Source organism: Haliotis rufescens, unplaced genomic scaffold (assembly GCF_023055435.1).
Source record: "Haliotis rufescens isolate VD_foot unplaced genomic scaffold, xgHalRufe1.0.p SCAF_20, whole genome shotgun sequence".
NCBI lineage: Eukaryota > Metazoa > Mollusca > Gastropoda > Lepetellida > Haliotidae > Haliotis > Haliotis rufescens.
Window position 1 is genome coordinate 602,979 of NW_025963891.1, and position 1,153,433 is coordinate 1,756,411.

The 1,153,433-nt window shown below is 39.9% G+C and overlaps 10 protein-coding genes and 3 long non-coding RNA genes across 64 annotated transcripts in view; 6 read left to right on the plus strand and 7 right to left on the minus strand.

Moving 5' to 3' along the window:
* The first annotated feature begins 11,721 nt into the window (after positions 1-11,721).
* LOC124151047 (cAMP-dependent protein kinase regulatory subunit) lies at positions 11,722-202,981 on the plus strand. Of its 4 annotated transcripts, none has more exons than XM_046523338.2 (11): positions 11,722-11,917; positions 158,083-158,247; positions 163,057-163,148; positions 176,812-176,873; positions 178,424-178,470; positions 189,066-189,164; positions 192,967-193,026; positions 195,171-195,231; positions 195,623-195,744; positions 197,585-197,666; positions 199,178-202,981. In XM_046523338.2, exons 1-11 carry the CDS (start codon positions 11,753-11,755, stop codon positions 199,348-199,350), a joined length of 1,128 nt encoding a protein of 375 aa, XP_046379294.1. In that variant the 5' UTR covers positions 11,722-11,752; the 3' UTR covers positions 199,351-202,981. The 4 variants fall into 4 exon arrangements, with proteins under 4 accessions (XP_046379294.1, XP_048256686.1, XP_046379293.2 ...); XM_048400729.1 differs by lacking the exon at positions 11,722-11,917 and adding an exon at positions 21,560-21,628; XM_046523337.2 differs by lacking the exon at positions 11,722-11,917 and adding an exon at positions 58,746-59,714.
* Positions 202,982-203,032: 51 nt separating this feature from the next.
* LOC124151049 (short-chain dehydrogenase/reductase family 42E member 1-like) lies at positions 203,033-517,928 on the minus strand. Of its 2 annotated transcripts, XM_048400730.1 has the most exons (11): positions 517,823-517,928; positions 517,002-517,185; positions 499,610-499,705; positions 356,905-356,962; positions 279,283-279,398; positions 275,216-275,374; positions 225,802-225,939; positions 224,804-224,869; positions 210,071-210,134; positions 209,783-209,856; positions 203,033-204,465 (listed from the first exon to the last, which is right to left on the minus strand). In XM_048400730.1, exons 2-11 carry the CDS (start codon positions 517,173-517,175, stop codon positions 204,232-204,234), a joined length of 1,179 nt encoding a protein of 392 aa, XP_048256687.1. In that variant the 5' UTR covers positions 517,176-517,185; positions 517,823-517,928; the 3' UTR covers positions 203,033-204,231. The 2 variants fall into 2 exon arrangements, with proteins under 2 accessions (XP_048256687.1, XP_046379296.1); XM_046523340.2 differs by lacking the exons at positions 499,610-499,705; positions 517,002-517,185; positions 517,823-517,928 and adding an exon at positions 440,217-440,322.
* Positions 377,595-797,674, plus strand: LOC124151044 (netrin receptor UNC5C-like). Of its 6 annotated transcripts, XM_046523327.2 has the most exons (23): positions 377,595-377,722; positions 422,202-423,177; positions 481,654-481,735; positions 514,978-515,085; positions 679,161-679,498; positions 727,821-728,195; positions 737,068-737,171; positions 746,732-746,909; positions 748,751-748,918; positions 755,620-755,781; positions 760,575-760,631; positions 762,017-762,049; positions 766,607-766,759; positions 767,114-767,167; positions 769,453-769,875; positions 773,201-773,302; positions 773,642-773,808; positions 776,362-776,598; positions 779,675-779,821; positions 783,775-783,945; positions 787,625-787,755; positions 790,427-790,528; positions 794,113-797,674. In XM_046523327.2, exons 5-23 carry the CDS (start codon positions 679,390-679,392, stop codon positions 794,282-794,284), a joined length of 3,045 nt encoding a protein of 1,014 aa, XP_046379283.1. In that variant the 5' UTR covers positions 377,595-377,722; positions 422,202-423,177; positions 481,654-481,735; positions 514,978-515,085; positions 679,161-679,389; the 3' UTR covers positions 794,285-797,674. The 6 variants fall into 6 exon arrangements, with proteins under 6 accessions (XP_046379283.1, XP_046379285.1, XP_046379288.1 ...); XM_046523329.2 differs by lacking the exon at positions 760,575-760,631 and having other exon boundaries at positions 377,596-377,722; XM_046523332.2 differs by lacking the exon at positions 755,620-755,781 and having other exon boundaries at positions 377,596-377,722.
* LOC125382662 lies at positions 402,591-403,823 on the minus strand. Its single transcript, XR_007222505.1, has 3 exons — positions 403,722-403,823; positions 403,225-403,538; positions 402,591-402,924 (listed from the first exon to the last, which is right to left on the minus strand). It is a non-coding gene; the product is annotated as an uncharacterized LOC125382662 (long non-coding RNA).
* On the plus strand, positions 517,913-609,090 carry LOC124151045 (sperm-tail PG-rich repeat-containing protein 2-like). The gene is made up of 12 exons (XM_046523335.2): positions 517,913-518,214; positions 518,572-518,696; positions 519,406-519,527; positions 520,053-520,199; positions 521,737-521,901; positions 529,515-529,745; positions 534,977-535,090; positions 535,229-535,388; positions 537,087-537,340; positions 573,784-573,967; positions 589,854-589,969; positions 607,901-609,090. The coding sequence occupies exons 2-12, from the start codon at positions 518,585-518,587 to the stop codon at positions 608,030-608,032; spliced, it is 1,737 nt and encodes a 578-aa protein (XP_046379291.1). The 5' UTR covers positions 517,913-518,214; positions 518,572-518,584; the 3' UTR covers positions 608,033-609,090.
* A 12,290-nt stretch (positions 797,675-809,964) lies between the features above and the next one.
* Positions 809,965-950,814, minus strand: LOC124151040 (calcium/calmodulin-dependent protein kinase type II delta chain-like). 38 transcript variants are annotated; one of them, XM_046523297.2, is made up of 22 exons: positions 950,651-950,814; positions 950,261-950,355; positions 934,468-934,527; positions 892,318-892,372; positions 882,942-883,007; positions 879,797-879,869; positions 875,429-875,455; positions 875,242-875,344; positions 873,888-873,971; positions 873,309-873,403; positions 859,562-859,684; positions 857,277-857,360; positions 849,561-849,603; positions 846,304-846,312; positions 837,852-837,902; positions 830,239-830,319; positions 828,202-828,219; positions 826,328-826,363; positions 822,152-822,227; positions 818,411-818,505; positions 817,573-817,696; positions 809,965-814,544 (listed from the first exon to the last, which is right to left on the minus strand). In XM_046523297.2, the coding sequence occupies exons 1-22, from the start codon at positions 950,797-950,799 to the stop codon at positions 814,424-814,426; spliced, it is 1,668 nt and encodes a 555-aa protein (XP_046379253.2). In that variant the 5' UTR covers positions 950,800-950,814; the 3' UTR covers positions 809,965-814,423. The 38 variants fall into 38 exon arrangements, with proteins under 38 accessions (XP_046379253.2, XP_046379246.2, XP_046379250.2 ...); XM_046523290.2 differs by having other exon boundaries at positions 828,202-828,264; XM_046523294.2 differs by having other exon boundaries at positions 830,227-830,319.
* Positions 950,815-987,175: 36,361 nt separating this feature from the next.
* On the plus strand, positions 987,176-988,045 carry LOC125382688 (extensin-1-like). The gene has a single exon (XM_048400971.1). It carries the CDS (start codon positions 987,176-987,178, stop codon positions 988,043-988,045), a length of 870 nt encoding a protein of 289 aa, XP_048256928.1.
* A 2,572-nt stretch (positions 988,046-990,617) lies between these two features.
* On the minus strand, positions 990,618-1,002,426 carry LOC124151029. Its single transcript, XR_006863319.2, has 3 exons — positions 1,002,355-1,002,426; positions 991,670-991,761; positions 990,618-990,994 (listed from the first exon to the last, which is right to left on the minus strand). It is a non-coding gene; the product is annotated as an uncharacterized LOC124151029 (long non-coding RNA).
* A 15,365-nt stretch (positions 1,002,427-1,017,791) lies between these two features.
* LOC125382646 lies at positions 1,017,792-1,021,241 on the minus strand. The gene is made up of 3 exons (XR_007222500.1): positions 1,021,114-1,021,241; positions 1,019,143-1,019,253; positions 1,017,792-1,018,874 (listed from the first exon to the last, which is right to left on the minus strand). It is a non-coding gene; the product is annotated as an uncharacterized LOC125382646 (long non-coding RNA).
* A 66,866-nt stretch (positions 1,021,242-1,088,107) lies between these two features.
* LOC124151039 (LYR motif containing protein 1-like) lies at positions 1,088,108-1,096,808 on the minus strand. Of its 6 annotated transcripts, none has more exons than XM_046523284.2 (5): positions 1,096,730-1,096,808; positions 1,094,948-1,095,187; positions 1,093,807-1,093,867; positions 1,092,823-1,092,854; positions 1,088,108-1,089,650 (listed from the first exon to the last, which is right to left on the minus strand). In XM_046523284.2, the coding sequence occupies exons 2-5, from the start codon at positions 1,095,098-1,095,100 to the stop codon at positions 1,089,534-1,089,536; spliced, it is 363 nt and encodes a 120-aa protein (XP_046379240.2). In that variant the 5' UTR covers positions 1,095,101-1,095,187; positions 1,096,730-1,096,808; the 3' UTR covers positions 1,088,108-1,089,533. The 6 variants fall into 6 exon arrangements, with proteins under 6 accessions (XP_046379240.2, XP_046379241.2, XP_048256688.1 ...); XM_046523285.2 differs by having other exon boundaries at positions 1,096,577-1,096,801; XM_048400731.1 differs by having other exon boundaries at positions 1,096,673-1,096,798.
* Positions 1,096,809-1,097,039: 231 nt separating this feature from the next.
* On the plus strand, positions 1,097,040-1,109,369 carry LOC124151038 (TGF-beta-activated kinase 1 and MAP3K7-binding protein 1-like). The gene is made up of 7 exons (XM_046523280.2): positions 1,097,040-1,097,171; positions 1,099,214-1,099,350; positions 1,100,729-1,100,882; positions 1,101,815-1,101,901; positions 1,102,591-1,102,729; positions 1,103,603-1,103,828; positions 1,105,589-1,109,369. Exons 1-7 carry the CDS (start codon positions 1,097,112-1,097,114, stop codon positions 1,106,430-1,106,432), a joined length of 1,647 nt encoding a protein of 548 aa, XP_046379236.2. The 5' UTR covers positions 1,097,040-1,097,111; the 3' UTR covers positions 1,106,433-1,109,369.
* A 19,156-nt stretch (positions 1,109,370-1,128,525) lies between these two features.
* On the plus strand, positions 1,128,526-1,140,036 carry LOC124151037 (DCN1-like protein 3). Its single transcript, XM_046523279.2, has 2 exons — positions 1,128,526-1,128,703; positions 1,133,907-1,140,036. The coding sequence occupies exon 2, from the start codon at positions 1,133,948-1,133,950 to the stop codon at positions 1,134,845-1,134,847; it is 900 nt and encodes a 299-aa protein (XP_046379235.1). The 5' UTR covers positions 1,128,526-1,128,703; positions 1,133,907-1,133,947; the 3' UTR covers positions 1,134,848-1,140,036.
* Positions 1,140,037-1,140,814: 778 nt separating this feature from the next.
* LOC124151036 (bone morphogenetic protein 10-like) overlaps positions 1,140,815-1,153,433 on the minus strand; it is a 28,603-nt gene continuing 15,984 nt past the window's right edge. The window contains exons 2-3 of the mRNA XM_046523278.2: positions 1,151,363-1,152,054; positions 1,140,815-1,144,192 (exon numbers count right to left, since the gene is read on the minus strand). Coding sequence (XP_046379234.2) covers positions 1,143,959-1,144,192; positions 1,151,363-1,152,054 — 926 coding nt within the window. The 3' untranslated portion in view covers positions 1,140,815-1,143,958. The remainder of the gene's footprint in view (positions 1,144,193-1,151,362; positions 1,152,055-1,153,433) is intronic.

Sequence of the window (1,153,433 nt, forward strand, 5' to 3'; positions counted from 1 at the left end):
GCATGTCATCGTATCCCAATTGCGTGGATCAATACTCATGATGTCAGTCACTGCATTGTCTCGTCCAGACTCGATTATTTTACATACCGCGGTTATATAGCTGGAACATTGCCGAGTTCGGCGTTAAACAACAAACAAACAAAACATCTTCCCGAGGTAAGGGAACTCAGTTAACGCCCTTGCCTCGGGAAGATTTGAGTTACTGTACAGAAGGCCAATACTATCTAATACATGTCTAACATATGTATCCTATTGTGTATGATGCCCAGTGTTGTAGAGTAACATGCAGCCGTAACTCGGAGAATCAGGGAATTAATAAACACACTAAAGACCCCACAGCAACTATTTGTCTAGATCCATCATGGTCTAAGCGCATGCACTTGAGCAGTTAAAAATTGGAAAGAGCGTTGTACAAATTCATAAAATTTATTTTATTTCATGAAAATGTGTATTGTCTCCATGTGCCTGGAATGTGCAGTACAGGTGTATATAGAAATAAGTTGTTTTCTTTGTTGACATCACTTGCAGATAAATAATACTCACTCACTCAATAGTCAACGCAGACCACGAAGCGACAATCATTAGAAGTGGCGCTACAAACTCAACAATCGATACTCACTCCAACCAATATTTTTTCTTGCTAACATTCTATAAGACCTAAAAATCAATAACTTCATAAGTCAATCTCCTTTGACGAAACTTTCTGAAACCTTTCTGTTTTTCGTTCAAAGACCTTTTCTATGGCAGTAATCATAAATACATTGTTTATTCAACCTCCCCAGTAGAGCATTTCTATTATAAGCCAATTTTCAAAGAGTTTTCTTCAATCACATACGAAATTATATACACAATATTTATAATTGAAAAAAGCTATGTATGGCTTAGTGACGTTTCAGTTAAAACTAATTAAAAACAAAACACCACAAATGTACACACAACGCAACCCACTCAGATCAATTTTACTTTACCAAAACATGTTTACAGACTTTCTGTACATATTCAAATTATTCCACAAGCTAGCACCGCCACTAAAGCTTCACTGTTATAACCCTGCCCCTCATCTGCTTCCACTGGTGCATTATGGGGCTTCTTTACTGACGTCTGCCTTTGGCGCAGACGACTATGCAGAAGGCGGTGAATGTGATTTACAATGTTTGTAGAAGTTATAGTTTGTTTCATACTTGGGTAGTGTTAAAACCAGATGAGCAAAACGCCCAAGTGTCAGATATACAAATTCGACACTCTGACACTCTTACAACGTTTTAAATGACAAACGGGCCGGTGTGGGTAGCCTAGTGGTTTAAAGCGTTTGCTCGCCACGCCGAAGACCCGGGTTCGATTCCCGAAAAGGGTACAATGTGTGAAGTCCATTTCTGGTGTCCCCAGCCGTGATATTGCTGGAATATTGCTAGAACCATACGCACTCACTCACTATAAAAGATAAACGGGTACCCCGCACCTGTAGCATATATCTTAGGGTGGTGTAATGCCAACCATTTATGAGTTTCTAAGTATTCGCCACAACTCTGTCTCAACTAAACAAACATTGCTCTATCTCAATGAAAGGAGACAAGTGATGCCATGTAGATGAACATATAGTCTATGAAATCTTATATTACTCATTTCTCTAAAATTAAATAATGAATTTCCCCTTATTCTGATTGTGGAAAAGACGTGGCTAGATTTGCTTTTATATATATCTGGTTTTGTTTTCATAAAGTACACATTTATGGACTTGGTGCCGTTGGTTTGAAGCACACTAAAAGGGATGTTGTTTGCATTAAGCAATTTCGTTATGTGTGATTATTAATTTCTTATGTTGTTTAACGTCACAATCAGCAAGATTTCAGCAATGTGACGACGTCCTGTAAATAACCGGTTCTTGCAAAGACAAACCAGTGATTGATACTACGAGCATCGTTCCACACGGTCGGGGTACATGTAAGAGAATTGGGTTTAACAGAATTCCAGTTATATTGCGGCGTGTCAGCTTAATGTGGGAGGAAAACCAGGTCTCAGACGTTTACCACCAACGAGCCCGGGTATGCTGCTGACAAACCTAGAAACATAATCGGGGCGAATCGGGATTCGAACTCAAAATCATAGGTTTCTGGCGTGCCCAAGAGACGCAACTCTGCACAGCGAATCGCGGCGCCTTAGACGACTGGGCCACCCGTGCTCTCGGTCGGGGTAGGATGACATGCCATCAACCAAGCATAGGTTGCTGGGGACCTTTGTTCTGACCCGGAATCCCCACAAAGCATGGCAATTTTCACTCCCGATCTAGACGTTATCAATTGTGTGGCGAAATGGAGTTTAACGTCGTGTTATTATGATATGTATAGCGACGTGCATGTACGTGGGTGGGTGGCTTCTAGTTCATGTCTGGACGTATGCCAGTTTTATAGTGCTAGCTCAATGGGATTCCATGCCGAAGCTCAACATGGCTACATTTTCAACTCTGAGACATTACACGGACTCCGAGCCGACTGACTTGTCCTCTTGAAGCCGCGCGACGTCAGGGTAACAACAAGTGCCATCTTTGGTATGGCGCGACCAGGGGATCGAACCACCGGTCTCCCCTTTGCGGACAGACGCTTTATCCACAAGACCACGGAGACGGTTAGGCGTTGTTATGATTATAGTACATCACAACTGCTAGTGTAATCTTCATCACAACATTTGAGTTCACATACAAAGACTAGTTACAACGATTTGAATGATTTTGTATAGTACTGTCAATTTGCGAGATCCCACTTTCCCTTTCAATCCAACACATTCTAGAGCGTAGAATAGGTCTTCAGCAACCAATGCTTGCCGTAAAGGGTGACTATGCTTGTCGCAAAAGGCGACTAACGGGTTCGTGTGGTCAGGCTCGCTGACTTGGTTGATGCATGTCATCGATCCCAAATGCGTGGATTGATGTTCATGATATCAATCACTGGATTGTCTGGTCCAGACTCGATTATTTTACATACCGCTGTTATATAGCTGGAACATTGCTGAGTTCGGCGTTAAACACCAAACCAAACAAACAAAATAATATTGTTATGTCCCAAACGTATATGTGAATATACATACTGACTGAAACTCTCATTTGGCAATAGGTTTTATCCTTCTTGGAATATTTGTAAATCCATATTTATGACTGAAACATGCCCAAACATCCGTGGTGGCGCATGGTCCTGTGCATAGCGCACAGGTCACGCATCAGGTGAAGTTTAGCAACGTCGCTCACCTTTTTCACCAGCGTGACACCTGAGAGTTTCTAGGGCTTCGGTCCTGCCCCACACTGAAGCACATGTCGCAGATGTGGTGTCTCCTTAGGCAAGTGACATTTTTCGAAATGTGCTTTTGTTCACCCAGCAGTAAATGGGTACCCGGTAGGATGATATGGTAATGTTTCTGTTAACCTTTTAGCGCCTCACAGGCAGCTTGGGTTGTATACTACCCAGGGAGCTGAGAATGAAAATCGAGTGCACACTGATACATTAACCGGGTGAATAATAGTGTAAGCGCTATGAGCATCCACTTGGTGAATGGAATTCGGTGCATTATAAATGCGAATATAAATGTGTGCAAAAGTGCACAAACAATTCTTTCATGAAGAGCCTCCATATTAATCAATCCATGCCCTCCCATCATAATTGGTAAATATCAGAGATTGAGAGAAGAGCGAGGGTGGTGGGTCCTAATGTCTGCCATGATTCTTCGTTTGAGGGTGTCAATACCCTGAATTTCTTCTTCTGCTTCTTCTTCTTCTTCTTTAAAGATTAAAATTTAAAAAATGCAACAAGGAGGGTTTGGGTGATCCTGGCACAATAAGGCTAGTTTGGCTCATCATCAGCTCAGGGCCCTTGCCCCCTCTACACGCAGGCCAGACAGCGAATGGAACTTCTCCTAGGAAGCGCTGCCTAGTCGAACCCACCCAGAACTTTTCGGAGAATGTGAAGACTCCCCAACACTGCAGCCTTCTGCATTACCCAGATTGTCAGAAGGGTTGTATTCTTGGTAGCAACCACGGGTACTCTCCCAATGAATGTCAGTCAAAAGATTGGGAGGTACCAAACGTAAGGCACCGAGAACAATGGGGAGTCGGACAACTTGGTACTTGGGATGCAAGCGTGTCATTTCGAACGCGAGGTCTGCATATTTGCCATGTTTTTTCCTGAATCTTGTTAATCACATTGGTGTCAGGGGGATAGATAGAACATTCAATAATATAAATGATTAAATTGGATTTATCCAAAAGGACAAGATTAGGTTTGTTTGCCTGGATACGTCTGAGGCTGTATACGGGCCTATTCCAAAGAATTTTGTATTTATCATTTTCCATCACGCCCTCTACATATTCCGGGTCGTATCATTGGATGGACCTATGTGTCAAAACCACAGGCATAGCGAAGACGGTTTTAAAATGATCGAGCTACACCATCACATCGCTTAGGATACTATGTTTGTGCCAAGCCCGACACCACTGACAATGTGTTGGACAGTCTCATTAAATTCATTGCATAATCTACATTTCATATTCACACGATGATGCAAAATCACACATAGCCTTCTTTCACTTTTCAGACCAACCGAGCTCATCCAAGCGAAGGACTCTGCAGGGTTGTTGATCCTCTCAACACCGATTTGATATGGCACTTCGCTTGGTTGACACTCATGTCTGTACCGTCCAGCAGTACAGAACCATCAACATAATCAACACTGCCATTGGGATTATGTCCCGCATCCTTGCCTCGTTTAAGAAAACTGTGGAATGCCTTATTTTCATCATGAGTCTTGACATGCTTCACAAGAGGATCATCAGACAAATATATGTGTGCAAAAGTGCACAAAACAATTCTATCATGAAGAGCCTCCATATTAATCAATCAATGCCCTCCCATCATAATTGGTAAATATAAACGATTGAGGGAAGAGCGAGGGTGGTGGGATCTATTGTCTGACATGATTCTTCATTTGAGGGTGTCAATACCCTGAATTTCTGTGGGTATTTTGTGGGTAATACACAGACACGCGTACATACAAGGTATAGACAAAAGTCCATTCCAGATTCGCACGAACCGGCAGAAGACGATATCCCTCTATCTCATTGAGTAATCATGGGCTTAGCAACTGCACATGGCCACCAGGGCAAATTCATATACTAGGTACAGCTTTGAAAAAATCAATAACCTCCAGGAACATAAAAAGAGCTAATTTGTATTCTTGTGTTAAACCTCCAAATTATATTCGTTAGGGAAAAAGATGCGTAGATGTACGTTTACAACCGATGTCAACATCATAACAATAAAGTTTCATGTTTTTCGCTTTTTAGGGGTCAATGTTTTGCAGAAATCCGGCCATGGGTATTTACTGACACAAAACGCAATGAAGAAAGCTGTTGACAGATGTTCTCTCATAACAACTAAAGTGTCCCTGGCCCCAGCAAACATGGTCCGAGCTTGACCTATATTTTCCTATGACACTGATAGATAAGACAGATAAAATCATGAATAAACTGGATATTTTGTTTTAACGTTTCAGTGTCTGAGCGAATCAAAATTATAACGAACTGTCTGTGCGGAGATTGGTCCCTTATAGCTGTCAGGAATCGATTACTAACCCTGGTCTGTCAAGCGCAATATTCGTTTTCGTGGCTTGTTTTGAGTATTCCATATAGCTGTGTCACTTTCAACTTTCCCTTTATGTCAAGCAATAATCCAGCTTCAGCCTTTGATGTGTACATTTCACAACTTTTGAGGTAAACTGATCGAGCATGCTTTTTCAACGAAATTTTCAAAGAGTGTCCTACGACATACTCAAAAGTTATTTCATCATGGTTACAACATTCAAGGCCTCAGTAAAGCTTTCAAAACATTTTATGGTAGACATGTGGAGGACATTTCCAAATTGAACGCAGTGGGAAATTATGTCCGATGCAATTCCCTGTTTTGCCTTGTACCATATTTTCCCGGCTTTATTTCAGGCGAACAATTGACTTGCCTTTGTATGTGTTTGTGACTGGTGCTGTCTGTGGGGCAGGGTACACTCACCCTTTCGCGAACACCTGGTATCATTACTATTTCATAGTGATTCCTAAACACATGCTTATGATATAGTTGAAATCTTACAATGCACTTGCTGGAGATGGAGATTTATCATGATTATGGAAATGTGTTTTGTCTCTTTTATTTGAGTGATTGAGTATGGTTTTACGCCGCTTTTAGTAATATTCCAGCAATATCAGGGCGAGGGAAACCAGAAATGGGCTTCACACATTGCACCCATGTCGGGAATCGAACCCGGATCTTCGGCGTGACGAGCAAACGCTTTAACCACTAGGCTACCCGACCGCTATATATAACTGGTCTACTCTTCAAAGAGCTCACTTACTCCCTCACCCAACACTCGCTCACTCACTCACTCACTCAGTGTGCATGTTCCATTTCAAGCACCACCGTCTCATGTTAAGAGATATTATACCTGTCTTTTGTCTATTCTATCCAGGCTGTCATATCTACAACACAGATCATATCTTGTGCATGTAGACACTGACTGGCATTAACAACCCATGCATTAGTACTCTCACGTTAATCGGCCACGTCTCACAATCTCATGACAATCAGATCTTTCGATCCGATACGATACCTCTCTGGGGACAACATATCTGATTATAATGAGATTAACTCAAACATTATATGAACACCATATCCCTATAACTTTCGTTCATTACTCTGAATAAAAGATGGGATGTTTCCAAAATTGTAAGAAGTATTGTATTTACTAATAGTTGTATGATAACATTGAACTCATTAGGAACACATTACAACCGGTAGAGTAGTATGATAATATATGTTATAACCGCCAACGATCTTGAAGGACGATAGGGGTAAGATGGGAATTTTCAAAGTTTTTGGATCAGTAGTGCTTAATCCTAACATCCATTCAAACAGCCATTCACTCGACAAGCATACTGCGTATGAGTCTCCAAATGGCGATTTGAGGGGGTCTGTCCCACTCCTCTTGCGGAGCCTGGCCAAGTTCGGCCAATATGGTTGGCGCCTATGACGTTGACGCACACGCCTCCTTACATCACGTCGTTGTTGGCCATGACATTCTAAGGTTGTTGTGCTGCTGGAGGCGAGTATTGACGATTCGTGGAAGGTGACCGGGGCGTTGTGGTCCTGAAAGACAAAACGTCAACCCACACGCCTTGCAAAGGGACAACAAAGGGTGTCAGTATGTGGTCCAGTTTCCACCATTGACGTCTGTTGGCAATATGACGATTTCAAAGGTGTGGCACAACACGTAGACGTCAAGCATGAAGATTAGGTGCATGTAAACGATTTCTAACCCGTAACTCGTACTCCAGCAGCCTGATGATTTTTTGCAGCAATATGATTTGCCGTTTGAGCTCGATATCGATAAGCTGGTTTAGGGTTAGACGGTCTTGTACTCTTGTCGTTGACCAGGGACGCTCTGGGCGGGGTCGATCGCCAACATTTTGGGTATGTTGGTACCTGTTCCATAGTCTGTGAAACAGGGAACGTATGGGCAACTGACCTCTGCAAGTTTTCGGCATACCGATAGCCAGTAAACGCCCCGCACGTTGCAGACGCAGCATCGCTAGTTCACACACAAACAATGAATGAAATCAAATAAATCACAACTAAATGATACGCAGAATCAGTAAGATTGGCAGAAACTATGGCCAACAAGATTATCGACCTTCTCTAAAAGTGTCATAATCAGACTGTAGTAATACAAAAGAATCGGGTGGTCCTTAACTTCTTTTGAGTAGTATACATTCAAAGTCCCTTGGAATTTTAGTTATCGAAAGTTTCACTCATGCACACACCCTCTTGAACACATAATGCTTTAGCTTCTGGCTGTCACTATAGCCTCCAGGTGTCTGTTTGATATACGTCACTATAGCCTCCAGGTGTCTGTTTGATATACGTCACTATAGCCTCCAGGTGTCTGTTTGATATACGTCACTATGGCTGTCCTGGTATCTGTTTGATATACGTCACTAAACTGTCCTGGTATCTGTTTGATATACGTCACTAAACTGTCCATGTATCTGTTTGATATACGTCACTAAACTGTCCTGGTATCTGTTTCACATACGTCACCAAAGCTCTTCTTGTATCTGTTTGATATACGTCACGATAGCTGTCCTGGTATCTGTTTGATATATGTCACTATAGCTCTCCATATATCTGTTTGATATACGTCACTAAACTGTCCTGTTATCTGTTTGATATACGTCACTAAACTGTCCTGGTATTTGTTTGATAAACGTCACTTCAGCTGTCCTGTTATCTTTTTGATATACGTCACGATAGCTGTCCTGGTATCTGTTTGATATACGTCACGATAGCTGTCCTGGTATCTGTTTGATATACGTCACTTCAGCTGTCCTGTTATCTTTTTGATATACGTCACGGTAGCTGTCCTGGTATCTGTTTGATATACGTCACGATAGCTGTCCTGGTATTTGTTTAATATATGTCACTATAGCTGTCCATATATCTGTTTGATATACGTCACTAAACTGTCGTGGTATCTGTTTGATATACGTCACTAAACTGTCCTGGTATCTGTTTGATATACGTCACTAAACTGTCCTGGTATTTGTTTGATATACGTCACTAAACTGTCCTGGTATCTGTTTGGTATACGTAACTAAACTGTCCTGTTTGATATCAGTCACTTAACTGTTGTCCTGGGATTGTTCTGTAAATAATCGAGTCTGCACACTTCGAGACATGCATCAAATAAGTCAGCAAGCCTCACCACCCGATATCTTTAGTCGCCTCTTTTGACAAGCATAGGTTGCTGAAGACCATTACTAACCCGGATGTTCATGATTGATATATGAGGACACAAAAATTTAGAAAAGGTAAGGGTAAAACTCTAATGGCATTATTATAAATCTACAGTCTTCACAGTTGGATTTGTCAAACGAAAGGCAATCAATCATTAAATCTCATTAGACAGTTCACATAAGATTGACAGAAGAGAAATGTTTGAACCGTTATTTGTTGCCTTTTTAGAAATAACCTCACCCCTTTTTTAAAAATCGAGGGTATGCATGTATCTGATGACGTCATCCTGAAACCATATGTTTCAATTGGGTCCGTTTCTATGGGCATTTGAAGATGACAACCCAGAAGCACGTTTATAAAGGGAAACACAAAAATATGAAAAGAAGTTATTGATTTGTTGGAGACAGTTTGATCATATGCGATGTAGTGGGATTGTTTCAGCGATTCACTGGGACGTTAGGACGAAAATATCTTGAAATACGTTCAGTTATCGATTTCCACATTTTCAGAACGTGCCAGTGTACGCAATTCTCAATTATGTTCCCCCCGATGACGTCATTTGAATGTTGGTTTTGCTTAGGCGTCCTAAATTTCAATTCACAAGATAAAGTGAATATTTTAGGAAAACTGACGAAGCGACATTTTGTTTGCATTTGTCATGATTCCTTTGGTGGGTTTATCGCCACTTTGCACATTAGTTCAATTTTACGACGACGTGTCGGAGATAGGAACTCTTGGGTTGACAAGTCGTTAACATTTGACACAGGCACGACGCTTACAAAATCTGGCATTGGAAGCCATGGGGCCGAGAGGATCCTGGTATTAAATGGATGCAGCTCTGTGCAGCGAATTGCAGCACATGTGACCACCCGGCTCACTGTGTGAAGACACAGTACTTAGCTTCGTTCCACCAAGCGACCTGAGAACTACGCCTATTGCATGTAAGAATAGGAGTTCTGATGGTTTTGTTGAATGGTGCACAAAGCCCACCTCCACAAAGCGACAAGAAGCATGGACTGTCCCGGTCGTGCACGTTTTGAATTAAACCACAGAACTAACCCACCGCACCCCGAAGTGTTATAATGTCTACATGAGTGAGTGAGTGAGTATGGTTTTGCGCCGCTTTTAGCAATATTCCAGCAATATCACGGCGGGGGAACGGCGGAAAAGGGCTTCACACGTTGTACCCATGTCGGGAATCGAACCGGGTCTTCGGCGTGACGAGCAAACGCTTTAACCACTAGGCTACCCGACCGCCCCTTATGTCTACATGACAACTAGTGTCTTCATATTGAATATCTATGAAATACCATGCACAAATGTAAACGTATTGCCAGATTTATATAGGTAAACTTACAAATTGTGTTGCCATTTATTAAAGAACGGGAGGTCCAGTGATGTAAGTCCTTCCATACCCAGATGGGCTAGTTGTAGGTACGAATCCATTATCATAGTCCTTGGTCTGTCACATCCACAACTGTGTTTGCGCATTTCACCAAAGTGGAAAAAGTCTACGACTTTGCATAGAATGTCCTCACACAATGAGCTTCGTGACACATTATTGTTCAAAGAGGTTAAAGGAAGCTATAAATGTAAAGCTGTGACATTCGTGTCACGTTGCAGGCGACATTGGCGTGATTTATTTCGGATTAACTGAGCTAAAAAATGATTACATTTTGTGAACTTGAATTTGCAACGTTTCGAGGTGGCTTAGAAAAAGAACAATGTGTATTGTATTAATCTATTCACATATTTTAATGTCTTTTCAATTGCTTGATCATATACTGAACATAAGCAATTAACAGAAATTCCATATATATGTGTGTAAGAGTATTGAAGCACAAGAACCGGCTTCACAAAGTGTAAACAAATAGGCCAAGGATACTCGCTATGTTGATCAGCAAACATCTTCCGGAGGCAAGGGCGTTTACTGACTATAAAAGTCAGTTAAGGCCCTTGCCTCGGGAGGATGACCAGAAAACACCCTTGCCGTGGGACCACTAAAGATGAGGCGGGGAAGTGTGTTTGTGTATGGCCAATTCTTGCTGACCTTCCATTCGTTTGTTATATATGTTGTACGTTTAACATACGTTATTTTGTATATGTATTATGTTTAACATATCTTATGGTGTATATGTATTATGTTCAACATATCTTATGTGGCATAATATCATGTTTAACATCTCTTATGTTGTATATAATATATTCATTCAAAACAGCTGTGTATACAATTCTTCTCATGTGCCTGGACGTTTCATGAAGTTATTGTGATTTGAAACAATGAAACATAATATGATAGGTGCAGCGTGTGTGTTGCACTTTCATAGTCATACTCTGATAAGAAATATTTTTTAACAAATGTTTTTAGTATAATTGAAAAGACATGCGGCATATCGGTGTTCCAAAGATTTGATGTCCGTTGCTTGGGCTGTACCTCGGCTCATGACAAAATGTTAGCTCTCATTCACACCATTACGACCTGTAAATATGCGTCAGATAATTTGACAGTGACATTTAACCAAATTTGGCACTTGTACATAAACGTACAAAATTTGAAATAAACTATACCGTCTACATGCAACCTCAGAGGTGTGCTAATGAAGTTACGATTTGAGGATTGACGTCACAGCCATGGGGGCTGGTGGATCGAATGACATGTGATGTTACATCAAGATATTGGCGAGCTCGTGAATTTAATGCAACTTTACTATAGAATCAGCATCTATTTTCACAATAAAGGAAACAAAGGTCTGTCGTAGATTCCCCTATCTAAGCAACTTCTTAGACTTGTTGAATGCTCCGGATATTAGCCAAAAGGTGCCCGTCTATAACGCGTGATCCTATTGGTTTAGAGAAAAAGGAAGTCGACTGGGAGAGCCAATACATTTCAAGCTACTTTACTGTACTTGTTGCTTCATATCAACATCAACATGGCGGCGAACACGGACGAGGAGCAGAGTTTAAAAGAATGCGAGAACTACGTGCAGAAACACAGCATACAACAGCTGCTGAAAGACTGCATCGTACAGCTATGTGTCAACAAACCAGATAACCCCATTGTCTTTCTAAAGGAACATTTCGACCGCCTAGAAAAGGTGAGATACAAATTTAGTATAGTCGGCGTGTAAATCTCTGCACACGATAAGTTTAGTGTTTGCTCTCAGTAACCCTAAGTTATGTTTTACTTTCAGCGGTTTTAGCTGTTGTATCATCATTATTTTGCTCCTGTGCAAGGAGGACATACCTGTGAGGATAAAACATGACCATGTCATGCATATATTTAATTATGTTAAGCATTCACCAGATAATAGTCCCCGGTATCATCTCTGCCCCCTGAGGAATGGCCCTGACAATATAGACCTAAATGATGCTGAAGATGTATGTGATTATGGTGGGAGGACACCGTCCAACAGTGCAATCTTTCAGTGTTTAGTGGTCAACATTTTACCTTAGTTCCATGTGATAAACAACATAGCAGAACACAATATTTTGATTAAGATTTTTGACAGTGCTGGAAATTGAAATACAATTGAATTTCTAATCATGTAACAATGTAACAGAAATTCAGTATTTCAAGTGACGACATATTTGAGAATAGTGCCATCTTGTAATGATTTTAAATATATTGCTTGCTTGATGCATTCTGTTACCGTTAATAGTGTCCCTAGGTGCATCTATCCGTTATCCTCTGTCCTACGTCATATGTTTATGTTATTGTAGCAGGGCATGGAGTCATCCCACAGATGTCATCCTTACCTTGTCAGCTTGCTGACAGGGGTTAACCTCATTGTCAGAAGATCCCTGGTTCAAATCCCATCACGGGACTCGGACATTTTATGGCCGCTATATTGGCACCCAACGTGGGGCTGACCACGTTCATATTAAATTTGAGCAAAATAAGCCTCAGTACCCTAGTATATGGCCTGGGACGTGCCTCCTGTTGACGGAGAGTATGTAGCAGGACGAGGAGTCATCCCACAGATGACATCCTTACCTTGTCAACTTGCCATGCTTGCTGACGGGGTTAACCTCTTTGGTCATGAGGGCAAGGCGTCCGACCTGATCAGAAGGTCCGTGGTTCGAATCCCATCTCGGGACTCAAAAATTTTATGGCAGCTACATTATGACTATGACCTGATGACAGCCTGGTTTAGTGGATACAGTGTCTGCCTGGATAGAGTGTATAGATCCCTGGCTATGTCATAACAAAAGATGTTAAAATATGGTACTTGTTCTTACACTGCCTTGTACTCGGCACTAAACATGCTAAAGGGACAGTACTTTGACCATTGTGTGTTTTTAAATCATGCATGAAATAATTTCCGAATGTGATGTTACGTACCTGATTCAATTCTCAAACCAAAACAATAGGTGCTCTGCATAGTGCCAACAACACAAGCACTGTGCAGAGTAAACTGGCTTCAGACATGTTTCTTATTTGAGACTGATTCAAGAGAAAGACTGTGTGTTTTTGTTACAGATGAGTTACAAAATACTACTTGCTATCATGATTAGATTAAGAGCCTTAATTACATTATAAAATGCCTCAGTCGTATGAAGCAAACCACTCGCCTGCACAGAGTTCCTTGTGGACCATACCTCAAACCCCTGGAAAGCTAAATTTCTGATTAGCATCAAATAATCAAATATTTTCTACTTTTGTGCCTTTATGAGTATATCATGTACATATCTATATCTCTACCTCAACTTGTGATTTCTCACTTACCTTCCCAACTTTTGTTTATTGCTATTGAACGCAAAAGTTGAAATTTGAATGGATTTGATACCAAGAGCGATTATGGGTAATAGCCTAATAGAGTATAACATTTTGGTATGGTTCGTGCAGGGTCAATTGTGACAAATGTTTATTAGATCTGGTGTCCTTGCTGTATGGTCACAAGTACTGTATCGACCGTAGTTAGCACCCATATTCAATGGCCCATCAGTAGAAGTCTTCAATATCAGTGCTGAATGCTATACTATGTATATAATTTGACCGACCGTATTTGACGTAATAAGCACCACGCCCTTATAAGCACCCACGGCGATATTTGCCAATGTATTGGCTTGTGAACAATCCCAATTATCACCCCTTCCTATTGATCAATGTACTTATTTATTCGTGTATAATATGCACTTGTGTGTTATATGCACCCTTAATGATGGGCAAATTAAATTCTGGAAAATATATCTGTCGTGTATACGCACCGACTTTTCTTTTGTATAATTTCTGACTGTCAGCATAAACCACGAAATCTTCCAACTCTGTTTTTTTTCTCAGCAAAATTATATTCTAATAAGAGCCCCCTATTTCCAATTTCTAAATTTGTATGAAATTTCATTAATTTATCAAATAGTTTGAGATCAAAGTTGGAGATGATTTTCTTTGTGAGGATCAGAACTTATCAATCTACCCTTGTGTATCAGCATTAGGTGTATTGTTTTAAACAGTGAAATATACTCTGTACATGGTGCAATGACACATTATGCTGATATAGACTCTGTTAATTGGTCTACAGAAATTGACACATATTGGACGACCCTTCATCTTCAATTCTGCCTCGAGTTTAAGAAGCTTGTGTTTGTGATTCTAACTGTTTCTTTCTGGTTTTATATAATTCTAACAATAGTAACATGGCTGCCTTGGAAGCCATCTTGATGCTCGTATTACTTTGGAGATTTTGTGTGCATCATTGTATGCAGTTAGTTTGTGCATAGTGATTATGTAATTATGTTATAGTTTAAGAAGAACTTGAGTGAACTGCAAAGCATTCTGGGTTACGTATTTAACTACCTGAAATATACCGTAACTACAGATTGCAAGGAGACCTCGGTCCTTCACCCATGTGTAATGACAAATATATGACCTTTCATTTCTGTACTGCATCCGTCATGTATAGCAGCAAAGGAAATTTGTTCCTATGTATTCAAAGTGAGGTCAGGGGTTACCCAACACATAAATATTCAAATCAGTATGACCGTTAGCATCTGTTTATGGTGGATCAATATGACCCATCCAGGAATATGTATCTTTATTAATATTAGTATTATCATTACAGGTAGATTTACAATGATGTCCAGAAAATGTCATTAGGACTATAGTTGTAGCAATCTCACTGCCATTAATTTACTAAAGAGCTTTCTGGAATTATTGTGCATTGAGCATCTCTTTGTGATTAGTCAGCCAAGCCGCATTAGCCCCTTTGATAGGATTATAGTTGTTACATTGCCTGACTGATTCCTGACCTGTTTTGTAATTTGTACATGTTGTAATGAATTTTCCTCTACCAAGTTTCAAGTTGTGTATTCAACCTGTTAATATGCAATATTTGTTTAATATGTAACTCTGTTTATTTATCTCAGGACAAATGCTCAAAACAGACGTGTATTTTTAATATAAAAAAAATGTTTCAAATGTGTTTTTGTAGTTATCTCCCTTGACTATGCAGAACCTATCATCAGACATTTGGGTTTGGGTTAGGGTAAGAATAATCTCCCTTGATTAAATATAAAGTCTTTCAGATCATGCTAACAGACCCTTTGGTTGGTGGTAAAAGTAGTTAACAGACTATAGTTTCTCGCTGTCAGGTCCTTGCTATTTGTGAGTTCTGGGAGCTCTCAGTTCTGACTTTTTTGGCACCAGACATGAAAATAGGGTTTCAAAATTGACCACTCCACAAGCTACTAGAATAAGAGTTAAACATTGCCACTAGTCTGTTGGTCTGTGACAAGTGAAAATGAAGAGGGACTAGTTGTTTTCTCCCGTAATCCAGTTATTTTTCATAAACTATTACTCCAAAAAGAGCTGTGGACTAGTTAGATAAGATTTCCAAGTGTCTATTCTCGTAAAATGTAAAGTCTAACATAAATAGATAGGGCTAACTTTGTTTGAAGTCAGCATTCCCGGTTACCAGGTTTTTACCAGTAAAATTGGACTGGTAATTCATGTGACTGCCAGTCCCTGTGGGCCGGCAAATTAAGTACCTTATAAATCTTTGTTGTTGAACAAAACATATACCGTATTCGATGTAATAAGCGCCCAGGGACGCTCTCAAAATTAGAAATAGGGGGCTCTTATTAGAATATTATTTTGGTAAAAAAAACAGTTAAAGGATAAATTTCGTGGTTTATGCTGACAGCCTGAAATGTTGATATACGACGGATATATTTTTCAAGAATTTAATTGCCCATAATTAAGGGTGCATATAACACACGAGTGCGTATTATACGCGAATAAATAAGTTTTGTGTACATTGATCAATCGGAAGGGGTGCTAATTGGGATTGTTCACAAGCAAATATCGCCATGGGCGCTTATTACTAATATTAGAGCTGGGCGCTTATTACGTCGAATACGGTAAGTACATTTTTCGAACAAAGTCAGCTGGTCTGTTACCATCAGGGTTTCCCCTTGTATATTTCTAAGTTAAATATCCATTTGTAGTGATTTCGTCATGAAATATTAAGAAAAAAAGAGAAAATTGTGACTGCAGTTTGTGTGAATGACGTATAGATCTAACTAAGTTACTTCAGATATGACATCTTTGCACTGAACATGATTTTGAAAGAAGTAAGGCCAAATAAGTTTCATACGTTTATTTCATCTGTTGGAAGTTGGGACTGGCAAATATTAGGGGGGACTGGTAATTTTTAGAGTTGCCAGTCCACGAGGACTGGCAGTTTCAAAAGCCAGCGGGAACACTGGTAGTGCAGGGTCAGTGAAATATTATATCATGATTATGTGTGCGGTACCACGGACATAAATCAAATTGGCTTTAAGGACACAAACAAACAGTTTTTGGAGAGAATTGCAGAAGCAATATTTTGCATCTGGTAAAACCTTAAGGCTAGATCATGTAAAATATTATTATATTTATTACAGTTTAATAAATCTCCTCCAAGGTTAGCTCATCTGGTAGGTGAACATATGTTTCCTGAGCCTAAGCACCTGGTGATGTGTGTATGTCGTGAGTGTGTAAGGTGAGCTCTGCCATCCAATCCAGCAAGACATTGCTGTAAATGATACATAATTTAATTATGTACTCTGTCATGTGTCTAATAGGTGGTAAACAATCGGAACAAATATCCATAAATGTGTTACAAGTTCATATGTCCTATTGATCTTCCAGTGTTAGCAATTAACCTAACAAATTGTATGTATGTCTGTATGAATTGATTGTGAAAAAGCACTGCACATCTATCCATGTGTTGTATAGATTGGTTGTATTTTTTCTACAGCTATCTGGTGGAGTTGATTGTGCTAATTTACTGTGTAAATGTGCTGTGTTATGAGAAATTTGCCCCTAGGTCTTGTGCTGATGTAATGCTTCTGCAGACAAGAAGTTGTCAGCTGTAATTTGCTGTTGGATAAGGTGTAGGCTTTCAGACTAAAAACCTGATCTTTCGCAGTGATATTTCCTGAAATGCCATAGTTACGCTGCAATAATTGGCATCCCATTTTTTAAGAAAATGTGTGAAAAGCAGATTTGGTACTTATTTCTGACATTGAAGTGATGACTATCAATCTCCTTCCTTGTCCACCATGTTTCCGTACTGCTTGTCCACATTGTTTGTGATGATTTTGTACAAGGGCTGAAGAAGTAGACCCAAGACCAAAGATTTTGATCACTGAGGTTGACATCAAGGTCTAATTAGTGGAACTCTGATCATTGTGTCTGTAAGGAACGGTGAATTGGTGTGATCTGCTGATCACTTCACTCATGATTTTGCTGTAATTGATGCAAAGGAAATGAATGGAAATGTGAATTAAATTAATCAAATAAATGACGAACCTAAATCTAAATATACAATACACACATTTTATTACCAGATGTATAACAACAGGATTAGTTTGTGTAATTCAGTAAGGGTTTTTTGATATGCTGCTTGCAGTGACGTGAAGATGTGTGCTTGTAAGGAGAATAATGACATTTATGGGAGGTACCGATTACCCTGGTGTTTAAGCCAACCAGTGATATTGTGAAGGGCGTTATTGCGAGGATTGTTCTAAGTGTTTGTCAACTTTAACCTTCTTTGATATGGTTTGATCTGTTTTTAAATGAAATTCCATGTTTTGCTAACCAAGACTATGAAATAGTTCTTGACTAAGTTGAGGTGGTGAAAGCTTCAATAGATATTCAATTAAGACTGGGGAATGTTTGCAGTGTATATATATATATATATATCGCTATATAAGTGCAATAATCTTCAACATTGATGTAAATATTATTTGTGGTCATAGTTTAATCGTAGGAAAGCCTGGTTTTGCATGAGCTGTGTCTCAAAACCAAATGTTGTAAGTTGTAACAGAGTTGTCCTGGCATCTTTGGCCTTTTCATTATGCATGCTGTGAACACCATTGACCAATATCCCATCTTCCACTCATTGATATGTTAATGAAAACGGGTGACTATTGACAATTTGATACCTTGTCTCCCTGACATACTGATTTATTGGCTCAGCATGATGTCAAGGCTACCTGTCTGCCAAGACTTAATAGGTCGTGAGGTTTTGTTGGAGCTGGTAGACAGACATTTAGTCATACATGATATCATATTTTATGATAATAATCTTTTGATATGTAATAGAAAGGAGTTCAGAGAATGTCTTCATTTCCAGAGACTTGTCAAGATATTGTAAGTTTGTATGGGAGACGAAGGTGACTTTGATGATACACAGTGATTTCAGTCTGATGTGAAGGTATTGACATGTTTTGTATGGATACTGCTGTCACATGCTTGTCATGTCACGACTGACCCTGTTTGCACTTCAAGTTACGAGCCTATGAAAGAGCTGAATGTCACACAAATGTGTCACAGAATGTAATTCTTTGTAGCTTGTGAATTGTTATGATACATTTGTCACTCGTGGGGTCAACAGGACTTTATGAGGTTTATATGCGTGTTCACCCTGAAGCTTCATACTTGAAGCCTTTTAAACTAATGACAGCCCCTACACCCACATGTAGCTCATTGTCTCCATGCAAAATAGTGCATCCTATACACTTACAAATGATGTCCAATACATACTGTCCACTGTGCTGCCCATTGGACAAATAGAGTATGGAGCTGGATAGTTAATCTGTCATGGCATGACAGATTAACTATAGTAAATATGGTAATGTGAAAGAACCAGGTGTTCTTTAACTTGTTTTGAGTAGCATATGGAAGATTTGTCTCATAATAATATATTTCTTTTCTGGGAAGATATTCAACAGGTTTAATTTTCTTCACTTAGTCTTCACTTTAAGTTTTGAATCCAACAAGGATATCCCTTCTATAAGCATAAGGTATCACACATAACCCAGAGAGGGATCACAAATATACTACGCTGATGTTTATCCCTGGGCTCGACCAACATAATCATCTCACCATGCTAATCATGCATTTTAGGTATGTTGATTGTCAGTCTGTTGAAACTATCAGGGTGTCGTTGTTAGGGGTGTCACGATCAATCAAATATCGATATATTGCTATGGGTAAGCACTTAAAGTCAGTATATCGATTGTTAAATTAGTTTCTGATCAATAGTATTTTCAGTTAGTAATATCGATGGTTTCGATTGTATTTACCATATCATGCGATTGAGTCACCGAAACACGCTCGCAAACGCAGCCAAGGGAGGATTAGAGTTAACTGCCCTTGATGCTTAGCAACTGGTCTTTCATCAAGTACAATGGCGGAGGGTGACAGTCAAGTGGAGTTTGTGACAAACTTGGGTGGAAAATCTAGTGTTTGGCTTTTGGTTATCACATTCAAAGGAAACTTCAGTTTCAAGGTTTAATTCAACTCTAAAATCCATCTAAAACTATCGATATTTATCGCAATAGTTGCTTGCAATATCAATAGTTATCGCAATAGTTTCTTTCAATATCAATAGTTATCCCAATAGTGATTTCCAGACCAATAGTCACCCCTAGTCGTTGTACAGAGCGATCTTAGTACTAAGGTGATTGTAACTCCCATACCTTAACATAGGCTTACGACTGTCGTAACGCTGAGGTTGTTTTGTACATCGCATCTTGGTGTTTAGTGTGGTAGCAGTTGATGTTGTAACTTGTTGTGGATATATTGCTGTCGGGCCATGCTGGTGTGTCAATAGTTAAATCACTTGTTCCTCACATAGTGGTGAGTTGCAACTTACTCACGTAACTTACTTGACATTTATTAGTTTGGGATAAACAATTGGTACTTTATGGCTAGATTTCTAGCTATAGGAGTATAGCTCTCTTATAAAGACAAATTTAAATTGATAATATGAGGGATAAATTCATAAATTTTGTCTGTGTTGTCTTAGACCATACTCCTTGTAGAGTGAGTTGTGCCCCTTAGTGTAGCCAGAATCTGAGAGAGTGAGTGAGTAAACTTGGGTTTGAATCCCCAGTTCACCCTGATTATCATCATTATGCCACAGTGATAACTGCCTAGGACCTGCCTCACTTCAGGCTTTCCTCCCACATTAACCTCACATGCAGTAAAATAACTGAAATAGTGTTCAAAGCAGCATTTAAACCAACTATCTGACGCTCCTATCTGCAATAATCATGCCATGAAAGTTGGGAACGAAAATGCGATGGTAGGGAACGCTAAATCGCCGAGCCTTTCTCATTCAGGTAATTTAATTTAGAGAGTAACATTAGTGTAACATTAGTGTAACTGTGTGTATGCTCTTGAATGGGGAAGGGCTTTACCTTCATGCAAGAGATAATGAGTGCATCTGTGATTGGCAGTGGATTGTTTAGTCATAGGCGTTGGGGAACATTAGGAACAGGTGCCCCTTCAGCCCTGCCCCAACAGTTTGGTAGTTGTCTCACAGTCCCTGAACCATTATATTTTCCCTTTTGACCAGCCCTTGTAATGCTATGGCCCCAAATGAAGCAAGTCTAGATTTTCCACAGTTCATTGGGGCTCCCTCATAATGTATGCGTAGTAGTTTGTATCCATCAAAATTGAATATTTTCCGAAACTATGCATTAGTCATCTGGATGTTTACATTGGTTCAAGGGGTCACCACTCGTTCTTTTTTCTTCTTTCTCAATTCCCCCCTCTCCCTATAAACAACCCCAGTCATTTGTTGAATGGCATGTGCCCTTGCAGTAAAGCGCAGACTGTCACTTTTTCGTAACTGAAGAGGCAAAGGCTTTCCTTTTTAAATGGTAATAAATAGTTTCACTGATCCTTCTTTCTGCTGGAAGTATGGGCCTCAAGCAGATACCTAAGGGGGGAGAGAGTGAGTGTAGCCATACCCGGAGTCAACGTGCCCTGGTGTCATTAGCAATCAGATCGCTGACATCCACAAATGGTTCAGTTACGTCAGAGATTCACGGACAGTTTCTGTCTGGCAATAGAACTGACTCTAATACCCAGACCCTGATTGATAATTCTTCATGCTTGAAGGGTAAACCAGGAAAGCATGCTCGACATCGGAGTGGAAGCCAGGAACTGTCCGAAATGGTTGGAGTATTTATTCATCTTCTTTCGGGCAAGTGTGGTTCTCACTGGTGAGCCTGGCCAGTATCTGTCTAGGATGCTGATCAATAAAACAGATAGCCCTGGCTCAATAAGAAATAGCGTCTCGGGAGACCCACGTCCGGCATATTCAAGTATATTTTGGGCTGGACTACTGCAAAGGTGGCAGTGTTTGATGTCACATTATGTCGCCCAATCAAACTTTCATTAAGGATTTTTGAACAAATACATGCACATAATTAGCCTGGAAGCTGGCAGTTGTTTGGATGCTGTCCCGCCTGTCCCCATGCCTGATGAAAAGACACAGCGAGGCTCGGGTTCAGAGACTAGTGAACAGAGGGTAGGAGGTGACTCTCATCTATTTTTGTCAGAATTGATTGGTTTCCGATAGTTGTGCTCGCTGATGATTGCCTCTCCTCCTCCTCTTGGTTGAGGGGGGCACTCAGTATGAGAGTGTCTTCGCCTGATGGCGTGGAAGTCGAATTATAGCTACCGATCATTCTCGGACATTGAGGGTGTGAGAATTTGAATATTGATAGAGTTTGATATTTAGATATCCATTGGCAATTACAGTTCTGTAATTTGGACAGCATTGGTAGCTGATAGGTCGGGGATGGAATGGTTGTTAATTACTTACTATATATGGTATTGCATTGTCATTTGGCTCTGTATGTTGTCGGGGTTTTAATTGTTTATGTTGAATGTATTGACACTTCTTGTTGAAACATTTGCAAATGGTATTTATGACCTTTGAGATGCTGATGGCAAAGTGCCAATGTTGTCTAGGTCTAGTGTCAGGAACAAAAGTGATTAGTACTGGAATCCATGAAATACATCCTCGATTGTTGTGATGTCTGTACGTCATCAGCTGGTCATAGAGATGGCTTCTTTCACTTCTTTCTGAGAAACATAGGATAATCCGATCTGTCACTTCCTGCCTCGTGTAGGTCAAACCAAAGATTATGTGGATATGCCATGTGAAATTTTACCTTCAAATGACACAGTTCACATTCAGAATGGTGAAATGGTTTCATATTATTATAGGGGCGGTCGGGTAGCCTTGTGGTTAAAGCATTCAGTCGTCACGCCTAAGACCCAGGTTCGATTCCCGGCATGGGTACAATGTGTAAAGCCCATTTCTGGTGTCCCCCGCCATGATATTGCTGGAATATTGCTAAAAGTGGCATAAAACCAATCTCACTCACTCACTCACTAATATTATTATTATTATTATTATTATTATTATTATTATTATTATTATTATATAGACAATATTCGCAGCTTGGTAGATAATGTTATATTATTAAATATGATTAGCAAATAATTGGATAATGGAGGTGCTACTCCAATGTCCCACGTGTGATCCAAAATTGCTAGTTCCCATTTCTAGTTGATCTGAAATTGACATTTGATATACATGTGTGTGTAGTTTATTTTAGGCCTAACATATATGGTATGTTCCATTTAACTTGACCTCGAAAGAAATGGTTCCGGCAACATTAGGAGAGGCTGTCGGTTTCATCTCAGTTTCACCATCCTACACCTTTGGACATAGGAGAGAATAGAGAAAGAGGATAAAGCAGGCCGAAACTGCTCACCGACTGCAGGCCAGAGTTTAGGCCAGATTGGTGTGTCAGTTACCCATTGGCAGGTCACAGACAAAATAGCCATTGCTTCAGTCATGGAAGCAAGGGCAAGGGTCCAACAGCACTTCAAAGTAGGGTCGGACTGCATAAAAGGAACATGACCCTCTGACCCCTGGTCACCTTGACATTGACCTTTGCAGTTGAAAGACCTTGCACATTTACCATGCTCTGGCTGTGCTGCCCTCTGATACGGCTTGACTAATGAAGAAGTGACTGTCATTTGATTGTGTTATTTTGGGGGGAACATTTAAAATTCCAGTTTTCTAATGCGTTCTTGAGAACCACAGGGCACAGGGCTTAAAAGTTTATCTGAATGTAATGTCATTTCACCAGCATCACTATTTGCACTGAAGATTGTCATATTAAAAAGGCAGGTCAGTGACTACTTTTTCTGATTTCATTCATTTTAGTCGTAAACTGCAATCTTTTAAGAAATGAAGAAACATTCATATGTATGCCATCTTTCCATTTGTGAATCTGTATATGATTTGAAGTAATTCTTTTGAAGTATTTTGATTAACCTTAATACATGGATGCAATCTGGAAGTCCAAACATTAGAAGTATCTCCTGGGACCATTGCAGTGGAATCCAGGATAACGTGTTGAACGTGTACTCGCTGACCCCTACAATGACCGCCTCTATTGGCTACTGTTACCTTGTGGCCCGGTGCTGGTTTGGAAGAATCTGACCTTGTGGAACTGACCTATGTGTAATTATATGGCCTATGCAGCGCACCTTCCTGTGGGGATCCTTGGACAGCAGGTCCCCAGTGCCTCATGCTTGTCACACTGGCCAACTAATGAGCATCAGGTGGTTCCATATACCATGGGTAAACTTTAATGATGTCAAAATGTCCACAGTTTTCCTTACCATGCCTGTTGTTTGGTCTTGAAGTCAGAAACAGCACATGAACATATGAGAGAGAACATACATGTATAAGTTGTGGCATCTTCCCGAGGAATATAACTTCATAATGCCAGCCTAGTTTGGCAAGGGTGGAAACTGGACTTTTACAGTCAGTAAATGCCCTTGCCTCAGGAAGATGATGTTGTTTAGACTATTTGTAATCTATGAAGTATTTTATTACACAATAAATTTCTCTCCTAATCTATTTTCTGATGCTGATTTCATTGTGAAATTGAGCGGGATGGACTTGGTTTTGTTAATTTCCTGAAATACCTAATAATCGTGGTACAGGACTGGTCATTGTGTTATTAAAAGGTTTTATGATTTGGTTGTCGGGGGCTGATCCAAAAAGCATTTGTAGCACTGCAACTATCATATCTCTATAGTTTAACATAACGTTATGACTATTATAAAGCAGGCTTTCAGATCGGTTCATTTTTTAGGATTTTGACTGATCATGCTGATTGTTATTTGAAATAACTCGAAGGTATTTCAATTTTAGTAAAGGCATAGAAGAATGTCCTACCAAAATATGAAAATGTCCTGTAGACAATTGTCTCTAGCAAAATCAGTGTAACGCAATGAATAGTTTGTAGATAGGACCTCTGGGAAATATTGCACCAGTGATTCATAATTCAGGATTGGTTTGGCCAAATTGTTAGTGTCATTTTCAAAAAATTATAGATTATTAGTAGAACTTACTCCACACAAAATCCTGCATGAGTTTTACAAGTGACTAAAATTGCTTGATCCCAGAGGAGCGGGATGTCACTTCCTGTGCATCCGCCCCTTCCTGCTTGGACGTGTTGAAAGTACTCTTCTCTAATGAAAGCAGAACACATGAAGGGGTTCCTCATGTGCACTCCTCATCCGGAGGGATGATGGTTATTGTCATGCTGGTCATGCTATGTAATAACAATAACTCTATAGGGGTTGATTAGTCAAGGGGCACCTGCTTTGCTTGCCAACATTGTATGCTGTTATCAACTAAGAATTCTGGGTATTCCTATTGTCCCGGATGACCATGAGTACCACGAGAGCGGATGTTTCCATTGCCTTCCATTGCACATGACCTAGGATGTGCTATGTCTAAATTTATTTTCAAATCTTGTATAGTTGTTGAATAAATTAATTTCAATATACAAAGGTGACCTGTGCACCTCATGAGACTTTTGATATCATGGAAGCATAAACATATCCCTATCAAACTTGGAGAAGTGTATGTCAAGTATGTTTATCAATGTAAGCTTACCATGTTTACTGATTCTGAAAACCTATTTGAATATCAAAGTAAACACAATTTATGGATAACAACTTCTTGATTGACAAAGGTATAAGGATCTATACCATCGTTATACCGAAATGTCGCCTTTACAGAAAATAAAGTTGTGTCTACTTTGTCATCCGTCAACTTCTAAGTTGTGCCTCTCAAACAATTTACTAGGAATGTGTATTTAAGGATGCAACCTCTGTGGTGGTGCTGGGTTAGATTAGCATGCTCGTCTCACAAGGGGATTTACTGGTTCTTGTGGTCAGGCTCGGTGTCTGTCAGAGTTCCCCTGATGTCCGGACCGCTGCTTATTAAACCAATCACTCGTTTGTCTGGTTCTGACTTGATTATTAACAGACTGCTATCATATTGCTGGAATATTGATGAGTGCAGCGTTAAACAACAGAGAAATTAGGAAAGTTCATCACAGGGCTAGTAAATGATTCTAGCCACTCAATGACAACACCCAGAGTAGTTTCGCATTATTTGTGGATTTTTGTGTAAATATGTGAATTTTTATTCGCTTTGCTACAAAGAGAAGAATGTATTGTTATTTGCTTGCCAGAAATGGGATAAGGACTGATTGCTAAATGTGTTGCGTTAATTTCTGCTGCTTTACCGAACTCTGTCATCTGACACTAGGAAGCAGTTGTGTGGAGGTTGTCACCTGATACTAACGCTGGGAAGTAGTTGTGTGGAGTTTCCATGGTGTAGTACAAGTCCATGTGAGCCTGCTACAACACAGTAGATAGTGTTTCATCCCCGCCAGCAGTTTCTGGTAGTTGTTATCAATCCGCCTCTTCCACACATTTTTCTCTCCTCTGCCGATCATCAGTAGCTATATTTGGCACAGACTTTCGTTATGTGTTCAGAATGCATGTATACTTTAAACACATTTTTCTACCGTTTGTCTGGAATATGTTTTGCCGGAGTGTTATACCTTGAAAGATTTACATGTATGGGTTTGGTGGAACTGATATGGTTAAACATGCTTATGTGTGGTTCACCTCTTTCACATTCAGCTTAATATAAAAAACGACGACACTTATATTAGAAGTTTTCTTTATAATAACTTCATGTTATTAATAATAACTGTGTAATTTAGTTACAATTGAGAATAAGTTTACATGTCTGCCTCTCATGTTTGTAGATATTTATAAACACATTTTGTTTTTCTTTGTTTAGTTATTTATCATGTTTACTATTGTTATATTTGTAAGAACCAGGTTTGAGGTAGGATTGGCATTTTCCCAATCTTTGTAGATCTTACTAAGGCATGAATATCCTTCTGTCAACAATCTCAATGTTGAAACAACTGCTTCTAAATGCCACTTAAACCTAATATTTTCAACTGTTGACATCAAGACTTGCTGGACACATGATAGACTAGAAGTTAACCTGTCGCCCAAGGCCCTCTGTAAGCTAAGTCTCAGAACCCAGGCGTTGGGGTAGCCTAGTAGTTAAAGCATTCGCTCGTCACGCCTAAGGCCCGAGTTTGATCCCCCACATGGGTACAATGTGTGATGTCCCTTTCTGGTGTCCCCTGCCGTGAAGTTGCTGGAATATTGCTAAAAGCGGTGTAAAACCATACTCAATCAATCAATAAACCAGGGAAAAGTTAAGAATCTTTCTGAGGATATATATTTGTCTCATGAATTGGCTCAAAACGATTAGAAATAGTGTTTCTTTTAAAAGTGTAACTTTCCGTGAACTACACAATGTGTTCTGATGTGCTGCTCAGTAGGGTTGTTGACTCGTGAACCAAAGTATCGAGTGCTGTCGATATTACCACATAATGCAGTTATTTTAATTGCTTTTGCAGGCAATATCAAAATCCTCAACGTGTTCGGCACAATAAACAACATAAGTGCAGATGGAATATTTGTTGTGTATGTTTAGAGAGGCAGTATGAAGACCTCTTTCCCTCCTTGTGTTGGTCTTTATATTGATCCCGGTGTTTGTAATAGGAAGCCCAAGGTCATGTAGTGATATCTTACATGGAGAGTGAGCCTCGTTCATCAGTGTACATTAGTGTTGGCTGTTTTAGTGTGTTTACATTACCGCTCAGCAGCTGAGTCTCAGGTGGCTCAAATCTACCTGTATTTCTGCCTTTACTTCAAGCTGGGCCTCATACTTAAAGATTCTGTCTGCAGGGCACAAAGCACCTCAGAGGACTGATCCCTGTTTCTTCTGGAGAACAAAGGTTATGCGTTCAGGGTTTTGTGGCTGCTTCAGTTTTTACTGAGATTTAAAGCAATATAGTCATGGAATTTTGCAGGATGATCCTATCAGTATGGGTAGGATGATTACACAAGGCTTGTGCAAATATTTGAATTTAAGCAAGTCTGTGACCAAGGTGATCTTCATTGGAGATGTACAGAAGAACATTATAAACACATGGTTGGAACTTCATCTGAAAGTGTAAGAAAAAAAGGATAGTTGTTAGCCATTTGAACATGTCTGGTTATTTCATAACTTTAATATTGACCTTTCAAATTAACCCAAAAAGGCGTTCAGCCTCCCTCCTCACTCCCTTCTCATTGACCCTTACCCTACCTTCTTCTCATTGACCCTTACCCTACCTTCTCCTTCTCATTGACCCTTACCCTACCTTCTTCTCATTGACCCTAACCCTACCTTCTCCTTCTCATTGACCCTTACCCTACCTTCTCCTTCTCATTGACCCTTACCCTACCTTCTTCTCATTGACCCTTACCCTTCCTTCTCCTTCTCATTGACCCTTACCCTACCTTCTCCTTCTCAATGACCCTTACCCTACCTTCTCCTTCTCATTGACCCTTACCCTACCTTCTCCTTCTCATTGACCCTTACCCTACCTTCTTCTCATTGACCCTTACCCTACCTTCTCCTTCTCATTGACCCTTACGCTACCTTCTCCTTCTCATTGACCCTTACCCTACCTTCTTCTCATTGACCCTTACCCTACCTTCTCCTTCTCAATGACCCTTACCCTACCTTCTTCTCATTGACCCTTACCCTACCTTCTCCTTCTCATTGACCCTTACCCTACCTTCTTCTCATTGACCCTAACCCTACCTTCTCCTTCTCATTGACCCTTACCCTACCTTCTCCTTCTCAATGACCCTTACCCTACCTTCTTCTTCTCATTGACCCTTACCCTACCTTCTCCTTCTCATTGACCCTTACCCTACCTTCTTCTCATTGACCCTTACCCTACCTTCTCCTTCTCATTGACCCTTACCCTACCTTCTCCTTCTCAATGACCCTTACCCTACCTTCTCCTTCTCATTGACCCTTACCCTACCTTCTTCTCATTGACCCTTACCCTACCTTCTTCTCATTGACCCTTACCCTATCTTCTTCTCATTGACCCTTACCCTACCTTCTCCTTCTCATTGACCCTTACCCTACCTTCTTCTCATTGACCCTTACCTTACCTTCTCCTTCTCATTGATCCTTACCCTACCTTCTCCTTCTCATTGACCCTTACCCTACCTTCTTCTCATTGACCCTAACCCTACCTTCTCCTTCTCATTGACCCTTACCCTACCTTCTCCTTCTCATTGACCCTTATCCTACCCCTTCCTTCTCATTAGCCCTTATTCTAACTCCTACTCCTCATTGGCCCTTACCCTACCTCTTTCTCATTGGCCCTTATTCTACCTCCTTCTTCTCATTGGCCCTTATTCTACCTCCTTATTGATCCTTATTCTACCTCCTCATTGGAGGGTCATGGGTGGCCCAGTTGTCTAAGGCGCCGCGATTCGCTGTGCAGGGTTGCATTCCTTTGGCACGTCAGAAACCTATGATTGTGGGTTCAAATCCCAGTTTGCCCTAATTATGTTTCTAGGTTTGTCAGCACATGCCTATGCTCGTGGGTTTCACCGAAGTGGTAAATGTCTGAGACCTGCATCACTTCGGGCTTTCCTCCCACATTAAGCGCACACCTCATTGGCCCTTATTCTACCTCCTCCTCCTCCACCTCATTGGCCCTTATTATACCTCCTCCTCATTGGCCCTTATTCTACCTCCTCCTCCTCCTCCTCCTCATTGGCCCTTATTCTACCTCCTCCTCATTGGCCCTTATTTTACTCCTCCTCACAGGCCCTTATTCTACCTCTCCTCATCCTCATTGGCCCTTATTCTACCTCCTCCTCCTCATTGGCCCTTATTCTACCTCCTCCTCCTCCTCCTCCTCACTGGCCCTTAATCTACTCCTCCTCCTCATTGGCCCTTATTCTACTCCTCCTCCTCATTGGCCCTTATTCTACTCCTCCTCCTCATTGGCCCTTATTCTACCTCCTCCTCATTGGCCCTTATTCTCCTCCTCCTCATTGGCCCTTATTCAACTCCTCCTCCTCATTGGCCCTTATTCTACTCCTCCTCCTCATTGGCTCATATCCAACTCCTCCTTCTCATTGGCTCGTATCCTAACTCCTCCTTCTCATTGGCTCTTATCCTAACTCCTCCTCATTGGCTCGTATCCTAACTCCTCCTTCTCATTGGCTCGTATCCTAACTCCTCCTCAGCAGTTTTCCTGTTGTCATTATTGGGATGAGAGCTGATTAGTGTTCACTGCTAGTGTATTTGAATATGGTTCAATGGCTACAGTAGGAAAGTGTTACAGACTGTGGAATAAAGGTGATGATATGGAATGGTTTTGGTTCAAAATGTCAGCCCCTCTGTAAATACATTTATCTAATAATATTCAGAAGAGGAAACTTTACCCTGGAAAGTATAGTGTGTAATGGTTAGCAGGGCTGAGCCATTCATTAAGCGAATCCTTGGGTAATCAAGTACTTACCATAATAAATCAGTAAATGGTTAACACCCTACCAGCTCTGTATAATCATTGCTGAGATAGGCAGTCTTAATTGTTCTGACATACACTGAATGTGCTGAGTCAGCCTTAACAGTGTAGGTTCTTGGGAAGGTTCAAATATCAAATTAACGCATCTACCATGACAGATTAACTATAGCATGTATAGTAAAAGGAAAGATTTGAGTGTTCCTTAACTTCATTTGACAAGAATAGAAGCACGATTTCAGACATCAAAGAAGTAAGAGTTTGTGGAAAAAGTAATGTATTGGTTCCTTCTGCTTGGTAGTATTTAATAGTTGTTTAACTATTTTTTTCAAGTCAAAAAGAAACTTTGAGTTTTGTAACCACTGTGGTAGTTTATCTTTTGAAGTATGCCATAATTATTTTAACATGTTTAAAGAATCTGGTGTGGATCAGTTTAAGAAAAACACAAAGATAGGTATCAAAATATACGTAACCCCAGCAAGTGATGGTTTCAGAGACGATTCTCGTGTAATCTAACCAAATTTTCTTTTTTAGACATTTGGAATTAGCTCCCTGCAGGGAATTGTTTGTACACATGATATGTTGTGCCTCTTGATCTTGTCTACCGAGGCTAAGTTGCCAGAGAAAATATCTTTAATGATAATACGGTTCTGACATCAAATGTAACCTGTCTGAATGTTAATTCTGCTGCGGAACTGTGAAGAACTTGGTGGAAGGATGTGAAAGATGGCTCACGTTGGTTATCCCATTCCTAATTAGATATCTTCTGATGGAGCCGGTTTCCTGAAATGATATCAAACCTTTCAAGGCAGGGATCAATACCTCAGAAGAACCAAGCGATCTTGACAGTGAAAAAAACACCAGTGGTGCAATGGCTTCCCTCTCACTTAAAACAGTGGCAATTACAATCAGCTGATTTATATTATACAAGTTCGCAAGGCATGGATATGTATGGGCTGGCCAATTGGCGAGATCACTCTCCTCTAATGAAGGACTACTCTTGCCAATTCCAAGTTTGTGAAATCAGATCGCATGGCTGTATTTCTATGGATTGAAACAGCCTGGTCAATAAGCCGTTTCTGCATGGTCACATTTCCCAGTTCGTGTTGGACAAACACATAGTTTGAGGGTGAACTCTTGTATTTTGGCTCTCACTGTATCAAGACAGGGTGGCTATTAGGTGGTATCCAGTTTGGTCTGTACATGCTGAATGGCGTAACAACAGTGAGAATTAGCCAATTATCAACTGCTGTACCGTCAGTGAAGGTTCCGTACCAGATCAATTTGTAACGTGTTTTACTGGCTGATCACTCTGGTGAGTATCTGCAATAGTGGTCCTACATTGGAGGCTACTGTCGTCGTTTCACTCCATGTTAGAGTCTCCTTTCACTGGTACCTTCAGCATTATGTTCATAACTTGGTGTCTTGTGGAGATGATGCATTGGATAAAGTATAATGATGTCAAATCACTGGTGTGGGTGACACAGCTTAGTCTTGTGTATAGATGTATTGCACCATGTTTCATGAATGTTTACCCTTACTGACTCTGTCCACAAGTGTCTAAATGTCATTCGAGGACTTTAGCTGAGGATATTTCATGTGGTCAAAATGAAGCCAAAGCATTCTTTTGAATCTGAAAGAGAAGAATTAAGCATCTCTTGTTATTTAATGACCTTCATCTGTTTTCTTACTGCTGGTAGGGTTCATAATTTCTTTTTAAATCGTTTACAGACCTTTTATGTTCGAAATCTAACTTGAAAGCAGAATGATGAAAACGATGATGATTAGTTTGGATACCCGCCACTTTGTACAGTATTTCTGTTTAGAGACACTATTCAAAACTCACTCACTCTCTCATTCCACTTTGGAGTTAGATTTCGAGAAAGTAAACCTGAATTTTCTTGTGTATCCCTATGATGGCAGTCAGTGATCCTTTTGTCGATGTGACCATGCTGATGTCAAGGGAGAGGGAACGAGAGGAGGATAATAATTATTAGTATTTATGGATGACGAAAATGATTGATGGAATATATGTGTTGGTAGTTCACAATAATGTTTGTTTAGACCATGACACTACAACTAGATTCTGTGATAACCTAGAATAGTCTAACATCACCAGATCAGGGTGTTTGTGCAGATGGTCTATTAACACACTGTCGGGGGAAAACTGTGTTGATGTAGGAAGAGTTTACAACCTTCATCATTGGAGATCGAGATAGTCGGTCCACGAGAATCAAGAGAGCCTTCCCTGTCATGTCTGACCACATGGTACTTTAGGATGCTGCGAAATAAACACAACAGAGCTTGATGTGTTCATTGCTTACATGATCACCCTGAAGAATGGGTTTAATTCCCCCCGTGGGTACAACCAAAATGTGAAGCCCATGCTTGGAGAAATACAACTAAAGGTGTGCAGACCCACTGGTCATGCTGATGTGGACTAATATTACATAATTGTTCCAGTCCGTGACTTCAGCCACTAGTCCGAAGCATGAGTCTCGTAACGTTCTGTTTGTTCTTGTAAGCACAGCTAATAATAGTCTAAAAAGTAACGCAAAAATCTACTGAAAATGATGCTAAAAGCCTTGATCTCTGTGGTGCTTTTATTAGTGACCAGCTAAGGAGGTAATAATCAATATATCCCGGATGTGTGAAAAACAATTATGTGGGGTTGTCCACATTGCAAAAACTCCCATGTTTCTCATCCTTTCTCCATTATGAAAATATAACCACGTTAACCATGTTAATCATTACACCAATTATTTTAATTTGATAAAGATGCCATGTGTTGACTGCATTATTATTTAAAAGAAGTCGGTAATGCAATAACAAGAGAATGGCCACTTCTGATTGGTCTGTGTTTTATTGAATTGAAGAGCTGTCAATCTGATTGGTCACTGCATGTTCCAATGTGATAAGTCCCTCCCTTTCAAAATGCTTCAGTTAGACATCCACAAGGTATGTTCCTCAGGTTAGGTCTGCACTGTTAGGCCCTCTGATTTAGCATCTCCTTGTCACAGATACATGTGGAGATGCATTCAAAACTCCCCTTCAAAGTTAACAGATCTTGGATCGCATCACGGATGGTACAAAGTTGATATTTTTATCCCAGTATGGCTGTACATTGATCTGTGCAAATAGAACATGTAGAATGGCAAATAGGTGTGACGTTTCATTTCAATTTGGATTATTTGTGTGTGAATACTCTATTTGTCTATTTCTACCTCACAATTTTGCAATGATGTTATCAAATTCATTGATGGCATATTGATCATGTTGATCAAGAGAAATTGACAATAGTAGTGGGAATATGATAATGTAAACTGAAATTACAGCTCCATGTTTTTCTAGTGAGTCAACAATTCAGGATAGGAAACATTTCAATTATTTGGTTCAGTTGCATTAAGAGGCAAATAAATGACTAATGTAGGAAAAATATGTCAGTTGGAAAGTTCAGGTATCTGCACAGCTGATGTTTAAATAAGAACAACTTCAGTCACATGCCCACGTGGTCATTGTGCTCTTGGTGATTTTACTGATAGCGTGTATTTAATGTTGGCATGGTGGCAGTGATGGACAAACACTTCTGACTGTTCTCAGTCCGTGAGGTGTCTTGGATCTATGTAGCTGAACTGTATTGTGAATATTTATCACCTATAATTAACACAGTGGTTGGTTTTCCTATGTGTCAGAGCCGACATATAGTGACTCACATCAGCAGCAGCAGCAGCAGCAGCAGTTGATGATTATGACAGTCCTTCCCTGGGCAGAATGGTGAGTCCGATCAATAGTTTAGTTGTGTAGTTATGTCATGGAGACAAGTTGTATATGGGACCTCGGCTGGCATACTTGTGCCAGTGCTACAGATACATTGCAGTGGGTGCAGACAGCCATTCGGAGCTTTTTGTTGATGCTTCGGAAAAGGTGGTGGATCGATATGGATACCGTTTTGGTTCAATTGTCATTTGTCATTGATTGTCATTATTGTATTACTTAAAAGTGACATGGGTAAAATGTGTGAAGCACATTGATATTGATGATGTGATATTGATGGTGCAATACTGATGGAATATTGCCCAAAGTGGCGTAACACTGTACCCACTTAAAAGTGACACTACAGTTACACAATAATCATTTCCATTCCATCATGCTTCTGTCTTGAGTTATGAAAGGTGCTAAACACGAGAATTTAACAGGCTCCAACTGTAAATATAACCATGGACGTTTTGTCCACATATTGATGTCTTGTGGGGGACTGCTCAGTGCTTCAAAATGACAGCCATGATATGGATGGAATAATGCTAAAAGTGGTGTAAAACTCAACTCACTCACTCACTCACAGTGCTCTACACTAACACTGGTCTGCTGATCTGAGTCTTGTATATTTTCTTAAGGACCAGTAAAATTAAATAAATGGTGGTATGGTCTAGACAACAAAGTACCGTATTCGACGTAATAAGCGCCACGGGCGCTCTCAAAATTAGAAATAGGGGGCTCTTATTAGAATGTTATTTTGGTGAAAAATACAGAGTTGAAAGATAACTTTCGTGAATTATGCTGACAGTCTGAAATGTTTATGTACGACAGATATATTTTTCCAGAATTAAATGCCCATAATTAAGGGTGCATATAACACACGATTGCGTATTATACGCGAATAAATAAGTCATGTGTACATTGATCAATCGGAAGGGGTGCTAATTGGGATTGTTCATTAGCCAATATCTTAGCAAATGTCACCGTGGGCGCTTATTAGAGCGGGGCGCTTATTGCGTCGAATACGGTAATTTAAGTTTGTATGGCTGTGAAATCAGTAATAGATCGAGTCTACATGGGCTAAACTCTAAGCACCATTGTGTCTAGTAGAGATCTAACAAGATCAGTAGATTTGCTTTGGTGCTGGTCCTTTGGACCACTAACAAAGTTTGGTCAGTGTTAAGCACTGACTCACACAGCAGAGGTGTGTGTGTGGGGGGTCCAATCGAATGTGAAAAAGGTCCAAATGACCCTTGTTACTTTAGTGCTATGGCTGATGGGTATTGTCAGTACCTTATTCTATACCTAAATGCACCCCTAGCACCTTCCTGTGTACACGGGGCGGTCGGGTAGCCTAGTGGTTTAAGCGTTTGCTCGTCACGCCGAAGACCTGGGTTTGATTCCCGACATGGGTACAAAGTGTGAAGCCCATTTCTGGTGTTCCCCGCCGTGATATTGTTGGAATATTGCTAAAAGTGGCGTAAAACCGTACTCACTCACTCACTCCTGTGTACACGAATACACCCTAGCTTGGCAAAAGTGTCAGGAGGAGTCTATTTTCTCAATTAATTTAGCTGCTGCGTAAACTTTGTTGTGTGTGCTGCATGTTCAGTCACTCTGTAGTGCAGTATGTACTTTGTATTTTGGTTTGGGTATTTTTTGTATACTTTTCTGTAGTACTTGTGCCAACAACGATCCTAACAGCCACACCAGTAAAAAAACATGGTCATTTCACAGATGATGGTTTCATGGTATCTCAAACCATTTTCATCAAGTGTCAGTGTTAGGAATTAAGGGGGTGGGGAGGGGGAGGGGGGTCCTTGGGTCCTTTAGGCTTGCTGCTGTTTATTTGAATGGAGGGACCACATTAATTTCAAATATTCAACATTAGGGTTAGGAAGGGCACCTCGACTTTCATGCTAAGCGTGAAGCTCTGCAGGACACTGCTCGACATACAACTAATTGTACATTGTGGTTAGGTTCTCAGTGCTGAAGCAGATGTGTAAATCACTCTGACACAAGATATGGTGAGATGTGTTTGTTTAGAGAAGACCATGTAACAGGATGTCTTCCACAATGAGAAAAGGTTGATTCATCTGATGCTTGTCCACAGAGCTCATGCACTAGGTCGGCCTTTTTTCATGAATGAGATGATTATGCCATTTGTTTGTGTGACCTTGTTCAGACAAGTCAGGCCAAGCAGCTCTGTATCAACTGGAATTCTCTTCTGTCACTAATGCATTTTTTAATTCTATTATACGTAATTGAAAGATGGTGGTTTAGAATTCGAGTTGACTAATGATATGTCGAATAGACTTGATAGGCGTCACAATCAGGAGCATGTAGAGTCTAGGACTGGGACGATACACCAACTGTGCGATCCGATACATATCCCGATACCTTGTTCACGATCCGATACATATTACGATACTTTTATGTGCTCTTACCAGTGGTGTAAGCCATCTTTTTCATAGACAGGATAGTCGAATACCTGGCACACTGACGATTTACAGTTGGCAGTGTCAAGTATGGGGCAATGTGTGAAAATATTTACTTTTTCACTGATACTTTTTCACTACTAATTAGTGTTTGGTGTAACAGGCATTAAAGTAAACATTTAAGGTATGAATCAATATTTTTTACTTAGTGTGCAACTGTGATCAATGCTTGTAGCGTGAAGTAAAATATCGCGATACCGCTAAATATTCGACTCTAGTGGCAACAAATAACGAATTCAATTCGTGAATGGATAGAGTTAGATTCACCGAATACGCGAGTGAATTGTAACAGCCCTACTGCTGACCCCAAACCAAAAATGTGACTCAATGTCGGTGCGACTCCCCCCACCCCGTCCCCCCCCCACCCCGTCCCCAGTGGAATGATGTATATCCTTACCTTAATCCAATCAATAAAATAATTGAACCAACAACTGTTCACTGATTGGTATGAGGAGAAGGTGTCAACAAGCTTGACACGAGTGGGGAGAACTCTTGATGCCAGCAGTGATAACTCAACGGATGCCTATTGTGTAATTCCTATTCTTTTAATGACATTGGCATATACTTATTACAACTGCTGCTCAATAAACTGTGTTAGTGTTTATATTCAAGTTGGTATTTCCACTATCCAAAGTGTGCAGTGAGGCTGTCTTATTGTTGCTAGTCATTTGGAGACATAATTGCAAAGTTAATTACTGTGAGCAAAAACCACTCACATTCTTTGCATTTAATTCACGCTCACGTTAATTTCACGATTTACAGTACTAGTATTTGATTACAAATGGCACAGTTCTTTATCAGAGGTGAGTTAGCACATCACAGAAATACTAAGATGAGATTTTTTTTACAGCCAAACCAGGGCCCAGTTCCTACAAAATTATCTTAGTATATGACTGTCGTATGGCCGTGTGGGTTGTGGTCATCTTAGCACTAAGATGGCTTTGTGAACTGAACACTTGGCATCACTTCTTTCTGATTCTCATCCTTGTGCAGGAACGTAAGACATGTTTACAATACATTTATCAAATCAACTCACTGACACAGGATTTCCTCAGTTGTGTTCCCGTGGTCACAATTTGACTTGCACATGAGGATTCTTCCTGGTGTTTGGCAATAACAATGCATTAGTCTTTCAGCCATGACCCTAACCATCCCATTTGAGAGTTTAATGTATGGACTTGCACTTGTACAGTGGTGTTTGTTGACCTGTCCAAACTTTATGAACCTCCAGTGACATTACACTTTTGTTTCTACAGTACTTTTTGTATGTAAAATAACCTCTCAGTTGGGAGTTTGTTCAGAATATACCTCTATCCAGGGATAGTCTAAATAAAGACCTCCTCCCATTGAACACAGTCCAAATAACGCACATTCTAATGCTAACTTTAGGAAATACTTCCGGGGGATCAGAAGGTTTTTTTCATAGGGGTTGAACTGCCAACCCTTATGTTTGTTGCCTAGTGAGTGAACAACAAGGCTACAATGGCACTGATAAACCATGACGCTTTTATCATGTTTATGAATTTCAGTACACGTTTATCAGCAAGAAATATGTTATGTCTGTTTCCTGAAGTTCATGGTTAGTGTGGTGGAAACATAATTGTTGATGAATGTTGTTTTAGATTTTCTTACAGTTTATAAGGTTTGGTTAAAAATTGTTATTGGGATTTGGAATGAAACCCGGGACTTTGTCTGTCGGGTTTGTCCCTCTCCCTCATGTTGACATTTTCAACCAGCCCCTCGGGAGCGGGTTGTATCCTTTATCCTTCCTCCAGTGTGAAGACCTACGGGTGTCCCTCATGTAAACGCTGAAATACTGCTGAGGTCCTCATTTCAAGCACTTGCCTTTCCCAGGGCACAGGTCACCAAATCCCCTCAGTGACCAGGATACTGTGATTCTGTGTTCAAATCCCAGGATATCCCTGATCCTGATTCCCTGGTTTGGGAACACTGAAGGTTTTCACTAGAGTGGTAAGCTTTCGTTCAATGTGTAGCTGACGAGCAGTACTCCATAGGTATTTCCCAGAGAACCACTCTATCATGTCACACACCTAGGCTGTGCCAGTTGTAATGTGTTCCATAGTTATGAACCTTCTTTGTGGTCCTGTGGATAGAGTGCACGCGACTGACTAAAGGTTGGTGGTTCGATTCCCTGGCCGTGTGTTATAGAAAAAAACCCATTAAAAGATGGTACTTGTTGTTACCCTGCCTGGCATTCGGCATCAAGGCCAAAAACAAGGACTGGTTGGTTTAGAGTCAGTATGATGTTTCTTCTGAGTGGGGTATCCATGTTAAACTGTGGTAGGGGGTGCAGCATTAAGACACGGACGTGATTCCAGGCTAGTACAGGCAGACACACACACATGCATGCATGTTGCTATATAATTGCAATAATATTGAACGCAACGTTAAACCCTACTTCACCTCGCCTCCAGGGCTATGAATGTCCCTTTAATACACGGCAACATGGTTGAGCTGAATGCTGCTGCTCCAACTTACCGCTAATGGAAAACACAGGTAGTGAGCTTGACTTAGTGAGAACAAATTTGTTTTGCTGTGTTACAAATTGAATTAGCTCATTATTGGTGTAGCAACATGGAGGATGATTGGGACATCTGGACTGTATGAATGCTGGCCATTCACAATTTCACAGTCAGATGGAAGGTGGATCAATGGAAGCTTCGTGGAACATTAAAACAGCAGACGAATTGCTGAATATAGAAGCTGATGATTCAGGTTATGCTGAAGTATCATAAATCATTGTCGACTGACTGAACAATATTTTGATAAGATGTGTTTGTAATTGTAAGTCATGTAACATTCATGCCTGTCTCAATTAGACCTAAATGTGACTTGACCAGTATTCAAATTAAAGGAGAGGTGAGGGGTGTGGGGTTTTCTGCTATGGTATTTGAATACTTTATCAGCATGTAATATGCAGCAGTCTGCATGTCCGTCCTTCCGCCGTCCGTGTCTGAACTGTAGGTATCCAGAGGCAATGAACCAAAAGTTGGGTATAGGGAGCCTAACTACATTTCCGAGTAGCACCAGATGTGTGTGCCTGTGGGGGAGACGGTTGACTCTTGTTAAGGGTTGTTGCAAAGGTGAGGTGAAATCGGGGTTAAACGTTGCGCTCAAGATTATTGCACTTATAGAGCGACGCATGCGTGCGTGTGTGTGTGCGTGTTCGGACTGATGCCGATTTATAGTGCTAGCTCACTGAGATACCATGCTGCAGTTTAACATGAATACCCCACTCAGACACAGTATACTAACTCCAAGTGGACCAGTCCTTGTTTTAGCCCCTTAATGCCAAGCGCCAGACAGAGTAACAACAAGTACCATCTTTTAATGTCTTTTGGTATGACGCGGCCGAGGATAGAACCCGGACCTTCCGCTCTCGACCATGGAGGCGGTCTGGTTGTGGCAAAGACCTCTTTCAAGCTTAGTTTCGTACACTGCTTTCAATTTGGCGAGTTAAATATCTTAAATGTATTGGTTTAAAATAATAAGATTTCTTTTGGAAATTTATATAATCAGAACTGTAGCATTGCTTTGAGCTGTTTATGTTAAACTTAAATCTAAATTATGTGTACACTCTTAGCTTTCCCAAAGTGATAGCTTATAATGAATTATGATTGTGGATCCAGTATTACAAGTGCCCTCTTAGTGAAGTCAACAAGACCCTAACATGTTTAGTGTGTGGCAAGTCAGGGGCTAATTGATTGATGTGAACTAAAGTGTCTGTACAAATGAAGCTGTTACTGTTTGACAGACTCTTTCACCTGCAAATCTCAGGTCTCCATCTGCATCCTGTAGTCCTCCAGAGACGTATGACATTTGTCAAGGAGTGACATGTGTTTAGCTTACCATGCTGGTTGATGCATTTTATCTTATTACATAATGATCAATTCAGACTGGATTGAATTAAGGATGCATGTCTTGGAAGAATTTGTTTGTATTCCCATGTTGTATAACGTCATCTACTTGAACTTGAAACAAAGTGGATTCATCATGTCTGGCGCTTAGGGCTGCCATGACAGGTGTTCGGAGATTCACAGATATCTGTGGCTCAGAATACTGAGCTGCCAATTAGGTACATATCTCATATTACGTGGTAACTGAGGATTTAAGTGCTGTTTTTTATTACTGCCTTAATGTATTGAGATTCAAGAGTAATCCCCAAAAATACTTATTTGAATTTCTTTTCATTTGTCTGTGAGATTTGATGGTTTAGAAAAATAAACGTTATAACTACAGCATTACTGATAAACATGAGGTTGATTGACTTTATGCAAGTTGGCAATGCAGCTTTACCTAATCATGTAAATGAAAACATTTTGAGGAATGTACATACATTTATACACAAAAAGGTTTTACTGGACAATGTACTGTAAATGTACATAAACTCTATTTCTCTTCTTTCCTTTCTGTCTTTTCTTATATTAATTGTAAATAAGCCTGCATGTAAATCTAAGGATCTAACTTTTGCCCTGTCATTTTCATGAGAATAAAATGTGTTTAACCTAAAAAGAACTATCAGCTTTAGCCATGTTGAGTATTCATGGTATTGAAGTTTATATGAGTAAGTGTAGTTAATGATTATGTTTTAAAAGTATTGTTCCATCCCTAAACATCCCTTGAAACGTGTCATGCTCTGCTTTAATATATAATTAGTCACTAGGTATGACAATATTATTGTGGTATCATGTTCTGTATTTACATTTAGATATTCCTCTTGAATCATGGGATTTTGTTTGGAGACTAGCTATTTTTTTCAGCTACAGATTATAATTTTTGTTAATGCAGCTGGTATTAGTCTAAATCTGTAGAAAAAACACCTTGCAACAATGTTATTTTGTGGCAGACAATTTTTTTCCCAACAGTCAGAAACAAATTTTGTTTTTCAGGAATATTCTGGGCAATATTTTAAAAAAATGCAAGGTTTACAGGCTAATGTTTACCTGAAAACAGGTTATGGTTGAAACCACTTGGCAGGCTATTATATCAGGGAAAAGGTCGAGGTTGAAGCCCTTGGCTGGCTATGGTATCAGGGAACAGGTCGAGGTTGAAGCCCTTGGCAGGCTATGGTATCAGGGAACAGGTAGAGGTTGAAGCCACTTTACAGGCTATGGTATCAGGGAACAGGTCGAGGTTGAAGCCACTTTACAGGCTATGGTATCAGGGAACAGGTCGAGGTTGAAGCCCTTGGCAGGCTATGGTATCATGGAACAGGTCAAGGTTGAAGCTCTTGGCAGGCTATGGTATCAGGGAACAGGTTGAGGTTGAAGCCACTTGGCAGGCTATGGTTTCAGGGAACAGGTCGAGGTTGAAGCCACTTGGCAGGCTATGGTATCAGGGAACAGGTCGAGGTTGAAGCCACTTTACAGGCTATGGTATCAGGGAACAGGTCGAGGTTGAAGCCCTTGGCAGGCTATGGTATCAGGGAACAGGTCAAGGTTGAAGCTCTTGGCAGGCTATGGTATCAGGGAACAGGTCGAGGTTGAAGCCACTTGGCAGGCTATGGTTTCAGGGAACAGGTCGAGGTTGAAGCCACTTGGCAGGCTATGGTATCAGGGAACAGGTCGAGGTTGAAGCCACTTTACAGGCTATGGTATCAGGGAACAGGTCGAGGTTGAAGCCACTTTACAGGCTATGGTATCAGGGAACAGGTCAAGGTTGAAGCCACTTTACAGGCTATGGTATCAGGGAACAGGTAGAGGTTGAAGCTCTTGGCAGGCTATGGTATCAGGGAACAGGTAGAGGTTGAAGCTCTTGGCAGGCTATGGTATCAGGGAACAGGTCGAGGTTGAAGCTCTTGGCAGGCTATGGTATCAGGGAACAGGTCGAGGTTGAAGCTCTTGGCAGGCTATGGTATCAGGGAACAGGTCGAGGTTGAAGCTCTTGGCAGGCTATGGTATCAGGGAACAGGTCGAGGTTGAAGCTCTTGGCAGGCTATGGTATCAGGGAACAGGTCGAGGTTGAAGCCACTTGGCAGGCTATGGTATCAGGGAACAGGTCGAGGTTGAAGCTCTTGGCAGGCTATGGTATCAGGGAACAGGTCGAGGTTGAAGCTCTTGGCAGGCTATGGTATCAGGGAACAGGTCGAGGTTGAAGCTCTTGGCAGGCTATGGTATCAGGGAACAGGTCGAGGTTGAAGCCACTTGGCAGGCTATGGTATCAGGGAACAGGTCGAGGTTGAAGCTCTTGGCAGGCTATGGTATCAGGGAACAGGTCGAGGTTGAAGCTCTTGGCAGGCTATGGTATCAGGGAACAGGTCGAGGTTGAAGCCACTTGGCAGGCTATGGTTTCAGGGAACAGGTCGAGGTTGAAGCCACTTGGCAGGCTATGGTATCAGGGAACAGGTCGAGGTTGAAGCTCTTGGCAGGCTATGGTATCAGGGAACAGGTCGAGGTTGAAGCCACTTTACAGGCTATGGTATCAGGGAACAGGTCGAGGTTGAAGCCCTTGGCAGGCTATGGTATCAGGGAACAGGTCGAGGTTGAAGCCACTTGGCAGGCTATGGTTTCAGGGAACAGGTCGAGGTTGAAGCCCTCGTCAGGGCCCTTTGTCCTGGAGGAGTCAGATTTGTCAGGAAACATTTCATAGTTGAAGCCCTTGTTGGCCCGGAGTTGTGGAGTGGTCTTGGAGCTGTGGCAGTGATGCTGTGATATACTACCAGGTCAGGGAGACCTGTAACAGTCATTCATGTTTAAAAAAGTGACATTTGACCTTTTGTTGGAAGGTGTTGTTTCCAAGGCTGTGAAGTGTTGAATTTTAATTTGTTTGTTCTTGGTTTATGCAGGTTTTATGGTTGTGTTGACATGTTTTGAGATACTTGAAATGTTGGCTTTCTTTGAAATTGTTTTTGGTTGAATTTGATGTTTTTGAAAGGTCTATGCTTACTATCAACATGATCAAGTTAATATGTATATTTTACAAAGTTTTTTTCTAACATTTATGTAATAAAGTTCAGTGAATTTGAAAAATTAAGTTTCTATTTCAAACCAATTTCCCTATCGCACTGTACCAACTAAATTGAGTGGATCAATGCTGACGATGTCCATCATTAGATTGTCTGGACCAGATTTGATTATTCACAGACCGCCTTCATATAGCTGAAATATTTGCTGAGTGTGGCGTTAAACAACAAACAAACAATATAAAACTATCACTCATATAGTTCTGAAGTCTTGAACTGCAAAAAGGAAAATCATGTATGATTATTGTAATTTTTGTCATGACCATCCTTTCAAAGAATAAATCTATGAATAAAAATCAATGTCAATAGAGAAACTCACCAGGTGAAGGGGTTTTCTGTTAAAACAAAACTGAAGCTCTGCTAATGTCTGAGAACATCAGGCTAGATATTTTGTAGCCTTGATAGCAGGATTTTATGGCCCTTCAATCAACTGGAGAGAAAAACTACAGCACTCATTCTCCATCATGTGACAAACTCATGCTTGTCCACCTGCTTCAGTAAAACATAGTAGGGGCACATTGCAGAGCGGGATGCTGGAAGCATATTTTGTCCTGTTGTTAATGTTTCAAAACTTGGTTCCTGCTTTAATAGCAAAAAATATGGTTTGTTTGTTTGTTTGTTGTTTACCACCATACTCAGCAATATTCCAGCTATATGATGGCGGCCTGTAAATCATTGAGTCTGGACCAAACAATCCAGTGATTAATATCATGAATATCGATCCACGCAATTGGGATACAATGACCTGCATCAACCAAGTCAGCGAGTCTGACCACCAGATACTGTTAGTCGCCTGTTACGACAAGCATCGTTGTTTCTTATGACAAGCATGGGTTGCTGAAGACCTATTCTACCCTGGATCTTCACAAATAAAAAAAATAGTAGATATACATTTACTATTGATAATTACACTCAAAATCAATCAAACACAATATATCTACAAAAAAATATTTAGATATATTGTGTTTGATTGATTTTGAGTGTATTTATCAATACCTAATTGAAAATTCTTTTGTCTAAAAACTTTTGTGTTTGGTTTTCATCACTGGCTGTGTTCCTGGTAAAGCAGGGAGGAACATGCTTGGTTGATGTCATGGTTGGTTGATGTCATGCTTGGTTGATGTCATGCTTCGTTGATGTCATGGTTGGTTGAAGAAAGAAACACAACAGACTGAAACAACATAGAATTCAAACTAATACTTTGATCTATGATTTGTTTAATTCTGTTCAGCAGTCAGGAAAGTGTTTTGTGAATGTGGGAATTGAATTATAAGCTGTGATGTGGTCATTGGCTGGTGTAGAGTTGTCTCCCTTCAGTTAATCCAGCGATTCAAGCTTATTTCTTGGTGCAGTAAAATCACCTCATCTGGCCCTGACGTTGTGTTTGGTTTGTGTTGATGTGTTGAAATAAATCATTTGATTATTTCTCCAGTAGACATTATGAATGTTATAACTTATTGCCTTCTATTTGCTTTTCTCGTCACGCCGAAGACCCGGGTTGTGTGAAGCCCATTTCTGGTGGCCCCCAGCCGTGATATTGCTGGAATATTGCTAAAAGCGGTGTAAACCAATACTCTCCCACCCACTCACTCATTGTGCACTACTATGTAATGAGACAGTTCATTGAAGTGCAATCAAATTTGTTAAACTGCATCAAGACGATATTTTTATTGTTGAAATTGGTTCTGTAAATTGCAACACTGGGCATGGAAATTGGATTTGCAATTCCAGTAGAGGCACCTATCATTCTACAGCATGTAATGATGTGCCAAAGTATCTCTCAGAGTTTTGCTCTGGGTGTTATGTTCTGCGAGTGTGATAAATGTGTCAGTTGTGAGGGACAGCCCTTCTAATAAGGACTACTTCGGGTTTTCCTCCCACATTTAGCTGACACGACATGATGTGACTGGAATACTGTTCAAAGCTGTGTTTGAAACCCAACTCACTCGCTCACTCCAACAATGACCATGGATAGTTAATGGACCATCTGCAACAGCCGTGCTTCCAGATCTTTTGTTGGAGTTTTCCACTTAACATGCTTAAGTCTTGTTGAAAAAGGTGCATAAAAACAACAACTCTGACGTCAATATTTGAAGAAAAAAAGCATGACATTTTAAGTTTTCCATTTGTTAAAACAAATATTTTCTTTTCCAAGTGGTCCTTGTTTCAATCTCTGTTTAAAACAGTTATAAAAGCAACAAATGATTTTAACAGTACAAATATGATGTAGTTTTAAAGAAAGTAATTTATTTTTGTCACAATTTGGTCTAAAGGAATTTTCTTAAATGACAGCAGAAAAACAATGTTTCCCCTTAAGTGTCATATAAACTCACATTGTTGCCATGGAAATGAATGGCTTTGCCTTTACAAATATTTTTCCCCTGATGTTTTGAATTATTGACATTTTTCAAGTCTCTTGGATGCATATGTTTAAAAGTGTTTTTTAACAGAAAACCAGCTATAAAATGTTTACCAATACTCAGAATATCAACATTTTCTGAAAAAATAGGGAATAAATCAAACAAGTTTTATTGCATGTATTGCGCCTCTCAAGACAGACACTTATCCCAGTGTGTCTGAAGTTAATGCTTTTTACATGAGCCAATCAATAACTGAATTGAACGGTCCACGTGAAATTATCCTTCCAAACCAGCCGGTATGATTTGGCTTTCCTGTTTTCTGTGGAATACATCAGACATGAGGCTATAATTTTCGTTTTCTCATTCAAGGATTTTCCACTGAAACAAAAATAATGTGCATCTAAACCTGAAACATGTCTTTCCTCTCAGACGATCAATTTGTTTAAAAATGTAAGAAAACATTGCCTGTCAGTTGAATGATTTTCAGGAAGTCAACATGAACATGTTTCCAAATGTATAGTTACTGTCAGTGTAGGCGTGTCACATGCGGTTCTATGCTGGGGATTATCATGGTTATCGAGGCCTGACTGACAGCAGTGTTATTATTACACATAGGGGAATAGTATATTTATTGTTATAGAACTGGCATGCTGCTCAACTGGCAATCCATTATTTGTTCTTGGGTTTGAACAAGATGGATAAGCCCTATGAAGTTGTATATATTTTATTATCCCCCGCCACGAAGTGGAAGGGGGATATAGGAATGGGTGCTGTCCGTCCATCACGTTTTGTTTCCAGAGCAGAACTCAAAACTTGGCACATAGACAGGTCTAGTGGTGAACTGGTGCCCTTTGATGCTTTGAGTTTTTTAAGAATATATTTTTTGAGTTTCTATGGCAATGATGTTGACTTAGACTGAAAATGGCAGTAGTGCTCCTTTCCGGAGCTGATCTTGAAAACCGCACAATATTTCTTCACCAATCTTGGCACATAGATAGGTCTAGTGGTAAACTGGTGCCTTTTGATAGTTTTGGATTTTTGAAAAATGACATGTCATATTGGTATAAAGAGTATTTTATGCTTGTTTTATATTGTCCTACAGAGTAAGTGACAATGCAGATTTGGTTTGGGAAATATAGAAGTATATACGCTTGTTTCACTGTGGTATATTCTGACTGGAATAGACCTAGACACCAATAAGAGTAAGGTTCATATCATGGATTTTCTAATTTTCTAGTTTTTGTCCTTTGTCTCCATGGAGATGCTGTATGATTTACGATGCAGCTGTTTATAGAAATGAGTTGTCTTTCTACTCAGTTTCAGTGGCCAAGATTTCACTTAATGTCAATTAATCCCCAATTGGCGGTATTACAGAGACACTCGATCATTGTTCTCAGACATAATGGACACAATTTGAAATCTGATTGATAGCAAGTTATTCCTAACCTGTTCAAATCATCATTCCTTTCTAAATATGGACACATGCTGCACAGCACAGAGATTAGGCGTTATCTTATTTGATTTTCTGGAGTATCCAAAGGGCTTGATTCCTTGCCTAGTGCCGCCAATGTTTAAGATCCTAAAGGCTTGATTGCTTGCCTGGTGACACCAATGTTTAAGATCCCAAAAGCTTGATTTCTTGCCTGGTGACACCACTGTTTAAGATCCCAAAAGCTTGATTTCTTGCCTGGTGACACCAATGTTTGAGGTCCCAAAAGCTTGATTTCTTGCTTGGTGACACCACTGTTTAAGATCCCAAAGGCTTGATTTCTTGCCTGGTGACACCAATGTTTGAGATCCCAAAAGCTTGATTTCTTGCCTGGTGACACCAATGTTTGAGGTCCCAAAAGCTTGATTTCTTGCTTGGTGACACCACTGTTTAAGATCCCAAAAGCTTGATTTCTTGCCTGGTGACACCAATGGTTTAAGATCCCAAAAGCTTGATTTCTTGCCTGGTGACACCAATGTTTAAGATCCCAAAAGCTTGATTGCTTGCCTGGTGACACCACTGTTTAAGGTCCCAAAAGCTTGATTGCTTGCCTGGTGACACCAATGTTTGAGATCCCAAAAGCTTGATTTCTTGCCTGGTGACACCAATGTTTAAGATCCCAAAAGCTTGATTTCTTGCTTGGTGACACCACTGTTTAAGATCCCAAAAGCTTGATTTCTTGCCTGGTGACACCAATGTTTGAGATCCCAAAAGCTTGATTTCTTGCCTGGTGACACCACTGTTTAAGATCCCAAAAGCTTGATTGCTTGCCTGGTGACACAACTGTTTAAGGTCCCAAAAGCTTGATTGCTTGCCTGGTGACACCACTGTTTAAGGTCCCAAAAGCTTGATTGCTTGCCTGGTGACACCAATGTTTGAGATCCCAAAAGCTTGATTTCTTGCCTGGTGACACCAATGTTTAAGATCCCAAAAGCTTGATTTCTTGCTTGGTGACACCACTGTTTAAGATCCCAAAAGCTTGATTTCTTGCCTGGTGACACCAATGTTTGAGATCCCAAAAGCTTGATTTCTTGCCTGGTGACACCAATGTTTAAGATCCCAAAAGCTTGATTTCTTGCCTGGTGACACCAATGTTTGAGGTCCCAAAAGCTTGATTGCTTGCCTGGTGACACCAATGTTTGAGGTCCCAAAAGCTTGATTTCTTGCTTGGTGACACCAATGTTTGAGGTCCCAAAGGCTTGATTACATGCCTGTTGCTACCAATTCATAGGAAATGATTTGATTTAGGGCAGGGCTAACTTCTGATAGATGCATAAATGGCTTGTAGATTGGATTACAGAGCCAGTTTGCCATTGTGTGTGTGGAGATATTGCAGAGAAGTAAGCATGTATGGCTTCCTTAGTTATACTTGATAGAATAATATAGTGGGAAGCCCGGGAGTTGCAGTGTGACTTTGTCTAGACTTGAGACATCACTAGGGATTCTTGTTATTTTGGCAGGAGCAGTTATTGTTGAGGATAAATATTGGAAACTGGGAGCTGACAGGAATAGTAAGGTATTTTGTCTGTGTCAGCTTAACACAGGATGTAGAATATATATTAACATGTCTACGCTTCATGATTTTCTACTTCCCTCTTGTCACTTAGCATGTTTCATGTATAATAAATGAATAAAATCTCATTTATGTTATCTTCTCCAGAAACATAAAAAAAGTTATTGATGTAGTGCATCTCAATTTCACCTTGTCAGTGACTTTAAGTGCAGTTCTCATTCATACTTCTACATGAATGACTGGGCGGCCTCATGGAGCCCGATGCAGGTGAGTAATGCACACACTTACAGCCACCTGCATAAACTAAACCTTGCTTCCCTCAGCAGGATGAATCGGAAGCCTCCCGCTATATATCAGATGGTGTACTCCATTCTGTCATTTGGATAGGTATGAGGTCGCCAGCAGTTACCTGTCTTGGAATTAATTTCAAACACTTTTAGACACGAAGCTGTTTCTTCACACTGTTCCTCCTCATGAAACTTGTCTTACAGTGGAATGTGGCTGGTTTTAAACACACCTGGCTCTCTGGTCCTCTGGTTACGGATGCTGCTGAGTTCAGTCAAGGAGATGAGGGCACAGAAAATGGCATGATCCATGGGCTGTGTTCGTACAGCATGAGATGCATGAGACTAGCTATATATAACTGGTATACCGGTATATTGCAATACAGCCGTCAACAGTACACGTAATGCAATAGGACCCTTTAGTATTGATATTCTCCAATACAATCACAGAAGAAGTAATTTATAATTATGTAAATTATCTACTATCTTGTGGCATGGACAGGGTAACCCTGTCTAAGCCATGTAAACAGCACAAGCTTCACACTGTTTACACTAACTTTCCATATTGATGACACAACTAGTAAGTCTTGTTTATTCATACTTCCCGTTTTGCAAATATATATCATTTGGGCCCCAATACGTATTCCAATATGTATCCCAATAGAGCGCTCTACAATCAAGTTGTTGGTGCCCATCATTGATGGCTTAATCTAAGAAAGTGTCTCAGTTGACATTTTATTATGGCTGCTGTTATACTGGTGATAATTAGTTGCATAAGTGTGTTAAGTTTCAGGTAAATCAGCGTCTTCACAGCATCTTGAGTAAGCTGTGAGACAGATTAACACCCACTCCAGGACTTGCTTCCTAGATCAAGACCAGATTCATGTTTAACCAGCTGTGGTTTGGTTTGGTTTGGTTTGTTGTTTTACGCCGCACTCAGCATATTCCAGCTATATGACGGCGGTCTGTAAATAATCGAGTCTGGACCAGACAATCCAGTGATTTACATCATGAACATCGATCCACGCAATTGGAATCGATGACATGCCTCAACCAAGTCAGCGAGCCTGACAACCGGATCCCGTTAGTCGCCTTTTACGACAAGCATAGTCGCCTTTTCTGGCAAGCATGGGTTGCTGAAGACCTATTCTACCCCGGAATCTTCACGGGTCTTAACCAGCTGTGTCCAGGTATAACATATGCACAAGCAAGCATGTCAGCTCCTCTTTGGAGCCTACGTAAGATGTAAACATATGATGTAAACACGACCCTATGACATTGTTCAACTGTATAGCCCAGGCTACTCCCGATGTCACCTCTAGTAGGCCATTTCATTCTCTGCTGATTGATTGGATGGATCGGGACTCAGAGCACTTATGTGTTTCAGAAATAACTATAGTCTTGTTCACTGTTGTAATATAATATTTATCAGCAGAAGTTTATGATGGTTTATTTCTCCAAGCTGTAGTTTCTATTACCCTCCATCATGTCATCGTATCCCATCATGCCTATACCATCAGTAATTGGAATAACCAACGTATGTGGAGACCTAAATTAAACCCTTCCCAAGTCAGGCATTTAGATTGCATATTTCATCAGCAGTGATATTATCAATGAAACGTATCTAGTATCTTGATACCAAGAGATGGAATTTCAAATCACACAATGAATATTAACTTGTAGCAGTTGTTAGGGAATTGTTTTTATGAATATGTGTAACATGTGGATCAAGAGGGCTGTGTGAAGGGCAGCTTCCCTGACTTCAGTTTTAAACAATGTGACATTTCTGATGGTTAGGATGTATGAAATTTTGCAGCTAATTTACCCAAAATAAATGAACTTAAAGACAAGATGTACAGGCTCCAGCACCTTCTCATGATTATGGACCTGTGAAGACCAGGGGTAGAACAGATCTTCAGCAATCCACCTGTGAAGATCCGGGGTAGAATAGGTCTTCAACTACCCATGCTTGCTGTAAAAAGCAACTATGCTTGGCGACCAACGGGATTGGGTGGTCAGGCTCGCTGACTTGGTTGATGCAAGTCATTGTATCCCAATTGCGTGGATTGATGCTCATGATGTCAATCACTAGATTGTCTGGTCCAGACTTGATTATTTACAGACCGCCATCATGTAGCTGGAATATTGTTAAACAACAAGCAGCAAAAAAAATAATCACATATTTATAGGAGTGAGTGAGTGAGATGGGTGTAAGTCGCTTTTAACAGTATTCCAGTTATATCGCACCATGTCAGCTTAATGTGGGAGGAAAGCCCGAAGTGATGCAGGTCTCAGACGTTTATCACTTTGGTGAAACCCACAAGGACGGGTATGGTGCTGACAAACCTAGAAACATAATCGGGTCGAACCGGGATTCGGACCCACAATCATAGGTTTCTGGCGTGCCCAAGGGGCACAACTCTGCACAGTGAATCGCGGCGCCTTAGACAACTGGGCCACCCTCATGATTATACTCATGTTCAGTAGAGACATATATAATTGTGTTGATGTATCTACTCAAGATAAGGATCTTATTCATTATAAAACCCCTCTATCATTTTAGAATGTGTTTGAATATAAGTCTTCCACTTCATGTAATTACATGATACATATCAGGGAGTTACCATTATTCGGAGATATGATGTCTGCCACGTCATGTATTTGATGATACTTACAGCAATCAGGGACGTTCCATTATTCTAAGAGGGGAGAAATTCATATCCCATTGTGCCTACACTACTTTCTATAGACACAATGGGACCTAACCGTGTGCAGGAGTGCACATCCTATGTTTGATGCATACAGCACATTTATACATATGGTACACAATGTGTAAATATAGAAATGAAATGCTATGACTGAATCCTTCAGTGAATAAAGTGGACCCTTCCTATCCCATGAAGCTTGTGTAATCATGGCAACCATGTAAAGAGCAACCACATATCTGTCTTGTATTTGAAAATATTCACTCGCTCATAAAGTGTGTTCAAAGTAATGGGGGTTGCTTGGGATTTTCTGTTATTTTCTGTAATTTTAGTCCAGGGACCCCCATAAATCCTGAATGTTTAGCTGTTCTTATTTTGAACCACCCTGCTGCAGCAGCATAAGTGTTTATAGCATGCCTGAGACAGTTCTTTCTGAAAATAACCGTATGGAAAAACGCCCACCAAGACCTATCTGACAATTGGCTTGGACTTAATCATCGTTGAATAGTAAATAATTTTGTTTATGTGAAACTTCCCAGAACAATTTTTTTTATTTATATGTGCAACTCAAAAAGGTTAAAGAACCCCCAATTGTTTCAGGTGATAATATTTAATCTGTCATGGCTGGTTAGTATTGCAACACACAGCCTTCCAATTGTGGGAGTTCTTTAATTTGTTTTGAGGAGTATATATTGTTTTCAAGGACAGCGCTTGTGGCAGGTTGATGTGTAATGTGATCAGATGTGATACAGTCCCTGTGTGCGAAATACGCATAATGTCACAAAGCGCATGTTTATCTCCAATAGGAAGTAAGTAATGATACAGTCTCATTAGAACACTGCAAAGCAGTTACAAGCCTAAGACTCTGTGCTCACAACTTTCAAATTGAGAGAGGAAAATACTCGAACACTCCATCAGCAGAAAGAATATGTAACTTATGTAATATCAATGAAATAGAAGATGAGGAACACTTCCTGTGCAATGCTCTCTCTACAAAGATCTGAGACTGGAATTAAATTCATCATCCGCCTTCGCTTTGCACCCAATATCACTGACAATACTACTGCATCTTCCAGCGCCTTCTGCAAAAGTTATCTCCTATTTCATTTACAAAATGTTCATGCAAAGAAAATGTGCCTCTCCTCTCTAGACAATAATCATAGCAATATTTGTATATCGATGTTTATAATTTTTCATTATAACTAGTCATGTTCATGTTTTGTACCCTGCCCCCTGTGGGTGTTTATGTACAATAAATCTTCTTCTTCTTCATTAAAGTACAGATTCTGGTACTTTTTGGGTTGAATCACTTCCAGGATTCAAACCCACACTGCCAGAGTGAGGCACCTAATCACCAGCACACAAAATCACTGAGGCTTCTACAAAAATGAAAGTCTGACAACTGGTAGTCTAGATCAAGTACTTCATGTGCGTACCCCTCTGACAAGTGTAAATTGGCACGGCTCCCATGGCCGAAAGCTATGAATACATAATTTCATTTAGAAAGCGGTCAAATGTAACGAATGTTATATTTGGGATAACATTTAACATTTATTACATTTGACTGCTTTCTAAATGGCATTGTGTATTCCTTCTTCTTAATGCCGGAAGCCAGCTGTAAATGGTCGCTGTGGTCAGCAGACAGTGACCACATTTGCATTACCTCATAAGCATTGTCTGGTATCCATGGAATACTGGTTTTATACCATGGCAAGGCCTGGGTTATTCACCATATGTGTCAGGCTCCATAATCTCGTTTAGACTGTTAAGTAAATTACTTAGGTACATGTTAGTGAAGTGAAGCATGTGTCTTAAACAAATCAGATCTGTAACTAAATAGATAATGACAGACTTGTTAGAACCAGTTACGTGCCCTTGGTCAGTCACCTGTGAATGTACTCAATCATTCTTACAAATACTGATTTTTTTAAGCTTGTTATGATTTGTTTGTTTTTGTTTAACCCTGCACTCAGTATTCCAGCTTTATGACAGTCTGTAAATAATCAAGTCTGGACCAGACAATCCAGTGATTGATATCATGAGAATCGATCCACACAATTGGGATACAATGACATGCATAAACCAAGTCAGCGAGCCTGACCATCAGATCCCGTTAGGCGCCTGTTACAACAAGCATGTGCTGCTGAAGACCTGTTCTAACCCGGATCTTCACGGGTTGGCTTGTTATGAAGTTACAACATGACTTGCATGTCAGATTGACAGACTGGCACAACTGTCTGCTGAGTGAGTGATAGAAAGAGTGAGTGAATGATAGAAGAAAAAGCGTGAGTGCATATTGTTTTATACCATATTCATTATTCAGTAATTCCTGCTTTATCATGGTAACCAGTGGTAGAAACTAATAGTTTTAGTCTACTAGTCCTTATAATGATAACATATAGCAAATCCCTTAAAAATGGCAAATTTATACTAGTCCTTATGATACCTTAACTATTGGGCAGTTTGGCAAGGACTTCAGGACTAGTGCCAATTTCCCTCACTGGTAACCTTCAAATAGTTGAGTTGGCATGCTAGTGGTTTATTGCAATGGCCCACTCCACTGGGGTTTGATGACACACAATCAGCCAGGTCTCGCACAATAACCACCCTGTCCTCATTCAGATGGAATAGATAGCTCTTACGATAAGCATGGGGGTACTGGGACGTATTCTACTCCTTTGGGGTAGTGGGGATGTATTCTACCCCTTGGGGGTACTGGGGACGTATTCTACCCCTTGGGGGTTACTGGGGACGTATTCTACCCATTGGGGGTACTGGGGACATATCCTACCCCTGGGGGGTACTGGGGATGTATTCTACCCCCTGGGGGTTACTGGGGACGTATTCTACCCCAGAATGCCCATGGGGGATGGAAATCATGAAAATGTGTGAAGCATAGGATGCAGAGAAACTCGAAATCCAGTTGGAGCTCTCAGCAAATAACAGGCAAGGCCTTACCGGTTGTATCAACAAGCTTACATTGTGAGTCAGTATACTTGAACACACATGAAATATCAATATGCTAAACATTTGAATCAACGTATATCCCACACACCTGAAAGTATAATACTATGCTTTTGTTGATTCTCTGTACATACAGCTTCTATAGGATCAGGATTCAGTTAATGCGTCACATTTTACAGCTAGGATTATGTCTTTAGAATTCCTTTCATAAAATATTAGATGATTGACAAGTGACCAACCATGTTCTGTTGATCCCAGCAAAACGTTAAGTTTTGATTCTTTTGCTTAAGGACAAAAATAATCGTGATGGTGATAAGTCATTATTAGAAGTGATGCCTGTAGGTAGTTTAGATAAAGGATGTGGTTTAGTAGCACGCTTAATATGTTCATTATGCTAAAATGTCAACCCTTGTTGCCAGCGATAACGGTTATTAATCACACTGTATAGGGCGTAGAACTTGGGGGAACAGTTTTGCATTCAAATCCGTGTGCTGTTTGCGACCTGAGAGCCCTGCACACAATGAATATTCCCTTTCCTCTCAAGGGGAATAGCATGTTTGCATGTGTTAGGGAGATAGTATTATTCTTGGGAAGTTTATTGTTAATAGGTTTGCTTTGTTTCCATTGGTTAAAACTCCTTTCTATGAAGCGAACTCCATCATGGGTGTGTTATGAGGGAACTGCAGACTCCCACATGCTGGAGCTAGCCTGAAATGTTGAGACGAAGCAGTGTTCGAAATTAAGGGGGGGTCCTTAGATTTCGGGGGTCCTAAGACTCCAATACTGTAGGAGCAAACCTTAAGGGCTTCGTTTCACTTAGTTATCTTTTGGCAGCCGTTTTCGCCGTTTCCGATCTTACGACAGTTTCAGTTATAGGATTATAGTCGCTTTTATTTTAATGGTTCTGCTTCCTTAGTGTTGGGGGTCGGTCAGGTAGCCTGGTGGTTGAACTGTTCAGTCGTCATGCCGAAGACCCGAGTTCGATTCCCCACATGGATACATTGTGTGACGCCCCTTTCTGGTGTCCCCCGCTGTGATGTTGCTGGAATATTGCTAAAAGCAGCGTACAACCACTCACTCCTTAGTGTTGGACTTTTGGGAACAACTAAATCTAACTTTAACATTAGGGTTATGACATGGACCTCTTGACTTTCTTCCTCAATTTGGCTGCTGCAAAAGTGGCAGTTTGTATGAAATTAACATGTTTCCTGGTATTTACTGCTGAATATGGTGAAATTGGCCTCATATTTACATAAATATACGCAATCTTAAGCTTTCGACCTCCCAGCCTTCATCCGGTACACTCTTTTAGTGTGGCTTACATTGCTAGATTATGTAATATTTGTTCAACCACTGCTGTAACGGAATTAAGCTATGATAATGTGAGTAATGACATCATTCTAAATTGAAGATGAACTTCATGTTATAAACCAAACAATTGTCCTCTTTATGCAAGTCAGTGGGAAATGTATATCCCAAAGACAGTTAATCATCATTATTTTTGTTTAGAAACTCTGTCAATTATCCAGAAAGGATACGATGATAAATTTTGCAAAATTTCTAATGTATGTGTTCTCAACACAAAAAAGTATCAATTAGGGAACTCAGATAAATATGATGTAAATGTATTTTGTACAATGGGTCAAATGGCCTTTATACAAATAAATCTGTCTTTCTGTCTGTCCGTCCGTCCGTCTGTCCATCATTCTAAACCAAAAGAGTGTTCCCGTTGAAGGCCGGGAGGCCAAAAGGTTGAGATTACTTATATTTATGTATTTATTTCAGTTCCCCTATGGGAATGACCACAAAGGACGATTTGCATATTTACAGCTTGTATAGACCTTCTTCATCAGTATCAGACGTAGTCTGATTGGGTTGGTTCAAATTACAATTATCGTATGGTCTGTAACAGTGGTCTGGGAATAGACACCAAACCTTCTGCTAGTCTTCAACAGAATACTTTATGTAAACCTCCGGTCATCCTTTCAACAGTAACAGTATGCATATCGTGTTACAGTTATGTGTATCAACAAAACACAGATTTGGTTTCCAATTGTGTGGAGAAGCATAGGACATATGATTTGGCATTGAGATTATTATGTCTGGCTTCATGCACAGATTCACCCCAGAGGTCAATCATGGTCTTTCAGTTTGTATTGTTTCATGAGTCTCGTGGTAGATATGTTAGGATGCAGAGGTATACTGGTATAAGATGTTTTCAGGGTATTTACAGGAAGTGAATATGCTTAACAAACATTTAAAACCAAACATAACAAAATACAAACAGAAGTGTTTTCCAGATGTGTCTAACATCAGTACAACACAGCATTAGGTTTTAGTATTTTTTGTTGTATTTTTATGAAATTAGGGCCCAACTCACCCATAAAATATGAAACAAAATAGCTCTGACTTGGAAGGTGAAAAAAGATACTTCCATAACCTTTTATGAAAGGATAGTCCTGCACCATGACTGTGGAACATATTTTTTTTATGAAAAACAAAACAACTAGATATGTATACAACAGCAAGTCTAGCCAGCGCCAGGTTAAATCAGCATCTGGGAAAATTATTGATTTAAATTTAGAGTGGAGAAGGTTACACTAAATGTTCGTCTAATAAGAGGACTGTGAGTCTTCTTTTGCCTTTATTTGCCATTATTTTGGTTGACTGTAGTGTGCATCAATCTATATGTCAGAAACATGAGCCTGGGCCTTAGACCTGGATTTGTTACATGCCGCCATCTGGGAATAGACAACTGGATGCTGCACTGTGTATGTGGTGCTTTCTCTGTGACAAAGTGGACCATTAGGATGTGTCAGTTATACCATTATTGCATTTAACTTTTATTGTCGAGATAATTGCAAGACGTCAATAGCTCATTTCTCCTGGGTTTTACCATCAATGTCATTTTGAACAGCTCAGCATTTTGAGTGAGTGATTGAGTATGGGTTTACACCACTTTTAGCAATATTCCAGCAATATCACAGTGGGGGACACCAGAAATGGGCTTCACAGATTGTACCCATGTGGGGAATCGAACCGTGGTCTTCGGGGTGACAAGTGAAAGCTTTAACCATTGGGCTACCTGACCGCCCCTCAGCAATTTGAGCTAATAGCTAGTTCATATGGACTATCTGTTGGTCCCCCCCCTGTCCACACTGTTAGGTAATATATATAAATATATATATAATGTGTATTCTAATGTGTAGAATGTGTTGGAGCTGAAGTTGCTTAAGAAGAAAATATGAAAAACATAACAAAAAAACTTCAAAACAGTGTTGTTCAAGCAGGAGCTTCAAGCATGAAAGTTTAAAACAAGTCGCTGTTAGGAAAATGTAATTATAAGGCTTCGATCGTCTAGCTGAGCAAACTCATCAACTTGTTTCTCTCTCAAGAAATCCACAAAGCTTCATGATTGTGTGTCATGTACTTAGGTATGATTGTCAGCAATGAGGTACCCATTGTCAAGGGGGACTGTTGTTTGTGACCTTTTAAGAATGTTATTTAATTTTGTAAATGCAATTATATAAATTGCTTGGTTTTGTTGTCTGGTAGCTGTTAATAAATAGATGCTTAAAGCTGGAATAGTGAAGTAGACAAAAAACCTTCTTTATTATTCTGTTATAGCGCATTTCGGTTTCGGATCCTTATGCCGTTGTCAAGAAAGGGCCTATACTGAAATGTTGCCATTTGTCTTTTGTCAACTTCTAAGAAAAGCCTATCAAACAATTTCTAAAAATAAACTCAGTTTATTTTTTTTATGTTAATTCAGTCACTATGTTTTGATAGGTGAGAAAAGTATTGTGATTATGATTAACTGAATTGAACTAAAAGGACTTTTGTTTGTGCAAAATCCCAGAACTATATTCATTTCAGAGGCTTTTGTAGTTGAGATCCAGTGAATGAATAAATCTACAAAGCTGTTTTTTCAGATGGAATTTATTACACAGGAAACTGGACTAAATAGCTCCAGTATTCTTACAGGTCTTCAATTCAAGTTTGCTGAGGCATTAAATCCCCTGCTTCTTACTGCCCGCTAGTACTCCTCACAGCCCCTATAATAACAATATAATGCTTCTTAGCAAAACAGCTTGAATACCCCAGGCTAATGCGTACGTTTTATAATTGCATATTTCAGATTTGATTGGCTGTCATAATTAGCAGAATCGTACAAGATCTGATGAATCATATTCCCTCCCCACCCCTAGTTATGTTCAACAGCTTGTAGCGATGCTGTCATCACGCCATGCGACCTCTGTACAGTGGAGTCGCTGATGCATGAGACAGTGTTGTCAACTCGTGATCCAATATACTGCGAAAGTTTCTGTCTCACTCTCTCATCGCGCTCGCTGTGGCTTGGTTGTTGTGGTGGAGGATCGGAAAGTGAGGCCTGATCGACACTGATTCAATGCCCTCTCTGTGAGCACACCTACCTCAACAAGCTGAAGCAGTCGAATTTAATTGCATGTAATTCCTGTTAACATCCAAATCTGCAACTTGACGGGTAGCTATTGATTTCCGTGGACTCCAGCGTGTTACTGCGGCACAGAGTAGTGGTCCTTACTTGGATAACCACTGTCATATTTGTGAGAGTCGGAGAGACCGCCCGCTTCATTAATTATTCAGGCCATTACCTTATCGCGGACTCCAGTATTCCTCTGGTCTGATCTGGCACTGTCCCCTGCGAGGTCCAGTTCGGCATTACTCTCTCTTGTCATAGCCCTTATGGACAATTGGATTTCATAGCAGATGTCGACATGTGGATAACATTCATCTGAGATATAGTTTGGGATGTACTGTTCTGTAGCTAGTTAGTGCATGTGTTTGTGTGTTTTTGTGCATTCCTAGGAGGGATTATTTATCCTATCTTCCAAATTGTGCAATGGGGAACAAATTACGCAAGCTGAAGAATGAGTTGGTGGGAGGGGATGAGCCGGAAGCAGACGGCAACAACTTCAGGCCGAGTTCGGAGACCTCTGGTGCTTCACCTGCTGCCTCGGGGACCACTGGGACAGCGGAGAATAAAAGTGAAGCTCCTGAAAATGCTATCTCTGAAACTAAATCTTCAACAGTTGTTGAGCCTGTTGACACATCCTCAGAAAAACCTTCACCAACTCCCGCACCAACTCCCGCACCAACTGCAACACCAACTACGACATCAACAACAACTCCTGCCCCAACTCCCGCACCAACTCAAACTGTTAATGAAACTGTCGAGAGTCCAGGACATGTGCAGGCTAAAGTGTCAGCCCAGGATCCAAAGGTATCAATTTTCTCTTAACACTTTTCTACTTTCTGACAAATGTATTAGGTTGGGGAGCAATATTATTGAGAGCTATGTCAGTTGAGATTGCCAGCGCCAGCTTTGAAGGGCTTAACCACTTTATGGAAGGATCAGCCTTCAACTGATAGGGTCCCTACTGGATGTTCATGGGTTGGGGTGGGGGAGTGGGGGGTGGAGAGAACCAACAGGCAGCAGACTCATGCTCACATCTGCACTGCTCTGCTCACCTGAGAGGGGGAATTGTGAACATTCTCACTCCTTGCTTCCAAACAATCCGCTCGCTCGGCCCACAGGCTTACCAAAGACCCTTTTGTCAAAACCATGCCATCCGCAGACTTAGTAAATATTGTGGTATTAGCTTGGGGGCGGCTTCCCTTTTGATTTAGGACAGAGAAGTATGCCTGCAGTTGGAGGAGTATCTAAGTGACAGATGTGGAGAATATGTGGCCTCTGACACCGTTATACTAGCATGAGCAGGGAGTCATACCCACTGACTTCAAGCGTATGGTAGGTACTGCATGAATACAACTGCCTCCGCAAGCAGTAAACAGCGGCTCATGCTTTACATAATGTTGAATACTATTTCCCTGTGACTGTTTTGATATTTGATATCAGCGTGTCAGATTTGTCCAGCATTGTGTGCAGCTCACTGCATGTAATTTGTGGCGAGGTCGGGTCAATATGCATGCTATTAATTGATCTGAGGGCTTGCGGCAGGTGAATCCAGGCTTCAGTTTAATGTTGTTCTCCGACACAGATGATACATCATAACATCCAAACTGACATGTTTTTACCGGCTGACCTTGGTAGGGGTTCACCATGTCAAGGTGAAGTAGTTACCTTGGTCATGCTTGATGTCACCCCTGAGTGATGCCTTTTTGGGTGCCGGCAGGTTAGCAATGTTCTGTCACAGTTGTTATGGATGAGTTGTGAAACTGTTAGATGTTGGGATTGGGTAGCTTTTGCTGAGGTATCATGCTTGTCAAAATCCGTGATCTGTGAGATAGCTAGGCTATCTTTTGCCATGGTTGAATGATTAAAGTAAAACTGTTTGTGGCAGGATTTGATTTTTTTCAGATGGTTCAATCGAACCTTTCATGAAAACCACTTTGTGTTTGTTATCCATTTTAATTAAAAGTTAAAATGAGTGCATTTTTTGTAATATATCACCATTGGGAAATTAAAAAAAAAGTGAAAAGGAATGACAAAATCTATTGCATATAAACATGATAAAGACAATCGTGGTGTTGATGTTATCATTGCTCCTGCTTAAAATCAACTTGTTTTCAATGCTTTTAAGTCCAATGCCGAGATTATCACATTTTAGTCAGGACATCAACATGGTCGTCGACACTTTTGGAATTTATTCAATGCCTCCATGAATTATAGATTGTTGTTCATCACACTAGATAGACGCATCACACTAAGTAAACAGTGGAGTCGGGAAAGTCTTTGATGTGACACGGAACCCATGATTGTTGTGTTCCACACACACTTCCAAACCCCATCACTATATTGCTGTTTGTTATCTTAGCCGTAGACTCACCAGGTATGGTGTTTGACGATAATGGTGAGAGGATTTAGCCTGTTAACTAATGATGTAGTAAATGGGACTGTACTCTCATGTAGCAATGTTTCAACAACTTGGCACCTACTCGCGGTGTGTGAAATTATCTTTGGAGCTGTAATGGATATAGGTATGACAAAATTAATTAACTTATGTATGTGATGATAAGCTAATTCAGACCTGAGAGGTGAGCTGTCATGATGAACCGTTTGAAGAATGGTCTGCACTTAGATATTTTTGACCATGAAGCACCATTTTAGTTAGCAATAACAATGAGTTAACATACAGAGGTGGACTGTTGGCTAAACTAATTTATGATCATATTATCTGAGAGAGTAACCGTTGTGTATACTTTATACTAGCAGAAAAAAACTAATCGTCATACAAATTCCCCAGCTGAAAATCCAAACAATACTTTTGATGATGTGGACTATACGGCAGAAAGATCTATGGCACCTGTGTATGCAGAAATCAGCTGTCTAAATAGTTGTGGTTCCTCTGAGGCATGTTTGGGAAAACTGAAGAAAAGGAAGTCTCACACCTGATTCATCTTTCAAGATTTTGTATAATATTTATGGGAATTGCAAATAACCTGAAAATTTGTTAATAGATGTGTACAGAATGCCAACAGTACTATGTTGCATGTGAAAATTTGAATCAGTTAAATTTAATTTTTGGAAAAATGTAATTTCTATGAAAGCTAATGAGGCTAATGAGGCCAGTCTTCAGCACAATTAGCTGTTGAAGTATTTCAAGAAGCAAGAGTAGGTTCTGAGATGAGCATGCTAATTGTTTCTGAAATGCCAGTTTGTTGTTCATCTTGTTTCCATGTTCATCATTCACCAGTTTCATTCAACAACAAAATAAATTGTATAATTTATTTTTCAATGAATATTTTACTGAGGAGCGAAATATAAAAAAAATGGTGGAAATGTAGTGTCCAACATTCAGCCCCCTGTTTTCCTTTGCCTCCGTATGAATACATGTATATTTGCTGCTGTTGCAGTGTTCTGTGTGTTAGCTAAACGTAGACGTTATGTTTCGTATAATTACATTTCCATGGAGGAACCTAAACACCATTGATGTCCAGACGGACAACAGGGCCTGTGCACCCGATGGACAAACACAACATGTAAATGTTTGATTTGGCGCTTGTATAAAAAGTTTGGATTTCTTAGGTGTAGTGGCAGATCTGTCTTGAAACCAAACCATAGTAATGTAAAAGGCAAAGATACAAATACACACAATATTTGTCTTTGACTGGAAGGTGGATGCAACGTCTGCGGTTGTACATATGCTGTGTAATTGTCAGATCTGTGTCAGGTGGGTTTAAGGGCCTCACTGTGTAAACAGTCAGTACACAAGTCTGGGGACACTGGTTGTAATGATTCCTTTATCAAACATGGCCTGAGATCATTTTATGTTTTTTTTTCTACTCAAAACCAAGCAATTGAATTATCGTAAGCATTGTATTGATCAAGCAGACAGATGGTGGTTGTTGTGGAAATGTATTTTCCTGTGAGGAAAACAGATTGTAATAGTGCACTTGTTGTGAATGTTATCATCTTCTGTGGTTGTGTTTCAGCCGCATTTATTTAAAGATTATTGTAGTCATTGACTCCCTGCCCAAATACTTTTGTCCCATGAAGATCCGGGTTAGAATTAGTTGTCAGCAACCCATGCTTGTTGTCAGAATCAACTGTCGTGATAGTTAGGCTCCCTCCTGGTCGATGCATGTCATCGTTTCCCAATACCATGGATTGATGCGAATGATTTCAATCACTCGTTTGTCTGGTCCAGACTAAATTATTACACACCGCCGTCATATAGCGGCATCAAACAGTCAACCAAATCCTTTTTGTGAAAGTTGACCATATTTTGGATGATTATGAAATAAAAAATATAACAAGGTGTGGTAGACTGTCGCCTAGTTCTCCATAAGGGCAAGGTCAATGGTTTTCTTGTCAGATAATGACAATTTATGAAGAACATTTAGTGTGACTAACCTTTGCTAATAGGAACTCAATTACTCCAGAATGCTGATGTGTATATCTGCTGACATATGTTCATCAGTGAATTAGGTTGATTAAAGCATTTGACAAAAAACAAGAAATGTCTCACAAGTAATATTATGTATACTGAACAAAATAAGTTCGGGATCATGAATGTTTTTTGATATCCCTCAAAATATTCATGGTCCCTAACTCTTTTGTTCAGTATGTATCGAGATATGTTTTGCGAATCAATGCTATTCCAACTTCATTACAGCAGTACACACAGTAAATAATCAAATCTTGGACAGACAAGACTGTGGTTGATAGCGTGAACAACAATCTAGGTATCTTTCAGACTAGTAGAACGTTCTTGTTTCCATCAGTTTGCCAGTGTTTTATCATGATTGCTGGGGGTAGATGGGGCCAGGTCGTCCACAGTGACACAGTTCACTCCATAGACTTGTTTTCCATGGACATGCTGGACACTACGATCGTGGGTTGAAATCTGTGGTAGCCCTGATTATGTTTCTTGGTTTCTTGGTTTTATGTATCATCACCATACCTGCTGTCATGGGTTACACCAAAGCCGTAAATGTCTAATAGTTGCGTCATTTTGGGCTTTACTCTTACATTAGGCTGACACAGCAAGATATGACTGTTCAAAGTGATCTTCAACCAAACTCACTCAATCATTATTTGTGTGGGGCCGGTGGGGTAGCCTTGTGGTTAAAGCGTTTGCTCATCATGCCAAAGGTCCGAGTTCGATTCCCCATATGGGTACAATTTCAATCTCATTAAAATCAGATCTTAGTTCTCGTTATTGCTAAACAAAGATCTGAGGACATCCCATTACGGGTCACGTCAAAACGACCTTTCACGAATTTTAACCGACCAATGAAAAGACTGACAAGAAATCGACATTGGCCAATCAGAAGGCAGCTTGCTCGAGCTTTACGACACTAGTTTCAAACTGGCGACTACGCTTCGAAGCATATTTTGACGTATTCTCGATTAAAATTTTTGAAACAGATAAGAAGAACATTCAGGAATGGCTTATAGATCATGTAGATGGCAAATATATATGGATATAATCATAAAACCTGTAACTGTCGTTCGGAATACCCTGTGTTAAATATATTGTGGTTGCATGATTAGAAAGCACATTCCGACTGTCACTTTCATGATCTGGTAAGCGATGCTCTGATTGGTTGGATGAAAGGTCGTTCTGACGTGACCCCTAATGGGATGTCCTCAGATCTTTGTTTCGCGATAGCGAGAACTAAGATATGATTTTAATGAGATTAGGTACAATTTATGAAGCCCATTGCTGGTGTCCTCCGTCGTGTTATTGCTGGAATATTGCTGATAGTGGCGTAAAACCATATTTGTGTCTGCCTGTTGCATGTTACCAACATGTGAGTGTTGCTCCTGCTATCAACCACCTCATCTGTGTTACAGAACAACAGTATTCAACAATCAGTCACTTACTGACAGTCACTGATTTTTCTAGTGTCAAATGAATTTAGAAGAGTTTCAGAACCATCAACTTTTGAAAGGACAGTTTGGTTGACAAAAAGTAATGTTTAATCGATATATTTTGCTGTTAAAATTACATTGGGTTACAATTACCATCAGTGTAAGAATGTCAGCACTTCCTGCTTGAATCAATCAACAAACATTTAGAACAAACACGGGGAAGTCCTTTCTGCTGAGAACCCAGGGAATCTAACAATGGAACTTCAGAACAATAGATAACAAAATAAATTACTATGGTCTTTTGTTACACTGGACAACAAGGAATATTGATCAGCACCTGATTCCATGCAACGAAATGAGCCATCTGTTTATTGTGTGGTATAACATTGCTAAAGCTAATGGTAAACTCCTTGTATGTGTTAGTATAATCCTTTCTTGAACTCAGTAAATCAGAGATTATAGGATTATGTTTGCTCAGGATCAGGGAGAATTCTTGATCACGATGTAAGTAGAATTGACTTAAAATGTTCCATCTGGGTCCGAATTGGGTTCATGTGAAAGGCTCTTGTGTTATAGTGTGGCTGGGCTATATAATGGTCTTGTAGATATTTGATTTTGAAACAGACTTTAAATAGCCATTTTACCATAATATTATTTGGAAGGTTTATTTTGGAACTGACATTGATGAATGAACCCCACTTTTGGCACAAATATTTCAATAACTCTATAAATGTTTGTAGCGAAATGAGACGGAAGTATCTTCAGTGTTTTAGTTCATGAGCCTGGTGAGCTACAGAGCTATGTGGCTGTATTGTTGTTATTTTTCTAGTATTGTAAAAGGGCTGACATTAAAATGCATCAATTATTTCGTCTTCATCCAAATAGTCAGCTAATTGTAGTAAATGTTAATCACACCCTAAATTGGTGGTATCAAGTAGCAGAAATGCACCTAATATTCCGTCGGCATCAAGAGGTTCTCTTGTAATGATTAGATAACATGAAATGTTAAATTAATCAATAGCTTGATTTTAAAAAGCTGGCTTTTGCACGTTTCCAACACAGAGAAGAAAACAATACCTGTTTGCGAAATTGATAGGAAAACATTGCTACTTTACAAAAGAGTTAATTTGTCTCCCTGGAGATTAATGTACCTTGTAATGTACTGCTAGAATCAAGAATCAAGAATCAAGAATTTTTATTGTACGGAACACCCTCTTGGGGCAGGGTACAAACTAACTACATATGGAATCAATATAACTATCAACATGAGAGGTATATATACATAATGTACATTATATATATAAATATTACATATTATTTCATTCATAGTGTATAAACATTTATATATATATATATCATGAGGTGGCTGGCAGCGTGTACTTTAATGATGCTGATACTGTACAGATAAGACATAATAATAGTCATAAGGTCATATCTTGATGTTGTCTATAAGAGAGGTTCTTTTAATAAACATGTCGGAGATAGTTTGTGAAACATATTTTGCACTTTCAGGACAGGGGTTCAGGATATTTGCTAGGATTTTATTATCATTTTTGCAGGTTTGGAGGTCTAGTGTTCGAAGAAGTATCTGCCTTTCGTTCTGATAATTTGGACAGTACAAAAGGAAGTGTTTCTCATCTTCTATCTTATTTAGGTTACATAATTTACATATTCTCTGGTCGACAGGCGTGTTAGTGTATCGGCCTCTTTCAATCTCCAGATTATGGCAACTGAGTCTTAATTTGGTTAAAGCTAATCTATGATCTTTACATTTTACAGCTGAAACATACTTCTTAAGTTCAAATTTATCTTTAATAAGTCCTAGATGCCTAAGTTTGTGGGAGTTATCAGTGTTTACTTGGTCACTTTCAATGAGAAATATATTTCTAAATTTTGTTTGAAGAGCTTCATAGAATTTTGAGCAAGGGGCATTTTCACTGTTGGATTTGGGAAGTAGGTGTGCCATCATATATTTGATCGAGGATGTCCAGGATATTTTTTGTGAGGCCAAGAGAATATCCTCCTGGTATGCATCGAATAAGAGCCTGTCACCTTCCAAGCCTCTCAGGCGCTGGTAATATCTAAACATGGACATATATATTTGTAAAGTAAGAGGGTACATTCCTAATTCACTGAGGCATCCAATATTACTCGACTTTTTTGGTACTCCTAGAATCTGTTTTGCTATTTTGATAGTGATCTCATTACATAGTTGTTTTGACCAGTTATGATACATTTCATGTGAGGGTCTTAGAAGGCTGCAGCCCCATACCTCGGCTCCATATGACGCAATGGGTACAATTAAGACATTATACAAGCGAATGAGAATGTCTGCTGGGAGATGAGAAGTTGATTTCAGTGAACTTTTGATCTTATACCATGCTCGCATGGCCTTTCCTCTCAGTGTATTGACAGCGGCCTTAAAAGATCCAGTCCTCATTAGTACTACTCCAAGATAGGAGTAGGAGTCCACTACCTCAACGATTTGATGGCCCAATTTAAATTGAAGTTTATGTTCTTTTGACAGAGAGTAGGCGCCTTTGATAGTAAGCTTGAGATGGTATCATTCCTGTGTCTTTCTAGTTACACTTCCCAGGTGACATTTCGACTAAATTTACAGATGAGAAACACAATGAAATCTGATGCTGTGAAGGACTCCCTCCTGAGAATATTGTTGAAGAATTGTTGAATGCAACATCAGTGTCTGGTTCTGTTTGACTTAAAGTCACAGTGACATCTCAGAAAAGAATTCCATATCAGTTTACATTGCAATGTCTTAGAATACATTCCATATCTGCCAGCCGTTAATTATTGAACTTTTGTTGCCATCACTACATTCCTGTGGTGACTATGGTTTCTGGAGAGGTGTCACATGTCAGATAGCTATCTGTCAATGAGTGCTATTTTTCATTGCTAATCATTTGATGACCTGTTCGCATTGATGGTCTGTTTGTCGTAATGCTGAGTATTTATCTGAATGTTAGATCATTATTATGGGTTGGCCATCATTATCTGTCATCTGTAGTTAATTATTGAACACAGCCTGCTTAATTGCTGTTTCATGATTTTTAATGCATAAAATCCCATTATGAAAACTGAATCAAGTTTTTTTTGTCTCTTTGAAGTTTAAATGTTACACATGGTATTATCTGAGTTGACTTAGTTGTTCTTTGATTCAAATAGTGTGGTATTCTTTTGGTCAACTGACAAAAGTGTGCACTTTGTTATCCTGTAGAAGTCAACTGACAAATGTATGCACTTTGTTATCCTGTAGAAGTCAACTGACAAAAGTATGCACTATGTTATCCTGTAGAAGTCAACTGACAAATTTATGCACTTTGTTATCCTGTAGAAGTCAACTGACAAAAGTATGCACTATGTTATCCTGTAGAAGTCAACTGACAAAAGTATGCACTATGTTATCCTGTAGAAGTCAACTGACAAAAGTATGCACTATGTTATCCTGTAGAAGTCAACTGACAAAAGTATGCACTATGTTATCCTGTAGAAGTCGCTGTAGTCCTGCATCATGACTTTGGAATATATGTATTTTATGAAAGCTCTACCAATCTAGCTTATGTTTGTTTGTTTGTTAGTTGTTTAACGCCACACTCCACAGTATTCCAGCTATATGATGGTGGTTTGTAAATAAACAAGATTACAACCTAAGCTGCGTGTTGGGCGCTAGAAGGTTAACAATCACATTGCCATCACATCCTACCGGGTACCCAATCACTGCTGGGGGAACAGAGGCACATTTCGAATAAAATCACTTGCTCAAGGATACACCACATGTGTTACATGTGCTGCAGTGTGGGGCAGGACCGAAGCCCTAGAAACTCTCCGAAGCCAAGATGCCAAAACCCAGTCACCCTTCCAAGGACTCACCGTTCATGGCTACTGACGCTGCTTTGTGGCCATTGCGCTGTGTTCGAACCATGTGCCACCACAATGAACATTAGTGGGACTTACAGGATTTTATGAGCTAAATGTTTCTGTACAGGACCATACAGCTCTTAAATAGAATACTCCCCACTAATGACACACTCCTAATTGCTCCAATCAAAGAGTACTAGAGGACATCAGGGTGGCCTTACAACTGTAGCATTTGCACAAAGAAGACCAGGTGATGACAACCCCAAAAACTCAAATTTGAAAAGAATGATGACAACACAATTTCTTAATCTGGTACAAAAAAAGCAAAGGTCCAGTTGCCATGCCACCAAGTTAAGAGTTACCCGCCCTTGACACAAATATAGTCACGATGGACTTCTCATAAAGTTTAGACAATAATGAAGATGAAAACGAGGAACTAAAACTATTTACTTTCCCCTTTTGATGTCAGAAGTTAGGAAACATTTTGACAGAAAACAACAAATTTGATGGTTCCAAGTACCGGGATTGGAAAACATATTGTCAGTTGGTAGCTCATAGTGATATTGTTTGTAAATCTTAAAAAAGCAAATCCAGGAGAAAAACATGGTGACCTTGTACTGTCATGTATTTGATCAGATGTCAGTACAACTGTACAAAAGAGCCACTACCAGTGGTCTGTGTAGCTGGTATAGAGTGTATAAACATGACTCATGAGTGTGTGTATACATCGTACAATAAGATATGTTGAAATGGCAAATAGTTTCCAAGGTATTCATGTGATATTTTCACTGTCACGCACATGAGATACATAGTTCAAAGCACAGCATTGGGGAGACTACAACATATTGTCAATGAACTCTTTTATTACACAATCCATTTCTTTCCTCCACAGAATTGTTTTCCTGATGCTGACTTCATGGACTTGAATTTTCATAAGCTAGTTGACCCGTGAAGATCCGTGGTAGAATAGGTCTCTAGCAACCCATGCTTGCCGTAATAGGCGACTCTGCTTGTTGTAAGAGGCGACTAACGGGATTGGCTGGTCAGGCTCGCTGACTTGGTTGAATCATGTCATCGTATCCCAATTGTATGGATCGATGCTCACGATGTCAATCATTGGATTGTCTGGTCCAGACTTGAATATTTACAGACCGCCGCCATATAGCTGGAATATTATTGAGTGCAGTGTTATACAACAAACAAACATGATTATGAATTAATTATTATGTGACATGCCATTGTGACATTATACAGTGCCTGACAGCTGACATTTATACGATTTCCACAACAGCACCTGGCCAATCAGATAGCTCTATTTTGAGGAGTGATTTAAGATAATGATCTGTACAGACCTGTTTCATCGTTTACAATCTTTATTTGCATGTCACAATACAAGTCTCTAATGCATGGACCTTGGTCGACTATGCCTGTGTCATCCTCTATGTGAACATGAATATGTTTGAAATCGACAGGGTTAGGGTAGAGATGGACACTGGGGTTAGAGGTCCCTGAAGATTGAAGCAAATATGTCTTATCATAGCTCCGATGTACGTATTGACATAAGTCTCAAACAATGCTATTTCCGTGCAGAGATCATGCATTACGGAAGGTTAGCCAAGATTATGAATTAAAAAAATCTTTGCCTGACAATTTGTCTGTGTATTGACAGAGCGCCTGTGTGAGGGCCATGAGCCCTGGTTCCATCACACTACATTGCTCCCTCTGTAGGTGAGAGTAAGTTCAGGTGGAGTGCTGTGTATATTTGTTCTGGGGAAGATCTCCACGTGGTGAAAGCAGCACCGGTCACTGAACACCCATGCCAGGTTTGCTAGCATTGAGAGGCAACTGTCGTATAAACCAGCACAGCTAACATCTGTTGCTGAAGCCCATCTGGCCATTGCAAAATACTGGCATATCTGTGTCCTATTTTCATAGAAAATTGATACAATTTGACAAAGCATTGAGACGTGTTAGGCAAGGAACTATTTTCTAGCCTGCTGCTTGATGTCTGTGTCCTGCAAGGTCTGTATGATTGGCTTAACCTGAAAGTTCTACAAAATTCTTGTTCTCTTAATGTATAGTTGTGGGTGGAGTGTTGGAATGTTTGGAGTTAATTTGTCTAAAGTGTCATTGGCACGGAGTAGATGGGATTGAAGTGCACTCTCACCAGGTTTTTATCTAGTGAATTATCCCACATTTCTCTTTGTCTTTTAAACTTTAGTCATACTATCTGGCTACCAGTCATACCAGGTTTTGTCCAGAAAGGCAGTTCTATGTGTTTTGTTGGGGTCTTTAAAATTGTCATGTAGATATTGATAAACCATTGTTTCTATGACAACCATATACACACATGCAGTGTTTACTTCCATGCTATGAAGGTAATGATGGCTGTAGACATTTGTACAGAACAGAAACTCTTGATGCAGTTAAAGGTCACTGTGTCAGTGTTCGAGGCGGATGCAGGGTTTTAACTTTGCATGGGTAAAAGCATCCTGAGAGAGTTAGAGACCAGTCTGTGATTTTAGCCACAAGTCCATTGCCCGAATCTTCTAAAATTTCTTTCAGTCTAGTAAGCTCTGCTAATAGAAGTCCCTCCATTAAAACTAATAGCTACTGAAAATGGTCTGGCTGTGTCATGTTTTCCACAAGGTGAAGTAAAACCACAAGTCTGTGTTTTCACCCGAAATCTTTTGCCCATTCAATAACACATATCAAGAGTTAATATGGAATGTTTCATGTGGGCTCAGATCCTTTGAAAGGGAGAGAGTTTACTCTACTATGTTTTGTTTCCAAGTGTATTTCGTTGTTTGTTTTTCTCTTGACAAATGGAGTTACTTGAGCCTTCTGTTGCTCTGAAAAACCTTGCAGTGTAATGGAGACAAACAACTCAGGACACGATATTAACACGCTGCAAACTTTGTGAGTGTCATTCTTTTGTACTGAAATCAAATAAGGATATCCATCAAACAATAAAATGGCCGTGTATTTGGAAGTATTGCTATATAGATTTTGATTGAGAGATAATTTAGTGAATATTGCTAAAAATCCAATTATTTTGATTTTTATATTATAAGAGAAATGGGACCACTGAGTGTGATACATTAGTATCCTACTTGGCTTGTTTGGGGCTCATGGTAGAGTTCCGTGGTCAGAAGTGTAGTTGGATAGCCCATTGGTTAAAGTGTTTGCTCATCACATCGATGAACCAGGTTCGAATTCCCAGATAGGTGTGAAGCCCATTTCTGGTGTCACAGGCCATGACATAAGAGGGATATTGCGGTGTTAACCCGACTCACTCACTCATTCACTCAGTGTCGCAGGTTTTGTTTGAGAAGTAACCAAGTGAGTGAGTGAATGTTATTTAATGCCACTCTCAGTAATAATTTCGTTATATCAGGGTAGCCTGTAATTATTGAAGTCTGGACCAGGCAAACCAACGAGTGAAACTAGGCGCAATGATCCACACCACTTGGGGCACGTCTACATCCAATCAGGTGCAGAGCCCGATCGTTCTTATCGACTCTTCTCTGGGATTGTCACTTGAATCTACCCTCTGTGATTTTGTGTAACTCTGGGATTGTCACTTGAATCTACCCTCTGTGATATTGTGTAACTCTGAGATTGTCACTTGAATCTACCCTCTGTGATATTGTGTAACTCTGAGATTGTCACTTGAATCTACCCTCTGTGATTTTGTGTAACTCTGGGATTGTCACTTGAATCTACCCTCTGTGATATTGTGTAACTCTGAGATTGTCACTTGAGTCTACCCTCTGTGATATTGTGTAACTCTGAGATTGTCACTTGAATCTACCCTCTGTGATATTGTGTAAGCTGTGTTGTGTCATGGTGTGGATGTACACAGTGCACTGTCGACAAAGCATGAGCTTCTTCATCAAGCACTGCTTCGCAAATGTGTCAACATCAGTTTGGTTTTAAGAAGTTTGAGTGGTGTGCTGAAAATGGCTATTGAACCTAATGCCAGCATGTTCAATAAACATTGGAGATCAATCAAGATTTTGAGTTTGAAAGTATTGAAAAGTTCAAAATTCAACACTTACGAGTCCAAAATAAAAGTATATAGTGATCTATAGATATACATGTGCATCACAGCGGCTAAAATGGGCTATTGATTTGTCAAATGGGACAAGTTATGGATTTATCGCAACCCCAACCTCCATTATGAGATTGTCAGGCTAATTGTTACTGCTTGAATACAGGATTTAAATCATAGCTGTCATGATTGTCTCATAACTTTATGCCGCGATGACACTGGCGTCCTGACACCTGTCTGGATTGATTTAATGACTTTCTCAGAAGAATTCAATGTGCTAGTATACTCCAGAAGAAAAAGGATTTGAGAAATTCCGCTGGAGTCTTAACTGTTTTAGGTTCTTATAAGGTTGAGTGGATTGATTTCCACGACTCTGAAGTGAAATCTGCTCTTGATGTGAATATTTCAAAACTGAACATGCCAGCAATACAGTTCGTAGTAGATCTTCATGTCCATTCAAGTACAAGATGTTTTCATGAGAAACAGCATTGCCATGGCAACCCTGCATAAGCTGCATGGGGAACTTCATTAAACCAGTCTTTTTCTGTTATTGGATCTCAATATGTTATCATTGTCATTTTCTGTCTCGTATGTGAGTATTGGTTGAGATATTAATTAAAAAATTGTGGCATGACCTTGCTGAATGTATTGTAGACTTCACATTGCAACATCCCCATCAAGTGTTTAAAACTAAGCATGTCACCAAACTTCCACTGATAGTTACTATTGAGTTGGGTTCTTGTATTCCAACACGAAGGCAGCTCACTTCCAGGACCTCAGGACCACCATGATAACTCTGCAATCCCCCAGGTGATCATCTTCCTGTGGCAAGGGAGTTAACTGGCTGTAAAAGTCCACTCCGAACTAGACTGGAATCTTTGGGCTCGATTGTAGCGCCGCCAGTGGTTAAAACGAGATACGTCCCTTCTATGTGCCTTCTTTTGACCAATCAGATTCCACCTCTCATATCACTTGCATTTGGTTCAACCAAAATGGCAGCACCCAGTCAAGACGATATGACCGATAATCAAGATCCATATAGTAATAAACAGGGCTTGTTTCGTGAAGTGCATCAAATCACGTGAGCACCTTGATTCAAAACATGGAAAGATTTGGAAAATATCTGTTGACGCTAAGTTGACGGTACATATGTTTGGCAAATCCTGCAATCAACCGAAAACTACATGGCAGTTTATGAACCGGATGTCAAACTCGTTAGTCCAGCCAAAATATAACTCCATAATTCCAGCCAAGTTGTGGCAAGGGTGGAAACTGGATTTTTGTAGACAGTTTACTCCCTTGCCTCAGGAAGATGGCTGGTGATGAGATCAGAGATTTATCTATCCCTACTAATAGGCTGATATTTGGCCCCCAATCTACAGCAAATGTCACTCATACTTCCCGATTCATGTTATGGTTAAAACTGTGTGATTGACTTGGTTGACTTGTATTTCACTGATAAAAGGCCCAATAGATAAGGAGAATTTTTTATGCATTGCACAACATGGCATGCGATGTTAATTATTTTAAATGAATATTTAAAAATAGCAAGTTTGAAGCTTTATTTCGCTCAGTTTACCTCCCTAGATAAATCCTTGAAGATAGAGCCATATGTCGCGTTTGATGGTCCCTGGAGTGTTTGCTCATCTGGACCCACTTGCACAAAGCAGTCTTAGCGCTAAGATGATCTTAACTCCCATACTTTAACATAGACTTACAATAGTCTTAGTGCTAAGATCATTTTGTGCAAGTGGGTCCTGGACTTCAATAGGTCTGGGGTCATTTCTTTATTAGGTCACAGACTCTTGTTTTCCCCAACTGTAATGGGACTGTGTTATTGCAAGAAACTTTGTAAGCATATACTTACTGGCTAAAGGAAATAAGCTCATGAAAAAAACAAGAGGTTTGCACAATCCCAGGAACATATGTCTGGCACAATGATTGCCTATGTCTAGCCGACTAGTTTTAGCACCATTACTGATAAATGACAGGGTGTTGGAATGGATTCCGGAATATATGGCTAAACTATTATTTCCTCGAGGAACTTGGTCCCCGAAGAAAGCTGCAAAATTGCTGTTATGGAGTTAATGGAGAAACTGGAATGCAGATAGCCCTGAAACCGACTACTTTGATCTATATCTCTGAAAAGAGCAATGCTAAAAACGGGTGACCATTCAGGCTGAGAAGTTGTTAACCTGTGGTGATTCCAGGTTGGCATAGATCCCCAGTACCTCATGATCTACTGACCGCTTTCGTAGCCTAGTTGATAAAGGGCATGCAAACACGTACAGCATAGATCCCCAGTACCTCATGATCTACTGACTGCAGTCGTAGCCTAGTTGATAAAGCACAGGCATGCGAACACGTACAGCATAGATCCCCAGTACCTCATGATCAACTGACCGCAGTCGTAGCCTAGTTGATAAAGCACAGGCATGCGGACACGTACAGCATAGATCCCCAGTACCTCATGATCTACTGACTGCAGTCGTAGCCTAGTTGATAAAGCACAGGCATGCAGTCACATACAGCATAGATCCCCAGTACCTCATGATCTACTGACCGCTTTCATAGCCTAGTGGATAAAGCACAGGCATGCAAACATGTACAGCATAGATCCCCAGTACCTCATGATCAACTGACCGCAGTCGTAGCCTAGTTGATAAAGCACAGGCATGCGGACACGTACAGCATAGATCCCCAGTACCTCATGATCTACTGACTGCAGTCGTAGCCTAGTTGATAAAGCACAGGCATGCAGTCACATACAGCATAGATCCCCAGTACCTCATGATCTACTGACCGCTTTCATAGCCTAGTGGATAAAGCACAGGCATGCAAACATGTACAGCATAGATCCCCAGTACCTCATGATCAACTGACCGCAGTCGTAGCCTAGTTGATAAAGCACAGGCATGCGAACACATACAGCATAGATCCCCAGTACCTCATGATCTACTGACCGCAGTCGTAGCCTAGTTGATAAAGCACAGGCATGCGAACACGTACAGCATAGATCCCCAGTACCTCTTGATCTACTGACCGCTTTCGTAGCCTAGTGGATAAAGCACAGGCATGCAAACACGTACAGCATAGATCCCCAGTACCTCATGATCTACTGACCGCAGTCGTAGCCTAGTTGATAAAGCACAGGCATGCAAACACGTACAGCATAGATCCCCAGTACCTCATGATCTACTGACCGCAGTCGTAGCCTAGTTGATAAAGCACAGGCATGCAAACACGTACAGCATAGATCCCCAGTACCTCATGATCTACTGACCGCAGTCGTAGCCTAGTTGATAAAGCACAGGCATGCAAACACGTACAGCATAGATCCCCAGTACCTCATGATCTACTGACCGCAGTCGTAGCCTAGTTGATAAAGCACAGGCATGCAAACATGTACAGCATAGATCCCCAGTACCTCATGATCTACTGACCGCAGTCGTAGCCTAGTTGATAAAGCACAGGCATGCAAACACGTACAGCATAGACCCCTATGGCCTAGTGGATACAGTGCACTCACGCTGCATGCCGCACCACCCCACCCCACCCCACTCAGACACTTTGTACTGTTCTGTCCAAGCCATGTTAATTTCATTTTCAACAGAAATTCATTGATTTAGGAATAGTAGATTTTACAGTATGCTAATCCTTCAATAATTATAGGTTCGTTAAAGTGCATCAGTCATGGCGGCCAGCATGAGAATCAATATAGCCACGTGTATTGTTGGCTGTACACCAGATTAGAGGAAGTAGCGTATCTCCTGTAATCTTGTACCGCAACTTGTATCTCACGCTGAATCAGAGACGGGATGTGAGAACTTAATCTCGCTACAGAATTCTCACTCTCAAATCACACGATAACTAAATCCATCAACTTCCCATGACAATCTACCTGACTTCCTTTACTTTTAAAGGGTAAAATTGTTGCTTGAGGAATATTTTTAGTTTTTCTTTGTTTTGCTTTAATTGAAATAGTTTACAGAACATACTCACTTTTGTTTACTGCTTGCCAAATGACACACTGCTTTGTTTTCAAGCTTTTTGTCTTTGATTGCTGTTTAATATGTCCTTGTCATGTTTCACACACTCCAGTGTGTTTCACATGACATTGTAAATGGTGCACGGGTGGCCCAGTCGTCTAAGGCGCCGCGATTCGCTGTGCAGAGTTGCGTCCCTTGGGCACGCCAGAAATCTATGATTGTGGGTTCGAATCCCGGTTCGCCCTGATTATGTTTCTAGGTTTGTCAGCACCATACCCGTACTCGTGGGTTTCACCAAAGTGGTAAATGTCTTAGACCTGCATCACTTCGGGCTTTCCTCCCACATTAAGCTGACACACCGTGATATAACTGGAATAATGTTAAAATCGGCGTTAAACCCAACTCACTCACACTCACTCACATGACATTGTAAACAACAATCTAGTGAAAACAAAATACATTGTGCACATTCTTCATCCGACATTGGCTATTGATTCAGACACAAATTATTTTCGGCATGTTGACCGTGTCGCCATCGTGGGTCTGGAATTGTAATTAAGTTTGTCCAATCTGTGCTGAGGTATATACGCATGCAATAAATTAAGCATGCCACATTCTGATAGTTTCAGCCAGGTTGAGGCATTGCACAAGACTGACTGTCACCATTCTGTGAAACCACCTCTTCACTATTCATTATCTATATTCTCAAAATTCTTTCAATGACAGTTTCAGTAGGGCTTCTAAAGTTAAATATCTCTATGATGGGTAATTTGACTCAAATTTATTTTTTGTACCAATTTTAATGGTCTTTGAATGTATCAATATTCAGCCTATTATCATTTAATCATGATCATTTCGTTCCTCAAAAGAAACGATGAGAAAGAAAAGAGAATTCAGCTTAGTTGATTAACCATGGCTCCGAAAATGTTCAGTAAGAAACCCTCATAAAACCTGCCTTGCTCCAAGGTACTTGCCTTTTATGCTTTTCAATAATGAGGGCATCTTGTCAGTCTGGCTCAGCAATTACGTCCTCTTTCGGTAAAAGAATATTTAATTGAGAGATGATGGGGGAAAAAAATATCAACTTGGTATTAAAAAACATTCAATTTCTATTTTTTTCTCTGAGAATGTTCTAAATTATCTTTTTATTTTTTTGACAATTTGTCTTTTCTGATGGCTGCTTAAAAATGACATTCCATGACACCGTTACGTGTGCATCCATTTGCTTTCTCCAGTCACTGTGTTTAGATTGTAGTGGTATCAGCAGGATATTAGGGAATATATCTCATAATTCAATTTGTAACAAAACGTTTGGGTTTGTTGTCAATGTATTTTCTCCTGGTTTGCAAGTACTCCTGATGGGATCCCATACAAATATTTATCGACAAGAAGGCTGGTTTATTTGGCCTAACAAACAAGTGTCTCTAAACAAATGCTACAAGGCAGATTCACTGGACTTTGTGATATCAGCAGTGCAGGTGTTTATTTGTAGATACATTTCATATGACTTAAAAAGGACAGATCCACTGGGGAAGGTGGAAGGCCCTGACCACTTGAATGTTGAAATGTGTTGAGAGCATGCGAAGCAGCTATGGTGAGTTTGCGTTTAAGCTTTGACTGAGACACAACGAAATGTGACACTGTATTGTGCCTGAATGCAATATTCCAGAGCTATTTCAAACAAAGTGACATTTATGTCAGGATAACGACATAGTAATGAAACTTTACAAGTCCTAATAGTCGTTACATATTGGAAATCATTGGTTTCAAGAGCTAATTCTTGTGTTTAGATTTACTGGTTGGCATTGATTGCGTCCTGTAGGCTAGGATTGTGTGCAAGAAGTTCTAGAAGGAGGGGGTCATGGTGGGAGGAGTCTCGGATTGGAACACTGGGGAGATGGTTGTCAAGAAACTGCTTAGGAAATGTTTAATACCTGTGTAACCTTGGGATCCTAGTCTGGAGACCGGAGTTCGGAAACCTGCCTTCCAGACAATGATTGATCTGAACGACTGTACAAAGGCACATTTCTCTACCCCCATGATTCGTTCACTGTTTATTCCATGCTCTCTGTTGTCCCAATCCTTTTTCTGATCATTGCAGTCTTCTCTCCTGTCCATCCCACCTTAATTGGGGGCAAAGCTGGACCAGTCTTACAAGGTTCCACAATTCACTGTGCAGGGTCACATATCTTTCTTGTGCCAGCATCCGATGTCATGGGTTCGAACCTCAGATTTACTCTGTGATTCTGCAGAATACCCATACTCATGGGTCCTGACTGTGATTCTGCAGAATACCCGTACTCATGGGTCCTGACTGTGATTCTGCAGAATACCCATACTCATGGGTCCTGACTGTGATTCTGCAGAATACCCGTACTCATGGATCCTGACTGTGATTCTGCAGAATACCCATACTTATGGGTCCTGACTGAGATTCTGCAGAATGCCCGTACTAAAAAGTCCTGACTGTGATTCTGCAGAATACCCATACACATGGGTCCTGACTGTGATTCTGCAGAATACCTGTACTCATGGGTCCTGACTGTGATTCTGCAGAATACCCATACTCATGGGTCCTGACTGTGATTCTGCAGAATACCCATACTCATGGGTCCTGACTGTGATTCTGCAGAATACCCATACTCATGGGTCCTGACTGTGATTCTGCAGAATACCCATACTCATGGTTCCTGACTGTGATTCTGCAGAATACCCGTACTCATGGGCGTCACCAAAGTAGTCCATAGCCTGCATCACTTGGGGACTTCCTCCCACATGGTGCAGACATGCTGTGATATAACTGAAATCCTGTCCAATGCTGTGTAAAGCCTAACCCACTCCACCCCTTCTTTAATGGGCCAAATTCCATTGATCATCCTGAAACATTACATAGTCATACAATGGTCACAGTGAATAGTTGTGTTCACAAAGGTATGGTCTGTGAAAGGATGGCAAGCAATAGACACATTGGTTATTTCTTATTCCAGGCAATACGAGAGATAGAGGTATGAGTGGTAGATAAATGTTTTCTTTGTGACTTGGTTGTAGACAAATTTCCATGTTGATATGCTTAAGTGCTCAAGTCTATCTCCATAGATGAATTTCTGTTATCAAGTATTTTCATATCACCATATTGTTTGTAAACTGTCACATTTTTGTTATTTTTCATATAGGTATTTGCTGTTCCTTGAGTAACTTTCATGTGATTGATCATACCCTAAAGAAACACTGGTCTCCGAAACTAAGATATTTCATACCCTGAGAGAAAAGCAATTACATGGTGAAGAATTTGACTGGCGGATGTATTGATTGAGCTCCGCATGATCGCAGAATAACAAGATGTTGTTTACATGATGAAAATGAAAAGAGATCCATTAAGTAAATCAACTTCATGGGTTTCATAACATGAAGATGTTTTATTGCTGATTTTGAAACAAGAAGGTAACACAAGGTTTGCAAGAGGCAAGTGCAAACCAAATGTTATTATTCAGTTTAGGTGCTTGAATGGACATGTAATTCGCTACTTTTCTTTTGACAAGACAAGATAGGTAATAAGGTATGTATGTCTTGGAGGTAGCGGTATGATTTAAAATAAATACCAAATTGTTACCCTATATTTAGATATATGACAGAAAATGAAGAATTGTGTGGAAAATGAAGACTTGAATGCTGATGTTATGGTATTGTAGTGCAATGAAATGTCAAAAGGCAATTACAAAATTGCACAATACATCATGCCTACAATGATCTGGTAGTAATTTAGCTGTGATCGAAATTGATAAAAACCTTAATGCAAATCGTAGATCAATCTTTGAGAAGGCAGAGTAATGGAATTAGTGAAGGCAACCGGAGAATTCATCACAGCAGAGAAGTTTGTCAACTTTATGGATGCTCCTTGGAAGGTATGCGGGAATATGAGTATATATCCTTCTAGGGAATAATATTTCATCGCATTTGCTCCTGACTCTTGTGGGTGGTTTCCTCAAGTATTAACGTTTAGTATTAATGATGACCACAGATAGGACTCAAATTCAGCCCTACTGGAAAAGTAATGGACTGGAGAAGTAGGGTTTCATCGTGCACCGAGATCCAGGAGACTACAGGATGCTATGTCATCTGGTAGCATCATCGCGTGGCCATTATGTATGAACACAAAGCTGTATGTGTGTACTGCAGATGTGAATTCACTTTGGATCAGTTGTGTTGATGGTAAGCCTGTATCTATAGTGTGGTAAGCTGGTGGTAAGCCTGTCTCTTTGGAGACTAATGTAAGCCTATGACTGTGTGAATGGTAGGCCTATATTTGTAGGAATGGTAAGTAAGCCTGTATCTATAGTGATGGTAAGCTGGTAGTAAGGAGACTAATGTAAGCCTATGACTGTGTGAATGGTAAGCCTATATTTGTAGGAATGGAAAGCCTGTATCTATAGTGGTAGTAAGCTGGTGGTAAGCCTATCTCTTTGGAGACTAATCTAATCCTATGACTGTGTGAATGGTAAGCCTGTATTTGTAGGGATGGTTAGCCTGTATCTATAGTGATGCAGTCTTAGAAATTCGCACTAGCCCTAGATTCCTTGCCAAACTGCACAATAGTTAAGGTATCATAAGGACTAGTAGAATTTTTCACTTTTTAATGGTTTTGCTATATGTTATCATTATTAGGACTAGTGGACAAAAACTGTTTGTTTCTATCACTGTGATGGTAAGCTGGTGGTAAGCCTTATCTCTTTGGAAACTAATGTAAGCCTATGACTGTATGAATGCTAAGCCTATATTTGTGTGAATAGTAAGCCTATATTTGTAGGAATGGTAAGCCTATATTTGTAGGAATGGTAAGTCTGTATCTATAGTGATGGTAAGCTGATGGTAAGCCTAGCTCTTTGGAGACTAAAAAAGTAAGCCTATGACTGTGTGAATGGTAGGCCTAGGCTATATTTGTAGGAATGGTAAGCCTGTATCTGAGGGAATGGGGTGCATGTGTCTATGAGAATCTAAGGTAATGGTAGGTCAATGTTTGTGGGAATGGTAAGCCTGAATCTGTGGGAATGGTGAGCATGTGTCTATGAGAATCTAAGGTAATGCTAGGTCAATGTTTGTGGGAATGGTAAGCCTGAATCTGTGGGAATGGTGAGCATGTGTCTATGAGAATCTAAGGTAATGCTAGGTCAATGTTTGTGGGAATGGTAAGCCTGAATCTGTGGGAAATGTAAGCTTATATGTGAGGAATTGTAAGTCAATCTTTGAGGGATGCAGGGAAATCTGAGTACAGTTCAACTGTATCATATGTTTGAGGAAGGAAGAGTTCAATTAATATTGAATCTTGCTGTCCTTAGAAATTTGATGCTTTGATTGTAAATTAGATTCTAAGATCTGAAGTCTGAAAATAGTAGCTTTCATCCTTGTGGTTCCTGTTGGCAGTCAGTTGTAACATGACAAGGGTGTCAGTTCAAGTATTTGTTTTTCGTGTACTGACATCTGTGCTTGTTTATCTAATTAAACATTGTTTACATGTTTCAACATAGTTAGATGGATCATTTAGAGGATATCTGTTGGAGAAGCTGATGACATTAAAAAAGGTGGAGCCTCAGAATAGCTGAACTTCACCGCAAGAAATAACACGGTTGAATTAGAACAGATGAGATATTGAGAGATGTTTTGAAATGACAACTTTCAGTTTAAGGTGATCACAAAACTCAACACATAACAGCATTCAAGACCATTACATCGCTTAACACCATCATGGCATTCAACACCATGTTCACAGCCTGGACACCTGAGTCTTTTATAGGGACATCTTGTTCTTATTTTCTATATCATCTAGAAATTATGATCTAAACAATTATTATTGCCTTAGAGACTTGTGCAAGTCTCGTAAAAGGCAAAAGGGTGAAAATTTTATGAATGGATCACTGAAAATCATTGATGACACCAGGTGTTGGTGTAAAGGTATGTGTAGACTGTGGATGCACATCATGATAGTAAGATATCAAGTTTGATTAAAAGAGATTCGATTGCAAGTTGTAAGTTCCTCATTACTTTGATTATTCCTTACATTGGTTATTTCTGGGTCAGAACAATGCTGCAATAGGCATGCAACCATCAAAGGAAGTGGAGAGCACTTTGGGAACATGTGGGCGGAGGAATAGGACTAAGTTGTGATGGAGTGATGGAGAGGTTGCTGTGAGCAGGTGCTTGTTGTTTCATAGCATGGTTCACGTATGAGCGGACATTTATTGAAGGAGATGCTGGGAAGTTAAGGGATTGGATTTGTCTATGAGAACTAGAAGGCAATGTGTCTAGACAATTTATCTGTCCTTCCCCAGAGATGGGATTTAACTTGCTTACCAGTTTCATTACACATTGTACCAGAGCTGAAGCTTCTGTTGTCAGGCTGCCTGTAGTACTTACTCTCCGCAGTTTGGGTCCTGATTAGATCCAATTTGCCTGGATGGAACACAAACCTTTCTTTGTGTTTTTCTAATGCCCTTTCTTACTTGACTAAGGTTCCTGATGGAGATCAGGGAAATGAAAGATTTGTTTTAATCCTCGGGAGTATAGTTGACCATTTGTCTTCATCTGTTCTCTTCTATGTTGAAATTATTTTAGTTTCATCACTTTATCTATGTACATTTGTAGACATACTCCTATTTACCCCAGGTCCATTATCAAAATTAGCTTGTCTAACACACTGTTTAGTTTTGCCATCTCTCATCAAGAAGCCAGCAAAGATGCTTCCAAGGAAATCAACCCAGAGATAATTTCTTAATTGTGTCCAGATGTGGAATGTATTCTTTGAGCTGGTTCAGGTACATAACGTAGGTTGGTGCATGGTTCTAGAAGAAAGTGAAGTTGTGGATGCGGCAGTTAGTCTTGGAATCTTGCATGCATCTGAGACTGTGATTAGCTTCATATGACAATCTGTACGATCTGAACCGACTCAAAATAACATGTGAGATGTTGAGTAGGGAAATTTGATCTGAATTAATTACTTTTTTTATGTTCAGGCCACACACTTTCTGGTTTGGGAGAATAATTGTTCATAGATGTACAGTAGTAGAAACCCTATATCCTGATTGAACATGGTTTGTCTGAATTCAAATCTGTTTGGGTATGTTTAATGGAACTGATTTTCTTATCTTTATGGCCATCATAGATGTAGGGGAGGGTGTCAGACATGCTGAAATGTATCTCTAACCTCAAGAATCGTGTGGTTTGGTCATGGGAGAGTCAATAAAACTACCATTTGAATATTTCCTCGTTTCTCATATCCATCCTACTTGTAGAACTAATGTGTACAATTCCCCTCAGCAGCATGGTGGGTTTGACCTCCAGAGTGGTGGCACGATTGCATCTAATCGGTCATAAGTTACCATTTGACTGCCGCTGTGGACATGTGCACCACTGTCCAATTATGTCCATCTCATGACAGAATTCATCTTTCTGTCTTGCGATTCCATGATTAAATCAGGAGGATGTTGCTGCCAGTTCAACCTTGCAATTAGTGTCCAGTTCCTGCTAATAATTTGTTCAGGTTATGAACTCACGTGTGCTGTCATTGGCATGTTCTTGCAGCCAACCAATCAAATGTATTGATTCCTGACACTGACCAATCAGAAATATTGATTTTGGTATTGATCATTATTCCAGAACAGGCTGATTTGGGTGTGAGATGTTATTCATGGAATGGACTTACCATCTTCGTGGTGGTCCAAGACAGAGTAATTCTTATGTATTCCCCTCCAAGTGGTGTCACATCGTTTAGACATCAGTCTACAAATGGGGATCCCCAGGAAATTATCTCCTTACATTGAGGTTTTACAGAGCCAAAAGAGCTTAGGTCTAATTTTGTTTGTCTGAAGTGGGGCTATAGTTGTTAAGACCCAGCATTACAACACAGATAGGGAAGTCCAGTGTTCAGGGTGGCGATGAGCCCTCTTTGAACGGCTTCCTGACATTCCTCTGGTCAGTATCTTCATTGGTCGACTCCATTGAGTGCTAGTCTCCATTATTGATTAAAGGGTGTGTAGTTTATGCTGGAAGTTGTGGATTAAGCCGTGACTTGATGAAGCAAGGTCAGTTCGGACAGCTGTTGTCAGTTGGATGATGGTTTCCCAGTGTTACCAAATATCTGTTGCAAAGAGCTGATGAATTTTGTCTACTTCTTCTGATGACAAATTTACACAGCAGTCACTGAACTCAGTTTTGTACCAATAGCACTTTATGGATCAAATTTCCTGAAAAGATCTGATTTCAGTCTGTTGATGTATTTGAGGCATCATGAGATAAACACATTAAATGAAAAAAACCCCATCTCTATGACATTTATGAAAGGGCAGTATTTTCATTTCGACAAACCTTTTGACAAGACCTACATTACCAAGATTATTATGTCTCTTTGACTCTGTGATATATATGAAAGACCATTCAATATATATTGCACTCAATAAATGATTATGGTGACAGACAAAAGCCAAGACATATATGAGATGGCTTACCGAGATAAATAGTAAATGGTTTATATTGATTGTTGTAAGGTAACACTATTTCTAATGGAATTGTGTGTTGATATGAGATGAATATATATGAGTGACTAGCAAGAACGTGAAGTAGTTTGTTTAAGAGCACAGTACAGTAATCCCGCCATGGCATGTTAAGGTACAATACAGACACCTGTACCTCACTGGATACTTACAGGCTATAATTCACCTGACTGTAGCAGATGCAGCAACAGGCTTTTAAACTTTAACTTTTGTCAAATTTTATTATATTCTATTCATATTGTTCTAAATTGAATTATCACCGATATCACCAATTTTCATTACAATGGATAAATATGATTTGAAAATAATTAATAACAGATTTCGTGGTCAAAATGGTTTGAATGTGAGACGATTCGATCACTAGGGAAGAGAATTTATGGAAAGGAGTAAGTATGTACCCCGAAATGTTGTGTTCACATCCATAAATTCTCTTCCTTGCACTGTATCACTTCTAAATGCCTTTCAAAGACTTTAATCAGTCATTGATGAAATTGTTTATTTGGAACCGTAGGCAAACTGGTGAGGCTTGGCTAGTGCTTGACCATGGGCTTGTGCACCTATGACACACAACATTAACTTGAAGAAAGAGATGCACAGAATGAGAACATGTCTTAATGGGAGGCTGTCCTGTGGTAGTATGGTAGCAAACCTTATATTTACTAAGTCAGAATGAACTTGACAGGGTATGAAAAACCCCTGGACACCTAGCAACCTTGTTTGTGTCACTTGGTGACGGTATCCTCCATTTTGTTATCTGTGTGCTTGTCAGTCTGATCAGCCTTCATTGTCCACTGGTTTGTAAGTCTTGTCAGTGCCTGATAATATCTACTCCATGGCTGTTTCCTGGGCTTTGAGCTTCCACACCTACCTGTACGATTTGCTGGGCATGTTGAGGGGTGATGACGGACAAGTCCGCCAAATGTCTTTCTGAGGCAGACACAGATAGATGGGCCTTATTGAATTGGCTGAATACACCATAATGAGGTTGAGAGTTTCCACACTCAATGTATAGGCATATGATGTAAAGGATATTAGACAGGTACTGTAAATAACCCTGGAATATAGCAAGATTTAGGCAGTGGAGTCGTGACACAATAGTTGATTCACTGCAGCAGCAGCAGCAGTCGCTCCATCAATGCCTTTCTGAGATCCAACAGCATCATGAGTGAAGGTCAACAGGTATTTCTGACACTTCTTTCTGTATTTCATTGCATTAATGTCCTTCAGAAATGTATTTTCAGATCTAATGGTTTTCCCATTGCCAAGGCCATTCTCCAAGGTCATTCATTTGTGTCCGAATGGAAATCACAAAGTTAAATATGAACATTTTAACCAATAAGTTTACAATTAAATGAGGAGAATGTTCATCAGCTTCTGGTATCAGATTTAATGGCGCCAGCTTGAAGACAGTCATCTTATGTGGGGCTGAAACATAAATAGGACTCAATGGGTGCAGTAGATTGTGCATCAAGGTTCAAGCACCTGAAGAAGCCCTTCGATGACAGTGTGCCTTGGAGGGCTTTCTGTTCTGATGGACCAGCTCTATTAATATTCGTGTTTTTGCTTGAGATCCATTGGCATAGATCTGTGTCGTATCGCGGTCGGTTGTGCCCACACATATTAAACGTAAGTTCTCATCCGTTCTCTATAGAAATGCCCCTTCCATGTTCGGTGACAAGAGATTGAACAAATTGTTGTCAAAGAGAGGTAGGGATAACCTGCAATGGAGCCATTATTGGCCCTGCAAGCACACCTCAAAGGATGAGATTGTTTCATCAGATAAGCCCAAAGTTCGATGGTGCTCCTGACAGGTCAATTCCAAACGTATGGATTCTGTCTGATAGTTAAAGATCCACTTTTAACTTGATTAGGGAACGAAAAAAATTCAAAGCTCTCAATCCACTGAGAATGTTCATGCAGCTCTAGGCGATGTTCATGGACTTCTTGAGAATGTATGCATGAGTCCTCAACATTAACTCTTTCCTAACCATGGGTAATAATGTGGCATGATTAAAACAACACGTAGCATACATGTAATAAAATTACATTAATTGGCACTTTAATTTGTACCATACAAGACCTTGTAGTGGTAGAGTCTTTCCTTTGATGTCATAAGATTGTGTGTTATGTAGTTCCATGATGGCGTAACTTGACTCTGAAAGAGTTAATATCTCACTGCCTGTAGCTAGGCAAGTTTGCATGGGTTTTTTCTATAATAGGAAACAAATGATGAGGTTCTGCCACTCAAGCATGCTCCTTGACTGTCTCAAGGCCTTTGTTCTCCACACAGATGCAAGGATTTATTCAGACTGAAGCATGTTTGGGAATAGTTTCGATTGCTTGTTGTGTATGCTCTTGTGCTGTGAAAGAACAGTATGGAGAAATTGTCACATTGTGGAAAAAACTGCAAACATAGACTAGATGAGTCATCACTGCCTCGGGCTGTATGTAGGTTCAATCTTCAGTTCAACAATAGTGTCACTTGTCCAGATGTTACATACATGCCGTGCCTGCTTTTACTGAACAGTGGTATGTTTGGTGAGGAGTGTTTCGCTCCACCAACATCAACCCTCTCGGGGTTCCTTGCTAGTCGCTCCACCACTCAGTCTCAGACAATATCTCTTTCCCCTCAAGACCAGATAACAATGTTAATAACTGTAAATGTAATCCGTAAAAACGTAAGATCTAATATCTGTAAAAAAAAATCAGAAATGATATTGATGTGCAAATGTTCACTTCACAGTGATTTGACAATATTTTTCTTTTCATGATGCCTAATGTTGAAGATTTGACGCATTGTTAAGAATTACCCCCGGGGGAGATTCTCCCTGTGAACTTGAAACCTTTGGGCCAGACTGTCTTTAAGGGGAAACACTTAGTCTGTGCTTTTTTCCCCCAGACCCTGGAGGGTCATCTCTGTTATTGATGATGGCTCATCTGCACTAATATTAATACAAGGAGCTGAAGTTTGAGATGAGCGAAAACTGTTGGTGGATGTCTAATTGCATTTCTTGATAAATGCCAGTGCTACAGGAATGGTTTGTAGAAAATTGCAGATCCATTTTGAGGGGGAAGATCGAGTGCAATCAATACTTCCTGTCTTCGGTAAAGATTTTTTCGTACACGTAAAATGAAGAAATGATTGGCTCAGCCATTAGAGTATAAAAATTGACAGAAAAGGGCCAAATTGTTGTCTGTACGTTTTATATTCCATATGCTGCCAAGCAGTTGTCCTCAGTTTGAAATGGATAGTTGGGATAATTCATCAGATTATAGATTTGATTATTTTCACATATATTTTTTTGTGAGCCTTGACAGTTTCTGACAAATTTTTCTCCATGATATGAATTGTTTTGCGTAAATTTATGAGATGAGCTGAAATATTTCCTGAGTTAGTAATCAAAGACTGCTTTGTCCTAAAGTCCTTGTGTAACCAGTGGTATTAATGTGGACATGCTGATATGAATGAATTAAATTAACATGATTAACTTCCTTTGGAGATTCATAATTTCTTCAGTGTTACAAGATGAAGATTCCAAACAAAATGGTGTACCGTATGTGGGGTAGCCTAGTGGTTAAAGCATTTGTTTGTCATGCTAAGGACGTGGGTTTGATTTCAAACATTGGTGTAGTGTGTGAAGACCATTTTTTGTGAGGCAGAACAAGTGGTAGTGGCAAATCCCTTGAAAATATTACATATGAGAGAACAACAGATCCTGAATGGGTCAGAACTATGGCAGAATGAAGATGGCATGGTTACAATGTGTAACTTGGCTGATTGTGTATAATGTACCTGTACATAATGTGTTATGGCTCATGCTGTCAACCACTGGTTTACTCATTGTCTTTTATTGCCAGAGTCGAAGACGATCAAAGTTGCATCATTTATCAATAGGCAATCCCAGCTAATGTTCTTGAATGGATTTAGAAGGTTATGGCTATGAGGAATATCAAACATATCAAACGGTTTTAACTTTCACGAGGGTTTATATTCTAGTTGACACATGAGATGGTTGATCCATCTTCGTTCTGGAGGATTATTCCAGTAGTGATTCTACCATCACTGTTTGGCTTAAAAATGGTAAAAGATTGACAGAAAAACACTATCATTGTTCATAAAGTCATTGTATCGATAACATTGTGTGTGTCATGAATACAAGTCAGAAATCAAAAGAAAATGAAGTAGCTGTCCACTTGTAATTGGCGTCGGAACAGGGGAAGCCGTGAAAGGAGTTTCACAGACAAGAAGTTGTATTTCTCTCTCCTGTATCACAACAGTGGGAGGAGGTGGTATTGATTCGGGAGACTGGTGGTCTGGGTTTGCTGGGGAAGAATGTATTTGAGGCTGGTGGTAACAGGATCTCCTTGAAACACCCATGGAAAAAACAGCCTGTCATTTCAAACAAACCTGAGGGAAAATCAACTTTTGCAAAACAAAAAAAAGTAACCCCAGGTTCTTGCCTTAAGTTGCAGGTCTTGATGCCTAGAAAATCAATCACAAGCTTGTTACAAAGTGATCAGATAAGTGCACTTAGTTGTTAGGGAAGCCTTTTCAGTGGTTCCAAACATTCCTAGGTTTGAGAGGGATTAGTGCTTCCTGCCAGAAGTACTCTGTCTTACTTTCAATAAGTTGGTTGTTTTTTCATGACATTTAGAATGTTGAAATTATTATCTGATTGTTCATGTAGACTTCAGTCTTGATTCCCCAGTGTATAATACCTCCATCCTAGATGGCAAATGGGTTTTGGGTATTTAGCGTAATAGAATGGAGATTTTGAACACTTGATATGGAGATGATATCAATAGTGCGTGATGCTTTGAGTTCAACAGCATTGACTATTTCAGTATCCCTATCTATAGTTTAGTAATCTACAAATTATTAAGTCAGCTGAAGTTGACGTCTGCTCAATGTGGACTTTCCACGCCTGCTGTGTTTCTGGGCCCCCTACCAGGCGCCTACTCTTGTCAATAATTAGATATTCGTACACTGATTGTCATGGAGACAAAGAATTATATTGATGTGCTATTGCTTCCCGAATGTTTCTCTTTTGTGACATCGGTAAACTCTGTATGAAACAAATTATATGATAGTAATGACATAAATCCATATAAAGCATTCATTGTGGCTTCTTATGATGTCGTAATGGCGGATATATATTGCAGTAATATAACACTCATTCACTTTGTCTTCACAGAATTAGCAATAACAGTATTTTTATGTGATGCTGACTGCTTGAATACAGTACAAGATATGGGTGTGACTTAAGGGGTTATTTCAAACATTATGAGACGAGAATGTGTAGCTGTCATCCCAACTGTGGCTCCAAATTGCACGATATTGGATCGTGTCCAGCACTCAGCATGTAGTGTGTAGGAATAATTCCCCTTGCAAGCCTTATTTGGTAGGAGACAAATTCGGAAAACATTTATGCTCTGTCCGAAAACCAAGATTAGTATTGATTATGCAATTTTCTGCATGACGTATACTGTTATCATCCACACACATCAAAGTACATCAAAGCAATGACAGTTCTGCAAGGATATTGCATCATTTGTCAAAGATAGTTGACTTTGTGTTTCTCTGGATGTGGTCCTTGTGATGGTTTTAGTTTTCAAGAAGGACATCATTAAGAGATTAACGAAAGTAATTTCTTCTGAAACAGATATAAAAATAAGATTTTGTTTGTTTGATTTTCCACCATCTCCTTACTATGTATCTTTGGCATTTCATAAATGTACCATTGGCCGTGGAGAACCTTTGAAAATGTTTTCGGTAACAAGTATGGTTGTTTTGAATCATATGTCCCTCAAGCGAAACCCTTCCCCACAGGATCAAGTAGAATTCTTAATGAATCACTGTCGAGGAAATGCTTTGAAAAAGTAAAACATGCTTGGTGGTGCTTTGAGTTTGTATTGAACGTGCAAGGACTTGCATGTTTTACACCCACAGCCTAAAAAATGTATGAGGTAAGCTGTGTTTGACATGCAAATGCACCAACAGAAAGTACTGATTATGTAGAACTGCTTCATTAATAATAAGAGTACTGACAGCTTTCCTCAATTTGTTCTTGAGAATTGCCATGGAACTTACAAACACATGGTTTTGTATGTTAAGTTACAATGTCTTGTCAGGGTAGGTCCTTTCCGGATTGTCCTTATTTACATATGTCAAAGGGGCGGTCGGGTAGCCTAGTGGTTAAAGCGTTCGCTCGTCACGCCGAAGACCCGGGTTCGATTCCCGACATGGGTACAATGTGTGAAGCCCATTTCTGGTGTCCCCCGCCGTGATATTGCTGGAATATTGCTAAAAGCGGCGTAAAACCATACTCACTCACTCACTCACATATGTCAAAGTGAGTGAGTGAGTGAGTTGCATTCAACACAGCATTGAACATTATTCCAGTTTTATGACACTGATCAGCTTGATGTTGGAGGAAAGCCCCAAGTGATGCAGGTCTCAGACGTTTTCCAATAAGGTGAAACCCACGTGCACGAATGTGGTGCTGAATATCTTAAAACGTAATCAGGGCAAAGGGGGTTTCGAACCCTCAATCAATCAGTGTTTAAATTAGTCTGAAAGTTGTTTAGTCCACATGAAAACAGTTTTAAAAGTGACCTGTAAATTTGAGGAGGAATTATATCATGTCTAAATATTTCTTATTTATGTATGTTACAACGCTGTCTTAATGTGATGTGATGTGATGTGTATTGATGTGGTGACGAGGTACACTTCAGTGCCTGATCTGTGGACAATCAATATATATTCCATTATGATCTTGCATGTCTGTCAAGTCTGTGATATACAGTGCAAGACTTCTGAGACTTGCCGACAAGGTTGTAAGCTTGTTCGTCCCAGAGGAGTTGGTGATTCATCCTTTTGGAAGAACTTGATGGAAACATTGTTGCTGGAATAGTTTTTAGAGGGAAAAAACAAGGGCAGATGTCACTCTATCAACTTTTCCTTAAAGGCAAATTGTTGACTAGTTGTAAATTTCTGTTTTTTCCTGGTTTGTGGTGACAGAACTTCAGCATGTTTATGATGTGCAGTGTTCACAAAGAAAGCACGAAGGAGAAATGGGTTCCAAGTGTTTGAAGATGTTTGTGAAAAGAGAATTGAATAGACATGTTTTAAAAAACTTTGAGAAATTGATCAGGGCCCACTTGCACAAAGCGATGTTAGCACTAAGATGATCGTAACTCCCATACTTTAACATAGGCTTACAATAGTTGTGGCGCTAAGATCGCTTTGTGCAAGTGGGCCCAGGATACACTCACCTTTTCGCTAATACCTGTTCTCATCACTATTAGATAGTTATTCATAAACATGTCTGATGCAATTCCCTATTTTGACTTGTACCATATGTTCCTGCGTTTTTTCTTGGGTGCACATGACTTGCCTTTGCATGTGTTTGTGATGTGATGTGCCCATCATTTCATGAACACCTGGTATCATCACTATTTGATAGTGATTCATGAACACATGCTCATGATATAGTCGGAATGGTACAATGGAATCTGCTTATAGTAGTGTTCTTTGGTGATCAGTTCTTATACCTTTCACTGCTGTTTTGCCTTTTGCACCCAATGAAGTCTGTTTCAGCTGCTAATCGGATATTCTCTGGCATTGATGTTTTATATTAATGACAGTGGAAATGGTTTTTGGTTCCGTTATTTACCACCTCAGTTAGGGTTTTAGTTTTATCTTAATCACAATAATCACAAGACAACAGTAACATGAATGTAGATTCAAATCTTGAAAGACTGATATGGAATCTCTTACCCAGGCTGTTTGCTCCCAGCAGTGTGTCTGACAGAGCCTATCTCTGCTAGTTACTGAATACCTTAATCAAATAGCTTCAATCAGTTCCCTGGAGACACATGTCCCGAATGATAGGCACATCTTAGATGATCAGCCCAGCACACTGTCCTTCCCTATTAACATGGAGGTCATGACAAACCAGTTACTTGTGCAGCTAATGGTCCACTGGTCTCCTGGGCATATGTGCCCACCTTAGTGTAGCAGGAGACAATGTGTTCATTGAATCTTACATTAACAATTCCCTTGTCAGACCAAAATGATTGGTGATCAGTTTGAAGGATTTAACTTCACTTCTATTTATGTGCGAGTGAGAACACTGTTAGGTGTCTGCTAGTTCAAATGTAGTCCTGCACCATGACTGTGGAATATATATATTTAAGGTACTTTATTTTACTAAAAGCCTAGGCAAGTCTAGATCAAACTAACCAAGTCTAGTTTGCTTGATTCCACATATGAAAACAGCTGAAGAGGAAAGATTCTTTCAAAGAAAGAAAAAATATCTTAAAGATATGTTTTCACTGACATAGTGTTAGTCGAGTGCAAATGATAACCTTAGGAAACATCAAGAATATACGGAAGTTTGTATTACATCTTGTGATATTTTTCAAATATATTATTAAGCAAGGTAACTGGGCACAGTGGTGCCTACTGGTGCAGTGCAGAGTTACATCCCTTAGCCATGCCAGGATTTGCTGGGCATGGGTTGAATCCTAGATATGGCGTGATTCTGAATCTTTGTCAGTGCTTGGTGTTGGTATTTCATTGAGGTTGCAAACGACCTAGGTCATTCAAGCCTTCCTTCATATACTGGGATGCTGCTCATATAATGATCAAAGCATTTCAACTAAAATAATTCACTCAGTCAGCATTACTGAATCTGCTTTGGACACATGTTGATTTACTGATTAACCTTATGTTTGTTTGTTTGTTTGTTGTCATGCATCTACCAAGTCAGTGAGCCTGACCACCCAATCCAATTAGTCGCCTCTTGCGACAAGGATTGTTGCCTTCTAGGCAAGCATGGGATGCTGAAGACTTATTCTACCCCGGATCTTCATGGGTCTATTAGACAACAGGTTGTATGAGACAAGGGGATCATTTTATTGGTCACATGGCCTTCAGTTTGTTAAGGGCTAAGTTACTGCAGTATGTAGACTGTCTTACAGACCCTGATAGAAATGTATCAAATAAAGCCCATGCAAGTCTATAATGTTTGCCAAGTCTAGATTACTGCAGTATCAGGAATGAAGAGAGTCTCTGGGCTAGATGTTAGTCTATGCAATTTGTAGTGATTGATGAGAGGTTGTTTTTCCAATTTTGTGATTCCAAATCCGTAATGTCATTTCAATAACTGAGCTCTAATTGAACAAAGATCAGGAATATGGCACCAACCCAGAAAAACAACTGCCAAAGGTGGCTGTGCAATTTAATAAAGTTTTTCTTTGCTTTATACATGACAAAATGAAGGCTTATATTTCTATGTTCAAGGTTTCAAAATGCCTGTTGAGAGAACATCTGGAGATACATGCATTTGTAATTACCTGAAGTGTGGTGTAAGCATGTGACGTTAAATAAGTGTTTGTCTTAGCGTAGCTGCCAGCACTTGACACAGGACCTGTAATGGATTAGGCATGTTGCTTGCCAACATCTTAACCGTTTCAACAAATGCTCATCATTTAGAATCAATGTTATATGCAGAATAACGCACAAGTATTGACAACATTGATTAAACATTAATATGGTGGGGACAAAGTGTCGTAGTATTGAGGTATCCCGCTATGCCTGCAAGATGGCATATCCGTATGATAACGGATTGCTTAGTTAAGGAGGTTTTAATGCAAATTGGTTTGTTGTCTTGATGGTGAGTTTACTATCTTCTAATCCTTTAGTTTGAAAATGAGAGTAGTTGGATTTGAGTAGCCATTATGAATAAGTATTGAGGTTGAAGATGCATAGAATTTGCATCTTGTGCTGAGCTGGAAATTGTTCTCATGTGCCCCAATAGTGATATAAAAATATTTGTTATGTTTTAAGGATGTAATTCAATTATTTATAATCTTTATACTTATTATTAGGACAATGAACACTTTGACTGAACAAAATTTCTTATAGTAGAAGCTTTTTTCGTCAGTTCATGGGAGACTTATGTTGGTGAAAGTAAGCCAGTTCCTTCACCTGTACAATGTTCCTCTCGTTATCTTCCCTGATGGTGGCAACAGTGATGTCCATCCATGCTAGATGCAGCAGTGGGAGCCATCAATGGTTAATGAGCCCATCATCAGTGGCTCCTTCACACCATTCCTCCCTGTGTCAGTGTGTGTTGTATCCCCGTGGACTCCACCAGATAGTCAGTCCAGCCAGTAACAGGGCTAATGTAGCCTCCTCCTTCCAGCTTCGGGAACAGGATATTTCTCTGTTTGTGAGAGGAATTATGGTGTTGCTTCTTCAGCCTTACACTGAATTATTTGTACTCACCAGCAGCTGGTGGGATGCTTAACACAATTTACTCCCAGACACATGGAGAAAAGAAACCAGAAATATTTTTGTAGCTTGTAGCACTTCAGGTAAATATGGCAGAAATGTACTGATGTTATTGTTTCCCAATCAAACCGCTGTACTGGTTTGTGTGTCCTTGGCAGTGAGGAACATTGTCCAGATTGCAGACATGTTCCTTGCTTGTAGATGCTAATGTCTACTGTAGGGTGAGGGGTGGTGGGGTAGCTTCAAAATGTATTATAAATTTCAGAGAGACCCAACAAAGCGCCATGGCATTTGACCCAAGCTCAACTATATTCTGATTAGTCTGTTAGAGGTATCAAATCGCCACAACATAACTCTAATTATACATAGACTAGGCAATAATTAGCCTTGTGACACACACTATTTAACTATTCAATAACATGGATAACAATATTAACCAGAGATTTCAGAGAGACCCAACAAAGCGCCATGGCATTTGACCCAAGCTCAACTATATTCTGATTGGTCTGTTAGAGGTATCAAATCGCCACAACGTAACTCTAATTATACATAGACTAGGCAATAATTAGCCTTGTGACACACACTATTTAACTATTCAATAACATGGATAACAATATTAACCTTTCTGTCCCTTAAATGGTCCCTAAATAAATGTTAATAATAGCACACTATGCTCTAGTCTTTCAAAATGGTGTAGAGTCATGTAATGGCTAGTGGAACTAATGTTTGTATTATTGGATTGGTTTCACAACAAGAACTAGCTTGATCCTCATATACGTAGTGTCTGTTTGAGCCATAGGGTTGTGTTGAACTTGACATCGATCAGTTTGCAGGTGGAGCACCTTTCACTGTTAATAGGAAGGGTGTTATACACAACCTTGTCACACTCCAAACATATATAACATTCATGTCGTTGTTGACAGACTCATGCACCTTTGCTTTGCTATGATATATGGATTAGGTGGTTTAGGTTATGGAAAGTTCTCTAGTATGTTCAGTACACTGGCCTTTTGCAATTTATGTATTAGAATATTGATTTTTAGGTGACTGCAGTGTACTGGGTTGAGTCTGCAATGATATGTATGGTTTCACAGTTGACTCTGGGGATCTGGAACTGTGGGGTATAACAGTAACCAGGAGTATAACAGTAACCAGGGGTATCTGGAACTATGGAATATAACAGTAACCAGGGGTATCTGGAACTATGGAGTATAACAGTAACCAGGGGTATCTGGAACTATGGAATATAACAGTAACCAGGGGTATCTGGAACTATGGAGTATAACAGTAACCAGGGGTATCTGGAACTATGGAATATAACAGTAACCAGGGGTATCTGGAACTATGGAGTATAACAGTAACCAGGGGTATCTGGAACTATGGAATATAACAGTAACCAGGGGTGTCTGGAACTATGGAATATAACAGTAACCAGGGGTGTCTGGAACTATGGAATATAACAGTAACCAGGAGTGTCTGGAACTATCGAATATAACAGTAACCATGAGTGTCTGGAACTATGGAATATAACAGTTTACTCAGGGGTATCTGGAACTATAGCATGCAACATTTTACCAGGTTATCAATGAAGAGTTTACATGGAACTTCTTGGAATATATTAGATCTGAGTTCGAGGTTGATGCAGGAAGTAGCTTTAACAGTATTACATGAGCCCTTCCCGCAGGAGGAGGTGGTCTATGGCAGTAGGACCTGGTTGTGTGTGAAGCACACCACCTTCTTGGTCAAACTACATCTGTAGACCCCATGCTGTTGTCACAGAAAGTGGAGTTGTGGGGTAGCCTAGTGGCTAAAGCATTCACTCGTTGCGCCGAAGACACAGGTTTGATCCCCCACATGGGTTCGATGTGTGAAGCCCATTGCTGGTGTCCCCCGCCGTGATATTGCTGGAATATAAGCGACTTAAAACCATACTCATTCACAGAAAGTACAAATAGACACTCTGTTTTGTCCAAACAGTGTATTACTTTAACAAATATGCCACTGTTGTTGTGCTAGATACTGGCATGTCTACAACACCGTGTGTGACTATTTCCAGGGTTTAATTCCAAGTGGATTCTGTGTTCACTTGTAGTTGTCTGCTCCAGACCCTCACATCCATTATCCATGAGGCGGAACATTGCTGACTGAAACGCAGAACTTCTCACTGTCTGCCATAAGGGTCAGTCATTGAGTGACATGTGTAGGGCTTGTATATATTTAGCTTCGTTACTTTGTTATTGAACTTGTGTTATACGTCCCCAGTTGTGTGCATGTTTCAATACATTTGCTTCTGTTTCGGTCAGCCTCCACTCCGAACTTGATGTTGAAGGTGGATCTATACCAGATGTTGATTGCCTGGAATCAATCCCTCGTCCATTGCCAACTACGAGAGATGCATTGAACTGTGTTGTCTGATAGCTCGGAATGATCTCAAATTGATTTGAGTCTCCTTCTAGAATTGATGTGTTCGGCCATTGATGTGATGGATTTGAGTGGAAAGATAATTTTGAGGTCAATTGGAGCATACTATCCCACCTTATTGTTGTATGTTTACTTTCAAAATTAACTTTGACTTATTGTGGCTGCATGGACGATGTGGCTGATATCGATTGTTTGATGTTCACCATTACTGTAATGGCAGATAGCCATTATCACTGGTCTTGTGGGTTATTTTATGCAGGTTTATGTAATTTTGTATTTGCTTTTCATTCATATTGAGTGTATAGCAGGATAGGAACCCAGTGCTCTAAGCTAGTCGATAAAAACTTTGAAAGTCCAAGTGAGTCATGTCTTGTGCTGATACAGAACTTTAATGTCCAAGCAGTGTTCATTCAAGCTGATAAAGATTAAAACGAGAAAGTGGGTCATTTTTAATAGTGGAGCCACTAATGACTGGATACTCTTTGCTCTCACACAGCATGACATGTCAGGGTGCTTGTTTAGAAATAGTTACAATTTATGTTGTCAAAGAATTTGAAAAAACGCTATTGCGAATTGTAAATTTGTTTATAAATGACAAGAGCCAGTCAAACAGCAAGTTCCATGTGGCAGATAGTGCAACAAAGCTCCTTACAGCTCCACATCATTCCCTGTGTATGATGTGAGAGTGTAATAAAGGTATCACACTGTGATGGAGCCTGCTTTGTAATATTGCACACTGCTCACTTCACAAAGCAGACACAATTTATGGATAATGTCACTTCTTTAATTACTGTGTAGGCGACTTTTCGGTATAGTTCGTCATACCGTTGTCAAGCAAGGCTGGACACTTCAGTATAAACGCTGGCAAAAGAAGCATGTCGGCAATATTTATGTCATAAGACAATGCACGTTGGGATTTTATGATATTCTTTCGTATTAGAAACCATGCAACCATGCTGCATGTGGGTGATAACTCTTATTATTTAATATGACATTGTTGTCATTGTTGTCATCGTGGCAATGCCATGATGCCAAGCTCTAGATTGAACACGTCAAAGTGTCATGTCATGGACAGTCGGCCCTGTATATGATCATTTACCCTGAAACAGCCAGTGTTTTAATTTCCTAAGATATCAAAACTGTAAGCTTAGTTTTTTTAAGCAATTTAAATTGTTTTTGTCCCAGAGAGTGAAGATAAGTTGTGCTGTGGCACTATTATGTTGCATTTAGCTGTCCATTGATGGAGCATGGGATACTTCACAGAAGGCATGGTGACAGCTTTGACTTTGTTTGTTGTTTCATGCCACACTCAGCAATATTCCAACTATATGACAGCGGTCTGTAAATCATCGAGTCAGGACCAGATAATCCAGTGATTGACATCATGAGCATCGATCCACCCAATTCGGATACGATGGCATGCATCAACCAAGTCAGCAAGCCTGACCACTGACCATTAGTCGCCTCTGGCAACAAGTTTAGTCGCCATTTACTCCAAGCTAGACAGCTTTGACTAATGATTGGACCAACATGTGGAGCCTGCCAGGTGGAAAACAACAACAGTTCTTGTCTTTCTAGGGCTTCATCACATCTCCATTTCATGACTGTGGACAAAGTTTGGTGAAGGTTGATCTCAGCATCAGAATGAATAATCCATAACTCTGATGTGAAAATGGCTTGCGATCTTGTGATAATTATGGAAGTGGGAACCGTGATATCCGCTGTGGATGACTTCTTGTAATGGCTCTCTCGGAAGAAGGTACTTTGTGAAGAAAGATGAAACAGGTGAGAATGCTTGGTAGCATTTCTGGATATTCTCCACGCTGATGAGCAAGAGGACCAAAATAACGTCCTTTTTCATTATTCAGTGAGATATGATTCTTCTGGGTCTGTGATTCCAAGTTTGTGAATTGGGGAGATAAGAACCCTTGCTTGACGAAAGAAGCGATGGGATCGGGTGGTCAGATTTGCCATCTGTGACTTGCTGACTTGGTTGATGCATGTCATCGCATCCCAGCTGCGTAGATGGATACTCATGATGTCAGTCACTGGATTTTCGGTCCAGACTAAATTATTTACACACTGCTGTCATATAGCTTGAATCTTGCGGAGTGTGGCGTTATACATCAAACTCGCCCACCAAGATGTTTCAATAGTGATAGGGATATATAGGTCCTTGTTGTTGTTTGAAGTACCAGCAGAGCAATCACCACGGAACAAATAACCCTTTTTGATTAAGCCAAAATCACTGGTTGCATAGTGTGAATTATTCATGGCCATCTTCGACCTGAATACTTTTAATGGCTGTTGATAATGCTTATTCATCCTATAGTGGACGTGCACAGGGCCAGAGTCCTGTGAGGAGAATCTGATTTTGACTCTTGATATTTTTGATGAGCATGAAGTGGTCATTACCTGTAGTGTGACAAGCTTCTAAGACTTACAAGGATAATTTTGATTGACTTTGCACGCCTGATCATCGATTGACCTTCTCGACTTGGCATTGCCAGTGCAATAGTTAGTTCCTTGATCAATGAAGTGGATTACTAGGGCAAAGTTGTGGCATCTTTGGGGTTCAAATGTTTTGTTTGTCCAGATAGATCTCATGGAATCTTTCAGAAGTGATGTGGATTTTATTGCCTGATGTGCAGCTGCGCCTTGTCCTTGTTCTCGGAGGAACTCTGATTCAGATGTTGCAGTCACACACTGTATTGCAATTGGGGAGATCTCGGAGGGTGTTCTTGCAGCAATGTAACGGACAAGGTGCTTGCTCAGAAGATATAGACCAGGTCTATGATACATTTGTATCAACATGATGCTTATGACAGGAATAAAATTGTGGGAATAATGTTGAAACAAAATTGCTAAACAATAACTGATCATCTTCCTATCATCTTCAGACAACGCCAGTACATATTCCCACTGGATAATGGCCTTATTCCAACACAGCCACATTGATCAGTGCTAGTTTGTACACCTAATGTGCAGGTATTCGTTGGACCCGTAAAGATCCGGGCTAGGTCTTCAGCAACCCATGCTTGCTGTAAAAGGCCACTTTGCTTGTCGTAAGAGGCGACTAAAGGGATCGGGTGGTCAGACCGTCTGACTTAGTTGATGCATGTCACTGTATCCCAATTACGTGGATTGATGCTCATGATGTCAATCACTGGTTTGTCTAGTCCAGACTCGATTATTTACAGACCGCTGTCTTATAGCTGGAATTTTGCTGAGTGCGGCATTAAACAACAAACAAACAAAAGGTATACGTGGATGTTGCACTGAATTGTTTCATCCTTGTAAGTTACTACAGCATAGATGATGCTACTGTTAATATACTCTCTGTGGGGACTCCGGGTTGGAATAGGTCCCAAGCAGTCTCTGCTGGTCATAACCAAATTCATCTGGTTGTCAGGCTTGTTTATTTTAGATGGGGTAAGTTATCATTGTTATCCCCAGTGTGGATCATTGTTCATAATATCACTCACTGGATTGTCTGGTCCAGATTTGATTATTTACTGGTTGCTGTCATATGGCTGTGAGATGTTAACTCTTTCAACACCGTAGGCCGGTTATCCGGCCAAGAAGCATCGAGTCCCCAGACACCGCAGGCCGGTTATCCGGCCAAGCCGTAGTCACGTCAAAATAGTACTATATTTTTATGGACCTACCTGTAATATCATTCATTTATTAAATCTATCACATTTCACAATGTCTTAAATACATATTCCATTTCAATTTAACATTTTTTATCGTTAAATTAAAAAATTATTCACTATTTCCCGCGATTTTATTGAAAATAAAATTCTCGGACACACATTTCGACAACGGGTCCACATCGAACACGTCAAAGAGGAAAATAAAGACGTTTTAAACAAATCTTTAAATATATTATACAAAGTAATATATAAAATCAACAAAAATATATCTAAAAGTAATCAAACTTACATCTAAGTTATTATTTTCATCTTTTCGTGCGATCGCGTGTAATGTAAGTCAAATGACATCTTGGCTTTCGTCGGCTTGAATTCTCGGCTCGGACACGATGTTTAATGCACAAATATATGCATGAAAAATCTTTGTCACAGCTCGTAACCTAGCACGATACATTCACGAAGTTCCATATTTTTAATATATATCGTGATTTCCTGCTCAAAACGTTCAGAATAACGCGATTTAACAAAATTCTTTCACAAACTTCTGTAATTTATCGAACACGAGCTTGGTATCACAGCTGTAATTTGATTGGCTGCCTTAGGTCACGTGCTCAAAATTGACCAATCACGAAACTTGTAGCAGATTTCAGCAAGAAAGCGTCATTAGAAACCAATTTTAATCCAATGAAATCGCTTGTTATAACTACGGAAAAAACCCAGTCGATGTTACGAGCGTGTAGATGAAGGAATAAGCTTTCCAGCGATGTGTCATATGCCATTCTTCGACGAACGTGTTATTCATACGAAACCTCGAAAACGGGGGTATTTTTTCATTTTACTGAGCGGACAGTCGCTGATATCGGGAAATTGGTGATGACAGAGACTATTTATAATTCTTTTTAAAATGATTTTCCAATAACGTAAACAATGAAAATAAAATAGAAATAGGTACGTGGATATTATGAAATCATATATTTGCAGAAAATCGTCAAGTTTTCGCTTCCTTGGTCCTTAATCTGGATGTTAACAACGTGTTAGCGTACAATTTTTATTTACAACGAATTTAATTAAGTTGTAAATGCATTATTTTAAATAATGTGAAAAACATAACTTTCATATTTATAAACCATAGGATCAGACCTTTCAAATGGTGTATAACATGTAGTAGCAAATATATTTTACAAGCAGGTATTTTCTTTGATAAATGTTGGCTTCATCTATCACACAAGAGCCTCTGGGAACTCGGTGTCCCAGCAGTAAACACTTCTGGTTGACTGGTGTTGAAAGAGTTAAATAACAAACAACTGATAATGTAGCCTTTGTCTGCTATACTGTTTAAGGAGCTAGTTCTGGAGAGTGAGGGTGTGGTCAGGTAGCCTAGTGGTTAAAGCGTTCACTTGTCATGCCGAAGACACGGGTTCGATTCCCAACATGGGTACAATGTGTGAGGCCCATTTCTGGTGTCCCCCGACGTGATATTGCTGGAATATTACTAAAAGCGGTGTAAAACCATACTCACTCACTCTGGAGATTAATCACTTCCATCCACTTCCTATTTGATTGTGCTTTTATGAGCTGCCATTATCCTCTGTCGGTGGCAGCACTTGATCATGTCATACGATACAGATGATTAATAAATGTTTGAATGTAATCAGTAATGTGGAACCTACAGTATACAACCATAACTGGATGATGAATATGATATCCAAGTGGTCAGTATCTATTTCATTTGCCGTTCCTATTAATTACATTAGCATATCATTCGGACAAATATGTCTTTCCTTTCAAGGGTACAGTGATATATGGGTTCGTTAGTTCTATTTTTGTATTGTGTGTTAGCCCATCGTCATTGACATCATCATCATGACATTTAATAAACACGATAGATTTATTAATAATTCATAATGTACATTGTGTCGAGAGTATTCTTGGTATTGATTTTTAATTTATCAGTCATTTTGAATAAGGTTAGTCTGATGGAATATTCATGGTAAATATTGGCTGTAGTTGGCATAAGACATTAGGTGTACGGCGATGTATATTGCTTGATTGCAAAAGTACCACTTGGAAAACAGATGTTGCAGTTTAAACAGGGAAACACAAGCTCATATTTCTACCTGGTGTTGTCAGTCAATTTCATTTTATTGTTTAAAAAATATTTTATCAAATTATTAAATTTAAAAGGTTGCATCAGTGACCAAAATTATGTCCAATCAATTCCTATTTTGGCTTGTACCATATGTTTTTTTCAGGTGAACAGTTGACTTGCCTTTGCATGTGTTTGTGATTTGTGTCAGTGTGGGGCAGGATACACTCACATTTTCTTTAACATGTACAAATAACTCTGCTTCTTGTGGACATTGCCACTTCAATGTCACTTTGGATTAAAAAATGTCTATTCACAGGATCGATACCAGCTCTAGCTTTGTACATGATAAACCTTTTCTGATAGTAGATTTCTATTTCAATGAAGATGACTGTGATTATATTTCCATAGCATGACACTGTCATGAAAAATCATTGGTGTGATATTGTAATTGATTTTCCAGTCAGACAAATGCATGTCATATTATGCTTTCTAGTAGTTTCATTGATGGAAATTGGATATAGAAATACCACTGATATACCGTATTCGACGTAATAAGCGCCCACGGTGATATTTGATAATATATATAAGTGAACAATCCCAATTAGCACCCCTTCCGATTGATCAATAAACACAAGACTTACATATTCGTGTATCATACGCACGCGTGTGTTATATGCACCCTTAATTATGGGCAATAAAATTCTGGAAAAATATATCTGTCGTATATAAACAGTTCAGACCGTCAGCATAAACCACGAAATTTATCTTTCAACTCTGTTTTTTCCACCAAAATAATATACTAATAACAGCCCCCTGTTTCTAATTTTGAGAGCGCCCTGGGCGCTTATTACGTCGAATACGGTACCAACAATTTCAACATGTCCTTGTGGTATGGGTGACAGGTGGTCCAGGGCACCATGACTCTCAGTGCCGAGTTGCTGGCCAGACATATTCTAGGATCCCCTGATTGTTAGTTTAGATCCCAGAATCACAATGATTATGATTCTAAGTTTGTCCCCATCGCCATCCTCATGGGTTTCACCAAAAACATCCAAACCTGCATCACTTTAGCTTTCACATTAAGCTGACACGCTATAGATAACTGAAGAACAGCAGTGCCAGGCCCCGCTCACTGTCTCATCAAGTTCTGTGTATGTTTCATTTCCTGAAAGTGACGAGTAGGACATTGTATCTCTGACAGCGCTGTGTGAAGCCTATAGCGTCATCCCCAGCAGGAGATGGTGTGTATACCCACTGGGTAAAGAGGCTTTAACCAGTAATCTTCTTATGTCTATCACCAATTCTATTACTGATTCCTAAGTGGTAGGCTTGGAACGCTTTCCTGAATAGAGATTGTCATTTATGTCCACAATTAGATTTGCAGCCCAGTTTTAGATAAATTTCATTTGGGGAATTTTGACCTCCTGTCGTGTTTGATATATTTGAGCGCTTTTTCCTTGAATTGTTCAATGCTGCTTTCATACTCATATGTTCACGGCAGGCATGTAAGAATATCTGGCAAGAATAAATTATTTTTTCCCCTTCAGTTTTAGAATAAAAGTCAATGTTGAATTTTGTTGTTTATTTGACAAATAAATTCTTTCAAGAAATTGAAAGTCAAATTGTCTTCTGGTTTATGCCAATGTATGTTGTACTTGATGTCGCAAACTGAAATGAGAAATTACCAATGAATATTACTGTCCATTGTCTGCAACTGCTTTTGGCTTCTTGAGCAAATTTTGAAGCTGAATATTGTGATTTATTCTGTCACATTTAGCCCTTTTTGTTTTAAGAAAAAAATGAAATGGCTCACCTTGTTTATGCCTTGTAGACATCACTTAAACAAAATGTTTTAATTTGGAACAAAATGTTTTGAATGTAATGCATTTTCCTCTAGTTGGTTTATGTATACCTAAAAAAAGGTTTACCTAAAAAAATTCAAACATTCCCCAAACATGTTACTAATCTCCATATTCATGTGTGTAAAGTTGTGTCTGCTACACATGCATTGTGTATGTAAACATGTGGATGCAAGGACTGTATGTAACTGAACACGCTCAGAGGCCATCAATCCTCTATGGCAGCGGAAGTGTCCACACCAAATTATAGCCACAGCTATAAATTACTTCAAAGGACTTGTCCCCCATGGATGTGGAAGCTTTAGTGTTGAAGAAGAGTGTTGGTGTTCTGTGTTAATCAGCAAGAAATTGTCATGGAATCCAGTACAGGCGGAAGCATTCTCAACATGATGCCATGGTGTTCTTTGATTGTGACATAGACATTGAGGAGACACGAGGTGAATTGCATTGAGTGGCAGTTCATCTTGATGTGAAGGTCAAGCGTGCATGTGTGTTTGTCCGTTCGCATGTGCGTGATGTCCACCTTGACCTGTGCAAAATTGTTTCTTGTTCAGTGATTAAACGTTTGTGGTGTGGCAGTGGTAATTAATCCTCATGTTGATAGCATGTGTTTGTGAATGTTGTGTTATGCCTACTCAGCAATAAAATCAGTTGTATCAGAGTTACCTGAGTCTGCACGCTTAGGCAAATCAGTGATTGATAGCATGAGCAACCATCCTAGCCGCGATTATTGCACTTATATTGAGACGTGTGTGCCTGTAGTAGTAGTCCGGACTAATGCCAATTTGATAGTGCTAGCCACTGAGGTACCATGCAGCAGTTTAACATGGATACCCTACTCAGACACAGTGTACTGACTCCGAGCCGACCAGTTTAACATGGATACCCCACTCAGACACAGCATACTGACCCTGAGCCGACCAGTTTAACATGGATACCCCACTCAGACACAGCATACTGACTGTGACCCGACCAGTTAACATGGATACCCCTCTCAGACACAGCATACTGACCCTGAGCCGACCAGTTTAACATGGATACCCCTCTCAGACACAGCATACTGACCCTGAGCCGACCAGTTTAACATGGATACCCCACTCAGACACAGCATACTGACTGTGACCCGACCAGTTTAACATGGATACCCCACTCAGACACAGCATACTGACCCTGAGCCGACCAGTTTAACATGGATACCCCTCTCAGACACAGCATACTGACCCTGAGCCGACCAGTTTAACATGGATACCCCACTCAGACACAGCATACTGACTGTGACCCGACCAGTTTAACATGGATACCGCACTCAGACACATCATACAGACTCCCAGCCGACCAGTTTAACATGGATACCCCACTCAGACACATCATACTGACTCCCAGCTGACCAGTTTAACATGGATACCCCACTCAGACACAGCATACTGACTATGACCCGTTTAATCTTTGTTTTATCTGCCAGGCAGGGTGGGGCATCATTATGAACCGAGTCTGTATGGGCCTGGCATGTTATGTCTCCTGCAGACATTCAGATTCATGGTGCTGCAGTTGTATCAGAGTTACCTGAGTCTGCACGCTTAGGCAAATCAGTGATTGATAGCTTGAACAACTATCCTAGCTGCGATTAATGCACTTATATTGAGACGTGAGTGCATGTAGTAGTCCACCAATTTTATAGTGCTAGCCACTGAGGTACCATGCTGCAGTTTAACATGGATACCCCACTCAGACACAGTAGACTGACTCTGATCAGACCAGTTTAACATGGATACCCCTCTCAGACACAGCATACTGACTGTGACCCGACCAGTTTAACATGGATACCCCACTCAGACACAGTATACTGACTCCGAGCCGACCGGTTTAACATGGATACCCCACTCAGACACAGCATACTGACTCCCAGCTGACCAGTTTAACATGGATACCCAAATCAGACACAGCATACTGACTGTGACCCGACCAGTTTAACATGGATACCTCACTCAGACACAGCATACTGACTGTGACCCGACCAGTTTAACATGGATACCCCACTCAGACACAGTATACTGACTCCGAGCCGACCAGTTTAACATGGATACCCCACTCAGACACAGCATACTGACTCCCAGCTGACCAGTTTAACATGGATACCCCACTCAGACACAGCATACTGACTATGACCCGTCTAGTCTTTGTTTTATCTGCCAGGCAGGGTGGGGCATCATTATGAACCCAGTCTGTATGGGCCTGGCATGTTATGTCTCCTGCAGACATTCAGATTCATGGTGCTGCAGTACACACAGGGCAAGATGGTTGATCCACATCGTCTGTAGTGGACAGACAACGATCTGAAACATTCCACAAACTGTGTTTGTTCTAGCAACTTTGAGACTCCTACAAATTAGGTTCCTGAACACAAACTCCTAGGCTGTCTTAGGCATGAACATGGAGGGAAGTAGGGAAGGTATTGAAGTATTATCTGTCGGACCATTGTAAGTTAGCTGATGTATAATTGAGATAATGATTTTGTCATTAGACTTGGAGATTGGATAAGAATTGATTCTGTAAACTAGATGAAGGGCCTGACAGACCGAGAAGCCCTGGGAATATGATCTGCAAAGGAAACTCTAACAGTGGAACTGTAATGTGGCGAATATCAGCTCCTTCCCACTTGTTGGCGAAGTTCCTTAGGTGCGTTCATTTCAGCTCATCATTAAGTAGCAATATACTGTTTACCCCAGACTGAAATTTGAACTTAAACTTAAATCATGATCAATTCTTCCTTTTGCCGTGGTGAAGTGGAGACTTATTTCAGAAGTAGTCATGGAAACCATGCCAATCCAGATTCGAATCAACACCAGTAGTGCAATATTTCTGTGCCTCTGAACGAGCACTTCCATTGGCTGACATTCATGATACACATCTTGCACCAGAGATTAATTTCCGGTTTAATTTTCAGAACAATAATCACGAACCATTAAGAGTAATCTTTTTCTTATGTCAGAGTGATGCTCCAGTTTCAAACACCGACCGCATCAACTGTTTCATTTTTACCCAATTTGGACTACTGTTACGTGGTGTTCTAATTATTGCTGGTACATCCAAAGACAGAATGGCCATGATGAAGTTTATTGCATGACAAGCAGGTGCTTGTTGTCTGTCACTGCAGAAATGACAGGGTTGGTCCCATGTGTGATTGACAGTAATGATACAGTTATCAGTTTTGGGCATTTTGTTAATGGACCAACTTCAGACAGCCAGGTTGATTGGTCAGGTATGTGGGTCATTGGGTGCTTTAGGTTGGTTGGGTGGTTGGTTGAATATTTTGCATAACATTTTTACCTGCAAATATGATGACATGTCATGAAGCAATATTCACTGTAGAGAAATAATGTTATAAGTTTGTATGTGATAAACGTTATATTCTAGAAATGGTCGATATCATAGATCTAAATATTTTTTAATGTATGCTTTGATGTGAAAACGTGTTGCTACTCACATGTAAAATACAGGCATATATGAAAAATTATATGTACCGGGTACACAAATATTTGTACATGGGCCGATGGCTATACATAAGAAATGAATGTATAAAAGTTTTTCTTGTCATCTGGAATTAAATTCCAGAACTACCATGGCTTGCCTCACGTTGAAGGTTACCACCAATAAAGTTGGCTTCATTCAGGAAACGTGCCTGTTAGTATTCATTGAAAGGTCTGCGTCTAGCCAGTGTGGGATCAGTGGCAGGTGGCAGCAGTAGAACAAGTTCACATCATCAGGTAGCCTTGCTTCAAGGCTGTACTGAAAGAAAAGTCCATGGAAGTGTAGTAATTCTATCCTCCTAATAGGCAAGTCTAGATATGTCTTTAGGACTCCAGTCTCGTATAGGGACAACTTGTTCCTATTATTTGCATTATGTAGAAATGATGATTTTAACTAATAATTATTGGCTTAGAGACTTGTGCAAGTCTAATCATCCGTCAACACTGGGAACTGGAGGGTCACAAGGGAAGCAGGAGACCTGGGTCAAAAAAGGAGTTGAGTCTTGTAGCTGGCTATTATTAATTGTCAGTGCTGTAGATTGGATGGTCAACATTTCCTTCATAGCACTGTACATGCTGTTGTTAATATTGTCTTTACTGTTTGTACCTGGTCTTGTTGCAAGGCTTGCCTTACTGTCTAAGGTGCTGTGTTCGCTGAGCAGAGTTGCATCCCTTGGGCAGACCAGGAACCTAAGATCGTGGGTTCGAATCCCAGTTTGCTCCAATTATGTTTCTAGGTTCGTCAGCACCATACCCATGCTTGTGTGTTTCAAACGTCTGTGACCTGCATCATTTTGGGCTTTCCTCCCACATTTGTATGGTAGTATTATTTGCAGTTGTTAGTTTCTATTAAACAAGATTTAAGTTTATTATTATTCATTAAGTCTCTTAAGATGTACCATGGATGGGAAAAATGACACAGAATAGACGGTCTGTTATAGATCTAAGTCTCTACCTATATTATTCTTGCATCATGAAAACAATACTCAATTAACCTGATGCTGCAAGCTGACACGTAATATAATAATATGTAATATAACTGGTATACTGTTCAAAGCGGCTTTAAACTCAACTCACTCATTCATTCACTTGTACCAGGGCTCTGTTCGCAAAGCTATCGTGCCACTAAGTTATCGTAACTCCCTTACTTTAACATAGGCTTGTGACTGTCGTTGCGCTATGATCGCCTTTTGAGCAAGGCCCTTGGAACATTATCTTATCATAGTGGGGACAAGAGTGTGCATGAACCTTATGATCAGTGGTCAGGTGGCTGAGTGAGTGATGGAGAGGTTCAAGGCTAGGCTCTGCAGTGCTTGGTCTGACTGACCGGCTGCTGCTGCTGCTGTTGATAGCCTTCATTCCCAGGGGACCACTTCAAAGTCTGAGGTCTTCATATGGGAGGCTCTGGCAATAAAGTATCTGATGTGACCTCCTAAATATGTGTATTAATATCCCAGCTTGCTTGGTGGATTTGCCCTGGTTTGATTGCCTGGTGGCAGATTCATGAAGGAACTGTGATTGCTTCAACAGATGGTCTTACTTAGTGGGAAACAGGAAGCAGGTCTCGTGGCATAAAAACCCTTGCATAGTAAGAAGAACAAACTCCTATTGCATTTACTGTAATGAAATACTGTCGGAAATGCTAGAAAAATCGTTTTTGCCCGTTAAAACAAGAATGTTTCACTGACTGTTGCACATAAAATGGCAAGTAACTACCACTCTACCAACCTGTGGTTTGACATATGTCAGCCACAAGGAGACTCCTATCGACAAGTTTACAGGAGAAACATTCGAACAAAAACAGCAAGTCACTGATTCACTGAGGAAGTCTGAAATGGACTATAGAAATGTGTACATGCAACTCCGTTATAATAATAAAGTCTTCATAAAACATCTAATCCGGAAAAAAAAAAAACCCAAGTCAACTGGAGAAAACTCTTGATGTGCATTTTCGAAAATAACAAAATGCTGCTGCATTTGTTTTGTCAACACTGCTCCCATGCTCCCATGCTGCAGGACCTTAAATGGTATTAGACAGCTTTGCTACAGGGTGATTAGGCGTACAGTGTACAAGCTATATGAGCAGGAGTACCCCTGACTTGTAGTAAAATTCAGGAAGAAAGTAAAGACACATTTAATGTTTCCTGGACCACATTAATTATTGTTCTCCATGAAATGTGATTTCGATACACTGCACATGAAGAAGACCAAGCAGTTTTCAGGGAAAAATATTCCATCCTGTCCATGAGGTCACATTATCTCAGCACCATTCATGACAATCACAGTCAGGGCTTCCAGATTATTTACCTGGATGAAACCTGGGTGAAGAGGACCACACGTGGCTACCGTCAGATGGACGAAATCACCCAAGCAACCATCAGGTGAAGGAGTCATTGTTTTGCCTGCCCCAACTGGTCATCTGAGGCTTCTTGATGGATGTGAGCTAGTTTTTGAGGCGAAAAAGAAAACTGGTGATTATCATAAAGAAATAATGGTGTGTCCATAGGCCGAGTGGAACATCAGCTACTGCCCAGTCTAAACAACCCCAGTGTCATTGTCATGGATAACTCAGTTATCCTATCGCCCGGGACCCAGATACTGTCACACCAACCACGAGTAGTCTGAAGGCAGGAATATCTGACATCTTGCAATGTCGACTTCAGGCCATCTGAAACGAAAGTTCATCTCGTGGAGAAAATAGGCCTGAATAAGAAACCAGTCAAGTACAAGACAGATGTCCTGGCGGCACAACACGGTCACGTTGCCGTATGTACGCCAGTCAGACATTGCGAGCTCAACCCTGTGGAGCTTATCTGGGCTGACTGTAAAGGGTTTCTGGTAAAACAACAAAACATTCCAACTCCCACATGTCAAAGGGTTGATCAACACAGCCTTTGCTAGAATCACGCCAGAGGTATGGTGTTAAAAGGCTGAAGATCATGTTCTGGAAGTAGAACGTCAGCATCGTCACCGTGATGGCATAGATGTCAGCCTTATTGCCCCAGTTAACATACTTTTGCATGATAGTACAGATTCAGATACATCATCAGCTGAGTCAGGTGCTGGCTAAAGAAATCATCTGTACAACAACAAATACATTTTGATTAAAAAAAACAAGCTTCCAGTACTCATCCCATTCTATAGCTTTTAACTATTCCATCACTTTTCCAAGCAAATATTGGGTAGTACGCATCTTACTTGCTATCATACTGTCAACGCATATCTCAAGAAAATACAGCCATTTCATACAGGCATGACAGTATATGAATATTTTGTAAGTTTATCATCATTTTACCTGTAAATGTACCTTTTTACCAAATTTGGTAGATTTGCCTTGTTTTGACACATTGCTATGTTCATAGCCCTATGATTCGTATTTATTAAATGAAGCCAGAAAGCACTTTTCTAGCATTTCTGACATTACGTTTGTGACATTTCATTGAATTTCTGGGGCAGTCGGGTAGCCTAGTGGTTAAAGCGTTCGCTCGTCACGCCGAAGAGACAGGTTCGATTCCCGACATGATATTGCAAAAAGCGGCTTAAAATCATACTCTCTCACTCATTGATTTTCTTGTACCAATTTATTAAATAGATGACCTATTTTCTCAGCTGGAGAAATGATTCATAACTGTGACCAAATTTCAATCCTGTGGGAGCATATCGTAAGTTCTTTGGGGCGAACTGTTCACTGGGAATCTCATCCGCACTTTGAGGTTTTTACATCAAACCATGATTCAATATTCAGTGGGCTTTACCATTCGGCTTCTGAAACCGAAGGCTGCTCTTTATCAAATATTAGGTTCATGCTGTGCTATGTGAGTTAATGATAAGATACACACATCTCTCTTTAGAAATATCAGGAAGATTGACATGTTATGAATATACTTGTCAGATCGCTAATTGGATCAGTGAACATTGTGCCTCTGAATGGTCCTGCTGCTCAGATGATAGAAAGTCAACTACAAGGAGCATCCCTTTTGACAAGTCTCTGCCCATTCAGCAGATGGTTGCCGTGATACTCTTTTTATAACATCCATAAATTGAGAAACAGGTTAAGGTCTTCGTAGATAAATGTTGGTTTGCCTTATTTTTGGAATGGATGTTAGAGAAGGGAACACACGAAGAGGCTGTATAATTGGCAATGTTTTGTATGGAGTGAGTGAGTCAGTTTAGTTTTATGCAGCTTTTAGCAATATTCCAGCAATATCTCGACGGGGACACCAGAAATGGGCTTCACATTTTGTATGGAACAGTTTACATTGTGTATGTTTTGTTTTACGAATTGTAGTGGCTGATGGATCGATCATGCTCGCTCACTCTCTCACTCACTCTCTCACTCACTCACTCACTCACTCACTCACTCACTCACTCACTCACTCACTCACTCTGGTTAGGAAAGGACAAGGCTATGGAGGCTGAGGGAAGAACAATAAATCCTTGAATAGACACCCTGTGTCTTACACTCGGCATCTTTTTAAGACAGGCATTTCTTTTTTTTATATTTCAGTAAACACTTTTAATTTCCATAAAAATGGGATGTGTAATTGCATTTGCTTGCATTTTGTATGACAGCTTTCATTTCAGTATCCCTTTATTGAATGCCTAAAGATGTTTCACAATCCATTTGCTTGTCTCAAGTTTTATTTAAGGCAGACATTTATTCACTTTGCAAGTCTGTCTGACCCAAAGTGTATTTAAGGCAGGCGTCTCTATTCAAGGATTTACGGTACTTATCTGCTAAACGTAGAGCTCGATGGTGACTTTTGTGTGCACTCCAGTTATTCCTGGGTAGTGTTGGTCAGTTGTCATGGGGCTGAAATTTCCAAGGCAGAAAGTTGCATCCCTTTGGTGTGTCAGGATCCTCTGTGTTTTCGAGTTGCAGATTCATACTGATTCGTCAGCTTGTCAATTTCACAGAATGGTAAACATCCATGACCTGCATCAGTTTGGGCTTTAAGCCACATTTAGCTGACATGCTTAAAACCCATCTCAAACTCACTCACTCACTCACTCACTCACTCACTCACTCACTCACTCACTCACTCACTCACTCACTCACTCACTCTAGCCTTAAAGTGCCTCACTTTATGTTCTTGCAGTATTGCTTAAGATGGGGGTAAAATCACTGCTCATTCACTTCATCGGCTGTAATATAAGCCAGTATTTTTTAACTACTTTCAAGTTTGAAGTGTGCAAAAACAGGTTCAGATATGTTACATAAATCTTCCGTTAAACCTTCTTTAAACATGTGAACAATAATAATAGATCCTATTTAAACAGATTCTGTATATTCTGGTCCCCAAATCTTTTGAACACATGTTTCTGCTTGTTCCTGTTTTGCTTCCGCTGTGTAGTGTTTTATCTGGCCCCTTCCTGCAACGTAACACATCTCCCGAACATGAAGCTGGTTCTGGCGGCGCAGTAGGTAGCAGGTTGTAACACCTGGTTGTTAGAAACAATGACTGCACTCTCCTCCTCACTGCATGTCACTCCAATGTGCAGCGCTGCGCCATATTTCACGCCTTCAGCACTTATCCCCCTTAGGTGGATGCTATTTCCTCTTTAATGACAGACATAAATCTTGCTGTGAGACAGTCAATTGCTTGTGGTTAACTGTAGCTTTGAGAATCTGCTGCTGAAAGTATATCTCTGCATTATGGATTTGTCAGGCCTTCTGTCTGGAGGTCTTCACGTATGAAACACAATATGCTTGAAATTTAATTTAGTATGCAAGCGCACATCAGAACTTACCATCAATTATTCGTTCACAAGCTTTGACTGCTTTTATTCCTCAAGCTCAGTGGTAAGGTCAACATGCCATGTCAGGAAATTGGCCATATTGAAAACTGTTGCAGTTCTTGTCCTCAGTACGTGCGATGATTTCGGGATTTCTTCAATGTTTCGTTTCCCACGACTGATCCACACTTGCAGTGATTAGTGATAGCAGTGATTAGTGATAGCAGTGGTCAGTGACAGCAGTGGTCAGTGACAGCAGTGGTTAGTGACAGCAGTGGTCAGTGTCAGTCACAGCAGTGGTCAGTGACAGCAGTGGTCAGTGACAGCAGTGGTCAGTGTCAGTGACAGCAGTGGTCAGTGACAGCAGTGGTCAGTGACAGCAGTGGTCAGTGACAGCAGTGGTTAGTGACAGCAGTGGCCAGTGCCAGTGACAGTGGTCAGGGTCAGTGACAGCAGTGGTCAGTGACAGCAGTGGTTAGTGACAGCAGCGGTTAGTGACAGCAGTGGTCAGTGACAACAGTGGTTAGTGACAGCAGTGGTTAGTGACAGCAGTGGTCAGTGACAGCAGTGGCCAGTGCCAGTGACAGTGGTCAGTGTCAGTGACAGCAGTGGTTAGTGACAGCAGTGGTTAGTGACAGCAGTGGCCAGTGACAGTGGTCAGTGTCAGTGACAGCAGTAATTAGTGACAGCAGTGGTCAGTGGCCAGTGACAGTGGTCAGTGTCAGTGACAGCAGTGGTTAGTGACAGCAGTGGTTAGTGACAGCAGTGGTCAGTGACAGCAGTGGTCAGTGACAGCAGTGGTCAGTGTCAGTGACAGCAGTGGTCAGTGACAGCAGTGGTTAGTGACAGCAGTGGTCAGTGACAGCAGTGGTCAGTGTCAGTGACAGCAGTGGTCAGTGACAGCAGTGGTCAGTAACAGCAGTGGTCAGTAACAGCAGTGGTTAGTGACAGCAGTGGTTAGTGACAGCAGTGGCCAGTGACAGTGGTCAGGGTCAGTGACAGCAGTGGTCAGTGACAGCAGTGGTTAGTGACAGCAGTGGTTAGTGACAGCAGTGGTCAGTGACAGCAGTGGTTAGTGACAGCAGTCTTCATCAAGGCAACACATTTTGAACCTGAGTAGCTGACCACTCGTTTGTCCCGTTATTAGTGATAATTCTACAGTTGAATAGCATGACAGGTCAGGTTGGTTTTCTCGGTTAACATCAATAATTTGAATGTAAAGATACAAGACTTGGTCCTTGTTTCAATCAAATGTAACACATGCCATGGCTGTTGAAGGTGAGGAACCTGATACACTGTGACACAAGTCCTTCACACAAGATGGTACATTTAATCATATCTATCACTGTCAGGGCGTGTCTTCACATGTATTAGCCCATGGATTTACTAACTGGTTCCAGATGTGACAGCCGGACAGCCGTAGGACAAGTAGAATAACTAATACAGCTTATGGTTGCATCTAGACAGCTCAATCTGATAACATGCAAGACTGCCTCATGGGTAGACTAACACTTAGCCAATGAAAACATGTCTTTAAAATAATAAAAATATTTTTTCGAATGAATCTTTCCTCTTCTGCGGATTTCATATGTATCAAGCAAACTAGACTTGGTTAGTTTGATCTAGACTTGCCTAGGCTTATAGCAACAACAAAAATACCCCAAAAATATAAATTCCACATTCATGGTGGAGGACTACCTGATGGGGTTTTGTGGCCCCAGCACCTTGTGGTAGTTGCAAGACTGGATGAAGACGATGATTTGGTTCCAAGTGTGTGTGACCTGTCTATGTGTCCTACCCTGACAGTAGTTTATGTTAATGTTATTGCACTGCAACAACCAGGACTGCATGGTGGACCAGACTGCCAAATACCTGGCACACTGACAATTTATAGTCAACACTGTCAAGTATGGTGCAAAGGATGAACATATTTACATTTTCACTTCTAGTTAGTATGTGGTGTTACAGTTATTAAAACAACCAATTTAGTTATGAATTGATATTTATTACCTCGTGGGCAACTTGTATCCAGAACTAAAAAATCATCATCCCCTGATGCATCAGTCACGGTATTGTCTCCTGTGACCGGAATACCATAAAACGCTTTTCAAACGATACATATTGCAGTATTTTTACTGTGCCAGTGTATTTGGTTAAGAAAATTATAACCAGTTGGTTATTATTTGTATTGTTTTACCTCAAAACCTACACAGAAATGCATTCACAAATGATATTTCCCTTCAGAATTGATTGACTAAACAGCGGCAATGCAGAAGTGATTTCTCTCATGTTATCTTCCTTATGTCCATGACTACAAAATGGCTGTGAATGACCATGCTGTCATTGACGTCGTTGATAAAACAGGAGAAAATATTGGAGGTCTGGTGACCTGATGATTTACAGACTGCCATGTAATGGCTTCAATGTTGCTGACTGCGGCAATACAACATTCCCTCACTCATAGAAACTTCTACTGTTCCTGATGGTTGTAACCAAAAGGTTCACATATCCAGAAACACAATTTGTTCCCTAATAAAGGTTGCGAGGTCTTGGTGTTGTTTCAGTGACTATATGCAAATCAGGACTGGAACATGATTCAGCTGCATCAGCCTGCTAGAACCACCCAAAATAAATCTTGTTAGAATCAAGTACCTGCAGATCAATGGGGACTGAGTCCTCCCTGAGAGGAATCATGCTGCATAGGTAGCGCTCCCCGAGTCCGATTCCCCGATCAATGTGTGTAGATGCTTGGTTTGTGCATGCCACATTTATTGTGCTCTTCACCGACACTTCAGGATGGTTGCCTGGTGAGGATCAGGCGGTGTCTGGTTTTCCTGATATGCCGTCTTTTTAACCATATATTCCTTAATAAATCAGAAAGAGCAATTTCCCTCAGATTTAGAGAGGCGATGTGGTACAGGTCCTGCGTCTTATGAATAAAGCAATTTTCCAAGGATATCGGAAAGTTTCTCAGACCTTTCAATCTTTGCTGCTTTGGGGCAATAGCTTAAAACTGATGGCAACAGTCATCCCTGCATTGATTTGTGGTGTATCTAGGTTCATGTACAATCATCTTTGATAAACACTTGTACCCTTCTAATGGAAAAATAGGAAGAAAATACTGCTCCAAGAAATTGAAGAACACCCGATTTTCTCAGATGGCTTCAGTTAATTTTCATGGTCAAAGTATTCACTTGTTACGCCGATGACCTGGGTTCGTCTAATACCCCACATGGGTATAATGTGTGAAGCCCAATTCTGGTGTCTCTCTCTCACTCTCTCTCTCTTTCTCCTATGATATTGCAAGAATATTGCTAAAAGCGGCGTTAAACCATACTCACTCACTCTTTTGGTTAGTATATAAAACGAGAAATCATCAATATCATAGCTATGAACAATGGTTTGTGTACCTTGGTTGTTTGTGTGATATGGACAACCAGCCCAAATCTCTCTTGAGATTGATTGTGTTGGTACGTCAACAAGATATATATCAGATACTATTTGAGAAAAACTGGAACATCCATATTGCTTAAGGGAGTTAACAGTTGGGCCCTGAAGATATCCATGCATGTCATGTGAAGATCAATAACAAACCTTACATGTTGACCAAAGATTCTATGTTATTAGATTGGCATGATACCTAAGACTGGGATCTTCATCTGAACAACAGTGATTTTATTTTAAAAAAGCAGTCAAAGCAAACCCAATGATTTTGTTAAGCATTTGACATTCTTGAAGTTTGTCATTATATTAAACTACCTCTAGAGCTTGGTAAAAAATCCCCTCACTGAAGGACATTGCATATATACTCAGTAAAGTTAAAGACCATTCAATTCTGTTGCATAACTATAGTCATACAAGGCATGACAGATTAGCTATCATAATTTGAAAGAAAACTTTTTTTTAGTGGTATAGATTTTTCCTTTGGACGGATGTTGCAGTCATTAAGCTACAAAGTTATGGAAACAAAGTTTGACATCAGCAAATGTTTATCAATTTATGGATTGCATGCTGCGCGGAATGAACCGAAGACGACTTTCTTGTTTGCATCTTGTACTGATTGTCCCTGGAAACCCAGGGAAAAATTGTTACAAGTTTTATGGATAATCTTTATATCATCGATCTGATTAAACTCTGAAACACTCAACAGTACCCAATGAATGTCAAATGTTATCCTGGAATTGAACGGCTGTAGCTGGTTCTCAGGGGACTAGGGGCCTGAGGGTAGCTTAGTACAGGAAGTGTTGGCTTACAACGCAGAAGACCTTGCTTCAAATCACCATCTGGGTACAATGTGTGAAGTCCAAAGGGTTCGAATCATCACTAGTGTGAAGTCCATAGGGTTGAATCACCACCTGGGTAAAGTCCATATGGGTTCAATCACCACCTGGGTGAAGTCCATAGGGTGGAATAACCACATAGGTGAAGTCCATAGGGTGGAATAACCACATGGGTGAAGTCCATAGATTTAAATAACCACATGTGTGAAGTCCATAGATTTGAATCACCACCTGGGTGAAATCCATAGGGTGGAATAACCACATGGGTGAAGTCCATAGATTTAAATAACCACATTGGTGAAGTCCATAGATTTGAATAACCACATAGGTGAAGTCCATAGGGTGGAATAACCTCATGGGTGAAGTCCATAGGGTGGAATAACCACATAGGTGAAGTCCATAGGGTGGAATAACCACATAGGTGAAGTCCATAGGGTGGAATAACCTCATGGGTGAAGTCCATAGGGTGGAATAACCACATGGGTGAAGTCCATAGGGTGGAATAACCTCATGGGTGAAGTCCATAGGGTGGAATAACCACATAGGTGAAGTCCATAGGGTGGAATAACCACATAGGTGAAGTCCATAGGGTGGAATAACCTCATGGGTGAAGTCCATAGGGTGGAATAACCACATGGGTGAAGTCCATAGGGTGGAATAACCACATGGGTGAAGTCCATAGGGTAGAAATCACCACATGGGTGAAGTCCATATAGGGTTGAATCACCACCTGGGTGAAGTCCATATAGGGTTGAATCAGGGGAATTAGGGTGGCCAAGTGTTTGCTTGTCACACCAAAGTTCTGAGTTTTGTGTCACACATGGTAAACATCACTCACTCCCATAAACAGATATCGACTGATGAATGCTGAGGCGGTACAAGTAGTTTCAGTGAGGTCCAATAAGTTTATCATGCTTCAGGGCTTGCCATTTTGTGCTTGGAACTATCAGTAATATTCAGCCAGTATGTTGATGAGCTTTGTGTAAAGAGTTCCAATAAAAGAGCAATTTAATGTTGTTTCCAGTTAACAGAGCAAGATATGGCCAGACACATCATTAGCCTTTTGCGTCATACTCTTCATTCATGTTGCGCCATCATTGTAGAATACTCCCAGTGAACTTCCATCACTGACATTACACTATTTACCTAATGGATTCCCCCATTATAGCTAATTGATTTATCGCTTCTGTCACTTGTCTCATGGCTCTATTTCCAACGAGAAGTTTCTGCATTTCAGTCCAATCCATACAGCAATAATCAACACTGAGCCCAATCTATACAAGTATTATAAACCAACCCTGTGCAAATGGTGCAATCGGTTCCGATTCCCATTCACCTGCTCTGAAAAATAGGCACCTGCATCAGATCCGTTCGTCATTATGAGAACCGAGGTTGAATTGGCACATTTTGAATAATTAATGGTGAGTTTTCATTACCTTAATTCAATTGCATTCAGGCTGAGGTATTGTGTTCTTTCTTTCCTTTTCAAGAATGTTAGGACATTTGGAGTGGCTATGGTAAAGGTCTTGGTCAATACGGTGGGTCATTCTGATACCTCACAGTTGCCAGTCCTATCCAGGTTGTCTGGCTGTTCAGGACTGTCCTACCAGACTGGACTGGGGACACCCAGGGTGCATGTAGTTCTTCCTTCCAGGTCACAATGAACTGAGGTTAGGTCACGATGTATAGAAGTAGGAAGGTGAGTAGTGGATGTTGTTGTGGGGATAGGAGTCGGTGAATTGGTGAGTCAGTGATTCAAGTGAGGTTTCAGAGGGTAATAAAACAAAAGCTTTTAAGTCTGTCTGTGACACAGGCAGGGTTAAATGGGACAAATGTGCGTCCAGTACGCACAGATTTTGAGATTGGATGCAGAAGGTCCCGAGGGTCGCAGAATGATATTCATTGTACCAACTGTGCATCAAGTGCAGGTAGTGTCTGTCATGTCATCCATCAACATGACCACTGTCCACATAACCATTGATTCATTCCAGGCTCAAAGGTAATTATCAAAACGATACTGGACCCTCATATTGCCTGCAAGGACTCTTAATGTTAAATAATGGGATCCCCTGGACCCCCACTGTGAGTCAAGGTAAAACCCTGCACAGGTGTTTGACATGGTTCATGCTAAGCATGAACATGATGAAAAGGACATATCCGAACAGTTATGATGACACAAACATCAAGGTCACAACATTTTTCTTGTGTCATCTGTCAGAAGAGATTGTAGATTTATTTATGTTAGTTGTTAGTGGTAGGAAATGAATCAAACTCTAGTAAAACGTTTGGTGCTGGACTTGCCCGAGTTTACTGGAAGTTTGATTGGAACTAACTTCCCCAGGTTCTTGTAAACAAACATGGAAAGTTTGATCATTCGAGAATTTTTGGGATGAGACCTTTTCTAGAAAGCTGGCTGTATCGATATAAGAGAAACACAGGGGTGATTTGAGGCCTTTTGCATCCTGACTTGTCTCACTACTTGCCAAATGCGGATGGGATTCTTGCGAGCTTCTAACACTATTCCATATTCATGAGACCCGTGAAGATTCCGGGGTAGAATATGTCTTCAGCAACCCATGCTTGCCGTAAAGGCGATTAATGGGATCGGGTGGTCAGGCTCGCTGATTTGGTTGATGCATGTCATCAATCCCAATTGCGTGGATCGATGCTCATGATATTGATCACTGGATTGTCTGGTCAAGACTCGATTATTTACAGACCGCCGTCATATAGCTGGAATATTGCTGAGTGCGGCGTTAAACAACAAACCAACCAACCAACCAACCATATTCATGAAGCACAACAGGACAGTTTGAAGACATTTTGACAGTGACAAAACTCTGGACAATCATGAGTGCATGTACACAAGTCTAGGGCCTGCTACTTCTTTTACTTAGTGCTGCCAGCTCTTATTTGTCCCACTGTATTGCCTTTTTGATTGTCAACCTGTGTGTTTGAATCTTCATGGCTTTTATGTGGTCATGTACTGATTTCACAATTTATTTATGCATGTGTCAATTTTTGGGTTAACCTTTGCATTTCAGTTTGGAAATCACCTCATAATACTTGTTGGTTTTTATTTTAATAGTATTCATTCATTATTATCACCTGATCCCCATTTTCCTCACTGGTTAATTGGAGATTCCCAGCATCCCTATGGGATGAACAGTGTGGAGTTGAAGCAGCAGGTGATCACTCACTCAATCATAAGTGACTTGTGAAGATCCGTGGTAGAGTAGGTCTTCAGCAACCCATGCTTGCCGTAAAAGGTGACTATGCTTGTTGTAAGAGGCAACTAATGGAATTGAGTGGTCAGGTTTGCTGACTTGGTTGATGCATGTCATCGTATTCCAATTGTGTGTATCAATGCTCATGATGTCAATCACTGGATTGTCTGGTCCAGACTCGATTATTTACAGACCGCTGTCATATAGCTGGAAAGTTGCTGAGTGCGGCATTATACCAACAAACAATCATAAGCAGGTCAGGGCTGAAGGAACCTTGAAGTGTTGTCCTGCTAAAATGTTGCTAAAAGCAGGAACAACGCTTTATTATTGCTGAAACACCTTTCCCACAAGTTTATATAGTCCGTTCATTTTTGGTAGAGCTTTCCTTAGCTGTTTCATGGAGCTGTCTGACCAGGGTTAGAATAGGTCTTGAGCAACCCATTCTTGCCGTAAAAGGCGACGTTGCTTGACGTAAGAGGCGACTAACGGGATCAGGTGGTCAGGCTCGCTGACTTGGCTGATGCATGTCACCAATTGTGTAGATTGATGCTCATAATGTCTGGTCCAAAACTGTTCATTTACAGACTGACATTATATAACTGGAAAATTGCTGAGTGCCACGTAAAACAACAAACAAACGTAAACACATAACTACCACCTGAAAACTAAATTATTAACCTGAGGAGCTTTGCTTTAGCTTTTCCTCGTGGGAATAAGTGGGAAGTCTGTGTTGACCTGTAGCTATGTTCTTAAGGTCTGATCTACTATTTTTCTACAAGAGGTAAGGTATAACGGCAGAGTTGGATTTGGCCAGAGCACTGCAAGGGTGAATGAAGTCTTCAGTTGTTAATAAGTTGGCTTTGGCCACAGCACTGCAAGGGTGAATGAAGTCTTCAGTGGTTAATAAGCTGGCTTTGGCCACAGCACTGCAAGGGTGAAGGAGGTCTTCAGTGGTTAATAAGCTGGCTTTGGCCACAGCGCTGCAAGGGTGAATGAGGTCTTCAGTGGTTAATAAGCTGGCTTTGGCCACAGCACTGCAAGGGTGAATGAAGTCTTCAGTGGTTAATAAGCTGGCTTTATTTGTATTGATATTTGAACAACAGCTGTCAGATCATAAATCTGTTGCCTCTGAATGAAACTCACTTTGTGAGTCATTGAAGTGAAAGTTCAGCAGTGAAATAATCACATCATGCATGCAGTACATATAGATGGAAGTATTGTTTGTATTTCAAACCATAGTTTGTCATGGATTTGTTTCTGAGGATATTAAGTGATATTGTAAATACTTGAAGTCTGTATGATATTAATAAACAAGCTGTGTATAGTGTAGGATAGTGTTGTGAACCTTTAAGTATTGGTGAACCTGTGTGTGGGGATGTAGGGTTGTAGGGTTAACCTAGGAGTAAGAAACATCATGCCCAACTTTCAGAGCTGATTCCCCACTCAATGATTGGTATCCTGGTGATATTGTATCTCATTCACTCACTCACTCACTCACTCACTCACTCACTCACTCACTCACTCACTCACTCACTCACTCACTCACTCAAACCTGCCCAACCACCCATCCAACCACTCGCCCACTGATTCACTCACTCACTCTCACTCAAACCTGCCCAACCACTCACCCACCCACCCACTCACTCACTCACTCACTCACTCCAACCAACCCAACCACTCGCCCACTCTCTCACTCATTCACTCTCACTCACTCACTCACTCACTCACTCACTCACTCACTCACTCAAACTCGCCCAACTACTCACTCACTCACTCACTCACTCAAACCCACCCAACTACTCACTCACTCACTCAAACCCACCCAACTACTCACTCACTCACTCACTCACTCACTCACTCACTCTCACTCAAACCCACCCAACTACTCACTCACTCACTCAAACCCACCCAACTACTCACTCACTCACTCAAACCCACCGATCTACTCACTCACTCACTCACTCGCCCACTCACTCACTCAGTTCAATATCTATTCTTTTGTGCTCATGATATATTCCCACCACCCACTCACTTTACTAACCCATTAAGTTATGTAATTGTTTTTTGTCTGTGAAAGACTATAAATGACGCTATATGCATCCTGCAGCTCACCCGAGTTTTCCATTTGAACACCACAAAACATGGTACTGAAGTGAACTCTTGCCCTTGTTGGTTTCCAAGTGTCCTCTTTGATTTGTAACTTACTGTAGCAACAGGAAGCTTATTGAATAAAATAAGGTAATTGATTTTGTTGTTGAAAGTTGCAACATTGAAAACTGTGAAAAGCTGTACAGATGAACCCTTTAAGACTTAATCATTTTTTATTGATCATTAAGTTTTCTCATTTTCTCATATTGAATTCCTTTGAAGGATGTCATTTGTAACTGAGGTTTTCATCACTTTCCTCTGGGCCCATGCTTTTCTCTGGTTAACTGTCTGTAGCTAAGGGGCCTGCATTATTCAAGCAACAGGTTTTTGGAACGTGTTTCACAGATGGAGAAGGCTGGTTGAACCTTGGATTATTTTATCTGAGATTCACAGTTTCTTCACATTTGTCATGCCGGTCATGACAGAGCATACAAAGCATTTAAAAAAAGTTATGCCTTAATCCTTGGTTTTTTTTCTTACCGTATATGACCGCAGATAAGCCGACGCCGTAGATAAGCCGAGGTATTAACTTGACCATTGAAATACGAAAGAAAATGATATGACCCGCAGATAAGCCGAACCAGGAAGTGAAAGGCAAAAAACACGGCGAAGTCGGACTGCAAGACATGTGCCGGTACTCGCAGATATTCAATAATATAAGATGAAAAACGTTGTAATTATATTGAAAAAAGTCATTATTATTTCTAATAAAGATTTAACAAACCAGTCATCCACTTTCATAATGTGGGAAGCTGTTTCTCTTGTCTTTTTTTAATCTCATAATGATCGTTATATGTTGCCATCAACAACGAAGCGCCATTTTGTGAATCGGTGTATATAGAATTATGAACCCGTGAGAAATATATCAGCTAGAGCGAAGACTCGCAGTTTGAATGCAGCATCGTAAGCATGGCGTTTTCGTATCTCATTCATGAGATATGTCAGTCAGTAAAAATATACCAACTTTTATACCACTATTGTATGTTAATCTAATTGAATTAATAAACTATGAACACATTGAATGACCATCACTTACTCACAGGCTTCTCCAGTTTATTAAACTAATCTCTCGAAAACAAAGGAATTAAGCCCCTACTCCCAACACGATCGCTAAGCACCTGTTATTATCAGTGCTCATTTCCTTGTGTACCGTGTTGCTTTTTAAACAACAGGAAGCAATCACAGTGGTCACCGTTTGTGATGTCACAGGAAACAGCTGATCACGTTTTTGCAAATGGCGAACGGAAAAACTCGCCGTTACAGTTGTTTATTTGCCTCTTTCAATAAAGGTAGATATTTGTTCACTATCAATTTATGAACTTTGCAAAACGTACATAATAGCTATTGGCGATTTCTGTGGATTATATATTATAGCTGTGGATTACATATATTGTTACATTAAAAATTGTGGAGTTTATGAAGAACGATAACTTTGAACATTCAATTGAAAACTTATTATCGGAAGTAGTAACATGCATAACAGTTGTAACCTATCGGACCATCATTCAGGCAATGTTTCTGACAGATCATGATTTGAAAAATACAATCCTGAAAGTGTATCCCGCGGATAGGCCGACCCCTTTCTTCAGAATCTTTTTTCTGGTCCTCAAAATTTGGTTTATCTGCGGACATATACGGTAATTGGCAGTTTTACCTCTTTAGGTTTGAATCTGTAGGAATAACAGTTATTTTTGAACATTTAGTGGGCATTTAAATGTAGTATGTAGTGCAAGACCTGAGCATAAAAACATGTCGTGTATAGGTGTGTGTTGTCAGACATGCAACTACAAGTGGACTGCAGAATAACGTGATAGGTTAATTGATGGCTGTTGTGGCTGCGTTCCCATGGGCACACCGAGCAGGGACAACGGCTGCTCCATCCCGCCTGCAACTCCTCCATCACAAACACTCCACTCCCCACCAGCTCATTTGGCATATTTTTTCTCGGAGAGAGAGAGAGAGAGAGAGAGAGAGAGAGAGAGAGAGAGAGAGAGAGAGAGAGAGAGAGAGAGTACACACCAGCTAGGGTGGCCTTGAATGAAAACAATGTGAAGTAATTTACCCCATACTTAACTCATTTGGAAAGTTAACATAGTATTCAGTGAGTAAAGGTTAATTGTTTGAAGACCTAGAAGTGGATTATAACAATGTTGATTTAATTTTGTAAATTAAAGGTTAAAATGACATAGTTATGGTTTATGATTTTGAAAGCATTTATCATATTTTATTATGAAAGTGGTTGGTTTGTTTGTTTGTTGTTTAACGCTGCACTCAGCAATATTTCAGCTATATGACGGTGGTCTGTAAATAATCAAGTCTGAACCAGACAATCCAGTGATTGACATCATGAGCATCGATCCACGCAATTGGGATACAATGACATGCATCAACCAAGTCAGCAAGCCTGACCCCCAATCCCGTTAGTCGCCTCTTACAAGAAGCGTAGTCGCCTTTTATGGCAAGCATGGGTTGCTGAAGACCTTTTCTACCCGGGATCTTCATTGGTGGGTTTGTCCTATAATAGATATAGGTCTAGTTAATGTTATTTGGAGCAGATGTCTGTTGTTATCACTCCTGTGGAGAGTCCTGGTTAGAAATGGCCCCCAAATGATCTGCAAATCATGTGAGTTGCAGGTGTTACCATAGGGCAGGACATGTGTACCCTTTTGTGAACACCTGGTGTTGTCAGTGTTCATTTAATATGATTTTCACCCCTTTTTTACCTTTTGCTCCCAATGGAATCTGATTAGTGGCGTTTGACATTTTATACTTAAGTAACTGGATTTGAACAGACTAGCTGGAATATTGTATCATGAAAATTAGATGAGTAATTCTGCCATTACTCCTGGGCTGTGTGGAGTATACATTGGCAGCCTTCGTTCCAGTCATCGATCCACATTGAAAGAAGGTCTTATGCTTGAGTAGGCTTTATGGGGTTAACTGCAATACACTTCTGACATTGGCCCTTTAAAGCAGATCAGGATCTTTTGGCTGTTGAAACTGCTGCCTCAAAGACACCAGAACGTCATGTGATAGATGACGGCGATCAATACAAGCATAGACAAGGATCATATTTTAGCTATCTACTTCTCTTGCTTTGATCTCTGCGGTATATGATCAGATCTCTATATCTTAATTTGCTTCAGGGGATCTGTAGATGAAGTTACACTTTTCTTGTGGTGACATTTACGTGTTTCGTATTCTTATGTATATATTGACATGTATGTTAAGTTGTGGAGATTGAACACCTGCTAGGCTCAGTGCCATCACCATCGCCATCATTATCACCAACACTGACACTATTTTTCCCCGGTCAATGGATCAGTGTGCACTCGATTTTCATTCTCAACTCCCTGGGGAGTATACAACCCTTAAGGCACTAGAAGGCTAACAGCGACATTACCATCCCATTCTACCAGGTACCCATTCACTGCTGGGAGAACAAAGGCATATTTCAAACAAAGTCACTTGCCAAAGGAGACACCACCTATGGTACATGTGCTTCAGTGTGGGGCAAGACCGAGGCCCTAGAAACTCTCAGGAGTCACTCTGCTGCACACGATCACCCATCCAACTACTCTCAGACACCCATGATGCTCAACTTCACCTGATTTGTGACCTGTACTCTGTGCACAGGACCAAGTGCCACTACAAAGCAGCATAAAGCTACGGAATATGACCTTGTATTTGTTGGGAAGAGCTATAGAATATACGCTTGTATCTTTCCGTAAGAGCTTTAGAATATTCCCTTGTAGTTGTTGCTAGAGCTTTAGAATATCACCATGTATTTCTCCGATACAATACAAGAATAGAACTGTAAATGTATGGTAAAAGTTCATATGTTAAAATTCTGAGAAAACCCAGCTGGTTTTGAGTCGTTGAAGTAACAATGGTTTAAGGATCTATACCGAAATGTTGCCATGACAGTGAAATAACGAAGTGGTTATCCATGTGTCATGTTTACTTTGTAATGGATCTGTGAATCCTTTTTAATATAACCTTATATTTTTTTAGAGAAATGTCTAGAATACAATATTCTATGCTTGTGAAAATGTTTGAAATATGAGACTAAAATTCTGGATGATATAAAAGTGTAAGTGTAAATGTTGCTGTCAGTTAATTTTGTTAGTCCATGTTGACATTTCGTCTGACTTTCTGTCCACAAAAATTAAACCCCCATGTTTTGGAAAACCAGAAATGTCCGATTACCTAACAGGAAGAAATTGTGTTATTTAGGTGATTCTCTCAAGTTGCTGAAGGCAATGGCAACTGCTGGAGGTGTAGATTTAATCAGGATTGCCAGGAAAGTATTGATTTCTTCATGGTATTGTTCTAATCAGATTACTGGAGGATTCACAATGCCGGTCCCAGTGCCGGTCACAGTGCCGGTCCCAAAGTAAGAACATTCAAATCTTCATGTCTACATGTAGTAACGAGGGAATTGGTTAAGACCTTAACCTGCTTTTGTATCGAGTGAGTGAGTGAGTGAGTCTGAAAGACAGTTCACACTTTATGATAGCAGTGCTGCATAAATGACTAAACAAGTATAAGGGTCATCATGAACGAGTACAATTACAAAAAATCCTAAATAAATGTCAAAAGCATTAAAACAGTTACTTCCATCAGTATAAACTGTTTTTTTCATGACTTGGCACATGCAGTAATGTTACACACTGTAATTATTTCCTTTCATGGGCCTATTGATGTAACCAGGCTTGGAAGTGTTTCTTTATCAGATGACATGATGCTTGATGTTTCTACATTCATATCATATGGATACGAAACATAGTGTCAGGCATTTAACGTCACCACATCTTGCTGTGCAGTTTCATGTACCTGACCAAGTTTGTCAAATTTTTCATAAACTCATGTCAGTCGTAGATTCAAGGCAAAGTAGTTAAGGATGTCCCAGTCATTTAAGGCACTGCAATTCACTGTGCAAAGTTGCATCCTTTTGGCATACCAGACACCAATGGTAGTGAATTTGAAACCCATGTGTAGCATGTTCCTTGGTTTGTCTGCACCATGCCTGTGCTTGTGCGTTTCAGCTTAGTGGTAAACATCTAAGACCAATGGTAGTGAATTTGAAACCCTTTATATGCCATGTTCCTTGGTTTGTCTGCGCCATGCCCATGCTCGTGGGTTTCAGCTTAGTGGTAAACGTCTAAGACCTGCCTCACTTCAGGCTTTCCTCCCCCATGAAGCTGACATGACGTGATGGAAGTAAGGTACTGTTAAAGGTACTTATACACTGGACACATTCAAAACTAAAAGGGACATAACTCTTTCCATATTCATTATAAATCTCAGTCAAAAACAGTCGACTGTTTGATTCCAGCTATGTCATGAGCAAATGTTTATGAATTACTATCAAATAGGATGGTACTACTACTACTACTACTACTACTACTACTACTACTACTACTACTCTGACCACCACCACCACCCGCACCACCATCATCACCATCACCATCATCATCATCATCATCATCCCCATCATCTTCATCATCATCATCATCATCAATCTATTTCAGAAATGTTCTTTACTTTTCATGGCATTATTGAACATCAGTAGTGTGAATGTCAGAGAAAACATGGCAAGTGCTTATGCAAGCATTTTTTGCTGGCTCCTAATTAAGTTCTTCATTCCATTTTGCGGAGAGTGCTGCTTACGTATCAATTTCCTGTTCCTCACTTATTCCATGCCCTGATTGCCCATGACATTAATTCCCTTGCTTTCCTATGCACCATTCCATTTCACTTCAGGCCACGTTCATATACACGCATCAATATTTCACGGTGGCGTGTATGTGTGGATTTGAGGTCTTCTCGCTCATGAAGTTTTAAGATTTTTTACAGTGTGGTTGATTGAATTGTAAACTTGGATGACCCTGAAATCTCCTCTTCCTTAATGAACAGGATTTATTAATTCCCATTCTGGAACAGAAATCAATCTTTCAGCTGATAATGGAATTTTTAGCTGTAAATGAGGATGTGTTGTTTGTGCTCGGCTGGTCTCTTTCAGGATCTGTGCTCGCTGTAAAACATCATTAAACCAAATTGAAAACTAGTTGGTAAGGGTATTAAAGCATATTAAGACATTAGAATTTTGTGAAGGCATCACTTCTCTGTTTCTGAATTATGATTCAGGAATTTATGTGGCATTGAGGTTTGGTTCACACAGGACTATAACAAGGCCTTGAATTCAGAATTTTGTGCTTGAAAAGGCCTTGAAAGCTTGGAAAACCATTACCATTTGATAATATTCCTTGAAACCTCCTTGAAAATAGCATTGCTTTAAGTTGATGACTTTCATAGTGTATTTGGATGTACAAATGAAGCCATTCGGACAATGAAACAAAGTAAGAATGTCCTAATTTCAAAGAACACTTCCGTTGTAAGAAGCCTCAATGTGTTGTGTGATGATTGCCTTGAAAAGGCATCACCGAGGCCGTGCATTTGGTTAGCTATAATTTTATTAGAACAGTGAATGGTTATATTCCAGCAAGTACTGTATTTCAACATATGCTGAGACCAGGCAATACTAATCGATAAAACTATGAATTTCTAAAGCAGGTTAGTTTTTCTTGAGTCAACAAGTACATCAATACAGTGGGTTATGATGTTTTTGCCCTCCTGCATATCCCTGTGATTGGCTTGGCCTCTCAGTTCTTTGACAGAAATAGTCCCTGTATTTAGCTTTAATTTGTTTTGAGACAGATAGCATCTCTGTGTGTAAAGTTTGTGAGGAAGACTTTGAAGTGTCTGTCATGGATCTGTGAATGATCTGCGTTTGAGACGTAATTCAGACAATGCAAATATGTTTCAAGTCATAGGCCCAGCCATTATTTCCGTCCATGAGAAAGAGGACGATGTACGAGGAAGCTGATGTGCCGTAATGATCGAATCACCCCACTTCATCATCTGTTGCGGAAACATGCGTTCAAAGAAGCAATCAGAGTCCTTTCGAAACCAATGAGTTCATTTCAGTAAAAATATTTTCAATAATTGATTGTAAAAAGTAATATCAGATGAAAGCTGGTAATATTTTTAAAACAATTTTGATGTGGTCGAGTATTACTGCTTGAAGGCTTAACAATAATACCTTCTCCAAGCGTGTTTTGTGTTATGTCATGGCAGCCAGGGATTGGACGTGGTGTAGTGGGTGTGCAGGAATGCATGAGCTGAAGAGGCCGGAGGAGGGGTGCCGCGTGTACACTCACTAGATACTTACAAATGTACATCTGTTGACACGTTACATGAACAAGTTTATCATGACACGTTCCTAAGCTAACAAAGACCTTTTTGGGTGAAATGGCTTTTTTTGACAAATAGATTCCTCTTGTGGTCAACCACAGAATCTCAGATTACTAATTTACTCTCAAAGTGCAAAGAGGGTCGTGACATGATGACGAATTACAATGCATAAAACATTGACATAATGATGTGTAGGTTGTGACTTGTGTAGGTTTTTACAAGTTCATGACTGGCAAGGACTTTATGATGAGTATTGTTTTAGATGATCCTTCACAAACTCATACTGCTGGATAAGTCATTGACAATAATATTGACTGTATAATATAGTTTTTCTTCTTCTCAACGTTAGAGCAAGAATTGTTCAAAATTGTACATCCCTCAAAAGACTCCAAGAATTCTTACCACTGGTCATGTTATATTCAGTGTTCAATATTTAATTCAGTTGGATTGTACAGCGTGTCTGGGAATCTCTTGGGTTAAGGGAGATTGATCTTCCGACATTGACAGCAAGCCACAACTCAAAAGAAATAAAGAAAAGCGTATTCCCATGAGATGTAGTTTGTATAGGTTCCAGGGTTTCATTTAAAATGATAATGCACATTTCAGGAGTTGCATTTATAAATATTCTAAAATGTGCCTGATTTGTTCTGTCTCCTTGTGGTATTGACATCAGGGACAGATGTGTATGTTTCACAATTTAATTTGTGTGAAACTTGATATAAAAAATGTTGTTGCCTATGGAACAATGCATACATATTACAAGTAATCATGTAATTATGTTGCTTCCAATTCAGCTCTTCATGAACTTGCACTGACATATTTGTCAAGCTTTTATAACAGTGTCAATAATATTATCATAATGAGTAGCTGAGTCGGCTTGGAGACATCTTGTCATCACAGCATTTGTATCTAAGTGGGAGGAAGAATGAACAATGGCGGTCAAATTACAGAACATGGAAAACACAAGCCACTGGGCAACTTTGTCCTTTTAAAATAATGGTTTCTTTGGGATTTGTTATTATTCCCAGTGCTGTACTGACACTAGCCATCAGCAGGAAGTAGGGGCTGTAATGATCACGAGGGGCCTTTTTGTAGGTCGACTCCACACTTCCATTACCTGGGGCATCCCATACGGCTTTTCCTGTTTCGTAATGACACAAATTGTTTTGTTTTATTTATTGTACAATTTTTGTAAACTAAGTAAAATAAATAGTCCCTCTGCCTAAATGTGTATAATTTTGTCCACATGAGTCAGTGATGCTTCTACTTGTCCTTGTAGTAATGAAGTCAGGAATTTGAGATCCCACTTTACACCCCTTTTGGCCCAGCGGTGTAGGTTGATGCATGTGCTGTTCAGGGTTTTGTTTGTCAAAACTGTTCCAGGGTCCACTGGTCATGTGTTCAAATCCCAGTTTTGCTCTCTGGAGTGTCTCAGAAGCGTTATCACTCATGACTTTCTGGGCAATGGGGTAGCCTAGTGGTTAAAGCATCCTTCTGCATTCTGAAGGCCTAGGTTTAGTTCTCCATGAGTACAATGTGTGCAACCTGTTTATGGTGTCTTCACCATGATAGTGCTGGATTAGTGCTGAAATCAGCATGAAATCTCTTTTGGCTCTCCTACAAAATTAAACTAACAATGTTAGTGGCATGAGACTCACTCTTTCAAAATACACAAGATCTGATTCTGTGAGCATTGAGAATCCATCAGTCTTTACCCGGGTCCCTCGAGTAATGCTGAGTGGGAGGACCTTAGAGTTGATGTCCCTTCACCTCCAGGCTCGTTGCCTTCCAGATATGACGTCCTCATTATGGCAGAAAGTCCTATGGCCTCTAGCACTCAGGGACACATCAAACATCAAGAAATAAAAAGTGTGACAGTTTTTTCCAGAAGACAATGGCCTTGTGTTGATATGGGCACTGTAGCGCCCACCCCCATCTATTAATTGTGCAATGTGTGGCCGGGGCACCTGCTACAGCTGTCATCAGCAGCACACCAGTGCCAGTAGGCTGGTGTAACCTTTCAGACACAGATGTATGCTTAATCCAAGGACGAAACCATACAGGAGTTACAACGATACAAATAGCATTAAGATGGAGATTGCTGTTAGACAAAATATTTGGATAGATTCAAGTTAATGTTTTATTCTCTAATACTATAAAGCCAACTCCATCATACAAAACTACCTCCCAAATCCTGAAAATCTATGCACTCTCTCAAGTCATAGGGGAAAGATATATTGGATTGAACTAAATCCCCCCTGAGACCTTTCCTCTGGGGGTGTAAAGTACTTCCTGCCATTGTCATGCTTGTCCAAGTGGTAGGGGCAGTTGTCATGGTAATTAGGTAAGGAACTGATTTAGAGTACTGATTGCCAATTAGACCATGGTTGCTATGTGTGTTATAGAAGAGTATGAGCCCTGGTTGGATGCTTCAGTGTTCCAGTTTACTTGATGGGTCAAGATTCTGGAGGACCCTGAGTTTAGGTCAAGCGCTTGCTGGGGACATGGGTGACCTTGCTGTCTAAGGTGCTGCAATTCGCTGTGCAGATCTGCATTCCTTGGGCATGCCAGAAACATACATTTGTGGGTTCAAATCACGGTTTGCCCTGATTATACCTGACCTGCATCAATTCAGGATTTCCTCCTGCCTTAAGCTGACATGCCATGATATAACTGGAATACAAGTGGCTCACTCACTCACTCACTCACTCACTCACTCACTCACTCACTCACTTTTACTCACTCACTCACCCACCCACCCACTCTATGTACTCTGTATTGTCACAATCTGAGCTCAGTTACCCGATCGCCTCTTCACTAATTAACTCAATGTTTAAATTGGAAATCAATGTTTATGATACAGATTCAGTTAATCCATAGAAAATGAACGAGCCAGGATTTCTGTAAACACACCCGAGTAGTTCTTCCTGACAGGAAAATCTAGATGGTCATGACATCCTGTGCAGTTTATTGTGCTCTGTAAATAAGCTAGTGAATGGCCGTCATTTCCAGGAGTTTGTGAATTATTCTGATTAAATATAAAAGATAAAAGACATCCTGTGACATTCATGACTTAGTGCATGCATGCAGAGGAGATGTATATGATAGTGTGTGGAATGAGAGGTGGAGATGACTGGTGCCACTCGCTGTGTTGGTCAGGGGTAGATGGGAGAAGCCTGGACCAATTCCATGTCTCGGAGTGCCAACAAGTTGGTTCGGATGTGAGTCGGGAAGTGATGGCATGTCAGGTAAGGTCATCCCCAGCACCAGGAAGCAGTTTGTGTCCATCTCATTAAGGAGGGAAGACACCTTCTGTGGAATTCCTCGGTTTGAAATCTACTTTGGTTTGTTCTGTGAACCGTTTAAGTCTGGCTGCCAACCCAACAAAGAATACATTGAAACAGCTCACTCTGGTTTACAAGGCATTGTATGGTTTGGCTCCTGCATACTTACAGGAACTGACAGTACCATACAAGCCAGCATAGTCTCTCCGATCATGTTCCAAAACATTTCATATCACCCATTGCTATGGAACAATCTGCCACAAGAAATGTGAGAAGCAGAAAGTCTGACAAACTTTAAAACTCACTCAAGACCTGTCTCTTCAAGAGAGACTTTGACAAGATCAATCGTGCTCAAAGCACATTTGGCCATTAATAGATGTTACAGATTGTGGGCAGTACAGGGTGAGAAGGTCACTGTACTCTGTGCTTGTCACCCCTGTTACAGATTGTGGGCAGTACAGGGAGAGAAGGTCACTGTACTCTGTGCTTGTCACCCCTGTTACAGATTGTGGGCAGTACAGGGAGAGTAGGTCACTGTACTCTACGCTTGTCACCCCTGTTACAGATTGTGGGCAGTACAGGGAGAGTAGGTCACTGTACTCTACGCTTGTCACCCCTGTTACAGATTGTGGGCAGTACAGGGAGAGTAGGTCACTGTACTCTACGCTTGTCACCCCTGTTACAGATTGTGGGCAGTACAGGGAGAGTAGGTCACTGTACTCTACGCTTGTCACCCCTGTTACAGATTGTGGGCAGTACAGGGGGAGAAGGTCACTGTACTCTACGCTTGTCACCCCTGTTACAGATTGTGGGCAGTACAGGGAGAGAAGGTCACTGTACTCTGTGCTTGTCACCCCTGTTACAGATTGTGGGCAGTACAGGGAGAGTAGGTCACTGTACTCTGTGCTTGTCACCCCTGTTACAGATTGTGGGCAGTACAGGGAGAGAAGGTCACTGTACTCTACGCTTGTCACCCCTGTTACAGATTGTGGGCAGTACAGGGAGAGAAGGTCACTGTACTCTACGCTTGTCACCCCTTTTACAGATTGTGGGCAGTACAGGGAGAGTAGGTCACTGTACTCTACGCTTGTCACCCCTTTTACAGATTGTGGGCAGTACAGGGAGAGTAGGTCACTGTACTCTACGCTTGTCACCCCTGTTACAGATTGTGGGCAGTACAGGGAGAGAAGGTCACTGTACTCTACGCTTGTCACCCCTGTTACAGATTGTGGGCAGTACAGGGAGAGTAGGTCGCTGCACTCTGTGCTTGTCACCCCTTTTACAGATTGTGGGCAGTACAGGGAGAGTAGGTCGCTGCACTCTGTGCTTGTCACCCCTGTTACAGATTGTGGGCAGTACAGGGGGAGAAGGTCACTGTACTCTGTGCTTGTCACCCCTGTTACAGATTGTGGGCAGTACAGGGAGAGAAGGTCACTGTACTCTACGCTTGTCACCCCTGTTACAGATTGTGGGCAGTACAGGGAGAGTAGGTCACTGTACTCTACGCTTGTCACCCCTGTTACAGATTGTGGGCAGTACAGGGAGAGTAGGTCACTGTACTCTACGCTTGTCACCCCTGTTACAGATTGTGGGCAGTACAGGGAGAGTAGGTCACTGTACTCTACGCTTGTCACCCCTGTTACAGATTGTGGGCAGTACAGGGGGAGAAGGTCACTGTACTCTACGCTTGTCACCCCTGTTACAGATTGTGGGCAGTACAGGGAGAGAAGGTCACTGTACTCTGTGCTTGTCACCCCTGTTACAGATTGTGGGCAGTACAGGGAGAGTAGGTCACTGTACTCTGTGCTTGTCACCCCTGTTACAGATTGTGGGCAGTACAGGGAGAGAAGGTCACTGTACTCTACGCTTGTCACCCCTGTTACAGATTGTGGGCAGTACAGGGAGAGAAGGTCACTGTACTCTACGCTTGTCACCCCTTTTACAGATTGTGGGCAGTACAGGGAGAGTAGGTCACTGTACTCTACGCTTGTCACCCCTTTTACAGATTGTGGGCAGTACAGGGAGAGTAGGTCACTGTACTCTACGCTTGTCACCCCTGTTACAGATTGTGGGCAGTACAGGGAGAGAAGGTCACTGTACTCTACGCTTGTCACCCCTGTTACAGATTGTGGGCAGTACAGGGAGAGTAGGTCGCTGCACTCTGTGCTTGTCACCCCTTTTACAGATTGTGGGCAGTACAGGGAGAGTAGGTCGCTGCACTCTGTGCTTGTCACCCCTGTTACAGATTGTGGGCAGTACAGGGGGAGAAGGTCACTGTACTCTGTGCTTGTCACCCCTGTTACAGATTGTGGGCAGTACAGGGAGAGAAGGTCACTGTACTCTACGCTTGTCACCCCTGTTACAGATTGTGGGCAGTACAGGGAGAGTAGGTCGCTGCACTCTGTGCTTGTCACCCCTGTTACAGATTGTTGGCAGTACAGGGAGAGTAGGTCGCTGCACTCTGTGCTTGTCACCCCTGTTACAGATTGTGGGCAGTACAGGGAGAGTAGGTCGCTGCACTCTGTGCTTGTCACCCCTGTTACAGATTGTGGGCAGTACAGGGAGAGTAGGTCGCTGCACTCTGTGCTTGTCACCCCTGTTACAGATTGTGGGCAGTACAGGGGGAGAAGGTCACTGTACTCTGTGCTTGTCACCCCTGTTACAGATTGTGGGCAGTACAGGGAGAGTAGGTCACTGTACTCTACGCTTGTCACCCCTGTTACAGATTGTGGGCAGTACAGGGAGAGTAGGTCACTGTACTCTGTGCTTGTCACCCCTGTTACAGATTGTGGGCAGTACAGGGAGAGTAGGTCACTGTACTCTGTGCTTGTCACCCCTGTTACAGATTGTGGGCAGTACAGGGAGAGTAGGTCACTGTACTCTGTGCTTGTCACCCCTTTTACAGATTGTGGGCAGTACAGGGAGAGAAGGTCACTGTACTCTGTGCTTGTCACCCCTGTTACAGATTGTGGGCAGTACAGGGGGAGAAGGTCACTGTACTCTGTGCTTGTCACCCCTGTTACAGATTGTGGGCAGTACAGGGAGAGTAGGTCACTGTACTCTGTGCTTATCACCCCTGTTACAGATTGTGGGCAGTACAGGGGGAGAAGGTCACTGTACTCTGTGCTTGTCACCCCTGTTACAGATTGTGGGCAGTACAGGGAGAGTAGGTCACTGTACTCTGTGCTTGTCACCCCTGTTACAGATTGTGGGCAGTACAGGGAGAGAAGGTCACTGTACTCTACGCTTGTCACCCCTGTTACAGATTGTGGGCAGTACAGGGAGAGAAGGTCACTGTACTCTGTGCTTGTCACCCCTGTTACAGATTGTGGGCAGTACAGGGAGAGAAGGTCACTGTACTCTGTGCTTGTCACCCCTGTTACAGATTGTGGGCAGTACAGGGAGAGTAGGTCACTGTACTCTGTGCTTGTCACCCCTGTTACAGATTGTGGGCAGTACAGGGGGAGAAGGTCACTGTACTCTACGCTTGTCACCCCTGTTACAGATTGTGGGCAGTACAGGGGGAGAAGGTCACTGTACTCTGTGCTTCTCACCCCTGTTACAGATTGTGGGCAGTACAGGGGGAGAAGGTCACTGTACTCTGTGCTTGTCACCCCTGTTACAGATTGTGGGCAGTACAGGGAGAGTAGGTCACTGTACTCTGTGCTTGTCACCCCTGTTACAGATTGTGGGCAGTACAGGGAGAGTAGGTCACTGTACTCTACGCTTGTCACCCCTGTTACAGATTGTGGGCAGTACAGGGAGAGAAGGTCACTGTACTCTGTGCTTGTCACCCCTGTTACAGATTGTGGGCAGTACAGGGAGAGTAGGTCACTGTACTCTACGCTTGTCACCCCTGTTACAGATTGTGGGCAGTACAGGGAGAGAACAGAGTACAGTGACATTCTCTCCCTGTACTCTGTGCTTGTCAAAGAAGCAACTCAAAATGCCCCAAGGATATGAAGGCCACAATGGTTGCTGTTATAATACAGTTGATATTTGGCACTTCGATCACCTTGGAAACTCTAGGCTGTACGCTGACTTGAAAATTGTGGTATCGCATTATTGAGATTGATGGTGAATACCATCTTTCACATCAGCGGTCTGCTTGATGAAGCTGAAATATTGATGGCTGCAGTGTGAAACTTAATTCACTCACTCACATGTTGTTTTGGGATGAAGAAATGAACAGATTGATATCTTTGATATATGAGTTCCTTGGCAAAAAGGAATCATCTAAGAAAATTTCATTTGAAGTGAAACTAGGAAGATTTTTAAATTAAAATATGTTTTGCTGGTGGCTGTATGAAGTGAGTAATTTATTCTGTTTCAACTTCACATTTGAGACTTTGGACTCTGTATGTATTGCTAACAGTCTCTGTCTTTAAGTCTTTAGTTGGTATGCATGGAGTTCATCTTACCATGGTTTGAGGCCAACCTTGTTGAGGCCATGTTTTTGTTTTGTCTTCCGAAGCTGATTTTTAGATCAACCTGATGCGAACACTCCAAATGTAAATGTTCCCCATCTAAATATATTCAATATAAAACCCTAACTCTGTTGACAGGAGTGTTAGGATTTCCAATTAAAATGCAGTGTTGCTCAACATCAATCAGGAGTACAAACGTGTCATTTTTCTTTGTTGAATTCATCCTTAATTCTATTTCAGTTGCCTCTGAAGTCGGCAAAATGACTTACTGCGGCCCGTTTGCATCTAACAAGCATTTGTTTTGATGTTATTCGCACACTATTCAACCTTGAAAGGAACTGGTATATTGTCATCATGTATTGGGTTCTGTCACAACTGATTGGTTGTAATCTTGTACACAGCTCTCTGATTGGCTGGCATCACTTTCAGACCAACTGATCGAGCCCTTTGGAAATGTTACCCTATGCCCAGCAGGAATATTAACCTTTAACATTATTTATCATGTGTTAAAAAACTTTCTGTGACCAGAAGTCGTTAGCAGTTAGAATGTATGTCGGGATCAAAAGGATTGAAGTGATTAATGGTCGTGGCTTACAGCCCAATTAACCTCGATGGCGCAACCTTACAAAGGGATTGCTCCCAGCTGACATAGGGCGAAGTGATTGTTCAGACAATAGCTCTGGAGAAGCATGTTTCAGCTCATTGGCAGTCGGTGTTGTGGGATTGAAGGACAGGTGTGACAGAACATGCAATTTGATGTATTTTCTACAGTCCATATTGATCTCTCATGAAAGCATCTCGGAGTGGACCTTTCATTTTTCTGTTTGTGTGCCATTGCTTAAGTATGATGTATGGGAATATAATGACAAATAATTCTTGTCTGAGAGGTCACAGTTCCATGATACCTCTTGTTTGTCATTGAATGAGACAAGTGGTAATTGGGTGGCAAGAACCTGTACGTGACCTTGCTGGATTGTGTGTGATCACACTAAGGATGGGATTCCTCTCTGCTTGGGGCAGTGGGGTAGCCTAGTGTTTAAAGCGTTAGCTTGACACGCCCAAGACCCGGGTTCGATTTCCCCCAGACGTGATCTTGCTGGAATATTGCTAAAAGCTGTGTAAAACACTCACTCACTCACTCACTCACTCACTCACTCACTCACTCACTCACTCACTCACTCACTCACTCACTGCTTATGCAAACAACCCCTTGTTTGTTTTGTTTGGACTCATTCGGACTCATTGCTTTCTTGGGACCACAAACTTCCCACTCTCTCTAGTCCAGGATAGGCTTGGTCGGTCAGGGCTGGAATTCAGCCACATTGAGTTCTTCCTGATGGCTCTGATACAGTCAGATTAAAGTTAGAACTTGCTTCAGCAGTCGTTATCCCAACTTCTGGTAGGCTGAGTGGTGTGCTCAGCAGAGGATGTATGCAATGAGATGAAGATGATGAGATGGTTTTACATTTGTAAAGGAGAGTGGGCAGAAGGGCAGAAGAAAGGGAAAACGTCTTCCAATCTTTTCTAATCATGTTGCATGAAGGCTGCACCATGTGAAACTCCTGTTTCGATGCATGCTGGGCTCATTTGTCCAGTGATGGAGCTGTATCTTACTCCTGTCAAGTCAACACACATCTTGTTGCTATTTTCGGTCAAGCCACATGCAAAAAAATGGGAAAAAACTTTCTTACACTTATGTAACATTTCTTTGGATGATTGGAACACGCGGAGATTGGAATTCTTGCGTTTCTGGGTATTGATTCATGTGATGAGTCTTGGGAACAAATGTAACATTATTTACAGTTAAATGCACTGCTTTTCATTTCTACGTCATATGATATTTTGGCCAGGAAGTTGAAATAGGTCTGTAATGGGTTCCATTTTAAGGTGACGTCACTTCTTCCACTGAAACTAATAACCTTTAAAAACGAACTAAAGGTGTTATATATAGATTTGACATTCTGTACGAATTACCTTGTCAACCAAGTGGTTATTAACTGGCCATTATCAATACTGCGCCTTCACTACTCAGTGACTGTTTTGCATGATAAGCAGCCCCCCGAGGTGAATGCTGTTACTTTCTAGCATGCGTTCAGTCATCCCCCCACTGCGATGGAAGCTTGCCGGGCTTGGAGAATCTGGGGGATCTTGGGACTAGTTTCCTACTTATGTCCTGATCACATTTCAGGAGAAAAACACATTAGAGTTTGGAGATGCTGATGAAATTGGACGTGATTAGATTGTGTTGAACGGACTTGAACGTTTGGATTTCTGCATTAAACCTTTGGAATGGACGTGGCGGGATCCCGATGGGCTGCTGGGAGTTTTTAGATGGTTCTCTGTGACGGGGCTTTGTTTCGTAACAATTAGAAAGACATTACTGGAGTCAAGAGGGACGTATATTTTTCTAAATGTCGTCAATGTTTAAGTAACAGTTTTTTCTTCTTCAAAATCAATACTTAACCTTGTTTGTTGAATATGGTGCTGTTGATATATATGTTTACAGACCATTTGAAGGAGAAGTTTGAAATGTTTAAGGGATATTGACGTTGTGGACGAAAAGAAGTGTCAGTGTCTGCAGAATATTTATTTGATTTGTCCTTCTCACTCTCTGCACTCTCTCTATGACTAAATTGTTGACTTGAAAATGAAAGCTGAAAACTGTTTCTTCTCTGAATCTAGAAGGGAGTACCTATTAAATAAATCATGTCCAGCCCAGTGGTGAAAGGTGCTGCAGTGTTACATGCCTTGACAGAATCGGCTGGTATAGGGGTCAAATTCCCAAGCAGTAAACAGTGCCCACACTTGGATGACATGATTGGTTAGGACTCACTCACTCACTCACTCACTCACTCACTCACTCACTCACTCACTCACTCACTCGAACCTGTGAGATTCACTCACTCACTCACTCACTCCTCATGTGAACTTGTGATACTGTGTATAATAGCATGGTTCAGTTGTCACAGCATCTTTTTCTAAACATACATTCTAACACAGATAATTGATAACACAAAGAAACACATATTAGGTCAATATCTCCTTTGACTCATACTTGATCACCGAAATTATTCCTTATGGGGAATAACTATTGCTGTATGGCCATTTTGGCAGAAATATATGGCCCTGAAGATGACTTTATTTCCTTTCGTCTGACAACTGAGACCAACCATTCCTATCCAGTATGTCACAAGTATTTTTGCCTAGATCCATAAGATCATGCAGAATAACAAGCATGGCCCATTCATCACACGAGAAGGCCAACATCCTTGGCTTTGTATGCTGTTGTAATAACTCTGCTAAAAATACTTGACTCTGCTTTTTACACTGGGCCTTTCCATTTCCCCAGCCAATGCTAAATGTCTGTGTACATACGAGCCAGGTAGATGGAAGACTTGGTCGGACAATAATACCATATCGCAATCAATAGTTTATGCTTTATGAAGTTCTATGCAGTTATATCGGCCACAGCAACCAGCCAGCCCACAGTCTCTCCACACAGGAAGTAAGAGTATTGTTGCCACTAGCACAAGTAATATAGGCCTGAGATAGTCGCTGTGCAACATAGGATTTAAATGTGGAGTGGAGTTGTTAGCTCACCTGATCTCCCTACCTGGGGAAAAAAATGATTTACTCGTCATTATGTTTGAGTTCCTTCACTCATTGAGGAATAGATTTTCCAAATTGTGTTCTTCCTTTTGGGTGTGCTCAGCCCTGTGGTTAATGTGTTTGCCTTTCATGAGTGAGGGTTTGATGCTCAACTCATATACTATGTTAAACAGACTCACTCATGCTCGCTCATGCTCGCTCACTCACTCATCCACGCTCACTCACTCACTCACTCACTTACTCATTCACTTGGATGGAATAAACTGCTGATAAATCATAGACTTCATGCCTATCGGGAACAAAGGTATCACTATCAACAAAATGTTTTGGTATTTTTGTAAACTAGTGTTGAGAATCACTGAAATAATCGTGACTTATTTTTTTAGTAAAGGTCAAGGACTGATGATTGACCCATGATACATCAGTACTTGTGGATCATCTAGCATGACATAGCATGATAGCATGACATAACTTGGCATAGAATGATATAGCATCACCTGGCATGACAGCATCACCTAGCAAGATATAGAATGCCATAGCATGATATAGCACCACCAAGCATCACATAACATCACTTAGCATGACATGGCAATACATAACAAGACATAACATCACCTGGCATCACCTAGCATCCCATAGAATCTCAGACTCGATTATTTACAGATAGTCATCATATAGCTTGATTATTGCTGATTGCGGCTTTAAACAACAAACAAACCATAGCATCCCCGGGCATCCCCTGGCAACCCCTGGCATCCTATCACATCACCTGGCATCCTATAACATCACCTGGCATCACCTAGCATCCTATAACATCACCTGGCATCCCCTGGCATCCTATAACATCACCTAGCATCCCCTGGCATCCTATAACATCACCTGGCATCCCCTGGCATTCTATAACATCACCTGGCATCCTATAACATCACCTGGCATCCTATAACATTACCTGGCATCCCCTAGCATCCTTTAACATCACCTGGCATTCTATAACATCACCTGGCGTCACCTAGCATCCTATAACATCACCTAGCATTCTATAACATCACCTGGCATCACCTAGCATCCTATAACATCACCTAGCATCCTATAACATCACCTGGCATCACCTGGCATCCCTTAGCATCCTATAACATCCTATAACATCACCTAGCATCCTATAACATCACCTAGCACCACCTAGCATCCTATAACATCAACAATACAAAGTGCCTTTGTTCCCGTTTTTGAAATAACAGTTATGATCTCAATGCATCCTGATCAGTGCTTAGATACTGATGCCTTAGGGCACCAGTTAGATCTATTAACTGGAGGAACTAGTTCAGACAAGACCAGGGCTGTTGCTGATATGGGACTGATGTGGCTCTGTATGATGGTCAGACATGCATTTATAGTTCTTCCCCTTTTGTGTTCTGACGACTTAGTGACTTAGAAGACGGGTGATCAGCATGCACATCACAACATTTCTCGCTCAGTGTCAGTTACCTGTAATCTCAGTGTCATGTGACATTTATAGAGGTTTGAGTGTCCAGTTGAGCTGGCTACTGTCGGTGTTAGCTGCTGTAACAATTGTCAAGTTACAGTTTCACTTGTTATAGCGTCCAGCGTAGCTGGCTACTGTCGGTGTTAGCTGCTGTGACAATTGTCATGTTACAGTTTCACTTGTTATAGCGTCCAGTTGAGCTGGCTACTGTTGGTGTTAGCTGCTGTGACAATTGTAATGTTACAGTTTCACTTGTTATAGCGTCCAGTTGAGCTGGCTACTGTAGGTGTTAGCTGCTGTGACAATTGTCATGTTACAGTTTCACTTGTTATAGCCTCCAGTTGAGCTGGCTACTGTCGGTGTTAGCTGCTGTGACAATTGTCATGTTACAGTTTCACTTGTTATAGCGTCCAGTTGAGCTGGCTACTGTCGGTGTTAGTTGCTGTGACAATTGTCATGTTACAGTTTCACTTGTTATAGCGTCCAGTTGAGCTGGCTACTGTCGGTGTTAGCTGCTGTGACAATTGTCATGTTACAGTTTCACTTGTTATAGCGTCCAGTTGAGCTGGCCACTGTCGGTGTTAGCTGCTGTGACAATTGTCATGTTACAGTTTCACTTGTTATAGCGTCCAGTTGAGCTGGCTACTGTCGGTGTTAGCTGCTGTGACAATTGTCATGTTACAGTTTCACTTGTTATAGCGTCCAGTTGAGCTGGCTACTGTCGGTGTTAGCTGCTGTGACAATTGTCATGTTACAGTTTCACTTGTTATAGCGTCCAGTTGAGCTGGCCACTGTCGGTGTTAGCTGCTGTGACAATTGTCATGTTACAGTTTCACTTGTTATAGCGTCCAGTTGAGCTGGCTACTGTCGGTGTTAGCTGCTGTGACAATTGTCATGTTACAGTTTCACTTGTTATAGCGTCCAGTTGAGCTGGCTACTGTCGGTGTTAGTTGCTGTGACAGTTGTCATGTTACAGTTTCACTTGTTATAGCGTCCAGTTGAGCTGGCTACTGTAGGTGTTAGCTGCTGTGACAATTGTCATGTTACAGTTTCACTTGTTATAGCCTCCAGTTGAGCTGGCGACTGTCGGTGTTAGCTGCTGTGACAATTGTCATGTTACAGTTTCACTTGTTATAGCGTCCAGTTGAGCTGGCTACTGTCGGTGTTAGTTGCTGTGACAGTTGTCATGTTACAGTTTCACTTGTTATAGCGTCCAGTTGAGCTGGCTACTGTCGGTGTTAGCTGCTGTGACAATTGTCATGTTACAGTTTCACTTGTTATAGCCTCCAGTTGAGCTGGCGACTGTCGGTGTTAGCTGCTGTGACAATTGTCATGTTACAGTTTCACTTGTTATAGCGTCCAGTTGAGCTGGCTACTGTCGGTGTTAGTTGCTGTGACAGTTGTCATGTTACAGTTTCACTTGTTATAGCGTCCAGTTGAGCTGGCTACTGTCGGTGTTAGCTGCTGTGACAGTTGTCATGTTACAGTTTCACTTGTTATAGCCTCCAGTTGAGCTGGCTACTGTCGGTGTTAGTTGCTGTGACAGTTGTCATGTTACAGTTTCACTTGAGCTAGCTACTGTCATGTTATAGTGTCCAGGTGAGCTAGCTACTACTGGTGTCCAGCCCAGTGATAATTACATCTGACATGAAGCCTACCCCAGGGGTCGTCTTTCAGCTTGAATTATTCCGAGATGGAATTCCACTGTAATCTGCTCAAGCTGAGAATTTGCACAAGACAGGCACAATGAATCTACTTCAACAAACAAATAATCAATATATATGCTTTAACGAGCTTAATTGATTTGTAGTAGACTTGTTTTAATGACAATGATAAGTTAAGCTGGCTTTTGCAATTATATCTTTTTGAGTTTGGTTTGGAGATTGATTTTCAAACAACATTGCATATTGATAAATCAGACATAATGGAATATAAATATGAGTTCACTCATGGTTTGGAATTATTGGATACTGCTTTCATAACAAACATCTACATATAACACTACAAAGATCTGAGACAGGAACTAAATTCATTACCCGCCTTAGCTATGCACCTAATACAGTATCAATAAAAATACTATTAATTCTCCCAGAGCCTTTTGCAAAAATTATCTCCAATTTCATAAACAAAATGTTCAGGCAAAGAAAATCTGCATCTCCTCTCTAGCAATATAATCATAGCAATATTTGTATTCTATTGTGTATATCAATGTTTAATTAGTCATGTTCATGTTTTGTACCCTGCCCCCTGTGGGTGTTTATGTACAATAAATATTCTGCTTCTTGTTCTTCTACATAACGGGATATAGTACAATGGCTGAAATGTATAGGGTTGTAGTTTATGTGTGCACAGCCTGGTCTTAAAGCTGCAATAAAATCATGACATTTGGCTAGGTTCCCCAGCTCTAATTCCGAGTACACCCCAACCCCAGTTCTGCACCAAATGTCACTTAGTTGAAAATATCTGTTGACACATTCAGCACAAGTAATGATGTTACAAAGTATTACAAAGTATTGCAAAACATGGCCATGTTTCATCACTGGTCAATTTAGATTTTTAAAGTCGTCAAAATCTTATACAATATCCAATCGTAGCTGCTAACTTCTTCACTTCACAATCCATCTCTGGCAACACATCAAATTCTAATTTTGTATGTGGAGCCTACTTTTGTACCCGTTTTGGAGGTTGCGTTAAGACTAGCAGAGTTGCCTCCCTTGGAGACTATTTGGCCGTATTCAGACCGATGACTGATGTTGTGACATTTCATGTCTGTTTCCAGTATAAACATTCACAAGTCAGTGTCAGGTGGACCATACTGAGGCAGGTCTAATCCACAGATGTCTGTATTTGAATTAAGCCTCTATGTCAACATGAGACATTTGGTAACAAGGTCTGGTGATGGTAAACGGTTAAAAGTCCACCCTTGGGTGAGTGAGTGAGTTTGATTTTACACCGCTTTGAGCAATATTCCAGCAATATCTCGGCGAGGGTCACCTGAAATAGGCTTCACACATTGTACCCATGTTGGAAATCGAACCTGGGTCTTTGGCATGACAAGCGAACACTTTAACCACTAGGCTACCCAACTGCCCCCCACACTTTGACTCGTATAACAACGAAATATTGGACAACAGGACAGTGAACACTGAACGTAATTAGTAAGTCTATGACATGGTTAAGAAAATGGAAGTGAAGTGTGTTTGTTTGAACCTATTACATAGAGTTTTTATGTCTAATCAGTAACCATTGACACAGTTGTGCTGATGAGAGAGTAATTATTTTTTATGATTCTGTGGTCACCTATGGTGGCACTTTCTCCAGGAGTAGATGGCTAGCGTCATTGCCTATTCATAGCTCAACACTCTTCACAGCACTTGTATTGATTCCCGCACTGGATGGGAGAGCGAAACAACGCCTGCTGATGTGCGCTGAGCAATTGATCATGGCTCGTCTCATGTATGACTTGGCTATACTGTGTCAGTGTTAATAGAACCCCACAATGAATTTCACCTGTCATTGAAGTTCAAGCACCTGTTACAAGTGCAGTATGTTTGATGCTTTCTTGTCAATTCGCCTCACAGAAAACTTTCTTCGACCAGCGAAAACTTCATAGGTTAATGTCGTTCTTATCCACGCCTAATTAGGCATTATGGGAAGTATTCTCATAAATAGAGTCTTTGGTAAGGTTAACAAATGAGTTTGATGTGCAATTTTGATCACATTTACTCAAGAATAAAATATGAGCATAATACTGACTCTGTTGCTGTACCTAGAGGGCATGCATCACACAGAGGGAAGGGGTTGTGATGGGTGGTATGCTGCTGACAGTTGAGTCATGGTGGTTGGCTGCATGGCAGGCCATCAATGCTGGCTGGATATGTAGACTGGTACCATTACCAGCGGGTGTGTACTGTTACTGTACAATTGCTGAGCCGTCCTAATTCTTCTCTACAGCTATGGGTGGGGTAGCAGTTAGGGAGGGGAGGGTTGGGATGTTTGTAAGAACCTGAGTATAGTTTCGGTCACTGTGTCAATAGATACAATTTTATCTTTCAAAAAAGCATTCCAACAATATTTCTTTTCTTCCAAAGAACCCCTTTCTCTTCTGCTGTGTTGTGGAATCAAGGAAAACAAGGCTTGGTTTAGTTTGATCTACACTTGCCTAGGCTTTATATGTGTGTGTGTGCGTGCATTCGTTCGTTCGTGCATTTGTGCCTGCGTGCGTGCGTGAGTGTTAGTGTGTTAATTTCCACAGTCATGGCGCAGAACTAGGGGTACTAGGGGTAATACTACAAGTACTGTGGTCTTCACTTGAATACCAGATGCGGACAAAGAACTTAAAGAACATTCCAACCTTACTCAGCTGTTTGTTACATCGATAGGAAATTCTTAGCATGTAATCTGCACAATGTGAGCATCAGAATTGATTCTGATTGATGGACATCCGTACAGCAGATTACAGATGTAGCTCCTGATGTTTTACAAATGGAGAAATGATCCACAGTGGTATCCTGGTCATCCATTGAAATGAGTGTAGAGACATGAAGCTCCCTGACTGATCTGGGCCAGAAGAGTCCTTGTTGAGTCTGTCAAGGTGCTTCTCTCCACCAGAGTCTGTCCGTGTTTGCAGCCCTCGCAGGGCTGATAGGGAGAAATGTCAATGACATGTCAAGAAACTGATCAAGATGTCACTGTGCTGTGACTCCTGATTTATGAGATGTAAATGTACATTTCACCAACTACAGAATATGCTTGCTACTGTTATATGGGATACATGAAGCTGGGATGGTGGTGGTCTGGACGTTCTCGCCATGGACATGGTATGTTCTTGTAGTGGCTTACTGTCCTTTAATGTCTGATCTGGGATATATTTTGTGGGGTTTTTGGGGATAAATTTGTACCTGATTTGTCTGGTATGAGTTAAGCATCTGCTATCTATCAGAATGTTTTGATGATTGTGAAATCATGAATATGACATTTTCACCTGGCAAAAATACTCCCACAGCCCTACCTCAGCACTTAACAAAATTGTCAATTGTTCCCAGTGATGGAATGGTCTGATTTTGCAAGGTTTTTGTTCTGACATAATGACACTGGTGAAACATATTCTATGCTTTACCTGGTTCTTTGACAATAGAGATTATATTTTATGTTATACAACTTTGCTGATTCAGCGGGATATGTAATACAACTATGCTGATTCAGCGGGATATGTAATACAACCATGCTGATTCAGCAGGATATGTAATACAACCATGCTGATTCAGCAGGATATGTAATACAACTCTGCTGATTCAGCGGGATATGTAATACAACTATGCTGATTCAGCGGGATATGTAATACAACCATGCTGATTCAGCGGGATATGTAATACAACTATGCTGATTCAGCAGGATATGTAATACAACTCTGCTGATTCAGCGGGATATGTAATACTACCATGCTGATTCAGCGGGATATGTAATACAACTATGCTGATTCAGCAGGATATTTGATACAACCATGCTGATTCAGCAGGATATGTAATACAACTCTGCTGATTCAGCGGGATATGTAATACTACCATGCTGATTCAGCGGGATATGTAATACAACCATACTGATTCAGCGGGATATGTAATACAACTATGCTGATTCAGCGGGATATGTTATACAACTATGCTGATTCAGCAGGATATGTAATACAACCATACTGATTCAGCAGGATATGTAATACAACTATGCTGATTCAGCAGGATATGTAATACAACTATGCTGATTCAGCAGGATATGTAATACAACTATGCTGATTCAGCAGGATATGTAATACAACCATACTGATTCAGCAGGATATGTAATACAACTATGCTGATTCAGCAGGATATGTAATACAACCATACTGATTCAGCGGGATATGTAGTACAACTCTGCTGATTCAGCAGGATATGTAATACAACCATGCTGATTCAGCAGGATATGTAATACAACTATGCTGATTCAGCAGGATATGTAATACAACCATGCTGATTCAGCAGGATATGTAATACAACTATGCTGATTCAGCAGGATATGTAATACAACTATGCTGATTCAGCGGGATATGTAATACAACCATACTGATTCAGCGGGATATGTAATACAACTATGCTGATTCAGCGGGATATGTAATACAACTATGCTGATTCAGCGGGATATGTAATACAACCATACTGATTCAGCGGGATATGTAATACAACCATACTTATTCAGCAGGATATGTAATACAACTATGCTGATTCAGCGGGATATGTAATACAACTATGCTGATTCAGCGGAATATGTAATACAACTCTGCTGATTCAGCGGGATATTTAATACAACCATGCTGATTCAGCGGGATATTTAATACAACCATGCTGATTCAGCGGGATATGTAATACAACCATGCTGATTCAGCGGGATATGTAATACAACTATGCTGATTCAGCAGGATATGTAATACAACCATACTGATTCAGCGGGATATGTAATACAACTATGCTGATTCAGCGGAATATGTAATACAACTCTGCTGATTCAGCGGGATATGTAATACAACCATGCTGATTCAGCGGGATATGTAATACAACTATGCTGATTCAGCAGGATATGTAATACAACCATGCTGATTCAGCGGGATATGTAATACAACTATGCTGATTCAGCGGGATATGTAATACAACCATGCTGATTCAGCGGGATATGTAATACAACTATGCTGATTCAGCGGGATATGTAATACAACTATGCTGATTCAGCAGGATATGTAATACAACTATGCTGATTCAGCGGGATATGTAATACAACTCTGCTGATTCAGCAGGATATGTAATACAACTATGCTGATTCAGCAGGATATGTAATACAACTATGCTTATTTAGCAGGATATTTCTTACAACTATGCTGATGCAGCAGGATATGTAATACAACTATGCTGATTCAGCAGGATATGTAATACAACTATGCTGATTCAGCAGGATATGTAATACAACTATGCTTATTCAGCAGGATATGTAATACAACTATGCTTATTTAGCAGGATATTTCTTACAACTATGCTGATTCAGCAGGATATGTAATACAACTATGCTGATTCAGCAGGATATGTAATACAACTATGCTAATTTAGCAGGATATTTCTTACAACTATGCTGATTCAGCAGGATATGTAGTATAACCATGCTAATTCAGCAGGATATTACGCATTCTCCCCTATCAGTAATGACACACTGAATACCTCATGACCATCATAAGTCTGTGCAAGTCTGTGATACCAGGCTTAGAACTAAACTCAAAAGCTTTACTAGCCCGTGTAAACATAAAATGCCCATGTAGTATTACAACAATGGGGAAATTGAGAAATTTGTACTAGCCCACAAGAATTTTACTAGCCTCGGGCTAGCAGGCTAGTGTTAAGTTCTAACCCTGGATACAAAAAATGGTCACCATTTCAAGTACTGTAAGAACATCTGGTGCTGTACTGTGATGGCTGGAGTATGTTCCTGTGCTCAGACAGCAGCAAGTTCCATGGATGTCCTCACAGGACATCAGTTACTAACAATATGCTTTTGACATTCTCAAGCAATCATTTCTGTTAAGGAGGAGATACGAAAATGTGTTACAGTGTCATGATAATGTGTTGAATCGGTAATGATGGTTTGTGTGTACTGACATTTTTGTTAACAGGTTTTCACTATCTGATCTTATGAGCTGTCTTCTTTTACCTAAGTAGGCTTATCTTGGTAATTGCTGTTAATGTTATGGGTGTCATATTTCAAGAACTATAATTGCAGAAAACATAAAATGTCAAATGTGTTGAAATTTAATAACATGTAATATTATATGGCATCTAATTCTCCCAATCTGTCTGTGCCCTTAATAATACTACCAGACTGACATTAAAACAGTGTTGTTAAGTCATCTGGACTAACTGATAATTGAACGACTGGAATCGGATATTTGGTTAAAGGGAAAATACTAATGTCACTTGTACACTATTTCACTGCCAAGAGTGCCTTCTATCATCTTTACTTAGGCCGTCTCCGTGGTCTAGTGGTAGAGCGTCTGCCCGGAGAGCGGAAGGCCCGGGGTTCAATCCCCGACCGCGTCATACCAAAAGACGTTAAAAGATGGTACTTGTTGTTACCCTGTCTGGCGCTCGGCATTAAGGGGCTAAAACAAGGACTGGTCGGCTCGGAGTCAGTATACTGTGTCTGAGTGGGGTATACATGTTAAACTGCGGCATGGTATCTCAGTGAGCTAGCACTATAAATCGGCATCAGTCCAGGCTAGTACAAGCAGCCACACACACACACACGTGCATGCACGTCGCTATATAAGTGCAATAATCTTGGACGCAAAGTTAAACCCCATTTCACCTCACCTCACCTCATCTTTACTTAACATTTCACCTTAAAATGTGATGGATGTTTTGGCTCCCTTTATTTTTGTTTGATTGTTTGAAAAAAACTACATTGCACAACACAAGGAAACAATGAAGTTGAGAGTCTATTTGTGGGATTACCTGAACAATTCAGGAGTAGCCATGGGAAGGGAGAAGTGGAGGTCGGTAATGTAAGCTCTATGGTAAAAATACAAACACCAACACAACACCCTATTACCGCCTGGCATGTTTTGTAGATCACTATGGGTGCTACAAGGTTAAAAAGATGCTACAACTTGAGTAGTAGCAGTGTGTATATTGGTGTATAGACTTGCAAAAGAAACTCAGTATATTTAAGAATATTGATTTTGTGATATTTGAAAACAAACGGTATGGTATTTACAGCTTAGGACAGTATGTAGAACTGGTACATATATTAAATAGCTGGAGGGTCATTGGAGATTGTGTTATACATAGTAACAAAAGTATTGTGTATGAGCTTTTTGTTTAGTGGTGACTGTGAGCGAGTCTATGTTTTAAACTTGTGAGTGGGAGAAAGGCCTTCATTGAAGCAGCAGCAGCCGCAGCCATGTCCCGATGTGTGTAAAGGGAGTACTCTCTCCAGTTCACAATGAAGGTACACTTAGATGTAACTGGGATAGGACACCCACTGATGGATGCTCCTGACGTCTATGGTGTTGCCTTGGCTTGTCAGAGCTGTTTTGGACCTGTGAAGATCCGGGGTAGAATAGGTCTTCAGCAACCCATGCTTGCCGTAAAAGGCGACTATGCTTGTTGTAAAAGGTGACTAACCATTGGATTGTCTGGTCCAGACACGATTATTTACAGACCGCCGTCATATAGCTGGGATATTGCTGAGTGTGAAACAACAGACAAACAGCGCTGTTTTGATACCAGTTTTAAGTTTAGTGATTTTATTTCAACAGGATTGTTCTTCGTCAGAATGAATCCTTAATGAAACAGTTTTGATCTTATTTGTGATGAGATTTTAGACCTGTGGTAGTTTGAATCTGATGATGAATTCTACACCTGAAGCTGCTAATAGAATAGAAACATTCTGATATTCTCTGTTTACAACTATCTACAAGCACATATGGTATGTATTGGCAAAAATGATCTGTTAATATTTTTTGGCATGAATTTGCTGATTTCATGGTTTGATTGTGTGAAACGTTTATTATTTGCATGTTTAGAAATCTATTAGGGTAAGTTTGATATGAAGTGGTAATATTGCAGTTGATGAATCAGTAATAGTTCCAGCTGTTGTGGCACGGCCATTACCTTCATCACAGTCACATGTCCAGCTGGCTACAGGCATATATTGTAATGAATGCACTGTGTTGTTGATGGGGATATGTGTAGCAGGATGTATGCAGCTCAAAGAAGTTAAAGAACATGGTGTGCCATACGATTAACTACAGTACTATGAAACAAGCGTGTGTTCTTTTACTTGTTTTGAGTGGTTTATATTTCAGTGTAGCATGATCATGCATTGAAAGAACAAGAAGGAACACAATCAACATATCAAGGAGTGCAAACTTCCTGAAGATCAGCAGGATGCAGGATAATCATCTCTGTACTAAAAACGACACAACATCTTGAGAACATGATCAACTTGTAGTCTGACTGGCAGTCTGTTTCATGTTTTCTACTCTTGATTCATGAACCCAGAGGCACTTGAATGAACCTTTGACAAAGCAAGACCAGTGATAACATGGTCAATATTGTCGCTTCAGTCTTTCAGTTCTAATATTTTAAATTCAAATATAAAGATATGTGAAACACATATTTGTCGTGTAATATACACAGATTACCAGCTGTAACTGAAGGGTTCCTGTATTCCTGAAACTTCAGCCAAGAGTGTTGGCGGTGTTGTGGTACCTTGTTTCTCTAATATGATGGGGTAGACTTGCACAAGTCTCTAAGGCAATAATTATTAGTTTAAATCATAATTTCTAGATTATATAAATAATAAGAACAAGTTGTCCCTATAAGAGACTTGCGTCCTTAGACTTGCCCTTATACTGTCCACTTATCTAGACTTGCCTATTATTACTATACACCAATGGACTCACCTTTCAGTAGAGCGTTGAAGCAAGGCTATGATGGGGTTTTGTCAGGACATGGAAACATTGAGGTGACGAACCTGTCTCCTGACTTCTGAAAGTTTAGTATTGAATGTTGCTTGTTTCTGAGACTATTCAAGATGGAGGTAGGCTAACGTAGTAGGATATGATATGAATGTAAAAAGTCTAGTATTGAATGTTGCTTGTTTCTGAGACTATTCAAGATGGAGGTAGGCTAACGCAGTAGGATATGATATGAATGTAAAAAGTCTAATATTGAATGTTGCTTGTTTCTGAGACTATTCAGGATGGAGGTAGGCTAACGTAGTAGGATATGATATGAATGTAAAAAGTCTAGTATTGAATGTTGCTTGTTTCTGAGACTATTCAAGATGGCGGTAGGCTAACGTAGTAGGATATGATATGAATGTAAAAAGTCTAGTATTGAATGTTGCTTGTTTCTGAGACTATTCAAGATGGAGGTAGGCTAACGCAGTAGGATATGATATGAATGTAAAAAGTCTAGTGTTGAATGTTGCTTGTTTCTGAGACATTTCAAGATGGAGGTAGGTTAACGTAGTAGGATATTATAATATGAATGTAGAAAGTCTGATGTTCTCAATGTTCAGTGGTTAGGTCTCCCCCAGTGCTTCTCTGAGAAACGTATCATGAATGTTGAAAGAGATAGGGGTTTAAGGTTAGTACATATTGTAACTTTGAAATATTAAATCTTTCACAGTAAATCCAGGTTCTACGTGCCACTCAAAGATCATATTTTGCATATTTGATCAGTTTGTGTTGGATTGATTAATGTAAAGTTAACATCATGGCTACTGAGTGGTGAAAAAGGGCTGTAGTGGTGTAAGAGTTACTTCCCTTGTATGTTGTGAGTGTGGTTTGTTTTTTTCAAGAGAAAGTAGGTGAGAGAATAATTTGTATTTGATCACATGGCATTACGTTAGCAATAGGTTATAGGTAAGCAAAATCCACATTTTATTTCCATTTCATTAGAAAATGATTTGTTAGGCAATAGTGAGGAATAAGGAAGAGAATTTAAGTATGGCAACTTCTTAATTATGAGGAATACAACATTTCGGAGTAGGTACTCTTTCATCAATAGTAAAGAGTGATGTAAAAATTATTAAATTATTAAATGAAAATGATGACAATTAATTTTAAAATGGCCATAATTTGTTGTCCAAGTTGGCAGGATCAGTCAAATACAGCAAATGGGGGGGGGGGGGGGGGGGGGGGTGTAGGGGTGGAGTAGGCAGCACCTCAGACAATCTCCTCCATGGAAGCTGTTTCGCTTCTTGTACAAAAAGTGTTACACTCCCTATGCTGATGGCTGGCCATTACACAGTTGTCATGGGCAACAAAGGACAGTTCTTTGATTAGAAGTAAAGAATAACACAGAAAATTATTACACATGAGTAATAAACATTCACTGAAGATTTGCGGCACTGTCTGGATGGAGATCAACAACTCACAATAGGATGGAGATTAGTCAGGTCGTGGTTCAAGGGGCATAGCCAGGGGCAGTCAGCACACACAATACAGTTTTGTTTGCAACACAGACAATACTGCAGGGTCTTAGCTTATTTTGAAGAGTTGTATGAAAGTCTGATAAAACTTACATTATATCAATAATATCACATTGAATTTGATTAAGTAAATAGGCTTTACTGACCACAATGATGGGAGCCATGATGTCTGACGTGGACAATTAGTGCAAGGGCCGCCAGTGTTACTTCATGTCTTCTCCCATCAGATCACATCCCCAGGAGCTATACAATGCCCTGGATCAAGTGTGACCTGTAACGGAGGTGTTCCTATCAGCGAGGCTGACATATCAGCTGTTGATCACCGGTCTGATTAAGGGCTCCTGTCACAGGTAATGCAACCAGCATGTCAGACATCCACCCACCCACACATTAATCAAGGTGTAATCAGTGACCGCTGCCCCAACTGACAGGTACACACACAGGGAGCCGACTCACATGGTAAGATGGGTGGAGATCAGTTGAGGGAGTGTGTACCTGAAGCTGCATCGCCTGCAGGTCTGGTCAGTGTGGAGGTGTACTGTGTTGATAAACATGCTCTCCATTCAGGGGTTGTCGAGATGGGTCAGTTATATAAGGGAATGTGATTGTTTCTGTGGAGGTGTTTGTCACTCCTGGACAGAATGTCCTCTGTGTCTGTTGTGAGGAGGAGGATCTGTGAGAAATGGATGTGATGACCGCAAGTATTTGTATTAAACAGTGTTGGATTTCTTGTGTATTGAGGTCTTGTTGGCTGAGTTGGCTGGGCAGTATTTGGTATGGATCTGTAGTTGGCCTAGACCATTTATTTAGCATTAATCGTTACTGGAAATCTCAATGCAACAAAAACATTACTGGGTGTTTTCGCAAGTTCCATGCTCCTGCTCCAGTGCTTCTATCAACTCTGGGTTTTGTTGCTTGTCACTAACTGCCTTGACATCACATGATGTTAAACTTGTGTTATTGAATGATGGAAAGTTTTTATTTTGTTCTTCTTCTACCTGTCATGTGTCCACTACTACCTTGTTCCTGGAGAATCACCTGGAGAACAGTACATGAACTTTGAATCCTGACATTCATCTCAGCTGGGTCCTTGTTGAGAATGTCATCAGTCTCAGAAGATCGAGACTGATGCTGGCACATTGGGTTGTTGCATGAGACCTTGTGTCCATCTTGCTGAATGTTTGGATATGTAATGAATACAGTCACTCGGTTATGTGCATTTGAGGAGTTGGGCCAGTGGTCTACACGCCTGTATCTTGCTGTGCAGAGTTTTCTTTCCTTCCTGCCAGGATCTGATGGTTCTTGGTTTGAATCCCAGATTTGCCCCAACTGTTACCCTTGGTTTCTTTAGTGTTTGAAGCCCATCTCTATAGTGCAGCATTATTGATTAAAGCGTTGCAAATCAATAATCACTCACTCACTCACTCTTTAGTTATTAACTGTACCCTTCCTTGTTTGCGGGTATCGGTTTAACTCCAACATTTTGAATATATATGTCTGTTCTAAACATATGTCTAAATGGTGCCTCTCGTGTTTCAGGAACAGGTGAAAGAGAAGCAGAAGTCGGCCACGCCCCCTAGTGATGAGAAGGAAGATGACATGTCTAGCACACCCCCACATCCCGCCATGACGAAGCGGGCGAGACGTGGCGCCGTCAGTGCCGAGGTCTACAAAGAAGAAGATGCTGCTCAGTATGTCAAAAAGGTGGGACTTCGATCGTTGAACTTCCAGGGATGCATCTAAAACGTTTATTGGCAGGACTGGTGATAACATACGTGGACACTCCCTAACAGGCCTAAAGTTCTACAGACCCTTGTGATGCCCAGTGATCACAATTAAGCATGGTGTGTCCTTGTCATAACCCTTATGTTAAGCATGAAAGATTCGGGGTTCCGTAGATTCAAAATTAAAGGGCTTAATACGACTTCATCTTAACTTCTCCACAACTGATTGATGAATTGAGCTGATTCCTTGTGGATGTTGTTTCAGGGACTCAATGTTGTTTAAAGCATTAAAGTTTTGTCCCTGCAATAGGAGGAAACAGTTAAAACTAATATGATATAAAATTGACACAAGTAACAAATTTTGTGTAATTAGTCCTCTAGTCCTTGTAATAAAAACACATAGCAAAACCCTCAAAAGTGACAAATTTCTACTTGTCCTTATGATACCTTAACTATTGGGCACTTTGGCAAGAACTACCGGACTAGTGCCAATTTATATCGCTGTATTGCCTACATCTTTACCCTGTACATTCCCACCATCAACACTATCTGACAAGAGACATATAATGTACATATAAAAACACAATATATAATAAAATTCCCATAAGCTAAGAAGATAACATCCTGTCACATGACGTCTCGTGACAGGATACAACTGATCTATTTTCAACTTTAGTATGTGACTACAGTGACAGAGTGTTTTACATACAATCAACATGCACGCACATGAGTAACATATATTACTCAAAAGATGTTAAGGACCACCCAATTGTTTCATAATACCATAGTTAATTTGTCATGCCCTGGCAATCAGCATTAAGGGGATGGAACAAGGACTGGACTGGTCGGGTCACAGTCAGTGTACTGTGTCTGAGGTACCCATGTTAAACTGCAGCATGGTGCCTCAGTGGGCTAACACAATAAAGCCGGCACTAGTCCGGACAAGACAAGCAAACACATGTGCACACACTCATGCACACATGTACACATGCATGTCACTCTATAAGTGCAGACCGCCTCCGTGGTCTAGTGGTAGAGCTTCCGCCCGGAGAGCGTAGGTCCGGGATTCGATCCCCGGCCACGTCATACCAAAAGACGTTAAAAGATGGTCCTTGTTGTTACCCTGTCTGGGGCTTGGCATTAAGGGGCTAAAACAAGGACTGGTCGGCTCAGAGTCAGTATACTGTGTCTGAGTGGGGTATTCATGTTAAACTGCGGCATGGTATCTCAGTGAGCTAGCACTATAAATCGGCATCAGTCCAGACTAGGACAAGCAGCCACACACACACATACACATGCATGCATGTCGCTATATAAGTGTAATAATCTTAAACCCCATTTCACCTCACCTCTATAAGTGCAATAATCTTGAACGTGACATTAAACCCCTTTTCACCTCACCTGCAGAAGTAAAATGTGATGTTGCTGAATACAATTAGACCCAGTTCGCTCCCCACAATACACATTTTTCTTACAGATTAGTGTACCTCACTCAGGCCTGATAAGCGGGGATCAATAATCACCCCAATCAGTACAGCATCAACATTGTAACTGCGGAATTCACATAAATCCTTTTTCATCCTAGCTTTACCAGTAATCAAGGCAGCATACCTGAGGTATGGCATCAGATTGTCACGTTACACTTACACTTGCTGTCACGGGATTGCGTGAGAAGATTACATGAGACGTTTCTCATTATACCAATGACAGTAGCCTGACAAAACAGCTAAGTGATGACAAAGTGTAATTTGTACCAGTGAAGAATCAAGTCTTTGTTTAGCTAGTCACAAGAACATTTTTTAGTTGTGTATTGTATTTTTTTGTGCCAAATTCAGAAAAAAAACCTTTTTTAATGTTTACAGCAACCACAAAACCAAAGTAACATTGTATTAAATTAAGTTTGATGGATTGTAAAATTAAAAACATTGATGTAAATACTCAATGAGCAAAGGTGGCTTGAAACATACCATGTTGTGGCCACTCAAAGACATTTTACTGGCGTTTCTTCGACTTACAGATAGAGAAAGAAATCCATAGCAAGGGAGATAATTCATGAAAGAAGACAAGTAACATGACTGTTACATTGGTAGAGTGCCCATACAATTAGTTACTGCCAATGTCATCAGATTTCATGCAGTAATAGTTTTTTGAAATAAAATGCTGTCTTTGTCTTTTAAATTGGAACTTATGTACAAGAATCCTTAATAGCTCTGTCAGTCTGTGCCAAAATGTGTGAGTGTACGAGCCCGATCAAGGCTCTGTACACCATTTTCAGTGCATTGATATTAACATACAGTACAGCACTATGTAGTGAACCTGCTTCAAACTGGGATTGAGGAGGATGGATTTTTGTACAAATTAACCTTTTAATGTTCAGGCCTCAAAGTTTAAATTTTTACCGAGTAGCCATATGGCTACAAGTATTTTTTTCCAGGTAGCCAGTGGTAAAATCAAGAAGTCAAGCCAATAGTGTAGGTGGCCAAAAGCATTTGAAATTATCTTTTATCAAATAACTATTACATGTACAAGTCATAGCACTAGTCTTGGAATTGTATATTAGTGGAAACAGTACTTGAGTTTCGTTATTTGTGACTCGAACAATGATGCAGTTTATGTTACTAGATTATATAGGTATATCCTTGCTTATCCAATAAACTATCAACTAAAATAAAATACTAATTGCATTAATATTTATGTATTTTGGTTCATTGTTGACTTTAGGATGAATTATTTGCGAGTACAGTTAGTAACATATGTGTAGCAATAGAAGTTAGTCTCCATAAGATATTTTTCAAGGTAGTCATTTGGCTACCTTTGAATTTAAGACAGTAGACAAATTGAAATTTAGGTCGCATTGGCGACCATTTTAGTCGTAACTTTGAGGCCAGATGTGTAATAAGAAAACCAGATTATTTATTATTAGCTGAGCTTACTTGATCTAACAATTTTACTTCAGACTAGTGGCTAAGGCTGCAGACTGTAAAGATGCTCAATCTGTTCTATTCAGTCCTAACTGGAGATCCCCTCAAGTGTAAAAATACTGGTATCTCTCTACTGTTTGCCAGGAACACAAGTAATCAGACTCAATACACACCTTGTGGGAATTCCAGAGATGAAAATGCCAGGGGAACCCCATGTTTGTCTTAAGCATTAACTGATGATTGGATGGTTGCAGTGTGGCTTCATATCCCAACAGTGTAGATCGTTACTCATGCTATCAAAAGGGGCGGTTGGGTAGCCTAGTGGTTAAAGCGTTCGCTCGTCATGCTGAAGACCTGGGTTCGTTTCTCGACATGGGTACAAAGTGTAAAGCCCATTTCTGGTGTCCCCTGCCGTGATATTGCTCGATTATTGCTAAAAGCGGCGTAAAACCATACCCACTCACTCACACTGATTTGCCTGGCTTAGATCACTCTCACTCACTCACTCACTCACTCACTCACTCACTCACCCCACTCACTCACTCACTCACTCACTCACCTAAACCCACCCATTTCTGGTGTCCCCCGCTGTGATATTGCTAGAATATTGCATAAAGCGGTGTATAAAACCATACTCACTCACTCATGCTATTAAACACTGGTTTGCGTGGCTTAGATCACTCACTCACTCACTCACTCACCACCTGCCCAAACCCACCCTCACTCACTCTCTCACCTTAACCTACCCTCACTCACTCACTTACCTGAAGACTCACTCACTCACTCACTCATCTGCCCAAACCCACCAACCCTAACTCACTCACTCACTCACTCACTCAAACACACCCATCCGTGTAAGTAACTCATGTAAGAAGACATATTGCAATAGCCAAGGCCTGATGATAAGATGTTGTAGCTGTAGTAGGTGAGGTTCTGATGATAGGCTATAATAGATGATTGATAGATTTCCCAATAATATGATTCATTGTAAGTGTCCATGATCAACCTCATGTATTTTTGAGAAAACTACAGCTTGATATCAAATTTGTTCAATGTTCAATCACTCCTTTGTAGACAACAGAAATCATTTAAGCACTTGTCCCATGTCCAGTTGCTTTAACCCGGACATTGGGTCATCTGTGTATGACTGATTGGTTGTAAAGAATATTGAACAAGTTGGATGTTATTTTTATATAGGTGTTGACAAGATGATCATAGGTAGTGCTTCATTACGAACCAAACCACCACCTCTCCCAGCTTACCAGTTCCAGTTTGTTCCTGTGTCCTTCCTTTCCGGTGTTCTCTGTCACCAGCCATTTCCTTACCACATTGATTTTTGTTAGTCCAATATCAACTGTCAACCATCATAGAGAAAATCTCTACCTCGCTTTCATTCTCTGCCCAACGACACTGCGTCTTGTCCAAGACGCTGCCTCTATATATTCATGAGATCTGGGGGTATATAAGGCATTTATACCCCACTTGGTCACTAACAAGCTGTAACTCTCTGATAGCGCCTACAGATCCTTTGGCATTTTCCCTTGTCACCAAGACATAATTTGTGCCAAGTTCCAATACTGCAATGGCGAGAGAGGTCTGTTGCTCTGATATTAACATTTATGTTTGTTAAAATTGGTGAAAAATATTTTCAAAGTTGTCTGAATTATTTTTATATGAAATGTTATTTGTGTACATTTGAATGTTTGACTATCGTTCCAGTTTCAAGTTGAACTGTTGTCAGTCTAAAGTTGTATCAGGCAATATTGAGGCTATATATAGTGGTGCCGGTAGAAGACAATACCTTTATTTCTGAAAGCTTTGTGTTAGTCTTTTCATTCAAGTGTTTATAATTATTCTGTTATTTTCAGGTTGTACCAAAAGACTACAAAACAATGGCGGCTCTGTCTAAAGCCATCTCAAAAAACGTCCTGTTCTGTCATCTGGATGATAATGAACGAAGGTAAGCCAATCTTTTTTTAAGTTGTAAACATTTAAGGAATTTAAGAGATTTAAGGGATGGTTATGATCCCTGTGCCTTGTACTGATCTTCCATTGCCTTGTAATACTTCAAGGCAATGAGTATATCGACTATGTGAATGAATTCTCATCAAGGGTCTTTCATTAAATGATGTTGTATTAATCAGTGATATTTTTTTTGGTGAATATCATCCACAAGGCAAAAAAAACTAGAGTATAAAATAGCAAACTTGATTTCATGTTTCATGGAAATTTCACAAATATTTGCATAGGAAATCTCCCCCGTGAATTTATGTGTTAGAATGGGTCTTCAGCAACTCATGTTTGTTGTTCATAGGAGGTGACTAGTGAGTGGGGCAGGTGGTCAGGCTCGCTGACTTGATTGATGCGTGTCATCAGATTGCTATTGTGTGGATCAATGTTCATGATATTATTCACTGGATTGTCTGGTCAGGATTCCATTATTTACACACAGCTGTTATATAGCTGGAATTTGAGTGCGGCAACAACAAACAAACAAACAAACAAACAAACATGAAGTCTATGCATTGTGTGATCAAACAATACTAGAAGAATAGCCTATTTAAATGTAAGTAAAAACAGTCAACTACTGTCGCTAGTGGCCCAAAGCACATGGTTATGATGAGTTATTCCAGTCCAGTAAGCATAGCTGATAATAGTTCATAATAAATATTTAGATAAGAATCTGCTGAAAATGGTAATGATTTATAGGACAGGTTTGGGGTAATAGACTGCAAAGCTTTTGGCACAGGTTTAAACAAGTATTTTAAGAATTTATGGAAATAAAATAGAACATTGTTATACCAAACATGCATATCACATACTAAAGATTATGGCCCTGACTCAGCAGCGTTACTATCATATCATTCATACAACTAACAGTTTCTGTACAACAAAGTAACTGCTACAGCCAGCTGAAAGAAAACAATAGGAGAACCAAATATCTTGTCAAGATCAATCAGTGACAGCTGTGAAACAGTCACTATCCTATTGTCACTATAGTAAACTTAGTGTATGACAAACATGTGCTCACCATTGAATTCACCGCTTGAATTCATGACCCATTAACTCTTTTAACACCAGTCAACCAAAAGCGTTTATTGCTGTGACACCGAGTTCCCAGAGACTCTTATGTGATAGATGAAGCCAACATTTATAAGAAAATATCTGCTTGTAAAACATCTTTGCTACTACATGTTATACACCATTTGAAAGGTCTAATCCTATTGTTTATAAATATGAAAGTTATGTTTATCACATCATTTAAGTAATGCATTTGCAACTTAATTAAGTTTGGTGTAAATAAAAACTGTAACCTAACATATTCATAATGTCCAGATTGAGGACCATGAAGCGAAAATTTGACGGTTTTTGGCAATTATAAGATTTCATTAAATCCACTTACTCATTTTCTTTTTTCTTTTCATTGTTTTCGTAATTGGAAATATATTTTAAAAAGAATTATAAATAGTATTTGTCATTGTCCATTTCCTGATAACAGCGGCTGTCCGCTCAGTAACATGAAGAAATTCTTCCGTTTTGCTTCGTGTGAATAACACGTTCGTCGAAGACTGCCATATGACACATCCCTAGAAAGCTTGTTTTTTTCATCTACATGGTCGTAACATCGCCTTGAGAGTCTTTTTGTAGCTGTAACATGCAATTTTATTGGTTTCTAATGGGGCTTTCTTGCCGAAATCTGCTACACGTTCGTGATTGGTCAAATTTGAGCACGTGACCTAAGGCAGCCAATCAAATGACAACTATGGTACCGACCTTGTGTATGATGAATTTCAGATTCTGACGAAAGATTTTTGTTAAATCGTGTTATTCTGAACATTTTAAGCAGGAAATCGCGATCTATATTAAAAATATGGAACATCGTGGATGTATTGTGCTAGGTAATGAGCTGTGACAAAGATTTTTCATGCATATATTTTGACATTAAACATTGTGTCCAAGCCGAGAAATCGAGGTGTTGAAAGCCGAGATGTCATTTGACTTACATTACACACGATCGCAGGAAAAGATGGAAATAATAACTTAGAAGAAAGTTTGACAACTTTTACATTTAATTTTGTTGATTTTATGTATTACTTTGTATAATATATTAAAGATTTTCTTGAAACGTCTATATTTTGATCTTTGACATGTTCAATGTGGACCCTTTGTCGAAGTGTGTGTCCGAGAATTTTATTTTCAATGACAGTGCGGGAAATAGTAAATAATATTTAAATCTATCGATACAAAATGATGAATTGAAATGGAATATGTATTTCAGACATTGTGAATTATGATAGATTAAATAAATGAATGATATGACAGGTAGGTTAATAAAATCATATTCTATTTTGACGTGACTATGGCTTAGCCGGTGTACCGGCCTAAGGTGTTGAAAGAGTTAATACCTTCTTTCTAGTGTTTGAAGAAGAGTTCACTGTTTCCATCAAAGGTCAATTTCGACCAATGAAATTTATGCCTGGTTTACATAAAGCTAATTCCAAGAAATCTATAATAGAAATGTATGTAAACCGTCTTTATTCGTGACTAGACTTTCAAAAAATGGTGTTTTGAACATTCTATTTTTATGTTGGTACCAAATATTGTCATTGTTGCAATTGTTTGTGTATGTAATAGATTATATCCATAGATTTGTCCTTGTTTCCTGTTGAAATTATTCGCTTCATTATGTTCGTTCTGTGTTTGTACTGAGTTAGCCCTGTTGCTTGTCTCCTTGTGGTGTCACGGCAGACTGGTTTTTCCAGTACTTATAGTGCTTGTACTTCGAGATGACACTGGGTATCTGGTGGCCACAATGGCTGCTGAATATAAATATCATTTGGTTTATGCCCTTCAGGGATGACCTGATGGATTGGTTATCATAGCAACCACAGCACTGTGCATTGTTGCTCACACTATCAACCATTGGTTTGCTTGGTCTCGTCACAGTTACAGGGCATTAAGTAGTATTGCTGCTTTGCTACTGGTAGACTAGTACATGCTTACCCTTTTTGGGAACACCTGGTGTCATCACTGATTTTCAGTGATCCATTAATGTAATTTTCAACACTATTTTGCTTTTTACACCCAGTGGAATTAGTTTCGGCAGGTAATCAAGACTGATTCTTCTCAGGAGTTGGCATTTCATGTTTTACAGTTTATCCAATCATTAATTTCGAAAATATATAAAAGAATAAAACTAAAACTAGAATCCTTGCCACTTCTGAGATGTATTAAGTTCTCCCACACTATGCTGATGCTTTGTGGTAAAACTGAAATATTGTTCAAACCAGCATTAAACTCGCTCACTCACTCACTCACTCACTCACTCACTCACTCTCACTCACTCACTCACTCACTCACTCACTCACTCTCACTCACTCACTCACTCACTCACTCACTCACTCACTCACTCACTCACTCACTCTCACTCTCACTCACTCACTCACTCACTCACTCACTCACGTTGCAAGTGCAGCAGTTCAAGGCCGTCTTGGCTTATTGGATGAAATTGTCCGCCATTATCAGTCCATGTCACACCGTGATGACAATGGCAGTAATTGGGGTCCATCTACACATGGTGTTTAACCATGGAATGACCTTTTCCCAATGATATGTAAAGTAACACCCAACAGCGGGCCTTTGTTGGAGCCCTGACAGGGGCTTACTACAACACAACAACAGAGCTAGCCCTACTTTCACCATAAAGTGCTTGTCTAGACAGGAAAACCTATACCATATAGTTATATGTTCCAATATTCTTTCAAAGTGTCATTGAAATACCACTCGAGGTTCATATATTGAAATATGAAATCTAAACAAGGCTTGATAGTTTGGATTGGATCTCAGTCACAAGAAATGTTTCTTTTGAAAGGAGGCATGGGAAGACAAATGGTCTAAATTGGCCATTTACTGACTGTGGAAAGCAAATACGTTTCTTTCACCAGTTACATTGATGTAATGGTCTGGTATTTGTCATCCATTTTGCTATACAACTACTGTTAAACCCAAATGATTGAACCATGATTTTTCAAATTATTGCTGAAAATAATCTGATCTTAATTCATGAAAATTCCATGATGCTATGGAATACACATATGATGCTGCACATGCTCTAGTCACTTATGCTCTTGTCACTTATGCTTTAGTCACTTACGCTCTTGTCACTTATGCTCTAGTAACTTATTCTCTTGTCACTTATGCTTCAGTCACTTATGCTCTAGTCACTTATGCTCTAGTAACTTACGCTCTAGTCACTTATGCTCTAGTAACTTACGCTCTAATCACTTATGCTCTAGTAACTTACGCTCTAGTCACTTATTCTCTTGTCACTTATGCTTTTGTCCCTTATACTTCATTCACTTATGCTCTAGTCACTAGTGCTTCAGTCACTTATGCTCTAGTCACTTGTGCTTCAGTCACTTATGCTCTAGTCACTTGTGCTTCAGTCACTTATGCTCTAGTCACTTGTGCTTCAGTCACTTGTGCTTCAGTCACTTGTGCTCTAGTCACTTGTGCTTCAGTCACTTATGCTCTAGTCACTTATGCTTCAGTCACTTATGCTCTAGTCACTTATGCATTAATCACTTATGCATTAGTCACTTATGCATTAGTCAATTGCGCTCTAGTCACTTGTACTCTAGTCACTTATTCTCTTGTCACTTATGCTTCAGTCACTTATGCTCTAGTCACTTATGCATTAGTCACTTGCACTCTAGTCACTTGTACTCTAGTCACTTATGCTGTAGTCACTTACACTAGTGGTAAACGTCTTGAGACCTGTATCACTTTGAGATTTCTTCCCTCATAAGCTGGTCGTGACATAACCAGAATACTGTCCTAAGTGGTGTTAAACCCAACTCACTCACAAGTCACTTACTGTCTCACTGTCTCAAACCATGGTTTGCTGCACCAGAGATCATCCTTGGTTTAGTTTCACCTCATACCGTTAACTAGTGACTGCTTTAGCTTTGTCAAAAAAGCACAAGGGATATATACCGAAACTTTCTTTATTTGCTAGCCTAAGCTGACTGATTGCTCCTTCTGTCGTTGTTTTTATCACGTTCATCAGAAACTGTAAAAACTTGGACATGGTAGTTTCTCCATGTTTTATGATATTGACAATTTGTGTGATGATTAGTCAGCTGTGAACCTTTCCAAATAAGTGCATTTGATGTTAGAGGAAAATGAGAAATGCGACCTGGCATGATAAAATCAGAATTACAAACTTGATGTGCCGCACTTGAGCCGAAATGCAAATCACATGGCTTGTTTAGTGGAATCAGGGCCGATTTGCTGGATAACGGGATACCAAAGCACAAATGATAATATTTTATGATGGAGGTAGCCTTGTTTGGAGATTAGATCATACTTTCATTGCTGGAAACTTGGTAAAGGAGGTTGTTAAGGAGAGTTGGCAAACAGTATTTAGGAACAGATTCTCCAGAAATGAAGAGACATGTTATGGTGGATATGAGAGAAGAGAGGAATTTTTTACAAATGTTATTAGATCGAGTTTCTCAAGGCCCGACTTACTCTATTAGGACTGGGTATGCGGTAAAACCAAAGAATTCCGTCTTTCCATCCTTCCCATGACACTTTTTTGAGTGACCTATAAATTACTAGATAGATTCTTTTCAAACTTGGTACATGCTTTTTATACCTATAGGAGAGGTGCAGTGCAAAGTTTGATTTTAATATTTGAATTTTCTAAAGAAATACAGCTATTTTTCATGTTTTGACTTAGAATATTTTTACTTAACCATATGTGTGACCTATAACTTGAAAACTACAGATTCATTTCAAATTTAGAGAACAATTTCCATACTAATAGAAGAGGTGCATAGCCAAGTTTGATTTTGATAAGTGTTTTTTCTGAAAACATATGTTGTTTTTTATGTTTTGAACATAGAATAGGTTCTTTACTTCAACATTTGTGCGATATATAACTTGAAAGCTACTTCATGGATTCTTTACCAAATGGGGGCACAGTTTCTGTACCAATAGGAGAGTTGCTGTGCAAAGTTTGATTTCGAAAAGAGGATTTTCTGCGAAATATTTTTAGTATTATATCGGAAGTGTCAGTTAGTAGAAATGAAACAGTACATAGCTACATAGCTACAATAGCTTGCATCATTTTATGATTAATTCAATATTGGATTCAATTATTCCCTGGACAATGATTCATTATGATTTGAGTTTGATTTGATTTTTTTCAACACATCTCTCACAAGCCTGTCATGTGATTTGTGATTGATGCTTGTTCCTATGGCAACAGGAATTGCATTGACAAAGAAGGCATATTCATGCTCAGGTAACTTTCTGTAAAATGTTGGGAAACTGTAGCAGTGTTATGGGCATTCCAGTCTGCTGTCTGAATCACTAAACAATCACAGGGAAAATGTCTAATCATTCAAAACTGTTTCGCTTTATCAAACCAGCGGTTGTAACGGTTGGATGGAACAGGCATCAAAACCTATTTACACACGTTATTTCTTGTTCTATAAAATTGGTTTTCCAAATTGGGGAGAAGAAAAACCTTTTTGATGGGGATAATTGTTTTTCAAGGTCTTCAAGGTCAGTTTGTGTGGTTAAATGTTTTGATAGATGACAGTTTGTGAACGATACATTCAGATTCACTCTCTGATAGTTTTGACAGAAGACATTCTGTCCTTACCCTAAAAGTTGACATTTTCAGAAAGAGTGAGGTCATCGGATATTTTCGGTGAGGGTAAAAGATTAAGTGTAGTAACTGTCCTATAGTTTGCGTATTCGTATTTAAGAGATTTTCAATGCTGAATAGATAGTTGAAAGAACAGCATTTTCGCTGCATACCTGTGAGAAAAACAGTTTGGTCTTGCATCTTTATAATGTAACCTCATCAGAACAATGACGTTAGAGAAGGTTATTCTGGCATTTCAGAATTGCAGGTTATGTGTCTCTTTTGAATGAATACTAAAGTGTCGCTCTATGCATCATTCATGTGCTTGTGACAGACAATGTGTCATACCTTGCAGCTGGTTCAAGTTCTTCACTGAATATAGCTCTCAAAAGCCTCTCAAACCCATTTTGAAGGGACAGTAGTTGTGTGTAGGACAACATATCCAAGCCAACTTGAACAATATATGTCAAGTGTGATGAATATGTGGACTGTGTACCTAGAATGGTGGGCTGGGCTTCTTTGTATTTTATGTGCATTTATCATCCAAACCTGGCTCCCACAGGAGATATGCTTGGGTGAGATCAAGCGATATCTACATTGTAGATATCGCTGCAATGAATCACAATGTTTTGCAGACCATTGTGATGTCATTGGTTACCATGACGTCACACTCAAATGACATCACTAATCCAGGCTCTGCTACTGAAGCTGTTAGCAGTACTTTTTACACTTAATACACTGCTAATTACTGTCTACAAACTGAAAAAGTTAGGAGAATGATTTTGGATGATAAATAAAATCTCACACTTGTGTCTTTGATATCAAATATATCAACACTCGATAAAAGTGGAAAAACTCCACAGCAAGCCTCAGAGTTTTTCCACTTTTATCAACTCGTGTTGATATATTTGATATCAAAGACATGAGGGTGAGATTCTCTATGTGTTTATACTGTTACTTCTTGGCTTCTGGGGTCATGTGGACCCCGTGGTCTATAATGCATTAGGGACCAATACGTTTCGATTTCTTAGGGAATAGAGAAACTAGGATGTCAAGAAATAGATTCCAAAAATGATGCAAGTTTAATTAAGACTCGGGGTTTATACCTTAATTGTCTTAGCAAATAAAGCAGCGATACTTGAAGTTGATAAGTCTACAAGTTACCTTTGCCTTCCTTAGTGAGATGACTTCATTGTGAATCAGAGGTAGAAGTTGTTAACAGTTCGTTGCTCAGTGAAATGGCAGCATTAGAAATTGGCACTAGTCCTGTAGTCTTTGCCAAACTGCCCAATAAGGACTAGTAGAAATTTGCCATTTTTAAGGGTTTTGCTATGTGTTATCATTATAAGGCTTAGTAGACTAACACTGTTAGTTTCTACTTCTGATATTATTATGTTTTGTAAGTGTACCATTTTTGGGGGGAAACACTTGCTTATTGGTAACTCAGTTATAGAGTGGCTGCTTGATATTGATAATACGTGAGTAAACTCATACTAGAATCTGATGTTTCATCATCTTTTCAGCTGGTTCATTGTTACCCGACTGATGTTTCATCATTCATGTTTCATATTAACTTAATTCAACTGAAAGAAATAGTCTTAAAGGTCAAACGGATCTATTTCTTTCAATTCCCCCTTAAAGCAATAAAGTGTTCCATTGTTATTGAGATTGGAGTCCGGAGGGGCAGGCCTTATAGTCCACTGGTCAAGAAGCTATTAATCAACTATTTTCAATCTTCATCAACATCCTTCAGGATGTTGATGTTTGTCACCATCTTGGAGGGACAGGTCTGTAAGAACCAATATCAAGATTGAATGGACAGATCCATGTATTATGGACTCAAGGTAGATTAACCCTTTGATGCCCACAGAGTACAGATTGTTTACTGGCATGGGACCATTTCAGAGTTGAAGCATCTGACTAAAACTTGGATGGTTAACATGTGTGTTCCCTTGGGTCTTGGAGGGTTTAGGACAAAATGATATCATTGAGATGATCTGTTTGGTTGGCTTGGCTGATGATGGCTTGAATAATGGTTTTGATGATGACTACACATTCCAGTCTGCTTCTTGTCATCCTACGGGCAAGTTTTTAATATCATGGCCAATCCTGAAGTAATTTTGTTTTAGTGTGTAACACATGAGAGCCTTTAGTTGACATGACATTGTCTAGACCCCTTTTTACCTTGTGTGCAGCCCAGGGATTAATCTGAGGCCACAAGGCCACTCCTGTACAAGACTGAGAAGCCAATAAGGAACCATGCCAGTTTGATGGAGGTTTTATAATTTTGTCTTCTGATATGAAGTTATTAGAAAAATGTAATAAAATCACAAAATGTATTTTGAACTGTGATAGGCATTTAGTTAAACATTTACATCAAACAATCTTTTGTGAATGTCGATGGGACATTGTAGTGGGGAAGGGGCCCTGTTTATGTGTGTGACAAAGGAACGCTTTAGTCACAAACGATTCCTACACACAGCACAGCAGTGACTGTTTACTTCTGGGGATTGTTAAAGTCAAACTGATTGCATGCAAGCATGTGATGTATTGGTGATCAAAGCCCTGAATGGATTTCTTTGTTCCATGCTCTGTATTCTGGTTCTGCAGTGTTTGCAAGTGTTCTCATTGATGCAACACTGTGACACAAAGATGGAGTATAATGTGATTATAGCATACAGTCTGATTACATGCCTATGTGTATTGTTGGCTGTTATACTGTATTATCCAATACCTTTTATCCATAATGTATTCTTTCTCAGACAAATGGGGACCTTTAATATGTGGAACTATCAGACATAGAGACACATACAAGGAACATTTTTGTAATCTTAGTTTAGTTTAATTTCTTTCTAACAACCACGTTTCTGTCCCCCAGACACATAAATGGGATATAATGGTTGTATCCAGATACTTAAAACTGCGTTTAGAGATCATGGATACTTTGTGTCATTGAAAATGATGCAAGAGAAGTAAGCTACTGTATAACGGTCCATCGATTTGAGTAACTGCTTGCTGTATGGCTTCTCGTCACATCATGCAATTATTGACCCTTCAGTGGTTGATCTCTTAGGAGGTTCATCAAGCTTGTCGTAAATGCTGTCCTTTAAGTTTCTCCTCTGTAACTGTTGTCCTCATGTTTTCTTTACCTTCACTGGTTGTCTTCGAGTTGTCCTTCATTAACTCTTTAAATCTCTACTGTTAATTGTCTGTCATGATTGTTCTCCATGATTCTATAGTGTTCTATATGTCGTCCTCCATGCTTGTTCTATACGGTTGTCCTCCATGCTTGTTCTATATGTCGTCCTCCATGCTTGTTCTATATGGTTGTCCTCCATGCTTGTTCTATATAGTTGTCCTCCATGCTTGTTCTATATGTCGTCCTCCATGCTTGTTCTATATGGATGTCCTCCATGCTTGTTCTATATGGTTGTCCTCCATGCTTGTTCTATATGTCGTCCTCCATGCTTGTTCTATATGGTTGTCCTCCATGCTTGTTCTATATGGTTGTCCTCCATGCTTGTTCTATATGTCGTCCTCCATGCTTGTTCTATATGGTTGTCCTCCATGCTTGTTCTATATGGCTGTCCTCCATGCTTGTTCTGTATGGTTGTCCTCCATGCTTGTTCTATATGTCGTCCTCCATGCTTGTTCTATATGGCTGTCCTCCATGCTTGTTCTATATGGTTGTCCTCCATGCTTGTTCTATATGGTTGTCCTCCATGCTTGTTCTATATGGCTGTCCTCCATGCTTGTTCTATATGGCTGTCCTCCATGCTTGTTCTATATGGCTGTCCTCCATGCTTGTTTTATATGGTTATCCTCCATGCTTGTTCTATATGGTTGTCCTCCATGCTTGTTCTATATGGTTGTCCTCCATGCTTGTTCTATATGGCTGTCCTCCATGCTTGTTCTATATGGTTGTCCTCCATGCTTGTTCTATATGTCGTCCTCCATGCTTGTTCTATATGGCTGTCCTCCATGCTTGTTCTATATGGTTGTCCTCCATGCTTGTTCTATATGGTTGTCCTCCATGCTTGTTCTGTATTGTTGTCCTCTATGCTTGTTCTATATGTCGTACGCCATTCTTGTTCTATATGGCTGTCCTCCATACTTGGTCTGATGGTTGTCCTCCATGCTTGTTCTATATGTCGTCCTCCATGCTTGTTCTATATGGCTGTCCTCCATGCTTGTTCTATATGGTTGTCCTCCATGCTTGTTCTATATGGTTGTCCTCCATGCTTGTTCTATATGGCTGTCCTCCATGCTTGTTCTATATGGCTGTCCTCCATGCTTGTTCTATATGGCTGTCCTCCATGCTTGTTTTATATGGTTATCCTCCATGCTTGTTCTATATGGTTATCCTCCATGCTTGTTCTATATGGTTGTCCTCCATGCTTGTTCTATATGGCTGTCCTCCATGCTTGTTCTATATGGTTGTCCTCCATGCTTGTTCTATATGGTTGTCCTCCATGCTTGTTCTATATGGTTGTCCTCCATGCTTGTTCTATATGGCTGTCTTCCATGCTTGTTCTATATGGTTGTCCTCCATGCTTGTTCTATATGGCTGTCCTCCATGCTTGTTTTATATGGTCATTCTCCATGCTTGTTGTATATCGTGGTCCTCCATGCTTGGTCTATATGGTCGTCCTCCATGCATGTTCTGTATGGTTTTCCTCCAAGATGTCCTTGTGACATCCTCCATGTTGCCCTTTATGAATGTTAGTCTTGATCATGGTGCAGGATCTGGCTGCTGTGAAGCCTCAAGTGACCCCAATAATGAAGGCCATAGTTATAATGACTGGAAAGTTCTCTATTCTGCTCATGCCAGGGGCATCCGGAACCTTTTTGCTCCTAACCCAGCCTGAGTAGTGTCATTACCACACATCCTCAAAATGGTTGTCTTTATTCATCTGAGACCTATACGAAACATTCTTTCAGACTATGGAATGCCGCCCTGGGTGTTTCCTTGTCAATTATTGGTGTAGAATTTGCCATGGCAGGATTTGTACAGCAAATGGCTCTTTTCTATGCATGGTGATCTTCATAACATGTGCTCTTTGAAATCATTAGATCCAGATGGTCTGCATTAACACTCACCAAAATAGCAGTTATTTTGTTCTATTGGTTTGCTGCTCCAATTTGAGAACTGCATGAAATCTTGGCTGGTTATTTTGGAGACAGGGTTGTTAGGATAGATAATCCATGAGAGATACTCCATTTGTTCAGCAGTCATCGTAAACTTTGGCGAACATTTATCTATGATGTTTGTCTCCAGGCTATGTTTGAGATAAGATCATAGAAGAGAGAGACTAATTATATTTTGCCCTGATGCAGAGACAGTATCATATACCATCCAAACTAAATACTGTTTTTAACATTGAAGATAACCAAGGGCTTATAATTTTGGTTTCCTTAAAAAACTGTTATCTCAGCTCAGAGGTTTATGGATGTCACAGTGTTCTTTTTGACTGAGCTTCAAGCTTGACTCGAAAAAATATGTGTACTCACATCAACAACTATATTTTTATAAAGATTAATGTTTCTTTTCCCAAATTGTGTTACAATTATCCTTATTAATACCGGAACAGTCTGAAGGCAGCTATTACTGTCTGTCCTATATCTGGATTTCCCTGGCACACTGACCAGCACACTAAACCGCCATGTTGTTGGCCAGGGGAAAATAGCAGGCTTTCCTGCATGTCTGATGTAATTACGTCTACTGTCCATCTAGCCCGGTAGTTCAACTGAAGCACATTTGGGGCACCAACCATGTTTCACACACAAAATGTCAGAGCATTCCGGACATTTTATATGACAAACACTGTTTTGTACTAGTTTTCAGATTTATAGAAACTCTACATAAATAAATATAATGCAATGGTAACCAATGTTAACATTTAATATCCAGTTTTTGCTGAACACAAATTTTACCTTTTTATTTGAATTAGAACTTCACTACAGTTAACCAAGTCGCTATCTAAGTGCAATAATATGGAACGCGACGTTAAACCTCACCTTTTCAACTAAGGACTTTACAAGAATTACAAGATAGTTATTGTGAAGATTGAAAGAAAGATTCAGTCCTTATATGGTGGTCAAGAAGAGCTCGACTGAGAGTGTCCATTATGTCAGTAGTGTGATGTCTTGGTCGGATATTGTAGGTTTGGCACTGCCCTCAAAATAGAAATTAATACCGTATATCGCCGTCTGTTTTGTGACCCCACATATAAGGCAACACTCCTGTACAAGCCTTCAAAATCGATGCTAATTTATATACCCCATCTATAAAGCAAATCGGAATGAAGCACGTCACCAGTGCATACACAATCCCTACATTTGCTCAACAGAACTGGGGCGGTCGGGTAGCCTTGTGGTTAAAGCATTCACTCGTCACGCCGAAGACCCGGGTTCGAATCCCGACATGGGTACAATGTGTGAAGCCCATTTCTGGTGTCCCCCGCCATGATATTGCTGGAATATTGCTAAAAGCGGCGTAAAACCAAACTCACTCACTCAACAGAACTCTCATGTCCTGTCATGCCTAACAGGCCTTATATACTGCTAAAAAGAAGTTAACGAACACAGATCTTTCATATTACTACTTGTAATCTATCATGCCATGGCATATTAGCTATAGTGTGAAAGAATTGGGTGTTCTTTTACTTGTTTTGAGTAGTACATCTAATTTAACTTAAAACATAAATATATTTATATATAATGATAATACTTTCTCCAATTTGTTATATATATTATAAATTCATTAAAGTGTTTAAGTTAGAACATGTGCTGTGTGAGTGTTATCAGCATCCAGTTCTATAGGACAATGTTCGGTCAAGGAAGAGCCATGTTGACAAGAAAGAAGGAACAGCAATCAGAATTGGAGGTGTCGTTGACAATATGATGTCTGATGTTATCCAGTCAAGTTGATAATATTCAAAGGCAATCATGTTTTTCTTTTCAGTGATATTTTTGACGCCATGTTTCCAGTCCATCGGCATGCAGGAGAGGTGATTATCCAGCAAGGTGGGTACTGTCCTCTCATTACCAGGACTGGCACTGTCTTAGTAGCTGGGAGACGTGTGCAGAGGTGTGACCTATTGGCATTGTAGAAACCTGTGGTCATTGGTCACGTCCTGATTATGCAGACCTGTTACTCCTACGATTACTCCGTAGTTCCTACAGATTTCAAAAAACAAAAAAAACAGAGTAGGAATCCAAGTAAAGAAATTATGGAATTTGAGAATACCATATCAAGTTCTTAGCTGATGAAGGAATATTACTTCTAATTTGGAACGAAATACAGTAGATACCTATCTATGCACAAATAAATACAAAACTTTATCTAAATAAAAAATGTAATTGGTATAAATCATTCATTTGGTTGTTTTACCATGGGCACCGCCCTCTTTGAACCAGGTGTGCATGATGGTAGTTTGACCTATTGTATTAGGGGTTGTAAATATCGAGCAGATGCTTGGAATGGACAAATGAAATGCTTATGACCTAGGTCAGTTGATGTCAGCTAAGAGTCTACACAGAGATACATGAGTTCTGGCAGGGTGGTACTCCCTCAGAGAGGGGTCAGTCACTGGTTCACTGCAATGTGTCAGGTAGACCTGCCCACATGATGGTAAAAATGGCTACTGACAAATAGCTGAAACTATGGACAGATTTTTAGTGAACTACTGGTATGGCAAGTCAGGGGAAAATGGTCTGAATGTTTTTCTTGGTTTGTCAGCACCATACCCATGCATGCTCCTGATATCCTCCAAGTGAGAATCCCTACAGTCTGCATCACTTCATCTCCCACTTCATAACACCATGATGTAACTGTTTAAAGCAGCATTAAACCAAACTGACTCATTTTTTTGCTTGCCGTAAAAGGCGACTATGCTTGTTGTAAAAGGCGACTAACGTGATCGGGTGGTCAGGCTCGCTGACTTGGTTGATGCATGTCATCGATCCCAATTGCGTGGATCGATGTTCATGATGTAAATCACTGGATTGTCGGGTCCAGACTCGATTATTTACAGACCGCCGTCATATAGCTGGAATATTGCTGAGTGCGGCGTAAAACAACAAACCAAACCAAAAAATTCATTGATAGGAAGGAAATTCATGATACCATTTTTAAGATGCCTGTAGATTGGCACATATGTACACAGACACATGATTTCTCCAAAAAAAGGTGTTTGAAATATGCATACTTTTATAAAAAAAAATGTGTATTCCTATATTTTGATGTCTACAAAAGTAGTGTAGGCTCATCCTATTTTTTAAAAAAGTTGCAAATTGAAAACCACGCTTTTGAACATTAAAGAAAAAGGCCTATCCTCTACAATTTGAGAAAAGTCTTTGCCTTGTTTTGCCAAAGGAAACTAAGCTAGAGTACTGAATCTCAAGAGTAATGTGAAGAAACAATCTGATGTATAATCTCTCCATGAGGGAGGAGCTTTACTTGTCTTACAATTGTCTTTCAAGATTTCTTGTGATCCTCTGGCCTGTAGACTACTTTAAATAATACCACTGAGCTTTTTCCAAGTGTATGAAATATGTGTCTTCTCTCTCACCAGGTGACGAAGGCGACAACTTCTATGTGCTTGATCAAGGGGAGGTGGATGTAAGTATGTCTGTCTGTGGTACATTTAATCCCCAAGTACAGGGATTGCCAGGGATGTGTGTTAATGTTGGCTCAAGGATTGTCACTTAATGCACAAAAGTTTTCAAATGCCAAAAGATCTAAGAGTATGATAAAATGGTGTGTGGTTGAAAATTTGAAATCAATTTTGAACTTTTGTTCAGTGATTTGTGAGATGATGGAAAAGCTTCATGGGGGAAGAAGGAAGATTGAGTAATAATTTCCTCCCACTATCCACAGTTGCTCAGTGATCCAGAGAGATGCCTTGATGATAACTAGTAAAATACAGACGGATTGAAAATTACAACCATATCAAATATGTGGGCAAACAATAGTAAAAGCTCTCATGATTAATTGTTACCATATCTTGTCTATTTTATTCTCAAAAGTGTTCTTCAAAACATCATGAAACTTTCGTTTACTGTATTGGACATTACCTTCCACTTCAACAGGAACAGGTAATTTTGTGTCAGCAGCAAATGGATTTCCTTCCAATCCTGCGTTGTCATTGGCTAATAATACCCACTCGAAATCTTTTGTCAGAGTTATGTTTACATTAGTTTGGCAAAAACTATGTCTGGTACTCATCAATTCTGATCATGACCAGTACTGTCCTCATATGCTTGTAAACATATCTGGAGTGCTGGTTGCTGGTGATGTTCCAAGCCTGAATACCCAGGTATGTGTTAATAGCAAACTGAAATGCTTGTCTTCTACTGTGCAGTGTATGTTTTCATCAAGACTCTGTCTCAGGGACAAGTTAGTATTGACTTAGCAGAGATGGGTCTTGTCTTGTGGTCATGGTTGGTTTAGTGGTTTGGAGCGCAACTTGCTTTTTAGAGTTGTGTTCGTTTGTCAATGCTATGACCAAGCTGCTCGACTTGGGTTTGAATCCCGAATTCCCCTGTTCCTTTTGGTCTGTCCACACCTGTGACCATGGGCTTGATCAAAGCTGTGAACATCCACAACCTGCGTCCCTTTTGGAATTCTATACTCATTGATCTGACATATTGTGAAATAACTGACGAGCGGTGAAGATCTGGGGTAGATTAATTAGGCCTTAAGCAACCCATTCTTGCCGTAAAAGGCGACTATGCTTGTCGCAAGAGGCTGCTAACGGGATTGGGGGTCAGGCTTGCTGACTTGGTTGATGCATGTCATCGTAGTCCAATTGCGTGGATCGTTGCTCATGATGTCAGTCACTGGATTGTCTTGTCCAGACTCGATTATTTACTGACCGCAATCATATAGCCAGAATATTGATGAGTGCAGCGTTAAATAAAAAAAATAAAAAAAATAACTGACATATACTGTTTGAAGAGGTGTTCATTCACCCACTGATTCTTAACAAAATTATATCTGCGTTGACATTGGAAAGGTGTTATTTTCATCAGTTATATATTTTCAGAAATGTTTCAGAGAAGATTAAGATGAATTTTATTTTGTGAGATATCAAAGAAATGTTTTGGTATGATCAAAAAGTGTTCAGGACTTCTTCCGTTCTAGAAACTCAAGTTACTTTACCATGAGCTTAGGACAATTGTAAGGTGTAGCAGTGAGCTGCTGTGAACTGCTGGAGCTGTGCTGGCGAGCTGACTGAGATAGGATTATCCACATTGACATACAAAGACCTGAGTCTGGGCTGATAAACTGGTAGGATTAAACATCTCGGGGGGGGGTGGGGGGGGGGAGGGTTGTCTCCAATCTGACTGTGTGGAGGCATTGGAAACGATGTAGCTGGAGTTCTTTAAAAACCATGCCATTATTAGCATTATGTGTTTCAAATAAAGAATATGGAACAAGTTGCTGCAGAGTGCACATCAGACTGTATCCTGCCAATATTTATAGGCACCCCTGTGTTAGTTTGGGTCACTTGCAGGCCCATATGGATATATGGATATTACCAAAACAGTTTTACCACCTACCGGGTAATTTTAAAGGTAATCAACATGTGGTCATCAGTTTGCTCGGGCAGTCAGCGCTGGGATCAGTTTGTGGAGAGGTCCTCTTGAACAGAACTGACCTAATTTTCCATCACTGCATTAGAAGGAGACTTGATCAACACTATTGGTTAAGAGCTCTACACCAACACTCTCCTTGTCAGGCCCCCTTGACTTGCTCTCAGAGGACATGGTGACTTGGAGACATGAAAATGTCAGAGTAAAGATTATGTCTCCCTGCCCAGAGTGAGTCTCCTGGATGAATACATTCCTGGAAGGTTCCTATTCATTCACAAAATGGATTGAAAAAAAATTGTTATCTTACTGTATGATTTCAGTTCATATAAATTAGATTCTCTCTTGCTCTCACTCTCTCCTGAAATGGACTGAGAGCGATGCAAGACACCATTACCGCTCCACTAGCCCATCTTGTCAAGGTGATTGCTGCACAAATAGCATCCTCTGTAATTACCTACCTTTTTTGCAACCATCAGTTTCATCAATTTGTTCTGCAAGAGCTTTGCAAAATGAAGTCGTAAATGTGTTTGTCAGGAGGTAAGTGAGTTATGGCCCTGACTCCCCTTTAAACAATCACCTGTTTACTTGGACCTTTTCATACCATTTGCTTCCAAGATGGTGAAGTTCAAAATTTGTAATTGAAAACAAGAATCTCTGATAGTTTGTTAGGATTTTTTACCCTTAAGAAAATTTGTTTGTTTTTGTTAAAACTAACTTTGTAATGAGTTTTGAATCTGAAATGTTCATTGTTTGACAACTGAGAATAAGAGGAAATTGCAGAAGATTGATTTAAACGAAAGATGGTAGTAGGGCTATGTTTGATGTTCAGTCATGGCTTCCTTCCAATCGGGAAGTGCATAGTTATCAGGTCAGGAAAAATCAGAGAAGTTTAGAAAATAGGCAGATATATCGCGGAAGAATCCTGCTTGAATTCTGACCATAGTGTGAGTTAGTATTCCTCACTTCTCTTGTGAAGTGCTAATCTAAATTAACTCTGCATAACTTGATTGTTAATCAAAGTTAACAAAGAAGTAACTTGTGAGTGATGTCATGTTTAATATTGCGACAAAAGAAGAATAACATGAATGTCTTTAAACCTTTGCTTAATTTTGGACTTCCCAAAAGAAAGTTTTTGGATGAAACTCTACCCAAAGGTTAACTAATGACCGGCACTGATGGTTTAGACAATGCTGGCTGGCCTAGCTCACTTCCTGCTGTGTGGTGGTGGTAGTGTAAATATAGCTTGTCTGTGCAGGAGAAGAACCAGTCTAGATTATCCACCAAAACAGATTCCATTTGGTGGAAGGGGCAAAATAGCGGTGAAAATTATATGAAACTGTTGACCATGCTCTGATGGATCCTTTACCAAGAGAAACCCATGGGGAGGTGGGAAGTATTGACTGAGAGAAAGATGGAATACAAGTGATTATACTTTTGTATTATTAATATCCATAAGTCACAGCTTGCCAAGCCATGTAATATATGTTGATTGTATTACTCATTGCAAGTTATCCAAAGGAAAGCTGTTATTTCCTTCCAGCCACAGGATATTACTGACAGAGTTATAGGACACATGCAGCCATCCATCACACCCTGTGGAATAAATGTTGATGGGTGGACTTTATGAAGTCCACATGGCTTACTGTATGTTGCTACTAGGAAATTGTTTGTGGCTGCAGGGAAATATGTGAATATATAATGACATGACACCAGAATGCCTATCAAAGACATGCAATGATCTTTTAAAACATTTTTCTCTCTCTCAGTTTTATATGTCCATCAATTGCCACCCGTGTCTTATTCAGGAGAAAATTGACATGCCTTTGCATGTGTTTATGGTTGTGCCACCAGTGTGGAAAAATTCACTCACCTTTTCATGAAAACCTGGTATTATCACTATTTGATAGTGATTCAATAAAACATGCTTATGATATTGTCAGATTTGTACAATGGCCTCTGCTTTTATCAGGGATTTTTTATTATGGGAACGGTTTTGACACTTTTATTTAAAGAAATAAAGATGGAAAGCAAGAGGTTTGTGTTAAATGAAATGCAAGAAAGGCTGTGAACGTTTGCAGGGGTCGAATCTTCAGCAGATCCACAAATTTTAGTAACCACAAATTTGTTAAAATCTGATGGCTCCATTACAAAAAAGATTCAGCTGAAAAGGAAAATCTCCATTCTCATCCCTGTATTTATTACAGCGACTACTCCCATGAAGGCATAAGAAGAGCTTGACCATGGAGTGTACAGTTTATTTATTACAGCGACTACTCCCATGAAGGCATAAGAAGAGCTTGACCATGGACTGTACAGTTTATTTATTACAGCGACTACTCCCATGAAGGCATAAGTAGAGCTTGACCATGGACTGTACAGTTTATTTATTACAGCGACTACTTCCATGAAGGCATAAGAAGAGCTTGACCATGGAGTGTACAGTTTATTTATTACAGCGACTACTTCCATGAAGGCATAAGAAGAGCTTGACCATGGACTGTACAGTTTATTTATTACAGCGACTACTTCCATGAAGGCATAAGAAGAGCTCGACCATGGACTGTACAGTTTATTTATTACAGCGAAAACTTCCATGAAGGCATATGGGAGCTTGACCATGGACTGTACAGTTTATTTATTACAGCGACTACTTCCATGAAGGCATAAGAAGAGCTTGACCATGGACTGTACAGTTTATTTATTACAGCGACTACTTCCATGAAGGCATAAGAAGAGCTCGACCATGGACTGTACAGTTTATTTATTACAGCGACTACTTCCATGAAGGCATAAGAAGAGCTTGACAATGGACTGTACAGTTTATTTATTACAGCGAAAACTTCCATGAAGGCATAAGAAGAGCTCGACCATGGACTGTACAGTTTATTTATTACAGCGAAAACTTCCATGAAGGCATATGGGAGCTTGACCATGGACTGTACAGTTTATTTATTACAGCGACTACTTCCATGAAGGCATAAGAAGAGCTTGACCATGGACTGTACAGTTTATTTATTACAGCGACTACTTCCATGAAGGCATATGGGAGCTTGACCATGGACTGTACAGTTTATTTATTACAGCGACTACTTCCATGAAGGCATAAGAAGAGCTCGACCATGGACTGTACAGTTTATTTATTACAGCGACAACTTCCATGAAGGCATTTGGAGGGCTTGACCATGGACTGTACAGTTTATTTATTACAGCGACTACTTCCATGAAGGCATAAGAAGAGCTCGACCATGGACTGTACAGTTTATTTATTACAGCGACTACTTCCATGAAGGCATAAGAAGAGCTCGACCATGGACTGTACAGTTTATTTATTACAGCGACAACTTCCATGAAGGCATAAGAAGAGCTTGACCATGTACTGTACAGTTTATGTTTTATATGACTAAATAAATGATCAATTTTCATTATTTTCTTTGGTAGAATTTCTAATTAAAGGACACTTTACTATCTGTCATGCTGTGGAACCTTTCAGCTGGTTCCTGCTAATTGGCTGATGAAATGATGGAGCTGGCAAAGCCTTCCCTATTATTGACATGGCTATAAAGTCCCAGAAGTGTCAGTAGATGTGAGATTGTGACATCTTTCACATAATGGTCTATGCCCATCAAAGGCGTGGAAGTCTTCGCACACTGCGTGGTGGCACGGGCTGCCACAAGTCATACCCTTCTGAGACTTCGCTGCAACAAGCCTCTGTGCAAGAGAAACAAAACGTGTGATTGGCTCTTAAATGCGATTACTAATTTGCAGCAGCTGAACAGTGATAGAAATCATGGCAATGAATTCATGGCCGCTTTATTTAACTGCCTTCAGGGAAGATTACAGTAATGAAATAGTGATAACTTTGAAGAGGCAATTTCCAGGGATGTTTGCAGCCGTTTTTCCCAGCAAATGCTTCAAATGGAAGCTTAGCGCTTCACTTCTTCAGGGGCTTTATCTGTAATATTTTGGTTGAGGAAAAAACATTTGAGGAGCTTATCATTGCATCGGACTCAGTTAGTTCCCTCTTCCTGGCTGTTTTAGGCCAGAATAAGACTTGTGAATTTTGTAACAGATCCCAGGAGGTTTTATTTCTGTGGGAAATGTTTTTCTCTCTCTTCAGTCATGTGGTATTTTCATCCGAAATTAAGCTGTGACTTTACGAGATGCTGAGTTGACTGTTGCTGTTGATTTCAATGCCAGCAGGTGATTGACACTTTGGTAGTCCCTTGTAATAGGAGACAATGGACATAGTGTCAATCCATTTGATTTGAGGACTAAAGGTGAATAAGAAAAGTGTGGAACATGCAGTTAATCTTTGATCACAGAGTTTTTAAGAAATAGCTGACCCGCAAAGGATTTTGAAGATTTCCAGCACCAACAAGTTTTTTCACATTTGAAATATGTCACAGAACCACTTGATAGTTCTTGATTTTTAAAAATATTAGATTATTGTAGAGATGGTTAAAAAAGTAGATAGGCTGCCAGTGGTTGTACATAGATACTCATGAGGATATCTCATTGGTTGAATTTTGTTTTAATTCCAAAAAGTAAAACTGATTGATTTACGATTTGTCATTTATGAGCTTTGTCAGTGTTGATATAAATTTTCATATCCACCTTTTGAATATGAATATATATTGATGAGGTCTAGTGAACAAGGTGAGCGTCATGACTTTTCGGTATATGGACTGTTTCCTTTACAGCTTTGTTATTGCATTACATGGTAGGAAGAATATAGCGTAGTTAATCTGTCATGCCACATGGAACTGTTATGAGATCAGGGACTACTGGCGAGTACAGTCTCTGCATGAAACCCACCAGCGTATGACACACAACGTGTGCAGTCATCGACTGTGTACACTCACCAGCATTTGAAATGCTGCTAGCTTCCTCCAGGGGTCACTCTGCTCCAAACTTTTCTGAAACTTTCTACTCCTCTTCAGCATGGTGATAAATAACTAGTTCATTTCAAGACTCACTACATTTCTTTTGACATATATATTTATTCTAAACTGACAATAGACAAATGAATGTAACATGTATGGACTCGAAACAGGTTTTTTTCAAAGGACATGAAGAGTTGAATCCTCCATCTTGAGTTCACTTTGCACATTTCATTACGCCATGCCATTTGTTGGTAAGTACCACTGACAGCTAGTCATGTCTTCACATTTCATGGCGGACTCACTATTGAGGTGATTGCACTTCCTCAAGGTATGGAGGTTCTTCCAGAAACCATTAATGGTTCTTACCTTGGATGTCCTTCCTTCGGAGCGGATGCAAGAGGGTGACACTGAAAACTTGAATTAGCCTCCTTTCAGAAGGCTACATCTGGGATGCTGTCAAATCTGCAGAGGCTTGAGTTAGGGAAACACGATGTTGAGGTTGGCTGTTTCTGTCAGTGAGCTGCCTGCCAGATTGGCTGTTACAGACTGGAAGAAGTCCATGCAGCTTGATGGAAGCTGTTGTTGCAGGGTGCCATTGTGTGGCTTGTAATCAGAACGTGTACACACCTGTTGAAGACCACTTTAGAAAAAGCAGATGAGGAGAGTAGCTGTGAGTGGTTGTAAGGAATGAAGGACTCGATTTGAAGGACACTTGAGAAAATAGTCAATTTGACAGATCGTCCTGTCGAGAAGGTTTTAAGTGATCCAAAATTGTGTTCTTATTAAGATGCACTTTCAGAAGTTTTTGGTAACTGTTATAATTTTTGTCAGTGTTATTAAGTGAATTGGTGATGTTGGTCTGTAGAATCCTGCTAAATTGTGTGTTAAATTTGGTATCACCTGACATTATTCTTCTCAGTGCTCCAGATATAACCTGCCATCAAGATCCTTACTATTTCCCACTGAGTCCAATATCTCTTACCCTTTTAGAATGCTTTGCGCAAATTCAATGTGGCTTTAAAGCAAGTCGGGTAGAAATTAGTGGTCAAAGGTCATAGTAAGTCGGATAAAAATTTGTGTGACCTACATCAATGTCTGCTGATTCCCAAAACATGAAGGCTCACACTGAGGATAGTCAGCACATTGATACTACTCAACATTTGCTAAGGACCACACCTTTGACTGAAGACGACTATTCTGGTCCTCAGCAAATGTTGACTACTATATGTGGACAGACTCAAAGTAGCCCCATGAGTGTGAATCAAGTGTAACCTTTATGTACTGCCATACAGACTCTTACCAACCACTCAGGACAATTGACAGTGTGGAGAAGGAAGTCATCCTGCCCTGGGCCCTACAGCCATCAGGCAGTGAGAGCTTAACATGCATCTGATGGTCATAGAGCCGTGTCTTCAGGCAACAGCAATTGCAGGTTGAAGAGAAGGGCAGATTTTAGGAAGCATTTCTTTTGAAAGTCATTGACTTTCGAATCATTGGGGTTTGACGGTGCTGCAAGATAGGAGATTTTAAGATTACGTTTCTGCTGGGGGGAGTTAGGTGATGAACTGACCTTGTGACATTAGTGTTTCACAATTTTGCAAACGCTCTTTCTTGGTTGCTACAATAAAACTAAGTGATACACCCGGAATCATTTTCTTACACACTCTTTCACACTTGATTGTAGGGTAAAACATGTTCGAGGGTTTTAAATCTCATAGAATGCAAAGAGGAAGTGGTTTGATTTTTCTTATTATGAACTGAAACAACATTTATCAACAACTTTAAATTTCATGAACCTCAGGAAACAGGTATAAAATATCTCTTGCATATGTATATGTACTTGAAATTGAAATTCTTAGAAGCGTTTTGGTTTTTCTTGGCTACATATACAATGGTTGCAAGTTCAGTCTACTGAAATGTAAGGAAGGCATTTTGGGTTATAGTTTACATCATTCCTCACATTTCCTTATGTAGATTGTGGTCAAATACAAAAAAAAAGTCTCGTGAGGCACACTCACATGTTACAGTATCAGGGGAACTTGTATGTATGAAATCCCTGGGATATTGCAACATCCCCGTATGAGATTTAACCCGACTAGAGGACAGTACCAGATTATCACAGGAGGATTGTTGCGTTTCATTCCTAGAAAGCAGGTAGTTACAACGTGTGAAGCCCATTTCCATTGTCCCCTGCCATGATATTGCTGGGATATTGCTAAAAGCAGCTAAAATCCAACTGTCTCTCGTCCCTAGAAAGACTAGTCAGTCAATTTCCTTTGATACATGAACATTCATTCAGCTTCTAAAGTAAAAATGTTTGAATACTATTTAGTCTATCAGCCAGACTAATTCACCTATTCTCCATCAAAAAGGTCATTTGGAGCAATGAGCGTTTCTCATGAAGTACCTAACTGGAACTAACCACTCTTCCTTTGACCCTGATAGATAAAGATGTCCGACCCCGTCTAGCTGTACTTTCTTCATCAGCTTCTCTTCAGCATCTGCTCCGGCACGAGATACCAATTTTTTGCCCTAATTGCTTCATTTTCATCAAGGTTTAGTTTTGATTACCCTTGGGAACTACATAAATGCTCTGAATGGGTGAAATATGTGTCATTGACCAGCACTTGTACCATAGGGGTAGGGAAGAAGTGGCTGTGTTCTGTCCAGATTTGGGGTTCATTGCATAGCAATGGCAATGATTGTGTCTGGTGTGAAATTGTAAAGTCTGTCATTGGAGCTCCTTGACATAAAATTACCGGAACCTTCTTTGGGAAACCATAGATGTTCTTCAGTTATAACTGTAAGTTGTCCTGTAAGTTGATTTAAGAAGTTAAATCTTGTTGCCTGACAGTGTCTTTGTATTGCTGTCAGGGCTGTTCCATGTCCTAACCTGTAACCACTTCCTTCTGTTCAGTCAACTGTTTTGTGTCTCACAGATCTTATTATCATTTCCTGCCATCTTCATAGAGCGCCAGGGGCGGTCGGGTAGCCTAGTGGTTAAAGCGTTCGCTCGTCACGCCGAAGACCCGGGTTCTATTCCCGACATGAGTACAATGTGTGAAGTCCATTTCTGGTGACCCCTGCCGTGATATTGCTGGAATATTGCTAAAAGCGGCGTAAAACCATACTGACTCACTCACTCACAGAGCTTCAGTACAAGTCAACTTTATCCTCTGTGTATCAGTACTCCGGATTACACACAGAAACCATTCAAGATATCTTTGTGCCATTATGCATGCATTCCTATTTGTTATTTATTTACAGAGCAGAACTCACACGTATATATACGAGACGTCTCATAATCTTGATGAAGTTGCAGCACTCTGATATCTTTTGGCTGTTATGTGTGCAGTACAGGAGAGGTGCCCTTATGAAACCTAGTTGCAAACTTACGTATGGTATTGGTTTGAATCTCTGTTTGTCGAGGTGTGGTGAGGTAGCTTAGTGGTTAAAGTATTGCTTGTCACATCGAAGGCCCGACACGGGTACAATATGTGAAGCCCATTGTGGGTGTCCCCTGCCGTGATATTTCAGGAATATTGCTAGAAGCAGCAAAAATCAATACACTCACTCACTAATCAGCAATTTTCATTTCTGATCCTAAAGTAGTGGTCTGGAAGACAATGATTAGACTGGGAAGGATTCAATACGTTCAGTGGATGAGTTGAATCAGTCTGTGGAATCCAATATAATCTGTGTTTGCTGCTGTCTTACAGTGTGTTTTTTGTTTCAGATCTATGTGAATAGCGAGCATGTAACAACAATAGGTGAGGGTGGGAGTTTCGGTGAACTGGCCCTCATCTATGGAACCCCCAGAGCAGCTACAGTCAAGGTGAGTCTCAGCAGGAGAACACTGTGGAGGATAGGTCCACAGCAAACTATGCTTGTTGTAACAGGTGGGTGAATCGATTGGATGGTCATGCTTGGTGACTTGGTTGATTGCAGTTCATAATTCCCTGATAACAGGGAACATTGCTTGTAATACCTTCACGGTTTGTCTGGTCCCGACTCAATTATTTTCAGGTTTCTATGCACCCGTTATGATCTGGGTCAGAATTGGTCTTCAGCAACCCATGCTTGCTGGAAAAGGCGACTATGCTTGTGGTAATGGGTATTCATGATGAAGGTCTGTGGGAATGAGAATGTATGTTGGCAAGGTGGAGTCACAGTTTCATTAAGGATGTGATCAGAAAGACATTAATACAACTAGAGAACTTACAGTCTGAGATTCTATTTACCTTGACTGGATTTCTAGTACAAAGTGACAGTAGTTATTCTAGAGTGTTGTCCTAGTGACACACATCTTGTATCTATTGTCAGTCCAGTCACCTCATACCCTTACCACAGACGATTGGGTAAGATGTAACCTCAACCTAGTATCTGTAATTTGTAGGGTAACTGGTGTCAGTGGTATGAGTAAATGTACTGATACTGTTAGGGTCTTGCCCGCAGGATGCCAACAGTACTGATTGGCACATCTCAGAAGAACTGCCTAGTCCTATAAATTGACTAAGTAAGTGGATACGTTTGGTCTTTGAGAGACTTATACTTTGTAGAATGGGGGATTTTGAATTCAAGATGTTAATTCAGAGTTCTCTCATGTCCTGAAGCCCATTGTAGTGATACTGATGCAATGACATCGATTCTGTGGTTGTATGAGCTAGGAGAAGACAATAATCAATATCAGGTAAATTATTGTGAAGTCCCGACGTTTATTGTTGTCGACTGCCGATGTAAATCTTTCTCTTTGAACATTGATGGAATATAATCTTCATTGAAACAAGCAAGTTGATAGTATTTGTGGGATTTTATCAGCTTCAGTTTGAATTATTACTGAAAATCTGATTGCAAGAAAATAACATATTCTTACTGATCTATTTTCTATTATTTAACATAGTTGCAGGGGCGGTCGGGTAGCCTAGTGGTTGAAGCGTTCGCTTGTCACGCCGAAGACCCGGGTTCGATTCCCGACATGGGTACAATGTGTGTAGCCCATTTCTGGTGTCCCCCGCCATGATATTGCTGGAATATAGCTAAAAGCGGTGTAAAACCGTACTCACTCACTAACATAGTTGCAGGTTTCCCATACTAATCTACCCTTAATGTGGTTGAGGTTTCCATACAGTTCTCATAACCTTTGGTCCAATACACAGGAAGTACTGTGCTCAGCTCAGTGGCAGTCACCTGGGCTGCAACTAATGAGGACTACAAACTCTACGAAATACTTTTTTAAGCCATGTGAAATGGAATAACAAGTTTTAAGACTTAGGATTAGCCATTCAACAATATCAGATATGTTATTGTTAAGCAGTGAGAACCAACATTACTTCATGTACAATGGAAGAGTCCAAAATCAATTATCTGCTACACCTTGTAACTGTGAAATCAATGCTTTTCTTTTGAGGAGGTATATATAATGCTGTCGAAAATAACTTGAAACCCAACAAACATAATAGAAATTACAAATTAGGTCCATTGTGTTTTGAAGAGAAACCTTTGTAGAGGCTATCATTATACTTTGTGAAGACGCCATCATGCAGCCAGAAAATAGCTTATCTGTGAAGTAACCCGGTTGTGTTCAGCCCAAAATACACTGAAGGCATATAGTAGTTAGGTTTCCCGGCTTTGTACAGACCGAGATTCTCTGACAGTAAGAAGCCTTGTCTTGGTCTTCTGGCGTCATTGTCCTTCCAGAAGGATACCAATAATGTCTTCAGTTATGATCAGAGCAGAGTCAAGAGGCTGACAACAAATTGCTGGCTTGTTGAAGACATAGGGTAGCGTTAGCTGGGGGCAATACAGAACTGTCATTCCAACCGGGCTCACTAAATACTTCAGGTTCGTGTTTACCTGTTTTAGGCTTGGATGGTCTTATTGACCTTCTCAAGCTCATGCTCATTTCCTTTTTCGCCTTTTGTAAGATATTGTTTGTCAGTGGAATTGAATCATGTCCACAATCAGTAATTGCTGGAAAGTTGTCATCAGTGCACTATTGAGTAAAATTAATTAAATCCAAGAACTAAGGGGCCACAGTTTTCTTAAAAGGTGTCAGACTTATATGTGTCTTTTGCATTGCTCGTAAAGTCTTAGCTAATGAATCTATTGGAATGCCATACAATGAACCTGCATACATTAATTAGGAGAAAATATTAAGAAAAAGTAATTACCAATGCTCTGTTCTAATACTGTCTGAGACCAATTACCTAATCATGATCAGTTTTTTATACTGTTACACAAACATTCCATACCCAATTTTCTCGAAAGTATTGATGCATATGCTCTCATTATGTTTCATCTGGACATTGATACATAGGCAGATAGGATAAGGGCGTATGAGCAAACGGCCAGTGTGGACAAACATGCCCAAGCACTTCCAGATTGCTACATGATTAGAAGCACCTTGTCCTTAAGCAAATGTCACATAAATTGTGGCATGGTGTGCAAGTCTGTTGCTGAAGACAGGGTGCTAATGATGGGGGTAATGGGACAGTGCGCTGTGTCAACTTGCCACGAGCCAGCCAGAACGATGTTGTCAACTTACTTGGGTTCTTGAAGTACTGCGTAGTTAATCGCCTAGTCGAAGAGCGTTTCCATAAACACTTTGCAATTGCCGTCTTAAGTGTGGTCGCTGCTATGGGCTAGAAGGTGTTGGACTCTTCTGTCCTTTAATTTTCCTTGCCTTGTAAACTAAGAGACAAAACCTGTTTTTTTGTCAGTTCTGTAAGATGTTAAAATGCCCCTAAGGTCAAAAGTAATTGGTTTTGAAAAAGGTAATAATGGATGGTGATGTGCTTGCGTGAATGGAAATGAATAGTTTGTTGCTCTTGGCAAGATTGCAGTGCAGGTATTTAGGTAAATTAATGTGGGGTTTTGTGGTCATATGATGTTAGTTGTTTTTTTAAAGCATTGTCAAAATAGTTTCAAATGATTATATATTTGTCCTTGAGTTTGTTTGGTTACTTTGAAAAATGTTTTTCACATCATTAAATATTTGTCCTTGGATTTCTATATGAATGTCTTTAAAACAATCTGTACTTAAAATAATGATGATAGAAGATATAGCTGTGTATCTAAACAGTGCTACAATATTTTTAGAGTAGATGAGATGTGTGCGTTGGATCATCTTATGGCTTCTGCCTGGATCCATTCATTACAAAACATTGAAGAAGATTATATAAATGGCAAGCCTGTTTCATGGAGATGTTGAATCTGCCCACCGCTTGGTTGTGAGGAAACATCCTATAACATTGTTACAGCTACTCTCCTTATTTCCCCCTTGGGTACACTTCTTATATTGACTGGCTGTTGACTAGATTGTTAGAGCCTTGACTGCTTTGTAGACCAAACACATAGATCTTTAGTATTGCTGACTGTCATAAAGCACCATTCACTGTAGGTTGTAGCTGAGCCTGGAGAAGTCTTTCACAAACTGCAATCTTCCACCATATTGTTTGTGTTTACCTAGCTTCACATATTTTTGTTCAAGGGTTAAATGTAACCAAGAGTCAGTGTCAGTTACCATTTATGTTTTCTTGAACATTTATGCTGGAATTATTGACATCAGGCGCCATGAAATGTGTATATAGATTTGTTTTGAAAGTGAAGTAAACGTTTCTCATCACCTTCTGTTCCAGGCCAAGAGTGATGTGAAACTATGGGGAATAGACCGAGACAGCTACAGGAGAATTCTCATGGTGAGTACTCCATCACTGTTACAACCATTGTACTCCGTCACTCTTACAACCATTGTATTCCGTCACTGTTACAATCATTGTACTCCGTCACTGTTACAACCATTGTACTCATCTCAATCCTTGTACTCCATCACTGTACAATCCTTGTATTCCATCACTGTAACAACCATTGTACTCCGTCACTGTTACAACCATTGTACTCCATCTCAGTCCTTGTACTCCATCACTGTACAATCCTTGTATTCCATCACTGTAACAACCATTGTACTCCGTCACTGTTACAACCATTGTACTCCATCTCAATCCTTGTAGTCCATCACTGTAACAATCATTGTACTCTGTCACTGTTACAACCATTGTACTCCATCTCAATCCTTGTACTCCATCACTGTACAATCCTTGTATTCCATCACTGTAACAACCATTGTACTCCGTCACTGTTACAACCATTGTACTCCATCTCAATCCTTGTAGTCCATCACTGTAACAATCATTGTACTCCGTCACTGTTACAACCATTGTACTCCATCTCAATCCTTGTATTCCATCACTGTAACAATCATTGTACTCCGTCACTGTTACAACCATTGTACTCCATCTCAATCCTTGTACTCCATCACTGTACAATCCTTGTATTCCATCACTGTAACAACCATTGTACTCCGTCACTGTTACAACCATTGTACTCCATCTCAATCCTTGTAGTCCATCACTGTACAATCCTTGTATTCCATCACTGTAACAACCATTGTACTCCGTCACTGTTACAACCATTGTACTCTGTCACTGTTACAACCATTGTACTCCATCTCAATCCTTGTACTCCGTCACTGTTACAATCCGTGTATTCCATCACTGTAACCATCATTGTACTCTGTAACTTTTACAATCATTGTACTCCATCTCAATCATTATACTCTGTCACTGTTATAATCATTGTTCTCTGTCACTGTTACAATCATTGTACTCTGTCACGGTTACAATCATTGTACTCCATCTCAATCATTGTACTCTGTCACTTTTAAATCATTGTACTGCATCTCAATCATTGTACTCAATCACTGTTACAATCCTTGTACTCTGTCACTGTTACAATCATTGTACACCATCTCAATCATTGTATTCCATCACTGTTAGAATCATTGTACTCCATCACTGTTACCATTTTACTCCATTATTGTTACTATCATTGTACTCCATCTCAATCATTGTACTCTGTCACTTTTAAAATCATTGTACTGTATCTCAATCATTGTACTCAATCACTGTTACAATCCTTGTACTCCGTCACTGTTACAATCATTGTACTCCCTCACTGTTACAATCATTGTACTCCATCTCAATCATTGTACTCTGTCACTGTTACAATCATTGTACTCTGTCACTATTACAATCATTGTACACCATCTCAATCATTGTTTTCCATCACTGTTAGAATCATTGTACTCCATCACTGTTACCATTTTACTCCATTACTGTTACTATCATTGTTCTCCATCTCAATCATTGTACTCCATCACTGTTGATATATACTCCACAATGATCGTACTCTACACAATACATGCACACAGTGAATACATTGTCAGACTAAAACATTTGTCATACCTCCATGTCAGAATGATGAGATCTGATTGGTCCACGTTATCTTGATAAAATATTGTGTAACCCGCCTTGGAGGGTAATCAATTTCTCAGCAGGGGAATAAATCTCTTATACCCCACCATGAGCAAGTCAGGCTGCATGTCGATTTCTGAGTGACAGAATAGATCCCTTATGCCCTGCTTCAAAGCAGAAAGTCGCACGTTTTTTCCCTGTTTCAATGGAAGTCACGTGACATAGCAAACTAACCTCAGCTCAATCAAACAGCCATTTTCTATCAATTTTGAATTTGTTTGAATTCTTTTACAATGTCATATTAAAACATGTCGGTAAGATATATTAGTTGTAGCAGGATCACAAGGGGTGTATGGGGTAATATGCGTCCCTCGTTAGGTTTCACACTGCTCGCCACCGCCTTGCCTTGTGGTATAAAACCTAACATGGGACGCATAATACCCCATGTACCCCTTGTGAACCTACTACAACATATATTGTATGCCATCGCTTATATGAATCAGATTTTAATATGAATATATATCTTTCAGGGAAGCACAATCAGGAAAAGGAAAATGTATGAAGAATTTCTTGGGAAAGTATCAATTCTTGGTAAGAATGAAATTTCTGCTGTTTCAGGGAGTTAAAATTAATGTCACATCAGCATTATTTCAGCCATATAGCGACTGCTGCTTTCAAATAAATTCAAGTAAATCTTTATAAGAATATCTGCTAATAAACCAGTGGTACGACGGTTGACTGGTAATCAAGATTGGAATAAAGACATGACACGTAAATAAATCTTCTGCTCCTTGTGTGTGTGATGTTGCACTCGGCATTATTCCAGCTACCTGAGCTCACTTTAGTCACTATCTGCTCCAATGATAATTTTAGAAGTCTGTAACAGTCTGTAAAAAGGCATCAGGGGACTATTTTCGGGGTGAAGGAGATAGTTGGGAGCCTGCTTGACATTATCGGACACTTTGTCTGTTGTGTCTGACAGAGAACCTGGACAAGTGGGAACGTCTCACAGTCGCAGATGCCCTGGAGCCAGTCATGTTCGAGGACGGAGAAGAAATCGTCCGGCAAGGTGAACCAGGAGAAGATTTCTTCATCATTTTGGAGGTAAAAGCTTTTGTCCGACTGTTGTCTTCTTTATGGGCGTAGGAGTTCAGGTGAGCTTTAAATGAGGACTGCAATGCACCCTTTACAAAGTTATCTCTTATATTTTATCCAAACTTCCTATCTAGCTTGACTAGAACTTAAGTACATTATCAATGCTCTAGTAACTATGTCCTCATGAGCTGAATTTGTGCAGAACACAATTTGAACACTACATGGGTTTCCCAGTCAGGGAAACCATACCGTGGTAAAGGTCGGTGATTAAAAAGAAAAAGCACTGTTATTTTGGGCTGTTCAAAACAAGGATGTGTGTTTTGATGGGGAGGTGATGTGAATGAGGCAGTGCGGGGGTTGCTGCCTAACTTCTGGCACCTTGTGACCTGGGCTGGTTCATCGTCTTTCTTAATACAGCATTATCCCATGCTTTAGAAGGATGACAAACAACCTGTCATCAAATTACTCAGAACAACCTTGAACACTGCCAAAGTTTTTAAAAAATGGCATTAAGTGCACTTGTGTAATTTCATCCGAGTAGGAGTTTGGTGAACATGTAAAATGTCTCTGCAGTTATTTGGTTTGCTTGTTTAACACTACGGCATTAGGACAGAGACTGTGATCATGAAACACTCAACGGTAGTGATGGCATTTTTCAGCCAGTGTAATAGAGTAGCGAGGCTGCCTCTGGTGTGGGTATAAATGGCGTAACTTCCTGGCGCTATCCATGGCACTGGTGTGATCGATCAGTCTGATTGACTGGATATTGAGCGGCGTTGATTACACAAATGTCACAGCAAGGAATGGTCTTGAGCAGCATGTTTTGACCTTTAGTTAATATACAGACTTGTCACATCTTTCTTGGGGATATGCTGGGATTTAGATAGACTTTTCTTGGAAAATAAACATTGTACACATCCTTTTTTTCGTTTTTTTATTTTTTTATTTCCTTCAGAACTAAAAAGGTGTTTCTGTGGATTTTTTGTAACTATGTTCCACATTAAATCTCCAAATGTAATCTTGTTTCGTTTTTGTCAATGCGAACCAAATATCAAACCTAGCTACATCTTTACTCACACTGTTTTTTTAAGGTTCACATAATTATCTTCACACTCAACTAATGTTTATCTGACGTTCTGATAGTCACGTAAGTCTTTGCAGGGCATGAATACAGGTCAAATATAAAAATTACCCGAGTGACAATGAAATCTTTGATTGGCATTAAGAAGTTGGAAGAACATGGAGACATGACACGTTTATGGGTAACAACTTGTTCAATAACCTGGTGAAAGGGCAGGAAGTGGCCTTGAAACGTAGTTACAACCAAAAATCAAGTTGTTTTCTAGAAAAGTGTATGTCCTCCAAGTGAGAGAGTTTTCATTTTGAACTATGGAAACACGTGGACTATGACAAACTGTTACATAGTCTGACGTTTTTTTCCCTTAATCATAGTCGAATGGCATTGAGGTCAAAGCATCTGCTCATCCAGATAGACAGTGCAGCACTTAGTTGCCAGGGTGACAATAGAACCTTCTAAATGATGCCGTTTCATGCCCTCTATCCAAAAACTAGAAGCCGGTTCTCTATTAAGATGCAGGGTCTGTAATGCTGTCTATGTTGGTATGTAATGTTGCAAATATACCGTTTGTATGACTTGCGGTAAGGTCGCGAGTGAGTTGTCACTGTGCAAGCATGAAAAGACGCTGGGCTTCTAATACACACCAGCCTCTGATAGATGCAGAGTCAATGGCTTGCCTGAAATTAAAAGATGCCCAGGCATTTAATAGAAGAAATAGATGTAGACGTCTGTTTTGCTTGTAAAACATGTTATCTCCGTTGACTGCTGTAGGGTCAGGCTGCTGTCTTACAAAGAAGATCGGACAACGAAGAGCCAGTAGAAGTGGGCAGACTTGGGACATCCGACTACTTTGGTAAGCGAGGCCACAAGCTGCACCCACAGATAGCCTTCAGCACAGCAGGGCTAGCAATTAGCTTATTCCAGAGAAGCAATATGATGCAACTGTTTCAATGAGCATGTTCATTATATGCTAGACAAAATACAAGCAGGGGCACGGGTGGCCTAGTCGTCTAAGGCGCCGCGATTCGCTGTGCAGGGTTGCGTCCCTTGGGCACGCCAGAAACCTATGATTGTGGGTTCGAATCCCAGTTCGCCCCGATTATGTTTCTAGGTTTGTCAGCACCATACCCGTGCTCGTGGGTTTCACCAAAGTGGTAAACATCTGAGACCTGCATCACTTCGGGCTTTCCTCCCACATTAAGCTGACACGCCGCGATATAACTGGAATACTGTTAAAAGCAGCGTTAAACCCAACTCACTCACTCACTCACTCACTCACTCACAAGATACAAGCGTGCTTACAACAGTTATTTAATAGAGCTAGCATGTGTAGACTTTCTTTTGCATGAATACAGATATGTCATTAGCATAAATTTGCCACCGTGACGGCAAAACCGATGTGACTTCATGTGTGCTAGTTTACACACCTGGTCCCATCACAGACATATATGATTGGGGGGATTAGAAGTCAGGCATCTATTAACACATTAAGCCCACCTCACTATTTAGTCCTTGCTAACAGGTTTGCTCAGAACGACCCTAGTCCCTGATAACGATCCAGATACAAATCGGAAAGGTAATGATCACTCACAGAATGATAAAAATAGGGCCAGGATCACCAAGCATCATAATCTTCCTTAATAAGGCGTAAGGAAAATAATTGTCTCAAAGCTGTCCCTATTGCAAGGAGAATTGTGTGTTACTGTGTGTAACATTAATTTTCATTTCTGGAGCCATGTTTGGTTGCACTATATGAAAATATACATATCAGTCTTACGACTAGAAGCTGTTTTTGATAAATATTTTAAATTTATTTAAAGAAAATATTTTCCAATTATTTAACGAAAACAAATCACAGTATCTCATGTTGTTTGGTAGTCCTGCCTCGTGCTTGGTGCAAGAGGCAACTGGGGATGTACAATGATTACTTATCTTTCCTTAACTTTGATTCCTTACACTCTTTGAGGGCGGCCATGATATACAGCCAGTCTTTACCAGAAACATTTGTTGCTACAGGCCCAAAACTTGTGTCAAGGCAACATTTTCAGAAGATTTTAGTGTCAGAAATATTCAACATGTAGTATGTTGTATATATTCTGTATCTGTTATGTTGTATACATATTCTGCATCTGTTGATGTTGGAAAGAAGTTAAGTATCCTGACTGCATTGGTGCATGGTTCAGATGGGCAGATACTATTTGTATCTCAGCTAGTTATGGATAGTTAACAGCAATGAGGACTTCTGTTGAAAATGTAATTTTTTTATAGTGTGATGACAGCCAAACGATTTATGGCATTGATGTCATAGAGGTAGTATTCTTTGTATTTAACAATGCTAACTTTTGTTTGATGTTCCTGTTTTAGGTGAGATTGCCCTGTTACTGGACCGACCCAGAGCAGCAACTGTTGTGTCTCGAGGACCTCTCAAATGTGTCAAAATGGATCGTGGACGCTTTGAGCGTGTCCTTGGACCCTGTGCCGACATCCTGAAAAGAAATATCTCTCAGTACAACAGCTTCGTATCTCTGTCAGTCTGAGGTCAGAGGTCACAGATGCATGCTGGGATCTGTGTGTCGCTTCTGCGTCCCCATCAGGCCGTTTTGCCGCCGTCTTAAAACAGCGGAACCATTTACTAACATTGATGACTCGTCGCGTGTACTTAAACTCTCCTAAAGACAGATTGTTCCATAAGATGATGTTCATAAAGAACAGTGTATTTATGTTTTGGCCAAAGTGTTACGTTCTAAATATGAGGACTCCAAACTGGAGTTTTACACCAATGATATTAATTCCAAAGAACACCACAATAGCTACTGATGTATTTCAGGAAACCTTGCTCTTTAATTTTTCCCCCGTCTGTTATATATCTGTAATATTTGTTGAGTGGTCAAAACCAAATATTTGTATCCTGTCTTCTTCCCTATTCCATTTTACGGAACACCTGGCCAATGAAAAGTCTTGTTTGTATGACGGTAAACGTTTGAAATAGTTGTAAGTATACTGTCAGTGCAGCTGGTTTGGAATGATTTGTCACAATACATAATGTTTAGGATTGCAAGCTGTCAGACAATGATTTGTGGAGCACAGCCACCTCAGGGTTAGTGTCTGGGTTTGAATCTCAGCAAAGATTTGCATGCATGCTATCTGCACTTAATCAAATATAGAAAATAATAAATATTACATCTTTTAATGAACAGAATGTAATTTGAGAGGATTTCTTTCTATAGGAAGATAACTATCCTTGGCCAGGTGTAAAATATGACATCAGTTGTGGATTAGCAGCAGAGCAAGCAAACACAATCAGTAATAATTCTCATTTATATGGGCAGCAAAGTTGCTTTGTAATTTTAGTTTTTGTAATAAACTGTTAATTTCATTTGATATTTTTGTAATTAGACACTATGACCACTGCTCGTCTTGTGTTTGTGATGTGTAACGCCAGCATGAACAAACATGTCCACCAGATGTAGATACGAAATATTTCCCAGCTTCCTTCAAGACAAACGTGTGATGTGTACAAACAGTCGTAAACAGTTTTCATGACGATAAGAAATTCAAAAGGGTTTTACCAGTTTCACAGCTTCTAATGGTTCATGAAATCTTTGAAATACTTTGTGAGTACAGAGTTATATGAAGGGAGAAATAACATAGAACTTAAAAGCGTGGCAGCTGAATCAGGTGCCTCTCTTGGATGACTGCTGTGTACCGGGATATTAGCCTACACTCACTGTAGGGGACTGGATACTACCAGTCAGGGTGATGGATGGAACATGAGGCTGCCCTGCCTGTTGTCATATTTCGACTATAATAAGGCCATTCAACTATAATAAGGCCATATATTTTCTTGCCATCGTTTACCGATCCACCGACCATACAAATAGAAAATTCAGAAAAAAACGTTATCAGTAAACGACAAGGTTTTTTTAATCCTGTTTATGGTAAAGATTGCTTTGACAACAAAAATGCTGCTGTCAGATTTTAGATTTAATATATTTATGAGAACCCAGACCAGGCCACAATGTGTTTTTTTTTATCAAAAAAAAAGAAAAGATTTGGCCTTAATATAGTTAATGTGTAATAGAAACAGAGTGATAGAACAATGGTCAGGTTCAGGGAGCCATGTGGTTCTTGCAACTGTTCCTTAGAACACAGACAGATTCTCGGCCTTAGAACGCAGCCAGATTCTCGGCCTTAGAACGCAGCCAGATTGTCGGGTCACATGAACAGCACATGGTTGTGTAGATCTTAAATTCTCACTCAAGGCCCAAGAGAGCACTGTCCAGAGATGGTAATTATGTCTAATACAGTACACTGGCTTTACAGAAATTACTACCTGAAATATTCCTAGTGTTGTAGCGAATGCAGTATTTGAGCCAGTATTTTATTACGAAATATGGTATTGAAATGTCGCTCCACAAATATGGTAATATTCTTAAATCAGGCCGAATCGGAAGCACTTGTAACAGGTCTAACTTGCTGCCTTGTTTATTTATTTTGTTATTTATTTCATGTAGACGAGATATTAAACCACTTGTTTTCAAACTAGTCATAGTTTGGTGTATAGAATAAAACGCTGTTCTAGGTGGATGATGATAGTCATTGGTTGTCATGGTAACCTTGTTATATAAAATGGATCATGTTACTTTTTGAGTTCATCTGTGAATATCATATCTCAGCTGCAATATTATTAATTTAAAATAATTACAGTTACTGTATACATGTCAGGGAAAAGATCAGCTCCATGACCTTGATTGATGTTGATTGATGTGCATCCAGCTGCTTTAAACATACATCCGCTGACAAGTGTACATAGTTATGCCACCATGTACAGATTGCCTAACTGCCACACACTTTTATTCAGCTATAAATATTCCCATATTTGGGAAATGTGTTTGTTATCGAATTTTGTAAAAACCTTGACTTTCTGTTAATTACAAGTCATATTTTGTTATTGCTGTTTCTAAACAAAGAACTTATTTTGACAATTGCAATACATGTACATGTACCAATTCCTAGCTTTCATAATGCTTGCTGTATAGGAAACTATCACAGGTCGCTAGTGTGAGATTTCATCATGAAGTATAACAAGTGTATTCAAGCTGAAGATAGTACAGCTTGGTAGTTCTCATGGTCAATCCAGATACTTGTATTCATGGTATATTTTGCTTGACTAGCTGGACCTCTCATTATCTTTCATGTCAGAACTTTTGTCTTTAGTATGGTTATCTTGAACAGATCTCACATTATTTCAACATAAATGGGCCAAATCTACTGAGAAGGGGGTAGTTTAACCATGTGTATCTTCTGTCTTGGAGATAGCTACGATATGGAGTTTTACAATGTTCGATTTTGTTAGGAATTCACACGTACCTTATTACATCTTTTTTTTCAAAATGAAAATGATTATGTAATGCACAGAAACTGATAATCAAGTACAAATGTTGACAATAGTCTCAGGTAGGATAATAGGGTTTCTCCCAAAGGAAGTCAAATTTAGTCAAGAGAGCACCCAAATATTTTGTTTTAGCTGTGATGACAGTGTATATATCCTTCTCAAATGAAGTTAAAGAGCACCCTATTTTTAGTAAAATAAGTTAGTCTGTCATGGCTGGTGGGTATTGCAACACACAGCCTTCCAATTGGTTGTCCTTTAACTTGTTTTGAGTAAGAATGGGTCCCTAGGGCTACATAGGTATTTGGATATTTTAAAATGTTATGATACGCAACAAAATTGTTCGGAATTCATACTTGAGTATATCTCCACCTTGGGCCCCGCCACCTTCAGCCCCACCCTCTTCGGCCCCACCCCTCTTCCCCCACCCCCACCTGCTGACTGTCTCTACAGCCGTGTGCATGTATGTATGTGTTAACACTGTGGCTCTACTGGGACAGGCCAGACAGTATTTGTTATCTAACAGAGTGGATATATTTATGTGCTTTGCTGGCAACTAACCATTGTATGATGACTTTAGATAGTTGAGACCTGTTGTAGTTGTAGCCAATCACAGGGCTGGTTAGATCTGTTCTTAACCAATCAGATTGGCCAATATGTACAACTTTTGGTTCATATTAAACAGGTGTATTTTACAAATGTCACAACTGTTGTTCTGCATAGTTCAGACAAAGCTATAACAACGTACCAGAATAAATGATAATTTATGCCCTGTTTGTCAGAGTTTGTTTTCTTCTTTTGTTGATATTTAATAAGAAACAAAAATGTTATTGTAAAATGTATTATTCCACAATGATAGACATTGATCACGTTGCGATATGCTGCCATTAAGGATAGATTGTCTTCGTTGGATTCACAACAAATGATGGACATTGCATTTATGTACAAAATGCACCAAAATGGGCATTTTTATGATCACTCAACACATAAGTTAGTTGGTTGTTTAACGCCGCACTCAACAATATTCCAGCTACTCCAGTCTGTCTCAACCATATACTCTGATTGACATCATTAGGTGGTCAGGCTCGGTGGCTATCTGTCATTGTGCCCGTATGGAATGGGACATTGCTCATACCGTCAACCACTTGTTAGTCTTGTCGGACTTACATGCTGCCTTCACACAGCGAGAATATTGCTGACAGCGGCGTCAAATAAACAAACAAACACAATGTCATCAATAATTATCATAATCATTTCACTACATATTGTCATACTTATAGCCACTTATATTGACTTGATTATGTCTGCAATTAGAAGTAACTTTGAAAAAACAATGTTTGGATTATTACTTCATCGTATCACAGCATTTCAGCAGATCCTTGTATGAAGGGAAGCAACTCAGTACACAGCAACACTACTAGAGATTCTGTGTGTGTGTGTGTGTGTGTGTGTGTGTGTTTTCAAAGTAAAAACTTTGTCTTACAGTGTCTTTAGAGAGAGCTACATTTCTGATACCAACCAGGTAACAAGACAACCGAGCTTTCTTTTCAATATTCTATCTTGATAAAACACAAGCTTGAGTAACATTTTAAACCAATCCAGAGACCACACTGACTCATTCATCATAGCTTAAGGCTTACTGTATTCAAGTATCCGGAAACTTCAAAGCAAGTCAACAATACTTGGCAAGTTTAGATATCCTGCTGGCTCCTTTGTACCGTATATTAAAAGACATTTCAATGAAACCCCTCAAAAACATTCATTTCAGAGATGAAAAGTCAGTCTCTTTGAGATCATTTACAATAGACTTGTCCACTTTTGTAACTGTTATTATATGTATATTTAAATTGGAAATGAGAACAATATTACATTTATTTTGGTGAAGTGTTTGTGCACGTGAAACTGTTTTATGCCACTCTGTTCATATGATGTGGAAGATGTATGACCGAGACACGTATCCAATACACAACACATTTAAGACTTTGTATACATGGCTTATTATACTAACTAGTATTGACATGTTTTGCTAACTAAAAACAATTGGTAAAAAAGACATAATTAGACATGCGATGAGTAGACCAATGAAGATATTCTCGATGCTGTATCGCAGCCCCGACGTCCGAGGTTTGTGGTAGACACGCCCCATCTTCTGGTAGTGGCGCACCACCCCCGTCAGGTCGTTCTGCAGAGTGGGGGAGTACCCCAGCTGGCTGTGGGCCTTGGAGATACTGAATGTGTGGGTCACACCTGTCTTGTACACCTGGGGAGAGGAAAGAGTACAGTGATGCACAGGCACAGCCAAGGCGATGTTCACAGTGACTGAGTGAGTCGTGTCTGACGCTGCCAGTGGAGGGTGCAAGTACTGTATGTGAGGAGTATTGACGTTAAGTGAGAATTCCTTTTGCTAGCAGCACCCTTTTTTGGAGAGCTGGGATTTGAATCACTTCAATCAAACTTTCCAAGATTGTCATTTAGATATCTTTTCACAAGATCATCCATCAACTACTCCAGCACCCATCTACCACTCCAGCACCCATCTACCACTCAACCACCCATCTACCACTCCACCACCCGTCTACCACTCCACCACCCGTCTACCACTCCACCACCCATCTACCCACTCCACAACCCATCTACCCACTCCACAACCAATCTACCCACTCCACCACCCGTCTACCACTCCACCACCCATCTACCACTCCACCACCCATCTACTCACTCCACCACCCATCTACCACTCCACCATCCATCTACCACTCCACCACCCATCTACCCACTCCACCATCCATCTACCACTCCACCACCCATCTACCACTCCACCACCCATCTACCCACTCCACCATCCATCTACCACTCCACCACCCATCTACCACTCCACCACCCATCTACCCACTCCACCCCCCCATCTACCACTCCACCACCCATCTACCACTCCACCATCCATCTACCCACTCCACCCCCCATCTACCCACTCCACCACCCATCTACCACTCCACCACCTATCTACCACTCCACCACCCATCTACCGCTCCACCACCCATCTACCACCCGTCTACCACTCCACCGCCCATCTACCACTCCACCGCCCGTCTACCACTCCACCACCCATCTACCACTCCACCGCCCATCTACCACTCCACCACCCATCTACCACTCCACCACCCGTCTACAACTCCACCGCCCATCTACCACTCCACCACCCGTCTACCACTCCACCGCCCATCTACCACTCCACCGCCCGTCTACCACTCCACCACCCATCTACCACTCCGCCGCCCATCTACCACTCCACCACCCATCTACCACTCCACCACCCGTCTACCACTCCACCGCCCATCTACCACTCCACCACCCGTCTACCACTCCACCGCCCATCTACCACTCCACCACCCATCTACCACTCCGCCGCCCATCTACCACTCCACCACCCATCTACCACTCCACCACCCGTCTACCACTCCACCGCCCATCTACCACTCCACCACCCGTCTACCACTCCACCGCCCATCTACCACTCCACCGCCCGTCTACCACTCCACCACCCGTCTACCACTCCACCGCCCATCTACCACTCCACCACCCGTCTACCACTCCACCACCCATCTACCACTCCACCGCCCATCTACCCACTCCACCACCCATCTACCACTCCACCGCCCATCTACCACTCCACCCCCCGTCTACCACTCCACCACCCATCTACCCACTCCACCATCCATCTACTCACTCCAACCCCCATCTACCACTCCACCACCCGTCTACCACTCCACCGCCCATCTACCACTCCACCGCCCGTCTACCACTCCACCGCCCGTCTACCACTCCACCGCCCATCTACCACTCCACCACCCGTCTACCACTCCACCACCCATCTACCACTCCACCGCCCATCTACCCACTCCACCACCCATCTACCACTCCACCGCCCATCTACCACTCCACCCCCCGTCTACCACTCCACCACCCATCTACCCACTCCACCATCCATCTACTCACTCCACCCCCCATCTACCACTCCACCACCCATCTACCCACTCCACCATCCATCTACTCACTCCAACCCCCATCTACCACTCCACCATCCATCTACCACTCCACCATCCATCTACTCACTCCACCATCCATCTACTCACTCCACCATCCATCTACTCACTCCACCATCCATCTACCACTCCACCATCCATCTACCGCTCCACCCCCCATCTACCACTCCACCGCCCATCTACCACTCCACCATCCATCTACCACTCCACCCCCCATCTACCACTCCACCGCCCATCTACCACTCCACCACCCATCTACCACTCCACCCCCCATCTACCACTCCACCACCCATCTACCACTCCACCCCCCATCTACTCACTCCACCACCCGTCTACCACTCCACCGCCCATCTACCACTCCACCACCCATCTACCACTCCAACCCCCATCTACCACTCCACCACCCATCTACCACTCCACCATCCATCTACCACTCCACCCCCCATCTACCCACTCCACCACCCATCTACCACTCCACCATCCATCTACTCACTCCACCACCCATCTACCACTCCAGCACCCATCTACCCACTCCACCACCCATCTACCACTCCAACCCCCATCTACCCACTCCACCACCCATCTACCCACTCCACCACCCATCTACCCACTCCACCGCCCATCTACCACTCCACCACCCGTCTAGCACTCCACCACCCATCTACCCACTCCACCGCCCATCTACCACTCCACCATCCATCTACTCACTCCACCATCCATCTACTCACTCCACCACCCATCTACCACTCCACCACCCATCTACCCACTCCACCATCCATCTACCAACCGACCACTCCACCACCCATCTACCACTCCACCACCCATCTACCACTCCACCACCCGTCTACCACTCCACCACCCATCTACCACTCCACCACCCATCTACCACTCCACCACCCATCTACCACTCCACCACCCATCTACCCACTCCACCATCCATCTACCAATCTACCACCCATCTACCACTCCAACCCCCATCTACCACTCCACCACCCGTCTAGCACTCCACCACCCATCTACCCACTCCACCACCCATCTACCCACTCCACCACCCATCTACCACTCCAACCCCCATCTACTCACTCCACCACCCATCTACCACTCCACCACCCATCTACCCACTCCACCACCCATCTACTCACTCCACCGCCCATCTACCACTCCACCACCCGTCTACCACTCCACCATCCATCTACCCACTCCACCACCCATCTACCACTCCACCATCCATCTACCCACTCCACCACCCATCTACCACTCCACCACCCATCTACCCACTCCACCGCCCATCTACCACTCCACCGCCCGTCTACCACTCCACCACCCATCTACCACTCCGCCGCCCATCTACCACTCCACCACCCATCTACCACTCCACCACCCATCTACCACTCCGCCGCCCATCTACCACTCCACCACCCATCTACCACTCCACCACCCGTCTACCACTCCACCGCCCATCTACCACTCCACCACCCGTCTACCACTCCACCGCCCATCTACCACTCCACCGCCCGTCTACCACTCCACCACCCGTCTACCACTCCACCGCCCATCTACCACTCCACCACCCGTCTACCACTCCACCACCCATCTACCACTCCACCGCCCATCTACCACTCCACCCCCCGTCTACCACTCCACCACCCATCTACCCACTCCACCATCCATCTACTCACTCCAACCCCCATCTACCACTCCACCACCCGTCTACCACTCCACCGCCCATCTACCACTCCACCGCCCGTCTACCACTCCACCACCCGTCTACCACTCCACCGCCCATCTACCACTCCACCACCCGTCTACCACTCCACCACCCATCTACCACTCCACCGCCCATCTACCCACTCCACCACCCATCTACCACTCCACCGCCCATCTACCACTCCACCCCCCGTCTACCACTCCACCACCCATCTACCCACTCCACCATCCATCTACTCACTCCACCCCCCATCTACCACTCCACCACCCATCTACCCACTCCACCATCCATCTACTCACTCCAACCCCCATCTACCACTCCACCATCCATCTACCACTCCACCATCCATCTACTCACTCCACCATCCATCTACTCACTCCACCATCCATCTACTCACTCCACCATCCATCTACCACTCCACCATCCATCTACCGCTCCACCCCCCATCTACCACTCCACCGCCCATCTACCACTCCACCATCCATCTACCACTCCACCCCCCATCTACCACTCCACCGCCCATCTACCACTCCACCACCCATCTACCACTCCACCCCCCATCTACCACTCCACCACCCATCTACCACTCCACCCCCCATCTACTCACTCCACCACCCGTCTACCACTCCACCGCCCATCTACCACTCCACCACCCATCTACCACTCCAACCCCCATCTACCACTCCACCACCCATCTACCACTCCACCATCCATCTACCACTCCACCCCCCATCTACCCACTCCACCACCCATCTACCACTCCACCATCCATCTACTCACTCCACCACCCATCTACCACTCCAGCACCCATCTACCCACTCCACCACCCATCTACCACTCCAACCCCCATCTACCCACTCCACCACCCATCTACCCACTCCACCACCCATCTACCCACTCCACCGCCCATCTACCACTCCACCACCCGTCTAGCACTCCACCACCCATCTACCCACTCCACCGCCCATCTACCACTCCACCATCCATCTACTCACTCCACCATCCATCTACTCACTCCACCACCCATCTACCACTCCACCACCCATCTACCCACTCCACCATCCATCTACCAACCTACCACTCCACCACCCATCTACCACTCCACCACCCATCTACCACTCCACCACCCGTCTACCACTCCACCACCCATCTACCACTCCACCACCCATCTACCACTCCACCACCCATCTACCACTCCACCACCCATCTACCACTCCACCACCCGTCTACCACTCCACCACCCATCTACCACTCCACCACCCATCTACCACTCCACCACCCATCTACCACTCCACCACCCATCTACCCACTCCACCATCCATCTACCAATCTACCACTCCACCACCCATCTACCACTCCAACCCCCATCTACCACTCCACCACCCGTCTAGCACTCCACCACCCATCTACCCACTCCACCACCCATCTACCCACTCCACCACCCATCTACCACTCCAACCCCCATCTACTCACTCCACCACCCATCTACCACTCCACCACCCATCTACCCACTCCACCACCCATCTACTCACTCCACCGCCCATCTACCACTCCACCACCCGTCTACCACTCCACCATCCATCTACCACTCCACCATCCATCTACCCACTCCACCACCCATCTACCACTCCACTACCCATCTACCCACTCCACCATCCATCTACCACTCCACCACCCATCTACCACTCCACCACCCATCTACCACTCCACTACCCATCTACCACGCCACCACCTATCTACCACTCCACCACCCTTCCAACCACTCCACCACCCGTCCAACCACTCCACCACCCTTCTACCACTCCACCACCCATCTACCCACTCACCTCTGTCCTTGTCAGCAAGGGCTGGAAGTTGTAGATGCGGCCGATGACAGAATGGACAATTTCTGTTATGAAAGCTGCAACACAGAAAATGGATCTTTGGAAGTGATCCTGTCTTCAAGCCAAGTTAGTTCTGTACAGCACACACTACACACGTGACACAGCATGCACTTTAACAAACATTATGTCATTGTCTAAACATACTGATAATGTGCTTTCATGACATAAGAAAAAGAGTATATATATTTCATCACTATGGAAACATTGTGAGCTTGTTGTCTGCCTACGTACCGAAGTAAAACACCGGGAGGAGTGGAAGGTTTACTGTTGGGTACCGGTAGCCCAGACCTTCGATCTGCAAGGAAAGTATCAGTCTGAATGTCTGAACAGCAAGCACAATTGTCCCCCCTTGTGTCACTCAGGGACAAGTCATCCGTTTGTGGCCATTTTATCAACTTGGTTTTTTAGCATTGCCCAAAAAGATACCATGGTCAACTTTTTAGCCGTTTACAAACACTTGTTATTGAAAGGTGAATCAATGGTACCTTTGGCATAGTCTTAGATACAATGTATCAACCATAAAACACAGAATGTTGATAAAGGAAAGATTCTTTGACCACAATACAATCTGATTGGTTGGTTGTATTTTCACACATAACATTGATCAACAGGTCTTCGAGCAGGCGATGTAAGGAGGCAAGTGTTGATGACTGTAGCACTCCATGTCAGCTACATCTTCATCAAACACTGCACATGTGAGTACTCAGGCGATGACAGGAGGGTCCGAATGGGGGTGTGTCGGTCACTTGGCACTTTTTGAGTCATGTTATTATAGTCTGTAAACCCCATCAAGACCCTCAGAATTGAAAGAGTGAGGAAGTTTGGGGGTTTGGAAACACCAGCTCTGACCAGATACAAATGGCTGCCATGTAAGTAGAAGTATGACATTCCTCAAAGACTAAACATTTGTATTTTTTGACCAAATAACGCTCTATGTTGTTCTTTGTTCAATAATGGTTTGTATATCAAAACAAGAATGATGATTGTTGGTCCTTCAATAAAATGGTACCATCAAATCTTGGCCACTGATGAAATTGAGATATTTCCACATGTATGATGGAATATGGGCATGCTGCTGTTGACTAAATACAAGTAATAAAACCTCATGTACAATTTGTCTGCAACAATTATAGAGCAGCATTAGTCAGATTTCCACACCTAAAGTATGACATCACACACCAAGGATAAGGTTGAGTCTACCAAGGACATGGTCTAGTCTTTCCAGGACATGGTCAAGTCTACCTAGGACAAGGTCGAGTCACCCAGGGAAAGGTCGAATCTACCCAGGACATCGTCAAGTCTACCTGGGGCAAGGTCTTCCCAGCACAAGGTCGTGTCTACCCAGGACAAGGTCGAGTCTACCCGGGAAAAACCAGCCCCATCACCCAACCTCATCAGATCAGACTTCTTACATAACAACCAACATAGGCGTGACATTCACCTCCAACAAGGTACTTAGAAACATCTTACACGCCAACGGTAAAGGTCCCATCCAGTCCACCCTAAACCCAAGGACGTGTGTGTACGAGATGTCAACTGCAGACACAAATACATTGGAGAGACTTCACGCCTCATAGCCACCAGAATAAAAGAACACAATATCCCTTTTGAAAAATCTGACATGAAATTTGTCCTTTCGGAACAAAAATCCTGACCACCATGTTTCCTGAAAATGTTTTGTTGAATCAAGTTGATGTGGTCTGATCTGGGCAGATTTATTATTCAAAACCTAAAGGAGGAGCCGCCATGACCCTGGACATGCAGTTTACTTGTCATAAGGCCATCCTACGGGAGTACTTGTTTCAGCAGCTGACTGTTGAGGTATGACACAAACAGCACAACCTCGAGTGTATCTGGGATATGCATGTCTGTGTGTCAGACCCACTCCATTGATGGAGCTTGACAAGTGTTTGAAGAGAGTAGAAATACACAGTAGTGAGAATTTCAATGATTTTCCAAACTACTACAGTAAAGGAGACAGATTACTATTTTCTAAAAACAGAACTAGCTTAGCCTGTTGTGTCAGGGGATTTTAGGGGAGATTTTATTCACATCACTGATCATGCCTTGTAGGACGTGTTGGCAAGTGTGCAGATGTTGCTTTAGGTTATGGGGACATTTGAACACTAAAACAAAGACACAATGATAGCAATAATCTAGCGACCAGTGGTTGATAGCATGAGACAATGACATACAATCTGCCACGTCACAGAGCCTGACCACCCAATTCCCACCTATTCAGCACTTGACATGCACGAAGTACAGCAACCTGTCTGACAAGGAATCCACAGAAGGATAGATGAAGTTTTGCAAAACATGAAATATGAGAGATATGAACTGTCATGCCAGGTCAAAAGACAACAAAATCTACCATATTTCAACAAACATTCTACATTCAAAATATTATCAATCAGAACAAAGTCATGAATAACCTAGGTAATAACAGGCCTGGACATCTTCCATACAGACTGGATCTGGACCTGTGAGCTGAATGTCACACCACGGTGAAGCATCAGGTGCAGTAACAATGTGCAGTCTTTCACGCAGCATCACTGGTCAAACAGTATTAGTCTTGTCAAATTCACCAGTCACACATCATGTGTAGATTATACGAATGCTTCACTCAGATAACAAGAGGCCCATAGGGCTTGTATCACACACCTGGATATTTACGCAATCATGACAAAATATACATTTGCATTGTGCATGTATATAATACTGCAAATATTTCATAATTTTGACTCTGTCAGCATTTAAAAGGGGTGGATGGCATGGATGTTATGATCCAGGATCTAAGTTTCCAGATGTGGGGGTTTCAGCCCCTCCATTTCACCAATTTGAATCCCCACCATTGGAGAATGCTTCCAACTAAATATGGTTGATATCTATCTCCAAGTTCCAGAGAAGAAGTCGTTTACAGCAATAATGCCAAATTACCCCTATTTCGACCCGCCCCTCAGCCCCTTGGGGGATGATCAGCCCTTCCATTTGTACAATTTTGAATTCTCACCACCGGAGAATGCCTCTAACCATATATGGTTGATATCTATCTTAGTTCAAGAGAAGAAGTCGTTTAAAGCAATAACTCCAAATTACCCCTATTTGGCCCCACCCCTCAGCCTCTTGGGGGGTCAGCCCCACCATTTGTAAAATTTTGAATCCTCACCACCGGAGAATGCTTCCAAACCAATATGGTTGATATCTATGGAAGAATTCGTTAAAAGCATTACTGCAGTATCAGGAATGAATCACTGGGCTCCCTTTTATTATATTTTAATTAAGACAACTGAACAACTGTTTTTTCTGTACGATATGTTCATTTCAGAGACTAGATGTTAGTGTACCAAATTACGACTATTTGGCCCCGGCTCTCAGTCCCCTGGGGGGTCAGCCCCAATATTTGTACAATTTGAATCCCCACCACCTAGGGATGCTTCCAGTCAAATTTTGTTAGTTTCCAATTAGTGGTTCAGAAGAAGAAGTCGTTGAAAAAATGGCTGTGACATAAGCTCACCTTGGTCCGGGTGACCAGAGAGTGACCAGGCCGGTGAGTGACCAGACTAGTGAGTGACCAGACCAGTAAGTGACCAGACCAGTGAGTGACCAGACCAGTAAGTGACCAGACCAGTGAGTGACCAGACCAGTAAGTGACCAGACCGGTGAGTGACCAACCAGACCGGTGAGTGACCAGACCTGTGAGTGACCAACCAGACCGGTGAGTGACCAGACCAGTGAGTGACAAGACCGGTGAGTGAGTGAGTATGGTTTTACACCGCTTTTAGCAATATTCCAGCAATATCACGGCGGGGGACACCAGAAATGGGCTTCAAACATTGTACCCATGTCGGGAATCGAACCCGGGTCTTCGGCATGACGAGCTAACGCTTTAACCACTAGGCTACCCGACCGCCCCGACAAGACCGGTGAGTGACCAGACCGGTAAGTGACCAACGAGACCGGTGAGTGACCAGACAAGTGAGTGACCTGACCAGTGAGTGACCAGACCAGTGAGTGACCTGACCAGTGAGTGACCAGACCGGTGAGTGACCAGACCAGTGAGTGACCTGACCGGTGAGTGACCAGACCGGTGAGTGACCAGACCAGTGAGTGACCTGACCGGTGAGTGACCAGACCGGTGAGTGACCAGACAAGTGAGTGACCAGACCGGTGAGTGACCAGACCGGTGAGTGACCAGACCGGTGAGTGACCAGACCGGTGAGTGACCTGACCGGTGAGTGACCAGACCAGTGAGTGACCAGACCAGTGAGTGACCTGACCAGTGAGTGACCAACGAGACCGGTGAGTGACCAGACCAGTGAGTGACCTGACCAGTGAGTGACCAGACCAGTGAGTGACCTGACCAGTGAGTGACCAGACCAGTGAGTGACCAGACCAGTGAGTGACCAGGCCGGTGAGTGACCAGACCGGTGAGTGACCAGACCGGTGAGTGACCAGACCGGTGAGTGACCAGACCAGTGAGTGACCTGACCAGTGAGTGACCAGACCAGTGAGTGACCTGACCAGTGAGTGACCAGACCAGTGAGTGACCAACGAGACCGGTGAGTGACCAGACCAGTGAGTGACCTGACCAGTGAGTGACCAGACCAGTGAGTGACCTGACCAGTGAGTGACCAGACCGGTGAGTGACCAGACCAGTGAGTGACCTGACCAGTGAGTGACCAGACCGGTGAGTGACCAGACCAGTGAGTGACCTGACCGGTGAGTGACCAGACCGGTGAGTGACCAGACAAGTGAGTGACCAGACCGGTGAGTGACCAGACCGGTGAGTGACCAGACCGGTGAGTGACCAGACCGGTGAGTGACCTGACCGGTGAGTGACCAGACCAGTGAGTGACCAGACCAGTGAGTGACCTGACCGGTGAGTGACCAGGCCGGTGAGTGACCAGACCGGTGAGTGACCAGACCGGTGAGTGACCAGACCGGTGAGTGACCAGACCAGTGAGTGACCTGACCGGTGAGTGACCAGACCGGTGAGTGACCAGACCGGTGAGTGACCAGACCAGTGAGTGACCTGACCGGTGAGTGACCAGGCCGATGAGTGACCAGACCGGTGAGTGACCAGACCGGTGAGTGACCTGACCGGTGAGTGACCAGGCCGGTGAGTGACCTGACCGGTGAGTGACCAGACCGGTGAGTGACCAGACCGGTGAGTGACCAGCCAGACCAGTGAGTGACCAGACCAGTAAGTGACCAACGAGACCGGTGAGTGACCTGACAAGTGAGTGACCAAACCGGTGAGTGACCAGACCGGTGAGTGACCAGACCTGGGAGTGACCAGACCGGTGAGTGACCTGACCAGTGAGAGACCAGACCAGCGAGTGACCTGACCAGCAAGTGACCAGACCAGCGAGTGACCAGACCAGTGAGAGACCAGACCGGTGAGTGACCAGACCTGTGAGAGACCAGACCAGTGAGTGACCAGACCAGCGAGTGACCAGACTGGTGAGAGACCAGACCTGTGAGAGACCAGACCAGTGAGAGACCTGACCTGTGAGAGACCAGACCAGACCAGTGAGTGACCAGACCGGGGAGTGACCAGACTGGTGAGAGACCTGGCCAGTGAGGTGAGGTGAGGTGAAATTGGGTTTAACGTCGCGTCCAAGATTATTGCACTTATATAGCGACGTGCATGCACGTGTATGTGTGTGTGTGGCTGCTTGTACTAGTCCGGACTGATGCCGATTTATAGTGCTAGCTCACTGAGATACCATGCCGCAGTTTAACATGAATACCTCACTCAGACACAGTATACTGACTCCGAGCCGACCAGTCCTTGTTTTAGCCCCTTAATGCCGAGCGCCAGACAGGGTAACAACAAGTACAATCTTTTAACGTCTTTTTGTATGACGCGGCCCGGGATCGAACCCCTGACCTTCCGCTCTCCGGGCGGACGCTCTACCACAAGACCACGGAGGCGGTCTGGCCAGTGAGAGACCAGACCAGTGAGTGACCAGACCGGTGAGTGACCTGACCAGTGAGAGACCAGACCAGCGAGTGACCTGACCAGCAAGTGACCAGACCAGCGAGTGACCAGACCAGTGAGAGACCAGACCAGCGAGTGACCTGACCAGCAAGTGACCAGACCAGCGAGTGACCAGACCAGCGAGTGACCAGACTGGTGAGAGACCAGACCTGTGAGAGACCAGACCAGTGAGAGACCTGACCTGTGAGAGACCAGACCAATGAGTGACCAGACCGGGGAGTGACCAGACTGGTGAGAGACCTGGCCAGTGAGAGACCAGACCGGTGAGTGACCAGACCGGGGACTGACCAGACCGGTGAGAGACCAGACCTGTGAGAGACCAGACCAGTGAGAGACCCGACCTGTGAGAGACCAGACCAGCGAGTGACCAGACTTGTGAGTGACCAGACCAGTGAGAGACCAGGCCTGTGAGAGACCAGACCAGTGAGTGACTAGACCAGCGAGTGACCAGACTGGTAAGAGACCAGACCTGTGAGAGACCAGACCAGTGAGAGACCTGACCTGTGAGAGACCAGACCAGTGAGTGACCAGACCGGGGAGTGACCAGACTGGTGAGAGACCAGACCTGTGAGAGACCAGACCAGTGAGAGACCTGACCTGTGAGAGACCAGACCAGCGAGTGACCAGACTGGTGAGAGACCTGACCTGTGAGAGACCAGACCAGTGAGTGACCAGACTGGTGAGAGACCAGACCTTTGAGAGACCAGACCAGTGAGTGACCAGACCAGCGAGTGACCAGACTGGTGAGAGACCAGAACTGTGAGAGACCAGACCAGTGAGAGACCTGACCTGTGAGAGACCAGACCAGTGAGTGACCAGACCGGGGAGTGACCAGACTGGTGAGAGACCAGACCTGTGAGAGACCAGACCAGTGAGAGACCTGACCTGTGAGAGACCAGACCAGTGAGTGACCAGACCGGGGAGTGACCAGACCGGTGAGTGACCTGACCAGTGAGAGACCAGACCAGCGAGTGACCTGACCAGCAAGTGACCAGACCAGCGAGTGACCAGACCAGTGAGAGACCAGACCGGTGAGTGACCAGACCTGTGAGAGACCAGACCAGCGAGTGACCAGACCAGTGAGTGACCAGACTGGTGAGAGACCAGACCTGTGAGAGACCAGACCAGTGAGAGACCTGACCTGTGAGAGACCAGACCAGACCAGTGAGTGACCAGACCGGGGAGTGACCAGACTGGTGAGAGACCTGGCCAGTGAGAGACCAGACCAGTGAGTGACCAGACCGGGGAGTGACCAGACCGGTGAGTGACCTGACCAGCAAGTGACCAGACCATTGAGAGACCAGACCTGTGAGAGACAAGACCAGTGAGTGACCAAACCAGCGAGTGACCTGACCAGCAAGTGACCAGACCATTGAGAGACCAGACCTGTGAGAGACAAGACCGGGGAGTGACCAGACCAGCGAGTGACCTGACCAGTGAATGGTCACTGTGCTATTATAATTTTCTGTAATCACTCAACTGTCGGCAAGGACATACAGTGTGGCTTCTGTAAGTATGATGTTGATGTATGCTATTTAGAACACTTAGATCCATGTCAGACCAATATGTATCTTCTCATTCGGACTAGCCTCCCTGTTTCAATCACGTCCCCTGACGGACCACTTTCTGGCATGATCATCCCATCCTTTCTCTGCCAGTTTCCTTGATAACAGCAAACAGTCATAGAAAGAAAAATGATGAAAACAAGAGTTCTCTCCCTTACACCATACACGTCTTTAACTACATTCAAGCTGTGCATATCAATCTATGATATTTAGTGTTATGAGGAATTCAACATCATCCACAGATCCCCAGAACCTCTGTACTGTGACATACTTCCTACAATATCCAGACATTTACAAAACTAGTGAAACCCTTACTTCCTCTATGGTGCTGACAAACCAAGAATCATAATTAGGGGATATCTGTGATATGGATCCACGGTCATAAGACTCCGGCGCCCTAAGAGATGCAACTATGCACATTGGCATCTTTGATCTTAGGCCCATCTGTGACCTACACAAGGTTTTGGAAAGGTATAATTTTGACCTTAATTCTTAATTTATCCTCAGATGTCTCAACATCCTATGCAGGGGCACATTCCAGTAAAGCTCAAACAACTTTACTTAACTCAAAAGGAGTACCAACAAGCCTCTACGTAGTCCAAGTTTCAAAGACCTATATTGAACACTAACTCTATACACTAGGACCAATTCCATAGTCTAGTGGATAGACCATCTGCCCAGAGAATGTAAGGTCGGGGTTCGATCCCAAACTGCATTATACCAAAAGACATTCAAAGATGGTACTTGTTACCCTGCTGACACTCAGGGGATAAAACAAGGCCTGGTTGGCTCGGATTCAGTATACTCTGTCTGTGTGGGGGATTTACTGGCACTATATAAGTGGCATCAGTCCACACACACCTCAATGCATGGCCACCATCTGTTGTACACCCCAGTAAGTAATCTTTGTCGTAAATTAATGGATAGGCATTACTTAGAAGTTGATGGATGACAAGGTAGACACAATTTTATGGATAACAACTTCTTTAATACTGTGAAAAGCGATGTTTTGGTATAGATCCTTATACTGTTGTCAAGCAAGACCGAATGAGGGACTTAGTACAGAATATATATAGTAGGTAGAGGATTAACAACAACAACAATTGCATACATGAGTATCTTTGTTGTAGCTGGTACGAAGGACTGTTACATGACACAAGTTGTCCGGTCACTGTAATCTATTTCCCACGAGATGGAGTAATCACCTAAAGTAAACTATGAACATTGATCTTGTAGTAAGCCATGGTGTGAGAACCTCCCAGTGTGTGTGTGTTTCCAATGACAAGACGTGACCTATCCCAGCAACCCACGGGCGGACATTTGTTTTGCTCTAATTTTCCCATTTAAAAAATATACGTCAATACCTGTTATAGGAATTCTTGAAATCAGGAACAGAAAATAAAATTGATTTTTTTTCCCCTTCAGAACGCAGCTATTGAGACTCGGAGTATATAACCATAGTAAATCCGTGAATAACAATGTTGTATGATTATGTCATCTCCTGCGTTATTGAATGTGACAAGTATTAAACTAATACAAGCCTGGCAACTGGCTTTCATTACATCACATACACTGATCCTGAAATTGAGGGTGGCAGCTCAAAATCAGAATATGATCAGCGGCCAGGTTTCTGGGACAGGACAAAGATGCATCTCATCTGAGACACAGTGCATTGTGTGAGTGAATACAGGTGAGAATGGTGTTATGCCGCTTTTAGCAAAAGTCAAACAATGTCATGGGGAAGCCAAGGAAGGATCTCCCAGGGTGGACCCATGTTAGGAATCGAACCCTGGTCCACTGAGCCATGCTGTAACCTCAAGGATGATTTGCAGTGGGGTAGCTTAGTGGTGTAAGTGTTCACTCATCATGCCGAAAGCTCGGGTTCGTTTCCCTACATGAGTCAACGTGAGAAGCCCATTTCTAGTGTCCCCCTGCTTGATATTTCTGGAATATTGCTAAAGCTGTATAAAACCATACTCACTCACTGTATAGCTGACCTTAACCTTGGAGATACCAAAAATCGACTTCCCATGTTGAACCAATGTTTGGAATCGAAACCATGCCTCTTGGTCTGGACAACCAACACAAAGAGGTAGACTTATTTGTTTTGATTGGACAACATTGACCATGAACATATACATTCATACATACAGAGTCTCTGTATCGAGAGCAAAAGGTTGGGGGCCTGACCCCCTTGACATGTCATACCAAAAGACATTAAAAGATGGTACTTGTTGTTACCCTGCCTGGCACACGGCATTAGGGGGATGAAACAAGGACTGGTCGGCTCGGAGTTGTGTGTTGGGTATCCATGTTTCACTGCAGAAACATATCTCAGTGAGCTAGGAAAATACAGCAAAGATGACTAAGATGATAGTAACCATAATACTTCAATATAGACTCTTTACACTCTTAGTGCTAAGATGGTTGTAACTCCAGTACTTAAACATAGACTCGTGACATTCTTAGCTCTTCATGGAATGGGGCTCTTGGCAGTACAATAAACACTATATTTTTTCAGTAATGACACAAATCAGCCTTCGAAATTAGTTTTTTTAAAGACTGGTCCACATATATTACCATACCTCCAGGACAGAATGATGAGATCTGATTGGTCCACGTGATTTTGATAAAATCGGTGTATCCTGCCTGGGAGGGAAATAAGTTTCTCAGAAGGTGAATAAATCTCTTATACCCCGCCATGAACAAGACAGGCTGCACATGGAATTCCGAGTCAATGAACATTACCTGAAATAGCACAAGCTAACCTCAGCTCATTCGAACAGCTGTTTCTATCAGTTTTGAATTTTTTTGCAATGGCAGTTTAACATAAGATTGTTGTAGCAGTATCACTTAGGGTAAATATTGTTTCATGTGTCCCCCATTAGATTCATACCACTTGGTTCCGTGGCATAAACCTAACGTGGGATGAGTACCCCTCACGATAATCCTACAACTTATACTTCACTGGTCCTCAGCAGGTGTAGCTCGTCCTTTACTATGTTTACATTTTCTATCAGTTTTATTCAATTCCAATTTGTAGCAAAATTGAAGCTTTGAGAGCTGGTTCAGAATTATAGCCCCAAATGCTAGTCAATGACTACCATCATTGTGTTTTTCCTTGTCCTCAGAACAATTTAGAAGTCTCGGGCAAATGGAATAGCCTGAATTTCGCGGGCTGCACATAATTCTCTTTTGTAAAATGCAAGAAACAAGTTCAGCTGGTACAGCCATGAACTGTGGAGCAAAGTTGATGTCTCAGTGGCAACATCAGCAGTGTGAGTGATGGATTGGAGGGCCGATGGTTCAAGCAGTAGTGTTGTCACAATTATCCAGTGTAGGCACCACTATGCACATAATCACCATTAGTTCACCAGCCTCCAGTCCCAGATGTCATGTGTTGATAGTGTCCTACTGGAACACTTAATGTGAGGACAAAACTGTCACGTGTTGATAGTGTCCTACTGGAACACTTAATGTGAGGACAAAACTGTCACGTGTTGATAGTGTCCTACTGGAACACTTAATGTGAGGACAAAACTGTCATGTGTTGATAGTGTCCTACTGGAACACTTAATGTGGGGACAAAACTGTCACGTGTTGATAGTGTCCTACTGGAACACTTAATGTGGGGACAAAACTGTCACGTGTTGATAGTGTCCTACTGGAACACTTAATGTGAGGACAAAACTGTCACGTGTTGAGAGTGTCCTACTGGAACACTTAATGTGAGGACAAAACTGTCATGTGTTGATAGTGTCCTACTGGAACACTTAATGTGGGGACAAAACTGTCATGTGTTGATAGTGTCCTACTGGAACACTTGATGTGGGAAAAAACTGTCACGTGTTGATAGTGTCCTACTGGAACACTTCATGTGGGGACAAAACTGTCACGTGTTGATAGTGTCCTACTGGAACACTTAATGTGGGGACAAAACTGTCACGTGTTGATAGTGTCCTACTGGAACACTTAATGTGAGGACAAAACTGTCATGTGTTGAGAGTGTCCTACTGGAACACTTAATGTGAGGACAAAACTGTCACGTGTTGATAGTGTCCTACTGGAACACTTAATGTGAGGACAAAACTGTCACGTGTTGATAGTGTCCTACTGGAACACTTAATTTGAGGACAAAACTGTCATGTGTTGATAGTGTCCTACTGGAACACTTAATGTGAGGACAAAACTGTCACGTGTTGATAGTGTCCTTCTGGAACACTTAATGTGAGGACAAAACTGTCACGTGTTGATAGTGTCCTACTGGAACACTTAATGTGAGGACAAAACTGTCATGTGTTGATAGTGTCCTACTGGAACACTTAATGTGAGGACAAAACTGTCACGTGTTGATAGTGTCCTACTGGAACACTTAATGTGAGGACAAAACTGTCACGTGTTGATAGTGTCCTACTGGAACACTTAATGTGAGGACAAAACTGTCATGTGTTGATAGTGTCCTACTGGAACACTTAATGTGAGGACAAAACTGTCATGTGTTGATAGTGTCCTACTGGAACACTTAATGTGGGGACAAAACTGTCATGTGTTGATAGTGTCCTACTGGAACACTTAATGTGGGGACAAAACTGTCACGTGTTGATAGTGTCCTACTGGAACACTTAATGTGGGGACAAAACTGTCATGTGTTGATAGTGTCCTACTGGAACACTTAATGTGAGGACAAAACTGTCACGTGTTGATAGTGTCCTACTGGAACACTTAATGTGAGGACAAAACTGTCACGTGTTGATAGTGTCCTACTGGAACACTTAATTTGAGGACAAAACTGTCATGTGTTGATAGTGTCCTACTGGAACACTTAATGTGAGGACAAAACTGTCACGTGTTGATAGTGTCCTACTGGAACACTTAATGTGAGGACAAAACTGTCACGTGTTGATAGTGTCCTACTGGAACACTTAATGTGAGGACAAAACTGTCATGTGTTGATAGTGTCCTACTGGAACACTTAATGTGAGGACAAAACTGTCACGTGTTGATAGTGTCCTACTGGAACACTTATTGTGAGGACAAAACTGTCACGTGTTGATAGTGTCCTACTGGAACACTTAATGTGAGGACAAAACTGTCATGTGTTGATAGTGTCCTACTGGAACACTTAATGTGAGGACAAAACTGTCACGTGTTGATAGTGTCCTACTGGAACACTTAATGTGGGGACAAAACTGTCATGTGTTGATAGTGTCCTACTGGAACACTTAATGTGGGGACAAAACTGTCACGTGTTGATAGTGTCCTACTGGAACACTTAATGTGGGGACAAAACTGTCATGTGTTGATAGTGTCCTACTGGAACACTTAATGTGAGGACAAAACTGTCACGTGTTGATAGTGTCCTACTGGAACACTTAATGTGGGGACAAAACTGTCACGTGTTGATAGTGTCCTACTGGAACACTTAATGTGAGGACAAAACTGTCATGTGTTGATAGTGTCCTACTGGAACACTTAATGTGGGGACAAAACTGTCACGTGTTGATAGTGTCCTACTGGAACACTTGATGTGGGAAAAAACTGTCACGTGTTGATAGTGTCCTACTGGAACACTTAATGTGAGGACAAAACTGTCATGTGTTGATAGTGTCCTACTGGAACACTTGATGTGGGAAAAAACTGTCACGTGTTGATAGTGTCCTACTGGAACACTTCATGTGGGGACAAAACTGTCACGTGTTGATAGTGTCCTACTGGAACACTTAATGTGGGGACAAAACTGTCACGTGTTGATAGTGTCCTACTGGAACACTTAATGTGGGGACAAAACTGTCACGTGTTGATAGTGTCCTACTGGAACACTTAATGTGAGGACAAAACTGTCACGTGTTGATAGTGTCCTACTGGAACACTTAATGTGAGGACAAAACTGTCACGTGTTGATAGTGTCCTACTGGAACACTTAATGTGGGGACAAAACTGTCACGTGTTGATAGTGTCCTACTGGAACACTTAATGTGGGGACAAAACTGTCACCATTGCCATGGGCATTCTAACTATCATGGAAAATGTCTTTGAGTTTTGTCTGTGAAACAAACAACAAAAGTTTTATTTTCACGTTAAAATACTTGTTTTAAACTTAAATATCTCATTTTTCAGCTTCACATTTTATGAATCTGCACTTCTTTAATGGTACTACGGCTAGTGAGGCTGGGAAGTTACGACGCCATGGTCAATAGAGCCAAGGGACACACAAACAACAGAGCCAGTGTATACTAACCCCTCCATGAGCGAATGAGCATGAACGTGTCTGTTGTTTAACGCCACACTCAGCAATATTCCAGCTGTATGACGGGGGTCTGTCAATAATCAAGTCTGGACCAGACAATTCAGTGATTGACATCATGAGCATTGATCCACGCAATTGAGATACAATGACTTGCATCAACCAGGTCAGTGAGCCTGATCTCCAGATCCATATATTCGCCTCTTACGACAAGCGTGGTTACCTGTATCCTTACCCTGTTCCTTCTTGGCTTCAACACGTGGACCAGACAATCCAGTGATTGATATTTATGAGCACCGTTTCACAGAATGGAGTATAATGACACACATCAGCCTAGTCAAACCTTGGAGGTAAACTCAACGTGGTTCCTGGCACAACCAAGGGATGCAACTCTGCATGGTGAATTGCGGTGACACCATAGGCCACTTTGACTAAACTCCCTCATACATCCAAGCAGTCTCTCATTGTAGCTTACATCCAGACAAGACGATGGACAGGATGACAAAAGAGACTGTCATCACTTGTCATGTTCAAATTCAAACATGGGGAAGTCTGTATTCACCAACTGCACAATCCACTGTGCCAACCATATGTACTTCTTTTGCGTCCCCACCGTGAAGATCAGGGGTAGAATAGGTCTTCAGCAACCCATGTTTGCTGTAAAAGGATACTATGCTCGTCATGAATAATAGGTGAATAAAAACTGTATCGGTTGGTCAGGCTCACTGACTTGGTAAATGCATGTCACTGTATCCCAACTGCGTAGATCAATGCTCATGATGATCACTGGATTGTCTGGTCCAGACTCGATAATTTACAGACGGCCATCACATTGCTGAGTGTGGCTTTAAAGAACAAAGAACAAAACCAACAAACTTTGGTGTCCCAGCATTTGCAGTCATCCCAGCCAATTCTACAAAGAATCTGATGTATTATTGCTTATCAACGCATTGTTGCCATGGAGACGAAGCCTTGAGGCAGAAGTTGACAGCATCAAATTACAACAACATGATACGCTATAATATCACATCACACAAACATTCAGCAAGAAAAACCTGCATTGATACTAATTTGTGAGTTTGGTGAAATTTCATTCAAATCAATAACCACTGACAGCTGACTCGTTAATTTCAGATAATTAGTTCACTTACCAGGGGTCTGAAGAACTCAAAGTTGTTGATTGGTTTGTCATCACAGATGAAATAAGCTTGGCCGGCCTGAAATTGACAATGACAGGCAATGTTGACAGTCGGACAGCGCTGTCAGTGACAGGGGCCTCCATAGAGCACAGAGGCACTCAACATTACTACTGGGACGAAAAACTATTTACACTTTTTGGGCTCATTTTCCATTTGAAAAAATAATTTTGGTGTATTCTACAATACACTGGAACCTTTGAGACTGGACAGCTCCGTTATGCAGAGATATTATCAAAAAACAGTTTGTGGTAATCTTGGTATATATAGAGAAAATAACCCATGTATCGCTATGTAAGTTGTCGAGAAGTTTTATACTTTTAGTGACGAACGTTGATGTATATATGATATAAAAAGATACAAGGGCGAGATTATATTTATCATCCAAATCATCCTTCCTGGTTCCAACTTAAATTGTCCTTTAAACAGCAATAACCAGGGACATGAGTGTAAAAAGTCCAGGTAACCAGCGTCAATGGCAGAGGGTTGACGTCTGCATATAGTTTGGAACATCCGTCAGACCAGCTTACAAGATGTTGAATGATTTTGCCAAGATCAACAACAGAATGATTCCCATTTGAAGAGCTAATCCTAACTGCAAATGTTTGCTTTAGATATGATGAAAAAAGTACATGGTCAACATGGCTGGACATCTTTATCAACATTATGACAAAACCGGGATTTCCTTATGGTAATCGTCATGCTGAAGACCCAGGTTCGATTCCCAACATGGGTACAAGTGTGAAGCCCATTTCTGGTGTCCCCCGCCGTGATATTCCTGGAATATTGCTAAAAGCAGCGTAAAAATATACTCACTCGCTCACTTCTTATGGTTGTTGTTGAACAATTGGACTGTCTGCATACATGCTTGATATACATTGTCAACATTAATTCCTAAGTTTGATTTGGTGCAACTTCTACAGTTGAGCACATCTGGTGCTGGACCTACTCACAGCGATGTGGCCCCTGTCCCGGGACAGCCCGCGGCCGGCCAGAGTGTGGGCCTGGACCAGGTTGTCGACATGCAGGAAGTCCACCAGGGAGTCCTTGGCACCATACGTGACGGCCACCAGACCCTGCTCCAGGTACGACTGAAACAAAGCAAGATGAACCCTATATATTATTAGTTATAGTCTCTTTAGTTGCCGTATACGGCGTCATGTTAGATTAGCAGAATAATATTGGGCAAGGCATCAGTAACAGAATTTCCATGTGAAATATGCGAGGTCGGTGTTGGAAAATCCAAAATGGCTGTTACCAGATAGGGATATTGACACAACAAGAGGGTTATCTGGGATACTGAGTCCTCATCACACGACTAGAGGATTGGCTGGGATATTGAGTCTTCATCACATGACAAGAGAGTTATCTGGGATATTGAGTCCTCACCACACGACTAGAGGATTGTCTGGGATATTGAGTCCTCACCACACGACTAGAGGATTGTCTGGGATATTGAGTCCTCATCACATGACTAGAGGATTGTCTGGGATATTGAGTCTTCATCACATGACTAGAGGATTGTCTGGGATATTGAGTCCTCATCACACGACTAGAGGGTTATCTGGGATATTGAGTCCTCACCACACAAATAGAGGGTTATCTGGGATATTGAGTCCTCACCACACAAATAGAGGACTATCTTGAGTCCTCACCACACGACTTGAGGGCTATCTGGTGTCCTAATCATCACCCAGTGCCCCTGATATGACTTTGCTAACCACTGACTCAGTCCAATGCCCCCTTTAGTTGATTAGGCCACATAGACAGTCCCCATGTTAACCATCCAGAACAGGGAAAGAGACAAATTCATTTTCCAAATTCCAGTGGGACAGCAACAGAAGGAGATCGGAATATATTCTCAGAGTCAGACTAAGTGTGCTAAAGGATACAAGTGTCTGGGGGGCGTGTTTAGGACAAACGCCAACACACTGACTGTAGTTCCAGCCAAGACGTATGTGTAGCCAAGATGTATGTGTAGCATCCTCTGTTTCAGATACTGTGCTCAAGTACAAGTAGGCTGACATTGATTTTTACATTTGGTACCATTTAAACAACAATATAAAGAATACTAGGAAAGTATTTACCTATTTCAAGAAGTTAATGCCAGAAGAATAATCAGTCTCAATTATCTGCCAAAACAGATTACACAGGCAGCACCCACCACTCACAAAATATGCATAAAAAAGTAAATATTTGTTGATAAGAAATGCAAAAACACAAAGTGTAGCTACAATATGGCGTAAGCTGTGGAACACTGATCAGGTCTTCCATATTCATATCTTCATCAGCACACAGCTGCTAGACAAACACAGGATTGTCTGTGATTCAGAAGGACAAAGGAATAGATGGACAGAAGAATGGTCGGATGAACAGAAGGATGAACAGAGGGACAGAAGAATGGACAGATGAACAGAGGGACAGAAGGATGGTCCGATGAACAGAGGGACAAGATGGTCAGATGAACAGAGGTACAGAAGGATGGTCAGATGAACAGAGGTACAGAAGGATGGTCAGATGAACAGAGGTACAGAAGGATGGTCAGATGAACAGATACAGAAGGATGAACAGATGGACAAAGGGATGCTCAGACGAACAGAGGGACAGAAGGATGGTCAGATGAACAGAAGGATGAACAGATGGACAAAGGGATGCTCAGACGAACAGAGGTACAGAAGGATGGTCAGATGAACAGAAGGATGGTCAGGTGAACAGATGAACAGAGGACAGAAGGATGAACAGAAGGACAGAAGGATGAAGAGATGTCAGATGAACAGAAGGATGGTCAGATAAACAGAGGGACAGAAGGATGGTCAAATGAACAGAGGGACAGAAGGATGGTCAGATGAACAGAGGGACAGAAGGATTGACAGATGAACAGAGGGTCAGGAATGTCAGATGAACAGAGGTACAGAAGGATGAACAGATGAGCAGAGGGACAGAAGGATGAACAGAGGGACAGAAGGATGGTCAGATGAACAGGGGTACAGAAGGATGGTCAATTAAATGAACAGAGGGACAGAAGGATTGACAGATGAACAGAGGGAGAGAAGGATGAAGAGATGAACAGAGGGACAGAAGGATGAACAAAGGGACAGAAGGATGGTCAAATGACCAGAGGACAGAAGGATGGTCAGATGGACAGAAGGATGGTCAAATGAACAGAGGTACAGAAGGATGGTCAAATGAACAGAGGGACAGAAGGATGGTCAGATGGACAGAAGGATGGTCAAATGAACAGAGGGACAGAAGGATGAACAGAGGGACAAAAGGATGAATAGAGGAACAGGGGGACAGAAGGATTGACAGATTAACAGAGGGACAGAAGGATGAACAGAGGGACCGAAGGATGGTCAGATGAACAAAGCATACTTTAAGCTCACCACACTAGTCAGTTGAGCCTGAAAGGCCTGTTGAACATTGTGTATAAAAATGACTTTGGTCTAACAAGGCCCACGGGGGTTTGTACATATAACATGAGAAGTCCGTGCCACATGAAGTCGCGTGCGGCTCCAGCAGCAGATGTTTGCGTGTGATGTTGACACAACGTATTCATGACATGGAGTCAGACAAGCACACTGTGTGTTTGCTTTGATGATATCCCCAGGGGAATGGTCATCAGTTTCTCCTTTTCTAGTCATGCACGTTTTGGCTATTTGTGAAAAAATGAGAGATTTGGTCACACTTCCTATTTTACAGTTTATTAGCTTGAGTAGGGCAGTGCGGATATAAACATACATTTGTATTAATAAATATTTTTATTTTTTCAGTTAGCTTTAAATCAGCATGTGAGTTAGCTGCCTGCCTGTGGCTAGCAAAATTTTGGTCGGGCTAAAGGTTCTGAAATGTCCCAAGCCTGGCTGGCTACTGAAATACTTTCAACAGGGAATTTCTTTACGCACACCTCAGTTGATTAAAATTATAATAGAATATGACCTTCAAAACTAAAAAAACTAAAAATGAATATGCGTAAAGAACCCATGTAACGAGAATAAAGTTACCTTCTTTCATCTTGTTTGAGTGACAGTTGTAATTTGTAGTTAAACCACACAAGCAGTGTTACTTGACAAACTCTGACTACCCATGTCAAACATTGCGTGGATGAAAAATAAACTGGTACATTTTTAAACAAGTGAAATTAGAAACTGGCCAGCAACTTTTAAGGCGACCTAGCCAGCCTGGCCAACATATTGTGAGACTGTTTCACACACTGCTTGTGTGGGGCAGGTGGTTCTGTACATAAAGTAAATGCTAATTCTGTTTACAAGTGAAGGATTTTTAAATCTCGATAGTAACACGTAGGGGACCATAATAAATAAATGATTAGATTTTCATCAAAGTTTTAATCAAATGTGAGACCAACATTAATTTTGATATTGTTACTCTTGAAACAAACTGTCCAAGGCAGTTGTACATTATTGTCATATGATCGCGGGTGTCGACAGATTCCCACCATGACAACCCTCTTGAGACTCAACACAGACACATTTGGTAATGGCAGGCACTGGTCAGCAACAGGTGCTTGCTGGTCAGTTTGACCCACTGTGAATGTAGTAACTACCAGATGGTGATGTCATGCCTGACCATGCTGGAAGCATTTCACAAATAATGAAACAAGGGAACACATGGTGATTTGTTTGATAGGTATTAGTTAGAAGTTGACAGATGATAAAGTAGACAAAATTTCTGGATAACGTACGTGACGTTTCAGTATAGATCCTTATACCTTTGTCAACCTTGCTTGACAATGGTTTAAGGATCTATATCAAAACGTTGCCTTTACAGTAATTAAAGAGGATGCTATCAATAAATTGTGTCTACTTTGTCATCCGTCAACTTTTTAGTAATGCCTATCAAACAATACACAAATAATGTTCATGACTGAGAATTACATGTCATTGTCAGCGACCTTGAGGATCTACTTTGGAACACATGATGATCTTCATCTGTAGGTTCTTGGGAACAATACAATGAGGCGGGGTCTTTGGTAGTGTTTGTTTGTTTGTTTGTTTGTTTGTTAATGCTGCACTCAGCAATATCCCAGCGACATGTATATGATGGTGGTCTGGAAATAACAAATTCTGCAGAAGACAATCAACTGATTGACATAATGAGCATCGATCTACACAATGGGGATATGACGACATGCATCAACCAAGCCACCAGCCTGACCCCGTTAGTCGTGTCTTACGACAAGCATGTGTTCCTGGGAGGTGGCTGCAGTGCAATATAATTATTACGGTAATTTGTTATATCCTGACTTCTGTGGCAGAGGCATTACTATGCATTTTATCGCTATTTTCAAACATAAACAGTAAACCTCTTTCGCATTTTGTTGTATCTTCATTTTTCTAATCCATCATCCGACATGGGTACATTGTGTGAAGCCCATTTCTGGCGCCCCCCACTGTGATATTGCTGGAATATTGCTAAAAGCGGCGTCAAACTAAACTCACTCACCCACTCACTCTAATCCATCATAAATTGAGCGAGCAGGCCAAAAAAATCCATTATCTGATGAAGAAGCAAGAAGTAGTCCTGGAACATTGTGTATTGACTAACACTTATAACAAATGTTATATTTGGGATAACACTTTCTGAGAAAAGTACAGATTCTCAAACTTTTTTGGGTTGAGTCGCCTCCGGGATTCGAACCCTCACTGCCAGTAAGGCACCTATTCACTAGCACACAAAGTCAGCAGTCTAACCCACGCAGCCACCGAGGCTTCCACAAGAATATCTCGCCACTAGAACAGAACTGTAAAAACAGCACTGTTAATCACAGACTTCATTCCTTGTCTTGTCTGACTGATGATATACATTTTCCCCAAACACTCACCGAACCTTGTCTTGATTAAAATACAGATCACAGAACTGTCAAATTTATTAGCGTCTTGTACACACAATGAGGTAAATGAGAAGAAACTACTGCTGCCACATTTCTTCTCAAATTAACCAGGGTGTTTGATGGAACCAGAGACAAAGAAAACAGTACCCAATGCCGTCAACAGGGCAACCAAACTCGAGGCCTTCTGCAGGAAATTTCGTAAAACGTCAAACAAGTTTCGTGCCAATGTAGCCTTGATCTGGTGGTAGCTTCGATTATCTACACAGGATTCCATTAATAAGATTGCAAGTTTGCCCATCCAGGAGCAGCAAAAGCATTAATTACCCGTAAAACAACATTGACTCTTTGATAGGCGAAGGAAGGAAAGTGAATGATGTGATCTTGGATCATACAACTGTCTATTACGAAGCTAATTCACGTCTATAGTCTTGCAAACAGAATTACTCCTGTTCCGATCAAACATTAATATCTGACAAGCAAGCAACTCCTTCGCTTAGTTGGCTTGTCTGATGACCAATATTTGAAATCGGAGCTACAGGTTTCAAACTTGATGATGGAAATCGTCATACACTAAACTAATGATAACTCCTTGTTCGAAGTTGAAATTGGATTAAGTTTCCTTAAAAAATCAAGTCCGTTTTGTTAAATTTTACAAGATTAAGCTACATGTAATTTGTCAAACTGACTCAGAATCTAAATAAGAAGAACGTTACAAAAATATTGATATGGTGCACCTCGTCCTTGAACATTCAGATGTGCCTTCAAGAATCTGATGTGTATAGACGTGACTAACAGAAAATATTTCCTAACATAATAAACACTGATCAAGCTTGAAGATGTGCAAATTGTAAAGACAGAGTATGCATACAAAGTTTTACAATCCTTAGAATTAAGCAACAAAGAGGGATTGTATATCACATGAAGCAAGGTGAAATTCCTCAGAAACAGAATCAATAGGAATATTTGGTGATGGATTATTTGAGAAGCTATTCCATTTCTTCGAACCATGAGGAAAGAGATGGATTGCAGCCTTTGCTTGATCATGAGCGGAGCGTATTGTTGGCAGGTTCACTGGAGATGACATTGGTACCGATGTTCTGGTACTCCCCCTGGCACCAGATTGACCATTCACTGTATGAGTGAGTGGAAGGAGTTTGAGGCTATAGTCAGTGGTAGAATAAGGCACCAGTAGACCATTACTCATAAATGTATCTAGATATATGATTCAGCAGTCATCGTCTTGTCAAACTCATACAAGTTTGTTGGCCAGTTATTTGTTCGTTTGTTTGTTTGTTATTTAACACCGCATTCAGCAATATTCCAGTTATATGACAGTGTTTTTTATATCATCTCGTCTAGACTAGATAATCCAGTGACTGACATCATGAGCATTGATCCATGGGATCAATGATATGCATCAACCAAGTCAGCAAGCCTGACCACCCTATCCCGTCAGTCGCCGTTTACAACAAGCATAGTCACCTTTTATGGCAAGCATGGATTGCTAAAGACATATTCTAACCCGGGTCTTCACAGATTGGTTGGCCAGGTGTACATTTATCATGTGACATCACCTGCTTGTCATGTGACAAATGCCCCTGTTTATATTTAGAGTTACCATACTAAGTGTTTGCCGGTTATCATGATGTCGATCCAATTGTCAAACATTCTTTGTGAATCTTTCTAACTTAGGAACTCAGAATGAGAAATTGTAGTGGTAATTATACAAAATCATTAGCATTCTACTATGCTGCTTAAACAGTTTTTTTGTACTGATTAATGTCCATAAGAAGCTGATAACAGAAGTTTTTGAAATAGCTAGGTCAGACTCAAATGTGTTTAAATTTTAAAAAAGAAAACTGTCTCAGGCCCCTGCAAGCCACACTCCCTGTATCCACCTGTGACATTTACTGATATGATATGTATGTCTGTTAACCTAAAGGTTACCATGACTCTCACTGCTGCAATCTAAATCCTGAGTTACAATAACAATGTTATCACGTAACGCTGCACTGTTTCTTGTTTTTTTCTACACTTTTTCAAACAACAATCACAATTTCACATCATCTGGCCAGATACTTCTGTAAAAACTTCGCTTTCAATTACCCGTCTTCCTTTCACATTTCAAGTAAATCAGAACTCTTCTTTGAAAAAATAAAAAAAACGCTCGTATCAATCAGATTCCTTCCACGATTGCAGAAAAACTGTATCTCCGAAATGATTCCATTCCCTGATTTCTTCTGAGACCAGAGCAGGCCAACTGGACATGGCCTAAATTGGTTTTAAAAGTTTGCCTTTGAACTGTGATGGCTTTGAGATAGAGGCCGGGCATGTTGCTTGTGTTATTTTATCAAACCGAATACGGCAACAAATGCGGTTCTTGGTCGTCGTGGGATCCTCCCTGCAGAATAGAATCGACTTCATCATGTCTAAATCTGACCTGGCCTGCCGTTGCCTTGTTGGTAGGGCCAAAGCAAAGGCGACTACTTTGGTCTATTACTGGGTAGAATCAAAGCAACCATTGATTTCGAATCAGAGCCCTACGACTTTGATAATCACAACACACTCTCCGACAAATATAATTACGTTTTCTAAACAGCCCAGGACATGCAAGAAGGCACAGGGACTAAATCCAAGCAGAAGAAAGGAGGCGAATACTAGCTAAGACAAACATTATTACTGGACAAATTGATGGGACCTCCCGTCTCCAATACAGAAATTATAACCTCCCAGTTCGGATTATCGTCAAATTGATCATAAGTCAGTTAAACCATACAGGCTTTGGACAATGCTGGGCAGAGGTTTCTTCAAACACCATTATGACTACTGCATGGAAAGTACTAAGATGTCAATGACGCTGTGTTTGCCAAGAGGTGCGGTTGTGATTAAAAACAAACGTAAGGCTGGTTTGGCCAATCCTGGCTGAAAAACTCAAGATGAAATCTTCAAAAGAGATTTGAGCAATATGTTACACATAGAAGTACTCTTGTGACTGACTTCTTCGTGGGACAAATACGCTGCCTGAATTCCAAATCTGTTCCAATTTGTTTGACTTCCAACATGGACATGTAAAGACTGTTTATATAACGTGTTACCGAAAATCAATTTCTTTTTTCCTTGAGCTCAACAAGTTGGTTCAGCCGTGTGGCAACCTGTCAGAATTAACTTTGACAATTTGCACCAGTTTCTCAAAGGAATGTTAAATGATTTTAACAGAATGTTTTTTACATTTTCACAAAAGATCATTCAACAATTTCCACTGGAAACACAACATTTTTCTTGAAATGTTTGCTGTCAAAATATTATAAATTCAGACCTTGTGTCATTCATGAAGGATTTAGACATTCTAACATATAACATATCATATAAAATGATCTAAAATAATCTTAATCATCTAAAAGCATCTGCTAGGATCCAAAAACGTCCATAATTATCAACCACCATTAAAGCACATCTGAGCTCAAGCGTTTGAAAGCATCTATCACATCTGTCAGCATCTCCCAGCATTCAAGACTACCTTACTTGCTATATTACAAAATATATTATGCTACATAAACCACAGGACCAGATGGTTTAAACTTGTCATGTCAATCCCTGGATAGTTGTCTATCGCTTTAAATAGTTTAAGATAATTTACTACCATTCATAATGAGTGAGTGAGTGAGTTGGGTTTAACGCCGCTTTTAACAGTATTCCAGTTATATCACGGCGTGTCAGCTTAATGTGGGAGGAAAGCCCAAAGTGATGCAGGTCTCAGACGTTTACAACTTCGGTGAAACCTACGAGTACGGGTATTGTGCTGACAAACCTAGAAACATAATCGAGGCGAACCGGGATTCGAACCAACAATCATAGGTTTCTGGCGTGCCCAAGGGACGCAACTCTGCACAGCAAATCGCAGTGCCTTAGACGACTGGGCCACCCGTGCCCCCACCATTCATAATGAACTTAGAGCGACAATAAGTATCTTTAAGTAGCCTTAAGTATCTTAAAGACAATATGCAACCATTCATTAGCCTCTATGAACATCCATCAGCAACCATGAGCATCTTTAAGGAGCCTTAAGTAACTTAAAGACAATATGCAACCATTCATTAGCCTCTATGCACATCCATCACCAACAATGAGCATCTTTAAGGAGCCTTAAGTAACTTAAAGACAATATGCAACCATTCATTAGCCTCTATGCACATCCATCAGCAACAATGAGCATCTTTAAGGAGCCTTAAGTAACTTAAAGACAATATGCAACCATTCATTAGCCTCTATGCACATCCATCACCAACAATGAACACCTTTAAGGAGCCTTAAGTATCTTAAAGACAATATGCAACCATTCATTAGCCTCTATGCACATCCATCACCAACAATGAGCATCTTTAAGGAGCCTTAAGTAACTTAAAGACAATACGCAACCACTCATTAGCCTCTATGAACATCCATCAGCAACAATGAGCATCTTTAAGGAGCCTTAAGTAACTTAAAGACAATATGCAACCATTCATTAGCCTCTATGCACATCCATCACCAACAATGAACACCTTTAAGGAGCCTTAAGTATCTTAAAGACAATATGCAACCATTCATTAGCCTCTATGCACATCCATCACCAACAATGAGCATCTTTAAGGAGCCTTAAGTAACTTAAAGACAATATGCAACCACTCATTAGCCTCTATGAACATCCATCACCAACAATGAACACCTTTAAGGAGCCTTAAGTATCTTAAAGACAATATGCAACCACTCATTAGCCTCTATGAACATCCATCACCAACAATGAACACCTTTAAGGAGCCTTAAGTATCTTAAAGACAATACGCAACCACTCATTAGCCTCTATGAACATCCATCACCAACAATGAACACCTTTAAGGAGCCTTAAGTATCTTAAAGACAATACGCAACCACTCATTAGCCTCTATGAACATCCATCACCAACAATGAACACTTTTAAGGAGCCTTAAGTAACTTAAAGACAATACGCAACCACTCATTAGCCTCTATGAACATCCATCACCAACAATGAACACCTTTAAGGAGCCTTAAGTATCTTAAAGACAATACGCAACCACTCATTAGCCTCTATGAACATCCATCACCAACAATGAACACCTTTAAGGAGCCTTAAGTATCTTAAAGACAATACGCAACCACTCATTAGCCTCTATGAACATCCATCACCAACAATGAACACCTTTAAGGAGCCTTAAGTATCTTAAAGACAATAAGCAACCACTCATTAGCCTCTATGAACATCTATCACCAACAATGAACACCTTTAAGGAGCCTTAAGTATCTTAAAGACAATACGCAACCACTCATTAGCCTCTATGAACATCCATCACCAACAATGAACACCTTTAAGGAGCCTTAAGTAACTTAAAGACAATACGCAACCACTCATTAGCCTCTATGAACATCCATCACCAACAATGAACACCTTTAAGGAGCCTTAAGTATCTTAAAGACAATACGCAACCACTCATTAGCCTCTATGAACATCCATCACCAACAATGAACACCTTTAAGGAGCCTTAAGTATCTTAAAGACAATACGCAACCACTCATTAGCCTCTATGAACATCCATCACCAACAATGAACACCTTTAAGGAGCCTTAAGTATCTTAAAGACAATAAGCAACCACTCATTAGCCTCTATGAACATCTATCACCAACAATGAACACCTTTAAGGAGCCTTAAGTATCTTAAAGACAATACGCAACCACTCATTAGCCTCTATGAACATCCATCACCAACAATGAACACCTTTAAGGAGCCTTAAGTAACTTAAAGACAATACGCAACCACTCATTAGCCTCTATGAACATCCATCACCAACAATGAACACCTTTAAGGAGCCTTAAGTATCTTAAAGACAATACGCAACCATTCATTAGCCTCTATGAACATCCATCACCAACAATGAACACCTTTAAGGAGCCTTAAGTATCTTAAAGACAATACGCAACCACTCATTAGCCTCTATGAACATCCACCACCAACAATGAACACCTTTAAGGAGCCTTAAGTATCTTAAAGACAATACGCAACCACTCATTAGCCTCTATGAACATCCATCACCAACAATGAACACCTTTAAGGAGCCTTAAGTATCTTAAAGACAATACGCAACCACTCATTAGCCTCTATGAACATCCATCACCAACAATGAACACTTTTAAGGAGCCTTAAGTATCTTAAAGACAATACGCAACCACTCATTAGCCTCTATGAACATCCATCACCAACAATGAACACCTTTAAGGAGCCTTAAGTAACTTAAAGACAATACGCAACCACTCATTAGCCTCTATGAACATCCATCACCAACAATGAACACCTTTAAGGAGCCTTAAGTAACTTTAAGACAATATGCAACCACTCATTAGCCTCTATGAACATCCATCAGCAACAATGAGCATCTTTAAGTAGCCTTAAGTAACTTAAAGACAATATGCAACCATTCATTAGCCTCTTTGAACATCCATCACCAACAATGAACACCTTTAAGGAGCCTTAAGTAACTTAAAGACAATACGCAACCACTCATTAGCCTCTATGAACATCCATCACCAACAATGAACACTTTTAAGGAGCCTTAAGTAACTTAAAGACAATATGCAACCATTCATTAGCCTCTATGCACATCCATCACCAACAATGAGCATCTTTAAGTAGCCTTAAGTAACCTAAAGACAATATGCAACCATTCATTAGCCTCTATGCACATCCATCAGCAAAAATGAGCATCTTTAAGTAGCCTTAAGTAACTTAAAGACAATATGCAACCATTTATTAGCCTCTATGAACACCATCACCGACAATGAACACCTTTAAGGAGCCTTAAGTAACCTAAAGACAATCCGAACCATTTATTAGCCTCTATGAACATCCATCAGCAACACTGAACACCTTTAAGCATGAGCATCCATAAGCACCTGCATAAGCTGCTATGAGCACCAATAAGCACCTGCATAAGCATATATGAGCACCAATAAGCACCTGCATAAGCTGCTATGAGCATCAATAAGCACCTGCATAAGCTGCTATGAGCACCAATAAGCACCTGCATAAGCATATATGAGCATCAATAAGCACCTGCATAAGCTGCTATGAGCACCAATAAGCACCTGCATAAGCATATATGAGCATCAATAAGCACCTGCATAAGCTGCTATGAGCACCAATAAGCATCTTTCAGCACCTGCATAAGCAGGTCTTCATATAACAATCTAAGAAATTTTATGATCTATGAGCATCAACGTGCCCCTGTATAAACATCAACACAAGTCTCCTCCTAATGAATAAATGCCATGCTATGACACCCATCCAGCACGTGAGGACAGTGCCTCAACTCCCCGCCCCTCCATATCGGCTGCTCAACTACCAGTAACTGAGATAGGTTTCCTACAGTGCAATTTTAGGAATTCATCTGGAGTTGGAGATGAAGTAATGTTTTTTACTTCCTACTCCGCATCTCCCCGGTTCCCGTGATGGGCAGGATCTAGCCTTGACTGCCAGTCATCAAATATTGATGATCAACTTTCCCAGCTCACACATCTCTAGAAAAGGACATGATTCCAATATTCAAATTCTTTTATGTTTTTATAACAAAGAAATTGATTCTCTTAGATCAAGGATACAATTTCGAATTTGGAATATAGGCTACAACTAGGGTCTGCATGATCTTGTTAACTGTTTCTATGCGTATGATCTTGACAGACAGCTACTTGTTTCATTCAAGTATATAATATAAAACGTCAATTCCAGAGTATGATCAGTCTCAATTATCTGCCCAAACAGATTCCATTGGGTGTAAAAGGCAAAATAGGGTGAAACTTATATGAATGGATCACTGACAATGAGTGATGACACCAGGTGTTTGCAAACAGGGCAAGTATGTCCCGCCCTACCGGTAGCACCCGCCACTTACACAAATAGCATAAAAAGTAAGCATGTGTTGCCTAACACCACACAGCAACACTCCTGCCATAAATGACATCCTGCAAACAATCAGGTCTTGACCAAACAATCCAGTGACTGATTTTGTTGAAACTAAAAAATATAGGTTTATTTTGAATTACCTCTGCTGCGTACAAGTGCAAAGATTCTGCTGCTCCTAAAAAAAGACAAACACTTAACAAACATGTTTAATGCAACACAGTATGGGGGGAAGGGGGACAGGTTTAATGACTCCGTCCAAACATTTCTTTTGTAGTTGGCTCAGCATAATTGATGCATGCTATTCAGCTTATGATGAAACTCGGGACGTCAGTCCTCCAGCAGAAACATCGACCCAGTTCAAGTCAACATAAAACCTTAATGCCAGAGAATAAAGGGTCTCGTTTATCTGGCGAAACAGATTCCATTGGCTGTAAAAGGCAAGCTAGTAGTCAAATTATACGAATGGATCACTAAACTTGTCTGTCTCTATCACGTATTGTTCTTATATGCTTCTCCCAGATACTCCTCCCATATAACATCCCTGTCGTATCTTCTTGTTACAAGGTCAACGTGAACCGGTATATAATTCGTTATAAACATAGTTTACTGTACAACTTTTGTTTACATTGTAACATATGAATGCTTCTCACAAGAAGTTTATTTTGCATTTGAACATTTGACTTTGAATGAAATGTAAAATTAAGTGACAAATGTTTTCTTTATATTCCCACAGATCGAACACGCAACCTTCGTTTCTGTAGCCCAGTCAGTGTACCACTAGGTTACAGAGGCGCTGATAAATGACATTGCTTTTAAGAATGTCTTTTTCAAGTACCGAACGCCAGCAACAGATATTTTATGCCCGTTTCCTAAGCTTCATTGAAAGTATGTTTGAAACATAAACATGTTGATGAATGTTGTTTTACGTTTCTTTTTTCGGTTTATGAGTTAGATGAAAGATTCCCCTCGGGTTTTTATGACATTTAAAACCCTTATCCTAAGGATAAAACCTTGGGGGTGATGCCCCTCGGTTTTAAATATCCTAAAAACCCTCGTACAAGCTTTATCCTACACACAAAGTCTATCTCACCATCTGATTGGCCTTCGCAATCATGTGAAAAGACAACATACCGACATCCACTGCAGACATCAGGAAACTAACCATTTTGGACTTTGAGTTACACATCGAGTTCACTGGTAGTCACAACATAGATCTAATGCTGTTACACACAAATATTTCACCAAAAAAATGTCTCTGTGACTTGTGAACTGGTACTGGTAGATGTGTTACATGAGTCAATATCAGAGAGTTACTTGTGAACTCGTACTGGTAGATGCGTTACATGAGTCAATATCAGAGAGTTACTTGTGAACTCGTACTGGTAGATGTGTTACATGAGTCAATATCAGAGCATTACTTGTGAACTCGTACCGGTAGATGCGTTACATGAGTCAATATCAGAGTGTTACTTGTGAACTCGTACTGATAGATGTGTTACATGAGTCAATATCAGAGCATTACTTGTGAACTCGTATTGGTAGATGTGTTACATGAGTCAATATCAGAGAGTTACTTGTGAACTCATACTGGTAGATGTGTTACATGAGTCAATATCAGAGCATTACTTGTGAACTCGTACTGGTAGATGTGTTACATGAGTCAATATCAGAGAGTTACTTGTGAACTCGTACTGGTAGAGGCGTTACATGAGTCAATATCAGAGCATTACTTGTGAACTCGTACTGGTAGATGTGTTACATGAGTCAATATCAGAGCATTACTTGTGAACTCGTACTGATAGATGTGTTACATGAGTCAATATCAGAGCATTACTTGTGAACTCGTACTGGTAGATGTGTTACATGAGTCAATATCAGAGCATTACTTGTGAACTCGTACTGATAGATGTGTTACATGAGTCAATATCAGAGCATTATTGTGAACTCGTACTGGTAGATGCGTTACATGAGTCAATATCAGAGAGTTACTTGTGAACTCGTACTGGTAGATGTGTTACATGAGTCAATATCAGAGCATTACTTGTGAACTCGTACCGGTAGATGCGTTACATGAGTCAATATCAGAGTGTTACTTGTGAACTCGTACTGATAGATGTGTTACATGAGTCAATATCAGAGCATTACTTGTGAACTCGCACTGGTAGATGTGTTACATGAGTCAATATCAGAGCATTACTTGTGAACTCGTATTGGTAGATGTGTTACATGAGTCAATATCGGAGCGGTAATGTGAACTCATACTGGTAGAGGCGTTACATGAGTCAATATCAGAGTGTTACTTGTGAACTCGTACTGGTAGATGTGTTACATGAGTCAATATCGGAGAGTTACTTGTGAACTCATACTGGTACAGGCATTACATGAGTCAATATCAGAGTGTTACTTGTGAACTCGTACTGGTAGATGTGTTACATGAGTCAATATCAGAGAGTTACTTGTGAACTCGTACTGGTACAGGCATTACATGAGTCAATATCAGAGTGTTACTTGTGAACTCGTACTGGTAGATGTGTTACATGAGTCAATATCAGAGTGTTACTTGTGAACTCGTACTGGTAGATGTGTTACATGAGTCAATATCAGAGAGTTACTTGTGAACTCGTACTGGTAGATGCATTACATGAGTCAATATCAGAGCACTACTTGTGAACTCGTACTGGTAGATGTGTTACATGAGTCAATATCAGAGCATTACTTGTGAACTCGTACTGGTAGATGTGTTACATGAGTCAATATCAGACAGTTACTTGTGAACTCGTACTGGTAGAGGTGTTACATGAGTCAATATCAGGGAGTTACTTGTGAACTCATACTGGTAGAGGCGTTACATGAGTCAATATCAGAGAGTTACTTGTGAACTCGTACTGGTAGATGCGTTACATGAGTCAATATCAGAGAGTTACTTGTGAACTCGCACTGGTAGATGCATTACATGAGTCAATATCAGAGCACTACTTGTGAACTCGTACTGGTAGATGTGTTACATGAGTCAATATCAGAGCATTACTTGTGAACTCGTACTGGTAACTGCGTTACATGAGTCAATATCAGAGTGTTACTTGTGAACTTGTACTGGTAGATGTGTTACATGAGTCAATATCGGAGCGTTACTTGTGAACTCATACTGGTAGATGTGTTACATGAGTCAATATCATTGTACACAAGTCCATTCAATGTTGTCACATGTAACAAAATATTCCTCAAGTGATATTACCTCACATGTCAAATGATTCTCACTTCATACTCTTGATTCATGCGACGCCGACTCTCAAAAAACAATGTTTGCACTATGTCAACCTGCAATATTTCTTTGACGTGTGGTACATGGTATATAAATGGTGCTATAATATGAAGCAATACTGTTTCAGTGTATATAAATGGTGCTATAATATGAAGCAATACTGTTTCAGTGTATATAAATGGTGCTATTATATGAAGCAATACTGTTTCAGTGTATATAAATGGTGCTATAATATGAAGCAATACTGTTTCAGTGTATATAAATGGTGCTATTATAGGAAGCAATACTGTTTCAGTGTATATAAATGGTGCTATAATATGAAGCAATACTGTTTCAGTGTATATAAATGGTGCTATTATAGGAAGCAATACTGTTTCAGTGTATGCAGTTGTACAGGTGACCAAGACAGGAACATTTACAATGAAAGAATATTTACTATATCCACTTATTGGACTTCCATAAAAGTATCTACACCCTTGATGTGTTGAATTGAAATTCATGTATTGGCCATGTTGAATTAAAGCGATGGCATACTGAATGAGACCCATTTTATATTGTCGTATATAACACAGTTCACATATAAGGCAATCAGTCCATCATCATTTGTGTTGATGTGAATATACTTCAGTCCATCATCAAATGTGTCATGCAAACACACTTCAGTCCATCATCAAATGTGTCATGCAAACACACTTCAGTCCATCATCAAATGTGTCATGCAAACACACTTCAGTCCATCATCAAATGTGTCATGCAAACACACTTCAGTCCATCATCAAATGTGTCATGCAAACACACTTCAGTCCATCATCAAATGTGTCATGCAAACACACTTCAGTCCATCATCAAATGTGTCATGCAAACACACTTCAGTCCATCATCAAATGTGTCATGCAAACACACTTCAGTCCATCATCAAATGTGTCATGCAAACACACTTCAGTCCATCATCAAATGTGTCATGCAAACACACTTCAGTCCATCATCAAATGTGTCATGCAAACACACTTCAGTCCATCATCAAATGTGTCATGCAAACACACTTCAGTCCATCATCAAATGTGTCATGCAAACACACTTCAGTCCATCATCAAATGTGTCATGCAAATATACTTCAGTCCATCATCAAATATGTCATGCAAACACACTTCAGTCCATCATCAAATGTGTCATGCGAACACACTTCAGTCCATCATCAAATGTGTTATGCGAACACACTTCAGTCCATCATCAAATGTGTCATGCAAACACACTTCAGTTCATCATCAAATGTGTCATGCAAACACACTTCAGTCCATCATGAAATGTGTCATGTGAACACACTTCAGTTCATCATCAAATGTGTCATGCAACCACACTTCAGTCCATCATCAAATGTGTCATGCAAATACACTTCAGTCCATAATCAAATGTGTCATGTGAACACACTTCAGTCCATCATCAAATGTGTCATGCAAACACACTTCAGTCCATTATCAAATGTGTCATGTGAACACACTTCAGTCCACCATCAAATGTGTCATGCAAACACACTTCAGTCCATCATCAAATGTGTCATGCAAACACACTTCAGTCCATCATCAAATGTGTCATGTGAACACACTTCAGTTCGTCATCAAATGTGTCATGCAAACACACTTCAGTCCATCATCAAATGTGTCATGTGAACACACTTCAGTCCATCATCAAATGTGTCATGCAAACACACTTCAGTCCATCATCAAATGTGTCATGCAAACACACTTTAGTCCATCATCAAATGTGTCATGTGAACACACTTCAGTCCATCATCAAATGTGTCATGTGAACACACTTCAGTCCATCATCAAATGTGTCATACAAACACACTTCAGTCCATCATCAAATGTGTCATGCAAACACACTTCAGTCCACCATCAAATGTGTCATGCGAACACACTTCAGTCCATCATCAAATGTGTCATGCAAACACACTTCAGTCCATCATCAAATGTGTCATGTGAACACACTTCAGTTCGTCATCAAATGTGTCATGCAACCACACTTCAGTCCATCATCAAATGTGTCATGTGAACACACTTCAGTCCACCATCAAATGTGTCATGTGAACACACTTCAGTCCATCATCAAATGTGTCATGTGAACACACTTCAGTCCACCATCAAATGTGTCATGTGAACACACTTCAGTCCATCATCAAATGTGTCATGTGAACACACTTCAGTCCATCATCAAATGTGTCATGTGAACACACTTCAGTCCATCCTCAAATGTGTCTTGATAACACTTCAGTCCATCATCAAATGTGTCATGTGAACACACTTCAGTCCATCCTCAAATGTGTCATGTGAACACACTTCAGTCCATCATCAAATGTGTCTTGCGAACACACTTCAGTCCATCATCAAATGTGTCATGTGAACACACTTCAGTCCATCATCAAATGTGTCATGTGAACACACTTCATTCCATCCTCAAATGTGTCATGCGAACACACTTCAGTCCATCATCAAATGTGTTCACCTGAACTCTCCTGCATTTCAACAATCAGACATGACATCAGTTTTGATTCCAACTGTATTCAAGAGACTGTCTTCAATAACAAAGGGGACATTACCCGGCTTAGTAACCAAAACAAATATAGATTTTTAGAGGTGACATAATTCTCCCAATTACAAAAAAACATGAATTCTACCACTGTACTGGAAACGACATGTATAAAAAGCCTCTCACCAGCTTTCACTGATATTACCAGTGATCACATCAGAGATGAGTAAGAAAGATTAGCCCTAGCGCGTCTCCCCTCAGAACTTGTTACACTCCCCTGTGATCACCCCCTATATTCACATGGCAGCCATGGTTTGAGTATAAACCATTTACGATGAGCCATTACAACAGCAAATGGCAGGAATTCATCAAATTTGGAGAAGTTGGTCCGCCGGTATTGAATAATACAATTTGTAGCAGGTGACATAATAAACTCCAAGAAAGACTTAATAAAATGTGATCTTATCAAATGGAATACAGACTATCCTTGGCGCTAAAGACCCGTTAATCTGAGCCATATTTGATTGTTTGGTCTCAGAGGTCGGCGGAGGCCTGGGAAAGAAAAACAATCGAGTGATTCATTTCTCTGTGGAAATCAACACTACTGCTACTTTTTCCATGTTCGTGAATAATTCATTTTGTAAATTTAATTATAAACATGGGGCAATTTTGACGAAAATCATCCTTTTGTATTAAAATACTTTGTATCATGCAGGATCTGGAACATTTCAATTTTTTTTTTCATTTCAAATTGTTATATTTGAGTTTGGGTATCAATTATTTGGCAAAGCAACAATAAAACTGATACACTAGAATGTACCCAGAGCTGGCTCTTTAGAACTTTTGGGTTATATGGATGCAAAATAACTTTGGATCAAAATAATAACAATTATAATGTATTGGTATATATATATACTGACTGAAGAATGTCTTGAGTGACTTAGTGTTTGTTTGTTTGTTTGTTGTTAAATGCTGCGCACAGCAATATTTTAGCCATATGACAGCGATCTGTAATTATTTGAGTCTGGACCAGACAATCCAGTGATTGATATCATGAGCATACATTTACGCAATTGGGATTTGATGACATGCATCAACCAAGTCTGACCACCCGATCCCATTAGTCACCTCTTGCGACTAGCATAGTCGCCTCTTACGATAAGCATGGGTTGCTGAAGACCTATTCTCTACCCGGATCTTCACAAAGTGACAAGCATGGGTTGCTGAAGACCTATTCTCTACCCGGATCTTCACAAAGTGACAAGCATGGGTTGCTGAAGACCTATTCTCTACCCAGATCTACACAGGTCAGGTGTGAAGTGACACTTTTGTAGTTCCATCAAGTTCTATCTATACTCAGCGGCCATGTTGACGACATAGTCCCAGTATGAAGATCCAGGTTGCATTTAGTCTTCAGCAACCCATGTTTGTCTCCCCTGTATGAAGATCCAGGTTGCATTTGGTCTTCAGCAACCCATGCTGGTCTCCCCTGTATGAAGATCCAGGTTGCATTTGGTCTTCAGCAACCCATGCTTGTCTCCCCTGTGAAGATCTGAGTTAGAATTGGTCTTCAGCAACCCATGCTTGTCTCCCTGTATGAAGATCCAGGTTGCATTTAGTCTTCAGCAACCCATGCTTGTCTCCCCTGTGAATATCCCTGTTAGAATTGGTGTTCGGCAACCCATGCTTGTCTCCCCTGTGAATATCCGTGTTAGAATTGGTCCTTTGCAACCCATGCTTGTCTCCCCTGTGAAGATCTGGGTTAGAATTGGTGTTCGGCAACCCATGCTGGTCTCCCCTGTGAAGATCTGGGTTAGAATTGGTGTTCGGCAACCCATGCTTGACTCCCCTGTGAATATCCGTGTTAGAATTGGTCCTTCGCAACCCATGCTTGTCTCCCCTGTGAAGATCTGGGTTAGAATTGGTGTTCGGCAACCCATGCTGGTCTCCCCTGTGAAGATCTGGGTTAGAATTGATGTTCGGCAACCCATGCTTGTCGTAAGAGGCAACTAGCGGGATCGGGTGGTCGGACTCGCTGACTATTACCCCAATTGAATGGAATGATGCTCACGGTGATCACTGGAGTGTAGGGTCCAGACTTGATTAATTACAAACTGCCATCATATTGCTGGAATATTACTGTGTCTGATGTTAAACAACAAACAAAACTTCTTTGTGATCTTGGACCAGCATAGGATACAGAGACCAATCTGCCAGTGAGGAAAAGACAATAGTAATGTTTCACATACCAAGATTTACTGTTATTTGAAGCATGACTGTTAATAAGTTAAATGACAAACACGATGCGCTATTTTAAAGAATATTTATTTCAAAGAATACCATAAAATGTAAAGATCCAAACCACTACAAAATTAACATGTCCTAAAAAGAGCTACATTTGATCATTTGATCATCTGTATCGGATCATATAACAAAATTGATCAATCTACAAATGGACATAAAAATCTGTTTCAAACTTAACTTCTGAAATTGATTGAAGTGCAAGAAACACACGAATCATGAAGATGTGGAACTTATTGGCACCAGGTTCCTGGAAGGCGTCTTGGAGCAGTAATGTAACTTGATCGCAAACACAAAAACATGAATGCTAACATGTTTTAGAGAATCAGAATTCATGACATATTTGATTTATAACAGGATTAAATCTAATCATAAATAGACTCCGCAAACGATGCTGTCGTCGCTAAACAAATGACAAGAACTCCATTAAGAAATGTACACAGTAATTACTGATATGAACGAGTGTTCTCCTGTATGAGGAGTGGCGAGCGCGGGTATGTTTTGTGAAATGAAGCGAGATCCATTACAAAATGTACACAGTAATTATAAAGTGGTCACTTTCAGCTGTTGCACATAGCGTAAAGAGACGAGCAATGGTTCCTGCTTTATCAAATTCCACCAGACAAGAGAATAAGTGATATTGAACAAAATGAACGAGACGAACAAAATGGACTGTCTATAAAATTGTCATGTAGCTATGAGCACACATCCGATTCCTTCATGGCCAGAAAGTGATGCCTCATATTTGCAGACACTTTGTCATGACACGAGTGATTAATCTAATAATTCATGAAATCCTGATGCCGTATTGTGAGATGCTCGCGCCATGTTTCGTATTGCCATGTAATGTACGATAGCGGGAAGTGATCTTATATCTAAAGGGGGGACAAGGTTAGCCCAATGCTCCCCAAATCTACTCCCAACCCTCTCAAATCAATAACCCACAAGATAAACTTTTCCATGTTTTTGCAGCAAGTTAGTGGTCGGGTTCTCTGAAATCAATAACAATCGTCCCAAGCCTCCGTCATCGTGACTTATACTCAAGGGGGTACCCCTGGTCATCCATTTCTTGCCTTGCTCAACCTCATCGGCCATTTCCGCTATAAAGCGCTCTCGGAATGACCGACACCTTGCGAGCCCATCTTAAGTGATTAAATTTATTGGATTTGTTGAGAATGGCATGGATTGATAGTGGCCGCTACCTAGAGAATCCGTTCAATGGCGAGTTATGCTAACGGGGGTGACAAGAGGATCGTCTTTTCGCATTCTCGCCCATCAATTGCGACAATTTGAAAATTGATGATTACTTGTGATACAAGTGGAGGCGGCCAACAGGTGAGTGTGCTGTAGTGGTATGTGTCACGGTGATGTAGCACGTGCTGCTTTAAAGCACATCGTTTTGTTGGGGATGATTCAGCGTTTATACCAACATGAACAGAATATGTATGTGAACAGGAACATGTTTCAATTATTTCATTTGTTTATTAGAATCATTAAGAATTATTGGTCCATACCATCTTAATAAAACATTTATGTAAACACAGCAAGACTGTTTTATCCATGTATAAATAATTAAATATACCACAGTCATGAACCTGAATTGATTGATTCCTAAGGCCATGATATCTTTCTGAATGAAAATAACGCCTACAAAATCTAACAAGTATTTTCCATTAATAGGGCTGATTAAGTACCCCTGCCACAAATTGGACAGAATAATTTGTGAAGATGGATAGTGTTTCATCTACACTTCTGCGCTCTACAAGTCATTTTCATGAAAAGAAAAGTAACTAACCTCTACCTAGTAACCACACTGAAATGAATCACATGGGACTGGCATGTCTGGCCTTATTCTCATTTTGATAATCATTCCAAATAGAGCGGTAAAGTATTTCGGTTTTCTGTTGAGAGACGACACAAGAGGAAAATAATCCTCCTCAGGTATAAATAACAAGCTCCGTTTAATTCCATAGGCTTTGGACTTGAAGAATAAATTCATTTTCAGAGTGAATATCACATATATATGTGGCCCCATTTGTATAATTTGAATAGTGACACATTGAAAGATATATTGAGAAATATTATTGTCATGCCATACAGATGAAAAAGGGATAAGAAAATCTAAAATTTTAAGATGCTGTGTGACCTTGACAATAAGATGGGTGTTTACAGATACTCCTAATTGACAACCTTATGTGGATATAGTCTATGAAGTATATCTTGAGATATTCACTAATAAAAGCAAAAAGATTTTAGTGACCTTGAAATATAAGGTCGTGGTCTCCTTTTACATTCCTTGTCTGTGGAGTTCCAAAATAAACCTCAAATTTGAACAACATTTTTTTAATAGCTCACTAATGAACAGAAAACTGGCCCAATGCTTCCCTTGACCTTGAAAATGAGGTCAATGTCACCATTATTAACAAGGGTCTGCAATCACACCTAGGTAGCACTGGCACCACATTTGAACCAAATCCACACACAACTTCTGGAGACAGCTAGTTTATAACTGTGGTACACACTTAATCCCATAAAAAGTAACACATTTTCAGAGCAAGAACAAAATCAAAATGAAAATAGTTTGTGTTTATGGACTTCACTTCATCAAACATGTTGGTTACATTTGTTTAAGGGTTCATTAAACCATCATACATATTCATGGAAAAAAAAGTCCATTGCTCATCAAAATATAAATAACAGCACACAAAAAGCATGACAGCCAAGAATGACATCTGGAGTCCAGGACTGTGACATGGAGAAGCAGAGGCGGATACAGCTTTTTTGAAAAGGGGGGGTGCACAGCTAAGATCTATTTATTGTCTTTGGTGGTAATTTATACAGAAATAAAGATATTTTTCGAAATAAAAAGGGGGGTGCGCACCCCCGCACCCCCACTCTGTATCCGCCCATGAGAAGTGTCATGAATAGAGTATCTTCAGCCGGAACTTCGGGATATCTAGTTTCAATTTCTCTCATTTGTATTTCCTCAATGTTACAAATTTATGTGCAGAAATTCAGCAAGCAGATTCTATAGTCTCGTATATTCCTGTCATGTCAAGAAACTGTCCAGAAATTTGAGACAAGAAAATAATAACAGGTTTCGGTTTGGTATATTGCATATGTTGTGTGTAAACAGTATTTAAGAAGTGAAAATGCACAATTTAGTGAAGTGCTTAAAGTGTCTTTGGGCAGTGAGGTGGCAGAGTGGTAAAGAATGAAGCTCATGTTACAATAGGAAGTCTATTCACTACATGCATCAATTTGTATCCCATCCATGGTGCCCCCAGCAAGCTTACGGCCTTGGTGAAACCCATGTGCACAATTCTGGTGCCTACAAACCTAGAAACATTATAGGGGTGAACCGGGATTCAAACCCACAATGCAAGGTTTTGGGCATGCCCAAGGGATACAACTCAGTACAGCCAATTGTGGCGCCTTTGGCCACCCATGTCCCGTCTCATTCAAGAGATGGCACTGTTAATCTATTTAAATTATTATTTAAGTGCAGAAGATTCCTTTTGAGATATTTTTATAGATAAAAACATCCTCTTCCAGTTATAGAGAATATTAGCCATGTGTGTTTCTGCATCTTCTCTGAACAAATTCCTAAAAAATATTATTTATGATATGGAAACACACAAGGTTAATAATCCCTTTATCATAAAATGTCATTCTTATAATATTGGATGTTATTTCATTCAATGAAGAAGCTTTAGAAATTGTGTATGAAAACAATGTTTGAGTGAACCTCCCACTTTATCATATAGTGCTTAATGCAGTCATGTTTGCCTTACCCATTTCATGTCTGAAGGCTTGAGTTAATGTACATTCATCAGGGAGTAGAGTGTACTTTTATTACACAATGGTCTGTTAACAGGTATTTAGTATCGTGAGGATTATCAATGGAATGAATACATAAAGATAATATGAAAGATTATGATACTATCATTATCCCTCATAGAAGGTACACCAAACTCTGACCTACAAAACGAGTGTGAACTAACACCAGGGCAGACAGGCAATGATGCACAACCTGTCTGTGGTGGTCCGCTCTAGCAACAGCTCCCACAGCGAACCCTTTCACTCAGCGTAGCCAGAAGCCCAGTAAGCTGTCTCGCCACCTAAACCCCCCCCACAAATTGGAGGCAATTGTCCGCACACAGACATGTACATACACTGTCTACATTTGCAAATCAGCTGTAGTTGGCACCACAAAGGTTTCAACGCCATTTCTATAAAGCTGTCAGCGGGCGTTTAACGGCTTCATCAATTTCTGACCATTAGTTCAGGACGGTGTGAGAGGGGTCAAATTGCAGTGATCAAGTTCGGTCACTTCTGGTCAAGGAAATAGATCTTTAATTGCCCCTGATATCCACACCCATAGAACTCTCCAAGTCGGGGATGAATGGCACTCCTGGTTGTCATAGTGAGGCCCCATAGACTTCATGGAACTCTGTCTCATCCAAAATGTCATTTTCCTCACTCAGAACGTTTTGTGAAGGAGGACTGGCCCTAGCTCTTTCATTGTGTTTGGAAGTAATTATGGGGAGTTGTTTAGGTGTTGATACATTTAGCTATCAAAAGTGTCACTGTCAGGAAATCCATTTATATCTTTTAATTTGCTTCTACTCAAAGACTTGTATCCCCAAGTTGTATAAGGCTGTTCAGCCATTATTATCATCACTACAGCAATAACTATCATCTCATGAGGACACCACTTTATTAGTTTTATTTCATGCAATCATCATGATCCTCATCATTATTAACAACTACAGATAGGATGGATGGATGGATGGGAGGATGGATGAATGGCAGGATGGATGGGAGGATGGATGAATGGCTGGATGGATGGATGGATGGATGGCAGGATGGATGGGAGGATGGATGAATGGCTGGATGGATGGATGGCAGGATGGATGACAGGATGGATAGATGACAGGATGGATGGATGGATGAATGGCGGGATGGATGGATGGATGGATGGATGGATGGATGAACTGAACAAAAGAATTAGGGATCATGAATATTTTTTTTGAATATTCCTTGCAGTGATGAGCACACGATTAAATAAAAATATCCCCTAAAATATAAGTGATCCTTAGCCTTTTTTTGTTCACTATAATTTAGATTTAACAAAATAGTTACATATCATAGTGAAAGGGGCATGAATAAATGCAGCCACTTGTTAACATAATCAGAATCTAGTGACAGTTTTGCCACATAATCAAACACAAGGTCTTTCATGCGACAGAAGAGAAAAAAACATGATTATCATCATTGATAACACCTACTTACTGTCTCAGCACAACAACCTACTACATAACCAACCATTAACCAAAAATAATCATCATCATCATCATCATCATCCTCACTGATGCCAACGGCCACCACTGCAACTTAAAGCATCATCAAAACCACCAAAATCAACCAACCATTATTCAAATATTTTGACCAAGCAAAAAATACCCAAACATGAACCCAAAGGGCTGTATTGATCAATGTGCCACTCTGCACACAAACTCATTACGCGAGGGAAGATGTAGTAATTAAAACCAGTGATTAGACTGCTTGCACTGCCTGGTGTTTGATGTCAGATCCCTCCTACAGTTCAGGCTACAATTAGAACTGATGATTAATTCCCAGTGACCTCAGATAACACTGGACAGCTACACACACCTCCTACTACAAGTGCTTGTTTACACACAGGCTGGGGCAGAGGGCAGAGGGAAGGGGGAAGGGGGAAGGGAAGTAAAGTCAGGGAAAGTTGGGGAAGACAGGAAAGAAGTAATGGGAAGTTAGAAAATACATAATGAGAAGACAGAGTCAGGGGAGACAAGGTCAAGGAAAGACAGTTGGGGAAGACAAAGTCAGGGGAGACAAGGTCAAGGAAAGACAGTTGGGGAAGACAAAGTCAGGGGAGACAAGGTCAAGGAAGGGCAGTTGGGGAAGACAAAGTCAGGGGAGACAAGGTCAAGGAAAGACAGTCGGGGAAGACAAAGTCAGGGGAGACAAGGTCAAGGAAAGACAGTTGGGGAAGACAAAGTCAGGGGAGACAGGGTCAAGGAAAGACAGTCGGGGAAGACAGAGTCAGGGGAGACAAGGTCAAGGAAAGACAGTTGGGGAAGACAAGGTCAGGGGAGACAGGGTCAAGGAAAGACAGTCGGGGAAGACAAAGTCAGGGGAGACAAGGTCAAGGAAAGACAGTTGGGGAAGACAAAGTCAGGGGAGACAAGGTCAAGGAAAGACAGTCCGGGAAGACAAAGTCAGGGGAGACAAGGTCAAGGAAAGACAGTCGGGGAAGACAAAGTCAGGGGAGACAAGGTCAAGGAAAGACAGTTGGGGAAGACAGAGTCAGGGGAGACAAGGTCAAGGAAAGACAGTTGGGGAAGAAAAAGCCAGGGGAGACAAGGTCAAGGAAAGACAGTCGGAGAAGACAGAGTCAGAGGAAGACAAGGTCAAGGAAAGACAGTCGGGGAAGACAGAGTCAGAGGAAGACAAAGTCGGGGGAAGACAAAGTTGGGGGAAGACAAAGGGGGGGAAGTTAGAGAAGTCAAGACAAAGAAGACGAAGTTGGAGGCAGAGAGCAATGCTGGAAGAAAGCATTTGCAAGAAAGTATATATTTTTGTTGCTGTAATAATTGCATTTGGCTTATAATTCACATGTATTATTGATTAATTCACACAAAAGTGTCCGATCCAAAACTGTGTCAGTGTCGTAAGCCCGTTTATTCTACTTCTTACTATTGTAGTTTCATCAGTTATCCTAAGATATCTAGTTATCTCCTGTAAGATATCTATCTATCTCCTGTGCACAACGCACACGTCACAAATCAGGTTAAGTTAAGCAACATCGGTCACGGAGAGTCCTTGGATGGGTGGCTGCACTTCGGCAGTTAATGGCCATTGAACTCACTGAAGCATGTGTAACAATGTAGTGAGTTACTGGGCAAGCAACTTTGTTCGGAATGCACCTCTCCTTCACTCAGCAGTGAATGGGTAACTGGTAGGATGAAATCGAAACATGGTTTTTAACCTAGCACCTAACAGGCAGCATGGGTTGTATACTCCCCATGGAGCTGAGAATGACGGTTCAGTGCACACTGATCCAGTGACCAGGGAAATAATAGTGCTTTGAGCATGCCCCTGTGTGGTGTGAAAATTTGCACAATACATATGGCCTATTATTATTATTATTATTATAAAACTAAACACTTCATTAATCTTGAATCCGACTTGTCATCATTTGACAATAAATCAATGGCCACACACCGCACCCCAGGAAAATTTCATCATAACACTGACACTAAAAGGTAAAGAATTAATTCCTTTGGCATTGTACCATGCGAGACACAAAGGGAGCACTTGTTGGGATAACGGCCAGGTTGAAGGGCTGTTTAGTTATAATTACTAACACACTTTTCACACATTTCATTCCAGAAACTTAAACCAGTGATCACTAATGACAAATCAGAACAGCCATTCGAGTCCCAACTGTTACATCTTGTCATTTCCTTAGTCAGTTATTTCCCCGTCAAGACAAATAAGTGAACGAGAGTTGTTTGTTGTTTGCTTAATTGTACAAACATAGCACAAATAACTTCATGTTCACAGAATCAGAGAAACATTTGTAGAGGCTGGTACTACTGGCAGACTAGGCAGTCAGGTGGCGGAGTGAGTGAGTGAGTGGGTGAGTGATTGAGTAGGTGAGTGAGTGATTGAGTGAGTGAGTGAGTGAGTGGTGGAGTGAGTGAGTGAGTGAGTGAGTGAGTGAGTGGTGGAGTGAGTGAGTGAGTGAGTGAGTGAGTGAGTGAGTGGTTCAGTGAGTGGTTCAGTGAGTGAGTGAGTGAGTCTTGACATATACAGACAAAATCCATTTTACCAACACACTTAATTTCAAACATTTCAACAACCTACAATGTCCCAATACAATAAAATTGCAATAACTTTCTGCATGCAACACAATGCACTTATTTCTATGACTGATTGCACAATTGTTATGTTATTATTAACACTTCTGTTTTAGAAAGCTGAAAAACCCTTGATCAGTTGGTTAAATATTGACATGTTATTGTCTCCACAGACCCGAACAAACATACAAGTCAAACTGTAGGCAACAATTCCAAATACCAGGCAATCTAGTAAGTTAACAAGAACATACTCTTGTCATCTCCAATGTAGGAAATGAATTGCTAATAACGGGATGACACCATGACAATACGCCCATATCATGATTAAATATGCCGTCCCAATAGCAGCAAAATTCAATAATTAACACTGCAAATAGGGACCAAAATAATTCATTCATTGTTAACATAAAAAGGATCAATAATCAATTAGTTTAATGTTTGTAAATTTACATAACAGGCTCTAAGTTGATTCAGAACTCGTGGATGTCACTATGACCAAAAAGTGCAGAAAAATATACAAAAATGCACACAAATGTACAAAAACGCACACTAATGTACAAATAATACAAGATTATTTATTAAAACAAAATATTTATTAAAACAAAATATTATCACTGCCCTAATGTTTTACTATCAGTCTTCATTTATTTGAGTACATGCAGGTACTGATGCTGTTCACGTAACGTGGTTCTCGTGGAGGAAATGTAATTGTAGTCAGGATGTTACTGCACAGTGACTCACTTAAGTTCACTTGCCAGCATGTCTCTAATCTGTGCCACGATCGCGTCAAGCTTTCTGCAACAGTTTAGTGGGGCATTATACTCGGCCTCCCATCAAAGTTGATATTCACTTAATGAGAAATATAGAGGCTCATTCTGACACTCTTAACGATGTTCTGCATGATACTTGAATAATGAATCTGTCACAGATTGCATCCATGTATTATTGTTATCATCATGCTGATGTAGATTACAGATTTGAGCATCGTAACTGGATGCATACTAGCTACGAGATGTGAGTCATAGCTGGCTTCTCTTCTTTACTTTTTGTTGATTGTATTGCCTAAGGATCTGTGGGTGCGCGGGTGGCCCAGTCGTCTTAGGTGCTGCAATTCACTAAAGCAGAGTTGTGTCCCTTGGGGATACCAGAATCCTATCAATTTGGATTTGAATCCTGGTTCATTCCCATTAGGTTTTTGTTTTGTAAGCTCGTGGGTTTAACCAAAGTGGTAAACGTCTGAGAGCTGCATCACTTTCCCTAAACATCAAGCTGACACGTCGTGATATAACTGGAATACTTCCACATCAAGCTGACACGTCGTGATATAACTGGAATACTTCCACATCAAGCTGACACACCATGATATAACTGGAATACTTCCACATCAAGCTGACACGCCGTGACATAACTGGAATACTTCCACATCAAGCTGACACGTCCTGATATAACTGGAATATTTCCACATCCAGCTGACACGCCTTGATATAACTGGAATACTTCAACATCAAGCTGACACACCTTGATATAACTGGAATACTTCCACATCAAGCTGACACACCGTGATATAACTGGAATACTTCCACATCAAGCTGACACGCCATGATGAAACTGGAATACTTCAACATCAAGCTGACACGTCGTGATATAACTGAAATACTTCCACATCAAGCTGACACGCCGTGATATAACTGAAATACTTCCACATCATGCTGACACTGTTCAAAGTGGTGTTTAACCAGAATAACACACTCTAAGGATCTTGGCAAAGAAGCTCAATGTGACTGCAGAGTATATCCCTGCTGTGATACTGACTAAGGGGTCGCTGTAACTGGGTCTGTGCTACCTATTTATCTCAACAATAACTTCTGTGCCACAAGGAAATCAAAGATACTAGTTTCCTCACAAATGTACCTGGAATACAAATAGACAAAACTTACCTTGATACCATTTCCATAGAAAAAACATTCCGGCACTGTAGCTCACCTAGATATATGGTGAACAGTTTAAGATGTCAAGAAAGACAGCCACTTTACAAAAGTTGCTGTTAGAACTGATACTCAAATATTTTCTGCATAATTATTCAGGATTGAAAATACCAAAATCTCAAAAGTTTTAAACATTTTGAACAAAAATTGCAGAATAATAGCCATAAATAGAAAATTGAAAATAGAATCATTGCAGTCAGGTTTGAACCTCATGAGCAAATTCAGGTGTCATCATTACTTTCAGTTAATTAGTGATTCTAAAAAATTCCATCTTCTGATTAATGCTTGGACAAAACACTTTGATTTAGATTACAAACATGACAAAGTGACATATTTAAATTGATTATTTAATTACATGTGTTGTTACTGTTCCATGGCAATATAGTTATTTGACCATCCTGTCAGCTGCTTCATCTGCTTCGTAGCATCATATGGTACGACTCCATACTTGTGACCATCTGGAGAAACAGTGTTTTCACGACTCTTGCGTAAAGGTTGTTTCATCAAGGTTACAACATTCAAGGCCTCAGTAAAGATTTCAAAAAGTGAAATGGTAGACATGCGGAGGAAATTTCCAAATTTGACACATCAGTAACTAAAATGATGTCCAATTTGATTTGTACCATATGGTTTTTAAGGTGAACAATTGACTTGCCTTTGCATGTGTTTGTGACAGGGTGCCCAAGTGGGGCATTATATGCTCACCTTTTCGTAAACACCTGGTTTCATTACTATTTGATAGCGATTCATGAACACATGTTCATGATATAGTTGGAAACATACAATCGACTCCTTTATAGTAACTTTTCAACAGGTGTCTGTTGTATCTTAGCCATTTACTGAAATGGGAAATATAGATATTTCTGAATGTACAGCTTGGAATATATGAAAGTTAATTAGGGGTTATTTTTAAGTTATTCCCTGTATATAGTTCATGAAGTTGCACAACACTACCAGTAAGCATGAATCTTTAAATCAAACAAAATACAGCCTACATTTCAGCTTAATAAATACTTTTCAGCAGATGGGTCATATGAAACTTAACTTTAAACCTGACTGTGTTTCATGTGACCCTCCAAGAAGGTATCATGTCAGCTATGAGAAAAGATGCTGTCAAATGCTTCAATGGAAGGACAATTTTCACAGTAATTCCTCCAAATAAATGTCAATATAGTCAGAACAGTTTCATCTTTGGTAAAATAACAACTTCCCTCATCAATACCTGTCACTCTATTAGCAAATCAATATGACCAATCAGAATCCAAGATACATCCCTTTTGGATACATCCACTCGAATACATATGATCAAATATGGTTTCCACAAGACTCCTATTTCCTTATGTGCCAAAAATTGCCTTAGATAGAGATTTTGGCATTGACGTTATTCCCATAACAGGCCTCATCTGGCGTGATGTAGAAAACGGTAGCCAGATCATGGCGCTGTAGCCGAACACAATCTGCTGCAGATTTTGCTGATTAGTTCAATTTACTTTTGACTTGTTCTTGCTGCTTTTTGTCTCATTCTCAAAGATCCTTTGATTGGATGGCTAACTTACGGTCACATATCTACGTGAAAACGTGATCCTAGCTCGCGATTTGACGGCTGCTTGTCAGCCTACGAGAACGAAATGCCAACTGGCTGAAAATCATTGTTCTCTTAATAGGCTTGGGCTATTGACTTTTCTTAAGGAGCCACCAGATGACAAGTTCTGTAGATATCACACAATTTCGTTCTCCGACGCTCTAATCAAGGAACTAAACAAATTCTAATTTGGTGAGTTATGTACATCAAAGACTAGTGAAATCAGACGATGGAACGGGGTCATATTAACGATGCTCTGTGGACAGGATTTGTGAAAGCTGAAATGAATCCGGGCAATGGTGCAAGAGATATTGACCATAAATTCAGACTTTACAGCTTGCAGGCTTGTTTGTATGGCATAAGAATAATCAACTTGCCTCTGAAACAGTATTACCAAGGTTCATAGTCAAGTAATTGAAATTCAAAACAGGATGACTGATCACGTTTGTGGTTCTGTATGCTCCGATATAATATTTGCGGCTATTGTATAAATGAGAATATAGCCAACATATCTGTGTGACCTCTACACAATATATATCAACTGTCGCTGTATAAGCTTTAACTTCAATAGACACAACTTGCTGTCATAAAATACTTCTGGTGAAAACATGACAAATGGCTGTGAAAAGGGAGACAGTGTGAATCAAATGAGATGTGAGGTGAAATGGGGTTTAGCGTCGCGTCCAAGATTATTGCACTTATATAGCGACGTGCATGCACGTGCGTGTGTTTGTGTGGCTGCTTGTACTATAGTGCTAGCTCACTGAGATACCATGCCTCAGTTTAACATGAATATCCCACTCAGACACAGTATACTGACTCCGAGCCGACCAGTCCTTGTTTTAGCCCCTTAATGCCGAGCGCCAGACAGGGTAACAACAAGTACCATCTTTTAACGAATCAAATTAGAACAAACCTCAGAAATGATTGGTAAATCAAGAAGGTCAAACATTCCTGTTGACAAAAATGTGGATTTGTTTTCTCAAATGGAGTTAGGGCCTGATTAAAAATTCAAGTTATCATGCATGTATGCGCAGAGTTAGTTAATGTGTTCTTCATCTTGCCAGCCACATCAATTACCATCTGAATCAATCAGTTTTTACATATATTCCATAAATTATATCACAGAAAAATGAAGTCTTGGGACTGTCTTATTAGGAATAATAAGAATCAATGGAAATTAATGAATTTATATACATGTAGTGTTAATTGTAGCAAACAAGTGAAAATGAATTACAAAGTGAACAAAAAATCATTTACAAAATGAAGACAAAATTAGAAAAAAAAAATAAAAGAGATTTCATACAATTCAATAGGATTTTTCTTCAGATATACTCCTACCTTGGTAAACATGATAGGAACTTGGTAATTTTCTAAAAAGTCTGAAACTAAACAATATTCTGCACCATATGGTGAAAAGAAAATTCAATAAAGCTTTGAAAAACATTGTAACATTTCTACAGATGAAAATCGTTATTAGTTCTACATTTTTTGTGATACTAGAATAAACACCACGAAAAAAAATAATAATGTGATTTCCAACAAATTGGCATCCAACCAGAAATAGATATATGTCATCCCTGTCCCACCATATTTTTGCTCAGCCGTGAGTCAGGAGACGCTCAAGAAACTACAACAATTTACCTCAAGACTTCCTGCTTTATTATCAAATTAGACGATATGAAAATCTTTTTGAGAAAGAATGTAATACCACCAAAATTTCATTACCCGTCTTCAATGAGAAAGCAGGCTTGTGAGTACTTGTTGGAATATTGACTAGAACTGGCAGGGACGTTTACAGAATTCAGGATACAATCCTAACTGAATTAGGGCACATTTCTGCACGGTGGATTCTGCTAGCAGACAGACAAGATCCGTTGACAATCACTGGCTCCGATAAGTAGTTTCCGACATCATGTATTCACCTCTGGGATCGGTATTCACATCTTCATTTATTCACACACAAGTTGCTGTTGTCCAATTTGGTTAAAACATGAAGCTGAGCTAGATCTTTGAAGGATCATCCACGAGTTAACGTCCTGCGGACCTCCTTCGTGTGACATGATAGTGGAGTCAGGTCTGACAACAGCATGATTTGTATATGTCCCTGATCATTATGGAACACTACAATACATGACATATTCATTACTTGTTGAAGACTAAAACATGACAGTGTATATATACCATCATACATAGAAAAGAGAGTGACTAGCTCTGGAATTCCTACAGTAATATTCATTTTGTCAAACATGTCGGAATTCAAACTCAGGACTTTTGGCTCCATGTGCTCTGACAACTTTGGTATCCCTTTACCTTACAATGTGAACACATAATAAGCATGAAATACTCCTATCCCCCACCACTATGACATGTCCAATTGTTTGCAAGGCAAGAAATATTGTACGTTTTTCAAGATCTGCTCCGGAAACAAGCACTATCGCTATTTTCAGTCAGTCAAAATCGTTGCTATGAAAAATCGAAAAAATACATTTTTTAAAAACCAAACTATTAAAAGGCACCAGTTCACCACTAGACCTATCTATGTGTCAAATTTGGTGGAGAAATATGTACGGTTTTCAAGATCTGCTCCAGAAACTAGCACTACTGCCATGTTCAGCCTAATTTAAGTCAACGTCATTCTTATTGTATCTCTCATGGTTTTTTAATTCTGCTCTGGAAACGAAACTGTACAGACAGATGGATGGAAGGATGGACGAACAGCACCCATTCCAATATCCCCCTTCCCATTTGTGGTGGGGGATAATAATACTGATTATCTAGCATATCATATAATCTGTGTTAATATGAAATACACCTTGGACTCGCAGTTATAGCTTCGCCAAGTAATTGTTACTGGGATGTTTGATGCAATCAGGAAAACAAAGTGTTATTTGATTGGCTGACTATTTTTAGTGCTGTGTCATTTGAATTGGATGAAATGCTGGGCATTTATCATAATTGAAAACTGGATGATCGAGGATGGATAACTGATCTAAAGATGCAAAATATTTATCTAAGGATTCAGAAGTTCAGTGAATATAAGACCTCAACACCAGAGAATAACCAGTCAAACAGATTCCATTGGGCATAAAATGGATTAACGAGGTCGTTCAAAGAACAATAATTGTTTCTACTTTCTGTGTTAACAGAAGGATGGACAGACAGACAATGGACAAAACCCTCGATTAAGTTAACTTGACAATTTCAAGGTGTCACATGAAAGCTCTGAACTACTTGAAGCACAATATATTGAATAACACTTAATATGAGAACAAATGGATGAACAACGAACCAAAAGACATTTCAATATGGCTGCCATGGCAGTCGAAATGGTCCTTCTATTGGATGCTAATGCAGGGATAATATACATTAAGGTCAGCATCATAAGCCTAGTTAATGAGGGGACATATTGACAAAACACTACCACTAGATCTATGACAATAAATGAATAATACTGAAAGGTAGAAGCAGCATAAAAAATTGACATACATACTACATGTTACCTCACCTACCACACACTGCCTTACGAAATGTCAAAACGCAACATTCAGAAATAACTAAGTAATGACATTTAACACTTCTGAGGAATCCGACTTCTGTGAGCACTTTAAGAGACACCATGTCGTGAAAGGAAGAACATTCTAGGACGGTGTAAATTGCCAATGAATTATCATTATCATTTTCTTTTCAAACATTAATGTACAGCTACACTTTGGAGTTTGAGATTACCTTAAGAATGTGTACAATGTTTTAGTATTACATCAATAGAACAATGCATGTGTAAATGTGATTGCAATCCTATTAAGGCATCTTTCATTTTGTTTTTTTTGTTTGTTTAATACTGCACTCAATATTCTAGCGTATGTTACTGCAGTCTGTAAAAAATCGAGTATGGACCAGACAAGCCAGTGATTGACATCGTAAGCATTGATCCACACAATTGAGATACAATGACATGCAAATAAGCAAGCCTGACCACCGATCCATTTAGTCTCCTCTTATGACAAGCATAGGTTGCTAGGGACCTAAATTCTTCCATGGAATCCATTAAGGCCTGTCCCCAACTAAAACCTTTCTCCTTCTTCAGTCCTTCTGACTCCCAATAAGTACTTATGCACAGAAAGCCAAGCATGCTGCTATAATGTATAACCACCTGACTCTTGGCGCCCATAAGCTTTGCCAGGGATTAGTTCAAAACAACAATACAGTCTATGACTCAATTCCAGCTGAGCTAGAAAATGGTAAAATGGCATCATCTCATAATTCTTCAGCTTACACAAGACTGCTGTCATTTATTGGCCTTTTTCTCTGGTAACCACGGCAACGTACATCACAAGTTAAAATTGTATTCTTAAACTCATTTCTCAAGTTGGCTTTTTGTGCCTTTATTAAACTGCCAGGTATTTATCCCGTCTTGTCTCTGCTGTTCAAGATGCCTCAAGTTCTGAGATCACTGATTTTGCCATCAATCCCGAAACGGGTCAGGTTTTTGTTCCGAATGTCTATAAATGAAATCCATCAGGGACCTTTGTGGGATATGTCACTTCTGAGACCCACCAAAGCATCAATATACCAGATAGATTTATACTGGAACCATGAAACGTGGCTTTACTGGTGCTTGTCACTAAGTATTCTTAATTGGTACGACTGCATCTTCACAGTGAGTTACAGTGCACAGGCACTTAACCATTAACGGGTCAACTAGAGTATCTCAGAAAAGACTAAATTAACCCTACGAAGGTCAGACATACATTATTGTGCACTTGAAGCAAGTTCCATCAACTTTTCTCGGTGGACTTATTGAACTCTGGGACATTCAATTGCCCTCCATCTGTCTTTGTTGGCATGTTCTTGGTTGACCTTGCAGGGGCCAAATTAATTTCAGTACAGCTCTCCCACAAGCATGTTATATGGTTCCCTGCAAATCTCTTTAAATGTCCAACAGGTGTCACTGAGGACTCTTCTGAATAAATCCTAAATTTTTTGCTTCCCAATTTAATCTGGCGCCACTGGTGCAACTGTTTTGGTGAAGGTTCCTAACATTGCTGTTCATTGTGTGTACTTGTGTATCTTGTTTTCACCCTTTAGGGAGTAAGAGTAGAAGTTGCATCCCACCTCGCCTCGATTATGTTTGTCGGTTTGTAAACGTCTGAGACCTGCATCACTACAGTCTTTCCTCCGACATCAAGCTGACACACCGTGATATAACTGGAATACCGTTTCAAACATAAAAAGGTGAACAGGGATTCAGACCCAAGTTCACAGTTTTCTCATATTCCAAAGGCAAGGGCGTTAACTGAGCATAAAAATCCAGTTTCCACCCTTGCTGAACTAGGCTTAAAATTCCAGGCTCAATCATAGCACCACCAGTGCCTATCATGAGTTTTGTCCCGCCTATTGACCAATCAGATTCCATCTTTCTGATCACTTGCATTTGCCTCAAGCAAAATGGTGGCACCCAGGCAAGGTGATCTGATCGATAATCAATATCTAAAACGTAATAAAACAGGTCTCACCTCGCGAAGTGCATCAAATCACTTGAAAACATGAAAAGATTTGCAAAATAACTGTCTATGGCCAGTTGCCGGTACACATGCTTTGCACATCCTGCACATTGAATTCCATGTGTTTGCGAACTGGATGTCCGGTTCATTACGCGATTTTGATTGGACAAGGCATAGACTTGTTAGTCAAACCAAAATGTAACTCTGGAATTCCAGCCTAGTTTGGGACGACACATGCATGACACCTTTATGGCATACTGTTGATTAGCTTGCGTATGGTTGCCCTTGGTATCGCCCACCATTCCACTGAAGACCGACCCCAAGCGGGGGCCATGTGCTGGGTCTCCAGGGTACACTCTCTGCCCCAAAACATTCCAAACTGTTTGGGTCACAGCCCTCTGCAGGACACCTTGCAGGACACCTTGCAGGACACCTTGCAGGACACCTTGCTTCCTGCTGCATAGAGCCATTGTGTTATGGTAGATATGGAAATTCGCCTACTTGTTATTGTATGGAATTCTCTATTGATAACAGAAGCAGATTTTAATCTTTTGTGTTGTGCAACTGATGTAATGAGACAATCTTGCCTAGGTACCATTGTTTAGCCCTGCCACGCCCAGGTTTCATTGCAACACCAAACATTTGATGGTTCTTATCCCCAAGTTGGGAAATTTTTACAGTTTTTAACTTGCCGAATATCTGGCAACTTGGGATATTGATGTCCCCCCAACACCTCCACTATTGGACCCACCGATTTGCCATTTTGTCCGTTCATTGAGATACTGTCTTGGAGGCATTTTTAAGCATGTACTCAGCTCAGCTGCATTAGTGATTGTGAGTTTCCCATATAGGTGCACACACACGTGCATCACGTACTATTCATGCACAATGTAACAAATGACATTGCAATTAGAAGTTCAGATGCAACGCCGTGGTATTGTAAATGTACACCTCAATGATCGCTACATGCAAGGTGATGTACAAGAAACACCTGCACACCTGTGACGATGTAGTGACCTCGGGGGCCACAGCTGCTAGGTGTTCCACAGGTGTTCCACAGGTGTTCCACGGGCATTACAACACATACATACGTGTCCCCCTTCAGTCTGTAACTGTACATCTTACCACTTGATTCATTAGCCTGTCTCGTGACTGTCCAAGTGCTTGCAGAGGTAGAGGGTTCAAGAGGACATATGTGGCTATGTGCCAATACATGGCACGGAACCACTATTTCAGCAATATTACAGCACTATTACAGCGGTATTTCAGCACTATTACAGCACTATTACAGCACTATTCTTGTCAAAACCAGGGAGCATGTTGCTTGGTTATAACAAGAAGCAGAGAGTTTGAGTGTGGTTATCAATACATGATTTCTACAGGGATTGAAAAAGCTAATGTAATGTTTAAAATCTGTGTTGAATTTATCTTTTGTGATGGAAGAACAGATTTAAGAAAATCGTTTTTAAATTTAAGTTTTCAGAACTGATTAATGTGATGGACAAATCATGAGAACCTGTTGATTCTGGAATCAATGGGCCCTAAGGGATTTCTCCAACTTATACCATGGTATGGTTTATATATATTTCTGTATAATTCTGCATAAAGACTGATAGTTGCGTCAGTTTCACTTGTTAAAATGAATGGTCAGTGGTCAGTGAATGCCTGGGTCAAATCAACTGTAACAACAATAGCATGTCGTCGTCATCATGGTTCAATGGATGGTCCTAGGTGGCCCATATTCATTACTGTAGAAGGTGTCTTGCATGTCTTCTTAGGCGACACTTTTTTTATTTCTTGGTTTATGGATTTCAAACTCATTTCAAAAGTCAGGCAGTCCAATTAAAAAAAATAAAGCCTCTCACACTTTTTTTACTTGAATTTTATCCTAAAAAGTTAGGTAGGTATGAAAAGAAATATCCTGGAGTAACAAAAGTAAAATAACTCAATTTTTCAAGAACATTTTATTATATCCCTGGGACTTAGCTTGTGCACAAATGGCATATATAACAATATTCATGGGTGGAAATGCATGAAAGACGCTGCTATTTTGGCAACATGGGCAACCTTTAACTCTTTCAACACCAGCCAACCAGAAGATTACTGCTGTGACACCAAGTTCCCAGAGACTCTTGTGTGATAGATGAACCCAACATTTATCAATGAAATTATCTGCTTGTAAAACATCTTTGCGACTACATGTTTGGCCATACACTATTTGAAAGGTCTAATTAATCCTATTGTTTATAAATATGAAAGTTATGTGTATTACATTATTTAAATAATTCATAAACTTAATAAAGTTCAATTTAAATAAAAATAATGTAAGCTAAAACATTCATAACGTCCAGATTAAGGACCAATGAAGTAAAAATTTAACGTTTTCGGCAAATGTAAGATTTCATAAAATCCACTTAGATCTACCTATTTCTTTTTTATTTTCCTGTGCTTATGTAGTCGGAACATCATTTTAAAAAGAATTACAAATAATGTCCGCTCACTAACATGAGGAAATACCTCCATTTCAAAGCTTCTTATGAATAACACATACATCGAAGGCTGCCATGTCAGTAGATACATTAAAAAAACTTATATCGTTTCACCGACATAATCTGCTACAAGGTTCGTGATTGGTCAAATTTAAGCACGTGACCTAAGGCAGCCAATCAAATTACAGCAAAAGTAATTTTCAGACTGTTGCAAAAGGTTTGTGTTAAATCATGTTATTCTGAATGTTTTAAGCATGAAATCGCGATCTACATAAAAAATATGGAACTTTATGGATGCATAGTGCTAGGTTATGAGCTGTGACAAAGATTTCTTATGCATATATTTTGGCATTAAAGACATCGTGACCGAGAAATCAAGGCGACGAAAGCCGAGATGTCATTTGACTTACGATTACACGCGATCGCACGAAAAGATGGAAATAATAACTTAGATGTCAGATGGCAACTTTTAGATATATTTTTGTTGATTTTATTACTTTGTATAATATATTCAAAGATTTGCTTGAAACGTCTTTATTTTGCTGTTTGACATGTTCGATGACGACCCGTTGTCAAAGTGTGTCCGAGAATTTTATTTTCAATAACATTGCGGGAAATAGTGTCAAGTGAATACAATTTTAATCTATAGATAAAAAATGATAAAATCAAATGGAATACGTATTTCAGACATTGTAAAATGTGATAGATTTAATAAATGAATGATATGACAAGTAGGTTAATAAAATTATAAACTATTTTGACGTGACTTGAAAGGTCTACCCTGCTGTGTGACTCGTGGCTTCTTGACCGGCCAACAATGTTGAAAGAGTTAAACTGGTCACCACTGCTCTTTGCGTTGACAAGCTAAGGTATTAGAGAAGGACCCCAGCGAAAAATATCAGAGTGACTTCCCTTTGCTTTACGCTCTTTGAGACAAAGAAATCTTTTTTTGTTTGAACTTTTTAACGAAAAGATCGGCGGTAATAAAAAAAAGGATAATTTTCATTTTTTTTTTTTTTTTAACATTTGGACTTTGAAAGAGCGGCGCATGCGTAAACCAAGAAATAAAAAAAAGTGTCGCCTTACTGAAATATCATATCTTGTGATATTTGGAAACATGGAGACACAAAGGTCTGGTTGATGTCGAACATGTCAGATATTTTTCGCAAGAAAATACAAAAATATTTGAACTATTAGGTTATGAGTGTTGTCAACATGTTTCAGCTATTTATAGATAATTTCAAACCACAAATCAACATGAGAATATCTGTTCATAATTGTCAATTGTCTACTTTAATTATAACTGAATTGAACAAGGGGAGGGAGTGAATGTTGTTTAACGCCACAGTTAGCAATATTCCACCAATATATTATACAGCTTATCTTTGGACTTTTGTACTACATATATATATTATATTATTTTATTATATATTACATGTACACCCAGTGAACATTTACCTCATTTTTGTATATATATATATATATATATATACGGATATGCCACAAATATGTACATAATCAAATCTGGTCACTGCAAACCAGTGACTGATGGCATGAGCAGCCAGCCTCGCCACTGGGGGATGACACCCAATCAGCCAAGTCATAGAGCCAGGCTACCCAATCCTCTTGTTCTGTCTAGCAAGCAAACAATATCAGTCCTCCTTATCTACATCTGAGCAACCACGTGCTGACTTGACAGCTACCCTATTTCAAGCAATACAAAAATACAAAAAACATATTTTCACCACAGGCTAATCTGGAACAAAACGGAAACAACCTCTGGTTACTGAAAGATGGCTCCATTTATGCTGACAGCTTCTGAAATAATTAAATATGAAATACACCACTTCCCGTCAATGTGGAAAATATGGTGTGAACCGTTCATAAATAGAAGCTGATATATGTCCTTGTCAACGCATAAGGACACTCCTAAAACTCCATGACGATAATAGCATTTTAGCACAAGCGAACTAATGGATTTCACTCTTCAGACTGACGGGATAATTATAAAATTGGACAATTCCTCATCCTAAACAAGATACACACACCATCAGAAGCAGCAATCTCTTCTGTACCTTCTCCGAGGATGACAAGAAGATGATGTGGAGTGAGTGGGTTAGATATACGTCTCTGGTTTTCATGCTACTCCAAGAATACAATATATTTCAGACTGACATTGGACTGACTTCAATGAATGTTGCATGTGGCGAGTGTTCTCGATGAGTTTGATGTCACGATCCTAAGAGGCTGAGATGGACAGAAGAGGACTTTGATGGAAAGAAGGACAGTGTAATTTAAGAGACAGTTCTGCATGAAAGTAAGATTATACATATCTTACTTAGAGAATTGATTGTGATTCCCACTGACAAAGAAGCTCAATCAGTAAGCCATGCAATCATCTTTATTCAGCCACACACACACATCGCCCACAACCGAGATCACGGGAAGGATCCTATTTTGTATATCATCCCTTCCAAACCTCGAGGGAAAATTCTAATTTTGACTTGTGAATACAAGACTCATTTCTTAACCTGATAGTCATAATGAAGTACATTGGAAAAGTTTATTAAAAAGTTTGGACAAAGTGTGAAATATGAATGCCTGACATTGGATTGGCTAGGATGACCTTGGGACTTCTATATCTTTCTGTCTAGACAAGTTAAATCCAATATTTATTGATAAGCAGAATAGAGAACAGTTGAGATGAGTTGAGATGAGTTGAGGTGAGTTGTGGTATGCTTGGTCTGAACACCAGCATGGACGTAATGTGCTAATTCTACAGAAGTTATACCCCTGAGACTTTGGGTTAAAATTGGACGTAACAAACTCATGAAATCAATGAAAGGATTAATTACTTTGCCCTAAACCAACAGACTCCTCACCATCCACAGAATATTAATGTTATCACCTCTTAGGTCTAAATATATGGAATTTGGAACAGATAACATTTGGATTCTGTGAGTTCCAGAAGCATATCATTTTCACCATAATTTCACTTAAAAAGCATTAAATTCTCTCTCATGCAGTTTCTTGTAAGGTTTGACAATTTGTTTCAATCAAGCTGAAAGTGGAAAAATCGACCGTTTCATAAAACAAAACATGAAACTGACATCACTCAGATACCATTTTCCATGAAAATAATTAAACATTGTAGGATGGTGGTCAGTTGAAGGACCTAAGCTAACTCTGGAGTTTGAGTGAGTGAGTGAGTGAGTTGGGTTTAATGCCGCTTTTTACAGTATTCCAGTTATATCAAGGCGTGTCAGCTTAATGTGGGAGGAAAGCCCGAAGTGATGCAGGTCTCAGACGTTTACCACTTCAGTGAAACCCAGGAGCACGGGTATGGTGCTGACAAACCTAGAAACATAATCAGGGCGAACGGGCATTCGAACCCACAATCTTAGGTTTCTGGCGTGGCCAAGGGACACAACTCTGCACAGCGAATCGCGGCGCCTTAGACGACAGGGCCACTAGTGCCCCTGTGGAGTTTGAGTACTGGGTATACTTCTTTCCAAATTAGAAATGTCAGTCATTAGTAAGATGCAATCTATAAGCATGATTAGTTCTAATGATTCAAACACACCTTCCAGCAAGGGAGTCACCATGTATCATATAATGGGTAGGTTTCTTGGCAGGATAAAGCCAACGGATAAAAACGATATCCTTTGGGGTCATATGCCGATAGAGATGCAAATATCAAAGGTCAAGTAGTGACTACTTTCAGTGTTTATAAACAAACATGGCGTTGCCCTTGTCATTCAGCAATTGAGTCAGAATTAACCATCGGGAATCTGGATAAACTACAGAGATAATTGCTATCATTATGAAAAGAACAGTCTTATATACTTAAGATCAGTGTCTAACTGTGAAGTAGCTGTGGCATTTTTTACGTTTTGGCAACTTTGGAGATATAAATTTCGAAACAATTTTTCAAGGGCACTAGGCCTAGCCAAGCGGGATCAGTAGGCATATCTGTGCTTGTAGACCTCTGCGGCTTGAAACCTTTCCCATAAATTAAAATGGTTGGATTTGGCCGAAATATGTTTGAATTGTTACCTTGTTTCATTTTGTCGCTGTGTGTACATCTGATTGCACTTCTTAACGTTATGACAGGACAGGTCAACTGTCAACAACGTCTGAACCTTGCCGTGACGTCTCATAGACAAGGGTTAGAGTAGCTTCCCTTGACAAAGGCAGTTACTCTAGCGGACAGATCGATGGATTGCCGCGAAATGCAAGTAAAAACAATTTTTGTGTTACGTATGTTACTTCGCCAGTGCATAAGAAACAGATTTCAGTTGGAACTATATTGGCTACTGTCACTGTCCGACTGACACATCACTTACCCTGTGACGTAATAAATATTAATGCTTTTGAGAGAGGGAAAAGCGATTTTCAAGCACAGAATTAAAGTGAGTGAGTGAGTGAGTATGGTTTTACGCCGCTTTTAGCAATATTCCAGCAATATCACGGCGGGAGACACTAGAAATGGGCTTCAAACATTGTACCCATGTCGGGAATCGAACCCGGGTCTTCGGCGTGACCACTAGGCTACCCGACCACCCTACAGAATTAAAGAATGACATTATATGATAAAGAGGTTATGAATAAACAAAGCCAAGGCTTGCCAAATACAAAGTTATTCCGAATGCAGGATATTTACCATCCCCAAACACACTCGCGTGATAACCTCTATGTAACTACATCTGCAGAAGAACCACTGACAAGTATCAGAAAGTTGGTGTTAAAGTTTGTGTAGGTGTTAATGGCGGCATGTAGTCTCAAGTTTGCTCATTATCAAGTTTGTCTCATGTTTATGATCTGCAATCTCTTGTAGAAGCCATGGTTTAAACATAAAAAACAAAACAAGAATACATTCAGAAAAAAAATGGTCTCAGAAAGCACAAATTCCTGACAGCTAAAGGATTGTTTGAATGCCGATGACAATAGACAGCTACATGTTTCTAAATGTTCGACTTAAAATAGACATCTTGTTGGAGCAACTGTCAGGTAATACCCATTAGAGACTTGTAATCTATATGTTCCAGTTTAACTTGGTGATAAAAGTGTGAAAAAAACAACCTATCAGTTGACAAATATGGCTGCTGTTTCTAACATTGAAACCACCACAAAGACTACTGCATGTGATCAAGTTCAGCTCATGTATGCCCGACCACTACAAACTTGAACTGCCTTTGATGCACATGGGATGTTACAAATCTCATCTATTGTTGGAGAAATGAAACATCACATATGTGTGTGTTTTTTCGGTTTTTTTTTTGTGTTTATGTGTTTAAAGAAATATTCCAGCTATATGATGGCCGCCTGTAAATAATTGATCCAGTGATAGATATTATGAAGAATGCCAGAGTACAATGACATGCATCAACGAAGTAGACCGAGGCTGACCACACAATCCATTAAGTCACCTCCTCGACCAGCTAAGGTTGCTGGGGACCGAATCTAACCCAGAATCCCATGGGATGCTTGTATGTAGAGATACGTCTGATGTACCAGTCTGAGGGAGCCCATAATCCAATCAATCATATGTCAGACCTAATCTGTTGAGTCATCAGTATCAGATTAAGATAATCCAGGTCTAGAATCTCTAAGGGCGGTGTATTTGGTGAGCTTGAGTTGAGCAACACTCAGCAAGCAGGTATTTTCAACATCTGATACACAAGATGCAGAGGTTCCATTGTATCATGGAACACGCTATTACTCAGGCACCGGTAGACCACTTGATCATGCGATCAGGCTCAGTGTCTCATGGTCAATAATCTGTTAGGTCAGTGTTACGTTCGTGCGGCATTCTTCACTCTCTGCACTTTTGCTGACATGCATGTGCTTCTGAGACAATGAAGGGGCAAGGCTTGTCCTGCTGGAGATACACATGGTATCCAGTTTGTCCAGCGTGATAAACATGGGGTCCTGCTGGAGACACACATGGTATCCAGTTTGTCCAGCGTGATAAACATGGGGTCCTGCTGGAGACACACATGGTATCCAGTTTGTCCAGCGTGATAAACATGGGGTCCTGCTGGAGACACACATGGTATCCAGTTTGTCCAGCGTGATAAACATGGGGTCCTGCTGGAGACACACATGGTATCCAGTTTGTCCAGCGTGATAAACATGGGGTCCTGCTGGAGACACACATGGTATCCAGTTTGTCCAGCGTGATAAACATGGGGTCCTGCTGGAGACACACATGGTATCCAGTTTGTCCAGCGTGATAAACATGGGGTCCTGCTGGAGACACACATGGTATCCAGTTTGTCCAGCGTGATAAACATGGGGTCCCAGGTTTATTTGTACTGACACTGAAAGGATACCAGGTTTCATTCACTGATAAACAAAATGTACCAGGGTTGTTGTGTTTGGTAAACAAAGAGTTCCAGGCTCGTGTGTTTGGTAAACAAAGAGTTCCAGGCTTGTGTGTTTGGTAAACAAAGAGTTCCAGGCTTGTGTGTTTGGTAAACAAAGAGTTCCAGGGTTGTGTGTTTGGTAAACAGAGCTCCAGGGTTGTTGTGTTTGGTAAACAGAGTTCCAGGGTTGTGTGTTTGGTAAACAGAGCTCCAGGGTTGTGTGTTTGGTAAACAGAGCTCCAGGCTTGTGTGTTTGGTAAACAGAGCTCCAGGGTTGTTGTGTTTGGTAAACAGAGTTCCAGGCTTGTGTGTTTGGTAAACAAAGAGATCCAGGGTTGTGTTTGGTAAACAAAGAGATCCAGAGTTGTGTTTGGTAAACAAAGAGATCCAGGGTTGTGTTTGGTAAACAAAGAGATCCAGGGTTGTGTTTGGTAAACAAAGAGCTCCAGGGTTGTGTTTGGTAAACAAAGAGCTCCAGGGTTGTGTTTGGCAAACAAAGAGCTCCACGGTTGTGTTTGGTAAACAAAGAGCTCCACGGTTATTGTGTTTGGTTAAAAAAGAGATCCAGGGTTCTTCTGCTCTGCACATTAATCAATCAAATTCATCATGTGACAATTTATTATTAACTTGCAGGAAGACAATGTGGTCTTTTGAGTGGTGTTCTGAAGAAATATCGGCATATATTCAATTAGAATGCGCCCCATGACTGGTGTAGTAACAATATGATCTCTGTGATAGTTAATGCATGTAAGTAATTCATTAGAAAAATGTCAAAAATTGTGATTTGGGGAGGCAAGTGTAATAATGTCATTTTAGGCTCAAAAGCGGTATTATCAAGCCAAAAGTGTACTGGTGGCATCTCTGTAAAGGGCACCAGGTTTGACTTAATACCCACAGGGTACCAGGTTTGACTGACACCCGCAGGGCACCAGGTTTGACTGACACCCACAGGGCACCAGGTTTGACTTAATACCCACAGGGTACCAGGTTTGACTGACGCCCGCAGGGCACCAGGTTTGACTGACACCCACAGGGCACCAGGTTTGACTTAATACCCACAGGGTACCAGGTTTGACTGACGCCCGCAGGGCACCAGGTTTGACTGACACCCACAGGGTACCAGGTTTGTCTTAATACCCACAGGGTACCAGGTTTGACTAACGCCCGCAGGGCACCAGGTTTGACTGACACCCACAGGGCACCAGGTTTGACTTAATACCCACAGGGTACCAGGTTTGACTGACGCCCACAGGGCACCAGGTTTGACTTAATACCCACAGGGTACCAGGTTTGACTGATGCCCACAGAGCACCAGGTTTGACTTAATACCCACAGGGTACCAGGTTTGACTGACACCCACAGGGTACCAGGTTTGACTGACAACCGCAGGGCACCAGGTTTGACTGACACCCACAGGGCACCAGGTTTGACTGACGCCCACAGGGCACCAGGTTTGACTGACACCCACAAGGCACCAGGTTTGACTTAATACCCACAGGGTACCAGGTTTGACTGAAGCCCACAGGGCACCAGGTTTGACTGACACCCACAGGGCACCAGGTTTGACTGACGCCCGCAGGGCACCAGGTTTGACTGATACACATATAAACATCCAGTTTGGTTCCCAGTTGACAAACAACAACTTGGTAATCAGCCAATCAGTTATCTTACCTCAATAACATACAAACATTACTATATCAGTGTCACTTACATACTAAACCTGATCCGTCAATTTGATATTCATGGAAATTGATGTATTAGAATATGATGAAGTTGAAGGGGATAGTTATTTCACAGCCTAATTCTGAAATTAAGTTTTATAGCACATCAAAACAAGGTCCCACTATAGTATTCACATCTCTCAAACCCCACCTCAATCATCCAATGGTAACAAAATAATATAACCTTGAGGTGTTGTGCTCAACTGGTACCTCTTGATCTGTCACATACTGGTTGTGTTAACAGGACACACACTATAAGACTCATCACACTGATCCAGCTACAGTACATGCATGGCTGCTGACATGCACTCAGTTTCCTGTAGCTCACACACGTCATGGCCTTCAACTTGTTCATGTTATCTTGTTTTCAACTCAGAGAAAGTTAATTAACATATCACAATGAAAACTAACATGATCAATGTTTCACTGGATCTTTAAAAGTTCAGAATATTGTGACTGTGAGATTGTTCGATTTAATGGAGTAGTAAATTATATATTGTCAATGCAAGAGAATGACTAGTCTAGATTATCCACCGTAACAGATTCCATTTGGCATAAAGAGCAAAGTTCAAGGTGGAAACTGGGTACAAAATACTTAAAAAGAGAGCAACAGTAGGGTATGTAATCATAATACACTCTTGCTGCCATATTACACACTGATACAGGACACATTGCCATGCACGTTTTCAATTCACATTTGTTTCAGGTCTGGCAACCATAATGAATTTTCAATTTTGATCCTTTGAAAAAACCTAAATGTCCTGACTGTCGGAAAGGACTACACCAAGTTTCACATCAGTTCATTAAGCAGTGATGAAGAAATTGTAAATGTGTCTTTCCTTTCTATGGATACTGATGTCTATAGACGTCTCTTTGGGCAAGTTGAGTTTAAAAAGATGAATAAGAAAAAATGTGTTCCACTGACCACAATCCTGGGGATATGTCTCTGCTCCCCGGGTCCGTATACACCAGCCAGTCTAAGAGCACATGTATGCAACACACTGCCATCTGCTGTCTGGGAACCATTGGCGCCAAGAACCTTCTTCTCGGAATGCATCTTCGTCAGTGAATAATATTCTGTGAACTAGGATGCAGAAAAGAAGCAAAGTGTGAATAACATATTGAATATGTATGTTCAATTTCACATTAAATCCCCAAGACACTTTGTGATATTTTTTGGCATGACATACAAGGGAATTATCTTGCAATATGGATAACAACTTCTTTAATACTGTAAAGGCCATGTTTCGGTATTAAAGATGTTGTTATCCATAAATTGTGTCTACTTTGTCATCTGTCAACTTCTAAGTAATGCCTATCAAACAATTCTAATAAATTCTTAAAAATATATATAAGTGAACAATAATAACTACACGACTGTTTATTATACTTATGAAACTGAACACAAAAAAACTGTAGACAACTGTACAAAATTGGTGACAGAATTCAGCGCAATAATTCAACACAAGTCCTGCCCATTTTTTTATCATTATTAGTGGGTGTGGCCTATGTATTTTTCTGGTTTAAGGAAACATAAATGCAAAAAGCAAAAGGCTCGGTTAGCCAATCAAATGCCATGGAATCATTTGCAATTCATTTATAAGTTCTAGACATTGATAATTCATATAGCCACTCCCTCAACACCTGATGCACAACATGCTAACAAACACAACATCCTACAACTCCAATGTCTAAGCATCTACTTCCTTTGTTCTATCCCCTTGATCTTTCAGTGACTGAATTGAGGTGAGATGGGGTGAAATGGGGTTTAATGTCGCCTCAAATATTATTGCAATGTGTCTGTCTGTCTGTCTGCATGTACTAGTCCGGACTAATTCCGATTTTATAGTGTTAGCACACTGTGATACCATGCCACAGTTTTAACATGAATACCCCACTCAGACACAGTATACTGACTCCGAGCCGACCAATCCTTGTTTTAGCCCCTTAATGCCAAGCACCAGGGAGGGAAAAAACAACTACCATCTCTTAACATCTTTTGGTATGACGCACCCAGGGATCAAACCCCAGACCTTCCTCTTTCCGGGCGGATGCTCTACCATTAGACCACTGGTTCTGACTGAAGTGCAGTGACCTCCAAACAATTCTTGCAATACAGTGAAGGTCATTCAGAAATCAGTAATTACAACAAATTACATGATATCATTACAGAATCCAAATCCCTCTGGAGTCTGGGTTGTGAAGATTCTCTCCCAGATGGATTTGGATTAGTATCACATTATCTGGCATCTCAGGAGATCGTCCGTATTCAATCGAGCTGCAAGTATAATGTCTTGCAAGGGGGTACGATTATCTAGAAATTCCCTGTACAAAGATCTCATCTTGAATTAAAATGTCTATTGCCAGCCTGCCCAGACGGCCTGCTGACTGAAGTCAGAGAAATTAGTTGTGACAATATTGTCTCCGCACCTAATATCACTTCAATTACAATATTTATGATATAGGTATGGTAACGAAATGATGGCGACATAGTCTAGCTTTTGATGCTTGTCTGACTGACGAACATTATGAAGGATGTCAAAATATCTCATAAATATCTGTGAGATATCAAAGGTATTAGGAGCAGATGGCATCTATTTTCAAATTAGGCCTTGTTGACGAGACATCAAAGGAGCAAAAAATACATTTATTCATAGCTATTAGGTCTCTTCAGCGGTCACTCTTTAACATTATGTTTGGATTAAGTCTGTCAATATGTAAACTAATTCTATATTTTAGACACCTATATTCATTAGCCTGTGTTAAAAATTAATGATGAAAGAAATGAAATATATGGTTGTCTAGAGATTCATTCTGTGACTTCTACAAGGCAAAGCGATTGGGGGGATGTGTGGCAGAGTCGTCTAAGGTGCTGCAATTTGCTGTGCAGAGTTGCATCCCTTGATCATGTAAGAAACCTATGATTGTGCGTTTGAATCCCAGTTGAATTATGTTTCTAGGTTTGTCAGCACCATACCCATGCTTGTGGGTATAGAATCTTCTGAGACCTGCAACACTCTGGGGTTTTCTCCCACATTAAGCTCACACACCATGACATAACTGGAATACTTTTCAATGTGGTGTTAAACCAAACTCATTCACTCACTCACTCACTCACTCACTCAAAAGTGATATGTTGGATGAGTTTTTTGGTGATTACAAAGTGAAACAGAGTTTATCAAACATTTGCAAGGCCGGTTTAGTCACTATCTGAAGCATGGCAGTCGTAAAGCCTTGTATCATGTGTCCACCACAGGCCTGAATGACTGCATAACACCTCCTGCCCATGGAACCAGGAAGCGTCGGAGGACACCTTGTGGAATGATGGCCCATCCTCCTGAAGAACTTGGTGTAATTGTTGAAGATTCTGTGGTCCTGCTAAATATTGACATCAACGCCTTCCAGCTCATCTCACAGGTAGTCAATTGGATTGACGATCAAAGCCTCCAGCTCATCCCACAGGAGGTCAATTGGATTGACGATCAATGCCTCCAGCTCATCTCACAGGAGGTCAATTGGATTGACGATCAAAGCCTTCCAGCTCATCCCACAGGAGGTCAATTGGATATACGATCAAAGCCTTCCAGCTCATCCAACAGGTGGTCAATTGGATTGACGATCAAAGCCTTCCAGCTCATCCCACAGGAGGTCAATTGGATTGACGGTCAATGCCTTCCAGCTCATCCCACAGGTGGTCAATTGGATTGACGAGTGGGGGGAGTATTATTATGTTGTAAGAGGGCGCTTGGTGCTTGGAAGCATTGATCGTCAATCCAATTGACTACCTGTGAGATAAGCTGGAAGGCGTTGATCGATATGAACAAGATCTGTTCTTCACCAATGCTCCTCGCATCAAGACACTTTCTGAACCGAATCTCATTGTACATGTTTGTGTAACGCTCATTCTGTCGCTGATACAAACAGGTCAGACCATCTCTGAATGAAAGGGAACTCATCATTAAACCAAACACTGCACCAACATGGCCATCTTCCTGAGGCATGGGAGTTGACTGACTATAAAAGTCCAGTTTCCACCCTTGCCAAACTAGTAATAGCCACTGGTGGCACGATGGAGCCCAGAAATTCCAGCCTAGTTCAGCAAGGGTGGAAATTGGAATTTTACAGTCAGTTAACTCTCTTGCCTTGGGAAGACGCAACATTGCAGAAACTACTGATGATGTCATCGACACAATTGCAGGTGCTCATTACGTTCCACTTAAATGTAAGCCCTTCCCTACTGGATTCTGGCAACTTGTAAACAGGACGTAAACTAGAAATTTGTGTTGAAGTTTATTTAAGCATTGGCTTTGTATTCTGGTTCATTGAGGTGTGATAAAAAAAAAAATGGCGCGCAAACTGTATCATGAGTATGGTGCTGACAAACCTAGAAACATAAGCCCGGCGAATCAGGGATTATGATGATAGGTTTCAGGCATGCCTAAGGGTCACAACTCTGCACAGTGAATTCTGGTGCCTTAGACAACTGAACCAGCCATTCTCCCATCACGGCTTAAAACATTCCTTTAGACCTAAAAAGTCATTTATCACCCAGCCTTGGCCAAGAAGGATAGATCAAGACATCAATACATCTCAACACATCATGAATGTGATGCAATGCAAATACAGCCAGGCACCAGTCTATACAACCATACTGCAGTACATGATACATTCGTAAGGCTGTCGGCAGGGTATGAGATAACTTAGTTCACTAGTAAATAAGTGACATCATGAATGTGATGCAATGCAAATACAGCCAGGCACCAGTCTATGCAACTACACTGCAGTACATGATACATTTGTAAGGCTGTCGGCAGGGTATGAGATAATTCGGTTCACTCACAAATTAGTGACATCATGAATGATGGAGCAAGTAAAGGGAGAGGGTTGTTTGGGGGGATATCTACCTTTACTAATTACAAGAAAAATGTCATCTGAATGGAATTTTAGATGCAAATTGTGAATACGTCCACAGATCTAGTGATTGTTTCTTACCTTGTCCTCTGTGAGATAGGGCAGACTCTCATCTCCGTCGCGGATCTCCTGCCCCCCGAAGACAACATTGTAGGTGCTGGTGTACACCAGTCTCGTCACATTGCAGTCACGGCAGGCTGAAAGTACAGTTGGCATTTAAAGGGAGAATCAGTGAAAATGACTTAGCCCTAATTTCAATACTACTGCTGAAATATAATCAACTGTACCTACATAGGGAATCAAACTCTGGTGTTTGGAGGACATAACTGAACCACTTGACTACCCAACTGATGCCATGAGTCCATTTTAAAACAATGGTATCAGTATAAAAAAATACTAACAAATTTGATTAACGTGCGCATCACTCTAAGAGATGTCAGCAAATAAGTTCCGACCTCAGATTCGGTCTTGTTGGGATTAGTAAAACTAGTATGTTGGTTAGGGATAAGACAACCTTTCCATGTAAGACAATGCCACCTGGTGTCCCTTCAACAAACTAAAATCGCTACCTTGGAAGAGATGTAATAAATACTGACACAGTCCATTACACATTGAAGTCCCGTTAATCCAACATGGTTGGTAAAATGAAAATGCATATGATTATGTGGGATTAACAAAATTAAGTAGTATCAACGTTCGTGACTACACGATACATAATGATATAAACACGTAATAAAAAAATGAAAAATGAAATATTCATATTGTTATGTTACATTTTTAGCGGAATATGTTTTCTAATCATGCAACCTCTGAGGTTAACACAAAACAACTGTTGACTGATTAAAAATTACTTTTGAAAGCACAGTCTGGAATGGAAGTTACCAGTTTGAAACTATAGTGCAGGGAAGCTCAAGAAAGCTGCTTTCTTAGCGGCTTATGTTGACTTCCTGTTAGTCATTTCATTGGTTTGCAAAAGGTGGATCTGACGTGACCTGTAATGGGATGTCATCAGTGTTGCGAGAACTTGTATCTGATTTTTATGAGATTGAGGTAATCTAAGCATGTGATATTATTAAAACATTAATTCTTTATTGTTAAGCAAGTTTATCTCTGCAGCCGTGGTAATATGCAGCTACTAGTTGACTTGTCTCGCAACAAAACACAGGTCTGTGTACTCGCGGGCAGTTGACCACGGAGTACACTGATCACTGTGTCAGATAAACGAGACTGATTAATGATTGAGCTCGGTAATTTGCTGTAAATTAGGTCGGAGTGTCGGAGTCGAGTGCAAGACTATCAGATAAAGGGGTCTAAATAGCACTTTAAACAAACCCTTTCACCCACTACCCCAGAACACATCTTACACAATATGACACGGGGCACCCCTTTAAACAAACCCATTCAATCACTACCCCAGAACACATCTTACATAATATGAAACAGGGTGCCCCTTTAATGAAACCCATTCAATCACTACCCCAGAACACATCTTACATAATATGAAACAGGGTGCCCCTTTAATGAAACCCATTCAATCACTACCCCAGAACACATCTTACATAATATGAAACAGGGTGCCCCTTTAATGAAACCCATTCAACCACTACCCCAGAACACATCTTACATAATATGAAACAGGGCGCCCCTTTAATGAAGCCAATTCAATCACAACCCCTGAACACATCTTACATAATATGACACAAGGCACCCCTTTAATGAAGCCAATTCAATCACAACACCAGAACACATCTTACATAATATGTCACGTGGGGCCCCTTTAGTGAATCCAATTCAATCACTACCCCAGAACTTATTTTACACAAAGTGGCAGAGCCCTTTTAATGAAACCCAAACCATCTTTATCTTGAACACATTTTTAAAGCTACATGCACTGTGATGAAACACTACAGCTACATCACAATGGCTGAGTCCCTTTAATGCCAAACCTTCTTTGTACGTTGCAACACCATGTACAAGAAAGTGTTTTACAACAATGCTCGGTCAGTGAAACACAGCTAACGGAAATTGGACAAGTCTCTAAAGACCGGCTCTCCTCATCAGGGTATGAAGAGCATGGGCTAATCAGGTACTAGATTTCTCCGCAGGAAAAAACTCAAATCAATGTCTGTAATACAGTGATCATCAAAGTAGACAACAAGTTGGATCACAGGGAGACCCTGGCTGGAAATGACCTTTCTTGTCGTAATTATCAAGCTTGGAGAATTGGCTAGCTTTACAGGATGCTGAGCTTTTCTTGGGATGAGAACTGAGAAACTTGGCTGCTGGGATGAAAAGAGATTTAAAGGGGCGTTCTCTCAATTTCGACCTCTTTTCAGTTGTAGTAATTTGCACAATTCAACTGAGGGCTGCTTGGTTGAAATTTCCTACAGTTTTGTCAGTTTTAACCACTTTTAAGTTCAGTAAACTACGGTTATAACACACTCAAAGGGGCCACTAATTTGTGAAAATCAGGGGTAGAATAGGTCATCAGCAACCCATGCTTGCCGTAAATGGCAGCTGTGCTTGTCATAAGGGCCAACTAACAGGATCGGGTAGTCAGGCTCGGTGACTTGTTTGATGCACGTCATCACATCCCAATTGCATGAAATGGTGCTCATGATGTCAATCACTGGATTGTCTGGTCCAGACTTGATTATTTACAGCTGGAATATTGCTGAGAGCGGTGTTAAACAACAAACAAACTAAAACTGATTTATACACAGGATATCTACAGCAAATGGAAGGGATCAAAACACAGTCTGTTATATCTGTCAGTTAGTTATAAGCATGTTCCTTATAAACATAGTTTACTGTATCTGATATGTACTACTCCAAAGACTGTCCCTATGACTACAGTTCATCTGTCATGGCCATGGTGTTCTTAAACTTATTTTGAGTAGTATATCTACATTTGCACTCTAATGAAATTTAAAGAGGTTTCCTCACAAATTTGGCCTCTATCGTGAATAATTGTAGTTGCAGAATAGCTTGTACTTAAAAATATTAACACAAATAAATCAATACCGTCATTACAGATGAAAGGGTTCTATTGTCATTGAGTTTACAAAGTTTTATCATACAACAATTTTATCACAAGAGAATAAACAGCCAAATTGAGATACCTTTTTACACAAAAATTACACCTAATTTTGTATAATAAACAACTTTGTCATTTTTGAAATCAGAGTACTTTAACCATTAATTTTACATTAAAACCAGTCTTAATGCCACTCATTATCTCAACAAACATCACAAAACTATTTTACGATTTCATTAAGTCATCATTATCACTTAATACACAATAAAAATCGGCAACATCGTGGTACAATGTATTTATATTCCCTAACAACTATTTCCATCAGAAGCAATGCCTAGTGTGAAGGGCTACAATTATTAGTCCATCTTGCCCTGGGGGACCGTGGACCCCAGATGGCGATCTATCGGCCACAAGTCCCCTACAGACAGACACAATAGCTCAGAAACTATAAACATACGACTAAGGAAGACATTCTTCCATTGGAAGCCACTGAGGCCATTCCTAGTCCATTTATAATTCAACATCTTCTCGTCCAGTCCTCGTGAACAAATGATGATTTATTTGAACATCACATTTCCTGGTAATTTTCTCGGGTTTTCATCGAGTCAATTGGTCCCAACATGCAATCAGGTATGGTCCGAAATTGTAAACATATCGGCCTTGGGTATTAATATACCTCTGATGTACATGCCATACAATAAAGTGGGTGATGCTGAAGTGGATGCACAGCTGATATAGTTAACCTTCATGTACATTTCTGAAAGGGGTTGCCTGGTGATCGGAGGAGCATTCATTAGATTGTCATCCCAAAGACTCAAGTTCTTTACATTGAGTGCAACCCATTCTTCATATTCACTTCCTGACAGGTGCACCGGTGGGGCAGGATACGCTATCTTTTCACAAACACCTGGTATCATCACTGTTTAAAAGTGATTCATAATTATAAACACATGCTTATGATACAGTCAGAACAATGCAAGGGACTTTTAATAGGGATTTCTTATGATTAGGGAATATTTTTTAATTTTTTTATTATTAGTATAATTATTATTATTGGTGTTATTGTTGTTGTTGTTGTTGTTAATATGATGTTAAGCTTTAGAATGAGACTAGACTCAGTACAATAGACAGTGCTAACAAGTTTGATTTAGGTCAGACGAGACACACTCAACTAATAAGATGTATCCCTAACTTGTAGTCAACTTTTATGTTAATTACACAGAGACCTCTTGGTTGCACACAACTCCTAGACTTTCTCTGGTAAAGGGCCCTTGACTGTTGAGCAGAGTCTCCCTTTAAGGCCTGTACAGATCGTGCTGACTGCACTGTAGATGTTTATATTGATCATCATCCTTGCCAACACAACAGATGTTTTTATGACAACACCAATACTGTGAGCTCACTGACTACGCTGACATAACACAGCTCCCACTGTCCACACATCCTGGTGGTCCGTGTGTTGTCATCTCCAGGGTAACACCTGCATCATCAACCGGGAATCACATCCAAGTCTCCATGAGGTTTGTCATGGGTCGCCCAGTTTCAGCCTCGGCCTCCATTTTGTAGTAGCCTCCGGGAGTGATACTGACACACTGTATCTGTTGACTGATTCACAGACATCATGACATTTGAACAAGCAGATGTACTTGAATCACACCAGTCCCCTGTAAGTAGGTGCAACATGCTGTGCAGAGTTATGTCCCTTTGCTGCTGCCAGGATTCCTTTGCCTTGTCATGGTTTGAATCCCTGAGTTGCCCCCGAGTTGCCCCTGTACTGACCCTTATGCCAGCAGTGTCACAATGTTTTTCTTCCAACATAAGGCTGATCCACTAGCCATGATGCTGATCCACTAGCCATGGTGCTGATCCACTATGCATGATGCTGATCCACAATCCTTGATGCTGATCGACTAGCCATGGTGCTGATCCACTATCAATGATGTTGATCCACTAGCCATGATGCTGATCCACTATCCATGATGCTGATCCACTATCAATGATGCTGATCCACTATCAATGATGCTGATCCACTAGCCATGTTGTTTATCCACTAGCCATGATACTGATCCACTATCCATGATGTAGATCCACAATCCTTGATGTAGATCTACTAGCCATGGTGCTGATCCACTATCAATGATGCTGATCCACTAGCCATGATGCTAATCCATTATCCATGATGCTGATCCACAATCCTTGATGTAGATCTACTGGCCATGGTGCTGACCCACTATCAATGATGCTGATCCACTAGCCATGCTGTTTATCCACTAGCCATGATGCTGATCCACTATCCATGATGCTGATCCACAATCCTTGATGTAGATCTACTAGCCATGGTGCTGATCCACTAGCCATGGTGCTAATCCATTATCCATGATGCTGATCTACTATCCTTGATGCTGATCCACTAGCTATGGTGCTGATCCACTATCTTTGATGTAGATCCACTATCCTTGATGCTGATCCACTGTCTATGGTGCTGATCCACTAGCCATGATGTTGGTATTCTACTGTTCAAAGCAGCATCAAATTTGTAACTAAATCAAATTCTCCAGGATATTCTGCTGCCACTCATGAGCTAAATGTTATCAATCACATGACCAATTTGTCCTAATGGGTACCAGTTCTACAGCTAGTTAGACTAACTAACCGACCACAACCTGACCTTCCAGACATGCCAGTCACACTCAGTAAGATAAGTGTGGAGTTAACAAAGGCAAACACAGTATCAATTAATTATTATGATAGTACAAAAATATTTTATTGTTCTTATCAAATTATTCCCCTAATCATACAAAATACACTAACATCACATGCACAGAGTAAATTAAAATACATATTTTACTATTATTCATATGGTTAATACAAAAAGGCATTTAAAAGTGAGAATGGTTTTACACCACTTTCATCAATATTCCAGCTATATCACGTCAGGGGACACCAAAAATAGGTTCCACACATTGTACCCACATCGGGAATCGAACCTGGGCCTTCGGCGTGACGAGCGAACGCTTTAACCACTAGGCTACCCGACCGCCCTGGCATTTAAAAGACAGACACAACTGTAATCCATACTTCCCATCCACTCCAGCCCTGGAACACAACCTCCTCCATACACCACCGTACCCCCAGCATCAAAGAGAAAGTAATGGGGAACACCAGAAAACAAAGCAGAGGCGGAAGAATATAATCGTAAAGTTAAATGTGTATACGGAGGTAATAACGAAAGCAGTAAACTGTCTATGTGTCTTTCTTTCTTCCACGGAGTAGACTGTTCTTTCTGTGTCTTGTCCATTTAGCCTAATCATCCCGAGGAGTTTTGACAAAAGTCATTTTTGCAGAAAATTGAACTGTCTGGGAGAGCAGTTTCCCCTGAAAATAGTACATCTCCGTCTCAGAGAAAGTCATATATCTTCCCAGATTGAAACATTTTCCCTCTGAACTCAATCTTTATTCAATAATTCACCCACTGTTTAGTCATGGATCACGTTTACCTAGTCACTGACCCTAGATTAGAATGGAAATTACTTTGTTAAACTTTCATTTCTCGTGAAACGAGAAGATTTCTTTGAAACAGAAACGTTTTACAATCAAAGTGTAGAATTTAGGTGATCAGGCAGTCATATCAAAGGTACTATAACACAGCATAATCCAATCAGATCTGCTCTCAAGCACTGAAGCAGAACCTCAGAAGTATCATTGCCTTTAAATAGTCTGTTTAATGATGAATATTAATGGTTATTGTGATGGACACAGATCATTAATTGCCATGGACGTAGATGTTGTGTCATTATCAGTTGTATATTTCACAAGAGGGATTACAGATTCTTGGCTCACTGCTTCTGATCTCTCGACTGTTGCACTTACTCCCTATAAAGGAGGAAACAGACACCTAATGGTAGATCATGTAACAGTGCATAGTCATACACTGGTACAGAGGAGTCAGGGGCTGGGGACTGATGGGGATGGGGACGCTGATACGGATGCAGTGTCTGTCACAAACCTGCCACTATCTTAGTCATCCAACTTCTTTTTGATATTGCCACAGAGACCACGGTGCTGTTGTACAAAGCGATCTTAACGCTAAGGTGATCGAAACACTCATACCTTAACATAGACTAACGACAGTCGTAGCTAAGGTTGTTTTGTACAATGGTACCCAGTTTTGTTTCACCATAGTCTGTCATACAGACCCTGAAACAAATATATCCAATAAAGCCCATGCAAGTCTATATTAGTTAGCAAGCCTAGATTACTGCAGTATCTAAAAATAAAGAGAGTCTCTGGTCTCCTTTTTATTATATTTTTATAAAAATAATTTAACTGATTTTTCTGTAAGGTATGCTCATTTTGGAGGCGCTAAATGTTAGTCTTCACCGGTCAGTCGGGAATTGGCATGCTCTTGATGTAAGTGTGGGAATTACTTACCACATGGCAGACTCCTGAGTGTGAGTGTGTGTTAATCAACTATTTCTTTTAATTTAAAATAATTTGCTTTCATTCAACAGTTACTTTATCTGTCATGACTCCAACCAGATGATGATTAAATTTACCTTATTTGACATGAAAATTGGTCAGAGAATATTTATGTGTTGATAAAACTTTCCCACAGTGATTATTTCTCCAAGTCCTTGCCTGACCTAGCTAGTACATTGCAACATTTTCTAGGGGCTACGAAGACCCTGACAACTAGGGGCTATTTATTACTGTGTCCCCACTGAGAAAGAAATAATTTGGTTTCTCTCATTGCACCTGTGGGCACTGGTGGTGATTGTCTGTTATTCAGAGTCAGGATTAAACCAGCACCCTTAACACAAAGACAAGAACATGGACAGAAATTAAACATTCCCTTTTCTTTCAAAATATTTCAATATGATTCGTACTTATTTTTGTGTTTATTGTTTATTTGTTGTTAAAAATTGCACTCAGCAATATGATGTAAATAATCAAGTCTGGACTAGACAATCCAGTGATTGAAGTAATGAAGAATGCCCAACGCCATAAACAAATATGTCAACAATAATACCTTCACAAATGCTTATATAATCATAAACTCAACAATACAAAAAAAAAATCAGCGACATCGTTCAGCTTAGTTGTGCAACACAAGCAATTTCAATAAGAACCATACAATATTATTTTCTCCAAACATAACATAAGACAAACAACCAACATTCCAATAAGTCTATCAGCCACTACAGAATACTTCAAGCGAAGCTCCAGTAAATGTGAAAATGCTGTAGGTTCTATCAGGCCCATGAAGATCCAGGGTAGAATAGGTTGTCAGCTACCCATGCTTACATGAAAAAGGCAACTATGCTTGTTGTAAGAGGCAACTAATGGGATCAGGTGAACAGGCTTGCTGACTTGGTTGATGCATGTCATCGTATCCCAATTGTGTGGATCGATGCTCATGATGGCAATCACTGGATTGTCTGGTCAAGATTCTATTATTTACAGACCGCCGTCGTACAGCTGGAATATTGCTGAGTGCAACATTAAACAAACAAACAAACAAAAGGTTCTACCAGCTAAGTGAGTGAGTGAATATGGTTTTACCCCTCTTTTAGAAATATTCCAGCAATATCATGGCGGGGGACACCAGAAATGGGCTTCACACATTGTACCCATGTCGGGAATCGAACCCAACTAGGTCTTCGGCGTGACGAGCGAATGCTTTAACCACCAGGCTACCCAACTGCCCCTCTACCAGCTAAGGATTTCTTGGGGTCTATGTAAGAGTTATATATCCTGAGTCAAGGCAGCTAATGCTATCCACTCGTTTTCCTTTTTAGGCAATGATCATGTCACATCCTGGTAGTGTCAAGAGTTGTCTCCCTTTGGTGACACAACTATGGTGGAGGTACAGATGTTGGGCGTCACAGACAACATACTACATACAATTGTTGATGGGCTTCCTTCATCATCAGTTGATGGGGAACTGAAATGGTTAATAGGTTTCTTGATCTCCACCAGGACAAAAGTTCTTACCCACAATACCATAAGCCAGCCATTGTTGATTGTGTCAGTTGAAATGGAAGAAAACTATCTCTGAAATTGATCATTCATAGCTATATCTTCTTAAACTGTCTGCTATTTCTGGTTTCATGAATGAGAATGTCCACTGCATAAATATTTTTTTTTGGATGAATAGGCAGTGAAAACATGATTACACTACTGCTCACAGCTACTTACCTCTTTACCATGGTACAGTACTACCGCCACAGGCTGGCAGAATTACCTCAAAATGTCTGTGGGATTACCGCTTAGTATTCGTTTTGTATTGCAAAACACTCATGGCAACTCTGTAGGAAACGTGCATGTGTGCGTTCGTTTGTCAAAAGTTGACCCGTATTAATTTAATACCATACAATGGCCCACCTTCTGAATTCAGGGGTCCATTCCACAAGGTTATTTATCATAGAACTAAGGTTATCCATATACATAGAAGTACAAGTGTTATTGTGTTTCGATTGTCTTGTGGATCGGGGCCCTGCACCACAAAGTTTACTATCACCTATGGAATCTTTTCGCACGATCCACCGGTGAAACAATTGCGTGTGACGTCAGCCTAGCAACGAGGGGTTGCTGGGGTCATCGAGTGTGCATAAGCTTCTCTCATTGATCCATCATCTCTACATGCAATGTCGTTGAATAAGCCCAGGGATAGTGAGAGTTTTCAAAATTTATTAATGAAACTTGTTCATAAGCATGTGCCTTGGTATTATACTATGTGTAATACAGCTGTATGTTTATTAAATGAGTAATCTCTTCATTGGCAAGTCATAAATATATTTATTACCTACAGTCTGTAGTACATAGTCTTTATATATATTTATTCCCTACAGTGTATAGTATGTAGTATGTATATATATTTATTCCCTTCAGTCTGTAGTATGTAGTCTGTATATATATTTATTCCCTACAGTCTGTAGGATGCAGTATGTATACTTATATATTCCCTACAGTCTGTAGTATGTAGTATGTATATATATTTATTCCCTACAGTCTGTTAGATGTAGTATGTATACTTATTTATTCCCTACAGTCTGTAGTATGTAGTCTGTATATATACTTATTCCCTACAGTCTGTAGTATGTATGTAGAATACATACAGTGACAAAACTGTGGCATCTAAGAAGACTGGGCAACCCTCATCCCTGTGTAACCACAATATTTAAAAAACTACAAAGTATATTTTTACAGCATGTATTGTTGTACAGGAAATATGTTCCAACCAAAATGCAATGCAAACCCTGATTTCCTGGCATGACCTTGAATAGCAATGTATGACAAACAAGGTTGTGAGTTTCATCCGACTAAATACCACAGTGCTCAAATGCTAATATTCCTGATTCTATACCCGCTTCAACGAACAAACTGAGCATCAGATTGTGTCATTTAGCAGATTACTAGATTAAATGTTGCGTATTTGACTTTCATCATGATAACAGGCCCATATTTGATCTCTGAAGGTCGCTCTCTGATTGTGGAGCAGGTATCACATTCTCATGTTGACTTTGATCGACAGGGTGATTGAGGGTGATGAAATGTGACGTGTGTGGATTTATATACACTAGAAACTGTTCTACAAAGGACCATGAATAGTCGGAGCCAATCAGAGAGAGCGACAGCTTCATCCCCTTGATGTATCGGCCAGATAAACAATAGCTCATGTGATCTGTGTGCACCAGTGTTTGTAGTTTGTCGCAATTTTCAAGAGTGTTGCTTTGTAGTTTTATTCATTTATGAATTCTGGTTATTTCAGGACGTGAGGCAGTAGTAATCATGAGAATTGAATGGCCTCCACCATCTTGAAAGAAATGAGAAATGTACTGCTATATAACCTGAAATGTCCTGCTATACAACCTGACATGTCCTGCCTATATAACCTGAAATGTCCTTCCTATATAACCTGAAATGTCCTGCTATATAACCTGAAATGCCCTGCTTTATAACCTGAAATGTCCTGCCTATGCAACCTGAAATGTCCTGCTATATAACCTGAAATGTCCTGCCTAACACAACCAGAAATGTCCTGCCTAACACAACCTGAAATGTCCTGTCTATATAACCTGAAATGTCCTGCTATATAACCTGAAATGTCCTTCCTATAGAACCTGAAATGACCTGCTATATAACCTGAAATGTCCTTCCTATATAACCTGAAATGTCCTGCTATATAACCTGAAATGTCCTGCTTTATAACCTGAAATGTCCTGCCTATGCAACCTGAAATGTCCTGCTATATAACCTGAAATGTCCTGCTATATAACCTGAAATGTCCTGCCTAACACAACCTGAAATGTCCTGTCTATATAACCTGAAATGTCCTGCTATATAACCTGACCTATATAAACTGAAATGTCCTGCCTATATAACCTGAAATGTCCTGCTATATAACCTGAAATGTCCTGCCTATACTATCTGTGGTGCTGTGCATGAAGACAAAATTGACACACCCACACAATCTTAGTGTCACAGCCACACAATCTTAGTGTCACACCCACACAATCTATGTGGCTTCTGAACATTATTGATGACTTCAGCATAAATCTTTCTTTAAATAATTCATAAATACTATGAAAGGATTAACTAAATCAAAATTCTTTTACATTAACAGAGATAATTCTTAAACTTGGCTCATACATTTTGTGACCTTAAAACAGTGGGTGCAGCATCTTTATAGAGTGACCTCCCTTGACTACCAGTTATGATTCAGATGACGAATTTCTATGGAAGAATATCTAGTTGTGATATTTCATCATCTCCAACAAAAGGCTATGTCGGAGTTTCCTGAACTCATTTGTAGTCTTATTGTAATCAGTATTGATTTTCACACCATCACAAAGTCAATTGCATCAAAGTATGAAACTGACAACCACAACCCAGCTTTAACCCACTGGTGAAAATGGACCACATCAAAAGCTGAAATACATATCACTAATTGTAGATTCCCATATCAATGACGTCTCGCCAATCACCACTTTGGAAATAGATTCAGTGAACTTTAAATCAATCAGACTCCAAGACGTTGGTACGTTGGTACCAACTTCATCCTGAAATATATTCAATCACAACGTCAGATCAAACGACACACATAAGTCTGTGCTACAGATACCGTGGACATTGACGACAGATAAAATAGAGGTGTCAATTTCAGCTGACTAATACTTGCAACAGACTACTCGACTTCCATCTTTAGACGAGAGGTCAACAAAGGCCGAAATTTATGTCGCATACAAAAGACAGTCAGATGGTTACTGTAATAGACATGTCAGAGTCTTTATGGTAATCAAGTCTTGTGCTGTTGTGTTGGATCATCTGTCTGGTAGTTCTACCATCACAAGAGTTTTGTATTACCAGTGATTAGAAACACGAGGGTAACAGGTTCTCCTCCTGGAATAGCCTCCGCAGCTCAGGGTGGCATCAGAACCAACTTGATCATCAAAACAATCAATCACCTTATACATCATGATTAAAAAAATAAATATTTGAAACACATTCCTACATGAAGTGAGTGAGTGAGTATGGTTTTTATTCCAGCAATATCACAGGGGGGACACCAGAAATGGGCTTCACACATAATACCCATGTGGGGAATCAAACCCTGGTCTTCGGCATGACGAGTGAACACTTTAACCACTAGGCTACCCCACCACCCCTCATATGTGAAGACATTGTGCACTAAGACAACAATAAATTAATTGTAGATTTTCATCCAGGTGTTTTAAAAATTCAAGTTGGGGTATTGTATTTTAAATATTTATAGTTTTTTAAACAAACTGTTCAAGGCATAAAGCGTACACTATATAAAGGCTAGAGCACGAGGTCCTGGTGTCCAATCGTTGAAAAATTTAAGAGTCTCAAGTGTGTAGAGCACCTCAGACTCTAACTAACCATTTCAACTATTCGACATCAGGGTCTGAGTGCTCTAACCTATTTAGGGGCGGTCGGGTAGCCTAGTGGTTAAAGCGTTCGCTCGTCACACTGAAGACCTGGGTTCGATTCCCGACATGGGTACAATGTGTGAAGCCCATTTCTGGTGTCCCCCGCCGTGATATTGCTGGAATATTGCTAAAAGCGGCGTAAAACCATACTCACTCACTCACTCACTCTAACCTATTTAAACCATGACCAATATTTAAAGAACCTTGTACCTAAAATGTTTAAACAACATTGTTTTGATAACTATATTAACAATATTTATTGACTACTTCTGTAAATGTTGGTCAATGTGTCAGAACCTATTTATTATCTAATGTCATGTTAACAATATATATTATCTTTGCAACTGTAATATATATGTAACCATGTGCAACCTGTACAAAAATGTAACAAAAAAACAACATACAAAAAAAATTAAAAGATTTTTAAGAACTCAAAGCTTAATTGTGCGAACACAGTGTGAGTTGCCTCTGCATGGTACACGTCAAGTGTGTTTCCTTCGTCTACAGCACATGCATCTCGCTGTTTGCTGACTTGGCTTATGAAATGCATGTCTCGGGGCATGTGTACAATTCAGATTGGACCAACTCGAGCACATTTACCAATCACATTAATATTATTTGACCATGTTGATGGGCCTGTTATTAGCAAACATAGCTGTGATCACGAAAAGAGCAACTACTGAATAATAACAAATATCCCAGAACATGAACAGATTACCTACAAGCCCTGAGGTTAGTACAGGTAAATATGTCGTTGTTAATTCCACATGATTTCTTCCATGTTGCAATAGCAAGAACGAGATTCCTTAGTCTTCATGGATTCAAATCCCGCCGGCCACACGTTTTTCATGGAATTGTTCAAGGTAAATTAAAGGGGAAAAAAGAAGTTCCGTCATTGCCAAGTGGTGTTTAACTAACAACCCAGTTAATGCACAGTCAAAGACAAAGGAGCCATATTGGAAAGTTGAAGTCATCATTGTTGTGGATATGTTTGTCACTCTTGATCTTTACGCAAGAATCAAGTTTCATGAACATGAAATATCTTGGTATGACCAGACATACTTCATACAAGGTGTGGGCGGTTGGGTAGCCTCATGGTTAAAGCATTTGCTCATCACGCGGAAGACCTGGGTTTGATTCCCGACAATGGGTACAAATGTGTGAAGCCCATTTCTGGTGTTCCCTGCCGTGATATTGCTGGAATATTGCTAAAAGTGGCGTAAAACCAAACTCACTCACTCATACAAAGTGTTTGGCAAACTTGTAACTGGTTCATTTCTACACAGATCAATACAAGCTTCAGCTCAATAACATGAACATTAAGCTTACTCCTTGTCTGTTTACCCTCATGACGCTGTGCGGTGAGAACAATACTGCAGATATCTTTATACTACTCACATCTGTCAAGAAATGTTCACTATTACCAAGTTTGCTAAACAAGGATGTTTAAAAACATATATTTTTGGAATTAAACACAAAGTTCAAGAAAATTTAATATTAAAATGCTGATGCTGTTCTCTGTCATATTCTTAAACCTGTAAAATGTTTTTGACTTCGTAAATTACAACTGCTCAGAGAGTATTCAAACACATCCCACTCCGCTGAAGATATGGAGTGGCCTAGAGTGTGTTTGCAAGCACTGTGCATAAACCATTCCAGCACTAACTAAACACTCCATACACAGCACCTTCTGCATTCCAAGCCATGTAAACCGTTTATCATACATGACTATCACTACAAATTGTGGCACTGACAACTGAATTCAGTAATCTTGATTTAAAGTTTGGATTGAAAGTGATCATCCAACACAGAAATAAATCAAAACCAGTTACAAGATAAAGTAGTATTTTAAGAGACACCTTTTTTGTCATGCCTGTCAACATTCATTAGGTATTATGACAGATTTATGAGATGGAGTGACACCGCTAGTTTCATTAAAGTGCGTAACCTCTTCAAAAGTAGAGTATTTCTGTTGACCGTAAAGCTGCTTATTATTCCAAAAGTGTTATTATATTAGCCATTGCTGCAACCTGATGAATATTGATAAAGTCAGTTTAACATTTATTGAAAACAGCCCTCATTAGCTCTTGACACATGAATGTATTTAACACCAATACTGGTGGAAGTGTATAATTGTTCATTCTGGTGTATATACCATCTCCGTGAGAGCAACTAGGCCAATGCTATCAGGAACTGTCAATTATTAATTAATGGTAAATAATAAGATCACTGGTGTATTGGTTGACAAATAATGTAGTTAAACAGTCATAGATGGCATGGATTGGTATTTGCTGCCATTAATTAGAAGGATTAACAGAACATATATCTGGGGAAATGCAACTTTGATGAATGAATTAGGAAGAACATAGATTAAATATTGGCACTTACAAAATGTAGATCAGTGTTTGTTCATGTGTGATAGGGACATTAATAAGATATGTTGTTGGTTGAGGAAGTGGTTGATTCAGTATTAATACTTTAACAGGAACTCTAATGTCAAATGTGTACTTTGATGAATGAGTGAGTGAGTGAGATGGATTGTGTTTACAGTGTTCGGTTTGATGTGAGATGAAAGCTCAAGTGCTGGTAATACCCCCACGTGTGGGTATAGGGCTGAAGAACCAACACTTGTTTGGGCAATGCAAGGGTTTTGGGGGTGAGCTGGTCAGTGAGTGAGTAGGTGGAATCAGAGTGAGTGAGTGAGTGAGGAGGTGGAATCAGTGAGTGAGTAAGTGAGTAGGTGGAATCAGAGTGAGTGAGTGAGTGTGTGGTGAGTGAGAGAGTCAGAACAACAGTGAGTGAGTGAGGTAGAACAAGTAAGTGAGTGTGTGAGGCAGATCATGTCTGTGTGTGAGTGAGTCAGTCAGAACAATTGAGTGAGTGAGTGAGTGAGTGAGTGAGTAAGAGTCAGAACAACTGAGTGAGTGAGTGAGTGAGAGTCAGAACAACTGAGTGAGTGAATGTGTGAGGCAGATCAAGTATGTGTGCGAGTGAGTCAGTCAGAACAATTGAGTGAGTGAGTGAGGTAGAACAAGTGAGTGAGTGAATGAGCTAGTTAGTTACATTTTGTAAATATCAAACTACACTCTCCCGTTAGATGAATATATTTTTAATATAGTGCCTCAACTTAGAGAACATTTCAACTCATTCAATTCCATATTAACATCAAAGAAAACGTGCCACTGCTGATTGAGATAAAATCGGTGCTGTGCATCCAAATCATACAAGCATCCCAAACATAGAAGTCATTTCCAAATGGATTCACTTCAATTTAAAAGATGAAAGCATTTTCAACAGAAAGGATATGTGGTTTTATAGTTTCTCATTTAATAATGTAAACATTTTCCAAACTCTCCAGAAAATCATTAAGAATATTACATCCCTTGAAATACAACACCCACCATTTTTATTTCTTTTAAGAAAACAATCATTCTCAGATTATTATGTTGTGCAGGCAATAAAATTGACAACATTAGTAAGTCGACCTTAAAATCTGAAATCAACCACACGATGTTAATAGCTGCCATATCACAATGGGATATACACAAATGAATTCACAATCTCAAAACCCCCATTTTACATGTTGTTGCATGCAGTGCACTATGACAATTCCCCATTCATTCGGAGTTTACTGCAGCTGAATAATACATCACAGCTGAGCCCTGCTGACATGTGCGATAAATTGCATCATGAATTATTAGTTAGCTTAGGTGATGCTAGTATCATGTTTCTTATGCTCATGTCTGAATAGATTGAGCTGACAAGTCGGAAGGGGATGCTAATTGATTAAATCAGCATGGTGGTTTAAGTAATTAGGTTCTATCAGCTGATGATGGCGGAGGTAATTACACCTGAATATGCAGGACAGTCCAACTCCATGTAAACAATGAGTGCTTCGATCTGCAGCAGTGGGAATAGCTGCTTGTTTTGTATTGCTGTAACCATGCTTGACAGTTTAAACATTCTTGTAAAAAGTTACTTGTTGAAGAAACGTTGTTAACCAACTGCGCTATTATTCCAATCTGGTGATGCTGAAACTACAAATTGATGAAACTGGGAAATGTGAGGGGAGATGAAATCTGAAAACTGTTACGTGTGGAACTACATTAAGCCTGGAATAGTAAATTAGGGAAGTTCATTGTGGCTATGTGCCCTTTATCTGAGAGTAGTCAAGGGTTTTGAGAGTATAGGCTATGGTTTTGAGAGTATAGGCTATGGTTTTGAGAGTATAGGCTAGGGTTTTGAGAGAATGGGCTAGGGTACTGAGAGTAGCCAAGGGTATTGAGAGTATAGGCTATGGTTTTGAGAGTATAGGCTAGGGTACTGAGAGTAGCCAAGGTTATTGAGAGTATAGGCTAGGGTTTTGAGAGTATAGGCTAGGGTTTTGAGAGTATAGGCTATGGTTTTGAGGGTAAAGGCTAGGGTACTGAGAGTAGCCAAGGGTATTGAGAGTATAGGCTATGGTTTTGAGAGTATAGGCTAGGGTTTTAAGAGTAGCCAAGGGTATTGAGAGTATAGGCTAGGGTTTTGAGAGTATAGGCTAGGGTTTTGAGAGTATAGGCTAAGGTTTTGAGAGTATAGGCTAGGGTACTGAGAGTAGCCAAGGGTATTGAGAGTATAGGCTATGGTACAGGGAGTAAGGAAAGGTATTGAAAATAGCCAGTGGCATTAACAAGGTCACCATTGTTGGTGCATCTTCTCTAAACTGTCACTACTGTATCAGTGCAGGACAGGGGCACATCACATCTACAGTGTCACCCCTGGCTTTGTGTCAGGGGGCACATCACATCTACAGTGTCACCACTGGCTTTGTGTCAGGGGGCACATCACATCTACAGTGTCACCACTGGCTTTGTGTCAGGGGGGACATCACATCTACAGTATCACTACTGGCTTTGTGTCAGGGGGCACATCACATCAACAGTGTCACCACTGGCTTTGTATCAGGGGGCACATCACATCTACAGTGTCACTACTGGCTTTGTATCAGGGGGGACATCACATCTACAGTATCACCCCTGGCTTTGTGTCAGGGGGCACATCACATCTACAGTATCACCCCTGGCTTTGTGTCAGGGGGCACATCACATCAACAGTGTCACCCCTGGCTTTGTGTCAGGGGGCACATCACATCTACAGTATCACTACTGGCTTTGTATCAGGGGGCACATCACATCTACAGTGTCACTACTGGCTTTGTATCAGGGGGGCCATCACATCTACAGTATCACCCCTGGCTTTGTGTCAGGGGGCACATCACATCTACAGTATCACCCCTGGCTTTGTGTCAGGGGGCACATCACATCTACAGTGTCACTACTGGCTTTGTGTCAGGGGGCACATCACATCTACAGTGTCACCACTGGCTTTGTATCAGGGGGCACATCACATCTACAGTGTCACTACTGGCTTTGTATCAGGGGGCACATCACATCTACAGTGTCACTACTGGCTTTGTGTCAGGGGGCACATCACATCTAAGTATCACCCCTGGCTTTGTGTCAGGGGGCACATCACATCTACAGTGTCACCACTGGCTTTGTGTCAGGGGGCACATCACATCTACAGTGTCACTACTGGCTTTGTGTCAGGGGGCACATCACATCTACAGTATCACCCCTGGCTTTGTGTCAGGGGGCACATCACATCTACAGTGTCACTACTGGCTTTGTGTCAGGGGGCACATCACATCAACAGTGTCACCACTGGCTTTGTGTCAGGGGGCACATCACACCTACAGTATCACTACTGGCTTTGTATCAGGGGGCACATCACATCTACAGTGTCACTACTGGCTTTGTATCAGGGGGGACATCACATCTACAGTATCACCCCTGGCTTTGTGTCAGGGGGCACATCACATCTACAGTATCACCCCTGGCTTTGTGTCAGGGGGCACATCACATCAACAGTGTCACCCCTGGCTTTGTGTCAGGGGGCACATCACATCTACAGTATCACTACTGGCTTTGTATCAGGGGGCACATCACATCTACAGTGTCACCACTGGCTTTGTGTCAGGGGGCACATCACATCTACAGTGTCACTACTGGCTTTGTGTCAGGGGGCACATCACATCTACAGTATCACCACTGGCTTTGTGTCAGGGGGCACATCACATCTACAGTGTCACCACTGGCTTTGTGTCAGGGGGCACATCACATCTACAGTGTCACTACTGGCTTTGTGTCAGGGGGCACATCACATCTACAGTATCACCCCTGGCTTTGTGTCAGGGGGCACATCACATCTACAGTGTCACTACTGGCTTTGTGTCAGGGGGCACATCACATCTACAGTGTCACCACTGGCTTTGTGTCAGGGGGGACATCACATCTACAGTATCACTACTGGCTTTGTGTCAGGGGGCACATCACATCTACAGTGTCACCACTGGCTTTGTATCAGGGGGCACATCACATCTACAGTGTCACCACTGGCTTTGTGTCAGGGGGCACATCACATCTACAGTGTCACTACTGGCTTTGTGTCAGGGGGCACATCACATCTACAGTGTCACTACTGGCTTTGTGTCAGGGGGCACATCACATCTACAGTGTCACCACTGGCTTTGTATCAGGGGGCACATCACATCTACAGTGTCACTACTGGCTTTGTGTCAGGGGGCACATCACATCTACAGTGTCACCACTGGCTTTGTGTCAGGGGGCACATCACATCTACAGTGTCATTACTGGCTTTGTGTCAGGGGGCACATCGCATCTACAGTGTCACCACTGGCTTTGTGTCAGGGGGCACATCACATCTACAGTGTCACCCCTGGCTTTGTGTCAGGGGGCACATCACATCTACAGTGTCACCACTGGCTTTGGTCAGGGGGCACATCACATCTACAGTGTCACCACTGGCTTTGTGTCAGGGGGCACATCACATCTACAGTGTCACCACTGGCTTTGTGTCAGGGGGCACATCACATCTACAGTGTCACTACTGGCTTTGTGTCAGGAGGGACATCACATCTACAGTATCACCCCTGGCTTTGTGTCAGTGCAGGACAGGGGCACAACACATCTACAGTGTCACCACTGGCTTTGTGTCAGGGGGCTCATCACATCTACAGTGTCACTACTGGCTTTGTGTCAGGGGGCACATCACATCTACAGTGTCACTACTGGCTTTGTGTCAGGGGGCACATCACATCTACAGTGTCACTACTGGCTTTGTGTCAGGGGGCACATCACATCTACAGTATCACTACTGGCTTTGTATCAGGGGGCACATCACATCTACAGTGTCACCACTGGCTTTGTGTCAGGGGGCACATCACATCTACAGTGTCACTACTGGCTTTGTGTCAGGGGGCACATCACATCTACAGTGTCACCACTGGCTTTGTGTCAGGGGGCACATCACATCTACAGTATCACCACTGGCTTTGTGTCAGGGGGCACATCACATCTACAGTGTCACCCCTGGCTTTGTGTCAGGGGGCACATCACATCTACAGTGTCACTACTGGCTTTGTGTCAGGGGGCACATCACATCTACAGTGTCGTCCCTGGCTTTGTATCAGGGGGCACATCACATCTACAGTGTCACCCCTGGCTTTGTATAAGGGAGCACATCACATCTACAGGTAACAGGGCAAGCAGCAATCACGTTCACATCAGTTGTGCATCCAGGGTACAATCACTGCTCAACCCTTTACCTGCAAGAGTGGTGCGATGTGTTCCACACTCCACAAACATAGTAGTAGCGGTTCATGATCTCACGTGCTACGGATTATTCTCTGTGTTTAGTTAAGAATTCTTCAAACTTGGAATCACTGAAATCTATTGACGGAATATGACAGCTCCCAACTCGACTGATCAATGACTTGTTGAGCTCATAACACAACGCCGAAAGACAATTTTCCTTACACCATACGACTTCATCATCAGGGTTAAACAAATGATGATTCTGGCATCACGAGAAGTATTATTTGGAGTCGGAAGATTAAACCATAAAATTTTGTTTAATCAAGGATACCAAAAGACGAAAGAAAATTTATTGCCAAGCATATCAGAACTATGCCAACATCAAACGTACTTCTGCAATATAGTGTTTTCAATTTTGCAATCACCTAGCATCCAAATGACATGCTTTCTTGACAGGGATGTCCATTTCTATGTTGTTCTTAGATCTATTTCTGTACATTTCAATTAAAGATCAAAGACAACTCCTCATTGTTAGTTTCTACCACACACAAGGGATAATAACTCATTATAAAGGCTAATGTATTTTATAAATGTTATCGACAACGCCCATAAAAACGGTCACACATTAAAGAATGTTCAAAGTTTGTGAAACGGAAAGTGGTCCATTTCTTCATGGTCACATGACAATTCTTGTTTGAAAGAGAGATTGGGAAAAAGATTCAGAAGTGCAATTAAAATCAGAAGAAACGTGTTTCTACCATTGCTGATTTGTTTTTAGGTAAACCTCGTTACTTGAGACAAAATTCATGTAGAATTACAAATAATTACTGCTTGATGAAGAAAATTTGGTCTTATGTTTGAAGTTCAATATGAAAGATATTGGAGCGTTTCCTGACTTTTTCCCCCCAAAGGTTTCAGTCTTCTTATAAGAATTCAACTTATTAACATCCTTTCAATATATGCAAATGAAATATTTGAAATATTTCAAATTTCAAAATCCCTACTGGCCCAAAAAAGAAAAGAGAGAAAAATAAGAACATAATGGGCAAGTGTTTTTTGTCCAAGTTTTCAAAACAACTGACAATCCACTCACAATTATTCCTTAAAAAATCTCCAATAGATGAAATATTCATGTAGCCTTAAGTCACACTTGAGGCCTTCACAAAAGACTATAAAATAATACTCATGCAATATATTTTTTCAATTTTATGGAAAGAAAAGTAATATCAATATAGAAAAGAAAGGAAACATACTTAGACAATACACAAACTCAACTTGAAATAATAACATTAATCATGCACTACTTCTTGCAGCAAATAATATTTCCTTTTCTATTGAATAAGCAAATACAAATATTATGGCAGAAATACCTACATGAATGAAGGTTATCAACATTACTGAGTATAACTCAGCACTGAGACTAAAACTGGGGGAAAGTTTCATCTTTCCTGATCTTGTGAGTGTATAAATGTATATATTCACCATCCATTATCATCAACAGGCAGAAATAGGCAACAAGCCTAAACCTGCTCAAAATTCAACACGTCCTACAGCACCTTAACACGATGCCTGGATTTGTCTGAATTATTAATTTGTGGCAAACCAGCATGAGTGATGAACCGAACTCGATCGTATTACATTTATTGATCTCATTACGCACAACGAGAGGAGATAAAAAATCAAGAATCGGGTATGAAGATACACTAGTCTGCATCCCCTTGTCTCCAGCTCCTTACAGCTCCTCAGCTCAACGACAGGGCCTATTTGTTAGTTGAAGTGGAAGAGACGTGAAAATGACAAAGAAATGAGGAAAAATGATTTCAGCAAATATCATAGGTCAATTAACTATTTTTATGGTGACCAGATCATAGGTGTGTGAGATGGGTGTTGGGGGAGTTCACTCCGTATAAGTAGATAGGCTGGATATTGTGAAGGGACAAGCCAATGCCACGGATATAGTAAGAGGCAACTGTAATAATGCTTATATGGATTTTATATAAACCATGTTAGAATTGTGAGAAGGTTGGTGAATGGATGAGTGTTTGGTTGATGAGTGAGTGAGTGGACAAGTTGGTGGATGAATGAGTGAATGAAGATAATGTAGCGAGTGGGTTGACAAGTTGGTGGATGAGTGAGTGAGGATTAGTGAGTGGATGGACAAGTTGGTAGATGAGTGAGTGAGTGTGAGGACAAGTTGGTAGATGAGTGAGTAAGTGTGTGGACAAGTTGGTAGATGAGTGAGTGAGTGTAAGGATAAGTTGGTAGATGAGTGGGAAAGTGTGTGGACACGTTGGTAGATGAGTGGGTAAGTGTGTAGACAAGTTGGTGGATGAGTGAGTGAGTGAGTGTGTGGACAAGTTGGTAGATGAGTGGGTAAGTGTGTGGACAAGTTGGTGGATGAGTGAGTGAGTGAGTGTGAGGACACGTTGGTAGATGAGTGGGTGAGTGAGTGTGTAGACAAGTTAGTAGATGAGTGAGTGAGTGTGTGGACAAGTTGGTGGATGAGTGAGTGAGTGAGTGGACAAGTTAGTAGATGAGTGAGTGAGTGTGTGGACAAGTTGGTGGAAGAGTGAGTGGGTGAGTGGACAAGTTGGTGGATGAGTGAGTGAGTGAGTGGACAAGTTGGTGTATGAGTGATGTACAGTAACATGAAACACCCTACATAGTTCAGTAGGCAGTGCTCTGGAGCACCTTGTCTGACACATTAACTGCCTTGGGCAAAACCTCACCGTTCATAATTATATCCCCGAAGTCACAACAATTTAGTTGAACTGTGGCCTGATTTCTTTGAGTGTACTTGGACTGCTTGGGAATGATATGCTGATAAACTATCTTCCCAAGATAATCAAAAGACAGGAAGATTATCTTATTTCATGAAAATTGTGTGAGTGATGCGTGCTTCTGGTTGACACCTGGTGTCATCACTGATTTTCCCTGATCCATTCATATAATTTTCACCACTATTTTGCCTTTTAAGCACCATGTAATCTATCATCGAGACTGATTATTCTCTGGCATTGACGTTTTGAATTTATGAAATACTTCTAACACTGAGCTTATGGTATATTGATGGAACTGGAGGAAGAGAAAAGTTGAGGTGATGCATGTCTGCCAGACATCACTCCAGAAGGACAGTTTGTACACGAGGGGAACTACAAGTTCAGACCCATTTACTTGTAGATTGGGTCGCCTGCATTCATCTCCTTTAATGGGTCGTCCTAGTATTCCCATGAATTTCTCAACCCGGGTGTGGCTTAAAACATACTTTTATCACCTACAGCCAATATACAGATGTGAATCAGCTTTTGTGGCTTGTCCCTCATTGGGAATGTCATTGTCTGTCTGATTGACTGTCTGATTGACTGTCTGATTACAAATGTATCTCTGTCATTGAAAACATTTTATTGGGCATCCGAATCGCGACCACTTGCATCTTCCTGAGGCAAGGGCATTAACTGACTATAAAAGTCCAGTCCCACCCTTGCCAAAATTTCCAGGCTTGATCGTAGTGCCACAAGTGGCTATTACAAATTAGGTCCCTTCTGTGTCCCTCCTACTGACCAATCAGATTCCATCACTCACATCACTTGCATTTGCTTCAAACAAAATGGCGGCACCCTATCAAGAAGATCTGATCGATAATGAAGATTTATATTGTAATAAAACGGGACTTACCCTGCAAAGTGCATCAAATCACTTGAGCATCTTGATTAAAAACATGAAAAGATTTGCAAAATAGCTGTCGACGCGCTGTTGGCGGTACATATGTTTATGCAAATCCTGCAGTTGACCGATATTGGCATGTTGAAGTCCATGCTGTTTACGAACCAGATGTTTAGTGTGTTACATGATTTTGATTGGACTACGTATAGACTCGGAATTCCGGCCTAGTTCAGCAAGGGTGGAAACTGGACTTTTATAGTCAGTTAACTCCCTTGCATCGGGAAGATGGACCACTTGTGTCAACACCTTGTGTCACTAAGTGAGCTTTATGCTGCTCTTAGCAACCCTGGTCTTTAGTGTGAACACCTGAACCACTAGGTTACTCCACCGTAATAACGCTGCACTCAACAATATTCCAGCTATATGATGGTGGTCTGTAAATAATCAAGTCTGACAATCAAGTGATTGACATCATGAGCATCGATCTATACAATTGGGATACAGTAACATGCATCAACAAAGAACAAAAGTCTGACCACCTGATCCTATAGTCACCTCTTATGACAAGCATGGTTTGCTGAAAAACAATTCTCACCCAAAGACTAAGTAGCTTTGAATGACAAGCATGCTTGCTGGTGACAATTTCAATGAAGTGATAGCTGTGTGAAAGTATGTGGTGCCATAATTACCATTTTTGTTGGACATTCCATGAAACTGATCATCTTCTGCATTTATGGTTGAGAAACCACTAGCAAATTCTGCTAGACATTAAACAAATAATATTTTCCGAACTCATATCCATTTCAGTGTCAAGGGGAAATAACTCTGCAAGGAAAGCCTGTTTCTAGCCAAGATCATCCTTAATCCAATCAGGACTCCAACTCCCCTGTTATCCAACCCTTACAGGTTTGTGTGTGAATGCCTACATCAAATAATAATTTATAGCATCGAGAAGCAAAATAAGCAAAACCAGAATATAAATGTATTAAAGAAAATATCAAAATTACGAGAAGAAAGAAACATTTTCAAATATTGACACTTTAAGAAACCAACGCCAACACTAAATGATGAAACCAAAATACATCCATGTTGCAATTATGAGAAAAATAATAAAATTCCTAGACATAGGTCAACAAAAATTAGTTTTAATGACATAGAGAGATATAAAATCAATATTTAATTTCCAGACCTAGAGTATTGTTTATTGTCACATTAAGTGAATTATTTGAACCTTCCCAAATAAATCAGTTCCAGGTTAACCAAGCACTGATCAGTGAATTGTCACAGTAGTAGAACACACAATAAATCTATTTCACCAAGCATACCCCAAACTCCATTTACAGGAAGACCATTATTCAGTCTGATTTTCATTTAAACGATTTATTGACAGGAAAATACCAGCATCACGAAGGCCAGTCATAAACAATGAAGGGACCTACTTTCAGTATTTCCCATTACAGTTTGTCTGAAATGCAATTATGTCCATGTCATCAAATTGCCATAAATAGACAAATAAAGTGGTATATAGATATAGCAGTCGCGTTTATTACAGACTATAAAATAAGACAGTGTTGCGACACCTGAGGGTGAGGTAAATTATTAATCGTGACGGAACGTGTAGCAGAGTTGTGATGATGTGGAGTGTTGAAGTGATCGGATCATTAACCATTCCATCAGCAACAAGTCTGACTGGTCTCGGATGTAATCAACTCAAGTAGACTTGCTCCAGTCTTTCACCTGGTTCCTTCTGCTCCATGTGTGCCTGCTCCTGAAGAAACATGTGTCCTTCTTGTCCATTATTTTTTTCCAATATTTGTTTTTTGTTTTTTGTTTATTGCCGCACTCAGCAATATTACAGCTATATAATGGGGGTCTTTTAATAATCGAGTATGGACCAGACAATCAAGTGATTGACATAATGAGCATCGATCTCTTCTTATTAAGATAAGATGACATGTATCAACAAAGTCAGCAAGCCTGACCCCCCGATCCCGTTAGTCGCCTCTTACGACAAGCATCATGTGAGATCTAGAGACGAATGTACCAATGGTTATATACTGGAGGTATATAATGGTGACATTTCAATAAGAATGTGAGATCGTGACTACCAGCTGGTTACTGACAGGGTTGCCATGTCTCTGGCTGGGTCGTGTGTCCTGTGTCACATGACTGGCAACAGTTAGAATCGTGGGAGATGTCAAAGACTGGAATATGACTTATTCCTCTTTGGCCAACTGGAAATGACCATTTTCAAAGTTACGGAAAACATGTCTTTCACACCCATGCAAGTTTTGGACTTCTGGCACGACCAAGCGAACTTGCCCATATTCAAACATATATAATAAAAAATATTTCATGACAACCTCTAATTCCTTTTTAACACATTTTTGCCTTGTATACACATCCATGTTATGTATTTAAGCCCCAAACATGCATTCAAACTATCTGATAACTTTAATAATTTTTAAAGCTTTGCCCAATAATGCAGATCGTGTGGGCCAAGAAGGGCCCTCCCCCATCATACCTTGTCCACAGTAATCTGAACATCTCCTCTTGGAAAATTACTGTCCAGGTTATAGTGAGTGAGTGAGTTTAGTTTTATGCTGTTTTCAGCAATATTCCAGCAATATCACGGCGGGGGAAACCAGAAATGGGCTTCTCACATTGTACCCATATCGGGAATTCAAACCTGGGTCTTCGGTGTGACAAGTGAACATTTTAACTACAAGGCTGCCGGGCACTCCCCATGTTATAGGGTCTCCAATGTATGTGCATCCTTAAGAGAACCCATATCATCCCCGTACATTAAATGGATAATAAGTCCAAATTACTGGGGTGTTCTTTCACAAAAGGATATAACATCTTGTGCTTTGTTGAGAAATGTTGGAAAATATGCACGGTATCATGGCAACAACCAGACAATCTGATTGGTCCAATACAAACAAGGTGAAGGAGAACTCTGATGCTGGACTGAAGGGGGCAATCCCTCCTTTAACAAGGCTCAGTATGCATTACTCATTGACTGCATGGCGTCTGACGTGTGAAACAGTTTTGTGTGAAACAGTTTTATGGTATATACGTAGTACTTTCCAGATGGGCTAGTTTGTTCAAACTGAAACTGGAACCCAAAGGTTCCGCTTGGCCTACATACACTAAACCAGTACAAGTTTACACCTTACTCTACTTTATAGATGTATGATGGTCTGTATTAATTTTTTCTGAAATACATTTGAAATATAGATAATCATACTTTGCATATGTGAGTGAGTGAGTGAGTATGGTTTTACGCGGCTTTTAGCAATATTCCAGCAATACATGTATCACGGCAGGGGACACCAGAAATTGGCTTCACAGATTGTACCCATGTCGGTAATCGAACCCGGGTCTTTGGCGTGACAAGCGAACGCTTCAACCACTAGGCTACCCGACCGCCCCTACTTTGCATATGTAAAAAGGGGGGTTATGTATATTCTATTGTGATTCAATTTCTTTATTTCCTTACTGATGGAGGCCACAGGCCTATAGTACATTTATGAGTGGTACATTCAGAGTAGTAGAGTCTATAACATAATATTTATTCTGTGTCTCATTGCATGGTAAATGTACATAGATACATTTTGTAAAAGTACGTACTCAGAGTTGTTTAACAGAGATGTGAATTTAAAGAAATTGGGATTGACATGGTAATATTCAGGTATATACTATTGCATTGGTTTATTTATAAACACTGGACTCTGCTTTCAGCAGAGAGGTCTTATGATAATGTTTTTGTTGCCTGTATTACTGTGCTAAATTCTCACTTTACTAAGATGCAAATAGGGAAGTGCTCACCGTTTTAACAGTTTTGCATACACGTATAACAGTGCTTAACATTTTGAAATATTCAAATAAATATGGACAAGATGTTTATCGACAAGAAACATTATAATTTATTACATGTTAGCAAATGGACAAAAATGTGCATTTATGTATTTCCCTCAACTTCTGTGCAGCCACATTCCTTTAACAATGTTATGACATTACACAATGATGTTACAGGGCAGTGCAGTCTCATTCACTTCCGCCATAAGCTGTACACTTGTGTCATCTTTAACTTGGAGGTAAGGAGAAATGGGGTTTAACGTCGCATTCCAAGATTATTGCACTTATATAGCGACGTGCACTTGAACTAGTCCGGACTGATGCCGATTTATAGTGCTAGCTCACTGAGATACCATGCCACAGTTTAACACGAATACCCCACTCAGACACAGTATACTGACTCCGAGCCGACCAGTCCCTGTTTTGGCCCCTTAATGCCGAGCGCCAGACAGGGTAACAACAAGTACCATTTTTAACGTCTTTTGGTATGACGCGGTCAGGGATCGAACCCCGGACCTTCCGCTCTCCGGGCGGACGCTCTACCACTAGACCACGGTCTCTTTAACTTGGAACTGTTTATGATTTTCAGCAGCAATTGATCAACTAAAACATGTCGTTACTGGACTCCTAATTCCCAACAGGTCAAGTTGTGCAGTGAACACATCGTCAAACCAACAGACATCCTAAAACAATATTTCAGTTTCTGGGCACAAAACCTACAGGGAAACAGGTTGTCGATGTTTCCATTTGGATGAAATTCCCAAGTATTAATTCATACTGTGCTGAAAAACCATGGATGGTGATGAGGTGAATCAGGGACTTGAACCTGAGATCCTGACTGCTTAAAGGGGGATCACTCTGTAACTGACAGTAACTAGAAGCACTGTTTCAGACCATTGGACAATGTGTCTCCAATGATAGAAGGCACTTGGGTCCCATTTTCCCTGGGTCATACGGTGAGGTGATATTGGGTTTAATGTCACGTACAAGATTATTGCACTTCTGATGTGCATACATGTGTGTGTGTCAGCTTGTACTAGTCTGGACGGTTTTATTGTGTCAAGCGCCAGGCAACCAAATAACAAGTATAATTTGAATCTTTTGGTAGGACGTGGCCAGGGATGGAACCGCGACCTTCCATTCTCAAGGCAGATGCTCTATCCACTACACCAAAGAGGCATTCTGGGTCAAACTGTGAAGGAAGTGTTGGACTTTTCAACATATGCCAGGCCGCTAAAGATACCTGGTCTCCCAGCATATCAAGCCACACTGATTCATGGGAAAATTAGACCTGTGAAGGTCCAGGCTAGAATAGGTCTTCAGCAACCCATACTTGTCGTAAGAGGCGACTTACAGGATCAGGTGGTCAGGCTCGCTGACTTTGTTGATGCATGTCATCATACCCCAGTTGCATAGATCGATGCTCATGATATCAATCACTGGATTCTCTGGTCCAGACTCGATTATTTTCAGAATGCTGCCATACAGCTGAATATAGCTGAGTGCAGCGTTAAAGAACAAACAAACATGTTATAATTAATGTGTTGTATGCTAATTAATGTGTTGTTGTATGCTAATTAATGTGTCGTTGTATGCTAATTAATGTAGGTAATCCCGAATGTTTACTTTCTAACATTACCGTATTTTCTTGAGTATAGTGCGCACCCATGTATAATGCGCACCCCCCTCTAGCGGGTTCAATATTTTGGAAAAAAAGAAATTTGAATATTATGCGCAGAAATTTTTTACACCGTACCCTTTTTAGTGAAGTCCGGCAAACGAACGGGTGCTGAGAAACTTCGTCAGTACAAATTCGAAATTTGAGATAAAAAATCACCAGACATGTTTATTTACCGTTTAAATAGTATTTATTGTTCTGCTAGGCATTGTTTTAAATTTAGGGATTAAGATTACCTTGCGTATTTTCTCGTAAACTAAGCTGGAAACAGCAATCAGCTGTACACACGTTTTCTTGGAATCGACCGGTGATTCGGTCAAGACACACCCAATGATATAACTTTATAAGATTTTTTAATGCAAGGATCGGCAACAATTGTATCTGAAACTATTTTATTTATCAGGAATAATATATTCCATTATTTTCTTAATTATATGCAACCTTTACTAAACATATTTAAAATAATAATAACCCTAAGCGAAGCAGCTGATCGCTATTCCCGGGTATTATTTTTTACGTGGAACATGTCTGACCAGTCAACGTCAAGGCTCACGCGCACGTGATCACGTGATCGCGAGAATTTCATGTTGACATAGAATCGTCAAACAAAAACAAATATGACTTTTAACGAGTCAAATTATGTCATTTATGATATATGTATCCATTCTCTGTCAACTAAAGTTTGTTTCAAGGCGTCAATAGCGGTATTCTGACCATGGTTGCTGTTAATAACGGTGAGTTGTGCGATCTTCCGATCGCTTCACACACGATTTCGCCGAAATTAATAAAAACAATATTATAAGGAATTTTGAATAAAATCAATGAAATAAGTTACAAACATAAGTCCAGATATACAAAGAACACTTTTTATAGCCAGACAGTGTAATTACATGATTATTTTGCGTACTTCAGTATGGATTTGTTGACATGGTATTTCCGGTGTTACGCGCTCACGGTAGTGTCTTTCCATGGGGGGAAAAAAACATCAAACTCATAATTTGTGTATAATGCGCACCCCCTTCTACACAGCTGTGTTTTTTCGAAAAAAAGTGCGCACTATACTCAAGAAAATACGGTAGTTATGACAAGGAGTCCATGATATTCCTCTTTAGTTTTAAGCACTGGTAATACGTCTGTACCAGGGCATGGTGACATTGATATCGGCTAAGTTAAATCTGAGAGTTGAGCTTCCAAAGTGGAGACCCATCCTTGTATTATCCACAATCAGAACCAATAGGGCCCCTCAAATTTCATTCCAGTTGCACAAAATAGTGGTTCCAGAAGCTATTCATCTGGCGCTGCAGACGATGGGAAGCTCCTCCGAACTGACATCCATGTACAATCTGATGCCACATGTGCTCCTCTTATGCATTTACTTAAGAGCAAAGCACATCAGTTAGGTGCAATTAAGTCGAAATCTCCATGGCATTTAATCTACACTTGTTCAACCTCTTCTACAAAATGTAGCCATGAGACAAATTACTGTTCTCTTAAATAATTCTCACCTTTCCAATGTTGAAAGAAAGAATACATTTAAGACATAAATTTAACATGATAAATACGGCTTGAATAAGAAAAATGAACTAAGCACCAAAGTTACAAACTACGTCCCTGTTGTCTTAGGCAAGTATTGATTTTTCGGACGAAGTAGTTAAATCTAGATACAGTCTCTCCGCACTCAACGGTTGTTGTCGACACAGTGTTTCCCCAGCTTAAACTGGCTTAATCTCTCCACGTCTCCTGGCTAATCTATTTCATTACATTCTTGTTATAACACTAACTTGCGGAATGGATGGACACCTGCATCAACATTTCACAACGATCAGGGATATTTTTGAAAATGGTAATGAGAATAGGTTATGAAATATGTATTCTAATATCCTCAGCTGAAGCAAACAGGATAAGGGAGTGTTGTAACAGGGCTGATTGGCATTCATACACAGGTAAATTCAGGTGAAACTGGCAGGATTTCATCCTTGTCACATCCAGTCATTTATCTGTTGATGGCATTAGTCACTCCCGGTCAATTCCATATACGGAACAGAACCAGTTCTGGAAATAATGTATTGTCATGGAGACCATTTGGATGTGCTCTGAAATCTTACATTTGCTGCAGCAGGTAAAACTTGACCTTCAAATATCATATTTCTTGATTCATTGTGAGAGGAAGTGAAACAGTCTTGGCACTTAATGGTGATATAGCAATGATAGAAATACACAATGAGTAGGCTAGATGTGTTCCCTGTATCTAGTGCATGCTGGGATTGATGTGGTTAGTCACATGACACACCTGATCGCCATTTGCTATTGCTGTGTTTTAAGCTTTTTAAATAGCTCCAAACTGCATTGGGAAGAATCAAATAATCTGTCAGGATTGTACAGCTCAGAAATATTTGAACATGACTTTATATTTTTGGCATGAGCAGACTAAAACTGAACAAAAATAAGGACCTTATAAATTTTATAATGTGTCCTAATAGTGAAGTCGACCGTATTGGTTCAAATAATGCAACAACATTACTGGGACAGTGAGTGAGTGAGTGAGTGAGTGAGTGAGTGAGTGAGTGAGTGAGTGAGTGAGTGAGTGATGCTGAATGTTATTAAGTTGAATCACATTATGGTAGTGAAGACAAAATCATGATACATTTACTACTTCGGTGAAACCTGAAATTCAATGTATGTAGGCGCGCAGGAAATTCCTGGACATATTGGACTACTGGGCTCAGATCCACAAAATGTTTGCAGCACTATGACGCTCCTAAGACCACATTAAACTACAGAGTTGATATACTTTGCTTGTGGATATGGGACCTGGTCTGTTGTGATTGGTTGTGCAATGACAACAATTAATGATATCTGTATGCCATGCAAGATGGTGAAAACAATCGTTCATGGGTAATATGTCATATTCAAATTTAAAACAAAAAATTATGATTGTACATGCACGCACAATTTCTTTTTTGATCACCTAAGATGCCACTGACTACAAAGCATTAGCAGTACAGGCAATTCCTCCACCCACAGGAATCGGCACTGAGGACCTGTCCTACACATTGTTGAACAAACACAGGCTATCGAGGATCTATTCTCCACCAGAATCCAAACAGAGGGACAAGCATAGGGTACTCATAGAATCCAATCAAGGATATAAGAATGGGTACTGGTGATTTATTCTTCCCTGAAATCTTCTCAAGGGTATACGCATGGGCACTGGTGACCTATTCTGCCCTGGAACCCCTCAAGGGTTTACGCAGGGATACTGGTGACCTGTTCTGCCCTGGACCCCCTCAAGGGTATATGCAGTGTGCTGATGACCTATTCTGCCCTGGACCCCCTCAAGGGTATATGAGTGTGCTGATGACCTATTCTGCCCTGAAACCCCTAAAGGGTATACGCAGTGTGCTGATGACCTATTCTGCCCTGGACCCCCTCAAGGGTATACGCAGTGTGCTGATGACCTATTCTGCCCTGGAACCCCTCACAGGTATATGCAGTGTGCTGATGGCCTATTCTGCCCTGGAACCCCTCAAGGGGGCACGGATGGCCCAGTCGTCTAAGGCACTGCGATTCGTTGTGCAGAGAAACCTATGATTGTGCCCCAATTATGTTTCTAGGTTTGTCAGCACCATACCCGTGCTCGTGGGCTTCACCGAAGTGGTAAACGTCTGAGACCTGCATCACTTCGGGCTTTCCTCCCACATTAAGCTGACAAGCCGCGATATAATTGTAATACTGTTAAAAGCAGCGTTAAACCAAACTCACTCACTCGCCCCTCAAGGGTATACGCAGTGTGCTGATGACCTATTCTGCCCTGGAACCCCTCACGGGTATATGCAGTGTGCTGATGGCCTATTCTGCCCTGGAACCCCTCAAGGGGGCACGGATGGCCCAGTCGTCTAAGGCACTGCGATTCGTTGTGCAGAGAAACCTATGATTGTGCCCCAATTATGTTTCTAGGTTTGTCAGCACCATACCCGTGCTCGTGGGCTTCACCGAAGTGGTAAACGTCTGAGACCTGCATCACTTCGGGCTTTCCTCCCACATTAAGCTGACAAGCCGCGATATAATTGTAATACTGTTAAAAGCAGCGTTAAACCAAACTCACTCACTCGCCCCTCAAGGGTATACGCAGTGTGCTGATGGCCTATTCTGCCCTGGAACCCCTCAAGGGGGCACGGGTGGCCCAGTCGTCTAAGGCACTGCGATTCGTTGTGCAGAGTTGCGTCCTTTGGGCACGCCGGAAACCTATGATTGTGCCCCAATTATGTTTCTAGGTCTGTCAGCACCATACCCGTGCTCGTGGGCTACACTGAAGTAGTAAACGTCTGAGACCTGCATCACTTCGGGCTTTCCTCCCACATTAAGCTGATTAAGCATATAACTGTAATACTGTTAAAAGCAGCGTTAAACCCAACTCACTCACTCGCCCCTCATGGGTATATATGCAGGGTGCTGATGACCTATTCTGCCCTGGAACCCCTCAAGGGTATTAACATGGGCATTGGTGACTTGTTCTGCCCTGGAATCCCTCAAGGGTATTAACATGGGCATTGGTGACCTGTTCTGCCCTGGAATCCCTCAAGGGTATTACCATGGGCATTGGTATCCTAGTCTGCCCTGGAATCCCTCAAGGGTCTTAATATGGGCATTGGTGACCTGTTCTGCCCTGGAACCCCTCAAGGGTATAACCATGGGCATTGGTGACCTGTTCTGCCCTGGAACCCCTCAAGGGTATAACCATGGGCATTGGTGACCTGTTCTGCCCTGGAACCCCTCAAGGGTCTTAACATGGGCATTGGTGACCTGTTATGCCCTGGAACCCCTCAAGGGTATTACCATGGGCATTGGTGACCTGTTCTGCCCTGGAATCCCTCAAGGGTCTTAACATGGGCATTGGTGACCTGTTCTGCCCTGGAACCCCTCAAGGGTCTTAACATGGGCATTGGTGACCTGTTCTGCCCTGGAATCCCTCAAGGGTCTTAACATGGGCATTGGTGACCTGTTCTGCCCTGGAACCCCTCAAGGGTATCAACATGGGCATTGGTGACCTGTTATGCCCTGGAACCCCTCAAGGGTCTTAACATGGGCATTGGTGACCTGTTCTGCCCTGGAATCCCTCAAGGGTATCAACATGGGCATTGGTGACCTGTTCTGCCCTGGAACCCCTCAAGGGTATTAACATGGGCATTGGTGACTTGTTCTGCCCTGGAATCCCTCAAGGGTCTTAATATGGGCATTGGTGACCTGTTCTGCCCTGGAATCCCTCAAGGGTATAACCATGGGCATTGGTGACCTGTTCTGCCCTGGAACCCCTCAAGGGTATTACCATGGGCATTGGTGACCTGTTCTGCCCTGGAACCCCTCAAGGGTATAACCATGGGCATTGGTGACCTGTTCTGCCCTGGAATCCCTCAAGGGTCTTAACATGGGCATTGGTGACTTGTTATGCCCTGGAACCCCTCAAGGGTATTACCATGGGCATTGGTGACCTGTTCTGCCCTGGAATCCCTCAAGGGTATAACCATGGGCATTGGTGACCTGTTCTGCCCTGGAACCCCTCAAGGGTATAACCATGGGCATTGGTGACCTGTTCTGCCCTGGAATCCCTCAAGGGTCTTAACATGGGCATTGGTGACCTGTTATGCCCTGGAACCCCTCAAGGGTATTACCATGGGCATTGGTGACCTGTTCTGCCCTGGAATCCCTCAAGGGTCTTAACATGGGCATTGGTGACCTGTTCTGCCCTGGAACCCCTCAAGGGTCTTAACATGGGCATTGGTGACCTGTTCTGCCCTGGAATCCCTCAAGGGTCTTAACATGGGCATTGGTGACCTGTTCTGCCCTGGAACCCCTCAAGGGTATCAACATGGGCATTGGTGACCTGTTCTGCCCTGGAACCCCTCAAGGGTCTTAACATGGGCATTGGTGACCTGTTCTGCCCTGGAATCCCTCAAGGGTATCAACATGGGCATTGGTGACCTGTTCTGCCCTGGAACCCCTCAAGGGTCTTAACATGGGCATTGGTGACCTGTTCTGCCCTGGAATCCCTCAAGGGTCTTAATATGGGCATTGGTGACCTGTTCTGCCCTGGAATCCCTCAAGGGTATAACCATGGGCATTGGTGACCTGTTCTGCCCTGGAACCCCTCAAGGGTATTACCATGGGCATTGGTGACCTGTTCTGCCCTGGAACCCCTCAAGGGTATTACCATGGGCATTGGTGACCTGTTCTGCCCTGGAATCCCTCAAGGGTCTTAACATGGGCATTGGTGACCTGTTCTGCCCTGGAACCCCTCAAGGGTCTTAACATGGGCATTGGTGACCTGTTCTGCCCTGGAATCCCTCAAGGGTCTTAACATGGGCATTGGTGACCTGTTCTGCCCTGGAACCCCTCAAGGGTATCAACATGGGCATTGGTGACCTGTTATGCCCTGGAACCCCTCAAGGGTCTTAACATGGGCATTGGTGACTTGTTCTGCCCTGGAATCCCTCAAGGGTCTTAATATGGGCATTGGTGACCTGTTCTGCCCTGGAACCCCTCAAGGGTATTACCATGGGCATTGGTGACTTGTTCTGCCCTGGAACCCCTCAAGGGTATAACCATGGGCATTGGTGACCTGTTCTGCCCTGGAACCCCTCAAGGGTATCAACATGGGCATTGGTGACCTGTTCTGCCCTGGAATCCCTCAAGGGTCTTAACATGGGCATTGGTGACTTGTTCTGCCCTGGAACCCCTCAAGGGTATTAACATGGGCATTGGTGACCTGTTCTGCCCTGGAATCCCTCAAGGGTCTTAACATGGGCATTGGTGACCTGTTCTGCCCTGGAACCCCTCAAGGGTATAACCATGGGCATTGGTGACCTGTTCTGCCCTGGAATCCCTCAAGGGTCTTAACATGGGCATTGGTGACCTGTTATGCCCTGGAACCCCTCAAGGGTATTAACATGGGCATTGGTGACCTGTTCTGCCCTGGAACCCCTCAAGGGTATTAACATGGGCATTGGTGACCTGTTCTGCCCTGGAATCCCTCAAGGGTCTTAACATGGGCATTGGTGACCTGTTCTGCCCTGGAACCCCTCAAGGGTATAACCATGGGCATTGGTGACCTGTTCTGCCCTGGAATCCCTCAAGGGTCTTAACATGGGCATTGGTGACCTGTTATGCCCTGGAACCCCTCAAGGGTATTAACATGGGCATTGGTGACCTGTTCTGCCCTCGAATCCCTCAAGGGTATAAGGATAGGTACTGGTGACCTATTCTGCCCTGGGTATAAAAATAGGTACTGCCCTCAAGGGTTTAAGGATTGGTACTGCCTCTACACCATTGTGAATCCACATCATGTATCCTCTAGGACAGAACATTCTGGTCATGTATGTTCAAATGGCAGGTGATTTATAAAAACTAATTTGTTTTCCAGTGGGAACACCCATTTCAACACTTAAAGAAACTAAAACTGACAAATAATCACTTAGATAGTTTTCTCATGATGTAGGTATGTCCCAGCATGCCGAGTTAATTGTTGATGTGAAGTAGTGACTAATACTTCTCTAATGTCCTGTGCACAGCAACAGTTTTAGACAGTCTTCATTCCTCCTGGGTTCTGAAGGTGACGTCAAAGCTTCCCACATCAACATGCATTTCAGTTATATACACACTGAGAAATGTAATGAAATCTTTGCCACCTAATGTCACCAAGCCATATGATCCAACATGAAAGGAATACTATCACCAAGGAATCAAAATGGATTTTCATCACTTATAAAACAATTCCAGAGTTAAAAATTGTAATCCTTTGTTGCTGGCTGTTAAATTACCAGATAAACCTTTTTGAGTGCTTGCATATCATATATGAATATCAAAGGTAGAGCTAGGTTACATGCAGATCTAACTGGCTAAATATAATTTGGAACCGAAAACGCAGGAGGTGATGCCATCGTCAAATCAGCTGCTTCAATCCGAGGTGGTTATTGTAATTTGAAACCTCTGATTGACCAATCAGAATCAAGTATTTCCAAATTCATGGTAGAATCTACAATAACACGCTAAATCTTAAACCTGACAGGTTTATCTCCATACTACCAAGTTAGAATCTACATGTTAAATATCACAAACATTTTGTAACTGGGAACACAAGTCACGGGCTTGGTGACAGAACCTGAAACACAATCCATCTATAAACACTTACATCGACAGTCAACCTGATGGGAACAATCAGCAGCCTGAATAATACATCACTTGTCTGTCTGACAGTTGTGGGGAAAATGTTTTAGTTTCAGTGCTACTTCGCTTCATGGGGATTCCAGGTTGGAATTGGTCCTAAGCAACCTATGTCGGTTGTAAGAGATAACTTATTGGGCGGTCAGAATCAGGGAATTGGTTTATTGTATGTGATCATATCCTGACAGTGTGGATCAGTGCTCACAATATTAATCACTGGATTCTCTGGTCTAGACCATTATTACAGGAACTTTGTGGCATTAAAGAACAAACAAACTCACAGCCATTTCCATATCTGGAAGTGATTTATGAATGTGTTGTGTAGCAGCTGTAACGGAACACTGAGAGTTACGTTTCCTTGGTTATATTTGTTTGTTTGTTGTTTAAAGCTGCACTCAGCAATATTCAAGCTATATGATGGAAGTCTAAAAGTAATCCAGTGGTTGACATCATAATAATAATAATTGATTTGTAAAGCGCCTAACATCATGAGGGACACGAGGACATGCTTCAACCAAGTCCTACCACCCAATCCTATTAGTTGCCTCTTACTACAAATATGGGTTGTTGAAGTCCATGGGTATAGCTATTCGTAAGCAAATCATATTACTTTGTGCACTTACCAATGTGCAGGACAACCATACCCAGTCATGTAAAGTACATATTCTCTGTAGCTCCTTTGTGTCAGAGACAACTTTAAACACTATTTATTATTTGGGATCTTTACCAACTACCTTGTCCATTAAATGAAGCATGGAATAGAGACGAGTGATTCAAGACATGCAAAGTGAAAAGTAATTATAGAAAAAACAAAAAGAGATCCCAGTAAACAGTAAACACTGAAACACTGAAATGGCAGAGGGTGGAAATGATATCCTTATACAGTGAGTCTGGAACCAGCAACCTACAAATGATTGATCTCAGAAAACCACTCAGCTGCAGAAAGTCCATGTGTATAGACACTGCCATCTTGTTTTCTTTCACAATCAGCAAATATAACTCAGCAAAACTTTAGTGAATAGACAGATGTAGAATGGAAGATGACTGCCACATGGTTTGCATTCAGCATAAAAACTATACTCACCACCAAAAGAAAGGCAACCACTAGAACCAAAATTAGGCAACCACTAGAAACAAAATTACAAACTAACAATCAGTCAAGTGTTACCATAGAATGTTTTTTATAATTATCACAATATCTCGCACGTGACTTCCAAACTTCACACATTAATCCTGCATAAGACAAATGGTGCATTTCAAGTCATGGGTCAGTGACGTCACATGTGATGTGTTCACGAGTGTTGATTCACACAACATACCAGTATGTTCATTTGTGTGTTGAATCAATCTAATATCTCTTGAAGACGTGTAATTCTTCATATATTAACCAACATGTATGCTATTCGCGTTTCTTTTGTTGGTGAGTATAGAAACTGCTACAGCTTTATGGCCATGTGAGTTGTTGCAGCAACCTTCCCAAAAACTATTTTTTACTAAAGCACTGAAAAGTTTGTCTGCAGAGAATAATAAAATAAGTGCTTAAATTCTGACAAACATTCATGTGTTTTTATATTACCTTCAATTTGGGGTATGTTAACACAGATTTGAAACCTCATATTATCCTGTCAGCACCATACCAGTGCTCGTGGGTTTCACCGAAGTGGTAAACGTCTGAGACCTGAACACTTCGGGCTTTCCTCCCACATTAAGCTGACACTCATATTATCCAGTCAGAGTGGAAGATTCTCCTGAGTAACAGTTGAAGTGTGCAAACACGACAAACCCAAACGCTGTCCTAATGATGCAAGAACATTATAAGCCTGAAGTCTTTGATAGGCATTTAGAAGTTGGAAGAACATGAATACATGACACTTTTTATGGGTAGCAACTTTTTATGGATAGCATCTCAGTGACAAAGAATAAAAGACATTGCTTTCTATAAAAACTGTAACATCCTCATTATAAGGCTGGTTGACACCCTCTGTAACCTTATAACAAGGTAATACATCAGCAGGAACTGAACACGTAGGCCCTCCAAAGCCATTTTTAACAATTGTCTAAACATCTAACATATACTGTACATATTTGTCACATTAGAGGTTTAACTCATGGAGCTTCTAAAAAAGTTATTAAACAATGATGGAAGGTGTACTGTCTGTCAAGCCTGTACGCTCCACAAGGTGTGATCCTCTTATCTCATGCCTTCTTAGAGAGGGCAGCCATTGGCAATTTATCACGGAACCTGTCTGTAGCGATGCACTGTCTAATGAAGGATGAGGAGGTGTTAGCTACATCATCTGACTTCTTTCCAAAACATTATTTTTTAACCCCTGAAGTACAATTCACTGGCTTTCTACTTCATTTGTTGAGATCACTCTTTCTTTTAAGGGGCTGTTGGACTTTGTTATAAGACTATCACACATCCCGCCCAAGTCACCTGGAGAGTTATGTTTCTACAAATGGCAAAGGTTCCCCCAAAGTCTTGTGTGGCTCATATGACAGAATGGCTGCTAAAAGAGATTATAAGAAGGAAATATGGGTGTGGGTGTTTTTACCATGGCTAGAATTGTTGCTGATACTATAAACCACTGGTTTGCCTAATACAGGCCTCCGTGATATCTGTTGAATATTGCAGGCTGTGGTGTTAAAGGTAGTCACTCTCACATAAGGGTTGACTTCAGCGGTCTGGTTGGTTGGTGTGGCCATGCTCACTAATTTTGACATAAGATTCAACAAAAGGAGACTGGCTGCTTGCTAGGTGTGGCCACACTCACCAATGTTCACATAAGAGTTGACTAAAGGGGACTGACTGCTTGCTAGGTGTGGCCACGCTCACCAATGTTGACATAAGATTCAACAAAAGGGGACTGACTGCTTGCTAGGTGTGGCCACGCTCACCAATGTTGACATAAGATTCAACAAAAGGGGACTGACTGCTTGCTAGGTGTGGCCACGCTCACCAATGTTGACATAAGATTCAACAAAAGGGGACTGGCTGCTTGCTAGGTGTGGCCACACTCACCAATGTTCACATAAGATTCAACAAAAGGGGACTGACTGCTTGCTAGGTGTGGCCACGCTCACCAATGTTGACATAAGATTCAACAAAAGGGGACTGGCTGCTTGCTAGGTGTGGCCACGCTCACCAATGTTGACATAAGATTCAACAAAAGGGGACTGACTGCTTGCTAGGTGTGGCCACGCTCACCAATGTTGACATAAGATTCAACAAAAGGGGACTGACTGCTTGCTAGGTGTGGCCACGCTCACCAATGTTGACATAAGATTCAACAAAAGGGGACTGACTGCTTGCTAGGTGTGGCCACGCTCACCAATGTTGACATAAGATTCAACAAAAGGGGACTGGCTGCTTGCTAGGTGTGGCCACACTCACCAATGTTGACATAAGATTCAACAAAAGGGGACTGACTGCTTGCTAGGTGTGGCCATGCTCACCAATGTTGACATAAGATTCAACAAAAGGGGACTGACTGCTTGCTAGGTGTGGCCACACTCACCAATGTTCACATAAGATTCAACAAAAGGGGACTGGCTGCTTGCTAGGTGTGGCCACGCTCACCAATGTTGACATAAGATTCAACAAAAGGGGACTGACTGCTTGCTAGGTGTGGCCACACTCACCAATGTTGACATAAGATTCAACAAAAGGGGACTGGCTGCTTGCTAGGCATGGCCACGCTCACTATGTGACCTGAAATGGTGGTCTTGCTGAATTGTGCCATAATACCATGGTATGGATCTTCGCACATGCTATAGTGAGTAAGTGAGTTGGTTTTAACGCCACTATTAACAGTATTCCAGCTGTATCAAGGTATGTCAGCCTTTTACGGGAGGAAAGCCGAATTGAGGATTCGAACACACAAGCATAGGTTTCTAGGGTGTGCAAGGGATGCAACTCTGCATAGCAAATCGCGGCGCCCAAGACGACTGGGCCACCTGTGCCCTCTGTACATGCTTTAAACCACCAGGGTATCTGGTCTAGATTACTTACAGGATGACTTATCATATCTGTCATTTTGCTGACTGTTAAGCAATTGACTTGCCTTTGCATGTGTTTGTGATGGGTGCCATAGGTGGGGAAGGATATACTCACCTTTTTGCAAACACCATGTATCATCACTATTTGATAGTGAATCATAAACACATGCCCAGGACAAAGCAGGAATCGTACAATGGATTTTTTATGATTATGGAAATGGATTTTGACACTTTTTATTTGTGCAAGGACAGTATTCTCTCACTCGTACAAAAGGTGAGTGAAATGGAAACAGTTGTTACAGATTACCACCGGGGAAGACTAATTAAATCTGTCCACTAACTTAGCTCCTTTCTGTTTCTGACTTACTAGGGTCTATCATTTCTGCTACAGAATCCCCAAGGAACCTGTTAACATTAACACTCACTCACTCGCACCTAGAATCCCCACATGGAGGTGTAAATTTCCCTGATGATGGTTAAAAAATGCACATTTATTTTTAGCTTCTTTCAAGATTCACTCAAAATCAGCAGATGAAAGAAAACTGTTCCAACTATTCAATTACTATAAGTGAGTGATAACACAGTGTTTCACTGCAGTGAGCAATATTTCAGTCAGTGAAGAGTTGGTTCATAGATGTCTGCTGTGTGTCTGCTATGTGAACATTGTAGTCTACACTGCCAGAGTAGGAGTGAGTTGGGTTTCTTGCCATTGGGAAAAGTATTACGGTTACGACACACTAATACTCCCTTGACACTGTCAGGGTGTGATGACACACTAATACTCCCTTGACACTGTCAGGGTGTGATGACACACTAATACTCCCTCGACACTGTCAGGGTGTGATGACACACTAATACTCCCTCGACACTGCCAGGGTGTGATGACACACTAATACTCCCTCGACACTGTCAGGGTGTGGTGACACACTAATGCTCCCTCGACACTGTCAGGGAGTGATGACACATTAAAGCTCCCTTGACACTGTCAGGGTGTGGTGACACACTAATACTCCCTCAACACTGTCAGGGTGTGATGACACATTAACGCTCCCTTGACACTGTCAGGGTGTGATGACACACTAATGCTCCCTCGACACTGTCAGGGTGTGATGACACATTAACGCTCCCTTGACACTGTCAGGGTGTGGTGACACACTAATACTCCCTTGACACTGTCAGGGTGTGATGACACACTAATACACCCTTGACACTGTCAGGGTGTGATGTCACACTAATACACCCTTGACACTGTCAGGGTGTGGTGACACACTAATACTCCCTTGACACTGTCAGGGTGTGATGACACACTAATACACCCTTGACACTGTCAGGGTGTGATGACACACGAATACACCCTCGACACTGTCAGGGTGTGGTGACAAACTAATGCTCCCTCAACAGAGTCAGGGTGTGATGACAAACTAATGCTCCCTCGACACTGTCAGGGTGTGATGACACACTAATACTCCATCGACACTGTCAGGGTGTGGTGACACACTAATACTCCATCGACACTGTCAGGGTGTGGTGACACACTAATACTCCATCGACACTGTCAGGGTGTGGTGACAAACTAATGCTCCCTCGACACTGTCAGGGTGTGCTGACAAACTAATGCTCCCTCAACACTGTCAGGGTGTGGTGACAAACTAATGCTCCCTCGACACTGTCAGGGTGTGCTGACAAACTAATGCTCCCTCAACACTGTCTCTCACCAACCATGCACATTGATCATAATGATGGATCATGATTCGGTAATAATTTGGGATTCAAACCAACTAGCAGCACCATAGCCTACTTGGCCACCCAAGTCCTAAAATCCTAAAAAACGTGAATAAACCTAGGAATGTATGTCAGATAAATTAAACATGAGAGCAAATTCTAAACCATCTTAACCATATTTTATAATAATCTTCATCAAACACATTGTGATAAAAAAAACACACAATATTAACCCACATAGCTCTTAACTCACAAAATCCACATACATCACACTTTGGTAAATTGCCCTGTCTACCTTAAAGTCTTGCTTACACATATAATTTAAGTTGCTTAAGATGAGAAGTTCCCATCAAGAACATCTGAAGGTATAATTATGGTCCTTCAAGAAGCTATGTGAAATAACTCAATAACCTAAACTCCACTCCACGTCCTCCATTACAGAATCCCCACTATACAGAACTGGTGTAATGTACAGAGGACTGAGATCTACATCGCTCCTCGTCGCCACTCTGCGTGTAGCAACTCCTGCAACTCCATCAGCGCCGCACGTCTAGCAGAACCCTGATTGACAACTTGTGCTAATTGTGTGTCCATCAATAAATGCGCATCGCTGGACATTGCTTGGACAAATGTGAATGAATGACCATTCCTGATCAGCTAAACTTGGGTGAGTAGATTCCATTTGTTGTGGCAGCTTGTCAATAATTGAGATATTATTTTGTGATTAATTGCACGAAAATGAATTTGCCATTGAAATGGAATTGAGACGGCTTCTTAGGGCTTTAATCTTTGACTGGAGCAGGCATGTATATCTTATATGATCCCAGTCACATACTGTTTGTTCATTTAGTTAATAGACACTTATAAACCATGCAGAATATAAGGTTAGAAATCCTAATTACGGAGCTGCTTACAGACCCTTTCACTGTGAAGGGGAGACTTAAAGGTAGGCTTGTGAGAGAAGTGTCTTTGAGAGCCATTGCCAGATTTCTGTAAATCTTTTAAAGAATTATTCAATCATTGCCAGATTTTTGTAAATCTTTAAAAGAATTAATCAGCTTGACTCCAAAGTTCAAGGCAAAAAATGAAATATATCGTATCAAAATCCTATTTGCTGAGAGTGACCTTTAACAGGTGGACCAATATTCTGGTTGAAGTGTACAGTATCCTTGTGTGCTTGTGGGCTCAGTGTTAGATAAAAATAATTTAACATTGTTTCCATGACATTTCGTTGGCTTTGTATTGATATTGAGCCAGACTTTGTCCAAACTGAACAGGAAGCTATAATGGAGGTTTTTATGGAAAGCAGGCATGGATATTGACAAATGTTTCATATGGCCAGACATTACGTACATGGTGTTTAGAAGATCATATCTTGATACCTTGTTGTACACATCACAGTGCACAAACAATGATGGAATTCACACTGTAATACATGTTGAGAATGGTTGCATCAAGTGGTTGGTTGGTTGGTTGCATCAAGTGGTTGGTTGGTTGGTTGCATCAAGTGGTTGGTTGGTTGGTTGCATCAAGTGGTTGGTTGGTTGGTTGGGCTAATGGGTGGGTGAGTGGGTGAGTGAGTGAGTGAGTGAGTGAGTGAGTGAGTGAGTGAGTGAGTGAGTGAGTGAGTGAGTGAGTGAGTGAGTGAGTGAGTGAGTGAGTGGAAATAAATATTGTTTAACAACTCAGTCGGCAATATTCAAGCTATATTTAGATAATGAAGTACACACCAGGCAAACTAGCGACAGAAACCAATCTGTGACACCAAACCATGACATGACATCAGCCAAGTCACAGAGCCTGACACAGATTCCCATATTAGTCAAGGCTCACAACAATCATGTGATACTGGGGACATGTTCTACTGGAAATCCCCACGAGGCACACATCAAGAGTGAGATGGATGCAGGTCATATGAGACAGGTATTAAGAATCCTATATCACATATCACATTGCCAATACAGACTCAAACAGAACATACACATTAATAACAACTATATTTCAGAACCAAGAACAAGCCATCTCACAACTGTGATCTTAGAATATATATTTTCCCTGTAGAATCATGAGATATCTTAGAGTGCATGTTTCTGAATAAAGCTGAAATGTTCAATTATCTTGAAAAAAATGCTGCAGGATAATCTGTGAAATTGTCATCTTAAGAAGAATATTCCTTGATTATCTGGGAAATAATCCACCATCTTTGAGTGCATAATCCTGGATAAGATAGGAAATAGTCCACCATCACTATGTGTAAGTTCTTGACTATGTTAGGAAATAGTCCACCATCGCTATGTGTAAGTTCTTGACTATGATAGGAAATAGTCCACCATCGCTATGTGTAAGTTCTTGACTATGTTAGGAAATAGTCCACCATCGCTATGTGTAAGTTCTTGACTATGTTAGGAAATAGTCCACCATCGCTATGTGTAAGTTCTTGACTATGTTAGGAAATAGTCCACCATCGCTATGTGTGAGTTCTTGACTATGTTAGGAAATAGTCCTCCATCGCTATGTGTAAGTTCTTGACTATGTTAGGAAATAGTCCACCATCGCTATGTGTAAGTTCTTGACTATGTTAGGAAATAGTCCACCATCGCTATGTGTAAGTTCTTGACTATGTTAGGAAATAGTCCACCATCGCTATGTGTAAGTTCTTGACTATGTTAGGAAATAGTCCACCATCGCTATGTGTGAGTTCTTGACTATGTTAGGAAATAGTCCTCCATCGCTATGTGTAAGTTCTTGACTATGTTAGGAAATAGTCCACCATCGCTATGTGTTAGTTCTTGACTATGTTAGGAGATAGTCAACCATCGCTATGTGTAAGTTCTTGACTATGTTAGGAAATAGTCCACCATCGCTATGTGTTAGTTCTTGACTATGTTAGGAAATAGTCCACCATCGCTATGTGTTAGTTCTTGACTATGTTAGGAAATAGTCCATCATCGCTATGTGTAAGTTCTTGACTATGTTAGGAGATAGTCCACCATCGCTATGTGTAAGTTCTTGACTATGTTAGGAAATAGTCCACCATCGCTATGTGTAAGTTCTTGACTATGTTAGGAAATAGTCCACCATCGCTATGTGTTAGTTCTTGACTATGTTAGGAAATAGTCCACCATCGCTATGTGTAAGTTCTTGACTATGTTAGGAAATAGTCCACCATCGCTATGTGTAAGTTCTTGACTATGTTAGGAAATAGTCCACCATCGCTATGTGTAAGTTCTTGACTATGTTAGGAAATAGTCCTCCATCGCTATGTGTAAGTTCTTGACTATGTTAGGAAATAGTCCACCATCGCTATGTGTGAGTTCTTGACTATGTTAGGAAATAGTCCACCATCGCTATGTGTGAGTTCTTGACTATGTTAGGAAATAGTCCACCATCGCTATGTGTGAGTTCTTGACTATGTTAGGAAATAGTCCACCATCTCCATCTTATTGGACATACTCCTTATTAAGAGTAGCATCACCTTGAGTGGACATACCTGGATAAAGATATTCCAGATTTACGCAAAGTGTGTATAAACATTTATACGTTTATACTCCCAAAACATATTGATGTCAATTTTAATAAATAAACGTCAACAATAACTTCACAGACTGCATATTAAAACATTAACACAAAAATAACTTGTCAACAATACAGAATTAGCAACATCGTTCAGCACAATAATGCAAAACAAGCCCCACCCATTCAATTATCAGCCAATCAGGTAACAACATCAGTCAGTTGGTAGACGTGGCCTAATTTGTTTTTGGTTTATGGATACCTAAACGCAAATATAATTGCTCGGTTAGCCAATCAAATGCCAGGGAATCACTTGCAGTTTATTTATTATGGCATGAGAGAAACCTGATACTCATGACAAGCTCTGTACAGGAAAGGGTAACTAGGGGCAGATAGTGGCACATTTTCAAGAGCTACTATCTGTGGTGCTTTATATTTAAAATCCAATAAAGCAGCCAATCCCAAACTTTCATATGAAGGAAGGGAGGTCCACACAGTGATGAAGAGATCTCCATCTTGCAACAGCTGAAATGCTGAGGAAACAAATGGTGCACCTTCCTGATGATTTTCATAGCTATAATATTGTTCATTATACACAACACAAAAGAAGTCATGGAACAGCCAATTCTTTCTTATTGCTATAGCTAATCGGTCATGACGTGATCGATCAACTACAGCAATATGAAAGAATTGGGTGTTCTTCACCATGACAGAGTAACTATGGTGATATGAAAGAACTGGGCATTCTTTCACTTCTTTTGTGTAGTATACCTAGAACTTGTATCTGTGGTAGAAACGTATGATTCCATTGTCAGTTGATGTCCCGAGATTATGTCTCCTACACATGACTTCACAGCTGTGTTAACACCATGTCCATGTGATGCCCTTCCAGGTTCCTCTTGTTTCCCAGTTTATTCTATTAGAACTTTGGTCACTTTTTAAAGGACAGACCACTTCATATTTTTTTATTTTTTTAAAGTTATCTGTTGCAGTTATAATGTTTTTGCAGCAGGTTTTACCACAAAAAAGTGAGAAAAAAGAGGCTTGTCCACCAGACAAACTGAATGTCCCTAAAAAAAACTGTTGAGAAAAAAGATAGAGTTCAGCTCCACCTTTTTGATGTCTTGAAGAAGCAACCAAAAGAGATATCTAACCAAAAGAGGCACTAATAAAAATGATAAAATTCCTAGCAGCTTCCCTCCTCTTGTTTCACTTAGAGTTTGGTTGGTGACACCAATACATTTAACTTCTTCATTTCTTCATGATGTTTAGTTCACTTGCCATTCCAGGACAAACAACAGATAAGAAATGTATGCATTGATTTGAAACACCATGTCAGACTTAGGCAGCCATGTCAGATTTGAGCACCCATGTCAGACCCTGAATATCATTTTGTTGGTTGTTTTATTCTGCAGTCAATAATATCTATATCATGGCAGCCTGCCAATACTCAAGTCCAAGAGATAAGTCTGTTTTTAAACTGGGATCATAAACACATACAGGAGGACAATTGTTTTAAATTCTTTTCTCTTTCAAAATATTTTCACATTCTTTGTTATTATATATATAAAAAAAATAAAATGATTCACTTACATTTTCGTGATAATTGTTTGACTGTTGCTAAAGCTACAGCCATGTTCCAGCTATATGACACCAGCTGGTAAGTGGTCCAGTCAAACCAGTCATTAATATTATGAGCACATTCCTTGCCACTGGGACCGCCTCCGTGGTCTATTGGTAGAGCGTCCGCCCGGAGAGCGGAAGGTCCGGGGTTCGATCCCGGCCCCGTCATACCAAAAGACGTTAAAAGGGTACTTGTTGTTGCCCTGTCTGGCGCTCGGCATTAAGGGGCTAAAACAAGGACTGGTCGGCTCAGAGTCAGTATGCTATATCTGAGTGGGGTATTCATGTTAAACTGCAGCATGGTATCTCAGTGGGCTAGCACTATAAATCGGCATCAGTCCGGACTAGTACAAGCAGTCACACACACACACGTGCATGCACTGTCGCTATATAAGTGCAATAATCTTGGACGCGACGTTAAACCCCATTTCACCTCACCTCACCTCCTTGCCACTGACACACAATCAACCACATTTGACCACCCAACACCTCTTAAGATGCAATTGAGTGCTGAGGGGACCTTAATCATTCCAGGTCCCAATGACATCGGGAACCATTTGTATATGTTTCTTAAATTTCATTGAATAGTGATAATGTTCCAATGTTGGGACAGTATTTGTACTTACCGGAAGAACTAGTTCTTGGTATCAACAGAATATTGTGTAATGTATACATCACTTTCAGATTTTGCTTACCACTGAAATGATTGACCATCATCATTGAAACTACAAATAATCAGAAACTTGTTGAAACCAATGCTAAAGAATGAAGAGCCAACACCTCTTCCATCCCAATAACCCAAAATAGATAAAATGACGTATTTCATTATTGACATCCATTTTGAAGATTTCTAGAACACTTATTACACATAACATCTTTTCAACTACAGTAATCCTCAAATCCAGTTCATTTCTCTTTCAGCCATTTCCAATGAATCTCAAGAGCATTTTTCATAAAACAAATTTGATACAAAAAAATACCTAGTAATTACTCTTTTTATTAGACGATTGATTTTTAACGCAAATTGAAAAAGAATTCCACTTCAAATCATAAACATATAAAATTACACCAATTAATTATTTTTCAATATTTCCATAATTCTAATTTGTAATTACTTGCTGAATGTTTGCAATTAAGGGGATAAAAGTTTCTGTAAAATAGATATAATTTGATTTACTCCACAATCAAAAAGATCTTGAGACATGACATTTGCTCAACAAAACCTCAGACCTAACCTTGCGTGGTCAAGAAGAATTATCTTGCATGCAATTGACTCAATAATCACATTACTTACCCGACGGAATAAAAGTCAGCTTTAACCTATTGACAAACTGGCTTATTTTGTATTGACCAATGTAATCCTTGTAATAACCAAACATGAAAAATGTTCTTTACTCTGAATAGAAATCATTACCACTGAAAGGCTGGGATGACACCAATTCTACTGGTTTGACAACTAGTATTGAATTTATTTGACTGACTGATTGCGTTGCTGGAAATGTGTTTGTACTGTTTTATCCATCATGGATTATAACATACTTAGGAACTTGTTCAAAATAATTGCTAAATTCTTTACAAAGGTCTAAGGAAGTCGCAGACATTGTAGTAGAAGTTGCCATTACTAGAATTATTGTGATTAGTCTTTGGGTACATATTACTTTGTATTCACCGTTCATTGTGGAACCCAGACCAAAAAGTTAATACCAGGGAAATTATTGCAATTCTTCCTTAATAAACAATAACGAAATGTGCCATAGCAATCACTATGACTGAAGAATCTCCTTGTTGGCTTTCAGATTATTTCTGTAAAACTGCCACGATCAAGCAGCAGAAGATGGCTCCTTGAGATGAGCCCAGGTGGCCTTATACATTTATATATCATATTCAAACAAAAGAGGCATATAAGAACATTGTATGGGTAGAAACTGCATTGACAGCATTTGAATAGCACTTCTGTAAAATGCCGGAACGTTTTTAAAATAATATCTGATCTTAAGATGGTAGAAGGCAGTGAAAGAAATGAGCTTTTACCGCATGAATGAGGTTTCTTAGAGGTTCATTGAGTCACTGGTAGACTGACTGAGTGTGGTGTTACGTTGTTTTTAGCAATATTTCCGCAGTATCACGGCAGGGGACACCAGAAATGGGCTTCACACATTGTACCCATGTACCCAGCTGGGTCTTCGGCATGACGAGCAAACGCTTTAACCACTAGGCTACCCCACCGCCCCTGTGACTGGGAGAAGTTTGAATGCTTTATGAACACTATAAGAACTATGCTGTTTCACATGACTGTGCTGTAGTTCTGTATGAATACAACCTTTGTCAGATTGCAAACGTTCTTTTACATTCAACTGATACCTGCTGACAAGTCAAACTATAGAACACAAATACTTCAAAATGTCCACAACAGACCTTCTGAATCAAACCAATAACCTTGTGTGCATCCATTTTCAATATGAGCATAACAATAAAAGCGACAAAATTCTTTCTGTAATAGGAAATCTCTGCTGAAAAAGGGAGTCCATTGTACAATTCCTATTATATCATTAGCAGGTGTTTATGAATTACATCAAATACCAAGTGTTTGATAAGAGGTGAACATATCCTGCCCCCAGTGGCACCATAACAAATACATGCAAAGGCAAGTGAATTGTTCACAGGGGAAAAAAGCCGAACCTAACCCAAACTTGTGCAGTTGTTTATCACTATCTTTGCAGAACATGAGGGTAACTTGATTGGATGGTTATATTACGCATCATGCCATTCAACTTGGGCTCAAAATGAGGCTTTGGTGGTGAATCGGTCCAAGGTTGATATCATAACAGCATGGCAATATTATACACTAGACAATGGAGGATGAGGAATAAGTGTTCTGTTTGTTTGCACTCAGCAAAAATCCAACTGTATTGGAATACTAATATCCCCCGCCAATATGACATGTCCGGTTGTGTGCAAGGCACAAGCCCTCTGGAAATGAGCACTACCACCATTTTCAGCGACAGTCAAAGTCGTTGCCATGTAAACTCAAAATCTTATTTTTCAAAAATCCCAAACTATCACAAGGCACCAGTTTTCTACTAGACCTATCTATGTACCAAGTTTGGTTTGTTTTCTTTGTTTTCACTCCACTGTCTTGAAATGGTGTAAATCATCACACACTCTCCAAGAATGAGACTGAAATCATGGACGAAGCACATTTGGTTTTCTGGAAAATATATTCCTGGCAAAAAATGTACAACAACAGCAGATAGGGGGTCTGGGAATGAGAAAGTAAGATGTAAACACAGGACCAATTCCTTCCCAGGAGAGCTGGTCGAGAACCTAGGAAAATAATCACAGCAAATCTGCTGAAATTGTAACACTTGTTGAGTCAGTCGTGATTAATTCACACTGGATTACAAGCAAGGCAAACATCAGTGGTTGTCTGTTGAATCACAGGAATGACATTTCATCTTAGCGTGTGTTTATCTCCCATTGTTGCAACAGATGAACTACAGAAACAATTGTCTTTTGACCTTTCGGTGCAAGAATTTACTCTTGTGTAGAAGAACCTTTCACTCCAACTCTTGGGTTTATCGCAATCATCAGGAATTAAGAGCAGTGCCCCTCCTTAGTCAGGCTGTGGGGAAGAACGAGTTTTCATCCTCAGTTAAAGCTAACAGTTTGAACAATTGATGAATGCTCTGTGACTTGACAAATCAGTGAGTGTGTGACCTTGACTTTGTCCATTGTACAACTGCACAACTAATATGATCATTTGAAGTCTCATACAGAAATATTGGAGATAAAATCTATTCTATTTCCTTCTCCTGAGGTCACCTTGGTAAATCTCCGGAATGTTAATGTGAATGCAGTAAGTCCACGTTTGAAAGTAAGAGTCATCAAGTTCAAATTAATAATGATAAAAGACAGCTTTGATATTCTCAAAATGTCATGTAATAAAGACTGATGAATTGTTTCCATCATGTCCCTGGTCAGCCATAACATGAAGCATGTGATTGTTAAAAGACACTTTTCAATATTCAGGGATTGTCACTGGGAAAAATTATCTACAAACTACACTAAAATATGCATTTGTATTACCGGTACATACGATATTTCTGTATTATATATATGTTCATATTACACCCAATATCACTGTATTTGCTACAAATAACTCTGAATAACATACATTATCTCTGTATTACAATAGTTCTTTCTTGTGTACAATAACTCCATATTACATACAATATTTTGTGTTACATGTTTTCTCCTTATTACATGTATAACATACATTATCTCTGTATTACAATAGTTCTTTCTTGTGTACAATAACTCCATATAACATACAATATTTTGTGTTACATGTTTTCTCCTTATTACATGTATTACATACATTATCTCTGTATTACAATAGTTCTTTCTTGTGTACAATAACTCCATATTACATACAATATTTTGTGTTACATGTTTTCTCCTTATTACATGTATTACATACATTATTTCTGTATTACAAATAATATCACTGTGTCACATACATTATCTCTCCATTACATGTGTGATCTCTGAAAAACATGTTATCTTTGAATTACATACAATCTTTCTGTCTTACATATGTTATTTCTGTATTACACATGTTGTCTCCGTATACAGCAGGAAAAGTGAGATGGTACCCTGGGGCCAAGTGGTAACGCGCCGGACTGTGTCCTAGGGTTACCCTGTAGCGCGCCGGGTACTTGTGAATTTTGGGGGGCCAAAACAGTTTCTCCAGGGGAGAATGTTTTGAGGCCCATATCTGCATACAGTCCCGAAGTAAAAGGTAGTTACAAGAAAATGTGAAATGATTAATCAATAAGATGAATGGTGCTGGCTGCTGCCATGAGTGCCCAAATTAAGTAGTTGAAAGTTGGATGGAGGAGGATGGCAAGTAGTAGATGCATAGAGGGAAAATGAGAGTTGTAAGGTTTGATTGCTGTCGATGTCTGGTACATGAGCCATGTGTAGCAAAAGTGTAAAGTTGTAAGGGAGGTGGGTGGGTTTTCAAGTGTTAGAAGCGTACGTATAGACAAGATGGCGATGTGAAACAACAATGGAATGTGAAGACGAGGCTGGGCGGAAATGCAGTGCATTATGGGACAATGTTCCAGTGTAAGCATTTATTAATAGAGACAGGAATCCAAGAAATATTAGGCCATAGTGAATTGTAATGTACGTGATGCATGTGGCATGAAGGTAAATAAAAAAAAGAAACTCTAGCTGCAATGTATAAACAAACAAGTTTAGTACCCGACGGAATGAGGTAAAGACCCGACGGAATGAGGTAAAGAAGGGACGTAACTCTATGTGACACATGTGGTTGAAAGTAAGAAAGATAATATGGCAAATACGAAAGTATAGATGCAGTAGGAATGTTATTGTTGCATAAACTACTAAATACTATATTGACATTATGTAGCAAGATCACTCGGGGTACATGGGCGTCCCGCGTTAAGTTTTATTCGGCTCGTGGTATAAAACCTAACGAGGGATTTATAAAACCCCATGTGACCCTCGTGATCCTGTTACAACGAATTTATCTTACTGACATTTTTTAATATGACATTGTGAGAGATTTCAAACAAATTCAAAATTAATAGAAAACAGCTGTTCGATTGAGCTGAGGTTAGCTTGCGCTATGTCACGTGACTTCCATTGACTCAGAAAAAGCGTGTGGCTTTTGCTTGGAAGCGGGATATAAGGGATTTATTCTGCCTCTCAGAAATCCACATGCAGCCTGACTTGCTCATGGTGGGGTATAAGAGATTTATTCCCCCATTGAGAATTTTTTTACCCTCCAAGGTGGGATCACACGGACCAATCAGATCTCATTATTCTGACATGGTGGTATGATAATGTTATCTCTGTACTACATATGTTATCTCTGTATTACATGTTATCTCTGTATTACATACATTCTTTCTGTATCACCAACATTATTTCTCCATAACACTAACTATCTCTCCATCATATATATTAACACAGTACTACATTCACCCTCTTCATTCTATATATTATCTCTCAATACAGGTAATATATCAATTATCTCTCAATTACATACCTCATCTCTCCATCCCAGACATTATCTCTGCACTTACAATGTTACATCAGTATTACAAACAAATCCCTTCAACAAACAAATCCCTTCAACAATCAAATCTCTTCCATTCTATTATAGTTTCTAGACGAAAGTCCCATCCCTTTTATTCCTGACAACCAAAGTGGCATATATTTACCAAAAAAACCTAACATTTCCTAATCCTTAAAACATAATTCATCATAACTCTGGATATCGTCATGGTTTTTACTTCTGTCTCTTGGACACAGAAAAATAACTATTCCACAAGTTTCCTTCAGTAGGTTCCATTAATACACGGAGATACTCTCATGCAATCCCCTAGCTGTCGACTTCTACCTTCACTTCACAGGCCCGAGATCTGGGAGCGTTGTGTATTCACAAGCCTAGCTCAATACTTAGTGGACTGCAAATTTCATTTGCCACGCTCTCTTGTGTTTTCACAATTGATCAGATCTTCCCTTTACTGGCCATTCCTCATTTTTCTCAAAGTCTTATTCAAAATTTTTACTTTTCAATTCAATCTATTCCAACAAGATCGCTTCATTTGATAGTCAGTTTTTGTAATCTCCCTTTCGGAATCCTGTATGAGGATTAAACATGTCAAGAATGACGATTTACTCCCAGGACTATCTTGACTTCACTCTTCAAGTGACAAGTCAGGGAGGGGGACCTGTCTGCAGGGGCAATCCTCACAGGAACTTGTTCATTGGAACACAAAGTCAGGAAACCTGTTTATTGGAACACCAGTCAGCAAAACCTGTTTATTGGAGCACCAGTCAGGGAAACCTGTTTATTGGAACACCAGTCAGCAAAACCTGTTTATTGGAATACAAGTCAGGGAAACCTGTTTATTGGAACACCAGTCAGGCAACCTGTTTATTGGAACACCAGTCAGGGAAACCTGTTTATTGAACTCCAGCCAGGAAACCTGTTTATTGGAATACCAGTCAGGGAAACCTGTTTATTGAACACCAACCAGGAAACCTGTTTATTGGAACACCAGTCAGGGAAACCTGTTTATTGGAATACCAGTCAGGGAAACCTGTTTATTGAACACCAGCCAGGAAACCTGTTTATTTGAATACGAAGCCAGGGGAACCTGTTTATTTAAATACCAGTCAGGGAACCTGTTTATTGGAATACCAGTCAGGGAACCTGTTTACTGGAATGCTAGTCAGGGAACCTGTTTATTGGAATGCCAGTCAGGGAACCTGTTCATTGGAACAGTAGTCAGGGAAACCTGTTTATTGGAACACCAGTTAGGGAAACCTGTTTATTGGACCACCAGTTAGGGAAACCTGTTTATTGGAACACCAGTCAGGGAAACCTGTTTATTGGAATACCAGTCAGGGAACCTGTTCATTGGAACAGTAGTCAGGGAAACCTGTTTATTGGAACACCAGTCAGGGAAACCTGTTTATTGGAACACCAGTTAGGGAAACCTGTTTTTTGAACACCAATCAGGGAAACCTGTTTATTGGAACACCAATCAGGGAAACCTGTTTATTGGAACACCAGTCAGGGAAACCTGTTTATTGGAATACCAGTCAGGGAAACCTGTTTATTTGAACACCAGTTAGGGGAGCCTTATTATTGCAGAAATATTAAAAGTCCTCGTCCCTCATGTGGTTGAGGTGAAAAGTATACAATGCTTTAGTTGACACTGACCTGCCAAATCTGCAGATTGTTGTAACTATTTACCATGAAGAGTTGTGAAACTTCATGAGCTCCATACAAGTTTCCATGATCAAATATCTTTCGATGTCCTACTCAGCAAACATTGCAACGTCCACAGTTCTCCTTCAGCGTTGCTTCTGAAGTTGGGCACTGTTCTGTCCCTTGAAGGCAAAGGGGGCCTGAATGGGACAGATTTTCCATAACGAGAGGTCTAAGTTGGACTCTGAGTAAAGGGGTTCTTTGTTAGGGTCCATTTAGAGGGTCCAGGTAGGATCTCAGCTGGGCACTGAGCATAGAAGTGAAGGTCTCAAGAGTTGGGTACAAGAACGTCCGACTGGGAATTATTTTACCGAAGCTGTGGCAAAAAATATTCAGGTACATGTAAAAAATGATCTTATCATGCGTACACTGAAGTTGTCTGAAGATTTATCTCTTTATTCAAACATATAAAGGTCAGAAGGAATGGGTGCATAGTCAGAAAGAAATGTGAATATCAGAGACTTGTAGTGTTACCATGGAGTTCTATTGTTATCGTCATTAAACAATATAGCACGTGACTACCCACAGGTTTGGGGCGTCCTGTGGTGAGCCAGGTCCTACTCAGGGTGCACCAGACCCGAGTTGCCCAAATTACCAGCCCAGGTGCACTCAAACACTGTACTCATTTGGGGAAGACAATCACTACTGAACTATAAAATCATGCAGCTTCCATGATAAGACCAGTCCCAATTACAAATGTTCAAGTAGTACCGTCATTTGGAAACAGCTAACGTAATCACCTAGACACTGCAATGAATCAACAATATGTTTTACAAGGAGTCCAATTCTGCAGAAACCATTATGTAGATCCACAGGGAAATGTACACTCAGGGATGTCAGCTCACATCCTCCTCCATCTCAACTACCTGTAACTTATGGCCGCACTCATCAGGTCCCATCTCACCCCTAGCTCTACAGAAGGCCCAGTTACAGCACTCAAGCCAACATTGTTCCTAATTGCCACACCACTGAACGCCCTTCAGGCACCATATACTCCGCATCTACACAAACTTATCTTTTCCCAGCTATTGACTGTCAGAGGCAGTACAGTTCAATTTCCTGCCTCCTGCTCTGTGTGGTTACTGATTTACCTCCAAATGTTCAAGTGTCGAGATCTGCAGAACGTTCCAGGTCTCGGGCAAAAGGTTCATCAATCAATCATTTGTCTCCAGTCAAAGACGACCTGGGATCTTGAAATATTCCACAGGTGATGTTTACTTTGAGCTAACCAATGTTTTTTTCGCCCTTTCTATTTGTACATTGTCAGAACACTTAGCACCAGTCTTCTCCCTATCCCAGTCCAATCTGTACTACCGAGATACATGTATCCGCATCCTGTTGAGGTGGATGTGACCCATTATTCACCAGCTTATTAATTGTGTTTGTTTGTTTGTTGTTTAACGCCACACTCAGCAATATTCCAGCTATATGACGGCGGTCTGTAAAATAATCGAGTCTGGACCCGACAATCCAGTGATTGACATCATGAGCATCCATCCACGCAATTGGGATCGATGACATGTATCAACCAAGTCAGCGAGCCTGACCACCCGATCCCGTTAGTCGCCTTTTACAACAAGCATAGTCACCTTTTACGGCAAGTGTGGGTTGCTGAAGACCTATTCTACCCCCGAATCTTCACGTGAGTGAGTTTTGGTTTAGTGCTGTTTTACACAGCATGTCAGTTACTTATTTATCAGTTTGGTCAAAACTGTGAGTGAGTGAGTGAGTGAGTGAGTGAGTGAGTGAGTGAGTGAGTGAGTGAGTGAGTGAGTGAGTGAGTGAGTGAGTGAGTGAGTGAAATAGGATTAATGCCAATTTGAAGTACTCCAGTTGTATCACAGCGTGACAGCGAGATGTGGGAGGAAAGCCTGAAGTGCTGCATGTCTCAGGTTTACCACAAGGGTGAAACCCATGGGTATGGTGCTGACAAACCTAGAAATATAATTAGGGTGAACAGGGAAGTGAACCAATGAACATAGGTTTCTGGTATGCTCAAGGGTGCAACTCTGCATGGCGAATTGCAGCCTTTTAGATGACTGGGCCACCTGTGCCACCTGAAAACTAAGAGCTGTGGTTATGTGCTGAGGTATTGCTGAAGTATTGTAAATGGGTCAGACCAAGACTCGAACCCACTATCAGCGGAGCTTGACACGTCTAAAGCATGCAACCCAGCACAGCAAACAGCAGTGTCTTGAGACCACTGGGCCACCAAGGCACCCTTAAAATGTTCTTCAAATATTGCCCAGCACATCTCAAATGGTTCTGTTGGAGTGGACGGTATTTTTAAGTCAAATCTAAGGAAACCTGCCTTCTTCTTTGTGGAAAACATATTGAGTGTATTTATTTCAAAGTTCAGAAAACTTTTCTTACTTCATTATGTATGTAACCACCTTTCTTATCTGTTTCGTTGAAAAATCAAGAAGGGTAATTCTCTAATGTTGACAGTTTACATTTATACATCCTTTAAAGCCAAAATAAAAAACAACAACATTTTATTCTCTGGTCTCACATGATCATCAGTCTGAACATTGCGTCCTATCATTAAACAGATATCTTAACATACTAAGAAAATATATTTCGAACATATAAAACAGTTCCAGTTCAATGTTTATCATCCGAAACTGGCTCCCACAGAAGATATAGCTTGGGTGAGATCAAGCGATATATTCATTGTAGATATCACTGCAAAGAAATTGCATCACAATGCTTTGCAGACCATTGGGACACCATTGGTTACCATTACGTCACTATCAAATGACATCGCTAATGGCTCTGCTGCTGAAGCTGTTTGCAGTACTTTTTACACGTAAGACACTGCTTATTACTGTCTACAAACTGAAAAAGTTGGTAGAATGATGTTGGATGATAAATAAAATCTCACCCTTGTGTCTTTTGATAAAAGTAGAAAAACTCCTTGGCAAGCCTTGGAATTTTTCCACTTTTATCAACTCGTGTTGATATATTTGATATCAAAAGATACTCTGGTGAGATTCTCAATGTTTCTCCCACAGTTCATGCCTCCTATTCATTCACACAGTCACACCCAGAATACCTAATCCGAATCTACATCACAGTCACACCCAGAATACCTAATCCGAATCTACATCACAGTCACACCCAGAATACCTAATCTGAATCTACATCACAGCCACACCCAGAATACCTAATCCGAATCTACATCACAGGCACACCCAGAATACCTAATCTGAATCTACATCACAGTCACACCAAGAATACCTAATCCGAATCTACATCACAGTCACACCCAGAATACCTAATCCAAATCTACATCACAGTCACACCCAGAATACCTAATCCGAATCTACATCACAGTCACACCCAGAATACCTAATCTGAATCTACATCACAGCCACACCCAGAATACCTAATCCGAATCTAAATCACAGTCACACCCAGAATACCTAATCCGAATCTACATCACAGCCACACCCAGAATACCTAATCCGAATCTACATCGCAGCCACACCCAGAATATCTAATCCGTATCTACATCACAGTCACACCCATAATACCTAATCCGAATCTACATCACAGTCACAGCCAGAATACCCAATCCGAATCTACATCTCAGTCACATTTGACTAACGACAAGACCACTTGCTCTCTTTTAACCTTGAAATTGCCATAAAAGAATAAAAAAAAAGATGTTTACAATTTCAAAGTTCTTTTCTTATCGAATTCTGCTAATTATCAAACTAGTTTCAAATACAGGAATTCTAAATAATTTCCCACAATAACAATATTCCCATGCCAGCACTCAGCATGGCAACGGAACAACATTCACGCATGCAACATCTTCCTCTGCACCAGCTTCACCAACACACAATAATAATGCTTGATTGGGTGCAATGAGAATTTTACTATGGTGATACGATGCTTAGACCTTTATCGTTGCTTGACCTGCATGAAATCAAGTGGAAATGTTGCAACGAATAAAAGGCATCCAATCATAATATTACGTTTTGACACATTGCCATGCATCACTACATGCCCTAATGTGCACTAGTCATGTAAATGTCACAGTATCAACCGAATCGTACCCTTTGTTGCGATGGTGATTATCCCTAAGGGGATTTCAAACTTTATTAAAGTGAAATATCTAATTTCCTGACAATTCAGACGTTTTATTCCCATGCTCATAATATCTGTCTTTTGAAAATTTTATTGCTACTGATAGCTTTCCTTTGAGGGAATTCCCTGGAGACTCCAATCCCCCATTATAAAGGTTGTGTTTTTAGAAATAGAAAAATGTAAAAAAATCCCCATTATTCAATCAGTTCAGTTCAATTATACATTTTTCATCATTTTAAATGTATCTTTGAAAATTTGAAGTCCTGGTGAATTCAAGTTCTTTACTCTGCATTAGATTGTTTAGGTTTCTAATCAGTTTCTCAGTGCTCTCCTCTCTGGCGTCCTGGAGACACACCTACCAATTTAAACTTAACCAATTTGTTAAAAAAGCTACAAAACACTTTCCATAATCATAAGCAGAGTCCACTAAATGATTCTGACTACATGTGAGCTTGTGTTTATGAATCATATAAAAAAGTAATGATATCAGGTGTTTGCTAAAAGGTGAGCATATCCTGCATCCAAAGAGGCACCCATCACAAACACATGCAAATGAAAGTAATTTTCCTGAAAAACTGCAAAGCCAAAGAAGAGAGTGTACATTCAATTTCTTACATCAAGGTTACTATATGGGTGCATGAATGTTGTGTTATGCCAAACAGCAATATTCCAGCTATATCATAGAAGCCAGTTAATAAAACAGTGGTTGACAGCATGAGCATGACCCATGCTGATTAGCAAGATGAAGCAGGACCAGCCAGGTCACACCAGATCTTCATTGGTCAGCTAATGCTAAGCATGTACATGGTCTAAAGGATAGAGCGTCTGCCCAGAGAGTGGAAAGTCGCTGGCCACTTCATACCAAAAGATGTTAGATTTGTATGATTGTTGTTCAAAACCCATAAACAACAAATTATATTGATGTGGACTAACAATCAAATCTGAATTTCCCGTGAAGGAGAAAAGTACAGACTACTTAAAATCAAGCATGTATGGTAGTCAACCACATGGAGAAAGCTGTTTGATTGTTTGAGCTGCTATGTTTTATCACGAATGAGCCTCTTACTAAATGTTTGAAGTCCTTCTTTTCCCATGTGTTATGTCAAATATATTACCCTAAAAAACAACAGAGATCTTTAACTACCATATGGCCCACGTCACACTCAGAAGAATGAACATTCTACAAATACTACTTATTTCAAATTGGTTTGATCATATGGTGTCACTACTCACAGCAGTGAATAAAACCTGCAATTCCTCTCATGCTAAGCTTTGGCCTGAACAATAAAGCTGGTACATATTTACAAACCACCTGCACTTCAGAAATAAACCAATACATTCCTTCCATGTCTTCAGAACATGTGTACAGAGTCTGTACAAAACTCTTTAAACACTCTCCATAGTTTTGCTTCTGCTTTGATTATTTATAAAGTATCAAATGAGTTGTGATCATAGTCGACATACTGTGACGGTATATTGAACCAATTATATACAACATCCTTCCAAATCTTAAAAGCAGTTCTTTCAGTTTCTTTCAAATATCTCCATGTGTTTACCTGATTTCTTACTTAATGTGAATGTAGCAGACGACACCTGGCAGCCATCTTGAAAAAAGGCTTCCAAATAAACAAAGACAATCTGTTTTGTGCAGAACACAGCAATGTAAAGCATTGGTGGCAACATTCTAGCACTAGGTGGCGCTCTTGTTCACCAGGTGTGGAATCTATGATTGTGAACGTCTAAACATGTGCTCTTCACTCCTAAACACATACAGCTAACAACAATTTTACCATATGTCAGAGTAAGATACTCAAAAACTCAAAACATAATTTTCTTTATGAAAATTACGTAACACCAGTATATTAACATATAAACAACAAACAAAACTGATGAACATGCAGTGCATCCTTCGTTCTTCTAAAATCATAACTGTTTGGTAGCATCAGAGAAGATACATCTTTGAAGAGAGGGCTTGAGCATATCGACAGTTGATTGATTCAAGTCATTCCAACACAACTATGTCAGCAAACTCAAATTTTATGATGTGCATTATTTAGCAGCAAAAGGCCCTGCAGGGACTGCAGGTTAAAATAGGTCCCCAACAACCTCTGCTGATTGTAAGAGGTGGACAAATATATCGGGTTGTCAGGCTCTGTAACTTGGTTGACTGGGTGTCATCGTGCCCTGTCATAGAGCTGGAATATTGTTGAGACTGGTGTTAAACAAACAAACAAACAAACAAACACATCTGTCATTGTAAAATATTATATTATCAACTTGCAAAAAGTAAAAGATGTCATGTTATTTCACTTTGATCAAAGCATATGCAGAGCATATTTATTAAAGCAGTATGTTTTCTGTACATATATATAAAGCCTTAGATCATTTAAACATCAGTTGAAATGTTAAACTACCAGTTTATCATGGTCCTACTCAATATTGATTTCACACTCTTTGATGGGCATCATTGGTTGTGTCCCAGAAACCATGTCCTGGGTCATCTGCATATGCATGTGGCCACCAGGTGGCTGCACTGAAGTACTGAGGAATTCTGGGTAACATATGGCAGCCATTTGTTTCTTGCCACCTGAAAGTTCCACAACCAATCAGGGTGCCCAAATATGTCATAGAGGAGTGGTTCTTTATTTGTGAATTAAGCCAAAACAATCTCTCCCACCTACATCAATATTTAGCCTAGATCAGAGGGACATGAATGTATGTGCAAATAATTTCCACAACACGTCACATATACATCATAAATCATCCAAAAACATGGAATGTTAGAAAAACATGGCAACACATTTGCAGAGATGAAACAAAAAAAATGAAAATTTAAGATATATTTCTTTCCAAACTGATTGCAGAACTAAAATTAGAATTAAACTGATAGTTTAAAGGGCTGTGATAAATAAAGGCAAAGACTTAGGATGACTATAACACACCGTTTCAATGTGTGGGTCAGTGAGTTGGGTTTAATTCCACTTTGAACAATATTCAGTCTGTCATGGTGTGTCATGGGTTGTCATGGGGGTGCCATGGTGTGTCATGGTGTGTCATCGGGTGCCATGGGGTGTCATAGTGTGCCAAGGTGTGTCATGTGTGTCATGGAATGTCATTAAGCGTAATCTGCAGAGTTTGAACCCCAGATCAGTCTGTACAGAGAATTGAGCCACATGACTCACCAAGGTTAATAACTTTTGTTTCCGGATGATTGGCTAGTTCCCACCTATTGTTACTTTGTTTCAATTGTTTAGCAATGTGATGACCGATGTCATATCAGTGCATACTCCCAGATAACTGAACATGACATCCTCCATTATTACTGGTGTTACAGAAGATGTTTTAGGATACAGTATCAACAACAGGTTCATTTTGAGCTGCACAATGTTTCATTTGCAATCAGGGGGCATGGGTGGCCCAGTCGTCTAAGGCGCCACGATTTGCTGTGCAGAGTTGCGTCCCTTGGGCACGCCAGAAACCTATGATTGTGGGTTCAAATCCCGGTTCACCCCGATTATGTTTCTAGGTTTGTCAGCACCATACCCGTGCTCGTGGGTTTCACTGAAGTGGTAAAGGTCTGAGACCCGCATCACTTCGGGCTTTCCTCCCACATTAAGCTGACACGCTGTGATATAACTGGAATAATGTTAAAAGCGGCGCTAAACCCAACTCACTCACTCACTCACTCACTCACTCATTTGCAATCAGGAAACACACCCTTACTTATGCAAAGCCTATGACCAAAGATAGGTAAACCCACTTGCAACTCAGAACTATGTATTACATGTCCCTTGTGAATCAATTGTGAAAATCCCATTGGCTAAGGCTAAGGCCAGATAATGCTCAATTACTTGTAGCTTTGTATTCTCTATGCCAGTAAAGTCTTGCTGCGTTGTGTATTAAGAAAATATTTCATCAACATCATTCATCATTTTGTCACAACTCAAATTTCCTTTGAGTCATTTTGAGACTGTATGGGTTGAAAAGCTTGCCAAACGAAACTTCAAGTCCACTTGAGACCTAATCAGAGGCCAGCAAGAGGACTCAGAGTTGCAGCTGATGTAATGATACCTCACTGGAGAGATGCTAAAACAGGCATGAGAAGATGGCTAACATACAAGTTCCACACAAACACACACCCTTTGACTAGAGAATCTGACATCCTATTCACAAACACAACGTCCCAATATTCTTTACGTCTACTTTTTCAAGAATTATAAAACCAGTTATTTGACCAATGTACCAGATCTAAGAATATTGATCATTCAAAAATATGTGACAGGGGATCTTTAACAAGGTGATGGGAATTTGGAACTCTTACAGAAAATAATTGTGTTCTTTGATGAATGACAGCTTACTGTGATGAAATTATTCTGTTAAGCTCCTCCGACAATCAAATAAAATCAGGAAAAAAATCTAGCAAAATGAAGGATTTTCCATAACACCTTCCCATGTTGCCCTGGCTTTAGACCTAAGGCAATAAGTATATTGTATGAACCTAAATCCTCGCTAAGACGTACTTATTATCAGAACGCAGTGCAATTAATTCAATTACCACGACAGGAGTAGCCAACAATTCTCAGAGGGAATTGGAATTGAGACAAGTGTTAGTGCAATGGCTGCATATGTTACACCTAAAGGATTCCACAATTGGTATCCGGACATCAATATTTCCAATTTCCCAATCCCTGCTATACATATGATTGCACTGTTCCTAACAGACCTAAGCCTTTGTACAGGGTTGGCACCATCATCTTGGAGATTTTCTGATGCAAGGAGAAACAATCAGGGTGATTATTGCAGAAAATTAGTTCACGATGAGGTCAACTTTTGTTAATTCCACCATGGCCAAATGTATATTGGGTTTAATAAATACAGGTATTCTAATATGGAAGTTTATTTTTCTTCCACTGTTCTTTGATAATTTTGAGATCAGAGAATATATGGATTGAACATAACATAACTTTTGTAAATAATGTATGATTTCCTGTGAATTCATTTTTTCAAGATTATATTGTGTACTAAAATAGTATAACTGTATTGATTATTTTCCCACAAGCCAAACTTTTCTTACATCACAATCTGCACAATATCACTAATAGTTTCTTTTTCCAAACATTCAAGTGCATATATACTTTTCAAGGTTTTAATTGCCAATAAAGAGGAAGTGAAGTTGAAAATATCTGTTGTGTTGTATGTGTTGCATTTACACGTTATTTTAAATATAATATGTCAATACAAGGGAATAATCAGTCTCTATTATCTGATTATCTGGAGAACAGATTCCATTGAACATAAACAACAAATAGTGGTGCAAATTATATGAATCAAATCACTGAAAATCAATGATGACACCAGGTGTTCGTGAAAAGGGTAAGCATGTCCTGCCCTACAGGTAGAACCCGCCACTCACACAATTTGCATAAATCTGCATAAAAAATTGTCAAATTCTAATCCACACATATTAAAACAAAATTTGGGAAGTACACAAGTTAAAGTGCAAAAAAAAGAAGTGACATCTAATATTTTATTTATATCTAATTTAGGAACTAAACATGTTATGATTATATTATAGGACCATTAAAGTGTCAAGTAAAGTCACAAAAGCCACAAAAGGGTCAAGGATGACAAATATCTATATTCATCCATGTCTCAAGTTTGTTGAAAAATTGATTGCTTCATTGTCAGAATGCATGGTTGATTAATCCTGTTCTAAACAAACACAAGTGCTCCCTTGAAACTTCTCATGCTGGTGATTTGAATGAAACTTTAATCAGCAGAACACCCACCAGAGCATGGAGGTATTTTTGTCCTCCATAGAGAATTATAGGTTTTACCAAGGTCCTCATATATCAGAAATTAATTTACAATGAATTTGCCCTGCATCGTAAAAGCTTTGCATTGTACTAGTAATTCTCAACTGACTCGTCCACGCTCCCTGCAAGTGACCAGTTCTCATGCCTCTTGCATGAGGCTGTGTTTGTTGTCCAGGAGTGTATTGTCCTGGTAATCATGGTACAGGGTGATATGTGCTTGAGATGTCAGTTTTCATGGTGTTCTCTGAATCACATTGCTGGACATTAATTATGGACAGCCTCAAGCCTGACTTACCATGCAGATTTCTACACCAAGCCATATCCAGATCACAGATACCTTGTTAATTTCACATCATCTGATTTACACATGGTTCGAGCCAGCTCAATGCAGGGCATTGTATGTTCACTGATGTGTTTCTAAAAGAAAAATACACTAACACATTTAAATCGGTATTTTCTCAGGTTAATTCAGAAGGCTCCGCCTGTAAATTGCAATGATTGGCTCAGACTGCCATAATAATAGCTGAGAGGCAAAATCTTGTGTCATAATTTGATCAAATGTAGCACAAGTTGTGATGCAATTTTTACACATCCATGAGTAAAAGGTGTTCTCAAAACACGGAAATTAGTTAATAAGACCATTAAATAGCACCACGAGCCCACACTGTAGCTCACCTGTATCTGTCCATACTTTATTATAGTGTTTTATTCCAAGCGATTGATTTTGAAGAACATCCGAACACCTAGACATGTGGAGGACATACCAAGTTTGACACATCAGTGACAAAAATGACGTCCGATGTAATGCCCTATTTTGAAATGTACCATATGTTCTAGGTTTTTTTCCGAACAAATGACTTACCTTTGCATGTGTTTGTCTTAAGAATATGGAAAGGCTGTTGTCGCTTTTATTTAGTATCTTATTCCAAGTAATTGATTTTAATCAATTTCACCCCCTGATTCTGTTAATCGCCTCTTACGACAAGCATCAAGGTAGGCTTCCTTGCATTTTTTGACAAAGCTGAACACAACCGCCAGTCCCAGGTTCAGTTTGTTTGTTTTTTAGTTTGTTTGTTTAACACTGCACTCAGCAATATTTCAGCTATATGATAGCGGTCTGTAAATAATCAAGTCTGGACCAGACAATCCAGTGATTGGCATTATGAGCATTGAGTCACGCAAATGGGATACAATGATATGCATCAACCAAGTCAGCAAGCCTGACCACACGATCCCGTAAATCGCCTCTTACGACAAGCATAGTTGCCTTTACCGGCAAGCATGGGTTGCTGAAGACCTATTCTACCCTGGGTCCCGATGGGTCCCCACGGGTCCCCAGACTCAGTCGGCAGCTGGGGAAGCTAGGAGTTTAGGGAGGTACATCAGTTTATTGTATGACATAAAGGTATGAATGGATATCCACATGTGTATTTTACATCAAAACAAAACAGTATTTCAAAACTTTTTATATATTCATCAATACAATTTATAGTGTAGCTTGACGTTTTCGTTTTTCATTTATATTTCAACGTGTCACCTACGTATTTCCATTGGTTCAATAATTTGATCGATCATTATGTGACCTTGACCATGACCTCGTGGTTCCAGATATGGTTCTCCCCATTTTGAGACCAAGGTGTAGACCCGTTTCAATGAGACTCCGTGTCCACAACACATAAGGTAACAGTAGAAGTTAATGATGTTGTATTGATCATCATATGATCTATGATGAGGTGCGACTGTAACAAAGTGCGGGATAGTGTGTCAGATGTGCATTGACTGTGAACATAGATGTTCTTAATTGCACCCACAGGGCTCTCCACAACTTATTACATTATTTATTTCATGAGAACTTAACGATAGGTCAACAATGGCTACTGATTTAAATATGAGTAAGTAGAGATATAGATATTTTTCTTTAATGACACATTTTACTAAGGTTGAAAAATATGTTATTGAAAGAAACTTGTTAAAAAATGCAACAGGGTGAAGAATGTTTTTTTAAAGGTATGATTTGTTTCGAGGAGCAACACATTACATCCGTTTTAGACCTAAATAGTAACTATGTGTTGAATTATCCCTAAACTCGTCACCTCACTCTCACCTTGACCTTATTCATTTAACAAACCACAGACAGACACACAGACACACAGACACACAGATACAGACACACACACAGATACAGACACACACACAATCTGAATCCTTCTCAAACACAACTTCAGTAACAGGTATTTATGCAATATGGTTGACTTTCATCAGTGAATTGCCTGCCAGCATACAGGGCTCTTCAATTTTATTCAACAACAGCCTACATTCATGATAACCTTCAGATAAGAAAAAGCCATGTTAGATTTGTACATTTGCCTTCAAGTGTACCCTACACTCATGTAATCCAGGTAATCGCCAGCTCTAATCCATCAAACACACGTTCTAAACCACCTGGCCAGAACCTAATCCACATCCACCTGCATGAAGCTCAACCAGATTCCTTCAAACACACAAAACCTTACAAGACTCCCTGACTTGCTGTGGCCTCACCTTGCAGCAGAATACTTTTACAGCGCCTCTGCAACCCACACTAACATATGAGCATCAAATAATAAATATGAATGGCTTCAAATTCCATTCCAATCTAATCATTTTCCTGCCTTCAGGTGGTTCTGTCAGCTTTGGTAGTCTTGGTGGTTTGTCTAATGTGGGGACCTGTGCTTGTTCAATGAAGCCTGGGCATTGTTGCTGCGACATTTATCTGGCTGTAGGAACGCTTTGATCATGAGCTCACTACTCTAATGTGCGACTGAAGTGGAGGGATAAGCACTCCAAAATGCCTATTGAGAATATGGCAGGATTTCCTTTAAGTAAAAAATGGTATGGGGAGTTATCTGCCCCTTGTGGCAGCTAAACGTGAAGTGAAGAGAATTAATCAACTAAGAGTGTGTGTCGTTTCTATCTTATTTTAACAACCTTCCTTTGATTCTTTCATTGAAGACTAGTGTCCTGGATACATAGTCCAGAGTGCCGTTGTACAAAACAACCTCAGCACTACGACAGTCGTAAGTCTACGTAAGGTATGGGAGTTACGATCACATTAGCGCTAAGATTGCTTTGTACAACGGCACCCAGGACCCCGTTTCACAAAGCAATGTAGTGCTAAGGTGATCGTAATGCCCATATCGTAACATCGGCTTACGATCATCGTAGAACTACGATCACGTTGTGGAACAGGCTCCGGGTTAGTGATTGTAGAATACGACTAAAATGAAAATTAGATGGCTACAATGATTAGTATGGATACATAATGTACTTGTACCATGACCTGACCAGGAATACCAAATTCCACCTTGACCTAGATGATGTTGTGTGCTACTGACAATGGATCAATGCTGATGCTTCTGAAGGAGCAGTAAGGGATGTCACATCAAACTTCATGATGTCAATTTCTTAAGGTTTTTACAAGATGGTGACTGACCAATTAGGGAGATTAATTAACGAGTAATGATGAAGTCTCCTTGGGAACATCGATCTTAATTGGTAACTCAATAAATATAGGGTACAATAATGAGACCTACACAGCTTTATCATTACTTGTTAAAGAATGTAGCTATCTCATTGTAAACGTACCATGACAAAATCCATACAAGACGGCTCGTTACATCCTGTACACCCTGCAAGTGACACACACAACTGATTATCTTCTACATAAATAACAATCACAAAACCCTTTCCACAATCATAGAAAAATCTTGTGTGCTCAGTCTTCACTACAAAAAAATATCTACAAAAAATTGTGATCTCTAAATTTTTTGTTTAGTATATTTTCACATTTGCCTTCTTGTATCACGAAGTCATGTGTTTAACACACAGGTAGAAGTAAAAAACAACACTCTTTTACAATTACAATGTCTTTGGTTTGAGTAACACATCTTATTTTTAAACCCCTTTCCACTGTAGGCCTTATCTCTGCTTGTGACCTGTATTCTTCGCTGGGAGAAACTAACAGCTTCTAAAGAAAGTCAGCCAATGCTATATGTCAGTGTCTTTGGACACAAAATATGGGCTGTCCACGGTGATGGCACATAGCCATTATGTTATACATCTTGTTCCATTACATAGTCAGGTTCAAATGGCAAATCCTCATCAAAAAGACAAAGTTCCATAAAGAATGGACTGTGGTAAAAATGTTATCAATTTGCCTGCAACTATAAGCTGGTGCAAAATGTGCAGTCTTTACCTAGCCCAGCACTTCGTCCAGCTTCTAAACTCTTAAGCCTATTGATTTGCAGATCTATTTGTTCCCATTTACAAAACAACTTTAACTAGAAGATTAAGAAGGTGAGTTCCCACTCCCTGTGGATTTGAACCAGGAAAGTCAAGCTGGTGATTGATGGCTTTGTACAAAATGTTACCTTTTTAGGTAACCTCCCTTGAGGGGCAATTAGTAAACTGAAAACTTGCTTTGTGCTGTTTTAGACCTATATACCTGCTTGGGCTAGTTTAATCCTCTCATCTCATTTGATCCGATTTAGCTTAATTCTGCTTTCTAGGCTTTCATATGACATGACCACTGTTCCTGTTTTGTCCTTGTGAATGAGTTGGAGTCTTGTCGCATTCCGAGTAATGGGTGACTGAGAGCCTGAGAATGAAGGTATGAGCTCAGCCAGGTCACTGAGCCTGACCACCCGATCCCCTGACCAGTCCAGACATTATTGCCGAGTGAATTATTGCCGATTGAGCCTTAAACAACAAACAAACTAAATATTTCTTCGTAACCTTCACCTTCCGAAACATGGATAGTGCACATTGTGATTCAGCCATAGTGGCCATCTGATCCCCTTAATGACAAATCTACAACAGCCAAACTGAGGGTCACCAAATAGAAAAAATGAAATGATGGTGACTCCCTATAATGCAACGATGTCAGAGTTATTGGGTTATTTTTGTAATCAAATAGCAACAATTATCATTCTTTCTAATAATGTATTTGTTTGTTGTTTAACGCCGCACTCAGCAATATTCCAGCTATATGACGGCGGTCTGTAAATAATCGAGTCTGGACCAGACAATACAGTGATTGACATCATGAGCATCAATTCACGCAATTGGGATCGATGACATGCATTAACCAATGGGGCAAGCCTGACCACCCGATCCTGTAAATCGCCTCTTACGACAAGCGTAGTCGCCTTTTACAGCAAGCATGGGTTGCTGAAGACATATTCCTCCCCGGATCTTCACGGTTCTCTTTCTAATAAAGGCCTGATGAAGACTGTCACTTTGGTAAATGGTAACATTCCCTCACACCAAATCTTTACTTATGGAAACCCAAATGAATTGCATCATCATATAAAAAATTCTTTTCCTAAAATCATTGTAATGCCAAGCCCAGTTCTCTGAAGGAATGTTAAACTTGCACTGTCTACTCATGTCGACACATATGATAAATATCAAAAGTCAAGAATGTTTTTGACTCTCACAGCATGAATCAAGTCAGTGTGCAATTCACCATCTATTTCCAGACTTTCTGATTCATATATGGAATGAAAATGGCTGATGGTCATTAGGCAGCACAAAGTTTTCCTCCAGTTATTGAGCTCCATGATGCAATGCTTTTAGGCGAGACGGCGCTAATTAACCCTTTTCATGCTAGTGTTATCTGGCACAGACTGAAGCTCCTTATGAACATGTTACAGGGTCAAGGACACGATACCACTACCATGAATTATCAAGAATGGTGGCATTTTATTTCTTGATTCTTCGAGATGAAATGATCAATCAGACAATATTTGTGATGCAGACAATTTATGACCAGGAAATGGGCCAGGTTAGGAGTTAATGACACAGCAAAAGCATGGATAAATGTTGAATATATCCGCAAGCTTCATTGGAAGATTAATGAAGTGGAAATTTACATGAGCTCTAAAATACTATACCAGAACAGGCAGACCTTTTGTGAACTCATTCTAACAAAGCATTTTATAGAAAGTCATTTGAATCATTGTCTGAAAACAATAATGGACATGCAAACATTGGTTGAATATCGTATAACTTTCTATATCCAACTACAGATATGAGTCTCTTTAGCTAATTTGTATCTTTATACATACTACTCAAGAACAGTTAAGAACAACCTGATTCTTTCATCTTTCATATTACTATATGTCATCGTATCCCAATTGGGTGGATCGATGCTCATGTCAATCATTGGATTGTCTGGTCCAGACTCAATTATTAAACAGACCACAGTCATATAGCTGGAATATTGCTGAGTATGGCGTTAAACAAAAAAATAAATAAATCATATTACTATAGTTAATCTGTCATGCCATGACACAGTTACGATAGTAATATGAAAGAATCAGGTGGTCCTTAACCTGTTTGAGTAGTATATCACAAAAAGATCATATTTTTAATTATTTGAAATTGAGATATGGTAAAAAATGTAAAAAATCTAAATTTATATTTTGTGCGTCAAATAGTCTAGAGATGAATAAAAATGACACTTCGAGCAGATTGGGACAGTGGTCGTCTGAAAGGACGATGTGAGTATATGTACAGTAACATTATTGTTTGGGTCATCTACATAAACCATCAACTGCATAAACACTGGCTTCATGACATACGTATATATAGTCCTCAAATTCAGTTTATTGGCATACGAGATCATAGATTATCTGATGCTGTAAATAACAACTTGTTACTCCACACACAAAAATGCATGGATAATATTTAACAATAGTGGATACAAAAGGTGAATGAATGATAGCCAAATATGATTTTTTCAAAACAAAATTGTCATGTTTGCAATGATAAACCCTAGACCAGCATCACCCATAGGGGTACTTACTTGCATCATATATCCATGCAAGTTTTGAATGCAGATGCTGAAAAAATTAAGTTTTTCTACAGATCACACCATGACATAAACTCAGTAACCACATCTAGAAACTAGATATCACAGGCAGACTTTCAGAGAGAAGATGTTCATTCTTATCTCTCAGGAAAAACATGAAGAAACATTTCATGCTTGTTCCTTTCTCCACTATTCTTTGTTTTTATAGTTTTAAAATAAAACTCATAGCCTTGTATAAGCACCTAACAGTATAGACAGCCTCTGTGGTCTTGTGGTAGAGCATCCACCCAGAGAGCGGAAGGTTCGAGGTTCAATCCCTGGCTGCGTCCCACCAAAAGACGTTAAAAGATGGTACTTGTTGTTACCCCGCCTGGTGCTTGGCATTAAGGGACTAAAACAAAGACTGGTTGGCTCGGAGTCAGTATACTGTGTCTGAGTGGGGTGTCCATGTTAAACTGGTCGGCTCGGAGTCAGTATACTGTGTCAGAGTGGGGTGTTCATGTTAAACTACAGCATGGTATCTCCATTGGCTAGCACTATAATATCAGCATCAGTCACGACTAGTACAAGCAGCCACACACACACACACACACTCAATTGCATGCACGTCGCTATATAAATGCAATAATCTTGGACGTGACCTAACACCCCATTTCACCTCACCTCACCTCACCTCACCTCACCTCACCTAACTTAGTATACATGGACCAAAAATGGATACCATTGTCCACACAGATGGACCACACATACACACAGCTGTAATAATTAGATCCAAAACAAATATTCTATTCTCAGTGTTACACTGCCACATATACTATCTGGGGTTAAAGTCACCTCAGCTGATTCCATGAATATTCCATTTCCTGTCTTTTAATGACATAGTACCATAGGCATAACAACAGTGCTGGATCTTCTTTCAGTCCAGTGACAAAATGTTCTTGAAATACAGCAGACCCCATAAAAGAAATCTGGTCATTATCCTCTTTTATCAAAAGATTTGGACACAAAATGCAACCTCAACAAAACATCATAGCCTCTTAGTCCATTAAAACTTTCGCAAATTGGCATAATAGCTCCTTCGTTTGTAGCTACATAAAATGCCAATGCCTTAAACAACATCAAAGCGTCGTAGAACGCAGACTGAAACGGATGAACAAACGTGTGTGATCGCTTCCCATAATTCCCTCCCATTTATGAATACATCCAGACATATTAATCATATTTGTGCACATCTTTCAAGTGGAGGGATGGTCCTGTCACAAACAGTATGTCTTTGTCTGGTGGGCAATGAGAGACGATGGCCCATGACTTGCTAGCAGCTTTTGTGTTCGCTTGTTGGCCATTTCACACTCTTTGTAATCCGCCTTAGTGAGATCAGATTTTCTGAACAATTTTATGGTACACTGAAAATGTAGAAATAATTGTCCATCCATCAGCCGGACTAACCAGAATGTAAAGATGGCTGATTGTGTGGAGGTATTTCAGGCAGTGGAGATGACATCAGTGGAAAATCGCAACAGAACAATATTTTGTTGCTTAGGCGGATCCAGACTGGGGATCCAGACTGGGGATCCAGAGGGTCCAGACCTACCCCCACTTTTGGAAACCAAATGTAGAATGTTATAGGCAGTAAAATTGACTGAGAGAGGATTTTGATATTTAGGACCCCTTCCCTTAAAAATGCTGGACCTGCCTTTGCGTTGGATGGGAACTCAAGATATTCAAGTGGGAATAGGTTGTTGGCTGAACCAAAAATCTTTTAGGACATTTTTAAGTAATGAAGTTTGAGTGCACATATTTAAAAAAACGCATCCTTAAAAATATTCATGATCCCTAACTTTTTTTGTTCAGTATATAAATTTCCCCACTATTGAATCAGGAGTGATCATTGTAAAGATTATTCTCCAGCCTTGATGTTTTGGAAATAAAAATGTCCTTGACCTGAAAATTTCACTCATCAACTAACAGATACAGCCTCAGCATATGTTGATAATCAAATATGCATTGGTGTGCCAATATGAAGCCATAAGCTTTATTATTCACACCGACAAGAACCTTCCTTATATTTCCCATTCTATAACCAAAGTTAAGCTACTACTCAAAACATCCAACTCCAACACAACACTACTCAAATTGAAAACACACAAACCAAAATAGCCAATCAGTCATATGAAATTAGAAAACATTTTCCTAAACTGAAATATCCACTATGAAACTTTACACATCCAAAATAGAAACGAACACGACCCAATACGTCTCACATGCCTGCCGCCAACCAACCCTGCCAGACGTCTCCCGCGACAACAGATCTTTTTTAAGGCTCCGGGATTACATGGAAGCTCTTGAAGACTCCTGACTGTCAGGTAGGCTTGGTCCCCCCTCAGAGTGGGCCCAGTAATGAAGATGAAATGCGTTACCCTCGAGACCAACATTACATAAGATCAGGGGGATTCCGTCACTGCTTTTAATGATGTCTCGATCAGGTCTGTTCACGGGGACAAGCACAAGAGCCAAACGAACTCGGATACGGAGCTTCTCTTACCACGCCACTCTTCAGCTTGACATACACTTGAATATATCTTAGACGCCTGTCACAATTATTGACCATTTTGTGAAGCAACTTTTAATAATTTTTAGATTGATTTTGATTTTTTTTAACTGAAGTGGAGGGAGTTTCGTAGTGCTGTCATCTTTCCATTAAAGATGTGGTGCAATGGGCAGTTGGTACGGCAGGTGCTTGTTAGGCTGGTTTGATTCCCAATATGGATATTGATTAGAAATTCATGAGATTCCCAAAGGATGTACGTAAAATTGTTAAAAACACATTTCAAACTAAACACTCTTTTTATGAGAAAATCTATACATACGTCTCCATGCCCCTAAGACTCCTGAAGTATCTTAACTCTTGTAGCATAAGAGAACTATCTGCAGACTACACACAATCATTTATACTGGAAAAAAACCTTATTGACTCAAGCATACACAAATAGTTTTTTTTATGCTCAAATCATAAACTGAGCTATGCCATGTTTCCATTAAATCAAATAACATGAGATTTCTTTAGTGGATTTCCATAAAAAAACACTGACGTATTTATGTGAGTATTTATGTCTACTCAGATAACCATACAATCTATCATTGTGAGAAATCAGTCAAGTCCTTTATCGATATTGCAGTTGAAACTATGAAAACAGGACTCTATCTTGCCACGCTTCACAAGACTGCTATCTAAGAAACCCATTACGTGAAGATATGTGTGTCTGATAACATACAACGAGTTGAATGACAATTATGGTGACCCACCAATGTCATATTCTATCAACATAAACTTGACACAAAATAAAAACAACACTTTATCATGTATGAATTGTATAAAAAAAATACAGATTTATTTTGTGGAATATTAAAAAAACCACAATCATATCTCTAAAAGTTCAAGAAAACACATAAATACACCAAGCGATGTAGCCCATGATCACCGATTCACCCTACAGATCCAGTGAACTATATTTTGCTGACTAAAGTGGATCTTGATTAAATCAACTGCTACGATTCTTGACCTTAAATCGCGTTAATTGGGCACGCATCTTGCAGACATCTTCAGCAGAGTGTGGGCTTCTAAAAGACCCCGCTCAATCGGACAGACACAAGAGAAGGAATTCCACGACAAAACCCTCTGCGAGCATGGAGACTCTGTATGCAGTGCTTGTACTACTTTCACACGGAATGGTAATGCAATTTCCTTCCTCTCTGCTGACCTTTCATTGGTACTCAACTCCACCGATATTCTGGGAATCCTCTCTTCCCTATTTCGTTTTGTCCATTTACAACATATTTCAATTATCTACATGCAATCTACATTTTTTTTACATCTTTAAAAAGTTTAAAATAAATTCATAGAAAATCAATGTCGATTAAAACAGTGTCATAGATTATATGACATTAATATGAAGACACTTCTTGTGCAATTGAAGGTATAAGAATATGTGGGAATACGAGTACCAGTATCTATCATAAAATACCATTTGGTCTGAAAGGATGTCCTTTAAGCATTAAAAAAATTAATAAAATACAGAATGTTAAACCGAAAAAGAATGTCTTATCTCAGAGAGCATCTAATCCCCTGGAAATGATGAAGTACCGATGAAGTACACCATGAGGAAGTTGTCCCTGGACTCCACAGAATAACATGCAGAACATACCTTTCACAACATTCTCAGTTCCTCCGATGTTAACTTCTTGGATGAGCTTCCTGTTCAACTGAAACAGGAAAATAAATTACTTTTTATCTGAACAAATAAATAAATGCATTGAACATTTTGAACACGAAAGTTTACTTCCATTTCAAATCCCTTAGATGTGTTAACACAGCAGTAAGCAGCAGTAAGCAGCAGACCCAACTACATTACAGCAGCCTGTTAAATCTGGAAAGGCAAACCAGTGATTGAAAGCATGAGCAAGTCATGAGCCTGATAACCCCTTCTCATTTAGCCACCGCTTGCAACCAGCGATGGAGTAGTTGGAGCCTTTCTTCACAATCAGACTACAAGAGCCGTGTGTCACTGTGTTGTACAATCAGACTACAAGGGCTGTTTGTCACTGTGTTGTACAATCAGACTACAAGGGTTGTGTGTCACTGTGTTGTACAATCAGACTACAAGAGCCGTGTGTCACTGTGTTGTACAATCAGACTACAAGAGCCGTGTGTCACTGTGTTGTACAATCAGACTACAAGGGCTGTTTGTCACTGTGTTGTACAATCAGACTACAAGGGTTGTGTGTCACTGTGTTGTACAATCAGACTACAAGAGCCGTGTGTCACTGTGTTGTACAATCAGACTACAAGGGCAGTGTGTCACTGTGTTGTACAATCAGACTACAAGGGCTGTGTGTCACTGTGTTCTACAATCAGACTACAAGGGCTGTGTGTCACTGTGTTGTACAATCAGACTACAAGGGCTGTGTGTCACTGTGTTGTACAATCAGACTACAAGGGCCGTGTGTCAATGTGTTGTACAATCAGAGTACAAGGGCTGTGTGTCACTGTGTTGTACAATCAGACTACAAGAGCCGTGTGTCACTGTGTTGTACAATCAGACTACAAGGGCTGTGTATCACTGTGTTGTACAATCAGACTACAAGGGCTGTGTGTCACTGTGTTGTTCAATCAGACTACAATGGCTGTGTGTCACTGTGTTGTACAATCAGACTACAAGGGCCGTGTGTCACTGTGTTGTACAATCAGACTACATGAGCTGTGTGTCACTGTGTTGTACAATCAGACTACAAGGGTTGTGTGTCACTATGTTGTACAATCAGACTACAAGGTCCGTGTGTCACTGTGTTGTACAATCAGACTACATGAGCTGTGTGTCACTGTGTTGTACAATCAGACTACAAAGGCTGTGTGTCACTATGTTGTACAATCAGACTACAAGGGATGTGTGTCACTGTGTTGTACAATCAGACTACAAGGGCTGTGTGTCACCATGTTGTACAATCAGACTACAAGGGCCGTGTGTCACTGTGTTGTACAATCAGACTACAAGGGCTGTGTGTCACTCTGTTGTACAATCAGAATACAAGGGCTGTGTGTCACTGTGTTGTACAATCAGACTACAAGGGCTGTGTGTCACTGTGTTGTACAATCAGACTACAAGGGCTGTGTGTCACTATGTTGTACAATCAGACTACAAGGGTTGTGTGTCACTGTGTTGTACAATCAGAGTACAAGGGCTGTGTGTTACTGTGTTGTACAATCAGACTACAAGGGTTGTGTGTCACTGTGTTGTACAATCAGAGTACAAGGGCTGTGTGTTACTGTGTTGTACAATCAGACTACAAGGGTTGTGTGTCACTGTGTTGTACAATCAGACTACAAGGGTTGTGTGTCACTGTGTTGTACAATCAGACTACATGAGCTGTGTGTCACTGTGTTGTACAATCAGACTACAAGGGCTGTGTGTCACTGTGTTGTACAATCAGACTACAAGGGCTGTGTGTCACTGTGTTGTACAATCAGACTACAAGGGCTGTGTGTCACTGTGTTGTACAATCAGACTACAAGGGTTGTGTGTCACTGTGTTGTACAATCAGAGTACAAGGGCTGTGTGTTACTGTGTTGTACAATCAGACTACAAGGGCTGTGTGTCACTGTGTTGTTCAATCAGACTACAAGGGCTGTGTGTCACTGTGTTGTACAATCAGACTACAAGGGCTGTGTGTCACCATGTTGTACAATCAGACTACAAGGGCTGTGTGTCACTGTGTTGTACAATCAGACTACAAGGGCTGTGTGTCACCATGTTGTACAATCAGACTACAAGGGCTGTGTGTCACTGTGTTGTACAATTAGACTACAAGGGCTGTGTGTCACTGTGTTGTACAATCAGACTACAAGGGCCGTGTGTCACTGTGTTGTACAATCAGACTACCATCTGTTTCAACGTTCATCAATGTGTGGCCAGTTGTCATGATGGCTATCTGTTCATGAATTCAGCAGATCCTAGCAGCTCACAACCTCTCATACAAGGAAACGGCAAAGATAAGAGTGAAATGGGGCTTTATGAATGTTGCGTCCCAGATTATTGCATTTTTATAGTGATGTGCATGCATACGTGTGTTTGTGGCTGCTTGTATTATGCAAGACTGATGCCAATTCTATAGTGCTAGCCTACTGATATGAAATGACGCAGTTTAACATAAATTTCTAACCATTCTGACACAATATACTGACTCTGAGCCCTCCTTGAACAGTCCTTGTTTTAACTCCATAATGCCGAGCGCCAGGCAGGGTAACAACAAGTATCATCTTTTAATGTCTTTTGGTCGCAACTTGGGATCAAACCCGGATCTTCCACTCTCCGAGCGAACACTGTACCACAACACCACAGAGGTGGCTGAGTGACTTTAGAAGTTACATATATTTAGAAGTCATAGAATATATTTTCCATAAATTTATTCCATACATTTTCATGCATACAAGAGCAACCACCATATTACACTTATTTACAAACACAAAGCCAGTTATTTTTATATTAAGTTCAGCTTAAAGAGTTAACAACACTTCTCCCTAGCACTGACCTAAATATACCCTCTCATCCTCAATAAAAAACATTTTGGCAACAGTGTTCAACAGCAGACAATTGTGAGGGGAAGTTCTCTAGTTAGTCTGGCAGCCACATTTGCATGCCATTAGTGATGGCCTGTATCTGAATTGCCGTCCCTCCAATAAATGTTTTGTGTGATTTAGAGGCTATCAGACATTGTTATCTGACTATTGTGGGCAGGGATAGATAACAAATCACCCTGTAGGGTCAGAAATAGAAGCATCTGTTCCCCAGTCCTTCCCCAACCCTGTTGCCAGCAGAAGTCAACAGTTGACACTACAGGACACGGCCCTGTTCCACAAAACCATCTTAGCACTAAGGTGATCACAACTCTCATACTTTAACATAGGCTAACGACCAGCGTAGCACTAAGATCACTGTGAAACGAGGCCCAGGACATTATTCAAACTGTTTCTAGCAAAGTCTTACTTACCCTGATGAATGACATTGCTAACTAGATTTGGCTTTTTGGTACATCTTTGGAACTAATTTGTACTCTCATCATTTTTTGGGGGGATGGGGGGGTGTAACTTGGAACTGGGCTAAAAATCTATTGACATATGATTTTCAAGATCAAGAATATTTCTTTTCAATTGATGACTGTGTTCTGTGATGCCTCTGTCCAGCAGAAGTTTCAGCAGCAGCAAGGTTAACTGTGGCTGGGTGAGTGGTTGTAAGCTACAGAATGTGACTAGAGAGTTGTGAGCAATGATATGGTCATTGATTAGTTAGTTTACTATACTAACATTCCAGTCCAGGGCCCATTTCCACAAAGCTTAGACTTAGTCTCCAGTGTTGGACCTGAGTTAACTCAAGCTGGTACCCTGACAACATGGTCCATGGTCTGGTTACTGAAAGTTGGCACACTGACAACATGGTCCATGGTCGGGTTACTGAAAGTTGGCACACTGACAACATGGTCCATGGTCTGGTTACTGAGAGTTGGCTCACTGACAACATGGTCTATGGTCTGGTTATTGAAAGTTGGCACACTGACAACATGGTCTATGGTCTGGTTACTGAAAGTTGGCACACGGACAACATGGTCTATGGTCTGGTTACTGAAAGTTGGCACACTGACAACATGGTCTATGGTCTGGTTACTGAAAGTTGGCACACTGACAACATGGTCCATGGTCTGGTTACTGAGAGTTGGCACACTGACAACATGGCCTATGGTCTGGTTACTGAAAGTTGGCACACTGACAACATGGTCAATGGTCTGGCTACTTTAGGTTGGCACACTGACAACATGGTCCATGGCCTGGCTACTAAAAGTTGCCACACTGACAACATAGCCAATGAACTATCTGGTGTTAATGCTACAATTATACTGCAGTTAAGGTGTCCTGGGTTTTTTTCAATTATTTTTGTTTGTTTTCGTAACAGAGGTCAGATTAATAGTAAAGATTTATCCAGTTTTAAACTTCTTCCTGATATTGGCATTTTTTCTGCAGTTTTCCAAAGTATCTCAATTCTCTCCGAGAAGTTGAACTGTCTAACCCTACGAAAATGTTAAATGTTCAATGAACACTTAAGACTTTTATCTTCTTACGTATTAATCAATATTTGTCCAATATGAATTGAAATGAGATGAGAGCTCATGTTATAATCTTGTCATTTAACAAATCTCTCCCTAATACAGTTGCCATACATAAATTATACCTGGACAACCACTGTACGGTTATTAAGAAGCCTCAATGACCATAAGTCGTTAATTACAAATATCTACTTTAATATTAATCCCATTTGTACTCCAGAGCCTGTTGAGAGCTGCCAATCATTAAGGGGAGATCACTCATGGTGAACGTCCTCCAATTTCCCAAGAGCTTTGTCTTGACCGTTGCATGCAATATCGTTATTAAATAGACAAGGGGTGGAATAAATAGACAAGAGTGGAATATTATCACCTGCATTATATCAGTGACGACAGCCAAAAAAGGCTGATTTATGTAAAGGATAAAATGATACGTTGTGTATTGATCAGGGGAATATTGGAGCCACGCTGAATCTCCAATTGAGATCTCGGCAGCTGGGCATAATCTGTAAGATATATCTTAATATTACCTCTTTTTTCATCATTGTACATTTGCCTTATTAAGTAATGAAAAGGTTGAGACAAAAGTTTGCACGTCTGCACAACGTGGGCAGACGTATAGATTCAGATAACAACAATGGTCAAAGAGAGTCTGCTTTGTAAATGTCTCAATAGATTTTGTTTAGATGGTGCACATTCTCTTCAACATTTCCATCAGAACAGGAGTGTGCAATTATTGTTGATGGGTCTATTACACTGGAAGTTTGCTTGAGTTAGGCTGCCGTCATAACAGCAGATCTGAGATAGCAGTACATGCATTCAACCCTCTCGCTCCTACTTATGTTATTGCTTGGACATCATATACGAGTGAGTGAGTTGGGTTTACTGCTGCTTTGAGCTAGAAATAGTAGAGACCAGTAAGACCGTCTCATCTTTTCCATATTTAGATCTATGCATAAAGATTCAGAATGACAAAACACTCTCCACAAGAGTGTATGACAAGAGGGATGACCTCAACTTTCCAATAGTCAATTTCCTTTTATGTTGAACAATATTCCACCAGCTCCAGCCTTTAGCATTTACATTTCACAACTTTAGAGATACAATCAAGCATGCTCTTTCCATGAAGATTTCAAAGAATGTCGCACAACTCTTGCAAAAAAGTGTTTTATCAGGGTTATAATCAAGGCCTTAGAAAAGCTTTCAAACAGTTTCATGGAAGACATATGGAGGATATTTCCAAATCTGACTCATTAATGCCTAAAATGATGTCAAATGTAAATTCCCTATTTTAAATTGTTACCATATGTTTAGGTGTTTTTTCAAATGAACAGTTGACTTGCCTTTGCATGCATTTGTTACAGGTGCCACCAATGGGGCCTGATATGCTCTCCTTCTCGTGACCACCTGGTATCGTCACTTACTGAGAGTGATTCATAAACACATGCTCATGATATAGGCGAAAAGGATTTCTTATGATTATGGAAAGAGTTTTGTGGCTTTTGTTAAGAGATTTCCCTCAATGTCAGCTTAATGTGGGAGGAAAGCTTCCAGTGCCATAGATCGTAGAAATATCCAAAACACTGGAGACAATAACGGGCATGGGCATGGTGCTAATAACACAAGCATCCCAAACAAGGTAAATCTGGGATTTGACACACAAGTGTTTACATGCCGTCTATAGAGCTTACATGCCATCTACAGTGTTTACATGCCATCTATTGTGCTTACATGCCATCTACAGTGTTTACATGCCATCTATAGGGTTTACATGCCATTTACAGTGTTTACATGCCATCTACAGTGTTTATATGCCATCTACAATGCTTACATGCCATCTATAGTGTTAACATGCCATCTATAGTGTTTACACGCAATCTATAGTGTTTACATGCCATCTATAGTGTTTACATTCCATCTATAGTGTTTACATGCCATCTATAGTGTTTACATGCCATTTACAGTGTTTACATGCCATCTAAGGTGTTTATATGCCATCTACAGTGCTTACATGCCATCCATAGTGTTTATATGCCATCTAGTGTTTACACGCCATCTATAGTGTTTACATGCCATCTATAGTGTTTACATTCCATCTATAGTGTTTACATGCCATCTATAGTGTTTATATGCCATCTATAGTGTTTATATGCCATCTATTGTGCTTACATGCCATCCATAGTGTTTACATGCCATCTAGTGTTTACATGCCATCTATAGTGTTTACATGCCATCTATAGTGTTAACATGCCATCTATAGTGTTTACATGCTATAGTGTTTACATGCCATCTATAGTGTTTACATGCCATCTATAGTGTTTACATGCCATCTATAGTGTTTGCATGCCATCTATAGTGTTTACATGCCATCTATAGTGTTTACATGCTGTAGTGTTTACATGCCATCTATAGTGTTTACGTGCCATCTATAGTGCTTACATGCCATCTATAGTGTTTACATGCCATCTACAGTGTTTACGTGTCATCTACAGTGTTTACGTGCCATCTATAGTGTCAACAGTGTATGATTTAACATCAATCTTTGATTTGTCTAAAAGCTGTATCATCAAGTGTGCCACCAGCATCTAGGTCAACATCCATTTTTCAGCAACACAATTTTGGAATATTTCTCTAATGCACTTCATTGGCTTACAAATCAATTTCCACAGCTTATGTTTAGCTTGATATTGATGTGTGTAGATTACAAAGAGGTCTGCACTAATCGTAATAATTTCAAACCCATCTTTGAAACCTCCATCAACGTCGATACCTCCTGACTTACAAGTAGAAGCCATCAGAGGACATAGAAATTCATCTAACGTCGTCCCTCTGATAAGACCAAAATCAAAGAATACTCATCAGGAATGCAAAATCGACAAACAGTAATAAACTCTGAAAATAACGACAAATCTCACGGGGGAAATAACCCTACGAGTCCTGCATCCTCAGCTGCTTATCAAAACGGCAATGACAGATTTTGGACGAAAACAACATAAAAAAAAGTTTTCTGTCAAGAACTTTTTCCTTCCAATTGAAAATTCAATTAGCCGGCATGTTTTGCTGGCAATGTAATTGCTGTTAATTTGTTAGTTCGTTTAAACTCAACTAGAAATGCAGAGAGACTGACCCAAGCATTAATTGATTACTATCATTAATGCGGGGAAGATCAGAGGGCGTTATTCCAGAAATCCGCTAGTTTACTCTGCGTCAGTGGGAAGTCTTCACCCATCAGGCTAAGTGGCTGCACAGGTGGAGACGGAAATTAAATACGCTGTTTTGGGCATTGGCAGGATTATGTCAAAGCAGAGATCATTTCAATTCCGTTTGCATCTTTAATTTTAATTGATAGCTTCATTTCCTAATTGTCATTACTCTCAACTTGTCACTGTGATTCTCCTTGCAATCAAATTAACCTCATTATAACACAGAAGAAGGGAGACGTGTAATAAATCTTTGATATGAAATATGGACCCGTAACGAACCGTAGTATATGAAGCTGACATCAATCAATAGCAAGTCAAAGACAACAGAGCCAATACAAAGTACTGCAGGAAATAGGGAGGAACAAGCGTTAATTTCACACTGCGTGATATTGACGAGATGCTCATTCTGGCCCTCCAAACTGGGATGAGCTCGGATCACACATAATTTGGCTTAATCCAAGTTAAACACAGTGGCTGATTTCTGCCCATCTGTGCAGGACACCTACTAATGAATAGTCAATTTTGTCTCGTTAATATCACATCTTTTTTCACACCACATTGATGCAGTCACTCAATCACTAGGACTTTTTGAGGAAGGAAAAAGTCGAGTTTCTCGCATGTTGGAATGGATATTTACAGCAATTCAGTCGGAACTGATGGATTATAGCCCTCTCACCTGAAGTGGCTGAGTAGAAGACGGAGCAGTGCTCTGTCTGTTTTCACAATCGGATACCAGGAATAGGAGGTAAGCTAAGGGATTCCCCTGTCCATGTCTAAGGCCAGGTTCTACAGAGATGGCTGCATGTTTGCTTATATGGCATGACGATGAAACAATGGCATCATGTTATACAATGTTCCAAGGTTACATTAAAGAACAGAGGAATAACAGAGGAATAACGTTCAGAAATAAGATTCAGTATTAGCTTGGGAATAAGATAGAAGGAAGATGTGATTGTTTTGTTTCCATTATGAAACTAATGTTAAACATTTGTTTCATCGTTTTTATCATGGCAGTAAGCAATATTCCAGCTGTATTAAAAAGGTTTGTAAAATTATCAAGTCTATGCTAGACAAATCAGTGTTATATATGGTTCAAACATGAAGATATATTATTTCAAAATATAGAATGATATGGGGGTAATATATATATAAAAGAATTCAATACTTTTCCAATTTAAAACATAATACTAGGTGTGACAATTAATATAAAAGGACTATACTATGCATTCAACAAACATTTCTTCAACATAATTTAATATAAATAACACAAATGTTTGTTTTGTTTGTTTGTTAAATGAATGGCAAAATGGTTAATGACTTTAATGAAATAAAATCATTCTAGTTTTAACATCTACAGCAAGTTAATAAAACTGATGACCCTCTGAACTAAATACATTTTAAGGAAGAGAATTTATGGATGTCAACTTTTTTATTATAAGGAACACAACGTTTAGGGGTATATGCTTACTCCAAAATGTTGTGTTCCTCATAATAAAGAAGTTGAGATCCACAAATTCTCTTCCTTATGTGTATCACTTCTAAATGCCTTTGAAAGGCGCTTTACAAATCAATTATTATTATTATTATTATTATTATTAAATACATTTTATTTAACTGCATCAGCACAAAACAAACCTCATTTATCCACAATCAACACACCCTACTAAGATGTTAACAAGATGCTCATAAATATCCCCCCACCTGGCTGCACCAGATGTTTCCCAACAGTAGCGTTATAATGAAGGGCAGTCTCTGCCACCAAAGATCAATTCTCTATCTTAAGCCCAGGATGCATGAGGAAACTCGGACATGTTTTGTTCTGTTTTTACCTTTTTCATCTCTGTTGATGACCATTTTTTCCTCGTTAGCCCATCATGGGCTGCCTTCCAGACTAACCTCTTCTCTCGGCCCTCGGTATTGTTATTTGTGTAGGTTGTCAGAACCTATTATGTTCTGAACCACTGGTTTGGAAAATATGGACTTTTTCCTCCTCTTTTCATCAGAATTATATTCTTTAATGCAATTCAAGACAATTCACATCTCATGAATTCATGGAAATAGAATCAGCAAGTCATATTCCTCTGAATTTCAATTCCTTGTGTAATGGCAACATTCCAGAACCACATCTGTGTATGTTCTTGGGAGCCAAATTTTCAATGCTTAATCCAATAATCAAACTTGTTCTAAAATCTTCTTTTCCTTGAATCCCAAGGTCAATCTCTGTTGACCTCAATCCTCTCTGAATGCTCATCCCATCCTCACCGTGGATGTGTTTCTCTCTCAGGCGTGATGTCATGGACAGAATATCATACAGAATATCGCTCACGGTTACCAGCATGACATAGACATGTCACATGACATGCTGACCTCTTGTATCAATACGTATCATGATAACATAGACACAGTATGATGCATTTCCCAATACTTAGTTTGGAGGCACAGGTGGCCCATTCATGTCAGGCACCGAAAATCAATGTACAGAGTTGTGTCTCTTGGGGAAGCCAGACATCTATGACTGTGGGTTCAAATCCTGATTCGGCCAGAATATAGTTCTGGGTTTATGAGCACCGAACCCCTGCTCACTGGTTTCAACAAAGTGGTAAAAATCTGAGACCTGCATCACTTCGGTCTTTCCTCACACATGAAGCTGACATGCCGTGATATAACTGGAAAAGCGGTGTTAAAACTCACTTATTCACTACACTAAGTTTGCTCTTTGTTTGCATGAAATTCTCCATGCCCATTGTTGTTTAATAAACAACTGTTTCTGTGTAACTCGTATGACTAGTAAATTCAGGCTTGTCCTAACACTATTATACAATCCCATTGAGCATTTAGGGAAATATATGGCAGTGTATAAAACTTGATAGTGAGATATACAGCAGAACATACAACTTGATAGGTGAGTGAGTGAGTGAGTTTGGTTTTACGCCGCTTTTAGCAATATTCCAGCAATATCACGGCGGGGGACACCAGAAATGGGCTTCACACATTGTACCCATGTCGGGAATCGAACCCGGGTCTTCGGCGTGATGAGCGAACGCTTTAACCACTAGGTTACCCGACCGCCCCTCAACTTGATAGGGAGATATATAGCAGTGCATACAACTTGACAGGGAGATATATAGCAGTGCATACAACTTGATAGGGAGATATACAGCAGTGCATACAACTTGATAGGGAGATATATCACTTGGCATACAACTTGACAGGGAGATATATAACAGTGCATACAACTTGATAGGGAGATATATAGCAGTGCATACAACTTGATAGGGAGATATATCACTTGGCATACAACTTGAAAGGGAGATATATAACAGGATAAAACTTGATAGGGAGATATACAGCAGTGCATACAGCTTGATAGGGAGATATATAACAGTGCATACAACTTGATGGGGAATTATATTATAGTGCATACAACTTGATAGGGAGATATACAGCAGTGCATACAACTTGATAGAGAGATACATAGCAGTGCATACAACTTGATAGGGAGATATACAGCAGTGCATACAACTTGAAAGGGAGATATATAACAGAGCATAAAACTTGATAGGGAGATATATCACTTGGCATACAACTTGACAGGGAGATATATAACAGTGCATACAACTTGATAGGGAGATATATAGCAGTGCATACAACTTGATAGGGAGATATATCACTTGGCATACAACTTGAAAGGGAGATATATAACAGCATAAAACTTGATAGGGAGATATACAGCAGTGCATACAGCTTGATAGGGAGATATATAACAGTGCATACAACTTGATGGGGAGATATATTATAGTGCATACAACTTGATAGGGAGATATACAGCAGTTCATACAACTTGAAAGGGAGATATATAACAGAGCATACAACTTGATAGGGAGATATATCACTTGGCATACAACTTGACAGGGAGATATATAACAGCATAAAACTTGATAGTGAGATGTATAAGAGTGCATACAACTTGACAGGGAGATATATAGCAGTGCATACAACTTGATAGGGAGATATATAGCAGTGCATACAACTTGATAGGGAGATATACAGCAGTGCATACAACTTGACAGGGAGATATATAACAGTGCATACAACTTGATAGGGAGATATATAGCAGTGCATACAACTTGATAGGGAGATATATCACTTGGCATACAACTTGAAAGGGAGATATATAACAGCATAAAACTTGATAGGGAGATATACAGCAGTGCATACAGCTTGATAGGGAGATATATAACAGTGCATACAACTTGATGGGGAGATATATTATAGTGCATACAACTTGATAGGGAGATATACAGCAGTGCATACAACTTGATAGGGAGATATACAGCAGTGCATACAACTTGAAAGGGAGATATATAACAGAGCATAAAACTTGATAGGGAGATATACAGCAGTGCAAATAGCTTGATAGGGAGATATATAACAGTGCATACAACTTGATGGGGAGATATATTATAGTGCATACAACTTGATAGGGAGATATACAGCAGAACATACAACTTGATAGGGAGATATATAACTGGGCATACAACTTGAAAGGGAGATATATAACAGAGCATAAAACTTGATAGGGAGATATACAGCAGTGCAAATAGCTTGATAGGGAGATATATAACAGTGCATACAACTTGATGGGGAGATATATTATAGTGCATACAACTTGATAGGGAGAAATACAGCAGTGCATACAACTTGATAGGGAGATATATATCAATCCATACATCTTGATAGGGAGAAATACAGCAATCCATATGCGTGTGTGTATGTATTTATCTACATAGATACTACTACTTTCATAAAACTATCAATACTGAGACAAGAAACATATAATGGGAGCTACAACAACTGCATTTTCACTGATTTCTTATTATACAAACAGGTGAAGACGAAACTAAACTGCAAACTTGGGTGAAAGAAACAAGACTAAATATTTGAATGCACAATCCATCAAGTATCTGATCATGCAAAAAACATAACCTTGCAAATAAGACAAAAATTTACCCCCAAAGAATCAATACACAAGCTTTTCTTTTTTTCTTGAAGATGGATTCCAGAACAGGTGTTTTCAATAATCAATTTAACTCCTACAAACATTCAAATAAACAAACCACAAAAACAGAACAGGTAACCTAGAAACCTAGAAAGACAGGGAAAAAAATTCACGACAGGTGCAAGTTTGGGCAGCAAATGAGTAGATTCTTGCATACCACTATCGTAAATTGCAAGGATGTGTTGATTTCTGGCAGCAGTACCAGCAGCAGTAGCATCAGAGTCTAATCTTGGATTGTAGTGATTGTCACGGGAAGAAGATTTCATCAGCAGGTGCTTGCGTTCAAGCAGCTTTCTGTATTGATGAGTCTGTTGCTGTGACCCCACCTGGTGACTCTTATTATTCCTCTCTCATCATGTCCGAAATTTCTATTTTACACCAATCTCCGGAATTTCATCTACATGGACATATGAGCCCAGATTGTACCATGTTTCAATTTATACGCGACGCAAAACTTAATTTTCTGAGTAGCAAGAGTGAAATGAATGTATCAGTACATATTGAGTTTGATGGACATAATTCATTTATTTTGCAATAACAGTAAATCCACTAGTCTGACTTTGGAGGAATTAAGGCCCACAGAATGACAACTAAGTCAGTTTTATTCCCCAAAGTAGTGAGTGGGTTGGGTTTAACCCTGTTTTGATCAGTATGTCAGGTGTATCATGTGTCAACTTACTGTGAGAATATAGCCTGAGTGAGGCAGGTCTTACACAGGGCTCTACCTTTTGACTGATTTGGTCATTTGTGACTTAAAATTCACTCTGAAACGCAATATTTGTAGCAGTTGGTGGTGGTGGCGGTGGTGGTGGTGGCGGCGGTAGTGGAAGTAGTAGTAGTAGAAGTAGTGGCAGTAGTAGTAGTTGGAGAAATAGCAGTAGTAGTAGTAGTAGTGGTGGTGGTTGAAGTTGTAGTAGTGGTAATTGAGTAGTAGTAGTAGTAGTGGTAGTAGAAATAGCAGTAGTAGTGGTGGTTGAAGTAGTAGTAGTAGTAGTAGTAGTAGTAGTAGTAGCAGCAGTAGAAATAGTGGTGGTAGTAGTAGCAATAGCTGCAGCAGCAGTAATAGCAGCAGCAGCAGTAGTAAGTATTGTCATTTTACTAAAGTGATGTCAGTTGAACCAAACTTATTTAAAAGTTGAGAAAAAAAACACATTTGAAATGATGACCACAAAATGGCTCTGAAGATCTGGGTCATACAAGGGTACCAGATTCCACCTCAACTACCATTACCCATCATCTCACAACCAGACCTGACCTGCATCTTCACAGACCGAAAGCCTTGATCAATCGCTTTGAAGCGTCAATCCCTCATTTTAGGTCTCATGAAAATTAATATCTCATGAATAAAAAACAAAGTTACTAAAAAGGCTCACCAAACTACCATTTGCAGTCATTTGCATGCAACTTCCATTGTACTAACACAGCATTTGTGACATTTGCTATTCATCTCTCCCTCTCTCCTGTCTCCAGAAAACACAATGCCAGTAGAGTTGCTTGCCTCTGTAATTAGCGGCTCCATCCCGGCACCATATACAAGCAGGTTACTCTGTCCTTGTCTCATTAGGCTTGTCTCCCAGGGATTTCATCTCGGGGCTAAAACTCGGATTTCTGATGAGTATTTTCAGCCAGAGAAACACATTTGTTTCTCATTAGATGTGCCAACATGTTTTTTCAAATGCTAGAAATGAAATTTAAAGCTAGGCTTGTCTGACATCCCAAAGGTAAATGTCAGAGTGGAGTGGTAGGTTCGGAGATGTATGAATGGCTACTTTAGCCGAGACAGGTGCTGATACAAACTCATCTACAGCTACACAATGGAAACTTCAAGGGCTCAGGTCTATTCTTGGAAAAGAGATAATAATATTTCTCATGGTGCTCACCACGCAACTATAAGATGAAGATTTAGATGAACCATTAGGTTATCATGTCTTCTTTAAGAAACAGATAAATTTACTTAAGTTGTGTGTCATTATGTCTATATGTCAGTGCATGTATAAATAGTCATGTTGATGTTGGTTTTGTTGATAGTGATGAGGATGGTGTAGCAACGGTGATGGTCATGATCATAATAATATTAAAGAAACAGCAACTGTAAAATATTTTAAGCAAATTTTTTTTCCATTTGAGAGGAGCTGCAGATTGAAATGACCGTAAAGGAATATATTTCATTTTCCTTTGTTTGACTGGTTCGTGGACTTAAGAGATCATGCCATGGCTTGAATGTGTGATTCCTTCTGATTGTCAGTGCAGTGCCTTTCACACACAAGTAGGAACATGTTGATCTCCGTGATCACTTGCACACATACAGGATGCATTGTTAAAGACATGTTGCATGATGGTAATTGCAGAATCTTTACCAACAGTGTGATCTATCATGGCACTTCATGCACTTGTCTTGACATGAAAATTAATCTTAAAACTGGAACACTTACACCTACATTGATTACGCACACTGGTGACCCATTCTAGTGACCCCAACCAGTGACCAACACTGATTACCCACACTGGTGACCTACACCAATGACCCACACCAGTGACCTATACCAGTGACCTACATTGATTACCCACACTGGTGACCTACACCAGTGACCTATACCAGTGACCTACACTGATTATCCACACTGGTGACCCATTCTAGTGACCCCAACCAATGACCTACACTAATAACCTACACTCATGACCCCTACTGGTGACCTACACTAGTGACCTATACTGGCTACCTACACCAGTCACCTATACTGATGACCTAAACCAATGACCTACACTCATGATCCCTTCTGGTGACCTACACTAATGACCTACACGAGTGACCCCTACTGGTGACCTACACTCATGACCCATACTGGTGACCTAGACCAGTGACCTATACTGGTGACCTACACTGGTGACCTATACTAGTGACCTACACTGGTGACCTATACTAGTGACCTACACTCATGACCCCTACTGGTGACCTACACAAGTGACCTATACTGGTGACCTTCACTAGTGACCCCTGCTGGTGACCTATACTGGTGACCTACACTCATGACCCCTACTGGTGACCTACACTCATGACCCCTACTGGTGACCTTCACTTATGACCCCCACTGATGACCTACACTCATGACCCCTACTGCTGACCTGTACTAGTGACCTACACCAGTGACCTATACTAGTGACCTACATGAGCATGTTGAGCCTGATCAAACTTGAGTTAATCAGCCGAGCTTATATAGACCTTGACTGCCAGGTGATGACCAGGGGTCCGTTCCACAGAGCGATCTTGGTGCTATGATTGTCGCAAGTCAATGTTAAAGTATGCAAGTTACGATCATCTTAGCGGTAATATTGCTTTGTGGAACGGGGCCCGGTCCGCTAGCATCAAGACAGGGCCATGTTTCTGTGCACTAACACACAATGTTCTCCAATAACACAAAACAACAAAGGTTGTTATCAAATCCAAGACACTATGCCACACTCTTAATCCCTGCTGCTTGAAATGCCTAACATGTCACATATCTCACATGCCTCACTCTGGTCACATGCCTCACTCTGGTCACATATCTCACTCTGGTCACATGCCTCATATGTCACATATCTCACTCTGGTCACATGCCTCACATGTCACATATCTCACTCTGGTCACATGCCTCATATGTCACATATCTCACTCTGGTCACATGCCTCACTCTGGTCACATATCTCACTCTGGTCACATGCCTCATATGTCACATATCTCACTCTGGTCACATGCCTCACTCTGGTCACATGCCTCACTCTGGTCACATGCCTCACTCTGGTCACATATCTCACTCTGGTCACATGCCTCACTCTGGTCACATATCTCACTCTGGTCACATATCTCACTCTGGTCACATGCCTCACTCTGGTCACATGCCTCACTCTGGTCACATATCTCACTCTGGTCACATATCTCACTCTGGTCACATGCCTCACTCTGGTCACATATCTCACTCTGGTCACATGCCTCACTCTGGTCACATATCTCACTCGGTCACATATCTCACTCTGGTCACATGCCACACTCTGGTCACATGCCTCATATGTCACATATCTCACTCTGGTCACATATCTCACATCGGTCACATATCTCACATGTCACATGCCTCACTCTGGTCACGTATCTCATAGTTGTGATTGTACACCAATAGGCTGATTATGGTCTGCTAATGGAATATAGCTGATATCAAACCTAGACCTCCGACAAAAGGAGAGCACTGTACCCTGTTAGCTTGTACAGTCTCATAAAACAATATTGGGTTCTCAAGCTGCACCAATGCAAGAACAGTAGAAAATGAAGGAATGACACGTTTTTGGTTTTCCACCGACTCATTAACTGTGGGGTAGTGGGATAGGAAATGTTTGTCTGCAGGAACACTGGATTATATCTTTCAAGCAAACAAAACATCACAATTAATTAGTTAAATGCTTATGTACCCATTTTTCGTTTAATTTTTTTCTCACCTCCCATCAAATGTTGGCGTGAAGGATAAGTAAAAATACAGTTTAAAACTTTTTAAATCCTTAATGTCATTTCACTATCCCATTAGTCTTTCTGAAAAAACTTACAAGAAAAGGATCATTCATTCATCATGTCAGTTTCTTCATCAGTGCCACTTGCACCTCATAGGTAAATTATTCTAAGGAAAAACAACTTCAAATTCTGATTTATTTCCTCTGGTGAACAAAAAGACATTTTGAAGACAAGAAGCAAGAACTTCATCTTCCCTACCAGAAAGCTACTAATGGCCATCCGAACACATCTCAGTAATGGCTTCACCATGACAATCCATCTATTATTTGCAGCAAAAAGTGCATCAGAAATCACCACCTATTACAATGAGCGACATTAACTGGAAATTACGAGTCCACCGCCTTCACTCAACTCGATGGCAGATACATGCAAACACTAATTTTCTCCCACATGCAAAGTCAGGCCACTTCTATACAATATAGCGTGCAGGTCCCATATGTGAAAACAGGCTCCACAATTATAGTAAATTGACTTCCTAAGAGACTTATAATAACTAGTACCCATTATGCTTGTACATATCTTGACTAGAAGTTGAGCATGCCATTGCCAAGTAGATAGGAGTCGTATAGTCTCGAACCAGGGGCACATGCAGACCTGCTGACTTGCTGAAATATCACTTGCCCCAATTTTCATTCTTTGCAAAACTGTATCTCTATCCGATCAATTAGGTAATAGACTATGAATTGGTTTGAAAGCTCTGCTTCAGAATTACTTTTTTCCGAATCAATAAAATTGTCTCCATTTGTGAAAAGTATCTCTGAACGTTAGTCCCTCAACTGGGCTAAATAGATTGTGAGTTAGGTACCAAGTGTCATTGGACGATATACGGTTACGGATACTGAATCTGTTGATTCCGCGATTACGAATTTAATGCTGATTCAGATTGCGTAATCAGAATCGTGATTTGTGGGCGAATGGATCTGATCTTGTCTGATCTACTACTTTCCCCTCTGCATCACGGCCATTTAATATGTGAAGGATCTTATAGATTTTATTTTGCCTGCACATAAATTTTTTTCAACACAATCACCATCCCTTTGGGTCATATTTCTCATAAATCTTAATCCTACAATGTAACGTTATCATTTCTATCGGCCTGGAACACTCACAAGCTCGTTCCCCATTTGTCGGAGGCCTGGGTCAGTGCAGACAGTGTAGCAACCATTAACAGTCTCGGGAACATTCAAGATAATTCCAGATATTCTCATTTTCTCTAACACATACATCTCAAATGCATTCTTTCTTATGCAAATGGTGTGGGTGGCGTTGCTGCCGGTGGGACAAGACATGCTTACCCTTTTACCAGGTGGCATCAATGATTTTCAGCGATCTATTCATGCAATTATTACCGCTATTTTGCCTTTTCTGCCAAATTGAATATGTATTGTCCAATAATGGAGACTGGTTATTCTCCAGCGTTGATGTTTTATGGTTATAAATCATTATAAGCCCATGTCCATGTGCCGTTGTGGGTGTCTGTCGAAAGTGGGCAGCTGAAGTGAGGTTTAACAATGCTTATGACAATATACCAGAATGGTGTCAGACATCCAAAACTGCCATAACAAATTTGACCCATGGTAGAATCAAACTCGGGTGAGGGTTTGAAGGTGAACACTTAACCAGCAGACTACCTCACCATCCAGTGTGGACGTGACATTGTGACCATACAGAGCATATGTTCTGCAGCTACAAACCAACATTACAATCGAGTGAGGAAAAGTGGGTTGGCGTTTCCTTCTTCCTTCTCTCAATATCTTTTGCATCTGTGTCTGTGGAGGCACTCTGCTTGTCAAATATGATTAAAAAAGTCGAGACAATCTGAATTTATCAAATGAAATCTACTACAATGAAACCATTACTAAGCCCATCTTAGACTAACATATAGTCTCTGAAATGAACATATCGTACAGAAAAAAACAGTTGTTCAGTTATCTTAATAAAAATCTAATAAAAAGGGAGCCCAGTGATTCTCTTCATTTTCAGTACTGCAGTAATCTAGACTTGCCAAACATTATAGACTTGCATGGGCTGTAGTTGATATAAATGTATCAGGGTCTGTAAGACAGACTAAGCGCATCTGTTCTTCATGTATATTGTACTGTACCAAATCCCATCACCTCTTGACCTGTGAAGATCCGGGGTAGGCCCATGCTTGCTGTTAAAGGCGACTATGCTAGTCGTAAAAGGCGACTAACAGGATCGGTTGGTCAGGCTCACTGACTTGGTTGATGCATGTCATCGATCCCAATTGCGTGGATCGATGCTCATGATATCAATCACTGGATTGTCTGGTCCCTACTCAATTATTTACAGACTGCCGTCATATAGCTGGAAATATTGCTGAGTGTGGCGTTAAACAACAAACCAACCAACCAACCATCACCTCTCAATGATTTCCTGAACACATGGTGTCATCAATGACTTTCAGTGATCCATCTATAAATTTTCACAGCTATTTTATCTTTTACGCCCAATGGAATCTCTTTCATCATATACTCAAGTTCGGTTATTGTCTGGCGTTGACGTTTTATATTTAGGCATGATCTACAAAACACATTGATGGAGAAAGGAACAAATCCACAGACCAAAATCTTAACCTGCTAATTGTTTTTAATCAAATGTCATGTATTGTCACTTCAAAGAATAATTTCTATCAAAACAATCGCATATATATATACAATCTGGGCCTGACTTTGCTTTCACAAAAAATAATGTCAATATAAACTATGGATTCGTATGAAAACGATGAGGTCTCTGGATATATGGAACTATCAAATATCCTCTTCATCTTTCTCTCAAACACTCTTCTGAACAAAGATGACTTTTCCAATGTGCTCTCAGAATTCCAAAATATCAGACGGACTGAAACCTTTAAGTATTCTTCAACAAGACCGTTTGAAGCTGAAGCACTTTCAAGTTGCTGCAAACTCTCACTCTCTTTTCAAAAGAACAACAAAGAGTTCTTCATGAGTTTCTGGTGTATGACTTCTGAGCGTTCCCTGCTGCACAGAGCTTGACCAAGTCTTTTAACAGTTTGTATCAAGCTTGAAAATAAACCATGCAGTGTTTTCCCGTCCTCTTACCGCACCAAAACCCAGAGAACCCAAGTAGGGACTTCATGGCAAGCTTTATTCCCAACAAGTGCAGCTTTTTCTGATTTAGTGTAGATGAATTTCATTTGCGATTGATTTCCGAGCTGTTAGCTGCTTTCTCGTGAGCCGCAAGCCCATTCCCCCATATACAGCCTACCCGCAGATTTTTTCTAATCAACAGCAGCGGTTGTTGCATTACAAAAGGTAGGATATACTAGCGAGCACTGTCGGACACTGGCAATGCCATCGTGCTAGGAGCTGATTCGGAGGCTGCAGTCAGTGGCGTCACTTTACTGATCAATTCATCGAGTACGAGCTTGGATGGTTCACAAAGCTTGTAAAGCACTATGCTATGATACTGGGCTTGGAGGTAACATCTGATTCGCTATATCACCTGCTTGGACTAGCTATTGACGAATGTGTTGAGTGATTAACTCTTGATTAGAAGAGACAGGTGATCGTGGAATGTCACACCTTGTTCAGGTAAGAATGGAGATTATTTGGATTATGTTCACTAGTAGTAGCCTTGATGAAGGAAAAATTAAGAGAGGTCACTGTGAGAAAATATTGATGCATTGACTGAAATTTGTCTCTTTTTTTAATCCATAATTTCAAAGATGAAACTGCATCAGATTTAAGATTACAAAATCTCAATGTGGTTGATCTTGTGAATTTTGAAACTTGGTTTAAACAATGTTTGGTTGCATATCGAGGTAGCTAGATGTCAGGGTTAATTTTGTTAATTTTCATTCATCCCAATTTGTTTCTAATAAACCCGATGAATTATTTGTAATAAGTAAACATAATTAGTAAACATTATTCCAAGATGTTGGTTTACATGAGTTTTAGTGAGTGAGATTGGTTTAACGCCGCTTTTAACATTATTCCAGTTATATCACGGCGTGTCAGCTTAATGTGGGAGGAAAGCCCGAAGTGATGCAGGTCTTAGACGTTTACCACTTCGGTGAAACCCACGAGCACGGGTATGGTGCTGACAAACCTAGAAACATAATCGGGGCGAACCGGGATTCGAACCCACAATCATAGGTTTCTGGCGTGTCCAGGGGACGCAACTCTGCACAGCGAATCGCGGCGCCTTAGACGACTGAGCCACCCGTGCCCCCCACATGAGTTTTAACTCACATCCAAAATATCCACAAACAAAATATAGTCAAGTTTCAAAAGTAAACACAATAAAATCAACCAGTTTTAACACATGAGTCATTAGCATCCCTACCTTTTCAGGATGGTTTCATCATGTTCATAATCAGAAAAGAGATCTGACCCATAATCTAAAACCTATTTTCTCAAATTTTGATAATTTTCTTTTCACTTTGTCAGGTTTCAGTATAATCATCTTTCCATTTTGTAATAATGCATTCATTCACACCTGATTATCTTCACAAAACCTTGGAGGCAATATGGATGCCTGTTGTTTTAGTCTTTAATTATTTTGCAGAATTATCCTCTCGACATCACCAAAGAATCTTTTTACTCAAATCAACACTTGTGATGTTTGTTCAAGGAATATTGGGAATACAATCAGTTGTCAAGAAAATACTATGTGTGAGAACACCTAGTATTTTCTTGACAACTGATTGTCTGTTAGTGCACTGCAAACAGCTGCTGTTTGACAAGGCATTAACATGTTGCTGATTTTACCATTTTATTAAGCCATAAAGTTTCTCTACTGCAATGCATCATTTACGATACCACCGTCGCTGGGATCCACTTTATTGTTGAGGAGACTTTAAATAAATCTGTTGTCTGTCTGTTTTTGATGCGATTGTCCTCTGGGTCACATGACACCTTATCGTGATTATTAGCCAATCAGAACATAGGCAGAACTTTGCTGTTGTCACATGTTGCTGGTGGCTGACAGTAAAAATCGGCACTCTCCCACCTACACCTTATATGTTATTATATTTAATGCCTTGTGTCAGTTATATCTCTTATGTCTACGGGAGTCTGAGTGCAGGGGAGCTGCCAGGCTGTGTAAGGAGTTCCTCTCACATCAAGCCCATAATTATTTGCGAAGCTATGTGTTTTGTATTGTTCTGTAGTTTGACTTACAACAAATACTGTAAATCATGAAATTAATGCGAAAATTGTGAGTGGCCCTTGCTTGCACATGGGCGGAAACAATGACATTTTTATCTGGACATATTGAAGAATATCATCAGGTGAGGTTCACTGCACATGGGCGGAGACAATGATGCATGTTTATCTGGACATATTGCAGAATATCATCAGGTCAGGTCACTGCACATGGGCAGAAACTATGACATACATAACAACGCTCAAAATGTTCAGTGTAACTGAGGATGGCGCTAACTCATGTCACAAACCTTGCAACCTGAACAATCTTTGTCCAAGACCTAACTTCTTTCATTTGAATATGCCTTATCAGGAGTTTTCTGCTTCTAATTTCATAGATCACATGTCAAGCAGTTGAAGATAAGGTTGTGATCATACTATTCAATCCAACTGCTATCACCCAATACTATATCATTGAATTCTAAGTCAATAGCATTGGTGTTTTTATTTGCGGATAAGTTTTTAAAGTTTAAAGTTTATTAGGGATACTCGCATGAATTCATAATGCATTTTAAACCAGGGGTCGACACTTGCATTATTTTGGTGGTAAAGTTGGGTTTTGGCTGGTTGGGACTAGACTCCATAGTAAGTCTGTAATAGCATGGGGCACTGCCGTCACCTGCAGCACACCAGAGGTCAACAGGTGACACTGACCCTGCAGCTGGAGTATGATGGTACACTAGTGCAGCCAGGCAGTGGAACTACATGATTCTCACACGGGATCCTAATAGGCGACACAAGTTGGTGATTGGTACTTCAAATGGTCGCTAGGTAACACTTTTGTTTTTTAAAGTTTTAATATCAAGAAATGTGTTTCATGTGTTTCATATGTCATGTGGTCATGTGTTTCACATGTTTCACGTGTCAGACACATTTCCTAAGTTGCGCTGTATACAGAATGTGGAGCCATCTGGAAACGTGGACAATTAAGGCGGCTGTGTCCTTTTAAATGAATAAACCGCAAGTGATTCTTTGGCATTAGATTGGCCAACCAAGCAATACCTTTTTCATTTAAGTTTCCATACACCAAAAAAAAAGATCAGGCCACGGCACTAATGGATTACTGTTTCTTAACTGGTTGCATTATTGCGCTGAAAGATGTTGCTGATTTTGTAGCTTTGTCTACATTTTTGTGTGTATCAATTATTGAAAAAGAAAGTCTACGAAGTTATCATTGCTGACATATCTATTTATAAGAATGGACTTCAATATGTCTTAGTGTTTATAACGTAATAACCGGTGTACAAGTTTTGCTGAAATCCACTAAGCTACACAGACACACAGTATTCACACTAGATTTTTACATTTATACCTCCATAAATGCAACAAAATATTAAAGACAACTTTTAAAAGAACATGGGTTCCATCATCAGCAGCAATATTTCCACCGTATCCCTGTGATCCATACAAGGCCCACAACAGAGGCAGCGTGACAATAAATAGTTTGTATATTTGTCTGCTTAGATCTCATTATTTCAAAACATAACTTATTTTCTTGCAAATGAAGTGTCCAAATCAGTACAATAAATAAACCACAAAACGTAAGAATTTCCCCCTCCAACTTTACAACCCATTGTCACACATAAACACATTCCCCAACACAATCACGATTAATGAATTATTGATTGGGCAGCTATCAATGTAGATAAAGAAGCTTGCAACTGTATGAGGACAATCTAGATGAACAATCCACCATGACAAAGGAAATCATAACAAGCCTTGCTTGCGATTCTGATAAACTCGCAGCTTTGATGTTCACGGCAAATAAACTCTTTCATCAAGGAATTACCACAGGGCAACAATTTAATCTATGAATGCAATTAACAATATTTCACTTAGGCAGGCAGAAACATTCTCCCTACCAATCATATCTAAGGGGCAGTAATATGACTCTGTTCTTCGTATATTCATTTCAGTATTTTTGGTTTCGGGTCCCAAAAAGAATTTCTGGATGATTGTTTTAGTATGATCCAGCAAGTAGATCCTGATAGGCCCAAGTTGATCAGATGTCAGTCAAACAGTCTGTACCAGCATCCACATCCATCTCTTCATCAGGATGCTAGGGGCGACATTAGTCCTTTAGAGGTCAATTCTGTTTTTTAAGATGCTTAAGCTTAAGGCTTAACTAATTATTTTTTGTTTGTCGTATCATTTCTTTGAATTAAATTTTTATGTTCTGAGGGTGCTCGGGAAGCTGAGTTTCCATAGGTGTTACAATTCACTGCACACAGAGTTGCATCTCTTGAGTATGCCAGGATGCAGTGATTGTGGGTTTAAAATTAAATAGGTCTTTAATATGATGTTGGGTTTGTCAGCACCATACCTGTGTACGTGGGTATAATCTGACATGAAGTATTGTTTAGAGTAGAGTTAATCCCAACTCACTCATTCACACTCTAATGTAGGTCACCCTTTCTCAGGAACTCAATGCTAAGTCAATAGTTTACAGGGGCAGTGGGGTAGCCTAGCGGTTTAAGCATTTGCTCATCATGCCGAAGCCCTGGGTTTCAATTCCCCACATGGGTACGATGTGTAAAGCCCATTTCACCCGCTGTGATATTGCTGGAATATTGCTAAAAGCGGCGTAAAACCGTACTCATCCACTTACTCACTCCAACAGTTTACTGTGACTGCTTATTGTTTAGTGGTGTCTGCTATCTTGAAACAAACAGCTGCAGATGTACATCTTTGTACACCACTCCTTGGTCGAGAGCAGGTCAGCAGGACAACCAAGTGGTCTACATTTAGTCTGGTACAATATGTGGAGAAGTGAACCTCACCTGGTGCATCGTGGGCTGATGCACAAACCATTGAGCCCCTTCTGTTAGAATAACACAAAATCAATTCTTACCCCAGTAAACACACAGCTCCATTCTGAAACTAATTACACATGTTTTGAAATGTGATTATCAACTCAAATTCAATGATTCCCACATAAAGTTAACAGGAAGTAAAACAATCTCGTAAACAGATATCAGCTGTCATTTAGAAAACAACATTCATTTGAAATAAGATTATTTTTCATCAGAACTTTACACAGCGACAGCAACAATTACATTATTTTTCCAATTTGGTTTTACTTTTTATACTATTATAACCGCCTATGGGCATAAATCCTAAAAAAATACCCCCTTCACAATCTTTTTCATAAAAAATGTCGCTGAGCAATAAAGAACTGTGACATGTTCTACAAGCTTCAGTGACCAATGATGCACTGCATACGGCTTCCTTCATGACCAGAAACTGACAGATGAAAGGTTGTCTTTGAGGTATCATGCTCCGTTGTTGACTAAGGCATTGCAGAAACCAAGGCTTTGTTCAATCTCAAAGACATCTGCCAATATCAAGCCAACTCAATTTGTCCAAATCAAACTTGGACAAACTTATCATACACAATCAGTGCTTCTGGCAGGGGGATTTAATCCTGATGTTCTGCGATATGTATTGATAGACCCGGACAGAAATTGACGAGGGTCAAGCCGGCCATCATCCAAACTGAGACAGATGCAATTGCTACGGAGGATGTAATCCATGTTCAAACTCACACATGGGGATATTAGTCACAACAAAACAAACATTTTTTCCTGGCTGATGATCACGATGTGTGAAGAGAGTGTCTTTGCATCATATGTCCCGCTGTAGTTGTCTTTGACATTCCGACACTGTATGTCTAGGGGGGAAATGCTGATAAAATCGTCTTCTCAATGATCTCAAATTGATTTCACAGATTGTGTTTATCTTGTGAATCACTGGAAGCTCTTGTTATTATACCTGCTCAGACTCAAGATGTTCGTAAAAGACTCGTGATTACGCAGTCACATTTTGGAATTTACTCGATCGTTTTGGTCATTTTGTCGAATCTGCCTCTATTGAACTGTGTGTTCTACATGCTTGTATTTTAATTTCCACATTTTCAAGAATTGAGATCAAGAGCCTTGGGATTTGTACAGACAAGCAGTGATATTGAAGGATGCAACAAGGGGTTCATAGCCATGAGTGAAAGAATTTTGAAACTATCCAAGGATTTTATGGGAAGTGATCCCATCGTAATTTCAATGGCTTGTCAGTTCCAGCTCATCACACAGATAACAATCGTTTGATCAGGTCTGTTATTATTCTTTCTCGAAAAGGATACCATTCATCCTGACATTCTGCGGCAGACAGAAGCACAACATATTTCAAGCCAATATCCTCCTAAAGCAAGACGAAAGCATTGTTCCATTTGAAGGCTTGAAAGTGAGCTAGTTGAGCCTGGATGACCAAGGCTGAACATGCATGCACACATGCAACCTTGCACACACACTTGCAACCTTGCACACACACATGCAACCTTGCACACACACCAACATGCATATATGCATGTCATGTGACACAACATAACTTCAAACAAATGTAGTGATTCGTGTTCTGTGTCTACAAATGTTACCGTATTTGACGTAATAAGCGCCCAGGGCGCTCTCAAAATTAGAAATGGGGGGGCTCTTATTAGAATATTATTTTGGTGAAAAAGACAGAATTGAAAGATAAATTTCGTGGTTTATGCTGACAGCCTAAAATATTTATATACGACAGATACATTTTTCCAGAATTTAAATGCCCATAATTAAGGGTGCATATAACACAGGAGTACGTATTATACGCGAATAAATAAGTTTTGTGTACATTGATAAATCGGAAGGGGTGCTAATTGGTATTGTTCACTAGCCAATATATTGGCAAATATTGCCGTGGGCGCTTATTACGTCGAATATGGTAATCAAAATAAAATAAACTTTCTAGGAATTGTGGTTAACTGAACAATTTGCACAACTACCATGTCAAAAGTAAATAACAATGCAGTATAAAAATGCCTTAGGTGGTTTTTCTACCAGCAGTAAATTTATTTTTACACAGATTTCATTGTCGTGCGATGTTATACTTTATGTTTGTTTGTTCTTGCTGAACGCTGTGCTCAGCAATATTCCAGCTGTATGATGGTGATCTATAATTGAATATGGACCAGACAATCCAATGACTGACATTATGAGCATTGACAATTGTGATATGATGACATGCAATCCATTAAATCACCGAGTCTGACCACCTGATTCATTTTTAGCTGCCTCTTACAGGCAAGGGAAACCCAGGCTCCGTAATGTAAATTCTTTCCCGGACGCCCCACAGGTTGTAAAACTTTATAATTAAATTTAGACCAACTGTTTATGATTATGATTTTGAGTTATTTCTGCAAGTCAGTGAAACACATCATGACTAGACCTGTGAAGATCCGGGTTAGGATAGGTCTTCAGCAACCCATGCTTGCCGTAAGAAGCGACTAACTGGATTGGGTGGTCAGACTCGCTGACTTGGTTGATGCATGTCATGGTATCCCAATTGCGTGGATCGATGCTCATGATGTCAAACACCAGATTGTCTGGTCAGACTTGATTATTTACAGACCGCCGTCATATAGCTGGAATATTGATGAGTAGGGCGTTGTAAAAAAAAAGAAAAAAAAAAAAGATCTTGACTAGCTCAAAGTCCATGGGTGTATAAGAATTCTATTCTCATAATAGGCAAGTCTTGATAAGTGGATGCCAGTCTCTTATAGGGACAATTTGTTCTTATTATTTATATAATCTAGAAATTATGATTTAAACTAAAAGGTTTTGCTTTAGAGACTTGTGAAAGTCTACATCATGACCTCCCTATAAACATCCAGGCTGCACAAAAAACAAAAATAGTCTTTGTAATACCACCTCAGTTAACTTATGTTTTAACTAGGACACCCCCAGACTGGACGACAAACATACCAGTTGAACTATGGTAACATTTAGCTTTAAGTTCTGGCACATCCACAACAATGAGCTCCACAATTGGCAAACAATCCTTGTCTAATGTGTGCACCTTTCAACTGACCACTGTCCAGTCTTCTGCCCCCTTCAGACACGGATAAAATCAGTCTTGGTCAACTTAATCAGCTGCAATAGATTGGCAATCAGTTCAGTTTGGCTGTGGTCAGTTTAAACAAGTAGGCGATGATAGAAGATCAACACACATGAGATTGGGGATACCTCAAAGACACACAAGCGGCCATGTTCATTCCGACCTGCCTCCATACCCTTGTGTGTATTTCAAGGTCACGCTAAGGACAAACACAATTAGAAATGTCAATCATGAAGTTCCCATTTGGAATTATTTGTCAAAGTGAAGAGTGTTTGATTAGAATAAAATTGTTGGGAGACGGAAAAACGCCGAGCATGCATAAATAACAAAATGCAATTAATCAAGATTGTTCAACACTCAGAAAAGGCCTTGAGAATTTGAATGTAATTCTTAATTAATAACAAAATTTAATTAACTCCACTTCAGTAGGCTGATTCTTGCGATTCTCTAAGAACATAACAGTAGGCTGTGGATAACACAGACAACAAATCCCTTTGATAATGAAGACATGTGCTATTTCCATGAATACTATTGTTAATAACCATCCATCAGAGAGAATTATTACCTCATCATAGCCATATTTTCACTATGTCCTACTTTTTGGGACTGACGTTGACATAACAAGTAAAGCCAGAAAACTAATCACATTTCAAAATTGCCAAGAAAATGCATCTTGAAAATGTGATTTACAAAAAACACACAAAATTCCTAAGTGTGTTCAAAATCTTGTGAATCAGATTAACAGTATGAAGTCGAATGCTTTATCATTTGCATAAGAGGAAAATTAGTCTATCCAGAGACTTGATCATGGTTAATTTACAACCTACTTCCCTGATGACTTAATCAGCATCTGTTCTATTTTCCGCGGTAATGAACCGTAATGAAACATGTCAGATCTCTGCTGATGGTAACTAATGCGCTTTTATAACATCTATATTATTTCCATGGCAGTATCATAAAAACATCATAAGTCTACGATAACAAAGTTCACTTGCACATTATTAGCTCATAAAACCACATATTTTCATTAAAACATCGCACTTAGCCACCATGTATCTTTCTGGTAATGTCCAACCACCTATTAATCATGATAACGGGAGTATTGAAAATATAATCATGCCTTTATTTCCCCTCGTGACTTCCCATTCCAGCACATGAAAACATTCGATACCTTGACCTGTAGCAAACACTAGCCCAAGCTGCTATCTTTTCTACATCAAGGGAAACCCAGCCTCTGTAACAAGGCCTGAATGTCACAAAACCCTACTACCAGCTTGGTAGACAAATTTCAAGATCCACTTACAATGCTGGCAACGTGTAAGTGGTTTTTATGGTGCTTTGATCACAGTGGTTGACAAATGTGCAGCACTATCACAATGCATATGTGAATTGAAGATGGAACTGAGGCTCAAAATGCCAGCATATTTGTATTCCTTGAGGGCTGGTTTGAGGAAAGGACAAAAATAAAATCTAAGAGCTTAACAATATGGATCCCATTAGGTTTACATTCCATTGGTGAAATTATGGAGGCTTTAAAGTCACTGATGTTTTTTCACTTTCCAATCCCAGAATTTTTGATAGATCATTTTCAAGTAACGGCTAAGTGGAAATCAGTGGTTTCTCGGTTTCTCATGTGTATGTTTGGCATAGTTCTTCCAAATAACTCTGTTAAGTGAAAATGTAGCATCTTTCTATAAACTGCAAAAAAGTGTATATGTTGTATTATAAAAAGTTACTAATAAGCATTATGCTGCACTAAGTGCATATGTTGTATCTTCCTATAAACTACTGACAATTACTTATGTTGTATCTTCCTATGAACTACTGACAAGAACTTATGTTGTATCTTCCTATAAACTACTGACAAGTACTTATGTTGTATCTTCCTATGAACTACTGACAAGAACTTATGTTGTATCTTCCTATAAACTACTGAAAAGTGCTTATGTTGTATCTTCCTATAAACTACTGAAAAGTGCTTATGTTGTATCTTCCTATGAACAACTGACAAGTGCTTATGTTGTATCTTCCTATAAACTACTGACAAGTGCTTATGTTGTATCTTCCTATAAACTACTGACAAGTGCTTATGTTGTATCTTCCTATAAACTACTGACAAGTGCTTATGTTGTATCTTCCTATGAACTACTGACAAGTGCTTATGTTGTATCTTCCTATGAACTACTGACAAGTGCTTTTGTTGTATCTTCCTATAAACTACTGAAAAGTGCTTATGTTGTATCTTCCTATAAACTACTGAAAAGTGCTCATGTTGTATCTTCCTATGAACTACTGACAAGTGCTTATGTTGTATCTTCCTATAAACTACTGAAAAGTGCTCATGTTGTACCTTCCTATAAACTACTGACAAGTGCTTATGTGGTATCTTCCTATAAACTACTGACAAGTGCTTATGTTGTATCTTCCTATAAACTACTGACAAGTGCTTATGTTGTATCTTCCTATGAACTACTGACAAGTGCTTATGTTTGTTGTATCTTCCTATGAACTACTGACAAGTGCTTATAATGTATCTTCCTACAAACTACTGACAAGTGCTTATGTTGTATCTTTCTATAAACTACTGATAAGTGTTTATGTTGTATCTTACAAGATATTGATGCTTATGTTGTACTGTCCTAGGTATTACTGAGAAGTACAAATATGGCGTACCTTTAATCAACAAAGGACAAATTGTACCTTCCAACAACTAGTTACTATCACAGTAGCTTCCTGTGAAGTATTGATAAGTATATATGTTGAATATTTCATTTTGAAAAATATCTGTTTTAACATAAACCATTGAAATCACATGTTTAGCTAAAATATTAAATAACTGCTAAACTGCACCATTCAACAATACAACCATGTCAGATGAAACAAATGATGAAACAAATGAGGACAAAACCTATACATTTATATGAAGTTGCACTACATCACTTAACACTATAAAGACACAATTTACTGAATTCATGATATAACATCTCTTAACATCAAAAGAGGTAGAAATAAACATGATTTCCTACGAGATAGCTGTGATTAGTCTGGGCACCAAGACAACCCGCAATCCTAATCAAGTAAAAATAACTTTTTCCCTTCCCGTTTCACCTTATTCCCATCATGCCCCAGCGTGTCCATAATAAACTCTGTCACATGACCTGGCAATCTCATCAAGAACAATAAAAGTCTACGTAAGTCTACAAGGAAGTCCTCATTGATTGTCTTCACCTGATCACATCTTATACAATACTATTCTCTTCTTCCTTATCGCCATGGAAACATCCTCAAAGTATCGCAGCAGGAATAAACTGCCTCTGGAGTCTGGTGTGACAACCTCGAAACAAATTACCATCTCTTGTACATCTCACCTATGTAATAATGAAGCTAATCCTGCTTCAAAGCAAGGCCCAGTGTATGTAATATGGCAGGATGCTTCTTGCTTCTCAATGACTTAGAGGGCTTTCAGCGCTGCAATACATCATTGTGTGTCTGCATTTCCAGCTCTTGATCTACTATTACCAAGCATGACATCTCAAGTTCTGGGGCTGATGTTTCTCAGTATCAAGGCCACGCAATTGTCAGCTGTCTTGAACAATAGGAGCGTTCACAGCTATGGTATATAGGATCTTATCATACCTCCATGTCAGAATGATGAGATCGTTGGAGGGAAATAAATTTCTTAGTGGGGGAATAAATCTCTTATACCCCGCCACAAGTAAATCAGGCTGCATGTGGATTTCCGAGTGACAGATTAAATCCCTTATACCCCACTTCAAGGCAAAAAGCTGCACGCTTTTTCTGGCTCAATGGAAGTCACATGACATAGCACAAGTTTACCTCAGCTCAATCGAACATCTGTTTTCAATCAATTTGGAATTTATTTGAATTCTTATACAATATCATATGAAAACATGACGGTAAGATATATTCGTTGTAGCAGGATCACGAGGGGTACATGGGGTTTTATGCATCCCTCATTTGGTTTTGTACCACGCGCGGAACGCATAAAACCCCATGTACCCTCGTGATCCTGCTACAAATTATAGTAGCATCTTTGTCTTGTTTTCCTTTGACACCTGTTAAGATTACCAAGCAACCCATGATTCTCGTAAGAGGCAGCTAAAGAAATTGAGTAATCAGGCTCACAGACTTGGTTGATGCATGTCACTGTATCCAAATTGTATAGATTGCTGCTCATAATATCAACCACTGGATTGTCTGGTCCAGACGCAATTATTTACTGGCTGCTCAGTCATGCAACTAGAATAGAGCTGCATTAAATAAAAATGACAAAACTCCCTCCATAATCATAAGAAACCTCTGCTAAAAGCACAAACAACTGTATAATTCAGACTATACCATGAGAATGTGTTTATGAATCACTATCAAATACTGATAATACCAGATGTTCGCAAAAATTTGTGAAATGTAGACACCAAAGGCTGGAGCTGTAATATCGCTTGACAAAATAGGGAAAGTTGACTATTGGAAGGTTGAAGACATCTCTCTTATCATACAAGTCTGTTCGAGCGTTTCCTGTCACTCAGAATCTTTATGCATTGATCTAAATGTGTAACAGAGGAGGCGGTTTCACTGGCCTCTTTATTTCTAGTCCAGTTGTTCAACAAACATTGTTAAAGAATAAGAAAAACGAAATTGAAAATGTTGGTAGGAGTTTTCAAAAAGCCATAAAAGGCAATATTGACAATTAGGAGTAAACGAAACAAAATCATTAAAAAAGATTGCAAACAAAAGTGTCAAAGAAATTCTTCAAAAAGTCAGATCATCAAATTTGAGAGTAAACCATAGTCTAAAATACTTTGATACAATTACACAACCACACATTCCAACACTTAACACAAATGGTTTTCTTCAGCCATGCAGACACGTCCTCTAAACGTGCTGAGAACATACATGGTGAGCCCAGTCACGATAATTCCACCATATTGATCCTTCATGTGTGTTTTTGTCTGCAAATTAGTTCCGCAGAAAATGCAAGGGTTCATTTTGACAAAAGATGATACCTCTCATATATCTAATTAATTTTCTTACAATGGATTTATCCTTTTTTTCCTTAATAGGCAATTATTATCATCATGATGTGAGTTACGCGTCTACAGCATAATGACATGTTTCAAACACCATCAAATGTAAGATAAATGCTACCTTTGCAAAATCAATATTCTAATCCATATTCTACTTGGTTTTGATATGAGGTCCACAGCCAAACCATTAAGATCCATCTGAGTGACAGGTACTCTTCTAACGGAGAGATAATGTTACACAATTTAATTTTCTTCCATTTAGTTTAGATGTTTTCCACTTAGGTTGATAAACTGTGAATGCAACTATAGTCAACTCATTTACTGATGTAATTTCACAGGTAGTATATACTTTACCTCGGAGTCTGTTTCGCCAAGCGATCTTAGCGTTATGAAGCCTGTGTGTTCTGTGCTTTTTGAACTGGGCCCAGAGTTCCATAGATCGAATCAAACCGAACCCAACAAAGTGGATTTTTAGGAGCACTCACTCACTCACTCACTTATATTTAGGATCCCATACCTTTGTAAATGATTGTGCAATTCCCTATTTTGATTTGAACCACATGTTCCCATGTTTTGAAACAACTGACTTACCTTTGCAAGTGTGGGGAAGGATACGCCCACTTTTTCACGAACACCTGGTGTCATCACTATTTGATAGCGATTCATAAATGCATGCTCAGTATATAGTCAGAATCATACAATGGAGATTTTGTATAATTATGGCAAGGTTTATGTTGCTTACATTCACATATTGAGAGGGCTGACCTGTGTACCCCTGTGGGTACTCCAGGTCAGAACAGCTCCACCATAGAGTAGACTGAACACAGTATAGTCAGGCCTGTGACACTTTACCTTGATGGCGTCAACTGTTACTCACTCATGCTTTCAGACACCGACTTGTGAGTGAGTGAGGGAGTGAGTGAGTGAGTGAGTATGGTTTTACGCTGCTTTTAGCAATATTCTAGCAACATCAAGGTGGGGGACACCAGAAATGGACTTCACACATTGTACCCATGTCAGGAATCAAACCCAGGCCTTCGGCACGATGAGTGAAAGCTTTAACCACTGGGCTACCCGATCACCCCGCTTGGAGAAGACTTGTTTATTTACAAGCTGATGACATATTGCTGTCTGTGCCATACTGTATTCATAGTATGAGGAATGTTGATATACTTCTCCACTGTTGCCACAATGAGTACCTATAGTTCATCCTGCCTTTTCCAACCACTCCCTGATACTGACAACTGCCTTCTTTTACCAACTTCTCAAGGATACACCTGCCAAGTTAACCTTACGACTTGCTATACTACAAAAACTGAATCCTTGACAGAGGACTGTTCCCTCGTGGGTCCAAAAAGATGTGGGTCAAATGTACATGACATTGACCTTGACTCACACAGGTGCAATCAGAAGGGCAAGACATGTTCATCCATTCCAGCAACACTCCATTTTGTTTTTGACAGAGATACAATAGAAGATTAACCCTAAGCAACATTTAACCTACTTTTAATCTCATCTCAGAAAGATGATGGCAAAAAATACACAAACAATTACAACTCCCATCCAGCATCACATTAAACCAAGCAACTACAAGATACATCATTGACCAGGGTGATTTCTGCTCAGCGACCATCCACAAAATTACATTAACTCTAGTCAATTCTAATTCTATCCTCATTACAGTTGTTGAGAATTGTAATTTTCTTCCTTAATTAGATTAGGCTTATAGTGAACCCTCTGTGGTGTGATTCTCAAGATGAAGAATGACCAAGACATCTCCATCCTTCTACAAATTCTGTGTATATTTCCCAGCATTCCCTGCAGACCACCATGTTCTGGAGAAGCAGGGAAGACATGTATATCAGGTGGCTTAGCTTCCAATAAAATCACGATCTGATCTTTGTTACATGAGTTCCAGGCAGAATACGAAGCTTCCAAGGCTTAAGAATGGTATGGAGTTTCACTGTACACTTGCATCTCACAGAGTGGCTTGCATATCATGTTCACCTATACGTCACCCAGATCAATCTTCTCCGCGAGTCCAACACTCACCGACTTCACCAAGGTGACATGTCTTTAAGTCTATATCAACAAATGCATTTGTTTACAGCCTTTGTGTGACAGCAACATTATTTTGTAATCATTTTTAGTGAACCGAGAACTTAACCTGTTGCTTATCAGTCTGAAGACAGGGATTGGAATCCTACAATGGTTACAAGAATGAAATACTCATATCCCCTGCTAATATGACATGTCCGGTTGTGAGCAAGGCAAGAAATATTGTACCGATTCCCAGATCTGGTCCTGAAACGAGCACTATCACCATTTTCAGTCAAAGTCAAAATTGTTGGTATGGAAACTCGAAAAAATAAATTTAAAAAAAATCCCAATCTATCAAAAGGCACCAGTTTACCACTGGACCTATCTATGTGCTAAGTTTGGTTGAGATATCCCTCATGGTTTTGAGTTCTGCGGATGGACAGACAGACAACACCCATTCCTATATCCCCCTTCCACTTCATGGTGGTGGATAATAATGTCTGCCCCCAGTGTTCCCTTGGTACAGTGTTCCTTTGTAGAGTAAAACTAGCTCACTCGCTCACTCACTCACTCACTCACTCACTCACTCACTCACTCACTCACCCACTCTCATTCACTCACTCATGGAACAGATAAAAGTATGCATCTGTCAAAAAATATATCGCAAGTGATTCTGTTTAGGTTTCTGTAAACCAAAAAACACTAAGGCCGCACCCACTCACAGACTGTTTTCTGATTGGCTGATAATAGAATGGGCAGAGTTGTGTTGCATCATTGCGCTGAATAATGTCACTGATTTCCTATCATTGTTTACAGAACTTTTGTGTTAATGATTAAATATGCAGTCAGTGAAGTTATTATTTTTTACATATATATTTATAAAAATTGACTTCAATATATTTCAGAGTTTCTGCTATGAGGATCTATGCAATATGACCACTGGTTGTTACATTTGTTCCTCCATAAACACAACAAATGTTATAGTCAGTTCCTAATTACACAGCATAAATCATATTCCCAATAGTTCTTCACATATCATTTGGCCGCAATGTGAAGCCACAAATTCAAAGACAGCTTCAGCTTGAAGCTCATGACTTACTTCAGACAAGCATCATCTATTCAGTACGACACAGGTAGTACAATATACTGGATATCAATTGGAAAGCATCATGTAATTAGATACCTTAACCTGGATGCTAGAGACTTCAATTACTTCTTCCTGAAGCTGACATGAAGATGTCACGTGACTGCCAGTGAACAATTACCGCCGCGAGGATAATTATGACGGCAAAAAGAGGTGGCCAGGAATGAAAGCAAAATCAATTTTCATGATCATCAAACACAGCTTTGATATTTACTCACTGATCGAGTTTGACAAATAACTCTTCCAAGAGTAAGGTGAAATCTAGCTTGCTTACACATATAAACTAACATTATGAGTATTTGTGCAAATATTATATGTCAACGTCAGAGAATAGTCAGTTTTTAAATATCTGCCAAAACAGATTCCATTGGGCATAAAAGTCAAAATAGGGGTGAACATTATATGAATGGATCACTGAAAATCAGTTATGACACCAGGTGTTCAAGAAAAAGGTAAACGTGTCCTTCCCTATTGCACCTGCCACTCACACTCTTTGCATAAAAAAGTAAGTGTAGTGTAGGTATTGTTAGCTAAAGCAATCTTACCACCATCTGAGCAAGAACACAGAATGAATAAAACTAATTTTACAATGGGGACCTACATCTAGTCTTGAGAAGATCAGAGCACGCTTTCTAGCCACAAGTCCACACCACCCACAATGATGGAGAATAGTCGTAGTGAAGCCTTGTAAATGTGGATCAGTCTGTTACAAGGAAACTGTCCAGAGTGCCACTTTCCTGATGAGCAAATTATGGCTATGTAATAATGATCCTATTGATAGATAATGATACACTTCTCATAAGAAGTTAAAGGGAGCCTGATATTTTCTAGTGACTTTCGTTAATCTGTCATGCCCAGATAACAGGGCTTTCATATTTACTTTTACATTACTGAACAAAATAATTGTTTTGCAATTTGCTTGCCAGGGGCACTTGGTTTGGAATCCGAGCTAAATCCCTTCAGCCTTTGTAGATATAAGCAATACAATCAAGCACTCCACCACTCAGGTATTAGAATTTGTAATACCGATACTTGGGACATCAGGAAGGGTTGAGAGAGGTTGAGAGAGGTTGAGAGGTTGAGAGGTTGAGAGAGAGAGAGAGAGGTTGAGAGAAAGAGAGAGAGAGAGAGAGAGAGAGAGAGAGAGAGAGAGAGAGAGAGAGAGAGAGAGTGTGGTTTTGCCGAGGAGGATATGTCCAAACAGGAAGGGCAACCTGGGGGACTTTTGGGTTGTTTTATAGGGTTTTTTTCTTTTAGGGTTTCAGCATGGGGATAGCATGATTTTGTAGTTTATTAGATGCTGCCTAGTAGGCCTGTTTTAATTCGGAAAATGCCTTATGCCTTCACGGTTGGAAGGTCGTTTAGTGGGTTGCCAGAGACATATTGGTTCTTACAGTTTATTGTGGATTTTAGGGTTGTTCTGTGTTGTTGGTGGTGTGTGCAGTGTAATAGTGCGTGTTCAGGTGCTTCTATTAGGTTACAGTGAGGGCATTTACCTGTTTGGTGTTTTCTGATTTTATGTAGGTGAGAGTTTAGTTGTACAAACGCAAGGCCAAAGACGGGCATTTGTAGGAGGTATCAGTGACATCGAGTCACTTCTAACACTGAGAACCAGCCATGTTAGATACAAGGAATGCAATCATCCCCTCTACAGCAACTACCATATAGCCTATCACCTCCCCACTTTTCTCCCACGTCACCTTCACCAGAACCAAGTGTATTGCAGTCACCAAGACATGCTAAAGAATAAACTTAAGCAGATCAGTCAACACTCTTGTGGTGGTGTCCGCTGAACCAAGAACCATGATTCCAAATTAGAAAGTGTGAAAATACCAAACACAAGGTCCTTAAGTCAAAGATCAATATATGAGTACAAGAGAAATCTCTTTAGCAAAGTCCTCTTTCTTTATAACGCCATTCTGGAAACAGAGCAACCATCTTGCCTTTGGCAGGCTCCGCAGAAATTAACTCAAAAACCTATCCTTGTAAAAAAACGTGTGCAAGAATTGTCGCCGTTAGCTGCGTATCAAATACAAATTTGATCACAGCAAAGAAAGGGTAACAATTCCAGATCTGTCTGCCGCGTAAACAGGTTTGCGCCAAGTGCAAAAAAAATAGTCCCACTTTTTACACCAATGAGGCTCTGGTTTGGAACATACAGAGAGAAAAACACATGGAATGGAATTGTAGTCATTTCAGGAACAGGTTCATCTAAAATTCATAGAGTATTATTGATCTATGAATTATTAGTTTTCATGCTAATCCTGGCTGGATATAAAATCAAGAGTTTTGTTTGCGGAAAGACATATCTTTTAGACAATGGCTCGAGATTGTCAAGTAGCTATTGAATGGGCTTGTCAAACTTGTTCATATGTTGCAATCTCAAAACACTTTAAAGGAAAATTACCTCAACAGAGACCATTCAGTTTTAGGTTGCTTGAAAGCCTTGTGACTCAGTCACTGTGTGAGCAGCAATGGAACCAAAGTGTCACAATTTTGTAAATACAGTCTGGACCACAAATGAGCACTACTATATCCCCAGTGTATAATCTGAAAACAAATTACAGGAATATATTCAAAGGACAACCATCTCAAAATCACAACCTTGGCCAAAATAGTCAATGTTTACTTCAGACAGACAAAGGTCTTTAATGGAAGCATGCAATGAACTCTCAAAACAGACATCCTTAACCACATTTTAAAAGCATCTAGCTTTGATCAAACGAGACCCAAGCTCTGTCCACTGTTAAACCATCTCAGAAACACAATGTATCAGGACAATTTGGGTTAAGTGAAAATAAACTTCCGTCACTGTAATTAGCACTGGACATCGTCCACTGTGTGTTGAATTTCCAAACCAAGTCCAATTTGATCCATTACAGAACCCAGCAGCTTCAAACACAACTTAACGAGAAGCTCTCATTGAAGCAGTATGGAGCAACAGACACCCACAGACACAGTGTACATACACGGCCACAATTTGTCTTGCGTGATGTGGTAAAATTACGAGAACAAAGACAAAATGTAGATAAAATTGATGCTAGAATTGTGTTGATGTTGGACATGGTATAGACATGAAAGAGACCAAAGAGGGTGTAGATACTTTGATGACAATAGAGTTGATATGACAGTGAAGTTTATAGAGATTATCCTGTGGAGGATGCATGTTGAAACTGCACAGGGATGGAAGATTAAAGCACAGCCATTACTGTAGTGTCCAGCTCACGGCCCTTCACTACGATATCGTGGATCGTTAGCAGCGAGAGAGTGGCTGAATGAAACCAGCGAGGGGACACGAGTGAGCTGATCACGTGTCCCGATTCACAGATGTATCGTGAAGTTACACCTGACGATACACTACATGGACCATTATGGATGCGTATTATATCTGTATCAATTTTTAAAAAGTATAACGTACAAAGTTCTGCATTAACCTGGCCAGTTAACATTGTATGGATTGGTATTATAATAAGAATTAAAACGTAAAATGTACAACAATTTGTATTAAACTGGCCTATTAACAACTTGTGTTGGCGTCACTTACAACCCTTACTTACAACCCTCTTATTGAAAACCAAATGTAGTATGAGGTAGGCAGTAAAACTGACTGAGCGAGGATTTTGATGTTTTGGATCCCTGCCTTCTGAAAATGCTAGATCCGCCCTTGCAAGTAATAGCAACATCAATTCATATGCAGATCCAGAGGGAAGTCCAGGAGGTCCAGACCCCTCTTAATGAAAACCAAATGTAGTATGATGTAGGCAGTAAAACTGACTGAGAGAGGATTCTGATGTTTTGGATCCCTGCCTTCTGCAAATGCTGGATCCGCCCTTGCAAGTAATAGCAACATCAAATGTTTGATAGGCATTACTTAGAAGTTGACGGATTACATATTTATGGAAAACAACTTCCGTACCGTTGTCAAGCAAATCTGAAAGGCGACAATTTTGTATAGAACCTTTACCGACAGATGATCAACCATGCTTGACAACTGTATAAGGATCTATACCAAAACATCACCTTTACAGTAAATAAAGAAGTTGTTATCCATAAATTGTGTCTGCTTTGTAATTGCAAAATAGTGAGTGAGGTTTTTCTCTGCTTTTAGCAAATTCCAGCAATATCACGGAGGGTGACACCAGAAATGGGCTTTACACATAGTATTCATGTCTGGTCAGCAAGGTCACAAAAAGCAAGTTTAGGCCAAAACACTGTAAATTAACTAGCGTGATATTTATTTATCATTTCATGATGTAGGTGTATCATGACTCCCTTAACAGATAACTTCTGAGACAGAAAAGGAAACTAAATTCTGTTCTTGTGTTGAATGTTTCAAAAATGTATGAAACAGTCAACCTGTATTGCCATACATACTATATCTGTTTCCCCGTGTGATATCATCTCCAGCACCTTATCATCATGTCTCAAAGAAGAGGAGCAGCTCTCTTCACAACTACAAAGTTATCTCCCCTTTTTGCCAAGAAGAGCAGTATACATCATTTCATACTAAAAAACCTGGAATAATACGTATTCAAAATTTCTTGAACACCAATTATCATAATCATTTCTGCATAAAGACTAACTTGACACACGTCTTATATAATTTGAAGTTTATCTAAATGACATGTGTGCCTCGTATCAAGGATGAAAACAGAGAACATAACTGTCAAAGCATTCTTGGCTTTCATTAATAACGGTTGTAGATTTCCATGCCAACAGTCAGAGCCATTGTAAACTACAGGAGTTAAAATTGAATATTCAAAAGAAAAAATGACACTGTCATCAAGCCATTTTAAAAAGATACCTGCCTCTCATCCTTTCAAAGATTTGGTGTTTTGTATAAATCTTAAAAGTTTTTGGTAAAATGTTGTGAAAATCATTGTAATCGATGTTGAGTTTAAGCAGATGTCCAAAAGTGTGGAAAACATCTCAATTTTCAATAGCGAAAGTATAATTCAGCGAATTTCCTCCCCAAAATTCCCTGTTTGGCATCATGACATGTGTTTTGTGATCCATCAAAGTCAGCGAAGACGATAGTGGACGTATTTGTTTTTCAGCAACCAAATTGGATGAAAATGACTGTAGTATCTTCTCGGTAATTGTCAACTGTTGCATGCTGGGACATGATTTGATTGAAGGAAAAACGTCACAGGAAAAAAACAGAATAAAATAGATTCTCTGGCAACGAACTAGCTAACTCAATGAACATTATGAATATGAGAGTAAAATGACATTGCAGCAAGTGACAACGGAAGGAATCTGATTTCCCTCCTTCGATCAATCATGCCGCGTAAAATAATCAGAATGAAAGACGAACGATGATCGCAAAGTGGCTTACGAGGAAATTGGGTAATGCTGGACAAAGCCAGGTTTATATTTGTGTGTCAGCTCCATAGAAGAAGAAAATGACCATTATGACCCATTAAAAATAATTAATAGCTCAATTACTCAAAGAGAATACACAGTAATTTGTTCCTTGTCACCGCATCATCAACGATCATCTTGCTGTATTGGATTGCATGCTTGTGAATTGAGTACCCCGTAATTGACGACAGTGTCTGTCAAACTACCCACCTGTTGTCCCTGTCATCAATCAGTATAGGAAATTACTCTCTGTTATTAAGAAACAGATCATTCTCCGATGTTTCATTTCATGATTAGAACCATATTTGTTTCTTCTAAATTTCTCATCATCTTATCTCATCATGATTCTGATAACAGCATGATTGATTTGTAAGTTGTTTTATGAATGACAAGCTGTCAATTAGGAAATGAAATGTATATTTATAATAATTCATTTGCAAACACCTATTAGCTCTTACACTAAATTACTCATTGGCAATAGATAGAAGAGACTTAATGGATATAGGAATCAACTTTTAAAACAGACAACATCCTTAACAACATTTTAAAAGCTTCTTTCATCCAAACACACCAAACTCTGCTCACTGTAAGGCCTTCTCAGAAAAAAATATCTCAAGAAAATTTTGGTAAAGTGAAAATAAACTATCCTCTGTAATAAGCACTGGACATGGTCCACTGTGTGTTAAATTCCCCAAACAGGACCATTTTGCACCATTTTTCCGATCAGAACCCAGTGGCTTCAAACAACATAAGAAGGAGGTGTTTATAAAGCGGTATGGAGCAACACACACATGGTACAGACATCGTCACACATTGTTGGCATGCTATTCATTCACTCTTACTTCCAAAATATATTTTTAAGTTGCATACAAAATTAATGGTGGTGGAGTAGCCTAATGGTAGCCTAATGGTAGCCTAATGGCATAAAGTATTGGTTCGTCTACCAAGAGCAGGTTTGACTCCCACATATCTACAATGTGAGCAAGAAATTCTGGGGCATCTCCTGTTGTGATATTGCTGATATAATCCTAAAACCAAATGCTCTGACTCATAAATATATTGACTCTATTTTAAGGCCTTTTGGGTGGGTTTTTCAAGGCCATCAGGTGGCCTTTTCACTGACTTAGCTCCGTAATACATTTCTTTCTTCGTGTGGCTTGTGTTGTATAAATGATTGTGACTTATCGGAGTATTTTCCATCAACAAGTCACCAGTTCCAGCCTTTTAAAGCAACTAAGCCTACCGGTATTTTCAGGGCTTTTTAAACTATGAGGCTCTTTCAAGCCTGTGTGCTCCATACTTTCTATCTACATTAAGTGGTACATGGTAAGTTAGCCCAATGGAAGGTGTGTTTGGTCATCAATCAAACAGTCCAAGTTTCACTTCATGATAATTGACTCTCTGAATGTCCCTTCACATGAAGTATTGGTAGTGGCATAGGAACAAGTGAGTTTGATGGAGGTTTGGTTTAACGCAGCTTTTAACAGTATTCCAGTTACATCATAAAAGTGTCTGCTTGATGCGGGAGGAAAGCCCAATGGTGTTGATAAACCAAGAAACATAACCAGGTGAATCTGTAATTTGAACCAATCACCATAGGTTTCTTGCAAGCCTAAGGGACACAACTCTGACAGTGAACTATGGTGCCTTAGACGACCCCCAGGGGAGTAAGAACGAGCGTAATTGGGTTGAATATAGGACAATATTTGACCAGAATACAGTTTCTTTATTATCACACAGTGAAGGCGAAGGATGTTGTTCAGATAGCCAATCACTATGTCTGTAAACTGCGAATTGTGTCAAACATATTTCTTCTACCGACACTACCTTTTCAGCAAACTCACATTTCCAGGTGATAACTGAGACGTGCTTGTCAATAATAGTGGTGTCAGAGGCTGCATAAAACCTTCTTCCAGCTGCTTAAACAATTCTTAAAAAATAGACTCAAGTTAACAGAAAATGCAATTTGTAGACGAAGTTGAAAAAAAAGGACAACGTACCATTAACCATTTTAAGGAATGATGCCTTTCATACATGTTTTCAAAGTTCAAATTTATTCTAACACATTGTTACTGCACATCTAGTACTGGGTGAAAACCTTTTAAGCCAAATTTGAACTATATTCAACTTTATAAAGCCGGTAGAATCAACTTTATTAGTAAAGCCAAGAAGAGTTGATTGAGTTTTGCCACCAACAACTGTGGAGGAGGACCCAGAGGGCAGTAGTTTTGAATGGTTCTGTTTCAGGTGGTTCTTCAGTGTCGAGGTGGTACCACCCTTAAAAGAAAGTTGAATGGAGCAAATTGTGCATTTAATTTTTGTTTTATCATCTGACAGTTCGAAGAACTGCCACACAGTTGAACGATAGTTGTCAGCCATGCTGCTAAGCAAGGGAGATAATTTAACTGAACAAGGGAGATAACTCTCCAATTACTCAAGTATTAACTTTGTACTTCAGTAGTTACCATACATGACTCATACTGAAGTATTTGGGTAACTGTTTCAGCCCTCTACACTTCAGTTACACGACCAAAGAGAACAGGGCATTTTCTAATTTGATATATGACTCAAAACATTTTTTTTTTCTTACACAACCACATTAGTAAGTTACAACACTATTTCCTGACAGCATTTCTCTATCTCCTTTAAAATAGATAATGAAACACTTTTCAACACTGAAACCAAATGATGATACATACTTGTATGCATCAAGACTTCAAAAGATACAACCAGTTGTTTTTAGACATGATCTCCAACCAACTAAGATAAAAAAAAAAAATTACAAACAAATTTAAGAATCCAACAATCCAATATTCCGACCAAAATCCACAATTTCATGTTAACCAGGATAATGTGGACAGACCCGTAAATCCCAATGTTCTGCCTGCAGACTACTCAGTGACGCTGATCCCTGAGCAGATAGGACGCCCCTATACAATCTTATTTTATTTTTTTCGACTAATACACGCAAAATTGAGTTTGGAGTTGCAGAAAATTCAATTTGTTTTAACACAAACGTTAGATCAATACGATAAGAACACTGTTGTCGTTACTTTGATTGTGCAGTTCAGTCATGCTTGTCTTATCATTAATAATTTGATATTCCAAATGTTGAAACAAATCATGTTAAATCAGGAATGAATATTATGACCCTACATACACTTTATAAACATGAAAAAGTGACTGAAATTGGGTTTAATGTAACACTAAATATTCGTAACTCATGCAACCCTTCCCAATCTTCCCTCCTTGAAAAAGCTCTTCCTATCCACATTTTCTTTCCTTCTACCTCCTTCATTTTACTATTTTCCCTAACATCCCGTCTTTTTCAACCTCAGCTGTCTTTACCACAATCTTCCTTCCTCCCTGGCCTCTACCATCTTTCCTGCCTTTACCTCTCCCTGTCTTCCTCCATCTTTCTTCCTTCCTTGTCTTCTTCCATCTTTCCTGCCTTTACCTCTCCCTGTCTTTACTCCATCTTTCCTGCCTTCCCTGTCTTCAACAATCTTTCCTGCCTTTACCTCTCCCTGTCTTTACTCCATCTTTCCTGCCTTCCCTGTCTTTACTCCATCTTTCCTTCCTTCCCTGTCTTTTAACATCTTTCCTGCCTTCCCCCTTTCCTGCCTTTCCTTCCTTTACCTCTCCCTGTCTTTACTCCATCTTTCTTCCTTCCCTGTCTTTACTCCATCTTTCCTTCCTTCCCTGTCTTTTAACATCTTTCCTGCCTTCCCCCTTTCCTGCCTTTCCTTCCTTTACCTCTCCCTGTCTTTACTCCATCTTTCTTCCTTCCCTGTCTTTACTCCATCTTTCCTTCCTTTACCTCTCCCTGTCTTTACTCCATCTTTCTTCCTTCCCTGTCTTTACTCCATCTTTCTTCCTTCCCTGTCTTTACTCCATCTTTCCTTCCTTCCCTGTCTTTACTCCATCTTTCTTCCTTCCCTGTCTTTACTCCATCTTTCCTTCCTTCCCTGTCTTTACTCCATCTTTCCTTCCTTTACCTCTCCCTGTCTTTACTCCATCTTTCCTTCCTTTACCTCTCCCTGTCTTTACTCCATCTTTCCTTCCTTTACCTCTCCCTGTCTTTACTCCATCTTTCCTGCCTTTAACTCTCCCTGTCTTTACTCCATCTTTCCTTCCTTCCCTGTCTTTACTCCATCTTTCCTGCCTTCCCTGTCTTTACTCCATCTTTCCTTCCTTCCCTGTCTTTTAACATCTTTCCTGCCTTCCCCCTTTCCTGCCTTTCCTTCCTTTACCTCTCCCTGTCTTTACTCCATCTTTCTTCCTTCCCTGTCTTTACTCCATCTTTCCTTCCTTCCCTGTCTTTTAACATCTTTCCTGCCTTCCCCCTTTCCTGCCTTTCCTTCCTTTACCTCTCCCTGTCTTTACTCCATCTTTCTTCCTTCCCTGTCTTTACTCCATCTTTCCTTCCTTTACCTCTCCCTGTCTTTACTCCATCTTTCTTCCTTCCCTGTCTTTACTCCATCTTTCTTCCTTCCCTGTCTTTACTCCATCTTTCCTTCCTTCCCTGTCTTTACTCCATCTTTCTTCCTTCCCTGTCTTTACTCCATCTTTCCTTCCTTCCCTGTCTTTACTCCATCTTTCCTTCCTTTACCTCTCCCTGTCTTTACTCCATCTTTCCTTCCTTTACCTCTCCCTGTCTTTACTCCATCTTTCCTTCCTTTACCTCTCCCTGTCTTTACTCCATCTTTCCTGCCTTTAACTCTCCCTGTCTTTACTCCATCTTTCCTTCCTTCCCTGTCTTTACTCCATCTTTCCTGCCTTCCCTGTCTTTACTCCATCTTTCCTTCCTTCCCTGTCTTTTAACATCTTTCCTGCCTTCCCCCTTTCCTGCCTTTCCTTCCTTTACCTCTCCCTGTCTTTACTCCATCTTTCTTCCTTCCCTGTCTTTACTCCATCTTTCCTTCCTTCCCTGTCTTTTAACATCTTTCCTGCCTTCCCCCTTTCCTGCCTTTCCTTCCTTTACCTCTCCCTGTCTTTACTCCATCTTTCTTCCTTCCCTGTCTTTACTCCATCTTTCCTTCCTTTACCTCTCCCTGTCTTTACTCCATCTTTCCTTCCTTCCCTGTCTTTACTCCATCTTTCTTCCTTCCCTGTCTTTACTCCATCTTTCCTTCCTTCCCTGTCTTTACTCCATCTTTCCTTCCTTTACCTCTCCCTGTCTTTACTCCATCTTTCCTTCCTTTACCTCTCCCTGTCTTTACTCCATCTTTCCTTCCTTTACCTCTCCCTGTCTTTACTCCATCTTTCCTTCCTTTACCTCTCCCTGTCTTTACTCCATCTTTCCTGCCTTTAACTCTCCCTGTCTTTACTCCATCTTTCCTTCCTTCCCTGTCTTTACTCCATCTTTCCTGCCTTCCCTGTCTTTACTCCATCTTTCCTTCCTTCCCTGTCTTTTAACATCTTTCCTGCCTTCCCCCTTTCCTGCCTTTCCTTCCTTTACCTCTCCCTGTCTTTACTCCATCTTTCTTCCTTCCCTGTCTTTACTCCATCTTTCCTTCCTTCCCTGTCTTTACTCCATCTTTCCTGCCTTCCCTGTCTTTACTCCATCTTTCCTTCCTTCCCTGTCTTTTAACATCTTTCCTGCCTTCCCCCTTTCCTGCCTTTCCTTCCTTTACTCTCCCTGTCTTTACTCCATCTTTCTTCCTTCCCTGTCTTTACTCCATCTTTCCTGCCTTCCCTGTCTTTACTCCATCTTTCCTTCCTTCCTTGTCTTCTAACATCTTTCCTGCCTTCCCCCTTTCCTGCCTTTACCTAACTTTACCTCTATCTTTCTTCCTTCCCTCCTGTCCTTCCCTCAGCTTTCAATCTTTCCCTCATCCCTTCCTTCCCCTAACATTACTTCCCCACTTTTTCTGCATTCATTTCTTTGCTCTTTCCTTCCCAATTGTTACTGACTCCATGGGCTAATGCTGGCTTAATCTCATATCTTCACACAGATCCTTACAGACCTTGGCAAAACAACATCTCCAGGTTTCCACATGACAAAGTCATTCAACAACTAAAACAAAGCAATTCCTACCATGTTTCTCCACATCTTCACATTTACTTGAAATATTTCCTGCATGAACGTAATCATGTTTAAAATCTATATCAATAATTCATGGCCATTGGGGCCTCATTTCTAACATAATGATGTTTTCTTCAAATTCCATGCCGACAAATTACAGGCAGTAAATAATCTTATTTTCTTCAAATATGAAAGCACAAGAACAACGAAGTACAAAAAGCAAAACTGATTAAACTAAGGCACCTGCACGGCAAGATTGCACATGTCTGACATATGTGTTGAGAGACTCAACATGACACACCATTATGCAGAAGTAACAAACAACTTCAAACACAAGCCCCCGGAGCCTATTTAAGTTGAAAGTCATTACATCTTCCAAACTCTAATGATGTAAGAAGCACAATATGAGGAATTAATCTCTTTAACAGAATTTTTTTTTTTTTTAAATTTGTTAAAAAATTTGTCTAAACTTCAGCTTTTTGATTGACAATCTGAAAATAAGATTTATTTGATTGTTAATTCATATTGACTCCTGCATTACTCTCTTAATGTAAAGTTAACTCAGAAAAATGATTATAAAGTTTTAGCTGCAATAGATTTGGCTGAAATTATATTGTGTATAATTGCTGGCTGGTGGACTTAATTTGAGTTATCTCCCCTACATCAGAAAGAGAGAGCTGCCCTCCCCAGCCAAGTGGCACTGTAGCTGATGTTGGACATATTGAAGCTACGTGTTAGTTGTCACCATGCACCACGCAACCAAACAATGACATAATGGACAGATGAACCTGTATCCAGAATTGAAGCAGGTACATTCACACAATTTGAATGTTAAGAAGTACTATGCTAAATAGTTTAGACATTTTTACAGTTATGAATAAAACGGAGACTACGTGTGTTCAGGGTCATCTTTGACAGCCAGACTTATATAAGACTCAAAAACTTATATAAGACTCAAAAGAGGTTAAAGAACACTTGATTCTTTCATATTACTACAGTTAATCTGTCATGGTGTGACACATTAACTATAGTAATATGGAAGGATCGGGTGTGAATCTGTCATGGCGTGACACATTAACTATAGTAATATGGAAGAATCGGGTGTGAATCTGTCATGGCGTGACACATTAACTATAGTAATATGGAAGGATCGGGTGTGAATCTGTCATGGCGTGATACATTAACTATAGTAATATGGAAGGATTGGGTGTGAATCTGTCATGGCGTGATACATTAACTATAGTAATATGGAAGAATCGGGTGTGAATCTGTCATGGCGTGGCACATTAACTATAGTAATATGGAAGGATCGGGTGTGAATCTGTCATGGCGTGACACATTAACTATAGTAGCATGGAAGAATAGGGTGTGAATCTGTCATGGCATGACACATTAACTACAGTAATATGGAAGAATTGGGTGTGAATCTGTCATGGCGTGACACATTAACTTTAGTAATATGGAAGGATCGGGTGTGAATCTGTCATGGCATGACACATTAACTACAGTAATATGGAAGTATTGGGTGTGAATCTGTCATGGCGTGACACATTAACTATAGTAATATGGAAGGATCGGGTGTGAATCTGTCATGGCGTGACACATTAACTATAGTAATATGGAAGAATAGGGTGTGAATCTGTCTTGGCATGACACATTAACTATAGTAATATGGAAGGATTGGGTGTGAATCTGTCATGGCATGACACATTAACTATAGTAATATGGAAGAATAGGGTGTGAACCTGTCTTGGCATGACACATTAACTACAGTAATTTGGAAGGATCGGGTGTGAATCTGTCATGGCGTGACACATTAACTACAGTAATATGGAAGTATTGGGTGTGAATCTGTCATGGCGTGACACATTAACTGTAGTAATATGGAAGTATTGGGTGTGAATCTGTCATGGCGTGGCACATTAACTATAGTAATATGGAAGGATCGGGTGTGAATCTGTCATGGCGTGACACATTAACTACAGTAATATGGAAGTATTGGGTGTGAATCTGTCATGGCGTGGCACATTAACTATAGTAATATGGAAGGATCGGGTGTGAATCTGTCATGGCGTGACACATTAACTATAGTAATATGGAAGAATAGGGTGTGAATCTGTCTTGGCATGACACATTAACTATAGTAATATGGAAGGATTGGGTGTGAATCTGTCATGGCATGACACATTAACTATAGTAATATGGAAGAATAGGCTGTGAATCTGTCTTGGCATGACACATTAACTACAGTAATTTGGAAGGATCGGGTGTGAATCTGTCATGGCGTGACACATTAACTACAGTAATATCGAAGTATTGGGTGTGAATCTGTCATGGCGTGACACATTAACTGTAGTAATATGGAAGGATTAGGTGTGAATCTGTCATGGCGTGACACATTAACTGTAGTAATATGGAAGGATCAGGTGTGAATCTGTCATGGCGTGATACATTAACTATAGTAATATGGAAGGATCGGGTGTGAATCTGTCATGGCGTGACACATTAACTACAGTAATATGGAAGTATTGGGTGTGAATCTGTCATGGCGTGGCACATTAACTATAGTAATATGGAAGGATCGGGTGTGAATCTGTCATGGCGTGACACATTAACTACAGTAATATGGAAGTGAGTGAGTGAGTGAGTATGGTTTTACGCCGCTTTTAGCAATATTCCAGCAATATCACGGCGGGGGACACCAGAAATGGGCTTCACACATTGTACCCATGTCGGGATTCGAACCCGGGTCTTCGGCGTGACGAGCGAACGCTTTAACCACTAGGCTACCCGACTGCCCCTTAATAATATGGAAGTATTGGGTGTGAATCTGTCATGGCTTGGCACATTAACTATAGTAATATGGAAGGATCGGGTGTGAATCTGTCTTGGCATGACGCATTAACTATAGTAATATGGAAGAATTGGGTGTGAATCTGTCATAGTATGACATGTTTACTGCAGTGATTGATCAGCCATCGATTGATGAAGCAAAACTGCTTCCACTTTAATGATATCTGACAATGAATGGAGTTAAGATAATTAGTTAATTTTCTTCATCTACTCTAGCAGCACATTCTCACCCCTTCTCAGCTCTAGCAGCACATTCTCACCCCCTTCTCAGCTCCAGCAGGACATTCTCACCCCTTCTCAGCTCTCGTAGCACATTCTCACCCCTTCTCAGCTCTAGCAGCACATTCTCACCCCTTCTCAGCTCCAGCAGGACATTCTCACCCCTTCTCAACTCTAGCAGCACATTCTCACCCCCTTCTCAGCTCTAGCAGCACATTCCCACCCCTTCTCAGCTCTAGCAGCACATTCTCACCCCTTCTCAACTCTTGTAGCACATTCTCACCCCTTCTCAACTCTCGTAGCACATTCTCACCCCTTTTCAACTCCAGCAGGACATTCTCACCCCTTCTCAACTCTCGTAGCACATTCTCACCCCTTCTCAACTCCAGCAGGACATTCTCACCCCTTCTCAGCTCTCGTTGCACATTCTCACCCCTTCTCAACTCCAGCAGGACATTCTCACCCTTTCTCAACTCCAGCAGGACATTCTCACCCCTTCTCAACTCCAGCAGGACATTCTCACCCCTTCTCAGCTCTAGCAGCACATTCTCACCCCTTCTCAACTCTCGTAGCACATTCTCACCCCATCCTCAACTCCAGCAGCACATTCTCACCCCTTCTCAGCTCTAGCAGCACATTCTCACCCCTTCTCAACTCCAGCAGGACATTCTCACCCCTTCTCAACTCTCGTAGCACATTCTCACCCCTTCTCAACTCCAGCAGGACATTCTCAACCCTTCTCAACTCTAGCAGCGCTTTTTCACCCCCTTCTCAGCTCTAGCAGCACATTCTCACCCCTTCTCAACTCTAGCAGCACATTCTCACCCCTTCTCAGCTCTAGTAGCACATTCTCACCCTTTCTCAACTCCAGCAGGACATTCTCACCCCTTCTCAACTCTCGTAGCACATTCTCACCCCTTCTCAGCTCTAGCAGCACATTCTCACCCCTTCTCAACTCTCGTAGCACATTCTCACCCCTTCTCAGCTCTAGCAGCACATTCTCACCCCTTTTCAGCTCTAGCAGCACATTCTCACCCCCTTCTCAGCTCTAGCAGCACATTCTCACCAACTTCTTGGCTCTGGGTTTCTTTATATTCAAAGGAATCATTTATTATGAACGTTGTACATAACCTTACTTCAGGGACCATATGTCAGTCTACAGGGACCCAAACTAAGGTGATGTCAAGTGAGATCCTTCCAGAACAAATAGTTGGTTGAAAGATTTTGATAAATTGGCGAACTGGACAAATGGGTTTGCTGAATCTTTGTGTTCTGATAGTTGTAAATAATGTAAAAAGTGAAATAGATAGGTTCCCATTGTCTTTTCTTGCACTGTCCAGTTTGAGATTTCTTGCCCTAATCTTAAAAGCATATGTGATGAAAACATTTGCCAATAGTTGGTTGATTAATACTGCACTCAACAACATTCCGGCTTTACGATAACTGAGTCTGGACCAGACAAACCAGTGATTGATATTATGAGCAACGGCCCACTGTAGGGGTGTGACAACAAAGTAACCGGCCCTGACCACTTGATCCATTAAGTCGCTTCAGCTGACAAGCATGGGTTGTTAGGGTCCAATGCTAACAGTCGCCAAGGGGACCAAATACATGAGTGATATTTATTGATAAGGACGGCCTTACCAGTTTCTTTGAAAAACATACTCTTTTATAGTTGAAGCAAGGAATACAAAAGCAGCATGAAATTGAAGTTGAAACCAGTAAGTACTTACAAGACAATATACCAATACTACACTCATGCTGATGAAAAAAGAAAGAAAAAATACCTTCCTCATTGACTTAAACAGATGCATGATGTCCTCCATACAACATTAACACATGATGCCCTCCATATTACCATAGACACACGATGTCCTCTATTTTATATTAACACACGATGTCCTCTATTTTATATTAACACACGATGTCCTCTATTTTATATTAACACACGATGTCCTCTATTTTATATTAACACACGATGCCCTCCATGTTACATTAACACACGATGTCCTTAATGTTACATTAACACATGATGCCCTCCATATTACCATAGACACACGATGTCCTCTATTTTATATTAACACACGATGTCCTTCATGTTACATTAACACACAATGTCCATGTTTCTCAGAGACCACTGATAATGGGATATTAATGGATTCTTGAGTGAAATAAATATGTCCCCTTCAATTTCCCCTCCTCACAGTAACCCCATGGGGCTATTTTCACACAAATTAGGGGCTGGAAGTCAACCATGACGCAATTTAATTCCCCTAGACAAGTCCTCGGAGTCCCTCTGTCGGAAAGCATTGAATTAAACTATCAAAATTATAGATATTCAGCAATAACACCATCTCATAAAACATTTTATGATAACATGTACAATTAACGACATTTTTACAGCTGAAACAAATTGCAATGGAAATTACTGGTATCTGGAAACAATGCATCTCTGAAACACGTCCTCATTAGAAAATGGCATAACTCGGGATAAGATTTCACTTTTTCAGTTCTGTTATTTTCCTCGCAGTATGAGGTTTTAACACAAATATGATAATACTTGTATGTCTGAATTCTGTGAATGCCACGGGAAACTATAGATGCAGACAGAAAAACAATGTGAATCCATTAACCTACCGATACACTTACACAAATATTCCCCTATTTACATAGATATACTATACACTGTGATTATTTTTTTTTAGCAATTATGTCCTATTGTTTGTACTTTACCTCTCAGCATTACAAAACAGACGTCTGGATCAGCAAATTGCTGCCGTGTACTGTATCACTATTGATGAAAGGGCTGGTCCATACGTAATGGAAATCCTGATATTTTTACCCCAAAAAACAAGCAGATAAATACAATGAAATACATATCAGGGTCTTTGATCCAGCAAACCAAACAAAGAATCGAGCTCTGAGGAAGTCTTCTTAGAACAAGATCTAAATACGCTGACCTCGTCAATAATCAACACACAGATCATGGTTCTATGATATACCTACAAATGTCAATGCCGCCTTTCAACCTGACAAAATATTCCACAATCAAGAAAGGTAGAAACAAGCTACACAAACCCGTCTATTTTACCAAGCTAACATGCAAAGTTAGGGGAAACCATCTTGAATAAGACTTCACGTCAGACTCCCACAACTTTAAGGTGCGCAGCAGCCATGAGCCAGTGCCCAGCTTGCCAATGTTGCATGGATTAGGGAGCATTAGGCAACCTCAAGTTTCTTTGATCATCGCGCGCGCGGAGAATACACTCTCTATCGTAAATAAACACTGCAGAAGGCACAGGTATCTAGATTCTGATGAATGGATCAAGGAGAAGGAGGTATATCACATTTGCGAAGTCTGAGGAGGATGGAAATAAATAAACAGTCATCAGCTGCGGACATGATGTATTGACAACATGGGGGGCTTTGCATTTTCTTTTTCACTTTTTATATTTTTGGGCCGGTGGTTTGGGAAAAATAATAGGAAAGAGCTTGAAAGGGAGGATTATAGGCTGTAGAACACATTCATCGAGGGAACTTATATATTGATGATGGATAGAAGTCCCCATTTAAGTTACTTCTGAAAACAAATACGACTACAAACAAACATGTATCTGATCGCTTGAGAGGGGGGTCTTTCAATTACATTTAACTTTACAAATTTTAATAAAAGAAAATAATGTAAAAAGACATCAAGTCAGTGACTTTTGTCAAATGCCACTTTTAACAGTATTCAAGTTGCATCATACATAATAATTAAGATTCTACTATGACTTTAGTAAATACTTGATTCTGATTGGTCAATTAAAGTCAAACAGAGGTATATAATCACATGATACAGGTCTCTGACTTTCGGTTGTGCAGTGATACATATTATATGGTAATGCACTATTTATTTGGCCATGGACACCAAACTACTGATATGACAATGGATTTCAGCTATTTTGCTGTCGAAAATTTCACATCTCTTTTCGAAGATGGACTTAGTGATGATGAGCTCGCCTAATGTGGTTTTAAATAAAATTTAGCACTAATATAAATCTGTTATACTACCTCTAATTTCAAAACACAGTAGGTTTATCTCCTAATTAATTTTACCAGTCTGGACGGACCTGTACAGAGGCTTATAAGACACATGACACTGAATGATCCAGGTTTGAATCTGGCTGCTGCTTCAATGTTGCCCTTTGACAGAGTTATTCCCTGCCCCAGTACAGCTGCTGTAGAATGGGTACCCGGAGGGAAGAACTGGAGATGTGTCTGGTAACAGACATCTGTGATTGTATACTCTCAGAGAAATTTGCAAATGTTTGTAAAGTCTTGTGTACCTACAGGATACATAAAGACAATGCTATTAGGCAGAACTTGCAATTATCATGATCAGTGTTAAACCTCACGCCACAGAAGTGAAGACAAGCTTTTCATTATACTTTGAAAATGTAAATACTTAAATTACCATTGTAAATAAGAAAGAAAAAACATGTTCCATGTATTTATTGTTCATTACAAGAACAAAACACTACATTTTACCGGAAATGTTTCACATAAAGTTTGTTTCTTTTATATTCAAAATAACACTCATGTTCCAAGGCTAACATCCATTTCATTCAATTTTCAATTATTTTTACTGTACTCCATAGAACAGAGACATCCAAAATGAGAACAACAACAATAAATGTTCCCATTGCATTACTCAATTATCATTAGTTGGACCCAACTTGCCCAACAATCGACAAAATCACACCCACTGCACCCAGAGATAGATATACAAAAAAATATGATTCTCGTTCATACTAAAAACTATTTTGTAATCATCCTAATTGAATCTGATCTAAAAAAAATATCTTTATTGGAACAAGTTGACCACTGCCGACTGCCCACATACGAGGTTAAGCATGCTCGATAAACATCCAGCGCAACAACGCTGCCTCTACATCATGAATTTCAGTCTTTTTACCTTAAAGATTAATGAGCTTGTCTGTGAATTGTATTTACTTGCACAACAAACCCTGGCTTCACTTACTTAGCTGTGTAAACGTATATAAAGAAACATTTTAACGATCACCATCGCAGATACTTCGACAATGATAGATTAATTCCAGGCCTGAGACCCATAAGAACTCAAGAAAAAAGTAATCTGATAGTAGCATCTTCTAGGCGTATGACTTTCCGAAATATAATTTTCCATTACGCTGGCAGCTTACGTGATGAGCTTTAAAGATGAGGTGTGTATTAGCTGCCGAGGTATATCAGTGGAGAGATCTATGTATCGCAGGGATCTGATGGCAGTTGGTGATTGGAGGAGCTAAGGTGGATAATGGTGGCCATCAGTGCTGATAGATAAGGCTGACCCCTGGTCAGAGGGTCCTGTCTTGCAGCTGAGATAATATACAACAGACAGACAAACTCTGTGTGGGGTGGAGCAGGGGATTGTCTGAACTGTGGCGGGCGGGATTGGTGAATCTGAACAGTGACTGGGATTGTCTGAAAAGTGACTGGTATTGTCTAAATAGTGGCTTAGATTGTAAGAATTGTGGCAAGGATTGTCTGAATAGGGACCTGGATTGTCTGAATAGTGACTGGGGTGGTCTGTAATGGTGGCAGGGATTGTCTGAATAGTGACTGGGATTGTTTGAATAGTGACTGGGATTGTATGAATAGTGACTGGGATTGTCTGAACAGTGGCAGGTATTGTCTGAATAGTGACTGGGATTGTCTGAATAGTGACTGGAATTGTCTGAATAGTGACTGGGATTGTCTGTAATAGTGACTGGGATTGTCTGAATAGTGACTGGGATTGTCTGTGATAGTGACTGGGATTGTCTGAATAGCGACTAGGATTGTCTGAATAGGGACTGGGATTGTCTGAATAGTGACCAGGATTGTCTGAATAGGGACTGGGATTGTCTGAATAGCGACAAGGATTGTCTGAATAAGGACTGGGATTGTCTGAATAGTAACTAGGATTGTCTGAATAGTGGCAGGGATTGTCTGAACAGTACCCGGGATTGTCTGAATAGGGACTGGGATTGTCTGAATAGCGACTAGGATTGTCTGAATAGTAACTAGGATAGTCTGAATAGGGACAGGGATTGTCTGAATAGCGACTAGTATTGTCTGAATAGGGACTTGGATTGTCTGAATAGTGGATGAGATAGTCGTCATAGGGCCTTCAATTATCTGAAACTTAATTGGGATTGTTTAAATAGTTGCTGAGATTGTCAAGTATGAACAGTGTGTGGGATTGTCAGATTTGAGTCTGAAACATGGCTGGGAATATGGGTGAGACCAGTTGTTGCGATTGTTTGGTCTGAAGAGTGGCTCGGGTTATTCAGTCTGACATATTGAGGCAGTAACTGGGGATGCCAATGGAGGAGGCCTGAGCAAGGAGAGAGTGATGTGGTTGTTGATGTCACTTCTAACTCTGTGTCAGCCACACCACAGCATCTCATGTCTCACTACAGGGCCTGAACTGCAGACCAAGCCATCGAGTGATGAATGTTATGAGCAACGATCCATGCTGTCAGGGTACAATAACATGCATCAATCAAGTCTATTTAGTCACCTCTTTAAATACAACCCGCATAGATTGTTTGGGACCAATTCTAATCCGGTAGCCCACAGTTTGTTTGTTTGTGTTTTTTGTTGTTTTTGTTGTTGTTGTTGTTGTTGATGTTTAACGTTGAACTCATAAATATTCCAGCTATATGAAGGTGGTCTAAAACATAATCGAGTCTGGACCAGATAATCCAGTGATTGACATCATGAGTATTAATCCACACAATTGGGATCCCGTTAGTCGCCTCTTACGACAAGCATAGTTGCCCTTTATGGCAAGCATGGGTTGCTGAAGACCTATTCTACCCTGGATAGTCACAGGTTCGGAAGCCCACGGGGTGAACTATATGCATATATAAAATCAGTCATATCAGATCTTCCTACATTTCATTATCACAATCTTTCAATCCAAACAGTTGCAATATGCATGACACAAATACCTTCCACACACACCTGGAACATTAGCTAAACAATAATGGCAACTCTATATTCATATTATTGTAAGATCAGTCCGTGACAGAGCTGGTGTTGAGACAAGCTGTAGTGCAAAGTCTAGCTCCAGGCCCAGGGGATAATGCTTGTTTCTCTACCACTATCCCACATCCATCTACAGTCTTTACAATAACACTGACACACGGGCGACAGCCGGAATACATCACACTGTCCATTTCATTTTGTCACAACACATCTACCTGTTTATTTCAATAGCAAGACACTTTCAGATTTCAAGACAGTAACTGAAGTCAATTTGCTACCTCCCCTGTGAAGATCTGGAATAGAATTGGTCTTGTGCAACTCTGCTTGTCATAAGAGGCGGCTAACGTAATTGGGTGGTCATACTCGTTGATTTGGTTGCTGCATGTTAACGTATCCCAATTTCGATAGATACTCATGATGTCAATCATTGGACTATCTGACATATTGTTGGAATATTGCTGAGTGAAGCGCTAAACAACAAACAAACAATTCGCCACCTGAAAGCATCCCCCTGACAGATACAGAAACAGGCCTCAGAGCATCCTGCTCCACCGCATTCCATGCTTTTGACCTAAATGTAGTTTCCCCTTAAACATTGTATCCTTAAACGAAGCTCCATTATTGAAAATAAAATAAAATCTTGAACTACTTAAAATTAAATTGAATTAATGTTAAAGCATCAAAAATGCCATTTTCAATAATTATCCATCAAAACCACCCCATATTCAAATTTAATTTAAAAACATGCGTAATTGTCAAATTTAGAAATTTCAAAATTATCTCAGCTGGTATTCATAACCAAAATGAAAAAGTTAAACGTCTAACCCTTTTAACTCCACTTAGGGATGATTGCAAATTTGGCAAATCAAAGGGTTTAGTGCTAAGAGTTCTTTATCATCAATAACTCTCGCCACATCCAGCCTCCCAGCTGTTGGGCAAACCTTCCGAATCAATTGTAGAGGTCCCGATGCCGCTCTCGGGACCCCGAGGTCCCGGAGGTCTTTGATACCTTACGCTAAGCCAACACTAAGGACCACACAAATCATGCTCAGCCTTGTATCCCTCCAATCAGAAGAAATACCAATTGGGTATCCTGCCTGTGCCATCGGAAGTATTGCCAACCAAATGCAGTGGCATGTAGACCACAGGCCCTACGAAACTTTATAGGAGTATGCAAATACCCATGGGGATTCCCTTGGGAAGTGGGGCTGACCTTTGGGATTCTGGGAATTGGATTTTTGGGGGCACCAATGGGAAAAGGGGAGAGTGGATTGGATGTTGTGAGATGGTATTGGTAACTTAATGGAATTCGTTGAGGAGGTGCAGGTGAAATGGGAAATGGAAACAGACCGAGAAATGTTTTGTTGGGAACATGCAATGACGAAAGTCCTCATGTGTTGACTGCATACAGGTGACTTCAATGGCGGCATCCGGAGGTGGGTTCGGTACTGTTTATTTATTTGTTGTATTCAGGTTAAGAATGGTTTTATCTATGTCTGGCAGCCATCGCACAGGTCTCAGGACACACAGAACATTGCTTCTTCTCTTGTGTTCTATGGTGTTACATAATTCCTTCAACTCTGGGTTTCAGGCTAAAAGGGCAAAGGGTATTCCATAGTTTTGTCCAAAATGTAAAAGTATTGTTTTCTTAGATTTTTGTTCAGACAAAAGTACTAAAATAGGACACAGGGTGGGAATGTTACCCAGACGTTTGCTAAAAATATAAATAAATGCATAAGTGTTTCATTGTCCAAGTTCAGGACAAGAGCTTCCTTGGGATTTCATACAACTTTCAATTACATATCAGTCATATCAGGCCAATCAGTATTTCATGTGGCAGGAGAGCCAGGTCGTAGATTCATCACTGTGTTGAATCCAATGAACACCAGCATGGTGCTGACAGAACAAGGATATTATTGGATAGAATCTGGGATATTACCGATGGACAATCAAGGGACATAACTCTTCCCAGTGAGTCACAGCATCTTGGGCCACTGGGCCACTGGGCTACTGGGCCACTGGGCCACTGGGTCATGGCTATCCTCATCATCAGCCAGTTTGTGATGTCTTGTTCCATTTAATGTCAAATCTCAGATATGTCGCAGTAGCAGGTAGAGTTATCAGCCTAACACAGACAAACCGTCACTGCCCTGTCATGTGGCGCACACAGGAACAGTCAGGCAATAACTGCATGTAATGCTTCCTTCTGAGTCAGTCACCCATCCCTGCCCCGGCCATACATCCATGATGGTCACAAAGCATCATTTTCATCACATTTGGAACTTTGGGGAACCTTTAATCCATCTAGGAACCTTCATGGGGTTGATGTTTAAAACAAATTTGAAAATAGCTGAATCACTTTACAAGATATCCACTGTGGAAGTTCAGGTATACCTGGTGTACATTCAAACCTGGTGCCTGCTGTCAGGACTGAATTACTTCATGTGACCTGGCTTCTCCCCTTCAGACAAGGACATCACACAATGGAAGTTTCAAACCATTCTGTCTCATGGCCCAGTGGAGAGTGAAGGGCTTGGGTTTGATCCCTGGCTGCATCATACCAAAAGATGTTTACTTGATGTTACCCTGCCTGGTGCTTGGCATTAAGGGGCTAAAACAAGGACGGTCTCAGTATACTGTGTCTGAGTGGGGTCTCCATGTTAAACTGTGGAATGGTATCTCAGTGGGCTAGCACTATAACTCCAGCATTAGTCCGGACTCTACCACAGCCACACACGTGCATGCACGTCATTATATAAGAGCAATAATCTTGAGCATTAAACCCCATTTCACCTCACCTTTCAGTCTTCTAGAAGTATACAAACCAAGTAGACATATCAATAAACTCCCCACCGTCACAGTACTGGTTATGTAAGGTTACCGACCGACTCCCTGTGCCCTGCTGTTCCCCAAGAAGCCCACCTTTGTTTACAGAGGCATGCAACTTTGCCAGTGACTCATGCCAATCATAATCATTATCTGCAATCTCTACAGAAAAAACAAACAGCAAAACAAACAAACCTGGAAAAAACATAGGAAGAAAACATGGCCTGGGCAATTATAGTGACTGTTGACATCATATATCTATACATTAGAGGGGAGGCGGTGAGATCTGTCATTATGTCTATTACGAAGAGCGATGGCTCAAAAGACCTGGAAATGAAGCCGTCTTGATGTAAACAAAATGACATAGCCATATAAACAGAAATATACAAAATAGGAAAAAAACATTTGCAATTTCAAACATTTAAAAAATCACAGACTTTTTTATGCTTTTCAAATAACCTTAGATAGACAGGGTATTAAATTATTGTAAAAACTCTAATCCAATAGGGAGCTCCTGACTGAAAGGCCTTCTCAACTACTGAAAGTGATTTTTCATTAAAATGATCACACTCAGAAAGGTTGACAGATCAATTTGATTAACAGCTGCGCTGACTGACAAGGGATTTGAACAAAAAAAATCTTTTGAGAATAATGTGTTATTTGGTCTAAAAGTTCTCACTAACTTCCAGCAGGTCAGACTTGAATGGTGCTGTTTTGACAGAAGACAATTTTTGTACCTGATGATCATTAACCCATTGTAATAAAATCTATCAACTGAATCCAACTGATGAAATTAAAAGTGCAAATTGGGAGAAATTTTGCTGTTTAAAAGAAAATATTGAAACCTTTATTTTTTCAGAAAATTTAATGTGTATCTAGAAGAACTTTGGATGGCATTCTTTTGTTCTTTCAAATTCAGTTACAAAGGAAAATAATGTAAAATATCATCACATCCTTCAGGGTGAGTGAGTTGGGTTTAACACTTCGAACATAATTCCTGTTGTGTCATGCTAGCTTATTGTGAGAGGACGTCCAGTGTGACGCAGGTCGTATATATATGCATGGAACCTCCAAACACAGCCATGCTGCTGACAGGCCAACGATCATACCAAGTCCTGGATTCAAACTCACTGCTCCTTGCCCAGCTAAGGGCTGCAACATTGCGTGTTCATCTAATACCACGGATATTGCTTGCCACAAACTTCAGACAGGATGCATGATTTCAAAGCCTACTATTTCACAACCACCCTTTGACCTTTGATTTGTTTCTTGTGCTCAGTTCTAGTAGCCGATCAATGGACAAGCTGACCTTCAGAATTGGAAACGTGATTCTTGTGTGTGTACAATTCCTGTTAAAAGATGTCATCCTAATGCCTTTACGGAATTCTGCTTTTGTGGGGAAGAATCTAATTTTATTTTCGTTCTGATTACTGACCAATGATTTTGAGAACAACTTTGTGTAAACCATGCATGCAACTTACAAAAAAAACTAAAAAAACTTGCAATCCCAAATGTGTATTGTGAACAACATTTTTGCTATGATACCGGTTAGAATTGTCTTCAGCAGCCCATGCTTGATGTAAGAGGCGACTATTATGACAGCTAGGACCGGGTGGTCAGGCTCGCTGACTTGGTTGATGCATATCATTGCTTTCCAATTGCATAGATCGATGCTCATGATATCAATCACTGGATTGTCTGGTCTACACTCGATTACTTGCAGACCGCTGCATATAGCTGCAATATTGCTGAGTGCAGCGTTAAACAACAAACAAACTGACAATATTCATGACTGAGTGCACTGTGTATCTAAAGGGACCACAGTGATGGCCAAACCCAGAGAGACAGTTGCCTCAGTGGGATTAGGGTAACAGAGTCAGAAGGCAGAATTCACACAGAAGATGTCATAACCCCAGCTGGTGTGAATTCCTGCTGATAATATGCCCAACAAAGTCATACAACCATACAAGAAACCAGCTCCGAACCTGAGATTGTTACAGCCAGAGAAGTTGTCATCTTGGTTGAATAACACAGTCTGACAGCGTGTTGTGTCTGGGGTAAAGTGATTCATTTCGGGACCACTTGGGAGGGGGAAGGTGTGACATGGTGGAGCTAACTGCAGGGCTGATGTGTGGATTGTGAAGGAACAAACCTTTGGTGGGATGGGGTGAATGGGAGGGAGGGGGATGGCTTTGCACCTGAGGGAATAGTTTCTAGTGACATGTACATGAAGGGATACGGAGGGTTTGGGTCCGAAAAGGGAAACGGAGGTGAGTGAGTGAGTGAGTGAGTGAGTGAGCAACATCTTTCAGAAAGGGAAACGGAGGTGAGTGAGTGAGTGAGTGAGTGAGTGGGCAACATCTTTCAGAAAGGAAAACGGAGGTGAGTGAGTGAGTGAGTGAGTGAGTGGGCAACACCTTTCAGAAAGGGAAACGGAGGTGAGTGAGTGGGTGGGTGGGTAAGTGATTGAGTGAGTGATTGAGTGAGTGAGTGGGCCACATCTTTAAGAAAGGAAAACGGAGGTGAGTGAGTGAGTGAGTGGGCCACATCTTTCAGAAAGGAAAACGGAGGTGAGCGAGTGAGTGAGTGAGTGAGTGAGTGAGTGAGTGAACGAGTGTTTGTTGTTTAACGCCGCCCTCGTCAATATTCCAGTCATATGACAGTGGTTTGAAAGTGAGTGAGTGAGTGAGTTAGTGAGTGAGTGAGTGAGTGGGCCACATCTTTGAGAAAGGAAAAGGGAGATGAGTGAGTGAGTGTTTGTTGTTTAACGCCGCCCTCGTCAATATTCCAATCATATGACAGTGGTTTAAAAATGAGTGAGTGAGTGAGTGAGTGAGTGAGTGAGTGAGTGAGTGAGTAACAACAAATGGTATAAGGAACACAGTGATGGTTGCAAGGAGCGGGGATCAGGAGAGGTTGTGAGGGGTAATGGAGGCTGCAAGGTAGACAAGACTGGCTACATATGTACATCCACTACAGAGAAGGGAGAGAGTAGTGGAGGGTGTGTATGGTCACTCAGACAGGGAGAAGAGCTGCACATGAGAGCTGATAGAGCCGGTATGAATTACATTTGGTAAGAGTGATCCATGGCAATCTGGCCCTGGTGTAATCCAAACACCATGCATGTGTTTGGGATCATCTCTCCTGCGCCGGTCTAGGTAGACTGCATTTCTGGTTTATAAGTCCGCGGAGACACCGAGGCTGATAAGCTACTCCCAGCCCTCACAGCAGTGCGCTCACAAGCACTATCAGGACAGTTGGAGAAACGATGCACCGACTTTTTGTCTGACTGATATACTAATGTAAGATATATACATGATATACACCACAGGTGATATGCTAGGAACAATATGTTTCCAAAATTACCCCAAAAGAAGCCTGTTCATAAATATTTCTATTTGACATGTTGATTGCATCTTGAGTGTAGGAGTTACACAGGTAAAAAGAATAAATTTGACTTCTATAGAGTCCATGGGAGTTAAGTATGATGCAAGAGATGACTATCAAGCCTCCATCTGATCACATCATCAAATGATGAGATCCTACGTGAATGTGACAATAATATTTAAAAAACGATATTATTGTAAGACTTATCATCCATTTGTTGTTTGGATAGAAGAACTAACAATTAGTATGTAGTAGAGTAATTAATCTGCTTCATGATAACCTTTTTCAAAAACTAACTATAATTGTTTCACTTATACTACTCAAAAGAAGTTAAGGACCACACAATTCTTTCATATTACTATAGTTAATCTGTCATGGCATGACCACCCACTATAGTAAAATGAAGGAGTCGGGTGATCCTGAACTTTTTTTTAGTAGTATTAATTGTAATGCAGTTTTTCATTTGTTTACAAACATGTTGACAATAATGTATGTAGAACGTAGACTTAACAAACGTCTGGTAAAACTCATTGGAACATGGTATTCCCAACAGAAACATTTGCAAGGCTGCAGCAAAAGAAAACTGAGAAAATTGATAATTTGAGAATGCTAACTGCAAATCTAGGTCCCAAATGCCATATTTGAAAGAGATTTATCTAAGGAAACTCCTAACCTGTAAAAACAAAAACTGTTTTTTGTCTCATGAGGTATCACTTTCCTTTCCACATAATATAATTATAGGGATGCACCTTAAGCATTTATACAGCTTCGGTTTATTACTTAAAACTAGAATTTAACTTAACAGGATTTTTTTCCAAAGAATTTTAGATGTGCAATATTTTGCTGTTTAATGAATCTATTATTATGTTAGAACACGTCCTTCTTTACAGCTGGTTAATGTCTGACACAATTACCATGACCATCTTCTCTGTTGACAGCAAAGCTGACATAAACCTACTCCTGTTAACATGAAACTAACCTCGGTTCTTTCTCTTCCAGGACTCTCCTCAACACAGTAATCAAAACGTGGACCCATCTCAAGGGAACAACAAATAATATTTACGCAGCAACTTCAACAGCCGATAACACTTGAACGACATACTCCTTTAATGTGCTATATGTTGTAAAAGTGTTTCCTTTCCATGTCAGGACTCACTGGACATAGCGGAAGAGGTTGACTAGTCCACGGAGCTATTACACTCACAGGGAAAGTAAAAACGTCTGACAACGTCTAACCAAAAAACTACAACATACATAGTTCGAGCTCTCACTTGGGATAGACTTGTGGAGGTGTTGTCAATCCGAGGCAACTTCTGGCCAACTAGCAAATCCGATAACATTACATCGATCAAGAATCATACCAGCTTGTGAAGAAAACAATTTGCAGCTTCTTTCTAAAATATCAACTTTGCAAATCAAATTTGACAAACTGTCAGTTGTCATTTTGATATATAGTTATAAAAAGTGGCATCAGTAAATTAAACACTCCCCTGCTTCATCAGCAGCTGATGGTTGAGGATATTCTGTAACAAGAGATTACTGGCACTCAAAGTGAAAAAAATACAGTGATAGTGAATATCAAGAAATTTGTTTTAGTTCGACATAGGAGAACTTCCCTGTGCTTTCCGACCACAGAAATGTGGAATACATTTGGCACCTTGGCGTAGTGCATGGCTTCCATGCAGCCGGCTGTCAGCGCTGGTGTGGTAGCTTCCCAACCTAGCTGGAGTTTACCATCTGGATCTATTTGCGAGTGTGTGTGTCTACCGTTTGCTATACCCTCGCTTGCACTGCACGTGGGCTTACAATTCTCTCTCTCGCCTCTCTAGGTGAGAAGTCACAAAAGCTCATCAGAAGGAATGTAATTACTTGATAATAGAGAAGTGTTGGCCAATACTAATTGGTCAGTACATTTACTGTGGGATCCTATTTTGTGCAGTACTATTGGAGTTTTCCCTGGAGCAGACAAGCACAGGTAAGCTGATTATTCTCTTCTTCCTTACATCAAGAGCTGTGATGCCTTGGAGAAAATCTTTCTGTTTCAACGCACTGACAGTTACACAAAAACATCAAAAGTTGCTTGTTCTTTTTTTACACAATTCTCCAATACAATATTTGATTTTTTTTCACATAGATGATTCAATTTCTTTAAAGATTGATACCCTTGATTACATCAAAGGATTGATGTGGATTTTTTTACATTTTTAATTTTAAGAAGACTGCATGAGGGACTTGTGGAATGGTTACACTTTACCTGTATATCTACAGGAAGTTATCAATCAGGTCATTGAACCATTAAACCATTAAAGTTGGGCAAACTTCATCCAGAGTGATAGGTACTTACCAAGGCCATAGTAAATTTTTTTTTTTGGGGGGGGGGGGGACAAATATTTGTACAAGTATCACTTGTCCACAACTTGATTCAAATAAAACTTTTTTCTATAGAAAATCCAGGGGGGCACTGCCAACTGCCTCCCCTGCCCCCCTGCCTGGCTACGGCACTGCTTACAGTCTCTTTCTGCTTAAGAAACATTTCATTACTCCTCTATGTTAATGGTAGTTTACTGCCCCCTTTCAAAAGGTGTATGTGTATGTTTTGTGACAATGTAAATACATAACAACACAGAGTTACACACTATGCCATCAGTGCTGCCATGTACTCCTGGAAGACCTTTGTCTTGGAACTTTAACCCATGGCAATTGTATTATTATGTTGACTTTCATAACAGTTTTTTAAAAGACTTTAATGTTGAACTGGACAAGCCGAGTTTGGCCTTTTTAAATCTTGAGGTTTTCAAAGAGTTAAGGACAATATAAAATGCAGAGCATCTAAATAGCAGCACAATATCAAGAAGAGCATCACATGGCATCAATAGTTGCACTATATGACAATGTCAAGAAGAGCATCACATGGTATCAATAGTTGCACTATATGACAATGTCAAGAAGAGCATCACATGGCATCAATAGTTGCACTATATGACAATGTCAAGAAGAGCATCACATGGTATCAATAGTTGCACTATATGACAATGTCAAGAAGAGCATCACATGGCATCAATAGTTGCACTATATGACAATGTCAAGAAGAGCATCACATGATATCAATAGTTGCACTATATGACAATGTCAAGAAGAGCATCACATGGTATCAATAGTTGCACCATATGACAATGTCAAGAAGAGCATCAAATGATATCAATAGTGAGCATCACATTGTATCAATAGTTGCACTACATGACAATGTCAAGAAGAGCATCAGATGGTATCAATAGTTGCACTATATGACAATGTCAAGTTTTGTTTGTGTGTTGTTTAACACTGCACTCAGCCATATTCCAGCTATATGACGGCAGTCTGTAAATAATCAAGTCTGGACCAGACAATCCAGAGATTAATATCATGAGCATTGATCCAGGCAATTGGGATATTAATATCAATATGTCTCAGAGTGTCAATATATATGTCACAAGGCTACACATATTTTCACACAGTATCAAATACATGTATACATACTATGACAAAGTCGGGAATGTTGAAAAGTATGAGTTTCATGGAATTGTTTTTTACATGGAACCATGACAGTCAGTTACACATAGATAATAGATATATCATAGCAAGGTTAGGAAAGGTGTCACAATGTATACAACATAATGAAAACAACAGGAATTTGGAATGATATACAAAAGAATAATTTCAGTTCCACCTAAAAACGATACAACAGAATACTGTTCCATACTGATGGTGAACACAACAAGGCCTTTAAACGTCTTTGCCTCCGATGGCTCGATGCCAGGTGTGCTGCTGGACAAGCCAACACACTCTATCTACATTGGCCCAATTGCTCTCCTGGTGAGAAGAACAAGTTTTATAGTGTTTACATGTTGTGCTCGGATGCTCTTTTACTGGCAAGAAAATACCCTGCTTGTTACAGATGGTGCTGACCATGCGCCGATGTTGTTGTAAAGACTTTTATTGTGTACATCCGTGATGCTGAGAATGTTCATATTACTGCAGCGTATGCAGTGCCCGATGCTAGCAACGCAGTGTAATGGCTCTTGAGGTCCTGATGCTCAACATGGTGGCACACACAATGTGTAAGATCTGTACTAAGTAGCGGAGGTGCTAGAAGACTTACAGAAGGTACCTCAAGAAGGCACGTTTTGGCAAGTGAATGTCAACATGAAAACAAGCATACATGATTAAAATATTACTTGAATTTCAAATTTCACATTTGAAATTAATTTTGTTGAGTGAGTCATTGAATAAGTGACATCTACACTACTTTCAGCAATATTCCAGTAACTTCAAGGCAGGGGGACACAAAAACTGGGCTTTAAACATTGTACCCATATGGGAACTGAACCTGGGCCTTTGGCATGAGCAAACACTTTAACCACAAGGCCACCCAATGGTTGTGGAGGTTCTACCAAGTCATGAATAGGCATGGAGCAAGATAGACATCTGTAACTATTAATGACTTAGTCAACTAATTGTTATTGGTTGATTGTGTGCTGCCTTTCAGTCCTGTAACTGAAGATGAAGTCTGATCTGAACACGCTACGTGTAGAATGTTATTAACATGCTACGTATAGAATGTTATTAACACGCTAAGTATAGAATGTTATTAACACGCTACGTAGAGAATGTTATTAACACGCTACATATAGAATGTTATTAACAGGCATCAAGCCACACTGAACACAATGATACCGGGTGAAAAACATTTCATCAGAACGCCATGACAAACAAATGATACAAAATCACCATTGGACTAAAAATGCTGAGCAGGCGATTTAATAGAGTAGATGTAAGATGTAACCAAAGCCATCTGCGAATTAATAGACTTATCATTTTCATCTGACAGACTGAAATGTGAGACAGGGAACATATGACAATTTACGGGTCTTGATTAATCTATGCACCCTATTACTATTCACCTATTCCTATATCATACTCATCCTAATGTGCTTTAGGTTTACCACAGTCACAGTAATGTATATTAGAGTTATCGGGAACAGCCTGCACGTGATGCTGCGTAAGAATAGATCGCATGAACGGGTGTAATTAACAATCAGCCGTTGGCATGAGATGACATCAATGCTATTGACGTCGTCTATCATAACCTCTGCTGGAATGTAGCTAGGCGTATAATTCTTATTAATTATGTGGGTTAACGAGCTACCCAATATTTGCTGTTGAGAACAAGGGGAAAATAATACAACCCTGCTTGTGTCATTTCATGATTGAACAATTCACATACTGCAACAATTTCATGAATGGTTTCCCTCTTTGCAATTACATCAGTTGGTGGCGTAACAAAACCATGTGTTGGAGATCAAAATCATGTTCTCTATTCTTCTACTCCGATTCCTAGGGAAAACATATAAACTAGATAAGGCACATGGCATGGCTTTGGTGAAGGCCAGTGGCAAGAAACGTTCCGTTTTCAATTCATGCATAGCCATCACACTGGTGTAGGAGTTGAGAAAATATGGAAAAATGGAAGAAAAGTCAAGCTTTCACAGATGTAAAGTTGAGCTCATTTTTCATTTGGCAGAATGATGTCACATGTCGGAAAGCTGTAGGAAATGGAGAAATTTCTGTCAGCTGGAAAGGAACTGTCATGGTTTAATGTTACACACTGGACATTTTAAAGTTTGAATTTTTAAATTTAAATTGCTTGAAGGCAATGTCAGACATAGGAATGAATGCCATGTGAATGTCTTGGCACTTTGTGATTGTTCAAGATGCAGGTTAGGAAACATTCCTAGGAGAATTCCTGGGTGCGGTGTAACAAACACGAACTTTTTTATGAAAATTGTGTGAGCGGTCGGTGCTACAGGCACAGGACATGCTTTCATGAGCACCTGGTGTCATCACTGATTTTCAGTGATCCATTCATAAAATTGGCATCACTATTTTGCCTTTTACGCCCAATGGAATCTGTTTTGAGAGATAATTGACACTGATTATTTTCTGGCATTTGACAGGACAATAAGACCTATATCAATATATGAATACTCACTTAATTAAGGATGTACAGACATGACAAAAGAAACAAATACCGAAACACAAATAAATAAATTGCACAATTTAACTAATTGGCCTAAGAGGAAAAAAGGTCCATCCTTCATTACTATCAAGAAACTTGAAATTAACAATATGAAAATATACCAATTTCAAAACTGATACTTGAAACCAGCTTTCCTCCTTTCAAAAGTCTGTGTTGGAGTCCATTTCCTGCGTCATCAATAACAAGCATTTAGACTGTGATATAACAAGCGTGTGATTGATGAGGGTCATTGGGCCAGGTCAGAGGTATCCTGATGGGATTCCAATGGACTCCAACGGATTTCAAAAGGAAGGGTCAGTCATTAATAACGTCTGAGAACTCTTTGCTTTCCCGTTTCTTAACGGTGTTAGCATCTGTTCAAAGGAGGTACATTTACCAGTATATTTTAAGTTTGGTTTTAGAATTGATGAAAGTATTATTTCGGAATGAATTCAGCTTAGCTAGAAATATAGACGTAAAGAAGAGAATTTCATGACAATCATTTTCTATTTCCTGCAAAGGTTTGAACAGTTATTTCACTATATACCATCACGTGAAACAGAGCTGTGATTTCATTATTGAAGAGCACTGATCCCAAGGTTGTAGAATCAATCCCTCTTGATAGGTATCATCCATTCACCATCCTTCAGCATCAGTTCAGATACATGCCATTACCACTACTTGTGAAAAGAAACTGTAAGACTTAATTGCTGTCAAACTATGATTCATCATTACTTGAAATCTTGAAATGTAACTGTAACATTGAGACTATGAATCACTGCTGAATCTTAGAACGGAACCCTGAATTGATGGTCCGTACCATAGCCTTGTTGCACAAGTGAGGTGGCCATGGTGGCCTATTCACACCATATCGTCTGAGGTGCTGCAATTCTCTGTGCAACCAATGTTGGTGGGGTCAGATCCCTGATCTGCCCCGCTTATGTTTCTAGGTTTATCAGCACCAACCCATACTCGTGGGTGTCACCAAAGAGGTAAGCATCTAAGACCTGCATCACTTTGGGCTTTCCTACATCACTCACTCACAAGTGATGTAAGCGGCTATCATAACTTCCATACTTTAACGTAGACCAAAAAATGACAGCTGTAGCTCTTCCATCATTTAGCAAACTGGGGCCACGTTTCCAAACATTACTCTATCACTTCAACCATCAGAGCTTCCATGCCTGTACATGGATTACCAGAGCTGGGTCTTCCAGTCAACTTGTTCATGGACTGATCACAACAATGGTGTCAGGTCAGTGTACTCGCTTGTCTAGCCTGTCTCACAGTCCCTGAACCATATTATTTTCCTTTCCACAGAGCCCTTGGTACTCTAATGGTAAAGCGCTAAACGAAGCAAGTCTAGATTTTCCACAGGTGCTAAATTTCCTTTCTCAATGGGGCTCCTTTTCAATATAAATTGCTGTTTGTTTCCTTTCCAAATTATATATTTTCAGAAACTAATCGTTGGTCTATCCCTTGTAATACAGGTCACAACAGTAGTGACTGGAATAAAGTCCTAACATATCACTCTCTCATCCCTGTACAAGACTAGTGGCCCCCTAGATAAAGTTGTGTATAATGTAGGGTTTTGACAAGTCAAATAGACTATCCGCCCCCCTATTACCCAACTCTACCTTGGTATCCTCTGTAGGTCTCAAGAGATGGGTGCAAGATGTCCGATTTGGAATTGTTTGACATAACCCCTGGCAAAATGTATTTAGGTACACTATAAAACAATCTTGTCATGCATACACTGAAGTTGACTGAAGCTTTATTTTTATTTAAAAATATATTAGTCAGAAGGAATGTGGTGAATAGTCAGAAAGAAATGCGAATATTCATGCCCTGTTGTGTATTCATTCATTCAAAAAATATGTCATGTGACTACCATGGGTCTGGGTCGTCGTGTGGGTACCCGGGTCCTACTCAGTACCCACCCAACCTGAGTACCCATCCTAGCCCTAGTATAAGATTTAATAAAAGTAATTCAATAAATGAATAAACAAGTAAAAAGGAAAACTCAAGTCTCTAAATTTCAGGCTGTCATGAAGATCCTGTTAAAATTGTTCTTCAGGAACACATGCTTGTCGCAAGAGGCGACAAACAGGATTGGCCAGATTTGCTGACTTGGTTGATGTATGTTATTGTATCCCAAATACATAGATCAATGCTCATGATGTCAATCTCTGGATTGTCTGCTCCAGACTCTGTTATTTACAGATCACCGTCATATAGCTGGAATATTGCTGAGTGTGGCATTAAACAACAAACTTAATTTCAGGAGTTTCCTTTATTTGAAAAGGGGATGCGAAAAGGTTGCTAGGCTTGACAAGGAGATGAGGATGGAATGGGGGTGATTGTTTGTTGAAGTATAAACTGTAGGGTACGTAAGACAGACTATATCCTGTACACATGAAATAGTTACAATTCACCCTGAATGAGCCACCTTGTGTAAACCTGATCCTGAAAATGACCAGAGATTCATAACGAGTAAATAGGTTTAAGATGCTTCTAATAAATCTGTTAACATCATGCAAGTCGTGTTTACTTCTGAGGTAACCGTGGCTGAGCAGTCGAGAAATCAAAGACAAACATTGTGATATGTAAATAAGCTCAAGCACAGATGTAAACAATCTTAATTACTTCATCACAGGGATGAATTACCCGGTGATTAATCCCTTGCCCTAAAATAAGCAATCTATAACAAGACAGCATGCAGCCCAGAGCCTGGAGAGACGCGATGGTCCAGTCTGTAGGCACAGCAGGCTCCTCACAGCTCAGTGCTGGCACTGCTGCAGTAGACTAACAGTGCCCACAGTGTATATTAGAGAAGTTTTATCCAGGTCCCATCGACTACCAGTACTCATTGTGGTGTAATAGAGAAGTTTTGTCCAGGTCCCATCGACTACCAGTACTCATTGTGGTGTAAAAGAGAAGTTTTGTCCAGGTCCTGTCGACTACCGGGACTCGTAGTGGTGTAATAGAGAAGTTTTGTCCAGGTCCTGTTGACTTCCAGGACTTGTAGTGGTGTAATAGAGAAGTTTTATCCAGGTCCCATCAACTACCAGTACTCATTGTGGTGTAATAGAGAAGTTTTGTCCAGGTCCCATCGACTACCAGTACTCATTGTGGTGTAAAAGAGAAGTTTTGTCCAGGTCCTGTCGACTACCAGGACTCGTAGTGGTGTAATAGAGAAGTTTTGTCCAGGTCCTGTTGACTTCCAGGACTCGTAGTGGTGTAATAGAGAAGTTTTATCCAGGTCCCATCAACTACCAGTACTCATTGTGGTGTAATAGAGAAGTTTTGTCCAGGTCCTGTCGACTACCAGGACTCGTAGTGGTGTAATAGAGAAGTTTTGTCCAGGTCCTGTTGACTTCCAGGACTCGTAGTGGTGTAATAGAGAAGTTTTATCCAGGTCCCATCAACTACCAGTACTCATTGTGGTGTAATAGAGAAGTTTTGTCCAGGTCCTGTCGACTACCAGACTAACAGTGCCCACAGTGTATATTAGAGATTTTGGTTTTTGTCAGCTTCTTACCTACTTCAACAGGGTATGACGATCCTTCACCACATCCCACCTACTACCACTGGGTGTGCAGATAGTTCACCACATCCCACCTACTACCACAGGGTGTGCAGATCCTATGCTACACCTGCTACAGATGCTACTGACAGGGTCGGGTGGTTCAAGTATGCCAAGGTGCATCGGTATCTGACATATTCACTGCTATGCTGCCTACTCCACAGATCTGTACAGCACATACAGGCAGTAACCCAAGACACGTATCTCTGCCTATACCATAGCCCATGTTATGACGAAGTGCACAACTGTAATGATCACACTTGTGAATTAATAACTATTTATTTGATAGAGCAATCAAGCTCTGAATAATGTCTCTTTTATACAGTTTAATTCAGGGCAAGAGAAAGAGGCTGCTACACAACATGGAGAAGAGCAATGGGGTTTACTGCCACATTCAGTATTGTTTGACTCATATAGCGACGTGCACACATGTGTGAGCCTGCTTGTACAAGTCCAAACACAGGTTTATTATTTTTAAACTGACTCCGAGCTGACAACTACCATCTTATAATGTCTTTAGGTATGACACGGCCATGAGATCAAACCACCAACCATCCGCTCTTCAGGCAAACACTCTGTCCACTTCACCTCAGAGGCAGTTAACTACACAACATCTGACTTGCCTCTTCTGAAATATGAGAAACTGTGAGTAGAATGCTCAGTCAGTCCGACAGGTTAAGAAAAGAGCAGACGCCACTCTTAAAAACTGACCTGACTGTAGATAGAGGCCACAAAACTCATTTCCATAATCAAATGAAATCTATACCAACTGGAAAAACCTTTGTACGATTCCATCCATTTCATAAGCATCTGTTTATGAACCACTATCAAAGAAACCTCTGTTCATTAACCTACAATACTATTCCTGACACCTCAGCCTGGGATAGTTTTTATGACTTCAGTGAGTGCAGCAGAAGTTTGTACAGGTACTTCTGTACGAAGTGGACTGATGTTGTGGTCACACGCCATCTGTGGATGAGTCAGTCTGTTATTGAGTTCTGGTATAGTAATCTTTTCCTGAAACCACCAATATCTTGTGTACTGACACACATCATGAATATTGTAATCTGCCCGTCTAGAACAGGACATTACATTTCTAACAGTAGTAACCTCTACCGTGCCCTGCTAGCTTATGTGTTCTGAAGACCATATGGCCACGAGATCAGATCCATCTGACCATTCATTCAGCTAACACAAACCAAAGAACCATAAGTCCATAGCAGACATATATTCCTATGGGAATGTGAGCACATTTGGCCAATAAACCCCTCAGCCAGGTCAAGGAGCAGCCATTATTCTCCAATAACTTCATCGTGTCTACAGAGTGCCTGACTCTGCCATTGAGGTTTGGGCTTGGCCATTTACTCAAGGAGGTGATGTTGTGGCAGGTTTACAGCTCCTTACTGCCCCTTACAGCACAAGAGGTGTGAGGAGTTTACTGGCCAGTTCAAGGAGCAGGTACAGCACGAGCAGTGTTGTACGAGTTGTGTTTGGCATGGGTGGTGATTGCTTCAGGTACTTACGGGAGGAATTCAACCACAAGAACCAACCACAATTGTTTTTGAGAGTCTTCTCAAGACTACATACAAACCATCAACTGAGCCAAATATTACAAAAAGTTATACACACTATTATCAGTGATAGAACCAGAATCTGTCCTTTACTTTGAGAAGACTCAAACAGTTCAGATGATAATAGCCTTCAGTGTCCAAACATTATGTTTAAGATATAAGTGACATAGGTTATTGGATCACATGAAGCATCGCTGATCTAGTCCGTTAAGTATAATGAAAGATTCAATTTGTACTTTTCTAAACCCTCACAAGTCAATCTGGTCCCTCAGTTTCTTCATTCTCATCAGTAATAGTCATTAAACACTGACTGTATGAACAGTAGCTGAGTGGGTGAGGTCTAGGTTGCTGACTTCTTTGCTGGCGATTAGGTGCCTTACTATGAGAGTGTGTGTTCAAATTTCCACAAAAAAAGTACTAGAATTTGTACGTTCCTAAAAGAGTGTAATCCCAAAAATAACATATGTTACATTGACCACTTTCTAGAAGGCATTGTCTATTCATAGTAATAACATTGTGGTAGAGGATGTAGCTGGTGAAGTGGCCTTGTCCAAGGTTGGCGACACAGATGACATTGGTAAGAGGCTGAGGTGGATGGTTATGTTGGGCGAAGATGGTGACAGGAGACATTGGTAAGAGGCTGGGGTGGATGGTTATGTTGGGCGAAGATGGTGACAGGAGACATTGGTAAGAGGCTGGAGTGGATGGTTATGTTGGGCGAAGATGGTGACAGGAGACATTGGTAAGAGGCTGGGGTGGATGGTTATGTTGGGCGAAGATGGTGACAGGAGACATTGGTAAGAGGCTGGGGTGGATGGTTATGTTGGGCGAAGATGGTGACAGGAGACATTGGTAAGAGGCTGAGGTGGATGGTTACGGTGGGCCAAGATAGCGACAGGAGACATTGGTAAGAGGCTGAGGTGGATGGTTACGATGGACCAAGACAGCGACAGGAGACATTGGTAAGAGGCTGAGGTGGATGGTTACGGTGGACCAAGACAGCGACAGGAGACATTGGTAAGAGGCTGAGGTGGATGGTTACGGTGGGCCAAGATAGCGACAGGAGACATTGGTAAGAGGCTGAGGTGGATGGTTACGGTGGACCAAGACAGCGACAGGAGACATTGGTAAGAGGCTGAGGTGGATGGTTACGGTGGGCCAAGACAGCAACAGGAGACATTGGTAAGAGGCTGAGGTGGATGGTTACGGTGGGCCATGATGGAAACCGGAGACATTGGCAAGAGGCTGGGTTGGATGGTTACGGTGGGCCAAGATGGCGACAGGAGATATTGGTATATTGGTATACTCTAAAGTAGATATCCCATGAACGAAAGACACATGTAAGCAGGATCGAGTGTGATCTTCATAGAACATGGATGGATGATGAATCTATCTTGACAGCTTGGGTGTACTTGGGAACACAGTAGCATGTGAACAGACAGGCATATGTGGGGCAGGATTAGGATGTGTGAGGTGTCTGATGCAATGGTGAGGATGGATGTTGGACCTTTCTGTGGCTTGAGACACCTGTACCTGTGAAAATGTGCTGTGTTGTAAGAAACCTCTCACCAGGGGATTAAAGTACATGCATAACATAAGAAAGAAACCTTTTTGGTGTGGGTGAGTGGCTGTATCTTGATGATATGTGGGACACCTGTCCATGAAGGTACCTTCTGGCAGACGGAACTCTCATCCCAGACGCGTCATGGCTGCCGTCCAGGAGCAATACTTGCCACGCCAAAAAGGAGTGGGTTTGTTTGGATGTGCAGGGAACTCTGACACTAGAAAATTATACCTGTGTATCTGTCCTGAAACGGCTGTTTCCACAGAATTAATCTCAGTGGGATACAGTGACAGGAATGGAATGAGGTTTGAGATATGCAACAAAGATACTGGTGGGAACAGCTAATGTTTCAAGCACTGAAAGACGCTGCCCTATGATGACATGAATGTAACTAGAAGACAACACAACGTGGAAGATTTGCATGATATAAATTCTGTATGAAAAATGACATGCATTGATGTCAACGCAGAGAATAACCATTCCCGTTATACACTGAAACAGATTTCACTTGACTTAAAAGTCGAAGTAGGGGTGACAATTATATGAATGAATGACTGAAAATCAGTGATGACACCAGCAGCATCTGCCACACACACAAGTTGCATAAAAAATCAAGTGTTTGTTGCCTGACATCGCACAGCAGTAACAAACCACACAATCCAGTGATCGATGAACCAGTTATGGTGGGGGTACATAGGACTCCTCAAAACTGAACATTTAGACATTTTGGACATATTTCAGTGATATACTAGTATCAAAAGATACACAATGGATCTTATCAATTGCTCTACAAGGTAGGAATGTATAACTTGGTCTTGTCAGCCATTATAAACAGCTATAAAAGTAAAGAGTTCTCTGTTCTCAGTGATCAAAAACTAAATATGCAAATCTCTCAAATCACTGCCAAAAGGTTTTTTACTATCCTTTAACTTAATAACCACAGCCATCATCTTGATCCTATCTCCAACCATCTGTATCAACCCAGTCACGCAAATCAAAATAACAAAAGACTTTCAACTGCCACCCTTCTGATAGCTGCTACTAATTGTGCATGAAACTGAGGAACAGAATGACCTAGATATCAACACAGCAAACAGTTTGCAATGAAGAAAGGGCTACGAGCGAGGAAAAACAACAACAACATAGCATTCACACCTTGGTCGTCAACAAAAGACAATTGCCATTACTGCCCAAAATAGAGCAGACGCACATTCTTGTCTGTCAGTCAATTCATGAAAGTGGCCAGGTATGTCTTTCCTTGGCATCTGTGGCACACAAGGTAAAGACAAATAATATTGGAAGTAAAACACTGGATTTTTAACATAATTACATCACAACACAGCCAGATACAATGTCTTGCAGGCAAACATACATACAAACAGTTATGAATAGTTTCAGGAGAGTAGTACGTCAGTGCAAAAACTCTCTCCATTACTCTCTGAAATTACCGGATAGCATAACAAGAAACAAGGATCACATTTCACATGTTTAACAAGCAAATATCCTCTCTCTTTTTTCTTGCGGGTCTGTCTGTGCATTAGTTTCTATGGGAAGCACACCTGGTTGATGGGCGACGGAAATACGACATAAGACCTGTTTCGTTTGTCAATATTTCGAGATATGTACCAAGGAAAAAGCGAAAATGGCTGATATATCTCTTCGTTAACTTGTCCATTTTTCGATTGCGATCAGATAAGCTTTTCCTAACACCTTTTCAAGACTCAGAGGAAACATCAGACGATGCCACTTACCTTCCTGCTATTGAAAATTTGTCTAATTACCCATTGAAAACAAAAGCGCTTGAGAATGGCATTTGTGGAGTCAAACTCACTCCTTTCACCTGAGCGTATAAGCAGCAGATGCGATTTTTCAAAATTGACAAAACCTTATCTCTTCTCGAACATGGAAAGGGGTTTCTAAAACAATCGTTTCCAGATGGTTTGTGGCAATAAAGGGGAAGCAGAGAGCCTGCACAGATAGGCATTTAGCCGAAGGGGAAGTCGTAGCGGAGAGAAAGAGCTGCATCTGACATGTGAAGAGTTTATATAACATTTTAAGACACATTAGCAGCAGCAGTGGTACCATGCATGTAAGGCAGCTAAACATCCTATCCGCCCTGGTGTCAAATACGGTAGATTAGATCCAGGAGGGGACTATTGGGTAACAGCAGTGCGATAACAACACCTCATGAGCTCTTAACTTCACAGGAAATACAAGCTCTACAGTCTATTCTTATCGGATGTTCAGTTTTTACAATCATATTTTATGCATTTATGCTGGTGATTACAGGATATAAATGTTGGGCTTGGTTGGATATGTAGTTTTGGAAAACAAAGATTTGGGGAATAGGACGTATCTTCTTACAGGATGTTTTTGGACAATATTTCCCCATCCACTAGTTTTGATTAATTCTTGTTATAAAATATGGACTAGATCATTTACTCACATTAATACTTCATGCAGTAAATGCAAGACAACTTGACAGTGTATTCCTGTGCTTGGATGCTCGCTGTGGCTTGTTCGGATGAGCTGACAGTCGGGTGAGCTTAGGATCGAGCAACAAAGCCGACTGGTATACCAAATTTTACCTAAAACTGACTTATAATAAATTACTTCAATATTCTATGAACAATGGCAGATGTATATGACTGAGCTCACATCTTTCAACAATTCTACCTATGTGAGACTTGCTATAGTGAACTGTGCCCCAAAGTGGAAAAGACAGTCACTTAGTTAGCATGGCCATGTGAAGTTTCTCATTGAAGCAAACAGAACACATTAAACTCTATGATGTGTGAATGGGGTTCATTTCAGTTGTAAGTCATATATATATATATTTTCTGGAGGGACTAAAATAGTTATTTGCAAAAAATAAACAGATTAAATACAGCTATACTTAAATAACTTGCGGTCCAAAAAAATACCGAAAATATACAGAAGTTGTATTACGTTCAAGATAGGAAATTACATAATCTTAAACAATATTTAGTTAATGGAGTTCACAAGCTTTCACTGTACTTTAATTGTATCCCCACTTTTTTAGGCAATGATTTATAAAGTAGGATATTGGAAATTTGACTGCAGTTGGTTGTTTGACTATGTATGAAAGGGGGCACTCTGCAGAGTTGCTTCCCTTAGACATGCCAGAATCCTATGTTTTGAGTTTGAATACCAGATTCACCCAGTCATCAATCCTGATGTGTAAACACCATGCCATGAGCTGACTGTCAACTCCAACTCTCACTAACTGTAGATGGACAGGAGACATGAGAATCAACTCGTTGATGATGCCCGGAGGAACTATCCCCCCCTACCGACTTCATGGTTCTCTCCTGTCAACTCTACATCACTTCATGAAGCAGGTACAGATGTAAATAGGCACAAAAACAAACATGTTTGCACATCTTTGGATGAAGACCGGCCCCAGAACACTGCAGGATTACCTATCTGCTATTTACAGAACTTTGTTAGAAGTCTTATCTCCGTCTTTATAGCTATCGGCCAAACTTGCCACCTGATCTTATCAAATTTTATTATAATTATCACTTCTCTGGTGATGCTTTGAAATCAGGAAACCTGTTTATCACAGGAACTACAAATGCAGGTGAAAACGCCTTTACTTTCTTTCAAGCAGACGGACGCTTGCGATGCAGATTTTTGCGCCTAATTTTGCAGTGTGTATCTGGGCTGGTGATAAGAGCCATCATCACTACACATGTCGGGGGGCCACTCAGAGAAACTCCAATTTCACAGCTTTCATCTCTTGGCTAGAGAAATACTGTTTATCCTTGGAAATCCTTCCCCTACCCTTTCATTTCATCATGTAGAGGTGTAATACTAACTGTAAATGGAATATATATCACACTGTTTTCATCATGTAGAGGTGAAATACTAACTGTAAATGGAATATATATCACACTGTTTTCATCATGTAGTAATACTGACTGCTATATATTTGAGTGAGTGAGTGAGTGACTGTGTGCATGAGTGACTGTGTGAGTGACTGTGTGAGTGCGTGAGTGAGTGAGTGACGCTTAAGCAAAATTGCATATATATACCATACTTGGAAAACCAAAAATTGCTATTCAAACTGTACACACAGAGTGAGTGAGTGAGTGAGTGAGTGAGTGAGTGAGTGACGCTTAAGCAAAATTGCATATATATACCATACTTGGGAAACCAAAAATTGCTCCCCAATGTGTACTTATGTTCAAGCTGTACACAAAGACACAAACAATGTCTAAGCTTTGGAAGCTGTACCACTTATTAGAACCAAGCTGGGTTTACTTCATGGTGATTGATTGAGGAATGCAAAAAATACACTGGGCTTCCAAACCCCTTGTCTCTGTGATAAGGAATCTACTGGCTTCTCTTCCTATCCAGGAAGACCTATGATAACCAGATGGACAGTGGTGTATTATTTCAAGACCACTGTGTTTGGATGATGAGAATACCTTGATGACTGAATGTATATATGTTTATATTGTGTGTGTGTATATATATATATATCACAAACAAAAGATTGTACATGACTGTAACATGTCTGAACGATCTTTAGTCCGGACTACTACAAGCAGATGCACACACAGAAATGTCAAAATATTTCTATCATATCTCAACATCATTCATCATCATCATCATCATCATCGTTGTCGTCATAATCGTCGTCGCTGTCATTGTCATCATCATCAAGCAAAATGATACCTTACAAATGTCTCCAAAACAGTTTAGTTTCAAGCACATCATCATCATCATCATCATCATCATCATCATGTGCAGTGATCCCCCGCAATTATCTCAAACTTTCCACAATATTATTACAATTCCCTGCCTTTCAATTAAAATGCTAAATGAAAATATTTGATCTTTCAAATCAGTCACAGTCAGTTACAGCAGAAATGATGCTTTTGCTAAATTAGGCATGAAACTTGTGTTTTGAAGTCATGTGGCCCAAAGCTAGCTCTTTGCCATGCTGTTCTGCTGTTAAAAATTGATTTACTTAAACACCCACTAAGGACAGTCACAGCTGAAATCTTAAACAGGAAGTAACCTTTGAAGTTGCCATTACCACCTGACTATGCAAGAAGCACTGGTGGAGATGGTGAGGCATGCTGGGAGATTTATGTTTGTGTGGAAAGATGGATCCAACATGGCCGTCATTATCCTTCAGCCCAAGAAGTTGGGTTCTCATCTCTGCGAAGTCAGGACAATGCCATTAGGGAAGATCTAAAATTCCACTTACCATGTTATGACAAAGGTTATTTTTCGCTTAACCATGTTAACAGGTTATTTAATGCCTGTGAGGTAATTGCTTCCTGATATAGCCCTTCAAACCAACAAATCAGATGACTCAAGATCCAACCCTAAAATGTGAACAGTCCAAATATAAAACTTGTTTACCAAGTCCAAAGCTTGTTTACCAAGTCCAAAACTTGTTTACCAAGTCAAAAGCTTGTTTACCAAGTCAAAAGCTTGTTTACCAAGTCAAACATATGTCACAGCCCTTTAAGTATTTTTGAATACCTTAGGAGCCAAACTTGAGTTTTTAGGAGCCAACATATATCTTAAACAGATATTGTCACCAGTTAAGTTCACTTTTAGGTAGTTATAAAACTAATCACAAAATTCATATACAAATTCCAAAGAACTGTCACCAACATCTTCAGAGATGAACTAAACACAACCCTACATTTCATAGCACTGCTTTTAAAAAATTCAAGGATACTTAAAGATAGATTTGACCTTCAACACGTCACCTGAGAAGAATGTTGCAGTACGACATGTTCTGTCTAAATGCTCCCTTGTTGAATCAACAGAGAAGGAGAAAAATCCATACACAATCTCAGACCACTTCTTGTTTTGTCTCAGAGTAGGAACATTAACTAGAGCAAGTTATATGTCTCCTAAAAACTGGGAGTGTTTAGTTAGAGAATTGATGGAGAAACCACCTTGCCTTAATGACTTGGACACCGTGGGACCTCTTCATGAATTTACCTTGAGTTAACGCCAGCCACAATAATCTATTGTTTTTCTTCTTCACCTTGCAGGAGAGTTTCAGGTAGCTTATCATAGGACAAAACCTCACGTTAGAGTGTGTGTACAAGCTTGGTGCCAATCTGAAAACGTTCACGTGGTTTTATATTCTCTGTGTTTCTAATCAGTATGGTAACAGTTACTTATCATTTGTGGAGATCTTTCTCTGTGCTTGTTCTTCATATCTGGTCTATAATATCTGTACCTCTTCTTTGGAGGTAAGAAAATCTTCCACAGAATCTTCACCCGGGGATACTGGTCCTGCCTCTTCAATGTTAAGGATCATTGCTGACCAAAACGAAGAAATCTTCACGAATAACATTTGTGTGTGTTGCCTGCTCATGGCTGTTCAAAAGGAACATTATATGTCTTGGCAGTAACACAAACATGCAAACTGCCTCATTCTTCCATGTTTTTCTGTGACTGGCTGCCACAACAATGTTAACCAACACTGCCATGTACATTTATGGTGCAACAACTGCCATGGCCATTTGGTAATGAAGAATCTGTACTCCATATACCAGTTCCGTGTTCACTAGGACAGACAGAGTATGGTAATAGTGCCCATTTCCTAAATTCTTTGAGTTTTTGAGATTCTTAACAACCTCCAGGACACAGTGACTATAACACATCCATAGAGTACATTCCAAACTGTCAAGCTGACATTAAGACTTTATATATCACTTGCTTATTGACTGGAAAAGACTCCATTGCAGACATCGGTCCAATACTTTGAACATTCAAAAAAAAATTCTCAAGACTTTTTCAGAACATCTCAAGGCTTTTAGATAATTTTTGTGTGTGGAATAGTTGGTATTTTTATACACTTTAGAAAATTTGATTTTTATATTGTTCTGAAAAGTAAACATCACATATGACAGCTAGAATGTCCTTGTTACAAATCAAGGCATTTGTAAATAATGCTACAGCTTCCTGGCTGAAGACTCAATGAAAGTCGTTTGAATCCTCTGCTGATACATGTTCATACATTAACACCTTACTAAAATTCCAGGATATAAGAGATCCCCATTTCCCCATGGTTGTCTCACCATGTGGATTCTAGGATATAATAGGTCCCCAGTACCCTCGGCTTGTCTCCCCATGGTATCCCCTCTGGTACCCAGTACCCTCAGCTTGTCCCCCCACGGTCTCCCCACTGGTCCCCCCATGGTATCCCCTCTGGTACCCAGTACCCTCAGCTTGTCCCCCCACGGTCTCCCCACTGGTCCCCCCATGGTATCCCCTCTGGTACCCAGTACCCTCAGCTTGTCTCCCCGTGGTCTCCCCTCTGGTACCCAGTACCCTCAGCTTGTCCCCCCATGGTATCCCCTCTGGTACCCAGTACCCTCAGCTTGTCCCCCCATGGTGTCCCCTCTGGTCCCCCCATGGTATCCCCTCTGGTACCCAGTACCCTCAGCTTGTCCCCCCACTGGTCCCCCCATGGTATCCCCTCTGGTACCCAGTACCCTCAGCTTGTCCCCCCATGGTATCCCCTCTGGTACCCAGTACCCTCAGCTTGTCCCCCCATGGTATCCCCTCTGGTACCCAGTACCCTCAGCTTTTCCCCCCATGGTATCCCCTCTGGTACCCAGTACCCTCAGCTTGTCTCCCCATGGTATCCCCTCTGGTACCCAGTACCCTCAGCTTGTCTCCCCATGGTATCCCCTCTGGTACCCAGTACCCTCAGCTTGTCCCCCCATGGTATCCCCTCTGGTACCCAGTACCCTATACCAGTCTCACCATGAGCAATCTTATACCTGATAGCTCTGATTCTTCTGAAGATATATGTTCATGCAATACTCAACGGTTGTACGTCCATGGGGACAGAGGGACATATAGGCTCCCAGTACCACAGGTCATCTCTCCATGGGGGTTCCAGAAAATAAAAAGGTCCCCAGTTCCCTTGATTGTCACCCTGTAGATATTCCAAGGATTAACATGTACCCAGTACCCTTGATGTCTCAATGGGGATTCCAGGGAATATGTGTCTCAAATAATCCATGCTTCTCTCAAGGTGAGGATTTCAAGACATAATAGGTGGTCACCAGCACCACCCTTTTCATAACTGCAATCTGAAACTAGGATCGTGTGACTCCAATGTATGATCTCACGAAGCATGTGTCACTGTACCCAGATAGTGTGATTTATTTGCTTTGCCCAAACATGATTATTTACAAGCAGCTGTGACCGAGCTGGAATGTAGCTGACTGCAGCGTAAAACATCATTCACTCACTCACACAATGGCTTGTAAACCGAATGCCCCTACATTCCTACATTAACTATAATGCTACATAATATCATTTCCATCTGGCAGACACATCTCCCACCTTACTAACCCTACAATTAGACTACCCGCAACTCTAATACCATCAAAGAAAAACCCAAAGCACATTTCACTGCCAAAAGCAGTAAACAACAAAATAAAAACTTTAATTCTGAAAGAAATAAGGCCAACCACACGCCAGAGAAACTTTCCAAATCATCAGACATTTCCAAAGTTAAGTGTTTTACAGCCCAGCTACCTACCTGGATGATTGATAGACAATTTATTACCCGAGTCTGGCGGGAAATCAGGTGAGGACCTGCTAAATCTATTGTCTCCGATATACAGATATACTTCAAGTATTCAATGAGAATCTTTTTACATCATTAAAGGTCATTTCCACTGCTGTACGGGCAATTCTACCTGTATCAAATGGAAGTATTTTCCTAAAAACATGTTCACAAAAGCAAATTCCCACGTGTTGCCAGCACACCAGCCGTGCTTACCTGGAACATTTCTTGCCCAGCAGTATGTTTAGACAATCAATTCCGGCACATCTCTCTGTCGTGGATCAAAACATAGCCGGGCATTAAATGATACTGAGATTAACTTCTTATCGTTTTACCAGCTTGTTCAACATTATGAGAGAAAATCCTACCCACAAAAACTACTTCAGGATGACAATGGTTCTTGAAGGTAAAAACTATTGATACAAATGTGATTGCCTCGTCTATGAAACTTGGTATATAGCGTTGTTTGTGTTGGCAGTTGCACCCATCTTATTATAGCATTTGCACTCATTCTTGCGAGTTTGTTGTTGTCAGAGGTTGGAGTTGCTCCCCAAATTGTTACGTTAATGGTTTTTGTTATTTCTCTAACTATTTCCATCACATCATAACATCTGTTAATCTTCCATTGTGACAACGAAGGTTTGCCCCACCCCCATAAGTAACAGTAGGTGTTTCGAAATACATTAGAGGGTGTTTGCCAGAATTGGATTTCATTCTAAAAACAATGCAGGAGCTATTCATAATTTCTTTCAGTCATGTGTGGTCTGGATGACGAATCTGATCCATCATTTCAGGATTTTGTACAACTTTAAACAACAGGTACTTCTTCTCCATTCAATCATGCCCTATCACACTTTACACCCCGTGGAAGGAGTGAGAGAGTACATCAAGAGTGTTTTATAAGATTACCAGGAATTTCCATCAGGCTACCTCACAATTAAGGATACTTTAACTCTGTCTTCATCCGCACCTGAGACTGATTGTGTAATCATGGAGTCAAGACACAGCCGAAATTTTAGAATATTTTCTTTAACAATGTGTTTCTTTCAAACAAACAGGAAAAAGTTAATTTCTTACAAAATTAGTCTTTTTAAATGTATGGCTCGGATACATATCCATTTTGGCAGAATCGTTAGCTGGGCCTTGAAAATGTGTTCAACCAGATCTACAAAAATACCTTTAACTGCCCCAACTGATTCTCATGGCAACAAACAATCTGAGCTAAACGGAGAGATTTAGGCTATAAAATCAAAATATTCCAGTCTTTGGCAAAGATTTATTATGATCAAAATATTCTGCTCTGTGACAAACAACGTGAAGTGACCTTGAGGTCACCTTGGCCACGGCTGATGTCAACTACCTGTCACGATCCGGTGTAGCTTATTCTCTAATCAATGATGTTATAAGCGGAATGTCAAAACATTTGTCCCCATCATGTGTCACAGCTAAGCCTTCACAAGGAGGCTAAGGTCTGGCTTTGAAAGTCTGGAGTCTGTGAAGCCAAAGCATGCCACAGGTATTACCAACCGTCCATCAACAAATTCACTGGATAAAAACATATGGGATCCCGACAGATGGCAGGATAGGGGGACTCTAGGTGCACCTCAGGAGAAGTATCAGTGTATCTAATTTCCCATCTGCATTAGTCCACCCATATGGAATACATTTCACTTTTTTCAAAACTGACGAGAATGAAATGAATGCGGGGGAACGGGTTTCAGATGAAGTGCATGTCATGTCAATTTTGAAATAATACTGCACTGTGATGAAATGAAAAACAAACATTGATTTTTTAATACTATAGGCTTACTCAGAGTATCATTTACACAGTGAAAGTCTTCCTTGATGTTTATTTGTTGAAATTGGGTTCATCATGGAATGTTATTTCAAAAACATCGTGGGTGGATGCGTCATACTGAAACGATGATACGGACGCCGATAAAAAATAACTTATTGCTCACCATAGATTTTGAATGAAAATAACTGCCCTTTAATAGGTATGAATATCATAAGTAATCAGAGTATATGTTGACATCGACAGGCGGTGTTATTGTGCAAGCAGCACTGTGAAGGTCATATAGATGTTGATATGACACATGATTAAGTTAAAGCTCTGTATTGCAGAATGAAACAAACTCATTGCACAAGGGTGGAAGCCCATACAACTCTGGAACAAGTACACAGACAAAATCTCACTGTCATTTTTTCATGCTCTCATATTTAATGTTAAGGTTCAGAGAGAACAAGAAGAAAACATGTTTGGGCGATTCTGGCACCAGGAACATCTTCATAGGCATTATTCAACTCCTAAAAATAATATAAAGTAAAAAATGTGAAATTGAGTATTTTGAATGTTTAAAGTTAATTCTAAAGTTTCAAAGAAAACTTCATAAATCCTGGTTAGAATAAGTCATGTTAGAGAAAGCAGAACCGATCAAATACGAAAAGCATGTGAATTGTGCACCATTCAAAAGGAGGGACGAAGCTGGTAAAAAACTTATAAGCTTATATGTTTCTACTTGATAGGAAACTTCAAAGGGACTTGCGATTACTCTTCTTTGATATTAATGTTTCGTATATCCAACAGGATATACATAGAATACACAGAAGGGAAAAAATAGTCTCTGATGAAAAGAGTGGACTGATGTTTCACATATATCAAACAACATTTAGTCCATGTAAGATAAACATGTCGTAAACAGTGAACTCCCATTATCAGGAAAACAGCTAACACTAAGTTAGCACTTGTCTCAAGTATCATGAAGACTGTTTCATGAAGCGATTGTAGTGTCCTAAGTTGCTTACTTTAACCTTACACTTACGATGGTGATGATGATTGTAGTGTCCTAAGTTGCTTACTTTAACCTTACACTTACGATGGTGATGGTGATTGTAGTGTCCTAAGTTGCTTACTTTAACCTTACACTTACGATGGTGATGGTGATTGTTGTGTCCTAAGTTGTTTACTTTAACCTTACACTTACAATGATGAAGGTGTTTGTAATGTCCTAAGTTGCTTACTTTAACCTTACACTTACGATGGCCAATGTGATTGTAGTGTCCTAAGTTGTTTACTTTAACCTTACACTTACAATGATGAAGGTGTTTGTAATGTCCTAAGTTGCTTACTTTAACCTTACACTTACGATGGCCAATGTGATTGTAGTGTCCTAAGTTGCTTACTTTAACCTTACACTTACCATGGTGATTGTAGTGTCCTAAGTTGTTTACTTTAACCTTACACTTACAATGGTGATGGTGATTGTAGTGTCCTAAGTTGTTTACTTTAACCTTACACTTACAATGGTGATGGTGATTGTAGTGTCCTAAGTTGCTTACTTTAACCTCACACTTACAATGGTGATGGTGAGTGTAGTGTCCTAAGTTGCTTACTTTAACCTTACACTTACGATGGTGATTGTTGTGTCCTAAGTTGCTTACTTTTAACCTTACACTTACGATGGTGATTGTAGTGTCCTAAGTTGTTTACTTTAACCTTACACTTACGATGGTGATTGTAGTGTCCTAAGTTGCTTACTTTAACCTTACACTTACGATGGTGATTGTTGTGTCCTAAGTTGCTTACTTTTAACCTTACACTTACGATGGTGATGGTGATTGTTGTGTCCTAAGTTGCTTACTTTAACCTTACACTTACGATGGCCAATGTGATTGTAGTGTCCTAAGTTGCTTACTTTAACCTTACACTTACGATGGTGATTGTTGTGTCCTAAGTTGCTTACTTTTAACCTTACACTTACAATGGTGATGGTGATTGTAGTGTCCTAAGTTGCTTACTTTAACCTTACACTTACGATGGCCAATGTGATTGTAGTGTCCTAAGTTGCTTACTTTAACCTTACACTTACGATGGTGATTGTTGTGTCCTAAGTTGCTTACTTTTAACCTTACACTTACGATGGTGATGGTGATTGTAGTGTCCTAAGTTGCTTACTTTAACCTTACACTTACGATGGTGATGGTGATTGTAATGTCCTAAGTTGCTTACTTTAACCTTACACTTACGATGGCCAATGTGATTGTGGTGTCCTAAGTTGCTTACTTTAACCTTACACTTACGATGGTGATTGTTGTGTCCTAAGTTGCTTACTTTTAACCTTACACTTACGATGGTGATGGTGATTGTAGTGTCCTAAGTTGCTTACTTTAACCTTACACTTACGATGGTGATGGTGATTGTAATGTCCTAAGTTGCTTACTTTAACCTTACACTTACAATGGTGATGGTGTTTGTAATGTCCTAAGTTGTTTACTTTAACCTTACACTTACGATGGCCAATGTGATTGTAGTGTCCTAAGTTGCTTACTTTAACCTTACACTTACAATGGTGATGGTGATTGTAATGTCCTAAGTTGCTTACTTTAACCTTACACTTACGATGGTGATGGTGATTGTTGTGTCCTAAGTTGCTTACTTTAACCTTACACTTACGATGGTGATGGTGATTGTAGTGTCCTAAGTTGCTTACTTTAACCTTACACTTACAATGGTGATGGTGATTGTAGTGTCCTAAGTTGCTTACTTTAACCTTACACTTACGATGGCGATAGTGATTGTAATGTCCTAAGTTGCTTACTTTAACCTTACACCTATGATGGTGATTGTTGTGGGAAACAGGGCCCAGTAGATTAGCATGTCCCTCATTTCAAGCCTTACCACCTGAGGTGCACAATCATGCCCTTCCTTCGACTTCATCCTTCCCGTTGTCTTTGGAGAAAATGGAGTTTCTGAATTAAGTACACTCAGTAGCTATTGTGGTTGTCCAATCCCCAACAGAGTTCTCATCTTGTACAACCCAATGGGTCACCATGACCAGAGAATCAGCGCCCTAGGGGGAAAATTGTACCTCAAATAATACTTGTTTCCTTTTTTTCAGAAAAAATATTGCTTATTTCTTTTCTTATCTAATTCCATATAAGAAAAATGCAATGTTTTACAAACTATGCACTGCATTGAAAAATACTCTTAACCCTTAGTCTAGTCAATAGTCACCAAATTGGAAATTGATAAAACTCATACACTTTTTCATGAACTTCATTTCAACAGTAAGGTACAAATTCTCCAATTCTTCTAACCACAATACTTAAAATTTCTTGTCATGTACCCTTGAAACGTTTCAACAGTCGTGAGCTGACGACAAATTCCATCATCACTCATCTATATTAAGCCCTTCTCTCCATCACCAACAACTAGTGTTTCATCTGGAAATGGTGTTTAAATTGCTGGTTTAGCCTGGAACCATCCATCCCCCTGAAGTCTGGCAGCCAGTGCACAGCGTCCAGGAACACCGGGAATCTCACCGTGATCCTCGTACAGGTGCAGGATCCCGCCGGGAAAATTAATCATATCACATGTTGGTTGGGCAATCGTACACAATTCATGAGTACTCTTCAAAGTGAGGGATACACATGTAATACCTCAGGGATTCTGTATCTTTATCTGCGTGTAATTCACTCATGCAGAGACACAGATTTGATGGGTCTTTCTAAAATATTTGTGCTGGTTCAGTTTAATGGGAACCAAATTTATCATCCAAAACTGCCTTCCACAAGAGATATCACTTGAGTAAGATCAAGCGATATGTCCTCTGCAATATCACTACAATGAAATTGAAACACAATACTTTGCAGACCATTGTTATGGCATCGGTTACCATGACATCGCAATCAAATGACATCACTAATGTCTCTGCCTCTGAAGCTGCAGTACTGCTAACATCGAGGACACTGATTATTACTGTTTACGAACTGAAACAGTGGGAAGAATGATTTTGGATCATAAATAGAATCTCACCCATGTGTATTTTGATATCATATATATCAACACTTGTCGATAAAAGTTAAATATTCCTTGCAAAGCCTCAAGTTTTAAACTTTTATTGACTTGTGAAACTAAAGTGAGATTCTTTACCTATTTACGTCTTACAAGAGAAAGAGTAATGTATCAGATCCTTCAAAACAATTGTATGTTGCCAGTTTCTAAAATATTGACAACATCCTGAGGTTAAAATATTGAATGCTTCATTCTTATGATACTTGAGAATACAACACCAAACACTTCAGATAAACAATATTAAAATGCAGCAATCACAATTATGAAAAAAATTGAGAGAGAGAGAGAGAGAGAGAGAGAGAGAGAGAGAGAGAGAGAGAGAGAGAAGAGAGAGAGAGAGAGAGAGAGAGAGAGAGAGAGAGAGAGAGAGAGAGTTAGAGGGGATGGGGATGGGGTGATTCAGGTACAGTAAATATTTGAGGAAACATATGCTTAGAAATATACTAACATAAAGATATAATATATTTGGCTTGGGGTAACATCTTTGCTCCGATCAAACAAACACTGCAATCATATAAGCAAGGATTATTTCCTTCAATACACTAACATATTCATATGATGTTTTGCCAGGACCAACATCTTGACTGCAATGAAACAAATTCCATGTTCGCATATGCAAGTATTATTTTCAAACATATCCCCTCACACACGAATACAAATAAACCAAATGAAAGCTCTGCTGTTTTGTATATCCGGTAAGTGAAGCATACAGTCACAATGGTGTAAACATTTCACATGACATGGTAATATGACCTTCACCCTGGGACTATCACTCACGCAATCTCCAGATACAAAGGTACTAAAAAAAACATTATGAACTTAATACAGAGGAAGTTTAGCAATTTGCCACCTCTCAAGAGAATTTCTTTTCACAAAAAGTGCCTTCCAGAGACAGGGCCATAACAGTATCAATAGCCAAGACAATAAAATGGCCAGATGTAAAAACAGAGATTTGGAAAGCTACAGGACCTTGAGGATATGGTGCACTTGAGGATAAAGCTGCCAGAGAGAGGAGCATGTCCAGGTCGGGCCAGACCACCCATGCTTGTCATACCCAACCTCGACACATGCTCAAGTTTGTCAGATGCTTCAGACACATCCAACCATCACAATATGTTTTCCAGAAGGTGCTTATCCAGGTAGACTTGCTACATGATGTCAGTTAACTCTGGGAGGCATATACAAGTAGGGGACTCATCCGGGTAGCCTTTCCACATGATGTCAGTTACCTGATTGGGATCCACTCACAACACCACACACAGGCATCAACTAACCACTGCATCCACTCCCAACACCACACACAGACATCCATTCCCAACACCACACACAGGCATCCACTCCCAACACCACACACAGACATCCACTCCCAACACCACACACAGACATCCACTCCCAACACCACACACAGACATCCACTCCCAACACCACACACAGACATCCACTCCCAACACCACACACTGGCATCCACTCCCAACACCACACACAGGCATCCACTCCCAACACCACACACAGGCATCCACTCCCAACACCACACACAGACATCCACTCCCAACACCACACACAGACATCCACTCCCAACACCACACACAGGCATCCACTCCCAACACCACACACAGACATCCACTCCCAACACCACACACAGACATCCACTCCCAACACCACACACAGACATCCATTCCCAACACCACACACAGGCATCCACTCCCAACACCACACACAGACATCCACTCCCAACACCACACACAGACATCCACTCCCAACACCACACACAGACATCCACTCCCAACACCACACACAGACATCCACTCCCAACACCACACACTGGCATCCACTCCCAACACCACACACAGGCATCCACTCCCAACACCACACACAGGCATCCACTCCCAACACCACACACAGACATCCACTCCCAACACCACACACAGACATCCACTCCCAACACCACACACAGGCATCCACTCCCAACACCACACACAGACATCCACTCCCAACACCACACACAGGCATCCACTCCCAACACCACACACAGACATCCACTCCCAACACCACACACAGACATCCACTCCCAACACCACACACAGACATCCACTCCCAACACCACACACAGGCATCCGCTCCCAACACCACACACAGGCATCCACTCCCAACACCACACACAGGCATCCACTCCCAACACCACACACAGGCATCCACTCCCAACACAGACATCCACTAACCACTGCATCCAGGGAGGAGCAATTGGAAAAATACAGTGTGCATGAGCTAATCTGAACCAGATGTTCAATGTGACCAGGGTGTTCTGGACCATCTTGTTATTTTAGCAAGGCTTCCACCTTTGGCCTTATCTTTCTCAACTCCCTGCATGTGCTCTGTCCAGAAATACCACAAAGAAAACCACTGTAAAAAACAGGAACTGAAACTGGACACCTTTGCTGAGAAAACATTCTCATCATCACGGTTACCAATGGGTAGAAATAAAATAAACTCACATTTGAGCAGTTTTATTATTTATTTATCCAAATGAACACACAGAACCCAAACACAAACTTGAAACAAAAACATACCCAAACAAGAGTACAGCCATCATATCTGGAACTGTGACCTTTCAGGTTAACAAAACAAAAGAATCTCAGATGACAAAGTTATAGTAAACCCTGTGAAACTGATTTCTCGATAACGCTTGTCATTGTAATGATTTGAAACATTCACTGATACCATACTACTACTTTCAATTGTAGCATCAATGGTACTGATCTTCAATGACATCTTCAAAAGATGGAAATAATTGACATCTTGAAAAGACAATGTAAAAAAACTCCATTAACACCTGACCAACTTGAGTAATTCTGCTAAAATCTGAAACTCTTCCTGTTTCTGAGAAACACCATATCTGCATTTGTGATGACACTGGTATTCCATCTTGAACCGAGAATAACGTATTATGACACCGAAAATGTAATTAGCATCTACACAGAACTTCTGGCTGCGACAGCTTTTCCGTCTAATAACCGCAGCTGACAGAGAGCCACAACTCACAGCCCCTCTAATTACAAAGGTGTAATGGGCATGCCAGAAGAAGCCTGTCCAATAATATTCCATGACAGAAATCTACATATCAAGGCTTCCAACATCGCCTACAATATTTCTTGGCTGGGGTATTATGTACAGCGGACATTTAATCTATACAGAGCTTTATATTTAGACCAGTGTGTACATTTTCCGAGCATCCTTGACTCTTTGAACCTCATCCGAGTTAATATATCGTACACAACTCCTGAAACAAAAGTACACAGTCAGAATGGGTTTGGCTTTAGTCCATGTAAATGAAGGCAACTTTAGACCATATACCTACAGTCAACTTTAGTCCATATACCTACAGTCAACTTTAATCCATATACCTGTAGACAACTTTAGTCCATATACCTACAGTCAACTTTAGTCCATATACCTACGGTCAACTTTAGTCCATATACCTGTAGAAAACTTTAGTCCATATACCTAGTCAACTTTAGTCCATATACCTGTAGACAACTTTAGTCCACATGGTCCATATACCTACAGTCAACTTTAGTCCATATACCTAGTCAACTTTAGTCCATATACCTACAGTCAACTTTAGTCCATATACCTACAGTCAACTTTAGTCCATATACCTACAGTAAACTTTACCATATACCTGAAGACAACTTTAGTCCATATACCTACAGTCAACTTTAGTCCATATACCTACAGTCAACTTTAGTCCATATACCTGTAGTCAACTTTAGTCCATATACCTACAGTCAACTTTAGTCCATATACCTGTTGACAACTTTAGTCCATATACCTGTAGTCAACTTTAGTCCATATACCTGCAGACAACTCTAGTCCATATATCTGTAGTCAACTTTAGTCCATATACCTGCAGACAACTCTAGTCCATATATCTGCACAGTCAATTTTAGTCCATATATATCTGCAGACAACTTTAGTTCAGTTACGTGCAGACAACTCTAGTCCAGATCAACTTATGTTCAGCTTCATGAATAAGCAAAACTTAGAAGTTAAAGAAATAATGAAGAAAACAAGCTGAGTTGAAAATTTGTTAAGTTTTGGGCATATTTTTATTAGTTTTACTTCAAGTTTGATTATGTTAGAAAATTACCTTCAAAGCAACAATAGTGCTACTTTTCCTTTTGCCTATTGACTTTACATGAACATGGAATAATGACCAAGAAATATGCAAAACATGAACTTTAATCTGTCTGGACTTTTGTGTACTCAAAGAAGAATCCGTTCCGAAAGATTTCACGTGTATAAATTCTCATATCACAGGGTTGTTATTTCATGCCAGCTGGTTATAAATAATTTTAGATTTGTCTCAAGTGTCTAATCAAACTGGTTGCAATATTATCCTCAAGCTGTGATAATCTCAGATTAAAATATACATTGAAATTGGCTACAAAAAAACTGACGGCTCTGTATTTGTATCTGACTTCTTATCGTATACAGAATAACACTTGTGTCAGCCACACATACATCATGCCAGGCAATATGACACAACAATTCCATGCTGGCAATTGTGCACAAGATGCATGTTCTGCCAGTGCAGCATGCAGCAGAGTGATGCGGATGCAGTTCATCTGTCACTGACAGCGGTATCCATCTCCCACAAAAAGAAATTAACGTTGATGAAGTCAGCTGGGTGAAACATACGTGACACGTCTTGTAATATATCACACGAGGAGATATACTGGTCATGTGCTGAAGCCATGGGATGTAATACGATGCTGGTACAGCTTAATCACTCACATGCAACTGACAAGAACCCTGAGTCATGACAGCCAGATTCTCCAATACATTTCAGTTGTGTAATAATTAAAGTGATCAAACAATCTAAAAATGTTTTTTTTATTGCTGAATGAAAATGACTTTTTAGTTGCATTGAAAACAACTGACATTGACAAATTAGAATTTTTTACAATTCCTGTTTGCATCAAATAGTAATTTAAAGGTTACATTTTTCAATCAGACAAATTTATCTTGGAATTAATGCTAACTGAGAACACTCTTTACACAGAAAATATACCATTACACAAACTAATTAAAATCACCAAAACATATTTAAGATTTAGTTCAGTTTATGCATACATTTTTTTAAAAAAGTAAAGTGAGTTTACAATCATGCACAGTTAAATTCATCTAGAGATGTACCATTAAATACTATACCTGTAGTAGAAGATCAGATACAATATATAATGTTGCTTGTTTTTTCAAAGAAATATCTGTATTTCATATCAACCCAATTTTCAGTACTTCCAAACAATTTCCAATCATGACAGGAAACCCGTAAGGTTTCAACACCTAATCCCAACCTTTTTTTAAACAACTTTCCCAATTGGGTTGGTCTAGGTACAAAGCCATGACAATAAAACGACCTCAAGCAGGTGATAAGACCCATGTCTGTTCAGCCAGTTAGCAGCGAGCTAAATGATGGCAGGCAGCGTCCCATGCTTCAACATCGGCGCTGGTGAAGTTGCAGCCACCACCGCCACCACCACCACCGCCACCATCACCACCACACGTGTTGCTCTTGACTTTATTAAAATTATTACTTTAAATCATAATTTCTAGGTTTATAAATAATAAGAACAAGTTGTCCCTATGTATAAGAGACTGGATTACTTTCTAGACTTGTCTTTCATAAAGATAGAATTACCATACACATGGACTTAATTACCATTCAGTATGGCCTTGGAGCAAGGCTAGTGTTGCTCAATCAGGCAGAGTATCAGTATCAGATCCACATGGCAGCCCTTAGGCTCATCTTGTCTGATTGTTCACTACATCATCATAAATGTCATCACAACTAACCTCATCCTCCGCTGTCTTCACTGAACAGGAGGATGTGGTATGAGATGGATTTTTTCACATTCCATTTGGTCCGTACATGCCTACAACTCAATCTGTTAGTTTCCATTTGTTTCAGAATTTTTGCATCATTTTGACAATGCATATCGTCATATTGGCAGGAAACATACATAATATCATGTTATCATTGTTTGTATATTTGGGAAATATAAAACCTAATAGTTTTTTAATAGCCCATTTGGTAGTGATTTACAGACAACTTACTTCATCCAGTTCCACACATGACAGAAATATTCAGCATTTGAACAATGCATGCAGTTAGTCATGTAACAGGAAATGGGTAGATTATGAAGTAATATGTTATTATTGTTCATACATTGGAATTTAAAACTCCTTGAACAATAGTGCTTGTCATATTGTGAAATTTTTCAAATCAAGTTGCCCACACAAATGGAAAAGACAATGAAAGTTTTTCATTTTGAACAATTTCATATGCTCATATAGTTTTCCTGTTACATCAAAAAAAAGAATACCTGCAAATATTTTGTTAAGGAATATCTTAATGAGAAACAGGTTGTAGTACTATTAGAGTTAATCAAATATATATGTGAATGCTTTGTCGGCAAGGAAAGTCAACTTGCATCAAGTGATCCTATTTCTATCCAAACACACCCCACCACGAATTGTCACACACAATAGGTATTGTCACCTTGACACGAGAAATTCCACACACCAACAACAATATCATTCACATCATTAGTAACTGTGGTTTTCAACTGAGATCAAAATGGCCGACCCCATCTATACCATGATGCACTGGGAGCTGAACCTGCCATGTGACCCCTCTTTGGGACCATGTGTCTGTGATTAAGGCAAGTTTCATGATATTTAGACTGCTGCTTCTAATAGGATAACACAAGGAAGTGTGTACTGCCCCTTTAATCAATAAGACTGATTTGGATATTTTTATAACTGCATATTTAGGAACTGTTTTTGGCGCCACTGGCAATTTTCTTTGTCTGTTTGGAGGACGAAGTCAAGAAGAGGCCATAAGGTTCTGAGAATGTCATCAAGTCATTTTTCAAACATATCCAATTACCCATTATGTCCTAGAGGAAATGTATTACAAGTGTAGACTGAGATTACACCATACCATCTGCCAAATTAGTGCTTATTGATACCTGTTATCATCAAGCAACAGTTAAACACCTCCACCTCCACCAAATCAACTCTTAATCAAATGAAAGCAACAGAAACCTTACCATAATTATAAGAGATCTCTGCTAAAAGCAAATTCCAATTTAAAATTATGACTATATCATTAGCATGTGTTTATGAACCACTATCAAACAGTGATGATACCAGGTGTTTAAATACTAGTAGTATAGAGGTTACACACAACCAAATGTTTTCCCATAGACTTCTATAGTAACGTTATATTTTTTTTTTAAATAACTAAGCATTCAACAGCTATTACCTGTACGTGTGTGCACAGTTTGGCCTTAGAGCAGCAATAAAAAAATAAAAAATGACTAGCTTAGCCAGCTCCTTTTCCGAGTACCGGAAGCTAAACACACCACCCCCAGTTTCGCACCAAATGTCACCTACTTGAAAATAGCTGTGGTCACATTCAGCATAAGTCATCATGTTGAAAAAGACAATACTAAATATAGAAAAACATGGTCAGTTTTAATAACTGGATGGATGTACATTTGAAAGACATAAAAATCTTACAGAATATCCTCCAATCACAGCCTGCAGATATCTCTTGATCTGCACTGAAGGCTCCCTACAAAAACCGCACTGTCCAAACTGGTTCTGATTTGGTGTAGTAGAACCTGTAGAACATCACTGCCAGAGAATCATCTGAATTATCTGTCGAAACAGTTTCCAAAGGGCATAAAAGGCAAAATTGTGTTAAAAATCATGAATCAATCACTAAAAATCAGTGATGACACCAGGTGTTTGCGAAAAGGGTACAATTGATAGAACCCATTCCACGTGTGTGATTTTAAAACTTGTAAAACTCATACAGATGGAAAGGGTCCTGTCACCTGTATTCCCATGTCCATCATGCTCTATTCTTGTACAAGGTCCCAAGTGGGCGTTTTGTACAATAAAAATTCTTGATTCTTCTTGATTCTTGTCCCGCTCCACCAGTAGCACCCACCCTTTTTGGACTAAAAGTAACATTTGGTAATAATCTGCCATGTTTTACAGCTATGGTTAAATTCAGATGAAATTGAAATGTTCAATTTGTGTTGACTTCTTCCTTTTGCAGAATGTCTGAACATTTCAATGCATCCAGCTAGTACACATACAGAGTCTGAATCAAGTGTGAGACTCCCCTGTTTTCCAGCCCGACACCACCCCAGTGTTGTGCAGCCATGCTGTGGCATACTGCCCTGACCTGCAGCCGATGGCAATTTGAGGATGTTGTTGTCCATCAAACCCAGAACATGAGATCTTTGACATTTTCGGACGGATCTATTGATAGTACCATGGCTGTTACTCTACCATTACATTCCTTATGCCAAGCTTAGACTGTGGTTTAAAAGAAATCAGTAATGAATTTTTACCTCTTTTACTTAAGAAGAACTTTTTCATCCCTGAGGTAAAACATCATCTCCGGCAAAAATAATTACCAAAATAAAATGTTTATTTGAAAATGATTAGAATTAAAACTGAGTCAAGATTTTGTTCAACGTAGTGGTGTTAAATGGTGCATGGTAACAGCAGTTCTTAATATGGCAGTTATAGGTCAATCACATAAGTTACTCAACTGGGTACAAAAGTCTGCGATAAACTTTGCAGAAACATTTTGTGGAAAAATCAATCTTGCAAGGGATAATATGTTGCGCTCCATTTATTGATGACATTTAAAAATGATGAACCAAATTTGCCGTATTAAGCACCCTCCTCCAGTAAGCACATTATGTGCAACTTCTAGTTCAATCTGTAAATAGTCTTTATAAGTGACCTGTACTATGACTGAAAACTTACATGCCAGTCCATATTTGCTTGTGTATATTACAGATTTTTGTTAAAAAACACAGCAGGAGAAGGGGTATATAATTGCTAGCAACTTTTAGTTTCATTGACATCTGAAATAAGTTGTTCACAACCGCTATCTGAAAACAAATTTAACTTGTGTACATGTTTCATAAACACCCCCCTTTCTCATTGTTTTAGGTGCCAGTGGCCCTAATTATAGGGCATATGGTATGTGCCTTATTCATCAATATGAAAAAAGTGAATGAATGTAGTTTTATGTCACACAACAAACCAATAGTTGGTCGTTTTACAAAGATCCATGCAGTTTAGTAGCATGACTGACAATCAAGCAGGTAATAGATACGTGTTGCTTTGTTTTGGTGGTAATCAAATAAATCTGTTTGAGCTAATCTTTGGGTATGCAGGTAGAGGTAACACATTCTGTCACACGATAGCGATATTGGAAGTGACAACAGCTGAACCTATCTTCAGTCAATATAGGAGGGGGACAATTACACTATTACAAGCAATAAGATTCAGACAAGATACAACTTTATCATGTTACTAGTTCAGTGATAGCATTTAGATCTACTGCATCAACTAACTTAATTTTCCTTCCAAAACAACCCAGAATGTGACTGGCTAAACTAAACACAATGACCTTCATCAGGAACCTACACAAATAACTCATTAAATTCTAAACAATTCCATTAAACTAACCTTCACCTTAGTGACTCCATAAGAATAACCTTCACCTTAGTGTATCCATAAGAACAACCTTCACCTCAGTGATTCCATAAGAATAGCCTTCACCTTGGGGATTCCATAACAATAACCTTCACCTTAGTGTCTCCATATGAATAACCTTCACCTTTGTGACTCCATAAGAATAACCTTCACCTTGGGGATTCCATAACAATAACTTTCACCTTAATGTCTCCATAAGAATAACCTTCACCTAAGTGAATAATGCATAACCAATGTAAACAGGATAACTAAAAGGATACATTTTGCCATTTGGCCCCTGGTACTATGAAATACATGAGACATTTACTACAATGAAATATCTCTGAGATACCAATACGGCAATAGCAAAAGCAACAGTATCTACAAAACAGTGTCTTCTTCACCCAATCCCATATCTTAAATACTCCATGCTACTTTCATGACAGTTGCACTGTCTTCCCAGTGATTCTCAGAATACTTCTTGCCCTATCAATAACATCACTTGGTAAGTCAGGGAGCAGGCAAACAGTCTGGGCAACACCTGTGCTCCACCACATGTGGACAAGAACAAGTTCCCTGTACTTAACTTCAGTTTATTTCTCTGTCCAGCAACATGACAATCCATCACCTGTCAGGGTGACCATGGCAACAAGCCAAACACTGACCAATACTGGGACATTTTGGGTCCCAATCCTGCTGAGCTATGCTGAAATGCATGTACGGTTATTCTTCCACAGTAATTACTAGCCTTCTTCACACCAGCACTTCATCACCAAGAATTTCCTATCAGCAAAGGTGTAATGCATCTACACTTGTGAATAAAAGGTGAATTCATTCTTGCTTAATTTGCTAGGAGAGTCTGCAGTTCCTCAGGAACATTTCCCATATATGCACTCTTGTGTTTATAAGCCTGATATGTGGTAGTAACAACAACCTGACTAAATGACAACCTCCGGAGGTCCACGCCACGCAATGATAAAACAGTGTAGACAAAGACTGCACACCAAGCACTCCTTGCTGACCTCGATTGACAATCTAGACCAAGACTGAGACAATATAGACCATGACTGAGACAATCTAGACCAAGACTGAGACAATCTAGACCATGACTGAGACAATCTAGACCATGACTGAGACAATATAGACCATGACTGAGACAATCTAGACCAAGACTGAGACAATCTAGACCAAGACTGAGACAATCTAGACCATGACTGAGACAATCTAGACCATGACGGAGACAATATAGACCATGACTGAGACAATCTAGACCATGACTGAGACAATCTAGACCATGACTGAGACAATATAAACCATGACTGCGACAATCTAGACCAATAATGAGACAATCTAGACCAAGACTGAGACAATCTAGACCATGACTGAGACAATCTAGACCATGACTGAGACAATATAAACCATGACTGCGACAATCTAGACCAATAATGAGACAATCTAGACCAATAATGAGACAATCTAGACCAAGACTGAGACAATCTAGACCATGACTGAGACAATATAGACAATGACTGAGACCATGACTGAGACAATATAGACCATGACTGAGACAATATAGACCATGACTGAGACAATATAGACCATGACTGAGACAATCTAGACCATGACTGAGACAATCTAGACCATGACTGAGACAATCTAGACCATGACTGAGACCATGACTGAGACAATCTAGACCATGACTGAGACAATCTAGACCATGACTGAGACAATCTAGACCATGACTGAGACAATCTAGACTATGACTGAGAAAATATGGACCATGACTGAGACAATCTAGACCATGACTGAGACCATGACTGAGACAATCTAGACCATGACTGAGACAATATAGACCATGACTGAGACAATCTAGACCATGACTGAGACCATGACTGAGACAATCTAGACCATGACTGAGACAATCTAGACCATGACTGAGACCATGACTGAGACAATCTAGACCATGACTGAGACAATCTAGACCATGACTGAGACAATCTAGACCATGACTGAGACAATCTAGACTATGACTGAGAATATATGGACCATGACTGAGACAATCTAGACCATGACTGAGACCATGACTGAGACAATCTAGACCATGACTGAGACAATCTAGATCATGACTGAGACAATCTAGACCATGACTGAGACAATATAGACCATGACTGAGCCAATCTAGACTATGACTGAGACAATATAGACCAACACTTGGAGACACTCAAGACTATACCAGAGCATGAAGACCAGAACTGACACAGTCTAAGCCATTACCTATTTCTGACTTGACAAATCCATGAGAAACCCTTACTACACTTCTCCTTTGGTAACCCAGCTTAACGTACATGATTATGCAGTGGGAATGTTAATCGCTAGGTGTAGTTGTTCCCTTGGCGTGTGTTTCAGGTTGTAGCCATTATGAGGCAGTCTCTGCACATCAATTTCATATATAATTGACATCAGCTGTCCACATATTTTCAAATTTACACAGCAGTAAAAATGCATAGAAAACAACAAGAAAAACTGCAACATGGAAAGACGATATCATGGGCTATATGCTTCAAAACTGTGAAATTAGTTATCATAAGTTTTTACACATGTATCATGTAAAAGACAAATATTTTGAAAATGCCACTCTCTTGAGTTATTTCAACAAACGGAGGACGGAGGATGTGCCTCCAGATGGTGGAAACAGTTTTCTCCAAAAGAGATAATACACATGACTTTCGACCAACAAACATGTTTTATCATGATTATCATTAAGATCAAACAGTACTGTCAGCTCTTCAAATGTTTTCGTCCACTAGCTTGCTGGGGAAAAACTCTAATGTACACCACATCGTCTTTTCATCCTGATCCTCATTTTCCATCATAGGATCTGACATTTGCACACTAGGGAGCGATGTGTTTGTCTTTTTATACCTACATGAGAATCCAAAGTGAAAGTAATCGGTCATGATATTTTTTACTGTGAAGAAAAAGGATATAAATACCTTGGTAATCACTTACTCCGCAAGCTGTCACAACCGATCAGTTTATACCCGGTGATGTTTGATATGAGATGGCCTGTAGGAATATGTGTGCCATAAAGTACCTAGAAACTGGTCCATCAAGTCGGACACACTGTGATGCCATTTGCTGTGCAGAGTTGCATCCCTTAGTTTGAGCAGGTGCCACTGGTCAGGCAGTTTACAATCACCTTTTCACGAACACCAGGTATCATCACTATTTGATAGTGACTGATAAACACATGCTTATGATATAGTCAGAATTGTACAATCAACTGGTTTTAGAAGAGACTTGTAGTGATTATGGAATGAATATTGTCGCTTTTATTAATTATTGTGTCAGGACCCACTGGTCAAGGGTTGGAACGAGACATATGAAACTGACACACTAACCACCCCATATTTTAGTAACGATGTTAGGTAGTGAGGAATATCTACATATTGATATGTTAATCAGGAGGATTTCATGTATTGTCTGGATTAACCAGGTTTCACTATAACTGAAATACTGCCAAAAAACTTACTTTCCACTGTCAAGATTTTTCCACAACAACACGTTCAGTTATACTAGATAAATGGGTAGATTTATTCAAAGTGTCTTGAGGCAGAATGGGTTCAACAATGGTCCATAAGGTATTACAGTGTCTAACCAAGTTCTACCATGTCCCACCCAGTTCTACAAGGCCCCATCAAGTTCTACAATGTCCTATCCAGTTCTACACTGTCCACCCAGTTCTACCATGTCCCACCCAGTTCTACAATGTCCCACCCAGTTCTACAATGTCCCACCCAGTTCTACAAGGCCCCATTAAGTTCTACAATGTCCTATCCAGTTCTACCATGTCCCACCCAGTTCTACAATGTCCCACCCAGTTCTACAATGTCCTATCCAGTTCTACACTGTCCACCCAGTTCTACCATGTCTCATCCAGTTCTACCATGTCCCACCCAGTCTACAATGTCCCACCCAGTTCTACAAGGTCCCATCCAGTTCTACACTTCCACCCAGTTCTACCATGTCTCATCCAGTTCTACCATGTCCCACCCAGTCTACAATGTCCCACCCAGTTCTACAAGGTCCCATCCAGTTCTACACTGTCCACCCAGTTCTACCATGTCTCATCCAGTTCTACCATGTCCCACCCAGTCTACAATGTCCCACACAGTTCTACCATGTCCTATCCAGTTCTACACTATCCATCCAGTTCTACCATGTCCCACCCTGTTCTACAAGGTCCCACCTAGTTCTACAATGTCCTATCCAGCTCTACAATGTCCCACACAGTTCGACAATGTCCTATCCAGTTCTACCATATCCTATCCAGTTCTACAATGTCCTATCCACTTCTACCATGTCCCACCCAGTTCTACAAGGCCCCATCAAGTTCTACACTGTTCACCCAGTTCTACCATGTCCTACCCAGTTCTACAAGGCCCCATCAAGTTCTACAATGTTCTATCCAGTTCTACAAGGCCCCATCAAGTTCTACAATGTCCCACCCAGTTCTACCATGTCCCACCCAGTTCTACAAGGCCCCATCAAGTTCTACAATGTTCTATCCAGTTCTACAAGGCCCCATCAAGTTCTACAATGTCCCACCCAGTTCTACCATGTCCCATCCAGTTCTACAAGGCCCCATCAAGTTCTACAATGTTCTATCCAGTTCTACAAGGCCCCATCAAGTTCTACAAGGCCCCATCAAGTTCTACAATGTTCACCCAGTTCTACCATGTCCCACCCAGTTCTACAAGGCCCCATCAAGTTCTACAATGTTCTATCCAGTTCACCCAGTTCTACAAGGTCCCACCAAGGTAGTTGGTGTAGTGCCCAGTTTTACAGTTTTGAGCCCAGCTGTTGGCCATCCTGCCTCCACACAGCAGCGTGTAACATGCTAACTGACCATGCAGTGGTAATGAGGCCCATCCAGGTATGTCTGGATGAGGAGGCCAGGCAGCCAGCATACCGCCCTGCTTCATTCCCATTGATAACATCACTCATGACAAACACTCACAACCACAGAACATGTTAGCACGCTCAGATTACTGGCTGGAAATGACCCTTGAAAAGACTAGGGCAGCTTCACAGAACAAACCTGCATTATCACTGACAATTTGACTTTGAAGCCCAAGAAGCACACAGGTAGTGAAATTCGAACATTCTGATGGAGATGGGATATCTCATCCAAGGTTAAGCTGCTGTTGAAGCAGGTGAAGGAAATTATTGTACTTGAATATTAATTGAACATTTCTCATTTGTTGATCGAAATTTGATTAAAGATGAATTAAAGCTTGCTTACATTTGCCTTTGTCTTTGATACAAAGTTAACCAAGAGATGGGTATTCTGAAACATTTTAGTGTCTAAACAAGTTGTCTTCATACAAGGGGTGTGGGTGGCCTAGTTATCTAAGGTGCCACACGATACTGAACATAATTGCCTCCCTTGGGGATAAAAAAAAATATGATTGTGGGATCGAATCCCAGTATGCTCAGATTAAGTTTCTAGGTGTGTCAGCACAATACACGCTCATGGGTTTCACAAAAGAGGAAAATGTCTCAGACCTCCATCACATCTTCCAGGCCTTTCTCACAGTAAGCTGAGACACTAACTGTCAGTTGTCAGTCAGTGGTCAGTTGGTGAAGTGTCCCACCACAGAACAACCACACATGGTCATGTGATATCTAGACCTTAATAATAGCAATGGTTGTATTACATTGTGTATATCAATGTTTGGAACTTTACATATAACTAGTCATGTTCATGCCTTGTACCCAGGCCCCTTTGGGTGAACAATAAATATTTTTCTTCATCTTCAGCATGTCATGCCGAGTGAGTGAGTGAGTGAGTGAGTGAGTGAGTGAGTGAGTGAGTGAGTGAGTGAGTGAGTGAGTGAGTGAGTGAGTGAGTGAGTGAGTTGGGTTTAACGCCACTTTTAACAGTATTCCAGTTAAATCACGGCGTGTCAGTTTGATGTGGGAAGAAAGCCCAAAGTGATGCAGATCTCACACGTTTTACCACTTAGGTGAAAACCACGAGAATGTGTATGGTGCTGACAAACCTAGAAACATAGTTCGGGACGAACTGGGATTTGAACCCACAATCATAGGTTTCTGGTGTGTACAAGGGGCACAACTCTGCACAGCAAAGTCTGGCGCCTTAGACGACTGGGCCACCGTGACCCGTGTCACACCGAGTCCCTCACTAGATACACTAGGAGAGCCAGCATATACAATGTGATTGTTATCTTTATGTTTGACTTCTCTTCTCTGACACCTCATTCAGACTCATTTCATGGTAGATAACCGTCAGGAAGTGATTCTTATAAGTGGGGCCGAGAATCTAGCTAAGTGTCATTCTTAAGACTTAATTACCCAGTTTGGATGTTGAGTGATACAAGATACATATCTGTTCCTCTCATCAGAATATCTTAGAGAGATATTAAAACATAAACACTATTAACTTTTAATGACCATTTTACACACCGCTAATAAAGTACACTACTAAACGTACATACTTTAGTTAAACAGTTCATCCTGAAACCATTTAAATGTCATTGTATTCTCATTAAAGTGTGAAATGACTTTTAAATGGACATTCTAAAGCCAGCCTCCTTACTTGAAGGACGTAAACATTCCCCATAAAGTTTGTGTTAATTTCCTTATTATTCAGTCTATACAGAAACAAAACCTCATCATGGTTAAACAAGCAATAATGTTTCCGTTATTAAGTTTTCTGAAAATTTAATATCATCCCAAGAGAGAGAGAGCTTTATTTCAGTAAAGGGGCCACCGTCCCATTATACAATAGATGATATCAGAGTTAGACAATTTCAGCGCCAATGAGAAAGTTATTACACTTTTTAAAAGCAAGAAATATAAATTTAGCTTAAGCAACAATTATGCATGGGGTTTTAGATGTACAGATTGTTACAAATTTAAAAAAAAAAAAATATCATCCCAAGAGTAAAATGTTAAAATAGACCTGTATCAACAATTAAGTAAAAACACATTGCACATAAGTTTTACATTAAACGAAAATCTATTTTCAAAAGAATTACATTTGGCCATCAAGCTTTTATCTGAAATCAGAAACCATTAACATTTTTCAAATTGATACTGATGCATGTTCCAAAGTATTTTTTATAAAAAACGACGATGGACAATTTGTGCTTTTTGACTCCATCTTGAAAATGTTTAGGCTGCACACATGCTAATTCTGTCCGAAATGCCCCCTTACATAACCAAAGCAAGCAGCACAGCAATGTGGGGAGTGGGTGCAAGCTGCTGGCGGAGTTTCGCTACACCTGTCCTGTGAAAATGTTGTCACTTTTCAGTGTAACAAGATGCCTTGATATATTGAGATAGCACAACAACACAGACGTATCATTGTGCAGCTTTCTGACATGGGAAAACAGAAGCTAGGATGAGGAGACCCATAAGAATAGGTCAGAAGTCACCATGACACATATAGTGTTTCACAGTTGACAACTGGAGGAGAAGGAAATGACGACTGTCCTAACATGGTTATCTCCCTTGCTCAGTACATAAATCTGAATTAATGTTTTGCCCAATTCTGAAATGCTTACTGTGAAAATTTATAAATAGACTGCATTATAAAACAAATTTCTATGGGTTTTGATACATGGTGTGGGTTAGGTAGTGGATAAGTCCTGCACCATGACCGTGGAATATATTTATTTTATGAAAAAAAATCAATCTAGAAATGCATACAAAAGCAAGTCTAGCCAGCTCTTGCTAGCTCTATTTCACAGCATAGGGAATTTTTATTGTATTTTTAGAGTCCTGAAGGATATTGTGTAATATAAGATTTCAGAGACTAAATGTTAGTCTAGTAGTGGATGTGATATGTAGATTGCAGGATAAGAAGGGGAGGAAAGAGGGATAGAGAAGAGCTTCAAATGGACTCAAAGAGTTTTCTAAAACCCTATTTTACTATTTCCAGAACATCCCAAGTTTTGGAAGTAAGTTGGAAGATATGGTGTTTTGGTCACAAACAGGAAAGTATCATTTGGCCTTCATGCTTTTGTCATTCAGTCTTAAGTGGGTCTGATATAGCTGGTTGTAATTATAGGAACAGACAAAATATGATCCCCAAATCACCCACTTGATCACGGATAACAAATGTCACAAGACAGTCATCATGTCTGCTTCTATTTCTGTCCTGGCATTGCACAGTGTATCAAGGTTATATGCCATCAGTGTGCCACGTAGCGGAATCTCTTGTGCTGACGACATCGCTTTGTGCTTCAGTGTGAGTGAGTGAGTGAGTGAGTAAAAGAGAAAATGAGTGTGTAAGGGTGGGTAATGAGTGAATAAATGAGTAAATGAGTGAGTGGGTTTGTAAGTGAGAGAGAGATTAAATGAGAATGAGAATCAAGAATCAAGAATTTTATTGTACAGAACACCCTCGGGTACAGACTATCTACATATGGACATGTATATAAATATAGACATGAAAGGTAGCTATACATGATGTACATTAACGTAGTAATGAGTGACAGATTAAATGAGTGAGTGAATGATAGAGTGAGTGAGTGAGTGAGTGGGTTTGTAAGTGAGAGAGAGTTTAAATGAGTGAGTAAATGAGTGATGGAGAGTGAGTGAGTGAGTGAGTGAGTGAGTGAGTGAGCGAGTGGCGCTATCCACAACTATTCCATAGTAGCTCAACCAGAAAACTTTGAATTTCAGTTCTCAAATAAAGAAAACACTCCTTAAAAACAAGCAATAAAAATATCAACTTTAAAGTATGCCGCATTCTTGAGTGGGAATATATTTTTCTGTGGACACACATTTCTCATGGGAAATATGGAAAATTTATGTCTAAACTTCTTAAAAAGTATGAATAAAAAAATGTCACCACCTGATAAGGATTCTGAATACTATTCAAATTGTTCATTGCCATCATGACAGACATGTATGCTGACAGCACAGAACACAGGCATGTTTATTTATTACTTGTAGATTTCAGCATCACATTTGGATCCCAGCCTTCAACACTTTCCACATTAATCAAGACTATTTAGTTTATGATAGTTTTTATGTTTACATTAGAGAGAGTCATTGCCAAAAAAGGTTTTTCCATTTCCTGTTAGGAACAAATGTTCTTGCAATTAATGGACAGTGTTATTTTAGAGAGGTCAAGGTCACATATAAACATGACAACTTTAGATAAATCCTGATTTATTAACAACAAAATGTATGTACACCAGTCATCAACTTCTCCTTAAAAACTGTGACACATCTTCATACCTCTCAGCTGCTTGTGTGTAAAGTGGGGCAACACCATTGACGAAATTCACACAGAACTGTCCTACAAACCTATCATGGATATTGACCATTGTTTTGGATGTTACTTGTTTTTTCATAATAACCTCTTGAGGTTTCATCCCAAGCATGAGGGTTTTCTTTTTACTTGTTAGACCGAGTATGAAGTTTTACTTATTCCTGGTAATATCTCATGAGTACATGCCAAAGACCCGATTCCCAACATGGGTACAATGTGTGAAGCCCATTTCTGGTGTCCCCCGCCGTGATATTGCTAGAATATTGCTAAAAGTGGCATAAAACCACACTCACTTACTCACTCGGGTTGGATTCCTGACATGGGTACAATGTGTGAAGTCCATTTTTGGTGTCCCCTGCTGTGATATTGCTGGAATATTGCTAAAAGTAGCAAAAATCACTCACTCACTCACTCACTCACTCACTCACTCAGTCACTGCTTGCCATTAGAGGTGACTATGCTTGTCGTAATAGGCAATTAACAGGATCAGGTAGTCAGGCTTGCTAATTTGGTTGATGCATGTCATCATATCCCAATCGCGTAGATCGATGCTCATGATGTCAATCTCTGGATTGTCTAGTCCAGACTCGATTATTTACAAACTGCCGTCATATAGCTGGAATATTGCTGAATATGGTGTTAAACAACAAACAAACAAAACAAGTCTGAAATGTGTGGTGGACAATATGGGAGAGATGTTGTCAGTACTTCAGCCATATCACAGCAGACTGTACTCACACGTGTGAGTGTGTGCATGTGTTCATGAGACCAAACCTGGGTTTGAAGTCAGTGAAGTCACACATTCTATCAGACAATGACCTCAATCAACAAAACTATGTTTGCTATGACTTTTGTAAGTCAGTGTAAAGATACATGCTGTGCTAGACTAGAGGGCAAGAAGGTCTTGGCAGAGGGCCCATCTCCTACGGCCCATTTCCGTGGCCCATTCCATCATGTGATGTTCATGGTACGACTGTTGTAACTCCCATACTTTCACACAGATTTATGATACTCATTGCACTTAAAGTCACATCACTTAGTGGAACTGCCCGCATTTGCCCATTCAAGAAGCACCTTCATTCAACTGTTTTGGGAACCAAGTTTTTACATCCCTGCGAGACTGGGAACTAACTCTCCCTGGCATCCCTGCGAGACTGGGAACTAACTCTCCCTGGCATCCCTGCGAGACTGGGAACTAACTCTCCCTGGCATCCCTGCGAGACTGGGAACTAACTCTCCCTGGCATCCCTGCGAGACTGGGAACTAACTCTCCCTGGCATCCCTGCGAGACTGGGAACTAACTCTCCCTGGCATCCCTGCGAGACTGGGAACTAACTCTCCCTGGCATCCCTGCGAGACTGGGAACTAACTCTCCCTGGCATCCCTGCGAGACTGGGAACTAACTCTCCCTGGCATCCCTGCGAGACTGGGAACTAACTCTCCCTGGCATCCCTGCGAGACTGGGAACTAACTCTCCCTGGCATCCCTGCGAGACTGGGAACTAACTCTCCCTGGCATCCCTGCGAGACTGGGAACTAACTCTCCCTGGCATCCCTGCGAGACTGGGAACTAACTCTCCCTGGCATCCCTGCGAGACTGGGAACTAACTCTCCCTGGCATCCCTGCGAGACTGGGAACTAACTCTCCCTGGCATCCCTACGAGACTGGGAACTAACTCTCCCTGGCATCCCTACGAGACTGGGAACTAACTCTCCCTGGCATCCCTACGAGACTGGGAACTAACTCTCCCTGGCATCCCTGCGAGACTGGGAACTAACTCTCCCTGGCATCCCTGCGAGACTGGGAACTAACTCTCCCTGGCATCCCTGCGAGACTGGGAACTAACTCTCCCTGGCATCCCTGCGAGACTGGGAACTAACTCTCCCTGGCATCCCTGCGAGACTGGGAACTAACTCTCCCTGGCATCCCTGCGAGACTGGGAACTAACTCTCCCTGGCATCCCTGCGAGACTGGGAACTAACTCTCCCTGGCATCCCTGCGAGACTGGGAACTAACTCTCCCTGGCATCCCTGCGAGACTGGGAACTAACTCTCCCTGGCATCCCTACGAGACTGGGAACTAACTCTCCCTGGCATCCCTGCGAGACTGGGAACTAACTCTCCCTGGCATCCCTGCGAGACTGGGAACTAACTCTCCCTGGCATCCCTGCGAGACTGGGAACTAACTCTCCCTGGCATCCCTGCGAGACTGGGAACTAACTCTCCCTGGCATCCCTACGAGACTGGGAACTAACTCTCCCTGGCATCCCTGCGAGACTGGGAACTAACTCTCCCTGGCATCCCTGCGAGACTGGGAACTAACTCTCCCTGGCATCCCTGCGAGACTGGGAACTAACTCTCCCTGGCATCCCTGCGAGACTGGGAACTAACTCTCCCTGGCATCCCTGCGAGACTGGGAACTAACTCTCCCTGGCATCCCTACGAGACTGGGAACTAATTCTCCCTGGCATCCCTGCGAGACTGGGAACTAATTCTCCCTGGCATCCCTGCCTGGCTTATAATATTGAAATATCCTTGAGGATAACCTAAATCTAAAGCAAACTACTTCCCATTATATAATAGGTACAAAAACAGACATGAATTGTTCCCTCTCACATACTCGAAGGCCATTTTAACCATCCGATTCCCATTTTGGTTGATTGTTGCAACAGTCATGAAGCAGTGGAGCTCTCCTGCCTCAGAATCCAAAGGTCCATGACAAATGTGGAGAATCATATTCCCACATGCAAAATGTGAAAAGATACAAGAAACAAAGTACAAGATTTTTATTGTGCAAATGTTCCATTTAATGACAATCTTCTATAAACTATATAAACAGATGCATAATAAGTCAGGATAACAATACAAGCAAAAAATATGTCATGACTTTGGATTATCTATAATAGGTACTTCAGATTTATTTGAAGTCACATGATAGCAGATTATTTCTGTTACCTGGTTCATTATTTGAAAAAAGTAGACTAAACATTTCTGTGATGTTAAGGATATCAAAATAACTACTTTTAAGGAAAGAGATTAAACAGGGAGTGCTGAGAGTCTGAATATTTATTACAAGACATCGGATAGTGTTCTTCATCTTCAAGGACTGAGCAGTGATCACAGAGACGTCCTTCCAAGGGTGTGGGTGGTCATGTTCTTCTACCCAATACAATTTTGAATCTGTCACATGACTTTAACATGAGACAAGTCAATGTTCAAATAATAAAACAAACACTGTGAACTGGAACTGACATGTCACAGGCATGCTAGAACTGATTAATTACCAAAATGTTCCTGTTCAAGTAAATCTTTTCAAATTATCTGAAGTAAAATCTCTTTAACACATTAGGGTAAAGCTAGCAATAACATCCATGTGTCTCTTACAAACAAGCACTGAACAATTCAGCCTATAAAAGGAGCCAAATTAACATTCTGCTGGTTCTTCCTTTCCTTGACGATCCACCTTTGTGATGAAGTTCATGGAGTTTATGGATCCTAACTGCTGCTCGACATATACACATCTCCCCCAATCTACAACACTGATGCAGAAATGACTGCCAGCAAAACACCTGGGTGACCGACCACACAGATGACCCACAATCCTGTATAAACATGGCGCCCGGGCAGGGGTGCAGTAGTTAACATGATGCAACCAACTAGCGATTGTGCAAAACCCATCACGTCTAACATGTAACACCTCACTAAAGACTGTGAGACAGCATGGATTTTTGTGGATTTTGTATACATTTTTTCATCTTCTTTTTACCATGAAAAGCAGTTGTTAATGCTGCTCCCTACTCCCAGAACTATGCATGTTCTCGTGGACTTCATTCTTGACTTTAGACAGCTGTTTGGGAGGGCTTTTCAATTTTGCTAATTATATCTGAAAGCATGGATTTGTCTCGTTCATGAGCTAAACGTGATGTAAAATGGTTCTGTATTAGCCCATCTTGACAGGACCTCTTGCCAAGGTATTCTGTAAAGAGGTGAAGGAAGCAATGGATTTCAACTTCAACATGAACAGAACACATGTTTGGTAAATCAGGTTCTGTTCCGGAAGCTCGCATGTCTGCATCTGATGGTATAAACAAGCTTTGTGTCCACTCATCAAAGTATATACTACCTATGAACTTAACACAAAAATAGACAAACAAAAGTGACAGACTTCAAGGGAAAATGATCTGAGTTGAGATTTCTGAGTTCTCCCCAAGGTTCTGCTCATTTTTCCTATATTCTCTTGATCTAGAAGGAAACTAAACGCCTTTAATCTTGTGGACCTTTTTTTAGTGGAAATTACCCTGGGACTTTCATTTAGCGCCATCGAATGTCAAATCAAAGAGGTCCCAATCTGAACACAGAATTAAAACATTCACCGTCTGATTTATCTTAACCCTTTATCAGTGTACAATCAATAAATATCTCATGAGATTTGGACCAAAGTAGAAAAGATAGTCATTTGATGAAAATATCAAAGCAACAGATGAGATAGGGACAAATAATTTGAGATTTATCAGAATGGTTATTTATTGAATAGTGACAAAAAATTGGTATTGAAAAACAAGAATAGGAATTCATAATCTCGCAAAAAACTAGTTCTGTTTTTTAAATTAAACACTAAGTACTGACATCAGAACAACAGCACGGATGAATATATTTTGGGTAAAAAGCAAAATCACTACAAGAAAAAAACCCAGTATTTGTTTACATGTTTAGAACCCTAAGTACCCCATCCAAAACAAAAACAAACAAACATCTACCTTCCAAACAAAAATTCCAATTTTTCATCCTTTCCAATTCCCAACGTACGTACAACAAACAAATTGCCAAAAGCATCAATGGCACAACTGTCTTGTCCATTATAACTTTGATCTCCTCCAACACCTGACAAAACTTACGATGATTGCTGGCAAATCCATCAGCACATTTTATATTAGTCCCAGCTTCCGTACCAATATCAATGTTATCCCAATTACCGTGAAACCAACAAAACTTAATTTACCATAGGTGGTACCTGTACATATTTTCTATGGCATACATCTCTTCTCCACATCCCCCAGCAGGAGTTCAAGTCGAGAATCGCATCACAAGGTGTTTCATTTGTAAACACACAATCTCTCTGAACAAATATGTGGCCACAATGTTTGAGGGTGGGCGAGAGGGATGGAAAAGATGGATACCTTGAAATGATCGTTCATATACCCATATGTCTACAAGTTTGTTTGAAATGAAGTTGGACTGGTTGCAGAAAGACAGCATAATGGCAAAGACATCCATGGGGGTATAATTGGTGTTTTCTCAGCTTGAGATAGTGGGTAATTAAGGCGTAAGCCATGGCCTGACATCCGACTGATACAGCACCTGCGAGCTCATCACACTTGGCCACAGCAGCGTGAACGTCTGAGGAAGTATTACGCTGTTACAGTCAGAGCTTAGTAGGTCATTAGGCTGTAGTGACCAAGTGAACACACCAGGTACCTCTGTGTGTATACATCTTGTGAGTAGGAGTTCACACTGGTGCTTTCTCTTATAGGTGTCAATGCATGAGATGATCTGTGATGTGTTCTCAACTATTCTGCTTGATGTCAACCAGTACCATTTCAACATTGTATTATCTCAGGGTGATAGAGAGGGTTCTAAAAAAGTCAGTATGAGCAAGTGTGTGTGTTGGGGAGTTATGCAGTGTTAGAAATTAGGGGGTCCTGGCATCCTTGAGGTCTTCTGTGGTATTTGAATCTTAGTCCTCCTGAATCTTTACATTCACCCAAGGTCTCCTTGAATTCCATGCCTAATTTCAAACACTGATTATGTTTGTGTTTAACTGAAATTAGAAAATCTAGATCTGCAACATGTCTCCAGTCCATGGATGTTTAGTAATGCTATCCTCCTAATAGGCAAATCTAGATATGTGGACAGTACAGGACTACAGTCTCTTACAGGGACAACTTGTTCTTATTATTTACATGATCTAGAAATTATGATTTAAACTAATAATTATTGCCTCAGAGACTTGTGCAAGTCTACATGTGTGATAATGTCCTGTGATGTGTGATTTAGTTATGTGGAATGTGTGATAGCTCTCTTACATATGTCATATTGTTATTAGTCCTATGGTATGTGAAACAGTTCCAGGATGTGTGATATAGGTCTGTGAGCGATGTGATTCAGGTCTGAGATGTTTGATATAGGTCTCTGAGATACATGTTCAGTTCCAAGATGTGTGACATAGGTCTGTCAGCAATGTGATTCAGGTCACAATTGTGTGATACAGGTCTGAAATGTGTGATATTGGTCTGTGAGCAATGTGATTCAGGTCAGAGATGTGTGACATAATTCTGTGAGATATGTAATAGAGTCTTGAGACATATAGCCATATATAAGTCATATAGTTCTGTCAGACATGGAATATAGTTCTCTGAGCCATAAAACAATACTTTTCCATTTCCTGATTAAGTGACAGCACCATAGAAACCTAATTCTTTCAACTTTTCTTTTGGTTGATATTCCTTGTAACAGATAAGTATTAATGTTTAAGCAGCGGACATATTTTCTAAATAATTCAAGACAACCCACTTTTTAAACATTAAGCTCATCTACAACTGGAGTAAACTGATAAACAGACTATTTTTTTATGTGTGAAGATTACCTTCTTTACAGCCTCCTACTGAGTCTGCCATGTACCTGATCCACGTACATCATCAACATAATCAAACACCATCAAACATCATCAAACGGACACTGACAGAAGGTGCCCAAGAGCATCCCAGCAACGACCCTGGTTCTCTCGTCACGGTACTATCATGTACTACAGGACCGATCATGACTCATGACCCAACAACTGTCAAATTCATATGTAATCACAGCCCACTAAATGTTCATAATTACCTCCCCTTCCACCATCTGCCACAACACTCGCAGATGTTCTGGAGTTCTGCTGTCCTGATGTGCCAATGCCAGAACATATGTTGAAGGCCAGGTACATCCCAAGTTCAATGAGGTTTAATCTGAGGTTCCACTCAAACAGTCATCGCAATGAAAATAAAAGCAAACTTGAACAACCATTGGCTTTAAATGAGAGGTTCCAATCTCTCCCCAACATCATCTCCTGCCTGAGCAGATGGCCGAGAAGGAGAAACAAGTGGTTTCGAAACCCCAACTGATGTATCGCACATCTTCGGCTGTCAATCAGTTTGAAAAATATTCAAACCATATTCCAGCTATATGATGACGGTCTTAACGGATCAAATCTGGGCCAGACTATCCAGTGACTGATATTATGAGCAAAGACTCATGATGTCAGGTCAGACTCAACAACATTTACAGATAAATTATATAGCAGAATCCTGAACCCATTTGGGATTCAAACCCATGTCCCCTGAAGTCAAGCCGAGACACTAACATCTGAGCTACCTGACTGCCCCCTCAAGACCTACTTCCTCCATCACAGAGCAACACAGACATGACCTCCAACTTAGCTCTTCATGCATGGAATTCATTCCACTGAAATAAAGTTTAATTTCTCAGGAAACGTCAGAAAAGCCCAGACTTAGACATGAACAGGATAGTTCCATTTACTGAGCTGGTTGATTAAGGCCTGAACTGGTGCTCCAAGTCTGGCACAGTCAATTGAGATCGAAGTGTCTGGTTATTCTCAGTGGAGGATGTCTGTATACTTGAACTAATTTACTCGACTAAATAGATTATTGCAAATTACTTTGGGTTCATTAAGAAAATCAGCAGACAAACAGGGATAAATCTTGCATTGACCATTGTCTGTCCAATGTTATTTCTCCATCTTATGTTAAAAGCAGTAAACATCAATGTGAGTGAAATAACAAAAGCGAAAAGAATCAAACCTTTTTTGGAAATATTCATCAAATTCTACAACTTAAATTACCTGGTTAATTCATCAACAAAAATCTAAATTATATCTCGTAAATAAAAAGAATGTCCTGGGTAATTCCAGTATTCAACTTCAATACATTTACTGAAGTACTGGAGTATTAGTCACAACCAAACTAACTTCACAAGCTTCAACAAAACATAATACTGAAGTGAAGGCTGGTCAAAACAACCACGTCCTAACAACCAAACCCTCATGAAACATGCACATGACCTGGAGACACTGTCCAGAGTTGTGTGCCTTTGTCATGCCTGGATCCTATGCTTGTGGGTTCAAATCACAGACTTATCCTGTTAATGACTCTGTCTGTCACACCATACCCATGCTCACGCACTAACTCACTCACCTCACCTCACCTCACCTCACCTCACCTCACCTCACCTCACCTCACTATTTTACACTGAAGGCATATGTGTGCATCAACACATCAACACATGTTAATGTTGGCACATTAAAGAGAGTGATATGTTATCATAGGATACGAGATATATATCATGTTCAGGGAACATAGATTTTCAAATGTATCAGTATCTTAACCACTGAACTTTTATCAGCCAAATGTTTGAAATTGAAAAAAAAGTTTAGTAAAAACCACTCAGACTGACAGACAACATAGGATTACATCTTGGCATTATTTTTGAAATTCATAGTCTATCAGGGGAGATTACTCCAACAGGTGTAGAAATCATCACCTTGCAAGGTTAATCCTCAAGAGAGAAATCCAAACCCAAAATCTGGTCATTTGTAGATATCAACGCTCTTTACACTTGCCATGGGCGATATTGGTTTCCCAAATCAATTCCCATAGTTAACAAATTCATGGTAATATGCTACAGTGAAAATATATCTCCCACTTGGTTTGTCACAAGGTTGCCATAAGTGGATATACACTGCCTTACATTTGTATTAACTTACTTAACAACTAGAACAGTGTAAAGTAGTTACCAATACTCTATCTGATTAACGAATATCAGACACATTCCCTCATCAACTCCTGGGACTAGTCCAGATATATTACCCATGTATAGCCATCCCAATACTCAGCCGCGTCAACCCAGGGTAACCATTTTGTGTACATCAATGGTGAGCTTCAACATTAAGGCTGTATGTTTCCTCACACTTGTTATAGACTAAAAATTGTTGAAAGACCCATGTTGGAACTCCACTGTGTATCTGGATTTGTTTTCATCTGTTTATTTAAGTTATTTGGGTTTTCCCATCTTATGCTTTACCAGACTTAGAATTTATTTTTTTAAGACTATTCTTGTGGGCTGGTGAAAACTTTATTTAAGGTAAAAAAGATTTACAATGTTAACATTTTCAGTCAGTTTTATTCTGTTCCAATTTGTAGCAAAATTGAAACATTAAGAACTGGTTCAGAATTACAGCCTCAAAAGCTACAAGTCAATGAGGACTACAATCATTGGATTTTAACAGGTCCTCAGAACAATTTAATAGCACATTCATGGGAGTTTCGTAAGCTGCTCTACCTGTTCATCATGAGCATCAAGTGGATTGCATGGTCAGATTCTGGGACATGTAATGTAACCATGTGACAAAAACAACGCAACCAAACTCTAAAATTATGACAAAGTTACACATAGTTGCCATGGTAACAGTTACTGCATCCTGTGTTCGTGATATCAACAGTTTTGGTCACCTGCGCCACCCAATCGCCATGGTAACAAATATGGCACCCTGAGTGCACTGGGGCCCTGGTGGAGCACAATAATGTAACATGTGGGCGTAGGCTCCTTAGTCAACACACAAAGAAGCCGTGTTCCTATTTGGATAACATTATCTATCTAGCATACAGAGGTACTAGCTAAACTAGAGGGCAAGGGAGCAGCCTGTCAGGAAATCCCTTGACACACGTGGAAAATGTCTTCAAGGAAAAGATCAAGATTAAGGAAAGTGATAGAGGCGCCCATGTTTGTGGAGCTTCAGCATCAATGTTGCTGCCATGTTTTCAAAGAAACCAAAGATTCTCCTTCACATCATTGCATGTAAAGAGATGCTTTCCACAAACAAATATCGCCAACAATCATGGCGGAAATGCCGCGTATCCCAGCATGCTCCTGCCACAAGTCATGGTCTGCATAAGAAAGATCCTATCAAATCAAAAATCTCAGGACTGTTATCCCGACTTGATCTAAGTTGTATCTTCTGCAGCTATTGGGTGGCATCATCCCCCCTATACAGGGGAACTCCTACTGTTACAGCGCCACCAAGTGGCGTGTTTCACCATCACACGTTGCACAAAGCGATCTTAGCACAGTGACTATCGTAACTCATACTTTAACATAGACTTACGATTACTTTGAGAAACAAGGCCCAGGGCATTGCAGCAGTTAAGCACCCAACAACACCACCTGACAGGACTATCGTAACTCATACTTTAACATAGACTTACGATTGCTTTGTGAAACAAGGCCCAGGGCATTACAGCAGTTAAGCACCCAACAACACCATCTGACAGGATTTATACGACAGACACTTTTTCTTCAGCAATCTTTATTTTGAACTTCCAAGGATGTCCAAATAAACAGCCTCCACAAGAATATGAATGAATGGTTGGATAAGGGCATCAATCCTAGCAGAGTACAGCAAGTACACAGGCCAGTCAGAGGGAGCCAAGTGGTTGGGATTTAGCACTGTAGAAGTAGTCATTCGTCGGAAATTCATGGGGTACTGATACGGCTTAAAAAGACAGATGTGTTTTTGATTACATTGATCTCGAAAAAAGGGTCAGTTGGCTACCAATATATTCTGAATATCTGGGTTACAAAACAGGTAATTTGCAAATATTTTACGAGAATGTCAAGTCAGATCAAAATAATTTACCCCAGGGAGAATAGATTCCCAGTTCAACGAGTCCTGCACTACGACTGCGGATTATCTCCATGAACAAACAGTCTTGATGACAAAAATAGGCGTGGGTAACATTTTTACTGGTCCTTATAGTGATAACATAAGTACGGACACCCCTAAAAAGCCTAAATTTCAGCATCCCCTGGATACATTTAACATTAAACAAACAAAGGCTTGTGTGAAGTTACATCCTTGTCTAGTGAGCAACATCCCACAGAATATCAGCATCAGACGTTTTTCTTATTGTGTAATAAAAGATTTCATAGATGATACGATTGTGTAGAGCCCGATGAGTGTGAATACCGGTGCACAATATTCTAATTGGTGTCTGTGTGTATTCAGAGCAATCATTAGCTGCTAGATATACATATATTGAAGAAAAGTTAAGGGGCTCTCACACTTTGCCAAGTTGCGTCCTGAGTATGAACCTGAGCTGACTCAAGGGTACTCGTATGAAGCTCGTAGCGAGGTCGTACTTAACTCAGGGTAACTCAGGATACCTCGTACTGATCTAAAAGAGTTTTGGAACTGCTCAAAACACTCGGGTCACCAGCCAACTCCTAACAAACTCGTAACAAACTCGTAACACACCTGTACTACTCGTAGTACCCTCATGGCGACCTTGTGGTGCTCGTACAGAACTCGTATGAAGATCGTCTGCAAAATTGATTGCCGAGTTGACCGAGTCTAATATGAGCTATACAAGCCTCCAAGTTAAATCATGTGACAAATTCCCGCCGACCAAAGTCGTTCCAAAGTCGTACAGCTCGTATCGAGATCGTTGTGCTCGTATGCAACTCTTAAAAGACTCCTATTAGACTCCTATTGGACTCCTATTGGACTCCTATTGGACTCCTATGGGGCTCGTAACACACTCGTAACATACTCATATGATACTCGTTTATATGTAGTCTCTTCCCGAGTTAGGCTCGCGAGTGCTCGGCAACCACCTCGGCAAAGTGTGAGAGCTGCTTTAGGGATCATGAATATTTGTGGAGATATTTTTAGGAACTTGTCTGCTCAGTCTTCACAATAATAAATGTCCCCAAAATATTCATGATCCCCAAATGTTTTGTTCAGTATGTATGCACAATATAAGTTGAGGGTACACACAAAAGATGTGCCTTGAATGACTTCAGTGAAACTTGCCAGGACTCCTAGATCGCCCAAGCCTAGTCTCCCTTTAAGCCGAGACAACTCTAGGGCTAATCCTCAACCTATCCAGCCATGACAATAACTACACACAGTCCATACACAACCTAGAGTTACATGCCACCAACCAATCAATAAGTATCCCCAGACAGACAGACAGACAGACAGACAGACACAGACAGACAGACAGACAGACACGTACACAGACACAGACAGACAGACAGACAGACATATGTTCAACCACGATTTCAAAGTGTGTCCTTCAGATATGGGAGTTTTGAACGCTTCAGAAATGCCATATAGACACAGGTGTGCATGAATTATCACAGTGCGCACTCCAGACACATGTTGTCCGTCACATGCAGTCTACCAAGAACAGAAGTTACCAACTTGTGTCACTAATACACCGTTGCACTGAAAGACACAGAACACATTGTACCCTGTAAAGAACATCACCAAGGTCATGTTTCTCAAATCAGAAGGATGAACACAACTAAACATGGCCATGCCAGTAGGTTTCTGGGACACTGTTACCATGAACATTTGCTTTTCATAGTTGATGAACCTTTTTTCTTTTGTTTGACAGTTTCTAATGACTTTTGCAGCTACTGATCACTATTTCAGATGGACCTTTTTTTAATGAGGAAACTATGTCACACATCTGGGTATTTGTCTTGCATGTGTCCCCTTAAAAACTCAAGTTTGGTTCTAAAAGACATTTAAACTTATCATTTCTGCCAAGACAAAAAATTTATTGCAGGGATGACGGACACATTCACAACAACTGTGACTGGGAGACATTTGGTATTCTGCTTGAAAAAACCCTCTGATAGTGATTACACATAAACAAGTTATAAAACATTACAGGAAAATTGTTTACCTTCATGTACACCAGGCTTTAACATATTTTTTTCAAATTAAGAAATTCATTAATTTGTCATTGGTTAAATTTGTTTTCACAAAAAAATGAGACTTCAAACAAATTCATTCAGCAGGAAAGTTAACAATAAAAGCTGCACTGTAAGCTGTTGTGAGGTAAGTGGTATATAAATCAGCAATGAGTATGCACTTTTGACATGGTGTCCTTCCAGATGTAAACCTGTTTTTAAATTCTCCTCTTTCAAAACATTTGTTTATGAGGTAGACAACCTATTACATAATCTAGATATATTCAAATTTAGAAGCATTGAGTTAAATTATTTCCAAAATATCTTTTTAAATATCTTTTTTTCGTAATTACAAAAAGCGGACACTGAACCAGCTAAATAAAAGTTTCTTACACTCAAGCTGTCATCTTTTATATATCAATTTCAATAAAACTATATCCCTGACCTTTTTCATCTAAAAAAATATCCTCTGATAAATGAAATAAACCAAACGTAATTTTTTCCCACTGTCTTCCTAATGCTTATTTATCTGTTTAGGGAATACATAACCCAGACATTTCGGAGATCCACATAAAAGTTTATGGAAAAAAAGCAATTCAAGGCCATAAAATTCGAGTTACTCTATGCAAGAAGGAAAACATGTGCATTTTTCCTCGAATAAAAAAGAAATTTGCAAAAAAATGTACTCAAACCCTGATAATAAAATACTCATAATACCCATTTCTGTAAAGTATATTAAAACTGACACAACAGAATGTAAATTCCATAAAGCAAATATAAAGTGAAATCAAACAATAACGTGTGGACCGGGAAAGCTATTTAAACCATAAAGATGTTCCCGTGCCTTTCAGTCTCTTTATAGGAGTAAGGCGAAGACTCCGTCTTGGCTCTTGTGACCAAAGTTTTTGCCTCCGAGCATCTGCTGCCCTCTTCAAGCCATTTTCACCATATTTTTCTCATTCACCATAAAAATCTTTCACTACAAAAACTAGTCCGAGCTTATCAAGAGAGACAAAAAATGGCAATTCACTGACAGCCGGCACAGCGCTCATTCCAAAAGGGAGTTATTTCTTACAAACCAGCTCGGTGTACGCAATACATTGAAATTTGCATCAAAACAGGGGCACTGTAGAGAAAAAAACATAGCAAAGGAAAAAATGGTTTCATGCAGGCATGCTGTAACGCTGGTGTTCTTTGGCTCTGTCGTTACAACATTGTGGGTAGGATGAAAGGAAACGCGATATCAACGACCCTTCCTGTACGTCAATTTCATTGCTGACAAATGACGCTTTTAGAATAAGATGCATGCATGTAGGCATTTCATTTGACAAAAAACAGTCTTCTGTTTTGGAGCCCACATATTGTTAAGACTCATAACAGAAATCAAGCATCATTTGTTTTTCGAAAGAGATATTTTTAATTTCCAGCTAAGTGCGTTAACAAGGTGTAACCAGTAAAAATAATCTTCACTTCATTTTTTCTCCAAATTCATTTTGACATTTGTCAGTGCAGTGATAATGATGCATGTCTTTGTTTTTGCAGAGTTGGACCACACTTTCACAGGATTACACTCCACGGATTTAGCTGAGAAAGGCTTATTTGGATATTGCATCACTGAAGACAGGTAGGACATCTTTTCAATTCAACCTGGGCTGAGGAGGCCCAAGTTAAACACTAAAGTAATAGGCAAATTAGTGGTGAAACTTATATGAATGGATCACTGAAAATACACGTATGAGTGATGACACCAGGTGTTTGAGGTAAGGGTGAGCGTGTCCGGCTCTATCGGAAACACCGCCATTTTCATAAGAAAGCAAGTGTTTGTTGGCTAACGCTGCACCCACAAATACGCCTGCCATATCACAGCGCCTGTAAACAATTGAGTCAATCAATCATATGTAAAGTGAACACTTTAAATGTCACAAGTTACGTAAATCCAATGAAAAGGTTGACATAATATACTGGAGACAAGCGCTAAAATCAAGTCAAACTGAGAAATGAGGCTAAATTCTTCTACAAGAGAGACCTCTTAAAGACTTACGTTCACGATGTTCAGTGAGATGGTTCCTACAACTGGAAACATTTGTCATTCATTTCCTACAAAAACACAAACCATGTCCTACAAAAACTTTGTGCACCCAATATATCACATAAAACTACAACCGTAAATGCATTTTTGTGTAATTACGCCAAACATGCTTGTCACGAGCAAAGTAACATCAGAGGTGACGGAAATGAACCCAAACCAATAATAAAAGGTACGCAGTTTAGTTCAATCACCATTCACACATTCCTTAGAAAAAGGTAGAAGCTGGTTCAGGTGAACCCAACCCAAACCAATAAAACACGATCACGCATCTTTGCCAACTGGGGGTAAACACATTCCAAATAGACAATCCCTATTGTTACTGAGAAACTAAGCCAAAACAATACACGAAACACAAGCATTTTTGCTCAATTAGACACAGTACTATGAAAATGGCTTCTCTTGCACATATATCAACAACAATGCAAGCATGCACTCTGCCTCAACATGCGTATGACATAACAAAATAAACCTCCAAACACTGCATATTTTCTTGTACGCACCATATAAATGACAAGAACATTTTCTGTGTGGTCCAAATTCCAGTTGCTATTAGCTTCCTGTCTCAAATTTGTGCCTCAGCTTCATTTTCTCATCATGGCTGTCATGCGACATTGTTATGTAATCTTTTACCCAAATGTATTTTAATTTATTTCTCAATAATGTGAAATTTTTATTACATATGAACAAGCAAAGGCATGTGAAAAACATATGTCTTATGTTTATAAACCCCAAATGTCACCATTTAATTGAATTATATTCATAAAAACGGGGGTGAATTTGAGCGTTTTCTCGTTATGTGAGAAACTCCCATTTATCGGATCATTGACAGCGTTAAGCCTGATTGGTCCAACTGCTCTCATGCATGCACAAGACAAATTCAGGCACACATGTGGGGACTTTACACAAATATCCTTCTCCAAAAAGAGAGTTCAGTTTTATAAAGGAAAAACAGGAAAATGTCTTCTTTTCAAAGTGAAGATATCAGAATCATAGCTCCAGATTATCTTTATGTAACTAGTTCCGGGGCCACGTGGAGGATATTATGGTTTTCTTCAATCATGTATAAGCGCATGACAGATCTGACAGGAAAATTTTGCTTCAAGAAATCATTTTTATTTCTGTCTTTAAAATTAAGACCTCTTCCCTTGCATTGTAACTTACAGGATATGGTATATTACCATAAAATTCAACGTAATAATGTTGTTGAATCAATACTTAACTTCATTGTCACATATTGAATCATTCAAAAGGGCTTTATTCCATGCTACAACCATGTGGGAAATTGAACCTGGACCTTTATGTGACAAGTTAACACCTTACCCACAGACTACCTCAAAGCTAGTCCATCGTTCTATGTAAAACACTGATGAATGTCATGTAGCGATTCCTACTAACGTTTCTGTTTTGTTTGGGCGTCAGTGAGTTTGGTTGTATAATGCTGCTTTGAACAGTATTTCACAGCATGCCAGTTTGATGTGGGTGGAAAGCTCAAAGAGATGCAGGTCTTAGATGTTTACCAAGCCACGAGCACGGGTATGGTGCTGACAAACGTCAAAACATAATCAGGGAGAATCAGGATTCGAACCCATGATCATCGGTTTCTGACATGCCTATAGGACACCATAGACAAGGGGACACTTCGAGCCACCCTTTCCTGTGACACATTTGAACAGGTAATATTAAATAACGTCTGAAGACTGAATCACTACTTAAAATCCCACACAAAAACTAACAAACGCTTAATGTACATCAGGGCGTCCACTTGAATATAGACAAACAATGGACATCAGAACATCAGACAGTGAGGTACAAATAGTCCTCATCCACAAGATCTTGTAAGAAAAGTATGCACCCAAATTAATGAAATTCCTGACTCCAAAGTAAATCCCTATATACTGTATGAGACAGCAAAGTTCCATAAAATGACAGATTAGGGCCATCACACTCTATCATTGTGCCTGGTATGAACATTATCAGCACACCTCCCCCCAAATAGGCCATGACAGAAGGCTAAATATGCACATTCTGATGAATAATTGATACTAGAAGCATGCAGAACCTGTGCAACATGAAACACTTCCCAAGCAGACGGCACACACCTCGCTGCATATATCACTACACAAACATGCCTACATGTACATTCAATCCAGATCCAGTGAACGATAATTTGATTGAAAGTCACTTTGGTAATCAGAATGCCACCTCAACAGTGATAAAAGATGCTATGGAAGTTTATTTTTGAAAGGGGATGCTAAAAATACTGTATTAATCTACCTGTGACTGCCATTATGGCAATGTCACATCTGTGTGTAATCACAAGATCAGAATACTGGCGAAACTTACCTCCTACACAGGAAACTTGGATCACCAGAAGTGACGTGTGGTGAAAAAAGCAAACACTGCCAAGGACGTTACTTTCCACCATGTCTTCGAGCATAGGAAGTGTCAGTGTGGAATTATGTTACAAAGATAGACATGCAGTTACACATGACATAAATGAATTACCTCAGAATTTGAGATATCTTATTTTGTTTTTGTATTTACAAATTAAAGTGAGAAAACCCTTTCCATTTTCAAAAGAAATCTCTGCTAAAAGCATAATCCGGCGTACGATTCAGATCAAATCATGAGCACGTGTTTACAAATCACTATCAAACAGTGATGTAACCAGGTGATACGAAGACATGCTAAAGGGGGACTGAACTTAGACAGTCCTTGCAAGTTTGATTCAAGTCATTTATAACGTGATTATTTTAACATAATTAATTTGATGCTTTTTTTCATTGCAAAGAATCATTAAATACCACAGCTCTGTTCAATTAATTCCTTAAACATAATATGTTCAATCAGGTCTTTGATAAGAAATTTTAGAGTTGAAATATTTTATCCTGACTTGTAACATCTTTGATAAACCCATTTCACAAACAGAAGGTAGTTTACACTTTCAACTTACAAACTATCAACTCCATATGATGTTGGAAGCAAATACTGAGGGGTCATCTTGCATTTGCTGGTCTGATTTCTTTATTCTAACAAATGGCTATTCCTCATGCTTTTTATTGATCGACCAATCAGGGAAGTCAAGTATGCTTCAACCAATGTTTAGTTCCTGTTGTAACAGCAGCATAACCAACCAGCAATAAGAGCGTCTGCTCACCACAAAAAAAAAACTATCATCATCCCTTTAACTAGGGATATCCAAACCAGGTGGTCAAAATATTGCCAAAGAGATACCTCACTGTGTTTAATCCCCTATAGAAATCCTGTCCAGTTCAACAAACAGCTGACAGCCATGGAGCAGTGTTCTTTCACTTCCTGTGATATATTCGGAAGAAAACTAAGCCAATTCCACACCAGCCAAATAAATACAGGCAATGAAGAAATGCCTACAAGCATAGTGTCAATCACTCTTGTTAATGAGCTAATTTGAACATTCAGCCCAAAATACCTCCTTGACATCTGTGTTACCTTGCGAAAAACCATCAGACTGGCAGTCACAGGGGGTTACCTCCCTTGACCAGCCTCTGCAGAAATATCCTTGTGAATTTGGTCCCTTTAACCATACTGATGTAGCATTTAAATTGTCAGTTTCTCAGTTTGTACTGCATGTGCACGCTGTTTGACGATAGTGATAATCTTAAGTATGTCTTTACTGACAAAAAATGAGTCAAAAACAGTAAAATTTTACAGTTGATTATTTGGTTTTATTTGTTTCATTTTTATATCAAAACCCATGAAATATTATCTGTGTCATGGGTTGATTTGTACAGACAAATTGTACATGTCGAATTGAAGGCTTTGAAGAACTCTCTGGCTAATTTAAAGCCATTTTGGCTCCTTGCCAAATCAAAAATCACTTGAGTTAACTAAAGCCACAAAAATAGTATCATCACTCACAAACACAAGATCGACATCAACATTTCAGATAACAAATTGAAAAATTCATTCACTGATACCAATTTCTTTGACTTAGATAAAGCTAATTGAGCAATGTCATCTCTTGCCGATATGTTTCTTTGAAAGAGTCCGAAGGAAATGACGTCACTTGCTGATAGTAGATTGTATAAAATACATACAGATGATAATGGTGCAAGCCTTTTACGATTTCTGAAAGAAGTTGAAGAGGAAATGTCATTAGCTTGTGGTACCAATTTCTCACAGCCATACTTGAAGATAATCAATGAACAATACCAAAGTCTAGAGACCATTTGCTAACAATCACAGCACCATTATACGGTGCCACATTTTAATGACAATGTTGACAGAACCCGATCAACTTTCAAAATCTGGTGATAAAAAGCTGCAGGTAATTGTGCACCAGTGCAGCATGTTAGCACTGGCAATTATGTGATGGCTCCAACACACAGCAGACTCAAACAGAACAGTGATTCTGACAATTACAAGATGGCTGACAGCAGCAGACGGCATCAGTGTCAGACGTACATCAGATTGGTTTGCACCGTAGAGGTGACATGGGTAGAAGGGAAGGTTTAAATGTTTCTGACAAGTACAAGACTAATGGAACATGCAGACTACACCATATGGTGTTGTCTTGTGTTCAAAATGACACTTGAATGCGCAGACTACACAATATGGTGTTACCTTGTGTTCAAAATTACACTGGAATGTGCAGACTACACAATATGGTGTTACCCTGTGTTCAAAATGACACTGGAACAAGCAGACGACACAATATGGTGTTACCTTGTGTTCAAAATTACACTGGAATGTGCAGACTACACAATATGGTGTTACCCTGTGTTCAAAATGACACTGGAATGTACAGACTACACAATATGGTGTTACCCTGTGTTCAAAATGACACGAAATGCGCAGACTACACAATATAGTGTTACCCTGTGTTCAAAATGACACTGGAACAAGGAGACGACACAATATGGTGTTGCCCTGTGTTCAAAATGACACTGGAACAAGGAGACGACACAATATGGTGTTGCCCTGTGTTCAAAATGACACTGGGACAAGCAGATGACACAATAAGGTGTTACCCTGTGCTGGAGATGACACTGGTGATTGAGGCTTGCATTCAAGGATTTATCTAGGAATTTCAACTATGTGCTGGTAGGAAGGATACATAAGTGAATAAAGTCTTTAATTTTGTAAAAACACATTTGTTCAATGCAACAACCTTAATCCTTTCTCTTTTGTTGGTTTTGGTATGGACTAATTTATGGGTAAGAATAGCTAGGTCACCAGTATATGATTGTGTGTCATTGTGTCATTGTGTCCTGCTGAGGATGGATGTCTTGCTCAGGCTTTCAGTTCCTGGTTTGCCTGCTCCAGAATCTATCATTGACATGCCATTCTACAATGAATTTGGAAAGTACTCGATTTTGATTGGTCAGTCAAAGGTATCAAATCAAAATAAACCCCCTCTGATTGAAACAGCCGATTTGACTGCATCACCACAGAAGCTAATATTTTTTTAGAATAGCACTTCTTTTACATTCAGTGTCGGTTGGCATATTTAAATATTTATATTTACAATTATAGATTACAAAATGCAAAGTTGCAGTTACTACAATATTCAAATGATGTGTAGCAATACATTTCATGTAGAAAACACTAAAGAATTAAGAGCAGTATGACATCATAATAGTGACGTGCAGTGCAGAATGAAACTTTTGCAAGGCTTGCTCAGTTTTCTTTAGGGGTGACCACCATACCATATTTGAGTACCATATTTTGTTTACAGGCTGTTGTAGGTGATATGTAAATTCTGAAAGACAACCCACTCGGAACACTGGACTCAACCCATGCCGCTTCACTCAATATATTTGCTGACACCAAAGAGTTCTTGTTTTATTTTGTCATGGTAGAATGGAGATAAATGTACTGCGTTTTCAATGTAGAGATAGGTTACCTGCAGATTTAACTGTGCTACATTTAACATTTGAAACCTCACGCTGCCCTTTCAGTTCCATCATCACTTTAGCGTGGTTAAATGTGCAGGTAACTAAGCTCTAGATTGAAAATACAGTATGTTTATCTCCTAATTATATAGCTGGAATATTGAATACGATGACGTGATACATGCAGTATCCATTATGTAAACATATCATTTGCATATTGCAAGGCATTTCTATGGAAAATCTGCACATGTCAAAATATAAATGCTTCTTCAAAAGAAGCATAAAAAAGGGGGAAAAAAGCACAAAAATTATCCTGTCCAAGTCACAAAAACAAACAAAGTTCAGATGTCTGCTTGGTTTGTTCAGAAGGTAAATGACTCTTCTCTGTTCCTGGGAAACTCTACTCAACATAAAATGTTCCATGAACCTTGTTTGCGGGAGCATGTTGGGTAGTAAAAATGAGACAAAGTGGGAAATCATTAGCCACGTTTTTCTTGGGGTACAAGACCAGAACCAAATGGCATGTACCTACAACCATTAGGCCACACGGCCTTGCACTCAGTTGTCGAAAATACAATTTGAAAAGGAAACATAAAACACCCTCTGAACGGAACACCCATACCACCCATTTCTGTCAGTTAAGTGAGGTAGGGTATGTCTGATCTACCTTGAAGTTTTTTACAACTTCACATCATGTTAACACAGCATAGTGTGCAATACATCAACCAAGACAGCCTTGTTTCTTACTAGCCGGCCAGCATGCTTGAAGGCTATACAGGTATTTTGGTTGAAATGGTGTGGCAGAGACGTCTGCTTCCATTCTACTTGAGCAGACGTCACATTCACAGAACAATGTCAAAATGGAAGGCGTCAGTAATGGATGCTGAGCAGGAGATGGGCCTGACATTAAGGTTGAGATGGAAAACATGACATATGGACATTCTGAAAAATACTTCAATCTTTTTCTTTCCATATGCTTCATTTCTTACAACCATATTCCTTTGAAATGATAATAATGATCTATGATAGTGAAACACCAAGAGCAATTATCAGCAACATAATAATGCTTTATTAGTTAGTTTCTTGGACCACGGTCATATGGATGGATAATTCTAAAAGGTGTTAAACACTACTCACTATTATCTTGAAACATCATCAAATTTGGATATGGAACTCTCCAAGTGCTATTTTATGAAGGTATTTCTAACAATAATCTACAAAAATCTTCTTCATTCATGAGAATGAAAGCAGTAGAATCCTACAAATTGAGTTTATACAATTACTATTTGGTTTGAAATATCACATTATACATATTGTTGTTATTCTACTGGTTATAAGTCATGCAATAAATTACAACTGATTCTGTGGCATTTGATTGGCTAATCCATTAAAGTACTATATTTTTCGTTTAAGTTTCCATAAAAAATTCCTTAAAACTCTTTCTTCTTAGCATGCTTAGAATGTCACCCTATTATACTACCTTAAAATAAGTATTCTTTTAGCAGTGTCCTGTTTACAAAAGCAGATTCTTGAATCAGATATAGAAACATTGCATGTCTGTATCTACCAAACTGCTGTCTCCGACCAGAAAAACCACATTGCACCACTTATCGTTATCCGTCTGCTTCCACTGTTCTGAGCAGACGGCATAATGGCAGACGACAATATGAAGTCAGAGGAGGGTTTGAAGAAGACACAAAAGAGCTATCTTACACATCTAATGCACATCTGAGAAGATTCACTCTCCCATAGAGGACTAACAATAGATGAACGAGGAGGGAGCTGTCTGGACCAAAATGGCCACTATTCCAGAAACACAATAGTCTTCAATGTAAGGAGGCCAAAAGTGAACATTTATCAAAACTTCTGCTCTATTTATGAGTGACACCACATTTTGCTTATCATTGAACAAAAATAGTTAAAACCATTACTTGGTGAAAAGTATAGGATCTGAGATGTCAGACTCAATATAAACTGCAGATAAGTGTTTTATTTTTGAATCAAGTTTCTTGTAGAAGACATTTGGTTAGCATTCATATTTTCTCCATCAGGAAGTGAATCAGGCTCTGTTGTGGACTTCCACCCTGATTGATGATCCTTAAGTAACTTAGTAACCATAGTAACAATCTTACTGACGACAATTAACCTACACCACTCATTTTGTGTCTTTTAATTTCTAAACACACAAAATTGAAACTTATGCAGATTAAAAACTAAAAGTTAAGATAACGAAATATTGTAGATTTATTTTAAATATTTCTGACAAGTCTAAAACTATGTTATAAAGTTCATTCAGCTAGTGATGATCCAGACATTATATGTTATAAAGTTGTTAATCATTAGATTCATGTACAAAAGAACATTTTTTGGTAGTAGTCTAAAACTATGATATAAAGTTCATTCAGCTAGTTATGATCCAGATATTATCTGGAGCAGAAAACCAGGCTCTGGTCCTATCGGTATGAAGCGTAATGTCAGTCTATGTCTCAACTTTGCAGTTCTAGTGCCCTATGTTAAACTGACATGTTGTCTCTGTGATGTTTGGGTGATTGTTAATCATTAGATTCATGTACAAAAGAACATGGTAGTCTAAAACTATGTTATAAAGTTGTTAATCATTATATTCATGTACCTCAGTTATGTTTGAACAGAGGACTTTTCAGGCAGCTTCATGCATATTCATTGACCACTATAGCTGGGACAGGGACTCAGGGACTCAGGTACTCTGGTCGGTAGGGTTCTGAGTAGGACCCAGGTACCCACAGGACTACCTGGACTTGTGGTTATTGTGATATATTGTCTAATGACAGGGGTCGGGTACCTGGGTTGTAAGCTTGGACTCACCCTAGCCCTACAAACCCCCCTTCGAGGCCTGGTTTGGTCCATGAATATGCATAAATTTTGCTAAAAAGTCATGTAGTTTGAACTACTTGAATTAAATTTGCTGCGACTGCCAATTTGCCAATCCAAGTCCCCCTGTACACTACAACCTCCCCATGTTACACACCGATCTCCTTCCCTCATCCACTTACAGCAATGGCCACAATACTGATCATGCTGATGTGTATCCGACGTGTCAGAAGATGAGATTCTCTTGCTTTCTTGTTTTTTCAACTCCATGTTAATAAATCTCTGTGAAAACTGAGCACTCAGCATGGCCAGTTGATGTGTCTGTACTGCAGCAGCATGACACCGGAATTCATCACAACCTCCATCCCCGCAACAATTTTACTTATTTTCCTCCAATTCTTTTTTCAGTTTCATTTTTTTTCAAGAAACTTATAGGACAAATGTCACCCGTATCCGAAATGAAGCCATCTGGTGTTCCGTGTGCTATGCCAGCAAACACATACAAATTGTCCTACCAAGATAAACACAGGCCTCTCTATCGATTCCATGCACGGCAACATTGGCATCAAGTCACACATCTTTAGATGCTGAAAGCTTTCAAAACACAAATTGTGCCCGGGTGAGAATGCAATCTTATGCTGAGAGTTATTGCTCCTGACATTTGAGTCATAGACATTTGAAGAGATGCATTCAAATGCTGCCACATTCGACTCACGGTGATACCTTCTACAAAAAGGTTAAGTGAAATGGTAAAAGATGCTTTGGAAGGTATTTGGCACTATGGAGAAGACACTGAAAGAATGCACGCCATGTGTGGGGGAGCAATGTTACATGTAACATTGGGATTTGTCTCAACTACACGGCCATTGTATAAACTTAGCTCAACACTGCACCTGTGGTGAAGGGAACTATCTTGGGAAGCAGGCTGGTTGACAAACAGGCCTAAATGAGGACTGATAAAGTCGTACCAATTATCTCTTGTGTACCTAGTAATATTCATAAAAATCTCATGTTGAAGTCAGGTGGCTAATCGGGTCTAAATTATGGCTTGACACAGAGCCCATGATAGCCCCATATGGTTCAATGACAAACATGTACAAAATATTTATCTTTTACAACTTCCATCTCCTGGAATGTTTTTGAGAAAATTGGAATTATTTTGTCATAATTATAAAACGTCAGGAGAAAAAGACCTATTGTGTAATGGATGCCAAAATCACTGTCATTTCTGAGAGCTTGAAAATAATCACATGTTTGAAAGAACGACCAACATAAATAGAAATAATCCGTTATCAGTGACTATCCCTCGTACTCTGAATGTCAGATGTTTTTTTCTACCCAGAAACCAGAAAGTAAGCATCATTAGTATGAGAACCTTCACATTAATATATGTTTCCATCCATTTACATAAATTAGTCCAATAAACACGATTATGAGTTGTATCTTAATTGCCGAATAACATGGTTAAACAACACGTTGTTTAATGCTTGACAACTTTATGTTGTTTAATGTTGTGTTACGGAAGCACACAATGGCTGTTTTAGAGCCTATTGTTGATACATTCTGTTTGAAAAATCAGACAAGGAAAATGATTTGATCACAAAAACAATAAGCAGTATTTTTTAAAGTTCAAACGTTAAACATGTTTAACCTGGTAGTTATGGCATATAATTAAAATTTAAAAGGTCGTTGAAAAAGAATGGTTCCTTTTTGGCATGCCTTTCTGGCAATGACATTGCTTTGTACAAAAATGGGAGTTCACCACAAAGAAACCACGAAAAAACCCACACTGAGCAAATTTATGTCCTTAAAAACAAAGTGTAATTGAACACAGTCCAAAAACAGCATTTGTTTGAAATATTGCTTATGCCTTCGAGGTAACGGTTTTAGCAAATGTCCCCATAATGACATTTCAACAAATTCAGTCTTTAAAATGCTCTAAGACAGTAACAACCAACTCAACTCCATTGACAGGGACTCTGAATGTTTTTCAGCATGTTCTGATAAAACAGATTTTTTCTCCATTTTGCACATTATGGTCTAAGAAATTTGAAAAACCATCTGCCCCACATTTTCTGCCAGCTAGATAAAACACACAGAGACCACATCCCCAAACATGGAAATTCTTTTTTCAAATTTTAAAAAGATACAAAGACTATATTCTCAAAAATAATATTTCTTCAGCGATCAAGGATAACAGAGACATATGGCAGTTGCTCTTTAGAAAAGAAACTGTTAAAAAACAATAAACTTTTTATCATTTCGGTGACAAATGTTTGACAATTCGTTCATCACTTGGGACACCAGGGAATTTAACGAGACTTAATCTAACAGAGCCCACCCCAGAAACCAAACATCACAAAAAGTGTCTTTTGTCACCTCAGATGTCCATCTACTTTAGTGATACACAGGGTGACAATTTTTCTGGAAAATTAATTCAAAGAAGCAGTCCTTCACACGTGCAAAAACATATCTGTTTTTTAAGCCATGGTGGCTTATGAGACGGTGTTGAAAATAAGCGACCCCCTGCCCAAGGTGAATAATGCTTATCGTCTTTGAGCACTTAATGACAAAGTCAATTTTTACCAATAATATTTTAATGGAATGTTTACACCATATTAATGTCATCTCTTTCATCCCGATCTCTGGGAGGTCTCCTAGTGCTCTGAAAACTGAAGCCTCAGCATGTGAGGATTTCGTCATTGTTATGGATTTTTAAGGAACAAACATTATGACATGGAGGTAAATACCCTCTTTCGAGAAAACAGGAATTCATCTGTCCTCATCAGACGATTAACGATTTTAGTTTCTCCATCTGTCACAAGAGGGAGTTCAACACTTCACCCCAACTAACACAGCCTAGAGTCGTCTTCAGCTCAAAAATGAATTTCAGATCCCTCACAGGATTGTGCAGGTTGGCACAGTATGCATATTGACCTCTTTTGCATGAGCGCAATTATTATCAAATAGGCAGCTGTGATGATATCCCACGTAACCGAATGCCAGCAAATTAGCAATGATTTATGATAAGGAATGACCTTGAACAGCGATGTTGACGAAACACCTGATGATAGGGTAACACGGAGACGAGAGTTTAATTTAGATGGATATCAAATGAATAGCCCATAATCACTGTTTATGATTTTGTGAATATTTCTGTCATAAGAAGTCCTGTGAAGTTTTGGTAATTGCGATAATGAGTTGATAATGGTCAGATGACTACAACCATTTCTTTCCCTGATTATTTCACAGCTTATAAGACGCCTTGGTCAAAGTTGACCACCGCAGGCAGCATGCAACACAGGACACTTTGATGTTCATGACTACAATTTGTTTTTTCAGAATATGGAAATGGTTTATATTCCCAGTTGCTTTGATGGTTGATTTTCATGACTTAGAAGCCTTGTGTGATATCTGCTTGTTTGAAAGACGTGTCACTTGTGATTGATACTGCGAAAAATAATTCCGAAAATATGAGAACGTTCACAGGAACTAACTTTCATCTTGTGGAATATCTAACACTTTTCACAGCAACCCCTATCAGGGAGGGAGCATAAAATGCCAACTGTTCAAGACAACATTATAAATGATTACAAAAAATGACATCTCATCAATCTTACCACCAGTACATCTAACAAGCAAACTCAAAATCAAATATAATTACAATCAATTTTTCAGTACCTCTTTTTATGTAGAGTCTAAATGGAGGGGCAAAAGACTGTTCAAAGTGAAAACATTTGACAAGGAAATCAACAATGATGACACTGGGCTCTAAGGAATTTACTTGTGTGTACAATGTCATTCCTAGTTGTAACTCCCCGACATGAACTTAAATGTCTTCGGCAGCTTTTAAATTATTTTACCACTTGGTTCACAGATCAATCATTTCAAAATGCTCATACAATCCAAAATGTTACAGATATTGAATAAATGTTTAATATGTCTCAGGGGTTTGTTCTTTCCTTCTGAGAACAAATTCAAGTACTGGTACTTAAGAATGAATTCAAATTGAATAGATATGGAAAGGGAAGTAACTCTTGTCATTCAAAGAACCGTTCAGCACTGTTCCAAAGCGGTAGCTTTCTTTCATTTCCTTTTTTCAATTCATTCTACCAACATCTCTTTGCAGAGATAATAAACTACCCCCCAAAATTTAAGGATGCTTTGATATTACTTCAGTTAATCTGTCATGCCATGACATGACATGACAGATTCACAATAATATGAAACTAAGTGGTTCCTAACTTGTTTTGAGTAGTATATGAATTTTGACAATTATTTTTAAAAAGTTATTTCCATGATTTCAGCCACCCTGGGTTTTAAAAAAATCTATTAACTAAGTTTTAAATAGGCCAACATTCACACTTTCAGCCATGACTTAATTGAAAACAGAATTCAAAGACATCAGGAGCTGTGTGGTTGTGCTGTCTTCATTTACACCGCAGTAGCGTGCAGTGTTAAATTAAAACTTTCTGCCATGATTTTCTTAACACAGCCTAAATCCTCAAAGTTTCAATTAGGGAAAACAATCAGCTTGATTATTTAAGGCTTTTCATCTCCTGTCCAGCTGCCATGAGGTGTGCAGTGGGAAAATTGCTGAAAACGCATGAAATAGCATCAATCTAGCCTACTCACTCATTTTAATAGACGTCTCAAACTGCCAAGTCTGTCACGTTTCATTAACACAAAATGATTCAATATCATAAAACATGGATCAATAAGTCATTAAAAACTCTATTTAAAACACAAAATCAAAGTGAATTAATGTCGGTCACTGTATCCACATACACGTAATCAAAATTCAATCATCGCCCAAAACATTCATTATTTTTTCCTATTTTGCTGCAACTATTTCACACTGGCTGTGAACATGGCGAAGGCAGTTAATTTAAAACAATTCTAAACTTCTCTTTCCAGCAGTTCCCAACAGGCTGTTCATCAGAGAAAGTGTAATAGAATTAACTACGTGGGCAATCATTTGGACAGAGAATTATCTCCCTTGGGTCATTAACGTGCCTGTATGGAATAGCTTTTATTGATGCTTAAACAGATGACAGGTGATTGTAAGACAGAAAACCTCCTATAATTTAATTTTGCTGGGCGCCATTATACCTTTGTTTCAGCTGTTAACAGCGGAAAGATAATGAAGGGCCGTGTTCAGCCATAATTGTTTTTACTGTCTGTGGAAGATTGGAGAACTGGTAACAATTTTCATTTGAATTCAGCTGCAAATTCTTTAACAAATGTTTATGACTTTGAAAGAGTTTGTATGTACAAGGACTTGTTTAAAACAATTCTTTAAGGCTTTTGTAGTGTCAAGGAATGAGGAAGTACTATGAAACCAAGCTCTCTTCAAAGGAAACAATATGTCTTTAGCTGTTAAAGACTTGAAGTCTTATAAACAAACATTTCAAAGGTTTCAGCTTGAAAAATTAACATAAGATCTTAGAGGGCTGGGACGTGTAACTCGGGTACTCGGGTCGGTTGGGTAATGAGTAGGACCCGGGTACACACAGGAATATCCGGACCCGTGGTTAGTGACATATTATATTGCTTAATGACAAAAAATATCTAAAACTCTTTGGTTAGACTATAAGTCACTATAATGTTTGCATGTCTTTCTAACTGTGCACCCATTTCTTCTGAATTGTATATGTTTGAATAAAGATAAAATTTTGAGTCAACTTCAGTGTATGCATGACCAGATCAATTTATAGGTGTATCTAAGCACATTTTGCCAGGGCTACGGTCACACTTCCCTAAATGGACAGTTTTTATTTATCTCATGAGACCTACAGCGGGTACCCAGGTAGGGTTGGGTAAAATGGGGGTGGGTACCTGGGTAGTAAATTTGGACTCATCCCAGCCCTGCGATCTCATATATATACACAGCCAGCCTTGTTTTATGCTGCTTATAGCAACAAGCCAGTCATATGCTGGCAACATGGCTGGCATTGACAAGGGACACCAAAAATAGGCATTAGACATAATACCCATGTTTAGTCAAACCAGGTCTCTGGTAAGTTGAGCCAATGCTTTAACCACGTGGCTATGTACCAACCTCCTGGATACAAGAAGCCCAATGCATAGGACGATTTCTATAAACAGACACCTTCAAAGATGTATAACAATATCATCATATAAGAAGAGAGTTCATATATAAACGTCTAATGTCTTCAGATCTAATGTTTTGTCAACCCTCTCTTGTCCTCTTCCTGGATGGTGACTTGTATGGGGTGAAGAGATGTGTGAGTCTGTGAGGAGATGTATTACATTGTGAGAGAAGTCGACGTTAAGAGATGCGTGAGTCTGTGAGGAGATGTATTACATTGTGAGAGAAGTCGACGTTAGTACTTCTCAGGAATATGATTGCAAGTGATGCCAAGAACATGTTTCTCACATTGGACCCTCATGGGCTACAGAACATCTTGAACCTGGTCTTAAGCATGATGAGCAAGCACACTCACCACAGAGCTACTCCACCCTACAGTACAATGTGGGTGTTCATCACTGTGGGATTTCTTTCATTTGCATGACCCCCAACCACAAGGTGACCATTCCCAAACACACCAGCAAGTGTCACTCATATTTGTGAGGGAGTCAGGTGTTTTTTATAATGACTGCTGAAGAGAACATTTGTTACTGATCGTGAACAGCTCGCTCTGATTTGCCCTGGGCCTGTGGAGGAAACACCTCTCCCATACCATGGGAAATATTCCCTCACACCCAGGGTCAGCAGACAGCCATGATGGCTTCCAGTGGATAATGCTCTGCTGGTGTTACTTCTTGTTACTGATATATTTTTGTAAAAAACAGTTGAGCATGTTTGATGCTAACTGAATCTATATGCAGTGACTTACTGTATCAGGTTCTGTGAGGTGAGAATGTGGCAATATTGTTGACGGAGGTGCATAATATATTGGGGAAGGGTTATCAAGTGTTGTGTGTAGGATTATCATGTGATGTGTGTAGGATTATCATGAGCTGAAAGTAGAAATATCACGTGCTGTGTGTAGGTTTATCATGTGATGTGTGTACTATTATCATGTGATGTATGTAGGATTAACATGTGACGTGTATAGGATTATGTGATGAGTGACGGATTATGTGCTGAGGGTAGGACTATCATGTGATGTGTGCAGGATTATCACTTGATGTGTGCAGGATTATCATGTGATGTGTGAAGGATTATCATGTGATGTGTGCAGGATTATCACTTGCTGTGTGTAGGATTATGTCCTGAGTGTAGGATTATCATGTGCTGTGTGCAGGATTATCATGTGATGTGTATAGGATTATCATGTGATGTGTATAGGATTATGTGATGAGTGACGGATTATGTGCTGAGGGTAGGACTATCATGTGATGTGTGCAGGATTATCATTTGATGTGTGCAGGATTATCACATGCTGTGTATAGGATTATCATGTGATGTGTGTAGGATTATCACATGCTGTGTATAGGATTATCACATGCTGTGTGCCGGATTATCATGTGCTGTGTATAGGATTATCACATGCTGTGTATAGGATTATCATGTGATGTGTGTAGGATTATCACATGCTGTGTATAGGATTATCACATGCTGTGTATAGGATTATCATGTGCTGTGTATAGGATTATCATGTGATGTGTGCAGGATTATCATGTGCTGTGTGTAGGATTATCACATGCTGTGTATAGGATTATCTTGTGATGTGTGTAGGATTATCACGTGCTGTGTATAGGATTATCATGTGACGTGTATAGGATTATGTGATGAGTGACGGATTATGTGCTGAGGGTAGGACTATCATGTGATGTGTGCAGGATTATCATTTGATGTGTGCAGCATTATCAAGTGATGTGTGCAGGATTATCATGTGCTGTGTATAGGATTATCACATGCTGTGTATAGGATTATCATGTGATGTGTGTAGGATTATCACATGCTGTGTATAGGATTATCACATGCTGTGTATAGGATTATCATGTGCTGTGTATAGGATTATCATGTGATGTGTGCAGGATTATCATGTGCTGTGTGTAGGATTATCACATGCTGTGTATAGGATTATCTTGTGATGTGTGTAGGATTATCACGTGCTGTGTATAGGATTCTCACATACTGTGTATAGGATTATCACATGCTGTGTATAGGATTATCACATACTGTGTATACTGACTAACTGAGTATAGTTTTACGCCGCTTTTAGCAATATTCCAGCAATATCACGGCGGGGGACACCAGAAATGGGCTTCACACATTGTACCCATGTTGGGAATCCAACCCGGGTCTTCGGCGTGACGAGCGAACGCTTTAACCACTAGGCTACCCGACCGCCCCCATACTGTGTATAGGATTATCACATGCTGTGTATAGGATTGTCACGTGATGTGTATAGGATTATCACATGCTGTGTATAGGATTATCACAAGATGTGTGTAGGATTATCCCATGCTGTGTATAGGATTATCATGTGCTGTGTATAGGATTATCACGTGATGTGTTTTGATTATCATGTGCTGTGTATAGGACTATCATGTGCTGTGTATAGGATTATTATGTGATGTAGACAGTATTATCAAATGTTATTGGCAAAATTATCATGTGCTGCAAAAAAGGATGACCATGTGTTAAGCTTCCAAAAGGTACTGTGCAACCTTTACAAATGTTGTGACAGCTAATTTGAAAATAACAACCTACCTGTTCCCTGCCTGACATGCCATACGACGCCATGTGGTACACAACATTGGCACCTTCTACAGCTGCATGTACCGCAGCCGCATCACGGATGTCTCCCTGCAATGTTAAAAGTAGTGTCAGTAGTTTGTGATGCTGCCAAAGAGAGGCAAGTTTAACTAGTGCACTTGTGCAGTTGTCATGGTCATATTTCATAAACGGGGCCAAAAACTGACACCTGAGTCCCAACTATAATCCACAGATCAGGGATATACCGATGCAATACTGCGACACGGCCTTGTGCACCAGTGTGATGACATACACCTTTAATATATAGGCCCAGTTCCTGCAATATTACTGAGGCCTATTGATGGCCTTCACAGACCAATGATATACCCCTGACAGAGGCCCAATTGTACCTCACAGACCAATGATATTCACCTGACAGAGGCCCAATTGTACCTCACAGACCAATGATATACACCTGACAGAGGCCCAATTGTACCTCACAGACCAATGATATACACCTGACAGAGGCCCTATTGTACCTCACAGACCAATGATATACCCCTGACAGAGGCCCTATTGTACCTCACAGACCAATGATATTCACCTGACAGAGGCCCAATTGTACCTCACAGACCAATGATATCCATCTGACAGAGGCCCAATTGTACCTCACAGACCAATGATATACACCTGACAGAGGCCCAATTGTACCTCACAGACCAATGATATACATCTGACAGAGGCCCAATTGTACCTCACAGACCAATGATATACACCTGACAGAGGCACAATTGTACCTCACAGACCAATGATATACATCTGACAGAGGCCCAATTGTACCTCACAGACCAATGATATACACCTGACAGAGGCCCAATTGTACCTCACAGACCAATGATATACACCTGACAGAGGCCCAATTGTACCTCACAGACCAATGATATACACCTGACAGAGGCCCAATTGTACCTCACAGACCAATGATATACACCTGACAGAGGCCCAATTGTACCTCACAGACCAATGATATACACCTGACAGAGGCCCAATTGTACCTCACAGACCAATGATATACACCTGACAGAGGCCCAATTGTACCTCATAGGCCAATGATATACACCTGACAGAGGCCCTATTGTACCTCAAAGACCAATGATATACACCTGACAGAGGCCCTATTGTACCTCACAGACCAATGATATACACTTGTTAGAGGCCCAATCGTTCTTCACAAATCAATGATATACATGTCCCAATCAAGGCCCAGTCTTCACAGACCAATGATATACATGTCCCAATCAAGGCCCACTCTTCACAGACCAATGATATACATGTCCCAATCAAGGCCCAGTCTTCACAGACCAATGATATACACCTGTTACACCGTTGACTGAGGCCCAAGACCTTCAAGATAACCAATTCAAGCTTTCCTTGTACCAAGATTCCATAGAGTTCATTCACGCAGTAGATTTTATCACTGATCATATTAGGTTTTCTCACCAAACAAACAGACCATACTATCAAAATTAACATGACACCAATGGATTGACAATCCCTCAAGCGGACCAAATACAGCTCCATTTTTTCCCTGCACCAGAGCAGCACCCACTCTCCAGTTGCTCCTCGTCAGAGCTCATCCCAGGCAATGGTTGTCAGCAACAGAGGTGGACTTACATTATTCAAACACTCTCCGATAACAGCAATGGGGGGCGTCGGTGTAGGTATACCATGGTGAACGTGCTGAGTCCATCCAGCTGGTCTACACCACACTGCGATGCACACCTCACACTACTGACACTGGCTCTACGGATTATACTGGCAACAACACAGGTTAGATTGGAGGTCTCATTCGCTGATCCGGGTTACCTCTCATCGTGGTCATGTCTGGAAATATTGGATCGTTGGGTTTTTAGTGTCAGTGTGATTTGAAGCCACTTTAGATTTTTGTTTGTTTGTTTGTTGTTTAACGCTGCACTCAGCAATATTCCAGCTATATAACTGCAGGCTGTAAATAATTGTGTTTGGACCAGACAATCCAGTGATTGTTGTCAGGAGCATTGATCCATGCAATTGGGACATGATGACATGCATCAACCAAGTCAGCGAGCCTGACCACCCGATCCCTTTAGTCACCTCTTACGACAAGCATAGTCATCTTTTACAGCAAGCATGGGTAACCTAAGACCTATTCTAACCCAGATCTTCACACGTAGAAGAAATTTTAGAAATATTTCAGCAACATGAAAGTTCCCTAACAATAGCAGTGTGTAGTTATTTATGAGTGGCTTGAGTTTAGCACTGTTTTGGGCTGTTATATCTTGGTGTGTCATCTTGAGGAAAAAGCCAAAGTGATGCAGGCCCTAGGTATTTGCTACAAGAAGTATATGTGTTCACAAAAATAATCAGGTGAATATGGGATTTGAACCCACATCTAAGGGACGCAATTTTGAAATAGGAATTGCAGCACCTTAAGTGACTGTACCTTAATTGAAACAAAATGATCTATCGTGTTATCAAAGTAATTGTTCCTGTGGGTGAACCGTAACAGGAAGAGCAAGTGACATCACATCCAATATCAAGACGCCAGGGCCAACCTATGTGTCTGGGTGCAACTAGGCCATCGGCCTGTTTGAATTTGAAGTGATTAATCATAGTAATGATAAAAACGTTTACAGCAATGAATACTTTACCTCAACCTACTGAACAACTAAGAGCCCTACTGCCCTGAGCCTTGTGCCTGAGCCTTCCACCATTAAGAGGCTCGTACGTTTCATATTAGAGTGCATGCACCAAAGCTGCCACCATTACCTGGCTATCTGGTGCACACTGTTATTGTCATTCTAGTACTCAACACATCTTTCAGCACAATAAATTTTAATCAAGTGCAGTTTCCATGTTTGATAGTTCCAGCCTGCAAACCGTACCAGGAACTTGCAGCACGGTGCGAACACATCCCTCATCTGCTGTTTGATTGGCTAATAGAGTGAGTGCACAACACACTGACAAGATACATTTTGGCGATAAAGCAAACGTGTCAAAATAATCGCCATTTACTGCACCAAAGACCCGTATGCTGATTTCAGAGTGTCTGTGTAAACTGCCAATATTTTGTCAGGCTCATATATTACTGTAAGCATGTACACTATCAAAGGAAGGAATGACATCAAATGATACTGATGACATCACTCATTTCTGTACCAAAACGTTTTTAAAAAACAGCCTCCCAAAGAAGGAACAGCCCTTGTCGTGTGACGTAACAAAATGACTAATTCAGCAGCAATGCATAGGTTAAAATATCCATAAACATGATAAATGTCCCTAAAATCTTAATTCAAATACACACCCACACCCACCCCAACCCACCACAACCCTACCTAACCCAACCCAACCCCCCCCCCCCCCCCCCCCCACACACACACACACACACAACCCATTGCACACATCGTTTTGTTGACAGTCGTACCATACAGTTTTATTTTAGGATTAATCTTTAACCTTGGTTAACACTAATTCACAACAGCAACAAAAGTAATGACTTATAATTGTCCATTTACAAAGCTTCTTAATACAGTAATATTACCATGTGTATACTATCATATGCATGTGACCATGAAGATCCAGGGTAGAATAGGTCTTCAGCAACCCATGCTTTCTGTAAAAGGCGACTTTGCTTGTCATAAGAGACGACTAACAGGATCGGGTGGTCAGGCTCGCTGACTTGGTTGATACATGTCATCGTGTCCCAATTGCATGGATCGATGCTCATTATGTCAAACACTGGATTGTCTGTTCCAGACTCAATTATTTACAGACTGTTGTCATATAGCTGTAATATTGCTGAGTGCAGTGCCAAACAACAAACAAACAAACAAAACAAACCATGTATATGCTATCATATCGTTGTAGTTAGGGGAGGATTCAAATGGACAACTTCTGGTCACATTGACTTGTTGACATGAACACAGAATACCAGAAACATGAAGTGGTCATTACAATACCATGAACTGAAATAGGATGCTGTGGGAACATGAGGATGTAACTTCAAAGTCGGGCATCATGCTGATAGGAGTGGCCAAGTGGACAGTGATTTTAAGGGGGTTTCAATCATTAGCCCAAGAATGGCTATGTCGTCTTATACAGTCTTCATTATTCTTAATCACCGTTTCACAATGCTTTAAGTGGAAAGGAAAAGAACAACATCTATAATTTTTCTACTCTAACAAATTGAACATGAATATATGATAATAGTTAATAACAAATATTATCAGGCAATGAATTCACATTTGATATTTCGTTCATAACAATGTGAAAAGTGTGCATAATTGTGAAAAGTGTAAGAAAAGAGATTGTGATGATAAAATCCTCATTCACCAATTATTGCAAAATATGAATCCTTAAACTGTCCACAGTCAAACCTGGCTAACTCAAACAACCTTAATGTTTTAAGAGTGGATTAAAATTTCAAGTCACATCGGTAATATTTCAGCGGTAATGTAACTTCTTCAATCTTTCTGGGCGCCATGAGAACTCTGGGTTAGAACAGATCCCAGCAACCTGTGCTAGTTGTAAGAGGTGACCAAATGGAACGGGCGGTCAGACTTGGTGACTTGGTTGATTGCATGTCAATGTATCTCGATGGCATGGATGGTTGCTCATAATATCTGTCACTGGATCGTCTCGTCCAGATTTGATTATTTACAGCCCACTATAGCTGGAATATTACTGAATGACTGAATGTGGCTATAAACAACAAACAAACAATGTTTATAGTCTCTGCAGAATCCTTACAGTCTAAAAAAGCCACTCAAACTACAGATCCTTTGTTATATATACTACTCAAAAGAAGTTAAAGGACACTCAATTTTGTCATATGATTTCAGCTAACTATAGTAATTTGAAAAAATGGTCTGTTTTCTAACTTCTTTCAAGTAGTATATTCCATAGTGCCCCTTATATGGAGACGATGACTTTCATAGTCGATCATTCTTAGACATTCTTAACCATTTTACCAGATTACTATTCTTACAAACAGGATAAAGGTATGCCATACACAAGGGTGTTACATTCGAAACAAGCTCAATTAAACAATTATACTTTCCAAAGATCTAGAATTGTTTTAAGCTCTTGAAAGTAGCCGTAATTGAGTCTTTCAACAATCAAAAACACAAAAATACCTGCTGTGTTTACATAACTAACGAGATAAATATCCAGGTAACAGAATCCAGAGACTGACATAAAACACTCCACCAGAATCATGATAATGAAAAAACCGAAACTCATTATAAACATAGATTTTAATTTTTTATTGTTTAAACAGGCCTAACTCCACTTAAGAAGGAATTTGTGGAATTCATTCTCTCAAAACCTCTGAAGCTGTTTATTTTCTCAAGAAAGCCTTTATCACTGGTAAAAAGCCACACCGTATTTTTATACCACCCACACGGCTCAATTAATCTATAAATTGTGGTAATCACATGATATGGTTTAACGGCATGTTGTCCCTGCTTGTGTTTCACGACATTAGAAATGCTGAGGTTTCTTAGCAATGGATTTCCCCCTAATTTATGTCTAAAAACAGAGCTCGCAGCCTTAACACATGTAAGGAGTCTATTTCAAATAGACATATCATTGTCAAAGGAAGACAAGTAAATCACACATCCATGAAACTTATAATCGGAAACGAGAGAGGGACATCTGCTGAAGCTTTTGACTATTTTGGGCCTTTTCTTGTGTCTGGGACGAATCACCTTCTCCCTCATATCGTTAAACATTAAAACTCATTTCTGACAAATTTCATAAAAATAAATCACTGACTGAACTGAAGGCTGGTATGTATTTATTAACAGCCTTTGAAATTCATGCTTGTCCACAAGTCAGAGACTACTTAATTGTGCTGAGGACCAATAACAATTCCAGTGGTTGTAGTCCTCATTGACTATTGTCCCCGCCACTTGAAATAGCGTCACGAAATATAGCAGTGATTACTTACTGAAGATATCTGCATGTGTGCTAATACTAATAAAGTGAAAACAAACCATTCCTGCCAATAAGGAATATTATTTACAGTAATGATAAAAGATGCAAAGTGCGCTTTTCAAGAGTTTTGATCACGTGGTTACAATTATAAACATTCATTAAAACCTTAATTTATACACATCTTAACTAAAACAGTCCATGAAGAAACAGACCTGTGTCATGTATCAAGTATGCATGATAAATGGCAAATATCAGATCAAGAAAACATTGTAAACATAAATAAACGGTGTACCAGTTCGTATATTTTTACTGAGTTGACTGGCACATGTCCTTCCCATGAATTACTGTCATAAACTTCCCAACACCAAGTTCTTTTCCCAAAGCTAATAATATAAACTGTGGTACAAGCGTTCACACACCCCGCATGAAAATACCTCGTATTTCTGCCACATGTGTCTGAGCCACGATTATGTACTTCCATATTAACCAGCCAGGGTTCAAGTGATGGTATGGATAACCAGTAATCACTACAACATGACAGTAATATAAATTCCACAAATTAATAAAATATACACATGACCGACCCCCACAGTTGGCAGTCTTTAATGTAATCAAATCACTGGTTTTCCTGATTTCCTCTTTTAACACCACCCAGTAGACATGGTTAGGACTCACAAGAATTTCGTCAATTCACCACCAAGACACTCTCCTACGGAATCAGACCACCTGCAATACTGACATCTTGCACAAACCTGGCAGTCCTCCCACTGAATAGTGAGACAGCATGGGTGTCGTGCTGGATGTGAGTGAATGTTGTTTTACACTGCAGTCAGCACCAAGCCAAATATATTGAGTTACCCTGTTTAGTCTGGGCCAAACCTGTGGATGATAGCTTGATGCCATTGGGGTATGGTGACACACAAGACTTTTTTGCTAAATTTGTGTATATTCTAGGACCAAACCACCCTTTTGCACCAAATGATGGTGCGGTCCATGAAAATGCATGAATTTCACTGAAACGTCCTGCGGGTGACACACAACAAACCAGATCAAACATGGCCACCGTGTGAAGCATACTGGGGACCTTGTTTCTTTGAAGTATAAAAATTTCAAGAATAGTTGACAATTTGAAATTAACAATTTATATATAATTCTCTACCTTGATTATCAACACTAAAAAATTATCCTTTATAATGGCCTTTTGAAATCAATCCATCACTGGAATATCTCAACATTTGAGAGTTATCTTCCCTTGTTCTAGGACCCACTCTGTTCTGAATAATGGGTTAAAATGATCCATGCCAGTTGGAAGCTAATCTGTTGTGTGCATGAATTACTATAGATGTCATAGTCATCAATTACCTTCCCAGTTCCCTATGATCATATTTCTTGCACCTTGGATTATTCACTTCATTACCTACAACCCATGATGATTCCATAAGCATGTTAACAAGATAATACACACCTAACTTCCACAAAAACAACACCAATTCTTTTCATAAATGCCTCAGCAGAAACCACCATCACTCTCACTCTCATGCAGTTTAACTTTTTCCGTAACGTTTCCTTAAGATATTATCATTGCCGACTACCAACAAGGAATCCTTCCAATACACAAATGTTGATTCACACCATCTGAACACACACTTGGTTTTACCGTCTCCCTCTGCTAACTTCATCATGGAAACTAGCAACTACGTAAAACAAGCATCACCAGGTAGGCAATCTCTACATCAGACTGAAATATCATTTGTAATATTTCCACTGAAGCACTTGAGCAGATTACGAGACCTGTAATCCCTTATTGATAGGCCTTGTGGATTCCCAGCACCATACAGGTAAAGTTAAGCATGACGAGAGCAGCGTCCCAGTACATAAATCCTCTCACAACACATGTGCAATGCAGTTTCATGTCAGAGAGCGCACTCACAGTATAAGTACACCGTGATATATCTTTGGCAGAGAGGCCGAGATTAGTCACCTCTGACTGTGAAAATCTGGAATAGAGGTAAAAACTTTTATCTCCTTGTTTCCCAAATTCAGATGAAACCTTAAATGCCAATTACATATCTATAATTATCAATGTAGGCTAAACATGGGGCATGTAGGGCTTGAGTGATGAATGTGTGTATACTATCAGGACTGAAATCTTGGGATATGATGACGTCTTTAACTTGGATGCGAGGGCCACCAAGTATAGGAGGAGGAGGTGGAGGCTAAATCAACAGGGTGCGTCTAACCATGGTGACAGTGTGCAGGTTAGCCTTGCTCCAAGGAAAAGTCCATGGATGTGTAGCAATTCTTTCCTACTAATAGACAAGTCTAGATATGTGGACAGATCTAAGGACTCCAGTCTCTTATAGGGACAACTTGTTATTATTTACATAATCTAAAAGTTATGATTTAAACTAATAATTATTGCCTTAGAGACTTGTGCAAGTCTATGAGCAGGTCATTCCCTGTGGTTTATTCCTGGACAAGAAATATTGCAGACATTACTGCTTCAGGAATAGATATCTCATCCCTTTCAGCTTCTTGTCTGGAACAGCTGCAAATGAGACTAACGGTGCCATACCAGAAAATTAATCTGAAAAAGAACGGTTTATTCACAATGACATTATTGGAAACTATTCAAATCAAATTTTTGTCAGAACTTGGCAACAAAAAGATCATTATACATGAAAGTTGTGTCATAGCCTTATGACATGCATATGTATAACATAAGTTGAATGTTGAAGTAGTGTGAGTTTATATTCATGCACTATCAACTCCAAGTGAAGCAGGTTTATGATATATGACTATTTAATATTCTTCCTGTCACACAAATAAAAATAGGTTCACATAATTTTCTACATCACAGTTCATCACAAGTCCATCATTTTCCATTTCCTCTGGCACGAATGCTTCCAAGTGCTTGACCTGTACTCAAACAGTGTCCTTCCAACAGATCGTCTTTGTATGCCATAATATATACAACGTGCAACAAATGCTAAAGGTTCTTCAGCTCTGTTGATAAAGGCAGGGACTAGATTTGTTGCTCCAAGGAGCATATTGCTGTCAAAACGCAGCAACGAATCGGCATCACACATGTTAACAATATTTTACATCTTTAGGGAAAAATTGGATGGCATTTTAGTGTTCTAAAGGAAACGATTCCAAGAAACAGGAAAATAATCCTACATATGATGACAGTCATATGTGAGCAAGTTTATAGCCAGTTTGTTTACAGATCAGCTGCATTGCCATGTTTAACTGTATACACGATCTTGTGGATCCTCATCCAGGACATATAAACACAACTTAACTATCATCTTATCATGCTCACCCACATCCATTCCTCATACACCATCAGGAGATGGGTGAGTGGGTGGGGCTCCATGCTGCTCTCGGTGTGGCAGGGTGTGGAGTCATCCCACAGATGACATCCTTATCTTGGCAGTGTAGCAGGGTGTGGAGACATCCCACAGATGACACCCTTACCTTGTCAGTTTGCAGGGCGTAGCGTCATCCCACAGACGACATCCTTACCCTGTCAGTGTAGCAGGGTGTGGAGTCATCCCACAGATGACATCCTTGCCTTGTCAGTGTTGCAGGGTGTGGAGTCATCCCACAGATGACATCCTTACCTTGTCAGTGCAACAAGGGCGTGGAGTCATCCCACAGATGACATCCTTACCCTGTCAGTGTAGCAGGGCATGGAGTCATCCTACAGACGACATCCTTACCCTGTCAGTGTAGCAGGGCGTGGAGTCATCCTACAGATGACATCCTTACCTTGTCAGTGTAGCAGGGCATGGAGTCATCCTACAGATGACATCCTTACCTTGTCAGTCTAGCTGGGCAAGGAATCTTTTCACAGATGACATCCTTACTCTGTCCGTGTAGCAAGACTTGACGTCATCCTACAGATGACATCCATACTATATCAGTGTAGCAGGATGTGGCGTTATCCCACAGATGAGATCCTTATCCTGTCAGTGTAGCAAGACGTGGCGTCATCCCACAGATGACATGCTTACCTTTGCAGTGTAGCAGGGTGTAGAGTCATCACACAGAATGACATGCTTACCTTGTCAGTGTAGCAGGATGTGGCGTCATCCCACAGATGACATGCTTACCTTGTCAGTGTAGCAGGATGTGGCATCATCCCACAGATGACATGCTTACCTTGTCAGTGTAGCAGGGTGTGGCGTCATCCCACAGATGAGATCCTTATCCTGTCAGTGTAGCAGGATGTGGCGTCATCCCACAGATGACATGCTTACCTTGTCAGTGTAGCAGGGTGTAGAGTCATCACACAGAATGACATGCTTACCTTGTCAGTGTAGCAGGATGTGGCGTCATCCCACAGATGACATGCTTACCTTGTCAGTGTAGCAGGGTGTAGAGTCATCACACAGAATGACATGCTTACCTTGTCAGTGTAGCAGGATGTGGCATCATCCCACAGATGACATGCTTACCTTGTCAGTGTAGCAGGGTGTAGAGTCATCACACAGAATGACATGCTTACCTTGTCAGTGTAGCAGGGTGTAGAGTCATCCCACAGATGACATGCTTACCTTGTCAGTGTAGCAGGGTGTAGAGTCATCACACAGAATGACATGCTTACCTTGTCAGTGTAGCAGGATGTGGCGTCATCCCACAGATGACATGCTTACCTTGTCAGTGTAGCAGGGTGTAGAGTCATCACACAGAATGACATGCTTACCTTGTCAGTGTAGCAGGATGTGGCATCATCCCACAGATGACATGCTTACCTTGTCAGTGTAGCAGGGTGTAGAGTCATCACACAGAATGACATGCTTACCTTGTCAGTGTAGCAGGATGTGGCGTCATCCCACAGATGACATGCTTACCTTGTCAGTGTAGCAGGATGTGGCGTCATCCCACAGATGACATGCTTACCTTGTCAGTGTAGCAGGATGTGGCGTCATCCCACAGATGACATGCTTACCTTGTCAGTGTAGCAGGATGTGGCGTCATCCCACAGATGACATGCTTACCTTGTCAGTGTAGCAGGATGTGGCGTCATCCCACAGATGACATGCTTACCTTGTCAGTGTAGCAGGATGTGGCATCATCCCACAGATGACATGCTTACCTTGTCAGTGTAGCAGGGTGTAGAGTCATCACACAGAATGACATGCTTACCTTGTCAGTGTAGCAGGGTGTAGAGTCATCACACAGAATGACATGCTTACCTTGTCAGTGTAGCAGGGTGTAGAGTCATCACACAGAATGACATGCTTACCTTGTCAGTGTAGCAGGGTGTAGAGTCATCACACAGAATGACATGCTTACCTTGTCAGTGTAGCAGGATGTGGCATCATCCCACAGATGACATGCTTACCTTGTCAGTGTAGCAGGGTGTAGAGTCATCACACAGAATGACATGCTTACCTTGTCAGTGTAGCAGGATGTGGCGTCATCCCACAGATGACATGCTTACCTTGTCAGTGTAGCAGGATGTGGCGTCATCCCACAGATGACATGCTTACCTTGTCAGTGTAGCAGGATGTGGCGTCATCCCACAGATGACATGCTTACCTTGTCAGTGTAGCAGGGTGTAGAGTCATCACACAGAATGACATGCTTACCTTGTCAGTGTAGCAGGGTGTAGAGTCATCACACAGAATGACATGCTTACCTTGTCAGTGTAGCAGGATGTGGCGTCATCCCACAGATGACATGCTTACCTTGTCAGTGTAGCAGGATGTGGCGTCATCCCACAGATGACATGCTTACCTTGTCAGTGTAGCAGGATGTGGCGTCATCCCACAGATGACATGCTTACCTTGTCAGTGTAGCAGGATGTGGCGTCATCCCACAGATTACATCCTTACCTTGTCAATTTTGCAAGGAGTGGGGGCAATCTATCCTGAGTTACCCACATTAAGAGACAGGTTGTTCATAACAAAGAAATATGATGTGTCTGATAAAGTCTTCCTACTGACATGGACCAATCAATGACCAATGACTTGCACAAGTCTCTAAGGTAATATTAAATAATTATTAGTTTAAATAATAATTTCTAGATTATGTAAATAATAAGAACAAGTTGTGGAGTCTTTACACATATCTAGACTTGCCTATTAGGATAGAATTACTACACATCCATGGACTTTTCTTTCAGTTCAGCCTGGAAGCAAGGCTAGGCTAATGGTGGCAGTGTTACCTACTCATGATAAAGTATTATATAGCACAACTTACTGTCAATATTACTGATTACAGAATGACATTCACAAATGACTGTATTTAAAATCTGTGACAATGAAATCAAATTTCAAATAGTTATCATCTATAGGCCTACACACAAAACTAACTCAACAAAATTATCTCAGCTTGACAAATTGGCAGCATTTCTTCAATGGCTACCATTTGGGTGATCAGCATCTGTATTTATTTGTCCAAAAGATATACCCTAACACTGTCTTCATTCTAGAAAAAGTCCCTCTCCAAATGGCTATCAGCTGACGGGCTGACATTTCAGCACCATCTTATCAAGCTGCCCCCCTGCTGCAGGAAGGTTGTTTTAGATACGGAGGACATGTTTTAAGTTGACAGGAAACCTGTCTGTAAACATTGGTAAATATTTTGATGGAGCAGGTGTTATTTGTAAACAGGTGTGGCCGGGAACAACATGGTCCCCACTCCACAGAGTGTAAAACATTTCTGTTGATTTCAACACACATTCAACATTCATGACCACGATGGAAATTGGAAATTGACAAAATCAGTTAAGTTGTAAACAGATATAGGAGCTACAGTACCTACCAGGGCCCCGTTCCACAAAGCGATCTTAGTGCTACGTTGATCGTAAGCCTATGCTGAAGTATGGCAGTTACGACCAACTTAGCACTAAGATCGCTTTGTGGAACGGGTTCCAAGACAACAGGGTGGCAGTCCTATGTGTTGGTGATACAGTGGGGAAAGTCCCTTCACCTTCCTCTTCTGCAATTTATTGTGGATGTTTTTGTGAAATCATCATCACCATGGGTTGATGTTTTGAAAATGAATACAGAGATCAACTAGAACACAATTCAGTTTAATTCCTTGTTCATAACAGTTTTGTTCATAATATTATAACTATCCATATATATCCCACTTTACAACATTATCCATCTCTTTATATATCCATCCATTTACATATCCACTCCCTACATAGCCTCCCCTTTACATATCCACTCCCTACATAGCCTCCCCTTTACATATCCCCTCCCTACATAGCCACCCCTTTACATATCCCCTCCCTACATAGCCACCCCTTTACATATCCCCTCCCTACATAGCCACCCCTTTACATATCCACTCCTGACATAGCCACCCCTTTACATATCCCTCCCTACATAGCCTCCCCTTTATATATCCCCTCCCTACATAGCCACCCCTTTACATATCCACTTCCTACATAGCCACCCCTTTATATATCCACTCCCTACATAGCCTCCCCTTTACATATCCCCTCCCTACATAGCCACCCCTTTACATATCCACTCCTGACATAGCCACCCCTTTACATATCCCCTCCCTACATAGCCTCCCCTTTATATATCCCCTCCCTACATAGCCACCCCTTTACATATCCACTTCCTACATAGCCACCCCTTTATATATCCACTCCCTACATAGCCTCCCCTTTATATATCCCCTCCCTACATAGCCACCCCTTTACATATCCACTCCCTACATAGCCACCCCTTTACATATCCACTCCCTACATAACCACCCCTTTACATATCCCCTCCCTACATAACCACCCCTTTACATATCCCGTCCCTACATAACCACCCCTTTATATATCCACTCCCTACATAGCCACCCCTTTACATATCCACTCCCTACATAACCACCCCTTTACATATCCCCTCCCTACATAACCACCCCTTTACATATCCACTCCCTACATAGCCACCCCTTTACATATCCACTCCCTACATAGCCACCCCTTTATATATCCCCTCCCTACATAGCCACCCCTTTACATATCCACTTCCTACATAGCCACCCCTTTACATATCCCCTCCCTACATAGCCACCCCTTTACATATCCACTCCCTACATAGCCACCCCTTTACATATCCCCTCCCTACATAGCCACCCCTTTACATATCCACTCCTTACATAGCCTCCCCTTAACGTATCCCCTCCCTACATAACCTCCCCTTTACATATCCACTCTCTACATAGCCTCCCCTTTACATATCACCTCCCTACATAGCCTCCCCTTCACATATCCCCTCCCTACATAGCCACCCCTTTACATATCCATTTCCTATATAGCCTCCCCTTTACATATCCCCTCCCTACATAGCCTCCCCTTCACATATCCTCCCCTTCACATATCCCCTCCCTACATAGCCTCCCCTTTACATATCCCCTCCCTACATAGCCTCCCCTTTACATATCCCCTCCCTACATAGCCTCCCCTTTACATATCCCATGTCCCCTCCCTCCTTCTGCATTAAACAACCCCAACATACCCCACCCCTAAGAAGTTAAACTCAAAAGAAATACTTCAAAGCAATCTCGTTGATACATGAAAACCAGGAGACCAGGAGATGTGGAAGATAATTTGAATATATGTCCTGTATTCCTCCACAGCTTCAACTGTGCACACACTCTTCCCTTGTGCAGCGCCATGATAAACACACCCTCCTGACCCAATGTCACCGAAGGCAAAGAAAAGACATAAGAGTATCTTAATTCCAATCCAAGGGGCTTTAAGTATTAGTAAATAACCACCATGTTTATACATTTGTTTCTCAAAACAATTTGAGGATATTTATGTGGCTATCACATTAAAGCTTGTTATCACTCACTACTGATGAGGTAACTGACAAAATGTAAACATATCCAAATGGCACCACTTTTCCCCAGTCTATTTCTACACAAAGTCAGACACACATCTTCTTGGTTTATTTATTTACTTTCAAATCAGAACCTTTGCTGAGGGCGTGTGACAATGTGAGATATGTGGAACAAGACCTAGTTACGTGTAGTTTACAGGTGTTTTCAGCATTGTATAACTGGCAGATCTCTGTCTCTCTTGAAAAAATGCAGTTGTTTAGCAATGTTTCACAATATTTAGAGAATGGTTATTCTCATATTTTCCAAGGTCATGATACTCCAAAGTACAGTTGCTAGGAGAATAGTACAAAATTCTCAGAATTCAGGGACAGCATCCTCAGCAAGACCAATATATTATATAATAATTATATAAATATGTAATTTCAATGTTTTGTTTTCTTTGGATTTTTGCCATTATGTAACCTAATAAACGTTTTAAAAGTATCACCTCATCATGCCTATTACAACCAGAATCATGAGAGTCCTTCACACTACAAATTACAAGTCAGCATGATGTATGACAAACATATATCTTATATCTAATCTCTTCACTGCAGATTTAAAGATGGAATCAACTGAAGAATGGTTGTCTACTGGACCGTAGTCATAAGGTAACCATGGTTACTACAACAAACAATCATGGACGACAGGGGTGAAGAGTCAAGGTAGGGTTTGCATGTGTGTTTTTCTCGGGAAAAGGATCGAACTGCAACACTAGACAAAGAAAAGGAATTTTTATCTTAACAAATTTGCTTTCTTTAACTGACCTTGTGCTGACAAGGGGAAGGAAAACAGCCATTTTTACAAGCTTCTAAAGAGGATGACAGAGACGGTCAGTATGTAAATGTATTTATACATTTCAACTACATTAAAGAATTAACTTTGATACAAAATTGCATTTATGAAAGATTTACACCAAGTGTGCACACAGCTTTTTTATGTTTTTAACTCCCAAAACACAAAACATATTGCAGTCAATTCTTATGAATAAATACATCAACAATAGTATCTTCACAAACTACTTACTTAATCATTAACCAAAAACAAACTGTAGACGACAATACAAAATCAGTGACATCATTCAATGCAATGATGCAACACAAGCCCCGCCCATTCTATTATCAGCCAATCAGGAGACAGAAGTATGTTCATGGTCGAGGCTTTATTTTGGTTTATCAGTTTATTGAACACACAAAAATCCTTTATTAGCTAAACAAATATCATGCATTCACTTGAAATATATTTATTTTTTATGAAATCCCATTTTACACTTTGATCACATATACTCATATGAGATCTGTGGAGACTTTAAATGCTGAAAACAACTTCATACAGATAAGAAACATCACGATAACTTAACTACCATGACAATGGATGCCACAATTTTCTTCGCCTCCAAACACATATGTCTAACCTATCATCATCTTTATGTATATTGACAAGATCTGACCTTTAAACCTGACACAAGGTAAAGGCTAGCTCCCAAACACCAATGTTGGAGATGTTTATTTCTGTAGATGTTCCAAGCATAACACGTGTTCTTGACATGTCAAGGGATAAGTCATTTGAACAAACTTAAGCATATCCCAGTTATAGATGCAACATGCCTCAGTGCATGGGAGGCATAGCATCATGTTTTCGCAGTACTTTTTCTTCCTCCAAACCAGCATCTCCATAATGGCACTTACTGACATAAACAAAATATCAGCACAGTGTACATATGTTTTACATGATCTCCCAAACTACATCAACAAATACACTAACAGAAAAACAACTATTTGCAAACTATTTTTTGTACCTTAACACTCTACATTCGCTAAAGACGCAAACACAAGTGCAATGGTTTATGTAACACAGTTATGACGGAATATGAGACGATCAGTTTGGAAACAGAGCTTGGAGTCTGTTTAAATGGAATCATGAACATGCAAATAAATGGAATTCAGAAACATGAGGATACATTTGTATATTGTGTTGAATAATCTATATCATGCCCCTGAAGCTGCTGACACTGCAGCGTTAGAAATTGGCACTAGTCATTTAGTCCATGCAAAACTGTCCACTAGTTAAGGTATCATAAGGACTTGCAGAAATTGCCCCTTTTAAGGGTTTTGCTACGTGTCATCATTATAAGGACTAGTGGGCTAAACCTGTTAGTTTCTATCGCTGCATTGATGACAACACAAAAATTATGATACATACTGATTGCAGAAAATATCATGAGCCTGGAAAGCCAGATTTATACATAATACAATGAAATACTCACACATACTTTACATATATGTGAGGATAATGGAACAGTGATAAGAAGATAACTTGTCTTTCATGTTTCAGATCTAGACCATTTTTTTTATTGAATCATGATATTTAAGAAAATGGAAAAAGTTAGAAAACTTCTAAGTTCTCAAAATAGGTGTGCTAGTTTTTTAGCAAATGCAAAAATACATATGTCATTGTAGTACTACAGAACTCTGCAGAAGAGGGCGCTGTCGTGCAAAGTACTAGTACTACTACAGAAATGTACCAATACAATTAATATCATCTATGAAATATTCAAGTTGACAGATTAATAATTGTTTACCTTAATAAACTCCATTCCAGGCAATAAATCCCATACAGGTTCCTGAATGTCAAACAATTTAACTTTATGTCCTTCTTCTATCAAATTCTTCCCAAGACAAAAGCCAGGGTAGCCTCCCCCTCCAGTAATGAAGTGAATCTCATCTGCCTTGCTTGCTGAACTGCGAGTTCTCATTGTTGACAATCTGAAATAGATTTGATTTGCTTTTATTTCTTGCAGTTCCAAATTAATGAAGAAATATGCTCTCATAAAAGGAACAAGAAGTAACCTATATTAATAGTATGGTCATAACATGTGATATGACAGTGACACAAATCTCGATAAATATATATGTGATTATATGAGCATGCAGTATAACAACTAATTCAAATCTGATATTAGGACTTGCAGACAACACTTTCCCTGTCGTGTCAGTTTCAAATATCAAAGCTTCTAAACAATTGATACATGCTTTTTATTATGACTAAACACATAATGACAATCACACAATTCACTAATTATATAGGCCTTCTTATGTGTTGTTTGTAATGGCATCAGTCCGTGGTGCCTATTCTACGGATTAGAATGCACCGTGTACTGGCACCATTTGATTCTACACATTCAACATATGCCAAATTTGGTCACCCTGCATCTACTGTGTACTTGTCTAATTCCCACTGTAAGCTGATCTTGAAAACCGATCAGTGTTGTCGTTGATTTTCAATAATGTATGTTTACATCTTTGAAGACAGAAGAAAGACGCATATCAGCGACAAAAACGGTGGAGACTTCATGCAAATGCGAGTCTAAGCATATTTACGGATGTTTAAACATGTGCTTACCACTGTCATGGACTAAATACCACAAGAACGTTGTATATCGCAATATTAAGTGGATGTATTGCCGTCGAACAGCTGATCACGCCTTCCCGCCAAAACAGGAACTTAGAAGAATTCTGGTTGTCGCAAAAGTAATGCGAACGTTATACTTACAATTAGATTATTAGTTCTATACAGCCCAGCTATACCCGGTTTGTATTTAGTGAATATGTGACCATTATCATAGCAAACACGTTTTGGTTCGATAAAACGACTACGGAACGACTGCCTCAAATCGATCGGTTTCTCCTTCCGCCATATTGCTCCATGGCAACATACAACTGTAATGATCATGGATGTTTGAAGATTGTTGTTTTGGTCCTTGAATCGCGCAATACCAGAGGATATCTGAACTGGTGAGTATGATTTCCCGCCCACAGGACTTCCCAATATGCTAGTCAAAAAGAAAGTAATTGAATGCGATCTTTGATTTTGATGAAATGTGTTAATGATTCATATATGTACGGTGGATATTGTTCCCACTCAAGCATCTAAAGGTGTCTTACTTTGTCACTAGCTATAATGTACCTATAAGGAGTAAGAGTTGTTTTTTTCTGTCATATTTTTGTAAGTGAGACGTATTCAGCTTTTAAAATGGATTTTCTTTCACGATTATGACCTTTCCCATGTAAATAAATGTTATTTATCTATTGCATAATAGATGAGCTTGACAATTCTTTGTGATTTTCAACTACTATTTATGCATGCTCCAGATAAGCTGTGGCCATGTATGACAGAGCACCTCGTGATTTAGTTCAGACCTTTGGGAGTACCCCTCATAATGTTGGCCCCGGATCTTATGATGCATCTGCAGCTAACAAGGCCAGATTAAAAGCAGGTATGTATGCAATATTAGGTTGTTTGAATATTATTTTAACAATTAACTTTCTACTTATTCATTCATTTTGTTTCTTATATATTTATGCATTTATCTCAGATTGAAGTTGAACCACATCTTAAAGTATAGCACTTTTCTATCTGTTGTTACAAAAGCTGGAGTGGAGCTCTAATATATATATTTTCACCAGTATTTATTTTTCATGATATTGAAATGATATAATTATTTTGCCAAAGGTATTATTCATTTTAAACGTCAGTTCTTTCTATGTTTATAATTTATGCTGTATTCAGCTTTTTGGAAAAGTACAGGTGCACTTAACATTCTAGATGAATGCAAGTAATTTGCCTCCCATTTGCGTTTTGTAATTGTGATATTTATGTTGAAATGATTTAGTTATGTTTTATATACGCTTAAATGTTGTATTGAGTATGCTTAAAAAAAGTGGAGTGCTGTCCCCTGCATCCCCCTCTGTATCTATGTATTTTTTGCTTCAGTCATTTATCAACTTTATTATTAATAATATAAACTCATTTCAAAATAATCTTCTAATATTTCAATGCTATTTATATGCAATATTTGACTTTCCCTTATACTTCTGCTTAATTATTTTTTGAAAGGAGCAGCAGTTGCATGAATACCTGTCCACAATAACTTTAATCTTTTTTGGAGTTTTATATATCTGACAAGTGTGTATGTAATGTTCCAGATGGATATGCTCCTTTTTTGTCTATGACGAGTCGAGAGACATTCCTCAATGTCACTGACCAGGTTGTGGCTGCTCCTGGGCCAGGCCATTATGATCCTGCCAAGCCACAGGATACTGTTAAAGTGAGTTGTCTCCCTTTGGCTACAATTTATCAGTCTGCAAGAATGACAAATGTCATCTTAGTAACTGTCTATGCTTATCATAGTATTTTAATTATATTCATAGTTACTAAATTTCTTCATTTGAAGCTTTTTTTATCTTACTTGTTTGACAGCATCATCATTTCAAAAACACTCACAAGGCCAGATCAATATATTTTCTTCCTTCATGGATTTTCTCAGTCAATATGACATGAAGCAGGAGATGAAATGAAGGTTAAGTGTTTACAAATCTTGAAATATGTTTGAACAGAGTTGCAAACGAAAGGATGTTATGAAAAGTAACATTTTCAATCAAACATACTTTTTGATTTTGTTTTCTTATTTGCTTTTGTTTGTTCTTGAATAAACTGGTCTTGTAAAAATGTGTAAAATAAATAAAGAAATTGTACATTATTTCAAGGGATTTTCTTTTTCAGACCTGATTTTTACGGCAGTTAGCAATATCAATAAAGGTTTGGCAGCACTTATGATATATGTGTTTTTCAGGGTGGACGCACTTTAGCGAACAGATCCAAGCGGTTTAACCAAGCAGAAAAAGATACTCCAGGTCCTGGAGCCTATCAGGTTGACATGGGAATTGAGTTCCGACAATCCAAGTCTGCCCCGGAACTCCGATCTCAAGCAAAGGGAGCTGTGAGTTGCGTTTCATGATTTCTTAAATCATCAAGGCATTTCTTTATTCCTTTAGTAATGGCCCAACCAATTTCAGGAACAGGTTATTTGTCAAATCATATGATCTTTCCTCTCGCCTGTGATACTGTTAAGAAACTGATTTTGAGGGTTTGTTGTTTAACACCGCACCCACCAATGTTTTAGCTATATGACGGCAGTCTGTAAATAATCGAGTCTGGACCAGACAATCCAGTGATTGACATCATGAGCATCAATCCATGCTCATGATTGGCATCATGAGCATCGATCCATGCAATTGGGATACGATAGCATGCATTAACCAAGTCAGCAAGCCTGACCACCAAATCCCATCATTCGCCCTTTACGACAAGAATAGTCACCTTTTACGGCAAGCATGGGTTGCTCAAGACCTATTCTAACCCGGATCTTCACGGGTGTATTGAGGGCTATGCCAATGAGGTATGATGGAGATTTTTTGAAACAATCTCTGTTGGAGTAAAAATTCTGTCTCATATACAGTCACAGTTTCCAACAAATAGTCAACGTTTCGTCAGTTTGGAAATATGTTTTCTTATCACACCTGTTGGTGAGAAAGCCATTTGATATACTGGTATAAAACATATATGTGATATCGGATTCAAGGTCCCTGATTGGCTAAGTCATGGTGATGACTAGGTTAGATAAGGACAGGCCCCTTTCCTTATTGTAGTTTATTGATAAGTTACTCATGCAAAGATATAGCAGAAACCTTTCTTTGGAGGGACACACTAGGTATCAGTCGTAAGCAGGAAGCCAGATTACATCGCTCATGGCTGTTGTGTAATAATACTCCACAGTGACCATGGGAATGAAAATATGCATCGATTCGATGCTAAGATGGTGCGATTCTAGGATTATTAGAAACAGATTACTGCCCTCATGCCTGCTAAATGCCATTTATCTCACAACTCATTTCCAAACCTATCTAGCACACACAGTTATGCATTGTCCCACTGAACCAACTTCTCCATGTCAAAGATATCCTTCGGACATGTTACAATGATTTACTTGAGTTCTGGGGACATAGGTGGCCCAATCGTCTTAGGCCCCAGAATGCGTTGTGCAGAATTGTCTCCCTTGGACATGCCTGAAACCTGTGATTGTGGGTTCAAATCTTGGATCGCCCCGTTTATGTTTCTAGTTTTATCATCACCATATCCATGCTCGTGGTTTTCACCAAAGTTGAAAACGTCTGAGATCTGCATTAATTTGGGCTTTCCTCCCACATCAAGCTGAGGTGCTATGATATACTTGGAATACTGTTGAGAGTGGCGTAATACGCATCTCACTAACTCAAGCATGTGAGTTTGAGAATAATTATTTGTCTTCTCTGGTATGAACCAAACAGTAACTGGTGCTGTTTAATAAAGTGATCTTAGCGCCACAACTAAGTCTGTGCTAAGGTATAGAAGATGCAACAGCCGTAGCACAAAGTCTTTGTCAAATAAGCCTCAGATTAACAAAGTTCAACTCCATAAGAATTTGTGTCTCTTTTCAGTTGATGACAAACAGAATCAAGTTCCACCGTAAACCTGAGGCACCATCCATTCCCTACCCTGGACAGGCATATGGTTATGAGGAGTTTGAAGATGGGACACTGAAGAAACAGGACCCTCCCAGTAGAGACCGCTCCCTTGGACCTGCATTCTATAATCCAGCTCAAGTAGGTGGAGCAAGTCATACTCTTTCATTCTTTAATGAGCTCGGTCCTCTTATTTCCCTGCTTTGTACTAGCTGAGAACCATTCAAATTAATCTTAGAGTAATGTCAATAGTAACTCCTTAATAGCACTGGGAAACTGTTAGATTCCTGTGTCTTGGGATAATTGCCTTTAAACAGCCATTGCCTCTGATCCAATCCCTCAAATTTCCCTCTAAGATGTTTGAAAATAAATTTAATTAATATCATGCAATTTGACATCATTTAAGAAAGTGTGTATATGAACAGCACTGTTTGTTTTACCAGATTACTGTGCATGAACGGAATGTTCACAACATTGTATACGTATCATTATCTTTTAGCTTCATTTACGAAATAGGATATTCAAGATTTCAGTCAATTATTATGAAATTTTGAAAGTAGCTTACAGAGGACTTTTCTAAATTTATTTTAAAAGTCTTTCCTCTTACCTTGTGTTTTCACTTTCCTCCAGAAATTATATGTGTAACCATATTTTAAGACTCTTGCCATTCATAAATTTGAAGTCCTGCAAACAAAGACAATTATAAAGCTCCATAACCAAAGATGCTGTACAATTTTGTAAGGGGTCAATTTGGAATTGTAATTTTTAGAATTGAAGTAATTTGTTCAAATTTGCTTCACATTGTCAGATAGTTAATGGCAGGCACTTCTACTAATTACTCAAATCTTGTTTTATGTCAAATTATTCCCGACCATTGTTAGAATTAAAATCTCCCATGCAGGCAATATATCTAGCTTCATGATGGATGCTAACTCCTCCTATGTCGGACATAATCATTTGTTACTTGAACATTTTACTGCCTTAACAAACCAACTAAAAATGCAAATTCTTGACTAAATTCTGTGCATCTGCTTGCTACAATTGAAATGTGCTTTTCAGACAATGGCAGTTTTCAATAAAAATAATTAGTTTGTGGTAATTAAGATATTTGTAGCATGGCAGTGTCACAGCCCTAATCTGCCAAGAAGAAAGGTTGCTCCTTGTAGTTATCAGTTTCAAGTTAAGCACCCACAGTAGCAGTATAAATCAAAATATCTGTAAGATTTCACAAAGACTGTGACATATTGTACAGATTGAGCAACTGATGGAGAGCATGGAAACATTTGGTCCGAGAATTGTAACGAGCCCGAGATTTCTAATTATTAGCTCCTCTTCGATTGGTTTTAATCCAGTATTGTCCGTGTGTACGGTACATAAGGCTTATAGTCTCAAGCCTGCCCATTATCTTAGCCTTGTGAATACTGCCCCTCCCTGAGGCACGGCCTCGCATAGCCATTTAGGTATCCTATCATTAAACACTGTTAGACTTCTGGCCAAGCCGGGCTGAGTTTTTTAGAGCATTGATAGCTTTACAGCAATACCATCACATTGTTCATGGCTGCCTGACCATACATAAAGCAAAGCTGGAGGTGGCGTGGATCTTGGGGACCAGGGCTGCAGCTTGCTGCCCCTCGGGTGTACCGTCTCTACATGATGGCAGGAAATTAATTATGTATAAGGTTATGAAAACTTTGTAGTGATTTGATGAAGCTAAATATGGGGAAAAATTATTCAAGCTTCTAATATTATCTTATTAGCTGAAATCTGTTTAGACGTTAAAAGATTGAGATGGACAAAGATGGTGATGGCCATTTCAAAAGGGCATTTCACTTCTGAAATTCAATACATTTATTTCGACAGTGGGTGTATTGTATTTCACGTGACTTTAACACAATGACAAGTTGTAGGACATTAGTATTCAGGGGCATGCGAGGTGGTGTAGTAACTGTGACCTTTATGGGATATGGTGTGACCTTTTAACAGATATCGAATAGTTTTATTGAGGAGGGCTAATCTGTTTGGATAGCATTTTAGAGTTGAACGGACTATTATCAAAGCTGCTGTCTAATGTCTTGTAGTATTAGGATCACATTAGTACATATTTTGCTTCATGGTTTATTCAGGGGATGGTGTCATAAATGATTGAAAGTACCCTAAAAGCCAATTTGAATGTAATTGACTGGGGTTTTACCGAAGAACATAAATCTTCAGTGCTAGTTGGTAATGTCATCAACATTAAGTTTCTCGGAAGGGAGTCCCAATTTGTCATGTAACTGCATGACGCATGTCCTTTATATTCAACATGGCTGGGTGGGTTTCTCATTCAGCATTCAGAACCTTTGGCGGTAATAAATTATCTTATTTTCATGTATTCTGAGATGGCTTGATGTTCCAAAACAAATGTTCACCAAACGTTTTGTGAAGCTGACCTGAATGGCATTAAAAACATATTGCCAATACAAATATATGTTTCTAATGTTCTTAGTACAAGCAGGTCTACTGTTAATGTGTGCTGCCACAAGTTTCAGTTGGTATTGCTTCATACTCTCCTTCAATTGTTTGGATGGGATGTTGTTTATGGAGGATATGTTTTATGAGATACATGTATTGTAGATATAGTAAATAAGAAGTCAGTGGAAAAAATGGACAAGTACGTGGTCCTCGTGGATAAGGTGAGTAGGGGCAGACAGAGATGGAAAAAAACATGTAGTGTTGTCTGTAAAATATTCATTGCAAAAATCTGTTTCTGTTCTCAGAACCCTGTGAACTGTCTCAAAGAACAAGATTTTTGTATTTATACCAAAGGAGCTATTTTTTATGTATGTTGAAGAAACTAGTTATTTTGGTGCCAAAGGTGCTGGATTTCTTCATATGTCAGGAAGAAAGTAAACTTCTGTATAAATAAGCCAAAGAAAAACATGTTTATTAACATGATTAATGTCCCATGGGAATGGTTTACAATAAATGTCCCGGAACTAAGTTTACATTGTGCTTTGTGTGTGTCTCCAAGGAACGAGGTATCTGTATGTGTCTCCAAGAATTTAGGTATCTGTGTGTGTCTTCAAGGAACTAGGTATCCATGTGTGTCTCCAAGGAACTAGGTATCTGTATGTGTCTCCAAGGAACTAGGTATCTGTATGTGTCTCCAAGGAACTAGGTATCCATGTGTGTCTCCAAGGAACTAGGTATCTGTATGTGTCTCCAAGGAACTAGGTATCTGTATGTGTCTCCAAGGAACTAGGTATCTGTATGTGTCTCCAAGGAACTAGGTATCTGTATGTGTCTCCAAGGAACTAGGTATATGTATGTTTCTCCAAGGAACTAGGTATCTGTATGTGTCTCCAAGGAACTAGGTATCTGTGTGTGTCTCCAAGGAACTAGGAATCTGTATGTGTCTCCAAGGAACTAGATATCTGTATGTGTCTCCAAGGAACTAGGTATCTGTGTGTGTCTCCAAGGAACTAGTTATCTGTATGTGTCTCGAAGGAACTAGGTATATGTGTGTGCCCAAGGAACTAGGTATCTGTATGTGTCTCCAAGGAACTAGGTATCTGTATGTGTCTCCAAGGAACTAGGTATCTGTATGTGTCTCCAAGGAATGAAGTATCTGTGTGTGCCCAAGGAACTAGGTATCTGTATATGTCTCCAAGGAACTAGGTATCTGTATGTGTCTCCAAGGAACTAGGTATCTGTGTGTGTCTCCAAGGAATTAGGTATCTGTATGTGTCTTAAAGGAACTAGGTATCTGTGTGTGTCTCCAAGGAACTAGGTATCTGTATGTGTCTCCAAGGAACTAGGTATCTGTATGTGTCTCCAAGGAACTAGGAATCTGTGTGTGTCTCCAAGGAACTAGGTATCTGTATGTGTCTCCAAGGAACTAGGTATCTGTATGTGTCTCCAAGGAACTAGGTATCTGTGTGTGTCTCCAAGGAACTAGGTATCTGTATGTGTCTCCAAGGAACTAGGTATATGTATGTGTCTCCAAGGAACTAGGTATCTGTATGTGTCTCCAAGGAACTAGGTATTTGTATGTGTCTCCAAGGAACTAGGTATCTGTGTGTATCTCCAAGGAACTAGGTATCTGTATGTGTCTCCAAGGAACTAGGTATTTGTATGTGTCTCCAAGGAACTAGGTATCTGTGTGTGTTTCTAAGGAGCTAGGTATCTGTATGTGTCTCCGAGGAACTAGGTATCTGTGTGTGTCTCCAAGGAACTAGGTATTTGTGTGTGTCTCCAAGGAACTAGGTATCTGTATGTGTCTCCAAGGAACTAGGTATCTGTATGTGTCTCCAAGGAACTAGGTATCTGTGTGTGTCTCCAAGGAACTAGGTATATGTGTGTGTCTCCAAGGAACTAGGTATCTGTATGTGTCTCCAAGGAACTAGGTATATGTATGTGTCTCCAAGGAACTAGGTATCTGTATGTGTCTCCAAGGAACTAGGTATCTGTGTGTGTCTCCAAGGAACTAGGTATCTGTATGTGTCTCCAAGGAACTAGGTATCTGTGTGTGTCTCCAAGGAACTAGGTATCTGTGTGTGTCTCCAAGGAACTAGGTATCTGTATGTGTCTCCAAGGAACTAGGTATCTGTGTGTGTCTCCAAGGAACTAGGTATCTGTGTGTGTCTCCAGGGAACTAGGTAACAACAAACACACACACAATCATGGGTAGACATCAGGTGAATATATCTGGTCCAATGTTTATTTGGGTCTAGAAATTAATCTAACAAAACAACATTACTATACTAGGGCTGGGACGAGTCCGAAATTACTACCCAGGTTACCCACCCCTCTATTACCCTACCCTACCCGGGTACCCACTGTAGGTATTAAGAGATAGGTAAAAAATGTCCCGATTGGACATTTTTTACCATAGCACTGGCAAAACATATTTAGATACATGTATTAAATAATCTGGTCATGCATACACTGAAGTTGACTCAAGTTATATCTTTATTCAAAGATATGAAAAGTCAGAAGGAATGGGTGCATAGTCAGAAAGAAATGCAAACATTTGTGACTTGTAGTGTAACCATAGAGTTCTAGATAATATTTGTCAATAAACAATATATCACATGACTAACCACGGGTCCGGGTAGTCCTGTGGGTACCCGGGTCCTACTCAGTACTCACCCGACCTGGGTACACGAGTTACCTGTCCCAGCCCTAAACTATACTTAAAAAGAAATAATCACTAGCCATTTAAACATTTGAAATCTGTTCTTGTAGCAGTGCAGAAGCCAGGATTAGAGAACAGAATTTATACCCTGGTATTTAGCTAGGTTACAGATATAATGTTTTATTCATAATCAGAAATGTCAGTGTTGTCACATTTGGCAGGAGAATATATTCAACAAGGAAATATTGCATGTTCTTTTCTACAGTCTGAGCAACATTTCCGCCAATGTCAATTACTTGTCAACACACCATCCACTGAGTTCAAGTATAAAAAAAAGAGTTATATGAAGAGTTGTCAGTCATTTCATCAGAGCATGTTTAGCAAAATGAATATGAAAACATATTGTACACACTCACAAAAATATAAACTTTAAACTTTATGAATGTTTGACCAATGTTGACTAAAAATGTGTTAATGTTAATTGCTAGTCGACTGCAGAGAGTAAGCAGAGAGCATATTGTACACACTCACAAAAATATTAACCTCAGCTTTATGAATATTTCACCAATATGGACTAAACATGTGTTAATGTTAATTGCCAGTTGATTGCAGAGAGCAAGCAGAGAGCATGGTCTGAGGAGTGATAAAGAACATTGGGAAGTTCAGTTGATACACTGCCATATATTTTTTATTCCGCCTGTCAGTTGTTAGTGGGAAATTGTCTAATTATCACGTGAAGACGAGCTAGCCATCACACCTCTGTCAGCAAGAGACAATGTAGAGATGCAAGCTTTTATGAATACATTTGCATACTAATGAGAAAAGTCACGAAAAGTGGGAATGGATTTTGATGGGACAAAGGATTTAACCCTCTTGACAGACTAAGCAAATGACAGCCATTAGCGACAACCTCTTCCTCTGAGGATACATCTAACGCTTGTCGTTCATAATGCATATTTTATAATTATCTTTCCCACAGATTGGCCCTTTTGTTTTTTGGCTGCCACAGCTCAAAACATGCAATGATGAGGTCACTGGCGTGACGAGGGGCTTTAATTTTAAGATATCTGTGATTTAAAAACTTAAAGTATTTAAATTTTATCACTAGCACAGACACAAGCAGTCAGGTTTGGTAAAAGATTATTTACATGACAAATATTGAATAATAGTTATAATTTATTGTGACATATTTGCATGGTTAAGAAGGAGCCTGCATAACACTTTTTAACAGATAAAATTATGGAAATATTAATTGTTATTGAATTGTTATCTTGTGTAACTTTTAAGTTCAAGTAATACAGGTGAGGGTACATCTTATGAATTATTTTTTTATAATTTGTTGTGCCCAAATTGATATGATCTGCCTGAGAGGAATTTTTTTCTGCCCGAATTCATGAAAATGCCAAATTTTAAGGCTGTTTGCCTCAAGCCATAATTTTTCCTTTAATTAATAAATAATACTCCTTTCGGGGAATGATGAAGATGGCCTGTCTTAAATAGGATTACCAGATGCTTGTTCTATCATGTGGTTGATCCATTTTTGAAATGAGGGTTCTGTCAATTTTGTGATGAGTAGTAAATGGCATATGTGTGAATATAACTAGAAATGTGATGACGAACAATGCAGCTTGTTTCATCAGGAAGTTACAGTGAGCCAGAAGTGATTCAAAGTGCAAGCATAAAATATTCATATCTGTAGTGCCACCTCTGTGATCAATCAGTGCTGGACAGTAGCGATCTGTATTTCCAACAGACCAGACAGCTGTAGGAAATGTCCTTCAAAGAAACTGCATCTTTTGAATATTTGGAACAGTTGGTAGTTTTTATCCAGGTTTACCATTTTAGGTCATCTGCCCCCCCCCCCCCCCCCCCAAAGTAACCTATTATCTTAAAAAACAGCCAAAATCAAAATGGGTGGTCAGTCTAGGTCAGTTAGTTAGTTGATTTTGTTTCATGGTGGCATGGTGCTCACTCACTCACTCACTCACTCACTCACTCACTCACTCACTCACTCACTCACTCACTCACTCACTCACTCACTCACTCACTCACTCACTCACTCACTCACTCACTCACTCACTCACTCACTCACTCACTCACTCACTCACTCACTCACTCACTCACTCACTCACTCACTCACTCACTCACTCACTCACTCACTCACTCACTCACTCACTCACTCACTCACTCACTCACTCACTCACTCACTCACTCACTCACTCACTCACTCACTCACTCACTCACTCACTCACTCACTCACTCACTCACTCACTCACTCACTCACTCACTCACTCACTCACTCACTCACTCACTCACTCACTCACTCACTCACTCACTCACTCACTCACTCACTCACTCACTCACTCACTCACTCACTCACTCACTCACTCACTCACTCACTCACTCACTCACTCACTCACTCACTCACTCACTCACTCACTCACTCACTCACTCACTCACTCACTCACTCACTCACTCACTCACTCACTCACTCACTCACTCACTCACTCACTCACTCACTCACTCACTCACTCACTCACTCACTCACTCACTCACTGCCCACATCAATACAGTTGTCCAGTCTATTTGTCTAATCTTCTAATGAACAAAATAGTTTTATCAATTTTATTTTTTTCAGGGTGATACAAAACCAACTTCGCAGTACAGAGGAGTACATTTCGGTAAGCTGACATCCAAACGTGTGGAATTTGGCGGCAAGGGTGGGCCAGGCCCAGGAGAATATGAACCATATAAGGAGGTCCAGAACAAAGCTGAAAATGCCAACATTGCAGACGAGGAGAGAAGCGTACGATACGAAGCAAGACTTCCTCGATATCATGAGGCAGTGGTCAAGGATGAGGAGAAAAAGGTAAATATTATTGTGATTGTTTACCATTATGAGTTGTCAACCGATCTTGAGGGGTACATTTTGTGATGTACCCTGTGTGTAAGTCAATGTACCCCAATCGTTACATAGGCTCACACACATGGTATATCATTCCATGTGCCTCAAGGTTTGATTGGTGGACAATGAATATATCTTACCGACATTCATTCGTACAGGTCCGGAATACATGTCCACAGTTTCACAAAACTCGCATCACCGCTGTAAATGAACCAAGTTACCTCCCTTGATCAGTCATCCATTGTTTATGACATCAATATCATTTATGGTTTAAGATTACATAATACTTTGCAAACACACATTTTGATAATTTTTTCAAGAAAAAAACAAACTTTGGGTAAAAATTTGCTCAAGACTTGGAATTAGGTATTATACATATATATACTTTACAAACAGAACTTGAAAGTTCAAAATATTCATTTCTCTTCCGTAGTTATTCCTTTGATTTTACATTGACCGTTATATTTTCAATATTAACATTACAGATTTACATGTTTGTGTTGTTGTTTCTTTCTCAGTCAGTTTTGAAACTATGTGAGCTCTGAATTTAATTTACAGTACACCGTTTGCAGGTCATAAGATAATTTTGGGTAATAGCCTTAACAATTATCTGCATACATTTATCTAACTTGGGTGCACCTGCCCCAAGCATTAACATGAATTACTAGGTTTCCGATCACATCTGGTATATTGGGATGATTTCTTGGCTGACATTGCCAATTTAGTATAGTCATGTGTAATCAGACTGTCACAAATACATCAAACAAAAACTAAATCAAACATTAAATAGTTAAAATTTAGAATGAAATTTCAGGGTGTTTTGATGTTGATCAAAACATAGAAAATTGAATATGTATTACTTAAGTCAACGACACAGATAAACACAAAATGGGACTTTCACCTACACTTATTACATAAGCACTTCTCAGAAGCATTTTGAAAATAACCAAAGGCTGGATCACCAACCTCCTCAGTACAAAGGCATTTTAATCTGTGCTGTAAAATTTATAGGGTCAAAAGCCTGAACCCTCATAAACAAGCAGCAACTTGAAATAGCTATCTGCACTTAGCTGAAAAAGGTTAATCCACCCACTCCTTGAGAGAACTGTTTATGTGCAGGAGGGCAGATCCCCTCTGTTAAACATGTTCTTCTGTGGCTGTGTCTCCTTATTCTATCATCTTGTCCCCCGGGTTCGTCGGGGAATCTTTAAAACTCATTCATCTACCTTCAGATTCAAGATGTAAACCCTATCGCCCTGAACTTTTGTTTTGATTCTACACTTGTGTAAATATTTTAGAATTATTGTGTATATTTCTGCAAGAATACTTACATGAAAGAAATTGTGAAGTCAATTTAAGTTGTTTATTTCGATATTTGTGTGTATATTAACCTACATGTATCTCCATATCATCATCGAAATCACTATCTTTCCTGACATCGGACCAAAAATATGTATATTTCTTTTAAATATATTCCAATTTAGCCCAGGGATGTCTGTTTCTGTTATAATAAACTTACAGACCTGAACCTAAATAGTCTAATTCTACTTCACAAGATGCATCCAGGGATAACGTGAAATCAGCAGAGTCTTATAAGTATCTTCAAGGAGTTTATTTTTTCTGAAATAAATCCACATATATGATGAGGCCATTTATGGCCATCGCCCATTCAGTGATAATAAACATCCCCAGCATCACACATGGAAGTAATTGTGTATATTTATGTTCATTCAAACGAAAACACTTAAAGACAAAATTAAGTTATGGGCAGAGAGGCTATGTGTGCGAAACCACAAGGTTGACGTGATACAGGGGTTTTGAAGTAATTTCAAGAAGCTCTTGGTTATTCTAATGAATTGGATTTCTTCAAAAGGTTAAACTTCACTGTTAATATATATGAACAGTATTTATGATTAACATAAAATTAAGATGGAACAAAACTTATTTTTTTTAAAGTTCTTGGATTATTTCTTCCTCCCTAAGTTCTTTGAAAGTATAATAATAACTGAAAATGCTCTTTTTCATAATATGCGTATTTGGCACATATTTTGTTTTATTCTAACTGGTCTAGTAGATATAGCTTCTGCCCCTAGAGCGGAAGGTCAGTGGTACAATTTCCTGGTCACGTCATTCCAAGAGATGTTAAAAGATGGTACTTGTTGTTACCCTGCCTGGCATTCAGCATAAAGGGATAAAACAAGAATTTGTCGACTTGGAATCAGTATACTGTGTCTGAGTGGGGTATCCATGTTCAACTGCGGCAAGGTATCTCAGTGGGCTAGCATCAGTCTGGACGATTACAAGAAACAATACACAAACAATGCACATAGTTCTAAAAGCAATCATCTTGACAGCGACATTAACCTCATTTCACCTCATTTGTTTTATTCCCTTTCATATTTTTGGCTTTTAAGTCCCAATTCAGGCATTGTAAACAAGATAATCCACAAAACGAGAAATTACATTCATCTGACCTCATATTAATCATGTTAATGTGTATTTTAATGGTAAAAACACCAGAGCTTCTTTCCTTGTCCTTCCAGCTTACTTCTTTTCAAGCACAATGGTATATTTTTCTATTTTTCTCTGTAAGGCTAGACTGGGTTTAGGTTTCAGCTTCCAAAATTTCACAAATTCTTTTCTTGCTGACATTAGTTATGGGTCTGTGTAAATGTGGACTTATTTAGATCTGATGCAAACATTCCGACTATGTCCAACTTCATGGGTTCTATTAATGGACTGATGACCATACCAGTAATCTTGTGAAAACACCATTCCCATTGGACAGTTAATGACAAATCAATTTCCTTTTTAATGCTTGCATTTATAACCTAGGTGAAATGTACGTCTAATTACACATTTTATGCGAAGTACTTTCAGCATGAGATTTACGACTGAGATAACTCGATTTATTCCAAATTTATCTTAAATATTCCACTTGGTGTCAGTAGAGGCAGTTTGATGTGAGAAGATGAAATTTATGTCTACACGCCAATGGTGGAACTGCTGCTGTAAAGACTCTGTGGAAGCTACCGTCTCTGGCATAAGAAACTAGACCTAGGCACTTGTGTCTGGAGGAGTAACTTCCATAATTAGATCATAATTTTCAGATTAGTTGTCAGGAATGTATGAGTCACAATTTACACGATTAAGTCTCTCTTTCATTGTGCTTCTTACACTCTTTGAAGACCACGAAGTGACGTGAAGCCAGTCAAAAGACTCCGACATAATTTGTGGCAACCAAATCCCTGACATGTTGGTATCCAAATGTGTGATCCCTTGCTCTAGCCGTGCACTCTCGTTCCAAGAGGAATATTTCTCAGCCTTGTCAAATCTTGGTGCCAACTGTTCCTAGTTTAAAGATTCCCTGATAATTTGTTCACTTTGATGGCAAGAAATATTTCCAATTATAAATAACGTTTAGTTAGAGTCTGTCAACTGGTCATACTGATACAAACGAGGAAAAAATGGTTAAAACCTGGAAGATGATTCAGTCCATTAGAGTGGAAAGTTTAGATAGCACCGAAACCTTAATCAAACTTGACTAACAAGCTCAGTGCATACTGACAATTATGACAGGACTGGGATGAATTCTGACCTGGCATTACCATGTCTTTTATCATAGTTTACCAAATTGATTTTGCAGATGTTATAATACTGCTAATGGAATGTTGAAACTGTCTTGCCAGGGTTGTATACTTTTAACGTAGATTTAAGTCAGAATTTGTAAAAGCCCAGAGCAAATCTTATTTCAAACAAATGTTTTGATGTGTTTATTATAGAATCCATTACCCTGTGATATACATAAGGTTAAAAGCATAGTTGTATGACCTGCCATGGAAGCCGGGGTGAGATTTTAGGGAAATAAACAGCTGATAAAAATGCAATGACGCTTTGCCATTTTGGCAGTATGTTATATATTTTGACACTCTGTTATCAACAAACGTTCCTTCCAGGGGACATGCTCTATTTCTTATCAAATTTCACCATAATATTTACATTTAAATCTATATTTTCAAACAGGGCCACTGTGTGTGTGCTTGTGTACTCATGTTACCATGGTTACATTTAATGATGGGGGCTCCTCATTATCCTCTTCTGGGGAAAATGTCACCTATTATAAACTTAAATAATAAATCTGTTTGAAAAACATTAAGAATTTGTAATACATGTGCAAGCACAATCAACACACTTGTCCATGAAATCAACATCCAGCTGTTCAGAAACATGACAGCAATCTGGGCATTGCCTATGTGTAGATTGTGTGTAGATGTAGGGTCGTGTCATTGAGTTTGTAAGACTTTACCATTTATTTTTTCTGGCTATTTAAGAACAGGGGGTTATTGTTATCCAGTTGTTTTTTCTTCTATTGGTGAAATATGGTTTCAATTATCGCCCATAAGCAAGGGACCAGTCTAGAGTGTAGAGGTTTTTTTCTCACAGTTTCTCCACATCAACTTTCTATACCCCCTGGCTCTACTTTATCATGGCGGAGTCCCATGACCATAAATAAACACATGAAGGAGAGGCGGCAGTCACAAAAATCATACAGTTTTCCTCTCAGATAATTCGTCATAGTGCACATTCAGAAGTGATATTACTTTGATTTAGGGTGAAGCACTGTGAGAGCTATCATTTTATAGTTTAAGCTCCAGCAATAAATCTCCAATTATGACACGCATATAGCATGCGGTAGAAAATTGCATGCTAATTATTCAAGTAGCTTGGCAGATAAGTGGTAAATGATATATGAGAAGTGTTTTGTTTTTTATTTTAAATCACAGTTTGTGATCAAATTGGAAATGTTGCTTTGAATACGGAACAAATTTAATCACATCTGCATGTGAACATTTTGACAATATTTGTGTTGAATGGCTTGTGTTTGAAACAGAGAGCACACGCTGCTATGCAGAATGATAATATCCCTTTGAACAGTTTACAATCTAATTTGACGTGCTAAAAGCTGCGTTTCCTTCTCATACTGTTAGCATATAAATTTTAATTCATGAATAAGGGTGTTGCTATTGATAGCAATAAATGCCCATACAGAACGTTCAATGCTTTGATGACACTTTAGATCCCTGCTGTTATTTAATTATTTTTTTATTTTTTTTATATTTGTCGTTATTGTTTGCTTTCATCTTAAAAGTATACAAATGGGTTTTTTTAAAACAAAGACTTTGTTTTTCTTCCAGGCAATACCCGGGCCAGGGAAATATGAGATAAAAGGCCAGTTTGAAATGCCACACCCAAAGATTAATACAGATGGAATTGAAGTCGAGCACCCACCATTCATGTCCCAATCAAAAGTGAGTGCAAATTACAATCAGTGTGTGTGAGTACAATCATGGCAGGTATTTTGTGATAACTTGAAAAGATAAGACACTTCTACCAGGCTTCATGTGGGTGCACAAGTGTCATGAAAAATATTCATTTGTTCATTGTAGAGATTTCAACCACTGAAGACAATCACCCCTGCCCCCGGGGTGTATAATGACCCGAGATCGGCACTGGATTCCCTAAAGCGTGTGACGGGGCTGAAGAGAAGCCCGTTTGGTCAGACGTCTGTCCGTTTCAACATTGAAGGGCCAGTCAAGAAGACACCAGGTAAAATCCCTCTCTTCAGATAATCTCCATGTTGGGCAAGAGTTGTCTCCCTTTGTTTGTAAGTCTTGCCAAGGACTGTAGTGGTGTAAGGAGGAAAGTGTTCAGTTCTGGATCGGAGAATTACAATGGAATTGAGTGGGAGATCATAACATGATTGTTATTTATTGACTACAAATAATTTGAAAAACAATATTACATTAGAAATGTAAACATGGTAAAAATATATAATAAATATATATTTTGTGTTGAATCATATCATATTCCTTTTATTGAGTGAATAATTTTGATGTTGAAATATATTTATGTTGATTGATATAAATTTAAGTATGAATTAAATGCAATATAGAGTTGGTACAGAATTTTCATTGCCATGCCAAGTGGCACATTTTTCAAATTTGCAATATGTGACAGATTAAGAATATGCAGTGAATAGTCCTGGAAATTTCCAGGATTCAAATCCAATGTAACCAACACATTTCAATCAATCAGACTGCAGCACTGACTCCCATTCGTTTTACAGTTGTGTTGAGTAGTTGGATGGTAAATACATCCTATAATTCTCTTCATCAAGATGAAGAAGAAGGTTATAAGAGTCATCAGTATCACCATGATAACACAACCAATGACGTGTTTGACCATGTAACCAAGGCATTCATGATGTGGAATAATAAGTGGATAATTTACGTAGAACAGTTTCATAAGTTATCATTGTTGGGAAATTGGTTAACAAATGTGTATGTGAAGTTAATGCATGCATGTATGATATCCGAGCTGCACGAGCAGTTGTTCTGTGCTAAGAAACAAGAACTGGGGTAATAAATCAGGCATTGTAGGCGAAATGTGGAGCAGAGCTACATTTAGATTCTGCCACGGTACAAGCACTTCCCTGTGTTGACATCAACTGTTCACTTGGTATAAATCATTCATTCTTAATGTATCACCTCATTCTTTATTTCAAGGGGATAGAAAACATTTACTGGATAATGTGCACACGATTTGCTAGTGCAAGTCAGTAAATGCCTCAACCCTGATTCAGAATTATTTTTGCACATTTGTAGGTGCTGGCATGGAAAAGGATGTTAGTTGTTTATATTATTTTGGCCAATTTTGTTTTTGATTTTTTTACCTTATAACTTCAAATCTTATTTGATAAACAGTTTTATTTTATTACTATTTATTATCCAGACTAATATATGTTATTCCCATAGTCGGGGGCACAGGGCTCAGTTGTCTAAGGCGCTGCTATTTGCTGTGCAGAGTTACATCCCTTGGTAAACCTATGATGCCAGAAACCTATGATTGCAGGTTTGAATCCTGATTCGCCCTGATTATGTTTCTAGGATTGTCAGCACCATACCCATGCTTGTGGGTTTCACCGAAGTGGTAAACGTCTGAGACCTGCATCACTTCGGGCTTTCCTCCCACATTAAGCTGACACGCCGTGATATAACTGGAATACTGTTAAAAGCGGCGTTAAACCCAACTCACCCTCTATTCCCACGGTCAGGGTTAACAGATAACAGGATTAACGAAACATGGGTACAGAGTGATCTCCCTTTATGTGTAAAAACATGACACTCTGAAAGTGCCCAGAAGCTGAGGTTTCCAGACTGAGATTCAGATTTCATTGTAATTAAAAACAGCAACTTTTTACCTGAAACTCAAACTCAATCTAAAGTGATCAAGTTGTAATTGTAGGTCCCGGAGCGTACAACATCGGTGGTATGGGTGCAGAGAGCATGAGGAAGGCCTACTTGGAGAGTACGCGCAGAGGGGTGTTCGGGACAACATCCACCAGGATCCAAGCCATTGCAAAGAAGGACGAGGTAGAGAAACCTGGCCCTGCCCACTACCAAGTGAAAGAAAAACCATTCAAGAGTCGCTACCAACAACTATCATCAAACTTCGCCTCTGTTACCTCACGGCTAACTGAACCTCAAGCAACAGTCAAGGTGAGAATATTTTTTTACAATTTATTTTCTCATGGTATTTTTTCTCTCTTAAAATTAGTTGTCAGCTGACTTGATCTACTGCTTAATCTCAAGGAAATGCGGCATTCAAAGAAGAAGACTTGAGTATTTTGTTGCTGGGTACAGATGGCCATGCAATGCATGGGAAGTGAATGCATGTGCAAATCATGCATTCTGACTCGATGTCCCAGAGATGATGAAATTTATTTTTCCCTGCCAGACAATAGATCTGACAGAAATTCAACTATTGCCAGACCCGCTGTTCTTCTTTCTGTCCGACGGGAATTTTCTCATATGTCTAAACTTAACCCTGCCATGAAAACGGTTTGACGCGAGACTCATTTTTTGACAAAATTCTGGAAAATAGTCCCAGTCAGTGAGTTGTTGGGTATCAGACAATAGACCTGACAAGAAGCTGAGATTCATCAGAGCTTCTGATGTTCCCCTGTGCCGGAGTCAGACAGTTTTCCTCATCTTTTGGTGCCCCGCGTCTTCTCAATGAACTGTCTGTTTATGAGGTATGCCCTTGCAGGTTTTTCTCAAGCTGGTTAACCAATTATGGAGTCAGATTTTAAACACTGAACTTAAACAATATGAATCCCCATATTTGAAACAGGGGCATCCCAGTGGATCAAAGTGTATATAGTGTAACTTTCAGACCATGGTTTCCCCTCATCACTGTACAGATGTATTTATGGTAAACAGTTTTATTTTTATAAACTTCACGTTTGGAGCTTCACAGCAAGGAAGCTTCAAAGTTGTATTTTTTCAGTTTGGAAGTTGAAAGTTTTTACAAGTAGGGGTATCACCTTTCTCCTGAAAGTGCAAGGAATGGCCTTTCACATGCCTGGATGCATGTTAGCATTCTGTTTGTCAAGATCTTTGATAATCTGACTTTTAAAAGGTTAATGCTAAACATTTGGTCATAGGTAGAAAAATTCAGACATCATTTTCTCAGATAAATATGTTGACGCCATGAAATGTGTTTTGAAACAAAGCAGGAGCAGAAGATGTTTGATTGCTGTGGAAATTGTGGAAATGGTGGAAATGTATGACATATGTGTCCCCAGTATTGTGACGGAGGAATAGGAGGGAGAGGAGGGGGGTGGATGAGGTCTTTGAAGAGGTAATCCTGGGATGGTGTTTCGTGACTCAACTGGGAGAAGTTAGGCTCACATTGCCAGCTTTTTTTTTCAGAAGCTATTATGAAATATGAGGAAACAGAGTCTGTGGACATTGTCATAGGGATAGCAGGCAGGTTGTCGTGTTCTGGAATCAGGATGCAAACGGTTCATGATGCTTTAGGGATTGAAGTTTCCTGGTGAAATGATCAAAAAAAAGGTTGTCAATTTAGGGAAGTTGCAGTTTTTATTTTGTGTTTAATATTCAAAACTTTGAAGAATATTTTGAATTATGTTTGTGGTGTCCCTGAATTCACCCATTATTTCTCAATGGTCAGTTCAGTGTAAGGAACTGGCACTAGTCCTATAGCCTTAACCATAGTGGTTATAATATCCAAAGTAGAAATTACAAATATTTTCAATTACAAGATTTCCTGACTATTTCATCATTACTTCGTTTCTACCACCATTTAGCTGTCTAAACCTATTCTTTCACAGTCAGTGTGAGAAACTGGGGTTTCTCTGGACAATTTGTTTACTTTAGCAAACTACCGGGCAAAAAAAAGCATACACTTGCAAATTGGATTTGAAAAAATAAATTACAAATCAAAATGCTTAAAAGCTAAAAAAACTTGCCAAAACACTGCAAAATTTATGTCCAAAACACATTGATGATATTTTATAAAACTATGATAAAGTTCAGTCACAGTTGTGGGGCCCTATGGTATGAATATTTATTGCAATACATTCCATTAGAGAGCAGATGCAATGAAAAACACAGCTAATGAAAACCTAAAGACACTGTGCCCTGTCATTAGCCTCTATACACACCTTTGATAAGATAAGATATAGAGGATATCATATGAGCGTTCATGTCATACTATGTTTACAACACGAGTGTCTAAATTCCGGCATTTCTCAAGCAATATAATGTTCTATTTATTACCTAAGAAGATGTCTACATACAGAGACAAATTTTAGTGTTTACCTATAAGGACAGCACAACCACAATTTGTTGAATGATGGCATCAATCTTCTGCTATTACATAGTTTTTAGTGTGACGCCATTCCTACCTCACGTCTAAGGCACCGCGATTTGCTGTGCAGAGTTGCATCCCTTGGCCACGCCAGAAACCTATGATCGTGGGTTCTAATCCCGGTTCGCCCCGATTATGTTTCTAGGTTTGTCAGCACCATACCCGTGCTCGTGGGTTTCACCGAAACCACATTAAGCTGACACGCCGTGATATAACTGGAATACTGTTAAAAAGCGGCGTTAAACCCAACTCACTCACTCACTCACTCACTCACTCACTCACTCCTACCTCACGTCACAATAAGATTCAATGACGTCAACCATGCCATCTGGATGACGGAAACAATACACTGATGACTCGTGACGTCATACGACCCAAGGGCACATATGAGTTTACATGTATTGTATGTGAAGTCTTCATGTTGACTGTTATATGATTCAGCAGTTAACACTGCTTTGTGGTTCAGACGGGATAGGTGGATGACTGATTGGTGTGTGTGGAAACACATGTGTTTTGCCATAAAAAGCAGGTTTTTCTTTAATTCATCCAGAGCAAGAACAAACTTCAGTCTTGAGCCTTTTAAGCTTTTCCACATTTCACATGTGGAGGGAGGCGTAGTTTGTGTGTGATTAGTGTTGTCAATGATTGATATAGGGCTGAGGGAAGATTGTCAACATCCACAAGCCCACAGCAAGCTGACAGAGACCCCACCCTAAAACATGCCGGTCCAGTCACTTGGAATCATGTCTTCACAGAGCAGACATACTCTTCAATTTGGGAATCAATCTGTATCTCAGGGGAAACCGGCCTCCTGCTTAGACTTGATGGAACTTTGGCCAAAGTTAAAAGAGGAGGAAAAATTATGCGAGTTGAACAAGCCAGCTTCAATAAGCGTTTCAAGCCACTGCCTGAAATCTGTAAACAAAAAGACAAAGCTATTTTCTGTTGGATGTCACCAAGAATTTTGTTTGACACTCCAAAGTGCAGATATGGCAGCTTACCAACCACCAGTCAGATGTTACAACCAGTGATTGTCCCCAGCCTAGAAATCTTATCTCTTGTCAAGCTCCTCACAGCTGGAGGTTTCTGGTGTAATTAGAAGCTTCCCTGCAAACAGACCACCTTTTATTTTAGCCAAGAGAGCAGGTAATTTATTGATGAAGAAGAGGGGTATCCAGCTGGCTTGTTTCAGGGTTGGGGGCTAATTTCTGGGTAGCTTTACTCTCACTCGACAATCTGACAAGCCTCTTCAGGATACTCATCTTGTTTGGTTGGTGGATACACAGATCAAGATTACCACTAAACTGTTGTTATGTGGAGGTTCCCTCGATAGGCTTGTTTTTCTTACAGATAATTTGGTTTGCTTTGAAACTTTACCTGTTTTCATTGAGAGACCTAGTTTTTCAACGATTTGTCTGCCCGAAATACGTACTTTATGCGGTTTTGATGGGATCGTTGGCCATATTGAATTAATGTAATGCACTGGTTGAAGCTAAGTTGACTTTAATTGTTACAGTACTTAAAAGTGGATATACAGAGAGAAACAGATTCCTGTGTTGTGGAGAAACGTGGAATGAATGAGACAGCTTGCCAGTTGTGTTTGTTCATTTGTTGTTGTAAAACGTAAAGGTTTGGATTTTCAAGTGTGGGATGTCTTCCGTTTAAAAAGTGAATTTACAAATTTAAGAAAATAACTGAAACATGTCGTTGAGGAAAATTGACATGCACTTGAGGAGTGCTGTCTGGTCTCTCCCGACTGAGAAATCCTAATTAGAAGGCATGTGCCCAGCATAATGCTGTGATTGCACGAGCTCTTTGTTTGTGAAAAAATGGACTTGAAGAAATACGCTATTTTCCCAAAGCTATTCAACCACATTCTACAAATATTTGTGAGTTAACTGTTTCAATTACTGTAAAAGTCTTTTTTGTTTCTTATTTTGTACTTTTTGAAATTTTTATTGTCACTTTCAGATTTTTCAGTTTTGAAAATAGATTTGAAGTGAGTTCAAAATAATTATATTGTGAAAAAATGTTTTTTGAAAAAAAAGGAGCAAAAACATCGTTAAGATTCTTAAGACTCGTTTGAAGTCACAAGAAAACAGATTATGATTTATTCAAGAGGATATCCTTTATGTCAAGAGTGGGTCTTAAATAGTTTTTTCTGTTTAGTAATTGTCTTAAAACAGTTCCAGCAAATTTGATTAAGGGTCCACCTCTCCTTCTTTCCGTCATGAATATTTTAGTCACTCGATTTTTCCCCAGCAAAATCAGGGTGGGAAAATTGACTAGTGGTTGAAATAACGAGCTAATTGGCTAATTAATGTTTAGCTAATCAAGTCAAGATGGCAGGCAGTTGACAAACACTTGACTTGCAGTCGGACTTACACTTGTGACAGCGAGGTGGCGTTACTTCTGTAACAGGACTTCATGTTGTCTTGTGCAAGCCAGCTGCTGCTACAATACTTTGGTATTAATGACACTTCAAGCTCAAAGTGTAACCAGATTAAATCCCAATATATTTGATCTTTTGTGAGAGGTGTTATTCGGAATGGCTAGCACCTTGGCCGAATGTGCTGTCAGTTTCATGCTGGACAGCCCATCTGGTGGTCAGATTTCTGGACACAAGTTGAGCTGTGAGGTCACACATTGACCTTTCAGGTCACGAAATTGGGGGATGAATTTCTGCAATTGGGGATGTAACCAGTGAAGGTTAATTACATCAACAAAATCACTACATCAAACCTGAATATCAATCAGTTAGTCACAGGACTGTCATGTTCAAAGACAGGAGTATTTAATGTTATCGTTAGAGTATTAAGGCAGGCAGTCGAAAATAGCATAAACTGAAGATACAGCAGGCGAAAAGCTGTTTATTGAATGATTGATGAAAAAATCAATGCGCGTTCATAGTATTGTATGAGTCAGCAATTGTAGTGTGTTTAGAGTCCCCTAACAGGCTTTGGGTGAGACTGATTTGATCAAATCCAAGTTGGTTTTGCTTCGGGAGACATCCAAACCATTTTTGCAAGTTCCAAATATTTTTCCAAAAGGCAAATTCAAAATTTGGAAAGTCAGTTTTATGGTTGCTTTAATTGATCATAATAGCAGAAAGTGTATGATTCAGTGTTGAATTTGTATCTTTTTGTATCAATGATATTAGTTTCTTTATGCTGTTTTGATCTGAGAGAGCAGTTTATTTTTCGATATTTTAACTATATTAAAAAAGCGTCACATTCATTTTTATATCCCATCCCTCTTTCATGAAAATATGAAACTACTATCTCTTTGATTGTGTTTGCTAAACTCAGTTTTCTACAATGAAGGAGCTGAGATGCTGTGTTTTAGTAGCGCTGCTTTGTAATCTGATACTGCTGTCCAGGCTTTCTTTATCTAATAAGGTTGTTGTGCTCTGCTGGGGATTTCTCTGGGTTCGGCCATCCAGAAGAATTGAAATTTATTTTTCACAAGTTTTTAATGTATTACTTAATTTTCTGGTTGACCTGAAAGAGGCATTTTCTGTGGCAAATTAGTGAAGTGTATCCAATGAGTGTGTTAGTTAATTAGGTAATTATTTGGCTTTGAATTAGTCAACATGTTCCTCTAAATGATAATGAATTAACAGTGGTCATTGGTTGTGCTACCGCAAGACTCTTTTGTCAAGGTGTCGTGTTGAGAATCGATCAAGCAGCAAGTGTATGTCCCATCTGTATGCATCAACTGAAGGTGCTCAGTTCATTTGATTAATAAGGAGATGTTATCAGGTAAACATGATCACTGCAGAACAGAAAATGATACAGATTCAAAACACGTGGCTGCATAAATTTGATGGTATTGTTCTCCCCAAACCCCTGCTGACAAACCACTGACAGGCCCCGCCCTTTTCCACTCCATACCCCCTGGGGCAGCTCACGAGCGAAGCAGAAAGATTATGGCCATAAATCATGTCTTACCATCTGCTTAAAATTATTCCATCTGAGGTTTCCACACTAATCCCATTCCTGGAAATAGTCGTCCGTGTAGTAGTATAACTTACATCAAATTATGGGTATTAGTTTAATTGTGACAGGAAGAGGGATGGGGAAGTTGTTACTGCATGAAGGTACTCATTAGAACCCAGTTAGATCATATCTGTTCTTTTGTTGCATAGTCATATAGGTGGTGGATGGTAGCCGTACCAGGTCGACAGCAGGCCTGTGACAAGGATCTCCATATGCTACTTGATTGCAACTGATAATCTTTTAATGAGGATTTTCTACTTTTTATGTTCATTGACCCTTTTTTCCGATTTCATTGCTATTGTTTGGAAGGAAAGAAAACTGATCATATTTGCTATAAAACTGCTATTACTCTTTAATTAGAAAAGTCGGTACCATCAGTTTGTAATCATAGTAAGAGGACTATGAAGGCAGAATGATTTTGTGAGGCCTATCATCAGTACCCATGAATTTCATATACAAACTTTTAGTAATAATAGTTGTCATGTTGTATGTTTTGTTGTAATATTGTTTTGATTAAGAGTCATATGTAATCTTTTTGGGAAACATAAAAATGTTGGTCCCAATATGCAAATATTTTTGTATAGGTACAAAGACAAAATGTATTAGCGGGATAACAGTTTGCGCCACGGTGTGGGAACTATAGTTGTCTTGAATACAGTATGACTGCTTACCATGCCAGCCCAGCTTCTAAGCGTGCCTACGACATATCGCTCACTTTAGCCTCCATGTTGAAGGGACAATTGTTTTGATGTTTTAGTTAATCCTCTGATGGGAGGTATCCCCATGAGTTTGTCTGCAGGTTTTGTCAAGAAATTTTTCATCCATTTCTGCCGAATGAAATGCATTCTGAACGAGAGTGAAATCATCGAAACTGGTCCAAAATGGATAACAATTGTACATCAGGGAACGATAACGCCAAGTTTTGTTGGCGCGACCCAAGTCAAATGGTTTTCGTCATCGCTTTCTGTCACATTGAAATTAAGTTTTAAAACGCAGTTCACACCAGGGGCCTGCTGCCATCATTTGGCTCCAGCCACGTAAGGTTGTGCGGAATCTTTAAGTCATGAATAATGATATGATTTCAATGAAGTTTAAGCTATTATTTCAATACTGCAGTCTCCAGGCTGGGAGAAAAGTCAGCAGGGATCTGTCTATAAATATACAAGACTGACTTGGATTGTCTCAAGGAAAGTTGTCTCGTGTCTGGGGACACTGTGAAGCGTTGCCTGGATGGATGGGGGTTTGGGGTGGGGTTGGGGGGTGCTGAATATGTTGTGATGGGTGGGGTTACAAGCAAGGGACTGATTGACAGTTTAGGGGATGATTAGATCGCATGCGGAAGGGGTTAGTTGGTTACTGGGGGTGATTGGATGTGGTTTGATGTGATTGGAAAGAGTGTTTGAGGTTTCGGAGTTTGGGATTAGGGGTGTGAAGGAGATAGGAAGGGTGGGATGAGGTAGGAAGGGTGGGATGAGGTAGGATGTTTAAAGGGGAAGCACAATGAGGGTGGGAAGGAGATGGAAGGGATGGATGCAAGGAGGAGAACTTTTGAGATCAGTGAGGCATTCAGCTGGGGTGAGGTTGATGGGTGGGATCCATTCAGCTGGGGTGAGGGTAAAGAGGGTGCATTCAGCTGGGGTGAGGGTGAAGAGGGTGGGGACATCCAGATGGGGTGAGGGTGAAGAGGGTGGGGACATTCAGCTGGGGTGAGGGTGAAGAGGGTGGGGACATCCAGATGGGGTGAGGGTGAAGAGGGTGTGGACATCCGGCTGGAATGAGGGTGAAGAGGTGGGGAGGTGCATTCAGCTGGGGTGAGGGTAAAGAGGGTGCATTCAGCTGGGGTGAGGGTGAAGAGGGTGGGGACATCCAGATGGGGTGAGGGTGAAGAGGGTGTGGACATCCGGCTGGAATGAGGGTGAAGAGGTGGGGAGGTGCATTCAGCTGGGGTGAGGGTGAAGAGGGTGTGGACATCCAGCTGGAATGAGGGTGAAGAGGTGGGATGCATTCAGCTGGGGTGAGGGGTGGGGTGCATTCAGCTAGGGTGAGGGTTGAGGTGTGGGGTGAGGGTAGAGGGGTGGGGTGCATTCAGCTGGGGTGAGGGTGAAGAGGGTGAGGTGCATTCAGCTGGGGTGAAGGTTGAGGGGTGGGATGCATTCAGCTGATATATTTGGTGTGATATGAGGGACTCGTACACCGAGTGGTGTTTAGGGTAGGGACATCCAGCTGGGGTGAGTGTGAAGAGGGTGAGGTGTATTCAGCTGGGGTGAGGGTGAAGAGGGTGGGGTGCATTCAGCTGGGGTGAAGGTGAAGAGGGTGGGGTGCATTCAGCTGGGGTGAAGGTGAAGAGGGTGGGGTGCATTCAGCTGGGGTGAGGGTTGAGGGGTGGGGTGCATTCAGCTGAGGGTAGGGTTGAGGAATGGGGTGCATTCAGCATGGGTGAGGGTTGAGGGGTGGGGTGAGGGTAGAGGGGTGGGGTGCATTCAGCTGGGGTGAGGGTTGAGGGGTGGGGTGCATTCAGCTGATATATTGGGTGTGATATGAGGGACTCCAACACCAAGTGGTGTTTAGCTGAGGTTTCCCTTATTAGGTCTGCGCCTAATTGAACTGAAAACTCAAAGACACTGAATCTAAATTTTGTCCACTTTCGATCAAAATACTGAAACAGGACATCACAATACCCTAGACTTACTTCATTCTCAGAACTCTACACTTGTATAGCCCTTGTAAAATATATTTGTCATGACCTTTGACAATGAGCTAAGGCATTCCCCCATGTTTCCATCCCTGTATTGTCAAGTTTATGCATTCTAACACAATGTGCAGTGTTGATAGCAAGTCTGTCTTTACTCAGGTGGGGTCATTGAGACTTCACCGGGCTCCCTGCTTGGAGTATAATACACAGGAGATCTGTGTCAATATGGAAGGAAATCGAACAATTGAAAGTACAGGTAACTCTTATCTGCGTCCATGTACAATAACTAAATTTATCTCTGGCGATATTAACAGCAGAATATGATATAAAGATTTCTACGGGTTCATTAAATTGGGTTAAGAGATATCAGCATTGATCAAGGTCAACCCTTTAGATGTAAAAAAAAATAACGCAAGATCCTATTTACTTTATTAGTCACTTAGAGGTTGTTTCAGTGACAGGTAAAATGTTTGTAAATGTATGAAACTGATTTCTCTGATGTCCAGTCCCTGACACTGATATGAACGACGGTGTGGATTTCAAGTACAAGTATACTTTCCCTGTCACCCTTTGTGTTTTGCATAATGTAGGTTTTGTCTGGCATTGTCTTGTTTGGCTATCTGATTTCGTGGAGATCTCCAGGCCAGGGTTATGGTGTTGACTCGATGTTAAGTGGGAAGCAGGTATGGAATGGAAAGTAAATTTGCATCTCTGATGTTGGCCCATTGGATTAGGTTTTGTTTGAAGACGTTTTCCCGATGAAATATACCACCTGTAGTCTCCCACTCATGTTTGGATAATTAACGCACATTTCAGAAGTTGAGACGGTCCTTGTCAGCTAAACACTCGAAGCTGACGGAGGCTGTATTGTATGCCATCGATTGAGTAACACATTTTCCGTGGATACCACTTCAGTCTCTTCCTAAAGCTAATCTGTTATCCGATAGCGGATTTTGATTGCCATAAAGGAAATCAGAAATCATTGTGCATGATTTGAATGTTCTACAGGTATATCACAAAGATGTGGAATAACGCTTTGCCATCAGTAAACTGAAAAGACGTATCAAATATCATGAAGATATAATGTCTTTGGTGAAGGACTGTAGATAAGCTGATGAGTGTAATGGATAAAGATTGAATTAGACATAGATGTAGTTGCAGGTATTATTTTCATTTGAATTTTTGTAATGTGTTCAATATCCTGTGACTGTTTTAATAGTTTAAATTACAGTTTTTGATACCGACCCTTAAAACTTCATGTTTTTAAATTGCCAGACCAATATAAGATTTCTTGACTGAATACATTTTCTGAAACAAATACATGATTTTTGGAATGATTAAAACTTGTTGCATAAATATTTGTATTTTAGAATAATTCTAAAAAGGATTTCAAATCTGTGCTTTAGAAGCAATATGCTGGAGTTAGTCCCCTTTGAAGTAATTTTTATTGATATCCCTATCAACATAAAATGCAGGTTCAACGTCCACGTTTTCTCTCTCTCACACACACGTTGACTCTTCGTTAAGTTCATCCATTTGATACCTGTTTTGATAACAAGAGAGTCTGTGAAGTGTCAGCTTAATTAGAGCAGTTAATCCATTACAAACTACACAAAGGTTAATACGTTGTGCATACATTCTGTATAAGTACCCTTCATTGACCCTCTCACAGCCTGACAATGTCAATCTGACAGCTACCTACATCATAGATAGATGAGCCTTTTAGCCATGTACATTTCAAGTGTTAATTTCATCGATGAAAAGGTGATTCATTGTACATAATTGGGCCTCGATAGAAGCCCCAGCCTGCGAATGGTCCCTCTGAGACTAGCTGTTCGTGTCACCTGGACAGTTGGGATAAGTGGTAATGATATACCAATACATCCCTGTAATTTACAATGATTTCCCCGTCCTCTGAGGCTGCCCTACAATGGAATTACCGCTGCTATCGAATGCTATGTATGCTTGTATATTTCAGTATTGGCAGTGATGTAGTGCAGCCTGTCATGGTGACTAGATAATCCATAAAGGGAATGCTGAAATGTACATCTGCAGTCATCAGGGTTTATGGGTGTCAGCAGGGTGGTTACAGAGATATGTTTTGATCATATTACGAGCTATAGGGGGTCGATGGATCAACGTTTTATCCAATATACGTCTTTCTGATACTAGATGTAATCGTCATTGTTTTGAACGATCATCATGGCCATGTGGGTATTTTGTTATGGTTTTTTTAGTTTCAGCAGTGGTTTGTAGTATGTGAGGTTTTCTGTAATTGCATTTAAATCTAGGGATTTTACAATGGTTTTCACTCGATAACTCGCGATTGTCTGGTTTGTTTACAGATCACTGTTGCATGGCAGGAGTATTGCTGTGCTGCGTCAGGCATCAAACAAAAAATTGCTTCTTTGTTGTGGGTTCTTGTGGTTGAGCAGGACATGCTTACCCTTTTTGTGAACACCTTATGTCATCACTGATTTTCAGTGGTCCCTTCATATAATTTTCATGGTTATTTTGCATTCTACACTCAATGGAATCGGCAAGGTTATTCTCTGGCATTGCCGTTATATTGTCACTGCTTACTTTCAAATTGTGTTTAGCAGGAAGGAGCATGGGTAAACCCTCTTGCTGCTTGTTGTCATGATGTGAAACTTACCCATGACAACGTCTGGGTGCAGTGTCAGTGCGTCCTGCTGCCCGTTCTACTCTTGTGTATCTCGTTTCTGCATCCAAGTCTACCTAAGTCAATGTTAACTTGTCCCAGGAACAGTTTTAGATTGTTGTTTTCTATAGTGGTAATATTTATACATTATTTAACATTTTCATTATATAGTCTGTGTGGGAACTACTACAGTCAGTTCTACCACAAATAAGAATTGAACAGAGATATAGAATCCACCACAGATCAGGGATCTGTGTCTAACATATCAAACCTAGGAGAGAAGGAAAAACTTGAAAACTGCAAAAACGAGCTAGAGTTTCAAGAGGAATCAATTAAAAGTGACATTTGTTCAGAAATGTTGTTGAAAGGCATGGTTTTTTTTTCATTTTTATATTGCTTTGGATTTAAAAGTAAGAATGTTAAATAACAAAGGAGTGTTCTGTTCTTGGAGATGAATCTGAATATGTACAGATACGAAGTGATGTAAAACAGGGTTATCCAGTGCTGCTCTTTTCTATTGAAATGTATTGGCATTCTTTTTATTGGACTTTGATGACAGAAACAAGATCATATTTTTTCAGTGTCTGCAACATCTAAACTTCAAACTTAAATGAATTAAGTATCTGCATGATTTTATTTGATTTGTCATTGGTAGTCGTTTTGTTGTATCATCATGGCAGATAGGCAATTCCCCAATGGAAACTATTGATCAGAATGTCGAAAGAAGGACTAATTTCTCCCAAACCCAAGTTGGAAACCTATCACTTCCAATATTGGCATTGCCATGCAATCTGTCTTTCTTTCCTGTTTTTTTTCCCTCCTGGTATGTTTTAACACTACACAGGTGTGTCCCTTGGAGACAATAGATGTAACAAAGATTCCTGTTAAAATCCATGGTCCCATTTAGATAGCGATGAACGATGTGTGAAATCCATGGTCCTGGTTTTGGCAGTGATGCTGTATGGAGTAAGGTTGAAGCTGGGCCTGGCCAACGTGAGCCCTTCTAGAGCAGTCATTATGTGAGACAAGCTCATCCATCAACACGTACACAGATGATGTTTGTAATCAATGAATGCTCCACTGACTGCACATGTTGTTTGTCATGGCTGTAATATGGTCGTGTAAATGTGATAATTGTTGGATGTGGGGTGATGTAAGTTATAAATGATGGACTAGCTTAGAAAATGTCTAGGTTCTGTGTGTTTAGGTAGGTAACTTTAAGTTTTTAATGAAATTACAAAATATGAAAACAATATATAACATGGATTTTCCTATTGAATAAACAAATTAACCATTTGATGAGAAAAATGAGTGAATGGTCTAAGAAGTATACAGGATAGTATGAAGTGAATGGATGGATGAATGAACCAGTCAATAAGAAAAATGAGTGAATGATCTCAGAATACAGGCTAGTAAGAAAAGATGGATTAAATATATGAACAAATGAACATTTTGATAAGGAAACTGGGTGAATGATCTTAGAAGTATACAGGATAGTAAGAAGTGAGTGAATGAATGAATGAATGAATGAATGAATGAATGAATGAATGAATGAATGAATGTACCATTTGATATGAAAACGAAGCAAATGATACAAGTAGGTAAGTTAGAAGTGAATGAATAAGTGGATGGGTGGATGAGTAAGTGAGTGAATGAATAAATGAATGAACCATTCAATAAGAAACATGAGTGAATGATATAAGAAGTATGAATGAATGAATGAATGAATGAATGAATGAATGAATGAACCATTCAATAAGAAACATGAGTGAATGATATAAGAAGTATACATGATATGAATGAATGAATGAATGAATGAATGAATGAATGAACCATTCAATAAGAAACATGAGTGAATGATATAAGAAGTATACAGGATATGAATGAATGAATGAATGAATGAATGAATGAATGAATGAACCATTCAATAAGAAACATGAGTGAATAATATAAGAAGTATACAGGATATGAATGAATGAATGAATGAATGAATGAATGAATGAATGAATGAATGAATGAACAAACAAAAAATTCCTTTCTTTTATTTGTATGACAATTATCATTAAACTGCAATGACCACCAAATCTGGGGTTTGTAATGTGGGAAACAGATGCCACTATTTGCCCATCTTCTGCTGTTTATTTTGAGGCATATGCATAAAACTGCAAGTGTTCTGGTGTAAGACTACCATTACAGAAGAGACATGGGGTTTTATCTCCTATCATTGCCATGGGCACAATGGCAGATCAATGGAGAAATTCACCAAATGTTTGTATAATGGTTTTCCAATTAGGAGGGAGTCTTTGTTCATGTGATCTCATACATGATTGAAAAAGGATAATGATGATAGCCAATTATCTAAATGGTTTGCTATCTACACAGTTTACACCAGCAAATGGGATGGTCACTTTCAACAATAACCTCTCACCGCCAATCAAACAAGGTGCATATTGCAACAGGAACTAATAGTACACTTTGATTTGAGGACGAGATTTTTTTAGGAATCCTGATCAAACATTTGTGGTAATGTTACATGACAGAGGAGATGTTTGAAGGCCAGCTTTGAGTCAGAGTTTGCAGTTGTGTGGCCGTAGCTTAATTCTGTTGGGTGTAGATTGACGTAGTTTGCTTACTGTTGTCATATGACAGGTAATCGGATTTGCAATCTACAACAAGATGGATGCTTGCAGCCCAACATGGTAACAGTTCCGCTGTTTGCTCCAAGGCATATAGCTGCACATCAAAGTGCGGCTTTCATCAGCAGCGTAGGTTTCATGTGACAGCTTCTGAAATCGGTTCTTGTTGATTTCAAAGTCACACATTTATCTACAAGTGTGTGCAAGTTCCACCCTTGTTAGTTTTCACTTCACAGGAAATTGGCCTCTAGTCCAAAGATTTGTTACATCTTCTCTAACCACAGCAACTGTGTCACTTTTTGCTACTTTTCTTTGAAATTAAACCCAAAATTCTTTTCATTTACAACCACTGGATAACATAGTTGTTTTCTCGTCTGATGAAACCTGACAATCAATTACGGTCGTTCTAGAAAAAAATTGTTTGTCGATGTGTTTTTAAAAAAAATGAAAATAGTAACACCACGCAGGTGTTCGTATTTCACCCGTCTCTTCAAAATAACATCTTCATTTGTTGCTATTGCTGTGAATAAAGATATCAATCCATCAATGATTGAACAGGATTTCACATTCAAGATGAAGTCATATATGTGGACTACAGCACAAGTTCACAAGTTCCCTCCACTCTCTTCTCTTCAACTGATTTTGTCATCTCTTTGTGCAAGATGAAGAACGTATGTACAAAGGAGCTACCCTTGTGAAACCAGCTTGAGAGTAGGGTCCTTGTTTGACAAGGATGTTTTCATTTCTTTTAACATCAAGTACTGACAGAGAAAATAGGACTTGTCAATTACCTGAAATCCAGACCTCTTGACCTGCCTAAGCTGAAAAAAAAAGTATCATGAATTGAGGATAGAGAGTGTTTAAGTTTCGAAATAAGGATAGGCAAAAGTGGGTGTTTTTTTGTATTCATGAGATGAGTCAATGTTTACCCACATCTGTGCAGCCTTAAACTGTTTAGCTTTGAGAAGCTTATTGTGAATAAAAGACATTATAGTGTCATGATATGCATGGTTTTTGTCACTACAAAGTTGCCATCGATTGTGTACGTTACCTGGATACAAAACATTATATTTTTTCAGTGAAATCCACTTTAAATAACATGAAATATTTTTATTGTGTAGTTATTAATAGTATTAGATCCAATTGCAATAAATGATCAATTTCGGGTAATAACTGTGTTAGGTTTACTTTGCCATCTTGGCACGGCTGTTATGAAATCATCAGTTTTCTTCAAACATTGGTTTATGAAGTTTTCTTCCATTTAGCATGGAACAATGCAAGTCATACATCACTTAATCCCACTCAACATGGCATATTACCATTTATTTCATCATAAATATTGCATTTATGATGTTTATCAGTCGGAAATGGGATTGAATTCTCGCTGTTCTGTTTCAAAAGCTCGTTCTGATTATGAGGCTTTTTACACCTGCAATTAACAAAAGGTATCACTATAATAACAGCGCAAGCATCGTAACTTGATTATTCATGCTTTTACTTGTTTAGCCGTTCCCTGCGTCTGTGGGCAGAGAGATTACTGAAAGCTGTTGCCATGCTAGAATTAGGACTTTACGATTTGGATTATTTGAGAATGCTTCCATTTGCGTTTTGTAATATAGGCATTGTAGAATTTATTATTGTAATTTCAAAGACAGATTTGTGGTTGCATGATATTATTTGAATAGTTCAGATGGAAACTGGTTGTTAATGCAATTCAGAAGTTCATTACATTCTTTACAGCAAAATTATTGTGTGATTTTATGTCATGTTGTTAGGCTTTTAGTTCTACCGCTGTTTGATATCACCTCGCCAGTCTAATATAGCATCAGTCATTCTGGCTTCGTTCCACTGTGGGGGCACGAGTGGCCCAGTCGTCTAAGGCGCCGCGATTCGCTGTGCAGAGTTGCGTCCCTTGGGCACGCCAGAAACCTATGATTGTGGGTTCGAATCCCGGTTCGCCCCATTTATGTTTCTAGGTTTGTCAGCACCATACTCGTGCTCGTGGGTTTCACCGAAGTGATAAACGACTGAAACCTGCATCACTCCGGGCTTTCCTCCCACATTAAGCTGACACGCCGCGATATGACTGGAATACTGTTAAAAGTGGTGTTAAACCCAACTCACTCACTCACGCACTCCTTCCACTGTTTTATACCACAATTTTCAATGTATTTGTATTTAGTTTGCAAATGAAATGATGTAGGCTTCAGCAATTAAATGTAGCATAGAGAGTCACAGGTGCAGAGGTTACAGAAGATTGTACCTCGGTATTCAAACACTTGTAAAGTCCAGGTTAAGATTGGTCTTCAGCAACCCATGCATTTCATAAGAGGCGTCTCACGGGATCAGGTGCTCAGGCTCACTGACTTGGTTGATGCATGTCATTTTATCCCAACTATGGAGATCAATGCTCATGATGTCAATCACTGAATTGTCTGGTCCAGACTCGATTATTTACAGAGTGCCTTTATGTAGCTGGGATATTGCTGAGTGCGTCATTGAACAGCAACCAAACAAACTATTTTCAAACAGTTTGACACAGTCTAACAATGTCACTGACCTTAAAGTTGTTTGATGTTCAATCCTTACAAGTGCGCTAGTTTTCAAAACTTGTAAATCTTCCTTGTCATACCTTGTCCTTGAACATGGGAGGTTGGGCTACACCTGAATAAGAAAAACTGGTCTTGTTCTAGTACACAAGATTAACCTGTACAGAACACAGGGAATAAGGATTGAGTGGGTGGGTGAGGGTGGGTGAGTTGGGTTGAACGCCGCTTTTAACATTATTCCAGTTAAATCATGGCCTGTCAGCTTAATGTGGGAGGAAAGCCTGAAGTGATGCAGGTCTCGACGTTTACCACTTTGGTGAAACCCACGAGCACGAGTATGGTGCTGACAAACCTAGAAATATAATTGGGGCGAACCGGGATTCGAACCCACAATAAAAATATCATAGGTTTCTGGCGGCCCAAGGGATGCAACTCTGCACAGCGAATCGCGGCGCCTTAGACAAGTGGGCCACCCGTGCCCCATAAGGATTGAGTGAAAAGCAAGCAATTTGTTGTTATCAAGAAAGGTTGTCAACACCCGTTATGTCATCATAAGTGATGTGCTGCATTTTTGTTTTGTCAACAAATAATTTAACTGTGTCGTAGATATTTTTGTTAAATCATTTTTGTAAATGTAATATTCTGGAGATTCAAATACAGTTAGACAGTTATCCGGTGGGACAAACATTAAATTTTCACTTGAAACATTTTCATGTTTTCTTTTGTGTGATTTAAGATAAGATAGGACGTAAGATCCTTTGATATACATTGATCTCATGTTTTTCACCATTCTTTTTTTATCAAAGCAAAAAACAAATCAGTTTCTTACAAGATATTTCCACATGCAAAGTCATTTAATCAGAGGTGCAACGACCTATTGTTACCATGGCAACATGGGACATCAGCATATGCATGGCCTCATTGTCAAGAAGATGAGAGTCTGTTTGTTGATTTTTACCTAATAAAAATCTATCTGTTGCTATAAAGACAAACTTCTGCTTTGAAGATTGGTTTGATGAATTTGCCTTAAACATGAAACTATTCTGATATTTAAAAATAAGAATTAAATTGTCCTGAAACTGAAAATAATTCAAAGAATACTCCTTCCAAATCTTTGATATTTTAGTCCATTCAGAATCCAGAAAAATGACTTTTGTGTCTCTTGTCAAAAGGCTTGAGATACAAGCAGAGACTGTCTGGAGAGCTATAGCAGTAAAACATGTTGTTTCCTGTCAGTCCACAAAAACAAGAGAAAAACACATCTCTTTGATCTGAATTTGATTAAGAAAGTTCCCACAAAATACAATTGCACACTTTTTATCAAGTGAGTTTAATTCAATAATATACATTTCAGTCTGTCCTTGCAGTTAAAAGTCTTCTTATCAAATAATTGAAGCTAACAATCTCTCCGTCAAACTTGGTATTTTGCCAAAATTATCTCCTGAGAACAAAATGTAAATAATGAGCTGTTTTAGTGTCAAGAGGCTTAGTTTTGCAGCTCATTTTCAGTAAGTCCAAGATCAAAGGACAGTTCTACTTGCAGCACAACTAATTCCAGGTTGACTTCAATAACAAGTTCTCCATCAATCTCGGGCTCCACAATCATGCTTCTTTCTCTGTACAAAGATGTTTAATTTAATATCACTCTTTCAAAGAATACAAAAAATAATCCTGCTATTTTTGTTTTTTGAGAATGAATTATTTACAAGAAACTTGCAGTGATGAGTAAGGTATGTATAATGGTACACAGTGGTGAAAGGGGAGGTCTCTGGGTTTGGTTGTTCATCATTATTCTGCTTGTGGTTAATGGCTCTCTTATGTAATGGTATGATTTAAGAATATATTCTTAACTTAAAATATCTTAAACATCTTTCATGTTGTCTTTGAGGTCATTACTCATGATGCAGTCTTGAAATGATCTGTTGAAATAAGGGTTATTTGTTTTTTGGTTCTACTTTCACAACATCACCTGGGAGGTATATTTTGTCTCGTTCTTGTTCTAACAGAATTGGAATGGTTTGATCATTTTCTCTTGAGGGCGATTACTTTTTGTATTCTGGAAAAATGGGATTGTGCACTTAAATGAAATAATGAGTCCCAGATCACCAACATTTACCTACTGATGCCAAATGTATGTTATTGTGCAAGTACAAGTAGGGTATCTATACACTGGATGGCCTTAATGCACCTTGGGCCAGGTTCTTTACATTATGGCACACATCATAATACGACTTTTAACCTGTTCTCTGTGCTGTTTTGTTGTATTTTTGTCTTTTTGTAATCCATCTAGAACATTGTGGGTGGGACTAATATAAAATTTAAAAAATTTATCTTCGTGTATATGTTGATCTGTGCCAATAGCCAAACTTTTCATAGTGTCATTACACTTTCCAAAGTCATAGTTTTGTGCAGCCTTTGACTCTGAGGAAAGATTTTCAAATAGATTGTGATTATAGTCTTGAAAGAAATGTGTGTATTAATGGAAGAAGTGTCTCCAAAAGAAAAAAGAAGCATTGTACATTTGTAAACTTCAAACATCCTGCTCAAAAGAAGTGAAAGAACACCCAATTTTTTCATGGCATAACGGATTAACTTTAGCAATATGAAAGAATCGGTTGTTCCTTAACTTCTTTGGAGTAGTATACATTTTTGAGAGAGGCAATCTTCATCATCTAGTCTATCAGTTTCCTGCAGTTAGAAATCAGAGGTCACATAGTTGTATATTCCATGAATAAAACAGTGCTGTAGTAAGGTTAAACACCTTGTTTATAATGAAATTACTTTGGTCAAGAGCACTTGGATCAAACTTACCAAGGTCCAGTTGCCACCAAATAGCAACGAGATCATCCACTTGGCTTGAGATAGTATTGAAGGTGTAATTACATTTTCTGGTTGGAGAGTAATAGCCATGAACCAAAGCAATGGCTTACTAGCCTCATGGTCATGAATTTTGATTGGATCAGTAAGTTGTATTACCCCGATTGATTTGGTCAATAACAAGCAATTTGTTTGGTCATGGCCTTTGTGCGTATTTGTGTGGTGAGGAGAATAAAGTGGTATCTATTCTCGAAAAGATTAGTTCTACCAGATGTTCCTATTCTTTTCAAAGGAAACAAATCGTTCAGATTTTATTCACGTGTTGACAATTCACATTTTTCTGTTCTGGCCCAAGAGATTACAAGTTGAGTGCGTTTGTATTGTGGAAGACTACGCCAATAATCTGCATTTACTGCATTCAGAGAAGTGAGGAAACTGTGTTTATGATCCCATAGACTTGTCCAGAAGCTTCAAGTTAGTGTCTATTTTATGGTTTTTTAAAGATTTAAGATGAACAATTTGTGTTTTCTATCAAGAACTGTTTTTATGGCAGCCCTAAGGTTGTCTTTCTGTAGTAGCAAAGTTTCGATGGAGAAGGCAAACTCTTCCAGATCCTCTGAGATAGTCTAATTCTGTTCCCTGTTGGAATGGTGATCTCAAATCAATATCAATCAACTGTGACATAGACGATGTCTATTGCACCCGCCATTTTCTTGTGACCATCATTTAATTACAACTTTATCTACGTTTATATCATGGAATACGCCATTTATAACCAATCTTATTTCGTGCTGGGATATATGGCTGTGTTCCATCTCTCAATGCCATTGATTTTCTTTTCGTAGGTTGTTAAGCTGTAATTGGAATAAGCTAATTCACGGGTTTAAAGGCAAGGTTTCTACTACTGATGGCAGTCAGAGCAATAACAAGTTTTACCCAAAATATTGAGATGTTAAAGTGCCAGTTCAAAGTGTTTTGCAGATGATTGTTGATTATAAAACTGCCAATCACTGTCATAGAATTACAAGTTTTATTCTGGTGATATTATGGCAATATTGTTGATTGCGGTTATCTAATTGGTTTAATTTCCAAGTGTTACTTTCTAGATTTATCTTCTTTGGAATGATGGCGATTGTGGAAAGATAATCAAACTTTGGGAGGGAAATTAGATAGGTCTTGTACATCTTAGAGATGGTGAGCTTACATGAAAGTATTTCATTGCAACTGTTAATCCGTTGTCACCATGGTTTGGAAATAGTTATCAGCACCAAGCTGACTGCCACCCAAAAGAATCACCAGACTTCAGGACCCTGGTTCACAACCAGATCTTAGTGCTACGACTATCATTAGCCTATGTTAAAGTATTGCGGTTAGGCTCATCTTAGAGCTAAGATGGCTTTGTGGAATGGGCCCTGGACCTTATTCGGGAGGGAAGGACACTTTGATTATTTCTGACAGTTGAAGGTTGTGAATGTGGGTGCATACATATGAGGATGTGGGTGTGGAGGGATGACTGTGGATTGACTTTGCCTTGGGAAATGTAGACCATACCTTGACCACATGTATGACTATTTTACAACCTGTGGGAAACACATTTCCTTCTTCTGAACTGGTCCTTCAGGAAAACTTAGCTGTACTTCATGTGGACAGTTCCCAGGACATTATACTAGCCAGATAGAACAGAAGAAGAAGCAGAATATTTATTGTACTTAAACACCCACAGGGGGCAGGGTACAAAACATGAACATGACTAATTAAACATTGACATACACAATAGAATACAAATATTGCTATGATTATATTGCTAGAGAGGAGATGCAGATTTTCTTTGACTGAACATTTTGTGAATGAAATTGGAGATAATTTTTGCAAAAGGCTCTGGTGGATTTAAAAGTATTGTGCTTGACTGGGGTTTCTGGTTTGTGGTTAATGGCACAGATTGATACTGTTGTCTGGGACACTTGGAATCAGTTGAACTGAATGAAAATGTCTTTATTTTCATTTTTCCTGCTGCTGATGTAATGAATAGATAGAAATTTGGGGTTATATCTGGAAAAGCCATCTTCAGTTGCTGATATATGATACAAAATATGTATAAATGTCTCCATCAATGGATTTAATAGAGTGGATATTTTGATGAGTTCATGTATCAAGTACCATCCACTGAAACCAGGCAAGATGATGATCAGTAGACCAGGTGCATCAGTTCGCAAGGAAGGTTCAGCCTGGGAAATATTTAGACTGTTTTAATTATTTATTTGTGGGATAAGTACAGTAAGGGTTTGGCCATTGATTGAGTGATTTGAGATAATTTAACTGACTGGTATCATCATAAGTTTAACATATAACAGGGAATTACCTATAAATTCAGGATGTTTCATGCAAAACTAGAAATCCTTTTTTTGCTATTGAAAATAAGTTGTGACAGTGAAACAATGTGACCATCCATTGTTTGAAATCGTAGCATATGCAGCACCAAATTACCTTCTCCAGATGACTAATTATTATCTCAAGCAAGAAAATATTTCCACATGGCAGGAATGACTTTGTCTGGCAATGGGTTTAGAAATAGATGTTTACACCTCATCGGCATTATGGAAGAATACCAGGAACAGTTATCAGATTCTTGGATGCAACAAGATTCCATAGGTTTGGTTTGAAAAAACAATAGCGTAATGTTGCTGATTCCCAGCTCGCTTGTCCTGGTTTGTGGGGAATAAACCATCCCTTTGGCTCTCCCTCTGCTCATTGCATTTATCTGCTTTCTTAGAAATGTCAGGATGCACAGGGAGTATTAAGAAAATAATTAAACTCTAATTTCAAATATCAGACAGCTATCTGATGGTCTCTCTGGGCATTAGACTCGGTTTAACTGGTAACGTAGTCCAACAGTCTTAGGGGTGTTTTTTAGCGGTTCTTGGTTGTGGAACGAGAGAGTTATTTGCCCTTTGTTGGGATTTTGGCAGTTGACGCAGTGCATGTTGTCAATTACTGTGCACTGATTTGAGTAACAGATGTATTTGATGTGGATGATGTTGACAATTCATTGATAATTAAATGAAACACTGTCAAAACTAATTTTCATTCTATAATGGAATTCTTTTGATAATAGTTGGAACTGTGCTATGCTACTATACAGGCGGAAAAGTCAAATAATTTTACCGTTTTTATCTTCTGCGCCCAAATCAGGCAATTTTTGTCAGATTTATTTTAAATAATGGACACAAACTTAGATTTAAATATGCATATTTCTATAATAAGGACAGTGTTTATGTCCCATTATCTCTCTTAATGCTTCAACGATTCATCAAAATATCATAAAAGTCATATTTAAAACACAATGGCTGTAGCCATGGGCCATCCTAGCCAAATAAAAGCCCACATAAATTTCAAGGTGAAATTTGGTGAACGAGATTCAAATGAAAATTGATGACCAGTATAGTGTCCATTTCCGACTAATTAGCTGGAGAAAAATGTGAACATTCAAGCAAGAGTGATCCTCATTCACAGCACTGGCCAGGGAGGGGATATTAACCAACTGGCAGCCCAGGAAGGTGTTCCACAAGATGCTATCTACCTAAAGTAGACTGTTTAATGTCAGGACCCTCTCCTGTCCCCTGAACACTAAAATAAGGGCCATCTGGTCGGCTCTGCTGTAGTGTGTGTCTCTTCCTTCTAGTTTGCTGTGAAATATGGCCATAGCTTGATCCTTAATAATGCTATAGAGATTGGCCAAGATAGCCAGGCCTGGCTAAGGTTCTTTAGGGTCACAGGTTCCTTCCCTAGGGAGTTTTACTACAAAACAATTGTTTTTATGATACTTAATTTGGGAGCTTGAACTGAATCTTGAGTATTGGATTGTTACAGATAAGACCAGTTCCTGATCACGTAAACAAGAATTGTGTTGGTAGTTGTTGTAATTTATGCATTAGATATAATATTATTAATTAATAATTATTTTTGGATTACTGGTGATTTATATTTCTATATTTCATTAAATAAAATTTAAGAGATATACGTTTTGATATACTGTAATACATGCAAGTCATTTCCGACATTATCGTTTTTTACAAGTTCCGTGGTGTTTTGATTTGGTGTCGTTTACATAGAAATATCTGTATGAAAGTGTTGCCATAAATGTATCTCCTCTGTGATTGTTGGAGATAGTGTGACTTCTGAACCAATAAATATCTGGAGTACAATCAGAGCACATCATCTGTTTGTGGGAAAAACAGGCCACCTTACACATAAATATGTACAAAATAAGAAAATTGACCGACCCATTTTCTGTAGAGGTCTCACCACATATCTTGCTTTATCCGAATGTTTATTTTAGTCGTCTTTGATAGTAACCAAGATTGTCCCTTTGGGCTGTTCTGTTCTTCACAAATGGGTTGTTGTTGAGCAAATTCCTTACTTAATCTTTCGGACTTCATGAGAATGACTTTCAAAGACAGTAATTTAAGATTGTTTCATGGAGTTTCTTTTGTTACAGAATGCCTTCCAATTATTGGAATAGGCGGACCAGATGTCCTCGACTTAGTTCAATGTTTGTGGGTTAATGCATGATGGTCGGCTTGTCTTTGAAATACACTTATGAAATGTCCTCTTGGATTATGCAAGGAAAATGTTTATGACTCCTGGCAAAAGTATAAAGAATGAAAAGATTTGTCCAACAAGGAGAATACATGTGGGGTCAAGGTTGTAGCTATGTTCCGCAAAGAGTTTCAGAAATGTCAGACTTTAAAGTTGAAACTGTAATTCTTGGCAGATTGGAAAAACCTTCATGTAGACTTGATACTCACAAAAAACAATCGACAACTCACTCATAGTTCAAATGATTTTATTGGGAATTAATGTTTTTTAAATGTTCTATTGTTGCTGATTCTTCCTAGAAATAGCTTCCATTGGCATTGTTCTTGAAGTCCCTGAGGTTGGAACATAGGATTTTGCATGTGGAGAACATTGCCGACCACAGCATCAAACAACAGTGTAACCTTTTCCATGACTTGAAGAAATGACAAGGCTATTTTTCATATGTTAACTGCATACTTGGTGCATAAGATAGATCTGTAGTGGTTTGAAGCTATGCATATTCAGTGTCTCTGGTCTGTCTGTGTCTCAACTCATCCATTCTTCCACAACAAAAGGTCTATTCAATGCTTCATCACAGAATACATATAAAGCTAGTGTTAAAGTTTTTTTAGAACTATTTTTCAAATTTGTATTTTTCAATTAAGTGTAAACGCCCCAATGGTAAGGTTCATTTCTGAAGAGTAACCAAAAAACTAAACCTTCTTGAGCATGTTTAGTATGCACAGTCATTAACTTTGAGGCAATATGATGCATTTTACAATTTACATATATCTAAAATTTGAAATTTGGCATTTTTATGTCTTTAATTTTAACTGGACTAAATTGATGGTGAGATTTGTTTTGGAAGAACTTATTCTTTTTAACAAATTCTTTACAAAACTTTGCATACATATCAACTTGTCAGTAAGATGGTTCCTTTTGCTGATTGGGTAATTTTGAAATTTGAATTTTTGTCATTCCCATAGAAACAAGTAAATAATTGAAATTTGAGGGTGTTTCTTAAACATAATTCAAAACTGTTTTATATTTCAGAAAATATCATCTGATCATTTGTTAATTATTTGATTTAAAACAGACATACTTGTAATAAACTCACAGAACATGAATCATCACCAAGATTTGGGAATAGGCAAGGATAAAATTGAGTAAAGTGCAGGTGGTATCTGTGTGATAAAAAAATAACAACAGAAAGCATATGACTAAAAAATGAATGTGTGAACAAAGTCAATTTGAAAGTAACAAAGCAATTTGAATATCATTCACATTCTCCAGTTTGTAATGTCACAAAGTGAAATGTGATCATGTAAAACAAAATGGATCTGTTGACATGTTTGCATTAAATTCACCAAATTTGAAAAAAGAGTAATTTGTATAGAAAGAGTTAAATAATTAGATGAAATTCAATCTGCTTAAGAGGAAAAAAATAGCTCAGCATTCATTTCTGAAATTGACACAGCTTGCCTGACCATGCTATAGAGTGTCAAGAACTTGTGTCAGGTTGACTATCAACCACACCATGTCAGCTTCACCAATTTAAGATCTTCTAACGTTCATTCATCAGCATTAGACTAGCAAGTCAGTGAGGCGTTATCACTTCAATATTAACTAGAGCAATCTGTCCAGACTGAGGGGTCAACTCACACAATCCTCTTGGTCATTCCCGTTTTTAATCCTCAAGAGATGTCCCCCGACAGGTCAGCCATGCTCATCTTTATCTGTCCTCCCCAGCCCCTTTGGCTGTTCCCCTTCAGCCCCCCTTGGCCTGGCCCCTCCAACCCCAGGGAACATGATTACACCAACAAGGGGGAGTAACTCCATCCGTTTGACAAAGATTGATGGTCCAATCAAAGATGGCAAAGGGTCCAGTCAGACCTTCAGGGCCTCTGGGCACAGGATGCAGGGACTTTCCCATTTGATGATGTACCAAATTTGCTTTGTCTAATTTAATTGTTTAGAAGCAGCCTTTAAAGGTTAGATGGAAGCTAGGTTTTGTAGCGATTCGAGGGTACAAAGGGTAATGCTGTAATGAGTTATTATTGTCACAGTTTAGTTCTTTGGTGTGAGTTCTTCATATTATTGTTGTTTTTTACTCGGGGTTAATTCCCTCATTCATTTTTGTTCTTCCTCTTGTCAAATTGTTTTGTAATTTAGACCAAATCTGAAGTTGATAGGGACAAGGACAGTAACAAGTGACACTAAAGATGGAGTGGTTTGTCGAGGTTTGAGGTTAGGATGCCTTAGCTTGAAAATATTACTATTCCACTTATATCTGATCAGAACAGCTTTTTCCTTGATGGGGACATGTGTTCAGAGAAATTGAGACTTAGCTGGAAAAAGTGAGCCTTTTAGTAGATTACAAGATCGCAAGATCACAGCAAGATCTGTGTTTTACACATTTAGCAGCATTTCAAGATATGTAGAGAACTTTTTATGGATTATTTTTCCTCTTTATTTTGTTCTTTTTTTTTTGTCTGTTCTTCAAGCAACTGATATCATCTAATGCTCTATGATATAACAACAGTTTGTTATAAATATCACTTTATCCTGGTTTGATTGACACAAATCAGGCTTGCAAAGAGAGTTCCTTATATACTGTTTCTACTCCTATGTTATCTAGTGTGGCCATAAATACAGATTTGTGTCAAATCTGATAGCCACATCTGCAACACAGAGAAGTTTTTCTGACATTATTCCTGCCTTTCGCACTCGTATCACTCAGCAATCTGCAACAATCGTGTGATAAGCAGAAGCAATAACTGCTACAAGATGCTTTATCCTTCCTGGGGATTTTTTCTTCTTGTAGTTCAAGTTCATGCCAGGCCATTGCTATTAATTATGATTTCTTTTATTAATTTTTGGCGGTAGATATGAGAGTTTATGGGTACGTTGTGTGGTCGTTTCTATCTAAGATGTCCATGAGGAGCATCTTGTACTCAATGTCTGCGATTTGGGCTCGTGTGGCATTGTGAAGGAAAACAGGGTTTTTGCTGCCTCCCCACTTTTCGTGTCACCACTTGTGGTACATGTGTGTATATCTTTCATCTGTGCAGTTTCATCTGCACGCTTTAAAGAAAAATTGTTTTTCGACAGAAGAAAATTGGTTAAGCTAACAAAATATGTTTTTATCTACTGTATTCATAAACGTAATAAACATGTCATTTTCTGTCATCCACACATAAAACTAATTCTGTTTCCTATTTTAAACTCTTCATTTAAATTTTCTTTATTTTGGGGATGCGTTGGGTGAACGTTCTTTAAAATACAGTGAGTGAAAAACTTTACAGGGTAAATCAGCATTAGAAATTGGCACTAGTCCTGTAGTCCCTGCCAAACTGATAGCGGGAGTTTGGGGGGGATTGGAATACAGTTAGCTGTTCCCCACTTTGAGGATTTCAGAGACCCTTGTACCTCTAAGTGAATAGTTAAGGTATTATAAGGACTAGGAGAAATTGTCCATTTTAAAGGGTTTTGCTATATGTTATCATTTTAAGGACCAGTGGACTAAAAATGTTAGTATCTACCACTGGTAAATTAAGATGTGTCAGAAACGATCATATTGTTTAAAAAGGTAAGTTAGAAATAAGCTTCAAATTTATACATGTATGCTTATGAAAAAATGTGATCAATGATAAGTGGGAAACAATGTTTCATTTCCATTGTCTTCTTTGATGTTTCTTTCTTTTATTAAACAGTTTTAAGCAGTCCATGATAACTCATCAGCTTAAAAAGGAACTAGATTCAATTGCTGTTCAAAACCTAAACTGATGTTTCTATGTGACACTAAGTCTCCTTATATCTGACAAACCCAATGACCTTTATACAATATTAGGTAATGTCCTACTGAGGTTGCCATTATACCAATCCTCAGTCAGGAAATCAAGGAGATCGTCTTCATTTAAAGTGGTGATAAACAATCAGGAGTTAGTGTCTGGCACTCCAGCCTAGAAACTCAACTCTTGAGAAATAAATCCTGCTAGGTACCATAGGAAACAATTTGAATTCTATCTGAAGATCTTGTTGACCAGTTCACGTATTCTGGCCATGTATCTCCATTAAACATGGCACAGAAGTGGAAGGCTTCCTGTTTCCAGAGGCGGGGATGAGATAGGGAAGTGGTCTTGCTGTCAAGAAGCGGGATCACCTCTCTCACAAATCCCTGGTCTTTGAACCCTGACTGCGTTATTGATTGCTATATACACTTATCTGAAGCACCCCCTTAACATGGGCTGCTTGAAATAGAGTGAACTACACACCTCATCTTTCATCTGAACATCATCAGGGATATCATAAGCCTCCGTCCTGAAGATTGACCATCAGAGCAAGGAAGCAAAGTTGTGAATTTGAACAACTGCCCAGTAAGAGAATGGCCTATTGTTGAAAGGTTATGGGAGGATAAAAGAGAATGGAAGGTTTAAACTCTTGGGTTAGGAGAATGTGCTGGGATACAGAGTACCTGATATCACGTTATAGGATTACAGATTTCATCAAGATAGGTGCTCAACTGACAGAAGTTGGTCAGATGGTTTAAAGAGGTTTTTGTCCTTATCACATCCTTGACCACCTTTTCAATAAGAAAACATGCTTCAAAAAGGCAGGTTTCACCTTATTCTCTTTCATTGACCACATGTGTTCTCAAGGCTGTCTGCCACCCACACACTCACCCCGAGAGACAATGGTTCTGAACTCAGCTAACAAGATGTGGGGAGTTAAGATTTTCAGTATATCAGTCTGTGCTGTTAACCTATTATTGAAAGCTACAGTCCACATAATCTACCATCATGCTGGAAGATACTTTGTAATATTTAAACCAATTCTAAAGATTTGAGGGGGCATGGGTGGCCCAGTCGTCTAAGGCGCCGAGATTCGCTGTGCAGAGTTGCGTCCCTTGGACATGCCAGAAACCTGTGATTGCGGCCTCAAATCCCGGTTCGCCCTGAGTATGTTTCTAGGTTTGTCAGCACCATACCCGTGCTCGTGGGTTTCACCGAAGTGGTAAACGTCTGAGACCTGCATCACTTCAGGCTTTCCTCCCACATTAAGCTGACAAGCCGTGATATAACTGGCTCACTCACTCACTCACTCACTCACTCACTCACTCACTCACTCACTCACTCACTCACTCACTCACTCACTCACTCACTCACTCACTCACTCTAAAGATTTGAAGTGTGTATCCACTGATGCTTGTGTTGGTAATTGGTTATAACGTTAGGATTTATCATTAATTTGGAAAAGAAAATGATGATTTATGATCAGTCATGATTACAAATTGAAAAATCATTCGTTTAGATCTTCATTCTCAGTATCCTCCTTGTAAATATAAAGACAAATAAAATAGCAAAGCAATGACAGTGACATTAGACCATACTCTTCAACACAATCACATCTACTTGGAAACATTGCAAGAGAGCAGGCCTTGAGACCTTGTTATCAGACTTTTGTGTTTTTAAACATTTAATGATCCCACAAATTCAATGTAATTGGAAAAAAATTGGATCCCACATCATTTTCTTGATTGGAAACCTCTGATATACTGAAACCAACCAATCGTCGGTGAAACTGATTAACTCTAAGTAGTGGTCTTTAACACAGCATATTGTTACAAAGCAAAGTCACTATTGGAAACAGTAACAATATATGTGTATCATGTGACGCCTTAAGTAGCAACTATTTTCCTGAAGGCTGTTGTCATATCAGATGTCAATACTCTCTACAATCTGCATTCCAAGACCAATATTTGCCATAGGCATACATTTTTGCGAGCATAATCCCGTCTATCTGCTATATATCTTGCTACAAATGATGGGATAAGACCAAGGCTCATAAACAGTATATAATAAGAAAAATGTTGTCATGACTAGATTTATGACCCTAATGACCACTCCCTGAGGCTTTACACACAGCAATGACTTGTTCAGTGGACTCCCAACCCCTTAGTGTATATTTATGGTAGACTCTGTGATGGTATGCTGTAGTATGCATGGCTCTTTGACTGGTGGAAAATCCAATTTATGGATTGATAAACGAACAATTACAGGACTTTACCTTGACTTACAAAAGTGGGGATCCAGAGGATCCCAGTTATTAATTTTTAAGGTCCTTGCAAGCAATATGATGGTTCTGTAAAGTAATGAAGTGGTGTTGTGTACTGTACATTTTGATAATTACTTTAGAGCTAGGAATGAGTCTATGAGTGAGTGAGTGAGTGAGTTGTGTTTAACGCCGCTTTTAACAGTATTCCAGTCATATCACGGCGTGTCTGCTTAATGTGGGAGGAAAGCCCCAAGTGATGCAGGTCTCAGACGTTTACCACTTCGGTGAAACCCACGAGCACGGGTATGGTGCTGACAAACCTAGAAACATAATCAGGGCGAACCGGGATTAGAACCCACAATCATAGGTTTCTGGCGTGCCCAAGGGACGCAACTCTGCACAGCGAATCGCGGCGCCTTATACGACTGGGCCACCCGTGCTCCCCGAATGAGTCTATGATGATGTGGAAAATGGTCATGATGGATGAATGACATGACACGCACCCATAACTGCTCTTAGTGCACTGTAGGTACAATTAATATTATTGTGCATCTCTTGGGATGCAATGTATTTTTTTCTGTGTCGAATCTCTACATTTGTGCGTACAGGACGCACATTGGTGCATCGCGTAAAACCCTGAATTAAATGAATAATTTGTAAGTTGCTTGATTCTTGATGTTTATTTATTCGCAAGATGGCTGATTCACAAGTTGCTTGATTCTTGAGTCACTTGTCTTGAGCTGTTTGATTGTTGCTTGATTGTGTTGCTTTATTTGAGATGCTTGACTCTTGCTTGACTTGTGTTTTTGGTATCACATATCACATATATGTTATGTGTACTGCATATGAATTATATTGGGATTTATTTATGGTTTTTAATTTATACTAAAGCAATGATGATGGACATTGGACAAGTGATGGCATCAAGATATCAGGTCATTATTTTCAGCAGTTGTTGCAGAGAAAAGTATCTTTCTTCCTTCTTCTGGTTTTATGACCATTGTGGATTGTTTAATTTCTTTGTGACACAGCCCGGGGTGGCAGAACGTCATGAGAGATGTAGTGTAGTGTTGGGAATGAATAAAGGAATTATCAGGTCTATTTGTCATGTGGGAAGTATTAACCAAGTCTAAGTTAATTAGTATTTGAGAAACCTTTGTTCAACACTGTGTGTTCAACCTTCAACCTTAAGTCATTTCTTTTTCACTCAAACACTCAAGTCATTGTGTCTTATTATCTTGAAACAGTTCAGTTTCTGTCACAAAGGACAAAGCATTGTTGCTATCAACATTCAACGATTTGTGTTATTTCATTTTTTTTCCAAACATAATGTTCTTGTGTGTGTTTCTTCATGTATAGGATTATGTTTGTTTGTTGTTTAATGCCGCCCTCAGCAATATTCCAGCTATTGGACGGCAGTCTGTAAATTATCAAGTCTGGACCAGATAATCCAGTGATTGACATCATGAGCATCGATCTACGCAATTGAGATACGATGACATGCATCAACGAAGTCAGTGGTTGTCACCATTTAATGTCTTGCAAAAAAAGATATTGGTAACATATTGTTTTTGTGAACACTTGTCTAAACTTGGAATATTTATAAGTCTGAAAACATGTATCATGATACAGTGAACTTAATGTGATCAAGTGGACTTTTGACACTTATCTAGTAGTGTCTTTCTGCTCACACGTTCTTAATTAATTTGATAATTGGTAAAATAGTTTATGATTTCATGGTTTCCACACATGATCTAGATTTGTGAAAAAGAAGGATGAAAGTTGATTGAGTAGAAAATTGTTTGACATCAGCTCTTCTTGTCAAGCATTAAATGCCACTGGAGTACAATAAATTGTCAAGAAGATTGTCCACATTGGCAGAGGTCACAAGTCTAATGGTCCCCATCTCTTTTACAAAGGTCAGGGAATCTGTCCTCGATGGAGATGAGCTTAATCCTTTGCACTTGTCATTAAATCTGTTTTATCCAAATGAAGGATAAATTTATTTGCAATTAGCATTAAATTAATCAATGTTTATGTTAAGTTTCATTGTTTCATAAATTCCCATCCATTGTAATTGGTCAACTGATCTGTTTCGGGATAAGATTGTACTTCCTGTAACAATGGACTTCAGCTCGGAGATAATTGATGTCATAGTGATAATCAATGTCTGTGTTTTGGGTAGAACTTCAGCTCCTGGACGGTACTGTTTTCAATTCACATGTAAATTGTTAAATTAAGGGTTGTCATGATAATGCCCAAATTATGTTACAGAATTTAACCACAACTAAAACTTTTGCTGTTAATGTTGATTTAGATGTTTCATTTCGAATTTAAACGTTCATAGCAGATAATAAAATAAGATTTATAATTTTGTGGTTAATTGTCAAATTGCATGTTAATGAGAAGAAACTGAATAATAATTTCAGATTTGCACAGAAATGTCCTTCCTTTACCAGCCATGTGACATTATCTTTAAGAATCTTAAATTGTTGAGATCATAATTTCGTCCTTCAGATTGAACCCCCCTCCCACCACCCCCACAACCCCCACCACCCCCACCACCCCCCACCCCCCACATGCAAGCATCAGTGGGTTTCAACTGACAAGATACAAATGGTAATTAGCACCTTTTTTGTGTAGAAAGAAGTAGTCGGAAAGAACTAAGCCGACCCTTTCTTTGAAATGTTTTAGCAAACATCTGGATGAAATCTAAATCTAAATTATTCATGGCTACAAATTTAATACTCATCTCCCTAACAAAGAAAGCTGTTACAATCTGTAAAAATAAAAGCTCTGATGTCAGAGGAACAGGATTATCATATTGATGACTTCCTGTGGTGGGAGGGGTTAATCCTTCCTTCCTTCCTTCATCCTCGGCAGCATCACCTCCCACCCCTACTCAGCCTCCTCCTCCGTCCGTCATCCCTCATTCCATCATGGGACTCTTTCTTTGTTTTCAATGTTTCATGACATTGGTTCCATCAGAATGGTTTGGGGATTAATTCTTTTGATTTCAAATTGCAATGGTATCACATATCTACTTCTGCATTAATCATAGGTAATTAATGTTCTCATCAGAAAAATGAAGGAAGGCTTTGGCTTGATTGTAAAATGCAAGTCAATCTCAAACAAGATGCCAGACCTTGTTCCCTCAAAATTCAGAACTTCTTGGTTATTGTATCAAAGTATCATGCAGCATTCTGTGGATTTGCATTCCTCTTCTAGAACATTCATGCATGTTTTCATAATTCTTTGATTTATGCTCATTTGGTCGTAATACATGTCAAAGAACTACAACTGGATCTCCAATCAAGGTTATCCACATCCTCAGAGGAACATGTTGTCTCCTTCCTGAAAACATATTTCACTTCTTAGTTGTAGTGAAGCATGTCAGGACACAATTTCATTACTTCTCCCACAATATCCCATTCAGGTCTGTCAAATTAGGCAAAATAATACGAGGAGAATTTGATTTTAAAAAGAATCTAATCCTCCAATTAAATCTGTGACCAGAACTATAATTGACAGTGAAACAAAACAGTGTTAGCCTAGAGCGTTAATTGTCCATGTACATGTACAGATGGTTTTCAAATTCAAATCTTTACATTTCCGTTGAACTTGATCCACAGACAGTGTGGTTAGATGTGTGGTAATAGACGGCGCTTGTCAGGGTGTTGAAACAACATGGCTGCTGCATACACAGCTTTCCAATAAATCATACCTACTTAGAGTCCCTGTCATGTAAACAGGGGGACCTGATGTCGAGCCTCTGATGCAGTAAATTACATGTAAAATATGGCTACAGGATTCTGTGAGGGTGGTATATCATCTCATAATGGTAGATTTCGTGACAAGGAATTAATGTTGTTGGAGCATGCTTCGTCTGCCCTCTTCATCCTTGGGTGCTGTATTTACCTTGTTATCAGCTCAAGGTACATCGATGTACTTTGCAGTGACGTGTCCACAGCAGCTGCATGGCTCTCACTGTTGGGAATTATGGCTTCTGTTTTAAGAATTTACATTTTGTTCAAAATACAAGATAATATTATTTCAAAACAATTCCAAACATATTTTAGCCATGATTGGGACCAAGGTTTGAAAAAGCTCCCTGCACTCTCTTGCTTATTGCTGAGTCAACTGGTCTGAGTGTCAGGCTCGGTGACTTGTTGTGCTGTACCTGACAGCTGGTTTGTTGCTCATTATATCATCCACTGGTTTGTGTGTCCACACTCGATTATCTACAGGCTGCCATGACTAACATATAACTGCTGACTGCAGTGTTCTCTCATTCACTTACTCTTCAAACACATAACGTTTTAAAAAATCCTCACTGACCATGAACTGAATGATAACTGTTTGAACTCAAATACTTTGGAGAGGGCAAATATAGGTGGAACTGACGGCGTAAAAATAATAAGAATTTTTCATCATGGAAAACAGATTTTAAATTCTTCAATGTCACATATGTTTTGTTGGTTTTAACTGTGTAATCAGAATAATGGATTAAAGAAACTTTACAACCAACACAAGTCTTGAAGAACATTCTTTGCTGCATATTCCGGCTTGTTTTTAATAGCAGGATATTTTCTAATATTCTGGATCTCCCATCTTCCTGGTTTCTCATCCACTGAATGCAAGTAATGCTTAGGGATGATTAAGTTAGAAGTAGTAAAAATGCCCTACACATGTCAAGAGAAATTCCGAGCTAAACTTCGTCCCAATTTTGAGGCTTGCAGTCACCAATGTTCCTTGACTATCTGCAACACGAGCAAGCAGACATTGGGGACATTCATCCCTGTCTTTCTCCCATGTAGAGCCATCCCGTTAGCTTAATTAGAGATGACAAGGGAGTGACTAATGAGATATGACATTTTTATGTAACAAAGGAGTTTTGGTGACCGCCAGTAAGTCTTGACATTGTTTTCTGTCAGTGTTTTCTTACAGTATGCTGTTAAGTTAAACTACTGCAGGATTATCTGCCTTGTTTCACGATGTCCTGTATTGAAGATCAGCTATTGTTTTTTAACACTGCCCATTGTAATAGTGCGCTTGTAATTTTGAGTCAGCCATTTAAATCGGTTATATATCTTTATCTATATTTTTATGAGTGTAATTTCTTAAATTATCATCAATAAAGGCTGGAAGATCAAGTATCAGAAGACATTCATTCAGATTTTTCATTCAGGTCTAATTATCCTAAAACATAGTAAATACATAGCATAAGGTCATTTGGAACAATTGTGTGTAATTTCTAAGAATATTCTTGATCAGGATTATATACCATGACAAAGGTTACAAACTGCTGCAGGAGGGATGTAAATGGCAAAGGTAGTGGTGTGGTTCAGGTAGAAGTACTGAATGACTAATACAATCACATCATGTTATAAGTCTTGTATCAAATAACGCAGAATTAATTAGAGATGGCTAGACACGGCAGATGAAAAGGTGACCATAGGTTTACCTTCGAGAACATGATCAATGCTTGGAATAAACCATCTATAAAATCGCCATGCTCCCAGTAGGACAGATCTAAATATCAGAGAAAGCGTTAAAATGATTTATTGATCGTGGGAAGAAGTTTATTTAAGGCTTATTTGTCTACAGCCATAAAACTGTACTGATTGAAGGCCAGATTGAAATAGCTAGTTCGGTTATTGATAGATTTACTTTGTGGAAACGTTATTCAGACTTTTATGAGGAATTATTTGCGGTTTATTCCACCTTGCCATATCTGTGTTCCACTTGCTGAGGCTAAGAGGATGTTGTGTTAATATAGTCACTGCACAGACAAACAGGAGCAGGTATACCTGTTCGAACAGATGCCTTTCAGAGTCTTGTTACATCCAGCTCCAAGTTCATGAGTTCATAGATATTTGAAAGATGCAGATAATTTGTTTCAAATAACCAGAAAATATAATAATTTGTAGAAGGATGTATATTTAGTCAACTATGTTTGTAAAATCGATGCAATCTTTATCATCACATGGTTGCATTAACTTCTACTCCCACAGGAACATACCACTTGTCACAGTGATTATGCACGTTTGTACATTTGAAGGAACTGTTCAGAAGTATGTATTTTTAGGATTATTTTTTTTCTAATGATTACATCTCCAAGTGATGTTTAACCCAGAAAAGCAACATTGATCTTACTTCATTATAGTTTTTCATCAATCAGACATTTTTAAACTTTGATGTTTCCTAATGCCAATCTTGGAATGCAACCACATCAATTGATCTTTTTTTGTCTGAATTGACTGAAGTTTGGCTTTTGATTTCAGGACTTGCCACCTCCTGGATCTTACGATGTGGTCAAATCTTACGAACGCTCACAGATGAAGTACGAGAAGTCTCTGCCTCGGTCTGAAGCAGCGAAACGTAAACATGGCTCCTTCCTGTCTGCCGCGTCTCGGTTTGCCCCCCCACGTGACGTCGTGTACAACAAGACTGACCCTGATGTTCCAGGTAGGGCATTCCAAACACTATCAATATCCAATCACTGTCCTGCTATTGCTAGCATTGAAATCCATGCATTTGTTGACCATCAATCTCGGCTTGAAGGGGATGGTTTTTTAATGATCTGGCTACCTTGTTAACATCAGATAGCAATTACTTATACCCCACACTGTTCACAACATCAATCACTGGTTTGACGGATCCAAACTTGATTATTAACAGGCTGATGTTATATGGCTGGAATATTGCTGACTGCGGAATTAATCAAAATTCACACACACATACACTTTATGAATATGATTATGTATTTGAATAAGTGAGTGATTTGTGAAAACATAAACAAGCAGACCCCATTAATCTGTTTTCCAGTGTGTATAGGCTTGGAATCAAACCCAAACAACATTCTGACATCCTCTGGGATTTCCTTTTCCATATATAATTCAAACTATTCCCCTGGGAAGATCCGAGTCTTCAGCAACCCATGCTTGTCATAGGAGGCAACAAACAGGATTGGGTGGTCAGGCTCACTGACTTGGTTGATGCATGTCATTGTATCCCAATTTGTGTAGCTCGATGCTCATAATGTCAATCCCTGGATTGTCTGGTCCAGAATTGATTTCTTACAGACTGCCTCCTTAGAGCTGGAATATTGCTGAGTGTGGCATTAAACAACAAACAAACAAACTTGTTATCAATGTTACTTCCATGCGGACCTAAGTAATGCAGTAAAGGTTGGACAACAGTTCCGCCTAGCACCTTTGTGTGGCATTGACTGGGTGTGAGTCAACAACGATATATACAGACTCTTCTCCCAGTCACGCTTCCTTTGATGCTTCTCATAGATAGGACAGCTTTAAAATATCTGTCATGTCCATACAGAAAATTATATTGTGGCCTTTCTTTCTTTAAAATATCACTTCTGTTGTGGTTATATTTACACAGAGTTGTTTCACACTGGTAGCACTTTCCATTTCCATAAACGTCCCTGCCTTGGATTCAACAGATTCATATCAAACATTTGCCTTCTGATAGCCTTGTAACCGAAATAAAATGCTTGAATTGTCATTTTGTCTAAAAAGTAAAGCTGTTTGTTTGGAATGGCAAGGGCCACTCACTGACTGATTATCAAACAAGTTTGATTCTTTCATCAGTTTTTCTAAAGAAGCAAATTCAAAATGGCCACTGAATGATGTCTGGTTGATAAGGCATGGCTGGCGTATAAGTGATTTCGGCGTTTGGATGTATACGAACAAAGAACAGTTTACTGGTTAAACATTTCACCTCAGATAAAGGAATAAAAGATTGTTAGCCGTATTTACACAGGAGGTTCTGCCACTGTAGCCATGGAAAATTGTTTGGCCACCATTGATAAACTGTTCTTTTCAATAGATCTTTCTGGGGTTTCTTTGTTGGCCACTTCCCATGTCAGATCAGATTTATACATGTTTAGGTTTTCTGATAGTTTAAAAAAATGTTTTTTAAAAGGAAGCTCTGTCAAATTCAAACATTAAAACATTTTTTTTGTAGACTGGAAAATAGTATAATGGTTACATCTATATACATATGATGCAGATCTCTCCTTCTTATCCTCATGCATCCCTTATGGTAAACGTCCAAGACCTGCATCACTTGGGGCTTTCCTCCCACATCAAGCTGACATGCCATGATATAATTGGGAAACTGTTCAAAGCAGTATGAAACCCAACCCACTCACTCACTTATCAGCCTCATCCATGTTGGCTGAAGGCAGTTGTGTTTGCTTCATTCAATCTTTTATCAAAATAATTATTATAATACCATTATGGTGGGGAATAAACCATGACCATCAAATTCAACATTTAACTGTATCTCTTCAATCGACTTTAATCTGTTTAATCCTGAACTTGTTCATCCAGAAACATCTTAGTCTGAATAATCTAAGTTGGAAATAATTAACAATTTGTTTTTCCATTTAGGAAAACAAAATCATATTCTTAGCTCTTAGCATATTTACCTATAAAAACAATCAAGGTCTACTCATACAAAGACTGGGACATCTTCAGCATAGCAGGTTATAGTTTTCTTCTTTCACTGTGTCTGCTATGCATACTTTCCCAAAACAAATGGACTTGATGTTGATAGAAAACACTTTTATAATTAACATTATACTGCTGCTGTGTTCTTTGCAATGTCACTGTCACCTGACATTATGTATATTTCTATTAAGAACTTTTAAAAAACACATCAAGATTAATTATCCTCAATTTCTGGAGCTGACAAATCCCAGAGCTGCATTCTTGTAGTTTTGACGTATCAAAGTTGCTATCTTTGAAGATGTTAAGGTGACTGCTGTACACTGGCAATCTTAATTAAGGTCATCTATGGAAATGCTCCATTAAACGCCTGAGTGCTGATTATTTCAAGATATACTCTTTATTGATAAACATGTGCAAACTGCATAACAGTTTGACTGGAAGGCATCCAAGCTTTTAACAAGACAATTAATGGCCATATGGTGCCTGATAAAAACTCTCTTGGTTGATATTAAATAAACTCCTTTGAATATATTCCCCTGATATGTATTTGATCGAGATTGAACAGAGATAGGGTACAGGTTTTAGATTTTGAGATGTCAATGTGCTTTGTCGAGGTCTGATTTCCTGTGCAGTCTGGATTCAGTTAACACATGATGTGGTTATCGTTTTATGATAGGGTGAAAAAGTGAGTTTTGAATTGGTGGTGTATGGTGTAATTCTGCTCTGTAAAAGTGATTTAGATCATATGCTGAGTCAGGCATGGAAATACCAGCCTACACCAGCCTACACCAGCCTACACCAGCCTACTCCAGCAGTCTACCATCATGATACATCCATGATAGACTACAACACTGATGAGGAACACTTTGAGCCTATTTTAAATCGTAGACAACATTATCATTTGAATGACATCAAACCATTCTTCTAAACTATCAAATACATTTATAAGAAATTTCCATAATTCCTATCCTAATTCTGTAATATTCATAAATCTTGTCAAATTACCAAACATTTATTTACAAACTGACATAAACATTGAATGTAATTACAAGTTACAACATCTCCAATTTGACACAAATCCTACCCCAGTGTCAAAGGGCAGTCTCCAGTATGTTTAGGTTTATCAAATATTCATATGGTCTTGATTTACATTGTCAATTATCTTGCTTATCCCCCTGGTCTGACTGGCCATTAGATGCCCTGTCCAGTGCTATCTACTTGAGGAACACTCAGTACCAATTACAGATCCCACATTAGCCACCATTTGTTGATAAACCAAGCCATTACACAGGTTTGTGTTTGAAGTCGCTGTGTATTTAGCTGTGGCGGGGGGCAGGAATCAACAGCGCTGTGGTCAAGTAGCTCTGAGTCAGCCTGCTTGGGACTTTAATCGCAGAAGACCTACAGGTTATGTTGACTTTTGTACCAAGGCACTTCTACTGGGCAAGACTCTCACATCAACTGATGAATGTTTACAAGAAATTTGTGAGTGAGTGAGTGAGTGAGTGAGTTGGGTTATACCATGGATTGTCAGCTTTTTGTGGGAGGAAAGCCAACACGCATGGGTATGGTGCTGACAACCCTCTTCTCCCCTCAATCTCTCTTCCCCTCCCCCCTCTTTCCCTCCTCCTTCGCGATTGATAACTGTACATATACATCCTGGGATGGGTAGCTGTTATAGTGTTATAGTGAGCAATATTCAGTTGGGTGGATTTCATGAAGGTAGATACCAAACGTTTATCAACTCAACTGTGCTAGTTAACCACTAATGGCATTAATCGGGATGTAAGTATGCTGTTGTACTGATTGGATGACACAGGGGATTCTGGGTGAGGGTAGGTCCCCAGCAACCTGTGCTGGTCATACAACATGGTCAAGCTTGGTGACTGCTCGTGCGTCATCCTACCCAAGTTGCGTGGGTCCAAAACTTGATTATTTACAGGCTGCCATCATATAACTGGAAAATACCGGAGTGCTTCGCTAAAAAACACACAAACTGATTAGACTCCAATCAGTCCACATTATCAGATCTGCTCTGTCCTATATCAAAAGTCTCGAGTTCATATATAGAAAAAATGGTTTTGAATGTTTTCATTTTGATCCTTATAGTTTTTACAAAAATATTTCCTACCTAAGATACTGATACAAATTATAAATTTCTTTAGAAAAGAGATTGCTTGCATGTTTTTGTTCTTCATTTAATTTGATATTTGAATTATTCAGTGGTGTCCAACACTAAAGAATGCATAGCAATCATGTGGGGAAAAGCTTAGAATCCGTCTTTGTTCTGCAGTGTTCTTTCTGTCATTACCACCAGCAATAGATAGGCTAGGTCGCAGGTCGTCCCATCCCAACCGATAAAAGCAAATTACATTTGTCTTGTTTCTGTCTTTCAGTACTGCTATCTTATTCTTAGTGCCATGCCCTGTACTTAAGGCCGCTGCTGCCTCATGCCTTGCAATTGAGTGATATAACAAATAAACTGATTTGTGTGACACGTTGGGGATTCTGGCTGGAGACAAGGAGAAGCCATTTAACACTTAGACAGATTAATCTTGTACTTAATTTGTTCTTTCAATCTGAAGGGAGACAGCCTATCGAGGATCACAGTTTGGTACACTTGTAAGATTTTCTGTCAAAAAAGGTTTGCTGTTGAGATGAGAAGATGAATGCTTGACAGAGCTGATTCCACAAGTGGTTGATGTTGCCTAGCATCAATAGCTGCTGCAGATAAGGTCCGGACATTATTTAGACGGCCAAAACTCCTTGACTCTGCCTTTCACTGTTCCTGCTATTACCCACATAAAAGCAAGAAAATTTACCGAGCTCCATTGCTCACAGTATTGATTGTAGCTTTTCTATTTTCCAATAATTCACAAAGTTTATGATTGTGGGGCTATTGAGACATTGGGATCCTACATTAGGTTGTGAATTGCGATATACTGTTGCTATGTTGCTTCTAGCCAGCTATTCAACTGGTCTCGGAATCAAAGTTCTGTGACAACTCAAGAGAATAAATTGTTGCCGTTAGACAGCCAAGCTGGGTGTAATCATAAACAATTGTCTTCAGAATTGGATGGCCCGTGATTAAGGAGGGCGTTGGACACTGGATGGGTGAAATTGCTCGCTCACATCAGCTATTGCACCGATCAGGGCTTGCTTCAATCTTTCAAACAGACGACAAGGCAGTGAGGGAATGCAGGATGACTCACAGCCCCAAGCCCATCAACAAATGAGTTACGACACCATTCCGATTACTACATAGTGGCCTGCACTTCATAAGTGCGATTCAGCATTCAAGTCCATAAAATCTGCAAAAGAACATTTGGAGTTGAAAACCTGACTAGTCAAGATCGCACATTTCCTGCCCATGTTGCTGAATATTTAACATCATGCTTGCTCAAAACCTGGTCTTTATCCCTAATCAATTAATCCCACGGCCTGCGATCTGAAATGGCCTTTTTTGCCAATGACACTGGGCATGAAGAGTTTGCAAGTCTGCCATTAAAATACATGATTCGACATCACTTGACCCATGCCAGTTCAAGCCAGACTCATCAAATTTGAAATGATAAAAAAACATTCCCAGCTTTGATGAGCATATCCTAATCCGAGTCAAAGGTTAGACTACAGTTCAGTAATACTGCATCCAAGTATGAGAGATTCTTCAAACAGGTCTTGACCCATGGTCTGATGGTGTTTGCATTTAGCCATGATTTACACATCCCTCTGACCAAACAGTAGGTAATTTCTGCAATTGTTGATGTAATCCCTCAGTGATTGTGGATATAGGCCTGACTCCGGCTCCATGGCCCTTCTCTCCCTCATCTGACCAACTTCATCTCGTATTTATTGCTATCCATCCATAAATCACTTTCATTGCCCACTTGAGCACGTTTCAAGGCATAAAAATGTAATTCTGTTCTTTCCACTGGCTGGGAATAACTGGTCACTCATTTCTTTTAAAATGGCCTTGGGGTCATCTTGAGTTAAACCAATGTATTAGGGACTAGTGTTTTATGGCCTAATCTGTTTGAGGATAAATTTGTGGCCTTAAACTTTTTCTGTGGGCTCTATGCTGTTCTCTCAACTGAGGACGAGTTTACTCAGGGATGATTCAAAGGTTCCTTTGGATTTGGTTAATGATTTTTAGATTACTCCCAATTTCAGACTTCTTGTCCACAGCTGTTGAGAAAATGTGGCCATTTTTCAATGTTTTTATCTTATTGAAATGAAGTGCACTCTTTTTCTACATTTCGCATTTATTGTCCTATTTACATCAGATTTCAGTAAAATAGAGCCTTTTATGGCTTTACTGTGAAATAACATGTGTATTTACTAGGTTGAAAGTATCCTGGGTGTGACTCAATGGAAAAAAGGTTTTAATCAAATTCATTAAGTATTGCTACGATGATTTATGACTAAATCAAAGTCCAATAGATATCATTATGTGTATTGATCTATTGATCAGCACAGTCTAGTGGCCTTCCCCGGAAGATACAGTTGTTCAGTCAGCCTAATCACACCAATTAGTTAATCCATAACATATACCTGCAAATCCATGTTAATCCATCATTGTCTTGAAGTCAGGCCCATCTGCTTCAGACCTGTCAAGTCAAGGGAGATAATTCTACCACCCAGGGTCCACCAGGAACTGAATGAGGTTAAATGTTACTGTCATTGTCTTATCAGTCTATCAGAACATTTCCTCTCATTGTTTGGGCCTATACTTATTCCGGTGAATCTGAAAATGACACATCAGTGTATCTGTACAGTCTGCTGCCGTCCAGTCTCTTATTGGTCATGGCAGGTGTAATCTTGAGACAGCAGAAAGGTTTCTTTCTTCTGCCTTCATCTAACAATCTTCCTATGGCTTTGGAGCCCCGACCTTCACTCTGAATTCCTTCCTGGCTATCTTTATGCCTCAAAAAACAAATTCAATGAAAGACGGTCAGCTTTTCTTGCCAAAGTCTATTTGACTGCAATTACGAATACGAAGCATTACAGTTCTTTTCTGCCATCCAGTATGGCAACCACCATCTAAAAGGTCTATGATCTTGGTAATCCCTTATTTGCTTCATCAACATTACTGGTGTAATTGTGCACTGGTCAGTTTGCCTGTCTGTGTGCGTTAGACAGAAGACACTGACATGTAGCTGCTGGCTTGTAAGGGATACTAAATCAGAACTGTTGTCCGTCTGCTTGTGACTGTACCCAGAAGCAGCAGACTACCTACATTAGTGGCCTGCTGCGGAGTCTGCTTGCTCACAGGATGTAGATGTTTGTAGTGTAGCGCTCATTACTGTCATTGGTGAGATACCAGCTAACAGATTAGTGACATGTTTGGCGGTGAGGTGTTTGCAAACACTACTTATAACCAATCAGTGTCACTGTTATGTTATCGGGACTTTTGTTTCAGTACAATTAACTTTAGTGCAGTGAGTTACATGAAAATAGTTGAAATTTTTCTGGGATTGAAACATGTTGCTGCAGCATGGAGTAAGATTTATCCAATTGCAAGCAATTAATACCAATGAAGCACTAGATACATTTTCTGGGGAAAGTTATGAAGCTGATTAGGTGCCCCTTTGCATTTCCTGTGTTTCTTCTTGGATTTATTGTAAATGGCACAAAGAGGTGGTATAATTAGATGTTCTGGTCCATGGCAGCATTGTTGAAATTCATCTCCACAGTAAAATAAAGAAGTTGTCATCTATAAACTGTGTCTACTATATCTCCACAGTAGTGTTATACTTTCATACTTGATGGAGGGCGGTCGGGTAGCCTGGTGGTTAAGACCCGGGTTCGATTCCCGACATGGGTACAATGTGTGAAGCCCATTTCTGGTGTCCCCCGCCGTGATATTGCTAAAGTATTGCTAAAAGCGGCGTAAAACCATACTCACTCACTCACTCATACAAGATGGTGCCAAGTGGCAGAATAAAGGTTCAGCTCTTGAATTCATTGTAAGGCTAAATAACAGAATACTAACTGCAAAGCCAACTTCCAATAATAAATTCCTTTATTCATTCCCATCCATAAAACAACAACATTTTTTACAATTTTTTCAAGGTTTATTCCAAAGAAAAATGTGGAACTGTCATTTGACTATTGGCTCGCAAGTTTAAACCTTTGCTCCAGATGGGGGCCATTCATCAAGGTGGTCCTCTGAAACTTGGTTTATTCTCCTAAGAAATTATAAGCAAGAGAGTAATTTCATTAGCTGTTGTATACCAATCCGGCCGCTGCCACCAAAATGTGGAAGTCATGTCCAGATGTCGACAGTACATCAGCAGAGTGTGTTTGTTCAAACCCATGTGTTGTACAGTTATAGGCTGTTTGGGAGAGCACTCACCATAGGCCCAGCTGTACTCCATTGTAGTCTTTATAAGCCCTGTAAACACCTAAACACACAATCGAGACACTCCAGCCTCTCCAAGTCCAATAGTCAGCTATATACCACCATTGATGTTGTTGAAGACATAATGGCTGCGTGGATGAGGTTTGGAAAAGTGTAAATGTGGATTAGAGGTGTAATTAGGTTGCTGGGTGCTTTCAACCGTTGCTGATGCTCTGGAGCTAGGCTTTGTACATGGTTTGTCAACTAACATTATTAGTTGCCTTAATGAATTTGCCGCATATGGAAAAAATCTGTGTTTGTAAACAGTATAAGGTTATTAGGAGAAAATGTTGATGTTCAGTTAGCCTCAAATTGAGAGAGGAAGATACTTTAACACTCCATCAGCAGAAAGAATATGTACCTTCTGTAATATTAATGAAATAGAAGATGAGGAACACTTCCTGTGCAATGCCCTCGCTACAAAGATCTGAGACTGGAACTAAATTCATCACCCACCTTAGCTTTGCACCCAATATCACTTAAAATACTACTGCATCTTCCAGTGTCTTTTGCAAAAATTATCTCCTATTTCATTTACAAAATGTTCAGGCAAAGAAAATCTGCATCTCCTCTCTAGACCTTAATCATAGCAATATTTGTATTCTATTGTGCATATCGATGTTTCTCCTTCTTCAATGGCTTCGTGTTTATGCCACTTTTAGAAATGTTTGCGCCATATGACAGGGTTCACCAAGACATTTATGGAATAATATATGGATATTACATGACATCTATGTTAGGACGACCAATTGTGTTTCTCATTCTACAAATTTTTATGGTCACTTTGCCAAGCAGGAAGGATACTTAATAAAAATGAAATGTCACTGTTGATTTGAGTTTTAATTCCTCAAAAGAACTGGTGAAATAAAAATGTATTAAAACTACAAACAAAATTTTGTTGACACACATATTTTCAGTCAAATAGCATTTTTTTATTTATTTTTTTTCACTTAAAGCATAAATCATGTTAGATTCTAAGAACACAACACATATTCATCGGCTATGTATGATGAGAGGAAGTCACTGTACATTTTACGGTGGTGGAAACTTTGATGATGTATTGACAGAACAACTGGCTTGTGAACTGCACTGAAGGATTTATTTTTTCCAATCCTTTCTTTTTGGCAGAGGTGTCCAATAAAGATTTTTGATGTATTGTTTTAAAAGAAATATTTTTTCTCAAAGAAGGAACAGGAAGGTTTAACATTGTCTACTTTTTTTTCTTCCAAAATGAATGCAAAATATTAACACATTCAGTGCAACTTCAAGATCCTATTTTTTGTAAATGTTAAAGAAACGAGCCAATCACCAGCAAAACATCCACTACTTTGAACATTTGTGAAATAATTATCACAATGATTGCTATATAAAGTCAGAAGAAATCACCTTGATGCTGCTATCTTACTTTCATGTTTGCTTTTCACCTTTCAAATCAATCTTCAGTTTTTTGACTTTTTGCACCAACACAAAGCATTGTGCATGGATCATTTCCTCATTATAATTCTCGGTGTGTTGTCTTCGGGGATTGATCTCCTGTGACAAATGAAGCAATTGTCCCCCGCATATTTGAGTGAGGACTGTAGAGCTTCTTGCAGACATCTGTTGCAGAGGCATAATGTTTTCTTCATCCAGCTCATCAGCCAAACAACCCTTCTAATAAATTCTCAACACTGATCGATATCTTCAAGTGATCTGATGTTTCCTTGACTTTACTTGCTATAAAACCTCTGACTTGTTGGAATATTTGATCAGCCTGGAAAAGGGATAGTCGTCAGGTATTATCAAGACTGTTTATCTCTGCACACTGCAGTGTTCCAGCCATATTATGCCAACCTTCTTAATCCAAGATGGACCAGACAAACAAGTGATTGATGTTATGAGCATCATCTGACAAAGTTAGTGTGTGATGATATGCAATCAACCAAGTCACCAATCCTTAACTTTTTCAATGACATTTTGGAGAGGGGAGGAGGTATTTTTTTAAAGATATTTTTTTAACTTAATAAGTAACTATTGAAGTTGAGATCAACCACTTGGTTAGTTGACAGATACAAGATAGATTCAAGATAGATACAAAATTTAATGTGACCCGGGTCCCTCGGCATGATGAGCGAACGCCACCCGACTGACCCTTTATTTTGAAGTTCTATACATGATAGCAGATTATTTGATGTTTACTCATTGGTAATTTATAGTAAAAGGAGATTAAATACTAGACTTTATATAACTTAGTTAATGAATGTTTGTGAAAAAATTCCTGGCTGTTAGAAGATGAAAAAAGAAAATATTAATACATTGCAATTTGCATATTATTTTGGGGGTTAATCCTTCAGAAAGTATTCTGAATAGATGTACATGTGTAAAATGTGAGCCCGTCTGGCAGTATATAGTATTGTATATAAATTGTATATTGTATTGTATGCACAATGTTGTGGTGCTAAAAGCAGAAGTTTCCATTCATTGGAATAATAATAAAGTGCTTTTCAGATTTATTTTGTCACACTTTTAAACATTTAAGGTTGACAAAATCAGTTAACTGATTTTCAAAAATAGCCTTGCCCATCTTTATGAATTTACATAAATCTACCATTATGTTAGTCGTCGACATGTCTCGATGACAAATGGATCAACTGACTACCACTGCCATGCCTTACAGGCATCAAATAGTTCCCTAACAAGGTTTGTAGTGTGAGTATGATGACTTGACAAGGAATGGTATAATCAAGACACCTGTCTTTCCCTGCATTCCACACTGTCAGTCATACTGTTATAGGGCCAGCCTGGCACTGATCATGGCTGCTGCCCCCATCAGAGTCCTCATCCAGGTGGACTGTGGAGGAAGATTGGCCATGACATTGTAATATCTCCTGTCCAGATAATTGCCTGTCCAGACTGTTTCTAATTGTCTGGGTATTGGTCACTAGTGACCAGTTGTGTGTACCTATTGCTGTGGTCAGCAGCTGGCCGGGTCATATAGCTCGTATACACTGTTCCAGCAACAGATTGACTGAATAAATCTTGCTTAGCACCAACAGATACAGACAGATCCTAACTGTTGTCCAGTTAGCTACTGCTAATGTCAGCCGCAATGGTCATGCATACCATTCCTGTTTGCACCAATCAAATCGTTATCCATAAATAACAGGCTGATTATCTCCCCCTGACTGCCCACTCTTCAGCTTAACAGTAAAGAAGGTAGTTTTGACATGATTATGTTGTTCTTGAAAGAGCCTCTTGACATGTTCTGTGGCCATGGGTAAAAGGGTTGTTTGGACATGGAATGAGTGGTCAAGTTTTATTGTGTTGGTCTTGGAACAGTGGTCAGAGTTATGTCTTGGTCAGTTTGCACTGTCCATGACTGTTCAGTGAAGCTAGGAAGTCATTGGGGTTAAGATGATGTCCGGAATGACATGCCATTTGGTGAAATTGATGAATGTTGATTTCACTCAGTGAGAGAGTAAAGTAATGATGTTTGCTTTCCATCATACTTAGTTATGTCGCTTATTTCAGTTTGACATGAAGTTGCCTCTCTGAAAAGTGTAAATGCTCACTTGGATTAAATTTGATTCGAGTAAGATTTTAACAGTGGAATGATTTCAAAGAAAGGCAGTTCTGAGTTGATCAAAGACTTGCAACACAGGAATGTTTGTTTGACATTGATTTTTTAAATCAATATGAGGAATAAGGTTATTGATGTTGGATAAAATACAAACTGATGATCTTTGTTATCTTTGATGTGGAGGATTTCAAACACAGCTCTTGCATGATTTGTGTATTCAAAATTCATGTCTGAACAAATGACAGATTTGTAAAAGTATTGAAAGAAATTATCATTGTGATTGAATGCTGGATTATGCTCCTTTTATATATTTGAAACAGCAAATTGTTATTGAATAGTTCCTACCTCATCAGAGCCTCTAGTCATGGTGGTGCAATGTCAGTGTGTGGAGCCTTTAGCCTTTGTCTCATCTTTTCTGAAAGTTAGTTCTTTGGCTAAGGCTTAAAATATCACCTGCCAATTAAATTTGGTCAACCTTTGTTGCTAACCTCAGTCTCTTCACAGAATGATTTTGTGCAAGAACAAATACTTCATTTTCATAATATATATCAATATAATCCATAATATTTGAAAGAAGCATTCTCAAATTGACATTTTATCGAAACATTTTCCTGATCACTGCCAGTCCACAGAACATATATCACTAAAAGTAACATCTGGCTTCCGGGGTAATCCGAAATGTCAATCTGGATTGAAAGCAAAAAACGTATGAGCATAATTGTTTGAATTATTGGCGTGTGAGATAGTTAATTTGGATGACAGATGATATATACAACACTGATAAAGCTGAACACTCTGTCTCTTTAATCCCATTGTCAATTCTTCCAAGTTCCTAACATACATACTTCTCATTAAATATTGACATCTTGTCATTCCCCACGGCAGTCTGCTGTCAACATTAGGGCACAAGAACATGGTGTGAACCTGGATGTATATCTGTTTGGTTGGTAGTTCATCTCCCAGGTCTACAGTTGACATGCTTTCAGCTGAAAGGTCAGCCTGACCCAGGAATATATGGCCTCTGGCATGAAGCTTTGTTTAACTCTTTCACAGGAGATAGATTTTTACTGATTTAATGCAGAAATTTCTTAGTAATGATTTTTCTTCTATCTCAGTCATAATCATGTATTATGCTGAGTATTATAAGATTTAAGTTTTGATAAATTCAAAAATTATGGTAATGAACTGATAAGACTTTGTGAAATGAGCAAATATGTTTTTGTGGTGTATTTGACAAACACACAGGGTTAATCTGTAGCGGTGACATCCTGTGCTTTTACTTGAGATGACAACATACATGGTATTTACATTTCAGATTTGCAGCTTCATATGTAAAAGATATGTGACCCTCTCATTGAAATTCCTGCATAAAGACTATGAATGTTAAATTTAAACAAACTTGCGCGTCTCTCATCACAATTGCATACATGGTGAAGCTTTTCAGTAAACAACCTGCATTCTCTCACTCCAATTTGAAACTCTAAATGTGACAGTTTTTCAGCTGTTGAGAGAGCACCTCCTACAGTAGGGCAGTGGCTTTCAGGGGTAGAGTTTGTGTAATCTGTAATGTCATATTGAATGAAGAGACGGCATCTATCAATGTCCGTACTGGAATATGGAAGAGAGCTCATGACAAGGGTATCATTATCTAATTCCAAAAACATGTTTGACCACAGTGATATCAATGACACATTACAATATCACTTATCATATGTATCAGTCAGGCCTTTATGTTTGTCGTGTCATATGTGACATGCTTTTAGTGATTTTAGATGACACTGTTGACTTTGTCATTGATACGAAGACATGCTTGCTTGAAAGGTGACCTTTAAACTTAGAATATTCCATCTTTAAAAAATCCATATCTTGAATGTTTTGTATGGACCATCTTAATTATTTGACGGAGACAAAATCATATGTCACCTATGTGACTTAAAGTTTATGACTTTAAACTTTTTGAAAATTTTACCAAATGCTTCCATTTGCAATTTGTGATTCAGAAGCTGTCTGATTTCTGTTAACCTTGCTCAAAGGCTGTACTAAAAGAGTGCATGAGAGAGTTAAGATTTATAGTCACATCAGCAGTATTACAGCCATATCGTGACTCCCAACAATTTACTGTACTAAGTCCACGGATGTGAAGTAATTCTTTTCTCCTAATAGGCAAGTCTAGATATGTGGACAAGGACTCCAGTCTCTTATAGGGACAACTTGTTGTTATTATTTACATGCTCTGGAACTAGAACTAGAAATTATTATTTAAACTAAAAATTATTGCCAAAGAGACTTGTGGGTGTCTAGATTTCTGTCAATGGTTTGGGTTTAGTCCTATGAAACATGTTGTTGAAATTACTCTCACTTCCTCCATATTTGTTCCCATATATATAGAGGCCGTAGGAAATTCTTTACAGTTTAACAAAACATTATATTATTGCACATCAATAACAAAGTTTTTCCAAACAGTTTGACAGGGCAATTCATCTCCTTCCTCTGTTTCTGTATTAAAGTGCAATAAACTGATTCATTCATTCAATTCAAATGATAAAAACACTTTATAATGGTACCTCTGAGAGATGTAAACCGCATTACATCCAAATGTATTTTTTAAATTAATACAATCAGGTATTTTTATGATTTATCACTTATCAGTATAATCAATAATTTCAGCTTATGATGAGTTAGAGTACAAAAATGACAATGGCAGAGGTAGCAGGATTATTTCAACCTTTGTGACAGTTACACATAGGCCGCCATGTCAGACCCACATAACCTTGACTGAAGCTTGACAGAGGGCAATAAAAGTGTACTGGACCAGTTATATGTGTAAGCTTTAGTAGGAGCAAATAGAACGCCAAACAGCTGGGTCTTGTAGGAGATCACTAAATCTCCACAAAAGCCATGCCAGCTAATTACATTCAGCATATAAACTCAAAGTCCAGGTATATTCCATTTTGATTTAGATCCATTGTCTGTTGACTTGAGTCAGAATGCATCGGAGACTGTTTCAGCTCGCTGCTTGATGGTACAATAGATAGATAGATACCGACTCTGGAGGTGTATATTACCTGCAAGGCAGTTGTTATTCTATTAATGGTCTCAATAAGACCTAGGATTCCCATAAATTGACACAGGAAGAAAGGTTTACTTGTGTTTTATGAGTAATGGTATGAACCCTGCTTTTTCGTATTTGCTACTAGAGAAAGAGGCTGCTTGGAAATATATTCCTCTAGATAAATAGTTTTATCAATATTTCCTTTTTAAAGGCACTGTGATATGTGGTATTATTTCATGGTGTTCTGTAATGAACTAAGAGATGTTTGTATTGAATGTAGACAGTGTCTACTGTTTCACTTCAATGTCAATAGAAGGGAAATTGGAGGGAAACTGTACACACAGAAAGTGGTATAAGCTCAGTTATACAAGAATCTTTTCGGGAGGTGTTCTAAGTGTAGAGAATATCCATGACATGTTGATATGTTGACCATCATTGTAGACAGTGCAGATTGTGTGGAACTTATTTTTATAAACCCCAAGAATTACAGACATAGATCTTGATACTAAAGACTTGGGCCCCGTTCCATAAAGTGATCGTAGCGTTAAGACGATCGTAACTCCCATACTTTAACATAGACTTACGACTGTCGTAGCGCTACAATAGCTTTGTGGAACGGGGCCCTGGGCCCTATTCCAAAAGGAATTTTGGCGTTAAGATGATCGTAACTTTAACATAGGCTTACAATAGTCGTAGTGCTTAGACCTCTTTGTGGAGCGGGATCCTGTATGTGGATTGGCAATCAGGCTCAAGAACTTTGGCAAGGTCTTGGTGGCTGTAGGAAGTGAGTTGAAAAACATTGGACAGTTGAGATTGTAGTGTGTTAATGAAACTGTCTTCGGTGATTGTAAATCAGTCTTGTGTTCCAGGTCCAGGAGCATATGATCAGAAGATTCAGAAAAGCCACAAAGGAGGTCTCATAGTGACCAGGGACAAGAGGTTCAAGGACATAAAGTCAGAAGCACCAGGACCAGGAGCTTATGAGGTGAGGACATCCTGGGACTACCCCTACATGGGGTTCCGGGTTAGAATAGGCCCCCAGCAACCGATGCTGGTCGTAAGAGACAACCAAATGTCTTGTTGGTCAGATTTGTTGACTTTTTTAATAGTGTGGCCTTGTATCCTGACAGCATAGTCCGCTGCTCACAATATCGATCACTGCTCACAATATCGATCACTGGATTGTCTGGTCCAGACTTGATTTACACTGCAGCTTTAAGCAACAAACAAAACAAAATCCTAGGTCATCCCAAATTGCTCAAGAACATCCTCTTGTTCATCTGTATGCATGCCACCTGACAGATAACAGAAGAGCATCATTGTGCTGTAGCTAGGTGTCTGGATAAACTGCATCAAATTTGATTGAACTTTTGGTCCTATGGCAAGAGGGCACAGGTAGGACAAGATGAATTAAGTCTGTCCATAAGCTCACCATATACTAATATTTTTAAATAATGCAGTTAGGAGATTTTCTTTAAAAGTGCTGCTGTCATCTTTCTGAATTTTGTTGTTTTGTCATTTTTGTTATGTAGCCATTTTCTGTTGGTATAAAGTCTTGAATCGGTTGTGTATTTGTGGAACCATAAGATACCTATCTCACTTTGCTCACCCACCATTGTTGCAAGCTATATACCCAATAATTGCTTATACACAATTTGTTAATGCTGGTTTATTAACAAGTTGACCAATATCGGGATAGATGACCAAAAAAGTGGAAGCTACAAAAACGTGTCAGTTTTATTGACAGTTGGTGTTGTTGAAGTGAATGTTCAGTTATATACTTGAGTGAGCTACAGTGCATTGCACTGTTTTTCCCATTGGGAAATATGTCTTCTTTTTATGTTCTTACTTGGAAGGCCCATGAAGATCCGGGGTAGAATAGGTCTTCAGCAATCCATGCTTGCCGTAAAAGGCGACTATGCTTGTCGTAGGAGGCGACTAACAGGATCGGGTTGTCAGGCTCACTGACTTGCATGCATGTAATCATATCCCAATTGCGAGGATCAATGCACTTGATGTCAATCACTAGATTGTCTGGTTCAGACTCTGATTATTTACAGACCTCCATCATATAGCAAGAATATTGTGAGTCCAGCAATAAACAAAAAACAAACAAAACAAATCTTACTTGGGAGGTTTGTTACATTCAAACTGGCATTTGAAATGATAATAGTATAAACAAATCTCTGTAGCGGATTTTAGAATATATGGATTTTTTTTCCTTTCATTGAATAGAGTTTTTCTGAAGAAGCAGAAAAATGCATCAGGAATTAAATCAATGACGTTGAATCTTGCCTATTTTTTAAAGTTTGATCATGTTCATTTTCTTGTTCCCTTGGCTAAACTTTGAACTGTCAGTCATTGTGTTTAAAAAAATAAACTTTATAGCTTTCATCAGTTCATGTGAAAATATTTTCAAAATATCAATCACCAATATAACAAAGTAAGAAATACAATATTCTGTCCATAAACAAGTGGAAACACTCAGTGGTATGAATGTAAGATTGGTGGTGTGCCCAACAGAACTGTAGGAATGGAATTGGACAATGTGACAGGGTAGAGGCCTGTCTGATTGATGAAATAGTTTTTATGAGTCAGCATAGATGCATCTTGCTCTTCTTGCATGGCTCTGTCACTAGCTTCAAAGACGTTCATTTTACGACAAACTTCTAAACATGTCTTTTAGGGAACTTTTGTACATTTTCTCCCTAGAGAAAGACACTTTCCAAAGACTGCAAGCCTTTTCTTTTTCTCAGGACGCCAAAGTTGTAATTTGAGGACAATCTCATGTCATGTTTTTCCTGCTTCAAACGATTTTGAAGATCTTTCAATATCCAGCAGTGACAAACGCTTCTTTTCCTTTGCCTACTCAATTCATGAACCCATCATGACTGCTCCAGCGACACATCCATCTTAAAACTGGGTTCCCAAGTTCGAGCAGACATAAATTTCTGACTCTTCCAGTCTATGCATAAAATATTTTAACCAAAAAAATGTACTTCCAATAAAAACGTTTTCATCTTTGTTGAAACCAGTCATGGAAATAAATGTTCAACAACTCAACAACACTCTTCATTGACTTGTGAAAGTTTCTTTGGAGTTTTCATAAATATTTGCTGAATCGTTAAAACTCCTCTCCCATAACTCTATCATCCAAATAAGGCAATCAAAACAAACAAACGGCATGCTTCATAAACGGAACCTCTAGAATTTGAGATGTGAAAAGTAGACAGAAAAGATGAAGCTCATGATAGCGCGTCTGACTAATAAAGTGTCTGCCCCTCCTGATAGCATCAAGGACGTGCAACTTCCCACCAGATACAAACCAGTTTGTTTCCTCCCTCTCTGTTTAGTTCGAGTTTAGGACTTGTTATCATTTGTAATATACGTTTTTATAAAAATCTTGCCTTTTAATATAAAATAGTGGACATGCGTCTAGTTTATTGCACGAATTTCGGTTCAAAATTAATGGTTCAAGAATTATTGTATGAAATAACTTGTTGGGATATTTTCGTTCTATTTTTCATCACTGATAATTTTGTATGCGCACTCTCATCAATCATATTTTTCAAAATATATTTAAGAACTGAAACTTGAATAATGATTTAGTTTGTGTTTATTGTTGCCATCAGTGGATGTCGGGATAAGAAAGGCTGTGGTCTGTGGAAGGATTCCGGCATAATTGAAAACCAGGATTGGAATGGTTGTAATTTTGAATATTGGTTAATGAAGAAAAAACTTAACTTGAGGTTTGAATCTGGTCCAAAAAGTAACTTGATGACACTGTTTTCTAAAGTCTCTTTTACATGAATTATAAAAAGGAACAAAAGGCATATAATACAAAATAGCATTAAAAACATCTGGCCCAAAAATAAATGCAAATTTTAAAGGTTTACAAAGTTTGTATCGAACTGACATGCACTGATTAAATCTTGAAAAAGATTTTTTGTTCCCTTTTTGTCATTTTAGAAATCATTTATCATCCTTGATCCTGCAATTCACTTGTGCTGGGTGGGTAAGGATTTCGAGGCAAAGATGCCCAGCTCCGTCTAAATGTTTAACAAGCCTAAGACAAAGAAAACTAATGCGATTAAACATGTTGAAAAAATCGTAAGATGAGGAACAGACTTGACAGAATATTAAAGAAATCACTAGGGAGGGAACGACATTTTCCCGTTTTAATGCATTCATAATGAACAAGCAGAGTTTCAATTTCAGTCCGAGTGTCCAAGCGTGGCTCCAAGGTGACACGGAGGCTGTCAAAGACTAATTCATGTAGAATAATACAATTGACCCTTCAGTCCCGTGGCTTGCGTTTTTAAGGCACTGGTTCCCCAATTGATATCATTTTACTATTATCCATTGAATTTCGCCTGATTTATCCATTTTTATATTAGCCAATATCTTCTTAAGGCTAGGTCAGGTTTCTTCTAATGGGAAACACAAACGTAACCATAGGTCTCGTATGCTTGGTAAATGGGTGAAGATGGGAATAAAATTTGATGAATGTTTGAAGTTTGTTTGTTAAAAGAACAATCATGTTATTGCAGTTTGCTTTTTGCCTGTCGACATCTGTTTATCTTTTTTCTTACTGCTGAAGTCACCATGGAAAATATCCCATTTCCTGTTTAATTTCACACTGCTTGCCAAAGACATTCGTAGGAATGATAGTTGAGAATTCATGTGATCGTGTTACCATCACAGTTGCTCAGAATCTGTTATTTTGTGTAAATACGCACTACAGACTTGGATGATCCATTCCCTTTGTACAAAGTAACACACTTGTATCACCTTACAATAAAAATCAGAGAAAATTTGATTATGTTGCTCTGTGACAGCTGACAGAAAATTATTTTCAGAAATTGTTCAATTTCGTTCGACCACAGCAACCTTAATGTATAATTAGGGGTGATTTTTTTTTCTGTCTGAAGATCTTAAAAGAGTAGGTTGGGACCAATGAATTCCGTGCAATTTACGTATCCGATTCCCTTGTCATGCTCAACCAACAAAACCAGAAACCAAAATCTGCATCATTTAACAAAGCAAAGAAGAATTTCCATTATTCCACCATGAAGGCAGTTGGTGGTAATTATATGGGAGAGTGTTTTCTACTTTGATGTGCGAAGTATTAATCATATGGCTATATTATTATCTACAAGACAAATGGCATAGCTCGGACAGGGGATATCAGGTTTCCGGGACTGTCATCCATACACAATAGTCATACAGAAGGATTAATTATTATTGAGGATTTTCTGGAACTGGAGACGGTAAAGAGCGGTGGAGAAATGGCTGTATGATTTGAAACCAATAAGTTGATGCATTTTCTATTGTATGACAGTTACATGTTATGTTAGTTGTTTATTGGTACACTTTTAGCATAAATAGAACATTTTTTGTGCATTTGTACTAAAAATATTTGAACAACTTGTGTACACACGGAAAATAGCCTGCACAAGATGCTACAAGGGAATATGACCCTCACTGTTGGTAGTCACCCTCTCCTTGACCATTTCTCTGTACTGATGGAACTGCTTCTATACATATATTAGTAAATATATTTGATAAAATATGATTGATGAGATGATGCATATAAAATTATCAGTGATGAAAAATGGAACCGAAATGTCTTGACAACAATTATTTCAGAAAATAATTCTTGACCATTAATTTTGACCTGAATTGTCTCATGAATTTGTTACTCCAGATGAATATCAGTGGGAACTGTACAATCTAGATTAACAGTAGTCCATTGTATACAAAACTAGACATTAAAATGCTACTTCCTGTAAACTATGTTAGAGCTGCACTTAAACGTAATAATAAGCCTTATCGTTGACTTTCTGATAATGCACTGATTGTACCTGACCTTCAACATAAATCTCCACGTGTATGTTTTTACATCACCATTATTACAGACAAATGTCGACTTCCCAAAAACTATTCATGAAAAAGGCCATTAAAAACGACCTAGAAAGAAAGATAATCTTTCTCTGTCTCCACACTGTCAACTTAAAAAATAATATTTGTCTGTGTTGAAAATATAGACAATGATGAAGCTCCCCAACTGAAATATAATGTTTTTTATGCCGCCCCACTATGTCTCTTATCATAGGAGTCTTAAGGCAAATAGTATTCATCAATCAATACTTATCAATATTGGATCATGTAGTGTTTCTCTATAATCTCTCATTAGTATCTCTTACACTTGACACGGAGTCACCAAGTCTGTGTTGTCTTTACCCACAGTTACTTTCCATCAAATTGATATTATTTATCACCAAAATAATGTTCAAACCTGCCATCTATTTCCTCTTAATTATTAGGAAACTGTTTGATAAATACAACTGAGATTGTTTAGGAATGGTAGGTTTTATATGCAGGAAATGGGAGAGGCTCAGTAAATGATGAGTTAATGTAATTAAAACGTAAAATTCAATTTGATCAGGAGGTTTTTCAACATGACTCTTCAAGATACGTGTTATTGAATTGGATTGCCTTCATTTAATTTAAAATGATCCGTCATATAATCAATCATACAGTTAATGCAGAAGTATTCATTTCACTTGAAATTAACACCCATGTCACTGTCAACTCAACTGTCATTTTAGGTGCTGTGGTCAATTTCGTCCATGATAAATGGACTTCTGCCCTGTTAGAACAAGTGAAAGATGGACAATTATAAAGAGCCCTGTTTCATATTTTATGAAGACCCTATTGTAACTCAATTACCTCTGTGATAGAGGTGTGAGTCAAATCTCACCTCCGACAGAGGAGGCAAAGCAGGGGATGGAGAGAGGAGGAAAGGAAGAATGAATGAAGGACAGTATAATGATTAGATGGCTGACCCTGGCTTATTATATTGGTACTGTCACAAGACCAGGCCGCTAACAGGGCTATCAATTCCTTACTACCAGACCAAGTTAGGAGTAATTATACACAGTTTATAATGTGCCTCTTACAGCTATGATTCATCCTTTAGGATGAAGAAAATTAGTCACCTATCAGCTCAGAAGTGATAGCAACATTTTTTAAAAAGATTCTTAAAATATTAACTCTTTTGAAAAATAATTCCATGTATTAATAATGCTTTTGTCTTTTTTAATCATTTGAGGCTTAAAACAAATATTTAGATTTTTTCAAAAGGATCTGAGCCATGAAATGAAAGTTTGGTCCCTTGAGAGGAAGTGTGAATGTTTTGTTGAAGGTAATCTGGTGGTTGTGTACTGAGTGACCTGTGTGTAGGTTTGATTTGAACTCTGTCCCCTCCTGGTGCTAGGATGTGGTATGGTCTTGTCTGTGTTTCCCCTATCATTGAATCAGCTTGATATTTATATCCCCAGTGCACAAATACCAGCAGCAGTAGTATCTGGTCCCCTAGGGATTCCTGTAGAGTCCTGTTCTCTTGTCACACTGACTACAGGGACACTTCAAAATAATGGTATCTCAACGGATCGGAAGGATATGCATTGGGTGTATCATCAGGTGAATAAGTTGGTGTAATCTTAGGGGCCTGAGTACTTATATATCTGCTCAGGAGTTCAGGCAGTGTGTGGTGGATGATGAAGCAGAATCTTTCTCACACCCTTGGCATTTAGGTCCTTGGTCATGTTACAAATGTATCCTTCTACAGTTGGGTAGGCTGAGAGTGCAGTGTCTAGTCTGGGCACCCTGACTTCCGCTGGGTAGACTCACAACAGCTGGGTAGACCACAACAGCTGGGTAGACTCACAACAGCCGGGTAGACTCACAACAGCGTGATAGACTCACAACAGCTGGGTAGACTGTCTACAGCTGGATAGACTCACAACAGCTGGGTAGACTCACAACAGCTGGGTAGACTCACAACAGCTGGGTAGACTCACAACAGCTGGGTAGACTTACAACAGCTGGGTAGACTCATAACAGCTGGGTAGATTGTCTACAGCTGGAAAGACTTACAACAGCTGGGTAGACTGTCTACAGCTGGAAAGACTCACAACAGCTTGGTAGACTTACAACAGCTTGGTAGACTGTCTACGGCTGGGTAGACTCATAACAGCTGGAAAGACTGTCTAGAGCTAGGTAGACTCACAACAGCTGGGTAGACTGTCTACAGCTGGGTAGACTCACAACAGCTGGGTAGACTGTCTACAGCTGGGTAGACTCACAACAGCTGGGTAGACTGTCTACAGCTGGGTAGACTGTCTACAGCTGGAAAGACTCACAACAGCTGGGTAGACTGTCTACAGCTGGAAAGACTGACAACAGCTGGATCGACTCACAACAGCTGGGTAGACTGACTACAGCTGGGTAGACTGACAACAGCTGGGTAGACTGTCTACAGCTGGGTAGATTTACAACAGCTGGGTAGACTCACAACAGCTGGGTAGACTGTCTACAGCTGGGTAGACTCACAACAGCTGGGTAGACTGTCTACAGCTGGAAAGACTCACAACAGCTGCGTAGACTCACAACAGATGGGTATACTGACTACAGCTGGGTAGACTGACTACAGCTTGGTAGACTGAGAATGTATTGTCTTGTCTTATGCCCTATGAACCAAGCACCAACTCCAGTATAACACAACTAACAATCCAAACAACACAACAACACAACATGAACAAACTCACAATCCACCCAGACATTACAGCAACTCCTGCTGTTATAACTGCTGTCCTATTGTCAAATTCCCCTACTGCACAAGGTCCTGCATTCATCCCACTTGCCACGTCACCCCAGACAAACCAATACCAACTCGCTCATCCCACCCTCTCCCATCCTCATCACCAGTGTGTTATTTCCGTATCTTCCCCAACATCATCACAAAGCATGTCCATTTATATCCCAATTCACAGATTCCTGACAATCACAAGCCCTGTATGCCTGGTTCACACTGCCCTCAGTTTACCTCGCCAAGATGCCACCAGAAGGTATCCTCCATCAGAACATATCATCTATCTCGTATCTCCATGTTTGTTGTTTTGTCCCCGACCTCACAGGAGACTTCAGACACTGTCCTTTAGCCTAACCCAACCATAGAGCTCATTCTCTTGGGAAAATCACAGATAATCATCAATTATAAATATATGTCTGCTTACACATGAAACCACTAGAAGAGCTAATATACATTTAGCTGTACAAATACCGCTAAAATGTCCATCAGACAAAACAAGATTAGTGCATGGATTACAATTTCGGTAATCAAACTCCACACCATTTAAGCTTTGTGCTAACTATATTCCAACAAACCTTGTTTGTGAGGAGGTATTTAACTGAGCTTGAATATAGGAAAATATCACAGATTAGAATTTCATGCTTAGACATAAACAGAGTGCTGTGAAGGTATAGATCCTGTGCACAAGTAATCCCTATGCTAATGGGTTGAGTATGTACTGTATCTCAAGGCACATTAGATGGCCCCTCGGTGTCTGCCACACTCATAAGGTTGGGTGTTTTTTGTGTGTTTGTCTGGCCTCTTTGTCAACATATTACAGAAGATGAATTTGATCAGTATTTATTATAAATCAGTATTTTGGGTTTAATATTAAAGATTTATTATTAAAGAATTTATATATGTAAAAAAATTGTCCCGGATCTTGATTTTGACAGGTGGGGCAGGATATGCTCATCTTTCACGAATGTCAGTATCATCACTATATGATAGTGATTTATGTTTCATTGGAATCATATAATGTACGTCATGTACTAGCTTGTATTATATTCTTTTGTATATTCGTGAATTCCGTCATCGTTATTTTATCATGATTCTTAAACACCTACTCATGAGATTGTCAGAATCTGGACTCTGCTTTTAGCAGAAGTTTGGTATGATTATGGAAAGGGTTTTGTTGCTTTTATTTAAGTCAGTCAGTCATCTTTAGCGCTTAACACAGCCAGGCTTACTTGCCCCAAAGTATGGTTATTGTTTGTGGTCATTATGTTGGAGCAGCAGTCTTTGAAATATTCATATAAAATTGTTATTTTTTGTAACTACATGGTATTACTTAACTTTCACCAATCAGGCACATCGTTATGTTCAGCGACCTACTTATCTTTAGGTTTTGTTATAAATCAATGACATTCCTAAATGAACTAAGTTTGCATGTCATACGTCATTAGTAAGGTTCCATCAAGTCATCAGAAACAGACTGATAAATGAGATACATAAAAATGAAATATTAATCACATAGATTGAGACGATGTTAATGAAACAAGGTCAGATCAGCTGATCTGTGATATTCTAACAAGATATTCACATTGTTCTGTCATTTTCACGATATTTCCAATGCAACTTCACCTGAATTCATCACTGTTTGTTTTGGACCCATGGAAAATAACCCAATTTTGTCAAGTGTCATCAGGGGACTACTTGCCGTACAACTTATAACAGACTGATAGATTGGTGACGGTTGAGCACCACTTGGAGACATTAGGGTATGTTTACTTGTATCTAGGACTGGACAGTTGGTCATAAGGGTATTGTCATCATTACCCTTGCTATATGGTTACACACAAACAATAATGCCTCCGCCTGAAGGACAGCGTAATGAAAACTATGAAGAGCAGTTTGCAGGAGACATTGTGTCTGCTTTAAGATGGAACTTTTGGCAGATGATGATATCCATACAACTTGTGACAAGGTTAATTGATAAAATTTGTTTGATGTGATGAATATTTGTTCTGAAGCAAATTTGATTTTTAACTTCGTTTGTTATATGTGACTCAGGAAAATGGAAATATGGTAATGTAGAAATATATAATAATTGTGTTTGTAGAATGGAAACTGTTTAATGTCAAATAGTGCAGATGTTAAGACCCTCTTTTTGCAGTAATTAACGATGGAATTATTCATGTACTCATATCAGGTTATACTGTAACATGTGAAACATTTAAACTGGCCATATTCTGGATTTTTAAATCATTTTTATCTCTTTATTTTTTTAATTCAGGGATTCCATGTTAGTTTTATCTTTTTATCGACAGGACATGAAATGCGTCAACATCAAGATAAAAAAGTCGGGGGGAAACCTGATATACATTCCATCCAGCAGCATAACAGCTGACAAAAAACAGTCATTTATAAAGGGGAAAAAACAGGCAATAAAACACAATTTCTTGACAATTGGAGGTGGAACTCTGCCAGAGCTAAACCCTCCCTTTTGCACTATCAGGCGATGTTTTCCTGTGATAGAATGTGAAATATATCTTATTTCCTAAAGATTGACAGAGATCACAGCTCGCCCTGTCCCTGTTGATTCAACCAAGTGTGATGTCATCCTCAAATTTACTGCTTTTGTTTTAACTCCTGTGCTGTCAGCCGTAAAACACAAAGCATCAGCCGACTGTAATTCTTTGATAGGATGCAGGACCCTATAGCATAATAGTATTATTACTAGTTACGAGATTCTGATAAATTCAACACGCTGCGACAAGAACAATTAACATGGACAGTTTGGCGCAAACGGACTTTACTTTGTAAAATTCAGGACAATTATTTTTTCATCTGTGATCCTTCAGTGAGATTTGACAGACAACTGCTTCTCGCATGCAATGAGCATTGTTCCGCGTGAGGCAAGGGAGGTAACTCTGGGTGAAATGAAACTGATCTTAATGATTAACACTCCATTACAAGATTTTATCTGTGCGCCAAGGCTATCCGTCCTTTCCATCTCGTCTTGTCCTGTGTCCATTAAATAATTACAGCTTTAATGATATGCAGGAAACCGGTTATTTCCAGGGGCTCATTTAGTCTTGTAACACAATCCTAGTTTCACTCTAAATCTGACTTTTGAAAATGAAAAATTAATAACATCCATACAAAAAGCGTAATTTCAGATGTCATAGAAGTTGCAATTTCAATAATTTATGACTTTTCTTGAATTATAAATTCAAAGATTTTCGTGAATCTCTTCAAACGTATAATTTCCCCGCTGGCCTTGTGGTCATGCAATCATATGTCACTGGCGACCAGTCAAACGCTGTGTAACATCCTCAACTCCATGTCACCCAGTGGAATCCAAATGCATTTTTTTCCCCGATGACTTATGACAGTTTTGGAATTTGAGCAATTTGGAGCATGTTGGATATCAAGAGATATGTCATCGTACTAACTCAGTGCCGGAAATTTGTGCATTTAACATTTAACACTATTATCATGTCTATATCATATCCTGTTTAGAAAAGCTTCATAATAATATACTGAAAATGCAATTACAATGTATCAAAATGCAAAAAGTCACTGCTCAATGTACAAGCTTTAAGTTAAACACTCCCTCTGATATCAAACTTTGATCTTAATTCACAATACCTGTGATGTCATGGCATTCTTTTATTCTTTTTTTTAGCTCACCTGACTGATTGATTTTGGGCATTTTCATTTTTTCTCGATTCATCATGGAAACAATTTGGACTTAGTCTCAAAAGGGGGAGGTGGATTTCATTTCCTGAGCACAACTTGAAAACTGTGAAAAACTGTTCATCCAGACCTGGTATTAACCAAGGGCTGAAGTGGCGCCTTCTGCTACTTAGGCATTTTTCAAAATTTCAGTTTTCCCTGTTTCCATGGAAAACAAAGTTTGACAACAAAGTATGGTGTGTTTGTCAAGACCATATCTCTAAATCCAATAGGTACTATATCTTGAAACTGTGCACACACAAAGGCCAGGTTGTCAACTGGTGCCTTTTGCTATTTAGGGATTTGTAAAATTTATATTTTTTCATGGCACCCTCTCTTTGACTCTGTTTCTGTTGGTGTGTACCTGACATGGTAATACAAAGTTCTGAATCCCAGTAACATGGTATAGTTTTGATAGCTCAATAACTTCTCTTGTTTACGGACAGCTAGATTAGATAGAAATACTGGACTTAAAGTAAAAGTCAGATGATTTGTTCTTTCGCATTTGTTGGGGCTGTGTTGATTTGTCATCTTCTGATGACTTTTCTTTCATATTTGTTAATACATTTGGCCTGAGTATTTATGCTGAAAATGTTTGAATAGCAATGCTGACAACAACTTTTGTAAAGTGTTGACCACATATCCAGGTGAGCTACAGTGACACTATTTTAATTTTTGTCAGGATAATTTCTCAAAAAGCAGCAAATAATGTGTGGAGCCTGTAATAAGTCGTATCGTGTGCTGATATCAATGCTTATTGTATATTACAACTATTTGAAATCGGCTCTTAAAAAGCAATAAAGCCAGACCCATTGTCATTACCTCTCGTTCAGTGGCTTGACGATGTTGGGATGAAATAATCAAGACAAAAACTCTCCAGTCAGCCACAGTTATCTGTCCTACCATCAACCTTTAAGCTGACTGCTAATTCTTATTTATATTTCTTGCAAGATGGAATGCCTGGAATGGCGACGTAGAAAGTTGTGCACTTGAAAACACTAGACTTTGTCTGTTTCTTGAATAACATGGCTGAAGTTATCCTGCAGCTTTGACAGTGACATGTTTTGACCTAGTGATGAGAGACATTCCCACTATAAGGACCCCCATGCTGTCCATTAATGTGCCCAATAAAAATGGAAGGTAGGACTGACATTAAAATGGTTGGAGGCAAGTCATATTTCAGTGTAACATCATAGAAACGGATATCCCATTTCAACAATGATTGAGTTTGCCCTGCCAACAAGTCATAGCAGGACGCACATGATAGTTATAGTTTACATCATGTCAACGATAATGTCTCATGGGTTATTTTGAATGGGACAAAGACACTCTGGAAATATATGTAAATTGTCTTGGCGTTGATATGTATTGGGCTGTGGCAAGGAAATGCTTTATTACCTTAGTTTTTCAATATTATATGATAAGTATTTATTTTTTACTTATCCTACTCAATGTCAATATTATTTTTCAAATGTGAATGTAGGTATATATATTTATATTTAAATTTCATATAATAACATGTGCATTAATACATGATAATTACCCGAAGACTGATCTCTGTTCATTGTAGTCTATGTGTCCCAAAATTTCTTTTATGATTGAAATGTGCTGATCAAATATGCTCAAGATTTTGGAATCAAAGAGGGATTTGATATTAACAGGGTGTTTACAGCATGGAACTAGCTTTAGTAAAATATTGTTCAAATTGTTTTGAAATTTCGTCTTTTTTTTTAGCTGAACAACAAGTTTTGCTAAGCAACATTCATGGCTGTGACGATTTGAATGTCTAGTTTCTTGTAATTTGGCAAATAGAAACAATCCTTCTTGCTGTGATTGTCTTAGAGAAAATTGAAAAGTACAAAAAAAAGAAAAGCTATTAGCAATTTGTGTGAAATTACAGTGAAATTATGCTTTTTCCATCTATCCAAGTTTCGCTATTTTCTCCCATTACATTTTAGTGTTCAATTTTGTTGGACTATAACTTGAAGGAAATCAATAATTTTGACAGCTAATAATTTGTATTTGGTTAGAATGAAGCACACTAAATTCCAGGTTTGGCTACAAAATGGTCATAAATTCAACAAATTCAGGTTTGTGGTTCTCCTAAGGCATATAGAAGGGTTTAATGAAAGTTTCACAATGTTAGATAATGTGCCACTGAAATAGCCATTCCACAAATCCATTTGAGGTTATTTGTCTAACTTATGTAACTGTTATCATCTGAAGGCTCTCAGTACATTCCAGCCCTTTTGGGAGTTATTGCATGGCAATTTGAGTTCGAGAATTTCTCAAAGATCTTTTCATTGTACAAGATCCCCATAATCACTGACATGATAATATTACACCCATTCCCCATCATGGAGAACATGGTGCAGAGTCTTATTGCTTTTTTTTTATTTCATAATTTCATTTCATCCATCTTTTTCTTTGATTTGTGCTGAAACATTTGGAAAAAATAGTTTTCATTCACAAAACATGGTGTATAAAGCATGAAATAAAAACAAATTCAATCTACAAAAAAGTTTGCTTCTGAGGACAGGGGGTACATTTTATGCCGGCTATATAACTTTGTGGCTTTAAGACATATTAAAGTTGTTTCACATTTTGAAGAAAAATGCTTAATGCCATTTTGGGGCAAAAAAAGCCTGTTTGGCAATTTCTTCTCATAAGATTTTATTTGGTTTGATCCCTGTTCCAATCACCTCATTGCTATTATCGTCCATCAGACAAGAATTTTTCCATTTCAATCTCAAACCCTCAACATCCTTCAAGATTCGATTTCCTACTCAAATCTACAAATCAAAGAAGAAACAAGGAGAATTTATTCATTGACTGTGATGTATATCTTTAATTCATGTCCCCAAAATGAAATAACAGAGTAAGAAATAACCACTCACACTGACCAACAAGTTTGTAATGTGCCGGATTCTGACTTTCTCGACTGGCACTGATGGAATTCTGGGATTTTATCCGATATCCGGCAAATTTATGAGATCGCTTTCTGTGTGATGGTCCAGTGATGTCCCAGCGATAAGAGAATCGTGGGATTAAAGCTTATGCCAGTGTGATCATTTTATTCCAGAACGGAGATATGGGAAATTTGGCTTTTATGGAGAACTCGTAATAAAGTCGAGTCTAACCCTCTCAGCATCAGATTGAGTTCTGATGAGAGATTGATCGTAACTTGGAAAACTTGTCCGCATAATTAGTCATGTGATTTGTCCTTTTCCAATCTCTACGTTTCATTTCAGTTTCACGAAATGCATTTTTCGTGGAAAAAGTATAAAATAAATCATGATCTATTTGGAATTATGTCAGTAAGGATTTATGGGTTATCATGGAAGTGAAATTTGGAATCCAAGATTTCAACAGTTCCTGTTTTTTGTTGTATTTAGTGTTTTGTTGGAACCCCTGAGCTGAGATTCTCGTGTTGGAGTTAATCAGGTAGATTTTCTAAATATTGAATGAGATTCAATGACTCTCCTGCTCTTTGAGAAATAACTGCATGCATCGTTGTTTCCAGGATTTCAGGTCTGGGGTAGAATTTAAAATCCATGGATCACAAATGATAGCTGAGACTTATAATTTGCATTTTATTAATTTATCAGTCAAAATACACAGAGCATTTCATAGTCCTATCTCTGTCACTTCAAACATGAAATAGAAATGAAAGGTCAAATGGAAATCCTTCAAATCAAATTCAGATTAAAATAATATTCACCTTCATTATATAGAAAAATGATAATATAAATTTTCTTAACATGAAGTTTGAAGCTACAATTAATCATCATTTCTAATCTCTACATTATCCAGCATGCCATTCATATCAATGGCTTGGACAATAGTTACTGTGGAATCTCAGATTAATCATACTTGTTTTTTAAACCAACTGTAGAATTATGTCTGATATCAAAGATTTAACCTTAGGAGGGAGGTTTCTTTGCTAACACCAACAGACAAACGGTCTTCATTTGCCTTTCATATCAGAATCAAACCTACTCTATTCTCAGTCATGACTATCAATATTTTGAGGGCAAATGAGATAAATCGGACCAAAGGGAGTGTGTTTTTACTAAATATTTGTGTGGTATCTCTGTAATCAGTGCTGGCGACATCAGTCATAGGCAACTCTCAGGCAGTTCTCTCATGATAGTGGTAGTTGCTGTAATGGTAGAGGTAGTTGTTGTAATGGTAGTGGTAGTTGCTGTAATGGTAGAGGTAGTTGTTGTAATGGTAGAGGTAGTTGCTGTAGTGGTAGAGGTAGTTGCTGTAGTGGTAGAGGTAGTCGCTGTAATGGTAGAGGTAGTTGCTTTAATGGTAGAGGTAGTTGCTGTAATGGTAGAGGTAGTTGCTTTAATGGTAGAGGTAGTTGCTGTAATGGTAGAGGTAATTGTTGTAATGGTAGAGGCAGTTGCTGTAATGGTAGTGGTAGTTGCTGTAATGGTAGTGGTAGTTGCTGTAATGGTAGTGGTTGTAATGGTAGAAGTAGTCGCTGTAATGGTAGAGGTAGCTGCTTTAATGGTAGAGGTAGTTGCTGTGATGGTAATTGCTGTTACGGTAGAGGTAGCCTCTTTAACATCAAAGTGAGGTCAACATTCTCATTGTGTTTGTGATACAAGTATTTCATACTGAAATCAATCAGTTGTGAGCAGCCAATCTACAAGGTTGCAAACTCCTTTGAAACAATAGTGATCTTTGAATGACCAGTGTTATCATTGAGATCTGACTGAATCGTACCAAAAACAGTCCTCAATGTAATTTGAGTATAACATCATGGTGAAATATGATTCAAGTAATGTTTGAACTAGCCCTGGTGTTAGTCATCCTGTGCAATGATTACTCGCTGTGGGACTTACATTTGTCACAGGATTCAATCTCTGCAACACAAATACTCCACTCTCTAGCAAATAATATATATCACTTGAATAATGCATTATGTTCAACTCGACACCACGCCTTCCTTTGATGATGGAATATTGAAACTGATGAAACAAATGCTCATGATGAACTCTGCTTTAAAGGTGACACTTAGCCCGGTCATGTTCCTTTGACCCAAGGAATGTCCAGGTAATGTCAAAGACAACAAACTCTATCAATCTCCCGCTATAATGTTATAGTACCAGACTGGCATTTCTCATTCTTTCTCACTTCCCAAGCATGTCTCCCTCGGACACATGGAGGTCTGGAGTTGTTGTTAGAAGACATGTTTCTTCTGTTTGATACTGTTTGCCATCCCAGACACAACTATCTAGATGTTATCTACCTCCCAGAACCTCAGTTGGACAGATTTATTGTCCCATTGTCATTTAATGCAGGCACTCAGACTGAGTTTTCCACTTGTAGTGATCTCTGGACTTTGTACTTACTAAATAGTTTGTTTCACTGATACCGTGGTCCTGATTTGGATAATTTTCAGATACCTGAAACACTGGTGATTGTGTCTTTGTGTGTTCAGAGATGTTTGTTTACATGCATAAATCTATATAAGATAATGATGAAGATAACAACGTGACATTAATGGATTGGATCCTGTGTTAAGAGATAATGGATTTTGGGTCTTGCCGTGTGTTTTGTTGATAGAAATATTGGATGTCAGGTTGATTTTTATGAAACTTTATTTCTATATAAACAATTTATAAAGTAGGTGTGTGTTTGAGTTTATCGTTTACACTGCAGTTAGCAGTGTTCTAGCTATTTCATGGCAGCCTGTAAATGGTTGAATCTGGACCAGACAAATCAGTGGTTGATATGACCTGTGACACATACCGTATATGACCGCGGATAAGCCGAGTTTTGAGGACCAGAAAAAAGATTCTGTAGAAAGGGGTCGGCTTATCCGCGGTCATATATGGTACTGATACATAAAACCATGAAGCCATTCGATATAGATAAAGAAATTAGATGTTTATATCATTTTGGGCCCTCTTTTGCCTTATACGCCCAATAGAATCTGTTTCGGCAGATAATCAAGACTGACTGTTTGGTGACTTTGACATTTTATAATGTGTAGGATTGTGCAGATAATTTTGACATTGAATGTAGGGACTGAGATTGTAGGGGCTACACACTGTTCTGTTAGCTTCCAGTGTTTTGAGTGATGTCTCAAGATATGCATTATTAAATAGACAGGCAATGAGTATGGTTATTGTGTCACAAAAAACAACTGAAATCACAACATACATTATTTAACAAATTGTATGAAGTTCTTATATATATTCAGATCCCACGTGAATTCCTTCATCACTATTTTTAATGATTCATAAACAAACGCCCATGATATAGCCGGAATCTAGACTCTACTACTACTACTTTTAGCAGAGATTTCTGCTGATTATGGAATGGGTTCTGACACTTTTATCTACAGTTGTACAGTGTGTCATGAGGAAAACACTATCAGTCCAAGCAACATATTAGAACTCAGTGTCAAATGAGAAAAGTGAATATATATGCATACCGTTGTCAGCCAACGTCCTGAAGCATGTCCCATATATGCTTCTGATCCTCGTCTGGTGAGTTAATGGTAATTTGTTTGTGTTTCAGTACTCACCGCTGATTCAAGACACAGTTCTGAGGGGAACATTTAATGCCACTCTCAACAACCCAGTCGTGCCCCAAGTGGAGCCGGTGCATCAAGGCAGTGCCGCCAAACATGCCTTCCTCCTCGGAGTTTAACTTTTCAGTGCAGCGTTGATTGGATCATTTAGGAGAAAGCTATTGTTAAGTTCACCGTTCCTCATCATAAGTTTAAATGAACTTTCTGTATCCTATTTATGAATAGGTAAATTGTAAATACAGGGCATTCAGGCTGTACGTATTTGACTAGTAGGTAATCAACGAAACAGTTATTGAACATGCTTAAGTGAGTTTAGGTAATGTACTTGAATTTAGAATAAGTTTTGTTCTAACATTGAAAAGTTTAGCAACAATGGCGTCAGTTTTCATTTTTGCATAATTCATTTTTGTACGCTTTTGGAGTCATCCATTAGAATTATTGCAAATTTTGTTATGCTGTCCAGTAACTTTATTTCGAAGCAGTTGTTAGGGAATCGTTTTTTTGATTTCATTGTTTGTACTATACCAACATTTGGAAATGCTCTTCCTATCATTCTAGTAATTAAAGTTATGCAAGTTCTAGTTTATGATGGAAAACGGACATTTTCATAATATTATCATTTCAGAAGTCTTTTGATCTTAAAGAGTGGTTTATAGTGTGATTTGAACATTTGAAATGATTTGATATTTTCAACATACATTTATACTGCTGAATGTCTGTATAAATTGTGTCATACGTCCAAACACCATCATCAAGGATTATTGTGTTAAGGTTCAGACTTTTAATGCACCAAACCAGTTGTTAACAAGACCAGTTGTTAAGAAACCTGTCTGTTAGGTGTTACATGTTTTATACACTTCCATTCTATACTTAAAGTATTATCATGTTATCGTTTTATTCAGTAATTTTATGAATTGTACTTCACCATCAGCATTCACCTGTCAGTATTGTCCATAAATGTCCATAAATGTCCATATGTGTCCATACGTGTCTATATTAGTATGGAGGTTTATAAAGAAATGTGCAGTTTTAATCAATAAAGCAACTCACATTGTCTGTGCTGTGATAATAAAACACCTCTTTATGATAATAAAGTTAGGAAAGTTATTGGCTATTTTGACCATACCATTATGTCTATATAGTGTACACATTGTTATCAGTAAATTAATTTATCATATCGGTGTCTTGGTTATGTTTTTAAATTACTTTTTGTCTCCCATTTGTCACTTATATATATATACATTAATCAAGTTAATTACCCCACATTTTAAGTTCAAAGGAAACTTGGTTAAATTCATTGCATGACACATTGTGGCAGAAAGTCATGGCCCTTGGTATTTTCTCTGCTAATGCCTTCTGTCTGTGAACTGGAAAACAGCCAAACACCTATCTATGTTAATTTGGGATGGTTTGCATGTTTGATCTTAATCATCAGTTCTATATGTGACATATGAGCAACTGACATGCAAAATTGTATTTCAGGAATGTGTAGTTACAATATGACACAGAGATTCTTTCCTGAAAGTGTGTCATGCAGATTTTATAAAATGTGCCACAAATTCGTAATTTTTGTAAAATCTATTTGATAGACACACAAATACATGTAGCCGCTTTTTCACCTGTTCTTGATAAATGGATCGTGAGATGAAACGGTATCATTAGTTAGAGAGAGAATCTAGCAATATTGATGTGACATCATTAATAACAGACTGTGACTTCACCATCTCTGAAATCTCATTATGTCACCTCATCAATGTCTGTATTACATCAACAATGGTGTGTGCGAAATCATTATTACACAATTATATATCCATTGTCTATTCAATGATGGTGGCATATAATTTTATCTTTTGTATGACAGATTCATTTTCCCCAAAATATTTCTTTGCCATTTTCAGTTTTCTTTGTATATACATGTATCTGCCGCATGGTTATCTACACAGTATGAATGTATTTCAGATTAAATATTCTGTCCTATATATTTTCATTGATATGAATATGTATACCCATAAGTCTTTAATCCTTTTCATTCCCCAATAACTCGACTCGTCCCTAGGATACCGTGGTCTGGTGGTGGAGCGTCTGGCCAGAGAGCGGATGGTCCGGGGTTCGATCCCCAGCCGTGTCCACAGGGCCACGGATAGCCATACTATACTGACTGTACTGATTACATTAAAAAAGATGTAATGTAATCAGTACAGTCAGTATAGTATGGCTATCCGTGGCCCTGTGGCCGTGTCATACCAAAAGATGTTAAAAGATGGTACTTGTTCTTACCCTATCTGGCGCTCGGCATTAAGGGGCTTAAACAAGGACTGGTCGGCTCGAAGTCAGTATACGGTTTCCGAGTGGGGTATTCGTGTTTAACTGCGGCATGGTATCTTATTGGGCTAGCACTATAAATCGGCATCAGTCCGGACTAGTACAAGCAGCCACACACCCTTGGAATCTGTTTTGGTGGATCATTGAGACTGGGTATTCTCTTGTGTTGACGTTTTATATCCACCAAAGTCATAAACGCCTACGACCAGCGTCACTTTGGGTTTTTCTCCCACATCGAGCTGACGCAGTGATATTACTGAAAATATTGTTCAATACTGTCTCACCACTGAGGCCTTTACCCAAACCAACATTATGGCTGGAACAAAATGTTTGAAACATAAAATATTACATCTATTTTGTCAGACAACGCAAGCTGAATCAATGGAAGTTAGCATGGAAATATTTCATAGAGGGAGTAATAAACCACATGTTGTAGTGATGTTGATGCAGTTGTAACTTGAACGTAATATTATGCTTATTTTTGAAGATGTTCAGTTTTGGGCGATTATGTTTTTCCCATGGGATGCAATGAAATATTGCCACGTTTTGTTTCTGTCGGTGTCATCAGCATTTCCGATTTGGGTTGTGAACTCCACATCCAGTTGTCCATAAAAGTAGGATTGGAATTGGCTTTTTAGCTGGAATGGATTTGGAATGAATAGAATGACACCCAAACACTGAGTTTGTTTTAAATAATAGATACACAGAGTGACTCAGGTTCCGTGTCAGTGATTATCGTTTTATCCCCTTGTCCTTTTGGGTCTCAAATTCTTCATTCTAACACTTCAAATTGCAACTTTCCTGACTAAATAATGTGACTCACTGAGCTAAATAATGTGAAGCAATATGCATGTCACGCATTTTGCAATAAATGGCCATTAAAAACTACCTTATGGCTTTTTATTTAGAAAAACAAAGAAATGTAGATTGCAAATGAAATTTACATTTGAGGCAAATGTAAGTTATGACTGAAAATGTTCTTATTTCAACTAGATTTATGCATAAGTTCAATGTTTTCATAAATGTGGCTTTAATATCATTCACATAAATGATTTTTTTATCTACACAAAAACATTAATGCATTTTTACTGTCACTATTGAGACAGATATCGTATTGGGTTTTTCACATTGTGAATTTTGCATGACTCAATTTGTATTATGCAGATATTTGTTTTTCTTTTAAGCTGGCTGTACAATTCAGGGTTCATGTTCCCTCCTTGATATTCAATATGTTCCGTTTGTCACAATGTTGCATATCAGGCTGGATTCCCAGCTCTTAATTCATATTTGCTTCCTATCGAACATCAGGGATACACAAACGGTTACAGCTGCCATTAATGAGATGGCAATTATGCCATGAAGCTAATCCGGTTACGTAGCTTATTGAACAAATTTGTCTTGACTAATTTGTGGGAAACTTTTCATCTGCTTTTCCAAAGAAACCTGTTTAGCCTCTGTATTGAGCTTATCAGTGTGGGGTGATGTAAGCCAGGCGGTTGTCCTTGCTGATGAGCCTCCTGTTATGCAGCCCAGGCCGACCCAGGCCGACCTCTGAACTCATGGTCACAAAAAGATGTCATGCTTTGATACGACCTCTAGACGTACTGGACATTTTGTATGTATGTGTGGAAGACATTTAACAATTACTCATCAAGGTTGGAGCTGAGTTATGAATGAATGAATGCCAAGAGTCAGATTCGGGTTGTGTGCACTGAGGGACACGCTGACATTGTATACTTCTAATGGAGTCCAGATGGAGTTTAGACAATAAGCCTGCTTGATTGATATGTTACATTATATGAAAGCTTTCCGACTTCTTGATGTTTCCATGTTTCTAGTATGTTCAATAGCATTCACCATATTGGAAAGGTTTGACTGGCATTTTCTATTACCATTATTGAACAGACATGGTGGGTACGGCTTGATGAAGCAAGGGATCTGGTTTCATACAGGACTCTTTACATTGATATTCGTATCATTATGGCATTTTGCAGGAATTTTGGCATTTAGGAGCATGATGTTAGGTATAGAACTAGCATCTCTGTATGTTGCTGACAGGAAGATGTTCTTGTATTAGGGACTTATAATCTATTATAGCAGAGACCATATATTATATGGTCTCTGATTATAGTTAGAGGGGGGCACTTAAGGGGAGCGTTATGAAAAAATGACAGCGAAAGAGGGGGGAATGGCCAAAGTGGGTGATAAAAATTACAGTCTTAGTTTTTTTAATAAAAAAATATAAATATAACTATCATTATTTAGGGACTGATCAATTTATTATGCTTATTGGGGTGGGGTGGGGTGGGGTGGGGAGGGGTGGGGGCAGCTATTAGAGGCGGCATGAACATACAAGAATCAAGAATATTTTATTGTACAAAAACGCCTACCGGTACTTGGGACCTGGTACAAAAATAGAGTATTTATATGGTACAGAGATGAGAACATGATATATATACACGACATAGATGCATAAAAACATGATGGAATTGGAAATACAGGTGATAGAACCCTATCCATATATATGATTTTTACAAGTTTTTAAAGTTGTAGGCAACGTTCATCAGGGTATTAAACAGAGATTTTATTTATCATCCAACATCATTCTTCCAACTCTTTCAGTTTGTCCCCTGACCCTCTGTAATAAATTTCCTGTCCCTTGGATGCTTTCAGAACAGAATGTACAACAAATGTATACACGAAACGATTTACTTAACTAGGCTAAATAAATTTGCCTTCATCTGTCATTAAAGAGAATGGTTCAATATATATGAAACAGTAAACTCAATAAAATACATAACACACTTGGTAATTTTGACATTGGAAAGAAAAGTTTTCTTTCACTTAAGGTTGTAAAGAAATCAATGTTGCTATACTTCAGCGTGTGCAACTTGCCGAGAATGTTGGCTTCTGATCGTAGTGGGATGGGTTGCACTGGCTGCTCTCGTCGTCATGTCAAGTATCTCATCACATGTCCCTGGCATCTTGATTGCTGCTGGGATGCTACTCGACTGTGATGATGATAGTGACTACACACACCATGAAGCCAGGAGGGTAGAGTGCGAGGCGACTAATGGGATCGGGTGGTCATGTTCGCTGACTTGGTTGATGCATGTCATCGTGTCCCAATTGCGCAGAACAATGCTCATGATGTCAATCACTGGATTGCCTGGTCCAGACTTGATTATTTACAGACTTCGTCATACAGCTGGAATATTGCTGAGTGTGGCGTTAAACAACAAACAAACATAGTGCCAGGTTGATTCCTATCATGATACGTTATTCTGAGGCTTAATTATGATAACCTCTGTTGTAATATGGAGGAAATAATTCACAGGAAACCCGACATTCATCACTCCTATGATAGCAATTAAATGAAGAACTGGATATGGATAATTAGTCATTTCTTGACAATGTAATACCTACAATAGTCACAATTGATCTGAAATAGCTCTATTACAACTCGCCTGAAGCTTTAGACATGTGATATCGTCATCAAAGCGGCTATAACTGACATTTCCATATTTGACAAATTTATCCTCAAACTACTGAAATAAATCCAGGATGAGGGATATTGCCATATTTATCCCAGCTCTGTATCCCACCATTGTTAGCAGTACGCATCACTGTGCCAGATGCCCCAGCATTAGGCATGTAATGAAGTTCAAAGTATCACAGAACGGTAGGAAATCCAAGAGGAAGATTTACCTCTCTCTAAAGTCTCATTTAATTTGCATGCCATCAGCGTCAATTAAAATGTTGTCCCTGTGAAGCAATTCAGGGAAGCTGGTAATTTAGTACTAGCATGGTGGAGTGGCGAGAGGCACCACGGACACCAGCAGCACCAAATTTGAAAATGTTGGCAAAGATTGAATTAGGAACTTCAAAGAACGTGTAAACTATTTCATTTTCGTATGATTTTTTGTGTATTTCTTTATGCATTTCCATCCTGTTTGCTGCCTTGTGCCTTTGGTTTGCAAGTTTTGTCTAATTTCCCTTAATCTTCAGTAACACTTTTTAACTGAAGGATTGGCTATATACAGTCATGTTTAAAAAAAGCCTATTCCAGTTAAATTATTGAATTAGATAAATAGGATTATTTTATTTCATTTTTTCTTCCTTGACTAATTACACTTATTTTCTTGAAAGGATCTCATCTTTTCAGGTACAGCTGAGAAAGTCTTCACCTTGAGTTTAGGTCCTGTATCTTTATAATCTAACGATGATGGAACAATTACAAACATCTTTGCCATATGGTGACTGTATCAATTTCCTGTTTTTTTTAGATAATGTTGTTTGACTTTTCCTTAAATTCTTATTCTGGTCACACTGACATTCCCAGCTTTTTGAAATGACAATGAAAGTAGTGAAAAAGCAGTAAAGTGAGAATTCAATCTCCTTGCTCGTGTTTTCCCCACATAAACATCGCCGGTCCCTCTTTTATACTTGCGTTTGTCGCCAGGAACACACACAAGTATGAATTTCATTTTTAAAGACTAGCTTTAAGTACTCAAGATGATCTCCTAATGTACTGTGTGGAGAAGTGGCCAAGAATTGATTCCGCCATGGTTTTGCTTGCAGTAATTGTGTTGACAGTGATGTTCCAGCGTTTAGTGCTGCCCCTCCAGGTACCCTGGAATCATCGGGCCCTCCGAGACACCGATCTTCAACTAGCCACTTTATGCCATGGATCATCAGGGCCTTTCAATAAAATCTCTTTAATGCTCGCTTGCAGTGTACAAATAATTTCACTCCTGGGCATTCAGGTATTAGGATCTCTGTCGTCGTTGTGGAGGGTATCGTGGCAGGAATTGGCGATCTGTGAGAACGCCTAGATGAAAGCGAAGTGTTTGGGATTTATCTCCTAGTATAGCCTGATTGAGTGTGATGTATAACACTAGTGGGGAGGCTTGTTTAGTATAGAAATGTCATTGGTAGCTGTTCCTCGCTCTGACATTTTTCGGTGGCGGATTATTGTTTCATCACTTTTACTTGGTTTTGAAATGTTATTGAGTGGATTATATGTGGGAGTGGTATGACAAAGCTTGTAATTAAGGTGGAGGGGGTGTTTCTTGTAATACAAAAAATTATATATGTTTCAATCTATTTACTCTTTTTATTGTTTTAAGGTTAAAAAAATGTTTAGGGATCATACATTTTACAGAGACTATCCTGTGTTGGGAAGTTAATATTTGTTTAGAAATGATTCTGTTGAGTCTTCATTTTTTAGGCTTTTTAATTGCTGATGTGATACATGATTTTCACTCAAGCATTTTGTCAGTTTGTTAAATATTTATTGTGATACAAGTCCTGGTTTTACTCATAGAAGACATGTACTTTTCTCCAATGTGTTACACTCCTATAATTAATGGACAGCTGATGAAATATCAATAGTGTAATTGATTATGCAGATACAACTTAAGGACTTCCTGAAACTTATGTAAATCATCACTTAACCATGGTGGCATTTGGCCTGGCACATTAGTATAACACCCACACATCCCATCTCACATCACCCCACAGGTTGAGGGGCCTGGCGTCATGTGGCAGCTTGAATAATTACCCAAAATGGGAGATAAATCTCAGCAGATATGAATTCTAAATGGCCCCCTGTCTCAGCCGACCTTATGACCTGAGACCTAGCCAGAGGTAGTCCTGCCAAATGCCATAACCCATTTTTCAGTAATAACTTCCTCCAGTGATAAATGCCCCTGAGAAATACTTATATGATTTTTTGATATGTAATCACAGCCTTCAGATACATAGATAGATGTCTGTGACCTGTGACCTCATGACCTCTGATGCAACCTTCAAACCAGCATTTCATCTCCCTTACAGTGAGATGGACAAAGATAGGACACCAGTAATTATAGGATTTGCAAATGTTAGCCTTCTCCGTCCATCTGGTCTAATGACTTTTGAAGTCATTCAAACTCCCGTCCTTTTCACATCTTCAAGTTCCCATCTGCAAATTGAGGATCATCCATTTTCTGAGATATCCATCTGTTGTTTACAGTGATGTAACAAACATTGCATCTGATGGGTAGAATTGAAAACTGGACATTTGAAGATACTCCCCAAAGAATTGGATTGAATCTCTAAATGGGTAATTTATGATGTTAATTGAGTAAGTCCAGTCCCACTTTCAACAGGTTTCACTTAAGGGATTATTTAAATTACACAGCATGGTATGTATGCTCTGTTCCTTTGATGGTGAAACTAGTTGATTTACTGGTGTGAAGGAGAGTTGACCATTAGCATAGATGTGCATAAAGACAAGATGGATTAAGTTCTAAGTGTTCCTTTGCTTTTGAAGTGTTTAAATTGATGTGGTACACCACTGACCATGTACCTGTGTCAATGCATTATTCAGAGCCCCATAGGGATTCTGTGGAAGTGTAGGTCCCAAGTCCCACAACCTGGTTAATGTGGACTCTGTAGATACAGAATGTGACCTGGCTGATTGTGTGACATTGTGCCCTGATGACCTGGATCAATGCTCATACCTTCAACCACTAGTTTGCCTGACCCTTACTTGGATACTTACAGAAATCACTTGGGTATTGCAGTGTGGTGTGTAGAACAATATTCATACACTCATTCACCAATTATTCATTATAAAATGTGGGATACATGCCACTCATTGTATTAAATATGATAGTTTATTGCAACCAGTGGGGCAGGATAAACACACCTTTTGTGATAGTGATTCAGGAACACATAATCATGACATAGACCGAATGGTACAATGGACTCTGCTTTTAGCAGATATTTCTTATGAATATGAAAATGGTGTTTGTCCCTTTTATTTATGACCTATTCACTTTGTGTAAAGATTTGCCGTTGTGGTGATTACCAAAATTCCACTAGCATCCGTTTTGTACTTTGCGTTTACAGGGATTGTTAAGGAAACATTTTGAGTTGAAACTTTTGACCTCATCACCCTCCACATTCCATTGTTTAGGAAATGAGGCACCCTCCCCTGCCACTAAATGGAAAACTTTCAACTTCCAATCATCAATTCCCACTGATTATGCAAACTGTCAAAGCAGCTCAACACTGTCTTAGATCTGAGTCGAGGGGACATTCTCTGTCCAAGACAATTACACCTGACCCTCCTGGACAACACCTTGCTCGTCAGACCGTGAAATCAGGAGAGTTTGCTTGTAAGAAAAATGGCCGGAATTTGGCGGACGTGCACCTATTGATGATCTTTTTAAATGAAACTGAATGATTGGTCTTGTATTCGCATTGTAGAGAGGAGTCAGCGTGCCTCTAGGTCGAAACGTGATACCCTTCAACCTGCTTCAAAGACGCTGATTATATGATACGTGTGTCTTCTGAAATATTAATACACCACGTGTGTACTGATAATAAAAACGGTTCACTGGCTAAACAGAACGGTTATTTCAACACGTAGATGTTAATGGTCAAAATTTTATTAGGTACTGCCGATGATTTTAGTGTTTTACATTCATATGATATTCATGAAAATCGCGATGACTCCCAATGTGTTGTGCGTCCAACGTAACCGTATGGCTTATTGAGTAGATATTTAAAATTGTCTTGATCACCTGATATAACTTGACAAATTTTATGTCTTTTTCGAAACAGCAGTTTTATGACTTAAAATTATTGCCTAGTTTTCAGTCACTGATAAGGACACAATGCTGCTATAAACCTCTGGCTTGTGCGTGAAGCAACACTGTAGCAATATCGCGACATGAGGCCGCCAATAATGTCTGGAGTCAAACCCTTCTGATACATTAGTGAACGAACATGCCATCCTGCTTCCCAAGCATCCCTCATCTGCTTGAATAACTATAGAAAATCATGGCCAAAACCGCACACCTGCTGGTCTCCTTTTCTAGGAACAGAGGCGTCACTGATTAAACGTCTTTGAAGCTTATCCAGTTTTGGGAGCTTAAAAGGTAGTGTCTCGGTAATAGGTAATTCTCGATGGTATCACGCACGTTTTAGCTGTGTTGGAAGACTAGCAGACGGTTGTTCGTGAGAATTCTGCAAAACTGCCATTCGATCGTCTGATTTTCTGGTTCATCAACCATTGTGTAACAAATCTGAGAGAGAGCCTGGTATCCTTGGTTCCGTTCTTCCAGGAAATGAGGTTACATCTCTTGATCGCATCAGTCCACCAGCGTCTCTTCCTGGACAAATAGTGAGCCCTTGTCACGGCCGTCTGCTTCTCAAGTCATCCAGACCTTGCTTGCATGGAAATGTCTTTGATTCGAGGGCCAGGAACTTGTAACAAACCGTAACCGTCGCCATTTGAATTCCGTCTATCGTTATGCAATGTTTGTCAGGCATGGTCGTCTGCGTACATGACATTCGTGATGTACATCGCGTAAATTACTCTTGATCTGAACATTTACTGTCTTATTCTAGACTCATGTTGGCCATCTTTGAGATGATACGTGGCCTGATGGCTGGCTGTTTATTTGCGTGGTTCTGCTCTCTGCAATGCTATGAAGTGTTATGCGACATGGCAGTTAGAGCAGAAATTTCAGATGTCTTCATCCGCACTTGAAAGCGTTCCTTTAGCCAGATAGACTGCATATGCCCCATTGGTGTCAGAGGATAATTACACAGGATTTCAGAAAGTAGTCCTTCCTTCCGCAGGGTCATCGAGTTCCTCAAATGAGAACGGGTCCCGCCTGCCTTGCCTTATTTCTTAAACAGATGCAGCAGTATTCTAACATTATAAACATAATACAACATTACGTATATCATATTTACATAAGGAATATACAACTCTTCTGATAAGGTACACGAACTATTTTTTGTTTATATTACATTTATGCAATCAGAGCCCACAGCCTTCTTGTAATTTGAATTACATTTAGAATGACAAGTATTGTCATCGGGTTTTCAACCCTTTTCTTTATTTGGATGCCTTTACAAAAGGATAACAAAACAAACCACCCCTTTCTCTAATCTTTACAACTGGAGCATATGAAACCCCGATAATAATATTAAATCATGTTGAAGTCCTTTAAATTTGTACAAATACCGATATTCATGTATTTTCACGTGTCTTTTTTATGACCCCATGCCTCGGTAATTCGTATCAATGGGAAGCAATCACATGCATTTTACACATATTCGCAATTATAAATTTCTTGTGATTATTATATCAAACATACAATGTGAAATCAATGTGAATAGAGCTGAAGTTCAGTGCTCCAACCACCTGTTGGTAACTACTTGTACCGGGTAATGAGCCATGTAGCTGCTTGGAAGGGTCTTCACAGCTGACCGGAGCTTACGCAATGTTTATATGGAATCCTGCGGTTCAGTGCCTTGCTAATGTATGGTTAAACTACATCAAAACGTGAACAGGTTATTGACGACAAATCCCATTGATGGACTTAGCTTGTGTGTGTAGAGGTCTATGAATTAAGGGAATTAGAGGCGGTGAGCTATGGGCACAGTGTCCTGTGTTGGCAAATCAGGTGAAGGGCAAACTGGGTGTTCCAAACATTGTGAAGATCATTCAGCGAGGTCGCATGGTGTTTTAGCCTGACACAGTTGTTTGAAACAGAGAGAATTGTTCTATGAACCAACAGTTGAACTTATTTTTCAAAAGTAAAAATGCTTTTGTACATGTCTTAGTATGTGTTATTCATGCAGTTTTGTGTATTTTTTTGTTTGTGTGTGTGTGTCATACTCTTGTCAGTGTGTGTCAAGGTTTTGTAAGCAGGTTTATGTAGGAACAGACATTAATAATGTCCGTAGGTCTTCCGATATTTCGTCGTGATGATCAAAGAAGATGATGATAGCCGTTCTAGTTGACACTGAACGTAACGAACCCTATTTTCACAAATCCCCACCTGCCATGATATTGCTGGAATATTGCTAAAAGCGGCTAAAACCATACTCACTCATTCACAACTCCCCAGGTTATGTTTCAATCAATGAACAAATGTTCGGTCGTTACTGTTAATTAGACACGGGCCCAGTTCTCTCACAATAGGAGCAGCATGGGACTAATCCACAAAGGGGCCTTAGCGTTAAGACCACCTTACTGTGAAAAGATACTGTTTTGTACTCACAATCCCTGAATCATATTTCTTTCCCCTTCAGCCCAGCCCAAAATGAAGCAAGTCTAGATTTTCCTCAGGTTCTGAATCTCCCATCTCACTGGGGCTCCTTTTCAATTTAAAAGAGTTACATGTTTCTATCAAAGTTATAAATGTTCAAAGACTAAGCGTAAGTCTAGGACGCTTTGTGCAACGGGCGATGTTGTGCACACCTCCTAGTATGTTTAAGTGGTTTTCAAGTGATCATCTGTCTTGCACTTGACCCCTAAACTCGATGGTCCAGTTGTTTGCCCACACCTTTGGACAAACAGATGGACGGAAGTCCAGTTTAATCCCGCTCTCGGTGTGTAAGGTCACCTGTCCGCCTCCCTATTGGGCGATCACCTATCGCTCTACATCCTGTGTTTAGTGATGTGGGTGTACAATTACATCGACCTGTGTCACCACCCTGTGATGACCACCATGTTTCTTCTGAAAACAGTTTAGGTGTTAAATATCCCCGAGACCTGACAATCATGGACCAGATTATTTTGATGAGTGGTGATCGGGAACGGAGGTGTTGAACGCCCTTTTAAATATTTTGGCAAGTATAGGGTTAGGATTGTCAATGTACACTGTCATTTGTGCCTGTTCTTAAGATGTTATCATGACACAGCCATACCTGTAATCAGAGGTATTGTTTCCCCTTTGCTCTAATCTACCTGTCCTTCAGAACGCTGCCCACCTGTCAAACCACGTCAATCAGGGGACAACTATGGTAATCACTTGATAATAGTCTCGCAGATTGCTTCCTACTTTGAGACAGGGGTGGGAGGGATTTTAATCAGCAGAGGGACAATATTTGGAGGATAAATGACTGTAAAATTCAAAGTGAATGGCAACACAGCGATTTCAATTGGCGTGTTTGTATTGAGCCTGTACTCAGAACGCTGTAATGAGACTGTGGTTGTCAAGGAAGGGCTGTCCCCTCTGACTATATGCTCTAATGTCCATTGTTACTGTGGGTTGGCAGTAAACGCATGCGACAGCCTCGTGACACAACTACTCATTGTGAAACAGCTCCAGAGGCTCATAGGGACCAAGAGCTGACAACTCACGAAGAGCCTTCAGGGCTCGATCCATGACAAATCAAATTCATCGAAAAACAAAGAAAATCATAAGGTCATTTCTCTCAAGATAATTTTTGAACTGAATCAACCCCTCCAGCAACTGTGCTCTTCGACCGACCGCTATCTCCGTCCCCCGAGCTGAATAATACTTCACGCCTCTGATCCCTGACTTCAATGTCATCGAGACCTACATGAATCTGTTACATAGGTCCATTGCGTAGTTAAGTAGACATAAGGGATGGCAGCTCCACTCTAGTCGACGTATACGCATCAGAACATGTTCCAATGCACAGTGACTGCGGACGGTGTTGGAGTGCTGTGGGAGGTACAGGTCGCCATCGAGACGGCGTAATGATGGGTGCGAGATGCACAAGGAATAGTGTCACCCCTCTTGGAGAGTCTTGTGTGAGAGTCTTTGATGTTTAAAAGGTTTAGGAAATAACAGTTATTGCTGGCATGAAATATTACCGACAACGTCCGCGTGGCGTCAATGCTTGACGAGGTATTAATTATTTATTTTAGAAATTATAATACTCTCTGTGGTGTTCATTCCTGTGGAAACTGATATTGAGCATGGCTCCGTCTTGTGGCGAACTGGGAATTAAATATACAGTCATGTGTTTTGGGTGCACGAGTCTTTCTGTGGGTGTTGGACTGGTGTTGTACATTCACGTCTAGGCACGTACACTGTCTCCATAAACACCATCTTCTTACAGCCGTGTATGTCAGGATTGTTTAACAAAATGATGCAACTAATGTTATTATTGTAGGTTGCACTCCGACATATTCCATCTATATGACGGCGGCCTGTAAATAATCAAGTCTGGACCAGACAATCCAGTGATTTATATTAAGTTGTATTCGGGTACCACTTTGGTGAAACAGAAGCCTACCAGTACCGTTATCACCAATGAAGAATAGTCTGGGATTCGTACCAACGGTTGGGGAAGCATCACAGCTCAGAAAAAAACAAATACACGCCGTTAACATGGATAAGATAGGTATTGGCGTGACTAATGACAATAATGTGAATGGAAGAAATATAACGAATATTATGTTCAATTGTATAATATTTAGATATAACTAAGAAAAGCATTACGACATATCTATATGTATATGGTTCTACCTTGGTACAAGCCTAATATAACAGAATCCCTTAATATAACCGAAGATCACCTTATCTAGATTCAGCTTAAGAATGGATTATTATGATACGCACTGTTCTTCAATGTTCGTTCAGCTGCCAGCCAAATTAAAGCGTATTTAAAATTCTCTCTATAGTGGGAATATTTTACACGAGAAGACTTAAGATAATTTGATTTATTTGTTGCTTCGTCAACCACTAATCACTTTGATCCTATTTCGTTAGCTTTAGCTTTATTTTTTTGTCAGTCATATTGCATAGATTGCACGTGATGAGATTGTTAAAAGAGATATATTTTTTATGAACCTTTTCTTTTATCGGATCAGTGTAGGTGGTCGTGGACGGTAAATAAAACATGATTATTTTTACTCGTTTAAAAATGCATTTACACTTGCTGTATAAAACAGCAGGGTCTGAAATTAATCCCTTTGAGCCAGTCCGACAAGCTGCATTCGGAAGGGAATAAACCATTGAGGAAATATCCATTTTATGTTGCTTTGCTAAAACATTTTCTAGATTTGAGCACGATACCATTTTCTTACGATTGAAAAAGCCAGTTGTTTTAATATGAGAGAAGGAATTGCTTTCGTCGCTTGCATGACTGCACGAGACGGATGGAAGAAAGCTGGCGTAGACCCATGGTGTTGGCCTCGCGGGTTCTTTCTTTCATCTAATTGTATTAGATCGCATTGAATGCAGATGGGGAAAAATACCACGGATTTACATGCTTTTAGTGTTTAGCATCTCGGAAAGATCTGGAATTGCATTGAAATTTGAATCTGAAATGGTATCATTACCAATGTCAAGCGGTATTTCGGGCCATTTGACACTTGGAGGAGGCTATCGGAAGAAGTAACAGAATTATGCCTATATAGAATGGAAATGGCTGCAGTTGTACATGATGTATTTGGATTTAGGGCCATGGCGAATTTGGACCACACTAAATCCTATCTCCGCCTTACACATCACTCTGCTTCATAGATAGGTATTCAGGAAGTATCCGACATGGAAAAAATAGGTATTTTAACATAAATTAGTTACAATACCTATTATTACATAACAGATAATTAACAATACAATAAAAGAGTGTGACAATTTTAAAAAATCCTGAAGACTCCCCGGTTGATTCCGGGGAGTTGTCTCCCTTCCCTGTTTTTTTCCGTTCCTGTAGGTTTGAATTCCTGTACTGGTTGTTTACTATTAGTCTCAGCAAAACAGAAGTAGCGAGCAGACAAGCAGGGTAATTACTGACATACTGATGAAGATAACCGCGATCTCAGTTGCCAAAAGGTGCCATTAATCTCGCGGCGACATTGGTAGTAACGGGAGCTTGATATTTATGACAGAATATCGGCCGGGAAGAGGTGACGGATTGCTGATGAAGCGTTAAGAAACATCCACTCACTCACTCATGGCACCAAACGGTTGACGTTTATCTGAAAGCTTGTTGAAAGACGTGACGGAGATTAATGTTGGGTTTGGTTCTGTTCATCTGGAGATTGTAATGTATTTTTATCAGATGGGCGAGGTTAGTAAAATCGCCGAAGAGTTTTCTTTTTTTGGTTTCGGAATACCATTCTTTTCTATTTTTGTGATTGTTTTTCAGTACATGCTTGGTATGCAACTCATTTAAAGAATGCAAGGCCTCCAGTGATGTAGATGCACCCAATGCGGTGAATATGCATCGTGTTTATGCTTGATAACAACATCCGTCACAACGTTGTGCGTGGTAAATGTATCATGATTGTTAAGCCTACATCTATGTGGTTTACGGCCGTCTTAGGCCTTGGTGTAAATCATCAGGGAGCGCATGTTTGATGGTTGTGTATTTGAGAATACAAGGCAGATGATTTTATTACCTTTGTCCCCTGTGATCCTGTAAACCAGAATACTTCGAGCAGACCAGGAGCTTTCAAACAATTCTTTGACTGTCGTAAATCACGTTCAAACATTGACAAACCTTCATAACCGCCGACAGGGTCCGCCCCCAGCGCAAGATCTGTTGTCGAAACCTGGCCACACTGTACATATATCGTGAAATATGACTACTAAATGACGAGAGAATCACACAGATCTGGAATATGGTATGCGACCACCCTGGGAGATTATTAGGAATTGTGGGAATAGGGTGCGTTCCGAGGTAATGGTTTTCTACCATTTTGGTTGGAAATGTCGCTGGACGGCAGCTGTTAGGGGCTTGCTGCGTTATCGAGCTCATATCATGTGCCTCCAGATACCTTTCGTAATGAACTTGTCATTGTCAGTATAAAATTGTGGTTCCTCTACTTGAGACCTGTCTAGGATAGAGAAGTCAGTGAAAATCTGCCACGCCTGACAGTCTAGAGGCGTTGTAATGATGTAAACGCAATGTAGATAGCGACTATGGTGAAATCTCGACCACGTGTTTATCTCGCGAGATTTCGCGATACTCCTTCTAAAGACATTGGTCTACGCTCTGAGTTGAAAGATGTCAGTAAAATACACAGCGTTAATGTTTAGATTTACATTAACTCTTTGAGAATTTTAGTGGTCCAATATGACGAAGCATAAGAATTGAGGATTTGGGAAAGTCTGTTTGCTACGTTTGCGCTCACTATAGCGCAACGCAGCCAAGCCAGGGAACCAGTCTGAAAAGTACCCAGTACGACGGTAGTACACCAGTGTTAGGTATCGGGACTCAGTAAGAGCACAAACATAATACATCAACGTATTTCAAACATCTGTACTAGAAGCATAAATTTGTATTCAACAAGTTTTGTGCTTAAAGTAAATTGATAAAAGTGGGCTGCAGGAGACAGAATCTATATGTGAGAGTTTTGTGATCTATGAAAATTATTGAGTGTACTACTTGTGTAAAAGCCTCAAAGTGTGATTCTTTGCACCGTGTTAATTTGTCTGATACGTGCGGAACGGCCTCTGTAGGAAAAAAGTAATTTTATTCACTGATATTTGGAATGTTTATCGTACGCACATTCTACTGATGAAAAAACACAACCGAAGGATTAAGTGTAAGGTCCCTTAATTGCGTTTACCAATCTTTCCAGTCGATGAATGTGATGTTTCAGCGCCAAGCTTCTGTGGAGATTAAATAGCAACTTAAGAGAAAGTGTCGACAGCTCTCTGATTGACTTCCCAGCAAAAACTCATTCTAATATCTGTCAATTAATACAACTTGAGAACGGGAATTATGGGAAAATTCCATTTCCTCGAGTTTCTATCCATAACGAAATATTCTCTGGAGGCTTGGATGTTTCTATTTCTGGGTGAGAGCGCGTGTCGGGGAGAAGGTAAGAGGCATGTGATACGTGTAGGGTTTCATGCTAATCACCGATAATTGGCACTTTTTCTATCACCCATCTACCCCTGTACATGGCCCCTCTCATCGGCGCCTGGCCCCTCTCAGCATCCGTAGGGGTCAGGCAGGGAGCGTATTCCCCTGGCGTCGTATTATAGCCAGGAAGTCACAACATCTGCTTTCTGCTGCTCTCATCGCAACCCTCTGAGTCGGTCATCGATTTTCTCTGACACGGTAAATTTAGTTCGATTTGTGTGTAAAATTACTCCTTTTTGCGTCTCAGTGGTCGCTCCTTGACGTCTAAAGTAGTATGTACCTAAACATTCACACGGCAAACATATGCAATTCAAACAAATGTTCGCAGCGTCCGTGTAATTTCAGCAATTTTATCACCAACAGCTCTTTTATAGTTGAAGGTACTGGGTTGGATAAGAAATGAACACATCTGTTCAAATCTGTTGGAAGAAACAAAATATAACTAACAAGAAAGTCCATTTCTCTTTCATTTGTTCCCTAAATAGCTCTCCTCTGAATAATAACGTGATATACGATATTTAAGCAACAACAATAAAATACCTACACGGAGTATAAACAACACAGAGTATAAATATGTAGTTCAAGAGGTGGAACATCGAATGTTTTACGAATGTTTTACGAATGTTTTACAAGTATATTCTCAAATTGTACCTCTGCCCATGCGTTCGATGAGCTTTGAAAACGTTTTAATTCACATTATCAAAGACGGACGCCAGCATTTCATTCATAAAGTCCTGACCTTTTTGCAAAAACTTTTCATTGAGTTCGTTTTGGATTTAAAGGAATGCAAGTTCTACTTGTGTGTTATGTTATTATCGATTTATATATCGAAGCAGTGATAATAACCCTAAATTTTCATGAGTATATCGATGTTTGATCAACTAACTGATATATCTGGAGTTTGCTTTAAATGGTTTTGTTTGTTTGTTTGTTTGGATTAGTCAGTGAATCTTGTAATCTGTAGGTTAAAGCGACAAGACCTTCGAGATAGACGAAGGATACAATTCAGAAAAATTAAGACACACATTTTCCTTCGGGGAGGTTAAGAGGTAATGCTCGTGACGTCATGTTATTGTGACGTCACTATTAGGGGTCATTCACGCAATAATTAGAACTACAGTTCATGGCAGTATTCCTCATTACCTTTTTAAAATATTTCATCACCTGATGAAATTTGATGGAAAGTGAATATTGTAATATATTTATTATAAGGTCAGGAGACATTATAGCCCAATATGATTTGTTTACCTATCAAGATACAAGTTCCACGTGTAAGCTGCTTGTTAGCACTCCCTGCATTTATGTATATATAAACATGTCACAATGCAAGGGTTAATGTAACACCAAACTCTGATAGGGTTAATCTGTAAAAGGTTTATTATCAAAGTTACCTCCCATCCGCTAATTGCACCAACCTTTTCAACACCCAAACACTTTTTGGTTTTCTGTGAATGAGATAGGTCGTTTCCCCATATTTTGACTGGCCTAATTACACAACGTTTCTCCTAAATATAACACTTATCTCCAGTGCGGTCATATAATTACACTGTATACACAATAAAACGTTTCGAGATTGTCTGTTATTTAACCTTCTGGCTTAATTGACATCGAAGACAAGACTATCTTATCGAGAATTAAGCAACGGTAGTTCGGGGCTGTTTGTTCCGCCATTACTGTGTAGGTGAGGAACGTCACATTTGTACCTGGCCTTGATTGACTCCCTATTTTATACACGTTACCTGTGATAACATTTAATTGAGTTGTAACATATTTACAATCTCTCGATACTGCTGTCGACGTTCGTGACCAACTCGTGTTATTCCGGCTGTCGAGGGGCTGAATCATGCCAGGCGTTATCAGCTCTTGACGACGTGGTTGTACTCATATGCCCTTGTGTGTGCACTAGCGATCCCTACACGACCGTGTAAAGAGCACTGTCCAGCTCAAAGCACATGACTGAAAAGAAACAGTTTAACAATTCGGAATTTGTCAACAAAGCGATTTGGAAAGGTTATTCCAAGAGGTATTGATAGTACCTTAACATACTACAGCTGGGACTATGTTTTTGCTTTGTTTCTGTTAATACTAAATAGCTTATTCAATAAAACAGGTAATCGCACGAGTGTTGTAAAAGCCATGATGAATAGCGTGTCAGGCCATGTTAGATTTTGTTCTGAGATTATTGGTCGTGTAGGTGGATATTAACTTAATAATGACTTGATGTTGTATAGGGAAATAGTTATATTTAGTTGTTTAGGGTTATTTTCGTGACTACCTGACGCATCGCATGATCCCTTAAGCTAACGGAAACCTCAATTTGACACACACCTACACACAAGCAACTCTACACTGGCGGCAAAAGACACCGACGGACTTGGGTTGGCTGTGCAGCTGATGATGATGTATCACACACTAAAACATGCAGCATATACAAATCATGGTGCAAAAAATGTGTTCAAATTTTCAGGATTGATTTAGTACTTGACTTTTCTTGTTTAAGCTTTCCAACAGGACAGGGTCTGGTTCGGGAAAAGGGTTTCAAAGTTGAACCTTTCTGAAAATGATAAAAGCTTTCACTTTCCAAATTAGACGAGTTTTATTATCTGGACAAATGGGGTTTAGACGAGTTTTATTATTGGGACAAATGGGGTTTAGACGAGTTTTATTATTGGGACAAATGGGGTTTAGACGAGTTTTATTATTGGGACAAATGGGGTTTAGACGAGTTTTATTATTGGGACAAATGGGGTTTAGACGAGTTTTATTATTGGGACAAATGGGGTTTAGGTTGGCCTAGTGTTTAGGTAGAGCTGTGCTCGATCACTTCGGTACATGGTTCGTTTCCCTTAATTGGTTCAATGGGTAAAGCTCATTTGGTGTTGTTCGCCGCCATATGGCTAGATTATGCTTAACAAACGTAAAACACCACTCTCATTATTATGACATATGGGATCTTGAATACATTGACTTAGCTTAAACTGACTACCCAGATGTATATCTTCATAATTAAACTGATGATGTTGGCCTATATTCGTACAGATGAATACAGTATTTCTAAATAAACAGTATTCATGTGTACGTAATCGTTAACGTCTTGTTCCTTCTGCCCCGGTGCTCAGGCCTATGCCACCTCAACGCCAGTATTTATGCAATAACCTAGCGAAAATGGAAAACATTTGTCACTATTTACGTAACGATTAGATTCATCTGAGCTTTGAATTCAACCTGTATTGATCAGATCGATATAAATTAGACTTAAAGCGATATGGTAAGCGCGCCCGCCATGTGTTGGCAAAAAGTGCCATCTGCTGCCGACGAGAAAATCCATAGTAATTTGTTCGTGTGTAACATTCCGTTACCACGGATGTGTAACTCGTGTTACAGACCTCTGTACGTTCAGTTATTCTGAAATTTACTTATTAATCTACACACCACAGAACGTAGAAGTTGTTGAAACGACTACATTGATCCTGTATTTTGACTCGGCTGCAAACGAGATATTGACGACCGTAATATAATCAAGATAACTGCAAATGGCAATTCGTGTGTGTTTGTGTGTAAATATTTAAAGTCCATGGGTAACTTCGTTGGCCTTGACAATGACCCTAAATTCTATGGACGTTTCGGTATAATTTGACAGAGATGGACGAGGCAGACATTGTGGAAAACAAATACTCTGAATAACGTTTGTCCACTAAGTCAAAACAAGTCATTAGAAATTGGCACCGTGTCCACTCCCTGGTCCTACAAATCAGTAATGCCTCCCTCTAAATATCGATCCCCCGATAACCATCGGATCCCCCAAACCAACTGATGAATGTGGACTGTCCTGTTGATGGATTGCCACTTCTCTCACGCCTTTCCCCCGGCGTCTCTGGCCCCTTACCCTCCCTGTCCCCTCATAATAGCTGCTTCCTGACGGGTGCTCCGTTTCTCGGACACTCACACCAAACCAGAGAGGTCCGTCGGCACCATTGGTGCAGTCCTTCTGGAAGCGTCATCGCTTGGCGGACAGACTGTAAGTAGTTTTGTCGGCAATGAGAGTGATCCAATTTTCGGAAATAAGACTGAACTGTGTTTTTGGACAATCAGTTAAACCATTGTCCGCCCGCCGTGACTTCTGTATGGCTGTATTTGCGTGGTACGGACCGGGATAAATGTGCAGTTTGCGAAATGAGTGTGAACACAATGAGCCATTCAGCTTCGAAGAACAAACATGAAACCGGCCTCTGAAATGAGAAGATCGGTCCTGAACCTACGGTGCAGCCATTAACAGGGTCCCCTGCATCTCAAAGCTCAAGTTGTTTTCGTTTAGCTGGCAAAACGCTCAAATCAAATAGCTGTCATACTTGAAATAAGGGGATGATAGCAATGTCAAGATCACCCTTGACTATGATTATTCCGACTTGTGAGACCGTATTGAACGTTTTAGTTTGATACTCCAGAAAAACAAAATCAAGGATTGGAAAAAGTAGAATAAGATCAACTTTGCATTTAATAACACCCAATGTTATGTATATGTAAATTTTATGAAGCCTTTTATATATCTGAAATCAGGTCAAATATTTAGATTTGTATATTCATATTCCGATTGTGTGGAATTCATTCCATAATCTTTAACACACGATGGAAGCAGTTTAATATTTCAAGCAAAGTGTTCGTTGTGTACACAAAACGGGTTTAAATGTGAGGGTTTCCCAGGGGGATGATTCCGATTCAAAGTACGTCCCCAGCATCCTCTTGTTGTCTTCCGCGAGAGATAATGATGAAATGGCTGCCACAATGTGTGAGCTGGTTAATTGTGTAATCTGGAACCCCGACAGCGTGATATAGTGCTCATGCTACCAACCACTCTCTGCTTCAGACTTATTAGTTACAGACCAACGTGATATGGGTCTAATGATGCCCCTGTGTTAAAACAACGTTGAGTAGGTATCTGTATGGTAGTACAGCAGTAGACACCGGCAAAAAGGCCATTGCAAAGCCGTCTACTTCTTGTAGTCGAGCTTTCCGGCTTTGTTGAAAGCAATCTGACTGTGGATCACATACCAGCTTATATTCCTATGATTCACTGGGTAGTCTATGAGTGCATTAAAACATGCGGCTTCCGGAACCGGTTCTTATAAATGTTGTACGGTTTGAATGGGACTTTATTCCGTTTACTGTGACAGAATTTCGAAATCATTCGAATCATTCCCTTTGAAAGCATAAATCGTATTAGAACTCAGATTGTAATATTAGCCTAGAGCTCGGATCAAAGCAAATAGCATGGCACAGCGCAGTCATGTTTGAAAGTCACCAAATATAATATGTGGCTGTTTCCAATAAGTTCATTACAACACAAGCCTTAAATAGACTTTGCAATATTTCACATGCAACAAATTGAAAGTAATCATAGTGCGTTTGGCTGTATCCAATGAGATGATATGAGTCGTAATGAGGTCCTCAATATTGGATGTTTTTAAGAAGCCTTCACTTATGATCAGTAAAGCGCGGTCTGCTGCCTTTGCTAAGAGTCAGAACGTCTTATTACAGGAAAGATCTATCAATATTTTTTACCATACTCACTTTTCTCGTTTTAATCAATAATTGAGTGTGGGATCATCAAAACTAGTTGCATCATCTGTACAAGCAAACAGAAGTTTGGACATTGAAACCTTGCTATTTGAAATTACGTCTGCAAACCCGGCTTTGTCCATCGGTCAACACGAGCGCTGATGCCAAGGCAGTGTTGGCTGAAGTCGTAAAGATGACTGGGATGTTTTTAGCGTTTGCTTGGAAAATGAAAATGATGATCAGATAAGCGATGAGTGAAATTTGTTCCAGCTGATCGCGCGAACGCTATGCAATCATAGCGGGTGGTTCTCGGCCGATCACAATACGGCAATATCGGGCGTATCGTGAGCGATTGAGTGGATGGTTTATTCACGGTCGGCCAAACCAACTCGCGCGATATTCTCTCATTAGATTATATAAACTCCATAAAATATCTGACAAAACTTGATTATGTTTGCTTGCCGGCAAAACCACGTGGTCCTTGGGGAATCGAACCCAGTATCAAAAAAGATTGCGATGCATGATCTTGGCTCTCATACTGGATATTCTTCTTGATATCAACTCTGAGGTCACCAAACCGACATATGTTTTGGGAATGAATGGTCAGCTGATATTTATAGCATAAAACTTGGCCAATTTATCAAGGATTATATCCCAGTGGCTCATAACTATCGAACCAGTCTTTGATGTGGAAGTAAAACGCACTGAATCTTCCAAGATAAGTGGACAAAATATTACTTTAAAATCGTTTGTTTTGGAAAATCATCCAACCAATTTGAGAGTTCCTAATTGAATTCTCAAATTAATTCCTTTACGTGTTTTAGTACACATCGAGGCTATTAATCAGATTATCGTCAATGAAGTAGGTATGTAGGTGGTTTCTTTAATGTTCTTTGAGAACATGGTCCTAATCTCGCCTTCACGTATCAAGTGTGTAGAATGTCAACAGACAAATGGCTTCCGTTCCTTGGCTCTTATCGTCCTTGATTATCAACCATCACAAGCAAGATTACACAGAATAAACGGACAATTTGCTGAAATATGTCCTGTCTTCAATTGAAATATCAAATGCGTGATGGCATATTCTTGACTTGTAGAACGAGGCCTTATCGTGGCTTGAGGTTCTGCGCAACGACCACCCACGGGGAAAGCGCCGGAGGAACAGGGGTCCCACGCGCTGTCTGTCTCAAGCACGTGCGCGTTGGCTTGAAGAGTTTGAACCTGCGTGTCGGAACCGGTCACGTGATTGATTTGGTGACAGGTGCTTGATATGCCTGGGTGAAGTCTCGTCACAGTTGACATCGGGATGGTATCAACGCTCTTGGATTGTCAGTTATAATTAGCTTTTGACTGCATCACAAGTCATGAGGGTGTTACCCCTTACGACCTTCACCATTGTGGTTCTGGCGTCTGGACGTTTGTTTCCAGCGACCGAGAAATTGTAATCATTTTGCTGGTAGGCAGTCTAAAATAACATTGACGCTTCAAAAAAATGGCTCGAGGAACCTAAGTGTTCCATTTCTGCAATGACCTGTGAAACTTGAAATGATAGCAGAGCGGTGGAGAGACCCTCAGATGTGAGGTGTTCCTTGGCACTTCCTCTTGGAGAGATGGGGTCACGTATGTGATGAAAACCACTTTCAATTCTTGATTCCAAGTTTCAAATAAGACTTAATTCGAAACGACTTTAATTAAAGTGGGTTGGTATGGACGGAACGAACTTAGTGTATTGATTATGTTGAACATTGTCTGAAATGTGGGTCACACAGATGTGAAATTAGCACCGTGGGCTTGTAGGTGACAAATTAGTCCCCAGATCTTCGTTTTTGGTGGAAGAGGTGATTAAAAGTGATGTTCGGGTGGCCACAATGACTGATAAGTATGGATACTCCATATGGCTAGAAGGAATACCTGCTCTTAGCGGTGACCAGACTGGCAATCTATTGTCATAGTGGAGCAATGCTGAAATTGACGCTTTCTGATGAGATGCCCGCGTCACGTCTGAAAGGAACGCACTTGTAATATTTCTGGTTATGACGAAATGGCTCGCTGAAAGTATGACTGCACATACACGCTTTGTGTGGATTGGATGAATGCGTAAGCCATAAATATTCGAGCCTTATCGCTGTGGCGTGTAATTAATCGAATCTTTGTCAGATAAACGAGTGATTGATAGCATGAGCAACGTCCCACACCATCGGGACACGATGACATACAATCAGGCAAGTATCACACTAATCACACGATCCATTTTATACTTCTGCGACTATTGTGTTCTGGCGACCCATTCTGGCCAGGGACTGAACAGATTTTGATAAGCGCACTCAGAATGAATTTTAAAGAATGGGACTCCTGTTCACGTGCATCACGAATAGAAAAGGGTATGATCATCTCAAGACAATAACACCATGATAAATAATAAATACCGGAAGCTTATTTATTCGTTTCGCCGGAACAGAGATGTTTTTAAAGAAATCTGGCGGCAAACATCACTGACAAGCATCTTAATGGTCATTTTTATGATTTTGTTGTTGTTTGCTAGGTATCCCAGACGTGCATACAAACATATTTCGCACTATGATAGAGGAGCATGTACTCATTTAGAGTCCAGAAGAAAGAAGTGCAGTGGGAAGTTATGGCCGTAAATGTGTCCTAGCACGATGTAAGGCTGACAGGTCCCGTCCACTGCTAGACAGCCTCGCCAGCCTTGTCAGTTACAAAGGTAGAGCACGCGTCATAAACCGCCGCAATAGAATTCCGCCCTCATCAACGCTACATCTAGGTATTGTGAGGTGGGATTCCCCCAGACTTTGTCATTTCCATGGCAACTGTTTCTGAAATAGGCTGCAAGGGGTGATATTCACTCACGAATGTGACCAGCTTAAACTCTCCGCGAGTCATCTCTTGTCATCCATTTTGGATACCAACATCCGGGCAATGTCATGAAGCACATGACAGTGACGGACAACGTGAACTGTTGTTTCTGCTCGCAGGGCATGACGGGACATTTGAACCTCTTACTGAGACTGGTTTAATTAAGATTTTAAGCATTCTTCAAGACGTTTGCCGTTCTGGGTCCGGTTTTATTATTCCGAACGTAGATACCAATCTTCAAAATGGTGTAGGAGTTGAAGAGCGTTTGCAGGTGCAGTTTATCTTGGTGAGAACACTATTGACTATTATTCTGTGAAGCCATGTCAAATAGACTTGATAGACGGGTGTTCCCCATCCGTCTACTAAATTAACCAATCAGGGAAGATCTACGCCACCATCATGCCTTTATCTAGACTCCTAGGTGCGTGTGTACTCAAGCTACATATTTAATAATATCACTGTGGTTAGACGACTTGCATATGTGTTGATAGGAATAGAATATTCATGGTATTCTGATCCCAAAAGAGCATCTTGATCAATGTTGGAACTTAACTGGTTCCGATGCTGTGATACGTGTCCCCCGTGCACACTTAACCTACATATATAGGTACACAGATCCCAGTGTCACGAAGACGCAGTAACTGAGAGTTTCATAAAACAATGTTTCCCGTTATTTATTGTTAGGGCATGGGTATCTAATTCCACTCGTAAAATGTACCCACTTTTTGGAATGATCTTGATTAAGGGCCTAATACATTCCACTGATGCTTACCGACTGGGCTCTGTCTCTGGGTACAGATTCCAACAAGGTACAACTCTGCTGGCTTTTCCCCAGACCAGCATGTTACTCCACGCTTCCTGTAAACAACCGCAGTGGCGATTCACAAACGTGATTCACCAATTTATCATGAATAAACGATAGTGGGGCTCTTACAAGAGTCTCTTACCCGCAGTTCATTTGATTACACTTACCAGTGCCCCAGTGTTGTTTATTCAGCTAAATATATTGTTTACATTTGTTGGTATGGCAAAAGTCCAAAGGATGTGGGCGCAATTATGTCATTAGTTTATTTTAGCCCCTTATCTGTCTATGTTTACCCGGCCCATTCTGTTAGTGTGGGTCTCTCAACATTAAGGCAAATGACAACGTGGGAGTAGAGGTGGAAACGAGAAATAACGCTGTTTGGTAAGATGCTTTGAAGGTTTGGGTAATTAAATGTGGAGAGTTTCACTACAGAGTGTATCCAGGACATCTTTCAAAACATATCGAAGTAGATCTGGGTTAACAAAGAGCTCAAAGAAAGGAACAACTGGCATTTGGGCATTCCAAGGTATGTTGCGTTTAACATAAAACAAAATGGCGTCATTGGGTAATTCAAAAACATGAAATATGAAAGGGAATAAGGAGCCAGCGGATACACCGGCGCCGAGTTTATGAGAGGCATGCTTGTCGTCGCTCATTAGTTGGGAAATAGCTGTTGCTAAAAAAATAAAACAAGACCCAAGCACGAAAACTGAAAACCCGACACTTAAACAATCTTCAGGTCTTTCCGAGGATTTTACGTTGATTTATGATGGGTTTTCGTGCACGTTGCAAGCTATTGGCTCGTGACGTCACGGCGTGCGGCCAGGTACAAATGAAGTTTCCAAATGAGTTGGATGTTCATAGCTTCTCCGACCAGTACAGGAACTCAAGGCGATCATTCTGTGGTCGTTAAACCGTTCTGCCATGTTTCTAAGTAATTTCACTTATTTCCTCAAACGTTTTATTTACACGATGCGTTCTAAACATCATTATGTAATTGCTTCCTAGTGTTCTGTTGGCGCCACACAATTTCAGAAATTGCAAATTTGGTATCATTTAGTTATAGCTTGATAAACACTGATTGGCTAATAATTACATTATCAAAGACAGCTGCGTGAGTTTCGTCAAATGATGCATATTCACGTGCACACTGGCAACAATGCAGTGTGAAAACGGAATGTGACGCAATACGGTTACCGTACACCTTTTAACGTTGAATGAATGAGTATGGTATTTCTCCGTTTTTAGCATTATTCCAGCAATATCACGACGGGGGACACCATAAATGGGCTTCACGCATATGTCGGGATCGAACCCGGGTCTTCGGCGTGACGAGCGAACGCTTTAACCACTAGGCTACCCGACCGCCCCTTTAACGTTGAAGAATATCATACTGCAATATGACTGTATCAAGTACAGGCATACCAATCGATAAATTCCGTTCAACCGGTATTCACACATGTATTAAACGAATCGATAAAATACATCGACTTTTTGCAATATCCGTGTTTGAATGATCGACTCTCGATGGGCAGTAATCCGATTTACGGGCTATTTGTGATTGTATATTGCTGTATTAGCATATAGTAGGTTGCCACGGCGTTTATGAAAGGGCAAAGTCGGACCTCAGCAAACTGACGGGTGTTTAAACGCAATCATGCGGCCTTAGCGACAAGCGATCTAATGTGTGTGCGTTTTCCTTAGAATATTACCAAGCACTTCCATTCTGCAGTCAAAGACTTGATCATTTTACTTTCAGATTTTTTCGTATTTCCAACTCTCATGGGAACTTTTGCAACTAAAGTGTAAAATTTCGACGCGTATGGGTTATAAATACTTTCACGTTGTTCCACGATACTTCGCGTTCACGTATAAATCAATATGGCGCATTAAAAGAAACGCATAAAATATCTAAGCAAACACGGTAATATAGTTTAGAGTTCAGAGGTTGCAGACAAGAGGAAGTTTGATTGATACTAGCGGTACAGACAACCGTATACTTATACATCCTCAGACGATTGATAAATCATAGTGGTTAAAACTTTGTGCTACTTTCCTTAGGACATGATAAAGATCTAAATCGATATGAGGTATTTATGAAGGGGGTATTTCATATTCATTTGTTTTATCACTAACACGTTAAGGCGAACACTAACAAAAGACGTAAATACATTTTATTTACATGTTTACCATGTTTTTTCACAAATATGTTGGATAAATGTTGATCTTTTTAGTGTTCTTTGCTCAACGAAATAAATGATGTTTGATATGTGCAAACTTTAAGTTTTAAATTAGATTGGCACCGCAGAACGATAATCTAGATTGGATGGTATGTACCTTAAATTGTCCTTAATGCCTCTAATAAACACTCCTGATGTGTATTTCTCGAACATTATAATGTTTGCTGCCGACCCGGCCTCTAATGGAGATCTTTGCTCTGTACTATCAAACTGGTTTTGACCTGGCGTTTATTACACCCTGGTGAGTTGTAGAGGAAATACGGTACATATAACATAAATATTTTGTTATTCTACGCTGAGAATTAAACGACTCCAATTTACACTCCCTATCTAGAGGCCCGGTATTACCTCTGGTGCAACTAAACCCACTCAGGGGCGGTCGGGTAGCCTAGTGGTTATAGCGTACGCTCGTCATGCTGAAGGCCCGGGTTCGATTCCTAATATGGGTGAAATGTGTGAAGCTCATTTCTGGTTTCCCTCGCCGTGATATTGCTGGAATATTGGTAAAAGTGGCGTAAAACCTCACTCACTCACTCACTCACTCACTCACTCACTCACTCACTAAATATACTCATTCACATTCGACTACGGCGTGAAACGCCATTCACTCACACACCTATTATATAAAGCCTAGAACCTTCTCGTGAAGATGTCCGAATGTGACGGGTTTTTTCACCATGATCTATGTATGTTAACGTTGTCTGTGGAGGCTCGGGTGGCCCATTCGTCTAAGGCGCCGCAGTTCGATGTGCAGTTGCGTCCCTTGGACACGCCAGAAACCTATAAGCGTGGATGCGAATACCGATACGACCTGATTATGTTTCTAGGTTTGTCAGCTACATACCCTTGCACGTGGGTTTTACCGAAGTGGCAAACGTCTGAGACCTGCATCACTTCCGGTCTTCCTCCCACTTTAAGCTGTGATATAACTAGAAACCACAACTTACTCCCTCACTTATGTTGTCTGTCTGTTAAAATCGAAAAAATGTGCATTTGTTTGCCTTCTGTCGTGAAATCTGGGCGTACCGTTAACGCTTGACGCCACACAGCTCGCCCCGCGTCTATTAGACCGCTACCTGCAATGCGTTTTACGATTTAAATCAATGAAAACAACAGGGGGCGACTGTTTGACTTGCAAAGTATCATTAAAGTCTACGGGCACGTTGGCAAGCCTCAGGCAATAATTTCCCTGAGTGGAAAACCCATTGGAAACATTTATCATTTATGACTAGTTGCCCTCTTTCCTTTATACGGGAATTAAAATATATGTCGGTGTATGTCACAAATATCATTTACCCTGGCCAGACAAATTAATTTATATCGAGCGTGTCATGAAATTCACACATCGCATCGCATCCTAAGATCTATGCCTGGGCTATCTGCTAGGAAACGTATAAACCCGCCTCGTATCCAGACAATCTCTATCCTGTGTTTTATAGCGTAGAACAGATTCGTCGAGGCCAGCAGCAATCTATCGAGGACAGGACATATTTATGTATGGTACGATGTTGAACGTGTGCATATCTAACACTCCCTCGTAATGGATATAAACTGAAGTCGCGCTCTGCATTGACGGTACTTATGCATGACTGTCGTATGCCCGCCCCGACAATGAGCTTGGCGACGTGACATCAGGCTCCGCTGCGGCAGGGGTTAATACGAATATGTTCCATAGCAATATTTCATAAACTCCCATAAGTACAGCATCTCGGACATAACTAGTTGGCCGGAACCCCTACCGACAGAATAGAACAGACGAGGGCGACCTAAGTTGATTAATTTTGACATTTATTCAAATCTACTCTACTATAAATGTTTGGCCAAACAGACCCTCCAGGGAACAAACCCAAAAAACACGGGACTACTTTCAAAAAGGCAGACGTGAGACTCAAGCGCATTAATCCACTAATTCATCTCTAACCAAATATGTCTCCTGAAACCTTCAAACTGTCACAACCTCGCCTCGCTCGCTCACATGACGCCATTTACCCACTAAAGTTTTTACTTGGGTCTTTGCCGTCGTCGTTTTCTTTGTAAAGCGGACGAGCACATGACTGAGGGACGCCGACGAACAAGATATGGCGTCTATCTTCAAAGTGTGCCCGCTCCAAGTGGCTCTCAAACTATTTGCTTGTCCCTGTGGTTAGCGTTATAAAGAAATACTTCTCTTTTTGAAAGCTCGATCACATCTCCCAGTCCTCTATATCAACATACATCTGCGCAGTCGCTTCCCACAGAGGACTTATAAGTACCTTTAGGCGATCTCATGACGGGATAGGCATTCTTAATGCTTCTTCAACATCATAACTTTTAAAGACCTGTAAATGCGCCCTTTCATCGTAACTTAGATGTCAGGCTTCTAAACATTGCGTAAGGCATCACGTAAGGTTATATTACCATAAATAAACATATTAAACGAACACTTTGTGCGGATGATTTACTGCGTAATTTGGTATTCAATTTGAATTTCTTCAGCTGACCAGCCAAGAGCGATATTGAACTGGCTCACTATGCCGACAGTTGGGAAACAATTCCAGGGTTGAGACGCTGCTTGTTGCTAATGCCTTGTACCTAAAATGTATTGCGACAAAGCAAACGAAGAACAATGGGTCATTTATTCCGGTTTTTTCTCTCTCAATCAGCCTAAAACCGTTTGAACCACGTCCCGTCCATGAAGACATTCAAAAAAAAATACCCTTGAATTTCAAATGTTTCTGTGTACATCGCGAGCCCTTGGCATTCGCCGTTTACGTATATGTTCCAAGTGTTCTTTGTAGATAAGATCACAGCAGTGTTTTGGACATCACTAGGTTTTAAGTAGCGTGATATGAATCACTATATAAAGACGAAATCAATAGGCTGGGCCATCCATCATCGTACTGATAGTTTGATATTTAATTTGTGATAATAGATTATCGAAATGAAAAATTACCTATTATTTTACTCTATTTTGTTGACTCTGGCCCCCAACACAAACCTATCTATCCTTCTTTTCCTTTGATTGTAAAATACGTATCAATCATATATGCTCTAGACGTTTTTCCATTTAGTGTTTTCCGCCATGCTTCGCGCTCCTGAAGACCAATCCCAGAGTTGTGGGCACCAGTGGACATATTACGGTTCCATTGTTGTCGGAACAACTGGTTCAAATGGTGCCAATCGATCCTGGGCATTGTCAATCAACCTGTGATTAATGCTGATGATATATGGGGCAGATATGAGCAAGGTGACAATAGCTGATGACATAAAACTATGCCTGTAGGAGGTTTTGCATTACTATGTGGGAGAATGACTATAACGATGTACACACGGCTGTTAACGTTATTGCTTGGTGTAGGTGGGATTATCACCTTGGACAATACATTCTTAACCTGTCTGAGATGGCTTAAACATCTGGATATGTTGTTAGTGTCGTTGTTCTTTCGTGCTTTCAGGCAGTAGATGAGAGGTGTTACCCGACCATAAAGATTAGAATACCAATGAATCTACTGAATGTTCTTATATGTTGGTTTTACAGATGTTTGTCCATTTCTTTAATTCATAAGTTCATGATTATATACCATGGGTGTCATATTTAGATATGATGAATTTATTTACTCGTTGATGTTGTTTTTGTTCCCCAGGTAGTTTAAGTAAAACCTAAAACATTTCCACAATCATAAGATCCGGGGTAGAATAGGTCTTCAGCAACCAATGCTTTCCGTAAAAGGCGCATATGCATGTCGTAAGAGATGACTAACGGGATCAGGTGGCCAGATTCGCTGACTTGGTTGATGCATGTCATCGTATCCCATATGCGTAGATCGATGCTCATGATGTAAATCACAGGAGTGTCTGGTCCAGACTCGATTATTTCCAGACCGCCGTCATATAGCTGGAATATTGCTGAGTGCGGCGTTAAACAATAATCAAACAAACAAAACGTTGCTGTATATATGCAGTGCTCATGGACGCGACGTTATACCCACCTCACCTCACCTCACCTCACCTCACCCATCGTTCATGAATAGCCAGGCCTGTAATCACTAATGGCCTGCTCCAAACTACCCCACATCATATATTTACAACCTACAGAGAGGGAATCAGGAATTCTACATTCAATGTATTGAGCTAGGCGTATCAACATGAACGTGTTGATTTGTCAAGATTGATACGCTGTGACATCGCAGCCATAAATTCCTATCGATAACACATCCTCAGCGCTGACAACCAGCATCGAGTAATAAACACTCCTTGAAAAATCGATTACGTAACTTATCTATATATTATCTATGGCTCGGGAGTCGAGTGGTGACACCATTGTGTTCCCGCCCTACTCCGAGATTTGCACTGAGATCTCGCAAATCAAATGGTTTAATTTAATGAAATTTTCGTTTACCAAATTCATCTCTGTCATGCTGGTATAAATAGACTCGGAGACAATTTCACCTCTCCTGGTGTAATATTTGCTTCATAAATCATCAATTTAGCTTTGATGTTTGAACAAGATCCAAAGCTGTAATAATGCTTCCGTTTCATCAGCCTGGAAGTGACGCGATGTGTATAAACGTTCCTATATATGCTAGGCAAATATCGTTTTAAGATGAACTTGCTCTGAATATCAAAGATCTCTCAAAGAAGTGTCTGCAGTAAATTGGCCGTTCTGTGATCGTAAATGTGTGCTAACTACGTGATAAGAAAAACGATTTTGTTGGAATACATATATTTTGAATCACAAGCCTGTTGGACCTGACACAGTTGTATCATGCAACACTGAACCTAGGACCAATTCTTGTTGTTTTGTTGTTGAACAACCTTTTCAGATCACAATCATATTTTTTTAAACAGTAGGTGAGTATATTGAACTTCCGTATTCTGTTTGAAGTATTCATAAAGGGGGGGGGGGGGGGGGGGGGTTCTGTTCACTACTCATTTTACCATTTTCAGGAGTATTTTTGTCATATGCTGATTACAAAATGGTGCGAGTTTAAAAGCGATGACGTCACGCAGTTTAGGAGATGGGGGTCAACATTGAAACGTTTTAAAGAGATTGAATGAGATATTGGGAAACTTTGTCAGACAATTATTTTTTGTCAAATTCATCAAACTGAAGTAAATAACGAGCGAGGGTTGACCTTGTCTTGAACACCCTTTGATCAAAATGGTCATAAAAGCGGCAAAATAAGATGTGCGAAAGAGCTGACAAAACTATAATTAATTCTCCCAAATAGAAGACACCGTATCCATTCATTCCAGGGATTTATTTTCATGGTTTGTCAAGACTGAAACCTTCCATGGCGTTTTAAGAGTATCAATTTATAATTCTGAACATCATCATTCTTCATGGACAGCGAGCACGCGGATGAAATCATCACTTTTCAAGATGGCGGGTCCTCAATCACGCCACGTGATGGCAATGCGGACAATGACGTAATCCCAAGGGGGACAACTCCGATTCGGCAAAAGTGTCCTCTCATGAAATCTGCAATCATCGTAACTACTCAAATGTTTGATTTTTGCGTAATTCCTTGTTATAGAACAATAAACTGGATCTAAAACGTGTAATGTTAAAAAATTGTGTTCTTCGGTTCAATGCCCAAACTGATACATTAATAAGCAAATGAACAAGATCTCGATTTCACCAAATCCCATGTCCTTTCATCAAAGGACAAGTAGATTTATAGTGTGTCGTGTTTTCAACAGATGCATCTTCGTCTTTTGAGTATTTCGTTACTTTGAAATAAAACATGTCGACATTTAAATGAAGTTTTCTATCCCCTCATTTAACAGGAAGATGGAGTGTGTCCCATTTAACGTTTCCTTGGCCTTACTATTTTCTGAAGGTGAAAGATGTGCTCTTCTTTCCCGATCCTTGAACCATTGCTTAAGACGAAGAGGCATTCTCTGGAGCATCATAAAAACTACAGATGTACAATTAGATTCTAAAGAACCATTGGTTTACCGTTAACACTGATGTCGGTGCGAGGAAGAAGGCACTCTTGGTCTTTTGGTTAAAATGTATCAGTGACTGAGAGGGACTAAAACCGCTTCTATCACAATAATTGAAGGGTTCATAAAACAACCTATAATATAGAGCCCGGTGCAAATAACAGTACACAAAGACCGTTATCACAACATCTCCAGGCATTGCCGCTATAACAAACTGAGGGGTACCTTGTGGGCAATCAAGCACTTGACTTGTCAGTCCAAACGAATACGGATGGACTTAGACTCAAGTGTCAATAGTCTGTTACACGAACCAGTCCAGGAAAGCCCTTATGCCGGACAACGTTACGTCATGTGAACTTTGACACGCCAAAGCTTACAGTATTCCTAATTTCCATCGGTCGTGGTTTGCATGTTTGTCCATACACAGAGGATTAACGTGGAGGGGATTTGTTGTATGGGTCGAGCCGCCCACTAGACGTGGCCTCGGGCAGTGATAACAAGATCTAAGACTTTATCGCAGATTCAAGAAATGATGGAATGTAGATAGTATATGTCTATAATGTCATAGCTATTACCTTTCATAAATGTATATCAAATGAAAAGGAGTTTTCAACATATAAGCAAATTCGAACAAATGTATTTTTTTTTGCTGTCGTGAAAACATGTCCCCCTGCCGAACGAGGGAGCGATACTCATAGTGGTGTAGGCAGCGTTAGACGTACGAGTGAGTGAGTGAGTTTGGTTTTACGCCGCTTTTAGCAATATTCCAGCAATATCACGGCGGGGGACACCAGAAATGGGCTTCACACATTGTACCCATGTCGGGAATCGAACCCGGGTCTTCGGCGTGACGAGCGAACGCTTTAACCACTAGGCTACCCGACCGCCCCGTTAGACGTACGAACATCAATATGCTGCTAACGACACGAAACCCATACTATTTTCACACCACACATCTAATTTCAAAACCCCAATCACCAAATGGTGAGTGCACGAGTTGCTCAGTCGTCAATGCAGAGTTGTGTCCCTTTAACGTATGACCGTGGGTTCGACTCCCAGATTTGCAATGATTTCGTTTCGAGGTTTGCAACCATAGGTCAGCTCGTATGTTTCATCAAAGTGGTAAATGTTTAAGAGCTGCATCACTTCAGGTTTCCCTCCCACATTATACTGACACGCCGTGAAATACCAGTTACTGAAATATTGTTTTTAAAGAAGCGTTAAACAAAAGTCACTCACTCAACAAACGTTCGTTTCTCAGAGACCATATTACCAGGAAAGGCCTTTAATAACACATGTGTATAAGACAACGTGCATCACTACATCAAAGCTACACGCCTATAACAGGCTATATATCATAACATATTACACCATATTTCTAACATAATTATCAAAGCTATTCTTAAATCAATGAAAATGGTAGCTTTTTAACACAAATTCGGATCATTTAGAGCCAACTGGGTTTGCTCGCGACTGCGGAATGTGAGTGTCCGACGATTTCCGAGATGAACATCAGTATTTATGAGATGAAAGACCTCCAAGCCATAGACAAGCTACTTTACAACAGACAATTGACGCCGCATGGCCCAGACACCGAGTATATAATTTAAGAAGTTGTCGCAGGTTTAGACATATAGACTCAATCTCCGCTTGTTTGGTGTATATAATATTGTTTTGTGAAAAAGTGATGCACCAGCGTTCTCGGAGAATGTCTCGACAGAATTCAAAATACGAGAAGCCATACACCGAGGTGTATGTTTTCTCATGTCTGTTAATATGAAGAAGTGCACTGTTTGCCTATGCATTGAGTCTGCGTTGGTGATTGATTGGCCACGTTGATGCATTAAAAGTAAATGCAAGTTTACAAAATCGTAGTTTTTTTCAAATCAACCATCCTAAAATCGTTTAATTTTGACAGGAGTGTCTGGCGCGAGTTGAGAAGTTTTAATGTAATAACTCACAAACTCGGTAATTCTTTTTTTGTTTTACCCTTCAGGGTGCTTAAAACACGTACAGTGGAACTTGGTTATACCAGACGGTGTCGTCCCCAAATTAAATCGTCCGGATTAACCAACGTCAAGAATATAGAATTACGGAGAAATATTCTTTGAACATGTGTGGATACTGATAGTGGAGACTAATAGTCTGGAGAGCGGGGGTTTTGGCACTAGCGGGGTTTCATTGTACACCTCCATCAATCCACGATGCTTCTTTTGCTTAGATTAAAGGGGCGGCTGGGTAGCCCAGTGAATAAAGCGTTCGCTCGTCACGCCGAAGACCCTGGTTCGATTCCCCTAATGGGCGCGATGTGTGATTCCCGTTTCTGGTGTCCCCCGCCGTAATATTTTCTGGAATATTGCAAAAAGCGGCGTTAAACCATACCCCCTCACTGACACTGTTTAAAACATGACACAGTCCTCAAAACCATGTATACAGCTGATTGCAAATATTGATACATATAATCTATTCTGCTCTGTCCAACAGACCCTTAAACAAATATATACAATACAGCACATGCAAGTCTGTCATAGTTGTCAAGTATAGATTACTGAAGAAAATATCTGCGCTCCTTTGTATTATATGTTGTAAAGATAATAACTATTTTGTTTTGTAAAATAGTTCATTTCAGAGACTAGATGTTAGTCTAAATCTTCTACATCGTGGATTAGTAGTCACAACTGCAGGATGGGTTTTAAAAGCGTTAATAAATATCGAAATCTTCAGAAAAGTAGTATTCTGTTTTCGGGTGTAGTTGTATGGGAAACAGTACATGACACAACTAACACGATGCGTGGAGTATGACATGTCCCCTCCTTTCGTTATGGAGGAGACAGACGACTGCGAGTGGCAGCGTCTGTGCTCTACCTGCTAATGACGCTAACATGTTTTTGCTAATGTCGCGTCTGGGGTCATGCGCAGACAGTCGCATTAACCGTTATGCCATACTCCTGCTGACTGTCATCAGACTTATTTAAACTTAACGCGAATCTTATGGTATGGTTTTATATGTGCTGTTTTAGAACGTAGTTTTATGTGTGCTGTGCAGACGGCGACACTCCAGCTATATCACGACGGCTGTAATATAAACAGCCATGATCTAGACAAACGCGTGGTGCATGGAAACAACACCGACCACACTGTCCAAGCTCGAGCTAATTGTGACCGCACAATCCACATTTTGGTGTGTACCGGTGACCTTGCTTTCCTGAGAGAAATGTGTGAATATTGGTGGGGGTGAATAAGCATGTAAACATCTGAATCTGCAAACGTGTCATGAAACGAAGCAGTTTCTTCTAATCGACCTATACCTGTGACGGTTCAGGTATCCCGTAAGACGGATCGATAACTAGTCATCCAGTAAATACTACCAGTACAAACACTCGCTGTGCGGGTCCCTCGCCACCTGGTGATTGGCTTTCCTCAACAAGAGCTCCGACAGTGGTGGATTACCCACAAGCTACCAGATTGCAATTCAACCCAGCGTCTCGCAGATTTAAAGATTATAGGGGATTTAACTCTGTTTTAAGTCATTTCAAATGGCACAGCGTTAGCGATATGAAACATGGGTCAGTGAAATGTGGGGGCCACTCAATCTATCACCGGCTGAACGACTTGATAAACTCACAGCAACATACTTAAAATAATTGATAAATAATCGAGATCGTGTTCAAACAATCCACAAGGTGGGCAGAGAAGCATACCCACCTCTCACTGGTGCCTTGGTTTCCTCATAAGCTCCAGTGTTCACTGTCAGAGGCAACCAGGGTATGCCCGGCCTCAATGCAAACGAAGCCTCCCTCTTGAATACCCGTGATTTCAGCAAATATATACCATACTTTATCGAAGCGTCAGTGGCGATTAATCAGCTGGTAGGCGCTAGAATCAAGAAGCGCCAATTGCAATTGTACAGTCTTGTGGGGATTTGAAACCCTTAATTTGAACCGAGTGTGTATGTAAATCCTCGTCTCTTTATGTCGGCAGTCGAGTAGGTTGTGTTTAATCCAAGCACGATTCAGACGTACCGCTACCATTATACAGGCGGAAAGCTATTGAAATAAGGGCAGATCTCATTAAAACAGCGTAAATAGAAAACCCTTCACTCTCCTTTTTTCCTATTTTTTCTCATTATCTGTAATTTGGGTCCTGGTTTTGCCAGTATGACCCGGATTATACTTTTGACTGAGGATAGTGCGGTGTAATGGGTCAAGCATACTCAAATCGAGATCTTAAAAGCTCTTCAGAGTCGTCGTAAATTTGCCTTTTCCGTATTGCAAGCTCGTCGGCGACTCACATTGAGGGGGGCATAAGCTGGCTGACTAGCAGGAGGCTTCGTGGGTCGGGCGACGACGAAACACCCTTGAAAAAGACATGTGAGATTGCAGGAGAAAATATATTGTGACACTCTGAAAATACAGTGATATGTGCCCTCTCCGCAGAGAATGGCTTAAAAGAGACCCGCCCGTTCTTTTCGACACGGTGATTTATTGTATAAGGGCAACTCGTTAAGGCACTAACTGATATTTTTACTAAATAAAACCATTTTATGGAGCTCATATTATATCCCTTTGTCGTTAACTTATTCAGGTATTTAATTACACACGGCAAATCATTGTTCTGACACCGGTTGGAGAAGAGTGTCTGTCCAGGTATGTGTTTGCATTTAGGTTGATTGTCAGTAGATTGGGAGTCTTTTAATCCGACCGCCCATGAGTATAGAAGCAGACAGATATGAGATTTATATTGTATGATATTAAATTGGATTTGACAAATGCGCCTTCGTGAACGTCCTGATGCCTTGGTGTCGGTGGTCTCTACCACGTTACCTTGCTAGACAACGAAACTGTTTGACTTTGTTCATTGTCAACACGGGCAGATTAGATAAGATACATTCTTTATTTTGGACGTGTACAATTCAGATGTCAAAAGTTATTCATTATTGGATGTTGTGTATCTATTATATTATAGCTCATTGTCAATGTCCCCTTAAACAACTGCTGAGTGAGTGTTGTTTTACGCCGCTTTTAGCAATATTGCAGAAATATCACGGCGGGGAACACCAGAAATGGGCTTCACACATAGTACCCGTGTGGGCAATCGAAATCAGATCTTCGGTGTGATGAGCGAACGCTTTGACCACTGGGCTACCCCACCGCCCCCAGTTATATAGTACGAATCAGTATATAGTACGAATCAGTATGAACCCGTGAAGATTTCCGGGTTAGAATAGGTCTTCAGCAACCCATGTTTGCCGTAAAAGGCGACTAATGGTTTCGGGTGGTCAGGCTCGCTGACTTGGTTGAAGAACGGTTATCGATCCCAATTGGTGGATCGATGCTCATGATGTCAAGCACTAGATTGTCTGGTCCAGACTCGATTATTTACAGACCGCCGTCAAACAGCTGGAATATTGCTGAGATCGGCGTTAAACAACAAACCAACCAACCAACGAATCAGTATGCATATAAAGTTAATCATTCCTACGGCTATTACTGCCTTTAAACACACAAATTCCTTTTCATACATACGCGATCAAATGTCTATTGCGGTGGCAATCTGATAATGACTTTAATATTCCCTTTTTCCTATCATGCGGTGTCTCGCGTTTGTCGCGTCTCGCTGAGGGAAACCTCCTTTGGGGCGATCAAATGGTGTTAGATCACCCTAGAAATATAATAAACGGTCCTCAGACTTTACAACGATCCAGTTCCGACGTCATGTATTACTTTCGCCCTTGTCATTTATCTCCCAACCCTCTATCACGTTCCCTGACCACGGCAGACTGCCCAGTCAACGTACTAGTGTGGTTTTCATCGCACTCTTCAATTTCCCTAACGACGCGCAAAGTAAACCTTTCATGATGAGTTGGGTTAGCTCCCCTGACAATTTCAAGATGGCGTAACCATGTTTAACACCGCCCTGGTGTCACCTTCTAAAACTCCGTAATTCTTTTAGGCGTTGTGCCAATTTGATGACTTCTCATGTAAAATCGTCTGTAGGATATAGGGTGTCGATTCTCGTCAATTCAGTTACAACACCTCGTGGTAACGTTGTCTTACAATTCCCAGCTCGCCCAACTTCAATCGGTTTAGTATTGTTCTGGTATGTTTTAGCCGCGGAACCCGAGTCAGATTGCGTTATCACAGAAAAGCTGTGAAAATCAATTCACAGCAAAGTGAATTATCTACTTATTGACAGACGCTTTGTTCTGCACTTCTTCACAGCCACCAGCCAACCTCCATGACCTACATTCCTCCTGCAAATTTACAGAAACTTATAGCTGCCGAAGACTAGAAAATCTTTTTTGAGAACAAGTTTGTTTGTTTGTTGTTTAACGCCGCACCCAGCAATATTCCAGCTATATGACGGCGGTCTGTAAATAATCGAGTCTGGACCAGCATCGATCTACGCAGTTTGGATACGATGACATACATCAACCAAGTCAGCCAGCCTGACCACCCAATCCCGTTAGTCGCCTCTTACGACAAGCATAGTCGCCTGTTACGGCAAACATGGGTTGCTGAAGACCTTTTCTAACCCGGATCTTCACGGGTCTTGAGAACTAGTTGTTTGATGGACACCGTCTGATGTACGACAGTCCACTTCTACTGCCCAATGACTCCAAGAACATGTCTAGATATAAGCAGTATCTTGTTTTCTTCAGCGACGAGTGGACACGGGTGTCCCAGTCGTCTAAGGCGCTGCAATCGTCTGTGCATTCTGTGCAGAGTTCCGTCCCTTGGGCACGCCAGAAACCTATGATCGGGGGTTCGAATCTCTGTTCGCTCCGATTTTGTTACGAGGTTTGTCAGCGCCATATTCGTGCTCGTGGGCTTTTCACCACTGTGGTAAACGTCTGAGACCTACATCACTTCTGGATTTCCTCCCATATCAAACTGATACGCTGTGATATAAGGATGTACATGTACTGTTAAACCCAACTCAGTCACTCACTCACTCTTCAGCTGCGATGCATATAATGTGTTATTTAACCTTTAGAACAAAGCCGTATTAGTCATATCATGATCATGTGTATACGGGAAGACTTTGGATCATGTTTGGTTTGTGATAGACAATGATCATGCCAAAGTAGAATCACATCCGTTACCTTAATTAATTTGACCTTGACCTTTGCAAAAGAGTCCATTCCACTGGTCAGATAGTATTTTGTTAATATTTGCCAGTGTAGAATCACATCGGAGACATTACGTAATTTGACCTTGACCTCTGCAAAAGAGTCCATTCCACTGGTCAGATAGTATTGTGTTAATATTTGCCAGTGTAGAATCACATCGAAGACATTACGTAATTTGACCTTGACCTTTGCAAAAGAGTACATTCCGTTAGTCATATAGCCTTAAAATAAGATTGTGTGATTATTTGCTTAGTGTTCACTTTCTTCGAATGGATTATCAGAGCGCAGAACACTTCAAGACGTTCATCTAAGAAATAAAGAAACATATTCTGAACATTCTAACGCGGACTTTAGTGGGACTCATCAGTACTCCCCTGATTCAGTTACAAACTTAATAATCTACTTATTTTGGCATGTAACATACACTACGGTCGAGTTCGTGTTTTGATGAAAGAAGAAACCAGTCATCTTAAAATTATCTATGTCAATAATCTCTTCGCCTGGTTAACATCACATAGAATTTATTTTGACTTATCAGATAGCCAGTTGGTGTCTATGTCGTTTGGCAAGGTGGTGACATCTTTGGCAGTCCACTGTTATCGTAGACAGGTTGTTGCTAAGAGCCTCCTGAATAAGCAGTGTTAAAACGAGACCCCCCTTGACTAGCGGAGGAGTTGGGTCACTATCAGTCCATCAATATCTTGCCCGGCATTAACACTTTGACCCTAAGCTCTGACAAGTGTGGATGACATTTACTCATTACTCGTACGATCATACATGTTATGTAAAACTACATTACGGCTCGTTGGCGGGACTCCATTTACAAATACTGGGCTTGTCATCTGGTTGTAAATCATCCGAAAATACAGGATCCATTTACAAATACCAATTGTCATCGGACAGCGTCCATTATTGTCAAGCTTCAACTCTACAAAGAAGCAAATTCTCGATGAAATATACCATATTACTACGAAGCATGAAGGGCATGACAGCTTAATAAATTGCAGTGAAAATTCATAAACATCAATATGTGTATTAGTCGGAAAGGAAGGTGGCAGACATTTGCTTTTACTGCTTGGCTTCTGCCTGTCACCCAGTGTTTGCTTTATTAGGGAATGTGGTATTATTCAATATTGCACAATTTGGATTGTGATAGTATCATAGGGTGGTTGAATTGCTGAGTAAATTGCATTATCGGCGCCCGACCTGACATCAATTACGATTATCTCTCATGGCCATCCTGGCATTGTTTGCTACCTTTTAAACACCAATTACAGCTTCTATTATGGCTTCTTGTATACATAGCTGCACCTGAAGGCTTTGATGCTATGGGAAGGACAAACAGATCATCACGGTTTATCAATCATAAACAAATCACTATTGATCAGCCGCGAAGTAATTGACCTTTGACCAACAGACATAAGCATGGCGATATCATGTTACGCCATGACACCACTTCCGGTTAGACCTCAAGCGGACGATAGCTTGTTTTCGAAGATACCTTGTTTGCTGAGTTATCCTTCTTACAACAATGAACCTTGGGAATTAGCTTTCTAGTGTTCAACGTTGTTAGGTAATTTGTGGACAATGTTGAGGAGAGATGCTCTTAGAGCCCAGGTGGGTGGCTTAGCGTTAATCATCCCCAGCACGAGCCAATATTTACCAGGCTGTAGCAGAGATAGTGGTTGTCGTCTGGTTGACAGTGGGAGAATGTCAGCCCTATGTGACTTGTGGCTCCCCCTAGGCGCGCAGCAGGTGGGGGATAGCCATCCTGGCTACCTAGACTTACAAGTAGTCATTATAACCCCCAATTCAATATTGTTGCCCAGACTTCACTAAGCGTGACTCACGACCCAAGGGGGACACGCATATTTAGGGCAAGGGGACCTGGGTCCTGTGGGTGCCCATGGTAATCCCGTATGCATGTATTACACTGATTTCATCTCTTGCACTGATCCCACTTTGTCTTATATCAGACTTGCGTGTCCTACTGGGACTCAGACGGCAGGATAACATGTAATGGTGGGCAATACGAAAAAGATGGATTGTGTCGCATTCATAGACCTGGTTAACATTTATATGTCTCGTCATTTGGCTTGTTTCCTATCCGAGATGTGCGTAGAGCTGGAATTCCCATACTTTAAATGTGGGTGTCGTTGTTCCACGGTGGTGCAGCTGAGTCAAGTATACAACAGAATCAAAATGTGTTATTGTGTCGCATATCATTCACACATGGTAACCTTGCAATGGCTAATTTAAGGTCAAACCATCTTAGTAATACACAATTTTTATTAAAGCACAGCTGCCACGTTCATACGCTCTGCACGTTTTCTGGTCAAATTTAGATTGTTCTAATGCGACGATATCCATAAGAACATGAAATTGCTTCCTTGTAAACCTAAGCTTTGAAATTACTCTCGTCAAGTGCCTCGACTGCATCCATGCTTCGGGGTGACGTGCACGCAAACGTGCTGTGCCGGGATCACTTTGTACACTGCCTTTGGAAACTGTGCTTTCTTTCGCATCACACCACTAGGTACCATTAGTGGCAAGACCATGTTTGATCTTAAGACACTTTTAGATGTATTATAGCTGCTTGGCACGGAAAGAGATACTGTTGACGCTTTGATACTGCTCACGTAAAATGTACTGTCAATTATAAAGATCTGAAATCGGAAGTCTATGGATTTAAAATCCGCTACCTTGAGAGCTCGTCAGTCAAGGAACCCGAATCTCTCAGCAAGTCTAGTCGTATATCGATCGCGTGGAGTCGTTACCTGTCTGCAAGACCTGCTACGTCGTGATTTGTGTACCTTTACATCACCTGAGCTGAACGCTGGACCGCCTAATGCTTTGATCAACAAGAATGTGCCCCAAGAACTAAGGCCACTCGAACTCTATACAGCTTCTATAGACTCCTCTAAGCAAAGAGTGATTACATATAAATTTTCTATCCAGATACGAATTTCCTTTGATATGAGGGAAAGACAATATTAGCATGTTGTGACGTCAGGTCCTTGTTTGATTTTCCATAGTTTATATTGTCTTTCATGAGGTTGGTAGCCTTGCCCTTTGAAATATTTCCTCTTGAACACAAATATTGTATGGGTGCATGTTGTGTTATCTTTGAAATACGTGCATTGATATTATGTACTGCATGGTGTCTACTTGGTGTATCAACAGCCGGTGGTTTAATTAAGATAGGAATAAACATCGCTTACCATGTTAAACTCTCCCAACGGCAGCAATCCCACTGTGGCTACTCTAACTCCTCTAGGGTAAGGCCAGGAAACCACTTTGATGTGGTTGGTATTTATAATAACGGTTATGCTTAGATCAGATCATTTTAAGATTTCATAAACGTATATGCGATATTAACAAGACATATAATCCATTGTCTACATGCACCTGCATTGCACAGTAGTACATTTTTATTGACATGTAGTGTGTGCGTTATGAAGCCTTGGCAAACGATATCTGCTTCCGAAGCCCTCTTAACGATCACTTTGATGTCGAATTTACAGAAGGCAAATTAGGTCGGTGTTGGATGCATGTTAGACAACATCATCATGCTAACATAAACAGATATCAAGGAAGGTATTCTCAATATTTGTCCACAGAAGAGTATCTCATTACTCGTAGTCACGGATTAAACCTGTAGCGTTCGTGGATTTGACTCCTGTGTCTCGTCCCAGGTGTATTTACCTGTAAGCCGCACCTCCCCTGATACGGCACGCTACCCGCCCCTGCGCATTGTCGCTAATGTGGATTTAAATAGGTGCGAGTAAATCAATTAGAATTCCGGGTCAGATTCTATCTGCAATGTTGATGAACCAGATCCGTGTTTCAGCTTCTGCCACCTGCGCGATTCGCTGCAAGTGCTACCGAGGTAGGAGAAGTCGGAACGTGCGTTAGTGAATGATTGTTCCTGGTGAAGGTGTTCGGTGTCTGTTTCTACAACTTATAGAGATAACGTTGTTTGGTGAGGGTTTTTTAAGCAACGTTTCTTCTATCATACTTCAATAATAAGGGATTTAATACACTTTTACGCCGCTTTTAGACATATCACGGTAAATTGGCTTTTCACGCTGCACCACCATGGGGAATCAAACCCAGGTCGTCGGTTTGACAAGCGACAGCATTACCAGTAGCCTACGCAACCATCACTTACAGACACTAACTGCCTTAAACACCTATCGTAAGATAATATATTTGTTAAAAATCCCTTTATACTTTTTTCAACATTTGTTTTCCTACTATAACAACAAATTGTGAAGATCCGGGTTAGAATAGGTCTTCAGCAACCCATGCTTGTCGTAAGAGGCGACTATCGGGATTGGATGGTCAGGCTGTCTGATTGGTTGATGCATGTCATCGTATCCCAATTGCGTGGATCGATGCTCATGATATCAATCACTGGATTGCCTGGTCTAGACTCGATAATTTACAGACCGCCGTCATAAAGCTGGAATATTGCGGCGTTAAACAACAACAAAAATAAAAATATAACATACATTTATATTCGTCGCATAATAGACTTGACCTAAATTAATATTAATCGATTCATCTGAAAATGCTACAACATCTATAGTTTTGACCTTCAAATGACCATATATATTTTGATGCATTATTATGACCGACATATCAAACACAGGTATTCCAGGGGCCAGCGCTTGACCTGTTCAGAGCACACGTATGGGTGGCTAAGCCAGCTGACCTAAACACAGTCACCTAGTACACAATGGTAATTTACAAGCGGCCAGTGATTTATTTCACCACGATAAATACAGCTGTAAGCCAGCCTAACAAAAGCGTTGAAAGCCTGATAGTACTAATGCTTTAACACAGAGGCCAAATGAATGTGTCTTCTTGTTTGATACAACGTACTAATCCCTACGAACGTCCATCTTTTTCACCGTGGCTGTAAATCGTAGGCGTCGTCTTCCTTTGGCTGTGCTTGAAGCACCGTGATCCAATGTTACGGTGATTTGAGGGTCAAATCGTCCTGTGTACTCTGCCATTAACACGATTTGAAGACCGGTAATCACCAGTGAAGTAAAATGCGATGCAAATAGCCACATCTGGTGAATAATTTCGAAGTGGACTGCCCTTTAGCGGTCATCCCTTGGTGAATAAACCAAACGGCGTTCGATCACACAACTGTTGCCATTACCAGAAGGTGGCAACATGTACTGGTCACCCGTCGTGCCATGGTCTGCATTAATGGTGGGAAATATGACGGAGGAGGGTAACACGTGTGCGATATTTATTCTTTACCCTGCATTGTTCATTTTAATCAATATCTTATTAACAATAACATAATTTTAGTCTGCTTCGGAAGAGTGCTTTATTAAAATAAGACAAAATTAGATAAAAAAATGTTTGGGATAGGGTTTTCAACCAGGCGCCATTTTGACAGGCGAAAATACAGATATGAAAAGATTCTGTTTCATAATTGAAGGCTTATTTAATAGTGTGATGTATGTGATTCACGAAAGGGCGACATCATTCTTGTAAACTGCCATGTCACGAAATTTATATCATAATTTGCAAAGAAATGAAATGAAATATACAGGTTGAATTCCTTTGCAAAGATATATGTCTTCAGATGTCAAAATATATTAAATCAAACAAACATACGGTCCAGCAAACAGTATTATTAACTGATAAATAATTGCATTATGGCTAATAATAGCGTGCATTCCATGTTCAAAGCATATGGACCTGCTATATACGATTTAACCTTTTTCCATCAAGAAATGTGACACACGTCATATTTGATAGACGTACGGACTGAATATTATGTCACAAGTAAAAGAGATCATTGTTTGGCCGTTTCAGTCATAGCCAAAATAATTACCTAAAATCTCAAATATCGCAATACAATTTGTGTCAAAATGTCAATTTTTGACAGGCATAAAAGTAAGACAGCTCGCTCACCACGACGGTAATTATCAAAGTAATCATTCTTTAATTACTCCGTAATTATATTTTCTACAGGTCTAGACCGTATCCCAGTCTATTGCGTCACAATGGCGTCCACTGCCATCATGTCCCGCTAATTTTCCACATCAACCTATCAAACATGGATGCATCACAGAGACACAGAAGATTTCCAACCAACCACTGGGAATTACACAAGTCTATACATCGCAATTAAGCATGTAGCTCTGATTTACAAATATCTCATTGGCTCTTCGATCAAATAACGGTAAACGCAGCCTCGGCGGAGAACCTGAACGCGAGCCATATTGGTGAGTGTATGTATGAATGCAACTGGGAGGGTAAGCTTGTTATCGTATCCTGCAGTGAATCAGTGTAATAGAGTTTCTCAACGATAGGGCTTCAGTTGAATTGGATGTGGAGTGGGCGATACTCTATAAGTCTATTGTAGTTGTTAACTGGGCTTAAGCTGGCCATTTCAGTTACTCTGTGTACGCTTTCACTGGCAGAGGAGGTTATATTTGATTTCAGTTGAATTTGTACAAGGATCAATTTACGCGATAAAAGTTCTCTCCCAGGACTTCGTACTTTTCCATAACTGTCTGTCCAATAAGTTAAGTCTGATTCAAATCAGATTTATTAAATGATATTTTACAATATTTTCCATGAACAAACATACATAACAGTTTGATTAAATGAAATCAAATCAAATATAAATATTCATAAATATTTGTGTGATGTATTTTAGTGGGTTTGTGTGTTTTTTTATCACACCACTTAACATCATAATGTTAACAGTCATATTTTTCATACAATACAGGTATTAATGGCATTTATAATTTGCATTCACCTTAATTCAACACAAGTGCAGGCGATGGCAGCCTCTCACTCACACACCCATGTTCATGATTCCGACGTCATTACATCATCCACAACCTACAACCAGACATCTTTAAATCTTAAAGCTTCAGCGTGACTGACGTCCATGCTGCCATGATAGATGTTTGTCAGAAACCAAGTCAACCCACATGACAGCCATGAACTCACATGACATTCATGTAACTCGCATGGACCCGATAACGTCCCACATCATAACTGCTAATGCGTCACGCCGCCGCGCACCTGTTTCCATGCCTTCGCGTGGTCATCTGCTGGTCAGCCCATCACGCCCTTGGGCCAAACAGCTGCTATATCGTACGCTGACCACCCTGGTGTTTGACCCACCACAATATAACATATTCCGAGCCATAATTCATAATTTGCAACTACTGTAAGCGAGACGTTTTCTTTCAAAATGGCGGACACGTTTTCCGGAAGCCGGGGAGATAAATGGGTGTTCTACCTTCGCAAATGCATGTATTACATTGTATGAGACATGGCAGTGGTCTACTTGGGTAATTTGTTTTCTGGCTACGCGTCTTTCTACCGATGGTAAGCAGTCACAGTTGTCAAAGATTGTTTATTGTCGGAAGACAAGCGGCATGTGAGTGATCGACAGTACCACGCACATTCCCTATATCTCCTGCCCACATACTTTATTCTCATAAAACAGGTAGTCTCGGCGAATCCTTTTTTTAAATATCTATTTACGCCATATCATTGTAATCTGACAGACTGGTAGTTTCTTTTCCCAAGGTTTTCGTGTGATATTGTATATGCATGTTAAATTACAATTACACTTATGCAAGAAAGAAACAGACGATTGTTAAGAAGGTACTGCTATGAACGGTTGTACGCAAGAGTTACGAGTTAAGCGTTACTACTACCGCGTATGACATTCATTCTTTCCAGTTATGGTAATCGGTTATATAGGGTGACATACATAATAATATTCTGCTCAATGTAATAAGTTCGGAAAACAATAATGTGTATTCAGACACACAGATACTAGCCCTTAGTCTAAACCCAGGACTAGACTATGCCAAAGTCACAGCAACAATTATGCGCAGCAAGAGCAGACTCCACAGCCACGTAGTCGCATTACCTATTCTGTTCAGTTGCTACAACATATCACGATCAATTACTCTCTCTCTCTCTGACAGTCATCAGGAGTATGGCAAAACGGTTAATGCGACTGACTGCGCATGACCCTAGACGTGACATTAGCAAAAACATGTTAGCGTCATTAGCAGGTAGAGCACAGACCGTCGTCTGCCTGCTCCATATGCAAAGTATGGAGTCGAGTCCAAAGGGTATATATTATAAACACTATAAGTAAAACCCAAATTTTGAAAACTATCTGTTACTTCCTAAAGGCAACCATATGCCGATATTAAAATTTCGTACCTCAAATCACGACTTTCCCGTTGAGGCTGGCCGATGGCAGAACATACCAAGAGAAGAAAGACTTTGTCAACTTTGTGATTCACTCTCGGTTGGAGATGAGTTTCACTATCTTTTCAGATGCGAAGCTCTACTCCAACAAAGAATTCGGTATATTCCAAAAAATACTACTTGTGGCCAAATATTTTTAAACTCTGTAAAACTGTTTCACCAAAATGGCTAAAAGATATAAGAAATTTGTCCAGATTTATTGTATGTCTATGTAAGTTAATAAGAACCGTTGACCCTGTCACTTGTCATGTTGATTTCTTTTTGTATTTTCATATGTGTATATATACAGCTGTAACGCTCATGTACCACCGGTTGTGGTTTCTTTGAGAAATATACTGAATCTGAATCTGAAAATAATTAAAAGAGGGGACACGACGGTGATTGTTAATTGTATTATGTACTGTTTCCCACAGAACTACACCCTTAAACAATAATACTTCCTGAAGATTTCGATATTTTTATACTCAGCCACACGTGGGTGTTTTTTGTATAATGAATCTTGAAATGTGGATTGTAATGTAGCAAGCAGACCAACAAAGAATGTTTTGAATGATTTGAATCGAACTTGCTAGCCCTGCCAATAAGTCCAGTTATAGGCCCTCTTTAACACTAGAAATTCGCCCACATTATGTTTCTAGGTTTGTAAGTACCATATTCGTGGGTTTCACCAAAGTGGTAACCGTCTGAGACCTGCTTCACTTAGGGCTTTCCTCCCTGAGCCTGACACGCCGTGATATATACCTGGAATACCTGGAAGTAGCGTTAATCCCAGCTCACTCACACGAGAAAGTGTTCCATTGGTAGTGCAAGGGTTCCCTCTGTCTGGACCACTTTCTTAATGATAGGACTAGGATGTTAAAATACGAACATTGGTTGATATATGCAATGCACCCGTGAAGATCCGGAGTAGAACAGGGCCCATTTGCACAAAGCGATCTTAGTGCTACGACTATTGTAAGCCTGTGTTAAAGTATGGTGGTTACGATCATCTTAGCGCTAAGATCCCTTTGTGCAAGTGGGCCCAGGTATTCAGCAACCCATGCTTGTTGTAAAAGGCTACGATGCTTGTCATAAGAGCCAACTATAACAGGATCATGGGGTCAGGATCGCTGAGGTGGTTGATACATGTCATCGTATCCCAATTGCGTGGATCGATGCTCAGAACGTCAATCACTTGATTGTCGGGTCCAGACTCTATTATTTACAGACATCCGTCATCTAGCATGAATATTGCTGAGGTCGGCGTTAAACAACAAAGAAACAAACAAACAATGATATATGCAATGCACCTTGAACGTTGTCAAGTTATAAGATTCTTGGGTGGTGTGAATGTTGATTCTCCAAACACATCTTAACACGATAAACTACATCTGACCTGTTATCAGTTGAACACGTCCTCCAGTGGACTTCCAACACAGGCTTTGCTCCAAGTAGTTGCATTGAAGATGTAAACAGTATCAGTTAGAATCCACACATCGACATCTTTAAATATGCTAATGACATCATTTGAAGTTGTACACCCTCTGCGGTAGGTTGCAGGCACTCGATACATCGATTCACATCCATAATTATTTTAAGTCGGGTAGCGGTCTTTTTTAAACACGATTGATATCTCAATATCCCTTCATCAAGCCCCTCGCCCAACCCCCCGGATCAGTGGTCGGGTTCTGTTACAGTTTGTTCTGGTGTTCAACAGACTCGGGTTGCTGGTCTCCGTGAGGTGGGTCCAATACAGGCGATAGTCACAGCCACCCCGGTATATTTGCCGTGTCACGTTTGCCAGGGTGTATTGTGTTTGGTAGTGTTTATGTTTGATCTTTAATTGTAGTTTATTGTGCATTGTTGTCTATAAACGCACAACACGTCTGGGTCACCCCACTGAAGATTTTCCAACCGTTAGATTTATGCCAGTTGTGGCTATTAGGGATTCTTATTTCCGTGGTTATCGATGTGCCATGGTATAACGCGGTTTGGCGTGATTTATTTGCAGCGGCTGCATCGTTGGCATTGTCTGGGCACGTTGATGCAGTACGTTCAGTTGGGTGCCGTTAAATCATATCTATCGGTGCAACGGCGAGTGGTGAAATTACTCAATAGGCGCCTTTCTCTCATACGGCTAGGAGAGTAACAAGTCCCGGACTGCTACTATACGTCACCAAATACCTGATTAATGCACGGTTGACTACGCTCTACTTTCTGCACGGTTAACTAAGCTCTGGTTAGTGTGTTCAGAGGAGCAAGCTCAGCTTGCTGCACTAAGCTCTGCTTAATGTACGAAAGACTAAGAACTGCTTACTGTGCAGAACATAGCCCTGCTTGCTGTAGGGTAGTGTGAGCTCAGCTTACTGTCTAAACTTTTCTTAAGATTCCGGAAGGCTACACTGCTCACTGAGCACTTAGAGTAAGCTGTTTTCTACAGTGATTACGCACTGTTTATTTGCAGACTTTGCTCTGCTTGCTATTCCTTAGAGTAAGCGCTGCTTACTGGACGTTTGAGTAAACTCTGCTTGCTGTTCCTTAGAGTAAGCGCTGCTTACTGGACGTTTTATGTAAACTCTGCTTGCTGTTCCTTAGAGTAAGCGTGGCTTACTGTACGTTAGAGTAAGCTCTGCTTGCTGTTCCTTAGAGTAAGCGCTGCTTGCTGTTCCTTAGAGTAAGAGCTGCTTACTGTACGTTTGAGTAAACTCTGCTTTCTGCATTGACTTTGCTCGTCTATCTCTGCAGTGGACTAAGCTCTGGTTACCCTACGGTAGCCTATGCTCTGCGTATCTTCCAGTAGTCTAAGGTCTGTGCGGAAGAATGAACTAAGCTTATTAGGGTAAACTACAACACCTGTTACTTGCAGGCCTACTGCGTGTCTCTGGATAACTGACTTCAGGTGATTCGTTTAGATCCTCAAAAAAACGGGATCCTTTTCAAAATTGTTCGTTCTGTTTTGACTTCCTTTGAGAGTTGGTACTCAGACATCAACATGCTCAGACCACTTCACATCAGAGCCAAGGCATGCACCGGCACAGGTCCAGTCCCTGCCCAGCCTGTACTTACTTTAGTCCTCTGAGAACACATCTGATCTTACGATCTATCGTCTCGTCAAGAACGGGCGTCGTACGTTTGCTAAACTGTGTAGAAATGTGTCGTCTGGTATTACAGTCTCCTCAAGGCTCTTAAAGTTAATCGTCTGTTCCTGTCTATGCAAGTCTGTCGTCTCTCCTTTGCTAAACACCGTAGAATTATGCCGTCTGTTCCGCAAGTCTTACGTTTGGTAATGTCTGTGGAAGTCAATCGTCTCCTCTGAAAGTCTATCGTCTGCTCAACCCGGGCAGCTCTCCTCAGCAATATGCCAGGGAAGAGTATCGTCTGCTCTCCATGCCTCTCGTCTGCTCCCACCAACGCTGCACATGCATGCACCTGGACTGAGTAAACACTCTCAGTGTACAGATGCATGCTGGGAGGCTCCTCTTCACGCTGGGGACTCTTTTTCCCCATTCATGTCTCCGATACGCAAAATAATCATAATGATTATTTCTCCATCTTTGATACAATCAGTGGGGCTGCTTCCCGCTTCGCACAGGTGCTGAAGGTCGAGGTTGCGGATGGCTCCGACTGAGAGAGCGTGGTCCCACGCAGCGCCCCTCCTAAACCTGACCTTCCTGGCTGACAGGGCGATCTCACAACTGAAGAAGTCCTGGGGTAGACGAAATACCGTCATTTTAAATCATCTGTTACAGAGGATATGAACCCTCAAAAACCGGCCATGATGTCACGTCTCGGTATACCTTTGATACCATATGGTTTTAGTCCCATAGATTCGCGCATCTACAATTTTAGGATCAGAGCCAAGCAATGGGTACAAATACATTAAATGTTAAACACTCCCCAGGAACTTTATTTATTTATGTGTGTGATATTCAAAGAGGCACGGATTCGATTGCGTACATAAGTAAAAACCCACCCTTGGTGTCACCAACCTTTATGTTGCTTCAGGCGATGAAAAAAACGTAATTCAAGATTTAACGATCTTGTTCTTTAACGATCAACACGCCCCTCCCCCATGCAACATCGATCATTAGTCTAAGGTTATTATCAGATCCTGTATATAGTATTATTTCTCTTAAGAAGTTCGTGACCATCATATTAAAGAATATAACCAACTAATTGTACGCATAGGTAATCAAGAACTTGATTATAAGTTTTCTGCTTGCGAGAGGCGATTACTTTCTGATCGAGGCAAGTCTAAAGCCGATGATGTAAGCATTTCACTGATTGAATTGGACAAGCATGAACGCTGCACGGAGCGTTACAGGCAGTTAGTGGAAAATATGAGTCTTTCAGAACGATTACATGTATGGGAATGATAAGCTCCTCACAGCGTCGAACACCTTGACATGCAGGCTGGCCTCCAGTCACAACCTGACATGCCCATCGCAACAGGTTACTGGCTCTCGCCATCCACAATAACATCGTCATCGCATGACCGACCAGAAGGCCTTTCCGTGATGGCAACAACTTCAGAAGCAATCAGTCGAAAAACAGGGGAAAACACCCCATAATTAAGTCCGTATCGTTACCACAGATTTTATATTAATAGTTCCGATGAGCTGAATCCGACTGGAAAATTTAGCAGTCCACGACGTGTGTTCAATCTGCCGACTGTAGTGCTCATTTCTCGCTTGTGGGAGCCCTGTCATTTCAGGTTATAGATAAACCCATACATGCGTGCCGTGTTTGCATGCACCGTGCAACTGGCCATTATATCGGGACGGGTTTTTTTTCGTTTGGCGAAGCAACACTGCCTTAGAATAAAGGGTGACTACTTATTTCACTGCTAGCCTTGACACGCCTACCTTTCGTTTACATCAGGCCCTTAAAAAGTCTCCGCTGACATTGTGATGAGGTCGGTAGCAACAGTTCAATGGTGAAAACGTTGTGGTGTGAATTTTCTATCGAGGTCTCAGCGTCCCGTGGATCAGATCGAGAGACTCTCGGAACAAACTTGAAGATGTCTACACCGAGGTGACAAAGTCAATTATCATGAGTTCTACGACGCACTCGTATGCCGGGTACTAAAACATGAGCAGATGGGATAGGTGAGAGAATATTGTTATGCGCCGCAATCAGCCATATTCCACCTGCATCACGACGGTCTGTATATTGCTGACTGTGGGCAAGGAAGCCCTGTTGTTGACATTATGAGAAACAATCCACGCCGTCGGGGTACGATCACACAAAATAAGCCAGGTCACACATTGTGACCAACCGATCCTCGTAAGTCGGCTCTCACGACACCAGCGGGTGTTGGGGGCGGTGGCGTAGCCTTGTGGTTAAAGCGTTCGCTCGTCTCACCGAAGACCAGGGTTCGATTCCCCACATGGGTACAATGTGTGAAGCCCATTTCTGGTGTCCCCGCCGTGATATTACTGGAATATTGCTAAAATCAACGTAAAACCATACTCACTCACTCACTCACTGGGTCTTGGGACACGTCTGTCCCGGAATTTCGGTAGAGGGGAATGTCCGAGTAACTCTCCATTCCTTAAAAATAATGGAGCAGAAGAGGCCCCGCAGGGGCCGAGGCCCATTATTTTTAAGGAATGGAGAGTTACGAGGATATTCCCCTACTTAAAACTCATACCTACTTTTACACTTTGACAAAATATTCTGTAGTTGAAAAATTCAAATGCTGCCTCAAGATAATGTACAGTTGACAAGCAACTCTCCATTCCTGAAAAATAATGGAGCGTTCAAACAATACAATGACGTCACAGATGTGTTTTAATGTGAGGAGAGAATTCTTTCTGCAGTGAAAACGATTTGTACACGCGTAATGACTATTTGATAACCCAAACTGAACATGCTCACGTGACATAAAAATTATTCAAATATGACTTTACTTATTGTAACTTATTGTAAGGGATGAACAAAATCGTCAAATCCTCTCAGAGTCGTAGGGCGGAAATGCGTACTTTCACTCGTGAAATGAGAGATAGAATCGTCAGAGGGACACAGAACAAGTTGTTTATATGTATTTTCACCAATAAAATAGCTTCACATCACGACATGGTTTGGTTTCAAAGGAACGTTTCTCCTAAACGACATTGAAGGCTACGTGGACAAGAATAGAAGCCTGCTCAAAGTTACGGCGATACCTTTCATATGCCTTGCTCGTGATTAGGTCTATGGCGTTTGTTTCATGACTTCTAATCACCGTCTACAGACAATAATTAACAATTAACGAGAGTTTTCCTCTGACCGTTTGTCGTTTCTGCGTTGCGTGTCCAGACTGAACGTCCCTGTAGATAGTTTTCAAGGGGTAAAAGATAGTCCTGAGTGACGGGGATACAGGTCCGGCTTTCAGAACCGTTGATTAATTGACTGATTAAATTAACAGGAATCCTTGAAAAAGTAAAACATCGATAGAGATGCCGTGTTCTCCAAGGCTGCAGAAGCTTTGGTCATTAATAAAACAAAGAGGGCAGTGATCGACGGAATGCTCAATGATCCAGTCTGGGAACGGTCGTGACTTTGTACAGTGTAGGTGTGGGATCTAGCATATGTGTAGTCGGGATTTCACTGCGAACGCAGGTATTCTCATGCAGGTGTGGTCGTCCTTCCTCCTCGGTTGTTATACTGAGTGTGTATGGTTTTACAACGCTGTTAGCAATATTCCAGCAATATCACGGAGGGGAACACCATAAAATTATACCCATTTGGGGAATCGAACCCGGGTTTTCGGCGTGACGAGCCAACGCTTTAACCACTAGGCTACACCGTCGTCCCCTCTCGCGTGTTATAAACGTGATAAACCGGTAACTGATTGGCCACAATGGCGGCCGTGAATGGGTGGAATGTTAACCTGTGAAGGTCTCATGCGTTGCCTTGATGTCGTAGTATCTGATGGCGAGTGATTGAATGTTGCAGTGCGACCTGCCCCATGCATGTGGTTTCTGGTTCTATATCAGCTGCTTTGGTTGTTCAGATCTGACAGGTAGTCTTGGTGAAAGCTGGGGTACTCTTGACAGGATTTACTGACGCGTTTATGATCTCAAATTATAAAAATTAGCAATCACCTGTCGCAGTTCCAGTCTCTTGAATTTCAAAAAGCAGTTCTTAAGAAGGAAGAACATGTTTGTTTTAAAAGAAACTTTACAAGGGTTATAAACAATTGTATCCCCGTGAGAAAAAATATGGCGGTTTGGAGGAGGCCTATATCATCCGGAATAAGGTCGCTACAACCTGGTACAGAGCATTTAACGACAACCCTGCGTAATCACCACTCATACAAACGACAGCTGGCAACGATGCTTATCATTTTTGAAAATTATGTTTTTAGAAATAAAACTTAATCATATCGCAGCAGGACCCTGTACCGATTTCCTGTAGGAGCCGTGAAGGCGTCGCCATGATGAATGACTGCTGAACGCCGGGCTTTATCAACTCTAGTTCGATATTGCAGGTCTGTTATAGCGTCATTAGCTCGAACACAGGTCAAGCTGTAACAAGTCTATCAATGAAATAAAAAGACCTGGACAGTCGGGCAATGTTATTGGGACCCAGCGTTTCATAAATCTGTTAAGGGACAACCCGCGATTATCTCCTTCGTCTTGTTTCGGCTGTCTGATTGCAATTCACAGGTGAGTAATTAGGTAAATTGGCCCAGGTGAAAAGTGAGAAACCGATCATTAACCAGCGGGGAAGGTGGAATTACCAAGTGGATGGCGGGATAGTATGGCGTAATGGCGTCTGACACAGTTACAAAGCCAGACAGTTGAGAGACAATTGTTAGCAAAGCGACTTTTCGTGTTCCGGAAAATACGATGTATGCTGAGGTGTCCTTTTCCCAAGTGATTTTTGTTCCAAGTTGATGAAGGTAATAAATATCATGAGGTAGGACATTTCAGCGGGCGACACGGTCTGTGATTAAGTTTACGGGAGAGAACAGGATACAATGATGGGTGTTTTGTTAACAATCTCAGAGGCAATGCAATAATCACCATAAACTATCGCTAAAAATAAAATCAATCATGACTGAGGCGTCATAACATTTTGTTATTTGATCCTTGTTTTGTATAACGTGATTAAATCTTCGGGCAGACTAGTTAAATAGCGTCAGAAAAATATTCCCAGTCTCAGAGATTTTTGCAAATTGATGTTTTGGGGCTTTGGGTGAGTAAGTTGGGTTTAAAGAGAGTCATAGGCTCAGGCAAATTTGCCTTACCAAGTTTGATTCCCTCATCAAAATTCAATCATGTTAGACTTGTTAAATTAAATTTCTTTCTTCTCGTGACCTCAGTCCTCAAATTACCCCTGTCCCTAATACATTTAATATTTTAGCACTTTTAAGAAACGACTTTTTCAACTAAAATGTCGTTTTTGTACCAGTGCCGGAATTGAGTCATTTTGACTGGTTTTATCTGCTGTGGCGTGAAGCTGGATAAGCGTCTATGTGCGATCTCGAACGACACGAGTCGTCAACGTTGCGTCACAAAGCATACCTATTTACGTACGTCAGCTTTGTTTCTGTAACGTTTATATCTTATAATGTTAACAATGGGCGATTAGCTGCTTATGTCTTATCTTAATTCAGTGTATGAGCATTGTAACCGTGACACGACAGTGCTTAGGGCTACAGGTGCCCACAACAATGTTGCGTGTCCAGAAAGGACGATTCAGAGGATTACACTACTCTTCAAAATAGACGTCTCATCAGTCGTGAGTCGCGAACATTGTTAAAAACAAACTTTCAATCAGTCGTGATCTAGGCGCGGTCATTGTTCCAATCAATCGTTCCATCGGTCGCGATCTAGGCGCGGGCACTGTTCCAAACAATCGTTCCATCGGATGCGATCTAGGCACGAGCACTGTTCCAAACAATCGTTCCATCGGTCGCGATCTAGGCACGAGCATTGTTTCAAAGAATCGTTCCATCGGACGCTATCTAGGTGCGAGCACTGTTCCAAACAATCGTTCCATCGGTCGCGATCTAGGCACGAGCACTGTTCCAAACAATCGTTCCATCGGTCGCGATCTAGGCACGAGCACTGTTCCAAACAATCGTTCCATCGGTCGCGATCTAGGCGCGAGTTTTGTTCCAAACAATCGTTCCATCGGACGCGATCTAGGCACGAGCACTGTTCCAAACAATCGTCCCGTGTGGTAGGTCGCCATCGAAGGTACGTTTCTTTTGAACAGTAGTGTACATTATAAGCTACTAAAACGCCTGTTTTGCTTGATCCCATTCGATTCTTAAATGTAAAAGGAGGTATCCGATATGAATGTGAAAACTAAACTTCATCAGTCTTAATGATAGGATCAATTTTGCTTTTAGTTATCATGTTTGATAGACAGACGATTTATTTGGTATCAGTGGCCATATGGCGCGCATTACAATAAAAATTATCGTTAATTCAAATCGATACCGACCTTCTGAAACCGGTCCCTATGACGAACCTTGTCACCTGAGCCTTGCATGCCACCTGCGTGAAGAGACAAACGTCAACAATCCCTAATAAAATGAAATTGACATTCTGTAAACAAATCAACACAAAAGTAAACAGATCCATGACCGTGACACGGGACACATATGGAAGCGATCTACCGCCATATTGGTTTTACCCCATCCCGTTGTCCTGTCCGGTCCTATCGTTTGCGTTATTGCATCAAATGACAGTTTTATTGTACCCGTCTAAAACTGTATTCGATCAGTAATATGACCACAGTAAACAGTTGCTGGGGATCCTTGTTTATTGCACCTGTCACGTTACCTTATCACGATATGGAATTAATTAACAATTACTCAGTCAGTCAGTGAAGACTTAGATTGAGCTATTACACGTATTACCGTAATGGCAACTGAAATCCTGCCGGCAATCATGTCAGTTTATTTTGGCACCAAAGCTTCGCATGCACACCAATTCCATTTCCAAGGCAGATACTCACACCGCTATTTTGACTGTCGGAGATAAGAAGTGACATTGCAGAATCCCCTTACGTCACGTTTCAGAGAAGGGAGATAACTCTGGCAGCAGCGTATCCAAATCCCAACCACATGGTAGCAAAGTCGATTATTAACACAGGGATGGCTTTTCCGCGCTGTTTGGCCTATTAGTCAACGAGTGCCTGTTACGTGGTGTTTATATACTAGTTCCTCTTCCAGATGTAAACAGATTTTATTCCCTATCGACACATGATAATGTAAGTACCAGCAAAGACAAACCAAATGCTGCAATAGATAAACCATTACGCTATAAGCCTATGTTGGGGAACATCGTTGCTCGCTGCTAACACTACTGTAGTGAGCCATTATGGCAGGGGTTTCAACATAGGGTAAGTGTTAGAAAAATGGCCCTGACAAACCACATGTCGTATTGTTTTACAATGCATAAACGATATTCCGTGTGGCTGGCTTCGTAATCATATTGTTACTGATTTAGCATACGACTTTGCTTCCTTTGAGCTTAGGGTTAACTGCATGGAGTGGATATCAAAGGGGATTTATTCATGTTAATATTCATGCTGAAAGCACAAACAAGCACACGGCTCTAATTAGTATGCATATGTATGAGATTCGCATATGTATAGGTATTCTGATGAGATATGTTATGAATATGCATAAAGTGAATAGATAAGAATTCCTTAGGGATGAACGTCTTCAAATAATATTGAGCGTAGTCTGTGGTGCTTCAGGTGGTTCAATGAATGTTGTTGAACCCTGGAATTTAGTGCCTTTGGTCAGCAAGCAGTCTCCATCTCTAACAGCATTTAAAGCTGCTCTGGAAACTCACCTGTGCAGGCTTTATTGTGCTTAATTCTCTTTCTACGCGTGCCTTTTTTTGTCGAGCTATGAGCATGAAATCGTGGGAGGGTATGGCGCGATACAAATTCATCATCATCATCACCTTCATCATCATCATCATCATCATCATCATCATCCAATGTCCCCCGACGGATATTGCTAAAAACGGCGTAAAACAATACTCACTCACTATTAACTACAGTCACTGAGACTGTAAAGACTATAACGACGGCCTGAAAATAATCGAGTCTCAACAGGTACACCACTGGTTGATAGCATGATCAACGTCACATGACATCGATTACACACCTCCGTCCTTTGTGGCAGATGTTTATCTATACTACTGTTCTATCCACTATATGGCTGGACTGCTGATGATGTGACGATAACTGATAACTCACTCACTCACCATCAGACATGTCACAGAGCCTGACCACCCGATACCCATTAAGTTGTGTCGGCTCTTACAACAATCAGACAGGCAGACAAATAGTTTGTTTAAGTCCCACCCTATGTACGGCAATATTATGACGTGTTATATATAAATGTGTGTGTGTGTGCGTGCGTGCGTGCGTGCGTGCGTGCGTGCGTGTGTCCCTGTAACAATCATGAGGAACTGGGGGCTTATTCTGACCCAGATTCCCCACACACAGGGGATATTACATGGAATATGGGCTCTAGTTAAATACACACCCGTTAACACATACCTTTGTTTCAAGCATTCCCCTATCCCAAGGTGACTTATCAACACTTTTTTTTAAATATGTTTTTTTTTTAAATATAGAGCCATTTGAAATTAGAATTGTTTTACAAACTCTGTTTAAAATACTAGATTGTTTTCACATACATTGTGATGGTTTGGCGGAGTATTTTTACGTATATCAGCCGTAAATATTTGTAACTGGAGATGTTTAGAATGCTGAAACGTTTACTTCTAGCAAGGCAAATAGTTTGGGAGTTGGTCCTGGCATGGTGTTGGAGCCCACCAGAGTACATAGCAATGGTAAAACATAAACTTGTAAACATCCTCATTTCTGCTTTCATTGTAAATCATTTATAACCCGCTTTCCATTGCACACCTGTGCGGGGAATTCTTTGATCACGCCGCCCAGCGAACTTACCTGTGTTTATTTGTATCGGCGGAGATCGTTACGAGTGACACCTCCTTTACCTGCCGAGATACGAAACAACGCCATGTCTCCGGTGTTCCATGTGGGGCCTCCCCACCACGACCCCATGTACATGGGTGGGTTTTTTCTTCACCTCATGGGAAAGAGGGGCTTGCGTTACCCGGTTCGTATATCGTACGTCACGAAAACAAGTTTTATTGCATATATTCTACTCAGTAGAAGTTAAAGAACACCCGATTTTTTCACATGACTGTATAGTTAACATGACATGACATGACAGATTAACTATAGTCATATGGAAAAGTCAGGCGTTCTTTAACTTTTTTTTTAGTAGTATATATGTAATGAATGTGGGTCTTTACGTGATGAAATTGGTTCGCAGAAGACATATATGTAACCTTATTAACTTATTAAAACTATAAAATACATCAATACCATCCGTTTTAAAGGAATAAAAATCTTCACGACAAATTGACTATCTGTAAATGAAGTGTTTATTTGTTTTTAATTGAAAAAAACTATTTAAATATGAAATGTAAAGCAAACTAAAAGTTAATGTATGTATTTATTCAGCATTATCCTTCCAAGAATAGTTGGTGTCATAAAAAGATAGTGCTTTCAAGAACCCTTTTGAGGGCGAATGGGCGATGCTTTACAGTATAGGTATTATATGGTGATTAAAAACTTGCACTTATATCAACATGAACGTTTAGATATTCCATGGAGTTTGAAAAGGCCCTACTCTACACTAAAGAGGTCTATACACAGGGACATGCGTCCCCAGTCTGCGTTTCGACCTGAGACTAGGATATAACACTATGCAAGTACAAGAAATATGGATGAAAAACTTCCTTATTAAAAGTTGTTCATCCATATATCTTATCCATACGTAGTACTCCAACTTCTAAATGCCTCTCAAAGAAGTTACCGAAACACGACTGGCCTTCCGATAAAAAGACGCGCCTCGACACTGGCAGCGTGAGCGAGCTCCTTCTAAAGCAGGTACACGGTTTGTATCAGGGACTTCAAAGGACAAGAGAGCGTTAGAAGTCTTATATAGACTCCTGAATGGACCTGAAAGTCAGGTCATATATTCGCAAGTTTAGAATTAGTGCTTGGGAGAAGACCTTCGGTTGTTCGCTACATCAGATTTGGTTACATCCAGATATGGTTGCGGGCATTCGTGACCAACTCGCGTTATTCCGGGACAAGCGGAATAGCGACTCGTGCCTCGTGGCCATTTTTGCGACCGGGTTCCGTCTAAGAGTAAAGGGCATACATAGCTAAAGAAATTGTCAACTCGTAGCGTAATGATTCACGTATATGTCCCCATATCTTATATATACTTCAGATGGAATTTAAAGCAAATCGGGACATGCGGTATTATACGGTATGATTGAAAACATTTTTAACTGTATATAAAATGTGGGTATATTTTTAGATGCAAGACATATGTAAAATCAAAAATTATTCCTGAGGGATTCTTTGACCGAAGAACTTGAAGTCATACGCGCAAGTTAATTGGTATTTTCGCACATAGCGTTCATCGATGGGGGGACGAGTCTTCTTGCAGGTTACGGAAAGGGGCGAGTGTTGACAAATGAGTTGCGGGAGGACAGTGACAGTAAGTCCAGGGAACAACATATCTATGGGGTGTGATTCTCTAAGTGAAGGTTCCTGGTATCTCTGTGGGTCCGTGGCATCATCATATACATGTAATAACCTACAACAAAAAGAGGAGAATGCTATACACTGGTTCAGAACTAGAAGCAATAACATATTCCTACACCATGGCCGTGGAACATGTGGATTTTATTACACCAAAACCAATCTAGATTATTAAAAAGCAAGTCTAGTCAGCTCTATTGCACATTCTATTCTATGAAGTCAACATCAGGGCAATATATTTTTTACAGAGAGAAATGCATTAGATAATAAAAGATTTCATAGACTGTATGCAGTGTAGCAAAATCACTATAACTGGAGATAGGTTGCTAGTCCTGCGCCATGAATGTGGAATATCTGCATTTGATTTGATTAAAACCATGAATATAGGCAAGTGTAGCTGGTTGTATTCCACAATCAGCATAAGAGTGAGTTGGGTTTAACGCCGTTTTGAACAGCATTCCAGTTATATCACAGCGTGTCAGCTTATTGTGAGAGGAAGGCCCTAAGCAATGCAGGTCTCAGACGTTAACCACTTTGGAGAAACCCACGAGCGTGGATATGGTGCTGAGAAACCAAGAAACATAATCGTATCAAACAGGGATTCAAACCCACGATTATAGATTTCCGGCGTGTCCAAGGGACGCAATTCTGCACAGCAAATTGTAGCGCCTTAGATGCATGGACCACCCGTGCCAACAAACAACATATGATATAGGGGAGAGATTGTATTGTCTTGTGTATTAAAAGATTGCGTATGTTGGTCTATGATGATGAAATTTTGACACAGCAACATTGGCTTAAATTAGGCTTCCCACAACCATATACACAAGGCGGGTGTGGTGTGGTGTGGTGTGGTGGGGTGGGGTGGGGTGTTGTGGGGTGGGTGGGGGTGGGGTGGGGTGTTGTGGGGTTGGAACTGTGTGGAGGTATATGGTGGAAGAGAGAGATGGGTAATATAATGCAAGGAACGCTTTCTCAATGGATAAGAAATCACCCCTTTAATTGTTTCGCCATACCTGTCCCTGTATTACCGATGGTAGGGAAAGCGTGTGAATACCGTATGGACCAATCTGTGCTGGCTTGTGAGACCCGACAGGGGGTGTACATTCTTGTTACGTTTCCGCAATTATCGATGAGCTAACACTGATTGCGTCCCCTTTGATCTCACGCAGTTGGATGCCCTACCTTGCGACACGTGTCCACTCGCTAATTAATGCTTTTGTTCGCTGCCTAGTTATTGTACCTATCGTGCTCATCAATATTCATAAACCAGAGCCGCTTGACGGCTCTGCACGCTTTCATTTCCAGTCCGGTATTAGGTTTCATATATTTTTGTTTTCATATTCTAAGGCTCTTTGTAAACAAACACTTGCATCAAAGTTCAGGATCATGTAATGGATAGAGCATTTTTTTTGTAATGAGACGCGTCATGCGAGGAATATGATAGTGCCAGTTTTAAACAACGTTGACCTTATTCTGTTTCCCTTTAGTCAACAAGCAACATAATATGCACCGTCATCAGTGTCATATTTTATTTGCTGTGAGTAATGTTTGTTTCAAATCATAAAAGCAAAGTTAAGTTTGAGAATAGCTATGCTAATGTGAACACAGGCACATTTCGAACAAAGTCATTTCGAAGCGCTAGAAACTCAGAGGCGCCAAGCAACCGTAACGCGTCACCCATTCAAGGACTCACCGCGACCGACGTTGCTTAACCTCACCTGATTTGTGACCTATGACGTTCCCCGTCATGATGTGGCTGAGGTATTGTTCACAATGACATAACGTCATCTACTCACTCACCCAAAGAAGAAAACCACTAGTACCACAAACATGAACAATTTATGGTAATGCGTAGTTGAGTTCAAGTCTAGAAATGTATCCCATTATCATCAATGGTTTGCTTGAGCCATGTGTTTATTCTGCTTTACCTGAGACTGTTGTCTGGTCAGGCAATTTTAAAATGTAACAACATTAAAAAATAAAACCTCAAAACTTTTGGATATATAAAAATCCCCGTTCTCTTCAACCCTTAATACGATATAACGGTGTGTAAATAGGCCTGGAGACTAAGTTCTGCTGATAATGATAACCCACATGTCATTAGCATGTATATAAGGCGGAATATCAACATCGCACCTGTCATATCTGCTATCTACGTGACGGTCAACAACTGTGGACAATTACCGCGCACTAAGGGTCCGTGATTGGCCGGCCTAGTGTCATGTGTCGCGGTGTCCTTGCACGTGACAATTGTGTATTGACCAACGCTTATCTATGACGCGTTCCGGCTTTATGCGTTATCATAATCAGAGTAATTATGAGGTTATGTTTAAACGTCATTAGCGTTTAAGTGGTCAAAGGACATTATCACGTGTATATCGTGTGTTTTCACAAGCGTTATAAACGTGTCACAACTTCAAACACTTCGATAATTACTTTTCATCGCTTCCTAAAAGCAATTAAGCCATTACCGGTAAAATAAACACGTTTATTTGTTTATAACATTCTATGCATACACAGACATCAATATGCAATAAACACCGATCGTAAAATTTATGATAAAACCAGATAAAACTTGTCATCATTGATTCATGTTAATGGGTAGTAACACAGGTAGGCACTTCACTGTTGCGTTTCCACAGGCACACATTGTCTTATCATGCAGATTTCGTTTTATCACACTTAGGGGTTTTAGTGTAATTTAATGATAATTTCTAAATACACGTGGGATACTATTGAGACTTGACATCCTCCCCTTTGCGTCTGATAACGTGTCTGAGATAACGGGGATGTAAAACATGCTGATAGGTATTAGAATGGCGTACACAGCGGTTCTAATTCCTGTCATTATAGCAGATAATACTTGAACCGGGCCTGGGCCCCGTTCCACAAAGCGATCTTAGCGCTAAGATAACGTAACTCCCATACTTTAACATACACTTACGACGATCGTAGCTATGATAGCTTTGTGGAGCCGGACCTAGAGAAGTTCGCATGGGAAATCGTCAGTAACCAGACATGTAAATATGAAATTGTTCTTGATATACTTCACGGCGTGGAACGTTTTGTACGAATCGAGACAAGGTAATACGCCCTAAAATCATGTTTTATGTACACTATACTAAACGTTTTGGAGGGATGTACCTGTTTTACACGATACACCAAACTGATGACTTATAATAAGTAAATTGTATGGAGTACCTCAGTATTCCTAAACAATCGTGAGTAGTACACATGTATTATTAATGGTCGCATATCAAATGTGTGTCTTTAGATTCAAGAACGTTTAGTTTTTCTATTAAAACCACGACCAAGGAGGTAGATGGACAGAAGCGATATTTGGTCAGCTAGCATTTACCATATATATCTAAATGAGTGAGATTTTTATAACAAAAAGTACTAATAGCATCAACCATTAATATCACTTGCGTGTTATGACTGTGTTCGTTGCTATATATAATCCTTCTGGTGTAGTCGTGTGGTGTTGAATGTAAAAATTATTATCATTTTGCAGTTTGATAGAATAATTGATAACACGAACAAACAAAAAAGAACAAGACCAACTTACGAAACAAAATATTACTTTGAATTTCACTGTTTTAAGAGTGTGAATGATAATGATATATTAAAATGAAGTTTGCATTTGTACACAGAGTAAATATACGGGAAATGGACAGAAAATAAATCATATTTATATATATACAGTAGCAGTGTATCTGAAAACTGACAATGGCAAAGTACTTAAGAATACTCCCTCGACCCATTCCCATGAAATATTCACTGATTTGACTTGTGCCACACCCACTTTAAACAGGGTGTGATTTGTGGTAGTGTTCAAGGCACTTTCCATCCATATCCATTACAACTAATTCAAATCAAAGAAATTCCCCAAATTATAATTCAGTCAAAAGTGATTAGACAGTGCCGTGCATCCCGCATTGTCAATCGGCGTCGCGGGTACCATACATTTTCTAATTTTCCATCCAAACTTCAACAAAGACTATTACAATTTGGTACTATGGGATACACCAACCTAATCAGTACCCTGCACGTGCGGAAGTGAAATATTCAATTTGTGACAACCACGTGACTGGCTGAAATTTGCAAATATGTCAGTGGTCAATGTCACGACCATCAATCACAACGTCATGGCCTCCTCAAGTGGTCTTCTCGCTCATCAGTGGATCGCCTCTTTGTCAACTATGTGCCTAAAGGGACACCGACTACTGTCGCTGAATTGTCTCGTTTGTTTAGATGTTGGCATAAGGCATTTATGTGGTTAGGATTATCTATCTGAATGTACCAATTCCTGTGAATGAAATAGACATCCGTTTGGTGACAGGTGATGATGTAGCGGGAGTTAATGACTGACAGGTGAATATTGACAGGTGCGTGCATATAGCACGTGCATGTATTCGTTGTACATTTCGCGATGTTTCTTTTGCAAACAACATATGGTTATAATGTTTATGTTGCTGACAATACTGGTGGCAATAATATCACTGACTAAATACCATTCTACTTGGTTTTTTAAAAACATATTGCAAATGTTTTTGTTTTTTTATTCTATCATAAACTCTAACCACAGATAAACTGCAGGGGGGAAAGTTTACACCAGAAAATTGAATTTGAAAAAATATACGATCGTTATCAAAACGTTACATGCGAAACACTTCTAATAGGTACAAAAACATACCCGTATCAAATGCATCACCATCGAATAACTATTTCATGTTTGTTTCATTTTTAGCCAGCATCAAACATGGGTGTATACTTTCTTTTGGCCGACAGTGTATGTTTGGAAGCGCAGTGAGGGTGTTAAATGGCCCTAATCCGTATAAACTAAGCGTATACAGTTTCGCTATACATTCATCCGCTTGAGAGACAGTTTTCATCACAGATCATTAAATGGCTTTAATTTCAACACGATGACCAGTCTACCGTAACTTATCTAATAAATCCAAATTATTTCCGTAATGAAATGAATCAGTGTCTCGTTGAGCTACTGACCGATGGCCACCGGTCATCTGGGTAATATATGGGAGTATTGGGTGACAGACCAGTGTCCGATCATTTTATTACCCTTGCCCCCAGCTGTTTTAACTTTGCTGCTATCAGGTGCACCACGTGCCTACGACAATCATGTCTAAATAAGAGTATTTGGGATGTTTTGAAAGTTTTACGGTTCTGAATTCGTAATTACCTCGTAAACGTTTGTTTGTGGGGATGATACGAATAATTACAGTATAAACAAAAACAACCGCCGGGATGGATAAATAAACAGGCTTTGTGAGGTACCTCCCTATGAAGGTGCTGTGGTCGCCCGTTCAAGTACGCGGTCTTGACTCTTAATCCGTTAATCTTCCGAGCACGCTTTTTGTATTTTCCATCTTTGTTGAACAACCACTGTCAAATCCCCAACATTATTCAAGAAGAAAAGGCCAAGTGGGCAGTGAAATTCAATTAGCTATTTCAAATTATGCCAAATAAAGCGTATACAACACAACACGCATATTATTTATTCATCAAAACACATTCTACAGACAGAAAACGCACTTAACTGAAAAAAACCCAAACGGCAACACATTCCCTCGTATTCACTTCTAATACCAAATTCTGCATACCACGCGAAACCATGGCAACAAGACAAGCTGTTGGTTGTAATATTGAAAAAAAATGATAAACGCATGGTACATATGGTATGAATAGCACGAATAATAACCAGTGTGAAACAGTAATGCATACCCAGGACCATTTTCAAAGTTGAAACGTAACAGCAACTCACGCCATATGGCGCTTCGTCTCTTTATAGCCGGGTCACAAACCTTGCGCTGGACTGGGGGCTCGCTTACCCAGTTAATTCACTCGAACAGCCCAAGGGACAGTTTCTTCACAAAGGGAGAAAATCACATAATTCGAGATATGGTTTTCATCAATGAAAAAAATATTCAAGAATTAATAAGACGGTAAAATGATTTCATAAGACAGAGAACATGTAATTTAACCAAATGTGAATCTCTCTGGTCCTGCGTGTCTTGTGGTGATATCCGATTTTTCATGTTCCTCATTTTAAAATCACGTTTTAATTATTTTAAGAAAATTAATGAAATGTATATTCGCATTAAATAATTGACATGGCATGTTTCATTTAACATTCACGTTTCCATTCAATTAGGAGGGTCTGTTGTTGCAGTTCGTTCTTTATGTTAATACGATATTTGTTGTTCTTTATAAAAAAATAATGATAAATTTATCAAGTTTGACCTTTTGTAAGTTGTCTGTTTTTGATACGTGATCTATTTCTTTGTAATTTATGCACGGACTGATTTAATAATGTTTCCATATTTTCATGTAAACAATATAACGGTTAAAAGTTTAAGAAAAACTGATAATGAAATTTTATTAACGTTTTCCTGAAAGATGTGAGAACACACGATGCAGCGAATGTTTTCAGTGTCTGCAGTGATAGTAGTCATGTGGCGCGAGTCGATTCCCCAGCTAGTCAGGAGACGGTATCCGGGGAAAGCTATATGCTCCGCTACCGGCCCTTGCGTCGCGCTTCTCTTGCCATGCATTGTACTCGGCGTTGTTTATAGTCGAGCCAGTAAGTCATTTCTTCAACGTCTATCATCCTGTCAATCAAGCCTCTCAGCGACCAATCGCTAAGCGGTAAGCTTGAGAGGGAGGAGTCGGCTTTTGTGTTAGCCAATCGTGGGCGCGGATTAACCCCGGAGCCCCACATGGCTAGTAACCTAATTCAAGGGGTTCAGACACCAGCGCTACATGATTACATGACTGCGAATGAATGGGAACGAAAACTTGCTCAACTAAGTCAACAAGACGAAAAGTGATCTTTTATAATGTATGCCCTGTTTCAGCCAGAAGACAGAGATTAGAGATCACATGCCTTGCACCTCGATCTGTATGGAGTAAATAGATCACCAACAACAGATACAGGACAGCGAGTTTACAACGCCAGCCAGTCTTGACGCTTCATTCGGTTGTGTTGGAAGACAAGTTTTACAAATGCTCGTGCGTTTACAGAGGAATGGTACTGATGTGGTGTTCTCTGTGGATTATTAACTGAAGTTATAATCGGTGTTTCGGATGTTACTGGCAGAGCCTGTCAACCCTATATTGGCCACAATGTCGTCGTCCTTCGGTAGGACTTTACCTGTGATGGTGTTATGCTGTGTTACCCGTATCGTGGCCAACGGTAAGTGGACCTATCCGTGTGTACATACATGCACGTGTGTTGTGGTTTGCAGGTGCTGCACCGGAGTATAATACCTGTATCAATTCACTGGATGGATATACTTCTGTACCGTTTTTTTCCCAGTTGGGATATTTTGGGAAAGTTCGCATGGATCAGTTGTTGACAATGGTCTATAGTTCAAATGTCGCACATGACACCTGGACGTCTTGCTCTTTGAAGTTTTTCGTAGGTGGGCGTCCCTTGACAGTATGTGAGCCTAAATTGCTTCACTTGGAGAGAGTTTGGTAAATACAGGTAAACTGCCACAACCTTCGAGGCATAGGAAGCGATCTCACAACCCCTCCCGACTCGCATTTCAAAGTTTATTTGGAAAGACCAGGGACATATCTCCACCTTGTCGGGGATTTATTTCCACAACTGGATCGTATTTTCGCTGTTCCTTAAAAAAAACGTGGACGTGAGATATAGTGCTCTTAGCCTTTGCTGACTTCAGAACCCATTTCCTGTAGAAGTAGGTTGTATTTGGGACAGATCGATTAAATGCTGATATTTTTACGGAAGGATCGATTTAATGGATACTATTGTATTGCCATTGAATCAGATTATTTTAATGACCGTGCCATGGAAAATCGATGCGTATCCTTTTAACAAGGTTATTACAAGGTAATTTGTATGCCACAATCTCATAACCAAACTTGAAGTCTCATCACATCCAGAATGATAGATAGAACACGTCAAAACGCATTGATGGCATAAACAATACGGCAATGGAATCGACACTGGCAGTTCTTACATTTGCCTATCAATGACAACATTACAAAGTCAATTGTTCAGTCTGAAGCCAGGTTGTGTAGGGATTGTAATGACTTGAGAGGGTTGGTCCGCTAGACCATCCTTGCCTTTGTCCTCAGCCTGACGACAGCTCTTGTAGCGCTTGACAACACACATCGGCGGATGTATCATGTTGGAGCTGCTCACGGCTTTAGCACTAGACGCGATTTGATTCATAAATTGCACATCGAGCTATATCGATCGAAGGGATTGGAAGACTAGCTGTAGTTCTTTTGGGAAGTGAATTGGATGAAATAAATAGATCTAATAAGGGTCAACTGATGTACACATCTCGTTTGGAATCTGGCGTGGACGTTAGTTCGACGAGGACTTCAGACTAAACAGGACTCCGGAGAGACTGCCAGTATCGCGATCGAGTACTAGGGTTCTTCTGGCGTCTGCTTCAGTAAATGATCTTATTTGGTTGTTATTGGGGTGAAAACGTTTATCATCGAGTTCATTTAGTTTATTTTTGCCCAAGCTGTTTATTCCACTTCTGCCTCCAATAAAGAAGTGTCGTTTGGCGCGACCGTGCGATGTCGTCTGCTTTCTCCCGAGAAGTGCACCTAGCAATTATTTGCGATTCTGGACAGATGGGGATCCATCCTTCACTAATCGGTATCCGTCACATGCCGTTCTCTAATATTCCCTTTTCTAGGCAATATCTCATTTGGCTGAGACTGGGGTCTCCATCGTCTCAGTTCGGGTGACGATAGGCAGACCCGAAACTCATTCAGAAAATTATCAGGCAAAGAGCCGAAGACGGAGAGAGACAGGGCGAGGCCGTAGGGACGGGCATTATGGTCGTGTTTTTTTTTAAAGACAGGATAAAAATAGTGTGATGTTGTTTCGGAAGTGCTACAAGACAAGGAAAGGGAGGCATGACTCAGAAAGGACCGAGCGTTTGAATTATTAACCGCACGAGAAGTCATTAGCAGACGATTAGTCCGGTCTCGTGGTCGCACCTGCACGTGCAGTGACGAAACCGTCCTTACTTGCCCAGGGATACCATTCGAGATCTCTTCGGCCTTGGGGTCAGTTTTTACGAGACCCACCCATACATTTCTTTCTCTTTATGAAGTGTTATTGTTGCGTAGGGATTCCTGCGTGTAGCTCTTCTTATCAAAATCTGCCATTGTAAATAGTCATAGACACGCATCGCTTCATTAGCAAAGGTGAACCGCTATATAAGAATAGACGTTGTTGGACAACCCAGTGGCCATTGTTCTGAGATAATCAAGTAAGAATGATAGGACATATTGATTTCATTGCACGTGTGTGTATATAGCTAGATCCTGGTACCGCCTGCCGCTCTTTTAGCAATGTACACAGACGTCTAGTAGGCACTCTTGGTAGGTGTTAGTATTGCCTCCCTGATCAAGTCAGGCGTTTCTACCTTCCGTCGTACCGCGGTGACTTGATGCCATGGTTTAATACCCACGGCCACAATTCGAGAACCTTTTGTAATGCATCTATCAATATTATTCCACAGAGGGTTAATAACGTGGACTTGGGCATGGCGGGTGAAAGCAAATCGCTAGAACAAACATAACGGACGACTGTGAGGGGATTTGATATTTTTGCGTGTGTGTTAGGAGACAAATTGTAGAATATTCCTTGATGTATTCCCAGCCTAAGACGTCTTAGGATGCCAATGAGACAAGGGATATATTTCTCAGGATTATGGACGAATTGTCACCATGAAAGGGTTTTGGCTAGGTAGGGTTTAGCCTAGATCCGTAGGAACATGTTTGCTACCAGTGCTCCCTGAGGTTGTGAATGTCATACGACTGGCTTAGCCCTCCTATATTTTCTGCAAGTTTGTATATTTCGTTTTCGCCGTGTTTAAACAAACCTGATCCAAAGTTGAAATGTACGACAGGCGCATTTACCTTGTCTTACGTAGGGTTGCACCCAGATTTTATCTTTGGTTTTTCAAAAGTAAAAGTTAACTTTGAAAACCATAGCCTTTGAGCATTTCGCGACAGACGTAGAAGCCGCCAGTATTTACTCTTAAAATTAGCAGACGACAGCTAAGTGATTTTGCTCAGAGAGAGGAGACATGCGCATTTTCTGCACGGCCTATTAGGTAACTTTGTTGAAGTCTACTTTGCACGAACAAACGTTTACATTTCTTTTTGCCAGTCTGTAAACTGTCGATTGCCTTCTGTTAACCCAAGATCTTAGTCAGAATGGGGTTTTTTCAAAATATGTTTGAATTTCTCGATGGACATTTTAAGTAGGCTGATCAGACTGTAACTCACAGACATTTCTTGAGTACCGTTAGGCGTAGGTTAACCTAGGACTGTTTGTTCAGAATCGCCGTACGTTGATAACAATCTGACAATAAAGTCAGCATAGGTCATACTGCATGGTTTCGCAGAGTTTATGAATAATTTGTAATACTGATTAGCAGTTCCTACACGAGAAAGAACTCCTTCGAGGAAAGTCAGAAGCTTTTGCGTCAGTCCCAAAGCAGGTGAAATGGATGTATGCCTTCAATTATTCAGTATGTTTTCCTTTATATCTGTGTTAAATTCGGAAGTCGCCTCATTATGTGTAATTTCATACTCTCAATGGAGCAATGTTTCCAGAGATATACACACGAATTGTAGCATGCTACCGGGCGGAGAGTTACCTGCTCGCCATCTTGATCCAACCAATTGCTTATGGCTGTCTGACTTCATACCTGTACCTGTCTCATTATCGGATTATTACATTATCACTGATAATTCCCAATTCCAAGCTAAGATGATAACACAGACATCAAAAATAGAATTGAACATTTTCAATATTGTACTTGTATGTTTATATATTTCGAATTTTGAACCAAGAATGTATCTTTGTATGATTAAGTTTAATTAATTCTTCAGCTTACCCTTGAATTGAAATATGGAATATTTTTGTGTGTTAAACTTTAAACTTGATTATTTACCAATTCCTTAATATCTTTATAATACTGTGTCTTAATACATCATTTTTAGGTACATGGGTTATCACAACCACACCAAAATCAACAGTAGTTAGGGTGAGGGCGAAGCCAGCAACTAGTAATCTAGGTGCTGCAAGTTTTTCAAGTATTTCCTTAAACATGTTAGATTGTCTTTGGATCTAAGGACCTTTGTTTCATGAGTTTAACCTCGGCAAGTAGGACAAATGGGAATTTGTCCAAAGGGCGGACGCTACAACGTTGTTGACTAAGGACTGGGTCAGACTTGCAAACAATGCATTCTTGGATTTGAGCTCATTTCATTTCCGACATGGTGAGGGCCTCACTTGAACTACCCCTCAGAATTTCACTCGCTAGCAGAGTATAAGTGAACTCTGTTCCACTGTATGGACACTGACTATGTTTTACTTAAAATCTGCCAAAAAAATCAGTATTATAATTAAAGTTTGAATAAAAACTATCAAAAAATATTTCATAAATTAGCAATCAAATGATAACTTCTATTATAGCAATCTAAGTTCTAAAACAGGGAACGTAACTATTGAAAAAAGAGGGTTTGAGAATTAGTCTTTTTGAAGTCAATAATTTGGTACACATATTGTGAGGTATCATTCATGTACAGTATGCTCAAATAGAGGTATAAGAAGGGGTAATCAATTCAGAAGACAGATGTTGTAGTTGCTGTTTTGTATGTACACCATTGATTTTTGTGTGTGAAAGTTGCTATTGAGCTGCCACACAAATATTTATAAAGTGGGACAAAATTTTGGGAATTTCCGAACAAAAGCAGATTTATAACATTTAAAGAGGGCTGGGGAGGTGTACAGATGGTAGTGAAATAAACTCGGCCAATAAAATGAAAGGAATACCATGATGGAGTCTCATATCTCGAGAAAACCTTTCTCCCTTCCAGCTTAGATCAGATACGTTGACTAGATACAGCCATTTGACTCTCTCGTGGTCGTATGTTGAAATATTTCTTTTGAGATGGCTGAAGTTATGGCCACAACTGGCACCTCAACTGTGATTCGCTGGAGATATTAATGATTTCACTTCACAGCTGTTTCTGTTAACTCCTACACCCCTTGTCCTCTTGCCAGCATCTGGGATGGGACTTACACAAATTCATGTAATGTTATCGATGGAACTGTATCCTTGGATGAATAGTGTTGGTTTGTCTCCCCAAACTAAACATATCCAACTTGCCTAGTCTCCGCAGCTGAGAAAATAACATTGAGTGATATTGTTTTTCTTATACATATGTCCCTGTCCACTTGTCTCATGGTATTCTAAATAGTGGATTAAGAAACTGGTCACACAAAACTCATTATCAGTTTACAAACCAATTTTATGTTTCTTAGTTAGAAACTATTTAATACTAAAAATTATCCTTGTTAACAGGTATGCTAATTCATAAAAAGACATATTTTTTGTTTTTTAACTTAAGACTGAAAATGAATATTCATTTATTTTATTTTTGTTAGTATTTAGGAAAGTATTCTTTCAGTGTTCGAAATACCTGCCTGCCCGACCGTCCGAGACGGTCAGGTTATATTTCATATGTGAAAATATTCGAAATATTTCCCAATGATAAGCATTAATTCACATGTAAAGATGAATGATAAAATGTAACCAAAAAGAAACCCTGTTAGCTTATCCTGAGAAACATATGATTATAGTGGGCAGGCAGGTTTTGGTCAGGGCGGGCAAGTATTTCAGCTAGCTAGTCCTGTGGTCTGGCTGAAATTTTGGGGAGTTTCATACCCTGATTCTTTGTAGTTACTTATTCATATGTTTGCTTCTGTTGGTATATGTTTATAGCTTGAAGTGGCCAGTGTTAAGACAGTTGTGCAAGAAGAGTATGGCCATGCCATGACCTAGGTTTAATCCCCCTTCACATAATATGCCAGCTATTGTGGTTAGAAAGCTAAAGCTGTGGTTGTCCTATAGGTACATGAGGTTTATCCAGGGCCTGGTATTATCTTGGCCAGACTACAAGAATCTCTTCAGAAACTGATTAGAATATCAAGATTTACTTGAACACAGGTAGCCATGTTAAGTAGTTTCGGGGCTGGTGTATAGACAGTTTAATTTGCGCCAGTCTTACAATATTATCATTAAGTATTCAAACCCACAGATTCCATCGAAGGAGACTACCACATTGGGTATTTTAGGGTTGGAGCAATTTTTCGACAGCATTGTCACGAGTGACAATAATCCATTATAATTTTTATGAACACAAATTTCACGTTTGTTGTAACAATGTATTTGATGGGTTTCATGTTGTGTTTAAAATATGGTATGATAACATTAATATTTAAACAACCTTGAAAGGGCCTCACAGGGTCACTGTGCATAGTGTTTATTTAGGATTGTCTAGATGAAGGGCCTACAAGGGTCTGATCTCGCCGGTAGGGGATCCTTTAAACCCCTTCTCAGATAATGTAATAAAGAAATAATTACCACAAGGGCACAAACACACTAGGGGTCCTGGCTTATTCTGGCCCTGCTTATGAGCGCAGGCTTCAGAGAGGGCCCAGTAAGAGGCTGGGGTAAAGGGAGATAATCCGCTTCCATTAATGACTATAACCAATTTTCGCGGCCATGCTGATTGAGCAAGTCAAGATAAATTATCTTTGTCTGCTTTTTTGCACAAAAGCTGCAAGTTATTTTTTTTAACTGATATTTAGAAATTAAACCTTTTCCCCATACTTTTCAATCACAGACAACATGGCCTTAAAATAATTTGAAATGTGATTTTCATTTCTTTGTTTAAATATGTTAAGTCAAACAATAGAAGTATTATTCAGTTGGGTATTTGATTATGGTAACTTGAATTAAAACCCTACCTTCAAATGATCACACAGTTTTGTAGTCTTGGTAACTTGGGGATAAGTCCGTCAGCTAAGATGAAGTGGTATCAAATTGGGCTATTCCAGTATCTGCGGAAATGTGAAGTATTACAGAATGAACATGCAACGAATGCAATATGATCATCATATGCCTGCTTAGCATGAAGGATGTTTTATTTGCATGCTAGGGTTCCGCATTATTGTGTTTTGTTTAATTGTAAGATAATCTGAAGCTTCCGAAGTATTTAAGATGAATGATACTTTATTTGCATGACAGCAAAATGTTTCACAGCTACTGGCTGGCTCATGTTTAGGTGGAGTAGAATTTAATCACTAGCTGTTTATAGGTCGCTCACCGATTTGTTCTAGTCTGTTGTTTACTAGATAGTATGCCAAGCAATGATGGGTAGGGAAGGTTGTTATCAAGGAATTCATCACTCTTTTGGTGATATATTGGTATCAGCTGTTTTCTGTTTCTATATCTTGCCTTTCAGATTTTTCTGTGTGATGCAGCTTCTTTAAAAAGGGTATTTTTTGTTTGTTTTTGGATGCTATCCTCAGCAATATTCCAGGCATCTTTTTGTATCATCGACGCTAGACAAACCAGGGGTTGATAGTATGAGCAACGCTGGGGTACGATGATACGCAGTCAAACAAGTTACTGACCACCTGATCCAGTTTTGTTGCCTCCTAGGACTGGCATAGGTGGCTGGGGATCATGTCTATACCAGAATCCCCATGTTAGCTAACTAGGTAACAGTTTTGGAAAGAGTTCATTTGTCATCCCCACTTTCATAAGATGATTGACGTATGTATCAATAATGTATGGATGGAAATATTTGCTGGGGTAGGATTGAGTGAGTGAGTGAGTGAGTGAGCATGGGTACTAGCGTCAATACTCAACCTCAGGTCTATAATATGATTAGCAAGCACTTTAACCACTGGGCTACCCACTGCATGTCCAGGGTAGGAACTTACACCAAGACAGCCAGGACACAAACGAGATGTGATTTTCAGAACTTGTCATACATTCAAAGCCATCTACATGGCTTTTTGTGAAAGGTCAAGGGTCATAATTAGTCCTAGGCACACTGTAGTTGTTTCTTATGAAGTAACAAAGATATTTTCTGCCAGTTTTGATAAACAATTCTCCATGGAGGCCACTGTGACTGGCCAACAGTGATACCCTGGGATATTGAATCTCCTCAACCCAACTCAATAAAGCTGGAATTTCATTCGGAGCTTTTTTGTAGTTCAGTTGTAGGTGGCGAGAATGTTTCACATGAATTGATTTCTATTGGCTTCCTGTTCAGAACAAAACTTTGGCATATTTATCTGAAAAAAGAACAAAATACCCAAGTGAGATATCATTCACAACTGAAAGATACCTAGTTTATCTACATGTTGTTGAAATATCATCTCATCTTTGCCACACATGAGGCAAGATAGTCAGTAGCAGGGATTGTGTTTAAGAAAACGGCACTGATTATGTCAACATATAGATTTTACTTCAAACCACAGCTCGTCTTCAAGACAAGCAATCTCTTACGAGATTGTGTGACTATCACAGAAAGGCATATTGTCCAGATTTGCCCAATAGCTTTTTATCTTTGTAGTATTCAGAAGAAATAGGTCCAGGTGTTCAAAGAATAGGGCAATGTTTGCCTGACAAGGTCTCGTTAGACGACGATTGTAGGGACAGGGTGCATGCAAGCTAGGGTGGATGACTGGACAAGAGCCACACTTAATGGCTGTTGCGATTCTCGTGTCACGGTAAAGAATGTGTTTTCTGACCTGAACAACTCACCTTAACTGATTCTGATCGTCTCTTAGAGGCCAGGTGTGGTTGGGAGTTTACCTTTAACGAGATACCTAGATATATGCAGGTGGGCCTGTCTCCTACATAGATAATTTGACTCCCTTTTTCAGTCAAATTATTATGTTTATTTCTTTTTTATTATTATTATCATTATTCTTTATTCACGTCTCCATACATGGTCATTTTAAAATGGTATTTAATTTCACGGTGTCTCACACAAATCTGAAGTAATATTGATGAATAATGTTATATTTGGTTGTCTATTCATGCAAATAATCATTACCCATAGTTCAATTCTTCAATGAACAGCAACAGCAACATATTCCAGCTCTCTTTGATATTCCAGATTATGCATTGATGGGTGTTCATATTTTACATAACAAACTCATATCTCGTACTCTCGTGAATTCTGTTTTATAAACAGGTGATGGGGATGATGAATATAAAATGGACTCTCCCCCATTGTGTAGCAACATTCATTCAAACTCAGTGATGTACATAGCCTTTGAAATGTACACGATTTCTCACGTGTTGCGATCAGCCAGAAAAAGAAACAGCGATACATGTCATTTAACTAATACGATTTCATGGCCATCGGTTACAGTGCTTGAAGCACCTAGCTAGATCTTTACCAACTAATTCAGTAGGCTGGCAATCATTAAGTAGTTTCATGAGATGTGACTTATCAGGCAATTGTATATTAAACAGATGATGCTGTATTTAGACTAACACGTGTATCTGGCTTCTTCAGATGCTCACACCTATTGTAAGCAATACTAGTTCCAGTAGGTCGTCTTCAGATGAAACATGAAGATACTACTGCCAACTGAAGTGTCTGGAAAATTTGTTTGATTAAGAAGTAAGACTTCTGAATTTGTACGTACAGTCACGGACTTGTCCGTGGTACAGCTAAAGCAGTGGAATCTTTGAATGTGAGTTGTCAGTTTGGTGAATATTAAAAGATTAAAAACATTTGTATCATTTGACTTTAAGATGTATTCAGACTTAATATATTTCAATATTAATATCAGTAAAAGCGACATATTGTTCTTAGATTTAAAATGTTTTCTTAGGATTTGCAAATCTAAAATAAACAGAACTTAAATAAATGTTGCAAAGTTGAATTGCCATGAAGCTTGATGGCTACAAGACCTGTCCTACGTTTACTAGTGAGTGTCAATACAAAAGACAAGGCCCTCTGAACTTGCCACCAGTCAAACACTTTACCAAGCAAATTTGAACTGCCAAGAAGAATGCTTGTGTGGCTGTGTTTGGTCTCTGCAGCCATCGTCTCTACCTGAACAGGAATCTTGAGAACCCGTCGTCAATAAAACCACTGTTCACTGACGCTATATCAGTCGCCATCATTCTTTCAAATTGTGACATGCCTTTATCCCAGATTTTTGTCTTTGTTTCCTGGCCTTAAATCAAATGAAGTTTAGTAGCATGTTTGGGAGTTACTATTACTGAAGATAGTTCTCACGTAGTGTGTATTATTCAGAATAGAGATTTAAATTTTTTTGACATTTTGATTGAGAACGTTTTTTTAGCAGACATGTTTCATGCAATGGAGAGCATGAAAGCTCCTTGATGAGGATGTTATGACTGGCCTAGGCCAAGACTAAATATTACAACAGAGTCATCACCAGTGAGAGCTTTTCAATGTAGAATTATAAAATCATGATATAATATGATATAAAGCGATATCATCCCACACATGTGATGTTGGGATAATTGTAGAGTCATGTAATGTTATGTTGAAAAATGTCTCTCCGGGGAGCAACATGGTGATCAGTTATCTGTGGCTGTGAAACAGGCTTCTTTGAGGAGATATCTAGATGGCTACCAGTTCCACCTAAGTTCTGGATCAAGGGAGCTTGTGTGTGATAACACCTTGGTGCTCCTTTCCCTGGCATTTACTGCAAGATTCAAAGCAAGCCGAATCTCAAAATAATGGTTTGTTGTTGTCTACAATGCCTGTTTTTGTGCCCCAATCAAAGCAGCAAGGGACCTTTCCCTGATAAGGCTTGTGTAATGTTCAGAGCATGGTTGAACCATGTGCTAAAACTCTGGAATGGGGGACCACATGGCCTAGGCTGAGTCAAGCAGTCCTAGAGGTGCTTCCACAATTGGATCACATTTCTAATGGTCTTAGAGGGAATAAATCCAAACAAATATTGTGATTGAGGCAGCAGCCTTAGGGTAGACAAATGACTGCTCCCTTGCTTGGTGGGGCTGCCTTGGGCCCTCATGAACCATGTGGATAAGGGATTCCATTTGAAATGTTTCAGCCTTTCCCTTGGGTGCTTAGTGACTACTGATCTCAGTCCAGTCTTCAAACTTTGTCAGGTGAAAACCCTGTAGGCAAAGCTTAGTTTTATCCTGTGATGTAGAGAGAATGTATTGACAGTTGGTCAGGGAAACATGAGACTGTTTCAGAGGCTGCCCATCTCTTTGATAAATTCCCATCGTCTCCAGCCTGATGGCCGATGCCTACCGATAACAAGGTGCAATTAAGTATACAAGTCAGAAAGGTGTAAAATGTAAAGTTTGAAAAAAGATCATCAAAAGTCTGATATGTTCTTCAAGTATATCAGCCAGAGGAACAGCTTTTTACACCTGTGCCAGGCTACTTTGAACATCTCAGGATTCAACGGACAATCTTTGTCTGTGATGATTTATTTACAAGAAAAGATGCCTTCCTGCCAATATAAACTTAATCAAGATGGCTGCCTAACCAGCATTCTGTCTTTCACCATGATACCTCCACTTCAGCATTTTGAAGACCACACGGCTCCGATTAACAGCATGAAGTTTCCTGATGAGATTAGCAGGCCTGGGGGTGGATTACCTGCCCCGGGGGTGCCTTCCACTCCCCAAGGGTCTAAGATCTTCACCTAGGCAGTGAGGGTCCCTTGACCAGAGAACAAAGCTTCTTAGAATGACCTTACGTAATCCTTGTGTGTATAATGATGGGGCGCGGTGGAACTGAGGGGCAATGGTTTCTGGTTTTCCCCAGCTTCAAGCCTTGGGTGCAATTAGCCATGGCTCCTAATCACTTGTGATTAATTGATCACCAGACACCAGGCTCTTGGTTCTCCAGTCGACATGACAACGTAACAATGCTTTTGGGCGAAACTGCAGATTCTGTGATTTTCAAAAAAACTTGATTCCGGAAAAATTTGTGTAATTCTGGCTTCATATTGTCAGTATGAGTTAAGAAAAAACTGATGTTTCCTTTTTGAAAATTCTTTGAAAAGAAACCCAAATTTCAAAGTGTTTTCTTAAACTACATGTGACTGGTGCCTGTATACTATCAGGTCATGTCGGTATCATCTGATTAATTCAAGACTAAGAACAAATAGAATCCATTATTGTATCAAATTCATCTGATAATGAAATTTTCCTATAATAATGGATCCATTGAAGTTCTTGTTACATTGTACAATTACTCGTTTTACTTGTATGAATAATTAGCATCTCACACTGACCCCTATCCTTCTTAACAGTGCCAACCCTCTACAGGACCACTGACCATCAATAAGGAGTTTATTTAGTTAGGGTTAATTTGAAAGTGGCCACCGCTCATGTGAAAGATTTCATTATATGGCCGGCCCCTTGTGACAAGTTGAGATGCTTCCTATTAATAACAACAATAGCCATGGAATAGGCACAGGGTGTTAGAATTATCCTTTTGTCCCTTTTGTTTTATTAAGAGTGTAATTGCAAATATTTGAAAACCAACAGAAGGAAGTCAAAAGTGGCTTTCGGTTCTTGCCCGTTGGTTTGGTCAATATCATAAGTGGTCAATGTTGATACTAGTCATGTGCAGTTCAGTTTAGGAAATTGGCTCAATATTGGAATATTTTCTTTCTTAAACTGCTAATTAGCCATTGAAAGAACAGACAAAAATGGTTACATGTATTTTTAAGATGTTATCAATTCAGGCTGAAACTTTGAGCTCCAACCACCCTGTTAATCTAAGTTTTTTTTCCAAGCCAGCAATATTTTTCATAACATTTTAGTCCTTTATTTTCAACTTAAAAAAGGGTGAAAAATATTGCCTACCCCCTTTTGAGTTTATTGGAAGCATAAAGACTACTTTAAAGTCCTTTATACAACTATTCTGAGGATGTATATGTCTTCATAGGTGGTCTACATTCTTTAACTTCAAATATAAAAGTGGAAAAGAAAAATAGACTTTTAATAATACAATATGTTTGAAAATCCCAGTTGATTTGAAATGATTTTATTTCATCTGTTCAAAGGGTTTGTATGACTTACAGACCCACACATATAATGACTAGCCTATCTCGGAAGCTGTTCAATCTGATACTGTACATGTTTGGAAGTGTGATATACAAAGAGTCAATTTCAGATTTGTATTTCCAAATGAATTTATTGATAATGTCTTTCCAAGTTGAAATAACATCTCTTTAGGGATGTTATTCTGTGGGGTTCAATGTACGTTCTGATTAGATTTACCAACTCCACGTCCAACTTATGAGAAATCTGATTTTCAAGTGGTCGGGGAAACAGATTGAAAGCACATTTGAATCCTGGGTGGTTTTAAGCAGTGGTGTGTGGGTTGGGGAATATTCCCATCACGTGCCACCTAATTATTAACATTTGTCCTCAAAGAAAAGAAAATATGAAAATTCAGATGATCTCTTTGTCCGAAAGATGGCCGCCATGTCGAAAGTCTAGTTACATCCGCGACATTGTCAAAACATTTTTGATGGGAGGTAGAGAGAAATGAGATTATTTCGTGTTTATTGTGGAATTATTCAGCGAACCTGGTCACTTTTTGGCATGACAGTACAATGGTGAAACCCCCGTACTGTTCCCCGTGCTTGTGGAATCTGTATATAGGGCCCATTCATCCCGCCTCCCCAGAACACGCATTGTATCTGGGGGTTCATCGGTAAACAAACTTTGTAACTTGAGCCGAAAGCTAGTGCGACACCTGAAAATATAGGGGTGTCTTTTTACAGTGAGAGGAACCTTTTTGACAGTCTCCTTCAAGTGATGCATTTAGATGTTGTAACCAAACTTTTATTGCTGCAAGCTGAACCGATGAACCAGGGATATACGATCGTTCACTGGAGTGATGTTGGTGTAACGGGGAGAGGTATGGGGGAAGAAGCTGGGGAATTGTCACCATGAGGTAGTGTACGAGTATCCCTTGACATATAACATGTCACGAGGGTCTTCGGGGGCCCTCCTTATGGTGCAGCCCGCCCCTAAAATCTGCCCCAAGCCTTTGATGTGATGTTGGGGAGCCAGAACAATGTCATTTCTGCTCGCCTTTATTTTTAAATTTCAGGGTGTTGATTTTATGTGGGTCACTGTGTCAAATAATTGCTGGTTTCAAATTCACAAGTTACTTTTATGACCAAGCCTCATCTCCCAGCTGTTGAATCTGGTTGGCAGGACTGGAGAGGCTATCTCGGATGAACATCCTTTTAGACCTTAACTGTTAAAATCACCATTGTTGAAGGAGAACAAGTTTGACAAACATCTACTGATAGTGTTACAAAAGTTAAGTTCAGATTTCCAAATTTGATTGATATATTGTATTTTGTTCCTCAAAATTCACTTGTAACTTTACATGAAAACAAAGGACAAATATTCATTTCATTGACATTTGGACCACACACATGACAGTGAAATAAAAGCCTCTTTAGCCAAGACACAAAATGTCTCGTTTTGCATGGAGTTTGTCAAATTTCCTTGGTTGATAAGAAAACACTTGAATAACCTGTTCCACCCTGGTAGAGAGCAGTATTATTGTATGACAGTGAAAGGTCAGCCTGGATTAATGCCCACCGTTTATAAATGTATGATAACTGTATATTATGCAGTTAGCTAGGCAAATTCTTCTCAGGTAGTGTATGGCCATAAAGCTATAGTAGCATTCTCACCAGCTTTGGCCGATCTCATAAACCTCCCTTGACAAGCTCAAGCGTCAACAGCTACCTTGCCACAGTCTTTATCCACTAGCAAATGAAGGGAAGGTCCACAGAATAGGACCAACATTGATACTCATTTGGATAGATAGGCTATTGTAACAGCCTTGTCCTGGAGTAGTCATGATTGCTGCTAGTTACCCTTGAAATTAAATTCATACGGATTTTCACTTCCCTGTTAATAGCTTTTATGGGGTGTAGGTCCGGCAGAATGGTGTCAGGCAGAAGAGAGATAAGGATTCGGTTCCTTGTCTGTGCGTGAAGTGGTAGAATTACATGTTGAAAGAGAACTGTGATCTTCTGAAGGATCTTTTGTAAGCAAGGTCACTGTACATTAACTGGGTTCATTACCGTGATACTATTTTCCACACGTCTAGTTATACCTTTCATGTTGTTATGGTCAATTTTAAGCTTTGTGTATCTGAACTGTTGCTGACAGCTTGTTGATATTATTGACAACTTTGATAATAAGTTAATTAAAAAAGACAGAATGTTACATTTAGAATTTACATTTTGAAGATAATGATCATCTAATAAGTTTGTTCATAGTCATATGTCCAATACATTTCATATTTAGAGTTAAAACAGTATTGTGACAGGTGGGCAGGGTACGCTAACCTTTTCGCGAACACCTGGTATCATCACTATTTGATAGTGATTCATAAACACATGCTCATGATATAGTCGGAATCGTACAACCGACTCTGCTTTTAGCAGAGATTACTGTTGGATATGGAAAGGGTTTTGTCGCTTTTATTTCAATTCACAAGACAAAATAAGATTGAAAGTCCACATCGGAAACCAATTCCTCGTACCAGGTTCAAGTGTACTTGAAAGGCAGGAGTGTTGTGATCAAAGTGCTCGGTGATAAGCCCATGGGCCCCACTGGGGAGGGTTACGGGATTTAGCACTGGTCCTCCCTCTCCTGCTGGCTCAGGCAGTCTGCAAGACGTCTTACTGATAAAACAATGGCCATTTTCAGGCGTTTATCTCCAAACTTGGTTTTCCAGGTTGTGTTTCAGCCAACACAATGCTGTATGAGATTTAAAGAACTAGCCATCATGGTATCTGTGCATCGTGAGACTGGTATTTGCTTCCAGTTGTTTTCTGATAATAACAAGAATTTTTCATATCCGACTGATGTGCAGCATATGAAAGGCAGTTTGGATAGCCTTTAGTTTATGATATCAGAGTGTTGTGGCATGGTGTCAAAATTTATTGAACATATTTGCAGTCTGGCTGATGTTTTGATCGATCTAGTCGCCATGATATTGACTTGCCTTATGGAATTTCTTTTGTATCCGTATAACATTGCACACAGACAGTTATTATCCATTATGTTGTAGAATAAATCATGAATGATAAATCAAAATTTGAGAACTGTATTGTGTAATATTTACAATGTGACAATACGACAGAACACAGTTGATCGAACTCCTTACAGGGTTGTAGATGATTTCACCATTAGATGTCCCAGTGTTGAGGAAACTCGCATGCAGGGCTGTTAAACTGAATATGTTAGACCCTACGATCCCCTCACAGAACTCAACCACTTACAGTGTCTCCTAATCACGTTGTCGTAGCCAGGTGAACGCTGGTACAAGCTTGCCGCACAGGTGTGTAGGGTTTGCAACCTGAGATTGTTTAAACGACTTTGCCGGGATCCTGGAGCTTAGCAAGAGAGTGCTGGGTTAAGTCTGGCAAAGGCCTTCATTCACCTGTGGTTGGAGAGCATATGTCAGTGTCCATAACAGTCTGAAAGAAGAGCTGTATTCACCCCAACCTGCCAGGGAGGTCAAGATCTTTGGGGGGGGGGGGGGGGAGGGGGGTGCTGTGCACAGCTGAAAGAAGGGCTAACCAAGGGTGGTGGAGGGGGTGCTGTCATGTGGGAGGTGGGGACTGTCATTGGCATTTTAACCTGTCCCTGTTGTAACCTGCAGTTTTACAAGTCTTACTGAAACTGGCATATTCCCTATCCGTGCTGTAATTGGCAAACTTACTAGCCATACTGTAACTGCCATATCAACTAGCCATGCTGTAACTGGCATATCTACTTGCCATATTGAACTGGCATATCTACTTGCCATATTGAACTGGCATCTACTAGCCATACTGTAACTGCCATATCAACTAGCCATGCTGTAACTGGCATATCTACTTGCCATATTGAACTGGCATATCTACTTGCCATATTGAACTGGCATCTACTAGCCATACTGTAACTGCCATATCAACTAGCCATGCTGTAACTGGCATCTACTTGCCATATTGAACTGGCATCATACCTACTACCCACATTGTAAATTGGTAAAATATATTAAGAATAAGATTTTATTCATTTGTAAGTTTCAAATCTATACAATTTTTGGACATGATGGGAATCTTCCTTAGGTAAATTAAACAGATTTACACTGAAACTTGACACAGGCACTTAAAGTAAAAGCTACAGCTTGACTAGTACATTTCCTGGGTTGTGCATGTTCTTACTGTTGTTGGAGGAGTGTAACATTGTTTTGAGAGTCACCAGATGTCAAAGTGACACGACCAACATGGACATTTTTTGAGAGGCTGATCCACGACAACAGTCGTCCCCAGCTCCGACATTCCTTTACTAGTGCAGCCTCACCTAGCAGACAACAAACAGACCGGTTACTCCATCTTACATCCACCACTCAAGGTGTCTCTGGCCTCTGTGGCTTCTGCACTTACAAGGCTACCCTTCTTCCTGGGCCCATTAGAAATGGATAGCTGACACAAGCCGAGATTATGAATCCGTAATGGGCTCCTAATTTCCCTAGAAAATTTTTCTGTTAATCCCTCTACTTCCCAGGTACAGTTTAACCTGTCAGCAGAGCATGCCAGAATGAAATATTGTAGGTCGGCAAACACACACACAAAACTCCCCGGCTTTCACTCTCCGTTTCAGGTGTTACAGATACGGAAGGCATGAGTTCCATTAGATTTGGTGTCTTAAATTCAGTGTTATTTTGGGGTCAAATCAACTGATTGTTGAGTACCATGGTGTTATTTTAGGTTATGGTTTTGTCAGAGAGGTCTTTGTGAGATGTCACTGTGATCTTGTCTTGTAAAGTCCTTTGGACTGCTTGACCCATGTAATCATATCTTTTAAGATGTAAAAAGACTTTTTTTAAATTTAAATATTTTTTTTCCATGGTGCTATCATGTCTGCTAATTTCAATGGGTGGATTACATGCAATAGAGTTGATAAGAATGAATTTAATCATTTAAAAAAAATATGTTAAGCTTTTGAATTTTAACCTTTACAGCATTAATATTCAACATGTATCAGTTATAAAGGCATGTTTAATGAAAATTACCAGACTGGATGACACTATGTTAAGAGTTTTAAAATGTGTCCATATAATGACTTAGATTCTTTGGTAGATAATGTGAAATCCCCCCATGTTCATTAGACATCCCCTTTAAATGATGCAGTTTAATGAAAACCCATCTCGTCTTAAAAGGGACGAAATTCCAAAGGTCCCGCGTGTCATCCAACATACATTACTGACAAAGAAATCGGAAACCAAGTAAGAGCCTGGGAGATAAATTGAACAGATCTGACAATGATTATCGCTAAAGTTGATATGAATTAATATATAAATTACATTCAGACTGAGGGCTGACAGGCTGAGATTGGAGCCGGGTTAGCAATTAATCGTAGATGGCCAGAGCTGCCCTTTAGGACAGTAAATGACCTGGCTGGTTACTCAGTGATAACAGCACATATATACATACCTACTAACCCAAGGACGAGGCCAAGACTTAAGTATCTAAGGTCATTTGTTACAGGGAGACCTGCAGTGTGCTATTAGTCTCATCTGTTTTATGAAAAAGATATTAATTTTCTGTTCATTTTTTATTTTTAAATATGGGATGTCTTGATTATTCTTACCATATGATTAGTAATCTAATTTCGGTTTACAATCCAAATTTTGTGTTACCAATGCTATAAAAAATACAGCTTCTTGAATGATCATCATCCAAAAAAAAAGGTTGATGTGGTGATACAGATAAATGTTTTCATTTGTTGTAATCTTTGGAATGTAATAAGTAAACAAGATATCACCATGATATATGGCTACATCATATCAGCGTTATATCTTACAAAGATAAATATTTGTCGACACCACTGAGCTAATTTGTTGTGTAAATACTCTGACTAGACGATATCACTCAGAAAATATATCATTTATACACCCTCAGAAAGGCAGGGATGGATGTTTTCTGAGAAAATATTTGTTGCTTTTTGGTCTGTGGTGAGATGTCAGTGTAAGTAAGAAAGACCCATTGTTGCTATGACAACTAAGGTAACAACAAAACACAATTTGCTTGAAGGGAGGTAACTCCATCCTGTGCTGGCTGGGTTGTGTGTAGTATGGAGACATTTGTTTGCTGGAAATTCAATATGGTAGGTGTGGGTTAGAGATGATATTGATAAGACACAAATTGAGCCTCATATTGTCAAGATTTCAGTCAATAAGGACCATGTGTAGTGAATCAATATTTGGAATCTCTGCCTATTTAAACAGAAATGTGTTTGAGCTGAACCATTCTCTGTTTTCCAGTGTTCTCAGTCAGAGCAAAGTGAAGGTAAACAAGTTGATTTCAAATGATGAAAATGTCGGGGATGTTATTTGAGTCAAGGTTATAAACCTTCTGTGACTTAAACAGGCAGCCTTTGTCCTTGTGATTAGCATTTCCATGTGCAAAACTATATTAGGATATTCAGTAATCATGCCTCATTAAAGAAAATGGCAAAGACAAGAGATCCCGCTGTCATGAATCGGTTAAAACACCTCATTAACCTAGGACCCCGAGAACATCCGGGTTACAATGGGCTTTATAGCCACCCATGCTTGGCGAAGAGGTCACTAGGATTCGGGGGTCAGGCTCACTGCTCATGATGTCAATCACTGGATTTTCTAGTCTAGACTTGATTATTTACAGACCTCTGGAATATTGCGGCATTAAACAACATACAATCAAAAACTTTTATAACATTGATTTATATTCTTTGTATGTTAGACGTGAGCTATATTAATCAATGCATCTGAAAATGCTAGTTATCCCAATTGCGTAGATCGATGCTCATGACGTCAGTCCCTGAATTTGGCCAGTCTTGATTATACAGCTGATTATACAGACCATTGTTATACAGCTGGAATATTATCGAGTGCAGCGTTAAGAGCAAACAAACATAATTTAGACTCCCTCATTATGTATATCATGTGAGCATTAGAAACATTTAAAAAAATGTCTTGAAAAATATTCCCATTTTGCACATGTGATAATTGTTAAATATAAGATAAACATTTAAATGTGTATCAATCAGCTGGTGTAGGTGAGCAGTGGATGTTGCTTTATCATCAAAGATAGGTTGTCGCTGCTGTGATAATCATGTGTAAATGAACACTATGTTTGAAATGTATTTTTATCATGTTAGATAACGTGGTGGTATGCTCTTCACCATTTCAAGGAGAGGTCTCTTTGGCCTGTTCCACTTATCTCGAGTTGATGGATATGAAAATGATAATGATACAAAACACAGCCGCAGAGCAGTGTTCCCCGTCACAGACAGAGTGAGTGAGGGAAAACATTTAATGGTGCATCCACAATATTTTCGGCAAATAGTGTCTGATGAAGATTTAAATTAAAAAATTTAATTGTGTGGGTGAGTAAAACGAATTAATAATGGGTTAGAGCTTGCTGAATTTGTCATCGTATCCTTGGTCATTGATGCTCATGATCTCAATCACTGGATTGTCTGGTTCAAACTTGATTTACAGACCACTTTTATATAGCTGGAATATTGCTGAGTGTTGCATTAAACAAGCAAACAAACCTAGCAATGCCAATACTTTGGGTAAATGGCGACTTGCAAATTTGAAAAAAACATCATTCGCTATGTACATACAACTGAAGTTTAGTGTTCATTGATGACGCCATTATTAATAGTTTTTTGTTAGCGGTGTATGGAATATCGGAGGAAGAGGATGATGCAGGTGGTGGGTGACACAGGGCTGAGAAATGGGGAGTTAGTTTGACAGCAGCGTGAAACGCTACATAGGAGATATTGTGGAACACCTGGTAATGGAGGGGGATGCCCCCAACTGAGTACATAACTGAGGGTCGGGTTCGTCAACCTGCGTCGCTGTGAAACAACCATGATCCTTCAGGCTTACTGTGGGGTATAGTGTTTTGACCAGCTACGAAAGTGGGCAGGCAATCAACTGTAAACGTGATTACCGACAGTGTTTTGTTGTGCTCTGAGTTGTGCAATATGGAAGCGATGTGCAGCCATGTGTGTCTGTTTTATCAAGGATTCTCACAGAAAGACATGTTTAAGTGGGATCAGATGTTAGAAGTTGTCACCCCTTTGGAGTTAATCAACACTGAGTTTATTAGCCTTGAGCCTCTCAAGTTTCAATTGAATAGAGCCGCCTCTCACCTGGGCAGTGAATCCTATGGGCCTCCCGACAATGCTGGACACCTGTTTTGTTCTGAAAGTCAGCAATTGTGGCCCTTGAGGAGGAGCAGGCCTTTATTTAGTGTTTATTAAGTGGAGGACAATTGAACACAGCATTCCCCAGGCCTGAACATACTGTCATTGTAACCTCATGGCCGAGGAGGATCTACCCTTCTTGGGTGTCGAGGAATCAACCAGCTGAAACATGGGGATCATCGGCAGCAAGAGCAATAAATCTCACTGCTCATTCTGTCCTCGCCTCCAAGTAGAAAGAGCTGTCAAAATTATTGACCATTCCACCATTGGTGGAGGCTTGTCACCTTGTTCTACCCTAGCTAATGAGGGCAGGAACTGATATTATTGTATGGTTTCGGTGACCTTCCGCACCCGGTTTATCACTTTATCTTTTGGGCTTCAAATCCATCTTCGGGTATCGTTCACACCATTATCATTATTTCATGACATTGTGTTTTTTTAATGGGTTTGTATTTGGACCCGATGACATTAAGACTCGGTTACCAGTGAAGAATAGCAATCGCATTGTGCTGTAATGGACCATTAGATTGAATATTTCATCACGTTTCCTCCAAATCGTTTAATCACACAGGCTGAAACTGAAACCTTTTCGAATACATTTCATCCATCAAAACCGATTTTCCTGGTCAATCAATATTACTCACTGTAGGTTATAAATTGTAAAACAAAATATTTCCATAATTTTCATATTTGAGTACACTAGACTGAGTTTATGTATAAACAAGTGATCTCATCCAAAACACGATCTTAGTGATACTGGTTTCAGTGTAACACCTGCACTTTATTGCCCTACCTGTAGAACTTAACGACAGGTGAGCCAGGTAGATAATGGTGTGTCAGTGTATGCACATTAAATTGTTATTATGTAGGCACATGAAACAATGTTTTATTTTATATCCTGCATCCTGCGCTGGTGTAATTAGCATGTAATATTGCACCCAAGGGAGTGCCTTTATTATTCTACATGTCAAGTAGAACTTCAAGAGATACAAATTTTGCCGTTTTAAACAATGGATGTAAAATTTTATGTGGATTAAACATAATGATGAACCAGATGATCACTGCCTGCCCATGTGATCATGCTTCAGCCGATAGTGAGGCGCAATATTTCCCCAATAAATAGGAGATTGATACAAATTATTTCAAATGAACCCCAAGACTTTATTTCAAACGACATAACTATGAAATTAATTGCTGTCACATTACATGATGAAATAGACAATTCCTTCAACATGGCTGATCCTATCGTTTTAAAGTTCAATAAACATTGTTATCAAATTTTTCATATTTTACAACAATCAATGTCTAAATTTGAACTAATTAACTTCTGGACAATAAGATTATCTAAATATGTCACGGATTCTAAATGAGAATTTTGTTTATGATGTTTCCTCGTCAATTTTAAGTGGACATGTTTGAGTAATCAAGCCAACAGCTAGGCCCATTTACAGATACCCCCAACAGTGAGGGTCATAGTTCATTAGTTGGAAATGTTGAAATTGTGCAGCACCAATGCATTACTGTGCGACAGTGGCAAGCGTCAGTATCTGCACATAGTAGAGACATTTGCGTCTCTAATTGTTTTTTCTTTTCCTCTGAGAGATTAATGGACAAAAAATTCATCGAGATCAATATTTTTATTATATGATTGATATGATACTGTTATTTGTCAATAGAAGTGTTTTAGCTCCGAGTTTGATTGTAGTAGTATCGCAGTCAATGAAATCTCAGGGTGGTCGTTGAATTAACGAAAGAGGACAATGCACGTGAAAAAGTGATTAATTCTCTTGTCTGTTGTAATATTAGGACGATCGGGGGACTAGACGTCCTTCTGATCTTTAGAAAAATTTAGAGAAACATGGAATTAAATGTTAATTGAAGGAATTCTTCGAGCCACCTGGTTATGATGGGGAGGGGAAATTACCTGGTGGGCAACGCAGTGAGAGTCACACGATGTAGAGGGAGGGAGAGATTTGAGGGGGACCCGTAAGTCACTGTCGCCTCTCTCCCATGGGGTCGGAGTATGTTAGATGACTCATGAGTGAAAATATTCATATCGCATCTAAACAAAGAAAACTCACTTTTCTTGTTTGATAATTTTAATTTTGACAAAGAAGAAAACTAAAACAACTTCATAGTTGCAATTCCCTCCTCTGTCTTGGAGGAAAGCTCTGGCCTCCCAGCGTGAGATTGCATGAAATTCAAGCGATGGATGTCATTGTGCCATGCCCAATCAAATAGGCCGACCAGCTCAGGTGTCTGAAGCTGATCTCAATGATCTCCACGATTTCAACGTCAGTATAGCCCCGAGGAAGAGAAACGTCAGAGCGACAGGAAGTCTGACGGCATTAAGCAAGGTTAGAACTCGGAGTCACGTCATATTGCGATGTCTTTGTTTGCAAAATAACAATGGAGAGGTGAGGGTAGCTAATGATGCTAAAGTCTGCATTATGCCTTCGCCAGTTTTCCCGCCTGATTAGCGCAATGTCGAATTTTGTCTCCCATGACCCAGAAAAAACAGACAAAGAATAGGAAGCGAGCTTGCCCTTTATATCTTCAAACAATGAAAAGATTTTGTCACTGAGATGATACAGCAGCCAGGGTAGTAAGGATGGGAGTTTTCATTATGAACGAGGTATCATTTTCTAATCCTTCAGAGTGTGTTTTTAATTAAACGTTACGTAAATGAGCAGTTGTCCTGAACACTGATGAAAATACTCCCCAAATATGCATTGTAAATTAAGTAAGTATGCAAATCTGGGATGAGTATTTTAAGAAAAAATCAAATTTACATTTTCTTGTCTTAAAATGTAATTTATCTCCCAAATTTAATTTTCATCAGGTCTATATTAAAATATTTTTTCTGTGAACCACAACAGCAGATGTTAAGGGGGTATAAATTTCAAAAGAACAAATAACATGCTTGAGTCCTTCAGAGGAAAGTTTATTTGAATTATATGACTGGTTTGAGGGGTTTGAAAAATTTATACCTTTAAGAAGAGGAGAGGTCAAGAAAGAAATGGGGAAATAACTCTGCCATGATAGACGATACCTGACCGTGATTTATGGCTGTTTGTTTGTTGAAGATGATTGCACTGAAGCTGAGTCATCGGGGTTTGAATGTAGCCCTCAAACCCTGCACTGAATTAACTTTCAATCCACGAATATAAGTGAAAGGTTAGACAGGGAATCTGAAATTTTGATTAAATTTTTAAGTTACCCAAAATTAAGTTTGATGAGTCTTTATTTAAAAATGCAATAAGATCGTGAAATCTTTTATGAATAATTTTTGTGATGCCTGTCTTCCTTCCATAACAATGTCAGTGGAATAGGATTAAAAAATGGAAAGCAGAATTTATGAATAATGAAATTTTAATTGATATTACCTCATCATGGCCGTATTGGATTACCAGATTTTAGACATGGCCTTTCTGCCTGAAGATGATCCTATGTTGGACATACAACAGGAGTGAGAATTAACAGCTAATTTTCTATCATCTGATTCTGATAGGTTATGTGATAAGGGAGGCGAGGGATTATGTTACTCTCTACATGGCCAGGACAACACGAAAATCTATTGACTTAAATCTTGTCATCTATGTGTAAGTTTCTCAGCAAACATCTAATCATGGCCATTATGTAAGTATTCCCATGCTGATGTGAATCTGACAGGGATAGTGTCAGTAGCGTTGTGTTTATCACCTCTCGCCCAGGTGCAAGCCCTGTATGTCTATTTGCTTCCCAATTTCCTAATGACAAGAAAATACCCATGTTGAGAGAGCCTTTCCCCGCGTAATGGCCTCCTTCACCGAGACATGATTTACCTGCCCTTTTACCTTGGTTATACAATAATTCAAATGTTATCGTGGATTCGGATCGCAAGTTCGTTAGCAACGTAGGCCACCTGAGGAATTTATCGATCCTGATTTGGGCTCCCAGTGATGGGCTGTAAAGTAATTGACATGAGAGGTCGAGGAAGGAAGCTTACCCGCGATGAACATATGTTGTTCACTTGTCATTCTGGAAGTTGAAACGGTTGTGATTCACGTTGGTGCCTCCTCACTGTGGCATAGCACAAGGACACTGGTGTGTGGGGATGACACATTTGTGTCTTTTGTAATTGCTCCGTTAGTCATGGAGATGGAAATTAAGGGAAGGTGTCACTAGAATATTTATTGAAACAGGGTGTGTGAGATGAGTGAATAGGTTTTAACCATTTTAGCCAATTTGCAATAATATTCCAGCAGAAATCGTCAAGAATAGCGGAAAGATAATAGTTGAACATTGATAATGATCCTACGATATGGGCAAAAGAAATCTTTTTGTGTGAATTTATAAAATCTCTCCGGCAAACAACCTGTTTTTCCTTCACAATACATTGGAAAATAATTTAGGGTAATGTAAGGTCAAATTAAATTTCAATTTATGGTTTTCCGTGGGAAAAAAAATCCATTAAAATATGCTCTTTTGGACATAATAATTCAGGCTAGAATCTAGTTAGGAAGGATTAACGTGTTTCAGGGGACAATAAGTCGCGTAATCCCAGTAGCAAATAAATCATCCCCTACAGCTTAGGAAAATACTGATGACACAACTGGTAATTGTGTCGACACTGTAAAATGTTATTAGGGAAATATTATGTTAATCTTGACGCAGAGAGGACCATTGAGAGTTCATAAAGTAATGATATTTTGCAACAATATTTACCATTGAGGTGGTTAAGCCCACCAAACTGTAGTGGTAAATTTTCAACAGCAGCCAATCATGCTCATTTTGTAAGGAGATTAGTATAGTGCATTGAGCCCTTCTCCTCTAACACTTAATTTGTTTAGATATATTGCTGGGCTGTTTATTCAGCAAACATATCCTACAGCCCTGGGGCAGACAAAATAAAAAACTACATCGTCTTCCGTCATAGTTTTTACATTGAGACTCTTGTCAAAAAAGCGTATCGGTGCATCTAACATAAGTGGTGAAAAGTCCACGCGGGAGCGCGCACTTGAGTGAATGAGAATCACGTCATGGTGCAGAACAGGGGCGAATGAGTGGAGTCCTTCCATGGCATGCTTTGTTAGGGTCTTCTAGAAGGCTCTTCAGCAATGGAGACGGGTATTGTTCACAGATGGTACAATGCCTTTTCCACGTAATCTAATCATAATTTGATCATTTGTGGCTACCATCGGAACTGCTTCTTCTAAGGATCCACAGATCAGGGTAGTTAATGGAAACATTTGTTCGCAAACAAAGAAGAACCTGTGTAACATTATTGTACCGATGGTATTCCCTAGACAACATGGGGAACATCACACAGAGCTGTAGACCATGCCTGCCTATATTAGGTCAAACACAATCTCGTGATTAGGACTAACATGAACAGGATTATCTTTCCTTGCTTGGGGGAGATTGAGGGACCAAAAACCAAGGCATATGGTAGGATTAGTTTTCATCCCATTAATGCAAATTTTCTCACCTAATTTAGTTTGTTAGTCTTGGTGAAAGAAAGCCAGAAAAAAAATATGGGCGTATAATTATAATTTGGTCAGTTTTGATTGATTCTTCGCCACCGAAAACATCCACATTTTCCCGTTTGGCCTGGATAACGCTAAATTCATTTGCATAAATTGTGTTGAGTCAATGAAGGCTGTGTTTGGTTCATTTAACAAGTTTTTGAGGTCAGCAGTTTGTGGAAGGAAGGAGTCCCTCTGAGCTGTATCTAGTCGCTGAATGACAAGCAGGCTAAGATACAAGAGACCATCGGAAGAACAGATGTTAGAATTCAACCTGCCACTTAATTGAATTAATCTTGAGGGTAGGTCACTTCTCATCGCCCATCAAGTTTACCTTCACGCTTGAAGAGTACTCCCTTCCCATGAGGCCTCTGGCTGTCATCTGAACCTTTGATGCCACGTAGGGTCAGGGGATAGACCGCCAGTGGAATTTATCTTGCTTGGTGCATTTTTTGTCCTGTCTATTATTTGAGATTAATGAAAAGACCCAGTAATGTAATCAACCTGAAACTGCAAGTGACCAACTGGGCCATTGATTCAAAGTGACTCGTGAAACAAAACGCAATCACTAGAAAGCGTGAGCTACTTTTGGTGGCAGATGAAGGATTAAGGATTTACTCAACTAATACGATTTACACTCGAGGAGGAGAATATCTGGCTTATGTTCATTAAGTGGATTTTGTGTAAGAAGAAACCATTACTGTTTGAAGGGAGAGGAGGATTAACTAGTTATTAGTCCAAGGAGCATTGCTAACTACTCGAAGCAGGGATATTTTGGGGACATACAAAATCTGTGTTATCATATTTTACATAGGTTTTCTTAATGGAAGAATGTGTTTCAATTCAAATTTTGTTTATTTGACTATGTTACCTATTCCAGAAGTTAAGGTAACATCTTTCAGTGAAACATAAGGTTTCCCATGACTGATACAAGGGAGGTCAGTTTTGATTGGAAATTACAGGGGGCAGTGAAACGAAAAAATAAATTAGACTTTAAGGTGAAGAAAATGAAAGTGAAGGCATAGAGGATAAAGTCTTCAAAAGAACTTTGTAATCAATAACTAATACATGTGATCCTTAAATGAGGGAGTGTGGGATAAATCTAACTAGGGAGCTATCATTGGCCCAACTGTGCTTCAGTTCACTTGTCATATGCCTCATCAATTGCTGCTCCCTGGGGACTCTCCAGGCATGGAGGTCAAATTGTCAGTTTTAAAAATGAACAGACACAGAAAGTCTGCTAAAATCATTTGTAGAAAGCGCAAACAAATCTAATTAAGTCCAGGTACGTCATGCTGAGAACTGACTGTGGTTATTTTGAGAGAGTTCATCATTGCAGACATATATATATAAAGACAAATTTGTTTTAGCGATAACATGCATTCAAGCAAGAAGATTTTTTTAAGGGCATCTGCTTCAAAAATTTCAAAAATGTATAATATTTTAATTTTAAAATATATTTATATAAGATGTGATCCTTTTCGTAATTATCCTCCTTGAAAAGCTCTACTGCAAGCAGCTCCAGAAGCATGTGATGTAAGTACTCTATAGATTATGCATTTCATGAATGTCGTTTTTGATTGTTTAATTGGACATTCTGTCTAAACACCCCTACTTCCACAAGGAATTTACCCTTTTTGTTGCTCTTGAGACTGCCAAACGTCTGGGATAGTTTGGATGGGACAATAGGCATCAGATGATATTTGGGAAGGAGTCCATGAAGAGGCTCTTGGATCATTAAAGGTCATTCTGACGAGGGGGGAGATATTTATAAGATGGGCTTGTCGTCAATCCAAAAATAATATGTCAAGAATGTAAAAGTGACCAAGATTAATTAAGATACCAAGTTATCATATTTCTGATGTTATCATTAACTAGGTTGAACATAGACAACACAAGTTATGCATCTAGAACAATAAATTCTCCTTCAGAGAAATTATGCTAATTTGTAGGGATGTAGTACAACTCCCCATCTCAGACAGTCTCAGATAGGGTATATCATCTTATTCAATGTTGACTCATGCGGTATGCTGTGCATATGCAATGGAGACTAAATACCAGTGATGAGGCTGATGTTTGGGAGATATGAATGGTGTAATGGTATTTGTATTGGAACAGGATGGCAGGATGGAAATCACATGTGGAATAATTGAAATATTAGAGAAGACAGATGACTATCTGTTGGTTATCTGTTTGTAGAAGAATCATCTGGTGTTACTGGATCGTGGAATTAACGCCAATTTCCAATACATTATGAAGAAACAATTCACAGATGTCCCTCTTGTAATGCAGACAGATTAGTTCATGTCATATACAGTGTTGGAAGATGCATAGATTATTGGCCGATTTGATTACAAAGTCTTGTACAAGGAATAGTAGAAATGCGTTGCAATTTTACTAAATGCATGATTAATAATTTTAGGAATTAGTTCAAGATTGTAAAAGATCAGAGGAAATACACTCAATTGTCACAATTGACGCATATGTTGGCTTTCTGTCTTAAGTTTGTTATGTAAATGGCATTTGAAGAAGCTTAACAATAATGACAAAGTTTGTGATAAAATTTAATTTTCCAACGGTTTGTCAAGAGATATTCACAAAACATTCTGCTGCTCAGACAAGACAAGCCCATCACAGTCTAACTGAAGATCATTTGATCAGGCTAGTCACACCGGGAGAATTAGGCAGCCTTTTGTTTCTTAGTGGTAGATTATGTTGAGCTTTTGCAAACACCCACTTTGATAACCTCATGCAAGAGTAACACACTCAGTAATCGGGCTGGCATTTTCTGTCTATTTTCAGGTATAATGTCAAACATTTTATAATGGGATGGGTATAGAGTTACACTGCATCTGTTTCCACAAAAATTACTATTGATTTTCTGGATATTTTTGTAAATTCTTCAACATGAAATTATTTTTTTCTCTCACAGCTGGATGTTTTTCAGCAAAAATATCAATTCTTTAAAAACAATTGTATTTTTATGCACTGTTTTTAAAAAAGTTGTACCATAATAGTACCTAAAAATAATATGAAAAATAAAAATAAAAATACAAGAAAATCAATATACCCAAGATTGAAAACTTCTCGGAGCATGACTGCTCTCAGCTGATACACAAACTCACTGTATGTTCTATGAAGCAAAGCATCTTCATGAATAGAATCTTTCTCAAATTAGCTTCTGTATCTAAAGAAGTCGGACCACATCATTATAGACGTGAGAGTCTGTTTCCACCGCAGAAATTAGCTATTTCATTTACTGCTCCTGATTTGGTGGAAATAAGGCATTTTGACGTTGGCATTGTGTGAATCTCGCATCATCTCTTTGAAGGAACATTATCAGGGCTTTTCTGGAAAGACCCTATTCAGGTCTCCGCTCATTCTAGGGCTGAGCTCCCTGAGGGCCTACACCTTGAGAACATGTTAGCAGTCCTTGCAGTACATGTTTTTATCGCAAGTGTAAGATCGGGAGGCACAGGTGTACAAAGCATGCTGGGATTGGGAATTACAATGATACCCCGTAGGCTTGTGTCAATTAATGTGTTATGGAAATCGTGTCAGGGAAATTTGAGGAAAGTTTTAATATGTTTCTCGCTGTGCTTTTTTCAACAATGACAATCTGTGATTTTAATAACATTTTATCTTAGCTGTGCGACATTGCCTGTCTGCCCTACCTGTAGATAGAGTGATACGACCTATCGTTTTGCGCTATGGTATTTCAGGGGTCAAGGTCACTCAACACCTGTGTTCGTCAAGGTTGATGATTTTATTAACACATTATTGATTACAAAAAATTGCATAGCACATATATGTCGTGTGACCTTTATGAACAGATTCTATTGTTCAAACAGATTTTTTTTTTACACATTCCTCCATATTTCTTTTAACCAGTATCAGATGAAAAAATCTGAAACTGATCATCATTTTAATTTTTTTTAAAAGAGTAAAAACTGTTTTGATTGATTTCTACAAACTTTTGCGGCTAGACAGTGTTTTTAATGTCAGCTGTGAAAAGGTTTAAACCAGGATCAATAGCTGTGTGTCTAAAGGAAACCTCTTGAGCTGAGGAGTCTTTCCTGTTCTCTTAAACTGTGAACAAAAAAATTGAAATAGTTCGTGCCAAACTTACATTACGCAAGAACTTTGGCGAACCAAACTTTGGAAGTCAAGAGCCCTACAGTCGAGCTATCTTTGTTCCTTCCAAATTTGGTTGTCTTCTATGCTTTGCAGTCAAGATGTATTAATCACGTTTTACCCTCAGGGTAAAGCATGTATTATAGTGTCGGTGGGCACGGTTTAACGCTGCTCTTCAGATGAAGGCAGAATTAAAGGTCTGTTGATATTAACAATTCTATGATCTTGGGCTAAATCCACATTACTAATGACATCGCTCACTCAGCTAGACCATGGTGTTTTGGCTAAAAATGACACTAATCTTTGATAAAATATTTTTAACCAAAAATCCAACATTGGTCTTTGTCAGGTTTAACCAGGCTACGGCTGAAGGCATTCCTCCACATTAATTAATGATAAACATTCGTTTCATGACCACACTAAATTTGATATTTACTTATTCCACGGAGTTGGATTTAGTTGTGATGGCAGTGAGATTGAGAGAAACATTTTGAGATGTTTTTTTGCATGTTTTGTGAACAGATATTACTTATATTAAGGGTTAAGCAGAGCATGACATATGAATTGATAGTTTGAAGTGATTACTTCTGACATGTGAAAGAGATGAACGAAAGGTAGGAGACACAGGTGAGATAATATCGCAGAGTGTATGTGAGACATGTTTATTTGGCTGTCACTGCAAACAAGCCCGAGATGTTATCTCCGCGTCACCAAGGTACGTACATAATAGAAACAACAGGTAAAAATCCCGGCTTTTCATCCGCAGGACTACGTTAATCATTCGCAACAAGAAATCTTACGCTCTGATGCAGTAGCTGAAGGTTGGGTAGAAAGTATTGCTTAATAAATCATGTTGGCAAACACCTTTTGTAGTAAACTCACTGATGACTAGTTTGGGTTGAGGTAAAACACTGATTGTATTTATTCTGCTTTGAGGATAATCCTTCCTGATAACATCAAAGACTGTTGGCATTGTTTTCGAGGGCAATGATCACTGTAGTGTAGGTCCGCATGTAAAGTATCCTGGCTTTATAATGGTTTTAGTGGAATGCATGTGTGACAGATTGGGTTTCGACTTGCTAACAAATATTCCACTGGGGTAGAAAATTGTAGATTTGTATCAAAGTGTCAATGAATTGGCTTGGTCCGAGCACACCTGTTAACGAGAATTTATACCTTTATGGAGGACTGAACAACCAATCAACAAAACTAACTTGTACAAATCTGTCATTTATCATTTCAGGTGGTAAATGTGCTCATTATGTGTTCTGTTCAGTCGCCAGTGCGTTCGTGTTACCTCAGAAAATAATCTTTTGAAGAAGAATCTTCTTGGTACAAATTCAATTGTGATAAGGCAAGAATGATGGGAACTGTCATTATTATGATGCGATCATGCAAACACTTACAACGCCCTCTGTATTGTAGGCCATCGTGCTTCAGCCTCTTTTTGAATCTGTGGTTAATAGGCAGGTAAGAGATCAACACAAGCAGATGAAGTGTTATTGTGGCATAAGTTGTAGGAAGATTGTATTGTGAACTGAAGACGCTACTGGATTAATAAACTTGTAAGTGCTTTTATTCCTGATTTAAGGGGCAGAATTACGACAAAGTTGGCCCCGATACAATACCATGTCGCTATGCTTGCTGTATGGTATCATGCCATCTCACAAAATCAACTGAACCTTGTCTTGGAGTGTACTTAGTGATGAAGTCAAGTCTCACTGGGTGTTGTCAGCTCATTCAACATTGCTTGAATGCTTTCCTTTGTCGAAGCTCAGCTGAATTAACTTACTTAAATAAGTCATAGGGGTCCTCAAATTTAATCATATCTTGAGTGTTCAGATCAAACGATAGGATAAAAAATCACACTTTAACCATGTGAACATAAAAACAACTTTTCTGATGTTTCTGTTGGGAAGGCGGTAAGTTGTTTGGCATTTGGTAATTAAACATCTTAGAATATAAATTGAAAAGGGAAGCGAGGTGATATAAATCATTTTCAGGAATGCAGGCTCAAAGATTGGTTCTTTTGAACGTGCTGCCCAAAAGTGACATCTTATTTCATCTTGCATGGAGGCGACAACATTCATTGGACCTTTTCTCTGCAACGTGCGATCTGCATTGTACGATGTGTCCGTAATGGTGCTATGTGCTAAGTTCATTAGCATTCAGCCACTGTGAAGCAAGCGTCTGCACCTCCGAGGTAAATTGGTCATTTTGTGGTATTTTGGTAGTTTTCAGAGGTGTACATGTAAAAATCTTTAACTGCCATTTAATGTTCTCTTTTGAGAAACTGGTTGTTATAATGCTGTACAACAATATCTTTATTACTTTGATTTTTCCAGATTTTGACTTTTTAAATGATTCAGGGAGAAAACAAAGTCCATGTTAATCTCTTTATCAACACCACAATATCTATATTTACATAGCTCTAGATTAAATATGCAAGGTGATTGTATTTAGAACTTGTAGCGATTAAGCCTTGATAAACGTGTTGATAAACAATCCCTCATAAATTATCAAACAGTAATCTTGGAAGTAAACAACTGCTGTTTACTGGAGCCATGCTAATCTGCTGCAGATATAGGACAGCTAATTACTCCATCTTGCTGGCACCTACATCACACAAGCTGTAAGATAGTCAGAGTTGGGAATTGACCTTATTCCAAGGATTTAGGCAGAAAAGGACAACAACCTTCCCAGGAAGCTGCCTTAGGTAATGGTATTACCAGGTTGGGGTAGAATGTCAAAATGGTCAAGTGTCGTTGGCGCCAATATTGATGTAACCATCAGAGCCAGGAGTCGGCATGTTGGGCCAATCGTACCACACTTACCCTCTCATTAGACTTAATTATTTCCACATTAAAGTTCTGACACTTTGTGTAATAGGATGACTTATTACTGTTCTGGCGCCAAGTTCTCTTAGTTAGCCATGGTTAATTAGGCGCCGGATTAATGGAAATCAATAGTGGGAGGAACTTTGGTGAAAACATGGTGTGAACTTTAATTGTGAGGAGGCTAATGAGGGAGAATTGGCAAGATTCATTAAAAGTGGGATAAATCATTCTCTTTGAAACAGAATTATGTAATATTTTGACATGATGCCTTGCCACTCTGGGTGAAGTTAATGTATTCTGTGTTCGTGGTTATCTCAATAGTCCGGTCCAAATAAAGTTTTCACAACATCAAGTTTTGTGTGTGTTGATGTTGAGGTTATGATTCAATTACATTAAACTACCATTATGTGGTTTGAAAAAGTACAAAAAATGTTTTGTGTCACAAATGTTAATAAAAACATACAAATGACATCACCTTATAAAACAAAATGTCATACCAAACACTTAAATGGATAATTTCTTTTTTAAAGAAACAAATTTTAACATTACAATCAAATATGGTAGGCCTTAAGCTGAAATGCAGAATTTGAATAAGAAACATATTTTTATGTTTTAGTAAATATGTTGGACCATGAAATAATATGCAGAATGTTATATAATAAAAGGTATTTCATGTCAAAAGTAATAGTAGAGCATCATCTGAAATGCTGAAATATGAAGACACCCCAAAATTGTTATCATTGAAAAGCGGGGAGAAGTTTGAGGAATTACTAAAGTCATTTGAGCCAGCAGTATGGTACATTCACAACATATACACACCAGTGCCACTCTACTCACTGAAGCAAACAGGTACAACAATGTATCAGTTGTAGAATTAATCATATCCCAGTGTATTCTTTGGAATGCCAGGCAATATGAAACCCACTTGCTGGAGATATTGTTTACTGTACACCCAGTCTGAACCCGAACCGTAGGTGCATGTCAGGATGGTGAGACTCACTTCGTGATGGATTAAAAGCTATTGTTGCAGATCATATTCAAGATAAAAGAAAACAGTGATTAGCTCCCCACAAGCTGAACAGGCTGAAGAGACTTCCAGGTGATAAAAACACACCTGATCTTCATGAGCTGTAGAAACAATCCACCATTGCCGTCCCGCCTCGATTGCTTGTACAGGGGCGGCCATATTTGATTTCACAATACAGGAAGCGGTTTAGATACAAATATTAATATTTGCTGGCCTGGGCCGCCATTTATTTGTGTTTGGGATGAATGCTACGATGGTGTCTGAGACTTTTGTTTGTCTGTCATCATCAGTTCACGAAGATATTTTTGTTGTAATTATGGCGGTGGTGATGAAGGAAGGCTTGACTTATTGTTTCATCAGTAATGTCAGGGAAAGTGATAGCACTGATTCGCATTCATGGGAACAAGTTAAAAAAAGATGGTTGGCAAGATTAGGCTCTCTGACAGCTTATTGTTTCAAATTTGCTAAGCTGATTTCCTTCCAAGCCACCAAAGCTTTCTGTCAGTGAAGTCATGAAGTCAAGTACCTAACAACAAGAACATCCTGCGTAGTTTTCATCACTCAACTAGAATAAGCTAATGTTAGGAAAATAGTATGTAGTTGCCATTTTTTACCTTTTGTCTTGTTAGCAGATTTTCTGTGTCTCTTATGAGAGTGATGCTTTCTTAAATCAGCAAACAGGTTCTGTTATGTCAGTTTTGTCTTTGTTTATTTGCATGTGTTTGTGACGGGTGCCACAGGTGGGCACCTTTTTGTGAACACCTGGTGTCATCACTATTTGATAGTGATTCATAAACACATGCTAATTATATAGCATTGTACAAAGGGCTTTGCTTTTAGCAGATATTTCTTATATTTATGGAAAGGGTTTTGTTGCTATCATTTATATGTGGATTTAGTTTTATTATTCATTTTGTTGCTATTATTGATATATGAGTTTATTTTATGTATTATTTGGGCTTTGTCAATTTGTCATGTAGGTTTTTGGACGGTGGGGTAGCCTTGTGGTTATAGCATTTGCTCATCACATCAAAGACCCAGATTCCCCAAATTGGTACAATGTGTGAAGTCCATTTCGATTTCTGGTGTTCCCCATCGTAATATTGCAGGGATATTACTAAAAGGGGGTAACACCATACTCACTCACTCATGTAGGTTTTGATGTGCTTCATAATTAGCTCAGTAGATATTGTGAATAACATCAAAAACTGAACGAATATGTGACTGAATCTGAACTCCAATAAATAGTGAGAGTAAGCTGACACTGAGGATGTGCACCTACCATCTGTAATGCCTATGATGACCCACTCATATAGAGTACCATGGTATTGTCACCTGTTACATTCGCAAATATGACATTGCTTTCATATTGACAGAACCGATCTAGATCGAGGAGCTAGTTACATAGTGCACGCTGTAGGTGTCAGTTGTGATTAGCACTTGACGAGAATTATAGGAGAAATATTGCATCATGGCTGGAGAGGCATTAGCGTGTTTCGATTATATCGCCCCATTTATCTGGTTTATTAAGCATGGAAATGGATGCACATTATCAGAAAGGGCCATGAAACATTTAGATGACCACAAATCTGTTTGTGAACAGCAGAGGTCAATATTCGGCCAAAGCCCTATGAATTATTCTAAATGATAATAATTATGGCTTAATACTGACGTTAAATGGCTTGCAACATGTATGCGTTCAGTTAGATGCTACATATACTGACAAGTTGCAGTCCCACTTAAATATTCATGAGTTTTCTTGGGAGATTTACCAAACCGTGAGTTTGAAAAGCATAATAGCCCCATAATGTCCATATGCTTTAATAAACACACAATAAAATATCTCCATAAATGGGGAAAAGATCATCATATTATTCACATAGAAATCCCGGGATTTGTGTTACGAGAAAAGTGACCCGTTTGTGTTTAGGCATTCACTCTTTGATGTATGTTTATGGTTCTGTACTAAAACATCCCCGAAAAAGGCTTTTAGAGTCTGGATGTCATTCTACTGCTGAAATGTGTTGAAAGATCACTTGAGCTGAAGAGCTGTTTTTTGAGTTTAATATATCTGTGATTACTGTAGACATTCAGGTATGTTTACAAAGCTTTTCAGTTGACAGAACAGTTTGTACATAATTGTTCATATAGTGCATATTTTATTGATTTGTAAATATCTTGCCTTTTCCTATAAATAAAATGTACATTTTATGTACTCCTTTACAAGACGGATGTCTGTAGGTTAGTCATAACAATTTGTAAAGACAATCCCTCAGCTGGTGTGAAGAAACTACGGTGTGATTCACAAAGTATTTTTATGACTTGGTCTTTTCAATTATGCAGAAGGGCTTGACAGTTCTGCCTGGGATGTACAAGGCTTTGTGGGAGACAGTTTAGGTGACATATATCCAAAATGGCCGCCAGTTATGGTGGATCCCTGCAGTTTCACAGGAGTCAATGTTGGTGGTACTTGCTAGGATGGAAGTGTTTTAGTTCCCTACTGAAACTGATTTATTAGATCAACACAGCAGTGCATAATGTTGCTAGAAACTATTTCAGTCACACTCTGTCTTTGTCACAAATCCGATGTCTTTCCAACGTGGACTGGTAAAATTCAAAATGGCTGCCACCTACTGTTTCACAGCCCCTGAAGTTGACCCTCTTCAGCATGAGATAATACCTATATTAGAAGCTTCAGCTTACCCCATGTAGATATTAATTGAGAATCCAGCTGTACACTATCAAGACTTCTGCCATAGAGATTGGTCCAGCATATTTCAAATGGACCATATCAGTTTGTGGAAATAATTATCAGAGCATGTGTGCTCTTATGATAACCGTATAATCAGATATTTGAATGCTTCTTAAATGATCTGTTAATAGGCAAAGCTAGGAATGTTTCATCACTATAAACCTGCTTTATTAAAGCTGGATGAAAAGAGAAGGAAAAGATAAAATGAAGCATAGTGTAAAGATGAAGATAATGATACAGTACAGGGGACAACTGCTTCTGATTGCTGCAGTGTTAATTGACAAACATGATGTAGCGAATGCGTTAAGGAGGTCCAACTGTGCTAAAAAGGTGGCACTGACTTGGTTCTGTCTTTCAACAGGATCATGAGATCGTAGATATTTGGAGGAATATGTGTATCAGCTATTCTTATGAAAGCAAAAAATCCACTGAAACAGGTGACTGTGCAAGATTAGGTCGTGTTCCTTGATACTAGGGTCAGATTCATCTTGTGAGGTAGTTCAATAGGAGAAGCAGCTTAACCGTAATTGAAGACCTTTTCTCTTAGCTTTAAAAACAGCTGTCACTGAAATGTGAAAAAAATATGTATCCATTATTAGGAAGGGAAGATTTAGCCACAAAAGTACACTGCCTAAAACATGACTGACAACTTGTGGGGATCGATCGTGATGTTGTAATGTGCCAGATGTATGATGCTTGTACACTGACCCATGAAGGTGTATTGTACAATCAAGTCAATTCTTTTCTATACAGACATGACAGCGGGACATTGAAAATTGGCAAACTTGTTTTGAGTAGTCTATACATAGATTAGATAAGATAATATATATTGCAAAAAAGAATTCCATTATGTAACAGGTGCAATATTTCTAATGACATTCCTTATGATTCATACATACATATATAAAATATAAAATTTAAAAAATACTTTTCCTTTTCAGTGTTTTGGTATGGTTGAATTTGTTCCCATTGAGTATCTTCTATGGCATCCTCTGTATCTAGACCTTTAATATTGAGGTATCTATGGCATCTATGTTTCTTCAGTGTACTTATCTGTTTGGTCCTCAGTTAATTACAAACACCCCAGGAAGTGGAGCGGACAAACCTTTCATCACTTCATATTTAAATGATAAGCTATCAGTAATGGACTATGACAGGTCCAGCTGGGACCTTGATATAAATCACTGACCAATGTCCAGCAGGAGGTCTTGCTGTATGAAATGGAGTATTTCCCTTAATTGACACGGTAAACAAACTAAATATGGCATCCTCCTTATGGCCTAGTCTCCAAATACTAAACATCCACTGTACTGTGGTTCTGGTTAATAATATTGCAATTTAAGAACCTGTTTATGATATTGGGAGTATTAAAGTTAGAGCCTTAGACAGATGGTCAGGTCTCTGGTCCATGTTGAAACAAGCAGCAAGGTGCTTCAGTGTGACCCTGCTTAAGAGGCCTACTTGCAAAGATGGGATGAGGTCAAGTGACCATCTGAATGGACATTCTTCATTGTCCTGTTCATTGCTTTACTGACACAGTTGGGGGAGATGTTAGTCAAATAGCAATCACAAAAATGATTTTGAAACTTCTGATTGTTACACTTGATATTTTTACAATTAAAATATTTTTTAGGACTTTTGATATTTTTGGTATTGATACTAAACAGCCACAAATGAAAGTGTTCATTAATCATACGTCAAGACTTACGATTAACACAGATACATATTTTGAAAACAAAGTCTCTTTTCACATTTCATGATAGAATTGTCGGCGCCATTTGATTTATGCCAGAATAAACAACAGGTTTTGGTAAATGGCAAATAATTGAAGCAGCATGTCTCAAATTGATACAGATTCACCCAGGTCTTCAATTGGTTGTAATTTAGGCCAATCATGTATTGGTTTACAGCTAATGATGGGGATATATCCCATATGACCTGAATGGCCTGTTTGTGCCCAATCAGAATTGTATGATACTGTATCACTCAGTGCATAATCATCCATATCCCACATTAACCTTTCCTCAGATTCTGGTGGAGCCAGCCCCAATAGCTTTCTGTGAATGTAACCAGCATGTTTTATTCCCTTTTATACATTGTGACATTTACTGTACAACTATTCAGAACCTTTCAAATTATTGTCTACGAAGTTCAAAGATGTGGTGACATTTTCATCCAATAAGAGAATTAATCCATTAAAGCTAACAAATGATGTGAATTTTAGGATGAAAACACTGCGTTAGGGTTAAACTGTTATAAGGAAAACCTTTTAAGAAAGTTCTGTCATAAAAACTTGCTGAAAGATTATCAGTTTTTAGGAGTACATTACCTGGAGAAGACAAGTGTTGAAGAAAATATGTTCTGCAAGGGTATGGTATAGGATTGATGCATTGAGGATGGATAGCTTTTCTCTTTGAGGTTCATAAATCATCGTTATTATTTGACAGTTGTCAGGTTTCGAATATCGTGGGGTGATCACACTCCTCTTCACCAATGTTTTCAAGATGACAGATTTGTCAGGTGTAATGGTCGGTCTCCACAACATAGGGCTGTTTGACTGTTGAAAGCATTGTGTATTTATCTTGTTTGGTTTCTAACTAACCATGGTAGCCATATATTCACTGCCTGTCTGTGTATTTTCTCAGATGGCAAAATTGCCTCAATTTAGTGGATAATTGGCTGCCTACCACTAGCCATCTTTGTCAGTGTGTCATGGATTTGTTTGGAACAGAACACTCTTGCTCCATATTTGGAATAGTAAACAGATGATGCTTCTCTACCACTAATTAACTATGATTTTTGTTCATGGACTCTGTTGATATTTCCTTTAAAATTAGTAGACAGAGAAAACACTGTGCTGTTCTCTTCCTGTGATGGATGTTGTGATGAATAGGTGATGTGAACTGGGGTCTGACATCATGTAGAAGATTATTACTCTTATTTAGCAACATGCATGCATGGGTGTGTTATATGTTGTGTGTGAATGTTTTATTTATGTACTATTTCAGGTGATTTGTTTTAATGGGGAGAATACTTCTGTGACGAGTCATAGTGAATAATCCATCCTTTTCAACAAAGAATTTAAGCCTTGAATGGACAGGAGGTAAAATATTCAGGTGTGTTTTAGGGAATTACCAGTTGAGGGCAAGTTGTCACTGCATCCCTGTGTAATCTTGATGTCACATGACCTCTTGCCACACACACTAGGGGACAGCCTTTATCACCGAGTACGGGGGCCATGCAGTGATGGATTCTACCGTCATTCAACTAGTTTCAAGTCATATATTACCTTTTGTCAGTTTGACAGCCCCAGGTTCAGGGGAAATCCTCTTCAGTCTTGTAATCTTCCTTTTCAAGATCATATTGTTACTTAAGATTTATTTTAAATTTGAAAAAAAGGTTCAAGAGTTTTTTTCAATAGTCTTTCATAATCATAGACTGGGTTAGAATGGGGATAGGGTATTGTCTATAAATCAAATTTGATTTAAGGATATACATTACTTAACAGATGTGGGACAGGGATGTTTGGGTGATATTAGAGTAATCATTCGAGAAGTTAGCTCTGAATTTGGAATATAAACTCTCTGACGTTAGGCCAAATTAACTACAAATTTGATAGCAATTTCCGCCGACTGCCAAAAGACTGCCAATATTCAAGATGCGTCTTTAAGTAGGAATTATTTTATATGACTTCCTGGGTGAAAATTGTCAGATGCTATCATCTAGACAACTAACTTCTTTTGATGTTGCAAAACGTTTCTGCAAACATTTAGGTGCCAGACTTAGAGTACTTTAAACGTCAAATAAGGAGCCAGATTCCTAATTAAATGTTTTGATTAATTACCTATGCATGGTGATGGAGCCAGCTTGTAATAAAAGTGTCACATCGGAGTTATCAGTGGGAGTTACACACACTATTCAGACATACACGACTATTTGGAATGATGAAATGTTCCTCAGACTCAGGACAGGTAAGAGAACATTAGATTATTTTGACATCTGAAGGAATTTAAGAACTTTTCATTTTGACAATTTTAGAAACATTCCCTGCCTAGGATTATAAATGTCTCTTTTTGCAGCTCTGAAATGTATTTCAAGTTTCATTGCGAATAATGAAATCAAATAAATATTTATTTAGCTTCTTTCTTAGAGCAAAGAAAGCCTCCACCAAATGTCATTGGGTTCTTTGTTTCAAATGCTAGGGAATTTCATAGGCCCTAGCAATTTCTTTTTTCATTTCATACATTGTTGTCTGGTGGTATGTGTGGCCCTATACATCAAATTCATGGTATTCCAATAGTTTTCACCAAATATTTTGCCCTTTGAAATAGCATGAATCCTAGTTCAGTGTAGCTTGAAGCAGAGGTCAAGGTGTCATCAAGGTCATGCCATGTACCGACTTTGTTTACATGAGGCTGTTTCCCAACCCTGCTCTTTCCCCCTTGTCCAGGCAAATATTTGCACCTCTCTGCCAACATGGCAGCTACAATATCATTTGTGGAAAGCTCTCGCATTGCTACGAAAACCTCAACATTGTCGCGAGATATGTGGTGAGAGTGAAGCTGATATTTGTACCGCTTGTACTATTTAGAATGCCTAGTCTTTTGATTACCATGAATTGATGCCATAAACCAGATATTTCCGCTCTTTGGATAATATTGTTCATAGCATGACTGCAATTATAAAGAACACCTCAGTTTATTCATCATACATCGGCAGTTTATGGATGAGAAAAACCGAATGAAAGACGACACAGTCAAGGCTGAAAATGACAAGCTTCAGTTTGCGTAGTTGATTAGTCATGTTTTGTAGCAATTTCACGCTCTGAGCAGGGGTCACATGACAGGTTACTCGGGGACAGACAGATAGTTTTGACACAGCAAGATGACCACCAGACCATATTGTCCTTGCTGGTGTACCTAGCTTTTCATCTCACTCGGAGAGAAGGTAATAAAACTTGTGAAATGACCAACTGCCATGGGTTGACAGCTGATGATGAATAGGCGTATATAGCGGTGTTCATTTCATGTCCCAGTCAGGAGGCATTATTCTCAGAACATGTTCCTGTCATTGAGATCATGTCTTGTCTTGACCAAGGATGAAGGGATGACTAACGTCCATCTTGGCCTCATCATTTCCGTGGTTTAGGGGTTCAGTGTCACTGCCTTATTAGCAAGGATATTCTTTTTTCCCACTTTTCTTAATAGATTTTCTAAATTGATACTTTTGTCTCCTCTGCAATGACTTGATAGTGGAGGCAGATCATTATGAATGAAATTTGTGATTAATCATTTGATATTTTTGGTATTATTTGAGTTGAATTGAAAAGTGAAATTAATTGAATTAGGGTTAAATTGTTAATTAAACTTTTTATCTGTTACTTAATATACAAGAAAGTTGAACACATTTGTCATTTATATCGCTTTTGTTTCTCTCCAATTAGATTGATATTGTACATTTTCATGGGTGACGCTGATTTTTCATAAATTGTAAATTTTAATATCTTGGAGTAAAATATCAACTCAAATACACTTTGTGAAAGATTTCAGACAGACAAGCAAAAATCTAATCAATTAAATGTGGTAATATCAGAGGCCCAAAGAAGGTTTTAAAAAGTTTATTAAAACCAATCCACTTTCATCGATAACAAGTGTTTCTCATCACCTCAATCATCGGACTCTAGTTGATGTGGGAACAAAAAAAATAGATGATATTGAAAAAAAGTTGGTTTTAATGAAATAGGAATTTGAATTCCTTCAGATATCCGTTTTATTGACACAGGAATGAGCGTTGTGTGGAGATGGGCCTATGACTCACTGAGGTGATGGATTCTTCTTTTCCGATCTTGCCTCAACTTGTGTCAGGATGCAAATACATTTTTTGCCCTTTTTCAGAAATACAGATAAAAAGCATTATCTTTTCCACTGGAAGTCTAAAGCAGGAAAGGACAAATTGTCGTTATTTAGTCGTTATGGTAACTATAACGGTGGTTCCGAATGTCTGGGTTGATATGGATTGTGCACAAAGGTATGTGTTTACATTGGTGGAATTAATAATCTTAAATTCCCTCGTTTATGACGGTTGCAAGCCATAAAAGATAACTTTTGTGAGAAAAAAATAGTGACTTTCCTAAAATACACCAAATGTTGGATCAGTGCCAAGAAAACTGATCATAGATATATAAATCGTGATTTACTTATCAAATATACAAATTATAAAAAATATAATTATAAAAAATATATTTATTTCAAGTGTAACAAGGCCATGATTCAGTGTTTCGAGGGACAACAGCATGATGAATTGAATATTAGTAGACCTTAGGCTGATCATTAAAAATGTCTTTAAATTTTTTATCATTCATCAGATAAGAATAACAAGCTTTCTTGGGAAATGAACGTCAGACATTTTAATCCGCGGAGACGAAAAGTCTTTTTACAGTAGTCGACTGTTTCATGCGTGTCAGTCATGTAGGATATATCTCCCCTTGGGCTATAGACATACAGAATGTGCAGTATAAATACCATCATATTGATGTCTGCATAAACCTCCATGTGACATGTACAACTTTGTGCCACCCCATGTGGATAAGTTATACAGCTTCGGGGCAGAACAATGATAGGGTCATATATCCGACATGCATTCTCAATAAACCCACATGCTCAAATTCCTTTAGTTTTCAAACTGTTTTTATAATCTTTGTCTGAAAAGCTTTCAAAACAGATTGTGTTCTATCCTGGAATTTTAAATAGAGAAAAATGTGGGATATTTGAATAAACCTTTTTAAGAAAACTCAATTGAAATTCAGTAACCTTGCACGAACTTGAGAATGGCCTCACACAACCCATGTCCAAATTGTGGGAAAAAATGCTGGAATGGTGTACAGAGTATTAATCAAGAGCTGAAGCAAGTATGGTTGTTGAACACCGGGTTCAACAAGCCAATTTATGGAGGACCACCTTCTCCCCCAGAAGATTTATGGCTGACCGAAAGCTTGTTCAGGCCAACCATAATGGGTGTTTTGCTGATAAAATCTGAATTTGAGACATGAGGGTCCGACTTGACTACCTAGTGGCAAGTTGTTCCATGTTGTAAATCTTCAAATTTGTCTTGAAATCTTTATCAAAGTCTCTTTCTTTACCTAGAGCCTCTCCAGCTAATCTAATTACCCCAACACCAATAAATTAGTTGTACTGGTTTCAAGGGCGCCTCTTGGGTAGGAGAGTTGGGAGGGGGAGGGCTTCCTGAAGGTTGTGTACAGCAACTCGTGCTGGCCATCAGGGAGGGTGTGCTTACATCAGGGAAGTGGAATGTCATCTGAAATATATGATGTTCCCATAACAGTATTCTACTTGAGAGGAATCCTAAGAGCTTTAACTCATGCTACAGAAATATGCTGAACACATGGCTCATGTCTGTGTAATAACTGCACTGTGATTGTTAACAGAATGTTACTGCTGAGAACTTATTGATGTGATAAATAAAACTTAGTTAATGAAGTGTTTTGATTGGTTTGACCAAGTTGTAGCACATGATGAATTTGACCAAGTTGTAGCACATGATGAATTTGACCAAGTTGTAGCACATGATGAATTTGACCAAGTTGTAGCACATGATGAATATGACCAAGTTATTGTAGCACATGATGAATTTGACCAAGTTGTAGCACATGATGAATTTGACCAAGTTATTGTAGCAATAGGATGAATTTGGCACACCTCTGAACACATCATGATATATGTTTCCATAGGCCTTGGATACTTTCTTTTTTTCTGTGTTCTTAGAAAAAATGGGATGGAAACTTACAAAATTAGCCCAGCGATATCTTGCTATCTTGTACTGCTTGACGTTGCCACTTTTCATTACCCCACAAAATGTGTTTTAAATTCCTGTTTTACAAGCAGCAGTCAACCAACACAAGTGAGCAATGCTGTCTTTAAGTATACATGGTGAGGGCCTTGTAGTACTCTCTGAGAAACTGTTCTGATATAGGTACTAGCTAAAGTAGCGTTGTTGATGAGGACCTTGGCTGAATGTCCATCTGTTACTGTGAAAGCCAATCCGACTCAAATGGTGTTTACAGTTCTACTACACTATACACCTATTTAGGGGCGTGTCTGTTTGGGGGATCTGTCGGTGAGCTGATAATTCCTGCTAGTTATCACCGAGACCTCCAGGTTCAACATAGTTGGTCAGATAAAACATCCAACTCAGGGCTAGTTGGGCACCTTGTGTTGAAACCAGGGGTCTGTTTGTGATCACCTGTTGGTGTATTTACTCTGGGTAGTTTGTGAGTGTTGCCGGACCTCTCCTATCCTCAAGAATGTAACGATTTATACTTATTGTGTTTTCTTTGTCAGGTATATTTGACATATACTGATATACACACTCCCTTGATTGTTTTAATTTCTGTGTGGATGGTTTAACAAAACGACAAACATCAGGCGGTATGGGAAGAATTTGGGGCGTGTGTGTTACTCCTCAACATGTAAGATTCTTCACGGAGGAAACTCTGAGACGATCAAGAAAATATATGGAGATTTCAGTCATGATTCTACAATATGCTTTGTAAAGAAAATGAAACAATGTGAGAATTTCAGTTACACACAGTCTCTCAAAGAATGGACAAGACATGGTTAGTTGTAAACTCAATACCAGATTCCAGTTTTACTTAAGACTAGGGTGTTTGGGTAGTCTAGTGGTAAAAGCGTTCGCTCATCACACTGAAGGTCCGGGTTCGATTCCCCACATGGGTACAATGTGTTAAGCCCATTTCTGGTGTCCCCTGCCAGGATATTGCTGGAATATTGCTAAAAGCGGCGTAAAACCATACTCACTCACTCACTTTCGACATCAATCTCACACATTGTTTGATATTTTGTAACACCATCATGGTTTTTGCTTTACACAGGGACATCCTATTTTCACCTAGGTAACAAAAGTGTGAGAATTCTGTTAAAACCCCAACAGCAATAATGCCATGTAAAAAACGGCCCCTCGATGAAAGATTTCACACGTCAATTTCACCTGTGTACCTCAGCTGACATGATGATGTCCATAGACATGTCTGTGTGGAGATGTGCATGTCAGATATGACTGACGGTAGGAAGCAAAGTTGCTGTACAATCCAGGCCCCATATAGACCTGGTATCTTCAGGTTATCGCTGTACTTCAAAGGTTACCCACTGCCTTAAGGGGGATTTGTTGAGATTTTTGCTGATAGCTTCTGATAATGTCTGATCTGTCCTCTGCCTTGTACATTGCGGTCATTGAGCCCTTGTAGATTACAGCCATCCATTGTTGTATTAGGCATTAATGTATCAAGCTGGGGAGATCACAGTTTTCAAAATGATGCAGGCCAACTATTTGTTAAAACAACATAATGGTGTATTGTGGTTCAGTGGCATACAGGTGTGTGAACTATGAGATATGAGGTGGTAATTATTTCAAAAAAAATAGTGTTTATTGTCCAGAAACAATAGTGTTCTTTAAACGAGAAATTTTGTAAGCTGTATGCATGTTTTATGAAAATTACTCATCATAATTTACCCATAAATCATCAGAAAAAATATTTTTCTTTGGAAAGACTGAATGTTCATTTGCAAATCAGGAAGGTAGTGGAATGGTTTTTAAAGCAAATGTGTGGAAATGGTTGTCAATATCACTTACAATGAAATAGACATCACATGATCAATATCACTGTGACAGTGTCATTATCTACTGAAGGTGGTACTGGCTGTTATTACACATGTGAATTACAAATGATATCTCCTGGCCAAGTTATGACCGTTACTCATCACTGGACGATGACGAGCTGGCGGCTGTAATTAATGAGGGAGGACTGTCATTAAAATTAACACTGAAACCAGAAATGGGTTAATAAGTTCACGATAGGCCAAGCGGAAATGAAACATCTGTTTCAAAAGATTGATATTCAGATAGTTGTTTGTTGTTGATCCAGCTTTTAGTGAGGTATGGCAGCTACATTACAAAACTATTAGTAGTCATGTTGTGATATTCATTTAATTAAAAAAGATAATTGATAACCATATTAAAATATTTGTGGTACAGATAATTGTTTTATCATGTTATGCAGAATTGAGTGGAATGAAATGTAAATTCATTTTTCAATTTTTTCGGGTCAGATTTCCATGAGTGAGTCGATGCTTGTCTGAGTATTGAAAAAGATTTAGTATTGAATGTGTCACTCTGCCATTGGGGATTGTATTGTGGGTGTCATGAAATCGCTATTAATCTATACTGTCTATTGATATAAACACTGAATGCTATTCCTGGAGGTTACGAGAAATAGAGCCTTTTCATTAAGCAAAAGTGGTTACGTAGACTCCAGTTTGGGGTCCAGCTATTTCAATAATGGGATGACCGCAGGGTTGGACAAATATGTAATTAGTGACAGATTATACAGGTTGTATATTTCACCTGGTGTCCAGGTAAATTGTGCAGGTCATTCTCAGTTCAGGTGTTAATTAATACACCATGACCTCGGGTAAATACAGGTACTATACTCCAGATCATGTTATGTGAGATTGTCATTGTGCATGCTAATTGTTGTTGATTTATCGAACAGAAATGACAGATGTTATTGATTTGTGAAATTTACTCAGACAGGATGCATTGAAATTGTATATTATCATTCCATTCTGTTTAACAAGATCAGGATGTTTATTTACATTGAGAAATCTGAAACATGTATGAGCTTACAATGTGACCATTTCCTTTGACTATTTCTCTCGAACTGCATAATAGATTGAACTGAAATATATATGGTGCTCCTCATAATACAGTTTCTAAATTAAGTCATAAAATTTTAATAATTTAGAGCAAATAAAATGTGGCTATTGTTGATTTTGCTCCAGTTGAAAAAAAATATAAAATGTTTTTTTTGCACTAAAGTTTATGTTGTTTGTTAGTTGTAATATGATTTTTTATGAGCTACACTAATAATTGTATGATTAGTGTGTAATTATACAGAAATCCATCTTTCTTCATCAACATATAAATACTGTGTGAGAAGGTGAGCTACAGAGACTAAGTTGTATTTTTTATTTCCTACATTGTCTATCGTCAATTTACTAAATGCCTTATGTTTTGTATTTTCAGGTGACTTTGTTGCCATAGGAAGCAGCGATCCACTAGCACAGGGGCCGCCAGTGTTTAAGCAGGAGCCAGAGCCCAACTATTATGTGATGAAAAATAAACCTGTTACAATTACATGTAAAGCAACACCGGCAATTCAAATAACATTCAAGTGTGCTGGTGCCGATGTATCAGCTAAACAACAGACTAATTTAAAACTTGTTGATCAAGTGACTGCGATTAAGACATTGCAGTCTAGCATCAAAGTCTCCAGGGAAGAGGTAGAGGAATACTATGGCTCGGATGGATATCTGTGTCAGTGTTTTGCATGGAATACCGTTCCGGGATTCAGTGCACCCAAGTCCATGGAGAGTAGGAAGGGCCTTGTTGAAGTGGCATGTAAGTACCGATTTTAAGCAAATATAACACAATACATTTATGAGTGGCGGGTGCTGCTTGAAGAGCGGAACATGCTTACCCTTTTTGTGAACACCTGGTGTCATCACTGATTTTCAGTGGAATCTATTTCGAAGATAATCGTGACTGATTATTCTCTGGCATTCATATTTTATGTTCATAAGTAAAATGACAAACACGAACATGATAAGAGACGTTTCTTAAGTATCAACCAGTTTGATATTTACCTCTTTTTAATTATTTAAAAAAAAAAATCAGATTTTGAATAAATTGTTCTATGATTCAAACTCAGAACAGTACAAGCTTTCAAATGAATACCCACATGAGATGGGTTTTTGGATAATAAAATATTTTGAACATTTTGGTTATTTGTACAATTCAAAGGTTATGTGTTGGTTACTCCTATATGTTTCTTTCTGTGCCTGTTTTGCTGGCATTGTATGTGAAGCTGAACCAGAAGCCAGTGCAGACTCTCTGTGGATTAAGATTGGGCTGATAGTCGTGGTAGACTAGGAAGTAGGAATGCCTCTCTATCTGATGCCGTGTTTGTTGTCTCAGGGGAAATAATGAACCTGGGGACACTGCTAGAGGTAACCGTCATGGTCCTGGCGGAAGTGCATCTAGATCACATGTTGTGATATGTCATTCAGTATCCGGGAAATTGTGGGACTGACACTGAAGCTGGATACGCAAATGTGATGGTTCTGATTCAGGTTGCAAGTAGTGTGTAATGAATATTAGGGTGATGTGTGTCAAACGGGAGGAAAGTATGCTTCATGTGTTATGGTCATGATAGCTTTGGTCTGACTGTTGTAAATAAACACAAGACCATTTCCATGATCATAAGAAATGTCTACCAAAAGCAGAGGCCATTGTACGATTCCAGCTATATCAAATACAAAATGTCAACGCAAGAATGATCAGTCTTGATTAAATGGCGAAACAGATTCCATTGGGCGTAATATTCGAAATAGTGGAGAAAATTGTATGAATGAATTGAATCACTGAAAATCAATGATGACACCAGGGCCCACTTGCACGAAGCGATCTTAGCGCTAAGACTATCGTAGGCCTATGTTGAAGTATGGGAGTTACGATCATCTTAGCGCTAAGATTGCTTTGTGCAAGTGGGCCCTGGTGTTTTGAAGCATGTGTTTATGAATCACTATCAAATAGAGATATCAGGTGTTCCCGAAACATGCAGTTTGGTCGTCACTCATGTCCACTATTGCTCAATCTAGTTCTTTCCAAACACCAGTGTTTGAAATAATATAAAATACCAGGCTGCCATCAGGACGTTTGTAGCCCCAAGCCCTGACTAAACTTTTCAGGTCCTCATTAAAAAAATGCAGGTTATTGTGACAAATAAATCGAGATGCAAAATTACTGCAGGCCATAAGGACTCATACAAATTTTTAACTACGGGCCAGACACACGATCTACCTCCCACGGGCCTACGGGCAAGCGTTTATTTCGACCACTGCCCTACACCCATCTCTGTAGTGAAATCATTAGAATGGTATCATTTGTCTCCCATGAACACAACACATGTACACTCACTCACACACAGAATGAGTTGTCCCATGTCTTGTGAGTCTTCCATGCACACATTATGCATCACAGCATTTCACACATCTTTCACACATCTATCACACATCTATCACACAAAGTTATAAATGACACATTGTCTTACATATTTCACACACATGTTTTACATCTCTGAATGTAAAACCCTGACGAATATTTTTGAAGCAACACGACCAGAAATTTCATACGATATTTATCAGCTGTGCATGCATCATGTACTGGGGTATGATATATATACATGTTGCAACCTTTCACTTGACCCACATAGAATACCTACATTCTTACTCCAAGCATTGTTACTTTGTTGCCATTCCGGCACCCACCTATACACAGTGCTGACATGCCCAGTAATCTCCTCACCTGCATACACGCAGTACCAGCAGAAACATCAAAATGGTTCATGATGGATACAATTGTTGAAGGTATTTCCTATTGGTCACACTTCTCCAGGAATCTGTAGGAGTTCTACTGCCTTGTCAAGGGGAGAATAGCAAACATGATAAAGAGATGTGGCTATTTTGAATCGGTCCATTAAATGCTGTCAGAATGGTTTGTTGCAGCACATGGCACAGAGTACAGCTGTCACGGAGAATTCTCCGACCCTGATGTGCAGAATATGATGTATATTGACAATCTTCATGTACCAAATACAGAAAATATGTGTTCATGCTTTCTGTCTGAGCGACCCCAGAACATTCCTTGAAATTGTAAAACATATATAAATATGAAATGTCAGCGACAAAGAATAACCTGCCTTGATTATCTGCCAGAACAGATTCCACTGGGCACAAAATGCAAAATATTGGTGAAAATCATATGAATGGTTCACTGAAAATCAGTGATGACACAAGGGCCCACTTGCACAAAGCGATCTTAGTGCTAAGATGATCGTAACTCCCATACTTTAACATAGGCTTACAATAGCTGTAGCGCTAAGATTGCTTTGTGCAAGTGGGCCCAGGTGTTCGCCAAAAGTGTAAGCATGCCCCACATTAGCACCCACCACTCACACAAACCCCAAAAGAGGATATTCAGAAATGTAATTCGTGAAATCAAGTTTACATGGTTGAGAAAATTGCCAAATAGAAATGAGAGTAACCTTGAACTTTTTCTTTCATTCTCTGGATATTTATGTTTGTCTATAAAACATAGTTGTGTAAACATTTCCAGCATTTGAAAAATACCCAGGGAAATTACATAGTTAACATTGGGGGGTAATTTGAACCATAACATACTTGTTTGGACCAGAATGAAAAGCTGATAAAAAGAATTTGAAATTGATCATGTTAAAACATGAATGAAACAGAGAAACCCCAGTTGTGTTTTTCTCTTCAACAACTTTCTGTAGGTCCTCCTAATGTTTCTCTGTCTTGAGACAAAGATAGTTTAGTGTTTGCCTGGCTGAAAATCTTGGAGGTCTCCAAGTCAAGACCTTTGAAGATTGGGAAAAGATGTGCCAGGTTTTGGCAATGGCTCAGTCTTGATTATCTGTCAGTGAAGTGTGAAAGGTGGTGGAAGATTACTCATGACTAGGTTAAATCAGCCAGAAAAAAACCAGCCTCATTTTGCCTGAGTTTCACTCTCCCTTTATTAACTGCTCACTTCATTTTGTACCACTTCACAAATATTTCATTAATTTGTTTCAATTGGCTGGTGAAGAATAGCTTGCTAGAGGATTCATCCTTCCTCTCTCCATCCATTGAAAACCACTCTCTGTTTTAAGCCCATTCATTTATTCAGTCTGTCTTTCACTACAAACCTCACTGAGGGAATCAGTGCATCAATCTGTAAATATGAAATTGAGTTCCAGTCTGTCATGGTGTGACGAAAAACTCCCTTCAGTTTGATATGTGAGTCAGTGGTATTCCTTTCTTTTGTTTCTGGTTTATTTACTTCAGTGAGTACTTAGAAACATTTAAAGTAAGTTGTAGACAAAACCTGTGTGAACTCTTTCATACCCTCTAACTTGATTTGACATGCCTTTCAAACATCCATACATTGAAGGTTTTTGTCTTCTTGGAGCTATTCTGGCTTGCTAATATATCAGGCTGTTCTCCCTGAGTTTTCTTTTTGTATCTCAGCAGATTGCCAAATCCATCTTGTTAGACAGAAACAAAGTTCCCAGACATGCCGCTGACTTATAAACCTCTCCTCAGCCTCTGGCATCCGTGACATTTTGATTAAAAGACCCTGTTGGATGTTGGATAAATAAAATTAAAGGAAAATTGACTGCTTATCCCATTGATTTATCCGAGTGTGGTTTGACACTAGTGGATTCCCGGAAAGTGACTTCTGCCCCTTTTTCCAATAGCTTCTGTGAACACTACAAGTGTATTGCGATTGTTCTGCCAAGAATTGACACAGACACGACCAATCAGTTGACTGTTTCAATAAATCTACAGTGACTCAATGATTCTGAGACAAAGTACTCAACCATATTACTGGGTATTTGTTTCAATTGACAAATTGATCAACGAGGAAATCACGACCACTACTGCACGAACCTCCGCGTATCTGTGGACTTCGATTGCAACGTCTGTCATGAGATTCAGCCGACACCGAAAGAAGTGTTTCAAATCTGTTGAGATCTGTTGGCTTCTTTAACGGATCTTTCCCTCAAGTCGATGAGCACAATCCTCGCCTGTTGATTGCCACAGCTCTGAAACACTCCGTATGATGGAATGTCTGTTTTCCTAACTCTATTTGCCGATTTAACTTCCTCAAGTATCACATGGAATTTGTATCGATCCTGGCAGGAAGATTGGCAGAATCAAAGGCCAAGTAATCGGATGTTTATGTAAGTATAAGAGGTAAACGGCAGCTCTGGACAAGGGGCGGATCAGGGATTATAGGCAAATCGATCAGACTGTGGGTATTGTTATGTATAAAGTGGAGTCTTCTCAATGATCAATTTCCTCAACAGTCTTCTGCCTAATTTAATCGGCTCACAAGCCCAAGGCAGCCGAGACTGCAATGAAGGTGTAGCGTTGGTTGTGGAGGGCTGTGTCCATGCCAGGCTTGTAGAGCCCTATGTACACTCGATATGTCAGTGTTTGAGCAAGAAAAGGCAAACCAAATTATATCGTGTGTTGGTGCATCTGATTCCTTGATTACAGTGCATCGCTGGAATTGGAATGAAACTTCAGAGAATATAGGGATTTGGTAGAGGAGGACTGGGTAACATTATAGGGTCGGTAGTTCATGGTTTGATTATATACCTTGCTTCTGTTTCAACCTTGGTCCTGGGGCCTGGCAGTAGATTCCAGGTCATTACACCTATTTAGATCGGGGCTCAGGGCAACAGGTCCCTAGAATGATGCATGCTGATATTCTGTGTCTCTGGTTCTGACTCAGAAACAGGATTTCAGCTACAGCATTAGTGGACTTTTGTAACTTGCTGAAACAGACATGGACTGATGTGGTCATAAATTCATGCTTCTTTGTGTGGGAGATTGATTGCTTTGCTCTGTTGTATGCTTGATTTGCTTTCTTGATTGTTCAGGGAGAGACTCATCAATATGATTTTGCAGACAGTGTTCTTGGAGCTGAGATTCATTCTCGGGGTTGTCTTACACCCTTGTCATAGTCACTCTCATATTCTTCCTCTCCGCCTTAATTGTCAGTTACCCAACTGAACTGTTAGCCCATCTGTCAACATACAAGACCACACCTCACCCTCTATGTATCACAGTCCTTTTCAAACCAGTTTCAGAGATGCCCATCCTTAGCTTATAATGTTTATAAACTGCCACCTCCCTACCTATGAGTTGGGTAGTTGACATGCACAGTCAGCTACCCACAAACCTGCTTGCATCCCTCTCTACCCTACCTACCTCACTACCTACTGACCTGTGAAGATCCGGGGTAGAATAGGTCTTCAGCAGCCCATGCTTGCCATAAAAGGGGACTATGTTTGTCTGAAGAGGCGACTAACAGCGATTGGGTGCTCAGGCTCGCTGACTTGGTTGATACATGTCATTGTGTCCCAATTGGGTGGATTGGTGCTCATGATGTCAATCACTGGATTGTCTGGTCCAGACTCGATTACAGTCCGCCGTCATATAGCTCAAATATTGTTGAGTGCGGTGTTTAACAACAAACAAACACTACCTCCTATCCACTTGCCTACCTTTCTAGCCACTAGCCCATGTTTCTATCCGCTTCCCTACCCATCTATCCCCTTCCCTGTTTATGTGCCCATCCACTTCTCCAGCCATACACCCCTGCTCCACCTGCCTGGCAACGCCACCCCACTCCACCATCAACCTGCTCGCTCCTCCTTCCCAGTATGCCGTGCATGTGACGCACGTCCTCGCCCTCCATTCTATCCACTAATCACTGGGAGTTATCACCTTCTTGGTCCAGTAATCTCCAGCAAGTCACACAATAATTGATTGTCTCCAGCCATCCATTCCTGCGGATATTTCCCATGGTGGTTGTCTTTATGGTCAGATGTATATGGAAATGACTTGTTTCTCATCTGAATTCCCATAAAACAAGTCCAAATTTATTGATAATCCTTCAGAAAGTACACATCAGAGATCATCACAGAAACACATTAATTCCTTTATGATTTATATGCCTCGTGGGACATGCCACCACATTATATCTTCCCAATGTCCATTGTCAGCACAAGTCAATGTGTTCTCCAAAGGGTACAACGTTTGTTAATACCTGATGTTTAAAAAAGCCAAACATTTCTCAGGTTTTTTAGCCACTGACTTCAAATGTCTTTTTGTATGTTATAAATCAGTTTCTTTTTTATCCCTTGCGGATTTGGAATAGAATTAACAGACACATGCTTTTTACATTATTATCAGAAAATACTGGTAGTGTGATAGTCTTTTGTGGATATCATCCATTACAGTGACACGTATAATTTATAGCAAGGCACCTGTGATCGCATTTGTATATTTAACTCCCTTGAGAAGTATAATCATTCCACGCAATGCTCTCCTGCAGCACAGATGAGTGTTTTGTTCAAGATATGTGTAAAAACTCCACCCACCTGGTCCATGTAGATCTATGTTTATCAAGTGTGCTTTAATCACAGCTGTAATTGACTTGCTGAAAGATGGGATTTTCTAATGATACAGCCAGCGTGATTGAAGTGGAATGACAGGGTTGTGATACACAGTTCAGCTTATTCCCTTTGTGCGGCCTGATGACAGGGGATCCCACTACTGCTGGGCCTCCCTTGCTGGTGTATACCTACCTCTTTCATTTGTCAAGCACCGACACACATTACAGAAATGACTACCTGACAACAAAGGGAAAAGCTCGTCAATTTCATTCAGTATAAATTTGATGATTGGGCATTACTGGTATATATCTATGTGAATTGAAAACGATGATGTGGCAGTTTTTCCCTTTGAATTATTCCATGAATAATTTGATTTGATACGATGTGACGGATATTCTTTGATGTTTTGCAAGTTGTGTGTTTGGAAATTCATTATACACATTTTTTAACAAAAATTCCAACACAAATTTAAAAATATTTGATAGCTTGAGTCAAGATATGACTAACAAAACATAACAAATATTGCACTTTTATGTGCAAAGAAAGTCAGATTTTGTAACTTTGATAATACCTCTATTTAGCCTACGTTCTGTAAAGGAAAAAATTGATGTTAATTCCTGACATGTATCAGTTCTGTTTGACATATACCAGGATCACAGCGAGATGAACATTCCAATTATTTTCTCATGTATTTACAAAGCATTTGATCTTCGTCATTGCCAGGCAGAGAAATAATGCAATTGCCTCATGATTAGAAAATAAACAAGAAATTGTGTTTATTTTGCAAGCTCCCAAGGGTGGAGCTTGTAAGAGAAATGTATTTGAAATAAAAGCAATGTTATACTTGTTTAACATCATAAATGTTTTCTGTAAACGGAAAAGGTTAACGTGTTGGCTTTGAAACAATCCACAGGGACAAGCTTGTACAAGAGTCAATCAGCTTGGAGGTTAAGACACTAATAGAATTATCTTTGTTCATAATGTAATAACATTTCAGCTTTCTGAATTATAAATGAGAATCTTTCCATGCCTTTTAAAAATGTTTTGATAATAAATTCTTCAGTTCTGAGGCTGTGTTGAATCATAAACATGTTTTTAATTGTTTGACATTAGTGATGGCATCAGCTGCTTGAACAAGACAAGAATGTTTGCTCTGTTTACATTTTCAGTCAGTTTTATTCAATTCCAATTTGTAGCAAAATTGAAATATTGAGAACTGGTTCAAAATTATAGCCCTCCAAAGCTACAAATCTATGACGACTACCATCATTGGATTTCTACTTGTCCTCAGCACAATTTAGTAGTCTTAGGCTAGCAGACAAGCGGAATCAGGCTGCAGACAGTAATGCGTCAGCAGAATGTAAAATGTGCATGATATGTACATCTGTAGATAATACTTCCAGTGTTTTAGTGCCCAAAAAATGATATTTTCTGATTACCAAATCATTATCTATGGAACATGAAACTTACATCATATTCATACATGATATTTTCAGAACGACTTATTCCATATTCTTACATAGTATTTTATTTTTTGTTTTTTTACAATAAGACTGTATGTAAATGATGAGGTTTAGCATCATTGGCGTGATATTTAAGAAATATATGTTTTCGGGCTGGGGAATTGCGAGACAGAGATGGAATTTATATGTATTGTTCATCTCCACGTAGACTCAAGTAGGTGAGACACTGAAAGAACGTCTCTATAGGATGGCTCTGTCTGCACCATTTGATAGGAATGAACACGCATGCTGAATTTTTTGCCAGGTTTTGAAATGTTACTGCAGCTGTACAGTAAATGGAAGCACACCTCATACCACAGAAGTATGCGACACCTTATCAACATCTAAATTTATGTTTGACATTACAAGTATGAGATTTCACCTACTGTATTTGCAATAATAAGTGCACCGGATATTTAGAAATTTTACAAACGGAGTGCTTATTAAAATTATTGGTCAGGGATGCTAAATACAGTGAATAAGGTAATTGTTACTCTACTAATGTGACCACATTTCTATCTTAGGAGTGTGCCATATTTGAACACCTGGTGTCATCACTGATTTTCAGCTATCCTTGAATATAAAAAATCACTTCTATTTTGCCTTTTAATCCGCGTGGAATCTGTTTCATCGGATAATCAAGATTGGTTATTCTCTGGCTTTGACAAACTATTTTAAGTTGATGTTCATGATGTTTGTGAAATGTAATTAGGCTTATATTGATAATTATCATTATTTTCAGATTTGAAAAAGCGATTTCAACGGGAGCCGATGAGCATGAACGTGGAGATTGAATCATCTGCTGAGCTGCAGTGTTTGCCGCCAGATGGGAAGCCATTGCCACAGGTATGGGAAAATCAGAATCAGAGAAAACATATTTAAAAAAATGTATATTGAACATCACATTTCTTTTTCTTCTAAAACACTCATAACTTCTGTTTTAGGCATGAGTCAAATAACATGAAAGTCTTTAAATTGAAATTATTGAATAAAGGATTAAATGAATTTATAGAATATTCCCAATTTTTATTGGGAATATTGATATGATCAGACCATGTAGTGCTTCTACAGAGACTGTTAGCAGATTTTAAAACAATGGAGCTGGTTTTGATATGGAGATATGGAATTGGTTGATGTCTGGAAGGCAGACAAATGTCCAAGACAAAAAATTCAGCTTTCGCCATTCAGTGTCTGGGAAACTGCTCCAGATCAGGGGTCTAGATGGGAACATTTTTACAAAACATAAACCTTCCTTCCTGTCTAAACTAGTTGAGATCAAAGTGAAACTATTCCAAGTTGAGAGATTGACTAGAGGTCTTCAGAGTTGAACATGCAGGGTAGATGTTATCAGAGGCAGGATCCAGGCAGAGTAGAACACTGAGTCTTGACTGTGGGAAAGAGAAAGGGAATATGTTGTGCAGATGTGAGGGCTGATTGTGGTTCTCTGCTCTTTATGGAGCCCTATACTATTGTAATTCTTGTCTGTCCCTCTCCTACATTCTTCTTTTAATTATTTTGCATATTTGTCTTGGAGCAGAATCATAAATCTTATCAAAGCCCGGCACAAACACACCATCTTGCCTCTCAATCAAGCCCTTAGCTTTTATGCTGTCTGCAAGTTTACCGCAGCGATGGTGTAGTAAAACGATGTTCATGATGCAGCCTCTCTGTGTGTTCTCCTTCATGTATTCCTACACAGCAGCCCATCTGCAGCCCTTGGTCCTTAGTCATACCTTTACGGCAAGAATCTGGAAATTACTCCCGGAATCAATTATGAAAAATATTTCGTGGCTTATGGGTCAATGAGTTTGGGAGCAAAATTAATTTCTTTATGATGAAAATGTATGTTTTTTGGGTAGTATAGGCCTATTCAGGAATATAAACAGGAGATAAAAGACTGCACCTCTCTGTATTATCTGAGGAATTTGGTTTAAGTTCTAAAGCCATACAAAAATATCAGGGTTTGCCTACAAATTTGCCTGTTTTGTGGTGATGGAGAGATCATGCTTAACTTGATCTATGAAAGAGAGGTCTGTCCCTTTTTGAAGTACTTGTAGATCAACACTCAATGCTGCCCCACAAAGCTAGTGGTCAGCTTGTTATCCTCTTCCTCATCTCCTCCACACCCTCCACCATATCTCCTCCACACACCCTCCACCATATCTCCTCCTAATCCTCTCTCATATCTCCTCCTCATCCCTCCACCATATCTCCTCCACACACCCTCCCCCATATCTCCTCCTAATCTCTCTCATATCTCCTCCTCATCCCTCCACCATATCTCCTCCACACACCCTCCACCATATCTCCTCCTAATCCTCTCATATCTCCTCCTCATCCCTCCACCATATCTCCTCCATACACCCTCCCCCATATCTCCTCATCCCCCACCATATCTCCTCATCCCTCCCTCATATCACCTCATCCCTCCACCATATCTCCTCATCCCTCTCTCATATCTCCTCCTCATCCCTCCACCATATCTCCTCATCCCTCCACCATATCTCCTCATCCCTCCACCATATCTCCTCCACACCCCCTCCCTCATCACCTCCTCATCCCTCCCTCATATCTCCTCATCCCTCCCTCATATCTCCTCATCCTTCCTCATATCTCCTCCTCATCCCTCCCTCATATCTCCTCCACACACCCTCCCTCATATCTCCTCCACATCCATCCACCAAATCTTCTCCACAACTCCTCAGAAAGCCAATCTAGTTCCACGCCTCAAAAAGAATCAAGGCAAAGTTTTACCAAAGTAACAATAAAATTAACCTACTACAGTAGTTTCAAACAAAGTCTGAGTGGTTGATATGTCAGTATTCAAATGACAATTTTTAATTATGCATTTGTCTGTGGGCACGAATAGTATTCATAAGCGATATATGGCAGGCTGAAATAAAGCTCTAATGTATCTTAATATTTATATTTTTTATATTGTGGAACATTGGGTTTGTCAGAAGGTTTTGTAAGGACATCCATGCTGATACTGAATGTTCAAAAATAAAATGAAATAATTTAGTAATTTATAATATAAACAGTGTTTTTTAGGCTTGTGGCTCCAGTGAGTCGACCAGTAAACCAAAAAATTAGAAAAGAGATGCCAAATGCCTTTCAGGTACATGCTTACTAGATGAAGATATCTATTATTTATTCATTTCCAAATGAATAAATATTTAAGAAATTGATTCAAATTTCTGGCAACTTCTTTGTGTGACGTTTTGTTGTGATTATCGGTCGAGATTTGAACATTATGTAAAAGGAAGTTTGAACACTTGGTGGTGTTGTATTAAGCGTGTAATTACAGTTTGGTTTGAGAACAATTTGAGGCTAACCAATCCCTGTGAATGAGATGGAAAACATTTTGCTGTTCAAATATTGTGACAAGTCTCACAGTTAATCTGTGATTCCCTGTGTTCCATTGAAATAGTCCATGGTATGAATTAAAAACACCCCCATCACGATACAGCATGTTGTCTTGCGACTTTCACAGCAAGGACATTGTATTGATGTTGTGTTTAGATTGACTACGTTGGGTTCCTCTTTGTAACGAAGCAAATATGCAAGATGAGAAATAAAAAAAAATCTTGATTAAGCAGCACTAATGATGGACTATATCTCCACATAAAAATAAATAATTGTTTTGGTCATCTTTTGTTAAGCAAAGCGCATCAGTCAGAAAACAATAATAATGATTAATTAAACCTTTACAAGTCTTTTCATATTTTTCTTTGTGCAAATATTTTTATGGCTTCTGAGTCACATCACTATGTTTTATTGCTCCGAATGTCCTCCCCAGCCAGGGCTTGTTTGGAATTAGCAGGAAAACAATAGGATATTGGAAAGATTCGCTCCCTCATAAAATGGGGTAGCTCCCTCGCTGTTGTGTTTTACTCGGCCAGGGGTATAAAAACTCCAGGATGATGCGTGTTTTAAGCTTTGATGAAGCTCTTGATGACAAGAAGACAGATTGGCATGACAGGAGTACATTCTGGACCACTAATGGAAACTAATCTAACCGGATTATTTCTGCGGAAACAAATGTGTCACAATGTAAGTTTCGAGTTCAGACTTCTTGAAAATGTTGTCAAAATAATGTTTTCATGTTATTAATGCAGCTGAAAATTGCTATATGTGATTTTTTTGTTTATGAACAAGTTAAAACAGTTAAAGTTATAAAAGTATAGAATAGAATTTATGTATGAGGTCATTGAAACTATGCATTTTAGGAAATGATATTTTGCAACATTTTTGTCAATTTTACAGTAAGATTTATGTCACTATTTTCTTTTAAAAAAATATTCTAGTTCCGTCTACATTTGGTGTACAGACTGAACCAGAATCTTGAAATTCCCTGCCGCAATATTATGAGTTAGTCATGGAACCAAAAACACATAAGTCAGTTTAGAATTAGTTATAAACTAAACATGTCGAAATTGTTCAAATCTTTGCACAAGGTACAAGTTTGTACTGACCACAATGAGTAATCGCGACTGTTTGCCAGTGTTAATGATGTGGGCGGTAAGCTTTGCTTTCGATTCCCACGTTGATCTTGTAAAGGTTTGGAACGTAGATATACACACATCCCCCACATCCTACCCTTCTCCCACCATAGATCCACATGGTCCCCTCATCTAACCCCCATCTAACCCGAAATGAGGCTTTGGTTGTGGACTCAGTTTTCCAGGTGCTGAGTGATCTTGGGCTTAAAACAGGCATTAGCTGCCGTCAATGTTTAAAAGTTACTCAAAGCGCAAACATCAATGTCACCTGTCAATTCGCACCCTCCCCTAGCTTACCTTGATAATTAACGACCAGGTGCACAGGTAGATGTGTTCGTTCCCATAGTATACAATACAGAATTCGTAGGTTACTTATGGAGTGTCCATCAGCCGTAACATAAGTGTCGTATGGCCGTAATTACATTACAAGGGGTCATATCAAATGCTATGTAAAACGCTACCTTCTTCATTCGACGGTCCTAATGATATTTTGGAATCCAGGTATGTATTGTCATGTCCTCTGTGATAAATACTTGGCTATTACAACTGTCAGGTAAGAGACAGGTGAAATGCCTATTGATCACTGATCGGGGAGGAAGGATCGAGTGTTGACGTTGAAAACCATTGTTATAGAAGACATGAAAGAAAATATTCATTATGGGAAAACTGATATTTTGGCTAGGATTTCAAGATTAGAAGGTGTTAAAACTGTGTATTATAATGGATTTTACAGTCTTTGTAGCTTGATCCTAGTATTGTATGGGGAGAAGAGACCCAGATATTATCTGATATGCATCTATCGTTCTCGCTAAGATGATAAGTTGCTCTGAATGTGTCATTGAACACTGAAAAAGTGGACCTTAGCAACTTTGAAGGTTATTTTAAAAGTTCACAGTAAAAATAAACTTTTATATAAGACATTGATGAAACATGTATCAACATCAGTGTGTAAAAACCAAATTGGAAAGTTTCAAAGTGATTTTTATGAACGACAAACCCAGATAAGTATAGTAGGACAAGGTGATAATTCAAGTTAAAACTCTTATGTAAATGCCACATGGATTAATAATACAAAAATGGGGTTTAAACATGATTTTATCACACTGCGTGGGACGTAAATTTATTCTTTTTTAAATTTCGAGATACAACTTGGTATCTTTAGAGAAATATGACAGTATATAGCCATAAACATTCCATGAAAAACATTCTCGCGATGGAAAAGCACATTTTGTTGGACGAGTCTCAGCATGGCTTGAGGCAGTAATGGAGATAAATGCATGCTATCGTCTTTTATTTATTTCTTTGACACATGCTTTCTAATTTTAAACATTTAAAGATTATAAATAATTCTGAAATGTAGTTCAAAGTGACTATTAAATTTTCTTACAATCAATGTAGATGAAGTCATCTCAGGTTCACTGCCTAGATGTTATATGTAAGTAGCGTGAGGAAAGTAGTTGTGTCCATATATGAAAATGATCTTGTCTCTTGATAAATAATGCTGTCTTGAACTCATGCAAGGTTATGTAACAAAAACATATCGCCTGCATGGCCATTATCTCTATCCATTAACAGGTTTGCACATCTGCATATTTTTTCATTTTGCAATTTCGACTTCCTTAGGTATTTTTCTTCTAAATTGTTGAAATGCTATTTATGGTGCTATAGATTCGGTTGTGCTTCACATATATATCATAATCCCTTGATCATACATGGGACGTTAAAAGCCTTATTCATTGTGAAGGAATTAATAGTCTTTCACAGTCGGTATGAGATTCAAATGGGGTTCCCTGGTGATAAGCATATCTAACAACAAGTTTTCTTTTTCTTTTCTGAATGGAACACAGTGGATGAGGAGGTTCCATTCAACAAGCTGAATTGACAATATTGGTGGAAAATATGTTTTAAAAATTACATGCTAAGTGACATATATTTATAGGCAGATATTATGGAATTTTTAATGGTGTGGGTTTTGCATTTATGTTTAGTCCTGTGGAGAATATCATTTCAACCTCTCAAATGGCTGATAAAGGCAGCCATTTAGTAATTCCTCCTTGATAGCTTTGGAAATACATAAAAGTGTGGGAGGGGGATTGGGGGTAAAAATGATGGACATCAGAGTGATTTTTTGCCAAACATCTGTTTTATGGACCTTGTTTGAAAGATTATTCCATGTATTTCTACTGAATTGGGCACCGTTCTCTTTTGTTTTCAGTTCCTATGGCAGCTGCATGTTTTCAGTTCAAAAGATAATGTGTCATGTAAAGTTTGATACCCATGTAAATAGAAACTGTTGGATTTCATTAGGTGGCTGGTTAAAAAAACTAGATTTAGTTGCCTGAAAAACGGGGAAAATTGAACCTCTTTAAAGTAATTTTAGCACCACATTTGGTCCCTAAGACTAACATTTCCTCAATCTAATTCATTTCCCATCCAATCTTTCCTGTACAAAACTGATGTGTGTGTGCCATGTTGGCTTGGCAGCTGGGACGCAGGGAACAGGTGTGGCAGTCACCCCTGACAGATACACGCCTTCAGTTGGAGAATGTTACCAATAAACTTGAAAATACAAACTTTATCTAGCAAGAATCATGCAACTGGTCCACATTTTATCCTCCAAATACACAACTGGTGATATTTAATTGCACTTCATAAAATTGCTTTAAAGGATATATTTTTTATGATGTGTTACCAAACTCTAAACTTGGTTGAAACTTGGTTGATGTCTAAATCTGTGAAGTGGTTTATGAAGAAATAAAATTTTTAAAGCATTTGGAAAACTTTGAAAGGAAGTTTAACTTTGAAATATGATAATATTGTGTGACTATTGTTTACTGATAATCCATGCTGCGTGACGATACAGTGCGTAATACTTTGTGTACTTACATGTATTATTTAAAACATGAAGTTAATTCATGCCATGAAAACATACAGTATGTAATAGTTTAGGTACCGGGTACTTACATATATTGTGAAAGCATTTCATCACATGCCACAGTAAATTCAACATCTATTAAGAAGTTAATGGCGTACTTGACCCCTGTGGTGTTTTGCTGATACTTCAGATTTTTCTGATAATGTCCAAAGTCAGAGTCAACAGGACTACACCCCAGGAATTAATTGGAGTTAATCTCAGTTCCCCTGCTAGCTATCCCCCTGCCCGAGCAGGTGTAGGTATCCTTTGCTATACCTATATCAATAAGTAAGTGATATGGCTAGCTAGGCTGCAGGTATGACTTCTTAAGTCTTTGTATGGTCACACCTGGATTATGTGATAAGTGCTTCAAAATACTGGTCTGGATGTCTTAGAATGGAAATACAAGAACCATAGACAATTAGGATTTATCATATTTCTTCATTTTACACCAGTTCTAAATATTTATTTTGATATAATGCAATTTGATGAGACTATGCTTTTTGTTTGTAGTCAAGATCAGGAGAAATTCTGTAATTTAGAAATAATTATGTATATCAAATGCAGACAATAAGTCCACTTGACAACAAATCTCTTGAGTTATTGGTGAAGTCTGTTTAATCTCTTGTTAATCTCTTAATCTGCTATGCTTTTTATCCCCGGCATATAATGCGGGGGGGGATATTGTCATCATCTGATCTGTCCATCCATCTGTATTTTGTTTCTGGAGCATATCTTGAAAACTGTGAAAGATTTTTCATCCAAACTTGGTACATGTATTAACCAGAGGCTGAAGTGGTGTCTTTTGCTATTGACTCTTTGTACTTTTATATAACAGAAAGAAAATATTGGGCTTTCTTCTGAGGTTTATTATCAAAGTGTCATTATAAAAGTAATGTAGCTTTCAATCTTACAGCATTTATCCTCTGCTTTGAACACAGTCAGTTGAGTGCATATGATATTTACATAAACAAATGTAGATGGTTAATTTAGTATGAGCTTGTGTACTTAACATAGGAACAGCTGAACTTGTAAGAAAAATAGAATGGTTGCAATTTCTTGAGTGCAATAATTGGATGTAGGGAGCTTTGAATTGCAACTCGTATCTGCTTTAAGCAAATAATATTTCAGACTTGTAATAGGACCTCACAAGTTTTCATAAGCCTTTGTTAAAAGGAATTAATCTGTCATTATCCTAATAAGACCTGTGAAGAGAGGAAGCAGAGAAAAGACGTTGTTTATAAGGTGAAATTGAAGCTAAAGTCTTTTTCCACTTAAAACACTTTCATGATGTAATACTGTCATCACAGTGTGAGATTTCAAAGTAGCACGCGGCTGATGCACATCAAGGTCACAGTCAAGGGTCACTCATTTCTGAAAAAGGATAAAAGAAATATGAAACGTGCCTACAAAGTTTGAAATCATTTTCAAGACATGGGACTTATTTTGAAAGGGGATTCTTTTGATATTATGTCCCTCATTGTTATTGGCTTAGAATTAAGGAGAAAGTTAGGGTTTGGGTGGTATTTTCTCCCAGTTTATGTGCAGGTGTAGCTTGGGAATGTGGTGTGGTGTAGAAGCAGTGGGGTGTGATATTAATGGAGTGTGGGAAGGGACTGACAGCAGTGATGACTGGCTAGGATTAGACACAGAGGAGAGAGTTGTGTTTTGCACTGCTTTGAACAGTATGTCAGTTATATATCATGGTGTCTCAGCTCAGTGTGGGAGCCCTAAGTTATATAGGTCTTATACATCTACCTCTTTTGTTAAGGAGGCAATGGGTAGCCTTGTGGTTAAAGCGTTTGCTTGTCTTGCCGAAGAATCAGGTTTGATTCCCCATATGGGTTCATGTTTGGTGCCCCTCTATGATATGATTGGAATATGGCTAAAAGTGGCATACATACTTACTCACTTTGGTGCAAACCAAGAGCATTTTGACGAACCAATGTTCACAGTCAGGGATCCTGGCACGTCAAAGGGAAGCAACTCTGAATAGCAAATTGCTATGCTTTAGTTCACTGAGCCACCCATAGCCCCTAAACATATGGAGATGGTTCTGTTGAATAATTTATCAATCAATGATTAAGTAATTTACATAAGGATAATTGGATTTGTGATCTCTGAAACTCATTTACTAGGGACATGTTGAATTGTTCCTGGGGGAGTCAGTAGGAGACGATGATATTCAAATAGTTAAAAGTGTTTTATCTTGGGAATTGTCAGACAAGCTAGTCAACAAACATGGTTAAAACATTTTTTATGTTGGCCTCTTCATCATCTGTCCTGATTTGAAAATGTCCATACAAGTAATGAATCTATAGTAACTTGATTTAAACTGTGTGATTTTAAATAAACCCTGAAAATAAATTTTGGGATATACTTGATATAAAATAAATAACTTAAAATAAAATTTCAATCCCTGAAACTACTATTGAGAAGAAGAAAGAAATTTGATTGCACAAAGCACCCACTTGGGACAGAGTACAATGGTTTCAATAATAAGTTGGCACACAAAATGACATACTGATATATTTTTAAAGCATTTAACATTATGACATTTGAAATGGGATGATATTAAAATACCAAATAGATGTACTATTGATCTAAAAGGAAAAAAATGTACCTGATTCTCAGAGTAGAGTTCTTATAACGTGTGTACATATGATCTAGAACAGGGGGTAAAATGTAGTAAATTCCATTGAAATCAGTTATTTTATTCCTATTATACAGCTTTTGGGAAAGATATGTCTAAATCTGTCATCAAGAGAAGCTGTCAGAGACAATTTATTTTTCTTAAAAATGTCCCCTCCAACAGTGCTGCTAGACTGTACGAGGACGAATATATTGGCCATTGAGACTATTGGTTCAATCAATAGACTTGAGCTTGGAGTAAGTAGACAAAGTTGTGGAAATAATTCAATTTGTCTGGGGTCCCTTGAGACTATAAGTGTGACATTTAGTAGATTTAATTAATCCTGTTGATCTTGCAGGTTTTTTGGCTGAAGGACGGGATACAGATCAACACTAAGGAAATGAATTTCATCATATCGAGCGAAGGCAGCCTGCTCATCAGCCAGGCTCGTCTTAAAGACACGGGCAACTATACGTGTGGTGCCACGAATCCTGCGAGTCGGCGCCTCAGTGAATCCGCCGTATTAACCGTCTATGGTAAGACACTCTGGAACCTGACTTTGGGACTCTTATGGAATTATCAAACACCAAGAATACAATTATATGTCCCCAACTGTCACATCTTGTCGTGTTTTGTCACTGCTAATCGACTTTGTCAGTATTTTTGTCTGTCCGACATTTTCATTTACAGATGACCAAGACTTTCAACACATACTGCAGTGCTAATTAACAAGGCTGCTTGAGCATGAGGCTCTTGTTGATCCTGTTATTCCTGTACCATCAACATCACTGTCTCAGAAGACATTGTTATCTTCATCATCCAGATAAAAGCAGATACTTTTAGTTAAAAGGCTTTGTTTGTAAATGTTTTAAAATGTTTTTTATGAAATTTGAAACTGCTTTAGACTTTTGTAAGTGACAATAGGTGTATATCACATCAGAATCACTCAACTATTTCAAGCAAACATTTTATACTTAAGGACATTATTTCCACATCTAAAACACATTTGTAAATTTTATCGCTTCTTGAACAAGAAAGCTATAAAGGAAAAGCTTTCACTGTTTGTATTATGTAAATCTATTAAGGAATATTTATTATTATTTATTATTTCTTTTCCTTGATAGTGAACTGCATTGTGGAAGATTTATTAGTACGGGTGAATAATGTCAACTTGCTGAGTGAAGTAAATGAAAACGATAAAATTGGAAAACGTTTACCAAATCTTGAAATCGTAACTAGAATAAATTCCCCAAGGATCATGTAGATATGGTCGGCCATACACACCGCTTTTCCTCACATCAACACCATTACCGGCAGGGCCACTGAATGATACGTTTAATCCACACTCTGCCACAGAAAGTGAAATTAGTGGGATGTTTTGCCTTTCATTGTTTATAAAACAGAAGAGATAAATTGCGTCATGTGACACCTCAGCTTGTCCGAGTGTGTTAATGTTCAAGGGCCAAAACTGATAAAAAAGGCAAAAAAACCCCGGTGATGTATTATAGCAATATAGAACCTAGCATTTATCATGAATTTGTTTATAAGGGAGACTTACCCAGAGATGGTTCAATGTTGATAGCACAACAGTGGCTACGGGTGGTGACCAAGCCTACCAAAGCTTAATCTAGCCTGTCAGTTTTTTTGTTTTTTCCTATGAAATATGTTATCATAATCTGCAGTGAAAGATGGATTCTATGTGAACATTCTTTGAAATGGGAGGAAAGTCTCCAGACCCAGGGGGTGTAAAGATTATCAAATGTTTTCCTTATTGAGGTTTAGGATGTGAAATGTGTGTAAACATGGCTGTTTGATACTGTAGTTTCTAGGAGCTTTGAGAGGTAGCAGTGCCCACTTTGGTGAAAGGAAAACACTGAGATAGGAACCTAGGTTCAACAGTCATCATGTTTATGCCACCCTCTTGTGACGGATGGAGTGCGAGGGGGAGTGGTTAGTGCAGTGAACTGTCACACTCAATGCCTTGGTTCTGTTCCACAAAGTGACGGCTAGTTTCGGCTTCCCCATTCAGAATTATATTAAAGACGTAATTTACTCTCAGACACATGTGATGTGTATGAATATATATATTGAATGAAGTAAAGATTTGGAGAACTGATTTATGGATCTTGGATACGCTTAGATAAGTCTTGGTAATGTCACAACGTTTCGTTTTTATGTTAATGTTTATGAGTAGCAAAATATGTGGTCCTAATGATATAAAAAACCTAATTGAGAATAAATCAATAAGGAAGAGTTTGAGTAGCCCATTAGGGATGTGTTTTCTTTTAGGGCACAGATATGGTTTGATTCCTCAAATGAGTTCAGCAGTGAGTAGCTGAAGGACTGATCATTTATAAATTCACTTATTTCCTCGCAGTGAATGGTGGTTGGTCAACATGGAGTTCATGGACGGATTGTTCAGCAAAGTGTGGCAAGGGCAAGCAACGGCGCACCCGCACCTGCACCAACCCCGCCCCCCTGAACGGCGGCAACATCTGTTCTGGGGAGGCTGTGCAGCAGAGTCCCTGCACTGCTATTTGCCCAGGTGAGAACACCATGTCCTCCATAGCTGCCTTGTGTAACTCTGTAGTAGGAAGCGTGTCCGTTTTAGCATAATTTCCATACACAGTTTGTACCCTGTTGAGGATAGCTTCAAGTTAAAGGGGTTAATTAAGGAAGGGCTTGATATGATGTAAACCTTAACACAACGATCTCCCTATAGTCTTCATTAACATGATTTTCACTGCCAGTGAACTAGTCACACATGACAATTGAGAAATGATTATGCCACTATATTCTAATATTATTGTTGTCATTAAAAAAAAAAATTCTTCAAACAAAGTGAGCTCAGTGTCATTAAGAAAGGTTCAGCTTATAAACACTGCCTAATGATGTAATTGTCTCCATGCTGTTGAGCCTTCAATAGATCATTTACATAATTATCATTTGTAGGATCAATAATAGGGTGTGTACCAATCATAATCCTTAGTTCAGGGCCATTATTTGTAAATAGCTGTAATCATTGATGATAGGTCAATTAGTTTCAACTCATTTCGCAATAAAAAAAATGCAACAAAACATGCACTTTAAAAAGAAATGCAAAACTATTAAAACTGTTGCCAGGCAACGTGATATAAATATAAAATTAACATATCAAAATACTTAATCTGATAATCCAGGGATTAGTCATGTGACTGTTTCTGCTTGAACCTTGCCTCAAGTAAGTTATCAATCAATCAATATGTCCTAAATCAGGTTATGTAGTACCTTTGCCCTAAGGTTAGAGAGTAGGTAATGAATTATGCAGTGTCCAAGATACATACTCGTAAACAGACCATTTCTCACTGGTGGTCCTCCACAGTGCATTCATAAAATCAATAAGAACGATATACTCAGTTTGATTACTGACTTAATAGAAGCAAAATATTAGAAAACCTACTCATAAATAATTTGTTTATGAATGTACAGAGTTAACATGACATCTACTAACCTATGATTTGCCTCCACCAGAAATGGACTCATTGTGTCCATCAATCATTAAGGGTGTTACTGTTGCCCCCTACTATGTTGCAGTGAGGAGAGTAGCATCACTGTAATGGCACCGTAGTGTCTTCGTCCCAAGCCTAACCTGTTTGTTTCCTGAGCTCCTAAGTATATTTTGACTTATGGGAAGATAAAAGTTTCAAAGATTCATGGTTATTTTGTATTTTCTTTTCTTGAGAAGATAACTTGCAAATCTATTTGAAAAAATTGAATTCAAGATAATGTGAGTCAGAAATTTAAACAAAATGGCACTTTGTGAAAATGTTTATACTAGATTTTTGCTTTTTATGTAATTATACACAAGAAGCCTTTTCTCTGGTGAATACTCGCAAATGTAATGGAAAATAAAACATTTTGATGAAAAGATTATTTGGTGAGTTTTAAAGAAATCTGTAGACTTCAAGTTTAAAAGAAACAGATGTTTAAACATTTTCACTGCCTTGTCCTTGATGAATTTCAAACTTTGAGTGCTGCAAGTTGAGAAGAGATAGTTGGAGAGACATTTAATTCTTTAACTCAAATGAAGATTTTTCAATTTACTTGCAAATTTTTCAAAATCAAATTACTGTGACTGTATTTTTAACTAAAGATTTGATATCATGAGAATTACTGACAGAATCCGTTGCATGTCGACGAACAATCACTTCATGTCCAGGGAATATGCAGACAAAAAAAATATGTCTGACACCTAACTGGCGCCATTCTGTAGCAGATCACAATCCTCAGGACTGAAACATTGCATCACAAGTGTCAAGAACAGGATAGCCACTTAGGAAAATTTTAGGTGAAAATGGAATCATTTGCCATGCTTGCAGGTTGTCCGACAAACTGACTACAGATCAAGTGTGAGGCTCCAGCCTTCTGACCAGCCATTTTGATCAGCTCCCAGAATGCACTGGGCTAGTCTTTGACAATGCTTCCTTATTGTACATTATATGTATTCAGATTACATTCAGCTCACCACTTTTCCTTCGAGGTCTTGAACAAAACTAGTTACTGAAAACAGGTAATTAGGGAACACTAGTGACATTAAATAGCATGGACATCTTTGTACTACTCTCCACGCAACTAATTATATCTTACTGTTTGCTTGAACGGATAAAAGTATGAGGAAAGGTCACTACCTGGTGTTTGTCTCGGAGCTTGCACACCCATTTGTGTTCTCCATCAATTAAAAGTAATTCACAAAAACCTTTTGAAACAAGATTAGGGAGGGTCTGAATGAATAAAGCATGAGAATTGTAATATTGAAGGTATTGTAACTGTCACAAATGATATATTTATGTGTTGCTGAAAAGGAATAATGTCATAACGTACATGTTTTGATGATCAAAATGGCTAAATAATTGCAGATTACGGAAATGTAGGCAATTATTTGAAATCTTAAAGTAAGTGATATGTATGTCGAGAATTTGAAAATGTTGTACAATAGATGGGTAATAAGGGAAGTTAGTGCATAAGTGCTAATTCTTTATTAGTAATATCATTATTCTCTCTTAAGAAACACATAAAATGTGTCCTCATGAACGTAACATTTTTCTGGTTATTTTTAAAACTAGGTCACATGATGTATGACTATTGCTGAGATGTATTATCTGCCTTACAACTGACTCCAGCTTACCTCATGAGACCTTGAAATGTACATTTATCATCATTTAGTTAAAAAAGATTTTGTCTGATTCATGAGTTCTGAAACGCTAATGTACTTTCTACTAATCACATGTAAAAGCATGACATTAATTTTGTTTTAGTTTAGCAGAGATGTGATGCAGTTTGTCAGTCTTAGGAAAATAATGGTCTGCTTGGAAATTTGCAAATTATTGGTTTAGGAGAATGATAGTAAATAATAGTTTTAATTTGAGATTGGTGAAAGGCTCACTAAATATATAACAATAATTAACAATCTGCTAAATAATTAACTTAACAGTGAACATGAGTTTTCTTCTTATATTGACGATTAATTATGTCACTCCTTCCTGTATCATCAATGGCTGATCACTCAGTACTTTCATGATGTAGACTGGCAATCAATGGAATGGATAGGGAGATGTTTATAAGACATATTTACACCTTTCTGGTGCAACTGAATAAAAGTTGACTTCCGATGGGGCACGAAAAAATATACGCATCATGGAATTTAGAGTGGCTTTTGGCGAGACTTCCATTAACCATCCTACTTCCTTCTTATTGTTCTGAATCTTCCCGGGAGGAAAAAGGCAATCTCCCTAAACTTTCATGGGCTGAAATTTCAAGGTTCATATAAAAAGATTACTTTGCAATTGGCCTGCTTTTGGTGTTGGTTAAAGAAAACGAGGGCCAAGTGGAATGTTGTGTCTTGAACATGGTGTAAGTTTGCCCCTCGTCTAGACAGGAGTTCATGATGGAGACACGACTAATATAGGTAATTGGCTGCTGATTAAATCAGAGCCATATAAACCAAATTTCCCACAATGAGAAGGATCCACTGATGGAAAGAGTTCTTCTTCAGACTTGTAGACCTCCACATTTGCCTTCAATTTCCTGAGCCTCTGCTTCTGGTGTGCCTGCCTTTACCCTCGCTATTCCTCATCTCACCACTCTTCCCCATCTTCCTTCCCTCCCCCTCCTCATTCTTCCTGCCTCACCACTCCACGCTTTCCTTGTCCTGAACTCCACATTTCCTTTTTCCTTGGGCATGTTTTTTACTCCCTCATTCTTCCTTGCACATTTGGCTGTCTGTCTCTCCAATTTTCTGTTATCATGTGCTCCCTCCTTGACTCTCTTCCACCCTACTTTCTTCTCTCCCTCCCTCCCTCCTTGACTCTCTTCCACCCAACTTTCTTCTCTCCCTCCTTCCCTCCCTCCTAATCCCACCCCTATCCACCTCACCTCTCCACTTTTGCCCAGTTTCAGTTCTGACGACTCTTCCTTTCTCCTTGTCCATTGCCACCCCTCTTCCTGAATACCCTTACTCTCCCAGCTTCCTTCTCCTTGTCCATTACCACCCCTCTTCCTGAATACCCTTACTCTCCTAGCTTCCTTCTCATTGTCTCCCCCTATCTGAAGATGCCACTCCCTGTTTGTCACTCCTGACCCACCCCTCCCTACTTTCCCCACCCATCCCCTCCACAGCAGCTCCAACCTCACCCTGTTCCTCATTTACTCCATCACCCCTCATTCCATCTTCTTTACCCCCTTAAACCCCCCAACCCCCCCAAACACACACCCTCCACTGAAGTAAGCTTTAACAGCTGATTACCAGCAAGTCACTGGAGCCAAAGAAGATTTATTTGGAAATGATCCCCCTTTTTAATAGATTCTCTGAGAAATTTATTCAATTTAGATTTTATCATAAGAACTTAAAATACTTACTTCATACCCTTCAATTTTGAGAAGCCTATCAGATTTGGTCTGAATAATGTTAATTTTTTTAATAAGATTTGCTGATATTTATGGTTATAAATACCTGGGACATTTTTCAGTGAGCTGAGTAGCTTATGTTTCTTCGAGATATTTAAGTTGAATAATATCAGCAGGCGAAATCGCATGTAAACTGACATGACCAAGATGAAATGGACATCGAGCTGACAGTAACATTCCATGTAGACATTTCAGTAAACAGTAAAATTATTTGATATTCTAATTTGGGTATGCAGATCAAAGACATGTGGTGAACTTTGTAACCTGCTAAAACTTTAATCCATCTAAATAAATAGCCCCTGACAAGCATGCATGTGTTTGTTTACCCTGTATGATGAAACAAGACAAAATAAACAGTTTGCATCTTGAAACACGGATGAAAGATAGAGGAGATTGGAGTTCAATTTAGATTAATTTTATGGAACTGTTTTTCACCATTCAGAGCAAATATATATCTATTTATATCTACTGTGGATTCTGATAGTTGGAATAAATTCTTATCAAAAGGTGATACATCTATCACAATTCAGTTCTTTGTTCTTGCACATGGACCTTTTGGTTTAAATTGTAATTAATGGGTAACATTTGTTAAGGTGAAGAATTTGAATGGTGACATAATCATTTTACGTAACAGTGTTACCGATTTCTCTCTTGGAGTGAAATTGACGAGATTGAGACAAGAATTATGTAATAGATGAACGATTCGGGGGATTAAGGTTCAATCAGCTTCATTTAATGAAATTACACTTGATAAATTAGCAAGGGTGTTAAGTTGAGTTAAATTTGAATGTAGAGCCTAAACCTAGCATCTGGGAAGGCATATGTCATGGCCTTATGCGATAACTTGAAATGTCAAATGAAATGAAGATCTGACTTTTTTACACTGAATTCAAATTAAACAAAGTCTTTGGGGAAATTTCAGGTGTGATGAGGGCATATTCATTTGTAATAAAATGTTAACATTATCGGTGAACTATTGATTTGTTGATAGTTTAACATCTTTGACAGCTTGTGGGGGATTTTTAAAAAATCAGGGGTCTGCCAAGATAACAAAGGATATCTTAAAAGTTCAGTTTTTGATTGTAATTCCTCCTTATTAACAAAAGTAGTAATAATTTTGCCTATGTTAATTGCTAATTATAAAGATATTCATTTAAAGAAACAAACAATTTGAGACATGTCACACAACATGATGTTTATGTTTATTGTGTTTTAGTCATTAATTTCATAAACAAACAAAATGAGGTCAGTTCAAATGTGTTAAAAAAATATACTTGATAAAAAATCTGATCATGAATTTGAAGTATGTCAATGTTGTACTATACAGACTCAGTACTCCTTCATAATCAGGCATCTGATTGCAATAATGTGTTGTACAATGTCTGTAGTGCCTGAAGTGTGAAGTTTCATCGTTTCATGCATACTCATCACTAGAAACTATTATCCTACACATATTAATATGTGTTGAAAAACCCCAAGATTACCTATTTGGTCAGTGTGGTACACACAGAAAAAATTAATCTCTGTTGATTATAAATTTCGATTTCAGAAAGGGTAGGTTTTTGTTGTGCAAGTTTGTTGGTACTTTCAGGCTAATGTAGATTTATTGTGGAATATTGTTCACAACTATACAATATGTTGCATGGAATACACTTGTGACCACACCAAAATGTTGCATGTTTTGTGATGTGAGTACCACAAAGACAAGCCTGGGTTCTTCACACTTCAGGTAACTATGGAAACAGTGCTTGTAGCCAATTTAAGTTTCAGAAAGCCTTATTTTGAGGGAGCACTGTGACTTTACCATGTATTTTCTTTCACTCTCATTTGTATATTGTTATATCTCATTTAGATGTCATCGTTTTGTTCCTTTGATATTTCACAGAGTTTTATAACATTTTTCATTGTTTTGCCCTTTAAAAGCACTGTTGTGAAGTTTTTCTGTTGATTTTGGTTTGGCACCTCAACATCTTCATCTCCGATCTGGTCTGTCCCTCCCGTCTGTAGCCACTGTCAGAGTCAACCCAACCACAGCGTCAATACGGGGGGATTCTAATTCATACCTGTTGCAAAAACATTCCTGACAAAATGGATAATTCATTTCCAGAAAACTCATTGAAAATTTTATTGGACTTTTATTGCAGACGAAATTGATTAAGATTAAACTTCAAATGTGCTTTTTATAGAGACAATTCTGCTCTATCAGTTTCAACTAACATTTCGCCTATTGGCAAATATTTTGGAAATTAACACGATAATTTCTGTCGCCTAGCGTATTAACTTCGGCTCCCGTGTATTTTCTAGTTGATGGCTTATGGGCGCCTTGGTCGTCCTGGTCTACTTGTAGTCCCGATTGTATTCATCATCGCCGAAGGTCATGTGACAATCCCAAACCGACCAATGGCGGAGATTATTGCAATGGAAATGACCTTGACACCACAAACTGCACAGGGGGAATGTGCAGAGGTACTCGTTATTTTGTTGTCTTTTCTTTCTTCCTCTCTTTGGCATGTTTCTGTTTTTCTGTATATGATAATTATTGCTTTGCCTTGTTTATAGTTATGAATTTCATACTTTGCTTTTAAATCACTCTTTGCATCTTGCCTTATTTAAAAAATCACAGTGCTCCCTTGAAGTAAAGACTCATCATTTAAGATGATTTGAATATTACTGAAAGGGCACATTTAATTATGCTTATTATGAAGTATAAAATGCTTGTAAGTATTATAGATATTCCATGATATGAGATGTCTTATATTGATTTGTCAATTCTTTATGCCTATTCTGCTGAATTTGCTTCCTGTGCTTCTGAGTGTAAACCAAGGGTGTATGTCTTATGTTGCATAATGTGACTATATAACCTGAAAGCCTTGCCTTGAATGAGTTTCTATTTGAGCGTATAATACTATGCCAACAAATATGCTATGCATCCATCTTTCCTTGATTTACAGGTTTCAAAAAAGTATGCAGTAAACCAGACTTACTTAAATCTGACTAAACAAACATGCAACAACAATTTAAGATAAAACAAATCGATGTTGGAAATTTCCTTAGTCTGGTGAACATTTTTAACAATGCATAAGATCAGTGTTGTAACACCTCATGGTATGAATAAACATTGTATACCAGGAAAGAGTCAGTAAGCTGAGATTCCTGTGTCATCACTGAGCAGAAATAACATCCAAACATCATTAACATCCAAACACCATTAGTTGTAAGAGCATATGTAACTCAAATACGTTCAACAACCATTATGGGCCGGGAATCCAATGCTCATGGACATCTTGTCCAAGTATAGATGATTTTAAGATGACTGTTTGTAAGAGATATCACACTGGTTGATGGATATGCTTTTATCAGTTAATGTTTGTCATTATCAAAATGTATTGAGTTTGTGAACCGCAATGTGAAATTTTGCATTTATCAACGTTTCTCAGCTGTCTTCAGTACTGTCTCTTCAGACATATCCATCTTGGGATATTTTCTGATCTTGAACATGTTGATAAACCGGGATTTCCTGATCCATTAAGGGCTTGGTGATTAAGGAACATTTTTCGTCTGATCAAAGTATCTTACCAACCTGTCATGAATATTTTTCACAGTGATAAATTGACTCATCAAGCTTGTTGTTCCATCATTGTATGACAAGAGCCATCTTATCGGGGATACCCACCTGGCATCAACTCTCAGTCTTTGACAGCTGAGTCTTCATGATAGAGGAAGTAGATTACAGATTATCTCCCTTGAAGGTTCAGTAATCGACTTGAAGAATTATAAGCAGCTTAGAGATTAGTTTTGAAAGGAGACTGGTGAATTATCAAAGCAGGAGTCATTTTGTCAGTTTGAATTATTTTTTATGGCTCTACAACCATCAAATATATATGTACCAGTCAAAAAAATCATGTACTAACAGTAGGGCGTTCCTGATGTGTCAGTATAAGGTTCAGATGGAGAGATGGGGGTGAGTGACATTTAATAATTTACGTTAATATTATTCCCCAAGTTCCCTCAGCTATCTTTATTCCTGTTTTAATGTAAGTTATCCTGTCTAAAGTTTAAGTTTTGGATGTCATGGATTTACAAATTAAAAAACTCCATCCACATGCTACATGTTGAACTGGCTATCCCAGCCCAGCAGCAGTAGAGGGGTCGAGAAGGCACTCCATCTCCCAGATGACAGATTTTCAGATTGGAAATTGCTGTTTTCATGGTGCTAGTTTCAAATATCTGCCACCTTGAACCCAACACAATTATTCCTCATTATATGGCAACGTACCACAAGGTGTATTTGTTTTTTTAAATTAAACTGTCATACTGGTTCATATTCAAAAGCAGTGATTTGTCAGGTGAAGAGGTTGTTAGGGGCAGCTTGATAAATACAACCACTTTTATCTCAAGGTGTTCAAAAGTTAAATTTTAGATGATACACGAATGTAATTCATACACAAATGTGTTAAAATAGATTGTGAATACAATATACTTTAATAACTGTTGTAAGTAGAACTTACTGACAGGACTTAATCTGCATAATTGCAAAACAATTTTAAGTGTTCTAGATGTTTCTGGTCAATATTAGTTTTCTTGTCAATATTAGTTTTATTAAGTAAGGATAATTCATTGATGCCAAACCTTTTGTTGATCTTTAGGAAGTCTTAGTCTTGAATTTCAAACCTCAAACCGATAGGTGTATTTTCAGTATTATGTTGAGGTCTCAGTGTGTTTAGACACCACAAGGTTGGAATGGTCTCTGGGCATTGTGAACTTGTGGCAGTAATTAATATTATCTGACCATTATTTTTAACAAGCTGAGTATGTCAACACACAAAGAAATTAAGAAATTCCTTCCATGGAAAGATAAAATTTCATACTGAAGCCTTTCAGTGGTCAAGATTGCCGATAGTGATATGGATAGCAGTACCACAGCTGTCCAGCTGAACAGCCCGGCCATGTACCAACATATCAGTTGCAGTTGGAAATATTTCCTCAGTATTTATTTGCAGAATTGTGGAACCCCAACTGGCTTATCTGATTATCAAGATATATATCCCTCTGCTTGAGTGGTCACTAAGTATGCAGGCAGCTGTCATTGTGAATTATCTCCCCCTTTGAGCTCTTCTGGAAACTGAGAGGAGGATGAAATTTTCTGTCATGAAATCCATACCCCCCATGTGTGTTGGGTTTAGTGCATACATATGAATCATACTCGGTGTGTAATGAATTCACATAGTTACATACAGCTCACAAGCCAGGCAAATCCATAGTTGACCACGTCTCTGACCCATGCAGTTTGTTTAAGATTCAGATTTCATTTTGACAAGTCAGAGGGTAAAGTGTGGGGTCTCTTGGTGTGGAAAGTAATTATTTGAACTCTATGTTAAAGCAGCTGTAGATTTGGTTTCGTTTTTTTAAATCTCTTTTTTTAAAACAGTTTTGTGTTTCATAAAAAAAATGTCTTTATAATTCTTTTGTTTTTAGCCAGCTTTTTGTTATTTTTTGTTCAGCAAGAGGAATTGAAACAATACACTTAATGTCAATGGCTACTTTGTTGCCAGAATAACTACCACCATAACAGTACATATATATTATTTCTGAATGCTTCGTAATGGCCATTCATGCAACACAAAATGGCAACATTAATTATGGATATTTATTTTCCTCCCAGGTAGAAGAAATCACAATATCATTAGTGCCCTTTGATCTTTGTCCACTCTGTGAATTGTCCTACCCCATACCTGACCATGTTTATCTGTTACTAGTTTTATGATCACAATGGCCATTATGGTGTGATATATGGACTACAGAGGTGTGCACCTGTGGCAGTTGTTATGATGGGACGTTGTTAAGATTACTGCTATCTACCCTGTCCAGGATAAGGTCCAGCCATTAAATCCTGGCACCTGGACACAACAATGTCCCAGTAACATGATCCGACACAAATGATATGCTCTCGTATTTACAAGAGTTGTGGTCTGAAAACATCATGGGATATTTGCATGTTTATGAACAAACGTTTAGTAATTTACATTCGATGAGAAAATATCTTCCTGAAAATTAGTATGCATTGATAAACTGAGTTGAAGTTAATCCGGCAAATGCATTTTCATGTAGTTAAAACCTATTTGACCCAAACCCTCAATTAAACTGCATGTTTTGGTGATTTGAATTGAGGGCTTTTGATATTAGAAGAGATACCACTACAGTCAAAAAACATATTTCCTGTTTTGTTTTTCAAAGTGGTCACATCTTGTGCCATGTGCCATCAAGATAATGGCACGATCAAATTGCCTTTTCATAGAGATTAGCAAGATTAGGGGATCAAAGGGCCCATCGAACTGGGGTAAATTTTTGCAATTAATGAAGGAAAAAAACCATTTCATTCTTCATAATTCTGTTTGATGCAGTTTTATAGTCCCAGGTAAAATATCTCCATTCATGTATGAAAGATGTTTTTGTGAACTGTTCAGCTACAGGAACTGAGCCAATGCTTTCAGCATATTTAACTTGAATCACACACCAGTTTTAATTGATGTTGAGAAGTGAGTTTTCGCCATCTCATTAGGTAAGGTTTGTCATTTTGATCAGAGATATTCATCTTGAATACAGGCAGTTCAGTCAAGCATGAATTTAAATTTTATTTGATGACACAGTTAGTAGTGGTCATAAAAAGCTTCATATGCCGCTCCGAATTTGGCATGCGTGTGTGCAAGTAATCGGCTACAATGCAGACACATAATCAGTGACAACGAGCACACAGTAACCTGTGCACAGTGAGAAGCGCCCCCTGTCTCTGTGTGTCTAAGACAGGGCTGCTACAGGGATATGCACTGACACCATCTCTATTCAATTTTCTTAATAAGAAATGGCAGTATGTCGCAGTTGAATGTCTGTGGGGGCAGCATGGTGTCTGTGTTAGTCACCCAGTCTCAGGGGACATTGCTATCAGGCTTTCCTACAAGATGGTGTCATTTTAGGACAATTTGTTTTCAACCAGCTTCGTCTTCTTGATCCGCTGTCTGACTTGAGGATGGGATTATTCTTGGAGCTGCAAGCGTTATCACATCTCTACATTCACAGAATTACGTGCTTCATCGATCATCCCCTCTTTGTCTTTTCATCTTTTTCCCCTCCACTGCTTTTCATTTTCCTTGCATAGAACTAGACTTCTCATGCACCTCCCTGGGCCCTTGTAGAAGCTAGACCATGTGGAGTAATTTTGGCTTAACCAAGAGAAATATTTCATGTAAGATTTGGCTTTTCAGAAAAAAGACAAATTGCCCCAAGAAAACCAGTGTCAAAGAAACCAGGGAAAGATATAGGTAAGCTATAGATTGAGAAGAGGCCAGACAGACCGCTGTGGTCAAGGCTGATTGTCCACTACTGTCCTATATGTGTGTAGCCCGACTGACCCTTCCCTGTAGCTCCTCCCTGTCCTAACTCACACTAACCATCCCCTACAGAACTAAACACTCCCTCACTAACCAACAAGCATCATCATGTGTTCATGTAGATACCCGTCACAGACACCAAATAGATGCGGAGACTGGCATTGAAGAAACCCATATCACCATCACACTCATATCATCCCATGGCAAATATTGCTATGTATCGGATTCTATGGGACTGTGAGACTATACTATCTTCGATTTACTCTTTTTGATATATGGTGATGATGGCCATGTCTTTAGCAAGACACCTGTGTTACAACCAGTAGCACCAACTTTGATAAAAAGAATCATCCATCATTTTTTGTAACATTCATCAAAAATAAATTTTATAAAAAAATGATGGAAACTTTCAAGTTATCCAACTCTAAAATGAACGCTGCGTTTCTATTTCTAATGTGATTGATGACATCATCAAGGATACCTGAATAGCATGACTACTGATAAAAAGTTTTTAAGTAATGATGTGATGATTCTAATTTGGTGTAATGTCATGATCTCCGATTTGACTAGACACGATAGTGTACTGCATGGAGTGTAGAAAAGAATACCTGCAAAAACCTGATATATTGATGCTTTGTGTGATTGGCCACAGGCCTTGCTTATCTCTGCTTGAGTGAGTGTTCCTTTGAGTTCCTCGACATATCTGGGAGAAGTCATTTAGAAAGAGTTTTTTTGTGCCTGGCTGCCTCTCATATGTTTTATTGTCTTGGAGATAATATCCCCATCTGTTAGGAAGCATTAGGGTAGCTTCTGTATACCAGGCTGAATCTTGGGAAGGAACAAGCTTTAAGCATTCAAGACATTTTGTAATTAGCATCTTCAAGCAACCCTTTTAGTTTTGTGACCATTTTATGCACACTGTATACTAAAATAAATCCCACAGTGGAAAAACAACTGTCTGTGATTGGATATTGAGCTGTGTAGTCGTAAAAGAAGAAATTGTTTGTTAAAACTGGAAATGCTTAAGAGTGACATATGGGTTTGATGATTTGTACCCAAGGAAGGAGTTCGTGAGCTCAACATATTTCATATTTTCTCAGAACTGTTTATATATCCAAGTAATAGAGGTGAACCCTTTTAGACATGATCTTGTGCGCGTTACTGGTACATGATACATGTGGAATATACCACACAAGCTATGTATGTATCGATACAATCAGGTGATGACAGTAAACTAGGGTTTCAAGGGCACAATGTAGCAAGGAGGAGGATGATATTTGAATTTGTGAACTTATGATTTTGTGTTGCCATTTCAGAATCGAACTCCTTTGTTGAAAAATCCCATGAAGGTCAGTGCACTATGTTGTGATGTTGGTGAAGGGACTATGCATAATTTGACCTTTGACCTGTCAAATTAGCATGCTTTGCATAGAGAATTAAGTGAATTTAGTGTATACAAGATGATTTGGAAATTAATTATTATTGCATGGAGTGATGTGGATTGAGAGGGTTAAAAAAGGGCACATGCATGTTTTTGTGTTTTTTACCCCTATTATTACCATACTCGATCATTTGTCTCATTGACACTGTTGGATCTTGGGAATGTGGAGAACCAAATATGGAGTTTAGTTTAATTGTTTCTGTCAAGATTTTCAGCACATTTTCCTATTTCTTCAGCATTGCACTCTTGGGCAGAATTCAGATATTTGATATGACCACAAATCATGCCAGTTTCACACGTGAAGATTTTGATAACAAACATTTAGAGAGTTCCTGTGTCCCCGGCTGAAAATATTCCACTTTTCTCATAACTTTTGACAAGCTTCAAATCTTCAAAGTCCTGAAATATTTATCTCCATTTTATCAACAGCCATTTCCTGAGATTAATTTAGGAGAAGGAGATTGGGGGAAGATAGAGGAAGATAACACTATACTAAGTCTTGAATAACATCTGCGTATTACATTGGCTTTGAGTGATAGTCTCTCCTTCACTCATGTAGATCTGATTAATTCTATTTTATGATGTGAAATGATGTTTGTACTCCGTCCTGCTTCCTATGTGATTGTTATCAGAGGTTCCCTCCCAGTTTGAACCAAAGCTGCCATTTTTCACCCTGAAAAGATTAGTTCCTGTCCAAATTTGATCCTACATATTTTTTGTGCATTTGCTGATTAAGTTTAAAGACAAGCTGACTATCTTTGGTGGATCTTTCTATGTTAGAATTCACTGCACACATTTTCTGATTTCCTATGGATTTTCCAATTATTTGGAAGCTTATTTGCACATCACCAGGAATCGGAACGGCAAAGGAAATTGGCGTCTGGCTGTAGCTGAGTATAGTCTCCCAAACTGAAATGTAGGCTGTCTTTACAAATATCTAGGCTATTTAACAGATCACATGAAGCGTATATTGCTAATGTGGAGAACATTGCCATGGCTAAATGTAGTTGTGAAGAATACATTTAGTGGAAGAAAATTGATGTTTATTTCCAAATTAAATTGAAAAATTCAAATATTTATATACATGTGGAATAATTATTGGAGGGATAATCATTAGCAGGATGGGCATTAGTATGATGCTTCAATAATCAATTTTTCAAATCAGCAAAAAAGAAATATGATTCTTGGATCAAAATTAGATTTTGATTATTATCCGATTATTGTTCTGACCTTGACCCTCAGTAATGTTGTACATATCAAAGTTCATCATAATGAAGGTCAGTGTAAGGTCAAGGCCCAACTTTAAATGTAACTGTCACATCTCATGTCAGAGGTTATAAATTATTACTCCACTCTTCCCTGCATACTATCTACAGGCAGTAAATTACTGACACTCTCCCAACAACATCCTCTGAATTTGAACAAGGAATCTTTGTCTCTCCTGACCATCTGAATACCACAGCTGGCATCTTTCTCCACACATGGGAGACATTTGTCACAGATACTACTTTCCAAACAACTGCCAGATAATTGTTAGTTGGACATTAAGTCCCTGACACTCAATCAGATGCTTGAAATTCAATATAGATGTTATGTATGGTTATAAGTAACATAATTGAATGCACAAAAAAAAAAAAAAAAATGTATGTGTTCTTATTCATTGTGAGTTGTTAGGTTACAGTACTGCTGATCAGGGGTTTCAAATCCCTGATTTGACCCATTATGATCATTAGGCTTAACACCATACGAAAGTCAAGTTTTTAACCAGTGTGGGAAACACTACGGCGTGCCCACTTTGCCTTAATTCAAGTAAAATACAGTTGAAAGTGGCATTAAACCTCCGCTTCATCCCAGAAGAATACAGTATAGGTAAGACTAGTTGTTTGGAAGGTAGTTGTCTGTTTTGACAGCCGGAGGTCAGACCTCTCTTCTATCACACCTCCCAGAACAAGAAGAGCAAATGTCTCAAAATATCATTTTCCTGCACATATACTGTAGAATAATGTCCCCGGTTGGTAGAAACCTTATGAATATTACATGCAGACTACACTTTATTTCATCACCATAGTCACTTAGGCATCTTGACCTATTCTGGCTACTAAAATGGCCGAAATGATGTAGTGATTGTTACAAGTTGTAAATGAAACCCATCAGGTATTCTGTTTGTGGTTTAACTTCAGCACCATGTACTCAGTTCAAGATTTCCACTTCAAAGAAATCTAAAAAGCCATATTTATAATGCATGGAACAAATATAGCTTAGTCTCAAGTTGAGTAGACAGTGGTCTTGCAATTGCCCATTTACTTGCATAATAAATAGCCAGGGATAAAGCAGTATTCCTCTAGGTCGGAGAGAAGTGTGAAGTTGAATTTATTGGCCAGACACAGATGACACGCTAGTCAAACACCGTATCAACGCTTCGGGATGAGTAGGAAAGACATGGAATCATAATCGGGTTCAGGATCTTAATTGTACTTTGTAAGAACTATGCAGCTCCTCCTCGTTTATATACTACTAAAAGAAGTTAAGGATCGCCCAATTCTTCATATTACTGCAGTACATCTCTCATTACATGACATAACAGATTAGCTGTAGTAATATAAAACAATCAGGTGATCCTGTCATGACATGACAGATTAGCTGCAGTAATATGAAAGAATCAGGTGATCCTGTCATGACATGACAGATTAGCTGTAGTAATATGAAAGAATCAGGTGATCCTGTCATGACATGACAGATTAGCTGTAGAAATATGAAAAAATCAGGTGATCCTGTCATGACGTGACAGATTAGCTGTAGTAATATGAAAGAATCAGGTGATCCTGTCATGACGTGACAGATAAGCTGCAGTAATATGAAAGAATCAGGTGATCCTGTCATGACGTGACAGATTAGCTGTAGTAATATGAAAGAATCAGGTGATCCTGTCATGACGTGACAGATTAGCTGTAGTAATATGAAAGAATCAGGTGATCCTGACATGACATGACAGATTAGCTGTAGTAATATGAAAAAATCAGGTGATCCTGTCATGACGTGACAGATAAGCTGCAGTAATATGAAAGAATCAGGTGATCCTGTCATGACGTGACAGATTAGCTGTAGTAATATGAAAGAATCAGGTGATCCTGTCATGACGTGACAGATTAGCTGTAGTAATATGAAAGAATCAGGTGATCCTGACATGACATGACAGATTAGCTGTAGTAATATGAAAAAATCAGGTGATCCTGTCATGACGTGACAGATAAGCTGCAGTAATATGAAAGAATCAGGTGATCCTGTCATGACGTGACAGATTAGCTGTAGTAATATGAAAGAATCAGGTGATCCTGTCATGACATGACAGAATAGCTGTAGTAATATGAAAGAATCAGGTGATCCTGACATGACAGTACAGGTGTCTCTAATAAGACGCTGACATCCTTACATCAGTACTCTCATCATTGATACTCCAGCTGCTTCTAAACTAAACACACATAAAGATAGAATTATCATGTTGAATGAAATATAATAAAAACTTGACATGGAAGATAAAATATTGTTATGCAGACAACTGATCCACATTTGCTTCATATCACATGACATTTGCTTCATATCACATGACATTTGCTTCATATCACATGACATTTGCTTCATGTCACATGACATTTGCTTCATATCACATGACGTTTGATGCCTGAGTTTGTACCTTGGCATGAATTAAGGTCATATTGAAAAAAATGTCTATATAAAACAATAACTATCACCAATGTGTTCTAAAACGTGTAGGATGACCTTGTTTCCCCCTGAAGCAGATTCAAGTGACCTTCATAGGATTTTATATTTATTCAAGTGGTATTTCCTCTCAACTGGAGTAAAACAAATTTCAATTCTTTACCCAACAGGAAAATGGAGTTTCAACATTGTTTGAGTTTGCCTCGACAGAGTTTGGCGCTGTTTGTATAAATAACAAAGACAAATGCACTTTAGGTCATATTATGCCACTCATAAAAGAACACATGGCTTTTTCCACTGTTGAAAAAAATGAACTGGTATCTGCTCGCAATATTTGTCATCAAGGAAGAATGTTCTCTAGGAGTAGCTCAAACTCTTCTTGCATCATGCTTGGTTTTGCTTTCTTTGCATCTGCTTCAACTAAATACACAAATAAACACAAATTATGTTATTTTTTCAGCTATACCTGTCACTGTTTTCATTTGTCCTATCTAAGAGTAACTGAGCTGTCCTTTAGCCAAGTCAGCAGTTATCCATCTTGGATCACATTGGTTCCATGCTTTCTTGAAATTTGAAGTCATGCGAAAGATTAAATTGCAGTTTTCTTCTAGCATTCTTCTTGTAATCTTGATAATGTTAAAGGAAATAATGATTATTGGAATTCAAGTTAGTTACTTTTGCCAAATTTATATGTTTTAGATTTAGTTAAGATATCTTGATTGTATGTTTTGGTTTCTTTGCGTTGCAGCGAGTCGAGCCGAAGATGATGAAAATATCCCGGTATACATCAGTGTGTGTGCTGCGGTGGCTGTCCTCATCATTGCAATCGTCATCATCGTCATTGTGATGCGGCGGAAACGAACTCAGAACAGAGGTCCATTTTCTGATGGACATCGACCTGGTGAGATTACAAGAGAAAATATGTTATATAATAACAGAAAGGTGGTTTGTGATCATTTTACCTTTCATTTCACTATTAATTTACCTTGAGTGCCTAAGGAACTTTTTTATTCACCCAAATGCTTCATACCTCAGTTATTATAGGTACTATAGTGACTGGGTCCTTTAATTATCAAAATTGCTTTGTTTTATACTGTTATTATATTTTTTTGTTTCAAGATTTTTTGTTCAATGAGAACACAAATATAACTCATTCGATTTAGAAAGCCGAGTTTGTTTAAGTTGACAAGCCTCTTTGAAAATTCTTAATGAGTATTTTCATTCAGTGTCATATTTTGATTACAACATTTTTCAGATGCAAATATTTCGTCTCTTGGAGATGATGAGAAGAAGATCAGCAAAAATGGAGGTTTGTTCAGTTTGATTAAATGAATATGATTAAAACTTTGGAAACAGTGAACAAAGATTTTAATGACATGATTTGTTGTTTTTTTCAAATCAAAAACGTTTAAAAGATTCAATCATTTGGGTTGTCATCAGAACTTGTCATTACCTTTCTTTGTCACAAAGCCTAATTAGAAAAACACTAGAGATCAAAGCAAGGGCCGCCATAATCCAATTAACCCCTTATGTCCTAAATGGAATCAGTGAGCATGGCAATGACAGCAAAAGACCCAAAGTCAGGACCTCACACGACCATTTTGAACAGTGTATTAATGAAATCAAAGACAAGAAGGGTAGCATTCTTTGGCACAGGTCGTAACAGGACATGTGTTTTAACCCTAGGGCTCCATAAGTACCCCCCAGAACCCCTCGCCCCACCCCAGGGGCAGCTGTAGGGTCTGACAGAGGACAAGTATTTACCTCATTAACTCCCCTGTCAATACCAGAAGCCAATCAGAAGAAGCATGATGTCTTTTTTCTATGTCTGCATCATCTCAGAGTCAGCACATGACCCCAGACAGTCTTGCATCATGGGAAAAAATGGCCGCCAAATGTCGCTTTAGGCAATTTTGTCCTAAACAACTTTGGTTCTGGTCAAATCTTTAATGACTCTTAGCGTCTCTTTAAATTTTTTTGTCATGGAACTTGATCTCATCATAATGTTATTGTCTTTCTTCTTCTGTTAAGGAGGTGAAATGTCTCTCTGATCCAGCCATTGAGTTTGTTAGTTTTTAGCAGCGATGGTCCTCTAATAAGCTTTTGTATAAACACAGTTTGTTTGTTCTGTGGGCAAGAGTAGGAAGTCAGTGACAGACACAATTGATTTACATGAACGAGCGATTGATTTAGATGAGCACAGAGACAAGACTGGGAACACAGATTACTTGATTAAGATGGAAATAATCCGATAATTTGCACTGTCACTAGGCCATTTTACTCGCCCTCTTTCAAAGGGACCCCTAAAACAAGCCAGAGGAACTAGGGGAAGCATGCTCATTAAGGGGGGACGTGTTCGGGATTGGGAGGCTCGACAGATTTAAGAGTAGGGAATATTTGGATGCAGCTAATGCATGAAGCTATTTGTCATTGTTAACAGTTCAGCATTACGATCACATCCCAAACAAACACCGATTTTATTGAATGAATTAAATTTTGATACATTTTGCAACTTCTTTTATTAGAAAAAGATCAAATATTTTTTCATTCAATAAAGAAAATTGCTAATTGAGACTTCTAGTGAACTTGATCTAATTTCATTAAAGTGTACAAAGACATTTTTGAAGTCTCTTCATTTCTTCAAACGTGTAAATTCAGTTTAAAAATTGATGAAATTATCTATCAAAGATGAGACAAATATGATAAGATTCATCCTAGGTTAAGCCTTTAATTATTTTTGTTTCATTTATGTAAATGTGTTAAGGTTTGATGTGGGGTTATTTATTTAATGTTTTAATCCATCCCAGGAGAACTTGGTATTAAATGTTTACACTTGGAGAGAGCACAGAGCTAGAACTAATAACTTCAAATCTTTTGAAGTTGCCTAAGACAAAGCTTTTCACAGAATCTTAAGAAAGAGCTGACCATACTCTATTCATCATCTAAACTAAGATGGCTTCTTATTCTCATTAAAAGCCCATTTAGAGGGTAACAGGATAGGGCTTGGTGAGGCCCCCCTAAACTCTGGTGATAGGGGCATGGCACCGATATGGTACAGAAGGGGTGAGGGATGGAATGACGGATAGGGTGTCACATCTGCCCCACCCCCCTGGGGATTGGCAAGATAACTGTGACAGTTAAATATAGTATTTTAGCACTCTGTCTCTTAAAAAATGTCTCTGACTCAATCGGCTGGGTTAACTTAAATGAAATTTGCACGAAACTGTTTAAAATTAACCCTGTTTGAAAGAGCAACAGAGTCATATGAGATGAAAATGCCATTGACTATTTGGAATTGCTAATAGATTAGATTTGAGAAATTGGTTTGCACACTCCATCAAAAAAGACAACATGTCTGGAATGGATTTAAAGATATTGATAATTCTAAATTTAAGAAAAATTAAATTTCTGTTCAATTTTGTTGACGGACATTTTCCCATTCATCAAAATTGCTTCAGTGTCAAATATGAATAAATGTGATTCAATTTCATAAAATTGTGATTTTGAGAGAATCAGAAGTTAAGAATTATGCAGGATTTGACGGGAAATTAATTCTTTTTCAATAAATGTATTTGAATTCTCTTTTAATTGCAGATATGTTATCAGTCCAGCCTGATCTAACGCAGACTGTAGTGACAGTTCAGCATGCCAACTCAGGGGATTCACCCAATAACAACCATGTTAACACAATGGAAAAACCACCAGCGTACAGTGTTCCTGACAACAATCTACAACATAGACACTCCGCAACTTTGGGCAAGAGTAGCAAGACTCTTTTGGTGGAGCCTACAATTAACCACAATGTCAATAATTCTATGGAGAAATTGACAATTAAAGACAAAAGCAATTTATCAGTGCCGTCTATGGGCAGCGGTAGACCAATGTCTCAATGTGAATCACTACAGGATAGTCGTCAATCGATGATCTCGATGCAGTTGCCAAGTACGATAGATGCTGAGGCAGTCACTTGGAGTACATTTACCAGTAATGGCGGCAGACTCTTGCTTCCTGAATCAGGTAAGGGCAATTACCCTTTAAACAACATTTTGGAAAGTAGTTTTAGTACACCTGTTGCAGAATTACATTTTGGGCTTGAAAACTTTTCAAAGTGTTAAAAAAGATGAAAAGCGTTTTTCAGAAGCACATGTTTTTGTCATAAAAAACACATAAAGGTTTGAATACTTATTCCAGTATGCAGCTTGAGATCCAAGGTAAAAAATGTTGCTGATACCGTCTTCCTCAAGACTTATGTGATATTTGAGGCATACTTTTTGGCAACATATCAATTTTTGTGATGTTGATAAAATGAAGTTGAGGTCACAACAGTTTAACATTTACCCTTACAAATATGTCTTGAAAATATTAAATCTTAGATAATTAGAATCCCCCGCTTTTGCTCATTAGGGTTAAATTGCCAAGAGTTTTAACTCCCATCAATTGGTGAAGGAGCATGATGGTACAAGCCAGTTAAGAAGATATTACAAGGCTTCCTCTGTTGTGACATTTCGAAATATTTATCATTTTCACATGTGAATCTGGCATAACCTTTCTTCAGATGCACTGGTTGTGTACTTTCGTATCTGGCATTAGCCATTTGAGGTTAAGACTAGTATGGAGAGACTGGCTCCACTGTACTTAGGCAATGGTAGAAGAATGTATGTCGGCCATTTACGAAGACTAGATGTATTAGCAACAGACTGACTTGATGATGCAGAGGGTTTTCGTTGATGACGTTGGGGGGTTTAAGTCTGATGGAAGATATTGTCTATGTCAAACTTGCTTTTGGTGCTTCAAGTTATGAATGTTGATAATTGGATGCATGTAAACATATACGTATACTTTTTTAACGTGAAGAATGATGACATGTTTGTATTTCCTTGAGAGGTATCTCATTAAAACAGACATGCTTGTTGCATAAATGAATTGTTAAACTGAGAAGCAGGTTTGTCAAGGTATTTGGGGATAAAAATAAATGTTTTTTAAATGAGTCATCAGTTTCATCTACCAGTATGTTCTTCAATTTATCTGCCGTTCATGTTTCATAACCTAAACTTTATTACAATTTGAGGGTGCATATGTTACAAAAACGTTGTTGATTTAAAAACAACATGTGTTTGGGGAGATGATTTGACATGTTATCTATTGTTGATTATGTCAAAGGTCAAAGGTTGCACATAAACAAATTGTGTCCACAATGATTCAGATTGCATGTAATGTAAATGGACATATTCATCTATCATGATAAATGGTATAAAGTAGATACATGGCCAATTTACTTTTGTAGGTGTATCAAATAGCCATCACTGCCATGTCTGATTACTTTATTGATGCACAATCATGGCCTGCGGTTACATGTGTACTAGGCTATCATGGTATGGGCAAGATGCTGACAGTTTTACAACTAATTGTATGAATATACAGATGTTGTGGGAACACTATGACCATAAAGATAATAACAAGACATGATGGAAGGAAAACACAGTTCTCTGACAAACACAGTCCATAAATCTATACATCATTATAAATCATGTGGACTCCATTGCGATCAGGGCCAGATGTGTTTTGGTATAACCTTTTACAAACAAGCTATTTTTGATTATTTACATTTGAACGAGCTTGTGAGCTGGAGAATTGTTTATATACAATTTTACAATGAAAGGATGTTATTTTGAGAAATTTACAGAGATGTCTGCCAGTAAATATTTGAACCAAAAACTGGCTTATTTCATTTGAATATATTTGATTTGGGGTTTGATGAGAGGGTAAAGTAGGGGCTCTAGGACCATGATATGTGTCTGGATTTCTCATACATACGATTTTAGGAAGATCTTAAAGTTATTTTGAGAAGACTGTAGGGTAAGGACCATTAGATGTGTGCAGTGTCGTGTGGTATAAAATAGATCATGTGCTTCAAGGTTTTCTGCAAAATTCCAGAATGCTGGTGAATGATCTTCTTCTTGTCAAGATTCTAGAATTTAGGACCTTCCATATTGCTCTTCAATTCCTGAATGCGCAAAAAATTGCATTCAGTATTTGAAAAACATTCAATTTAAAAAATTCAAACTTTATACCAGCTGTTGTTTGAGGATGATCTGAACTTTCTGCACATAATTGTTAGGTATTTTTATAAAAACGGAATGATTGTGCAATACTTATGTCTTAGGTTACAGCGACTTGTCATGTATTAACTAGATGGAGATATCCCACCAAGGAACTAACCTCGAGCTGTCTCAGTCTCACAATATGAAAATATTATAGAAAACCATAATTTACATAAACAAGTATCTTTGAGATGAGTTGTGAAAAATGGTGATATCCATATTCATATTCTATAGATAGACTGCAGATGTCTTATTAATGTAAAAAGATTTCCCTGGTGATGAGATGCAATGGTTCAGTGGGGGGACATAGTGTTATGTCATCTTCATTATCCTGGTACTGTCAGATGTATATTTTATGGACAAATTATCCTGGGGGTTTCGGCCATATACAGATGTAGTGTAAAAACACCCACAAAAAGCTGGAAGGTGTGTAACGGCCATATGGAAGCTAGTGCTCAGGGTTAGGTTACCATTCCACAGAGTCCCACACTAGGTAATGGTGTAAAATTCAACAGGAAATGAGCCTGGCTTCCATTGGGAACAATTGAGATGGAAGGCAATTGTTTTAAAAGAAATGAGTCTTGTTTGAAGTTGGCAATGGAGGGGGATGAAAGAATTGAGATGTTTAGTCATGTGACCCTTCGTGTAATCGTGAAAAAAAATGAGTAATACGTTTCACTTAATCGAATGCCTCTGCTTCTAATTAGCTTCATAAACATGGCATCAGAGTATTGTAGGGAGTCATAAAATGTGACCAAGGCCGAATATTATTATTAAGAAGATGAATTCTGAATTAAAGACGGACCAACAAGTCTTTAGTCAATTTTGAGATGAAAGGCAAAATGCAGATGTTGTAGTAATGAATAAATTACTAATGGCAGCTTATATGAATATTGATGTTTAAGAAAGAGTGGATTTGATATTAACAATCAAAATTGACATAAAATAATTGCAAAATTAACATCATCATGTATATTCATAGCTTTGTTTGTGTTATTAAGATTAAAATTTAAGGACTCTTTAGGAAAATCTTTTGATTAATAGATTAAAATATTTCCATATTAGCTTGTGAGATGTTTTTTATACTTTTATTTTAGATCAGTATGCCAGTCTATCTTGTTTAAGATGTACATGAATGAATGTCACAGATCCAGTTATTTCATAGCCTGTTTTCACATCCTTGTGATCTCCCTACAGGGTTGTTGTGATGCCTATCTAATATATCTTTTGTAATATTGCAGGTGTAAGCTTGATGGTGCCAGAGGGGGCAATAAAGAAAGGCACTGTGGAGGAGATTTACATGGCCATATGCAGAGATGACAAAGACAGACCACGATTACATGGTAAGTGATATTGCTGTTGGGGTTTGGAGCAATGGGCGAGAGTTACTCACAATCCTTGAATGCTGTGTCCACACATATGGATTTAGAAGTAACACTTTGCTCTAAGGTTTAGTTCTGTATTTATATTAATTTAATCAGTTTCAGTTGTATTTGGTATTAAGTTTGGAGTAAGATTTGTTATGAAAGGACATTTTAGAAATCATACAATTCAGTTTTATTTCATAAGAAATGTAATTGAGGCTAATTGTGTGACACTTGTCTCTCTCCATCTCACTCTTTGTTTGTAAGATTTAAGATTTCAAACATCTGTATAGGCTATATATTTCTTCCTTTTTTCAGATCGTCAAACAGTCCTGAGTCCAGTGATCCTTGTGGGCCCACAGAGTGTAGTGTTGAAAAAGCCAGTTATTTTATCTTTCCAACACTGTGCTAGTATGCGGCAAGGCGGCTGGATTCTCTCTGTTTACAACAGTGGTACACCAGCAGATGAACCTCCACAATGGCAGGTCAGTATGCAAATTGTTTTAAATGTTCAAATATAATCTAATTAAATTATAATATCAAATTAAATATTAAATATCTGATCACCATTTGTATGAAAGAGGAGAGAAAATGCTTTCATATGAATTACTACTCATATGGGTATTGAGAAATGAAAAAAAGTGGAAAAACTGACACATTTGAAAGTGAAAAAAATATTTCTTTTATAAAACTCTATAATGAAAGGACACTGTGTGTGGCCATTTGTTTCAAAGTAGAATTAATACCCTTTCATTTGAATCACCATACTGAGATAACCTTAAAGAAATATGTAATTTGACATAATTTTCCTGACAATTTCAAAGAATAACAATTGATATTAGCAAGATCATTTCACACATGACCGTTTCTGACATGCGATGCCTTTGATATAAATACATTGGATACGATTGCTCAAGCTGCTTTGTCATTTGGAAAAAAATATTATGAACCCTTTTGTGATATTATGACAGTTTGTGAACCAGACCATATAATTACAATGACATTGAATTAGATCAAGGCTTATATTTGTTCAGATTTGATAAAATTAATCGCAAGATGAAATTAAGATTTCACGCTGAAATTTATCAAAGGAAATTTCGGCGAACATGACTGGAGTACAAACTTGCAACTTAGATTTGCAAAAACTGCTTACAAAGCACTATTCAGCAACAGATGAATCGTATTGTTGATATCAATAATTTATTTCAGTACTAAAAATAAACATCAATTTGTTTATTAATGGATCAGAAAGCTAGGGCTTAGCCCTGATTGAAATATTTTAATTGATTTGAAAAATGAATTTGCTTGTCCCTTCATTTTGTTCATTTAAGACTGAAGGCTGATGATATTTATGAGATAGAGGACAGTGAAATTTGTGTTATGGAATAAATTGTGTCAAAGCAATGATAAGATCAGACATGCTATATGATAATTTAGATTAGAACAATATTAAAGAATTTTTTTAATGATTGCATTTCTCGATGATTGCAGAAATTTCAAGAGGTGAAATTGCTGTCTTTATGGGTCACGTTAGGTCTAAATGGTATTTTTCACAAGACGAAATCATTAATGTGAAAATTGGTAATCATGTAACTGGCAATAAACCTGCTCGATGGAGGAAACAACTGACTCATACTGGTTTATGGCCCTAGCCGATTTGAATCACAAAACATCAGTCGAGGGAGTAATGCAACGATGCTGTTGCGCAAATAAAAAGCAATCCATGATTGCACGTCAACAATTGAAGCCAAAGAAGGGGGTTGGATAAAAAACGTTCGATGGTCCAAGATAAAATATTGGTGGTAACGTTATTGCAAGGAAATCTCGATAATAAAATTTCCAAATAAGCTAGAGGATTTGGGTTGCTGGTCTTGTGCCTAGTGATAGCATAAATCTCCTCTCTCTGGGTTAATTAGGAAGTGGATGTTGCGTTAATTCATTTTATGATTTCTCTTGAGTTTGCCGTTGTGGTGTGGTTAAACCTGTTAGAATCGAAAAGTGAAAATATGTCGCACTGTTGACAGATTTACTAGGATCCTGTCTATAAAGTGTATTAACTGTAATCCAGATCATAGGGAGAGAAAGTCAATGTTATAACCAGTTTAGACATGTTTGGATAAATCTTTTGGAAGGTTGTGTGTGGGATTAGGGATGAAATAGTCATGAATGTGTCGTGGAATGTCTGCAATACAGTAGTTATGCTTTCAAACATCATATGTGGGTTTATTTAGGATATATGAAGGCAGTGTATATATTTATTTAGGATATATGAAGGCAGTGTATATATTTATTTAGGATATATGAAGGCGGTGTATATATTTATTAAGGATATATGAAGGCAGTGTATATATTTATTTAGGATATATGAAGGCGGTGTACATATTTATTTAGGATATATGAAGGTGGTGTATATATTAATTTGGGATATATGAAGGTGGTGTATATACATGTATATTATTTTTGAGGATATATGAATGAGGTGTTTGTATTTATTTAGGATATATGAATGAGGTGTTTGTATTCATTTAGGATATATGAAGGTGTATATATTTATGAGGAAAAGATATAAAATCGGTATATATATTTAGGATATATAAAGGTGGTGTATATATTTATGTGAGATGTATGAAGACAGTGTATATATTTATTTTGGTAAAGCTGGTTGAAATATAATAACAGCATTTTAATTAAAGCAAATTATATGCTGTCATGATTTTCTAATGAAAAAAACAAACAAACTTTTTAGACTTTTTACTTTTTGTTTTGAAAATAATATTATCTAATTTGTCATCATTATTCATGTCCTGTACGTTGTACCTGGAAGCACTAGTTAGGTGACTGTTGTGGTCCAGGGATAAGCCTGTGGCCTTCAACAAGCCCAGCTTTTGAATGATTGAGGGATGTTCGGTCTGTATGAGAGAAATTTTAACAAGATGGTGTCCCATGTTACCTGGCACATGGATTTAGTTGTTGTTTCTCCATATGTTAGATTATACTCCAGGTGTGTGAAGACTCTAACACTTCACTTCCCCTTGCAGCGCCTGGTGACCTTGGGACATGAGACGATCAACACACCTCTCTACATGCAACTGGACGCTGACCACTGCCACCTTGTCACAGATTCTTTGAATCGCTACGCCCTGATTGGTGAATCTGTAGGTGGTGGCCGGGCAGTGAAGATTCTCCGCCTGGCAGCCTTTGCTCCTGCAATAACTCCCTCTCTGGATTACAGTATTAGAGTCTATGTCGTGGAGGACACGCAGGACGCTCTAGAGGTATGTGCAGCCTTTTCTATTTCATGATTAACGGTTGAGACAAAGTTGGTGTGAAACTTATCCATAACCTTTATGATTACAATGCATGTCAAACTGTTTCCTGAAACTGAAATAGAATGTGTGACAAGTCTCATGTGACTCTGGAGCATATATAACAAGTCTCATGTGACTCTGGAGCATATATAACAAGTTTCATGTGACTCTGGAGCATATATAACAAGTCTTATGTGACTGGAGCATATATAACAAGTCTCATGACTGTGGAGCATATATAACAAGTCTTATGTGACTGTATAGCATATATAACAAGTCTTATGTGACTGGAGCATATATTACAAGTCTTATGTGACTGTATAGCATATATAACAAGTCTTATGTGACTGGAGCATATATAACAAGTCTCATGACTGTGGAGCATATATTACAAGTCTTATGTGACTGTATAGCATTTATAACAAGTCTTATGTGACTGTATAGCATATATAACAAGTCTTATGTGACTGTATAGCATATATAACAAGTCTTATGTGACTGGAGCATATATTACAAGTCGTATGTGACTGTATAACATATATAACAAGTCTTATGTGACTGGAGCATATATAACAAGTCTTATGTGACTGTATAGCATATATAACAAGTCTTATGTGACTGGAGCATATATTACAAGTCGTATGTGACTGTATAACATATATAACAAGTCTTATGTGACTGGAGCATATATAACAAGTCTTATGTGACTGGAGCATATATAACAAGTCTCATGACTGTGGAGCATATATTACAAGTCTTATGTGACTGTATAACATATATAACAAGTCTTATGTGACTGGAGCATATATTACAAGTCTTATGTGACTGTATAGCATATATAACAAGTCTTATGTGACTGGAGCATATATTACAAGTCTTATGTGACTGTATAGCATATATAACAAGTCTTATGTGACTGGAGCATATATTACAAGTCTTATGTGACTGTATAGCATATATAACAAGTCTTATGTGACTGGAGCATATATTACAAGTCTTATGTGACTGTATAGCATATATAACAAGTCTTATGTGACTGGAGCATATATAACAAGTCTTATGTGACTGTATAGCATATATAACAAGTCTTATGTGACTGGAGCATATATTACAAGTCTTATGTGACTGTATAGCATATATTACAAGTCTTATGTGACTGTATAGCATATATAACAAGTCTTATGTGACTGGAGCATATATAGCAAGTTTCATGTGACTCTGGAGCATGTATAACAAGTCTTATGTGACTGGAGCATATATTACAAGTCTTATGTGACTGTATAGCATATATAACAAGTCTTATGTGACTGGAGCATATATTACAAGTCTTATGTGACTGTATAGCATATATAACAAGTCTTATGTGACTGGAGCATATATTACAAGTCTTATGTGACTGTATAGCATATATAACAAGTCTTATGTGACTGTATAGCATTTATAACAAGTCTTATGTGACTGGAGCATATATTACAAGTCTTATGTGACTGTATAGCATATATAACAAGTCTTATGTGACTGTATAGCATATATAACAAGTCTTATGTGACTGTATAGCATATATAACAAGTCTTATGTGACTGTATAGCATATATAACAAGTCTTATGTGACTGTATAGCATTTATAACAAGTCTTATGTGACTGTATAGCATATATAACAAGTCTTATGTGACTGTATAGCATATATAACAAGTCTTATGTGACTGGAGCATATATTACAAGTCTTATGTGACTGTATAGCATATATAACAAGTCTTATGTGACTGGAGCATATATAACAAGTCTCATGACTGTGGAGCATATATTACAAGTCTTATGTGACTGTATAGCATTTATAACAAGTCTTATGTGACTGTATAGCATATATAACAAGTCTTATGTGACTGTATAGCATATATAACAAGTCTTATGTGACTGGAGCATATATTACAAGTCGTATGTGACTGTATAACATATATAACAAGTCTTATGTGACTGGAGCATATATAACAAGTCTTATGTGACTGTATAGCATATATAACAAGTCTTATGTGACTGGAGCATATATTACAAGTCGTATGTGACTGTATAACATATATAACAAGTCTTATGTGACTGGAGCATATATAACAAGTCTTATGTGACTGGAGCATATATAACAAGTCTCATGACTGTGGAGCATATATTACAAGTCTTATGTGACTGTATAACATATATAACAAGTCTTATGTGACTGGAGCATATATTACAAGTCTTATGTGACTGTATAGCATATATAACAAGTCTTATGTGACTGGAGCATATATTACAAGTCTTATGTGACTGTATAGCATATATAACAAGTCTTATGTGACTGGAGCATATATTACAAGTCTTATGTGACTGTATAGCATATATAACAAGTCTTATGTGACTGGAGCATATATTACAAGTCTTATGTGACTGTATAGCATATATAACAAGTCTTATGTGACTGGAGCATATATAACAAGTCTTATGTGACTGTATAGCATATATAACAAGTCTTATGTGACTGGAGCATATATTACAAGTCTTATGTGACTGTATAGCATATATAACAAGTCTTATGTGACTGGAGCATATATAACAAGTCTTATGTGACTGTATAGCATATATAACAAGTCTCATTTGACTGTATAGCATATATAACAAGTCTTATGTGACTGGAGCATATATAACAAGTCTTATGTGACTGTGGAGCATATATTACAAGTCTTATGTGACTGTATAGCATATATAACAAGTCTTATGTGACTGGAGCATATATAACAAGTCTTATGTGACTGGAGCATATATTACAAGTCTTATGTGACTGTATAGCATATATAACAAGTCTTATGTGACTGGAGCATATATAGCAAGTCTCATTTGACTGTGGAGCATGTATAGCTCATGTCTCATGTGACTATTGAGCATATATAACAATGTCGAGTGTCTCTAAACTTCTACCTCAGATAAGGACCATTGTCTTATATACACACCAAAACCTGACATTTCTTTAAGCTAAGAATGCTTTTATATCTCGGCCCTAATGTTTTCCAGGGTGTCCTTCAAGTAGAACGAAGACTTGGAGGTCGTCTCCTTGACAAACCAAAACAGATTCCATTCCAAGATGGCGGCAACAATCTTTGTCTCACCATAGAAGAACTCTCTCCTGGGTGGAGAAGTAAACTTGCTGCAAACTATCAGGTACGCTAACATTGTGGACAACCTCTCCTGGGTGTCCAGCGATTGGCTGACGAGGCACAGGAAGATTCCATTGTGTTTGGTCAGGTTGATGTGGGCTACTACAGAAGGCTTTCATTCCACATTGTTGTGGCAGGATCCTGGCTCGGAAACAACCACAAAATTCAATAATATCTTCAATAGAAGCAAATTAAGAGCAAAAACACAAACAAAACAATATATTAGGTGAATGAGTTGAAATGTTGCCGAAAAGAAATGTTTCAAAGATTTTGTTTATTGATGTTACAAGAGTATTTTGTTGGATCCGATCTAGTGAAAAGAGGAACCATTTGCCTTGAGGAGATTTGTGATGTAACAAGTTTCATATTAACCATATCATGACCAATCCCTGTTACAACAGTCTACAGGGGATATAAATAGGTACAACTTACTCCCAAAAACATGTCTTTATCTCCCACAAAAGAAAAATTTGTTCAGCTGTTTTGCTGATATAAGGTAAAAAGTGTACATTTGTAGATAAATTGTTGATTTGTGTGTGTCAAAACATATGTTACCTCAACAACTAGTCTAAATAAACCCTCCTCTTGCCAACACAGTTGATCCGGCAGATAGGGGCATCAACTGAAAAAAATTCTAAGGCAGAACCACTAGAGCATCGGTTGTCTGAAGGATTCTGTTGCCTCTTTGGAAGCTCATGTGTACAGAGCAGTTGCAGTGATTATTTGTACAAGCAATCAGCCTTTCTATGCATCGGATCATCTAATGGCTCATAATGGTTCATATCTTGTATTTATTTGTCTCGCTGAGGTTTCAGTTGTATAGTGTTATGGGTGTATCTATAGCAGAAAGTAAGTCATTTCAGTGTGTTTCTCGTGCAGCTCGAGGAATCATTTGTTACTTTTTTGAGCATGTGAGATCATTTAAAAAAAATTTGGACAAAGAAGTTTAATTTTGGATCTCGTGGAATAGAGATTTATAATTCTCATGCAAATCAATAAAAGTAAAACATCTCAGAAGATCTTTTTTTATTCACGTTTATGTTATATCTTGTTCAGAAGAAAATAGAACTTCTAAGTTATGTACATGATCAGAATTTGCAAACGTTATTCCTTCGGTCACAGCAGTTGTATATGTGTTTAGGACTTGATGAAACAACAACAGAATATTTTATATTATGAATTCTAAATATCACATTTTTTCCTTTACAATCATGTTTTTTGCTGTCGGGATTAACATACCAAAAAAGTGTCACTTTGTGTAATTGGGAAGTAGTTGAATTCCAATGATTGTGTATGCAACTCGCCAGTTACACTTTTTGTCTCAATTAGAATTTCGGGCTTTGATGCTCCCTTGTGTAAAAAAAACCTGTTGATGTATTACACCAGAGTTACCTCCCCTGGGAAGCAGGAAGACAGATTACCTGCCTCATACCATGTGACAGCTTAAAGACCAATTTGATAACCCATCAATTTCCTCTAAATACAAGCTAGAAACCTTCAGCTTTTTATCACCCAACTTCGTGACCTCCTTGGTATAAGATTGGAGTCTGCCCAGTGAACACAGCTTATTTCTGCTGAAATTTTGAAATATTGGGATTGTTGTTTGATGAGAAAAGCTTTGGTTGTAAAAACTTTCGTATTTGATGTAGCTGAGGGGATTGCAATATGATTACATCAGATATCAGAGGCATTTTCATCAAATTTGATACAATGATGCATGTTTGTTGTATTTGAAAGAAATTGATCATTTGATGTTTTTGTCTATATTACTTGAAAAGTTCAGCCATTTTTTGGCTCTCCGTACCAGTTCATTTAACCGCCACAAGGCAGATTTTCCCATACTGCCATGTTGGCAATGGAGGCCTTGTTATGTGACCAACAAAACCTTTAATATGATTGTGATTATATCCATTTCACCAAGGTGATTCATATATACTGCATTCTGCACAACTGTTTATGAGTGGTCTCTCTGCATCCTCTGACGAGGAATTCATAATCTTCTCATAATTGGTTCTAATAATTGCTGTCCGCACAATTTGTAATCATCTGATCATCTGATTTTTGTTTGATATCTTAGTTTTTTAAATTGAGAGGAAACAGACCTTTGTATTTTTCTGTTTTAATGACCAATATGAAATATAGAAATTATATTAAATTAGACAAAACATTCGTTTTTCTATGAAACCATAGAACAGCTGAAAAGTGTAACATTGTATGGAGAATTCCTTTTCATGGTTGAACCTAAGTAACACTGAGCAACTGCCTGTCACCATGTGCCAAACATATGACTAAACTTTAACCTTTTAACAGACTTCCAGAATTCTTCTCTGTCGAAATTAACTTCCTTTGAATTTCCTATACTCCCAAGACAGTTTAATGGAATGATGTATGTAAATATTATCTACCCGAGCTATTCAAAGTACACAACAGTCTATGTATATCTTTGAGTCCAAATCGTCATTGGCTTCTCTTATCCTAATATATTGGCTTCCGTTTCGGAAATATTGTTTCCGATATGGCAACCCTGTACCGGTGCTAGATTAAGGGCAATTATTTGTTATGCAGTGACAATTAATAAAGACCAGTGTATTAAGAGGTGGGAAGCTCTGTTTAACCTTTCTGTACATCTGGGGTTATCATGGTGAACAGTATTAGGTAAACAGAACTAGACATTGTCTTAATGTGTGCTGCTCTTAAAGTTCATGAGAAACTGTCATGTTATATCTTCTTGGTTGTAGACTACAGGTTCCCCTAAATGCTCACAGTATCACTAGGCTTATACTTGATTATAAAACCAGATTCTCTTGTAAACTAATTTTTACATAATATTTCAAAAATATGTAGAATGCAACTCAAAAATGAGCATAACTTTGAAAGTTAAGAAGAAAGATTGTGATATCAGGAAAACTGTATATTTGAAGGTACAGATATCTGTGAGTGTAATAAACTTGCAGTGACTTTTTTAAATGAGTATGTATCCAAGAAGCATTATTTACATAAACATTCTGTAATTTTTCATTGCTCAGTGATTTTGATGTTGGTTTGCTTACAAACCACTGATATTTCTCCATTTCAAACTTTGTTGTGGAATTGAAGGTTTTCCTTTTTGAGAAATATTTATGAGTTTTGGATCGAGAAATGTTTGAATCCTGACTCTCAAATGACGTCATTATACTTCTCTGTTTATTACCATTTTTTAGATGTTTTGATAAACAATCAACACATCAGCAATCACTTTGGTAATTTTGAAATGTGTGCCCATCATATTTGTCATCAGTCATCACGAATGTTATCAATTATGACTGAAACGCCTCTCAGTTGGATATGTTAGATAACATTCATAGTTAGAAATGTTAAAATTGCTCATTAAAAAGTTTAACATCTGCATCTGTGTAAGGGTCAAATAGTCAGATAGCTGTTTTATGATATGGGAAGTTTAACACTGTTTATAAAGCCAAGCCCCGTTTGCAATACAAATAGCCTCATGGTAGGGCCCCGAGACCCCTTCTGCCTGCTTTGAATAATGTTTGGATTGAGAGATGAAATGGCTGATTTTAAGGTCACAGGTTTAAGAAAACAGCAGGGTGTTTGATAAATCTCATGACCCAAGGCATTAAAAAATGAAATGATAGGTTTGACGGATGTTAAATACGATTTTGTATGCATCATTAAAATTGCTTCAGTTCTTAATAACTGCATGGAGCTGGGAGAATCAGGTTTATTTGGATGATAAAATTGAATTGAATTGGGTTGTAAATTCATACATAACCTAATTTTTTAAAGTTTGTAAGCTATAAAGAACATGTTGTGTTGAGATGTGAGTTGACCTGAGATACATTTCAGCCTTTATTTAGATGAGGTGGTTGTGTGTGTGACGATTGCTGATGATGAAGAGGTGACATTTGATAAAAGGATCAACAACGTGTATGTGGTCTAACTTGTCTGTTTGAATTTCAGGAAATTCCATTCCGACACATTTGGAGCGGAAACCAGAATAACTTGCACTGTTCCTTCAGCCTGGAGTTGATTGACCGGTCCCAGTACAAGATCAGCTGTAAGATCCAGGTGTACCAGAAGGCCATCCTCAGTAACAGACAAGTCCTGCAGATAGTCAGCAACCTCAAGGAGGTGAGGCACTAGCTGCTTACAATTTCAAATGTAATACATTGTCTATAGTTATGAACACAGTGCTATTACGAAAGTGGTCAAATGTAACTGCCGGAATGTTATATTGGGGATAGTTTTAGGTTCATATTTCAGGGCTTTTTGGTGTTGAGTCACACACTGCCAAATGAGGCACCTAATCGCCACCACACAAAGTCAGCGATCTAACGCATTCAGCTAACAAGGCTCCCACAAAAAGGAAAGTCTGACAAGTGGTAGTCTAGATCACGTACTTTGTGTACCCCTCTGACAAATGACATTGTCTACAGTTGTTATTCATTATCATCTCCCAACACAGTGAGACAATGAAGATCATCTTGTGTTTCTGTTGTTATTTATTGCCTGACTTAGCAATATTCCAGCAGTATAACGGCAGCTTGTGAATAATCAATCTGACAGACAATTCAGTGATTGATATTATGAGCAATCCACGTCATTGGGTTACGACCACATGCCATTACCCACGTCCCAGAGTCTGATCATAGAGACATGGTTATATGGTAACACACTAACTATTGGCCCAGAGTCTGATCATAGAGACATGGTTATATGGTAGCACACTAACTATTGGCCCAGAGTCTGATCATAGTGACATGGTTATATGGTAGCACACTAACTTTTGGCCTAGAGTCTGATCATAGTGACATGGTTATATGGTAGCACACTAACTTTTGGCCTAGAGTCTGATCATAGTGACATGGTTATATGGTAGCACACTAACTATTGGCCCAGAGTCACTGAGTGATCAGGTTTCCACTGGTACCGCCAAGCTATGGCAGAAGATTGGGAGGAACTATCAAATTGATGGAGTATCCTATGGGACAATGAGAGGTGGTTAGGTAGCCTAGTGGTTAAAGCGTTCGCTTGTCACACAGAAGACCCGGGTTCGAATCTCGACATGGGTACAATGTGTGAAGCCCATTTTGGTGTCCCCCGCCGGGATATTGCTGGAATATTTCTAAAAGTGGCGTAAAACCAAACTCACTCTCTGTGCGACAATGATAATTAAAATAAAATAATAAATTACATGCCTTGCCATTCAAAATCTTCAAAAATCATGATTCAAAACCTGGTAGAAATCCTCCCCAGTACGAGATGTACCAAAGACCTGTTCTGAAGCTCCTGGCAGATCAGCATCATCTGTCAGAGACTATCAAAGACTTCTTTCCCTCCCGCCTAAGATAATAAACCCACAAACAAGCAGTCTTGTTGTGGGAGAACATCGCGGGGATTTGTGCATCAGGTGAAGATCGTAGCTTGTCTCGGGGCTACTTACAGACTGAATCCGAGGTCCTCATGGAGCTTTCTGTACCTGGGGCAGGTAACTGATAGCATGGATCCCAATCGACATTTGTTTGAGGAGGCTTAGCAAGAACCTACAGTATAGAGAGACATTCACAGGACACATCCAGTGGTCTTACAGCAAACCTGCTGCTGTGTGTGTTAAGACAGGAACCTTTGTACTTATGGCTTTAGATTTAGAGTAGTTATGATTTATTTTCGATCATATCAGTATATGTTAATTAAAAGGAAAATATTGATTTATGTAGAATATGAGACTTATATACTTGCAAAAAATAAGTATTAAAAAGGCATTTCGAAGTGATACACATAAAGAGAGATTTATGGATGTTTTTTATTCTTTATAATTAGGAGCACAATGTATCGATGTATATACTTACTCCTAAGGAACATTGCGTTCCCCCTAATAAAGAAGATGACATCCTTAAATTCTCTTCTTTTTAAAAAAAATTAGCGTGAGTGTTAAAAGGAAAGTATTTGATTTATGTAAAGTATGAGACTTGTATTATTGCAAAGATTATTGAGAGTTAAAGTGTTTTTGAACAATATTTTGAATTTTAATATCAGATTTTATTCACAGAATGGTTAAGTGTTCAAATAACCATGTGCAGAATATCTCATGCAGGCTGTTATCTTCATTCAGTAGGCAGCGGAGTCCGGATTCAGTTTTCATCACTTAACGATCGGGCTTTGATGTTTTATCAGATCTTTGATATCACTAAAATGCTATAAACTGTCAAAGTTTTTTTTACGATTGCATTAAGCTTGTAGCTTCAAAACTTACCCAAATTTGCAGTAGGGGAGGATATTATCGTTCTACCCCCATATAAACTTTAATGTAACCTCCCAAAACGGCACTGCCACACTGGTGATGGCCTGAAATGTAAAGCACATGTCCATTACTACAAACTGTCTGTCAGTTCAGCTAATATTATCCCAGAAATATTTTCTTTTTGACATAAAAGATACATAATCATTTATATAGCAGTTTTATACTCCTTGTTTAATTAGGGACATGTCGGAGAGAGGAGGGATTTGCAATATTTCCTTGAAAATATTTTTGAAGTTTATTGAAAGTCTGATGTTTGAAAGTGATAGCGGATGTAGATGTCAGTGTTTAAATGGGGGCTGGGAGTTTCAAACAAACTTTATTGTGTATGAAAATAATGTTCAGATTTAATATCTTGAGGGGATGTGCAAGAGCAAACCGTTTTGTATTCCTTTCAACTCCTAAGTATGTTTTAAATCTCTTAATGAAATATATTACCTCTGTTATTATAGAAGTGCATTGACATGAATTGTTTCTAGATTCATATAAGTTTATTTGCAAGGAACATGTTGGAAAAGTTTGTCCTAACTTTATTAGAAGTTATTGGATACATTCTATTTTTAAAACATCAGGAGTGATTTTTATTTATTACATTCAATTTTTTTATCAATTCATAATTCAATGATGAATTTTGCTCAATACTATAACACATGTACAGACATGTACAGTCATAATCAAGTATTTTATATTTCCAAAACGTCAAAAGGATTATGCTTGTCACTGAATATTTATTTATTTCTTACAGCAATTAATAATACAATGGTGATTTTTCTCATTGCATGTCCTCTTGCAATGGCTGACATTAGGTAAAAGGCATCCCAGCCTAATTCCCAGGGTGGAACACACCTTTAAGAACGACCTCTGTTTTTTAAAATAATAACAGACACTAGGGTATGAAGTATCATAACCCATTCAGCATCTGGACAGAATGATACTTTTTTGTACCTGAAGAAATCAAGATTTAAAAAAAAGTATTTTAGTTTTGAAATATTAGACTGACAAGATAACCATCACTAATTTCACCAAAATGTCGCCTCATTTTGAATCTAGGTTTTGAAAAACTGTGAACCCCTTCTGCATCAGTGACCTCAGCTGTAAATGTTTTAGACAGCATTTGGCATTTTTACTTGCCTCATATGCAGATTTAGAAAATGTTTAAATCAATATTTATCATTTGCAAAGGAAATTAAGAACTTTGACCGTAGTTACCTCCTTTTTTCCTTGGGTCTACTTGACTGGGATCCAAAATAGACAGAATTCCGACAAACATTGACAGGAGTTGAGAAGACTCTCCACATTTGTAATTGCTACTGTTGTTTTGAGAGAACCCAGACATAAATCTCTGAATCAGGTTGAATTTTTTTATTATTTTCAACTGTGAAGAGGTAAGATTTGGGTGGCCTGCGTGTGCAGGGTGTTGTTCTTATCTGAAATATGAACGATATTGTACTTTGTTCAAATTGTTGTGTTGGTATTTAGGAGTATTAATAGTGTTTATTCTTGACTCTGCAGAAAATCCCTTCCTGTCCAACTCCGTCTGGTACCTTGAAAGGCAGGTCGTCAACGGTAACGACTAACTCCTCTGGCACTAGCTCTGGGTTTAGCTCCATGGTAACACTTGATCCGTCAGCACAAGTCTTCAGGTTGGTAAACTGTCACAGGTTTTAAACAATGTGAGAAACTGTTTCCTCTGTTAAGGGCATCTATTGGTCTGGGTTTGGGGTAATGTTTTGCAATGTATTTCAATACGTGTTCTTAATAGAGGAAATATGGTCCAATTAGGTAAAGCCTAAACACTAGTTTCAGCTACAGCTGATTTTTCTGTTTTATTATAAATGAAAGCAAATTTAATAAACTCGTATTTAAAGATATTAAATCTTTAATTTATTTTGTTAGAATGTTATTGTATGGTTTTATTTAGATGTTTGAATTTTATTAAAATATTCAGGTTTTCTTTAGAAAGACAAACACTCTTTTTTCGAAAGACAAACTCTCTTCTTATTATTATATTTGATGAGTTAAAAAGTATACACATTTACTCATACAGATATCTTGAGGATATGCCCCTAGAACTATCGCTTAAACATTGCTAAATCTTTAATTCTGTGGTACTGTTTATATCTTATGTTTCTTTGATGAAACAAATCTGTAGGAAGACAGTGATATTAAATCTCTAACGAGATGCTTAACGAGCGAACCCACATGGCGCTTGCATATTTCTTACATAACAGATAAATAGCCTCCAGGAAAACATTACTCATATTACAGAGGCCCCAGGGCAAACAGTACATGATTTAACAATAAAAATACACACTGATCTAAGGCAAAGTACTTCAGCCATCTTGCCGCCATGAAAGCACAACTTTTTATTTTCACAAAGAAAATAAATGTATAACATGTATCGTCTTTTTTGGCGGTTTCTGTTTCTTTGGAAGGGTGATTAATTTGTCGAAAGCCATGACAACAAAGACTGGTTTTTGACGCAATGTGGTTGCCCCATCATATCTGAGCTTCCTACACCATCTGTGTGATATAGGGTCAACAAATATTAACATTTGTTACAGGCTTGAGTTTAGATGTGCAAGTAAATATCTGCTGCTGATTGCTTTGATGTGCCAAGGAGTGATGTCGCTGTGGTGGAGAGTTTGTTGTTGCGTCCACACATTAGTGTGGATGTCTGGTTGTGATTAAAATGACGTAAACAGACCAAATTGCTTAATTTTCTACTTCCTTTGTATCAAACTTTGAAAATTCACGTACATAAACTTCAAATGATATCTCCTTTGTAGTTGTGCTGGATGGGTATAAGCCCGTCATGTTGAACTGAGCAGTTGTTAGTCTCTCAGACCCTGAACCGAAAATATAGAGAACTAACTCGAATCAACACTGTCGATATGCTTTATATTTTTATTAATCTGTCAAACAAGATATAAATTGATCTAAACTTATCGCAAACCTCTCGATTATAAAGGCCTGAAAGTAGGTCTAGCTGCTCATTTCATAACTCAAGTCTCACCTGTTGTCAAGGTTTTCGTAGTCTGCCAATTTCGTTGTCTCACATGTTTTTCAATCCATGTTACAAATGTCAGTTAAATAATTAAGCAAATATTTAAAGCTAGATGTTGTTCATGGTGGTAATGGCGCAATCATAAACTCCCCATATTGTTGGTCCTATACCTCCCTGCAAGCTAGGTGATGGTATACGACATCACATTTTCTGTTCTTCTATCCACCGTTCATCAACATGATCTTAGTGCTACAGATGTCTTAGCACTAAGCTAGGATGGTCGTATTTCCCATACTTTAACATAGACTTACGGCAGTCTTAGCGCTATGATCGCTTTGTGGAACGGGGCCTGGTTAAGACTGATGATTAGCTTACCGACAGTTGACATTTCTTCATATTGTTGACCTGTTAAGAGACACCCTTGTCCACACCATTTGAAATGGAATGTTGTATTTGAATAAAAAACCTTACAATTATAAACGAGAGCCAAAAGATGCTACCATGTGTACCAAAAGATCACCCTAAAATAACCAGAAGTTGAAATCTATAAATCAACCCAATCGCCATTGATCCTCCAAATGCCGCTTAAACATAGGGAGACAATAACTTAAATTTTTAAAAAAGATTAAATAAAAAGTTGTCCTCGCACTAACTGACCTGACCCCCAAGGGGACACCTTGCTTCCTCAACCCCTTACACCATACAGTGCCCCCTCAACCCCTTACACCATACAGTGCTTCCTCAACCCCTTACACCATACAGTGCCCCCTCGACCCCTTACACCATACAGTGCTTCCTCAACCCCTTACACCATACAGTGCCCCCTCGACCCCTTACACCATACAGTGCTTCCTCAACCCCTTACACCATACAGTGCCCCCTCGACCCCTTACACCATACAGTGCTTCCTCAACCCCTTACACCATACAGTGCTTCCTCAACCCCTTACACCGTACAGTGCTTCCTCAACCCCTTACATCCTAGTGCTTCCTCAACTCCTTACACCATACAGTGCTTCCTCAACCCCTTACACCATACAGTGCTTCCTCAACCCCTTACACCGTACAGTGCTTCCTCAACCCCTTACACCATACAGTGCTTCCTCAACCCCTTACACCGTACAGTGCTTCCTTAACCCCTTATACCATACAGTGCTTCCTCAACCCCTTACACCATACAGTGCTTCCTCAACCCCTTACATCATACAGTGCTTCCTCAACCCCTTACACAATACTATAGCTGGCTGTTCAGAGTAAATAAATGGGGCTGTTTGTTTTATTAATTCTCCGCACTGTTTCTTTGTTCAGGTTGCCGCCACACATCAAGGGCCAACTCTGCATGCTCCTGGATCCCCCCAACTCGCGGGGCAACGACTGGAGGATGCTCGCACGCACCCTGTCTGTAGATAGGTACGTATCAATGGCCACAGATATATCATGTCATATGACGGATTGAAACTTTTTCTGATGAAGGAGAAACATATGACTTGTTTTTTGAGGACAGGTGTAGAAATAGCAGATGACGTCATCTCCAACTAGTTCTGACATCTGGCAGTGAAGGGCTGTGCCTGTTCCTGATGCTTGCGGTGTTGTGTAAAGTGTGACTGCACAGTTACACTTAATGGAATAGTATCTCCTGTTTGAGGCCACTTATACTTTTCCTTGGTTTAAGGCTTTTAAAAGAAAAGGGTCAGAAGGTTGGAATAGAGTAGGCCTATTAGGTTGGTTTTTGTATGCTTGTTGAAACGGTTAATAATTTACATGTATACGCTGGCCGTTCATGCAGGAAATTGTGTTAAGTATGTTGAATCATTTTGCCTGTTAGCTCATGTATCATATTCCTTCTCTGACAAAGAACAGTTTACATTCACGAGATAAATGACATTTTATCTTTCAAGTTTTATTTATCGCTTCCACTTTTTGAATATTCAAGGAATCGTGAAACAGGGTGTCAACAGATGCAGCCCTGGTATAAATATATCAATTTATTTATTTCAACTGGTAAACGAAGCCTATGTTTTTGATCTAATACTGTAGCTAAATAGATGCATTCGGGTTAAAAATGTTTCTTTTATGTTGAAGAAAATGATATATAGGTATTCAGGAGATTGAGGATTATGTAGTAGCTGAGCTTCTTGAGAAAGCTGTTTTCTTTATTTGTGAATAATTGTAAGTAACTTGATACGTTCAAATGCTGACCCTGGGACCCCTATTCTCAAAGTAATCTTAGCGCTACGACTACTGTTACCACTACGTCTATGTTAAAGTGTAGGAGTTTTGGTGTAGCAATAACATCATTCTGAGCAAAGGGGCCCTGCTGGCCAGGGCCTTGTTTCATGAAAGCCTTTGACTGCTAGAGCTGTTGTGAGTCTATATTAATGTAAAGGAGTTACAATAGTCGTAGCAATAAGATCGCTTTGTGCAACAGGCTCCTGTTAGCCAGGGCCTTGTTTCATGAAAGCTTTTCACTGCTAGAACTGTTGTGAGTCAAGTTAAAGTATAGAAGTTGCTACATATTCAAAGCACTAGGTTTCCTTTGTGAAACAGGCCCTGGATTCCTCCCATAGCTGTGATGTATCAAGGGGAGGCCCAACTAGATGTTTCCCCATCAATCAGCCGGGGAGTTTAGATGCTGGTATTTTCTAATGTTTTCGTTAGATAAGAATCTACTAGAGCAACAAGATTTGACTGACAGTATTCCCTCACACTGAAACCATCTAAACACTAACACACTGTCACCTATCACGCTGACCACAGTTAGAATGTATCATATGCTAGTGTCGTTTCTCCCAAGAATGTTTTTTCAGCATGAGAGAATGTAAGTTTGGAGACTGGGTAGAGGAGATGTATTGTCTCCTGCCTATCTTGGATACGGACATGGACGGGGATGCCATGATTCAGTTGAAGTTTGTGATGACATGCTGGGATAAGTTTGCACCAATAAACAGGTGCATTTCTTATGAGTCTCTGCCTGTTCAACACTGTAGAAAAACTAGATTGTAGCGTAATGTGAGTTGTAGAGGGATTCTTTTGTGTGTTCCTTTTGTATACATTTACCGTCCTACATGTGGGGTCGAAACAGTTCCTGGTAGAACGTGATGGGGACACTCAGATCGGGGGATTTTGTCCTACGCAGGTGTTGGTTCATGAGAATAATTCTCAGCTGGACTGTTGAGGGTTGTGGGGTGAGATTGGGTGGAAGTTGAGGTGGTGAGATTGATTTGGATGGTGAGGATCGGTTGAAGAGGTTGGGGTGAACATGGGTGGTGAGATTGGTTGTGGGAAGAGGGTGTAGTTGGGGTGAACTTGGGTGGTGAGATTGGTTGTGGGAAGAGGGTGTGGTTGGGGTGAACTTGGGTGGTGAGATTGGTTGTAGGAGGAGGGTGTGGTGGGGGTGAGATTGGTTGTGGGAGAAGGGTGTGGTTGGTGTGAACTTGGGTGGTGAGATTGGTTGTGGGAGGAAGGTGAGGTTGGGGTGAACTTGGGTGGTGAGATTGGTTGTGGGAGGAGGGTGTGGTTGGTGTGAACTTGGGTGGTGAGATTGGTTGTGGGAGGAAGGTGAGGTTGGGGTGAACTTGGGTGGTGAGATTGGTTGTGGGAGGAAGGTGAGGTTGGTGTGAACTTGGGTGGTGAGATTGGTTGTGGGAGGAGGGTGAGGTTGGGGTGAACTTGGGTGGTGAGATTGGTTGTGGGAGGAAGGTGAGGTTGGGGTGAACTTGGGTGGTGAGAGTGGTTGTGGGAGGAGGATGTGGTTGGGGTGTTGCCTCCTGGAACAAACAAAGGAGTATTAAGGGTGGAAATAGGGAGGAGGGTAGTGGAGGAAATAGCTAGGATGGTAGTGCAGGAAATAGCTAGGATGGTAGTGCAGGAAATAGCTAGGATGGTAGTGGAGGATAGTGGAGGAAATAGCTAACATGATAGTGGAGGAAATACCTAGGATGGTAGTGGAGGAAATAGCTAGGATGGTAGTGCAGGAAATAGCTAGGATGGTAGTGGAGGATAGTGGAGGAAATAGCTAGAATGATAGTGGAGGAAATACCTAGGATGGTAGTGGAGGAAATAGCTAGGATGGTTGTGGAGGAAATAGCTAGGATGGCAGTGGAGGAAATAGCTAGGATGGTAGTGCAGGAAATAGCTAGGATGGTAGTGGAGGAAATAGCTAGGATGGTAGTGGAGGAAATAGCTAGGATGGTTGTGGAGGAAATAGCTAGGATGGCAGTGGAGGAAATAGCTAGGATGGTAGTGCAGGAAATAGCTAGGATGGTAGTGGGGGAAATAGCTAGGATGGTAGTGGAGGAAATAGCTAGGATGGCAGTGGAGGAAATAGCTAGGATGGTAGTGCAGGAAATAGCTAGGATGGCAGTGGAGGAAATAGCTAGGATGGTAGTGCAGGAAATAGCTAGGATGGTAGTGGAGGAAATAGCTAGGATGGTAGTGGAGGAAATAGCTAGGATGGTAGTGGAGGAAATAGCTAGGATGGTAGTGCTAGAAATAGCTAGGATGGTAGTGGGGGAAATAGCTAGGATGGTAGTGGAGGAAATAGCTAGGATGGTAGTGGAGGAAATAGCTAGGATGGTAGTGGAGGATAGTGGAGGAAATAGCTAGGATTGTAGTGGAGGATAGTGGAGGAAATAGCTAGGATGGTAGTGGAGGAAATAGCTAGGATGGTAGTGGAGGAAATAGCTAGGATGGTAGTGCAGGAAATAGCTAGAATGGTATTTGAGGAAATAGCTAGGATGGTAGTGGAGGATAGTGGAATGATGTGATGAGAGATGGAATAGGTTATCAGGTGATGCAGTTAGGTTTGAGTTGGGAGCATATACGAAATGGTGGATGTGTATATGGAGAGGAGGAGGACCAGAGTGGGGTAGAGCTAAAGAAAAACATATATATACCATTACCAATGAGTTCTGTCCAGGTTGTATTAAGCTACAGAACTAGAACTTCATCTTCTCTATGACACACAAGTAATGTATGTACATCTTGTTTGGCAGGTATATCAACTTCTTTGCCACAAAGCCAAGTCCAACTGAACACATCCTGGATCTGTGGGAGGCCAGACATCGAGAAGAGACAGCCATTACAGATCTTATGAACGTTCTTCGCGTCATGGGCCGAATGGACGCAGCCGCCGTCTTGGAGAAGGACATGGGAGCGTGGTTATGATTGTCATGTGAACCCACGTCTTGTCATATCATCTCATTGTGATAACAAACTGCAGTTTGGATCTAGCACAAACATGTGGAAATCAGTGGAAATCGGTGAAGGATGGAAAATGGTGGAACAGCTTTAGTCGTGTGTACAAAATGCTTTTCCCCCCGGATAGCCTGGCATTGTGTTGGAACACATTTGTCGACACATTGTCGTGGAAATCTCTTGACAGATTGTAACAGAACTCTCTTGTCCACACAATGTGTTGGGATTCTGTTGACACATTGTAACAGAACTCTCTTGTCCACACAATGTGTTGGGATTCTGTTGACACATTGTAACAGAGCTCTTTGTCGACACAATGTGTTGGGACTCCTGTTGACACTTTGTAACAGAGCTCTTTGTCGACACAATGTGTTGGGACTCCTGTTGACATAGTGTTTGAAGCATTGCTGCTTGTTTTGTATGTTTTGTGCTATCTCCAACATCTGAAACTGATATTGTGCTATGAAGGTGCTATTTTGAAGTGATTGCCTTGAACTAAGGGAGGTAACCATGACATGGATTGCTCAGAAGAAGGTAGAAGTTGTGAATTACTTCCCTGGATGGTCATGTCGGCCACTTTGACTTCTGAAATGTTGAGGAGAAAGGACTCATAACATGGATTTCAAGGTGCAGAAACGAGAGATCAGCCTCTCAAGTATTACTCTGATCCAAAGCACATAATCATGGCATTAGAACAAGTGCAGTATTTATGAAAGAACACAGCCACCTAATTGGATGGACATTCATCTCATATATTCTGTGTGCCTCATCGGTAGAACTGAGTAGAACGAAAGGATGCAAAATAGAAACTAATGTAGGATGTGACCAATATCATACCTCAAGGTGTTGCTATTCATATTACTTGCATGCCCGAACTGCAGGGCGACAAAGCCTTTTACTCTACAACATCAAATGTGTCAGGACAAATAATGACCTCAAGGTCATCCTAGTTCAAGGTCAAACATTGACCTCGAGGTCATCCCGCAGACAATTTCCTGCTGCAGGGAGATATATGCAATGTGCTTCATTTGCATTTCTACTTGCTGCCATCAAGAAAAAAAAAATGAGACTGAAAAAAAAAGACAAAAAAGTTACACTTGTGCAAAGACTTCAATATTGGTATGAATGAAAGCTTTATGTGGGGATGTATGTGTGTCTCTTGCAAAGACAAGCCAGCTTCGACTGGGGTCTGATGTTTGTGATCTGGTAACCATGGCAACTGCTCTTGGCTTACCATAGTTTGTAGAAATATTGCTTTTGTATATTTATGTTGTCACGGCAACCAAAACGTTTGAGCTTTTTATTTATAGTGCCATGTGCAGTGATTACTGCACGCAGAGGACAAAGTAAAGCTGTTGGTTTTATGTATACGCTATATCTATGCTGTCATGCTCGGAGGCAAACACTGATTGGAGTGGTAGGAAAGTAGCATGGTCGGTTAAGTATTAATGTATTTCTTTGTTGTTCTGTTAAAAGAGGAAACTTAATGCTATGGTTGCCTAAGATCAGGATACACATGAATACAGAAAAAAACCAGGTTAATCATATTCTTATATTATATATATGTTTCATGTAAGTTCATTCAAAATTATGCCACTACTGTGTTTTTCTACACCCATCAAGTGTTTGCCTATTGGTCATGACAGTAAATCACTGTCAGTCTCCAGAATCTCAGCAATGTATCCAACCTGATACACACAGAACAAACATAGGCTCAGACAGTGTAGTCAGTGCACATTCTGGCCTAAATGGACACCATGGTCTGTGAAAGTTCTGGCCTAAATAGACACCATGGTCTGTCTGTGAAAGTTCTGGCCTAAATAGACACCATGGTCTGTGAAAGTTCTGGCCTAAATGGACACCATTGCCTGTGAAAGTTCTGGCCTAAATAGACACCATGCTCTGTCTGTGTAAGTTCTGGCCTAAATAGACACCATGGTCTGTGAAAGTTCTGGCCTAAATGGACTCCATGGTCTGTCTGTGTAAGTTCTGGCCTAAATAGACACCATGGCCTGTGCAAGTTCTGTCCTAAATGGACACTATGGTCTGTGCAAGTTCTGGCCTAAATGGACACTATGGTCTGTGCAAGTTCTGGCCTAACAAGACACTATGGTCTGTGCAAGGTCTAGACAAGCAAAAACACCATTGTCTGTTCTATTGCATTTCAGTGAAACTTAAAATTAAAAAAGAAAGAAAATTACAGCAAGTTTGATATTGTTTTTGGTTAATAGCTGGTCAGAATACCAAACTGTCATTTATAATAATGTAACAAGTTGCGTTAATTCAGACACACTTAAGTTTTCTGCATGTGGAGCATGAAAAGTGATGCTTGCAAGGCCCATCTAGTCACATTTCAGGGTCCAACGTAGCAAGCTGTCTGTTCACAATGACATCTAATTTAATTTGTATAATAATAAAATAGTGTTAAAATCAAAATGATTTGTTGAAGGTGCTACTTACTATATGATTGTATGTCTATAACCCACATGACAGCCTGACAGTGCTACTGGTTGTCCAGTTCCAAGGTTCACAGGAAGAATGCCATGTTTTGTGTCCTGTCTGATCAATTTGAAATCGGATGAAACGGGAAAACATCACCTTCTTTCAGTGTAATTTTATACAATTACATTCAGAAACCAGATTAGAAACCAATTTTGCAGGAGTCCAACTGATTTTGACAATAATTTTTCTGGTCAAAGGGAGATAACTCATGTTACAATTTTCAAAATAAACTTGAAATTGCAACATTGTTTTCACAATTGAATTATCAACTATCAAATCAATTTGACGAATTATTTTCAACTTGTTCAGACAATTTTGTATGATACTTTCTGCACATGAAATATATTGGTTTTGTGACGGCGACACCACATGAAATACTTGTGTACAGAGAGACGAATCTGTCAATAATTATCCAAAGATTATTGTTATACATAGATGCTCCAACCTGACATGTTTCAGCTTTTTTTCTATTTTTTTTTATTATTTATATCACGAAATGTAGAGTTGAACATTTTGAAATATTTAGCATTTGCTTGACCTCATTTTGTTGGTGAGCTTCATATGCACGGTGAATTCCGACTATTTCAACAACTGGTAAACACGTGGCAGGATGAGCTGCATGTTGGCCTGCCTGTGTGAGTGTAGCAGGCCAATATACCAATGTAAGCCCAGTGTACATATTTCTGTCAGATATAAGGCAGACTTAGTGCTAGATGCTGGAGGCAGCGGCAGTAGCAGCGTTTGTAACACCTTTGCTGCTCACCTCGTCTCCAGCAGAATGTACAGTTTTTGAAACTTGACTTGTTTGCAAAGAATTCATTTGTAAATATTATTCTAAGAAATAAATGTTTAGAAGAATGAATTATTTGTTTTGTTCTCTACATCTGTTGGGAGACAGTGACACATTTCGTCTTGGTGGTGACAAGCTAACCAATGGCATATAGAGTGCGAGTGAGAGCAACACAAGGTTTTGGTCTGTTTCTTGTTAACACATCAATCAGTAATTTTCTGGCCACCTGGAAATAATCTAGTCTGAACCAGACACTCCAGTGATTGAGGTAAGCAGCAATCCACGCCATCGGGTACGAAGACACACTGTTCACCAAGTCACCAAGTTGGACCACCCACTATAGAGAGTCACCTCAAATGACCCGCATGGGTTGCGGGGGATGTATTCTATCCTCCCCACCCCACGGAATCCCCACAGTTTGATGCTGAATGGAGGTGAACATGTGTTTCAGAGAAACATGTGTGTGAGTGAGGGAGTAAGTTTCATCCCAGTAGTGCCACCATCACATGAGACACTCGGAAATGGTTAAAAGTATTGTAGTCCTGCGGAACTAGATGTTCTGGAAATCTAGCTATTGAAAGTAAAATGTACAAAAAATCAAAGATATACAGAAATATTTCATACCTGTTTGAAGATTCACAAAACATATATCCAAACAAATCAACTCTGGATAAACACTTCTTATTCATTATTCGGCAATAAATAAATTTGTTGAAATAAAACACCTGCATGCGTCGTGTGTGATTATTTGAGGTTTAGGAGACACTGAATTCTCTGTAGAAAACTATTTATAAACAATACCTTTGAAGTCTTTGAATGGCTTTTAGAAGTGATACACATAAGGAAGAGAATTTATGGATGTCAAATTCTTTATTATGAGGAACACAACGTTTAGGAGTATATACTTACTCCTTTATCGTCATTCACCGGAGTAAATATACATTCCGAAACTTGTTCGTCATGGCAAAGAAGATAGTTGTCAAGCATATTTTTTCTTCTCTGTGGATATTAAGAAGTGTCATACATAAAGATCTATGTCTGCTGCAAAGTGAATATCTGTAATAAGCAAAGCTATGACATGTGTGTCCTACCCATGATCCTGTGTGGGAAATCGAACCCGTTCTGCTGACAACATAAGTCTGCGTCCCCATCCACGAAATGATATTACCTCCCTTGATGTGTCAAGGGAGCTTACTCTGTTTGGCTTAAAAGCTGCACGGAGCAGCATGGGAAGCTTGAGTTGATGTGTGAAGGAAGGTGACATCAAAAGGAGGTACTGACTTGCTGTGTAACGGCCCATTCTTAAGAAATAATATTTGATGGAACATATTGGCCATATAATAGTTATAAATCATTATTTGAGTGAGTGAACAATGTTTGAAACGTTCGTAAAATAACAATTTGCAATAAATAGCACGGCAAAACTAAAATTATCAAAAGATTTAATTGGTATTTAAAGTATTTAGATTAGATAAACACACATCTTTAACTCTCCATTCACGCAATCAAGGTACCATATGCCCCTCCTGCTTTGGTGAAGTTTACTAGCTGGAACCGACGATTTTACAGCCGCTTCCGAACCCAGTGTTCCATTTGGCTTAGTGTGGTAGCAGGCCGCAGATGCTTGTGTCTTATGTTGTCAATGGACGCAGTGTCATATTGAAACTAAAATGCACAAATTTGATGATAAATTGATTTGTTGTGGTGCATTTACAAAGAAGTTTTTGAATAATTGTTTTAAGCAAAATCTCTTGTGTAATTGTGATCAAAGAGGCTCTATTCCATTTAGTCATGAGTGAAAGTAGCCTGCCTTTAAAGATTAGGAGTATGGTTTTGACAGGACAATACACTGGATCGTAAAGGAGCTGTTTCACTAGTAATACCATATCTATATATAAGGGAATGGGTGTAAACAGAAATCGATCAAACTTGAGTGCGAAGTTGTGTCAATTTAATTCTCATCAAACTACAGAATTAATATAATTATTTCACATTAATATCATGCATTATTCTCAGGTAAAACAATCTGATTTTATTGGGCCCATGAAGATGGTGCATGGTTTTTGCGTTGTCGGCTATTTGTGGTCAAGGGGAAGTAACTCTGTTTTGTATGTTCTGTTTTGGATTAAACCTTAATAAAATACAAAATTTAGTACTTTTTTTGGTGGATTCCCATCCGGAATTCGAACCCACACTCACAGAGTAAGGCACCTAATTGCCAGGGTTTTCATAAAAAAGGTGAACACACGATTAATTGAAATGCATATTTGTAGTTTGTTGTGACAATTAGTTAACACGATTCATTGAAAAGCAAGTTTTAGTTTGTTAAGAAAAGTCTCTTATCCAATATACCTAGTTTTCCCAATGTTTGCCTAATGTACCCACTATTTTTCCTGACTTATTTATTGTTTTACCAGTTGTATAAACTCTTTTACACGATATATTTAGTTTTCCCAATGTTTTACTTCATTTATCCAATCTTTACCTGGTATACAGAAAATAACAGAAAATATGTTACAGTCTAACACCTACATTTCTTATTTCACTTTTGTTTGAATAATTAGGAATATTATGTCAATTGGTTCACAAATAATGTCAAGATATAAAGGCTGTATTCACATATAATATGTTAGATCTGATTGCATTATAAGACTGCAACATGTCATAAAAAAGAATATCAAATAGAGTTTTGTACACTTAACAGAGGGTGTTTGTACAGATGTCAACTATGTTCTTGATGGGATGAAACATATGATTGGTTGGTTCGTTTGTTGTTTAACGCCGCACTCAGCAATATTGCAGCTATATGACGGCGGTCTGTATATAATCGAGTCTGGACCAGACAATCCAGTGATTAATATCATGAGCATCGATCCACGCAATTGGGATCGATGACATGCATCAACCAAGTCAGCGAGCCTGACCACCCGATCCCGTTAGTCGCCTTTTACGACAAGCATAGTCACCTTTTACGGCAAGCATGGGTTGCTGAAAACCTATTCTACCCCGGAATCTGAAACATATGAAATGGAATGTTATGAGTTTACCTAATTACTACCTGGAAATGTGAACGTTACTCTGAGTGAAGAGGCATAATATTAGATATTTATATAGGCGCTTTCCAAACTTGTGCTCAAAAGCGCTTTTAGTCATAGGCTTGTGCACACAGATAGGTTTTGACTTGTGTCTTGAATCAGTTCAGATTGTCTGGGGCAGTCGGGGAGCCTAGTGGTTAAAACGTTAGCTCGTCACGCCGAAGACCCGTGTTCGATTCCCGACATGGGTACAATGTGTGAAGCCCATTTCTGGTGTCCCCCACCGTGATATTGCTGGAATATTGCTAAAAGCGGCGTAAAACCATACTCACTAACTCACTCACTCAGATTGTCTAGGTTTCTGATGACAAATGGAAAGGAATCCACAGAACAAGTCTGTTTTCCTGGAAAGCTCTATCGCTGTCGGTTTCGGATGTTCTTGGAACCGTGAACTATACTTGTTCTGCTGACCAAGACTTCTCTTTGGTTTGTAGGTGGGGATTAGATGCACTGGTTCTAAACAGTCACTGAGTTGAAGACCATGGTCAGGGTTTATCTAAAGACAGTTGCTTACAAGATGTTCGATAGTCTTAAAAATTAACAGATATGAAAGTTTCTAACATGTTTAGTGTCAGTCTATTCATGATACATGTGATGAGGTTTACATGGAAAGCAAAAGAGTGGGACAGCACATCTGTCTGTCATTTAGCCTTGATATTCTCACACCAGCCTGAGCATCATAATACTGGCTGTCAATGGTCTGGTCTTTGTGAGTAGTCCGCCAGTTGGATTGCTTTGGAATCCCAGAAAACCGAACCCATCTCTTTGCCAGCTGGTGGAACAGACTTTTCCTCCTCACAATGTGACATTAGATGTTTCCATTGCTTTGGCTGTTGTTTAGTCTCTGGATGATCGTGGTGAACCCAAGACTCTACCATGCCAGAGACCATTTACCGGTGTATGGTCTCTGTCCATGGTTATAAACCGCTCAACAAAATCACCTTGGTCTACTTGAAAATGACAAATTCTCAAGAGAGATCCTGAACCTGGTGCTTTGTTTCATCAGGAGTCAGATGCCTTGTTACCAGCGTTATGAAACCTTTGTCACGCCCAGTTCAGTCTTCTGAATATTCTCAACTCTCTCACGAGAGGCCATGTGTATTGGCTGTGCGACGTGTTGTGAGTCGATCTTCCATAATCATAAGGAAGAGAATTTATGGATGTCAACTTCTTTATAAGGAACACAACGTTTCGGAGTACATGCTTACTCCTTCATCAGGTGTATGAAGGAGTAAGCATGTACTCCTAAACGTTCTAAAGAAGTTGACATCCATAAATTCTCTTCCTTATGTGTATCACTTCTAAATGCCTTTCAAAGATTCCATGATCATATCATGTATTGTATGAACAATTTCCATAGTGGTGGCAGTTGATGGTCTCCCTGAACTGCCCAACTCTTAACACTGCAAAGTAGGGAGCATCATCCCCTGAGGGTGACATTGTGTCACTGTAAGGAGCTGTTGGAGTTAGGCCTTTTAGATGGAGATACTAGATGACAGCCAATGTTGTCCATGTTCATCAAAAGAGGATACCTACTCAGCTTGGTACAATGAACTGGACCAGTGAGTTATTTAGACCAATAAACTTAGCCAGTAAGCTGTGGCAATCTTCAGGGCGATGTTTTAGAATATTAATGGTACAGGAAAGCCGTAGTAATGTGTGGAAGCCAATTATTTTTATTGTGATATCTAGTGTTCTTAATATTTCCCATAAGTTAAAGTAACCTGACCTTACTAGTGTGTAAAAATCATTGAATCTACTTGAGGAATAGGCTGTGGGGTTATAAAGAGTGTGGAACTACAATATGATCCTGACAACTTTATACATTGTGTCTGTCTTTTTTTACATATATACTGTTACGCATGCAGCTGAGCAGGTGGTACTAGTGTATAGTATAGCTAAAATGGATAGAGTTATCATAAAGCGGCCTACAATGTTTCAGGCAAAATGTGAACCGCTCCAATATAGTAATGCCTTTATTTTGCCTCACAACAAACCGTTATTAATACTGAATCAGATGGAAGTCGGATGGAGCACGATCAGGTGGTCTATTCTTGTCTTGGGAGCTTACGACAGGTAAAACGGTGGCCACAAGACGTCATTTTGAAGAAAACGATTCAACAGTATGGATGTACTGCATCATCTCTGACCACCACTCGAACATCAGATCCTGGCAAACACCACTGAAACATTGTAGCTACTGATCACCACTTATGCTTCACAGCAAGCCGATACCAGATGATTCGATCCCCGGCCGCATCATACCAAAAGACGTTAAAAGATAGTACTTGTTGTTACCATGTCTGGCGCTCGGCATTGAGGGGCTAAATTAAGGACTGGTCGGCTCGGACTCGGTATACTGTGTCTGAGTGAGGTATTCATGTTAAAACTGAGGCATGGTATCTCAGTTGGTTTGCACTATATATCGGCATCAGTCCGGACTAGTACAAGCAGCCACACACACACACGTACATGCACGTCGCTATATAAGTGCAATAATCTTAGACGCGACGTTAAACCCAATTTCACCTCACCTCCTTGTCAAGGACAGTTGGTCTGTGTAGAGAGTGTTTTCCCTTTGACCACGAGTATGAAATGTATAGCATCTAAAGGAGTGAGCACCTTGTCGATTATGTCAATTACAGCCTGCAGTTTCATTACATTTAGTCTATCAGTGAATATTTCATTACGAATGAGAAAATAAAACAATTCGAGTTTATTTCCCAGTTTTGTGTAATATATACTTGATATATGAGATCGGTTTGCAATCTTGGTATGTCAATTCCCATAATTTCCCTTTCCAGTCGATTGCTGTCAAAGAGCGTTGCATAAACCATGTCACAGTTTCTTTGTTATATATTTAGGATTTCCTTCTCACATCTAACAAGAGGATGTTTGTTCAATGTGTTTGATGCAATCCTTCTGTTTTTGACACGTGGCCATACCGATATACTGCATGCATTTCTTGTCCTGCTACATAGGCTCCCTTTTCTAGATGTGGGATTCTACATAGTGACAGTTTACAGGATATAGATTAAGCTCAAAGGATATCACAAGGAAATCCTGAACATGTAACAATGAAACATACATACAGGATGTTTACGAAGTTACTTTTACTTCCTTGGTGTGAGTTTCAAGGATGGATAGTAGTGCTCTTTGATTCGGGAACTTTTAGTCAAGATTTGTTTTTCTTTTTAGATGCTCAGATGACATGCACAAACTACCTTATTCTATGTTAAATAAAGTCCGTATTGCTACAAAGATTTAATGTGTAAGATAAACATGCCCAACCGTTGTCATGGGGATGAGGGTTTTAAATTTCATTAAAACCTGAGAGGAAGTGTTTTATCAAACCTATACACTTGTACCAGCAGAAAATATATCTGAAACATTTATCACCTTCTTATGTATCAAACATACTTTCCGTGAACCCTAGGAAACAGGCATAAAATATCTCTTGCTGGCTTACATTTACTTGAAGAAGAAGACTCTGATGTAGCATTGTGATGTAGCAGCACCTCTGCAGCCTAATGATGCACTGATAAGGCTACATACATGAAAGTTGCAAGTTCAGTCCACTGAAATATGAAGAAAACATTTGTCATTTGATTTTACATCATTCTGTACATTTCCTAGATTGTGTTCAGATGCAACTGTCCCTAGCGAGGGACATTCACATGTTACATCTGTTTGTTTGTTTGTTTGTTGTTTAACGCCGCACTCAGCAACATTCCAGCTATATGACGGCGGTCTGTAAAATAATCGAGTCTGGACCAGACAATCCAGTGTTTGACATCATGAGCATCGATTCACGCAATTGGGGTCGATGACATGTTTCAACCAAGTCAGCGAGCCTGACCACCCGATCCCGTTAGTCGCCTTTTACGACAAGCATAGTCGCCTTTTACGGCAAGTATGGGTTGCTGAAGACCTATTCTACCCCGGAATCTTCACGGGTCTCACATGTTACAATATCACCTGAACTTATATAAAATCCCAGGGACATAATAACACCCCCACATATGAGTGACTGAGTGAGTATGGTTTTACGCCGCTTTTAGCAATATTCCAGCAATATCACGGCGGGGGACACAAGAAATAGGTTTCACACATTGTACCCATGTCGGGAATCGAACCCGGGTCTTCGGCGTGACGAGCGAACGCTTAAACCACTAGTACTTTTGATGTTCTTTAATGCAACATGGTTTATGGAAGTAAATTCGATGTCGCAAGCTTACGATCATTGAAACTATATATACACCTCGTCAAAAGTACCTCACATGTCCAGTTATGACTGATTACAGTATGATTAATGTCTAACACGGTGGCAATAGACAGACATGGCATGACATGCCAGCTTAGTGCATGCCAATGATTTGTGGTCTTTGATTTTCTGGGATAGTACGCTTAGGCATTTCAGTTACAATTGTTCCAAAGACAGACTTTTATTCAAAATTAATAGCGGTAAAGATGCATGAACTGTCATTAAACATGAATTTCTCTATAGAGACTCCTTAGTAGTGCATGCGGCTCGCATAAACGCACCCACAAGGTCATGCAGTTAAGGTGGCTACCATTCTCCAGGCAGATGATGTGTGAACACACAGTGCACCATTTGAAAATCTCGACATTGAAAATGAACTTGCAATTACTCTTCTAATTTGGAGATGCGATACTTTTCACAGGGTGTATATATACATGTCTAAGCATATATCCATGTCTATATATGGCAATGTGAAGCTCAGTTTACACCTTCTCATAGAATCTTTGATCATTTCTTGTGTTGCTGATGTCATAGGCCTTCTTGGACGGACTCAATTGACTCAAGTTTTTGTGGATATGTCTCAGAACTTATCAATCACCCCTCGTAGATGAGGAAACATACTCGCCAGATGGCAGATGCAGGGTAAATCAAACACGATGGAGAAGTGCACTCTTTAGGCAGTGATAAAAGTACATGTCTTTCATATTGTACGAGGTTCATCCATTAACAAAATATGTCATGTCACAGTATTCAGCTACGCCTCCATGGTCCAGTGGTAGAACGTCAAGGGTTTGATACCCGGCTGTGTCATACCAATAGACGTTAAAAGATGGTATTTGTTGTTACCCTGTCTGGCGCTCGGCATGAAAGTATTCAGCTGAACATGGGAGGAAACCCGGTAGGAAGAGGAGTACAGGTAGGAGGTGACACTGACATCTTGTCAGTTGTGTCTTCACATCTCGAGAGTGTGACCTTGTTCACAGTATTGTTACACCTCTGTAGTGTGACCTTGTCCACAGTATTGTTACACCTCTGTAGTGTGACCTTGTTCACAGTATTGTTACACCTCTGTAGTGTGACCTTGTCAATAGTGGTTCATCACATCTAGCAGTGAGCGAGTGTGGTTTTACGCCCCTTTTAGCAATATTCCAGCAATATCACAGCAGGAGACACCAGAAATGGGCTTCATATGTTGTATCCATGTAGTGAATCGAACCCGGGCCTTCGACGTGATGAGGGAACGCTTTAACCACTCGGCTACACCCTGTACTATATTTGGATGGCACACCTATCACAATTGTAAAGGAAGCAAAATTCCTGGGACTTATTTTTGATAGCCATTTGACATTTAAACCCCATATCAAATACCTTAAAACTAAATGCCTGAAGGCACTTGACTTGTTAAAAGTCGTTTCAAATTCAAAGTGGGGAGGTGATCAGAAGACCCTCCTTCAACTGTATAGAGCTCTCATACGTTCAAAACTGGATTATCCATCGTTTATGGGGGAGCATGCAAAAGCAATCTAAAAGTACTTGATTCTATACATCAGCAAGGACTACGGCTCTGCCTTGGATCCTTCAGAACTTCTCCCATTTACAGTTTATATGTAGAGGCCGACGAACCATGACTTAAACTCCGACGTCTGAAATTATCTTTACAGTATATCACCAAATTATCTTCAAATCAGTCAAATCCTGCATATGATTGCGTTTTTCATCCCATATATGAGGACCTTTACCAACAGAAAGCTTCTCTTAATCCCCCTCTTGGAATAAGGGTGAAAACTGCAATTTCTGAGGAATATTTAAAATATTTCTCCTTACTGCCTTCTGTCTTCACCTCCTTGGCAACTGATAAGGCCAGAGGTAGACCTGACATTAACAAAACTAAAGAAATCACAAACTGATCCACTAATTTATCAGGAGAATACCATCAACTGAGAAATAAATATGATACATACAAATCTATATTTACAGATGGATCCAAGGATGGTGACGCAGTTGCTAGCGCTACTATCATTGGATCCAGAACAATATCGTTCAGTTTGCCACATGACAGTTCAATGTTCACGGCAGAATCACACGCCATCTTAACAGCTCTTAAACATATTAACACTCAATCTAAGCATAAGCAGTTCATAATATTTTCAGACTCTCTTTCGTGTCTTCGGGCTATTCAAAATATGTCCAGTACACGTCCACTTTTACTCGAAATTGTCGAATTATATAATGATCTATCTACTGGCCAATACGACATAGCTTTCTGTTGGTTACCCAGCCATGTTGGAATTGTTGGTAACACAATGGCTGATGCTGATGCAAAAGCAGCACTCAACAAATCTGTGACACCACTTCCAATCCGATACAGTGATATTAAACCCTTGATTAGATCGTACATCAGAGGTCTAATGCAAAAGAAGTGGGACACCCAAGTAGGTATTAATAAATTACATGAAATTAAACCAACTATCGGTTACACCTACTTGGGTTGTCAGTCCAGATTTGAAGAGGTCATTATGCGACGATGTCGTATTGGTCACAGCAGATATACCCACGAATAGTTATTAAAAGGTGAGGATCCTCCATTCTGCATCCCTTGTGATGAGAGACTCACGGTCAAGCATATCCTGCTTGACTGTATTGATTATTCCATCACAAGGGATCAATATTTCAAATCATCATCTATTAAGGATCTTTTTACTAGTATTAATTCTCGTTTAATTATAGGTTTTTTAAAGGAAATTTAATTGTTAGGAAAATTTTGATTAATAATATTGTATAAAAACTGTTTTAAATTTGGTAGATTAAATTAACAACTGCGATTGTTAGTGGCTGTTTCCTCGAAGGGGGTTAAAGTACAGTAAAATGATTGTCCCCCGAATAGGATACATAAGTTCCATTTCTTTCAAAGTAAATTTATAGCTATCACATTTTTAATCGCAGTATATATGTTAGTATGTATATATGTCGCCAGCGACTGAAGGGATGGTGAAAATCCTGATGGTGAAAATCCTGCTGGGGAACCGTGCAGGTAGCAGAAGCATTGTAAATCCCCTCGGCCCCTAGTGTGGTGGCCTAACTTTGGTTGCTGGCGATCTATAACCCGTTTTTATATTGTGTTGTTGAATTGTAATTTATTCTTTTATATACTCTCAAACTAGTTTTAACTAAAATCTGTGATATTCTAGTTATTGTACTGTCCTTTGGCGACAGGTATTTTAAAAGTAGGAATTTCTTTGTAATCAAATGTCTGACTTTATCTCGTCACGATATGGCTGTAATGTTGCCGATGTGACGTTAAATTTTAACTCACTCACTCACTACCCAAATGCCCCTCGCATCTAGGAATGTGACCTTGTTCAAAGTATTGTCACACCTTTACAGTGTGACCTGGCCAATGGCGTCTTTTCGCCTCTGCAGTGGGATCTGGCAAATGTTTTCTCCCTACATTTCAGGTGTGTGACCTTCTTCATAGTACTATTTCACCTCTGCAGTGCAATTTAGTCCATGGTGTATTCTATTAAATTAAATCATGAATTGAATAGTGCACTTCCAATTTGTAGCAGCTCAAGGGCGCTTTGACCATGTTTAACCAGTTAATGGATCAATGTGCACGTGATTTTCATGTGATCACATATTGGGGTGTGTGACCTTGTTTATAGTGTCACAGCACCTCTGCAGTTTGAATTTGTCTTACTGTTAGTGGGTCACCAACACTGGAATTGGATCTGGTTGATAATGTAATAAAACCTTGACATAAGGACCTGCCCAGTGGCCATGTTGGTGGTCTTACCTGGTTCATTGTTTATCATGGTCTCCTAGGAGTGTGACCTGATGGAAATTGTGTCATCACCCATCGGGCATATGACCGAGATGACCTTGGTGTTGCGACTGAGATGAGAGAGTCAACGCACGTAAGCAATGTGACTTAAAATGGCGTTCTATTAAATGAGTGAGTGAGTTGTGTTAAACGCCGCTTTTAACAGTATTACAGTTATATCGCGGTGTGTCAGCTTAACGTGGGAGGAAAGCCCGAAGTGATGCAGGTCTCAGACGTTTATCACTTCGGTGAACCCATGAGCACGGGATTCGAACCCACAATCATAGATTTCTGGCGTGTCCACGGGACGCAACTCTGCACAGCAAACCGCGGCGCCTTAGACGACTGGGCCACCCGTGCCCCCGCTATTAAATGAAGACTTGGAGCACTGTTACAATGTGTGAAACGGCTGATGGTGTGTTATCCTGCTACTGCTGTTAACTATGTGTCCCGCACCATGCAGCCTTGATATGGCTGGTATTTAGACGACCGCATGTAAAACAACATCCACTCATTCATCACACTAACTAACATAATTAACTACTGTTTCCTTTATCCCCTACGCCACAGGCGGTCCAATACACGGAGTGTCTGAAAGGTCAGTAGTTTGATCTCCCGCTGTCTCCGACCCGTGAAGATTCCGGGGTAGAATAGGTCTTCAGCAACCCATGCTTGCAGTAAAAGGCGACTACGCTTGTCGTAAAAGGCGACTAACGGGATCGGGTGGTCAGGCTCGCTGACTTGGTTGATACATGTCATCGATCCCGATTGCGTGGATCGATGCTCATGATGTCAATCACTGGATTGTCTGGTCCAGACTCGATTATTTTACAGACCGCCGTCATATAGCTGGAATATTGCTGAGTGCGGTGTTAAATAACAAACCATCCATCCTTCTATCCGGCTGTCTCCGTGGTGTAGTGGATAGATTGTAGTGGATAGATCGTGTGCCTGGAGAGAAGAAGGTTGGTAGTTCGATCCCAGGCTGTGTCATACCAAAAGACGTTGAAAATGGTACTTTCGCTGCCTGGCACTCGGAATTTAGGGCATCACACCCTATTTTACCTCACAATAATGTATCTGCTCCAACGTCAATGTCGCCAATTGCTGCATGAATATCCCTAACATTCCTGTATCTGTACAAGCAATACACATACCTAAATGACCAGGACACATCTGTGGTAATGGAGTTTTTATTCAAAGATTTAAAGGACAATATATTGAAAGCACTACACTGTATAAGTGATCAAAACATGAAGAGGTGAACATAGAAGGATTGTCTCCCCTTATTTCCTTCCCCTGCATGGGTCATGTCTGAAGATACAGGTGCTGTGGAACTGATGCAGTGGGTCCTTGAACCAAGGGGACACAACTCATCTAGGGTGTACATGTGCTCTTGTGTCCATGCCTTACACCACCACTTGACAATCGAGATTCACATATATAAAATGGCAAAATTTCATATATAGATAAATAACTTTTTTTTAAAATTCATCATACTTTATATCACTCTTGTGAGACATTTATATAAAAGAAGTAAATTTCATTGTGTGCATATAAAGCCAGTTTGCATGGAATTTGAAAATAAATGTTAAATCGACCGGATGTCTTTGGAGCATGCAGAAAAGCTAGTATAAGTAAGAAATGGAGGAAGCTAATTGTTAATTAACACAATGGGTGGTTAACGTGACCAATACCAGTTGATGAGAGGTTGAGGCCGCTACATCTACAATGGAGAAGAGTGATAATCCAAAAAAAACCTTGAGTGTCGGAAAAGAGCGAATTAGCACCTACTGAATGAGTCAAATACGACAAACCTAAAGATGATTCAGTTGAATGAGAAAGAACAACACATGGATACTGTTACCATGGTAACAGGTAGATGAACATAGAGAAATGAGCTCAGTGGACATTGGCCATTCTTGACCAACATGTGACAATGATGAATGCATAAAAATTGGCATATATTGAAACTGTGCTGCAAATAGACTACTGTGTTTTTACAAAGCTTGAATGACCAGTGCGTGATGCAGTCTGGCACTGTAACATTTCAACATTGTCATTAGAACTTTAAACAGAATAAAACACATAATGAAAGTAGTAAAATTGGTTAAACACAACCAACATGATTGTTCTTCCTACACCCCTATTATCACGAAATAGACCCATCCTGGATAACAATGAACAGACTTCCCCCCTTTTCAAGTAGGGGCTCATCGGCATCAGTGGGGGTGAAAGATTGCCTAGTGGCTAAAAAGTAACGGAAAATTAAGTATTTCCATTCCAAAACACATACTGGAAAAACTTGCAGCAGCATGAGCTGAGTATCAGCAAAGTCCCCTGAATGACATATACAGAAATCTCAAACACACACATACATTTGCATGCATATACCAATGGGACTTCTGATCACTTAAGCATTCAAAAATTGTATCAAAATATTTTCTGAAAAATACTTCATACACTGAATATTATATGTAAATAATTATCACCTATCAACCTTGATATTTAATTTTATTTTTTTATGGATCATGCCCGTCAAGGAATGCATGTGCATGCAGATGCATGTGCATATTTGTTACGTTTAGGAGGAGACTATGGGAATTTACAAATAGTGGCATAGAAACAAAATGACGTATCAATATTCTGTGATGATACATAGTACATTTTTTACAATTAATACAATCAATGTTATTAAAATACATCAACCATCTAATGATATCATAGGTGTACAAAATGTTTATCAATATGTATAATTCAGAGGGATCAACCTTAGTGTGGCAACAACTGTAAATGGTATGCGTTTTCATAATATTGAAAGTATCTGATGGAGCCATATTTCAAAGTCTGCATACCAAGTTTGATCAGAATGTTTGCCTAGCTCAGGAAATTGTATGACTGGCCTAAAACGGAGTTCTTCATACCTGAGTAATTCTGACCAAAAATATTCTGGACTAGTATAAAACAATATTAATTTTCATTTCTTCAATTTGAAATTTTCATTTTATTACATGCACAGTTACAAGACAAAGTAGAGACAATTCATGTACAACAACTTCTTTATTTTACAGTAAAGGTGACGTTTTGGTGACGTCGCCTTTACAGCAAATAAAGAAGCTGTTATCCATAAATTGTCTCTACTTTGTCATCCGTCAACTTCTAAGAAATGCCTATCAAACAATTCACAGTTACAAGGTTGAGTGATGGAAAACTAACAGTACCACATCATCTCTTTCCCATGGGCTTATTCAGAACAGAACTTGGTTAAGGTAATGGCATCCTAAATATCACATACCACTATCAAACTGACACCTTCTATCTGTTTAAATCCTTTCCCATCATTTGAAGAAGCTGGCTAATAGTTGATTGGTAGATATGTATGCCTTATTTTGCATGATTTGAAGAAAGATAGTGAAATATTGATGTTTATGTAATGTAATACATCATCAGAAGTGACAATACTGGTCTTCCTACAAAGACAACAGCTTCCAGACACAGAAACAGCGAGGACAAACTACAGTGTATTATGCATGGATATGAACACGAACAAATATTTGCTGGTACAAATAGAACTTTGTGCATGTAACTTAGATAAACAAAAGTAATAACGTTGACACAAATTAAAGCATGAATTTGTTCTCAAAATTGTTTTTATTACAAAAAACTGATTTCACAAATTGTACCAAAAACCATTAGAATATTGTAAGAAGGTATCTTTAGAATGGATGGAATTCTTTGGATGTACACATACAAACAGTCCAACAGGAAACTCTCTAATTAAAACTCTTGAAGAAATCCCTCACTTTCTGTTCTTAAAGTTTAAAACTATTCTATATTTCATGAAATATTGAATATCTATATTTCTAAAATCTGTTATATACATTTGCAGTAAGGCAAATATGATGTACTTTCCAAAAACATATCAATAAGGAACAAGTTCTGATGGCTGTACAACATGAGAGAGAACTCCTTGTAATTCCCTCCGTTAACATTCTCTAGGAACAATGTCTAGTCCTGTCCAAGTCAAGATGTGTGCAGAATTGCTGTAAGCAACAGAACAATCAATACTTCAAACCCTGGTAAAATCATTCAAAAATAATTTGATAAAAATTAAAAGTAAAAATTGTCTTTAAAAATCAAATAGCAGCCGAATAAGATGTGCAAATAATAAGTTATAATAATAATATTTTCAACAAAAATTACACAATGTTTTTACAGTTCCATTATAAAGTGGAAAATCATTATGATGTTTCCTGAGAAAAAAATGTACAGAACCTATGAAAGATGGCAAATAAAAAGAGCGAGGGACTATATGCAAACCATTATATACAACAAACATATACCACGGACTACACCTAGTGGTGGAGCACTGGCAGCTTCAAAACGTATCCATTACACTTGGGTACAAGACCTTTACCATGAAACAAATACTTGGGGCAACTGTAAAACACATTTCCAGTGCTTACAATTGTCAAACTAGCTTTTCCATTTTTAGCAGTCAACATAAAAGTTTGTTAAATTACAATTAAAACATATTGCTATTCTATAATTACTAATTATTTTTGAAAGATTAAAATATTCATATCTAGATTCTAAATGATTATGAGTTTCAATAAATTGAAAAATTATTTTTGCTTGTTTTAAAAACCTATGAATCAAAATATATTATGCATAAAATTACACTTTACAAAGTACATTCGAACTGCATATCATTCAAAGTTCCATGACTTTATTTCCCAAGCAAGCAAGACAAGAGCACCATTATTCCGTCAACAAATGAGGGGAAATTGTCTGGGGTAAGATATCTACTCATCTTAGGAGCAAAGAATGGGTAAATATTCAGCATATAATTTTGTTAATATAGAAAATCCTATAAATGTGGTTATAAGTTGCTCATAAGATTGACAAATTTTGCAAGTATCAATTCATTTGTTTTTCAAACTACTAATGAAACTACAAACGAGCCCAAGGCCAACAATTTGAGAAACTGTCTGCATACACAAATGCTTAAAACAGACAGAACGCCGCACTGCTTCAAAAACAAAACACACACTGAGAAAACGAGCAAAAGTCAACGATGATACCAGTATTGCACTTAACTGAGAATAGGGATTTCATGTCTCTTATGCTACGGTTCATTAGCCTTCCTCTTTCGATAATATCAGTGACCAAATCCTACATCACGAGTATCAAACCCATGTACATGCAACCTGGCTCTGAACACAGACTCGAACCTAGCCATGGTAACTCAGACCAACCGTGCATCGCATGACTCAACACATGCATGTCACGTCTGTATGCCATGGCAACAGTTGCCGTGGTGATGGCATCCTGGCATAAGTAGTTGGTTTTACTGGCATGTTTACTAACGAGACCATTACTCTTTCGTTCATACAGTAAAGCATGCCTTTCGCATGTGTTCTCGTCGTCGTGCCAACCCGCTATGCCATTTCATGATGCATCGATTGCAAAAGTATGTTAAATGGAATAAAAGATTTTTCCATGGACAATCACAGTGTACCGACCAGAGAGGACTTGAAGACAGTTCGGAAACAAGATGCCTCAGAAAGCTAAAAATTGTCCAAAAACTGAAGATTCTCTTCACATCATGACCGTCGTCGTCACTTGTGTTGCACGTCTATTTTGCATGTGGGGCTGACGCGCTTCCGGACCTGTGGAAATGTACGTTCTGCCACTTGCCATCTTTTCTCTGCCAGATTCTCGTTTCTTCAGACTGCATCGTCACTGGCAGGCCGTTTCTGGAACAATAACGATCAGGCAATTGTTATCGACAACATTCAAAGCATTTTTTAGTATGTCAATACTTCAAACTCCAGAAGTTAAACAACAAACAATAATATGCCAAAGGATGAAATTAAATAATGCTCATTGCAGTGGACTTCAGTTCATGCAACTTACACTGCTAGTTGTGATCATGCAAAGCTAACTTCGGAATGCCAAACATTTCTGTGCATCCCCATAAATTTTGCAATTGATCTACATATGAGGGCAGCTATGACATTTGTAGGAAACTTGGTCAAGTGATCACTGAACTGGTCAAGTTGCAAACAGAAATAGATACCACAGAAAAATACTGACATATAAATGGAGATCCATCACACATGAAAAATATTCGGGGTACATGCCAGGAGCGTACCTAGTGCTAGTGAGTTTAGGATTCATGCCGCCAATTTGAATCCCCGTAGCTAGGGAGCATGACTCACTCTATATCAGTGGATCCTGGAAGCTAAGGGACATAACTCTTCACTCTATATCAGTGAATCCTGGTAGCTAGGGGACATAACTCTGCACTCTATATCAGTGAATCCTGGTAGCCAGGGGACATAACTCTGCACTTTCACTGCCACTGGATCCTCCTGCATGGTACCATGGTTACACCACTTAGACACCCAAACCTCATGCATAACTTGTAGGCTTGGTGTCCACAATCAAAACAGAACTTGGATGATATACATTTGCAATATTAATTTGCTGAAGCCAATCTTTAAGCAGGTACTGCCAACACTTCCTTCATTGTTGATGTACAGTGTGAACAGAGTGTAATCTGGACTATTTTGAAGCAGATTCAAAGATTCTAAAATTCGGACTACACGTTTAAAATAGAAAGTTTGTGCGTGTCGTGAATACTCTTTACAAACTTATACACCACCACCAAAAGAGAAAAGAAGTTGCAAAACATGATTGATATTGCTCTATTTTACAGGAATAGGGAAGGTATATAAAGATATTGCTCTAAACATATCGATATGCCAGAGAGGGAATAATAACATTGATATAACTCTAAATGACAGCTGTATGGAGGGTATGACATTAATATTGTTCTACATGGTATTAATAGGGAATAACTACTCAAAATGACAGGTATGGGCAGGTTATAATTAAGTTGAAATTGTTCTAAAGAGTAGGGATAGGGAGGGCACAGGTTTGACATTGTTCTACATGGCAAGAATAGGGAGGGTATAAGATAGATATTGTTTTACATTGCAAGAATAGGGAGGGTATAAGCCAGATATTGGTCTACATGGCAAGAATAAGGAGGATATAACATTGATATTGGTCTACATGGCAAGAATAGGGAGAGCATAAGATTGATATTGGTCTACATGGCAAGAATAGGGAGGGTATAAGCCAGATATTGGTCTACATGGCAAGAATAAGGAGGATATAACATTGATATTGGTCTACATGGCAAGAATAAGGAGGATATAACATTGATATTGGTCTACATGGCAAGAATAGGGAGAGCATAAGATTGATATTGGTCTACATGGCAAGAATATAACATTGATATTGGTCTACATGGCAAGAATAGGGAGGGTATAACATTGATATTGGTCTACATGGCAAGAATAGGGAGGGTATAACATTGATATTGGTCTACATGGCAAGAATAGGGAGGGTATAACATTGATATTGGTCTACATGGCAAGAATAGGGAGGGTATAACATTGATATTGGTCTACATGGCAAGAATAGGGAGGGTATAAGATTGATATTGGTCTACATGGCAAGAATAGGGAGGGTATAACATTGATATTGGTCTACATGGCAAGAATAGGGAGGGTATAACATTGATATTGGTCTACATGGCAAGAATAGGGAGGGTATAAGATTGATATTGGTCTACATGGCAAGAATAGGTAGGGTATAACATTGATATTGGTCTACATGGCAAGAATAGGGAGGGTATAAGATTGATATTGGTCTACATGGCAAGAATAGGGAGAGCATAACATTGATATTGGTCTACATGGCAAGAATAGGTAGGGTATAACATTGATATTGGTCTACATGGCAAGAATAGGTAGGGTATAACATTGATATTGGTCTACATGGCAAGAATAGGGAGGGTATAGCATTGTTCTACATGGCAGGAAGGAGATTGGTTCCACAAAATGTAAGAAACACTACAAGACAAAACTCAAAGATACTACTACTAATGAGATGTGCCAGGTACGTAACGGTGCAACTAACATCAGTGTTTCTCATGGCAGCTGAATGCCCAGTCTTAGTTATGTTGTAAATGTTTCAGACAAAGTTTTTACTTCAAAGTACAAACACGTAAAAAATACAAATCTAAATAAAACTATTTACATTTTGATTCTCCACCACATATGATAGGAAGAAGATATTTTCATAATTCATAAAGTGAATTTGGATAAAGGTTGGCACCACCACCCTGTAATCAATACCTCTACCAAATAGACATTTACCACAGAATCAAATCTCAAACTCTATTCCCCACCAATCCATCATCCACCACCAGAGGGAGCGTGTAATTGCAGGCCCATTTCTCCCCAGAGGGTAGTGTACACATGTCACTAAGAAGGGGTTAGAACCAGGGTCCATTTCCTCCTAGGCATCCATGTCCACATTAGGGTTAATGATGACCTGTAAGTGTTTCGATCAACCCATACAACAGGGTCATGAACCTTTTGCACTTCGTGAACGCCTGGTGTCATCACTGATTTTTTAGTGACCTATTCATATAATTTATCACTGTTTTGCCTTTTATGACTGATGGAATCGGTTCAGGCAGATAATCAAGACTGTGACTTCTCCGCATTGATGTATCATAAGACAACTCTTCTTGAAATAAAGACCTCAAAGTTTGGTTTCACAAGGTAATCGTAGCACCTACAACTGTCATAACTCCATTACTTTCTGGATGTGGTCTTGGGCGTAGAAGCTGAGAAACACTGATTTACAAAATCATGGTTGTAAAAAGCAAACTAAATAAGAGAGTAGGAGACAAAATGAACTCACGTGACCGACCTGTCTATGTACTGCGTAAGTCGAATATACGCAATGCAAGCCGCATCCTCCCCTAACAGGTGAACGTGAGGGTTCAAAATGCTGGTGTTCACCGGCTTGTTATTTTTTGACAAAACTGAAACCAGAGGATATACAATTGTACATATCTTCAAAACACACACAAATATTTTTACAAAAATGCAAGATCTTTCTTTCTACTAAGACAGATTTCTCCCAAGTCTAATAATAGTTTTATTTCAATTTTCATTTTTTTGAGAAAAGGGTTGTAAATATGTTTGATTTGAAGGATGTCCTGTACATGCCTTCTGTGTACAATACAGGTTATACTGACTTTTACACTGGTTACAAATCATAGTAAAACATGAACTTCTAGCCGACACTACAAATCTCTGTCCGTCTGGATGTAGACATTTAGCACCAAATAGCTCAAATGGAGCCTAGATCAATGTTTAATTTCTAAAGCTGAGGCAATTCATACTTGCCAAAGCTTTCTAGACTTAAGATGGCTTATGTTTTTTAACTTATTCTCCAGGGTCTGAGTGACAAACTAGTCCAGAGGGTAAACGTGCAGAATGCATGGTCCCTCCTTGAAGCATACTAAACATGTACACTAACATTAGGAGTCTCGCCTGACACCAAGTGGCAACATATTACATCGTTACTAAATCATTTAGTTCTATGTGAAAGGGAACAAAACAAACCATGACAACTTAATGAAAATAGCTTCATGAATCATTTCAATTCATCTTGGAATAGTATTTTAACTTAATATCACTAAACCATCCCTCCTTTCCCAAATGTCTGTATCCGTGTTTGTGTACATACTCACCATGATCAAAGTAAAACTTATGGAAGTCCATGCCTACTATTAGATTGCCAAGAGCCTCGGGTTCGAAACTCGTCAGGTGAGGGTCAATGAGCTTCCTGAAACAAAAAGAAGGCATTCTGTACGTGATGAAACCTACTTCCCATTGTCATATAATGGATAGTGTTACGATGTGTTATACCAATCTGATCAACTTGGTATCACAATTTGAGGAATATGCAAATATGCAAACTTTTTACACAGATGCAATGCCAACTTGCTACAAAATCTTGACATAATACTCCACTAAAGTTGACCTAGGTTTCCCAAGTGTGAGTCATTGGAAACAAACATGGCAGCAAGTAATTATTGGCACTATATAACAAATGGGGTGGTTCACTCAGGCTTTGTATTCCTACTCTATTTCAAAGGTTACACATTAGCGAATGCAAACAGGTCTTCTTAATTTATTTTAGAATGACATTACAGCAAACTATGGTTATAATGAACTATAAGGGAGCACTAATTCTAGTTTGTCATAACCATAGTTTGTTATAAGCATATATACAGCGAATGGCAGGGACCCAAAAATAAGTTTGTTACATCCGTCGGTTTGTTATAAGCATGTTCGTTATATATCAGACGAGGAGATTATTACCCTTGTGTGTTTCTGTTTCAAAAACATCCTTTATTAGGAATAAAAAGTAGGTATTGTGCTTTTCCAAGGCTCGCATAATACAATTTGTATTCCTTACATGACATTTACATTATGAAAGTACACTTGGCTAACAATCTCCAATTAAAACTGTTTCGCTGTCTAGCCCTGCTATGGTATTTCCAAAGAAACATTGTCAACATCCGTAGTCAGGATCTGCTTGTAGTATTTCACAGTTACATCAGGAATGCTGGCAATCCAATTTCCAAACTACCCTGAATGTTCATGCAGTTCTATTGAGCGAGTTTGGTGGACCAATATTTCAGTTAATTATGGTGGGTGAGTGAGTTTGACGTGGGAAGGAAGCTTGCAGTGATGCATGAGAATGAGCACTGATCTAATAAGAAACATTATCAGGGCGACAGAGGGATTGGAACCCCTGATCTTGTGTTTCTGTCATGCCTAAGGGACACAACTCTTCACAGCCAATTGTGGCGTCACAGATGACTGGGCCATCTGTACCTACTTAGTAACTTGGACATCAAACTTGTGAACACTAATATTCTCACCCTTTTCTTTTTAAGAAAAATTTGAAGCAAAAAAATCAACCCAAAAAAATACCAAGGACATAGAAATGTAACAAATGTGCTCGAATTCTGATAAATAGCCACATTGCCAGAAATATAATCCAGTTTGACACAAAAGCGATATGTAGAGTAACATAATTTGTCTTTCTGAAAGTTACCATTAGTGAGAATAGTCACTTATCATTAGCATATATTTGTATGGGATAATAGTGTGATAATCCATGTGACCTCTTAGCAAAAATAATCTCTTATTAGTAGTATAAACGTGTATGTGATAATATTGTGATATTCATGAGACCTAAAACCTAGAATTAGAATTCATTTCTTGAATGCACGAATCAAGAAATAACACATATCTGATACTTGTCAAGATTGATCTTCAACGCCTATACCAAAACAACAATTCCATTCATAGTCACAATACAACAATTCCATTCATAGTCACAATGCTTTGATGATTAAGAACATTTTCAATCCAACATGTATACAGTACTTGCCAATGGGATAGTAGGTACTAATGTCAGTAATGTTCTCTAATTAAGGTATATTTCTGGCATCAGTATGAGAGATTAATGAGTTCTGTTTTGGTGAGACACAGATGTTCAGTTGGAAAACATGACTGTGTCCCCAGGTAGCTCAAAAACTGCTGTCAAACATAAGAGGTGAATACAGCATTTTGCAAAAGGGGTGGTCTACATAAAACCCATGTGACTTGGCCGAAGACGCAGTTAACATGTTAGTTGTCCAAAAAACCACGGTGGTGCATACCCCCTGCATACAAACACCCCACCCCTCAGGAGCCAAGCTGCCGAACACGGTCACCCATCTAAAGACTCAACGCGGCTAACATTGCTCAACTTCACCTGATTTGTGACCTGTGCGCGGTTGTTTTGCATTTGCTACAATCGACTATTGTGTCAAAAATGCTCAACTTTAACAACAGATGGCCAGACAACAGACATTATCATACCTCCATGTCAGAATGATGAGATCTGATTGGTCCATGTGATCTTGATAAAATACTATGTATTCCGCCTTTGAGGGAAATAAATTTCTCAGCGGGTGAATAAATTGTTTCTACCCCGCCATGAGCAAGACAGGCTGCACATGGATTTCTGAGAGGCAGAATAAATCGCTTAGACCCCGCTTCAAAGCAAAAAGCTTCATGCTTTTTCTGAGTTAATGAAAGTCACGTGACATAGCACAAGCTAACCTCCGCTCAATGGAACAGCTGTTTCCTAACAACTTTGAGTTTGTTTTAATTCTTTTACAATGTCCTATTAAAAATTGTCGGTAAGATAAATTTGCTTTTAGCAGGATCATTTGGGGTACATGGGGTCTTATCAGGTTTTAAACCACTTGCCTCTGGCTCATGGTACAATACCTAATGTGTGACGCATAAAACCCCATGTACCCCGAGTGATCTGCTACAGCTTATAATGCGTTATGACTTTCAGTCAAGTGAGCTAACAAAGAAGCCTATCAGCAGTTGAGTGGTAGATATAAATGTAAGCTAGTCCGCTGTGATCACAGCAGCTGTCACCACTGTGGACAGTTCAGTCCTGCTTGTGCAAACAGAAATCATTATCTACAACCTGTGGCTAAAACGCTTTGACGTTCACTCATGATAGTGTCACGCAAAACTGGCTATCAAACCTAAAATCTCAGCATGCAAAAATGCGCAATGAATGAAATCATTGTTACTCTATTTTAATCTGATCAAGTAGATTATTTGGAGCAATTTAAAACATGTCTTTGCATGTATGTAAAGTGTTTCTCTAGTGTCTGTAAAGCTGAAGATTACTTAAATTGCCTATCAATAGAGTATCCACTTGGAGAACACAAACTTTTCACCACTTCAACACATCCTTTCATTGATTATTCTCTGTAACTTTTTTTCAATATTGAAACTTTTGCATATATGCCAATCAATGGTCTGCAAAATCTTCATCAAGAGAAATTTTAATAGAAATGTTCTATGACACAATATCCCATTCATCGTCACTCAAATTAAACTGCGTTGCTCTTCCGATCTATTCCCCCCCCCCCCACCCACCTTTGGAATATATTGCACATATAGGGATGAAGTCTTGGAAAAACATTTAGAAGTGATACGCAGAAGGAAGAGAATTTATGGAGGTCAACTTCTTTGTTATGAAGAACACAACATATCGGAGCATATACTTACTCCTTCATCAGGCGAATAAATGCTATGAAGCAGAGAACATATATATGAACCTGTAAGAACAACAAAAGTGACAAGATAACAATGGTGGAAACTTAACAAGGGAAGCCAACAGATAATTGGTGGTGATAGGAGATGAACAATGGTCAAATGGAAGCGAACATCTTAATATTGTAAACGGTTATTATTGACCCGATGGAGTATAGGTATATACTCTGAACCGTTGTGTTCCTCGTAATAAAGAAAGACATCCATAAATTCTCCTCCTCACATATAGGTTCACATAAGCCAGGAGCATCCTGCCATGGGTTGTACAATGGCACATGAACAGCACTCACGTGTACGCTTCATAGTCCCCGCTGGTGATGGCCTGGAGCATCTGTTCAGTCAGCTTGATGATCTCCTGTTTCCGACCTGAAACACAACAACACCAAGTCTCAGAGTGGCGGCACAAGTTGCTTCTGCAGAACACCAAAACATTGTTTTTAAGGACATTTAAGAAAACCTGAATAATTTAAAAAAAATTAATTTCATTACATGTCTTAAAAAATAAAGTCAACAGCTCCTGAACCTGTGGGGGTATATTCCACATGAACATGTTTGGTATGAAAGCCTATGAGAAGAGCTTTAAGCCTGCAAAGCGACAAATCTGTGTGCCCGACAGACGACATTTCTTCATAAAGACTGTTTGCCTTGACAATCGATAAAATCAATGAATGTTCTTTTCTTGTATAATATCAGATTACACTGTCCTGGCTCCAATACAATGAATATGATTGGCACGTGTGCCCAACTCTTGATGGGGAAAACAACACTGAGAGCTTACATGAATAACAGTGTTCTAATATATTCCCTACCAAATACATTAACTGGTAAATAAATGATACATACTTAGTATATTCTAACATACTATTGGCTACTACAGTAGAAAATCTAGACTATATTCTTAAATAATATTGCCTATTATTGAAGAAACTCTAGACTATATTCTTAAATACAATAATTATTACTGAAGAAAATCTAGACAATTAACAAACAATAACAGTTATATGACAGTATATATGTTTCTAAGTCCCTTCCACATTTCTAAAATATGATATTAACGCACACAATAACATACTGAATATGAACTGTTTCTGAAGAAATGAGACACACAAAAACACTAAACATTTTGTTCTAATACTGGAGTAGTTGCAAGTTCAAGAGGAGGTATGATTTATGGACCAGTCCAGGTCCTGGAATCAAGTGCATGTGTTAGAAGTAAGGTCAGCCCACACCCAGTCACGTGATGACCACGCCGTGCAGGTTGCAGCAAGTAGAACCATCCACCAAAACAGTCATATCTTCATAAAAATACTTCATAGGGTAATTGGAAACATTTCAGAGGGGAATCTTAGCAATAGGATTAAAAACCATCATTACAAAAAATGATAAGGCCTAACATATACTACTAAAAAATTGTTGAGGACCACCCAGTTCTTTCAGACAGACAGACAAATTTATTCGGTACTTCAGGCCACCGGCCCATAATACAATGGAAATATACTGTATATATATTTGCATGCTGAGTAGATTTAATTGTCTGTCAGTTCTTTCATATTACTATGGTTACCTTGTCATGGTATGGCAGATGAGCCATACGGAACCAAAAAGTTTAAGGATCATGAACATCTTGTGGATATTTTGTTGTGAAGATTGAGCACACATTTCCACAAAAATGTTCAAGATCCCTGACAGTTTTGGTTCAGTAAATAGAATCGGGTGATCCTTAACTTTTTTTGAGCAGTATATGTATCTCGTTCCCATCTAGGGTACTAAGCAAAACCTGTGCTTTGCAACACCATCTGTAGGCTTGGTATACCGACTTGTATGTATTGGCATGAGTTATGACAATGTGGCTAAAATGGAATACTAAAATTTGGAGAGAAAACCAAACAAACGTGGTCTGAAAATGACATGGAAGAAACAAAGAGCAGCAAGCTTAACTGTGACCCGGCTATTGTTTCTCTCATCCAAGTCTTAACCCCTTATGTACTTCGATTTATTTCACATGTTCAATGATTATCATATTCAATAAGGTAAAGTGAACAGTTTGTTAATACCGGAAAGAAAGAAGATGGATGAATATTACTTTTTACTCAGGTGGTCATATTCTATGGAAAGCTTTCATAATGTACTCTTAGATGTAGCATATTGTAGATCACAAAAGATTTCCTCAAGTATCTATGTAAGATTATATATTTCTGCTGTTAAACACATTCATCTTTCATAAACCAGAGCTCCGTGCCAAGGCTGTCCCGCCACCTCTATCTATCAAGGATAATATTGCAGTGATATATGGACATGAAGCATAAGCCATTTTGCTGTTGATGAAAGAAAAACAAATAATATCTGTACCATTAATCACATCCATCAACATTTACGATGATTAACTAGAAGCTTGAAATAATTATCTTACACAGGTTCATAAAATCCTCATAAATTGTTCCCTTAATATAATGAAACTGCATCTCTTTACCTGGTCAAGACCTGGTTTACCTGAAAACTTTGCATTAATGCCCTTATCTATACATTTTATGCCGACAGATTTGTCTCAGCAATATTCCAGCTATATGATGGCAATCTGTAAATAGTCTAGTCTGCACCAGACAATCCAGTGATTGTCAATCCACGCCTTTGTGGGGTTTGAAATCAGTCTTTCTTCGAAGTCAGTGAGCCTGACAACCCAATTGTTTTAGTTGCCTGTTATGACCAGCATTGGTTGCTGGGGAACTAATAGGTGTAGGTGTTTTGAATTTGTCCCTTTCACATTTGTTTGGACTTTGTGTGTGACAGGTTGGCAAATGAGTACGTTAGGTTGAACAGCATTTCAGTCTCAACATAGCATACCAGCTTAATGTGGAAGGATGCCCAAAAGTGTTTGATGTTAACACTATGATGCAGTTCTGCAGTCAGTGCTTTATTAGCATGTTGTTGTTGTTTTATGCCACACTCAGCAATATTCCAGCAATATGATGTCTGTAAATAATCCGAGTCTTGACCAGACAATGCAGTAATTGACATCATGAACATCGATCTATGTAATTGGGATACAATGACATGCATCAACCAAGTCGGCAAGACTGACCACTCGATTCCCTTAGTTGCCTCTTACAACAAGCATAGTCGTCTATGTCTTCACTTATCACTAAGACTAGGTAAGAACCAACTCAAATCCAGTCCAGCCCTGGTGGAGAGTTGGTTTTAAGCCATGAATGAAGGACCACATTGAATTGTTTCCCTCAATTTCTGTTTGTTTCTGTAGGTCGAAAGTCAAAATCTGAGGGAATTGAAAACATTTCATCACAACAAACCAATTTTTTATTAAGTTTTAGCTTCTTAAAAATCATTTAAAACACATCAAACAGTATCAAATTAAACAGATTGGGGCACACCAGAAACACGTTTCACAAAAGTGGTCATTGGGGAATCAAACCTGGGATGTAAACACTGACCACTGGACTACCTTGCCTGTATGTTTCCTAGAGGCAAAGATCATGCATGGTTTGTATTGTGTCCTTTATATCATGCCATGGTGGATGTTAGGATGTGTGTCTCAGGAGACAGGACATGCATGCTGCAGGCAGGACTGGTTCATCCTGAAGTGTGAGACATTGGAACATCCTGTTGGGCAATATTGAGCTACAGGATTGGTTCACCCTGATGTATCAGATACTGGTTCATCCTATGGCGCAATATTGAACTACAGAATTTGTTCAACCTGTTGTGTGATATTGAGCTACAGGATTGGTTCATCCTGTTGTGTGATATGAGCTGTATATTGAGTTGAACTTGTGTATCCAAGTATCTCTTGTAAAACATGCAACTGGGCTCTAAGGCAGATATACATCTAGTTTCCTAAAGGCAAGGTAAAAAACTAAGTCAGATATCCATCAGTAATTCCAGCTCAGCTGCAATGTTTAAAACCAGACCAACTCAACATTTCCCAATTATATCAGGTAAAGTTAGTGACCTACCACAAAATGGCTTATTGCCAGGAGTACTTTTCTTCACAATTTGATCAAACAGGTGACTATCATATGACAGTAAGTTGATGACTTGATCACAGAAAGCATGACACCAAGATGTGCATGACTGCAACAGGTGCTATATGATAGTCTCCATTTGTACAGCAAGACAAATTAGCAAGCAATGGATATGTTGTGGTGCTTGACACTAATGACATCCTCCATATGTCATGGTCCTTACATGATATTGTTCAGTGATGAGCAAAGGATCATATATGAATATGAGAGGACACCTGATGACACCCTTATAAGGCTCCATGGAACACCCTGGACACCTCCAAGGACCATGATATGTATGGGTGAGGGGTTGTGGGTGGTATATTGTCATCCTTTACTGGGGAGTTGATTATACATGTTGAGGGCATCCTGCATGTACAGCATACGAGGTATGGTGGATATTACAAGTTCAGGGAGCCTTCACCAGACCCACGAGTCAGATCATCTTACCAGTCAGACCCTTGGTAGCTATCACACGCCTCTTTGCTTGGAACAATAGGGAACAAAACATTAATCATATATTGTCAAATATTTTAGAAGCTATCTTTTTTTCTCCATATTTGATAAAGTTCACCAAGTTACCAATGAACCACTTTGCTTGGCATCAAACAACTAAACCTGAGACAGTGATTTCCTGATCCAAACAAAAGGGAGCATGCAATTAGCATAGACATATATAGTTAAACGTCTAAATTTTGTAAACTTTTTCATTTTTCATATTTTTTCAAATAACAACTTCTCGTAATATATCTTTAAGATGAAACATCTTTACAAGCAAGATTGATGATTTAAATCCTTTTAATTATTAGTGAAAAACTGTCTGTATCGAGCACTGTTATACAAACTAAATGTCACTGGCTGCAATATTGATGACTGTAAGCCCAAACTGAAGCCACACAATCAGCTGTCACCAGACAGTATACCAATCTTAACCTCTGCTGGGACACAATTACACAGTGGGATATCTTCTACATTTTCACATTAATGATCTGCCTTTATCGTCCGTAAATCTCAGAAACTAATCTGGTGAGATGCTGTGCTATTCAACACAAACCTACTCAATCAAATTTCAACTAAATCTAAAATCAGACACTTTAAAATATATATGCTTGTTCAGCAACTTTCTGAACTTATCAAAGAGCAAGTTGAATGTAAGCTTTTGTTTCTTCTTAGATGCATTGAATTTAAAAAAAACCCTTTATACTAAGCATTGTCCTTTTTTAATATGTTGGTTTCTTTGCAAAACATCCACAAGAACACTAAGTGAAGATCACCTCATGCTGAGCACTTCTGTAACACGTTCACTTTCGTATGACTGCTCAGACATTGGTACATTGGCTGGTTCTGCAAATCTAGTGTCATGTGATCCCTACTGGGTCAAAGACAAAGGTTTGGAATAGAGGCTAGATCATTAACTATATCTATCATAGAATTATTCATATCACATGATATCACATATCAATATCCTCAATTAAATAAATGATATTCCTAAAAATGGGATTTTTTAAATAATTTTCGCAATTTTGATACAACTGTTGAGTGGTAAACTACAGAGTTTGCTGATTCTGGCCAGTATGTAAATGCTGTATGATTGGTATAAAGTCACTGTGGAAGTGTATGGTGACCTGCACACTACTCTGTGTGTTTGTCCTACTGACAACCAGCCCAGCTCTTGGTGTTTTTAACCTTGGAGGTCCATTATGTATGTCATGAGGGGGAATGTTCAACATTCGCTATTCAGACAACAGCCAAGGAGCCTACATGACACTTGACATGACTGGTATTATGCCATTGTATCATTATTGCCTCATTGTTCTACTGGAAGGATAAACGTTTCTGTCATCATGGTCAAATATTTTTTTCTGTGTCGATTGTGATGTTATTACATTATGTTCAGCTGAAAGCTTCATTCATAGAATTCTGCCCTTAGCCATGTTTCAAGACGAAAATAGGATTGACTTTAAAAAATTCCTATTCTTTTTACAATTTGGTTTCATCTGGCTTCTTGGCTGTTTCTGAGAAGGAACACCATTAGGTTGCTGCACTCTGTGACAGAACCACACACCATCGGACTGGGTAGAAATTCTAATCTCTAAGACATCTCTATGAATGGCACTAAGTACTAAAAGCATGTCAAAGAAACATGAACAAAATGCACAAAATCAAAACAATTAACTAACAAACCCCAAAAGCAGACTAAGAGTTATAATCAAGACCGTGCAAACTGAAAGTGATCTAAAACAGAACGCATGTGACCCCAGTAGAGTGGGCAGGGTATGGGTGGGATGGTGGCTTCACTTCTTGTTCATTCCTTCTATACTCACTGTCAATATCTGGCTTGCCTGATGGACAGAGGAGAGGAAAGGAGATAGGATGAGAGCTGACAGCTGTAGTCATCCCATCAGAAGAAGTAGAGAGAGGAAACCAATCATACTAAGCACTGCTTTCTTACGCATGGTTCAACAAAATGGTTAACATACATCTTCATGCAAACTTAGATACTCTGTAATAGACTCTGTAATATTACAACATGCTGTCTGCTGGAATCAACTGAAAATTGGTTTTGAAGAAAACTGGAGTGAAATTAGCAGTATACAAATCCATCCATTTAAAATAAAAACAAAAATATACTAACTTATTTTCCATACTTTATTGACACTTCAAAAGGCGAATGTCTTTTATGTTTCCTGTTCTCCAATTCTCCATTCTTATTGTAAAATGATTGGGACAGATTAATCTGACATCTTGTTTTACAGGTATTCTAGGCCAAAATGCAAAGACAGAAAAGCAAAAGAAACTAAAACACTTTGGGTAGACTGGAGGTCACTCAATAGTTACTGTTAACACATTTCCTAAGAATTCTGGAAATGTTCCGAAGAATGTTATCATAAATATCTTCTCAAACCATTATTTTACTTTTGTAAAGCTTGGTCTTAACATAGAATGTTAACATATGTTAATGTAAAAAAACTTTCACATTAAAGGATGTCAATATGTTTTTTACAGAATTTGAATATGTTACAGATGGATTTGAAATACTCAATAATACTTGCAATTGTCAAAACTCAAACCTCACAAAAAAACTGCCATGTGTTGGAATTAATGTGTGACTAATCACTGTGTTTCATAAGTATAAAATAATCTTGTTTACATCAATCAACTGAGACAATAAACACAAATAACCACACATGCTGCATCGCAAACATTCACAACCCCATATAGAACAAGAGGCCTCCACTACAGACGATACAGGTGTGTTCATGTTGGAGGTATCACTGTGTGGAGGAGGTAACACTCCTATCCATAGCATCACATGTCTTGTGACTGGATATTTGGCACAGCAAATGATGCAACCATTTCAAACACTCACCTGTGCATCTCCTGCAAGGTCTCGATCATTTCACATCAGACAAATGATAAATTCGGAATACATTACTATCTTAATCTTGGTGTTCATCAACAACATTTATCATCTTGTTGAAAATCCATCTTGACATACTGGTCACAGAGGCTGCTTCAGGTTCCCCCTTCTCATTGCATAAAGGCTCATTTAACAAATTACATGTTCCATAAAAACAACTTTTAGTAACTATTGAAATACTGAACATAAATTCTCGTTTCTAACAACAAAACAACACAGAGTAAATATGACAAGAGTGGGTTCAACACACACATCTGATGGATGACCAGCCTGGGTGACCAGAGGACACTGTGTCATGGTCTGTCTACTACAAATCCCTTCAAGCATCTAACTCTATTCAAAATACTTTATTTAGCTCCGTTATAGAGGCATAAAACTTCAACATAAACTACAAGAACACGGCTGAAGTATTGAATGAGCATGAGAAGATGGCACAGCTCTTGCTGCTCAGCTCATAATCCATGTTTCTGTCAGATTGTGTATGGATGTGGTCTAAGAGCATATTCTAGGCGACCACATCCACAGACACCCCACACTGCAGGGTCAGAACAAGCATGACAGCAAACAAATAACGGTACATGCCAATGTCTCAACACAACCATAATCTGTCTCACAGAGATCTGGCTGTCATGGTTGCAGTACACACCATGCCAATGTCTCAATATACTAATGACTTGTGTCAGAGATCTGGCTGTAATGGTTGCAGTACATGCCAATGCCAACATACTTTATGACTTCTCTTTGAAATCAAAAGTCTGAACACTTTCATTGATCAAAACATTCAAAGTATTATTCCTTTGACCTTGGAAAAATGAAACGGTATCAAAACGGTATATCCTCATTGAACAAAGACTACTATCCCCTGATCTGTGTCTAACCCATGAGATGTGAATGTGATTCCCCTATGAAAAATCAAAGAGTGTATTACTTGTGGACTCACTCTTAGTGTCCTCATCCTCGATAGTACTACTGTCTGTGGACTCCTTGATGCCATCGTTCTTCTTCACGTTCAAACTGCGGCCTGCAAACAGAAAAACACTCTGTAAGCTATGGTACAAATAGCCATGTTGCTGTCCCGTGAATTGTTGCCACTTTGGTTACGCAGTGCTCAAGCATTGCTACACTGACCTTGACTTTAGAACATAAGTATTTCACATTTCAACAAAGCAGACCACAATTCAATTAATAAAAAAACCTTTTTTTGATATTTAGAAACCTCAAAAACACCACACCTATAACATTTATAAAAAACCCTTGTTAAACACAGATCTACTAAATATTTGAGGTAGATACTGAAACAGCAAAATCCATTGAATGATCTTCAAAATCACAATTCAATTTTATGTAAGCAATTAGCATTGAGAATAAAGACATTGAAAAATGATCACTACACATTGTAACACCAACTCATAAAAGCACAAGACACTTTGTTATAAATAAATGCATGGCATTCAAACAGATCATCACATACGAATGATGACTTTACTGAAATGGTCAATGTTTCATGAAGTTTTATGAATCAACTCCATGCAAAATAAGCTTAAAGAAAGCAGTTAAACAGACTATCTAATTAAGAATGATTACTATCAACATGTTTGAACTCTAATTATACACAATAACCAGAATCCAAATCTCCTTGCTGCCCAAAAATATTAAGTAAAAAATTCTTAAATATTCAGTCCTGAAAGTAAAAATATGCAGTTGCACGGAGACTGAGGTTACATACAAACAAACAAGGATGAGAAGAGCAAGTATATGGTTTCCAGCACTGTGACCTTGAACTACCATTCTACTCTGTACCATAAGGAGCTATATCTGGCACAGCATATCTACAAAAGATTACCTTTGAGGTTTTTATGGAAGAGATGTCGAAAGCCTGGTGGTGCTTGTCTCATTCTGCCCGAGGAAAATTCCATTACCAGGAGCACAATCTGACCAGCAAAATCTGTTTGTCACTCATCTGATGACGACATAATATGATATGAGGAAGGCAAATCCCCAAACAACCACGATGAAGATGCAGTGCCCACCTCTGTATTCTCTTTCATTATCGCCACGGCCAGCTAGCCCATTGTCATCTTCCCGACTGCCACAAGAAGGCGGCTATTGACAATTATCATGACGGACGAAGAACAGGTGATTATGCTTGTTTGGGTTCAACCTATCTCATTAAGTGACCAGGGTAAACGAAAGTCAAAATCCTACCAGTAACAGGTTGGTATTGCCATAGGTGATGTGACACCGTTAGGGATGTGTTGTAATTGCAAGCATACTATGTCACTAATGAGATCAATGAAGCTGGTAACAAATCAGTTTTCCTCGCCAGGAACGTCCCCAACATTGATTTCAAAGCTGAACACAACAATGGAATCCAATATGACACTGGCCTGGTATCTCAACCTGACAATTTGTCAACTCATGTGTCATGACGTCATCAACTCCTTTTAGTGCCTCGGTTTTTCTGACACCCTTGAGGGTATCAATACTTGTAATGGATACAGAGGTTTGGTTTCCATAATCCCTTCATAATAACATAGGCTGCTCCACGAAAGGCACAGAAAGCTTGCTGCGTTGCTACCCAACCATAATATGCTTTATGCTTTCTACTGCACAAATAGTTTCCCTGTGGTCAGGCAACATTCAACACAAACCTCGGCATATAATCTGATTAATATTCTTATGCCAAAGTTTCAAGATCTTCAAATACACCGATATTATGTAAATGACTTCTATTGCAATTTCAAAAACAAACTTTCTTCCATTTGTTCATTAAAATAACTACCACTCTATGTTTTCTTTGAACGAGTATGACAGTTTTCATCTTATTACATCCTTTTTCTTGAACACACAACCAAATACATATTTTTAGAAAGCTGAAAATTCAATCTATTTTTTTAAATATATTTATATTTTTGCTAGCCAGAAGATAACCCAAACAATCCAGGGGCTACAGGCAGATGCCTTTTGTGCATCCTGTTCAGAAGACATACTTGCTATTATTGGAAGCAGCAATCTCAACAAAATGTACGATATTTCCACTGCAAACAAATATCCTCAAAACAGTTGTTCTAACGAATACCTAAGTATTCTTATCACACGTTCGTTTACCGGATTTTGCCGAAGGGGTACAGTGTAATTCTTTTCTGCACATAATATTCGGAATGTTTTTCCTAAAAAATACTTAATCCACTAAGGGGGTATATGCATTATACTTGGGTGTGCCCTATACTGAAGAAAATATGGTATCTGGTAAGGTGAATAAGTAAACTGTGACAGTCATTATGTAGCTATTTTCACGCTAATCAAAAACTACCTTCAACAAGAGTCAAGGAAATCTTGACCAAGCCATCTGTAAATTATGAATGTTTCAGATACTTTATACACAAAGTACTTTTCTGCTAAAGGTCAAGCAAAGAAGCAGATATTGAATTTGATCCAATACTGGCCACTTTTGGAGATCATTGCAAGCTGACATTTACCATGTATTAAAGAACACCTATCATCTGATGCCTCAAACGTACAAATGCCACATACATCATTCCAAATAAGGTACCCTGCCCATGACACATATAAATTTTATGAAATCCCAAATATGATATCATCAGAGAGACAACCTTTACCCTCAAAGTGGACAGAAAGAAATTTGAGAAACTGGCAGCAATTGAATACGATTGAATCTGTTTCCCTTTGCTGTTCTGTACAACATAGGCTGCATAATAGAAAATCACCGGGGAATAACCAGTCCTAATAATAAATTCCTCGACTTCTACTCTTCAGACACAGGCAAAGCATTCAACAGACTAATTACCTTCCAAACTGCCATGAAGAGTTGGATCCTTATCAATTTCAACACTACAATGGATCCACAGATAACATGTGGAAATGTGAACATATCTAAACACTGCATCAGCAAGTTTCTACAAAGTAACCACAGGATCATTGAATAAAATGACCATCATTCAACATAAAATGTTTTGATTAATTTGTTTTATGAATAGAATAAAATAAATATATAACTTAGTCCTTTAAACACCAAAGTGTTACAGTGGCAAGAGCTGAATCAGCACCATGTTACCCCACAGAATGCTGACATTTCATTAAGACACTGTCATTACTTCCCTCATGTTGAGTCTAATGTTTCTCTCATACTGAACGCAAGTCTGTAGCACTTACTGGTCAATATGCATGCTTTATTGAGAAAGCTGACCCTTATAACAGAGATAATTGAATAGTGATGTAGCACCAATCAGTCTACAAGCCAGCCACAACACAGCTCAGGATCACAGGGCACAGAAAGGGTCCTCCAGTACTGAAACAGGCCAGGATGGGTGAGAGGGAGGGATTGGTTTAATGCCGCTTTGAATAGTATTTCAGTTATATCAGGGAGTGGTGCAGGTCTTTGACGTTCACCACTTTGGGCAACCAATGAGCATGGGTGTGTTGTGGACAAACCTAGGAACATAATCAGGACACAACCACAATTCGAGCCCACAACCACAGGTTATTTGCCCACCTATGGGTTGCAACCATGCACTGCAAATTCTAGCACCTCAGATGCCCTTCAGCCAGGATGGAAAGGGAAGACTGTACCACTGGATCAGAGGCAGGTGTAACACTGGGGATGAGTATTCAATGTACCACAAAGTAAAAGCAATACAAACACTGAGAGGGAAGCATGAGTTCTCATCAACAAAATAGCAGTACATCTTATATCATATTCAGTAACAAGTGACCAGTGAAGATCCAGGTTAGAATAGCTCTTGAGCAAACCAAAGGCGACTATGCTTGCCGTAAGAGGCGACCAACGGGTTCAGTTGGGCAGGCTTGCAGATTTGGTTGCGGGAATCGATGCTCATGATGTCAATCACTGGATTGTCTGCCATCATATGGCGGAAGTATTGCTGAGCACAGCAATAAACAACAAACAAACAGTGACAAGTGATATGACATTTTTTTAAACACAATCTAAATAAATTACAAAAATGAAAAGATCACAATACTGTGATCTTAGCACTATTACACAAAGTAGGAGTAGGGAAGTCACAATCATGATAGCTTGATGGAATGGGACCCAGAGACGTGAATGTTGTTTTATGCCTCAGTCACATAACCTGTGGTTGATAGGATCAGCAGCATCCGCTGACTTCAGGATACGATGACATGGAACAGGTCACCCACTGTAGCCACCCCATCCTCATCACTTGTCAGTTGGAAACAGAATTACAAAGAAGCAAGCAAGCGAAGCACAGGATCCTTACAGAAGAGTGAGTGAGTGAGTGAGTGAGTTCGGTTTAACACCGCTTTTAACATTATTCCAGTTATATCACGGCGTGTCAGCTTAATGTTTGAGGAAAGCCCGAAGTGATGCAAGTCTCAGACGTTTACCACTTCGGTGAAGCCACGAGCACGGGTATGGTGCTGACAAACCTAGAAACATAATTGGGGCGAACCGGGATTCGAACCCACAATCATAGGTTTCTGGCGTGCCCAAGGGACGCAACTCTGCACAGCGAATTGCGGCGCCTTAGATGACTAGGCCACCCGTGACCCCCATTACAGAAGAACGCTAATACTTAGAAGACCACTGTCAGTCAAAACATGAGGGTACAGGTTGATATGAACTGAGAAACTATACTGGATACATGATTTCACTGAAGTACACCTTGATGAATGTGTGAACTGTATCTTAAGACTTGAGAGCCTGTTCACCTGCATTAAGGAATGATGCCCCAAAGATGTGAACGTTTGCATCATAATTAATTCATAAAACTGATGCATATGGTCCTGCATCATCAGACTATGTATGCCAAAGAAGCTAAACTAGCTTACACAGCAAAACTAATTTGGTTCCATCAATATCGATTTCTTTGGATCTTGCCATTTCAAGGTGTTCTCTGAAAGTCAACCAGTGCATCAGTCCAAGAGGAGGATAGAATACAGAACATGGATCCTTCACACTGATAAACTGTTGCTGAGTATTGAGGACATACAGAGACTGGACACAGGTAGTTGCAGGACAGAGGTTCAGTTTATGTTACTGGGCACTGAAAACAAAATATGGACTTTGTCTATCAATATTTGTGTTCAAAATGGAACCAGTTGATTCATGATATATTTCTTTTCCAATAAAAGGCTGGACCTTTTGTTTGAAACCTTTAACATCTTAGAAAACTGGCATGACACAAACATAGAAAACAAGTTAAGAGCTGTATTTGCTTGCATTTGAGTAATTTGAATTTGCAGTATTAGGTCTCAGTAACTGGCTGTAATTGTCCCATTTGGTAGCAGTTCCTCCAGGCTCAATGTATAAGTGTATAGAAGATATGCTTCATCGTTTCATAATTAATAACACTGCACAGAATGATGACTGAACCTCTGACCTTCACCTTACCAGGATGCATAATTCCAGTTAAGCTTTGCGCAAATACAAACATTCCTCGGGAAATGACCATACACAAGCTGTTTATTATTTACTTCTGTTCCTTGGTCTTCAGGTTGCTTTACAGTTGCAATGAATGTCAAAAGTTGTGATAATACTTTGCAGGTAAGCTAAATGTTAAATTTTGATGATTTGAGAACAGTATCCATTAAATATCCGACATTTGGAAGAAGGGATTTTGAGACAGGGTTATGAATTCAAGAGCTTAATTCTTATCAACTGAAGACAATGACAATTAATGATGCGTTGATTCCTATTCTGTCAAACAACTTCAGATATTTATGTATAGAAGAGGACTTGACTTATAAAGACACAAATTTTGAAGAAACACAAAGGAGAAAATCTAAAAATGACCATATCTTTCCTGTATCAAACAACAAACAAGATCCAAGTTCAACACTGTCTGATCAAGAGTTACAATAGGTAGAAGAAAGTACGAACACTTCAGAAAGACTTGGAATACATTACAGAGAAGCCTTACTTATGAAAACAACAAAACATGGCAAAAGTGAAATATAAAATGTCATCTAGAGAATAAGCAGTCTTGATTATCCGCCTTAAATGATTCCATTTGGGCGTTATAGGCAAAATAGTGGTGAAAACATTTGTGAATAGATCATGAAAACCAGTGATGACACTCAGATTTTTACAAAAATGGAAAGCATTTCATGTTCTAGCACCTGCCACTATAACACAATTTGCATAAAAAAGATGTGTTTGTTGCTTAATATCACACATTACCATTGCCTACAACATCCTACTTGAATAACAAAGGTGACAAAACCCTTTCCATTTTCATAAGAAATCTCAGTCATAAACCAAGTCGATTGTATGATTCCAACTATATCATGAGCATGTGTTTATGAAAGGCTTTGAAATAGTGATGATACCAGGTGTTTGCAAAAAGATGAGTGTATCCTGCCCCACCAGTGACACCTGTCAAAAACACTTGCAAAGGCAAGTCAACTGTATCAACAAATAAAGACAGGAGCACATGTTTGTCAAAAGAAGGAATTGCCTCAGACATCATTCCTGTCACTGATGCAAATTTGGAATGTCCTCCACATGTCTACCATACAACTTTCTGAAAGCTTTACTGAGGCCTTGAATGTTGTAATCTTGATCAAACAATTTCTGAAATCTTTGTACAAAGAGCATGCTTGATTGTACTTCAAGAGTTCAAGAGTTGGGAAACGTAGACACCAAGGGCTGCAGTTGACATGAAGGGAAAGTTGACTATTGGGAAGTAGAAGTTATCCCTCTTGCAATTCTAGTTCAGTTCCTGATTTGCTTGAAACTGGCTGTGAAAAGACTGATCCAGAGAAACCATGGTTTGACCTGAAGCTTCAGTATTGCAGAGCAGGTGGGACTACTATGTGTTGTGGCCAACCGGGTCTGTGATGCAGCTTACATACCTGTTCCTGATGCCTGGTTCAATCCTGCTCTCATACAACAGCAGGTCCTATATTTTCAGAGCACAATTGAGGAAATATTGCATTTATAAAAGCTGAAAATAACTCCATCAGGATAAGAGAGGGCTGAAAGTAAGATACTATAGTTCCTTGCCTCAATGATGATGGCTGTGAACAGTGGAGCACTTCAACTAGGGAATATGGCAGCAGGCAGAATTGGGGAACAAGTCAACCTCAGCAGAAATCAAGTGAATCACAGTAATTTAACAAGACCTATGTCAAGCATCTTTCTCACCGACACTAAAGGTCAAGTTCAAGGTCACAATCAGGTCAAGGTGAAAGCTCAAGGTTAAAGATGCCTCAGTACAAACTACACACATTCATATCCCCATGTTAAGACAACATGCATTTCCTGTTATGCAAAAACAAATTTTCTTTAGTGACAATGTCTTCGAGGTCCATCACAATTCCTGAAAGGTCAAGGTCATTACTAAGGGCAAGGGTAAGCAATCCAGGAAAGGCAAACTGGTCAAGAGAAGGTAGTAATTCAGTTGCTCTGATTGACAGTGGAGTGCCACACATACAACACGACTACAGGAGTACACAGCTAGCGGTTTGTCTGGTGCGAGTGGGCCACACAACATGTCAGCGTGACTTGGCCATGACAAATGGACTCACGCACGCACGGACAGACGAACGTACCTGCAGGTGCCATCACTTGCGAGCCATTCCCCACTGTCTGAAGCACATTACCTAGTTGACAGAATCAGCCAATCAGTAAGACTACCAACACTGACGATGGAGTTGGGGAGGAATCAAGGTTTCTTTTAGAGCAAAACTGGCCAAAAATAGTCTGATAAAATGTTTGTTCGTAATGACACTGTTTTGACATTTCCGATGACCAAATAAATGGTTTTTCAGAAGAAAAGGACAATTCCCTCAATTACGGAACAGCCTCAGTCTACTGACTGCTCTGGTTCTCAGCATGTATGAAATTAGTCTGTGCATCAGTCTCCCACGTGTAACACGTGCAGAATTAATGCAATGCATGCAATACACGCCGTTTTACACTACATACAGTTGTATACCATACAGGTGTTATAACAACAAATGTCATAACACTCAAAACAACACACCATCAAATAATCATCACTGTGCACCAGAGTTATTGACATCCTTCGTAAGTATTCTCGTGTGGTCATTTGGTCCCACAAATTAGTCTAATAAAACCATGCAAAATGGAACTTTTCAAAAATGATAAATAAATAATCATCAACAAAATTGTAAAATACCAAATAACAAACATAATTTGAAAAAGATTGAAATTTCAAAGTGAGTTAGTTGACAAAATGTAAAAGGTTAAAATATTCAGACAAATTTGGCATAAACAAATGAATAACAAATACAATAAGGTGATTTACAACACAGAATCAAAACATTGGGACATTTGTTTTTCAGTGAACCTTGGTAGAAAGCTTGGTCCTGTCTCACCATAAACACAAGGTAAGCAACCAAACTAAGTGAAATCATCAAAGAATTAATATTTTATCTTTCATCTTCAAAAGCATTTTCAAATCTTTTGGACTAAGAAAAGCCATACAGAATGATGGTTTTCCATACCAAGTTTGTACTGAAAAACACCTGTATGAACACATTATGACAACACACAAACTCAGAACATAAGAACACAAAGAATTTATGAATAACTTCTGAAAAGTGTGACAAAATGGTCCATATAATTTTTAGAATAATTTAAGAAAAGCAAGAATGAAGATGAAAGTACTTTTTAAAATTTATGTTGCCCTATTTATATTGTGTCTAGTAAATAATATATAGATATATTTACTGCTTTGGGTATTGTATACTGAATACAAGTCTATGAAACTAGTGTGTTCTGGAGGACTACAGTTAATCAGTTATTGTCTCGGTGTGCAATGAGAAGACATGCATTCCGGGGGGACGGTTATTGCAACATGAGGAATGTTAGGTGGCAAAGCAGGAAAGACACCTATAGCACTAAATAGTTCACAAAATTATCAAGCTGGTATATTGAACTAGAAAAATATTCATTCTTAAAATTTGATCTTTTGCTAAACATGTCCTTGCAATGACAAACAAAAGTCAGATCACTGTCCAAGCAAATCAATGATACACTGACATAATAGCATAACGACACAGAAATCATAAAACTTAATAACAAAAGTAAATTTGCATAGTCACTGAAACTCCATATGATCATGTTGTGAATTGAAATAAAACCTATATTTGGGCCATATATCTGCCAAGTTCAGCCCCATGAAGCTTCATATTTGATATTTTATAAAACATTGTGAACTGAAAACATAACATTGTTGTATAAAGCCACACTCAGCAATATTCCAGCTATATGATGTCAGCCTGTAAATGATTGAGTCTGCACCAGACAATTTTGTGATTCATATTATGAGCATCGGTCAAGACATCCAAGTCTACAAAGCTGACCTTCTCATCGCTAAATAGCCTCTAATTACGTTATGACCCGCAGAGAGGACCAATTCTATCCTGGCATCACATTTTGCATTAAAGCCGAAATAAAAAAGAACAGCAATGAATAGTAATGTTGTAGTTGTCTTCAACATCGGCCCAGCCCTATTTTTGCAGGTTGAGAAAAGTTGCCAGTCTCATGGCATATAGCCCCACTCCTCTTGAAACAGCTCAGTCCCCCATGTAATAACATTGTGCATATTTTGAATGTACCAAATCCACACACTAAGACATGCCCAAAGTGCTATATTACCACCCCAGGTCAACTGATCAGATTGCACACAAGTTTCATTCTCAGCTCCCTGGGGAGTATACAACCCAAGGTGCCTGTGAGGTGCTAGAAAGTTAACAGTTACATTACCATCTCATATCCTACTGGGTACCTATTCACTGCTGCGTGAGCCAAGGCATAATATGAACAAAGTCACCAGCCTTAGGAGACCGACCCTGTTAGTTATATGGTACTGCCATCCATGTAAAATGTGCCTACATAATCCAGTGTGCGGTTCCCACCCCTGGCCACCATGTAACAGTGTTCACCACATCATATTTCTATCAGTGTAATTGAGTGAGTGAGAATAGTTTTACACCATTTTCAACAATATTCCAACATGGGGGGACACTAAGAATGGTTCCACGCAATGTTCCCATGTGGTAATCAATCCCAGAACTTCTGCATGGCAATCATATGCATTACCAACCCGGTAGCCCCATCACCTTGTAACATGTCATGAAGTGCACACATATACTGAAGACACCAAACCTTAGCAGACATTAATGTCCAACACAACCATACGTGAAGCCGATAAGCTCAAAAGAAGTAATAATGTGAAAATGTCAGGTATTGACCTGATTCCAGAAACACGACACGCCAACATGTACTTGATTAACCATTGCTACTTTAACATGCAATACTACACATATTTTGAACAAGTATTAGCAGCACTCACACTACATATCACTTATTGAACTGAATAATCTTATGGCAAGATGTAAGGACATCACTTCCATGTGGTTATTAGAATAACCGGTACAAAATATGGCCTTGACTTCATGACAAACCATCTGGAAATGCCACCATAGTGTCAATCAGATAGACATACAAAAAAGTAAAATATCACAACACAAGACAGGGACGAAAATGTAAATTGAACTGGCATCAGCAGAATGGTCCTACTATTCATTCACAAGTGAGACAGATTCACATTCCAATCTATCACAATCACAAATTACCTCAACCCCCAATAACAATCATATCTGACAGAATACATGGAATCCCTCTGTCATACATTACCCTAGAGGTTGACTTTCACACATAAAAATCCAAGAAAAAACATGCCCCCATATTGTCCTCAAAAGTTTTTTTCCAGGCTTCTGAAGAAGTTGTACTCAGCAAAACAATAGTTTCATTGGGTAACAAAGCTGCAGTGTTAAAGATAAACATGGGTAGTTGAATTACCTGGAGTTTGTGCAGAGCTGTTTCGGAACATGGTGACTGACACAGATAACTGTAATTGTGTCTTGTTATCATTTGAGTCATACAGTCCACAACGCTTATAGATAACACGTAAACACTTCAAAACTTCACATTCATCTTTTGTATGAAATGACTCAGTGGTTGTAGTGTCTAAATGTAAACATGCACAAAAATTCAACAAATTCTGCCACTAAATCCATGTGGCAAGAAAGTGGTGTGTTCAAAGTGGTTACAATCTAGGAAATACACCATATTTATGAGACCTTATCTGATGGAATGATTTAAGGTCATAAGTCAAGACTTTAATGATACATAGAAAAAAAATACTGATAATAGTTTTGTCTGTTACATTTAGTATTTGTTATGAAGTACATGTATTACATTTAATTACTCAAAAGTGAAAACTTTCCATTTTGGAAATTGCTTACCTTGAGGTAATTATACAGCAGAATGGACTTTAGCATGCTTCACACTGACAATAATGAATAAGTATTGTCTACACAGCTTGGCAGTAATCAGAGATATGGTAGTTATTTAAACTGGTGGCTTAACACAATATGTATAGCATCAATTATATGAAATAAATAAAGCATATACTAAAGTAATACAAAACACTATCTACCAGCTGACTAATAAAACTGATAGTCACATATTCTGCAATGACAATATATTTCATATTGAATAGAAGACAAAACATATGAAGTCTTATAAATGATAACCAGTTTTAATGTTCAACATGACAAATTGTGACCATCTAACCACACTTCGAGATTAGATTTACTCCATCAAAAATTCATTCTCAGATATCATGTTTTGATATTTCCTGCTCAAAAGAAATTAAAATAACACCCAGTGTTATCATATGATTATAATCAATCTGTCATGATAAATGTTAATCATATGAAACAATTGGGTGTTCTTTAACGTCTTTAGAGAAGTATATTACAGTTTTAGCTATGGTCAACCTGTCAGAAAATATGAAACATGCAGCATATATGGATACAATGCAGCAAAGCATCAGCCACTGACAAGTATATACGATCCATTCAAGAATGTATTATTTATGTCAGGTATTACCAGAGGCTTATAGGAAATATTACCAACAAAGGTTCAAGGCCAATGTTTCCGACAGGAGTGTTCAGGAAAATGTTACAAAGTTTACATAAAATTCTCTTACCAACCAACACAAATGTATTGACCTTTTTCACACTACTACTGAAATAAATTTGAGTCTGGCCGTTCTGTGGGGATTTCAATTTAAAATATCCATGACCACCTGGTAACTCCCAGTGCGGTTTATGGTAGCTGAACAGACTTAATACAAATGCTACTGAGATCTTGTAAAGAATAATTCATTGTTTACACACCATTAAGCCAAACTATTTATTGTTAATTTAAATAACTTTGTGGGTTGTATTTGAAGCGGAAATATTAACCTTTTGACCATATCTAGATATATGTCAGAAACTATCTAAATTGATATGTTGATATGATGTATCAAATTGTAACCTTTTGCAATAATTATATTGTTATGATGTAATATTTTACTATTGTCAACAGTCTTTCAAACATAAGTTTATTTTAATCAAGTCAAGTGGTGTCATCATTTTGATCATTTTTATAATTCAATCAAAACGAGAATTATAAAAAAATATAAATACAAAGAAAATTTTTGTTTTCCTTGTCAATTTTAATAAAAATCTTATTTATTTCACTTATTTATTTTCAGCATGGTCAGACTAAACAAAGTATTTCATGATTAAATACATACCGGTAATACAAATATCAAAACGTGTTTCATTAAAACAAGAGTTAACAACAATTTCTGTGTGACATTGATATAAAGAGCTGTAGTACACTGTCATTAAATTGATGCATCTGTTGAGTTTACTGTTTACACAGAATATACTGTTTGAGTTCAAAATTGTTCTAATGTAGCATGTAATGTTACACACTGTGATTAATTTTCCTGAAAGGTGAGAAGGTGAATATGCATTGTTTATAAAAAAATTTTATTGAAGTAGAAATATTATTACAATATTATTGAATTATTCATTTCAGGCTGGCGAGTCAACACAATGAAGTACTAGTATCCGGTGACGGATGTCTGGAGGAGCTTTGGTTACAATGTGCGTCCTGTCAAGTGAAAGTCATGTTCGTTCAATCAACAAATGTGCTTCCTGTCACATTTCACTTTAATAGGACGAGGAAGTGAAAAGCCTTATTCACTCACAAATCAACATGGTCAATATTTATTAGACACTAAAAAAGCACATTGTACCATTTGTTTACAAGCAAGAAAATTATTTTCACCTGGAATTTAATTAGGTGCTTTGGATTGACAAAGACACCCGGTCCATGTTAAGTTTTGAAAACTTATATTGTGAGAAATAAAGACATGAAAATTTCGGTTTGTTTTTCTTTGTTAAATATGAGAAATCGTGCACGGTTCAATCTCAATCCGCAATAATCAGTTAAGTAAGTGATGTTTGAAGAACAAGTAAAGTATCAACTGTCATTGTACACACTGAATAGAGTTATTGTACACACTGAATAGAGTTAACGCCCCTTCTGAATATTTATTTTGACACACAAATTATTTTGTGAACTAATTTCATTTACATCATAATATGTTAAGATGAAAATCATAGCAGAAAAAGTCTCTTTTGTCAACTGGACTCATGGCAAAACGATAGTGCGTTGTGCAGCAAAACACCGCTATGAAACATGAAATAAACATGATCAACGATCTCGAGTTTGCCAAGCCACGCATTGACTGAGCAAATTTGCAAAAGTACACTGATGTGTTTCATGATATGCGGTTCATTTACGATACAAAACTTCTGTCATTGAATGTACTGTCACATTGTACCTATATGCCAACGAGGTTATGATAAAACAATCTATTTCTGAAATACGTATCTCGAAATGCACCTTTCGATTCACTTCCGGGAACCTGACAGCAAAATGCTAATTCCAGTGTATTACAGGCATATTTTAGTTGGACCTCAGGATTAAATGTGCAATATCTTCTGTATTAGATACAGAGGATACCATTTTTTGTTTGTTTGAAATGTCTATCAGTGAAATGCACAACATGCTGTCTGTTCCCTATGAGCGGATGCGACTCACACTGCATGGAGCTATGCTCTCCAAGCCTTGTCATCCAAGATGGCGAAAGTGTGAAAAAGGTCAATAGGAAAATAGTATCAATAAACATCCATGGAGATATATCACCTGTGTTGGATCATGACAAAAAACATCTCCTAATTACAAATATTGGTGACAGACTTATAGAGTGTTTACTGTGTAGACCTGTAAGTCATTAATTCTACCAGTGTCTCAATAATTTTCAGGCTAATGACTCTGAATAAATAATGTATTTTGATTATCAATTTAATATGACTGAGCACACAAGGAGATGTGATTGCATGAATCACTGTCATGAAAACTAGGACGATATACTGAAGCTGCTTCTAGAAAACACTTGCTATATTCATCAAAGAAAATAAATATACAACATATGAATAATATAAACTGCTCATGACACGATATTTGAAATTGTTTTGAAAGAATACAACACTTTTGTGAAAGTTAGTCGCTTAAGAATACTATTGTCAAAGTTATTGAAACTGTTATCTCAAAATACTTTTTTACATGATACACTTTCCAGTGTTGTCTTTGTTGATTCTTTATATATATAGATCTATATAAACATGTTTCTTTCAAGTCCATCGAACACCTGTTGTTCTCGTTGTATATACAACATAATGAGATAAAATGTAAGACAAACAACTATTAATAAGTCATAAAAGTAACTGGTAGGTTATGCAAAGAAAACATGCAGTACACAAGTTCTACAAGTATGAATAATAAAATTCAGAAAAAATCCAAGTTGAAACATTTAATAGATTGAATTTAAATGGAACTCGCACACAAAATTGCGTGACTCAGTAAGTTGGGTTGCTCAAGAAAACCAAAGACATATCAAGACATTCTGTGGAATTCAGAGTTACCCAGGTTGCAGATGTTTAGCACAAAGATGAAACCTAACAATCAGGATGAATCTAGGGTGTGAACCAATAATCAGCAGATCCTGACAACAAAGGGACACAACTCAGTGAGCTGCAGGATTTAGTACGGAGTTACCTGTTCTTACTTTTGTCACGACCTAGTCTTAATTAAAACCCATTAATCTATTTCGAAGTTCTCTTCGGTATATGATATAATTACCTTACATTTCTGAGTAGAGTTACAAAAAAACTCAGAATATTATGAATAGTATCATTTTTAGACATTCTATGGTTCATTTTCATGAAAATTGTGTACAATGAAGTCCTATTACCTGTTGGTTACGGGAGAAGAAGGTCTGACATTGTCTGAATGTGGCAGAGAGCATCACAAGTTCAATAAGATAATGAAATGTCACTGACAGATATGTAAGAATGCAACTGGTCTATTTATTTGACATTTACCTGAAGTCCAATATATCAATGAACAAGATGACATGTGGTAAAGGCACTTGTTTATCATCAGTCACAGATGATGTCATCATGATCCAATACTTAGACACAGGAACAATAATGGCTATTTGCCGAACCATTAACTGAATCTGTCAACCAACCGTGATACAGAGATGTGAAAACTGACAGACTTTCGCATCATAATTCTCTGGAAATGACACACTAAACCATCTCTGCAGCAAATGCCGATATATCTTTCAGATGAAAGAAAAAAATATTACCTGCATTGAACAGTGATCTGACAAATCTTATTTAAACAAGCTTACTAAAAATAAGAAGATTCTGAAAAAAATACACCACCCTGAAAATAAAATGACTAGAAGAAAGATTGAAGAAATGCAATGCTGAAAGTCTAGCAACTGATCTGCCATACATAGATACTGTTGACTACTTTGACATGAGAAAATAATCCTTGTTTTGAAATTCAGTTTTTATCTCAGGTTGAGTGAGTATGGTTAAACACCATTTTTAGCAATATTCCAGCAATATCACGGCGGTTTTCTCAGGTTGACCTGGATCAATACGACTAGAGTCGAGTGAAGTCAAAGTTCATCTGGAATAGCTATGGTGACAGTTGACATCTAGAGTCTATCTATGGTGCCATGCTCATGCACAGAGTGAGAAGACTTACCTTTGTTTACTACAGCACACAAAGACAGCACAAAAAAAACAACAAGAGTACACATTATCTACACTGGCGCCAGACCATGCTGACCAATCAACAGAAGCTATAGAGTAGTCGTGAGATACGTATATCATTAAATACATTCATACCAGTGAAGCCAAAGTGAAGATTACGTGTAGTACGGCATGGTATTACACACATAAGCACACCATAGAATATCTGTGCTGCACTTCAGAGAAAGTTTGTCAAGATCAACTCATTATATTGCAATATAACATGAAAATATGACAGACACAATATTACTTGTGCAGTACACATGTATCACATATATAGCAGAGCCAGAGTCGGAGCCAGAGTCGGAGCCAGAGCCGGAGCCAGGTATAACTGACAGGTGACAGCTCAAGAGAAAAGATGAAGGTATCCACAACATCTGACCATACCTCTCTGATGAAAGTGAGGTGACATATACCAATATTTATAGCTACACATGTTTAAGCATGGTTTCAATGGAGATTTCACAATGTGGCGGACAGTTAATTACAGCAGGCATGCAGTACTGGCAAATTCAAATGTTTAGCATGTTGAAGGGAGATAACTAGGTCTGCAAGTATCAGCTGTCAACTCAGAGTTAGGTTGCTAGCTGATTCTAAGTGACAAGCTGCAGATATGAAATCAGACTAACCACCCTATCAAACCACGATGCTTCAACAAATCTAGCAGTGCAACACAGGGTTCCTACTTTCTTCTACATCGCAGTACTTATTTCTTCTTTACATGAGAACTAAGAAGCGACATGCCACTGCCATTCGTCACAGCATCTATTATAACAGCACACATACTATTAAGCTTTTGCCATATTATTATTATTACATGTATCATATCATGTCAAAGTCACAGTAATGTACCCAACTCAAACCTGTTACACTAATATACAACCAGGTTTAGCTCAGCTTACAAAAAACCTGCCATATTTGTACTCACGTTGCTTTTATTTGTATAATTCTTGGCTTACAAAACTTAGAAAACTATGTTCATGAGAAATAAAAGCAATTGTACATGGCCTTATGTACTCTTATCTTATCCCAATGTTTAAGTCACAAGCCAAAAATGGACTATTCGATCCTACTCGCAACTTCCTTGTTTCATATCTCATACCACACGCACACATACAGACGGAGACTATACAAATTCTTTAGTTGACGTCTTTCATAACTTACAGATTTTAGTTCTTCAAGTTCATCATTTCATAGTTTCATCACATTTATTAAATAAAATGATCCCATGACTGCTATTTTACTAAAAAAAGAAAAAATTATGAAGGCCAAATAATTAAATTTTGTTCAAAACATTACATCAAAAGAATGCAGCTAAATACACAAAATGTTTGAGAACAAAAGCTGTTTTAATCAGGCATGACAAGCCTGATGACACAACTATCAACTAATTTCTTTAGTTCTATTGTATGTCATAAGAAGGCAATGACTTTGTCATTATTTGCAAGTATTCAAATAGATTGATTTGTTTTAATCATGAAAAAGCAAAATGAAAACGCCATTGTTTTATTACTTGAGAAAGTATCCATGTGAAAGCTGCTACACAAGGACACCTAAGGGTGGTGAGAAGGACTTTATAGCTTGTTCCTGACAACTGTTAAGACACCAATATTTAGATTGTGGTCTATTCCAAGGTCGTTAGACTACACCATATGAGGAGGTTAACAACAATGCATTAACAGGTTACTCTAGGTTACACTAGGTTACACGAGGCTGCGCTGGGTTAAATAGGATGAACTTGTTAGTGGGGTAGTACAAATTACCTAGTTATCTGAATGACAGATGTTGCAATGAGCTCTGATTGACACATATGTGGCAGTGAGTTCCAAATGACAAATATTACAATAGATAATGTTATTATGTTACAAAGTGGTGGACTGAATGATGCAATGTTACAATGTGTAAGAATGAAGGGCAATGATACTACAATGTGTAAGATTGAATGACATACATAACAATGTGTTAATATAGGTTGAATGACAAGAATGTTACATTGTGTGAGGTGAAATGACAAGAATGTTATAATGTGTTAGGTGGAATGACAAGAATGTTATAATGTGTTAGGTGGAATGACAAGAATGTTACAATGTGTTAGGTGGAATGACAAGAATGTTACATTTTATTAGTGGAATGACAATGTTACATTGTGTTAGGTAGAATGACAAGAATATTACATTGTGTTAGGCTGAATGACAAGACTGTTGCATTGTGTTAGGTAGAATGACAAGAATATTACATTGTGTTAGGCTGAATGACAAGACTGTTGCATTGTGTAAGGCCAAATGACAAGAATATTACATTGTGTTAGGCTGAATGACACGAATGTTACATTGTGTAAGGCGGAATGGCAAGAATGTTACATTGTGTTAGGCTCCACAATATGTATTAATAACAAACTGCAACCTTGCCAAACATCTTACTTTAAGGGACTATTTCATAGTTGAAGGATAGTTTGTATATTTCCCAACTTGATGTAATATATGACATATAATATATGACATAGTCAACTTGCTTCAAGAATAATAGGCACAAGAATTATATCATGTATCAGAGATTGTCATGTCTTATACAGATTTTAAGTGACTGCATTTGTTACTCATGCTTGACCTGCTGTAATGATTTAGTGACATAATCATTATGGGGTAGAAGAAATCATTTATCATAATCAACTTCTCAACATAAAGTTTTCAAAAAGGATTAATTATAATCAAATTTTATTAAATTACCATCAAAGTGCCTTAACAAAAATGCCAGCAATGTTAAGTGAATGTACTGATACACACAGACTTTTATCTTAAATGTTACAAAAATCATCTAATAAATTTGCAAGTAACATACAGTCCCTAAACATTTTGTTTCACAAGATATGTTGTTTCTGATTGTGTACCTAGCTACCATGGTTACAAAAATGAAAGCTGATTGGCTTCAATTACCTGCCAGTTTTCAGGACATAAATGCGAGTTGACAAGGACTGTTAAGCGTGAAATGGACAAGCAAGTGAAAGCTCCAGTAGACAGACACAATGCAGACAATATTTGTGTTACCATAGTTACAGATAGACATAACTGCAACAGTATTATAAAAGTGACCAATATGGAAGATGTCACCGATGTACACAGATCAACAGTTCATCTCCATCTATCTCATGGGGATCCTTCTATACATCTCAAACAAATAACAAATACAGTGTATCCAACAAGTTGCACTTACTTGAGAAGTTCCGTGTAGCCAGCATAGTAGTGAGGATAGCTCCCTGAAGAATTAAAAATACAGTTTACAACCAGCATTAAATAAACATGGACAAGTTGAACATAAGCATTTCAATCATGTGTTCTTTTCTAATTGGTATATGAAATTATTTACACATTGGCCGCAGCAGGGAAGGAGTGATATCATTTGTCACGTCATACAGACTAAATAGCAACAATATAGCCTTCTGCTGGACGTCATTTCAAGCTGAGCTGGCTTCACTAAGAAACCACCATGACATTGTCATAACAAATACTAATCAATAAGGTGTTCAACAGCAACAATAAACTTTATGCTACCTATTATCGCAATATCTTTGGATCAAACATCAACAAAAGCTACAAGTTTATTACAGGATACAAAGGAACTCACATAAATCAACCGTTCTGACCCTATGTTGCATTAATTTAATCATTATTGATCAACGTCATTTGAGTGAAAGAAGGTTTTAGTTCAATATTACAAAAGTACTTAACATGTCAATGATTTCATTAAAGTTAAGCATTCAAAACATTTAAGATACATGAAATGAACATTTCCTCAATCATATGATATGACATAACTGTCAGTGGCAAGAGATGATTAAAGAAAGCCATGTAATATGACTCAATATACCATGCACAACTACGAGGTATGAGTGACCTCACAGTAATAAAATGGGAAAATGCATTACCAGTGAGCAACTGAACAGAAAATAGTCATATTATCAAACACCCTTATTTGAGCGGCTGTAGTGAGCGTAAAATGTCCACAAATAACTCTTTGTTCTCAGAGTACCTCTTCAGTTCTGCCTTCCTGTGACCTATTAGCGATTATGTCCTCTTCTTCATGAAATAATGCTTCATAATCATTATCTTCATAAGACAACCCAACTTGCATAACATGTACAGTGCACAGATCCATAGTCTCTCCTTTCTTAGTTGTCTCCATATTGTCCGCTAATTCACGTAAGACTGTTGGTATCACACATCACCCAAATGGACACATGTTTTTGCTTGAGGGTCATGAAAGGGAGTTGTTACAACGGTCACCTTCACCTGCCATGATTAGTGTACACTTCCTATTAAAGTCATTGTAGCATGTCGAACACAGACTGAGCTTACACCATAGGGTTGCCTGCAAGGAGGTTATCTCCCTCCAGTCTTCTTTATAACAACAGCATAAGTATCTCTATATCTTAGTCAGCAAACTCATGGGTTGTAGACTGATTTATCGCTTGCCATAAGGCAAGGAAAAATTAAATACTTGCTTTGTGCTTAATGTTCTGTAAAATTAACAGGTAAATGTGATCTAACATTAACATTGGTTAAATTGTTTGCTCATCATGCGTTAAGATTTCTGACATGGGTACAAAGAGTGAAGCCCATTTCTGGTGTCCCCCGCTGTGATATTGCTGGAATATTGCTGGAACTTTTACAAAACACAATTATTTCGTTGCGTTTGTATAGTTTATGCACTGTATTTGATGGAACACCTACATACTGTAACTACAGGATATAGTTCAGCATGGTTACAGAAGACCGAACTCAAGGGACATATAATTCCTCTGATGATCATCCACTGGTTGTCTGGTCAATGCACGAGTCCCTCCCTCATGTTGATTGGTTTATTAACGTAATACTACAGCCATATGATGGCAGTCTTTAAACAATAAAATCAGGACCACACAATCCAGTGATTGATATTATGGGCAATGAGGCATGCCTTTGGGATATGTTCACACGCTATAAAACCAATCAATGAGCCTCTTAATACATTAAGTTGCCTTGTATGACAAGCATATGTAGCTAGTTACCCACCCTAAACAGGGAACAAACAGGGGCCCTCACTCACTTGTCATGAGAAATAAACTCAATACCTAATTCACAAATGAAATATGTCTAAAATGGTTAAGGCAATCATCTTTGACACAAATGCCAATTTGCATAAGGCCTAATTTGCTGTGGTCTACTCATGCAGTCCAGAACAAGCCGTAGAGCTGACGGCCATAAAACATAAAGGAGCATAAAAATGTTCACTGGTCCTTTGCTTCTTGGTTTAAGTATGACTTGCCTGAAAAAAGAACCTTATCATAAATAACAGTTATATCCATATTGCTTCTACACACAAGGTAGCGTTATACCGAGGACCCAGCTACTGCCACATTGACCTTGGGTTATCTCGGAATACACAGAAGGAAGTAGTCTTCCTACATATCTGCCCCACAAGGGCAGGACAGCAGTAGGCCTTCATTTCACACTTATATGTTTTATATTTCAACATTATTGCCTCCCTCCCCCCCCCCCCCCCCCCCCCAACACACACACACACACACACCAGTAGTGTTGGGAACTGACATTTGGTCCCAGAAATAAAGTTCTCTTATTTAAATTTAAAAATTTATATCTACCCAATATAAATGATAAAATCCAAAAGGAGCCCAGAGCAATTTTCAATTTCTAGAGCTGAGGCAATATAGCCCTATCATTCTAGACTTGATTTGGGACTCCTTTAATTTATTCTCTAGGGTCTGAGAGACAGACTAACAATTAGCCATTTATCATGACATACAATATAGAAAATACATGCTTTTAAAATTCTCAGTATCCTTCATGTAATTTAAAATAACTAAAACAAAATTAAAATAAATAAGCTTTACTTAAAACAATATTACACAATACTCAACAAACATACATGATCTGGGAAACATTTTCAAAAGACATATGCTCTGAAGCCCTCTCTGTTACAAAACGTTCATGTTTTATACATCTTATACTAAATTGAATTGTCTTTAAATATTCATAAAAAATCAATAGGAAAATAACCGCAGACGTCTTATATAGTATATTGTAGTACTTTCATCATTGTGGCTGTGAGAAGCATGGGCCGAAAGGATAACATGAAATACCAACTGATTGATTCAGTGAGGGAGAGAGTATGTTTTACAACACTTTCTAGCATTATTTCAGCATTAATATGGTGACTCATCAAGAAAGCGTTTCGCATGTTGACTGATGTGGGGAGGGGCAGTTGCCCCACTAGATTTTTAATAGAAAACAGCTTTATTTGAATCAAGTTGGGGACAAGTGATATTTGAACAAATATTTGCCCCCCCGTCAAAAAAAGTTAACTACGGCCTTGCATGCATCAACCAAGTCACCGAGCCTGACCACCCGGTCACATTAGTTGTCACTTAAGACAAGCATAGTTGCCTTTTACAGCAAGCATGGTTTCTGAAGACCTATTCTACCCTGGATCTTCATGGGTACTTTCCTTTGAGAATGAATGCAGAAAGTCCCTTATAAAGGGTTGACACCTTTCAGTCACCAGCGACAGACAATCCAATTACTTGTAGCTTAAATATTCTCTAACTATTCACTTTTCTAAATAAAAGCTACAAAACCCATCCAATATTCATAAGAAATCTCTGCCAAAAGCAGAACTGATTGTACAATTCTGACTATATCATGAGCATGTGTTCACAAATCAAAAACAATTTCAGTGGGATTATTTTGTCACGATCCAAATTTTGACAAGACTTTCATACTTTGTAGCTTTCACTTAACAAAATAATCCAACAATTTCAATGGTTTTTTCCCTGTTGTTCACCCCCAAAAGAGAATAAAAAAGGACAATTTTGAGCCAAAACTCTGAGAGGTAACTGATCACCCCCCCAAAAACACCCCTCTTTTTCAAAAGGTAAGGCCTTGATATTTCTATCCATTACTCTTAAACTGTAATCTTGTATGGGGAGGATCGTGTTTCGTTTTATTTCGATGTTGAAATGCAGCAGTGATTGTGCAGAGACGACACAAAACTTGGCATTACCAAACTGGCTACAACATGTATTCCCTGTAATCTGAGCACAGTCAAACTGTCTCCCCGGGAAGCTAACGTATCATCTTTTTATTACCTTTCCTTTGATTAGGGTCATCAGTTTTCATGTGTTACCATAGCAACATTAATGGCAACCAACCAGAGATTACTAGTTTCTGTTTTCACTGTTTGCCTGTATGTTACATGATTCTTATCAAATGAGAAGCAAATGTTCTGGCATATGTGAATCTCGAACATACATCCCCCAAGGGGCTGACAGACAAATCCACAAATGCACATGGAGTTAAAGGATTGTTATCGAAATAAGCTTCAGCTGGTGAAGGTTAGGATCATTTTCAGGACACAAATGACTGCATATTTTTATTGATTCACATCAAAACATTTCTTTAAAAACAAAACTGTCTGAGATATTTAATGATTAAAATCAAAGTTCCACTGCTTTCAAAATACCAGATTGAATTATATGTATCCATGTTGAACTGACATGAAACATTTAACACTGTTAAATAATTAGGAAACAAATTGAATTTAGGCATGAGTATTAAAAGATTGATAAGTATTGAATCAAAACAGCATGCCACTAAAACATACTGTATAGTCGTACCTTGACTTAGCATTCTTCACACACTGAGACATTTTATGTTTTTAGCAATATTTCAGTAACACTGCAGAAAGCGTCCACGACATTGGAATCATCTGGGAAACTGACCTTTGCCCTGTGTTATAAACACAACCTAACTCCTGCAATATGGTGGATGTTTTATTGACACTTCTCTTTTTCAAACCTTATTATTTAGCAACATTTCTGGTGTCCCCTGCCATGATATTGCTGGAATGTTATAAAAGCAGCGGACACCCTCACTCACTCCTATCTTCAGTGTGTGGCTATGCTTTCAGACAGCAGGTTACAATCACACGTGTAGGTGTTAAGATACAAAGTCATACTTATATCAGCTTCTCTGATGTAAAATAGGAAATCAGTTTTCAAGGCATAATAAAATTTCATGTAGACAGTGTTTTGAACTCCATCAGTACTTGACAACAAACACGGACATCAATACCACAAGTAAAAGCCTCTAGTGGTATATCAAATTCCTACCATCATCAGTATCTCGACTCCGTCCTCCAAATGTCTGTCCATTATGAAAAAGTGTGGAATTAGGCAGTAAGGGACAGCCTACTGCTTCTCATGATCTGATCAAGTTTTATTTATTTTAATTTTATTTTTAGCAATTTTAATTGAAAGTATAGAGCCATGAACTTATACCGTATATCGCTGTGTATAAGGCGAGTTTTTCGTACCTAAAATGAGGGGGTTAAGAAGGGGGGTCGTCTTATACACGGAGTCGAAGGTCTCACATTTTTTTCCACTGGCGATGTCAACCGGCGTCCGATAGCCAGCCCAGCATTTGACAATAAAACTTCGCATTTCGTCCTAAATAACTGTTCCAATAACTATTTCCATACATATACATGATTTGTATCTCTTTTCCTTGAATAAAGTTCAATAATTTCTGCAAATAAAGTTGAAATGACCCTCGCCTCGATGCAGATTGTGAAACCAGCTGACACGGTAAAACAATCAACAACCGTGAGTAGAGAGCAGGAAGTACTGGTACGCATTTGCATATTGCACATGTGACCTAACATGTGATAACCGGTGAAGCTGAAATCAATTCCCGCTGTTTTTACAGTTGTATTAACAACTGTTGGAGACAGTGTGAACAAGTGGTTGTGGAATAAACACGCTGAATGTGAAGCAAATATAAGCCTAGTTAGTTACAAAATAGTTAATTGGCGATTAAATTACTCACCATTGTCTCTTATATGTTATTACTTCATAAATGAATTTTATTTTACGGGCACCAATTTGGTGTCGTACCGTGTAAACACAAAATGGCAACATGTGCTGGAGTTACACACGCGACCAATCATCGTAGAAAAAACAACGCAAGATAAACATATTTTTATTGCATATATAAGGTTTGTGTGCGCACTTGTGATGTGCTTCATTCCAGGTCGCCTTATACACGGAGTATAGGATTTTGGGTTGATTTTGAAGGCTTGTACAGGGGGGTCGTCTTATACGTGGGGTCGCCTTAAACACAGCGATATACGGTATATACTATGGGAGAGGTCCTACATGTCTGGGGTGACCCTTACATTTTACATGTAGGTATAACTGTAATACAAAAAACTCATCTGAAGTGTTCTTATCTTCATGCTTCCAGCCACTACCATATGTTATGGTTGGTTGGTTGTTTAATGCCGCACACAGCAATATTCCAGCTGTATGATGGTGGTCTGTTAATAATTGAGTCTGGATCAGACAATCCAGTGATAAATATCATGAGCATCGATCTGGGCAATTTGGATCGATGACATGCATCAACCAAGTCAGCGAGCCTGACCACCCGATCACATTAGTCGCTTCTTACGACAAGCATAGTCGCCTTTTACGGCAAGCATGAGTTGCTGAAGACCTATTCTACCCTGGATCTTCACTGGTCGCCATATATTATGTCTATTTATTGACGATACATTCTGCTGGTCCACAGGGTTAAACTTGTTTATCAATCTATTCACTGACGATACATCTGCTGGTCAACAGGGCTAAACTTGTTTATCCGTGTATGTGTGTGTGTGGCGTCTTGTACTAGTCTGGACTAATGCCGATTATATAGAGCTAGCCCACTGAGACACCATGCTGCAGTTTACATGAATACCCCACTCAGACACAGTATACTGACTCTGAGCCGACCAGTTCTTGTCTTAGCCCCTAAATGCCAAGAGTCAGGCAGGTAACAACAAGTACCATCTCTTGACATTTTGGTATGACGCGGACACTCTACCACTTGACCACGGAGGCGGCCCAATTTTAGAGCCATAGGGATATTTAAGATGTTCATTAGAACAATTATTCAGTTATAATAATGTGCTAGCATTAAGATGAGCTGTACAATAATATTTATTAACATGGTTAATATGCTGTTATTATATGTGTTTTTTCATATTGGCCTTGTTACAGGTCCTCAGTCAGTCATACTGGCCCTATGCTGGGAAATAGTAGGACAAGAAGTAGACAAGATAATATATATATAATCATGTTAAAATCATTGGCCTAAAAATTAAATGCCATCATATGAACTTATGTCAATCAACATTCTCATTAAACACCAGATCTTTGACTGATACCTATCTGAAAATCTGAGGAAACCTCCATACATGGTCATGAAAAGTGAATTTTCTAATTAGCCAATCAGTGTCTAGGCTTCTAAATTCTCGGTAAAGATGAGCAAAGCATTCAGACAAACATATCTGATTTCACTATCTTGAAAAGGAATATATTAAATCTGAGAGTGCATGAATATGGCCACTCTGTTATAGTGTTGTTCTTTCATACATTCTGCATCATGGCATCAAGGGATAATAAGAGCAGTAAATTGTGTTCTGTGGCAGTTTCTTTGGCAGAGACAGAAATTTCCAATCTGGGCAATTAAAAGAAATTAAGCCGAGTTGTAATAGAAAGCTGTCATCTGATTGGCTCGAGAACCGACTCATCCTTGAAATTATCAGATGGCCAAAGTTCGTTCCGGGTTCACTTGCCGTTACATCCTCTGGAGATGTACTCAGATCTTGATGCAGACAGGTATTGTATCACAGTATAAGATCCGATTTTAACAAGATTGTATCGATCAGTAAAAATAAACAATTTGTGCACATAGTTAGACTTCAAGAAACACTAGGTAGATACTTCCCATAATAACAGCTCAGTATTGACAGTCATAGTTCATAATGCTTAACTTTGTTTTAGGCAGTCAAATGTAATGTACAAGGTATATACAAGGTACAATGGCCTACCTTCAACTTCCTGCGAGCATTGAATTTCTTGAGGCAGTCCACTGTCTCCTGTCTGTGGACAACAGATGCCACACGTTCCCGTTGCTGAAAATAAGAAACAATAATTGAAGCAAACAGTATTAATTTATTGGGTGTTTCAGTTTTCACTCTTTCCAAAATTTATGAAACACTGATACAACTACCATTACTCAAATTTTCAATTAAAAAAATGGAATAGTATGACCAAATCGAAACAATATATGAAAAGGCCAAACATGCAATGCGGAAGATAATCCTTTACAAAAAAATACACATTTCATATTGAACAATTTATATTAACAAGCATAAAATTTAAAGTAATAACAAAATGAAAAAAATAAATTCTAAACAATGAAATGGTCCATCATAGATAGGTTGATGGCACCATAACACTTATATAACTGTGACCATGACATAATCCATCAGTAATGCCAACAACCTCGATGACATCAATGACATGCATCAAAAGTAAATCACATTTTTTGAGGATTTCTCTAGTGCCACCTTCATCCTGTCCTCAAACAGTCTTCATACTAAGTTGCAATTTCAAGAATGTCCATACAACCTATCAGAGCACAGAGTAACTGAACGAGAGCAAGCAGAACAACATCCAGGGACTAAATTCAGTTGATGGTAATACATCAAGTGATCACCACAGGTGAACGAAGAATATGTAATTCTACTGTCGTGACTGATGTAGATACAGTCTGTTCACGCATTCTGTGATCTGATACATCCAACTAAAATAGAAAAGTGGGGGCGACAATGAAAATATCACTTATTTGATTAACCATTACAATTGTGGCAGGGATATTAGTCACTGTGTTATCTATATACCTTGGCTTAAATGAAATTCGGGATAACTTTGGGAAATATCTAAATACATGTCGACGTATAGCCGTTTGGCATTTGGAGTATGATGCTTGTAATATGATCAATGTTTGTGCTTTAGAGAGTATACAACTTACTAACAAGTGAAAAGTCTACTTGCATTTTCAAAATGAGAAATGAGAAATGACGCATACATTCTTGCCAATTTCGAATATAACTGGAACGAGCATTTATGCATAAATATTTGAACTAAAAGGTTTTGGCTGGCCATCAAAAAGGGGTCCGTAATTCCCAGTCATCTAATGAAAGCCAAACACTCAAATTTACTTTAATAAAATATCCTCATTAAAGTTACGTTTATCCTCAAATAGTAATGAATTCTACAGGAATGTTTCAATTCATTCTAATCCTACAAATTTAAGGCCTACAAATGTTTTGTTATAATATACTAGTTACCTAATGAGATCCATATACAAGGCCCTGTTCATACGTCAACCCCCTCCTAGCAGGTCATATGACTAAGAACAAGGACTTAAAGATGTTCAGATATAATTCCATATTTTCACGTAATTCTAAAATGCCATCAATGCCTATCCAACCAATTTATATTTTATCTTTTCTAGGTGACTGATTTCAGAGTGACAAAGCCTATATTTTCCATATTTGCATCAAACAGTGTTCTATTTTTTTAAACATCATTAACAGTAATTCATTCTATTCAGACTAACAAAAGACATGTTTCAACATTATTTGTATCCACTGCTCACAAATAGGTGAGGTGAAATGGGGTTTAACATCGCATCCAATATTATTGCACTTATATGGTGACGTTCATGCACGTGTGTGTATGGCTGCTCATACTAGTCCGGTCTGATGCTGATTTATAGTGCTAGCTCACTGAGATACCATGCTGCAGTTTATCATGAATACCCCACTCAGACACACAGTATACTGACTCCGAGCCAACCAGTCCTTTTTTTAGCCCCTTAATGCTGAGCGCCAGACAGGGTAACAAGTACCATCTTTTAATGTCTTTTGGTATGACGAGGCCAGGGATCGAATCCCGGACCTTCGGCTCTCCAGATGGACGCTCAACCACAACCACGGAGGCAATGCACACAAATAACCTGAGTGTCACTATATCTGCATGGAACACAAGGTCCAACACTCATCAATGCATGGTCAGTACACCACTTGTGTGTGAGGAAGGAATCGGTCAGCCACTGTGGAACCATGGTCTATTCATAAGGGTCATCTTATTTATAAGTAAGACCCAAAATTGGATGCAAAACTAACTGCCAGAATTGTTAGTCATATTTACAACCAAAAAACACCCAAATGGGTCAAATTACTTTGAAACTAGTTTGAAGAAGTAATAAATGCCCTGACAACTTCCCCCAGCAGTGAACAATGATGCAAATGAAAAATGTACTCACGCATATCCAGGGGTGTTTGAGGGCCTCCGAGGCTGTGATCCTCTTGGCTGGGTTGACAGTGAGCATACTGTTGATGAGGTTCTTGGCCTCAGGAGTAACTGTGTCCCACTCAGGTGAGGGGTACTGAAAAATAACAATCAGAAACATCAATATCACACTACCCATCAAGTTGAAGAATGAAAAAACATAGTTTGAAACAATTTTTGTTTGTTTGTTTGTTGTTTAACACCACACTTAGCAATATTCCAGCCATATGATGGCAGTCTGAAACTAATCGAGTCTGGACCTGACAATCTGGTGATTGATATTGAAACATGTAATTGTTGCAAATTTGTTACCTTTGGTGATGGGAGAGAACCTATTGTTTATGGGAAGTTGTTTGTTAAGAAGCTCATTCCTTTCCCTCTGCTCGTGGAACGATTCTTTGGGACACGTGGGACCACTCTCTCTCACTTTGTACTTAGCTTGACATAGGGAAACTTGACAATTGGAAAGTTGAAGTCATCCCTCTTGTCATACAGCCTTGTGGAGAGTTTTAAAAGGCACACGCTGCTTAGACTTATACCAGGGTGCCATTGTAGAAAGTGATCTTAGCGCTAAGGGGATCGTAACTCCCATACTTTACATAGACGTACGATCATCACAGCACTGAGTTTGTTTTGTACCCTGGTACTTATTACAATCATCAGCAAGTACTATACTACTCAAAAGAAGTTAAAGACCACCTTAGTTTTTCACATGACTACAGTTAATCTGTAATTGCTGGTTGGTATTGCAACATACAGCCTTCCAATTGCGTGCGTTCTTGAACTTGTTTGTAGTACATATTCACTTGACACCAAGGTCTGGAAACCATTAGGTAACCATTCAAGATATTGTTTAACAAAAACACTTCTCTGTAGTCATTAGAACAGCCATATTCAGACAATGTGCATGGTATGACATTTCACAAGCCATAACTGTTAATCATGCAGAAATAGTAATGCTCTCGATCAGAGCTGAACTTTTCATATATGTGACTGCAAGACTCGTATATATATATAAACTGCAACAATACATGTTGGAAGATGCAAATATTACTGTTGTGACTTTTGGGGCTATTTGCACTATTGTGAATGTATTGCAGGAGGGATTTTTATTGTTTTTATGCTTCATATTGTTGGGGGAAAAAAAATTGCCTGCCACCAAAATTACATTGCTGTAATGTGTTTTGAAGAAAAGAAATTTCATTTATACAATATCAGGTTTTGCTGTAGCTCAATACAAAATCCCAACCCATATTTTCTAAACGTTAAATATATCCAGCAATATACCAAAGTGCTTCAGTTACTATTGTGTTTTTAATACATATACAGAATCTTTAACCAACATAACACAATACTGGAATATATTATTCCCAGTAAAATAATAGTTTCATATACAATTTCTTCCGATAATTGCATCAAAATGTTTTTAAGTTTTATTTTTGGGTATCTTTTAACTGAATCATCAATAGATCAGGGAGAACGTGTGTAAAGCTGCGAAGTGGGTGACAAATCCACATAAAAAATTTAATATCTGCATACAAAACAATGTCAAGCAGAACATGAAATATAACAGAAATGTTAAACCATCATGTCTGGTGATGTATTACTGCAAATTTCACATTTTCATTGACAAAGTTTGTTACCTCCTATTGTTTACCAGAAGCAATACCATGTAGGTTTTGACTGCTCTAATTCCCCCCCCAATCTTTTTATTCCCAAATACTGCATCCTCTATTGGGAGGTGTGCATAATGCTTGAATGAGAACTATTCTCAAGAAAATATGGTAGTTTAGGTTATAAGATACATATTTTATGACACAGCAATGCTGCTGAAACACTTCGATCATGCTGAGCGATATAAAATAACAAAAAGCCCCAAGGCCCCCAAAGCTTCCCTTCTCGCCCATACAGTGGAAGAGTAAACTTCATATGTGCATGCTTAAAGAAAGAACTGTCTTCCTACAACATGATGTTAGTGACTGGTAAATCTACACGTGTATTTCTCATATTGCCGATAGTCAGAAGCACTTCAGTCAACAAATTGTATTAATCTTCATCTGATTCCAGTCCCCCTTTGACATTTCATATTAATCTTGACAAGGAAGAAAATCGAAGCTAATACAAAGTTTCACTGATAGTGGTTGTGAAGTCGGAGAAGGAAGAAATATGGGACAAAAGGCTTGCCTAGATACGCACTGGGAGTGGGGCGGATCATTTTCAAATACAAACTAACCGGTTACAAAACATGTTTCCAAAGATGGTTTTTAATGACATGGACAACATCTGGAAAATTTAACTGAAAACGGAAAGTGTTTTCATCTTACTTGAATTCCATTTGCATGAAACATAATCAGTTACATGTTAAATGTCACAACTCTTGCAACATACTGTTAGTAACATATTGTCATCAAACAATGCTTCATTTAACCTGGTGTTGGTAACTTCACCAAGAACAATCCCACAGATACAGTGGGTGGGTATTTGAGTAAGTGAGTTGGGTTTAACATGGACATTAACTGAACCAATCCTGACACTGTGGACTGAACCAATCCTGACACTGTTGACTGAACCAATCCTGACATGGTGGACTGAACCAATCCTGACACTGTGGACTGAACCAATCCTGACACTGTTTTGTTTGTTTGTTTGTTTGTTTGTTTGTTGTTTAACTCCGCACTCAGCAATATTACAGCTATATGACGGCGGTCTGTAAATAATCAAGTCTGGCCAAGACAATCCAGTGATTGACAATATGAGCATCGATCCATGCAATTGGGATCGATGACATGCATTAACCAAGTCATCAAGCCTGACCACCTGATCATGTAATGACCTCTTACGGCAAACATGGGTTGCTGAAGACCTATTTTACCTGGGTCTTCATGGGCCTCTGACACTGTGACCAATAATGACACTCACTGAGGACTGACCATGGCTTTACAGAAGTCAACCTGTAGCTTTACTGCTGTGACACTGAATTCCCAGAGATTCTGAGATGATAGATGAAGCCTACATTTATCAAGGAAGTTATCTGCTTGTCAAAATTCTTTTTTTTATTTTCATTGTATAAGTAATTGGAAAATTATTTAAAAAAGAATTTTAAATATTATCTGTCTCCCCCCATTTCCTGATAACAGTGGCTGTCTGCTCAGTAACATGAAGAAATACTGGGAAAATACCTCTGTTTTCAAAGGTTCGTATGAATAACATGTGCGTCGATTTCTTCAATGTCTGGTATCATTAGAAAACTTATGGCATCACAAATATGACGTTAACCTCCCCTGAAGTTTTGGAATTGAACATCTTGTCCCAGGCCTAGAAAACGAGGCAATGAAAACTGAGGTGTCATTTGACTTACATTAAATTTGATCACATGAACAGATGGAAATAATAACTCAGATGTAAGTTTGACAACTGTCACATATATTTTTCTTGACTTTATTTATTACTTTACAGAATTATTTTAAATATTTGCTTGAAATGTCTTTATTTTGTTCTTTGAAGTTCTATTTTTACGATAACATAGTGAATACATTTTTAATCTGTCGATAAAATATGATAAATTTAAATGAAATATGTATTTCAGACATTGTGAAACGTGATAGATTTAATAAATAAATTATATGACAGGTAAGTTCATACAATTATATATTAATATGACAAGCTATGGCTTGGCCGGTGGTGTCTGGGGACTCATGACTTGTGGCTAGTGTCCCGGCCTGCAGTGTTGAAAGAGTTAAAATTCAAGGACTTTTCAAGTCTGTATGAACCTTGCAAGTCAGCGAGTCTGTCCAACCGACAACTGTTATTTGCCTCTTACAACAAGCAAAGGTTGCCAAAGACCAATTCAAATACCTAAGAGTCGCCACAACGACTTTAAGATTCAAATTGTATATACTGCATGATGTGCATGTGCATGTGCATGTGCATGGGCATGTGTGTGTTCTAAACCAGACATGCGTTTGTGAAAACAGCTCTCAGCACAGATCATTTCTACACAAGCCCACGTTTGTAAAGTGATCATCACGGTATATCAAAATGGCTGCACACTGGAGGGCTTAAGTCAGCCTTTGTCATATATCAAATTCAAAAAGAAATATGCCAATGCAAGCAAATTTCTTATAATAGTGACAGTTATATTACACATCAAGCCCTATTTTGGTATAAATATCTATATTATGTTAGAGAAAACTTGGTGAAAAAGAATCTTTGAGAAAGTAAAACAGTTCTTGTGCAACATGGTTTAGGTTCTACTACACCAAGTCAGAACCAGTTTGGACAGTGCGGTTTTCGTAGGGAGCCTTCAGTGTAGATCGAGAGATATCTGCAGGCTGTGATTGGAGCATATTCTGTAAGATTTTTATGTCTTTCAAATGTACATCCATCCAGTTATTAAAACTGACCATGTTTTTCTTTATTTAGTACTGTCTTTTTCAACATGATGACTTATGCTGAATGTGACCACAGCTATTTTCAAGTAGGTGACATTTAAGGGGAAACTTGGGGTGGTGTGTTTAGCTTCCGGTACTCGGAAAAGGAGCTGACTAAGCTAGTCATTTTTATTTTTTTTATTGCTGCTCTAAGGCCAAACTGTGCACACACATACAGGTAATACCTGTTGAATGCTTAGTTATTTAAAAAAAAATCATAACGTTACAATAGAAGTCTATGGGAAAACATTTGGTTGTGTGTAACCTGTAGGGCAAAAATGTTGTGTGCAAATAGTGATGCCTCAAACATTGTGTGCAAATAGTGATGCCTCAGACATTGTGTGCAAATAGTGATGCCTCAGACATTGTGTGCAAATAGTGATGCCTCAAACATTGTGTGCAAATAGTGATGCCTCAAACATTGTGTGCAAATAGTGATGCCTCAAACATTGTGTGCAAATAGTGATGCCTCAAACATTGTGTGCAAATAGTGATGCCTCAGACATTGTGTGCAAATAGTGATGCCTCAAACATTGTGTGCAAATAGTGATGCCTCAAACAAACTTGGATCTTTTGACGGTCACTACACACACAACATCAGATGTTGATAAGACATAGCTGGATCATTCATACAACATTTCAGCTGTATCGACCTTGAAGTGTCAGGGGAGATGTCAAAACATGAGGAGATACACTAACAAAAATGAGGGTAAATCAAAATATGCCATCATGGTATTTAGGTTATTCCAAAAACCAGATACTGGCTGCATCCAATTTCTTAATGATACCTGCTGAAATGGCTGTGTTATGGCCAAAACTTTCAATAAGGCCGCCATGTCTAAAATCAGATCGGATTTCTTTTAGAGCCGACGTAGCTGGGACCATTCAAACAACTCTTCAGCTCCATAGGCCTTGTAGTTTCAACAGTCAGCAAGATTCCAATTGTAAGACAGCCTGTCAGTAACTGGGCTGGAAATCCAATGGTTCAAAAGATGCATTGGATACATCACTGAGCTAAGATTAGACAAAATCAACAACCATTTGATGAAAACCAACTATCCACATTCTAAAGCTTTCAGTTAATAATTTTCAAATCCTTGACAGATAGTTCTGGCAAATACTTTGCACATGATAGCAAAAGTGACACAGCTGTGTTATCCGCCCATGTAAAAGTGGACCAATGACTTGTCTCCTAGGCAATTAACTACACCTGGTCTTATAATGTCTGAAGTAAGGCTATTCTCTGATAATATCCACCTGTTACAGCGTCAACAGCTGATACACTACTTCCACAGGTCATTAAGGCCATCTTTTAACATCAACCATAATTATGTGGCGTGGCGTGGCGTGGGCGTGGGCGTGGCGTGGCGTGGCATGGTGTGCTCGTACTAGTCCAGACTAATATTGGTTTTATAGCTGTAGCCCACTGACATACCTTGCTGCAGTTTACACATGAATACCCCACTCAGACACAGCGTACTGACTCTGTGCATCAAATCCTGGTTTTATTCTCTCTATACTGAGTGCCAGGCAGGGAAACAACTCCCCTTGCAACAAGGTACAGAGTGCTGGAGGCCTATTCTAACCTAGGTCCTGATAAGTTTACAGCACATGGGAGTACAGAGTGCTGGAGGCCTATTCTAACCTAGGTCCTGACAAGTTTACAGTATATGGAAGTACAGAGTGCTGGAGGCCTATTCTAACCTCGGTCCTGACAAGTTTACAGTATATGGAAGTACAGAGTGCTGGAGGCCTATTCTAACCTAGGTCCTGACAAGTTTACAGTATATGGAAGTACAGAGTGCTGGAGGCCTATTCTATCCTAGGTCCTGACAAGTTTACAGTATATGGAAGTACAGAGTGCTGGAGGCCTATTCTAACCTAGGTCCTGATAAGTTTATAGCACATGGGAGTACAGTGTGCTGGAGGCCTATTCTAACCTAGGTCCTGACAAGTTTACAGTATATGGGAGTACAGAGTGCTGGAGGCCTATTCTAACCTAGGTCCTGACAAGTTTACAGTACATGGGAGTACAGAGTGCTGGAGGCCTATTCTAACCTAGGTCCTGACAAGTTTACAGTATATGGAAGTACAGAGTGCTGGAGGCCTATTCTAACCTAGGTCCTGACAAGCTCACAGTACATGGGAGTACAGAGTGCTGGAGGCCTATTCTAACCTAGGTCCTGACAAGCTCACAGCACATGGGAGTACAGAGTGCTGGAGGCTATTCTAACCTAGGTCCTGATAAGTTTACAGTACATGGAAGTACAGAGTGCTGGAGGCCTATTTTAACCTAGGTCCTGACAAGTTTACAGCACATGGAAGTACAGCGTGCTGGAGGCCTATTCTAACCTAGGTCCTGATAAGTTTACAGCACATGGAAGTACAGCGTATAAAAGTCGCCTTTGGGCTAATGGCTAATTTTTTCCCGAAACAATTTCCCAGTTGAATTGTGGTCACTGCCCATCTCTGGCATGAATCCAAACATTATCATTGGCTCATAACATAATTATAGCTTCAATTGCAAAGAAGTCTGGAGGGGAATGCCCTGCAAATGAGAATTGAATGCCTGATCATATTTCTTATTGGGAAACTATCATTCGATTTAACATGATTCCCTAGGACCTCTATTCTTAAAGATCAAGACCCAACTGGGATGCAAACAGTGTGTCCTACGATGCTAAATATAACCAGCATTAAATACTCATATCCCCCGCCAATATGACATGTCCGGTTGTGTGCAATGCATTAGCTCCTGTGAACTATGTTCACTGGGGCTTTTTGTAAATGGCCTAATTTTCAGCACAAAAAAAAGGTATAAATGGTGTTGTTTCCCATCTGCAGTTTATGATAGAATATGTAACTGTATTTGGAATGAGTAAGGATGAGACAAATGGACAAACAACTTCTTTATTACAATTAGGAGCGATGATTTCGGTGTAGGTTCTAACACTGTTATCAAGCAAGTGAAGTACAGAGTATGGTTGACAAAAATATATACAGGATAGGAGGCAGTGTTTATACAGTTGAGTAGGTTTAAGATCAGTTACACTGTTGTATTTGTAATGAGTGGTGTTTCTGCATAAAGTTAGTCAATGAATGCAACAACCGTGTCCATGACACTTTTGGAGGAACAGACACACAAGCAATTCAGAACTTACCAACAAGAATGGAAATGTATTCAATACTGCGAGATGACATTATGTGCCAAGTTTGGTGAAGAAATATGGTATGGTTTTCAAGATCTGCTCCGGAAACGAGGACTACCGCCATTTTCTGTCTAAATCAAAGTCATTGCCATGGAAACTCGATAAATAATTTTTTTAAAAACCCAAAATATCAAAAGGCACCAGTTCACCACTAGACCTATCTATGTGCCAAGTTTGGTGAAGAAATATGGTACGTTTTTCAAGATCTGCTCCAGAACGAGGACTACCACCATTTTCAGTCTAAATCAAAGTCATTACCATGGAAAGTCGAAAAATAATAAAAAAAAATTACAAATCCCAAAACATCAAAAGGCACCAGTTGACCACTAGACCTATCTATGTGACAAATTTGGTGAAGAAATATGGTACGGTTTTCAAGATCTGCTCCGGAAATGAGGACTACCGCCATTTTTGACCCGTGAAGATTCCGGGGTAAATAGGTCTTCAGCAACCCATGCTTGCCATAAAAGGTGACTATGCTTGTTGTAAAAGGCGACTAACGGGATCAGGTGGTCAGGCTCGCTGACTTGGTTGATGCATGTCATCGATCCCAATTGCGTGGATCGATGCTATGAAATCAACCACTGGATTGTCTGGTCCAGACTCGATTATTTACAGACCGCCGTCATATAGCTGGAATATTGCTGAGTGCGGCGTTAAACAACAAACCAACCAGCCAACCGCCATTTTCAGTCTAAGCCAAAGTCGTTGCCATGGAAACTTGAAAAATAATTTCTTCAAAAATCCCAAACACTATCAAAAGGCACCAGTTCACCAGTAGACCTATCTATGTCACAAGTTTGGTGAAGAAATATGGTACAGTTTTCAAGATCTGCTCCGGAAACGAAATGTGATGGATGGACGGACGGACGGCACCCATTCCTATATCCCCCTTCCACTTTGTGGCGGGGGATAATAACCTCTATCCATTCAACAATCACAAGGTAATGCCCAGGTAAGGGACCAACTATTTGATATTCTGGCCCAGGGATTTTGTATGGAGATTAGATATATTTTCAGCTTCAGCTGCAAAACCAGATATTTTTTTATTTAAAACTATGAGCCTGAATCTTTTTCAAGAAAAACATCTTGCAAAATGTAATTGTTGTGGGAGGCAAGTTCTTTCATTTTTTTAAAAGTCTGAAGCAGAACTATTTTATTCAAGAATTTTCAAATGTGTAAATAACAAAGGCATTTTGGATGTTTTAAAGACCAGTTACAAACACCACTTACATGTATTGAAATATGTCCAGATAAAATTATTTCAGAGTAGAATTTTTTCTTGAATACACAACTATGACAAGCATTCCATGTGTATTATGGCTTAGAATTGGTCCCCAGCAACCTTTGAGGTGACTTAATGGATTGGGTGGTCAGGTTTGATGACTTGGATGATTGTGTAGCAATGGGGATCAATGCTCATAATGCCAATCACAGTCATGATCATGATCAACCATCCACTATTTATCTGTTCGTGATCTCTTTTTACCTGGATTTCACAACAGGTTCTTCTATTTCACAGTCAAATATGTTCAAGTGCTTGCCATTTGTCAGCAACAAGAATGGATGTATTCAACTGGAAATCCAAATACCCAGTAAACAAGGTCATATTTGTTTTTTAACCATGGCAAAAGTGCACAATGGCAAAGCACAATTGATCTTCTTGTCTGACATTTATGCCATTTGGAACTGTGGTGGAAGATTTTAAGCATGAATGCCAAGATGATAACTGCCCTATATATTGAATGTCATGCCAGATTACTACCAATCGGATTGCAGACTTACAGTATCAGATGGCAATAATATGTCCCTTTTTTTCAAATAAAAATCTAAAGTTAGCAACTTCTGAAACTTTGCTGTTGACATAAAAGTTAGATAATGAGATATGCAAAACATCAAAGTTTGTATGCACATTCCTTTTGATCATGATACTAACACTGCATATAATGCCCAAGTCATGAAGGGGCTTGACTGAGGGTGCAGTCAGCATGTAAGGTGTCTGAAAACAAGGGCTGCAACCCGCTCTGGATAAACACATTGAAGTTATGGCCTAATATTTCATTGGTATATCTGACTGATTGTTTCCATTTCCATATCTAGGAAGCATGAACAGATATCTGTGACCTTCCATTGAACATGGCTTGCACAATATCACCTTGGTAAGGACAGTAGTTCTATGCAAATTGCTATCAGAGACCTAAATTCACAAATGTTTGACTGTCCTAGACATGTTTGTTTGTTGTTTAATGCCTCCCTCAGCAATATTCCAGCTATATGACGGTGGTCTGTTAAAGAATTGAGTCTGGACAAGACAATCCAGGGATTGACATCATGAGGATCAATCAACGGAATTGGGATATGATGACATGCATCAGCCAAGTCAGCGAGCCTGACCACCTGATCCCGTTAGTCGCCTCTTACGACAAGCATGTGTTGAAGACCAATTCTAACCCGGATGTTCACGGGTCCTTAGACATGTGTAGCAATCTTACTATAGTACTCATGAAAATGAAAAAAAACTATTTTTTCGACCTCAGATCTTAAATAAATGCAGTTAATATACCAAATATGTTAACATTCAAGCAACTAAATTAGTACTTATTGGGCCGTGGCACAAATACAGCGTATCAAATGTTTTCATGCCTTTTCACACGTAAAAGTGTGTAAAAATGCGAAAAAAACAGATTATTGTGAAACAGGGCATAACCAGGTGTAAGTAGATCAAGGTGACCTATGACACCTTGACGACATGTGAGAACAGGTGCATAATGCCTATAGTCTGTTTCTGCTATGTCAATTTGGACTATTTTTTTTTTTGAATGTTGAAAGTGCCGACAAATTACCTCCTGTAAAGTACATTTTGTATTGTTCACTGAGATCAAACTAGCAAATCCAGACTAGTACTTTTCGAGTTGTTTTGTTATTTTGTATTTACAGCTACGTAACACTTTGTGTCGATTTTTAAATTGAGAAAAACAGGTTTTTTTCATTTCCGTGAGTACTTTAGTGTGCATCCTACTATAGAACAAGGGAGAAAATTCATATTGCAATCCTTCTAGAATGGGGTCCTACTATAGAACAAGAGAGAAAATTCATATTGCAATCCTTCTAGAATGGGGCCCTGCTATACAACAAGGGAGACAATTCACATTGCAATCCTTCTAGAATGGGGCCCTGCTATACAACAAGGGAGACAATTCACATTGCAATCCTTCTAGAATGGGGCCCTGCTATACAACAAGGGAGACAATTCACATTGCAATCCTTCTGGTGTGGGGCGGTACTACACAACAAGTAAACTACTTTTATATTGAACACGCTTGTGCGTGTGTGCATACTAGTCCAGTCTGATGCTGATTTGTAGTGCTAGCCCACTGAGATACCATGCTGCAGTTTAACATGAATACCCGACTCACACACAGGATACTGACTTTGAGCTGACCAGTCCTTGTTTTCTCCCCTTAATGCAGAGCACCAGTACCATCTTTAAACGTCTTTTGGTAAGATGTGGCTGGGGATCTAACCCCGGACCTTCCGCTCTCCAAGCAGATGCTCTACCACTAGAGTACGGAGGCGGTCGGAGCATAGAAGAGATCATGTAATAATGCCTTGAGGTGAAACACAGTGAACAGTGAGTGAGTGGTGCTTAATGTCACTTTAAACAGTATTTCAGTTACATCACAGTGTGTCAGGGCGGTTGGGCAGCCTAGTGGTTAAAGAGTTTGTTGTCACGCCGAGGACCCAGGTTAGATTCCAGACATGGGTACAATGTGTAGAGCCCATTTTTGGTGTCCCCATGGTGCTGGAATATTGCTAAAAGCGGCGTAAAACCATACTCATGCACTCATAGTGTCAGCTTAGTATGGAAGGAAAGTCCAAAGTGTGCAGGTCCAGGACGTTCACCACTTTGGTGAAACCCATCATCAAGGGTATGTTGCTGACACAGCGGAATCAGGGTTCGAAGCTTCTGTTGTCTGCTTACGACATAACTAAGGGACATAACTCCACACAGTGACTTCTTGCATCTTAGACGACTGCGCAAATCCTTGCCCTAATTGTATTGCATAAAGTCAGTGGGGTCGACAGATGAGAGAGTTTGCCTTTCCAGGTGGCTATACAAAGTTATACTCAGTAATGGCAGCCATTATGGCCAGGTCAGCACCATGTTGGAGAACCTTTGATGAGCATGGGGTATTGGGGACTTGTCTTTGAAAGAGTGAAGAAGGCTACACAAGTTTTTAGAGTGATTGAGTGAGTGGGTTGGGTTGAGTGCCACTTTTAACAGTATTCAAGTTATATCATGGCGTGTCAGCTTGATGGGGGAGGAAGGCCAGAATTGATGCAGGTCTCAGACGCTTACCACTTCGGTGAAACCCCTGAGTATGGATGGTGCTGACAAACCTAATACATAATCAGGGCGAACTGGGATTCCAATCACATAGGTTTCTGGCGTGTCCAAGGGATGCAACTCTGCACAGTGAATTGCCTCACCTTAGACGACTGCCCAGTGGGCTGTCAAAATATAATGACGGATCAATGTACCATGTTCATATACTGTATGCAAGAGAAAAACAAAACACTGATACAAATATCATATTCAAAATAAACCTGCATGATAGACAAATCAAGTTGCAGTTTTTATAAGTGGAACATCAGTTTTCAAGGGCAAGTGACTGTACCGTACATAAAGATAAAATCTATCTGATGATCTGCTTAGGCCATTATTTGTTTTATTTGTTGGATCACAGATCAGATCTTCAGATTTGCACTACTTTAATACTGGACCACAAACATAGAAAGGCTATTAAAACTGTTCTGTCCAAGCTTGAATATGGATTATTCTGACAGTGAAATATGCACAAAAAGTGTGTACCATGTTCAGATAAAAAAAGGGCATTGTGTACACCACACATACTTGATTTGCGTAAATTACATGCTGTCCACACGTAGTTATATTCACTGATAACTTAACTTCTAAGCATACATTTGGTATTGCAGTTAGAGACAACCTTCTCATTATAATTCATCTGGAAAATAACTTGTTACATGTACCAAAGGAGAAATGAAGGGCCGACATGTTGACACAGCAACTTACACAATTTAACAATAAATGTATATCAGTTTGTCCAGCTCATATGCCAAGAAGGTAAGAAATGTTCTTCTTTTCTGTTGAAAAGTTGTTTTGCAGAGAAGCTGTTATTAAAAAGTAAAGACGCGGCAAGAGTGAAAAGGGGCATATACTTTTTTTATGTAATTGTGTAATTTACACAGAAACTATGGCCCAGTATCGAAATACTCCACTGATAAAGTATGAACAGAAATTGAGGTGAGGTGAAATGGGCTTTAATGTTGCGTCAAAGATTATTGCGCTTATGTAGCGATGTGCATGCATGTGTGTGTGTGCATGCGTGAGTGCGTGCATGCACTAGTCCGGACTGATGCTGATTCATAGTCCACTGAGATAGCAGTTTAACATGAATACCCCACTCGGACACAGTATACTGACTCTGAGCCAACCAGTCCTTGTTTTAGCCCCTTAATACCAAACACCAGGCAGGGTAACAACAAGTACCATCTCTTAACATCTTTTGGTATGAAGAAGCTCTAATACTAGACCACGGAGGCAGTTTGAACAAAAAAAATTGAAAAATTGAAATATCTCCACAGATACTTTACACATGCAAAACATTTTGTGATTACTCAATGTTTAAGACACAGTGCTGAACTCGGCTTTCATATTTCACCAAATCAATCAGTCATAAATATCTGGATATCTGCATTTGAAAGTCAATGTTCCTAGATTGAGGCTGTCATTTCCATATCCAATACCCCCCCCCCCCCCCCCCCAGCATCTCAATCTGGCACCTCCGTGAGGATCTGGCTTAGAATTAGTCTTCAGCAACTCATTCTTGTCTCAGGATATTCATGATGTCAATCACTGGATTGTCTGATCACAATTCAAATTACTAGAGACCACTGTCATATAGTTGGAATATTGCTGAGTGCAGCATTTAACAACAAACAAAAACAAACATTTTGGAGGAAGAAGACCTAGGTATGAACAAACTAAAATTGTACTTACATCATATGCACCGGCCTTAATCTGAGCGTATAACCTATGTTGGTCTTCATCCCAGAAAGGAGGGTAACCCACCAACAAGATGTATAATATCACACCTGAAAATACACAATATATTTCAATGTATTATTCATCAACATGCTACTTCTCTTCTATTACTTATAATTATATTTGTTTACCTGATTATGAAATAAAGCACAAATGTAATTAACATACTGAACAAAATACCAGTCTCATCCAATCCTTGATGGTGTTGTACTAACCTGGTTCACCACTGCAACAATGCCAAGAGTTCTGTCCCTTTGATTTCAATACCATCACCATCAAGTACATTTAATACAGATAACCATGGCAACAGCTAATTATAAAAGATTAACTAGCATACATGTGTTACATGTGTCCTAAAAGAATGAATTAGGTACTTAATTATGAATAGGAAATGAATATTGAATGCAGTCATTATTACAACAATCAATGGTACACAGGAGTTGTTTCCCTTTGATCAGTCATTCTGGGATTGCCATCAACTAAAACCTTGTGTCTTCAGTCAACAAACATTGTTTCAGTGCATGTTCTACTTACCACAAGCCCAGATATCTACAGGTTTTCCGTATGGGTCTTTCCTGAGAACTTCTGGAGACAGGTAGCCAGGTGTGCCAGCGAAACCTGCAGACAGAAGAGAAGTTGTTTCAGACACATTCAGATCAATAATGACACAATAGTGAGTGAATGAGTGAGTTGGGTTTTACGCCGCTTTTAACAGTATTCCAGTTATATCACGGCGTGTCAGCTTAATGTGGGAGGAAAGCCCAAAGTGATGCAGGTCTCAGCTGTTTACCACTTCGGTGAATCCCACGAACACGAGTATGGTGCTGACAAACCTAGAAACATAATCGGGGCGAACCAGGATTCGAAACCCACAATCATAGGTTTCTGGCGTGCCCAAGGGAAGCAACTCTGCACAGCGAATCGCGGCGCCTTAGACGACTGGGCCACCCGTGCCCCCAATGACACAATAGTATGACATGAGACATACACAGCTACTACTCAGGCAAGAAAACAAGTCGTGCATGTGTTTGTGACATGTGCCACCGATGGGGCAGGATACATTCACCTTTTCGGGAACACCTGCTATCATCACTCTTTGATAGTGATTATAAACACATGCTCGTGATACAGTAGGAATTGTACAATGGACTCTGCTTTTAGTAGAGATTTCTTATGATACATGAGGGGGCAGTCCGGTAGCCTAGGGGTTAAAGCGTTCGTTCGTCATGCCGAAGACCCGGGTTCGATTCCCGACATGGGTACAATGTGTGAAGCCCATTTCTGGTGTCCCCCGCTGTGATATTGCTGGAATATTGCTAAAAGCGGCGTAAAACCAAACTCACTCACTCACTATGATACATGGTGATTATTTAGATCTATGCATAAAGATTCAGTGTGACAAAACACTATCCACAAGACTCTATGACAAGAGGGCTGACTTCGACTCTTAAACTCTTCAGTCACTTCCCTCCATGTCGTGATCACCTGTATCATCACAATTGAGTGATTCATAAACACATGCTCATGATATATTCGGAATCGTACATTTGATTTCTTATGAATGTGGAAAAGGTTTTGACACTTTTATCATTATGATGGAAATGTTTTTTGTCACTTGTATTTATTTGATTGTTCTGAGTTGCAGACTTATTCCAATTATCAAAGTGCTGTTCAAATGTTTGTTTGTGTCATCTATTGACTGATAGCAATGAACTCTAGAGCGACCTTACATGCAAGGTAAGTAAGCTAAATGAATTATCTGAATCAGGCAACGGAGAAAGTCAATAACTAAACAATTTTTATGTTTACTGCCAGCAAGGTCTTTGATTGTTTAACTCTAACAAAAAACAAAAATGGTTGCCAATAATAAAAGGGAGCTAACTCTTACCAAACCATGCTTGCTGGTCTCCTTGTACCTCTATGGCAAGGCCAAAATCAGCTAGTTTGACAGCAGCTCCTTTTGCTTTACTGGCCAGAAGCAGGTTCTCTGGCTGTAAGTGAACAGAGAACATCATAACCCGCATGTGTGGTATCTTTGAAAAAACAAAAGCTCATATAACAAAATACATACATACTTTACTGGGCAGAAGCAGGTTCTCTGGCTGTAAGTGAATAGAGAGCATCATAACTACAATGTTTGGCATTTTTGAAAGAACAAAACCTCATTTAATAAAATACATACATACTTGAAATATAGAACTGATGAAAAAACATGTGATTGGTGATTTTTGACCAATGAAACTACAGGTTTTTTCTTAATCTTAATCATCAACATCGTTTTCTGTGAACACACAAGATGTTTGATCTAATTAAATTAGAATAGTGTCTGATATTACTACTTTACTTTGTGGCTAGATTCCACAAGATAATGGGGTTAACAATGAGGTACTGAATGAAATGATATATCCATCCTTATATTCTCAGGACAGTATTACTTTTCAAACTTGGAGAGAGCAAAGTAATTCAGTAAGTTGGGGTTAATGCTGCTTGAACAATATTCCAGTCATATTGCAGCATGTCAGCTTGATGTGGGAGGTAAGCCTAAAGTGATGAAGACGTAAAAGATTACCACTTCAGTGAAACCCACGATCTTACTATAGTGCAGACAGACCTAGAGACATGATCAGGGTGAACTGCTGAGAGTAAAGACTTCAGTATTCATAAATATTGATATGATCAATGATCTTGTTATGAACAAGGAAGTACATTATAGGATCCTACTTGTGACAAGGACAGTAGTGGAGCTGACAGACCATGGCTGGGGATCAGGGATTGGAAACCACTCATTGTGGTTCCTGGGAACCCAGGACACGTCACAGCCTAGCAAACTGTGCTACCTTAGGCCAGTGGGAAACCAAGCCCTTCACTGACTGAACAGGTCTGTTTGTGTCAAACTTAAGATGGATTACACTTCAGGGGACACTGTGTCACAATATATATTACTCAAAAAAAGTTAAGGTCCACTTGATTCTTTCAAAGTACTATAGCTAATCTGTCTTGGCATGACAGATTAACTATGGTACTATGAAAGAATGGGCAGTGCTTTACTATTTTTGAGTTGGATATACCAGTGAGGCAAATGAAGCCTCATTGTGATGAGTGGTGGGCTACCAAACTGCTTCTCCTCCACATGAGTGGCAGAAAGCACCTCACATGAACACAGATTATTGCCTGTCTATGCTTAATGATACACATGTGTTGCCTTTTATCGCACTACTAAAATGGAATTGTATCTTCAAATGTGTGAAAGTATCAATATATATTTCGGGTTTAAAATTCATATTTAGACTTAAACTTGCTCATAAAATGTTCACATAAAAAATTACTTAAATCATGGAAAAACTACAGAATGCCTAAACCATGTACACAAAGGGTGTTAATGTCGTGAAGAATCGTTAAATAAAAAGACTCTTATTAAGTGATGCAATTAATACCTACTGTAAGTTATCAACCAGTTGTATGGGAATTACAGTTCTGCAACAACCAAGAACCTTCCTTTCTCTTGACAATCATTCTCTCAAGGTCTATCTCATTTAATTAATTATTACTGGTCATTATCATCCATATCATATGTTTATAACCATTCCGACATGATAACGAGGCTACTTAGCCAACAACAGACATAGACATTGGGACATGCATTAGTCCATAAGCTGTGTTACATAGCAAGGGGTCATCAATATTCAGCTGAAAAGCTTTTCAAAGCCTATTCTGATCACAGATTGTTAGTAACTGATGAAGAAGCACTTCATCATGAACACCTTATTCCATTTGATAGTTCCTTATTAAGGATGTTTAGGACAAGTAAACATGTCCAATTAAAAATTCAGAACACCCCAAAATGGAACTTGTACTTCAGTATTATTTCCAAGAATTGAAAGTTGTCTGCAATATTCCAGTGGTATGCCAAGATAGGGTCAGCCAAACCAGTGGTCGACAGCATGAGCAACCATCAACACCACAATACAACACCTGAACCTCAACAGTCAGTTCCTGAAACACGCTTTGAGATTAAAGGGGATTTATTGTTTTCCTGGTAAACTTATGGGGTGCGTTTAGTGATTAAAAACAAGCCTTGAGAGTAAAGGTGATCTAGTGTGCCTAGCAATACGTATGTGGAGCTCTTGGTTATTAAAGATATTCCTGCATTGACAAGTGACCTTGAATGGCATTTTTTTTTTCAAATCACATAACATAACACACCATGAATCACTGATATTACAACTTCCTAACTATGTGGCAGTACAATCATGTCCAAATGAAGCATATATTGGCAGGACATTGTACTGCATGGCCTTAAATGCCTCTGCTAACATGACTAAGGTTTGTATTTGTGTGAAAAATTCCAAATCAAAAGAGTTTTAATTTACTTCATCAGATAAGAGACAGTGTCAGATTGATTATCCACGAGGAAAACAAACTGTTTTCTTCCTATGTCACAGTCTAACAGTTAAAAGAAATATGTATAACAATAGAATCAATACGTGCACTCCCCGAGGTTGCAGCATCGCCATGTCACAATGATCTGGAAAGGCTTTTAGAGAGAATCCATAATTTTCAGTCTTATTCCAGGAAGTTAATCCTGCATTCCAACCATGTTTGGCGATGTACGATTTTTTGACAAGTAATTTCATAAAGCTACTGAACTTGTGTTTTCATGAATAACTCTCCGGCAATAAGCTTGTTAATTGACGTCACATCACTGGTGAGGGGACACTCGCAATGCAAACGACCTTCAAGATACTCTTACATTGTAGGAAAAACGTTTCTTGCATGATGTTTTACAGATTCTCAAGGATCTTATCAGATTAAATTTCTCAAAACACAAACCATCCCTATTGATTTCTATGAAGCTCCAGAAATAGTCTGCCATGTTGAAGCAATTATGACGCACAGTTCAATTCGACAAATCAATGCAGCTTGACGAGACCCCCCCAGTAAAATGAAAAGCTGGCAGAATGGTTACTCAGGACAGACCAGACATTTGTTTTTGAAAAACCTGAACATCTATAACCTAGCACCTCCACCTTAACGTACCCATCATAATATATCTACTAACGGCAGGACATTCATGAATACGATCATGTTGCTGAGGTGGACAGAGTTCTTGATGAACCATCAGTGAGGATCAAGTTATGTACCTGAACACAGATACCAGACAGTTCTCCAAAAATAACCTGATATTCAACATGTGTTGGAGCTAATAAATTAAAAATATGTTCTAATCCTATAAACCTGAATTGCTTTGCAATAAAGACTGTTTGAAATTTAGCTGCCTCATAAGGTTATTGCCAACAAATTTACATTTTCTCTGATTCTTTGACAGAATTTGTGACAACCAATTCAGTGCATCAATCATCTTAGACCTGGTTTGTGAAAGTATGTGTGGAAATGTCAACTGAACAGAATAATAAATATAATATGAACATTTTACAGATAAAAATACTGCTACAGCTAATTTTTTTAAAAACTAGTTAATATGTCATGGCCTGACAGATTAACTATTGACATGTGTTCTCTTGCTTCTTAAGTGAGTGAGTGAGTGAGTTGGGTTTAACGCCGCTTTTAACAGTATTTCCAGTCATATCACGGCGTGTCGGCTTAATGTGGGAGGAAAGCCCGAAGTGATGCAGGTCTCAGACGTTTAACACTTCGGTGAAACCCACGAGCACGGGTATGGTGCTGACAAAACCTAGAAACATAATCGGGGCGAACCGGGATTCGAACCCACAATCATAGGTTTCTGGCGTGCCCAAGGGACGCAACTCTGCACAGTGAATCGCGGCGCCTTAGACGACTGGGCCACCCGTGCCCCCTCTCTTGCTTCTTAAGAGTAGTATATGCCAATAATAGGTAAATACATGCGATAATAGGTAAACACATAGTGTATCATTCCCCTAATGAATTACAATGCATGTGAATGAATTGCTACATACATGAACAACTAATACAATGTTTCTCATTTCAATGTCATTTAAAAAATCCACAGATACGAACAGTTATCACATGGGTTTATTCAGTTATATCTGACAATATCTGTAGCTATATTGACAATGAACAAAGCTTTCAGCTTGTCCATCAAGTAAAAAATAATTCTGCATATCACTTCGTCATGTTAAAAACATAAATAGAGAACAGGTATGTTAATAAATTTCTGACAGAGATTTGACAACTCATTCATTATTCACATTATTCAAATCACTTATAGAAGTTGTCTGATTACTTTAGACTAAACTAAACATAAAATGTATTCAGCCCTATCAGGCAAAATAATTACCTGTTACAGCTGATTAAATGTCATAATTATTGTGGCATATATGAATTATTGAAAGGTTCGAAACAGCTGTTATCAACATGACAATTGGATATGAACAATGCATTTTTACATGATGAGCAAGCAGCTTTTAACAGCTGCGTGTCATGTGACTGGTCATGTGACTTACCTTAAGGTCTCTGTGGACAATACCATGTAGATGACAATAATTAACACTCTCTAATATTTGCTGCATGCAGTGACTGAAAGATAACATGGGAACAGCACTTCAGCATAAGCTTGCCTCTACAGTAGTATCTACATATCACAAGACAACATGCACCAGCCAGCGCTATCATCATCATCATCATAGGTATATTGAAAGAATGCTGGTTAGATAAGCCATCATCATCATCATCATCATCATCATCATCATCTTCAGTATACTTCTTTGAAACAATGTTGGTTAGATAAGCCATGCATATCTGCATAATGCTTTTACATTATTTACAGATGAGAAGTTACATGCTCAACTATAAGATTCTTTATTCTTGTCCATCTGAAGCATAAAGTGGTCTAAGTGACGAAAATAGTAACTATATATTCATAATAGAACTATTGTGTTGATTATTTTGACCAAATAACAATGTCTTTGTATGTATGTAATTAGGCATACAAGAGTAGCTTGCCAAAATGGCATTCTTTAAATAATTATATCAATTTTTTGGGGAGCAATTTGAACTCTAATTCACTTCTCAACCTATATCTATTATTTACATGATACAAATCAGTATACATGTGTATAGTACACGAAACAATATCCATCCTACAAAGAATATCCCAACAGTATGCACATGAACAAGCTCCGGGGACATATGAATGATGACAGCATTGTGACACGTTGTGTTTACTTGCTAAAGGACAGTGTTGACACACAGCTGACATTCCTAACAGTTGGAGGAATCAGCCTGAAGACAGTGTGTCGTACAGTCAATCACGGCAATGGTTCATATGCTTGATGAATAATAACTCTGGCTGTTGCATATTTTCTTCATAGTACATCTATACTTAGATTTCCAATCTAGGCCACAAACTCATTCCTACACATCTCCTGCATATTCATTACCTGTTAATATATATAACTTGGGATTCTAAATCTACTTTTAAATCAACTCTTGCAATTATATAGTTTGGGAAAAAATATAAAAAGAACATTTCAATGTTTTATACCACAATTGAAGATAGAGATATAAATTCATAATTCATTTATTGTTTAAAATGTCTTTTGAGGATTTCACAGTACATTAAGTACCAGAATGTAGAATATTAGAAGGGCAGTTGAGGAGAACAAATGTCCATCTTTTTGATTTTACAAACCTAATATTTCATTAAAAAATGCATTTATATTATTTGTTCAAAGGGTGTTTTGGTAAAAGAAAATCTTTGCATTCTGAGGACAAGCATTTTATATAAATCTGGATATAATAAAATATGAGTTGGCCAGAAATGGACATTACAATCAAAATGAGATGTACTGATCATTATGCACTCAAGAAGGTTCATAACAAGACCAAGTGCCAGTTTATCAGTGACAAAACCCTTTTGGAACATACCAATGATTAACTTGAAAAAGCTACAAAAACCTTGATGCTTCCAACTCCTGTTGACAATGCATAAAGTGTTAGTTGTCATGCAGAGGAATATGCAGTAGAAACCTAGGGATGAGTATGTGGCTGGACCGAAGCATACTAGACAGTCAACTTTTTGTCTACACTGGTGATTCCATGCGTTGGCCACGGCACGGACACCCACCTTCAAGTCACGGTGTATTACATGGTTTTGATGACAATGGTTAACACCCTCAAGAATCTGCTGTATACAGTGACTGAAATAACGCAGGGGAAATCCGCACATAAACAAATCTCTTGGCTTGTCATTTCACCAATAATGTGTTCAGTGACATGTCATGGAGGCTGTGAAGCATCCTTTGACAGTAATGTCATGTAAATGTTTCATGACATGCTGACAAACATATACCTCTGCTTTGTACTTTGTACTTGAATGTCACACTCAGCAATATTCCAGCTATATGCAGCCTGCAAGTCTGGACCAGACAATCCAGTGATTGATATTATGACATACATGGATATTGAGCATAATGACACGCTATCACCACACCTGACCAAATAACCCAAAGTCCATATGACCAACATAGGTAGCTAAGGACCTATTTACACCCAGAATCCCCATGGTGTTTACTGTGTTGTCTAAATTTGGACAATAATATTTTTAAGACAATTCTTTGAAGTACCAGTTCTGGAATCAGATGCATAATACTTACTGTAGAAACATCAATCAAAACTATTGATTGTTAAATATATGCTTGCTACACCCACCTAATACATCTCACACAAACATATCACAGTGTTTACTGCTACTGGGAAAATTCAAATAGTTTCCAATAAAGGACACATACCAACAATATCACTTTCTGGTTAAAACTAGATTCATTTCAACAGAACTATTTGAAGCTTAATGTCAGAAACAACAATTCTGATCATGATAGATGATGCCTAAGGCAACCGATGTTGGATCGACGCTTTCATGGTGTCACCAACTGATGCCTGAATTTATAAAATGACCCACTTAGAATGGGAACCCTTTTATACTAGAAATGCTGAAGGCATATACATACTGTCTGGTTTCAAATGGTTTCCTAGTAACAGTTAATAATACACCACAAGACAGCACATTCCTGATTTGCACTGATCATTATTTCTTTGGTACAGGTTAAACATAAATAGCTGGTGATTACTTCAGAAAAAGTTGTACTTTTTAGATGTTTCAGAATTGGAGTGCTTTAATGTACTGAAATATGGGAATACTGCCATTAAACGTGTAATCCGATTCAGCGACTGAATCTTCTTTACAAACTTAATGAGAATTTACTCATGGGAAAATAATTCTCTGTCAAGGAAAGGGTGATAATTCTTACAAAAATATCCTGAACCACATTTGCTATGGATTGAACAAGCAAAGATAAGCTGGACTTTCCTCCTTGTGTGTCAAAAAATGCTACAGAATAGTTCCCAAAACGTGTCATTATCAATACTACCGAAGAACAACTTATGAACTCTTTATCATGATAAACATGTTTTATGCAAGAAATGTACGAAAATCACGATTTGTTGTATTTGTAGATGTCAAATGGTAGCAAGTGTGTAATGTGTTTAAGCAGAGACAATGTTCTTCTTGTTAATGCCCATCCAATATAAAGTCTGCAATGAGGTGATAAACCACCCTAATGTCACGTCTGGAAATTGAGTTTAAATTACCTGGCGTCAGCCTCACTGTAGAATTCCCTAGCCACTATATCTTCGAACAGTTCGCCTCCTGTGACCCTGAAAGACAAAAGACCAGAGAATGAGAAGGTGGACTTCAGCAGCCATTCCTGTCTGGTGTGGGACAGGCAGTAGTCACTCAGAAGGAACAATGTCTTATAAAGCATGCAGGAGAACAACCTAAAACAATACCACCTCACACTGAGTACGCCATAAACACACAGGGTGAATTGTTTGATTGGCATTACTTAAGTTGACAGATGACAAAGTAGACACAATTTATGGATAACAACTTCTTTAATACTGTAAAGGCAACTTTTCGGTATAGATCCTTACACTGTTGTCAAGCCTTTACAGTATTAAACAAGCATGAAATACTCATATCCCCTGCCAATATGACATGTTCGGTTGTCTGCAATGCATTAGCTCCTGTGAACTATGTTCACTGGGCCTTTTTGTAAATGGCCTAATTGCAGCACTAAAAAAGGTTATTACTGGTGTTGTTTTACCATCTGCAGTTTATGATAGAATATGTAACTGTATTTGTAATGAGTAAGGATGAGACATATGGACAAACAACTTCTTTATTACAATTAGGAGCAATGGTTTTGGTGTAGATTCTAACACCGTTATCAAGCAAGTGAAGTACAGAGTATGGTTGACAAGAATATATACAGGATTTTCAAGATCTGCTCCGGAAACAAGGACTACCACCATTTTCAGTCTAAATCAAAGTCATTGCTATGGAAACTCAAAAATTTTTTTTTTTTAAAATCCCAAACTATCAAAAGGCACCAGTTCACCACTAGACCTATCTATGTGCCAAGTTTGGTGAAGAAATATGGTACGTTTTTCAAGATCTGCTCCAGAAACGAAATGTGATGGATGGACGGCACCCATTCCTATATCCCCCTTCCACTTCGTGGCGGGGGATAATAAGTTGTAATCCATTAATTTTGTCTACTTTGTCACATAGGGGGTGTTCTGTAAAGATAAAACATGATAAAAAAAATGTCAACAGAATTCCTCGTGTTAATAGTATATTTACGAAATACTTAACAAAATATAACTTGCTATCAATCTTATACCAGTGGGTGAGTGAGTGAGTTTGGTTTGAGTCAAAGCATAGCATATCAGCCATGCTTAAATGGAGATCTTAGACTTTGGTGCAAGCCACAAGCATAGGTATGGTGCTGACAAACCTAGAAACAATCAGGGCGAATTTGGGATCGAAAACAATATCATAATCTTCTGGCACGCTTAAGGGAGACAACTGTGCACCGCAAATGGCCCTTGAATGACTGGGCCATCCTATACCAAGTCAGTTTGTGCTACAATGGCTGGACAATACAAACAGTTACTTGGCACCAATGACTTTGAAATAAAGCTATGGGTAGACAACCTCTTTATTAAGCATCAAAAAGGATTCTAGTCACCAGACTGTTTATTACGGTTTATCATAACTTCATGTAAGAATGATGAGATCTGACTGGTCAATATGATCTTGATATCTTGATAAAATACTATGTATCCCACCTTGGAGGGAAATAAATTTCTCAGCTGGAGAATAAATCCCTTATACCCCCTACAAGCAAGTCAGGCTGCACGTGGATTTCTGAGAGGCAGAATAAATCCCTTATACTCTGCTTCAAAGCAAAAAGCTGCATGCTTTTTCCAGGGAAATGAAAGTCACATGACATAGCACAAGTTAACCTCATTGTAATTGAACAGGTTGTAGCAGGATCACAAGGGGTACATGGGGTAATATGTGTATAAACCCTTCTGACTCGTGCTATAAAGCCTAATGTGGGATGCATAAAACCCTGTACCCTGAGCGATCCTGCTACAACTTATTATGTGCTTCTTGGGGAACTAAAAGTTTTTTCACAGATACAGACATTGGTTCCTTGTAGACATGTCATACAACCTAGACATAACCTAGACATATCCTAGACACACCCTATGCATGTCCTGCTTATCTTTAATCCCAAGCATCAGTACTGGATCACACACACATTCCTATATACTTCATCAGAACAAATTCAGCTCATATAAACATTGGTTTCTTTTCTTATATTCCAAAACAAAACTTAACAGCTTGTCACCATTCATTTTATCACGTCATTTATCAATTGTTGTTTTCGTCTTACAAACTCCAAGACACCATGTTTTTACCCCCTTCAAACCTGCAGATAACTAACATTCACATGTTTTTGTAAACCTACATAATCTAGCCAAAGGATCAATAGACAAGACAATTTCTAAGATTTTGTGGTGTGAAATATATCTATGATAAGAAGAGGAATTTGGAAGTGTTCTTATCTTCTAGAAAACGTCTAGAATACAACTCAACATAGCCCCTGGCATGTGCCTCCTCAGAAGTTGAAGAACTTACAATTAACTCCTGTTTTGTTAGGCAAGCTCCTGTTTGCAAATACACACATACACACGCACACACTGAGAATCCGGCTCTATTGAAGCCAGGTGATGTACACTTCAATCTGATCAGCATGTTGGTGATATAATTAAACTAATAGGGACTACAATTAATCTCAGGCATGAAATATGCATTCTCCAGCTCCCTTGTTTTGTATTCAGAGCTTCTTTGACACATTGACGTTGACCGCAAATTGTAGAAGTGTTCTGACTTGCAGACACAAACAACTTTGTTATTCACTGTTGAAAGTGAGTGAGTGAGTGAGTGAGTGAGTGAGTGAGTGAGTGAGTGAGTGAGTGAGTGAGTGGTAAAGCATGCCTTCATCTGAGGAATGAGGATGCTCTAACGACTACGCTACCCAAACTGTCCCAACAAGTGGGGAATCGTACACTGGTCTTTGATGAGACAAGCTAATGCTCTAACGACTTCGCTACCCAAACTGTCCCAACAAGTGGGGAATCGTACACTGGTCTTTGATGAGAAAAGCTAATGCTCTAACGACTTCCCTGCCCAAACTGTCCCCACAAGTGGGGAATCGTACACTGGTCTTTGATGCGACAAGCTAATGCTCTAACGACTTCGCTACCCAAACTGTCCCAACAAGTGGGGAATCGTACACTGGTCTTTGATGAGACAAGCTAATGCTCTTACGACTTCGCTACCCAAACTGTCCCCACAAGTGGCGAATCGTACACTGGTCTTTGATGAGACAAGCTAATAATCTAACGACTATGCTACCCAAACTGTTCCCACAAGTGGGGAATCGTACACTGGTCTTTGATGCGACAAGCTAATGCTCTAACGACTTCGCTACCCAAACTGTCCCAACAAGTGGGGAATCGTACACTGGTCTTTGATGAGACAAGCTAATGCTCTTACGACTTCGCTACCCAAACTGTCCCCACAAGTGGCGAATCGTACACTGGTCTTTGATGAGACAAGCTAATGCTCTAACGACTATGCTACCCAAACTGTTCCCACAAGTGGGGAATCGTACACTGGTCTTTGATGAGACAAGCTAATGCTCTTACGACTTTGCTACCCAAACTGTCCCCACAAGTGGCGAATCGTACACTGGTCTTTGATGAGACAAGCTAATGCTCTAACGACTACGCTACCCAAACTGCCCCTACAAGTGGGGAATCGTACACTGGTCTTTGATGAGACAAGCTAATGCTCTAACAACTTCGCTGCCCAAACTGTCCCAACAAGTGGGGAATCGTACACTGGTCTTTGATGCGACAAGCTAATGCTCTTACGACTTCGCTACCCAAACTGTCTCCACAAGTGGGGAATCGTACACTGGTCTTTGATGGTTGGCGTATATACAGATGAAATATGCATGATATGGTTGGGATAATATAGAAAACGTATCAGATACGCATCCCAGCATACATGTATGGCCTAACATTCATTTATTGACATATTTCTCAAAATTTTTATTCTGATTTCAAGCAGTGTATTTTCTTGAGTATAGTGCGCACTTTTCCCCAAAAAACACAGCTGTGTAAAAGGGGTGTGCATTGTACTCGTTATAATGAGTTTTGATGTTTTTCCCCCCCAACACTATGACATTACCGTGAGCATGTAACACTGGAAATACCAATGTCAACATATCTATACTAAATTTTCAATGAAAAAATACAATTTAAACGGTAAATCAACATGTCTGGTGATTTTTTACCTCAAATTTCAAATTTGTACTGACCAAGTTTCTCATCACCCATTCGTTTACCAGACTTCGCTGAAGGGGTACGTACAGTGTAATTTTTTTCTGCACATCATATTCAAATATTCTTTTTCCAAAATACTGGATCTGCTAGAGGGGGGTGCGCATTATACTTGGGTGCGCAATATATTCAAGAAAATATGGTACACAAATTAATCATGTAAGTACACTGTCTGGCTACAAAAAGTCTTCATTGTATATCTGGACTTATGTTTAAAACCTATTTTAATAATTTTATTCCAAGTTTCATTCAATATTGTTTACATTAATCTGGCAAAATCGATGCACAACTCACTGTGATTTACAGCAACCACGGTCAGATTACCGTTACTGACGTTATGGAATGAACTTTAGTTGATAGAGAATGGATACATATGTCATAAATGCCTACTTTGAATTATTAAAAGTCATTTTTGTTGTAGTTTGAATGTTATATGTCAACATAGAGCTTTCGCAAGAGAGACTCAAAGGTTATTGTTTATATTGTTTCATACGTAAACAATATCCGGCAATAGCGCTCATCTGTACCAAAGTTAGTGCTACACTTATGGTTATTTTAATGTTAAATATATATACAGTGATGCTGCAACTAGGATATGAGTAACGCAATTTTGGAATATATTATTCCTGATTTAATAATAGTTACAGGTACAATTCTTAAGATCATTGCATCAAACTTTCTTAAGTTATATTATTGGGTAAATATGACTGAATCAAGTCAGTGAGAACACGTGTGTACAGCTGATTGCTGTTTCCCACTTTGTTTATGAGAAAATACACACGGTAATCTAAATCTCTACATATAAAACAATGCCCAGTAGACCTGGAAATACAATTTAAACGTTAAATCGTCATGTCTTGTTAGGTTTTGTCTCAAATTTCAAATTTGCATTAACCAAAAAAAAAAGGTACAGTTTATTGTTTATTGATCTGTTTACACAAGAGTAGCAATGCTGTGTGGTGCATATCTAAAACTAAATATAAGATTAATCCATAAAATTCCATCCAGTACTCTACGTGTACTTTTTAGTTTTGCCATTACTCCTATATTGCAATAAGGATCGCGTACTCCTGATGCTGAAAAATCATCTGGAGCCCTGCATACATTATGGAACTGCAAAGTGTTGAGATAAGAATGGAATTTCAATGATGGATGAAACAATTGAAGTAAAAACACAGCTTAAGTTTTCCTGAAGGCATAGTTTAGCACACCTGTGCTGTGCCACGTCTTGCCCTAATCCATTGCTCTAGCACATGTTTCACCAGCTCATTTGTTTGTCGTTTACAACACAAGAAATACTACCCTACTTGTTGACTGTATTTAATCATAAAATTCTATAATTAGCTAAAGGCAACAATTTAGGCTAAACACAGTCGTTAATAGGTTATGTAGTATCAATCAATCACAACGGAAGACTCACAATACTGTAACAAGTGTCTGCAGAGATGTAGTGTAACGATTTAACCACGTCTACAATACCATTAGGCCCAACAAACCTACAGAATCAAGTGCTCATAGCTATTGTTGCCATTTTTATTACTGAAAATCAACAAAATCAATGGCTAATGTAATTTGTCCTCATGCCCTCTTTCCCGATGCCTCCCAGCCTCGCTACACACACAAGTCAGAGAGCCTTGCAGCCTCCCTGCACACCAATCTGAGAGCCTCCCTATTCACAACAGTCTGAGAGCCTCACAGCCTCCCTACACACACAACAGTCTGAGAGCCTCCATACACACAACAGAGCCCCCCTACACACAACAGTCTCAGAGCCTCCCTACACACACAACAGTCTGAGAGCCTCCCTACACACAACAGAGCCCCCCTACACACAACTGTCTGAGAGCCTCCCTACACACAACAGTCGGAGAGCCTCACAGCCTCCCTACACACACAACAGTCTGAGAGCCTCCATACACACACAACAGTCTGAGAGCCTCCCTACACACAACAGAGCCCCCCTACACACAACAGTCTGAGAGCCTCACTACACACAACAGTCTGAGAGCTTCCCTACACAAAACAGTCTGAGAGCCTCCCTACACACAACAGAGCCTCCCTACACACAACAGTTTGAGAGCCTCCATACACACAACAGTCGGAGAGCCTCAGAGCCTCCCTATACACACAACAGTCTGAGAGCCCCCATACACACACAACAGTCTGAGAGCCCCCCTACACACAACAGTCGGAGAGCCTCACAGCCTCCCTATACACACAACAGTCTGAGAGCCCCCCTACACACAACAGTCTGAGAGCCCCCCTACACACAACAGTCTGAGAGCCCCCCTACACACAACAGAGCCTCCCTACACACAACAGTTTGAGAGCCTCACTACACACAACAGTCGGAGAGCCTCAGAGCCTCCCTATACACACAACAGTCTGAGAGCCCCCTACACACACAACAGTCAGGGCATCAAACAGCCACCCTATACACACAACAGTCTGAGAGCCCCCATACACACAACAGTCTGAGAGCCCCCATACACACACAACAGTCTGAGAGCCTCACTACACACAACAGTCTGAGAGCCCCCATACACACACAACAGTCTGAGAGCCTCACTACACACAACAGTCAGGGCATCAAACAGCCACCCTATACACACAACAGTCTGAGAGCCCCCATACACACACAACAGTCTGAGAGCCCCCCTACACACAACAGTCGGAGAGCCTCACAGCCTCCCTATACACACAACAGTCTGAGAGCCCCCCTACACACAACAGTCTGAGAGCCCCCCTACACACAACAGTCTGAGAGCCCCCCTACACACAACAGTCTGAGAGCCTCACAGCCTCCCTATACACACAACAGTCTGAGAGCCTCCCTACACACAACAGAGCCCCCCTACACACAACAGTCTGAGAGCCTCACTACACACAACAGTCTGAGAGCTTCCCTACACAAAACAGTCTGAGAGCCTCCCTACACACAACAGAGCCTCCCTACACACAACAGTTTGAGAGCCTCACTACACACAACAGTCGGAGAGCCTCAGAGCCTCCCTATACACACAACAGTCTGAGAGCCCCCATACACACACAACAGTCTGAGAGCCCCCCTACACACAACAGTCGGAGAGCCTCACAGCCTCCCTATACACACAACAGTCTGAGAGCCCCCCTACACACAACAGTCTGAGAGCCCCCCTACACACAACAGTCTGAGAGCCCCCCTACACACAACAGAGCCTCCCTACACACAACAGTTTGAGAGCCTCACTACACACAACAGTCGGAGAGCCTCAGAGCCTCCCTATACACACAACAGTCTGAGAGCCCCCTACACACACAACAGTCAGGGCATCAAACAGCCACCCTATACACACAACAGTCTGAGAGCCCCCATACACACAACAGTCTGAGAGCCCCCATACACACACAACAGTCTGAGAGCCTCACTACACACAACAGTCTGAGAGCCCCCATACACACACAACAGTCTGAGAGCCTCACTACACACAACAGTCAGGGCATCAAACAGCCACCCTATACACACAACAGTCTGAGAGCCCCCATACACACACAACAGTCTGAGAGCCCCCCTACACACAACAGTCGGAGAGCCTCACAGCCTCCCTATACACACAACAGTCTGAGAGCCCCCCTACACACAACAGTCTGAGAGCCCCCCTACACACAACAGTCTGAGAGCCCCCCTACACACAACAGTCTGAGAGCCTCACAGCCTCCCTATACACACAACAGTCTGAGAGCCTCCCTACACACAACAGAGCCCCCCCTACACACAACAGTCTGAGAGCCCCCCTACTCACAACAGTCGGAGAGCCCCCCTACACACAACAGAGCCCCCCTACACACAACAGTCTGAGAGCCTCACAGCCTCCCTATACACACAACAGTCTGAGAGCCTCCCTACACACAACAGAGCCCCCCCTACACACAACAGTCTGAGAGCCCCCCTACTCACAACAGTCGGAGAGCCCCCCTACACACACAACAGTCTGAGAGCCTCCCTACACACAACAGTCTGAGAGCCACCCTATACACACAACAGAGCCCCCCTACACACAACAGTCTGAGAGCCTCCCTACACACAACAGTCAGGGCATCAAACAGCCACCCTATACACACAACAGTCAGACAACCTCACAGGGAGAATTAAAGAGCAAGGTTAACACATGGCCAAAAGTTATGAAATTTGTAAAATTAACACCACGTTTTCAGTTCTGCAACAAAAAAAACAAATACTAAATTTCATTTCATTTTGTTAAAAAATGCTGAGCAATGGCCATAGCGATTTTTCAATATGGCAGTGGACAGAACAAGCATGTGAAGTTTTAGCTTCACTGGTCAGGTGGTTTCTGAAGAGAATATGTTCACAGTGTGAGAGTGAGTATGGTTTTACGCCACTTTTAGCAATATTCCAGCAATTTCACGGTGGGGGAATACATTTCGAGAGAAATTAGGTCAAATCATGGTCAAAACTCAAATATCGCAAAAATAATAACCTGCAACATATATGCTTATGACTCACTACAAATTGCATGTACCAAATTCCATTACATTTTAGACAAGCTATGGCAGAGAAATGGCCATGAATAGGTTTTCAATATGGTTGCTGTGGTGGCCATACTGAAAATCAAATTCAAACATCTTGGAACAAATTGAGGTGTCATCAATGGTGGCAACAAGATATGTGTGATTTCAGCTTCATTGGGGCATTGGTTTCTTAGGGGAAGATGTTGACAGTGCAAAGAAATATATTTTGAGAGAAATATGGAGAATAGTCCAAGCGCAAAGGTCAAAATAAAAAATATGTATCTCAATAAACAGAACAGATGTGTACTGACCCACTACCAACTACACACATATCAAATTTCATTATATTTTTAAATTTATGATCCAAAATCGGATTTAAAAAAGCTTGAACAAATTGGTGCCGCGATTGGTGGGAAAAAGTAGTTCAAGTTTCAGCTTCACTGGATGAGTGGTTTCTGAGGAGACTAGCTTACAACACCAGAAAAAAGCCATGACGTCTGGTGAGCTAAAAAAAACTATTTACCCATTGAAGATTCTTTTGACTAAATGGTCAAATAAATAAATGATTGTTTTGGCCTAATTAAACATTATTTAAAAAAATAATAATATTAAGAACATGAACAAATTCTACATGTACATGTAATACGACACAGGTAAGGTTATGCAAAATAGTGCAATGTAATGTGATACTTACAAATCAAATACTAGGTAGTGGAACCCCTCATCCTGTATACTGTCATGTAAGCGAACTGAAAAGGATAGACAGAAATGTTATACATTTGACAACAGATAATCAATTTTCAGCTTCCATATCACACTGCTGGATGTGTGGTATCTACAGTTTATCACATTCACGGGAATCTGTTAAAGAAAGGTGAATTCAACCTAAAGAAGATAAGGACACAATCAAACAAACACAGTCATAACACCATTCCTCAACAAGTAGAAGATCTGGGGTAGAATAGGTCTTCAGCAACCCATAAAAGGTGACTATGCTTGTCGTAAGGGGCGACTAACAGCATCGGGTGGTCAGATTCGCTGACTTGGCTGATGCATGTCCTCGTTTCCCAATTCCGTGGATTGATGCTCATGATGTCAATCACAGGATTGTCTGGTCCAGACTCGATTATTTACAGACCGCCGTCATATAGATGGAATGTTGCTGAGTGCGGCGTTAAACAACAAACAAATGTAACATGTGAATGTCCCTCGCTAGGGACAGTTGCATCTGAACACAATCTAGGAAATGTACAGAATGATGTAAAATCAATTGACAAATGTTTTCTTCATATTTCAGTGGACTGAACTTGCAACTTTCATATATGCAGCCTTATCAGTGCATCATTAGGTACAGAGGTGCTGCTACATCACAATGCTACATCAGAGTCTTCTTCTTCAAGTAAAAGTAAGCCAGCAAGAGATATTTTATGCCTGTTTCCTAAGGTTCACGGAAAGTATGTTTGATACATAAGAAGGTGATAAATGTTTCAGATATATTTTCTGCTGGTACAAGTATATAGGTTTGATAAAACACTTCCTCTCAGGTTTTAATGAAATTTAAAACCCTCATCCCCATGACAACGGTTGGGCATGTTTATCTGACACATTAAATCTTTGTAGCCATACAGACTTTATTTAACATAGAATAAGGTATTTTGTGCATGTCATCTGAGCATCTAAAAAGAAAAACAAATCTTGACTAAAAGTTCACGAATCAAAGAGCACTACTATCCATCCTTGAAACTCACACCAAGGAAGTAAAAGTAACTTTGTAAACATCCTGTATGTATGTTTCATTGTTACATGTTCAGGATTTCCTTGTGATATCCTTTAAGCTTAATCTATAGCCTGTAAACTGTCACTATGTAGAATCCCACATCTAGAAAAGGGAGCCTATGTACCAGGACAAGAAATGCATGCAGTATATCGGTATGGCCACGTGTCAAAAACAGATCCTCTTGTTAGATGTGAGAAGGAAATCCTAAATATATAACAAAGAAACTGTGACATGGTTTATGCAATGCTCTTTGACAGCAATCGACGGATTGGAAAGGGAAATTATGGGAATTGACATACCAAGATTGCAAACCGATCTCATATATCAAGTATATATTACACAAAACTGGGAAATAAACTCGAATTGTTTTATTTTCTCATTCGTAATGAAATATTCACTGATAGACTAAATGTAATGAAACTGCAGGCTGTAATTGACATAATCGACAAGGTGCTCACTCCTTTAGATGCTATACATTTCATACTCGTGGTCAAAGGGAAAACACTCTCTACACAGACCAACTGTCCTTGACAAGGAGGTGAGGTGAAATTGGGTTTAACGTCGCGTCTAAGATTATTGCACTTATATAGCGATGTGCATGCATGCACGTGTGTGTGTGTGTGTGTGTGTGTGTGTGTGTGTGTGTGTGTGTGTGTGTGTGTGTGTGTGTGTGTGTGTTGTGTGTGTGTGTTGTGTGTGTGTGGCTGCTTGTACTAGTTCGGACTGATGCCGATATATGGTGCTAGCCAACTGATATACTGTTGTGGGTGAGGTAGTTGTTTCTTGTTGTTTGTTTAAAAACATAACTTAGAAATATTACAGCTATATGACGGCAGTCTGTAAATTATCCAACTGGATCAGACAATCCAGTGATTGATATTATGGCAAGCATGGGCTGCTGAAGACCTATTCTAACCAGCATCTTCAGTGAGGTGGTGAGTTGGGTTTGATGCCGTTTTGAACAGTATTCCAGTTATTTCACTATGTGTCAGTTTGATGTAGGAGGAAGGCCCGAAGTGATGCAGGTTATAGATGTTGACCACTTTGGTTCAACCCCCAACACACTGGGCTCTGTTGTGCAACAATGTTATCCAATATCAATAGCATTGTTTAACAGATAGCCAAAGTCATTTTGAACATACTAGCTTCAATCATTTCAGGGAGATGTTAATTTAAAAGAAACTTGTAAAGAATGGTGTCATATGATACAAGTTTAGAAGCAGCAATGTTGATGTTCACGTTGATACTCTACTCCATCAAGTCTCCTAAAACCTAATGCCAATTATCAGCATGATGCCATCTCTCTTCAACAAAAATGAATCCAATTTCTAAAAGAATCTGTGATTTGAAAGTTTTATAAGGCTAATTGTTTTCCAAAAGAAATTAATTTGTGAATATAGTTTTACAACTGGAGTTTACAAACTCATGTAGAAATGTCATAAAGTTTTATTTCATGGATACTTTATCCAATGATGTATCAGCTGCCTGTCTGCCATGAGAGAACGCCCCATCTGCAGCATTCAATAATCTACCAGCCATAATCTCAAAACTAATTTCTTCATTATTCCTTCATGGTGTTCAATTGGAGCACAAAAGGTTTCTAGATCTTCATCAATACCCGAGAGAAGGGACTTGATTGCACTGGCTTGTTGCTGAGACAACAAGAAGACACATGATGAGATGATAGTCTCAAAGAATATTGCAACCACACTTCCAATCACAACACTGATCACAACACTCCTCATCCATAACAAAGCTTTCAGCATCTATTACTTGTAATAATTTCCCGATTGTAGTTTTATTTTATACCAAAATGAAGTCTTGGTTTATTATGACTGATTAGTGAACTAAGGCCAGCAAGCTTCTCAAGATTGGCCTGCCAAGCAGCTTATTACTGGGCTTCTGATCTGGCTGGCTGTGCCACCTTTAACCTTTTTCACAACCCGTCATGACATTAAGGTTCTGTGTCCCTCGAATCAATAATACTTTAGCCTAAAGGTCAATCTTCAGTCAGGCAAAAGCGCCCCTTTAAACTGAGAACAAAAATGGTTATAATGGACATAACTGTTATATTTTGAAAGGAGGGTGTTTTTTAAAATTGACATTACTTCAAACATTTCTGACAGATCCTCAAAATATCCTATGAGCATAATGATTAACTGAATTCTATTGAACCAAACATCAAGGTATATTTATTGAAACTTTCTAGAAATACATTACCATATCTTTTTTAGTATAGTGAGCACCCGAGTATAATGAGCACATCCCTCAAGTGGATTCAGTATTTTGGAAAGAAAAAAAATTGAATATTATTTGCAGAAAAAAATTCCACCATACCCCTTCAGCAAATTTCGGTAAACGAACGGGTGATGAGAAACTTGGTCAGTACACTTTTGAAATTAGTGATAAAAAAATCACCAGACATGTTGATTTACCGTTTAAATTGTATTTTTTGTTCTGCTAGGCATTGTTTTACATCCAGGGATTAAGATTACCTTGCGTATTTTCTCGTAAACTAAGCCGGAAACAGCAATCAGCTGTACACACGTTTTCTTGGAATCTACCGGTCAAGACACACCCAATGATATAACTTTACAGGATTTTAATGCAAGGATCAGCAAAAATTTAATCTGAACCTATTTTTTTTTTTATCAGGAATAATATATTCCAATATCTTAGTATTTTAGTTGCAGCTTTTACTACATATAACTAAAATAATTATAACCTTAAGCGAAGCAGCTGATCACCATTGCCAGTTAATATTTTTCACATGGTACCAGTTTGACCAGTCACAGTCGAGGCTCCCACTCCATGGTATTTGAAACAACTTATCTATTCCTGAAAGTGCTAAAAATGAAGAATTTGTTCTCAGGTCTTACACCCAAGTGGGTCCTTGAACCTGCCTTTCCCAGAACAAATTGTCTAGTCTGCCTTTCCCAGAACAAATTGTATAGTCTGCCTTTCCCAGAACAAATTGTCTAGTCTGCCTTTCCCAGAACAAATTGTCTAGTCTGCCTTTCCCAGAACAAATTGTCTAGTCTGCCTTTCCCAGAACAAATTGTATAGTCTGCCTTTCCCAGAACAAATTGTATAGTCTGCCTTTCCCAGAACAAATTGTCTAGTCTGCCTTTCCCACAACAAATTGTCTAGTCTGCCTTTCCCACAACAAATTGTCTAGTCTGAAGCGGTAACTAAAAAACATGTTCTGTCGCATGACTATACCATCTTTTCATCTTAAAACTATGTCCAGCAAACCATGTTTGTTTCAACAGAACACACACAGAACACACAAAGAACAATCCTCTTATTTTTTACCTACCTTCATGCTGAGGAAGCAGCTCAAGACACATTGTCATTTTGAAAGAAATGAACAGAGCCATGAGTCTGCAGCTCAAGACTTTTGTACATATTTGTGACCTTATAGATTGATATATTTTTTGAAAATGACAAACATACAGTTTATAAAAGAGCGAAAAGTCACCATACAATTTTGTGTGTAACATGTTCTAAAAACCAGCTATATTCACTGTGTATCAAATTACACAATGATGGATGCATAAATGGAATGTGTTTGCGGGGAAGAATGGCATTGTTAACATGGCTGACATGGCAGCAGCCATGCTAAACATCAGATTGGAATTCTGTCAGGAAATATGGATACCATGAAGCCCAACAACACCAAGCCACAAACAGGTTAACATGGAGTCAGGAGAGTAATCTCATGTGTAAGACCCTGTGCATCATATTTCGATATACCCGATATTTCGTATTACTATGGTTAATCTGACACATAATCTGGTAAAATGAAAGAATTGGGTGTTCTTTAACTTCTTTTGAGTTGTGTATATAGTTTAATGTGAGTTAATGTTAATGGTGGATGGTTCCATTTGTATTATTAATTTTACACTTAAGTGACTGGGTGTTATTCCCAATTAATACTGCCATTTGTGCCACATTGGACCCCATTGTTCGGTTGATATGATGCACAGGGTCAGAGTGAACCAAGCATATGTTGTGTGGTTTAGTTCATTCTGACATCTGGCTTTGCTTACCCTTTAAGATAACACCAGGTGTCACCACTGATTTTCAGTCGACCATTCACACAATCGGCACCTCTAATTTATCATTTGTTTTGTTGCATAATCGAGACCAGTTATTCTCTGGCATCGACTTTTTATATCTATTTGATTGGCTTTGAAAAGATAAAACTACCAACATCTCAGAATCACTTCATTTCAGCATGGTTCGTTATGGCTTCACGGCATCCACACAGAAAAACTACTTTTCAGATCATCCATGCAGATTGTCCGCAGCAATCGGCCTCCTGCTTCAAGATGAAGGAAAGTCAACAACATTTACATGCCCCCCCTTTATACCTGGCAGAGACTGCCATCTTGCCAGGCCCACTCTCTGGACGTGACAGCCAGGTCCACTCTCTGGACGTGACAGCCAGGTCCACTCTCTGGACGTGACAGCCAGGTCCACTCTCTGGACGTGACAGCCAGGTCCACTCTCTGGACGTGACAGCCAGGTCCACTCTCTGGACATGACAGCCAGGTCCACTCTCTGGACGTGACAGCCAGGTCCACTCTCTGGACATGACAGCCAGGTCCACTCTCTGGACATGACACCCAGGACCACCCTCTGGACATGACACCCAGGGCCACACTCTGGACATGACACCCAGGTCCACTCTCTGGACATGACACCCAGGTCCACACTCTGGACATGACACCCAGGACCTTTCTCTGGACATGACTACCAGGACCACTCTCTGGACATGACACCCAGGACCACTCTCTGGACATGACACCCAGGACCACTCTCTGGACATGACACCCAGGACCACTCTCTGGACATGACACCCAGGACCACTCTCTGGACATGACAACCAGGTCCACTCTCTGGACATGACAACCAGGACCACTCTCTGGACATGACACCCAGGAACACTCTCTGGACATGACACCCAGGGCCACTCTCAGGACATGACACCCAGGTCCACTCAACATCCGCATTTGAACAAGAAGCAAATTCACAGGAACTTCTTGAGTTCTTCATCATCCATCTTTGACAGACAGCTATGACCTCTGAACACTTCCCTATTACTGAATCTACATTCAATAAAGTATTCCCCTGTCATGCTGTGTCAACAAGAGTTCCAAGACAAGATATTAGAATATACAATTATCTTCTTCTGTTTGAAGGTGCATTCTGTTTCACACAAGGACACAAGAAACAACTGTTTGTCTACACATCTTTAACAAGTAAAGCTAAAAATGTATAACATTTTGTTCTGAGACTATGTTAACAAAAACTTTGCTCCTAAATCACATCACCAGGTATTCATGTCATACCAATAAAAAAAACTTAGCATAATTATTTCCGACTGAAAATTACAAATGATTCAGCGAGTTGTTATAAAGCATACATCATGACAAGCATAATTTCAAAAAGTAAACAACATTTGTCACACATAACTCAAAGGCATTGTCTGCTCATAACATTTCTGTCATGTTCACAGAAATAAAACTCTATATCTATGAAAAATATAGGCATCCTTTTTATTTTAAAACGTAATCAGAGCTTTTCATTTCACTTAGTTAAATCTGACAAAGCAAATATTCCAAAAGTAATTGACATTTCGTGTAATGTGATAGATCTGTTGCACACTAACATATAAATGGAAATATCCCATTTAAGCAAACTTAGATCAGATACAAAGTTGTTTATTTGAGTCAACTGGAGTTATATTTACAAGTTTAGCATTATGCTATCATATTGCTCTGAAAGTTGATTGATAAACCTTCAAAGCAGTGCTATCAGAGCCATACATTGGTTATCCTTTCTAGCTTAACATACATGTATCTTGTTTAGCTGATATCTTGAATGCAGCACGGAACATATCTTTTGTAAATAGAGACACACACTAACTGTTTAATAGCTGTCAATCTAACCATTTTATGCATGATCGAGCAGTGCTTCATCAATTCTTGTCAACTATGACTGCAAATCAATCACTTGCTCATTAGGTTTTCTTTGTCAGAAGTGAGAGGCAGACATTATCTTCAAATTCTTCCTGACAAATAAATAAATTAGAAGCAATGCTCATGGTTGTATGCATCTTATTGTTATTGTTCGAGACGTAGCTAACAATGAATTGCCAGTGAGGAGATAGATGTCAGGGGCTTTAACTTCTTCCTTGCTTTTTCCTAAGAAAAGGCAACAACTACAGCTTGTGATAGGATTTCTACCTGTTAAATGGACACCTGGTGTCACTGATTTTCAGTGATCCATCCATATAATTATCACCTCTATTTTGCCTTTTACACCCAATGCAATCAGTTTCGGCAGCTGAGTGGGACTGATTATTGTCCGGCATTGATGTTGTATATTAAGGTAAGAGAGTGATTCGGTCATCATGAAATCACAATACACATAAAACTTCCTACAGAAAGAAAAGAATCTGACAAACAAGTATTCAATTTTGAGGGCCTAAACGGATCCATACCAGCAGAATGAAGGAATGCCATTGACTGCCTTTCCCTCAATATACCATCTCTTCATATCGACAAACCCAGAACTAGCAAAGATTTATTTATAGAACTGGATTCAACAGTTATCAGGGTTCAGATGACTTCCCTCTCCTATTGATTTTGTAAGCACTATAGTGCCAGTAAATAGGCTTGCTACTTTAAACGACATCTCAATACACCCCTTCAAAACTGTCCCCAAAGAACCAGACTACAAGCACCGAACCCTTGATAATGAGGAATGGAGTTATGTTTCAGCTACATCTTACAAGTCATCTGTATGATCTGGCTTTGCATGGGATTAATCTGGGTCTAATTGCTTCCATACTGACAGCCGAGCTGAATCCAGCAGATACTGTAGGAGGTTATCCATATAGTTTGATATTCTATCGCTTATGTTCGGAAATAGAAAAGATCAATATAGACTAAACTCTGTTGAAAGCATGAATACAATTGTGAATTAACTTTCCTAACTGCCACACAGGCACTGCGCCCTGATGTCATTGACCAGCATCCCTTGTTTGTAATAAAACTTGCAGTATGTCAGAGAAAGACACAGCAGCTCTTGCTGTGATGTTAAACGATCATGAACCATGTGAAAAGTAATAAGTAAACTTGGCCGTAGATCTGTAGATTGTTTTAACTTTGTGAAAAAAGGGTTTTTTACAAGTCATGTCAAATATAAAACAAAGTGAGTGAATCTTGTTCTGAGAAACAGTTAGCAACATCGCAGGTATTCTACATGAGTGAGAATAGTTTAGTTCCAAAATGAACAATATTTCAGTTATATTGTGGCTATTGCCAGCCTACTGTGAGTGGATGGAAGTCAATGGCGCATGTAATAGAAACCACTTCTGTGTAATAAACGAGCAAGAGTACGGTCCTAAAAAAACATATATCCCAATCAGGGTAAATCTGGGAACCAGAGACAAGACAACCAGATCCTGGCACGACTAAGGGAAGCAACTCTGAGCAGTCACCTATACCACAAGTTATATAAAGGCTGCTTGAGTCACAGCCAAGCAAACCTGAGGTTAATATTGTCAGTAAAGATCCAGGGATCCACATCCAAGTTAGGGATGTGATGCCACTATCAGCCAGGTCACACATTAAAACCACTATCTTCATTTGCAGCTTCTCTTATAACACAAATGAGAAACTGGGACCAGTTAAAAGATGAATTCGAATTCCCAGGTAATAAACACAATGTCAATTACACACTACAATTACATGAATCACATTGGAGTGAGTGAGTTGGATTTATGACCGCTTTGAACAGAATTCCATTGGTGTCAGCCTAATGTGGGAGGAAAGCCCAAAGTAATGCAGGTTTCAGACATTTACCACTTCGATGAAACCAACGAGTCAAACTTAGAAACATAATCGGGGCAAACCAGGATTCGAACCCACAATCATAGGTTTCTTGCCTGACCAAGGGATGCCACTTTGAACAGTGAACAGCTGCACCTTAGATGACTGGGCCACCCATGCCCCCTGATTATTGTAGGATATTCATAAGAAAATGTGAGAAACCAGTTGAATATCTATATCAACCAACAGACATCAATAAAGCGTGGCCGAGTGGTGGCCCAGATAGATCAGGACCTTCGAAGGTGTAGGTACTGGAGAGTCAGCAACACCTTGCTGCCAGTCAATATTGGGATTGCCTTCCTGAGCATTTCCACAGCTGGGATCCAGTCAACTATTTATGTCTATTGACCCATGTGGTGGTGCACTGACAACCTACGCATGCTGTTCTGTAGTATTCCTATGACACACTGTACAACACCTGCTAAATACAGGTAAATACAGGTAAACACAGGTACACAAAGCTTCATTAGCGAGATTGCTTCACAGTATTTCCTCACTTCATTGATTATCAATGTATTGTATGTTGTGTCTTTGAAGTGGTTGCAAATACATACTCAAGAGTCATTACTGAAGGGTCACCTAGGTATGTAGGGTGTCAAACATGAACTATTGCCAACAAGCATCAATACATCGGAGTATGTTGACATTGTGATGAACAGATGAAGGACATGTCGTCTGTGCCTGTCACACTGATTGGATGCTTTAATAAAACTAGAAAAAAGGAAGAGTAATAACAAGCATGAAATACTCATATCCCCCACCAATATGACATGTCCGGTTGTGTGCAAGGCAAGAAATATTCTACGTTTTTTCAAGATCTGCTCTGGAAAGTCAAGTCAAGTTTAAGTCAAATCGTTGTTATGGATAATAAAAAAATATATTTTTTTAAAATTTCAAAAGTCACCGGTTTGCCACTAGACCTATCTAAGTGCCAAGTTTGGTGAAGAAATATTGCTTTCGCTCGGTCAGTCCACTTGTTTTGTTACCTAACAAGAATGAGTGCAGTATTCTCTACAGAGACCTATCTATGTGCAGAGTTTGGTGAAGATATCTCGCATGGTTTTTAAGTTCTGCTCCGGGGTCAAAATGTGACGGGCGGACACAGCACCCATTTCTGTATTCCCCTTCCACTTCATGCAAGATTGAAGGTGATGGAAAAGGCTACCCACAACACACGTGAACACAACCAATGGTTCAGCCCATGCACGTGCAATACATGACAGGTAACAGTCAATGTGTTTCACTCCAGATGCAACAGAACTGCACTCTTGAAAGCTGAACATGCAACATGTTGTTTTAATACTTTTACCTCTTATTATCTGTGTGACCATTGAATAATGATTCATTTTTGGGTTTACTATTGACACATTTTTGAAATGCAAAACGTGAGGCACTGGTTTTAATATCAGTAACAGAGACCTGTTTACAATTATAGGTCTTTGCAGAGTATGAGAATATGAATACTACATCTCCAGTGGGACCTGCTTCGTTACTTGCCAACAGCCCACAACAATTTACATATAAATTAAACTGCAGCAAATTTTGATATAATCTAAACTATCATCTTGTAGTTGAACCTACACAAACAACAATTCTGACTAGTCAAAATAATACATTTTACATTGTTCAAATGTTGATGTTAGTCAAGCTAGTTTTAAAACATTCCTTTAAAAGGATTAAACTTATTTAGGCCACATTGTTTTAATTGGTCTTCTGGCTATAGCCAGGAACAACAAGTGAGTGAGTGAGTGAGTGAGTGAGTGAGTGAGTGAGTGAGTGAGTGAGTGAGTGAGTGAGTGAGTGAGTGAGTGAGTGAGTGAGTGAGTGAGTGTGTGTGAGTGAGTGAGTGAGTGAGTGAGTGAGTGAGTGAGTGAGTGAGTGTGAGTGAGTGAGTGAGTGAGTGAGTGGGGTTAACACCACTTGGCACAGTATTCCAGTTATATCACAGCATGTCAGCTGGGTGTGGGAGGAAAGCCTGAAGTGATGCATGTCTTGGACATTTACGATGTTGTTAAAAAACAACAAGCCCCACATCAAGGTCACAACGTAGTCTAACACTTAGTCAATGAAAACATGTCTTTAAAATAATAAAAATATTTTTTAGAAAGAACCTTTCCTCTTCTGCTGTTTTCATATGTATCAAGCAAACTAGACTTGGTTAGTTTGATCTAGACTTGCCTAGGATTTTAGTAAAAAAAAACCACCTAAAGATTATAAATTCCACAGTCTTGGTGTAGGACTATCCGTGACGCAGTGATGAAGAATCTCCACCAAAATCTACATGGAACAACTAGCACTGAAACGAAAAGCGTCCTTGGTGCAGCAATCTAATTGATTTAATGTTCAATGCGTTTCACTAAATAAGCATTTCATGTGCATCAGAAGTGGAGCTGAACTACCTCGGGGTATGATAATAAGGTAATCTACATAGTATGAAAGCATTACATCTCAAGTTAACTGCCCTCTCTGGTCACATTCACATCCTCGTCATCGTGACTGGTCTCAATGTACGTCCCCAGCACGTTCCCCGGGGTTGGAGTAGACTCAATTTTAATTATTCATCCATGTTCGGAGTGTTTCACACAAAGAACCTATGGCAAACATCCCTTGTGCAAGCTATCTTACTCAACATTTGCTGTAGTACCCCACCTTTTCTTAAAGACCCCTAGTTTCGTCCTCAGCAAAAATGAGTTGTATACAAGCAGAAATTAATCGAACAGTTTCACAACATTATGTTGATAAATAAAACTATAAAAAACTTTTGTGATTTCTGGATGAGTTGCTAGGTTACAGCACAAGCCTTTTTGTGTGGTATATCTACTTGGGGAAATCTCCTCTACCTTTATTCCCCATTCCTGCTGTGTGATATGTGGAAGCGTGGGTCTAGGAGAGGAGGGTTAACATGACCTGCCACCATTAAACACAACACTGGGAACACCAGCGTAGAGAAGGGTTAACATGACCTGCCACCATTATACACAACACTGGGAACACCAGCGTAGAGAAGGGTTAACATGACCTGCCACCATTATACACAACACTGGGAACACCAGCGTAGAGAAGGGTTAACATGACCTGCCACCATTATACACAACACTGGGAACACCAGCGTAGAGAAGGGTTAACATGACCTGCCACCATTATACACAACACTTGGAACACCAGCGTAGAGAAGGGTTAACATGACCTGCCACCATTAAACACAACACTGGGAACACCAGCGTAGAGAAGGGTTAACATGACCTGCCACCATTATACACAACACTGGGAACACCAGCGTAGAGAAGGGTTAAAGGGACTTGCCACCATTAAACATGACAGTGGGAACACCAGCATAGAGAAGGGTTAAAGGGACTTGCCTCATTAAACACGACACTGGGAACACCAGCGTAGAGAAGGGTTAAAGGGACTTGCCTCATTAAACACAACACTGGGAACACCAGCGTAGAGAAGGGTTAACATGACCTGCCCTCATTAAACACAACACTGGGAACACCAGCGTAGAGAAGGGTTAAAGGGACTTGCCTCATTAAACACAACACTGGGAACACCAGCGTAGAGAAGGGTTAACATGACCTGCCCTCATTAAACACAACACTGGGAACACCAGCGTAGAGAAGGGTCAACGGAACTTGCCCTCGTTAAACACAACACTGGGAACACTAGCATAGAGAAGGGTTAAAGGGACTTGCCTCATTAAACACGACACTGGGAACACCAGCGTAGAGAAGGGTAAACGGGACTTGCCTCATTAAACACAACACTGGGAACACCAGCGTAGAGAAGGGTTAAAGGGACTTGCCACCATTAAACACAACACAGGGAACACTAGCGTAGAGAAGGGTTAAAGGGACTTGCCTCATTAAACACAACACTGGGAACACCAGCGTAGAGAAGGGTTAACGGGACTTGCCCTCATTAAACACGACACTGGGAACACCAGCGTAGAGAAGGGTAAACGGGACTTGCCTCATTAAACACAACACTGGGAACACCAGCGTAGAGAAGGGTTAAAGGGACTTGCCACCATTAAACACAACACAGGGAACACTAGCGTAGAGAAGGGTTAAAGGGACTTGCCCTCATTAAACACAACACTTGGAACACCAGCGTAGAGAAGGGTTAACGGGACTTGCCCTCATTAAACACGACACTGGGAACACCAGCGTAGAGAAAGGTTAACGGGACTTGCCCTCATTAAACACAACACTGGGAACACCAGCTTAGAGAAGGGTTAAAGGGACTTGCCCTCATTAAACACAACACTGGGAACACCAGCGTAGAGAAGGGTTAAAGGGACTTGCCTCATTAAACACAACACTGGGAACACCAGCGTAGAGAAGGGTTAACGGGACTTGCCCTCATTAAACACGACACTGGGAACACCAGCGTAGAGAAGGGTTAAAGGGACTTGCCCTCATTAAACACGACACTGGGAACACCAGCGTAGAGAAGGGTTAACGGGACTTGCCCTCATTAAACACGACACTGGGAACACCAGCGGTGAGAAGGGTTAACGGGACTTGCCACCATTAAACACAACACTGGGAACACCAGCGTAGAGAAGGGTTAAAGGGACTTGCCTCATTAAACACAACACTGGGAACACCAGCGTAGAGAAGGGTTAACGGGACTTGCCCTCATTAAACACGACACTGGGAACACCAGCGTAGAGAAGGGTTAACGGGACTTGCCCTCATTAAACACAACACTGGGAACACCAGCGTAGAGAAGGGTTAACGGGACTTGCCCTCATTAAACACAACACTGGGAACACCAGCGTAGAGAAGGGTTAACGGGACTTGCCCTCATTAAACACGACACTGGGAACACCAGCGTAGAGAAGGGTTAACGGGACTTGCCACTATTACAAACAACACAGGGAACACTTGCAGAGTGCACATTTTGCATAAATCTGCTATGCTACACAAATTTGCACAGTGTGCACATCAGCTTCTACTTACATAACTCCATAAACACATCAAATAATTAAGTCAATTCTTTAAATAAAAAATATATAACCCTTCCCAGCATTTATCATGTAGATAGTGAGGAATGTTTTTTAAAACTCAAACTAAGCATTTGATGAAAACGGCACAAAGCAGTAAAAAAAAGTTCAATTACAGACATCGAAAAACGATTTCCAACTTCAGCACCTCAGGCAATTAAACAGATGGATTTTCTTTAGTACAGGGGCCTTGTATTAATCATAACAAATTCATTATGATGGCGAAAAATGAACTCATGTCCGAGATAAAAAGAAACCCAGGATGTTTATTCAGACTCAGTGGCTGCCGAAAGAAGAGAATCAGGTCTAAAGTAGATATAAAAATGACTAAACAAGGTGCACTTTAATCACTCCAAAGTTATGATGAAACAGTTGACGAGCTAAAACGTGAATAACCTCATCTAGTCTTCTAGAGATTTATCAAATAAAGAAATGTTATCACTTCATTAGACCAATAAGTATCACAATCCAATTGAGCATAATTCACATTAACCCTCCTAAGTACAATATCTGGCATCAAACTCTACTCCAGGGCCACAAGATCCACTTAATCAGCCTGAACCAAGCCGTGGTCGACAACCAAAGCTACAACAATTGGCATGATAAGTCGGTCAACTGCATCCACACAGCCATTGATCAGGACAGTGTAACATAGGATGGCTGACATATTGATGTTCCACACCAATCAATTACATACAAAACCTCCGCGCCATATAGTACTTGGAACTTTAATTTACCACTCCTGGTGAGAAATAAAAGATATTAGCCATACCACAATACTATTTTAATCAATGTCTTGCTATATGTTAACAACTTCTATTGTCAACTGGACATTTTACTTCCTTCACTACGAACATAACCATACACCCTGTAGCAATAAGATGGTGGTTGGCTATTCAAAGTTATCTGCCTTGGCAAGGTTTACATATTCAAAATTGATTGATTATCTAATTTGTATCTTTCATCTAATATTTTATGTGCATGTATGCTAATTTGTATGTGTGATAATAGTACTTGCATCTTTCAGCCACAGAATCTTCTCACAAGGAATATACAAGTAACAAATATTTTTTTGTTTTATCAGTGATCTAACTGTCACCTTCCTGAAGCTAGGGAGTTACATAAAATTCAGGTTTCTACCCTTGTCGAACTAGGCTGGAATGCCTGGCTTGGTAAGTAGCACCACCAGTGGCTATTATGTCCTTCCATGTGCCTCCTAATGACCAATCAGATTCCACCTCTCATATCACTTGCATTTGCTTCAAATAAAATGGCAGCACCCAGTCAAGGTGATAGAGTGAGTGAGTTAGGTTTAATACCGCTTTTAACATTATTCCAGTTATATCGCGGCGTGTCAGCTTAATGTGTGAGGAAAGCTTGAAGTGATGCAGGTCTTAGACATTTACCAGTTCAGTGAAACCCACGAGCACGGGTATGATTCTGACACAAGGTGATCTAACTGATAATCAAGATCTGTATTGTAATAAAACGGGTCTTATCTCACAAAGTGCATGAATTCACCTTGATTAAAACATGAAAAGGTTGACAGTACACATACTTTGCAAATCCAGAAATCGCCTGAAATCTGCACAGTAGTAATACTGCTTACAAGTGGATGTCAAATTCTTAATGGGATTTTGATTTGACTATGCATAGGCCCATTCGTCCAGCCAAAAAATAACTTAGAAATTCCAGCCTAGTTTGGCAAGGATGGAAACTGGACATCTATTGTCAGTGTGTTACTGTCCAAAGTCAAGATCTCCATCCAAGTTTATATTTGGTCATCCACCTACAAGAACCACACCATCAGTGATGAGAGACAACAAACACCACTGTCATAAAACCTGACACATCACTTCATAAAATCTTCACACAAAGTATCTGAGTCAATAAAGAAAGTGTCATCACTTCTAAAACAATATACTCCAGGAAATCTATTAGTCCATGCCAAGTCTATCTCTATCATCTAAACCCCAATCAAAACATTCAGGTAAACCCAGAATGTTACAATGTTCTCATGGCAATAAAGCTTCCACGGAAAGGTTGTCTTATTGTTGAAAGAGCGATGGTTTCTTTGAGATCTACTTACATTTCTGACAAGTCCCAACAAAAGAGAATGTAGTTTCTACACGAAACAGAATTTATGTGGTGGACTTATGTCAACAGCTCATTATGTTAACTGTGCCGTGAAGGGAGAGGCACAGGTGAACTTATCTACTTCTACTTCTACCACTATCAGTCAGTGAGTGAGTTTGGTTTTACGCCGCTTTTAACAATATTCAAGCAATATCATGGCGGGGACACCAGAAGTGGGCTTCACACATTGTACCCATGTGGTGAATCGAACCCAGGTCTTCGTTGTGACGCCTGAACGCTTTAACCACTAGGCTACCCCACTGCCCTCCACTTCTATTAATAACGCCATTTATATTGCACCATATTTCCACACCAGACAGGCATGCTCAAAGAGCTGTTGCCCTACACAGAGTGCCAGACCACACGACTAACCCTGAAACATCCACACTCAAGAACATATAGAACACCTGGCTCTCCCAGTTGTTCCAGTTGTTAATGTCAGTGTGTCCATGTTAACAGTTGTGTCAAACTATATACAGGAAGATGGGATGACCACTTCCCTTTACATCTATCTCATTAAATTCAGATTTTTCACTCTGATATGATACCTCTCGCTGTGATCTGAGGACTCCCAAGAAGGTTGCAACAGGTGAGGTGAGGTGTTTAACGTCGCGACCAAGATTATTGCACTTATATAGCGATGTGCATGCATGTGTATGCATGTGTGTGTGTGTGTGTGTGTGTGTGTGTGTGTGGCTGCTTGTACTAGTCTGGACTGATGCCAATTTATAGTGCTATCACACTGAAATACCATGCTGCATTTATGATATGGGTATCCATTCTCTTGCACCTAAAGTTCGTTTCAAGGCATCAATAGTGGTAATTTGACTGTGGTTGCTGTAAATAACGGTGAGTTGTGCAATCTACCAATCCCTTCGCATACAATTTGGCCGAAATGATTGTAAACATTATCACATTTATTGAATGAAATTTTGAATATAATTAATAAAATATATTGCAAACATTAGTCCAGATAAACAATGAACACATTTTTTATTACCAGATATTATAATAATAGGATTATATTGCGTACTTCAGTTCGGATTTATTGACTGGTACTTCCGGTGTTACGGTGATCAGCTGATAACGTTTTCTGAGATGGGGGAAAACATTGTGTCATTGGAAAACTTGAGCTTATTAAAAATGTTAGTAAATTTTGGGAGCCATGCTTTACCGCTCGCTATAACCGAGTTAGCGCTGTATTGAAGCGTGCAATAACGAGGGAACACTGAGCGTAACAACTTGTAATGTGTGTGAAACATTGGATTAAACATATCTTCACAAATCATGCTACATCCAGCAAATGGATTAAAATTAAGTTCATTAACTAGCTGAGCTTGCAGGACTCCATCACATTAAACATAAGTGGAGGTACTAAAAATAATTATGGAGTTGACTTACAAAACGAGAAGGATGACAATGACAAATGAAACATTTTTTTGAACCAATGACCAGAAAGTTCAAATGGAGGCAATGAACAGATGGACGTCCCATATTTGACATGACAAATGAATGGCTTACATCACACTAACAAGCTCTTTCATCACTCCATCTAAGACCCAGACACATGATGAATGGACAGTGTCTAGGTGGACTACCAAGCATGCACATCACCTCCCAGGCAGCGTTAGCCTTGTTTATGTGTGGACTATATGGTGGAGGAGTGGGGCCCAGTGGGAGTGGGGGGCAGTCTAATCTCCAGACAATGTACTGCTTAATATGCTGACCGCTGTCCGGATGACAGCCCATTCCCAGCCACAATCAATACACTGACATATGTAGAGACACGCTGACGCACGCTGAGTGCGTGTGTGTGTGAGAAAGAGAAACATGGCTTTGAACAGTATTTCACTTATATCATGGTGTGACAGCTTGAGGGAGGCCTGAAGTGGTACAGATATTAGATGTTTACCACTTGGGACAAAAGCCCATGATCACAGATATGGTGCTGACAAAACCCAATATGAGAGAATCTGGGATTCAAACCAACCATCAAATATTTCTGGCACACGATGGTGTGCAACTTTTCCAACGAGACAAGGGAGACAAGCAAAGGGACTCCAGGGCACGTCGAGCACACTGATCAGGGGCACAATGACAGCAAGATACCGAGATTCACAGTGGGGCACAGGATGAGATATCACTTATCCCTAGATTAGCTGACCTTTTGTCTCAACTGAACCTGCAGATCAGAAACATGTACCACTTATTGTCAGAAAATATTACTTCATGTACATTCGTGCTTCTTTCACCGGTTCACCATTGACTGCAGGAATAATCCTGCTCGAATCAAGCAGCCCTATCAGTTCCAGAGACACCAAGAATGGACTGCATCCATAGAACCAGATCTGGCAACGGTACTAACCACAAGGATACCTGATCACTTTCATCATAGAGGCATCAAGGCATGGCTCCTCCCTGACCGATCTCGACAATACATGATCAGCAATTCGAGATTTATACACTTGTAATTATCAAACATCTTTGTGAATTGAATCGTGCAAAATGAATCCATCATTTAGTGATTCGATCAAGATAGAAATCCTCCACAAATCATCATCATTTTCTCGTTTGTCTGGGACAGAAACCTTAACCAAAGAATCATGGCAAGAACATTTGACCGTGACCTCAATCCAGTCAAGGACTCGTTTAATCGAACCCTGACAGACAGCACAACTATCATTGACTCGGGTATCTTGCCATGGCATGAACCACATACAAATCAACCACAATCACAGACAAATATGACACAGATACTTCAACTAGCCATATCCAACTGATCATGGCCAACTTGCACAGTTAACCACTGATTTATCCAATGAAGACACAGACCTTTCTAATTAATACAGATATAATCGGCTTGATGTCCACGGGCTACATGACTTGGTCAATCAATCGATGTGAAGGAGCTCCCACTGCGTGTCTTGATGTGTAGGTGCTGCTGATCTCATGTCTGACTGGACAAAGGTATTACACCTGTTCTATCACCCTTGGGCATTACATCGCATGCAATCAATGGCTCAATAATGGTAACAAGTCTACCTTCATTAGGGGCCCCTGCTAGGACGATACACTCGGCTTTGGACAACAATTAATAATGTACAAGTGAGTGAGTGAGTATGGTTTAACACCGCTTTTAGCAATATTCCAGCAATATCACGGCGGGGGACACCAGAAATGGGCTTCACACATTGTACCCATGTCTTCGGACATCAGGCGAACGTTTTAACCACTAGGCTACCTGACCGCCCCTAATAATGTACAAGGTTCATTCAGATATGGAACACTAAATTTCAAGGCCTTTTCAACTGTTGGAGTTGGATAATAAGCCATAGTCTTAATTCCATCTTACCAAATGTTAATCGTATGACCTAAAAACATTGTAAGCAATTATTTTCACAACCAACAAATAAAATAAATTAAGTCATTATTTTACTTAAATTATTGAAATTAAGTCACTTTGTACGAATTAAAGGCTTTTCAAGCTATTTTAGTGATATATAAGGCTGTTCAAGCCAGACAACAAAAAATAAGATCTGCTCCAACCAGGCCCTGACTGCAGAACACAGGTATCATGACATATGCGTTCTTAAATCTCATATGTTTAGGTCTGGTTTGGGTGTGATAACATGTACAACTATAATATTTTGATGAATGGATCGCAGCCAGTACATTTTAAAAGCCTTGTGACAGTACATTTTCCAGTCATAAAAGAACTGCTACAACAGTTTCGGTATCCCCTTGCATTGATTTACAAGAGCACCCTTATCATGTTTCTGTCACCTGGGTTCCATATTAACCTAAGTCTGCTGGTCTGCGACTAGTAAATATCAGGAAGAATTGTGTGGAGAGCAACTCTGTCGCAGATCATTTTGGCAGACTAGGAATAATTTTGAATCCTGTCTCCCGGTAATGTACTGTTACTCAGACACAGCTCCGGAGTGCTGTGCAGGTCCATCCCGTCCCGATCAATGCTGTCACTGTTGTTACAGGTACTCATCATCTAATTGCACTGAGGCATCTACACATTCTGGAGGGAGATTGAGGCTACGCAGAAGCAATGGTTTTCTAGTTCCGCAACAAAAATCTGTCTGTCCAGGAGTCAGTAGGTCTGTCTGTCCAGGAATCAGCTGGTCTGTCCAGGAAGTCTGGCTAGTCTGGCTAGTCTGTCTGTCTGTCTGTCTGTCCAGGAATCAGCTGGTCTGTCTGTCTGTCCAGGAATCAGCTGGTCTGTCCATCTGTCTAGGAATCAGCTGGTCTGTCTGTATGTCTGTCTGTCCAAGAATCAGCTTGTCTGTCTGTCAAAGAATCAGGTCTGTCTGGTAGGTATGTCTGTTCAGGCGTCAGTTCATCTTATTTGGTCTGTCTGGCCATTTGTCTTGGAGTCAGCTGGTCTGTCTGTCTGTCCAGGAGTCTGTAGGTCTGTCTGTTGGTCTGTCTGTTCAGGAGTCAGTTCATCCAATTTGGTCTGTCAATAAGATGGTCTGTCTACCGCTGCTCTTGTCCAGGCATTTACTGCAGTAGGACACATGTGTTTAGACAACGCTTACATGGTAAATACTAATGACAATACCCAGTGACAGGGCATCAATTAATCAGCTGCTACTAGACAGTGGTTGCAGCATATTAGCAAACACAAACAGCTATCACCAATCAATGGCCTTTAGGCAATTCTCCTAGACCATGCAGTTGGCTCTGAGTAACAGTCTCTGAACATTGAGCATGGCTCACCTTCCTTCAGCGGGGAAGCAACAGCCAGTTAAGAATGTCATACTCATATTATCTGATTAAATGTCCATGGCACAAAATGCTACATCAATCACACAAGCTCTTTCTGGCAAATGTGTTTCAGATGTCTTCAGATGAGGATCGTGCTTCAGACAGACACAGCATTCACCAGGTCCTTTCAGGAGTCCTCAGCAGATGTAGAAAAAGTGTCAGGATAATTAGGAGATGAACTAACCTACAGTGTTCTGAAATTTGAAGTACCATATTTTCTTGAATATAGTTTGCATCAAAGTATAATGCACACGACCCTCTAGTGGATTCAGTATTTTGAAAAAAATATTTTACGAATATTATGCACCGAAAAAAATTACACTGTACCCCTTCAGCGTATTCCTGTAAATAAATGGGTGATAAGAAACTTGGTCAGTACAAATATGAATTTTGAGATAAAAAAAATCACCAGACATGTTGATTTACCGTTTAAATTGTATTTTTTGTTCTGCTAAGCATTGTTTTACATCCAGGGATTATGATTACCTTGTGTGTTTTCTCGTAAACTAACCCGGCGACAGCAATCAGCACGTTTTCTTGGAATCTACCGGTGATTTGGTTAAAACTTACCCAATGATATAACATTATAAGATTTTGATGCAAGGATCGGGAAAAATGGTATCAGAAACTAATTTTTTTTATCGGGAATAATATATTCCAATATCTTGTTATTTTAGTTGCAGTTTTTACTAAATATATTTAAAAATAATATTAACCCTAAGTATAGCACTTCTGTGCTGTGGGGAGAACCTGAAAACTTATTATGGCGTGTATAATGTGCACACACACACACCCACCCCCCACCCCCACCACCCCCCTACCCAGCTGAGTTTTTTTCTTTTTTTTAAAGTGTGCATTTACTCAAGAAAATACGGTAGTCTCACTCTTATTAATACATTTGAAACCTCATGTCAAAGTGATCGGTTCCAAATTAAAACAAGAGATACCTAATCTAGTGAGACTGCCTCAAATTTCAAAACACGGCAGGTTTACCTCCATTCTTCCATGACCAAATAAAAACAACATTGAGTGAAGCGGCTTAGGTTGAGTACAATGTTTTGAGTGGGTTTTCAATCTGACTTTAAACAAATTATGGTGCTGTCTTTGCTCAAACATGTTCTTCTCATCATATATGACAGGCACTGAAAGTGTGCAACACAGTTTCTTCACAAGCCAACATGAAATGGGCACCCTAAATGTAAATGAGGCAAGTCTCACAAGGTTCAGCTCTACACGGCAGGGCAGGGCAGGGCACCATGATGACGCCACACTATGCATTGTGGCACAAAAAACGCATCACAGGTAGCTTCAGAAAAGCCAAATTCTATCCTGTTTTCTGCCTGAAACTTACTGTCCCACATACTTTGACTATTATAGTAGCTTTAACTCTGCATTTGTAACCTTTTACTGCACATTAAATTAAATAAAAATACCTTCTGACAAAGACTAAGAAAGAAGTACTTTTCTATAAATATCATCTGTCAAATAGGATGTTTCAATCAGAGGCGGTTATTGTGATTTGATATCTCTGACTGACCAATCAGAATTGAGCAATCTCAGATACAGACTGAGGCGTACATCTTGCCATCTTGACATTCATGTGTGCTGGTGTTTACATATGAAATTGCGTTCCAGCACATGTCCTCTGCACTACAGGACAGGTTGAGTGATGTTTACAAATAGTGTTTGACATTGTGATATATTTCCCGTAAATATGCAGACACGAGTGTATTGATTTCTTGAAAGAGGGCTTGTAAAAGTAGTGGCTATTAACCCTAACTGAAAGTTTCCTTAATGCATCTGAGAGTGAGCTACAACTTTGTCTTTGAAGTGTTTTTGGACATCTAAACCCCCCTGTATTAAAGTATGCAGCTATTGGGCATGGCAAAACCTTGTCATCACAGATCAATTGCTCAACACAGACAGAAAAAGGTTGATTTACCCTGAGGGGTAGAGTTTTACTCCAGCTCTGTATTGATATTACACTGTGTAATCCTGCAAATTGCCTCCTTACTGTAAAACAAACCTGACAGGAACATAACATACAATGGCAACACTATTATTGCTCTCTGAAACTCCATACTTCTTTACTTCTCTCTGGGGCTACATCTCTAGCTCTACAGCTCTCCAGCCTTATAGTACTTCTTCATCTCTCTAGCTACATCAGAGTTCACCAGCTCTCTTACCTCCAACAGCTCTCTTCTTTGATAGCTCACTAGGTCTATAGTGTTACAGCTCCACAGCTCTACAGCTCTCTACAGCTCTCTAGCTCCATAGTTCTACAGCTCTTTAGCTCCTTAGTTCTACAGCTCTCTAGCTCCACAGCTCTCTAGCTCCATAGTTCTACAGCTCTTTAGCTCCTTAGTTCTACAGCTCTTTAGCTCCTTAGTTCTACAGCTCTCTAGCTCCTTAGTTCTACAGCTCTTTAGCTCCTTAGTTCTACAGCTCTTTAGCTCCATAGTTCTACAGCTCTCTAGCTCCTTAGTTCTACAGCTCTTTAGCTCCTTAGTTCTACAGCTCTCTAGCTCCATAGTTCTACAGCTCTCTAGCTCCATAGTTCTACAGCTCTCTAGCTCCATAGTTCTACAGCTCTCTAGCTCCATTAAGTTCTACAGCTCTCTAATTCTATAGTTTTATATGTCTAGCTATGCAGGCATGGGTGGCCCAGTGGTCTAGGACGTTGCAATTCGCTGTGCCTTGGGCATGTCAGAAAACCTATGATTGTGGGTTTGATGCCCAGTTCGCACATTATGAGACCTGCATCACTTCAGGCTTTCCTCCCACAACTAGCTGACTGTTTAAAGCAGCATTAAACCCAACTCATTCACTCCCTAGCTCAGCATATTTACAACGCTCTCGCTCCATAGTTCTACAGCTGTCTAGCTCTATAGTTCCACATCCCTCTAACAGTTCTACAGCTGTCTAGCTCTATAGTTCCACATCCCTCTGACAGTTCTACAGCTGTCTAGCTCTATAGTTCCACATCCCTCTGACAGTTCTACAGCTGTCTAGCTCTAACACTTCTACAGCTGTCTAGCTCTAACAGTTCTACAGCTCCCTAGCTCTATAGTTCCACATCCCTCTGACAGTTCTACAGCTGTCTAGCTCTATAGTTCCACATCCCTCTAACAGTTCTACAGCTGTCTAGCTGTATAGCTCTATTGCTCTCCACCCAATCTAGTTCTTGTTCTCAGCCCTACTGCTGCTGTTCTAGTGCTCTACGTGTGTACAGCAGCCAGCAGTCACCTGTGCTTTCCCTGGCAGTGCTGGCATGGACATGTGAGGGGAGAGCCTGTCTGATCAATAAGGGGAATGACAGAACAGTAACCTCCCAGATCTCCAGTATGTTTGATAGATCAGTGGTAGCAGCTTGTTATTGGAGTGGCTGGTTCTGATGGCTGCACCAGGATTACAGGATCAATCAGTCTAGTATTGGACAGACTGGGAAGTCTAGACACTTGTTCTCATACCTCCACTCCCCAAGCTAGGCATTAGGCTAAGCATGGCACAGGAAACTAAGGCTCAACAAGGGGTGGATACAGCTTTATGCCACATTGTATTATATAAGCAACATCTAGATGCCTGCAAGTATTAATCCTGGAGAAACAGCAACATGTAGATGCCTGCAAGTATTAAACCAGGAACAACAGCAACATCTACATGCCTGCAAGTATTAAACCTGGAAAACAGCAACAAAATCTAGATGCTTGCAAGTATTAAACCAGGAACACCAGCAACATCTAGATGCCTGCAAGTATTAAATCAGGACCAACAGCAACATTTAGATGCCTGCAAGTATTAAATCAGGAACAACAGCAACATTTAGATGCCTGCAAGTATTAAACCAGGAACAACAGCAACATCTAGATGCCTGCAAGTATTAAACCAGGAACAACAGCAACATCTAGATGCCTGCAAGTATTAAACCAGGAACAACAGCAACATTTAGATGCCTGCAAGTATTAAACCAGGAACAACAGCAATTTCTAGATGCCTGCAAGGTACTAGATGTACAGGAACAGCAATATTTAGACACCAGACCTAAATCAGAGATGTTCGGGTTGGAGAGTGAGAGCAAATGCCATGAAATCAAAAGGACAGACAGAGGGACTGAGCTGAGAGCTGGTTTTTCAGGTAGTAATTCAGTCAATTGCTTACATTTTAATATCACTATCTACATTCTATCTCCTTCACAGTAACAAAGCCATACTCCCAGTGCATATTTCAACACAAAAGATTAACCTAACATAACCACTAGAGCAGAACCATGTAAACATATAGCAGTGGTACATTCCCTTCCACCCAGCCCACCCCTTTCACCCACCTTCCCAGGACTGCATTCACAACTACACTTAACTCACACACCATTCTCCACACCAACCGACACCCTACTCCAGCTACAGAGGGAAGGCTTGTAGGTAAACTCGTGGTAACTTCATCAACATTCCAAGATAAGCATTGCAACATGGCAATAAGTTTAGACTGATGCCTCAAGAATCTACAGATCGGGTTAGTGTTGGGAAAAGAATGAGTTTTTGTACAAAATTTGGCCTACATTTTCTTGCATGTCTGTCTATATTACTTCCTACATCTATTTACATATTTGCTTGTATTAGTTAAGCAAATATAGCACAAAGTAGACAACATATTGAAATGGGCGTAAAACTAAAAGCAAATTATTACAATTAACCCAATAAATTTGGACCTGTGAAGATCCGTGGTAGAATAGGTCTTCAGCAACCCATGCTTGCCATAAAAGATGACTATATGCTTTTCATAAGAGGTGACTAATGGGATTGGGTGGTCATGCTCGCTGACTTGGTTGATGTATGTCATCGATCCCAATTGCGTGGATCGATGCTCATGATGTCAATCACTGGATTGTCTCGTCCAGACTAGATTATTTACAGACCGCCATCATATAGCTGGAATATTGCTGAGTATGGCATTAAACAACAAGCAAACAATGATATTTTGCCCACAGCAGAAAAATGCTGAAGATCAATGATACTTCAAACAGTGTAGGGCTCTTTATATCTGGGAAGATACTGTAGCTAAGTTAAACTATTGTCACTATTAAGTGACATCTCAGACTGCACCAATTCAAAGAATCAAACTTAGGACTGCAGAATGATAAGAGATGGCACTATCCACTGTACTACTGAATGGCCTCAACATCATACAGCACCTCACGACAGAATACAACAGCCCAATGCTTTAACAGTAAACATAACTTGAGGTATTCAGAAACAAACTATAAATGTTAAGGTGTTAAAGTCATTCCACTATGTACACACAGGTAGCATGGGATGAGGAACAGGCAATGAATGCAACAAGAAGCAGAGATTACATATCTGTGCATGACTTGAAATCCACATGGCTGGGTGGGTGCAAATGTTTGAGGTCAACGTTCATCTGGCGATCAAACACAGGCATATTTCCTTGCTGATACTAGGGCTGATATGACCCAGTTGAATCTAACCAATCATCTTTGGCATCTGTACTGAAATCGGGTTCAGATTGAAGCTGCATCTGCTATGAGAATATCCATTATTTCAATATACCTGCTTAAGTGCTCATGGTAACGTCCTGTAAATGGATGACGCTGAGGAGCCACATATATAAGGGTATATATGCTACTTCACTTGAGATAAGGATATATGTATCTTTCTATGCTGCACAAAACTGATTCTCATATGTGAGTGAGTGAGTGAGTGAGTGAGTGAGTGAGTGAGTGAGTGAGGTTTTATCCCACTTTTAGCAACATTCCAGCAATATCACGGCGGGGGATATCAGAAATGGGCTTTACACATTGTACCTATATTGGGAATCAAATCGGGGTTTTCGGTGTGATGAGCGAATGCTTTAACCACTAGGCTATCAGACCACCCCTCTCTAGGTGTATATGTGAATAGAAAGACATATTTGACCATCCCTATCAAAAGTGGAGGAGTATATATCGATACCGACTTCAATATCCAATTAAGTAGCGTCAGTGTTCAAGTGACACCAGTGTCTGCTAGCTGTATTGATGGCATATTGACAGGTGACCCTGAGGAAAATCAGCACAATTGGTCTTATCAGGACAGTACTAAAGTGAAGTCATACATTAAATCAATTCTGTATCTCTCAGTTTCGGAGACATATGTTAGTATTTCTGTCAGCGCATGCTATGCAGGGTCTTGCTCATCAGATTCTAAAGTCAATTCCTCAGGTGGATCATATTAGTATCTGTCTACAAATTCAAGGACCTTCCCTAACTAACCCTTTAAAGTAAATATCAGGTATCATACACGTTAATAAACAGTCCAAAGTAATACTCATTTTGCACATTATTCTTTGGGCCCTATGGGTTTCTTTTAATTCATCTACTTCTGTCTAAATAATGGTATAAAAACAGTAACTCAATTATAGCCTTGGTCAAACACCAAGTGAGTGAGTGAGTGAGTGAGTGAGTGAGTGAGTGAGTGAGTGAGTGAGTGAGTGAGTGAGTGAGTGAGTGAGTGAGTGAGTGAGTGAGTGAGTGAGTGAGTGAGGTTCTATGCCTCTTTTAGCATCATTCCAGCAGTGTCAAGCTGACGGACACAGAGAATCAGATTCACAAGTAGTATCCACTGAAATGAACCTAAGTCTTGCACATGATGAGCTACATTAAAACCTTTGCCAACAAGTATTTCCACTGCCAGCAATAACTTCCTCTGGCTTTGACCCCAAATGACATGTATAAGAGTATTATGTCTTCAGTGCAGGTGTCCCTAAACAAAGCCATAACTAGTTTCACCATCTTGGATTGATTTCCTATGAACTGTCTTACATTATTCTTCGCATAATGATGCCAAGCTAACAAATTACAGCGTAAAAACACATTACAGTACAGGAATACATTTCAAAACAAATATTGTCACATAAGGGACTCTGTTTTGAGAAACATGATGATTATTGATCAAACATTAGTGATGTACGAAAGTCCCCACCCGGTCGGCGTGACCTGCTCCCAGTGAGATGTGCATGTATACCAGCAGGAACAAGGATCAGGGTTTTATGGCTGTTCTTCTTTGGATGAGGAGTTAACAAGGAATATCCAGGCAATGAAATTCCTAACAAGCACCTGCCAGTGCTCAACGTATTCGATGATAACATGAAGGTTGTTCAAACAAACTAAACTGAAGTGTTTCTCCAACAGCACCCCACATGCCTGCATCAAAGCAAACCTTCAACATTCATGGTTAAACCCATACTCGTTTTATTATCTTAATACAATTAAGATTAAACTGTCAATGTTGACAAGTTTGATCATGCTGATAGAAACAACTTCAATTCTATCAGCCGAGTAGTTTTTGGTTAGATCTTGATGACAATACACTGGGTGTGGATGTTTGTATTTCAGACAAAAAGGGTTGTGGTAATAATTCATTCTTTTTCATGGTTTTTGTTTTAATGTCATGTTTTCCTTTTTCCTTAGTGAATGGCGGTTATATAACAGCAGGGGACAGCAAGAATGGCATTCAAACACTGGGAGGAATAAGGTGGGACTGACCAAGACTTACTATCTACCCATGTACCCTATATTTTCACCAAATGTTCATCAAACAGTCAAACAATCAATCACTTGATGGGGTTTTAACCGACTCGGGTTACTGAACTTATAGTGTGAGTGAGTGAGTGAGTGAGAGAGAGAGAGAGAGAGACTGTGTGTCAGTGTGTGTGTGTGTGTGTGTGTGTGTGTGTGTTTGTGTGTCTGTGTTTGTGTGTCTGTGCTTGTGCCTGCATGTGTGCTATTGTGTGTGCTTTTTTGTTGTTATGACAAGCACCAGACAGGGTAATAACAAATACCATCTTTTAAGGTCTTTCAGTATGAAGTAGCTGGGGATGGAACTACTGACCCCCCACACTCTGGGCAGATGCTCTATGGACAAGGCCACAGATGCGGATTACAATAATAAAAAAATTGTCTTAATTATTCAAGCGAGCTAATTCAGGTGAGCTAACGGTAGTATTAGGCCCATGTCTCCTTCAGCCAGGTGAGCTAATGGCAGTGTTAGGCCCATGTCTCCTTCAAACAGGTTAGCTAATGGTAGTATTAGGCCCATGTTTCCATCAGTCAGGTGAGCTAAAGACAGTGTTGTTTATGATAACTTGTATGCCTCCCATTTACTCTCTCCTTACCGAGCTGACAGCGCGAGAATCACCCTGAAAAGGATTCATTGTCTACTTATTTCCACATCAATATAATGTCAGGCTCCACATGGTGCAAGCTGTTTCCAGGCCCAGGTCACACTACAGAACTGACACATATAAGGCAGATCATACTTGTAGACCTCTTGCTGTAATTAACCTATGTATGATACATATCTTTGCTGTTAGGTGTACATACATGCAGCCTTGAATGGAGTTTCAGAGATAAACATGTTACTTGCAGTTATTTAATCAATGGGAGCCTTTGTAGTTTTTGGCTTTAATGGCAAAGTGACATTTCTGTCAATTATAGCTCAAGAGGCTCTCTCGTTTTTCACTCTTTAATTTCAAGGAAAATTCTACACAAATTCCTATAGAATTACAGAAACACTTTGACTTGAACATTACGATAATGATGGCAAGCTTAACTTACTCCTCTGATAAAAGAGTACATAAGTGACATATGGCACGGATAGAGGTGAAATTGTACAGATAAACAAATATCTGGGTTAAGAAATTATGTGTATATTTTAATATCACACTATCACCGACGTTCCTAACTGTAATTGCCTGGCAGTGGGGATTCCAGATTAACAGGGATGGGGTTCCACTGTACAAATATACAGAGTTTTCAATTCTGTTTACACATTTTGATTCTAATCATGCTAATACAGCCTTATTAACATCAAATTTCAGACATGTTATTTTGGTCAGAAACACAGCCAAATGTTTGACTTTCAAAAAAGTTCTAGTTTAAAGCAGACCACTTACCCCTCCCTTTAAGCAAGCATGTTTTACCTTATCCACCTGTATCTTGTGTATAGCTGGATACAGGGTTCAATGCGGAGGTCAAAAGCAGATGTTCCCATCCTGAGCTGCGGCGACATGAGAAAGTTCATGCTGATGCTCAGTTGATCATCAATTCATTTTTGCCATGGGTCTTGGGTCAGCTTAGCTGGCCAGAGCCAAGGTTCTCGACTCAAGTAGGCAACGGGTCTAGGTTCTTCATCTCAGTTGGCAATAGGTCTAGGGACTTCATCTCAGTTGGCAATGGGTCTAGGTTCTTCATCTCAGTAGGCAATAGGTCTAGGTTCTTCATCTCAGTAGGCAATAGGTCTAGGTTCTTCATCTCAGTAGGCAATGGGTCTAGGTTCTTCATCTCAGTAGGCAATAGGTCTAGGTTCTTCATCTCAGTAGGCAATGGGTCTAGGTTCTTCATCTCAGTAGGCAATAGGTCTAGGTTCTTCATCTCAGTAGGCAATGGGTCTAGGTTCTTCATCTCAGTTGGCAATGGGTCTAGGTTCTTCATCTCAGTAGGCAATGGGTCTAGGTTCTTCATCTCAGTAGGCAATGGGTCTAGGTTCTTCATCTCAGTAGGCAATAGGTCTAGGTTCTTCATCTCAGTAGGCAATGGGTCTAGGTTCTTCATCTCAGTTGGCAATGGGTCTAGGTTCTTCATCTCAGTAGGCAATGGGTCTAGGTTCTTCATCTCAGTAGGCAATGGGTCTAGGTTCTTCATCTCAGTAGGCAATAGGTCTAGGTTCTTCATCTCAGTAGGCAATGGGTCTAGGTTCTTCATCTCAGTTGGCAATGGGTCTAGGTTCTTCATCTCAGTTGGCAATGGGTCTAGGTTCTTCATCTCAGTTGGCAATGGGTCTAGGGACTTCATCTCAGTTGGAATAGGTCTAGGTTCTTCCTCTCAGTTGGCAATGGGTCTAAGTTCTTCATCTCAGTAGGCAATGGGTCTAGGTTCTTCATTTCAGTAGGCATTGGGTCTAGGTTCTTCATCTCAGTTGTCAATGGGTCTAGGTTCTTCATCTCAGTTGTCAATGGGTCTAAGTGCTTCATCTCAGTAGGCAATAGGTCTAGGGACTTCGTCACAGCTGACAAAAGATCCATGGTCTTCAAATCATTTGTGTTAAGGTTCTTCAACTGAACTGAAAATTTGGCCAAATTCTTCAACTGAGCTGACAATGGGGCTGAGGTCTTCAACACAATCAGGGAATGGGTCTAGGGTCTTTTAACTGATTTGGCATTGGGCAAAGGTCCTCAACTCAAACAATGTCAAAGTCTTAAATAAGTTGGCAATGGTGCCTAAAGGTCTTCAGCAAATTTGACATTTAGGCCAAAGGCTTCAACTAAGTTGGCAATGGGGCCGGTGGTCTTCAGAGGAGTTGGCAATGGGTGTAAAGTCTTCATCTATACTACCATTGCTTCTGATGATATGTCACAAGTTTCTTCTACAATTGTCTTTCCCACCCTTCTCTCAATACAGGACTACTTAGAGACTGCCAATGGAAGACATCTGACCAGAAATTCCACTGTTTAGGACATCGGGCAAATGGGAGGATTTCAAGAGAATCAATAATGTGGAAAATTTATATTCTTGGATGAGAGTGTCGACTGTGGACAGACAATCAAATTACTACTCCAGTCAAACTCTGTCAAGCTCTCTCAAATTAGACAAAGCAAATCAAGACTAAAATTAGGGTTTAGAGATAGCAGTTGGGAAAATCTGTCTGCAATGTATCCTAGCTATAACCTCTGCAGTGGGCATTGCAGGATGATGTCCCGGCTGGTGTACTATAATAATATGTTCAGCTCTGTCTGAAAGTAATCAACACGATTCAGAAGATCAAAAGCCAACAGGGGTGCTGAAACAGATTTCACAAGCTGTGGCCATTCACAGTACTTGAGCCAAGTGTGGCGGTGTGGCAAGACGTCACTGTCCATAATCTTGACCTACCACTACAGGTGACGGCAAATTTTCCAATTTGGCTCCATTCTGCCAGGTATATGAAGAACCAAAAAACAGTCCCTGTGATACAACTACAGTAAAAGACTAGTTATATTTGATCACATTCTGCTGTTATTTATCGTCTGAAAATCTGAAAATAACCAACTCCACAAAACAAAGACTTAACGGTCTCATTTTCATTGGTCTCATGGATGACATTTAGTGAGTCATTCAACAACCAAATATATATTTAATCAAGAAGGATGCTTCATGACAACTGACCCACCTAAATCGAAGTGAAAATAGAACTCTACGTAATGCTATTCAGCTATAGCAGCCAGCCAACCTCGCATATATGTAGCACTTTTCAGGATTGCTTTATACATCGAAATCAGTTTACCATTCTACAAATGTGAGTGATCTTTTACAAAAGGTTCTAGATGGTGAATTTGATATTGTTCATGGCAATTTTCAGACACAGCAACTCTGTACTACTGAGTATTAGAAGTCAATCTCATAGATTATGTTCTGATGCCAAGACTGCCTCTGATGAAATATGCAGTTCAAAATTCAGCCAAAAAATGGTCTTTGGTCTTGTAATTAAAACATTAAATATGAATTCAAAATGGTTCATGATCAGAATAAGCATTTGCCTTACTGCCTAACCCAATTAAGCCTAATACAAAGATTGCATCATATACCTTAAGTGAGTGAGTGAGAATGGTTTTACACCTCTTTTAGCAATATTCCAGCATTATCACAGCAGGGGGACACCAGAAATGGGCTTCACACATTGTGCCCATGTCGGAATAGAAACCAGAGTCTTCGGTGTGACGAGTGACCACTTTAACCACTAGGTTAACCCACCGCCCCTATACCTAAGGTGATAGTTCTCCTTCTACTTAACGTCAGAGGTACTGCTAGGGGGGTATTAGATGATAAGTGTGCTAAATGTGTACATCAGCATTTCACTGAGCGGGGGCTAATAAGTTCATACACTAACACCTCCATGCACCTGGTGCATGGAGTGAAAATTCTCCTCATAATAATGTCTGCGGTCTTGTTATAAAGATATCGACTGTAATCTTAAATGGATCATGAAGAGCTAATAAGGAAACACAGTGGTGGATTCATTTAACACCAACAGGGGTTCAGAATATGCTGTGCCTCAAGACAAACATGGAAATTTCACCAAGCTTTTTTGAACTGCGAGTACATCACAAGTCTGCTTGACTATGTTGTAATGACACTGGTGCATTGAATGGATGCTGATGAGGAACATCATCAACTCTACATTACAGCCGTCACATTTGCAAGGCCCTCAGTCTTACATCCACTCAGCTACAATAAAATCTACGTAAAGAATAGGGCTGGAGCGGCAATAAAACCTATGTAATGCATGGACCAGAGGGGCAATAAAACCTATGTCATGCATGGACCAGAGGGGCAATAAAACCTATGTCATGCATGGACCAGAGCAGCTATAAAACCTATGTCATGCATGGACCAGAGGGGCAATAAAACCTATGTCATGCATGGACAAGAGCGGCAATAAATCCTATGTAATGCATGGACCAGAGCGGCAATAAAACCTATGTAATGCATGGACCAGAGCAGCAATAAAACCTATGTCATGCATGGACCAGAGGGGCAATAAAACCTATGTCATGCATGGACCAGAGGGGCAATAAAACCTATGTCATGCATGGACAAGAGCGGCAATAAAACCTATGTCATGCATGGACCAGAGCAGCAATAAAACCTATGTAATGCATGGACCAGAGGGGCAATAAAACCTATGTAATGCATGGACAAGAGCGGCAATAAATCCTATGTAATGCATGGACCAGAGGGGCAATAAAACCTATGTAATGCATGGACCAGAGGGGCAATAAAACCTATGTAATACATGGACCAGAGGGGCAATAAAACCTATGTAATGCATGGATAAGAGCGGCAATAAATCCTATGTCATGCATGGACCAGAGCAGCAATAAAACCTATGTAATGCATGGACCAGAGGGGAAATAAAACCTATGTAATGCATGGACCAGAGGGGAAATAAAACCTATGTAATGCATGGACCAGAGCTGCATTAAGGCTATGTAATGCACAGGGTTTGGAAAAGTTTACCATGTTCACATTCTTCTCATTTCCCCATTGCAGTCAGAACTCTGTTCATCTCTAATACCTTATTTTGTTTGAAGATCAGTAGTACTCCATAAAAGCTTATCTTGACAAAATATAGTTTGGTGATTGGACAAACACATGGTCAGCTGAGACACTGAGCAGGACCAACGTGTGTTTGATACTTCATGAATGTTACAAGCTATGGGTATCACATTCCCACCTAAAACAGTTCAAGATCAAACATGAAAAAGTGACCAGTTAAGAATTATTACCCCCAAAACAACAAAATACAATTCAGCAATGATGACGAAGGATATCTGCTAATCAAACTTGATTATTAACCTGCCTCTATTCACCTTACTTCCATAGTCTGGCCTGCCAAGGACAAACGGAACAATGGTGCCATTGTTAACCTGTCTGTAACTTCCTTCCTCATCCACAAGCTTCAGGTTCGAAATTCTATGCCATGGTTATCATCATAATGGCATGGTTAGTATGTTCCTACTGCCTGTACACCACACTCATATCAAATACATTGTGACAATGCCAATCAAATGCAGGAGACACACACATGGCAAACACATGGAAAATGAAGAACATATAAGACACTTAATGCACAGCATGATCCACAAAATGCATGAGGGTATTCAGAAATGGAAAAGGGTATTATCAAGCTCAGTTAAAGGGAAGGGCGCAAACTTTCCAAATTACAACTGCTTATAATCTAGCCTTGATGTTATGACATTCACTGAGTTTGATGATGGATCAAAATTATCATTCTAGTTGGCACACATTAATTCCAAAAGTCTAACTTCCAGTTAATTCTAAACATCTGCATGCTATGTGACATACTGGCAAAAACATTTCCACCCTTGAGTTGTGACCAACAAAGGAAGCCATGGTAGGTGGAAAATATACACAGATTAGAAGAGAACACCACCAGTTGTGGACCTGAGTTTAGGTGGCATAATCCCAGTTCTATTCTGAGAGAACGCTTGGCCTCTGCTTTGCAGATATTGATTAGTTTTAACTGTAGCCTGCTTGTGGGTTGCCTAAAGACGTATTGGCATGGCCACTGCGTCTCTGTGGGGCCAGTGCTGAAATGTCGCCCTGTGGCAACCTAGAAGGATGCTAACTAACAAAACAACAACTCTCCGCTCATTAAAGAGGCACCAACATGTTAAGCGATGAGGTTCTGATATTGTTCATCAGTGTCTGAGCTTCTATCTAGAGACCTGGAACTCATACACTAGACAATGCTATGGCTGATGGAGGAATATATAGGAACCTAAACGTGACTGCTTGGAAGGCTTAAAAGAGTGGTCAAATTGATCTTCATCAGGCAAATGATGAGAGTTGACTTGTCATTAATATTCTCAGAAAATTCAGACCATGGTGAGGGATCTGGGGAAAGACAACAGAAATCTCCTTACATGGATCACAAATGGGGCTATGGCATGAAACTACTTCATAACAGCAATGGTTTTGGGGGGCATATTCATGTTTGAAGTCAGTATTTTGGGGACAAAATACATAACAAGATAAGCATCAGATGTCTCAAGAAAGTGGAGTTTGCCTTAGAAGACTTGCTGTGACTTGCTAAGTGAACATGCATAGATTTTCCTTCATAGACGCCTCTCATTGTAGAGTTACATTCCAAGAGGACATTTATTGTAGAATTACATATCAATTATATATCAGTTCAGTTGAAATAGCAACCACGGTCACCATGGTTACCTTAACCACAAAAGTAACAAATTCATAATTTTGTAATTCTGTGTCGGTCATTCATCGTTCTTGTCAATGCAAATATCATTCACCCTCAGGGCCGGAGGCTGCAATTCAGAGGGCATTATTGTAAAGACATTTGGCATCATATTGGCTCACACATATAAAAACAGCCACGATCCTACACACCAGCACCTCCAGCACAAAAATTAACACACAAGGAACAACAACAACAAATTCCATTGCACAGATTATAGTTCCCATGGCAACAGCAAAATCCATATTATAAGATCTAGTAATTACAAAAATTTACCGATTGAGCTGCCATATTTAAGGCACCTGAACGGTGTGGGAAAAGCCAGGGATACAGGGCATCCAAAGGTACATGGGTGAAGGGAGTGTGGCTGGCACATTCAGCCAATCAGATTACAGGAAATCAATAAATGAGCGGACACTCTCACAGTTCTACAGACACTGGCAAATTAGAGTGAAAGAAAACCATCAAGTCGCAGTTTTTACATTTAACAGTGGGCAAACAACTATTCTTATTGTCTATCACATAAGCATAGTACTATATTACCTGTCTGTGATATGTTAATTAACATAGAGGTGGCCTCATAATGCTCATGTGTCTGTAACAGAGCTACAGATAAGCTGCGTATTTGCGTAAATACTACCCAAAAATATACAAAACCCAATTACTTTCAATTATCTTGCGTACAGAAATGAATGCATTAAATGAAAAACTCAATTTTGTAAAAACAGCACACGTAAATACCCAATGAAGCTTTTTCAGCATGCGTACAACAGAGCTAATTTCTGAAACACAACTATGAGCTAATTTACTTTCTGAGTCAAGCCTATATATTTAGAACAGTTATATACATCTAATACATTATATCATTTTTGTTTGATCTTAAAATGTTCACTCATTTTACGAAAAAAACCAATAGAGTGATGAAAGGATGAGTGAAAAAATACCAGTTACACAATGAAAAATGAAATAACCCAATTAAAAGAGAAACCCAAGAGTAAAAACGCAATTGCTCAAAAAGTTACCTGGAGCTCTGCTGTATCATTCATGAACTCATGTGATAACAGCATAGATGAACATACTAAATACATATCATGCATGTTGCCTATGCCCATATATACCAAGAGGCTCCATTACATTATCACACTGGTTCCTCTCAGTTCTAATGTCTAATTATGTCTGTCAACATTGTGTCATTCATTTTGCCTTATACAGAGACAGAGAGCCAAATTCATGGCATATTTATTGGTTATAAATTCTAATCAAGCATCTGAAGTCTCGGACCTGTCTACGATCTTTCCCATTTTCACCTCACCAAATTATGCGACCCTATGAGGAAGGTTAGAGTAGGACCCCTGTTCACAACTGTTTATCATAAGAGGTGATTAAATTGGAATGGGCAGTCAGGCTTGGCAACTATGTGGGATGTTGCCTATAATATCAATCACTGGGTGTCAGAATTCTTTTATGTCCAAGCTAGAGCGAGGGTAATACATGATTTCTCATATGAGTTTCGTAAAATCAGTACGACACACGTGCGAGTGTAATAATTTCTTTATTATCCACTACTTCTTAATGCATTGATGACAATAGCAATCTAAGAAAACTACAATTGTCGAATGACATAAACAATCTTCAGCTATGATTGCGTTTCTAGTGTATGACGTCATTCCAACCTTACATAACAATAAGATTTGAGTGACATCAACAGTGAAGCGGGATGATGGAAACAATACAATGGTGCATGTGAAGGGATATTTGCACCAGTGCACATACGCTTTTTATGAACTCAGTTATTTCTCAACCCATGGGTAATATATATTTTTTAAATCCAATAAAATTACCTGTCAGGAATTCTTAATAGCACAAAGTAGAATTTGTAGTAGAACATGTCACCATAACCTCTGCATACCAAGACTACAGGGTGGTCGGGTAGCCTAGTGATTAAAGCATTCGCTCACCATGCCGAAGACCCTGGTTTGAATCCTGACATGGGTACAATGTGTGAAGCTCATTTCTGGTGTCCCCCGCCGTGATATTTCTGGAATATTTCTTAAAGCGGCATTAAACCACATTCACTCACTCATCAAGACTACCCACTGTGTACTCAACATGACTAGAAACCCGAGTGTGTATAGTCAATTGCAGTATTTCCCCAAAGACATCAAATACACGTACAATTTAAAAAATTACAATAAATATATTTTTCAGCTGACATTTCTGATACCTCTCAACTAATGATCAATAGAAGCCTGTTTCTGCCATCAGCAAATACAACAATCCATCACACCATGTTACAAGACTATCCACTCCTTCCTACAAGCCTTACTGAACACACAATGTCTGAAAGAAGATCTCTTTGAAGGATACAATGTTTGGTGGTTATTTCCATCCAGACTATTACTTTAGGTTTTGAGGAATTTGACTGGGGAGTTCATTTCATATCAATAATGAATGAGATGTGAAATCGGCGAGATGTAGAGCAGGCCTCCATGGTTGCTATGACGATGCTTCAACAGAGTACACTGGGGAATCAGTATTATGCAGGCACTATCTATCAAAAGTAACCGACGGTGAGGTGCTTCAGTCTTGCAGCATTCGTGGAGTGATCCTGTAGATCATTTAACATCAATTTAAACACCAAATTTGTCAATCATCTCTCCTGACATGTCTGGCAACAATTAATGGCATGGCAACACTATGAAATAGAATACAGATCAATCAGTAGTAACTGACGTGGCATCAGTGATAAGCCTTGCATGTACCAATGACTCACTGACTTCCAACAAATCCTAGTGGTAGACCCGGGACCTTGACCCTTGAGGTGGTTCCAGGAAATGATGAAAAACTATGAATTGTTCACTGGCCATACTGGGAGTTGTGACAAAAATGAGTGTGGGTACAGAGGAAATAATGTCTTGAAGTGCTCACTGAAGAAGCATTCGTTTGAAAACAAAATCAAATTTCTGTTAAAATTTCAGGACTTCATAACCATGATAGTGTATTCAGCTTCCTGCACCCATTTAATAAAACACAAGCATGAAATACTCATATCCCTTGTCAAAACTGCCATTTTTAGTCTAAGTCAAAGTGTTTGATATGGAAACTCGAAAAAATATATTTAAAAAAAATCTCAAACAATCAAAAGGCACCAGTTTACCACCAGACCTATCTATGAGCCAAGTTTGGTTAGGATATCTCTCATTGTTTTGGAGTTCTGCTCCAGAAACGATATGTGACGGACGGATGGACGGACAGCACCCATTCCTTGATCCCCCTTCCACCTCGTGGTGGTGGATAACAACAGGACAAGATGCAGTCCCCAGAGTTCGCAGCCACTGGCCTCCACATCAGTTCTGTCACTGAAAGATGGGAGACACCATGCCCATCCCTTGCCACTGTGCACTCTGCAATTCAGCATGCCTCATGGAAAAATGACCTATGATATCTTGTGCTGGCTCATGTGCCCTGTTCTGACATCTGTCTGTGGCAGATAATCATTGCCGACAGTCATAGACCAAGTGATCACAATGCGTCTGCTGTCGCTTCATTATTCCTCATCTTGCCATGAATCTTACACAATATCATCATCTTGCAACATTCCTCTTACATTACTCCTCAGCTTACATAATTAGGCATCTTGCATTATTTCTTGCATATCACTACATTTCTTTAATTTCCGGTAGATATCTACCTGAATTGACTGCAATCATACTTGGAAAATCAATAAAAAATTCGCGTTGCAACTTCCCAGCACATTTATATCACCTGGATGTTTCAAGGGGAAAACCAAGATTAAAAAGACATGATTCATGTTCTTTGCGATATGGTCAAGTATAAAACATATCTATCTTACATTGTTGTCATGTACTGACTAAACTAAACTGAAGAACTGTTTTCCTCTTACCAGATGCAATACACAACTGTATGTTTTTCCTAATTTTAACACGGCAATATGAGGAGTGTGAGGAGGTTTTCACATTGCTTTAAGCTATATTCCACCAACATACTAGAGAAGGATACTGAGATGAACACAGTGTACCTGTTGGAAATGACATCAATGTGTTCAGTGAGTGTGCCAACACAAAACTGTACAAAAACAACATATTATTTATTTTTCTGATAAAAGATAACAACTTGTTGTTTCTTTCAGTTTTTTACAGGTCAGACGATATTAGGAAAAGAAAACAGGCAAATCCAAAAATACGAAATGTCAATCCCTTAATGTGCAGTGAGATTGAACATGTTCATGACGGGACAGGTAGGCCATGGGATTCCGTTAACACTGGCATCTGTTTACCTACATGGGTGTACTCTCTGAGGAGCATATTGAGCGTCAGTGCCAAGTTTTACAGGAAGCAAGGCACTAAATAACACAACAAGTCGTGTATGACAACACTCCATCTCCACTGTCTCTCCATCTCCAACAAAGCCATGGAAATGACAAGGCAGGGATCAAGCACGCTCTCTCATCTTCTCACAAGGCAAGACTTTGCAATGTGATTATTCCAATTTCATCCATAACCTGGGGCAAGTTTTCACTTGGGATGATAATGTCGTCAATCAAAGTTTTCTTAATCTGAGGCTCCGTGAGAGATGAAAACACTAAGTGTGTTCAATGTATCAATAATTGATCCCTGAACCTATCACTGCCTACATCCCAGGGTGCACTGCAGCATTGATAGCGTCAATTACAGGATATTGATGCACTCACCGCCTGAATGCATGTTCCATGGTTAGGGACCTTATGAGGCATCTATGCATCAGATTGAAACTCATCTTGTGACAGATTATCGTTCAAGAACCGTATCGCGTTGTGGGTATAAAATATTTGTTGTAATCAGGCTCTAGTTTTGGAACTAAGTTGGTAAAGGAAACGATTAAAACCTCAAATAATGTGAAGTATTTTACATGAATCTTCACCATGGCTGCCATCATCACCTCATTCATCCCGAGTTGAATTTCACATGGAGGCTGTTACATCTGGACCAGACAATCCGGTGCTTGATGTTGTGAGCAAGGACCCATCCTGTCAGGGTACTAGGACATGCTATCCACCAAGTCACCCGATCCTTTTGGTCGCCACTTAGATTCGTTTGTTGTTTAACGCCGCACTCAACAATATTCCAGCCTGTTAGTCGCTTCTTACTACAAGCATAGTTGCCTGTAACGGCAAGCATGGGTTGCTGAAGATATATTCTACCCCGGATCTTCACAGGTCGCACCTCTTAGATCCAGGATAGGTTGTTGGGTACCTATTCTAACACACTGGGTCATCAGCCAAACTAAGGACAGCCCAAAGAGACGCAGGCAGTTGACCTTTGCTGCTCTTGTAAGCCTAAGTTTGGTGTAGACCAAGGGCCACAACACAGGAGGTGATACTGGGATAGCTTGCACTTGCAGTGGATTCTGGCATGGATAAGGGGGAGAATAATGGCTCTTCAAAAAGTCCCCCAATCCCCCTCAACATGATATCTTGATATCATAAATATTTGTCACATGAATATAGTGACATTGTAAGCATGACACACATTTAGTGACAATGTAAACACACGATACATGACATTGTATTAAATGTATGGTGATATAGTAAACAATTAACACTTAACCTTTTTCATAGAACACATCATAGAGGCGCCAAGAAGACAAAAGCATCCCATACCCTTTCAAATATGTGCACAAAATGACCAAGATCTCTTTATATAAAAATGGTTAATCCAAAAGCCTGTGAGTACAGCTGGCATTATGATTTCATTTGATAGCAATGCTACATATAATACTTTCAAAACTCTAAATCATCGCTTTAACAAAAGGGCAAAACAACTAAACAGTTCCTAAAGTGATGTATAATTCTTAAAATAATAAACACTGCATTATGAATAACGTCTATGAGAGTAGTGTCTTACCCGGACAGCAAAAGGCACCAGTTCAGCACTTGCCTGACGTGTATACAAAGTTTCACAAAGACATAAGTTATACTCTGGAAATGGTCCCTACACTCATTTGATCCAAGTCAAACTTGTTGTCTTGGAAATAATAAAACTGAAAAAATAGCAAAAGGTGGCAGTTCAGTAAATGCCTGATGTGCATACAAAGTTTCATGAAGAAATATTGAATCATTTATGAGTTCCAGAAATGCAACATGACAGAGCCCGTTTCTATATCCCCTGCAAAAACTTGTTTAGTCAGGGGATAGTTATAACTGTTGAACGCACCAAACGGGTACATTTTGAACCTGATTATAAGGGATCATAAGTGAAATTCTTCATGAAATTTTGTGAGCTTAACCCCGCGCTACATCCAGGCTAGCGGTACATCGAGTGTTATGTTGAGGAATCACTGTATGACATTCCTAAAACAACATGAACAGGCTACCAACATGAACAGGCTACTAACATGTCATCATGTAAGGTAACAGTAAATAAGGGAGACTTACCTATATTGGGATGCTTTAACAACCTACAAATCCTGGCTTCTCTTTCCAATTTCTGGTGATCTGGAAATACAAAATATGGTGGTTATCCCAGGTTATATAATGGAGTGCTTAAAAATGGATTATATACAGGACATGCATCAGAGTTGTCAAGAAACATTCAACCATCTATAGCAGCTTGCTTGGCAAAGAGGGGTAATCTGGATCAACATACAGTATAGTATCCCACGGATCAGTCTCTTGCGGATCAAAATAGTCCCTTAAAGATCAGTATAGTCCCTCAAGGATCAGTATAGTGTCTCATGGATTAGTATAGTCTCTCAAGGATCAGTATAGTGTCTCATGGATCAGTATAGTCACTCATGGATCAGTATAGTCCCTCATGGATCAGTATACATGGTATAGAATCTCATGGAAAAGTATAGTCTCTCAAGGATCCGTATAGTCACTCAAGGATCAGTATAGTCACTCAAGGATCAGTGTCACTTAAATTAATTACGCATTGCTGTAAAAGGTCATAGGAACATGTGCACATTACCTTATAGTACCCAAAGTTTGATGACATCATGGTGAAAGCATGACAAATTACATGGCCTTGCTGACTTAGCAAATAAACTTTAGGTACTGAGGTACTGAGTTTGTTCAAAGATGGATATTGTGTGGACAAGTGAGGGTTGGTTTGTCAGACACAAAGAATAGTTTTACATGCAGTTGGCGCATGTAGATGTAAATATTAGATTGCATTTTTCAATACTAGGTTGCACTTGTGCATGTTTTATATAGCCAAATCAAGCCCTGCACTAGTAACCATGCCACCATAGATTAAATACCAAACTCATATTGATGTTACATAATGTTACAACATAGCATTGCAAATGAAATATAATTACTGTATCATACTCTTAAAGGCAATTCACACAACTACTGCACAAGATGTCTCCTCAATATTAATCTTCCTTAAACAAAGACCGGAAATGTTCATTTACGGCAACAGTCTGAACCACATTGAGCCAGGGATATTCATAAACAAATCATGATTAAATATTCCAATTTCCTATTTCTACTGACCATTATTATGTATAATATATGATATCAATCAGGGTAAAAGACATGGTTGAGAGCACCTGTTTGGCTTACACAGTGTAATAATGTTTTTACTATACCTAGCGTTCACACCTGGAGCAATTGCCAATAATAGTTGCAGGACTGTGGAACTTGTCTTATCAGTCAGCACTTAGTTGATTGAGTTATCATTATCACAGCACAGAGACCTACATAAACTGACATCATCAGTTCATTAGACATTGACTCCCAATTCTTGGCGTGTTGTCCATAACACTATTTTTTGTGAAAGTTGTGTTGCTTGGAGTTTGACTCGAGAGGATAAAAGTGACACTTTTGGCGCCGTCGACACGCAAACAAGTGTCCCTGGGCAGACTTCTTCAGTGAATATGATCCTACAAAGAATGCAATGGGAATATCTCTGTATGGGATAACTGAAGTCCAGCATGCAATTCTAGCCTTCAAAACATAACCACCCAGGACCCAAGTCACACTGAGACATTGCTTCCTTTAGATCTTGATTATATATATTCGCAAAACATATAAACGAATCTGTTACCTTAAGCATAACACAGGAACCATTCAAGATACACAACTCTCCAGAGGGCTTCATATTACCATTCACACTGCCCAGACTGGAATTCCTCGGTAAATCAGTTTGGTTTCATATTAAAAATCCTACCGTAATGTAGTGAATAATCCATCCAACCACATGCATTGTCCCTACTAATTTTCTACATGACATTGTCAGTGTGCCAAGTGCATAGTTACCTACCATTCAGTGTTTAATCTGTTTCTTTGGATAATCAAGATGGGTTATTCTCTGGCATTGATGTTTATAACTTGTTGTCAATGGTACATCAACAAATCATTTGGTAGGAGTGTTCCGGTATGATGTTGCTGTTGCCACATGCATACCTCCCCTCTAGATGCCCCACTATTTGCATTCTCCAGTAAGTGTTCTTGCTCTGAATACACCAATACATGTTGTTCAGCACATGCCAGCTAACCTAGAGAGAGGCAGGATTGAGGGAGTGTTTGTTTGTTGTTTAACGCCGCACTCAGCAATATTCCAGCTTATGACAGGAGGTCTGTAAGTAATCGAGTCTGGACTAGACAATACAGTGATTGACAACATGAGCATCGATCTTACGACAAGCATAGTCGCCTAAAGGCAGAAATGGTGAATACTGGCACCTTAGATCATTGAGCTCCCAAGCCAGCCACAGTCCCCCTTCCTCTCCTCCAAGAGGCAGGCAGCTTACTTATGATTCAATCAAGACTCCCCATGACCACTACCTCTACCTGTAGCAGTACCGTCCTTACAGTAAATCCCTGCTAATGTGGATCTCAATCCTCCAAACTCCTGTCTTTGAACAACAGCTTAACATCAACACTATACAGGTTGACCAATTTATTTGTCCACAAAGTCATAGAGGCTCAACATTCAAAATATGTAAAAATATATCAACAAATATTGATAAAAGAAATACAGGACTTTGAAAATCACTGGGATCCCATGCACATGATGATGGATCCTAACATTCAGAGGTGAGATGAAATGGGACTTAACATCATGTCCAAGATTATTGCACGTATATAGCGATGTGCATGCACTTGTGTGTGTTGGTGCCTGCTTGTACTAGTTCAGACTAATGCCAGTTTTATAGTGCTAGCCCACAGAGATACCATGTTGCAGTATAACATGAATACCCAACTTAGACACTGACTCCGAGCTGACCAGTCCTTGTCTTAGACCCTTAATGCTGAGCACCAGACAGGGCAACAACAAGTACCACCTTTTGACATCTTTTGGTATGATGTGGCGGGGGAGTGAACCCTGAACCTTCCGCTCTCCGACTGGACCCTCTACCACAAAACCACAGAGGCGGTCCCAGCATTCAGAACAAAAGGACTAGATCAGATGAGAAACAAATGGCATTAGCTGTCACAAGTCTGTTTTGTCATTAAATGTTCAAACATTTGGTTTAAAAAAGAAATGGAAAATGGTTAGAGTATAACGGATGTACATCATTCAGGCCAGGTCAGCAACCTTCTGTCCACATCTAGTCCTAATCTTAGTACAGATAAGAATTATCATAAACTTGACTACAAAATATATGTTTGTTTGGATAATTTTGTTAATCATCAGTGGCAATCAGGCTACCAAATCCTCCATTCCTTCAAACTCCACCCATCAGACAGGAAGATGTTGGTTTATGGTCATACTGTTCTAATTTCATATAGGTCAGTTGCTATCATTCATATCTGTGGTCCAGTGATATACCAACACACGTATCACCTAAGTATTTCCCACACTCATGATATAAACATTATATCCTTGTTTACACAGTTGAAATAGCTGTCAAGTAACTACCATCACACCACCTTGTAAGTCAAAAGTGAGCTGCTTTTATAGGACACTTCTCAAAGATCTCTATGCAGTCTGCACCTTTATCCTACTACAAAACTACAATGTACTACAGTGTTCCCCTTGTGGCAAAAACCCAGGTTATACCTGAAGTTCACTCTCAACACAGGGTACCTGTTATCTTAGTCTCACAATATAGACCTAGTCACCGGGGCAGTGCAAACACACCATAAAATTATCAACAGACAAATCTGAAAATGAGTATGTTTACTGTTACTTCTACAAACATGACATTCTGGTATCATCTAGGTCACTTATAATGCTATCTAGGTTCAAACAGAGAGGGAAAAGAAAAATCTACATATCACTGGCTTAAGGCGGCAAAAAGCCATGCAATAAACATTATAATCCTCAGGTGACCAAAATGCCTCATTACCAGATCAGCCGATTGGGTAAGACAGTCAGTATAATTCATAACATTGTCATTTGCATGTTTTTAGTAAAGACATTTTTCAAACCATGGTTGTTTCTTAATGATTCTTTTGTGAACATTATTTTTTTATTTATCCTTTATAGTCATTGTAAATTCTCGCAATGCGATATATGATGACACATTATTACACTCCTTAGATGCCATGAACAATAGCAATGTGATAAGGCCAACCTTTTTATCGCATTTGTTATTGTATCCCGGATCTCAATTTTATGAAAAAGCTTGAAGAAAAAAAGGGGGAAAAAAGCATGTGCCAGTTTTCTCATGTATAACTGTCAAAATATTTTAGTAATGCAAAGGGCAATTGATGCACTGCAAGGTTCATTTTCGACCTGTCAAAACTGTGTAAATGTTCTGACAAGATCGCTGAATCTTTGGTCATTGTATGGCCTTAGCTTACAGATCATCCCTTGCCTGGTAATGAATACTAATTATTCTACAAACCCATTAATAATGAACCTCTCTCGTTAATGTGGACTAACATACACCACCAATACTGATTACTCAAATCCTCTGCATCATCAAGCATGATGAAAAGAATTAATGGCATAACAATAATAATTATATGTGTTAGATATCTTGCAGGTCAGTCCCCCCCATGAAGACAGGCAGGGAGTTGAATGGCCTGTGCCAAGAGCAGGTGTCTATGAGCCACCTGATGCCCTCAACAGGGCTTTTCAGCAAACATCACAGCCAACTTGCAAGCACCTGCTACTGCATCACCTAACCCGAGCCCCAGGCAACGTGTGAGTTGTGCTGATATGTCCACATGCTCCTACAGTTCAACCACTGATGGAATGTCTCATTGAAGACAATGTTAGTGAGTGGTTTGGGAACTGTTGCAGCAACTATGGACCAATAACATTATGGGGATTCATTAATGGGGGTGGACAAATTGTACCCAATCAAATCACAGCAGTATGAAGTAAACAGTTTACAGGCAGTGGAGCCATGATCAACATGCTGCCTTCTTTTGGTTCCTTAAATGTACAAGTTGCAAAAAGCAAACAAAAAACTATTTGCCCTGAATCCAAGCTGAAGATGATGCATGATACTGATTTATATCTTGAATAAATGCAACAAAACCACTTCCCTATTCATATCAAATTTCTGCTAAAAGCAAAGTCGATTGCCTAGATCTTGCATGACACTAGAGTCTCCCATTCTACTTCTACAACCATAGGAATGCACAGTGTAGCATTCATTATGACCACTGAAGGCCCAGGTCTTGCATGACACAATTGTGTCCTTCATATTTCTGTGTTGTTCAACAACACACTTGTGAGTCAGTAATAGTACTGAAGCTGGACCTTGTCTGGCCCACATGTGGACCAGGAACACTTGTATTGAAGTTATTGTTTAGGTATGGGGAACTCTCCACAAGGGAAATGACCCTGCACAGGCTGCTAATTCTCCCAACATGCTTTGCTCATTACCATTCTAGCCTATGTTGGCATCGCTGTGCTCACAGCTTGCACACACTGCATAATGCCACTGAATTCAAACAGAATGTGTAACGTCAATTAGCACTGGTAAATATTGTGATGTTAAACAGTCCATAGTTCCCACAGAGTGAAATATTTAAAATTCCTCAATGCATGAAATCAATTCTGTCACTCTAATTTTAATCATATGAGGTTGTGATAAACAAAAATTCTTTACTAAACAAGGAAGAAGTGTGAAATTACAAATGTTTTAATCAGATTTAGAGACAGTAAATATGTTCAAGCCTTAAATAAAATATATCATCATCACCTCTAACATGAACAGTATTTAACCCCCTGGCATGGCGAGCGAACACTTTAACCACTAGGCTACCCGACCGCCCCTACCAGTCCCGGACACGCAAAAGTACACAATGCTTTTGTAAAACATATGTCAACAGCTGCAGCACCTTCTCTCATAAAATTAACGACTGATCTATTTTTTAAAGTATTCCTGTTCAGTTCTGCATAAGTATTAATAAATGCATTTAATTTAAATCCATTTGTTGAACATTTTTCAACTGCTGTCTCTTTCCAGCCCAAATCGCTGACACACATAATCAATACTTCACATGGTCCTGAATCAAAAGATTTTAGCCAGTAAATTGTTTACGAAGAACAAATGAATAATAATGGCTTTGTAGAAAGACGTCACTGCACAGGCACATTATAGCCCAGGAGCAAGGTGAAGGTCAAAGCAACTGACTAGCGCCACAGTAGTGTCTACCTTCAACCATAAAACATTAAGTATGTATTGATTCCTGGAAACAGCAACACACCTTGGCTGCCGACACAAACCATTACTATCATTGACGTACTTCTTATGATCTCATGCCAACATGATGGACGTATTCACAAAATATGGTGGTCAATAAATAAACATTATCTTGTCCTTGAAGGTATTTTTTGCGCATATATTAATTAGCTGATGGGCGTCTCTATCAATGCCGGATGATGGAACAAAGTCTTAAAGTTGTCATTGTTTGACACATCTGCTGCTTACTTAATAATGCTGGTGATGCCATCACTAGACTAGGATGTGACAACTTCTTCATTGTAGAGACGGATTTGCCTATCCTGCAGATTGATTACTCAAGGTGAAGGATTGTAAGATATTAAAAGCAGACGATTGCCTAAAAGGTATTCTTGATCTGACTCACGATCCTCATTGAGTAAACATCCTAATTAAGCTTCAAGGCAGTGAAAACATTGCTGTACTAATTTTCTTTGGCCAATCATGGTCTTCCAATTTCCTGTGCCCTAATTAGGACAAGCCTGCGAACTTTTATTCAAATCACCAAGATGTATAATATATGTTCAAACAATTATATATTAGTAGGTTGAAAGGTGCAAATTTCAAACAGCAAAGGTTTTAAACCACCTTGTTTCCCCACCACTCTATGGCTTTTATCAAACAGCTATCGGTCAGAATGGCTTATAAACTGTGGTTCTGCTACAAACACCCATTTCCTTATTCCTAAAAAATTCACTGCTTCAAATTCGTAACATATTTTCTTTGTCGTAACTATCTCAAGGCAAATATACATTATGTAAGTAGACAAAACAAAGCAGAGAAACCCAAACAATGTTACCAAAATATGAAACCATGGCACCAAATCAAGCACCTAAAGCCAAATGCCAGAAACAAAGACCATCCACAAGCCACAGAATAGCTTATGGAATTGACAATTTGCTTGATAGCAAAAGCGCACAAGGCCAAATATAGCCCAGAAATTGAATTCTGTGGTTCCTCACGGAGATAGTGTCCAGGGGATAGAGCTGTTCAAAATGGCTGTCTTTCAAAATTAAGCCAGTAATCCTCAGATGACGGCAAATTGGGTTATGTTGCTTTCTGGCTTTCCACATCCGGAGCCATATTTCTGGAGAGCTAGAGACCACCGCTGGTCATGACATTGCCAGAGAATGTATCCTCCTTCTAGCTGATGGTTGAAAGGCGTGGAAGCATCTTCTGTCTGTGATCATACATCAAACCACCATTTATTGAGGAGGAAAAACATCTCCACAAAAGAGCTCTCCCTCATGGTTTGCATGTCACAACTAGTTTTGTTTTAACACTCGCGAACCTCAGATGAAAAAAAGGGTTTGCACCAATTTTGGATCGTTAACTTGAGATATGATCAGATGAAGCATGTTACGTTACTAACACAAACCAAACACTCGAAAAAATCCTATATTCACTTAATATGGAAACATAATAAATGGATTGTGCCAGATTGACTGGATCATGGCAATACTTCTATAAAGAAGGCAAGGACGAAAATATCTCATTTTACAAGGTTCAGACGACTAACACGACTCATATGAAATATAGCACATTATATTGATATTCTAGTCTCAACACATTACACGCCTGATAAAGCCTTGTAGCCATGGTTACAAGATACTAACAACAGTGTCATCTCCTCAAAATAATTGTCTTAAATGCCATCTCGGTTTAAAACCATATCAGTCTTGATTACTTCTTGGAAAAGTGTCTGAAATCTAAACCAGAGATGCTTATTTCTTCTGAGGACATATGTACCTTTACTGCTTCTTCCTTTACACTGTTGATCCGAACTTTGATGTGTCAACCTTATCACTGTCTCGAAGTAACCTCCAACTTCGACACAGTGTTTGACTGTACTTCTATTTAAATTTCACTCATTTGAGTATTACATATTTATATTCAATGTTGCAAAAGATGCTTTTAGGTAATCAGTGATCTGTAAGTAAAATATTAAAAAATAGTTGTTCAGATTCTTGAAAGTATAACACAAGTAACCCATCAACTCAATTTATTCTAATATTTCAAGAACAAAAACAGAAAGAAATTAAACATGTATTCTGAAAATCATGCAAAAATAAATAACAGAAAATTTTCCCATACCACTAACCATTTCACATTTATATCAAAATAGTACAAAATATGACTTAATTTTTTAAATAAAATAATTGTACATATAATTTTTTGGGTTTTATCCAACTTGGAGCAATTGTCCATAATAATCATGAGCGAGGACAGCAGAAAAAGCCCTCACACATAATACCTAATGTGGGTAAGTGACAGGTGCGATGATTGAACACCATAACCGCTAGGCTACCACACAGCTCTTACCATTAGGAAGCTCATGTTACCAGTGATCAATGCTTGACTCTCCAGATCTAACTCCCTCCAGTGACAACCATAAACCCACCCACCGACTCCTCCAAGACTAAACACTGCTGTAGACAAGTCTGCCTACTTACAACGTAGATTCAAGGTTAATTACATATTGAATGATTTAATACAGCTTGAACAGAGAAGGAAAGGTTGTGGCTTACACAACTGTAAACATCTGTCTCACCACAAGCTTATGCAGACCAGTTTCTGATAGGGGTTTTAAGCAAGTTTTGTTTAAAATTAAACACATTTTTCAGAATGTTGAGTTCATTGAAATGACTTTTATCATCCATTCTTCTCATAAATTCCAAGAAAATGGAGACACAAAGAGTCTTGGTGAGACAGAAAATGCCAGTCTGTCTCCCAACTTTAGAAATGATGCAATTACTTTTGAGTTTAGATTAACAAGCATGGTGAGTGAGTGAGTGAGTGAGTGAGTGAGTGAGTGAGTGAGTGAGTGAGTGAGTGAGTGAGTGAGTGAGTGAGTGAACGAGTGAGTGAGTGAGTGAGAGATAGAGAGAGAGAGAGAATGAGTGGATTGATGCTGCTATAAAATAACCTACATTTCAGCAACATGGCATCAGGGGACATGACAAATGGAAACACACTGTACACCCATGTTGGAAATCAACCTATGTGTGGCATGGCAGGCAAATGTCTTACCATCAACTGCCCCACCCCCCTCAGAGCAATGTGGGGGCAGCCCCGTGAACATCCACGATAGAATCCATGCTTGCCGTAAAAGGCGACTGCGCTTGTGTTACAGGCGACTCAGGGGATCGGGTGGTCAGACTCGCTGACTGGGTAGCTGCATGTCATCGTAGATCGATGCTCATGATATCAATCACTGGATTGTCTGGTTTTAGGCTTTCCTCCCACATTAAGCTTATACACTGTGATATAACGGGGAAACTGTTAAAAGCGGCGTTACACCCAACTTACATCTAGGAATACTCTCCGGGGCATAACTGACCAAAAAACAATGCAAAAACAGCTCAAATCTGTGTATCCAATTTGTCGAAAAATAGGGCAAAAATCAAAACTTTCCTTATTCTGTCAACAAATAAAATCAGACTAATACCTTTACCATGTTAAAATGACCTACAGCTTAAACAGTACAGACCCACAGGTTCTAGGTCTAACCTTGGTTCCTGGGAACGCCACCAGCTAACACAGTAGATGGATATTTACATCAGAAGGGGAAGCATTTCCAAATACCTTCACACGAGTATGGCTGTCAAACCTATCACATTAAAAAGCATGACAGAAAATGACAAAAAGCAACAAAATCAATACCTTGAAGGTAAAGAAGTTGTTTGGGTAGTTTTTAATCCCACAAGTAGTAGGAATCGATGAAATGTGTCAAACTGATGCTCAACAAGCCTTCAAAAAGTAGAAACAGCCTCCATGTATAACAAGAATAGTGGATTTGACAGCCACAGCCACTAAATCAAAACAATGGAAGAACTAATGTAAAAAAACAGTCTGTCAAAGTATCCACCCCCACATATTCCTAACGATATGTGTCGGTCATATTTCACATACAAATAACTGAAATTCACAGCAAAATATTAACAAATATCAGGGCTCGATTGAAGGAACCTGATTTAACTTGCACCAGGTGCATGTTTAAATAAAAAACCTAGTTGCACCAGATAAAACCAGACTGCAACTGGGTCGCATTTATGCATCAAAAGTTGATCCATACCGGTAAAAACAATAGATGCACAAGCTAGTCTTAAAAATACATTCTCAGATCTCTGATGACAACTTCATGATTTTACATACATTTATCACTGTAACACATAATAGGAACACAACTCAAGAATGCATGACAAATTACACTTAACACAGGGATTAGTGATGTAGTATGATAAAGCTTAGAGGTATTGAATGTGTAAGTGAGTTAGTGAGTTGGGTTAAACGCCGCTTTTAACAGTATTCCAGTTATATCATGGCGTGTCAGCTTAATGTGGGAGGAAAGCCCGAAGTGATGCAGGTATCAAGACGTTAACCACTTCGGTGAAACCCACGAGCACAGGTATGGTGCTGACAAACCTAGAAACATAATCATAGGTTTCTAGCGTGCCCAAGGGACGCAACTCTGCACAGCGAATCGCGACGCCTTAGACGACTGGGCCACCCGTGGCTCCTATTGAATATGTTCACCGACTGTTGTTGTGTGGGAAAGTAAGGGTTATTCAGACACAAATTTGAATTTGTGTAACATGCACTTGGTGCATGTGGACATAAATATTAGGTTGCATTTTTCAATAATAGGTTGCACTGGTGCATGTTTCATATCGTTACATCTAGCCCTGAATATTATAACTGTGTTACTGATACTTATTTAACATGAGTACACCATGAAAAACACATCAGTTTTCAAATGGGTAAGCACAGTATATATTATTAACGAATATCATTTATCATGTTGACGTTTATATAGTCTTGAATTTAAAGAGAAATACTATACCCTTGACATTTGGAAAGCACAAGAGAACCATTTCACTAGCTAAAATTATCGATGCTAATAAAAAATACATACAAAAAAATTATTTATTCAAGGCAGTTTATTGACTGTTGACCAGTATGTTCGAAGTCCCAGCACAATGCATCTTTGAACACTCATCACCTTAAAGATTAAGGTGTCATTGGCCCTATGCACAACGCACAGGTCACAAATCAGGTAATGTTAAACAACGTTGGTCGCGGAGAGTCCTTATATGGATGCCCCTTTTTTGGCTGTGTGGCTCCTGAGAGTTTCAAGGGCTTTTGGTCCTGTCCCACTCCGAAGCATGTGCAACACTTGTGGTGTCTCCTTTTGCCCGTGACTTTGTTCGAAATGTGTTTCTGTTCACCCAGCAGGGAATGGGTACCCTGTATGATGTGATGGCAGTGTGCTAAATCTTCTAGTACCCAACAGGCAGCTTGGGTTGTATACTCCCCAGGAGGCTGAGAATGATTGTTAAATGCACACTGATCCAGTGACCGGGATAATAATACTGCTTTGAGCATGCCCCTGTGTGGTGTGGAAATATGCGCAACATAAATGGCCTATTATTTAATTATTTATTTAAGATTAATCATGTCAAATTGGTGAGTCTTGCTCCACTGTACCCTTATCTTAATTTGTCTGTAACCAAGCCCAAAGTAGAACAACAGCTTCCAAGTAGCCACAATGATGATCATTGAGTGAGCTCAAGCTAACACCTTGATGAACAATTACCCCTAAAAACACTTCTTAAATAATTTAAATGGCACTGTATGATGCATTTAGTGTCCATGAAGGAAAATAATTCTGAAAAACATCTGGGGCCGCTGAGATTGTGCAATAGTTGCTTGGTACAAGGAGAGTAATTATTACATCACCAGGTAGTTATGAAGCAAACACTGGGTCTTTTTAGAAATTAAATGTAACCAGAATCTTAATCTTTTTTTCTGCTTACAAACACAACAATGTTTGCTAAAATAGACTATTCTTGAGCTGGATTTTAATGACACAGTGTTAAAATATCCATCCAATCAAATTACCTCCATATCCAAGGGAAAATCTGTTTCAAGTTGAGAGGAGAGCTTGAGATGTAACATGATACGAAGTGTGTGATACGATATGTATTCAACCACACATTACCCAGTCTTTGTGGACACCGTGACTCCACCATGTCCATACATCACTCGGTTATAAGACAGACAGATGATATTTCAACAGGAATGAAATTAATTTCAGAGGTTTCTTTTTGGCAAACTGCCAGATTTACTTCATTCTACAAGTGACATTCATGTGATGCTTTCACAACAGTAAGGCCATGTCTGTAAACTGTCCATATCCACCATGACACATATCACTGTCATGTTACTGGCCTGATCTACTAAAACATGCAGTTTCAATAGATTCACACAAAATTAAGTATATTTGATAAAACCCATGTTACTGTGAATTTGAAACTGGAGTCACAGCACACAATAATTCAAAATTGAAATAGTCATATTTTACTCTTTTTGCAGACACCTAATGTCATCACAGATCATCAGATATTCATTTATATAATTTTCACCCCAATTTGGCCAGTTACATCCAAAGGAATGTTTCGGTGAATAATCAAGACAGGTTATTCTCTGGCCTTTAATTTTTATATTCTTTGTAAATATAAAGAAAACAAGAAACAGTCTCCCTAGTTCCTGTGTTCATTTGTCATTTCTGTGCTGTATATCACCATGATCATTCAACAATAAATAGAAACATCCTTGCTAGAGGACCTTTTGCTACCATGTGTACCTTCATATTAACATCTGCTGGACAGTATGACTTTTTGAATATCGTTTAAAACACCAACACCTAGGAATCAACAACCGTTACCGGTTCACGAGTCTGCAAACTTGCTTCGCTTGACATCAATATATTTCAGTGATTAACATGCCAGTATCTGAGTCTGTAACCATGGTAACAATGAGTTCTTTAACACCAAGCACACTTAACATACTGTCAATACATTTATCTATGTTTTAACAATAAGCAAGGGGAATATCAAGAATGATTCATTTGATTAATGCCATAATATTTGGTAATATATAATGATAGAGACATAATAGGCACGATCTTGGCAATTAAATGTACTTTAAGTTCAGGGAAGACTATTATGGCAAATGTCAACAGTCAGTGCAAGGAGAGGTAAATTACTGGAGTAGACAAGGAACATTGGGACTGATGTATGTTATAATGTAATATTCTGGGCATGATTTTCTGTGCGAGACAGAACATATCTTTAGTCAATGCTTCAGGACATAAACCATTTCCAACATTAAAAGATAATTCACAACACATTTATTCCAGGACATTGATCATGTGAATAATATTATTTTCTTTTGTAAAACCTGAGGTAAACCTATTTCTTCCAAGTATTCTCTGAATTTATTTTTTTTTACCTTAGTGTCTACGAACACCAGTTCAATTGCCACCCTTACTTTTCTTAAAGAAGATTATGAGAAAACTAATGACATTTGGACAACACAATAATATAAAACCTATGGTATAATATAAAATCTATTTTGGACTGGCATGATGGCCCTATGCTCAGGCCACATGACAGAATATGACCAACCCTACCAAATGACACTGTCTCATTAAAAACAACATATGCTAACTTCAAACACTATCTTCAGTCGCTGTCTTTGTCTTTGTCATGTTTTAGTTGTGTAGTGTTGAGTCTTTATTCTAATTTGAACATAATTAGTTTTAATGTCTCTTATTCTATTCATTTCTATTACCATAAGCACGATGCGAGACTAAAACTGTTTATTCAACAATCAAGGGATATAATCAATATATGCCTGCCACATGCCTATAAACAGAAACACTGTTGAACATGTATACTTTATACATTTGTTCCACTGACTATTCCTTCAGCAAAGCAATAATACATGTTGTATCTTGCACAACATTGTTCAAAAATATTGAAACAAATAAACAACATTGTATCTCTGAGATTTCATCAGATTGTCAGTGCTTGTGGAAAAGAACATTTCCAAGACCAACCACACAATCAAGCCAGGCTAGACACTGTAAGTCTTATCCAACTAGTCTGCAGCTCATTTCGTAAATAAAATATCTAGTTTTTGAGAGAAGACAACCTGCCCATCAAGATTTTTACAGACTTGTGGCTGTGTCTGTCTTTGTCAAGCCAGCAATACACTTATCAACTACACCATCAAAGGTTTAGCTGAGCATGTAACAGGGCTTTCTACAACTCATTAAACACCTGTTATCTTGAGCCTGACAGATGACAGACCATTATCTTCATGACATGACAGCATGCTTGCATGAAGCATCAGTTGACAGTTTATCATAATAATCATTATTAGTTCAGTAGTTCACTTCCATATATCAACACTTCATACATTCATGCATTTCATAAATTCTTCAGATCCTACATTAATAATACACATAATCTTTGGCTCTGTATGTACAAACATATATTTTCAAACAGTCAATACATATTGCAATAAAAATATGTGAAATGAATATTGCTTCCAATATCAATATGAACACATGTGACAAGATCATGTTTAAGCATTGTCTTGTTTCAGAAATCAATTTCAGGCAAAATGTATCAGAATGCTTAATATATACACACACAAAAACATAACACCTTTCTGAATATGGTATTTGAAAATCAATCTGATCATATGCAAGTAATGATTTTGAATATGTCTACTAAACCGATCAGTAAATAGTCAATTTCAACACTACGAAGAACCAAGCTCTGGCAGTCCCTGGCATCACAAGTATTCTAATGATTGTATTTTAAGGTCAAAGAGGGAAATACACCAGACTATTGTCATTTGCTTTGAGAAACCTAAGCACCAAGACAGAAAATTGAAAACAGGGACATACAGTGTGAAGCAAACATTGTGAATAGCTAGACAAACACAATTATGGCTAGATACATTGGCGACATTAACATACGAATATATCATGGCAAGCAAGAGCATGGCGAATTTACGATCAATATCACGTGAATCCATGACAAGTTACTTCGATGCGAGGAGTGACCATGCCTCTACCAGCATTCATAGTGGCTCAATCCCCAGGCTGTAGTTCACACTTGTACACATTAATTTAATACCCGTGTTCGCCAGCTCTGTCATTACTCAATCCTTAATCAATTTAATTCTGTAACACTTATCAACCTTCTGCATGCCCTGAATGGCATCCGTTATGAAACTTCATTAATTATACAGGTCTGGGTTTGACAAATGTATCACTTTCATTGCAACAAACACACTACATCCAACCATAATAGCAATAATCTATCAAGTTCAAAGCATTACGAATCAAAATATTATGAAATACACAGGCTTTGAAATATATTTTAATATTTAATGATTTTGACAGCTGATGGTCGTTATTGGCTGTCAATACTATACTGAAATAACAACGTTATCAAATTGGGTGGATTGGGGTTCTACATATATTTCAAACAACCCTAACAAGATGGATACATGTTTCTGAATAAGAATTCCCTGGGAGTGGGGTTTTAAGAATGCGAGGTAGGTCTGTCTACCCACTCATCTGTACCGTACACACTAAATGCTTTCCCATGTACTTCCCTATTTCCCAAGTCTTACTTCCCCTCTCCAACACCGTTAACAGTGCATCTGTGTGCACAGTTCATACCATTCTAGACGAAACATTCCTGACAGTTCTTCACATGGAAAATACATACCTCTTGCAGATAATTTCTTGGTATTAATTATTTTTGCAGCAAACTCTAGTCCTGTGGCTTTCTGCACGCATCTTCTCACGATAGAAAACGCACCCCTGCGAAGAAATAGAAATACTGTAGATATATCCTCACACTGAATATGCAAACAGGAGACACACACAAAATGCAGCAGATTTACACAAATAAATGCAGTGTACCCAGTGGCATAGCGATACTCGTGCCGAGATGCGTTGCTTCGGTTTTCCTGTCAAAGCAATATCGGGGCGAACTGGAGTAATCCGTGACTCGTCTTGTTTCCACTCCTCTCTCGGAATCTCGCTAAATCCAAGCGTGAAATTCATCAAAACTGGAATCTACTGAAGTTGAAACCCATGAAACGGCGTTACTTACTTTCCCAATTCTTCTTTCAATTCGTATATATCACTGAATTTGGCTGTGGATGTCAGCGACGCCATGTTGAATGCTAAATGACTCGATAAGCAGGTTCTCGGCTTTTCTCGCAGGTGCTCGGTATGTTGCGAGATCAGACACTGGGCCATAAGTTATGAGGTTTAGGGACCTCGTATGTTGATTATTACCGGATAAATTGTGCCGCTACTCGAGTGTTATACGAGGACAAGGTGTTCTAATGAATCTATACTGCACTTCCCAACCGAACAGTTTATTCCCAGATACAGAAAGCCTTAAAAACAACTGAAATATCTGAACATGCACCTGAAAAACATCCCCGGAATAAATAATGAACACAGCTTGTCATTTTAAATATATTTATCAATTGTTAAAAAATAAACTTGAAATGATTTGTTATTCAAAATAAATGTAATTGTGGAAGAAAATATGATAACACCATCGTAATAATTTCCAATAATATGTGAATTAATTATGTTTGGTTCAATCCCGAATGCATGGTCAGACATGTACTTCTATATTGAAACATTAATAACGCGCGTTATACATCGATTCCCAGCAACTGAATCCATTAACTTGTTATGTTATATTTACATATATTTCCAGTTGAGTGTATGAAGTCCATGTTATTGTTCCACTGCACTGTTTTATGGAAAAGAGAAGAGAAGAGAAACGGAATACTCAATGTAAGGGACTTGGGAGGACCATGAAGAAAAAACTCGTCATTGTTTCCAGGTGAACAATTGACTTGCCTTTGTATGTGTTTGTGACGGGTGCCACCGGTGGAGCAGGATACGAACACCTTTTCGCGAACACCTGGTATCATTACTATTTCATAGTGATTCATAAACACATGCTCGTGATATGGACTCTTTATGCAGATGGAAAGGGTTATGTCGCTTTATTTATATAAACGATGAAAACAACTATGGCGATTAGTGTTCCATGGTGTTAGATGCCTGTGGTGGCGTTCCTCGGGGTGAGGGCCGAAACATAGATTTTTGTAGCTCGTTTGGAGGATTGGGGATGGTGTCTGTGGTGAAGCAGTGGGGGCCGAGGGGCAGATCATATGCATATTCACATAGAAGCGCGAATACCACACGTTAGTTAATATATGATGAATTACTCATATTCAAGAGACATAAGATTGCTTTCATGCACAGACGAAGGAGGGGGGGGGGGGGGGGGGGGGGGGGGGGGAGACAAGAATTCCGTTCTCACATTTTCCTGTATACCTTAAACGTTTTCTATTGTATAGAGGAGGTATCTGTACCTATCTGTATTGGGTAGTAAGCTTGAAAGTGTGTGCGTGAATTTTCAGGGGGTCAAAATTGCATAAATTGAAGGAAAAATGCATAATTTGACAAAAATGGCTGTAGCATTTTTATTAAGCCATTAAATTATCCAAATGATGTCTTTGATTACAGGTAATGTGTTCGGTTTTCTGAATTTTGCAAACATTTTGTATATTTTAACTGTTATATACTTCTAATTCTCAGTGAAAACATTGATACTAATCGTGTTTCTTTACTTCCATTTTCAAATCTTGTGAGTTGGTAAAACACTAATTCCATTAAGTTGTTACACTAAAACCACTATAACTGTGTATCAGAATTTGCCTGAACCATTGTCCTACCCTATACTGAAAACAAAATGAAAATTTATTATATAGGGTCTGAGATATTGTATACAATGTTACCCCACCCCTCAAAGACCAAGTTGGACAAATATTGCTTATTGAGACATGGTGGTGGATTATGTTAATGTAGCGGATGAGTGGGATAACTGCAACAATGCTTAAAAACACCAAAATAGTAAAATCATAAAGAAAAATGAAGTTTCAAGTCTTTCAAAATGGCTGCCATTTCGACCAGTTTTCAAAATCAAGATATAAAACAGTTCTTCAACATGGTTAGTTTGTTGTTTAACGCCGCACTCAGCAATATTCCAGCTATATGACGGCGGTCTGTAAATAATCGAGTCTGGACCACACAATCCAGTGACTGATGTCATGAGCATCAACCCACGCAATTGGGATGATGAAATGCATCAACCAAGTCAGCGAGCCTGACCACCCGATCCTGTTAGTCGCCTCTTGCGACAAGCATAGTCGCCTTTTACGACAAGCATGGGTTGCTGAAGACCTAATTCTACCCCGGATCTTCACGGACAAAAACAAAATACTCAGATACATACTCAGCCCAACGCACGCACGCACACACACACACACACACACACACACACACACACACACACACACACACACACACACACACACACACACACACACAAACAATATTACATAATTATTAATACCATGTTTAATATACATGTTTAACACATGGTACACCTAGATTTTGTATTTTTCAGTCTTTTATCATAGCTTTGCGATACGAATTTAAGTAGAATTCCAGATAATAGCATTTGAAATTTATTCAGGGTTGGATAATGACAAAACATTTTCGATAAGTAATATCCTCTAAGGTCTACAGATTATGAGACAAGATTTTATTCATCTTTTGTACCACGCTCACACACAGGCCATATGAGTAGTTCTAACTCTATTCCTAACCATCTTCCTTCATGTACAACCATTACCGGTGTCCTCCGACGTAGTATTGATGAAATGGTGCTAAGTGTGGCATTAAACATCACTCGCTCACAACATATTTCCTTTACTGAACTCTGTAAAAGGATGTGACACTCATCATTGTATGAACATTGTAGAAAGAAGTGACACTCATCACAGCATGAACTCTGTAGAAGGAAGTGACACTCATCATAGCATGAACACTGTAGAAGGAAGTGACACTCATCATAGCATGAACACTGTAGAAGGAATTGACACTCATCATTGTATGAACTCTGTAGAAGGAAGTGACACTCATCATAGCATGAACACTGTAGAAGGATGTGACACTCATCATTGTATGAACTCTGTAGAAGGAATTGACACTCATCATTGTATGAACTCTGTAGAAGGAAGTGGCACTCATCATAGCATGAACACTGTAGAAGGAAGTGACACTCATCATAGCATGAACAATGTAGAAGGAATTGACACTCATCATTGTATGAACTCTGTAGAAGAAAGTGACACTCATCATAGCATGAACACTGTAGAAGGAAGTGACACTCATCATAGCATGAACAATGTAGAAGGAAGTGACACTCATCATAGCATGAACACTGTAGAAGGAAGTGACACTCATCATAGCATGAACAATGTAGAAGGAAGTGACACTCATCATAGCATGAACACTGTAGAAGAAAGTGACACTCATCATAGCATGAACAATGTAGAAGGAAGTGACACTCATCATAGCATGAACAATGTAGAAGGAATTGACACTCATCACAGCATGAACACTGTAGAAGGAATTGACACTCATCATTGTATGAACTCTGTAGAAAGAAGTGACACTCATCATAGGTATAAGCATTGTAGAAAGAATTGACACTCATCACAGCATGAACACTGTAGAAGGAAGTGACACTCATCATAGCATGAACACTGTAGAAGGAAGTGACACTCATCATAGCATGAACACTGTAGAAGGAAGTGACACTTATCATAGCATGAACACTGTAGAAGGAAGCGACACTCATCATAGGTATAAACATTGTAGAAAGAAGTGACACTCATCACAGCATGAACACTGTAGAAGGAAGTGACACTCATCACAGCATGAACACTGTAGAAGGAATTGACACTCATCATTGTATGAACTCTGTAGAAAGAAGTGACACTCATCATAGCATGAACACTGTAGAAGGAATTGACACTCATCATTGTTTGAACTCTGTAGAAGGAAGTGACACTCATCATAGCATGAACACTGTAGAAGGAAGTGACACTCATCATAGCATGAACACCGTAGAAGGAATAGACACTCATCACAGCATGAACACCGTAGAAGGAAGCGACACTCATCATAGGTATAAACATTGCAGAAAGAAGTGACACTCATCACAGCATGAACGCTGTAGAAGGAAGTGACACTCATCACAGCATGAACACTGTAGAAGGAAGTGACACCCATCATAGGTATAAACATTGTAGAAGGAAGTGACCCTCACCAATGTATGAACATTGTAGAAGGAAGTGACACTCATCATAGCATGAACACTGAAGAAGGAAGCGACACTCATCATTGTATGAACACTGTAGAAGGAAGTGACACTCATCACAGCATGAACACTGTAGAAGGAAGTGACACTCATCACAGCATGAACTCTGTAGAAGGAAGTGACACTCATCATTGCATGAACTCTGTAAAAGAAAGTGACACTCATCATAGCATGAACACTGTAGAAGAAAGTGACACTCATCATAGCATGAACACTGTAGAAGAAAGTGACTCTCATCATAGCATGAACACTGTAGAAGGAAGTGACACTCATCATAGTATGCCAGCCAGCCCTTCTAGCCAGGTTACACGTGTTTATATACTTCTCTGTATAGGCGGATTCAGGAGGTGGGGGTCCAAGGTCACCCGCCCCCTTTTGAAAACCAAATGCAGTTTGTTGTAGGCAGCAAAATGATCTGTGACAGGATTTTAAATATTTGGACCCCTCCCTTTTAAAAATGCTGGATCCGTCTTTGCTCTACATGTCTACCATAAAACCTTTCAAAACTTTAGTCGTGTGATGCTTTTTAAAATCTTCATATAATGAGCGTGTTCGATTGTACCTCAACAGCTGTGAAATGTGCACGCCAAGGGCTGTTACTGCTGGAACATTGCTCTCGACACGAAGGGAGCAATGACTTTTGGAAACTGAACTCATCCCCTTGTGTCATACAGTCTTGTGTAGATTTTTGCTTATACTTTGAATCTTTCTACATGGATATAAATATAAAACAGATCAGGCGGTCTCACTGGTGTCTTTTATTTCTAGTTCAGGTGGGTGAATTAGTGGAAGGGAACTGGCTATTTGACCATTATTGAACGACTGAAAACGATCAGCAAGAGCGAGAGCACAAATGGTGCCCATGTGGATGCCTACGTTTTGCCTAAATGTCTCATCCCCAAACATGACATATATATGTTATCAATGAGGAAGTGCAGCATTTAACAATCTCATTAACATCTCATCTGATCTTATTTCTCGCTACCACTAAACAATGATATGAGGACATACCGATACAGGTCATGTCAGAGCGACCTGTCGCGAACTTTGACAGACCAATGAAATTACTAACAAGAAGTCGACATTAGCCAATCAGAGAGAAGCTTTCTCGATATACGCGACACTAGTTTCAAACTGGTGACTTCTATTCCAGACGACGCTTTGATAAATATTTTGAAAAAATTCTCGATTAAACATTTGAAAACTGAACGAAAGAATTAATGACTATAAGATAACCGAGATTGTACGTTAGTACTTTCCGCAGGCTATGTAACGTCTTTTCTGTTCAAATTTGTATCGATGATAGACGATGATTTAATGGAAGCAGTCGTACAGCTCGTAAATAATTCGTCACCACTCGCCCCTTTCCGTAACCTGCAAGAAGACTCGTCCCCCATCAATGAATGTTATGTGCGAAAATACGACAAACCAATCAGAATGCGCGTATGATTTCAAGTTCTTCCTCAAAGAATCCCTCAGAAATAATTTTTGATTTTACATATGTTTTGCATCTAAAAATATACCCAAGGCACAGTTAAATGTGTTCAACAATACTGTATAATTCGGCATGTCCAGATGTGCTGTAAATTGCATCTGAAATATATAATATATGGGGAAATATATGTGAACCATAACGCGACGAGTTGACAATTATTTTAGGTATGCCCGTTTGCGCTAAAACGGTACCCGGTCGCAAAAATGGCCATGAGAAGGGCAAGAGTCGCTATTCGGCTTGTCCCGGAATAACACGTGTTGGTCACGAATGCTCGGAAATATTGTTCGGAATAGCCCGAGTTTTGATGAGTGTCACTTTTTCGAGGTTTGTTTGGAAAAACAAATTCCGACTGTAACTATCCTGAACTGGACGCTCTGATTGGTTGGATGAAAGGTCTTTCTGACGTGATCCGCAATAGGATGTCCTCGGATCTTTGTTTAGCAGTAACCAAAACTTAGATCTGATTTTAATCAGATCGCACATTTCACATTTTGTTTTCTCAGATTTCTGTCAAAATTTGCTGTCCTTTTTAACAATTTCTCCGGAACCTTTGAAGCTAGCGATGTAACGATATCTATGGAGATAGTTGTTGTGAGCGATTTGGGTGAAACAAAGTGGAAAAATAAATGTAAATTTTACCTTTTCTGTGATTGCAACAATTCAAGCTTTTTTCAAGTTATTGAGAATCCACAAATTCCACTTGTCTCACACATTTTCGACCCGTGAAGATCCGGGCTAGAATAGATCTTCAGCAACCCATGCTTGCCCTAAAAGGCGACAATGTTTGTCGTAAGAGGCTACTGACGGGATCGGGCGGTCAGGCTCGCTGACTTGGTTGATGCATGTCATCGATCCCAATTGCGTGGATCGATGCTCATGATGTCAATCACTGGATTGTGTGGTCAGACTCGATTATTTACAGATCGCCGTCATATAGCTTGAATATTGTTGAGTGCGGCGTTAAAAAACAAGCAAACAAACAAACAAATCAAATATTTTCTGTGAATATAAAGAAAATCCTCCCTTGATTGCCTTGAGGATTATGGATAGTCTTCAGATTTTAGAGTCAAGTCAAAAGTTGATAGGACTGATGCGTTCTTTCAGCGGATTAATGTAGCTTAGATATAAGACATACAGATGCTAGTGTTCAAAGGGGAAGGAACATAACGGTAATCATCAATAGGTTGGCCAGAGAAGGATTATTTATCACTGCCAATCCATACCAAAACCAAGTCGTCCATTTACTCGTCTGATTAAAAACAGACGTAAGCGAGTGTATGATCAATAAGTACGCTTTTTATAAGTTTACCCCGCAACGTACATTGGCTGCTCAACAAGTTGTATATGTATCAGTATATATTGTTTGTTTGTTTATTTGTTGTTTGACGACGTACTCAACAATATGTCACCCATGTGATGGCGATCTGTAAATATTCGTGTCTGGACAATCCTGTGATTGACAGTATGAACATCGATCTACGCAAATGGGATACGATGCCAACCAACACAGTGAGTGTCTCATGACACTTACCAATTCTAATTTCTGGTATTCTATCGAAAAAAAATAAATTGCCCCATAAATACCTTAAATAATTAATTGTGTTTCTGATTGCTTAAACAAAAGAACATATATTTAGGCTAATGGTTTTACCTTTAAAAAAATAAATCTGGTTTTGCAGATGTAGCTGGAGACACAAATCCCCCTCCCCTCCCCCCCCCCCCCCCCCCCCAATCCAATATGACCCTGGAAAATTAGTCATTTATCAATAGTTTGACATATATTGCAGGTTTCACCGGCAGCATGTTGCTAACGACCAGCTGCAGTGTTTATATATTCTTCCTCCAGACTAGGTGTCTAGATTGTATGTAGAGTCCATGTTGACAATAGACAACCACACTACACAGGGTTAATCATCCGTTAATGGATTCGTTGTTCTGTTACAATGTCAGCTAAGCAATGATACTCAGCATAATGAAAACAAAGCGAACTTGCCATTCACTGTATTGATCAGCATTGATCAATGTGTCCACATTGCGAACGCGTAAAGATAAATCAACACAATCGGACCATCTTCACCATTAACTCGACCGAAAACATTAAAAAATACCGTAATGTATGTCGATCGAGGGTGACGGGGAAATAGAAACACGCTGGCGTTAGGACAAAACGTAAATATATTATGATGCTTTTTACCAGATATTATCTTTATATTCTTTTTTCCTGGCCGCACGTTTCAGGTTTTATAGTTTTCATTTCACGGAGTTAACTTGTTTCAAGGAAAATAGCTTTGTTTGCAAGGGATGACAGCCGTCAGAATCAGGCGTTGATAAAAAAGTGTCAGAGTCTTTTAACTTTTTAATGTACATAGTGATTTCAGAGAGAGTGTTTGGACGTTTAGTATCTCATCAATCTCAATTGGATCGCTTCTAAATGCTTGTGACGGTATTTGTATGTATATAATTTGATATGGTTCCATTGATGGTCGATGTGAAATGTTTAAACATTGCACGAGGAAGAAACGGGGTTGGCCATTTGTGTATGACAGTGGCACGGGGATACTCCGCGGAGAGGAAATGGAGAGATCGTTAATACGTTTAAGTCCGCGATTTGATCGTGATCTGAATACTAGCAGAACTTCATCACAGACTGATTTGGGCTTTTAACAGTTTGATTTGAACTCGGTCGGAGATCTTGACCTCCACGATGTTGATCTGTAGTTGTGTGAACATCGATGGAAGAAGTTAGTCTCAGATTTGAACTGAGCATTAGCGGAGGGCCATGGTTGGAACACTCACTAACTCACTCACTCCACATAGCTGATAGTCATCAATGTTCATATTAAAACGTTCCCATTTTGGGGTATTTTGTTCTTTTTATTATGTTTTTTTGGTATTTCTTTGTCAATCTCATCATTTGTATAATGATGCCTTTGATTGGAATCAAGAATGACTGAGTATTTTTTTATGCCGCTTTCAGCAATATTCCAACAATATTACGGCGGGGAACACCAGAACTGGGCTTCACACATTGTACCCTTGTGGGGAATCGAACACGGATTACAATTTGTCCCCAGCAATCTAAACCGCCGGGAAAAAGAAAGTATCCACTTGAAAATAGATTTAACAAAACGTTTCTAGGTTGAACACAGTCGCCGAAACACTGTGAAGGTAAGGTCCAAACATAACTGTTATACCCGTATCAAATACATAATCATATTTAGCCACGATCAAACATGGGTGAATACTTTCTTTTGCCAAGCAGGTTTTGTTTGTCGTGCAAGGCGACTAAATGGATCGGGTGGTCAGACTCGGTCACGTGGTTGATTGGTGTCAACATACCCTGACGGCGTGGGTCGTTGATCTGAATATCGATCACCAGTTAATCTGATCAAGACTCGATTAATTATAGACTGCCGTCATATAACTAGAATATTGCTGAGTGCGGCGTTAAACAACAAAGAAACAAAAGTTATGTAATTATGGTTTTTAAAATATTTTCCCGTTCAAGGACAACATCCAACAACAGGTTCTTATAAACCGATTTCAGTAACCTTCGTAACATATTTTAATTAGTATTCCATATAACCAAATACTGTCAACAGTTTATGTATTAGTATCTTGATAACACAAACAACCATGTTATTCTATCCAAGCGTCATTGTGGGACCCCCACTGCTTCTGTGTTTGCGCTGTCGAAGGTAAGAATGCATTCAAGTCATGAATAAATCACACTGTTATTGACAACATATGTCACGTAAGACCCCCTGCGAATAATGGGTTTCCACGACAAGCGTCAAGTCAGCTACCACAGCAACATGAATATGGAACGCACTCGAGAAATGTTAGAAAGGGAATTCGCATGTCAGTAATTATATAAATCATTAACTCTCTATTACAACTTTTAACCCCGGGAGGTGAAACTAGAGCCGCTTGTCAAAGGCCAGTGTGCAATCCATGTATGTATATAGGCATGTGGGCCCTACAGTACAGTATTCCCGTGTGCCGTGTAGGTATAACATATACTTATAATCACGCACCTATTCAGTTATTTATAACATCTGTTGGTGTGGTTGACAGCTAGTGACTAAATTAAATATATAATTAGCGTCTATATGTATATTTAAAGTGTGTGTGTGTGTGTGTGTGTGTGTGTGTGTGTGTGTGTGCTTGAATGAGTGTGTAAAGTGCATCCGTTTCAGTCCATACTCCATGGTAGCACATTTGTGACCCACGCCAAACGCGTGTTGTGTTTACATCAATCAAATCAGAATTTGCTCATATATACTCATGGGAAAAACTTAGGGGACGTTCAGGAAGGGAAACATGCCATGCATTGTTTAATGCCACATTGCAGAAGATGAATACAATTTTGCCTTGTAATCTGTAGACCTGAGAGAATATTACTTACCGCAAATGTATTGTCATTTACCAACCCTGAATATTAGCGTCTATATGTATATTTAAAGAGTGTGTGTGTGCTATTATCTGGAAATTGTGAAATATTTCATAAATTATTTTCAATTAAATTCGTATCGCAAAGCTATGACAAAAGACAGAAAAATACAAATTCAGGTTACCATATGTTAAACACTGGTATTAATATTTATGTAGATGTCATATACATGTAGGATAGTGAGATCACGTCAAATACTCACCCATCTACATAATAACAGGTTACACATGTTGTTTATTTGTTGTTTAACGTCGTGTTCAGCAATATGCCAGCTATATGGCGGTGGTCTGTAAATAATGGAATCTGGAAGAGACAAACCATTGCTATAACGAGTACCGCCCGACACCGTTTGGGTAAGCTGACAGGTCATCAACCAAGACGTCGATAACCTGATTCATATAGTCGCCTTGTAGAACAAGCTCAGATACCCCACCATGAATCCCCGCGCAAGTATATCGTATGTGGTTATATTCCAACAGTCCAACGCTGCTGAATACTCCAGAAGGTTCTTATATTAAGTACCACATTCCTAAACGGCGTGTAATTGATTTTTTTTATTGCTATATAACATTTGTTCCATCCGACGCTTGTCAGAGACATTAACCTGAGAGACAACCTTGAAATGTGACCATTTTGCTTAAACACCATTTTCAAGGGAAAACAACTATATATATATATATATATATATATATATATATATATATATATATATATATATCTACACACACACACACACATATATATGCAGTATATATTGCTGTGTATTGATTCCTCAGTGAATGTATAAATTCGTTATGTGTTATCGAGAACCAGTGCTCGATATTTCGATAATGATAAATTACTCGTAAAACAGCACCCGCTGTAGATGTCGCCTCGAGGCGGCCATTGTGTTTGTTTTCCTTGTCATCCGTCGCTTATGTTTACTAGCCTAGCGTGGTGAGGTTACTCCTCTGTCATTACATTGTGGCCATTATCTGTCATTGAAAAGTACCACAAATTGTATTCAAATTGGTTTTGTAATATACACCAGTTTCCTAAATAGGGCACCGGAAATGGTAATTAAAACCCTTCAGGTGGAATCATACGTATGTACAAAAGGAAACCATGAACCAGAGAACCATAGTTACTGAAGCTCATCCTTTATTCAGTGATAGAAAACCATGAACCAGAGTACCACAGTTACTGAAGCTCACCTTTATTCAGTGATAGAAAACCATGAACCAGAGTACCACAGTTACTGAAGCTCACCTTCATTTAGTGATTGAAAGCCACGTACCATAGATATAAAAGTGTTCTCTATTACAGGAATACTTCAAAGCAGTAAGTTGAGATTATTTAACGCATTCAATCATTCGAACGCGTTGAGTTTCTACATATGAAAGCTTAAATTAGCAAGCAAAACATGTTCTTATACTTAGATTAGAAACAATTGAAACTTTCCTTTTCAAAACCGTCTCTTCGATAATGACCTGTTTTGATTCTGATGATCTTTACCAAACGGCTTGCCTATGACGCCATGTGTATCTATGTATGTCTCATTATCCAATAACAAATGTCTTGTTACTTCGGTTTTTCTTACCTTGACTTTGAACTTGACTCAGATCTTATTCCAGAAATATCAACCGTGTATTTATAGATATCTATGAAATCATTACATTAATTTATTGTTGCCAGGACACTGTCAGATGGCAGTGTGATTTATTGCTAAACAATGATTGTAACTGTATTGTATTGTTTCTGTTTAGATGCAGTAGGCATTCATTGCATTGTGTTTGGACAAAGAATAGTTGTTGGGAATGCAGTGGTGAGGAATTTATTATATTTAGATACTCGAAGTATCTGTAAACCTCCGGAATTGCTGGGATGGATGCCTTACAAAAACATGGATTGTTCTAGGATGTTCTAGTGACACTGGACAGGTCTAGCACTGTGTGGAAAGTGTTGGAAGCTAGTTAAACTATATAAGTGAAGCAGGCGCATGCCTGTCTCATCTCACATTTCATCTGACATTACATCAAGTCTAACTTTCGTGTGAAGATCACTTTTCACCCAAGTGTTCAGCCTAGGTCTATCTCGGAAGCTTGTCCACTGATGCGGCGAGGTGATTATTATTCTTGTCATTGTCATTTCCACTGCCCTCACATTCCATACTGCCATTGAATATTGTACTTCCACTCTATTGTGTCCTCCCATTGTAACTGCTGGGCAGTAATTTGTATTGATTTGTAAGCCTAGTTATTTTTGTAATACATTTGTTGATCGTTTATCATTTATGGTTTGTTTGTTGGTTTCACACTAAATTCTTTTACGTACAAATTTCTGGGTTAACATATTGTTTCAATTTAGGAATCGACACGTACCAACACGTATGACATGTTATGGCAATGCCATTATTATGCTCAGACATTTTGAAGAGTGAGTACGAGTACTAGTAATGCCATATCAAAATGATATCCATGAATCAGTTGGCTTTGAATAAATGAATGACTATTGTCTCCAAAAGTTTCATATACGTTATAACATAACTGAATGAATCGGTCAACCAATCAGCTAATGGGGAGGCGTAAGCATTATACATCCAGCCTTGTGTTATAGGACAGTGCCTAGATGGAACTTCAGACAACGTGCCTTCCTGGCTGCCATCAGAAGCATGATTGAACCATGTTAACTCTTACCATAGAAATAGTTCAAACGCTATGCAACGTTGTATCTTCTCTAATGGTCTCTACAGTCGTATTATATGCACGATATCTCTTTAAAGATAGTGCAACCCCGACATTCCACACGGTACCGCGCCGGCGCATTTTACGAGTTCAAAAGCATTTTTTTGTATGTCGAAGTTTAATACATATATCGCCTTAAAATGGGGTATCGGCTTAATGGGTTTTCTCAGTTTACAAGTAACATTTCTTCAAGTGGCTAGTACCGCCTCCGTGGACCTAGTGGTAGAGCGTCCGCCCGGATAGCGAAGGTCCGGGGTTCGATGCCCGGTCGCGTCATACCAAAAGATGGTACTTGTTGTTAACCTGTCTGGCGCTGGTCGGCTCAGGTCGGCGTCAGTATACTGTGTCTGACTGCGGCATGGTATCTCCGTGAGCTAGCACTACACACACACACACACACACACACACACACACACACACACACACACACACACACACACACACACACACACACACACACACACACACACACACACACGTCGCTATATAAGTACTAGTGAGTAACTAGGTTTCCAGTGATGGGGAGTAATTAATTGTGTCAGTGTTACTTACGCAAGTGGCAATATTTTATATAACAATAGGTGACAACTACTATTTATGTAGTGTATATAAAACATCTGCATCATCTGCCACTCTGTGTCGGCCTTCCTTCATCAAGTATTTCTTCAAACACACGAATTATGTAGGTAGTGTCTTAATAATATTAAGTGCAATATAAAAGCTAGTATGGCAATGTGGACCGCCTCCGTGGTCTAATGGTAGAGCGTCCGCCCGGAGAGCGGAAGGTCCGGGGTTCGATCTTACCAAAAGACATTAAAAGATGGTACTTGTTGTTACCCTGTCTGGCGCTCGGCATAAAGGGGCTAAAACAAGGACTGGTCGGCTCGGAGTCAGTATACTGTGTTTGAGTGGGGTATTCATGTTTAACTGCGGCATGGTATCTCAGTTTGGTAGCACTATAAATCGGCATCAGTCCAGACTAGTACAAGCAGCCACACACACACACAGTGCATGCACGTCGCTATATAAGTGCAATAATCTTGGACGCGACGTCAAACTTCAGTTCACCTCACCACTTAGTATTGCAATGTAATCGTCAACGCCAGAGAATAACCAGACTTGATTATCCGTCGTAACAATTCCATTGGGTGTAAAAGGCAAAATAGCGCTGACAATTATATGAATGTATTCCTGAAAATCAGTGATGTCACCAGATGTTGGCGAAGTAACGATCTCCTCCCCCCCCCCCCCCCCCCCCCCCCCCCCACCCCCCCACCCCCAAAAAAAAATTCAATCAAGGCGATACGTCTCAACACTTTGTTTCATGTTTAAACAATAAACAACACGTCACTAACTGGCCTTGATGGTATCATTAAGTGACATATTGTATATGTAGTTCAATACTTTGTTGTTAATAAGCAAGGTTACCTATGCATAGTATGTGTTGTGTGACGAAGCAGAAAATGTTGTACCTTCAAGTGCTTTAAGTATTATATATTACGGCGTTAATTACTTAAGTCCCCAAATATGCTATTAAAATATTTCTAACCCTTAATTCTAAATTGCAAGGGCGGTGGGGTAGCCTCGTGGTTAAAGCGTTCGCTCGTCACGCCGAAGACCCGGATTCGATTCCCGACATGGGTACAATGTGTGAAGCCCATTTATGTGTCTACCGCCGTGATATTGCTGGAATATTGCTAAAAGCGGCGTAAAACCATGCTCACTTACTCCCCCAAATTACAACTTCTCCATACATTTGTACTTCTGTGCTGTAATCTATTCAAAACTGTTTGTTTGTTAATGCCGCACTAGGCAATATTCCATCTATATGAGGGCGGCATGTAAATAATCGAGTCTGGACCAGACAATCCAGTGATCGATATTGTGAACACCGATCCGCACCGTCAGGGATAGAGAGCACACTATCAACTAAGTCACCGTGCCTGATACGATTGCCTCTTACGACCAGCTTAGGCGGTGATGATTATGTTGGTTTACCAGCAATATACCCGTGCTCATGGGTTTCACCAAAGTGTTAAGCGTCTAGAACCTGCATCACATAGACCTTTCCTCCCACATCGAGCTGACTGGCGTCATCTCACTGAACCATACGTGGCGTTAAAACAAACTCTCCCACTTTAACTAAACAACATGTTCAACACTAGGTAATGTTGTTTGTTTGTTTGTTGTTTAACGCCACACTCAACAATATTCCAGCTATATGACGGCGGTCTGTAAATAATCGAGTCTGGACCAGACAATCCAGTGATTGACATCATGAACTTCGATCCACGCAATTGGGATACGATGACATGCATGGACCTAGTCAGCGAGCCTGACCACCCGATCCCATCAGTCGCCCCTTACGACAAGTGACCTTTTACGGCAAGCATGGGTTGCTCAAGACCTATTCTACCACGGATCTTCACGGGTCCAGTAGATAATGTGTCATTGACTATGAAGCAACCGCGTAAAACTTTCCACTATGAATGAAACCGTTTTATAAAGGTTTTCGTAATGAAGGTGGGCATGTCATTCCTCACGGGATGGGAAGTTCACATGTGACTAGATCATGTGTACCTTGACATACATCCCCACAATGGTGACAATAGGCCTGTTTATATACCTATGGCGGACAGGGCGAAAGTTGACCCACTTTCTGACGCCTCCCCTCACCGCCGCGAGTGGCGTGGGTGGAGATCGTGACAGACAGGGTCAGTAAATGCGGGTGTGGGGCTTCATAATATCATAGGTGCAGCGTCAGTGTCAACACTCAAAGTCTGAGGTCAGAGATTTCTGAACCTTGGACAGAACTACCGAATGCGTCGCGGTCTATTCATAAACCACCCACCCGTACCACAGAAACCTGATATCAACGTGTTTTGCAGATCCAGGTACTGCATGGAACGAGTGGTAATTTAGAAGGCACATTCTTTAAATTTGTATTTCAGTTTCGGTTTAAATTAAAAACATTTTTTTGAGGTTTGGACGAGAACTCGTACAAGCACCTGCCTTTAGTAACGATGGTATCTTAATAGGGAGATTTGCCTGCCTGTCGGGTGGGCTTGTTGAGATAAGCCCAACACGACAAACACGAGGGAAAGTGATGTCTCGGCCTTTGTCAAGGGTTAACTTTTAAACTGTACCTATATATCGGTAGTTCATTGCGTGTCAAGAAAGAGGTCAAGGAGCATACACACTTGCTGTTGAAACCTCCATGATGAATTTCAGGTATATTGAAAAGAACAAATGGAAAATGATGACACGTATGAAGTAGGGTAAATGATCTATCTGGATACGGGTTGTTGTACATTGATAAAAGCTGAACACTCACAGAGAATCTTTATCCTTCTGGGGCGTATCACTATATTTGAAATTTACCGATTGCTAAACCATTCACATGATGTGGCGTGGCGTGGCGTGGCGTGGCGTGGCTTGTGGTGGCTTGTGACAATCCGGTTCATAATTCACAAGCATAAAAATTATTAAACGATTATGCTTGTACACAATATAATTAATGCCATGGTTCTTAAATATTTAAGATAATATTTTAATACATGGAAGCTGATATGCAGTAGTATACGTTTAAATGTTTAATTGAGATGAAAACCTTCATCACTTTTTAATATTTCACATACTAAAGTCACCTGCTATTGTATATTGATGCATAGACTGAGTCTTAGTGTTTTGTCGGCCATGGATGTGAAAGTAGTATTGTGTAGTATTGTGTAGTATTGTGTAGTAGTGTGATGCATTTCTCCAGAAGCACATTTGTCTAACACGCCTCCGTGGTCCAGTGGATAGAGCGTCTGCCCTGACAGCTTAAGGTCGGTGGTTCGATCCCTGGACGGTTCGGAGTCAGTATACTGTGTCTGAGTATACAGTATACTGTGTCCAATTGCGACATGGTATCTCAGTGAGTTAGCTCTATAAAACCGACATATGTCTGGACAAGTACACACATACTCTCTCTCTCTTTCACTCTCTCTCTCTCTCTCTCTCTCTCTCTCTCTCTCTCTCTCTCTCTCTCTCTCTCTCTCTCTCTCTCTCTCTCTCCATTTCACCACCACCATCACTACATTTCTCTAATTATATCCTTGCACTTTCTGCTCATGGAACACCTTCGACATCCGGGTCACGGAACTGTCACAATTAACTCCTGTCGGATTCTACCGGAAGGGTTTCAGCCGTTTCCATAGACGTCCATGATTTGAGTTCTAAATCTGAAGCAGGGCGAGCGACGCCGATATATAGTGAAGGAACACAGCACATAGTTGCACTTGGCACTGAAGGGTTGACTGTAGCGCTCTGTTGGTTTCTCTGGAGATCTACAATCGGCTTGTCTGGTGGCGGATCTTCCGTCGGCTGTCGGTGTGTGCATCCGGGTCTTCATCCTGTGATCTCTTAATGATAAAGATGGAAAGCATTTTTGTCAAAAAAACCTCGTAACCATTTTGACGTGTTTCTGAAGATCCAAGCTCTCTGTGCAAATCGGCCCATAAAAATCCTTGTTTCTCTATGTAAGTAAGTTTAAGTTGTCAAATATAAATGTAATGTACTGGCCTTCAAATGCATGTTTCGTACAATGTTTGAAGCCTTGCTTGCTATTGCTGGAATATTGCTAAAAGCAGCGTAAAACCTCACTCACTCACTCACTCAAGTGTATTTGTATTTTTCTTCGTCTAGTTCATTACATCAAAAAATGTAATACAATTATTTCAGTAAAGATTTCACATTGTTTAATAGGCATTACTTAGAAGTTGACGGATGACAAAGCAAAGTAGAAACAATTTATGTATAACAACTTCTTTAATACTGTAAAGGCGATGTTTCGGTATAGATCCTATACCGTTGTCAAGCAAGGTCTACTTTGAAAAAATTAACAGTTTTGCCCAATTTGGATATAAATTGAAACATTGCCAGTTCGTTATCTTCAGGCTTTGTCAAATAATTTTGACCGTAGATCTTCGTGATTTGGAAAGGGGATTGCGAAATCGCAAGTCAACGTATTCATTTAATTCTAATTTTAAAAAAGAACGCTGATTGTTTCGGACTGGGGCCATGGTATTCCATTTTAATTATGTCTTTATTTTAAAGGTTACGTTCACTTACAGATATATACATATCTGCCACCCCCTGGTTTCTTGGATAGAACTGGTTCCAAGCCAACTAACTATGCTGGTCGGACGAGGCGCCTAATGGATCGGGGTCAGGCTATGTTCCTTGGTTGATTGCGTGTCATCGTACTCCGACGGCGGCGGGCGTTGCTCATAATATCAATCACTGGATTGTTTGGACCAGATTCGAATATTTACAGCAGCCGTCTTAAAGCCGAAATATTGTTATACGAATTGTTAAAAACAAATAAACAAATATATGTCTGATTGTGTGCTTATTACTGGTTTGGATACTGAAAATAACTCTTTTTTGTATAACCTCTTACAAAAATGACTTTGAGAATAATTACATCTTGAACAGCAAGCCAGTCCTAAAACTGAAACTGTGAACTGACATCAACTATATTTCACGTCGCTATTAGAGGAATTAAATGGGCCTTAACCATTTCTACAGGAAATATAAATCATGAGAACATTGGTAACGCATGCACATTCCAGAGTGTATATTGGCCGAGTTAAGTTGGGCCGAGTTGCACGCATGCGTACATATTTTACAACGTATATAATCCATGACGATGTTGTGGTTGGTTTTCTACAAATTCAATGCGGAAGTGGGGTTTTGAGAATAGACCCAACCACGTGTTTACTATCATGTCGGTGCCCAGATGCAGTGTCTGCAGAAATAATGTCTTTGGACGTTATTCACAGATATGCCATATGTATAGTGTTTCATCATATGCCCAGCTGCCAGGAGGGAAATACCCCAGTGTATGCATCCAACTTCAATCTGCAATGTATAAGTCCGTGATATTTCCGTACAGCCCATTTTGTGTTTGAGATTACATGTTACTGGAGACAAGGTCGCGTCAAGGGCTTGTTAATAGAGTCCCTGTTGTGTGAAGAGAGGGAGCGGCACCGCCATGTAAGGGTTGACCCACGCCTGTCCTAGACTCACTACGATATATTAAGCTGATATTTCGACCCGTCCGCCATTAAATTGTCCCACTCATTATAAACAGCCGACTCAAATTTCATTTTTACAACCTTTTGCAAACACCATGTTGTCCGCAGGGGCGTGTCAAAAAGAGCTGACACGGTACATTATAATACATTTATAATAATTATTAATTTTACAGATTTTAAACTCACTGCTAATTAAATCAAATACTCCCCCCTCACACACACACACACACACAAACTCTCTCTCTCTCTCTCTCTCTCACACACACACACTCTCTCTCTCTCACACACACACTCTCTCTCTCCCTCTCTTTCTCCCTCTCTCTCACACACGACAGTTTTGAAAAAAAATGATTGTGAGTATCTGATATTGGGTAACGAATTTCAGATGTTCAGATTAATGTTATTCGATCGTTCTTGTACTTGTTTGGACTGTCCCACAACCTATGGCCCCACACCCTATGCTGGCCGTAGGAGGCGCCTAATGGATCGGTGGTCAGGCTCGCTGACGTGGTTGATTGCGTGTCATCGTGACCTGACGGCGTGGATCGCTGCTCATGATATCAACTGCTGGTTTGTCTGGTCCAGACTCGAATATTTACAGGCCGCCGTCGTATACTTGGAACATTTCTGAGTGTGACGTTAAACAAACAAATAAACACCCAACACACATACCATAAACGCGCTCCGCTTTTTCGTGGTCCCCTTATTCGTCTTCATGAGTGTAGCTACAAAGCCTCAAGATAACAGATAAGACGTCTTTGGGCAAGTAGTCTTGAATAGGAATGTGAATTGTTCTTGCACTGACGTTGAACTGTCTGTCTGTCTGGCACAAGCACAACCCAAACTAGTCAAATAGTGCCAGAGAAAATATCCAGGTAGGATTTGTACTAAGGGACCCTTAAATCTCACATGACGAAAGATAACGGTGTCTCATGACTATAGCGTCTCCACCTTGTTGAGTTGATGGTTCAGGGGATACACTAGTAATTGTTGAGCACCCATGGTAACGCAGACGCACATGCAATGGCACTGGTCAAGGCCCCGCCCGACAAAGTAACATCAGCGCTGCGTCAGTCGCTCTGTTACGACCTGGGCACATTTCACAAAGCGATCGTAGCTCTCCGACGGTCGTAAGTCTATGTTATAGTAAGTAAGTATAGGAGTTACGACAGTCACACCGGATCGTACGATTTCTGGATCGTGCGATTGCTGGCAATTTGGCCGAGGTACGACCAATCGGCAATGTTTGCTACGATCTCAATTTGTGATCGCATACTGCAAATGGTGGTAAGCAAACGTGCGACTGTTGGCACGCATGGCCGTGCGATCACCAACGATTGGAGAAGATCGATCGCACGTTCATTCGTAGGTAATCGTGCGACCAGCAGTGGCGATCTGCGACCGCTCGCACGATCGATCGCAGCCAATCGCAGCCAATCGTAGCCAGTCGTGAGATTCGTCGCTCGATCATATATACAGACACGCGATCGTGCATCAGCATCAGTTGAAGTCTTCTCGGCAGCACTGGTACACCCGCCATAGCGAAATGCTGTCTACGGGTGTCGTAGTGGAGAGTGACCTGAACCCAGAAGTCACTCCAAATATACAGGTCTGCGAACTAAAGACTGGTGGTACCCCCAATCTGTAGGTCGTGCAACCAGTCGGGACAGGTAGTGACTGGTCGCAAGACCGATCGTGAAGTCGTACGACTGGTGGTACCACCAAACGGCAGGTGGAAGGACCACTAGCACGACCAATCGTGCGACTTCTTGACCCGCGATTATGCACGACTGGTGATGCGTCCATGTGCGACTGGTGGTACGACCAAGTAAGACCTGTCTGCGACCGCTTACGATTATGATTCGCAGGTCAGAAGTTTTGAACATGACCATCGACCGTACTGCGACTGATTTTTGCTCTTGCGATCACAAACGACCTCCGCGATCATGTGCCCTTCATACGATTTGCCCGCGATTCCAACATTTTTCGGTCGCAGCTAGGTCGTAACCTGGTCGCAAGACCGGTGTGACTGGGGCTTTATGAAACGGGCCTCAGGGTGTCTATAAGACAATTATAAAGACTCCTTGCTACGACATGGCACTGTTATGGCACGGGTATCTTCCCATATGTCGCGTAACGATCATCAGGACGTTGTTAGACAAACCTGTCTTGTTAAAGTATTGGAGATAAGACATAGCACCGTTGGGCGGATATCCTCCCTTAAAGTATGTAACGACTGCCTGGACGTTGTAATACATACTTAACGTTATGACTGTCGTATGTATGTGTTAAAGTATTGGCGATACAACATAGCACTGTTGGACGGGCATCCATCATTAGGTACGTCACGACTGTCTGGACAATCATTCACCTGATCAAAGATACAGTTGATACTCCGAAACGTTGTATTCGTCATAATAAAGAAGTTTACACCCATACATTCTCTTCCTTATGTCTGGATCTTGTCAATATAGCTATCTTAACGTTATAGCTGTCGTTCGTGCGTGTTAAAGTAGTGGAGTTGCACCCCCATTTTAACTAGCCTCCCTTAGTTACGTGGCGCTACGCATCCGTGAAGACCGAGTAAGACTAGGCCTACGGCAACCCATGCTTGCCGTAAAAGGCGATTCTGCTCGGATGGTCAGGCTCCCTGACTTGATGCACGGTACCGTATCCCAATTGCGTAAATCGATGCTTATGAAGTCAATCACTGGATTGTCTGGTTCAGACTCGCTAAATTACAGACCGCTGTTAAAAAGCTGAAATACTGCTGAGTGTGGCGTTAAACAAACAAACAAACAAAACGTGGCGCTACGTTTATTTGGGCAAGGTTCCACGTCGTACCTTTGTTGAACTATAGAAGCGCATAGACCTATTTGTTGAACGAGAATCTCACTGAGATATGCCTTCTGAGGTGGGGCAAGTCCCACAGAACCGCCGTGGCCGCCCTTACAGCCGTCATGTGCTGGCGGCACCTGCTCCGCCTGGACCCCTCGGGACCAGTTTCATCCGACACAAAAGCATGATGGCGCCAGATGAGTCCCATGTTCATGACAACGTCTGTGAATCCATGCGTGAATAAAGTCGCCTTGACGAATGTGGACTGCACTGGGGAGAAATTAATCAGACTCTGGGGGCAGAGAGTTGATATACTGTATTGATCGGCGGTTTGACGAATCTGCACATGTCTGGGCACGTCAAGACAAGATCCAACTTCGTCAAATTGCCATCAAGAAGTGGCACGCCGTTCAACATCGACGGAAATAAAGCAATTTGTTTGGAGAAGACACCCCTGAGCAGTGCACCTGCATGCAAGAGAACCGCATGCTCATACGAACAGGTGTTAGACATTCTGCAATATGTCCCCAACAGCTTGGTTTGTCAACACGCTTAACAGTTCTGACTGATTTGTGCGTTTGTACGACGCCATGCGAGTTGGCGTCATCGCCTACAGACGTTCAGAATATGGGCACTGGTCGCATCCGGGTTGTCTGCACAAGCGAGGCGTGCGAGCAGAGACGAGGTCTACGCTTCAGTCATCGCGGAGACAATCGGTCCCTGGGGCCTGGTGTGTAATGATTGCTATACTTCTCTCCACGGCTAGCCTCATAAATACACCAGTTTCACACAATATGAATTGTTATGCTGAGGTTGAGGTGGTGGTAGAGAATTCAGGCACAATCAGTACTGACGTTTAACATTTTAGAACAAGCGTGCAATATGTGGGATTACTATTCTCGTATTGAACCGTAGAAGGTGAATTACTGAAATTCTGCAAAATTAATATTTATATCAATATATTAATATTCCCCACGGCGTGTCAAAATACAGTTTCACTTAAGTGTCTTAAAGGGGCCTAACGTCGGGCAAATTGGCAGCCCCAGCACGTTTGATAAAAGCGGCTTGTCAAATTGTATTATGATATTCTTTCTCACAGTAATGATCGTTCTAAGTCCCTGTTTCACTCAGGCTCTTAGTACAACGTCTAGATCCACACCGAAACAAACTGGCACTAGATATTGTGTTGTTAAACGTCGCACTCATCAATATTCCAGCTAAATGACGCTAGTATGACTCAGCGATTGGCATCATGAGCATCATGGAGTACCACGGCATGCATTAACCAAGTCCGCAAACCTGACCATTCGATCTTGTTAGTCACTTCTTACGACAAGCATCGGTTGCTGAAGACCAATTCTGAGGACAATTCTTCTCTTTACAAACAGTTACATGGTAATACAGTCACTGGAGACGAATCTGTACCAAAGTGTGAAACAGAAAGACCAACTAGAACAAAACCATAGGCCATTTCCCATCATGGCATCCAAAATCAATGTGCAGTTTCAACATACATGTCGCGTGTCACCATGCCCGTGTCATATACAGGAATATGGTGGTCTCATAAAATGATCTGAGAGAATATCCCTGCGAGATTTGAAAAATCTATCCAAAGGGTAAATATGCAACTTAACGCTATTTTCGATAATAAAAGCGTCATTTTATGAATAAAACAAATAATTGACTCAAGTCTATTGCAATCGTCTGATTTCCAAACACACACGAGACATTTATGGCCTAACAATTCAATATTCGTGGCAGTATATGCAAGAGGAGGAGCTGGTGAAGTGGGAATGAAAACGTAAACGGAAGTGGTGGCTTATTTGTATCATCTCGTCCCACGCACTATACAGTGATCTACGGTGCTTTTGAGTATGTGCAGTGTTATGACATCGATTTGATGCTTGGAAATCGGACAAAAGAAAGTGTACACCCAAGTTTGGTGGTGGCTAAACATTAAACAAACAAAAGATTTTAATCATCATATCAATGAGTATCTCACAACAGGTGGCGCTCAAGGAACACAGAACACTGTCATGAGTGAAGTGAACACTTTCTTTCCCCGTAAGTCGCCTCTTACGACAAGCATGGGTTTGCTGAAGACCTATTCTAACCCGGATCTTTACGGGTGTTTTATTAACGACGGATGGTGGTGAAGTGTTTTCTTGGATATGTCCACTATTTTCCCTTTTTGGACGTGACTAGTCAATTATTCTGTGCAGGTGAGGATAAGGTGTCTTACATAACAGTAACATGTACCTACTCCAGGAATACAATACCTGTAATGTATAAATCAGAGGCAGGGGGAAGGGTATTCTCCCACTAGTTTCATACAGTAAACAACATACGACCAAGTGTACTGATCCTCTGGCGTTATAGAATGAACCTCTGTAGCCGACAGAAATGTAATTAATGTTTATACACAGGTTAGGTAAGGTGGAATGAGGTCGCGTCCAAGATTACTGCACTTATATAGAGACTTGCATGCACTTGGGTGTGTGTGGCTGCCTGTACTAGTCCGGACTGATGCCAATTTATGGTGCTAGCCCATTTAGATACCATGCCGCACTTTAACACGAATACCCCACTCAGACATAGTATACTGACTCCGAGCCGACCAGTCCTTGTTTTAGCCCCTTAATGCCGAGCGTTAGACAGGGTAACAACAAGTACCATCTTTTAATTTCTTTTGGTATGGCGCGGCCGGGGATCTAATCCCGGACCTTCCGCTCTCCGGACGAGGGTTCTACCACTAGACCACTGAGGGGGTCTGTTTATACACAGATATTTATTTAGTTACATACAGAAAGAACTACAAAGAAATTTCGTCAATCACGTCAATGTTACACAGCCACATTTATCACTTAGCAGTCAAGGGGGCACGGGGGGCCCAGCCGTCAGGGGCGCGGCAATTCGCTGTGCAGAGTTGCGTCCCTTGGTCACGCCAGTTCGAATCCGGTTTCGCCCTGATTATTTTTCTTGGTCGGCACCATACCCGTGCTCGCGGGTTTCGTCTGAGACTGCATTACTTCTGGCTTTCCTCCACATTACGCTGACACGCCGTGATGCAACTGGATTACCGTTAAAAGCGGCATTAAACTCGCTCACTCATTAAGCAGCCGAGTTCGCACATGTGCAGCTAACATGCCCGTATTGTATGGATACTTGTATTACCTACATCAGGCAGATTAGCGGTATTCGCTGTGTCAGCTTCACGCGGGAGGATGTCCGAAGTGATGTAGGTCGTATAGTCCCCAGAATCACCATCAGGGCGAATCTTAGATTCAAAGCCGCGAAACCCATGAAGATCCGGGTAGAATAGGTCTTCAGCAACCCGTCCTTGCCTCAAGAGAAGACAATGCTTGTCGTAAGAGATGACTGACGGGATCGGGTGGTCAGACTCGCTGACTTGGTTAATGCATGTCATCATATCCCAGTTGCGTAGATCGATGCTCATGAGGTTAGTCACTGGGTTGTCTGGTACAGAATCGATTAATTACAGAACACAAACAGTAAGTTTACAGAATATAGTTCACATACAATCTGAAATACATACAACTTATAAAGTATATCTATGGATAATAACAAACAAAACTATTCCAGTGTCAGGATGGCTTGACATCTTTGTTGGGATTGTTTAAGTTCGTGGGGTTACTCGAATACATGCTGTCATACCCAAATGACGCCATTCTTCAAAGGATAGTGCTTTTAACTATGCATGTGTAGAACGAGCTGCGTGAATAGAGAAACTGATTTTCAATGTCCTATGAATAAAATATACAATTGCACTCACTATTTGTCAACGACGACAACATTGGGGCTCCTTAGCTATTTGACACACATGCTCACTGTCACGGGTGTCTCAACGTAAACAACTAGACTGACGTGCAAAAGAAAATATACATCCCTGTTTGATGGTGACTAAAAATGAAAGGGTGTCATAGTTGTGTTTTTTACCTGAAGTTTGCAGTGTTTCGGCTACTGTTTTTAGCCCGGTTTGGGGAACATTTGTAATTTTTTGGTCAAATGCAGTTTTCAAGTGTATATTTTTTTAGGGGCAGTGTACATACAATGATTTGTTTTAGAAACATGCCTCTGTTTACCTAGTAGTGAATGGGTACCCGATATCATAATGTGTTTGCTAACCTTCTAGCGCAACAAAGACAATTTTAGATGTATACTCCTAAGGGAGCTGAGAATGAAAAAAATGGAATGCATACTGATCATTTACCGTGGTAATAATGTATAGTAAAATGAGCATGATTTAGGGTGTGGCTTTAGCTTCTTCTTATTATTATTACTAAATATTGGCCGTTATACTGAAATAAATCCTGCCTGAATGCTAAACAGGAAACAAATACAATACGGTGAACCGTTTTCACCCGTGACTCTGGTTGTCCACGACCTTCCAGAAAAAGATGACATATCGACTAATTATTAGGTAAATAATATGTTCCGATATGCAATCATCCAAAATGTGTTATGTTATTTGTCTGATAAACGCTCTATCAGAGAGACAGCGTTGTGTCTACAGTCATTTGATTATCACCAGATGTGTTTGGCAATTAGACCTATATGCCGTTATACCATATTACGCAATATTGAGTAATAACCCAGACTCATAATTCTACGTTCCATATCTAAATGGCTATTCATTACCATTGTATGACAAGTGATAACCCGCGCTGCACCTGCGACTGAAGGCTGTAGGGGCGATGCCAGTGTGTTCAACAGTACATTTCAGACGAACAATTTCCATTCACTGGTCTTACGTATTCTACAGCACGCTACGCTGCCGGAAGTCGTACTACCACATGTCACACCGATTTACTCCATGTATTGCAATATTGCAATGGTATCGGAATAAAACGTCTCTGGTCTGTTGCCATGACCCCAAGCAAAATTGCCGACAGTGATTGTTACAATTAAACGCCATCATTCGTGTCGTGTGACACTGGAGACTGACAGAACCGCGTTGGAGACACCGGAACGCGATACCGTCATGTTGAACCGTTCCCTTCTCTGTATCGTCTAATATCGATTATACTGTGTATGGTAGTTAGATCCTACAGTTACTGTTTACTGTGTCATGGCTATGTAATTGTGTAGAATCGTCGACACGGTGCCTTGAAGTTTACATCCTGAATGGTCTAACAGTTAGTATTCTGCGGCGTCAGCTGTGTCAAACAAATGTACCCTCTGTATTCGAGGATTAAACATTATCAATTATCTTCACAGAACATTAGACATATAGATGTTGGTCTGTATTTGAAAAGAAATTAACCAATATGATGAGTACATCATGCTGTATATCTTATACAATTTACCATTCTGCTGTAATTCGGGGGTTGATGTGAGGAGTGAGGATAATTGTAGGGACAGTCGTATTGTAAAATTAGGGATTGAGAAGGGGTTGGGAAGGGATTACCCAATATACATTTTTGTTTGTGCAAGGGATCATAAGAACAATAGCCGCACAATCACAAATAGAGGTAACATATTTAGATAAATATATATAATATATAAATTAATGTGAACCAACATTACAAGTCTAACGAACAATCAACTTGTGGATGCATCAGGCATTCATCCCTTACGAGATGGTGCGACGCCAACGTGTCCAACGCCTTTGCACCGAACAAAGGAAACAGAGACCGATTGACAATAGCGCCGACAAATGTGTGAATCTGAGCCACCTCCATCTTTGTGTCATCGCTTTGTGTAGGTCGTGGACCTATTTTCTTGACCTCTTCAACTCATACATATTTAAACGGTGTCCGTGAGTTGACCACTGGACTGCGAAATGGAAGCGTGTCGTTTATTGTCCCTCAGACATATGGCAAATCGAGATTTAAGAATTGATATTTATGAAATATTTAACTGTCGTTGCCTCTGGTGTGACACGGTTAATGTGACCGCCAATCCCACCAGCCCAGCTCGTATAAGTGAAACAGTGTATTGATTTAACAGAGGTGATGGTACACCGGGAACACTCTCATACTTCAAGTAAATTCGGGCTGGCAGATGAAGAGATGGGTTTATACCAAAGGGAGATAAAATTCTGCTATATAAGACCACCGTTATAGATTTATAGACAGCCTGGCCAGCTTTCATCAGGTCCGAAAGCCTGCAAATGTACACCGACATTGATACGCGGATCCTGTTAATAATTATACTTTACAGCTTATCGACAGCAATATGGCGAGATCTCGATCATAACGTTCATTGTGCTAAAACTATAGCAGTCTGCAACTGTCTAATATATCCAAAGGACAAAGGGCATCAGTTAATGACCTCTTATTTAGAGTGAATGAGTAACTTAGGTTCAATGGCGCTTTGAAGACTACATGTATGTTAGTTGTCACGGTGCGTCAACTTCATGGATGTAGTGTCACCAGGGATTATAATCGGGGCGAATTCGGTTTCGACCTCGGATCCGGCAGCTACCTATTGTACATTTATTCGTGACCACACGAGGAGTTGTCGTAACAAACTACTCTTCAGGAGAAATAGGTGAGGTGTTGAAATTGGTCGCGTCCAAGATTATATCACTTACATAGCGACGTGCATGCACGTGTGTGTGTATGTGTGTGTGTGTGTTTGGCTGCTTGTACTAGTCGGACTGATGCCGATTTATAGTGCTAGCACACTGAGATACCATGCCGCAGTTTAACATGAATACCCTACTCAGACAATTTATTGACTCCGAGCCGACCAGTCCTTGTTTTAGCCCCTAATGCCGAGCGCCAGACAGGGTAACAACAAGAACCATCTTTTAACGTCTTTTGGTATGACGCGGCCTGGGATCGAACCCCGGACCTTCCGCTCTCCGGGCGGACGCTCTACCACTCGACCACCGAGGCGGTCTTCAGTAGAAGTAACCATCATCTGTAATATGAAGTAAATATAAGAAGACACTACAGAAGTAGAAAGGAATAGGAGTAGTAGTAATAGAAACAGAAGTAGCTGCAGCAGTAGGAGTAGCAGCAGTAGCAGTAGCAGTGGTGGCAGCAGCAGTGGTAGTAGAAACAGATGTAGCAGCAGTAGTAGCAGAAGTAGTAGTAGGCAGCAAGGGTAACAGTTGTTTTATTAGTACTCAATGCAGTAGTAGTAGAAGTGAGTGAGTGAGTATGGTTTTACGCCGCTTTTAGCAATATTCCAGCAATATCACGGCGGGGGACACCAGAAATGGGCTTCACACATTGTACCCATGTCGGGAATCGAACCCGGGTCTTTGGCGTGACGAGCGAACGCCTTAACCACTAGGCTACCCGACCACCCCAGAAGTAGTAGTAGTAGTACTACTACTCGTAGAAGTAGAAGAAGAAGAAGTTGAAGTAGTAGCAGTGGTAGTAGCAGCAGCAGTAGAAGTAGCAGTAGTAGTAGCAGCAGTGGTAGTAGTAGTAGAAGTAGAAGAAGAAGAAGTTGAAGTAGTAGCAGTGGTAGTAGCAGCAGTAGTAGTAGTAGCAGCAGTGGTAGTAGTGGTAGAAGTAGAAGAAGAAGAAGTTGAAGTAGTAGCAGTGGTAGCAGTAGTAGTGGGGTAGTGGTAGCAGTAGTAGTGGGGTAGTGGTAGTGGTAGCAGTAGTAGTGGGGTAGTAGTAGTGGTAGCAGTCGTAGTGGGGTAGTGGTAGCAGTGGTAGTGGGGTAGTGGTAATGGTAGTGGTAGCAGTAGTAGTGGGGTAGTGGTAGTGGTAGTGGTAGCAGTAGTAGAGGGGTAGTGGTAGTGGTAGCAGTCGTAGTGGGGTAGTGGTATCGGTAGCAGTCGTAGTGGGGTAGTGGTAGTGGTAGCAGTAGAAGTGGGGTAGTGGTAGTGGTAGCAGTCGTAGTGGGGTAGTGGTAGTGGTAGTGGTAGCAGTAGTAGAGGGGTAGTGGTAGTGGTAGCAGTCGTAGTGGGGTAGTGGTATCGGTAGCAGTCGTAGTGGGGTAGTGGTAGTGGTAGCAGTAGTAGAGGGGTAGTGGTAGTGGTAGCAGTCGTAGTTGGGTAGTGGTATCGGTAGCAGTCGTAGTGGGGTAGTGGTGGTGGTAGCAGTAGAAGTGGGGTAGTGGTGGTGGTAGCAGTCGTAGTGGGGTAGTGGTAGTGGTAGCAGTCGTAGTGAGGTAGGGGTAGTGGTAGCAGTCGTAGTATGGTAGTGGTAGTGGTAGCAGTCGTAGTGCAGCAACAACAGTGATTACAGTAGTCCTTGTGGTATCTCACAGTTTCCCCGTGGGGTCAGCAAAGTCACCAACACCATATTATTCATCCTGGATTTCCAGTGTATTAATGCCCATTCGCCACCATAGCTTCGTATTGAGTCAGGCTCGAATGTCACTCAAAGCAGCCGTCCAATCACATTACTGTTAAATCAAGCCGCGACACCAATTCTAGCGTGAGCGTCATGGCATCTTCATCCAAAAGGGTGATCTTTTTGTAGTAGCGAAGATGTATTTGAGTTCTGAGGCGGTTTTCTTTTGCTAAGATCGAAATTTCCGAATCAAGATGGTAAAGAAATGTAGCCGTATTGTTTTCGAAAGCTGATATCTGATTGGCTCAAGAACCCACGCATCCAATATTTAGATTAGGCGGTCAAAGTTCACAGACCATCCATGGAGGTGTAGTCATAGATTGACTATAAAAGTCCAGTTTCCACCCTTGCCAAACTAGGCTGGTATTTTGGAGTTACATTTTGGCTGGACTAACGAGTCTATGCATAGTCCAATCAAAATCGTGAACCGAAATCGAAATCCGTTTCGTAACCTGTCGTGCAGATTACGGTCGATTGCAGGATCTGCAAAGCATGTGCACCGCCAACTCGTTGTCAGCAGATATTTTCCAAATCTTCTCATGTTTTTAATCAAGGTGCTAGCGTGATTTGATGCATTCGCGATGTAAGACCCCTTTTATCACAATATAGATCTTGATTATCGATCAGATCGTCCTGACTGGGCTCCACCATTTTGTGTGAAGCGAACGAAAGTGATACGAGAGGTAGAATCTGATTGGTCCATAGGAGAGGCTTAGAAGGGACATAACTGGTAATAGCCACTGGTGGCGCTACGATCGAGCCCAGTAATTCCAGCCTAGTTCGGCAAGGGTGGAAACTGGACTTTTTAAGTCAGTTAACTCTCTTGCCTCGGGAAGATGTGCAGAGAATACTAGAATTAGGCTTCATACATTGTTTCAAGTACGAGGGGAATCGAACCCGGGCCTTCGGTGTGACGAGCTAACGCTTTCACCACTAGAGAACAACGTGAAGAAAAGAAAGCACCGTGGGACAGGTCCATTTGGCTTCAGAATGTCGATTTCTTGAGTATTGATGAACTATTTCAGCTGAAGTTACCGACAAGAGGACAGAAGTTCACGACGAGAAGTCTGAAGTTACCGACAAGGATGGAATCATGCTCCTAAATGACTGGTTTAGATCTGCAGAAAATGATCTTCGTGTGATATATCGGTATCGTCTGCTCCATGGTTTAATGTCGTCTGCTACACCCAGGTCGGGGTGACATGGGATGTCAGAGGGTCCGACATCCAATTAGTCTGGTCATAGCGAATCGTTGTGGCGTTCAGGGCTGCCCTTCCTGTGGGAGCATCCCGGGGCATCCCGGGGACGCCAGTATTATCCATCATCATGGAGCGAGTCGCCTGACAGTGCAGACATACTGGCCCGATAGGGGATGCTTTGTGAAACGGCTGCTAAACTGGTTAAATATAGAGATATCTACAGTAGTGCGAGTTATATGTCCTAGCTGAACACGAAGTCGTCAACAAAACGGTTGTGAATAATGGTCAGCACCGTCAGAGGTGATGCTATGCTCAGGTGTTATGTCATACCTATTTTTAGAAGTCGCCACCTGCGTATACCCGAAAGTAAACAATCTAATCCAAGGGTCAAGGGTTGTTGGGATAATCGGGTGGTGTGATCAGTTCACCAAGTGGGTATACATTTATGCTTATTGCGAAATCGAATTATTTGGTTAAACAGTGCCGTAGCCAGCCGTGGAGGAGGGGGGTTGGGGTGGGGGCTAGATTTTTTTTATAGAAAACAGTTTTATTTGAATCAAGTTGGGGACAAGTGATACTTGTACCAATATTAAAGGATTAATGGTTTGGGAACCAGCGGGTTTCAACAATTCCACAATATTCTTTGAGGTGTAGTCTGACTGATCTTGCGAGGGCCGGCGCAAAGTCAACATGGCGCGCTATTAGAACGCTAATCTGTCAATCGTAGCTATATATTAGCGACTAGTAGATGTCGGAGAGTGAGTGCATAGCTACGATTTCGCGCCTACATTTTTAAGCCATTATTTGGTGTCCTCATCCTCATAGTGTCTGTTTTTTTGTTGATTTCATCGGAAATAGTCAAACACCTGAGTAACTGTTTCAGATTCGTACATGTGAACGTAAGTTACGTATCTTTCGTACGTAACAATGACCCCTGACACCACAAAAATACAGTTCCAGTGCATCGAACCAACCTGACCTAAAATAAATTAACGCATAAGAAAAACAAACAAGACTTATTATGTCCTTTGAGATAATCGCTCTTTGCTCTTTGAAAATATATAGCAAATCAGTGCTTAAAGTGACTTTTATAATTCCCTTTTCAGTTCTAAACGACGCCAAACTAAACATATTGAACTAGAATCCGTGACAGAAAGGACTCGCCATGTCCCTGCATCCTGATGAAAGAGTGTGTTTGGTTTTACGCCGCTTTTAGCAATATTCCAGCAATATCACGGCGGGGGACACCAGAATGAGCTTCACACATTGTACCCATATGGGGAATCGAACCCGGGCTTTCGGCGTGACGAGCGAACGCTTTAACGACTAGGCTAGCCCGCCGCCCCGCATGCTGATGAAGGCCCTCTGATTTATGATGACATATATATGAAACCCTACCATATATATGAAATCTACTGCAACTGAAACTCTTTGAAGACTCACATTCGATTTTTTGTAATATTTGGCAACATGGCCACAAATTCAAATTGTATTGTTCAGAGTCATCGTACGGGTTCGATTCTCATTCGATGTGTTTGGAGACTTGAGCACAAAAATAACAATTTTCTGATTTCGAGTTAAGATTGTGCGTTTTTGTTGTGTTTCAGTATATATATCCATCCTTTAAATTATAACGTTGCTAATCACACATGTTCAGCCTGCGGCATGTCTATTCTACTCTAGAGTTACTCATAACACTCAAGAACGCATGTCATCTCCCTGGCGTAGCCCTCTGTTGTGGTTTTCAAAAGATATGAAAAATATATTAACAGAAACGTATGGGGCGCCTTTTAATTTTCCTTTAATATTACATTAAGAGGCGATCAATGTCATTAACAATCGCAGATCAAAGCAAGAGGAAAGGCTTGACGTTCGGTAAATCAATAAGACGTGTTTTATAAGTGAAGTGTTCACAAGCCGCCATTGCATGGCTTGTTGAATTCCGTTGTTTGCATATTTTCATTTGTATGCTACGCAGAACTTGATGTATTCATACAACTCAGTTATTTACCGTCAATGTGATGTGGATGGAATACTTCTTTCAATGTCAAGGTCACACACTTCTTAATTTAATGCCAAACTGAATGTCCAGAGGATTCGGGGTGAATTTCATCCTAGAATCTTTTAAATATGAAGCTTACATAACAATTAGGGATTTGCCAGTGAGGCCGATTCCCATAATCACACAAGTGACGTTCATTAGCGCATGAAGGACTAATTTTGACGTTCAGAAGTGTTTTACGAGACTATATTATCGAAATGGCGTAACCGATGACTACCTCCCATTCCTCGGCAAATCCTGACTTCAGGTTCTGAATCTGATGACTAATAAGCCAATGTTAGCTTGAACATTCACGATCACCCAATGTCGAGGCTGACATAGACAATATTCTCCAGTGATCTATGAATCTAGCTCAACAACATAGAACAACACTAAACAACGCTGAACAACACTCTCCTTCGCGTTTTTCGTGTCGGCCATTTTGACGTAATGTGCTTACGACTGATGACGGCCGACGTATTGAAGAAGTTTTTAAGAAAATATGTATATTCCTTATCTACTTTTAACACTATTCTAATATCTGTGTTGTTATCAAACTATTAGCATGATACAGTAGGGTATTTTGTGTTTGCATACTTTTATACTCTCTCTCGTTTTGAGGAACTATTATTTCGAGATACAGTTGGTCGTGATATGGTTCTTGGGGAACATATGTCACGTGTACCAACTGAAATTGTTTAAAAGGTATACAAGACAAAAGATCAATATCTATAAAATTACAAGAATTGACTTTTACTTTGTGTGAGGTCATTGCAATATTGATCCTCATGGGATGAAGACGCCAACTCCGACGTAAAACTGTCTTAGATGGTGTTAAGTTGAATTGCCTGCTGTTCAACCTGTCATTGGGAAGTGGTTCGAACCTATGAAAAGACCTTATGAAGGGCGTAGATGCGAGTGCGAGTGCGAGTGCGAGTGCGAGTGCGAGTGCGCTTAAGGTCAGTAATAGCGTGAATCTAGGATTCGAACCAACGACCCGGATCCTGGCACTGGAAGGATGGTAACTCTGTAGCTAACTGTACATAACGAAATTCAAAGTGTCCAGAAGTTCGTTGATCTGAAGCTGGTTATGTCCACTAAGTAGGAGAACATGGTTCAAGTGTATCCAGGTCACATCCTTAATTGGATCACAGACGTACTTGTGATGTGAGCTTACATTAACAGTAAGACAAACCAGTGATCGAGAGTTGCTTGCGTGCTATCGTGATGTTTTAAGCTGAATTCGATTCGTCTGGCCATGCAGTACAATGGCACGTAACAAGTGCAGATGTATAGCGGTTTTTTAAATACAGCCAATGAATTCAAGATCGATTGTACACTACTCAAATACTCAAAGGGAATTAAATATCACACGATATTTTCATATGACTATAGTTAATCGGTCATTTTATGAAACAAATAAATCCGTTGTTCTTTAACTTCTTTTAAGTATATATCTACTGCCAGTATCGTAACATCCTTTATACATGTTGGGAATCGAACTCAGATCTAGTGGAAAAACACATCTCTAGTCTCGACCCGCGGTAATTTTGGAGGTAAGAAAAAAGAATGCACACACACACGCACACACACACGCACGCACGCACGCACGCACGCACGCACGCACGCACACACACACGCAAACGCACACGCACAAACACACACACACACACATGTTTTCAGGTTTGTCTCAGCGCCATATCCGTGCTCGTGGGTTTCACCGAAACGGTCTGCTTCTGGCTTCTGGCTTCTGGCTTTATCTTTCTGGCTGTGATATTAGTGAAATACTCTTCAAAGCGGTGCTCAACCAATCTCACTCACTAATCCAACTACCCTTAAAGATCCAAGTTAGAATAAGCCCACAACAATCCATGCTTGCCGTAAAAGGCGACTATGCTTGTCGTAAGAGACGACTAACGGTATCGGGTGGCCAGACACGCTGACTTGGTTAATGCATATCATTGTATCCCAATTGCATAGATCGATGCTCATGATATCAATCCTGGGTTGTCTGGTCCATATAGCTGTAATATTGCTGAGTGCGGCGTTAAACAACAAACAAACAAACAAAATTTCTTTTGTACAACCTCATTGGAGAAGGATCATTTTGAGTTGAGTGTCATGACAAGGGAATACTATGAAATATACATGCCATGAGTGTGGCGTTAAACAACAAGCAAACACTAATCCATCTCCAGTTTGTCTTCTGGATCCGCAACGTGCTGTTCATACCATGAGCAGTTGCTGACGCTTTTTCCTTGTCAACATGTTTGTAAATTTATGATAGTGGTACTGGCTTCCGATGCTTGAGAGAGATTAATGTAGCTGACAGGACTTAAAACCCATAAATATGGACTATCTAACTATAACTCAGACATATATTTATTGTTTAAAAATTTATGATAGATGTAACAAGTACTTCTAGAATCAAACGGCTACTCGGCTGTAGAGCTCGGCAAACAAATACGATTATCTCTGTTTTTCTGACACTGTAAATATTAGGTTACACGGATCTACTGTACGAGTATATTTTTGAAGTACTGTCAACCTCGTCACCTGTCGACTTGAGGTTTCGGCAGATTAATGATAACGAAAGGGCACTCTGCACTCAGATCCAGTGACATTGTAACCGTGTAATGATATGGCTGCCCCCACGAGCACTACACTGTTTATACTACAATTATGTCACTTGTCCTTCTCAAGATCCATTGCCAGTCCCCACCCTCGCACTGGTCCTGCTCCCCGCCCCCACACTTGCTCTAATCACGATGTATTGTCAATCCCCACCCCCACACTTTTCCTACTCCCAATCCTCGCACTTGTCCTTCTCAAAATACATTGTCAGTCCCCACCCTCGCACTTGTCCTTCTCAAAATACATTGTCAGTCCCCACCCTCGCACTTGTCCTTCTCAAAATACATTGTCAGTCCCCACCCTCGCACTTGAACTACTCACCACCCCAACATGTGTTCTACTCCCCACCCTCGCATTTTCCCTACTCACGATGTATTGTCAATCCCCACCACCAACACTTGTTCTACTCCCCACCCCCACACTTGTCCTACTCCATACCCTCGCACTTGTCCTTCTCAAGATCCATTGTCAGTCCCCACCCTCGCACTTGTCCTTCTCAAGATACATTGTCAGTCCCCACCCTCGCACTTGTCCTTCTCAAGATACATTGTCAGTCCCCACCCTGGCGCTTGAACTACTTACCATCCCAACATTTGTCCTACTCTCCACCCTCGCATTTTTCCTACTCACGATGTATTGTCAATGCCCATCCCCACACTTGTTCTACTTCCATCCCTCGCATTTGTCCTACTCCCCACCCCCACCCTTGTCCTACTCCCCACCCCCACCCTTGTCCTACTCCCCACCCCCACACTTGTCCTACTCCCCACCCTCACACTTGTCCTACTCCCCACCCCCACCCTTGTCCTACTCCCCACCCTCACACTTGTCCTACTCCCCACCCCCACCCTTGTCCTACTCCCCACCCTCACACTTGTCCTACTCCCCACCCCCACCCTTGTCCTACTCCCCACCCCCACCCTTGTCCTACTCCCCACCCCCACACTTGTCCTACTCCCCACCCTCACACTTGTCCTACTCCCCACCCCCACCCTTGTCCTACTCCCCACCCCCACCCTTGTCCTACTCCCCACCCTCACACTTGCCCTACTCCCCACCCTCACACTTGTCCTACTCCCCACCCCCACACTTGCCTTACTCCCCACCCTCACACTTGTCCTGCTCCCCACCCTCACACTTGTCCTACTCCCCACCCCCACACTTGCCCTACTCCCCACCCTCACACTTGTCCTGCTCCCCACCCCCGCACTTGCCCTACTCCCCACCCTCACACTTGTCCTGCTCCCCACCCCCGCACTTGCCCTACTCCCCACCCTCACACTTGCCCTACTCCCCACCCCCGCACTTGCCCTACTCCCCACCCCCACACTTGTCCTACTCCCCACCCCCGCACTTGCCCTACTCCCCACCCTCACACTTGCCCTACTCCCCACCCCCGCACTTGCCCTACTCCCCACCCTCACACTTGCCGTACTCACGATGTATCGGTGGTTTCCACACAAGCCTTTGCCCTTCACAATTACGGAGCTGCTTATCATAACTCATTACAAGCGGGTCTTTACAATAATCGACGTAATCATTTAAAATGTTTAGTTTTTATGGAAATATTTTTCTAACCGGTAAGCTCCTCGCGAATATATTTCGTGTCGCGTGACTTGAAGAAAAGATCGTCTGGCAGTTGCATATAAAACCGACGTCGCTAGGGACTGTATTAATGCTGTGATTTTAATCAAGCTTCTCGTTCAGATGAAATTTCAGTTCGGGCAACTTGCTGCAAGCGTTTTTTCTCCTTTATTGCATCTGATACTGGCGGTGATAGTAATGCATATGTGTCAACTTGAAGTATGTTCAGGTCAATTGCCCTGGATATAGCCGAAAGGTCGGGGATAGCTGCAAACGAGATGTTGCCGATATAATCGCAACGATTAATAATATTGTTTTTCTCCAACCACTGGTCGCATCATGCCCAGTTGAGCTCGGCCCCACTCTAAAATTACTTTCATGAGGTGAGGTAAGGTAAAATTGGGTTTAACGTCGCGTCCAAGATTATTGCACTTATATAGCGACGTGCATGCACGTGTATGGGTGTGTGTGGCTGCTTGTACTAGTCGGACTGATGCCGATTTATAGTGCTAGCTCACTGAGATACCATGCCGCAGTTTAACATGAAAACCCCACTCAGACACAGTATACTGACTCCGAGCCGACCAGTCCTTGTTTTAGCCCCTTAATGCCTAACAGGGTAACAACAAGTACAATCTTTTAACGTCTTTTTGTATGACGCGGCCCGGGATCGAACCCTGGACCTTCCGCTCTCCGGGCGGACGCTCTACCACAAGACCACAGAGGCGGTCTACTTTCATGAGCGATGATGGATGAATGTATGTTGTTTTCGACGAATCGCCTGGAGAAACGTGCGTCTTTCATTCGTTAACCCTAAGATCCCGGATATGGCAAATGTTCCAACCTACTACTCTATCAACACGGAGGTCAGGAGGACGCTGGACACACCCCTCCCCTTTGAGCATGACTATCTGGCTCAAACAGTCGGGTCTTGTGATAAATCCTTCACATTGTCAGTGTCGTGTAGTAATATATATGTCTACATGTCAGAAGGCATGCAGTTTTCTGATCACCGCACAAGCCGCTCGTTTTAAAAAGAGACGTCTCCGTGGTCTCGTGGTAGAGCGGCTGCCCGGAGAGCGGAAGGTCCGGGGTTCGATCCCCGGTTTCGTCATACCAAAAGACGTTAAACGATGGTACTTGTTGTTACGCTGTCTGGCTCTGGATATTAAGGGGATGAAAAAAGGACACACGCAAACTGCCACACGACGCTATAATAGTAAAATAAATTCGACGACAAACCTTATTTCATTTCACCTTGAACAGAATGTTACATAGTTTTAAGCAAGTGGAACTTACTCCATGAGCGTGAACTCACAGGGACACAATCACTGTATTGTCATTACATCTCGCGCCCTCACTACACGTGAGATGTCTATCCTGGTGTAAAAGAGAGACTATAGGATCCGGTTTCGTGAGGTGAAATGGGGTTTAACGTCGCGTTCAAGATTATTGCACTTATATAGCGACGTGTATGTGCGTATGTGTGTTTGTGTGGCTTTTTGTACTAGTCCGGTTCAATGCCGAGTTTATAGTGCTAGCCCACTGCTAAACCACGCCGCAGTGTACATGAATAGCCTAATCACACACAGTATACTGATTCCGAGCCGACCAGTACTTGTTTTAGCCCCTTAATACCGAGCGCCAGGCATAGTAACAACAAGTACCATCTTTTAACGTAATTTGGTATGACGTGGCCGGGGATCAAACCCCAGAATGCCGCTCTCCGGGGGGATACACTGCCGAGTGACCACGTGGGCGGTTGAAGTCTGGGAGAGGATACACGGTAATACATTTACATGGAAGAAGCAGGCTAGATCTTTAATGGTTTCAATGTGAGAAAACAATGGATTGAAAACCGCTGTGATGAGTTTTAATATCATTTATTGATAACCTATATTGATGTTAATGCATCGGATGTACAAAGTTTGTTTGTTGTTTAACGCTGCACTCAGCAAATTTCCAGCTATATGACAACGGTCTGTAACTGACTACCCGATCCTGTTAGTCGCCTTTTTCAAGCACAGTCGCCTCCTATGATGGTTGGTTGGTTGGGTTCTGTTTAACGCCGCACTCAGCAATATTCCAGCTATATGACGGCGGTCTGTAAATAATCGAGTCTGGACCAGACAATCCAGTGATTGATATCATGAGCATCGATCCACGCAATTGGGATCGATGACATGTATCAACCAAGTCAGCGAGCCTGACCACCCGATCCCGTTAGTCGCCTTTTACGACAAGCATAGTCGCCTTTTACGGCAAGCAGGGGTTGCTGAAGACCCATTTTGACCCTTACGACAAGTATTGGTTGCTGAAGACCCATTCTGACCCTTACGACAAGCATGGGTTGCTGAAGACCTATTCTACCCCGGATCTTCACGGGTCCGTCTCTTACGACAAGCATGGGTTGCTGAAGACACATTCTGACCCTTACGACAAGCATGGGTTGCTGAAGACCCATTCTGACCCGAACGACAAGCATGGGTTGCTGAAGACCCATTCTGACCCGAATCTTCTCGGGGCGGATGTACAAAGGCAGACATTTCATCAATGTATTGTCATACAGCTACTTTTACGTGTATACGTTTACAAATTGTACAGACAGATTTGCATAATTTATAAGTATAAAGAAATATAAAGTTAGAAGTTAAATAATTCAAGTAAACTTTATCGTCCAGCACAGTTGGCGCACTGACGTCACACACAGAAGTATATACAGGGCGCACCAATAGATAACAGCTGATGTTGAGATCCGGACTTTCCAATCACCTCTCAACTACCTACAGAAGATGACAAGAAGGTGGAGGAACAGTTTCATCGGCTTTAGCGTCCGTGATTGCCAGATGTCGCCACCTGTCAGGACCTATAATCAAATGTATCGCCTATTTACTGTGCATCCTCAGAGAATTCACCGGACATCAAGCCACCGTTCATAAAAGAGGTAAGATGCAATGCTGAGACGAAAGCTACAGCCTAAAGAATGACGACACATCTCCTTTTTCCGAAATCTACATAACCCTAGATGTCTTCTTTTCACGAAGCTCCACGAAGTCACTGAATCATGACCACGTCAACACCACAATGTCCGCTACTTGCTGATCGCCCAGCTACGTGTAATAAGACACGACTTACACTGAGACTTAACACTGATGTATGACGATCTCCTTAGGTGGTGACTATAGAAGTTACAGTTATACGCCAGCGATACACACATTAGTAACAATGAGTCTAGTGACTTGGTCTCACCAAAAAGTCACAGTACTGTTTGTGAATTATGGGCCGGACGTCCAACATTTCCGAAATACCGATAAAAAAACATATGGAAGAAGCTGTTTTGTTTATCTGAATCAGTATCAACATATTTGAATCAGCATACACATATTATTAGACGGCAATAAACACGGAAATAATAATCTGTATCGTTTCCTCCAAAATCGAGACAAACGTATTTATTCATTATCTCGAAGGTGACGTACTGACAAGACAATGCCTTATCGGTTATGTTATTGTGAACAAGATCATTTTATAGCATACATACCTGTTGACGCAACTACCTATACTGTCACAAAGCGCGCATGTGTTACCCACAAGGTAAAACAAATTGTAATTTGCACGTGGTACCCTCAGAATCTGGAATGAGAATATGGCACATTTCAGTTTAAATAATTTATGTAATATAAAAGAAGAAAGCAAATATACTATTAAAACAAAACTAGTAATATGTTCTCACATTAATGACTGGGGTATTAAGTTGACACAATCTTCGTGGTATACATGATACTGTTGACGTTGATATATCTACAGTGGTAAAGTTATTAATATGTTTTCATAATTAATATTTTAAATGTATAGCAACACATTATAATATTATTTTACAATGAAGTAGATATGCAGAAGGAGACATGCATGCAGATATTGTTAAAATTGAAAACCACAACGTTGCAATATGAGTGCGTTTGTTATATTTAACCGTGGACTATACTTCTGTTTGAGAGTTATCTCCCTAATAGTAATATGTTTATACTCCTGTAGCCTGACACGTCATTTGTTCACTCTGTCCAAAAGTGATAATGTCTCGCTACACGGTCCTCTCGACAGGCAGATCTCGGTACACACAAATGGATCAGCGTTTCCTGCATAGCGATATGCTGTATGGGTAAATTTTCGGATAGAGCTAGACTGGTACCCTGCCTTTCGCCTCCTAGCGGCTGCAGGCGAGGAGCGCAATCAATCTAAGGCAGGTAAACCAGTATAGGACAGCCGTGGCTCCCTGTTATGTTTGTTGCCGAGCAACATAAACATGTTAGTGTAATAATTTACAGTTTGGAATGTTTAAAAAAATATTTATTTATGTATTTCGTATGTACGCATGTCATTATACACATGTGACACAAATAGATAAAGTTTCTTTTAAAAGTTTGGTTACATCTTTCCAACGATTTCTCATCCCCATGACCCCATGTACTTTTCTCAAACCCATAACGAGCCCTTGATCAAACCTCAATGATGATATTTATCGCAAAAAAAAAGACATTTCTTGAAAAGCCCACTTTGCGATTTTTGTCAGTTTTGTAAGTATCAGCGGAATGCCTTGTTTTCACTTTATAAATATTAGTACACCAGCAGCTTTCTTCGTTGATTAATGATCGCGATATTTGGTGACTCCATTTCAAGTGACGAGGATTATAATGTCGATTTGGGTAAACGTCTGCATGGATGGAAAAATCAGCCAATATTTGTTTTTGATCGATTTATGACATATTTTAACAATGTATTTGTTCATATTTGTGCGGTATTTGTCGCTATCTAAGATAGATAAGACACTCCTCCTTTATGCTTGGTAATGTACACCCTCGAAAGATAGTTCAGGGAGCAAGGCCTCGGTCTTTCTTGCCTTCCGGCTTTACAATCCCAAGCATGACCCAGGAGGAGTGTTTTACCCTACATACTCTCGTGTACTTTTCGTAAATCTTACGCAGCAGAAAACCAGAAATATTCTTTGAAGTTTTATTTCAAAACATGACGAACCGAAACTGTTGTTTTTGTGTGTTCAGTTATACTTGATGACAAGATATCATTCCAGTCTATCCCTTTTGCACACTGCCAAGTACTTGTGAGTTATTGTCTAGGTTGTAGCAATGTCGTCTGCTTGCTCAACCATAGCAGACGACATCCTGTTTCAGGTACGTGTCACATTCACGTGGGAGGTGGGTGCGGAGAAACTATGTACAGCGATGTTGCCCAACTTGTATGCCCACAAGGCGGTATGACCTCCAACATCTGTCATTGAATTTTGAAAAATGAAATTTTCAATAATGAGTGATTCATCACATTCGTCAGTGCTAGGGTGGTGGTCGGGTACCCTAGTGGTTAAAGCGTTCGCTCGTCACGCCGAAGACCCGGGTTCGATTCTCGACATGGGTACAATGTGTGAAGCCCATTTCTGGTGCCCCCGCCGTGATATTGCTGGAATATTGCTAAAAGCGGCGTAAAACCATACTCACTCACTCACTCACCCGTCAGTGATAGGGCTTTCCTCACACTTTTAGCTGACACGTCGTGATGTAACTGGTATACTGTTCAAAGAGTTAAACTCAACACACTCACTCACCGTCGGTGCTGACGGTAAGCGAATATCTGTTTGTTAAATGAAATACCATTATCAATATACAAGCAGTAGAACCGATGTTCAGCACAGACGAATGACGTCAGAAAGCATGTTTCTGGAAGAAGCACATCTGCTTGTTGAAACATTGAATCGAAGGCATCGCATCATGACAACATCCCCGTGGCAACGTTCGGTGTTATCTGTGATGCCATTGATCCGGGGGAATGATGTCTCGGAGACACCGACACGTATAATGGTAGTGAAAATGCTAATTACTTTGAAATAGAAACCTACTTGTATTGATTGAGTGACTGTTGGGTAGGGATTTAGACAATTTGAACATTATTATAGTGTATCGCGACGTGTTATCTTAATGCAGGGGATATGCCAAAGTGGCACAGGTCAGCGTTCCGTGCCACGAGGCGGTCGCAGCGCTACGACTGCCGTAAGCCTATGTTAAAGTATGGGAGTTACCATCATCTTAGCGCTAAGATCGCTTTGTGCAAGTGGGCCCAGGTCAGGGTACCGTGCCACGAGGCGGTCGCAGCGCTACGACTGCCGTAAGCCTATGTTAAAGTATGGGAGTTACCATCATCTTAGCGCTAAGATCGCTTTGTGCAAGTGGGCCCAGGTCAGGGTACCGTGCCACGAGGCGGTCGCAGCGCTACGACTGCCGTAAGCCTATGTTAAAGTATGGGAGTTACCATCATCTTAGCGCTAAGATCGCTTTGTGCAAGTGGGCCCAGGTCAGGGTACCGTGCCACGAGGCGGTCGCAGCGCTACGACTGCCGTAAGCCTATGTTAAAGTATGGGAGTTACCATCATCTTAGCGCTAAGATCGCTTTGTGCAAGTGGGCCCAGGTCAGGGTACCGTGCCACGAGGCGGTCGCAGCGCTACGACTGCCGTAAGCCTATTTTAAGGTATGGCAGTTAAGATCGCCTAAGTGCTGAGATCGCATTTTGGAACTGGGCTGGGGATTTTACCACTTCGGTGTAACCCATGAGCTCTGGCGTGAGAGGTGGCCCACCTGTTCTCTGTAACCCTTGTCTGGTATGAAAACTCTGGCCTGCTCTGAGCCTAACTGAGAAGGACTGCGATGGTGGATCTGGTTGCTAATTATTTTTCAACATAATCCCCTCCAAGTTGCTTGGAACCAACTGGTGTAGAAGGCCGAGCTGCAAGGTCTGGGTTACTGAAAAGGAATATGACATTGTCTCTGTCCGTCCGATAGGCATACTTGTTCATTGTAAGGTGAATACATTTAATACACCCCCATTGCGTCAAATACCGGCAGTGATCCGACATTCACTGGGTCACGTACACGCAGTGATCTGACATTCACTGGGTCACATACAGGCAGTGATCTGAAATTCACTGGGTCACGTACACGCAGTGATCCGACATTCACTGGGTCACGTACACGCAGTGATCTGAAATTCACTGGGTCACGTACGGGCAGTGATCTGAAATTCACTAGGTCACGTACACGCAGTGATCCGACATTCACTGGGTCAAGTACCGGCAGTGATCCGACATTCGTTGGGTCACGTACAAAAAGTGATCCTACATTATAGGGTCACATACCGGCAGTGATCCGACATCCACTGGGTCACATACCGGCAGTGATCCGACATCCACTGGGTCACATACCGGCTGTGATCTGACATTCACTGGGTCACATACAAGTAGTGATCCGACATTCACTGGGTCACATACAAGCAGTGATCCGACATTATTGGGTCACGTACAGGCAGTGATCCGACTTTCACTGGGTCACGTACAGGCAGTGATCCGACATTCACTGGCTCACGTACCGGCAGTGATCCGACATTCACTAGGTCACGTTGCCTTGATCCGACATTCACCCAGTCAAGTGAACCGACAAGCATACAAGGATACATATTTACCAAACGCACTTGTATGATGCATGACCAGTACATGCCGAATGCCTTATGTCCAGAATTCCGTGCACTGAATCTTTTCAAGAACGACTACTACGCAGTCGGATAGCGACACACAATCCCGTGGGTTTTGCGACAGGTTGGGGCGACCTCCATGACACTGTCGTATGGAGCCCAGCTGCTGCTGTCGCCGTGGTTTCCCATCATCTCCACCGAGCTGTCGCCTACTCAGTAGTGTCACGCATGGCGCATTAACATACTCTAGATGTATAAAGGCATTGAGAATGAGTTGGTTTGTTCCCACTTTGCCAGTCGACTGAAAGGTTAAGTGGTAACGGTACAATAATTTGTTGGCTGTAGACTGTTTTAACTGAGTATTACTCGCGGTGTAGTGTGACAATATATATTATATATAGCCACTTTCCTAATGTCATGGGTCAGTACTGTATGACGAGGTCCTCATAATGGCAGCATAGTCGGGGATTTAACTTGATTTGTCTTACAAATCTGCATCAGAATTTTACAAATGTTAAATTTGGGATAAGACTTTTTAGTACTTTAGGGGGTTGAGTCCCATCCGGGATTCGAACCCACACTATTCAGAGTAAGGCACCTAATCACCAGCAAAACAAAGTCAGTGATCTAACCTACTCAGCCACCGAGGCTTCCACAAAAATGAAAGCTCGACAACTGGTAGTCTAGATCACGTACTTTGTGTACCCCTCTGACAAGCGTAAATTGGCACGGCACCATGGCCGAAAGCTATGAATACACAATTCATAGAAAGTGGTCAAATATAACAAATGTTAAATTTGGAATAACACTTTCTTCGTAAAGCTAGAATTTGTACTTTGTACTAACATTCTTAATGGTATTGTGTATTCATGCATTAGTTTTGTTGGTTTTATCCATTGTTCACTTGTATTGACGGTTAGGGTTCAAGTCAATAAGAGATTAGGAGTGTACGCTTACAACTATATCGGATTGTAGTCCACATGACGATAATCTGTCTGACATACTTGGTAGTGACTCATTTTGAAAAATGTTTGCATCAGTACAGCGCCCCGATGGATCATAACTTACTGTCAACATTGCTTACTTTCATTTTCAGAACATGTGTCAATCGAAGGATAAATGTATTGCCCCGCAAATGAAAGTAGATGTATTTGATACGGGCATCATAGTTGTCTTTGGGACCTCAGGTTTGCAGGGTTTCGGCGATTGATTTCAGCCTAGTAACAATTTGATAACGTTTGTAATATGTTTTATTAAATCCCGATTTCAAGAATAAACTTTCTTTTGCCTGGCATTTTACTTAAGATTTGACTTTCAAAGCTCCGGCGTTCAATCTCATTAAAATCAGATCTTAGTTCTCGCTATCGCTAAACAAAGATCTGAGGACATCCCATTAAGGGTCACGTCAGAACGACCTTTCATCCTACCAATCAGAGCGTCGCTTACCAGATCATGAAAGTGACTGTCGGAATGTGTTTTCTAATCATGCAACCACGAAATATTTAACATTCCGAACAACAGTTATGATCATATCCATACAATCTAGGCCATCTATAAGCCATTCCAGAATGTTCTTATCAGTTTTATTTTTTTAAATCGAGAATACGTCAAAATATGTTTCGAAGAGTAGTAGCCAGTTTGAAACTAGTGTCGTAAAGCTCGAGAAAGCTACCTTCTGATTGGTCGGTCAAAATTCGCGAAAGGTCGTTCTGACGTGACCCGTAATGGGATGTCCTCAGATCTTTGTTTAGCGGTAGCGAGAACTAAGATCTGATTTTAATGAGATTGCTCCGGCGTTCATACAGTTTGGCCCCTACTCTGTGAAGGTTCGTGCTCCAATGAACTCACACAAAGTGAAGGTCAATTCTTAAAGTTTTTATATCACTGTTTAATACCTCGAATGGTCTAGATCTATATACAATTCTATTTAGTACGTGTGACTTCTTGTTTCACTGACAACCCTACAACAACCACCTGTATTGCTGAATGATGTAGTTCCTCAAAAGGAGAGGTGACATGAGTTTGTGTACAACATATATATTCAAATAGTATCATTATTAGATGAGAAAGGTCTGTAAAGAACTACCTCAGTAAGTCAGTCACAATGACGGCGCGTAGTAATACATTAACATCAAGTACAAGACGTCAAAATGGCCGACACGATAAACATGACTGGAGAGATTTCCGAAGTTGTTCAGGTAACTTCATAGATTGCTGTAGACTGTCACTGTGAGTCTAGACACGGATGTGTCGATTCCACCATAGCTTGGATGTGCATTTCTTCGTTTTGTTCATTAGGATGGGTCGTAGCGAGGATATTGGTGAACGGGCATGCAGACAAACTATCTGACTTATCCTTATTTATACTAAACGCGTAATGGGTAAAGGGTCTAAATACAGTAAACTACGGTTATAACGAACTCAAAGGGACTACTAATATTAGTTCGTTATAACCGTAGTTCGTTATAAGCATATATACAGTATAACTACAGCAAATAGTCGGGACTAAAAAGTTAGTTCGTTATATCCGTTAGTTCGTTATAAGCGTGTTCGTTATAACCGTAGTTTACTGTAATCAGGAACAACGCTTCTGTATTTATTCGTGCTAGGGAATTTCCAGGGGTCCCACGGGAATGTGGAAGTAGTCCGTCAGTGTTTACGTCATTTCAAGAACACAGTCTCGGGAAAAACGTATGGGCAGTTTCGGGGTCATGTGACCGACCTCTCGTCTAATTAAAACGCCGTCTATCGTGTAAACTTTACAGTAAAAAATATTTGACAGTCATTTGATGTTTTTTTGCATACAAAACAGAGCCCGTTGCATCATGATTTATTGTCAAAATTATTTCTTTTTTTTTAGTTTTGAGCATATGTAAATATATTGAATAAATTGCAATGATGCAAAAAAATGTCTCAATGCAAGTGCTTCATTTTACGAAATATATCAATAGTTGTTAGTCGCCTGTGTCCTTACAAAATTACCGGAACAGCATTTTGGCAATTTTCGGTGTATGTATGATTTAACATGCTAGAAACATTCTTTCTATAAACCTGTTCTCTTATTTATTTCCGTCAGTATGGTCCGCGCAACTCGTAACTTGTCGAAAGGTAGTGCATCAATGTTTATTCAGCAGTTTCAAACGGCAGTATTTCTGCAGATTTTTTACTACATTTTATGTTCTTTACCTACATACTGTTGGACAATTACAGTGACTAACGACCATAACGGTTATTTCCACACGTCGTTAGAGGCGACTAACGGCATCGGGTGGTCAGCCTGACTGACATGGTTGATATATGTCATCGTGTCCCAAAAGCGTAGATCGATGCTCATAATGTCCATCACTGGTCCATGATTTATTATTTACAAAACTGCGTCATATTGCTGGAGTATTGCTGAGTGCAGCGTTAAACAACAAATAAAAAGTTATTTCCACAGAAAATGCTAACCGTAACCCCTGTTATAACTGCCGTAAACCCCTGTTGCAACTGCCGTAAACCCCTGTTGTAACTGCCGTAACCCCTTTTGTAACTGCCGTAAACCCCTTTTGTAACTGCCTTAAACCCCTGTTGTAACTGCCGTCACCCCTGTTGTAACTCTCATAACCCCTGTTGTAACTGCCGTAACCCCTTTTGTAACTGCCGTAAACCCCTTTTGTAACTGCCTTAAACCCCTGTTGTAACTGCCTTAAACCCCTGTTGCAACTGCCGTAACCCCTGTTGTAACTGGAGTAACCGCTGTTGTAACTGCCGTAAACCCCTTTTGTAACTGCCGTAAACCCCTTTTGTAACTGCCTTGAACCCCTGTTGTAACTGCCTTAAACCCCTGTTGTAACTGCCGTAACCCCTGTTGTAACTGTCGTAACCCCTGTTGTAACTGCCTTAAACCCCTTTTGTAACTGCCTTAAACCCCTGTTGTAACTGCCGTAAACCCCTTTTGTAACTGCCTTAAACCCCTGTTGTAACTGCCTTAAACCCCTGTTGTAACTCTCATAACCCCTGTTGTAACTGCCGTAACCCCTGTTGTAACTGGAGTAACCCCTGTTGTAACTGCCGTAAACCCCTTTTGTAACTGCCTTAAACCCCTGTTGTAACTGCCGTAAACCCCTTTTGTAACTGCCTTAAACCCCTGTTGTAACTGCCGTCACCCCTGTTGTAACTCTCATAACCCCTGTTGTAACTGCTGTAATCCCTGTTGTAACTGGAGTAACCGCTGTTGTAACTCTCATAACCCCTGTTGCAACTGCCGTAACCCCTGTTGTAACTGGAGTAACCGCTGTTGTAACTGCCGTAAACCCCTGTTGTAACTGGAGTAACCGCTGTTGTAACTGCCTTAAACCCCTGTTGTAACTGCCGTAACCCCTTTTGTAACTGCTGTAACCCCTGTTATGTTGTACCGTCTACAAGAGCTTGCGTTGCGGACTTCGTATTTCGGCAAAGCGATGGCATTTATAGTACTATGTCGGAGTGAAGTGACGTGTCCGTATCCCTAGTCATCACATGATACAGTACATGGGAGTGAGTGAGTATGGTTTTACACCGCTTTCAGTAATATTCCAGCAATAACACGGCTGGGGACACACATTGTACCCAATGTTGGTAATCAAATCCGGGTCGTTGGCTTGACGAGCGAACGCTTTATCCACTGGGCTACCCAACCGCCCCACAGCTCTTGGGAATATGTTCTATTTGTTTCGGAGTGCCTTTCCTTATGAAAATGAAAAAAACAAAAAACCTTGATTGCCTTAGGTATTATATGCATAGCCTTATCTCTCGTATGTAGTGGTTTGGCTGGAGACAAACTTCATTATGACATACTGATAGGACATTCATCTATACCATCATCAAAATTGAAAAAATATCTTCAAGACATTTTGGATAACAATTAGCCAATGTCCTAGAAATGAACAGATCTGAACCCCTGTGTATGCGTATATAAACTGACCTTAAAGACATTTTCAAAAGAACAAACTGTTATTTGATACAAAACAATGTTGATACAACGGACCCCCCTCGGTGTCGCTTTACCTACGTCCACGAGCAACCTGACCGCCATGTGACGCAGGCCGGCGTCCAGACCAATCAGTGCAGACCAAAAGCGCTTCTTTCTGCTGAGTTCCAATTCAGTTAAATATAGCTGCTTTAAAGCCTTCAAGATAAAACGACCCGTCTACATTACGACTATGAGCACAATTTGTGACTAATTTTTAATCGCTTGGATCACTAAGGGTCAGAGATTTTCAATTCGAACTGCTTCCGAATCTAAAGAAAACTTCTACTGATGGCAAACTATTATTGAAAGAATTACTTTGAAGACAATTTTAATTGGGCTATTTCTATCAAATGGCTCTATTAGATGGACAAAGACTACAAAAACTCCCACAAAGATGGGGTGTGGAATAAAGAGCTTGCCATGAAAGGCCTCCATTGCGTTGCTTGATGTCAGAACAGTGGGATCAATGGACAGTGTCCATGGTTTGAGAAAAAAAATGTTTGATGTTACAATATTTTATCCGAGCAATTAAAACACAAATCGACACGTATTTCCTACCTGATGGTCTAACAAAGTCCATACTTACCGAGACCTTGGTTTATAACTTAGACAGCACAAGCATTAAGGCTCTTGACACACTAATGAATAATCTTCGTATATCGTTGCTTACTATATATACTCATATATACTTACAACTGTGTCACATTTATGGTTTTTAAGCCGAAAATTAAAAGTATATCGATTGTTTTTGGAAACAGGAATTAGAAATGTCTTTGTGCGATTTGAGTAAGTGAGTGAGTGTGGTTTTACGCCGCTTTTAGCAATATTTCAGCAATATCACAGCGAGGGACATCAGAAATGGGTTCACGCATTGCACTCGTGCGGGGAATCGAACCCGGGTCTTTGGTGTGAGGAGCGAACGCTTTAACCACTAGACTACCCCACCGCCCCGTTTTAAGTACACTACCAGGCAAAAGAAAGTATACACCCTTGTTTGACGGTTGCTAAAAACGAAACAAACAAGAAGTGGTTATTGGTGGTGATATATTTGCTACGGGTTTCATAGCTTAGTTTCTGACCCTAAATTGCTTTGTTTCGGTAACTGTTTTCATCCTAGTAGCGTTTTGATAACGTATGTATTTCTTTGCGCAAATCTAGATTTCTAGTATTTACTTTCTTTTACCCGGCAGTTTATTATCTATGATAAAAAACGCTAATGTATACAGTTAATATCACAATGTACATGTTCAAACATAAATCTTTACATTATGCAGCCCACGAAGATCCGGGTTTGAATAGGTCTTCAGCAACCCATACTTGCCGTAAATGGCGACCGGCTTGTACTAAGAGGCAACTAACGGGATCGGGTGATCAGGCTCGCTGAGTTGGTTGATGCATGTCATCGATCCCAATTGCGTGGATCAATGCTCATGATGTCAAACACTGGATTGTCAGGTCCAGACTCGATTATTTACAGACCGCCGCCATAGTGCTGGAATAATGCTGAGTGCGGCGTTAAACAACAAACAAACAGACTTTAAATTATACCTGCATTGATGGCAACACTATAGCTCGACACAATCAACACACAAATCAGGTTACACTCAAACTCAGATATAACACTATAAATTCAACAACGGTTAATTCTTCCAATGAATTACACACAGAACACCAATCAATAGGGGCAGACAATGGCTATATTCACCAGCACAGCGGGACAACAGCAGGCCAGGCGTTCCACTGAGTGTCGGCGGTATGTTGTTTGATCTCGCTGTACATAACCAGCAAACCTGAGCGCCAAAACTGCGTATTGATTAATAATGCGCGTCAATCTTCGGCTATTAGACAGATTTATATTAAACCCGATTTGATGAGACCAAATACTTCGTGCCGTCAGATCTTTTTATTATTCCACGTACACGAAAGTATTTGTTATGAAATGACAATGTCAAGTCTGGGTAGACGCCACGCACCAAGCAGCATGTTCGCGCGTTGTTAGGATTGGTAAGACTGGGTTTTGTAGTGTGTGCGCTACATTCAAAGCTGAGCTGTAACTTAGTTTATATACACTGACGGGCAAAAGAAAGTATCCACCTGTATTTGATGGTTGCTAAAAATGAAACAAACAAGAAATGGTTATTCAATGGTGATGCTTTGATACCATTCTTCACCACTCGCCCCTTCCGTAACCTGCAAGAAGACTCGCCCCCCTATCGATGAATGTTATGTGCGAAAATACGACAAACCAATCAGAATGCGCGTATGATTTCAAGTTCTTCCTCAAAGAATCCCTCAGAAATAATTTTTGATTTTACATGTGTGTTGCATCTAAAAATATACCCAAGACACAGTTAAATGTGTTCAATCATATTGTATAATTCCGCACGTCCAAATATGCTTTAAATTGCATCTGAAACATATAAAATATATGGGGAAATGTGTGTGAACCATTACGCAACGATTTGACAATTGTTTTAGGTATGCCCGTTTGCGCTAAGACGGAACCCAGTCGCAAAAATGGCCATATGAGGGGCACGAGTCGCTATTCGGCTTGTCCCGGAATAACACGAGTTGGTCACGAATGGCTTTGATACGGGTATCATAGTTGTGTTTTGGACCTTAAGTTTGCAGTGTTTCGGCGACTGTTTTCAGCCTAGAAACGTTATGATAACGTTTGTCAAATCCAATTGCCTTGTGTATATTTTTTTCCGGCAGTAGACATGAGCTTTTTATTAGAGAAATCTACGTGTTTTGAATTTAGCGATAAGTTCGGTTCTGAATTCAATATTGCGCTGTTAAATCTTCAGGTAACCAAACTTTCCATTGAAAACGACCGCCTCCGTGGTCTAGTGGTGGAGTGTTCGCCCTGAGAGCGGATGGTCCAGGGTTCGATCCCGGCCGCGTCATACCAAAAGACGGTACTTGTTGTTACCCTGCCTGGTGCTCGGCATTAAGGGGCTAAAGATTAATACTGTTCGGCTCGGAGTCGGCCGACTGTCTGAGTGGGTAATTCGTGTTAAACTGCGGCATGGTATCTCACTAGGCTAGCACTATAAAATCGGCATTAGTCCGGACAAGGACAAACAGCCACATACGCACACAAACACACGTACATTACCTCGCCTCACCTACATTGAAAGTTGAGTCTGTTGATCTAACTCACCTACTCTCTCACTTTACAATGTCCCAGAAACATTACCAGAGGGAGGGATTGAGGATTCTCATATGTCTTTGAGCAGTTTTTCAAAAGGATATTTTGCTTAAATTAAATACTGAAACTCGAGGTGCTGTGGAAGCTGTTCAAGATCCAAAAAACATCATCGTGACTGTTCAGCAGATACATGAATGATATTAAAGAATGTTTTTGTTGTTTAACGCAACACTCGTCAATATTACTGCTATTTGACCGCATGCAAAGTTTCGAATCAAGACAAACTTATGATTGATGTTATGAACACACGCCATGGGTATCCGATCAATTAACTCGCCTCTTACATGCTACAAAGGGGACCTATTCTAACCCGAAATCCCCCACGTAAAGAATTAATGATAAAACGAATGAGTACTTGATAAAAAACAACTGTCGGGTTTCAGATAAACAACTATTGTATGAAGACATCGATCCCCTGGCATTCCTCTCACATCGACTACCGCGTATCAACAACATACTACCCCCACAAGATAACCGTGAGGGTCACATTACCGTGGGCGACCGTCACAGGGAACACGTGGGCGGGGTTAACGCTACTTAAACGGTTTGACAGCTATTTGAGGCCATTTTAAACTAAAAATAAACATTACAAAACCATTTATATGTATTATAAGAGAAAAGAATAACGATCCAATTTGTCAGATAGCTCTGATTCCTACACATTATAAACACCCTACTTTGTCAACTCCGCCCACCCATTGTGTCGCACGCACACGTATATGTTACAGGAGAGGCAGTAAATCATGTTATTTGTTAAATTAATTCGTATCCAAAGCCAGGGTTGCCAATTCCCGAGGTATAAACATATCATGATGTCCTCCAGAAGACAAACCTCGTTGCTGACTGTGGGAGACTGGAACCACGCTCTGAGGACGCGATGAAGAGTTCATTTTTTCACAATCAATTTTCGTACATTTTTTTATGAGAAAGGTGTCGTACTCAGCATATGTCATATAAATAACTTTAACATAAACGGACGGCCAAAAGAAACTTCACCACATCAAAAATGAAATTGCAAACAATTAAAAGCACAAGTTCAAACTAAATCAATGCAAAACGCATCGTCCAAACTCAACAATGCTCTATGCATATAAAGTGATACACTCGTCACCACTCACCCCTTTCCGTAATCTTCTACGCTATTCGGCTTGTCCCGGAATAACACGAGTTGGTCACGATGGAAAGTGATACACATCCACGGCACACATTTTTTGGTAGAAAATATGAAAACACTTGCCGCTTAGACAGTCGAAACTACAGGTGAAATTCCGATATATCAATGATACGGACGGCATGTCAGACACTGATGCCCCCCCCCCCCCCCCCCCCCCCCCCCCCTCCCCGGCCCCCAAGAAATGCCATGTACGGAAGCCTTTTTATATATGTATATTATTTGTATATTTCTTTTTAAGTGCAATTTCATGATACTTAATTGACATTTCAAGGTGTTATGCTGAAATTTCAAGATAATAAGTTTAAATTTCAAGATGCTATGTTGAAATTTCAAGATACATAAGTTGGATACATAAGTTGAAATTTCAAGATAATATTCTTGAGATATCAAGATACATAGGTTGAATTTATTATCTTGAAATCGTGAAATTTCAACTTGTTTTATTGAAATTGCAAATTAGTATCTTGAAATTTCAAGAAAAAACCTGACACCCGAACAACGCGAGGTGACTCTGGGTATGATACAAAGGGGGCCACGCATGTATAAAGAATGGAGCCAGATCTTGGTGTCTCCTGTTGTGATATTATTAAAATATCGAATTAAGTGGATTGCTTATCCTGTCTGACACGTGTATGGATCATGGATCATCTCAGACCATAGCAGGTCCATGGCGACAGTCCTTCACTAGATTTAGCCTCCATTGGTAAAGAATAGGACGTCTCCATGGAAACAGTCGACAAACAAGGTTAAGGTCTCCTGTGGTACCCAAACGCTGATTTTAATTGTCCTAGTTTAACATGTCTCGCCATCGGCCATTACGGAGCTTCCAGTCTGCATCATCGGAAAGACTTTCGACCGTAACCCCCTCCAAAAATTACATGTGAATGCGTTGCCGCTCAATCCTTTTAATAACATTGTTTTAGGGGTATACGGGCGGCAGTCTCACCGCATCCTCTACAACCCAGGGTATTATAGTCCCATTCCAATAATAAATACTCTAAACCCATCGTTACTATAGCTTCCATCTGAGTCCGATCCGATTGACGAACGGATGCTAAAAATAGCTGTCTAATCAGAATGCATTCTTGAGCGAGATAATGTTTGTGCTAAGTTCGTGATAATAGAATCGGAAATGGTGACGTCAGTTCTGAAACTGAAACAGGGTCTTTGTGTTCAATGTATACGAGGAACAATATTTAAGACATAAGAATGAAATTACACGTTTGAAGGACGAGTCACAGTTAGTGAACGCGCAAAGCAAACTCGCTCAAGCTTGGCATAGTGCACTTATAAAGCAAGCCGTGCACGGTGACCCATCCTGGGTACTGGCATGTGCAAATAAACATCATAAGCACATGGTTCATTGTGGTACAAAGAAGGAATGCCTCAAAAAGTGTACACGACAGAAAATCTGGCCAGTCAGAGAATGCAGTTGCCAGACACTTTGGTAAATCTGAAAGTGTGAGATCCCGACTGATTGAACAATGACGGCAAACATGTGGGGTTAAGATTAGGGTGGGTAGAGGATGGCCTAGAAGACTATTCCCAGACAGGATCGATATGTACGCGCCATTGCGTTCAGGAACAGATATATTTTTGCACCAGAAGTAAGGGACAAGTTCAGGGCTATCACAAGGATCCGACGAGCGACGTCAGCGATACGAAACAGTTTGAAAAATGCGTACGTCCTTTCAGAGGAATGCCTCAGTCTGTGGCACACAGGCACCTCAGACAACATTGCCAAAGCAGTGTTGAGGTCGTCAACAGTGGCATTGCAGATACATCATGTTTTCTGATACATCGAGGTTCTGTTTACGTTATACGGCATGGGGTGGTCAGGCTCGGTGACTAGGTTGATGCATATCATCGTGTCCCAAATGTGTAGATAGATTCCCATGATATCAGTTACTGGATTGTCTGGTCCAGACTCTCGATTATGTACAGACCGCCGTCATATAGCTGGAATATTGCTGAGTGCGGCGTTAAGCAACAAATAAACAAAACAAACAAAACTCTCCATATCTTAAAAATAAAGGAGCCGAGCGCCCACCTCTAAGCTTAAGGGGTTAGTAAATATACTTTGTAGTTAGTAAATTATGAGAAGAAGATTCTTTGAAAGATGGATAGTAATCTCTACTAACTGATTAGTAAGTTGAACTTGTCTACAATAGGCCACCTGTAATAGTCTAATCGGTAAATATTTAATACAGGTTAGAAAAATCTCCTCACAAGTTAGCGTCGGAGTGCAATTCATTAAGTAAGTAAACATCACTAACTTTTTCTGTCAGTGTGTAGATCAAACTTGAACGTGAACGGCAAACACCTGAAGTGTCTCCGGGCAGATTGTTACAACACTTGCTCTTGTATCGATACAGACCGGGTTCATCCAGCTATGGACTCATCTTCCCCTTGATACACCTTCTTGTTGCTGTTTGTTTGTTTGTTGTTTAACGCCGCACTCAACTATATTCAAGCAATATGACGGCGGTCTGTAAATAATCGAATCTGGACCAGACAGTCCAGGCTGACATCATGAGCTTCGATCCACGCAATTTGGATACGATGACAGGTATCAACCAAGTCAGCGAGCCCGACCACCCGATCCCGTCAGTCGCCTCTTACAACCAGCATGGGTTGCTGAAGACCTATTTTTTCTTGATGTTGTACGCCTTCGGGTTCAGCAGACCCCAGAACGGTTGACCGAAACTGGGACGAAGAGTGTTCCCGAATTAGAATCCGAAGGTAATACGCATAACATTTCAACTGCCATGTGACCCGGATGTCATTTCAACTTTTATGGTGACCCGGATGACGCACCGCTCCGGCACCTAACCTCTTTAAGAGCAGCCTCTTCCAAATTAACTGAAAATGTTCCTTCCTGAAAATCAATACGGGTTCTTTGAAGGTGTATCAGGTCACCGGGTTTTGAAGAAGACGATCAGTCACGGGTTTTATAGCCAAGTATCCGTGACATGAAGCACGTCTCTCATCAATATTTGCTGTTCCTTTCATAACCGAACTCAATTTTAACATGTAGTTAATGTCGATAATTGTTGATGAATAGCACGAGAAATCGTTATGGTAATGAATATAATTAATATTGGCAGCCATGCTGACCAATAATTGACCACAGCGTTGTTAAGGTGACCCCTTGCAACATAACGCAGTATATCTCCGTCTGGCCGTCGTTTTGTCATCTGAGCTTAAATGTCCGAGATAACACAACTTGTCAGGTGCGCACTTCATACAGAAGCATCATTAACACAGACGCAGACACCGGCGACGACAGTCAGTATGTGTCTCACTCAGCAACATTGCAACTATACGACGGCGACCGCCGGGCACAATGCCATGCAACCAACGAAGACACCGAGTCTGACAGAGACCCGATCACAATGCTTTAAGATGCCTCTTACGAGCATAGGTTGCTGGGCACAAATTCTTTCAATCCGGAATCTCCACTCAGTATATGGTTATAATAACTATACACGTGCACACGCACACGCACAAGCACAGGCACACACACAAGAACTAAAAGAACATCACTGAAAGTCTATCTTTCAATTGACCAGCATACGTTAAAAGATGGTACTTCTTGTAATCCTGTCTGGCGCTCGGCATTAAGGGGCTAAAACACGGAGTCAGTATACTGTGTCTGAGTGGGGTATTCATGTTAAACTGCGTCATGGTACATCAGTGGGTTAGCACTATAAATCGGCATCAGTCCAGACTAGTACAAGAAGCCTCTCTCTCTCTCTCTCTCTCTCTCTCTCTCTGTCTCTCTCACACACACACACACACACACACACACACACACGCACACACGCACACACGCACGTACACACACGTCGCTATATAAGTGCAATAATCTTGGACGTGACGTTAAACCCCATTTCACCTCATCCTACCTTATACGTGATGAATAAATGTCCCGAATAAACTGGCGGTCAAAGAAAGTATACAGCGTACACCCATGTTTAGTGGCTTGAAATGAAACGAATAGGAAATAGAAATTCGATTCGTATTTGATACGGGTATCATAGTTGTGTTTTGGATGTCGCAACGTTTGGATAACGTTTGCATTTCTTTCGTCAAATTTAATACCTTCCTTTAGCAGCGATTCAGTGAGTGATGATTTTCACATGCACAGTGGTTCTAGTTCTGGGCCTACTTGCACAAAGCGATCTTAGCGCTAAGATGATCGTAACTCCCATACTTTAGCATAGGCTTACAATAGTCTTAGCGCTAAGATCGTTTTGTGCAAGTGGGCCCTGGAGCCATTACAACGCACGGAGGTACGCGGCTGCGTGAGAAGGTGAAACCAGATCATGCACCTCCATTCCAGCTTGTTAATTAATGTATGCCACCTGCTTTGTCAGTGGTCACGTGATATCATTAATTTGGTTACAACAGCCGCGAGTGATTAGCGGCTACAAACGTCGAATGCCACTGAACTCCAAGGACAAGCAAGTACATTTACAATCAGCTATATGGCTCCAACCTAAAGACCGAGAGTTCCGGATCCCAAATTCAACGTAATTTTAAACATCAATATCAATGATGAGATAAGGTCATTTGTAGAAAGGCATAACATACATGGCTTTAGTTTTACAGTTCGTTTCTTAAGTACGAAGAACTACGCCGTATAATTGAATTAGAAAAGATCCCTGGGCATCCAATTAAAGCTTTAAGAGTCCGTATGGGTTGGTGTCGCGTTAGATAAACGGACAGGTGCCTTTTTATCCCCAGAATTACAAAACCAACTCTGTGTGACACAGGTAATCATTGATCTCACAGAGAAGCTGATAATACACTGCACAGAACCGGCCCCGTCCTCGTGAGCAGAGTAATTGGTCTCAGTGGGTTTCTCCGATTCGGCACAACGATGCAAACGCGTCGCTGATATTGCAGCAATAACAAATCTCTTTTTGAACCGAACAAGATTATCATGATAAACAAAACCCATTTTAGGTAAATGAAATCTCTTCTGCCTATTGATGTCCGTCTTTGCCTGTCGCCTGTCTCCAGAGTAATGTTATGGTTGCCTGTTGACGGAGGCAGACGACTTCTCACTTCCGGTTCCGTTCTGAGGCCGTTGAGTAAATGCTGTAATTACTCCTCAGTAAATGAGAGACCAAAGTTGATTCGACTGTGTACCAGAGAAAGGCCATAGCTTTGTGGTACAGCTATTTGCAACTTCAACGAGAGCGGCGCTAATTCGCCAACGATCAACACACCACATGATTGCCGACCGGTCTCCAGGAGTCGTGATCTTTGGGGCTTCTGGGAGAGACAGATTGCGCGACACCAGAACGAGGCCTACCATGAAGCTCTGCATTCATAGTGGCGTATTATGTTAGGGCTGAAAAATGAACACTGCTATTTTGACACTTATGGTAATTGAAAGCCAAGAATAATAGGATCAAATTATTGGTTTTACCATAGATTGCGTGGGGATATCGGTACCTTAATAAAATCTTAACAGACAGGTGGATTAGTCTTCAGGAAGACGAGGAAGGCCTGTCTGATTGACTTTCGGTTAACCATATGCTACTGTCTGCCATATAAATGAGAGAATCTAGTTTTATTTGGAGATATTTTGTTACCTACACAATTAGGAAAGATCATCTCGTTTCTGCCTAGACAGGGATAAGACAGACTAGGTTGAAAACATCAGTTGACTCCATATACCGCGTTTGTAAATCTGGTACGGAATAGGTAGTGGGTACAGGTTGGTTCATTTGGGGAATAATTACAACCAGGATTGATCGGATCCTCTACACTGAATAGACCGCCTGGATAGGAGGCCTCACAGACACAGCAGGCTGTCCACACTGAATTGACTGATCGACAAGACCACCAGGACTGGATAGACTGATTGACAAGACCACCAGGACTGGATTGACTGGTAGAGGCGTAAAGTTCCACCATGCCGGGTGGACTGAAGTGACTGATAGAGGCGAAAAGATTGACAAGATCACGTTGACTAAATTAACTGATAGAGATGTAAAGATCGGCAAGACCGCCTGGACTGAAATGGCTTATAGAGATGCAAAGATCGACAAGACCGCCTGGACTGAGTTTGCTGATAGAGATGTAAAGATCGGCAAGACCGCCTGGACTGAGTTGGCTGATAGAGATGCAAAGATCGGCAAGACCGCCTGGACTGAGTTGGCTGATAGAGATGCAAAGATCGGCAAGACCACCTGGACTGAATTGGCTGATAGAGATGTAAAGATCGGCAAAACCGCCTGGACTGAGTTGGCTGATAGAGATGCAAAGATCGGCAAGACCACCTGGACTGAGTTGGCTGAGAGAGATGCAAAGATCGACAAGACCGCCTTGACTGAGTTGGCTGATAGAGATGTAAAGATTGACAAGACCGCCTGGACTGAGTTGGCTGAAAGAGATGCAAAGATCGGCAAGACCGCCTGGACTGAGTTGGCTGATGAAGATGTAAAGATCGACAAGACCGCCTGGACTGAATTAGCTGATAGAGATGTAAAGATCAGCAAGACCGCCTGGACTGAGTTGGCTGATAGAGATGCAAAGATCGGCAAGACCGCCTGGACTGAGTTGGCTGATAGAGATGCAAAGATCGGCAAGACCACCTGGACTGAATTGGCTGATAGAGATGTAAAGATCGGCAGACCGCCTGGACTGAGTTGGCTGATAGAGATGCAAAGATCGGCAAGACCACCTGGACTGAGTTGGCTGATAGAGATGCAAAGATCGACAAGACCGCCTTGACTGAGTTGGCTGATAGAGATGCAAAGATCGGCAAGACCGCCTGGACTGAGTTGGCTGATGAAGATGTAAAGATGGACAAGACCGCCTGGACTGAGTTGGCTGATAGAGATGTAAAGATGGACAAGACCGCCTTGACTGAGTTGGCTGATGGAGATGTAAAGATCGACAAGACCGCCTGGACTGAGTTGGCTGATAGAGATGCAAAGATCGGCAAGACCACCTGGACTGAGTTGGCTGATAGAGATGCAAAGATCGACAAGACCGCCTTGACTGAGTTGGCTGATAGAGATGTAAAGATCCGCAGGACCACTTTGACTGAATTAACTGATAGAGATGCAAAGATCGACAAGACCGCCTGGACTGAGTTGGCTGATAGAGATGTAAAGATCGACAAGACCGCCTTGACTGAGTTGGCTGATGGAGATGTAAAGATCGACAAGACCACCTGGACTGAGTTGGCTGATAGAGATGCAAAGATCGACAAGACCGCCTGGACTGAGTTGGCTGATAGAGATGTAAAGATCGACAAGACCCCCTTTGACTGAGTTGGCTGATAGAGGCGAAAAGATTGACAAGACCACTTTGACTGAATTAACTGATAGAGATGTAAAGATCGACAAGACCGCCTGGATTGAGTTGGCTGATAGAGATGTAAAGATCGACAAGACCGCCTGGACTGAGTTGGCTGATAGAGATGTAAAGATCGACAAGACCGCCTGGTCTGAGTTGGCTGATAGAGATGTAAAGATCGACGAGACCGCCTGGACTGAGATGGCTGATAGAGATGTAAAGATCGACAAGACCCCCTTTGACTGAGTTGGCTGATAGAGATGTAAAGATCAGCAAGACCGCCTGGACTGAGTTGGCTGATAGAGATGCAAAGATCGGCAAGACCGCCTGGACTGAGATGGCTGATAGAGATGTAAAGATCGACAAGACCGCCTGGACTGAAGTGGCTGATGGAGATGTAAAGATCGGCAAGACTGAAGTGGCTGATGGACATGCTTTTGCCAACTGTCGGAGGTTCTGTGGTTGTTTCTGACGTGCTCGCAGTCGTTGGTCCAGTGCATCCAATAAAGGTTCGATTGGGTTTACATCTGGAGACATGGGGGGCCATGGTATGACCTCAATGTTGTGATTCTCTAAGAAGTTTGTTATCAATCTTGCCGTGTGACGTTGGGCGTTGTCTTGTTGACAAATGACGTTCGCTTGTTGCATAATGGGAAGGACATGTGGCCGAAGTATCTCATCCGTGTAACGCTGTGCCGTTAAATTCCCAAGAACTTGCACCAAGTCTGTTCTATCAGCGTAGGAGATGGCTGCCCATATCATCACACTACCACCACCAAATCTGGCCACTTCCGGTATGAGGTTTCGTGCATAACGTTCCCCGCGACGCATGTAAACACGACGTCTACCATCCGCACAGCGAAGAATATAACGTGACTCGTCACTAAACCAAACTTGTCTCCATCGCAGTTGTGGCCTTGACGCCACTGACGTCGCAGCCTGCGATTCAGGTCGGTCAAAATGATACCTCGAACTGATCCTCTCGCGCGAATACCTTCATCACGTAAACGGTTCATCACTGTCCGGGCTGACATCCTACGCAATCCTCGTATTGCTGTAGTTGTAGAGGTGGCCGTGGTGGTTCTACCACGTAAGTGACGTAGTCGTATTATCTGTCCTATGACTAGTAGTTGCGTCCATTAGCCACGCCAGAAACCAGTGGTCGGGGCTTCCAATCTCGGTTCGCTCAGATTATGTTTCAAGGTTTGCCAGGGCATGCATGCATCAATTCATCTAGAACATCCTTCTAAAGCATTCATGAACCAACCATGTATTCCGTCTACCTGTCAAGTGCATCCATTCAGTTCTAATGCGGCAGAAACATTCACCCATCAAGACGTCTAAGTCATCCATCTCCCCACCTACGGTCTCCATCTATCCATCCTGGCTGCCCACGTCTCCGTCCATCCATCAGAGTATCCATGTAGCACGTCCATCAACCATCCATCCGCCCATCAGTCTGTAGCATCCTGTCTACACACTTAATAGGCCAAGGGAACAAACATATGTACCGAGATTGATACAGTCGACTGCATTAAGTCCCCACCATATTACCCAATCTGCCCCGAGTCTGCCCTTTTTAATAGCTAGTTGATAGTACAAAGATGTGAAAGAGAAAATTGCGTGAAAGATAGCACTTCAGATTAATGCGTCACCATGGAAACGTGGAAATCTCTACGGATTAGCAAGTATTTGATGACAATAAAACCCGCCCCAATGCTCCCGATCCTTTAGATTAAGATCTGTCAAGACAGAAACATCTCACCGTGGATGATGTCGTTAATGTGCGTGATGTGGGTCGGTAATTGAACAAGGATGTTGCCGCGAATGACTTCTGTCTTCGGGTCAGATGGCAACAATCCGGTTATAAAACTTTGGCTGATGTCATGATGTACTTTGTTTAGATTTAAAAACAAAGAACGAAAACGCCACGTTAAGCCCCATTTGCCTTTACCTCATCCCATCTCACAAGCAGCGACATGCGTTTATGAATGTATGTGATGTATATATTCTGTCACCAAAGTGAACCTCTTTTATCAATATTCCAATATCACTGCGGGGGAGAGAAATGAAGCTTCACACATTGTACCGATATGTGGAATCGATCTGGGGCCTTAGGCTTGACTAGTGAAAGCTTTAACCCCCCAACCCCCCAACCCCCCCCCCCCCCCCCCCCCCCCGCCCCTCTGACACAACAGACAGTGACATCCCAACATTTTATTTTTTTGTACGTCTATGTATTAAAGTGGACTAAGTCAATTTAGACTTGTATTCGGCGTTTATACTAACATATGAGTTTTGGAATTGAGTTACTTGGACAATAGGACTTATCAGAATATTATACACACCGGAAGTAAGAAAGCGTCCGCAATGCCCGCTTACAAAGGGAGCTGACGTTCAAAATTCTAATATCCGGAAGTGATTGACCAATTCCTCTACCCGTATTTAGCCCTCCCCCCTCCCTGGCGAGTTGGCTCCCTAAGGAAGGTGACCAGCGGTCATGCGCCCTCGGACATACCGGAGACTTAACAATGGCGACGTCTCTCAGATACGCAGACTGCGTAGCCGTGGTGAGAGCATTAACTTCAAAGTACCTTTACTAGAATTACCAGGGAAAGATTAAAAATTACCTCGAACAGAGCTTTGCCAATCATTGTAATAATATCGTCGAAATGATCGATAGTGATGGAATAGTGGGACTCTCGGGTTAATAGCATTAGAGAGGATAATAGGTCGACCGCCACAGAGCTGAGAGAGCGGTCGGCTCGATTGCTTACATACTAGTTAACGGTCATCACGTTATTTGCGAGCAAAAGGTCCGCATTTCATATAGTTCTGATTAGTAGAGTAGCGACGTTGATGAGTTCGGAGTGGGGTATATAAAGGCATTAGCATCGCTATCCCCAAGGCTCTGGGTTGTTGTCGTGAATTTTTGGTTGGACTTGTAACATGACAGTGAGTGTGTTTGTGAGTGTGTTTGTGAGTGCGTTTGTGAGTGTGTTTGTGAGTGTGTGATGACAAGATGGTATAGAAATGCATTTCTAAAACAATGATTTAGTGCTGTTGCGCCGTTTTAGAAGCCTTACGTCGGGAAATAACAGAAATAGGATTGATGTATGCGGATCAAGACGGTTCACCTATTTATTAATTACAATATCACCAGACACTCTTCAGTATAGAAACGACTCATGGCTATAAAAGTTGGGTGGGTGAAGGTTGTCTGAAGATTTGGCAGATTTTAACCGTCAAAAACGTTTGTTGTGTGTTCGATTATCAGATTCATCCCGATTTTGACCATTGGTTTGAGTGTTTCCTCCAAATTGTTAATACACAGCTTTTCTCAAACTGTCAGCTTATTATAAGGGAAATCCTGTTAAAACAAGCAAATAGCCCGCCATCAACCGAGAGAATCCAGACTTTGAATGAAACTCCCACGGTTCGGGGTAATCAGAGAAAATATTTTATCTTAATCTTTATTGTGAAGATTACTTGAGACGAAGTTGAACTAGGTAATGTCAATTTGTGAGAACCTGGCCTTTCCTAAGTTAGGAACCTGGCTCTCAAGCTCTTTGGCAAACCAGACTTTTTATAAAAAGAAGCATTAGGAAATTCATCGCAAAACACACCTTAAACTTTACAGACATCATCCATCCTTTGATCTATTTCGCCTGATATTGGCACAGATGTAGACGGAATATCCGCGCATATAATGGACCCGGAAGTGGTCGTGTAGCTCCCTATACACCGGATGTCTACGCTTTCCTGGTCAGGCGTAGGGATACAAGAAAGCAACAGAATGAAGGCCTTGGAAATACTCTGCTCAATGGCCCTCATTTTAGTTTGCTTGATGAAATCAACCAGGATGGAATTGGTTCCGCTCTTGTAGTATATCTTAAAGGGATTCGCAGACCTTATTTAGGAATTCTACATAGTGAAACTATAATACCCATATAATATGGTCAAAACATGTGCCTGCCATTTTTTCAACGTCCGTAATGAAGTACCCATTGAAGTAACATTATGAACTAAAAGCCCTAATGCTCTTGACCGGTGTTAAAGGACTCTAATGGCCAGAATGTTAAATTCCAGTTTGACCCAAAAAGAAATATTTTGTTTTAGCCTCGCCTGGTGATATCATAGTGTCACTCGGGACCTTTAACTTCGACTTTAACTGTTTCTCATTGAGATGAATAACGACAAACACTAATGTATAGCAGGTGCCCATTTTAAAAAGAACTTTGACTTTCAGAAGCCAAGCACGCATCCTTTGAAACTACATGCACACTTATAAGGAAGGTTTCTTCCGATACATCTCACGTTAAAGAAACGATATTGAATTCTGCCTACACACCATACTGAAAAGAAACCTCTGACAAGCCTTCAAGTATAACACGTTGCCCACGATATCGAAACTCTCAACACTGTCCTTGTTTGACGTTAATTCAGTCGCATATAGTCCTCTAACGGCCACAAGAAGCGTCTCCTCTAACAAGCTGTACATTATAGCGACAGTAAACTCCTCACCCACCTAGATTGTATGACGTTAACAAGGTTATCCATACTCCTAACGCAGCTGCGACAAGCGCATCCTCAAACACGCCCGAAAGCAAAGGGATCCTGGCCAAGCAATAAATACATTTTGCCAGTTCAGTGTCATTCAGTATAAAGGAATCGATAGAGACGTGAGATAATTGATGATGTGATTGATTTTGTTGACGTAATCATATATGTTCTGATCACTTGTTTAGAGACGCTCGGGCGGCTCGCTAACGTCCCAACAAGCTTTCCTAAGTCCAAGTGATTCGAATCCATCAAACATTAATACGGCGTTGTCTTCTTGTTCTGTATACCTGTACCATGTCAGCTGAGCCAACCGCAATAGAGGCGGTGCATGGAGCTTCGATAATAACAGTGCCGGGAGCTCTCGCACAACCTGTTTCAACGTGATATTAAGTCAATACAACTACGCATCTAAAACAATTTTCTCCATCGTTTTATCGACACTTTTGTGAAAGCTTTTGTGAAAGAGCATTGTCAATAATCGAAATCCGTCATTTTCTGAAACAGTGCGTAAATGTCGATAACATTGTATCAGTGTATTAGATAGAGACTTGGGGGTTTACGGCCAGTGTTGTATTTGTTGAGGAAATGGTGTTTGTAACAAAATGTTCCTGTGTGTTTGCAGAAGACGTGATCTTGTATTGTAGCAATGTATTGCATTTACTAACGATCTGAACGATACTAATGTAGTTATTGTTGTTCTGTAAAGACGTATAATGCATTTGATAACTTGATTTACATAATTATACAATATCCAATAAATACTGGAATCTAATGAATGATAGTGTAGGATTCAAATTACAGTTTTATTGAGCGTTGTAACAACAAGCGAGTCCTATATGGTCACGTTGTGTGGAGTTTTCCTTGGCGTCCCTGTAATGTCGCTTGGTTGTCGGGTAGAACAAGCGTTCTCAAAGGTGAGGATCGTTTCTGTGAGCTAACGAACCGCCGTCATATTTAGATGATGAATTTACTAATCACAGATTGTTCTGAACATTTTGTTAAATTGTGTACACAAAGGCTCATTTTATAACTGCAGAATATATTTTGAAACCACTCTTGTACAAATATAGAATTGCAGTTTCTAGATACGGATGCACATCACATGAATTAAATATTGAAACGGGAAGATATTCCAAAATCCCAAAGGAAATTAGGTTGTGTAAAATGTGTAATCTACAGCTAATAGAGGATGAGTACTATTTTGTTCTCATATCCCCATTTAAAGAACTGCATACCTACACCCATCAAAGTACCAATTTCCAAATATATTTAAGTTTAATGAATTAATGTCTTCTACAAAATTATGTTCTGAAGCCTTTGACTGCGTATATATCCAATGCAATGAATTTTAGAAATGATAGTGAGTGAGTATGGTTTTACGCCGCTTTTAGCAATATTCCAGCAATATCACGGCAGGGGACACCAGAAATGGGCTTCACACATTGTACCCATGTCGGGAATCGAACCCGGGTCTTCGGCGTGACGAGCGAACGCTTTAACCACTAGGTTACCCGACCGCCCCTTAGAAATGATAAGATGAATGACTTAAACAAGAAAAAATCAATATGTCCACCCCTATCCATAAAGATATGTACTATACGCCTATGGCCTTTCAGTATTTCTGTAATAAAGATTGATTGATTGATTGAACTAATCACGGCTCAAGTCATCACCTCCCAGTTTGTCCCAGTCATGTCAACACAGTCCAGTTATGTAAGAAAAGCCACTGTGAAGCTGTTCGAGAAAGCGAATGCTGTTTTCCAGAGATTTGCCTTTTAAATGATGTTTGAATAATCTGCTCAACCACGCACACCAGTGTGTAATAGCAGGAACAACAACCCACGCCGTCGGAATATACCACGACACACACTTTCAATCCTTCAACTTTACAGCTTGTCGGTGATTAACAACAATCGGTGGGATTATCCCTGACACACCAGACATCTTCGTGATAGACCTGTAATACAAGGAGAATGAACGGCAAGGAACTATTTTTAAGCTCTATACATCAATGTAATATGTGTAGGCTCAATGAACTATTAAATAACGTTCCCAATAAAGTTAGAGTGGGTGTCTCCAAGAAACAGAAAACACTGTAAAACATGCGTATCACCCTCGTCAAAGGCTCGCATAATACAGTTCATGTTCCTAATATAATCTGTATTTAGAGTTTGTGTCATTATGCTTCCATTATAAAAGTGAAACATATTGAAACGGCATTTTACCCTCATGATAATCGCGCTCTGTTTGACTCCAATCTCCATGTTGAGATTCTGCATCCATCTGTGTCACGACCATCTTAGTGGTTTCAGAGGTTTGGGTCACCTATTTGTATCCTGTTTATTTATAACAAAGTCGACATGAATATCATTTCAGCAGAGCCCTTACTTAGCACGAAGTAGCGTATTATACAGCACGTACATTTGAAACTCACTGATATACAGTGATGATATTAACAATTTGCAATATATAACTATAACGAAAGAAATCCCCGCGGGCTATATAATAGTATACCCGTATGGAAAAAGTAAGCTTCATGGTTAAACCATATAAAACCCACCTGTGTCATTAGCCTATTAAGCAAGGATAAGATGAACAACTTCTTTATTACAATTAGGAGCGACGTTTCGGTGTAGGTTCTAACACCGTTAAAAAGCAAGTGATGTATATTACTGACTTCACCGGTCAATATGTTTACTACCCTTATGTGTACATAACAGGCTTCTCCACTCCAGTGTAACTCCATCTGATATCTACTCTATTGTATAAACACTGCCTCCTACCTGTCTATATACTGGTCAACCGTACTCTGTACATCACTTGATTACGGTGTTAGAACCTACGCTGTATACATCGCCAGCAGGGCTCGAACCCGCATCGTGTCATTTAATAACCACCCGTGGAAATCCGGGGTAGAATAGGTGTTCAGCAACCCATGCTTGCCTTACAAGGCGACTATGTTTGTCGTAAGGGGCGACTTACGGGATCGGGTGGTCAGGCTCGGTGAATTGGTTGATGAATGTCATCGTATCACAATTGTGAAAATCCGGGTTAGAATAGGTCTTCAGCAACCCATGCTGTCTGAGGCGACTATGCATGTCGTAAGAGGCGACAAACGGGATCGAGTGGTCAGGCTCGCTGACTTGGTTGATGCATATCATCGTATCCCAATTGCGTGGATCGATGCTCATGATGTCAATCACTGGATTATCTGGTCCAGACTCCATTATTTACAGACCGCCGTCATATAACTGGAATATTGCTGAGTGCGGCGTTAAACAAACAAACAAAATCTGCAAAAGTTGACCTCGACTGAGGCATAACAGGATAGAGTGGTGTAAAGAAAACTATTTAATATAATATCAGATATTTGTATAATCCTTAAACGTTAAAACATGAAATGAAATAAAAGGTATAATGTGTTACATTGTGTTGCCTATAAAAAATGTCCTTGTTAAGGTATTAGATAAAGAGGAACATTAATGTGTCTTTGTTAAGGCCCCTGCATTTCATATAATCAGCTTGTTCTCAGAGCATGCAAACGATTGTTAGTACTCGTTACAAACCCACGTATTTGTACCATGCATTGTAAAGATCCTTGCGAGAAGTCCCCGATCTGAAACCTATTGACCATTAATGGGTCATTTTATGGCCGCAAACTCCAACCACCAGTGCAAAGCGTCCAGGAAATTGATGCAATGTCCCCCGTGAATAGCAACTGTCGCTACAACTACGGATACAAATTACAGGGAATGAAGCGGTCATCCATGGTTATCAACCGATACCGATTTTTAAATTACATATTTTGATGAGTCACTATACGGGCATTTACAAAGCGAACATGTCCACAACCACCTCCCTGAACTTTCATCTTCACAACCGGGGGCGGTCGGGTTGTTTCGCAGTTAATGCGTTCCCTCGTTACGCCGAAGATCCGGGTTCGATTCTCTACATGGGTCAAATGTGTGAAGCCCATTTCTGGTGTCACCTGCCGTGATATTGTGTGAATATTGCTAAAAGCGGCGTAAAACCATCCTCAATCACTCAAGTCTTACGACAAGCTACGGAGTGCTGGGGACCTGTTCTCACCCGGGTCCCCAAGAGCCTCGAAATGATATGTAAAACAGATTTTCATTGCTGCCAGGGACGTGACATGTGTCTGGGTTAGGGCGTCTTGCCTTGTCAACTCTGTTTACCTCATTGTAGTTCCGTTCAGCACTCCTTGCAGCATACCGATTTTCACCCAGGCCGTGACGCAACTTTCATCATTCAATGCAGTACACTCGCCGCTATATGTCTCCCGTCTTCAAACATGCAGCGCGGACTGCCTAGAATCCTGCGTACAGAGATTTCACAATTTCAAAAATAGCATTGTCTGTTTCAAAGAAAATGTAAACGTTCTATTCTTCAACGTTCTTATTAAAACAATTGCCGTAAAAAAGGTTTCAGTGGAATTTCTGTTTTTCTAAAAGATCGACATCAAATAATTGCTCCAGCAGGAGTAAGAGTATTACTCCTGACAGTCTCCCGCAAGGCAATAGAAGCAAGAGGATTTTAGGACTAGTGGAATCTCAGCGAGGCAATATAATGAGGAATAGTATTGAATAGACTCTTACACACTCCGCAAGGAAATACTGGACGAGTTCGATTTAGTTTAAACATATTTTATTCGTAAAAAGTGAATGGGATTGGGTACAAAATCTCCAACAGTAAAGACGTGTATTGGAAGAGTAGGACTCGTAGATTCTCCACGAGGCAGTACTGGAAGAGTATTATAGGACTCGTGGACTCTCCGTGAGGCAATAGAGGAAGAGTATTACAGGACTAGTGGACTCTCGCGTGAGGCAATAGAAGAAGAGTATGATAGGACTTGTGGACTCTCCGTGAGGCAATAAAGGAGTGAGTGAGTGAGTGAGTATAGTTTTACGCCGCTTTTTGCAATATTCCAGCAATATCACGGCGGGGGACACCAGAAATGGGCTTCACACATTGTACCCATGTCGGGAATCGAACCCGGGTCTTCGGCGTGACGAGCGAACGCTTTAACCACTAGGCTACCCGACCGCCCCCAATAGAGGAAGCGTATTATAGGACTCGTGAAATCTCCATGAGGCAATAGAGGAAGAGTATTATAGGACTCGTGGACTCTCCGTAAGGCAATAGATGAAGAGTATGATAGGACTAGTGGACTCTCCGTGAGGCAATAGAGGAAGAGTACCATAGGACTCTCGGACTCTCCGTGAGGCAATAGAGGAAGAGTATGATAGGACTCGTGGACTCTCGGTAGGGTAATAGAGGAAGAGTATTACAGGACTAGTGGACTCTCCGTAAGGCAATAGAGGAAGAGTATTATAGTACTCGTGGACTCTCCGTAAGGCAATAGAGGAAGAGTATGATATGACTCGTGGACTCTCCGTGAGGCAATAGAGGAAGAGTATGATAGGACTTGTGGACTCTCCGTGGGGCAATAGAGGAAGAGTATCATAGGACTCTCGGACTCTCCGTGAGGCAATCGAGGAAGGGTATGATAGGACTCGTGGACTCTCCGTAACGCAATAGAGGAAGAGTATTACATGACTAGTGGACTCTCCGTGAGGCAATAGAGGAAGAGTATTATAGGACTTGTGGACTCTCCGTGAGTCAATAGAGGAAGAGTATTATAGGACTTGTGGACTCTCCGTGAGGCAATCGAGGAAGGGTATGATAGGACTTGTAAACATATTTTATTCGTAAAAAGTGAATGGGATTGGGTACAAATTCTCCAACAGAAAAGACGTGTATTGGAAGAGTAGGACGAGGCAGTACTGGAAGAGTATTATAGGTCTCGTAGACTCTCGCGTGAGGCAAGAGTATTATAGGTCTCGTAGACTCTCGCGTGAGGCAAGAGTTTTATAGGTCTCGTAGACTCTCGCGTGAGGCAAGAGTATTTATAGGTCTCGAAGACTCTCGCGTGAGGCAAGAGTATTATAGGTCTCGTAGACTCTCGCGTGAGGCAAGAGTATTATAGGTCTCGTAGACTCTCGCGTGAGGCAAGAGTATTGTAGGTCTCGTAGACACTCTCGTGAGGCAAGGGTATTGTAGGTCTCGTAGTCTCTCGCGTGAGGCAAGAGTATTACAGACTCGTGAACTCTCCGTGAGGCAATGGAAGGGATAGTATAATAGGATTCGCTGACTCTACTGTGAGGCGAGAGTATAATATACGACTAGCGAGCGATGCTCACATTCAGTTCAAAATTGTTACCGCCACACTTCGCCTATTTCCAACGAATGACCCTCTAAATTAATATTAAGTGCCTAAAGAGCGTTGTGTCTATAATAAGAGAGTCGGGAAATGAGTCGGGAACTGTAGCTTGGCATGAATTAGTTGAAAAAATACATTGTAATGTCAGAGGCGGTTGGAAGGTCACGCTTGTCGTCTGCCACCAAGTAGCTGGAACCCCGTACAACAAATCCGGGGCTGGAGTGAGGTTTTGATTCGCTTTCATTTACAATTCCCAACAACGCTAGCGCATCAGTAATGGGCTGTGTATCGATCGACAGTGTCTGTTTTCGGATAACGAACCACAATCTTCCTAATGCTCCACTGCAGCTCGAAATAGCGCCGAAGCGATCACGGTTCATTTTTTAGCCGCTGCAACTTGGTCATATATCTCGTCCTCTGGATGACAGCCGTGATTTTCACAGTCGGAATGGTGCGGGAATATGTCGGTACTGCGCGAGACAAACAACCTCTCCTTAACAACAACAGTGTGCAGATGGGGACCGTCAGCTGACGGAGAACAGAACAGAGGAGAAATAAATCCACCATCAATGGCGGCTGCAGTTCAAACATCCACAACCAGACGACCATGATTTGCACGATGAGATGGCTTTAAAGGAACATCGCGAGCGCGCTGGACTTGGGAGGGTATTTGAAAACGTGCTTAGTTATTATGTCCCCTGGATCAACTAGGATCTCATGTGACCTATGTCCAGATCACTTGGGCGTGCAACAGCCTTAATGCCTTGTCAGAGAAACCCGCGATCTTTTCTGTCTATGTCTCCTCGAGCGTTTTGAGATTACCCCACTGAGATCAATGCAGCCTACTTACTTAAGTAGTGACCCGGGGACTGGAGCAAATAGATTTAAGGATTTCTTGCATTACGTGTTTGTCATGATAAGAATCGCCTGTATACGGATTAATTCAAAATAAATATACTTTGAATAATGATTGATGTATACTAGTAAGTGTTGAGAACATTAACAATTTTTTTTTTTTGCAAAGGGTGACATGTTTCTACAATAAAAATTGAGTTTAAGGGACCATACAGAGGGAAATGGCTTCGAAAACGTCACATTTAATTATTTTCTGTCCGATCTAGAAAATACTGTCGGAGGCACGGATGGCCTTGTCGTTTTGCAGAGTTCGCTCTGATTGTATTTCCAGGTTTGACAGCACCAAACCCGCTCTCGAGGGTTTCACCCAAGTGGCAAACTTGCATCACTTCCGGTTTTCCTCCCACATCAAACTGATACCCCGTGATATAACTGAAATACTGTTCAAAGCTGCGTAAATTCAACTCACTAACTCATTCACAAGAAGACACCATGACTACTTCCATTTGGAATTTAAACAAATATAATCTTTGTTGAAACCTGTGTACTGTTACTGTAAACTCTGGGGAGGACCATCTTGAAACTGGAATACAAAAGCAATGAAAGCTCGGATATTTGATACACACCAGCATGAGGTGAAGTAAGGTAAAATGAGGTTTCGCGTCGCGTTTAAGATAATTGCACTTATATGGCAACGCACATGCACGAGTAGGTGCGCACCCCATTGCAACCGAACACCACCACACCACCATCACCTTCCCGCGGATCACCCAGTGTATTTAGAAGCGGAGCGGTTGATGTTCCATTTTCTAATTGAATGGATACATTTTGAAATGTCGTTAGAACCTGTGCTTTATAACGGCTTAATCAATTTTTTTTTTAAAATAATGCTACATTTCTACTCTCTTGGGATGGAAGCGCATACATGCAATCAGGAGACCTGCATCTGACACTTGATTTATTACGCTGTGACACGAATGTGTTGCGTCTTTATGACCCTGTCATACAACCGCTAGGTGGCGTGACGATACAGTCCATAATGTACTTGTTTCACTCGGCTTGTTCCGCTACCTACATACCACCTCGGTCAGTAGTGTTTGTTTGTTTGTTGTTTAACGCCGCACTAAGCAATATTCCAGCTATAAGACGACGGTCTGTAAATAATCGAGTCTGGACCAGACAATCCAGTGATTGACATCATGAGCATCGATCCACGCACATGGAATGCGATGACATGCATGAACCAAGTCAGCAAGCCTGACCACCCGATCCCGTTAGTCGCCTCTTACGACAAGCATAGTCGCCTTTTACGAGCAAGTATGGGTTGCTGAAGACCTATCCTACCCCGGATCTTCACGTAGAGTGGGGATACTGCAGAACGTCTCTGTTAATCACGTCATGCCAGATACGGTATAAAATGACAGCTTGAGTACAGGTTGTCCTGCGCTTAACAAAGTCACGACATGGGTGAAAAACTGCCGATGTGACACTACACTTTAACTGTTCCTAGTAAACACTGTGATTTGAACACAAAAGTAAACGGAAACAATTTGAATTGTTACTGTAATACAATACTGCCACCAGACCGTGTTGCATCCTGTGATAGTCGGGGGCACGGGTGGCCCAGTCGTCTAAGGCGCCGCGATTCGCTGTGCAGAGTTGCGTCCCTTGGGCACGCAAGAAACCTATGATTGTGGGTTCGAATCCCGGTTCGTCCCGATTATGTTTCTAGGTTTGTCAGCACCATACCCGTGCTCGTGGGTTTCACCGAAGCGGTAAACATCTGAGACCTGCATCACTTCGGGCTTTTCCCCCACATTAAGCTGACACGCCGTGATATAACTGGAATACTGTTAAATGCGGCGTTAAATCCAACTCACTCACTCACTCACTCCTGTGATAGTCACGTGCACGAAACAGGTTCCAACATGGATTCCTGCCAGCGTTGGCCGAAGTCCTTTGGACCCCCCCCCCCCCCCCCCCCCCCCCCCCCCCACTCACACACACACACACACACACACACACGCACACACACACCTCCAAACAAAACCTACTTTTTCTGAAGCCTTAGTATGTCCTGAACATGAAATCATATGTTAACATTGAAAATATAGGGATGCACTTCCTGTTTTCATCATATGTGTGGAGGTACCCTAAAAAATCGCCATTTTGCCATCCGCGTCGAGCGTCATTTTTGTACTGTAACAAAAAGGTAAATAAATGTCTTTACAATTGTCCATTCTCTATGTGTTATATATCAAAATAAAGCTGAAGTTATTCCGGTCACATATACACTTTTTGTCCTACTTTTCAGACTGATGCATAAATGATATCTGAAACGAGAGACATGGAGACAGGCGATGAGGTTGAACCACCACCTAAGCGTCGAAAGGATGGCCAAAGTGTGAAGAGGAAACAAAACAAATATGCATTGTTCACATCCCAGGATTACAATACGGAACATTCCAACTGTTTTCTCCTACAAAGGATGCCGAAAACAGACTTCTCAAATTGAAAGGAGATTATCTCAGCCTCCGTGTTCTGTTCTTCGAATGAAAGAGACATGTCTGCTTATACCGGGCACAATAGCCGCAAAACCATGGATACCACAGAGAGTGTTACCAACGATTCACCATGAATCTCAACCGCCTCTCCTTACACTCTGATCACTCAGGACCATCATGTTCTAAATTAAGCAGAAGAAGTTCAGCAGACTGTGTATTATTTACTCCCGACTGCATATTCTGCAATTCAGAAGGAAGGAAGAAGATCAAGGAAAAAGAAACATGGACCACTGAGAGACTGAGTCAGTTTGAACATGATGGAGAACTATACTGGAGATAGCCGAAAAAAATGATGAAAAACTTCATCAAGGATTCGAGGGCAAGACTTTTGTGCCTGTGAAGCAAAGTACCACAAGGCGTGTAGGGGTACCATATGAGAAATCCAGATTGTTCCATCAACATAATTTGTACCAATACATATATTTTATCTTGGCTTGATTACCAATTGAAGTTGATTCCTTTTTATCTTTTGTTATTAGGGCTCCAAGCCGAAAGGCTGTAGAGCCCTATTGTAATCGTTCGATTTATTATTATTTATTATTATTATTATTATTTATTATTCCGCCGTTTTTTGTTCCAGAGATAGCAGTTTAACCACTGGCTCGATTTTGTTCAAATTTTGTGTGTGTGTGCAGGGTGTTAGGTACCAAATACCACAAAAATTCCAAGGCCGTAGGCCCTATGGCCAAGGGCAGATAACTGAAAAACAAGTATTTTTTGAAGATATATTTCGCCTTATTGCTCCGCAACCGCTTGTCCGATTACTTTCAAACTTTACACATGTCTGCTGCTTCGGGTGCTGAACATTTTCTGTTCTTTGATCTGGGTCATTGGTCACGTGCTTTGGCAGCCATATTGGATTCAAAGTTTTTACAGGGTTTTGGGGGTACCTGTCTTCAAATCCTATCTCCTCTGAATCCACTGCATGAAATGCATCCAAACCTTCTGAGTACTGTCTCCATACATATCACATCAAACTCTGTTAGCCGATTTTGGATATCTTTTTTAGTTGCTGCCATATTGGATTGAAGGTTTTCACAGGGTTTTTTGGGTACCTGTCTTCAAATCCTATCTCCTCTGAATCCAATGCATGAAATGCATCCAAACTTTCCGAGTACTGTCTCCATACATATCACATCAAACTCTGTTAGCCGATTTTGGAAATCTTTTTTAGTTGCTGCCATATTGGATTGAAGGTTTTCACAGGGTTTTTTGGGTACCTGTCTTCAAATACTATCTCCTCTGAATCCACTGCATGAAATGCTTGCAAACTTTCTGAGAATTGTCTCCACACATAACACACCAAACTCTGTTAGCCGTTTTTGGATATCTGTCTTAGTGACGGCTCTGTTTGATTTTGATTTTGGTGATTTCTTTCACCGAATTTTTCCTTTATATAAGGATCACATCTTGTAAGGTTCTCCACAGAAACTATTGAAAGTTTACATGAAGCTAGTCGGACACATGTAGCTCATCTTTTGTTCTTGGCTGCATGCTAAAAGTAACACCGCTTGGTGGTAATATGGACAAAATACCGAATACATCGCTCAGAAAACCTAGGGTTATTTCCCTTTGACCGTCAAGTGTCTTTTGCAGTATGTATGCTGCCCTTGAAGATCAGGGTTAGAATTGGTCTTCAGCAACCCATGCTTGTCTTAAGAGGCGATTATCGGGATTCGAACATTGTCTGGGTGGTAAATGGGTTTAGAACATTCTGGTTGACTCAGGCACACGCCAATTTTGTAGCGGTGATGTCCTGCAAACAGTGACCATCTTTTGCATGAGTTGGGACAAGCAAAACCCTTTCAGGATTCGAACATGAGGATTCGAGGTCGGAAATGGGTTAAGAACTCACTGGGACACATGCGGTAATGTCTCGCAAACGGTTCCTTACGTTTGACGGCGTTGGTACAGGCAAACCTTATGCGGATTCGAACATGCGCGACGTCTGAAATGGGCGTAGAACATCACGGGACGTTCCGGGACACGTCAGTTTCGTAGCGGCGATGTCTCGCAAGCGTTTCCTTGCTTTGGACGGCGTCGGTACAACCAAACCATCTGGGGATTCGAACACGGACGAGGTCGGAAACAGGTTCGGGTTCGGCACTTTATCCGAGCAGTGCGACAGAAAGCCGGGCTGCTGGCGAGCTCGGAACGCTGATCCGTTTGCCTGTAGCTCAATGGACAAAGGAGCCACGCTCATTCTTCTCCCGGACTATTTGACCCCCTGTCACAAAGTGCCACCCGGCCTGTCGGCCTGTCACCCTGCCACCCACCCTGCCTGTCACCCTGCCACAAGCTGCCGTACAGCAGACCTCTGAATGGCAGACCTTTGAACACTTGTAACTCGGAAACTACTGGTCCGATTTCGACCAAATTTCCTGTGTAGATTGGGATTGTCCAGTTTATTATTGTAATCCTGTTGTCCTGTCGATATCTTTCGATTTATTAGGGCTCCAAGCCGAAAGGCTGTAGAGCCCTATTGTAATCGTTCGATTTATTATTTATTATTATTAGGGCTCCAAGCCGAAAGGCTGTAGAGCCCTATTGTAATCGTTCGATTTATTATTTATTATTATTATTAGGGCTCCAAGCCGAAAGGCTGTAGAGCCCTATTGTAATCGTTCGATTTATTATTATTTATTAGGGCTCCAAGCCGAAAGGCTGTAGAGCCCTATTGTAATCGTTCGATTTATTATTATTTATTATTATTATTATTATTTATTATTCCGCCGTTTTTTGTTCCAGAGATAGCAGTTTAACCACTGGCTCGATTTTGTTCAAATTTTGTGTGTGTGTGCAGGGTGTTAGGTACCAAATACCACAAAAATTCCAAGGCCGTAGGCCCTATGGCCAAGGGCAGATAACTGAAAAACAAGTATTTTTTGAAGATATATTTCGCCTTATTGCTCCGCAACCGCTTGTCCGATTACTTTCAAACTTTACACATGTCTGCTGCTTCGGGTGCTGAACATTTTCTGTTCTTTGATCTGGGTCATTGGTCACGTGCTTTGGCAGCCATATTGGATTCAAAGTTTTTACAGGGTTTTGGGGGTACCTGTCTTCAAATCCTATCTCCTCTGAATCCACTGCATGAAATGCATCCAAACCTTCTGAGTACTGTCTCCATACATATCACATCAAACTCTGTTAGCCGATTTTGGATATCTTTTTTAGTTGCTGCCATATTGGATTGAAGGTTTTCACAGGGTTTTTTGGGTACCTGTCTTCAAATCCTATCTCCTCTGAATCCAATGCATGAAATGCATCCAAACTTTCCGAGTACTGTCTCCATACATATCACATCAAACTCTGTTAGCCGATTTTGGAAATCTTTTTTAGTTGCTGCCATATTGGATTGAAGGTTTTCACAGGGTTTTTTGGGTACCTGTCTTCAAATACTATCTCCTCTGAATCCACTGCATGAAATGCTTGCAAACTTTCTGAGAATTGTCTCCACACATAACACACCAAACTCTGTTAGCCGTTTTTGGATATCTGTCTTAGTGACGGCTCTGTTTGATTTTGATTTTGGTGATTTCTTTCACCGAATTTTTCCTTTATATAAGGATCACATCTTGTAAGGTTCTCCACAGAAACTATTGAAAGTTTACATGAAGCTAGTCGGACACATGTAGCTCATCTTTTGTTCTTGGCTGCATGCTAAAAGTAACACCGCTTGGTGGTAATATGGACAAAATACCGAATACATCGCTCAGAAAACCTAGGGTTATTTCCCTTTGACCGTCAAGTGTCTTTTGCAGTATGTATGCTGCCCTTGAAGATCAGGGTTAGAATTGGTCTTCAGCAACCCATGCTTGTCTTAAGAGGCGATTATCGGGATTCGAACATTGTCTGGGTGGTAAATGGGTTTAGAACATTCTGGTTGACTCAGGCACACGCCAATTTTGTAGCGGTGATGTCCTGCAAACAGTGACCATCTTTTGCATGAGTTGGGACAAGCAAAACCCTTTCAGGATTCGAACATGAGGATTCGAGGTCGGAAATGGGTTAAGAACTCACTGGGACACATGCGGTAATGTCTCGCAAACGGTTCCTTACGTTTGACGGCGTTGGTACAGGCAAACCTTATGCGGATTCGAACATGCGCGACGTCTGAAATGGGCGTAGAACATCACGGGACGTTCCGGGACACGTCAGTTTCGTAGCGGCGATGTCTCGCAAGCGTTTCCTTGCTTTGGACGGCGTCGGTACAACCAAACCATCTGGGGATTCGAACACGGACGAGGTCGGAAACAGGTTCGGGTTCGGCACTTTATCCGAGCAGTGCGACAGAAAGCCGGGCTGCTGGCGAGCTCGGAACGCTGATCCGTTTGCCTGTAGCTCAATGGACAAAGGAGCCACGCTCATTCTTCTCCCGGACTATTTGACCCCCTGTCACAAAGTGCCACCCGGCCTGTCGGCCTGTCACCCTGCCACCCACCCTGCCTGTCACCCTGCCACAAGCTGCCGTACAGCAGACCTCTGAATGGCAGACCTTTGAACACTTGTAACTCGGAAACTACTGGTCCGATTTCGACCAAATTTCCTGTGTAGATTGGGATTGTCCAGTTTATTATTGTAATCCTGTTGTCCTGTCGATATCTTTCGATTTATTAGGGCTCCAAGCCGAAAGGCTGTAGAGCCCTATTGTAATCGTTCGATTTATTATTTATTATTATTAGGGCTCCAAGCCGAAAGGCTGTAGAGCCCTATTGTAATCGTTCGATTTATTATTTATTATTATTATTAGGGCTCCAAGCCGAAAGGCTGTAGAGCCCTATTGTAATCGTTCGATTTATTATTATTTATTAGGGCTCCAAGCCGAAAGGCTGTAGAGCCCTATTGTAATCGTTCGATTTATTATTATTTATTATTATTATTATTATTTATTATTCCGCCGTTTTTTGTTCCAGAGATAGCAGTTTAACCACTGGCTCGATTTTGTTCAAATTTTGTGTGTGTGTGCAGGGTGTTAGGTACCAAATACCACAAAAATTCCAAGGCCGTAGGCCCTATGGCCAAGGGCAGATAACTGAAAAACAAGTATTTTTTGAAGATATATTTCGCCTTATTGCTCCGCAACCGCTTGTCCGATTACTTTCAAACTTTACACATGTCTGCTGCTTCGGGTGCTGAACATTTTCTGTTCTTTGATCTGGGTCATTGGTCACGTGCTTTGGCAGCCATATTGGATTCAAAGTTTTTACAGGGTTTTGGGGGTACCTGTCTTCAAATCCTATCTCCTCTGAATCCACTGCATGAAATGCATCCAAACCTTCTGAGTACTGTCTCCATACATATCACATCAAACTCTGTTAGCCGATTTTGGATATCTTTTTTAGTTGCTGCCATATTGGATTGAAGGTTTTCACAGGGTTTTTTGGGTACCTGTCTTCAAATCCTATCTCCTCTGAATCCAATGCATGAAATGCATCCAAACTTTCCGAGTACTGTCTCCATACATATCACATCAAACTCTGTTAGCCGATTTTGGAAATCTTTTTTAGTTGCTGCCATATTGGATTGAAGGTTTTCACAGGGTTTTTTGGGTACCTGTCTTCAAATACTATCTCCTCTGAATCCACTGCATGAAATGCTTGCAAACTTTCTGAGAATTGTCTCCACACATAACACACCAAACTCTGTTAGCCGTTTTTGGATATCTGTCTTAGTGACGGCTCTGTTTGATTTTGATTTTGGTGATTTCTTTCACCGAATTTTTCCTTTATATAAGGATCACATCTTGTAAGGTTCTCCACAGAAACTATTGAAAGTTTACATGAAGCTAGTCGGACACATGTAGCTCATCTTTTGTTCTTGGCTGCATGCTAAAAGTAACACCGCTTGGTGGTAATATGGACAAAATACCGAATACATCGCTCAGAAAACCTAGGGTTATTTCCCTTTGACCGTCAAGTGTCTTTTGCAGTATGTATGCTGCCCTTGAAGATCAGGGTTAGAATTGGTCTTCAGCAACCCATGCTTGTCTTAAGAGGCGATTATCGGGATTCGAACATTGTCTGGGTGGTAAATGGGTTTAGAACATTCTGGTTGACTCAGGCACACGCCAATTTTGTAGCGGTGATGTCCTGCAAACAGTGACCATCTTTTGCATGAGTTGGGACAAGCAAAACCCTTTCAGGATTCGAACATGAGGATTCGAGGTCGGAAATGGGTTAAGAACTCACTGGGACACATGCGGTAATGTCTCGCAAACGGTTCCTTACGTTTGACGGCGTTGGTACAGGCAAACCTTATGCGGATTCGAACATGCGCGACGTCTGAAATGGGCGTAGAACATCACGGGACGTTCCGGGACACGTCAGTTTCGTAGCGGCGATGTCTCGCAAGCGTTTCCTTGCTTTGGACGGCGTCGGTACAACCAAACCATCTGGGGATTCGAACACGGACGAGGTCGGAAACAGGTTCGGGTTCGGCACTTTATCCGAGCAGTGCGACAGAAAGCCGGGCTGCTGGCGAGCTCGGAACGCTGATCCGTTTGCCTGTAGCTCAATGGACAAAGGAGCCACGCTCATTCTTCTCCCGGACTATTTGACCCCCTGTCACAAAGTGCCACCCGGCCTGTCGGCCTGTCACCCTGCCACCCACCCTGCCTGTCACCCTGCCACAAGCTGCCGTACAGCAGACCTCTGAATGGCAGACCTTTGAACACTTGTAACTCGGAAACTACTGGTCCGATTTCGACCAAATTTCCTGTGTAGATTGGGATTGTCCAGTTTATTATTGTAATCCTGTTGTCCTGTCGATATCTTTCGATTTATTAGGGCTCCAAGCCGAAAGGCTGTAGAGCCCTATTGTAATCGTTCGATTTATTATTTATTATTATTAGGGCTCCAAGCCGAAAGGCTGTAGAGCCCTATTGTAATCGTTCGATTTATTATTTATTATTATTATTAGGGCTCCAAGCCGAAAGGCTGTAGAGCCCTATTGTAATCGTTCGATTTATTATTATTTATTAGGGCTCCAAGCCGAAAGGCTGTAGAGCCCTATTGTAATCGTTCGATTTATTATTATTTATTATTATTATTATTATTTATTATTCCGCCGTTTTTTGTTCCAGAGATAGCAGTTTAACCACTGGCTCGATTTTGTTCAAATTTTGTGTGTGTGTGCAGGGTGTTAGGTACCAAATACCACAAAAATTCCAAGGCCGTAGGCCCTATGGCCAAGGGCAGATAACTGAAAAACAAGTATTTTTTGAAGATATATTTCGCCTTATTGCTCCGCAACCGCTTGTCCGATTACTTTCAAACTTTACACATGTCTGCTGCTTCGGGTGCTGAACATTTTCTGTTCTTTGATCTGGGTCATTGGTCACGTGCTTTGGCAGCCATATTGGATTCAAAGTTTTTACAGGGTTTTGGGGGTACCTGTCTTCAAATCCTATCTCCTCTGAATCCACTGCATGAAATGCATCCAAACCTTCTGAGTACTGTCTCCATACATATCACATCAAACTCTGTTAGCCGATTTTGGATATCTTTTTTAGTTGCTGCCATATTGGATTGAAGGTTTTCACAGGGTTTTTTGGGTACCTGTCTTCAAATCCTATCTCCTCTGAATCCAATGCATGAAATGCATCCAAACTTTCCGAGTACTGTCTCCATACATATCACATCAAACTCTGTTAGCCGATTTTGGAAATCTTTTTTAGTTGCTGCCATATTGGATTGAAGGTTTTCACAGGGTTTTTTGGGTACCTGTCTTCAAATACTATCTCCTCTGAATCCACTGCATGAAATGCTTGCAAACTTTCTGAGAATTGTCTCCACACATAACACACCAAACTCTGTTAGCCGTTTTTGGATATCTGTCTTAGTGACGGCTCTGTTTGATTTTGATTTTGGTGATTTCTTTCACCGAATTTTTCCTTTATATAAGGATCACATCTTGTAAGGTTCTCCACAGAAACTATTGAAAGTTTACATGAAGCTAGTCGGACACATGTAGCTCATCTTTTGTTCTTGGCTGCATGCTAAAAGTAACACCGCTTGGTGGTAATATGGACAAAATACCGAATACATCGCTCAGAAAACCTAGGGTTATTTCCCTTTGACCGTCAAGTGTCTTTTGCAGTATGTATGCTGCCCTTGAAGATCAGGGTTAGAATTGGTCTTCAGCAACCCATGCTTGTCTTAAGAGGCGATTATCGGGATTCGAACATTGTCTGGGTGGTAAATGGGTTTAGAACATTCTGGTTGACTCAGGCACACGCCAATTTTGTAGCGGTGATGTCCTGCAAACAGTGACCATCTTTTGCATGAGTTGGGACAAGCAAAACCCTTTCAGGATTCGAACATGAGGATTCGAGGTCGGAAATGGGTTAAGAACTCACTGGGACACATGCGGTAATGTCTCGCAAACGGTTCCTTACGTTTGACGGCGTTGGTACAGGCAAACCTTATGCGGATTCGAACATGCGCGACGTCTGAAATGGGCGTAGAACATCACGGGACGTTCCGGGACACGTCAGTTTCGTAGCGGCGATGTCTCGCAAGCGTTTCCTTGCTTTGGACGGCGTCGGTACAACCAAACCATCTGGGGATTCGAACACGGACGAGGTCGGAAACAGGTTCGGGTTCGGCACTTTATCCGAGCAGTGCGACAGAAAGCCGGGCTGCTGGCGAGCTCGGAACGCTGATCCGTTTGCCTGTAGCTCAATGGACAAAGGAGCCACGCTCATTCTTCTCCCGGACTATTTGACCCCCTGTCACAAAGTGCCACCCGGCCTGTCGGCCTGTCACCCTGCCACCCACCCTGCCTGTCACCCTGCCACAAGCTGCCGTACAGCAGACCTCTGAATGGCAGACCTTTGAACACTTGTAACTCGGAAACTACTGGTCCGATTTCGACCAAATTTCCTGTGTAGATTGGGATTGTCCAGTTTATTATTGTAATCCTGTTGTCCTGTCGATATCTTTCGATTTATTAGGGCTCCAAGCCGAAAGGCTGTAGAGCCCTATTGTAATCGTTCGATTTATTATTTATTATTATTAGGGCTCCAAGCCGAAAGGCTGTAGAGCCCTATTGTAATCGTTCGATTTATTAGGGCTCCCTGCCATCCTGGCAAGAGCCCTATTGTAATTGTTCGATTTATTATTATTATTATTATTTATTATTATTATTATTATTATTATTATTATTATTCCGCCGATTTTTGTTCCAATCCTACCTCCAAAACTACTGCTCAGAATCTCTTCAAAATTTCCACAAAGATAGCTTAGGTCCTGAAGCAGATACCACAAAAATCCCAAGACTCTAGACTCAAAGACTAAGGGCAGATAACTCAAAACAACTTTAAAAATCGCGATTTCAACAGCTAATATCTCCGCCACGAAAGCTCCAAAGACTTCCAAAATTCTTGAACTGGTGCGCAATCAGATGGCCAACAAATTCTCTACACATCCAATGTAGCGAAATTGCTTCGTTTGGCCTCCAGATCGGATTAAGTGTTTTGGCACTGTTTTTTAGCAGATATCTCAGTACTTGACTCCCAAAATCTCCTCAGCTCAAACTACCAGCTCCAAAGCTTCCAAACTCTCCAGACTTTGGCTCCAAGTACCATACTAACAACTTCAAAGAAAAAATTCTGAGATATGTCTTCAATGGCCGCCATATTGACTGCAACTTCCGGCTGAAAGTTATTTTCAAACTTTTTATAGGACATCTTTAGCAAGCTCTAGCATTGGAAACTTATCAGGTAAGGCACTTGAACAACTACTGATGAGTCTTGCTTTGGTTGCTGAACAAGATCTATTCTTGCTCTTATGTCAAAAGTCACGTGATGTGGCGGCCATATTGGATTTTGGTAGCCTCTCATATTTTTACTTTGCAAACTACGTAGCTGCTAAAGTTCTTGATAGAAAGTGCTACAAATGACCACAATGCACCAGCATCAGACGCTGAACATTTCCTGTTCTTAGCTGTTTGTCAAAAGTTACGTCATTTAGCGTCCATATTGGATTAAAGACCGTGAAAATGCCAAAAGTGATAAAAACGGCACAAAACAGCATATATCTCCGCCAAAATTGCTCCAATAGCTACCCTATTTTGCATGTGACACCGTCATGAGATACCGATCATTTTCGATCGGGTCGTCAAAATGGATATTTCCAGCCGTTTGGCCGCCATCTTGGATTTAAGTTTTTCTTCGTCAGGTTGCCATGGAAACCAAACTTGACAACGAAATGAGTTGATATTCACAGCACTATTAGATACAGACCATGGGAAGATGTCTGCAAAGTTTCAGCTTTGTAAGTTAAATAGTTCGTGAGAAAATGACAAAACAGAGTTTTGGTGGACAGACGCGCGGACGGACGGCGGACATGCATATCATCAAAATTTACCTATACATGTGCTAGAACTGGTCGGGGTAATGCATAATTACCAACCACTTCCACCATACATGCAATAACAGACGCGTGAGAGCTCGCCCCAAAAAGTACATTTTCGTTTGACGGACCACCTAAATGACCTTGACCCCGTGACCTTGGTGACCTTGAATTTTTTTAAATGGTTTTAGTCCAGCTACCCGATCCCAGGGTCAAAAGTGCCAAAATCGCAAAAATAAGGATTTCTTATTAGGGCTCCCTGCCATCCTGGCAAGAGCCCTATTGTAATTGTTCGATTTATTATTATTATTATTATTTATTATTATTATTATTATTATTATTATTATTATTCCGCCGATTTTTGTTCCAATCCTACCTCCAAAACTACTGCTCAGAATCTCTTCAAAATTTCCACAAAGATAGCTTAGGTCCTGAAGCAGATACCACAAAAATCCCAAGACTCTAGACTCAAAGACTAAGGGCAGATAACTCAAAACAACTTTAAAAATCGCGATTTCAACAGCTAATATCTCCGCCACGAAAGCTCCAAAGACTTCCAAAATTCTTGAACTGGTGCGCAATCAGATGGCCAACAAATTCTCTACACATCCAATGTAGCGAAATTGCTTCGTTTGGCCTCCAGATCGGATTAAGTGTTTTGGCACTGTTTTTTAGCAGATATCTCAGTACTTGACTCCCAAAATCTCCTCAGCTCAAACTACCAGCTCCAAAGCTTCCAAACTCTCCAGACTTTGGCTCCAAGTACCATACTAACAACTTCAAAGAAAAAATTCTGAGATATGTCTTCAATGGCCGCCATATTGACTGCAACTTCCGGCTGAAAGTTATTTTCAAACTTTTTATAGGACATCTTTAGCAAGCTCTAGCATTGGAAACTTATCAGGTAAGGCACTTGAACAACTACTGATGAGTCTTGCTTTGGTTGCTGAACAAGATCTATTCTTGCTCTTATGTCAAAAGTCACGTGATGTGGCGGCCATATTGGATTTTGGTAGCCTCTCATATTTTTACTTTGCAAACTACGTAGCTGCTAAAGTTCTTGATAGAAAGTGCTACAAATGACCACAATGCACCAGCATCAGACGCTGAACATTTCCTGTTCTTAGCTGTTTGTCAAAAGTTACGTCATTTAGCGTCCATATTGGATTAAAGACCGTGAAAATGCCAAAAGTGATAAAAACGGCACAAAACAGCATATATCTCCGCCAAAATTGCTCCAATAGCTACCCTATTTTGCATGTGACACCGTCATGAGATACCGATCATTTTCGATCGGGTCGTCAAAATGGATATTTCCAGCCGTTTGGCCGCCATCTTGGATTTAAGTTTTTCTTCGTCAGGTTGCCATGGAAACCAAACTTGACAACGAAATGAGTTGATATTCACAGCACTATTAGATACAGACCATGGGAAGATGTCTGCAAAGTTTCAGCTTTGTAAGTTAAATAGTTCGTGAGAAAATGACAAAACAGAGTTTTGGTGGACAGACGCGCGGACGGACGGCGGACATGCATATCATCAAAATTTACCTATACATGTGCTAGAACTGGTCGGGGTAATGCATAATTACCAACCACTTCCACCATACATGCAATAACAGACGCGTGAGAGCTCGCCCCAAAAAGTACATTTTCGTTTGACGGACCACCTAAATGACCTTGACCCCGTGACCTTGGTGACCTTGAATTTTTTTAAATGGTTTTAGTCCAGCTACCCGATCCCAGGGTCAAAAGTGCCAAAATCGCAAAAATAAGGATTTCTTATTAGGGCTCCCTGCCATCCTGGCAAGAGCCCTATTGTAATTGTTCGATTTATTATTATTATTATTATTTATTATTATTATTATTATTATTATTATTATTATTCCGCCGATTTTTGTTCCAATCCTACCTCCAAAACTACTGCTCAGAATCTCTTCAAAATTTCCACAAAGATAGCTTAGGTCCTGAAGCAGATACCACAAAAATCCCAAGACTCTAGACTCAAAGACTAAGGGCAGATAACTCAAAACAACTTTAAAAATCGCGATTTCAACAGCTAATATCTCCGCCACGAAAGCTCCAAAGACTTCCAAAATTCTTGAACTGGTGCGCAATCAGATGGCCAACAAATTCTCTACACATCCAATGTAGCGAAATTGCTTCGTTTGGCCTCCAGATCGGATTAAGTGTTTTGGCACTGTTTTTTAGCAGATATCTCAGTACTTGACTCCCAAAATCTCCTCAGCTCAAACTACCAGCTCCAAAGCTTCCAAACTCTCCAGACTTTGGCTCCAAGTACCATACTAACAACTTCAAAGAAAAAATTCTGAGATATGTCTTCAATGGCCGCCATATTGACTGCAACTTCCGGCTGAAAGTTATTTTCAAACTTTTTATAGGACATCTTTAGCAAGCTCTAGCATTGGAAACTTATCAGGTAAGGCACTTGAACAACTACTGATGAGTCTTGCTTTGGTTGCTGAACAAGATCTATTCTTGCTCTTATGTCAAAAGTCACGTGATGTGGCGGCCATATTGGATTTTGGTAGCCTCTCATATTTTTACTTTGCAAACTACGTAGCTGCTAAAGTTCTTGATAGAAAGTGCTACAAATGACCACAATGCACCAGCATCAGACGCTGAACATTTCCTGTTCTTAGCTGTTTGTCAAAAGTTACGTCATTTAGCGTCCATATTGGATTAAAGACCGTGAAAATGCCAAAAGTGATAAAAACGGCACAAAACAGCATATATCTCCGCCAAAATTGCTCCAATAGCTACCCTATTTTGCATGTGACACCGTCATGAGATACCGATCATTTTCGATCGGGTCGTCAAAATGGATATTTCCAGCCGTTTGGCCGCCATCTTGGATTTAAGTTTTTCTTCGTCAGGTTGCCATGGAAACCAAACTTGACAACGAAATGAGTTGATATTCACAGCACTATTAGATACAGACCATGGGAAGATGTCTGCAAAGTTTCAGCTTTGTAAGTTAAATAGTTCGTGAGAAAATGACAAAACAGAGTTTTGGTGGACAGACGCGCGGACGGACGGCGGACATGCATATCATCAAAATTTACCTATACATGTGCTAGAACTGGTCGGGGTAATGCATAATTACCAACCACTTCCACCATACATGCAATAACAGACGCGTGAGAGCTCGCCCCAAAAAGTACATTTTCGTTTGACGGACCACCTAAATGACCTTGACCCCGTGACCTTGGTGACCTTGAATTTTTTTAAATGGTTTTAGTCCAGCTACCCGATCCCAGGGTCAAAAGTGCCAAAATCGCAAAAATAAGGATTTCTTATTAGGGCTCCCTGCCATCCTGGCAAGAGCCCTATTGTAATTGTTCGATTTATTATTATTATTATTATTTATTATTATTATTATTATTATTATTATTATTATTCCGCCGATTTTTGTTCCAATCCTACCTCCAAAACTACTGCTCAGAATCTCTTCAAAATTTCCACAAAGATAGCTTAGGTCCTGAAGCAGATACCACAAAAATCCCAAGACTCTAGACTCAAAGACTAAGGGCAGATAACTCAAAACAACTTTAAAAATCGCGATTTCAACAGCTAATATCTCCGCCACGAAAGCTCCAAAGACTTCCAAAATTCTTGAACTGGTGCGCAATCAGATGGCCAACAAATTCTCTACACATCCAATGTAGCGAAATTGCTTCGTTTGGCCTCCAGATCGGATTAAGTGTTTTGGCACTGTTTTTTAGCAGATATCTCAGTACTTGACTCCCAAAATCTCCTCAGCTCAAACTACCAGCTCCAAAGCTTCCAAACTCTCCAGACTTTGGCTCCAAGTACCATACTAACAACTTCAAAGAAAAAATTCTGAGATATGTCTTCAATGGCCGCCATATTGACTGCAACTTCCGGCTGAAAGTTATTTTCAAACTTTTTATAGGACATCTTTAGCAAGCTCTAGCATTGGAAACTTATCAGGTAAGGCACTTGAACAACTACTGATGAGTCTTGCTTTGGTTGCTGAACAAGATCTATTCTTGCTCTTATGTCAAAAGTCACGTGATGTGGCGGCCATATTGGATTTTGGTAGCCTCTCATATTTTTACTTTGCAAACTACGTAGCTGCTAAAGTTCTTGATAGAAAGTGCTACAAATGACCACAATGCACCAGCATCAGACGCTGAACATTTCCTGTTCTTAGCTGTTTGTCAAAAGTTACGTCATTTAGCGTCCATATTGGATTAAAGACCGTGAAAATGCCAAAAGTGATAAAAACGGCACAAAACAGCATATATCTCCGCCAAAATTGCTCCAATAGCTACCCTATTTTGCATGTGACACCGTCATGAGATACCGATCATTTTCGATCGGGTCGTCAAAATGGATATTTCCAGCCGTTTGGCCGCCATCTTGGATTTAAGTTTTTCTTCGTCAGGTTGCCATGGAAACCAAACTTGACAACGAAATGAGTTGATATTCACAGCACTATTAGATACAGACCATGGGAAGATGTCTGCAAAGTTTCAGCTTTGTAAGTTAAATAGTTCGTGAGAAAATGACAAAACAGAGTTTTGGTGGACAGACGCGCGGACGGACGGCGGACATGCATATCATCAAAATTTACCTATACATGTGCTAGAACTGGTCGGGGTAATGCATAATTACCAACCACTTCCACCATACATGCAATAACAGACGCGTGAGAGCTCGCCCCAAAAAGTACATTTTCGTTTGACGGACCACCTAAATGACCTTGACCCCGTGACCTTGGTGACCTTGAATTTTTTTAAATGGTTTTAGTCCAGCTACCCGATCCCAGGGTCAAAAGTGCCAAAATCGCAAAAATAAGGATTTCTTATTAGGGCTCCCTGCCATCCTGGCAAGAGCCCTATTGTAATTGTTCGATTTATTATTATTATTATTATTTATTATTATTATTATTATTATTATTATTATTATTCCGCCGATTTTTGTTCCAATCCTACCTCCAAAACTACTGCTCAGAATCTCTTCAAAATTTCCACAAAGATAGCTTAGGTCCTGAAGCAGATACCACAAAAATCCCAAGACTCTAGACTCAAAGACTAAGGGCAGATAACTCAAAACAACTTTAAAAATCGCGATTTCAACAGCTAATATCTCCGCCACGAAAGCTCCAAAGACTTCCAAAATTCTTGAACTGGTGCGCAATCAGATGGCCAACAAATTCTCTACACATCCAATGTAGCGAAATTGCTTCGTTTGGCCTCCAGATCGGATTAAGTGTTTTGGCACTGTTTTTTAGCAGATATCTCAGTACTTGACTCCCAAAATCTCCTCAGCTCAAACTACCAGCTCCAAAGCTTCCAAACTCTCCAGACTTTGGCTCCAAGTACCATACTAACAACTTCAAAGAAAAAATTCTGAGATATGTCTTCAATGGCCGCCATATTGACTGCAACTTCCGGCTGAAAGTTATTTTCAAACTTTTTATAGGACATCTTTAGCAAGCTCTAGCATTGGAAACTTATCAGGTAAGGCACTTGAACAACTACTGATGAGTCTTGCTTTGGTTGCTGAACAAGATCTATTCTTGCTCTTATGTCAAAAGTCACGTGATGTGGCGGCCATATTGGATTTTGGTAGCCTCTCATATTTTTACTTTGCAAACTACGTAGCTGCTAAAGTTCTTGATAGAAAGTGCTACAAATGACCACAATGCACCAGCATCAGACGCTGAACATTTCCTGTTCTTAGCTGTTTGTCAAAAGTTACGTCATTTAGCGTCCATATTGGATTAAAGACCGTGAAAATGCCAAAAGTGATAAAAACGGCACAAAACAGCATATATCTCCGCCAAAATTGCTCCAATAGCTACCCTATTTTGCATGTGACACCGTCATGAGATACCGATCATTTTCGATCGGGTCGTCAAAATGGATATTTCCAGCCGTTTGGCCGCCATCTTGGATTTAAGTTTTTCTTCGTCAGGTTGCCATGGAAACCAAACTTGACAACGAAATGAGTTGATATTCACAGCACTATTAGATACAGACCATGGGAAGATGTCTGCAAAGTTTCAGCTTTGTAAGTTAAATAGTTCGTGAGAAAATGACAAAACAGAGTTTTGGTGGACAGACGCGCGGACGGACGGCGGACATGCATATCATCAAAATTTACCTATACATGTGCTAGAACTGGTCGGGGTAATGCATAATTACCAACCACTTCCACCATACATGCAATAACAGACGCGTGAGAGCTCGCCCCAAAAAGTACATTTTCGTTTGACGGACCACCTAAATGACCTTGACCCCGTGACCTTGGTGACCTTGAATTTTTTTAAATGGTTTTAGTCCAGCTACCCGATCCCAGGGTCAAAAGTGCCAAAATCGCAAAAATAAGGATTTCTTATTAGGGCTCCCTGCCATCCTGGCAAGAGCCCTATTGTAATTGTTCGATTTATTATTATTATTAGGGCTCCCTGCCTACAAGGCAAGAGCCCTATTGTAATTGTTCGATTTATTATTATTATTATTATTATTATTATTTATTATTATTCCGCCGATTTTTGTTCCAATCCTACCTCCAAAACTACTGCTCAGAATCTCTTCAAAATTTCCACAAAGATAGCTCAGGTCCTGAAGCAGATACCACAAAAATCTCAAGACTCTAGACTCCAAGACTAAGGGCAGATAACTCAAAACAACTCTAAAAATCCCAATTTCAACAGCTCATAACTCCGCCACGAAAGCTCCAAAGACTTCCAAAATTCCTGAACAGATCCAGAATCAGAAGCCAAACAAAATCTCTACACATCCAATGTAGCCAAATTGCTTCGTTTGGCCTCCATATTGGATTAAGTGTTTTGGCACTGTTTTTTAGCAGATTTCTCAGTACTTGACTCCCCAAATCTCCTCAGCTCAAACTACCAGCTCAAAAGCTTCCAAACTCTCCACACTTTGGCTCCAAGTACCATACTAACAACTTCAAAGAAAAAATCCTCAGATATGTCTTCAATGGCCGCCATATTGACTCCAACATCCGGCTCAAAGTTATTTTTAAACTTTTGAGAGGACATCTTTAGCTAGCTCTGGCATTGGAAACTTATGAGGTAAGGCATTTGAAGAACTTCTGTTGAGTCTTGCTTTGGTTGCTGAACAAGATCTCTTCTTGCTCTTATGTCAAAAGTCACGTGATGTGGCGGCCATATTGGATTTTGCTAGCCTCTCATATTTTTACTTTGCAAACTACGTAGCTGCTAAAGTTCTTGATAGAAAGTGCTACAAATTACCACAATGCACCAGCATGAGACGCTGAACATTTCATGTTCTTAGCTGTTTGTCAAAAGTTGCGTCATTTAGCGTCCATATTGGATTAAAGACCGTGAAAATGCCAAAAGTGATAAAAACGGCACAAAACAGCATATATCTCCGCCAAAATTGCTCCAATAACCTCCATATTTTGCATGTGACACCGTCATAAGATAGCGATCATTTTCGATCCAGGCTTAAAAATGGATATTTCCAGCCGTTTGGCCGCCATCTTGGATTTAAGTTTTTTGTCGTCAGGTTGCCATGGAAACCAAACTTGACAACGGAATGCATTGATATTCACAGAACTGTTATATACAGACCATAGGAAGATGTCTGCAAAGTTTCAGCTTTGTAAGTTAGATAGTTCGTGAGAAAATGACAAAACAGAGTTTTGGTGGACAGACGCGCGGACGGACGGCGGACATGCATATCATCAAAATTCACCTATACATATGCTAGAACTGGTCGGGGTAATGCATAATTACTAATCACTTCCACCATACATGCAATAACAGTCGCGTGAGAGCTCACCAAATAAAGTACATTTTCGTTTTACGGACCACCTAAATGACCTTGACCCCGTGACCTTGGTGACCTTGAATTTTTTAAAATGGTTTTAGTCCAGCTACCCGATCCCGGGGTCAAAAGTGCCAAAATCGCAAAAATAAGGAATTCTTATTAGGGCTCCCTGCCTACAAGGCAAGAGCCCTATTGTAATTGTTCGATTTATTAGGGCTCCCTGCCATCTTGGCAAGAGCCCTATTGTTATTGATAGATTTATTATTATTCTTTATTATTATTATTATTATTCCGCCGATTTTTGTTCCAATCGTACCTCCAAAACTACTGATCAGAATCTCTTGAAAATTTCCACAAAGATAGCTTAGCTACTGAAGCTATGCCCACAAAAATCCCAAGACTCTAGACTCAAAGACTAAGGGCAGATAACTCAAAACAACTTTAAAAATCGCGATTTCAACAGCTAATATCTCCGCCACGAAAGCTCCAAAGACTTCCAAAATTCTTGAACTGGTGCGCATTCAGATGGCCAACAAATTCTCTACACATCCAATATAGCGAAATTGCTTCGTTTGGCCTCCAGATCGGATTAAGTGTTTTTGCACTGTTTTTTAGCAGATATCTCAGTACTTGACTCCCAAAATCTCCTCAGCTCAAACTACCAGCTCAAAAGCTTCCAAACTCTCCACACTTTGGCTCCAAGTACCATACTAACAACTTCGAAGAAAAAATGCTGAGATATGTCTTCAATGGCCGCCATATTGACTCCAACTTCCGGCTGAAAGTTATTTTGAAACTTTTTATAGGACATCTTTAGCAAGCTCTAGCATTGGAAACTTATCAGGTAAGGCATTTGAAGAACTTCTGTTGAGTCTTGCTTTGGTTGCTGAACAAGATCTCTTCTTGCTCTTATGTCAAAAGTCACGTGATGTGGCGGCCATGTTGGATTTTGCTAGACTCTCATATTTTTACTTTGCAAACTACGTAGCTGCTAAAGTTCTTGATAGAAAGTGCTACAAATGACCACAATGCACCAGCATCAGGCGCTGAACATTTCATGTTCTTAGCTGTTTGTCAAAAGTTGCGTCATTTAGCGTCCATATTGGATTAAAGACCTTGAAAATGCCAAAAGTGATAAAAACGGCACAAAACAGCATATATCTCCGCCAAAATTGCTCCAATAGCTACCATATTTTGCATGTGACACCGTCATAAGATAGCGATCATTTTCGATCCAGGCCTAAAAATGGATAGTTCCAGCCGTTTGGCCGCCATCTTGGATTTAAGGTTTTTGTCGTCAGGTTGCCATGGAAACCAAACTTGACAACGGAATGCAGTGATATTCACAGCACTATTAGATACAGACCATGGGAAGATGTCTGCAAAGTTTCAGCTTTGTAACTTAGATAGTTCGTGAGAAAATGACAAAACAGAGTTTTGGTGGACAGACGCGCGGACGGACTGCGGACATGCATATCATCAAAATTTACCTATACATGTGCTAGAACTGGTCGGGGTAATGCATAATTACCAACCACTTCCACCATACATGCAATAACAGTCGCGTGAGAGCTCGCCAAAAAAAGTACATTTTCGTTTTACGGATCACCTACATGACCTTGACCCCGTGACCTTGGTGACCTTGAATTTTTTAAAATGGTTTTAGTCCAGCTACCCGATCCCGGGGTCAAAAGTGCCAAAATCGCAAAAAAAAGAAAATCTTATTAGGGCTCCCTGCCATCTTGGCAAGAGCCCTATTGTTATTGATAGATTTATTATTAGGGCTCCCTGCCATCCTGGCAAGAGCCCTATTGTAATTGTTCGATTTATTATTATTATTATTATTTATTATTATTATTATTATTATTATTATTATTATTCCGCCGATTTTTGTTCCAATCCTACCTCCAAAACTACTGCTCAGAATCTCTTCAAAATTTCCACAAAGATAGCTTAGGTCCTGAAGCAGATACCACAAAAATCCCAAGACTCTAGACTCAAAGACTAAGGGCAGATAACTCAAAACAACTTTAAAAATCGCGATTTCAACAGCTAATATCTCCGCCACGAAAGCTCCAAAGACTTCCAAAATTCTTGAACTGGTGCGCAATCAGATGGCCAACAAATTCTCTACACATCCAATGTAGCGAAATTGCTTCGTTTGGCCTCCAGATCGGATTAAGTGTTTTTGCACTGTTTTTTAGCAGATATCTCAGTACTTGACTCCCAAAATCTCCTCAGCTCAAACTACCAGCTCGAAAGCTTCCAAACTCTCCAGACTTTGGCTCCAAGTACCATACTAACAACTTCAAAGAAAACATTCTGAGATATGTCTTCAATGGCCGCCATATTGACTGCAACTTCCGGCTGAAAGTTATTTTCAAACTTTTTATAGGACATCTTTAGCAAGCTCTAGCATTGGAAACTTATCAGGTAAGGCACTTGAACAACTACTGATGAGTCTTGCTTTGGTTGCTGAACAAGATCTATTCTTGCTCTTATGTCAAAAGTCACGTGATGTGGCGGCCATATTGGATTTAGCTAGCCTCTCATATTTTTACTTTGCAAACTACGTAGCTGCTAAAGTTCTTGATAGAAAGTGCTACAAATTACCACAATGCACCAGCATCAGACGCTGAACATTTCCTGTTCTTAGCTGTTTGTCAAAAGTTGCGTCATTTAGCGTCCATATTGGATTAAAGACCGTGAAAATGCCAAAAGTGATAAAAACGGCACAAAACAGCATATATCTCCGCCAAAATTGCTCCAATAGCTACCATATTTTGCATGTGACACCGTCATGAGATAGCGATCATTTTCGATCGGGCCGTCAAAATGGATATTTCCAGCCGTTTGGCCGCCATCTTGGATTTAAGTTTTTCTTCGTCAGGTTGCCATGGAAACCAAACTTGACAACGAAATGAATTGATATTCCCAGCACTATTAGATACAGACCATGGGAAGATGTCTGCAAAGTTTCAGCTTTGTAAGTTAGATAGTACGTGAGAAAATGACAAAACAGAGTTTTGGTGGACAGACGCGCGGACGGACGGCGGACATGCATATCATCAAAATTTACCTATACATGTGCTAGAACTGGTCGGGGTAATGCATAATTACCAACCACTTCCACCATACATGCAATAACAGTCGCGTGAGAGCTCGCCAAAAAAAGTACATTTTCGTTTTACGGACCACCTAAATGACCTTGACCCCGTGACCTTGGTGACCTTGAATTTTTTTAAATGGTTTTAGTCCAGCTACCCGATCCCAGGGTCAAAAGTGCCAAAATCGCAAAAATAAGGATTTCTTATTAGGGCTCCCTGCCATCCTGGCAAGAGCCCTATTGTAATTGTTCGATTTATTATTATTATTATTATTTATTATTATTATTATTATTATTATTATTATTATTCCGCCGATTTTTGTTCCAATCCTACCTCCAAAACTACTGCTCAGAATCTCTTCAAAATTTCCACAAAGATAGCTTAGGTCCTGAAGCAGATACCACAAAAATCCCAAGACTCTAGACTCAAAGACTAAGGGCAGATAACTCAAAACAACTTTAAAAATCGCGATTTCAACAGCTAATATCTCCGCCACGAAAGCTCCAAAGACTTCCAAAATTCTTGAACTGGTGCGCAATCAGATGGCCAACAAATTCTCTACACATCCAATGTAGCGAAATTGCTTCGTTTGGCCTCCAGATCGGATTAAGTGTTTTTGCACTGTTTTTTAGCAGATATCTCAGTACTTGACTCCCAAAATCTCCTCAGCTCAAACTACCAGCTCGAAAGCTTCCAAACTCTCCAGACTTTGGCTCCAAGTACCATACTAACAACTTCAAAGAAAACATTCTGAGATATGTCTTCAATGGCCGCCATATTGACTGCAACTTCCGGCTGAAAGTTATTTTCAAACTTTTTATAGGACATCTTTAGCAAGCTCTAGCATTGGAAACTTATCAGGTAAGGCACTTGAACAACTACTGATGAGTCTTGCTTTGGTTGCTGAACAAGATCTATTCTTGCTCTTATGTCAAAAGTCACGTGATGTGGCGGCCATATTGGATTTAGCTAGCCTCTCATATTTTTACTTTGCAAACTACGTAGCTGCTAAAGTTCTTGATAGAAAGTGCTACAAATTACCACAATGCACCAGCATCAGACGCTGAACATTTCCTGTTCTTAGCTGTTTGTCAAAAGTTGCGTCATTTAGCGTCCATATTGGATTAAAGACCGTGAAAATGCCAAAAGTGATAAAAACGGCACAAAACAGCATATATCTCCGCCAAAATTGCTCCAATAGCTACCATATTTTGCATGTGACACCGTCATGAGATAGCGATCATTTTCGATCGGGCCGTCAAAATGGATATTTCCAGCCGTTTGGCCGCCATCTTGGATTTAAGTTTTTCTTCGTCAGGTTGCCATGGAAACCAAACTTGACAACGAAATGAATTGATATTCCCAGCACTATTAGATACAGACCATGGGAAGATGTCTGCAAAGTTTCAGCTTTGTAAGTTAGATAGTACGTGAGAAAATGACAAAACAGAGTTTTGGTGGACAGACGCGCGGACGGACGGCGGACATGCATATCATCAAAATTTACCTATACATGTGCTAGAACTGGTCGGGGTAATGCATAATTACCAACCACTTCCACCATACATGCAATAACAGTCGCGTGAGAGCTCGCCAAAAAAAGTACATTTTCGTTTTACGGACCACCTAAATGACCTTGACCCCGTGACCTTGGTGACCTTGAATTTTTTTAAATGGTTTTAGTCCAGCTACCCGATCCCAGGGTCAAAAGTGCCAAAATCGCAAAAATAAGGATTTCTTATTAGGGCTCCCTGCCATCCTGGCAAGAGCCCTATTGTAATTGTTCGATTTATTATTATTATTATTATTTATTATTATTATTATTATTATTATTATTATTATTCCGCCGATTTTTGTTCCAATCCTACCTCCAAAACTACTGCTCAGAATCTCTTCAAAATTTCCACAAAGATAGCTTAGGTCCTGAAGCAGATACCACAAAAATCCCAAGACTCTAGACTCAAAGACTAAGGGCAGATAACTCAAAACAACTTTAAAAATCGCGATTTCAACAGCTAATATCTCCGCCACGAAAGCTCCAAAGACTTCCAAAATTCTTGAACTGGTGCGCAATCAGATGGCCAACAAATTCTCTACACATCCAATGTAGCGAAATTGCTTCGTTTGGCCTCCAGATCGGATTAAGTGTTTTTGCACTGTTTTTTAGCAGATATCTCAGTACTTGACTCCCAAAATCTCCTCAGCTCAAACTACCAGCTCGAAAGCTTCCAAACTCTCCAGACTTTGGCTCCAAGTACCATACTAACAACTTCAAAGAAAACATTCTGAGATATGTCTTCAATGGCCGCCATATTGACTGCAACTTCCGGCTGAAAGTTATTTTCAAACTTTTTATAGGACATCTTTAGCAAGCTCTAGCATTGGAAACTTATCAGGTAAGGCACTTGAACAACTACTGATGAGTCTTGCTTTGGTTGCTGAACAAGATCTATTCTTGCTCTTATGTCAAAAGTCACGTGATGTGGCGGCCATATTGGATTTAGCTAGCCTCTCATATTTTTACTTTGCAAACTACGTAGCTGCTAAAGTTCTTGATAGAAAGTGCTACAAATTACCACAATGCACCAGCATCAGACGCTGAACATTTCCTGTTCTTAGCTGTTTGTCAAAAGTTGCGTCATTTAGCGTCCATATTGGATTAAAGACCGTGAAAATGCCAAAAGTGATAAAAACGGCACAAAACAGCATATATCTCCGCCAAAATTGCTCCAATAGCTACCATATTTTGCATGTGACACCGTCATGAGATAGCGATCATTTTCGATCGGGCCGTCAAAATGGATATTTCCAGCCGTTTGGCCGCCATCTTGGATTTAAGTTTTTCTTCGTCAGGTTGCCATGGAAACCAAACTTGACAACGAAATGAATTGATATTCCCAGCACTATTAGATACAGACCATGGGAAGATGTCTGCAAAGTTTCAGCTTTGTAAGTTAGATAGTACGTGAGAAAATGACAAAACAGAGTTTTGGTGGACAGACGCGCGGACGGACGGCGGACATGCATATCATCAAAATTTACCTATACATGTGCTAGAACTGGTCGGGGTAATGCATAATTACCAACCACTTCCACCATACATGCAATAACAGTCGCGTGAGAGCTCGCCAAAAAAAGTACATTTTCGTTTTACGGACCACCTAAATGACCTTGACCCCGTGACCTTGGTGACCTTGAATTTTTTTAAATGGTTTTAGTCCAGCTACCCGATCCCAGGGTCAAAAGTGCCAAAATCGCAAAAATAAGGATTTCTTATTAGGGCTCCCTGCCATCCTGGCAAGAGCCCTATTGTAATTGTTCGATTTATTATTATTATTATTATTTATTATTATTATTATTATTATTATTATTATTATTCCGCCGATTTTTGTTCCAATCCTACCTCCAAAACTACTGCTCAGAATCTCTTCAAAATTTCCACAAAGATAGCTTAGGTCCTGAAGCAGATACCACAAAAATCCCAAGACTCTAGACTCAAAGACTAAGGGCAGATAACTCAAAACAACTTTAAAAATCGCGATTTCAACAGCTAATATCTCCGCCACGAAAGCTCCAAAGACTTCCAAAATTCTTGAACTGGTGCGCAATCAGATGGCCAACAAATTCTCTACACATCCAATGTAGCGAAATTGCTTCGTTTGGCCTCCAGATCGGATTAAGTGTTTTTGCACTGTTTTTTAGCAGATATCTCAGTACTTGACTCCCAAAATCTCCTCAGCTCAAACTACCAGCTCGAAAGCTTCCAAACTCTCCAGACTTTGGCTCCAAGTACCATACTAACAACTTCAAAGAAAACATTCTGAGATATGTCTTCAATGGCCGCCATATTGACTGCAACTTCCGGCTGAAAGTTATTTTCAAACTTTTTATAGGACATCTTTAGCAAGCTCTAGCATTGGAAACTTATCAGGTAAGGCACTTGAACAACTACTGATGAGTCTTGCTTTGGTTGCTGAACAAGATCTATTCTTGCTCTTATGTCAAAAGTCACGTGATGTGGCGGCCATATTGGATTTAGCTAGCCTCTCATATTTTTACTTTGCAAACTACGTAGCTGCTAAAGTTCTTGATAGAAAGTGCTACAAATTACCACAATGCACCAGCATCAGACGCTGAACATTTCCTGTTCTTAGCTGTTTGTCAAAAGTTGCGTCATTTAGCGTCCATATTGGATTAAAGACCGTGAAAATGCCAAAAGTGATAAAAACGGCACAAAACAGCATATATCTCCGCCAAAATTGCTCCAATAGCTACCATATTTTGCATGTGACACCGTCATGAGATAGCGATCATTTTCGATCGGGCCGTCAAAATGGATATTTCCAGCCGTTTGGCCGCCATCTTGGATTTAAGTTTTTCTTCGTCAGGTTGCCATGGAAACCAAACTTGACAACGAAATGAATTGATATTCCCAGCACTATTAGATACAGACCATGGGAAGATGTCTGCAAAGTTTCAGCTTTGTAAGTTAGATAGTACGTGAGAAAATGACAAAACAGAGTTTTGGTGGACAGACGCGCGGACGGACGGCGGACATGCATATCATCAAAATTTACCTATACATGTGCTAGAACTGGTCGGGGTAATGCATAATTACCAACCACTTCCACCATACATGCAATAACAGTCGCGTGAGAGCTCGCCAAAAAAAGTACATTTTCGTTTTACGGACCACCTAAATGACCTTGACCCCGTGACCTTGGTGACCTTGAATTTTTTTAAATGGTTTTAGTCCAGCTACCCGATCCCAGGGTCAAAAGTGCCAAAATCGCAAAAATAAGGATTTCTTATTAGGGCTCCCTGCCATCCTGGCAAGAGCCCTATTGTAATTGTTCGATTTATTATTATTATTATTATTTATTATTATTATTATTATTATTATTATTATTATTCCGCCGATTTTTGTTCCAATCCTACCTCCAAAACTACTGCTCAGAATCTCTTCAAAATTTCCACAAAGATAGCTTAGGTCCTGAAGCAGATACCACAAAAATCCCAAGACTCTAGACTCAAAGACTAAGGGCAGATAACTCAAAACAACTTTAAAAATCGCGATTTCAACAGCTAATATCTCCGCCACGAAAGCTCCAAAGACTTCCAAAATTCTTGAACTGGTGCGCAATCAGATGGCCAACAAATTCTCTACACATCCAATGTAGCGAAATTGCTTCGTTTGGCCTCCAGATCGGATTAAGTGTTTTTGCACTGTTTTTTAGCAGATATCTCAGTACTTGACTCCCAAAATCTCCTCAGCTCAAACTACCAGCTCGAAAGCTTCCAAACTCTCCAGACTTTGGCTCCAAGTACCATACTAACAACTTCAAAGAAAACATTCTGAGATATGTCTTCAATGGCCGCCATATTGACTGCAACTTCCGGCTGAAAGTTATTTTCAAACTTTTTATAGGACATCTTTAGCAAGCTCTAGCATTGGAAACTTATCAGGTAAGGCACTTGAACAACTACTGATGAGTCTTGCTTTGGTTGCTGAACAAGATCTATTCTTGCTCTTATGTCAAAAGTCACGTGATGTGGCGGCCATATTGGATTTAGCTAGCCTCTCATATTTTTACTTTGCAAACTACGTAGCTGCTAAAGTTCTTGATAGAAAGTGCTACAAATTACCACAATGCACCAGCATCAGACGCTGAACATTTCCTGTTCTTAGCTGTTTGTCAAAAGTTGCGTCATTTAGCGTCCATATTGGATTAAAGACCGTGAAAATGCCAAAAGTGATAAAAACGGCACAAAACAGCATATATCTCCGCCAAAATTGCTCCAATAGCTACCATATTTTGCATGTGACACCGTCATGAGATAGCGATCATTTTCGATCGGGCCGTCAAAATGGATATTTCCAGCCGTTTGGCCGCCATCTTGGATTTAAGTTTTTCTTCGTCAGGTTGCCATGGAAACCAAACTTGACAACGAAATGAATTGATATTCCCAGCACTATTAGATACAGACCATGGGAAGATGTCTGCAAAGTTTCAGCTTTGTAAGTTAGATAGTACGTGAGAAAATGACAAAACAGAGTTTTGGTGGACAGACGCGCGGACGGACGGCGGACATGCATATCATCAAAATTTACCTATACATGTGCTAGAACTGGTCGGGGTAATGCATAATTACCAACCACTTCCACCATACATGCAATAACAGTCGCGTGAGAGCTCGCCAAAAAAAGTACATTTTCGTTTTACGGACCACCTAAATGACCTTGACCCCGTGACCTTGGTGACCTTGAATTTTTTTAAATGGTTTTAGTCCAGCTACCCGATCCCAGGGTCAAAAGTGCCAAAATCGCAAAAATAAGGATTTCTTATTAGGGCTCCCTGCCATCCTGGCAAGAGCCCTATTGTAATTGTTCGATTTATTATTATTATTATTATTTATTATTATTATTATTATTATTATTATTATTATTCCGCCGATTTTTGTTCCAATCCTACCTCCAAAACTACTGCTCAGAATCTCTTCAAAATTTCCACAAAGATAGCTTAGGTCCTGAAGCAGATACCACAAAAATCCCAAGACTCTAGACTCAAAGACTAAGGGCAGATAACTCAAAACAACTTTAAAAATCGCGATTTCAACAGCTAATATCTCCGCCACGAAAGCTCCAAAGACTTCCAAAATTCTTGAACTGGTGCGCAATCAGATGGCCAACAAATTCTCTACACATCCAATGTAGCGAAATTGCTTCGTTTGGCCTCCAGATCGGATTAAGTGTTTTTGCACTGTTTTTTAGCAGATATCTCAGTACTTGACTCCCAAAATCTCCTCAGCTCAAACTACCAGCTCGAAAGCTTCCAAACTCTCCAGACTTTGGCTCCAAGTACCATACTAACAACTTCAAAGAAAACATTCTGAGATATGTCTTCAATGGCCGCCATATTGACTGCAACTTCCGGCTGAAAGTTATTTTCAAACTTTTTATAGGACATCTTTAGCAAGCTCTAGCATTGGAAACTTATCAGGTAAGGCACTTGAACAACTACTGATGAGTCTTGCTTTGGTTGCTGAACAAGATCTATTCTTGCTCTTATGTCAAAAGTCACGTGATGTGGCGGCCATATTGGATTTAGCTAGCCTCTCATATTTTTACTTTGCAAACTACGTAGCTGCTAAAGTTCTTGATAGAAAGTGCTACAAATTACCACAATGCACCAGCATCAGACGCTGAACATTTCCTGTTCTTAGCTGTTTGTCAAAAGTTGCGTCATTTAGCGTCCATATTGGATTAAAGACCGTGAAAATGCCAAAAGTGATAAAAACGGCACAAAACAGCATATATCTCCGCCAAAATTGCTCCAATAGCTACCATATTTTGCATGTGACACCGTCATGAGATAGCGATCATTTTCGATCGGGCCGTCAAAATGGATATTTCCAGCCGTTTGGCCGCCATCTTGGATTTAAGTTTTTCTTCGTCAGGTTGCCATGGAAACCAAACTTGACAACGAAATGAATTGATATTCCCAGCACTATTAGATACAGACCATGGGAAGATGTCTGCAAAGTTTCAGCTTTGTAAGTTAGATAGTACGTGAGAAAATGACAAAACAGAGTTTTGGTGGACAGACGCGCGGACGGACGGCGGACATGCATATCATCAAAATTTACCTATACATGTGCTAGAACTGGTCGGGGTAATGCATAATTACCAACCACTTCCACCATACATGCAATAACAGTCGCGTGAGAGCTCGCCAAAAAAAGTACATTTTCGTTTTACGGACCACCTAAATGACCTTGACCCCGTGACCTTGGTGACCTTGAATTTTTTTAAATGGTTTTAGTCCAGCTACCCGATCCCAGGGTCAAAAGTGCCAAAATCGCAAAAATAAGGATTTCTTATTAGGGCTCCCTGCCATCCTGGCAAGAGCCCTATTGTAATTGTTCGATTTATTATTATTATTATTATTTATTATTATTATTATTATTATTATTATTATTATTCCGCCGATTTTTGTTCCAATCCTACCTCCAAAACTACTGCTCAGAATCTCTTCAAAATTTCCACAAAGATAGCTTAGGTCCTGAAGCAGATACCACAAAAATCCCAAGACTCTAGACTCAAAGACTAAGGGCAGATAACTCAAAACAACTTTAAAAATCGCGATTTCAACAGCTAATATCTCCGCCACGAAAGCTCCAAAGACTTCCAAAATTCTTGAACTGGTGCGCAATCAGATGGCCAACAAATTCTCTACACATCCAATGTAGCGAAATTGCTTCGTTTGGCCTCCAGATCGGATTAAGTGTTTTTGCACTGTTTTTTAGCAGATATCTCAGTACTTGACTCCCAAAATCTCCTCAGCTCAAACTACCAGCTCGAAAGCTTCCAAACTCTCCAGACTTTGGCTCCAAGTACCATACTAACAACTTCAATGAAAATATACGTATGTGATATGTTGCCCTGATAGCCCTTGTCCTGGCGATTCCAGAACACCAAACAGATTAACTCTAGCTCAACAGACAACGAAACTACAGAGAGTTGAAAATAGCACTCTTTGGCCCAGGTCCATAAACTTGACAAATAGCACAACTCTAAATACCCGTAGCTGAACTCTAAATACCCATAACTCCGAAACTACTCGTCCGATTTCGACCAGATTTGGTATATGTATATTGAGTGGGGATGTCTGTGCTACCACGACCAATTGTAGCGACATAGGAAATAAGACGACGGGGAGAGAAATTATGCATAATTTATGTATAACAACATCTTTCAGCATCTTGCTCCTAACCAGATCATTCTATAACTGGCAGACTAGGCAATCTTTAGTATTTACATGTGCAATTCGATATTAAAATGCAGTCACAAATCACAAATCCTACATACATCAAACTCTTATTTCACATGTTCTGAAAATGTCATTTAGTGGGGGTGACATGGGTGCTTTACGAACTCTTCAAACATTTTTTAAAGTAAAAGACACTGAAAGAAGCAGCCATAGAATCACAACTACGTCCCGTTCACTGCACTTCAATCGCCAGCAATACTGTGTCCTCTTTGCGCTATACGCTACATGATTGTCGATAGACCAGTGGTATAGGTTTATTTATATACCAAACTACAGTCTGCAGTACGTGAGCTTTGTGTATAGTTTTCGGCTGTGGACTACAGAAATCAGTTACCAGGGTCAATGAGATACAGTGTTTATACAGCTGATGGATAACGCAAGCAGAAACGGACTATAGAAATACATTTACGTTTGCGCTCGCATGTTCAATGGTTCTGCATAGAAAACAGTGTAGCTGAGAGTAAATAACGACATCGTGTGTTTGTTATGTGAAAACTAATATCTGCATCAATTGGCGCGAATTCACAATACACATTGTCAACAGAGTTAAGCAAAGAACTGCGCATACATGTGTATTGGCCTCACAGCGTGTCAGCGTACCTCAGTCCCATGCGGCCGGGTCGGTCGGTCGGTCGGGTGCATATTGGAACGTGATCCACGTGCACGGCAATGGAGAGTGAGGCAGTGGTAGCGCTATATCGGATTACCTAAGCTTCTGGCAGCGGGGTCATCCGAGAGCCAAGTGTGGGCTCCTCCAGTCAAAACGGACCCTACCTCCCCACCCCAGGGAAACACCTCCTTCATAAATCTTTTTCGGACTGCGGGATTTACGGTAGGTTTGTGATTGAAAGTTTGATATTCCTGAACCCTCCGATTAATTTACTCGTACTTGTCATAATTGTATTACCGCAACTTCCAAGTATAGTAACCGACGGGTGATATGTTAACTTCATGTTTCGATAGCAGCGATTTCTATAGTCTGTTTCATTATGGATTTTCTTCACGCTGTTTTCAGTAGTCTCTGCCAGCAGAAAGCACGCATTTTGTACGTTTGTGATTTAATATCGCTGAACTTTCCGTTTAATTTACTGGTACTTGTCTTAATTGTATTACCACAATTTCAAGTAATAACAGACCATTTATATGTTCACTTCCTTTCAATAGTAGCGACTTCTATAGTCTGTTTCTGTATAGATTCTCTTCACGCTGTTTGTAATACATTCTGCCAGTGGAAAGTGCACAGTTTCCCGTACTTGTACACTAGATCCGTTCAGTTGCTCCCTGTCTAAAAGGATCGTTGTACAACATGTTTGGTTTTCTTTTTATAAAATGCCTTATTTTCTTTGGAACGGATTTCCGCACTATCAACTTACCTTTTTATAATACGAACCTGTTCATTTTTGATACTTCCATTTTTTCCTGAAAGATCCCAGATATAATGCCAACTTTAAGGAGTATTATTTACCCATATCATTATGGTTTAGAAACCAGTCCCTTTCTCAACCTACTTAAGTGCATTGATCTCCATTGTGTTTACAGCTAATCTTCTTTTAAACTTTGATCACAAACGCTTGGAAGACTTGGGGTTTTCTTAGCTGATTGGTTGAATTGCTTCAACAAGGAGATGACAAGAGATGACTGACATGTGTTCTTACTGTTAGATAATGTCCCAAGCCATCTCATCCCTGAGCACGGGTCAAATTACAAGATCCATTTCCTGCATATTACAATAACAAGTCACCAACACCTCTGCATGCTGGTATCTTCCATACTTAACAGGTACAGGGCCAAAATGGGAATTTTTTTCTTGGTCAAAACGGACAGGTGAAATATCCTATTGATAATCCAGATCATATTATAGTCGTGCACAGTATAGCACATATCCTTCCGCATATCCGAATGCTTTTATATAACAACAGGAGAAAATGCCTTAATGGTAATCAATTAGTTTTATTAAGAACTCAGTTTCAATGGTTTTTAGTACTCTGTATAACCAAAGTGCAATTTTACAAAAGTACATCTATGAATAGAACAGGATCCGCTTCCACAATTCTTACACAGCGGGAGCCCGACATCGCTGCTTGCAGCTATATTTATTTATTATTATTATTAGGGCTCCAAGCCGAAAGGCTGTAGAGCCCTATTGTAATCGTTCGATTTATTATTATTTATTAGGGCTCCAAGCCGAAAGGCTGTAGAGCCCTATTGTAATCGTTCGATTTATTATTATTTATTATTATTATTATTATTTATTATTCCGCCGTTTTTTGTTCCAGAGATAGCAGTTTAACCACTGGCTCGATTTTGTTCAAATTTTGTGTGTGTGTGCAGGGTGTTAGGTACCAAATACCACAAAAATTCCAAGGCCGTAGGCCCTATGGCCAAGGGCAGATAACTGAAAAACAAGTATTTTTTGAAGATATATTTCGCCTTATTGCTCCGCAACCGCTTGTCCGATTACTTTCAAACTTTACACATGTCTGCTGCTTCGGGTGCTGAACATTTTCTGTTCTTTGATCTGGGTCATTGGTCACGTGCTTTGGCAGCCATATTGGATTCAAAGTTTTTACAGGGTTTTGGGGGTACCTGTCTTCAAATCCTATCTCCTCTGAATCCACTGCATGAAATGCATCCAAACCTTCTGAGTACTGTCTCCATACATATCACATCAAACTCTGTTAGCCGATTTTGGATATCTTTTTTAGTTGCTGCCATATTGGATTGAAGGTTTTCACAGGGTTTTTTGGGTACCTGTCTTCAAATCCTATCTCCTCTGAATCCAATGCATGAAATGCATCCAAACTTTCCGAGTACTGTCTCCATACATATCACATCAAACTCTGTTAGCCGATTTTGGAAATCTTTTTTAGTTGCTGCCATATTGGATTGAAGGTTTTCACAGGGTTTTTTGGGTACCTGTCTTCAAATACTATCTCCTCTGAATCCACTGCATGAAATGCTTGCAAACTTTCTGAGAATTGTCTCCACACATAACACACCAAACTCTGTTAGCCGTTTTTGGATATCTGTCTTAGTGACGGCTCTGTTTGATTTTGATTTTGGTGATTTCTTTCACCGAATTTTTCCTTTATATAAGGATCACATCTTGTAAGGTTCTCCACAGAAACTATTGAAAGTTTACATGAAGCTAGTCGGACACATGTAGCTCATCTTTTGTTCTTGGCTGCATGCTAAAAGTAACACCGCTTGGTGGTAATATGGACAAAATACCGAATACATCGCTCAGAAAACCTAGGGTTATTTCCCTTTGACCGTCAAGTGTCTTTTGCAGTATGTATGCTGCCCTTGAAGATCAGGGTTAGAATTGGTCTTCAGCAACCCATGCTTGTCTTAAGAGGCGATTATCGGGATTCGAACATTGTCTGGGTGGTAAATGGGTTTAGAACATTCTGGTTGACTCAGGCACACGCCAATTTTGTAGCGGTGATGTCCTGCAAACAGTGACCATCTTTTGCATGAGTTGGGACAAGCAAAACCCTTTCAGGATTCGAACATGAGGATTCGAGGTCGGAAATGGGTTAAGAACTCACTGGGACACATGCGGTAATGTCTCGCAAACGGTTCCTTACGTTTGACGGCGTTGGTACAGGCAAACCTTATGCGGATTCGAACATGCGCGACGTCTGAAATGGGCGTAGAACATCACGGGACGTTCCGGGACACGTCAGTTTCGTAGCGGCGATGTCTCGCAAGCGTTTCCTTGCTTTGGACGGCGTCGGTACAACCAAACCATCTGGGGATTCGAACACGGACGAGGTCGGAAACAGGTTCGGGTTCGGCACTTTATCCGAGCAGTGCGACAGAAAGCCGGGCTGCTGGCGAGCTCGGAACGCTGATCCGTTTGCCTGTAGCTCAATGGACAAAGGAGCCACGCTCATTCTTCTCCCGGACTATTTGACCCCCTGTCACAAAGTGCCACCCGGCCTGTCGGCCTGTCACCCTGCCACCCACCCTGCCTGTCACCCTGCCACAAGCTGCCGTACAGCAGACCTCTGAATGGCAGACCTTTGAACACTTGTAACTCGGAAACTACTGGTCCGATTTCGACCAAATTTCCTGTGTAGATTGGGATTGTCCAGTTTATTATTGTAATCCTGTTGTCCTGTCGATATCTTTCGATTTATTAGGGCTCCAAGCCGAAAGGCTGTAGAGCCCTATTGTAATCGTTCGATTTATTATTTATTATTATTAGGGCTCCAAGCCGAAAGGCTGTAGAGCCCTATTGTAATCGTTCGATTTATTATTTATTATTATTATTAGGGCTCCAAGCCGAAAGGCTGTAGAGCCCTATTGTAATCGTTCGATTTATTATTATTTATTAGGGCTCCAAGCCGAAAGGCTGTAGAGCCCTATTGTAATCGTTCGATTTATTATTATTTATTAGGGCTCCAAGCCGAAAGGCTGTAGAGCCCTATTGTAATCGTTCGATTTATTATTATTATTATTATTTATTATTATTATTTATTATTCCGCCGATTTTTGTACCTGCCCTAGCAAAATAACCACTGACTCGATTTTGTTCAAATTTTGTGTGGGTTTGTAGACCGTTGGGTACTAGTGCCCGCCAAAAACCCAAGGCCGTAGGCCCAAAGGCAAAGGGCAGATAACTGAAAAACAAGTATTTTTTGACGATATATTTTGCCCTGCTGCTCCACAACCGCTTGTCTGTTTACTTTCAAACCTTGCATGTATCTGCTGCTTGAGTTGCTTGATAATTTTTGTTCTTTGACTTTGGTCATTAGTCACGTGGTTTGGCAGCCATATTGGATTCAAGGTTTTGACAGGGTTTTTTGGGTACCTGTCTTCAAATACTATCTCCTCTGAATCCACTGCATGAAATGATTTCAAACGTTCTGAGAATTGTCTCCATACAGAACACAACAAATAGCCATAGCCGTTTTTGGATATCTTTTTTAGTTGCGGTCATATTGGATTTTGATTTTGATCATTTTTTTTACCAAAACATTTACTTTTAAGATCATAGCTTGTAAGGTTCTTAACAGAAACTATTGAAAGTTTGCATGAAGCTTTGAGACTATATGTAGCTCATTTTGTCCTGGGTTGCATACTGAATGCACCACTGCTTGGTGTGGTATGATTTGATTTAAGTAAAAAAATCAGCCTTGAGTACAAATACTGAAGGAAGCGACTCATAAATCTACCATACACCCCCATTCACTGGCTGTGCAGATATCCAAGCGTTTTCCACAGTCTTGTTCGGTATTATGTACACTACCCTTGACGACCAGGATTAGATCGGAGAATTGGTCTTTTCAACCGATGCTTGTCTCAAGAGGCAACTATGCTTGTCACAGGAGGCGACTAATCGGATTGGGTGGTCAGACTCGCTGGCTTGATTCTTCATTTCTCAATTGCCAATTGCTACGGTACCTTATTTTTGACGGCGTTGTTTAAAGCAAACCATTTGCGGATTAGAATATGGTCGAGGTCGGAAATTGGTTTAGTACACTCTGGGAAACTGTGGCACACGCCAATTTGGTAGCGGTAATGTCCTGCAAACGGTGACTATCTTTTGACGGAGTTGGTACAAGCAAACCAAATGCGGATTCGAACATGGTCGAAGTCAAACGTGGGTTTAGAACACACTGGGACACGTGTGGTGATGTCTCACAAGCGGTGCATTACATTTGATGGCGTTGGTACAAGCAAACCATATGCGGATTCGAACATGGTCGAAGTCAAACATGGGTTAAGAACACCCTGAGACACGTGTGGTGATGTCTCACAAGCGGTTTATTACATTTGATTGCGTTGGTACAAGAAAACCATTTGCGGATTCGAACATGGTCGAAGTTGGAAATTGGTTAAAACATCCTGGGACACCCAGGCACATGTCAATTTAGTAGTGGTGATGTCTCACAAGAGGTTCCGTACATTTGACGGCGTTGGTACAGGTAAACCCTTTGAGGATTCGAATATGAATGAGGTCGGAAACAAGTTTAACACTTTATCTCAGCAATGCGACAGGAACCCGGGGCCCGGACGAACGCAGAACGCTAATCCGTTTGACTGGAGCCCAACTGACAAAGAAGTTACAGCCTGTTAAAGAGTCCCCAAGCCGAAAGGCTGAAGAGTCCCAGTGTTAGCATTTGATTTAATATTATTATTATTCCGCCGATTTTTGTACCAGAGCTAGCAAACAAACCACTGGCTTGATTTTGTTCAAATTTTGTATGAGTATGAAGACCGTTGGGTACTAGTGCCCGCCAAAAACCCAAGGCCGTAGGCCCAAAGGCCAAGGGCGGATAACTAAAAGACAAGGATTTTTTAAAAGATGTATTTCGCCCTATTGCTCCGCAACCGCTTATCCGATTACTTTGAAAACTTGCATGTTTCTGCTGCTTGAGCTGCTTGACATTTTTTGTTCTTCGACTTTGGTCATTGGTCACATGGTTTGGCAGCCATATTGGATTCAAGGTTTTCACAGTGTCTTTTGGGTACCTGTCTTCAAATCCTATCTCCTCTGAATCCACTGCATAAAATGCTTCCAAATTTTCTGAGAATTGTCTCCACACACAACACAGCAAACTCTCATAGCCGTTTTGGGATATCTGTTTTAGTTGCGGTTGTATTGGCTTTTGATTTTGATAAAATAAATTACCGAAATTTTACTTTAACGATCATATCTTGTTAGCGTGTTGACAGAAACTATTGCAAGTTTACATGAAGTTAGTGTATCATATGCATCTTATTTTCTGTTCTTGGGTGCATGGAAAAAGTAACAACACTTGGTGGTAATATTTGATTAGAATTTGGGACATCCCTGGAACACGCCAATGTCCTGCAAACGGTGACTATCTTTTGACAGTGTTGGTACAAACAAACCCTTTGAGGATTCGAACATGTTTGATGTCGGAAATGGGTTTAAAACAGACTTAGCACACGCCAATTTCGTAGCGGCAATACCCTGCAAGTTGTGCCTACTTGTGACGGATTTGGTACAAGGAAACCCTTTAAGGATTCGAACATGGACGTTTGTGCACAGTGTAACTTGGAGCCCGCCATTGCTGCTTGCAGCTTTAATTTTATCTGTACTCATATCTGATCAAGACATTTTCAAACTATCCGGGATAAATGTATTAGTAGCTTCCTTTTGATATACAATTACCTTTCATCATACAGGATTAGGTGAGGGTGTTCAAGAAGTTGGTAGTTGTATCAATTCTTATATTTCTTCAATTTCATGCATTATTTATATTTATCAATTTTTAGTTTCCTTTTAACTTATTTTAAACAGTTCACACATTATTACTTTTGTAGTGCACGGTGCAATCTCAATCGGAAATAATCAGTTAAGTAAGTGATGTTTGAAGAGCAAGTAAAGTATCATCTGTCATTGTACACACTGAATAGGGTTATCGCCCCTTCTAAATATTTATTTTGACACACGAATTATTTTCATAATTAACATTGTAATATGTTAAAATGAAAATCATAGCAGAAAAAGTGTCTTTTGTCAACTGGCAAAACGATAGTGCGTTGTGCAGCAAACACCACTATGAAACGTGAAATAAACATGATCTCAATCTTGATCTAGAGTTCGCCAAGCCACGCATTGACTGAGCAATTTTGCAAAAGTACACTGACGTGTTTCATGTTATGGGGTTTATTTATGATAGAAAACTTCTGTCATTGAATGTACTGTCACATTGTACCTATATGCCGACGAGGTTATGATAAAACAATCTATTTCTGAAATACGTATCTCGAAATGCACCTTTCGATTCACTTCCGGGATCCTGACAGCAAAATGCTAATTCCAGTGTATAACAGGCATATTTCAGTTGGACCTCATGATTTAATGTGAAATATCTTATGTATTATATACAGGGGATACCATTTTTTGTTTGTTTGAAATGTCCATCAGTGAAATGCACAACATGCTGTCTATTCCCTATGAGCTGATGCGACTCTCACTGCATGGAGCTATGCTCTCCAAGCCTCGTTTTCGATCCAAGATGGCGAAAGTGTGAAAAAGGTCAATAGAGACCGCTGCTGCCATGCAAAGTTTTGGTTCGAAAGGCAATGAAGTCTGAGAGTAGACGTGGAAATGCACCTCATTACAGATGTGCTGAATGTGACACTGTCGGTTAAACTTTGGTACGGTCAGGATTATTATATGTAATATTATTATTATATGGTTCAGAGGCTATGTATCTTTCCTCGCGGGGAAATAACTGAGTGAGTGAGTGAAATGGGTTAAACGCATCTTTGAACAGTGTTTCAACCTAACCACGGCGTCTCAGCCATTGTGAGTGGGAACCCGAAAGTGACACCAGTCAAAAAGACGTTCACGACTGAGATGAAACAAACGCATATGCTGCCGACAGATTAAGGATCCCTCCTCACCCCCCCACCAACCCCCCTCACCCTCCCCATCTTCGGCAAAAGTGACAGGGATGGGAGTCAGGCGAGTCCCATCGCCCTAACAGTTACAGCCTTGACACTGGGGTTGTTACCAGAGGAACGACTGCTGACGGGAAGGTTAATGCAAGCTGATGGCAGACACCAGGCCTAACCCTGAAACACTATATATGTCCACATTTACATATCCCATTATATACACTTGATACCAAGAGTATAAATAAAACATCACCGTCGACGGGGTCTGGTTGGCTGCTGCACGCACTCGCACGAAGTCCATTCTGGATCTAATAAATCCGTCACATAATTCATTTATGTGAGAGAGTCCCTTGACCGATTGACCATAGAATCACCATATGTCTCCCTTTCATCGCAAACTCGCTAATCGGGAATGACAAAGCGCAACTGATGAGGTCCACAGTCCAGGCTATGAGGGACGTCAAGTGATGGTCCTTCCATGCTGTCACCACTACAGCGTGGAGCACCCGGCCTAATGAAGACAGGGCAGGTAATTCACATTGACATTCGAGAGAAAATTAAGCTTCTGTCAGTGTGTAACTGCTTTGGTTTATCCGATTTACTCTAAGTAGACAAGTGGAATCGGTCATATAGAGATTTCTGACATCGGACTGTATTTGCAGGCCCTCCCTTTGGACAATAATATATATATTTCTACATTCCGGGTTCGGGACTCATTTTGTGAGACAAATAACTATTCGCGGAGTGTCTTCCCACATATCATTACGTGTCATCATACGAGATGTCACAATGGTACCAATAGAGTAACGTAGAGTCCCTCCACCCTCAACCAAGCCAAGGCACTCAGCAGTAAGTCTGCAGACAGGGAATCTGTTCTATTTAACCACGCTGGAGGAGGACACATGGTACCAATAGAGTAACGTATAGTCCCCCAACCCTCAACAAAGCCAAGGCACTCAGCAGTAAGTCTGCAGACAGGGAATCTGTTCTATTTAAGCACACTGGAGGAGGACCAAGAAGCTACCTCAATGCGGGGATTTATGAACTCTTCATTAAAAATTGTAAACCTTTCTACTGCAGCTACAAGAATCGACAGTGTTGACAGAGGTGGTGCAAAACGTGAGACAATATACAAGGTAAAGTGAAACACCTCCCATTATACCATAAACCTTTATCACACCATAAGTACAGAAGTCAGTGGAAAAGTCACTGATATTTCCACTCAAGAACACCTACCCCAGATGCTTTTTTTTTGTTGCTGATGAAGTGCATTGAGATATTTTGAATACGTCCTCAAACATGTGCTCGAGAAATGCAAGCTGATTCTGAGTTCTGAGTCAGCAACAGAAGATCCCTGTTCAGTTTGCCTCATCAAGGATGATGAAGGCCCACATATCATGTGTGATTATTGTGGTGACTGGTGTCATCAAGAGTGTCATGGTTTTACAGATGACATTTATTCTAAAAGGGTGGAAATAACAGCTTGATATACAAGTGTTCCATATGGGGAGAAGTTGAGTCATACTAACACCCACTACCGCTAAAGCATCTTTCAACAGCTCAAACAAAAAACACAAAAGGTCACGAAAGTTGTATGTACTGGGTTGGCTCCATACTTTCGCCATCTTGGATCGAAAACGAGGCTTGGAGAGCATAGCTCTAGGCAGTGTGAGTCGCACCAGCTGATAGGGAACAGAGAGCATGTTGTGTATTTCACTGTTGGACATTTCAAACAAAAAATGGTATCCTCTGTGTCTAATACATAACTCTATTCAGTGTGAACAATGACACTTTACTTTTCCTTCAAACATAACTTATTTAACCGATTATTGCCGGTTAAGATTGCACCGTGCACGACAAAAGTAGTGATGTGTGACATGTTTAAAATACGTTACAAGGAAACCTAAAGTTAATAAATATAAACAATGCATGAAATAGAAGAAATATAAGAACTGATACAAACACCAACTTCTTGAACACCCCGACCTAAATCTATATGATGATAGGTAATTGTATATCAAAAGGAAGCTACTAATACATTTATCCTGAAAATATCTTGATCAGATATGAGTGCAGATAAAATAACAAAAGATAAAAAGGAATAACTTCAATTGGTAATCAAGCCAAGATAAAATAAATGTACTGGTACAAATTATGTTGATGGAACAATCTGGATTTCTCATATTTAACAAAGAAAAACAAACCGAAATTTTCATGTCTATTTTTCTCACAATATAAGCTTTTTTTCGTCCACTTCAGTTATTCAGACTTTTCTAAACTAAACATGGACCGGGTGTCCTTGTCAGTCAAAAGCACCAAATTAAATTCCTGGACAAAGTTATTTGCTTGCTTGTTAACAAATAGTACAATGTGTTTTTGTAGTGTCTGACAAATAGTGGCCATGTTGTTTAGTGAGTGAATAAGGCATTTCACTTCCTCGTCCTATTTAAGTGAAATGAGACATGGAAGCACATTTGTTGAATGAGTGAATAGCGCTTTTCATTGACACTATGGTTTTCTGAGTAAGCTCCTGAAGATCACAAAGAAAATATAAGACATGTATTTTTTTGTCAAATGAAATGATATCTCTTCTTGTGGTTTACTAAAGTTGATATTTTGACTTGTGGCTGTGCCACTCATGATAGATCACAACATGAGATAAGTTCGTGCTATCATCGTTATTTGACAAGGAAACAAATTTCCTCTATGTCTTTATATTATTTTTTTTCTAGTCTTGATTGAATTATCAAAATTATCAAAATTATCACACCACTTGATTTGATTGAAATAAACTAAAGTTCTAAAGATTGTTAACAATAGCAAACTATTACATCATAACAATATAATTATTGCACACTGACACAGTAAGCACAACTATCATCTAATATATAACTTAATATGGTTAATAATCAATAATACATCACATGGCAATTGCTTGCACAAAAGAAATCATTTTGTTTTAAAAGTTTCAAAACATGTTTGTGGACATAAAACCAGATGGGTTTCACAATTAAACAAAGGGAATAAATGAGTTATGATTGCATTACGTATGGGAATTAAAAGTAATTCTGTTTATACTTTAAGTTTATAGTAATGTCAATATCAATTTATGAATTTGAAATATTTGAATACAGACTGTCAAAGAGTTATCTGTTTCTGTACATTATATAAAGATCACATGTAGATTGAACATTTACTGGCCATTAATTAGTAGGGTTTTTGTTCATGATACATTTGGTACAGAAAAGTAAATATCATTTTGGTAGATTGCAGATCAAACTGTAGTTCACTTTAAATATTAATACACCCTTTATGTAATAATTCAGTTGAAATATTACACCTCATGCTATCTTATCTGTCAACATTGACAATCAAAATAACAACTGTTCACAATCAAAGCAGCACTAGTAGATCTAGAGGTCTAATATTTGGAGTCCATTACAATTTACAACAAATACACAACTGATGATGAATTCTGATTTGTTATGATTGTAAATTCTCAATAGGTTACAATAAGATACATTATATCAACATATCAATTTAGTAAGTTTCTGGAATATAGAAATGGTCAAAAGGTCAATATTTCGACTTCAAATACAACTCGCAAAGTTATTCAAACTCACAATCAATAGTTTGTTGTGTTCACAATGAATTATTCTTTACACGAACCCAGTAGGATTTGTATTAAGTCTGTTCAGCTACCATAAACTGCACTGGGAGTTACCAGGTGGTCATGGATATTTGAAATTTAAATCACAACAGAACGGCCAGACTCACTTGCTAAATTTATATCAGTAAGGAGACCAGATAACAGTAGAATAGTTTGTCAATGATGAGAATAAGAATAATGTTCAATACTTATGATAAATGTTGCCGTGATAGTACCGGAATGGTTAAATTGTCACAGTTTGTCCCGATTGCGTGCCTCGTTGACATCTCCATGTGTTCCATGTGCTATCCAGCCTTCACCTTCTGCTCTCCAAGCCTCGCTTTCAAACCGGAAGTAGCGAAGTGTGAAGGTCAATTGAAGATGCTTGTCACAGTGCAATCACATTGGATTTCTTCCAGTAGACCTTAGATTCATAGCGGAAACAGACAAATCAAAGTCCATCAATATTGTGATATGGTCCATCCAAATTAAATTGGCTCGGCTATAACTGGCGGCATGATGAAGAGATTCACATACAGCCCATCTTTGGGAGAGCACGGAGTGAACCACAGACACAGTGGGCAAGGCACTACAGCTGAAGTAGCTGAGAATAATAAACCAGTACATCACCACCAAGAATGTGAATGGGGATCACATTGTCTCTATGATGAACGCAACAAGCAAGAAAAAGGCTATGTGAACAGTGCACCAACACCTCACTCACCAAGATGCATTTAATACTCACTTAACATCTGACAAATCTGATGAAGTCCTGTAGAGTGACAGTTTAGGCAGCTCTCCTACCTCAAGAGACATGAGAACAGGAGTTTCCCCAGTTCTGGATTGGATTGGATTGGATTGTTGTTTAACGCCGCACTCAGCAATATTCCAGCTTTATGACCGCGGTCTGTAAATAATCGAATCTGGACCAGACAATCCAGTGATTAATATCATGAGCATCGATCCACGCAATTGGGATCGATGACATACATCAACCAAGTCAGCGAGCCTGACCACCCGATCCCGTTTGTCGCCTTTTACGACAAGCACAGTCACCTTTTACGGCAAGCATGGGTTGCTGAAGACCAATTCTATCCCGGAATCTTCACGGGTCTTCCCCTGTTCTGTCCCATATTGAATGATGCAATGTATCCTAAATACCCATAGTGATTGTCCCAGCCATCACCATTGACGCCTGGACATCAAGACAGACGGCTACTCTGCATGGGGTCCCATTCCCTAGTGATATGCCCTTTGGATAATTAAATACAACATATCACTGTACCCTTCGCCCTGCTGTGCCTTTCCCCTTGTATGTGTGGCAGACACAAGTATTAACATACAGTTTTGTTGTATATATGTTTTATCTATTTGAGGTCCTTTAGGTTTGTATGTTATTTTAAGTTGTTAGGAAAGTAGGTTCTTAATTCAATATATATTATGGGCTTCTGGATTAGTTTACTTATAATGTAGAGGGTGGTTGGGTTGGTCTATGTTTGTGTCATTGTTATCTACTAATAAGGCAATAAAGACTCACACCCGTAGCCTGTGTTGGACCTTGTATTTGCCATCACAAACCCCGGTTACAAAATGGAGCCCCCAGTGAGGATTTTTGCCTAAGAAATGTCAGCCAGCCTCTTCGTGGGATAGACAGCTCCCTTTCTATTCTGTGTACATGCACATGTACTTAGATCTGCCAAGCCATGTGATCTGCCAAGCCATGTGATTCCCTTCACTTTCACGGTATCTGTGACTGACTTCTGTGTAGTGACATTTGTCGATACAACTTTGTGTATTTTGTTTCCTATGTAGTAAATGTAACTTTACGTTATTCTCGTACACGTAGCATATTTCTCATATCTGGTAATTTGTAAATTACTTCCCTTTGCCATCAATCATGTAATATATTTTACTTCATAGTATCTATTTGTCTTTGCCGGCTTAAGTTTTTCATTATTGTACATATATTTCAATTATCTGCATTTATGTAAGGTTTTCGTAATTGTAATTACATTCAACCTTTCTCTACATTTGTAATTAAAGATATTTATCTGGCCAGTAAACCTTGTTATGTAGCATTTCACAACTTGTGAAAACATTTTTTCGGTGATCACCCAGTTTGTATACTTTGGTATTGTGTATATTTGCTTACGGCATGTTTGCATAATTTAGTTTAGTTTAGGTTAGTTTAAGTTTAGTTTAGTTTAGTTTAGTTTAGTTTAGTTTAGTTTAGTTTAGTTTAGCTTAGTTTAGTTTAGTTGGACTATTGGATTAACTGTTTTGCTAGTTTCAATAAAGTTTGAAATATTTGCCTACCTTACATAGACTTGGTTTACTTAGATTGGTTTAGTTAGTATTTAGTTAGACTTTTAGATTAGCTGTTTAGTTAGTTTCAATAAAGTATCATATTTAATTATAACCACGTGAGTGTGTGTGTGTGTGTTTGAATCAGTTCTATTTGCTTATTTCACCTTTCTACATGTATGCAAATAAACTTGGATAGGTATTAAATAATAATAATAATCAGGGAAGAATTAGTTTGGGTATTTTCCTGACTGCCCTACCACAGACTGACTTAGTTTGAAAATCATTTTCCCAATCTGCACTTCTTCTTTTTTTTTCACATTTACATAACAGCATGCCTTGATCTATTCCTTCGTGTTGTTTTGTGGGTCTTATATTCACACCGGGTATTAGTTATCTTAGGTACTTTATTTCATTATGTAGCATTTTAGTATCTACTTTTATTTTTCACTGAGGTTATTTTTTGTTTCTAGGCAATAGTGTTGCAATCCATTTTTTTATATTCCATTGCAGCTGTTTTTCTTTCTGATTGCAGTTGTGACTCTGTGATCATCACTATTAATTTTTAGATTTCAGTTATCAACATCTTTCAAAACTTCTGTGACTTTTTATAGTCCTTGCACATCTTCTTCACAGGCTTTTGTGATCTTTATTTGGATTTTGTAATCCTTCCACTCGACTGCATCATACTCTTACATCATGAATCTTGAAGAAGAGGAGATGAAAAGTTTGTTAACAATATTTACAAAGATGGGACTGTCTCCAAAGGTTGAGAATCCGGATGACTTTAAAGCCTGGATTCAAGGAATGGCACAACAGGAAGGACCTATTGTAAAGACAGAGCCTGATGTCAAAGGCGCCTTCTCAGCAACTAATCCTGAACTTGCTGCTCCACCTTCAACCTCTGGCGTAACATATCACCACTTTCCCAAGATACCATTCTTTAGCGGAGAGACTGGAAAGGACACTCCATATGACTTGTGGAAATATGAAGTTGACTGTCTTCTACAGTCAAAGACTCATTCTCTAGATGTTATACTCCAGGTTATCAGAAAATCTTTGAAGGGAGAAGCCGTTCTGGTTGCCATGAAGCTTGGACACACTGCCACAGTAGAGGACCTCTTGTTCAAGATCCATTCTGCTTTTGGAACTTTGAGAAGGAAGGAGACCCTGATGTCACAGTTTTATGGTACTTTCCAAGGAGACAAGGAAGATGTTACAGCATGGGGTTGCCGGCTGGAGAACCTCATGTACCAGATAGCCTCCCAACGTCAGATGAACTTTGAGGAACAGGATGAAATGCTCCGAAGCAAGATGTGGGATGGCCTTAAGCCTGAACTGAAGAGCCTTGCTGCCCACAAGTATGATAACATCTTCAACTTTGATGAGCTTCGACTATGTTTAAGGGAAGTTGAGTTTGACATGAAGCGGGATCAAAGTCACAGCACAGGAAAGAAGACAGCAACCATAAAGATGGCCTCTGCCTCTGACTCTTCTTCTGCTGTTGCTACTAAGGAAGAAGTGATGGATCTTAAAGCCATGATGAGGGATATCCAGACAGAGCTAGCTGACCTAAAGGAGCAACGTCAACATTCAGCTCAAGTATTTTTTCAACAGCCTCATCAACCATCACCAGCCTCTCAAGGTACTCCTCAGACTTCCTGGAGGAGGAACAGCAAACATTATGGGAAACGGAATGGACCATCACATCCGGCAAGCTCGTTCCAGTCCCAGATGCCATCTGTTATGCCTCAGCAACAGCATTCTTACAGTCAGCCTGCGCCTCCAAGGCCACAAGCGCCATATATGCCCCAGCATATTCCACCACCACAACCCCCTCAAGTTGATGGGTATGGATTGCCGCCAGAACCACAGGAACCCATCTATTGTTACCGCTGTGGATACCCTGGACATATTGCAGTTAGGTATAGAGTGAGACTGGACCATCTTCGACGCCCTTTAAACTTGGCCAGGCCTATGGGAGGGGGCAACCATTAGGCTTTATTGGGCGCCCCAAGTATAAAGAGATTCCAGACGGACTAGTAGGAGATGCCACAGAAGTTGAGATCAGCATTGAAGGATTTCCTGTTCGTGCTCTGTTGGACACCGGTGCTACAGTCTCTATCATATCTGAGACATTTTACAAGAATAATTTACAGTCTTTGCCCTTGGAACCAATCAGTGATATCTTGGATATTGAGTGTGCCGGAGGGGAACAGCTTCCATATCTTGGATATGTGAGTGTAAGACTCAATATCATTGGTGGAGGAATAAGCAAAACTTCGGATTCATGCCTCATGTTAATTGTTCCTGAAACAAGATACAATGCCAAGGTACCCGCTTTACTTGGAACTAATGTGTTGCAGCATTTCTTGAATGAGTGTAAGTTACAACACGGAGCACGTTTTCTTCAGAAGGCCAATCTCCACACTCCTTGGTACTTAGCCTACAGGACTTTAGCATTACGGGATAAAGAACTGGAGCTACGAGGACACTGCCTTGGATTTGTTCGCAGCACAGAGAACAAGAACCTCATCATTCCACCCAACACCAACATGGTTATCAAAGGACAAGTAACCAAGGGGTTCAATTCACCAGTCATATGTGCTGTACTCCAACCTACCAGCTTTGCTTCATTACCACGGGATTTGGACATAGCACCTACGCTTATATCTTACAACTATGACAGTCGGAACCCAGTGGATGTGCACATCTCTAACATTACAACTAGAACAGTAGTTGTCCCTCCTAGAGCTCTGTTGTGTGAGATTCAGCCTGTATCTATTCCGGAGCTACCCACTCGAGAACAAGGTGACCCAGATGACATCATCAACCAAGTCGATGTTGATGACACTGACCTGACAAGGGAAGAGATACAGATGGGACTTGACATCATCATGAAGTTCACAGACATCTTCTCCAAACATGATGATGACATTGGATGTAGCAACATGGTGCATCATCGGATAGATATTGTTGATGAAGTTCCCTTCAAACAGAGACATCGCCGAATACCACCTGCAATGTATGATGAAGTTCGGAACCATCTTCAAACACTACTCTCAGCTGAAGTAATCAGGAAGTCACACAGTCCTTGGGCATCCAATATTGTACTTGCCAGAAGGAAAGATGGGCGTCTCAGGATGTGTGCAGATTTTCGCCAGCTTAATGACCGAACCATTAAAGATTCCTACGCTCTGCCGAGGATTGAAGACTTACTGGATTGTTTGGGTGGAAACAAGTTCTTCTCAGTCCTTGACATGAAAAGTGGTTATCACCAGGTGGAGATCGAGGAAGCTCATAAAGAAAGAACTGCCTTCACTGTAGGACCTCTAGGATTCTACGAGTACAATCGTATGCCATTTGGACTTACCAACGCCCCAGCCACTTACCAGCGTCTCATGGAACGATGCCTTGAAGGCCTACACCTTAACATCTGTTTGATCTATCTCGATGATTTGATCATATTCTCTAACACGTATGAAGAACATATTGAACGACTCAAACAAGTTTTCCAGCGGATACAAGAATGTGGGCTCAAACTAGCCACCAAGAAGTGCAAGTTCTTCAAAAGAAAAGTTCGGTATGTGGGGTACATTGTTTCCGAACATGGAATTGAAGCTGACCCTGAGAAAATTGACAAAGTGCAACATTGGCCAACTCCTTCCAGCCCGGAACAAGTCAGGAAATTTCTAGGATTCGCTGGCTATTACAGAAAATTCATCAAAGATTTTGCCAAAATTGCCAAACCACTTTCAGAGTTAATGCCAAAGTCAGCTTCAAAGAAGTCAAAGCAACCCAAGGACGTTAACTGGATGTGGGGGGAAGCCCAACAGAGTACTTTCAACGAACTAAAGCAGCGACTCTCCATGCCACCAATTCTGGGATATGCTGACTGTACCAAGCCCTTTGAACTACATACAGATGCCAGTGGTCATGGATTAGGTGCAGTACTCTACCAGGTGCAGGACGGACAGCCACGAGTAATAGCTTATGCAAGTAGAGGACTCAGTCGTTCTGAGAGAAATTATTCAGCACACAAGCTGGAGTTTTTGTGTCTGAAATGGTCTATCTCAGAGAAGTTTCATGACTACTTGTGGGGTCATGACTTTGTGGTTATTACCGACAACAATCCATTGACGTATGTGCTGACAAGTGCTCGATTAGACGCCACAGGTCATAGATGGCTTGCTGCTCTCTCCAGCTATAATTTCAGCATTAAGTACCGCCCAGGGAAATCCAACAGTGATGCCGATGCTCTGTCTAGGTTACCAGTCAAGGAAGACCCTGATGACATGGATGAGATTGCCAAAGATTATGTCACAGCTATTTGTCATTCAACCCATGTGACGAATCTTGTGGAAAGTTTGTGCCTCTCTGCAGATGTGGTTGAAGATGAAGACCTTGACTTAACTGTGGACAGATGTGAACAGAATGCCAGAGACTGGAGACGATCACAGGCTAAAGATCAAGCCCTAGTAGAAATTATCACACACTTGAGGAATGGAGCAAGACCAGACCGGATGAACTACCTGAAGGTTCCTGAAATGACATCATTGATGAAGAACTACAGTCAGTTCAAACTCAAGCGAGGAGTTCTATACAGAGTCGCCAGTGTTAATGGCGTAGACCGGGAACAGCTAGTTCTACCCTCTCGATTAAGAACTGCGGCAATGAGGAGCCTCCATGACAATGTTGGACACCCTGGAAGAGACAGGACTGTATCACTTCTACAGGACAGATTCTACTGGCCAGGGATAACACGTGACGTGGAGACCCACCTAAAACATTGTGAGCGTTGTCTAAGGAGGAAAACTGCAACCAACATCAAAGCTCCCTTAATCAGCATCAAGACTTCCGAGCCACTAGAGCTTGTATGCATGGACTTCCTTTCCCTAGAACCCTCTAAAGGAGGAATAGAACATGTCTTGGTTGTGACAGATCACTTCACTCGCTACGCCCAAGCCTACCCAACCAAGAACATGTCAGCAAAAACAACAGCAGAAGCCTTTTTCAGCAAAAACAACCGACGGAAGCCTTTTTCAGCAATTTTGTCATCCATTATGGTCTTCCAAAAAGAATCCATTCTGATCAAGGAGCCAATTTTACAGGGAAGGTGATGCAGGAATTGTGCCAGCTTCTGAAAATAGAAAAGTCCCGGACAACGCCATACCATCCAATGGGCAATGGGATGACAGAACGGTTCAAACGTACTCTTTGTAACATGCTTGGTACTTTGGAACCAAATGAAAAGAAGAACTGGAAGGCGCATGTAGGTCCACTCGTCCACGCCTACAACTGTACCCGCCATGAGTCAACATCTGTAGCTCCCTTCTTCTTGATGTTTGGAAGACATCCAAGACTTCCAGTTGACCTTGTTTTGGGATTGGACATGGAAATTCAGGAAAGCAAGTCCATAACAGAGTACACCAAATCCTTGAAGGACCGTTTGAAGCAAGCTTATGACATAGCTTCAACAGCATCTCAGAAATCTCAGGCCAAGCAGAAGACTTACTATGACCTGAGGGCCAGAGCTGCAATGTTGGAACCAGGAGATCGAGTCCTTGTAAAGATTGTGGCCTTTGATGGAAGACATAAATTAGCTAACAGATGGGAGGAAGATGTATATGTTGTGCTGCGCCATCCCAATCCATCGATACCTGTCTTTGAGGTTGGAAAGGAGAATGGAGAGGGAAGAAATAGAGTGCTACATCGTAACCTCTTGCTGCCAGTTAGTTCTTTGCCAGTCGAAATGCCACCAGCCATTAAACCCAGACGACGACAAGTACCAATACCTGTGCCTAAGCCGAGGAAGAACACGGCTGTCGAAACAAGTGAAGATCTGTCTGATGAGGAATCAGCAATTGGCTATACCCGTTCTTCAGAACCTTCAGTTCCTACTGAGATCACAGTGGAAAGGCCAACTGAAGGAGAGTCAGAAGAAGCTTTAGAAGGAGATGAGACTCCTACTGAAGAAGGGAGGGAAGAAGAAGAGCCAACTGATAATACTGTTCACCAGAACGAGCAAGATGAAGACAGATCTGCGACTGGGGCCACAGGTAGTGAGGATGACAGAGAAGAACAACCCAATTTGCAGCCAGAAGATGCTTCTCAGCCACGGCGGTCAACCAGAACCAGGTCACAGCCCAACTGGATGAGAAGTGGAGAATATGTTCTTTCTGCCATAAGTGATCCTGGAAATCCAGAATGGCTTGCCAGAGCCAACTATCTCAATTCTCTGCTAGCTGATGATAGATTCCGGGATCAGCGACACCGAGTGGCTGATACTCTTCTCGATCTTGTTAGCGGCAAGCTCAAATGATGAGACATCATTTTCCTGTGGGGGGAAGTATGTGGCAGACACAAGTATTAACATACAGTTTTGTTGTATATATGTTTTATCTATTTGAGGTCCTTTAGGTTTGTATGTTATTTTAAGTTGTTAGGAAAGTAGGTTCTTAATTCAATATATATTATGGGCTTCTGGATTAGTTTACTTATAATGTAGAGGGTGGTTGGGTTGGTCTATGTTTGTGTCATTGTTATCTACTAATAAGGCAATAAAGACTCACACCCGTAGCCTGTGTTGGACCTTGTATTTGCCATCACAAACCCCGGTTACATATGTGTAACAGACATGTAGAATATGTGTAACCTGAGTACTTCCAGGTATCCCAATGTGCCTCCTTATCGTTTGACATCATCAGGTACTCAATTGTTGTGTTTGACATAATCAAGTATGTGTGAGCATGTTTAATATAAAACTAATTTTCCCAGTGCTTGCCCCATGTGGGTTGCAAAACCTGTGCTCGATATATTTCATATATGCCCATTCCCTTGAAATTCAGTTTTGGGAATATTCAAGGAATCAAAGGTATACACCAAACAGATGATGTTATGAGTTGTGTAGAATATCCAGATTTTCTTGGCTTAACCGAGTGCTGGATCAGTAAGGTTTAAACCGATGCAGATGTCCTCTGTAACACAATCAAAGGCTATGAAATATTCTATAATCCCAGAATGACCTCACCTAACCACTATAGCGACATAGCTAAAGGCGGGACAGCACTCCTGAAACAAAAGTATCTACATGCCGTTGAAATAATGGAAAGAGATGGAGATATGCTCTGGATAAAAATTCTTGGAAGGAAACTTAATCTGGACAGAGACATTTATATTGGTGTAATCTATATCCAACCAGAAAACTCCAGTATCTGAAAGAATAAAAGCTCTGATCCTTTTGTGTACTTAAAGAGAAAATGTTCTACTATGGATTTGAAGGTGTGCAAATTATAGGTGGAGACTTTAACGCAAGAACTAAACACTTGACTGATCTGCTACAAAAGGATACATCCAAGTGATCACGTTTACAAACAAGAGACACCTTGAGAAACGTACTACCATATAGGAATAGTACTGACCACACTACTAATGCATTTGGTAGGGAACTTTTACAAGTGTGAAAGAATATAAATGTGTGTATATTGAATGACCGATCACCCGGTGACATGTATGGAAACTACACAAGCTACTAATATAATGGATGTAGAACTGTAGACTATGTGATAACAAAATGTGAAGACTATCACATGGTAGACTCTTTCAGTACAGCCTCTCACTACCATGTCGGACCACTGTTCTATATGGTATACAAGTTTGATAAACAAGTTTATTCCATAACCTGTGTCAAGCATAAAGAATTTAAGATCAATGATTAGAAACAACAGAGAACTGTGAGAAAAACTTATTTGGAAAGAACAATATAAAACAGCATATATAGGCCAAGGCTGGGAATCCGGGGTGATAAGTGATCTTCACACAAAAGCTGGTCTTGTTGTAATGTCAGATGAAATGTGAGATGAAATGTGAGATGAGACACGCACGCGCCCTCTCCACTTATATAATATATCTAGCTTTAGCAAAGCATTTGATTCTATCAGGAGAGACGGTTTAAAACAAGGTATAAAAGGCAAGGTTTACTATCTGCTCAGTAATATGTACTTAAATATACATTATGTATTAAAAACTTAAAAAGGGATATCACAACCGCTTCCCGCGCATGTTGCTGTAAAATAAGGATGTACCCGCAGTTCTACTTTGTTCAATATGTATATGAATGACTTACAGGATTACCTTGAAGCAACAAGACACGGCGACCCTCAAACATTATCTGACAAAAGCAGCACCCACGTACTGGTTGCAGATGGTCCTGTTATCAACCACTGCGAGGGGACTACAAACAATCTAAAAAGTATATGTCAGTTTACAGAGGACTGGAAAATGAATATCAATACTCAAAAACTAAGATAGTCATTTTTGGGAGTCAATCTACTGATATGAAGAGATGCTTCCTGCTCAAGACTAAACCAGTTTAAATTTGCGAATGTTACAATTATCTCGGATTTATATTCCACAACAATGGTTCATTCAAGCAAGCAATAACGAATTTGAAAACCATAGCCATGAGAGCGCGGCACAAGATCAAAACTAATGTTACAACGGATTCTTCTTCATCTATTACATCCTTATTACATCTGTGTGAAGCACTGGTAGAGCCAATAGCAACATATGGTTCAGAGGTGTGGGGCATCATCTGATCAAACTCCATTAACGATCTTCTACACTCAACTCATCAGACACCAAGACGTTCTACAAAACTGGTCTAGACAGCATTCACTAATTAACCATTAAAATTGCAAAGAGTATTTTAGAAGATTCGCGGAGAACTTCGGCTGTCTGGTAGAACTTGGACTCTATACCCTTAACATTTCAATATTCATCTCAACTATAGATGTGAAGGATGACAGATTACTCACTGCCGCCTTCAATAAAGATAAAAACTCATGGACCTCTTCAATAAACATTCTACTCAACTATCGTTTCCCTGATCTCACAGTAACATCTCTTCTGGAACATTTAAGGAAACTGTGCATGAAAAGTTCAACTCCATATACCTCACTGAAACTGACCAAGCCCCATCCACTAAATCACATAAGCTCAGACACCTCGGGAAAATAAGAGACAAATTCCAAATGAAACCATATCTGAAAGTAACCACCTCATTAGAACACCGCAAAGCAGTTACAAGGCGAAGACTATCAAACTGAGAGAGGACGATACTCGAACACTTCATTAGGAGAAGGAATATGTACCTTCTGTAAAACTAAAGAAATAGAAGATGAGGAACACTTTCTGTTGCAATGCCTTCTCTACAAAGATCTGAGACTAGAACTAATATCATCACCCGTCTTAGCTATGTAACCGATATCACTTAATCCACCAGCGCCTTCTGCAAAATTTGTCTGCCATTTCGTTTAAAAAATGTTAATGCGAAGAAAATCTGCATCTCCTTTCTAGACCTTAATAATAGTTGTATTCCATTATGTATGTCAATATTTATAACTTTCCATTATAACAAGTCATGTTTATGCTTTGTACCCTGGTCCCTGTGGGTGTTTCTTCTAAGTCTTCTTCTTCTAGTCTGTAAAATATCTTTCTACAATATACATTCTCTCCACTGGATATGTTTTTACCCTCATGCTTCACACATTTTGCCCGTGTGGGGAATCGAACCCGGGTCTTCGGCGTGACGAGCGAACACTTTCACCAGTAGGCCACCCTACCGCCAGTGAGACAATGCGGTAATGTATTCTCGATGGAGGGAATTTGGATATAGCGAACTACTTCTGCTAAAACTCATAAAGTCGAGTTCCAGGGCTTTCGAAACTTGCAGAGTCATTCCCAGTTCGACAGAAGCAGAGTGTTGATATTTAACCATGGAGCCAATAATGATTCTCCCAAGGCCAAGAAGTGACATCTTGTTAATCGATATAACGAGTTGATGAGGTGCAGGTAAATGGGGTTACTTTGTAAACTACCAGGCAAAAGAAAGTATACACTTGAAAATTAGATTTAACCCAAAAACTACAAACGTTATCAAAACGTTAACAGTCCCCGAAACACTGCAAAGGTAAGAAACTTAAAAAGTTTGCATAGTTACATTTTGTAAATGACATTACCTTTGTAGCATTGTAATAACTAATTATCTCATGCTGTATGTGTTCAAAATGTGGCATTAATCTTTTCTTACATTGTCTTATATTACTTGTTTTGTTATTAAAAGTATAATATTCAATGGGCTGTCATGTTTGCCTTGAAATCCAAACACAACATTTTCTCTGTTCAAATCAATGCTTCCTTCCACAACGGATTTTATCCAAATGTATAGCTTCTCCCAAATCTTTCTTACATGTTCACAATCATGTAACGTATGGGTTATAGTTTCAGGTTGATTTGTACAGAAAGTGCGCCACCATGAAACATGGATGTAAACTATCTCTTTCCCGGCAGTTTATTACTGTGATCCCTCAGCAGTATTATACAAGAATTACCGTTAGTTAAAGAAATACAAACGAGCATCGACGTGTTAAATAAACCCATTTTTTAAAAATAACAACAACACAAATTGATATTTTGATAGTATGTGTGACAGATTGTACTCTTCTAACCCCACAACAAACGGATGTGTCGAAGACAACTCATTGTAGTTGAGTTGGTGAAACTCCTAAAATCCGGGAAATAAGGAATCACATTTTTCGGGACAGTCCATATATCCGTTATATCAACAAGAAATAAGACTGATGACGGTTGTTTTACATGGTGCTGCTTCGTGGGGAAGTAATACCGAACAACAGTCGGAGTCCAAGTCCGCTGAGAAATCAAGACAATTGGTGAAACTGATTATCAGCCGTCACTGCTGAGCACCGTGTCGCACTGCGCGTTGTGTTTATTGGAAAGATAGCACGTTATAGTGGTCGACGTATAGCATAAGATGACTACTTTGATTGCGTACTGTGGGGATACGGTAGTCGCAGAAGCTCCTTCAGCTTGTTCAACTGCAGCTAACATCGCACACACTGGTGTCGTTATTGAGACTGCCAACCCCTTCTGGTACGCGTGATTCGGGTCTATTTAGAGTGCATTCGGGACTCAGTTGTGGGGTACGCGTTACGCAAATAAAATCGTACTTGGTACGCAGATTCAACATTTAAAAAGAATTAATGATGTAAGTTAAAAATGCCGTTATATATTTTATTTTTCTCGATATTTTTTCAGTAATTTAACTACAAAATGTTTCATTTTATCAATGCTTTTGAGATTTGTGTTAAGTAGTATTGGGGATTCAGGGATGAGTGAGTGAGTGAGTGAGTATCGTTTTACGCCGCTTTTAGCAATATTCCAGCAATATCACGGCGGGGGTCACCAGAAATGGGCTTCACACATTGTACCCATGTCGGGAATCGAACCCGGGTCTTCGGCGTGACGAGCGAACGCTTTAACCACTAGGCTACCCGACCGCCCTATTCAGGGATGAACAATGAGACCCAGATCGAAATAGTTGACGGTATTCTGGGTTCAGGGGAGGAGGGGGGTGGCACTCTCATTATTATTTTGCTGGGCGAATTTAGTGATTTTGGGGGGACGGGTCAGAATGGTTACGTACTGATCAGAACATGCCCGAGTTGGGTGGTAGACAAGGTGACCCATTGTCGCCTTATCTTTTTCGTAATGATGCAGAATTTTAATGATTTGAAATAATGACGAAATTTATATACGGGACTATAACTTGATGATGAAGAGCACAAAAGTAGGCCAGTGTGCAGATGATACGCCTCTATTGTAGATGGATCTGAAAGTAGTGTTAATGTAGCCAAACTATGGCTGGACGTGGTCAAAGGAAGGCAGGAAGTGGCATAAACCTCTGTAATGACATGGAACTTGAAGACATTATCGCGACTGAAATATTGGGAATACAACTCAATACTAATTGAAACGACTTGTGTGCTATCAATACCAGAAAAGAGCCTAGAATTCAGAAAGAAAACAGAAAACAAAAGAAACAGAATTCTGGGTAGTTGGAGAAAAAGACTCCCAGTTATCAAATCTTTATATCGCTCAACAATTAGTCCATATATTTTAAACTCTACGAAACCCTTCAAGTGCTTCCATGGATAACTAGAGTAAAATATTGTATGCATTCCTTTGGTTGGGGCAACAAAAGAGAAAAAAAAGAAGATCTACTTTAGCTCGAAAATTTGAAGAAGGGGGTTATGGAAGGCATCAAAACCTTTGTTGATCCATTAAATTGCCCGAACTTAAGAAAAGAGATAACAAATTATAACACAGAAACTTTCCAATGAAACAGTTATTCATTTGGTGAGCAGAAACAACATATCAAATCAAAGGAGCAATATCAGAATTTAAGTATTCCTGAATCACGGGAAAAGGTAGTAAGAGAACACATGGGTTATTAATAATCAAAGTATCAACCCTACCATATGGGATTTGCTGTCACACCCAAAAGGTAACAGACGTTTTTTTACGATACACGTGTTACTACCGAGAACATGGAACCCTTGAACAATTATTTACTCTTCGAAGCTAAGATTTCAAAACGATACAATATGAAGTCCTATCCACTATCTACGTATTTTATGTGCGCATCGCCTTACTGTTCATCAATTAATCTTATAAAGCAACCTGAAAATGACGATATACTTGAACTGAAATGAAACGGTTTGAAAAACAACATATTCTTAGGTCAGCCGGGGATTACAACAAATGTTTGGGGAAATAGGGTTGTATCGGAATTTCCCAGATGAATTCATTGAAATAGGTCAAATTTCTAGTTTCTAGTATGTAGTCACAGGGGTAATATCCTGAGGATCTCAAAATTGCATTTGGAACTTGGGGAAACGTTCTGCGCACACTAGGACCAGTTTAAAAGTATGTGCATGGATTTTCTTTACTCTTTGTCCCATTCGCTCCTGAAAAATCCCCCCATTGGTCTTCAGCAACCCATGCTTGTTGTAAGAGGCGACTAACGGGATCGGGTGGTCAAACTCGCTGACTTGGTTGATGCATGTCATCGTATCCCACTTGCGTGGGTCGATGCTTATGACATTAATCACTGGATTGTCTGTTCCAGACTTGATTATTTAAAGACTGCCGTCATATAGCTGGAATATTGCTGAGTGTGGCGTAAACCACAAACAAACAAAAACTATTAGCAACTATATTCATCCAAAGATTTCATCTCGATGAAACTAGTGAAGTATTAGACAAAATCAAGACACCATAAACAATTCCTTACAGTTTAGAAAAGGGCTATTGAAATATTGGAACTTTTAAAAACATTTTTTTAAATGAAAAACAATAAAAACCCATCCCGAAGTTCATCAATTTGTTCTGGAATCATTTGTGTACACGAGTATTTCTTAATTAATAAACAATAAAATAACACAGACAATGAACAGAAGTGTTCTAAGAAAACAAAAAAAGGATGGATTCATTCCTGGAAGATCTTTCAGTAAAAATGTGAGACTAATGTATGAAACATATATATATGAAATGAAATAACAAAAAGAGCCAGGCTTATTATTGCAAATTGATGTTGAAAAGGCTTCCCGTCTCGCCCTATACAACACACTTCGCTTCAATGTTTTTTTTATAAATATGGCTTTTGACTCAATATGGTAAAATTGGACAATGAAGTGAGAGAAAATGATACATGATGTGTCATAGCTCAAAATCGCCAGATTAACTTCTTCGTATTTTATGTGCGCTTTATCTGATTGGCCATCTAATGAAGCACCCTGACAATGACATTAAATGAGAGGGTGGTGTAGTGTGACGGAGTGAGTGTGGTTTTACGCCGCCTTTAGCAATATGCAAGCAATATCATGGCGGGGGACACCAGTAATGGGCTTCACACATTGTACCCATGTGTGGAATCGAACCCGGTTCTTCGGCGTGACGTGCAAACGCTTTAACCACTAGGCTACCCGACCGTCCCGTTTGGTAACGGAAGGTTGGTATGTAGTGAGGGGAGGCTGTCTCGGCAATCGTGACAAATTCGCGCCAGTCTGCCTTCTTCGTGTATTTCCCACCAAACCGTTGAGTTCATTCACCCAGACATGAACTTACCGGTATCATTTCATCACTATACTAACTGTTCTATTAATCATTCCTCGTGCAATTTGATACTTATTTTTTGTCGCGAACAACTGGTATCATCATTTTCTTAGCGTGACACATGCTCATGACAGAACCGTACAATCGACTTATAGTGAAGACTTCTTATGATTGTGGAAATGGTTTTTGCATCTTTTATTTCATAATTATATATTCTGCGCTGTTGTCCCGATGCAACATAAATATCATTCATATATAAAAAGTAAAATATATCTGAAAAGACTAGCGCTGACCATTCTGGCATGCCTCTATGTGTCAATGAACATAAAATGGCCACTGTAGATGTATAACTACTGACACGAGGTATCGCTTCCAATGAAATCCCTTGGGATTCTCTGACACGTGATTTACAGTTTTGGTACAAGGTATTTCTGTTGCTGAGATACCCTTGTCGTGACATGGATCCTGTTTAGAGTATACATCAATACCATGTATCTATTTAAAGTAACACCAACGTGATATTTGACAGTGATGTGTGGATTGTGGAACGATACATTTGTTGGACACATTTTACTGACAAACCAGTCATCTCATTTCTCTTCGCTACCTGGAACTTGTAGATCAATAAAAGGTAAGCTGTCACATATTATGTCTGGGTGACAGGTGTCTGTCGCTCTGTAGATGTACTTTCATAAATACAGTCAAATTAAAACACATGTGAAACGCCATGGAAGGACCTGCTTGGCCTACCATCTCCAGCGCAACGTCATCACATGAACATCGTCTGTTTCCAAGATGGTCACAAGTGAATAGTCATATCATATGATACAAATAAGCCAAGGGAAAAAATACAAGGGTCATCGATATTGATTTCTGTTTTTCAATATGAGTATGTCATTTCATCAACAAGATACATTTCATCAGAAAATTTATACAGGATATATTTTTAATGGCTCTTTTATATTGAAACATATACTAAATAGGTGATGTTTTTTTCCAGGTGTAAATGTACTAACAGGACACGGTAGCAACGAGGTATCCAGGCCTAGCGAAATACAGCAGGTCCGAGAGCAGAGAGTAGCAATAAACCATGTTGGACTGGGCGTTGTGACAAACGCTGATAACACCACATCTTCGCAAACAATAGTCTTAGACATACATTCTCTCGTCATAGCTTGTAACATACTTTCTTTCAAGGTCGTTGGCTTTTCTTCACGAATCCCGGTTCGCTCCGATTATATTTCTAGGTTTGTCAGCAATATATATAACTGGAATACTGTTAAAAGCGGCGTTAAACCCAGATCACTCACTCTTAACAAAGGTGTGAAGTATCGTTAGAATCTCTAGGGTAGCAGAGAGCCTCAACTATTTTATGGTCTCTGGGATATATAAGAGAATGTCACACGTTGTTTTGCGGGGGTCAAAGATGGTCTTGGCAGGGAATCAGAGTGCAATGAAATGGTGCTACAGTGTGGAGCTAGAGATCACATATGACGCGGACAGCAGATGGAGATGGCAGCAGGTGGAACATTATTCACAGCTGACGGGTTGCTTGGATACAGGAATAGCACGTTGACGTGACATTAACACATATTATGGACCGGAATAGAACTTTTTTGTGTGGAAGTAGGTTAAGCACAGTAGTCAATACTAGTCGAGCAGTGTGTACAAAATCTGATAAAATGATCACAGTTACTTGTCTTCAGAATTCAGTAGCTAGTAATATATGACGTTGAAACTATAAAATATCTTTTGTTTGTTTATACGTTAGTATGCATTTGTTCATATTGTCCGAATAATATTGCAAAATGTTCTGCACAGCCTCCTCTTTAGACAGTCTTTGCTTTTAAAGGTTCGGGTGTCACATGTGGTACTATTCAGTGTATTTTATTACACGAAGTAGAACTTAATTGAACTTGAATGTCACGATAAATACTGTCAGCGGACCCACATAACAACGTGAAGGCAAAGAGTTCAAGTGCTTTTGGGGGCATTTTAAAAGTTCGATGTCGGATACAAAAGCAACGTCTGCAGGTTTTCCAAGTTTCAAAAATCACCTTTTCTGGGACTCTACTGTTATATTCAATAAGCAACAGCTCATTTGTAACCTGAAAAAATAGGTTACGTATCACTATCATGGGGAGAACGAGGAGCACAAAAAACACACTTTTTTGTGAGTTGCTGTTGATCTACGACTTATCATGCTTATGCTGATAACATTTATGCATTGATGATTTGTACTTTTTCCTTTAAGTACCTATCGAAGATGTCAACATTTTCACAATTAAGTTTCAGAAGGAGTTATGGAATTCGGTTTATCTTTGAAGCCGGACTTATGGATGCAATGTTGGCCATGTCACTAAGCAGCTTCATCCCACGCTGTTCCGATCACGTCTGCTCACTCCATCATAGTACATCATAGCTAACATAAAGCAACAATGTATCCACGTGTCGTGCTTTCTCCATGTTCTAGTTTAATTTAAGTCCGTGAATCAATTTGTTGTTCTATGCAGCCGTTAGCAGTATACCCTCTTCATCAAGGAGGTCTGAACCTATCGAGTGAGTGAGTGAGTGAGTTGGGTTTAACGCCGCTTTTAACAGTATTCAGTTATATCGCAGCCTGTCAGCTTAATGTGGGAGGAAAGCCCGAAGTGATGCAGGTCTTAGGCGTTTACCAGTTCGGTGAAACCCACGAGCACGGGTATGGTGCTGACAAACCTAGAAACATAATCGGGGCGAACCGGGAATCGAACCCACAATCATAGGTTTCTGGCGTGGCCAAGGGACGCAACTCTGCACAGCGAATTGCGGCGCCTTAGACGACTGGGCCACCCGTGCCCCCATGAACCTATCGAGTCTGGGCCAGGCAACACAGTGGTTGATAGCATGAACAACCATCTGGATATGATGACATAATAAAACCAGCCACAGGGTGTTGTCAGATGACGATGGGTGATATTTCAACAAATCCGAAATCAAACACATCTCTTTAAAGTATATCTTGTCAAGTTTCCGTGGAAAAACTCGCCCAAGAAATGAAACTAAAAAATGTAAGAATACTGGCCTGTATCTTCCAGGTATTGTCCAGTACTCAGGCTACAACAGAAGGTATCACTGGTTTATTATTCTGTTTATTTCACACATACAAAACGACTTGAGAGTTAAATCATGCAAACATGTTCGCATATCAAACTTGGAACCAGAGGAGGAAGACACTGCGGGTGTTGTGCCTCCTACTGAAGCTACAGTTGCTCTCTTGGATAGGCCAGGGAGTGCCTGCCATTGCACCAAATACCACTTGACCTACATCTCATATCATGTTTGTTTGTGTGTTGTTTAACCCTGCTCTCAGCAATATTCCAGCTATATGACCGCAGTCTGTAAATAATAAAGTCTGGACCATAGAATCCAGTGATTGATATCTTGAGCATTGAATACTCAATTGGGATACGATATCATGCATCAACCTAGTCAGTTGGTCTGACCAACTGATCCCTCCCATCAGTCGTCTCTAATGAAAAGCATAGGTTGGCGAAGACCAATTCCAACCTGGATCTTCACAGGTACCTCTTATATCAGAAGCACTCTTGGTGCTATGGCTGTCTTTAGTTACAGTGTGCCCTTTGTTTGTTGTTCAACACCCTACTCAATACTGCAATAATTTAGCGATATAACAGCATCCTGCATGTTATCGAACCTGGACCAATGATTGTTAGTATCAGCCATGATCCACTACGTCAACCACTTAACACTTAATCAACCAAGGCACCAAGTCCGACCACTTGATCCAATAAGTGACCTCTTATGACCAGCATAGGTTGTTGGGGACCTATTCTAACCCTGGCTAACCATGGCCCTTGAACTAACACTGCTCACAAGACCAACATAACCACATGCCCATGTCTGGTATTACAAATATCAGACTAAGTTTTTAAGGAGATAAACATCCTGTGTTTTTAAGTTTGATGTTTCGAAAATAGATTTGATAACTGTAAAATTCATTCAAAACCAAACGCCTTAGGTTAAGGTTCCAAATTTGAAGGTTTTACAAGTTTTGGATCACATACCTATACATATAAAAAGAAGTTTTGAGTAAAAAGATCTTTGTTAGGTCATTTCACTGTTCAAGATTGGCATTTTAGTAAAGGTATTTCACTTCAAAACAGTATCGACCTTGATGCTGTTAACACTTGGGCACTTAACACTTGGACACACACATATTTGTCCTGTCCTCTATCTACCACAAACATGGCTCGCATATACAAGGTAATGTTCTGACTTGCCACCATCTAGACCATACATAACTCACACATTCTTGTGGGATTTGATATACAAATTTACATCAGTCAGCAAATTTTACAAGTTGTCGGAGGCAAAGCTAGCCATACATTCCTTTCAAAACACAAAAACGCCACAGGACAGTTTGGGGTAACACGAATCCAACAATGGCAATATGGCATGACTGTAGGTAGAGGAATTCAAGACACAGATCTGGTTATCTTTACTAATCAACACTGCTGCTGTTACAGATCACCAGACACCTAGTCCTTGGTGTCCTTGTAGGACTTGAGGTAGATGGGTTTGGACTGTTCTATCTGGCGCTTCTGTGCCCTCATCCTTGCCCCGCGGGGCGGCAGAGTCTGCTGGGGAATGTTCACCTGTAACGCCACAAAACACTGTTACATATCTAGCTTACCTGTACATGTAGTCAACAGTTTAACATGTCAACAAAGATAGACACTTGCTGTTGGCATTGATATTCAAAAACTTTTCACATTAATACTGAACACTAAAATTAACACCAACATCCTTATGATTTCGAACGAAATATGACGTCATCACCAGAAGAAATATACATGCCCATGTACAGAGGAGAAATCAGCTAAATATGCAGTTTGAGAGACGTAGAAGCATGGTAAGAACACAAAAGTCAAAAATATTAATACTGCTAGATTCAAAACAGATACGTCCCACAATTAATAAACATATATCAATGTAATTTTATTACTTGTAAACAAAATCAGCTGAGTAATGAAAATAAATAGATTTTTCAGTATGGCCTCTGTGGCAGTCCGCATCAGCCTTCAAACAAGGGATCTAAAACGTTATCAGATTAAAAACAAGAGAACGATGGAAACAGCGAACAGATAAAACAAAACCGACTAAAACAGACGGTTTATGACACTGAATTCACTAACTGCTTCTTTTATTCATTCTCCACCATTTGCTTCCATGCATTTTATACAAAACAGCAGAAATCTTGAAGTCTTTTTCACAAACACAAAGCGTGTTCTGGCCCTATTTCCACTGCTGAGGGAATTAAATGGATCATTGAATGCAACAGCTGCCAGTTACAGAGGTAATTATCATGGCGACGCTGACAGCCAGTCAGTCAGGTTGTGCCAGGAAACATCACACATCACCCACAAGGTGCAGTAGCACCAGCTGTCTTCTACAGATTCTCCCAGAACAGAGCAGAGTTTGTTACAATCAATCAAGAATGTACTTTTATAATTCAACAAACACAGTCCCACCTCTACTTCGTGTGATGTATGAATAATAACGAGGGATTCATAAAACCCCATGTGACCCTCGTGATCCTGCACATTGAATTTATCTTACTGACATGTTTTAATATGACATTGTAAAAGAATTAAAACAAATTCAATATTGATAGAAAACAGCTGTTTGATTGAATGGGGGTTAGCTTGTGCTTTGTCATGTGACATTCATTGACTCGGAAAAAGTGTGGGGTTTTTGTTTCAAAATGGGGAATAAGGGATTTATTCTGCCTCTCAGAAATCCACGTGCTGCCTGTCTTGCTTGTGGCAGGGTATAAGGGATTTATTTCCCTCCAAGGTGGGATACATAGTATTTTATCAAGATCAGAGCTCATCATTCTCACATGGAGGCATGATAATGCTGCATATACCGTCAAGAGGACTCTCAGCTCTGGTAATGGCAGGACAAGGAAGCAGGACTCAAGAGCTTCAGACACCACTTTGTTACTTCAACTTACAGTTTTGGATGCACTTCAATCTTATTATATTGAATACCCTACTTCTACAGAGACAATGTCAACGCTGCACGTGTGACTGTTTCAAAGCTAGGGGCGCCTGTCTGTGGATCATAGCTTCCTTGTCATGTGACCATGCATTCTACACGTCTTTATGACATGTATGTCACGATTCGGAAATAAATCTACGAGAAATGGGAATTAGGGATTATGTCCTGGGGAATTATAAGTTCTGAGCCTTGGCAGTGACTTCCAACATTAATTCACCAAGGACAGATAATCCGTAATTCTGACTTGCAAATAAGTAACTTTTTAAAATTACTCAAAGTAATTTTTTCTGAGAAAAAACAACAAAATGTTTGTGTCTTTGTGTCTTCTCTAGTGGAGACATCAGGTCAGTCAGTTTACTGTTGGAAAGATGGCACATAAAATTGTTTTTGATATCTTAAACAATGGATGGTGTCATCTTCATATTGCCCATGTTGTTAACTAGCCAATCAGCATGACACAGATATTGTAATGCTCAGTGAGTGAGTGAGTGAGTGAGTGAGTGAGTATGGTTTTACGCCACTTTTAGCAATATTCCTTCATTATAACGGCTGGGACACCAGAAATGGGCTTAACAAATGGTACTCATGTGGGGAATCAAACCTTGGTCTTCAACTTGATGAGCGAACGCTTTAACCACGAGGCTACCCCACCACCCCTGCTCAGTGAGAATTACTGACAACAATTTCACCAATAACCTATGGGTGCCCCTGGGTACTAATGAAGAATACTACAGGACAACATAGGGATGTGACTCAATTCATCAGCTGATATACCACGAGTGCATGTTTCTGGAATTTGATTTCATTCTTTTTGAAATAATACGTACTCAAAAGGATTTGAATGTCTAAATATTAGAATAATCACTGATTTCATTGGAGTGGAAATAACTAGACACACAGGGAGTATCTTGAAAACCTTCAGTGGACGAGTTGTTACACCAGGGTAAGGCTCTGTTGCGTAAAGGGAGAGAACTAGTGTCATACAGGATGATGAACAAGTTATGTCCCTTTAACCACATTTCAGAAGTAAAACTTCTCTAAGAAAATGTACTTTCACTGCCATCACTGATTGCTCCATTATGTTGAATAAGCTAGTTATTGGATTCGGTGACTTGACCGATTGCATGCCATAGTCCACTGAAGATGTTGATGCTCATAATATCAATCACCAGATTGCATGGTCCAGACGCATGTATTTACAGGTTGCTGTCATACATTACTTAGCTTTGGTTAGAAAAGGGTTAGTGAGGTGTAAAAGTAATCCCCACAGTACTAACTAAGTATTAAAGTCTATTTGTTTTTACAACAACCTGTAACCCGTGAAGATCCGGGCTATTATTGGTCTTCAGCAACCCATGCTTGCTGTAAAAGGCGACTATGCTTGTCATAAGAGGCGACTAACAGGATCGGGTGGTCAGGTTCGCTGACTTGGTTGATGCATTTCATTGTATACCAATTGCGTAGATCGATGTTCATGATGTCAATCACTGGATTGTCTCGTCCAGACTTGATTATTTACAGACCACCGTCATATAGCTGGAATGTTGCTGAGTGCAGCGTTAAACAACAAACAAACAAAAACAAATACAACAACCTGTACATGATCGAGTCTAGACCATCCAAGTGACTGACATTTGCGATGCCCACAGTCAGGGCACTGACATCAACCACGTCACAGAGTCTGACCACATGACCCATTAGGTCGCCTCCCAGGCTGGGGACCAATACCACCCGGACCCTACAGGGCTTGTACAATGTACTTACTGGACGGGGATATGGAAGTCTGTAGTGAAGAGCTGAAACATACACAAATAGACATTCCAGGTGATATTCAGGGAGGGTGGTGGGTGCTGGGATATAAAAAATAAATAAACTGCTCCCTGAAGTAGACACAATTTATGGATTACAACTTCTTAATACTGTAAAGGCGACATTTGGGTTTAGATCCTTATACTGTTGTCTTGCTTGACAAGGCTATAAGGTTCACACTGAAACGCCACCTTTACCATGTTTACAGTATTAAAGATGTTGTTATCCATAAATTGTGTCTACTTTGTTATCCGTCAACTTCTAAGTAATGCCTGTCAACAATTTGTTCCCCAAAGGTCCTGCAATAAAATAATTTGTCACCGAATCTCTTAGGAAACACAAGGATGGGGCACTGTTCTGACCCAGAATCCCCAGAATGATGAGGGAACAGAGGCATATTTAAAACAAAGCCCCTTGCCTAAAGTGGAACCACGTATTAAATATCATATGTAGGGCAGGACCGAGGCTCGAGAAACTCCCAGGAGTCAAGCTTGTCGGCCACGGTCCGCTATCTATCTCTGCAGCCAACTCTGCTTATTTTAACCTGATTGTGACCTTTGCAGTTTCACAGGACAACATACCACTAGAGCTTCTTGTGTTTTTAAAGCTGCACTCATTATTCAAGCGGCATGTCAATAATCAGAATCTTGATGGGGTACAACATTTACAACATGTGAGTGAGTGAGTGAGTGTGTTTTATGCCATTTTTAGCAATGTTCCAGCAATATCATGGCGGGGGACACCAGAAATGGGCTTCACACATTGTACCCATGTGGGAATCGAAACTGGGTCTTTGGTGTGATGAGCGAACACTTTAACCACAAGGCTACCCCAACAGCCCCTTACAACATGTAAATAGTAATTTTTAGCTATCCAGGTACACAATGTTACAAGAGTAAAAGGTTTCGCTGACAAGTTCTCAGATGGAACAATACTCACCTAGTTCTATCCTCGTCTCTGCTTCTCGCACAAACTCCTGTATTTCGTTCTGGTCAGTCACCTGTTTCAACACACACACTGATTCCTACTAGGCCTGGTCAGGGGGACGGCAGTGACACTAGCCAGCCACAACCTGACAGATGTCACGTCACAACTTGGGACAAGAAAACACAGGGTATGAGGAGCTAGTATGCAAAAGCATTTTGGCTGGATAATGTCACTTTGTTGCCAGTGTTCCCGCTGGCTCTTGAAACTGCCAGTCCTAGTGGTCTGGCAACTCTAAAAACTACCAGTCCTAGTGGTCTGGCAACTCTAAAAACTACCAGTTCCAACTTTGAACAAATAAAAAACCCTGTGAAAATTGTGTGCTTTTAATTCTTTCAACATCATGATCAACATTTCACTGGAGACTAAATTGCTAAAAATAGATATTTAACCGCAGAGCGAAATGTTATTACTTGTACTAAAAATAGACAACGGGAAACTCTGATAATAGACAAAGATGACTTTGTTAAAAAAAATAGGTTTTGTTCAACAACAAAGATTTATAAGGTACTTTATTTGCCGGTCGACAGGGACTGGCAATCACATGAATTACCAGCCAAGGCTAATTGTACACCTACTGCCTTGTTTACATCGCATCTGTTACCAGACACCTGCCTTGTTTTCCCCAATCTGTTACCAGACACCTCCCTTGTTTTCCCCGATACTGTTACCAGACACCTGCCTTGTTTTCCCCCAATCTGTTACCAGACACCTCCCTTGTTTTCCCCGATACTGTTACCAGACACCTCCCTTGTTTTCCCCAAATCTGTTACAGACACCTGCCTTGTTTACACCGAATCTGTTACAGACACCTGCTTTGTTTACACCCAATCTGTTACCAGACACCTGCCTTGTTTTCCCCGATACTGTTACCAGACACCTGCCTTGTTTTCCCCGAAATTGTTACCAGACACCTACTCCTTGTTTTCCCCAAATCCTCCACCAGACACCTACTCCTTGTTTTCCCCAAATCCTCCACCAGACACCTACTCCTTGTTTTCCCCAAATCCTCCACCAGACACCTACTCCTTGTTTTCCCCGAAATTGTTACCTGACACCTGCTTTGTTTTCCCCAAATCCTGCACCAGACACTTACAGCCTTGTTCTGCCTGAAGAGCTGTCTCGCTTCAGTCCTGATGTAGTCTCTTTCTGTTTGGGTTTCTGCAGCCACTCCTGACTGTGACTCCCACGATCTAGACAGTCGCAAGATCTGCCGATACAATGCCAACACACGCCCCCTGGTGCCCATCTCAATCAACTCTGGTACCACATTACAGACGTCCGTTGAAAAATATGTGCTGATTAAACAAATAAATCCTGTTGATGTACAAGTTACCTGCAAATGAGAAGTTTATAACAATAAATAGAGTTTACAAACATAATGAAATAATACATACATAAAACCAATGGGGATAATTAACATCTGCCATGTCTAATCTTGTTACTTGGTGTCAGCACCTGAATGTTTGGATACATTGTCAGGAGTGTAAAGCTTTGGCTTTTTCACCTTGGAATGAAAATGAACATGGGATAAAAACGACATGGTCTAAAAAAATATTTCATACAAGCTAGTGTAAAAAGGCACTGGAAAAAAACCTCTTGGGCATCCATGTTAAACAATCCAGAACCTTAACTCAGTACAGCATGGGAATAGAGCTGACAAACAATAATACATAATGAGGGTAAGTTGGGATTCAAACCCACGATCATAGGTTGTGTAGCGGCCATAAAATATCTGAGTCCTGGACTTCTGATGCCTTGTCCACATGACCAAAGATGTTAACCCCATCAGCAAGCTGACAAGGTAAGGATGCCATCTGTGGGATGACTCCATGCCCTTCTTCAGTTGCAAGGACGCTAAAGGGACACAACTCTGCACAAATAAAAATTGAGCAAATAGATATTGCCTTTAAGTTATTTACGCTGTCCTTACAGATGGTATCCCAGTCTCTTGTCACGCTCAGTTGCATTAGTGAAACAAATCGACTCACGGCAGCTAGTGCCCCTTTAAGTACATATACATGCAGTATGTATACAAGGCTGGGAGGTGTAGGGGGTGTTTAATGGGGGTTATCATCCTTTCAACTAAAATATCTTCAAACTGTTGATTTATTGATATATTATTTACTAAAGATTTTCATTGCCATACGAATCACCTTTCACCTTAGAATCGGCCTCATGTTATAGTGTGTGGACGAGAGTTAATTGCATCAAGTAAGTGTTTTTGGTATGCATTTTAACTAGGGCTGGGACGAGTCCAAATTTACTACCCGGGTACCCACCACTCTTTACCCGACCCTACCCTGGTACCCACTGTAGGTCTCAGGAGATGTCTCAAAATGTCTGATTGGGAACATTTTTAGCATAGCCCTACCAAAAAATGTATTTAGATACATGTATTAAACAATCTGGTCATTCGTACACTGAAGTTGAATTAAGTTATATCTTTAATCAACCATATGAAAAATCAGAAGGAATGGGTGCATAGTCAGAAAGAAATGCGAACATAAATGACTTGTAGTGTAGCCATAGAGTTCTAGATATTTTTTTGTCATTAAACTGAATATCACGTGACTAACCACGGGTCTGGATAGTCCTGTGGGCACCCGGGTCCTACTCAGTAACCACCCGACCCGGGTACCAGAGTTACTCGTCCCAGCCCTAATTTTAACTTCCAGTCACGTTGTAATTTGACATATTCATCAGCTGATTTGACTGGCCGTACGTAGGTCACAAGGTGTCCATTTCGGTAAGACGACAACTACCACTTCTGCCAGTACTAAATCAGATTTATTCTAAGGAATATTTTTCTAGTTCATAAATTTATGACGGGCAGCAAGGCAAGTCCCGCATCGCAGTTTGACCATGGAGCCTTAACCTTCTCTTCAGCCGGTCCGTGTCTTACATGTGACAGCTGTCGGTACGGAAGTTTTCAATCCGGGTTGCATGTAAAAATATGGAATGCATGGTTTAAAACGAATTGTGAACCAATGTCTGGTTGTAGATGTACACGATGTTTCTAAAAGGAAGACTATATATAAATCAAATATGTCTATTTATGTATTTTGTATAGATACTTTTGTAAAATAGATGCTGAGGATATATTTATTATATATCGTTGACGGCTGACCAAGTCTTACTTTTAATATAACACGCTGACTGCTAGGTATACTTCCGGGTTCCAACTTCCGGAAAATACTGGAAAGTTGGGGATTTCCAAAAGTTTTTTTGTAGGTGTTTATCGGCCTGTTCCCGAAGTCATGAGCGACGGGAGATTAACAAATGGGTCGGTAGGACACCCTCCTAGACTAGGAATGCAGGTGCGTAATGCCACTGGCTTCAAATGCAATTTTAAGTTAAAAGACGGATGCACCTTGACAGCTTGCATATTCTATTTCTCCTGGAAGGAAGCATTTTTTAGGCTCATGTTACTGTGACCCAAACTTTAGGATAATGTTCTGGTATGATGCAAAATGTTGATGCACTGTGTGTTCTCTGCTGAATGGATGCGTTGTCACATATGCCATATTTTAATTGTAATGGCTGCACCATACTTACATCTGTACAAATTGTCTGACTATGTTTACGGATATTTTATTTTTTAAATGTGGGCGTGTACATGTCCATGGATGCATTGTTAGCTACTGTTTGCCTTGACACAAAAACGACAAGTGTATCCTATGTTTAATGACAAACAGGATTTAAAAGGGCTATATTTTAGTGTGACTTGAGTGTATGGTGAAGATTTAAATCTTCCTCAGAATCATGAACACAATATACACATTCATTGTTATTGAACTTGATGTAATCCAACATTCAATGAAATTTATGCCAAAGACTTCTTACCAATGATTATCAATAATCATTTTACAGAGTGACCCGTCAATTCCCAATAGGTACCATTACCATGGATGTATTTTAATTTAAGTCTTATCTGCTTATAGCAGGAATGTTCAGTAGTCATTGTTTCAAATTTAAAATAAGAAGATATGATATATGCTTGTCTTATAAAGCATTTAAGTGGCATCTTTTATCATGTTCATAGGATTGGGAGTGAAAGATATCTGTAAGCATGGTTAGAATAATCAAGATAATTTCACAGCTATGAATATAAATAACTTGATTAAATGCATTAAGTTGTAGACTGATTGGCATGGTATGCATAGTTAGTATGTAATTAGTCAGGAAAGAAAAAAACTTTAAAATATTTTGAGCTGGAAACTTATCAGTGTTGTACCAAGAATCTGTACAAGTAATTTAATACTTGAACATAGGGAGTAATGATCCTAAACAATTTACACGGGTATAAACTTTTCCAAACCAAATACCACATTTTTTAAATAAGGAATTGAGAAAGAAAAGGCTAATTAAGAAAAGTATTCATACTCATATGCTAACGAGGTGAGTTTAGTTATCACAGAAGCATGTGATGTCATCGATTTTATGATGACATCATAGAATTCCAGAGTGATGTCAGCATTCCAGAGTTGTGTCATGTCTGTCTCACAACTGTGAGAGTTCACATAGAGAGAGTTCAGAAAACTGCTGATATAAAAAAACAATATACATAAACAATATGTGTTTGCAGCATGTTCAGAGTTGCAGATTGTATCTGGTATGATTTTAACATTTGAACCCTCTTGGCTAATGCTGTGGTTTCCAAAAGAAGTTTCCACTTGTCAAATACTCAATAAAACCTGCAACTCTGAAAACATGTTTATCTCCTAATTAGAATGTGACATTAGTCCTAAGTAAATCAGTGTGGCCCAAACCAAAATTCATAATGCCTTGGATTTCTTATTGATTGGTTTACAAGACTGACGAATATATAAAAGCTGATATTGGAAATCTTTTTGACAAATTTGGAAGGTGGGATATGTTTACTTTACTCTGTTTCACAATTATGTGTTGTCCCATGAACATACAGAGTACATGACAACATAAATGTTTTGGCCTAAAAGCAAAAGAGTAAATTGTCAGCCAACAACATCAAACCATCCCACAAATTTATCTGGTTTCCAAGAATTATTTAAGTGTATGATTCATGGCTGTTTAGAGGACATGATAGTTAGTTATTGTGGAAGTTGAAATTGACTACTTATGCTGAATGCAGGAAAAATATTTTTTAAACCGAATAATAAAAATCTAAACATGCTAAAAGACCTTTTCGTGCTTATGAATAACATGGTGTCCAAATGAGTTCCTATTACTAAACCATTGTGGGTTCTCCAATATATCATCATTAACAACATGAGGCCAAGTCACTGAGATAAGTTAGTCCTTTCACAGTTAACATGCGTAGTGATCCCAGAAGTGTTAGAAGTAAGCATTCTTGATGTCATGGTTACCCCCCTTGTTACAGGGTCACGCTCTGAGCTGGACGGATGACCTCCCGGTGTGCTATCTGTCGGGCGTTGGTTTCTCCACCAATCAGATTTACAGAGATGATGGCCACCGACGCGAAGAACATGAGTTTGAAGACAAGAGCTTCCATTTTAGGTTTTTATCTAATTAATGTTATCTATATCATGTATATTCAACAATTATTGTTAATATTTGTTATTGTTTCAAGGGAAATGAAGATACAGCAGATGGGGAGCCTTTATATACAGGGGCTCCATATATGGTCTTGTTGGAGGAAATTACCTCCAAATTTACACACTTGATCACACAAGCTACCTACAAATTTACACACTTGATCACACAAGCTACCTCCAAATTTACACACTTGATCACACAAGCTACCTCCAAATTTACACACTTGATCACACAAGCTACCTCCAAATTTACACACTTGATCACACAAGCTACCTACAAATTTACACACTTGATCACACAAGCTACCTACAAATTTACACATTTGATCACACAAGCTACCTCCAAATTTACACACTTGATCACACAAGCTACCTCCAAATTTACACACTTGATCACACAAGCTACCTCCAAATTTACACACTTGATCACACAAGCTACCTCCAAATTTACACACTTGATCACAAAAGCTACCTACAAATTTACACACTTGATCACACAAGCTACCTCCAAATGTACACTCTTGATCACACAAGCTTCCTCCAAATTTACACACTTGATCACACAAGCTACCTCCAAATTTACACACTTGATCACACAAGCTACCTAAAAAATTACACACTTGATCACACAAGCTACCTCCAAGTTTACACACTTGATCACACAAGCTACCTCCAAATTTACACACTTGATCACACAAGCTAACTCCAAATTTACACACTTGATCACACAAGCTACCTCCAAATTTACACACTTGATCACACAAGCTACCTCCAAATTTACACACTTGATCACACAAGCTACCTCCAAATTTACACACTTGATCACACAAGCTAACTCCAAAATTACACACTTGATCACACAAACCTTCCCCTCTGTTCACACTCTAGCAGGCATGAGTATGAGTGGGATTAAAGGATTGAAATATTCTCCTCTTTCTTTCAACAACAGAAATGTGACAAAGGCCATTTACGTCATATAGTGAGTTCACCAATTGGTGAGAAAACAATGTGCGAAACATACTACTTCGCCAAACTTCGTTAAAATAGATGTTTTTGAAAAATTCAAGTGAATATCCTTGATACAAATAAAGAAGAGTTCTTATTTTTCCATTCATTTTTTCTTGATGTTAAGATCAGCTGGTGATACGCCAGGAGTACCAGGGAATGAGAGCACCACAAGTTGTAAAGGGGGACAACCTCTTCTTGGTCACTCCGAAGTATTGCTAGTTTCTAGTAGAGCTCAGTTTCAGACATCTCCTCCCTGTTTCTGTTGATATCTGGCACCCCATGTGTGTCAGGTGTGTTTCTTTACCATCTGAAAGCTGCTTTTGTCTTTGCAGACCGTTTGATGGGTGTTTTCTGTACGGCATGTTTGATGGCCACAGTGGAAGCAAGGCTGCCAACTTTGCTGCTCAGCGTATGCCAGCAGAGTTGTTGTTCGGACAGCTGAACAACAAAACATCCGATGAAGCCATCTTGGAAGTTTTGCGCCAGGTCTGACTTAGATTCCCCCTTATATTATGCATTTAGGTATCCTCACATAATGGGTTTTAGGGCGCTTTAGAAACATTTGTAGTTTTCTCACTAAGCACATGAACATCTGTCAAACATCCCATTCACCTATAAACAACTTTATCTTGAAAACAAGCCATCACTCAAGTATTTACAATGTCTGCATGTCGTCATACCTTTCGTTATAGTGGGAGAAATTGCGATAAACATGGCTGTCAAAAACATATAGTTATAGAGGACTCTCATTCCAGGCTGAGATGTAATATGCCTAAAATGTCAGTTTGTTTGCAGCAGTAAAACTAAGATGGGACATTTAAAAAACAAAGAAGGAAAACTAATTTTCAAATATTTATTATTTTAAAAACAAAAATTTCAATACTGACACATATTATTACTTACTGTTGTTTAAGAAAATCAACAACATGCAAATGAAACCTATTTGAAAGAAATATCTGTTTGCATGATAACAAAATTATTTTGAGTATTGAGTAATTTGTTGTATGCATCTCTATACAAAAACATGTGCGTGTATTGTTCAATTGATATAAATGAACAACCAATAATGGGTTTTTTAAACACTAAGATGGGACTGGGCATCTCCCCTTCTGCCTCAAAAGTGCACCTAGTATCTGTGTTTAAATCTGGACTCCAAACATACCTCTTTGAATGCTACAACTGAATCAAATGGAACTACCATTCGTTGCTCTGAGGCCTGTGTGAAATGCCTACAATCACATTACAGGTAGCAGGCTGTGGTTCATATTGCCTAATATAAATTGATCCATACGTAGCAGGGCGTGGAGGAATCTTACAGATAACATTCCTACCATGTCAGCTTGCTGAATGGAATTTGTCATGTTATAAATGGATGTATCAAATGTACATGTTGCTGAGGATTATGTTTGTTCTTGCAGGCCTTCCATGCTGTGGAGAAGGGGTATTTTGAAACCATTGATGACCTACTTGCTCAAAAGACCAACTGTCAGCTGGAGCTGCCCGATGTAAGTGATTTGGTGGTATTCCTACAATTCAAATTGTATTTTGAAACTAGAGCCAATGTGTTTCCTAATCGTAAGTATCATTTGTTAGGAATAAAACTTGTATTATGCAAGCCTTTGGCTTTTGTCTCACATAACACAACTTATGTTCCTAACATATGATATGTACAATATGGAAACACATGAGGGTAATAATATCTTTTTCACATAGTTTATTCTTAAAATAACCCGGGGGCATGGGTGGCCTAGCCGTCTAAGGCGCCGCAATTCACTGTGCATAGTTGCGTCCCTTGGGCATGCCAGAAACCTATGATTCTGGGTTCGAATCCCGGTTCGCCCTGATTATGTTTCTAGGTTTGTCAGCACCATACCCGTGCTCATGGGTTTCACCGAAGTGGTAAACGTCTGAGACCTGATTGCTTTGGGCTTTCCTCCCACATTAAGTTGACACGCCGTGATGTAACTGGAATAATGTTCAAACCAGCGTTAAACCCAACTCACTCACTCACTTAAAATAATCCATGATTGAGCTGTATTTTTACTCAATGTAGAATCTGTGACAATCAAGTATGAATGCAATGTTTGGGTGAACCGCAGCATATTGCGGCAAATTAAGTACAGCCATGCTTGTCTACAGAATCGTGAAAGTCTGGTTATCACTTATTACTGATACATGTATTTCTGTACAACAGGGCATCACCCATTACGATGCCTTCACGAAGTACCCCGACATTGTCAACAGGATTCAGCAGTTGGATCTGGAGATAGCAGGGGGGACAACTGCGTCAGTCGTGCTCGCCTTCAATGAGAAGCTGTATGTGGCCAATGTTGGTAGGTGAAGTCGTGTTTGTACATTGGTCTATTGTTCTCCTTCACAGGTATGCTTACTCTCCTACACGTGTATAAGTTCTTCAGTATTGTATTATGAGCAGGATTGATATTCCTGTGTTGGATGTCCACATTTTATATCATGAAAGGCCTTGTATAAATGCACGTGATGTGACCGCCTCCGTGGTTTAGTGGTAAAGTGTCCACCTGGAGAGTGGAAGGTCCGGAGTTTGATCCCCGGTTGCGTGATGCCAAAAGACATTAAATGATGGTACTTGTTGTTACCCTGTCTGGCGCTCAGCAAAAGGCGCTAAAACTATGTATGAGTGGGGTGTTCATGTTAAACTGTTGCATGGTATCTCAGTGTGCTAGCATAATAAATTGGCCTCAGTCCGGACTAGTACAAGCAGCCACACACACACATACACGTGCATGCACAGCCCTATTTAAGTGCAATAATCTTGGATGCGACGTCAAACCCCATTACCCCTCACCTAATGCACATAATGTACACAATTAATGAAATACTGTTCAGAGTGGTGCTAACACCTCCATGTTGTGGTGGAAGGTCAGTGGAACATTGAAAGATGGTCCTTGTTGTTACCCTGCCTGGCACTGGGCATTAAGAGGATAAAACAAGGACCGTCCAGCTCGAAGTCAGTATACTGTGAGTGGGTATCCTTGTTAGACTGCTCATGGTATCTCAATGGGCTAGAACTATAAAAGTCCATAAGTCCAGACTTGTACAAACAGCCCAAGTGCATGCATGTCGTTATTAGCATGATTAGAGTGAAAAATCTTGATCACAACATTAAACATCATTTCACCTCACCTCAAAGTGATGTGAATCCCAAACTCGCTCTCTATTGTGTTCAGGTGATTCGCGAGTCCTGCTGGTGGTGAAGGAGGACAACCGTGTTCGTGTCACGCAACTCACATACGACCACACACTCAATGATGAATCAGAGCAACGACGCCTCACCAGACTAGGTCTCGATGTGGAACGACTCAAACAGCTGAGGAAGATCGGAAACTCTGACAACACACGCTGTATCGGTGACTACCATGTGAAAGGTGGTTACAAGGACATCGATATTCTAAGGTTGGAAAACATGCATTTCGTATTAGTTGGATTCCAAAATGTTTGGCCTAAAAATCAATGTTGGTGGTAAAAGAAGAAGTGAAACCATTTCAAATTACAGATATTAATAATAATTTCTATTATATAATGAAAAACACAACAGTTATTGTGTTGGCTGTCTTTGGTTTGAGCAGATTTAAGACACAATATCAGTTGACATTGTCTTCTAGGTTTGTTTGTTGATTGTTGTTTAATGCTGCACACATTCCAACTTTATGACTCTGGCCTGTATATAATTAAATCTGGACCAGACAATCCAGTAATTGATATTGTGAGCAACGATCCATGCCGTTCGGAGTACGATGACAAGCAATCAACTAAGTCATTGAACCTGTTCCACAAAACGATCTTAGCGCTAAGTTGATCGTAACTCCCATACTTTAACGGAGGCTTCCGATCATGGTAGTGCTAAGATGGCTTTGTGGAACAGGGCCCTGTTCCGTTTGGTTGCCTCTTACGACAGGCAAAGGTTGCTGGGGATCAATTCAACCCAGGTATCCCTGCAGGGTTTTTGGAAATGACATGATGTTTTAGCTTTTGCATAAATATTTGAGTAGTACATGTATTTCAATGATCATGAAGCTTACGGCTGTCAAATGTAAATACAATATTTGACATAGCGCAGACTTTCATCTTATTCAAGGATATTGGGATTTTGAGATATTTCAATACTGTTCATTATAAATGGAAAATATTTGTTTGGTTTTGACGAAAAAATAACATCTGAAATGACATAAAGAAAGAATTTCACATGTTATCCAAGAGCTGTGACTTGTGAGAAATTGGTTTTCAGATGCAGAGCTATATTTTGGTTCAGACTCACTTTCTAAGCATTGAAACTAATTCTAGCATACATGTTAAAGTTTAACTGATGGTAACAAATATTTCTATTTTGATAAGATATACAATCAAAGTTCATTTTATATTTTAAAATATATTTTGATGCATCAGGGAAAGTCCCCTCTATAAAACACAGTAAGCATAAGGCTTCACAAATACTATACAAATAATTACTCGATGAGGTCAATGTGCAAAAACAAGGACAGGGGACCCGACCCCAGAGATGGTCTGACTGCTGAAGTGATCGGGTCGGAGTGTCTTTGTTTTTGTACATTGACATTCTCAAGAGTTTTCATTTGTTTTCCTATACCGAAATTTACTTTGAAGTTTTTGAAGCCTTTAAACTGTCCTCTGTTTCATTACAGTAACTTAGCTGTGAACCGTAAAAAGTTAGTATTCGAGACGCCATCTTGTTTTCTAGCAACTTGTCGTGACTTCTGACGTGACTTGTCAATACTGATCATGTGACAAGTCAATATTTGAGGTCAGTGTCACATGATTTGGTGGTCTACATTGAAGTGTAATGTTTTGTCACATGGTACGGATTAACCAATGAAATTGCCAGATTCTTAATAGAGGTATGTCAAAATCTAACATTATTTGAAATTTTATACTTATTTACTCATCTTACATCTCACTGGGGCCCCAATATGATTAGTGAAAGTTGCCATGACTCAGACTCGGGGTTTATATCTGTGTGTTTGAATCTAGTTCGCATGGATCTTTGTCCTTCACATCAGTTACTGAATTGACTGATCCAGATTTGATTATATACTGGCCACCAGCTTGTGGGTTAAACAAAACAACGAAAACAACAACAAAAACTCATCATCGAGACCAATGTAAATGCCTGAGCTATTGAAACTGTTGTTGTGTTTTAGTCATGCGAGAAGTGAGCCTGTGATAGCAGAGCCCCATCTTGAGGGAGGAGTGCCCCTGACTGACAACACCAGCTTTCTCATCATGATGTCCGACGGGCTGTACCAGGCCTTGCAGGATGCCACAGGCACGGAGAAGGTGAACGTGGAGATCACCTACATGGTTCTCCAGGAGTTCGGGAACCAGTCCACGCTGAATGGGGTGGCACAGGCCGTCGTGGACAAAGTTGTCCGTATACACCATGACACATACATGACAGCACAAGGCTACAGGAAACAGATTTGTCAAAAGAGAGATGATATCACATTGCTCGTACGAAACTTTCACCAACCTTTGGGCAATGGAGTTGAAAGTCCGACTGCAGCAACACGATTCAACCCAGTGCCTGTCTCTCTGCCCCCTTTCTTCAACAGCCCGTCCCCAACAGCCGTCCCCAGCCTCAACATCCCCAGCCCCATCAGTCCCTCCAACAGCAACTACTCCCACTCCAACCTCTCCGTGGGCAGCTACACCGATTCCCAGCCCCTCACGCCCACCAACAACCCCGGCAGTCGGTACCTCTCCACGGAGACCACCATGGGCACGAGAACCAGCACAGGTACCAGCACCAACTCCACCCAGAGCTCCGGCGATGCACGGCCCTTCCAGCAGAGGTACCAGGCACCCAAGCTGGAGCTGGATGAGAACGGCCGAGTGGAAGCTTATGTGGATTTCTCCGAGTTCTTCCGTGCTATTGAGAGGCTCACAGGTGACCAGCAAGCATCCTTTGAAGCAGATGTCAACCCCAAGTCCAGCTATGATCCCATCAGCGAGGAGTCTGAGACTGCAACAGGTCCCGAAGACTAGGAGGATGTGAATGATGTGTGCAGAAAATAGAACAGGGTTGTACAAATATATATTTTCAGGTAACCATTAAGATGAGTGCTACCAAATAATTACGGGTCCAGCAAAAAATTTGCTGGACAGCTACTCAACATATATTCTCAACCTCTAATGGGGCAGTTTTTCTACAAATTGTTTTCTTTAATTTTTTATGCAAAAATCATCCTCAAGTAGCTAGGGTATTATATCTACATTCTGTTATGATACCCTGGACTCATTCACTCATTATTCAGAAAGCCATGTAGCCATGAAGATCCGGGGTAGAATAGGTCTTCTGCATCCCATGCTTGCCATAAAAGGCGACAATGCATGTTGTAATAGGCGAGTAATGGGATCGGATGGTCAACAATAACACAGTACATAATGTGTGCACCATAACCATAGTAAGGGCCGCATTGGCTGATGGACTTCAAGGTTTACCTCAGTGCTAGACAAAAGTACTACCAGCAGCATAATGAGTGTAGGGCTTCTGCAGCAGCCCCTTGCTGAATTTGAAACATGTACTTGAAGCAAGAACCAATTTGAGCTAACACGTTCCGAACTAAAGTATCCAGTTATGGAGTGTCCATTGTGGAGTGTCCGTTTTTTAGCCTCCACTGTGGAGTGTCCGTTACGGAGCATCCATTGTGGAGAGTCCTTTATGGAGCGTCCAGTGTGAAGTGTCCACTGTGGAGTGTCCAGTGTGAAGTGTCCACTGTGGAGTGTCCATTGTGGAGTGTCCATTGTGAAGTGTCCACTGTGGAGTGTCCTTTATGGAGTGTCCATTGTGAAGTGTCCACTGTGGAGGGTCTATCGTGGAGTGTCCGTTGTGGAGTGTCCACTGTGGAGTGTCCTTTATGGAGTGTCCATTGTGGAGTGTCCATTGTGAAGTGTCCACTGTGGAGGGTCCATCGTGGAGTGTCCGTTGTGGAGCGTCCACTGTGGAGCGTCCATCGTGGAGTGTCCGTTGTGGAGTGTCCTTTATGGAGTGTCCATTGTGGAGTGTCCGTTGTGGAGTGTCCGTTGCGGAGACTCTATTGTGGAAGTCCATTGTGAAGTAACCGGACTCCCATGAACTGCTGTATGGTGGATGATTAGCAAGGTGTGTGTTGCTGTCACCCTAGATCTAGAGATTTTCCTGTGTGTTAATGTGTGTAAAATCTGCTGCTTTAGTATGGTACTACATTTATATACATAATGTCAGGTTAGCAACTGTATGGGCAATACTGTTTTTGTATTGGTTTACAGATCGGCCAATGCTAAATAATGCTTTTGACCAAATTTTAAGTATTGACTCCCAAAAAAGTGTATGTACATCATGTAAAAACAGTTAACTACAAGACTTGATAAGATTGACTTGAACATGCTGCATATGGCAGTATATTCAGATAACTCTTGAAAAACAGAAACAAATGTCTCATATTCTATTTTATTCCCCACAGAATAATATTCATAAAACATCTGTAAACCAAGACTTTAAAAACATTTCTCCTTGAATTGATAAGGTGCATGTGTGTAAGTTCTACCTGACTCTGTACCAATAGCTAGATTGGGAGAACACATTTTATCATACCTCCATGTCAGAATGATGAGATCTGACTGGTCCACGTGATCTTGATAAAATACTATGTATCCTGCCGTGGAGGGAAATAATTTCCTCAGAGGGTGAATAAATCGCTTATACCCTACCATGAGCAAAACGCCGCACGTGGGTTTCTGAGAGGCAGAGTAAATCCCTTATACCCTGCTTCGAAGCAAAAAGTCAATGAAAGTTACGTGACATAGCACAAGGTAACCTCCGCTCAATCAAACAAATGTTTGCTATCAATTTTGAATTTGTTTTAATTCTTTTATAATATCATGTTAAAACATGTTGGTGAGTTGTAGCAGGATCACTCGGGGTACAAGGGGTTTTATGCGTCCAGCGTTAGGTTTTACTATAGTATGTAGTATGTAATGAAGAGTTGTCTATGTCAAGATATGTGCCCCACTCACTGTAGTCTCATTAAATCAGGTGTTTTACTCCGATATAATACCTCTGACATGGCTTAGGTGAACATTCTAATGAGCCAATCAGTGTCAAGGCTTCTGAATTCCCGGTATATCTGATTTCTGTATCTTGATATTAAACTTAAACAGACAGTCCCAAAAGCAAATAATAAAGGCCACACCATAATATTGTTTTGGATATTTTTGACACCCTATTGTCTCTGACCATCATGGCATCCACAACTCAAAAGAGAGTACCATCAAAGGAATATTTGTGTTCTGTGTGGTTTTCATTTGTTGAGATCAAATTTTCAAATTGAGATGGTTAAGAAATGAAGCCATATCATTTTAGAAAGATGAGATCTAAGTGGCTCAATAGCCCAGGCATCCTTCATTTTGGGTGGTCAAAGTTCCCTTGGGGTTATTGAAACAACCTTCTGTGGAGTTGCCCTCAAATCTTCCCCTAGAAAGGTGTCCTATGGGAGTAAAACATGTGATCTTATTGAGATTGCCCCTCCTGCCATGGTCAGCTCTGTGGGGTGGGGGAGTACGCTATGTGTTTGCTTGTCAGACCAATACCCTGGTTTTAGTCCCCAAGTGGGGACAATGTGTGAAGCCCATTTTGGGTGTCCCTTCTGTGATAGTGCTTACCACTGTTGATGATACAGGGATCATGTTAGAATATAGTGTAGATATGTAACTGGCATATTAATTTGCTTGTACATAGTGTCCATATGTGTTTCATACATGTAAATAGTGTAAATTATATGTAAAGTCTATTCTCAATATCATTACTTCATAAGTGCAATTTTTTAATGGACACACTGTCAAGAATGAGTTGCATGAAATTGTAGAGAGTCAGTTTGTTTTTTGTAAAACTTGTCACATATTTAATCAAGCATGTCATTGAGAATGTACACCATTGAACCATGACTGGTGAGTTTGTTTTTTGTGCTTGTCATTAGGGGCTTTATGGTTCAACAACCTTGAGAAGGTCATCTGAAGGTCATCATCACACTAAGGCTGAAGATTCTGAAATACTTTCCAAACACATGGTTTACGGGATAAATATGCCCATCATTGCAATTTTCTCCCCTAAGAATGGTAAAGGTTGACTGTTATGCCTGGACAATGGGCGTAGCATCTCCAGTAGCGAGTGATTGGGTAACTTTGTTTAGACTAAAGAGTAATATCCCAGGTTTTCCATGGCTGCCTGTAAGTAAACAAGTTTTGTCCTGGCAGATCTCTGGGTGCTGACATGAGCAGTGGTCAACGACACGAGCATGATGTGGGGACACTGATACACAATGTTTGTTTGTTTGTTTGTTTAACGGCGAACTCACCAATGTTCCAGCTATATGACGGTGATCTATAAAGAATCGAGTCTGGACCAGCCAATCTGGTGATATCACAAGCATTGATCCTCACTATTGGGATAGGATGACATGCATCAACTAAGTTAGAGCCTGACCACCCGATCGGTTAGTCGCCTCTTACTACCAACATGGGTTACTGAAGACCTCTCCTTACACAGAATGGGCCAGCCCGGTCACACCATGGTAGCGTTAAATAGATCAAGTAGCATTTTTGCCATAGAGACATTTATTCTCCCTCCACCTCCTGGGATGCATGGGTTATGAAATATGATATTTTTTGGACTGCTACAAATTCCTTTGGTCACATGTGTTTCAACCTCCCAATAATCACCAATGGGCCCCAGCCACAATCATGGGTAATGTGGAACGTTTCTGGAGTTCTTACGCTTGTAGGTCTTCAACGTCTTTGTTTAGATATTGCTCAGGGTGCACAAACAAAACATGTTGGTGTTACGATGGTAAGTCTATATTGCAATATGGGAGTTACTGTCGCCTTGGCTCTATGATCGCTTTGAGGAACAGGACTCTGGCCAGTTCTTTAGGATGGGGCTCGTATGTCGTGTCGATGTTAGGCCAGTGAATTGAAACTGAATCTCTGCCCCCACCGTGACGTCTATGCAATATTGTCACCATGACTCGGTCTACAGACACCCATGTTTGTCGTAAAAGGCGACTAACGGAATCGGTGGTCAAAATCGTTGACTTGGTTGATGCATGTCATCGTATCTCAACTGCGTAGATCGATGCACGGAGATGTCAATCTATGGACTGTCTGGTTCAGACAAGATTATTTACAGACCTCCGTCATATAGATAGACTATTGCTGAGTGTGGCGTTAAACAACAAACAATCAATCAAACGGTCATTCATTCAGATGGCCATGTGTTCTTAGGTATGTAGTGAGCTCTAATGAAAAAAAACTGATTGCCCCTGTGGATCATGATCAGCTGATAATGTCTAGTGGTATCACACAACAGGAACTCATCTCGAGTTTCTCAAGGCCAATGAATCTAACTCCGTTCACAAGTGATCCCGTCAGTGTCATAACAGCAGATCAATGAAATCTGATCTGCAATGGCTTGTGGTAACTATAATATTGAAAAAAAACCCAATAATATCTGACAATCACGTTTAACTTTTCTGAAAGAAGCCGCCTGAACGTGAAGCTGTACCTGATTGGGTCCGTGTCACAAGCGATCGTAGCACTGAGATGGTCGTGACTTCCGGCAGACGACAATCGTAGCGGTAAGACTGCTCCGGGGTTGGTTTCAGTGCAGGCTTCCTTCACTCGGAAACGTATCTGCTTCACTGTTATAAGTTACAACGTCTAACCCCTAAATAAAACTAAACAACCATGACAGAACTTTCCAAATCCCCAGACCTGATCATGGGCGGATACAGCTTTTTTGAAAAGGGGGGTGCACAATTAAGATCTATTTATTGTAATTTATACAGAAATAAAGATCAGCCCATGCTGATATTTGACCAGCGTGTCCAACTCTTGTTGACTTGCTCTACAGAAATGTACAGGAAATTACCTGTCGGTAGGTGGGGGAAAAAGCAATTCTGTTTTTTTCCTCCTCCTCTACAGGTAAGCTTCTATAAAAAAAAACCAGAAATGGTTTAATGTAGGAGGAGAACCTGCAACAGAGCTGTTGCTTTATGCAACGCTGACCTGATGAATCTAGCGGAAACACAGTTGTGCATCTATCAATGTCAGGAACAACAAACTGTATTTATTTTAAATCCCATGTTTAATACATGTCAACAGTGAGTCCTTGTTTAGAAAATATTTTTGGAGCCTCATGTTATCAGCTTATCGGCGGGATGGAAAAAAGAACAAGCAAATTCTGATTTTGTTTCAACAAAATTTACAGACTGCGGATCCGTGAAGCAAGTTAAAAAGCGAGGCCTTAAGGGTACTTCGCGCCGATGTGCGCTAATGACTAAGCTGCAACGTGGACACCCTTGTATCTTTCAAACAGTTAGTGAGTTAAAATTTAACGTCGCATCGGCATTATTTCAGCCATATAGCGATCTTGCAAACAGAGATTATACTAGCCGATTGTGTATCGTAAATACCATATGTTGCAATTGTATCCTTGTATCTTTTACTTGAATCATACGATCATTATACATTTTGTATTCATTATGACATGGCATATGTGCTACACTCAAGGGTATTAAGATCTTTATCATAAAAATGTTAAAGATATTTAAAAAATGTCATTATAAGATAATCGAAATTTAAGACGTATTTTCACACACTAAAATATATGAGTGAATTCAAGGGCTGAGTAAATCGCCTCATTTTATTATGTAGCACTAAATGATTTGCAGTCATGTTTATTTACAGGAGTACTCACAAATCGGAGAAGCCCTGTCTAAACGTATTAGGAACGGTACGCAATAGTTTATTGAGCAAGTAGGACTGAAGTCACACACGCGTATCAAAAGTAGTTCTTGCCAGGTGACCTCATTTCCATATTTATCGGATTGTGATAACAAGTTTATGGAATTTGGTTATCGTATCGATAACACATTATCCATTACACCAGTCACTGCAAACAGCGTTAGGCTAACGCCTAATAAGTCCAGCGCCATGATGGAACACACACACACACACACACACACACACACACACACACACACACACACACACACACACATATATATATATATATATATATACTAAAAGCCTAGCCTTGATTCTACATATGAAAAAAGCAGAGGTTCTTTTGAAATATAATTATTACAATTATTTTAAATAAATGCTTTCATAGATTATGTGTTAGTCTAATCTTCAATCTGTGCAACAGAAACCTAATTATATTTACAATAAAATAATTCCCCCAAAATATTTAATCAATACAGGAATGTTTAACTTAAGACGAGATTGATTTCAATTCATTTCCTGCTTTTTTATCTTAGACCTACTTACAACATTTTTGCTACTAAGTAATTACCTCCCTTAGATACTGAATTTGATAAACAATGTTTTTTTCCACAGTAAAGGAGCGGAGTAGCCTGTTCATGTCGAAACAATGTCAAGCCGCATCCCGCTTGTGATGAACCGCACGTAGGCACTGTCTCCCTCTCATTATTGCGTTGAGCTTTCCAACAAATGTCATGCATTTCAAGGTTTGAATGTAAATAAAACTGAACAATGAAGAAGATATCGAGACTTTTAAGAACTTGTAGATAAATTATAACATGTTATAAACAATTGTTTAAAAAAGAAAAAGAAATGCATGCATGTACTTTCTATTCAATTATTCGATAGGCGTTTCAGAAAACTATTACAAATAGAAAAAAAACCCATTTATTCCTAATATTACATCAACACAGACACATTTAGAAGAAAAAAATAAAACTCGTTCGAATGAATTATTCGCTCACCAGTTCCACTTTTATATGTTTTACTATTTTGCCTCGTGCGGTGAAGGAGACTGCTTGTCGTAAGAGGCGACTAACGGGATCGGGTGGTCAGGCTCGCGGACTTGCTTGATGCATGTCATCGTATCCCAATTGCACAGATCGATGCTCATGATGTCAATCACTGGATTGTCTGGCCCAGACTCGATTATTTACAGGCCGCCGTCATATAGCTGTAATATTGCTGAGTGCGGCGTTAAACAACAAACAAACAAACAAATCATATGCGGTAACCTCCCGTACTTACCGAATCCGTTGGATCCACCCATTGTAATCAACGCCACCTTCCAACACACCACCTGTCATTGGCTGGAGCAGACTCCATGTTATTATCAACAAAAATATATATGAAATATTAAGTCTTTTACAGGTCTGTGGAAGTGGGAAGAACATGAAGACATCGAACGTTTATGAATAACAACTTTTTTTGTTTGTGATGACGTTCGAGGGCTACTTCTTACGCTCCATAATTTCTCCTGATGAAGTAGCCCTGAAACGTTGTTACAAACATAAACAAGCTGTTATTCATACAAAAACATCTTTAAATGAAATATTATCCAAAAATGTGTTTTGTGCATTCGGAGTGAGTGAGTATGGTTTTACGCCGCTTTTAGCAATATTCCGGCAATATCACGGCGGGGGACACCAATATGGGCTTCACACATTGTACCCATGTCGGGAATCGAACCCGGGTCTTCGGCGTGACGAGCGAACGCTTTAACCACTAGGCTACCCGACCGCCCCTTGTGCATTCGGAACACAGAGGGGACGACAATAAGCATATCTCGGATTTAAAATTTGTATTGGAAAAAAAGGACTACTTCCAGTCTAAACAACACAAAAACCTAATACACCATATACTGGCCAGTAGTCTGACCACAACTCAGCACAACACAACACACACAATACAAGTTCTAGCTTATCAGTTTTTCAACGAAATGGTGGAATCGCACTCGCCAAACAAACTGCAAAATAACCCAGCTGTTGTAAAGTTATTACCTGGAGAGGTATTTACATAAGCAAGTTTTGCTTGTTTACCGATCCAGATTTCTTTTGAAATAAAAATATGTTTAAACCATAATGAGTGAGTGAGTGAGTTGGGTTTAACGCCGCTTTTAACAGTGTTCCAGTTATATCACGGCGTGTCAGCTTAATGTGGGAGGAAAGCCCGAAGTGATGCAGGTCTAAGACGTTTAACACTTTGGTGAAACCCACGAGCACGGGTATGGTGCTGACAAACCTAGAAACATAATCGGGGCGAACCGGGATTCGAACCCACAATCATAGGTTTCTGGCGTGCACAAGGGACGCAGCTCTGCACAGCGAATCGTGGCGCCTTAGACGACTGGGCCACCCGTGCCCCCTAAACCATAATGGTTCCCACATACATGGGACACGTCTTACCGTCAACGTTAAGATCGGTACTGGCACTGAGCGACGGAGTCTCCTTTTAACACATGTGTGTATTTAATGGCTCAGAATTTGTCAGTTAAAATATATATGGCATTGTGGATTCAAAGCTTTCGGCAACGGGAGCTGTGCCAATGTACATTTGTCAGAGGGGTACACAAAATACGTGATCTAGACTATCAGTTGTCGGACTTTCATTTTTGTGGAACCCTCGGTGGCAAGCTCTCCCCAGCGATAGCCCGTTCGCGGGGCTCTCAATACCGAGAGTGTAACGAAGGTGTCACGAGCTGGGAAGGAGCTTGCCTCGGTGGCTGAGTGGGTTAGGTCGCGGACTTTGTGTGCTGGTGCTTAGGTGCCTCACTCTGGTAGTGTGGGTTCGAATCCCGGATGGGACTCATCCCGAAAAAGTACTAGAATTTGTTCTTTACTAAGAAAGTGTTATCCCAAATATAACGTGTTATAAAATATACATCGATAAAACCAATCGTTGTGAAACAATCAGTTAAAGGACGCTAAAGATATATACGTCATTATCAGCAACACCTAAAAAGAGATTGTTTTCCCTAATCATAGACCTTAAATATAGAATTATTCTTCATATAAAGTGTCCATGCCATAATATTTACACACAATGGAATTTCTCGTAAGTAGCAATGTATATTGGGTGCCTCTAGCTGGGACTCCGGGCTCATCGTTCGAGACGACTAAATAGATCGGGGGGTCAGGCTGTTGTTGATTTTATGTCCATGTGCTTCAATGGTGTTTATCGCTGCTCATGCTTTCCGTCACTGGTTTGCCTGGTCCAGATTCGAAAATATACAGGCCGCCATGACATATCTGAATAGTGCTGACTGCTGCGTCAAAGAAACTTCCCTTACTTCCACAGGGCCCCTAGTCTACCCGAGCAATGCTTGTAGGAGCCGTCTGGTGAGGACTAGTGGCCACAATGTACCTCCTACATATCTAAAAATATACCTCATGTATATAAGTAGAGAAGGGTATATGTTTTCATTTACTGGCCAATAACGAGTTCCCGTGGTGCCATCGTACTCCGACGGCATGGATCATTTTCTCATGCTGCCAACCATTGGTTTGCCAGCCGAAACTCGAATATTTACCGCCCGCCATAATAACGATGGAATGTTGCTAAGGATACATAATATCCACTCTTCTGGTCACACTCTTCTGGTCACATCCTGTTGTGATGGCGGTGTGTGTGCACTTTGCCATCTGTCGCGTGCAACATGTGAAGCTGACAGCTTGAACAATAAGCTGCAAGTACATACATGCGTGCGTGACAGAGTCGTCGCTTCAGGTTTCCAGATTGACTGTGTAATGTCAGGTAGTTACACAAGAACCTGCAATCGTTTTCTCTGCGTACAATGCGTAGGTTGGACCAGGTGTGCCGGTGTCGGGGGGGGGGGTTTGGGGCGGGGTGGGTGTGGTGGGGGGGGGGGGGGGGGGGAGGAGGTGTAGGGGGAGGAAGAGTTAGTGAATAGACATATGAATGACATTTCCATGGCATTCACATTTCTTTTGAAGTCTTTACTAATGTAAGAAACACGTTTCGCTGACGGCATAGGTAAAACAGAACTCTGTACAAACCTACCATTTTTCTAAAACACCAGGAGCACTCGAACATTCGACCAACCCACTGACTTTTTTTCTGTTTTTGTTTATGGACACATTTTCGAAGTCTTACAAATATTTTCCTATAACCTTTTTTCAAAACGTGACCTTGAAATCAAACACATCGGGAGCCGACACGAGCCCCTGCTTCCCCATCGCCATGCTCCTCATCAGAGGTAGAGTAGAAAACTTCGGCATCATTACTTTCACTTTCAAAATGCTCTTCGAAATTAGCTTTAGAACTTTCTGTGTTCCAAAATATCTGAATTTATGTTTTGCGTTCAGAAACATGATAGGGGTCACGTGACATACCCAGTGGCAGTCAAATAAGGAGATGCGTCTCCTTCACAACTCCACTGCCATCGACATCTCACAAAGAGCTACAACTCATCTGTGACTATTGAGACGTGACAGGCGCGACGTCCAGTGACACTGATGGTCAGTTTTTTTATGATTAAATAGATATAGAGATCGATACAGACTCGTGCACCGGACCGAATGGCAGCGGGTCAGTAATCTCAATACAAAGGACGATCAATGGTAATAAATGACGGACTAGTCAGCGTGTGACCCTCCTGTAAAACATGAGATACTTAATTGTCGTAGGGCAAGCAGCATCTGTTCGACTTGCTACATCATTTCACCTTGATATAAAAGGGGCATTAAGCTTGGGCCAACTGGCAGCCCCTGTAAACGTGATTTATGTCGCTCAAACCCACTTTGCCCGCTATCTCAATTCCATAGTGTTCATCAATCTAGTAGTTTCACGGAGACACGGGTTTTAGCTCCATACAATAATCATATCATCTCGATCTGGACTGCTCTTCTGAGCATAGAGCCTCCTTTATCGTAACTAAATTGCCAGGCAAAAGAAAGTAGGTATCGTCGGCTGTTTTCAGCCTAGTAACGTTTTGATAACGTTTGTAATTTTTGGTCAAATCCAATTTTCAAGGTTATTCATGTATATTTCCTCGATATGTAGACCTTACGGCAGATCATTGCTAAAGAATCTAGCTATCTCATTGGCCAGTAGCCGTCTTGTAAAGACCCATACCAGATGGATGCCCGACGCCATATTTCAAAACAAACCGAGGCAGCATTGCCACATTGAAGAGACAGCTACCGGTCGGTAGCAAAATACCACATCGAAAAGATGCTAACACTGAAACGATCAGTGATGAGTAACTTATTGGACGTCACTTCCTAAACGTAGCTATAGGTCCAGGGTATTTGTCTTACTAGAATGAGGATATTATAAGTTGTAGGGGAATACGATTTGATGTACCTGCGTTATGGCTGTCACCTCAAGGTACATGACCATACGACACCTACAACGAATTTATCTTCCGTCATGTTTATCTTTTCCTGCAATTGTAATGCGAAGCGTTTGTTTGTATTCACATTGCCAGACTACAGGTTGTTTATGTTTAGGCTCTGTGCATCACATACATCTGAAATAAATATTAGTATTCATTACACGAGGCCGTTTCGCTGTAAGGAGCTTAATGACGTTGGGGTAGAGTCTATATGTGGTCAGATGCACACAGATGTAGCGGGTACATTGACTTTTATCAAAACGTCTTATTTTACATGTAAAGTAAGATAAAATACCCCCGGATAATCGAGGATCCTCCTTGTAAATGATGTATCATGAAATACACCCATGCCTCGTCAAAATGGAAGTTCAACTGCGGATTCTGTTGGGAAAAGAATTTACATTATCTTATACGATACAAGGAGTAAACGGGTTTTGAGACATCGAGGTTTCATTGTGTATCTCGAATTCGAGATAAGCGGGCAAATGTATATGTAGTTATATACTGATCCGGTCGGGACAGGAAGATAGGTTCGAGATATAGGTATATTCGAGATAACGGAGTTCGAGATAACGCGGTTCGACTGAACTGTTCTTCCTAATATGGACCTATACACACAGAGATATGTGTCATGTGTACAAGCATATAGAGTAAAATAATTTCAGATGTATAAAGTCTGCACATCCAGTTGTACTAGACTTACGAGACACAATGGTATTACGTCCACAATAAAACTGTACAAACAAATGATGTATGTAGCTAGTTGAAGCCATATGCAAAAAGCAAAGTACGTAGGCTTTCTTCTGTAAACGGTGTTGAGGCGTTATTATCAGGCGTTAAAAACACTAAGTTTCCATTCATCTGAATGTTTCGGACGTGTGTCAGGCTGCTTCTGCAGACTAACTATACAAAATATAGCATGAAAAGTTCTATTCTGTCAGGGAAGAGCTGGATGCCATGTCTACCAAGACTGCATTATATCAACGCATAACTCATTTATGAAACAAATGAAACATTATAGGACTTAAAACACATCCTTGTCGTAAGCCAGTCGGACATTGTAAGTCACTTACAGTATCACCCCAGCAAACACATGCTTTTAACTTGAATACATTGATTTAACAATGGCAAATATTTTGTGTCCTTAACAACCCTGTTTGCAAAATCATTTTTTTTAAATCAACAAAGGCCACAAACAACTTGTGTTTGCTGTTGGTTCAATATATGTCAGTGGCTGTATACAAAGTGAATACTAGTACGTGGTCAAAAGTCGAATAGTCCTGTAACCGTAAACTAAGTAGGTACACAGGATAAGAGGTTATATAATGTTAGACGGAGATCGATGGTACAGGTTTCCTGGCGGTAATACGGTATGAGATTCCAGGTTAGAATAACACCAGAGCAGGCTGTTACGGTCGTCAGTGGCGACTTAGTGGATCGGGTGGTCAGGCTCGGTGACTTGGTTGATCGTGTGTCATCGTGTTCCGACGGCTGGGATTGTTGCTCATGATATCAATCACTGGATTGTCTGGTCCTGGCCCGATTATTTCCAGGCTGCCGTCCTATAGCTGGACTATTGCTAGGTGCTAATGTAAGCAACACACACAAAAACGTGTGTGAGACTCCAAGTGGGGATTCCTAGTCAGTATGTGAGACAGCATCTCGTGATTGTCGAAATAACAACGAACTAACGCGGGGGTCGGGTGGGCTGCCTCTGTGACGACTGATAATGTGTATACCCCAACGGCATAGGGCGTTACTCGTGTGTTCCAAAACTGATTATTTACAACAGTCGTGATATAGCTGGAATACACTTGATTGCGGCGCAAAACAGCATTCACTCTCCCACTTACGTGCAACGACAAATTAATCATATAAGATAATTTCACATTATCGCCTTCATACCATCATAGTTTAAGAAACGTAGTTGTTCAATACATTAAAACTTCTCCGTCCTTGTTTAAAAAAATATCTTTTTCTTTAGGCTCTCATACAGGTTTTCATTCATACCCTAAAACCGAAACATCCGAAAATTTCCAAGCCAGTCTAGATTTCTTTTTTTTCTATGAGATATTCTCTGGTTTTCTTTCAAGACTATATTAAAACAAATTAACAAGAAAAATCTAAATACTTTCATTTCAGAGACTTAATGTTCGTGTTGGTTTTATTCTCCAAGACGGGACATACTGCTGTCGGTGGTGTTTGATGGTGACGTCTTGCCCTTCCATGACATACTCTCTAAATAAATGATGCGGTACTACATAGGTATTGATCGAAAACATACATTCTCCGGCACCACAAGGGTTGCTTATAAAAGCCAAATGTACTTCCGGTCGTCGCGGCCCTAACTCCACTGTCTGGGACAAGGTAACCAGATTCCCGATGTCCATGTAAGTGCATCATCATCACGTGACGTTATCCTGGCGACTTCTGAGGAGAACAATACAGACGAACTAAAAGACATTGAATCGATTTTTTACGTGATTGAGGGCAAATTGTTATATTGATTTTCTTTTTTATCACAATTTGTTGTTGCAGCGCTCCGCATAAACATCAATATGTAATTATGATGGTTGGGGTTTTATCAATGCAGAGAACGAGGCACGCGCTGTGTGGGGTATGCAGGTACAGCGCGTGACTGAGGGTCACTTTCGTTCCTCACCAGCAGAAGTTTGCGTGAACACCACCTATTTAATGGCTTATTGTGGCGCATATGTGGCGCATACTCTTTCTCTGTTCAGCACTGTCAGATAGTTCATCGATCACCACTCATCCCTGGTGTTACAGCATTGTGATGCTGAGCCTTATCACCTGTTCACAGAAATCGATGATACGCGTGGCGTTGCACACACTGTTCCCTACCAACAACGTGTACTACAACGAAAACAATGATCGTATCTCCATCTCGTATATATATTATATTACCCACACTCGTAAAACATTGATTAAAGGTCTGCCTTCAATACACGTTTTATCGTTCGCGGATTGGATTTGCAATATATAGTTCCTGTAGGTAGCATATGTAAAGTATATGACTAGGTGGGGATAGGGGATTAATTGATTGATATTCCAGGACGGTGTACTAGTGGTGTGTCTAATAGTTATCAGGAACATGTAATGGAGATTGTACATGCTATAATAAAGTGATTTGGTTATTTCGGTTGTATACTGAACAGCAAAAGAAACGCTAGTCTGACATTCGTTTCAAGTTTTTACGTCTTCGAATCGCGTACTGAATATAAATAAATCCATGGGCGTATAGTAATTCTGTCTTCATAATAAGCAAATCAGGACGCCAATCTCTTATGGAGACAACTTGTTCTTATTATTTATATAATCTACAAATTATTATTGAAACTCATAATTATTGCCTTAGAGACTTGTGCAAGTTTACCTGAACTAAAGTTGATTGTGTTCTGGTCCTTAGATGAGTGGCCCTTAATGGTTTTATGTTGATGTTGCAACTCCAAAGTCGGCCAGAACATGGTCCATCAACAACGGATGCTGTTTGTGAAAGATTCAAGCCGACCATCTACAGAGACCCCGGGTTTTTTCGTTTCAGTAGGTCTGTATTAGACTAACATCTAGTCTCTGAAATGAACACATGTTACATAAAAAAACAGTTGTTCAGTTATCTTAATAAGAATATAATAAAAAGGAGCCCAGTGACTCTCTTCATTTCCTGATACTGCAGTGATCTAGACTTGCCAAACATTATAGACTTGCATGGGCTGTATTTGATATATATTTGTATCAGGGTCTGTAAGACAGACTAGGTCTGTATAAAAATAATAATATTACAGACTGGGAAATAGTATGGGCTCACTCAACAGATTCAAGGCTATGTGGATGGACAAGCATCATCATGTGGCAATGTACATGAATATTTTGAAACAGTTGGACCATCCTCACAAAGAATTGTAGTGACGTAATACATACACGATAGCTTTGTCAAGACACGTAAGCATCTGAGTCATCTGCCAAAGCATGAACCAAGGCATGCGTTGTCCAAGTTCTATCTACCGTTGTTAAGCATCTCTAGACGTCCTTTGATGTACTTCCAGTTTAGGACTACTTCACAAGCAATAATACAAAACATGGTATCATGATGTGTCGATATATTGAATACTTGATATAGTGCGATTCAGTGTGATGCTTTAAAGGGAAACAACACTCCAACTCTCAGTCGTCTTGCCGACGCCATTTTAATTAGCCCGCGTAATCATCAGATACCAATTGGCGTCAGCAACCCAACAAAACGGGCTTGGGACCACCTCGTTGACAGCAAGGGGGAAATCCCCTGGAATCCTTGCATTTGATTGGATGATGCTTACATTAACCTTGCAAACTTCGTCTGCATGTGCAAATGTGTACCTACTATTATGTAGTTTAGTATTCAGCAAATACATGTACGTATTACTTTGCAACAATGAAGTTATGTTCATATACCTAAAAGAGCAAAGCAAAGAGCCTTTTTTCAGGCAAATTGCATAACACAACAATTGCTCCGCCCTTCTTTTCATCCATATTTCATAATAAAACCCTACACCTGTGTATATATCGTCATTCACCTCATGACACGCATAAATAGTGGTAGAACCACTCAGATTACCGGACAAAGACTATGCAAAATAACTCAGTAACGTTCACATCTGCCTCTATAGGTGTCAAGGGTATATAGCAATCAGTGGTTCGCATTTGGCATTTCTCGCGTCTGGGGCAATTATTCAAGCTAAGATCAGGTCTGGTGTGGTTTAATGTATTACATGTCATGTAATATGCACGTGGCAGCGCAGCAAGGGAGGCATGATAATCGAGCTGCTACAAAAAACCCATCTATCAAACGATTAACCGATAATACGTTGATTGATTAAACATTGTTATCTTGCAACATGGATTTGTCAAAAGTAAGTTGTTTATATATGTAGGTTTACAAAAGCAGACTGAATACATATCTGAGCGTGAAGTGCCTTTGTAAAAACAACATATTTTGTTTAAAGGATTAGCCGAAAATAGGTTGAGTGATTGCTCGTTGTTATCTAATTCAATGGATTTTTTGTAAAAAAACGCGGATGGTGTAACGTTAAACACGGGAAGACAACTTAAGTGATCAGATGAGAGACGAAGACAGGTTATAATAATAATATCCCAAAACGCTATATATATATATATATATATATATATATATATATATATATATTTTTAATGTTACGTTGTTACAAAGACATGACATCGAAGATGTTTCTTTGAACAGCTTCAGCTGTAGGGGATATTGGTTCTAAATGTTGATATTCGCGAATACATTATTATACATTTAACTTTTGTCGATATTTGCATTTTATTTCCATTCATTTGCTGTAGCAAGAACGCAAGAGGCATCAACGGTGACTGGTCAAGTTGTTCCACACGTAAAACATTCCTGTCATTAGAAATCTGTTGTTAAAAAGTGGTACGCTTATGGTTTTTATTTTTATTATATTAAATATATACAGTAAATGTTGCAACTAAAATAACTCGATATTGGAATATATTATATCTGATAAAATAATAGTTTCAGATACAGTTCATTCGATCATTTCATCAAAATGCTTTGAAGTTATATTTATTGGGTATTTTTCACCGAATCACCGGTAGATTTGTATTAAGATAACATAGGTGGAAACAAGGGAAGCCAACACTTAACAGTTAATGAGAGAGAGAGAGAGAGAGAGAGAGAGAGAGAGAGAGAGAGAGAGAGAGAGAGAGAGAGAGAGAGAGAGAGAGAGAGAGAGAGAGAGAGATGTTTATTTTTGTGTCACACGCACTTGTAAGCCGTCATGGTAAAAAAACATTTGGCATAATATGAGTTCATAATAAATAAATAAATATACAATACTAATAAAAATAAAAGTGGTGCTTTACCTCATTAATAACAAGATATAATTATTTTAATAATGATAATTAACTTTTATAGTTATGTCTTCTTTTAAACATATAATATAGACATTTAGCTAAAATGTGTTGCAGTGATTCCTCTTGCATAATAAAAATTTGTCTGAGCTGCTTAAATTTTAAAAAATCTCTGTTAATAGCAAAAGCTTCTTGTAAAAGATCAAAACCTAAATCATCATAAAAGTTACATTCGATTAAGAAATGACATTCATCTTCAATATGAATGGGGGGGGGGGGGGGGGGGGGCATCGTGTTCATTAGAGTATATTTACATATTCTTTGAGACAAAGGCGTGGGAGGCTCGGAGTATCGGCCGGTCTCAATATGCAGTGGTAGATTACCGCATCTAAAAGAGGCTAAAATCCTTCTATGATCCTTGAACTTTACATTCTTGGCATGAAAATCGACATCAGGAAATCATGTATAAGTTCTATAAGTTCGTAATTTGTCCGTTTGGTTTATTTCTGCTATCACATACAGCGGCAAGCCATTTTTCGTTATCATCAAAAGTGAGAACATTTCTAACATGAGCGATGCATTGTTTCATATTCAAACCCGATCTCAATAAGAAGTCCACATTAAAATGAGTTAAAACCTTAAGAAATCTTATTCCAGGACTGTGACTTCTTAGAAGACCATTTGTGAACGACATATGAGATACGCGAATGAGGCATATTATATAGTCTAAAATATAACCCACAACATTCAGTACGTTGTGTGACCTTCACAGAGCCCCATCCCATATCACCTCTCATAGCAATAACGGATACATTCTTTTTTACTCCTAGAAATAGTCGACAGGCTTTATTTCGAACTACTTCAATCTCTTTGTATGTATTTAAACCCCAAATACCAGCTGCATAAAATAAAACAGGCTCAACAAGAGCTTTGTAAAGCTTGTCAAAAACATCATCAGACTTGCCACCAGTCTGAATAAATTGTGTGTACAAAGCAGCAAGAACTCTACTGGCTGTTTTACATAGTTCTTTTACTGTTGTATGCATATCAAGATGTTCATTAAAAATCAATCCTAAATACTTATAAGTACAAGCATACTGAACAACATATTCACCGCAGAAGAAAACCCGCTCTGATTTGGTTACAGATTTATTCCTAAAATGAACTATATATTTTTTTTTTCTCTGAATTTATGTTTAAAAAACATTTTTTTACACCAATTATAGGTGATAGCGACGGTCACCTGTCAGCGCTAATTAACTGTTAGGCGTTGGCTTTCCTTGTTAAGTTTCCACCTTTTCTCTTATTACTTTCGTTGTTCTTACAGGTACATATATATGCTCTTCTCTTCATAGCATTTATTCACCTGATGAAGGAGTAAGTAACGTTGTGTTCCTCCTAATAAAGAGGTTGACATCCATAAATTCTCTTCCTTATGTGTATCACTTCTAAATGTCATTCAAAGACTGGATACTATATAGTTATTTATTGTACATCATATGATGTTGACCGATAGCTTCACCCTTTCAAGTCGTGTATGCATTATTCAGTAACAAAAACACATATTAGTTTGACTGCAGCCCTGTTGTGTTGCTTTGTTATTACTCATTCTTCGATCCACAGATAGGTGTCGCTTCGCGCAGAGAGAATAACACCGAACACAAGTCACCCAAGTCGAAATTAGATTCCAAAATAGCAATTTTTGAATCCGTAGCTTTAGGTTTACGTTTGTTGTTTAACGCCGCTCTCAGCAATATTCCAGCTTCTTGACAGCAGTCTGTAGATAATCGAGTCTGGACCTATTACAATGTGGTCACTCCAGCACTCGATAAAGGTAAGCAGGGTCTCTATCGTTATTAATATTAAGAGCGGGTTTGTTTCACAGGAGAGAGAGAGAGAGAGAGAGAGAGAGAGAGAGAGAGAGAGACATACACAGAGGGAGATAGACAGAGAGGGAGAGGGGGGAGAGACACACAGACATAGACACACACATAGAGACACACAGAGAGAGACAGACACACAGAGAGAGGGGGAGAGAGACACACAGAGAGACACACAGAGACAGAGACACACACATAGAGACAGAGAGAGAGGGAGAGAGAGAGAGACACACACACATAGACAGAGACACAGAGAGAGAGGCACACACATATAGACAGATAGATACACACACAGACAGGGAGAGAGAGAGAGGGAGAGAGAAAGAGAGAGAGACAGAGAGAGAGAGGAGGAGGGAGGGAGAGAAAAGTTCCTTGAGAAAGGAAATGCCAATATAACGAATTACCGATGATACGCGACGATGAAACCGTTAGTTAATCGAACACCTTTAACACGAAATACAGGGTAAGATGCACCATAGACTGCCTTATTGTAACTATGGTCGGGTAGAGGCACCCTGCTTGTATCGAAGTAACGGATAACTCGATAGAGCTGTACTGGAGTAAGGAATCGAGTCAAGGGGTCTTCACATTGGTTTTAAAGATGTGCTCCGTTTCATTGGACGTTGGGCTTGTCGGATACAGCCAGTGGGTGTCACAGACATTGCTTGTCATCAGTATTAAACAAGCGTAACAACAATGGTCCCCTACGGAAAAGCAGAAATGGGATTCATTCCTCAGGATACTATATCATACTTGGTTTAATGTAGCGGAGACTAGTGACGACTGTCGGACAGATGTCAATCAACTCACGACCGCCTCCTTGGGCCGTCCGAAGAGCGGAAGGTCGGGGGTTTGATCCCCGGTCGCGTCATACCAAAATAATGTACTTGTTGTTACCTTGCCTGGCGTTCTGCTTTAAGCGGCAAAAACAAGGACAGGTGGGCTTGGAGTCAGTATACTGTGTCTGAGTGGAGTATTCATGTTAAACTGCGGCATAGTACCTCAGTTGGGTAGCACTATGAAATCGGTATTAGTTAGGACTAGGACACACACACACACACACACACACACACACACACACACACACACCACGCCACGCCACACCACCATCATCCGAGATCAATACCCCCATAGCAACCACGCCCTTGGCATACAACTTTCCGCCTGAGGGCAGCTGCACCAAGCAGCCGTGCCCGGACATGAATAAGACATGACATTACATCAGATATAAGTACTTAACTATTCCCATCTCCTTGGATGCGGGCAGACAAAAACCTGCAACCCATGTGTCTGTAATTGTTTGTCGAAAACAGAGTGTTAATATGCTAGCTTGTCACACGTATCTGCGACTGTAACAGAAAGTTTATTCTTATTTCATTCAAAGTGTCGTGAGTTGATTGAGGTGTGAGGTGGTGAGGTGTGGGGAATTGGGGTTTTAAGTTCATTGCACAAATATAGCGACGTGCATGCACGCGCGCGCGCGTGTGTGTGTGTGTGTATGTGTGTTTGACAATGTAATGAAGAACTCAGCCATCATTGAAGCAAGGAGAAATTTCTTAATGATGACGTTCGGTCGTCTCGCGGGTAGCCCCGTTCGAATCCCCACATGTGTGAATCCTATTCCTTTTGGGGCGGTCGGGTAGCCTAGTGGTTAAAGCGTTCGCTCGTCACGCTGAAGATCCGGGTTCGAATCCCGACATGGGTACAATGTGTGAAGCCCATTTCTGGTGTCCCCCGCCGTGATATTGCTGGAATATTGCTAAAAGCGGCGTAAAACCAAACTCACTCACTCACTCACCTATTCCTTTTACCCCTGTCATATTGCCTTTAAACAACCGAGTCTAGGCCAAAAAAACAGTGATTGATCGCGAAACAGTCCACACAGCCAACACCCAATCCTCATTAGACGGTTCTTACCACAAGCATTGCATACTTAGACCTATTCTCCCCGGAATCCCAAAGAGGGGCCTTTAACATAAGGAGACTAGGGTTAGAATTGATCTTCTGCAACCCATAAGAGGCGATTAACGGGAGTTAGTTGTCAGTCTCGCTGACTTGGTTGATACATGTTATCGTATCCAAATTGTGCAGATCGATGCTTATCATGTCAATCTCTGGATCATCTGGTCCAGACTCCATTATTTACAAACCGCCGTCATATAGCTGGAATATTGCAGAGTTCGGCGTTAAACAACAAACAAACAAACTAATGTAAGGGAGTCTGTCAATAATTAGGAAATAAACCGACACCACCCACAAATCGATACTGACAGTTTTTTATTTAAATGAATATCAATAAAACGGTTATAACGAATTATTCCAACATTCGTCTCCGATGAAATCAAACTTTCAAAGAGTTCATTTCTTAATGGGTACACAGGGACTGTGGATTAGTATAGTGGTTAAAGCGTTCGCTCGTCACGCCAAAGACCCGGGTTCGATTCCTCACATGGGTACAGTGTTAAAAGCCGTGATTTTGCTGGAATATTTCTAAACGCGGCGTAAAAACATACTCAATCACCTAATGGGTACAATGTGTGGTGTTCCCGGACGTGTGTGTGTATATATATATATATATATATATATATATATATATATATATATATATTACGGAATATTGCTATAAGCGGCTTCATAACTCACACACTCATAATCTGAGATTCAAGGTGAAGACAACGAGTGCAGAGGACAACACGCAAAATCAGACCTCATCTCATGGCAACAAAGATTATCTCTGGTCATACAGTTTGGAGGAACAAACGTATTAATTACCACACCCCAGAAACAATATCGCCCCTATACAACCATATCGTATTAAAATATTTTCATACATGAAACATATAAACCTGAATGAGCTTGTGGTTTAAAATATAGTATATTTATGTTCTGTTGTAAAGTCGATACGTGTCCTATCCATAATTGATTAAGGCTTTTATGTTTACTGGATAAACATGGGCTTTTAATATCTGAATGTGGTTTATTCAGCTCCCAATGAAAAGTTTTAATGTGTATAGCAATATGAAAATACGATTTTATTGATAAGCAGGCAACATGTGAGACCATGTCATTCAAAACCACAGCTTTGAAGATATTTCCAGAGAATATGAACTCATAACGCGTGCAGTGACGTCACGATGTCAAACAGGAAGTCGTCCATGTTTGTAGATGGCGGCCGGGGAGAAAGGGTTGGTCCTTCAAGGAAGGAATTTAGATTTGTATCGGTTATGAAGAGTTTGGAGATGTCAAAACACGACGAGAGTTCAATGGACATATTATAAACCACCAGGGATGCAATTTAATGCATCTAGAACGTCCATGGTCTCTGAAGTTGGGTGAGAACTTTGTCAGTCGTTGCAATAACACATCCCACTGGTGCTATTTATCGAAGTGAATACAGACAGTGGTGAAGCATTCATTGCAGTGGGTTCGTTGTAATGTTCATAGTTCCGCATTGACTTTATCTCGTCTTACAGATTAACCGACGTCGACTTTGTAACTATTCACTAACGCTGCATGTTCAATGTACATCCATTTGAGATCGGTAATCTTTCGAGAGAGGTTTGTATCTAAATGTGTATGGGAGATACAATCGTGTTGTTTACATATTCTCTACCCACATAAGTCAGATTGAAAGAGCTTTCAAAAGGTCTTTGGAACAATAAATGCCTAGAGGATGCACGAGACACCTATTTATATAATATGTAGCCTAAGTTTGTAATGATATAAGTTGTTATTAGTGGTAAACAAGGAACACAAGTTTGATCACGGTGTTTGATGTCATTGTAGCATACAGAACGGGGATTTCTAATTCTATTGATCTCTGCCAAATCCAGGACATGCCATGATACAATCAGGTTATGACTAATCATGATGACAATAATCAGCTTGTAGTTATGCTCAAATAAGCCACGCTTGCCAATACCATATTATATCACTGTCCATAATTTCTTGTGTATTATTATTGATTGTTTTACAGCAAAAAAGCAGTGTAGAAGGGGTATATCATTGCCGAATAACTGTTTTGAATATTGTGTAGATTTCAAAGATGTTTGTTTACGACTGCTCCTCAGAAATCAAATTAACTCATTGTCTATGGTTTTACTAACTTCTAGTAAGTGGTACCTAGTACTCATACTCAAGCCACAGATTATAATTATGCTGTTTATAACTGCATGGTTTATGGGGTTTTAGTATCACGTCTTACCTGTGTGTAACCATAATCATGATAATGTATCAGATTAGCATGATTTGAGATCATATATCTAAATACTGTGATATGTGGTTTCTTCCATGATAAGACTATCAATCCCAATGGTTACACATGCAAATTTGCTGATTATCATCATGATTAAGATCAAGAAGAATATACAAAGCCATAAACATGACATAATTAATAAGTAACACACAACACTAATCATGCTGATGTCCATTATTCCTGATCATCCCAATTGTAAACCAGGTCCAGATTAGGTTTGGATGTCACATTAACTCACTACCAGTGAATCCGACTTGAAACATGTGCACTGATATTTGAATGTCCATCCACTCTATCGGTATACAATGACAGATATGAATCAGCCATGTCACGGATGGCCACACAGTTCTCTTTAGTAGGCTTGTGTTGACAAGTATGGGATACCAAAAATAGGCCCCCAGGATTTGTTTTCCCATGTTTGTAAAAGTAGACCTTGGTGGATTGGGTGGTCATGGCTGCTTGGACAGTGTTCCTGTTTACCGGTAATTACAAGTTTTAACCGGTAAAATTAGATTTGGACCGGTAATTCGTGTGACTGTCAGTCCCTGTGGACTGGCAAATATAGTACCTTATAAAAATCTTTGTTGTTGAACAAAACATAAGCAATATTCAAATCTTTCCAAACGAAGTCAGCTTATCTGTTACCATCAAGGTGTCCTCTTGTCTACTTTTAGTGGAAGGAAATAACATTTTGCCTTGCTTCGAGGTTAAATATGTGTAGCGACTTTGTCTCGAAATATTCAAAAATAAGAGAGAAAATACTGTGACTGAACTTTGTGTGAATGATGTGTAGATCTAACTATGTTACTGCAGAGATGACGTCATTGCATTGAACATGATGTTGAAGGAATTAAAACCAGGTAATTTTCATATGTTTTTTATTTATTGTAAGTTGGGACTAACAAAAATCAGGAAGAACTGGTAATTTTTGGAGTTGACAGTCCACCAGGACTGTCAGTTTCAAAAGCCAGCGGGAAAACTTTTGTATGTCATTGTACCCCGATTATGTGGATTGTTGCTCATGCTTTCAATATGTCTGGACCCACCAACCCCCAACATCTAGCCAACACTCGGGGATATAACTGAAACACTGTTGTATGTAATTGTACCCCGATTATGTGGATTGTTGCTCATGCTTTCAATATGTCTGGACCCACCAACCCCCAACATCTAGCCAACACTCGGGGATATAACTGAAACACTGTTGTATGTAATTGTACCCCGATTATGTGGATTGTTGCTCATGCTTTTAATATGTCTGGACCCACCAACCCCCAACATCTAGCCAACACTCGGGGATATAACTGAAACACTGTTCAAGTGGCCTTATGCCTCACTCACCCTCTTTTAAGTTTGATGATTTTTCTTTCACACATTAAGTCAGGGTTAGAACTTGACACAAGCTGGCTAGCCTAGGGTAGTACAAAGTTTCCCAGTTTCCCCATTTCTTGACATTACAAGGTCATTTTATCTTTACCCAGGCTAGTACTAGTAGTAGAGCTTATGTGTTTAGTTCTAACTCTCAATAATCCTACACTAGTTATCAGAGAAGTAATTACATGACCAAAACAGGCTTTGATTAACTTATATGTTGGATTTAGTTCTGATGAATTAACATGGATATTTTGAATGACAGTACTCATGGCGTGACAGTACTATGTGGTGTTTGTGATAATTTCTTTAATGTTTGGTCATTTAAGCCAATGCACCTTGCAAGATCAAAAAATTGATCATAATTCTAATGGTTTCTCTCTTCTGACATGTTTAATTTGGGGCTAGGTTTAAAATCAACCTAAATAGTCATAAGATATGGTGATGCCTCCCAAAAATATTTGAAATTCTATTAGTGCTTTGGGTACCTTTAACATTAACAGAACTTTTGTGGGCGAGTGCTAATTTACATCTCTGTACTTAAGCAAATGGTAAGGATATATATATATATATAGTGACACCAAAATCTAGTGAAAATGCTGCTGAAAGACTGAATTGGGGATTAGTGTCAGTAAACACTGATCACTATACAGAGCCTGTTGTAGATATTAAAGTTTTTGATACAGAATGCAGAATTTGCTAACTTTATTGGTGGTAGCATGTTTAGGTACAAAATCACTTTGATTTACCTGCCTGTCTCTTTTTCGGGTCTATGGGTTCCAAGGAATGAACACAGAGTCCCAGGGAGACGTTGTGTGGCATGCTTCACTTGATTTCCAAGAATTTCCTAATGTCATTACACAGAAGCCTGTATCCTGTAGTTAGCATGGTTAGAGATGGGGATTTCAATATCAGATTGAGTCTGAACTTTGAGAGGGTTACTTGCCAAACAGCCATACTTTTCTTTTACGTTTCCTTAGGTTGCAGTGTAGATTAATTGCCTCCAGTTACATGTTGTGTGTGATAATGAATCAATGATGTAATGTATTGCGTCAGGTAAAGCCCTGATGATGGTTGATTTTGTTACCCACTCACTCTTCCACCCATCTTCCCGAGGCAAGTGAGTTAACTGGCTATAAAAGTCCAGTTTCCACCCTTGTCGAACTAGGCTGGTATTATGGAGTTACAATTTGGCTGGACTAACGTGTCTATGCATAGTCCAATCAAAATAGTGAAATGAAATCGAAATCCTGTTCGTAAACTGTCATGCAGATTTGCAGGATTTGCAAAGCATGTGCACCGCCAACTCATTCTCAACAGATATATTCAAAATCTTTTCATGTTTTTTAATCAAGGTGCTCATGTGATTTGATGCATTTCGCGATGTAAGACCTGTTTTATCACAATATAGATCTATCTTGATTATCGAGCAGATCATCCTGACTTGGCGCCGTCATGTTGTTTGAAGCAAATGCAAGTGATACGAGAGGTGGAATCTGATTGGTCCATAGGAGATGCTTAGAAGGGACATAACTGGTAATAGCCACTGGTGGCCAGGAATCGAGCACAGGAATTCCAGCCAAGTTCAGCAAGGGTGGAAACTGGACTTTTAAAGTCAGTTAAATCCCTTGCCTCGGGAAGATGACTTCCACCTTGTCCACTGACATATCTGATGGCTGTTGTAATACTGTCATCAGTATCTTGATTATAAAGAGCTATTGGTATATTGTTTTGGCAGGGGAGATGTACATTGTTCTTTAAACACAACACATTAAACATCTCTGTTTTGTCAGTATGTGTCATAGCCCACAGAGTATGAGAATGATGACTGAGCTACTTCACACTTCATATGTTTTGGTTTTACGGATTTGACGGACCAGAGCTAAAAAATCTGTAAAAGTGTTTACATTTATTTTTGGTGTTATTATTTGTCTGACTGCTCAATCTTTGACAGATTTGATGGATGAGACACAATAAAATAAACCTCAACTATGAAAATATAAAAAATAAAGTCACCAATAACATTTTAAGTAGTAATTGATCATATGCATTCTATATTGAAAGGATGTAGTCTCTTGGCAACTGCAAACATGAAGAGAAGTAAATACAGATACATGTTGCCATGGTTACTGTGAAAATAGTAAACATCCTGCACTTTAAACAGAAAAACTGAACAGAAAAATGCTAGTGAAGAAGGAAGTCCTGTTATATTTTTGTTTATTAATTAAACATGGAATGTTCACAGCGTGATCAGTGTCAGCACCAGAAGTATTATCAGGTTATCATGGTGATCAATCCATTGTTATTCCTAATTGATAGATATGTTCCAACCTAATTAGATCGGTCTGTGATATCCGTGATGCACTGCTGGCTTCAGTGCATGCTGTATAAGTATTGATTCTGTTTTCATGACAACCACCATTTTTTTCCTTGTGACCGTAAATGCAAAACAAACCGGTAATAAGCTGGTCAGGGGAGTACAGCTGAACAGGGCTCATACCTTGCCATGCTTACATGTGACATTAAGAATGTTGATAATGAATGCTGGTATAAAGGACTTCTGCATGTTCTCAGGGGCCAATATTTCAACCCCAGTCTTTGGCAAATGTTAGATTAATTCAGATATTGGCATAAAACAATCAAGTTTTTTGTGTTGCTAAGGCGACTGATATTCAGTGATCGCATTGCCAATAAACGTGACAAAGAGAGTACTTTGCGTTATCATGATTCGGTCTGGAATGCTAAAATTGGGACGTACAATATTTCCATATTTTTTACAAATCAAACTTTTCTCCCAATTTGCAATTTGGGCATTTATTGGAACTGCTGTGGTCTGTGCAGGTGTGAGTGGCCTATGAAATTGGGAAATGAATGTGATGTAGACTTACCATGTTTTGTTCATGTTGCAGGCCTATGCTAACCGCCTGTGCAGGTGTGAGTGGCCTATCAAATGGGGAAATGTCTGTCATGCTGTGAGGCTCCAGGACAGCCCGGTCCTGATGCCCAGTTCGCTGACCCACGCGCCATCTCATCGTCACAGTCCAGGTCATCCACAGGATTTGTCTCCGAGTCGAAAGAGCTGAAACGTGCAGCAGCAGTCACAGACACAAACTACGGAACCGGTCGACCGCTTATAGCGCCATCAGACAAGAAAATGTTCACGCAATACCCAAAACTCCCTCCAATTAAAAAACAAAGTAATGGTGAAAGTAAACGATTGTCACTCATTTCTAAGGATTTTCAAGAATCTAAAGTTATAGCCATGTTTGACATGTACAAAGATTCAGATGATGATGACATCATTTTGGCAGAGGGTGTGGAGAAGTTCTGTGAAGATCTTGATGTGAAACCAGAAGAATATATTGTCCTTGTCATTGCTTGGAAGTTCCAGGCTGATCAAATGTGTCGTTTTACCCGCGATGAATTTATTAATGGTTGTAGGAATCTCAAATGTGACTCCCTGAAGAGCATTCGGTCCAAGTTCCCAGAACTTCTTTCGGAAGTAGAGAACAAGCAGGCCTTCAAGGACCTTTATCGCTGGACGTACAAATTCGGCCTTGATTCTGACACAGGCCAGAGGACTTTGCAGACTGAGATGGCCATGAGCTTGTGGAAACTGGTGTTCTCTCAGCACGAGCCACTGCTTCTCGAACATTGGCTTGAATTCCTCTCCAAACATCAGAATATTCGAGGCATTCCAAGAGATACGTGGGACATGTTCTTGAACTTCACTGAGCACGTGGGCGAGGATTTGACCACCTATGACGACACAGAGGCATGGCCAAGCCTGTTTGATGATTTTGTTGAGTTTGAGAATGATCGTCAGAATCAAAATGTTATGACCGACTGATGTTCGATGTTCTGTGATTATACGAGTGCTTCTGTGTAGTAATAGTGATATAACTGTGTTACTGTCTGGTTGGTCGGGAAATGGTCATGTGTTGGTTATGTAAGCTAATGTTTTCTTCTCGAGAAATTATTCACTTCTTCAAATTCTTTATAGCAGAAGAAATTTACCATGACTGTATGAATGTGGGCTCAAACTGTTTATCAATATCAGGAATGTTGGTGATTGGAGAAAACTGATAATGTGACCTTTAATGGAAGCCCCCCAATTTCACCATAAGGCCTTTACTCTTGTCTCACTTAACACGACAACTTGTGTTCATCAGACCATGCTCATACCCAACGTCCCACTGGTGGCCTCTTAGCTTTCACTGTCATTGCCTTCATCCTCTCATCGTTGGTTCACCATCATCGTCCGATACTGTCAGCATGTGTGTGCGCATGAGAGGTTTACACAACAGAACTGATTTCAACAGATTGTAGCAGTATAGTAGAACAGACTTGATATCCACTGTATTGTTTCCATTCTATACTACTCAAAAGAAGTTTAGGATCACCCGATGCTTTCATGTTAATATAGTTAAATCTGTCTTGCCATGACAGATTAACTATAGTAATATCAAACTATTGGGTGACGTTTTTGAGTAGTATAATACGATAAATACCCTGGAACCATTTGCTACTTTAGCTCTTTGAGTCGGAGTCTACTAATGATGCTAAAAATAGCTGTCCAGTTAACTCACTGTTACAAGTGAGAAATTCTGTGTTAAGTTTAATAGAGAAAGTAACAATTGAGCGACATTTCCAATTTTGAAGTGAATGGACCCAGCATATTTATCAAAATAGAATTGACATGTAATGCACTGGATAATGGAGGATGTCTTGAGGAATAAATTCGCAGCTAAATGTTATCATGTGCATGCAAGAAATGAATATTAAATTGGAGTTATGAATAATCTCAATGATAGCGGAATATAAAAGCAAATAGATATGTTTTTCCTATACCCAGGAATGCCAAGTGGCAGTGAAATGTGAGGGTATGAATTGAAGTGTAAATGCTCAGGGGGAATAGCCTGTTTTGCACACATTTGATTGGCTGTTGCTCTCTGTGGCTGAATGGACCTGATTAAGGGTTATTTGATCTGCTGCCCTAGGATCTTGACTTACATAAGCGTTGTAAATCTCTGATCATCAACATCAATGGCCTACCAATTTTGACCTGCAGATTGATGTTAATAAGCTGAATTAAATTTCCAATTACGTAGTAAGAACAACCAAACTCTTAATTCTGGGTTATTTCTCTCTCACAAATAAAGCCAGAACCAAGAACTTAATCCGTGACAGAGCGTCCATATTTCCTCACCTTGTTTGTTATTGTCAAATTCACTTGTGCAAATATGACAGGTCAGCTTATTCTAAGTTCTAAGGCTCAGTTTGGGAAATATAAATATGAAGGAAAAGGCAGGATCCTTTTCAATGGCTGCTGACCTCAGTAAAATGAAATCTGGATATTTCTACAGATGAATCATGGTTATTGCTGTTTCAGCATTTTTATAATTGCACTGTCCTATTGCAGTTGTATAATCTTAGAGCTGACAGGTTTTGTTAAAACCAGAGATTAGGATCCGAAATGAGTGTATCATGTCTTCATGTTGTAGAACTTGCCAAGTTTGGAAGGAGGTTTTTTCTATGTCTCAGAAGGCAGTTCAAAACCTTAAAGGATTTCCCCTGTGGGGATGTAAAGTAGTGAGGGATCTAGAAGCAGTTGATTGTGTGTTTCCCTTCAGTTCCTTTCTAGTTTATCATGTGAACAGGTATATCCTATTGCTTGACGATACATCCAGAATAATGTAGAAATTGCTGCCTTTATTGTCTTGATTCGTAATATATGTTTTCTTTAGCTTTCATCCTGTTAATATGAAATTATTGTAGCTCACCTGATCAAAATGCGCTGTAGATGCTTGTCATGGCTTGTTGTCTTTCGTTAACTTTGCTCATGAACAACTGCTCTGAAACACTTAAATGGGACGTGTTCCAAATGAAGATAAAAATTTGTTGTTACTGTGAACATGATGACAACCTAAAGAAAGGTTCAATGTTAATGTCAAGGCAAATTTGTAAGGGGTCCCAGTTGGCCATCATTAGCAAAACTGATGCAGCTTATCTGCCCTTCAGCCGCTAGTCTGTAGTCTGTCTCTGGTACAATTCCTTTTTGTCTAGTAAACTCAGCTATTAATAGTCTACATGCCAAGACTAATATTCAGTGAAAATTTCAGATGCAAAGTTTTTTTGGCCCTGCTTCAGACCTGTAAGTTCAGTTTCCCACCTAGGTACTGTGTGTGAAGCCCATTTCTGGTGTCCCCTGCCGGGATTTTGATGGATTATTGCTAAAAGCGGAGTAAAACATTTTTACTCACTCACTCAGACCTGTAAGCTTGACAAGGTCAGTATCAAGTAACTGTCTGTCGCTTTTAGCTACTGGGACAATCTGTGAAGCTTAGAGAATAATAGTCCATGTGATAACATAACATCAGATGTGATGCTGAGAGCAAATTAAAAAAGATGTTTTTTGCACAAACTGTTTTAACGAATACACAAGGCCTTAGCTGCATTCTCCTCTATTGTAGTGTCTCCGCTCACTCAGCAGCTTCAGTGTGGCAGTGGACAGATTCGTGCTTCTTGTCCATAAATCATTCCGACCGTTTGGCATGTAAGGGTTGTCATAAGTCACCATGGTGTGACTGCATCATGTACACAGAGCCAGCATGTCTCACTGGACATGTTTTGCGTTGTAGGGGCGGTCGGGTGTCCTAGTGGTTAAAGCGTTTGCTTGTCACGCCGAAGACTCAGGTTCAATTCCCGACATGGGTACTATGTGTGAAGCCAATTTCTGGTGTCCCCCGACGTGATATTGCTGGAATATTGCTAAATGCGGCGTAAAACCATACTCACTCACTCACTTGCTTCGTAATGAGTATATTTATGCAAGAAGACTATAACCAAAGTAGCATGTAGGGTCGGTTGAGCCTGCCCCATCAGTGTGTGAGGTCTATTCCTTGTGTCCCTTCACTGTCCAGCTGCTGAGACTGGTGTTAACCCATATTCATTTACTGTGGCCATGGTAACATTTGAATATATTCCATTATGTTGATATGAACTAATGTGGCAAGATTATTTGGCAAGAAACATGGAGAAATTAGACCAATGCACTTCAAGCTGAAACTAGCCATGCCAAGTTGGATATTGTATTGAGAACATGAGCATGCCCATAAAACCTGAGATTTTCCTTGCTGTCGGGTTACATTTAACAGAAGGCAAAATTGACAATTTGGTTGGAGTGAGACTTGGATCAGGCTAATTTGTTGGCAGTGCCAGCAAATTTAAATTCCGCAAACACCCCTTTGTCAGCTAGTTTTATGACATACCAATCTGACCTAAACTGATCATGTCTCTGTTTCACAATTGACACTAATTCCAATAGCTGTAGCTAGGTACTTGGTGGGACGTGGTCCTGTGTGCGGCACACAGGTCACAAATTGGGTAAAGTTTAAAAACATCGGTCATGGAGACTCTTTAGCTGGGCAACCGTGTTTGTCCTGAGAGTTTCTATGGCTTCGGTCCTGCGCCACACTGAAGCACATGTGTCTCCTTCGACAAGTGACTTTGTTTGAAATATGCCTCTGTTCACCCAGCAGTAAATGGGTACCCAGTAGGATAAGATGGTCATGTGACTGTAAACCTTGTGTTGTATTCTTCCCAGTTAGCTGAGAATGAAAACTCGAGTGCACACTGATCCATTGACTGGGGTAATAATAATGTACTGTATTGAGTGGATTATTATTATTATTATTATTATTATTACTATTATTATTATTATAGGTTGAGAATGGTCATCTGGCAATGTAGCAAAGTCTCCCTTCATAGCTGGGTGCGTTTCCTCACTTGGGTTCAGTGTATGAAGCCAAATATTGCTGTCCCATCATGATACGGCTGAAATATTGCTGAAGTTCACCTCATTCACTTCCTGAACATGCTAAAACTCCAAACTGGCCCAATAGAACATTTGATAGTAAACATTTGAATGTATGCTTTCAAGGTGAGTACCATACAACGCCGTGTATGGTGACACCCCAACTGATGATTAAGGAGATTAACACTGCACTTGGACATCGTTATAGGTGTTTTACTTTGTATACATGGTACAGAAAGTCTCTTTGAAAATGTGTGCTACATTCAGCTGTATTTGTATATTGGTTTGTGTGACAATTTGTTTGTGATATTGTACATGTTATATTCTTGTTATGAGTGAGCTGTATGGAAGCCTTGAAATCTGAGATGGTGTGAGAATGACCTGGGTGAAGTACATATTACTAGGAACGCTTCTTCGTCTTATGTTGTCATCAGTTTGCTAAGTAGATGCCCTTCATGTCTAGTCACTCTTGCTTGCTCCCTGTTTTGTCTTTAATTTAAATTTATATTGTATTAAAATGTGATAGTATAATCAGTGATTGGCGATTGAGTAGTGTCCTTGCTTTGATGAATGTGATAAATCCACCGTAGTCAAAACTTTTGCTTTTTTGGGGGGGGTCCGTAGGAGTTGTCTCCCTTGAAGTGTATGCTTTGGGAATGGAGTAACGTATTTGTGAAACGTTTGTAATATTAAATTGCACAACTGTCTACTATTTTCTATGCAAAATGGTACACACTGTTCAGTGCTAGGTCCCTATTTATTTGAATGACTATTTTTATGGAACCATTGTGAAGAGATTGTCAACCCTAGTGACAACAATTTGGTGCTGAAGTGGACATGAATCAGCCTATTGTTGCCGAGTGTCTGTATGTTTTGTAACATTGCGGTTTCATCATGTACATGTACCATATTCCTTGTTTTGATATTTGTGGAATTGTCAGATAATCATATTTACCTTTTATGGAAATCTACAGTCTATCAGCATGCTCAGTTATACATAAGACCATCAGTAGAAACTTAAGTCCCATTTATCCAAAATCTCACAGCTCAAACTTACAGTAAAGTGCAACATTTATGTCTGATGAGCAGACATTTTTCTCTATTTTTCAAATGGTTTTGAACAGAGCTGTAACCATGGTAAGAGCTTTGGCGTTTGAAGACAATTGCCTCAGCTGTCGTTGTAGATATTATAAACCTCTGTCGGAAATGAATTTTTCATGTTAGCTAAGTGATTGAGTTTTTTTTGTGCCTCAACAAGTTAGTCAAGTTGAGTCCACCAAACATGCGACTTCAGGTCACAAAGGGGGCGGTCGGGTAGCCTAGTGGTTAAAGCGTGCGCTCGTCACGCAGAAGACCCGGGTTCGATTCCCGACATGGGTACAATGTGCGAAGCCCATTTCTGGTGTCCCCCGCCGTGATATTGCTGGAATATTGCTAAAAGCGGCGTAAAACCATACTCACTCACTCACTCACTCAGGTCACAAAGTCACTGATACAATCACCACCACCTAGGTTAGCATGGCTGGAGAAGCATGGCTGGAGAAGCTCTTGTGTAGTCTTCCAACATATCCAACATATGCATCAATAAGACTGTGAACTGGTCGCCATTGGCTGTCTTCACTGCACACTCACTTGGACGAAAAGATGACACCAGGTTCAGTGGTCTGAAACACCAGCGCCACCCCTCTAGACCCGCCTATGCAATTATCCTTAGTCACTGCACCATATTTGTGCTGGTGTTGTAATGGTGTGTTACCTGTGTGGTAAATATTACACTTACAATGTCATGTTGGTGGGATGGTCATGTGTTGCTCGGCATGGGTGGCAAGTTTGTGGCCTCACATTGGCCATTGATGCCATACTTGAACTTCACTGAAATTCAAGGTCACTAGATAGGACTATCACATGACTCACCATGCATCACATGAAAACCACTTGGGAAATCACATACGGCAATAATTTCAGTTTTATGATAAGAAAAACAATACATGAAGTGGGAAAAAAACACATATGGCTTTATTTAGTTGTTTCTCTAAATTTACATTGTAATCATAGCACACCATTTCCACTATGAGCACACACCCACATGAGGTATAGCGTCCAGTACTACAACACATAGTATATACAGTAGTCTGTAATTATATCAGGCCGTTCTGCATATACGTCGTTTATTTTGCTACACATGACAATTAGCTGCACTTATCACGGCACGCGGGCACCGGGGTCCCAGTCGTCAAAGACGCCGGAATAAGCTATGCAGTTGATTCCCTAAGCGTGCCAGAAATCGATGATCGTTTCGGTTCGCCCTTCGAGGTTTGTAGGCTTTCACCAAAGTGGTTATCGTCCAAGACCTGTGTTACTTTGGATTTTTCTTCCGACATCAAGCCAACCCACCATGATATAGCTGAAATACTATTTAAGTGACCTTAAACCCAAATCACTCCTCTCAGTTCTTGTCTTAAAACGAAGTGACCACTTCTCCGGTTTGCCCCTCGAAGACACAAGGAAGACATGAAATATTTGATGAAAGAGACAAAATAGTTCATAGTTAATGCACAGATATGTTTAAAAAAAATAAATTATGCAAACATGAAGAGACGACTTTGACAGGGCAGCAAACCAGGGACACGACTGGTCAGTTGGATGCCCGACTACCACCTTTTACGTTCGCTTCAAATATTATGGTGACTATTTTGTAACGTTAAATGCAAGGACGATATAACAGAGGGAGGCACAAGAGCAACGGACGTCATAACAGTTTCAATGTATTCTCTCACGACTTGCATATTAGATAAAAAGATAAATTGTAAAAAACAAATAACCAGTTTAGATTATCCGCCGAAACAGAATAAGAAGGTTTTGTTGCCAGATACTTGTGTTGCGGTAAGTACAGAATAAGCAGGAAATTTGTACATTCTTATAAAACAAAATTTCTTAGTTGGTAGGCCAAAACGTATGTTTAGATAAACAGAAGCAACATAAAAGGAAATTCTAAACATCTAACGTCACAAAATTTATAAAACAAGTTATTTTTGTTGAGGGACCCAAACGTAGGTTTGGATATACAGAGGTACTTAATATCAGCATGTGGTCTTGGCCTGGACTCTTCATCTTTGTCGAGACGAGACACATGTTTGTCGTTTCACTCTATCAGGTAGACACCCCTGGTCACTTTCAAGTAGACAGATCCATCACTACAGCGACACGTTAACCTCCAAGGACAACAGTCCTGGTGTGAATGAAAGTGTATCGCAGTAGGTGTCGGAAAATATGCCCTGCCACACAAGCCTCTATTGGTGAAATTCCCTCAGTATGAATTATGTAACTTATTAACAGCTGTGTTTAGGCACCGTTCACAAATATTTTGGCTGTGTTCCAGTAAAAGATCTCTCGAAGAAATCGGATCATTTGCTCTTTCATCTCTGGCCCTACGTCAAGATCCCTACCTGGTATTTTGAAGGAGGAAATAACACTTTTAGAGGAAAGAGCAGTACCTGTGGGTATATGAAAATGAACTGTTAGATTGATGCACATAATAATAAAACTGGAGGCGATAGTAAACGAGTGAATGACTATGGTTTTACGCCGCTTTTAGAAACATTCCAGGCATATCACGTAAGGGAGTCCAAAAAATGGCATCACACATTGTACTCACATGGCGAACCGAACCCTGGCCCGTAAGCGCGACGAGGAACACTTTTACCACTAGGCGTCTCCACCGCAGATACCAAAGTGATGTTTGAACGATTTGAATCTAACTTGCTAGGACAGGCACTTTCCTGAGTCATAGCCCTTCCCCGGTCCCTTAAGTCCACAGCTGACCTGAAGGACTAGTACCCTCAAAATACTTTCCCGCATCAAAACTCACTACCCAGAGATGAAGCTCAAGGTTGTTATCTCTTCCCTATAATATCAATATATTACGACGTACATTTTAGGTCTGAGATGGACAGCAAAATCGTCCAGAGAGCATATTGCTTGTCCCGGGGTAACGGGCATGCATGTATTTGAAAGGATGCGTCGTTGATTCCTCCAGACATCTCCAAACGTCCATGAGCTACGTTGCTTGAAATATTATGGAAAATTGAACTTTAATTATTTATTTCAAATCTGTATTAAACCTTACCGAACAAAACTGTAGCCTAAGTGATTCCGCAGCATACTAACCCAGTTTGAATGCCGTTGATAGCAGCTATGGGTTACTGAATAGATCACTGATGAAGATGCGTGCCTGGCGTATGTACGGTGGCTGATAAGGATGTTTCAGATTGCAAATCGTCAGCATTAACAAACAATCAATTCTAAGGTACAGGTTATCTCTAACCACAGATATCGTACATCAGGCGAACTACATGATAACAAATAGCCAGCGAGCGTCGGAATATGCACAGCAACAAAGCTCTACCGTACTGTACACACAGACAGCTATACATATTAGGTAACAAAAGCCCTGGTTAAACTTGCAAACTCTGGTCTAAACAGCACCACTGTGGTTGGCGCGTAATATTCCAGAAGGTGTCTCATGCATATAATTCGGCGTCCTATCTCGCCTTGTGTAGCCTTCGAGCCTCCAGCGAGAGTGTTGGGCATCTTCTGCTGAGACCCCAGGGCGTTTTCCCAACCACGAGGTGACCTTGGAACGGTTCAGCGGGAAGACGCGCTCTGGAATGAACATGCACAGATCGGCACGACAAGCAGACTCCATACACAGAGGCGAGTCTCTGCCTGTACGTCTTCATGTGCACGTTTGTTCCACGTTGATTATCAAGTTCCGCTATCAGTCACTGACGATGTAGTCACGGGTTGTTCCAGTCGCGCGCTCCATGCAGGAAGTCACACGTTGGCGAGCCGTGAGTCACCATGCCACCAGAACGGGAATACAAGTCGGTTAACATATCTTTTGGTGCAGTTTCACCATGAGAAAAACACAATAAACGATAATAGTACCCGTAGGGTAGCCCCTTTCTCTTAAGCAACATCAGACATGTCATCGCACTGAATAGACGTCCTCCACAAGGTCAAAGAGCCTGTTTAGTTCTATATTGATAACCCTTCCTTGAGACACGAACCAACTTCTGTTGGGGAAGACCTGGACTTCATCCATAAAGACCCATTGTTCCTGGACGTCACCGAAAGGCGACGACGTCAACGACAGCCGCACTCTGCCACCTGCATGCCCTCGTATTTGAATTTGTAGGTGATGACGTTGTTCTCGTCGACGTACAGGATGGAGATGGGGTTGAGTTTGGTGGGGACACAACACGCACGTGCCACCGCCTTGGGACGAGAGTTGTGGAACAGGGTCTGAATGACGGCATGTTTGGTAGGGGTGAGGTGGTCGCTGAGGGGGTAGTAGCACTTCCCCACGCACTCGAATGCCTGAAACAGACAGTCATATAATGTCAGACCCCACAAAACAACGTTTCAGGAGCAAAAACAATGATTAAACACTTAACGATAATATTCACCTTTACAATATTAATAACGCTTGTCGGGACGGTGGAGTGAGTGAGTGAACATGGTTTTACGCCGCTTTAAGCAATATTCCAGCAATATCACGGCGGGGGACACCAGAAATGGGCTTCACACATTGTACCCATATCGGGAATCGAACCCGGGTCTTCGGCGTGACGAGCGAACGCTTTAACCACTAGGCTACCCGACCGCCCCTCGGGACGGTGGAGAAACTTAATGGTAGCGAGCGAGCGTATGGGTTTTGTTTAACTGCTTTTGATAGTATTTCAGTCATGTCAGTGTGATGTTGGAGGAAAGCGTAAAGTGAGGCAGGTCCTAGTCGTTTACCACTATGGTGAAACCCACGGGTATGGTGCTGTTTGTTTGTTGTTTAACGCCGCACTCAGCAATATTCCAGCTTCTCTGACGGCGGACTGTAAATAATAGAGTCTGGACCAGAGCATCGATCAACGCAATTGGGATACGATGACATGCATCAACCACGTCAGCGAGCCTGACCACCCGATCCCGTTAGTCGCCTCTTACAACAAGCGTAGTCGCCTCTTTCGAAAAGTATGGGTTGCTGAAGACCTATTCTACCCCGGATCTTCACGGGTCGGGTATGGTCCTGTCACATCTCGAAACTGGGATAACAACCTCAAGGTCATGGGTTTCTGGCACAGCCAAGACATGGCTGATGGCTTGATTTGTTTGTTTGTTGTTTAACGCCGCGCTCAGCAATATTCCAGCTATATGACGGCGGTCTGTAAATAATCGAGTCTGGACGAGACAGTCCAGTGATTGATATCATGAGCACCGATCCACGCAATCGGCATCGATGACATTCATCAACCAAGTCAGCGAGTCTGACCACTCGATCCCGTTAGTCGCCTCTTACGGCAAGCAAAGTCGCCTGGTACGGCAAGTATGGGTTGCTGAAGACCTATTCTACCCCGAGTCTTCACGGATCGCTAAGGGATTGATTTAATATTTTTGAGATGCATGAATTTGGGGCCATGACAAGAATGTATCACCAAAGTGAGTTTTAATGTTATTTTGTATCCCTGGCCTGTGATTCGAGTGAAAGAAAACACTTTCTTCTTGAAAATAACATAAAGATAATATTGCCTCCGTTTTTATTATTTGCTTGCCCCTCCCCTTCCTCAGTCCCTAACTTTAATGTGTGAGGATGATTAAACGTTTTATTTTGTGTTCGTTCAGTTTGTCAGCTCTGACGAACTGTTCTGGTAATATAAGAGATGCATTTGCATTACGTTCTTCGCGTCTTTGATAAAGTTAGTTTGTTTATTGTTTAAGGCCGCACTCAGCAATATTCCAGCTATATGACGGCGGTCTGCAAATAATCGAGTCTTGAACAGACAGTCCAATGATTGACATCATGAGCATCGAGTTTATGATAAAGACATGTTTTAGCATGTTTGACCACTCCATGTTACACTAACAGGTCATTTTCACTTCACGTGGCCCTAAACGACTTAAACTTCATTGATTGTTTTAAGCGTGTTGATAAAGACATATCTACATATACAAATATCCAGATGAAGATATTCTAAAAGATGATTGGTTGTCTAGAAGGCGGTCAGCTGGTGACTTTCTTTGATTGGTCTAAAAGGTACACGAACTCAATCAACGTACTGCGTGCATTTGCAATGGGGAAATATATCAGTTGAAAAACATGTGAAGCTACTGCGTTACCATGGGATATTTCAGTAGGTGTAATATTCAAGAAGACGCTGGGTCAATTTATGCTGCGAAGTAAAAGTTACATCAGTGTGATCACTCATAAAGGAACAGTACTCCTCCTAAAGGATACATTCACAAACATTATTTCAACCTCATTTGATATCAAATAATTCAGAGGGCACGGTTGGCCCAGTCGTCTAAGGCGCCGCGATTCGCTGTGCAGAGTTGCGTCCCTTTGGCGCGCCAGAAACCTATGGGTTCGAATCCAGGTTCGGCCCTATTATGTTTCTAGGTGTGACAGCACCATACCCGTGCTCGTGGGTTTCACGGAAGTGGTAAACGTCTAAGACCTGCATCACTTCGGCTTTCCTCCCACATTTAGCTGACACGCCGTGATATGACTGGAATACTGTTCAAAACGGCGTCAAACACAACTCACTCGCTCACTCAAATAATTCCACAACCTACAATAAAGTAACTTGGAAGAATTGATTTCAGTGTACACATCGGTGTTAGGTTTGAAAAAAACTAAATTGTAGACATTTCCTAAAAATATATACATGTCTCAACAATAATACTTTCACAGACTGCTAATTAAATCAGTTACACAAACGAACTGGAAACAACGACACCAAATCAGTGTCATCGTTCAGGGCAATAATACAACAAAATCCCCACCCACTCTATAATGAGCCAATCGGGAGTTTGCCACTCTGCTAGTGGGCGTGGCCTATATGTTTCAATGATTATGGAAACATTAATGCATTAATAGTTGCCTTGTTAGCCCATTCAATGCCACAGAATCGATTGCAATTTAATTATATACACAGTCAAAAGAATTCAGGATTGTATTTGACCCACGGGGCAGCCTCCTGCATGCTGTGTTTACGTGTATCAATCGGTGGCGAGTAAAGCTTGTTTGGTAGTACAGTGTAACCTTGTTAATCCGGACGGAGCCGTCCATGGTGAAAGATTATCAAATCCCCGGATTAACCAATCATTTGAACGGTGTTATACTTCTTTATATATATATACACACGGGATGGCCGGATTAGCGGGGTCCGGTCTAACGAGGTTTCACTGTATATTAATAGTATTACAGTTCGTCCCAGCACACTGACCTACTAACATTACCCACAATGCTCGTGTTCGTCTGGACGTGAAGCTGTCAAGATACAAAGGTCACGCTGTGTTTATGACCCGCTATCTGCCTGGATTTACGTGGCCTTTCCAAGCATCTGGGTAGGTCATTACAAACAAAACCTGTTATCCAAACTACGAGGGGAACGCGGTTATAAAGCAGTTCTCCGATACGGGTCTTCATTACTCCTGGTAAAGGCTACGATAACACAGGTGCTGGTATTCTGCAAGAATGTCATTCATAAACATTTGGTTGAACGAAACAGGAGGTTGTTCTAAACAGACGGCGAAAAGAGCGGAGTGGAGGGCGGCCATAATGGCTGATCGGTTAACAGGAAAGACAATAAATACAACTGATGATTTAAACTCTTGGTCTTCCACTATATATATTCTCATTTCCATTCAAACAAAACTGTTATGTTTGTTTAGAAATATATATATTTCTATCTTATCCAATAAACTCCCACACTTATTTGAAATATGTTGCTCGTCCATTCAAGTTGTTACACTAGGATTATATTACAAACTGCTTAGAATAATGTCACGATTGTGTCTAGACGAATATAACTGGTTATCTGACGTTGTAGCGCTATCCGTCGAATCAATGGCACGGGGACAGTATATCATCTCAGTACCGCTCTCTGCCACCTGCTACACGTATTTCCCCCGTCCCTCACACGTGCTGGTTGACGAGATTGAAGTCATGTAGCAGGGAGTCACTTACAGGATAGAATGGCACACACGCCAGATGACACGTGGGTTTATGAGAACAACGTCAGGTAATACGCATATTTATTCCTCGTCTTGGCAATTACTAACTTGTTATATCAGTATGTTCTAATATATGTAAAGCGATAGCGGTTATTCTGGTTCGGGAAAATCTCAGGCAGTTTTATCAAACATAGACGATGTATCTTTTATCTTTATTCCTGTTATTAAACATTTTTAACTTCTTGTGTTTATTTTGGAACTGAGGAATGTTTATATAGATAATACATATGGTGAATACAAACGTCAGTATTTCACTTCCGGTGAGGCCAAGAGAGTATGAACTTGCGGATCGCAAACACTTTGGATATATCAGGTGTCTTCTCTTCAACGAACAAGACACAATATCACGATTTTTAACAAATAAATGAGTGAGTGAGCGAGTGAGTATTGTGTTATGCCGCTGTCAGCAACTTACCCGTCATAGGAAGTTGTGGTTTGGTTCCGACCATTTGATATCACGGGGTGGTGGTGGGATTTTGTATCGAAATTAGACATTACATCTACAAAAACAGATTGTCTAATAGATGGCCGAGGTTGTATAGCAATACTTCACACGGTATAGAAAGTCTCTTCAAATGAGGGGGCACGGGTGGCCCAGTCGTCTAAAGCGCCGCGATTCGCCGTGCAGAGTTGCGTCCCTTGGACACGCCAGAAACCTATGATTGTGGGTTCGAATCCCGGTTCGCCCCGATTATGTTTCTAGGTTTGTCAGCATCATACCCGTGCTCCTGGGTTTCACCGAACTGGTAAACGTCTAAGACCTGCATCACTTCGGGCTTTCTTCACACATTAATCTGACACGCCGCGATATAACTGGAATACTGTTAAAAGCGGCGTTAGACCCAACTCACTCACTCACTCACTCACTCTTCAAATGATCCCACTGAAGCGACGATTTTGACGAAATCAGTCGTACAGCACGTAACTGTCTTTCGGAATGCCTCATGTTTAAATTTTTCGAGGATTCATGAATGGAAAACACATTCGGACTTTCGCGATCGCGATCCGATGGTCACATGAAAGGGTACATTGTTCTGACGTGACATTTTGTTGTGCACCAACATCGATTAACCGCTCGTTCCTTGTATTAAATGGACAGTACAGGTACTAAAAAAATAAAAATAAAATAAAGCATCACGGTTAAATGTTTAGTCACGCCTGATCGGATCTGACACAAACATGCCGGTATGACAACAGAGTAATACTAGTAATGGGCCATTTATACTGCGCTATATTCCCACACCACTCTCAAAGCGCTACGCTATTATTAAGCCGGTCAGTAGATCAGTGTGCACTCGATTGCATTCTCAGCTCCCTAGGGATTATACAGCCGAAGATGCATGTGAGGAGCTAGAAGGTCAACAGTCACAGTGAGTGAGTGAGTTGACTTTGAACAGTATTTCAGGCATGCCCTAGACTAACATACAGTCTTTGAATTTTATCACTACGCAACACATTTTTCTCTTCTGATTGTTTTTCTTATGCTGGTTTCATAGTACAGATAGCGAGACTTGCCTGCTTTGTCCGTTTTATTACATAAAGATCTTGGTTATCTATCCGAAAGACTTGACAGGGCTATGTCACAAGCAAATGCAAGTGATATGAGAGGTGGTATCTGATTGGTCAATGGGAGGGACATCGAAGGGACATAACGCGTAACAACCACTGGTGGCACTACGATCGAGCCTGGAAATTCCAGTCTTCTTCGGAAAGGGTGGAAATTGGACTGTTATAGTCAGTTAACGCCCTTGCCTCGGGAAGATGATCATGGCGTCTCACCTTAATGTGGTAGACGTGGTAGACGTTTCCACTTTCCTCGAGCATGAATATGCTGCTGACAAACCAAGGATCATAACCAGAGCGGATGCTACCCGATAAACGGACGTGGCAGCTTGATGTGGGAGGAAAGCTCGAAAAGATGCAAGTCTTGGACCTTTACCACTTTGATGAAACACACAAGCACAATTATGGTGCTGACGGACCAACAAAACAAGATCATAGCTTTCTGCGCGCTTAGCGCGAGATCACCCATACTAATACTTTAAACAGTGAGTGAGTGAGTGTTGTTTAACGCCGCAGTCATCATCATGGCACAGAGCCCGACCAAACGATTCTCATTTTAGTAACTCCTACACTTTAACACAGACTTAAGACACTCGTAGCGCTATGTTTTCTAAGCCCAATCTTATCAGGATTCCCACAGGAGAGTTAAAGGTCGAGAGTAAGGAAAACTATTTAAAATCATATACATCTGTTATTTTATTTTATTATATACTTCAATGAGACAGACTGCGTTTTCTGAAGTTGAGAAAATATATACTTTCATTGCAGTGACCATAACAACTTTGCCTTACAAGAGTTACCTCCCTGAAGATTATCCCCCTTTATCATAAGTGTCTCGCCCACAAACTGTTGATGTCCTATTTCCGCACGGACATGGCACACTAATGACAGATGGTCACATATTCTTGTGGTTATTCCCTTTGTAATATGCTGAGAATGAAAAGTGCGCCCTGTTGCATTATGGGTAAGGTACTTCTATTCAGTTTTTTATGTTTCTGATATTGCAGTGGCCATGGAGAAAAAATGGTAAAATCCCTTTTCTGGTATATATTAAATCTTGTGACTGGTTTCAAATAATAGTAATATGACGGCATGTTAGGACCGTAAGCTCAAAGTGGTGGAAACCCCGAGCGCGGATATATTGTTGACAGACCACAGGTCATTGTCGGCTCGATCAAAGGCTATCGGTAGCTGACCGCCTCCGTGGTCTAGTGGTAGAGCGTCCGCCCGGAGAGCGGAAGGTCAAGGTTCGATCCCCGGAGTTTTCATGTGAAACCGCGACATGGTATCTCAGTGGGCTAGCACTATAAAATCGGCATTAGTGTACTCCGGACCAGTACTAGCAGCCACACACTCACACACGTGCATGCACGTCGCAATATAAGTGGTATTAGCTTGGACTTGCTGTAAACCTCACTCGGATCTGCACCCTTATTCCGCTAATTACATTATACCAGACAACAATGGAGTAACATACTGCAGGAATTCACTTTAAACCGTGTAATGCCAGATTACACCGCATATATACATTTAGGTCGTATAACATATCAAACAGAAATGATTGAACGATTATTGTTCGATTGATATTTACGTATATGTCCCCCCAACCCCCTCCCCCACCCCCCTCTTACGGAATATGAACATTTCACGACAGCCGTAAGTTATTGTTATGTCACATGATAGTCACGTGCACTGGTTCCAATATGGCCTCCTGCCACTGCAAGGGGATGTGTAATTGGTACTGAGAGGGGTCGAGTGCAGTAAAACGGTGTGTATGGTCTAATGATTTATCACCTGGGTGTGATGGGCGAAAGGTCGAGAGTATCGCCACTTACATACTGCAAGATATAAACACAGATGTGTGGAGCAATGGTTCACCTAGCACGGTATTTGCACAGCGTGTTTCTGTATCGTTACCTGGTAACCAGGGGGCGCTATAATCCACTTGTTCCAGTTTATCTCCTGGAAGCTGACGTACAACAGGCTCCTTCTGCAACTGTTCCTGCGGTTCTTCTTGCTTCTCTTAAACCTAGACAGTTGCCCAGTGGAATTAGAGTGTCTATGCTGATGCACGCTCTCCGTAGCTACTGCTTCGTCTTCAACGTCCAGCTCATGTGCTATCAGCTCATGCAGCTCTTTCTCCCGAAGGCTCCGTTTCTGATTATTGTTTGAGAAAATAACCAACAGGGGTTCGTTCCTATGGTTTGGATCAGTGTCTATATCCATAGCACCATCCGTTACTGCGTTAAACACACTCTCTATGCGAACCTCAAGAATCTGGACGCAGCTTATGTTCTCAGCCCATAGGCGCACAGCGGAAGTGACGTCAAACGCTTCCCACCCGCTATTATGGCCGTAGATATGGCGAGAGGACAATATCTTGTACCTGTCCTCAGGGCCCAATTCGAAGCCCCGGTCCTGGAGCACCGACACAATCCTGTCAATTCCTGCGTAAGCGTCCCTGTCCTGCTGAACCAGTGTATACAATCTCAACATGGCGTAGTCTATCTCCTCGTCCCTTGATATGCTGGTGATGTTGAACACAAGCTTGTGTACTCGTGTGTGGTTACCAGGCAACTCGGCTTCCATGGTTCCGTTAAAGTCAAAGTCTGGAAACAATAAATTGAAAAGATTAGTAAATATCTTATAAGATATTACGTGATATTAACCATGTGAATAGAAAGCTAGAGTGAAAATTGTGCGATACTCGAGAGGTTAAGGACATTGTGCCATCTGAACAATAAGCAAACTTCAGCGAGGTCTGTCTGTATTGTTGTCGCTTCATACGTTTATTTTCACTTTCCTATTATAAAAATACTGCCACTTTTGCCTACAGTATTGTAGGTATTTTCCTTTATCATGGTAGCCTTGTTAGAGGTCCTGCTTTCAAGTGAGACCTACTTGGAGGTTTAACATTTTAATTGTGAGACCTAACAATTGAAGTATTACCAACCTGCTTTGAGGTTTTACCTTTGTATAGGAACACTTAGGTTTTTATAAACTTGCCTTTTGTTTTGAAAATAATGTTGATTTTTGATTGGGGTAAAGTCATAATTATTTTTCCCATGATCTTCACATATCGTGTTAAGTTTTGTAACCCACTGTTTTCCCACTGAAGCACCGGGGCATTAGATGAAAGGTTGTTCAATTTTACATGTTATGACTTCAGTTGTGTACATGCTGCGTGTGGTCTTTCTCTTGCACGCTTTAATCAAATTCCTTTTATATCGCGACACACTGTATTTTGTTTCACTATAAGGTAACTCGATGTTCTCACAATGTTTTTCTTTCATTCGATGGTTCATACGTTAGATAAAACAGTCATCGGTTTTGGTTGAAATTGTAAAACCTCGAGTTCGGCAAAAGCCCTTTGCATATATATGTAAACTACGCGAAAAACGGCATTACTCTTAGCTGTCCCCCGTGAATGAATGTCCCTCTCCAAATGGCGAGGTGGCCAATAACGGGATAAAGAGATCCATCTTTTCCTGTGTACCAACAATCTTTTCTGAAATATAGTCCTCGTCACGATATGGCTGAAATACTGCCGATGTAACGTTAAATCTTAACTCACTCACTCACTCACTCACTAAAATATAGTGGGGGTCTCTGTCAAGGATTTCTGACCGGTAGTAAGGTTGCAAATGTGTGCGTTAAGTCTCAGGTGAAACAATAAGGGGAATATACATCATTCTGTGAAACTGATTACATAGTTTTAAATTTTATATCAAAACAAACACATTGTCAGAAATATGTATCACGTTTTAGTTGATCTGTATATGGCCTAATCTGTGTTCTTTTGAACTTTTGTTTTAAGACAGTGGGAAATGGTGGAAAAATCCACATATTTCCTTGCATTTTCACAATTATGAAGTAGTGAAACACAATTACGTTGACACGGAGACGACTATACCCAACTGTCTAAATTTAGCTTAATTATTACTCTATCTTGTGTTATAGAGATATGGGTTGAAAGTGTTTGCCCCCA

Coding starts and splice junctions, on each gene's coding strand:
- LOC124151038 (XM_046523280.2), top strand. CDS start 1,097,112: ATGAGCGACGGGAGATTAACAAATGGGTCGGTAGGACACCCTCCTAGA. Junction 1,097,172..1,099,213: donor CTCCTAGACTAGGAATGCAG/GTGCGTAATGCC, acceptor CCCTTGTTACAG/GGTCACGCTCTGAGCTGGAC. Junction 1,100,883..1,101,814: donor TCTTGGAAGTTTTGCGCCAG/GTCTGACTTAGA, acceptor TTGTTCTTGCAG/GCCTTCCATGCTGTGGAGAA.
- LOC125382688 (XM_048400971.1), top strand. CDS start 987,176: ATGTATTGTCAATGCCCATCCCCACACTTGTTCTACTTCCATCCCTCG.
- LOC124151040 (XM_046523286.2), bottom strand. CDS start 950,799: ATGGCCCAGTGTCTGATCTCGCAACATACCGAGCACCTGCGAGAAAAG. Junction 883,008..892,317: donor CACTACCTAGTATTTGATTT/GTAAGTATCACA, acceptor TTTGTCTTTCAG/GGTCACAGGAGGCGAACTGT. Junction 857,361..859,561: donor TCAAACACCCCTGGATATGC/GTGAGTACATTT, acceptor TCTTATTTTCAG/CAACGGGAACGTGTGGCATC.
- LOC124151047 (XM_046523337.2), top strand. CDS start 59,334: ATGGGGAACAAATTACGCAAGCTGAAGAATGAGTTGGTGGGAGGGGAT. Junction 59,715..158,082: donor TGTCAGCCCAGGATCCAAAG/GTATCAATTTTC, acceptor CTCGTGTTTCAG/GAACAGGTGAAAGAGAAGCA. Junction 189,165..192,966: donor CCAGAGCAGCTACAGTCAAG/GTGAGTCTCAGC, acceptor CTTCTGTTCCAG/GCCAAGAGTGATGTGAAACT.
- LOC124151037 (XM_046523279.2), top strand. CDS start 1,133,948: ATGGGGAAATGTCTGTCATGCTGTGAGGCTCCAGGACAGCCCGGTCCT.
- LOC124151045 (XM_046523335.2), top strand. CDS start 518,585: ATGTATGACAGAGCACCTCGTGATTTAGTTCAGACCTTTGGGAGTACC. Junction 518,697..519,405: donor CAAGGCCAGATTAAAAGCAG/GTATGTATGCAA, acceptor GTAATGTTCCAG/ATGGATATGCTCCTTTTTTG. Junction 535,389..537,086: donor GCCAGTCAAGAAGACACCAG/GTAAAATCCCTC, acceptor TTGTAATTGTAG/GTCCCGGAGCGTACAACATC.
- LOC124151044 (XM_046523327.2), top strand. CDS start 679,390: ATGTTACTGGCAGAGCCTGTCAACCCTATATTGGCCACAATGTCGTCG. Junction 746,910..748,750: donor CGCCGTATTAACCGTCTATG/GTAAGACACTCT, acceptor ATTTCCTCGCAG/TGAATGGTGGTTGGTCAACA. Junction 773,809..776,361: donor ATGAACCTCCACAATGGCAG/GTCAGTATGCAA, acceptor TTCCCCTTGCAG/CGCCTGGTGACCTTGGGACA.
- LOC124151039 (XM_046523281.2), bottom strand. CDS start 1,095,579: ATGGCCGCTACACAACCTATGATC. Junction 1,093,868..1,094,947: donor TCTTCAGGCAGAACAAGGCT/GTAAGTGTCTGG, acceptor GTGTTGAAACAG/GTGACTGACCAGAACGAAAT. Junction 1,089,651..1,092,822: donor GACTTCCATATCCCCGTCCA/GTAAGTACATTG, acceptor GTGGCGTTACAG/GTGAACATTCCCCAGCAGAC.
- LOC124151049 (XM_048400730.1), bottom strand. CDS start 517,175: ATGAGAACTCGCAGTTCAGCAAGCAAGGCAGATGAGATTCACTTCATT. Junction 499,706..517,001: donor CTGGAATGGAGTTTATTAAG/GTAAACAATTAT, acceptor TTAACATTGCAG/GGAGACATCCGTGATGCGGC. Junction 275,375..279,282: donor CCTATCTCACAGAGGACAAG/GTAAGAAACAAT, acceptor TCTGCATCCTAG/TTCACAGAATATTATTCACT.